Source organism: Schistocerca nitens, chromosome 11 (genome assembly GCF_023898315.1).
Source record: "Schistocerca nitens isolate TAMUIC-IGC-003100 chromosome 11, iqSchNite1.1, whole genome shotgun sequence".
NCBI classification, from domain to species: domain Eukaryota; kingdom Metazoa; phylum Arthropoda; class Insecta; order Orthoptera; family Acrididae; genus Schistocerca; species Schistocerca nitens.
In genome coordinates, this window is record NC_064624.1 from 77,991,092 (window position 1) to 79,144,524 (window position 1,153,433).

General features: G+C 44.9%; 1 protein-coding gene, 2 non-coding genes and 2 pseudogenes across 3 annotated transcripts; 3 read left to right on the forward strand and 2 right to left on the reverse strand.

Annotated features, from left to right (window-relative positions):
- Nucleotides 1–48,970: 48,970 nt before the first annotated feature.
- Nucleotides 48,971–49,089, reverse strand: LOC126214102 (5S ribosomal RNA; annotated as a pseudogene).
- Nucleotides 49,090–76,537: 27,448 nt separating this feature from the next.
- Nucleotides 76,538–76,612, forward strand: Trnat-cgu (transfer RNA threonine (anticodon CGU)). The gene has a single exon. It is a non-coding gene; the product is annotated as a tRNA-Thr (tRNA).
- A 29,491-nt stretch (nt 76,613–106,103) lies between these two features.
- Nucleotides 106,104–848,259, reverse strand: LOC126212662 (uncharacterized). The gene is made up of 6 exons (XM_049940084.1): nt 848,245–848,259; nt 847,376–847,496; nt 685,461–685,639; nt 208,394–208,645; nt 106,428–106,574; nt 106,104–106,145 (listed from the first exon to the last, which is right to left on the reverse strand). The coding sequence occupies exons 1-6, from the start codon at nt 848,257–848,259 to the stop codon at nt 106,104–106,106; spliced, it is 756 nt and encodes a 251-aa protein (XP_049796041.1).
- On the forward strand, nt 152,743–152,860 carry LOC126214123 (5S ribosomal RNA; annotated as a pseudogene).
- On the forward strand, nt 538,554–538,628 carry Trnas-uga (transfer RNA serine (anticodon UGA)). The gene has a single exon. It is a non-coding gene; the product is annotated as a tRNA-Ser (tRNA).
- Nucleotides 848,260–1,153,433: the final 305,174 nt, after the last annotated feature.

Sequence of the window (1,153,433 nt, forward strand, 5' to 3'; positions counted from 1 at the left end):
TGATCAAACCTACCAGCAACAAATCTAGCAGCTCGCCTCTGAATTGCTTCTATGTCCTCCCTCAATCCGACCTGATAGTGATCCCAAACGCTCGGGCAGTACTCAAGAATAGGTCGTATTAGTGTTTTACAAGCGGTCTCCTTTACAGGTGAACCACATCTTCCCAAAATTCTACCAATGAACCGAAGACGACTGTCCGCCTTCCCCACAACTGCCATTATATGCTTGTCCGACTTCATATCGCTCTGCAATGTTACGCCCAAATATCTAATCGACGTGACTGTGTCAAGCGCTACACTACTAATGGACTATTCAAACACTACAGCATTCCTTTTCCTATTCATACATTTCAACATACAGATGAATGTAACCTCACTAGGGGTTGTGTATCTGATTTCGTGAAACAGCCGTGTCTGGGCAGACGGAAACCCCCGTGCCGTGCATGATCAGAGATTCCAGCACTGGTTTGGTATTGACGAGTGGGCAGGTCTTCTGGATGGACATGTGACTGGGCCATACCTCCTTCCACTGCGGCTAACTGCTCCTGCACACTTGATCTTCCTATATAACGTACTGGACCCTACCTTGGCAGTTGTGCCTTTGACTGTCAGTCAGGAAACGTGGTTTCGGCGTGACGGTGCACCATCTCACCTTCCACGTGCTGTTCGGAGTTACTTCTACAGACGATATGGTGAAAGATGAGAAGGCAGAGGTGGTCCAACGTCGGGCTTAACTCTATGGACTACTTCTTGTGGGGTCGTATGGAAAGTTTAATTCACGAGACTCCTGTATAGACAAGAACATCTGATTTCACCAGTTCTGGCCGCAGCACTAGACACTGAAGAAACCCTGGTGGGACACAGTGTGTGTCCCAGAAAGTGCTTCGTATGTACAATGTCTGTAACATCGTCGGTGGTAGCCACATACAGTCTCCGTTGTAATGGACCAGTACTGTTCTCCACGTACAGTGTGATGGGTTCTTTTGTCTTTCGGAATAATGTAAATGCGTAACGTTGAACTGTTAATAGAAACAAACGCGTTAAAGCGATAAATGGATGTTTCCTCATGTATTAAAAAACTAGAAACCTGCCTCGATTGCGAGAAAAGCACCTAGTGTTAACCTAGGTTTCGGCGTAGATAACTACACCTTCTTCAGAACAATAAAACCCACAAGTGCCTGAGAAGACCTTTGTCAATGATTAAAAGAACACCATAGCTATACATTTATAAACGAAAATGAAAAGGAAAACACAAACAGAACATATGTACAAAGTCAAAAGCACTACTTAACTTAATGGTGTACGTTCCACCTCACACCGGCCTATGTTCGATGGGCCATGACCCGCCATCAACTGAAGCTACAAACGGTCGCTCACTTACAAGCCCGACCCGCTACCTATGCACATACGCAAGACAACGGAAGTTACTTGAATGCGCATGCGCATACGAATACGAGAAAGTTTATACCTGGGTCGGGGCTAAACAGCCCATATATACCCAACCGTGGATCAACGTATATCAAAAAATGAAATGGATAGAATAAGTGACGAGCTAAATAGGAGATGAAACCTAAAAATAACCGCACACGGTTGCTTGTGCTAGGAAAGAAACATATATATGAAGCTACCTATGACAACAGGAGGAACTCTTAAAAACTTTTCCTAAAGCCAATAGTTAGCCTGGAGGGGGGAGGGGGGGGGGCTGAGGGGACGTAATCTAAAGACGTCGTGGTAATAAAGATGTAGGGATAAAACGTGAGGTGTTCAACGGGCTAAAATCACCTTCGTCGTAACAGGAAAATGAGGAAAAAAAGGAAAAAGACGAACAGCTTGACCAACCGCGCTCGCCAATCAGCGCACACATGTGAAAATGCCCAGATCATCAGATTTACAAGTATGAGGAACAAATTAAAGATGCGAAACCTTCAAAAAAATTTCTGTTTCTTAGTAGGAGTAGAAGAAGAATGGGTAGCTTTGAGGGATGAAGTAGTGAAGGCAGCAGAGGATAAAGTAGGTAAAAAGACGAGGGCTAGTAGAAATCCTTGGGTAACAGAAGAAATATTGAGTTTAATTGATGAAAGGAGAAAATATAAAAATGCAGTAAATGAAGCAGGCAAAAAGGAATACAAACGTCTCAAAAATGAGATTGACAGGAAGTGCAAAATGGCTAAGCAGGGGTGGCTAGAGGACAAATGTAAGGATGTAGAGGCTTATCTCACTGGGGGTAAGATAGATACTGCCTACAGGAAAATTAAAGAGACCTTTGGAGATAAGAGAACCACTTTTATGAATATCAAGAGATCAGATGGCAACCCAGTTCTAAGCAAAGAAGGCAAGGCAGAAAGGTCGAAGGAGTATATAGAGGGTTTATACAAGGGCGATGTACTTGAGGACAATATTATGGAAATGGAAGAGGATGTAGATGAAGACGAAATGGGAGATAACATATTGCGTGAAGAGTTTGACAGAGCACTGAAAGACCTGAGTCGAAACAATGCCGTACACTGGCCGTACACCACTGGTGATCGTCGAGGGGACACTGAATAGTGCACGGTACATCCAAACCGTCATCGAACCCATCGTTCTACCATTCCTAGACCGGCAAGGGAACTTGCTGTTCCAACAGGACAATGCACGTCCGCATGTATCCCGTGCCACCCAACGTGCTCTAGAAGGTGTAAGTCAACTACCCTGGCCAGCAAGATCTCCGGATCTGTCCCCCATTGAGCACGTTTGGGACTGGATGAAGCGTCGTCTCACGCGGTCTGCACGTCCAGCACGAACGCTGGTCCAACTGAGGCGCCAGGTGGAAATGGCATGGCAAGCCGTTCCACAGGACTACATCCAGTATCTCTACGATCGTCTCCATGGGAGAATAGCAGCCTGCATTGCTGCGAAAGGTGGATATACACTGTACTAGTGCCGACATTGTGCATGCTCTGTTGCCTGTGTCTATGTGCCTGTGGTTCTGTCAGTGTGATCATGTGATGTATCTGACCCCAGGAATGTGTCAATAAAGTTTCCCCTTCCTGGGACAATGAATTCACGGTGTTCTTATTTCAATTTCCAGGAGTGTATTTTTATTCATTTTCTTGTTATACATCTGTCTTACCAACTGAGGCCTATAGCCATTATTTATAGCAATATTCTCAAGTGTGACCAGTTCAGTTTCTATCGCATCTGGTGCAATCGAGGCGGGTTTCTAGTTTTTTACTATATTAACCAACGATTGCTGACGCGTAGCGATGTTGAAGTTTCGTCATGTTTTCTTTGGAATTGTTGCCTAATAATTGTACCGCGTCACGTGTGATTCAATTCATCAAGCAGAACTGAAGCATTTAACATGCGAATTGTAACAATCGTAGAACGGAGACTTTACATTTCCGAACACGGGATTCAATTCAAAATACAGGGTGTACCAAAAAGAATCATGCCTTTAAAACAAACACGCACACACAACTATTATGTTATTTGAGATGTTGTTGTTCTTGTTGTGGTCTTCAGTCCTGAGACTGGTTTGATGCAGCTCTCCATGCTACTCTATCCTGTGCAAGTTTCTTCATATCCCAGTACCTACTGCAACCTACATCATTCTGAATCTGCTTAGTGTATTGATCTCTTGGTCTCCCTCTACGATTTTTACCCTCCACGCTGCCCTCCAATGCTAAATTTGTGATCCCTTGATGCCTCAAAACATGTCCTACCAACCGATCCCTTCTGCTAGTCAAGTTGTGCCACAAACTTCTCTTCTCCCCAAATCCTATTCAATACCTCCTCATTAGTTATGTGATCTACCCACCTTATCTTCAGCATTCTTCTGTAGCACCACATTTCGAACGCTTCTATTCTCTTCTTGTCCAAACTATTTACCGTCCATGTTTCACTTCCATACATGGCTACACTCCATACAAATACTTTCAGAAACGACTTCCTGACACTTAAATCTATACTCGATGTTAACAAATTTCTCTTCTTCAGAAACGATTTCCTTGCCATTGCCAGTCTACATTTTATATCCTCTCTACTTCGACCATCATCAGTTATTTTACTCCCTAAATAGCAAAACTCCTTTACTACTTTAAGTGTCTCATTTCCTAATCTAATCCCCTCAGCATCACCAGATTTAATTTGACTACATTCCATTAACCTTGTTTTGCTTTTCTTGATGTTCATCTTATATCCTCCTTTCAAGACACTGTCCATTCCGTTCAACTGCTCTTCCAAGTCCTTTGCTGTCTCTGACAGAATTACAATGTCATCGGCAAACCTCAAAGTTTTTACTTCTTCTCCATGAATTTTAATACCTACTCCGAATTTTTCTTTTGTTTCCTTTACTGCTTGCTCAATATACAGATTGAATAACATCGGGGAGAGGCTACAACCCTGTCTCACTCCTTTCCGAACCACTGCTTCCCATTCATGCCCCTCGACTCTTATAACTGCCATCTGGTTTCTGTACAAATTGTAAATAGCCTTTCGCTCCTTGTATTGTTATTTGAGATACGTGAGTGAATAATGTACTGTTGGAAAGAGCAAACTGTCGAGTTTTAGATGGTTCCCGCTAGGTAGCAGCAGTGTGTGCCCACTTCCGTTCTAGTAGAAATGGTGTCGGGACAACAGACAGCGTTTTGTGTTCTACGTTTTGCGCAGTGCGGGTCAGTAACAGCTGTTCAGCCTGAGTTTGGTACTAGGTATGGTGCGCATCTTCCTACAGCACAGAGCATTAGAAGATGCATGAAAAATTCAAAGAAACAGGTTGTTTGTGTGATGGCAAATCGCCAGGCCGTCCCCGAGTGTCTGACACAGACGTCGAACGCATCCGTCATAGTTTCACAAGGAGTCCGCAGAAATCCGTTCGCTGTGCAGCTCGACAAGTGAACATGACCTCGATGTCCGTTGGGCGTGTGTTGCGTCGACGTTTACACACGAAACCGAACAAAATTCAGCTGCTGCAAGCTCTTCGTCAAAGTGACAACAACAAGGTGTAGAGTTCTGTGATTTCGTTCTTGGCAAGATGGAGGATGGCAGTTCTCTTCCATGCTTAGTGTTTAGTGACGAGGAAAGAAATGCCATTTAGACGCAAAGGTGAACCGCCACAATGTGAGAATATGGGGTACGGAACAACCATATGAAGTGTATAGCATAAGAGGAACTCTCCAAAATTTGATGTGTTCTGTGCAGTTTCACGGGGAAAGGTGTACGGTCCATTTTTCTTCGCCGAGAACACTGTTACGGGAAGCTCTTATCTCGATATGCTGGAGAACTTTCTTTTCCCACAGTTGGAGACTGACCTGGACGACTTTATTTACCAACAGCATGGGGCACCGCCACACTGCCATCTGCCAGTGAGGGAATTTTTGAATCAGAGGATTACTGAACGATGGACCGGTCGCACTGGGCCAAATGATTCGTCTGAGGTCACTGGACCTCAACTGCATATGGTTATTTCTTATGGGGGTTTATAAAAGACTCTGTTTACAAGCCTCTGTTACCAAAAACTATGAATGAACTGAGAAATCGCATAACAGCAGCTGTGGAGGCTGTAACTGAAGACAGCTCTCGCTGCAGTGTGGGAACAATTTCAGTACCGCATTGACACATGCCGTGCTTCTTAATGGGGTCATGTTGAACACCTATGAAAAGGTGTGAAAAAAATTGTGTTTCCCATTCAAGAAAAAACAAAGTTCCTTGTATATGTTTATTAGTTTCAGAAAGAGACGTGCCCAATTGGATGATTCTTTTGATTACACCCTGTATTATGTACTCACTGCCTTCTACAAGTGCTGGAAGTTAGCAACGGGAATTTCCGAATACCTGTGTACGGTTGCCTATCTTAAGGTATATGAAGCAATTTCCAGGTCAGTTTTATTTCCTATCCAGCCCAAAGTTACTCACTTTAAGTTGGCAGGAATCTCATTGACAGATGGATTTATTCCACATCGGAAGAGGCAGTGTTGCAAAGTTCGTTGTTGCCAACAAAATTATGTTTAAAATTTCACTCTTGCCACTAAGTTTGCAACACGGCGAAGGTGGCCTGCAACAAATGTTAAGCTAGCGTGAAGTGTAGTACAAGCCTGAATGTGCTATGGATTAGCGTTTCAGCGCCACCATAGAAAACACGTAGGGTAGTAAAGCCATCTCGATGTTCAACATAGGAAAAATTCGACAGCGGGCTACTCATTCAGAGACCACATTCGAATGTTTGTTGTTTGTAATGAAATGGTGACGTGTCTCGTGTACGAAGGACAGACGTCTTCCAGCACCTGTCAGAAGCCAACAGCGTCAGAACTGGGGCTTTTCGACACAGCAGTTTATGATTCTGCACTGTTGCGGTTTGCATTAGTCGGCGTACCAAGATTGCTGTGCGAGTAACGACTGGCGTGCGAATACGCGATCAATGGGTTGCGAATGGCTATACCCAACGTCATGCAAGTTATCAATGGCCCCATGTAACTAGCGCACGAGAGGAGGAAGCTACTGCTCACTCGCATGTGGAGAATCGAACACTGATGTCACATAACGGGATTCGGCAGAGATATGGCAACCCCAAAAAGAAACACATTACCATGTCTAATCTCAGAATGGGTAAATACAAGTCCTGCGCCGTTTTCAAGGGAATCTGTAACATTACTCCTGCAAAACAGTGGCACCACTGTGCACAAAAGTAAAAGGAAAATAGTCTCTTTTCAAATTTATTCTTTTTCCTGCTAGTCTCAATACGTGGACGACATAATCAGCATAATACACTCCTGGAAATGGAAAAAAGAACACATTGACACTGGTGTGTCAGACCCACCATACTTGCTCCGGACACTGCGAGAGGGCTGTACAAGCAATGATCACACGCACGGCACAGCGGACACACCAGGAACCGCGGTGTTGGCCGTCGAATGGCGCTAGCTGCGCAGCATTTGTGCACCGCCGCCGTCAGTGTCAGCCAGTTTGCCGTGGCATACGGAGCTCCATCGCAGTCTTTAACACTGGTAGCATGCCGCGACAGCGTGGACGTGAACCGCAGCGACGCACGAATGCACGCCAAGACCGTAGGATCCTACGCAGTGCCGTAGGGGACCGCACCGCCACTTGCCAGCAAATTAGGGACACTGTTGCTCCTGGGGTATCGGCGAGGACCATTCGCAACCGTCTCCATGAAGCTGGGCTACGGTCCCGCACACCGTTAGGCCGTCTTCCGCTCACGCCCCAACATCGTGCAGCCCGCCTCCAGTGGTGTCGCGACAGGCGTGAATGGAGGGACGAATGGAGACGTGTCGTCTTCAGCGATGAGAGTCACTTCTGCCTTGGTGCCAATGATGGTCGTATGCGTGTTTGGCGCCGTGCAGGTGAGCGCCACAATCAGGACTGCATACGACCGAGGCACACAGGGCCAACACCCGGCATCATGGTGTGGGGAGCGATCTCCTACACTGGCCGTACACCACTGGTGATCGTCGAGGGGACACTGAATAGTGCACGGTACATCCAAACCGTCATCGAACCCATCGTTCTACCATTCCTAGACCGGCAAGGGAACTTGCTGTTCCAACAGGACAATGCACGTCCGCATGTATCCCGTGCCACCCAACGTGCTCTAGAAGGTGTAAGTCAACTACCCTGGCCAGCAAGATCTCCGGATCTGTCCCCCATTGAGCATGTTCGGGACTGGATGAAGCGTCGTCTCACGCGGTCTGCACGTCCAGCACGAACGCTGGTCCAACTGAGGCGCCAGGTGGAAATGGCATGGCAAGCCGTTCCACAGGACTACATCCAGCATCTCTACGATCGTCTCCATGGGAGAATAGCAGCCTGCATTGCTGCGAAAGGTGGATATACACTGTACTAGTGCCGACATTGTGCATGCTCTGTTGCCTGTGTCTATGTGCCTGTTGTTCTGTCAGTGTGATCATGTGATGTATCTGACCCCAGGAATGTGTCAATAAAGTTTCCCCTTCCTGGGACAATGAATTCACGGTGTTCTTATTTCAATTTCCAGGAGTGTATTTCTCTACTGCTCCTCTCTCAAACAGCGCACAAGAAAAACACACATTTCTTTCCATGAAAGCTCTGATTTCTCTTATTTTGTTATGACGATCATTTCTCCCTATGCAAGTTAGTGCAAACAAAATATTTTCACACTCTGGTGAGAAAGTTAGTGACTGAAATGTGGTGAAAAGATCCTGCCACAGCGAAAGACGCCTTTGTTTCCATGATTGTCGCCCCAGTTCGCCGTACCCTCTCTTTCCCATTGCGTGATAACACAAAACGAGCTGCCCTTCTTTGAATTTTTGGGACGTCGGCCGTCAACCCTGTCTGATGCGGATCCCACACCGCGCAGCAGTACTCGAGAAGAGGGCGTACAAGCGTGCTGTAGGCAGTCTCTTTAGCAGTCCTGCTGAATTTTCTAAGTGTTCTGCCAATAAATTGCATTCGTTCCTTTCCCCACAACAGTATCTACGTGATGGTTATTCGTAACTGTAGTCCCTAAGTATTTACTTGAATTGAAACCCTTTAGATTTGTGTCATATATCGTGTAACTGATAATTAGTGGAAACCTTTCAGTATTCATGTGGATGACTTCACACTTTTCGTTATTTACAGTGAATTGCAAAGCGACATAAAATGGAAAGACAACGTGAGGTCGGTAGTAAAGATGGCGAATTGTCGATTTTTGTTTATTGCAATAATTCTACAAAACCAAAGCTCACTTATAAAAGGAATCCGAGTGCAGAACACTGGTGCCACCCATTCTCGACTATTGCTGGAGAGTTTTGGATCCTCCAGTTAGTTAATTACATGTGGCACGGATCAGTTTGCATGATAGATCTTAATGTTGTGGAGTAAGTCATTTTACACTCATATCGTAAATTAATTTTTTACATGTCTACATTTTGAACGCTTCTATGTTTTTTATTTCATTTTTTCCCTTTACAAACAGAAAAAAGGTATACCGATGTGAGTCAGTAATTCGTACCCACCACTTTTTACGCATTACGATAATAGAAATACTTCTACGAAAGAAGGGAGTTCTTGGGGAGAAAGTTTTCATATCAAATTTTACTTTACTGTCAAACATTTTCTATCACTGGGTAAGTGATCAAAAATTTTTGTCTCAACGTTGTACACGTTGTTTTTGTGCTACAGACAACCTTAATATGGAGTAACGAATGTCATTTTTCGTTCAGGTATTGTAATATTATATACCTCAAAGTTACTTTTGAAATGCAGTGGACTATTTACAATAAACTTCGTGAGGGAATAAATATATTGTGAAGCATTAGTCAGAATGGTCAACTTCTTAAACAGATGTCTACAACATGATCGTGAGTGAGCACCACATATTTTTTCTTACAGCACGCTTTTGCGCAATGAAAACTTCCTTTCCTAAAGATGGATACCCCAGAACATTATTCTGTATGACATTATTGAATGAAAATATGCAAACTTACCGAGTTGTCTCTCCCCAAGATCTGGAATGCTAAGTGCATATGTGGCTGAACTAAGTTGTTTTAGTAATTGCAAAATGCGCTTTTCCCCAATTTAATTCTCATCAATATGGACCCCTAAAAATTTGGAATTTTCCATCCTATTTATTGTCTTCTCGCCATGCGTTACATCTATCATCGCTGTAGTACCTCTACACGGACAGAACTGAATATTTTGTGTCTTTTTAACATTGAGGTTGAGACCATTTGCAGGAAACCAGTCAGTGATGCTTTTAAGAATTTTGCTAACCATTTCTTCTGTTTCTGTACGTATGCTTGGGTTGATTACAATACTAAGGTCGTGTGCAAAAAGAACTAATTCTGCTTGTTGTATACGACACGCAAGATTGTTTACATATATTAGTAACAGTAGTGGACCTAAGACTGAACCTTGGGGAACCCCATATGTCATTTCTCTCCAGCACGATTACAGAAACATATCAAAGCAACTCAGAGGCGTGCTGGGACGTTTTTTACCAGTAGGTTTCATCATCATGTGAGTATTAGGAGGTGCTCTATGAGCTCCAATATGAATTGCTGGAGAAAAAGAGGACGTTTTTTCGCGAAGTAATATTGAGAAAATTTAGAGAATTGGCGTTTGAAGTTGATTGCTGCACGATACTAATGCTGTCAACGTACATTTTGCTCAAGAATCGATACGGCAGGATAAGAGAAACCAGGACTCGCAGCGACGGTTTTCCTTGCTCCATCTCAAACTGGAATACGAAAGGGAATAACCCTCCGTCATGCACTGTACATTGGTTTCCAGAGTATGCATTTCAATGTAGATAAGTTCCTCCAGCAGTACGCCCCTGAATCGTTTTCAGTGCAAGTCGACGCTATAGCGGGAAATTTTCAATTATATGTAAACAATAACAACTTCTCCTAACTAGTAATTAAAAGAACTACATAGTTAAGTGTATTATGGTACACGCTCTGGAAATAAAATTTCTGTTTAACCATTCGTAACATAAAATTGCGTCAATGAAACCTGAAGCCTTATTGGGTTATAGACAGCTTGTTTCAGTAGCTGTTTACGAATGACAACAAATATAACGTAAGATAATACACGACATAAAATAAACAATATAACATAACGTAACAAACGAACATTATTTCACACACGCTATCACGTATTAGTAGACCGCCAAGCGTTTCGTTCTTTGTTCATCGTCAGGCAACCCTTCAGAATACGTATTACGTTGTTATGGGAGTATAAAATGCAATGACCACATGCTTCAGTTCGTTGACAGCGTACTCGGAAAATGGTGGCAGTGTACAAACTGCACTGGCTACGAAAATGTAAACACAAGTTTTGCACGCTGCATATTAGAATCCTTATTTGAATTATGCAACTAAAAGGGCCTTTTTAGCAAAACACCTCACTGGATGTCACGGAATATTACGTGATGTTATTTGTTGTCACGTATGTACCTATATAAATAAAAATGTAAATATTGGTTTGTTCAAAATCGTGTATCTCCTTAAGTTTTTGACCGGCTGCTTTGAAAGTTAATCACAACGTAGCATTCTAATAGAGGCTTGGTTCAAATGGCTCTGAGCACTATGGGACTCAACATCTTAGGTCATAAGTCCCCTAGAACTTAGAACTACTTAAACCTAACTAACCTAAGGACAACACACACACCCATGCCCGAGGCAGGATTCGAACCTGCGACCGTAGCAGTCCCGCGGTTCCGGACTGCAGCGCCAGAACCGCTAGACCACCGCGGCCGGCAATAGAGGCTTCTTTTTAGTTACCTACTTCTAATGTATAATATTTTTTGTAACAACGTTTCCCAATTATTAAATTTATAAAAAATTACTTGTTAAATATATTAAAAATTGTTATATAAGACACATGCATATTCCAATGCAATGTTGTGTTAAAATTTCAAAGCATTCGGTCAGAAACTTTCAGAAATTTGAGATTAGGAACATTTACAGTTTCTACATAGGTACAAGCTTAGATCTTCCTTCCTTCAAAACCTAAATCTCCGAAAGTTCTTCACAGGTTGCTTTGAAATATTGTCAGAATATTGCATTCGAGTACTCAGATGTTTTTATACCTACTCGAATGCCATGTCGTGAATATGTAATACACACTACTGGCCATTAAAATTGCTACACCAAGAAGAAATGCAGATGATAAACGGGTATTTATTGGACAAATATACCAGAACTGACATGTGATTACATTTTCTCGCAATTTGGCTGCATAGATGCTGAGAAATCAGTACCCAGAACAACCACCTCTGGCCATAATAACGGCCTTCATACGCCTGGGCATCGAGTCAAGCAGAGCTTGGATGGCGTGTACAGGTACAGCTGCACATGCAGTGACTGGTGTATTGTGATGAGCCAGTTGCTCGGCCACCATTGACCGGACGTTTTCAGTTGGTGAGAGATCTGGAGAATGTGCTGGCAAGGGCAGCAGTCGAACTTTTTCTGTATCCAGAAAGGCCCGTACAGGACCTGCAACATGCGGTCGTGCATTATCCTGCTGAAATGTAGGGTTTCGCAGGGATCGAATGAAGGGTAGAGCCACGGCTCGTAACACATCTGAAATGTAACGTCCACTGTTCAAAGTGCCGTAAATGCGAACAAGAGGTGACCGAGACGTGTAACCAAAGGCACGCGATGTCGCCAAACACGGATGCGACCATCATGATGCTGTAAACAGAACCTGGATTGATCCGAAAAAATGACGTTTTGCCATTCGTACACCCAGGTTCGTCGTTGAGTACACCATAGCAGGCGCTGCTGCCTGTGATGCAGCGTCAAGGGTAACCGCAGCCACGGTCTCCGAGCTGATAGTCCACGCTGCTGCAAAAGTCGTCTAACTGTTAGTACGGATTGCTGTTGTAAACGTCCCCATCTGTTGACTCAAGGATCGAGACGTGGTTGCACGATCCGTTACAGCCATGTGGATAAGATGCCTGTCATCTTCGCTACTAATGATACGAGGCCGTTGGGATCCAGCATGGCGTTCCGTATTACCCTCCGGAACCCACAGATTCCATGTTCTGCTAACAGTCATTGGATCTCGACCGACGCGAGCAGCAATGTCGCGACACGATAAACCGCAATCGCGATAGGCTACAATCCGACCTTTATCAAAGTCGGAAACGTGATGGTACGCATTTCTCCTCGTTACACGAGGCATCACAACAACGTTTCACCAGGCAACACCTGTCAACTGCTGTTTGTGTATGAGAAATCGGTTGGAAGCGTTTCGTCCGCAACTCGTGGTCTCGCGGTAGCGTTCTCGCTTCCCGAGCACGGGGTCCCGGGTTCGATTCCCGGCGGGGTCAGGGATTTTCTCTGCCTCGTGATGACTGGGTGTTGTGTGTTGTCCTTAGGTTGGTTAGGTTTAAGTAGTTCTAAGTTCTAGGGGACTGATGACCATAGCTGTTAAGTCCCATAGTGCTCAGAGCCATTTGGTTGGAAACTTTCCTCATGTCAGCACGTTGTAGGTGTCGCCACCGGCGCCAACCTTGTGTGAATGCTCTGAAAAGGTAATCATTTGCATATCACAGCATCTTCTTCCTCTCGGTTAAATTTCGCTTCTGTAGCAGGTCATCTTCGTGATGTAGCAATTTTAATGGCCAGAAGTGCACATTTCTGGAAAAAATTAGTACACTCCTTTATAGTTTATAGTTTAGTCGCGATTTATTGTTATTATAGTGCTTATGGAGTACATGAAGTGAATACATTTACGGATTAATATCGCAAGAGATTGTAAGGTACCGGGGTTTGATCGACCCATGCTGAAACACTCATATCAGTACATGGTGTGGCCCCCACGAACAGCAATGTAGGTGCTGACTATGGTATCTAGTCGATCGTACCGATGGCGAATAGTATCCTGAGATATATAATGCTACGCCTGCTCAACCTGTTCACTCACAAGGGGAGGCCGCCAATTGTGAAATTCAGATTCGATTCATACTGCGCATAATAAAAGCTCATGGCCAGAGGTGTAATGTGGCAAAGCACCAAGATGCACTTCTCAGCCGTTGTCGAGAAAATCGACAGTTTAAAGAAACCGTTGCGGTGAAATACTCTCTATGATTAATAATTTTCTACAGCGTCGTGGCGCAGCGGTAAGCGCTCGGGTTCGTAATGCGAAGGTCGCCGGATCGAATCTCGCGCCATGTAACATTTTTTATTATTAGTTTTTTGTAATCCAAATATACATACATACACATATATATATATATATATATATATATATATATATATATATATATATATATATATATATACTATTAATGAATTGCTTATGCATGTTGGTGAAGGCGGATCGCTCTCCAATTGTACCGCCTCCATTTTTCCTTTTTTTAACAGGGTGTACCAAAGCTCTCACGTCCGCACTGATTTTCGACGATGTTATAAGTTGCGCTAGGGACCGCATCTACCTTCTTTAGAAGTTAGCGGGCAACTACGCTGTTATGCGGCGGCTCGTTTCGGCAAATTCAACATCTGTCCTTCAAGTGTAACGAGCGAGTAACGGAGTTTATATTTCAAACCTGCCAAATTTGTGTTCGTGGGGTTTCTATTCTAATTCGAACGTTTGACTTACGCTATACGTATTCGTTTCGGAATATCGTTTCTAAGTCTTCCGTTAACTATACGTGGTTAACATTAGGAAGACAATTAATAACATTTGTGAAATACAACTTTGTTTGCGGGAAACAATGATGTTCGAAGTCGCCAGTTTTTCCACGACAAACGACTTTCAACAACTTATTATATGCATAATTGTTGCAACTGATTGCCGGGAATTATATATATATATATATATATATATATATATATATATATATATATATATATATATATATATATTTGAATTACAAAAAACAAATACTAAAAAAAATAGTTGCATGGCGCGAGATTCGATCTGGCGACCTTCGCATTACGAACCCGAGCGCTTACCGCTGCGCCACGACGCTGTAGAAAATTATTGATCGTAGAGAGTATTTCACCGCAACGGTTTCATTTAACTGTCGATTTTCTCGACAACGGCTGAGAAGTGCATCTTGGTGCTTTGCCACATTACTCCTTTGGCCACGAGCTTTTATTATGCGCAGTATGAATCGAATCGGAATTTCACAATTGGCGGCCTCCCCTTGTTAGTTCAATAAGAGAGGTCAGTTGATGACGCGTACGAATCACTTCTTGTGCCATAATGCTCGACTGCAGACAAGTTTGAAGAATCTGCTGGCCAGGGAAGTTGTCATACGTCTCGCATAGCCGTTGAGTTTCAGGTGAGCATTATCCTGCTGAAAAAACGCACCACCTTTTTGTTGGAAGAACGCCAAAATAACTGGTCTAAAACATTCTGCAAGTACGGAGTGCACCCCCTTCAGATCCACCAAAGGTCAACGACGGGTGTAGCTTATCACATCCCAGACCATAAGACCTGGGGTGCAGCCAGAGTTTCTTGGACTAATGCACTGTGCGAGATAACACTCACAAGGTCTCTGTTGTACGCAGAAACGACCATCATTTTCGTGCAAGCAGATGTTCCTTTCATCGTTGAAGACCACTGCTCGCCATTACATCTTCCGAGTGATCCTCTGACGGCACCTGTCGAGCCACGCACGTCGCTGATGTGGCGTGAGTGGAAGCCCGGCTAGAGGTGTGCATGCCCATAGTTCGCAGCAGTTCGTGTTGACACGGTTGGACTTACAAGCCATCTTATCCGTCCTGTGGTAGCTGTACGATCTGTCACTGCTGCCCCTACAGTACCCCGATCCTGGTGCGCGTTTGTGCTGTGTGGATGTCCAGAACCTCTGGTACAGGTGTGACAATGTTCACGTGTCCACCGATACCACCATCTAGGACGTCCAACTTGTGTGAAAATTCTCAGAAAGGACTATCCCGCCACTAGGAAGGACGCAATTTGAGCCCTTTCGAACTCGCTCGTTTGGCTGTAGGAAGCATGTGTGCATCTCCATGTCATAGTTGCCTGCTTGCTTCACACGTTTGCCACCACACTGAGCCTTCTCGATGTGAGCGTTCCCCCCCCCCCCCCCCTTTTTTTTTTTTTTTCATCAGTCTACTGACTGGTTTGATGCGGCCCGCCACGAATTCCTTTGCTGTGCTAACCTCTTCATCTCAGAGTAGCACTTGCAACCTACGTCCTCAATTATCTGCTTGACGTATTCCAATCTCTGTCTTCCTCTACAGTTTTTGCCCTCTACAGCTCCCTCTAGTACCATGGAAGTCATTCCGTCATGTCTTAGCAGATGTCCTATCATCCTGTCCCTTCTCCTTATCAGTGTTTTCCACATATTCCTTTCCTCTCCGATTCTGCGTAGAACCTCCTCATTCCTTACCTTATCAGTCCACCTAATTTTCAACATTCGTCTGTAGCACCACATCTCAAATGCTTCGATTCTCTTCTGTTCCGGTTTTCCCACAGTCCATGTTTCACTACCACACAATGCCGTACTCCAGACGTACATCCTCAGAAATTTCTTCCTCAAATTAAGGCCGGTATTTGATATTAGTAGACTTCTCTTGGCCAGAAATGCCTTTTTTGCCATAGCGAGTCTGCTGTTGATGTCCTCCTTGCTCCGTCCGTCATTGGTTATTTTACTGCCTAGGTAGCAGAATTCCTTAACTTCATTGACTTCGTGACCATCAATCCAGATGTTAAGTTTCTCGCTGTTCCCATTTCTACTACTTCTCATTGCCTTCGTCTTTCTCCGAATTACTCTCAAACCATACTGTATACTCATTAGACCATTCCGTTCTGCAAATCATTTAATTCTTCTTCACTTTCACTCAGGATAGCAATGTCATCAGCGAATCGTATCATTGATATCCTTTCACCATGTATTTTAATCCCACTCCTGAACCTTTCTTTTATTTCCATCATTGCTTCCTCGATGTACAGATTGAAGAGTAGGGGCGAAAGGCTACAGCCTTGTCTTACACCCTTCTTAATACGAGCACTTCGTCCACTCTTATTATTCCCTCATGGTTGTTGTATACATTGTATATGACCCGTCTCTCCCTATAGCTTATCCTTACTTTTTTCAGAATCTCGAACAGCTTGCACCATTTTATATTGTCGAACGCTTTTTCCAGGTCGACAAATCCTATGAAAGTGTCTTGATTTTTCTTTAGCCTTGCTTCCATTATTAGCCGTAACTTCAGAATTGCCTCTGTCGTCCCTTTACTTTTCCTAAAGCCAAACTGATCGTCACCTAGCGCATTCTCAATTTTCTTTTCCATTCTTCTGTATATTATTCTTGTAAGCAGCTTCGATGAATGAGCTGTTAAGCTGGTTGTGCGATAATTCTCGCACTTGTCAGCTCTTGCTGTCTTCGGAATTGTGTGGATGATGCTTTTGCGAAAGTCATATGGTATGTCGCCAGACTCATATATTCTACACACCAACGTGAATAGTCGCTTTGTTGCCACTTCCCCCAATGATTTTAAAAATTCTGATGGAATGTTATGTATCCCTTCTGGCTTATTTGACCGAAAGTCCTGCAAAGCTCTTAAATTCCGATTCTAATACTGGATCCCCTATCTCTCCTAGATCGACTCCTGTTTCTTCTTCTATCACATCAGACAAATCTTCACTAAGGCTTTCAATGTATTCTTTCCACCTATCTGCTCTCTCCTCTGCATTTAACAGTGGAATTCCCGCTAGCGTTCCCTATTACAGGGTAGATATAGATAGCACTCTGGTACGTATGTCACTACGCTATCCTATGGCGGATGACGCTGAAATCATTATCAGCACATCTACACTGAAGGGCCAAAGAAACTGGTATAGGCATGCGTATTCAAATACAGAGATAGGCAAACAGGCAGAATATAGCGCTGCAGTCGGCAACGCCTAACTGTCTATAAGATAAGTGTCGGTCGCAGTTGTTAGATCGGTTACTGCTGCTACAATGGCAGGTTATTAAGATTTAAGTGAGTCTGAACGTGCTGTTGTAGTCGGCGTATGAGCGTACAGCATCTCCGACGTAGCGATGAAGTGGGGATCTTTCCATATGACCTTTTCACGAGAGTACCGTGAATATCATAAACTGAGTATAACATCAAATATCCGACATCGCCGAGGCCGGAAAAAGATTCTGCGAGAACGGGACCAACGGCCACTGAAGAGAATCGTTAAACGTGACAGAAGCGCAACCCTTGGTCAAACTGGTGCATACGAGGTGCGGCTAGAAAAAAACCGTACCGATGCTGGAAAACACATTTATTTACAATTATTCACAATTTCATGTTATCTCCTTCAATGTACTCTCCTCCTCGGTCTCTACACCGCTCCGTACGAATTTTCCACTGTTCATAGCAATGCTGCAGATCATTTTCGGTAAGTCCATACATTACTTCCGTCGCTTTTTCTTTTACTGCTTCAACAGTCTCAAATCTAGTTCCTTTCAAAGCTGACTTGACTGTAGGGAAAAGAAAAAAGTCACAGGGGGCCAAATCAGGTGAGTAGGGTGGATGATCTAAGATGGGAATGTTGTGTTTTGCCAAAAACGTCTTCACTGTGAGCCGGGGCATTGTCTTGGTGAAGGATCCATGACTTTTTTCTCCACAAATCGTTCCGTTTTCTCCGTACTCGCTCACGTAGGGTAGCCAGGACGCTAATGTAGTAATGCTGATTCAATGTTTGTCCCTCTGGTACCCAATCAATGTGCACAATCCATTTGATGTCAAAAAAAAAACGATCATCATTGCCTTGAATTTCGATTTTGATATTCGTGCTTTTTTTTGTCGTGGAGAACCAGGAGTTTTCCAATGCATCGGTTGGCGTTTAGTTTCGGGATCGTAAGTAAAAAACCACGATTCATCGCAAGTAATAACATTTTGTAAGATGTCAGAACAAATCATTCTTCGGCGTTCCTTCTGTTCAATTGTGAGACACTTTGGAACCATTTTTGAACACACTTTGTTCATGTTGAAACTTTCATGAAGAATCTGCCCAACACTTTCCTTGTCAACTCCTGTTAACTCAGACACTGCTCTGATTGTTAAACGGCGATCTTGTCGAACAAGTTTACCAAATGGCTCTGAGCACTATGGGACTTAACTACTGTGGTCATCAGTCCCCTAGAACTTAGAACTACTTAAACCTAACTAACCTAAGGACATCACACACATCCATGCCCGAGGCAGGATTCGAACCTGTGACCGTAGCAGTCGCGCGGTTCCGGACTGCGCGCCTAGAACCGCTAGTACAAGTTTACCGATTTTTTCAATGTTTGCATCAGTTTTTGCTGACAATGGTCTGCCAGTGCGAGTGTCATCACTGGTGTCTTCGCGGCCATCTTTAAATCGTTTAAACCACTCAAACACTTGTGTTCGCGATAAACAATCATCGCCGTACACTTGTTGTAACATTACAAACGTTTCACTTGCAGATTTTCGTAGTTTGAAACAAAATTTGATGTTAACACGCTGTTCTTTCTGTACACTCAACATTTTCCGACGCACAGACAAAACGTCAACTACTTAAAACAGACGCCACGGGCAGACTGAGTGCAGGAGGCAGATGAAACTCGAGCAGTAGGCGGAGCGAGAGTCACGTGACAGGCCACGCGACTTTCAGCCTTATTGCATTCGTTTTATTGTTTCACCAGTACTAGTCCGGTTTTTTTCTAGCCACACCTCGTATTTCAGTGCTGGGCCATCAACAAATGTCAGCGTGCGATCCATTCAATGAAATACCATCGATATGGGCTTTCGGAGCCGAAATTCCACTTCACACTCGATGACTGCACGACATAAAGCTGTACATCTCGCCTGGGCCCGTCAACATTCGACTGCTGACGACTCTCAAATTGCATAGAGCGGATGGACTTGGTACGGGGACAACCTCACGAATCCATGGACCCTGCACGTCAGAGGGGGACTGTTCAAGTTGGTGGAGGCTCTGTAAAGGCATGGAGTGTTATGGGAGCACTTATGTGTCTAGATACGACTCTGACAGGTGACACGTACGTAAGCAACCGTGTCTGATCACCTGCATCCATTCATACCCATAGTGCATTCCGACCGACTTCGGCAATTCCATCAGAACAATGCGACACCCACCACGTCCAGGATTGCTTCAGGGTGGCTCCAGGAACTTTCTGCGTTTAAACACTTTCGTTGGCCACCAAACACTCCACTGACCATATCTGCGGTGCCTTGCAACATGCTATTCAGAAGGGATCTCCACCCTCTCGTTCTCTTGCAGATTTATGGAAACCCTGCAGCATTCATGGTGTCAGTTCCCTCGAGCACTACTTCACACATTAGTCGAGTCCATCCCACTTCTGCGTGCTGGCGGGTGCTCTACACGATATTAGGCTGGTATACCATTTTCTTTGGATCTTCAGTGTACCATCCCCAAGGACGCATGTGCCGTCATTGGGTCCAAGTCGACGTCGTATTTCAAGGTGTACTGATTTTTTCCAGAAGTGTATATGTAAGAAAAGGGGAAACGTTATAAAAATGTAAATAGTGGTTTGTCAAAATCATTATTCTCTGATAATTCTTGACCGATTGTTTTGTAATTTTGACACAATTTTTAATTCTAATATGGGCGTTCTTTAGGCACCTAATTCTTAAACATACGGTGTATAATATACACTCCTGGAAATGGAAAAAAGAACACATTGACACCGGTGTGTCAGACCCACCATACTTGCTCCGGACACTGCGAGAGTGCTGTACAAGCAATGATCACACGCACGGCACAGCGGACACACCAGGAACCGCGGTGTTGGCCGTCGAATGGCGCTAGCTGCGCAGCATTTGTGCACCGCCGCCGTCAGTGTCAGCCAGTTTGCCGTGGCATACGGAGCTCCATCGCAGTCTTTAACATTGGTAGCATGCCGCGACAGTGTGGACGTGAACCGTATGTGCAGTTGACGGACTTTGAGCGAGGGCGTATAGTGGGCATGCGGGAGGCCGGGTGGACGTACCGCCGAATTGCTCAACACGTGGGGCGTGAGGTCTCCACAGTACGTCGATGTTGTCGCCAGTGGTCGGCGGAAGGTGCACGTGCCCGTCGACCTGGGACCGGATCGCAGCGACGCACGGATGCACGCCAAGACCGTAGGATCCTACGCAGTGCCGTAGGGGACCGCACCGCCACTTCCCAGCAAATTAGGGACACTGTTGCTCCTGGGGTATCGGCGAGGACCATTCGCAACCGTCTCCATGAAGCTGGGCTACGGTCCCGCACACCGTTAGGCCGTCGTCCGCTCACGCCCCAACATCGTGCAGCCCGCCTCCAGTGGTGTCGCGACAGGCGTGAATGGAGGGACGAATGGAGACGTGTCGTCTTCAGCGATGAGAGTCGCTTCTGCCTTGGTGCCAATGATGGTCGTATGCGTGTTTGGCGCCGTGCAGGTGAGCGCCACAATCAGGACTGCATACGACCGAGGCACACAGGGCCAACACCCGGCATCATGGTGTGGGGAGCGATCTCCGACACTGGCCGTACACCACTGGTGATCGTCGAGGGGACACTGAATAGTGCACGGTACATCCAAACCGTCATCGAACCCATCGTTCTACCATTCCTAGACCGGCAAGGGAACTTGCTGTTCCAACAGGACAATGCACGTCCGCATGTACCCCGTGCCACCCAACGTGCTCTAGAAGGTGTAAGTCAACCACCCTGGCCAGCAAGATCTCCGGATCTGTCCCCCATTGAGCATGTTTGGGACTGGATGAAGCGTCGTCTCACGCGGTCTGCACGTCCAGCACGAACGCTGGTCCAACTGAGGCGCCAGGTGGAAATGGCATGGCAAGCCGTTCCACAGGACTACATCCAGCATCTCTACGATCGTCTCCATGGGAGAATAGCAGCCTGCATTGCTGCGAAAGGTGGATATACACTGTACTAGTGCCGACATTGTGCATGCTCTGTTGCCTGTGTCTATGTGCCTGTGGTTCTGTCAGTGTGATCATGTGATGTATCTGACCCCAGGAATGTGTCAATAAAGTTTCCCCTTCCTGGGACAATGAATTCACGGTGTTCTTATTTCAATTTCCAGGAGTGTATGTTTATCTACCTTTTTGAGTTTTTGTAACAACATTTCCCTATTATTAAATTTACATAAATTTATTTATTGAATAGAATTAAAAATAGGTAAAATGCGTTTATACTAATGGAATGAAGTGTCAAAATCCAAGCAATCGGACAAAAACTTTCGGAGATTTGCGATTGGAAACATCTACATTTTCTATGTAAGTTCAAACGCAGATGCTCATCTCTTCAAAATATCTAATATCCGAAAGTTCTTCACAGATTGGTTTGAAATTTTGACAAAACTTTGCAGTCGAATATCAGCGGGTTTTTATATTCTTACTGGAACACCATTAGGTATATATGTAATAAAAGGGAAACATTGTTACCAGAAGTCCCAGAATGTATCTTTCTGATTCACTTCAATTTTTTACACATTGCTGTAATAAACATTTAGTTATATATAGACAATATGAAGTATTTCTGCCGTATTGGTTTATGATTAGAGTACTATTACAGAATCTTGCTTTACAATAAAAATTAACATGGCCCAGAATCAGAAAGGGGGGGGGGGAAGGGAGAAGGACAGATGGGTGGGAGAAAATGTACTGAGAGGGGAGAAAGGAGCAGATGGACTGAGTAAAGGGGGTGGAGATGATGGACAGAGGGAAGGGGAAGGAGGAGGGCATGTAGAAAGAAAGGGGAAGGAGAAATGGACTGAGACAGGGGACAGAAGAAGAATGGGGCGTATTTCCAATTGCCATACATATTAGAAACGTGCGCTCTCTCTTTTCTTTCTTTTCCATTTAAGCAGACTGAGTCATAGCAAAGTGTGGCCAGGTACTTAGTTACGTGTAGAATTTAAGAACATATTTACACATATGTTTCATAATAAAACGGAAAGGCATTCGAAGAGTTTAATTTTGTTATTTACTGGTTTAAAGCATCGACCTTTTCCAGTAATCACTGTGTTTTCGTAATAGGACATTTCCAACTGCCGTTTCTCGGTGGCCAGAGAGTCATTTATTTTCGTAAATGTTGCCAACTTCCGTGATATTTTCCATTCGCTTTAAACCTTCCCGTCTCCTCTATATCTCTTTTGTTACGCAACCTTCCCTTCTACAATAACCTATGAAACCTTCCCTTAGGATTTCTATCTCTTGCTTAGTAATAAAAAAATGAAATCTTCCCTTTGAAATTAATTCTCTTTCTCAATAATAATAAGTGCAATCTTCGCATACAAATTTAAATACTGCTTATTAAAAGTGATTTTCTGATTATTTCGACGAAACATAGAATGTATCGTCGTCGTGGCCCTCAGTCGTTATCTGCAATAACCCAAAACTCTTCCTTACCTTTCTTACTGTTACTGCATCGCCATCTGACTGCTACATCGAACTGCGACATGAATATACTTACTCTGTTTTACTGTACTCTATTAGCTGCTGGTGGGCTGTCATAATAAGTGGCTGTATTTATTACCAAAGCTGACGTTATTCTTTATTAGCAAAGCTGACGTTATTCTTTAATTAATTTGACTGAAGTTACGTAATTCGTAGTTAAACCTTTTTTTTGACAACAATAAAATTTTGTACAGTTTTACGTTGATGGTTTTTGGGATGAGTTATAATCAGTATTGCAATATTGCTGGCAAAAATTAATTATATTCTGAATGCAATGATTTTACAAGCGTTCAAATGGGACTTACTTTTTACAATAGCATTGCGCAAATATACCTTCAGTATTCTTGAGTTTTTCAAAAAAATAATTCAATAATATTGGTTCCTCTTATGATAATAGTCAACTGATGTCTCTGTACATCCGTTTATAACCTCTTGTACATCATAGCTGGTGGCTGGCAGGCACACCGTTCCTCTTAACCTCTCGCTTCAGACCTGCTACCGACTCGCTTCACTTCTCGCTTACTACTGACTTCCTATGAACGCTAAAGTGCCGTCTCTCCCGCCAACCATGCTTTGTGGTTCAGACAATCCCTGCTACCATTACAAAATGTATCAATGCGCAATCTTTCCCTCTCTTTTCTTAAAATTTATCCATACGCGGTCTTTCTCGCCCTTTTTAAAATTATACCAATGTGCGGTCTCTCCTGCCAACAATACTTTGGTGAACACATTGCATGCTACCACAATTATTTCCAACATGACAAAGATTAACTATTCCTACTTAATCCTGTTAATAAAATATAAACATTCGAGTGATTTATCGGCACTGCTTGAAACCAGAATAATTCTCCCCTTATCCTCCCTTGCTCACTACCATCCCTCCCAACCTTTTTCCTTACTACTCCATCCTCCATGCCTACCTCTCACCTGTAACCTTCCATTCCTCCTTCATCACACACTTTCCTTCCTCAATACCCTCCTTCTCAACTCCTTCTCCTTCTCACTCCTCCTCTTTCTCTCTTTCTCTCACTCACTCACTTTCTCTCTGCTTCAAATCCTGTCTTCCTCTCCTTTCTCTCTTTCTCTCACTCACTCACTTTCTCTCTGCTTCACATCCTGTCTTCCTCTCCTTTCTCTCTTTCTCTCACTCACTCACTTTCTCTCTGCTTCACATCCTGTCTTCCTCTCCTTTCTCTCTTTCTCTCACTCACTCACTTTCTCTCTGCTTCACATCCTCTCTTCCTCTCTCACTGCTACACCTCTATCAGCACCTGCTGTACGCATGCAGCCGCCACCGTGGGTACAAAATCCCGAGGCTGGGAGGGTAGGGAGGAGCTCCTGGCAGCTGCTGGCAGCTTGACGGATGAGGTGCGTCAGCGCAGACGAGCCTTCCCTCTTAGCGCCCAAACTTTCTCCGAGCACTCAGCTCGCAACGCGCCTCGCCACATTGTAAGTAAATCCTCTCACGTGATACACCATGCCAGAGAGTAACGAGGTCTGCCGCAAAACTTTCAGAATACTGCACCCACACACAAACTAATGTGCCAGGAAATTCTTACGCCGAACTAATAACTCTACATTGATACGCTGTACCGATCCTATAATGTTCATTGTAATAATAGAAGAATATTATACGTGTTAACCGGATTTCGTCTGTGAAATGAGAAAAACGAAATTTTAAGGAAACTATCTTGATGGCCAGCTCAGAAATATCCGAACTTAAGGGGGGTGGGACGTGAAACGGGCCGACTTGGAGCAGGAGAGGCACCACAGGACATTTTAATTTACACTGTCTATACTTTTACAAGTAAATTCATAAATCTTTGTCAGCATCACCAGAAAGGATTCAGGATTCACAATCATAGCAGTGCAAGTTGAAAAACACGAAAGAATAATATTTTTTAAATGTGAAATTTCATGATTTTTTTCACTTACTGTTGGCTGCATTTGTTGCTATAGGTACACTTTTCTTCATAAGTAAGAGAGATTCTTCGATGAATTTTGCACAGCATACAAACGATACTTACAGGTGTATGAAACTCTAGAATTTCCCAAATATGTTAAAAACTGTGGTAAAAATTGAGATAAGTAAGTATAAAATTCGAGTTTTCTCTAAACACGAAATTTAAAACCTAAGAGCCCATTCATTTTTCCATAGATTAAATAAATTCTAGAGTTTCATACACCTGTAAGTATGATTGTAAGCTGTGCAAAATTCGTCGAAGAATCTCTCTTACTTATGAAGAAAAGTGTACCTATAGCAACAAATGCAGCCAACAGTAATTGACAAAAATCATGAAATTTCACATTTAAAAAATATTATTCTTTCGTGTTTTTCAACTTGCACTGCTATGAGTATGAATCCTGAATCCTTCCTGGTCATGCTGACAAAGTTTTATGGATTTATTTGTAAAAGTATAGACAGTAGAAAATAAAATGTCCTGTGGTGCCTTTCCTTCTCGAAGTCGGCCCGTTTGACGTCCTACCCCCCCCCCCCCCCCCCCCCTTAAGCCGAGCTGTTAATCAAAGATCAGTGAAATCAGAATCGGTGTTTCACGAGAAAGACGCTGTTTAAGGTTTCATATCTCAATAGGTAATAAAGGAACCCTCAAAGAATCACTTTGCTGACGTCTGTCTGTCTGTATGTATGTCTGTCTGAAGCATCCACTCTTCAAAAATCTTTTTTCCCAGGAACATGTTAATGAATCAAGTCTAATTTTGTGCCACATACTAAGGTCTACAGTCCCTAGACTGAGTAAAAAAAACTGAATATAAGGAATCCGGTAAAACATCTGTTCTCCGACATCGCTGCAGCCAGGAAAAGATCCACAAGAACGGGACCAACGAAGTCTGAAAAGAATCGTTCGACGTAACAGAAGTGCAACCCTTTCGCAAATTGCTGCAGATTTCAACGCTGGGCCATCAACAAGTGTCAGGGTGTGAACCATGTAACGAAACATCACCGGTATGGGCTATCAGAGCCGAAGGTCTTGATAACCGCACGAAACAAAGCTTTACGCCTCGCCAGGGTCTGTCAACACTGACATTGCACTGTTATTGACTGGAAACATGTTGCCTACGCGAACGAGTCTAGTTTCAAATTGCATCGAGCACATAGACGTGTACCAGTATGGAGACAGGTGGGTTATGTTGGACACCTTCGGCTTGTGGTACACTACGGGTAGCATTTTCATACTGGCTTCTTGTGAATCCCAGAGCGGGACGCAAGTTGTACGCCATCCTGAAATGTCCAACACATAATACAACCTTGCCAAAGATTGCCACCTGAAGTGTAAACAATATTCATACTGACATGTACAATGCCAACGTTCTTTCTCTTTAGACAACTTGTGAACAAGCCTATACTTTGTTCTACCCTGAGAAGGAGACCTCACTGGACGTGAGGCCATTTCCTAGGTTGGCCTGCGGCTGTGTGTCTGAGCAGGACTTTGAGGTTTTATTTACTGTGGTTCTAATAATTATACCACAAAGGCCTATAACGCCCTTGTCTAAAATCGTAGTAACGATGCGCACACCTTATTCCATTAGGCATAAATACAAACTCCCTATATGCTTCCCTAAATTGACCAATCAGTTGCTGCAAATTTTGTTTATAATACCATAACTCCTCTAAAACAATTACAGCAGCAGAATAATTAATCTTGTTTCCATAAAATGTAATTGCTAATTCATCGATGCGTTGCTGACTGGTAGGAACAAGGAAGGCGAGGCGCAGGTCTTCCGGGTAGTTTCTTATGTGGTCCCAGTTGCCATAAAAAAATTCCAACGCAGACATTGGCTGTAAACAATAATCTTTATTTAGAACGTAACGGTACCTTTTCTTTTACAGAATGTCATGTACATTCTATTCCTTACAACAAAAGTTACACATTTTACTTCACTATGAACTACATCATTCTTCGCAGGTTCATCACCAGCAATTTGTAATCCAATATAAAATGGGTTAATTCCTTGAAACAATTTGTTTTTTGCTCGACATTGTGTTTCCAAATCAGTCCAGGACTTTACTTTTGATAAGTCTGCACTTATCGCAGGCTTTGAATACGTTACAAACTTAAATCTATTTTTTCTGTTATATTTACGCCATGGGACTCCAGATGATCGTTCGGGTCTAAGACTGAATGGCCCAATTTTATTACTGCATGCTATAAGAACTTTCTCCAAAGCACCTTGGTCTTCAAATATTTTCTTATTTGCTCTATCATCCAGTGTCAAACGTTCAACTCTAACATTAATCCTATATACATACGTGACTACCTTATTTATTGTTACTGATCCATACTTGTTAGCAAAGAACTTAAACTCATCTGTTATGTCATAATGTCTTAATGTGGTAAAGTTAATAGCATTTTTTTCATCATATTTCTCAGTGGACCCTGCATGTCAGCAGGGTACTGTTCAAGCTGGCGGAGGCTCTGTAATGGTGTGGGGCGAGTGCAGTTGGAGTGATATGTCACCCCTGATACGTCTAGATACGACTCTAGCAGTGACACGTGCGTAATCATCCTGTATGATCACCTGCATCTGCATGGAGGGTTTCTTGGGGAACGGCAGCCCATTCTTCACGGAGTGCTGTACTGAGGACAGATACAGATGATGGGCGGTGGTGCCCGGCACGAAGTACCGTTCCAAAACATAGCTAAAGTGTTCTATAGGATTCAGTTCAGGACTCTGTGCAGGCCAGTCCATTACAGGGATATTACTGTCCTGTAACCACTCCGCCACAGGCTGTGCATTATGAACAGGTGCTCGTTCGTGTTGAAAGAAGCAATCGCCATCCCCGAATTGCTCTTCAACAGTGGGAAGCAATGTTGTTGTTGTGGTCTTCAGTCCTGAGACTGGTTTGATGCAGCTCTCCATGCTACTCTATCCTGTGCAAGTTGCTTCATCTCCCAGTACCTACTGCAACCTACATCCTTCAGAATCTGCTTAGTGTTTTCATCTCTTGGTCTCCCCCTACGATTTTTACCCTCCACGCTGCCCTCCAATACTAAATTGGTGATCCCTTGATGCCTCAGAACATGTCCTACCAACCGATCCCTTCTTCTGGTCAAGTTGTGCCACAAACTCCTCTTCTCCCCAATCCTATTCAGTAGCTCCTCATTAGTTATGTGATCTACCCATCTAATCTTCAGCATTCTTCTGTAGCACCACATTTCGAAAGCTTCTATTCTCTTCTTGTCCAAACTGGTTATCGTCCATGTTTCACTTCCATACATGGCTACACTCCATACAAATACTTTCAGAAACGACTTCCTGACACTTAAATCTATACTCGATGTTAACAAATTTCTCTTCTTCAGAAACGCTTTCCTTGCCATTGCCAGTCTACATTTTATATCCTCTCTACTTCGACCATCATCAGTTATTTTACTCCCTAAATAGCAAAACTCCTTTACTACTTTAAGTGTCTCATTTCCTAATCTAATCCCCTCAGCATCACCCGATTTAATTTGACTACATTCCATTATCCACGCTTTTGTTTTTGTTGATGTTCATCTTATATCCTCCTTTCAAGACACTGTCCATTCCGTTCAACTGCTCTTCCAAGTCCTTTGCTGTCTCTGACAGAATTACAAAGTCATCGGCGAACCTCAAGGTTTTTATTTCTTCTCCATGGATTTTAATACATACTCCGAATTTTTCTTTTGTTTCCTTTACTGCTTGCTCAATATACAGATTGAATAACATCGGGGAGAGGCTACAACCCTGTCTCACTCCTTTCCCAACCACTGCTTCCCTTTCATGCCCCTCGACTCTTATAACTGCCATCTGGTTTCTGTACAAATTGTAAATAGCCTTTCGCTCTCTGTATTTTACCCCTGCCACCTTCAGAATTTGAAAGAGAGTATTCCAGTCAACATTGTCAAAAGCTTTCTCTAAGTCTACAAATGCTAGAAACGTAGGTTTGCCTTTTCTTAATCTTTGTTCCAAGATAAGTCGTAAGGTCAGTATTGCCTCACGTGTTCCAACATTTCTACGGAATCCAAACTGATCTTCCCCGAGATCGGCTTCTACCAGTTTTTCCATTCGTCTGTAAATAATTCGCGTTAGTATTTTGCAGCTGTGACTTATTAAAGTTCAGTAATTTTCACATCTGTCAACACCTGCTTTCTTTGGGATTGGAATTATTATATTCTTCTTGGTCTGAGGGTATTTTGCCTGTCTCGTACATCTTGCTCACCAGATGGTAGAGTTTTGTCAGGACTGGCTCTCCCAAGGCCGTCAGTAGTTCCAATGGAATGTTGTCTACTCCTGGGGCCTTGTTTCGACTCAGGTCTTTCAGTGCTCTGTCAAACTCTTCACGCAGTATCGTATCTCCCATTTCGTCTTCATCTACATCCTCTTCCATTTCCATAATATTGTCCTCAAGTACATCGCCCTTGTATAGACCCTCTGTATACTCCTTCCACCTTTCTGCTTTCCCTTGTTTGCTTAGAACTGGGAAGCAAGAAGGTGCTTAAAACATCAACGTAGGCCTGTGCTGTGATAGTGCCACGCAAAACAACAACGGGTGCAAACCCCCTCCATGTAAAGGACGACCACACCATAACACCAACGCCTCCGAATTTTACTGTTGGCACTACACACGCTGGGAGATGACGTCCATAGAGCATTCGCCATACCCACACCCTGCCATCGTATCGCAACAATGTGTACCGTGAATCGTCACTCCACACAACGTTTTTTCCACTGTTCAATCGTCCATTGTTTACGCGAGGCGTCGTTTGCCATTTACCGGCGTGATGTGTGGCTTATGAGCACCCGCTCGACCATGAAACAAGTTTTCTCACCTCCCGCATAACTGTCATGGTACTTGCAGTGGATCCTGATGCAGTATGGAATTCGTGTGTGAAGGTCTGGATAGATGTCTGCCTGTTACACATTACGACCCTCTTCAACTGTCGGCGGTCTCTGTCAGTCAACAGACGAAGTCGGCCTGTACGCTTTTGTGCTGTACGTGTCCCTTCATGTTTCCATTTCACTACCACATCGGAAACAGTGGACCTGGGGATGTTTAGGAGTGTGAAAATCTCACGTGCAGACGTATGACACGAGTGACACCCAATCACCTGACCACGTTCGAAGTCCGTGAGTTCCGCGGAGGGCCCCATTCTGCTCTCTCACGATGTGTAATGACTACTGTGTTTGCTGATACGGAGTACCTGGCAGTAGGTGGCAGCACAATGCACCTAATATGAAAAACGTGTGTTTTTTGGGGCGTCTGGATACCTTTGATCTCATAGTGTACCTCTCGGCCCAGCCTGCATCGTCAAAAACTTTTCAGACTGCCTATAGCCACACTATATTTAGTTTCTACTTGGGTCATTTTGTTGTTCAAATAGCGAAACTGATTTGCTAGCTTAGAGTCTCACTCCCTAGTCATAGTCCATCCGCATCACCTGTTCTATTTTGACAAGATTCCATTAACCTTGTTTAAGTTTTGTTCATGTTTATCATATAGTCACTCTTCAACGCATTATAGATTAATTTCAAGTGATCTTACAAATTCATTGGCGTCTCCTGCAAAATTACAAAGGCATCTGCAAACAGCAAAGCTTTCGTTACTTCTTCTTCAATTTCAATCACCTTTCCTAATTTTTGCTTGGTTTCGGGCCGTGCTTGTTCAATGTATTGACTGGACACTCCTGTGATATTGCTTTTTCAACCACTGCCTCCTTTTCATGTCTGACTCTTTAAGCTTCGCCTGGTTTCTGTTCAAGCTGCCCACAGCTCTTCACTTCCTGTATTTTATCTACAGAATTTCAGTTACAATAATCATTGTGGAAGAAACGAGCTCCTCGCCCAGGTCGAAGGCTCAAGAGATGTCGACCGAACGCCGTGTCATCCTCTACCTGAGGGAAACCCCAACCAGACATCCCACCAAGGGAAACTCCCTGGAAGAACTGGGAAACGAACCTGAACCCTGCACATGACAGCCACCTACTCTCACCACTCAGCTACGTACTGGAGCTGGACTTTTTGAGGTGATCATTCTCCAGTTCTCTCTCTTCTTTTTTTACTCGGTCTTTTGACTGGTTTGAGCGGCCAGCCACGAATTCCTCTTCTGTGTCAACCTTTTCATCTCAGAATAGCACTTGCAACCTATGTAATTAATATTCCAGTCTCTGTCTTCCTCTACAGTTTTTACCCTCTAAAGCTCCTTCTGTTACCATGGAACTTATTCCCCGATGCTTTAACATATCTCCTATCATTCTGTCCCTTCTCCTTGTGAGTGCTTTCCGTCTTCGTCGATTCTGCAAGTAACCTCCTCATTCCTCACCTCATCAGTCAACCTAGTTTTCAACATTCTATTATGACCTCGCACATCAAATGCTGTTTCACTACCATACACTGCCGTCGTCCAAACGTACAGTTCTCAGGAATTTCTTCCTCAAGTTAAAATGAGTATCTGATACTAGTTGTACCGCCGCTTCCTTTGGACGCAAAATTGAAACTATAAAAAGTACACAAAACCCAATAAAAGTCCCAGAACCCAAGATGTAACTTTTCAAGTCCCACTGGAATAGCATCACTTGAATAGTACCAAGTATAAATAGAGAAAAGAAATCCAGTATCAAGTGACTTAATGTTTTGAAAAGCAGAAGAAAAGAAATAGAATCCATAGGTTTCAAATTAAAATAATAGTAGATCGCAAAGCAGTGTACTTATAGATCACGGAATAGAACGAGTGACCTCAAAGAATACTTTCACAAGCTGCGACATCGTCGCGAAAGAACAGTGAACCGTATATGTAATCAGTTTCCTGTAATTTACGACAATGGTCACTGACTGTTTGATAACAGATTACCGGTTTCGGTCTATAATAACCATCATCAGATCTGTTTCACAAAAACAAAGTCCTAATGTACTGCAGCCATAGTGCCATCGTGAAATGACGATGCTGGTGCTGATTCCACATTTAACATTTGACGATGCCACTATGGCTGCAGTACATTAGGACTTTGTTTCTATGAAAAAGATCTGATGATGGTCATTATAGACCGAAACCGGTAATCTGTTATCAAACAGTCTGTGACCATTGACGTAAATTAAAGGAAACTCAAAGAATACTCTTTCTGAGTACTCTTTGAGGACATTGCGTAATACAGAAGAAAAAAAGTCATACACTGTTAATGTGCTGCCAGCGCCTGCTGGATCAGGTCGTATGTCAACGTTTGCTCTTGTACGTAGGTGCGACGAAATTGTTTTTGGTGCAGTTTTGGAAATTTTGTGATCTGCTAGGAATCATTAAAATTAAAAAGGTAGATCAGCAACCCCGAATATACCATTACGTAAAGCCAAGGGAGGAAAAGATCCGAACTTGTGTTAAATCAAACTGCCTATTGGCTTCTGTCTCGGGTTCTTCGGCCGACGTTCATCTAATGACTTTTCTGACGTTTCGCCAGCACGAGTGGCTGGCATTGTCAAAGCTTCACCCTCCATTGCCGGTGGTGAACTGGAGCCGAGCTCGCGGCCGCAGACTATATGTACCTGGCGCGCCAACGTCCGAGGGCTTCTCCGCGGTCATTTCCGGTGCGGTTCTCCTCTTGCTACCTGCGACGGTCGTTCGCTGCAGTACGGGAAGCCAGGATCCGTTTACCTTAAGGCTTTCCTCTTTCTTGTTCAAACTGTTCGCGTGTTTTTGGATTTCTACAGCTTCTCTGAACAAGCGCGTGTGATAGTGCTTCTCTACAGCCAGAACTTCCGTGTCGGCGAATTTTATTACGTGGTCGGTCTCATTCAGTGCGTGCTCTGCCACGGCCGATTTCTCCACCTGCCCCAACCTGCAATGTCGCTTATGCTCTTTGATCCTGGTGTTAATTGATCGTCCAGTCATTCCGACATAAACTTTTCCGCATGTGCATGGTATACGGTATATTCCCGACATTGCAAGTGGGTCTCTTTTCTCCTTCGCCGATCTAAGACACTCTTTGATCTTCCTTGTCGGTTTGAAAATCGTCTTTACGCCGTGTTTGCGCAATATACGGCCGATTCTGTCCGTCACTCTGGGAATGTATGGCAGAAAGGCCGTACCCGACATTTCTTTTTCTGGTTCCTTACTTCGCCGAGTGTCTGGCTCTGTTACACTTCTAATGTAATTTGTGGAGTACCCATTGCTCCTCAGAACAGTTTCCAGGTGTTGCATTTCTCGTTTGAGGTGTTGAGGCTCACATATTCGTCCTGCTGTCGTTACGAGCGTACTAATCATGCCTCTTTTCTGGCTCGGGTGGTGGTTTGACAGTTTGTGCAGGTATCGGCCCGTGTGTGTCGGTTTCCGATACACGCTGTGTCCCAGGTTTTCGCCGTCCCTTGTTACCAGCACATCTAGAAATGGCAGTTTCCTGTCCTTTTCTACCTCCATGGTAAATGTTATGTTGGCATGGAGGCTGTTCAAGTGGCTCAGGAATTCACCGAGCTGTTCTTCACCATGGCTCCACACCACGAAAGTATCATCGACGTACCTGTACCACACCTTAGGTTTGCAAGTCGCCGAGTCCAGTGCCTGTGCTTCGAATTGTTCCATGAAGAAGTTGGCAACCACTGGACTGAGAGGACTACCCATGGCGACGCCTTCCAGCTGTTCGTAGAAATCGCCATTCCACGTGAAATAGCTCGTGGTGAGACATGCATGATTAGTACGCTCGTAACGAGAGCAGGACGAATATGTGAGCCTCAACACCTCAAACGAGAAATGCAACACCTGGAAACTGTTCTGAGGAGCAATGGGTACTCCACAAATTACATTAGAAGTGTAACAGAGCCAGACACTCGGCGAAGTAAGGAACCAGAAAAAGAAATGTCGGGTACGGCCTTTCTGCCATACATTCCCAGAGTGACGGACAGAATCGGCCGTATATTGCGCAAACACGGCGTAAAGACGATTTTCAAACCGACAAGGAAGATCAAAGAGTGTCTTAGATCGGCGAAGGAGAAAAGAGACCCACTTGCAATGTCGGGAATATACCGCATACCATGCACATGCGGAAAAGTTTATGTCGGAATGACTGGACGATCAATTAACACCAGGATCAAAGAGCATAAGCGACATTGCAGGTTGGGGCAGGTGGAGAAATCGGCCGTGGCAGAGCACGCACTGAATGAGACCGACCACGTAATAAAATTCGCCGACACGGAAGTTCTGGCTGTAGAGAAGCACTATCACACGCGCTTGTTCAGAGAAGCTGTAGAAATCCAAAAACACGCGAACAGTTTGAACAAGAAAGAGGAAAGCCTTAAGGTAAACGGATCCTGGCTTCCCGTACTGCAGCGAACGACCGTCGCAGGTAGCAAGAGGAGAACCGCACCGGAAATGACCGCGGAGAAGCCCTCGGACGTTGGCGCGCCAGGTACATATAGTCTGCGGCCGCGAGCTCGGCTCCAGTTCACCACCGGCAATGGAGGGTGAAGCTTTGACAATGCCAGCCACTCGTGCTGGCGAAACGTCAGAAAAATCATTAGATGAACGTCGGCCGAAGAACCCGAGACAGAAGCCAATAGGCAGTTTGTCAACAAGTGGCCACGAAAGCCTTAACAATTTTGTGTTAAATCGATTATCATACAGGGAAGACTGAACTTTACCCCAAAGCAATAGACTGTTAGCACTTTACCGACATAGTAACTGAACATTCATATTGCATTGTGAGAAACTACTGAATTTTCGTTAACGTAAGAAATGAAATCTGCATCTTGTTACAAACTCTTTGACGGAAACGTAACTAATCCCACCAAGCTTAGGGAAATGTTACTTCCTTAATACACTACTGGCCATTAAAATTGCTACACCACGAAGATGACTTGCTACAGACGCGAAATTTAACCAACAGGAAGAAGATGCTGTGATATGCAAATGATCAGCTTTTCAGAGAATTCACACAAGGTTGGCGCCGGTGGCGACACCTACAATGTGCTCACATGAGGAAAGTTTCCAATAGATTTCTCATACACAACAGCAGTTGACCGGCGTTGTTTAGCGAAACGTTGTTGTGATGCCTCGCGTACCATCACGTTTCCGACTTTGATAAAGGTCGCATTGTAGCCTATCTTGATTGCGGTTTACCGGATCGCGATATTGCTCCTCGCGTTGGTCGAGACCCTGTGACTGTTAGCAGAATATGGAATCGGTGGGTTCAGGAGGGTAATACGGAACGCCGAGCTGGATCCCAACGTCCTCGTATCACTAGCAGTCGAGATGACAGGCATCTTATCCGCATAGCTGTAACGGATCGTGCAGCCACGTCTCGATCCCTGAGTCAACAGATTGGGACGTTTGCAAGACAACAACCATCTGCACGAACAGTTACACGACGGTTGCAACAGCATGGACTATCAGCTCGTAGACCGTGGCTGCGGGTACCCTTGACGCTGCATCACAGACAGGAGAGCCTGCGATGGTGTACTCGACGACGAACCAGGGTGCACGAATCGCAAAACGTCATTTTTTAGGACGAATCCAGGTTCTGTTTACAGCATCACGATGGTCGCATCCGTGTTTGGCGACATCGCGGTGAACGCACATTGGAAGCGTGTATTCGTTCAAATGGCTCTGAGCACTATGAGACTTAACTTCTGAGGTCATCAGTCCCCTAGAACATAGAACTACTTAAACCTAACTAACCTAAGGACATCACACACATCCATGTTCGAGGCAGGATTCGAACCTGCGACCGTAGCGCCTAGAACCGCTCGGCCACATCGGCCGGCGTGTATTCGTCGTCACCATACCGGCATATCACCCGGTGTGATGGTATAGGGTGCCATTGGTTACACGTCTCGGTCACCTCTTGTTCGCATTGACGGCACTTTGAACAGTGGACGTTACATTTCAGACGTGTTACGACCCGTGGCTCTACCCTTTCTTCGATCCCTGCGAAACCCTACATTTCAGCAGGATAATGCACGACCGCTTGTTGCAGGTCCTGTATGGGCCTTTCTGAATACAGAAAATGTTCGACTGCTGCCCTGGCCAGCACATTCTCCAGATCTCTCTCCAATTGAAAACGTCTGGTCAATGGTGGCCGAGCAACTGGGTCGTCACAATACGCCAGTCACTACTCTTGATGAACTGTGGTATCGTGTTGAAGCTGCATCGGCAGCTGTACCTGTACACGCCATCCAAGCTCTGTTTGACTGAATGCCCAGGCGTATCAAGGCCGTTATTATGGCCAGAGGTGATTGTTTTGGTTACCGATTTCTCAGGATCTATGCACCCAAATTGCGTGAAAATGTAATCACATGTCAGTTCTAGTATAACATATTTGTTCAATGAATACCCGTTTACCATCTGCATTTCTTCTTGGTGTAGCAATTTTAATGGCCAGTAGTGTACAATAACAGGACGTGAATAGTATAGAATAAACCAGCATAAAGTGGATTTACCGTGTGACATTTCTTTCAACCCATTTAATATTGTGTGTTACACACATCTCCGGGCGGGGACTACTCAGGAGGATGTCGTTATCAGGAGAATGAAAACTGGTGTTCTACGGATCGGAGCGTGGAATGTCAGATCCCTTAATCGGGCAGGTAGGTTAGAAAATTTAAAAAGGGAAATGGATAGGTTAAAGTTAGATATAGTGGGAATTAGTGAAGTTCGGTGGCAGGAGGAACAAGACTTTTGGTCAGGTGATTACAGGGTTATAAATACAAAATCAAATAGGGGTAATGCAGGAGTAGGTTTAATAATGAATTAAAAAATAGGAGTGCAGGTTAGCTACTACAAACAGCATAGTGAACGCATTATTGTGGCCAAGATAGACACAAAGTCCATGCCTACTACAGTAGTACAAGTTTATATGCCAACTAGCTCTGCAGATGATGAAGAAATAGATGAAATGTTTGACGAGATAAAAGCAATTATTCAGGTAGTGAAGGGAGACGAAAATTTAATAGTCATGAGTGAGTGGAATTCGTCAGTAGGAAAAGGGAGAGAAGGAAACATAGTAGGTGAATATGGATTGGGGGGAAGGAATGAAAGAGGAAGCCGCCTTGTAGAATTTTGCACAGAGCATAACTTAATCATAGCGAACACTTGGTTCAAGAATCATGGAAGAAGGTTGTATACCTGGAAGAACCCTGGAGATACTAAAAGGTATCAGATAGATTATATAATTGTAGCACAGAGATTTAGGAACCAGGTTTTAAATTGTAAGACATTTCCTGGGGCAGATGTGGATTCTGACCACAATCTATTGGTTATGAACTGCAGATTGAAACTGAAGAAACTGCAAAAAGGTGGGAATTTAAGGAGATGGGACCTGAATAAACTGAAAGAACCAGAGGTTGTAGAGAGTTGCTTGGAGAGCATAAGGGAACAATTGACAGGACTGGGGGAAAGAAATACAGTAGAAGAAGAATGGGTAGCTTTGTGGGATGAAGTAGTGAAGGCAGCAGACGATCAAGTAGGTAAAAAGACAAGGGCTAATAGAAATCCTTGGGTAACAGAAGAAATATTGAATTTAATTGATGAAAGGAGAAAATATAAAAATGCAGTAAATGAAATAGGCAAAAAGGAATACAAACGTATCAAAAATGATATCGACAAGAAGTGCAAAATGGCTAAGCAGGGATGGCTAGAGGACAAATGTAAGGTAGTAGAGGCTTGTCTCACTAGGGGTAAGATAGATACTGCCTACAGGAAACAGAGCACTGAAAGACCTGAGTCGAAACAAGGCCGCGGGAGTAGACAACATTCCATTAGAACTACTGATGGCCTCGGGAGAGCCAGTCATGACAAAACTCTATCATCTGGTGATGCAAGATGTATGAGACAGGCGAAATACCCACAGACTTCAAGAAGAATATAATAATTCCAATCCCAAAGAAAGCAGGTGTTGACAGATGTGAAAATTACCGAACTAACAGTTTAATAAGTCACAGCTGCAAAATACTAACGCGAATTCTTTACAGACGAATGGAAAAACTGGTAGAAGCGGACCACGGGGAAGATCAGTTTGGATTCCGTAGAAATGTTGGAACACGTGAGGCAATACTAACCTTACGACTTATCTTAGAAGAAAGATTAAGAAAAGGCAAACCTACGTTTCTTTCATTTGTAGACTTAGAGAAAGCTTTTGACAATGTTAACTGGAATACTCTCTTTCAAATTCTGAAGGTGGCAGGGGTAAAATGCAGGGAGCGAAAGGCTATTTACAATTTGTACAGAAACCAGATGACCGAGCGAGGTGGCGCAGTGGTTAGACACTGGACTCGCATTCGGGAGGACGCCGGTTCAATCCCGCGTGCGGCCATCCTGATTTAGGTTTTCCGTGATTTCCCTAAATCACTCCAGGCAAATGCCGGGATGGTTCCTCTGAAAGGGCACGGCCGACTTCCTTCCCCATCCTTCCCTAATCCGATGAGACCGATGACCACGCTGTCTGGTCTCATTCCCCAACCAACCAGCCAGAAACCAGATGGCAGTTATAAGAGTCGAGGGGCATGAAAGGGAAGCAGTGGTTGGGAAAGGAGTGAGACAGGGTTGTAGCCTCTCCCCGATGTTATTCAATCTGTATATTGAGCAAGCAGTAAAGGAAACAAAAGAAAAATTCGGAGTAGGTATTAAAATTCATGGAGAAGAAGTAAAAACTTTGAGGTTCGCCGATGACATTGTAATTCTGTCAGAGACAGCAAAGGACTTGGAAGAGCAGTTGAACGGAATGGACAGTGTCTTGAAAGGAGGATATAAGATGAACATCAACAAAAGCAAAACGAGGATAATGGAATGTAGTCGAATTAAGTCGGGTGATGCTGAGGGGATTAGATTAGGAAATGAGACACTTAAAGTAGTAAAGGAGTTTTGCTATTTAGGGAGAAAATATGATGGTCGAAGTAGAGAGGATATAAAATGTAGACTGGCAATGGTAAGGAAAGCGTTTCTGAAGAAGAGAAATTTGTTAACATCGAGCATAGATTTAAGAGTCAGGAAGTCGTTTCTGAAAGTATTTGTATGGAGTGCAGCCGTGTATGGAAGTGAAACATGGACGATAACTAGTTTGGACAAGAAGAGAATAGAAGCTTTCGAAATGTGGTGCTACAGAAGAATGATGAAGATAAGGTGGGTAGATCACGTAACTAATGAGGAGGTATTGAATAGGATTGGGGAGAAGAGAGGTTTGTGGCACAACTTGACTAGAAGAAGGGATCGGTTGGTAGGACATGTTTTGAGGCATCAAGGGATCACATATTTAGCATTGGAGGGCAGTGTGGAGGGTAAAAATTGTAGAGGGAGACCAAGAGATGAATACACTAAGCAGATACAGAAGGATGTAGGTTGCAGTAGGTACTGGGAGATGAAGAAACTTACACAGGATAGAGTAGCATGGAGAGCTGCATCAAACCAGTCTCAGGACTGAAGACCACAACAACAACATCATGAAATATTTAATTGTGCGACGACATAGATTAATAACAGAGCGCAGCATGCATAAATATTCTTTGCCGCGTTAGACAGTTATTGTTCCGACTCGAACTATTTACCTTACGTAAACTGAAAACTTCAGGGGACAAACTACTGCCGTACATGGGCTGTAGCCATAATTAGTACAAGGATAGCCAATGGTTGTGCAAGTAGGGGTAGTTGTGTTCATACACGTCGGGGAGCATATAGTTATTTGAACTGATCGGTATCACTGATACGCACTCGGCGTGAATAGTGCGGCAGGACAGATTTTTTTTTTATGCAATGGTCCTCATGAGACAATATTAGCGCCAGTTAGTCCGAGCTCGAATATCATCAACGAACATTTCCAGTATATCTTAAGAGGAGCAGTTACACGGTGTTTCAAAAATGACCGGTATATTTGAAACGGCAATAAAAACTAAACGAGCAGCGATAGAAATACACCGTTTGTTGCAATATGCTTGGGACAATAGTACATTTTCAGGCAGACAAACTTTCGAAATTACAGTAGTTACAATTTTCAACAACAGATGGCGCTGCGGTCTGGGAAACTCTATAGTACGATATTTTCCACATATCCACCATGCGTAGCAATAATATGGCGTAGTCTCTGAATGAAATTACCCGAAACCTTTGACAACGTGTCTGGCGGAATGGCTTCACATGCAGATGAGATGTACTGCTTCAGCTGTTCAATTGTTTCTGGATTCTGGCGGTACACCTGGTCTTTCAAGTGTCCCCACAGAAAGAAGTCACAGGGGTTCATGTCTGGCGAATAGGGAGGCCAATTCACGCCGCCTCCTGTATGTTTCGGATAGCCCAAAGCTATCACACGATCATCGAAATATTCATTCAGGAAATTAAAGACATCGGCCGTGCGATGTGGCCGGGCACCATCTTGCATAAACCACGAGGTGTTCGCAGTGTCGTCTAAGGCAGTTTGTACCGCCACAAATTCACGAAGAATGTCCAGATAGCGTGATGCAGTAATCGTTTCGGATCTGAAAAATGGGCCAATGATTCCTTTGGAAGAAATGGCGGCCCAGACCAGTACTTTTTGAGGGTGCAGGGACGATGGGACTGCAACATGGGGCTTTTCGGTTCCCCATATGCGCCAGTTCTGTTTATTCACGAAGCCGTCCAGGTAAAAATAAGCTTCGTCAGTAAACCAAATGCTGCCCACATGCATATCGCCGTCATCAATCCTGTGCACTATATCGTTAGCAAATGTCTCTCGTGCAGCAGTGGTAGCGGCGCTGAGGGGTTGCCGCGTTTGAATTTTGTACGGATAGAGGCGTAAACTCTGGCGCATGAGGCGATACGTGGACGTTGGCGTCATTTGGACCGCAGCTGCAACACGGCGAACGGAAACCCGAGGCCGCTGTCGGATCACCTGCTGCACTAGCTGCGCGTTGCCCTCTGTGGTTGCCGTACGCGGTCGCCCTACCTTTCCAGCACGTTCATCCGTCACGTTCCCAGTCCGTTGAAATTTTTCAAACACATCCTTTATTGTATCGCTTTTCCGTCCTTTGGTTACATTAAACCTCCGTTGAAGACTTCGTCTTGTTGCAACAACACTGTGTTCTAGGCGGTGGAATTCCAACACCAGAAAAATCCTCTGTTCTAAGGAATAAACCATGTTGTCCACAGCACACTTGCACGTTGTAAACAGCACACGCTTACAGCAGAAAGACGACGTACAGAACGGCGCACCCACAGACTGCGTTGTCTTCTATATCTTTCACATCACTTGCAGCGCCATCTGTTGTTGAAAATTGTAACTACTGTAATTTCGAAAGTTTGTCCGCCTGAAAATGTACTGTTGTCCCAAGCATATTGCAACAAACGGTGTATTTCTATCGCTGCTCGTTTAGTTTTTATTGCCGTTTCAAATATACCGGTCATTTTTGAAACACCCTGTACATAGTAGACTTCTCTTGGTCAGGTATGCATTTCTTGCCAGTGCTAGTCTGCTTTTTACGTTCTCCTTGCTCCTTCCTTCATTGGTTATTTTGCTGCCTAGGTAGCTGACTTCCCAAATGTTGTCTACTTTTCAATTCTGATGCTAAGCTTCTAGCTCTTCTGATTTCTACTACTTCTTATTACTTTCGTCTTTTTTCGATTTACTCTCAATCCATATTCTGTACTCAGGAGATAGTTGATCACGTTCAGCACTAGCCTTAATTCTTCACTTTCAGTGACGATAACAACGTCAACAGCGAATCTCATCATTGATATCCTTACAGATTGCTTCTATTTTCGCCATTGCTTCTTCGATGTATGGGCAGAATAATAGGAGCAAAACACTACATTCGCCCCCTATATCCTTTTTATTTCAAACACATGGTTCCTGCTCTTCTAGTCTTATTGTTTCCTGTTAGATGTTATACCCGCTTTTCCTTGTCTTTGCTACGGTCGCAGGTTCGAATCCTGCCTCGGGCATGGATGTGTGTGATGTCCTTAGGTTAGTTAGGTTTAATTATTTCTAAGTTCTAGGGGACTGATGACCACAGCAGTTGAGTCCCATAGTGCTCAGAGCCATTTGAACCTTTTTTTCCTTGTCTTTCCCTACAGTTTACCCTTACTTTCCTCACAAGGGAACCTCCCCATCGCACCCCCCTCAGATTTAGTTATAAGTTGGCACAGGGATAGGCCATGAAAAACTGAACACAGATCAATCGAGAAAACAGGAAGAAGTTGTATGGAACTATGAAAAAAATAAGCAAAATATACAAACTGAGTAGTCCGTGTCCAAGATAAGCCACATCAAGGTACATATACACTGATGAGCACCGTGGTCCCGTGGTTACCGCGAGCAGCTACGGAACGGAAGGTCCCTGGTTCAATCCTCCCTCGACTGAAAACTTTTAATTTTTTATTTTCAGACAAGTATCAAAGTTCATGCACTCAGGCATGATCAACTTCGCTCTCCAAAATTCCAGGACATGTTCAGATTTGCTTGGACACATGCAGGATTTGACGGTCTACACACGGAAAAACTTAGAAAACGTTAAAAACGTATGTTTTGACAGAGCACAGGGAAAACTGTGCGACTGTGAAACTTGCATTCATTTGTTGCCGTTTATGTGACAAACTCTTATGTTTTCATCACTTTTTTTGGGAGTGATTATCACATTCACAAGAAAACCTAAATAGGGCAAGGTAGAAGAAACTTTTTACCCATTCGCCAAGTGTGCAAGTTAGGTGGGTCGACAACATATTCCTGTAATGTGAATCACATGCCGTCACCAGTGTCGTATAGAATATTTCAGACGTGTTTTCCTGTGGAGGAATCGGTTGACCTATGAATTTGCGATCAAATGTTTTCGGTTCCCATTGGAGAGGCACGTCCTATCGTCTACTAATCGCACGGTTTTGCGGTGCGGTCGCAAAACACAGACACTAAACTTATTACAGTGAACAGAGACGTCAATGAATGAACGGTCAGATCGTAACTTTGCGAAAATAAAGTAAGTAAAATTTTTACTCGAGGGAGGACTCGAACCATGGACCTCTCGTTCCGCAGTTACTCACTCTAACCACGGGACCACGGCGCTCCTCAGCTTACACAGTCCTTGATGTTGCATATCTTACACTTGGACTACTCAGTTTGTATAATTTGCTTATTTTTTCATAGTTACACACAACTTCTTCCTGTTTTCTCGATAGATCTGTGTTCAGTTTTTCAAGGCCTATCCACTGTGTCAATTTATAACTAAATCTGAGGGGGGGTGCGATGGGGAGGTTCCCTTGTCAGAATTCCGACCATCTTGCATCACTTTACATTGTCGAACACTTTTTCCGGCTCCACAAATCCTACAAAAGTGTCTTGATTTTTGTACAATCTTGTTTCTATTATCAAGCACAACTGCCTCTCTGGCGGTTTCACCTTTCCCAAAGCCAAACTGATATCATCATATAACAGGTCCTCCATTTTCTTCTGCAATCTGCTGTACATTATTCATGTCAGCAACTGTGAGGCATGAACTGTTAAGCTGATTGTGCGATAATTCCCTTCCTATCTTCGGAATTGTGTGCGTCCTATCAAACCTATCAACGTAGGTTTTGCGATTCTGCAGTCTAGCTCCTAAGAAACGCCGTGCTGTCAGTATTGCCTCACGTATTCCTACGTTCCTCCGAAATCAGATTCCGAGACGGTGAGTCGCTAAACTTCCAGAAACTTCCTCAACTTCGCTACTGCACCACTAGCAGGCAGCTAGCCTACGTAAATACACGGAAACTCGATGTGAAATGGAGAAGTATGAGTTTTTGCACCAATCACTCCAGAAACATTCTTTAGGTCCAAAAGATACTGAGACACATCTGAACAATGCTATGAATAAATAACGATATCGTATCTTCAGATGATTAATTACACGTTTGTGCATGTGTGTCAGTCTTCTTCAACATTTCATTCACTCGTAGTGCTTTGAGAACTTCTGCTCTAAATGAGACTGGTAAAATTTTTGCCAACTTCTGGCAGTATTACTATTGTGCAAACATCTTAACGTTTCCCAAGAAGTAAACAAGTCAGTCGAGAACTTTGTACATCTGTACATAGTTAAAATTAGCAGGCCATAAGGAAGTCCATGAAAACAAGAAAACAATTGAAAGAAAACAGTCCTCGCTCTCTATTTTTAACGAATTCGTTAAAAATAGTGACCGTGGGCTGTTGTTTTCTTTCAGTTGTAACTATTCACGGTCTCTGAACGTGCAGACACGAAAAAAAAAAAAAAACACCGGAAGCAGCTACTAGGGTAGCAGAGTACGTGTGGCGTGCACACGGGGGTTTTTTAGGTTAGAGGGACCCCCCCTTGGGCGAAACGATAAAATACCTGACGGCTTACCAGAGAGAACATCAGCATCGTTGATAAAGAACGTCCGTCCTCAGAGACCAAAAACAGGAAAAGTTAACGTAATATTGGTAAACTGCAGGAGTATCCAGGGCAAGGTTCCTGAATTAGTATCGCTTATTGAAGGAAATAGTGCGCATATAGTATTAGGAACGGAAAGTTGGTTAAAACCGGAAGTGAACAGTAACGAAATCCTAGACACAGAATGGAATATATACCGCAAGGATAGGATAAACGCCAATGGTGGAGGAGTATTTATAGCAGTAAAGAATTCAATAATATCCAGTGAAGTTATTAGCGAATGCGAAAGTGAAATAATCTGGGTTAAGTTAAGTATCAAAGGTGGGTCAGATATGATAGTCGGATGCTTCTATAGACCACCTGCATCAGCTACCGTAGTAGTTGAGCGCCTCAGAGAGAACCTGCAGAACGTCGTGAAGAAGTTTCGTGATCATACTATTGTAATAGGGGGAGACTTCAATCTACCAGGTATAGAATGGGATAGTCACACAATCAGAACTGGAGCCAGGGACAGAGACTCTTGTGACATTATCCTGACTGCCTTGTCCGAGAATTACTTCGAGCAGATAGTTAGAGAACCAACTCGTGAAGCTAACGTTTTAGACCTCATAGCAACAAATAGACCGGAACTTTTCGACTCCGTGAATGTAGAAGAGGGTATCAGTGATCATAAGTCAGTGGTTGCATCAATGACTACAAATGTAGTAAGAAATGCCAAGAAAGGAAGGAAAATATATTTGCTTAACAAGAGTGATAGGGCACAAATCGCAGAATATCTGAGTGACCACCATCAAACGTTCATTTCTGAGGAAGAGGATGTGGAACAAAAATGGAAAAAATTCAGAAACATCGTCCAGTACGCCTTAGATAAGTTCCTACCGACTAAGGTCCAAAGCGAGGGGAAAGATCCACCGTGGTATAACAATCATGTACGAAAGGTACTACGGAAACAAAGAAAGCTTCATCATAGGTTTAAGAGTAGTCGAATCATAGCTGATAAGGAAAAGCTGAACGAAGCGAAAAAGAGCGTAAAGAGAGCAATGAGAAAAGCATTCAACGAATTCGAACATAAAACATTGGCAAACAATCCAAACAAAAACCCTAAAAAGCTTTGGTCATATGTAAAATCGGTAAGCGGATCTAAATCCCCTATTCAGTCACTCGTTGACCACGATGGCACCGAAACAGAGGACGACCGAAGAAAGGCAGAAATACTGAATTCAGTGTTCCGAAACTGTTTCACTGCGGAAAATCGTAACACGGTCCCTGACTTCAGCCGTCGCACGGGCGCCAAAATGGAAAATATTGAAATAAACGATATCGGAATTGAAAAACAACTGCTATCACTTAGTAGCGGAAAAGCATCCGGACCAGACGAGATACCCTTAAGATTCTACAGTGATTATCCTAAAGAACTTGCCCCCTTTCTATCAGCAATTTATCGTAGATCTCTGGAAGAACGTAAAGTACCTAGCGACTGGAAGAAAGCGCAGGTCGTTCCCATTTTCAAGAAGGGTCATAAATCAGATGCGAATAATTATAGGCCTATTTCGCTTACGTCAATCTGTTGTAGAATAATGGAACATGTTTTGTGTTCTCGTATTATGACGTTCTTAGATAATACAAATCTCCTTCATCATAACCAACATGGATTCCGCAAACAGAGATCATGTGAAACTCAGCTCGCCCTATTTGCCCAAGAAATTCACAGTGCCGTAGACACTGGCGAGCAGATTGATGCCGTATTCCTGGACTTCAGGAAGGCATTTGATACGGTTCCGCACTTACGTTTAGTGAAAAAAATACGAGCTTACGGAATATCGGACCAGGTTTGTGATTGGATTCAGGATTTCCTAGAAGAAAGAACACAACATGTCATTCTTAACGGTTCAAAATCTGCAGATGTAGAGGTAATTTCGGGAGTACCGCAAGGAAGCGTGATAGGACCTTTATTGTTTACAATATACATAAATGACTTAGTTGACAACATCGGTAGCTCCGTGAGGCTATTTGCAGATGACACGGTTGTCTACAAGAAAGTAGCAACATCAGAAGACTCGTACGTACTCCAGGAAGACCTGCAGAGGATTAACGAATGGTGCGACAGCTGGCAGCTTTCCCTAAACGTAGATAAATGTAATATAATGCGCATACATAGGGGCAGAAATCCATTCCAGTACGATTATGCCATAGATGGTAAATCATTGGAAGCGGTAACGACCGTAAAATACTTAGGAGTTACTATCCGGAGCGATCTGAAGTGGAATGATCACATAAAACAAATAGTTGGAAAAGCAGGCGCCAGGTTGAGATTCATAGGAAGAATTCTAAGAAAATGTGACTCGTCGACGAAAGAAGTAGCTTACAAAACGCTTGTTCGTCCGATTCTTGAGTATTGCTCATCAGTATGGGACCCTTACCAGGTTGGATTAATAGAAGAGATAGACATGATCCAGCGAAAAGCAGCGCGATTCGTCATGGGGACATTTAGTCAGCGCGAGAGCGTTACGGAGATGCTGAACAAGCTCCAGTGGCGGACACTTCAAGAAAGGCGTTACGCAATACGGAGAGGTTTATTATCGAAATTACGAGAGAGCACATTCCGGGAAGAGATGGGCAACATATTACTACCGCCCACATATATCTCGCGTAATGATCACAACGAAAAGATCCGAGAAATTAGAGCAAATACGGAGACTTACAAGCAGTCGTTCTTCCCACGCACAATTCGTGAGTGGAACAGGGAAGGGGGGATCAGATAGTGGTACAATAAGTACCCTCCGCCACACACCGTAAGGTGGCTCGCGGAGTATAGATGTAGATGTAGATGTAGAAAAGTTTTTCAATTGTATTACATTATCCGCACAAATAAAATGATAGTTGACTCCTGGCGGGTTAAACATGTGTGCCAGACCGAGACTCGAACTCCGGACTTTTGTCTTTTGCGAGCCAATGCACTAGATAGGAGAGTGGTGACGTAGGCGATACGGTACTTGCGGGAGTACAGCTGTAAGGACGGGTCATGAGTAGTGCTTAGGTAGCTCAGTGGTAGTGCAGTGGAAGGCGAACGTCCTGAGTTCGAGTCTTGGACTGGCACCCGTTTTTAATCCGCCTGCACGCACTGCAGAGTCATAGATTAATTCTAAACAGAAAATTGCCACTAATGTACAGATAGGGGTAAAAAGTTTTGTGGTACAATACTCGCAAAAGAAGTGCAATCGCTGCATAGCATGAGAAAGTTAGTGACAAGTATGCATGTATACTCATAACCAGTTGCTTTTGAAGATTAATGTAACTCTGTCTATCTCCGCTGGAACAGGCCTGAGAAGGCTCAACGGAACCGACCGACCGCCGTGTCATCCTATGCCGACACGCGTCACTGGATGCAGACACGGAGTTGCATGCGATCAGCACACCGATCTCCAGGCTGTTATAACTTTTCGTGGCCAGAGCCTTAACTTCTCAGTCATATATATATCACAAGGGCGCTATAGACCTATATCTCTGACGTCGATCTGTTGTAGACTTTTACAACATGTTTTTTGCTCGAGTATCATGTCGTATTTGGAAACCCAGAATCTACTATGTAGGAATCAACATGGATTCCGGAAACAGCGATCGTGTGAGACCCAACTCGCTTTATTTGTTCATGAGACCCAGAAAATATTAGATACAGGCTCCCAGGTAGATGCTATTTTTCTTGACTTCCGGAAGGCGTTCGATACAGTTCCGCACTGTCGCCTGATGAACAAAGTAAGAGCCTACGGAATATCAGACCAGCTGTGTGGCTGGATTGAAGAGCAAACAGAACACAGCATGTTGTTATCAATGGAGAGACGTCTACAGACGTTAAAGTAACCTCTGGCGTGCCACAGGGGAGTGTTATGGGACCATTGCTTTTCACAATATATATAAATGACCTAGTAGATAGTGTCGGAAGTCCCATGCGGCTTTTCGCGGATGATGCTGTAGTATACAGAGAAGTTGCAGCATTAGAAAATTGTAGCGAAATGCAGGAAGATCTGCAGCGGATAGGCACTTGGTGCAGGGAGTGGCAACTGACCCTTAACATAGACAAATGTAATGTATTGCGAATACATAGAAAGAAGGATCCTTTATTGTATGATTATATGATAGCGGAACAAACACTGGTAGCAGTTACTTCTGTAAAATATCTGGGAGTATGCGTGCGGAACGATTTGAAGTGGAACGATCATATAAAATTAATTGTTGGTAAGGCTGGTACCAGGTTGAGATTCATTGGGAGAGTGCTTAGAAAATGTTGTCCATCAACAAAGGAGGTGGCTTACAAAACACTCGTTCGACCAATACTTGAGTATTGCTCATCAGTGTGGGATCCGTACCAGATCGGGTTGACGGAGGAGATAGACAAGATCCAAAGAAGAGCGGCGCGTTTCGTCACAGGGTTATTTGGTAACCGTGATAGCGTTACGGAGATGTTTAACAAACTCGAGTGGCAGACGCTGCAAGAGAGGCGCTCTGCATCGCGGTGTAGCTTGCTCGCCAGGTTTCGAGAGGGTGCGTTTCTGGATGAGGTATCGAATATATTGCTTCCCCCTACTTATACCTCCCGAGGAGATCACGAATGTAAAATTAGAGAGATTAGAGCGCGCACGGAGCCTTTCAGACAGTCGTTCTTCCCGCGAACCATACGCGACTGGAACAGGAAAGGGAGGTAATGACAGTGGCACGTAAAGTGCTCTCCGCCACACACCGTTGGGTGGCTTGCGGAGTATAAATGTAGATGTAGATGTAGGGCAACCCACTTGCCAATAGCTCTCGGTAGTCCCGGGTGGTCACCCATCCAAGTGCTAGCCAAGCCCGACAGCGCTTAATTTCGATGATCAGACAGAAACCGGAGTTACCACTGTGGAAAGGCTGTTGGTGAAGAACATAGGAGGCTACAATTCATTTCTCGTTTTCTTACTGAATGCATTTCGATTATACGAATACGACTGGACTAGACTGAAGCAGGTATAAAGGCTGAACGGAGATCTTACTATTACGTTGTCATTAATGTGGACGCGCCTATTGGTATGGGAGGTATTTTATTAGATTTTGGTAGTTGTATTGGAAGTCACCGTCCCGTTTAGTGACGAAAATATCGAAGAAGCACCATTAAAAAATAGCAGTTTTCCAATTTATATCATGCCAGAATGAGATTTTCACTCTGCAGCGGAGTGTGCGCTGATATGAAACTTCCTGGCAGATTAAAACTGTGTGCCCGACCGAGACTCGAACTCGGGACCCTTTCGCGGGCAAGTGCTCTACCATCTGAGCTACCGAAGCACGACTCACGCCCGCTCCTCACAGCTTTACTTCTGCCAGTACCTCGTCTCCTACCTTCCAAACTTTACAGAAGCTCTTCTGCGAACCGTGCAGAACTAGCACTCCTGAAAGAAAGTATACTGCGGAGACATGGCTTAGCCACAGCCTGGGGGATGTTTCCAGAATGAGATTTTCACTCTGCAGCGGAGTGTGCGCTGATATGAAAATTCCTGGCAGATTAAAACTGTGTGCCCGACCGAGACTCGAACTCGGGACCTTTGCCTTTCGCGGGCAAGTGCTCTACCATCTGAGCTACCGAAGCACGACTCATGCCATTCTACAGATGCTTAGCATCGCATTCTCCATTTGCTACAGGTTAGCCGCTTGGAACAGCCTGGCTAAAAAATGCACGAGGTTGTATATTTTTGCACTATGGAGTTTCGTACTCGATTGTTGTAGCCTGTGTCGAAAGATTAACACGCAAATGGAATACGAGAGAAAATCGCTAACATTGTAGCGGAGCACCCTCCGCCACGCACCACTTGCACAGTGTCTAGTGGAACACAGTATCGGGAGATGCAGATGTAGCTGCCATAAATGGACGGAGTGTATTGCAGGTGGTGCGAATGTGTCGGCAATTCGCCGCCGCGGACTAGGAGCGCTCTAGGCTCGCGGTCGAGATGAGTGACGTCACGTGGCGTGTGGGCGCGGTCCGTGACGTCGCACGGGTCCGGCGCGTGGCGGAGGCTGCGGCGTGCGCAGTGCGTGCGCGCCGGCCGCGCGGGTCGTGACATTTGCGTGACCTGCCGCGTGAGCTGGCTGGGCCTCACCTCCTCCCCCCTCCCCCCTCCGTGCTTCCATTCCTCCCTTCCCCCCGCCCCTCCCCTTCACCACTCACCGATACGCCATCTGTCTGCGTGGCCCCATTTGACAGAGCAGGTGCTTGCGTTCATTAGCCTGTGACAAGAGTCGTCTTCCTAATGAAAACAGCGTGCGCTGCGTGCGTATGGGAGGTATTTGAAATAATTATGTGCCCGCCCCACACACGAGCGACATCTACATCTACGTGACTACACTGCAATTCACAATTAAGTGCCTGGCAGAGGGTTCCGTCGGACCACCATAAAGGCATTTCTCTACCGCTCCACCCTAACAGCAAGACGGAAAAACGAACACTAAAATCTTTCCGTGCAAGCTCTGATTTCTCCCTACGTGCCAGGTCTGCTCAAAAACTTTTCTAGTCTTACCTTCCACTTATTCTGGGAGGTCTCCTTCGAAATACTCTCCTCCACAACTGACAGTGACTGACAAAACTATTCGGTTTTATTAGGTTTTATTTTTACTTCATTATATACAGGCATCACATATTACAGGAATAGTCTCGACACAAAATGGTATAGGACTATGTAATAAATAACAGAACAGCATTTTCTTATTTGCAAACTTAACTCAAACAACATAAACAATAATACATGAAGAAACATGCTCGCTATCACAGCCACAAACGTTTTCGGCCGACAACAACCTTGTACATTTTAAGTATGTGAAAACAGGCAAATATTCCTGAACAGGCTGAATTTGTTCCTGACTGAAATCCAGTCCACTGTCAAGGTTTGATGGTGATGGTGCAGGTAAGGTCACATCATCTACACAGTCAGTTTCAAAAGAATCTGAATCTATTCTAACTTCTCCAAGAGCGGATGATGGAATTTTCAAGGTCTGAATTCTTAGCTTGAATTGAATATCAAATACCTGTCTCAAGATATCACCTCCACAACTGACAGTGACTGACAAAACTATTCGGTTTTATTAGGTTTCATTTTTACTTCATTATATACAGGCATCACATATTACAGGAGTAGTTTCGGCACAAAATAGTATAGAACTATGTAATAAATAACAGAACATCATTTTCTTATTTGCAAACTTAACCCAAACAACATAAACAATAATACAAAATTTTGAAAAACGCAGCCCTCAGTCGCGAACACAATTAATTTGTGACCTAGGTTTCGGTGTCACAAGGGACACCTTCTTCGGAAAAAATTAAAACTAAATGTTACAGCATAAAGTATCAAAAAAACGAAAGCTGAAAGATAGAATGAATGCAACAGAGGTGCAATCCACTAGGGGCTGCCATGTGTCCTCTGCTACAGTCAACACAAAACTGGTGTTTCAAAATTTTGTATTATACAACAGTCACTGATTGACAGCCATGTAAAAAAAAAAAAAAAAATCAGCATGGCCGCTATCACAGCCACACACGTTTCCGGCCGACAAGTATAACAACCACAACCTTGTACATTTTAAGTATGTGAAAACGGGGAAGTAATCCTGAACAGGCTGAATTTGTTCCTCACTGAAAGCCATTTCACTGTCAACGTTTGATGGTTTTGGTGGAGGTAACATCTACACAGTCAGTTTCAAAATAATCTGAATCTGTTCCAACTTCTTCAAGAGCAGATGATGGAATTTTTAAGGACAGCAAGGTCTGAATTCTTAGCTTCAGTTGAATATCAAACACCTGTCTCAAGATACCAAAGATACCAAACACTGAAATCCTGCCATTGTCTGATGTTTTCCAAATCTCGCTTCTACAGTAGCTGTCTGAAACTTTCCTGGTAAAAGATATTTAAGATTCGGGTCCTCATTGCAATACTTGGTCATTTCTAGAATCTGATATGGCAAAATGTGTGTTATTGGACAATTTAAAGGTGCGATCAGGACAACATTTCCATATATCCAACCATGATAAAAATCTTTCTACATATCTAATAATTTCGTCACTCGTGCTGGAAAGTGGTTTCTGCAGAGCACTTGTTCCAAGCTTTTAGGCATTCTGTGAACGAGCTTTCGCATATAATCGTCACTTATTTGTCGCCATTCTTCCAGTATTCGTTCCTTTAAAGATTGTTTTCATGTCACTGGCGTTTGTCGTACTTTTCAATGCAATTCACTCCAAAGATTTTCTATTGGTTTCAAGTCTGAACTCTGAGGAGGGGTATCCAAAACCTTAAGGCCATTATACAGCGTCGATAGTCTCACATTGTCACATTTCTTCGGATCATTGTCTTGATACTATTTGAACGTCCTCGAGCGCCCGAAACTTGTAGCACTTTGAGGTAAGTTCTCTTTTCGGACGTTCAGAGACTTATGCTTGTCCATTGTACCTTCAATGAATGCTACAAACCTACCAAATGGGTTCAAATGGCTCTGAGCACTATGGGATTAAACTTCTGAGGTCAGGCAGGATTGGAACCTGCGCCCATAGCGGTCGCGCGGTTCCAGACTGTAGCGCCTAGAACCGCTCGGCTACTCCGGCCGGCCACTTCGCTTACTACAGATGACGACATGGAACTCCAAATCATGGCACCTCCACTACCGTGTTTAACTGTGCGTTTCAGATGCTTCGATTGAAATTCTTCACATGTTTTTCTTCAAATCATAGGTCTTCCGTTTGAGGAGAATATCTGCAATTGACATTCATCAACAAAAATTACTTCGTCCCACCAACTGACAGTTTTATTTACATGCTGCTTCGCGAAGTCCTGTCGTTCCTTTCTATTCCACTAATTTTAAAATGGTTCAAATGGCTCTGGGCACTATGGGACTTAACTTCTGAGGTCATCAGTCCCCTAGAACTTAGAACTAATTAAACCTAACTAACCTGCGGACAGCACACACATCCATGCCCGAGGCAGGATTCGAACCTGCGACCGTAGCGCCTAGAACCGCTCGGTCACAGCGGCCGGCTCCACTAATTTATCATAGGCTTCTTTCTGCTTACTCGACCATTATACCCCTCTCGTCGATTAATTCATCGTACTGTTTGAGGGCGCACGTCTTTCCCATATTTCTGCTGCACTGCGGAAGCAATTTTCGTTGCCGACAACCTTGGGTTTAATTTTTCTTATTACTCCGGTTTCCTCTCTTCTACTCAGCTTCATTGGTCGCCCTGTTTTTGGTTTATCTTCAATTCTGTCTTCTCTGTTCAATCTCCGTATAATGTCAGCTACAATAGTCTTACTCATTTGTAACAATGGTGCGATCTGTCTTTCGGAAGGTCCTTTAGCGTGAAGGAAAATAACAAGTTGTATCTTTTGAAATGACGTATTGTTTCCTTCCCGCCCCATCGAACTGTGCACCATACGTGTTAATAACAATACGGAAACGCAGCACAGAATGGGCCAGCTCGTTCTACAGCTATCACCACCGCCGCATATACCACATGTGCCCGAATAATAAAGTGACTGCATGTTGTGGTGTCTTATAATGCAAATAAGCATTGCACGTAGTTAATTATACAGGGAGATTCAAAAAGAACACCACAACTTTAAAAAATGTGTATTTAATGAAAGAAACATAATATAACCTTCTGTTATACATCATTACAAAGAGTATTTAAAAAGGTTTTTTTTCACTCAAAAACAAGTTCAGAGATGTTCAATATGGCCCCCTCCAGACACACGAGCAATATCAACCCGATACTCCACCTCGTTCCACACTCTCTGTAGCATATCAGGCGTAACAGTTTGGATAGCTGCTGTTATTTCTCGTTTCAAATCATCAATGGTGGCTGGGAGAGGTGGCCGAAACACCATATCCTTAACATACCCCCATAAGAAAAAATCGCAGGGGGTAAGATCAGGGCTTCTTGGAGGCCAGTGATGAAGTGCTCTGTCACGGGCTGCCTGGCGGCCGATCCATCGCCTCGGGTACTTGACGTTCAGGTTTCATAATTAACCTTTTTCGTAGGACTCTCCATACAGTTGATTGTGGAATTTGTAGCTCTCTGCTAGCTCTGCGAGTCGATTTTCCTGGGCTGCGAACAAATGCTTGCTGGATGCGTGCTACATTTTCATCACTCGTTCTCGGCCGTCCAGAACTTTTCCCTTTGCACAAACACCCATTCTCTGTAAACTGTTTATACCAACGTTTAATACACCACCTATCAGGAGGTTTAACAACATACTTCGTTCGAAATGCACGCTGAACAACTGTCGTCGATTCACTTCTGCCGTACTCAATAACACAAAAAGCTTTCTGTTGAGCGGTCGCCATCTTAGCATCAACTGACGCTGACGCCTAGTCAACAGCGCCTCAAGCGAACAAATGTACAACTAAATGAAACTTTATAGCTCCCTTCATTCGGCGACAGATAGTGCTTAGCTCTGCCTTTTGTCGTTGCAGAGTTTTAAATTCCTAAAGTTGTGGTATTCTTTTTGAATCACCCTGTATTGGTTGGTTGGTTTTTGGGGGAAGAGACCAAACAGCGAGGTTATCGGTCTCATCGGATTAGGGAAGGACAGGAAAGGAAGTCGGCTGTGCCCTTTCAGAGGAACCATCCCGGCATTTGCCTGGAGTGATTTAGGGAAATCACGGAAAACCTAAATCAGGATGGCCGGACGCGGGATTGAACCATCGTCCTCCCGAGTGCGAGTCCAGTGTCACCCTGTATTATACAGCGACCTGGTTGTGGTACATTGTCAGACAATATTGCGTCTCGTGCGCCTCAAATGTTCGAAGAGAACTTCACATTTCAAGTACAATGAGGGTGGTCGAATACTTTTATGATGCACTGGATATTTCGCTCGCAACGCTCTCTCCACTTGCGGAAGCAATCTTGGTACGCCTATTCTTGGATCGCCCAAGGCGCCGTCTGCGAATTTTCTTTTGTCTCGCCTATCGTTGCAAATCTCCGTCCTTTCAACGGGGTTTTCAAGTTAGGAAGTAAAACGAAGCCCCGAGGGGTCAGGTCTGGAGAGTACGGAGAATGAGGCAGAACAGCGATTTCATATTTTGTGCAATAGTCACGCACCAACCGTGACGAATGTGCGGGTGCGTTGCCGTGATACAAGAGCCACGAATTGTCTCGCCACATTTCAGGCCGTTTTCTTCTCACATTTTCTCGCAGGCGTCGTAACACGTTCCGATGCTGCTATCGATTAACAGTTTGTCCCTGTGGCACAAAATCATTACGAACTAACCCCTAAAAGTCAAACATAACTATCACCATGCCTTTGATATTAGAGATCATCTGACGAACTTTTTCTAAATTGGGGAACCTTTCCCGACCCATTGTAAAGACTGAAACCTCGGTCTCAACATCATAACCGTAGACCCACGTCTCGTCACCAGTTACGATTCTCTCGAGAAGCATTTCGTTCTCATTTGCGCGATCCAGAAGCTCTTCACAGATTGCGAGGCGAAGCTCTTTCTGGTCTTGACTCACGAGCCGTGGAACCAACCTGGCAACAACAGAATGCATTCCAAAATGCTGTGTCAGGATTTCGCGACATGATCCAACGGAAATGTTTCGTTCTTCTGCAGTCTCTCGGACAGCCAGTCTTCGATTGGCACGAACAGTTTCGTTCACGTTCATGAACGAGGGTCATCTTTAAACTGAGTCCGGCCGTTTTTAAACCGTGTGAAGCATTCGTGACACCGACTACTGCTTAATCGCTCATGACCGTAGGCTTCCTGCAGCATTTGGTGTGTCTCTGTAAAGGGTTTCCAGAGTTCGCTCAAAATTTAATGGAGACCTCTTGCTCCTCGAACTCTGCCATGTCGAAATTCGCGAACTGTACAAGACAGCGTTCTACTCAATACAGCGCTGAACATTAACTGACAGTAGACTTCGCCACTGCTTCTATGTTTCGATACAGTGTATCGATACGTGGAACTGTTTCAGTGTTTCGGAACGGCTGTGCTTCACTGTTTCGAAACACTGGTGTTCCATTCCGCCCCTGTCTCGGACAACCGGACCAGATTCGATCTCGAGCCAGACACAGAAACTGTATCGTTGTTTCAAAATAAGGCTGTCTCAGTCCACCTGTGCTTGGAACGGACTAATTGTATCGAAACAGTGATGTTACATTCCGCTCTGTGTCGGACGAGATTCGGGCTTGGCACAGGTACTGAAACACAACATACCACTTCCTGAAACACTTTCAAGAGTGTCGAAATCTTTTTGACAAGCATCAGCATGAAGCTTAAGATATCCGAAAATAAAGCTTCGTTTCTATTTGACTGTCCTATTCCGAAATGGCGTAACATCTGCTTTATAAACACTAACCAAACAATAAAACAACGTATACTATTCACATTCAAAATAATAAATATGTGAAAATCATTCAGTTAAATTATACTTTTTTCATAACATACGTTTCTCTGGTCATCCACAGTAATCATATTAAGGGGCTCTGGAAAGGTATAAAATAAATAAAATAAAATATATAATAAATAAAATATTTCAATTATTCACTATTTGTGATGTATATGATTGTGATTGGTTGTAATTGATATTTCCTTATCTGGAACGTGGACGTTTAATTATTCGGAATCAGACGCTTGACAATGGCTATTTGGTAAAGGCAATGTTACTCGTAGTTGACCGTGAAATAAAACTGAAATAATCGGACTTCGTAATTAAATCGTTTCCAAAGACTGCTGCGGTAGGTACGGACTCATAATCTAATCTCAATATTACAATGATTTGCCAGCCATGCCAATACGTCGTACAGAGGTGATTGTCTACTGAACATAAAAAAGTTACATAGTTAGTTAAATCAGATATATTCAATGAAATTGCCTACAGTTCATAATCCTACTTACTTTTACAAATACAAATTCTTTTCAGAATCGAGTGCCTAGTGTGGTTGCAACTCGCAGTATTCTTCTATAACATGAAAATATGGCGGTGTGCCAGACAATAAAATAAAATACGTGCTTCTCGCACCACTTCTACCAGAGCTCTCTCCTTCTTAATCAAACATAAGAGTAACGTAATTATGCTTTTGTTTTATCAGCGACACAGCGCTGCAGTTGTGTGCCATAGGCTTTATTTATTTGTCACTGATTATTTATTTAATTAATATTTCGCGTTTCCGCGGAAACTCACGCTCGGCATGCAAATGTGCCTTTATATTGCCCCCTGAATTGCGAGGCGAAAGGACACACCTGCAGGCGAGCAATTCACCTAAAGGCACAAGAAAATCTAAGTTATCTACAACTATTTACATGACTTACATTACACACATTATACACATTATGTACAAAATTTGAATGACGCGGGTGCGCCGTAAAAGTTCTTATGTTGGCAGATAGAGTGCGCGCATGCGCAGAAGCGTCTGTGTGACTCCGGCACTGTCGTTATATTGTACAGTTAGATCACGCGGCACAGTATTGCAGTTCATATTGTTCGTGTGCGCGCGTTTCTAAATCGTTGCACAAAGAAAATATTCAAGCAAGATTTCATATGAAGACTACATTCTATGACAGGTAACTTAGTTTTAAATTTACAATATTTGTTATAACACAATACAACTTAGATTGTTGAATGTTTCTTAGTTACATAGTATTGTTTTGAAATACTTCAAAGAAAAACGTCCGTATGTTTCAGGTGCGTTGACCTATACACATCGTGACGTTATCTCAGTTCATATTCACCTGCTGCACAATAATTTTTTACAGGTTAGTGTCGTCGTGGTAAAGTTTTTTTGATCACAGTAACATCGTTGTATAACAACGTGATTAATACATAAGCGTGTCCATTTCCCATTTCCATTACAGTCGTTGTGCTACAGTTCGTTGTGACAAAAAGCATTGTTTATTACAGATCTGACGTGACCCGTCGAGTAATTGGTCCACGTGCAGTTCGTTTTTTTTTTACGTTCCGTGGAAGCTTGGTTGCAGAACCTCGGACGGCACATAGCTGGCGTCGATTCTTGGACAGTCCAGGTAAGAGTGTCCGTCACATTTCGAGAACATTTCATTCCCTGAAGTCCCAACCAAAATTCTTCCACCCGTCGTGTTGTTTTCTGGACAGGCACTTTGTGTCCATTTAATCCAGTTAACATCTTGAAGTTAGGTACTGTAGTAATGTCACTGGACGATGCACCAATTACGCACTTCACATTTTCAATTTTTTGCTGAATATAGCTCACCTAAATATTCGTAGTTACTAATCAAAGAAATGGTTCATCGCGTTTACATAGGTACGATGCATAATGAATGGCATTAACCGTTTCTTTCACATAGGTTTCTGCGTGGTTGCAGAGTTAGTAATGTTCGTTAATGTCCGTGAACAGTGGTTCACTATGCAATGTCTTTTTGGCACTCGTTTTGTTCCAATTTTTTACATAGTAACAGTTACATTATACATCATTGAAAGAAAAATAAACATGAGTAATCGTACATATACACGTCACATATTTTCTTAGCATAAACATAATTCAGTTGCACATAAACATGTTTACATCATCATTACATAGCTATGGGTTATTACATTGTGTCACATTTGATTACATGAATTGCAGATATTGACGTCCTCTTTATCGGTTTTGCTGGAATTTTATCGATGTTTATTTTATGATGTCATCTGAAATTAAGATTGGTTAGACACAACATTCATTACATCAGTAGGCAAGACCAGGCATTTTCACTACTCAATAAATATTCAAAATAATAAGAGACACTGTTCGATTCCTCGCGTTTTGTGCGTGTGTGTATAGTGTCTGTGTGGCCTTGACTACTGATAGATGCTTTTCGTGTTGAGAGATGTGCGTCTAATCTATTTTTCGAAGTAAAAGATCGCTTCACAGATGACGTCTGTCGGTTCGTCAGGTGTCATACCAAGTCAGTGGTACCTACAGTAACAAATGTTTCGTGAAAAATTAATATATCATTCACTGCTACGTAAACATAAATTTTATTTTAGTATTCCGTCTTCCAGGTGGTGGCGCGCGCTGAAAGAAGAGTTCTTCTGGCTTCAACTGCGTCACTGGAACCGCTGAAATGAAAATTTCTATACTACTTATTATCTGTGTTGTAGCAACAGAGTTTTTCGAGTTGCTTAGCAATGTTTTGATGGATATGACTTTGACATTATTCCGCATGAAATGCTCTAAGATCTCGGTGTGCGTATAGCCCAATAATTTTGTTAGTTCTACGATGTTGTAAGAGATACGCACCAGGATGCGGTATGTTAATAATTATATAAGGTCCTTCATATAGCAGACGCCACTTAGCGTTGCGTCGTTTTAGTGCTACAGATTTATGATGAGTACGAAGTAGTACAAGCATTCCTACCTCGAATTTTTGTTTTCTTTTTATTGTGTTTCTGTGATGTTTGTTTCGTATCTGTGCGTGATGTGTCAGCGTAGTCAAAACTTCTTTTATTTTCTGTTCTGGTGTGATTTCCTTGTCTGACAACTTAGGTAATGGTTCTATCCACCGATCGTTCTGTTTGCAATTGAACATGATCTCGTTAGGTGTGTAATTTGTATCGTAAATATTTAAGTTATTGTGTACGTCTTCGAAAAGACTTAGGTAGCACACCCAATTAGTATGTTTTGATGAAATATAGGTCCTCATGAATCGGTTTAATTCTCGGAAAAGTCTCTCAGTCGCGTTACATTGTGGACTAAACCTCGAAATAAATATACTTTTAATGTTATTGTCCTTCAAGAAATTTCTCCATTTGTACCCAGAGTAGTATGCTGCATTATCTGACAGAATTGCTTTAGGTTTTCCCACGTGCGTCAGGTAATCACTTGAGAATCTTCGTATTATAGCACTTGCAATGGCGGATTTTAAAGCATAAAGTTTTACATGTTTAGAAAATATATCGTAAAAAGCTAAGATATATTTGACGCCTCCAGAGCTTGCTGGATGCGGTCCACTGATGTCAGTACACAGAATTTCCAGGGGTTTACTGGGTAAAATAGAATGTAAATCTGTTTTTGTGGATAAATTCTGAGGTTTTGATTTTTGACATATGACACATGTTTTCAGTTCCCTGTAAATTTTTCTTCTCATATTGCTAAAATAACAGTATGTGCTGATCTTTGCTAAACACTTTTTCGTCCCATAATGACCCCAAACTAAGTGTGTGTGCCAAATCAGATTACGTTCAGACTCTTTGGGAATGCATACACACCAGTTAGTAGCATTTGGATGTCGGCGATAAAATAACACATCATTGTGTAACTTGTAATACTTAGTCAAAGGATGATTGTGTTTTTCTACCAGTAATGTTATTATCTTATACCAGTGAGGATCAGATTTTTGTAATTCAGCCATGTTTCTGCACATATCAATATAATATTGGTGATACTGCTTATCTTGCATTAAGAGAATCCCGTAGTCATTTACATTTTCCAAGTCACTGTTGGTATCATTCATACCTTGTGGAAGTCTAGACAAAGCGTCTGCAATGGTGTTGTCCTTACCTCTTATGTATTTAATTTCAAAAGAGTAGTTCTGAAGTGTAACTTCCCATCGTGATAGTCTAGGATGTACAAGTTTACAAGTTAACAAAAATGTCAGGGCCTGGTGGTCAGTGTAAATTACTGTATGTTTTCCAAATAAATAATAATTGAATTTCTTGAATGCCCATACTATGGAAAGTGTTTCTAACTCAGTAGTGGAGTATGTACGCTCACATTCAGATAAAGTACGACTCGCAAACCCAATAATTCTTATCTGTTCCTTTTCTTTATTCTTTACAACTTGAAATAAGCAACATCCCAAGCCAGTACGTGAAGCGTCACAAGTCATACAAAAATCTAAATTGAAATCTGGATGGCTCAATAAGTTTGCATTCACTAAGGCATGTTTAATTGTACTAAAGTCATTCTGGCACTGTTCTGACCAGATCCAAACTTGATTCTTTCTGAGTAGATTTAGCAGATGTTTACTGTTCAAAAGTGGTTGTGGCAAAAAACGTCTGAAAAATGAACATAGCCCAAGGAATGATTTTAACTGCTTTTTAGTTCGAGGGCTAGGAAAGTTTCTGATAGCATCTAATTTACTGGGATCAGGACGTATGCCCTGTGAATTAATGATATGTCCTAAATATTTTATCTCACTGCAACCAAACTTTGATTTTCTAAGATTGGCTGTGACTCCAGCTTGTGCAAATTTTTCTAAAATTCTTTGAAGTGTGTCAACGTGTTCATTCCAAGACTGTGTAGCTATCAGTATATCATCTACATAGTGTGTGACTGTCTCAACTAAATCGTCGCCAAGCACGGTATCCAGGGCTGTAATGAATACCCCAGAACTGACATTCAGTCCGAAAGGTAGAACACAAAACTGATAGGTTCGCCCCCCAAACATAAATGCAGTATATTTCCGAGAATCAGGAGTGATACCCACCTGCCAAAATGAATTAGCGAGATCTATTGTGGAAAAATATTTTGCATCTAGAAATTTCTGTAATTGCTCTTCTAAATTTTCGGGTTTTGTGTGAACTGGTAAAATTATTTCATTAATTGCTCGTGCGTCTAACACTAACGTAATGCTTCCATTTGATTTTTTGACAACAAGTAGAGGACTACAGTAAGGTGAGGTGGATGGTTCAATGACCTTCCAGTCTAACATTTGTTTTAATTCTTGCCACACAGCAGGTCGTTGAGATAACGGTACGTTATATGTCTTGTGGTAGAAGATCTTGTGAGGCTTAACTTCAATCTTGTACACATACGTGTTGATAACACCTATTCGTTTGGTAAAAACTTGTAAATATTTGGATAACACTTCCTGTAGTTTTATACGTTCATGTGCACTGAGAGCTGTAGCTTCATTTATCTTATGATCAAGCAATGTTTTCAAGTCCATTAGCTCTGTGTCAGATGAGTGTGTGTGTGCGTGTCTTGAATGTCATTGTCAAGTACTAACTGAACCTTGTACCCTGTACAGTGTTTGTCATGCTTTACAGTTCTCCTGTCCAAATCAATAATAATTACACTGCCTTTATCATTTAAAATACATTTACCTTTGGAGAAGTCTATAATGCAGTCCTTCTCGCTCATAATATCTATTCCTAATATGCAATTTGTCACAAGGTTTTGTACAACCAGGAATGGCCATTGTACGGTTCCATTACCTATTTTAATGTTTACAAAAACTTGCTTCGTAACCCTACATGACTTATTACCTAGTGCAGTAGTTATTTTACAGTTTTGGGCAGGAAACTCAGGCACGGGTTCCAATTCACACATCTTTTTATAGAAATTAAAAGACAAAACGCTCAGAGCTGCACCTGTATCTAGGATAATAGTAGTTGGAATCCCACCTACTACACCAGTAGTAGATGCTAAAACAATTTCATTTGTGTTTGAACGACATTGTGTACTGTCTTGCAAAAGTTCATCTGATATATTGTTATTGTGGTTGTATCTTATAAATAAAACAGGTAATTTTTGTTTAGAGTTATTCGGCATGTCATTATTCTGTTGTTCAAGTGTGGTGTCAAATAACTGATTAACACTGAAGTCGCCCCCCAAGAATTCTTCAGCCACGACCTGGGGCATAGAAGTGCCTGTTTCTAGTTTGTCGGATTAGCATTTGTACTAGGTACTGACACAGATTGAGGTTGTGTATCAGGTGTCATTTCTATTATATTCACATTCGGATATTGCCTATTGTGATCTGCAAACTTTTGCGGTTGTTGTTGCTGTTGCGCATTATAACTTACCTGTCGGTCGTAAGGTATGCTCCAATTTTGTCCTGGTGGCTGCTGTGGTAAAGCAGTGTTTGAATGAAAGTACTGATCGTTACGAGTCCAGCCTTGACGCTGTCTTGGCTCGTAGTTATTATTATTTCTATTTCTGTTTGTGCTTTTGTCGTTCCCTTTGTATCCGTTGTTACCGTTGTAGTTATTACCACGGTGCCTTTTGTATGGATTGCCGCATGAAGTGTTATTACTGTTGTAACTATTGTTTGTATTGGAATACGCGTGTTGATTTTGATTTCCGTATTGAGACGGCATGTGGGTTTGCTGTTTTTGCTGTACCGCGTATCCAACTGTGGGCGCGCCAGAATTGAGTTGGCAAGCCTGCATGTTTTGCATTCCACTAGTGTAAACATTGTGGCTGCTGTTTTGCCGCGCGAAGCGCTGATCTTCAAGTAACATGTCAACCGAATCTAAAGCTGTTAAGAAATAATCTGAATCGTCATCCGGGATATGTAGGAGTTTTTCTTTAATGTTGAAAGGCAATTTGGCCTTCAACGCACGGAGTATATCGCGTGTTGCGACTGGTTCGTCTAAAAAGTGTCCCATGTTCAAGTATTTTTCAAAATATCTGCGTAAGTTGCCATTTTTACTGTTAAAAATTTCAGGTTCTAGAATTTGTCTTCTGAGTCGCTCCTGGACGGATTGCGACCAGAATTTGTTCAGAAAGGCACGCTCAAACTCACTGTACGTGGTACATACGTCAGCTTGACTGTATGCCCAGACAGCTGCATCGCCTTGGATGTAACCGACAATATATGAAATCTTTTTCCGGTCACTCCAAGTGCGTGGAAATGCGTTACTAAAAGATTTAAGAAAAATCACCGGATGAATGGTTCGTTTTTCTGGGATAAAAGCCTGAAATTGCCTGTGTTTCATTAAGCTTTCTTCTTCCTTCGCATTGTGATATGGATTTATTCCACTGTAATTACTGCTATGTTCAGCTGGCGAGTAATTACGATAATGTTGCTGTGGTTTACCATGATAATAGCTTGTGTTTGTGTTTGCACATCGTGGTATGTATTGTAGTCGTGGTGTGTTTTGTTCTTGTGTGTTTGTCGTGTGCGGTATGTGTGTGTCATACTCGAATGTATATTGGTTCCTGAACTGTGCATTTTGACTGATATTTTCGTTACATTCAGTCTGTGGTCGATCGGTGAATTCTCTTATGGGTGCAGTGACGGATTGTACTGCATCACTGATCAGCTGTTTGTTATTAGTCATGTATTCCGCTACGGAGTCGTGCACAATTGTTGGTAAATTTTCACGTAAGCATCTATCAAAATGTTTGTCTTTGTTCACTACCCAATCATGAAATTCTTTATTAATGTTTTGAAAATGAGCTGTGGCATCAGATTGTAAGATGTCAGTCAGGTGTTATTCAACATTGTCAAATTTATTCTGCACGTCAGTAATTCGTCTTTCAAGGTTGTCGTGCACTAAAGGATATGTTTGAATTTGTTCAGTAAGAACTTCACACGCGACATTAAGGTTTTTTACTTGTGTCTGTAAAAGTGCTACGTCAGTTGTAGTCTTTTCTTGTCTCGTATTAAGCTGGGAAAATTTAGTACTGAGTTCATTCATCTGTTTGGTCAGTGTGGCGTCTATAAGTTCCACGCGTTTACATAAAGTGTCATTACCTGTCTTGAGTGCTATGAGGTCAGATTTAATTTCGTCATTTTGTGTCTTTAAGGTTGCCATGTTCTCCGCGTTCTGTTTCATTAACATTTGTAACATGTCGGCAATGTTTACCGTTTGCAAGGTCTGTGCCCCCGCCGCGTCGTTAGACGTGACGTCATGCATTAACATGGGCTCTGACTGAGACTTTGAAATTTTTGTGGTGGACGGGCTATTGTCAAAATTTCCGTCAACACTTGCGTCAATGTTTGATAAATCGTCACTACCGGTTGCTGTCGTAAAGTCATTTTCTAACATTTGTCTCTCGTCCGAGTCGGATTGTGTCTGAATAGTACGTCTTTGCTGTTCCATTTTTGCGTATTGATTTCTAGTTATTACCATGCCACACGTGATATATGTTTCAAGAAAATATTTGACACTGATTTTAAAATAAGATGCAGTTGAGCATGAATCGCTCGTAGCAACAATGGCTGTCCGTTTATTTAAAAATATAAACTGAATTTGAGATTATTGGTAATGGCTGCTGGCCATGTTACATCATATCGTACAGAAGTCGGCCATATTGTACACTCGTGTATTGGTATTGTTGCATAAGTTATTGTTTAGGGAAAAGTACTGAGAATGGAATTTATTACTGAAAACTGTTATGCGCGAAAGAAACACTACAGAATTTACTGAAAAGCTAATACACTGAATTTATATGTCTGGTCAAGCCTGCTAATGCAAAGATGCTGCGTCTTACCCTATTTTGCTGGAAGTTTCATTGCGTCTTCCGGCAAAACTTTAGAATTGGAAAATATCTTCAGATTTTTGTTATCTCTCATACATTCACGTCCAGGTCCAGAAAGTTGATTTTTGACATGAAACAAAAAGAACAATGTAACAAATGACAAAATAACAAGTCCGACACGCAGTCGCCAATATAAAATAAATAAAATAAAATATATAATAAATAAAATATTTCAATTATTCACTATTTGTGATGTATATGATTGTGATTGGTTGTAATTGATATTTCCTTATCTGGAACGTGGACGTTTAATTATTCGGAATCAGACGCTTGACAATGGCTATTTGGTAAAGGCAATGTTACTCGTAGTTGACCGTGAAATAAAACTGAAATAATCGGACTTCGTAATTAAATCGTTTCCAAAGACTGCTGCGGTAGGTACGGACTCATAATCTAATCTCAATATTACAATGATTTGCCAGCCATGCCAATACGTCGTACAGAGGTGATTGTCTACTGAACATAAAAAAGTTACATAGTTAGTTAAATCAGATATATTCAATGAAATTGCCTACAGTTCATAATCCTACTTACTTTTACAAATACAAATTCTTTTCAGAATCGAGTGCCTAGTGTGGTTGCAACTCGCAGTATTCTTCTATAACATGAAAATATGGCGGTGTGCCAGACAATAAAATAAAATACGTGCTTCTCGCACCACTTCTACCAGAGCTCTCTCCTTCTTAATCAAACATAAGAGTAACGTAATTATGCTTTTGTTTTATCAGCGACACAGCGCTGCAGTTGTGTGCCATAGGCTTTATTTATTTGTCACTGATTATTTATTTAATTAATATTTCGCGTTTCCGCGGAAACTCACGCTCGGCATGCAAATGTGCCTTTATAAAGGCTCAAAATCATGAAAAGTTCAATTTTTACTTTTTTGCGTTTTCTGAATCTGCAGACTATTACCTTTTAATAGATATATAATTTATTCAATTCCGAAGACTACAACTATTTTTAAATTTTTTTTGAAATGTGTTCTACATGGGCGTGACCTACTGTGGCGCTGTTAAACTGCTGTCAAATGGTATTATTATTAACGTCCGTGTTCATCAGGTACATTTTAGTGATGTGAGATAAAGTATGTGTTGTGGCTAACGTGTGATGGTTCAATATATATCGCTGGTGTGTTTATTTACTCTGTTATCTCGAAAATATTCGTAATTAATTCTGTTTCTTGAGTCTCTGTTTTGTTGAAGTATAATAATGAGTAAAAGTAAAGTTATTAGGAATCCTCTGAAGGCTTTTAAGAAAAGGAGAAATGTTGGAAAGCCGAAGGTATGTGTTATTACTGTAAACAATAAAGACGATGAAAATCCCCAACATAGCTTGTGTCCCAAAGAAGAAGACAGTTGGTGTAAATATAACAAAGGATTGCTAACTGGTGAAGTGTACACTCATAAGCATAGTCTGCCTCATGCAATAATGGAGGTGACAAAACCTATTTTCAGAGACTTAGCAGCACCTGAACTGTTGAAAAAGTGTATTCACGGAAAAACTCAAAACCCCAATGAAAGTGTAAATAGTGTTATATGGTCGAGAATCCCCAAGACTGTATTTGTTGGAATAGAAACACTTCACTTTGGTGTGTATGATGCTGTTGCGACTTTCAATGATGGCAACATTGTAAGGTGCAAGGTATTTAGAAATATGGGAATGAAGATAGGTTCTAACATGGTACGAGCGATGCTTGCTTTAGACAAGGAACGCCTTCGGGCTGCAGACAGGGCTGTAAAGAGTCTAGAAATACAAGCAAGAGTAAACAGGAGGAGGAACAAGAGGAAGCTGGAGGAGGAGTTTGCAGAGGATGAAGATAATCCATCCTATGGACCTGGAATGCACTAAAAAGTTAATCCAATCTTTGTCGCTCGATTCCCAAAACTTTTATTTTCTCATACTAATTACATGTTTTCTAAGGATCTTGCAAACATATTTGTTTCAAACTTTCAGTAAATGTTACACAGTACCTTCTGCATAATTTAACACAGCCTTTTTCCAAAAACTGTATATTTTTGAATATATAAATAAAAAATTGCAAAAAATGTTGTGAATTTTCATTACAATGGAAAAAAATCATCTTTAATAACTGAACTAAAATTTTGTAAAATCCCTGTGTTAAGTTGTTGCCCATATTCCAATAAATAATCTGTAAAAAGTTCAACTTCCTACCTCAAATACTTTGTGAGGAAAGATGTAATTTACAAGCGTTATTTTAACATTGCAAGTATAGGGCGTTCCGGAGCCCCTTAAGAAACGCAAGTAAGCCTACAACATTTTGAATAAAAAAGGGCGTATAGTGTCAGTTATTAGACACATACATAAATTTGATGTAGGTATAATTGCATGCAATCTGTTTGACATACCACTGATAGTGTAATGGTGAACGGGAAGGGCTGGGAAGCATGGTGAATTTATAGTAACGGTTCGAAACACCTTGAAAGACAATTTTTTTTGTTATATTTTGAGACTTATTCGAATTATTTGGCGTTATTTGTGAGTCTATAGTCACTGCCTATTATCCACAATGATTCCCTTTGTGTGCATGGAAATTAGCAAGATGGGTATATTACCCATACTAACGGAATGCGGGAATCCCAGTAGCATATCCGTTGTTTCTGCAGTTTGCTCCCACCTCCAGTTCCGTTCGTGGTGGTTCTTCTGTCTTCAGCTATGGCTGTTCTCAGCCAATTGAAAAGTATGAAAGTCACAGGACACGAAAGCAGCGCATTTGCTGCAGGAAATACGAAACTGCCAACACGCCTGAGTGATAGTTTCATACTTTCTGCGATATGATTATCGCTCTCGCACCTCATTTGTGTTTATGTGGACATACTTATACAGTAGACATTCAAGATGATAAAATGTGTAGGTTTATTAGATTACACAACACAAACTGTTTCACTGTTTCGAAACAGCGTATCGAAACATTACATCGTACTGTTTCATTTGTTTCGAAACAGTTACGTGTTTCAGTTTGCCCATGTCTAACTGACAGACATACAACAATGAAACTTCCGGCAGTCAGAAATAAAACACAGGCGTGTGGGACGCCAATCGCTTTCGCTCCAGCACACCATCGGCGCGAAATTACGAATGTTCCCGAAGTTTTTGAACAGGCCTCGCAAACAAAATATTTTCGCATTCGGAGGACGTTGCTGACTAAAATTTCGTGAAAAGATCCTGCCACAACGAATAACGCCTTTGTTTTAAGGGTGGCCACCCCAATTCACCTATCATGTCCGTGACACCCCTTCTCGATAACAGAGAACGACATGTCCTTCACTGAATTTTTTAGATGTCCTCCGTCAGTCATATGTGGTAATGACCCCCACCCCCATACCGTCCATCAATAGGTTCGTTTGAGCAGTTACCAAACAGCGCCAGACAACTGGCTGTACTGCGCATGCGCAGCTACGATGACGTATGCCGCCCGTGCTTGGTGCTTGCTCTGTTCATACACTATAGTCGCATTTCTGGTGGAATTTCGTGCGTGGTGGGGCACCACGTGACCATGTGTAGCCGTGTGGCATGTTGTTGAGAGGACATACTAAGTTGTACTTAGAGCAATTGTTTTATCATATCCCACCCAGATAAAGGATGCAAATAAGGAAGCAGTTCTTGGCAAAATATCATTTCAAAATTAGACTCCACAGCTCGAAGTACGGTAACAGTTTGCTATCCGGTGAATGTGACAAATTTTTTGGTTTTTAGTTCGTACTCTGCGATACTGTTATGTAGCATTTCCGACAGGTTTACATCTACACAGCACTGCAAAAAGCTAGTAGGATGGAATAAAAATTTCTTGCAACATAAAAAAGAGACAGTTTCTTGTGTAGCTTAAATCGGAATATTGGGCAATAAATTTCATGACTATTTCAAAACGTGAAAAAATTAACATGGTTGTCTGTGAGGCAGAGAAACTGTATAACTAACAGTTTATATTCTACTCTAGGAATAAATATGAAGCCATGTGGGGAGTTAAAACGATAAAACATGGTATGCTGCCAGTCTAAAATTTAGCATAGAATGGCATTCTATAAATTTAAGACGTAAACACAAATTAAGAAATAACTTCTGGCCTAGAGGAAGTACTAGACAACTGCCTTGTGATCGAAAAACACTTTCACAGAAGGCAGATTTGTAAAATTCTGCTACAGCTGTCATTATATTTGAAACAAAATATTTAGTTCAAAACTACTGACCAAATTTGCCTACTTAGTCAGCTTCAAGTCAATGTTTACGTATGTATATAGCATTAAGAGGTCTTACAGTGTCATAAAAGGACATCAGAGACTACTCCAGCAGCATCGGAATTTCATAAACCATACTAAAATGCTTCATTCCGTTCTAATTGAACATTTCTATGTCCAGAAGCACTCTGAAGTACGTGATATTCAGCTTTTCATGTGGTTTTCGTGACAGCAATTTTCTTGGAGGTCCAGTACTGTATTCTCATGTTTGGTTCTTTATTATGGTATAACGTCATTCGTCCCAGAAAATGAAAATTTGCACTTTACATTGAACGAGGTTGAAAGTAGTCAATAGTGCAGAATGAAACACTTCGTTTCAAATAAACTAACTGCCTCAGCGAAAAAAAAATTAACTGAAGCAAATTTCTCTATAAAACAGACAGAAATACACTCCTGGAAATTGAAATAAGAACACCGTGAATTCATAGTCCCAGGAAGGGGAAACTTTATTGACACATTCCTGGGGTCAGATACATCACATGATCACACTGACAGAACCACAGGCACATAGACACAGGCAACAGAGCATGCACAATGTCGGCACTAGTACAGTGTATATCCACCTTTCGCAGCAATGCAGGCTGCTATTCTCCCATGGAGACGATCGTAGAGATGCTGGATGTAGTCCTGTGGAACGGCTTGCCATGCCATTTTCACCTGGCGCCTCAGTTGGACCAGCGTTCGTGCTGGACGTGCAGACCGCGTGAGACGACGCTTCATCCAGTCCCAAACATGCTCAATGGGGGACAGATCCGGAGATCTTGCTGGCCAGGGTAGTTGACTTACACCTTCTAGAGCACGTTGGGTGGCACGGGATACATGCGGACGTGCATTGTCCTGTTGGAACAGCAAGTTCCCTTGCCGGTCTAGGAATGGTAGAACGATGGGTTCGATGACGGTTTGGATGTACCGTGCACTATTCAGTGTCCCCTCGACGATCATCAGTGGTGTACGGCCAGTGTAGGAGATCGCTCCCCACACCATGATGCCGGGTGTTGGCCCTGTGTGCCTCGGTCGTATGCAGTCCTGATTGTGGCGCTCACCTGCACGGCGCCAAACACGCATACGACCATAATTGGCACCAAGGCAGAAGCGACTCTCATCGCTGAAGACGACACGTCTCCGTTCGTCCCTCCATTCACGCCTGTCGCGACACCACTGGAGGCGGGCTGCACGATGTTGGGGCGTGAGCGGAAGACGGCCTAACGGTGTGCGGGACCGTAGCCCAGCTTCATGGAGACGGTTGCGAATGGTCCTCGCCGATACCCCAGGAGCAACAGTGTCCCTAATTTGCTGGGAAGTGGCGGTGCGGTCCCCTACGGCACTGCGTAGGATCCTACGGTCTTGGCGTGCATCCGTGCGTCGCTGCGGTCCGGTCCCAGGTCGACGGGCACGTGCACCTTCCGCCGACCACTGGCGACAACATCGATGTACTGTGGAGACCTCACGCCCCACGTGTTGAGCAATTCGGCGGTACGTCCACCCGGCCTCCCGCATGCCCACTATACGCCCTCGCTCAAAGTCCGTCAGCTGCACATACGGTTCACGTCCACGCTGTCGCGGCATGCTACCAGTGTTAAAGACTGCGATGGAGCTCCGTATGCCACGGCAAACTGGCTGACACTGACGGCGGCGGTGCACAAATGCTGCGCAGCTAGCGCCATTCGACGGCCAACACCGCGGTTCCTGGTGTGTCCGCTGTGCCGTGCGTGTGATCATTGCTTGTACAGCCCTCTCGCAGTGTCCGGAGCAAGTATGGTGGGTCTGACACACCGGTGTCAATGTGTTCTTTTTTCCATTTCCAGGAGTGTATTTCCGGCCGTAGCGACGTCAGAGATTTCGTGTCTTACCGTATTCCTCATATTCACGGTACACTCGTGAAATGGTCGTACGGAAAAATTCCTGCTTGGTTGTTACCTCGAAGACACTGTGTCCCATCGCTCGTGCGCCGACTATAACACCACGTTCAGACTCACTTAAATCTTGATAACCTGCCATTGTAGCAGCAGTAACCGATATAGCAACTGCGCCAGACACTTGTTTTCTTGTATAGGCGTTTCCGACAACACTGATGTATTCTGCCTGTATCCTGTATTTGAATACGCATGCCGATGCCAGATTCTTTGGCGCTTCAGTGTAGCAACGGGTTGATTACAAGCCTTGCGCTCTGTCTTTCTCTCTGCAAAACAAAATGCGCGACCACTCAGATTTCGACGCGCGAGCGTCACATTTAACTCATATTGTCTCATGTTAGATACCACCGACAGTGTTTCGGCTTGGAGCACATGAAAATATGATGCGCGTGTAACATTTTTCTCGCATAATCTGTCACAAAATTCAAAAAGAAAAATAATCCTCATGCGAAAACTAAGTAACGTCAAGAGATGCATTCTTTCCGTATATCGTCTTAAAAATTTTTTGCCACAAGGAAGGTTAAACCGAAACCATTGTGAAGCTATTCCAGTAGACACCGTTGCCAGTTCCATACTTTGCGCATAGAATACACTCCTGGAAATGGAAAAAAGAACACATTGACACCGGTGTGTCAGACCCACCATACTTGCTCCGGACACTGCGAGAGGGCTGTACAAGCAATGATCACACGCACGGCACAGCGGACACACCAGGAACCGCGGTGTTGGCCGTCGAATGGCGCTAGCTGCGCAGCATTTGTGCACCGCCGCCGTCAGTGTCAGCCAGTTTGCCGTGGCATACGGAGCTCCATCGCAGTCTTTAACACTGGTAGCATGCCGCGACAGCGTGGACGTGAACCGTATGTGCAGTTGACGGACTTTGAGCGAGGGCGTATAGTGGGCATGCGGGAGGTCGGGTGGACGTACCGCCGAATTGCTCAACACGTGGGGCGTGAGGTCTCCACAGTACATCGATGTTGTCGCCAGTGGTCGGCGGAAGGTGCACGTGCCCGTCGACCTGGGACCGGACCGCAGCGACGCACGGATGCACGCCAAGACCGTAGGATCCTACGCAGTGCCGTAGGGGACCGCACCGCCACTTCCCAGCAAATTAGGGACACTGTTGCTCCTGGGGTATCGGCGAGGACCATTCGCAACCGTCTCCATGAAGCTGGGCTACGGTCCCGCACACCGTTAGGCCGTCTTTCGCTCACGCCCCAACATCGTGCAGCCCGCTTCCAGTGGTGTCGCGACAGGCGTGAATGGAGGGACGAATGGAGACGTGTCGTCTTCAGCGATGAGAGTCGCTTCTGCCTTGGTGCCAATGATGGTCGTATGCGTGTTTGGCGCCGTGCAGGTGAGCGCCACAATCAGGACTGCATACGACCGAGGCACACAGGGCCAACACCCGGTATCATGGTGTGGGGAGCGATCTCCTACACTGGCCGTACACCACTGGTGATCGTCGAGAGGACACTGAATAGTGCACGGTACATCCAAACCGTCATCGAACCCATCGTTCTACCATTCCTAGACCGGCAAGGGAACTTGCTGTTCCAACAGGACAATGCACGTCCGCATGTATCCCGTGCCACCCAACGTGCTCTAGAAGGTGTAAGTCAACTACCCTGGCCAGCACGATCTCCGGATCTGTCCCCCATTGAGCATGTTTGGGACTGGATGAAGCGTCGTCTCACGCGGTCTGCACGTCCAGCACGAACGCTGGTCCAACTGAGGCGCCAGGTGGAAATGGCATGGCAAGCCGTTCCACAGGACTACATCCAGCATCTCTACGATCGTCTCCATGGGAGAATAGCAGCCTGCATTGCTGCGAAAGGTGGATATACACTGTACTAGTGCCGACATTGTGCATGCTCTGTTGCCTGTGTCTATGAGCCTGTGGTTCTGTCAGTGTGAGCATGTGATGTATCTGACCCCTTCCTGGGACAATGAATTCACGGTGTTCTTATTTCAATTTCCAGGAGTGTAGTTTGCGAGGTTGTGAGAGCAGAGTGCAACTCAAAATTACGCACATGTTGTGTGCTCCGTAGCTCTCCGTGTTCCTACTAGTCAACAATATTCAAGTATTTCCGAGCAGGCTACACTCCAGTTGGCGCCGAAGAGGGAAAAAAAATCATCTAGTGGAACTATTTTCATTTATAACCCCTCCGGCTGCCTGTGCTAGTGTGAAAAATTCCTGCCCGAACACTGTAGCTCGCCATATAGAGAGCGATACTCCGGTACGTGCAAAAAGTGTATAACAGTCCCTGCGCCCAGCCCGTGTCAAAGAGATTACTGGTGCCCCATGCTGGTTCATGAGAAAACAAATAATATTTCATCATTGTTTAGCTAAAAAGGACCATCATTTATATCTCTTTTTCCGTAAGTAATTCAATTTTGAATAAAATTATTTGCGTTATTCATTTATTCGGATGGTTATCAAGAAAGAAATTTGTTGTGTTGACCCAATGTACGCAGCGTCAAACGTTGCAGGAAGAGAACCCATACCACCAACGTCTTGCTGTTATGGGGTGGCCTGTTTCCATGCAACAACTATCAACTGCACCACAGAGCCAACAGCTACGACAAAAATGGCAATAGTAATTCGGGGCAATATATACTCTAAGACAAAAAATAACTAACCACAAAGGAATAATTCGAATGGGACGGAAATAAATAGATGTAATGCGCATATACAGACAAACAAAGAATTACTATCGGTAATTTACTCAAGATAAATAGCTTCACGAACTGACCAAGTCAAGAATGCGTTGATCCACGTCCAGCCCTTATGCAAGCAGTTGTTCGGCTTGGCATTTACTGACATAGTTATTGGAGGGATATCGTGACTAGTTCTGTCCAACTGGCCCGTTAGCTCGTCGAAATACCGAGCTAGCTGCAGCGTCCTGCCAAGGCAGTCACAGAACATTTGGAAAAGCCGTGGACACGAAAAAGTTGACATACAGTTACAATTCCCGATGATATGAGGCCTACCATTTCGATTCTGATGACAAAGTTGTTGTTGTGGTCTTCAGCCCAGAGACTGGTTTGATGGAGCTCTCCATGTTACTCCATCCTGTGCAAGTTTCTTCACCTCCAAGTAACAATTGCACCCTACATCCTTCTGAATCTAATTAGTGTATTCATCTCTTGGTCTCCCTGTACGATTTTACCCTCCACGCTGCCCTCCAATACCAAATTGGTGATCGCTTGATGCCTCAGAACATCTCCTACCAACCGGTCCCTTCTTCTAGTCAAGTTGTGCCACAAATTTCTCTTCTCACCAATTTTGTTCAATACCTCCTCATTAGTTATGTGATCTACCCATCTAATCGTCAGAATTCTTCTGTAGCACCATATTTCGAAAGCTTCTATTCTCTTTTTGCGTAAACTATTTATCGTCCATGTTTCACATCCATACATGGCTACACTACATACAAATATTTTTAGTTCCTGACACTTAAATCTATGCTCGATGTTAACAAATTTCTCTTCTTCGGAAACGCTTTCCATTCCATTGCCAGTCTACATTTTATATCTTCTCTACTTCGATCATCATCAGTTATTTTGTTCCCCAAATAGCAAAATTCCTCTACTTCTTCAAGTGTCTCATTTCCGAATCTAATTCCCTCAGCATCACCTGATTTAATTAGACTTCATTCCATTATTCTTGTTTTGCTTTTATTGATGTACATCTTATATCCTCCTTTCAAGAAACTGTCATATTCTGTTCAACTGCTTTTCCAGGTCCTTTACAGTCTCTGACAAAATTACGATGTCATCGGCTAACCGCAAAGTTTTTATTTCTTCTGCATGGATTTTAATTCCTACTCCAAATTTTTCTTTTGTTTCCTTTATTGCTCGCTCAATAGACAGATTGAATAACATCGGGCATAGGCTACAACCCTGTCTCACTCCTTTCCCAACCACTGCTTCCCTCGACACTTATAACTGGCTTCTTGTTCTTCTACAAATTGGAAATAGCCTTTCGGTTCCTGTATTTGACCCTTGCCACCTTCAGAATTGGAAAGAGAGTATTCCAGAGAAAGGTTTACCTTTCCTTAATCTATCTTCTAAGATAAGTCAGTATTGCCTCACGTGTTCCAACATTTCTACGGAATCCAAACTGATCTTCCCTGAGGCCAACTTCTACGTTTTTCCATTCGTCTGTAAAGAATTCGTGTTAGTGTTCTGCAGACACTGAATATAGTTCGGTAATTTTCACACATGTTAACACCTGCTTTCTTTGGGATTGAAATTACTGTATTTTTGAAACTTCCTGGCAGATTAAAACTGTGTGCCGCACCGAGATTCGAACTCGGGACCTTTGCCTTACGCGGGCAAGTGCTCTACCAACTGAGCTACCCAAGCACGACTCAGTTTGGAAAGTAGGAGACGAGGTACTGGCAGAAGTAAAGTTGTGAGGACGGGGCGTGAGTCGTGCTTGGGTAGCTCAGTTGGTAGAGAGCCGGCCGCGGTGGTCTAGCGGTTCTAGGGGCTCAGTCCGGAACTGCGCGACTGCTACGGTCGCAGGTTCGAATCCTGCCACGGGCATGGATGCGTGCGATGTCCTTACGTTAGTTAGGTTTAAGTAGTTCTAAGTTCTAGGGGACTGATGACCATAGATGTGAAGTCCCATCGTGCTCAGAGCCATTTGAACCATTTTTTCAGTTGGTAGAGCACTTTCCCGCGGAAAGCAAAGGTTCCGAGTTCGAGTCTTGGTCCGGCACACAGTTTTAATCTGCCAGGAAGTTTCATATCAGCGCACACTCCGCTGCAGAGTGAAAATCTCATTCTGGAAACATCCCCCAGGCTGTGGCTAAGCCATGTCTCCGCAATATCCTTTCTTTCAGGACTGCTAGTTTTTCATGGTTCGCAGGAGAGCTTCTGTAAAGTTTGGAAAGTAGGAGACGAGGTACTGGCAGAATTAAAGTTGTGAGGAGGGGGCGTGAGTCGTGCTTGGGTAGCTCAGTTGGTAGAGCACTTGCCCGCGTAAGGCAAAGGTCCCGAGTTCGAGTCTCGGTCCGGCACACAGTTTTAATCTGCCAGGAAGTTTCATATCAGCGCACACTCCGCTGCAGAGTGAAAATCTCATTCTACTATATTTTTCTTGAAGTTGAGGCTATTTCGCCTGTGTCATACATCTTGCTCACCAGATGTAGAGTTTTGTCAAGGTTGGCTCTCGCAAGGCCGTCAGTAGTTCTAATGGAATGTTGTCTACTCCCGGGGCCTTGTTACGACTTAGGTCTTTCAGTGCTCTGTGAAACTCTTAATGCAGTATCATATCTCCCATTTCATCTCCACCTACGTCCTCTTCCATTTCCACAATATTGTCGTCAAGTACATCGGCCTTGTATACACCCTCTATATCCTCCTTCCATCTTTCTGCTTTCCCTTCTTTGCTTAGAACTGGATTTCTATCTGAGCTCTTCATATTCATACAAGCGGCTCTCTTTTCTCCAAAGGTCTCTTTAATTTTTCTGTAGGCCCCTAGTGAGATAAGCCTCTACATCCTTACGTTTGTCCACTAGCTGTCATTGATTAACTATTTTGCACTGCCTGTCGATCTCATTTTTGAGACGTGTGTATTCCCTTTTGCCTGCTTCAGTTACTGCATTTTATATTTTCTCCTTTCATCAATTAAATTCAATATCTCTCCTGTTGCCCAAGTTTCTCTACTAGGCCTCGTCTTTTTACCTACTCGGTCCTCTGCTGCCTTCACTATTTCATCTCTCAAAGCTACCCATGCTTCTTCTACTGTATTTCTTTCCATCACTCCCATCAATCGTTGCCTAATGCTCCCTCTGAAACACGCAACAACCTCCGGTTCTGTCAGTTTGTCCAGGTCCCCTCTTCTTAAATTACTACCTTGACCAAGTTAAGAAGCAAATATAAGGAAGCAACTCGGCGACCAGATATTTTCATTTCTCCACATAATTTTCATCCCGCACAACTGCCTTACGCCATCTTGGAACCATTGCCTGTATACCTGCACGGTAAAATTCTGCACCAACCTGTTGGAGCCACTGTTTGGCAGCGTGCACAAGGGAGCCATCATCTTCAAACCTTGTTCCACGAAGAGAGTCTTTCAGTTTCCCAAAGAGATGATAGTCACGTGGAGCCAGGTCAGGACTGTGAGGTGGGTGTTTCAGTGTTGTCCATCCGGGTTTTGTGATCGCTTCCATGGTTTTTTGACTGACATGTGGCCGTGCATTGTCATGCAACAACAAAATATCCTGCTTTTGCCGATGTGGTCGAACACGACTCAGTCGAGCTTGAAGTTTCTTCAGTGTCGTCACATATGCATCAGGATTTATGGTGGTTCCACTTGGCACGATGTCCACAAGCAAGAGTCCGGAATCGAAAAAAACCATAGCCACAACTTTTCCAGCAGAAGGTGTAGTTTGATTTATTTTCCTTGGGTGAATTTGCATGATGCCACTCCATTGATTGCCTCTTCGCCTCTGGTAAACAATGATGGAATCATGCTTCATCACAATTCTTCCGAGAAATTCATCTCCACCATTCTCGTAGTGTTCCGAAATTTCGCTGCATACCGTTTTTCTTGTTTCTTTGTGAGCTGCTGTCAACATCCTGGGAACCCACCTGGTACAAACCTTTTTTAACGCCAACACTTTCAGTATTCTCCAAACACTTCCTTCCCCTATCCCGACGTAGCGTGACAATTCGTTCACTGTGATGCGTCTGTCAGCAGTCACCAATTCGCGAACTCTCTGCACATTGTCTGGAGTGCGTGCAGTACGAGGCCTGCCACTGCGAGGACAACCCTCAATATTGCCGTGCCCGCTGTCATCACGTAACCTGCTCGCCCACCGACAAACTGTACTGCGATCGACAGCAGCATCTCCGTACACCTTTTTCAACCTCTTGTGGATGTTTCCCATTGCCTTGTTTCCACAGCACAGGAATTCTATGACAGCACGTTGCTTCTGACGAACGTCAAGTGTAGCAGCCATCTTGGACACATGCTGTGACGGCGCCACTCAAGGGAACAGAATGAACTGAATTTGAAAACAAGCGGGAAGGATGTATCTACGCACTGTAAAACTTTCATACATAAAGCACTCCTTCTTCAGGCCACGAGTGGCCTACCGGGACCATCCGACCGCCGTGTCATCCTCAGTGGAGGATGCGGATAGTACATGCACAATGGAAACTGTATTTTTACAAAAATAGTGTGCATTTCTTTTTGAGTGACCCTCGTATATATGAGAGATTCAGAAATGTCTAATATGGCTTTTATTTGTAAGTGGGGCTTCGACGGAACTTCCGGACAAAGCATGTATAATATGAAATTTTCAGACCCGAGTATTCCAGATGCAAGTTCGTTTTTCACTTCACTTGTTCCACTGAAACTTGCAGGTGTAAATGGAGAAACGAAAGAAAAAAAGAACTTGTGGATTAACCCGAAGCCGTCTTCAACATTCTTTTGCAGACCGCTCAAGTTAGAATTTGCAAAGGAAACAGAGTAAACGTCTTTAAATGAGAAAGAGTATGACGACAAACAGATCGAACAGCTTCAGCCATTCGACAAAGTCATTCACGGGAAAGACATTTCCATTAAGTGCAATTTAAGCATGACCACGGTAATGGTAAAGTGTGCAATGCTATCACCAACACAAAACGTGCGCAACGGTGCTATCTCACCCAGGCCACGTCCGCCCAATTTGATAACATTGACGATGTTTTGAAAAGACAATTTACCGCCGATTATCTACATTACGGACTGTCAACTCTTCAGGCCTGGATTCATTAGGCGTCCCAAATGGAAACAAAAAAGTGGCAACCACGTAACGCCGAAGATAAAAGAGAAAAAAGCAATACTGAAAGCCAACATTCAAAAAGCTTTCAAGGCGGAGCTTGGAATTTTAATCGACACGCCAAAACAATGGTTTGACAGTACGAACGACGGGGACACCGCTCGACGTTTTTTTGAATACATTCCAACATCAGCGCTGGTAACTGGAGTTTCCGAAAAACTAATCCACCGTTTTCATATAATTTTGCAGACGATTTAGAGCGGACGTCAGATCGACGATGAAAAGTTTCGAGCGCACGCCTTAGCAACTGACAGGCACCGCGTGAAAGAATACCCCTGGTGCAACATGGCAATAGCAGTCCATAGATTGTTGATCCACGGTCCAGATTGGTTCAAATGGCTCTGAGCACTACGGGACTCGACATCTGATGCCGTCAGTCTCCTAGAGCTACTTAAACCTAACCAACCTAAGGACATCACACACATCCATGCCCGACGCAGGATTCGAACCTTCGACCGTAGCGGTCGCACGGTTCCACACTGTAGCGCCTAGAACCGCTCGGCCACATCGGCCGGCTCACGGGCCAGACATTATTTCTTCGGCCACTTTACCCATCGGTCATCTGTCAGAGGATGCTCAGGAATCAGCCAATAAGTTGATAAAGCAATATCGTCTGAGTTTTTCTCGAAAGTTTTCAAGATTTAAGAGTAAGGAAGACGTGTTCAGGAGATTCTTGGCAACGTCAGACCCCTACATTTCTTCCTAACGCAAATCTTCGCCAAAGAAACTGAAGAGTTTGTCGCCAAAAGTCGTCGCCCTCTTAGTTCCTGTGGCGGAAATGAAGATTCAGATGTATATGATGAGGAAACAGTGTTAAAAGATGATGACGATTCAGCTGAAGCAGAAAAGAAGATGATGCAAATGAATAAGAATAACAAAACAAAAACTTACAATTTTAATTATAAAAACTTGACAAAATAAATGATTAAAAAGAAGGTAAGCGTTGGCCGTAATATTGATGTTTTATTGATAGCAGAATCGGTTTTCGATCACATGCTCATCATCTTGAGTGCTGTACAAACTAAACTCAGACACTGGTATCAAGTTAAAGGCGCTGCAGTCTGGAACCGCAAGACCGCTACGGTCGCAGGTTCGAATCCTGCCTCGGGCATGGATGTTTGTGATGTCCTTAGGTTAGTTAGGTTTAACTAGTTCTAAGTTCTAGGGGACTGATGACCTCAGCAGTTGAGTCCCATAGTGCTCAGAGCCATTTTTTTTGAACTGGTATCAAGTTATCAATAACCACATATTGTGATCGCTTCTAAGTTTTGGTTATTGATAACTTGATACCAGTGTCTGAGTTTAGTTTGTACAGCACTCAAGATGATGACCATGTGATCGAAAATCGATTCTGCAATCAATAAAACATCAATATTACGGCCAACGCCGACCTTCTTTTTAATTTAACATAAATGGTCGTAATTGAAATGAAATAATTTTTTCTAATACACTCCTGGAAATTGAAATAAGAACACCGTGAATTCATTGTCCCAGGAAGGGGAAACTTTATTGACACATTCCTGGGGTCAGATACATCACATGATCACACTGACAGAACCACAGGCACATAGACACAGGCAACAGAGCATGCACAATGTCCGCACTAGTACAGTGTATATCCACCTTTCGCAGCAATGCAGGCTGCTATTCTCCCATGGAGACGATCGTAGAGATGCTGGATGTAGTCCTGTGGAACGGCTTGCCATGCCATTTCCACCTGGCGCCTCAGTTGGAACAGCCTTCGTGCTGGACGTGCAGACCGCGTGAGACGACGCTTCATCCAGTCCCAAACATGCTCAATGGGGGACAGATCCGGAGATCTTGCTGGCCAGGGTAGTTGACTTACACCTTCTAGAGCACGTTGGGTGGCACGGGATACATGCGGACGTGCATTGCCCTGTTGGAACAGCAAGTTCCCTTGCCGGTCTAGGAATGGTAGAACGATGGGTTCGATGACGGTTTGGATGTACCGTGCACTATTCAGTGTCCCCTCGACGATCACCAGTGGTGTACGGCCAGTGTAGGAGATCGCTCCCCACACCATGATGCCGGGTGTTGGCCCTGTGTGCCTCGGTCGTATGCAGTGCTGATTGTGGCGCTCACCTGCACGGCGCCAAACACGCATACGACCATCATTGGCACCAAGGCAGAAGCGACTCTCATCGCTGAAGACGACACGTCTCCATTCGTCCCTCCATTCACGCCTGTCGCGACACCACTGGAGGCGGGCTGCACGATGTTGGGGCGTGAGCGGAAGACGGCCTAACGGTGTGCGGGACCGTAGCCCAGCTTCATGGAGACGGTTGCGAATGGTCCTCGCCGATACCCCAGGAGCAACAGTGTCCCTAATTTGCTGGGAAGTGGCGGTGCGGTCCCCTACGGCACTGCGTAGGATCCTACGGTCTTGGCGTGCATCCGTGCGTCGCTGCGGTCCGGTCCCAGGTCGACGGGCACGTGCACCTTCCGCCGACCACTGGCGACAACATCGATGTACTGTGGAGACCTCACGCCCCACGTGTTGAGCAATTCGGCGGTACGTCCACCCGGCCTCCCGCATGCCCACTATACGCCCTCGCTCAAAGTCCGTCAACTGCACATACGGTTCACGTCCACGCTGTCCCGGCATGCTACCAGTGTTGAAGACTGCGATGGAGCTCCGTATGCCACGGCAAACTGGCTGACACTGACGGCGGCGGTGCACAAATGCTGCGCAGCTAGCGCCATTCGACGGCCAACACCGCGGTTCCTGGTGTGTCCGCTGTGCCGTGCGTGTGATCATTGCTTGTACAGCCCTCTCGCAGTGTCCGGAGCAAGTATGGTGGGTCTGACACACCGGTGTCAATGTGTTCTTTTTTCCATTTCCAGGAGTGTATTTTACACCATCTTCTATCCTCTATTTCGTCCTTTCTTCGAGCTTTCTACTTTTTTTGGTTAACATTTTGAGCCTTTAACTACAACAACCACTAAATACTGACTTTTATGCCACGTACGGAAGCATCCTGTCTGATGACCTGCATCCATTCATGTCCATTGTGCATTCCAGGAGGACAATGCGACACCCCACAATTCCAGAACTGCTGCAGAGTGGCTCCACGAACACTCTTTTGAGTGTAAACACTTCCGCTGGCCATCAAACTCCCGAGAAATGAACCATATTGAGCATATCTGAGATGTCGTGCAACGTGCTGTTCAGGAGAGATCTCCAAACACCTCGTACTCTTACGGACTTATGGACAGCCACGCAGTATTCATGGCGTCAGTTTTCCATGCCACGTCTTATTACGGCACTTCCGCGTGCTCGCGGGGATCCTACGTGATATTAGGCAAGTACACCAGTTTCTTTGGCTCTTCAGTGTATAAGCCACTTATTGTTACTCATCTTGAGTTCGCTGCATGCAAGATAAACTGTGACATATTTACTCAATATGTGCAGAGGTACCCTAACATTACCACTTGATAATGTCTTAGCAATGCCAAGACATTTTCCATAACACGCGACACCAAGGGAGAAGACCTGGTGTAATTTATGTGCACCCTAAAAAAATTATAAACAGCAAACTTCGTTAATTGCTGTTGAATTTTATTAACAACATACCTTTTAAAGAGTTAGTGACTGGTAAGAACAGTCCTGTAACTGGAAATACCTTTTAAGACATTCTTAGCACTACCAGCGCAATTTTAATAATCTTTCCTACTGACTTTATGTCCACCACGAAAAAAGCAAATTTCGCTCATTGTTATTGACTTTCACACTCAAGATGATTTTTATAGAAATACTGATGTGTAAGTAAGGCCCTGAACAGTGGCCGGCCGAAGTGGCCGCGCGGTTCTGGCGCTGCAGTCTGGAACCGCGAGACCGCTACGGTCGCAGGTTCGAATCCTGCCTCGGGCATGGATGTGTGTGATGTCCTTAGGTTAGTTAGGTTTAACTAGTTCTAAGTTCTAGGGGACTAATGACCTCAGCAGCTGAGTCCCATAGTGCTCAGAGCCATTTGAACCATTTCAACCCTGAACAGTGGAAATATTGAATACCTCCACTCTCTTGGTATTGTCTACTAATTTTGTTATTCCGTTCTAAATAAGTCGATTTTCCCGCTTTGCTGACGCAATTTGAAGCGATCTGCAGCTAGAGGGTCCAGAACTGTAGCGTGTAGCACGGCTGTGTGTAAGTACGTCGGTGCGTCAGAAACACTCTGCTGTAATCGAGCTTCTAACAGCAGAAGAATTCGTCCACAGATGGAGCGCCCTCTTCTTCAGTAACTTGGACCCATCCACTGTTCATCTTCTCCTTCCAGAAATTCAGGGACACCGTCGAGGATTTCACTTTGATAGTGATGAAGCGGTACAAGCAGAAGTTTGGGGCTCCATCAACAAAATCAGACATTCTACAGAGACGTGAATGCTTTCAAATAATAATAATAATAATATTAATAATAATAAAAAATAAAATAAAAAAATAATTAATTAAATAATGTGGTGGCCCTTAACTACATACCCTCAGACTCAGAGTTGAAATATTAAAGGTTTCGGTTGGGATACGTAGTTGCCACATTACAAGCCAAAAATACTGCTGGGTCTACAGTATACAATATGTACACACATGAATCGAATGGTCGAAGATTCCTATTACTCGGCAATTGCGAATTTTGAAAGTAACATAGAAATTTATAAATGATAGATTACAATTAAATAAAATCTGCAGGTACTATTTTTAACGACTTTAAATGACGAGAACGATAGCAGAAGTACCTTTAAGAATGCCGGTTATTACTGCAAAATACTTATTGGTGTCGATGGTCCAGCAATTAAATAAAAGTTGAATAACAGGGAAGCAATAGATACCTACTTCACGTAATTACATCTACATCGATAATCTGAAAATCACATTTAAGTTCCTGGCAGAGCGTTCTCTATTATTCCAATCTCGTGTAGCGCACGGAAAGAACGTACGAGCTCTGATTTCCCTTATTTTATCGTGGTGGTCGTTCCTCCCTATGTTGGTCGGTGTCAACAACATATGTTCGCATTCGGAGGAGAAAGTTGGTGATAGGAATTTCGTGAGAAGATTCCGTCGCAGCGAAAAACGCCTTTCTTTTAATGATTTCCAGCCTAAATCCTGTATCGTTACTGTGACACTCTCTCCCATATTTCGCGATAATACTAAAACGTGCTGCCTTTCTCTGCACTTTTTCGATGTACTCCGTCAATCCTACCTGGTAAGGATCCCACACCGCGCAGCAGTATTCTAAAAGAGGACGGACAAGCGTAGTGTAGGCAGTCTCCTTAGTAGGTCTGCTACATTTTCTAAGTGTCCTGCCAATAAAACGCAGCCTTTGGTTAGCCTTCCCCACAACATTTTCTATGTGTTCTTTCCAATTTAAGTAGTTCGTAATTGTAATTAGTTGTGAACAACAACATAGCTCGCGAGATATTCACTTATAAACGCATACTACGTCTTCACTGCAGAAGCCACAGAAATTTCACAAGTGCACAAGTCGGCACTACGAAATATTTCTGTCTCCCGCGACCACACGTAAACTGCTACACTCTCCAAGTCTTTATCACGACCGCCCGTCGTGCCTCCCTGTCCAGCCCTCCCTCTCTCCTGTCCAGCACTCCTCCCCCACTTCCACCCGGTCTCCCCATTAACGAGCGCTGTAATTCGCTAGAGCGCTCCCGCCATTTCTCCAAGCCAACGCACAGTCACAAACATACTAAAACACATACGAAATACTGGATTTACATATAAATAACTTGAAATTAAATAAATATTGCTACGAATGGATCATAAACACGCTCTAACACACATTATTAAATACATAAAGAAATGAAATAAACATATATCAAAGGAATAGAAACAATAGCAGGCCAGTACCCTAAGGTCTCTGTGCCTTCTAAAACACAGAAAATATTTGACCAATTTCTTCACGAATAGTACACTACTGGCCATTAAAATTGCTGCAGCAACAGGAAATGCAGATGATAATCGGGTATTCATTGGACAAATATGTTATACTAGAACTGACATGTGATTACATTTTCACACAATTTGGGTGCATAGATCCTGCGAAATCAGTACCCCCAACAACCACCTCTGGCCGTAATAACGGCCTTGATACGCCTGGGCATAGAGTCAAACAGACATTGGATGGCGTGTACAAGTACAGCTGCCCATGTAGCTTCAACACGATACCACAGTTCATCAAGAGTAGTGACTGGCGTATTGTAACGAGCCAGTTGCTCGGCCACCATTGACCAGACGTTTTCAGTTGGTGAGACATCTGGAGAATGTGCTGGCCAGGGCAGCAGTCGAACATTTTCTGTATCCAGAAAAGCCCGTACAGGACCTGTAACATGCGGTCGTGCATTATCCTGAAGAAATGTAGGGTTTGGCAGGGATCGAATGAAGGGTAGAGCCACGGGTCGTAACACATCTCAAATGTAACGTCCACTGTTCAAAGTGCCGTCAATAAAATACACGCTCCCAATGTGCGTTCACCGCGATGTCGCCAAACACTGATGCCACCATCATGATGCTGTAAACTGAACCTGGATTCATCCGAAAAAATGACGTTTTGCCATTCGTGCACCCAGGTTCGTCGTCGAGTATACCATCACAGGCGCTCCTGTCTGTGATGCAGCGTCAAGGGTAACCGCAGCCACGGTCTCCGACCTGATAGTCCATGCTGCTGCAAACGTCGTCGAACTGTTCGTGCAGATAGTTGTTGTCTTGCAAACGTCCCCATCTGTTGACTAAGGGATCGAGACGTGGCTGCACGATCCGTTACAGCCATGCGGATAAGATGCCTGTCATCTCGACTGCTAGTGATACGAGGCCGTTGGGATCCAACGCGGCGTTCCGTATTACCCTCCTGAACCCACCGATTCGACATTCTGCTAACCGTCATTGGATCTCGACCAACGTGAGCAGCAATGTCGCGATACGATAAACCGCAATCGCGATAGGCTACAATCCGACCTTTATCAAAGTCGGAAACGTGATGGTACGCATTTCTCCTCCTTAGATGAGGCATCACAACAACGTTTCACCAGGCAACGCCTGTCAACTGCTGTTTGTGTATGAGAAATCGGTTGGAAACTTTCCTCATGTCAGCACGTTGTAGGTGTCGGCACTGGCGCCAACCTTGTGTGAAAGCTAATCATTTGCATATCACAGCATCTTTTTCCTGTCGGTTAAATTTCGCGTCTGTAGCACGTCATCTTCGTGGTATAGCAATTTTAATGGCCAGTAGTGTGTATATCAGATATAAACAAAGACATAGAGGATTGTAAGCATGCTGCTACCGTTTTTTCGTGTAAGTGTGGAGTACTAACGGCCTGACCCGATGAATAGTAATCGGCCACTTCCACCTGCAATAACTCATGTACTATTCAGGTTACATGCCTGTAATTCATATCAATTTGGGTTTACACTAACAGCTTTCTAAAGACATGTCGATCGACGAAATCGGATGAACCGTTTAGATTTTGGAAATTCGTTGCTGGGTGTTACTTGTATAATTTACAGTCAGATACTAAACTTTAAACTAATAAAGATATCGAAAATCTGATTACACCAACAGAATCGTCATGCAAATAATGGTAGTGTACATGTTTCTTTTTAAGGTATCATGATTTCTCGGGCTATTATTAATTTCTACGCGAACTGTGAAGTGTCTGTCATTATGATTTCACAAAGTCCGCCATCTTTGGCACTCCCGGCATACAAATTGTTGTAGTTGGCAGGAGAGCCAACACCGTGTTACTAGAGGAAGCCGAAAGGCACGCGTTTTAGCTCACGCAGGCTGGCGTGAGGTCTGGAACAGGACAAGGAAATTAGAATTTAGAAAAAACGGACGTAGCTGGTGGAATACTTAACTTTAATCCATAAATGGTGAACGTCGCTCTGGACGGTACATTATTCACAATATCAATAGTAACGGAATATGGCGCCTTGCTAGGTCGTAGCTGAAGGCTATGCTAAACTGTCGTCTATGCAAATGAGAGCGTATGTAGACAGTTGTAAGTAGGCTGTTTATGTTTTATTATTGGCAACGTTACGTAGCGGCCTGTGTGAAAATCACTGGCTGTGCTGTGTGCAGTCTGTGGCTAGTTTGCATTGTTGTCTGCCATTGTAGTGTTGGGCAGCGGCAGCTGGATGTGAACAGCGCGTAGCGTTGCGCAGTTGGAGGTGAGCCGCCAGCAGTGGTGGATGTGGGGAGAGAAATGGCGGAGTTTTGAAATTTATCATGAACTGATATATATATATATATATATATATATATATATATATATATATATATATATTATGACTATTAAGGTAAATACATTGTTTGTTCTCTATTAAAATCTTTCATTTGCTAACTATGCCTATCAGTAGTTAGTGCCTTCCATAGTTTGAATCTTTTATTTAGCTGGCAGTAGTGGCGCTCGCTGTATTGCAGTAGTTCGAGTAACCAAGATTTTTGTGAGGTAAGCGATTTGTGAAACACATAGGTTAATGTTAGTCAGGGCCATTTTTTTGTAGGGATTTTTGAAAGTCAGATTGCGTTGCGCTAAAAATATTGTGTCAGTTTAAGAACAGTCTGGTATAATTGTTCTAAAAAGGGGACGTTTCATGTGGCGACCCTGCCAGGATGTTTCACAGTGAACCATCGCTAGCAATGTCGGCTGTACAACTGGGGCGAGTGCTAGGGAGTCTCTCTAGACCTGCCGTGTGGCGGCTCTCGGTCTGCAATCACTGATAGTGGCGACACGCGGGTCCGACGCATAATAACGGACAGCGGCCGATTTAAAGGCTACCACCTAGCAGGTGTCGGTGTCTGCCGGTGACACCTCACAAATCCCCTTCATCGACACAAAGCACTTTCCTCGACACAGCGTCACCACGGAATTCCCAGCCACACGGTCGGCCTGGTTCACGCTACCCCTCTTGCTCCGGCTAGTGTTCGGCACCACGCAGTTGCTGACAAGCCCCGGCTTGGCGAGCGGCCCGTGCGGCCACGCCAACTCCAAACTTAGAATACAGGATCTCCACAATGAGACCCCAACATGTTAATATCCTACATCCTACTCATTTCAGATGGTGGACCTATGAATCCTGAAGGGGCAGACAGAGCAACTCAACCAGTTTGTGGTGTGCAAATTTGATACCCCAAGTGGCCGTAGTGGAGTTGTAATCAATTGTTTTAGCAAAATGGAGGACATGAAGGAGCGTGCACAAGTGGTCTGGTGGTATGCAGAGATAAAATCGGCGATCCAAGTGCAAAGAAACTTTCGTCGAGTTTACGACAAAGCGCCCCCGTCAGTCAAGACTATAAAGAAGCGGTGTGACCAGTTAGGGTAAACCTGGGATCAGCGAACATCATGTGGAACAAGTGCTTCGGTCATTCGAACAAAGTCCACAGAAGTTGTGACGCTACAACGCAGTCCTTGCTATCAATTTTTCGCTTAATTAACAAATGAAACCTTTTGTATACGATGTATTGTCTAGTGTAAATATGTACTGTAAATAATATGTTTAAATTATGTAATACTTAACGCTGGCAAGTCAGGGCATATTTAGTTAACGTTGAAGTCAGAGAGATTGTTTAGTTGTGTTTAGTTGTGCCGCTGGGCGCGGGAGCGCGCCAGCGTGCAGTAGTAGCAGTGACGCCGTGCTCGGAGTAAGAAGTACAGCCGAGTGCTGCTATTCCTAGCTGTGTTACATCTAACGGCTAGCGTGTGGAATAAGTACGACGGGAAAGTAATGGTCGGCATATCTGGCAGCGTGGCCGGGCAAGTTATTATCGATTAATGGGCGGAAGAAACGAGGGCTTAAATGTGAAGCGCAAGTCGCAACAGTAAAAGCCCGCTGCCACATTGTGTCGCCGCCGTGGACTTCCGCCGATCCACCGACAACGAGGGAAGTAAGGTCTACGTAATTTTCGTAGGATTAAATTAGTAGAAGGCTTGCCAGTGACTGTACTTTTCTCTGAAGTTGAACAATTAATAACAAGCACTTTATAATCGAAGTGTTGCAGTTACATTCCACCCGACAATAACATCAAGTAGGTTCCTTCCGATCCTTACCTTAATTGAACCGAGTGTGTCACGCCATTATCGAGAGAAAATATGTTAATTATCAAATTATTTGCATAGACGGTGAAGAGTAAATTTCAAACTGGTTATCGTGGTTACTTGTTGCACTTAACAAGCTTACGCCAACCGTAATAACTTAATAATAGAGTGAAGTACTAAATTTGATTTTTAAGATTTATTTCAAGGCATATTCAGCTGACTTAGTTCAAGGATACCTCAAGAAACTATAAAGTTTATTCCACCTGACAATCGCCCAATTAATGAATTATTATCATCGAAAACATAGTTAATCAATTATTGGCAATATATTTCATTATTAATAGATTAAAGTGTGCAAATTACCTAATTTTAAAGACAGAATGACAGTCCATTATTCAATTTTATATGACTACTGAGCCTGACACAGCACTTATGTAAAAGTTCCCGTTCCACCTGCTGCGCTACAAACAGGTAAACTTTATTTTTGACACAATTAATCTCGTACTTAACAGTACTGTCGCTCATCAGTTGAGCTGGCGACCGATTTTTTTAATTGCTTTTACAACTTAATCATTTCTTTCGGCAAAATTTATTTCCAAATTATTTCCATTATTACATTTACCGATCATTATTGAATGAAATTACTCATTCAATAACGATCAAGTTATAACGTCTTCTGTTACCAGCGGAATAATCATTATTTACTTCGGATTCGGATGCCTTATCCCGACACGGGTCAAAATTCATAATTGACGGTCATTGTCAACTCGTAATTTCGCAACTCCCGGGAAGCAAGGGGGGTGTTATAAACTCAGTGCGACAGGCAGCACTTGAACTTCGTATGAAACGTTCAAAGTGCACAAAGTGCAGCGATTACGTTTGTACGCATGTAAAGTGCAGTTTGTGCTAGAAATTAAGCCCGATGATCGACCAAAGCGAGAAGAATTTGCATGTGTCATGTTAGATTGCATTGCCGCGGACAAGACATTTTTATCTCGCGTGATGTTCACTGACGAGGCAACCTTTGACGTATCAGGGGCTGTCAATCGTCACAATGTGCGCACCTGGGGGACCAAAAATCCACGTGCACCTAGGGAACACATGCGCAACAGTCCGAAAGTTAATGTGTGGTGTGGTTTGATGATAAATCGCATTGTTGGGCCGTTTTTCTCTCAGGAGTCGACTGTGGATGGAGCCATCTACCTGCACATGTTGGAACTACGAGGTGCATTCAAGTTCTAAAACCTCCGATTTTTTTCTCTGGACTGGAAAGAGATAGAAACATGCGCATTGTTTTTTAAATGAGGCCGCGTTCTGGTCAATACGTCCCAGAGATGGCAGCACCGTACGGCAGATGGAGTTTTACCGCCAGCTGCGAGAATGAGAACTGTTTTAAATACTTAAAATGGCGATGTTTTCCTTACTTGAACAGCGTGCAATCATTCGTTTCTGAATTTGCGGCGTGTGAAACCAATTGAAATTCATCGACAGTTGAAGGAGACATGTGGTGTGGGAGTTATCGATGTGTCGAAAGTGCGTTCGTGGGTGCGACAGTTTAATGTGACAACAAACCGAAACAACATCGGGCTCGCACAAGCCGGTCTGATGACACGATCGAGAAAGTGGAGAGAACTGTTTTGGGGGATCGCCGAATGACTGTTGAACAGATCGCCTCCAGAGTTGGCATTTCTGTGGGTTCTGTGCACACAATCCTGCATGACGACCTGAAAATGCGAAAAGTGTCATCCAGGTGGGTGCCACGAATGCTGACGGACGACCACACGGCTGCCCGTGTGGCACGTTGCCGAGCAATGTTGACGCCCAACGACAACACGAATGGGACTTTCTTTTCGTCGGTTGTGACAATGGATGAGACGTGGATGCCATTTTTCAATCCAGAAACAAAGCGCCAGTCAGCTCAATGGAAGCACACAGATTCACCGCCACCAAAAAAATGTCGGGTAACCGCCAGTGCTGAAAAAGTGATGGTGTCCATGTTCTGGGACAGCGAGGGCGTAATCCTTACCCATTGAGTTCCAAAGGGCACTACGGTAACAGGTGCATCCTACGAAAATGTTTTGAAGAACAAATTACTTCCTGCACTGCAACAAAAACGTCCGGGAAGGACTGCGCGTGTGCTGTTTCACCGAGACAACGCACCCGCCATCGAGCTAACGTTACGCAACAGTTTCTTCGTGATAACAACTTTGATTCCTCATGCTCCCTACTCACCTGACCTGGCTCCTAGCGACTTTTGGCTTTTTACAACAATGAAAGACACTCTCCGTGGCCGCACATTCACCAGCCGTGCTGCTACTGCCTCAGCGATTTTCCATTGGTCAAAACAGACTCCTAAAGAAGCCTTCGCCGCTGCCATGGAATCATGGCGTCAGCGTTGTGAAAAATGTGTACGTCTGCAGGGCGATTACGTCGAGAAGTAACGCCAGTTTCACCGGTTTCGGGTGAGTAGTTAATTAGAAAAAAAGTCGGAGGACTTAGAACTTGAACGCACCTCGTATTTGCCGTGTCAGAGATAGCAGACCTGCAGCCAAATGTGAAGAGGACGGTGCACTACCCCATTGGAGCCTTGATGTCCGAAAATTTCTAAATGACACATTCCCGCAACGATGGATTGGCCGTGGAGGTCCAATTCCTCGGCCGCCACGTTCACCCGACATAATCCCCCTCGATTTTCTCTTGTGGCGTTATGTGAAAGATCGGTTATACGCTACACCAATAAAGGACCTGCAAGCCTTGAAACAGCGCGTAAGAATTGTCATCAACTCTGTCACAGAACAGATACTCCGCAACACATCGATTATAGACATGTTATTCTTCGCGCTACCCGTGGCGCCTATGTTCAAGTGTACTGAACCGTCCACCTGTGCATGAAAACTTGATGAGCTGCTGTATGAATTCTCTGTATTTGTTAGTCAATAAATTGTGTTTCCTCTCAGATTTTATGAGTTCAAGTGTTGGAGTCTCATTGTGGACACCCTGTATTTTCAGGAGCCACAACTCGCCTGTTATCTCACAGACGGTATCAACAAACTGGTCTGTCTTTCGAAGAAACGTATTAGTAACCAGGATAACTACACTCCTGGAAATGGAAAAAAGAACACATTGACACCGGTGTGTCAGACCCACCATAATTGCTCCGGACATTGCGAGAGGGCTGTACAAGCAATGATCACACGCACGGCACAGCGGACACACCAGGAACCGCGGTGTTGGCCGTCGAATGGCGCTAGCTGCGCAGCATTTGTGCACCGCCGCCGTCAGTGTCAGCCAGTTTGCCGTGGCATACGGAGCTCCATCGCAGTCTTTAACACTGGTAGCACGCCGCGACAGCGTGGACGTGAACCGTATGTGCAGTTGACGGACTTTGAGCGAGGGCGTATAATGGGCATGCGGGAGGCCAGGTGGACGTACCGCCGAATTGCTCAACACGTGGGGCGTGAGGTCTCCACAGTACATCTATTTTGTCGCCAGTGGTCGGCGGAAGGTGCACGTGCCCGTCGACCTGGGACCGGACCGCAGCGACGCACGGATGCACGCCAAGACCGTAGGATCCTACGCAGTGCCGTAGGGGACCGCACCGCCACTTCCCAGCAAATTAGGGACACTGTTGCTCCTGGGGTATCGGCGAGGACCATTCGCAACCGTCTCCACGAAGCTGGGCTACGGTCCCGCACACCGTTAGGCCGTCTTCCGCTCACGCCCCAACATCGTGCAGCCCGCCTCCAGTGGTGTCGCGACAGGCGTGAATGGAGGGACGAATGGAGACGTGTCGTCTTCAGCGATGAGAGTCGCTTCTGCCTCGGTGCCAATGATGGTCGTATGCGTGTTTGGCGCCGTGCAGGTGAGCGCCACAATCAGGACTGCATACGACAGAGGCACACAGGGCCAACACCCGGCATCACGGTGTGGGGAGCGATCTCCTACACTGGCCGTACACCACTGGTGATCGTCGAGGGGACACTGAATAGTGCACGGTACATCCAAACCGTCATCGAACCCATCGTTCTAACATTCCTAGACCGGCAAGGGAACTTTCTGTTCCAACAGGACAATGCACGTCCGCATGTATCCCGTGCCACCCAACGTGCTCTAGAAGGTGTAAGTCAACTACCCTGGCCAGCAAGATCTCCGGATCTGTCCCCCATTGAGCATGTTTGGGACTGGATGAAGCGTCGTCTCACGCGGTCTGCACGTCCAGCACGAACGCTGGTCCAACTGAGGCGCCAGGTGGAAATGGCATGGCAAGCCGTTCCACAGGACTACATCCAGCATCTCTACGATCGTCTCCATGGGAGAATAGCAGCCTGCATTGCTGCGAAAGGTGGATATACACTGTACTAGTGCCGACATTGTGCATGCTCTGTTGCCAGTGTCTATGTGCCTGTGGTTCTGTCAGTGTGATCATGTGATGTATCTGACCCCAGGAATGTGTCAATAAAGTTTCCCCTTCCTGGGACAATGAATTCACGGTGTTCTTATTTCAATTTCCAGGAGTGTATGTTGAGAAATAAATGTGTAGACATGAAGAACAATAATGTACAGTGTAGACTGTAAATAACGTTTCTTTTATCTAAAAGGTATTAAGAGTTCGCACATAAAATATTCCGATTCATTACTTATCACCACGTCTTTTCACCACCCCCAAGTGCGAATTATCATTGTAGGATACTAGTCGTTTCAAACATGTACGCCTATATGTGAAGACGTTGAAAGTCTGTTAGCAGTGGATTCAAATGGTTCAAATGGCTCTGAGCACCATGGGACTTAACATCTGTTGTCATCAGTCTCCTAGAACTTAGAACTACTTAAACCTAACTAACCTAAGGACATCACACAACACCCAGTCATTACGAGGCAGGGAAAATCGCTGACCCCGCCGGGAATCTCTTAGCAGTGGAAGCCAGCAAGAAGAGTTTCAACAGCTTCTGGTTCAAAATGGTTCAAATGGCTCTGAGCACTATGGGACTTAACATCTATGGTCATCAGTCCCCTAGAACTTAGAACTACTTAAACCTAACTAACCTAAGGGCATCACACAACACCCAGCCATCACGAGGCAGAGAAAATACCCGACCCCGCCGGGAATCGAACCCGGGAACCCGGGCGTGGGAAGCGAGAACGATACCGCACGACCACGAGCTGCGGGCAACAGCTTCTGGGAATGACGGTTCATTATACACTCTTTGCTAAAACTTGTGCTTCTGGTAAAGATGTGAGAGAAATAACTGAAATAACAAGACACATTTTTGGAAATATTTTCACAAATAATTATTCCGAAATGAGACAGGGAAAACCAAAGTACCGCCAGTCTGACATAAAAAATCCGTGACATGGTGCCTCTAGCTGCACGGCCACGCCGCATTGCCGTTCTGACCTCAGACGGACTACCCAGGACCGACCGAACGCCATGTCACCTTCAGCCAATGGCGTCTTCTGCATGTGGTGTCAGCATATCTCTCGTGTGGCCATTGTCACATTATCAGGCACTGGAGCCGCTACTTTTCTTTCAACTAGATGCTCATTGCATCATGAGGCCAGTCCTGCCACCGAGGGAAAATCAGTGACACTGCTGGGAATTGAACCCGGGTATTGCACGTGGCACTCAGCTGCGGCGGCAGACAAAACAAGGAAGAACGTTCTTCCAGGCGGAAGTTACAATTTCAAACTAGACAAAGACTTCTGAATAGTGATCTGTCGTTTCCTTATCAGTTATCCCCTCCTCAATGTTTGTTTTCTGTAGCACACAGTGTAAATAAAAGCTGTAGTTTTTCGCAACGAACAGGCTTCAAGCCTGCACATCCCACGAAAACTCGAATAGGAAGCAAGTACACGGCTTGAAGGTTGTTGTTGTTGTTATTGTTGTGGTCTTCAGTCCTGAGACTGGTTTGATGCAGCTCTCCATGCTACTCTATCCTGTGCAAGCTTCTTCATCTCCCAGTATCTACTGCAACCTATATCCTTCTGAATCTGCTTAGTGTATTCATCTCTTGGTCTCCCTCTACGATTTTTACCCTCCACGATGCCCTCCAATACTAAATTGGTGATCCCTTGATGCCTCAGAACATGTCCTACCAACCGATCCCTTCTTCTGGTCAAGTTGTGCCACAAACGTCTCTTCTCTCCAATTCTATTCAGTACCTCCTCATTAGTTATGTGATCTACCCACCTTATCTTCAGCATTCTTCTGTAGCACCACATTTCGAAAGCTTCTATTCGCTTCTTGTCCAAACTATTTACCGTCCATGTTTCACTTCCATACATGGCTACACTCCATACAAATACTTTCAGAAATGACTTCCTGACACTTAAATCCATACTCGATGTTAACAAATTTCTCTTCTTCAGAAACGATTTCCCTGCCATTGCCAGTCTACATTTTATATCCTCTCTACTTCGACCATCATCAGTTATTTTGCTCCCCAAATAGCAAAAATCCTTTACTACTTTAAGTGTCTCATTTCCTAATCTAATACCCTCAACATCACCCGACTTAATTCGACTACATTCCATTATCCTCGTTTTGCTTTTGTTGATGTTCATCTTATATCCTCCCTTCAAGACACCATCCATTCCGTTCAACTGCTCTTCCAAGTCCTTTGCTGTCTCTGACAGAATTACAATGTCATCGGCGAACCTCAAAGTTTTTATTTCTTCTCCATGGATTTTAATACCTACTCCGAATTTTTCTTTTGTTTCCTTTACTGCTTGCTCAATATACAGATTGAATAACATCGGGGAGAGGCTACAACCCTGTCTTACTCCCTTCCCAACCACTGCTTCCTTTCATGTCCCTCGACTCTTATAACAGCCATCTGGTTTCTGTACAAATTGTAAATAGCCTTTCGCTCCCTGTATTTTACCCCTGCCACCTTTAGAATTTGAAAGAGAGTATTCCAGTCAACATTGTCAAAAGCTTTCTCTAAGTCTACAAATGCTAGAAACGTAGGTTTGCCTTTCCTTAATCTTTCTTCTAAGATAAGTCGTAAGGTCAGTATTGCCTCACGTGTTCCAGTATTTCTACGGAATCCAAACTGATCTTCCCCGAGGTCGGCTTCTACTAGTTTTTCCATTCATCTGTAAAGAATTCGTGTTAGTATTTTGCAGCTGTGGCTTATTAAACTGATTGTTCGGCAATTCTCACATCTGTCAACACCTGCTTTCTTTGGGATTGGAATTATTATATTCTTCTTGAAGTCTGAGGGTATTTCGCCTGTTGCATACATCTTGCTCACCAGATGGTAGAGTTTTGTCAGGACTGGCTCTCCCAAGGCCGTCAGTAGTTCCAATGGAATGTTGTCTACTCCGGGGTCCTTGTTTCGACTCAGGTCTTTCAGTGCTCTGTCAAAGTCTTCACGCAGTATCATATCTCCCATTTCATTTTCATCTACATCCTCTTCCATTTCCATAATATTGTCCTCAAGTACATCGCCCTTGTATAGACCCTCTATATACTCCTTCCACCTTTCTGCTTTCCCTTCTTTGCTTAGAACTGGGTTTCCATCTGAGCTCTTGATGTTCATACAAGTGGTTCTCTTATCTCCAAAGGTCTCTTTAATTTTCCTGTAGGCAGTGTCTATCTTACCCCTAGTGAGATAAGCCTCTACATCCTTACATTTGTCCTCTAGCCATCCCTGCTTAGTCATTTTGCACTTCCTGTCGATCTCATTTTTGAGACGTTTGTATTCCTTTTTGCCTGCTTCATTTACTGCATTTTTATATTTTCTCCTTTCATCAATTAAATTCAATATTTCTTCTGTTACCCAAGGATTTCTACTAGCCCTCGTCTTTTTACCTACTTGGTCCTCTGCTGCCTTCAATACTTCATCCCTCAAAGCTACCCATTCTTCTTCTACCGTATTTCTTTCCCCCATTCCTGTCAATTGTTCCCTTATGCTCTCCCTGAAACTCTGTACAACCTCTGGTTCTTTCAGTTTATCCAGGTCCCTTCTCCTTAAATTCCCACCTTTTTGCAGTTTCTTCAGTTTTAATCTACAGGTCATAACCAATAGATTGTGGTCAGAGTCCACATCTGCCCCTGGAAATGTCTTACAATTTAAAACCTGGTTCCTAAATCTCTGTCTTACCATTATATAATCTATCTGATACCTTTTAGTATCTCCAGGGTTCTTCCATGTATACAACCTTCTATCATGATTCTTAAACCAAGTGTTAGCTATGATTAAGTTGTGCTCTGTGCAAAATTCTACCAGGCGGCTTCCTCTTTCATTTCAAAAATGAATATCTATTGTAATAATACAAAACTTAAACATACATTACTTTTGTACATAGTCTCTGTGCACTTCAACGCACTTTGTCCAATGTTTCACAAGGTTTTTTATTCCGTTGTGAAAAAAGTATTTGGTTGCACCCGTAATCAATTCTGCACCGTTTCAATGACTTCTGGATCGGCATCAGATCAACTTCCCCTGAGCGTTTCTCTTAATGGTCCAATGATACGGAAATCGCCTGGAGCCAGATCTGGACTGTATGGCGTGTCGTCCAGCAACTTGAACTCCCACTTCTGTATTGTTTCGGCCGGCCTTTTGGCAGAAGTGGCCGAGCGTTATCTTGCTGCAGAATGAGACTTCTTCGCAGTTTTCAGTGACATTTAGATCTGATTCCAGGTTTCAGTTTAGTTCGCAAGTTTTGTGAGCTTCTCTTTGGTGCATTTAAGTAAATCCTTGTGTTGTCATCAAGAAGGAGAAGTTCGTTTGCATTTTTGTGGCGACAAATACACTGAAATAGGTATTTCAATTCCGTGAGGGTACCACAGTGAACTTCAGAGTTGACCGTTGCGCCATGAGGGAGCACACGAAACAGAATAACCCGTTCAGAGTCACAGAGAAGAGTCGGCACGATTTTACCGGCCGAGGAGGCGACATTGAACTTTTTCTACGCACGAGAGGTAGTGCGGTAATAGTTCATGTATTGCTGTTTTTTTTTCTGGTTCATCACCTGTGACGATGTTCGACAAGAAATTGTTATAATCAACCTCGTAACGCGGAAGCAATTCCACGCAGATAGTCCTTTGTTGTTGTTTATGGCGGGGAGGAACCCCATACGGTGTACAAGTTGAACTGTATTCACTCCGAACTATGCTTTTCCTTTAACTTGGCTGTCTATCTGCGTTTGGTTTCCCCCGTTGTTGCGGTTATGTCGTGGTTCTTCCTCCTTCTACGCGTGGCAGCAGCGATTTGTATCGATATTTGCCCATCTTTGCTCTTGTGCATATACAGGGCTATTACAAATGATTGAAGCGATTTCATAAATTCACTGTAGCTCCATTCATTGACATATGGTCACGACACACTACAGATACGTAGAAAAACTCATAAAGTTTTGTTCGGCTGAAGCCACACTTCAGGTTTCTGCCGCCAGAGCGCTCGAGAGCACTGTGAGACAAAATGGCGACAGGAGCCGAGAAAGCGTATGTCGTGCTTGAAATGCACTCACATCAGTCAGTCACAACAGTGCAACGACACTTCAGGACGAAGTTCAACAAAGATCCACCAACTGCTAACTCCATTCGGCGATGGTATGCGCAGTTTAAAGCTTCTGGATGCCTCTGTAACGGGAAATCAACGCGTCGGCCTGCAGTGAGCGAAGAAACGGTTCAACGCGTGCGGGCAAGTTTCACGCGTAGCCCGCGGAAGTCGACGAATAAAGCAAGCAGGGAGCTAAACGTACCACAGCCGACGGTTTGGAAAATCTTACCGAAAAGGCTAAAGCAGAAGCCTTACCGTTTACAATTGCTACAAGCCCCGACACCCGATGACAAAGTCAAACGCTTTGAATTTTCGGCGCGGTTGCAACAGCTCGTGGAAGAGGATGCGTTCAGTGCGAAACTTGTTTTCAGTGATGAAGCAACATTTTTTCTTAATGGTGAAGTGAACAGACACAATGTGCGAATCTGGGCGGTAGAGAATCCTCACGTATTCGTGCAGCAAATTGCCAATTCACCAAAAGTTAACGTGTTTTGTGCAATCTCACGGTTTAAAGTTTACGGCCCCTTTTTTCTTCTGCGAAAACAACGTTACAGGACACGTGTATCTGGACATGCTGGAAAATTGGCTCATGCCACAACTGGAGACCGACAGCGCCGACTTCATCTTTCAACAGGATGGTGCTCCACCGCACTTCCATCGCGATGTTCGGCATTTCTTAAACAGGAGATTGGAAAACCGAAGGATCGGTCGTGGTGGAGATCATGATCAGCAATTCATGTCATGGCCTCCACGCTCTCCCGACTTAACCCCATGCGATTTTTTTCTGTGGGGTTATGTGAAAGTTTCAGTGTTTAAACCTCCTCTGCCAAGAAACGTGCCAGAACTGCGAGCTCGCATCAACGATGCTTTCGAACTCACTGATGGGGACATGCTGCGCCGAGTGTGGGAGGAACTTGATTATCGGTTTGATGTCTGCCGAATCACTAAAGGGGGACATATCGAACATTTGTGAATGCCTAAAAATACTTTTTGAGTTTTTGTATGTGTGTGCAAAGCATTGTGAAAATATCTCAAATAATAAAGTTATTGTAGAGCTGTGAAATCGCTTCAATCATTTGTAATAACCCTGTAGTTTCCGGCAAGGGTGTGTGCGGACAGTCGGTCGGTTGGGGAGGCCCAGGGAGGATATCTCCGTGCGGTGCAGTCGGCTGGGTCTGCTGGTGGTCCCTGCGCAGTGTCGGAGCGTGTGTGGAGCTGTCCGGTCGCTACGAGCTTCGTGGCTCACCGACCCAGGACGTCAAAGTTGAGTGGTGTCTTCAGTACCCGAGCCACGTCCATTCATGTTGTGTCGTTCGTTTTGGTGATTCGCTGTTGGGGAGCTTTTCCTGTGAGCAACACCGAGTGTTTGTAGTGGTGAAATCGAGTCGCCATGGGGTGGAATTAACTTTATTGGTTCACTACAATTCAAGTGCACCAGCGGAATTTGCTGCCTTTTGGCCGTTAATTTTCTGGTTACCTGCCCTGGTCACTGGCGTAAACTCAGGCAGTGTTCTTTTGGCGGTGGAATTAACTATATTGGTCGGCTACAATTCAAGTGCACAACAGGAATTTTGTGCCTTGTGGCCGTTAGTGTTCCGGTTACCTGCCCTGGCCACTAACGTAATTTGAGGCAGACTCTTTGCCTCAACTTTTGTCGCTGTTTTGACAGCTTAATAGATATTTCAATGTGGATAAACACGTCCGTAACAGTTTGGTCTTTGAGTTTTCATGTACTGATTGGCGGCTAGCAAGTCGTTTCGTCGGTCGGTCCGTGACTGCCTCTTGGTTGGGTCGCCGGCGTATCAAGTGTAGTTGGGCCCACCACCTGTCTCGCCTAACTGAATGTTAATGTTTTGAGGGCAGCCCCCCCCCCCCCCCCCCCATCCTGGAGGCGTCTGAATGCCGTTGTCTATACTGTCCTTTCCATGGACGTTTAATGGTCTGTTGGTAATCTATTATAGCCAATGCTTTAAAAAAAATCAAGGGCCTTCAGCCCATATAAGTAAGTTTGAATTCTGGCAAGTGGATATTGTACTGAAGGTTATTGTTGTTGTGCTACCTTTCCATTTAGTGCGCTGTCAGCCACTTAAAACTTAAAGGTTTAAGGTATTTTGATTTTTCAGAAAATCAATTGTGGGCTTTCAGTCGCGTAAAACCTTATTCTTAAATTTAGTTACTGTCGTTGCGTTAGTTTTTCATTTAGTGTGCTTTCAGCCACTTAAAACTTAAAGGTTTAAGGTATTTTTGAATTTTTGGTAAATCAGCTGTGTGTCTTCAGCCGCTTAAAGCCATATTCTTAAAGTTTCCCCTTAAGCGAATACGTTGTGGCCTTCTGCCTTAAAAGATTATGGTAATATATTTTAAAATTTTTGCCATATATATATATATATATATATATATATATATATATATATATATATGGCAAAATGCCTCAATTAAATTTCAAAGTTTTAAAATATATTAGCATAATCTTTTAAGGCAGAAGGCCGCAATGTTTTCGCTTAAGGGGAAACTTTGAGCATATATATATATATATATATATATATATATATATATATATATATATATATATATATATATATATATATAAAATTTTATTTGCAATTTTAATTGCGTGTCTTGAGTCACTTGAAATTTATCTTGTTTGGAGGCCTTCAGCCGTGAAAGAATTGGATTTTGAAACTCGTAGTTGTAAAGGTTCGGCTATGGGCCGTTTTGGTTTAAAGTTTTATTAAATTACAGTCAATTACCATTTTGAAGCGAAACTCACTGCCCTCTTATTTGGCCCTTTCCACAAACCTAATCACCTGTTCTGCCCTGCGGGTTTAGCGGGCGTTTCTCAAGTGTTTCGATACTACCAACAGAGACATAGAGTTGAGCATCGAATGAGAGTGTCCGCACGTTCGTATATTGCAGGAGGAACAGCTGTGTGGAGCTAGACTGCACGCAGCACATCGGATAGATCTGCGTTGCCTTGCTGCGACGACGACATACGGCTCTCCCAACTCACCGTGCTTTTGTTCACTGCCAAGTCAATGTAGACATTCTGCAAGCGGCTGAGAATGTCTTCGATGCTCTCGTTTTTCACCAAAAGAAACTCAATTAGAGCTGTCTGCTTGGAACACACCTCCATAATAGACGCCATTTTGAGGGCTACGTATAGTGCCGCTACCTATTGGAAGTTCACGAAACTATAGGGGCTGATGCGGAAATATGGCAAAATGTGCCACAACGTATTCCGCCTTCTTTCAAAAGTAAGTGGCCAATAAAAAAAATATGTTGCCTTACTTAGCGAACTGCTCTCGTAAGCAATTAATCACTTAGAAAGAAATTTTCACTCTACAACGGAGTGTGCGCTGATATGAAACTTCCTGGCAGACTAAAACTGTGTGCCGGACCGAGACTCGAACATTTATTCTACCAGGAAGTTTCATATCTGCGCACACTCCGCTGTAGAGTGAAAATTTCATTCTAGAAACATCCCCCAAGCTGTGGCTAAGCCATGTCTCCGCTATATCCTTTATTCCAGGAGTGCTAGTTCTGGAAGGTGCGCAGGAGAGCTTCTGTAAAGTTTGGAAGGTAAGAGACGAGGTACTGGCGGAATTAAGGGGCTCCGGAAAGGCTCAAAATCATGAAAAGTTCAATTTTTACTTTTTTGCGTTTTCTGTATCTGCAGACTATTACCTTTTAATAGATATATAATTTATTCAATTCCGAAGACTACAACTATTTTTAAATTTTTTTTGAAATGTGTTCTACATGGGCGTGACCCAGTGTGGCGCTGTTAAACTGCTGTCAAATGGTGTTATTATTAACGTCCGTGTTCATCAGGTACATTTTAGTGATGTGAGATAAAGTATGTGTTGTGGCCAACCTGTGATGGTTCAATATATATCGCTGCTGTGATTGACGATTGTTTCATGTTTATTTACTCTCTCGTTATCTCGAAAATATTCGTAATTAATTCTGTTTCTTGAGTCTCTGTTTTGTTGAAGTATAATAATGAGTAAAAGTAAAGTTATTAGAAATCCTCTGAAGGCTTTTAAGAAAAGGAGAAATGTTGGAAAGCCAAAGGTATTTAGAAATATGGGACTGAAGATAGGTTCTAACATGGTATGAGCGATGCTTGCTTTAGACAAAGAACGCCTTCGGGCTGCAGACAGGGCTGTAAAGAGTCTAGAAATACAAGCAAGAGTAAACAGGAGGAGGAACAAGAGGAAGCTGGAGGAGGAGTTTGCAGAGGATGAAGATAATCCATCCTATGGACCTGGAATGCACTAAAAAGTTAATCCAATCTTTGTCGCTCGATTCCCAAAACTTTTTATTTTCTCATACTAATTACATGTTTTCTAAGGATCTTCCAAACATATTTGTTTCAAACTTTCAGTAAATGTTACACAGTACCTTCTGCATAATTTAACACAGCCTTTTTCCAAAAAACTGTATATTTTTGAATATATAAATAAAAAATTGAAAAAAATGTTGTGAATTTTCATTACAATTGAAAAAAAATCATCTTTAATAACTGAACAAAAATTTTGTAAAATCCCTGTGTTAAGTTGCAGCCCATATTCCAATAAATAATCTGTAAAAAGTTCAACTTCCTACCTCAAATACTTTGTGAGGAAAGATGTAATTTATAAGCGTTATTTTAACATTGCAAGTATAGGGCGTTCCGGAGCCCCTTAAAGCTGTGAGGACGGGGCGTGAGTCGTGCTTGGGTAGCTGAGTTGGTAGAGCACTTGCCTGCGAAAGGTAAAGGTCCCGAGTTCGAGTCTCGATCCGGCACACAGTTTTAATCTGCCAGGAAGTTTCTTACTTAACCACCAGCTAGCACATACCACTCAGTGCTTCGTCGGACACTTAAGCATCACGAACTACATCTACATCTACATATATACTCCACTAGCCACCAAGCGGTGTGTGGCGGAGGGCACAATTCGTCATATTCCCCCCCCCCCCCCCCCCCCAGCTCTGTTCCACTCGTGGATCGCGCGAAGGTAAAACGACTGGATGAACGCCTCAGTACGAGCTCTTATTTCCCTTATCTGTGAATGGAGATCGGTGAAGGTAGGATTTCGGAATTTAGTGAGCACCCCCTTCTGTTTAGCGCGTCGTCTATCTGCAAGTTTGTCCCACTTCAAACTTTCTATGAGATTTGTAACGCTCTCGCGATTGCTAAACGTACCAGTCACGAATCTTGCCGCTCTTCTTTGGACCTTCTCAATCTCTGGAATCAGACCCAACTGGTAAGGGTCCCATATAGACGAACAGTAGTGTATTGTAAGCTATTTCCTTTGTTGAAGGACTGCATCGCTTCAGGATTCTACCAATAAACCGCAGTCTAGAGTTCGCCTTACCCGTTACTTGTCTAATCGGATCATTCCATTTGAGATAATTTCGAATAGTCACACCCAGGTACTTGACTGATGTTACCGCTTCCAAAGACTGATCATTTATTTTGTACTCATACATTAATGGGGATTTTCGCCGTGTTATACGCAATAGGTTACACCTACTAATATTGAGAGATAACTGCTTTGAGTATCTGAGGGTGACAGTAATCTGAAACAGTCGACACTATGTTTCTTGGGTCCGAATACTACTTGAGTGGCAATTTATCGCGCCTTTAGCTGGTCTATTGCAGGCTCATAACACATTCGTTTATGTAGGTTACGAATTAATACAGAGATCGGACAGCAAAACGTCAGTGACTGCGCATGACAATCGTGTATAAAAGGAGCTGTAATGAGAGCAGTCGCAGCATGTTGACGTTACCTGAAAAGGCGCTTTTAGTGAAGCTGTATTATCGGAATGGGGAATGTGCTAGTTCAGCGTTACGATCCTATCGCCATAGGAAGGGGATTCGAACGGGTGAAGGTCCTTTGACAAATGCAGCTGTGGCGAGAATGATTTGGAAGTTCGAAACCACGGGTTGTTTAGACGATAGACCCCGTAGTGGCCGACCTAGCACAAGGCGTAATGCTGCTGAGACAGTTCAGGAAGAAGTGGAGACTGTAGCGCGTTCGTCTATGCACGGGGAAGTCAGCGCTGGTGCAGTCGCACGTCGCACCGGCATTCCATACACTACTGTTTGGTTGGCACTTAGGCGTATCCTCAGATGATATCCGTACAAAATCCATCGGCATCGTGAACTGTTACCTGGCGATGTAGTGAAGCGGAGGGCATTTTCGGTGTGGGCGTTTCAAAAGATGGCGGAAGATGACGATTGGTTGGGTAACGTGTTGTGGACCGACGAAGCTCATTTCATGCTCCGAGGGTCTGTCAACGCCCACAACTGCAGAATTTGGGCTACCGAAAATCTAGAAGTGTCGTGGAAACTCCATTGCACGACGAGAAAGTCACGGTATGGGTTGGATTTACAACATCTACCGTTATCGGGCCTTTTTTCTTCGAGGATATGCGTGATTCTGGTTTTGTAACTGCTACCGTGACGGGTGAGAGGTACGTCGATATGTTACAGAATCGCATCATCCCCAGCCTCGGTGATAAACACCTGCTGGAACGTACGATGTTTATGCAGGATGACGCTCCACTCCATATTGCTAGACTCGTGGAAGATCTCTTGCGCGCGTCGTTTGGTAACGATCGTGTGCTCAGCCGCCACTTTCGTCACGCTTGGCCTCCCAGGTCCCCAGACCTCAGTCCGTGCGATTATTGGCTTTGGGGTTACCTGAAGTCGCAAGTGTATCGTGATCGACCCACATCTCTAGGGATGCCTCATCATAGTTCCGGAAATGCTTTACAGTGCTGTTCCAAACATTATTCCTCGACTACAGCTATTGTTGAGGTATGATGATGGACATATTGAGCATTTCCTGTAAAGAACATCATCTTTGCTTTGTCTTACTTCGTTATGCTAATTACTGCTATCTCTGATCAGGTGAAGCGCCATCTGTCGGACATTTTTTGAACTTTTGTATTTTTTTTGGTTATAATAAAACCGGATGTCGTTCCTAGCATGCGTGTCAATTTGTACCTCTCGATCTACATGATTCCGTGATTTATTCAGTTTTGAAATTCATACTGACTTTTTGATCACCCGGTATTTGACGACCACTGGTTTACAGAGCACTGTATAACGCGCATTATAAATCACAGCTTATCAATCTGCGTGAAAGTTCTGAAAGTTGCATACTGGAATACGCAATGTGAAGTCTTAGTGTACTCACACCTGCGGCCGTACGTAGCAGTCAGCTCGTTACATTGCGAGAGACAATGTAGGAGGTCCCCTTTGAGGTAGGCCTCCGCGCAGCACATAGTCTACAGACGCGACAGCGGCGGCGTCACAGACTGGGGGCGGTACTCACCGGCGTAGACGAGGATGCAGGCGACGAGGGTGAGCGCCACGGCGGAGGAGGCGACGCCGGTGTCGGCGCCCGCCCCCGCGCCCGGCCCCGCCCCCAGGCCGCCGGCGACGGCGCCGGGGGCGGCCTCGGGGGCCATGAGCAGCGTGGCCAGGTGCAGCGAGGCGAGCACCGTGCACAGCGCCAGCAGCAGGCCCAGCAGGTGCGTCATGTTGCTCTGGTTGGTGCGCAGGAAGTAGCGCTGGTACAGCATCTCCACCTGCCGACAACACCGCACAGCCAATCTGTACCACGGGCGCTCTCTGTTCAATACTAGATTACGATACATACCATGATTACCGTACTGTACGATTCCATTCATTTTCCAGTTATCTTTCTTTCGTAAATGGCTGATTAAAAATAGACTATTTGAGATCGATGTACACTATGTGATCAAAAGTATCCGGACACCTTGAATCGCGTACGTTTCATAGGCAGCGATGGTGAGGCACAGAATCTTTGACCAGAGTTGCGATACAATACAGTTGCGAGCTAGCAGTTGCGAGTAGCGCGTCGGAGATGACGCAGTCGCGGTTTAGCTATGAGAGAGTGCAGTTGTGTGTGTGAGCGGTCGGCGGGCGTCGACATGCCACTGGTCAAGATTCAGGACAAGGTATATTATTAAGCAGCATTGCGATCAACTAATGATGTTAATTAAGTGTAATTTCTGTAAGAATCGCCCCCAATAATAATTTTGATTTAAAAGCAATTTTTTAACAAAGAATCATTCGATTTCCTTCCATTTCCTTTAAAATAAAAAATTTTCAATTAACTTCAAAAAAAAATTAGTTATTGCGATGCATCTGCTGCAAGCGGTGACGCAGAATAAGAGTAGAATTTTGACATGCAGTTTTACTAAGGTAAGAAATTAATTCTGATTTTTGCACGGGGCCAAAGACCGACATTTCGGTTAAATTGAGTTTTGATTAACACTGTACTTTCATTGTCATGGGATCATGTTTCATTATTTTATGGGAACTTGGATCAGATTGCTAATTTTTGTTTAATTGTCTTTGTCATTAATAATTTTGCGGGAAGGTTACACTTGGCTCCCATTTCTAATAAATATTGTCATTCGAATTTGTTGTGGGGAGGTTACAACCTTGCTGAAAATGACTTACAAATGGTTCAAATGGCTCCGAGCACTATGGAACTTAACTGCTGTGGTCATCAGTCCCCTAGAACTTAGAACTACTTAAACCTAACTAACCTAAGGACATCACACACATCCATGCCCCAGGCAGGATTAGAACCTGCGACCGTAGCAGCAGCGAGGTTTCGGACTGAAGCGCCTAGAACCGCTCGGCCACAACGGCCGGCAATGGCTTACAAGTTAGTGGCGCTCTCCATCGATAACCCTGGTATTCAATATGGTGTTGGCCCACGTTAGCATTGATGTCAACTTCCACTCTGGTAGGCATACATACAATCAGGCGCTGTATGGTTTGTTGGCGAATGGCAGCCCTTTCTTCACGGAGTGCTGCACTGAGGAGAGGTATCGATGTCGGTCGGTGAGGCCTGACCCTACGTCGGCATTCCTAAACATCCCGTAGGTGTTCAATAGGATTCAGGTCAGGACTCTGTGCAGGCCAGTCCATTACAGGGATGTTATTGTCGTGTAACCACTCCCCCACAGGCCGTGCATTATGAATAGGTGTTCGGTCAAGTTGAAAGATGCAACGCCATCTCCGAATTGCTTTTCAACAGTCGGGAGCAAGGAGCAAAAAGGTGCTCAAAACATCAATGTAGGCCTGTGCTGTGATAGTGACACGCAAAACAACAAAGGTTGCAGGCCCTTCTATTAAAAACACGAACACGCCATAACACCACCGCCGGCCGGAGTGGCCGAGCGGTTCTAGGCGCTACATCCTGGGGCACCGAGTCAAATGCTTTCTGCTACGGTCGCAGGTTCGAATCCTGCCTCGTGCATGGATGTGTGTGATGTCCTTAGTTAGATTTAAGTAGTTCTAAGTTCTAGGGGACTGATGACCTCAGAAGTTAAGTCCCATAGTGCTCAGAGCCATTTGAACCATAATACCACCACCTCCGACATTATCTGCTGGCAGTTCAGACGCTGCCAGATGGCGTTCAGCGGGCTTTCGCCACAGTGTGTACCATTATTCGTCATTCCACAGAACGTTTTTCCACTGTTCAATCGTCCAATGTTTACGTTCCTTACACCTCGCGAGGCGTCGTTTGGCATTTACCGGCGTGATGTGTGGCTTATGAGCAGCCGCTCGGCCACGAAATCCAAGTTTTCTCACCTCCCACCTAACTGTCGTAGTACTTGCAGTGGATCCTGATGCAGTTTGGAATTTATGTGTGGTGGTTTGGATAGATGTCTGCCTATTACAAATTAAGACCGTCTTGAAATGTCGGCGGTCTTTGTCAGTCAGCAGACGATGTCGGCCTGTACGCTTTTGTGCTGTACGTGTCCCTTCAGGTTTCCAATTCACTATCACATAACCAGTGGACCTAAGGATCACCAACTGCGACATAGTCGCATATACAAACGGTGATCCAGTACTGTCAAATGTTTTTATTCCAGTCTTTGATCGCAGTATCAGTTCTTTAGACGATGACCGGTTTCAGTCCGTAACGACTATCCTCAAGTCTTTTATACACCATGTCCTAAAGCGCCATAATGGCATCGTCAAAACATACACTCCTGGAAATTGAAATAAGAACACCGTGAATTCATTGTCCCAGGAAGGGGACACTTTATTGACACATTCCTGGGGTCAGATACATCACATGATCACACTGACAGAACCACAGGCACATAGACACAGGCAACAGAGCATGCACAATGTCGGCACTCGTACAGTGTATATCCACCTTTCGCAGCAATGCAGGCTGCTATTCTCCCATGGAGACGATCGTAGAGATGCTGGATGTAGTCCTGTGGAACGGCTTGCCATGCCATTTCCACCTGGCGCCTCAGTTGGACCAGCGTTCGTGCTGGACGTGCAGACCGCGTGAGACGACGCTTCATCCAGTCCCAAACATGCTCAATGGGGGACAGATCCGGAGATCTTGCTGGCCAGGATAGTTGACTTACACCTTCTAGAGCACGTTGGGTGGCACGGGATACATGCGGACGTGCATTGTCCTGTTGAAACAGCAAGTTCCCTTGCCGGTCTAGGAATGGTAGAACGAGGGGTTCGATGACGGTTTGGATGTACCGTGCACTATTCAGTGTCCACTCGACGATCACCAGTGGTGTACGGCCAGTGTAGGAGATCGCTCCCCACACCGTGATGCCGGGTGTTGGCCCTGTGTGCCTCGGTCGTATGCAGTCCTGATTGTGGCGCTCACCTGCACGGCGCTAAACACGCATACGACCATCATTGGCACCAAGGCAGAAGCGACTCTCATCGCTGAAGACGACACGTCTCCATTCGTCCCTCCATTCACGCCTGTCGCGACACCACTGGAGGCGGGCTGCACGATGTTGGGGCGTGAGCGGAAGACGGCCTAACGGTGTGCGGGACCGTAGCCCAGCTTCATGGAGACGGTTGCGAATGGTCCTCGCCGATACCCCAGGAGCAACAGTGTCCCTAATTTGCTGGGAAGTGGCGGTGCGGTCCCCTACGGCACTGCGTAGGATCCTACGGTCTTGGCGTGCATCCGTGCGTCGCTGCGGTCCGGTCCCAGGTCGACGGGCACGTGCACCTTCCGCCGACCACTGGCGACAACATCGATGTACTGTGGAGACCTCACGCCCCACGTGTTGAGCAATTCGGCGGTACGTCCACCCGGCCTCCCGCATGCCCACTATACGCCCTCGCTCAAAGTCCGTCAACTGCACATACGGTTCACGTCCACGCTGTCGCGGCATGCTACCAGTGTTAAAGACTGCGATGGAGCTCCGTATGCCACGGCAAACTGGCTGACAGTGACGGCGGCGGTGCACAAATGCTGCGCAGCTGGCGCCATTCGACGGCCAACACCGCGGTTCTTGGTGTGTCCGCTGTGCCGTGCGTGTGATCATTGCTTGTACAGCCCTCTCGCAGTGTCCGGAGCAAGTAAGGTGGGTCTGACACACCGGTGTCAATGTGTTCTTTTTTCCATTTCCAGGAGTGTATAATCAGCACTACATCGTCACACAGATCGTCCACACAGTCATTATTGAAAATGGACCTAGGGATGTTTAGGAGTGTGGAAATAACGCGTACAGACGTATGGCACAGGTGACCCCCAATCACCTGACCACGTTCGAAGTCCGTGAGTTCTGCGGAGCGCCCCATTCTGCTCTCTCACGATGTCTAATGACTACTGACAAGGGAACCTCCCCATCGCATCCCCCTCAGATTCAGTTATGTTGCCACAGTGGATAGACCTTGAAAAACTGAACACAGATCAATCGAGAAAACAGGAAGAAGTTGTGTGGAACTATGAAAAAATAAGCCAAATATACAAACTGAGTAGTCCATGTGCAAGATAGGCAACATCAAGTACCGACAGAATACAGGAGCGCCGTGGTCTCATGGTTAGCGTGAGCAGCTGCGGAACTAAAGGTCCTTGGTTCAAGTCTTCCTTCGAGCAAAAAGTTTAATTCTTTATTTTCAGACAATTATCAAAGTTCAGGCACTCACACATAATCAACTTCGCTCTCCAAAATTCCAGGACATGTTCAGATTTGCTTGGACATATGCAGGATTTGACGGTCTACACGCGGAAAAATTTGAAAACGTAAAAAACATATGTTTTGACAGAGCACAGGGAAAAGTGTGCGAGTGTGAGACTTGGATTGATTTGTTGCAATTTAAGTGACAAACTCTTATGTTTTCATCACTTTTTTCGGAGTAATTATCACATCCACAAGAAAACCTAATCGGGCAACGTGGAAGAATCTTTTTACCCATTCGCTAAGTGTACAAGTTAGGTGGGTCGACAACATATTCCTGTCGTGTGACGCACAAGCCGCCACCAGTGTCGTATAGAATATATCAGACGTGTTTTCCTGTGAAGGAATCGGTTGACCTATGACCTTACGATCAAAAGTTTTCGGTTCCCATTTGAGTGGCACGTCCTTTCGTCTACTAATCGCACGGTTTTGCGGTGCGGCCGCAAAACACAGACACTAAACTTATTACAGTGAACAGAGACGTCAATGAACGTATGGATGGATCATAACTTTGCTAAAGCTTGAGGGGAGACTTGAACCAAGGACCTCTCGTTCCCCAGCTGCTCACGCTAACCACGGGACCACGGCGCTCCTAATCTCGAAGTGTCCATGATGTTGCATATCTTCGCGTGCACTACTCAGTTTGTATATTTTTCTTATTTTTTTCATAGTTCCACACAACTTCTTCCTGTTTTCTCGATTGATCTGTGTTCAGTTTTTCAAGGCCTATCCACTGTGCCAACTTATAACTAATTCTGATGGGGGTGCGATAGGGAGGTTCCCTTGTGAGGTCGCTGATATGGAGTACCTGGCTGCAGGTGGCAGCACAATGCACCTAATGTTATAAACGTACGTTTTGGGGGGTGTCCTGGTAATTTTGATCACATAGTGTACATTCCCGAGGCAGAAAATTAGACCAGCTCTTTAAAAGCGTGTTTTTCTACTTTCCAAACAAATTTCATAAGAGATTCTGCTTAGCGTCGATTCTCCAAGCCGTTACAGGATTCCAGACGTTTGTAGCACGGGATGTCTCTATATTGGTCAAACAATTCCTGCAAATCATGCGACGGTGGTTTACGCGCACGCAGCTGGTGCCCGATATTTCTTCCAGTGGATACAGATCATGCACACTGCTGACCGAGACATCAGTGTGAGTTCAAACCTCTGTAGCACGATTCTCACCTGGCGACACAGACTGTTATCCTGCTGGAAGATGTGATCGCTGTAGTGGCAGCCTTGTTCAGGCGTGAAGCATTGCAGGTGGTCCTGAATAATGTTGCTCTCACGATGACCTCGATTACCAGAAATCCCACGGAAGCCCAACTCAATGCACGCTGTAGCATGACTATGGCTTCACGGGCCTGCATCCCAGTGAACATTTACGAGGGGCGTTTGAAAAGTCCGTGCAAAAATAAAAACTACTTACGTGTTTGGTTGGTTGGTTGGTTGGTTTGAGGGAAGGAGACCAGACAGCGAGGTCATCAGTCTCATCGGATTAGGGAAGTACGGGGAAGGAAGTCGGCCGTGCCCTTTGAAAGGAACCATCCCGGCATTTGCCTGGAGCGATTTAGGGAAACCACGGAAAACCTAAATCAGGATGGCCGGACGCGGGATTGAACCGTCGTCCTCCCGAATGCGAGTCCAGTGTCTAACCACTGCGCCACCTCGCTCGGTTTACGTGTTTGGGGTAAAGCTTTTTTTAGTTTTCAACATAGCCTCCTCTTCGACTTATACACTTCGTCCAACACTGTTCTAATTTGTTGATCCCATCCGAATAATAGGAATTGTTCAAGACTGAAAAATAGCTTTTATTTGCTGCAATCACCTCCTCGTTTGAATAAAATCTTTGTCCCACAAGACATTTCTTCAAAATGGGAAATAAATAGTAGTCCGAGGGAGCCAAGTCTGGAGAATAGGGGGAACGTGAAACGAGTTGGAATCCTATTTCCACTAATTTTGTTACCACAACTGCTGAGGTGTGTGCTGGTGCATTGCCGTGATGGAAAAGGACTTCTTTGCGGTCCAATCGCCGGCGTTTTTCTTGCAGCTCGGTTTTCAAAAGGTCCGATAACTATGAATAATATGCCTGTAATAGTTTTACCCTTTTCCAGATAGCCGATGAGGATTATCCCTTGCGAATCCTGAAAGACAGTCGCCATAACCTTTCCGGCCGAAAGAATGGTCTTCGCCTTTTTTGGTGCAGATTCTCCCTTGGTAAGCCATTTTTTCCATTGCTGTTTGGTCTCATGAGTGTAGTAACGTATCCACGTTTCATCCACAGTGACGAAACGACGCTTAAAGTCCTGCAGATTCTTCCTGAACAGCTGCTAACCATCCTTGCAACACTTCACACGATTCCGTTTTTGGCCAAGCGTGAGCAATCGCGGAACCTATTTTGCAGATAGCTTTCTCTTCTCCAAACGTTTATGCAAAATATTATGTACCCGTTCATTCCAGATGCCCACAGCACTAGCAATCTCACACACCTTATCTCTTCTGGCGCCCATCACCATATCATGGATCTTATCAATGATTTCTGGAGTCGTCACCTCCACAGGGAGTCCAGAACGTTCGCAATCACTTCTGCCCATATGGAGACTGAAAATTTTGAAACCACTTACAAACTCCAGAATGAGATTTTCACTCTGCAGCGGAGTGTGCGCTGATATGAAACTTCCTGGCAGATTAAAACTGTGTGCCCGACCGAGACTCGAACTCGGGACCTTTGCCTTTCGCGGGCAAGTGCTCTACCATCTGAGCTACCGAAGCACGACTCACGCCCGGTACTCACAGCTTTACTTCTGCCAGTATCTCGTCTCCTGCCTTCCAAACTTTACAGAAGCTCTCCTGCGGACCTTGCAGAACTAGCACTCCTGAAAGAAAGGATATTGCGGAGACATGGCTTAGCCACAGCCTGGGGGAGGTCCCGAGTTCGAGTCTCGGACGGGCACACAGTTTTAATCTGCCAGGAAGTTTCACTTATAAACTGTTCTAATTGAAGGTGCAGAGTCACCGTAATGTTTATCAAGCTCCCCTTTCGTCTCCTGAGGCGTTTTTCCCTTCATAAAGTAATATTTAATCACAACACGAAACTCTTTTCCGTCAATTTTTTGACAATCACGCGATTTCCTCGATTCACACAAATGCTAAACACAAAGAAATAGACCAATATGGCTGCAACTTGGTGTGCGATCTTTCAAAAGATGCTACTAACTAAAGATGACCTCGATATCCGCCGGTGGTGCCATCTCTCGGACTTTGCGCAGACTTTTCAAACGCCCCTCCTAGTGCAGCCATTCGCCTGGTTCAAAAATCTAATGGCGCTGAGCACTATGGGACTTAACATCTGGGGTCAGCAGTCCTAACTAACCTAAGGACAGCAGACACATCCATGCTCGAGGCAGGATTCGAACCTGCCACGTAGCAGCGCGGTTCCGGACTGAAGCGCCTAGAACCGGACGGCCACAACGGCCGGCGATTCGCCTGGATGAAGGCGTGTAAGGAACCAACCATCGACCTGGTGTAGGAAGAAACGCAATTCATTCGACACATGACACATTTCTATTGATCCACATGGATACCTCAGTGATGCTGTGGCCACTGCAATAATAACTGACCAAGTCGTTGGGTCAACACAGGCATATATGTGGGTCGTGTAATGTCAGGCCCATCCTCAACAGTGGCTTTTGAACGATCTTCTCGAAAACACTTGCACCTTGTAACAACAACAACGTTATACTATTCTACATATAATGATTTTTGCTTCTGTTTTTCGATAACTTAGTATAATCGATGTTCTGATTTCATTTCTTTTTTGTTTCATGCCATTATGTTAAAGGAACTGTACACAATTTTCGATGTGAATATTAATGTTTATGTCAAATTGCAAGCAATATTATAAAAAAATGGAAATGTAAGAAATGTTGAAACTGTTGTAAGATGTTAAAGTTGTAATTGTGCGCCTGGTCCATACGTAGGCAATGTATTAGGATATGTGGAGTGCAAAACCTTTGATGAATACCCTGTCTGTAGGGGAGCGGTAAAAGGTGGATGGCAGGCGAGCGCGGGAAAATGCACACGGGCGCGGCACGGCGTAACGGGCTCAGCAGTAGTAGTCGGGCTAAGTAACACGTTCTGGATCGAGGAGGCTCTCCTGGAAACTTGGTTTCGTTGATCCTCGGATGTGCCGTTTCCGACGACTGTACAGCATGGCAAAATTCTATAGGCACTAAATGGAAAAATATTGCGACGCTATGAAGAAGTAAAGTGCCGATACATCAAGAGCCATAGCTGTGATTGTATGTGTGTTCTGCGCCTCGCCATCTCGCCGCCTGCCAACCGCCACATCGATACGAACAGGTTGAAACTATTAGTACTGTATTCGTGTGGACCAGTGTTACGTTTGTTCCTTACTGTTCAATAACAACTTAACTTTTACCAGAACAGTCCTATCATTTAATTTTCCTAATCACTAACCTAGACAGGGTCCTTTCCACATGTTGTGCAATCCGAGCGTCCCGAGATGAAGATTTAAAGCTTATGTTAATAATAATTACCTGCAGACCTATCTATGTCAGAATGATGTTTAAAGAACTTTGTTGTTAATGAATATAGAGGCAAATAATATAGGTCTGACAAAGTTGGAAGATAATGTTGAAATTGGTTTAGTAATAAAGTTTAATTAATTTGAGACAAAATTAATGGTAGTTAAATGAGCAAGAAATAAGACAAAAAGAGTTGTAACTCATATATTGGAAATCTTGAGTGCTTAACGATTCCATAATCAAAATTTTCAGTACAGTGATCATAACAATTTCAGCGTTCCCTCCCACCCCTTTTTGATTCATTTAAATTCTGAAGTGTACTGAACTGATTTGTCCAGCAAAGTTAAAGTCAATATAAAACCAAAATTTATTAGTGTTTTACCTTTTTCAAAATTGACATTGTATGTGTGTTTCGAAAGTGCTATTTCTGGGGCAACCTATGCCCGATTTTAATCAGATCCATAGACAGTACGAAGTTTGTAGTAAACATTATAGTGTATTGTTGTGTATTTATGGCTTGTCCATATTAGTACAGAAAGTGAAATTATTAGTTCAGTAGATTTTCTGGTTCTAAAATTTACCATGTTATGCAGTGCTATTACGTGTTGTCTTGTCTGAACGTACATCAACTTGTACTGGGAAGAAACTCAGTTAATGCCTAATTAGGCTGGCGACCTCGTATTATTAACAATTTGGTAGCATCTGCTGTGTCGTTTCTTGTACGTCCTAACGTGTAGTTGCACTTCAGACTTGCTTGACGTATCATTGTTGTTACTCAGTGGGTGGAAGTCTGATTTTTGCCTCCATTCAGGTACACGCGGTCAACATGTATACCAAAATCCTTTCTTATGAGGTGAAGCCCGTCAACTTACCATAGTACAGGCTTTAATAAGTATTGTGCGCAGTAGGGTAGGGTTACAACCTGCACCAACATTGTATTCTGTCACCACAGATCGCTGCCTATCCTGGATTACACAGCCGGTGATCTGCCTACCTCTAAGTTTTGTGATGAGATGTGGTCGTCCAATACCACACAGCCTACGCGTTAGGCCGAGCGGTTCTAGGCGCTTAAATCCGGAACCGGGCTGCTGCTACAGTTGCAGGTTCGAAAACCTGCCTCAGGCATGGATGTGTGTGATGTCCTTAGGTTAGTTAGCTTTAAGTAGTTCTAAGTTCTAGGGGACTGATGACCTCAGATGTTAAGTCCCATAGTGCTCAGAGCCATTTGAACGATCTGAACCTACCCGTTATTTCACCACCCGTCAACCACTTCCCACAGTTGCTCAAGACAGTAGTGCGCCATAAGGCGGCCAACTTCGCCGTTTCAGAGATTCTCGTTCCCAGCCGCAGCGCCACAACAAAGTGCCCTTTATGAGAACCTTCTATACCAGTGGATTCCCTCCTTTGCGGCCGGTATCTGCGCATTAATGACTGCCCGTTGCTACATTGTTCCGCTACTGCGTAGTCAGCCAGTAATTCCACCAGGAGCATTCAACCTTGCCGTGAGCGTTGCAGATAATGTTTCGGCTCATCAGTGTATTGTTCCGGAACATTTACGAGGGCAGTTCAATAAGTAATGCAACACATTTTTTTTCTAAAACAGGGGTGTTTTATTCAGCACTGAAATACACCAGGTTATTCCCCAATCTTTTAGCTACACAACACTATTTTTCAACGTAATCTCCATTCAATGCTACGGCCTTACGCCACCTTGAAATGAGGGCCTGTATGCCTGCACGGTACCATTCCACTGGTCGATGTCGGAGCCAACGTCGTACTGCATCAATAACTTCTTCATCATCCGCGTAGTGCCTCCCACGGATTGCGTCCTTCATTGGGCCAAACATATGGAAATCCGACGGTGCGAGATCGGGGCTGTAGGGTGCATGAGGAAGAACAGTCCACTGAAGTTTTGTGAGCTCCTCTCGGGTGCGAAGACTTGTGTGAGGTCTTGCGTTGTCATGAAGAAGGACAAGTTCGTTCTGATTTTTGTGCCTACGAACACGCTGAAGTCGTTTCTTCAATTTCTGAAGAGTAGCACAATACACTTCAGAGTTGATCGTTTGACCATGGGGAAGGACATCGAACAGAATAACCCCTTCAGCGTCCCAGAAGACTGTAACCGTGACTTTACCGGCTGAGGGTATGGCTTTAAACTTTTTCTTGGTAGGGGAGTGGGTGTGGCGCCACTCCATTGATTGCCGTTTTGTTTCAGGTTCGAAGTGATGAACCCATGTTTCATCGCCTGTAACAATCTTTGACAAGAAATTGTCACCCTCAGCCACATGACGAGCAAGCAATTCCGCACAGATGGTTCTCCTTTGCTCTTTATGGTGTTCGGTTAGACAACGAGGGACCCAGCGGGAACAAACCTTTGAATATCCCAACTGGTGAACAATTGTGACAGCACTACCAACAGAGATGTCAAGTTGAGCACTGAGTTGTTTGATTGTGATCCGTCGATCATCTCGAACGAGTGTGTTCGCACGCTCCGCCATTGCAGGAGTCACAGCTGTGCACGGCCGGCCCGCACGCGGGAGATCAGACAGTCTCGCTTGACCTTGCGGCGATGATGACACACGCTTTGCCCAACGACTCACCGTGCTTTTGTCCACTGCCAGATCACCGCAGACATTCTGCAAGCGCCTATGAATATCTGAGATGCCCTGGTTTTCCGCCAAAAGAAACTCGATCACTGCCCGTTGTTTGCAACGCACATCCGTTACAGACGCCATTTTAACAGCTCCGTACAGCGCTGCCACCTGTCGGAAGTCAATGAAACTATACGAGACGAAGCGGGAATGTTTGAAAATATTCCACAAGAAATTTCCGGTTTTTTCAACCAAAATTGGCCGAGAAAAAAAATGTGTTGCATTACCTATTGAACTGCCCTCGTATTTGAAATTTCATGCATTTTCATGTTTTCTGTAGTATTTTTGAAACCTATTTTTCTCTTTGACTTTAAAGAAAGTTAGCACATGAATATTGTAGGAAAGAAAACCTTGTGTTCTGCCTTACGGCAGGTGTTGTCATGGGGGAAGCCTCGTCAGAGAGGACCACCGCATTAGCGTGTAGGGAAGTGGTTCTAGTGGTGGTTTCCCGTTGCCTTCCACTGGTGATAATGAAATGATAACGAGGACAACACAACACCCAGTCCCTGAGCAGGGAAAAATCTTCGACCCAGTCGGGAATCGAACCCAGGTCCCTTGGCGTGACAGACCGCCGTGCTGACCACTCAGCTAACGGGACGGACAATATTGTAGAAATGGATGTTTATTCTAAATCCCAATAGTGACCAGATACCGTCTAATATCGTGTTATACCTACTTTCCCTCTACGTGCATGGACTCAACAACTTGTTCGAAGTCCCCTGCAAAATTATTGAACCATGCCGCCTCTGTAGCCGTCCACATTTGCAAAAGCATTGCAGGTGCAGGGTTTTGTTCACAAACTGACCCCTCGATTATGCCCCATAAATGTTCCATGGAATTCACATTCGGCGATTTGGGTTCCAAAATAATCCGCTCGAATTGTCCAGAAGGTTCTTCAAAACGATTGCGAACAACTGTGGCCCATTGAATTGGCGTATTGTCATCCATAAAAATTGCATCGTGGTTTGGGAAGATGAAGTACACGAGTGGGTGCAAATGGTCTCCAAGTAGACGAGCATAACCAATTCCAGTCAATGATCGGTTCAGTTGAACCAGAGGATCCTATCTATTCCATGTAAACACAGCTCACACCATTAAGATTAAGGAGCGACCACCAGCTTACGCCTTGTCGACAACTTTGGACGACGGCTACGTACAGGGTGTTTCAAAAATGACCGGTATATTTGAAACGGCAATAAAAACTAAACGAGCAGCGATAGAAATACACCGTTTGTTGCAATATGCTTGGGACAACAGTACATTTTCAGGCGGACAAACTTTCGAAATTACAGTAGTTACAATTTTCAACAACAGATGGCGCTGCAAGTGATGTGAAAGATATAGAAGACAACACAGTCTGTGGGTGCGCCATTCTGTACGTCGTCTTTCTGCTGTAAGCGTGTGCTGTTCACAACGTGCAAGTGTGCTGTAGACAACATGGTTTATTCCTTAGAACAGAGGATTTTTCTGGTGTTGGAATTCCACCGCCTAGAACACAGTGTTGTTGCAACAAGACGAAGTTTTCAACGGAGGTTTAATGTAACCAAAGGACCGAAAAGCGATACAATAAAGGATCTGTTTGCCAAATTTCAACGGACTGGGAACGTGACGGATGAACGTGCTGGAAAGGTAGGGCGACCGTGTACGGCAACCACAGAGGGCAACGCGCAGCTAGTGCAGCAGGTGATCCAACAGCAAGATGGTGCCCGGCCACATCGCACGGCCGACGTCTTTAATTTCCTGAATGAATATTTCGATGATCGTGTGATTGCTTTGGGCTATCCGAAACATACAGGAGGCGGCGTGGATTGGCCTCCCTATTCGCCATACATGAACCCCTGTGACTTCTTTCTGTGGGGACACTTGAAAGACCAGGTGTACCGCCAGAATCCAGAAACAATTGAACAGCTGAAGCAGTACATCTCATCTGCATGTGAAGCCATTCCGCCAGACACGTTGTCAAAGGTTTCGGGTAATTTCATTCAGAGACTACGCCATATTATTGCTACGCATGGTGGATATGTGGAAAATATCGTACTATAGAGTTCCCCAGACCGCAGCGCCATCTGTTGTTGACAATTGTAACTACTGTAATTTCGAAAGTTTGTCTGCCTGAAAATGTACTGTTGTCCCAAGCATATCGCTGCTCATTTAGTTTTTATTGCCGTTTCAAATATACTGGTCATTTTTGAAACACCCTGTAGGTTCTGCGAGAAAAAATAAAAAAATAAATAAAAAGCGTTCATATACATGAGTGCGTCGGCGGCAGGTTCAAAATGTTTCAAATGGCTCTGAGTACTATAGGACTTAACTTCTGATGTCATCAGTGCCCTAGAACTTAGAACTACTTAAACCTAACTAACCTAAGGACATCACACACGTCCATGCCCGAGGCAGGATTCGAACCTGCGACTGTAGCGTGGCGTGGCTCCAGACTGTAGCGCCTAGGAACGCTCGGCCACACCGTCCGGCGGTTCTGCGCCACACTCCAACGCCACCACCATCTCTTACCAATTGATATCGGGACCCATATGACCCGCCTCGGTTTTGCAGCCGTCTACCGTGCAACCGATATGGTGACCGGTCCAGGAGAGGCGCTGCAGACGACGTTGTGCTGTTAGCAGAGGCACTCGAGTCGGTCTTTTCCTGCCACAGCCCATTAACGCCAAACTTCGTCACGCTGGTCTCACGGACACGTTCGTCCTAGGTTCGACATTGACTATTTCACGCATTGATTGTCTGTTAGCACTGACAGCTCTACGCTAACGGCGCTGCTCTCGGTCGTTAAGTGAAGGCTGTCGGCCACTGCCTTGTCCGTGGTGAGAGCTAATGCAGGAAACGTGGTATTCTCGGCACATTCTTGACACTGTGAATATCGGAATATTGAATTGCTAACGATACCCGAAATGAAATGTCTCTTGCGTCTAACTACCAGTCCAACTTCAAAGTCTGTTAATTCTCATAGAGAGGCTATAATCACGTCGCAAACCTTTTAACACGAATCACCCGAGTGGATTTCCCATTGTGTTCCTGATTCTACTACCGTCTGTGTGGTATCGATAGCTACGATGCCACGGCGTAGGTGCAAGTTCTTAAGTTGGCACTACGAGACACCGACGACAGCGCACTCTAGCCGGCGCTGTGGAGCTCTACGAAACCCGCTTTAGATTCAGCCCATTTCATCAAGAGCAGACGGCCTGGAAACAGCGCTTGTTGGCTTCCTATTGAGACCATGTAGTGCTTACGACGGGTCTAAGGCTTTGCTCATCATTGCAAAGTTATGTAACCATTTATTAACTTGCTTTTGCCTACAGTAAACATCTATAATTCACACTGCAGTAACGAGAGTCTTTCATCTTTTCCTGCTCCTACTCGCTTTCGTCATTCGGCCAACCTTCCAGGCGGGATACAAAATTCTGTGTATGTGCATATCGCATATCGCTATCCCATGACTTCTGTTCATTCTCTAGTATTAAGAAAGCTATGTAGAAGACAGTGTAAAAAGTGAGATTTTAAAATATAAACAAACCGGATACATGAGAGGTGTCGCCAACCATCATTGTCAGTACTACAGATTTTGACCCCTGTAGATACGGAGACTAACCTGGGCAAGTGGCATCCCACAAAAAAAGCACAAACACTGGTACTAGTTTGAGATGGCAGCATAGCAGGCTCCACTGAAGAAGATCCCACGACCGATAACCTGTCTTCTGCTTTGGGGACCAACTTTGGAAGACAACAGGTTGGCGGAAAGAGCGGCTAGGGAAGTGAGCCGTGGTAAAAATTGCTGTTTAGAAGAGCGCGCCGCAGCGCGTAGTGTGAAGCAGTCGCCCTCCGTTTCTGGCGGTGGCGCCGCTGTGCTGATCGCAGCTTTTTGTGTCTCCCTCTGGTGGGGAAGGGGAAAGGTTGCCTGTTCACGTGCATTTAAGGGGCGCTATGAGCTCGCCAATCGGCCTCTCCTGGACTCCCCACCTCCGGACAATCCAAGCCAAGGCACGCTCCCGACTCAGTCTCCTCAAGCTCCTCTCCGGCCGCACGTGGGGTCTGGACCCCTCCACCATCCTCCACACTTATCAATCCCTCATCCGCCCTATCCTTTGTTATGCCCATCCGGCTTGGATCTCCGCCCCCCCTTCCTTTTATAAATCCCTCCAAATCCTTGAACGCCCCATGCTCTCCGCTTCGCCTATCGCATCCGTCTCCCCTCCCCTACACGGATCCTGTACGATCTCATCCCCTTCCCCCACCTCCTCCTTTTCCTTGAAAGGATACGGATCCTGTACACCTCCCGCAAACTCGATCCTCCTCACCCGCTCGTCTCCCCAATCCTCTCCCACCCCCGCCCGCTGCCGCGCCTGTATTCCCACGTCCCACCTGGTCTCCGTCTCTCCACCCTCCTTACCCTCTCCCAAGGTGGCTTCCGCCAGCTCCCCCTCCCTGATGATGTCCTCCTCCCCTCCATCTACCCCTCGTATCAACTTTGACCCTGCCCCCACCCCCCACTTCCGGTGTCCTTTCCTTTGGGCACCCTCCCTCCCTTCTCTTCCCTTCCCTTCTCTTTCCTTTTCCCACGTCCCCTCCCTCCACCCCTCTTCCCCCGGGTTTCCCCTCCCCCTTCCTCCCTCCCCCCTTTCTCCCCTGCCCGTGGCATCTCTGCTCTCCCCTCTCGCTCTCCCACTCCCCTTCCTCTCCTCCTCCTCTCTTGGCAGGTCCCCGGACTCGCACACGCATAGTGAACATTCGCGGGCCGGAGATCATCGACATCAGTATCTCGTGTGTGTGCTTCGTTTTGTGTTTCGTGCAGTTACGACTCCACTGTTCACCTGTGCCATCGCCGTTCTCCGTGTTTTGTGCGCCGTGTCCACAAGTGTTAGTGTTTTTATCGTCCAACGTGAACGGCTTCATGTTTATTGTTTTTTTTTGTATCTCCATTTTTTTGCCCGCCGTTTTTTGTATTGTCTGTATCACCTCTATGTCATGTTATTGTTCCACTTCAGGCTGAAAAGCAGCGTAATGTGCTGCTGCCAGCCCGCCTGTATAGGTGATTAAAATTACAATAAAGGAAAAAAAAAAACTCGCCAATCGGTCAGTCTGGGTTAGTCTCTCGTCCCCGGCTTGCTCGTCTGTCTCCCGTCCGCATATGTTAGGCAGTTAGTGTCTGTCTGTCGGTCGGTCTGCCGTACGTTAATAGCTGGCTCTGTCATGTTTGTCGGATATGGTGTTAACGAATTTATAGAATTAAGGTAAAGGCCGAATCCCTGAAATATGTTTTTATCTTGCCTATCGTCGTGCGAGGTGGTATATGTGTAATGTGGAGCATGTTGTACATTTTATGTAAGTCTGCATTTTATGGGTTTTATTTAAATAGTCGTTTTAGGTTATAAGTTGCCACCCTTCCACCGTAAGAGTCTTAAAAAAATAAAAAAAAAACAAATTGACTTTCGGTGACAAATAATTTGAGTGTTGTACCAGTTCCATCCCTCTTACGGGGTGCATGGTTTACGTGTTTGCGTGAGTTGTTAATTTTTTTTTTTTAGTTTAAAGTAATATGGTGTGTTGCAGATTTGCACCAGTGTAGTCTTTCAGAGGTTGTTGTGAGCGGTCGTGACTACGGCCGTGTTCAAAGGGAGCGGCAAGCTACTCAGCCCGAAGGCTCATAGTGTCAATATTGTTCTTTCTGCCTCTAAATAAAATTGTTACTTAATCAAAATATCCACGGGTGTACTGCCGGTCTACAGTGTCCAACGGGCACAATATTTCGGCGATCATACATGTCGCCATCATCAGGTGAACTGACGGACTGAGCTCCTGTGAACGTGCCGGCACGGAGATCCGTACGCTAAGGCTCCTCAGGGGGAACTGGGTTCGGTCGCGGCGGCGGCCGATTTAAATACCCTCCGCCCGCGGCGCGCTCACTCCGCCATCCGCGCCCCGCGCCACGGTCGCGCGGTGGAACAGATTGCGACGGCGTCTGAGATGACGTCGGTGTGATGGCTCTGTCCGCCGTGGTCGTCACAACTATACGTTTGCTCGATTTACTCTTGATTAACCCAATCGCTGGCTCCCAATCCTTGCTAAGATTATAGCCACAGTCGCGGTTTATGAGGTCGTCATTGGTGCGAATTTCGATGGCCTCTCTAGCAACGCTGTCCCAGTATCTCCACGTCTGTACCAGAATCCTCGTGCGTTTATACTCCATAGCGTGATTTTCCGACAAACAATGTTGAGCGACCGCCGACTTGCTCGGATACATCAGTCGAGTGTGCCTCTGGTGTTCACGGCATCGATCCTCGACGGTACGCATCGTCTCACCAATATACGACTTGCCACATTGACACGGAATCTGGTACACGCCGGCCTTCCTCAAACCGAGGTCATCTTTGGCGCTCCCCACCAGTGCACGAGTTTTATTCGGAGGACAAAACACAGTTCCGACCCGGTGTTTTTTTCAAAATGCGGGCGATTTTCCCCGAGAGTGCGCCTGTATATGGGATAAACGCAGTGCCTCCCTCGTGATTTCATCCATCTCTACAGGTTGTGTTGTAGTGGTTGGGCGGAGAGCACGTTGAATCTGCCACTCTGAGTACCCATTTTTTCGAAATACAGTTCTCAGATGTTGCAATTCCTGGGGTAGACTCTCTGCGTCAGACATAGTGCGCGCCCTATGTACTAGAGTTTTAAGTACCCCATTCCTCTGTGAAGGGTGGTGGCAGCTGTCTGCGTGCAAATTCAGATCAGTGTGCGTTGTCTACCGATGCACCCCATGACCTAGGGTGCCGTCAGCCCTTCTCTTGACCAAGAAGTCAAGGAAAGGTAGTTTACCCTCCGTTTCAGCCTCCATAGTGAATTTGATGTTGGGGTGTATGGAGTTTAGATGTGTAAGGAAGTCAAGGAGTTTATCCATACCATGTGGCCAGATGACGAAAGTGTCGCCCACGTAACGGAAGAAGCAAGTAGGTTTCCATTCGGATGACGACAGGCCTTCCTCCTCGAAGTTCTCCATGTACAAATTCGCTACCACCGGTGAGAGTGGGCTACCCATGGCGACTCCCTCCGTTCGTTCGTAGTATTCTCCATTAAAAAGAAAATACGTGGAAGTCAAGACATGCCTAAAAAGTTCAGTGGTCTTCTCGTCAAACTTCTGACTAATCAATTCCAGTGACTCTCGCAGGGGTACCCTCGTAAACAAGGAAACGACGTCAAAACTCACCATGATATCTGACTCACCAAACGTGAAGCTATCAAGGCGTTTAACAAAATCCACGGAATTACGGATGTGATGAGGGCATTTACCCACATAAGGACTTAATATTCCCGTCAGGTATTTGGCCAACAAATATGTAGGTGCCCTGATGTTGCTGACAATGGGGCGTAATGATGGTACCCCCTCTTTGTGAACCTTCGGGAGTCCATATAGTCTAGGCGGTACCGGACCTTGGGGTAACAATTTCTTAGCGTCACCCTCCGGTAAATCTGCGTCCTTGAGAAGCGACCTCGTCTTGTTCTCCACCTTCTTTGTAGGGTCAACGCTGATCTTCCGGTAGGAATCGTCATTTAGCAGGCTCTGCATCTTATCACTGTAGTCCTTATGGGAGACAACAACTGTAGCATTGCCTTTGTCAGCCGGTAAGACAACAATTTCAGAGCGCTCCCTCAGATCACGAATGGCCGCCCTCTCTTTACTAGTGATATTTGACTTCATCGGCTTGGATTTCGTCAACGCACGACAAGTTTCACGACGTATTACCTCAGCTGATTCAGGCGGAAGTCGAGCTGCAACCTGTTCAACCGCACTAACAATTTCTGCGACCGGAGTGAACTTGTGGGTGGGAGCGAAGTGAGATCTTTCTGCAAAACCGAGACCGCATCATCACTTAACACCATGCCACTCAAATTGATGACAGTCTTGCCCGGAACCTGCAGAGATGGTTTGTCAAGGAGACGTGAGAACTAGCTGTTTGACGTCCCGTTGCCTTCTTATGGGCGGAATCAGCTGCAACCCAGGTGACTCCATCAATCCAATCCCAGGAAAAAGAAGTGAAATTACTAGCCAGTTGCAAATGTAGTTTGAGTAATTCCTGTGAGATAAACTCAAGGCCCCGGCGGGTGAATTGCACTCTCTCACGTACCAATGCAAGGCTGGCTCGTTTCTTGATTCTCTTAGCTGCTGCAGAATCGATGTGATGCATAACCTTAGCAAAATTTGGAACAACATTCTCGGAACGACATCTTTTTAGAAAGGCAAGAGTACTTAGCAAACACCATGTACGGCGGCGCAACTTTTCAAATTTCTTCATGCTGCGGTACATCTCCTCCCCGTAAAGGTGTATGATGTGATTCTTGAGTTTCTCCCGGCGTATTTGATAATCAAAATATCCACGGGTGTACTGCCGGTCTACAGTGTCCAACGGGCACAATATTTCGGCGAACATACATGTCGCCATCATCAGGTGAACTGACGGACTGAGCTCCTGTGAACGTGCCGGCACGGAGATCCGTACGCTAAGGCTGCTCAGAGGGAACTGGGTTCGGTCGCGGCGGCGGCCGATTTAAATACCCTCCGCCCGCGGCGCGCTCCCTCCGCCGTCCGCGCCCCGCGCCACGGTCGCGCGGTGGAACAGATTGCGACGGCGTCTGAGATGACGTCGGTGTGATGGCTCTGTCCGCCGTGGTCGTCACAACTATACGTTTGCTCGATTTACTCTCGATTAACCCAATCGCTGGTTCCCAAGCCTTGCTAAGATTATAGCCAAGGTCGCGGTTTATGAGGTCGTCATTGGTGCGAATTTCGATGGCCTCTCTAACAACGCTGTCCCAGTATCTCCACGTCTGTACCAGAATGCTCGTGCGTTCATACTCCATAGGGTGACCCACTACAGCACAACCTGTAGAGATGGATGAAATCACGAGGGAGGAGGTAGGCACTGCGTTTATCCCATATACAGGCGCACTCTCGGGGAAAATCGCCCGCATTTTGAAGAAACACCGGGTCGGAACTGTTTTTTGTCCTCCGAATAAAACTCGTGAACTGGTGGGGAGCGCCAAAGATGACCTCGGTTTGAGGAAGGCCGGCGTGTACCAGATTCCGTGTCAATGTGGCAAGTCGTATATTGGTCAGACGATGCGTACCGTCGAGGATCGATGCCGTGAACACCAGAGGCACACTCGACTGATGTATCCGAGCAAGTCGGCGGTCGCTGAACATTGTTTGTCGGAAAATCACGCTTTGGAGTATGAACGCACGAGGATTCTGGTACAGACGTCGAGATACTGGGACAGCGTTGTTAGAGAGGCCATCGAAATTTGCACCAATGACGACCTCATAAACCGCGACTGTGGCTATAATCTTAGCAAGGCTTGGGAACCAGCGATTGGGTTAATCGAGAGTAAATCGAGCAAATGTATAGTTGTGACGGCCACGGCGGACAGAGCCATCACACCGACGTCATCTCAGACGCCGTCGCAATCTGTTCCACCGCGCGACCGTGGCGCGGGGCGCGGACGGCGGAGGGAGCGCGCCGCGGGCGGAGGGTATTTAAATCGGCCGCCGCCGCGACCGAACCCAGTTCCCTCTGAGCAGCCTTAGCGTACGGATCTCCGTGACGGCACGTTCACAGGAGCTCAGTCCGTCAGTTCACCTGATGATGGCGACATGTATGTTCACCGAAATATTGTGCCCGTTGGACACTGTAGACCGGCAGTACACCCGTGGATATTTTGATTATCAAATACGCCGGGAGAAACTGAAGAATCAAAATTGTAACTCGATGTTTCGAGGGTGCTTTCCTGCTCATAAATTTTTAAATCTGTTTTTGAAAAGGCTTTTATGAATAAAATTCCCGTTTTTTACAAGTAATTTCATTTTCCATCAGTTACTTCCACGCTCACCTAGTGTGATTAAATGTGTTAATGTTCTTGATGAATCGCTAGTAAATAAAGTAAATTCTTTAAGAACAGATTTTGAAAGTAAATTAACGGTTGAGGGACTCTTATCCAATCACTACGGATCTCTCCAGCTTCCAGATGTGACTTCCAACACGACAACGTACAATTTATACAATGTCCTCCTAGAGGCTGAATGCCTCCTGGTGGTGTTCCGGGCACGTGACGCCGTAAGAATGTGAGCGGAAGAGAGACCATCGGGCAGTCATTGTAGCGAAGATACGAGCCGCAGATGCGGAAATCCACTGATATAACAGGTTCTCACAAAGGGCGCGTTGTTGTGGTGCTACGGCTGGAAACGAGAAACTAAGAAACGGCGAAGGCTGACTCCTGCTGGTGTACTACTGTCGTGAGCATCTATAGAAGGTGGCTGAAGGGCTGTGGAATAACGAGTAGCAGGTATGCCACTGGACGACCCCGCCTCGTCACAAAACGCTGAGGTTGGAGGACCCCCTACTCTGTAATCGAGGATGGGCAGCCATCTGTGGCAGATATGGCGACAGAGCACAATGCTGGTGCATGAGTGTTTCAGACCACGCCATTCAATGCTCACTGTTGGACATGGAGCTCCACATGACTCGACCCCCCACGTGTTTCTGTGTTGACCCAATGACATCGTCAGTTATGATTGCAGAGGCCACAGTATCACAGAGTTTTGACACTGGGTCTATACTTGAAAAAAGAGACAGCATTGGTCGTATATTTTTTACTATTGCAAAATCGATTTTCTGTCACTGAGTGACCATCTTCAGTGCTAGAAGTTAAAATTTTTTCACATTACGATCAGAGAGTACAACATAGAAAATCACAATTACATCTGCATATGAACATAGCACTTGTTAGAAACAAACCTATATTGTATAACTTAAATTGGGATGCACTGTTGTCACTAAGCTTACGGCAATCACATAGACTGAGGTCGCTGTTTACCTGCACTTGTTCAGCAGACCTCGGTGTGACGGGGCTTGACACGCCCTCTATGTGACATGTGTCACGTGAAGACATAGTATTATTGGTTTTGCGAATTATTAACACTAAATAACTCTTGTACTTTTGTGAATGGTGTAGTAATTCAAATTTAAAACGTACGTACAACACATAGCAGACGCAGGAGAATATCTAAAATACATTGGCATATTGTTTTTTATAAACTATAAAACATAAAATAGATCGATGATAAGTTGTTAGAGTGCAGAACATATAAAAAGCAAAAGATAATGCCAAAGAATAATAAATGAACAACATAAAAAGAGGCGCAACACAGGTCTTTCTTAAAAACGTAACACCCACCATCTGTCGTGGGAAGTCAAAAGTACAACGTTCGTAATTTATGTAACAAACGTTAATACCGAGGAGTCAATATATAAAAAATAATAACGTTAATACCAAGGAGAGAATTATATAAAAAAAATAATCAGAGTACGAAACTGCCGTTACTAAATAATTAAAATGCCGTGCAAATGTAAGGTGCTATTAATTATTAAGTAACGTCAGTTTCGTACTCTGATTATTTTTTTTATATATTTCACTCCTTGGTATTAACGTTATTATTTTTTATATATTGACTCCTTGGTATTAACGTTTGTTACATAAATTACGAACGTTGTACTTTTGACTTCCCACGACAGATGGTGGGTGTTACGTTTTTAAGAAAGACCTGTGTTGCGCCTCTTTTTATGTTGTTCATTTATTATTCTTTGGCATTATCTTTTGCTTTTTATATGTTCTGCACTCTAACAACTTATCATCGATCTATTTTATGTTTTATAGTTTATAAAAAACAATATGCCAATGTATTTTAGATATTCTCCTGCGTCTGCTATGTGTTGTACGTACGTTTTAAATTTGAATTACTACACCATTCACAAAAGTACAAGAGTTATTTAGTGTTAATAATTCGCAAAACCAATAATACTATGTCTTCACGTGACACATGTCACATAGAGGGCGTGTCAAGCCCCGTCACACCGAGGTCTGCTGAACAAGTGCAGGTAAACAGCGACCTCAGTCTATGTGATTGCCGTAAGCTTAGTGACAACAGTGCATCCCAATTTAAGTTATACAATATAGGTTTGTTTCTAACAAGTGTTATGTTCATATGCAGATGTAATTGTGATTTTCTATGTTGTACTCTCTGATCGTAATGTGAAAAAATTTTAACTTCTAGCACTGAAGATGGTCACTCAGTGACAGAAAATAGATTTTGCAATAGTAAAAAATATACGACCAATGCTGTGTCTTTTTTCAAGTATACCTGTTATCTGGTCGTAGTGCACAAGACAACATGGAGTCGCCAATCAACTGGATCTATAGACTCGCGTTTCTTGTTACACCAGGTCGACGGTAGGGTGCTGACACGCCGTCATCCAGGCGAATGCCTGCATGAAACATGCACCACGCCACAGATGCAGGCCGGTAAGGGCACAATTATGCTACGGGGTACTTTATAACCCTGGGTTCGGTGTGGGGCGGCGGTGGTGTGGGTGGACTGCTGTGGCCTGTTGTGGGGTTGTGAGCCACTGAGGGCTACGGCGGGGCGAAGCCTCTCCCTGATTTCTAGGTGCCCAGTTTAATACGAGGGTCACTCCAAAAGAAATGCACACTATTTTTGTAAAAGTACAGTTTTCATTCGGCATGTGTGAAAGTTTTACAGTGTCTAGATACATCCTTCCCGCTTGTTTCCAAACTTACTTTAACCTGTTACCGTGAGTGGCGCCGTCACAGCACGTCTTCAAGATGGCTGCTACACTTGACGTTCGTCAGAAGCAACGTGTGTCATAGAATTCCTGTGCTGTGAAAACGAGACAGTGGGAAAAATCCACAAGAGGTTGAAAAAGGTTTATGGAGATGCTGCTGTCGATCGCAGTACAGTTAGTCGGTGGGAAAGCAGGTTACGTGATGAAAGCGGGCACGGCAATATTGAGGGTTGTCCTCGCAGCGGCAGGCCTCGTACTGCACGCACTCCAGACAATGTGCAGAGAGTTCGCGAATTGGTGACTGCTGACAGACGCATCACAGTGAACGAATTGTCACGCTACGTTGCGATAGAGGAAGGAAGTGTTTGCAGAATACTGAAAGTGTTGGCGTTAAAAAAGGTTTGTGCCAGGTGGGTTACCAGGATGTTGACAGTGGCTCACAAAGAAACAAGAAAAATGGTATGCAGCGAACTTTTGGAACAGTACGAGAATAGAGGAGACGAATTTCATGGAAGAATTGTGACAGATGATGAAACATGGCTCCATCATTTTTCACCAGAGACGAAAAGGCAATCAATCGAGTGGCATCGGCCGCGCAGTTCTGGCGCTGCAGTCTGGAACCGCGAGACCGCTACGGTCGCAGGTTCGAATCCTGCCTCGGGCATGGATGTGTGTGATGTCCTTAGGTTAGTTAGGTTTAACTAGTTCTAAGTTCTAGGGGACTAACGACCTCAGCAGTTGAGTCCCATAGTGCTCAGAGCCATTTGAACCGAGTGGCATCATGCAAATTCACATAAGAAAAAAAAAATCCAAAACCACACCTTCTGCTGGAAAAGTTATGGCTACGGTATTTTTCGATTCCAAAGGACTCTTGTTTGTGGACATCGTGCCAAGTCGAACCGCCATAAATTCTGATGCATGTGTGACGACACTGAAGAAACTTCGAGTTCGACTGAGTCGTGTTCGACCACATCGGCAAAAGCAGGGTGTTTTGCTGTTGCACGACAATGCACGGTGACATGTCAGTCAAAAAACCGTGGAAGCGATCACAAAACTCGGATGGACAACACCGAAACACCCGCCTTACAGTCCTGACCTGGCTCCACGTGACTATCATATCTTTGGGAAACTGAAAGACTCTCTTCGTGGATCAAGGTTTGAAGATGATGACTCCCTTGTACACGCTGCCAAACAGTGGCTCCAACAGATCGGTCCAGAATTTTACCGTGCGGGTATACAGGCGTTGGTTCCGAGATGGCGTAAGGCAGTTGAGAGGGATGGAAATTATGTGGAGAAATTAAAATATTGTTCCTAAAGGACGTATCTACACACTGTAAAACTTTCAAACATGTAGAATACAAGATGGATCTTAAAAAAAAAGAATGGTGTGCATTTCTTTTGCAGTGGCCCTCGTACTGTACAATGGGGTATATTGAGTTGGGTTTCCATGTGGTGGTAATCGTAGGCATCACGACATCAGTGAACTATGTGGAAATTACTGCGGACCACATCCACGCTTGACGTCTCCCCCTATGGCGACATCTTCCAGCAGGATAACAGTCCGTGTCACAAGGCTAGAGTCGTGCTGCAGTGGTTTGAGGGGCATTATGGTGAACTCAGACTGATGTCTTGACCAGCAAGTGTGGCTGATCTGTAACCACTGGAACTCATATCGGGCGCCAACTGCGTGTCCATAAACCACCATCCTGTAATCTGCGGTAACTGCTTGACCTGCGAAAACACATTAGGTGCGACATACTTCCGGCACTTACGGGATCCTGCCAAGGAATTGTAGAATCCATGGCAAGCAAAATCTCTGTTGTACTGTGTATAAAAAATGGAACAACACGCTATTGAACAGATCGTCATAATGTTTCTGGCTCACAGGTGTATGTGAAATAGCAGGATAGACAAAAAAGACTTCACCCTTTCCTGAAACACGAAATATTTGATTCAGCATCCCTATAGCGTTCCATCTATTACGTTTTCAATTTGTTACTGTCTCGGTCAATATTCAATGCCCTCTCCAGCTCTGAGCTGCTCTGCGCACAGAAATTCCTTTTGACGGAACTGTTTCTCTCTCTCTCTCTCTCTCTCTCTCTCTCTTCTCACCTCCCCCCTCTCCCCCCTCTGTGCCTGTCTCTCTGCAGAGCAGGAAATGAGACGCGCGACAGACAGCATAGCTGATGAATCGAAATGGAGCCACTCGCTTAGAGTGAAGCGATCTATCGTCAAAGAACGACGATCGCTTCTCCAGTGACTGTCCGATAGTGAAAACGTACACCCATTGTAGAGCAGTGACGAAGCGCTATAGGTACGCTACTTGACGGGGTTTGCAAGAACTCCTGTGTGTTGATGTTAGTTCACGAACTCTATCGTTGCTTTCATGCAGTGTTCCATTGCTCTCTCTTCCCAACTCCACTATAGCTTTGATGCGTTGTTAGCACTTTTAGATGAATTCTACAACTATGACCTTCCATATACCTTTCAAGAACTCTACCTCTTTGCAACAATGTGTAAGTTCCCCAGTCTAGTCTTGTTGAGTAAAGTTGTTATCTTTTAATGCCTGGCTGAAAAATACGTCGTGCATGTGATAACGCAGCCACTGTGCCCACCTAACTTTTTGCCTGGATTCCAGGTTCCAACATGATAAAGACGTGGTATCCTAAGTAAAACACTAGGAAAGCAAAAGTGAGATAAATAATGCTAGTGAATGTGAACGGACTACACTTCAGATGGTGTGATCATAATGGAAATGTTGTTGTTGTTGTGGTCTTCAGTCCTGAGACTGGTTTGATGCAGCTCTCCATGCTACTCTATCCTGTGCAAGCTTCTTCATCTCCCAGTACCTACTGCAACCTACATCCTTCTGAATCTGCTTAGTGTATTCATCTCTTGGTCTCCCCCTACGATTTTTACCCTCCACGATGCCCTCCAATACTAAATTGGTGATCCCTTGATGCCTCAGAACATGTCCTACCAACCGATCCCTTCTTCTGGTCAAGTTGTGCCACAAACTCCTCTTCTCCCCAATCCTATTCAGTACCTCCTCATTAGTTATGTGATCTACCCATCTAATCTTCAGCATTCTTCTGTAGCACCACATTTCGAAAGCTTCTATTCTCTTCTTGTCCAAACTATTTACCGTCCATGTTTCACTTCCATACATGGCTACACTCCATACAAATACTTTCAGAAATGACTTCCTGACACTTAAATCTATACTCGATGTTAACAAATTTCTCTTCTTCACAAACGCTTTCCTTGCCATTGCCAGTTTACATTTTATACCCCCTCTACTTCGACCATCATCGGTTACTTTGCTCCGCAAATAGCAAAACTCCTTTAGTACTTTAAGTGTCTCATTTCCTAATCTAATACCCTCAACATCACCCGACTTAATTCGACTACATTCCATTATCCTCGTTTTGCTTTTGTTGGTGTTCATCTTATATCCTCCCTTCAAGACACCATCCATTCCGTTCAACTGCTCTTCCAAGTCCTTTGCTGTCTCTGACAGAATTACAATGTCATCGGCGAACCTCAAAGTTTTTATTTCTTCTCCATGGATTTTAATACCTACTCCGAATTTTTCTTTTGTTTCCTTTACTGCTTGCTCAATATACAGATTTAACATCGGGGAGAGGCTACAACCCTGTCTTACTCCCTTCCCAACCGCTGCTTCCCTTTCATGTCCCTCGACTCTTATAACTGCCATCTGGTTTCTGTACAAATTGTAAATAGCCTTTCGCTCCCTGTATTTTACCCCTGCCACCTTTAGAATTTGAAAGAGAGTATTCCAGTCAACATTGTCAAAAGCTTTCTCTAAGTCTACAAATGCTAGAAACGTAGGTTTGCCTTTCCTTAATCTTTCTTCTAAGGTAAGTCGTAAGGTCAGTATTGCCTCACGTGTTCCAGTATTTCTACGGAATCCAAACTGATCTTCCCCGAGGCCGGCTTCTACTAGTTTTTCCATTCGTCTGTAAAGAAATCGTGTTAGTATTTTGCAGCTGTGGCTTATTAAACTGATTGTCCGGTAATTTTCACATCTGTCAACACCTGCTTTCTTTGGGATTTGAATTATTATATTCTTCTTGAAGCCTGAGGGTATTTCACCTGTTTCATACATCTTGCTCACCAGATGGTAGAGTTTTGTCAGGACTGGCTCTCCCAAGGCCGTCAGTAGTTCCAATGGAATGTTGTCTACTCCGGGGGCCTTGTTTCGACTCAGGTCTTTCAGTGCTCTGTCAAACTCTTCACGCAGTATCATATCTCCCATTTCATCTTCATCTACATCCTCTTCCATTTCCATAATATTGTCCTCAAGTACATGGAAATACTGGGCAAAATGTAGACAGTGATGGTTCAGAAGATGTGACTGCGGTATCTGAAGCAAGCTTCAAAGAAAAGTATGCCACTCTATGCACAAAAATCCGCCCAACCAAGAAACAGTTGTCTTCAATTATCAAACTTGCTGTGAGGTCCTTCGCTGGAGTGAAAGACCCAAGACAGACGAAAGCTCGATTGTCATAAGGGAGATGTGTCCGTCGAAAACGAACGAGAATACTAAAACTATGTGCAGGAGTTGCTGCAGGACAGTATGTAAGGATCACTTTGCAAGGAACCTACTGACTATGATTCTGATTAGATATAAAAGGCACACACTGCCTTTGTGAGATTTAATTTTTCTCACTATGACAAGTGAGAGTTCACATCTTAAAAAACCAACAAGCACATCTTTAAAATATTCCACTGTCGACATGCACACACATTCATTCCCATTTTCATGAAATATATATATGATTCATGAAATATGTATATGATTCAAAGTTGGGTAAATACTGCCTTAAGCATGCAGTAACGCCACAAAAACACGCATGTGTACTTGGGAGATAAGGGAAAAGTTCTGCTTGAAAATTTTAAAAAATGGATTTTCCTGGCTTAAAACGTTCTCCGCGATGTCTGCTATTGCCGTCCCCGAATTGCTCTTCAACAGTGGGAAGCGAGAAGGTGCTTAAAACATCAATGTAGGCCTGTGCTGTGATAGTGCCACGCAAAACAACAAGTGGTGCAAGCACCATCTCCGAAAAACACGACTACACCATAGCACCACCGACTCCGAATTTTACTGTTGGCACTACACACGCTGGCAGATGACGTTCACCGGCATTCACCATACCCGCACCCTGCCATCGGATCGCCACATTGTGTACCGTGATTCGTCACTGCACACACCATGTTTCCACTGTTCAGTCGTCCAATGTTTACGCTCCTTACATCAAGCGAGGCGTCGTTTGGCATTTACCGGCGTGATGTGTGGCTTATGAGCAGCCGCTCGACCATGAAATCCAAGTTTTCTTACCTCCCGCCTAACTGTCATAGTACTTGCGGTGGATCCTGATGCAGTTCGCAATTCCTGTCTGATGATCTGGATAGATGTCTGCCTATTACACATTACGACCGTCTTCAACTGTCGGCCTGTATGCTTTCGTGCTGTACGTGTACCTTCATGTTTCCACTTCACCATCACATCGGAAACAGCGGACCTCGGGATGTTTAGGAGTGTGGAAATCTCGCGTACAGACGTACGACACAAGTGACACCCAATCACCTGACCACGTTAGAAGTCCGTGAGTTCTGCGGAGCGCCCCATTCTGCTCTCTCACGATGTCTAATGACTACTGAGGTCGCTGATATGGAGTACCGGGCAGTGTGGCAGCACAATGCACCTAATGTGAAAAACGTATGCTTTTTCTGGGTGTCCGGACACTTTTGATCACATAGTGTATATGTGCAGTAAGCAGAAGAGCCAGGTTCAAGTCCCAGTCAGAGTAGAAATTTTAATTCATTTCTTCAGCCTCTGTCAATATCATCCTATGTACGCCGATAACAAACATATAAAAAATGATTAATACAAAACTGTCTTTTTACAGGTGCAAGAGAAGGGCTTCGGGAATTCCTGCTGATGAACAGTATTCTGGCTGCAATGGGTCCTTCTCCTGGTACAGCGGTTATAATGAACGTCCTGTGTGGACGAAAAAATGATTTCTTAAAGACAAAAGTGAAAGTAATAAAATTATATCACAGATTTAGTGTTATTTTCTATCTTACTTAAAAAGTCATGAAAAATCACCTAATTTCCATGCTGTCACGGAAAGCTACCTCCTTAATTCATAGAGTTTTTATGGATACACTATCACATCTACTCTCATACCACTTGATGTCTCTTTTCTCTGTCTCTCTCTTATGAGAAGTAGCGTAAATTAGGACTGCTTCTGTCACAATGGCGTCTACACGGGATTTGTGTTTTAATGAAACAAGGTTGTTTATTACAGTCCAGTGCTGGTTTCGAAGTGACCATGGTCGACAGGTGACCAGTTTTAAGAGTACCAGAAGGATGGTAAGAAAAGCCGAAAAGGACTGGCAGTGTAGGTGACGAGGCAGGAAAACAGACGATAGGTCCAGAGGGGCTGAGTTTGCTGGAAAGTGCTGCAACGAATCGATGCAGACGAAAACAACCTTGACACAGTAATAAAGAAACTGAACATACACTGTGTTTTAGCCTTGTTACACAAATTTTATAATAGTTACGGTGCAACCTAGATTTCGGATTATACGCCCATTTTCAAGTACTCGTACATTACTGATTCCAAAAGTTATAAAGCAAAGATAAACATGAAGACAGCGCAAAGATAAACATCTCAACATCCTAAAATATCGGTGCTTGGCTTGCTGTACAATTAATTCAATGACCATTTTGCGACAAACTGCACATGAAATTACACAGTTCAGCACTTACACTAAGATAACTAATTATATCTAAGAATAAAATTATGCATCAACCAATAATTTTTCATCTACTCATGGACTGAGCCCCAAAGTATTACTTCTATCTAGGAATTATATCATCTAAAAGAGGTGAATAATTGATCTGGGTTTGCCTATTTAATAGCCGACCGCTGTGGCCGAGCGGCTCTAGGCACTTCAGTCTGGAACCGCGCTGCTGCTACGGTTACAGGTTCGAATCCTCCCTGGGGCATGGATGTGTGTGATGGCCTTGGTTTAGTTAGGTTTAAGTAGTTCTAAGTCTAGGGGACTGATGACCTCAGACGTTAAGCCCCATAGTTCTCAGAGCCATTTGAACCGATTTAATAATAGATGAGAGGATATACACATGTGTTTTTTAATTTCTAGGCTTTCTAACTGGCCGAGTTCTGCCTCCTTTTTTTTTCTACGAGTAAGACATCTACATCTGTTATCTGTCTGTGGTTTTTGTTATTGCAGTGTTCCGCAAAGGCTTAATGAGGCCTCTTCATCTTCAGTTTCAATGGTGTTCTTTAAGACTGGTGCAAATTGACCTCCCAGCTTGTCCAGTTTAGCAGGATTGACACTCCCAGAATATTGTCTTATAAACCCCGAATTTTGTGCTGGCTGGATGTTGTCGTTTTCCTTGAACAAGCAAAATGGTTCAAATGGCTCTGAACACTATGGGACTCAACTTCTGAGGTCATCAGTCCCCTAGAACTTAGAACTACTTAAACCTAACTAACCTAAGGACATCACACACATCCATGCCCGAGGCAAGATTCGAACCTGCGACCGTAGCTGTCGCGCCGTTCCAGATTGTAGCGCCTAGAACCGCTCGGCCACCAGCGGCCGGCCTTGAACAAGCCACTATCTATTGTTTGAGAGACATTGAAAAGCACAGGGAAACACTTTGCCTTCAAAATTAAAAGTAATAAAGTTCCAATGAAGAGGATTTACACACTTCTGAGGAAGTAATTAACTTTTTATACCTGGGATTCACAGGCACGTAGAACTTTATAAAAGACATCATATTTACGCCAGTGACTGTAATACTTTCTTTATTTCACGATTGCAGTTTCGGCCTTTGGCCATTATCAAGTGAAGATGTTGTGGCTGTTAGGTCATGTCAACCCAGAATGAGCTGACACATTTATAAGTCGTTGTCATTACTTTAAATACACAGCGTCACCAATGTATTTAACAGTAATGACAACGACTTATAAATGTGTCAGCTCATTCTGGGTTGACATGACCTAACAGCCACAACATCTTCACTTGATAATGGCCTAAGGCCGAAATTGCAATCGCGAAATAAAGAAAGTGTTACAGTCACTGGCGTAAATCGGATGTCTTTTATCTGAGGAAGTAAACAGGCAACTGGATCTGAGGATAGGATAAGCAACATGTCGTGGTGCAACATATAAGGAGCACCCTGAAAATGTATGTGTGATGAGACTTAATGCACAACACAGCTATTGGACTGTTCTTTTTCACTGAGCCTGGCATTACGGCAACAGTTTTCTGGGCATGTTGGAACTTAACGTTGCAACTCAGTTACAGGAACTTCAACCACTGGTAGTGGTTCAACAAGATGGTGCACCGTCACACTGGGGTTATTTATTCGCCAGTTCTTCGATGAAACTTTTCACAGCAGACGGGTCGGCAGCTGCAGTCTAACATCATGGCCACTGCGATCACCAAGCATAACTCCACTTGACTTTGTTTTGTGGGGGGTATGTTCAGCATAATCTGCTCAGCTGACCAGTTCTGATCTTGACTCTCTTTCACCACGAATCGCAGGTGCTGTAGACGCAGCAACAGAAAAGATGTCGGCAAAGAAAAAGAGAGCAGCTGAGTGTCGACTAGTGCACACGTGAAAGTGTATCTCTAAAAAAAAATAAAAAATAAAAAAATTGAGTGAAACTAGCATTTGCAACAAACTACATACTTGTAAATAGTGTAGCTCCTTTGCCGGCCGGGTTGGCTGAGCAGTTCTGGGCGCTACAGTCTGGAAACGTCCGACAGCTACGGTCGAAGGTTCGAATCCTGCCTCGAGCATGGATGTGTGTGATAGGTTAGTTAGGTGTAAGTAGTTCTAAGTTCTAGGGGACTGATGACCTCAGAAGTTAAGTCCCATAGTGGTCGGGGCCATTTGAACCATTTGCAGTTATTTATAATTAAAATTTCGTAATCAGGGAAAGACTCACCCTGCATATACATATCTATATGTGTCCGTTTAGTTCTGTCCTTTAACGTCCCGCGCAGTTACGATTTTCAGCAGCAACTTTTGTCGTAACTGGTGCCCAATCATTCTCTCTCCTCCTCCAATCAACTCCTCCATCATGTACTTCTGCTCTTTCACTCCACGCAGGATGTATTCACTTCCTGCTCTATCAAGTCACTTGATTTTCAGTGACTTTGAATCGTTTCATTTCTGTCCTCCCCATTGCACACGTTTCATACCGTCTACCTACAGAGGGTAATTCAGTTGCCCCTACCTACTGGTTTAGCGCAAACTGCAACACCTTCAAAACTCATGTCCGAGATTTTCATATTCTCTCACTCGCTACATGCAAACTATTAGTTCTACAGAAAAAATGACCAACACCTTTTTTTGTAAAAAATACAATGCAGTTATATTTTGTACTGGAATACGTTTTCGCTAGAGGCTGTGGTTTTCGAATTATTCAACATAATCGTTTTTCTTGAATAACTCGAAAATCGTGGCCTGTGGCGAATACGTAACCCAGTAAAAAATTGAAGCAGATTAGATTTTCTACAAGAAACGTCATATTCAATTCGTTCCATAGGACTAATAGTTTGCACATAGCGAGTGAGGGAATATGAAAATCTCGCATATGGTTTTTGAAGGCGTTGAGGATTGCTTAAACCAGTACACAATACATAGGGGCAGCTGAATCACCGTGTGTTCCTATGTCTACACATGTTTATAAACATCATACGCAAAGTGAGCATAAAGCCTTTCTGTGATTGCAAAAATGTATTTCTACAATACTGGGCTAGATACAACCATGCAGTTCTTCGCAAATGGTAGCTGAAGTCAGGTAGGACTGAAGTACGTTGTTCTTTCTTGTGTGGTGAAATACCATCAAACTTGAACCACCAGTAATTTTTTTTTTTTTTTTTGGTCATCAGTCTACTGACTGGTTTGATGCGGCCCGCCACGAATTCCTTTCCTGTGCTAACCTCTTCATCTCAGAGTAGCACTTGCAACCTACGTCCTCAATTATTTGCTTGATGTATTCCAATCTCTGTGTTCCTCTACAGTTTTTGCCCTCTACAGCTCCCTCTAGTACCATGGAAGTCATTCCCTCATGTCTTAGCAGATGTCCTATCATCCTGTCCCTTCTCCTTATCAGTGTTTTCCACATATTCCTTTCCTCTCCGATTCTGCGTAGAACCTCCTCATTCCTTACCTTATCAGTCCACCTAATTTTCAACATTCGTCTATAGCACCACATCTCAAATGCCTCGATTCTCTTCTGTTCTAATTACTAGACTAATAATGTGTAAACAATGGCAGAGCCCACAACAGATAGATCATAACCGTATGTGTTTTTCCAAAGTATTTGTTTATGATAGCATCATATGAGTCCAGACATGTGATTCATTTATTCGTCAACCACCATACTACTCCCTGTAACCATATTATTAAACAAATTGAAAATTATATAACATGTTGATATGAAATGCTTCATATAATTTTATCCCAACAGTTTCAGAAAACCGAACTGCACAAACAATTTTTTTTATTCGACCGATTCCTGAAAAAACTTAATCAGTATGAGACATTCACCAAGGTTGAGAAAAGATAGAGAAACGCATGTCGTCCTATAAGTATTTGGGCAGTGGGAGGAACGCAAGTAGGAAATAGGAAGGACTGTGCATTGTAGAGGGAGCATTCTGGTGTTGAAAAAAAATTTTCGTATTGAAGGAAGCGTCACACGCTGACGGAAGAAAATACCAACACCAAAGAGGAGCCGTGCGAGACAAACGAAAGTTTGTGGGCGAGATTCGACTCGTACATCTGAGGACGACGTCTGTTCAAATTTCGCGAGAGTAGCATTTTCTTGTAGTGCGAGCATTAGGATCCACGTCAGCTTTGCTTGAAATACGCAGTGTAACGGTATTGACTGTTAGTTGCCTTTGATATCGGATGTGATGAATTGATGTTAGTCAAGAATGCCTGTAATATGACGAAGTCGCCATTGCTGGTTGTGGATGATGCTGGAGATGTGTCGGATAATGTCCCATACGTGCTCGACTGATCTGGTGACTGAGTAAGCCAAGGCAACATGTAAACACTCTGTATAGCGGTATGTGTGCGAGCGCTATCCTGTTGGAAAACACCCCCTGGAGTGGTGTTACTCAGCTTGAACGAGGTCATGTTTAAATGGCTCTAAGCACTATGGGATTCAACATCTGTGGTCATCAGTCCCCTAGAACTTAGAACTACTTAAACCGAACTAACCTACGGACATCACACACATCCATGCCCGAGGCAGGATTCGAACCTGCGACCATAGCGGTCCGGACTGAAGCGAACAGAACCGCTCGGCCACTGCAGCCAGCGTCGAGGTCATGTGATAGGCCTACGAGTAGCTCAGTGTTTCTTCAGCAATACCGTATAAAGACTTGGCAGGAATGTAGCCACTGTACAAACACATGATTGCTTCCTGCGGAGATAACGGGAAGGTGCAGTAGCAAGAAGACTGGATTCCAGACGGTCACGTGGCACTACCGAGGGGGAAGACCATCGTGTTTGGGGTATGGCTCTGTCGCATCGTACGGCATCTGTATAGTCTGATTTAAAGTAGTTGTCACTTGACGTTTGCGCTGCGAAGTTGCGGCGTTGTCACGTCAAGTACTGGCTGGAGGCAGCCGCCTCAGCGCATCGCTACCCCCGGCGATAGAAAATCGTTTGAAAGCCTGTATCTTCTACCAAAAGTAAGTAAAAAATTTCAAACCCACATATGATGTATATCTCTACTATGTGTCTCAATATGTCAAATATCTATTCTTAATTTTAATTAGGACAAGAGTTACGTTAATTTGTTTGAAACCATTTAAATTCTCGATTTCGCAAACAGCTTCTAACTTATCAAGTCATTACTGAAAAACTATTGGTGTCACAGCAAAATATTTTTTTTCCATTCATTAACAAAATAATGCACTCGGCAAAGAATCCTTAAAAGTTTTCGTAGTGCTTCACGTTTCTTGTACATAAATTTCTGAAAACAGAATTTTTAAGCAACCCTATCAGTACTGAACTCTAAACAAGTATGACGTTTAAAATCTCTATCTCCTATACATATTATGTAAATATTTTGAAATTTACGGACAGTATCGGTCTCAGTGGTATCTACAAGCAAATCAAATATCTTTTCTTAATTTTAATTAGGGCCGTTGCTACATTAACTATTGAAGTGTGAGAAATTTTCGCGTCCAGAAAAGTTTTCTTCTTTAGATTGCAAATCTCGAAAACTATTACACACATTGAATAACATCTTCGTGTATATACAAAATGAAATAGAATTAAAATTCAGTCTAACTTACCGTATGGAGGTGTCGAGAGCTGGCCAAACAGTATTTCTTAGTCTCACAACAAGAATAAGAATTAATCGAAATAAATTCACAAACACACTATTTAATGGCAGTAAGTACACTACACACTAATCAGACAATGCGAAAACACCGCTTAATTCAGAGTCAGTGGAACTACCTGCGTCGCTGCTCGTATTGACAGATATAATCAAGTCTTCGACACTTTGTTGTAAGATACCTTCATTGTTCCTTGCGTCCTGTATCACTCCTTTCACGTGATGCACTACCTTCTGCCAGTCTTCCGATGTCACAATTTCAGCTGCGTCTTTCAAAAGGCGTTCCACTTCGGTTAATGTGTATTTCTTATTTTCTTCAGCAATATGCCGCTTAACCTGAGCCCAAATCAGCTCTATTGCGTTGAAATGGCAATGGTAAGGAGGCAATCTGAGCACTTTATGCCCGTATTTTTTTGCTACTTCATCCACAATGTAAATCGGTTTCTTTGGCTTGTGTTGCGATACAAGTTCTAATAATTCTGCCCTTGTAAAATTACTGTCGAACTGCACCTTATGTTTCTGTAACCAAGTAACAATGTCGTTTCTCCTCGTTGCCCCTGTGGGTGCTTTGTCTTGTATTACTGAATGATAAGGAGCGTTATCCATTACAATGACAGAGTTTCTTGTTAAGTTCTGGAGCACACAGTCTTCAAACCATTTCAGAAAAGTATTGTGGTTCATCTCTTCGTGGTAGTCGGAGGTCTTATTTGAACTGAATAGTAGCAGACAATTTGGAATGAAACCTTTTGAATTTCCGGCATGTGCTACAATTATCCTTTTTCCTCTGCCGATCGGAGCTGCCATACTTCCGCTGATGGTACCGTCTGTAGAGCCTTTTTTTAAACTGTGTCCTGCATTCACCCACGTTTCATCAAGCCAAACGATATCATCAAAATTTGTCCCCACTATTTCTCTAAGAAAGCGGCATCGCCAGGCTGCAAGATCTTGGCGTTCCATTAGTAACTTTCTGCCAGAGATGGATTTATAGCGGAATCCTAACATTTTCACGACTCGTAACAAAGACGATTTACTACCCTGAAACAGGTCAGCCGCTGTGAGGGTAGCATGTAGTTTTTTGAGTGTTGGATACTCCTTCCTCGAATAAAATGCGTATATTTGACGACGAATGCCATCTTCCTGAAAAGAGTCAAGTTTTGTGACCCTCTTCTCCAGTCGCCTCTTTTTCCCAGGTGTCTCCAATTTAGTTGATTCACTTGAGCCTCCTTTCGTGAATTTCTCCTTGCAGATTCTTATTACTGATCGTTCGCTAACTTGCAGCTGGTTCGCTCCACCACCTTATCCAAAGGAACGAGAGGCCCTCCTGCCTCCCTCTCTCTCTCAAAATACTCCCTTAAGGAACACACGTATTCACGCGGCTGACTGCGTATAACGACGCCATGTCCGCCACTTTTTGGAGGTTTCCGAGGAGTGTGCAGCCTCGGTCTCCCTCTCTTGTGACTGCTTCCATCAGACATCGTAAACACGCGAAGCTACAAGTCACTCAAATCTCTCACCCGCACGTCTACAACGGCTCGCTGAGGACTGGCTGGCACAATGCCTTAGTCAGCTCGGCAGAGCGAAGTGGCAACGCAGTGGCAGCCGACAGCGCCGGCTGCCATTGGTTTATTGGTGGCGGGAGCCCTGCAGCACGTTGCCTGTCAAGTGACAACTACACTCCTGAAAATTGAAATAAGAACACCGTGAATTCATTGTCCCAGGAAGGCGAAACTTTATTGACACATTCCTGGGGTCAGATACATCACATGATCACACTCACAGAACCACAGGCACATAGACACAGGCAACAGAGCATGCACAATGTCGGCACTAGTACAGTGTATATCCACCTTACGCAGCAATGCAGGCTGCTATTCTCCCATGGAGACGATCGTAGAGATACTGGATGTAGTCCTGTGGATCGGCTTGCCATGCCATTTCCACCTGGCGCCTCAGTTGGACCAGCGTTCGTGCTGGGCGTGCAGACCGCGTGAGACGATGCTTCATCCAGTCCCAAACATGCTCAATGGGGGACAGATCCGGAGATCTTGCTGACCAGGGTAGTTGACTTACACCTTCTAGAGAACGTTGGGTGGCACGGGATACATGCGGACGTGCATTGTCCTGTTGGAACAGCAAGTTCCCTTGCCGGTCTAGGAATGGTAGAACGATGGGTTCGATGACGGTTTGGATGTACCGTGCACTATTCAGTGTCCCCTCGACGATCACCAGTGGTGTATGGCCAGTGTAGGAGATCGCTCCCCACACCATGATGCCGGGTGTTGGCCCTGTGTGCCTCGGTCGTATGCAGTCCTGATTGTGGCGCTCACCTGCACGGCGCCAAACATGCATACGACCATCATTGGCACCGAGGCAGAAGCGACTCTCATCGCTGAAGACGACACGTCTCCATTCGTCCCTCCATTCACGCCTGTCGCGACACCACTGGAGGCGGGCTGCACGATGTTGGGGCGTGAGCGGAAGACGGCCTAACGGTGTGCGGGACCGTAGCCCAGCTTCATGGAGACGGTTGCGAATGGTCCTCGCCGATACCCCAGGAGCAACAGTGTCCCTAATTTGCTGGGAAGTGGCGGTGCGGTCCCCTACGGCACTGCGTAGGATCCTACGGTCTTGGCGTGCATCCGTGCGTCGCTGCGGTCCGGTCCCAGGTCGACGGGCACGTGCACCTTCCGCCGACCACTGGCGACAACATCGATGTACTGTGGAGACCTCACGCCCCACGAGTTAAGCAATTCGGCGGTACGTCCACCCGGCCTCCCGCATGCCCACTATACGCCCTCGCTCAAAGTCCGTCAACTGCACATACGGTTCACGTCCACGCTGTCGCGGCATGCTACCAGTGTTAAAGACTGCGATGGAGCTCCGTATGCCACGGAAAACTGGCTGACACTGACGGCGGCGGTGCACAAATGCTGCGCAGCTAGCGCCATTCGACGGCCAACACCGCGGTTCCTGGTGTGTCCGCTGTGCCGTGCGTGTGATCATTGCTTGTACAGCCCTCTCGCAGTGTCCGGAGCAAGTATGGTGGGTCTGACACACCGGTGTCAATGTGTTCTTTTTTCCATTTCCAGGAGTGTACTTTAAATCTATAGTAGCAATCTGAGGAGCAACTGGAACCACAGTGGCACAACGAACTGTCACAAGAAGGTTACTTCGAGGACAACTCCGAGCCATGCGCTCTGCAGCGTGAATTCCGCTGACCCCAAACCACAACAGAGAGCTCATTGGACAGCAGAGTAAAATGGCTCTGAGCACTATGGGACTTAACGTCTAAGGTCATCAGTCCCCTAGAACGTAGAACTACTTAAACCTAACTAACCTAAGGACATCACACACATCCATGCCCGAGGCAGGATTCGAACCTGCGACCGCACCGGCCGCGCGGTTCCAGACTGTAGCGCCTTTAACCGCTTGGCCACCCCGGCCGGCCGGACAGCAGAGTAGAGGCGCAGTATGTTTTCTAATGAAAGCCGGTTCTGTCTCGTTGCCAGTGAGCGCTTCGTGTTTGTAAGATGGAGGCCATCAAAGGCCCTGCAATCAACCTGCCTGTGTGCTAGACACACTGGACCTACATCTGGGTTATGGTCTGGGCTGCATTTCGTGTTACAGTAGGACCGCTCTCGAGGCCATCCCACTCACATTGACCGCAAATTTGTACGTTAGTCCGGTGATTCGACCTGCAGTACTGCCATTCGTGAACACCACTTCAGTGGGGTGTTTTCCAACAGGATAACGCTCGTACACTTGCCGCTCTACAGGGAGTTTACATGTTGCCTTGGACTGCTCGGACCAGATCTGTCTCCAGTCGAACACTTATGGGACATCATCCGACCCATCTCCAGAGTCATCCACAACCAGCATTAACCATCCCTGTATTGACCGACCAAGTGCGACAGGCATGGAACTCCAACCCGTACTCTGACATCCGGCACCTGTACAACACAATGCAACAATGCTGCACGTTTTCATGCTTGTATTCAACATTTCTGGAAATAGAAAATAAACAACTTTTTCAGCCTTCAGTTGCAAGGTAATTTTTACTCGTTTAACTAGGTTTCGATTCCAGTAATGGAATCTTCTTCAGAACGAAAAATTAAATTATTTTGAGAGCCAAACATATACGGTTGCTGACGCGCTGCATTATGTTAAAGATATGTAAATTTCTGGAAATTACACCTGTTATTAATGTACCAGCATTTCACTTTTTCAATGGCTTCTCTCGCGCTTACATTAACCAGCGGTATTGCTGATCTTGCAACGTTAATTACCTTAATATGTAATCTATACAAATGTGTTTCATATGTTTTTTGATCCAGTTTTTGATCACAATATCTATTCTTTTGACGACGACCCCGTTTCAGTCAGTAATGACCACCCTCAGATCTACAATATAAAAATACATACACCTAGTGAGCAGTGCGTCTTTCAACGCAATACAGCATTACGTATCACAATATACAGGGTGAAAAGTATTTAAGCCGACAAACTCTGGGAGGTTGTAGGGGACATCAAAACAAATATTTTTCCCTAATCTCATTTTTTCCTATGAGGAGTATTTAAACCAGTAGAGGAAGATTTCTCTGGCGACAAATTAATTAAACCAACAAAAAAAGTCCAGAGGGGACATATCTGTGGATCGAGCAGGTAATGATACAGGACCAGCTCTGCCAATCCACGTTTCTGGGAACCGTCGGTCCAGGAATCGACGCACACGACGACTGAGATGTGCCGGCGCCCCGTCATGTTGGAACCACATGCGTTGTCTTGTAGGGAGCGGGACGTCTTCCAGCAATTCTGGCAGTCCTCTGGCGAGAAAATTGTAATAGTGCCTGCCATTTAATGGCCTAGGTAGCAGATAAGGCCCAATTAAACAGTCCCCAACAACACCGACCCACACATTAACGAAGAACCGCACTTGATGAGCGCTAGTAACTGTGGAATGTGGGTTACCCTCACTCCAAACATGCGAATTGTGCATGTTGAAGACTCCATCAAGCCCGAACGTTGCTTCGTCGGTAAACAACACAGAGGACGGAAATGTAGGGTGCATATCACACTGTTCCAGGTACCACTGCGAAAACTGTGCTCTGGGTGGATAATCAACTGGTTTTAAGTGTAATGGACGTAACAGCTGCTCTCGAAGGACTGTTCTTACATTCGTCTGATTCGTCCCCACGTTACGTGCAATTGCACGAGTGCTGATTGAAGGATCCCGTTCCACATGTTGCAAGACAGCTTCCTCATATTGCAGCGTTCTTACCGTGCGACGGCGTCCCTGTCCAGGTAATCTGCTAAATGACCCGGTCTCACGCAGACGTTGGTACACAGCAGCAAAGGTCGTCTGATGCGGGATACGGCGATTACGATATTGTTGTTGATAAACCCGCTGTGCAGCTCGTCCGTTGTGGTGCGCTACGTAGTACGCACCAACCATATCGGTGTACTCACTCCTGGTGTATCGCTCCATTAGTAAACAGAGACAATGCGCTACTGCACTGGTGGACAGCTGTTGCCTACAACTGAAGATCGTAATACGCCCTCTAACAACTGAAGATCGTAATACGGCCTCCACCGGTTTAAACACTCCTCATAGGAAAAAAATGACATTAGGAAAAAATATTTGTTTTTATGTCCCCTACAACCTCCCAGAGTTTGTCGGTATAAATACTTTTCACCCTGTACTATCATACTACCAAGGAAATTCGCTGAAACGTACGTTTTCTACACATGTCCTAAAGTGATAAGGCCGTAATGGCATCGCAAAAGACATAAAAATAATCAGCACAGCATCGTCAGATAGATATAAAATAAGGTGTAGAATAGGCCACATCGTCCACACAGTCATTTTTGCAACTAGCTACTGAAGTATAGTAGTTATTAGAAATATGTTTGCCTACGTCGCACATAGATGTCACTACTGTGGGCTTAGATGTAGTCATCATTTACGTAAGAAACATAACCTGATAACAATACATTAGGTCATATACATGTTGCAGACTTTTAAACATTGATAACTATTATACGAGGGGCGTTCAGAAAGTAAGCTCCGATCGGTCGCGAAATGGAAACGACTATGAAAATCCGATAAAGCTTTGCACAGATGTGTTGGGTAGTGTCTCTTGTATAACCCCAGTTAGCATCACGTCGCTCTTCTCATTTCTGAGCTCGCAGTGAGTGCGTAAAGATGTCTAGAAAATAGTGTCTGCCGCCAAGTACGAGGGCCTGGTGAGAAATTTCGCCTGAAGCTATGCAGCTAACATTACATAACTGTCGTGCTGTTTCTTCTTCAATTCTCAGCCGCATTCTGCAGGGGCAATGAAGATGCTCCTGCATCGTTTTCACATGGAAATGTGAGATTACCCACAATACAGTCCGCAATTGTCTCCCCCTGAGTTTCATCTCCGGTCACATGAACCGCTGTCTTTGAAGACAACATTTCGACACAGACAACGAGGTGTAGGCCAGCGTGGAGAATTGGCGGAAAGCACTGGCGGCTGCCTTCTATGATGAGGCTATTGAAAAGTTGGTACAACGCTATGACAAAAGTCTAAGTCAGAACGGCGACTACGTAGAGAAGTAGCTGAAAGGTGTAGCTAATTGTTACAAGTAAAACATTTCTGATGTTCACTGTGGTTTCAATTTGGCAATCAATCGGAGCTTACTTTCTGAACAGGCCTCGTAGAAAGCAATTGTGATACATTAAAAGACGAATACAGCTAGCCATATAAAATTATTAAAAGGAAATATATAAAGATAAAAGGCTTGACACTTTTATGGTGAATTTACGGTCAAAAATTAATATACATAATATATTGCCTGTAGCAACCTATAAATTACCTATAAAAGATAAAAATGTATATATAACAAATGGTTCAAATGGTTCTGAGCACTATGCGACTTGATGTCTGAGGTCAGCAGTCCCCTAGAACTTAGAACTACTTAAACCTAACTAACCTAAGGACATCACACACATCCATGCCCGAGGCAGAATTCGAACCTGCGACCGTAGCGGTCGCTCGGCTCCAGACTGTTGCGCCTAGAACCGCACGGCCATTCCCGCCGGCTGCCTATATAACAGCTGAAGAAATTTCTGTAATAGTTATCAATATTTAAAAGTCTACAACGTGTATTTGACCTAATGTATTTTTATCAGGTTATGTTTCTTACGTAAATGATGACTACATCTCAGCCCACAGTAGCGACATCTATGTAGGATGTAGGCAAACATATTTCTAATAACTACTGTACTTCAGTAGCTAGTTGCAAAAATGACTGTGTGGACGATGTGGCCTATTCTACACCTTATTTTACATCTATGTGACGATGCTGTGCTGAGTATATTTATAAGTTTTGACGATGCCATCACGGCCTTATCACTTTAGGACATGGTGTAGAAAAGGTCTGTTTTACCGTATTTTATCTGTACATTTCCCTGGTAGTATGATAGTATATTGTGATACGTAATGCTGTATTGCGTTAAAAGACACACTGCTTACTACGTGTATATATTTTTATATTGTTGATGTGAGGATGGTCATTACTGACTGAAAGCGGTCATCGTCAAAAGAATTGATATTGTGATCAAAGACTGGAATAAAAAATATTTGACAGTATTGGATCACTGTTCATATACGCGACTACGTCATAGCTGGTGACAAATGTATTTCATTTAGTTTGAGCCAAAATGACTGCAAAAGTTGAAATTTAAAATTTGTAATAACGTGGGGGCAGAAAGAAAGCGAATTCCGTTCACAGTTATTAATTTGCAGCAACGTCAGTGTGTAATGGATCCGACTTGCAGAAGCACGGAAAAATGTAACTACAACACCATTGTTTAGTAAAAAACACACTTTTTGTGGAAGGAAAGAGAGGCCTGTTACATTGATAGAAGTAATTACAACCGAATGAATTCTGCAGCAATGGTAATTACTCTCCACTCGCACAAGTCTAACAAAAAACTGCATTGCGTATTCCGCAAACTAATTACCAGAGAATTTATTGAATCGTATGTGAAACATGCAAAAGCAAAATTCTGTAATCTTAGAGGTAATTGGTAATTTCAGATAACCAAGTAGCGCTACTAAATACGAGTGTTCCCCAGAAAGTAATGCACCGAATTTCTTTTTTCACAGTCGAAAGCAATGCTACGAATGCGAAACGTTACGTATGTATTATTTGAATCCTGAGTGAGTGCGCCAAGTTTCCGTCACTTCCGACAGATAGCGTAGCTGCAGGACAGTTTCAAAATGCCCAACGTAAAGACCCGAGCGACTGGAAAAAAGCGCAGGTGACGCCTGTATATAAGAAGGGTAGATGGACGGATCCTCAAAATTACAGACCAATATCCTTAACATCTGTTTGTTGCAGGAATCTCGAACATATTCTCAGTTCGAATATAATGAATTTCCTTGAGACAGAGAAGTTGCTGTCCATGCATCAGCACAGCTTTAGAAAGCATCGCTCCTGCGAAACGCAACTCGTCCTTTTTTCACATGATATCTTGCGAAACATGGTAGAAGGGTATCACACGGATGCCATATTCCTTGACTTCCGGAAAGCGTTTGACTCGGTGCCCCACTGCAGACTCCTAACTAAGGTAAGAGCATATGGGATTGGTTCCCAAGTATGTGAGTGGCTCGAAGACTTCTTAAGTAATAGAACCCAGTACGTTGTCCTCGATGGTGAGTGTTCATCGGAGGTGAGGGTATCATGTCGAGTTCCCCAGGGAAGTGTGGTAGGTCCGCTGTTGTTTTCTATCTACATAAATGATCTTTTGGACAGGGTGGATAGCAATGTGCGGCTGTTTGCTGATGAAGCTGTGGTGTACGGGAAGGTGTCGTCGTTGAGTGACTGTAGGAGGATACAAGATGACTTGGACAGGATTTGTGATTGGTGTAAAGAATGGCAGCTAACTCTAGATAAATGTAAATTAATGTAGATGAATAGGAAAAAGAATCCTGTAATGTTTGAATACTCCATTAGTAGTGTAGCGCTTGACACAGTCACGTTGATTAAATATCCCACTCCCCACAGAAGAAAAGATTCAAAGGACCAGTAAAGGATGCCATTTGTGGAAGGCATTTTGAGGATGTGATTCACACAGTGAAGCATTGGCTCCGCAATCAGGACAAGGATTGGTAGTGATAGTGCGTTCACGCCCTTGTTTCGCGCTAGAGGAAGGCCATAGAACGGGATGGAGATAACATGGAAAAATAGGGTGTGAAGATAAAACACCATTGCTTCGTGTGTGTAGTTCTCATTATGTTCAATAAAGGATTGTTGAAGAAAAAAATGCGGTGCTTGACTTTCTGAGCAACCCTCGTAACATATTTTCTCTCCTACACCGGGTTACTGAGTTCCTTGTAAAACGATTTGTGTATACTACATAGCAGTGTATATTGCTCTGAGTAGATCCTGCTCTGAGCAGATCTTGCTCTGAAGGAATGAAAGTAATTTATGCTGTCCGTAAAGGAAGGGCGGGCAACGGCCTTGCCGCAGTGGATACACCGGTTCCTGTGAGATCACAGAAGTTAAGCGCTGCCGGGCGTGGCCGGCACTTGGATGGGTGACCATCTTGGCCGCCATGTGCTGTTGCCATTTCTCGGGGCGCACTCAGCCTCCTGGTACCAATTGAGGAGCAACTCGACCGAATAGTAGCGGCTCCGGTCAAAGAAAACCCTCATAACGACTGGGAGAGTAGCGTGTTGACCCCACGGCCCTCTTATCCGCATCCTCAACTGAGGATGACACGGCGGTCGGACGGTCGCGGTGGGCTACTTGTGGCCTGAAGACGCAGTGCTATATAGGAAGGGCGCTGGGACCAGCCATCCTAAATTATACGAAGTGTGGAACGAGTTAGGAGAGGTTGTACAAAATGCTTTCGTTTGTAAATGACTTCACACATCTTAATGGACAGAGAGGATGATGAATAGACCTACTGTGCAAGTCTTCAAACGCTCGATATATTACTGATACAGATGTGACATGGATCAAGGATGGAGGAAATATTGTTGCTTGGGCTGGGTAGACAGCATCAAATATTCAGTTCTTTGGAAGAAGACCTACGACACAAAGGGATAACATTCAAAAGCATCGTATAAATGCGCCTTGGATCTGTATGTGCCGAACATACTGGTGAGTGACTGGAAAGATTCGCAGTGTATTAATATAAGGACATCTTTACGACACATGTAAACCAAGTAAAAGCTTTGTTCACGAAGAAAAGATGAACGAAACCAAAATTAGCATAAGTAGGGTAATGCGATTTGCGTTCAGTTAATGCGAAAGTAATATTTTTCCAACAGATCTTTCCAAGAATACTAAGAAGTTTCGCTCCTACAGAAAATTAGCAAATGTATCGAAATCACCTACTCAGTAACTGAAGATAGTAGCAATGCCGGCACCGAAAGGGAACATGACAGAGAGAAGCCTGGAATACTGGTCCACTGTGTGAGAACATAATGTTCACTTCCCCCCTCCCTTCCTCCCCCCTATTTTTCAAACATCGTACGAATGCTGTGATGGCAGATACTGAGATAAGTGATCACGTAATAGAAAATGAACTAAAATTGTTCAACAGCAAAAAGGCATGCGGACCGGATGATACACCCTTGAGGTTCAACGTACATGGTGTTTAAGCAAAGCGGTTACAAACTTCCAGGAGAGAAGGAGTGCAGCACGGACACTGGAATACACTGCATGGATGATGCGCAGGTGGGCTGCGAGCTGTGACGTCACCGGGAACCCGCCACGCCTCACTACATTGCAGCTTACACACACACAGTGCACACATGTTTAACTAACAGGCAGATTGTAATCGAGATTTCCCAGGTTTTAGGGTAGTAATATTACTGTTATTACGAGGGGTGTTCAGAAAGTAAGCTCCGATCGGTCGCGAAATGGAAACGACTATGAAAATCCGATAAAGCTTTGCACAGATGTGTTGGGTAGTGTCTCTAGTATAACCCCAGTTAGCATCACGTCGCTCTTCTCATTTCTGAGCTCGCAGTGAGTGCGTAAAGATGTCTAGAAAATAGTGTCTGCCGCCAAGTACGAGGGCCTGGTGAGAAATTTCGCCTGAAGCTATGCAGCTAACATTACATAACTGTCGTGCTGTTTCTTCTTCATGACAATTCTCAGCCGCATTCTGCAGGGGCAATGAAGATGCTCCTGCATCGTTTTCAAATGGAAATGTTAGATTACCCACAATACAGTCCGCAATTGTCTCCCCCTGAGTTTCATCTCTGGTCACATGAACCGCTGTCTTTGAAGACAACATTTCGACACAGACAACGAGGTGTAGGCCATCGTGGAGAATTGGCGGAAAGCACTGGCGGCTGCCTTCTATGATGAGGCTATTGAAAAGTTGGTACAACGCTATGACAAAAGTCTAAGTCAGAACGGCGACTACGTAGAGAAGTAGCTGAAAGGTGTAGCTAATTGTTACAAGTAAAACATTTCTGATGTTCACTGTGGTTTCAATATGGCAATCAATCGGAGCTTACTTTCTGAACAGGCCTCGTATTATTAAGCTGTATATTAGTCAGACTAGTTTTGTCCACAGGCAGTGAAATGTTAGTGTAAAGTCTCCAAACTATGTCTTTTTCTGCCGGCCGGATTGGCCGAGCGGTTCTAGGCGCTACAGTCTGGAACCGCGCGACTGCTACGGTCGCAGGTTCGAATCCTGCCTAGGACATGGATGTGTGTGATGTCCTCAGGTTAGTTAGGTTTAAGTAGTTCTAAGTTCTAGGGGACTGATGGCCTCAGAAGTTAAGTCCCATAGTGCCCAGAGGCATTTGAACCATGTCTTTTTCTAATTCTGTTAATAACTTTGACTTCTCAGAACTTTCAGTCTTGAATCAAGAAAATCTGGTGATACACTAAATTGCCTGAGTCTTCTTTTGATTAATATGAGTTCCCTAGGAAGAGGATATTTCAATATGTCTCTGACAGAAGATAATGCTTAACGAAATAGGCAACGTTAAGTCGCATCCTTTGCAATATCTTCAGATGAACAGTTAGTACGCTGTCGCTTCTTAACCACTTGTGGTTGGCAGTCAGAAAAAGAGCCCTGAATCACTTGCTGAGCATATTTTAATCCCACAAAACTCGTCCCTACGTCGAGAAAAACGATGTTGTTTATGTGCACTGTTTTGCCTAAGGACGTTTACTTCTGTTGCCACAATTTCTAATTGTTGGCGCAAGCACACATTGTTCCATTTACTGCAGTGTTTGTTTTCAAGGTTAATGTTTTGTTTAATAGTAATTTCTTCATTAGTTGGTAATATATTTACACGCAACACGCCTTCTACTTCTTTACTGAAGCTTCGTTTTAGTGCCTAAATACTTTTTGCCTTTATTAGGTTCATTAGTACGCCATAAATCAGCACCGGAGGATGGTAGATTTAGAACTGGGACAGTATCAGTCATTATCTTGCGGTTCGAATCAATACTCAACAGTTCACTTTTCAAATTCCATTCATAATCCGAATCAGTGAAATGTATTGAGCAGATATGAGCATTTTCAACTCAAAACAAGTCTGCAGCATTTGTCAATTTTCGCTTTGTACCATTGATTTTTAGGAAGTGAATTGAACTCAATCCCTAACTTACTTAGTTGCCTGCTGTGTTTAGTACAACTGGCAATTGCACAGCAAACCATTACTTTTCACATAAAAACTTACTTTAATCTCTCAATACGCTGATTATCACAGTGTAACTCTGTACTTAGTCACCAGTCACTAACAAAATTTCACACTGCCGCAAACAACCTTGGCTTTGTTCGTAAACGCAATTACAGCAACATGTTGCGGCAGCTGGGAGCAACTGAGTGCTTATTGGGTTCACTGTGACGTCAGCAGCGCAGGTTGCTACTGCGCATCCGGGGAGCACACTTTAATGATGGAGAATCACATAACAGTGCGTGGTCGGCAAGCTTTCCTGGTGCGGTATAGACGACGCAAAATAGTCTAATAGGTACAGTCACAACACTCTTTGTTTCAAAAGTTGTTACCATATTGCAACTATAGTGATACTAGTGCCCCAAGCAGTGAGAAAAGAGGCAGTCGTACATGTCGAAAGGATGATGTTTGTTTTTAATTATTTTCTACTTAAATAGTGAAACTGTTGTTACATTTTTGTGTTCCATGCATATCAGGAGACATGGATTATCGTTAAATACATGTAAAAACAGCTCGATCACACTGATTCCATGACATAAGGTACAACTTATTCATGAAGAAATACTTTCGAATATGTGTATATTTGCAACTTATCCCGCTGAAAGCAAGAGAATGTAAACACATATTTGATGCATGACAAGCATATATTATTTTCTGTTGTTGTCTGCTGTTATTGTCACAAGCGCTTTCTACGAAAACGATAGAAAGCTGAAGAAATTAAGTAAAATTTGTGGCAAAGCTGGGACTTAAACTTAGATCTCCTCCTTACTAGGCAGATTTGTTAGTCATTCAAATGGTTCAAATGGCTCTGAGCACTATGGGACTCAACTTCTGAGGTCATTAGTCCCCTAGAACGTAGAACTAGTTAAACCTAACTAACCTAAGGACATCACACACATCCATGCCCGAGGCAGGATTCGAACCTGCGACCGTAGCGGCCTCGCTGTTCCAGACCGCAGCGCCTAGAAACGCACGGCCACTTCGGCCGGCTGTTAGTCATTACACCACCGTTTCTGTACATGTTATATGTAACAGAGCTGTACGGAGTACCTTAGTCCAATGCAATCTCTAACACAGGGAGGGCACTGGACTAGGGTACTCCTTGCAGGTCTGTTACATATAACATGTACAGAAACGGTGGTGTAATGACTAACACATTTGCTTAGTAAGGAGGAGATCTGGGTTTAAGTCCCAGCTTTACAACAAATTTTAATTCCTTTCTTCAGCTTCTATCATTAATGTAGACAAAATTCAGACTCATATGTCTCAACGAAACATCTACGGATATTTTCCATGGCACTTAAGAAAATTATAGCGTGTAATGATATTGCCCATTCTTACACTTTACTCTAGTACATGCATCGTTTTGTGAAGTAATTACTTTTGTTTCAAAATGATATATGTTATAGATTTTTGCCGTTTGTGGCTGAGATTTAAGAAACGTCGTGGAATTGGGTTCTTCTGTGCTGGGAGACATTATTACATTTATCGATTTATCATCTCGTGTGTGTGGTTTTCCCTTAAGCTACATGTGTGGTGGCTTATTTGGTACGTCAAATAATACAGGTATTAAATTCCGTACGAGTTCCCTACCTTCTACATTCACTGACATGGCGGAAAGTGTAGTGAACAAAATTCTACCTTGCTGGGTCGATATGGGGCGTTTCTCTGCCAAAGGTCAGGTCCTCTGTTGTTTATTGGCAATTTTTTATTATTAAAGAACGACAACGTTATTTGGTAACTGTCTGTACGTTACGAGAGAAACGTAAATAAGCAGTGCTGTAATGTACCGCTTCGTAGATTCCAGGGTCCTTAGGAAACTAAATAATCGCATATGTGGTGTCGTTTTCTTAGTTATTGTCGTTTTTTGTGACACAACATACGCTCTCTATTGTAAAAACTATTTTACAGATCAATATAAAAGGTAGTATTCGCACCCATGCGATATCGTATTCGTAAGTGCCGCTTGCAGGCCGCTTGGGGCGCTGCTATCGCTGTGGGTAACAAAATGGAAAAGACGTGTCGTGGCTCGTATGTTAAGACTGTGGTCAGGTGTCGGTTCACTCTGCTGACCGGTCTGGGAATAAGAAGCAGAACAAAGAGAACGTTGATATCAGATGCATAGTTTTGTAAAGACTGGCTTCAGAAGTGCGAAGATATTCAGGTAATGTTTCCTCTGCATTGCTGGCTCGCGCGTAATTTATGATGTGTTTCAAAAAGGCAAAAATCTCAATCTGATCTCTCTTTATTGATTCGGTTCGGTTAGTTTGAGGTCGAGACGAGATTATGCGATCCACCTGCATCCCTTCATGCTTGACATCTTTCCCGACGGTGATCCCATCTTCCAGCAGTGTAATTGCCCGTGTCTAATAACTAGAAGCGTGCTACAGTGGTCTAGGCGCCTGACGTAAATCCTATGCAACCCATCTGGGTTGGTATCGGGTGCCAATACCACGTACGCAAATCAGTGGCCAGTTATTTACGCGAATTACATGGCCTGTGCGTAAACATCTAATACGGCATACACCTAGACACCTACAAAAAGACTGTCACATCCCTGACACAAAGAATCAGTGATGTATTTCGTTCCAATGGTCCAATGACGGACCAACAAGCTATTAAGTTGTATTCAGGGAGGATCTGGAGGCTGACGTGGGCTCCCAACCACGAAGGAACTCGGCATTTGTCACATCAACAAAGACTGAAAGAAGTGGTAAGTGATACCTAAACCCGCAAGACCGTAGCGAAATGCAGGAGAAGCTGCAGATGATCGACCACTATTGCATGGACTGGCAGCTGAACCTCAAATAGTAAATGCTCCACTACTCCTCGATTACGCTATTGGCAAATGAAACACTGGAAACAGCAACAACTTAAGATACTTAGCAGGAACAGCTGTATCCCTTTCACAAAGCAGCGCGGGGTAGCCGCGCGGTCTAGGGCGTCTTGCACGGTTCGGGCGGCTCGCCCTGTCGGAGCTTCGAGTATTCCCTTGGGAATGGGTGTGTGTGTTGTCTTTAGGGTAAATTTAAGTTAGATTAAGTAGTGTGTAACCTTAGGGACAGATGACCTCAGCAGTTTGGTCCCATACAACTTACCACAAATTTTTTTCCTCCCACAAGACGGCAAGCTGCAAACCTGGAACACACTCGCGCTCCGCGGGTATCTAAGCTTCAGGCGTTACCCGCCACACAAGCAGAAGCAGCTGCAAGCCAAACATCGATTCGCGCTCGACATCTACGAGGGGCGTTCAGAAAGTAAGCTCCGATCGGTCGCGAAATGGAAACGACTATGAAAATCCGATAAAGCTTTGCACAGATGTGTTGGGTAGTGTCTCTAGTATAACCCCAGTTAGCATCACGTCGCTCTTCTCATTTCTGAGCTCGCAGTGAGTGCGTAAAGATGTCTAGAAAATAGTGTCTGCCGCCAAGTACGAGGGCCTGGTGAGAAATTTCGCCTGAAGCTATGCAGCTAACATTACATAACTGTCGTGCTGTTTCTTCTTCAAGACAATTCTCAGCCGCATTCTGCAGGGGCAATGAAGATGCTCCTGCATCGTTTTCAAATGGAAATGTGAGATTACCCACAACACAGTCCGCAATTGTCTCCCCATGAGTTTCATCTCTGGTCACATGAACCGCTGTCTTTGAAGACAACATTTTGACACAGACAACGAGGTGTAGGCCATCGTGGAGAATTGGCGGAAAGCACTGGCGGCTGCCTTCTATGATGAGGCTATTGAAAAGTTGGTACAACGCTATGACAAAAGTCTAAGTCAGAACGGCGACTACGTAGAGAAGTAGCTGAAAGGTGTAGCTAATTGTTACAAGTAAAACATTTCTGATGTTCACTGTGGTTTCAATTTGGCAATCAATCGGAGCTTACTTTCTGAACAGGCCTCGTATGTTAGTTAGCCTTCTGGACAACAAGAACCACAACAACCACCCGCTGGTTTGACGTTCAGGAAGTCTCTGGCAGCCTCCAAAGGGAGTCGCCAATACCATCAGAGACCGCTTGCACGACGATGACGCTGTGATTGTGGTCACTGCATTCCTACACCGTGTCACGTGTTCAGTGGCAGCTCGCCCTGTATCTGTACTCAAAAAACTCTGTCCAGCCTTGGAAGGCCCAACGGGACCGACCGGCCGCCGTGTCATCCTCAGCCCACAGGCATCACTGGATGCGGATACGAATGGGGGCATCTGGTCTACACACTGCTGTCCCAGCCGTATGTCAGTTTCTGAGACCGGAGCCGCTACTCCTCTATCAAGTAGCTCCTCAGTTTGCCTCACAAGGGCTGAGTGCACCCCGCTTGCCAACAGCGCTCGGCTGACCGGATGGTCACCCATCCAAGTGCTAGCCCAGCCCGACAGCAATTAACTTCGGTGATCTGACGGGATCTCACGGGAATCGGTGTTACCGCTGCGGCAAGGCCTTTGACGTCCGGTATTTGTACACCGTGGCATTATATAGGATAGCACCCAACCACGAATCGCGAGTCTCAGCTATTGAACCACTTATTCCTTCAAGGTCTCTGGGCCAGGTGCCAGCTGCATCCACAGGCCATCAGCTAGACTAGAGCCTCGCCAAGGCACCATCGTCGGACAGTCGCCGTACTGTGTTTATCCCTTCCCTACTAAGTTTACGACAGTGACTACTTCCTTAGACTTTGGTCTTATGACAGCCAATAATTCTAGACGTGAACATTTATTACCCACTTTGGTCTTCAGCCACTGAACCATATTTGCTGTGCTTATATGTAAAAGGGGCTATCAAAACGTTTGCCGGCCGGGGTGGCCGATCGGCTCTAGGCGCTACAGTCTGGAACCGCGCTACCACTACGGTCGCAGGTACGAATCCTGCCTCGGGCATGGATGTATGTGATGTCCTTAGGTTAGTTAGGTTTAAGTAGTTCTAGGGGACTGATGACCTCAGAAGTTAAGTCCCATAGTGCTCAGAGCCATTTGAACCATTGTAAGGTGTCAGGCAAATCTAACACCTTCCATGAAAACCCTGACATCATAAGCAAATCCAGTAGTATGTCACATAGCTCCGAATAAATCGTGGCATTAAATTAACCAAAGTAATACGAGTAACGAGTGAGCAAATGGAATACCACAGACTAACACAAGAATGCCTAAATGCATGTCATACCTTCCCACTATGGGACAGACGCAGTTCCGAGGGGAGAAACGAGAACAGAAGCCGAGAGCAGAACCGTGTTAAGCGGGAAGGCCCTACGATCAGGGACAGACGGACACCCACGTCGCCAGCTAACCGCTAGGACCACACCACCCGCAAGTTTTAGCGTGAGATGTTTTCGTGTCTCTGTTACGTCAAGACCACCCCCCAGCCCATGTTAAAAGCTAGAGCCCTCCAGAAGAACAGTATAGATCTTACGATAACGCTAAAAGGACCACACCAGCTGCAAGTTTTAGCGTGAGACTTTTTCACGTCTCTGTTACGTTGCAAACTTTAAAAACATTGCCCCACCACGAAAAGTATAACGTTTCTCATTAGATAGAGAGAAATTTTGTAGGCAGAGCTTAAGGTTAACATTGAGACACTGATTGGTCAGATGAAAACACAGCCCGACAGTTTTTTTTTAAACCAACTTCGGCAAATTGTAGTAAGGAGAAGTTAGAATAGAGTTGCTTCCGAGACACGAGGTGAGCGGAGCTGTGCTGTCCGCCGCCCCCTGACGAACACCGACAAGGTAATGAACGCATGCGATGACGCATTTTTGAGCGCATAAGGCTTCACTCAGAACTGCAGAAGTCTCATCTGTTACATCCCCTTTTTGCGTAATACTAGTGTCGATCGTCAATTAAAGCTCATGGTGTTCACATTTGCCACTTGAAGTAAAAATCTGAAACGCGATGATTTTTCTGTTATATAGTTATTGAGAAGCCACATCAGCCACTGTAATTTACGACAAGTTAGATAAGTAATTAAGGATAATTGAGGGTCACTGTAGACCATTTTGATGGTTTTCTCTTTTGTGAAACTTAATTTAAACCCAGATTCTAGATGTGATGTGACATAGGTCATCCTTTGACCCATTGTAGAACTTGGAAACCCATTCAGGGAATATTCGTTCAAATTTTTGTTGAACGCAGTTGGTTTTTACCATCCTGTATTAAAACATTTCCTTTTATCAATAGTGCAATTTACTAACGATGTTTTGTGAGTAGAATAAAATTTCCAGTGGTAAACTTAACTGCTTTTTCGACGTTATTTTACCAGCTAACTAAAAATAGGAAAGCCTTGAACCCCTTCCACTAAATTTAGTTAGTATTTCTTTTACAGGGAGTGCAGTGGAGCTGACGCTGAAATCATTAAGTATTTGGTTATGTCATCGCTAGTCTCAATGAACTCTTCTGAACTCTACATGTCATGTGTGGTCTGGCGTCTCCTTACCAGGAACAGGTCCCAGGTTCAAACTAGTCAATTCCCTAAAAAACAAGCTCAGAGCGTCGCTGCGCGCAAGTGGTAGGGAGACACGATATAGAACAAACAGACACCACGCAGAATGTTTAGACCATTCATCAAAACGTTTCCACTTGAAGGTGTTGGCACATAGTGGGACTCCAATGCGGGTATATAAGCACCGACATGTAGGCAGAGCTTTAGTGTTGGATTCATGTTTCCGACGGGTATGCAGAAAATGTGGAAACATGAACCGTGACTACATTGTTACCAAGTGCGTCCAGGCCCGCCTGGTTAGCCGAGCGGTCTAACGCACGGCTTTCTGGAGTGGGAAGGAGCGCCTGGTCCCCGGCACGAATCCGCCCAGCGGACATGTGTCGAGGTCCGGTGAGCCGGCCAGTCTGTGGATGGTTTTTAGGCAGTTCTCCATCTGCTCGGCGAATGCGGGCTGGTTCCCCTTATTCCGCCTCAGCTACACTGTGTCGGCGATTGCTGCCCAAACAAGTGCTCCACGTACGCGTACACCACCATTACTCTACCACGCAAACATAGGGGTTACACTCGTCTGGTGTGAGACGTTCCCTGGGGGGTCTCCTGGGGGCCGAACCGCACAATAACCCTCGGTTCGGTGTGGGGCGGCGGAGGGGTGAAGTGGACTGCGGTAGCCGTCGTGGGGTTGTGGCCCACTGCGGCTGCGGCGGGGACGGAGCATCTCCGTCGTTTCTACGTCCCAGGTTAACGTAACATAACAAAACCAGAAAAATTATATTTTTTCTTATATTTTAAATTATCGAATACGTTTCCTAGGTAAAAGTTTCATTTCTCAATAATTTAGTTGCGATAGCATCCGAGTTGAGGTCTGCTACATAGCTACAGATAATTCCAAGTTACAGAAACATACGAGGCCTGTTCAGAAAGTAAGCTCCGATTGATTGCCAAATTGAAACCACAGTGAACATCAGAAATGTTTTACTTGTAACAATTAGCTACACCTTTCAGCTACTTCTCTACGTAGTTGCCGTTCTGACGTAGACTTTTGTCATAGCGTTGTACCAACCTTTCAATAGCCTCATCATAGACGGCAGCCGCCAGTGCTTTCCGCCAATTCTCCACGCTGGCCTACACCTCGTTGTCTGTGTCAAAATGTTGTCTTCAAAGACAGCGGTTCATGTGACCAGAGATGAAACTCAGGGGGAGACAATTGCGGACTGTATTGTGGGTAATCTAACATTTCCATTTGAAAACGATGCAGGAGCATCTTCATTGCCCCCGCAGAATGCGGCTGAGAATTGTCTTGAAGAAGAAACAGCACGACAGTTATGTAATGTTAGCTGCATAGCTTCAGGCGAAATTTCTCACCAGGCCCTCGTACTTGGCGGCAGACACTATTTTCTAGACATCTTTACGCACTCACTGCGAGCTCAGAAATGAGAAGAGCGACGTGATGCTAACTGGGGTTATACTAGAGACACTACCCAACACATCTGTGCAAAGCTTTATCGGATTTTCATAGTCGTTTCCATTTCGCGACCGATCGGAGCTTACTTTCTGAACGCCCCTCGTACAAGTAATTAGTGCAATGCTTTATAAAGTTAAGAAGATATACCTAAATTATGAACAAATGTAGTTTTGACGAGCTTACCAATGGAGATTTTTAGTCACATAACAACTATCAGTAACAGTGCTTTTTCAGTTACATGTATTATCTATTGAGAGGGGGAGGGCAGGTACTTTATGCCCATCCTATCAAATATGAAAAACAACATGATTCGTTAATTGTTGACTTATATTAACAACATACTTCACAAAGAAGTACTGATGCGTAAATAGGATCCATATATATCTCCAGCACACTGTTAACGGTACCAACATGCTTCCAAATACGTTTACTATCAAGGGGAGAGAGGAATCAAAACGTTATAACCATCACAATATATATATATATATATATATATATAGAAGATGTGACTCTTCACACTGAATGTCACACACACACACACACACACACAGATATATATATATATATATATATATATATATATATATATAACATTCAGTATGAAGAGTCACATCTTCTATTAGAACTTTGTATGTTGCATGTTAACCTGGGACGTAGAAACGACGGAGAGGCTCCGTCCCCGCCGCAGCCGCAGTGGTCCACAACCCCACGACGGCTACCGCAGTCCACTTCACCCCTCCGCCGCCCCACACCGAACCACTCTTTCAGGGTTACTGTGCGGTTCAGACCCCGGTGGACCACCCAAGGGAATGTCTCACACCAGACGAGTGTAACCCCTATGTTTGCGTGGTAGGGTAGTGGTGGTGTACGCGTACGTGAAGAACTTTTTTAGCACAGAAATCTTCGACATAGTGTAGCTGAGGCGGAATAAGGGGAACCAGCGCGCATTCGCCGAGTCAGATGGAAAACCGCCTAAAAGCCTTCTACAGACTGGCCCGCTCACCGGACCTCGACACAAATCCGCCGGGCGGATTCGTGGCGGGGACAAGACGCTCCTTCCCGCCCGGAAATCTGTGAGTTAGACCGCACGGCTAACTGGGCGGGCTTATTAAGACTTTAATTTTTCAGCTAAGCTTAACTGAAAATTTTAAAACATTTATCGAATCTAGCGTAAAGCTTCATTACAAATAATAAATATTTTTCCAATATTTTAAAATGTGAAGTACCTGACTAGCTAAGAACACTTTCAAAACGTAGGTATAAAGTACCCCCCTTAGTATCACTAGGATTAAATTGTGCCACATAACTTTCCTTAAGCATAGTCCTCATCCTGCTCCATTTCTTCGTTTTCACGCATCTCCTCGGCATACCTCATAGATTTTCTTGCTTCTCTGTCTTGCATATTGGAGCCACATTTTCTGTCGAAACTTCTCAACGTTTCCAATCTAGTTAGCATTTGGCATTCAAAAATATCGCAGCATCTACTACATCAGCTTTCAATGTATTTGATACGACGCTGCAGTGCGTGTGCTCTTCAGAAGTACGACGCATTTCTCCCACGGAAATGGATGCATGTGCGAAAGAAAAGGCTCAGGGGTGACTACAGGTGTGATCAAATACGTCAAATGTATTCGCAGTTGCGAGTATGGACAACCATCAGGTGTACAGTGGACTGACGACACGGAAAATTTGTGCCGACCGGGACTCGAACCAGAATTTCTGGCTTATCGCGAGCGGTCGCCTTACCATAAGGCTATTCGAGTTCCACTCTGGGTTATGTCCAAATTTAAATTATACAACTGATGGTTGTCCATATTCGTAACTGCGAATACACTTCATGAATTTCATAACGGATGTAAGTCGCCGAGGTGCACCTTCCGTTGCATCGTACTTTTGAACAACCCAAGCACTGTAAAATCGTATTTATCCGCCGAAATCTGGCAAGCGATTTTCAATAAAATGTCTCCCCTGTACGTGAAAGGACATAATGCAGTACGAGTGCAGGTTGTAGACACATATGGAAATTTGAATCTGATCGTGGTTCGCCCTCGGATAGTCTAACCGCTCGAAATAAGCGGGAAATTCGGAGTCCCGGTCCGGCAATAATTTTCTGTGTGGCAATCCATTATACAGCTGATGGTTGTCCATATCTGCAATTGTGAATACATTTTTTGTGTCCATTGTATTCAGTCCTACACTATGTGATCAAAAGTATCCGGACACGCCAAAAAATATACGGTTTTCATATTAGGTGCATTGTGCTGCCGCCTACTGCCAGGTACTCCAAATCAGCGACCTCAGTAGTCATAAGAGATCGTCAGAGATCAGAATGGAGCGCCTCGCGCAACTCACGGGCTTCTAAAGTGGTCAGGTGATTGGGTGCGACTTGTGTTATACGTGTCATACGCGAGATTTCCACACTTCTAAACATCCGTAAGTCCACTGTTTCCGATGTGGTACTGAAGTGGAAACGTGAAGGGACACGTACAGTACAAAACCGTACAGGCCGACCTCGTCTGTTGACTGACAGAGACCGCCGACAGTTGAAGAGGGTCGTAATGTGTAATAGGCAGACATCTATCCAGACCATCACACAGGAATTCCAAACTGCATCAGCATCCACTGCAAGTACTATGACACTTAGGCGGGAGGTGAGAAAACTTGGGTTTCATGGTCGAGTGGCTGCTCATAAGCCACACATCGCGCCGGTAAATGCTAAACGACGCGTCGCTTGGTGTAAGGAGCGTAAACATTGGACGATTGAACAGTGGAAAAATATTGATTGTGTGGAGTGACTAATCACGGTACGCAATGTGGTGATCCGATGGCAGGGTGTGGGTATGGCGAATGCCCGCTGAACGTCATCTCACAGTTTGTGTAGTGTCGACAGTAAACTTCGGAGGCGATGGTGTTGTGGTGTGGTCGTGTTTTTCATGGAGGAGGCTTGCACCCCTTGTTGTTTGGCGTGGCACTATCACAGCACAGGGCTACACTGATGTTTTAAGCAACTTCTTGCTTCCCACTGTTGAAGAGCAATTCTTGGGTGGCGATTGCGTTTTTCAACACGATCGAGCACCTGTTCGTAATGCACGGACTGTGTCGGAGTGGTTACACGACAACAACATCCCTGTAATGGACTGGCCTGCACAGAGTCCTGACCTATAGAATACCTTTGCGATGGTTTGGAACGCCGACTTCGTGCCAGGCCTCACCGACTGACCTCTCCTCAGTGCAACAATCCGAGAAGAATGGGCTGCCATTCCTCATGAAACCTTCCAGCACCTGATTAAACGTTTGCCTGCGAGAATAGAAGCTGTTATCAAGATTAACACCACATTGAATTCCAGCATTACCGATGGAGGATGCCGGCCGCGGTGGTCTAGCGGTTCTGGCGCTGCAGTCCGGAACCGCGGGACTGCTACGGTCGCAGGTTCGAATCCTGCCTCGGGCATGGGTGTGTGTGATGTCCTTAGGTTAGTTAGGTTTAAGTAGTTCTAAGTTCTAGGGGACTTATGACCTAAGATGTTGAGTCCCATAGTGCTCAGAGCCATTTGAACCTATGGAGGGTCATTTTCAGCCAGGTGTCCGGATACTTTTGATCACATAGTGTACAAAATCTTTCTTGGGTTTTATTTCGCAGATATTGTAGTTAAAATTTCCGTTTGGATTCTGAGTGCACTGATGAAGTCATTTACCAAGGAAAACTGGGTCACTAATGTCCCTAAAAACTGCCTTCATTTAATTCGTAAAAGACCCAGGATGGCAGGGAGGAAATGCTTATGATATGTTAGAACACTTTCTACTGCTTTTTGGTAACCACAGCAAGAATCTGCTTCTTTAGGGCACGTGAAGGGAGTGGTCATCCGTGGATAGCTTATGAAAGCAAGTGGCTCACACAACTTTTTTCTCTCTCTTGTAATAATACCTTTCACAGGTGCAATAAAGTCTTTATTGCCTATCTAGGAATATTTTCACCCACAAATATCTGCAGCATTTAGGAAACAAACTTTCGGCACAACGTACTCAAAACACAGTTCACCAAATCCAACACAAACAAAGGCTAACACGATCATCTGTAGTTGCTGGAAAACAGCAGTGTTACCAACATATACAATATCACCGCAAAAATACCCCCTGTCGGAGTATAAAAAAAAGGCGAATATGCTCCTGTTTAAAAGACCCTGATCGAGTTGCATTTTAACAAGAGTGAGAATATATTCGTATGAGAAAACTTTTGGGAAATTTTTTTAAATGTGCTGAGGAACTTCAGAATCTTTCAGACAGGAGCATATTTGCCTCTCTCGTGCTGCGATAGCAGCATTTTTGCGATGGTTCCCTTCTTTTCCTGCCACAGCGGGGGAGTGTCGCTCATATGAAAAGAACTTTATGGCCCAGTAAAATTCTGATAGTTTACTTACGTGAAGTTGAAATGACGCAATAACTAATTTCTCATCTCAGACCAGATTTTACGTGCACAAAAGTTTTGCGTGTGCTTCGATATTACAACATGGGGTTCTAGAACGCCTCTGACGGTAAAGAAGACACTTTATGGCTTAGTTTTTCGCGCTACGTCACTTTATAAACCACGTTTTCGCCTCACACCGGATTTTACGTGCGATTTTTACGTGTAAAAGCAGGCTAACTTGGAACCTCTGCTATCTCGGTAACGGATAAAGATACCAACACAGTTTTTACGTTGTTCGAGATCAGGATCTTAAGAGAATAATAAAAATCACAGCCATTTTTTCTACATAGCCGTCTTAGAATTTGCGGCTCTTTTTGGTACAAAAAAGAACATGTTTTTGTTGAGTTTCTTGGTAACGGATAAAGATTTTTGGAAACGGCTATGTGGCATTCCTAGATAAGTGCCTAGAGAATACGCCGTTAAAATTTTAACAATTTGAATCGGCTAGTTGTTTAGATACGCGGTGCTGGCGGCGAAAAAATGGTGAAAAAATTTTTTCAGGTTTCGCCAAAATTCGTCCATAAACTAAAAGTGCCTCTGCAAGCCCCTTAACGTGCCCGTAGACCACATCCAATGCCAAAAGAATCAACCGACTTGCTGCATTTGCCTAAGGTGTAGGAAGTATGTAACATTCAAGCATTTGGCCCTGTACTATAGAATGGTGACTCTAAGACGATCTTTAAGTTGGGTGCACATACAAATGGTATCCATTCCAAGGACTATCCAAAACACTTGATGCTACCTTCTTATCACCAATAGAGAGAGAGATATAAAGGCCAGAAAAATGTCCGCTTCTCGTGGTCTAGAAGCTAGCGTTGCTGCCGGGTGCCGTGTTCGATTCCCGGCCGGGTTGAGGATTTTCTCTGCTGGGGTCTGGGTGTTTGTGTTGTCCACATCATTTCATAATCATCATCATACGTGACAGTAGCTAGATTGGGCTGTGTACAAAAACTGGGCTGTGTAAAAATTGGGTCTTTGTAAGGGCGCTGATGACCTCGCAGTTGAGCGTCCCACGAAGCAAACATCATCATCAGCATCATCATCATCATCATCACCTAGAAAAACTCTATTTTTATGCGCTCCGTTTTGGATAATATTGGTAGCGCATTCTATCGCGTACGTTTCGGTATCCCAGGCAGAGTCGCTCGAAGCAAACATTTTTCCAGTTTTCTGCGAAATAGCAATGGTTTCTTACAAATGAAATGAAGGGTATATAGTACAGTAAACGAACACAAGTGTAGAATTAAGTATGTAGCGGCCATTTTTCATTCTGAACCCAATAATGCGTATGTCAGTGTAATCAGGATCGATTACCTAATTTAATAACGTTACAAAAGATTTCGATTGTTGCATCATTCACGAATACAGTGTCCTTGTGCGTGAAGATGGGCACTGATGGACCGAAACCGTAGCGAGTTTTAGATGACAGCGGCGTTCGCATCTGGAGACTGACGAATTCTCCTGCGTATTTCCTGCCGTTCCTCTTTTCCCCTGCTTTGTAATACCGGGCTAGCTTTCGGAAACCAGTGTAAGTTTCTGTTGCCTCGCTTACGCGCCGTGTGTTGTGTCTGTTCGTGTGACGAGAGGTCCGTGTTCGCTGACCCATTCAGACATGAGAGGAATGCGGAGCCTACTGCCGAAATCTCTCTCCGGACAAACGGCATAGCAGATGAACTGGAAATGGCGGAAAGGTAGCGAGCGGAATTTTCGATGCTGCATCGCGCGCGGGCTCGCTATTGAGGGGGTGGGGGGGGGGGAGGGGGGAAATGCACTCGTGATGACAACGGGCGAATGTTGCGGGGCAATATTGTACACTTCCTGCAAAATGCGTAAAAACACGGATAGGAAACCACGGGCGTTTCTTCTTGACATTAAAGCATTACGATAAGTTAACCCGAACGTGGGTTCGAAAATCCTTGGGGTAAACAAATGTCGTGTGACTAGGGCCTCCCGTCGGGTAGACCGTTCTTGGCTCAAAATGGCTCTGAGCACTATGGGACTTAACTTCTGAGGTCATCAGTCCCCTAGAACTGAGAACTACTTAAACCTAACTACCCTAAGAACAGCACACACATCCATGCCCGAGGCAAGATTCGAACCTTCGACCGTAGCGGTCGCGCGGTTCCAGACTGTAGCGCCTAGAACCGCTAGGCCAACCCAGCCGGCACCGTTCTCTGGGTGCAATTCTTTCTCTTTGACGCCACTTCGGCGACTTGCACGTCGATGGGGATAAAATGATGATGATTAGGACAACACAACACCCAGTCCTTAGGATTGACATTCTGTCGCACTGACCACTTTTTTTGTTTTTTGTTCGATATACTCGTAGTTCGTTGCGTTTGGTGTAGGCGGACGTCACAAGACATCCGTTCAAGTTGATCGTTGATTCTTTGACTCAGTTTTTTTTATTACAGAGAGCACGCACCCCTCTGACCGAACACGCTGAGCCACAGTGTCAGCGTCCACTCAGATACCGGGGGCGGAAAAGAATTATCTATTGGGGTGTTTCCGCAAGAGCATCTAAAAATTTAGCAGGACGTAGCGGCTGCTCCACTGAACAATCTGAGGTAGGGACCCTAGGGTCGTAGAAGCCAGCTTAAGGAGATAATAGGAACAAAATCACATCACTGTGTACCTTTTTGTTTACATTAGTTACAGTTAACTGCACATGCCATCATTGATACAATGAACGTACCGTATCTACCGTGTCTTAGAAAATGTGCTGAAACTGACGGCAATCATCCACAGTGCAAGCATGACGTCGGCGAACAAGATTCAAACGCTCCCGGAAAATATCCCTTGTGTGTTTCACTTCACTTCACAAGCCGATACAATTCTATTCATTGGCGACTCCGTAGAGTGTTGTGTCCACAACGACCATATTATACAGGGTGTTTCAAAAATGACCGGTATATTTGAAACGGCAATAAAAACTAAACGAGCAGCGATAGAAATACACCGTTTGTTGCAATATGCTTGGGACAACAGTACATTTTCAGGCAGACAAACTTTCGAAATTACAGTAGTTACAATTTTCAACAACAGATGGCGCTGCGGTCTGGGAAACTCTATAGTACGATATTTTCCACATATCCACCATGAGTAGCAATAATATGGCGTAGTCTCTGAATGAAATTACCCGAAACCTTTGACAACGTGTCTGGCGGAATGGCTTCACATGCAGATGAGATGTACTGCTTCAGCTGTTCAATTGTTTCCGGATTCTGGCGGTACACCTGGTCTTTCAAGTGTCCCCACAGAAAGAAGTCACAGGGGTTCATGTCTGGCGAATAGGGAGGCCAATCCACGCCGCCTCCTGTATGTTTCGGATAGCCCAAAGCAATCACACGATCATCGAAATATTCATTCAGGAAATTAAAGACGTCGGCCGTGCGATGTTGCCGGGCACCATCTTGCATAAACCACGAGGTGTTCGCAGTGTCGTCTAAGACAGTTTGTACCGCCACAAATTCACGAAGAATGTCCAGATAGCGTGATGCAGTAATCGTTTCGGATCTGAAAAATGGGCCAATGATTCCTTTGGAAGAAATGGCGGCCCAGACCAGTACTTTTTGAGGATGCAGGGACGATGGGACTGCAAGATGGGGCTTTTCGGTTCCCCATATGCGCCAGTTCTGTTTATTGACGAAGCCGTCCAGGTAAAAATAAGCTTCGTCAGTAAACCAAATGCTGCCCACATGCATATCGCCGTCATCAATCCTGTGCACTATATCGTTAGCGAATGTCTCTCGTGCAGCAATGGTAGCGGCGCTGAGGGGTTGCCGCGTTTGAATTTTGTATGGATAGAGGTGTAAACTCTGGCGCATGAGACGATACGTGGACGTTGGCGTCATTTGGACCGCAGCTGCAACACGGCGAACGGAAACCCGAGGCCGCTGTCGGATCACCTGCTGCACTAGCTGCGCGTTGCCCTCTGTGGTTGCCGTACGCGGTCGCCCTACCTTTCCAGCACGTTCATCCGTCACGTTCCCAGTCCATTGAAATTTTTCAAACAGATCCTTTATTGTATCGCTTTTCGGTCCTTTGGTTACATTAAACCTCCGTTGAAAACTTCGTCTTGTTGCAACAACACTGTGTTCTAGGCGGTGGAATTCCAACACCAGAAAAATCCTCTGTTCTAAGGAATAAACCATGTTGTCTACAGCACACTTGCCCATTGTGAACAGCACACGCTTACAGCAGAAAGACGACGTACAGAATGGCGCACCCACAGACTGCGTTGTCTTCTATATCTTTCACATCACTTGCAGCGCCATCTGTTGTTGAAAATTGTAACTATTGTAATTTCGAAAGTTTGTCCGCCTGAAAATGTACTGTTGTCCCAAGCATATTGCAACAAACGGTGTATTTCTATCGCTGCTCGTTTAGTTTTTATTGCCGTTTCAAATATACCGGTCATTTTTGAAACACCCTGTACAATTAGCGTACAAATTGAAGCTCGTAAGCACTGGTGTCTAGTTATTAGCAGTAACAGAAGCTATGAAATGATCACAATAATTGTAATCGTTTCATAACTTCTGTTACTGCTAATAACTAGACATCAGTGCCTATGAGCTAAAGCACTGAAGATGATCATTATGTGATCGAAAATCGATTTCGCTGTTAGTAAACCCTCAAAATTACGGCCAACGTTGACCTTCCTTCTAATTCCGTCTTTCGTCGATAGAAAGAAATAAACACTCGAGAGGCGATCCGTGTTAGGAAATCGTTCCCTCTACAGCCTTTCAGCAGCTAGAGTGTTGCAACATACTTCCCCATACACAAGGTGCATGTCAGTGAGTTCTGCGAAACTGCACCGCTAGTACTCCATCATAGGCATTGGAGCACTATGCCTCGTCGACGTGTCTATCGTCAACGCCGCCACCGCATGCCTGTCTACAAACACATAATATGCCTCGAAAATAAACTTGGCACAAATGGAACAGCACAAATTGTTATATTGAATGAAACTCTTTTTTTCCGTGGATGTCGAGTGAATGTCAGTCTTGATGCTGGTACAGGGAGTACTGGAAGTGGATGGTTTAGCTACTGTCCGATGTGAGAATGCGTCTCTACCAGGATTAGAATCATTCGCGTCTCTGTACAGCGCTGAATAATGAACAAGTGTATCGTTGATTCATAGCACGTTCTGTTAAGGGGCAACGCAAATACCACAGAGCCACCTTATGGACAAGTAAAGTAAACAAAAAAAATGGCTCTGAGCACTATGGGACTTAACTTCTAAGGTCATCAGTCCCCTAGAACTTAGAACTACTTAAACCTAACTAACCTAAGGACATCACACACAGCCATGCCCGAGGCAGGATTCGAACCTGCGACCGTAGCGGCCGCGCGTAAAGTAAACAAAAGCTGCATCATGACTTCCTGGTAATCAGGCTCGTCCTCCTTCTTTCCTTGCTGGAAATAAAGAACGTACACGTATATGAACAGGACAGAAAGGGGGAACTTGTACGCATGTTAGTTGCAAGTGCTAGACAAGGCGGTAGACAAGTTCACTTCACCGACCCCAGGTTCCCTACCTCAAATTGTTCAGTGGAGCACTCTCTCTCTCTCTCTCTCTCTCTCTCTCTCTCTCTCTCTCTCTCCCTCTCTCTCTTTCCAAGCATGAATCCCGACTTGCAGGGTCTGCTGGTTAACCGGATTTGGCAATGGTAATGTTAAGGGGTGGCCAGATGCCCTTCCTGTCACCACCCCGTACCCCCTGGGAAGGAATTAGTGTACCCCAACTGTCTGCGTCTAGTGTAATACATGGAATAGTGCCAATGTGTTCACATGCCTGCGAGCCGTGTAACTGAGGTGGAACGTGGTTCAAAATGGTTCAAATGGTTCTGAGCACTATGGGACTCAACTTCTGAGGTCATTAGTCCCCTAGAACTTAGAACTAGTTAAACCTAACTAACCTAAGGACATCACAAACATCCATGCCCGAGGCAGGATTCGAACCTGCGACCGTAGCGGTCTTGCGGTTCCAGACTGCAGCGCCTTTAACCGCACGGCCACTTCGGCCGGCGAGGTGGAACGTGGGGGCCAGCCCGGTATTCACCTAGTGGGATGTGGAAAACCGCCTAAAAACCGCATCCAGGCTGGCCAGCACACCGGCCCTCGTCGTTAGTCCGCCTGGCGGGTCAGTGGAGCATTCTCTATGTCCTACTAAATTTTTTTATGCTGTTACGGAAACGCTCTGTATATCGTCTTCTGGTCCGTTTAATTTACCTAAAACCTGCACTTTTACTAACTTTCTTGTCCACACTTCGAGCCATGGCTGGCTCATGCTATGCGCTGGATTAAACCTTCGTTGCGAATCTGTGTTTAGTCTCTCACGGTTATCACGATTGTGCTGTTATCCTCTCCTTCCGCCGGTGGCAGCAGCGGTGTGTATCGATGTTCGCACCTTGGACTATTTTTGACCTGGTTCTTATAGTTTCCAGCTGGGCAGTGTGCGAACAGTCGGTCGGTTGGAGCGGAGCAGCAAGAAATTCTCGGCGGGGCGTAGTTTGGCCGGGCCTGCTGGCGGTCTCTACGCGGTGTCGCGATGTGTGGGGCTGTTCCCATTGCTACGAGGTCCGTGGCTCACCGACACTCGGAACGAAAGTTGAGTTTTGATTTAACCTGCCAGCAAGTCAAGACCACATTGTGTCATTTTCAGTTCGTTGTCGGCTGTTGGGATATTCCCGCGAGCAGCAACGTGGTTTTCAAGTTGGAAAATTGTAGTCACGCTCCAGTGGTGGTTCACTGTATTTGGTTATTTGAACTGAAGTACACCAGCGGAATCTTCTTCCTTGTGGCTGTTAACGTTCCGGTTACCTTCCCTGGCCGTTGACGTAAATTTCAGACTGTGTAGTTTCCTCATCGTGTTGTTGCTGTCCAGCACAGTGTGTAGTTTGACAGCTCTATGTAGGTTTGGTTGTGGGCACCAAATATCTTCTACATTGTTCCAGTGAACTCTCTGTTGTGCCCTCGTCAGGTGAAGTGGAAGTTATCTTGTCAGTTGGTCTAAAGGTGCGTTTACACTGCGATTTGTATCGGCACATGTATGAGATACATGTATATGCGACTTTGCGACATGTATCGCGACTTGTATGAGTTGACAAGTATCAACCTTATACATGTATGAGCGTGCGTTTACACTGGTTGATATGTATCACTGTGCGATAGCTTCCGATGACGATTTGGAAGATTTCACATTTTTATGTGCTGATACACTTGCTCTTTTGGAAGATGATAGGAAGAAAAGGCGGAGGAAGCATAGGTGGTGGCACAGAGAGTTTCTCGCGAATTAACGCTAGAGGATGGCGCATATTTTAGAAATTATGTTAGGATGAGTATGGAGGATTTCCGCGGTTTGTTATCGCTTGTGGCTCCTCTTGTGTCCAAAACCAACACAAACTTTCGGGAAGCGATTCCACCAGAGGATCAGTTGGCAGTAACACTCCGTTTTTTAGCCACTGGGGATTCCTCATAAAACGAAGATTTCAAGACAAAACATTTGCATTGTCGCGCGATTGCTAATGCCAACGTCTCACACATGATTGTCGGCATCCGTTGTCAACATTATCACGCGAGGCCGCCGGAATAATAGCAAAACATTGATATACGTGCCAGATGCATGAAAAAATTATATAATGTATTACATTGATATATATATAAAACTTTTACCTTCACTTCTTGGGATAAAACTTGCACAATGGCCTCGCAAACACGAAGAATAATGTTGCATATGGCACTTTTTGATATTCTATGCAGATACATTAACGTCGAAACGACAGTCGGCACCTACAAAACTCAAACAGCCGCCAAAGAGCCTGGTACTACGCATGCGCTACTCGTCGAAATAAGCGGCAGTCGACAAGACGACAGGAAATGATAGTACTGCGCATGCGCGAGTTCTTCAAATGTCGCTCATACATGTCGCGTATATGGCCAAAAAGCGATATACAAAATGTATACGCGACATGTATGAGCTCGAGGGTCCGCATACAAGTTCCGTGAATTTTTGTATGAGGTGATGTATCGCGACGTGTCAAATTGACATGTCGCTCATACATGTCGCGATACATGTATCCCAGTGTAAACGTACCTTAATGACTGTCGGTCGGTCGGGTTGTCGTGGGATTGTGAATGGTTCACCCGACTGCCTGTCTCACCTAAGCGATCGTTAGTGTTTGAATTACATCTGACAAGGGAACCTCCGCATCGCACCCCCCTCAGATTTAGTTATAAGTTGGCACAGTGGATAGGCCTTGAAAAACTGAACGCAGATCAATAGAGAAAACAGGAAGAAGTTGTGTGGAACTAAGAAAAAATAAGCAAAATATACAAACTGAGTAGTCCATGTGCAAGATATGCAACATTAGGGACAATGTAAGCTGAGGAGCGCCGTGGTCCCGTGGTTAGAGTGAGCAACTGCGGAACGAGAGGTCTTCGGTTCGAGTCCTCCCTCAAGTCAAAATTTTACTTTCTTTATTTTCGCAAATTTACGATGTGACCGTTCGTTCATTGACGTCTCTGTTCACTGTAATAAGTTTAGTGTCTGTGTTTTGCGACCGCACCGCAAAACCGTGCGATTAGTAGACGAAAGGACGTGCCTCTCCAATGGGAACCGAAAACATTTGATCGCAAGTTCATAGGTCAACCTATTCCTCCACAGGAAAACACGTCTGATATATTCTATACGACACTGGTGACGGCATGTGCGTCACATGACAGGAATATGTTGTCGACCCACCTAACTTGCACACTAGATTCTTCTACCTTGCCCGATTTAGGTTTTCTTGTGGATGTGATAATCACTCCCAAAAAAGTGATGAAAACACAAGAGTTTGTCACATAAACTGCAACAAATGAATGCAACAGTTTCACAGTCGCACAGTTTTCACTGTGCTCTGTCAAAACATATGTTTTTTACGTTTTCAAATGTTTCCGTGTGTAGACCGTAAAATTGTGCATATGTCCAAGCAAATCTGAACATGCCCTGGAATTTTGGAGAGCGAAGTTGATTATGTGTGAGAGCCTGAACTTTGATAATTGTCTGAAAATAAAAAATTAAACTTTTCTCTCGACAGAAGATTCGAACCGAGGACCTCTCGTTCCGCAGCTGCTCACGCTAACCACGAGACCACGGCGCTCGTAAGCTCGCACTCTCCTAAATGTTGCGTATCTTGCACATGGACTACTCAGTTTGTATATTTTGCTTATTTTTTCATAGTTCCACATAACTTCTTCCTGTTTTCTCGATTGATCTGTGTTCAGTTTTTCATGGCCTATCCCTGTGCCAACTTATAACTAAATCTGAGGGGGGTGCGATGGGGACGTTCCCTTGTGAGCACCCTTGCGTGTACTGCACTATTTTTTCTTTAGTTGTTCTTGTTGTTTGTACTTGTATGACTTCTAGCCGATTTAAAAAAAAAAAATTGGAATTGTTTTCCTCTTAAGGCCTTGAGCCTAGTTTAAGGTACTGTTTCACGTAAGCCTTTTGGCATTTTAAAAATCTTAATCTTGTAGAGATTTTTTTTTTAAGTCTTGGGCCTTCAACCGATTTTGAATTTGAGTTCCTTTGCTCTTAAGGCCTTCATCCTAAATTAAACAACTGTTTCACGTAAGGGCTTTGGTATTTAAAAATAAAATTAATGTTATGGAGTTTTAAGAGTTAGACCTTCAGCCGATTTGAGTTTAACTTGTTTAATTCAGCCTAACTAAAGAACTGTTTTAAGATAAGGTTTGCTTGTTAAATATCTGATTATACTTGTGTTTTAAGTTATTGGCCTTCAGCCGTTTTTAAATTAACTTTCAGCCTGTAATTAAGTCTCAAGCATTAAATGTGTCTTTTTTTGTTTAAGATAAACATGTTTTGCGATCTTGTAATGTTTTATCGAATAATAAAGTTGTATGTTCGAGTGTAACTGACAGCCCTTATTTTGGCACCTTTCCACAATTTATAGTATCTCTCCTGTGCCGCCTTGGTCATGGCATTTTTGATTTGTCTGATTACCGTTTGTTCCGTCTTAAATTCCCTGAGTATGCAGCATGACGACGTACTGAGCGCTTGGAGCGACGTACAGGCGCCACATGTGCGGCCTAGCGGATGGGAGTGCGGTTGTAGCAAGTCATCTTTATGCTGAACGCTACACTGGGAGACAGTTACCCCGTGTGACGATGTCTGTACGGCTTCACCAATGTTTGAGAGTGACATGCGCATTAGACACAAAGAAGACGACTACCGGAACCTCTGCGGTGTAACACCATAGGGAGAATGTGGCCCGATGGCTTAATGTTAATCGGTCTGTTGTTTCTGAGACGTGGCGACAGTTTGTAGAGACCAAAACTGTACCCCAAAGACCGGACAGAGCCGACCACGTGAGACATAAGGAGGAGAGGACCGTTTCTGGCTGTAAAGGCACGACGGCAGCGCCTTAGTAACTGCGCAGCTACTGGCATCTGACATCGCAGCATTACCTGGACTTTTTGTATCGAGACAAACGGTGTACAGAAGGCTTCGGCAGAGTCGCCTTTATTGCCGTAGACCTGCTGTATGTCTACCTCTGATGGGTTTTCAGAGAAAAGAACTTCTGGAGTGGAGCTGTCAACATGCCAACCGGACGGTCGAACAGTGGGCCAATGTTGTTTTCACAGACGACTCCCGATTTGGTCTGGACATTGATTTTCGACGGATCCGCATTTGGAGGGACAGTGGAACACGATTTAGGGACCCAACCATTGTGGAAAGAGACTGATATCGACGATTATCCCTAATGGTGTGGGCAGGCATTGTGTAGACCACTCGGACACCTCTTCATGAAATTGTACCGTTAAGTCGGCAAGATTTATTTAGTTATTTATTTATTTAACCTGGCAAGATTAGGGCCATGAGGCCCTCTCTTACATCTAACCAGGCATTCTACTTATTTTACATTCATATGTTTTAGTAGGCATGTTAAACTATATCTAGTACAAAAAGTGAAATAAACAATTAGAAAGGTACACCTGGAAAAATACATACATATAGAGTTTATATTCGTAGATCATAAGTACTGTTATAATTAGACATTATTGAAGAGACAGATTTTAGATAGGAATGCTAGCAGGAGGGAGTATGAGGGAGACTGATGGTGAAGGGAGGAGAAGAATAGAGAGACATGATGAAACATAATTAAGGAAATATAAAGGAAAAGAAGATTGCGTGGCTAATATAGATGAAGAGGAAGGCATCTCAGGAGCAAGATAGGAGACGCTAGCTTTGCTATTTGACAGATGAGAGGATTGGCCTTGTACATTAACTTTGTGGAGAACTTTATGTGGATGATAGTAGGAAAAGCTTCAACTTCTTCTTAAAAGCAGCAGGAGATTGAATTTTGCGCAAGGTAAGGGGCAGTTTGTTCCGGAGGCGGACAGCGGCAACTGAGAAGGAGTTTGCAAACGTTTTTGTTTTGTGAGAGGGCACAGTTAGGATACCAAATAAGAGTGACCTCGTGTTTCGATTATGATAGCATGACAGGTTTTTAATCTCTGAAGCAAGGTACTGGGGTGCATGCGCGACGAGGAGTCGGTGAAGTAAATATAGTGTGGTAGTCACGCAATTTGTCCGGCCGCAGCCACCCTAGCTGGGAGTATGAAGCACTAACATGATCATATCGGCGAATGTTGCAGGGGTAACGCCCACAGGCATTCATGGTTAGCTCTAGCCGTCTTTTGTTTTCACTACTCATTCATAAAAGAAGGTTGTATACATGGAAGAAGATTGGAGATACTAAAAGGTATCAGATAGATTATATAATGGTAAGACAGAGATTTAGGAACCAGGTTTTAAATTGTAAGACATTTCCAGGGGCAGATGTGGATTCTGACCACAATCTATTGGTTATGAACTGCAGATTGAAACTGAAGAAACTGCAAAAAGCTGGGAATTTAAGGAGATGGGACCTGGATAAACTGAAAGAACCAGAGGTTGTAGAGAGTTTCAGGGAGAGCATAACGGAACAATTGACAGGAATGGGGGAAAGAAATACAGTAGAAGAAGAATGGGTAGCTCTGAGGGATGAAGTAGTGAAGGCAGCAGAGGATCAAGTAGGTAAAACGACGAGGGCTAATAGAAATCCTTGGGTAACAGAAGAAATATTGAATTTCATTGATGAAAGGAGAAAATAAAAAATGCAGTAAATGAAGCAGGCAAAAACGAATACAAACGTCTCAAAAATGAGATCGACAGGAAGTGCAAAATGGCTAAGCAGGGATGGCTAGAGGACAAATGTAAGGATGTAGAGGCTTGTCTCACTAGGGGTAAGATAGATACTGCCTACAGGAAAATTAAAGAGACCTTTGGAGAGAAGAGAACCACTTGTATGAATATCAAGAGCTCAGATGGCAACCCAGTTCTAAGCAAAGAAGGGAAGGCAGAAAGGTGGAAGGAGTATATAGATGGTTTATACAAGGGAGATGTACTTGAGGACAATATTATGGAAATGGAAGAGGATGTAGATGAAGATGCAATGGGAGATAAGATACTGCGTGAAGAGTTTGACAGAGCACTGAAAGACCTGAGTCGAATCAAGGCCCCGGGAGTAGACAACATTCCATTAGAACTACTGATGGCCTTGGGAGAACCAGTCATGACAAAACTCTACCATCTGGTGAGCAAGATGTATGAGACAGGCGAAATACCCACAGACTTCAAGAAGAATATAATAATTCCAATCCCAAAGAAAGCAGGTGTTGACAGATGTGAAAATTACCGAACTATCAGTTTAATAAGTCACAGCTGCAAAATACTAACGCGAATTCTTTACAGACGAATGGAAAAACTGGTAGAAGCGGACCTCGGGGAAGATCTGTTTGGATTCCGTAGAAATGTTGGAACACGTGAGGCAATACTAACCTTACGACTTATCTTAGAAGAAAGATTAAGAAAAGGCAAACCTACGTTTCTAGCATTTGTAGACTTAGAGAAAGATTTTGACAACGTTAACTGGAATACTCTCTTTCAAATTCTGAAGGTGGCAGGGGTAAAATACAAGGAGCGAAAGGCTATTTACAATTTGTACAGAAACCAGATGGCAGTTATAAGAGTCGAGGGGCATGAAAGGAAAGCAGTGGTTGGGAAAGGAGTTAGACAGGGTTGTAGCCTTTCCCCGATGTTATTCAATATGTATATTGAGCAGGCAGTAAAGGAAACAAAAGAAAAATTCGGTGTAGGTATTAAAATTCATGGAGAAGGAGAAAAACCTTTGAAGTTCGCCGATGACATTGTAATTCTGTCAGAGACAGCAAAGGACCTGGAAGAGCAGTTGAACGGAATGGACAGTGTCTTGAAAGGAGGATATAAGATGAACATCAACAAAAGCAAAACGAGGATAATGGAATGCAGTCAAATTAAATCGGGTGATGCTGAGGGGATTAGATTAGGAAATGAGACACTTAAAGTAGTAAAGGAGTTTTGCTATTTAGGGAGTAAAATAACTGATGATGGTCGAAGTAGAGAGGATATAAAATGTAGAGTGGCAATGGCAAGGAAATCGTTTCTGAAGTAGAGAAATTTGTTAACATCGAGTATGGATTTAAGTGTCAGGAAGTCGTTTCTGAAAGTACGAGGCCTGTTCAGAAAGTAAGCTCCGATTGATTGCCAAATCGAAACCACAGTGAACATCAGAAATGTTTTACTTGTAACAATTAGCTACACCTTTCAGCTACGTCTCTACGTAGTCGCCGTTCTGACTTAGACTTTTGTCATAGCGTTGTACCAACTTTTCAATAGCCTCATCATAGAAGGCAGCCGCCAGTGCTTTCCGCCAATTCTCCACGCTGGCCTACACCTCGTTGTCTGTGTCAAAATGTTGTCTTCAAAGACAGCGGTTCATGTGACCAGAGATGAAACTCAGGGGGAGACAATGGCGGACTGTATTGTGGGTAATCTCACATTTCCATTTGAAAACGATGCAGGAGCATCTTCATTGCCCCTGCAGAATGCGGCTGAGAATTGTCTTGAAGAAGAAACAGCACAACAGTTATGTAATGTTAGCTGCATAGCTTCAGGCGAAATTTCTCACCAGGCCCTCGTACTTGGCGGCAGACACTATTTTCTAGACATCTTTACGCACTCACTGCGAGCTCAGAAATGAGAAGAGCGACGTGATGCTAACTGGGGTTATACTAGAGACACTACCCAACACATCTGTGCAAAGCTTTATCGGATTTTCATAGTCGTTTCCATTTCGCGACCGATCGGAGCTTACTTTCTGAACGCCCCTCGTATTTGTATGGAGTGTAGCCATGTATGGAAGTGAAACATGGACGATAAATAGTTTGGACAAGAAGAGAATAGAAGCTTTCGAAATGTGGTGCTACAGAAGAATGCTGAAGATAAGGTGGGTAGATCACGTAACTTATGAGGAGGTATTGAATATGGGGAGAAGAGAAGTTTGTGGCACAACTTGACTAGAAGAAGGGATCGGTTGGTAGGACATGTTCTGAGGCATCAAGGGATCACAAATTTAGCATTGGAGGGCAGCGTGGAGGGTAAAAATCGTTGAGGGAGACCAAGAGATCAATACACTAAGCAGATTCAGAAGGATGTAGGTTGCAGTAGGTACTGGGAGATGAAGAAGCTTGCACAGGATAGAGTAGCATGGAGAGCTGCATCAAACCAGTCTCAGGACTGAAGACCACAACAACAACAACAACAACTCATGCCTTGTTGAATCACATCACAATAGTGGAGGTTCGGTAGAATGAGTGCTTGCACGAGCTGGCGTTTCAAGTCCTTTGGAAATACGTTCCGATTTAACTGCTGTTAGAGGGGATATTATGCGCGGTTGCTGCTTTTGGCCCAGACTTCGTACTGATGGACGATACTGCTAGTCCTCGTAGAGCACAGGTGGTTGATTTCTTCTTGGAAACGGACCACATTGTACGCATGGCGTGGCCTGCTCGCTCTACGTATTTGAATCCCGTAGAGCATGTCTGGGATGAACTAGGGACGCACGTCGGCATCCACCAATCACTCTCTACGGCTTGCGAGCAACTCTGCAGGAAGAATGGGCGTTATTGCCTCAACATCAGATTGAGCACTTCATTCACAGCATGCTCCGTCGTTATCAAGCCTGCATTGCTTTCAGAGGTGGTCACACTCTATACTCAACACATTAACCCGTTGTCGGAATGTGTGTGGAAATCCGGCAAGTTTGAAAAAAAAGGTGAATATATTAGTCCACCGTTATGCACGTTGCAGTTGCTTACTTACTGTATTCTTACATTTTTTTCAACTTTGCTATCACCTGTTGTTCCTGTCTTGAGGGAAAATAAACACATTGCAAAATCTCCGTTTGTTTCTTAATTTCGCACACCAACCTGCAGTTCTTAGGGATGAGTTGCTTTATTGATTTGATGATGTATCTGTAGACGTCATCCAACGAGTGCGGTTTATGCAGTATAGTGCTCCGACTTCACTTTAAAAGGACACCTCGTCAAAAACTCGATAACATGTTTGCGAACAGGTGGACCGGTTAGGGGGATCCATCGCATGGACTACCCAGTTGTCAGTCTGAATCCAATGCACTGTTCGCTTTCCAGAAATTTAAAATCCTCATCGCACTCTGTTTCTGTACCCAATATCCATGATCTGAGGGAGATAGTCCTAAATTAATTTTACCAAATATCGAACACAGCAGACGTTTCACAACATACAGTAAAGTATTGAATGCAGGCGTAGGGTGTATTTGGAAGCAAGAGGTGATCATTTTGAGTAATTTCTGTAAATGTGCCATTTTTGTATCATGAATAACAAATCCTTTCACATCTCCTTAACGATGGATTTTTTTCTTTTATTGTTATTTCAACCCCCTCGCTCCACATGGGCGGGGCTGGGCCGTCAGTGGTACAATTCTCCGCTCTTCAGCCAAACGAATGTAAAGAAAAATGTATAAGGAAAAATATTTTTCCTTCACGCCCTCTATCCAACAACTTTCACGGAACTGCCTATCCGGATAAAAATGCGCTCCGAACATGGCTGAACGAGTTCTTCACCTGAAAATCACGTGATTTCTACAGTCGCGGAATATTAAAGCTATGCCAGCGTTGGTAGACCGTTGTAAACAGCGAAGGACAATAAATTGTTGATGATTAAAGTTTGTTTTGTGTATCTGTTCTGTTTAAATTTACGGAAAAACGCTACGATCTGATGCACCAACACAAAAATACTGAAAATACTTCGTTTACAGAAATATCGGATAATAAACAGTGCTAAAGAGAGTATGCATTGCTAATCAGACGTATGTAGAGTAACATCCATTATTAAAGAATAGTAAACGGAGGGGAAATGTAGAAATAGAGTTATGTTTGCATAACACTGCACTGTCATCATACAAAAGCGACAGTGAAGCAAGTTACTTAAACAACGTCAATCATAACGTCGCAAAACGAATAATAGGAAACCGGAAAACGAGTATGGAACCTAGTTTATAAAAGGTGGTCTGTTGTTTAAAACACATACTAATCAATCTAAAACCTACTCATTCAAATAAAAATTGTAACATGCCGCTGAAGAACTTTATTTCAACGTCTTTGTCTCATCGACAGCAGTGACCTTGGTCACAAATAGTGTAATTCTAGTATGCTTACATGGTCAATAGAACGATCAAGTCCAAAGCAATACTCCAACTGAAGTAACTAGGTTCAAAGTGGCTCTGAACAACATGGGACTTAACATCTGAGGTCATCAGTCCCATAGACTTACAATTACTTAAACATAAGTAACCTAAGAACATCACACACATCCATACCCGAGGCAGGATTCGAACCTGCGACCGTAGCGGTCGTGCGGTTCCGGAATGAAGCGCCTAGAACCGCTCGGCCACACCGGCCGACAAGTAACTAGGTATTGACAGTCGAAAGAAATCGTCACACCTGTAAAATATTTGCTGTTTCTCTAATAAACACTTACCAGAACGAAGACACACAGTAGAGTATACAGCGTATAACACTCGTATTGTAAATGTGATCTAGTCAAAGGTTGATTAGGTTAATTACACTTAGTAGGACAGCGGAAAGTCTAACAACCTATATCACCATTACACCATGGGTACTCATTCGTTTCGCAAATCGATATACATCAGTTCATTAATGGTATACCGCGCGGGGTTACCGCGTGGTCTTAGGCACCTTATCAAGGTTTGCTCGGCTCCCCCCGTCGGAGGTCACGGGTGCGTGTGTTTTCTCCTTAGCGTAAGTTAGTTTAGGTTAGGTTAAGTAGTGTGTAAGCCTAGGCACCGATGACCTCAGCAGTCGTCCCATAGGAACTTACCACTACCACCAGCGCCATTAATGGTATTATATACATTCTGACTGTTCATAAGCATGTAGAAGTGGACAATCTGCTCTCGAAAGAGAACACACTCAAACGGGGCATTCACAAGCTCGGTTACACCATCCTCTCGCTATTTTGGCCAAAAAAATACACTGACGAAAAAAAAAAGCGTAAGGAGGGCTATGCGAGAAGCGTTCAGTGAATTCGAAAGTAAAATTCTATGTACAGACTTGACAGAAAATCCTAGGAAGTTCTGGTCTTACGTTAAATCAGTAAGTGGCTCGAAACAGCATATCCAGACACTCCGGGATGATGATGGCATTGAAACAGAGGATGACACGCGTAAAGCTGAAATACTAAACACCTTTTTCCAAAGCTGTTTCACAGAGGAAGACCGCACTGCAGTTCCTTCTCTAAATCCTCGCACAAACGAAAAAATGGCTGACATTGAAATAAGTGTCCAAGGAATAGAAAAGCAACTGGAATCACTCAACAGAGGAAAGTCCACTGGACCTGACTGGATACCAATTCGATTCTACACAGAGTACGCGAAAGAACTTGCCCCCCTTCTAACAGCCGTGTACCGCAAGTCTCTAGAGGAACGGAGGGTTCCAAATGATTGGAAAAGAGCACAGGTAGTCCCAGTCTTCAAGAAGAGTCGTCGAGCAGATGCGAAAAACTATAGACCTATATCTCTGACGTCGATCTGTTGTAGAATTTTAGAACATGTTTTTTGCTCGAGTATCATGTCGTTTTTGGAAACCCAGAATCTACTATGTAGGAATCAACATGGATTCCGGAAACAGCGATCGTGTGAGACCCAACTCGCGTTATTTGTTCATGAGACCCAGAAAATATTAGATACAGGCTCCCAGGTAGATGCTATTTTTCTTGACTTCCGGAAGGCGTTCGATACAGTTCCGCACTGTCGCCTGATAAACAAAGTAAGAGCCTACGGAATATCAGACCAGCTGTGTGGCTGGATTGAAGATTTTTTAGCAAACAGAACACAGCATGTTGTTATCAATGGAGAGACGTCTACAGACGTTAAGGTAACCTCTGGCATGCCACAGGGGAGTGTTATGGGATCATTGCTTTTTACAATATATATAAATGACCTAGTAGATAGTGTCGGAAGTTCGATGCGGCTTTTCGCGGATGATGCTGTAGTATACAGAGAAGTTGCAGCATTAGAAAATTGTAGCGAAATGCAGGAAGATCTGCAGCGGATAGGCACTTGGTGCAGGGAGTGGCAACTGTCCCTTAACATAGACAAGTGTAATGTATTGCGGATACATAGAAAGAAGGATCCTTTATTGTATGATTATATGATAGCGGAACAAACACTGGTAGCAGTTACTTCTGTAAAATATCTGGGAGTATGCGTGCGGAACGATTTGAAGTGGAATGATCATATAAAATTAATTGTTGGTAAGGCGGGTATCAGGTTGAGATTCATTGGGAGAGTGCTTAGAAAATGTAGTCCAGCAACAAAGGAGGTGGCTTACAAAACACTCGTTCGACCAATACTTGAGTATTGCTCATCAGTGTGGGATCCGTACCAGATCGGTTTGACGGAGGAGATAGAGAAGATCCAAAGAAGAGCGGCGCGTTTCGTCACAGGGTTATTTGGTAACCGTGATAGCGTTACGGAGATGTTTAATAAACTCAAGTGGCAGACTCTGCAAGAGAGGCGCTCTGCATCGCGGTGTAGCTTGCTCGCCAGGTTTCGAGAGGGTGCGTTTCTGGATGAGGTATCGAGTATATTGCTTCCCCCTACTTATACCTCCCGAGGAGATGACGAATGTAAAATTAGAGAGATTAGAGCGCGCACGGAGGCTTTCAGACAGTCGTTCTTCCCGCGAACCATACGCGACTGGAACAGGAAAGGGAGGTAATGAGAGTGGCACGTAAAGTGCCCTCCGCCACACACCGTTGGGTGGCTTGCGGAGTATGAATGTAGATGTAGATGTAGATGTAGTAGCGCCACTATTAGGATGGAAATCAGATGTGCTGTGACCTTCTCCACCAGACATCACGGCGCCTACAGTATCGGCAACCAAACTGACAGCCTGCAGCCGCTGGTTGCCCGCCTCGCAGGCACACCGAAGCACTACACAACCGACAGGTAATATTGATAAACGGCCACAGCAACAACAACAACAACACCACTGCAAAGACACCAGGGACCACCAGGGGCTACTACCGGCCCACATAAACATAAGGAAGAGGTCGCTGCAGATCCAGGAATTATTTTCACACGTCAACCACGTGATGGAAAATAGTTCCGAGGTACTCATCTGCTGAAGCGCTATAAAGGCCGACGCTCGGCCGCACATCGGCAGTTCATCGACCGCCAGCAGACGTGCATAGCTGCCGCCACGGCAGGACGGCTTGGATATTCTCGCTGATCTCTGGATTAGGCTCGGTATATCGGAGAAGTCTCTGGCGGAGACTGGTAGGAAATTATTTCAGTTGTTTTCTATATTATTCTTATATGTAGTTGTGATTCGAAGACGGATCACTGTTTTGTGTTGGTTTTATGCTTGGAGAATTTGTTTTGGTTAATTGAACAGTCCAATAAATTGTTTTCGGACTTTGATCGTTAGTTTCTTCTGCTTAAGCAGACATGTCATACACAATTTAACGATAGTCAGCATTAGTTACCTTTCCATTTGACGTAGTGAGGTGATGTTAAACGCCTTTAACGCAACAAAAACGCAGTTATCAACACCTCACTGAGTTTGAGCCGGTTGGGGTGGCCGAGCGGTTCTAGGAGCTACAGTTTGGAACCGCGCGACCGCTCCGGTCGCAGGTTCGAATCCTGCCTCGGGGATGGATGTGTGTGATGTCCTTAGGTTAGTTAGGTTTAAGTTGTTCTAAGTTCCAGGGGGTTTGAACGAGGTCATGTAACAGGCTGCAAGAAGCTGGATGTTCCTTCTGCGATATGGCAGAAAGACTTTGCACGAATGTAGCCACTGTAAATGACTGTCGGCAGCGGTGGTCACGAAAATGTTTGGACACAAGAAGAGAGGGCTCCGGATGGCCACATGACACTGCCGAGAGGGAAGACCATCGTGTTCGGCGTTTGGCTGTGGCGCCTCGTACTGTATCTGCAACAGTAATTTGAGCAACAGTTGACACCACAGTGACGCAACGAACTGTTACAAATCGGTTACTTCAAGGGCAGCTCTGAGCCAGACACCCTGACCCCAAACCACCATTTGGGTGTCCTGTGGTGTCAGACGACAGCTCATTGGAGGGCAAGGTGGAGGTCTGTTGTGTTTTCTGATGAAACCTTGTTCTGCCTCGGTGCCAGTGATACCCGTGTGTTGGTAACAAGGAAGCAAATTGAGGGCCTAGGCACACTGCACCTACACCTGGAGTTGTGGTCTGGGGTGTGATTTCGTATCACAGCAGGAGCAATCTCGTGGTCATCCCATGCACCCTGACTGCAAATTTTTACGGAAGTATGGTGATTCGACCTGTTGTCCTGCCACCCGTGAACAACATTCCAGGAAGTGTTTTCCAACTGGATTACGCTCGACCACAACCGCTGTTGTAACCCAACATGCTCTACAGAGTGCCGACATATTGCATTGGCTTGCGAGATCACCAGATCTGTCTACAGTCGAGCACATATTGGACGTCATCGGACGACAACTCCAGCGTCATTCACAAACAGAATTAACTGTCCCTGTACTGACCGACAAAGTGGAACAGGCTTGGTATTCCACCCCATAAACTGACATCCGTCATCTGTAGCAAACAGTGCATGCACATTTGCAGGCATGTATTCAACATTCTGGCGGTTACACCGCTTATTGATGCACTAGCATTTCACATTTGCATTGCTTTACCTCGTGCTTACATTAACCTATGACCTTGCAATGCTAATCATTGACATACATTACCTAGACAAATGTATTTCCGAAATTTCATTACATTAATAATTTTTTGCTGTTCGAATTACAGTACTGCCCATTAAAATTGCTACACCAAGAAGAAATGTAGATGATAAACGGGCATTCATTGGACAAATATGTTATACTAGAAGTGACATGTGATTTCATTTTCACGCAATTTGGGTGCATAGATCCTGAGAAATCAGTACCAAGAACAACCACCTCTGACCGTAATAACGGCTTTGATACGCCTGGGCATTGAGTCAAACAGAGCTTGGATGGCGTGTACAGGTACAGCTGCCCATGCAGCTTCAACACGATACCACAATTCATCAAGAGTAGTTATGGGCGTATTGTGACGAGCCAGTTGTTCGGCCACCATTGACCAGACGTTTTCAATTGGTGAGTGATCTGGAGAATGTCCTGGCCAGGGCAGCAGTCGAACATTTTCTGTATCCAGAAAGGCCCGTACAGGACCTGCAACATGCGGTCGTGCATTATCCTGCTGGAATGTAGGGTTTCGCAGGGATCGAATGAAGGGTAGCGCCACGGGTCGTAACACAAATGTAACGTCCACTGTTCAAAGTGCCGTCAATGCGAACAAGAGGTGACAGAGACGTGTAACCAATAGCACTCCATACCATCACGCCAAGTGATATGCCAGTATGGCGATGACGAATACACGCTTCCAATGTGCGTTCACCGCGATGTCGCCAAACACGGATCCGACCATCACGATGCTGTAACCAGAACCTGGATTCATCCGAAAAAAATGGCGGTTTGCCATTCGTGCACCCAGGTTCGTCGTCGAGTACACCATCGCAGGTTCTCCTGGCTGTGATGCAGCGTCAACGGTAACCGCAGCCACGGTCTCCGAGCTGATAGTCCATGCTGTTGTAAACGTCGTCGAACTGTTCGTGCAGATGGTTGTTGTCTTGCAAACGTCCCCATCTGTTGAGTCATGGATCGAGACGTGGCTGCACGATCCGTTACAGCCATGCGCATAAGATGCCTGTCATCTCGACTGCTAGTGATACGAGGCCGTTGGGATCCAGCACGGCGTTCCGTATTACCCTCCTGAACCCATCGATTCCGTATTCTGCTGACAGTCATTGTATCTCGACCGACACGAGCACAATGTCGCGATACGATAAACCGCAATCGCGATAGGCTACAATCCGACCTTTATCAAAGTCGGAGACGTGATGGTACGCATTTCTCCTCCTTACACGTGGCATCAAAACAACGTTTCACCAGGCAACGCCGGTCAACTGCTGTTTGTGTATGAGAAATCGGTTGGAAACTTTGCACGTTGTAGGTGTCGCCACAAGCGCCAACCTTGTGTGAATGCTAATCATTCGTATATCACAGCATCTTCTTCCTGTCGGTTAAATTTCGCGTCTGTAGCACGTCATCTTAGTGGTGCAGCAATTTTAATGGCCAATAGTGTATTTTTCCCGTAAGTGTAGTAATGGCTACACCAGTATTGAGGTTAAGTGAGGAAGCTAACAGGTAAGAAATACTTTGTATCCGGTATGTGTTTCTACAAACCCGAATGCATTAGGTACAGAGTTTGGTTGTTACTTTTAGGACCCTGGTGAAAGTGCATTCGTATACTACGACACTGTTGTGGGGCGTCATTCTTTATTTCGTAGCATAAGGGACTTCAGTCTGGTAGAAGATTCGCTAAGGGAGCGGATGGAAGAAAGCAGGAAGATTAGGTTTATGGAGTCGATATAGACGTCATTAAAGACAGAGCACAAATTTGGATTGTGTCAAGTATGGGGAAGGAAATCGGCCCCGCCCTTTCAAAGGAGCCATCCCAGCATTCGCGTTGAACGATTTAGTGCTAAGGGGGAAAACCGAATCTGCAGCATACATTAGATGTCAGAGACAATAATTGTAAACTGTAGCAAAAACAACAATTTTATTGTCGAGGGAGTCCATGCGTAAGATGATTTTCATTATAGTGTTTTCTGTCAAATATTCTACAAAAACACTTGCCTATTAGAAGGACCTGACAAGAGAAGTATTCCCTGAGACCACAAAATGCAGCGTAACTTCAACTTCAGTCTTTTCATCTACAGTACAATGCCAATTCGCCTAGTCGTGTTGTTGACAGGGACTTCACTGGTAAGATCAAACATACTTTCGAAGACGACCTATGTCGACTATTCCCACCAGCCTGGCGCCTACCTACAGCAATAACAAAACTGTGAAACAGTTGTCTCCGTTTGTTTCAACACGCTGATCTCCAAAATTGCTAGACGAACTCTCATGGAGCTTTCATAGGTTACTTGAGCATAGCCTGGGGCAAAACATAGGCTTTATTTCATCAAAATCTGATCACAGGAAAAGGATATCGGAGGCTGCTCAGTTTAGCAGCTTTGTGTTTATGCCTAGCTCAGTGCCAGAAGTATTCTAGAAAATTCACGTCACTGACAGAATTAAACGCCACAGTCTTATGTTTCAAACACGAACTAACATTGAATTTACTTGGCTAGGATGTTCGGAGTTACTGGTATCGCCATGTGTATCAAAAAATTAATGAAATTGTTTTGCTTCTTTTGACAGGTTTCATTTGTATTGGACTTCTTTGCTAGGAATTACGAATTTATGAACAAAGTGATGCTACATCGGTTTCATTTTTACTGACTGATGTAGGGAACTTAAAAAGGGATGGTATGCAAAGACCCTTCCGTTGTGAAGCCTGTGAATATGGCTAGTATCCAATCAAATCGTCTGTGTTGAGCAATGTAAGAAAACTGCTACGTTACATACCTGAACAGTCTTTTATATCAAATGTTTTTTATTCCAGTCTTTGATCACAATATCAGTTCTTTAGATGATGACCGGTTTCAGTCCTCAATGACCATCCTCAGGTCTACAATATACAAACATATACATGTAGTGAGCAGTGTGCCTTTCAACGTAACATAGCAATACATATCACAATACAATATGATACAACCAGGGAAATGTACTGATAAAATACGGTAAAACGTACCTTTTCTACACCATGTCCTAAAGTGCTAAGGCCATAATGGCATCGTCAAGACATATAAATATACTCAGCACAGCATCGTCACATAGATCTAAAACATGGTGTACAATAGGCCACATCCTTCACAGTCATTTTTGAAACTGGCTGCTGAAGTACAGTAGCTACCAGAATTATATTTGCCTACACCCTACATAGATGTCGCTACTGTGGGCTGAGATGTAGTCATCATTTACGTAAGAAACATAACCTGATAAAAACACATTAGGTCAAATACGTGTTGCAGAGTTTTAAATATTAATAACTATTATAGAAATTTCTTTAGCTGTCATATAGACATTTTTATCTTTCATAGGTAATGTATAGGTCGCAATAGGCAACGTATTACGTATATTAATTTTTGACCGTGAATTTCTCATAAAAGTGTCAAACCTTTTATCTTTATATAATTCCTTTTAATAATTTTGTATGGGCAACTGTATTCGTCTTTTACTGTATCACAATTGGTTTCTATAATAGTTATGAATATTTAAAAATGTGCAACATGTATTTGACCTAATGTGTTTTTATCAGGTTATGTTTCTTATGTAAATGATGATTACTTCTAAGGCCACAGTAGCGACATCTATGTAGGACGTAGGCAAACAGATTTCTGGTAGCTACTGTACTTCAGTAGCCAGTTGCAGAAATGACTGTGTGGACGATGTGGCCTATTCCGCACCTTATTTTAGATCTATGTGACGATGCTATGCTGAATATATGTATATGTCTTGACGATGCCATTATGGCCTTAGCACTTTAGTACATGGTGTAAAAAAGGTACGTTTTACCGTATTTTATCTGTACATTTCCCTGGTTGTATCATAGTGTATTGTGATACGTATTGCTGTATTACGTTGAAAGGCACACTGCTCACTACATGTATATGTTTGTATATTGTAGACCTGAGGATGGTCATTGAGGACTGAAGCCGGTCATCGTCTAAAGAAATGACATCGTGATGAGAGACTCGAATAAAAAACATTTGACAGTATTGGATCACTGTTTGTGTAGGTGACTATGTTGGTGAGTCTTTCTTCTGATGAACTTTGTGTATTGCTAATGGGTGAGAAAGTGAGAACTATAGCGTTTGAAGAAAAACTTAAAATTATTATAATTCATCCGATTCGCAGCATCTCTTTGTACCGACGCGTTGCGATTTTGCAACATACCGTTCAATTGCCCATAAGCATTTTCACTCAAATCTTAGAACACTAAACGTGCTGTGCTGCAGTGTGCAACATTACCTCTGCTTTTCTAAGTTCTCACTGCAGTCGTCCGTTGTTTTTCCGTGGATACGACTAGCTGCAGTCAGTTGCTTTCAGATCACGATAAATATGACAGAAGTGTCGTATAAAGCAGAATAGATACTGCATTTAACAAGTAAACTTACATTTTATACACTCTGATATCTAGTTTTGTGAAATTATATCGATTTATGCTGATGAGTGAAGTTATTTCTTAGTTGCAGAAATGAAACATTGTTAAAATACTGTCACTATAAACCAATTAGTTCATATATGACGACCAGTCTCCTTATAAGCTCTAGTTTATTTATTTATTTATTTATGCATTTATTTTACCTGGCAAGATTAGGGCCTTCAGGCCCTCTCTTACACCTAACCAGGCATACTCAGATTCAACAAATTTCAGTTTCTACAGAACATTAAGGACATATTACATGTTATACAGTATTAATGTTAAGAAAAAAAATAGAGATTATAAACGTAGTACAATGATAATTATAACAATCAAAAATTAATTATAACAATCAAGAATAATAATAATAGTAATATTAATAATAATAATGACTATGTATATGAAAGTAAACATATTTTTCTTTTATGAATGTCAGTCCTATTGGTAGTTGGGAATTTTCTCGTTATATTCTTGCAGCTTGTGAGTTATTCTCATCAAGCAGAGACATAAGACGATAGAATGGGGTGAAAGAGATATAGAAGAGGTAGATAGGTTAGAGGAAGAGAAATAGAATGGTAAAATTCGAAGCTATGATGGAGAGGAGAAAGAAAGAGATGAGAGGGGCCCAACAATGGTGGCTATACCGTCCCTAATATGTAAGTCTTGAGTTCACTCTTGAATGTTGAGTGGTTCCGGATAAGACGCAGATCACAGGGGAGCGCGTTCCATAGTCGTATGGCTGAGATGGAGAATGACATGGAGAAAGATTTTGTGTTATGTAAAGGTACAGCCAAGATGCTAGACGTATCCGATCTGGTATTGCGGTTGTAGTTTACATTTTCTCAATACCCTAAGTTACTGAGTTATTATGGGTATTTATTCTGCAGAATGCTTAGAGCTTTAAATCGCCATGAAATCCAGGAACTGTTGAACGTCTGGGAGGAGAGTGTCATAATTTGTCATACATAAGTTGTGCGCCTAGCAATCGATATTCCAAGAAATCATAACTATCGTCTGCTTTTGTTAGTACTTTTCAGAATTCCTTTGTTAAACTAGCTGGAGGGAATCCTTAGAATTGGTGCTTTACTATTGCGAGGAATTGAATTCCAAATTGTAAAATGAAGGTTTAAAGGAAACGCAGAAAAAAGAAGTGAGAATTTGATAGAATATATAGCTGACATGAGAGGAGCAGAAGTATTTAAGGTTAGTTGGAGTTATAGAAAGTGAAGTTGGCATAAAATTTTGTAGGAAAAATGCCTAAATTATAGCGATATTATAAATCCCAGAAGAGGTATATTTACACTGAGATTCCATTGGTGAACATAATTAGGATATTGATAGGATTGGTTTGATTGACAGTATGCTAGGAAGGTACAAAATATTCTAGAGGAGCAAGATGTGATGTGCACATATCTTTTACCATTATCTTGAGATGGCTGTAGAGAATTCCTGGTTGTTTTACAAATGCGTACTTGGAGACAAATGGTTTTCGTGGAAAGCAGTGAATCCAGCAGAGTTCCGGCTTGATTTAGCACAAGTACTGAGATCGTGGTAGCAGAAAAGCAAGGGCCTTTTGTTACTAACAACTGTATGTCAGGTCACTGGCCGATGTGTACTAAGAAGGCGATGAAAATATTCTTAAGTGTAGGCGTTACGAGCAGATCAGGTGTTAGAACTACGGTTTGGAATCTGTTTAAACAAAATCAGTGATTGTTTCCAGGGATTTCGTATCGAGTAACACACCAGTCGAGCAATACTTCACATGCAATACTTGTGCCCAAACAGAGCAACGTCACAGAACAACAACACGTAGTTCTTTCAAAAAAACTTGGTTCCGAAAACAAAAGGAACTTGTATGTTTTCCATCACGGAACAAGATTAAGATTTTTTCCTTGTTACCGAAATGTAAGGTACCGAGATACTCGTATACAGGGTGAGTCACCTAACGCTACCGCTGGATATATTTCGTAAACCACATCAAATACTGACGAATCGATTCCACAGACCGAACGTGAGGAGAGGGGCTAGTGTAATTTGTTAATACAAACCATTAAAAAATTCCCGGAAGTATGTTTTTTAACACAAACCTACGTTTTTTTAAATGGAACCCCGTTAGTTTCGTTAGCACATCTGAACATATAAACAGATGCATAATTAGTACCGTTTGTTGCATTGTAAAATGTTAATTACATCCGGAGATATTGTAACCTAAAGTTGATGCTTGAGTACCACTCCTCCGCTGTTCGATCGTGTGTATCGGAGAGCACCGAATTACGTAGGGATCCAAAGGTAACGGTGATGGACCTTAGGTACAGAAGAGACTGGAACAGCACATTACGTCCACATGCTAATACCTTTTTATTGGTCTTTTTCACTGACGCACATGTACATTACCATGAGGGGTGGGGTACACGTACACACGTGGTTTCCGATTTCAATTATGGAGTGGAATAGAGTGTGTCCCGACATGTCAGGCCAATAGATGTTCAATGTGGTGGCCATCATTTGCTGCACACAATTGCAATCTCTGGCGTAATGAATGTCGTACACGCCGCAGTACATCTGGTGTAATGTCGCCGCAGGCTGCCACAATACGTTGTTTCATATCCTCTGGGGTTGTAGGCACATCACGGTACACATTCTCCTTTAACGTACCCCACAGAAAGAAGTCCAGAGGTGTAAGATCAGGAGAACGGGATGGCCAATTTATGCGTCCTCCACGTCCTATGAAACGCCCTTCGAACATCCTGTCAAGCGTCAACTTTAGGTTACAATATCTCCGGATGTAATTAACATTTTACAATGCAACAAACGGCACTGATTACGTATTTGTTTATATGTTCAGATGTGCTAACAAAACTAACGTGGTTACATTTAAAAAAAAACGTAGGTTTGTGTTAAAAAACATACTTCCGTGCATTTTTGTATGGTTTGCATTAACCAATTACACTAGCCCCTCTCGTCACGTTCGGTCTGTGGAATCGGTTCGTCAGTATTTGATGTGGTTTACGAAATATATCCAGCGGTAACGTTAGGTGACTCACCCTGTATAGGAAAAGGAAGATGATACTGATACGGTTACATGATGAAGTCTGCATTTGACGGCAGCATCTGAAAATGACCGACGTTGCAGTTTCATTTGTTGTAATTGTCAGGTTATGCGCTCCACCACTTCTGAACCTCACAGCTTTTCCGTTGTATCCTGGTGTAAACGGGAGCGAAAATTAATAAATCGCCTAAATACATCGCATCATGCAGAGTGGGCCTCAAGTGTCTCTTTCGTAATGCACACTAGGCTAACGTGAGAACGTCGATTAGTGTTGCAAAATATACTACTGGCCATTAAAATTGCTACACCACAAAGATCACGTGCTACAGACGCGAAGTTTAACCGACAGTAAGAAGATGCTGTGATATGCCAATCATTAGCTTTTCAGAGCATTCACACAAGGTATGCGCCGGTGGCGACACCTACAACGTGCTGACCAGAGGAAAGTTTCCAACCGATTTCTCATACACAAAGAGCAATTGACCTGCGTTGCCTGGTGAAACGTTGTTGTGATGCCTCGTGTAAGAAGGAGAAATGCTTACCATCACGTTTCCGACTTTGATAAAGGTCAGATTGTAGCCTATCGCGACTGAGGTTTATCATATCGCGACAATGCTGCTCGCGTTGGCGAGATCCAATGGCTGTTAATAGAATATGGAATCGGTGGGTTCAGGAGGGTAATACGGAACGCCGTGCTGGATCCCAACGGCCTCGTATTACTAGCAGTCGAGATGACACGCATCTTATCCGCATGGCTGTAACGCATCGTGCAGCCCCGTCTCGATCCCTGAGTCAACAGATGGAGACGTTCGCAAGACAACAACAATCTGCACGAACAGTTCGACGACGTTTGCAGCAGCACGGACTATCAACTCGGAGACCATGCCTGCGGTTACCCTTGATGCTGCATCACAGACAGGGGCGCCAGCAATGGTGTACTCGACGACGAACCTGGGTGCACGAATGGCAAAACGTCATTTTTTCGGATGAATCCAGGTTCTGTTTACAGCATCATGATGGTCGGATCCGTGTTTGGCGACATCGCGGTGAACGCACATTGGAAGCGTGTATTCGTCATCGCCATACTGGCGTATCTCCCGGCATGATGTTATGGGGTGCCATCGGTTACACGTCTCGGTCACCTCTTGTTCGGATTGACGGCACTTTGAACAGTGGACGTTACATTTCAGATGTGTTACGACCCGTGGCTCTACCCTTCATTCGATCCCTGTGAAACCATAATTTTCAGCACGAAAATGCACGACCGCATGTTGCAGGTCCTGTACGGGCCTTAATGGATACAAAAAAGTTCGACTCCTGCCCTGGCCAGCACATTCTCCAGATCTCTCAGCAATTGAAAACGTCTGGTCAATGGTGGCCGAGCAACTGGCTCGTCACAATAGGCCAGTCACTACTCTTGATGAACTGTGGTATCGTGTTGAAGCTGCATGGGCAGCTGTACCTGTACACGCCATCCAAGCTCTGTTTGACTCAATGCCCAGGAGTATCAAGGCCGTTATTACGTCCAGAGGTGGTTGTTCTGGGTACTGATTTCTCAGGATCTATGCACCCAAATTGCGTGAAAATGTAATCACATGTCAGCTCTAGTATAATATATTTGTCCAATCAATACTGGTTTATCTTCTGCATTTCTTTTTGCTGTAGCAATTTTAATGGCTGACTATAATACTGGACAGTTTTCTAAAACTGGACAGACGTGCTAAGAGTATGAAAAGATTTTTCAGAGACCACTACCAGTCACAATTTCTTTAAATTTACTTAAGCTATTTAATGATTTAACATGTTTCGAGGTACGAACCCCACCTTCAGACAAGAATGACAATAGAAAATACAATCCATAAAACTGTACACAGATACTAAGTCTCGTAATTTAGCGTGGTCATCATCTGGAGGAAGAGAAGGATAACGTAGTATAAGGGAACATTTAATTCGTTTTCTGGTCTGACACTGACATTACATTTTTAAACAATGTAGACTGAAGCGCCAAAGAAACTGGTACATGCAGGCGTATTCAAAAACAGAGTCAGAATACGGCACGGCTGTCGGCAACGCCTATATAACGCAACAAGTGTCTGTCGAAGTTGTTAGATCGGTTACTGCTGCTACAATGGCAGGTTATCAAGATGTAAGTGAGTTTGGTGTTATAGTCGGCGCACGGGAGATGGGTTACAGCATCTCCTAGATAGCCATGAAGTGGGATTTTACCGTACGAACATATCACGAGTGTACTGTTAATAGCAGGAATCAGCTAAAAACACCAAATCACCGACATCGCTGCGGTCGGAAAAGGATCCTGCAAGAACGGGACCAACGACGACTGAAGAGAATCGTTCAGCGTGACAGAAGTGCAACCCTTCCGCAAAATTCTGCAGATTTCAGTGCTGAGCCATGAACAAGTGTCAGTCTCGATGGTTGACTGATCTGAGCTGGTATCAGCAGCCAATGTGGCTTTGCTTTGCTGGTGCTGCGAATGGCTGAAAGTAAATGGAAACTGCACCCATAATTGTTCTCGAGGGCATGCAGCTCTACTGTAAGGTTAAACGATGACGACTTCCTCTTGGATAAAATGTCCCAGAGGTATAATAGTAACTGATTCGGATATCCGGGCTAGGAGTACTCAGGAAGATGTCGGAGCATGGAATGTTAGATCCCTTAATCGAGTAGGTAGGTTAGAAAATTAGAAAAAGGAAAAGGGGTGGGTTGAAGTTAAAGTTGGGTGGCAGGATGAACAGGACTTCTGGTTAGGTGAGTATAGGGTTAAAGACACAAAATCAAATACAGGTAGGGCAGGAGTAGGTTTAATAATGAATAAGAAAGTAGGGATGCGGGTAAGTTACAATGAACATAGTGAACACATTATCGCAGCCAAGATACACACGAAGCCCTCACCTACCACAGTGGTACAAGTTTACATGCGATCCAGCTCTGCAGATGATGAAGAGACTGAAGAAATGTATGATGAGATAAAAGAAATTATTGAGATAAGGGAGACGGAAATTTAATTGTAATGGCTGACTAGAAGTGGATAGTAGGAAAAGAAAGAGAAGGTAGAATAGTAACTGAATATGGATTGAGGGAAAGCAACGGTACAGAAAGCAGCCTGGTAGTATTCTGAACAGGGTATAATTTAATCATCGCGAACACTTTGTTCAAGAATCCACAAGGAATGTTGTATACATGGAGACACCAGGTGATTTCATATTGATTATATGACGCTAATAGAGAGATTTTGAACCAGATTCACTATGTATTGGTGAGACAGAGATTTCGGAACCAGATTTTAAAACATAAGACATTTCCAAGGACAGATGTCAATTCTGGACCACAATTTAATGGTTATAAACTGTAGATTAAAACAAGAAATTGCAGAAAAATAGGAAATTAAAGAGATTGGTCCTGAATAAGTTGAAATAACCAGACGTTGTCCGGAATTTCAGCGGGAGAATTAGGTAAACATTGCCTGCAACAAGAGAAACGAATTCAGGAGAAGACGAATGGGTAGCTTTGAGAGTTGAGTGAAGCCAGCAGACGACGAAATGGAAATCCTTGGACTTCACAGGAGACATTAAATGTAGTTGATGAACGTAGAAAATACAAAAATGCAGCAATGAGGTAGGCAAAGGGAAATTCAAATGGCTCGAGGGCAGATGAACGAGTTTAGAAGCATATTCCACTATCTGTAAAATAAGTAGTGCCTACAGGGATATTAAAGAGGTTTTTGGAGAAAGAAGAGCGCAGACGGAAAACCATTAGAAGGAAAGGAGAAAAACGTCAAAGATGGAAGAAATAGATAGAATATATACAAGAGCTATACATGAGAAACGTATCTGAACGCATCATTATAAAAAGGGAAGAGGACGCAGCTGAAGATGAGATGAGAGAAACGATACTGCGAAGCACTGAAGTACTTCTATCGAAACAAGGCCCCGTGAGTAGACGAAATTGTGAGAGCCAAGCATGACGAAACTATTCCACCTGGCCTGCTATATGTGTGAGACAGACGAAATATCGTCAGAATTCAATAAGAATATAATAATTCGAATACCGAAGAGAGCAGGTGCTGACAGTTGTGAATATTACCGAAATACCATTTCAGTAACTCATGGCTGCAAAATACACTCCTGGAAATGGAAAAAAGAACACATTTACACTGGTGTGTCAGACCCACCATACTTGCTCCAGACACTGCGAGAGGGCTGTACAAGCAATGATCACACGCACGGCACAGCGGACACACCAGGAACCGCGGTGTTGGCCGTCGAATGGCGCTAGCTGCGCAGCATTTGTGCACCGCCGCCGTCAGTGTCAGCCAGTTTGCCGTGGCATACGTAGCTCCATCGCAGTCTTTAACACTGGTAGCATGCCGCGACAGTGTGGACGTGAACCGTATGTGCAGTTGACGGACTTTGAGCGAGGGCATATGGTGGGCATGCGGGAGGCCGGGTGGACGTACCGCCGAATTGCTCAACACGTGGGGCGTGAGGTCTCCACAGTACATCGATGTTGTCGCCAGTGGTCGGCGAAAGGTGCATGTGCCCGTCGACCTGGGACCGGACCGCAGCGACGCACGGATGCACACCAAGACCGTAGAATCCTACGCAGTGCCGTAGGGGACCGCACCGCCACTTCCCAGCAAATTAGGGACACTGTTGCTCCTGGGGTATCGGCGAGGACCATTCGCCACCGTCTCCATGATGCTGGGCTACAGTCCCGCACACCCTTAGGCCGTCTTCCGCTCATGCCCCAACATCGTGCAGCCCGCCTCCAGTGGTGTCGCGACAGGCGTGAATGGAGGGACGAATGGAGACGTGTCGTCTTCAGCGATGAGAGTCGCTTCTGCCTTGGTGCCAATGATGGTCGTATGCGTGTTTGGCGCCGTGCAGGTGAGCGCCACAATCAGGACTGCATACGACCGAGGCACACAGGGCCAACACCCGGCATCATGGTGTGGGGAGCGATCTCCTACACTGGCCGTTCACCACTGGTGATCGTCGAGGGGATACTGAATAGTGCACGGTACATCCAAACCGTCATCGAACCCATCGTTCTACCATTCCTAGACCGGCAAGGGAACTTGCTGTTCCAACAGGACAACGCACGTCCGCATGTATCCCGTGCCACCCAACGTGCTCTAGAAGGTGTAAGTCAACTACCCTGGCCAGCAAGATCTCCGGATCTGTTCCCCATTGAGCATGTTTGGGACTGGATGAAGCGTCGTCTCACGTGGTCTGCACATCCAGCACGAACGCTGGTCCAACTGAGGCACCAGGTGGAAATGGCATGGCAAGCCGTTCCACAGGACTACATCCAGCATCTCTACGATCGTCTCCATGGGAGAATAGCAGCCTGCATTGCTGCGAAAGGTGGATATACACTGTACTAGTGCCGACATTGTGCATGCTCTGTTGCCTGTGTCTATGTGCCTGTGATTCTGTCAGTGTGATCATGTGATGTATCTGACCCCAGGAATGTGTCAATAAAGTTTCCCCTTCCTGGGACAATGAATTCACGGTGTTCTTATTTCAATTTCCAGGAGTGTAGTAACACAAATTCTTTACAGAAGAATGGAAAATCTGGTAGATGTCGACCTCAGGGAAGATCAGCTTGGATGAGGGAACAAGCGAGGCAGTACTAATCCTTCGACTTAGAAAATACGTAAAGGAAAGGCAAAGCTACGTTTATAGCACTTAGAGAACGGTTTTGTCCATGTTCAATGGAAAATTCTCTTTGAAATTCTAAAAGTAGTGAAAGTAAAAAACAGGGAGCGAGAGACTATATGCAACTTGCTTACAAGCCAGACGGCAATTATAAGAGTCAAGGAGTATGAAAAGAAAGCACTGGTTGAGAAGGGAATGGACAGGGTTGTAGCCTAACCCGATGTTATTCAATGTGTACACCGAGTAAGCAGTACAGGATACCAAAGAAAAATTTGGAGTAAGAATTAAAGTCCAGACACAAGAAATAGAAGCTGTGAGGTTTGCCGACGTCACTAGTTCTGTCAGAGACAAGAAAGGACTTGGAAGAACAGCTGAATGGCATGGACGGTGTCTTCAAAGGAGGACATAAGATGAGCATCAAGGGAAGCTTTTGGATAATGGACTGTAGTCCAATTAAGTGTGGCGACGCTGAGGTAACCACATTAGGAAAGGAGACATTAAAAGCAGTAAATGAGTTTTTCTATTTCGGCAGTAAAATAACTGACGGTGGCCAGTGTAGATAGGATGTAAAATATAGACCAGCAACGAAAAGAAAGGCGTTCGTCAAGAAGAGAAATTTGTTATAAAAAAATATAGATTTAAGTATTTGAATATCTTTTCTGAAGCAAGAGAAACGTCGACCATAAACAGTTCAGGCAAGAGAATAGGAACTTCTGAAATGTGGTGCAACAGAAGAAAGTTGAGGATTAGATGGGTAAATCGCGTAAGTAATGAGGAGGTACTGAATATAATTGAGGTGCACAGGATATTTGTGGGACAACTTGAATAAAGAAGGGATCGGTTGATAGGACACGTTCTGAGGAAAAAAGCCAATTCAGTAATGGAGGGAAGTGTAGAGGACAAAAATTGTAGAGGGAAACCAAGAGATGAATGCAGTAAGCAGATTCAGAAGGATGTAGGTCGGAGTAGTGGCACAGAGATCAAGACTTGCACAGGATAGAGTAGCATCAATCCCGTTTTTTGGAATGAAGAGAACAACAACTATGCCAGGCGAGCGTGTCCGGTACGCTAGTATTTACAGTTTATGTTAATGATCTAGTTGATAGCTATGACTCTGTTCGCAGGAGATGTTGTGATCTATAGGAGTGTCGCAACGCCAGGACACTGTAGCGAAATTCTCGAACGCCTGCCGAGGATCGATCACTAGTACAGGGATTGGCACTTGACTCTGGGCATAAATAGGTGGAAGGTGTTATGCATAAATCTGTCAAGAGACCAAATATTGTCCGATTATAGTATGTGGAACAAATAACTGTAAAATATAATTGGCAGTGAAATGAGAACTGAACACCCGCCACAATGGGATAATGATGTGGTTCCATTCAAAAGTAAACTGAGCAAGGTGACGCAGTGGTTAAGCAAACTGGACTCGCATTCAGGAGGACGACGGTTCAACCCCTGTCCGACCATCCTGATGTAGGTTTTCCGTGATTTCCCTAAATAGCTTCAGGCAAATGCCGAGATGGTTCCTTTGAAAGGGCACGGTCGACTTCCTTCCCCGTCCTTCCCTAATCCAATGAGACCGATGACCTCGCTGTTTGGTCTCTTCACCCAAACAACCCAACCAAACCATTCAAAAGTAATCATGACACACGTTATAACATTTATCCCACTGATTGGTAGAATGCTGTTGGCCTTTGGCGGATACAAAACCGGACCCGGTCTTTCATTTCCTCGTCCGACTGAAACCGACGTCCATGCATGTCTCTCTTCAGTTCGCCAAAGATGTGAAAATCGCAACGTGAACGATCTGGGCCATACAGAGGAGGTTGCAACGCTTCCCAACCAAATCGCTGAAGCGTACCCTTCATCCGGTTGGCGGTGTGGAGGCGGGCATTATCCTGCAACTTGCGTAAACAGCTTTGGATTTCATTTCCGGGGCAGATGTGTGGTGTTCTCAGAGTTCGCTTTGCCATTTGGCATCGGGCTCTCGTATTATTGTCGGTCAGATGGTTCAAATGGCTCTGAGACCTATGCGACCTAACTTCTGAGGTCATCAGTCGCCTAAGAACTACTTAAACCTAACTAACCTAAGGACATCACACACATCCATGTCCGAGGCAGGACTCGAACCTGCGACCGTAGCGGTCGCTCGGCTCCAGACTGTAGCGCCTAGAACCGCACGGCCACAACGGCCGGCTATTGTCGGTCAGAATGAGCACGCTGCGCGATAACTCCCACACACACACTGCCAATTGGACGAAGGGTATACTTCAGTGATTGACTTGGGAATCACAGAAACATCATCTGGATGAATCACCATGTGATTTTCACATCTTTGACGAGCTGAAGAGACATATGTGGACGTTGTTTTCAGTGTAGTCAGCAACCCAGACTCTTGAAGCAGTGGAAGCACTTCCAATACTGCCAGGGAGTTTTGTTTCCCACGTAATGATGCAAATGATGGGGTAATTTTAGGTTCTTTGATAATGGCGCACTTTTTGCCAAGTGTTCAATGAGGCTCTGTAGGGCTATCAGATACCAGTCAAGTGCACGAGAAAGTCATTTTCTGACACATAAAACTGGGATCAACTTTTCCAACATCCCACGGTATCATTGAATACGCTGTTGGCAAGGAGATTCATCTGGAGTTTCTTGAAGTGATGAGAAATCTTGTCGTATTGACAGATTGAGCAATACGCTGGCGGTGATGTCAGGGGTTGTATATTTTGAATAATCGTATGCTTTGGGTAAATGCCATGGTGTCATTCACGAACTACATCAAGAATCTGGTAAGCTCTTCTGATATAAATGAAGCCATTGGGAAAATCATTGCTTGACACCAAAGTCCACAGCTGACATTTACCTAGATTCCATGCAATCAGTAGAAACAGATTGAGCATAGAAATGAGCTGGAGGTTGTTGAAGCAGTGAAGCACTTCACGCACTGGCAGAGACTGCCTCTTGGCATGGGAATGATGTCATGGATTGGTTACTTTTACATTGTGGGCTGTCTTCACACTTTTTACCAAGAGCTGCATCTTGGCTCCATAGGGTTGTCAAGCACAATTGAAGTCCCTGGGAAATTGATTGTCCAACAAAACATACCACAGCCAAATTTTACGTAGATCTCGTGAAACCGGTACAAACACTTTGAGCAGAAGGATGCAGCCGGAGGCTCTTGAAGTAGTGGGAGCACTTTTCGTACTGCCAGAGAGAGTCTATTTCCACGGGAATGATACCAAGAATAGTGTATTTTAAGTGCTTCTGGAGATTTTGTACCCTGTTACAAGAGCCATATGAGACTCTGTGGGGCTCTCAGATACTAGTGGAGCATATTAGAAAGTCAATTTTTGCCACAAGAGACTATAGCTTAGCATTAGATACATCCTGTGGAACCAATAGAAACACTTTGGACAACAAGACCCAGCAGGAGTTTCTTGAAGTGGTGGGAACTCTTTTCATGTTGCTAAAGTGCTTGTTGACCTTGCAATGATGTCCAGGATTGCATATCTTCAGGCAGTCTGCAAAGAGTTCCAAGACCCTGCAGGGCTCTGCAATCGCAGTGAAACCTATGAGACCCCGGAGTGCGCTTGGCTACTAGTGAAGCCCAAAGTAAATTAATCTTGTGACACATGAATCGATGGATCAGCATTATCTACAGCTGATGGAACCATTTCAAAAACTTTGGGCAAAGAGACCCACCTGGAGTTTCTTGAAGTGGTGGGAACACTTTTCATACGCCAGACTGCCCACTGTCCATTCTGCAAGGATTAGAGCATATGCAACGACATCATGGCACGAAATTCATCATCTGCTCCAATTCCCAAAGTGCTGTACAGGCTCTTGAACAGATGTACCCAACAGATCGGATGGTGCAAGAAGTGCAGGACACAATCCTGCTCTTGCAAAAGCAGGGCAAAGATGTCATTTTCTGCTCGGTTCAAGGGCACATAGGGATTTCCTGGAAATGAACGCGGCTGCCAAGGAGGCTTTGCTCCATCCCACCTCCTACTCGCTGTTCCGTTCCCCTGCAGGCAATAACATCTTTCGTGATTCCAAAGGTCATGCGTTGGGTGGGAGACTCGGTGGCTGGAAGTGAGGGATAATAAGTTGCGAGCGGTGAAGGATTCTGTCCGACCGTGGCTCACCTCCATCCGACATCGACGAGCTGAGGAAGTGGTCCTTCCATGGCTTAGAATAGGGCAGTGTCCGTTGACACATGGTTTTCTGTTACGTCGTGAGGAGCCACCAACGTGTCAGACATGTGGGACACAGCTGTCGATACGACATATTTTAACTGAGTCTGTTTTATATGCGGGTTTGAGGGAAGATTTGAGTTTCCCACCAGACCTGCCCTCTATTTTAACTAATAATGAGGCGAGTGTCACTAGAGTTTTACGTTTTTGTGTGATGTCTGGACTTCATCCCAAATTATGGGGATTGAGATCTTAATGTGCTGTAAAGTGGTTTGTTCACCCATTATTTGTAAGTGGTCACTCAGCCACCGTTAATTATTTTTACCTGTTTTGTACTGCTATTTTATTTTTAGTTTTACCTAGCTGTTTTGATGTGCTGTGTCCAATCTTGCAATTTGAACATTTCCAATTCTCGCAAAGATCGGCTCTGAATTGATACTTGTTTAACAGATCTTGGCTGCACACGTCAACATTTCTTTTGGAAACGGGCACTGATAACCTCGTTGTTGTGCGCCCTAAGACACTAATCACCATCATCACTGCCCACTGTCCTGGGAAAGATGCCAGGGCTTGCGAATTTTCAGACAGTGTTGATAATCGTGGTGCTGTCTGCCAAGAGTTCTTATCCAGACCCTGTAGTGCTCTTGGATACCAGTCAGTCCTACAGGAAATTCACTGCCCATCTCGTTAGCCCAGGACTGAGTGTTACCTGGATCTCAAGACAGCTGTGGAAACACTTTGGACAGAGACACGCATCTGGAGGTTCTTGCATACCGGTGAGTCCTACAGGAAATTGACTGCCCATCTCGTTAGGCCAGCACCGAGTGTTACCTGGATCTCAAGACAGCTGTGGAAACACTTTGGACAGAGACACGCATCTGGAGGTTCTTGCATACCGGTGAGTCCTACAGGAAATTGACTGCCCATCTCGTTAGGCCAGCACCGAGTGTTACCTGGATCTCAAGACAGCTGTGGAAACACTTTGGACAGAGACACGCATCTGGAGGTTCTTGCATACCAGTGAGTCCTACAGGAAATTGACTGCCCATCTCGTTAGGCCCGCACCGAGTGCTACCTGGATCTCAAGACAGCTGTGGAAACACTTTGGACAGAGACACGCATCTGGAGGTTCTTGCATACCAGTGAGTCCTACAGGAAATTCACTGCCCATCTTGTTAGGCCAGCACCGAGTGGTACCTGGATCTCAAGACAGCTGTGGAAACACTTTGGACAGAGACACGCATCTGGAGGTTCTTGGATACCAGTGAGTCCTACAGGAAATTCACTGCCCATCTCGTTAGGCCAGGACCGAGTGTTACCTACATCTCAAGACAGCTGTGGAAACACTTTGGACAGAGAGACGCACCTGGAAGTTCTTGGATACCAGTGAGTCCTACAGGAAATTGATTGCCCATCTAGTTAGGCCAGGACCAAGTGTTACCTGGATCTCAAGACAGCTGTGGAAACACTTTCGACAGAGAGACACTCCCACACACCTGGAGGTTCTTGAAGCGGTGCGAGCGGCAGATGCGCGCCAGCAGCAGCCTGAGGACGTCGGCGCGGCTGCGGCTCCTCCTGGTGGAGCCCCCGCGTCCGGAGGCGGAGGTGGCCAGCAGCAGACTCTCCACGTCCTCCTTGCCCTCCGCCTCCTCGTCCTCCGGCCGCTCCTCGCCCTCCGTGCCGCTGGCAGTGCCCTTCCCGTTGCCCTCCTCTTCCTCCTTGATGGACGCGGCACGGGGCAGCCCCAACTGGGAACAGAAAGCAACGAACCCCTCTCAAGTCGGCATTTCGGACCACAGTGCTTGGCACCCCAAATGGCGCCTCAGTATTGGATCGCTTGATTACAGCACTCCAAATGCGAAGTCCTAAGAAAAGAGCATCCCACATTCTTAAGCCTAGAAGTGTAAACCAGGGTCACTCTGCTCTGGAGTTTTTTTCTTACTATGCATTAGGGACTACATATACACAGTCCGCTGCCAGCAATGTAATTGGATGTAGTGGAGGGAAGGAGTTTAAAATTGTGATATGTTGTTGTTTAACTAATTTGAATGATAATTAATTGAACCCCTAAGCGGCCGACAAGTGTTGATATACCTCGATGGGGACAGCTGAAAATCTGTGCCCCGACCGGTACTCGAACCCGGGATCTCCTGCTTACGTGGCAGACGTTCTATCCATCTGAGCCACCGAGGACACAGATGAATAGCGCGATTGCAGGGACTTATCCCTTGCACGCTTCCCGGGAAACCCACTCTCGCAACTGTCCACAATCTACATTCCTAATAGATATTTTCCCATCCACTCATTACTCGCACACACTAAGGTGACGATTCCCGTACGAGGGGTAGCATTTAACTATATATATGAAGATAGTAACTGTTCGTATGTAACCCACCAGGTTAGCCGATAGCGCTAACGCCCTGCTTCCTGAAGTAGGGTAGGCCCGACGGCCCCGGATCGAATCCGCCCAGCAGATTACCGTCGTCGGTCGGTGTGCTGGCCAGTCTGGATGTGGTGTTTAGGCCGTTTTCCACATCCCACTAGTTGAATACCGTGCTGGTCCCCATCTGAACACGCTCGCACTGTTCCATTAATTACACTCGACGCAGACAGCTGGGGTACACTAATTGCGTCCCGTGGGGGGGTGGGGGTATGGTGTGGCGGCAGGAATGGCATCCGTTCGCCCCTTTCCACTAACCTTGCCACATCCGTTCCTAACAATGCGGACCCTGCGTCAGTGTGGGACATGGCGCCGGTGAAAGAAAGAAAAAAAAGAAAGTAATTGTTCGTATGTAGATTGTGGACAGTTGGGAATGTGGGTCTCATGGGAAACGTGCAACGGATAAGTCCCTGCAGTCGCGCTATTCATATGTGTCCTCGGTGGCTCAGATGGATAGAACGTCTGCTCTGTAAGCAGGAGATCCCGGGTTCGAGTCCTGGTCGGGGCACAGATTTTTCAGCTGTCCCCATCCAGGTATATCAACAACACCTTTCGGACGCTGAGGGTTTCAATTACTTATCATCTATTCTAGAGAAGCTGCACGGTCATGAATGGTATCTGTTCTTTCGAAAACAGTTGCTACCTTCATATATATAATTAATCTGACATAAATATTTCTTTATGCGTCACTGTGACCCTGGTGTCTACACGGTGTAACTGTATTGTAGCTGAGTGTAAAGTGAAGTGTCTTTAGCTCTGGATCACTTTGAAGTTTTCCACTGAAATTTTTCCATGACAGTTTTTACTTAGACTGTGATATTAGATGTCTTAACATTAACATCGATTAAAAAAGTACATGAGAGAGATGAAATGAAATGAGTTTAGTACACGAGGGTCCAATATCACTACAAAAGATTCTGATAAAATGGCACGTAGGAGTGATATTTTACTACCCGAAGATGATATGTGGGAAGCATTGTTAAGAACACAATTGTGAAAGTTACGTAAGTGATTTTCTTGATGAAAGTGATTCTGAAACTATTGCTCGTGCAGCAGTTACGGACAATGGCGAAAGTGATCACACAGCCGAATCTTCAGGCAGTGATGAAAAAAATACAGTCGTTCAGAGTAAGAACCGTAATTGTTGGAATACATCTGTCCCTAATACGTAGAACAGACGTGCCAGCTGCCGATGACACTGTATTCCGTATTTCAAGAATGTGGAAATAATGAATGAACGGATTTATGAATAACTGAGAACAAATCAAAATATTCGTGTAACATTCGCATTTTATCAAAAGAATAGCATTATCATCCAGTTACACCGTAAATAAAGTCTCTAATTCTGGATCACTTTCAAGTTTCTCCACTGAAGTCTTTCCCTGACAGTTATTAATTAGTCTCGGATTTTGGACGATTTATCATTAACATCGATTTAAAAAGTGCATCGTCCACTCCTCCCGAACAGGCCATGAAGGCCGAAAGGCACCGACCGACCGCCGTGTCATCCTCAGACCACAGGCGTCACTGGATGCGGATATGAAGGGGCATGTGGGCAGCACACCGCTCTCCCAGCCGCATGTCAGCTTACGAGACCGGAGCCGCTGCTTCTCAGTCAAGTGGCTCCTCAGTTCGCCTCACAAGGGCTGAGTGCACCCCGCTTGCCAACGGCGCTCGGCAGACCGGACGGTCACCCATCCAAGTGCTAGCCCAGCCCAATGAAGCTTAACTTCAGTGATCTGACGGGAACGGGTGTCACCAAAAATAAAGAGAAGCACATGAGAGAGGTGAAATGAAATGAGTTTAGTAGACGAAGGTCCAATTTCATTATAAAATATTCTGATTTCTAGCAGTTACTCCAGAACAGAATTGAAGATCACTACAACCCTGCTGTACACTTCGTGTGACAGTTTCACAGGCATACATCTACATCTACATCTACATCTACAATTACATCTACATACATACTCCGCAATCCACCATACGGTGCGTGGTGGAGGGTACCTCGTACCACAACTAGCATCTTCTGTCCCTGTTCCACTCCCAAACAGAACGAGGGAAAAATGACTAGCTATATGCCTCTGTACGAGCTCTAATCTCTCTTATCTTATCTTTGTGCACTTTCCGCGAAATATAAGTTGGCGGCAGTAAAATTGTACTGCAGTCAGCCTCAAATGCTGGTTCTCTAAATTTCCTCAGTAGCGATTCACGAAAAGAACGCCTCCTTTCCTCCAGAGACTCCCACACGAGTTCGTGAAGCATTTCCGTAACACTCGCGTGATGATCAAACCTAGCAGTAACAAATCTAGCAGCCCGCCTCTGAATTGCTTCTATGTCCTCCCTAAATCCGACCTGATAGGGATACACTGCTAGGGTTAAACGTGTCATCTAGTCAACATTGGAATGGAAATCATGTTAATGTGTAACTATGTGCTCTGCTTAGACGATGTGCTATGGTTAACGCCTTTTGTCTTGAGTTAAAAGCGTTTTTCATATATTGCGTGTCCATTCTGTCAGCAGACGCATTTTCTCTAGTGTTTTGGTAGGTATTTGCAATTTAGTTTATCAATGTGAAGCTGGAATACTCCAAAGAACTAATATTCAGGATATCTTTCATGTCACGCACAGTGTCGAAGGGAAGGTTGGTTTGTTTACCGATATATATATACAGGGTGTTACAAAAAGGTATGGCCAAACTTACAGGAAACATTCCTCACACACAAAGAAAGAAAATATGTTATGTGGACATGTGTCCGGAAAAGCTTACTTTCCGTGTTAGAGCTCATTTTATTACTTCTCTTCAAATCACATTAATCACGGAATGGAAACACACAGCAACAGAACGTACCAGCGTGACTTCAAACACTTTGTTACAAGAAATGTTCAAAATGTCCTCCGTTAGCGAGGATACATGCATCCACCCTCCGTCGCATGGAATCCCTGATGCGCTGATGCAGCCCTGGAGAATGGCGTATTGTATCACAGCCGTCCACAATACGAGCACGAAGAGTCTCTACATTTGGTACCGGGGTTGCGTAGACAACAGCTTTCAAATGCTCCCATAAGTGAAAGTCAAGAGGGTTGAGGTCAGGAGAGCGTGGAGGCCACGGAATTGGTCCGCCTCTACCAATCCATCGGTCACCGAATCTGTTGTTGAGAAGCGTACGAGCACTTCGACTGAAATGTGCAGGAGCTCCATCGTGCATGAACCACATGTTGTGTCGTACTTGTAAAGGCACATGTTCTAGCAGCACAAGTAGAGTATCCCGTATGAAATCGTGATAACGTGCTCCATTGAGCGTAGGTGGAAGAACATGGGACCCAATCAAGACATCACCAACAATGCCTGCCCAAACGTTCACAGGAAATCTGTGTTGATGACGTGATTGCGCAAATGGGTGCGGATTCTCGTCAGTACACACATGTTGATTGTGAAAATTTACAATTTGATCACGTTGGAATGAAGCCTCATCGGTAAAGAGAACATTTGCACTGAAATGAGGATTGACACATTGTTGGATGAACCACTCGCAGAAGTGTACCCGTGGAGGCCAATCAGCTGCTGATAGTGCCTGCACACGCTGTACATGGTACAGAAACAACTGGTTCTCCCGTAGCACTCTCCATACAGTGACGTGGTCAACGTTACCTTGTACAGCAGCAACTTCTCGGACGCTGACATTAGGGTTATCGTCAACTGCACGAAGAATTGCCTCGTCCATTGCAAGTGTCCTCGTCGTTCTAGGTCTTCCCCAGTCGCGAGTCATAGGCTGGAATGTTCCGTGCTCCCTAAGACGCCGATCAATTGCTTCGAACGTCTTCCTGTCGGGACACCTTCGTTCTGGAAATCTGTCTCTATACAAACGTACCGCGCCACGGCTACTTCCCCGTGCTAATCCGTACATCAAATGGGCATCTGCCAACTCCGCATTTGTAAACATTGCACTGCCTGCAAAACCACGTTCGTGATGAACACTAACCTGTTGATGCTACGTACTGATGTGCTTGATGCTAGTACTGTAGAGCAATGAGTCGCATGTCAACATCAGCACCGAAGTCAACATTACCTTCCTTCAATTGGGCTAACCGGCGGTGAATCGAGAAAGTACAGTACATACTGACGAAACTAAATTGAGCTCTAACATGGAAATTGAGGGTTTCCGACCACATGTCCACATAACATCTTTTCTTTATTTGTGTGTGAGGAATGTTTCCTGAAAGTTTGGCCGTACCTTTTTGTAACACCCTATATACATGAAGCGGATAGATGCCAGTTCGATAGAGCTGTCCGAAATTAGTCCAGTGCGATATTCACGTCATCAGTATGTGTTAACAGCGAGGGCATAACGCAGGAAGAAGAGTAACCGGCACTCCACCAGTGACTGAGTAGCGCTGGTGCATGGCGGTAGCAGTCAGTGTGGGTCAGGGAGGTGCTGTTGCTGCCGGGATACTGGTTACCGCCGTTTGAGTCTCGTACAGATCCCCGTGTGGAGGACATAGATATCTCTGGGGTTGTGAAGCAGCTGAATGGGTTCAAAATAAATAAATCGCCAGGTCCAGATGGGATGCCAATTCGGTTTTACAGAGAGTACTCTACTGCATTGGCTCCTTACTTAAGTTCCATTTATCGCGAATCTCTTGCCCAACGAGCGACTGGAAAAAAGCGCAGGTGACGCCTGTATATAAGAAGGGCAGAAGGACGGATCCTCAAAATTACAGACCAATATCCTTAACATCGGTTTGTTGCAGGATTCTCGAACATATTCTCAGTTCGATTGTAATGAATTTCCTTGAGACAGAGAAGTTGCTGTCCATGCATCAGGACGGGTTTAGAAAGCATCGCTCCTGCGAAACGCAACTCGCCATTTTTTCACATGATATCTTGCGAACCATGGATGAAGGGCATCAGACAGATGCCATATTCCTTGACTTCCGGAAAGCGTTTGTCTCGGTGCCCCACTGCAGACTCCTAACTAAGGTACGAGCATATGGGATTGGTTCCCAAGTACGTGGCTCGAAGACTTCTTAAGTAATAGAACCCAGTACGTTGTCCTCGATGGTGAGTGTACATCGGAGGTGAGGGTACCATCTGGAGTGCCCCAGGTAAGTGTGGTAGGTCTGCTGTTGTTTTCTATCTGCATAAATGATCTTTTGGATAGGGTGGATAGCAATGTGCGGCGGTTTGCTGATGATGCTTTGGTGTACGGGAAGGTGTCGTCGTCGAGTGACTGTAAGAGGATACAAGATGACTTGGACAGGATTTGTGATTGGTGTAAAGAATGGCAGCTAACTCTAAAATAGATAAATGTAAATTAATGCAGATGAATAGGAAAAAGAATCCCGTAATGTTTGAATACTCCATTAGTAGTGTAGCGCTTGACACAGTCACGTCGATTAAATATTTGGGCGTAACATTGCAGAGCGATATGAAGTGGGACAAGCATGTAATGGCAATTGTGGGGAAGGCGGATAGTAGTCTTCGGTTTATTGGTAGAATTTTGGGAAGATGTTGTTCATCTGTAAAGGAGACCGCTTATAAAACACTAATACTACCTATTCTTGAGTACTGCTGGAGCGTTTGGGATCCGTATCAGGTCGGATTGAGGGAAGACATAGAAGCAATTCTGGGGCGGACTGCTAGATTTGTTACTGGTAGGTTTGATCATCACGCCAGTGTTACGGAAATGCTTCAGGAACTTGGGTGGGTGTCTCTGGAGGAAAGGAGGCATTCTTTTCGTGAATCGCTACTGAGGAAATTTAGAGAACCAGCATTTGAGGCTGACTGCAGTACAATTTTACTGCCGCCAACTTATATTTCGCGGAAAGACCACAAAGATAAGATAAGATAAGATAGATTAGGGCTCGTACCGAGGCATATAGGCAGTCATTTTTCCGTCGTTCTGTTTGGGAGTGGAACAGGGAGAGAAGATGCTAGTAGTGGTACGAGGTACCCTCCGCCACGCACCGTATGGTGGATTTCGGAGTATGTATGTAGATGTAGATGTAAATGTGATTCTACTCTTCGAGTTTTACTGTTTCTGCTAAGACACATCGGTAAAGCGAATACCGCACTAGAGTAATCTGGGACCGCTCTATTGAATGAGTTCGTAAAGGTCGACTTTAAAAATCTCTTTCGTGTTAACGACAAACAAACCGGCCCGTTCTGTCGGCAATGGGGGCGCACATGGAAGCCGTTCGGGCTGGCTCCAGCTACACATAGCAGAATCGAGTTGCACGTAACTACAGAAATAACAGAGAAAATACGCGTGACGACTCTTAGTAGAAACACTATCCACACTGCCCTATTTTTGTTAATACACGTGTGAATCTCGAAATTAATTCGCTGACTGCGAATTCCTTACACATCTGTAACCCAATAGCCACATATGAAAATATGCGCCTGACCGGGATTCGAACCCGTATTTCCCACTTATTGGGAGAGCTCGCCTTAAAAACTTCGGCTATCCGTGCACGCGCCCCAGACCGTCTCAAACGTCCATATGTCACACTGTTTTCATATTTTTACCGTAACACAATTCAGCGGAAAACGATAAAATGATGTACACAGTGTGGCATATGGAAGTTTGCGTCGGTCTGGGGAGCGAGCACGAGTAGCCCAAGTTTTTAATGCGAGCTCTCCCGAAATACGGGTTCGAATCCTGGTCAGGCACATATTTTCGTATGTCACTATTGGGTAGTAGATCTATATGTAAAACAGCTGATCTCAAGGAATTCGTTGTCAGTTAATCAATTTGGAAGTATTTCGCACAGCAGTGGATCGTCATCAGCGTCTGTTCCTTCATACATGCGTGTAAACACATGTGAATTATGTATGAACATATTTTGTTATGGCCGGCCGGTGTGGCCGATCGGTTCTAGGCGCTTCAGTCTGGAACCGCGCGACCGCTACGTTCGCAGGTTCGAATCCTGCCTCGGGAATGGATGTGTGTGATGTCCTTAGGTTAGTGAGGTTTAAGTTGTTCTAAGTTCTAGGGGACTGATGACCTAAGATGTTAAGTCCCATAGTGCTCAGAGCCATTATTTTGTTATGTTAAATTGTTGTTTGTGAAAATCTTCGTATTGTGAAAATTTTTATCATCATCATCATCATCATCATCATTTACGACTGATTATGCCTTTCAGCGTTCAGTCTGGAGCATAGCCCCTTTATAAAATTCCTCCATGATCCCCTATTCAGTGCTAACATTGGTGCCTCTTCTGATGTTAAACCTATTACTTCAAGATCATTCTTAACCGAATCCAGGTACCTTCTCCTTGGTCTGCCCCGACTCCTCCTACCCTCTACTGCTGAACCCATGAGTCTCTTGGGTAACCTTGCTTCTCCCATGCGTGTAACATGACCCCACCATCTAAGCCTGTTCGCCCTGACTGCTACATCTATAGAGTTCATTCCCAGTTTTTCCTTGATTTCCTCATTGTGGACACCCTCCTGCCATTGTTCCCATCTATTAGTACCTGCAATCATCCTAGCTACTTTCATATCCGTAACCTCAACCTTGTTGATAAGGTAACCTGAATCCACCAAACTTTCGCTCCCATACAGCAAGGTTGGTCGAAAGATTGAACGGTGCACAGATAACTTAGTCTTGGTACTGACTTCCTTCTTGCAGAAGAGAGTAGATTTTTAAGGTGTAACAATTTATTGTAAATTCCTTCACGTTCTATACGCTGTTGGGATTAAAAGTAATGCGTGTTCCTTAAGCGAAATAGGACGAAGACAGTGCATAATGGAGCGGTGATTTGGAACAGAAGTACAGCAGAGTTCGCAGGTTTCAATGAAATTCGGTAAAATGAAGATACGGAGTAGCAGTAACTTGAACTCCGTCGGTAAATGTGTCTTCGATATTCAGTTAAGCACGACGTACTTCGTTTCTTAAGATTTAATTTTTCTTTTATTTTCTTAATTGTTTCATATAAATGTAGAAATTCGAAGTAAATATATATTAAAAAACATATAGCCTACGTCCCCCCCACATGTTCATTAGAGCAGAGTGGAAAACTGAAGTAAATGGGCCAAGAAAGTTTTTGTTTTTTTCGGTAACAAGTTTACTCCTTCATGTATTGGGTTGTTTGGGGAAGAAGACGAGACAGCGAGGTCATCGGTCTCATCGGATTAGGGAAGGATGGGGAAGGAAGTCGACCGTGCCCTTTCAGAGGAACCATCCCGGCATTTGCCTGGACCGATTTAGGGAAATCACGGAAAACCTAAATCAGGATGGCCGGACGCGGGATTGAACCGTCGTCCTCCCGAATGCGAGTCCAGTGGCTAAACACTGCGCCACCTCGCTCGGTCCTTCATGTATTACATTCATATATGTTTCAAGTCTCATTACGAAATCTTGAGTAGACAGTAATCTACCTCTCTTCTTGAATGCAAAGTGTGCAAAACTTCGTCAAGATCGGAATAAGAATGTACATTTGTTGAATTACAAACAAGCAAACGGAGACATGCCGTAATACGAGGCGTGTTTTTTAAGGTACCGTTTTGAAATTTTAAAAAAAAACCTCGTGCTAAGATATCTCAATAATTTTATTTTTACATGAAACCCTGTACCTTAATCTACTTTTCTACATAATTTCCGCCAATATTGAGGCACTTGTCATGACGTTGTACCAGTTTTTGAATACCCTCCTCATAGAAGTCTGCCGCCTGACTTGTTAACCACTGCATCACCACTGCTTTGACTTCGTCATCGTCTTGAAGACGCTGCCCGCCCATGTTTTTCTTCAAGTGCAGGAACAGATGGTAGTCACTGGGCGCAAGGTCGGGGCTGTACGGAGGATGATCTAGAGTTTTACATCGAAAAGGTGTGATGAGATCTTTGGTCTGATTCGCCACATGCGGACGGGCATTGTCTTGCAGCAAAACGATGCCCTTGCTCACCTTCCATGGCTTTGATTCTGGTGTGACGTAGGCCACCCACGTTTCATCGCCCGTAACAATTTGGCTTAAGAAATCGTCACCGTCGTTGTGGTACCGCTCGACGAAAGTAAATGCACTGTTTGAACGTTTGCTTTTGTGCATGTCCGTCAACATTTTCGGTACCCAACGTGCGCACAATTTTCGGTAATTCAAGTGCTCGGTCACAATGCCATACAAAACACTACGAGAAACATTAGGAAAGTCATCCCGCAAGGAGGAAATCGTAAAGCGTCTGTTTTCTCTCACCTTATTGTCCACTTCCTGCACCAAACTTTCATTAACGACCGAAGGACGCCCACTCCGTTGTCCATCGTGCACATTTGTGCGGCCATCTTTAAATGCTCTCACCCACTTTCTTACCATTCCATCACTCATAATGTTTTCTCCGTAAACTGCACAGATCTCACGATGAATATCGATCGCTTTTAGGCCTTTAGCACTAAGAAATCTTATAACAGCCCGTTCTTCACAGTCGGCGGGACTCAAGGTTATCGGAGGCATCTTAAACACTCAGTACACAACGTAAACAAGGAAGAATCACACTGTAATGGCGTCAGTGCGTAGATTAAGGTACAGGCTTTCATGTTAAAACAAAATTATTGAGATACCTTAGCACGTCTGTTTTTAATTTCAAAACGGTACTTACTTAAAAACACGCCTCGTATATCGCGACTATAAAGCGATTGAAAGCCAGTGTATATGAGCAAGCGTCAAGGTTAAGTACAGTAAATGTCATCGTTAAATCTATTTGGACATTTGTAGATACTGGACTGAGGACCTCATAGCAGACAGAATTCAACACGTTACTTGAGGCTGCGGAGAAACAAACTTTATTTTCAACCGGTTTTCGGCTTATTGGAAATTTAAAGGGCTATTCACGCACAGACAGCACTGATTCGGAAAGTTCTTCTTGTGAAACACAGGCACCTCTTTAATCACAAGAAGCAATGAATGTTATCAACAGTGGATCTCAGATTCATCAGAAGAGACTTCTAATCAATTTGCGTGTCACTGGAGTATCGCTTCAGTTTGTGAATGGATCCGTGGTTTCCTGTCAGAAAGGTGCTAGTGAGTTTTATTCGTCGGAAAGTCATATCCAGCTCTGCCCAAGGTAGTGTTATAGAAAAAAAAATGGCTCTGAGCACTATGCGACTGAACTTCTGAGGTCATCAGTCGCCTAGAACTTAGAACTAATTAAACCTAACTAACCTAATGACATCACACACATCCATGCCCGGGGCAGGATTAGAACCTGCGACCGTAGCGGTCACGCGGTTCCAGACTGAAGCGCCTAGAACCGCACGGCCACACCGGCCGGCCAGTGTTATAGACCTTGTGTTGTTTATGATCTGCATAAACAACTTATGATACAATCTGAGCAGACCTGTTAGGCTCTCTGCAGATGTTGCTGTCATTTACTGTCTAATAAAGTCATCAGAAGATCAGTGCTAACTGCAAAATGATTTAGATACGATATCTGAATGGTGCAAAAAGTAACAGTTATCTGTCCATAAGGGAAAGTGTGAGGTCATCTCCACGGGAACGAAAAGAAATTTTGACTACACCATAAATCACTCGAATTTAAACGCTGTCAATTCAGCTAAATACATAGGAACTACAATTATGAACAACTTAAATTGGAAAGATCAGGTAGATAATAATGCAGGGAAGGCAAGGCAAAGACTACTTTTCATTGGCATAACACTTACAGGATGGGACAGGTTTAATAAAGAGACTGCCTACGCTAGGTTTGTCCATCCTCTGCTAGAATACTGCTGCGCAGGCTGGGATCCGCATCAGATAGGATTGATGGTGCACGTCGAAAAACAACAAAGAAAGGAAGCCCGTTTTGTATTATCGCGAAATAGGGGAGACATTGTCACAGATATGATAAGCGAACAGCCTGGAACCGCGCGACCGCTCCGGTCGCAGGTTCGAATCCTGCCTCGGGCATGGATGTGTGTGATGTCCTTAGGTTAGTTAGGTTTACGTAGTTCTAAGTTCTAGGGGACTGATGACCTCAGAAATTAAGTCCCATAGTACTCAGAGCCATTTGAATTTTTGATAAGTGAAATGGGATGGCAGTCACTAAAACAAAGGCATTTTTCGCTGCGTCTAGATTTTTTTACTAAATTTCAGTCATCAACTTTCTCATCCGATTGTGAAAATATTTTATTGTCGCCAACCTACATAAAAGGAAATGATCATCGTAAAAAAATAAGAGAAATCAGAAAGATTTAAGTATTCATTTTTCCCACGTGCTGTTACAGAGTGTAAGGGTGGGGAAATAGTCTGGAGGTGGTTCGAAGAACCCTCTGGTAGGCACTTAAGGGTGATTTGCAGAGTAGCTATGTCGATGTACGAGGTGCATTCAAGTTCTGAGGCCTCCGATTTTTTTTCTGATTAACTACTCACCCGAAATCGATGAATCTCGCGTTACTTCTCGACGTAATCGCCCTGCAGACGTACACATTTTTCACAACGCTGATTCCATGGCAGCGGCGAAGGCTTCTTTAGGAGTCTGTTTTGACCACTGGAAAATCGCTGAGGCAATAGCACGGCTGGTGAATGTGCGGCCACGGAGAGTGTCTTTCATTGTTGGAAAAATCCAAAAGTCACTAGGAGCCAGGTCAGGTGAGTAGCGAGCATGAGGAATCACTTCAAAGTGGTCTCGGTGAAACAGCACACGCGCAGCCCTTCCCGGACGTTTTTGTTGCAGTGCAGGAAGGAATTTGTTCTTCAAAACATTTTCGTAGGATGCACCTGTTACCGTAGTGCCCTTTGGAACGCAATGGGTAAGAATTACGCCCTCGCTGTCCCAGAACATGGACACCATCATTTTTTCAGCACTGGCGGTTACCCGAAATTTTTTTGGTGGCGGTGAACCTGTGTGCTTCCATTGAGCTGACTGGCGCTTTCTTTCTGGATTGAAAAATGGCGTCCATGTCTCATCCATTGTCACAACTGACGAAAAGAAAGTCCCATTCGTGCTGTCGTTGCGCGTCAACATTGCTCGGCAACATGCCACACGGGCAGCCGTGTGGTCGCCCGTCAGCATTCGTGGCACCCACCTGGATGGCACTTTTCGCATTTTCAGGTCGTCATGCAGGATTGTGTGCACAGAACCCACAGAAATGCCAACTCTGGAGGTGATCTGTTCAACAGTCATTCGGCGATCCCCCAAAACAATTCTCTCCACTTTCTCGATCATGTCGTCAGACCGGCTTGTGCGAGCCCGAGGTTGTTTCGGTTTTTTGTCACACGATGTTCTGCTTTCATTAAACTGTCACACCCACGAACGCACTTTCGACACATCCGTAACTCCATCACCACATGTCTCCTTCAACTGTCGATGAATTTCAATTGGTTTGACACCACGCAAATTCAGAAAACGAATGATTGCACGCTGTTCAAGTAAGGAAAACGTCGCCATTTTAAGTATTTAAAACAGTTCTCATTCTCGCCGCTGGCGGTAAAATTCCATCTGCCGTACGGTGCTGCCATCTCTGGGACGTATTGACAATGAACGCGGCCTCATTTTAAAACAATGCGCATGTTTCTATCTCTTTCCTTTCCGGAGAAAAAAAATCGGAGGCGTTAGAACTTGAATGCACCTCGTAGATGTCATGGCAGCACGTAAGAAGTGCCAAACCGGGCACTCATCAGTCACGTTATGCTACAAACGAGTTAAGTTACAGTGTTAAGCTGGCAACCTCAACACCCCAGTTTTTTAAAGGAACTACCATGAATACAACTTCATTTTAACATTAACATGAAGTTTTATAAGATATGACCTCATATCTCTTGAGTTATGCAACCCCCTTTCCCCATCCCTATCACCCCTCCGCCCCAGATTATTTCTTAAGACTACATCGCTGACTGGACTGTATTATTATACACCGGTTATAGTGAGGATAACACCTCTCACTCAGTATGGAGTCAGAAATGACTGCTCAGATCACGTTTCGCCACATTTCGTGAAAGTGCATGTGAGGTGAAGTAGTGAGTGGAAATTTGGAAAAACTGAGTGCAAAGAATGAACTAAATAGCAGTTGATCGAGACATTAACCTGAGACACGAAAGAGGACGAAAAAAATTTGCAGATGACATGCTGTCAAGAAAACGACGACAACGAGCACTAAAACCGGTGTACAATAATGCAGTTCAGTTAGAGAAGTAATTTTAAGAAATAAAAATCTGACTGACAGAAGATGACACATTGGTGTTGAAACATGTCTGGCTAAATACAAAAAAAAAACCTAATTGTGTTTGCATAAGGCTGATTTTCAAAACAACCCCGCTATAAAGTAGTTCGACTGGGAAGTACTTACGCACCTTCCTTATTCACCTGATATTGCGCCCTCAGATTTTCATCTTTTTCCCTTTCTAGCGAACAACCTTGAAGGAACTTTCTTTCCAGACGAAAATGCACTCCAAACGTGGCTCGACGAATTCTTCGCCTCAAAACCGCCTTACTTCTTCTGCAGTCGCCGAATCGGAAAGCCACTCCATCGTTGGCAGACTGCTGTAAATACTAAAGGAGACTATATTGTTGATGACTCAACTCTCTGTTATTCGTATATGGAAAAGGCTACTAACTTATGCACCAACCTAATAGCTGGAATAACACTGAATTAAGAACAGAAAAATTTATTTGTAGGTAAAAAAAAGAGTGATATTTGTCGAAAATAGAAACCATTGTACGTTGCTACTGTAACAACAGCTGACTATAATCATATAACAGTAGGCAACGTTTGGTGTTGCAAACACTGACGTTAGAGGGAGAAATAAAATTGTCTCAAGGTACACGCCGGCTCAACGCACAATCCTCGCCCCTAATATTTAACTTCTTGCAGTGTATATCAACGAAAAGGCGTTGCGTAATTTAACACACCTAGATGCTTTATCATAGAAATAAAATAATATCTACCTATAATTAGAAACTTCTACCAAACGCTTCTTTTTCGCTCACCTTTTTTCGATGTGGATTAAGTTCCCTGCGTAATCTACTGCTTCTCTCACACTGACTCTTGCCTTCCTGTATTTTATTTTACAGGTCCGTCTTGCTCACACAAACTGCTACACTTTACTACTACCGGTTTCGGCTACTGCCTCTTCAGATCTGTTACAAACAAAAACAGGGTGTGACCTACTACGTTTTGCTGAAGCTATATAAAAAGCCTGGTGCTACATGAGAAAGATAAAGAGTGTTCACAAGATTAGCAGCCATATATACCAGCCATACACAGCACAAAATAACCCGATGTAGTATCAACGTCAAACTAAAAATGTAGGTAGCGTTTTGTACTTATACTCAGACTTTATGTCTTCAGTTGATTGCCTGTCCTCGTCACGATATTACGGTCAGTGTATCACGCAGATTCAGGCTGACGCGTCGGCTACTGAAATTACAGCTGAAGCGAATCTGCGTGAAATTGGTTATGAAACTGTGCCATAATTTTAATGGACGCGCTCCATATATGACGCAGATAATACATTTCGCAGTCGCAACCGCCATTAAACACACCAATCAGCCTCGTGCTTCATTACTGGCCACATTCAGGTCCACACGTGCGACCACGTGTGTAACCGCGTCGTTATCGTCATCCAAATCATCGACACCATTAGCTCGAGCGCGGTTAGTGGCGGCGCGTTTCGTCATTTAATGTGGCGTCAGTCCCATTTCGTTAGCCAGACGTTAATTCGGCCTGAAACGACGGCGAATTTCCGTTGCAGTGCTGCCTAAAAGCCGATAGGACTGCAATATAGTGACTGCTGATGCCCGAAACACTCGCAGAGCTTCTGGGTTCGATTCCTGAGCGAGCGTTTAATATTTACTGAGATCGGTATGCCATCATACATACACTACTGGCCATTAAAATTGCTACGCCACGAAGCAGACGTGCTACAGACGCGAAATTTAACCGACAGCTTTTCACAGCATTCACACAAGGTTGGCGCCGGTGGCGACACCTACAACGGGCTGACATGAGGAAAGTTTCCAGCCGATTTCTCATACACAGACAGCAGTTGACCGGCGTTGCCTGGTGAGACGTTGTTGTGATGTCTCGTGTAAGCAGGAGAAATGCGTACCATCACGTTTCCGACTTTGATAAAAGTCGGATTGTAGCCTATCGCGATTGCGGTTTATCGTATCGCGACATTGCTGTTCGCCTTGGGCGAGATCCAATGACTGTTAGCAGAATATGGAATAGGTGGGTTCAGGAGGGTAATACGGAACGCCGTGCTGGATCCCAACGGCCTCGTATCACTAGCAGTCGAGATGACAGGCATCTTATCCGCATGGCTGTAACGGATCGTGCAGCCACGTCTCAATCACTTAGTCAACAGATGGGGACGTTTGCAAGACAACAACCATCTGCACGAACATTTCGACGACGTTTGCAGCAGCACGGACTATAAGCTCGGAGACCGTGGCTGCGGTTATCCTTGACGCTGCATCACAGACAGGAGCGCTTGCGTTGGTCTACTCAACGACGAACGTGGGTGCACGAATGGCAAAACGTCATTTTTTCGGATGAATCCAGGTTCTGTTTACAACATCACGATGATCGCATCCGTGTTTGGCGACATCGTGGTGAACCACATTGGAAGCATGTATTCGTCATCGCCATACTGGCGTATGACCCGGCGTGATGGCATGGGGTGTCATTCGTTACACGTCTCGGTCACCTCTTGTTCGCATTGACGCCACTTTGAACAGTGGACGTTACATTTGAGATGTGTTACGACCCGTGGCTGTACCATTCATTCGATCCCTGTTAAACCCTACATTCCAGCAGGATAATGCACGACCGCATGTTGCAGGTCCTGGACGGGCCTTTCTGGATACAGAAAATGTTCGACTGCTGCCCTGGCCAGCACATTCTCCAGATCTCTCACCAATTGAAAACGTCTGGTCACTGGTGGCCGAGCAACTGGCTCATCACAATACGCCAGCCAGTATTCATGATTAACCGTGGTATCGTGTTGAAGCTGCATGGGCAGCTGTACCTGTACATGCCATCCAAGCTCTGTTTGACTCAATGCCCAGGCGTATCGAGGCCGTTATTACGGCCAGAGGTCGTTGTTATGGGTACTGATTTCTCCGGATCTATGCACCCAAACTGCGTGAAAATGTAATCACATGTCAGTCCTAGTATAATATATTTCTCCAATGAATACCCACTTATCATTTGGATTTGTTCTTGGTGTAGTAATTTTAATGGCCAGTAGTGTACTTCGCAAGCCACCATACGGTTCGTGGCGAAAGGGTACCGTCTACCTCTATTAGTCACCCCATTTTCTGGTGGAACAGCGAATGGGGCAAGGAAGAAACTACAATCTATATGCTTCCGTACGAGCTCCGATTTCTATTATCTTAATGGTGCTTATAGGACATGTATGTTCGTGGCCGGAGAATCGTTCTGCAGTCAGTTGGAAATGCCGGTTGTCTAAATTTTGTCAACAGCGTTCCTTGAGAAGAACTTGGCCTACCCTGTAGGGATTCGGTTTTGAGTTCCCGCAACATCGCCATAATTCAGTGAGGTGAGAATAGTCACGGGATAGCGATATGCAGATATACAGATGGCGGTATTATCGTGTAGACAACGTATAAAATGGCAGTGCAGTGGCGGTTCTAGGTGCTTCAGTCTGGAACCGCGCGACCGGTAAGGTCGCAGGTTCGAATCCTGCCTCGGGCATGGGTGTGTGTGATGTCCTTAGGTTAGTTAGGTTTAAGTAGTTCTAAGTTCTAGGGGACTGATGACCTCAGGTCCCATAGTGCTCAGAGCCATTGGAACCAATGGCGGAGCTGTGAGTTGCACTCAGGTGATTGACGTGAAAAGATTTCCTAAGAGATTATGGGCGCACGGCTATACTTAATAGACTTTGATCGCGGAATGGTATTTGGAAGGTAGACAGACAGGACATTTCTGTTGCGGAAATCATTAGGGAATTCAATATTCCGCGATCAATTGTGTCAAGAGTATGCCGAGAAATACAAATTTTCTGGCATTACCTCTCACCACAGACGACGCAGTAGCCGACGGCCTTCAATTAGCGACCGAGAGGAGCGGTGTTTCCGTACTTGTTAGTGCTTACAGACAAGCAACACTGTGTAAAATAACTGCAGAAATGGATGTGGGACGTACGGTAAACGCATCTGTTATGACAGCAGACGACTGAAGCGAATGTCTTTACTAGGAAGACGACATCGCCTGCAGCACCTCTCCTAGTCTCAGTTGCGCCCTAGACGACTGGAATCAGATGAGTCCCGATTTCAGTTGGTGAGAGCTGATGGTAGGGTTACAGCGTGGCGCAGACCCCACTAAGACATGGACCCAAGTTATCAACAAGGCACTGCGCAAGCTGGTGGTGATCCATAATGGTGTGGGCTGTGTTTACATGGAATGTTCTGGGACCTCTGGTCCAATTGGACCAATCCATGACTGGAACCGGTGACGTTCGGGATCTTGCAAACCATCTGCTGCCATTCATGGACTTCACCTTCCCGAACAATTATGGAATTTTTATGGATAACGATGCACCATGTCAGCACACCACAATCGTTCACCACTGATTTCAAGAGCCTACTAGACATTTCGAGCGAGTGATCTGTCCACCCATCGAATATTTATGGGACATAATCGAGATCGTGCACAAAAATCCTACACCAGCAACACTTTCGCGATGATTGACGGCTGTAGAGGCAGCATAGCTCACTATTCCTGCAGCGGACTTCCAACTGTTGAGTCCATGACACATCCAGTTGCAGGACTACGCTGGAGAAAAGGAGGTCCGACACGATATTTGGGGGTACCCCATGGCTTTTGGCACCCAAGTGTGCTTACGAGTTGACGGAACCCACCGGTAACAAATCTAGTAGGCCGCCTCTGAGCTTTTACAAAGTATTCGTTTAATTCGACGTGATGGGGATGCCAAACACTCGAGCAGTACTCAAGAACTGGTGCCAAAAGCGTTCTGTACTCTGTCGCCTTGACACATGAGGTACAGTGTCCTAGAAAGCGCCCAATACATCAAAGCCGATAATTCGCTTCCCCTACAAGAGACCTTATGCACCCGTTCCATTACACGTCGCCATGCAGCGTTACGCCACTTGGCTGAATATGACTTACAAGTTCGTGGGGCCCTCCATCGGTCATGCTGGAATTCAGTATGGTGTTGGCCCACCCTTAGCCTTGACGACAGCTTCCACTCTCGGAGGCATACGTTCAATCAGCTGTTGGAATGTTTCTTGGGGAATGGCAGCCCATTCTTCACGGAGTGCTGCACTGAGCAGAGGTGAGGCCTGTGACGACGACAACATTCTAAAACATCCCAAAGGTGTTCTATAGGATTCAGGACTCTGTGCAGGCCAGTCCATTACAGGGATGTTATTGTCGTGTAACCACTCCGCCCCATGCCATGCATTATGAACAGGTGCTCGATCGTGTTGAAAGATGCAATCGCCATCCCCGAATGCTGTTCAACAGTGGGAAGCAAGAAGGTGCTTAAAACATCAACGTAGCCCTGTGTTGTTATACTGCCACGCAAAACAACGAGGGGTGCAAGCCCCTCCCTGAAAAACACGACCACACGATAACACCACCGCCTCCGAATTTTCCTTTTGGCACTACACACGCTGGCAGATGACGTTCACGGGGCATTCGCCATACCCACACCCTGCCATCGAATCACCACATTGTGTACCGTGATTGCCCGCTCCACAAAACGTTTTTGCACTGTTCAATCGTCCAATGTTTACGCTCCTTACACCGAGCGAGGCATAGTTTGGCATTTACCGGCGTGATGTATGGGTTATGAGCAGCCGCTCGACCGTAAAATCCAAGTTTTCTCACCTCCCGCCTATCTGTCATAGTACTTGCAGTCGATCCTGATGCACCTTGGAATTCCCGTGTGATGGTCTCGATAGATAGACGTCTGCCTATTACACATCACGTCCGTCTTCATCAGTCAACAGACGAGGTCGGCCTGTACACTTTTGTGCTGTACGTGTCCCTTCACGTTTCTACTTCTCTGTCGCATCCCAAACAGTGGACCTAGGAATGTTTAGGAGTGTGGAAATCTCGCGTACCGACGGATGACAGAAGTAACACCCAATCACCTGACTACGAGGTGTGGCTTTACGTTTCTACTTCTCTGTCGCATCCCAAACAGTGGACCTAGGAATGTTTAGGAGTGTGGAAATCTCGCGTACCGACGGATGACAGAAGTAACACCCAATCACCTGACTACGAGGTGTGGCTAGAAAAAAACCGGACTAGTACTGGTGAAACAATAAAACGAATGCAATAAGGCTGAAAGTCGCGTGGCCTGTCACGTGACTCTCGCTCCGCCTACTGCTCAAGTTTCATCTGCCTCCTGCACTCAGTCTGCCCGTGGCGTCTGTTTTAAGTAGTTGACGTTTTGTCTGTGCGTCGGAAAATATTGAGTGTACAGAAAGAACAGCGTGTTAACATCAAATTTTGTTTCAAACTAGGAAAATCTGCAAGTGAAACGTTTGTAATGTTACAACAAGTGTACGGCGATGATTGTTTATCGCGAACACAAGTGTTTGAGTGGTTTAAACGATTTAAAGATGGCCGCGAAGACACCAGTGATGACACTCGCACTGGCAGACCATTGTCAGCAAAAACTGATGCAAACATTGAAAAAATCGGTAAACTTGTTCGACAAGATCGCCGTTTAACAGAGCAGTGTCTGAGTTAACAGGAGTTGACAAGGAAAGTGTTAGGCAGATTCTTCATGAAAGTTTCAACATGGACAAAGTGTGTTCAAAAATGGTTCCAAAGTGTCTCACAATTGAACAGAAGGAACGCCGAAGAATGATTTGTTCTGACATCCTGGAAAACATTGAAAGTGATCCCACCTTCTTACAAAATGTTATTACTTGCGATGAATCGTGGTTTTTTACTTACGATCCCGAAACTAAACGCCAATCGATGCATTGGAAAACTCCTGGTTCTCCACGACAAAAAAAAGCACGAATGTCAAAATCGAAATTCAAGGCAATGATGATTGTTTTTTTTGACATCAAAGGGATTGTGCACATTGATTGGGTACCAGAGGGACAAACAGTGAATCAGCATTACTACATTAGCGTCCTGGCTACCCTACGTGAGCGAGTACGGAGAAAACGGAACGATTTGTGGAGAAAAAAGTCACGGATCCTTCACCAAGACAATGCCCCAGCTCACAGTGCGTTGTCAGTGAAGACGTTTTTGGCAAAACACAACATTCCCATCTTAGATCATCCACCCTACTCACCCGATTTGGCCCCCTGTGACTTTTTTCTTTTCCCTAAAGTCAAGTCAGCTTTGAAAGGAACTAGATTTGAGACTGTTGAAGCAGTAAAAGAAAAAGCGACGGAAGTAATGTATGGGCTTACCGAAAATGATCTGCAGCATTGCTATGAACAGTGGAAAATTCGTATGGAGCGGTGTAGAGACCGAGGAGGAGAGTACATTGAAGGAGATAACATGAAATTGTAAATAATTGTCAATAAATGTTTTTTCCAGCATCAGTCCGGTTTTTTTCTAGCCGCACCTCGTACGTTCCAAGTCCGCGAGTTCCGCGGAGCGCCACATTCTGCTCTCACGATGTGTAATGACTACTGAGGTCGCCGATATGGAGTACCTGGCAGTAGTCGGCAGCACAATGCACCTAATGTGAAAAACGCATGTTTCTGGGAGTGTCCCGATACTTTTCATCACATAGCGTTTGTGATCGACGCTGCTGCATTTTTCGCACACCAAAAACAGTTTATATTTACATTACAAGGTTGGTTTTCCTACTTATCTGCATTAGATTTAATTTTCTCATACGTGTGCCTGGCCGCAATTCACCAAATCACAGAGCTCCTACATCCTCCTTCAGTCATTTGAAGACGCGTCTCCACTGTAGAGATACAGAGACAAATTGCAGGTCATGCTGTCCGCAAATGACTTACGTGTACAGACAACCAGAAGCGTGTTATCGCACTTCCCTGGGCCACTGGTGGCGATACCTTGAAAAGATTGCAAATAACCACGAATGATTTAGTCGTTTGACGGCAAGTGATGAAACTTGGATTTTCGAGGACGGCTCTGACCAAAGTGGCAAAGTGCGGAGTGACGCACTGAGACATCACTCGACCGAAAAAAGCTTGGAGGAGCCAATCGAAGATAAAAAGAAGCTCATTTGCTTTTTTTTCGGCAGTGCATAAAGAATTGATGCCTCCAGGCAGACTGCCAACCAACTGGAAAATGGTGAATTAAGTTCAAAAATGGTTCAAATGGCTCTGAGCACTATGGGACTCAACTGCTGTGGTCATGAGTCCCCTAGAACTTAGAACTACTTAAACCTAACTAACCTAAGGACATCACACACATCCATGCCCGAGGCAGGATTCGAACCTGCGACCGTAGCGGTCGTGCGGTTCCACACTGTAGCGCCTTTAACCGCTCGGCCACTCCGGCCGGCGGTGAATTAAGTGAGGCCAGATACTGCACACAAGTGGATAGTGTATCACGACAACACCGCATATGAAACGGCCAATTTCCATTACGAAATGTATGACCTAAAAAGGTACTCCTGTTGTTCCACCGCCTCCTATTCATCTGATATCAGTCCTTATATCTCTCCCAAAAATTGAAAATGTCTTAAAAGAACATTTTGTTACTCTGAACATTCAAAAGAATATGACCGACGTGTTAAACACACTACCCATTGAAGCCATTCAATGCTGCTCTTATGACTGGGAAGAACGACTCCACCAGTGTATAGCTGCCGAAGAGCACTTTGGCAGACAAAAAATCAATCTCATTACTTTCCCTTACAAACCAGGTGGAATAGTTTCATCACCGTTGGCTGTCCCATAATATCAATAATTCTGAAAGAAAGGCGTCTACAGCGGTCTTGCTTCCAGTAAGATCTTTCAGAGTTATGTGGAATTCTTCAAGCAGTATCGTATCACCAATGTCAGCTTCGTCTGATCGCTCGTTCGCTTTGTAATATTGCTCTGAAGCGCCAAAGAAACTGTTATAGGCATGCGTGTTCAAATACAGAGATATGTGAACAGGCAGAATACGGCGCTGCAATCCGCTACGCATATACTGGGTGTTACAAAAAGGTACGGCCAAACTTTCAGGAAACATTCCTCACACACAAATAAAGAAAAGATGTTATGTGGACACGTGTCCGGAAACGCTTAATTTCCATGTTAGAGCTCATTTTAGTTTCGTCAGTATGTACTGTACTTCCTCGATTCACCGCCAGTTCGCCCAATTGAAGGAAGGTAATGTTGACTTCGGTGCTTGTGTTGACATGCGACTCATTGCTCTACAGTACTAGCATCGAGCACATCAGTACGTAGCATCAACAGGTTAGTGTTCATCACGAACGTGGTTTTGCAGTCAGTGCAATGTTTACAAATGCGGAGTTGGCAGATGCCCATTTGATGTAAGGATTAGCATGGGGCAATAGCCGTGGCGCGGTACGTTTGTATCGAGACAGATTTCCAGAACGAAGTTGTCCCGACAGGAAGACGTTCAAACCAATTGATCGGCGTCTTAGGGAGCACGGAACATTACAGGCTATGACTCGAGACTGGGGAAGACCTAGAACGACGAGGACACCTGCAAAGGACAATTCTTCGTGCAGTTGACGATAACCCTAATGTCAGCGTCAGAGAAGTTGCTGCTGCACAAGGTAACGTTGACCACGTCACTGTACGGAGAGTGCTACGGGAGAACCGGTTGTTTCCGTACCGTGTACAGCGTGTGCAGGCACTATCAGCAGCTTATTGGCCTCCACGGGTACACTTCTGCGAATGGTTCATCCATCAATGTGTCAATCCTCATTTCAGTGCAAAGGTTCTCTTTACGGATGAGGCTTCATTCCAACGTGATCAAATTGTAAATTTTCACAATCAACATGTGTGGGCTGACGAGAATCCGCACGCAATTGTGCAATCACGTCATCAACACAGATTTTCTGTGAACGTTTGGGCAGGCATTGCTGGTGATGTCTCGATTGGGCCCCATGTTCTTCCACCTACGCTCAATGGAGCACGTTATCATGATTTCATACGGGATACTATACCTGTGCTGCTGGAACATGTGCCTTTACAAGTACGACACAACATGTGGTTCATGCGCGATGGAGCTCCTGCACATTTCAGTCGAAGTGTCCGTACGCTTGTCAACAACAGATTGGGTGACCGATGGATTGGTAGAGGCGGACCAATTCCGTGGCCTCCACGCTCTCCTGACCTCAACCCTCTTGACTTTCATTTATGGGGGCATTTGAAAGCTCTCGTCTACGCAACCCCGGTACCAAATATAGAGACTCTTCGTGCTCGTATTGTGGACGGCTGTGATAGAATACGCCGTTCTCCAGGGCTGCATCAGCGCATCAGGGATTCCATGCGGCCGGCCGCGGTGGTCTAGCGGTTCTAGGCGCTCAGTCCGGAACCGCGCGACTGCTGCGGTCGCAGATTCAAATCCTGCCTCGGGCATGGATGTGTGTGATGTCCTTAGGTTAGTTAGGTTTAAGTAGTTCTAAGTTCTAGGGGACTTATGACCACAGATGTTAAGTCCCATAGTGCTCAGAGCCATTTGAACCATTACATGCGACGGAGGGTGGATGCATGCATCCTCGCTAACGGAGGACATTTTGAACATTTCCTGTAACAAAGTATTTGAAGTCACGGTGGTACGTTCTGTTGCTGTGTGTTTTCATTCCATGATTAATGTGATTTGAAGAGAAGTAATAAAACGTGCTCTAACATGGAAAGGAAGCGTTTCCGGACACATGTCCACATAACATATTTTCTTTCTTTGTGTGTGAGGAATGTTTCCTGAAAGTTTGGCCGTACCTTTTTGTAACACCCTGTTTATGACAAGTGTCTGGCGCAGTTGGTAGATCGGCTACTGCTGTTGCAATGGCAACTTACCAAGATTTAAGTGAGTTTGAACGCGGCGTTATAGTTGGAGCACGAGCGATGGGACACAGCAATTCGGAGGTAGCGTTGAAGTGTGGATTTTCATTTCATGAGTGTACCGCCAATATCAGGAATCCGGTAAAACATCAAACTTCCGACATCGCTGCAGTCGGAAAATATCGTGCAAGAACGGGACAAACGACGACTGAAAAGAATCGATCAACGTGACAGAAGTGCAAACATGCCGCAGATTGCTGCAGATTTCAATTCTGGATCATCAACAAGTGTCAGCGTGGGAACCATTCAACGAACCCATCATGGAAAGGGCTTTCATAGGCGAAGGCCCACTCGTGTACCTTTAATGACTCCACGACACAAAGCTTTACGCCTCGCATGGGCCCGTCAACACCGACATTGGACTGTTGATGACTGAAAACATGTTCGATGGTCGGACGAGTCTCGTTTCAAATTGTATCGAGCGGATGGACGTGCACAGGTATGGAGACAGCCTCATGAACTATGGACCCTGCATGTCAGCAGGGGACTGTTCAAGCTGGTCGAGGCTCTGTAATGGTGTGGGGCGTGTGCAGTTAGAGTGATATGAGAGCCCTGATACGTTTGGGCTCTGACAGGTGACACGTATGTAACATCCTGTCTGATCAGCTCCATCCATTCATGTCCATCGTACAATGCGACGGACGTGGGAAATTCCGGCAGGATCATGAGACACCTGACACGACCCAGATTACTGCACTCTTCTGAGTTCAGATACTTCCACTGACCACCAAACTCCCCAGACATGAACATAATTGAGCATATCTGGGATGCCTTGCATCGTGCTGTTCAGAAGAGTTCTCCATCCCCTCGTACTCTTACGGATTTCTGGACAGCCCTGGAGGTTTCATGGTGTCACTTCCTTCCAGCACTACTTCGGCGAGTCCATGCCACGTCGTGTTGCAGCAATTCTGCGTGCTCGCGGGGGCCCCACACGATATTAGGCGGGTTTACCAGTTTCTTTGGCTCTTCAGTGTAATATTCTTCCCAAATTTATTCTTAGTGAATTGATTCCTTTACGTAAAAGCTGTAAGAAATGCGCGATGGGCTATAGCTCCTTTGCCACTTCCTTCTTAAATACTGCCTCCATTTCATTTACGTTGACTCTGAAAGTGATGCCTTGTCTCTCTTTGCCGTTTCTGGACACACAAAACTTGAATGAAGGTCAATCAGCAGAAGCACTTGTGCTAAAAGAAATACGAGGTGTGGCTAGAAAAAAACCGGACTAGTACTGGTGACACAATAAAACGAATCCAAGAAGGCTGAAAGTCGCGTGGCCTGTTACGTGACTCTCGCTCCGCCTACTGCTCGAGTTTCATCTGCCTCCTGCACTCAGTCTGCCCGTGGCGTTTAACAATCAGAGCAGTGTCTGAGTTAACAGGAGTTTCCAGGATGTCAGAACAAATCATTCTTCGGCGTTCCTTCTGTTCAATTGTGAGACACTTTGGAACCATTTTTGAACACACTTTGTTCATGTTGAAACTTTCATGAAGAATCTGCCTAACACTTTCCTTGTCAACTCCTGTTAACTCAGACACTGCTCTGATTGTTAAACGGCGATCTTGTCGAACAAGTTTACCGATTTTTTCAATGTTTGCATCAGTTTTTGCTGACAATGGTCTGCCAGTGCGAGTGTCATCACTGGTGTCTTCGCGGCCATCTTTAAATCGTTTAAACCACTCAAACACTTGTGTTCGCGATAAACAATCATCGCCGTACACTTGTTGTAACATTACAAACGTTTCACTTGCAGATTTTCCTAGTTTGAAACAAAATTTGATGTTAACACGCTGTTCTTTCTGTACACTCAACATTTTCCGACGCACAGACAGAACGTCAACTACTTAAAACAGACGCCACGGGCAGACTGAGTGCAGGAGGCAGATGAAACTCGAGCAGTAGGCGGAGCGAGAGTCACGTGACAGTCCACGCGACTTTCAGCCTTATTGCATTCGTTTTATTGTTTCACCAGTACTAGTCCGGTTTTTTTCTAGCCACACCTCGTACACCGACGTGACAAAAGTGGAACACCTGCTACATCGCGTCATCCCTCTTTTGCCCAACATAATGCAGCAACTCGTCGTGGCATGTACACAACAAGTAGTTGGACGTTAGCACAAGCGCTGGCAGTGTCGGATTTTGTGCACCAAATGACCTCTCGATTATGTTCCATAAATGTTCCATGGGAGCCGGCCGAAGTGGCCGTGCGGTTAAAGGCGCATCAGTCTGGAACCGCGTGACCGCTACGGTCGCAGGTTCGAATCCTGCCTCGGGCATGGATGTTTGTGATGTCCTTAGGTTAGTTAAGTTTAACTAGTTCTAAGTTCTAGGGGACTAATGACCTCAGCAGTTGAGTCCCATAGTGCTCAGAGCCATTTGAACCATTTTGTTCCATGGGATTCATGTCGGGCCCTCGGATCGTCCAGAACGTCCTCCAAAACAGTCTCGAAAACTGTGTCTTGGTGACATGGCACATTGTCATCCATACAAATTCCATCGTTGTTTGGGAACATGAAGCCCATGAATGGTGGCAAATGGTCTTCAAGTAGCCGAACATAACCATTTACAGTCAATGGTCGGTTCAGCTGGACAAGACGGCGCCGTTCATCCGGTACAAACACAGCCTACACCATTGTTGAGTCACGGCCAGCTTGCACAGTGCCTTGTTGAAAACTTGGGTCCATGGCTTCGTAGGGTCTGCGCCTCATTCAAACCCTACCATCGGCTCTTATCACCCGAAATCGGCACTTACCGGATCGGGCCACGGTTTTCCAGTAGTCTAGGGTCCAACCGAAGTAGTCGCGAGCCCAGTACAGGCGCTGCCATAGCCCATTAGTGCCAAAGTTCGCCCTTCGTCGCACGTCTCACTTTGATATCTACGGTTATTTCACGCAGTGTTATTGAAGTATCTGCGCTAGCAGAATAGAAACGCGGAAAACACAAGTCCCAAATAATCTATTGCAGTCACTGAGCCAGCCGGTGTGGCCGTCCGGTTCTAGGCGCTTCAGTCTGGAACCGCGTGACCGCTACGGTCGCAGGTTCGAATCCTGCCTCGGGCATGCATGTGTGTGATGTCCTTAGGTTAGTTAGGTTTCAGTAGTTCTAAGTTCTAGGGGACTGATGACCACAGACGTTAAGTCCCATAGTGCTCAGAGCCTTTTTTTTTTTTTTTTTTTTTTTTTTTTTTTTTTTTTTTTTTGCAGTCACTCAGCCGTAGTAAAGTTAGCGCGTTGCGTGAAGCAGTCGCCCTCCGTTTTCTGGCGGTGGCGCCGCTGTCGCAATTGAGGACTTCGGTGTCTCCCTCTAGCGGGAAAGGGGAAAAGTGGGCTGTTCGCGTGGGCTTAAGAAGTGGCTGCATGGGCTCTCGTGGAGAGCTGGCAGTCGGGGCATCGAGAAGCGACTTCTCTGCCGGTGCTAGAGGGACAGCGCGCAGACCGCGGCATCAGCGTAAGCGGCGCCAGCAGCGGCTCCGTGGTATGGGGCGTTAACTGCTCGTCACGGAAGGAATCTTCCTGAGCGTGGGTCCGCAAGGGGCCTAATCTGCAGTTCGGCCTTATGCTGTCGAGAGACGAGGAGGTTCTGAAAGTCGGCGCGCCTTCCTGCGTCCGTTGAAACGGCTGACAGCGGGCGGCTCGGCAGAGCATTTGGAGGTGCTGCGTTGGTTCAGTCCTGGGAGTCGTAACGCACCAGAAGCTGAGTATTGATTGTTAACAAATTTTATGAAGCTGATTTCAATTAACTTATTCTTGTTAACTAAACCAGCCGTATATTTTGGGGGTTTCCCGCCATTCATTCTCGTGTGGCCACCCGCGGGAAGGTGGTAATATTAGAAAGAGTGGTCCGTTTGTCCCATTTTAGGACGAAAGGGTGCGGGAGTCAGAGTAAATCTGTGGTTCGGATTGCTTCTTTCTCCTCCCAGCTTACCTACGGGTTTATTCGACTGTTAGCCTCTGCCATGTCTGTGAAAGTCTAAGGCACCAATGACTGTACTGTTCAAAATGCAAGGCACTAAGACCTGATCCATTCTCTCGCCCGCCATAACTAGTATTACTAGACTCGCGTGTAAAACGTACTCTAAGAAAGAAGAAAAACTCCTTTTGCCCCGTGGTAAGAACTAGTCAATTGCATAACGAATTCCTGCTCATCTGGAAGCTGTAACTTACGTTGTTGTTGTTGTGGTCTTCAGTCCTGAGACTGGTTTGATGCAGCTCTCCATGCTACTCTATCCTGTGCAAGCTTCTTCATCTCCCAGTACCTACTGCAACCTACATCCTTCTGAATCTGCTTAGTGTATTCACCTCTTGGTCTCCCTCTACGATTTTTACCCTCCACGCTGCCCTCCAATGCTAAATTTGTGATCCCTTGATGCCTCAAAACATGTCCTACCAACCGATCCCTTCTTCTAGTCAAGTTGTGCCACAAACTTCTCTTCTCCCCAATCCTATTCAACACCTCCTCATTAGTTATGTGATCTATCCATCTAATCTTCAGCATTCTTCTGTAGCACCACATTTCGAAAGCTTCTATTCTCTTCTTGTCCAAACTATTTATCATCCATGTTTCACTTCCATACATGGCTACACTCCATACAAATACTTTCAGAAACGACTTCCTGACACTTAAGTCTATACTCGACGTTAACAAATTTCTCTTCTTCAGAAACGATTTCCTTGCCGTTGCCAGTCTACATTTTATATCCTCTCTACTTCGAGCATCATCAGTTATTTTACTCCCTAAATAGCAAAACTCCTTTACTACTTTAAGTGTCTCATTTCCTAATCTAATCCCCTCAGCATCACCCGATTTAATCTGACTACATTCCATTATCCTCGTTTTGCTTTTGTTGATGTTCATCTTATATCCTCCTTTCAAGACACTGTCCATTCCGTTCAACTGCTCTTCCAAGTCCTTTGCTGTCTCTGACAGAATTACAATGTCATCGGCGAACCTCAAAGTTTTTACTTCTTCTCCGTGAATTTTAATACCTACTCCGAATTTTTCTTTTGTTTCCTTTACTGCTTGCTCAATATACAGATTGAATAACATCGGGGAGAGGCTACAACCCCGTCTTACTCCTTTCCCAACCACTGCTTCCCTTTCATGCCCCTCGACTCTTATAACTTACGTATATTTGTGTTTATGTATATTTGGCTATAATCAAGCAAGGTTAATGTACGCCGTAATGGATTTTTTTATATTGTTTCTCGTCAGCAAAAACTGTTGTGTGTTTTTCCAATGAAGTACCTTTTAAGGCTTTTACTCAACATACTTACGTGTTTTATACAGGTAGTTGGTTATCAGTGTGTTTTCTTGCCATGCAAAAGTTTGCCATTTCATTACAGGTAGAAATTGTTGCCTTGAAAGGAGAATGTTGCAAAAGTTCGCAAGTGCTATCTGGCGGGCGTGTGTGTTTGCCGTAAGTTAACTGGAAGAAATTTGTAAAATTTGCTTTTTTGTATATATTTTGGAAATGTTAATGTTATTAACTGTGAATGTCCCCACGTGTGCATGACTCATGCGTTTTCGTTATTCTATTTTGAGAAGTTTTGTAAACAGGATTGTCCTCATATGTTGCAGACAAGTTAGATTCTGCACCATTTAATGAGCCTGAGTGAGGCTGTTGTGGGCGGCCGTAAGCACGGCTGCTGTAACCAAATGGGAAACTTGTCTGACCAAAAGTGAAGTCATATATTCAAATTGTATTCATTTATTAATGGAGTGAAATTCACCTGTAATTTAGCTGAGCTTGAAATACACTCCTGGAAATGGAAAAAAGAACACATTGACACCGGTGTGTCAGACCCACCATACTTGCTCCGGACACTGCGAGAGGGCTGTACAAGCAATGATCACACGCACGGCACAGCGGACACACCAGGAACCGCGGTGTTGGCCGTCGAATGGCGCTAGCTGCGCAGCGTTTGTGCACCGCCGCCGTCAGTGTCAACCAGTTTGCCGTGGCATACGGAGCTCCATCGCAGTCTTTAACACTGGTAGCATGCCGCGACAGCGTGGACGTGAACCGTATGTGCAGTTGACGGACTTTGAGCGAGGGCGTATAGTGGGCATGCGGGAGGCCGGGTGGACGTACCGCCGAATTGCTCAACACGTGGGGCGTGAGGTCTCCACAGTACATCGATGTTGTCGCCAGTGGTCGGTGGAAGGTGCACGTGCCCGTCGACCTGGGACCGGACCACAGCGACGCACGGATGCACGCCAAGACCGTAGGATCCTACGCAGTGCCGTAGGGGACCGCACCGCCACTTCCCAGCAAATTAGGGACACTGTTGCTCCTGGGGTATCGGCGAGGACCATTCGCAACCGTCTCCATGAAGCTGGGCTACGGTCCCGCACACCGTTAGGCCGTCTTCCGCTCACGCCCCAACATCGTGCAGTCCGCCTCCAGTGGTATCGCGACAGGCGTGAATGGAGGGACGAATGGAGACGTGTCGTCTTCAGCGATGAGAGTCGCTTCTGCCTTGGTGCCAATGATGGTCGTATGCGTGTTTGGCGCCGTGCAGGTGAGCGCCACAATCGGGACTGCATACGACCGAGGCACACAGGGCCAACACCCGGCATCATGGTGTGGGGAGCGATCTCCTACACTGGCCGTACACCACTGGTGATCGTCGAGGGGACACTGAATAGTGCACGGTACATCCAAACCGTCATGGGACCCATCGTTCTACCATTCGTAGACCGGCAAGGGAATTTGCTGTTCCAACAGGACAATGCACGTCCGCATGTATCCCGTGCCACCCAACGTGCTCTAGAAGGTGTAAGTCAACTACCCTGGCCAGCAAGATCTCCGGATCTGTCCCCCATTGAGCATGTTTGGGACTGGATGAAGCGTCGTCTCACGCGGTCTGCACGTCCAGCACGAACGCTGGTCCAACTGAGGCGCCAGGTGGAAATGGCATGGCAAGCCGTTCCACAGGACTACATCCAGCAGCTCTACGATCGTCTCCATGGGAGAATAGCAGCCTGCATTGCTGCGAAAGGTGGATATACACTGTACTAGTGCCGACATTGTGCATGCTCTGTTGCCTGTGTCTATGTGCCTGTGGTTCTGTCAGTGTGATCATGTGATGTATCTGACCCCAGGAATGTGTCAATAAAGTTTCCCCTTCCTGGGACAATGAATTCACGGTGTTCTTATTTCAATTTCCAGGAGTGTATTATACAGCGTCGCGTTGTATACGCTTGCCTGTACGTGCCTTTTACTGGCGTGAATTTTTTTATAATAATTTAATAATTTAAAAGTCATTTCCTATAATAAATTGTGACTTATTCGTTAAATGATTGTTGGTTTTTTTTAAATATCGTAAAGTCTTGCACGAAATTTGAATAAAGAGTGTTACTGAAAACTCGGTGCAATTCCACCAGTTATTCCTTGGCACCTACTTCCACTTTACATTTTGTGTATTAATTGTGATTAATAAACTTTGGTGAACCAGTAGTAATTTTACGGTTCAGTCACCAAAACGACACAATAATACAGTATCGAAAAGAACAACCGACTCGATCGCAACTGCGGATCGGCACAAATACAAAATAATAATTATTAAAAAAAAAAGCTCCCACTCTTCACGGGGAGCAAACAAAAACAGTTCTACAACGTCCAGAGGTTTGTCGACTGTACCGAGAGATCGGCCAGATAGAAGAGGCGTGTATGCGTAGCTGCCGGGGCGGCAGCTTTGTGTCTTTCCGAGAGTTGCGTCAACTGCTCTTTGCCGGCAGTGCGCCGCCTTATAAAGCACCTTGTTGGTGCATCCGCCGGAACTATTTGCGATCACGTGCCTGGCGTACAGAAGTGCTTCCTGGGCTAGCTGCGACCTCAGGCTCTGAGAACGGGTAGCGGTCCCTGGTGGCTGTTGGTGGAGACCTGGTGTTGTGTTGTAGCCGCTGGTAAGTATTTGTTTTGACAACACAGACGACATATGTTTTCCTGGTGAGTATACTCCCTGTGATGCAGGCATCCTGTGATTGTTGGGTGTAAAGTGGGATGCCGATGCAGTAGGCGCTACGATGTCAAAGTGTGCAGACACAGCAGTTATTGCCTGTTAGCACCGACAACTCTACGAAAATGCCGCTGCTTTCGGTCGTTAAGTGAATGGCATCGGATACTGCGTTGTCTTTCGTGAGTGGTAAACCCTGAAATTTGCTACTCTCAGCACACTCTTGACACAGCAGATCTCAGAATATGAATTCCCTAACGACTTCTTAACTGGAATATCTCATGTGTCTGGCTTCAACGACCAATTACGCGTTCAAATTCTGTTATTCTCGTCGTGCGGCCATAACGACGTCGGAAATCCTTTCACGTGAATCACCTGAGTGCAAATGACAGCTTCCCCAATGATCTGCCCTTTTATACCTGTGTACGTGACACTGCTGCCATCTGTATAAGTGAATATCACTATCCCATGAATTTTGTCGCCGCAGTGTGATGAAATTAGAAATACTGGTGGATAGAAGAGGTAAGAGAACCGTGTTCTGAAGTAGGAAAAAAGGGAGTCAATGAAAAAGTCAAAGCATATTGAAACAAACGAACACAGAAAATGAGGACAGGACTAGAAATTGTCACGAGGCCTTTTTTTTGTGATCATCCTTCTGATTGGTTTGATCCGGCCCACCACGAATTCCTCTCCTATGCTAACCATCTCAGAATAGCACTTGCAGCCTACATCCTCAGTTATTTGCTTGACGTATTCCAATCTCTGTCTTCCTCTACAGTTTTTGCCCTCCACATCTCCCTCTAGTACCATCGAAGTCACTCCCTCACATCTTAACAGGTGCCCTATCATCCTGTCCCTTCTCCTTACCAGTGTTTTCCACATATTCCTTTCCGAGTCTGCGTAGAACCTCCTTGCACCTTCACTTAGCTGTCCAACTGATTTTCAACATTCGTCTGTAGCACCACATCTCTTCTGTTCCGGTTTTCCCAAAGTCCGTGATTCACTACCATACAATGCTGTACTCTAGGCATAAATTCTCAGAAATTTCTTCCTCAAATTAAGGTCGATATTTGATATTAGTTGACTTCTTTTGGCGAGGAATGCCCTTTTTGCCAGTGCTAGTCTGCTTTAGATGTCCTCCTTGCTCTGTTCGTCATTGGCTATTTTGCTGCCTCAGTAGCAGAATTGCTTAACTTCATCTACTTTGTGACCATCAATAGTTAAGTTTCTCGCTGTTCTGATTTCTGCTACTTCTCATTACCTTCGTACTTATTCGATTTTCTCTCAATCCATATAATGTACTCATTAGACTGTTCATTCCATTCAGCAGATCATGTAATTCACTTTCACTCAGGATATCAATGTCATCAGCGAATCATATCATTGATATCCTTTCACCTTCAATTTTAATTCCGCTCCTGAACCTTTCTTTTATTTCCATCATTGCTTCCTCCATGTACAGATTGAACAGTAGGAACGAAAGGCTACATCCTTGTGTTACACTCTTTACATACGAACACTTCGTCCTTGGTCGTCCACTCTTATTATTCGCTCTTGGTTGTTGTACGTATTGTACATGACCCGTCTCTCCATATAGCTTACACCTACTTTTCTCAGAATTTCGAATGTTTATTCCAGATCGACAAATTCTAGTAACGTGTCTTGATTTTTCTTTAATATTGCTTCTATTATTAACCGCAACATCAAAATTGCCCTTACCTGGCCATATTGATAAAAACAAGATAACTAAATTATGGTGGAGCGATATGTCTGTGCGCATCAAACTTAAAAATACGATGGATCATCATGGGAAGATTAGGGATACTGAAAGAAAAAAAAAAAAAAAACTGAATCTGACGTCACCGTGTAGAGGGCGGAGAGCAGCCAGTGTCAAATTAAATCCCCCGCTAAACTTTATTGCCAGTCTCTCTAAAAGTTCCATAAAAATGCTAAAATATGTAAATAAACCTGGAATGAATTTTTTAGTCGGCTGTGCCTGCAAAAATCCCCGGTGGTGACAGTTCAGCGTTACCGCAAAAACTGCGAGCTCTGTTTTTCCCCGCGAGTTGAATCTCGAACACACAGCAGGCCCACCTTCGTTACCGGAAAGGGTAGAACTCAGTTCCGGTTTTGGCGGTTTCTTATTTTTTTTAGAATTTTTTAGTGATGGGAGAAGCATCATGTTATGAAAATGCTGGCTCTACGGTAATACTCCCTTTATGAACGACATGCACCGACGGGGAAAAAATCGCCATAAAAAAATATTTAATGCAGAGTACTGAAATTCCGGGAATGTGTATGTCTAGGTCAAATATTTGTGCAAATAAGACTGCAAGATCTCAGGTTAATGTAAGCGTGAGATATGCCATTGAAAATGTGGGATGCTGGTATATTAATGAGCTGTGTAACCGCCAGAACGTTGCATGCAAAGGTGCATGCATTGCGTTGTACCAGTGCCAGATGTCAGTTTGTGCGGCGAAGTTCCATGTCCGTTAATGCTGTTCGTCGATCACGCTAGAGTTGTTGTCCGATGATGTCCCATATGTGCTCGATTGGAGACACATGCGGTGTCGAGCAAGCCACAGCAAATATCTCATGCTAACAAAGTATTATGAATTTATTTGTACAAATACAGACAGTGGAAATTAAAATGTCCCGTGGTGCCTCTCTTGCTCCAAGTCGGCACGTTTGGCGTCCTACTCCCCCCCCCCCCCCCCCACTTAATTTTATATTTCAACACCGGACACAGTAAGGGAGCAAGGCAGTAAGAGGAACAGAGAAAGAAATTGATGAACTGGGAGCAGACGGTGGAAGTGACAGAGACAGAGAGGAACGAGAATACAGAGCACCTTTGTAATGCACGTGTGTGAAGTATTAGACTCTAGGTACAGTCCTGGTGAACAAAGCGTGGAAAATTCAGCGAAAACTGTCCGGGTTTTCCTCTGTCAGACTTTTCACTTTTGGAAGGGCACAGGTCAGGGTCGAGAGTTTTGTTAGGCGGCGAGATGTGAAGGCAGCACCGCTAACAAAAAAAAGACTGCTCCTGATGGCGGCAAGGTTTATTTGTGTGTGTGTGTGTGTGTGTGTGTGTGTGTTTGTGTGTGTGGTGTGTGTGTGCGCGCGTTTGTGTTTGACATTTAACTCTGCCGCAGCGAGCAGAGCACAGGGAGAGTGCGACAAACCTGTTTGAAAGAATGCACGTAGGTTGTCATTGCGTTCACCTAAGATCTATACCAGGGGTTTTGAAACTGTGCAGCGTCACGGACTTTCAGTGGGGGCGCGCTGTAGTTTCATTAAAATAATAATTAGTTTTATTTTCTTTGTGAATAAAAGAATAACGTGTACCCTAGCAGTAATAATTAGCAGGCAGGCAAGTAAGTGTGGCTACAATGAAAGCATAGTAGGTGGAGTCGAAACGTACTAGGTAAATCATTTGTTTTTATTCAGCAATGGTCAGTTGTTGATTTCAGATCGTTCTTAATTGGTTCAAATGGCTCTGAGCACTATGGGACTTAAGATCTGTGGTCATCAGTCCTCTAGAACTTAGAACTACTTAAACCTAACTAACCTAAGGACAACACACACATCCATGCCCGAGGCAGGATTCGAACCTGCGACCGTAGCAGCAGCGCGGTTCCGGACTGTAGCGCCTAGAACCGCTCCTCCACAACGGCCGGCGTTCATAATTGTTATATGTCATCGGTGATTTGCGTTTCTCAGTAAACATTGACAAATTTTAGATATAAGTACAAAACATGATATATTTGTTTTTTTAGTTAGACGTTAGTTTTCAGCATATATTTCGTTACATTGGCAACATGTACGTGTAAGTAAACAAACCAGACAGGATGAGATATACAGTGAACTCAAAGTAGTTATGTCTACATTACAGAACACTGATAATGCACCAAAACAACAGGTGCAAACAAAATGAAAAGTGGGAATAAAAAGGTTTGAAACACAAAAATCATCCTCACGTTTCGTAAATATAGCGGTAGTGCGACCTCTACGTGACCATATGAGAGGAAACACCGATGCCAAATAATAACAGGGAGAACAGTAATAAATCACTTATTTACATAAAAAAGAGAGACGTGAACTGCTTTATAATGTACGATTAACAAATATGAAACAAAAGTGTATCATGTATGTATGATTGTAGCCCCCGCTGAAGATGCCTCAAAGTGAACAAAGGCGAAACGCGTCTGGGAAAATAAAACACAGTGCAGCAAGAGAAGGCGTTTTTCTTTACAAAGCAAATATTTCTGTGTTTGCTGAGGAGGATGGCCACGCAAAGAAACTCGTTACAAAATATGGTATCTGAAACGTATCATGCAGTGCTAGCGACGTGTTTACAGTAAAATGCAGAACGTATGACGACAGTTCCTTGAATTTCGGTTTCGCATGTACTACTGTTCGAAATGAAGAATGACCATACTGTGTCACCATCTCAGTCCTAGCTACTGAAAGCATGCTTCATAATAAACTGAAACAACATTATGAGGCAAGTAACGGTAGTTTGGTAAACAAACCACGAGAATATGTTTCGCAAAAGTGACAGAACATGAAATTCTATGTTCCGACATATTCTGCACTATCTATAGCCAGCAAAGCCAACAATAGATATGAAGTTTCTATACATCCATAGCCCGTACCTGTCTTGGCCAATATCTACAATTGGCCTTGCTTGAGCTTAGTTATTGTTTTGTTAATCTGTTCAGTTCTTACTTGCAGTGGCATTTAACGTGTTACTGTGTATTCTTTTTGTGGTATTTTCTGTTGTGATAGCTTCTGGATAAGTTTGCAACTGGAAATAAGAGGAAAACATTTTGTTTCGCCCACTGGTTTCATGGCAAGTTAAAAATTGTGCACTCAACTACACTAGCCTAATTTCCTATTATGGCAGTTTAATGGTAGCACTAAAAATCATTATTTGGGGGCTGGCAGAATTTAGGGATTGCAATATTTCACTAAGCAACGAAGCGTTGAATATCAGTGCAAATAACACTTAATTAAAATCAGTGCATAACAATACACTTGGATTCTTCTTGTCGCCCAAAAGTCGCGATGATCAATAAATATCGCCCAAGCGGCGATGGTTGCATTTCTCTAAAAAATTTGTTCAATATTCTATCGTTAGTAGCCAAATGATACGAAAGTTGCCCAATCTTGTCACCCGGTCAGTACTCAGTTATGAAAACGCGCTTCGATACGGGATGATGGGGAGGGGTATGGCATGTGGATAGCGGAGGGGGTATGTGGTGAGACACATTCGGCGGTTCGTTCTTTTCTAAAACATTTTTCCAGAGGGCTGCACGAATTCGTCTCAGCTGCCCTCCATCCCTCCCCCACCCCCCTTATTACGCTCTTGTCATACTATAATAACTGAAGCCAGTAATTCTATGCAAAACTGAATCTTAAAATATGCATGTACACATCGTATCAAATGACTAAACATGTGCAATTAAAGGAAAAATATGCAATGTCAGAATTCAGTTTGTTGTTGTAATGTATTTTATTTTATTTTAAAACAATTTTTTTCCAAAGTAACCGCTGCGTGCTGAGATGCTGAGCTAGCAATCCCTGGTTTCGGGAAACGAGGTCGCCTAAATCCATCTGCCGCCAACCTTCAAAATGGTTTCGTGTGGTTCCAGATTTTCAGTCTGGGCAAATGCTGGGGTTGCTCCCTTACAATAAGCCACAACCAATTCCCAAAACCTTTCTTTCCTGGCAGATTCCAGTTCCTTTAAAAAGACAGCCCCTCTGCTTAAATGAAAAGAACTGCATCGAAGACGACCCGAGCGTATCTTCGGAGACTCCTGCATTTGTGTACCAGTATATTCTTCAATGCAAAAAAGAAAATGATATTTCTTACACTATAACATGTGACAGATGCATACTTAAATGAGGAAATTTGGGAAAGCGTAAGGTTGAATAATTCCAGATCCAATGCATTTTCGTTCTAAAAACTGTTTTAGCTTCTATGTGGAACAGAATTGTCTTTATTCCAAAAGCCCTGTCGGTAATAATCACGGAGTCGCCAAAAATTTACACTCGTGCATTCCTGAGCACATCCTCAACACAGATCCAAAATAACGGAATAAGAGTGTAAATTGAGCGTGGAGGGTGAAGGGAAATTGGATCACGACTGCGTCTTAGTGCTTTGCCAAAATACAGCACTCCTAAGCAACGAGATTATATCACCGCTTGGTGAAAACTCAGAGATTATTGTCGAATAAAATATTTTATCGTTCTCTACGGAAATTTTAGAAATAAATGAAAAATATGAGTGTGTTTAAGGTCCTCTTTAACAAATCGGACCCTCGCCCTTTGACATATGTCCCTGGAAGACATTGTTTTACCGGCTGCTCTGGACACATTATCTATTATGACACGTGAGGGATCTGCTAGGCAACTGAGAAGAGCGTTTTATTAAACACTATTAGTCGTAGAATACTGGACATGGCTGACGACATTAATCATCAGATGGCAGAAAAACTGAAAGGTGATGGTGATTTCGGTATTCAGATGGATGAAGCTGTGGAGCGGCGGGTTAGTAATAGAATAAGAAATGTTGCGCTTCGCCGTCATTTACGAGAGCCTGAAAACTATTTTTGTGGTCAGTCAGAAAGCGATGGAGAGCATACTGGCCACAGTCTGCAGTCCACTTTCTTCTTCTGTTGACTGAAAAAAATGTTTCTGCTCTCTGTTTGCTCAACAGGATCAGGAACTATGATTATAAACAAAAGTTTTGAGTTCTTGATCGATATATCTCATAAACTTTCACACGATAACATAGTAATATTCCTAATAGTGATAATAATAATTTCGTCGACTTTTAGAAGGCGTATGAGTCGACTGTAAATCCCTTATCGACACTCTGGTGGAACTCTAGACTCTACCAGAAAACACGTACGCTCATTGAACAGACAGTCTCCAACACAACCTCTGAAGTAAAACTCATGGGGGAAATCTCGGAATGTACTGACATCACAAGTGGAGTAACACAAGGAGACGGACAATCTCCAATTCTGTTCAATATTGTTTTGGTCAAGGTCATAAGGGAATGGGAGAGTGAGCCTAGAAAACGTGGCCTATGGAAACCAAAGAAGATTTGAAGGAAAAGTGAACTCACCTGCCTAGCCTTTGCCGATGACCTTGCAACTCTGATAGACAGCGAACAAAATGCAAAACATCAAATAGAAATACTCAAGGAATGCGCCGAGAAGGTTGGCTTGGAATTCATGTGTACACTCTTGAACATACAGAATCTCACCACAAAATATGGACGGATAAACAGAGTTCCACGTGTTAAATACCCGGGGGAAATTTTGAAACCCATTGGATTAGAAAAAGAAATCTCAAGTAACTCGAGCACAGAAACTAAAGAGAGCCTACGGTCGAACACACCAACTCTAGAACAGAAAGCGCATGTCATTAAACCCGAGGTGTTATATGCAGCAGAAACCTTGTCACTCCAAAACAAGATGCTACTACAAAAGCTACAAAAGGAAGAACAAAAGATCAATAGGAAAATCCTTGGACCACGAAAAACTGAAACTGCATATAAACTGCAAACCGACAAAACTACAGAGGAAATTCGAAATATTGCTGCTGCCATTAGGAAAAGACGCCTTAAATTCTATGGACACATACAAAGACTCCCTGAGTACAGACTCACACGCCAGACACTCTCAGCTACTGGAAACCTTAGAAGTATGACATGGGCCAAACAAGTACGAAGAGACCTGTGCTCAACTCACCATTCAGGACACTGCAGACCGTAACATGTACAGAAGGAAAATAGACAAGTGGGAAGTACAGCCAGAGGCAAGAGCCAAAAAGACCGGTACAAAGTGGACGGATGAAAGAAAGAAACCCAGGAGCGAGAAAATGAAGGTTGCTTGGAAAAACCGCAGGAAGAACTGTATAAGCTTCACGTGATCCACAAAAGTCTACTACGTGTATGATAAAAAAATCATGTTTCTATCATTACGGTCGGCACGCAAACAGTTACTTCCGCGAAATCCAAGCGATCCACGACGGTGTACAGTTCTCGAGAGTTCACTTCCTATTTCTACCGAAAACATGAGTTTAGTAGCAGTCCTGCTGTGACGTCAGCCAAAGCAGCGCGTAAGTCGGCGTTTGACTGACGCGGACCTTACCGTATGTGGGTGAGATATGAAAAACGTCAATGCCTCTCAGGCCGTATTGACATATCGGCGCACCGGTCGGCCGAAGGGACCACCTGCCGTCATCCGCTCCATCCCCAAATAGAAGCAAGTAAATAGCCGCTTTCTCGGACACATATCATTTTATAACACTGTTGTGTATCAATTTACAGTCTTCATAATTTTTGTATGAATTAAGTAGGCTACAACCACAGGAAAAGTTTTAGGTCGCTCATATATAAACTTTGCTCTCTAGAATTTTTAGAACGGAATTGACAGTAGAATGTGATCTTTGAAATCTACACTATGTCATCAAAAGCATCCAGACAACCCCAAAAACATACGTTTTTCATATTAGGTAGAGAGTCCATATAGAGGGAGGGAGTGACCAATGGTGATAACGTCGCTGATTGGCTGAGAGCCGAGGAGGCCATGTTTTTACCAAACGGGCCTAACGGTGTGCGGGACCGTAGCCCAGCTTCATGGAGACGGTTGCGAATGGTCCTCGCCGATACCCCAGGAGCAACAGTGTCCCTAATTTGCTGGGAAGTGGCGGTGCGGTCCCCTACGGCACTGCGTAGGATCCTACGGTCTTGGCGTGCATCCGTGCGTCGCTGCGGTCCGGTCCCAGGTCGACGGGCACGTGCACCTTCCGCCGACCACTGGCGACAACATCGATGTACTGTGGAGACCTCACGCCCCACGTGTTGAGCAATTCGGCGGTACGTCCACCCGGCCTCCCGCATGCCCACTATACGCCCTCGCTCAAAGTCCGTCAACTGCACATACGGTTCACGTCCACGCTGTCGCGGCATGCTACCAGTGTTAAAGACTGCGATGGAGCTCCGTATGCCACGGCAAACTGGCTGACACTGACGGCGGCGGTGCACAAATGCTGCGCAGCTAGCGCCATTCGACGGCCAACACCGCGGTTCCTGGTGTGTCCGCTGTGCCGTGCGTGTGATCATTGCTTGTACAGCCCTCTCGCAGTGTCCGGAGCAAGTATGGTGGGTCTGACACATCGGTGTCAATGTGTTCTTTTTTCCATTTCCAGGAGTGTAAATGAAGCCAGTGAGCATCAACGTCCAACAGCTGAGACGTACAGTAAATCTGGTTATTTAATAAAGTATTTACAATTTTGCTTTTCCTATAACGCTTAGTTATTTCCAATATGTTTCCTTAGTGATATGCATTTGAAAACTTGAGTTGTAGGGTTAGTTGGTGCCCATGGGACAATACACTGTATTATATGGCTACACCATGAAGGAAGACAGGAAGACTTCATCTTATACCTATTGATAGATACAACATGACAAGCTCGTTAAACAACCAAGCCTCCTCCATCATTTAGTTACTAATTGTAAGGTATGTCAGTTGCTGTACATACAATTTGCAGACATCACAATGTTTGTGTATACTTTGCACTTGGTATTGCGGATTTTTTTAGTTCTGTTGTAAGTGCAAGGAATTCTTGCAGTCATAAGATCTCCCTATGTTACATGTTTTACTCACTGTTTCTCACTGTTAGAAATCTTGTTTGGTGTCTTTGTGTATCGAGCAATCAATTTTCTATATGCTTATAATGCCTACAAAGCAAAACTAAAAAAATTACAGAATAACCTTTTTACTTATACATCCCCTCCAAGCGAGGAAAACTAAATGAACAAACAGTAATTTTAACGTGGCCTTGTAGCCCAGGAGTTCAGTTCTAACTTTGAAATCTGAAGCTCGTGAGTTCGAATCCTGCTCAATCCAGATTTTTTTTAAACGTTATTTTCTAAACTTTTAATGGTCCTTGCTTGACAATTCATGCTACACGATGTGTTTTAACATGTATACGGGACCCCAAGTCTACGTACTTCCGACTGGCGACTCGCACTAGGCTCCGTAGTCTTAGCTCCTCACATTCCTGTAAATTATGACTATCGTGTGGATATTCAGTTACCTACTTACTTGAATTACTTTCTGCTGTTTCAGTAGAAAGCCTAAGTACTGATATTTTTCCGGTTTTCTGTGGTACAGAGTTCCTACGAGGGCAGTTCAATAAGCAATGCAACACATTTTTTTTCTCGGCCAATTTTGGTTGAAAAAACCGGAAATTTCTTGTGGAATATTTTCAAACATTCCCGCTTCGTCTCGTATAGTTTCATTGACTTCCGACAGGTGGCAGCGCTGTACGGAGCTGTTAAAATGGCGTCTGTAACGGATGTGCGTTGCAAACAACGGGCAGTGATCGAGTTTCTTTTGGCGGAAAACCAGGGCATCTCAGATATTCATAGGCGCTTGCAGAATGTCTACGGTGATCTGGCAGTGGACAAAAGCACGGTGAGTCGTTGGGCAAAGCGTGTGTCATCATCGCCGCAAGGTCAAGCGAGACTGTCTGATCTCCCGCGTGCGGGCCGGCCGTGCACTGCTGTGACTCCTGCAATGGCGGAGCGTGCGAACACACTCGTTCGAGTTGATCGACGGATCACCATCAAACAACTCAGTGCTCAACTTGACATCTCTGTTGGTAGTCCTGTCACAATTGTTCACCAGTTGGGATATTCAAAGGTTTGTTCCCGCTGGGTCCCTCGTTGTCCAACCGAACACCATAAAGAGCAAAGGAGAACCATCTGTGCGGAATTGCTTGCTCGTCATGTGGCTGAGGGTGACAATTTCTTGTCAAAGATTGTTACAGGCGATGAAACATGGGTTCATCACTTCGAACCTGAAACAAAGCGGCAATCAATGGAGTGGCGCCACACCCACTTCCCTACCAAGAAAAAGTTTAAAGCCGTACCCTCAGCCGGTAAAGTCACGGTTACAGTCTTCTGGGACGCTGAAGGGGTTATTCTGTTCGATGTCCTTCCCCACGGTCAAACGATCAACTCTGAAGTGTATTGTGCTACTCTTCAGAAATTGAAGAAACGAATTCAGCGTGTTCGTAGGCACAAAAATCAGAACGAACGTCTCCTTCTTCATGACAACGCAAGACCTCACACAAGTCTTCGCACCCGAGAGGAGCTCACAAAACTTCAGTGGACTGTTCTTCCTCATGCACCCTACAGCCCCGATCTCGCACTGTCGGATTTCCACATGTTTGGCCCAATGAAGGACGCAATCCGTGGGAGGCACTACGCGGATGATGAAGAAGTTATTGATGCAGTACGACGTTGGCTCCGACATCGACCAGTGGAATGGTACCGTGCAGGCATACAGGCCCTCATTTCAAGGTGGCGTAAGGCCGTAGCATCGAATGGAGATTACGTTGAAAAATAGTGTTGTGTAGCTAAAAGATTGGGGAATAACCTGGTGTATTTCAATGCTGAATAAAACAACCCCTGTTTCAGAAAAAAAATGTGTTGCATTACTTATTGAACTGCCCTCGTAAAAGTGTGTACAGAATGACGTGTTTTTCCAGCACAAGAAAATGTTATAAGATCGACACACACTTAAAATGCATTACGTGGGGACGGAAGGAGACAAGAGTTTACCTATTTGAGCAATGAATATCCGCACGTAAAAATGTGAAATAGATTCATGCACTCTGAGATACATTAATTGAAACTACTTCTTCTCACTAATCAGTTGTCAATGTTTATATAGCATCATAAAATACAGCTGTTGAAATTCGGCAGACATACACACTGCTTCACGATACTGTTCATTTGCTCACGAATTTAATAGGCCTATATAAACATAGACGAATGGCATTTGTTTTGGTCATGCTGTTGAAATTCGGCAGACATACACACTGCTTCACGATACTGTTCATTTGCTCACGAATTTAATAGGCCTATATAAACATAGACGAATGGCATTTGTTTTGGTCATGTACCGACTATTAAGCTAGAAGATCTGCTTTGGTCTCTTGCGGGAAATACATGGCTTATCTTAATCGTGAAGTGGCTAGCTTTCTGCTTGCGTCACTACTTAATTGCACGTTCCGCACGCAATCTGTTAAAAACATGGGGACCACGGGCCACTGGCCACTCTCTCCCTATACAGGCTCTCTAATATTAGGTGCATTGTGCTGCCACCTACTGCCAGGTACTCCATAACAACGACCTCAGTAGTCATTAGACACCGTGAGAGACCAGAATGGGGCGCTGCGCAGAACTCACGGACTTTGAATGTGGTTAGGTGATAGGGTGTCACTTGTGTCATACGTCTGTATGCGAGATTTCCACACTCCTAAACATCCATAGGTCCACTGTTTCCGATGTGATAGTCAAGTGCAAACGTAAAGGCACGCGTACAGCACAAAAGCGTACAGGCCGACCTCGTTTGTTGACTGGCAGAGACCGCCGACAGTTGAAGAGGGTCGTAATGTGTAATAGGCAGACATATATCCAGACCATCAAACAGGAATTCCAAACTGTATCAGGATCCACTGCAAGTAGTGGGGCAGTTACGCGGGAGGTGAGAAAACTTGGATTTCATGGTCGAGTGGCTGCTCATAAGCCACACATCACGGCGGTAAATGCCAAACGACGTCTCGCCTGGTGTAAGGAGCGTAAACATTGGACGATTGAACAGTGGAAAAACGTTGTGTGGAGTGACGAATCACGGTACACAATGTGGCGATGCGATGCCAGGGTGTGGGTATGGCGAACCTTATCTGCCAGCCAACAGTAAAATTCGGAGGCGGTGGTGTTATGGCGGTGTCGTATTTTTCTAGGAAGGGACTTGCACCCCTTGCTGTTTTGTGTGGCACAAGACTACATTGATCTTTAAAGCGCCTTCTTGCCTCCCACTGGTCGAGAGCAATTCTTTCAACACGATCGAGCACCTGTTCATAATTCACATCCTGTGGCGGGGTGATTTACACGACAAGAACATCCCTGTAATGGGCTGGCTAGCACAGTCCTGAATTACAGAACGCCTTTGGGCTGTTATGGAACGCTACTTCGTGCCAGGCCTCACCAACCGACATCGATACCTCTCCTCAGTGCAGCACTCCGTGAAGAATGGGCTGCCATTCCCCAAGAAACCATTCAGCACCTGATTGAACGTAAGCCTGTGACTCTGGAAGCTGTCATCAAGGGTAAGTGTGGGCCTGAATTGTAGCATTACCGATGGAGGGCGCCACGAACATGTCATTTTCAGGTAGTTTTCCGGATACTTTTGATCACATAGCGTGCATCGCTAAGAGATCTTGTATTGATTGATATTCGCATAAAAGTCTTGAAACTTGTTATATTTTGATTATTTAATGGATGTATTCAAGTGCTCTAGACAGAAATTTCTATGATTAATGTAACTGATAATCTTCTACAAAAAAATCTATTACAGACGCAGGAGATTGCTGCGTAGCCAGTTGTACGCGCCAAGAGAAGCAGCGCCATAGTATAGTATAGTTCGCTAACTTACGTTTAGGGGGGAGCGCGCAGTTTATGAAGTAAAGCCACCACGGCCGCATTAACCCTTTCGCTGCTACAGAGACGTGCTCCCCGCATTCCGGGCTGTGCGCGATTTTGTCATCACTGCACTGCTCGCGTGTGCAGACACACGGTGTTCCGACTGCTTTGACACACTTAATCATTCGATTTCACAAAAACTATTTGGCCCAATAATTTGATTTTTACACATCTTCTTGACTGACATCTTCCCCCCATAAATGACTTAATTTTGTTTCGATGTTCAACGCAGTTATTGTGCAGCATTAGATGTAGTAAACCATTGCACGAAATTTTCAAGAGTTTGCATAGGTAAAAGTCCATAGCGTATACTTTCCGCATGGTCGATTTTAGTTGCCACTAGAAGTTTCAAAGAATTACATTCAAACGAATAAAATTCATAAAGTAAGACACTCTGATATTGTCTTTAAATAAAGAAAATATTAAGCACCAAACGAGGTTTGAACTCAGAACCTTTCGCTTAGTAGCTAAACACTTTTACCCTTATGCTACCGCAGCTAGAGTTTCAAATTTCACGCAAAATACCGATAAACAGTGTTGGTATGACTATGAATTACTCACGCTTCGTTGAAGTACAATAGGAAAGAAACAATTACCGCTGTTCTTTATTGCGAAAAAGCGGTTAGTGAGAATGATACGAACACCTTTCCTTGCTATCGCCTGAATTAGGAGGCTTATTGCTTGTTACGTTTAATTAATTAATAGAATATGAAGCAATTGGTATAAAGAATGCTTTTTCCAAACTTTCTATCAAAGAAATCCTGCTATCAAGACATTGGTTTCGTTCAGTTATTTTATTTATGACTGAACGTATCTAAAACAAGACACTCGTCCGTGCTCTGCACTGCAGACAAGCTCTGGCAACGTCGTTCTCTGTTCATTGGCTGGCTGTGTTTTGTGACGTCAGATGCGCAGAGCGAACCTAAACTCGGTCGCCGTCGTAAATGACGCGCACTATAGACCAGAACGATACGTGCGGAGGCACTGGCGCCAGTCGCTTTCTCCGTTTGATTCACCCGGATCGATTGTTTCCCTCTGGCGTTGCTTATCTTTGCCTCGTTGGATGGTGGTGGTGCTGGTGGGCTGGCAGGCAGACTGGGTTTTGGCTTAGGAACGGCCGGTACGTGTCGCTGCTCAGAGGGTGAAACTTGTGTTTGCGTGGAGTCAGCTGGATTTGACCGTGTATGTGGATCGGACTGCAAAAGCGGGCCTGTTATTGCATGTTCTTGAGGCATGATGGGGCCATGGCCTTCTACACAGGACGCTGTGTTATTCATTGTGGCTAGTAGATTTGAACTATGTACCACACAGCTGTCTATTGAAGAAGTAGACATTCGACCTTTCTACTTTTGCACTCGGGCCTACCCGTGTTATCACTAGCTTCTACCTTTTCTTATGAGTGTCACTATTGTACTGGAACTGCGAGGTGCTGGTGTAATAATATTATGCTCTGTATTATCGTTGCCCTTTTGAAACTAGTTGTTTGTGCTGGGGCAATTTTACATAGTTTGAAATTTGAGGTCTACAGTTAGTGCCTTTAAACATTTTTAATTTACCTTTGTCTTGATGTGATCTATCTTTGCAGAATTTACTCTTACTATATTGGGGCTGTTAACATTGTTTCTTTTGCTGTGGCTGTGTGTTTGTGCTTTTCTGTTGCAGCACTGCAGCGCGCACCTAGTCCGTGTCTGAATCGATGCCCGGAGTACGACGCCTTGGCCGACCAGTACCAGAGGGAACGGGAGGTTCTTTTGGCCGCGGGGAAAATGGCAACCGATACGGCGGCCAATGAGTTCTTCGGGTTGCAGTGAGTGGGGATCTTGCACTAAGTTACGTTTCCTCTGCATAGGGACGCCAAGACGTCAGTTCCGTTTGCTATACTGCTTATATACAGGGTGTTTCAAAAATGACCGGTATATTTGAAACGGCAACAAAAACTAAACGAGCAGCGATAGAAATACACCGTTTGTTGCAATATGCTTGGGACAACAGTACATTTTCAGGCAGACAAACTTTCGAAATTACAGTAGTTACAATTTTCAACAACAGATGGCGCTGCGGTCTGGGAAACTCTATAGTACGATATTTTCCACATATCCACCATGCGTAGCAATAATATGGCGTAGTCTCTGAAAGAAATTACCCGAAACCTTTGACAACGTGTCTGGCGGAATGGCTTCACATGCACATGAGATGTACTGCTTCAGCTGTTCAATTGTTTCTGGATTCTGTCGGTACACCTGGTCTTTCAAGTGTCCCCACAGAAAGAAGTCACAGGGGTTCATGTCTGGCGAATAGGGAGGCCAATCCACGCCGCCTCCTGTATGTTTCGGATAGCCCAAAGCAATCACACGATCATCGAAATATTCATTCAGGAAATTAAAGACGTCGGCCGTGCGATGTGGCCGGGCACCATCTTGCATAAACCACGAGGTGTTCGCAGTGTCGTCTAAGGCAGTTTGTACCGCCACAAATACACGAAGAATGTCCAGATAGCGTGATGCAGTAATCGTTTCGGATCTGAAAAATGGGCCAATGATTCCTTTGGAAGAAATGGCGGCCCAGACCAGTACTTTTTGAGGATGCAGGGACGATGGGACTGCAACATGGGGCTTCTCGGTTCCCCATATGCGCCAGTTCTGTTTATTGACGAAGCCGTCCAGGTAAAAATAAGCTTCGTCAGTAAACCAAATGCTGCCCACATGCATATCGCCGTCATCAATCGTTAGCGAATGTCTCTCGTGCAGCAATGGTAGCGGCGCTGAGGGGTTGCCGCATTTGAATTTTGTATGGATAGAGGTGTAAACTCTGGCGCATGAGACGATATGTGGACGTCGGCGTCATTTGGACCGCAGCTGCAACACGGCGAACGGAAACCCGAGGCCGCTGTCGGATCACCTGCTGCACTAGCTGCGCGTTGCCCTCTGTGGTTGCCGTACGCGGTCGCCCTACCTTTCCAGCACGTTCATCCGTCACGTTCCCAGTCCGTTGGAATTGTGCAAACAGATCCTTTATTGTATCGCTTTTCGGTCCTTTGGTTACATTAAACCTCCATTGAAAACTTCGTCTTGTTGCAACAACACTGTGTTCTAGGTGGTGGAATTCCAACACCAGAAAAATCCTCTGTTCTAAGGAATAAACCATGTTGTCTACAGCACACGTGCACGTTGTGAACAGCACACGCTTACAGCAGAAAGACGACGTACAGAATGGCGCACCCACAGACTGCGTTGTCTTCTATATCTTTCACATCACTTGCAGCGCCATCTGTTGTTGAAAATTGTAACTACTGTAATTTAGAAAGTTTGTCCGCCTGAAAATGTACTGTTGTCCCAAGCATATTGCAACAAACGGTGTATTTCTATCGCTGCTCGTTTCGGTTTTATTGCCGTTTCAAATATACCGATCATTTTTGAAACACCCTGTATTTACCTCCAAAACCATAAAGCAAGGAGACTAGTGTTCTAAATTATACCTTACGTGCAGCGGGAGTTGAACTTATGTACATGTTAAAGAGAAATACTTGATGGGCAGCGGAAATTGGAAATTATGTGAATTGTCCTATTGCGGTTGCCCAGGTGACCTATGTAAAAGAAACTTATTTCACCGTTATTATTCTAGTGCCCTTGTTAAATGAAACAGATTTTACCTTTTATTATTGAAGTGCTTACTGTTAGTATAGAAGTTCTTGTTTGCAAATAATTCAATTAGAAAGGTATTCTGTAATATACTTTCCTGATTTGTGAATAAGAGACACTTGTAGAAAACTTTGGTAAATATTGTGCCCTTTCGATTAAACTGTTGATCAGTAATAAATCAGTTGTATCTTGCAACTCCTCTGTACTTGTTACTATTTCACTTGTCACCGGTTTGCACGTAAACTCCACGTTTCACAGACCCTGGACGTCTGCGCAGTAAAGACACACATATCGGGATCCTCGCATTGTGCGAGCAGCGATGGCCGACCGAACATCATCCAGAGCAGGAATCTGGACACATACTGCGCCCTCTGTGTCATCAGGGACCACTGGGAACCGTCTACTTGCAGCAGCACAAAGGTCACATGTGTCTCTTCTGGCCAAGCTACCAAGATACCGGAAAGAACAGCTACTCTGGTGTTGTGAGTCGACTGGAGCCTGGAATGGCACTCTGGTTGTTTCAGTGATGAGAGAAGATCCCGTCCGTATGCGAATGATTGTGGCAGATATACACTGAAGAGCCAAAGAAAGTGGTACACCTGCGTAATACATCGTGTAAGGCCTTCGCGAGCACGCAGAAGTACCGCAACACGACGTGGCATGGACTCGACTAGCGCTGGAGGGACTGACACCATCAATCCTGCAGGGCTGTCCATAAATCCATAAGAGTAGGAGGTGGCTCATCTCTGTCGAACAGCAAGTTGCAAGGCATCCTAGATAAGCTCAACGATGTTCGTGTCTAGGGAGTTTGGTGGCCAGCAGAAGTGTTTAAACCCAGAAGAGTGTTCGTGGAGCCGCTCTGTAGAAATTCTGTACGTGTGGACTGTCGCATTGTCCTGTTGGAAATGCCTGTCGGAATGCGCAGTGGACATGGATGAATGCTGGTGATCAGAAAGGATGCTTACGTACGTGTACACCTGTCAGAGTCGTATCTAGACATATCAGGGGTGCCATATCACTCCAAATACACACGCCCCCACGCCGTTCAAGAGCGTCCACGGGCTTGAACAGTCCCCTGCTGACATGGAGGGTCCATGGATTCATGACGTTGTATCCATACTCGTACACGTCCACCAACTTGATACAATTTGAAGCGAGACTCGCCCGAGCAAGCAACACGTTTCCAGTTGGGGGGGTTGGGGTTTTTTGGGGAAGGAGACCAGACAGCGAGGTCATCGGTCTCATCGGATTAGGGAAGGAAGTCGTCACCTCGGAGATGTGTCCCATCGCTCGTTCGCCGACATGACAGCACGTTAAAACTCACTTAAATCTTGATAACCTGCCATTGTGGTACAAGTAACCGATCTAACAACTGCACCAGACACTGGGTGTCTTATATTGGGGTTGCCGACCGCACCACCTATTCTACCTATTTATATATCTCTGTATTTCAATTCGCGTGCCTTTACCAGTTCCTTTGCCACTTCAGTTTATATACTCGTAATATCAATAGTTTGCACCAATTCTACCAACGTAATAGTCGTTTTCTTGTTTTTCGTTAAACCTGTTCGCTGTTATTAGGCAGTGTACTACAATTTGTGACTCTGATTCTCATAAACAGAAACTGATATTCAAAATCTCTCCTATTAATCAACGAAGCACTTGTCTAAGTCGCAAGGTGCGGATGGAATCCCAATTTGCTTTTAGAAAGAGTAGTCTACAGCGTTGGCCCCTTACCTAGTTTGCATTCATCGTGAATCTGTCGTCCAGCAACAAACCTCAAGCGACTGGCAGAAAGCGGACGTGAGTCTTGTATGTAAGGACAGTCCAAGAACGGAACCACATAATTATAGAGCAATATTCTTAATGTACACTACTCCACATTAAAATTGCTACACCAAGAAGAAATGCAGATGATAAACGGGTATTCATTGGACAAATATATTATACTAGAACTGACATGTGATTACATTTTCACGCAATTTGGGTGCATAGATCCTGAGAAACCAGTACCCAGAACAACCACCTCTGGCCATAATAACGGCCTTGATAGGCTTGGCCATTGAGTCAAACAGAGCTTGGATGACATGTACAGGTACAGCTGCTCATGCAGCTTCAACACGATACCACAGTTCATCAAGAGTAGTGACTGGAGTATTGTCACGAGCGAGTTGCTCGGCCACCATTGACCAGACGTCTTCAATTGGTGACAGATCTGGAGAATGTGCTGGCCAGGGCAGCAGTCGAACATTTTCTGAATCCAGAAAGGCCCGTACAGGACCTGCAACGTGAGGTCGTGCATTATCCTGTTGAAATGTAGGGTTTTGAAGGGATCGAATGAAGGGTAGAGCCACGGGTCGCAACACATCTGAAATGTAGCGTCCACTGTTCAAAGTGCCGTCAATGCGAACAAGAGGTGACAGAGACGTGTAACCAATGGCACCTCATTGATACGCCAGCATGCCTATGACGAATACACGCTTCCAATGTGCGTTCACCGCGATGTCACCAAACACGGATGCGACCATCATGATGCTGTAAACAGAACCTGGACTCATCCGAAAAAATGACCTTTTGCCATTCGTGCACCCAGGTTCGTCGTTGAGGACACCATCGCAGGCGCTGCTATCTGTGATGCAGCGACATGGGTAACCGCAGCCACGGTCTCCGAGCGGATAGTCCGTGCTGCTGCAAACATCGTCCAACTGTTCGTGCACATGGTTGTCGTCTTGCAGACGTCCTCATCTGTTGACTCAGGGATCGAGACGTGGCTGCACGATCCGTTACAGCCATGCGGATAAGATGTCTGTCATCTCGACTGCTAGTGCCACGAGGCCGTTGGGATCCAGCACGGCGTTCCGTATTACCCTCCTAAACCCACCGATTTCATATTCTGGTAACAGTCATTGGATCTCGACCAACGCGAGCAGTAATGTCGCGATACGATAAACCGCAATCGCGATAGGCTAGAATCCGACCTTTATCAAAGGAACACGCTCATTCGCTACCGGTGGGGCAGTTGAGTGACTGCTGGGGGATGCAAGATGATTGAGGCAAAATTGCTAGTTGATGTGATGGATGGCAGCTAACTCTAAATGTAGAAAAATGTCAGTTAATGCGGGTGAGTAGGAGAAAGTGACCATGCTCGGATACAGAATTAGTAGTGTTGTGCTTGACACAGTCACTTTGTTTAAATAGCTGGGCGTAACATTCCAAGGGTATATGAAATGGAACGGGAAAATGAGGATTGTGGTAGGGATGGCGAATGGGCAGCTTCGGTTTATTGGGAGAATTTTAGGAAGGTGTGGTCGCGTATCAAGGAGACCGCTTTTAGGACACTGAGCCATGTATCGACTCGTGCTACACCTTGTGTTTAGATTCCATTGGTTTTCCTTTTCTTCCCCTGACATGTTTGTTTGGTATGTTGTCTGTCATTAAGTGGCTGCTTGGTTGTCTTTTCCCCCTGCTATCGATATCTGCGTTTGCTTCCGGGAAACTGCTATGGAGGAAGCGAGGTCTTTGACCAGTTGTAACCTCGTGTGGTGGCGGGGAAGTAGGGGCGTGCGCGCAGAGAGTGTGGTGGACACGGGAGGGCAGTGTGGCTCGCCAGCGCGGACCAAGCGTGGTCGGCTTTACCGAATCGCCACGTGACGTATGTCGGTTGTGTGTAACGAGTGGGTCGAGTTGACGGAAGAGCTCCCCACGTGTTGGTTGTATACAGAATCACCCCACGAGTAGTTGCTGTTCATTTCGCCTTGGTGGGACGTTAACAAGCTTCTGTAAGTCCTCCGTTTCAACGCTGGAGTTTAAAAAGGAGAAACCTAACACGAAGGAGCGGTCACGACCCGTCAACGTTGCAGAGAAGACGTGAACTCCGGTGACAGAGCGTGTTGTCGCGTGACCGTGGCGTGTTGGGTACGCTGGCGACGCGTGCGCGGTCGGATGTGTGGATCCTGGCCATCGGAGGTCGTGAACTGCCTGTTCGAGCATAACTGCGAGTTAAGTTAGTGGAAGGTTTAATCATGAAGTAATAAGTCTGCGTAACCAGCGTCTCTTTGGCCTTGTGGCCTCCGGCGACCGGGTTTCCTGTCCCTGGCACCGGTCTAATTGAAGACAGTGACCTTTCCTCCTCCTCTCGTTACTGCCCGATGGGAGGTGTAGTTTCGGCAGTTTGTTTCGCTATTCTGTCGTGTGTTATGAGTAAATTCATGCTTCTTGCTGGTTGATCATGTGGTCGCTCATTCAGGACTGAGTGGTGTAATGTTTCCTTGCACGAGGTTAGCTCTAATTCTGTCAGCAAGTTAAGCCATCTTATTACAAGTTTTCGCTGGCTAAAAGTCGCTGCAGTGACCAGCCTGAGAGTGGCAATTCTGTTTACGGGCGTTTTTAAATTGGTCAGTATTGTGTCTAGCCCGAGCATCCCTTACACGGGTCCGTCATATCTGTTGTGTTCTAATGATATTCCAGGACACTTTTGTTTAAAAAATTTTTAAATTCCTCCAAGTTTGTAAATTGTTTTATTGCCATTAATCCTGTGTTTGCTGAGACCTGTTTAATTTTTTAACGGCGGTGTTGGAAGCTTCACTACCTCACCGTACTTTATTAACAAAGTTCTGTATTTAATTTAGTAGCCTGTTTACTAACGTTCTTTAAATTTTTAAAATTGTTGTATTGCTATAAATTACTTGATTGCCGTTAGCGGCGTGTTTAAAAGACTGTTTATTGTCATACTGCTAGTTTCTGTAAGATACGAATAAAACATTTGTGAAAATCTCGACAGCAAACTACTAGAAATTTGGCCCCGTTTCCCAACTTGTGGTGCGGCTTGTAGTAACCGTAACCGATGCGTGTATCAGACACCAGTGCGACGTATTCTTGAGTACTGCTCGAGTGTTAGGCTTTCCACGAGGTCCGATCGAAGGAAGACATTCAAGTACTTCAAAGGCGGACTGCTAGATTTCCTACCAGCAGGTTCGAACGACCCCCAAGAATTACTTGCTTCGGGAACTCAAGCGGGAGTCCCTGGGAGGAACGTGATGCTCTTTTCGGGGAGCACTACTGAGAAAATTTAGAGAACCGACATTTGAAAATCACTGCCGAACAATTCTCTTGCCGCCTACGTACATCTCGTGTATAGACTCGGAAGATAAGAGAAATTGGAGCTCGTACGGGGGCTTATTGATACTCGTTTGCGAGTGGAATGGGAAAGGAAATGACCAGTAGTGGTGCAAGGTACCCTCCACCAAACACCGTAGCGTGGCTTGCGGAGTATGTACGTAGATGTAAATGAAGACGTATGTCTGCTGCATGCTACGCTAATAGACTGAGGCAGACACTGTCTGTGCTTCTATCTAACCTTTCTTCTAAATGTTCCAATTTCCGTCGAATGTTATATTATACGAGGGTGAGTCAAATGAAAACCTTAAATTTGTAATAACAAATCGAAATTTCGCGCCGTTATCCTGTAAGTTGGTAAGCGTGCTACAAACAGTGCGCAGAATGGTCTGTAGGTGGCAGCATAGTGCAGATGCACACATACCGTCGCAGTATCGGTATAAAGATGGCCGCCCCACTTGCGACTTACACCAGGGAAGGACAGCGTTCTGTTATTCGGTTTTTGCGTAGTGAAGGTGTGAAACCTATTGAAATTCATCGAGTAATGAAAGTTCAGTACGGTGATGCATGTTTGTCACAGCAGCAAGTCTACGAATGGAGTAGGAAGTTCGCAAGTGGCGTGACTTCAGTGGAAGATGCTCCTCGTCCAGGTCAGGCGCAACGAGTTGAGATTCCACAGAACATTGCAGCAGTGGCAGCCACAGTGAAGGAAAACCGCCGAGAGACACTGAATGACGTTGCAGCATGTTTACAGATTAGTCGCGGGTCAGCACACCACAATTTGCATGATGTGCTCCAGTTTCACAAAATAACTGCAAGATGGGTGCCACGGCAGCTGACTCCTGAAATGAGAGAACGACGTGTTCATGCTTGTGAAGAATTTCTTCGGCGCTTTGAACGAGAAGGTGATGGCTTCCTTGCAAGAATCGTTACTGAGAACGAAACCTGGGTTCACTTCCACCGACCGGAAACGAAGAGAGCGAGCAAGGAATGGCGCCATTCCTCATCACCAAAACCAAAAAAGTTTCGAACAGAACCATCAGCAGGGAAGGTTATTCTGACTCTCTTTTGGGACGAAAAAGGCGTCATTTTGGCGCATTACATGCCTAGAGGGACCACAGTCACCAGTGTATCGTACGCAGATCTCCTAAAAAAATCATCTGCGGCCTGCAATCAAATCAAAGCGACGTGGATTTGCTGTCAGCAGGTGTCCTCCTCCAACGTGACAATGCAAGGCCCCACACTGCCCGTACAACAGTTGCAACAATGACAGACCTGCACTTTGCACTTTGAGTGTCTTCTTCATCCAGCATACTCACCAGACCTTGCCCCAAGTGATTTCCATCTGTCTGGACCTCTCAAAGACGCAATGGAGGAAAGCAGTTCCGTTCTGATGAAGAGGGACGCCACGCGGTGCACCAGTGGCTGTGCGGACTACCAAAAGAATTTTTTTCTAAAGGAATTTATGCGCTTTGTAAGCGCTAGAGGACTTGCATTGAGCGTGGATGAGGTTATGTTGAAAAGTGATACAGCTTTGTACCACTTCTGCACAATAAATAATATTTTAAAAAATATTTAATGTTTTCATTTGACTCATCCCCGTACTACACGAGCGAAGCGAAGGTTGGTTGCTGTTACTTTAACAATTAGAAAATGAATTTCATTTTCTAGGTCGGAGGTTATCATGACGGCAGCGTTAGACATCGACAATCGGTAGGGTCGTGGCGCATGCGCAGAAGGGCGTACACCTGGCACCAAATATATTACAGCAGCGCTTTCGAAGAGATGCTTCAGGGCCCCGTTACGCAGAAGCGAACGTGGAACAACAAAAGATATGTTGTCTCTGGTGTAAATGGGCGCGAGAGCTAACGGCATTTGACTGGTGTTCCGGCAGTTCTCGGTCTGTTAGCCATAGGTTGACAGAAGTTGACGCACTCACCGTTGCGGCGCTAGCAGTTGTTGTTGTTGTTGTTGTTTTTGGGGAAGGAAACCAGACAGCGTGGTCATCGGTCCGCTAGCAGTAGACTGAAGGTTTCGCCTGCTGTCTTATCTGATCCTGTTGTTCACATGAGTTACGTGTGCCGTTGAGAGCGAGGAATCTTGCTCGTAGAAGAACGTAATACCGTATTTTACAGACTATAAAACGCTTTGGACAACACCATGCACCTTAATTTTTAAGCAATTTAAAAAGAAAACAAAGAAACATTTGTATCATTTCTGTTAGTAGATTGCAAAGCCGCACTAATAAGAAATTCTTAGTTTAGAATACCGAACCGACCTTTCAAATCCGTGAAAATCGTCATCTGAACTTTCTTCTTCTTCTTCTTCTTCTTCGCCGAGCGGTTCTAGACGTTACAGTCTCGAATTGCGCGACCGCTACGGTCGCAAGTTCGAATCCTTCCTTGGGCATGGATGAGTGTGATGTCCTTAGGTTAGTTAGGTTTAAGTAGTTCCAAGTTCTAGGGGACTGATGACCTCAGAAGTTAAGTCCCATAGTGCCGAGAGCCATTTTTCTTCTTCGTCTTCTTCTTTGTTGGTCGTCCTCACACGTAATAAGACGGTCGCCACTGGCAACGAGAGCGTTATTAAAGAAGCACTTCTTGAAAGATTTAACAACAATGTCTTCTCTCACTCTAGACCACGACTTTTTTATCCACTGACACACTCGTCTGATTGTTGGTCATGTTGGGTTTCTCCCATCATCCATTTGTTGCATTCCTCTCTCATATACATTGAAATGGTTTATTTATCGAGACATCAAGAGGTTGCAATTTTGAAGTAAGCCCTCCCTGAATGACAGCAACCTCTGTTTTCCCGTGGTTCAAATGGTTCAAATGGCTCTGAGCACTATGGGACTCAACTGCTGTGTGGTCATTAGGCCCCTAGAACTTATAACTACTTAAACCTAACTAACCTAAGGACATCACACACATCCATGCCCGAGGCAGGATTCGAACCTCCGATCGTAGCAGTCACACGGTTCCGGACTGCGCGCCTAGAACCGCGAGACCACCGCGGCCGGCTGTTTTTCCGTGTCTCAGTTTCTCTTTCACAGTATGTTTTAAATGTCTACTTAACTGATCCAGCACAAGAAGAGAACTATTGTTCAACAAAGCACCTTGGATTTTCTACCACACACTGAAATGTCATACCTGCCTCTGCATCCAGCCCTTCTCATGCATGTGAACAACAACACGTGGCGGTATTTCAGCATTTGGCACTGCTTAGCGTTTGAAAATGGTCATTGGATTGAGGTTAGTACCGTCAGCACAACATGAAAGGACAACAGTGTAGTGCATTTTTTCATAGTTGCAGTTTTTACAGTTACAGTCCTTTAAGCCTACAGTTTAAGCGCCTTTTATGGAAACACTTCTGTTGCATCTTGATACAATAATTTACCAACAGCCGTATGTATTGTAGAAATTTATTTTATTTAATGAACTTCTATGTGCTACCAGTTTCGGCATTACATTGATGCCATCTTCAGGCCCCACACGTCATAATATATGGCTCCATCAGTCTATAGCGATTTTATGACTATGACTAGTAGGGCCTGAAGATGGCATGAATGTAATGCCGAAACTGGTAGCACATAGAAGTTCATAAAATAAAATAAATTTCTACAATACGTACGGCTGTTGGTAAATTATTGCATCAAGAAGTTCATGCCAACCGTCGTCCCACGATCCATAATGGATCAACGAAGACTTTTGCTACTCGTCACATCAAATGACAGAGGAGTTTCCTCCATATTTGGCTTCGTTCCACACTGGTTTTGTTTCAATGTTGAATAGCAAAGTTACGGAAAAATAACATTTTGTTTGCGTACTCTTGTGGCATTTTCTGAGATACTTTAGTTTTGGTTCATGCGCTAAGTCCATGACGCTTCATAAACCTGAAGCACGAACTCTACTGTAGCGCCACAGTGGACCTAGGGATGTTTAGGAGTGTTGAAATCTCGCCTACAGACGTTCGTCGTCCGTGAGTTCTGCAGAGCGCCCCAATCTGGTCTCTCGCGATGTCTGATGACTACTGAGGTCGCTGATATGGAGTACCTGGCAGTAGGTGGCAGTACTATGCACGTAATATGAAAAACGTATGTTTTTGGAGGTGTCCGGATACTTTTGATCACATAGTCTATGTTAATATGAAATGACGAAAAGAAATTGCAACAACCAGAAGGAGTTGTGCGACATAAACGATAGCTGATAGGCGTGTTTCTACATCTAAAAGATTATGTCTGTTCAGATTTCGCGTCAGTCGCAAAAAGAGTGCTGCTGATAGTGCCACTATGAGGATGCAAGTCAGGTTTGCTTCAAATACAAGTTTTAATGGTCGTGAGCGTTAACTACCTTTCAGATTGGACGTGGTGAGCTGATGTTGGTCACCCGGCCGCTGTGGCCGAGCTGTTCCAGGCGATCTGGAACCGCGCGACCAATACGGTCGTAGGTTCGAATCGTGCCTCGGACATGGATGTGTGTGATGTCCTTACGTTGGTTAGGTTTAACTAGTGTAAGACGTGTATATTTCTATTGTCTATTGTCAAACCACAATTTGTGAAAGATGTTTATATTTTATTAATAGGATTAAGTAGGAGTAATTAATATTTGTCATGTTGGAAGTAATTGTGGTAGCAGGGAATGTCTGCACCAAAGTATTGTTGGCATTGATATAATATTAAAAAGGGCGGGAGAGACAGCGTATGGATACATTTTAAGAAAAGAGCGGGAAAGACCGCGCATTGATACATTTTGTAATGGTAGCAGGGATTGTCTCCACCAGAAAGCATTGTTCCCAGGAGAGAACGCACTTTAGCGTTCGTAGGAAGTCAGTAATAAGCGAGAAGTGAAGCGAGTCGGTAGCAGGTCTGAAGCGAGAGGTTGAGAGGAGCGGTTTGCCTGCCAGCCACCAGCTATGATTTACAAGAGATCATAAACGGGTGTACAGAGACATCAGCTAACTATTATCGTAAGAGGAACTAATATTACTGAATTATTTTCTTTGCAAAACTCAAGACTACTGAAGGTATGTTTGCGCAATGCTAGTTGTAACATTATTCTAAAAAGTAAGTCCCATTTGAATGTTAGTAAAATCATTTCATTACCAACAGTAAATATTTGAAGCGTTTTCAGAATATAATTAATTTTTGCTAGCAATGTTGCATTACTGATTATAATCCATCCCAAAAACCATCAACATAAAACTTTGCAAAAATTTTATTGTTGTCAAAAAAAAGTGTAACTATGAATTACGTAACTTCAATCAAATTAATTAAACAATAACGTCAGCTTTGCTGTTAAAGAATAGCGGCAGCTTTGGTAATAAATACAGCCACTTATTATGACAGCCCACCAGCAGCTAATACAGTAAAACAGAGTAAGTATATTCATGTCGCAGTTCGATGTAGCAGTCAGATGGCGATCCAGTAACAGTAAAAAAAGGCAAGGAACAGTTTTGGGTTATTGCAGGTAACGACTGAGGACCACGACGACGACACATTCTATGCTTCGTCGAAATAATCAGAAAATAACTTTTAATAAGCAGCATTTAAATTTGTATGCGAAGATTGAGAAAGAGAATAAATTTCAAAGGGAAGATTTCATTTGTTATTATTAAGAAAGAGGTAGAAATCCTAAGGGAAGGTTTCATAGGTTAGTGTAGAACGGAAGGTTGAGTAACAAAAGGCCGGCCGAAGTGGCCGTGCGGTTAAAGGCGCTGCAGTCTGGAACCGCGAGACCGCTACGGTCGCAGGTTCGAATCCTGCCTCGGGCATGGATGTTTGTGATGTCCTTAGGTTTGTTAGGTTTAACTAGTTCTAAGTTCTAGGGGACTAATGACCTCAGCAGTTGAGTCCCATAGTGCTCAGAGCCATTTTTGAGTAACAAAAGAGATATATAGAGGAGACGGGAAGGTTTAAGTAGTTCTAGGGAACTGAAGACCTTAGATGTTACGTCCCATAGTGCTCAGAGCCATTTGAAACACTAAACATACGTCTTAATTTGAGTAAGAAATTTCTGAGAAGGTACGTTTGGAGCACAGCATTGTATGGTAGTGAAACATGGACTGTGGGAAAACCGGAACAGAGAAGAATCGAAGCATTTGAGATGTGGTGCTACAGACGAATGTTGAAAATTAGATGGACTGATAAGGTAAGGAATGAGGAGGGTCTGCGCAGAATCGTATAGGAAAGGAATATGTGGAAAATGCCGACAAGGAGAAGCGACAAGTTGATAGGTCATCTGTTAAGACTTCAGGGAATGACTTCTGTGGTGTCACCGCCAGACTCCACACTTGCTAGGTGGTAGCCTTTAAATCGGCCGCGGTCCCTTAGTATACGTCGGACCCGCGTGTCGCCACTATCAGTGATTGCAGACCGAGCGCCGCCACACGGCAGGTCTAGAGACTCCCTAGCACTCGCCCCAGTTGTACAACCGACTTTGCTAGCGATGGTTCACTGACAAAATACGCTCTCATTTGCCGAGACGATAGTTTAACATAGCCTTCACCTACGTCATTTGCTACGACCTAGCAAGGCGCCATTATCAGTTGCTATTGATCTTGTGATTAATGTACAGTCAAGAGCGACGTTCACCATTAATGGATTAAAGTTAAGTATTCCACCAGCTACGTCCTCTTTTCTAAATTCTAATTTCCTTGTCCTGTTCCAGACCTCACGCCAGCCTGCGTGAGCTAAAACGCGTGCCTTTCGGCCTCCTGTAGTAACACGGTGTTTGGCTCTCCTGCCAACCAAAACAACTTCCATGGTAAGAGAGGCACCTGTAGGGGGCAAAAACTGTAGAGGAATGCAGAGAATTGAGGTCGAGGGTTGCGAATGCTACTCTGAGATTAAGCGGTTGCACAGTACAGGAATTAGTGGCAGGCTCCATCAAACCAATCAGAGGACTGATGACCTCCCCCCCAAAAAAGAAAGGGTCGATGGTGGTCTCCACAAACACTGTCATCGAGATGAACGGCGGCTCGAAACGTGCAGGTTGGTGGGAGCAGAATTATGCTACGGGAGACATTCTCCTGCGCTTACTTGGGACCTGTGGAAGTAATCGAAGGTACGCTGACAGCTACGGACCACCTGCGTATCTTCATGCTTGATGCCTTCCCCGACAGCGATGTCTCGGAGCCAGAACTATGATACCGTTTTTTTCAGGAGCATTATAGTGACGTCTCGTAGTCAAAATTCGCCTCATGTAAATCCTGTGGAACGCACCTGGGTCGCTATCGGCCGTCATCACCGCGTTGGCACATCAGTGGGCCGTTGTTAATGCGAATTACATTACCTCTGCGTAGCCGTATAATAACACATGCATCCATGAACGTGCCAACAAACTGTCGGATCCCTGATACGCAGAATCAGTTATTCACATCTGCATCTACGTCTACATGGTTACTCTGCCACTTCTCTAGCATTCCACTCTCAAATGGCTCTTGGGAAAAAGGAACACCTACATCTTTCCGTTCGAGCTCCGATTTCTCTTATTTTATTATGACGATCTGGTGGGTGTCAACAAAATATTTTCGCATTCGGAAGAGAAAGTTTGTGACTGAAATTTCGTAAATACACTACTGGCCATTAAAATTGCTACACCACGAAGATGACGTGCTACAGACGCGAAATTTAACCGACAGGGAGAAGATGCTGTGATATGCAAATGATTAACTTTTCAGAGCATTCACACAAGGTTGGCACCGGTGGCGACACCTACAACGCGCTGACATGAGGAAAGTTTCCAACCGATTACTCATACACAAACAGTAGTTGACCGGCGTTGCCTGGTGAAACGTTGTTGTGATGCCTCGTGTAAGGAGGAGAAATGCGTACCGTCACGTTTCCGACTTTGATAAAGGTCGGATTGTAGCCTATCGCGATTGCGGTTTATCGTATCGCGACATTGCTGCTCGCTTTGGTCGACATCCAATGACTGAGCAGAATATGGAAACGGTGGATTCTGGAGGGTAATACGGAACGCCGTGCTGGATCCCAACGGCCTCCTATCACTAGCAATAGAGATGACAGGCATCTTATCGTCACGGTTGTAACGGATCGTGCAGCCACGTCTCGATCCCTAAGTCCACACATGGGGACGTTTGCAAGACAACAACCATCTGCACGAGCAGTTCGACGACGTTTGCAGCAGCATGGACTATCGGCTCGGAGACCATGGCTGCGGTTACCATTGACGCTGCATCACAGACAGGAGCGCCTGCGATGGTACACTCGACAACGAACCTGGGTGCGCGAATGGCAAAACGTCATTTTTTCGGATGACTCCAGGTTCTGTTTACAGCATCATGATGGTCTCATCCGTGTTTGGCGACATCGCGGTCAACGCACATTGGAAGCGTGTATTCGTCATCGCCATACAGGCGCATCACCCGCCGTGCTGGTATGGGTGCCATTGGTTACACGTCTCCTTCACCTCTTGTTCGCATTGACGGTACTTCGAACAGTGGACGTTACATTTCAGATGTGTTACGACCCGTGGCCCTACCCTTCATTCGACCCCTGCGAAACCCTACATTTCAGCAGGATAATGCACGACCGCTTGTCCTGTACGGGCCTTTCTGGATACAGAAAATGTTCGACTGCTGCCCTGGCCAGCATATTCTCCAGATCTCTCACCAACTGAAGACGTCTGGTCAATGGTGGCCGAGCAACTGGCTCGTCACAATACGCCAGTCACTACTCTTGATGAACTGTGGTATCGTGTTGAAGCTACATGGGCAGCTGTACTTGTACACGCCATCCAATGTCTGTTTCACTCAATGCCCAGGCGTATCAAGGCCGTTATTACGGCCAGAGGTGGTTGTTCCGGGTACTGATTTCTCAGGATCTCTGCACTCAAATTGCGTGAAAATGTAATCACATGTCAGTTCTAGTATAATATATTTGTCCAGTGAATACCCGTTGATCATCTGCATTTCTTCTTGGTGCAGCAATTTTAATGGCCAGTGGTGTAGATCTCGCCGCAAAGAAAACCGCCTTTGTTTCAGTGACTGCCACCACAACTCACGTATCATATCAGTGACACTCTCACCCCTATAGCGCGATAACATGAAACGAGTTGCCCTTCTTTGCACTTTTCGATGTCCTTCGTCAATCCCATACCGCGCAGCAGTATTCCAGCAGAGGATGGACAAGTGTGACGTAGGCTGTCTCTTTAGTGGGTTTGTCGCATCTTCTAAGTGTTCTGCCAACAAAGCGCAATCTTTGTTTCGCTCTCCCCACAATAATATCTACGTTGTCTTTCTATTTAAGTTTCTCGTAATTGTAATTCCTAGGTATTTAGTCGAATTGACAGCCTTTAGATTTGTGCGATCTGTCTTATACCCAAAATTTATCGCATTTCTTTTAGAACCCATGTGGATGACCTCTCACTTTTTTTCGTTCAGTGGCAATCGCCACTTTTCGCACCATACATAAATTCTCTCTAGAACATTTTGGAATTGGAATTGATCGTCTGATGGTTTTATTAGATGGTAAATTACATCGTCATCTGTAAACAATCTAAATGGGGCTGCTCAGATTATCACCTGGATCATTTATGTCAGTCAGCAACAGCAGAGGTCCTATGACACTTCCTTGCGGAACTGTTCTATTAGATGATTTACCGTCTATCACTACGAACTGTGACCTCTCTGAGAGGAAATCACGAATACAGTAACACCACTGAGACAATACTCGATACTCACGCAATTTGATTAATAGTCGTTTGTGAGGAACGGTATCAAAAGCCTTCTGGAAATCTCGGAATATGGAATCGATCTGAGATCCCTTGTCGACAGCCTCATTACTTCATGGGAATAAAGAGCTAGCTGTGTTGCACAAGAACGATATTTTCGGAATCCGTGTTGGTTATCTATCAATAAGTCATTTTCTTCAAGATGATTCACAATGTTCGAGTACAGTATATGCTCCGAAATCCTACTGCAAATTGAGGTCAGTGATATGGGTTACTCCTATTTCCTTTCTTGAATATTGGTGTGACCTTTGCTACTTTCCATTCTTTAGGAACAGACGTGCAGATCGCGTAATGATCACCATTCAAAGATAAGGGGAATTAGAGCTCGTACTGAGGCGTTCAGACAGTCGTTTTTCCCTCCCGCGATCGGCGAGTGGAACAGAGGGGAGAAATATGAATTTGGCGCGAATTGTGCCCTCTGCCACACACCGATTGGTGCCTAGCGGAGTATACAGGGTGGTCCATCGATCGTGACCGGGCCAAATATCTCACGAAATAAGTGAGAATAACTACAAAGAACGAAACTCGTCTAGCTTGAAGGGGGAAACCAGATGGCGCTATGGTTGACCCGCTAGATGGCGTTGCCATACTTCAAACGGATATCAACTCCGTCTTTTCAAAATAAGAACCCCCTATTTTATTATATATTAGTGTAGTACGTAAAGAAATATGAATGTTTTAGTTGGACCACTTTTTTCGCTTTGTGTTAGATGGCGCTCTACTCAATGCATTCGGCAATACGTGTAACGACATTCCTCTGAACAGCGAGTAGATCGCCTTCCGTAATGTTCACACACGCATTGACAATGCGCTGACGCATCTTGTCAGGCGTTGTCGGTGGATCACGATAGCAAATATCCTTCAACTTTCCCCACAGAAAGAAATCCGGGGACGTCAGATCCGTAAACGTGCGGGCCACGGTATGGTACTTCGACGACCAATCCACCTGTCATGAAATATGCTATTCAATACCACTTCAACCGCAAACGAGCTATGTGCCTGACATCCATCATGTTGGAAGTACATCGCCATTCTGTCATGCAGTGAAACATCTTGTAGTAACATCGGTAGAACATTACGTAGGAAATCAGCATACATTGCACCATTTAGATTGCCATCGATAAATGGGGGCCAGTTATCCTTCCTCCCATAATACCGCACCATACATTAACCCGCCAAGGTCGCTGATGTTCCACTTGTCGCTGATATCGTGGATTTTCCGTTGCCCAATACTGCATATTATGCCGGTTTACGTTACCGCTTTTGGTGAATGACGCTTCGTCGCTAAATAGAACGCATCCAAAACATCTGTCATCTTCCCGTAATTTCTCTTGTGCCCAGTGGCAGAACTGTACACGACGTTCAAAGTTGTCGCCATGCAATTCCTGGTGCATTGAAATATGGTACGGGTGCAATCGATGTTGATGTAGCATTCTCACTACCGACGTTTTTGAGATTCTCGATTGTCGCGCAATTTGTCTGCTACTGATGTGCGGATTAGCCGCGACAGCACCTAAAACAGCTACTTGGACATCATCATTTATTGCAGGTCGTGGTTGACGTTTCACATGTAGTTGAACACTTCCTGTTTCCTTAAATAACGTAACTATCCGGCGAACGGTCCGGACACTTGGATGATGTCGTCCAGGATACCGTGCAGCATACATAGCACACGCCCGTTGGGCATTTTAATCACAATAGCCATACAGCAACACGATATTGACCTTTTCCGCAATTGGTAAACGGTCCATTTTAACACGGGTAATGTATCACGAAGCAGATACCGTCCACACTGGCGGAATGTTACGTGATAGCACGTAGTTATGCGTTTGCGACTATTGCAGCGGCATCTATCACAAAGGAAAACAGGGGTACAACTAAAACATTCATATTTCTTTACGTACTACACGAAAATGTAATAAAAAATGGGGGTTCCTATTTTCAAAAAAACGCAGCGGCATCTAGGGGGCCAACCATAGCGCCGTCTGGTTTGCCCCTTCAAGCTAGACGAGTTTCGTTCTTTGTCGTTTTTTCGTTTGATGCTTAATGCGTGAGATATTTGGCCTGGTCACGATCAATGGACCACGATGTATATGTAGATGTAGGTGTAGAACAGACCTTTCGACAAGTGAGCGGTTGTACACTCCTGGAAATGGAAAAAAGAACACATTGACACCGGTGTGTCAGACCCACCATACTTGCTCCGGACACTGCGAGAGGGCTGTACAAGCAATGATCACACGCACGGCACAGCAGACACACCAGGAACCGCGGTGTTGGCCGTCGAATGGCGCTAGCTGCGCAGCATTTGTGCACCGCCGCCGTCAGTGTCAGCCAGTTTGCCGTGGCATACGGAGCTCCACCAGCTACGTCCTTTTTTCTAAATTCTAATTTCCTTGTCCTGTTCCAGACGTCACGCCAGCCTGCGTGAGCTAAAACGCGTGCCTTTCGGCCTCCTCTAGTAACTCGGTGTTTGGCTCCCCTGCCAACCAAAACAACTTCCATGGTAAGAGAGGCACCTGTAGGGGGCAAAAACTGTAGAGGAATGCAGAGAATTGAGGTCGAGGATTGCAAATGCTACTCTGAGATTAAGCGGTTGCACAGGACAGGAATTAGTGGCAGGCTCCATCAAACCAATCAGAAGACTGATGACCTCCCCCCCAAAAAAGAAAGGGTCGATGGTGGTCTCCACAAACGCTGTCATCGAGATGAACGGCGGCTCGAAACGTGCAGGTTGGTGGGAGCAGAATTATGCTACGGGAGACATTCTCCTGCGCTTACTTGGGACCTGTGGAAGTAATCGAAGGTACGCTGACAGCTACGGACCACCTGCGTATCTTCATGCTTGATGCCTTCCCCGACAGCGATGTCTCGGAGCCAGAACTATGATACCGTTTTTTCAGGAGCATTATAGTGACGTCTCGTAGTCAAAATTCGCCTCATGTAAATCCTGTGGAACGCACCTGGGTCGCTATCGGGCACCATCACCGCGTTGGCACATCAGTGGGCCGTTGTTAATGCGAATTACATTACCTCTGCGTAGCCGTATAATAACACATGCATCCATGAACGTGCCAACAAACTGTCGGATCCCTGATACGCAGAATCAGTGATTCACATCTGCATCTACATCTACATGGTTACTCTGCCACTTCTCTACCATTCCACTCTCAAATGGCTCTTGGGAAAAAGGAACACCTACATCTTTCCGTTCGAGCTCCGATTTCTCTTATTTTATTATGACGATCAGGTGGGTGTCAACAAAATATTTTCGCATTCGGAAGAGAAAGTTTGTGACTGAAATTTCGTAAATACACTACTGGCCATTAAAATTACTACACCACGAAGATGACGTGCTACAGACGCGAAATTTAACCGACAGGGAGAAGATGCTGTGATATGCAAATGATTAACTTTTCAGAGCATGCACACAAGGTTGGCACCGGTGGCGACACCTACAACGCGCTGACATGAGGAAAGTTTCCAACCGATTACTCATACACAAACAGTAGTTGACCGGCGTTGAGTGGTGAAACGTTGTTGTGATGCCTCGTGTAAGGAGGATAAATGCGTACCATCACGTTTCCGACTTTGATAAAGGTCGGATTCTAGCCTATCGCGATTACGGTTTATGGTATCGCGACATTGCTGCTCGCTTTGGTCGAATCCAATGACTGTTAGCAGAATATGGAAACGGTGGATTCTGGAGGGTAATACGGAACGCCGTGCTGGATCCCAACGGCCTCCTATCACTAGCAATCGAGATGACAGGCATCTTATCCGCATGGCTGTAATGGATCGTGGAGCCACGTCTCGATCCCTAAGTCAACAGATGGGGACGTTCGCAAGACAACAACCATCTGCACAAACAGTTCGACGACGTTTGCAGCAGCGTGGACTATCAGCTCGGAGACCATGGCTGCGGTTACCCTTGACGCAGAATCACAGACAGGAGCGCCTGCGATGGTGCACTCGACAACGAACCTGGGTGCGCGAATGGCAAAACGTCATTTTTTCGGATGAATCCAGGTTCTGTTTACAGCATCATGATGGTCTCGTCCGTGTTTCGCGACATTGCGGTGAACGCACATTGGAAGCGTGTATTCGTCATCGCCATACAGGCGCATCACCCGCCGTGCTGGTATGGGTGCCATTGGTTACACGTCTCGGTCACCTCTTGTTCGCATTGACGGTACTTTGAACAGTGGACGTTACATTTCAGATGTGTTACGACCCGTGGCCCTACCCTTCATTCGACCCCTGCGAAACCCTACATTTCAGCAGGATAATGCACGACCGCTTGTCCTGTACGGGCCTTTCTGGATACAGAAAATGTTCGACTGCTGCCCTGGCCAGCATATTCTCCAGATCTCTCACCAACTGAAGACGTCTGGTCAATGGTGGCCGAGCAACTGGCTCGTCACAATACGCCAGTCACTACTCTTGATGAACTGTGGTATCGTGTTGAAGCTACATGGGCAGCTGTACTTGTACACGCCATCCAATGTCTGTTTCACTCAATGCCCAGGCGTATCAAGGCCGTTATTACGGCCAGAGGTGGTTGTTCCGGGTACTGATTTCTCAGGATCTCTGCACTCAAATTGCGTGAAAATGTAATCACATGTCAGTTCTAGTATAATATATTTGTCCAGTGAATACCCGTTGATCATCTGCATTTCTTCTTGGTGCAGCAATTTTAATGGCCAGTGGTGTAGATCTCGCCGCAAAGAAAACCGCCTTTGTTTCAGTGACTGCCACCACAACTCACGTATCATATCAGTGACACTCTCACCCCTATAGCGCGATAACATGAAACGAGTTGCCCTTCTTTGCACTTTTCGATGTCCTTCGTCAATCCCATACCGCGCAGCAGTATTCCAGCAGAGGATGGACAAGTGTGACGTAGGCTGTCTCTTTAGTGGGTTTGTCGCATCTTCTAAGTGTTCTGCCAACAAAGCGCAATCTTTGTTTCGCTCTCCCCACAATAATATCTACGTTGTCTTTCTATTTAAGTTTCTCGTAATTGTAATTCCTAGGTATTTAGTCGAATTGACAGCCTTTAGATTTGTGCTATCTGTCTTATACCCAAAATTTATAGCATTTCTTTTAGAACCCATGTGGATGACCTCACTGTTTTTCGTTCAGTGGCAATCGCCAATTTTCGCACCATACATAAATTCTCTCTAGAACATTTTGGAATTGGAATTGATCGTCTGATGGTTTTATTAGATGGTAAATTACATCGTCATCTGTAAACAATCTCATGGGGGCTGCTCAGATTATCACCTGGATCATTTATGTCAGTCAGCAACAGCAGAGGTCCTATGACACTTCCTTGCGGAACTGTTCTATTAGATGATTTACCGTCTATCACTACGAACTGTGACCTCTCTGAGAGGAAATCACGAATCCAGTAACATAACTGAGACAATACTCGATACTCACGCAATTTGATTAATAGTCGCTTGTGAGGAACGGTATCAAAAGCCTTCTGGAAATCTCGGAATATGGAATCGATCTGAGATCCCTTGTCGACAGCCTCATTACTTCATGGGAATAAAGAGCTAGCTGTGTTGCACAAGAACGATATTTTCTGAATCCGTGTTGGTTATGCATCAATAAGCCATTTTCTTCAAGATGATTCACAATGTTCGAGTACAGTATATGCTCCGAAATCCTACTGCAAATTGAGTTCAGTGATATGGGTTACTCCTATTTCCTTTCTTGAATATTGGTGTGACCTTTGCTACTTTCCATTCTTTAGGAACAGACGTGCAGATCGCGTAATGATCACCATTCAAAGATAAGGGGAATTAGAGCTCGTACTGAGGCGTTCAGACAGTCGTTTTTCCCTCCCGCGATCGGCGAGTGGAACAGAGAGGGGAAATATGAATTTGGCGCGAATTGTGCCCTCTGCCACACACCGCTTGGTGGCTAGCGGTGTATACAGGGTGGTCCATTGATCGTGACCGGGCCAAATATCTCACGAAATAAGTGAGAACAACTACAAAGAACAAAACTTGTCTAGCTTGAAGGGGGAAACCAGATGGCGCTATGGTTGACCCGCTAGATGGCGTTGCCGTACTTCAAACGGATATCAACTCCGTCTTTTCAAAATAAGAACCCCCTATTTTATTATATATTAGTGTAGTACGTAAAGAAATATAAATGTTTTAGTTGGACCACTTTTTCCGCTTTGTGTTAGATGGCGCTCTACTCAATGCATTTGGCAATACGTGTAACGACATTCCTCTCAACACCGAGTAGATCGCCTTCCGTAATGTTCGCACATACATTGACAATGCGCTGACGCATCTTGTCAGGCGTTGTGGGTTGATCACGATAGCAAATATCCTTCAACTTTCCCCACAGAAAGAAATCCGGGGACGTCAGATCCGTAAACGTGCGGGCCACGGTATGGTACTTCGACGACCAATCCACCTGTCATGAAATATGCTATTCAATACCGCTTCAACCGCACGCGAGCTATGTGCCGGAGATCCGTCATGTTGGAAGTACATCGCCATTCTGTCATGCAGTGAAACATCTTGTAGTAACATCGGTAGAATATTACGTACGAAATCAGCATACATTGCACCATTTAGATTGCCATCGATAAAATGGGGGCCAGTTATCCTTCCTCCCATAATACCGCACCATACATTAACCCGCCAAGGTCGCTGATGTTCCACTTGTCGCAGATATCGTGGATTTTCCGTTGCCCAATAGTGCATATTATGCCGGTTTATGTTACCGCTGTTGGTGAATGACGCTACGTCGCTAAATAGAACGCGTGCAAAAAATCTGTCATCATCCCGTAATTTGTCTTGTGCCCAGTGGCAGAACTGTACACGACGTTCAGAGTTGTCGCCATGCAATTCCTGGTGCATAGAAATATGGTACGGGTGCAATAGATGTTGATGTAGCATTCTCAACACCGACGTTTTTGAGATTCTCGATTGTCGCGCAATTTGTCTGCTACTAATGTGCGGATTAGCCGCGACAGCAGCTGAAACACCTACTTGGACATCATCATTTGTTGCAGGTCGTGGTTGACGTTTCACATGTAGTTGAACACTTCCTGTTTCCTTAAATAACGTAACTATCCGGCGAACGGTCCGGACACTTGGATGATGTCGTCCAGGATACCGCGCAGCATACATAGCACACGCCCGTTGGGCATTTTAATCACAATAGCCATACAGCAACACGATATTGACCTTTTCCGCAATTGGTAAACGGTCCATTTTAACACGGGTAATGTATCACGAAGCAGATACCGTCCACACTGGCGGAATGTTACGTGATAGCACGTAGTTATGCGTTTGCGACTATTACAGCGGCATCTATCACAAAGTGAAAACAGGGGTACAACTAAAACATTCATATTTCTTTACGTACTACACGAAAATGTAATAAAAAATGGGGGTTCCTATTTTCAAAAACACGCAGCGGCATCTAGGGGGCCAACCATAGCGCCGTCTGGTTTGCCCCTTCAAGCTAGACGAGTTTCGTGCTTTGTCGTTTTTTCGTTTGATGCTTAATGCGTGAGATATTTGGCCTGGTCACGATCAATGGACCACGATGTAAATGTAGATGTAGGTGTAGAACAGACCTTTCGTCAAGTGAGCGGTTGTACACTCCTGGAAATGGAAAAAAGAACACATTGACACCGGTGTGTCAGACCCACCATACTTGCTCCGGACACTGCGAGAGGGCTGTACAAGCAATGATCACACGCACGGCACAGCGGACACACCAGGAACCGCGGTGTTGGCCGTCGAATGGCGCTAGCTGCGCAGCATTTGTGCACCGCCGCCGTCAGTGTCAGCCAGTTTGCCGTGGCATACGGAGCTCCATCGCAGTCTGGTAGCATGCCGCGACAGCGTGGACGTGAACCGTATGTGCAGTTGACGGACTTTGAGCGAGGGCCTATAGTGGGCATGCGTGAGGCCGGGTGGACGTACCGCCGAATTGCTCAACACGTGGGGCGTGAGGTCTCCACAGTACATCGATGTTGTCGCCAGTGGTCGGCGGAAGGTGCACGTGCCCGTCGACCTGGGACCGGACCGCAGCGACGCACGGATGCACGCCAAGACCGTAGGATCCTACGCAGTGCCGTAGGGGACCGCACCGCCACTTCCCAGCAAATTAGGGACAGTGTTGCTCCTGGGGTATCGGCGAGGACCATTCGCAACCGTCTCCATGACGCTGGGCTACGGTCCCGCACACCGTTAGGCCGTCTTCCGCTCACGCCCCAACATCGTGCAGCCCGCCTCCAGTGGTGTCGCGACAGGCGTGAATGGAGGGACGAATGGAGACGTGTCGTCTTCAGCGATGAGAGTCGCTTCTGCCTCGGTGCCAATGATGGTCGTATGCGTGTTTGGCGCCGTGCAGGTGAGCGCCACAATCAGGACTGCATACGACCGAGGCACACAGGGTCAACACCCGGCATCATGGTGTGGAGAGCGATCTCCTACACTGGCCGTACACCACTGGTGATCGTCGAGGCGACACTGAATAGTGCACGGTACATCCAAACCGTCATCGAACCCATCGTTCTACCATTCCTAGACCGGCAAGGGAACTTGCTGTTCCAACAGGACAATGCACGTCCGCATGTATCCCGTGCCACCCAACGTGCTCTAGAAGGTGTAAGTCAACTACCCTGGCCAGCAAGATCTCCGGATCTGTCCCCCATTGAGCATGTTTGGGACTGGATGAAGCATCGTCTCACGCGGTCTGCACGTCCAGCACGAACGCTGGTCCAACTGAGGCGCCAGGTGGAAATGGCATGGCAAGCCGTTCCACAGGACTACATCCAGCATCTCTACGCTCGTCTCCATGGGAGAATAGCAGCCTGCATTGCTGCGAAAGGTGGATATACACTGTACTAGTGCCGACATTGTGCATGCTCTGTTGCCTGTGTCTATGTGCCTGTGGTTCTGTCAGTGTGATCATGTGATGTATCTGACCCCAGGAATGTGTCAATAAAGTTTCCCCTTCCTGGGACAATGAATTCACGGTGTTCTTATTTCAATTTCCAGGAGTGTATATGATTGCTAAGAAAGGCGCTATTGTGTCTGCATACAGTAGCACCTTTCTTTTCGTTCCAAAGATGGACAAACAAGTTATTAGAGAGACGGCCAAAATTTTCTGGCTCATGAGCGTACATTACATAATGTCGTAAAATCTGTTCATATGGTTCGGCATTAAGCGTTTTCTTGTGCGGAATAAGGAGACCATACGCCAATGACGGGAAACAACCCGCATATCGTAACAGTTGGCTCTCCGCAGTTCACTGTGAGCATTACACGCGATTGCAGGTAAGCTCATCCAGTCTTTCGTCGAACCCAAACCATTCCATCTAATTGCCACAGGGTACAGACAGCGTGATTCACCAGATCACTCGCTTCCTGTCATCGAGTGTCTATTAGCGCCGCTGTTTACACCACCTGCAGCATCGCTTAGCGATGACTACACAAATGTGTGATGATGAACTGTTCGACCATAGTGCTCCATTATTTCTAACGCCCTACGCACAGTCACTCACCTGCCATTCTTACCGATTGTTTGGTGCGGGTTTTTACACCCACCCTCTGCCGTGCTTGACGGTTGCTGTAAGACGGCACATGAGATCAGCCTGGTCTCCCTTTAGCTTTGGTTCTTCTTCCCGCTTCCACTTCAGCGTAAGGTCAACAGTCGACAGCTTTAGCAAGTGTTGACATTTCGCTGCGCGGAGTGGCCGCTCGGTTCGGCGCACAATATCACAGATTGCGCGGCCCCTTCCGCCGGAGGTTTCGAGTCCTCCCTCGGGCATGGATGTGTGTGTTGTTCTTAGCAAAGTTTGTTTAAGTTAGATTAAGTAGTGTGTAAGTCTAGGCGCCGATGAACTCAGCAGTTTGGTCCCTTAGGAATTCACACACATTTGAACATTTTTGGGATGGACTCGGCAGATGTCTGAAGCAGTGCTGGAGGGGATTGACATGATGAATCCTGCAGAGCTATCCATAAATCCATAAGGGTGCGATGGGGTGCAGATCTCTTCTAAACAGCACGTTACAAGACATCTCAGATATGCTCAATAATGGTCATGTCTGGGGAGTTTGGTGGCCAGCGGAAGTGTTCAAACTCGGAAGAGTGCTCCTGCTGCAATACTGAACGTGTGGGCTGTGACATAGCCTTGCTGGAATTTCCCAAGTCTGTCGGAATAATGCATAATGGACATGCATGGATGCAGGTATTCAGACAGGAAGCTTACGTATGTGTCACCTCTCAGAGTCATGTTTAGACGTATGACGGGTCCCATATAACTCCAACTGCACTCGCCCCACGCCATGACAGAGCCTCCACCAGCTTGAACAGTCCCCTGCTGACATGCAGGGTCCTTGGATTCATGAGGTTGTCTCCATACCCGTACATGTCCATCCGCTCGATACAATTTGAAACGAGACTCGTCCGACCAGGCAACATGTTTCCAGTCATCAACAGTCCCATTTCGGTGTTGACGGACCAGGCGAGGTGTAAAGCTATGTGTCGTGCAGACATCAAAGGTACACGAAAGCTCATATCGATGATGTTTCTTTGGGTGGTTCGCACTCTGACACTTGTTGTAGACTCATCATTGAAATCTGCAGCAATTTGTGGGATGTTGCCCTTCTGTCACGTTGAACTATTCTCTTCAGTCTTCGTTGGTCCCGTTCTTGCAGGATCTTTTTTCCGGCCGCAACGGTGTCGGAGATTTGATGTCTTACCGGATTCCTGATATTCACGGTACACTCATGAAATGGTCGTATGGGATATTCCCCACTTCAGTGCTACCTCGCAGATGCTGTGTTGCATCGTCCGTGCGCCGATTATAACACCACGTTCAGACTAACTTATATCTTGCTAACTTGCCACTGTAGCAGCAGTAACCGATCTAACAACTGCGCCAGACACTTCTTCTTTTATATAGGCGTTGCTGATCGCAGCGGCGTGTTCTGCCTATTAGGATATCTCTTTATTTGAATACGAATGCATATACCGTTTTTTTTTTTTTTTTTTTTTTGCCGTTTCAGTGTAAGTGCACTATTTGTTTATGTGCCGTCCTTGAGAAAGTCTTCAAAAACTATCATTTGTGGTACGAAAACTACCACTTGTGGGGATGGCGAAATCTATAATTTCCCTTAGTGGAAAATCGTCGAAATTTTTACTTTGAAATGTTCACCGAGATTCAGAATTTCAAAATAAATGTACTTATACACGTCAAATATGAACTTAATATGCGGCCTGAGGTGTATATGTAGTGCACATATGGCAAGCGTTCTAAGATCATTGGAAGAATTCTGAGGTCAGCAACAATGTTTTTTGTCAGCATTTGTTTTTTTTTTTTACCAGTCAAACGTTAAGACGGTCTGTCTCTAATAATGGACACGCCTGTAGAAATATCTCGAAAGCGGTACTGCAGTGAGAAAGAATGGTCTCAGAAGGGTCTCTACATGTCTGTAAAATGACTGCAAAAATATCTATTAGGTCTACAACTTTGCTTCCTCCGTTTTGCAATAGACGGCAGTAGCGGCAAGTGGGGTTCGGATGGTCGGTCATAGGTGTAATACAATAAGCTTAGGCATCTGTAAACATAATGCCATAAAAATATTAGTCGATTTGTGATTGCATCATAAGGTTATTCTCGATTAAGTACGTCAACTTACGTACCCATTTCTCGCCATTTGCTTTAACATGAAGAAATCTGCGGATGTGGGTCTTAAAATAATGGGTAAAACCAATGGTGGGGGAACTATTAGTGGAAGAAGGCGTAGAGAATGTTTTCAACGCCTTAAGAATGGTGATTTTGATGTCGAAGACAGGCATGGCGGTGGAAGAAAGAACGTTTTCGTAGCTACTGAAACAGACGAAGACAGTCACAGGATGTCATTATGGAAAGCAGTTGATGTGTTCGAGCCCGGCACTGAAACACAGATGGCCACAATACAGCGATAGACACGTAGAGGTGATTTTGCAGCACGTCAGTGCTCGACCCCATATCGCAAAATCCGTAAAAATATACGTGGAAACGTATGAGAAGTCCTGTTCCTCCCGCCATATTCTCCATACGTTGCTCTCTCTGACAACAAGCTTTTTCGATGGAATATGGAAATGAGCGATTGGCGTCATTGACCGGAAGGCCCCTTACGGGGGGCATTACATTAGACGCCACATTGGGCGACCTGCGCGCTGGATGTGGATGAAATGATGACAACATAACACCCAGTCCCTGAGCGGAGAAAATCTCCGACCCAGCCGGGAATCGAACCCAGGCTCGTAGGACGGCAATCTGTCATGTTGACCAATCAGCTACCGGGGCGGACACATTTTTCGATCAGTGGCATACAGTCTGGCTGACCAGCACTTCCGATCATATGAACAAGTGCAAAACTGAGTCTATTTACGGATCCCCACAAAAGACGCCCAGTTCTTCCGCCACGGAATTCGTATGCTGTCGCGAAAGATGGGAGAATGTAGTGGCCAGCGATGGGCAATACTATGTATTTTTTTGTGAGTTTTTCACAATAAAGCTCCGAACTTCCGAGAAAAAACGGCGGAAGCAAAGTTGTAGTAAGACTGTAAATTCAATAAATACAAGTGAAATGACAGTGGCTACTTTGTACTTGCAATTAAGAGTGACTGGATAATGAGATGAAGTGCAGATGTTACTAATGTACTTGACAAAGATGTGTTGTCGAAATTAGCTAACTGCACGATCAAATAAAAATCGCATTAGAGCCAACTACAGATCATGCTTACATTTATTAAAAAATGGATGTATGAGGCATTATCCAAATGAAAGAAACAGTGGAGAGAAAGAAATAGAAAAAGGACGGAACTGTAAGAATTACGGAGGGACTGAAAGAATGACAGATACAAGGTGGAAGAGAAAAAAGAGGGCCATTGTAAAAGAAAGTGAATGAACTGGTGAGAGCTTAAAAGAATGAAAGAAAGCTGGTGAGAGAGATAGATGGAGATTGTAAGAAAGAGTGAATGAATGAGTGGGGGTTAAATGAATTTAAAAAATAGGTACCTGAGACAGAAGAAAGAAGAGTGAGGCAAATATGGGAGGAATTTGTGTGTGAGAGCTTAAAAGAAGGAAAGGTAGATGGGGAGAGAGAAAGATGGAGTAGGTACCTGACAAAGAAGAAAAGAGAGTGAGCAAAGATGGGAGGAATCTGTGTGTGAGAGCTTAAAAGAATGAAAGGAAGGTGGGGAGAGAGAAAGATGGAGATTGTAAGAAAGAGTGAATGAATGAGTGGGGGTTAAATTAATTTTAAAAATAGGTACCTGAGAGAGAAGAAAAAAGAGTGAGGTAAAGATGGGAGGAATTTGTGTGTGAGAGCTTAAAAGAATGAAAGGAAGGTGGGGAGAGAGAAAGATGGAGATGGTAAGAAAGAGTGAATGAATGAGTGGGGGTTAAATGAATTTAAAAAATAGGTACCTGAGACAGAAGAAAGAAGAGTGAGGCAAATATGGGAGGAATTTGTGTGTGAGAGCTTAAAAGAATGAAAGGTAGATGGGGAGAGAGAAAGATGGAGTAGGTACCTGACAAAGAAGAAAAAAGAGTGAGCAAAGATGGGAGAAATTTGTGTGTGAGAGCTTAAAAGAATGAAAGGAAGGTGGGGAGAGAGAAAGATGGAGATGGTAAGAAAGAGTGAATGAATGAGTGAGGGTTAAATTAAAAAAAATAGGTACCTGAGACACAAGAAAAAAGAGTGAGGCAAAGATGGGAGGAATTTGTGTGTGTGTGTGTGTGTGGTAGGAATAGAGGGAAGAAGAGGGGAAGAAGGAAATGGGAAGCTGTAGATGAAATGTAGATCTGGTATACGGTGCGTGGAGATTTCAGCAGGAAGCGCGCGTAGCTGCCAGATACGGCGCTTTGCGTCGCAGCCTGGTTCGTGATTACTGCTGCGTGCTGCGTAATCCGCGGTTGCGCGACAACGTTGTCCGGTTTCCGTGTGTAGGGGAGGAGGAGGAGGCGTCGTCTGGGGAGCGTTGTCTGTCTGTCGCCGGTAATTGCCCGCCGTAGCGTGTGGCGGCGCCTCAGTCGCCCGACCGTGAATTTGCGGCGCCGACATCACACACCGCGCACATCGCCGCTGGCGCCTTTGTTCACGTGACCCGCTGACCTCCCTACATCCACGTGGATACTCTGCAAATCACATTTCACTGCCTGGCAGAGGGCTCATAGAACCACCTTCACAATTATCTATCATTCCAATGTCGTATAGCGCGCGGAAAGAGCGAACACCTACATCTTTCCCCACGAGCTCTCCCTTATTTTAACATGGTCCTCGTTTCTCCCTGTGTAGGTCGGCGTCAACAAAATATATTCGCATTCAAAGGAGAAAGATGGTGACTGGAATTTCGTGAGAAGATTCCTCCACAACGAAAAACGCCTTTGTTTTAATTATGTCCACCCGAACTCCTGTATCATTTCAGTGACACTCTCTCCCCTATTTCGCAACAATACAAAACGTGCTGCCCTTCTTTGAACTTTTTCCATATACTCTGTGTCGTGTACATAGTTCCGCGTAGTCAGCGCGTACACAAGTTTCCCACTAGAGCGCGCCCCGCTAAGCACAACAGCGCAGGCGCAGCGCTCGTCCGTCTCCGCACTACGAGATGGCGCTGCCTCAGAGAGAGACCAAATTCTGCTTCCGCCGATCCGCGTATTAATATGTAACGCAGCCAATGAGATTGCTGCTAATGTAGAACCTTTTCTCCTCGCAGATCACACTCACGCTGTGATACCTGAACGCGCGAGATATTATAACGAGTGTACAGACCTCCGATTAGTCAGTCTGCATTAGTCATCATTTGTCTGTACCAGTCTATAGTCAAGTTTCAGTCTGCGCCTAATAAGATTATCATATTCCTGTACATAGCCACGAAGAGAAATGTATACACACTTTGTCAAGTATCAGAGATATGTGAGAATGAGATTAACGTACCAAGACCAAATGGAACTTCAGATTGTCAATTATAATTAGCATCCAGAACCAAGTTAAGTAGTTTTTAGGCTTGTTATTATTTTAATAAATGTGTGTTAAAATTAATCAAGTTCTGTTTAAATTTGGTCACCGTCAATCTGCTACTCTAAGCGTGCAAGTGGCATTTCTATCGCTGACCTAACGGCAGGAGATAAACACGCCACGACAAGACCACGAGACATATTGCTGACACTCGCCTACTTCGTTAGAGTGACAAGTCAAGTAATCTGATGGTGTGTGTACCGAAGATCTTACAGTACGCACACCACACTCTGTCAATCCTGTGTGGTAAGGATCCCATACCTCGCAGCAGTATTCTAAAAAGAGGATGGACAAGCGTGAACCGTAAAATTACTACTGGTTCACCAAAGGTTATTAATCTCAATCAAAACGCAAAACGTAAAGTGGAACTATGTGCCAAGGAATAACTGGTGAAATTACAGACAATTTTCAGTAACACTCCTTATTCTAATTTGGTGCAAGAGTTTACAATATTTTTTAAAAAAACCAACAATCATTTATCAGCTAAGTCACAATTTACGAGATGAAAGGACTTTTAAATTATTAAATTACTATAAAAAATTTCACGCCAGTAAAAGGCAAGTACAAAAATGGTTCAAATGGCTCTGAGCACTATGGGACGCAACTGCTGTGGTTATCAGTCCCCTAGAACTTAGAACTACTTAAACCTAACTAACCTAAGGACACCACACACATCCATGCCCGAGGCAGGATTCGAACCTGCGACCGTAGCAGTCGCACGGTTCCGGACTGCGCGCCTAGAACCGCGCGACTACCGCGGCCGGCAGGCAAGTACAGGCAGGCAATTTAACGTATACAACGCGACACTATATAATATTTCATCCTCAGCTAAGTTACAGGTGAATTTCACTCCATTCATTAAATGGCGCGGAATCTAATTTGTCTCCAACATATAAGGACAATCCTGTTTACAAAAGTTGTCAAAATAGAAAAACCAAAACGCATGAGTCATGCACACTGGGGGGACATTCACACTTAATAACATTAACATTTCCAAAATAAATTAATAAACAAATTTTGTAAATTTCTGCCAGTTAACTTACGGCAAACACACACGCTCGCCAGGTAGGATTTGCGAACTTTTACAATATTCTCCTTTCAAGGCCACAATTACTACCTGCAATGAAATGGCAAACTTTTTCATGGCAAGAAAACACGCTAATAACCGACTACCCGTATAAAACACATAAGCACGTTGAGTAAAGACCTTAAAACGTATTAAATTGGACAAGCAGTTTTTGATGAGTAGAAACAATTTTTAAAAAATCCACTACAGCGTTACTAACCTTGCTTGATTGTAGCCAAATGTACATAAACACAAATTTACGTAAGTTACAGCTTCCAGATGAGCAGGAATTCGTTATGCAATTGACTAGTTCTTAGCACGAGGCAAAAGGAATTTTTCTTCTTTCTTAGAGTACCTTTTACACGCGAGTCTAGTAATACTAGTTATGGCAGGCGAGAGAATGGATCAGGTCTTAGTGCCTTGCATTTTGAACAGTACAGTCATTGGTGCCTTAGATCTTCACAGACATGGCAGAGGCTAACAGTCGAATAAACCCGTAGGTAAGCTGGGAGGGGAAAGAAGCATGCCGGCCGAAGTGGCCGTGCGGTTAAAGGCGCTGCAGTCTGGAACCGCAAGACCGCTACGGTCGCAGGTTCGAGTCCTGCCTCGGGCATGGATGTTTGTGACGTCCTTAGGTTAGTTAGGTTTAACTAGTTCTAAGTTCTAGGGGACTAATGACCTCAGCAGTTGAGTCCCATAGTGCTCAGAGCCATTTTTGAAAGAAGCATTCCGAACCACAGATTTACTCTGCCTCCCCCATTTCGTCCTCAAAAGGGGACAAACGGACCACTCTATGAAATACACTACTGGCCATTAAAATTGCTACACCAAGAAGAAATGCATATGATAAACCGGTATTCATTGGACAAATATATTACACTGGAACTGACAAGCGATTACATTTCCACGCAATTTGGGTGCATAGATTCTGAGTACCGAGAACAACCACCTGTGGCCTTAATAGCGGTCTTGACACGCCTGGGCGTTGAGTCAAACAGTGATTGTATGGCGAGTACAGGTACAGCTGCCCATGAAGCTTCAACACGATACCACAGTTCATCAAGAGTAGTGACTGGCGTATTGTGACGAGCCAGTTGCTCGGCCACCATTGACCAGACGTTTTCAATTGGTGAGAGATCTGCAGAATGTGCTGGCCAGGGCAGCAGTCGAACATTTTCTGTATCCAGAAAGGCCCGTACAGGACCTGCAACATGCGGTCGTGCATTATCCTGCTGAGATGTAGGGTTTCACTGGGATCGAATGAAGGGTAGAGCCACGGGTCGTAACACATCTGAAATGTAACGTCCACTATTCAAAGTGCCGTCAATGTGAACAAGAGGTGTCCGAGACCTGTAACCAATGGCACCCCATACCATCACGCCGGGCGATACGCCAGTATGGCGATGACGAATACACGCTTCCAATGTGCGTTCACGGCGATGCTGCCAGACACTGATGCGACCAACATGATGCTGTAAACAGAACCTGGATTCATCCGAAAAAATGACGTTTTGCCATTCGTGTACCCAGGTTCGTCGTTGAGTACACCATCGCAGGCGCTCCTATCTGTGATGCAGCGTCAAGGGTGACCGCAGCCACGGTCTCCGAATTGATAGACCATGCAGCTGCAAACTTCGTCTAACTGTTCGTGCAGATGGTTGTTGTCTTGCAAACGTCCCCATCTGTTGACTCAGGGATCGAGACGTGGCTGCACCATCCGTTACAGCCATCCGGATAAGACGCCTGTCATCTCGACTGCTAGTGATACGAGGGCGTCGGGATCCAGCACGGCGTTCCGTATTACCCTCCTGAACCCACCGATTCCATATTCAGCCAACAGTCATTGGATCTCGACCAACGTGAGCAGCAATGTCGAGGCACAATAAACCGCAAACGTGATAGGCTACAATCCGACCTTTATCAAAGTCGGAAACGTGATGGTACGCATTTATCCTCCTTACACGAGGCATCACAACAACGTTTCACCACTCAACGCCGGTCAACTGCTGTTTGTGTATGAGAAATCGGTTGGAAACTATCCTCATGTCGGCACGTTGTAGGTGTCACCACCGGCGCCAACCTTGTGTGAATGCTGTGAAAAGCTAATCATTATCATATCACAGCATCTTCTTACTGTCGGTTATATTTCGCGTCTGTAACACATCATCTTCGTGGTGTTGCAATTTTAATGGCCAGCAGTGTAGTTTAAGTTACATTAAGTAGTGAGTAAGCTTAAGGACCGATGACCTCCGCAGTTTGGTCCTATAAGAGCTGGCCAGAAATATCCAAATACCTAGCGTTGCTGCCTCTGGATCACAGGGTCTTCGGTTCGATTCCTACCGGGGTTGGGGATTCTCTTTGCCCGGGATCTGGGTGTTTGTGTTGTTGTCATCATTTCATCAGCATCATCATTCGTAACAGTGGCTTCCTTGTACTGTGTAAAAAAAATATAGGACTGTGAAAAGATTGGGACTTTGTATGGGCACTGACGACCGCGCAGTTGGGCGCCATGCAAACGAAGTATCATCATCATCATCATCATCATCATCGAAAAACGAAAGCATCATTGCAAACACCTTAAACGGCTGCTCAGATTGTCTACTAAGTCGTTTAGGTAGTTAAGGAACAGCAAAGGGCCTATAACACTATCTTGTGGAACGCCACAAATTACTTCTGTTTTGCTCGATGACTTTCCGTCACTAACTGTGACCTCTCTCACAGGAAATCACGAATCCAGTCACATAACTGAGACGATACTCCATAAGCACGCAATTACAGTACAAGTCGCTTGTGTGGTACAGTGTCAAAGCCTTCCGGAAATCCAGAAATACGAAATCGATCTGAAATCCCTTGGAAGGAAACAAAAGAAAAATTCGGAGTAGGAATTCAAATCCGTGGAGAAGAAATAAAAACTTTGAGGTTTGCCGATGACATTGTAATTCTGTCAGAGACAGCAAAGGACTTGGAAGAGCAGCTGGACGGAATGGACAGTGTCTTGAAAGGAGGACATAAGATGAACATCAACAAAAGCAAAACGAGGATAATGGAATGTAGTCGAATTAAGTCGGGTCATGGTGCGGGAATTAGATTAGGAAATGAGACACTTAAAGTAGTAAAGGAGTTTTGCTATTTGGGGAGCAAAATAACTGATGATGGTCGAAGTAGAGAGGATATAAAATGTAGACTGCCAATGGGAAGGAAAGCGTTTCTGAAGAAGAGAAATTTGTTAACATCTGGTATAGATTTAAGTGTCAGGAAGTCGTTTCTGAAAGTATTTGTATGGAGTGTAGCCATGTATGGAAGTGAAACATGGACGATAAATAGTTTGGACTGGAAGAGAATAGAAGCTTTCGAAATGTGGTGCTACAGAAGAATGGTGAAGATTAGATGGGTAGATCACATAACTAATGAGGAGGTATTGAATAGAAGTGGGGAGAAGAGGAGTTTGTGGCACAACTTGACGAGAAGAAGGGACAGGTTAGTAGGACATGTTCTGAGGCATCAAGGGATCACAAATTTAGCATTGGAGGGCACCGTGGAGGGTAAAAATCGTAGAGGGAGACGAAGAGATGAATACACTAAAGAGATTCAGAAGGATGTAGGTTGCAGTAAGTACTGGGAGATGAAGAAGCTTGCAGAGGATAGAGTGGCATGGAGAGCTGCATGAGACCAGTCTGAGGACTGAAAACCACAACAACAACAACAACAACAACAACAACAACAACGTAAGAAACTCTGTATTTTCGTATTAATTCTGTGTATTATCTTTAAATTTTTTTGTTATGTTGTAATTAATTCTTAAATCAGTGAGCGCAATTGTATTTTCTAACCATGATTGTCGGAAAGATAGACTCAGCATACAGGAAAGTCAAAACTACCTTTGGTGACATTAAAAAAAGCAACGGTGGTAACATTAAGAGTGCAACTGGAATACCACTGTTAAATGCAGAGGAGAGAGCAGATAGGTGGAAATAATACATTGAAAGCCTCTATGAGGGTGAAGATTTGTCTTATGTGATAGAAGAAGCAACAGGAGTCGATTTAGAAGAGATAGGGGATCCAGCATTAGAATCGGAATTTAAAAGTGCTTTGGAGGACTTACGGTCAAATAAGGCAGAAGGGATAGATAACATTCCATCAGAATTTCTAAAATCATTGGGGGAAGTGGCAACAAAACGACTATTCACGTTGGTGTGTAGAATATATGAGTCTGGCGACATACCATCAGACTTTCGGAAAAGCATCATCCACACAAATCCGAAGACGGCAAGAGCTGACAAGTGCGAGAATTATCGCACAATCAGTTAACAGCTCATGCATCGAAGCTGCTTACAAGAATAATATACAGAAGAATGGAAAAGAAAATTGAGAATGCGCTAGGAGACGATCAGTTTGGCTTTAGGAAAAGTAAAGGGACGAGAGAGGCAATTCTGACGTTACGGCTAATAATGGAAGCAAGGCTAAAGAAAAATCAAGACACTTTCATAGGATTTGTCGACCTGGAAAAAGCGTTCGACAATATAAAATGGTGCAAGATGGTAGAGATTCTGAAAAAAGTAGGGGTAAGCTATAGGGAGAGACGGGTCATATACAATATGTACAACAACCAAGAGGGAATAATAAGAGTGGACGATCAAGAACGAAGTGCTTGTATTAAGAAGGGTGTAAGATAAGGCTGTAGCCTTTCGCCCCTACTCTCCAATCTGTACATCGAGGAAGCAACGATGGAAATAAAAGAAAGGTTCAGGAGTGGAATTAAAATACAAGGTGAAAGGATAACAATGTTACGATTCGCTGATGACATTGCTATCCTGAGTGAAAGTGAAGAAGAATTAAATGATCTGCTGAACGGAATGAACAGTCTAATGAGTACGCAGTATGGTTTGAGAGTAAATCGGAGAAAGACGAAGGTAATGAGAAGTAGTAGAAATGAGAACAGCGAGAAACTTAACATCAGGATTGATGGTCACGAAGTCAATGAAGTTAAGGAATTCTGCTACCTAGGCAGTAAAATGACCAATGACGGACGGAGCAAGGAGGACATCAAAAGCAGACTCGCTATGGCAAAAAAGGCATTTCTGGCCAAGAGAAGTCTACTAATATCAAATACCGGCCTTAATTTGAGGAAGAAATTTCTGAGGATATACGTCTGGAGTACAGCATTGTATGGTAGTGAAACATGGACTGTGGGAAAACCGGAACAGAAGAGAATCGAAGCATTTGAGATGTGGTGCTGTAGACGAATGTTGAAAATTAGGTGGACTGATAGGGAATGAGGAGGTTCTACGCAGAATCGGAGAGGAAAGGAATATGTGGAAAACACTGATAAGGAGAAGGGACAGGATGATAGGACTTCTGCTAAGACATGAGGGAATGACATCCATGGTACTAGAGGGAACTGTAGAGGGCAAAAACTGTAGAGGAAGACAGAGATTGGAATACGTCAAGCATATAACTGAGGATGTAGGTTGCAAGTGCTACTCTGAGATGAAGAGGTTAGCACAGGAAAGGAATTCGTGGCGGGCCGCATCAAACCAGTCAGTAGACTGATGAAAAAAGAAAAAAAAAATGCGATCTGCCGCTCCAGAAAGAAGCGCAGCGATGTCTCTCGAACATTCTTCCACGCAAGAGTCTTCGAGAATAGGAAAACACTAGGGAAAAGTGACAGTGAAGTTGCCTTCAGTTGTCTACTTGTACATAATCGCGAAGCGGCGTCTAGCTCGCTCCCTCCTGACCCCTCACCCCCTCTATTGATGTATTGATGTCTCCGCTCTTTTCGATAGCTCTCTCTTAACGGTCGCTCTCTCTAATGATTTTGTACTTGAAAGACATTTTCGAGGTCTGTGAAGTCTTTACCTATGTAAAAGTATCGTCAAAATATGAATAACTGTTATTGTTTACCAATGTTACATTTCAACAACATTAACCTTGCCTGCCAACTTTTCTATGTTTCAATTAGGAGAAGTGGAAGACTGCCATCGCGTCTTTCTTGAGGATATTTTTGTTCTGTTGCTGCAACTACAAAAATGCGTGAATTTTTTCCCCAGACGCGTTTCTCTTTATTAAGATAAAGCATTATCAGTGGTCTGTAATTAGGTATATTTACATTTTGATTTGTTTCAGATCGAAAACCAGTTTGTTAAGAATAAGTTGATTTGTACTTACGGTGGTTTTCGTTTGATTTTTCGCTTACATCTGGAAATGCCATCTGCTAGCACGTCTTTGTGTTTTTGCGTTGGACACTGGTAATTTTGATCTAATTTTTAGTTTTTCTGCAACTCTATGCTTTTCTTATGTTTTTCACAACACACTTGTATGCCAGCCACTATATTCTGTTTGCTTTTGTACTTCTAAGTATGTGTTCTGGTTTTGTAGTGTTGCCAACATAAGCTTTCCACTACTTTGTCTTTGACCAACAAGTTTTTTTATTAGATTATTGTATGTGTGTAGTTCTATGTAATTAAGTTTGTGTGTATTTATATAGTGCGTAAGAGCAGGGAAGGAACAGCAATGAAGGTTTTTTTTTATAGGCGAGGGATAAATCACGATGAGTGGACGTAAGTGTATAGCAGTATGATGGAGTGTGAGTCTCAGAGGCGAAGCTGAGGAGCGAGAAGTGGAATGAAACTGTGACTGAGGAGGACGGGCGGGGGGGGGGGGGGGGGGGGGGTGTTGTGGGGGAGTGGGAGGGGGTGTACGATGGAAAAGGCTCTTCCCTTCCCTTCATCAATTATTGTGTATAGGGTCTGGTTTCCAATATTTATTTGGTTATTGAGCAACTGTTTATTTTCTGTCAATGCTTTTTGTATGTGGAAATTTCCTTGGAAAGGGAGGAAGTGTCGGTCTTTACTGATTTTTATGATATTCATATCGTTTTCAATATTGCTTGGTGTACGGTGTTCTTGCTTTAGATGATCCGCAAATGTTCAATGATTTGTACCGTATTTAAATGCTCTGATGTTTTATTTATATGTTGTGTCGAATATGCTCCCAGTCATTCCAGTATATCTGCTCGCAGGCTCTGGCAACTGAGCTGATGGGCTGATAGGTACCACATTGTTCGTATCTGTCTGGTTTTGATTTTAGTTTTGGGGTGTGCTGCGGTGGTCTCGCGGTTCTAGGCGCGCAGTCAGGAACCGTGCGACTGCTACGGTCGCAGGTTCGAATCCTGCCTCGGGCATGGATGTGTGTGATGTCCTTAGGTTAGTTAGGTTTAAGTAGTTCTAAGTTCTAGGGGACTGATGACCACAGCAGTTGAGTCCCATAGTGCTCAGAGCCATTTGAACCATTTTTTTGGGGTGTGCTGTTGTATGGAATTGTTTGTTTTGTAAGCAATGTTTACGCCTTGTTTTCTGAATACGTTACGTATTCTATGTGTGGACTTGTTGTGGTAGGTCATTGTATGCCATTTTTTTGTTGTAGTGCCAGTTGTATGAGTTGGTGTGGTTTGGTTAGTTTTTTTCGTTATTTGTGCCTTTATTTTCTTGTTCGTTGCAACGACAACAAAACTGCCGTCAAAAATTACAAAGCAAGTAGCTACCCAAGTAAAGAATTTATTGCCAACACATCGTTTGCTGGTCGCTGCAGAACACTATTGATGTTCGAATATGTAGCAGCCATTCGTGCGTCGCTGGGATCTGTTAAGCCGATCTGTAAACGCAGTTTCCGGGCAGCACTTCTGTGAATAGCGAGAAATATTAATGATCTGCATACGGCCAGCAAACGATGTACGCAGTCGGTCCACTCCACCGTATCAAAGCAGGTAAGACAAAATCTTGAATTATTAATTTTCTCTCTCTTAGTGGTAAATTTATCTATGCCGTGTGATAATTTAAACCTATCTTTTTTTTTACTTGGCTGCTTCTTTTAAGTAACGGCATTCCAGTTAATTTCCTCTTACCAAAATTTATTTTTCAATTACCACTAGCGAGAGACACACAAAATAGGTTCAAATGGCTCTAAGCACTATGGGACTCAACATCTGAGGTCATCAGTCCCCTAGAACTTAGAACTACTTAAACCTAACTAACCTAAGGACATCGCACACACCGATACCCGAGGTAGGATTCGAACCTGCGACCGTAGCGGTCGCGCTGTTCCTGACTGAAGCACCTAGAACGAGTCAAGCCACAGCGGCCCGCTTACAAAATAGGACAACTTTCTTTTCTAAAGTAATAACTCAAAGATGCGAGTATGTTCTACGAGTCCAAATGGCATGCAGACCTAGGCTGTAAAACCGCGCGACTGCTACGGTCGCAGGTTCGAATCCTGCCTCGGGCATGGATGTGTGTGATGTCCTTAGGTTAGTTAGGTTTAAGTAGTTCTAAGTTCTAGGGGGCTGATGACCACAGATGTTAAGTCCCATAGTGCTCAGAGCCATTTGAACCATTTGCACCTAGGCTGTAAACAATGGTGACTGCCGCATTAGTTCGTTTTGGGAAACTGTGCAGTAAAATTTCAATAAAAACTAATAAATAAGACACACCCAGCTGACAACAGTCAAGGAGTACCCCGTGTCGGGCATGGACTCCTCGAGGTGGACACCTGCAGAAATACTTACCCACGCTATAACCATTCATAACAGGGCATTTGACTGTTTCCTGGAAACTGTCTTGAATTATTAATTCTCTCATTTTATGCTCCTAACATGCTGTATTCCTCTTGAATTTCAGTATTCTATTATAAAAACGGAAATGATATTCAAGTAATTTGAAAGCCCGCTAAAACGTTCCATTCTAGTCATCTGATGACTGTGACGTAACTGGACAGCTCGCTGATCCTACTGTCATACGCTGATGCACACTGATGTCTTGTTTTGGTTCAAATGTTTCGGAAAATGGGTTACAAATTATGTGTAGTACCATATTGTACAAATACATCTACAAAAACTCCTCGGGTTCAAGCCGTTTATTGCCTGTCAACTTTTCTTTACGGTACTGTCGCCTCTTTTCTTATTCAATTTATCAGCGTCACAAAGTTGCTGGTTTGCTTGCCCGCGAGTGGCAACAGCAGCGCTTATCGATAAGTGCACTCTCGTACTATCTGTAGAGCGACCGCTAGTGTTTCCGGGTCGTCGTCTGACGCAGTTCAGTCGGGGATGGAGCTCCAGTGAGGTCTGCACAGCCAGTACTCGCCGACCGCTGGCGACACCCATGCACTGTCTGGCGGAGGGAGGCTGGAGAGGGAACGACCGTTGGTTGGTCGTTCGGTCGGTCGTGTCATCGGCCGACGTGCATTTGGTCTCTCTACGGTATCTGGGCCTCGTCAGTTGGTCATCTTGACGGACGTGCGTCGGTTCCTTCCTTGAGCAGAGAGTTACCTCTGCACGTTTGGAACCGAGCCAGTGAGCCCGGCCAACACCGACTGAAAGGAAGGCCTCGGCGCTTGTTCGTGACGTCACGTCAGCTAGGCACGGCGAACGCCAGGTCTGTTGCAGGCATACTCATAATGGTGGTGTCTCCCTCTCTGACACAGGAAAATGTTAAATTATTGGCCGTAGTTGGCCAACACACGTTGTTCTGAGAGATTTCTGCAATCAGTTAATTGTGCAATTCATTACACTTGTTAACAAATGTGTACTCCTTAACTTAAATTTCCACCTGTCTTAAGGATTGACATACAAAAGAACTTCATGGTCCAGCAGGAACAGAATTCGTGCTTCTTTACATAATCTGAGGAAGTTACGCTTGTACTGGGTTGCTTTTACAAGAAATTGTCAACCTATTGGTGCTCTTCTTTAGGTATCTTGGTTGACTATGGGGTGAGGAGCACTGAATGTTAATGAAATATCTTCCGATTGTACACGTTGGGGGAGGGGGTGGGGGACAGAATAAGAGGCAAAAGAGAGATCTTTTATCAAATAAATTTTTTTATCTTATAAAGTTTGTCCTTTCAGTTGCAAGAGGGGAATATTTATCTTTTCTAATGTGCTTGTTTAAAAAAGTTTAAGCTCAGCAGTATTTTCGATGTATGAAGCTATTTTGTTTCCTGTTTAGAATTCCTTTCGTTGAAAACGACTGTAATCTAATGACTGGCAACAGTTGGGCATTTACACATGTAAATTAGTTCACATTTCCAGTGCCGATGCCAGACGATAATAAATAAATAAATAAATAAAAGAAACGAGTTCTTTGTAAGGCGGTTGGGGTACGTTTCGATACCAAAATGGATCAAGTAAATATAGTTACTTGAATGTAAAATTTCCGAAGCTTGCAATGGGGCAAAGCGTCTTCTCATATTGATCTCCGTTTGTTTCGACAGGATTCAGTAATACAGAACTATGATCTTCATTTGTAGCTTTACTATAGTAAGAAAATCTTTCATCTAAATAAAACTGCAGAATCCAAAACAATACCAAACATTTTGTCCAAAAATAAGAGATTTATAGTGGTGAGCACGACAAGGTGTTTCTGCCTGCAACAGACCTAGCGTTCGCCGTGCCTAGCTGACGTGACGTCACCAACAAGCGCCGAGGCCTTCCTTGGAGTCGGCGTTGGCCCGGCTCGACGTGTCCTCGAGTTCCCAACGGACGTTGAGCTGGGTTGGATCTGTAGTGAGCTCCGGGCAGCCAAGACTCGCCCGACCGTTGCCGGGTTGGTCGTTTGGTCAGTCTTATCAGACTACGCGTATTTGGTCTTTTGTCCATTTCTGGGCCTCGTCAGTTGTTCTTCTTGCCGGACGTGGGTCGGTTCCTTCCTTGTGCAGAGATGTCGTGGCCAATGGCCAAGAGTTCTGCATGGTTGGGTCCGAGCCAGTGTGCACAGGTCGCCGTGTCTTCGAGTTACCTACGGACGTCGAGTTGGCTTGGAGTTGTAGTGAGGTCCGGGCAGCCAAGACTCGCCCGACCGTACCCGACACTCATACCTTCAGAGGGGACGACCTGGGTTGACCGTTCGGTGAGTCGTCTCATCGGACGGCGTGTATTTGGTCGCTGACCGCTTATAGAAACTCAGTGTGTGTCGACTTGTAATTCTCCCTGTTGTTCCACGAAGATTGCTTTCACGATTGCCGGAGTTCTTGGTGCAAGTGTTTACGTGGAACTCTGTGTAGGCTTCTGTGGTTTCCACTGAGCAGATGAATGCTGGAGTAGCAAGTTGGTCGGTTGCGACAGAGCGGCAAGTGTGTGTTTCCTCACTGTGTTGATGCTCTCCAGCACGGCGTGTAGTTCCACAGTCTTTCTTCATATTTTTCAGTGATTATTGTGCCTTGGCTGCATCTCAGCGCCAATATTTGAAGACGTAGTGCTGCTGGTATCTTCGACCTCGCAGATATTTTCGGTTGTGGTGCCGTTGGTCGGGTGGAAGGGAATTGATTAGGTTGTTGGTTGGTCCTTTAGCCGACCCTAGGTCGTCTTGCCATCCGATTACTTAGTGTTACGCTTGGCTGCCTGTCTCACCTAAACTGTTGTTAGAGTTTCCTCCCCAGCCCGACCCTTGGAACACTTCTGAGCACCACCTGTTGTTTGTCGCAAGTACTGTGCCAGGCCTTCAGTCGTGTATTAATTCTGTCTGTTCTATGTTCAGTATATGGCCTTCAGCCGAACCTTATGTGAACTATTTTAAGATTAGGCCTTCAGCCGCGTTTTATTTGAAATTCTTGTTAGCTCTGTATTTAGTCCCTCAGTCGCGTTTGTTTCAAAATTTGTGGCTTTCAGCCGCACAGTGCAAATGCTCATCTTAAGTTTTGTCTTTAACTACACTCCTGGAAATTGAAATAAGAACACCGTGAATTCATTGTCCCAGGAAGGGGAAACTTTATTGACACATTCCTGGGGTCAGATACATCACATGATCACACTGACAGAACCACAGGCACATAGACACAGGCAACAGAGCATGCACAATGTCGGCACTAGTACAATGTATATCCACCTTTCGCAGGCTGCTATTCTCCCATGGAGACGATCGTAGAGATGCTGGATGTAGTCCTGTGGAACGGCTTGCCATGCCATTTCCACCTGGCGCCTCAATTGGACCAGCGTTCGTGCTGGACGTGCAGACCACGTGAGACGACGCTTCATCCAGTCCCAAACGTGCTCAATGGGGGACAGATCCGGAGATCTTGCTGGCCAGGGTAGTTCTTACACCTTCTAGAGCACGTTGGGTGGCACGGGATACATGCGGACGTGCATTGTCCTGTTGGAACAGCAAGTTCCCTTGCCGGTCTAGGAATGGTAGAACGATGGGTTCGATGACGGTTTGGATGTACCGTGCACTATTCAGTGTCCCCTCGACGATCACCAGTGGTGTACGGCCAGTGTAGGAGATCGCTCCCCACACCATGATGCCGGGTGTTGGCCCTGTGTGCCTCGGTCGTATGCAGTCCTGATTGTGGCGCTCACCTGCACGGCGCCAAACACGCATACGACCATCATTGGCACCAAGGCAGAAGCGACTCTCATCGCTGAAGACGACACGTCTCCATTCGTCCCTCCATTCACGCCTGTCGCGACACCACTGGAGGCGGGCTGCACGATGTTGGGGCGTGAGCGGAAGACGGCCTAACGGTGTGCGGGACCGTAGCCCAGCTTCATGGAGACGGTTGCGAATGGTCCTCGCCGATACCCCAGGAGCAACAGTGTCCCTAATTTGCTGGGAAGTGGCGGTGCGGCCCCCTACGGCACTGCGTAGGATCCTACGGTCTTGGCGTGCATCCGTGCGTCGCTGCGGTCCGGTCCCAGGTCGACGGGCACGTGCACCTTCCGCCGACCACTGGCGACAACATCGATGTACTGTGGAGACCTCACGCCCCACGTGTTGAGCAATTCGGCGGTACGTCCACCCGGCCTCCCGCATGCCCACTATACGCCCTCGCTCAAAGTCCGTCAACTGCACATACGGTTCACGTCCACGCTGTCGCGGCATGCTACCAGTGGTAAAGACTGCGATGGAGCTCCGTATGCCACGGCAAACTGGCTGACACTGACGGCGGCGGTGCACAAATGCTGCGCAGCTAGCGCCATTCGACGGCCAACACCGCGGTTCCTGGTGTGTCCGCTGTGTCGTGCGTGTGATCATTGCTTGTACAGCCCTCTCGCAGTGTCCGGAGCAAGTATGGTGGGTCTGACACACCGGTGTCAATGTGTTCTTTTTTCCATTTCCAGGAGTGTATGACGACCGTCTTCAACTGTCTGTTGGCTCTGTCAGTCAACAGTCGATGTCGGCCTGTACGCTTTTGTGCTGTACGTGTCCCTTCACGTTTCCACTTCAGTATCACATCGGAAACAGTGGACATTTGGATGTTTAGGAGCGTGGAAATCTCTCGTACAGACGTATGACGCAAGTGACACCCAATCACCTGACCACGTTCAAAGTCCGTGAGTTCTGCGTAGTGCCCCATTCTGCTCTCTCACGATGTCTAATGACTACTGAGGTCGCTGATATGGAGTACCTGGCAGTGTGGCAGCAAAATGTACCGAATATGAAAAACTTATAATTTTGTGGGTATCCGGATACTTTTGAGCACACAGTGTATGTTGGGCTATTAATGACGTACGTAGCGTACGACCACGTTGTGTTGAAATCAACACCTCGAGCAGCCGACTTGTAGTGGCACACATCTGCAAGGAACGGCTGGAATTCTGTGCGATTTATCGGTATACATACGATAGCATCCTTAGCGAATACGTACCAATCCGCCGCGCATATAAACGGGTACGTCGATGCATGGACCTTGGGTTATACTGGTGTTAAAAAGGAAGTGTCAAGTGTTTTGGGTAGCCTTTGGGCAAGGGACAATTCGCATGCCGAATAGAAGGACCGTCTTACTGTCACTATCCTACAGTCTCACTATCCACTATCCCACTATTCCCTCCAGTACGAATATTACATACTTCCTCTTGCTTAGGGAAATGGAACAAATCAGTTGGTTCTTTTTGTATTTGATGTGATTATCGTTGGGCTTAAAGGGACTTATGGACGCAGCATTAGTCCATGGGCAGCTCCCCGGAAGACGCCATGAACAGTGTTTCCTTTACTATACAGGGTGTACATAAAGTCCGGGAACACTTTCAATTATTTATTGCGCAAGAACCAAACACTGTACAGATATGATACATATTTCATTTTCAAGACGAACCCTGAAAGTTTTTTCTTTTTTTTTTTTTCATGTATACCGCCACAGCGCAGTTTGGTAATTTGCCGATGGTCAGCGCTAGTAGCAAACATGGCGAGTTCAGGTGCAGAGCGAGCTGTGTGTCGGAGTTCGACAAAAACAAGTGTGCTACAGCTGTTCAGTGGATGTTTAGAACCGAGTACGGTAAGAAATGACCAACAAGGAAGGCCATTTACCACTGCCACAACAAATTCGAGCCGGCCGCGGTGGTCTCGCGGTTCTAGGCGCGCAGTCCGGAACCGTGCGATTGCTACGGTCGCAGGTTCGAATCCTGCCTCGGGCATGGATGTGTGTGCTGTCCTTAGGTTAGTTAGGTTTAAGTAGTTCTAAGTTCTAGGGGACTGATGACCTCAGATGTTAAGTCCCATAGTGCTCAGAGCCAGCCAGCCTGCCTCGGGCATGGATGTGTGTGATGTCCTTCGGTTAGTTAGGTTTAAGTAGTTCTAAGTTCTAGGGGACTGATGACCACTGCTGTTAAGTCCCATAGTGCTCAGAGCCATTTGAACCAACAAATTCGTTACGCCGGGTTGCTTGCGCCCAGTGTGTGTGAAGTGAACGTGGAGCGCGTACGAGAGACGTTCAGAGAAATCGGTGTGTCGTGCATCCCGTGAACTCTAAACGGCTCCAATGACAGTGTGGAAAGTCCTGCGACAGAAGCTGTCTGTGAAACCATTCAAATTGGAGCTAGTGCAGAAGCTCAATGACGACGACAAAGACAAGCGTTTTGAGTTTTGTTCGCAGTTGCAACAATTGAATGAGGATGGGGATGGCATTGTTGATCGCTTATTTTTTACCGACTAAGCCAGTTTTCACACTCATCGGAAAGTGAACAGGCATAATTATCGAATCTGGGGTACAAAGCATCGACACGAATGCACTGAATTTGAGCGTGATTCTCCAGTGGTAAATGTTTTTTGTGCCTTGTCACGTCGAAAACTGTACGGGCCAGTCTTCTCCGCCTAGAGCACTGTCACTGGATATTCCTGCTTGGACATGTTGCAGCAATGGCTGATGCAAAGACCTTGTAAAAAATAACTAGACTCACTGATGGCGTTGCAGTCGCGGGATAATTTGAACCTTCGGCTGGACGCCATTATAGTGGTTGTAATCTGATGTGTTGTGTAGTACTGTTGTTTATGAAGACCCTGATTCAACGTTGTATATTTGTTGGGACGGACATACGGTATTTGTTAGTCGTAATTCTACTGTCTGTACGTTCCAATCAAAAGAAGTACAATGGTGAAGAGACGTGCAGCGATTAATTGTACAAGTAAATTCGAGAAAGCAACGAATATTACATTTCACAGGTAAGTGTATATTTTAAGTTGTTTTGTATGTCAGTGCACTTGCTTAATAAATGTTTTTGTAACACGGTATTAGCATAATGTCTGTGCATCTATTTGCAGGTTTCCTTTCTCAAAACCATAGCTGTTACAAAAATGGTTACATGCTGTCAGGAGGCAAGATTTCCGACCGACAGAATACCATTTTATGTGTTCTGATCATTTTGAAGAAAGTTGGGTGATCTGTAGTGTTTTCATGGTCTAGGTTAGGTTGAAACTTGATAATTTGGTCGTGAGTTGCCAAAGCACTATGCCATATATAACGCACTTCTCGTCATAAAATCTAAAGCAAGGTAGAGTCAGAAAATATCTATTAATATAGCGGGCAAATCTTCGAGTATTTTGATGCATTTTGCGTACATCTATCGTAAATGAGCTACGAAAAATGCTAGGGGTCCAGTACGTAACTTTTAGCTACGGCAGATTCCATGTAGTACGTAAGATAAATTCATAAACAGTGACTAGTTGCTGTTTGTTCATAAATTATAAAGTATATTGTAGTAACGTATTTAAATGAGGCATTATGTTTGTGACCTAACTCAAGGGAACGCATTTTATAACCAAAAGCGATGTATAAACATTAGAACTCTGCGCGTCAGTTTACCACTCTAATGGCCGCCGGCCAGCTATTCAATTTGTCCGCTCTTCACAGTCGACCACTCGTGCGGTTGTGGGGGCCTGGGCTGATGCCTCAAATGCAATCGGACTCTCAGCTCATCTTTCAGCAGAACGAGGCTCCACCCCATTTTCATCGTGAAGTTCGTGGCTACCTGAACACAGAGCTGCCACATTGATGGATCGGCCGTGCTACAGAAGGGACAGCTGTTTCACGAAATGACCTCCCTGATCACCACATCTCCCTCTGTGTGACTTTCTTCTGTGGGGACACATTAAAGGTGTGTGTACCATCTCTACCACGTGATTTAGCAGAGCTCCGGAAGAGAATGCGGGAAGCACCTGCCACAGTCGACGATGCCATGCTGGGACGGGTATGGCTTCAACTCGATTACCGTATTGCCATCCGCCAGGTGACGGCGAAAATACAAGGTGTACATAAAATCCGGTAACACTTTCAATTATTTGTTGCACAAGAAATAAACATTGTACAGACGTCATACATACTGCATTTTCAAGAGAAATTGAAAGTTTTTTTTTCCAAACATTCTATATGCGAACCATGTAGAGGGTGTTTCAAAAATGACCGGTATATTTGAAACGGCAATAAAAACTAAACGAGCAGCGATAGAAATACACCGTTTGTTGCAATATCCTTGGGACAACAGTACATTTTCAGGCAGACAAACTTTCGAAATTACAGTAGTTACAATTTTCAACAACAGATGGCGCTGCGGTCTGGGAAACTCTATAGTACGATATTTTCCACATATCCACCATGCGTAGCAATAATATGGCGTAGTCTCTGAATGTAATTACCCGAAACCTTTGACAACGTGTCTGGCGGAATGGCTTCACATGCAGATGAGATGTACTGCTTCAGCTGTTCAATTGTTTCTGGATTCTGGCGGTACACCTGGTCTTTCAAGTGTCCCCACAGAAAGAAGTCACAGGGGTTCATGTCTGGCGAATAGGGAGGCCAATCCACGCCGCCTCCTGTATATTTCGGATAGCCCAAAGCAATCACACGATCATCGAAATATTCATTCAGGAAATTAAAGACGTCGGCCGTGCGATGTGGCCGGGCACCATCTTGCATGAACCACGAGGTGTTCGCAGTGTCGTCTAAGGCAGTTTGTACCGCCACAAATTCACGAAGAATGTCCAGATAGCGTGATGCAGTAATCGTTTCGGATCTGAAAAATGGGCCAATGATTCCTTTGGAAGACATGGCGGCCCAGACCAGTACTTTGTGAGGATGCAGGGACGATGGGACTGCAACATGGGGCTTTTCGGTTCCCCATATGCGCCAGTTCTGTTTATTGACGAAGCCGTCCAGGTAAAAATAAGCTTCGTCAGTAAACCAAATGCTGCCCACATGCATATCGCCGTCATCAATCCTGTGCACTATATCGTTAGCGAATGTCTCTCGTGCAGCAATGGTAGCGGCGCTGAGGGGTTGCCGCGTTTGAATTTTGTATGGTTAGAGGTGTAAACTCTGGCGCATGAGACGATACGTGGACGTTGGCGTCATTTGGGCCGCAGCTGCAACACGGCGAACGGAAACCCGAGGCCGCTGTCGGATCACCTGCTGCACTAGCTGCGCGTTGCCCTCTGTGGTTGCCGTACGCGGTCGCCCTACCTTTCCAGCACGTTCATCCGTCACGTTCCCAGTCTGTTGAAATTTGTCAAACAGATCCTTTATTGTATCGCTTTTCGGTCCTTTGGTTACATTAAACCTCCGTTGAAAACTTCGTCTTGTTGCAACAACACTGTGTTCTAGGGGGTGGAATTCCAACACGAGAAAAATCCTCTGTTCTAAGGAATAAACCATGTTGTCCACAGCACGCTTGCACGTTGTGAACAGCACACGCTTACAGCAGAAAGACGACGTACAGAATGGCGCACCCACAGACTGCGTTGTCTTCTATATCTTTCACATCACTTGCAGCGCCATCTGTTGTTGAAAATTGTAACTACTGTAATTTCGAAAGTTTGTCCGCCTGAAAATGTACTGTTGTCCCAAGCATATTGCAACAAACGGTGTATTTCTATCGCTGCCCGTTTAGTTTTTATTGCCGTTTCAAATATACCGGTCATTTTTGAAACACCCTGTACAAGGTGTACATAAAGTCCGGAAACACTTTCAATTATTTGTTGCACAAGAAATAAACATTGTACAGACGTCATACATACTGCATTTTGAAGAGAAATTGAAAGTTTTTTTTCCAAACATTCTATATGCGAACCATGTACCTACATACTGTAAAACTTTGAAACATGTAGAATAAAAGATGAATTTAAAAAATATATGTGTGCATTTCTTTTGGAGTGACCCTCGCATTTCAGAGATCGCATTCATTAAGCGAAGGGACCATTACTTTCAAATTGATCCAGTTTTGTTTTATTACCAGGGCCAATTTCAAATCAACAGTGTTACATCAGATTCAGTTTCTGTGTTACGTAAATTCATGCAGTTTTGGTTTGGTTTAAAGTTATTGACAGTTTACATTCTCGCAGCTAAATTAAATTTACATTCTCGCAGTAGGAAAAGTTTAGTATAGGACAAAACGCATATGTTGTTGTTGACGTCTTCAGTCCTGACTGGTTAGATGCAGCTCTGCATGCTACCCTATCCTTCATCTCCCAGTACTTACTGCAACCTACATCCCTCTGAATCTGTTTAGTGTATTTATCTCTTGGTCTCTCTCTACGATTCTTACCCTCCACACTGCCCTCCAATACTAAATTGGTGATCTCTTGACGCCTCAGAACATGTCCTACCAACCGATCCCTTCTTCTAGTCAAGTTGTGCCACAAACTTCTCTTCTCCCCAAACCTATTCGATACATCCTCATTAGTTATGTGATCTACCCATCTAATCTTCAGCATTCTTCTGTAGGCCACATTTCGAAAGCTTCTATTCTCTTCTTGTCCAAACTAGTTATCGTCCATCTTTCACTTCCATACATGGCTACACTACATACAAATACTTTGAGAAACGACTTCCTGACTCTTAAATCTATACTCGATGTTAACAAATTTCTCTTCTTCAGAAACGCTTTCCTTGCCATTGCCAGTCTACATTTTATATCTTCTCTACTTCGACCATCATCAGTTATTTTGCTCCCCAAATAGCAAAACTCCTTTACTACTTTAAGTGTCTCATTTCCTAATCTAATTCCCTCAGCATCACCCGACTTAATTCGATACATTTCATTATCCTCGTTTTGCTTTTGTCGATGTTCATCTTGAACAAAGCGCATAAGCGACGAGATAAAATAGACGTACACACGCCGTTCCCATTCTAACAGTTGTGTTTGAGACTACTGTCAGTTTTCAAACGTACTTTTTTCTATATAGCTATCTGAGAGTGATTCAGTCGATGCCCTGCCGTCCCTATTTATCGCGTCGTGCTACGTGACGGATCTAAAATGGTTCAAATGGCTCTGAGCACTATGGGACTCAACTGCTGAGGTCATTAGTCCCCTAGAACTTAGAACTAGTTAAACCTAACTAACCTAAGGGCATCACAAACATCCATGCCCGAGGCAGGATTCGAACCTGCGACCGTAGCGGTCTTGCGGTTCCAGACTGCAGCGCCTTTAACCGCACGGCCACTTCGGCCGGCCGTGACGGATCTGAACTGAATGCAGCGTTCCGGAGACCGACTGGATGGTCCACCCATCCAACTCGTAGCGGTTGCTTTGTCCTACGCAAGTTGCCGTGTACCCACATTACACAAATTGTCGGCGTAGCGCTTGAGTGGACGTGCCCACCGCATAAACTACTTATCACCCTATTTTACGAAAATAAATTGATTCTTCCACATCTTACAACTCTATATCTCCGCTCGATAACTTCCTGAATGTCCTTCTGTTCTTCGTCGTAGTTAGTGTGTCCCATAAAATTAAGTAAATCACTGCACGAAATTTTAATATTCTGCAGTGGTAGAAGAGCATTGCGTAGACTTTGCCAATGGTTCGCTTTAGGTCATACAATCTCCTCTTGCAACGTGTGCTTCAGATATCGTATTCAACCGCTGAGCAAAACAGACTGAAGGTTGCCCTGCGTTTCGCGTCTGGACACTCTCGTGAAAGAAAACTATAATGTTAGCGAAATGCTGAATTTCAAATAATAAAAATCAATCTAATCAAGCCCCAGAAGGAAATGCCTGAAGCGCCAAAGAAATTAGCATATGCATGCGTACTCAAATACAGAGGTATGTAAACAGGCAGAATACGGTTCTGCGGTCGGCAACGCCTATACAGGGTATTACAGAAAGGTACGGCCAAGCTTTCAGGAAACATTCCTCACACACAGATAAAGAAAATATGTTATGTGGACATGTGTCCGGAAATGCTTACTTTCCACGTTAGAGCTCATTTTATTACTTCTCTTCCAATCACATTAATCATGGAATGGAAACACTCAGCAACAGAACGTACCAGCGTGACTTAAAACACTTTGTTACAGGAAATGTTCAAAATGTCCTCCGTTAGCGAGGATACATGCATCCACCCTCCGTCGCATGGAATCCCTGATGCGCTGATGCAGCCCTGGAGAATGGCCTATTGTATCACAGCCGTCCACAATACGAGCACGAAGAGTCTCTACATTTGGTACCGGGGTTGCGTAGACAAGAGGTTTCAAATGCCCCCATAAATGAAAGTCAAGAGGGTTGAGGTCAGGAGAGCGTGGAGGCCACGGAATTGGTCCGCCGCTACCAATCTATCGGTCACCGAATCTGTTGTTGAGAAGCGTACGAACACTTCGACTGAAATGTGCAGGAGCTCCGTCGTGCATGAGCCACATGTTGTGCCGTATGAAATCATGGCGGTGAATCGAGGAATTACAGTACATACTGACGAAACTAAAATGAGCTCTAACGTGGAAATTAAGCGTTTCCGGACACATGTCCAGATTGTACACTCCTGGAAATTGAAATAAGAACACCGTGAATTCATTGTCCCAGGAAGGGGAATCTTTATTGACACATTCCTGGGGTCAGATACATCACATGATCACACTGACAGAACCACAGGCACATAGACACAGGCAACAGAGCATGCACAATGTCGGCACTAGTACAGTGTATATCCACCTTTCGCAGCAATGCAGGCTGCTATCCTCCCATGGAGACGATCGTAGAGATGCTGGATGTAGTCCTGTGGAACGGCTTGCCATGCCATTTCCACCTGGCGCCTCAGTAGGACCAGCGTTCGTGCTGGACGTGCAGACCGCGTGAGACGACGCTTCATCCAGTCCCAAACATGCTCAATGGGGGACAGATCCGGAGATCTTGCTGGCCAGGGTAGTTGACTTACACCTTCTAGAGCACGTTGGGTGGCACGGGATACATGCGGACGTGCATTGTCCTGTTGGAACAGCAAGTTCCCTTGCCGGTCTATGAATGGTAGAACGATGGGTTCGATGACGGTTTGGATGTACCGTGCACTATTCAGTGTCCCCTCGACGATCACCAGTGGTGTACGGCCAGTGTAGGAGATCGCTCCCCACACCATGATGCCGGGTGTTGGCCCTGTGTGCCTCGGTCGTATGCAGTCCTGATTGTGGCGCTCACCTGCACGGCGCCAAACACGCATACGACCATCATTGGCACCAAGGCAGAAGCGACTCTTATCGCTGAAGATGCTACGTCTCCATTCGTCCCTCCATTACGCCTGTCGCGACACCACTGGAGGCGGGCTGCACGATGTTGGGGCGTGAGCGGAAGACGGCCTAACGGTGTGCGGGACCGTAGCCCAGCTTCATGGAGACGGTTGCGAATGGTCCTCGCCGATACCCCAGGAGCAACAGTGTCCCTAATTTGCTGAGAAGTGGCGGTGCGGTCCCCTACGGCACTGCGTAGGATCCTACGGTCTTGGCGTGCATCCGTGCGTCGCTGCGGTCCGGTCCCAGGTCGACGGGCACGTGCACCTTCCGCCGACCACTGGCGACAACATCGATGTACTGTGGAGACCTCACGCCCCACGTGTTGAGCAATTCGGCGGTACGTCCACCCGGCCTCCCGCATGCCCACTATACGCCCTCGCTCAAAGTCCGTCAACTGCACATACGGTTCACGTCCACGCTGTCGCGGCATGCTACCAGTGTTAAAGACTGCGATGGAGCTCCGTATGCCACGGCAAACTGGCTGACACCGACGGCGGCGGTGCACAAATGCTGCGCAGCTAGCGCCATTCGACGGCCAACACCGCGGTTCCTGGTGTGTCCGCTGTGCCGTGCGTGTGATGATCATTGCTTGTACAGCCCTCTCGCAGTGTCCGGAGCAAGTATGGTGGGTCTGACACACCGGTGTCAATGTGTTCTTTTTTCCATTTCCAGGAGTGTATTTTCTTTCTTTGTGTGTGAGGAATGTTTCCTGAAAGTTTGGCCGTACCTTTTTGTGACACCCTGTATACGACAACAAGTGGCTGGCGCAGTTGTTAGATCGATCACTGCTGCTACAATGGCAGGTAATCAAGATTTAAGTGAGTTTGAACGTGGTGTTATAGTCGGCGCACGAGCGATGGGACACAGCATCTCCGAGGTAGCGATCAAGTGCGGATTTTGCCGTACGAACATTTCACGAGTGTCTAACACAGACGTCGAACGCATCTGCCATACTTCCACTAGGAGTCCGCAGAAATCCGTTCGCCACGCAGCTTAACATGCACCCGATGTCCGTCTGGCGTGTGTTGCGTCGACGTTTACACGTGAAACCGTACAAAATTCTGCTACTCCTGGCTCTTCGTGAAGGTGACCAACAACAAAGAACTGTAACTTCGTTCTTGGCGAGATGGAGAATTACTGTTCTCTTTCTAACAACCCTACCACAACAAAGGTCAGAATTTAATAACGATTGTGGTGTTGCTCACGCTGCTAAATACTGCATTTTCGGGCAACAACTAAGTTATTATGTGGCAGGTGTTATTAGAGCACAGTTAATAAAGTCATTTCATGTAATAACAAAAAAACTAGGCACTCATCTTTTTGTGTTTCCCACGCTGGTCTCGTATTATCATGGCTCAATCGTTGAAAATCTAGGTGGTTATGATTCCAAGCTCGGATGCAAAAAGGCCTAGATTTTATCCTGCTATATTCAAAAGTTTTGTGGATGCGCTTCAGAGGCAGGCCGGAGTGGCCGTGCGGTTGTAGGCGCTACAGTCTGGAACCGGGCGACCGCTCCGGTCGCAGGTTCGAATCCTGCCTCGGGTATGAATGTCTGTGATGTCCTTAGGTTAGTTAGGTTTAATTAGTTCTAAGTTCTAGGCGACTGATGACCTAAGAAGTTAAGTCACATAGTGCTCAGAGCCATTTGAACCACTTTGCGCTTCACAAAAGACTCTTCAAGATTAAACCTTTCAAAGTTAGCACAATGGTGATGTAAATAATAATAATAATAATAATAATAATAATCAGCACTCCGAATTTAAGTTACACTTCCTTTTAATTGCTATTATTGCAATATCACGTAACACACAAAACATTACTTCACAATACAAAACATACTTGAAAACAGCTTCCTCACAGTCACTGTTAAAGTTCACATTTTTTAAGCTGACGACAATATTCGTCTTTACAACATGACGTCCAGGACTTGACTTTCTCAACGTCCGACTCTCTAACAAGTCAACAACTAACTCTTTAACAACTAACTAATTATCGCTTACCCGCCCAAAAATCAGAGTTACAAGTACGTCAAAGATCATAGTGACAAAAGAAAGAATACACATAAGAATAATATCATTGCAATATAAACATATCGATGTATCACAAATGAAATAAAATCTGAATGTTGTCTCAGAAATATGTCAACTACTTTGCAGAAACACAGCAGAATATTACAGCTACCGAGAGATTCAGGTGAGGTGCCGTAATGGTTGCGTAATTCAAGTACCATTACATCGTCTACCCTTAATGTTCAGTGACGAGGCAACATTCCATTTAATTGTAAAGGCGAACCATCACAATGTGAGAATGTGGGGTGAGGAACAACCACATGAAGTTGCATAACATGATAGGGACTCCAAAACGTAATGTGTTTTGTGCAGTTTCAAGGGAAAAGGTATACAGTCCATTCATTTTTTGTTTGCCAAGCACACTGTTACGTGAGGCACATATCTCGATATGCTTGAGAACTTTCTTTTCCCACAGTTGGAGACAGATTGGAAGGACTTCATTTACCAACAGGATGGGGCACCGCCAACTGGCATTTAGAAGTGCGGGAATTTTTAGATCAAAGTATCGCTGAACGATGGATCGGTCACACTGGAACAAATGATTCACCATTACATTACCGGCCTAAATGGTCACCGGATTTCTTGTGGAGGTTGATAAAAGACTGTTTCTGTGCCCTTTGAAAAGGTATGAAAAAAAAAACTTTTTGAGTTTCCCGTTCAACAAAAAGAAAATTCATTGTATATGTTTATTAGTTTCAGAATTGTAGACGTGATTCTTTTTGGTACACCCTGTGTATTACTGATTGTGAATGACGACATTCGCATCATTATTTGTCGAGGTTTGACCTGGGCTTTCCAAGGCTGTCCATCATTCCCTGTGAAGTTCAAAATTATTTTGTCGTGTGTGGATTCCACTTTTAGCCACACGAAGCCAAAGACTGTTTCTGATAAATAAAGGAAGTTTGGAGTAGGTTATTCTTCTTTAGTTGCTACATTTGCTGAGTTCATTTTGCTTTAGAGATCTTCGGTACAACAGACACAAAACAGCATGCTGGACAAGAGGGAAGTTACTTTTCTTTCACAGAACACCTCATTTTGCCGTCTTGTGAGCAAACAGGCCTACGTAGTCGAAATTTTCGGCTGGTGTACTAAGCAAGCAGATCAATTTCGGATCAACAGTGAACGTAATAATGAAATGTTACATCCTACCGCGCTGAGTAGTGGGTATTTCAAGTCAGACATTTCACTACATGTTACGTAACTTTCAGGACTGAGTTGTCCGCCCCGACAGCTGAGTGGTCGGCGTGACGGACTGCCGTCCTACTGGGCCGGGTTCGGTTCCCGCGTGCGTCGGGGATTTTTTCAGCTCAGTGACTGGGTGTTGTGTAGTCTTCATCATCATTTCATCTCCATCCGGCGCGCAGGTCGCCCAATGTGCCGTCGAATGTAGTAAGACCTGCACCAAGGCGGCCGGACCTGCCCCGCAAAGGGCCTCCCGGCCAGTCACGCCAAACTCTCATTTCCGTTTCCAGTACTGACAAGGGAACCTCCCCATCGCACCCCCCTCAGATTTAGTTATAAGTTGGCACAGTGGATAGGCCTTGATAAACTGAAAACAGATGGATTGAGAAAACAGGAAGAAGTTGTGTGGAACTGTGACAAAATAAGCAAAATATACTGAGTAGTTCATGGGCGACATAGGCAACATCATGGCCACTGCAAACTCAGGAGCGCCGTGGTCTCGTGGTAGCGTGAGCAGCTGCAGGAGGAAAGGTCCTTGGTTCAAGTCTTCCCACAAGTGAAAATTTTACTTCCTTTATTTTTGCATAGTTATTATCTGTCCGTTCGTTCATTGACGTCTCTGTTCAGTGTAATAAGTTTAGTGTCTGTGTTTTGCGACCGCACCGCAAAACCGTGCGATTAGTAGACGAAAGGACGTGCCTCTCCAATGGGAACCGAAAACATTTGATCGCAGGGTCATAGGTCAACCGATTCCTCCACAGGAAAACACATTTGATATATTCTATACGACACTGGTGACGGCATGTGCGTCACATGACAGGAATATGTTGTCGACCCACCTAACTTGTGCACTTGGGCGAATGGGTAAAAAGATTCTTCTACCTTGCCCGATTTAGGTTTTCATGTAAATGTGATAATCACTCCCAAAAAGTGATGAAAACACAAGAGTTTGTCACATAAACTGAAAATAAAAAATTAAACTTTTCACTCGATGGAAGATTTGAACCAAGGACGTTTCGTTCCGCAGCTGCTCACGTTACCACGAGACCACGGCGCTCCTGCGTTCCCAGTGTCCTTGACGTTGCTTATCTTCCCATGAACTACTCAGTTTGTATATTTTGCTTATTTTTTCACAGTCCCACACAGCTGCTTCCTGTTTTCTCAATTGATCTGTGTTCAGTTTTTCAAGGCCTATCCACTGTGCCAACTTATAACTAAATCTGAGGGGGGTGCGATGGGGAGGTTCCCAAGGACCTCTCCTTCTGCAGCTGCTCACGCTACCACGAGACCACGGCGCTCCTGAGTTTCCAGTGGCCATGATGTTGCCTATGTCGCCCATGAACTACTCAGTTTGTATATTTTGCTTATTTTTTCACAGTTCCACACAACTTCTTCCTGTTTTCTCAATTGATCTGTGTTCAGTTTTTCAAGGCCTATCCACTGTGCCAACTTATAACTAAATCTGAGGGGGGTGCGATGGGGAGGTTCCCTTGTGAGTACCCAATTACACTGAAGAGCCACAGAAAGTGGTACACCTGCCTAATATCGTATAGGGACCCGCGAGCACGCACAAGTGTTGGAACACGACGTGAAATGGACTCGACTAATGTCTGAAGCAGTGCTGGAGGGAACTGACACCATGAATCCTGCAGGGCTGTCCGTAAATCAGAAAGAGCACCAGAAGGTTGAGATCTCTTCTGAACAGCACGTTGCAAGGCATCCCAGATATGCTCAATAATCTTTATATCTGGAGAGTTTGCTGGCCAGCGGAAGTGTTTAAACTCGGAGGAGTGTTCCTGGAGCCACTCTGTAGCAATTCTGGACGTGTGGAGTGTCGCATTGTCCTGCTGGAATTGTCCCACACCGTCAGAATGCACAATGGACACGAATCGATGCTGGCGACTTGCCTTTACATGGACAACCAGTTTCTCGGAATTGTTCACGCCATCGTCTGATGCTTTGTGCTGTAGGGGGATCCACACCGTATCAAGTACGAAAGTCACGCTGAACAGCTATTACTGACTCGCACTGCGCAAAATGTAGAACGGAAACGCTTTCTTTGTCCCGAAATGAAGTGGGCGCACACTGCTGCTACCTATCGGGAATCATGTAAAACTCGAGAGTTTCCTCTTTCCAACACTACGTTGTTCACGCAACATATCTCAAACAATATAATAGTTACGATTTTTTTAAAATCGGATGTTTCTTTTTTATACACCGTGTGCAGAAGTAAGTTACAGTGTGCCAGACCACAAGAGTAATTAAGGTACCGTTACGCGTCGGATGTGGTCGCGACATCATACTTTGCAGGATGGTATTTGTCATGCACACATGGAGAACTTAAATGTTCATGCCAATACACGTTTTTTTCCATTATACAGGGTGATTCAAAAAGAATACCACAACTTTAAAAATGTGTATTTAAACACCTTTTTCCAAAGCTGTTTCACAGAGGAAGACCGCACTGCAGTTCCTTCTCTAAATCCTTGCACAAACGAAAAAATGGCTGACATCGAAATAAGTGTCCAAGGAATAGAAAAGCAACTGGAATCACTCAACAGAGGAAAGTCTTCTGGACCTGACGGGATACCAATTCGATTCTACACAGAGTACGCGAAAGAACTTGCCCCCCTTCTAACAGCCGTGTACCGCAAGTCTCTAGAGGAACGGAGGGTTCCAAATGATTGGAAAAGAGCACAGGTAGTCCCAGTCTTCAAGAAGGGTCGTCGAGCAGATGCGCAAAACTATAGACCTATATCTCTGACGTCGATCTGTTGTAGAATTTTAGAACATGTTTTTTGCTCGAGTATCATGTCGTTTTTGGAAACCCAGAATCTACTATGTAGGAATCAACATGGATTCCGGAAACAGCGATCGTGTGAGACCCAACTCGCGTTATTTGTTCATGAGACCCAGAAAATATTAGATACAGCCTCCCAGGTAGATGCTATTTTTCTTGACTTCCGGAAGGCGTTCGATACAGTTCCGCACTGTCGCCTGATAAACAAAGTAAGAGCCTACGGAATATCAGACCAGCTGTGTGGCTGGATTGAAGAGTTTTTAGCAAACAGAACACAGCATGTTGTTATCAATGGAGAGACGTCTACAGACGTTAAAGTAACCTCTGGCGTGCCACAGGGGAGTGTTATGGGACCATTGTTTTTCACAATATATATAAATGACCTAGTAGATAGTGTCGGAAGTTCCATGCGGCTTTTCGCGGATGATGCTGTAGTATACAGAGAAGTTGCAGCATTAGAAAATTGTAGCGAAATGCAGGAAGATCTGCAGCGGATAGGCACTTGGTGCAGGGAGTGGCAACTGTCCCTTAACATAGACAAATGTAATGTATTGCGAATACATAGAAAGAAGGATCCTTTATTGTATGATTATATGATAGCGGAACAAACACTGGTAGCAGTTACTTCTGTAAAATATCTGGGAGTATGCGTGCGGAACGATTTGAAGTGGAATGATCATATAAAAGTAATTGTTGGTAAGGCGGGTACCAGGTTGAGATTCATTGGGAGAGTGCTTAGAAAATGTAGTCCAGCAACAAAGGAGGTGGCTTACAAAACACTCGTTCGACCTATACTTGAGTACTGCTCATCAGTGTGGGATGCGTACCAGATCGGGTTGACAGAGGAGATAGAGAAGATCCAAAGAAGAACGGCGCGTTTCGTCACAGGGTTATTTGGTAACCGTGATAGCGTTACGGAGATGTTTAATAAACTCAAGTGGCAGACTCTACAAGAGAGGCGCTCTGCATCGCGGTGTAGCTTGCTCGCCAGGTTTCGAGAGGGTGCGTTTCTGGATGAGGTATCGAGTATATTGCTTCCCCCTACTTATACCTCCCGAGGAGATCACGAATGTAAAATTAGAGAGATTAGAGCGCGCACGGAGGCTTTCAGACAGTCGTTCTTCCCGCGAACCATACACGACTGGAACAGGAAAGGGAGGTAATGACAGTGGGACGTAAGGTGCCCTCCGCCACACACCGTTGGGTGGCTTGCGGAGTATGAATGTAGATGTAGATGTAGAAAGAAACATAATATAACCTTCTGTTATACATCATTACAAAGAGTATTTAAAAAGGTTTTTTTCACTCAAAAACAAGTTCAGAGATGTTCAATATGGCCCCCTGCAGACACACGAGCAATATCAACCCGATACTCCAACTCGTTCCACACTCTCTGTAGCATATCAGGCGTAACAGTTTGGATAGCTGCTGTTATTTCTCGTTTCAAATCATCAATGGTGGCTGGGAGAGGTGGCCGAAATACCATATCCTTAACATACCCCCCATAAGAAAAAATCGCAGGGGGTAAGATCAGGGCTTCTTGGAGGCCAGTGATGAAGTGCTCTGTCACGGGCTGCCTGGCGGCTTGAACCAATTTCAGACGATAAGGCTTCATAACTAACCTTTTTCGTAGGACTCTCCATACAGTTGATTGTGGAATTTGCAGCTCTCTGCTAGCTCTGCGAGTCGATTTTCCTGGGCTGCGAACAAATGCTTGCTGGATGCGTGCTACATTTTCATCACTTGTTCTCGGCCGTCCAGAACTTTTCCCTTTGCACAAACACCCATCCTCTGTAAACTGTTTATACCAACGTTTAATACACCACCTATCAGGAGGTTTAACACCATACTTCGTTCGAAATGCACGCTGAACAACTGTTGTCGATTCACTTCTGCCGTACTCAATAACACAAAAAGCTTTCTGTTGAGCGGTCGCCATCTTAGCATCAAGTGACGCTGACGCCTAGTCAACAGCGCCTCAAGCGAGCAAATGTACAACTAAATGAAACTTTATAGCTCCCTTAATTCGCCGACAGATAGTGCTTAGCTCTGCCTTTTGTCGTTGCAGAGTTTTAAATTCCTAAAGTTGTGGTATTCTTTTTGAATCACCCTGTATTACCTCTCAAATCTCATAAAGTTAAAAAATATGAGCGGCGATGAAAAAAGAAGACTAACGATTACGTTTGAGCGCGAGCCGAACTGTTGGGTCAGACTCGATCGTCTTACGAAACTCACCACCATGAGCTCTTAACGCCCGGCAGCTACACACAGATACGTAAGCCACATAACTTCCCTTGCGATTTTCTCGGAAGTGGCACGGTAATGCACCTGACTACTTGCACACTATCTTGTTTTGATGGCCAACTAAAGACTTACAGAGTTTTAAGTAAATCTGTCATCCCAGCGTCGTGGCCCCGAGTTTTAAGGATGTATGAGTCAATAGTTCACTTTACGAAAATTGCACTGTCAAGCATCGAGCAAAGTTTTGTTAGAACTCACGCTAGCTACCAAGTTAGAGGGCCGTTCTGAATTAATTACAGACTTGCCATCGGCGTGTTACGCGAAATTTTTTGAAAATAAACTTCAGCCCAATAACGTGCCTGGAAGAAATTCTGATCCGACGAGAGCTAACTTTCCCAATAACAGTTTCAGATTTTATGAAACAACCCTGGGCGTTCGGTAATTAAAAGACAGCAACAGGCGATTTCCACTTTTATTCCTGTACTGCTTGTGAACTAACTGGTTCATCAGAATGTAAAATTTTATAACAAAGAAGAAGCTGCTTACGCAGAACAATACACGCTCATACGTCCTGCAGGTGTGCGCCATGCGCCTAATTGGTTTTTGTCTCAACGCTGATTTACATTGGATCGATCACACATGAACGAGGATAAAGAAAAATGGTTTACTAGATACAATGGTATCTGCCCATTAATAAACTACATAGCAGGTTTATCAACTAGACTACGAGGGTGGTATGAAAGGTTCTCAAAACGGAATGGAAAAAAGTACTTACATCACTGAACCTTTTTTTTTTTCAATGTAGTCTCCTTGTAGATTAATGCACTTGGTCTTATGATGTTCCACTGCCCTGATCCCAACACGAAAATCAGTTTTCTGCAGCCCTTCAAAATAGTTGTCAACTCAGGCTATCAATCCTTCGTTTGAAGTGAATCTTCGGCCATCAAGAAATTTTTCAGTTTTGGGAAGAGATGGAATAAGTTGGGTGTGGCAACAATTCATACCTTCGTTGCCGTGATTTTGCCACGGCGACGGCACATGTGTGCGGGTGCGCATTGTCTTGGTGGAAGATGGCTTTCTTCCTTGCTAAACCTGGTATTTTCTCGCGTATCTTTTGTTGCAAGACGTCCAGGAGTTTAGTATAGTGTTCTCCAGTAACTGATTGCCCAGTGGAGAGATAATCTACAAACACAACGCCCTTCGCATCCCAGAACACTGATACCATGACCTCTTCCGCCGATGGAATTGTCTTTGCTTCCTTTGGTGGCGGAGAATCAGCAAGTTTTCCTTGCTTTGACTGCTGTTTTGACTCTGGGATATAGTAGTGCACCAAAGTTTCATCTGTGGTCACAAATCAGGGCAAGAAATCTTGTTGGTTTCTCCTAAATCGAGCCAAAATTGTTGCGATATGTCCACAGCAAAGGACTTGGAGGAGCAGTTGAACGGAATGGACAGTGTCTTGAAAGGAGGATATAAGATGAACATCAACAAAAGCAAAACGAGGATAATGGAATGTAGTCGAATTAAGTCGGGTGATGCTGAGGGAATTAGATTAGGAAATTAGACACTTAAAGTAGTACAGGAGTTTTGCAATTTGGGGAGCAAAATAACTGATGGTGGTCGAAGTAGAGAGGATATAAATGTAGACTGGCAATGGCAAGGAAAGCGTTTCTGAAGAAGACAAAATTTGTTAACATCGAGTATAGATTGAAGTGTCACTTTTTATGTGAAAACTATTAATGCTTTTTACATAAACATTCTACATCGTTGTTCTTCGTGTCCACGTATTTATTTCTCAACTTAGACACCCTGCCGACAAACGCATTTCTACGACTGAGAGGCCAGTTTGCTGATACCACCACTGTAGAATGACTGGCTCTGTTTGCGAACTCACAACCTCACCCCTGCCTGCACCGGTTCATCACTATCCAAGTGGCGTCCTCGACGGTGTTCTTTGGAAACAGACGAAACTCGGATGCGGCCAAGTGTAGACTACATACAGGGTGAGTCCCTAACTATTGCCACGAAGGCTAACTCCGAATGTATGATAGGAGCTCAAAAGTTTGTGGGACAAATGTTGCATGGCACAACAGGTGCCATAATATGACGTTGGTTTTTTGTTGCTAGGTGGGGTCGCTTCAGAGATACGAAGGTCAACTTTGTTTTTTTCAATGGGACGGTATAGTTTGGTACTCATTTTCTGATAGCAGCTATCGAGACGAATCCAATGATGTGTAACAGTTAGGTCTTTGAAGGTCAATGAAGGTTAAAAAGGTGGCATGGACGTCCTTCTAAAAAAGGTTTTCGAAATGATGACCATTGGTATCAATGCAGTGCTGCAATCTTCTGATCATGGATTGAGTGGCGTTCCTTATCACTTCGGCATTTATCGAAGGACATGCTCTGACAATTCTCTCTCGCATATCTTCGCGTGTAGTTGGAACGTCTTTATAATCAATGTCTTTTACGAATCCCTACAAGTAAAAATCCAGAGGCGTCAAGTCTGGCGAACGAGCCGGTCACGACACATCTCCTCCGCGTCCAATCCAACGATTTGGGAATTGTCTCTGCAACTCATTTCTAGCCGTCAGCGAAGAATGTGCCAGACGCCCATCGTCTTGATACCTAAAGGTATTTCTTCCAATAAAAGATTTAATGAAACTTCCTGGCAGATTAAAACTGTGTGCACGACCGAGACTCGAACTCGGGACCGTTGCCTTTCGCGGGCAAGTGCTCTACCAAGGTTTGGAAGGTAGGAGACGAGATACTGGCAGAAGTAAAGCTGTGAGTACCGGGCGTGAGTCGTGCTTCGGTGGCTCAGTTGGTAGAGCACTTTCCCGCGAAAGGCAAAGGTCCCGAGTTCGAGTCTCGGTCGGGCACACAGTTTTAATCTGCCAGGAAGTTTCATATCAGCGCACACTCCGCTGCAGAGTGAAAATCTCATTCTGAAAAGATTTAATGTTTCTTGCAGGAATGTGGTGTCCGTCCTACTATTAAGATTTATTTCGATGAAATAGGGGTCTATAATTCTGGCCTTCAGAATTCCACACCATACATTCAACGACCACGGAGTTTGGTGTACAGCTTGCCGCAGCCAACATGGGTTTTCAGTTGCCGAATAATGCATATTATGCAAATTAACATTTACATGGTTCGTGAAGGTAGCCTCGTCCGTAAATACGAGGGCAGTTCAATAAGTAATGCAACACATTTTTTTCTGAAACAGGGGTTGTTTTATTCAGCATTGAAATACACCAGGTTATTCCTCAATCTTTTAGCTACACAACACTATTTTTCAACGTAATCTCCATTCAATGCTACGGCCTTACGCCACCTTGAAATGAGGGCCTGTATGCCTGCACGGTACCATTCCACTGGTCGATGTCGGAGCCAACGTCGTACTGCATCAATAACTTCATCATCCGCGTAGTGCGTCCCACGGATTGCGTCCTTCATTGGGCCAAACATATGGAAATCCGACGGTGCGAGATCGGGGCTGTAGGGTGCATGAGGAAGAACAGTCCACTGAAGTTTTGTGAGCTCCTCTCGGGTGCGAACACTTGTGTGAGGTCTTGCGTTGCCATGAAGAAGAAGTTCGTTCTGATTTTTGTGCCTATGAACACGCTGAAGTCGTTTCTTCAATTTCTGAAGAGTAGCACAATACACTTCAGAGTTGATCGTTTGACCATGGGGAAGGACATCGAACAGAATAACCCCTTCAGCGTCCCAGAAGACTGTAACCGTGACTTTACCGGCTGAGGGTATGGCTTTAAACTTTTTCTCGGTAGGGGAGTGGGTGTGGCGCCACTCCATTGATTGCCGTTTTGTTTCAGGTTCGAAGTGATGAACCCATGTTTCATCGCCTGTAACAATCTTTGACAAGAAATTGTCACCCTCAGCCACATGACGAGCAAGCAATTCCGCACAGATGGTTCTCCTTTGCTCTTTATGGTGTTCGGTTAGACAACGAGGGCCCCAGCGGGAACAAACCTTTGAATATCCCAACTGGTGAACAATTGTGACAGCACTACCAACAGAGATGTCAAGTTGAGCACTGAGTTGTTTGATGGTGATCCGTCGATCATCTCGAACGAGTGTGTTCGCACGCTCCGCCATTGCAGGAGTCACAGCTGTGCACGGCCGGCGCGCACGCGGGAGATCAGACAGTCTTGCTTGACCTTGCGGCGATGATGACACACGCTTTGCCCAACGACTCACCGTGCTTTTGTCCATTGCCAGATCACCGTAGACATTCTGCAAGCGCCTATGAATATCTGAGATGCCCTGGTTTTCCGCCAAAAGAAACTCGATCACTGCCCGTTGTTTGCAACGCACATCCGTTACAGGCGCCATTTTAACAGCTCCGTACAGCGCTGCCACCTGTCGGAAGTCAATGAAACTATACGAGACGAAGCGGGAATGTTTGAAAATATTCCACAAGAAATTTCCGGTTTTTTCAACCAAAATTGGCCGAGAAAAAAAATGTGTTGCATTACTTATTGAACTGCCCTCGTAAAATCAAATAAATAAATTTGTCATCCCTCTGAATCTGAAGCTGAAACCGACGGCAGAATTCACTGCGACGCATACAATCCGTACCAGTTGATTCTTGGTGGAGACTGATATGGTAAGGATGATATTTATGGCGATGGAGGACACGAATAACACTACGCTGGCTTACGGCAGAACTAACATAAGGATCTCGAACCACAGTGACTAGAGTACCAATTTCTGTTTCCTCGTTAGTAACTTTCCTTTGCCGAATATGTTTCCGATGCGTCCAAGATCCAGTTGTTCTCATTTTATCATACACATAGTTAAATGTACGACGTGTAGGGTGAGTACGTTGAGGATATGTTTCAGCGTATAAGTCTCTATCTCTCACTGAATTCCGTTGGCATTCTCCGTAAATGAGAAGCATATCGAGTTGTTCTTCGAAGGGATACATCATTCACATTCGCTTGATTCGACGATACTAGTATTACTGTTCCTACGGCAGCTCTGGCCTTTCTAGGCGCTTCAGTACGGAACCGCGCTGCTGCTGCGGTCGCAGGTTCGAATCCTGCCTGGGGCATGGATGTGTGTGATGTCCTTAGGTTAGTTAGGTTTAAGTAGTTCTAAGTTCTAGGGGACTGATGACCTCAGATGCTGAGTCCCATAGTGCTCAGAGCCATTTGAACCATTTTTGTAAAATACAGGGTTATTACAAATGATTGAAGCGATTTCACAGCTCTACAATAACTTTATTATATGAGATATTTTCACAATGCTTTGCATACAAATACAAAAACCCAAAAAGTTTTTTTAGGCATTCACAAATGTTCGATATGTGCCCCTTTAGTGATTCGGCAGACATCAAGCCGATAATCAAGTTCCTCCCACACTCGGCGCAGCATGTCCCCATCAATGAGTTCGAAAGCATCGTTGATGCGAGCTCGCAGTTCTGGCACGTTTCTTGGTAGAGGAGGTTTAAACACTCAATCTTTCACATAACCCCACAGAAAGAAATCGCATGGGGTTAAGTCGGGAGAGCGTGGAGGCCATGACATGAGTTGCTGATCATGATCTCCACCATTACCGATCGATCGGTTTTCCAATCTCCTGTTTAAGAAATGCCGAACATCATGATGGAAGTGCGGTGGAGCACCATCCTGTTGAAAGATGAAGTCGGCGCTGTCGGTCTCCAGTTGTGGCATGAGCCAATTTTCCAGCATGTCCAGATACACGTGTCCTGTAACCTTTTTTTCGCAAAAGAAAAAGGGGCCGTAAACTTTAAACCGTGAGATTGCACAAAACACGTTAACTTTTGGTGAATTGCGAATTTGCTGCACGAATGCGTGAGGATTCTCTACCGCCCAGATTCGCACATTGTGTCTGTTCACTTCACCATTAAGAAAAAATGTTGCTTCATCACTGAAAACAAGTTTCGCACTGAACGCATCCTCTTCCATGAGCTGTTGCAACCGCGCCGAAAATTCAAAGCGTTTGACTTTGTCATCGGGTGTCAGGGCTTGTAGCAATTGTAAACGGTAAGGCTTCTGCTTTAGCCTTTTCCGTAAGATTTTCCAAACCGTCGGCTGTGGTACGTTTAGCTCCCTGCTTTCTTTATTCGTCGACTTCCGCGGTCTACGCGTGAAACTTGCCCGCACGCGTTCAACCGTTTCTTCGCTCACTGCAGGCCGACCCGTTCATTTCCCCTTACAGAGGCATCCAGAAGCTTTAAACTGCGCATACCACCGCCGAATGGAGTTAGCAGTTGGTGGATCTTTGTTGAACTTCGTCCTGAAGTGTCGTTGCACTGTTATGACTGACTGATGTGAGTGCATTTCAAACACGACATAACGCTTTCTCGGCTCTTGTCGCCATTTTGTCTCACTGCGCTCTCGAGAGCTCTGGCGGTAGAAACCTGAAGTGCGGCTTCAGCCGAACAAAACTTTATGAGTTTTTCTACGTATCTGTAGTGTGTCGTGACCTTATGTCAATGAATGGAGCTACAGTGAATTTATGAAATCGCTTCAATCATTTGTAATAGCTCTGTACGTAATTCCTAATAACACATTGGTGAAATCACTGAACCTTTTCCGGCAAAATCCATAACGGCTGAAATAGCGTAACACAATAGTGTAGTACTTGGCAGATTTTTTTTTTTTTAATTCCGTTCTTTACACGGGGTGACTCACTTGTTCCTACCACGAGATTTTATGCAACGTGCAATGCCTTCGAATACAATGTGCAAGATTTTAGTATTCTGTCACTCGCTACGCGCACACTATTAGTCCTATAGCAAAAATTAACAAACCCTACGTTATATTTTGTACTGGGATGTATTTTCGCTAGAGGCTGCAGTTTTCGAATTTATTCGAGATAACTGTACAAAAGTGACCATTTAACGCGTTTTTCTTGAATAACTCAAAATCGAGGCCCCCCGCGGAAACGCATCCAGCAAAAAATATATTCGTGGCCGTCCCGTTCTCAGTATCGGTTGAGGTATTACTTGTCATGCATATTACTCGGTCGACTTCCCCTCTTCAAAAATGGCTCAAATGGCTCTGAGCACTATGGGACTTAACTTCTGAGGCCATCAGTCCCCTAGAAGTTGTTGTTGTTGTTGTCTTCAGTCCTGAGACTGGTTTGATGCAGCTCTCCATGCTACTCTATCCTGTGCAAGCTTCTTCATCTCCCAGTACCTACTGCAACCTACATCCTTCTGAATCTGCTTAGTGTATTCATCTCTTGGTCTCCCTCTACGATTTTTACCCTCCACGATGCCCTCCAATGCTAAATTTGTGATCCCTTGATGCCTCAAAACATGTCCTACCAACTGATTCCTTCTTCTAGTCAAGTTGTGCCACAAACTGCTCTTCTCCCCAATCCTATTCAATACCTCCTCATTAGTTATGTGATCTACCCATCTAATCTTCAGCATTCTTCTGTAGCACCACCTTTCGAAAGTGTCTATTCTCTTCTTGTCCAAACTGGTTATCGTCCATGTTTCACTTCCATACATGGCTACACTCCATACAAATACTTTCAGAAACGACTTCCTGACACTTAAATCTATACTCGATGTTAACAAATTTCTCTTCTTCAGAAACGATTTCCTTGCCATTGCCAGTCTACATTTTATATCCTCTCTACTTCGACCATCATCAGTTATTTTACTCCCTAAATAGCAAAACTCCTTTACTACTTTAAGTGTCTCATTTCCTAATCTAATCCCCTCAGCATCACCCGACTTAATTTGACTACATTCCATTCTCCTCGTTTTGCTTTTGTTGATGTTCATCTTATATCCTCCTTTCAAGACACTGTCCATTCCGTTCAACTGCTCTTCCAAGTCCATTGCTGTCTCTGACAGAATTACAATGTCATCGGCGAACCTCAAAGTTTTTACTTCTTCTCCATGAATTTTAATACCTACTCCGAATTTTTCTTTTGTTCCACATACAGATTGAATAACATCGGGGAGAGGCTACAACCCTGTCTCACTCCTTTCCCAACCACTGCTTCCCTTTCATGCCCCTCGACTCATAACTGCCATCTGGCGGGAAGTGTATCATCCAAAATTTCAAGAATTTTAAGAAAACATAATATAAAAGTGTTTTTACGCCGGTGGCCAAGACTAGAGCCCTTCTTGGCTCAGTTAAAGATAATTTGGGCTTGAGGAAGCCCGGGGTGTCACTGAGGAAAGAAGTATCTTGGTCAAACTATTCGAACTTTTCAGGGCCGGTGTGTGGAACATCATCGGCACACTCGGTTGTTGCAGCCTGAGAAGTCAGCAGTGGCGGAATATTGCCTTAACGATGGACACAGGATGATGTATGACAAGACACTATTGATTCTCTCCTGCTTCTCGCTATTGGGAATGCGTTCTTAAAGAATCCATTGAAATTAGATTGCCCAGTAATATTATTAACAGGGATAGAGGCTTTCCCCTAAGTAAGATATGGAATCCGATTTTGTCCGACATTAAACAACAACGGTCTTCTTTTCGATCATTGGATTCTTCCAGCTAGTGCTGTTGCGATTTATCGTTCCTGCCGTCTTCTCCCACCGGCGCGCTGCGTGTCTACTTGCCGCCAGGACACGCTGCGCATCATCTCGCGCACGCGTGGTGCTCTGTTCATGGTGTGTAAAGTCGTTGTGGCTGGAATTCAGTTCCGGCGAGGCAGTGCACGAGCATTAACTCACCTGAAGATGGCGGCCAGCTGGTCCGCCGAAATATTGTGTCTGGACGACGACATGATCCGGCTGCAAACCCGTGAAGAATATCAGAAGTTATTACGCCGGGAAAGTCTACGAAATCATGACAACGCCTCACCGGGGATGCTTCAAGAATTACATTAGAATGTTCTGTTTTGTTTTTTCTCAAGAGTACTATTAAAAAGAAATGGCCATTGCACAATGTAACTGAAGCTATATTTCTATAAATCATCAGGAAAAAAGATGATCCTGGTTGCTTGACTTGCACTCTCTACCCACAACGAATTAAGCACCTAATACTCCGCAAGTAAACTCCCACGTATTACACAGCAAATTTCTAATTACTCTACAGATGAGTTAATGTGTTCAATATTTGACGTTACGTGTGTAAGGGAGAAAAGAATCTAGATAAGTTTGAAATTATATTTAAAGTTCTTTCGAAGTCGCTAAGTATTCCTGTTACGAAACATTGATGAATACTTGATGGTTCAAATAGCTCTATGGGACTTAGCTGCTGTGGTCATCAGTCCCTTAGAACATAGAACTACTGAAACCTAACTAACCTAAGGACATCACACACATCCATTCCCGAGGCAGGATTCGAACCTGCGACCGTAGCGGTAGCGGGGTTCCAGACTGTAGCGCCTAGAACCGCTCGGCCACTCCGGCCGGCATTGATGAATACTGTCTGGACAATTTGCGCTCTGTTTTCAGCAAAGACTATTTTTTTCAGCCATCTCAGTGTTTAAGACGTCGTATCTCCTGATCTATGCGCCATGTAACGAGACAATTACCGGTACATGTGATTACAGCCTCCAAAATGAGTTACGAATAAAATTAATAGTATACAATAAATCAAACCATCTTTCCTGAGGCGGCAGTTTTACTACGTAAATAGCGACAATGCAATAAGCTAAAAACTTTTTCCCATTCATAATTTTGTTGGTGGTGTCAGCCAGAGAGTGTCTCGTAAAGGTTGTGCGAAGCTTTTTGAAAGACACAAAATGCTCTCATACTTAACTACAGCATGTATACAGTCTCGGAAAAAGATCCAACGACGACTGAAGCGAATCGTTCAACGTGACAGAACTGCAATCATTACACAAAGTACAGCAGATTTAAATACTGAGCCATCACAAAGTTTCAGCGTGCGAACCATTCAACCAAACATCATCCATATGGGCTTTCCAAGCATGACACAAGGCTTTACGCCTCGCCTGGGCCGGTCAGTACCGACATTGGACTGTTGATGACTGGAAACAAAATGAGTGTGAGTTCCTAAGGGACCAAACTACTGACGTCATCGGACCCTAGACTCACTCACTACTTAAACTAACCTATGCTAAGAACGACACAAAATGGTTCAAATGGCTCTGAGCACTATGGGACTCAACATCTTAGGTCATAAGTCCCCTAGAACTTAGAACTACTTAAACCTAACTAACCTAAGGACATCACACACACCCATGCCCGAGGCAGGATTCGAACCTGCGACCGTAGCAGCCCCGCGGTTCCGGACTGCAGCACCAGAACCGCACGGCCACCGCGGCCGGCGCAAGAACGACACACACACACATGACAGAGGGAAGATTCGAACCTCCGGCGGGAGAGGCCGCACAATCCGTAACATGGCGCCCTAAACCGCGCGGCACGACTGGGAACGTGTTGCCTGGTCGGATGAGTCTCGTTTCAAATTGTATCGAGCGGATGGACGTGTACGCGTATGCCGACAACCTCATGAATGCATGGACCTTGAATGTCAACAGGGGACTCTTCAAGCTGGCGGTCTTTCTGTAATGGTGTGGGGCATGTGCAGTTGGAGTGATAGGGACCCCTGGTACGATTCTGACAGGTGACAAGTACATAAGCATCCTGTCTGATCATCTGCATCCATTCACGTCCATTGTGCATTCCGATGGACTTGGGCAATTCCAGCAGGACAATGCGACACCCCACACGTTCACGATTGCTACAGAGTGGCTCCAGAGCACTCTTCTGAGTTTAAACACTTCCCCAGACATGAATATTATTGAGCAACGTGCTGTTCAGAACAGATGTCCACCTATTCTAACGGATGTATGTCCTGCAGGATTCATGGTGTCAGTTCGCACCAACACTACTTCAATCATTAGTCGAGCCCATGCCACGTCGTGTTGCGGCACTTCTGCGTGTTCGCGGAGGCCCTACACGACATTAGACAGGTGTACCAGTTTCTTTGACTCTTCAGTGTAAAAGAACAGTCTAGATCTGGATGGTTATTTTATTGAGATGACCGGTTTCGGCCTAGTCCTAGGGCATCTTCAGAATAGCACCGTCAGCTGACGATGTCTGGAATAGTCAGTAGACCTTAGTCGCTGAAACTGAGCGACTGAGGTCTACTGAGTTTTTAGACATTGTCAACTTCAGCTGGTGGTGCTATTCTGGTGGTGTTCTGAAGATCGTCTACGACTACGCCGAAACCGGTCATTTGAATAAAATGACCATCGCGACCTAGGCTGTTTTATACTAATTTTTAATTCCTCCTGTACTGTTTGATTACAAGCGTTCCAAAAAATTTGGTGCTGGTACGATCTGTACATCACGCGTTCTCCTCTACAGCTGTACAATTGGTAGATCAGTGACAAGCGTGCGCGAGTACGTTTGCGCGACAGGTAATTTGCGCACAGTGAAAACTGGAGTGGCCCCAGAACAGTGCCCTGGGGAGCACTCTCGACATTACACGCGTTCCTGACGGAGTGCGGATGTTTCGGTTGTGACGGGCAGACTTCATTAGCGAAGCTCTTATTCACGCCTCGCTCTGTCGACTGTCGCAGCCAAATTTGTGTGTGCCACACCAAAGCGTACCCCACTCCCCCACCCCCTACCCTCCCCCTCCTCTCCCGCACGCACACACACACACACACACACACACACACACACATTCACGCGAGTGTGAACCTGGTGCCGTAATTAAAGCCAGCGCGAGTTTCAGTAATTAAAAACGAATCCAATTGGCTTTCGTCTGGACCTGTCGCGCTCCACCCACTGTTTTGGGCCGCTCTTTCCCCTGTAATTAGTGGAAAAGGGAAAAAAAGTGAGGGATATAGCAGAATGGTCGTGGCGGGGTGGTCTGCCGGACGTGTGTGTGTGTGGAGGACATGAATAAGCCAGCCCCCTGCCTCACGTAATTGTCTGTCGGATGTAAACTGCCCCCGTGTACCCAAAGCGGGCCGTGTTTTGCGGATATTTCAGAGACACTCCCGCCGTACACAGCTGACCTTTTGCTTGACACCACACAGCACGTCGGATCTGGATCTTGACCTATCATCAGATACGAAGCAAACTCTGCTCTAGTTCTATCGTTCGACAATATAAAATGTTGCAAGATGTTTGAAATTCTCAGGAAAACAGTAGTCAGCTGTACGGATAATACAGAAAATAAGCAAGAATTGAGAGGGAAGGCAACGAATGGAAGAATGTGCTCGCTTTAAAGAAGAATGTAAGAGAAAGAAGTAGTTTCACACTTCGACTGTCCAATCTGTACATCACAGACGTAACGACAGAAATAAAAGAGAGCGTCATAGGTGATATTAAAATTAGAGATGAAACGAAATAGATGGTAAGACGACTTCGCTATCCTCTGTGAAAGTGAAGAATAATTACGCGACGTAATGAACGGAATGAACAGTCCAACAAGAACAGAATATGGATGAAAGTAACTCGAACAAAGACGAAAACAATAAGGAGAAGAAGAAATGTGATTGGCTGTACACTTAGTGCGGTGTATTGTAGCAAATCTATATCACTTCAGGACACTACAAGACACACGTACAAATTATTAGTTGGAAGAGGACATCTTACATCTCTTCAAACATGTGCTTACCTCGACTTTCTTTTTATTTAATGAGCAACATTTTGAGAAAGCTGACGGTGTTGCTATGTGTAGCCCTGTGTCTGGCATAGTAACTAAGCCGGACGGAGTGGCCGAGCGGTTCTAGGCGCTTCAGTCTGGAACCGCGCGACCGCTACGGTCGCAGGTTTGGCTCCTGCCTCGGGCATGGATGTTTGTGATGTCCTTAGGTTAGTTAGGTTTAAGTAGTTCTAAGTTAAACGGGACTGAAGACCTAAGAAGTTAAGTCCCATATTACTCAGAGCCATTTGAACCATAGTAACTAACTTCTTTATGGAAGACTTCGAGGAGAAAGCACCTCAGTCAGCGGTGTTGAAACCTAAATGTTTCTGAAGATATCTGCACACATCTTTGTAGTTTGGCCACATGGAGCAGCAACACTTTCCGTATTTCTGGAACTGCTTAACTACACTCCTGGAAATGGAAAAAAGAACACATTGACACCGGTGTGACAGACCCACCATACTTGCTCCGGACACTGCGAGAGGGCTGTACAAGCAATGATCACACGCACGGCACAGCGGACACACCAGGAACCGCGGTGTTGGCCGTCGAATGGCGCTAGCTGCGCACCATTTGTGCACCGCCGCCGTCAGTGTCAGCCAGTTTGCCGTGGCATACGGAGCTCTATCGCAGTCTTTAACACTGGTAGCATGCCGCGACAGCGTGGACGTTAACCGTATGTGCAGTTGACGGACTTTGAGCGAGGGCGTATAGTGGGCATGCGGGAGGCCGGGTGGACGTACCGCCGAATTGCTCAACACGTGGGGCGTGAGGTCTCCACAGTACATCGATGTTGTCGCCAGTGGTCGGCGGAAGGTGCACGTGCCCGTCGACCTGGGACCGGACCGCAGCGACGCACGGATGCACGCCAAGACCGTAGGATCCTACGCAGTGCCGTAGGGGACCGCACCGCCACTTCCCAGCAAATTAGGGACACTGTTGCTCCTGGGGTATCGGCGAGGACCATTCGCAACCGTCTCCATGAAGCTGGGCTACGGTCCCGCACACCGTTAGGCCGTCTACCGCTCACGCCCCAACATCGTGCAGCCCGCCTCCAGTGGTGTCGCGACAGGCGTGAATGGAGGGACGAATGGAGACGTGTCGTCTTCAGCGATGAGAGTCGCTTCTGCCTTGGTGCCAATTATGGTCGTATGCGTGTTTGGCGCCGTGCAGGTGAGCGCCACAATCAGGACTGAATACGACCGAGGCACACAGGGCCAACATCCAGCATCATGGTGTGGGGAGCGATCTCCTACACTGGCCGTACACCACTGGTGATCGTCGAGGGGACACTGAATAGTGCACGGTACATCCAAACCGTCATCGAACCCATCGTTCTACCATTCCTAGACCGGCAAGGGAACTTGCTGTTCCAACAGGACAATGCACGTCCGCATGTATCCCGTGCCACCAACGTGCTCTAGAAGGTGTAAGTCAACTACCCTGGCCAGCAAGATCTCCGGATCTGTCCCCCATTGAGCATGTTTGGGACTGGATGAAGCGTCGTCTCACGCGGTCTGCACGTCCAGCACGAACGCTGGTCCAACTGAGGCGCCAGGTGGAAATGGCATGGCAAGCCGTTCCACAGGACTACATCCAGCATCTCTACGGTCGTCTCCATGGGAGAATAGCAGCCTGCATTGCTGCGAAAGGTGGATATACACTGTACTAGTGCCGACATTGGGCATGCTCTGTTGCCTGTGTCTATGTGCCTGTGGTTCTGTCAGTGTGATCATGTGATGTATCTGACCCCAGGAATGTGTCAATAAAGTTTCCCCTTCCTGGGACAATTTCCAGGAGTGTAGTTCCATCCTAGCCGGCCGAAGTGGCCGAGCGGTTCTAGGCGCTACAGTCTGCAATCGCTCGACCGCTACGGTCGCAGGTTCGAATCCTGCCTCGGGCATGGATGTGTATGATGTCCTTAGGTTAGTTAGGTTTAAGTAGTTCTAAGTTCTAGGGGAATCATGACCTCACAAGTTAAGTGCCATAGTGCTCAGAGCCATTTGAACCATTTAGCTCCATCCAAGCTCTCAACTAGAGAAAAATGGAGACCTCCAGTTCTTACATGTTTTGGTCCGCAGAATAGAAGATGGTTGCTTGGGTCGCAGTGTGTTTCATAAACCAACTCACACCGACCTACACTTAAGCGCCAAACAAACTGGTACAGGCATGAGCACCCAGATACAGAGGTATGTAAACAGGCAGAATACGGCGCTGCTGTCGGGAACACCTACGTCAGACAACAAGTGTCTCTAGAAGTTTTTAGATCGGTTGCTGGTTCTACAATGGCAGGTTATCAAGATTTAAGTGAGTCTGAACGTGGAGTTATACTCGGCGCACGAGCGAGTGGACACAGTAACTCCGAGGTAGCGATTAAGTTGGGATTTTCCCGCACGACCATTGCACGAGTGTACCGTGAATATCATGAATCCGGTAAAACATCAAATGTCCGACATCGCTGCGGCCGGAAAAAGATCCTGCAAGAACGGGTCCAACGAAGACTGAAGGGAATCGTTCAACGTGACAGAAGTCCAACTCCTCCGCAAATTGTTGCAGAATTCAGTACTGGGGCAGCAACAAGTGTCACAGCGTGCGAACCATTCAAGGAACCTTTGTCGATGAGGGCTTTTGGAGCTAGCTATGTTCTTCTAACTTTATGTCGACTTCTTAATTGTCCCCGAATGTACCCATATTTGTGTATATTTTAACTCTCGTCATCTCCATTTACTGTATTTTTATGTCCCCCTTTTTTCCTCCGTTTTTTATGTAACAGTCCTTTTGTTTAAGCCATTTCGCTGAAGAGCAGTGGACTGTGCTGCTGCCAGCTCCCCCTTGCCCTATAGGGTCAGGGGAATGAAATTGCAATAAAGGGAGGAAAAAAAAGAAACAGCAATAGACCTGAAGACGTCAGTAAGAACCTGAAGATGTTGGGCAGTTCTCACTTTTGAAATACTGTGCAGCTTCCACAACACTATCCAACGTGACGCCCGTGAACCAATTATTACGTTGGGAAAGTCTTAAACAGCACAAATTATTACTAATTTATTAAAAAATTACAAAGGAAAATAGTTAACTTTCAAAACAATTATTGTCCTTACGGATCACAGGTATCTGATACTGCCTCTGACACCTGTAAGATCAGCCATTGTTCATTGCAGAATGATAGTGTCACAGCAGAATACAACTGTCTATAACAGGGCTTAACAACTGGCCGGTTCTGAGCGCGAGTACTCGCATCTGCTCAGGCACGTGCTCGCGAGCAGCTGCAAGGTCGCGGAGTAGGGAGGGAGGGGAGGGAGGGGAAATGCGCGCGCACGTTTGAATAGGGCTGCAGCGTGCCTATTGAATTAGCGCCGACTGTGTAACGTTTGAAGTACTACGATCAGCTCTTAACAGTCATTTCGCTGGTTAAGAATCATGTCAAGTCGCCGTTGTGTAACCCCAACCATGATTTCGCAGTTCAACCCCCATGGGGAGGAATTGTATCTGTTTACAGAAAAAGATGGTGTTGCAAAATGTTTAGTATGTCACAAAACGCTGAATTCTTTTAGGAAATTTAATTTGCAGCGACATTATATGTCGTACCACGCGAAAGACTACGGACGTGGAAAATGTGATTGACCAGATGTTGCACAGGAAGTTCTTTTAATAAGCTATCCGAAGAAGATCCGGACGACGAAGAAAAATCAACTGAGGCAGCTCTCAGAGTGGGTTACAAAATTGCTTTGCTTTTAGCAAAATCCCTGCGCCCCTCAACTGATGGCGATTTAATAAAAGAATGTTTGGTAGTTGCCGCGGAACATTTGTGTCCATCTCAAGTTGAACAGTTTCGGATTGTGCCATTATCTAACATGACCATTATGCGTCGCATACAGGACATGGCAGACGACGTCCAGAGCCAGCTTGCAAATATCTGTTAAGATTTTATGGCCTATTCTCTAGCTCTGGACGAAAGTGTTGATATCACGGGAACAGCGCAGCTTGCCATATTTATTAGAGGTGTTAACAGAGATCTTCAGGTGAGGGAGGAGCTCCTCGATGTAGTAGCCATGAAGAACACTACAACCGGAGGTGATATTTTAAGTAGTGTTGAAGAAAGTGTTGAAAATATAGGACTGTCGTGGAATTCATTAGCTTCAGTGTCTACAGATGGTAGAGGCATACACTAAGCTAATAAAATTATGCGGCACGTGTACATTCTCCTTTATTTGTTTCATTTATCGTAGTAATAATTCGTGAGTGATATCCCTGCAGGTGGCGGCAGCTGTTGTGTGCCCCACGTGACTCCCCCCACTCTCCGCTCTGGTCCGGTAGTGGGGGTAGCGTGCTCGCGCTGCTCCGTGCTCGCGCCTTGCTGCTCACAGCTTGCTCCGCGAGCACGTATGTTGTGAAGCCCTGGTCTATAACTTATCCGAGTTCCGAATAACTATTCTATTAGCACGCAGCCGAATTTGTGCTAGGACGATACTGTCATCGAAACTGATGATTACGCTATTTGTGTATACGCTGGACAAAGTGACAGTGCACTCGGACGTAAATAGCTTTCCGGTTGCGTCGGCGGAAGGACACACTTGGGGGCGTGTCTACGCCGCCGTATCTGATACGTTGCTGCGTTTCGCAGCTCCCGTTTTTACTTCGGTTGCCGGCCGAAGTGGCCGTGCGGTTCTAGGCGCTACAGTCTGGAGCCGAGCGACCGCTACGGTCGCAGGTTCGAATCCTGCCTCGGGCATGGATGTGTGTGATGTCCTTAGGTTAGTTAGGTTTAATTAGTTCTAAGTTCTAGGCGACTGATGACCTCAGAAGTTAAGTCGCATAGTGCTCAGAGTCATTTGAACCATTGTTTACTTCGGGCGGCGTTGTGGGGTACCAAGTTTTGCATAAGACCTCGTTCTGCAGACGACACCACATTTAATATCAAAAGGAATCTGTTGCCTTGGAAGCAAAATAACACGTGACGGTCGATGCAAGGAGGACATAAAAAGCGAACTAACACATGGAAACGCATTCCTGGCCGAAGGAAGTCTACTAGTGCCAAGCGTCGGACTTCATCTGAGGAATAAATTTCCGAGAGTGTACGTTTGGAGCACAGCACTGTGTGGTAATGAGTCATCCACCGTGGGAAATCCAGAAAACACGAGAATTGAAAAGTTCTAGGTGTGGTGCTATACAGGGTGTCCCAGCTATCTTGTCCACCCAAAATATCTCTGCAACAATAACAGATATCGGAAAACGACTTTCACCGGTATCAATGTAGGGCTGGGGCCCATGAATGTACATATTTCGAAACATTCTAAATCGAAAGCATATGTGTTTTTTAACACAAACTTATGTTTTTTTTAAATGGACCTCCTATATTTTTTCTTCAGCAATCCATAGCATGACAAAGCACATACACAATGGCGTTGATTGCATCGCAATATTCCCATTACATCCCGAGATATTGAGACGCGAAGTTGACGCTTGAAACACCCGACATGCGCTGCTAGCGCACGTCCTGAGGCTCAGACGTGAACCCCATGCTGCCCGTAATGGCGATGTGATTGACATGTGTAATCACACCTCCATACTTATCAAGAGGTCCGAAACAACGGTAAAACTTTTAGTCCACTTGCTCTATTTCACAAAAACCATCAACGTGAATTTTACTATTACGAGTGAATGATTAACTGTCACTTGCGCTAGACCTACAGTAAAGTAAAGTTTTAACGTTGAACGGCATTACCTTTTTAGTAACGGATTAACGATAAGCAAAGTTAACTTTGTGACTAAAGTTGCGGTACACAGATATGTTACAGAACCGCATCACCCCTAGCCTATGGGATAAATACCTGCTGGAATGTACGACGTTAATGCAGGATGGCAGCAGACCGTATTATTCGTTTCGGACCTCTTGATAAGTATGGAACTGTGATTACGCATGTCAACCACATCGCGATTACGGGCAGCTTGGGGTTCACGCCTGAGCCTCAGGACGTGCGCTAGCAGCGCATGTCGGGTGTTTCAAGCGTCAACTTCGCGTCTCAATATCTCGGGATGTAATGGGAATATTGCGATGCAATCAACGCCATTGTGTATGTGCTTTGTCATGCTATGGATTGCTGAAGAAAAAATATAGGAGGTCCATTTAAAAAAACATAAGTTTGTGTTAAAAAACACATATGCTTTCGATTTAGAATGTTTCCAAATATGTACATTCATGGGCCCCAGCCCTACATTGATACCGGTGAAAGTCGTTTTCCAATAGCTGTTATTGCTCCAGATATATTTTGGGTGGACAAGATATATATTTTGGGTGGACAAGATAGCTGGGACACCCTGTATATAGAAAGGAATACATAAATTGAAGTCGCTCAGGAATGATGTAAGGAGCGTGTCAGAATTCTCCATTGCATAAAACAATACGTCCAACTTAACATTCTTTGCATTGTGTAAGCACTTAGATATCGATAGTAACAATCTGAGGGCGAAACTTGCGAGCATGATTCTAAGCATTGTCGTGAGACGAGGTCTGTCTGCGAGAGTGGAAGTGTAGTAGCGTTGGTCGAGAGCTCGGATACAGAAGACGTGTCACGCTGCCCTCACGTCGGTGATGGCACATCTCACCACACTCAAGGCCTGATTTCATCCATATAGCCAGGAGAGAATTCGAAACCAGAACAGCTGTTAGCATGAGTGACATAAAAGCAGACATCTTAGGTTTTGCGAAACAACTCAAATCACTTAAGAAAGGCAAGTCTTCCGGTCCAGCTGGTACACCAATCAGGTTCCTTTCAGAGTATACAGACGCAATGGCTCCTTTCTTAGCAGTCATATACAACCGTTCTCTTGACGAAAGGTCCCTAAAGACTGGAAAGTAGCACAGGTCACACCAATATTCAAGAAAGGAAATAGGAGTAACCCACTGAATTACAGACCCGTATCACTGACCTCAATTTGCAGTAAGGTTTTGGAGTGTACACTGTACTCGAACATTATGAACCACCTTGAAGAAAATGACTTATTGATGCATAACCAACACGGATTCAGAAAATATCGTTCTTGTGCAACACAGCTAGCTCTTTATTCCCATGAAGTAATGGGTGCTGTCGGCAAGGGATCTCAGATCGATTCCACATTCCTAGATTTCCAGAAGGCTTCTGATACCGTTCCTCCCAAGCGACTATTAATCAGATTGCGTGCATATGGACTCTCATCTCAGTTGTGTGACTGGATTCGTGATTTCCTTTCAGACATGTCAGAGTTCGTAGTGTAGACGGTAAATCATCGAATAGAACAAAGAGTGATATCTGGCGTTCCGCAAGGTAGTGTCACAGGCCCTCTCCTGTTCCTGATTTGCATAAATGATCTAGGTGATAATCTGAGCAGCCCCGTTAGATTGTTTCCAGATCACAATGTAATTTACCGTCTAGTAAAATCATCAGACGATCAATTCGAATTAGAAAATCATCTAGAAAGAATTTCTCTATGGTGCGAAAACTGGCAATTGGCACTAAACAAAGAAAAGTGCGAGGTCATCCACATGGGTACTAAAAGAAATCCTATAAATTTTGGGTATACGATAAATCGCACAAATCTAAGGGCTGTCAATTCGACTAAATGCCTAGGAATTACAATTACGAGCACTAAATTGGAAAGACCACATAGATAAAGTTGTGGGGAGGGCGAAACAAAGACTGCGCTTTGTTGGCAGAACACTGAGAAGATGCGAGAAACTTACTAAAGAGACAGCCTACATTACACTTGTCCATCCTCTGCTGGAATCTTGCTACGCGGTATGGCATTCTTTCCTGGTATGATTGACGGAGGACATCGAGAAAGTGCAAAGAAGGGCAGCTCGTTTCGTGTTATCGCGCAATAGGGGTGAGAGTGTCACTGATATGATACGCGAGTTGGGGTGGCAGTCACTGAAACAAACGCGGTCTTCTTTGCGGAGAGAGCTATTTACGAAATTTCAATCACCAACTTTCTCTTCCGAATGCGTAATATTTTGTTGACACCCACCAACGTAGGCAGAAATGATCATAACAGAATAAGGGAAATCAGAGCTCGAATGGTAAGATTTACGTGTTCCTTTTTTCCACGCGCTATTCGAGAGTGGAATGGTACAGAAGTAGTATGAAAATGGTTCGATGAACCCTCTGCCAGGCACTTAAGTGTGAATTGCGGAGTAACCACGTAGATGTAGATGAGAGATTTAGGTGGCTAAACTACTCTTGAAAATGGAATTCGAGGTAAAATTCGCAAGCACAGGGCGAAAGCAATTGCAGGGTTAGGCTCGTGATGTTTAGTCCGAGTTTGCAACAATCCCATGTTTTGCTTGTCAGTTAAAGAAGCAGCCTCCTTATCCCCCAAATAATAATAATTATTCTCCACATCTGAATAATATGTTGTGGTTACTAAATGTTAATGCAGTTTCGAAATTGAAGTAATTTGTTAATCTGGCACTCAGCCATTACTGACTCATATGTCATTTGTCATTGTTATTATTAACATTTGTTTATGATGAGCCTGAAGTTTTAAATAGACTCAAACAATGAAAACCCTTCCCACAAGTTATTTGGTAATTAATAGGACCCAAGCAAAGTCCTTTTTATCAAACTCATTCTTAGTAAGAATAAGCTTCAGCTGCTGCTGCTGCATGCTGCTGCGAATTGGTGTACACCACTTGGAAAAAGGCAGTCCTATAAAGAGGTGAGTGCAAAACTTGGGGCCAAAACAGGGACACTGACACACCACAACGTGTCATGTACTCTAATCCAGTAAATTCCGTTGCGTAAGTCAGATTCTGTATGACCTCAAAATTCTTGTTGAAAAACGCAGTCAGATAGCTTATCCAAATGTTAGTTTTTAAGTTTTTCGTGTAACAATCACTTGAGTTCTTAAATGACAGTGAAACTGACACTCATACAACACACATTCAGTGTCAGGCAGGTTAGATTTAGCCGCTGCTGCTGAAAATTTGTAGCATATACAGGGTGTTTCAAAAATGACCGGTATATTTGAAACGGCAATAAAAACTAAACGAGCAGCGATAGACATACACCGTTTGTTGCAATATGCTTGGGACAACAGTACATTTTCAGGCAGACAAACTTTCGAAATTACAGTAGTTACAATTTTCAACAACAGATGGCGCTGCGGTCTGGGAAACTCTATAGTACGATATTTTCCACATATCCACCATGCGTAGCACTAATATGGCGTAGTCTGAATGAAATTACCCGAAACCTTTGACAACGTGTCTGGCGGAATGGCTTCACATGCAAATGAGATGTACTGGATCAGCTGTTCAATTGTTTCTGGATTCTGGCGGTACACCTGGTCTTTCAAGTGTCTCCACAGAAAGAAGTCACAGGGGTTCATGTCTGGCGAATAGGGAGGCCAATCCACGCCGCCTCCTGTATGTTTCGGATAGCCCAAAGCAATCACACGATCATCGACATATTCGTTCAGGAAATTAAAGACGTCGGCCGTGCGATGTGGCCGGGCACCATCTTGCATAAACCACGAGGTGTTCGCAGTGTCGTCTAAGGCAGTTTGTACCGCCACAAATTCACGAAGAATGTCCAGATAGCGTGATGCAGTAATCGTTTCGGATCTGAAAAATGGGCCAATGATTCCTTTGGAAGACATGGCGGCCCAGACCAGTACTTTTGGAGGATGCAGGGACGATGGGACTGCAACATGGGGCTTTTCGGTTCCCCATATGCGCCAGTTCTGTTTATTGACGAAGCCGTCCAGGTAAAAATAGGCTTCGTCAGTAAACCAAATGCTGCCCACATGCATATCGCCGTCATCAATCCTGTGCACTATATCGTTAGCGAATGTCTCTCGTGCAGCAATGGTAGCGGCGCTGAGGGGTTGTCGCGTTTGAATTTTGTACGGATAGAGGTGTAAACTCTGGCGCACGAGACGATACGTGGACGTTGGCGTCATTTGGACCGCAGCTGCAACACGGCGAACGGAAACCCGAGGCCGCTGTCGGATCACCTGCTGCACTAGCTGCGCGTTGCCCTCTGCGGTTGCCGTACGCTGTCGCCCTACCTTTCCAGCACGTTCATCCGTCACGTTCCCAGTCCGTTGAAATTTTTCAAACAGATCCTTTATTGTATCGCTTTTCGGTCCTTTGGTTACATTAAACCTCCGTTGAAAACTTCGTCTTGTTGCAACAACACTGTGTTCTAGGCGGTGGAATTCCAACACCAGAAAAATCCTCTGTTCTAAGGAATAAACCATGTTGTCCACAGCACACTTGCACGTTGTGAACAGCACACGCTTACAGCAGAAAGACGACGTACAGAATGGCGCACCCACAGACTGCGTTGTCTTCTATATCGTTCACATCACTTGCAGCGCCATCTGTTGTTGAAAATTGTAACTACTGTAATTTCGAAAGTTTGTCCGCCTGAAAATGTACTGTTGTCCCAAGCATATTGCAACAAACGGTGTATTTCTATCGTTGCTCGTTTAGTTTTTATTGCCGTTTCAAATATACCGGTCATTTTTGAAACACCCTGTATGTTACAATGAAACAAATAGGAAGTGCAGGGAAGCTAAGACTAAATGGCTGCATGAAAAAAATCTGAGTAAATCGAAAAAGATGTGACTGTCATAAGGACTGACTCAGGTTATAGGAAATTCAAAACGACCTTCAGTGAAATTAAAAGCAATAGTGGTGACATTAAGAGTACAACGGGAATTCCACTGTTAAATGCAGAGCAGAGAGCGGATGGGTGGAAAGAGTACATTGAAGACCTCTATAAGGGCAAGATTTGTCTGACTTGATAGAATAAGAAAGAGGAGTCGATTTAGAAGAGATACGGGATCTAATATTAGAATCAGAATTTAAGAGCTTTGGAGGACTTAAGATCAAATGAGACAGAAGGGATAGATAACATTCCATCAGAATTTCTAAAATCACTGAGTGAAGTGGCAACAAAACGACTATTAACGTTGGTATGTAGAATGTATGACTCCGGCGACATATCATCGGACTTTCGGAAAATATCATCCACACAATTCCCAAGACCGCACGACCTGACAAGTGCAAGAATTATCGCACAGTCAGCTTAACAGCTGACGCATGCAACTTGACGAGAAGAATAATATACAGAGAAATGGAAAAGAAAATTGAGCATGTAGTAGATGACGACCAGTTTGGCTTTAGGATAGGTAAAGGCACCAGAGACGCAATTTTCAGGTTGTGGTTGATAATGAAAGAAAGACTAAAATCATCAATCTTTCGACGAAAAAGCGTTAGACAGTGTAACATGCTGCAAGATGTTCGATGTTCTGAGACAAATGGGGGTAAGCTGTAGGGAGACATAGGTAACATACATTATGTACAAGACACACGTGGGAACAGTAAGAGAGGAAGACGAAGAACGAAGTGCTCATATTAAAAAGGGTGTAAGACAGGGACATAGTCTTTCGTCGCTACTGTCCAGTCTGTACATCGAAGACCTAATGGCGGAAATAAAGGAAAACTTGAGGTCTGGAGTTAAGATTCAAGGCGAAAGGATATTAACAATTAGAGTCGCTGATGACATTGCTATTCTGAGTGAAAGTGAAGAAGAATTACATGATCTGCTGAGTGTAATGAACAGTCTAATGAGAACAGAATATGGGTTGAGAGTAAATCAAAGAAAGACGAAAGTAATGAGAAGTAGCAGAAATGAGAACAACTAGAAACTTAACATCAGGACTGATGGTCAGAAAGTAGATTAAGTTAAGAATTTCTACTACCTAGGCAGCAAAACAACGGCCGGAGCAAGGAGGACATCAAAAGCAGACTAGCACTGGAGTAAAGGGCATTCCTGGCCAAGAGAGGTCTACTAGTATCAAAGACAGGCCATAATTTGAGGAAGAAAATTCTGAGAATGTACGTTTCCAGTACACCATTTTGTGGTAGTGAAACACGGACTGTGGGATAACCGGAAGCTAACAGACGAATATTGAAAACTAGGTGGACTGATAAGGTAAGGAATGGGAGGGGGGGGGGGGGGTTGTGAGCAGAATCGGAGAGAAAAGGAATATGCAAAAAGCACTGACAAGGACAAGGAGCAGGGTGGTAGGACTTCTGTTAAGACATCAGGGAATGGGTTCGATGGTACTAGAGGGAGCTGTAGAGGGCAAAAACTGTAGAAGGAGACAGAGTTTGGGATACACTAGCAATTAATAGAGGACGTAGGTTTTATGTGCTAATGGTTATCACTGTTAGCATTCAACCGCGATTCTTATACATATATTTTAACAACGCGTTTCAAGAGACAATGCTCTCATCATCAGGTTGTGAAGTCTATGTCATGAAATTAAACGGACTAAAAAGACAAAATACCATCACAATTAGTTGGGAAGTCCATAGAGTAAACCAGAATTAAAAGTATATTGGACTGTGGGTCCTCGTCTTACATTGAAGTTGTTGACAAGTGCCGGCCGGAGTGGCCGTGCGGTTCTAGTCGCTACAGTCTGGAACTGAGCGACCGCTACGGTCGCAGGTTCGAGTCCTGCCTCGGGCATGGATGTGTGTGATGTCCTTAGGTTAGTTAGGTTTAAGTAGTTCTAAGTTCCAGGGGACTGATGACCTCAGATGTTAAGTCCCATAGTGCTCAGAGCCATTTCAACCATTTGTTGACAAGTCGATGGCCCTCCCATAGCTACCAGATATGCTGTCGCACTGCGCCGGCTCGGGAGCTGTTGTGGACTGACGCGCCTAGATGTTGTGGCGTGGTTACAGCCGTGTGCTTGACGGTAACGCTATGCTATTCGGCGCCTCATTTCCTTATTGCATTGGTCTGCCATCGTTAGCCTCTCGCAACTCCGTCAGTGACATGCTACAAGTTTAAAGTCGCATACGTACCCTAAAATAATTCTAAAAACCCGCTAAAAAATCTCATTTCTTTAAAATTATGTTGTGCATTTAGAATATTGCTTTGTTTCTTTTCATGGATAGCTATCTCGAATTCCTCTAGTAAATCAAGTTTCCTCCCTTTCTTTTCTACACGCAATATTTTCTACGTTATCTTCTATGCTATGCGGCAGCATACTTGGTAGCTATGGGACGGCCATCGACTTGTGTCAACATGCGACAGCATACCGGGTAGCTATGGGACGGCCATCGAGTTGTGTCAACAACTTCAATGTAAGACGAGGACCCACAGTCCAATATACTTTTAATTCTGGTTTACTCTATGGACTTCCCAACTATTTGTGATGGTATTTTGTCTTTTTAGTCCGTTTAATTTCATGACATAGACTTCACAACCTGATGATGAGAGCATTGTCTCTTGAAACGCGTTGTTAAAATATACACTCCTGGAAATGGAAAAAAGAACACATTGACACCGGTGTGTCAGACTCACCATACTTGCTCAGGACACTGCGAGAGGGCTGTACAAGCAATGATCACACGCACGGCACAGCGGACACACCAGGAACCGCGGTGTTGGCCGTCGAATGGCGCTAGCTGCGCAGCATTTGTGCACCGCCGCCGTCAGTGTCAGCCAGTTTGCCGTGGCATACGGAGCTCCATCGCAGTCTTTAACACTGGTAGCATGCCGCGACAGCGTGGACGTGAACCGTATGTGCAGTTGACGGACTTTGAGCGAGGGCGTATAGTGGACATGCGGGAGGCCGGGTGGACGTACCGCCGAATTGCTCAACACGTGGGGCGTGAGGTCTCCACATTACATCGATGTTGTCGCCAGTGGTCGGCGGAAGGTGCACCTGCCCGTCGACCTGGGACCGGACCGCAGCGACGCACGGATGCACGCCAAGACCGTAGGATCCTACGCAGTGCCGTAGGGGACCGCACCGCCACTTCCCAGCAAATTAGGGACACTGTTGCTCCTGGGGTATCGGCGAGGACCATTCGCAACCGTCTCCATGAAGCTGGGCTACGGTCCCGCACACCGTTAGGCCGTCTTCCGCTCACGCCCCAACATCGTGCAGCCCGCCTCCAGTGGTGTCGCGACAGGCGTGAATGGAGGGACGAATGGAGACGTGTCGTCTTCAGCGATGAGAGTCGCTTCTGCCTTGGTGCCAATGATGGTCGTATGCGTGTTTGGCGCCGTGCAGGTGAGCGCCACAATCAGGACTGCATACGACCGAGGCACACAGGGCCAACACCCGGCATCATGGTGTGGGGAGCGATCTCCTACACTGGCCGTACACCACTGGTGATCGTCGAGGGGACACTGAATAGTGCACGGTACATCCAAACCGTCATCGAACCCATCGTTCTACCATTCCTAGACCGGCAAGGGAACTTGCTGTTCCAACAGGACAATGCACGTCCGCATGTATCCCGTGCCACCCAACGTGCTCTAGAAGGTGTAAGTCAACTACCGTGGCCAGCAAGATCTCCGGATCTGTCCCGCATTGAGCATGTTTGGGACTGGATGAAGCGTCGTCTCACGCGGTCTGCACGTCCAGCACGAACGCTGGTCCAACTGAGGCGATACGTGGAAATGGCATGGCAAGCCGTTCCACAGGACTACATCCAGCATCTCTACGATCGTCTCCATGGGAGAATAGCAGCCTGCATTGCTGCGAAAGGTGGATATACACTGTACTAGTGCCGACATTGTGCATGCTCTGTTGCCTGTGTCTATGTGCCTGTGGTTCTGTCAGTGTGATCATGTGATGTATCTGACCCCAGGAATGTGTCAATAAAGTTTCCCCTTCCTGGGACAATGAATTCACGGTGTTCTTATTTCAATTTCCAGGAGTGTAGTTGGCCGTAATATATCCTGTTTTGGCTCAATCTGTGTACTGCTTTTTATAAATTATATAGTGTTTCCTATATAATTATCTAGTCAAGAGCATGTAACAGAGCATTTAATGGCACGCTAGATCGTATTTCAGTTCCTAACTGTATTTCACCTTTCCACTTCATAATAGGCCGTCAATAAACAAATTAAATAATGTGGGTGACAGACTGTTACACTGTCGGACGCCTTGATTTCAGAACTAGAATCTCACTTCTACAACGTAGGATGTGATATTAGTATAACTAAGACAAAGGCACTGAGAAGTAGTTAAATAAATATGAAGCTGTCTGTGAAACAATGGGAAGAAATTTAGGAAAAAGAGCAAGAAAAGAAACACAAATGAAATTCTATAAAGTTATGGCTGTTCCTACTCTTCTATATGGTTCCAAATCACGGACAGTAACAAACGAATAAAGTCATATATACAGGCAACCGAGATCAAGTTCATGAGATATGTAAGAGACTGTAATAAAACGAATAAAATAAGTCATGGAACAACAAAATCAGAGTTAAAAAGCTTTGCAGTTAATGTCAAGATGGAAGAAAACAGAATGAAGGGTCACGTTGACAGAAAGATAGCAAACAAATTGTCAAAAAAGATAATGAATTATCAGGCAACTGGAATGAGAGCACTTGATAGAGCGAGTGGACGTATGGGTAACAAAGACTGCAACGCCGACTATAACGCCTAATGCTCGGAAGAAGATGATAATGATGATATTCTTTGCCTGTAGTCAAGTAAACACTTTTTTTAAACAAAATATAAATTACGACTGAAAATCAATTAAGCTTCACATAACGACTAAGAATCTCCTTTGAGTACTTTTCAGTTTCAGAAATAGTCAATGAAATGTTTTTTTTTTTTTTTTAAATACGAAATAAGTGGATTGAACTACTAGACATGTCGCCAGTTGCCAGCTAATGAAATGTCGTACCCAACCTTACTGCTACAAATATTGGATTACACGTAAAAAGTATCTTTCCTAGAGATACAAGTCCCTAGATTCCAAAGCAGGAAATCTAAGATCCCGCCATGAACTCTTTATGAAATTTGCAAGAAAAACGTAGCCGTGACTTTGTATTTCTCGTAACTCTGTCAATTTACATACTGTTTTACCCGTAGTCGCTTTCGTGTTTCCTTCGTCACATTTTATTATAATAATCCAAGGAGAGTTGTCGAGCGGTGCGATCCCCTTTTTCAAACTATGTACGCAGTCATGTAGGCTACGATCCCATGTGTCACACACTGGAGCCATTCACCGCGGTGGGCCCCCGTTTGCGAGTAATTCACGAAAAACAAAAAAAAATCAGAATTTCGTGCTACACTCAATAACATTAAAAAAGTTGCATAACTGAGTATGGTTGTGTGGTATAATGGAGAGGTGACAGCCTCACATGTAGAAGCTTGTGCGGTCGAATCATGTTGGTTTCTTATTTTTATTTTTTTTATTTTTACGTCTTTATCAAAGTGACTGACCATTATTTTTATTCCGTTAATTGATTTAAATTTAATTTTTTAATCCCCTTCCTTTGTCACATATTATTATTCACATATGGGCCCAATAGGACCACGCGAAGTACAATACATCAATCTCACTTTTGATGAAAACTTCCTGGCAGATTAAAACTGTCTGCCGGACCGAGACCCGAACTCGGGACGTTTGCCTTTCGCGGGCAAGTGCTCTACCATCTGAGCTACCCAAGCACGACTCACGCCACATCCATGCACTTTCACGCGAAAGGCAAAGATCCCGAGTTCGAGTCTCGGTCCGGCACACAGTTTTAGTCTGCCAGGAAGTTTCATATCAGCGCACACTCCTCTGCAGAGTGAATATTTCATTCTGGCTCGCTTTTGACGGTTGGCCTTCGTTTGTGTCCAAATTCGTTTCATCCTTTCAGAATGAAGTCTCTTTCTTTCATCAGACCATGGTGTTCCGCTCCGTTTTCTGATTTCCCTCTGACCAACTTTCGAAGCAAATATCTTTTGCCTGAATGTTTTTCTGTCTGTAACATCTGCCTAGTTACACTGGCTACTTGAAGATCCTCCTTAATGACAGCGATCCATTTTATTGGCTCTGTTTTGCCTTACTTCTGTTTTCATATAATTCTGCTACTTGCTTTGTCTACCTAGTCTTTTAATGCGCGCATAAGTTTTAAGTCTTCGTTTTCTCGTGTCACCATGAACGTCCGTGTATTCTTCTATTTCCTTATTACTTCTCAGCCTATAAGTTTCTCCATCAGTAATTTTTGGGGCCTAATATCTTTCTAATAATCTTTATTTCTTTCTTTTTAATTTCTTCAATATACTTCTTTCTATTTAAACTTAAAGTTTGTCACATAATTTTAATCATAATATCAACTTCTTCATTTGCTCTCATTCTTCTTCCTATCACTCTTTCAGAACTTGAAATCTTTGATCGTGTGTTTTTAATTAATTTTATGTATTAATTTAGATTTAATTTATTTTGTTTTATAACCCTGTGTTTTCGTTCACGTAATTGCGTTATTATATTTGTTTTTCATTCTGCTTGAATGTCGTTTTACTTATAAATTTCCATCGGCGTTACTTTGTCCATACTGCAATAAGTCATGTTTTAAATGTTTGTATCACAATTACTGTGCAAAAAAAAAATGCATATATGGTAGCAAAAATACGCTTTTCACACCACTGCACAAATACAAACTCTTGATTCGTGTTTTATTTCTTAACTGATACATCGGAATTTTCAAGTAATTTAATATCATAATAGATAAAAATAACTAAATTCATATTCATAAAAATTGCGATTTGAAAAAGAATGATATAAAGAAAGAACTGAAACAATTACTGTGCAAAAAAAAAAAGTACACATGTGGTAGCAAAAATACGGTTTTCACACCATTGCACAAATACAAACACTTCTTTCGTGTTTTATTTTTTAACTGATAGATCGGAATTTTCAAGTAATTTAATATTATAATAGATAAAAATAACTAAATTCATATTTATAAAAATACCGATTTGAAAAAGTATGATATAAAGAAAAAACTGAAACAAATGAAAAAGTTCACATGGCGATTAAAATGTTGTGACAAAGGAATGTAAATAAAAAATTATGTTTAAGCCAATTAACTGAATAAAATTAATGTTCGAAATAATTTCGATAAAGAATAAAAAATAAAAAATGTTGTACGTCTGACGAGTTTCGAAGCCACAATCTCCTACATATGAAGCTGTTATCCTATTCAATATACCACGCAACCGGACTAAACAACACAACTGTTTTATTGATACTGACTGCCACAAACAATTACGAATTTTTTGTTCGTGAACTACTCGCGAACGAGGTCCCACCAAGGTGGAGGCCTGCAGTGTGTGATACTTGGGATCCTAACCCACATCACCACATACACAGTTTCATAAAGTAGGTCGCACTGCTTAGGATCTCTCCTTGTGAGCACAAATTTGTACAAAGAAACGGCTGCAAAGAAGTCTGCCTGAGCAGCGACGCGAGGTGTGGTGGACACGAAATAACGCTTGCGTATATTTCGTTCAGTAGACTAATTTTTTCACCTGCGCTTTTGGTTCCATGAGTCCGCTCTAGTGTAAGAGGGGAGAGGTGTACTGCGGACGTACCTTTCGACTGAGCTGTTATTCTCGGTGGTACAGCCAGATGTTTTGTTATGAAATAAGAGGATTTTGCAAACACAGGCCTCATCCTATATGCTAATTCACCGCATCGTATGGCCGGAAAAATTCATTTCCGACTGCAGGTTCGGTATCTGAATACCAAAAGTATTCATCAAGTTATAATTATCACCCCGGAAAATTTCAGGTCGGTAATTACATTTTTTGCCTCTTTGTTTGTAGTCCTGATCCACATTCAACGCCACTAGAAGGGCGGAAAGAAACAAAAGCTCTCTGTACTCACTTTACCTACACTATGTGATCAAAAGTATCCGGACACCTGGCTGGAAATGACTTACAAGTTCGTGGCGCCCTCCATCGGTAATGTTGGAATTCAGTATGGTTTTGCCCCACCCTTAGCCATGGCGACAGCTTCCGCTCTCGCAGGCATACTTTCAATCAGGTGCTGGAAGTTTTCTTGGGGAATGGCAGCCCATTCTTCACGGAGTGCTGCACTGAGGAGAGGTATCGACGTCGGTCTGTGAGACCTGGCACGAAGTCGGCGTTCCAAAACATCCCAAAGGTGTTCTATAGGATTCAGGTCAGGACTCTGTGCAGGCCAGTCCATTACAGGGATGTTACTGTCGTGTAACTACTCCGCCACAGGCCGTGCATTATGAACAGGTGCTCGATCGTGTTGAAAGATGCAATCGCCATCCCCGAATTGCTCTTCAACAGTGGGAAGCAAGACGGTGCTTAAAACATCAACGTAGGCCTGTGCTGTGATAGTGCCAAGCAAAACAACGACGGGTGCAAGCCCCCTCCATGAAACACACGACCACACCATAGCACCACACCCTCCGAATTTTACTGTTGGCACTATACACACTGGCAGATGACGTTCACGGGCCATTCACCATACCCACACCCTGCCATCGGATCGCCACATTGTGTACCGTGATTCTTCACTCCACACAACGTTTTTCCACTGTTCAGTCGTCCAATGTTAACGCTCCTTACAGCGAGCGAGGCGTGGTTTGGCGTTTTCTCAACTCCCGTCTAACTGTCATAGTGTGAGGTGCATTCAAGTTCTAAGGTCTCCGATATTTAACTCCCCTTGTAGTTGTCTCATCAATTACTCTTCATATTTTACTTTGCTCATTTATTTAATGTAAACTGGTATACAGCCACTGCTTTGATTACAGTGTTAATGTTAAAATGCAATACCACCACACTCTCAAACTGTAGGTTCCCTCAAACACCTCAATTTTCCTGCATTTACTAATTTCTGTTTATCTTATTGATATTGTTTAAGTTCCTCGTGTACTCTGTATTTACATTGACAACTGTCTCTTCTTTTTTAATTGGTTGTGTATCACTCTCCTTGTTTCATACCTCTTGATGCAGCCTTGTCTAGTAATAATTTTATCTTATTTCATTAGTTTTGTTTATTAATAGAAACTGTTATGTAGGCATGCTATTCCTATTTTGTGCTAAAGGTTTTCCTGTCAACTCCATTGTTATTTATGTACTGTTCAGTTTTTACTATTTCATTGCAAAGATGTTACTCACTGTATGTTTCTACTTCACTCTAGATGTGTTACTTCTCTTCCAATGTTGTCTGCTAACATGTAACTTCTTTGGTGATATAACTCAGTAAATGTCTGAAGATGGCCTTGTAAGCCGAAAACCGGTTAGCAATAAAAATAATATTGTAGAACAAAAGCAAACTGGTGCTTTTCATTTATTATTATAATGTTGTTCTACCAAGAACCGACGGAAGATTCTGTTAATATCATCAACTTATAATTATCACCCCGGAAAATTTCAGGTCGGTAATTACATTTTTTGCCTCTTTGTCTCTGGTCCTGATCCACATTGAATGCCCATGACAGTGTGGCGCAGTGCGCCGCTAAAAGAGCGGAAGCAAACAAAGGCAGTCCACACTCACTTTACCTACACTATGTGATCAAAAGTATCCGGACACCTGGCTGAAAATGAATTATAAGACCGTGGCGCCCTCCATCGGTAATGCTGGAATTCATTATGGTGTTGGCCCACCCTTACCCTTGATGACAGCTTCCACTCTCGCAGGCATACGTTCAGTCAGGTGCTGGAAGGTTTCTTTGGGAATGGCAGCCCATTCTTCACGGAGTGCTGCACTGAGGAGAGGTATCGATGTCGGTCGGTGAGGCCTGGCACGAAGTCGGCGTTTCAAAACATCCCAAAAGTGTTCTATAGGATTCAGGTCAGGACTCTGTGCAGGCCAGTCCATTATAGAGATGTTATTGTCGTGTAACCACTCCACCATGTGCCGTGCATTATGAACAGGTGCTTGCGTTGAAAGATGCAATCGCCATCCCAGAATTGCTCTTCTAGAGTGGGAAGCAAGAAGGTGCTTAAAACATCAGCGTAGGCCCATGCTGTGATAGTGCCACGCAAAACAACAAGGGGTGCAAGCCCCTTCCATGTAAAATATGACAACACCATAACACCACACCCTCCGAATTTTACTGTAGGCACTACACACGCTGGCAGATGACGTTCACGGGCCATTCACCATACCCACACCCTGCCATCGGATCGCCACATTGTGTACCGTGATTCACCACCCCACACAACGTTTTTCCACTCTTTAATTGTCCAATGTTTAAGCTCCTTACACCGAGTTAGACGTCGTTTGGCATTTACCGGCGTTTTCTAACCCCCCACCTAACTGTCATAGTACTTGCTGTGGTCCTGTTGCACTTTGGAATTCCGGTGTGAAGATCTTGATAGATGTCTGCCTATTACATATGACGACCGTCTTCAACTGTCTGTTGGCTCTGTCAGTCAACAGTCGATGTCGGCCTGTACGCTTTTGTGCTGTACGTGTCCCTTCACGTTTCCACTTCAGTTGTTGTTGTTGTTGCGCTCTTCAGTCCTGAGACTGGTTTGATGCAGCTCTCCATGCTACTCTATCCTGTGCAAGCTTCTTCATCTCCCAGTACCTACTGCAACCTACATCCTTCTGAATCTGCTTAGTGTATTCATCTCTTGGTCTCCCTCTACAATTTTTACCCTCCACGCTGCCCTCCAATGCTAAATTTGTGATCCCTTGATGCCTCAAAACATGTCCTACCAACCGATCCCTTCTTCTAGTCAAGTTGTGCCACAAACCTCTCTTCTCCCCAATCCTATTCAATACCTCCTCATTAGTTACGTGATCTACCCACCTTATCTTCAGCATTCTTCTGTAGCACCACATTTCGAAAGCTTCTATTCTCTTCTTGTCCAAACTGGTTATCGTCCATGTTTCACTTCCATACATGGCTACACTCCATACAAATACTTTCAGAAACGACTTCCTGACACTTAAATCTATACTCGATGTTAACAAATATCTCTTCTTCAGAAACGATTTCCTTGCCATTGCCAGTCTACATTTTATATCCTCTCTACTTCTACCATCATCAGTTATTTTACTCCCTAAATAGCAAAACTCCTTTACTACTTTAAGTGTCTCATTTCCTAATCTAATCCCCTCAGCATCACCCGATTTAATTTGACTACATTCCATTATCCTCGTTTTGCTTTTGTTGATGTTCATCTTATATCCTCCTTTCAAGACACTGTCCATTCCGTTCAAGCTCTTCCGGGTCCTTTGCTGTCTCTGACAGAATTACAATGTCATCGGCGAACCTCAAAGTTTTTACTTCTTCTCCATGAATCTTAATACCTACTCCGAATTTTTCTTTTGTTTCCTTTACTGCTTGCTCAACATACAGATTGAATAAAATCGGGGAGAGGCTACAATCCTGTCTCACTCCTTTCCCAACCACTGCTTCCCTTTCATGCCCCTCGACTCTTATAACTGCCATCTGGTTTCTGTACAAATTGTAAATAGCCTTTCGCTCCCTGTATTTTACCCCTGCAACGTTCAGAATTTGAAAGAGAGTATTCCAGTTAACGTTGTCAAAAGCTTTCTCTAAGTCTACAAATCATAGAAACGTAGGTTTGCCTTTTCTTAATCTTTCTTCTAAGATAAGTCGTAAGGTTAGTATTGCCTCACGTGTTCCAACATTTCTACGGAATGCAAACTGATCTTCCCCGAGGTCCGCTTCTACCAGTTTTTCCATTCGTCTGTAGAGAATTCGCGTTAGTATTTTGCAGCTGTGACTTATTAAACTGATAGTTCGTTAATTTTCACATCTCTCAACACCTGCTTTCTTTGGGATTGGAATTATTATATTCTTCTTGAAGTCTGTGGGTATTTCGCCTGTCTCATACATCTTGCTCACCAGATGGTAGAGTTTTGTCATGACTGGCTCTCCCAAGGCCATCAGTAGTTTTAATGGAATGTTGTCTACACCCAGGGCCTTGTTTCGACTCAGGTCTTTCAGTGCTCTGTCAAACTCTTCACGCAGTATCTTATCTCCCATTTCATCTTCATCTACATCCTGTTCCATTTCCATAATATTGTCCTCAAGTACATCGCCCTTGTATAAACCCTCTATATACTCCTTCCACCTTTCTGCCTTCCCTTCTTTGCTTAGAACTTGGTTGCCATCTGAGCTCTTGATATTCATACAAGTGGTTCTCTTGTCTCCAAAGGTCTCTTTAATTTTCCTGTAGGCAGTATCTATCTTACCCTTAGTGAGACAAGCCTCTACATCCTTACATTTGTCCTCTAGCCATCCCTGCTTAGCCATTTTGCACTTTCTGTCGATCTCATTTTTGAGACTTCAGTATCACATCGGAAACAGTGGACCTATGGATGTTTAGGACTGTGGAAATCTCTCGTACAGACGTATGACGCAAGTGACACCCAATCACCTGACCACGATCAAAGTCCGTGAGTACCGCGTAGTGCCCCATTCTGCTCTCTCACGATGTCTAATTACTACTAAGGTCGCTAATATGGAGTACCTGGCAGTGTGCAGCAAAATGTACCGAATATGAAAAACTTATAATTTTGTGGGTATCCGGATACTTTTGAGCACAGTGTATGTTGGGCTATTAATCACGTACGTAGCGTACGACCACGTTGTGTTGAAATCAACACCTAGAGCAGCCGACTTGTAGTGGCACACATCTGCAAGGAACGTCTGGAATTCTGTGCGATTTATCGGTATACATACGATAGCATCTTTAGCGAATACGTACCAATCCGCCGCGCATATAAACGGGTTCGTCGATGCATGGACCTTGGGTTATACTGGTGTTAAAAAGGAAGTGTCAAGTGTTTTGGGTAGCCTTTGGGCAAGGGACAATTCGCATGCCGAATAGAAGGACCGTCTTACTGTCACTATCCTACAGTCTCACTATCCACTATCCCACTATTCCCTCCAGTACAGGATCAAAGTACGAATATTACATACTTCCTCTTGCTTAGGGAAATGGAACAAATCAGTTGGTTCTTTTTGTATTTGATGTGATTTACGTTGGGCTTAAAGGGACTTATGTACGCAGCATTAGTCCATGGGCAGCTCCCCGGAAGACGCCATGAACAGTGTTTCCTTTACTATACAGGGCGTACATAAAGTCCGGGAACACTTTCAATTATTTATTGCGCAAGAACCAAACACTGTACAGATATGATACATATTTCATTTTCAAGACGAACCCTGAAAGTTTTTTCTTTTTTTTTTCATGTATACCGCCACAGCGCAGTTTGGTAATTTGGCGATGGTCAGCGCTAGTCGCAAACATGGCGAGTTCAGGTGCGGAGCGAGCTGTGTGTCGGAGTTCGACAAAAACAAGTGTGCTACAGCTGTTCAGTGGATGTTTAGAACCGAGTACGGTAAGAAATGACCAACAAGGAAGGCCATTTACCACTGCCACAACAAATTCGAGCCGGCCGCGGTGGTCTCGCGGTTCTAGGCGCGCAGTCCGGAACCGTGCGATTGCTACGGTCGCAGGTTCGAATCCTGCCTCGGGCATGGATGTGTGTGATGTCCTTAGGTTAGTTAGGTTTAAGTAGTTCTAAGTTATAGGGAACTGATGACCACAGATGTTAAGTCCCATAGTGCTCAGAGCCAGCCAGCCTGCCTCGGGCATGGATGTGTGTGATGTCCTTCGGTTAGTTAGGTTTAAGTAGTTCTAAGTTCTAGGGGACTGATGACCGTAGATGTTAAGTCCCATAGTGCTCAGAGCCAGCCAGCCTGCCTCGGGCATGGATGTGTGTGATGTCCTTAGGTTAGTTAGGTTTAAGTAGTTCTAAGTTATAGGGAACTGATGACCTCAGATGTTAAGTCCCATAGTGCTCAGAGCCAGCCAGCCTGCCTCGGGCATGGATGTGTGTGATGTCCTTCGGTTAGTTAGGTTTAAGCAGTTCTAAGTTCTAGGGGACTGATGACCGTAGATGTTAAGTCCCATAGTGCTCAGAGCCAGCCAGCCTGCCTCGGGCATGGATGTGTGTGATGTCCTTAGGTTAGTTAGGTTTAAGTAGTTCTAAGTTATAGGGAACTGATGACCACAGATGTTAAGTCCCATAGTGCTCAGAGCCAGCCAGCCTGCCTCGGGCATGGATGTGTGTGATGTCCTTCGGTTAGTTAGGTTTAAGCAGTTCTAAGTTCTAGGGGACTGATGACCGTAGATGTTAAGTCCCATAGTGCTCAGAGCCAGCCAGCCTGCCTCGGGCATGGATGTGTGTGATGTCCTTAGGTTAGTTAGGTTTAAGTAGTTCTAAGTTATAGGGAACTGATGACCACAGATGTTAAGTCCCATAGTGCTCAGAGCCAGCCAGCCTGCCTCGGGCATGGATGTGTGTGATGTCCTTCGGTTAGTTAGGTTTAAGTCGTTCTAAGTTCTAGGGGACTGATGACCATTGCTGTTAAGTCCCATAGTGCTCAGAGCCATTTGAACCAACAAATTCGTTACGCCGGGTTGCTTGCGCCCGGCAAAGAGAGGCGGACGTCCCAGTGTGTGTGAAGTGAACGTGGAGCGCGTACGAGAGACGTTCATTAGGAGTCGAGAGAAATCGGTGTGTCGTGCATCCCGTGAACTCTAAACGGCTCCAATGACAGTGTGGAAAGTCCTGCGACAGAAGCTGTCTGTGAAACCATTCAAATTGGAGCTAGTGCAGAAGCTCAATGACGACGACAAAGACAAGCGTTTTGAGTTTTGTTCGCAGTTGCAACAATTGAATGAGGATGGGGATGGCATTGTTGATCGCTTATTTTTTACCGACTAAGCCAGTTTTCACACTCATGGGAAAGTGAACAGGCATAATTATCGAATCTGGGGTACAAAGCATCGACACGAATGCACTGAATTTGAGCGTGATTCCCCAGTGGTAAATGTTTTTTGTGCCTTGTCACGTCGAAAACTGCACGGGCCAGTCTTCTCCGCCTAGAGCACTGTCACTGGATATTCCTGCTTGGACGTGTTGCAGCACTGGCTGATGCCTCAAATGCAATCGGACTCTCAGTTCATCTTTCAGCAGAACGAGGCTCCACCCCATTTTCATCGTGAAGTTCGTGGCTACCTGAACACGGAGCTGCCACATCGATGGATCGGCTGTGCTACAGAAGGGACAGCTCTTTCACGAAATGACCTCCCTGATCACCACATCTCACTCTGTGTGACTTTCTTCTGTGGGGACACATTAAAGGTGTGTGTACCATCTCTACCACTTGATCTAGCAGAGCTCCGGAAGATAATGCGGGAAGCACCTGCCACAGTCGACGATGCCATGCTGGGACGGGTATGGCTTGAACTCGATAACCGTATTGACATCTGCCAGGTGACGGCGAAAATACAAGGTGTACATAAAGTCCGGAAACACTTTCAATTATTTGTTGCACAAGAAATAAACATTGTACAGACGTCATACATCCTGCATTTTGAAGAGAAATTGAAAGTTTTTTTTTTCCAAACATTCTATATGCGAACCATGTAGAGGGTGTTTCAAAAATGACCGGTATATTTGAAACGGCAATAAAAACTAAACGAGCAGCGACAGAAATACACCGTTTGTTGCAATATGCTTGGGACAACAGTACATTTTCAGGCAGACAAACTTTCGAAATTACAGTAGTTACAATTTTCAACAACAGATGGCGCTGCGGTCTGGGAAACTCTATAGTACGATATTTTCCACATATCCACCATGCGTAGCAATAATATGGCGTAGTCTCTGAATGAAATTACCCGAAACCTTTGACAACGTGTCTGGCGGAATGGCTTCACATGCAGATGAGATGTACTGCTTCAGCTGTTCAATTGTTTCTGGATTCTGGCGGTACACCTGGTCTTTCACGTGTCCCCACAGAAAGAAGTCACAGGGGTTCATGTCTGGCGAATAGGGAGGCCAATCCACGCCGCCTCCTGTATGTTTCGGATAGCCCAAAGCAATCACACGATCATCGAAATATTCATTCAGGAAATTAAAGACGTCGGCCGTGCGATGTGGCCGGGCACCATCTTGCATAAACCACGAGGTGTTCGCAGTGTCGTCTAAGGCAGTTTGTACCGCCACAAATTCACGAAGAATGTCCAGATAGCGTGATGCAGTAATCGTTTCGGATCTGAAAAATGGGCCAATGATTCCTTTGGAAGAAATGGCGGCCCAGACAAGTACTTTGTGAGGATGCAGGGACGATGGGACTGCAACATGGGGCTTTTCGGTTCCCCATATGCGCCAGTTCTGTTTATTGACGAAGCCGTCCAGGTAAAAATAAGCTTCGTCAGTAAACCAAATGCTGCCCACATGCATATCGCCATCATCAATCCTGTCCACTATATCGTTAGCGAATGTCTCTCGTGCAGCAATGGTAGCGGCGCTGAGGGGTTGCCGCGTTTGAATTTTGTATGGATAGAGGTGTAAACTCTGGCGCATGAGACGATACGTGGATGTTGGCGTCATTTGGACCGCAGCTGCAACATGGCGAACGGAAACCCGAGGCCGCTGTTGGATCACCTGCTGCACTAGCTGCGCGTTGCCCTCTGTGGTTGCCGTATGCCGTCGCCCTACCTTTCCAGCACGTTCATCCGTCACGTTCCCAGTCCGTTGAAATTTGTCAAACAGATCCTTTATTGTATCGCTTTTCGGTCCTTTGGTTACATTAAACCTCCGTTGAAAACTTCGTCTTGTTCCAACAACACTGTGTTCTAGGGGGTGGAATTCCAACACGAGAAAAATCCTCTGTTCTAAGGAATAAACCATGTTGTCCACAGCACACTTGCACGTTGTGAACAGCACACGCTTACAGCAGAAAGACGACGTACAGAATGGCGCACCCACAGACTGTGTTGTCTTCTATATCTTTCACATCACTTGCAGCGCCATCTGTTGTTGAAAATTGTAACTACTGTAATTTCGAAAGTTTGCCTGCCTGAAAATGCACTGTTGTCCCAAGCATTTTGCAACAAACGGTGTATTTCTATCGCTGCTCGTTTAGTTTTTATTGCCGTTTCAAATATACCGGTCATTTTTGAAACACCCTGTACAAGGTGTACATAAAGTCCGGAAACACTTTCAATTATTTGTTGCACAAGAAATAAACATTGTACAGACGTCATACATACTGCATTTTGAAGAGAAATTGAAAGTTTTTTTTCCAAACATTCTATATGCGAACCATGTACCTACACACTGTAAAACTTTCAAACATGTAGAATAAAAGACGGATTTAAAAAATATATGTGTGCATTTCTTTTGGAGTGACCCTCGCATTTCAGAGGTCGCATTCATTAAGCGAAGGGACCATTACTTTCAAATTGATCCAGTTTTGTTTTATTACCAGGGCCAATTTCAAATCAACAGTGTTACATCAGATTCAGTTTCTGTGTTACGTAAATTCATGCAGTTTGGTTTAAAGTTATTGACAGTTTACATTCTCGCAGCTAAATTAAATTTACATTCTCGCAGTAGGAAAAGTTTAGTACAGGACAAAACGCATATGTTGTTGTTGACGTCTTCAGTCCCGACTGGTTAGATGCATCTCTCCATGCTACCCTATCCTTCATCTCCCAGTACTTACTGTAACCTACATCCCTCTGAATCTGTTTAGTGTATTTATCTCTTGGTCTCTCTCTACGATTTTTACCCTCCACACTGCCCTCCAATACTAAATTGGTGATCTCTTGACGCCTCAGAACATGTCCTACCAACCGATCCCTTCTTCTAGTCAAGTTGTACCACAAACTTCTCTTCTCCCCAAACCTATTCGATACATCCTCATTAGTTATGTGATCTACCCATCTAATCTTCAGCATTCTTCTGTAGGCCACATTTCGAAAGCTTCTATTCTCTTCTTGTCCAAACTATTTATCGTCCATCTTTCACTTCCATACATGGCTACACTACATACAAATACTTTGAGAAACGACTTCCTGACTCTTAAATCTATACTCGATGTTAACAAATTTCTCTTCTTCAGAAACGCTTTCCTTGCCATTGCCAGTCTACATTTTATATCTTCTCTACTTCGACCATCATCAGTTATTTTTCTCCCCAAATAGCAAAACTCCTTTACTACTTTAACAGTCTCATTTCCTAATCTAATTCCCTCAGCATCACCCGACTTAATTCGATACATTTCATTATCCTCGTTTTGCTTTTGTCGATGTTCATCTTGAACAAAGCGCATAAGCGACGAGATAAAATAGACGTACACACGCCGTTCCCATTCTAACAGTTGTGTTTGAGACTACTGTCAGTTTTCAAACGTACTTTTTTCGATATAGCTATCTGAGAGTGATTCAGTCGATGCCCTGCCGTCCCTATTTATCGCGTCGTGCTACGTGACGGATCTGAACTGAATGCAGCGTTCCGGAGACCGACTGGATGGTCCACCCATCCAACTCGTAGCGGTTGCTTTGTCCTACGCACGTGTGCCGTGTACCCACATTACACAAATTGTCGGCGTAGCGCTTGAGTGGACGTGCCCACCGCATAAACTACTTATCACCCTATTTTAGGAAAATAAATTGATTCTTCCACATCTTACAACTCTATATCTCCGCTCGATAACTTCCTGAATGTCCTTCTGTTCTTCGTCGTAGTTAGTGTGTCCCATAAAATTAAGTAAATCACAGCACGAAATTTTAAGAGTCTGCAGTGGTAGAAGAGCATTGCGTAGACTTTGCCAATGGTTCGCTTTAGGTCATACAATCTCCTCTTGCAACGTGTGCTTCAGATATCGTATTCAACCGCTGAGCAAAACAGACTGAAGGTTGCCCTGCGTTTCGCGTCTGGACACTCTCGTGAAAGAAAACTATAATGTTACCGAAATGCTCAATTTCAAATAATAAAAATCAATCTAATCAAGCCCCAGAAGAAAATGCCTGAAGCGCCAAAGAAATTAGCATATGCATGCGTACTCAAATACAGAGGTATGTAAACAGGCAGAATACGGTGCTGCGGTCGGCAACGCCTATACAGGGTATTACAGAAAGGTACGGCCAAGCTTTCAGGAAACATTCCTCACACACAGATAAAGAAAATATGTTATGTGGACATGTGTCCGGAAACGCTTACTTTCCATGTTAGAGCTCATTTTATTACTTCGAATCACATTAATCATGGAATGGAAACACACAGCAACAGAACGTACCAGCGTGACTTAAAACACTTTGTTACAGGAAATGTTCAAAATGTCCTCCGTTAGCGAGGATACATGCATCCACCCTCCGTCGCATGGAATCCCTGATGCGCTGATGCAGCCCTGGAGAATGGCGTATTGTATCACAGCCGTCCACAATACGAGCACGAAGAGTCTCTACATTTGGTACCGGGGTTGCGTAGGCAAGAGCTTTCAAATGCCCCCATAAATGAAAGTCAAGAGGGTTGAGGTCAGGAGAGCGTGGAGGCCACGTAATTGGTCCGCCTCTACCAATCCATCGGTCACCGAATCTGTTGTCGAGAAGCTTACGAACACTTCGACTGAAATGTGCAGGAGCTCCATCGTGCATGAACCACATGTTGTGCCGTATGAAATCATGGCGGTGAATCGAGGAATTACAGTACATACTGACGAAACTAAAATGAGCTCTAACATGGAAATTAAGCGTTTCCGGACACATGTCCAGATAACATACACTTCTGGAAATTGAAATAAGAACACCGTGAATTCATTGTCCCAGGAAGGGGAATCTTTATTGACACATTCCTGGGGTCAGATACATCACATGATCACACTGACAAAACCACAGGCACATAGACACAGGCAACAGAGCATGCACAATGTCGGCACTAGTACAGTGTATATCCACCTTTCGCAGCAATGCAGGCTGCTATTCTCCCGTGGAGACGATCGTAGAGATGCTGGATGTAGTCCTGTGGAACGGCTTGCCATGCCATTTCCACCTGGCGCCTCAGTTGGACCAGCGTCCGTGCTGGACGTGCAGACCGCGTGAGACGACGCTTCATCCAGTCCCAAACATGCTCAATGCGGGACAGATCCGGAGATCTTGCTGGCCAGGGTAGTTGACTTACACCTTCTAGAGCACGTTGGGTGGCACGGGATACATGCGGACGTGCATTGTCCTGTTGGAACAACAAGTTCCCTTGCCGGTCTAGGAATGGTAGAACGATGGGTTCGATGACGGTTTGGATGTACCGTGCACTATTCAGTGTCCCCTCGACGATCACCAGTGGTGTACGGCCAGTGTAGGAGATCGCTCCCCACACCATGATGCCGGGTGTTGGCCCTGTGTGCCTCGGTCGTATGCAGTCCTGATTGTGGCGCTCACCTGCACGGCGCCAAACACGCATACGACCATCATTGGCACCAAGGCAGAAGCGACTCTCATCGCTGAAGACGACACGTCTCCATTCGTCCCTCCATTCACGCCTGTCGCGACACCACTGGAGGCGGGCTGCACGATGTTGGGGCGTGAGCGAAAGACGGCCTAACGGTGTGCGGGACCGTAGCCCAGCTTCATGGAGACGATTGCGAATGGTCCTCGCCGATACCCCACGAGCAACAGTGTCCCTAATTTGCTGGGAAGTGGCGGTGCGGTCCCCTACGGCACTGCGTAGGATCCTACGGTCTTGGCGTGCATCCGTGCGTCGCTGCGGTCCGGTCCCAGGTCGACGGGCACGTGCACCTTCCACCGACCACTGGCGACAACATCGATGTACTGTGGAGACCTCACGCCCCACGTGTTGAGCAATTCGGCGGTACGTCCACCCGGCCTCCCGCATGCCCACTATACGCCCTCGCTCAAAGTCCGTCAACTGCACATACGGTTCACGTCCACGCTGTCGCGGCATGCTACCGGTGTTAAAGACTGCGATGGAGCTCCGTATGCCACGGCAAACTGGCTGACACTGATGGCGGCGGTGCACAAATGCTGCGCAGCTAGCGCCATTCGACGGCCAACACCGCGGTTCCTGGTGTGTCCGCTGTGCCGTGCGTGTGATCATTGCTTGTACAGCCCTCTCGCAGTGTCCGGAGCAAGTATGGTGGGTCTGACACACCGGTGTCAATGTGTTCTTTTTTCCATTTCCAGGAGTGTATTTTCTTTCTTTGTGTGTGAGGAATGTTTCCTGAAAGTTTGGCTGTATCTTTTTGTGACACCCTGTATACGACAACAAGTGGCTGGCGCAGTTGTTAGATCGATCACTGCTGCTACAATGGCAGGTTATGAAGATTTACGTGAGTTTGAACGTGACGTTATAGTCGGCGCACGAGCGATGGGACACAGCATCTCCGAGGTAGCGATAAAGTGAGGATTTTGCCGTACGAACATTTCACGAGTGTCTAACACAGACGTCGAACGCATCCGCCATACTTCCACATGGAGTCCGCAGAAATCCGTTCGCCATGCAGCTTAACATGCACCCGATGTCCGTCTGGCGTGTGTTGCGTCGACGTTTACACGTGAAACCGTACAAAATTCTGCTACTCCTGGCTCTTCGTGAAGGTGACCAACAACAAAGAACTGTAGCTTCGTTCTTGGCGAGATGGAGGATTACAGTTCTCTTTCTAACGACCCTACCACAACAAAGGTCAGAATTTAATAACGATTGTGGTGTTGCTCACGCTGCTAAATACTGCATTTTCGGGCAACAACTAAGTTATTATGTGGCAGGTGTTATTAGAGCACAGTTAATAAAGTCATTTCATGTAATAACAAAAAAACTAGGCACTCATCTTTTTGTGTTTCCCACGCTGGTCTCGTATTATCATGGCTCAATCGTTGAAAATCTAGGTGGTTATGATTCCAAGCTCGGATGCGAAAAGGCCTAGGTTTTATCCTGCTGTATTCAAAAGTTTTGTAGATGCGCTTCACAGGCAGGCCGGAGTGGCCGTTCGGTTCTAGGCGCTACAGTCTGGAACCGGGCGACCGCTCCGGTCGCAGGTTCGAATCCTGCCTCGGGTATGGATGTCTGTGATGTCCTTAGGTTAGTTAGGTTTAATTAGTTCTAAGTTCTAGGCGACTGATGACCTAAGAAGTTAAGTCGCATAGTGCTCAGAGCCATTTGAACCATTTTGCGCTTCACAAAACACTCTTCAAGATTAAACCTTTCAAAGTTACCACAATGGTGATGTAAATAATAATAATAATAATAATAATAATAATAATAATCAGCACTCCGAATTTAAGTTACACTTCCTTTTAATTGCTATTATTGCAATATCACGTAACACACAAAACATTACTTCACAATACAAAACATACTTGAAAACAGCTTCCTCACAGTGACTGTTAAAGTTCACATTTTTTAAGCTGACGACAATATTCGTCTTTCCAACATGACGTCCACGACTTGACTTTCTCAACGTCCGACTCTCTAACAAGTCAACAACTAACTCTGTAACAACTAATTATCGCTTACCCTCCCAAAAATCAGAGTTACAAGTACGTCAAAGATCATAGTGAGAAAAGAAAGAATACACATAAGAATAATATCATTGCAATATAAACATATCGATGTATCACAAATGAAATAAAATCTGAATGTTGTCTCAGAAATATGTCAACTACTTTGCAGAAACACAGTAGAATATTACTGGTACCGAGAGATTCAGGTGAGGTGCCGTAATGGTTGCGTAATTCAAGTACCATTACATCGTCTACCCTTAATGTTCAGTGACGAGGCAACATTCCATTTAATTGTAAAGGCGAACCATCACAATGTGAGAATGTGGGGTAAGGAACAACCACATGAAGTTGCATAACATGATAGGGACTCCAAAACGTAATGTGTTTTGTGCAGTTTCAAGGGAAAAGGCATACAGTCCATTCAATTTTCTTTGCCAAGCACACTGTTACGTGAGGCACATATCTCGATATGCTTGAGAACTTTCTTTTCCCACAGTTGGAGACAGATTGGAAGGAGTTCATTTACCAACAGGATGGGGCACCGCCAACTGGCATATAGAAGTGCGGGAATTTTTAGATCAAAGTATCGCTGAACGATGGATCGGTCACACTGGAACAAATGATTCACCATTACATTACCGGCCTAAAAGGTCACTGGATTTCTTGTGGAGGTTGATAAAAGACTGTTTCTGTGCCCTTTGAAAAGGTATGAAAAAAAAAACTTTTTGAGTTTCCCGTTCAACAAAAAGAAAATTCATTGTATATGTTTATTAGTTTCAGAATTATAGACGTGATTCTTTTTGGTACACCCTGTGTATTACTGATTGTGAATGACGACATTCGCATCATTATTTGTCGAGGTTTGACTTGGGCTTTCCAAGCCTGTCCATCATTCCCTGTGAAGTTCAAAATTATTTTGTCGTGTGTGGATTGCACTTTTAGCCACACGAAGCCAGAGACTGTTTCTGATAAATAAAGAAAGTTTGGAGTAGGTTATTCTTCTTTAGTTGCTACATTTGCTGAGTTCATTTTGCTTCAGAGATCTTCGGTACAACAGACACAAAACAGCATGCTGGACAAGAGGGAAGTTACTTTTCTTTCACAGAACACCTCATTTTGCCGTCTTGTGAGCAAACAGGCCTACGTAGTCGAAATTTTCGGCTGGTGTACCAAGCAAGCAGATCAATTTCGGATCAACAGTGAACGTAATAATGAAATGTTACATTCTACCGCGCTGAGTAGTGGGTATTTCAAGTCAGACATTTCAGTACATGTTACGTAACTTTCATGACACCTTTCAGGACTGAGTTGTCCGCCCCGACAGCTGAGTGATCGGCGTGACGGACTGCCGTCCTACGGGCCCGGGTTCGATTCCCGGCTGCGTCGGGGATTTTTTCAGCTCACTGACTGGGTGTTGTTTAGTCTTCATCATCATTTCATCTCCATCCGGCGCGCAGGTCGCCCAATGTGCCGTCGAATGTAGTAAGACCTGCACCAAGGCGGCCGGACCTGCCCCGCAAAGGGCCTACCGGCCAGTGACGCCAAACGCGCATTTCCGTTTCCAGTACTGACAAGGCAACCTCCCCATCGCACCCCCGTCAGATTTAGTTATAAGTTGGCACAGTGGATAGGCCTTGATAAACTGAAAACAGATGGATTGAGAAAACAGGAAGAAGTTGTGTGGAACTATGAAAAAATAAGCAAAATATACTGAGTAGTTCATGGGCGACATAGGCAACATCATGGACACTGGAAACTCAGGAGCGTCGTGGTCCCGTGGTTAGCGTGAGCAGCTGCAGAAGGAGAGGTCCTTGGTTCAAGTCTTCCCTCGAGTGAAAATTTTACTTTCTTTATTTTTGCATAGTTATTATCTGTCCGTTCGTTCATTGACGTCTCTGTTCACTGTAATAAGTTTAGTGTCTGTGTTTCGCGACCGCACCGCAAAACCGTACGATTAGTAGACGAAAGGACGTGCCTCTCCAATGGGAACCGACAAGATTTGATCGCAAGGTCATAGGTCAACCGATTCCTCCACAGGAAAACACGTCTGATATATTCTATACGACACTGGTGACGGCATGTGCGTCACATGACAGGAATATGTTGTCGACCCACCTAACTTGTACACTTGGCGAATGGGTAAAAAGATTCTTCTACCTTGCCCGATTTAGGTTTTCATGTCAATGTGATAATCACTCCCAAAAAATGATGAAAACATAAGAGTTTGTCACATAAACTGAAAATAAAAAATTAAACTTTTCACTCGATGGAAGATTTGAACCAAGGACCTTTCGTTCCGCATCTGCTCACGTCACCACGAGACCACGGCGCTCCTGCGTTTCCAGAGTCCTTGATGTTGCCTATCTTCCCATCAGTTGGTATATTTTGCTTATTTTTTCACAGTTACACACAACTTCTTCCTGTTTTCTCAATTGATCTGTGTTCAGTTTTTCAAGGCCTATCCACTGTACCAACTTATAACTAAATCTGAGGGGGGTGCGATGGGGAGGTTCCCTTGTGAGTACCCAATTACACTGAAGAGCCAAAGAAAGTGGTACACCTGCCTAATATCATATAGGGCCCCGCGAGCACACACAAGTGTTGGAACACGACGTGAAATGGACTCGACTAATGTCTGAAGCAGTGCTGGAGGGAACTGACACCATGAATCCTGCAGAGCTGTCCGTAAATCAGTAAGAGCACCAGAAGGTTGAGATCTCTTCTGAACAGCACGTTGCAAGGCATCCCAGATATGCTCAATAATCTTTATATCTGGAGAGTTTGCTGGCCAGCGGAAGTGTTTAAACTCAGAGGAGTGTTCCTGGAGCCACTCTGTAGCAATTCTGGACGTGTGGAGTGTCGCATTGTCCTGCTGGAATTGTCCCACACCGTCAGAATGCACAATGGACACGAATCGATGCTGGCGATTTGCCTTTACATGGACAACCTGTTTCTCGGAATTGTTCGAGCCATCGTCTGATGCTTTGTGCTGTAGGGGGATCCACACCGTATCAAGTACGAAAGTCACGCTGAACAGCTATTACTGACTCGCACTGCGCAAAATGTAGAACGGAAACGCTTTCTTTGTCCCGAAATGAAGTGGGCGCACACTGCTGCTACCTATCGGGAATCATGTAAAACTCGAGAGTTTCCTCTTTCCAACACTACGTTGTTCACGCAACATATCTCAAACAATATAATAGTTACGATTTTTTTAAAATCGGATGTTTCTTTTTTATACACCGTGTGCAGAAGTAAGTTACAGTGTGCCAGACCACAAGAGTAATTAAGGTACCGTTACGCGTCGGATGTGGTCGCGACATCATACTTTGCAGGATGGTATTTGTCATGCACACATGGAGAACTTAAATGTTCATGCCAATACACGTTTTTTTCCATTATACAGGGTGATTCAAAAAGAATACCACAACTTTAAAAATGTGTATTTAAACACCTTTTTCCAAAGCTGTTTCACAGAGGAAGACCGCACTGCAGTTCCTTCTCTAAATCCTCGCACAAACGAAAAAATGGCTGACATCGAAATAAGTGTCCAAGGAATAGAAAAGCAACTGGAATCACTCAACAGAGGAAAGTCCACTGGACCTGAAGGGATACCAATTCGATTCTACACAGAGTACGCGAAAGAACTTGCCCCCCTTCTAACAGCCGTGTACCGCAAGTCTCTAGAGGAACGGAGGGTTCCAAATGATTGGAAAAGAGCACAGGTAGTCCCAGTCTTCAAGAAGGGTCGTCGAGCAGATGCGCAAAACTATAGACATATATCTCTGACGTCGATCTGTTGTAGAATTTTAGATGTTTTTTGCTCGAGTATCATGTCGTTTTTGGAAACCCAGAATCTACTATGTAGGAATCAACATGGATTCCGGAAACAGCGATCGTGTGAGACCCAACTCGCGTTATTTGTTCATGAGACCCAGAAAATATTAGATACAGGCTCCCAGGTAGATGTCATTTTCCTTGACTTCCGGAAGGCGTTCGATACAGTTCCGCACTGTCGCCTGATAAACAAAGTAAGAGCCTACGGAATATCAGACCAGCTGTGTGGCTGGATTGAAGAGTTTTTAGCAAACAGAACACAGCATGTTGTTATCAATGGAGAGACGTCTACAGACGTTAAAGTAACCTCTGGCGTGCCACAGGGGAGTGTTATGGGACCATTGCTTTTCACAATATATATAAATGACCTAGTAGATAGTGTCGGAAGTTCCATGCGGCTTTTCGCGGATGATGCTGTAGTATACAGAGAAGTTGCAGCATTAGAAAATTGTAGCGAAATGCAGGAAGATCTCCAGCGGATAGGCACTTGGTGCAGGGAGTGGCAACTGTCCCTTAACATAGACAAATGTAATGTATTGCGAATACATAGAAAGAAGGATCCTTTATTGTATGATTATATGATAGCGGAACAAACACTGGTAGCAGTTACTTCTGTAAAATATCTGGGAGTATGCGTGCGGAACGATTTGAAGTGGAATGATCATATAAAATTAATTGTTGGTAAGGCGGGTACCAGGTTGAGATTCATTGGGAGAGTGCTTAGAAAATGTAGTCCAGCAACAAAGGAGGTGGCTTACAAAACACTCGTTCGACCTATACTTGAGTACTGCTCATCAGTGTGGGATGCGTACCAGATCGGGTTGACAGAGGAGATAGAGAAGATCCAAAGAAGAGCGGCGCGTTTCGTCACAGGGTTATTTGGTAACCGTGATAGCGTTACGGAGATGTTTAATAAATTCAAGTGGCAGACTCTGCAAGAGAGGCGCTCTGCATCGCGGTGTAGCTTGCTCGCCAGGTTTCGAGAGGGTGCGTTTCTGGATGAGGTATCGAGTATATTGCTTCCTCCTACTTATACCTCCCGAGGAGATCACGAATGTAAAATTAGAGAGATTAGAGCGCGCACGGAGGCTTTCAGACAGTCGTTCTTCCCGCGAACCATACACGACTGGAACAGGAAAGGGAGGTAATGACAGTGGCACGTAAGGTGCCCTCCGCCACACACCGTTGGGTGGCTTGCGGAGTATGAATGTAGATGTAGATGTAGAAAGAAACATAATATAACCTTCTGTTATACATCATTACAAAGAGTATTTAAAAACGTTTTTTTCACTCAAAAACAAGTTCAGAGATGTTCAATATGGCCCCCTCCAGACACACGAGCAATATCAACCTGATACTCCAACTCGTTCCACACTCTCTGTAGCATATCAGGCGTAACAGTTTGGATAGCTGCTGTTATTTCTCGTTTCAAATCATCAATGGTGGCTGGGAAAGGTGGCCGAAATACCATATCCTTAACATACCCCCCATAAGAAAAAATCGCAGGGGGTAAGATCAGGGCTTCTTGGAGGCCAGTGATGAAGTGCTCTGTCACGGGCTGCCTGGCGGCTTGAACCAATTTCAGACGATAAGGCTTCATAACTAACCTTTTCCGTAGGACTCTCCATACAGTTGATTGTGGAATTTGCAGCTCTCTGCTAGCTCTGCGAGTCGATTTTCCTGGGCTGCGAACAAATGCTTGCTGGATGCGTGCTACATTTTCATCACTCGTTCTCGGCCGTCCAGAACTTTTCCCTTTGCACAAACACCCATTCTCTGTAAACTGTTTATACCAACGTTTAATACACCACCTATCAGGAGGTTTAACACCATACTTCGTTCGAAATTCACGCTGAACAACTGTCGTCGATTCACTTCTGCCGTACTCAATAACACAAAAAGCTTTCTGTTGAGCGGTCGCCATCTTAGCATCAACTGACGCTGACGCCTAGTCAACAGCGCCTCAAGCGAACAAATGTACAACTAAATGAAACTTTATAGCTCCCTTCATTCGCCGACAGATAGTGCTTAGCTCTGCCTTTTGTCGTTGCAGAGTTTTAAATTCCTAAAGTTGTGGTATTCTTTTTGAATCACCCTGTATTACCTCTCAAATGTCATAAAGTTAAAAAATATGAGCGGCGATGAAAAAAGAAGACTAACGATTACGTTTGAGCGCGAGCCGAACTGTTGCGTCAGACTCGATCGCCTTACGAAACTCACCACCATGAGCTCTTAACGCCCGGCAGCTACACACAGATACGTAAGCCACATAACGTCCCTTGCGATTTTCTCGGAAGTGGCACAGTAATGCACCTGACTACTTGCACACTATCTTGTTTTGATGGCCAACTAAAGACTTACAGAGTTTTAAGTAAATCTGTGATCCCAGCGTCGTGGCCCCGAGTTTTAAGGATGTATGAGTCAATAGTTCACTTTACGAAAATTGCACTGTCAAGCATCGAGCAAAGTTTTGTCAGAACTCACGCTAGCTACCAAGTTAGAGGGCCGTTCTGAATTAATTACAGACTTGCCATCGGCGTGTTACGCGAAATTTTTTGAAAATAAACTTCAGCCCAATAACGTGCCTGGAAGAAATTCTGATCCGACGAGAGCTAACTTTCCCAATAACAGTTTCAGATTTTATGAAACAACCCTGGGCGTTCGGTAATTAAAAGACAGCAACAGGCGATTTCCACTTTTATTCCTGTACTGCTTCTGAACTAACTGGTTCATCAGAATGTAAAATTTTATAACAAAGAAGAAGCTGCTTACGCAGAACAATACACGCTCATACGTCCTGCAGGTGTGCGCCATGCGCCTAATTGGTTTTTGTCTCGACGCTGATTTACATTGGATCGATCACACATGAACGAGGATAAAGAAAAATGGTTTACTAGATACAATGGTATCTGCCCATTAATAAACTACATAGCAGGTTTATCAACTAGACTACGAGGGTGGTATGAAACGTTCTGAAAACGGAATGGAAAAAAGTACTTACATCACTGAACCTTTTTTTCTTTCAATGTAGTCTCCTTGTAGATTAATGCACTTGGTCTTATGATGTTCCACTGCCCTGATCCCAACACGAAAATCAGTTTTCTCCAGCCCTTCAAAATAGTTGTCAACTCAGGCTATCAATCCTTCGTTTGAAGTGAATCTTCGGCCATCAAGAAATTTTTCAGTTTTGGGAAGAGATGGAACTCTGACGGAGCCGTGTCAGGTGAATAAGATGGGTGTGGCAACAATTAATACCTTAGTTGCCGTGATTTTGCCACGGCGACGGCACATGTGTGCGGGTGCGCATTGTCTTGGTGGAAGATGGCTTTCTTCCTTGCTAAACCTGGTCTTTTCTCGCGTATCTTTTGTTGCAAGACGTCCAGGAGGTTAGTATAGTGTTCTCCAGTAACTGATTGCCCAGTGGAGAGATAATCTACAAACACAACGCCCTTCGCATCCCAGAACACTGATACCATGACCTCTTCCGCCGAAGGAATTGTCTTTGCTTCCTTTGGTGGCGGAGAATCAGCAAGTTTTCCTTGCTTTGACTGCTGTTTTGACTCTGGGATATAGTAGTGCACCAAAATTTCATCTGTGGTCACAAATCAGCGCAAGAAATCTTGTTTGTTTCTCCTAAATCGGGCCAAAATTGTTCCGATATGTACACAGCAAAGGACTTGGAGGAGCAGTTGAACGGAATGGACAGTGTCTTGAAAGGAGGATATAAGATGAACATCAACAAAAGCAAAACGAGGATAATGGAATGTAGTCGAATTAAGTCGGGTGATGCTGAGGGAATTAGATTAGGAAATTAGACACTTAAAGTAGTAAAGGAGTTTTGCTATTTGGGGAGCAAAATAACTGATGGTGGTCGAAGTAGAGAGGATATAAAATGTAGACTGGCAATGGCAAGGAAAGCGTTTCTGAAGAAGACAAAATTTGTTAACACCGAGTATTGATTGAAGTGTCACTTTTTATGTGAAACTATTAATGCTTTTTACATAAACATTCTACATCGTTGTTCTTCGTGTCCACGTATTTATTTCTCAACTTAGACACCCTGCCGACAAACGCATTTCTACGACTGAGAGGCCAGTTTGCTGATACCACCACTGTAGAATGACTGGCTCTGTTTGCGAAGTCTCAACCTCACCCCTGCCTGCACCGGTTCATCACTATCCAAGTGGCGTCCTCGACGGTGTTCTTTGGAAACAGACGAAACTCAGATGCGGCCAAGTGTAGACTACATACAGGGTGAGTCCCTAACTATTGCCACGAAGGCTAACTCCGAATGTATGATAGGAGCTCAAAAGTTTGTGGGACAAATGTTGCATGGCAGAACAGGTGCCATAATATGACGTTGGTTTTTTGTTGCTAGGCTTCAGAGATATGAAGGTCAACTTTGTTTTTTTCAATGGGACGGTATAGTTTGGTACTCATTTTCTGATAGCAGCTATCGAGACGAATCCAATGATGTGTAACAGTTAGGTCTTTGAAGGTCAATGAAGGTTAAAAAGGTGGCATGGACGTCCTTCTACAAAAGGTTTTCGAAATGATGACCATTGGTGTCGGTGCAGTGCTGCAATCTTCTGATCATGGATTCAATGGCGTTCCTTATCACTTCGGCATTTATCGAAGGACATGCTCTGACAATTCTCTCTCGCATATCTTCGCGTGTAGTTGGAACGTCTTTATAATAAATGTCTTTTACGAATCCCTACAAGTAAAAATCCAGAGGCTTCAAGTCTGGCGAACGAGCCGGTCACGACACATCTCCTCCGCGTCCAATCCAACGATTTGGGAAATGTCTCTGCAACTCATTTCTAGCCGTCAGCGAAGAATGTGCCAGACGCCCATCGTCTTGATACCTAAAGGTATTTCTTCCAATAAAAGATTTAATGTTTCTTGCAGGAATGTGGTGTCCGTCCTACTATTAAGATTTATTTCGATGAAATAGGGGTCTACAATTCTGGCCTTCAGAATTCCACACCATACATTCAACGACCACGGAGTTTGGTGTACAGCTTGCCGCAGCCAACATGGGTTTTCAGTTGCCGAATAATGCATATTATGCAAATTAACATTTACATGGTTCGTGAAGGTAGCCTCGTCCGTAAATACGAGGGCAGTTCAATAAGTAATGCAACACATTTTTTTCTGAAACAGGGGTTGTTTTATTCAGCATTGAAATACACCAGGTTATTCCCCAATCTTTTAGCTACACAATATTTTTCAACGTAATCTCCATTCAATGCTACGGCCTTACGCCACCTTGAAATGAGGGCCTGTATGCCTGCACGGTACCATTCCACTGGTCGATGTCGGAGCCAACGTCGTACTGCATCAATAACTTCTTCATCATCCGCGTAGTGCCTCCCACGGATTGCGTCCTTCATTGGTCCAAACATATGGAAATCCGACGGTGCGCGATCGGGGCTGTAGGGTGCATGAGGAAGAACAGTCCACTTAAGTTTTATGAGCTCCTCTCGGGTGCGAAGACTTGTGTGAGGTCTTGCGTTGTCATGAAGAAGGAGAAGTTCGTTCAGATTTTTGTGCCTACAAACACGCTGAAGTCGTTTCTTCAATTTCTGAAGAGTAGCACAATACACTTCAGAGTTGATCGTTTGACCATGGGGAAGGACATCGAACAGAATAACCCTTTCAGCGTCCCGGAAGACTGTAACCGTGACTTTACCGGCTGAGGGTATGGCGTTAAACTTTTTCTTGGTAGGGGAGTGGGTGTGGCGCCACTCCATTGATTGCCGTTTTGTTTCAGGTTCGAAGTGATGAACCCATGTTTCATCGCCTGTAACAATCTTTGACAAGAAATTGTCACCCTCAGCCACATGACGAGCAAGCAATTCCGCACAGATGGTTCTCCTTTGCTCTTTATTGTGTTCGGTTAGACAACGAGGGACCCAGCGGGAACAAACCTTTGAATATCCCAACTGGTGAACAATTGTGACAGCACTACCAACAGAGATGTCAAGTTGAGCACTGAGTTGTTTGATGGTGATCCGTCGATCATCTCGAACGAGTGTGTTCGCACGCTCCGCCATTGCAGGAGTCACAGCTGTGCACGGCCGGCCCGCACGCGGGAGATCAGACAGTCTCGCTTGACCTTGCGGCGATGATGACACACGCTTTGCCCAACGACTCACCGTGCTTTTGTCCACTGCCAGATCACCGTAGACATTCTGCAAGCGCCTATGAATATCTGAGATGCCCTGGTTTTCCGCCAAAAGAAACTCGATCACTGCCCGTTGTTTGCAACGCACATCCGTTACAGACGCCATTTTAACAGCTCCGTACAGCGCTGCCACCTGTCGGAAGTCAATGAAACTATACGAGACGAAGCGGGAATGTTTGAAAATATTCCACAAGAAATTTCCGGTTTTTTCAACCAAAATTGGCCGAGAAAAAAAATGTGTTGCATTACTTATTGAACTGCCCTCGTAAAATCAAATAAATAAATGTGTCATCCCTCTGAATCTGAATCTGAAACCAACGGCAGAATTCACTGCGACGCATACAATCCGTACCAGTTAATTCTTGGTGGAGACTGATATGGTAAGGATGATATTTATGGCGATGCAGAACACGAACAACACTACGCTGGCTTACGGCAGAACTAACATAATGATCTCGAACCACAGTGACTAGAGTACCAATTTCTGTTTCCTCGTTAGTAACTTTCCTTTGCCGAATATGTTTCCGATGCGTTAAAGATCCACTTGTTCTCATTTTATCATACACATAGTTAAATGTACGACGTGTAGGGTCAGTACGTTGAGGATATGTTTCAGCGTATAAGTCTCAATCTCTCACTGAATTCCGTTGGCATTCTCCGTAAATGAGAAGCATATCGACTTGTTCTTCGAAGGGATACATCATTCACATTCGCTTGATTCGACGATACTAGTATTACTGTTCCTACGGCCGCTTTGGCCTTTCTAGGCGCTTCAGTACGGAGCCGCGCTGCTGCTGCGGTCGCTGGTTCGAATCCTGCCTCGGGCATGGATGTGTGTGATGTCCTTAGGTTAGTTAGGTTTAAGTAGTTCTAAGTTCTAGGGGACTGATGACCTCAGATGCTGAGTCCCATAGTGCTCAGAGCCATTTGAACCATTTTTGTAAAATACAGGGTTATTACAAATGATTGAAGCGATTTCACAGCTCTACAATAACTTTATTATATGAGATATTTTCACAATGCTTTGCATACAAATACAAAAACTCAAATAGTTTTTTTTAGGCATTCACAAATGTTCGATATGTGCCCCTTTAGTGATTCGGCAGACATCAAGCCGATAATCAAGTTCCTCGCACACTCGGCGCAGCATGTCCCCATCAATGAGTTCGAAAGCATCGTTGATGCGAGCTCGCAGTTCTGGCACGTTTCTTGGTAGAGGAGGTTTAAACACTGGATCTTTCACATAACCCCACAGAAAGAAATCGCATGGGGTTAAGTCGGGAGAGCGTGGAGGCCATGACACGAATTGCTGATCATGATCTCCACCACGACCGATCCATCGGTTTTCCAATCTCCTGTTTAAGAAATGCCGAACATCATGATGGAAGTGCGGTGGAGCACCATCCCGTTGAAAGATGAAGTCGGCGCTGTCGGTCTACAGTTATGGCATGAGCCAATTTTCCAGCATGTCCAGATACACGTGTTCTGTACCCTTTTTTTTGCAGAAGAAAAAGGAGTCGTAAACTTTAAACCGTGAGATTGCACAAAACACGTTAACTTTTGGTGAACTGCGAATTTGCTGCACGAATGCGTGAGGACTCTCTACCGCCCAGATTCGCACACTGTGTCTGTTCACTTCACCATTAAGAAAAAATGTTGCTTCATCACTGAAAACAAGTTTCGCACTGAACGCATCCTCTTCCACGAGCTGTTGCAACCGCGCCGAAAATTCAAAGCGTTTGACTTTGTCATTGGGTGTCAGGGCTTGTAGCAATTGTAAACGGTAAGGCTTGTGCTTTAGCCTTTTCCGTAAGATTTTCCAAACCGTCGGCTGTGGTACGTTTAGCTCCCTGCTTGCTTTATTCGTCGACTTCCGCGGGCTACGCGTGAAACTTGCCCGCACGCGTTCAACCGTTTCTTCGCTCACTGCAGGCCGACCCGTTGATTTCCCCTTACAGAGGCATCCAGAAGCTTTAAACTGCGCATACCATTGCCGAATGGAGTTAGCAGTTGGTGGATCTTTGTTGAACTTCGTCCCGAAGTGTCGTTGCACTGTTATGACTGACTGATGTGAGTGCATTACAAGCACGACATACGCTTTCTCGGCTCCTGTCGCCATTTTGTCTCACTGCGCTCTCGAGAGCTCTGGCGGTAGAAACCTGAAGTGCGGCTTCAGCCGAACAAAACTTGATGAGTTTTTCTACGTATCTGTAGTGTGTTGTGACCATATGTCAATGAATGGAGCTACAGTGAATTTATGAAATCGCTTCAATCATTTGTAATAGCCCTGTACGTAATTCCTAATAACACATTGGTGAAATCACTGAACCTTTTCCGGCAAAAGCCATAACGGCTGAAATAGCGTAACGCAATAGTGTAGTACTTGGCAGATTTTTTTTTTTTTTTAATTCCGTTCTTTACACGGGGTGACTCAGTTGTTCCTACCACGAGATTTTATGCAACGTGCAATGCCTTCAAATACCATGTGCAAGATTTTAGTATTCTGTCACTCGCTACGCGCACACTATTAGTCCTATAACAAAAATGAACAAACCCTACGTTATATTTTGTACTGGGATGTATTTTCGCTAGAGGCTGCAGTTTTCGAATTTATTCGAGATAACTGTACAAAAGTGACCATTTAACGCGTTTTTCTTGAATAACTCAAAATCGAGGCCTCCCGCGGAAACGCATCCAGCAAAAAATATATTCGTGGCCGTCCCGTTCTCAATATCGTTTGAGGTATTACTTGTCATGCATATTACTCGGTTGGCTTCCCGTCTTCAAAAATGGCTCAAATGGCTCTGAGCACTATGGGACTTAACTTCTGAGGCCATCAGTCCCCTAGAAGTTGTTGTTGTTGTGGTCTTCAGTCCTGAGACTGGTTTCATGCAGCTCTCCATGCTACTCTATCCTGTGCAAGCTTCTTCATCTGCCAGTACCTACTGCAACCTACATCCTTCTGAATCTGCTTAGTGTATTCATCTCTTGGTCTCCCTCTACGATTTTTACCCTCCACGCTGCCCTCCAATGCTAAATTTGTGATCCCTTGATGCCTCAAAACATGTCCTACCAACCGATCCCTTCTTCTAGTCAAGTTGTGCCACAAACTGCTCTTCTCCCCAATCCTATCCAATACCTCCCCATTAGTTACGTGATCTACCCACCTTATCTTCAGCATTCTTCTGTAGCACCACATTTCGAAAGCTTCTATTCTCTTCTTGTCCAAACTGGTTATCGTCCATGTTTCACTTCCATACATGGCTACACTCCATACAAATACTTTCAGAAACGACTTCCTGACACTTAAATCTATACTCGATGTTAACAAATTTCTCTTCTTCAGAAACGCTTTCCTTGCCATTGCCAGTCTACATTTTATATCCTCTCTACTTCGACCATCATCAGTTATTTTACTCCCTAAATAGCAAAACTCCGTTACTACTTTAAGTGTCTCATTTCCTAATCTAATCCCCTCAGCATCACCAGATTTAATTTGACTACATTCCATTATCCTCGTTTTGCTTTTGTTGATGTTCATCTTATATCCTCCTTTCAAGACACTGTCCATTCCGTTCAACTGCTCTTCCAAGTCCTTTGCTGTCTCTGACAGAATTACAATGTCATCGGCGAACCTCAAAGTTTTTACTTCTTCTCCATGAATTTTAATACCTACTCCGAATTTTTCTTTTGTTTCCTTTACTGCTTGCTCAATATACAGATTGAATAACATCGGGGAGACGCTACAACCCTGTCTCACTCCTTTCCCAACCACTGCTTCCCTTTCATGCCCCTCGACTCTTATAACTGCCATCGTTGTAAGGTCAGTATTGCCTCACGTGTTCCAACATTTCTACGGAATCCAAACTGATCTTCCCCGAGGTCCGCTTCTACCAGTCTTTCCATTCGTCTGTAAAGAATTCGCGTTAGTATTTTGCAGCTGTGACTTATTAAACTGATAGTTCGGTAATTTTCACATCTGTCAACACCTGCTTTCTTTGGTATTGGAATTATTATATTCTTCTTGAAGTCTGTGGGTATTTCGCCTGTCTCATACATCTTGCTCACCAGATGGTAGAGTTTTGCCCTAGAAGTTAGAACTACTTAAACCTATCTAACGAAAGGACATCACACACATCCACGCCCGAGGCAGGACTCGAACCTGTGACCGTAGCGGTAGCGCGGTTCCAGACTGAAGCGCCTAGAACCGCTCGGCCACTCTGGCCGGCTTTCCCTCTTCGCTGGCACAAGTTCAAACTGTCTGCCGCTAGAGGGCTCCGGATTGTAGAGTGCAGCATGGCGGCGTGTAACGTAACTGTGTTAGTGCGTGAGAAACAGCGCGCTGTAAGTCAGTTTCTAACCACACAAGAGTTCGTCCACGCGTGGACCACGCCCTCCTTCAGCACGACAATGCCGGACCACAAACGAGCGCTGTGCGACATCTGCAACAATCCGACGCCTTGGCTTCACTGGACAGGCTCGAGTTGGCCCCGTAGCCCATAGGTAACATAGAAACCAACATCAAAGTCACGTGACTCGTGATGTATGTCATTACGCATTTATAGTGCACAAATTTTTGACATTTTTGTTTATATGACTAAGAAATAAGATCTCTCTTCACTCAGATTCCTCTTGAAGAGCCCCTGTTACTTATCGGTGAGACATTAGATGAAGAAACTACCAAGTTATGTCGCAATGTGTTGACTTCAACGTATTTTCTTTTTAATGATGTGTATTTTGAGCAAACTGACGGGGTGGCTATGGGGAGTCCACTCTACCCCATAGTGACCAACCTTTTTATGGAAGACTTTGAGGACATGGCACTCAAAACTTCGTTTCTTAAACCAAAGAGTTTCTTCAGATACGTTGATGACATTTTTATGGTTTGGCCACATGGAATTGATGCTTTGAATCGTTTCTTCGATCATTTTAATTGTCTACATCCAAGTATTAAATATACTATGGAAATTGAAAGTGATGGTAAACTTCCATTTCTTGATGTTTTAGTGCAAAGAAAGGATGATGGGACTTTTGGACATAGTGTGTATAGGAAACTCACTCACACTGACCGCTATCTTCATGCGGCCAGCTGTCATCCACCACACCAACGTAGTGGAGTTCTGCGGACGCTGATCAAAAGAGCTTATACCATTTCTGACGACGAACATTTGAAAGAAGAACTTGATCATTTGAAGATTGTTTTTAAACAGAATGGATATACGGAACAACAAATATGCCGTGCTCTTCAGTTTGGTCCGTCACGAGAGCCAATAGAGGATACTTTTGAAGCTGTTGCTTCCTTTGCGGGAAGTGTATCATCCAAAATTTCAAGAATTTTAAGAAAACATAATATAAAAGTGTTTTTACGCCGGTGGCCAAGACTAGAGCCCTTCTTGGCTCAGTTAAAGATAATTTGGGCTTGAGGAAGCCCGGGGTGTCACTGAGGAAAGAAGTATCTTGGTCGAACTATTCGAACTTTTCAGGACCGGTGTGTGGAACATCATCGGCACACTCGGTTGTTGCAGCCTGAGAAGTCAGCAGTGGCGGAATATTGCCTTAACCATGGACACAGGATGATGTATGACAATACACTATTGATCTCTCCTGCTTCTCGCTATTGGGAATGCGTTCTTAAAGAATCCATTGAAGTTAGATTGCCCAGTAATATTATTAACAGGGATAGAGGCTTTCCCCTAAGTAAGATATGGAATCCGATTTTGTCCGACATTAAACAACAACGGTCTTCTTTTCGATCGTTGGATTCTTCCAGCTAGTGCTGTTGCGATTCATCGTTCCTGCCGTCTTCTCCCACCGGCGCGCTGCGTGTCTACTTGCCGCCAGCGGACGCTGCGCGTCATCTCGTGCACGCGTGGTGCTCTGTTCATGGTGTGTAAAGGTTTAAGTCGTTGTGGCTGGAATTCAGTTCCGGCGAGGCAGTGCACGAGCATTAACTCACCTGAAGATGGCGGCCAGCTGGTCCGCCGAAATATTGTGTCTGGACGACGACATGATCCGGCTGCAAACCCGTGAAGAATATCAGAAGTTATTACGCCGGGAAAGTCTACGAAATCATGACAACGCCTCACCGGGGATGCTTCAAGAATTACATTAGAATGTTCTGTTTTGTTTTTTCTCAAGAGTACTATTAAAAAGAAATGGGCATTGCACAATGTAACTGAAGCTATATTTCTATAAATCATCAGGAAAAAAGATGATCCTGGTTGCTTGACTTGCACTCTCTACCCACTACGAATTAAGCACCTAATACTCCGCAAGTAAACTCCCACGTATTACACAGCAAATTTCTAATTACTCTACAGATGAGTTAATGTGTTCAACATTTGACGTTAAGTGTGTAAGGGAGAAAAAAATCTCGATAAGTTTTAAATTATATTTAAAGTTCTTTCGAAGTCGCTAAGTATTCCTGTTACGAAACATTGATGAATACTTGATGGTTCAAATAGCTCCATGGGACTTAACTGCTGTGGTCATCAGTCCCCTAGAAGTTAGAACTACTTAAACCTATCTAACCTAAGGACATCACACACATCCATTCCCGAGGCAGGATTCGAACCTGCGACCGTAGCGGTAGCGGGGTTCCAGACTGTAGCGCCTAGAACCGCTCGGCCACTCCGGCCGGCACTGATGAATACTGTCTGGACAATTTGCGCTCTGTTTTGAGCAAAGACTATTTTTTTCAGCCATCTCAGTGTTTAAGACGTCGTATGTCCTGATCTATGCGCCATGTAACGAGACAATTACCGGTACATGTGATTACAGCCTCCAATATGAGTTACGAATAAAATTAATAGTATACAATAAATCAAACCATCTTGCCTGAGGCGGCAGTTTTACTACGTAAATAGCGACAATGCAATAAGCTATAAACTTCTTCCCATTCATAATTTTGTCGGTGGTGTCAGCCAGAGAGTGTCTCGTAAAGGTTGTGCGAAGCGTTTTGAAAGACACAAAATGCTCTCGTACTCAACTACAGCATGTATACAGTCTCGGAAAAAGATCCAACGACGACTGAAGCGAATCGTTCAACGTGACAGAACTGCAATCATTACGCAAAGTACAGCAGATTTCAATACTGAGCCATCACAAAGTTTCAGCGTGCGAACCATTCAACCAAACATCACCCATATGGGCTTTCCAAGCCGAAGGCCCACGCGTGTACCCTTGATGACTGCATGACACAAGGCTTTACGCCTCGCCTGGGCCGGTCAGTACCGACATTGGACTGTTGATGACTGGAAACAAAATGAGTGTGAGTTCCTAAGGGACCAAACTACTGACGTCATCGGACCCTAGACTCACACACTACTTAAACTAACCTATGCTAAGAACGACACACACACACACACACACACATGACAGAGGGAAGATTCGAACCTCCGACGGGAGAGGCCGCACAATCCGTAACATGGCGCCTCAAACCGCGCGGCACGACTGGGAACGTGTTGCCTGGTCGGATGAGTCTCGTTTCAAATTGTATCGAGCGGATGGACGTGTACGCGTATGCCGACAACCTCATGAATGCATGGACTCTGAATGTCAACAGGGGACTCTTCAAGCTGGTGGTGGTTCTGTAATGGTGTGGGGCATGTGCAGTTGGAGTGATAGGGACCCCTGGTACGACTCTGACAGGTGACAAGTACATAAGCATCCTGTCATTCACGTCCATTGTGCATTCCGAAGGAGTTGGGCAATTCCAGCAGGACAATGCGACACCCCACACGTTCACAGTTGCTACAGAGCGGCTCCAGGAGCACTCTTCTGAGTTTAAACACTTCCCCAGACATGAATCTTATTGAGCAACGTGCTGTTCAGAACAGATGTCCACCTATTCTATTACGGATGTATGTCCTGCAGGATTCATGGTGTCAGTTTGCACCAACACTACTTCAATCATTAGTCGAGCCCATGCCACGTCGTGTTGCGGCACTTCTGCGTGCTCGCGGAGGCCCTACACGACATTAGACAGGTGTACCAGTTTCTTTGACTCTTCAGTGTAAAAGAACAGTCTAGATCTGGATGGTTATTTTATTGAGATGACCGGTTTCGGCCTAGTCCTATGGCATCTTCAGAATAGCACCGTCAGCTGACGATGTCTGGAATAGTCAGTAGACCTTAGTCGCTGAAACTGAGCGACTGAGGTCTACTGAGTTTATAGACATTGTCAACTTCAGCTGGTGGTGCTATTCTGGTGGTGTTCTGAAGATTGTCTGCGACTACGCCGAAACCGGTCATTTGGGTCTACTGAGTTTTTAGACATTGTCAACTTCAGCTAGTGGTGCTATTCTGGTGGTGTTCTGAAGATCGTCTGCGACTACGCCGAAACCGGTCATTTGGGTCTACTGAGTTTTTAGACATTGTCAACTTCAGCTGGTGGTGCTATTCTGGTGGTGTTCTGAAGATCGTCTACGACTACGCCGAAACCGGTCATTTGGGTCTACTGAGTTTTTAGACATTGTCAACTTCAGCTGGTGGTGCTATTCTGGTGGTGTTCTGAAGATCGTCTACGACTACGCCGAAACCGGTCATTTGGGTCTACTGAGTTTTTAGACATTGTCAACTTCAGCTGGTGGTGCTATTCTGGTGGTGTTCTGAAGATCGTCTACGACTACGCCGAAACCGGTCATTTGGGTCTACTGAGTTTTTAGACATTGTCAACTTCAGCTGGTGGTGCTATTCTGGTGGTGTTCTGAAGATCGTCTACGACTACGCCGAAACCGGTCATTTGGGTCTACTGAGTTTTTAGACATTGTCAACTTCAGCTGGTGGTGCTATTCCGGTGGTGTTCTGAAGATCGTCTACGACTACGCCGAAACCGGTAATTTGGGTCTACTGAGTTTTTAGACATTGTCAACTTCAGCTGGTGGTGCTATTCTGGTGGTGTTCTGAAGATCGTCTGCGACTACGCCGAAACCGGTCATTTGGGTCTACTGAGTTTTTAGACATTGTCAACTTCAGCTAGTGGTGCTATTCTGGTGGTGTTCTGAAGATCGTCTACGACTACGCCGAAACCCGTCATTTGGGTCTACTGAGTTTTTAGACATTGTCAACTTCAGCTGGTGGTGCTATTCTGGTGGTGTTCTGAAGATCGTCTACGACTACGCCGAAACCGGTAATTTGGGTCTACTGAGTTTTTAGACATTGTCAACTTCAGCTGGTGGTGCTATTCTGGTGGTGTTCTGAAGATCGTCTACGACTACACCGAAACCGGTCATTTGAATAAAATGACCATCGCGACCTAGGCTGTTTTATACTAATTTTTAATTCCTCCTGTACTGTTTGATTACAAGCGTTCCAAAAAATTTGGTTCTGGTACGATCTGTACATCACGCGTTCTCCTCTACAGCTGTACAATTGGTAGATCAGTGACAAGCGTGCGCGAGTACGTTTACGCGACAGGTAATTTGCGCACAGTGAAAACTGGAGTGGCCCCAGAACAGTGCCCCGGGGAGCACTCTCGACATTACACGCGTTCCTGACGGAGTGCGGATGTTTCGGTTGTGACGGGCAGACTTCATTAGCGAAGCTCTTATTCACGCCTCGCTCTGTCGACTGTCGCAGCCAAATTTGTGTGTGCCACACCAAAGCGTACCCCACTCCCCCACCCACTACCCTCCCCCTCCTCTCCCGCACACACACACACACACACACACACACACACACATTCACGCGAGTGTGAACCTGGTGCCGTAATTAAAGCCAGCGCGAGTTTCAGTAATTAAAAACGAATCCAATTGGCTTTCGTCTGGACCTGTCGCGCTCCACCCACTGTTTTGGGCCGCTCTTTCCCCTGTAATTAGTGGAAAAGGGAAAAAAAGTGAGGGATATAGCAGAATGGTCGTGGCGGGGTGGTCTGCCGGACGTGTGTGTGTGTGGAGGACATGAATAAGCCAGCCCCCTGCCTCACGTAATTGTCTGTCGGATGTAAACTGCCCCCGTGTACCCAAAGCGGGCCGTGTTTTGCGGATATTTCAGAGACACTCCCGCCGTACACAGCTGACCTTTTGCTTGACAGCACACAGCACGTCGGATCTGGATCTTGACCTATCATCAGATACGAAGCAAACTCTGCTCTAGTTCTATCGTTCGACAATATAAAATGTTGCAAGATGTTTGAAATTCTCAGGAAAACAGTAGTCAGCTGTACAAATAATACAGAATATAAGCAAGAATTGAGAGGGAAGGCAACGAATGGAAGAATGTGCTCGCTTTAAAGAAGAATTTAAGAGAAAGAAGTAGTTTCACACTTCGACTGTCCAATCTGTACATCACAGACATAACGACAGAAATAAAAGAGAGCGTCATAGGTGAGATTAAAATTAGAGATGAAACGAAATAGATGGTAAGACGACTTCGCTATCCTCTGTGAAAGTGAAGAATAATTACGCGACGTAATGAACGGAATGAACAGTCCAACAAGAACAGAATATGGATGAAAGTAACTCGAACAAAGACGAAAACAATAAGGAGAAGAAGAAATGTGATTGGCTGTACACTTAGTGCGGTGTATTGTAGCAAATCTATATCACTTCAGGAGGAGGTAGAGCGCATACTACAAGACACACGTACAAATTATTAGTTGGAAGAGGACATCTTACATCTCTTCAAACATGTGCTTACCTCGACTTTCTTTTTATTTAATGAGCAACATTTTGAGAAAGCTGACGGTGTTGCTATGTGTAGCCCTGTGTTTGGCATAGTAACTAAGCCGGCCGGAGTGGCCGAGCGGTTCTAGGCGCTTCAGTCTGGAACCGCGCGACCGCTACGGTCGCAGGTTTGGCTCCTGCCTCGGGCATGGATGTTTGTGATGTCCTTAGGTTAGTTAGGTTTAAGTAGTTCTAAGTTAAACGGGACTGAAGACCTAAGAAGTTAAGTCCCATATTACTCAGAGCCATTTGAACCATAGTAACTAACTTCTTTATGGAAGACTTCGAGGAAAAAGCACTTCAGTCAGCGGTGTTGAAACCTAAATGTTTCTGAAGATATCTGCACACATCTTTGTAGTTTGGCCACATGGAGCAGCAACACTTTCCGTATTTCTGGAACTGCTTAACTAGTTTCATCCTAGCCGGCCGAAGTGGCCGACCGGTTCTAGGCGCTACAGTCTGCAATCGCTCGACCGCTACGGTCGCAGGTTCGAATCCTGCCTCGGGCATGGATGTGCATGATGTCCTTAGGTTAGTTAGGTTTAAGTAGTTCTAAGTTCTAGGGGACTCATGACCTCACAAGTTAAGTGCCATAGTGCTCAGAGCCATTTGAACCATTTAGCTCCATCCAAGCAGTCGGTTCACCATTCAACTAGAGAAAAATGGAGACCTCCAGTTGTTACATATTTTGGTCCGCAGAATAGAAGATGGTTGCTTGGGTCGCAGTGTGTTTCATAAACCAACTCACACCGACCTACACTTAAGCGCCAAACAAACTGGTACAGGCATGAGCACCCAGATACAGAGATATGTAAACAGACAAAATTCGGCGCTGCTGTCGGGAACACCTATGTAAGACAACAAGTGTCTCTAGCAGTTTTTAGATCGGTTGCTGGTTCTACAATGGCAGGTTATCAAGATTTAAGTGAGTCTGAACGTGGAGTTATAGTCGGCGCACGAACGATTGGACACAGTAACTCCGAGGTAGCGATTAAGTTGGGATTTTCCCGCACGACCATTGCACGAGTGTACAGTGAATATCGTGAATCCGGTAAAACATCAAATGTCCGACATCGCTGCGGCCGGAAAAAGATCCTGCAAGAACGGGACCACCGAAGACTGAAGGGAATCGTTCAACGTGACAGAAGTCCAACTCTTCCGCAAATTGTTGCAGAATTCAGTACTGGGGCAGCAACAAGTGTCAGCGTGCGAACCATTCAAGGAACCTTTGTCGATGAGGGCTTCTGGAGCTAGCTGTGTTCTTCTAACTTTATGTGGACTTCTTAATTGTCCCAGAATGTACCCATATTTGTGTATATTTTAACTCTCATCATCTCCATTTACTGTATTTTTATGTCCCCCCCATTTCCTCCGTTTTTTATGTAACAGTCCTTTTGTTTAAGCCATTTCGCTGAAGAGCAGTGGACTGTGCTGCTGCCAGCTCCCCCTTGCCCTATAGGGTCAGGGGAATGAAATTGCAATAAAGGGAGGAAAAAAAAAGAAACAGCAAGAGACCTGAAGACGTCAGTAAGAACCTGAAGATGTTGGGCAGTTCTCACTTTTGAAATACTGTGCAGCTTCCACAACACTATCCAACGTGACGCCCGTGAACGAATGAAGCACTTATTACGTTGGGAAAGTCTTAAACAGCACAAATTATTACTAATTTATTAAAAAAATTACAAAGGAACATAGTTAACTTTCAAAACAATTTTTGTCCTTACGGATCACAGGTATCTAATACTGCCTCTGACACCTGTAACATCAGGCATTGTTCATTGCAGAATCATAGTGTCACAGCAGAATACAACTGTCTATAACAGGGCTTAACAACTGGCCGGTTCTGAGCGCGAGTACTCGCGTCTGCTCAGGCACGTGCTCGCGAGCAGCTGCAAGGTCGCGGAGTAGGGAGGGAGGGGAGGGAGGGGAAATGCGCGCGCACGTTTGAATAGGGCTGCAGCATGCCTATTGAATTCGCGCCGACTGTGTAACGTTTGAAGTACTACGATCAGCTGTTAACAGTCATTTCGCTGGTTAAGAATCTTGTGAAGTCGCTGTTGTGTAACCCCAACCATGATTTCGGAGTTCAACCCCCATGGGGAGGAATTGTATCTGTTTACAGAAAAAGATGGTGTTGCAAAATGTTTAGTATGTCACAAAACGCTGAATTCTTTTAAGAAATTTAATTTGCAGCGACATTATATGTCGTACCACGCGAAAGACTACGGACGTGGAAAATGTGATTGACCAGATGTTGCACAGGAAGTTATTAAACTTAAAAGGAAGCTATCCGAAGAAGATCTGGACGACGAAGAAAAATCAACTGAGGCAGCTCTCAGAGTGGGTTACAAAATTGCTTTGCTTTTAGCAAAATCCCTGCGCCCCTTAACTGATGGCGATTTAATAAAAGAATGTTTGGTAGTTGCAGCGGAACATTTGTGTCCATCTCAAGTTGAACAGTGTCGGATTGTGCCATTATCTAACATGACCATTATGCATCGCATACAGGACATGGCAGATGACGTCCAGAGCCAGCTTGCAAATATCTGTAAAGATTTTATGGCGTATTCTCTAGCTCTGGACGAAAGTGTTGATATCACTGGAACAGCGCAGCTTGCCATATTTATTAGAGGGGTTAACAGAGATCTTCAGGTGAGGGAGGAGCTCCTCGATGTAGTAGCCATGAAGAACACTACAACCGGAGGTGATATTTTAAGTAGTGTTGAAGAAAGTGTTGAAAATATAGGATTGTCGTGGAATTCATTAGTTTCAGTGTCTACAGATGGTAGAGGCATACACTAAGCTAATAAAATTATGCGGCACGTGTACGTTCTCCTTTATTTGTTTCATTTGTCGCAGTAATAATTCGTGAGTGATATCCCTGCAGGTGGCCGCGGATTTACACTGACTGGCGGCAGCTGTTGTGTGCCCCACGTGACTCTCCCCACTCTCCGCTCTGGTCCGGTAGTGGGGGTAGCGTGCTCGCGCTGCTCCGTGCTCGCGCCTTGCTGCTCACAGCTTGCTCCGCGAGGACGTATGTTGTGAAGCTCTGGTCTATAACTTATCCGAGTTCCGAATAACTATTCTATTAGCACGCAGCCGAATTTGTGCTAGGACGATACTGTCATCGAAACTGATGATTACGCTATTTGCGTATACGCTGGACAAAGTGATAGCGCACTCGGACGTGAATAGCTTTCCGGTTGCGTCGGCGGAAGGACACACTTGGGGGCGTGTCTACGCCGCCGTATCTGATTCGTCGCTGCGTTTCGCAGCTCCCGTTTTTACTTCGGGTGCCGGCCGAAGTGGCCGTGCGGTTCTAGGCGCTACAGTCTGGAGCCGAGCGACCGCTACGGTCGCAGGTTCGAATCCTGCCTCGGGCATGGATGTGTGTGATGTCCTTAGGTTAGTTAGGTTTAATTAGTTCTAAGTTCTAGGCGACTGATGACCTCAGAAGTTAAGTCGCATAGTGCTCAGAGTCATTTGAACCATTGTTTACTTCGGGCGGCGTTGTGGGGTACCAAGTTTTGCATAAGACCTCGTTCTGCAGACGACACCACATTTAATATCAAAAGGAATCTGTTGCCTTGGAAGCAAAATAACACGTGACGGTCGATGCAAGGAGCACATAAAAAGCGAACTAACACATGGAAACGCATTCCTGGCCGAAGGAAGTCCACTAGTGGCAAGCGTCGGACTTCATCTGAGGAATAAATTTCCGAGAGTGTACGTTTGGAGCACAGCACTGTGTCGTAATGAGTCATCCACCGTGGGAAAACCAGAAAACACGAGAATTGAAAAGTTCTAGGTGTGGTGCTATACAGGGTGTCCCAGCTATCTTGTCCACCCAAAATATCTCTGCAACAATAACAGATATTGGAAAACTAATTTCACCGGTATCAATGTAGGGCTGGGGCCCATGAATGTACATATTTGGAAACATTCTAAAACGAAAGCATATGTGTTTTTTAACACATGTTTTTTTACATGGACCTCCTATATTTTTTCTTCAGCAATCCATAGCATGACAAAGCACATACACAATGGCGTTGATTGCATCGCAATATTCCCATTACATCCCGATATATTGAGACGCGAAGTTGACGCTTGAAACACCCGACATGCGCTGCTAGCGCACGTCCTGAGGCTCAGGCGTGAACCCCATGCTGCCCGTAATGGCAATGTGATTGACATGTGTAATCACACCTCCATACTTATCAAGAGGTCCGAAACAACGGTAAAATTTTTAGTCCACTTGCTCTATTTCACTAATACCATCAACATGAATTTTACTATTACGAGTGAATGATTAACTGTCACTTGCGCTAGAGCCACAGTAAAGTAAAGTTTTAACGTTGAACGGCATTACCTTTTTAGTAACAGATTAACGATAAGCAAAGTTAACTTTGTGACTAACGTTGCGGGACACAGATATGTTACAGAACCGCATCACCCCTAGCCTATGGGATAAATACCTGCTGGAATGTACGACGTTAATGCGGGATGGCAGCAGACCGTATTATTCGTTTCGGAGCTCTTGATAAGTATGGAAGTGTGATTACGCATGTCAATCACATCGCGATTACGGGCAGCATGGGGTTCACGCCTGAGCCTCAGGACGTGCGCTAGCAGCGCATGTCGGGTGTTTCAAGCGTCAACTTCGCGTCTCAATATATCGGGATGTAATGGGAATATTGCGATGCAATCAACGCCATTGTGTATGTGCTTTGTCATGCTATGGATTGCTGAAGAAAAAATTTAGGAGGTCCATTTAAAAAAACATAAGTTTGTGTTAAAAGAAACATATGCTTTCGTTTTAGAATGTTTCCAAATATGTATATTCATGGGCCCCAGCCCTACATTGATACCGGTGAAATTCGTTTTCCAATAGCTGTTATTGTTCCAGAGATATTTTGGGTGGACAAGATAGCTGGGACACCCTGTATATACGAGGGCCGTTCAGAAAGTAACCTCCGGTTGATTTAAAAAAATACACCAAGTTAAACAAAAATATTTTAATATATACATCTTACAACTACATCTTTGCACTATTTTTCTACATAGTCTCCATAGCGATTGAGGCACTTATCGTATCTCTTCACAAGCTTTGAAATTCCTTCTGCATAAAAATCACCCGCTTGTGCCTGGAGCCAGCCTGTGACCGCATCTTTGAGCTCTTCGTCGTCATCAAACCGCTGTGACCCGAGCCATTTCTTCAAATGCATGAAGAGGTGATAATCACTTGGCGCCAGGTCTGGGCTGTAAGGTGGATGGTTGATAACGTCCCACTTGAAGGACTCAAGAAGGGCCGTTGTTCTGCGAGCAGAGTGAGGACGGGCGTTATCGTGCAAAAAAACGAAACCGGAAGTCAGCATACCACGGCGTTTGTTCTGTATAGCCCGTCGTAACTTTTTTATTGTTTCACAGTACACGTCTTGATTAATGGTCGTACCACGTTCCATGAATTCAACCAACAACACCCCTTTGGTATCCCAAAACACCGTTGCCATCAGTTTTCTGGCAGAAAAATCTTGCGAGGCTTTTCTCGGTTTGGTAGGCGAATTTGAATGTGCCCACATCTTTGATTGTTCTTTTGTCTCAGGGTTCACGTACTTAATCCAGGTTTCGTCACCGGTCACGATTCTGTTTAACAATGGTTCTCCTTTGTCCTCATAACGTGACAGAAAGTCTAATGCAGAGGCCATTCTTTGAGTTTTGTGGTGGTCTGTAAGAATTTTGGGCACCCATCGTGCACAGAACTTACGGTAACCCAATCTTGCTGTCACTATCTCGTACAAGAGAGTCTTAGAAATCTGTGGAAAACCAGTAGACATCTCCAACATTGAGAAACGTCGATTTTCACGAACTTTTGCATCAACTGTCTGAACGAGTTCGTCAGTCACCAATGATGGTCTACCACTCCTCTCTTCATCACGAACGTTTTCTCGTCCACTTTTAAATAAACGTACCCATTCACGGACAACTCCTTCACTCATAACTCTCGGTCCGTATACGGCACAAAGCTCACGATGAATAGCTGCTGCAGAATATCCTTTGGCTGTAAAAAACCTTATGACAGCACGCACTTCACATTTGGCGGGGTTTTCTATTGCAGCACACATTTCAAACTGCCACAAAAACTAAACTAGCGCAGGTACGACGTTCACTCGACCACGGCTTGATGCCGACTGACCTGTTGAGTGCGTGAACGCACAGATGGCGTCGCTACTCCCCCCACAACCCGCACTGTGACCAATCGGAGGTTACTTTCTGAACCGCCCTACATAAATTGAAGTCGCTCAGGAATGATGTAAGGAGCGTGTCAGAATTCTCCATTGCATAAAACAATACGTCCAACTTAACATTCTTTGCACTGTGTAAGCACTTAGATATCGATAGTAACAATCTGAGGGCGAAACTTGCGAGCATGATTCTAAGCATTGTCTTGAGACGAGGTCTGTCTGCGAGAGTGGTAGTGTAGTATCGTTGGTCGAGAGCTCGGATACAGAAGACGTGTCACGCTGCCCTCACGTCGCTGATGGCACATCTCACCACACTCAAGGCCTGATTTCATCTATATAGCCAGGAGAGAATTCGAAACCAGAACAGCTGTTAGCATGAGTGACATAAAAGCAGTCATCTTAGGTTTTGCGAAACAACTCAAATCACTTAAGAAAGGCAAGTCTTCCGGTCCAGCTGGTACACCAATCAGGTTCCTTTCAGAGTATGCAGACACAATGGCTCCTTTCTTAGCAATCATATACAACCGTTCTCTTGACGAAAGGTCCCTAAAGACTGGAAAGTAGCACAGGTCACACCAATATTCAAGAAACTGAATTACAGACCCATATCACTGACCTCAATTTGCCGTAGAATTTTGGAGCATAAACTGTATTCGAGCATTATGAACCACCTTGAAGAAAATGACTTATTGATACATAACCAACACGGATTCAGAAAATATCGTTCTTGTGCAACACAGCTAGCTCTTTATTCCCATGAAGTAATGAGTGCTGTTGACAAGGGATCTCAGATCGATTCCATATTCCTAGATTTTCAGAAGGCTTTTGATACCGTTCCTCCCAAGCGACTATTAATCAGATTGCGTGCATATGGACTATCATCTCAGTTGTGTGACTGGATTCGTGATTTCCTTTCAGACAGGTCACAGTTCGTAGTGTAGATGGTAAATCATCGAATAGAACAGAAGTGATATCTGGCGTTCCGCAAGGTAGTGTCACAGGCCCTCTGGTGTTCCTGATTTGCATAAATGATCTACGTGATAATCTGAGCAGCCCCGTTAGATTGTTTCCAGATCACGCTGTGATTTACCGTGTAGTAAAATCATCAGACGATCAATTCGAATTACAAAATCATCTAGAGAGAATTTCTGTATGGTGCGAAAACTGGCAAGTGGCACTAAACAAAGAAAAGTGCGAGGTCATCCACATTGGTACTAAAAGAAATCCGGTAAATTTTGGGTATACGACAAATCGCACAAATCTAAGGGCTGTCAATTCGACTAAATGCGTAGGAATTACAATTACGAGCACTAAATTGGAAAGACCACATAAAGTTGTGGGGAGGGCGAAACAAAGACTGCGCTTTGTTGGCAGAACACTGAGAAGATGCGAGAAACTTACTAAAGAGACAGCCTACATTACACTTGTCCATCCTCTGCTGGAATCTTGCTACGCGGTATGGCATTCTTACCTGGTATGATTGACGGAGGACATAGAGAAAGTGCAAAGAAGGGCAGCTCGTTTCGTGTTATCGCGCAATAGGGGTGAGAGTGTCACTGATATGATACGCGAGTTGGGGTGGCAGTCACTGAAACAAAGGCGGTCTTCTTTGCGGAGAGATCTATTTACGAAATTTCAATCACCAACTTTCTCTTCCGAAAGCGTAATATTTTGTTGACACCCACCTACGTAGGCAGAAATGATCATAACAGAATAAGAGAAATCAGAGCTCGAATGGTAATATTTACGTGTTCCTTTTTTCCACGCGCTATTCGAGAGTGGAATGGTACAGAAGTAGTATAAAAATGGTTCGATGAACCCTCTGCCAGGCACTTGTGTGAATTGCGGAGTAACCACGTAGATGTAGATGAGAGATTTAGGTGGCTAAACTACTCTTGAAAATGGAATTCGAGGTATAATTCGCAAGCACAGGGCGAAAGCAATTGCTGGGTTAGGCTCGTGATATTTAGTCCGAGTTTGCAACAATCCCATGTTTTGCTTGTCAGTTAAAGAAGCCTCCTTATCCCCCAAATAATAATAATTATTCTCCACATCTGAATAATATGTTGTGGTTACTAAATGTTAGTGCAGTTTTGAAATTGAAGTAATTTGTTAATCTGGCACTCAGCCATTACTGACTCATATGGCATTTGTCATTGTTATTATTAACATTTGTTTATGATGAGCCTGAAGTTTTAAATAGACTCAAATAATGAAAACCCTTCCCACGAGTTATTTGGTAATTAATAGGACCCAAGCAAAGTCCTTTTTATCAAACTCATTCTTAGTAAGAATAAGCTTCAGCTGCTGCTGCTGCATGCTGCTGCGAATTGCTGTACACCACTTGGAAAAAGGCAGTCCTATAAAGAGGTGAGTGCAAAACTTGGGGCCAAAACAGGGACACTGACACACCACAACGTGTCATGTACTCTAATCCAGTAAATTCCGTTGCGTAAGTCAGATTCTGTATGACCTCAAAATTCTTGTTGAAAAACGCAGTCAGATAGCTTATCGAAATGTTAGTTTTTAAGTTTTTCGGGTAACAATCACTTGAGTTCTTAAATGACAGTGAAACTGACACTCATACAACACACATTCAGTGTCAGGCAGGTTAGATTTAGCCGCTGCTGCTGAAAATTTGTAGCACATACGTTACAATGAAACAAATAGGAAGTGCAGGGAAGCTAAGACTAAATGGCTGCATGAAAAAAATCTGAGTAAATCGAAAAAGATGTGACTGTCATAAGGACTGACTCAGGTTATAGGAAATTCAAAACGACCTTCAGTGAAATTAAAAGCAATGGTGGCGACATTAAGAGTACAACGGGAATTCCACTGTTAAATGCAGAGCAGAGAGCGGATGGGTGGAAAGAGTACATTGAAGGCCCCTATAAGGGCAAGATTTGTCTGACGTGATAGAATAAGAAAGAGGAGTCGATTTAGAAGAGATACGGGATCTAATATCAGAATCAGAATTTAAGAGCTTTGGAGGACTTAAGATCAAATGAGACAGAAGGGATAGATAACATTCCATCAGAATTTCTAAAATCACTGAGTGAAGTGGCAACAAAACGACTATTAACGTTGGTATGTAGAATGTATGACTCCGGCGACATATCATCGGACTTTCGGAAAATATCATCCACACAATTCCCAAGACCGCACGAGCTGACAAGTGCAAGAATTATCGCACAGTCAGCTTAACAGCTGCCGCATACAACTTGACGAGAAGAATAATATACAGAGAAATGGAAAAGAAAATTGAGCATGTAGTAGATGACGACCAGTTTGGCTTTAGGATAGGTAAAGGCACCAGAGACGCAATTTTCAGGTTGTGGTTGATAATGAAAGAAAGACTAAAAACATCAAGACATTTTCATACGATCTTTCGACGAAAAAGCGTTAGACAGTGTAACGTGCTGCAAGATGTTCGATTTTCTGCGAAAAATGGGGGTTCGCTGTAGGGAGACATAGGTAACATACATTATGTACAAGACACACGTGGGAACAGTAAGAGAGGAAGACGAAGAACGAAGTGCTCATATTAAAAAGGGTGTAAGACAGGGACGTAGTCTTTCGTCGCTACTGTCCAGTCTGCACATCGAAGACCTAATGGCGGAAATAAAGGAAAACTTGAGGTCTGGAGTTAAGATTCAAGGCGAAAGGATATTAACAATTAGAGTCGCTGATGACATTGCTATTCTGAGTGAAAGTGAAGAAGAATTACATGATCTGCTGAGTGTAATGAACAGTCTGATGAGAACAGAATATGGGTTGAGAGTAAATCAAAGAAAGACGAAAGTAATGAGAAGTAGCAGAAATGAGAACAACTAGAAACTTAACATCAGGACTGAATGTCAGGAAGTAGATTAAGTTAAGAATTTCTACTACCTAGGCAGCAAAACAACGGACGGAGCAAGGAAGACATCAAAAGCAGACTAGCACTGGAGTAAAGGGCATTCCTGGCCAAGAGAAGTCTGCTAGTATCAAAGACAGGCCATAATTTGAGGAAGAAATTTCTGAGAATGTACGTTTCCAGTACACCATTTTGTGGTAGTGAAACACGGACTGTGGGATAACCGGAAGCTAACAGACGAATATTGAAAACTAGGTGGACTGATAAGGTAAGGAATGGGGCCGGGGGGGGGGGGGGGGGGTTGTGAGCAGAATCGGAGAGAAAAGGAATATGCAAAAAGCACTGACAAGGACAAGGAGCAGGGTGGTAGGACTTCTGTTAAGACATCAGGGAATGGGTTCGATGGTACTAGAGGGAGCTGTAGAGGGCAAAAACTGTAGAAGGAGACAGAGTTTGGGATACACTAGCAATTAATAGAGGACGTAGGTTTTATGTGCTAATGGTTATCACTGTTAGCATTCAACCGCGATTCTTATACATATATTTTAACAACGCGTTTCAAGAGACAATGCTCTCATCATCAGGTTGTGAAGTCTATGTCATGAAATTAAACGGACAAAATACCATCACAAATAGTTGGGAAGTCCATAGAGTAAACCAGAATTAAAAGTATATTGGACTGTGGGTCCTCGTCTTACATTGAAGTTGTTGACAAGTGCCGGCCGGAGCGGCCGTGCGGTTCTAGGCGCTACAGTCTGGAACTGAGCGACCGCTACGGTCGCAGGTTCGAATCCTGCCTCGGGCATGGATGTGTGTGATGTCCTTAGGTTAGTTAGGTTTAAGTAGTTCTAAGTTCTAGGGGACTGATGACCTCAGATGTTAAGTCCCATAGTGCTCAGAGCCATTTGAACCATTTGTTGACAAGTCGATGGCCCTCCCATAGCTACCAGATATGCTGTCGCACTGCGCCGGCTCGGGAGCTGTTGTGGACTGACGTGCCTAGGTGTTGTGGCGTGGTTACAGCCGTGTGCTTGACGGTAACGCTATGCTATTGGACGCCTTATTTCCTTATTGCATTGGTCTGCCATCGTTAGCCTCTCGCAACTCCGTCAGTGACATGCTACAAGTTTAAAGTCGCATACGTACCCTAAAATAATTTTAAAAACCCGCTAAAAAATCTCATTTCTTTAAAATTATGTTGTGCATTTAGAATATTGCTTTGTTTCTTTTCATGGATAGCTATCTCGAATTCCTCTATTTTCTACGTTATCTTCTATGCTATGCGACAGCATACTTGGTAGCTATGGGACGGCCATCGACTTGTGTCAACAACTTCAATGTAAGACGAGGACCCACAGTCCAATATACCTTTAATTCTGTTTTACTCTGTGGACTTCCCAACTATTTGTGATGGTTCAAAAATGGTTCAAATGGCTCTGAGCACTATGGGACTTAACTACTGTGGTCATCAGTCCCCTAGAACTTAGAACTACTTCAACCTAACTAACCTAAGGACATCACACACATCCATGCCCGAGGCAGGATTCGAACCTGCGACCGTAGCGGTAACGCGGTTCCAGACTGTAGCGCCTATAACCGCACGGCCACTCCGGCCGGCTATTTGTGATGGTATTTTGTCTTTTTAGTCCGTTTAATTTCATGACATAGACTTTACAACCTGATGATGAGAGCATTGTGTCTTGAAACGCGTTGTTAAAATATATGTATGAGAATCGCGGTTGAATGCTAACAGTGATAACCAGTATAAGGACAACTGCTACCTCGACTCCATAATGGATTAAACTATGTGCTAATGTGAGATGAAGAGGTTGGTACAGCAGAATGATGACCCAAGAAAAAAATGGAAGATGTAGACAATTGGGCGGATTGTTGAGATAAGAATCTGCCGTATTGGCGAAGAAAGGAATGGACGGGAAACACTGACAAAGAGATGGGGCAGGATAATAGGACATGTGTTAAGACATCAGGAAATTACTTAAAATGCATTCGCAATTGCAAATTTGGACAAACATCGGCACTAGAATGGAATGGCGACAGTGAAAAAGTGTCGGACTGGGATTCGAACCCCGACTTCCCACTCGTCACGAACCATCGCCTTACCATTTGTCCCTCCGAACACGCCGATCCGCCAGACCCAGACTTTCATAAGTCATCAACGACGTGTCTGCAACCTCTACCCGTACATCCATTATGCATATTCCCACACACGGGAGCCATTTTACTTGAAAGTCTCTTGGCCGGTGTCGGCGGGTAAATACGATACGATATTGTAGTGCTTGTGTTATTCCATTTTACGATGCAAGATTCCTTCGGCATGTATGTACGTCCGAAGGAACTTTGTGTCGTGATCTGGAATAACAAAGGCACAGCAATGTCGTATCAGGGAATAACTTCCATACTACCAAAGGCTGCTGTAGAGGGCAGAAACTACACTCCTGGAAATTGAAATAAGAACACCGTGAATTCATTGTCCCAGGAAGGGGAAACTTTATTGACACATTCCTGGGGTCAGATACATCACATGATCACACTGACAGAACCACAGGCACATAGACACAGGCAACAGAGCATGCACAATGTCGGCACTAGTACAGTGTATATCCACCTTTCGCAGCAATGCAGGCTGCTATTCTCCCATGGAGACGATCGTAGAGATGCTGGATGTAGTCCTGTGGAACGGCTTGCCATGCCATTTCCACCTGGCGCCTCAGTTGGACCAGCGTTCGTCCTGGACGTGCAGACCGCGTGAGACGACGCTTCATCCAGTCCCAAACATGCTCAATGTGGGACAGATCCGGAGATCTTGCTGGCCAGGGTAGTTGACTTACAACTTCTAGAGCACTTTGGGTGGCACGGGATACATGCGGACGTGCATTGTCCTGTTGGAACAGCAAGTTCCCTTGCCGGTCTAGGAATGGTAGAACGATGGGTTCGATGACGGTTTGGATGTACCGTGCACTATTCAGTGTCCCCTCGACGATCACCAGTGGTGTACGGCCAGTGTAGGAGATCGCTCCCCACACCATGATGCCGGGTGTTGGCCCTGTGTGCCTCAGTCGTATGCAGTCCTGATTGTGGCGCTCACCTGCACGGCGCCAAACACGCATACGACCATCATTGGCACCAAGGCAGAAGCGACTCTCATCGCTGAAGACGACACGTCTCCATTCGTCCCTCCATTCACGCCTGTCGCGACACCACTGGAGGCGGGCTGCACGATGTTGGGGCGTGAGCGGAAGACGGCCTAACGGTGTGCGGGACCGTAGCCCAGCTTCATGGAGACGGTTGCGAATGGTCCTCGCCGATACCCCAGGAGCAACAGTGTCCCTAATTTGCTGGGAAGTGGCGGTGCGGTCCCCTACGGCACTGCGTAGGATCCTACGGTCTTGGCGTGCATCCGTGCGTCGCTGCGGTCCGGTCCCAGGTCGACGGGCACGTGCACCTTCCGCCGACCACTGGCGACAACATCGATGTACTGTGGAGACCTCACGCCCCACGTGTTGAGCAATTCGGCGGTACGTCCACCTGGCCTCCCGCATGCCCACTATACGCCCTCGCTCAAAGTCCGTCAACTGCACATACGGTTCACGTCCACGCTGTCGCGGCATGCTACCAGTGTTAAAGACTGCGATGGAGCTCCGTATGCCACGGCAAACTGGCTGACACTGACGGCGGCGGTGCACAAATGGTGCGCAGCTAGCGCCATTCGACGGCCAACACCGCGGTTCCTGGTGTGTCCGCTGTGCCGTGCGTGTGATCATTGCTTGTACAGCCCTCTCGCAGTGTCAGGAGCAAGTATGGTGGGTCTGACACAACGGTGTCAATGTGTTCCTTTTTCCATTTCCAGGAGTGTATAAGGAAAGACAGACATCGAAACACATCCGACGATGATTGAGAACGATACAACATGTGGTACTCTGTGATGAAACAGTTTCATGGTGGGTAGCATGAAATAAATCAGAAGAGCGATGACGCAAAAAAAGTAATATTCTGTATAAAGTCCAAATTTACATCTACACTCATGCTCATAAATTGAGGATAATGCTGATACATGGTGAAACAACGCTCTGGTGGGCGGTTTGCGGGTTTAAATCACCTCGGGGTATGACCATGCGGTGCATTTGACCTGCGGTCGTCGCACGGTGGCGCTGGCAGCAGTCCACATACGCAGAGGCGTGTTGGTGCATGTCAGAGTACGGTGCAGCGAGTAAGTGTGCAGGCGTTTTCAGACGTGCTAAAGGCGACTGTGTGTTGAAAATGGCTCAAAGAACTCATATTGATGACGTCATGAGGGGCAGAATACTATGGCGACTGGAGGCTGGTCAAACACAGCAGGTCGTAGCACGGGCCCTCCGCGTGCCACAATGTGTGATCTCAAGATTATGGCAACGATTCCAGCAGACAGGAAACGCGTCCAGGCGCTACAGTGCGGGACGTCCACAGTGTACAACACCACGAGAAGACCGACATCTCACCATCAGTGCCCGCAGACGGCCACGGAGTACTGCAGGTAGCCATGCTCGAGAACCTACCGCAGCCACTGGAACAGTTGTCACCAGACACACAGTCTACAGACGACTCAACAGACATCGTTTATTCGCCCAGAGACCTGCAAGGTGCATTCCACTGATCCCTGGTCACAGGAGAGCACGTAAAGCCTGGTGTCACGAACACACTTCATGGTCGTTGGAACAGTGGTCCCAGCTTACGTTCACAGGCGAGTCCAGGTATAGTCTTAACAGTGATTCTAGCCGGGTTTTCGTCTGGCGCGAACCAGGAACCAGATACCAACACTTAATGTCCTTGAAAGGGACCTGTATGGAGGTCGTGGTTTGACAGTGTGGGGTGGGATTATGATTGGTACACATACACCCATGTATGTCTTTGACAGAGGAACTGTAACAGGTCAGGTGTGTCGGGACGTCATTTTGCACCAGTATGTCCGCCTTTTCAGGGGTGCAGTGGGTCCCACCTTCCTCCTCATGGATGATAACGCACGGCCCCACCTAGCTGCCATCGTGGAGGAGTACCTTGAAACAGAAGATATCAGGCGAATGGCCTGCCTGTTCTCCAGACCCATCCAGACCCCATCCAGCACGTCTGGGATGTTCTCGGTCGACGTATCGCTGCACGTCTTCAAACTCCTACGACACTTCAGGAGCTCCGACAGGCACTGGGAGGCTATACCCCAGCAGCTGCTCGACCACCTGATCCAGAGTATGCCAACCCGTTGTGCGGCCTGTGTACGTGTGCATGGTGATCATATCCCGTACTGATGTCGGGGTATATGCGCAGGAAACAGTGGCGTTTTGTAGCACATGTTTTTCGGGACGGTTTTCTCAACTTATCACCAATACTGTGGACTTACAGGTCTGTGTCGTGTGTGTTCCCTACGTGCCTATGCTATTAGCGCCAGTTTTGTGTAGTGCCACGTTGTGTGGCACCACATTCTGCAATTATCCTTAATTTATGAACATGAGTGTAGTTAGACATACCACAACGCATTGGCCAGTGCACAGCGGAGGGTACTTCGAACAAGTGCTAGCTAATTTCTGTCCTAATTCATTCCCATACTGATGGAAGAAAGAAAGAAAGAAAGAATAAAAGGAATGGCTTCCTAGGGATCATCTTCTACTCTGACTTCTTAACATTTTGTTATTCCTTCCTTTTCTACCAGCATTCCTCTCTATTTTTACTATGTTTCTTTTCTTGTGACCACACTGTCCCATTTTTCTTTTCTCTCCTTGCTTTGGAATCCTTCCAGTTTAAAAACTTTTTCTACAAAAACCTCTATTTCCAATATTTCTTCTTCTTTTATCCTTCCCGTCCATTGTAAACTCTTGAATCCAGGTCGATTATTAATTTCTTTTCCCTAAGATAGCTGAAGATCCGCATGGTGTCTCTGTTCTCACCAATGCTGTAAATTCAAAAATATTAACCTCCCTTTCCTTATTGTTTCTAATATGTTTTTTTATGTTATGGTAAATCTCATTGTTAGTTCTTAATTTCCAGAATGTTTTATATGTCTGAGGACCTAATATTTTCCGCGTAATTCTTCTTTCTAATATTTCTGATCATTCAAGCTTATAATTTAATACTAGACATTCATTAGCATACAGGCAGTCTGGTTTCAGTATTCTGTAGCGATGATTTATGTTAATTTTTTTAGATAAGCACCTTATGTAGTAGGTATGCTTGATTACAATAAAAGCTTTTCAGTTCTTTTCTCTAAAGCAGATTTTTCTAAACCGTTTTCTTGAATAGTCCCACCAACTCTTTAATTTTCCTTTTACCTTTTCTACTTGCACTTCGCCTGTAACCAAATATCGTGGAGCACCTTTTATATTACAATACTGCCTGTGCTTGTGTTATTCCGAATTACGATACAACGTTCTTTCGCACATGCATGTATGTGCGGAGGAACGGATACTACAGTGGCTACAGCCGTTATGAACCACATGAAATGTATTCGCCGTTACGAATATTGACAACCATAAGCCGTGTTTTTACTGTCGTCTTTCCATTATACGGCTGTTGGTTGTCTATATTCGCAACTGCGAATACATTTCACGTACTTTTTATGTTTGCAATATACACTCCTGGAAATGGAAAAAAGAACACATTGATACCGGTGTGTCAGACCCACCATACTTGCTCCGGACACTGCGAGAGGGCTGTACAAGCAATGATCACACGCACGGCACAGCGGACACACCAGGAACCGCGGTGTTGGCCGTCGAATGGCGCTAGCTGCGCAGCATTTGTGCACCGCCGCCGTCAGTGTCAGCCAGTTTGCCGTGGCATACGGAGCTCCATCGCAGTCTTTAACACTGGTAGCATGCCGCGACAGCGTGGACGTGAACCGTATGTGCAGTTGACGGACTTTGAGCGAGGGCGTATAGTGGGCATGCGGGAGGCCGGGTGGACGTACCGCCGAATTGCTCAACACGTGGGGCGTGAGGTCTGCACAGTACATCGATGTTGTCGCCAGTGGTCGGCGGAAGGTGCACGTGCCCGTCGACCTGGGACCGGACCGCAGCGACGCACGGATGCACGCCAAGACCGTAGGATCCTACGCAGTGCCGTAGGGGACCGCACCGCCACTTCCCAGCAAATTAGGGACACTGTTGCTCCTGGGGTATCGGCGAGGACCATTCGCAACCGTCTCCATGAAGCTGGGCTACGGTCCCACACACCGTTAGGCCGTCTTCCGCTCACGCCCCAACATCGTGCAGCCCGCCTCCAGTGGTGTCGCGACAGGCGTGAATGGAGGGACGAATGGAGACGTGTCGTCTTCAGCGATGAGAGTCGCTTCTGCCTTGGCGCCAATGACGGTCGTATGCGTGTTTGGCGCCGTGCAGGTGGGCGCCACAATCAGGACTGCATACGACCGAGGCACACAGGGCCAACACCCGGCATCATGGTGTGGGGAGCGATCTCCTACACTGGCCGTACACCACTGGTGATCGTCGAGGGGACACTGAATAGTGCACGGTACATCCAAACCGTCATCGAACCCATCGTTCTACCATTCCTAGACCGGCAAGGGAACTTGCTGTTCCAACAGGACAATGCACGTCCGCATGTATCCCGTGCCACCCAACGTGCTCTAGAAGGTGTAAGTCAACTACCCTGGCCAGCAAGATCTCCGGATCTGTCCCCAATTGAGCATGTTTGGGACTGGATGAAGCGTCGTCTCACGCGGTCTGCACGTCCAGCACGAACGCTGGTCCAACTGAGGCGCCAGGTGGAAATGGCATGGCAAGCCGTTCCACAGGACTACATCCAGCATCTCTACGATCATCTCCATGGGAGAATAGCAGCCTGCATTGCTGCGAAAGGTGGATATACACTGTACTAGTGCCGACATTGTGCATGCTCTGTTGCCTGTGTCTATGTGCCTGTGGTTGTGTCAGTGTGATCATGTGATGTATCTGACCCCAGGAATGTGCCAATAAAGTTTCCCCTTCCTGGGACAATGAATTCACGGTGTTCTTATTTCAATTTCCAGGAGTGTATTTTGTTTCTTATTCAGAAATTTTTAAGCCTGTGATATTCACTCTCTCTTTCACTAGATTTAATTGCATTGTTGCATCTGTCAGGCTTTCAGAAAGTATGTAAAAATCTTTTACAGATGTCATGCAAATTATTTTAACAGCTCTATCCTTTCTCCCCAGCGTCAGTGGCGACATTATGGTTTCTTCCAGTTTTACATTCCAAATTGTTAGAATTTTCCCCACGTGAGAGTTGAAGAGAAGTGAGAGGAGAAGTTAGAGGTTATCGGGTTACAGCTGCCAGCTTAGTTTTAACTCCAAAATCACGGTTTAGTTCATGTTTGGTCTCCCTATCAGGACAGTAAACCTGTTGTTCTCCAAGATGAGAGTCATGCATAGATCGTACTCTGGTAAAAAATGTTACTGAAAATATTTTGTAAACAATTAGTAAAGATGGTATAACTCTGAAATTGTCAACATTTTGCACTATACCCTTCCGGTGCAGTGCTACATTTACACCACGCATTTAGCAAACCATACAGTCTGTTATCTACAGGAAATTATTGTCGTTCAAAGGTAATGAAGGATTTGCAGAATGGTTCTCACAAAATTTACATATGGAGTATTGATTAGTGGATGTCTAGTAATGTATGTAAAAACAGTGTGACTTCTTTAACAAAGTGAAACAATATAGCATCTAATTTCACGATTAGTTTGGAACATCGTGAGCAGATGACATCGTATAAGCATTTACGGTCAATACTATGCAGCGATACGAAATTGGTCGATCACATTAATTCAGCACTAGAGGAAGCGAGAGACTTGGATTTGCTCCAACGTTTCCTGAAAGATACAATTAATCGTTTTTCTTGTACCTTTTGCTGGTGACATCTCCAAAGAAAGGAAAAAACGAAGAAGCACAAAATTTCATTTAGGTAGTCTTCTGCTCAACAGACTACAACAAAAATTAGTTTATGCCTTTAACAATGAAGAAGATGGATTCTCATATTCAGGAATATACGAAATACCACGGAAAACTTGGCCAGACTACTAGATGGGGGGGCAGAACACCAGAAACGTGTATACTAGATATTCTCAACACATCAATCGTTAAACAGATAAGCAATGCACGAAATCATTCATAGCAACACAACACTGGACAGCCGTTGACAAATATAAAAGATGTCAATATAATTCATCACTTCCATAAATCACATACAGTGGATGTAACGGAGGAATTGAAAATTTTTATGCATCAGCAACAGTTGGGAGGAAAAAATTCTCAAGTACAAGCTAGATACTGAATCATCTAATCTCTTCAAATGTTTCTCTTGTAATTACAGGGTGTTTCAAAAATGACCGGTATATTTGAAACGGCAATACAAACTAAACGAGCAGCGATAGAAATACACCGTTGGTTGCAATATGCTTGGGACAACAGTACATTTTCAGGCAGACAAACTTTCGAAATTACAGTAGTTACAATTGTCAACAACAGATGGCGCTGCAGTCTGGGAAACTCTATAGTACGATATTTTGCACATATCCACCATGCGTAGCAAAAATATGGCGTAGTCTCTGAATGAAATTACCCGAAACCTTTGACAACGTGTCTGGCGGAATGGCTTCACATGCAGATGAGATGTACTGCTTCAGCTGTTCAATTGTTTCTGAATTCTGGCGGTACACCTGGTCTTTCAAGTGTCCCCACAGAAAGAAGTCACAGGGGTTCATGTCTGGCGAATATGGAGGCCAATCCACGCCGCCTCCTGTATGTTTCGGATAGCCCAAAGCAATCACACGATCATCGAAATATTCATTCAGGAAATTAAAGACGTCGGCCGTGCGATGTGGCCGGGCACCATCTTGCATAAACCACGAGGTGTTCGCAGTGTCGTCTAAGGCTTGTACTGCCACAAAGTCACGAAGAATGTCCAGATAGCGTGATGCAGTAATCGTTTCGGATCTGAAAAATGGGCGAATGATTCCTTTGGAAGACATGGCGGCCCAGACCAGTACTTTTGGAGGCTGCAGGGACGATGGGACTGCAACATGGGGCTTTTCGTTTATTGGCGAAGCCGTCCAGGTAAAAATAAGCTTCGTCAGTAAACCAAATGCTGCCCACATGCATATCGCCGTCATCAATCCTGTGCACTATGTCGTTAGCGAATGTCTCTCGTGCAGCAATGGTAGCGGCGCTGAGGGGTTGCCGCGTTTGAATTTTGTACGGATAGAGGTGTAAACTCTGGCGCATGAGACGATACGTGGACGTTGGCGTCATTTGGACCGCAGCTGCAACACGGCGAACGGAAACCCGAGGCCGCTGGTGGATCACCTGCTGCACTAGCTGCGCGTTGCCCTCTGTGGTTGCCGTACGCGGTCGCCCTACCTTTCCAGCACGTTCATCCGTCACGTTCCCAGTCCGTTGAAATTTTGCAAACAGATCCTTTATTGTATCGCTTTTCGGTCCTTTGGTTACATTAAACCTCCGTTGAAAACTTCGTCTTGTTGCAACAACACTGTGTTCTAGGCGGTGGAATTCCAACACCAGAAAAATCCTCTGTTCTAAGGAATAAATCATGTTGTCCACAGCACACTTGCACGTTGTGAACAGCACACGCTTACAGCAGAAAGACGACGTACAGAATGGCGCACCCACAGACTGCGTTGTCGTCTATATTTCTCACATCACTTGCAGCGCCATCTGTTGTTGAAAATTGTAACTACTGTAATTTCGAAAGTTTGTCCGCCTGAAAATGTACTGTTGTCCCAAGCATATTGCAACAAACGGTGTATTTCTATCGCTGCTCGTTTAGTTTTTATTGCCGTTTCAAATATACCGGTCATTTTTGAAACACCCTGTAATAAGTATAGCAAATTCACGAATTTGTTCATTCCTTCACACACGCCACTCAATATTTACATCAAAATAGTATAAAATATAGTGTAAAGCGTAATCCATAACTTAAGATGTCAGTGGTACATGTTATAAGTGAGAACTTGATGTAAATAATGTAATCCATAACGAATGGGGCGTCACTGACTGTATCCAAAGTCTTTGGGAAGACATGACGTCGTAACATATTTATACCATATTTTGGTCTCACATAAACAAACCGCCTGAGTGATGGTTTCTGTGTCTGCACAGTGAAGGGAGCCACAGTACCTGTAAGCAGGTACACAGAAATGTCTATACTGAAACATTACCGTGCAAAAAATTGCAGAATTTGCGCTTTCCGATTCTGAGATTGCAGTAAAACCATGAAAGGATGACTGCTTGGCACGAAAGACAGATCACCACACACGTAGACACCACATACAATACCGGTACCAATGTAAACAGCTGCTACGCACGCTACGCATGAGAAACACGTAACAGGTACAGTGTTCTATTATAGAGATCATGGAAACAAAACTGCCTCAACAAGTTTCATGTTATAATTTGCTGAACACAGGTATGTGTTAATGGAGGTGCTCCTTGTGCCGTCTCTGCAGTTAATTATGAATTCTCAGAAACACCTCGTACATCTCGACAAGAACCTACAGTTCGCTGCTCCAGTTCTTCCACTGTATCACCGCCAGTGTTCTGCGCTTCACTTTTGTGATAACCTCACCCAGAAGACTGAGATCGAGAGACCTTGGAGGCCGAAGTACACTCTATGCTCAACCTATCCATGTTGCATCGTGTTGCATACATTAGAGGTCGTCTTACGTCAGTTGCAAAGTGTACCACACTCTCCAAACATTGACCATAGTTGAAACTGGAATGTAAGGATTTAACCGAACCGAGCGGTCTGGGGCGCTGCAGCCATGGACTGAGCGGCTGATCCTGGCCGAGGTTCGAGTCCTCCCTCGGACATGGGTGTGTGTGTTTGTCCTTAGGATAATTTAGGTTAAATAGAGTCTAAGCTTAGGGACTGATGACCTTAGCAGTGAAATCCCATATTTCACAAACATTTAACAGAAAACTAAACTACATTTTTACTAACTAGGAAAATATTTCATAATGAAGTTAGTTGTTGCTCGCAAAGACCTCGCAAACGACTTGTCTGGAGACCCATGTTCACTGGTTCAAATGGCTCTGAGCACTATGGGACTTAAGTTCTGAGTTCATCAGTCCCCTAGAACTTAGAACTACTTAAACCTAACTAACCTAAGGACATCACACACATCCATGCCCGAGGCAGGATTTGAACCTGCGACCGGAGCGGTCGCGCGGTCCCAGACTGTAGCACCTAGAACCGCCCGCCACTCCGGCCGGCCATTTTCGTTGGAAAGTTATTGCTTTCATCATCATATACTTTCACCTGTGAGGGTTGTCCCTACTAAATTATACCAATTTAACAACCAAGTCCCAGAAGAAAAGTTATTACTGGTAATATGTTAAACAATTTTCATCGCTTACCAGTGTATTTAGGGAAGAAATTGAGCTTTTGGACTTCCAGCGAAGTTCCTTTTCGTGAGGAGGAAACTAATGTTGACAACGATCAGTTGTCCAGACAGAGAAATTTGGGTCCTGACATATCCAGCATTTGCCTCGAATTATGTAGCAAATCCACTGACAACATAATACCAGAAGTAGGAGAATGGGTTTTCCCAATGGCTCATCCTTACTGCCAGTCCGCAGCGTTTGATATAGCACCTCAACCAATATTTGAAATCGCTGGGCATCTGTATTCCGGTTTCAGGAACTGAGTATGAATACAGACTATGAATACACTTGCATTTGTATGGTGGTTTGTGTATGACAGAGAAAGTAAGGCAGAGAGAGAGAGAGAAAGAGAGTGAGAGGTGGGGGGAGGGGGAGGGAGCAATTGAAGTTGAAAACTGAACAATAATAGATTCAGCGAGAAAGGGAGAGAAATTACAAGAAAACACGAAATAACTCAAAGAAAAATGGGGAATTGATAGAAAATAGGAAGAACTGAAACTTTGCAATTGACAAATTTATTCTATTCAATAATTTATCTGTGGTACAGAATGAAATGTTGAGGAGCAATAAATAGAATTTACATTTGTGAACACTTTTGCTGATTTTGATACATTCCACTGACAGATGATCAAAGAGTTTTATAGCTAAGTATATCTCTCCTTTCTGAGGGAAGTACAGAGCTTTTCTCCTTTTAGTCACGGACTTATGAACATCTCCATTAATCTCTGCTAAGATATTGCAATGGACCTTCACAAGAAATTTCATGAATGAACAAATGTACTGCAGATCTGTGGTAAATATTGCCAACTGATGACTACAAGATGTAAGTGTGTGAACTCCACATATAATTCTAATTACTTTCTACTGTGCAATAAATACCTTTGGCTAAGAATACTGTCCCCTAGGACAGCAGTTTATCAGTACATTAACTTACTGATTTCTATGTCCCAAAATTTGGTAATTATTCTTATGCTCAAACACTGGAACCTAAATGTTTTATCAGGTCTCCTATGTGGGTTTTGCAGTTACGTTTTCATCAAAACGCACATTCACGAACTTAGAACTTTCTATCTTGTTTATTATTTTTTGTTGGTAAACTACATTCATAGTAGGTGGTGTTTTTTTCACAATATAAATGTGTACTTACTGTGTTTTTTCAAAGTTTAAGGCCAGTTACTGAGAGTGAAAAAAAACGTTGTTTTGACCATGGATGTTTCTTTGATCTACTTAAGAATAACACTTCCATCATCTAAAGAAAGGGCTGACCTTGTCTCCTGATTGAAATAAAATGGTCGATCATTGACATAGATCACAAACCAAGAAGATTCAGCCCTATGGAATACTCATTGCAGTTTCTCATTATGAAGGTGATACTGCTGATATTGCTCGTATAAAAAACACAAAAAAGGGAAAGAGATCAAAAAATGGAAGAAAGATTACAAGCAAAGGAGAGAAAGATTGGTTAAAAAGAGGAAGAAAGCAGAAAGAAAATGGTAGTGGGATTGAAAGAAAACGTGAAAAATATTAGAAGTAAAAGAGAGATAAACTGAAAATTTAGACTTCAACAGGAAACAGAGAGACATTTAAATAGAAATTCAAGCAGACTGAGAGAAAGACATGGTACAGAAGAGAAACGATGGAAGATCGAGAAATATTGAAAGGAAGAACGAAAGAGACAGGATCAAGAAGAGAATCAGACTGAAAAACAGGGATACACTGAATAAGCAAAAAGGACACAGTAAACAAAAGAGGAGGAAGCTTGAAAGTTGATTTAAATAAAAGGGGAAGGAGTTTCAAAGACAAAACAGAGCTTGCAAGAAATTGGAATGTGACTGAAAGAAAACGTGAGATTGATGGAAATAAAATGAGACAAAAGAAAGGAGACACCTTGAAAGAAAAAAACGACAAGTATTGAAAAATAAGACAGTGAAAATATAGAAGAGATACTAAAAAGAAAGGAGAAAGAGACTGAGTTAATGAAATGCATAGAGACTGTAAAAGCAAATAGACTGAAAAGAAGAATGAGACTGAAAGTAAAGCGAAATGTACTGCAAGAAAAATTGAGGAAGACTGAAAGAAATGGAAAGTGAAAGAAATGGAAAGAGAGACTGAAAGAAAAGGGAAATGAAACTGAAAGCAAAGCAGGGAGGATTGAAATAAAAGAGGAGAGAAAAATGTAGACGTTTTGAAAGGATAGATGCGAGAGGACGCAAAAGGGAAAAACCGTGACAGGAGAGGGAATGAGATTGAAAGAAATAGATAGACTGAAACGAAAAGATAGAGAGATGAAAGGAAATGGGGTACAGACTGAAGGAAAGAGAGAGAGGAGACGGACTGAACGAGAGAGAGAGAGAAAGAGAGGAGGTAAGGTAAGGAGAGAAAGAAGGAGAGTTGTAGAGGCAGAAGAAGAGTGAGAGACGAAGGTATCAGTAATTTTTGCTTGGAAGTGTCTCCAGAGATCACACACGTTGTTGAAGTAATGGCAGGTTACTGTTTGCTGGCCTCCCGCTGTCGACTTCAGTTCTACAGCCGGTACGGAATCTGGTCAGGTAATTGAGGCGGAAATTGCGAGAGTCAGAGGCAAGGCGACACCGCAACAGCCGTCACCCGGCCAGTTTTTAATTACGGAACCTGGTGCAGCAGAGCGTTTTAATTAGCGCCGTGTAATCAGTCAGGTGGGGGGGGGGCGACTTAAAGTGACGGGCAGCTAATTAAGTCCACTTGACAGAGTACACATTTTGCGAGCAGCGAAATGCCACCCGCCGAAAAGTGACGCACGTTCTGTAACTAGATGAGATAACATCAGAACACGCGAAATGTGGAAGAGGTAGGGGTTCTACGTGAAGACTTAATAAAAACCAGAGCCCAGTGCAAAGTTCTTAATTAGCAGGCACGGTCTGGAGTGAAATGGAAGAGGAAAGCGTTTTAAGTGAAGGCTGGCCGCTAAAGTTGTAACAACATGAAGGCGACATTTAAAAAAAGTCAAATTGTCATGAAGTGTACTACATGATTTGATATGTAAACGATTAGCATTTCAGCTCAACCGCATGAGGCATGTAGCACTAAAATTATCTACATCCTTATACTATATGAAGACAAGTCGTTACTGAACATTGTTACCAAAAATCTCGACAAGTACTTCACCGATTTATTTCAAATGTTAGCACTATGATGAACATAAAGATTGACACAGGCTACATATTTATAGTGTGTGTTATATAGTAATATATTTCTAATATATAAATGGGATGTGTTGCTATAGAAAGTGTTGAAAAGTACTTGACCGTTTATAATCTAAATTTTACACAGTGTCCAATGATCATTCGAATCGATATAGATTACACACTTTTCAATATATACAATCTATAAATATATTTTTCATAAATAAAGGAGAAACGTTGTCACCAAAAATCTGGAATCTTCTTTGAGAATTTACATAAATTTTTAAATAATACAGTAATCAATATCTGGACAGAGATAGGCTATTCAGTTTTAATATATTATATGAGATAGGCTATTCAGTTTTAATATATTATATATCTAAATATATCTGTGATATGTAGAAACTCTTTGTACCAAAAATCTTGAAAGTTCCTGACTAACTTGAAATTTCGACATGATAAGCTAATGAAAATTAAGGCATGGGGTACATATTTCTTTATTATATGTAATATATATGTAACATGTAAAGGGGAAACGTTGTGACAAGTTACTAACTGATATACTTCAGATTTTTGCATGATACTCTAAGAACATTGAGACGTAAGTGGAAATATATATACGCATTGCTGCTATAGTTGAAACTGACTGCAAGAAATAAAATGCAGCTGCACATTTTCACAACACAACAGAGAATATATAGTCTATGTCTGTCTGAATATTTATCCTTGTATTGAGTAGAAATTTTAAGTAAATTGGTCAACATTTCCAAATTTTTACGCTACACACAAATAAGTACTCAGAGAGGCATCGATGATTTCAGCCGTAAATAGAGATATTAAAAAAGGTCGGAAGATTTTTCTGTTTAGCAAAAGTGACAAAAAGCAGATTTCAGAGTACCTGATGGCTCAACACAAAAGTTTTGTCTCAAGTACAGATAGTGTTGAGAATCAGTGGACGAAGTTCAAAACCACCGTACAATATGTGTTAGATGAGTATGTGCCAAGCAAGATCGTGAGAGATGGAAAAGAGCCACCGTGGTACAACAACCGAGTTAGAAAACTGCTGCGGTAGCAAAGGGAAGTTCACAGCAAACATAAACATAGCCAAAGCCTTGCAGACAAACAGAAATTACGCGAAGCGAAATGTAGTGTGAGGAGGGCTATGCAAGAGGCGTTCAATGAATTCGAAAGTAAAGTTCTATGTACTGACTTGGCAGAAAATCCTAAGAAATTTTGGTCTTATGTCAAAGCGGTAGGTGGATCAAAACAAAATGTCCAGACACTCTGTGACCAAAATGGTACTGAAACAGAGGATGACAGACTAAAGGCCGAATTCCTAAATGTCTTTTTCCAAAGCTGTTTCACAGAGGAAGACTGCAATGTAGTTCCTTCTCTAGATTGTCGCACAGATGACAAAATGGTAGATATCGTAGATGACAGAGGGATAGAGAAACAATTAAAATCGCTCAAAAGAGGAAAGGCCGCTGGACCTGATAGGATACCAGTTCGATTTTACACAGAGTACGCGAAGGAACTTGCCCCCCTTCTTGCAGCGGTGTACCGTAGGTCTCTAGAAGAGCGTAGCGTTCCAAAGGATTGGAAAAGGGCACAGGTCATCCCCGTTTTCAAGAAGGGACGTCAAACAGGTGTGCAGAACAATAGACCTATATCTCTAACGTCGATCAGTTGTAGAATTTTGGAACACGTATTATGTTCGAGTATAATGACTTTTCTGGAGACTAGAAACCTACTCTGTAGGAATCAGCATGGGTTTCGAAAAAGACGGTCGTGTGAAACCCAGCTCGCGCTATTCGTCCACGAGACTCAGAGGGCCACAGACACGGGTTCCCAGGTAGATGCCGTGTTTCTTGATTTCCGCAAAGCGTTCGATACAGTTCCCCACAGTCGTTTAATGAACGAAGTAAGAGCATATGGACTATCAGACCAATTGTGTGATTTGTTCCTAGATAACAGAACGCAGCATGTCATTCTCAATGGAGAGAAGTCTTCCGAAGTAAGAGTGATTTCAGGTGTGCCGCAGGGGAGTGTCGTAGGACCGTTGCTATTCACAATATACATAAATGACCTTGTGAATGACATCGGAAGTTCACTTTTTGCGGATGATGCTGTGGTGTATCGAGAGGTTGTAACAATGGAAAATTGTACTGAAATGGAGGAGGATCTGCAGCGAATTGACGCATGGTGCAGGGAATGGCAATTGCATCACAATGTTGACAAGTGTAATGTGCTGCGAATACATAGAAAGAAAGATCCCTTATCATTTAGCTACAATATAGGAGGTCAGCAACTGGAAGCAGTTAATCGCATAAATTATCTGGGAGTGCGCATTAGGAGTGATTTAAAATGGAATAATCATATAAAGTTGATCGTCGGTAAAGAAGATGCCAGACTGAGATTCATTGGAAGAATCGTAAGGAAATGCAATCCGAAAACAAAGGAAGTAAGTTACAGAACGCTTGTTCGCCCACTGCTCGAATACTGCTCAGGAGTGTAGGATCCGTACCAGATAGGGTTGATAGAAGAGATAGAGAAGATCTAACGGAGAGCAGAGCGCTTCGTTACAGGATCATTTAGTAAACGCGAAAGCGTTACGGATAAAATAGATAAACTCAAGTGGAAGACTCTGCAGGAGAGATGCTCAGTAGCTGGGTACGGGCTTTTGTTGAAGTTTCGAGAACATACCTTCATCGAGGAGTCAAGCTCCCTCCTACGTATATCTCGCGAAGAGACCATGAGGATAAAATCAGAGAGATTAGAGCCCACACAGAGGCATACCGACAATCCCTCTTTCCACGAACAATACGAGACTGGAATAGAAGGGAGAACCGATAGAGGTACTCAGGCTACCCTCCGCCACACACCGTCAGGTGGCTTGCGCAGTATGGATGTAGATGTAGATGTAGATGTAGACACTGCCTTACAGACTATTCACCATATTATCCAGTCTGCGCTCTTAACAAGCAGTAAAGGAAAGCAAGCATAAATTTGGGGAGAGTATTACAATTCAAGGAGCAGATGTAAAAATCTTTGAGATTTGCCAATGACAATATAATTCTGACCGACGAGGTGAAGTACTTGGAGGATGAGCCAAATAGTTAGTGTGAAGTAACGGGCGGTGGCTAAAGCAGAGAGGGTATAAAATACACACAGCCACAGCAAGAAAAGCGTTTCTGCAAAAGAAATATTTGTTGGCATTGAATATAGCCGGCCGCTGTGGCCGAGCGGTTCTAGGCGCTTCAGTCCGGAACCACGTTGGCAGCTTCGAATCCTGCCTCAGGCATAGATTTGTGTGATGTCCTTAGGTTAATTACGTTTAAGTAGAAGTCTGGACGATAAATAATCCAGACATGAAGAGAGTAAAAGCTTTTGGAATGTGATGGTATAAAAGAACGGTGAAGATTAGATGAGTAGATCGGAAAACTGATGAGAGGCAACAGCATAAAATTAGGCGAAAAAGAAATGTATGGTACAACTTGAATGATAGAAGGGTTCATTTGATAGGAGGATTAAGGCAGAGCAACTCCATTAAACTGGAGGAAAAAGAAATTTATGACAGAACTTGACTGAAAGAAGGGTTGGATCGATAGGAGGATTAATGCGGAGGAACTGCATCAAATGGGGGGTGGGGGGAGTGGGGAAGAAATTTATGGCACAACTTGACTGAAAGAAGGGTTCGTCTGATAGGAGTATTAATGTGGAGGAACTGTATGAAACTGGGGGAAAAAGGAATTTATTGCGCAACTTGACTGAAAAGTAGTCCTTTGGAGATGAAGAGACTTATAGATGATAGACTAGCGTGCACAGATGCATTATATCAGTCTGCGAACTAAAGACCTCAGCAAAAAGAAATAATTTACTACTGGTCGATAAGGGGGTGCTACGGAAGTAGTGCGGAACATGTTTGGAAAGTGTTGCCAGATAGCCGAAGCGGTTAAGGCGACAGCTTGAGTAAAGTGGGAAACATGGATTTGAACCCCTGTCCAACACAAATTTTCACTTGCCACCACTGAATTAATTCAGTGTCCTCACATGCCGTTGATGTCCGTATTTCCCTTTCATCAAGAAAAAATTTTCTGCTTGAAATATTTTCTAGAGTCGATTTCATGGAGTAACAACTTATAACATGCAGCCGCAGTGACAAATAAAGACATCTTAGAGATTACACTGTCACAAAAAAAGGTCGCGGATTCTTCCGTAAAACTGTTTCAGTCTTACTGTCAACAGTAATGATATAGCAGAAACCCAGAAGCAAAACTTCACACTCAGACTATCTGAGCATACCTTTGAAGAGGTTGGTAGCTGCATCATTTTGCTAGATTCCGTAACAGTCGAAACGAAACAATATTTACATCCGTCCCTGGATATTTCACCGTTAACGTTCTCCGTCAAAACTGCGTCTGATAACTTCACTTATGCGAGATAAATCACACAGCGACATGATTCGAGGTGGCAAGTTCCTGTGGGACCAAACTGCTGAGTTCATCGGTCCCTAGGCTCGCACACTCCTTAATCTAACTTAAACTGACTTACTCTAAGGACAAGAGACACAGAGATTAGATTAGATTAGACTAGTACTTGTTCCATAGATGATGAATACGACACTTCGTAATGATGTGGAACGTCTCAGGTTAATAAAAGGTGTCTATACAAGATATCACATTAGACAAAATATTACGACACTCAATAATATTTTTTTGTGGAGGTTGGGAAATTACTCACTTACTACATCCAAAAATTCATCTAATGAGTAGAAGGAGTTGCCATTAAGAAATTCTTTTAATTTCCTTTTAAATGCTATATGGCTATCTGTCAGACTTTTGGTGCTGTTAGGTAAGTGACCAAAGACTTCTGAGGCAGCATAATTTACCCCCTTCTGAGCCAAAGTTAGGTTTAACCTTGAGTAGTGAAGATCATCCTTTATCCTAGTGTTGTAGCCATGTACACTGCTATTACTTCTGAATTCGTTCGGATTGTTAATAACAAATTTCATAAGTGAATATGTATATTGTGAGGCTACAGTCAAGATCTCTAGCTCTTTAAATAAGTGTCTGCAGGAAGATCTTGGATGAGCTCCAGCAATTATTCTGATTACACGCTTTTGTGCAATAAACACTCCTTTACTCAGTGATGAGTTACGCCACAATATGATGCCATACGAAAGCAGAGAATGAAAATAGGCGTGGTAAGCTAATTTACTCAGATGTATATCGCCAAAATTTGCAATGACCCTAATAGCATAAGTAGCTGAACTCAAACGTTTCAGCAGATCCTCAGTGTGTTTTTTCCAGCTCAACCCCTCATCAATGCATACACCTAGAAATTTTGAATATTCTACCTTAGCTACCGATTTCTGATCGAAGTCTATATATTTATTAATGGGGTCATTCCATTTACTGTGTGGAGCTGTATATACTGTGTTTTGTCAAAGTTTAATGAGAGCCCATTTGCAGAGAACCACTTAATGATTTTCTGAAAAACATCGTTTTCAATTTCACCAGTTAATTCTTGTCTGACAGGTGTGATAGCTATCTTGTATCACCGGCAAAAAGTACCAGCTTTTCATCTTCGTGAATATAGAATGGCAAGTCATTAATATATATTCAGAACAGCAGAGGACCCAAGACCGAACCTAGCGGCACCCCATTTTTGATTGTTCCCCAGTTTGAGAAATCACCAGTTTTTTGCATATTATGTGGTATATTTCAACTTTCTGCACTCTTCCAGTTAGGTATGATTTAAACCATTTTAGCACTGTCCCATTCATACCACAGTACTTGAGCTTATCTAAAAGTATTCCATGATTTATACAATCAAAAGCCTTTGATGGACCAAAAAAAATCCCAACGGGTGACTTCCGGTAACTCAAAGCATTTAATATTTCATTAGTGAAAGTATATATAACATTTTCCGTTGAAAAACCCTTCTGGAAACCAAACTGACATTTTGTTAAAACTTTATTTTTACAAAGGTGTGGAGCTACCCTACAATACATTACTTTTTCAAGAATTTTGGATTAGGCAGTCAGAAGAGAGATTGGGCGGTAGTTGTTGACATGAGACGTATCCCCTTTTTTATGCAGTGGTGTAACAATGGCATACTTCAGTCTATCTGGGAAAATTCCCTGCTTCAGAGAGCTATTACATATGTGGCTAAGAATCCCACTTATTTCTTGGGAACAAGCTTCTATTATCCTGCGCGAACCGTGGCAAGGCGCTCAAGACCGCGGGGCTAACCCGCCCGGCAACATGATTCGAATTATTGTCACTAGGTCGCAGTATTACTGGGCATTGCCAGTAATGTATCATATTTCAAACCGAACGCTCTTCACATGGAGTGGTCATTGTTAATCAGAGGTATGACGCTGCAGGAGAGTTAGCAAAGTGCAGGACTACTATAAATGACGAATTCGTTTCCAAAGCTCTGTATTTTGCACGGTATTACATACACAAATATGATTTAAGCATGAATAGAACCATAAACTCACCAAGTGTGCATTCTGTACACTAAAAGCAGGACACATGTCCAAGTGGTAGACAGGTTTGTGCCATACCTGATGTATCTTAAGTACCTAATGTAGCAACATAACAGCACCTCTGGTGGGTTTTCTCAGCTGTTTAAGTGTTCTTGACAGTGGGATCACCAAAGGAAAAAGTGAAATTGCGTTAGGCCAAGCGCTCTGGGTGCCCAAGGGAACAGAGGCGCGTCGTATTCTCCTCTACGCCCAGTCCAGCCGTGAGGATTTCGTCGTTTAAGTAGCAACCGAAACATCGATGTTCCAATGAGGGGGTGCCCCGTCTTCTTGGAAGATAAAAATCTCGGAATCAGCAGTCAGTTATGGAAATAGCCGCAACTGCTGCATATCAAGCTAAGAGGTGTGAGGTGTCAGGTCAGAGGGGTGTTCTGAACACAATTTCGACACAAAGCAGCTCAATAGGCTGTGGAGTGGAAGGGTTAGGCTAGCAATAGAACAGTGCATCGCCATTGACTAGACACTCATTTATTTAACACATAAGTCAGGTATTACCCAAAAGGAACAATCACTACAGATTACAAAATAATATTCTTTTCCTTGAAGTTACTCAAACATTTAAACAGGCAAATAGCAATCATTTACCTGAAAGCCTTTTAACAAAGCAAGACTAGAAAATTTGAATGATGAGTTAAAATCACATTTAAATTGGCTCTGACCGAGCACATATTTTAAAACGAAATACTTCCTTTAAGGAACCTGCGATGAAAATTAATTACATGATCCTCAACAACCATATTACATCCAAGACATTTAAGATTAAACAGTAATACGAGGGCAGTTCAATAAGTAATGCAACACTTTTTTTTCTGAAACAGGGGTTGTTTTATTCAGCATTGAAATACACCAGGTTATTCCCCAATCTTTTAGCTACACAATATTTTTCAACGTAATCTCCATTCAATGCTATGGCCTTACGCCACCTTGAAATGAGGGCCTGTATGCCTGCACGGTACCATTCCACTGGTCGATGTCGGAGCCAACGTCGTACTGCATCAATAACTTCTTCATCATCCGCGTAGTGCCTCCCACGGATTGCGTCCTTCATTGGGCCAAACATATGGAAATCCGACGGTGCGAGATCGGGGCTGTAGGGTGCATGAGGAAGGACAGTCCACTGAAGTTTTGTGAGCTCCTCTCGGGTGCGAAGACTTGTGTGAGGTCTAGCGTTGTCATGAAGAAGGAGAAGTTCGTTCTGATTTTTGTGCCTACGAAAACGCTGAAGTCGTTTCTTCAATTTCTGAAGAGTAGCACAATACACTTCAGAGTTGATCATTTGACCATGGGGAAGGACATCGAACAGAATAACCCCTTCAGCGTCCCAGAAGACTGTAACCGTGACTTTACCGGCTGAGGGTATGACTTTAAACTTTTTCTCGGTAGGGGAGTGGGTGTGGCGCCACTCCAAGGATTGCCGTTTCGTTTCAGGTTAAGAAGTGATGAACCCATGTTTCATCGCCTGTAACAATCTTTGACAAGAAATTGTCACCCTCAGCCACATGACGAGCAAGCAATTCCGCACAGATGGTTCTCCTTTGCTCTTTATGGTGTTCGGTTAGACAACGAGGGACCCAGCGGGAACAAACCTTTGAATATCCCAACTGGTGAACAATTGTGACAGCACTACCAACAGAGATGTCAAGTTGAGCACTGAGTTGTTTGATGGTGATCCGTCGATCATCTCGAACGAGTGTGTTCGCACGCTCCGCCATTGCAGGAGTCACAGCTGTGCACGGCCGGCCCGCACGCGGGAGATCAGACAGTCTCGCTTGACCTTGCGGCGATGATGACACACGCTTTGCCCAACGACTCACAGTGCTTTTGTCCACTTCCAGATCACCGTAGACATTCTGCAAGCGCCTATGAATATCTGAGATGCCCTGGTTTTCCGCCAAAAGAAACTCGATCACTGCCCGTTGTTTGCAACGCACATCCGTTACAGACGCCATGTTAACAGCTCCGTACAGGGCTGCCACCTGTCGGAAGTCAATGAAACTATACGAGACGAAGCGGGAATGTTTGAAAATATTCCACAAGAAATTTCCGGTTTTTTCAACCAAAATTGGCCGAGAAAAAAAATGTGTTGCATTACTTATTGAACTGCCCTCGTATATAACATCAGAGAGCTGCAGTCCCAAGTTTTAAGCACCACGTTTCAGATGGACTGCACTGCAACAGTACACAGCCTACCAACAAGTCCCTCAGAGGATCTCCCCACTCAGGAAGTTATTGCCGCAATCGACAAAATATCAGCATCATTCCATGTACAGACCTAAAACAAACTAAAATCTCTCTTAAGTTTGGTACACTTAATTTCCTTTCAACATAACATACATCACAAGTCTAGCCCTAGGACGGCACCGACACCCCGCAATTTAGCACGCGGAAACTACAGCGATGCACTCATCACGTATCCTCGCAAAATCCAAGAATAGAGAGCCGGATCCCCAATAGCGGAACATTTAACCACGCGCAGCGTGCGGGTTTGCGGGGTGCTGATCTCGCCCTTAACCTCAACACCAGTTCAAATACTAGTCAGCCTACCAATCTTGAACCACGATACACATTCCTTCAGTTACTGCATAGAAAGCCAATGTGATAGGCAAACAGACCAGCATATGATAAAAGCTTAAGCAATTTCCTTACTAGACAACCCTTATGAATAGTAGCCGTAATTTAATTATTATTTTTTTAAACGTGAGCACACCCACGATCAAAAGACAAACAACGCCAATCATAAGGAGAGTAGCACGTAAGCAAGTAGCAATGGTAACTTCTCCTTAGATTGGCTACGAATCAGCGCGTGATTTAACACACCAGAGAACAGTCTTTACAACATAACCATCAATACAATAGCAAAATACTCACACGTCTACTCCCCCACGATTTCGATTCGCAAAGCCATAGACAAAACGTGGAGGACGTATCACTTAGACGAACATAATGGTGCTCCCTCAGTTACCCCAAATAACTGACTCCCTTAGTTGCACAGCAAAGAACCAGACCTAATGAAACCACCACAGTTTTCGCCTCTAAATTGTCACAGTACAAGTGAGACTCAATCACGAATGTAATTTTACATCAGTTCCCGTATAGTCAATACCAGCGCCTGATTTTCACCCGTTTATAACGGCAGGCAGCAAAATCGTACGGAAAAGAGCGTATGCACAAGCTCTTACCAAGTCTCTTCTCCGAAAGCAGCCACCGCAACTCTCGGGAACCACTGGGACATCCAATGCAAAAATCGTCACTCCTTCACACAAATGACAGGACGCCCGCTTCCCGCTGCTTGCGACGGCGCCTTCCGTTCAGAGCCAACTTGTATATCTCCGTGCGATAGGTCCGGTCCCACACTCGCTGCGTCTTCCACCACGTCCCGGAGCACCCCCCAACCCCAGGACCCCACCTCGTTACTCCTCACGTAGGCCCCAGAGGGCGCTGCTTACCGCCCTGCCGTGGCAGGAAAGATAAACCACCAGAGTGGCACTATCGATATGAGCCGCCACGGCTCAAGGTACGCGTTAGTCTCCTCACAGAAGAAAAATGACCCATACAGTTTCGTCAGTGACACTGCCGCACAAAACATTAACTTTCAGCGAACGCAAATGAATTCTGGCGTTCCCCAAGGTAGTGTTTGCAGATGAAATTGTCGCTTGTCGTCTAGTAAAGCGAATAGAGGAGCAGAACCAATTGCAAAACGACTTAGATATACACTCCTGGAAATTGAAATAAGAACACCGTGAATTCATTGTCCCAGGAAGGGGAAACTTTATTGACACATTCCTGGGGTCAGATACATCACATGATCACACTGACAGAACCACAGGCACATAGACACAGTGCAACAGAGCATGCACAATGTCGGCACTAGTACAGTGTATATCCACCTTTCGCAGCAACGCAGGCTGCTATTCTCCCATGGAGACGATCGTAGAGATGCTGGATGTAGTCCTGTGGAACGGCTTGCCATGCCATTTCGACCTGGCGCCTCAGTTGGACCAGCGTTCGTGCTGGACGTGCAGACCGCGTGAGACGACGCTTCATCCAGTCCCAAACATGCTCAATGGGGGACAGATCCGGAGATCTTGCTGGCCAGGGTAGTTGACTTACACCTTCTAGAGCACGTTGGGTGGCACGGGATACATGCGGACGTGCATTGTCCTGTTGGAACAGCAAGTTCCCTTGCCGGTCTAGGAATGGTAGAACGATGGGTTCGAGGACGGTTTGGATGTACCGTGCACTATTCAGTGTCCCCTCGACGATCACCAGTGGTGTACGGCCAGTGTAGGAGATCGCTCCCCACACCGTGATGCCGGGTGTTGGCCCTGTGTGCCTCGGTCGTATGCAGTCCTGATTGTGGCGCTCACCTGCACGGCGCCAAACACGCATACGACCATCATTGGCACCAAGGCAGAAGCGACTCTCATCGCTGAAGACGACACGTCTCCATTCGTCCCTCCATTCACGCCTGTCGCGACACCACTGGAGGCGGGCTGCACGATGTTGGGGCGTGAGCGGAAGACGGCCTAACGGTGTGCGGGACAGTAGCCCAGCTTCATGGAGACGGTTGCGAATGGTCCTCGTCGATACCCCAGGAGCAACAGTGTCCCTAATTTGCTGGGAAGTGGCGGTGCGGTCCCCTACGGCACTGTGTAAGATCCTACGGTCTTGGCGTGCATCCGTGCGTCGCTGCTGTCCGGTCCCAGGTCGACGGGCACGTGCACCTTCCGCCGACCACTGGCGACAACATCGATGTACTGTGGAGACCTCACGCCCCACGTGTTGAGCAATTCGGCGGTACGTCCACCCGGCCTCCCGCATGCCCACTATACGCCCTCGCTCAAAGTCCGTCAACTGCACATACGGTTCACGTCCACGCTGTCGCGGCATGCTACCAGTGTTAAAGACTGCGATGGAGCTCCGTATGCCACGGCAAACTGGCTGACACTGACGGCGGCGGTGCACAAATGCTGCGCAGCTAGCGCCATTCGACGGCCAACACCGCGGTTCCTGGTGTGTCCGCTGTGCCGTGCGTGTGATCATTGCTTGTACAGCCCTCTCGCAGTGTCCGGAGCAAGTATGGTGGGTCTGACACACCGGTGTCAATGTGTTCTTTTTTCCATTTCCAGGAGTGTATGTATGGTGCAAAAATTGATAACTGGCACAAAATAACGAAACGTGTGAGGTCATCCACATGAGAGCTAAAAGAAATACGTTAAACTTCTGTTACACGATATATAAGTCAAATCCAAAGGCAGCAAATTCAACTAAATACCTAGGAATTACAGTTATGTACAACTTAAACTGGGAAGAGCACATAGAGAATGTTACAGGGCAGACGAACCAAAGACTGCAATTAATTGGCAGAAAGCTTAGATCATGCAACAAATTTGCTAGTCGGCCTAAACTACGCATACCGGTTCCCGTGAGATCACCGAAGTTAAGCGCTGTCGGACGTGGCTGGCACTTGGATGGGTGACCATCCAGCCGCCATGCGCTGTTGCCATTTTTCGGGGTGCGCTCAGCCTCGTGATGCCCATTGAGGAGCTACTCGACCGAACAGTAGCGGCTCCGGTCACAGAAAACCGTCATAACGACCGGGAGAGCGGTGTGCTGACCCCACGCCCCTCCTATCCACATCCTCAGCTGAGGATGACACGGCGGTCGGATAGTCCCGATGTGGCCTGACGACGGAGTGCTAAACTACGCATATCCGTCCTCTTTTGGAGTACTGTTGGGAGGTGTGGGATCCTTACCAGATAGGATTAACGGTGTACATCTACGTCTACATCTACATGGGTACTGTGCAAATCACATTTAAGTGACTGGCAGAGGGTTCATCGAACCACCTTCACAATTCCCTGTTATTCCCATCTCGTATAGCGCGCCAAAACAACAAACACCTATATATTTCCCTTGCGAGCTCTGATTTCCCTTATTTTATCATGGTGATCGCTTCTCCCTATGTAGGTCGGCGTCAAGGAAATATCGTCGCATTCAGAGGAGGAAGTTGGTGATTGGAATTTCGTGAGAAGATTCCGCCGCAACGAAAAACGCCTTTGTTTTAGTGAAGTCCATAGCATATCCTCTATCATTTCAGTGGCACTCTCTCCCTTGTTTTGGGATAATACAAAACGTGTTACGGTTCTTTGAACTTTTTCGATGCACTCCGTCAATACCATTCCAGTATTCTAAAGAGGACGGAGAAGCGTATTGTAGGCAGCCACCTTAGTAGACCTGTTGCATTTTCCAAGTTTCCTGCCAATAAAACGGAATCTTTGCTTGGCCTTCTCCACAACATTTTCTATGTGTTCGTTCCAATTTCATTTGTTCGTAATTGTAATACCTAGGTATTTAGTTGAATTTACGGCTTTTAGATTAGACTGATTTATCGTGTAACCGATGTTTAAAGGACTCCTTTCAGAACTCAGATGGATGACGTCACACTTTACATTATTTACGGTCAATTGCCAATTTTCGCACCATATAGATATCTTTTCTAAACGCATCGAGAAAGTTCAAAGAAGGAAAGCACGTATTGTATTATCAGGAAATAGGGGGGAGGAGTGTCATGGACATGATACTCTATTTCGGGTGAACATCATTAAAACAAAGGCGTTTTTCGTTGCGGCGAGATCTCTTCACGAAATTTCGATCACCAACTTTCTTCTTCTAATGCGAAAATACTTTGTTGACGCCGACTTACATGGGGAGAAACGATCATCATAATAAAATAAGGGAAATCAGAGCTCGCACGGAAAGATAAAAGTGGTCCTTTTTTCGTGCGCTGTTCCAGAGCGGAAAAACAGAGTACTACTGGTGAAGGCGGTTCGATGAACCCTCTGCCAGACACTTCAGTGTGCTCTGCAGAGTAGTTACGTAGGTGTAGATCAAGGCGCCGGCCATAATCCTACAGTTTCAATTGTTGCACGACGTGCTGACGGTACTGTTTGAAATGTAAACGGCACCACATAATCTCTCACAGATTGCTGCGATACTCCAAGTTTCTGGCTTGCGCATAAATTTGGTTTGTTTGCACTGAGTACGAAACTTTGTCTCACACCCTCCACAGTTACACCTGGCACACTTAGTCAACAGGGAATTATCTGTTTACAGAGACAAGCAGCGTTCCCGAAATTGTCGACACCACCGCACGGTGCGCTATTTACAAGGCGGTTCCCTTCCTTAATTCCTTCTGAACGCGCGCTGCACTGTATTGACCCAGTGAATAATCTGCAACTAATACAGTCAAACTTTTGTACATGGCTGCACGTTCAGAGGCCGTGAATAGTTACGACTGAAAGAAAAACAGCCCTCGGTCACTATTTTTAACAAATTAACCTGGTTTCGACACTGCTACGAGTGTCTTCCTGAGAATATAAATCAAAGAATGGCCTATATTCTATAACATGGTCACAGAATTATGACTAAAAACGTATGATAGGGTATAAGTACTGAATCATCGTAAAAGACTGGCAGTACTTATATGTCATTTATAAAGTAGTAAATATGCCAAAAGGGCATTAGTCGCAAAGATATTTAAGATAAAGAAAACTGTGATGGCGAGCCAATAAGGGCTGCTCGTTACCCGCGTGGTGCTCTCCATTATGTACCAAATACTGTTCATTTATAATCATTTCTGCCTGTATTTCAATGTGAAGTAGCCTAATTGTATCTACGGCTACTAGATGGAGTGTTCGTTGCAGTGCCATGTTCACCTGGCCGCATTTCTTAATTCGGGCACCTCAGTCCGTTTTGCAACCTGCACCACGCAAGTAACGGGCAGCCCTTAATGGCTCGCCTTCACAGATTTCTTTATCTTAAATGTCTTTGTCACTAATGCCCTTTTGGCATATTTATTACTTTATAAATGACATATAAGTACTGCCAGTCTTTTACGATGATTCCGTACTTATACCCTATCCTACGTTTTTAGTCATAATTCCGTGACCAAGTTATAGAATATAGACCATTCTTTGATTTATATTCTGAGGAAGACACTTCTAGCAGTGTCGAAACCAGGTTAATTTGTTAAAAATAGTGACCGACGATTGTTTTTCTTTCAATTGTAATACAGTCAACATAACTAGCGTTTTCCGTCTTTAATCCTAAAAGCCTTACGCACTTAAAGTCAAATATTTAGAACATTAATTCATTTGGAAAGCAAACAGATGTTTGAAAGAGTTATTCATGGGACATGAGTTCTTTAAAGAATCGGTGTTGAAGTAGATGCAACTTCATAATGGCACAAACGTACCGACACGTCCCTACGTGAAATCGAGCAAGATAAGAATAATAAGTATTCGCTGAAAATGGCGACCGCACGGCACTTTAAATTCTAATGGGTGCGTTGTTTTAAATGTAACTGGGCTCACTCTACTCTCTGTTCGATGCCACAGACTGGGGCATATTTCTTTGAGCACAAAACACGACTGGATTTTGCTTGCGGGCGCTTCCTTAAATAGATTTTGCGTTTAGATGCTCACGGCGCGACGTGCAATAAGCGTTTATCGCGCTTCGTAGCTACTGAATAAATTTAATATAGCGAGCTTCCAGCCGTTTAGCGAGGGCTCGCGACATAAAAGTGGGGCTACCTCATTACCCCTCAAAGTAGCCGCATTAAAGCCGTCACTCGCAGTTCTTAGTTAAATATACGGCAAGCTCTCGGCATCGTGTGGCGAGGTGCTTCTAGCTCAGACAGCACTGAAACCAGGTCCTGGGTCCCATGTTCTACCGCGATATCGTTTTACTGATTTCTACGTTCCTCTTGCCAATGTAAGATCCCCAAGAACTCGATTTACATTCCGACAACAAATGTAAGTGTATATGGACTGTAGTGAGACAAGAAAACGGGCGATAGGCCTCAGCAAAATATAAAATTATTATTTTTAATGCAGAGACTATGAATCATCAGTCACAGGTAGAATAAAAACGATCTACCCTCCAGTATTACAGGGGAGTCCAAAATATTTCTGTTTGCTGATGATACTATAGTTGAATTCTTTCATCTTGGCGGCTCGCGCATGACCGCCCAGACGCGGGAGATTGCTGCGTTGCCAGTTGCACACGACGCACGCGCCAAGAGAAGCAGCGCCATAGTATAGTATAGTTCGCAAGCTTACGTTTAGAGGGGAGCGCGCAGTTTATGAAGTAAAGCCACCATGGCCGCATTAACCCTTTCGCTGCTACACAGACGTGCTCCCCGCATTCCGCGCTCTACGCGATTTTGTCACTGCACTGCTCGCCTGTGCTGACACATGGTGTTTCCGACTGCTTTGACACACTTATCATTCGATTCCACAAAAACTATTTGGCCCAAAAATTAGATTTTTACTCATCTTATTGACCGATACCTTCCCCCCACTTCCATTGACTGATTGAAGTGCTTTAAAATAAAGCCAAACGCGCCCGGTGTAAATAAAACTTTTATTACAGTCGCGAAAGACGGAATATTTCTCAATATTACATACGACACCTATGTGGTACTTAAATTAAATGAGATATTTTTATACAGCAAATTTTAATTGAAATTTAGGTACCTTGTCCAGATTTCATTCTCAACATTGTGGTAACTAAAATCGACCATACGGAAAGTATACGCTATGGACTTTTACTTCCGCAAACTCTTCAAAATTTCGTGCAATGGTTTACTACATTTAATGCTGCACAATAACTGGGTTGAACATCGAAACAAAATTAAGTCATTTACGGGGGGAAGGTATCGGATAAGAAGATATGTAAAAATCTAATTTTTGGGCCAAATAGTTTTTGTGGAATCGAATGATAAGTCTGTCAAAGCAGTCGGAACACCATGTGTCTGCACAGGCGAGCAGTGCAGTGACAAAGTCGCGCACAGTGCGGAATGCGGGGAGCACGTGACTGCAGCAGCGAAAGGGTTAATGAACAGACAAAGCACTAGAAATTTCAAAAAATTGCATTCAAACGAATAAAATTCGTGAAGTAAGACACTTCGATATTGTTTTTAAATAAAGAAAATATTTTGCATTCCACAAGGGTTTTTTTTATCTCATTTTGTTTGTTTTCGTTCGTTGTATTTGCTCGGTGCGGACGTCGCGAGACACCCGTTCATGTTCGTTGTTGACCAATTAACTCAGTTTTTTTATTACAGAGGGCAGCTAACCCTCTGACCGAACACGCTGAGCTACCGTGCTACTCTTCACCTTTCCTTCACAGACCCAGCGCCTTAACCGTTACGCTAGCGCAGCTCGTAGTGCAATGTATCTCCATAAGGACTATAACAGCTCACGCAAAATTCTGACAAACACTGTTTGTATGCCCATGAATTAATCGCACTTCGTCGAAGTACAATAGGAAATAAACAATTACCGCTGTTCTTCATTGCGAAAAAGCGGTTCGTGAAATTGATACAAACACCTTTCCTTGCTATCGCCTGAATTAAGAGTCTTATTGCTTGTTTGGTTTAATTAATTAATAGAAAATGAAGCAATTGGTATAAAGAATGGTTTTTCCAAACTTTCAAAAAACAAAGTCTGCTATCAAGACATTGCTTTTGTTCTATTACTTTATTTATGACTGAACGTTTCTAAAACTGAAGACACTCCTCCGTGTTCTGCTCTGCAGTCGAGATCTGGCAACGTCGTTCTCTGTTCATTGGCTGACTGTATTTTTTGACGTCAGATGCGCAGAACGAACCTAAACTCGGCCGCCAACATCAATGACGCGCTCTTTAGCTTGCTAGTAAAGGATGTTGTGTGCAACATTGGCTCTGTTTCAAATAGTGCAGTTCGAGACATAAGTTAGCGGCTTGTAGAAAATAAACTAACGCTAAATCACAGCAACACTCTTACAGTTTCTAACGCACAATTCAACTAAAGACAAAGTTGTAATTTCACAGAATGGGCATACGATTACTGAAACTGAACAGTTCAAATTTCTGGGTGTTCAAATATATAGCAAACAGTCGTGGAAACCCCACGTTCACGATCTTGTTCAAAGACTTAATGCTGCCATTTTTACTATTCGAACGGCATCTTAAGTAAGTAATAGTTCGACACGAGGAATAGTCTACTTAGCTTATTTTCATTTTGATCCGTCTTCATTAGTCTGCGTATTCTCTCTCTCAACATATACAGGGTGGTCCATTGATAGTGACCGGGCCAAATGTCTCACGAAATAAGCGTCAAACGAAAAAACGACATAGAATGAAACTCGTCTAGCTTGAAGGAGGAAACCAGATGGCGCTATGGTTGGCACGCTAGATGGCGCTGCCATAGGTCAAACGGATATCAACTCCGTTTTTTTTTTTAAATAGGAACCCCCAACTTTTATTACATACTCGTGTAGTACGTAAAGAAATATAAATGTTTTAGTTGGGCCACTTGTTTCGCTTTGTGATAGACGGTGCTGTAATAGTCACAAACGTATAAGTACGTGGTATCACGTAACATTCCGCCTGTGCGGACGGTATTTGCTTCGTGATACATTACCCGTGTTAAAATGGACCGTTTACCAATTGCGGAAAAGGTCGATATCGTGTTGATGTATGGCTATTGTGATCAAAATGCCCAACGGGCGTGTGCTATGTATGCTGCTCGGTATCCTGGACGACATCATCCAAGTGTCCGGACCGTTCGCCGTGTAGTTACGTTATTTAAGGAAACAGGAAGTGTTCAGCCACATGTGAAACGTCAACCACGACCTGGAACAAATGATGATGCCCAAGTAGGTGTTTTAGCTGCTGTCGCGGCTAATCCGCACATCAGCAGCAGATAAACTGCGCGAGAATCGGGAATCTCAAAAACGCCGGTGGTGAGAATGCTACATCAACATCGATTGCACCCGTACCATATTTCTATGCCCCAGGAATTGCATGGCGACGACTTTGAACGTCGTGCACAGTTTTGCCACTGGGCACAACAGAAATTACGAGACGATGACAGATTTTTTGCACTCGTTCTATTTAGCGACGAAGGGTCATTCACCAACAGCGGTAACGTAAACCGGCATAATATGCACTGTTGGGCAACGGAAAATCCACGATGGCTGCGACAAGTGGAACATCAGCGACCTTGGCGGGTTAATGTATGGTGCGGTATTATGGGAGGAAGGATAATAGGCCTCCATTTTATCGATGGCAATCTAAATGGTGCAATGTATGCTGATTTCCTACGTAATGTTCTTCCGATGTTACTACAAGATGTTTCGCTGCATGACAGAATGGCGATGTACTTCCAACATGATGTATGTCCGGCACATAGCTCGCGTGCGTTTGAAGCGGTATTGAATAGCATATTTCAAGACAGGTCGATCGGTCGTCGAAGCACCCTACCATGGCCCGCACGTTCCCCGGATCTCTTTTTGTGGGGAAAGTTGAACGATATTTGCTATCGTGAACCACCGACAACGCCTGACAACATGCGTCAGCGCATTGTCAATCCATGTGCGAACATTACGAAAGGCGAACTACTCGCTGTTGAGAGGAATGTCGTTACACGTATTGGCAAATGCGTTGAGGTTGACGGACATCATTTTGAGCATTTATTGCATTAATGTGTTATTTACATGTAATTACGCTCTAACAGCGTGCGTTCTCGGAAATGGTAAGTTCAGAAAGGTACATGTATCACATTGGAACAACCGAAATAAAATGTTCAAACGTACCTACGTTCTGTATTTTAATTTAAAAAACCTACCTGTTACCAACTGTTCGTCTAAAATTGTGAGCCATATGTTTGTGACTATTACAGCGCCATCTATCACAAAGCGAAAAAGTGGTCCAACTAAAACATTCATATTTACGTACTACACGAATATGTAATAAAAATGGGGGGTCCTGTTTAAAAAAACGCAGTTGATATCCGTTTGACCTATGGCAGCGCCATCTAGCGGGCCAACCATAGCGCCATCTGGTTTCCTCCTTCAAGCTAGACGAGTTTCGTTCTGTGTAGTTTTTTCGTTTGACGCTTATTTCGTAAGACATTTGGCCCGGTCACGATCAATGGACCACCCCGTATATTCACTCAGAAATAAAATATGGTCTGAATTTGACGCTGTTTCCAACATACTACTAAAGACTTTTTTCCATAAAATAATCGCTGGACAATTTTTACACAAACACTGAAAAACACCGTAGTCGAATGCCACTGTAAGTAGGGCGACAGGAAAGACGTCAATAACTATTCGCCCATTCCACTACTAACATCATTTTGCACAATTTTTGAGTAGGTGGAAAATTCTAGAATAGTAGCTGAACGGTTTCGTAAGCAGAAGAGTTACTCAAGTTGGTTTGGGGGAGAGGACCAAACAGTGAGGTCATCGGTCTGATTGGATTAGGGAAGTAGGCCATGTTCTATTGCAGGAATCATCGCGGAATTTACCTGAAGCGATTTAGGGAAATCACAAAAAAAAGGTAAAACAGGAAGGCTGGACGTAGGTTTGTACCGTCACCTTTCTGAATGCGAGTCCATTGTACTAACCACTGCATCCTAGTTTGTGTTGGTGCTGTCTCCCACACTAGCCAACACAACAGTCACCAGTGATTATAGTGTTGATGAAGTGAGGGTCACTGTTTGTAGAGCCGAGCATGTCCTGTCAGATTTCAGCACGAAGTCGCTTTTGCTCTGCCATCAGCAGCTTCGCCACGAATTTCGCCGACACTGTCTCCACTGTCAGATTTCAGCACGAAGTCGCTTTTGCTCTGCCATCAGCAGCTTCGCCACGAATTTCGCCGACACTGTCTCCACGGTCAGATTTCAGCACGAAGTCGCTTTTGCTCTGCCATCAGCAGCTTCGCCACGAATTTCGCCGACACTGTCTCCATGGTCAGATTTCAGCACGAAGTCGCTTTTGCTCTGCCACCAGCAGCTTCGCCATGAATTTCGCCGACACTGTCTCCACGGTCAGATTTCAGCACGAAGTCGCTTTTGCTCAGCCATCAGCAGCTTCGCCACGAATTTCGCCGACACTGTCTCCACGGTCAGATTTCAGCACGAAGTCGCTTTTGCTCTGCCATCAGCAGCTTCGCCACGAATTTCGCCGACACTGTCTCCACGGTCAGATTTCAGCACGAAGTCGCTTTTGCTCTGCCATCAGCAGCTTCGCCACGAATTTCGCCGACACTGCCTCCACGGTCAAATCTTCGGTTACAATGTCCACCTCGTCTGTAATTTCTCTAATACTCACACGACGGTCCTCGATCACAACAACATTCACTTTTGGAATGACATGGTCGTTTTGACACGTTGATGGCCGACCGGAGCATGGAACGCTCACCACCGATATACAGGCGTCTTTAAACCATTCGCAACACTCCTTAACATGTGTGATGCCCACAGCATCACCGAAAGGTGTCTCAGTCTTCCAAATGGTTTCCACATGGCTGTCTTCCAGTTCCTGGCAAAATTTGATGCAGTAGCGCTGCACCAGTCGTTCTGTCATTTCCCTTGCAATGAAAAAGTGACGCGAGCACTACACAGTAACCTCACTAAATTGCTGCTCGCCAGCTACTGACGCTATTGACATGCGGGAAAATACACACAAGCCGGCCGGAGTGGCCGAGCGGTTCTAGACGGTACAGTCTGGAACCACACGACAGCTACGGTCACAGGTTCGAATCCTGCCTCGGGCATGTATGTGTGTGCTGTCGTTAGGTTAATTAGGTTTAAGTAGTTCTAAGTCAAGGGGACTGATGACCTCAGAAGTCCCATAGTGCTCAGAGCCATTTGAACACACATCAAAAAAAGTTTTGCATCGCGCCAGTTACCAGAACTACTGAAGATAGACGCCTACTGTTGATATTGTATCACAGACATAGTGCCTTAGACTCTTCAGAGATGTCACTAAACCCGCCCAAAGATGTAAACAACCATGTATGAGCAGCGCCTATTACACCGAGGGGTCCGACAACCGATCAGATGCAGTTATTCCACCAGGAAGGAGGTACACGGCTCGTGTTGTTTGTAGTTCAACCATCGATCGCATCCGCATTGTTCCTTTGTGCCAGGAAGGGCTCGCAACAAGGGAAGTGTCCAGGCGTCTCGGAGTGAACCAAAGCGATGTTGTTCGGATACGGAGGGGATACAGAGAGACAGGCACTGTCGATGACATGCCTCGTTCAGGCCGCCCGAGGGCTACTACTGCAGTGGATGACCGCTACCTATAGATTATGTGATTATGTATGGCACGGAGCAACCCTGACAGCAATGCCACCATGTTCCATAATGCTCTTCGTGTAGCCACAGGACGTAGTGTTACGATTCAAACCGTGCGCAATAGGCTGCATGATACGAAACTTCACTCCCGATGTCCATGGCGATGTCCATCTTTGCAACCACGACACCGTGCAGCGTGGTACAGATGGGCCCAACAGCATGCCGAATGGACCGCTCAAGATTGGCATCACGTTCCCTTCAACCAGACAATCATCGTGTTTGGAGGCAACCGGGTCAGGCTGAACGCCTTAGGCACACTGTCCAGCGAGTGCAGCAAGCGGAGGGTCCCTGCTATTTTGGGGGCCGACGTACACCGCTGTTGGTCACGGAAGGCGCCGTAACGGCTGTACGATGCCATCCTCCGACCGATAGTGCAACCGTATCGGCAGCGTAATGGCGAGGCAATCGTCTTCATGGACGACAATTCGCGCCCTCATCGTGTACATCTTGTGAACGAGTTCCTTCTGGATAACGACATCGCTCAACTAGAGTGGGCAGCTTGTTCTGTAAACATGAACCCTATCGAAAATGCCTGGGATAGACTGAAAAAACGGCCGTTGTGGCCGAGCCGTTCTAGGCTCCTCAGCCTGGAACAGCGCGACCGCTACGGTAGCAGGTTCGAATCTTGCCTCGGGCGTGGATGTGTCTGATGTCCTTAGTTTAATTAGGTTTAAGTAGTTCTATGTTCTAGGGGACTGATGACCTCATATGTTAAGTCCCGCTGTGCTCAGAGCCATAGACTGAAAAGGGCTGTTTATGGACGACGTAACCCAGCAACCACTCTGAGGAATCTACACCGAATCGCCGTTGAGGAGTGGGAGAATCTGGACCAACAGTGCCTTGATGAACTTTTGGACAACATGCCACGACGAATACAGGCACGCGTCAATGGAAGAGAACATGCTACTGGGTATTATAGGTACCGGTGTGTGCAGCAATCTGGACAATCACCTTCGATGGTCTCGCTCTATGGTGGTACAACATCTAACTTGTGGTTGTCATGAGCAGTAAAAGGGCGGAAATGATATTTATGTTGATCTCTGTTCCAGTTTTCTGTGTAAGTTCCGCAACTATCAGAACCGTGGTGACGCAAAACTTTTTTTTCTTATGCGTGTATCTGCGCATGCACACGAATGTTCAACGTCTGATCGTAGAAGGGCACTACATTCGAATCCCCCAGCTGTTCGTCCAACACACCTTGTACAAAAAGACAAGAAGTCAATCACATAAATTTACATTTTGGTGATAAGTAAAATTCTATGAGTACTTCTCGCACGTGTAAAACACCGATAGAAGAAGCAAGAGGTTGTTAAAATGTTAGTTACGGCATCAACGAATAAAATCCATGGCTCTAGAGGGATCCATGGATGGCAATATCATGTGGGCAGAGAGCCATTGGAATATATCCAACAAAGAACTGAGGACTTTGGATCCAAGTGTTGCTCCCAGATGAGGATCCCGGTGCAGGAGAAGAAGCTGTGGTGGAGTGTATCAGACTCGTGTCAACACTAAAGCCGCAGGCACACTGGACGAGGCAGCTAAGCCTGGCGTGCACGTCACGAGAGACAGCACGTCGGCACGTCGCATGAGCTGCTTAACGTGATTTCGCACTCTCAGCGTTCTCCGACGGCAGCCATCGGCTTTATTTGCCTTTCATACCATACAGTTTGTTCACAAAAATGGATGTAGGCCAAATTCATCTATACTACGGGACATTAAAATTCCTACACCAAGAAGAAATGCAGATGATAAACGGGTATTCATTTGACTAATACATCATACTAGAACTGACATGTGATTACATTTTTACGCAATTTGGATGTATAGATCCTGAGAAATCAGTACCCAGAACAACCACCTCTGGCCGTAATAACGGCCTCGATACGCCTGGACATTGAGTCAAACAAAGCTTGGATGGCGTGTACAGGTACAGCTGCCCATGCAGCATCAACACGATACCACAGTTAGTCAAGACTAGTGACTGGCGTATTGTGACGAGCCAGTTGCTCGGCCACCATTGAAAAGACTGTTGGTTGGTTGGTTTGGGGAAGGAGACCAGACAGCGAGGTCATCGGTCTCATCGGATTAGGGGAAGGAAGTCGGCCGTGCCCTTTGAAAGGAACCATCCCGGCATTTGCCTGGAGCGATTTAGGGAAATCACGGAAAACCTAAATCAGGATGGCCGGACGCGGGATTGAACCGTCGTCCTCCCGAATGCGAGTCCAGTGTCTAACCACTGCGCCACCTCGCTCGGTATTGACCAGACGTTTTCAATTGGTCACAGATCTGGAGAATGTGCTGGCCAGGGCAGCAGTCCAACATTTCCTGTATCCAGAAAGGCCCGTACAGGACCTGCAACATGCGGTGGTGCATTATCCTGCTGAGTTTCGCAGGGATCGAATGAAGGGTAGAGCCACGGGTCGTAACACATCTGAAATGTACCGTCCACTGTTCGAAGGGCCGTCAATTCGAAGAAGAGGTGACCGAGAACTGTAACCAATGACACCCCATACCATCTCGCCGGGTGATACGCCAGTATGGCGAATACACGCTTCCAATGTGAGTTCACCACGATGTGGACAACACGGATGCGATCATCATGATGCTGTCAACAGAAACTGCATTCATCCGAAAAAATGACGTTTTGCCATTCGTGCACCCAGGTTCGTCGTCGAGTACACCATTGCAGGCGATCCTGTCTGTGATGCAGCGTCAAGGGTAACCGCAGCCACGGTCTCCGAGCTAATAGTCCATGCTGCTGCCAACGTCGTCGAACTGTTCGTGCAGATGGTTGTTGTAAACGTCCCCATCTGTTGACTCATGGATCGAGACGTGGCTGCAAGATCCGTTACAGCCATGCCAATAAGATGCCTGTCATCTCGACTGCTAGTGATACGAGGCCTTCGGGATCCAGCACGGCGTTCCGTATTACCCTCCTGAACCCACCGATTCCATATTCTGCTAACAGTCATTGGATCTCGACCAACCCGAGCAGCAATGTTGCGATAAACCGCAATCGCGATAGGCTACAATCCGACCTTTATCAAAGTCGGAAACGTGATGGTACGCATTTCTTCTCCTTACACGAAGCATTACAACAACGTTTCACCAGGCAACCCCGGTCGACTGCTGTTTGTGTATGAGAAATCGGTTGGCAACTCCTCATGTCAGCACGTTGTAGGTGTCGCCACCGGCGCCAACCTTGTGTGAATGCTCTGAAAAGCTAATCATTTGCATATCACAGCATCTTCTTCCTGTCGCTTAAATTTCGCGTCTGTAGCACGTCATCTTCGTGGTGCAGCAATTTTAATGGCCAGTAGTGTACATCTATATCTACATGCCTGCCCTGCAATTCACACTTAAGTGCCTGGCACAGGGTTCATCGAACCATTTTCATACTACTTCTCTACCATTCCACTCTCGAATGGCGCGTGCGAAAAAACTAATACGTAAAGCTTTCCGTTCGACCTGTGATTTCTCTTATTTTATTATGATGATCAATTCTCCCTACGTAGGTGGGTGTCATTAAAATATTTTGGCATTCGGAAGAGAAAGTTGGTGATTGAAATTTCGTAAATAGATCTCGCCGCAAAGAAAACCGCCTTTTGTTTCAGTACTGCCACCCCAACTAGCGTATCATATCGGTGAAACTCTCACCCCTATTGCGCATAACACGAAACGGGCTGCCCTCCCTTGCACTTTACGATGTCCTCCGTCAATCCTGCCTGGCAAGGATCCCATAGCGCGCAGCAATATTCCATCAGAGCCCGGACATGTGTAATGTAGGCTGTCTCTCTAGTGGGTTTGTCGCATCTTCTAAGTGTTCTGCCAACAAAGCGCAGTCTTTGTTTCGCCCTCCCCACAATATTATCTATGTCGTCTTTCCAATTTAAGTTACTCGTAATTGTAATTCCTAGGTATTTAGTCGAATTGACAGCCCTTAGATTTGTTCGATTTATCGTATACCTTCGATCTATCGAAACAAACACTTCCTTTCCTTTCCTGACCATATATAGTTATGTCGTTCTCTCTGTGGTATACATAAACAGAAACTTTAATATCTGTGAACGTGTACTAAGACAAATCTGAAAGATACATGTCCACCCAGGAAAGACGTCAGGTTATAAAAGACCACCAATTAAATCAAACTCACTCCTGACAGACGGCGCATTTATAAAATCAAATATTACAGAAATTATTTGTATTAATTTTATACGAAACTCCCACAAAAACGTGAAGGTTAAAAAAAATGGATACAAGTGAACACGAACCCACATCCAATTTGTTTTCCGTTTTGTATCTCATTCCCTCAATCAACTACACTATGTTAAAAATGTGTTTGAATTGGCATCGTTTTTTGTACTTTAATCCCCTAAATGTTATTCACATTTAATTATAACAAATCCTAACAAGCTCAGCCGAAATTTATGCGAAGAACCTAACGCTGTTCCGAAAGGATAGGCTACACACAAGGTTGGCGGTGGGGTTTTTGTTGCTGTTAGAAATATTTTATCTTGTCGCGAAATTCACGTGGATAGTTCCTGCGAGTTAGTATGGGCGGAGGTCATTGCTGGCAACCGGAATAAAATAATAATTGGATCGTTTTACCGACCTCAAAATTCAGGTGATACAGTACCTGACTCGTACGATTATAGTTGGTAGTGACTTTAATTAACCTCGATATGTTGTCGAAAATACATGTTTAATTCCGGACGTACGCATAAAACATCATTCGAAATTGTGCTAAACGCATTGTCTGAAAATTATTTCGAGTAGTTAGTTCATGAGCCCACGCGAATAGTAAACGGTTGTGAAAACACACTTGACCTCTTAGCAACAAACAATCCTGATTTAATAACGAGCATCAAAACGGATACAGGATTAGCGAACACAGGGTTGTCGTAGCAACACTGAATACTGAAACCCCCAAAACCTCCAAAAATGAACGAAAAATATACCTATTCAAAAAATCAGATAAAAATACACTTTACGCCTTCCTGAGAAACAATCTCCACTCCTTCCAACAATATAAGTGTAGACCAGATGTAACTTAAATCCAAGAAATAGTATCGGCAGCAAATGAGAGATTTATACCAAATAAATTAACAAAGCGGATCAAAACACTGTTACAGATATAACGTAACAAACATGCCAAATTCAAACAGATTCACAATCTCCAAGGTTGGTAATCTTTTACAGAAGCTCGCAATATAGCGCGGACTTCAATGCGAGATGCTTATAATAGTTATCCAGAAACCTGGCGGAAAATCCAAAGAGATTCTGGTCGTATGTGAAGTATGTTAGCGGCAAGAAACAATCAATGCCTTCTCCGCGCGATAGCAATGGAGTTACTATCGAAGGCAGTGCTGCCAAAGCAGAATTAAGAAACACAATCTTCCGAAATGCCTTCACAAAAGAAGACGAAGTAAATATTTCAGAACTCGAATCAAGAACAGTTGCCAACATGAGTAACGTAGAAGTAAATATCCTCGGAGTAGTGAAGCAACTTAAATGACTTACGAAAAGCAAGTCTTCTGGTCCAGACTGTATACCAATTAGGTTCCTTTCAGAATATGCAGCTCCATACTTAACAATCATATACAATCGTTCGCTCGATGAAAGATCCGTACCCAAGGACTGGATAGTTGCACAGGTCACACCAATATTCAAGAAAGGTAGCAGGAGTAATCCACTAAAGTACAGGCCCATATCGTTGACGTCGATATGCAGCAGGATTTTAGAACATATATTGTGTTCCAACATTATGACTTACCTCGAAGAAAAAGTTCTATCGACACACAGTCAACATGATTTAGAAAACATCGTTCCTGTGAAACACAACTACCTCTTTATTCACATGAAGTGTTGAGTGCTATTGAGAAGGGATTTCAGATCGCTTCCGTATTTCTAGATTTCCGGAAGGCTTTTGACACTGTACCACACAAGCGGCTCGTAGTGAAATTGCGTGCTTATGGACTATCGTCTCAGTTAAGTGACTGGATTTGTGATTTCCTGTCAGAGAGGTCAAAGTTCGTAATAATCGACGAAATGTCATCGAGTAAAACAGAAGTGATTTCTGGCTTTCCCGAAGGTAGTCTTATAGGCCCTTTGATCTTCCTTATCCATATAAACGATTTGGGAGACAATCTGAGCTGCCGTCTTAGGTTTTTTGCGGATGACGCTGTCGTTTATCGACTAATAAAGTCGTCAGAAGATCAAAACAAATTGCAAAACGATTTAGAAAAGATATCTGAATGGTGCGAAAATTGGCACTTGACCCCAAGTAACGAAAAGTGTGAGGTCATACACACGAGTGCTAAAAGGAATTCGTTAAACTTCGGTTACACGAGAAATCAGTCTAAACTAAAGGCCGTAAATTTCAATAAATACCTAGGAATTGCAATTACGAATAATTTAATTTGGATGGAACACGTAGAAAATGTTGTGGTATAGGCTAACGAAAGACGGCGTTTTGTTGACAGGACACTTGGAAAATGTAACAGATCTACTAAGGAGACTGCCTACACTACGCTTGTCCGTACTCTTTTAAAATACTTCTGCGCGTGGTGGGATCCTTACCAGATACCGAGCGAGGTGGCGCAGTGGTTAGACACTGGACTCGCATTCGGGAGGACGACGGTTCAATCCCGCGTCCGGCCATCCTGATTTAGGTTTTCCGTGATTTCCCTAAATCACTCCAGGCAAATGCCGGGATGGTTCCTCTGAAAGGGCACGGCCGACTTCCTTCCCCATCCTTCCCTAATTCGATGAGACCGATGACCACGCTGTCTGGTCTCCTTCCCCAAGCACCCCAAACCAACCAACCTTACCAGATAGGACTGACGGAGTACATCGAAAAAGTTCAAAGAAGGTCAGCACGTTTTGTTTTATATCGACAGGGGAGAGAGTATCACTGAAATGATACAGGATGTGGGATGGACATCATTAAAAGAAAGGCGTTTTTCGTTGCGACGGAATTTTCTCACGAAATTCCAATCACCAACTTTCTTCTCCGAATGCGGAAATATTTTGTTGACGCCGAGCTACATGGGGAGGAACGATCACCACGATAAAATAAGGGAAATCAGAGTTCGTACGGAAAGATACAGGTGTTCAATGTTTCCGCGCGCTATTGTTGTTGTTGTGGTCTTCAGTTCTGAGACTGGTATGATGCAGCTCTCCATGCTACTCTATCCTGTGCAAGCTTCTTCATCTCCCAGTACCTACTGCAACCTACATCCTTCTGAATCTGCTTGGTGTATTCATCTCTTGGTCTCCCTCTACGATTTTTACCCTCCACGCTGCCCTCCAATGCTAAATTTGTGATCCCTTGATGCCTCAAAACATGTCCTACCAACCGATCCCTTCTTCTAGTCAAGTTGTGCCACAAACTCCTCTTCTCCCCAATCCTATTCAGTACCTCCATATTAGTTACGTGATCTACCCACCTTTATTCAGCATTCTTCTGTAGCACCACATTTCGAAAGCTTCTATTCTCTTCTTGTCCAAACTAGTTATTGTCCATGTTTCACTTCCATACATGGCTACACTCCATACAAATACTTTCAGAAACGACTTCCTGACACTTAAATCTATACTCGATGTTAACAAATTTCTCTTCTTCAGAAACGATTTCCTTGCCATTGCCAGTCTACATTTTATATCCTCTCTACTTCGACCATCATCAGTTATTTTACTCCCTAAATAGCAAAACTCCTTTACTACTTTAAGTGTCTCATTTCCTAATCTAATTCCCTCAGCATCACCAGATTTAGTTTGACTACATTCCATTATCCTCGTTTTGCTTTTGTTGATGTTCATCTTATATCCTCCTTTCAAGACACTGTCCATTCCGTTCAACTGCTCTTCCAAGTGCATTGCTGTCTCTGATAGAATTACAATGTCATCGGCAAACCTCAAAGTTTTTACTTCTTCTGGAGACTGGAAATATAGAGAATTGTGAAGGTGTTTCGATGGATCCTCTGCCAGGCACTTAAATGTGATTTACAGAGTATCGATGTAGATGTAGATGTAGATTTTATGATTCTTCAAAGAGTCGTTGTCATAAAACGGCTTACCGTCAAACACGCGAGTCATAACGCGAAAATTCCTCAACCACCAATTTGATGTTTCCCCTTTTTATTACAACAAATCGTACCAGCGACGATTCATTCTCGAGACTTCAACCTGCTGGTGCTAGAAACAGCACCTATTCATTCGGCGTAACGTGTAATACAAAATCCGCCGAATATGACCTTCTGCTGGACGCAACAAATACAGTATGGCGCCTTGTTTTCTGCCTTGTGACGTAGGTAGCGTTCTTGCTTCCTATTCGTTGCACTTCATGTGACACGTTGTCGCTATACCGGTATTGAAGAACTTATTTTGTGTTTCACGTAACGAAATGCCTTGTCAGAGAAAAAAAGCAGGAAGTGACGTCACAAAATTCGTATACCTCCATGTCAGCGTTAGCTAACTCGTTCCGTGCGCCGACGGCATAATTCTTAAGGGAAAGAGTAGCTATTTCCAGTGTTTTGCGCATCCTTGTAGCGTGGTTGGATAGCTCAATATGGTAGCACATTCTCCACGAAGATTCGACTGTCAGTGTGATTTACAAAAACAGACTAATTTATCAGCGTTCTGAATGCAAACAGTACGTTAAAATTTATGTACAAGGTGATTCAAAAAGAATACCACAACTTTAGGAATTTAAAACTCTGCAACGACAAAAGGCAGAGCTAAGCACTATCTGTCGGCGAATTAAGGGAGCTATAAAGTTTCATTTAGTTGTACATTTGTTCGCTTGAGGCGCTGTTGACTAGGCGTCAGCGTCAGTTGATGCTAAGATGGCGACCGCTCAACAGAAAGCTTTTTGTGTTATTGAGTACGGCAGAAGTGAATCGACGACAGTTGTTCAGCGTGCATTTCGAACGAAGTATGGTGTTAAACCTCCTGATAGGTGGTGTATTAAACGTTGGTATAAACAGTTTACAGAGAATGGGTGTTTGTGCAAAGGGAAAAGTTCTGGACGGCCGAGAACGAGTGATGAAAATGTAGCACGCATCCAGCAAGCATTTGTTCGCAGCCCAGGAAAATCGACTCGCAGAGCCAGCAGAGAGCTGCAAATTCCACAATCAACTGTATGGAGAGTCCTACGAAAAAGGTTGGTTATGAAACCTGAACGTCAACTACCCGAGGCGATGGATCGGCCGCCAGGCAGCCCGTGACAGAGCACTTCATCACTGGCCTCCAAGAAGCCCTGATCTTACCCCCTGCGATTTTTTCTTATGGGGGTATGTTAAGGATATGGTGTTTCGGCCACCTCTCCCAGCCACCATTGATGATTTGAAACGAGAAATAACAGCAGCTATCCAAACTGTTACGCCTGATATGCTACAGAGAGTGTGGAACGAGTTGGAGAATCGGGTTGATATTGCTCGTGTGTCTGGAGGGGGCCATATTGAACATCTCTGAACTTGTTTTTGAGTGAAAAAAAAACCTTTTTAAATACTGTTTGTAATGATGTATAACAGAAGGTTATATTATGTTTCTTTCATTAAATACACATTTTTAAAGTTGTGGTATTCTTTTTGAATCACCCTGTATTTTCACAACACAGTATCAATTGCCGTTACAAGGGTAACAAATAAAGATACGTTTTTAATTACCATATGGGATTTCACTCTACACAGCAACACTCGTATTGGTGCTATAACTGAAAATGTAATACAGACTACAGGCCTTTCTATCTGCCGATGCTTAGCATTTAATTGAGAGCAAACAAATGCAAAAACATAAAAAAATCTTTGCTTACGCACATTTTAACGTACCCCTACCCACAAACATCCTCTCCATACTTCTATTCCCCCCCCCCCCCACGCACACACACACACCCACACACAGGCACACATGCAAGCGCGCGTGAGTTTGCACATTCACGATATTTATTAGGTTTAAACTCTATACGCCTGGTGCAGGGACGAGGAACATGCTGTTACACAGCGAATTTTCCAATTACTCTATAATTACACATTTTCAAACGGGACGAAAGCAAATTTATTCATAACTACGATTTAAAGTCATACATAGTCAACTGCGCTCTGAATGTTTGCCGCCGCAAAGGCCGCCACGATGCTTATAAACAATCACGGAACTAACGCCCACGAAATACGAATCTGTAACGTCTCCTACAAACGTAGCACCATGCACTTGACTAAAACCGATCTTCACCTGTGTTATTTCTTTATACTTGTTTTGCAATAAGCGTTGCTTCGCACCATCGGTGCCTAGATTGACATGTTTATCGGGCAAGTACAAGAAAATAGGGAGGACCCAGCATGTTGGTTCAAATGGCTCTGACAAGGAAACCTCCCCATCGCACTCCACTCAGATTTAGTTATAAGTTGGCACAGTGGATAGGCCTTGAAAAACTGAATCCAGATCAATCGAGAAAACAGGAAGAAGTTGTGTGGAACTATGAAAAAATAAGCAAAATATACAAACTGAGTAGTCAATGAGCAACATAGGCAATATCAAGGGCAATGAAAGCTGCAGAGCGCCGTGGTCCCGTGGTTAGCGTGAGCGGCTGCGGAACGACAGGTTCTTGGTTCAAGCCGTCTGTAGACTGAAAAAATTAATTTTTCATTTTCAGACAATTATTATCTGTCCGTCCGTCCGTCCGTCCGTCCAGATGCGAGGTAACTGCGCCGTAGTATGGGGACGCTACACCTAAACAAACATCGAGACACACGACGTCAGTCGAATACAGCGCACGGAAGAGAGAGTATTCCTGCTAACGAGGCTCCCTGGCTGGCAGTTGACTGTTCGCTACTTTGGCGGAGAGTGCATTAAATACGTGAGATGTATTCCGTGGGCAATATGAATCCAGCAAATATAGCTCACGACTTCAGTAACAATCGCACGGTTTTGCGGTGCAGTCGCAAAACACAGGCGCTAAACTTATTACAGTGAACAGAGACGTCAGTGAACGAACGGACAGATCATAACTTTGCGAAAAAAAAGAAAGTATAATTTTCTCTCGAGGGTAGACTTGAACCAAGGACCTCTAGGTCCACAGCGGCTCACGCTAACCACGGGACCACGTTGCTCGTAAGCTCAGACTGACCTTGATGTTGGGTATCTTGCACATAGACTACGCAGTTTGTATATTTTGCTTACATTTTTCATAGTTCCACACAACTTCTTCTTGTTTTCTCGATTGATCTGTGTTCAGTTTTCCAAGGCCTATCCACTGTGCCAACTTATAACTGAGGGGGGTGCGATGGGGAGGTTCCCTTGTGAGTACTATGGGACTTAACTGCTGTGGTCATCAGTCCCCTAGAACTTAGAACTACTTAAACCTAACTAACCTAAGGACAACACACACATCCCTGCCCGAGGCAGGATTCGAACCTGCGACCGTAGCGGTCGTGCGGTTCCAGACTGGAGAGCCTGGAACCGCTCGGCCACCCAGGCGGCCCCAGCATGTTGCTTTGGATGGAGAGTCATCGAAAGATGTAGATGAGGCATATCCCTTGTGAGTGTTCAAATGGCTCTGAGCACTATGGGACTTAACATCTGTGGTCATCAGTCGCCTAGAACTTAGAACTACTAAAACCTAACTAACCTAAGGACATCACACACATCCATGCCCGAGGCAGGATTCGAACCTGCGACCGTAGCGGTTCCGCGGTTCCAGACTGAAGTTTCTAGAACCGCTCGGCCACAGCGGCCGGCCCCTTGTGAGTGTATTGGACCCACTGCCGTTCATGGCCTTCCGCAGATGATGCAGATACATTTAATGAAATGTTGTCCGAAAAAAAATGCAACAATGTTTCAGCCACGGACCATTATTCAGTCAAGGATAAGGATTAGAAAAGAAATGTCAGAAGGAAGCAGCATTGGACGAGGTGTTACAAGGTTCTTGCCTTTCCCCGCTGTTGTTTAACGTATACCTTGAAGAGATTATTGCGAAAAGCTTTGATGGGAAAAGAGGAATATGTATTGATGATTTTCACGGGCTTGCAGCCGGGTTCCATCGTCCTGACGACAACACGATTTTTCGGCGGACCACCTGACCGCCATCTTCAGGTGATTGTGCACTCAATCTCACCTGAAGATGGCGGCCAGATGGTCCGCCGAAATATCGCGTTGTCGTCAGGACGACGGAACCCGGCTGCAAACCTGTGAAAATCATCAGTATTTGATACGCCGGGAAAATCAACGTTATCACAGGAATATGTATTGGTGGAAAGAGAATAGAATCTATAAGATTTGCTGATGACATGGTATTGGTGGCAGAAAGTGAGCGGACAGTGAATAACATGCTGAAAGATCTGTATGAAGCTTGTGTGGAAAATGGGATGCAAATAAACACAGCAAAAACAAAGAGTATTGTCAAAAGTACGAGACGCAGACTGTTCAAAATTGTTCAAATGTGTGTGAAATGTTATGGAACTTAACTGCTAAGGTCATCAGTCCCTAAGCTTACACACTACTTAACCTTAATTATCCTAAGGACAAACACATACACCCATGCCCGAGGGAGGATTCGAACCGACGCCGGGACCAGCCACACACTCGAATTGCCATAGCGAAGGAGGCATTAAACAGAAAGAGGAGACTCTGATGTGGCAAATTAGATAAAGGTCTAAGGAAAAGGCTTAACAAATGTTTTGTCTGGAGTGTGGCACTATATGGACCAGAAACATGAAGACTGAGACGAGAGGATGAAAAAAGGTTAGAAGCATTTGACAGGTGGATATGGAGGAGAATGGAGAGAATAACCTGGATGGAAAGAGTGAGTAATGAAAGAGTATTGGAAAGGGTTGGTGAGAGAAGATGAGCGCTGAAGGTTGTAAGAGAAAGGAAAAACAAATGGTTGGGACATTCATTGAGAAGGGAGTGCTTGCTAGCAGATGCTTTGGAAGGATTGGTTTGTGGGAGACGACTGAGAGGAAGAAGGAGATACAAGATGATAGACGACATAAAGGGAAGAGGAAATTATGGAGACCTGAAGAGGATGGCAGGAGACTGGACAGCCTGGAGAACTACCGTGTGAAAACCTGTCTTTTGGCAGAAGACTGATGATGATGATGATGATGATGATGATGATGATGATGATGTCGTTAAAAGATTTGAAGTGGTGCCAACTTCGTTTAACAGTCCAGAAGTCCAAAACTGTGCATTTCAAATTGCTGGTAACTCGCTTTAATTGTTCAAAAATTCAGAACGGTGCAATTCACAAAATAAAAAGACATAGCCTCTTCATGATTACAATTGCAGCGAGTCACTATCGGAATCGACAATTCATGCAAATAGCTCGGATGCAACACATCGTATGGATGTAACATCGAACGACACAGGCGCAGTTGTACGTAAATCAGGAAAATAAATTTGGCTCACTGGAAGCATACTGGAAAAAAATAAATGTGTGCACTAAGGAGACTGCTTACAAAACACTCGCGGTAACTATCGTATAAAGTTGGCCGAGTGTTTGGTTGTCGGAACAAAGCGCCGGGCGCTGTGGCCGAGCGGTTCTAGGCGCTTCAGTCCCAAACCGCGCTGCTGTCACGGTCGCAGGTTCGAATCCTGCCTCGGGCATGGATGTGTGTGATGTCCTTAGGTTAGTTAGGTTTAAGTAGTTCTAAGTCTAGGGGACTGATGACCTCAGATGTTAAGTCCCATAGTGCTTACAAGGGAACCTCCCCATCGCACGCCCCTCAGATTTAGTTATAAGTTGGCACAGCCTTGATAAACTGAACACAGATCAATTGAGAAAACAGGAAGAAGTTGCGTAGAACTGTGAAAAAATAAGCAAAATATACAAACTAAGTAGTCCATGGGCCACATAGGCAACATCATGGACAATGTGAGCTCAGGAGCGCCGTGGTACCGTGGTATCGTGGTAGCGTGAGCAGCTGCAGAACGAAAGGTCCTTGCTTCAAGTCTTCCCTCCAGTGAGAATTTTACTTTCTTTATTTTTACATCGTTATTATCTGTCCGTTCGTTCATTGACGTCTCTCTTCACTGTAATAAGTTTAGTGTCTGTGTCTTGCGACCGCATCGCAAAACCGTGCGATTAGTAGACGAAAGGACGTGCCTCTCCAATGGGAATCGAAAACATTTGATCGCAAGGTCATAGGTCAACCGATTCCTCCACAGGAAAACACATCTGATATATTCTATACGACACTGGTAACGGCATGTGCGTCACATGACAGGAATATGTTGTCGACCCACCTAACTTGTACACTTGGCGAATGGGTAAAAAGATTCTTCTACCTTGCCCGATTTAGGTTTTCTTGTGGATGTGATAATCACTCCCAAAAAAGTGATGAAAACACAATAGTTTGTCACATAAACTGAAAATAAAAAAATTAAACTTTTCACTCGATGGAGGATTTGAACCAAGGACCTCTCGTTCCGCAGCTGCTCACGTTACCACGAGACCACAGCGCTCCTATGTTCTTAGAGTCCTTGATGTCGCCTGTCTTCCCATGAACTACTCAGTTTGTATATTTTGCTTATTTTTTCACAGTTCCACACAACTTCTTCCTCTTTCCTCAATTGATCTGTGTTCAGTTTTTCAAGGCCTATCCACTGTGCCAACTTATAACCAAATCTGAGGGGGTGCGATGGGGAGGTTTCCTTGTTAGAGCAATTTGAACCATTTGACTGATTGCGGTAGCATCGCATTCACAGGGTGTAAAACAGCAGTGCATTGGGGGAGTTGTCATACGAGCTCAGGTGACATGTGAAAAGCTTCCTGACGTGATTATGGAAGTAAGACGAGAATTAACAGACTCTGAATGCGGAATGGTAGTTGGAGCTATACGCAAGGGAGACTCCATTCTGCAAATCGTTAGGCAATTCAGTATTCCGAGATCCACAGTGTCGTATGTTTTTGGGGGTGTCCGGATACTTTTGATCACATAGTGTATGCAGGTTTCTGGTCCAGGATGGGTGGCGGCGAGGTGTGAGCATCTTAGGGCTAGCAGGTGATCAACGGTCGAACACACTGCAGTTAGTTTACATAACTTTATTAATACTACGATACATACACACAATCTAGCGGTAGCGACCCTGCAGTCTACATACAGTACATCAAGTCTAACGCAGCACCCGGCGACTGATGGCAGTACGACGCCTGGCCACTTCTACACTCCTGGAAATGGAAAAAAGAACACATTGACAACGGTGTGTCAGACCCACCATACTTGCTCCGGACACTGCGAGAGGGCTGTACAAGCAATGATCACACGCACGGCACAGCGGACACACCAGGACCCGCGGTGTTGGCCGTCGAATGGCGCTAGCTGCGCAGCATTTGTGCACCGCCGCCGTCAGTGTCAGCCAGTTTGCCGTGGCATACGGAGCTCCATCGCAGTCTTTAACACTGGTAGCATGCCGCGACAGCGTGGACGTGAACCGTATGTGCAGTTGACGGACTTTGAGCGAGGGCGTATAGTGGGCATGCGGGAGGCCGGGTGGACGTACCGCCGAATTGCTCAACACGTGGGGCGTGAGGTCTCCACAGTACATCGATGTTGTCGCCAGTGGTCGGCGGAAGGTGCACGTGCCCGTCGACCTGGGACCGGACCGCAGCGACGCACGGATGCACGCCAAGACCGTAGGATCCTACGCAGTGCCGTAGGGGACCGCACCGCCACTTCCCAGCAAATTAGGGACACTGTTGCTCCTGGGGTATCGGCGAGGACCATTCGCAACCGTCTCCATGAAGCTGGGCTACGGTCCCGCACACCGTTAGGCCGTCTTCCGCTCACGCCCCAACATCGTGCAGCCCGCCTCCAGTGGTGTCGCGACAGGCGTGAATGGAGGGACGAATGGAGACGTGTCGTCTTCAGTGATGAGAGTCGCTTCTGCCTCGGTGCCAATGATGGTCGTATGCGTGTTTGGCGCCGTGCAGGTGAGCGCCACAATCAGGACTGCATACGACCGAGGCACACAGGGCCAACACCCGGCATCATGGTGTGGGGAGCGATCTCCTACACTGGCCGTACACCACTGGTGATCGTCGAGGGGACACTGAATAGTGCACGGTACATCCAAACCGTCATCGAACCCATCGTTCTACCATTCCTAGACCGGCAAGGGAACTTGCTGTTCCAACAGGACAATGCACGTCCGCATGTATCCCGTGCCACCCAACGTGCTCTAGAAGGTGTAAGTCAACTACCCTGGCCAGCAAGATCTCCGGATCTGTCCCCCATTGAGCATGTTTGGGACTGGATGAAGCGTCGTCTCACGCGGTCTGCACGTACAGCACGAACGCTGGTCCAACTGAGGCGCCAGGTGGAAATGGCATGGCAAGCCGTTCCACAGGACTACATCCATCTATACGATCGTCTCCATGGGAGAATAGCAGCCTGCATTGCTGCGAAAGGTGGATATACACTGTACTAGTGCCGACATTGTGCATGCTCTGTTGCCTGTGTCTATGTGCCTGTGGTTCTGTCAGTGTGATCATGTGATGTATCTGACCCCAGGAATGTGTCAATAAAGTTTCCCCTTCCTGGGACAATGAATTCACGGTGTTCTTATTTCAATTTCCAGGAGTGTATTCCGCGTGGCCAGCAGCTATACTCGCAGCCGGCGACTCACTCACGCGGACGCAGCGGAGAGGAGAAAGTGTGATGTCATATGTAAACTGGAAATAAAGTACACAATTTTCAAACATATCAATTCGTCTTTTATTTATTTTTCCTTCATATTGGGCCAAACACTGCATAACGTCGTAGTAATTATTTTACGCTACATTCTTGTCACGTATTATAAACACACATTTTTTTAGTTATTTACACTTTTCATGTGTATATAGTGTTGGAAAGATCTCTATACTTCAATTAGTTTGAAAACGATCAGAATGACCGAAAAGTCCTTCTCCTCGGTCAATTATAAAAATTTTTGTTTCAAAATATTTTGTGAATACATTACGTGACAACCAAAAACTCCACGTATGGGTTTGAGAATTTTTTTTTAACTCACAAATCAAATCGCATGAAAAGAAAATGTTGTTAAGTAAATGTTGAGCAAATTTGATTTACACACTGAATTCAGCGTGCCAAGACATGTTATGGAACGAAGTTTCCCTCCCCTGCGATTTTTTTGCAACCAGGATGAAATTCCACTCATACCTCCACCTAATTTTGGTGATCTGGCGGGATTCGCAGTATCCATCCTCCACACGGCCTTTGAGATGGTAGTGAAACAGTGTGTATGTGCCAGAAGGTAGTGTGGAATCAGTGCACTAACAAGGGAACCTCCCCATCGCACCCCCTCAGATTTAGTTATAAGTTGGCACAGTGGATAGGCATTGAAAAACTGAACACAGATCAATTGAGAAAACAGGAAGACGTTGTGTGGAACTGTGAAAAAATAAGCAAAATATACGAACTGAGTAGTCCACGGGCCGCATAGGCAACATCATGGACAAAAGGAGCTCAGGAGCGTCGTGGTCCCGTGGTAGCGTGAGCAGCTGCTGAACGAGAGGTCCTTGGTTCAAGTCTTCCCTCGAGTGAAAATTTTATTTTCTTTATTTTTGCATAATTATTATCTGTCCGTTCGTTCATTGACGTCTCTGTTCACTGTAATAAGTTTAGTGTCTGTGTTTTGCGACCGCATCGCAAAACCGTGCGATTAGTAAACGAAAGGACGTGCCTCTCCAATGGGAACCGAAAACATTTGATCGCAAGGTCATAGGTCAACCGATTCCTCCACAGGAAAACACATCTCAAATATTCTATACGACACTGGTGACGGCATGTGCGTCACATGACAGGAATATGTTGTCGACCCACCTAACTTGTACACTTGGCGAAGGGGTAAAAAGATTCTTCTACCTTGCCCGATTTAGGTTTTCTTGTGGATGCGATAATCACTCCCAAAAAAGTGATGAAAACATAAGAGTTTGTCACATAAACTGAAAATAAAAAATTAAAGTTTTCACTAGACGGTAGACTTGAACCTAGGACCTTTCGTTCCGCAGCTGCTCATGTTACCACGAGACCACGGCGCTCCTGCGTTCCCTGTGTCCTTGATGTTGCATATCTTCCCGTGAACTACTCAGTTTGTATATTTTGCTTATTTTTTCACAGTTCCACACAACTTCTTCCTGTTTTCTCAATTGATCTGTTTTCAGTTTTTCAAGGTCTATCCACTGTGCCAACTTATAACTAAATCTGAGGGGGGTGCGATGGGGAGGTTCCCTTGTAAGATGCGTCTACGTGGAGACGTCACAGAATCGCAAACATGAGCTATGGTGTTTGGACGTACCGATAACCACATCGCGAATGAGTTGGACATTGGCGGTCAGCTACCTCGCTAAAGGCCATTGCCCACAGCAACACATGTAGCTGAACACCTGAAGTGGGCCAAACAAAACATAAACTGGACAGTAGTTGAACGGGAGCGGGGGGGGGGGGGGGGGGGGGCGGGGTGGGGGCATGTATGTGATCCGACGATTAGCTGTTTCGCCTCTTTTCGTGTATAGCCCCGATGTCATTGGAACGCAGGATGGAAGTCTGTTCTATTTTGAGAAGAAAGCTGGTTCTTTCTCGTTGCGAATGATGATCGTGCGTAGGTTACAAGGAGGATAGTTGAGGGCCTGCAGCTAACCTGTTGGTGTGCTAGATACGCTGGACCTACCGCTGGAGTTACAAGCTGGTGTGCGATTTCCTGTGATTGTACAGGGTTATTACAAATGATTGAAGCGATTTCACAGTTCTACAATAACTTTATTATATGAGATATTTTCACAATGCTTTGCATACAAATACAAAAACTCAAAAAGTTTTTTTAGGCATTCACAAATGTTCGATATGTGCCCCTTTAGTGATTCGGCAGACATCAAGCCGATAATCAAGTTCCTCCCACAGTCGGCGCAGCATGTCCCCATCAATGAGTTCGAAAGCATCGTTGATGCGAGCTCGCAGTTCTGGCACGTTTCTTGGTAGAGGAGGTTTAAACACTGAATCTTTCACATAACCCCACAGAAATAAATCGCACGGGGTTAAGTCGGGAGAGCGTGGAGGCCATGACACGAATTGCTGATCATGATCTCCACCACGACCGATCCATCGGTTTTCCAATCTCCTGTTTAAGAAATGCCGAACATCACGATGGAAGTGCGGTGGAGCACCATCCTGTTGAAAGATGAAGTCGGCGCTGTCGGTCTCCAGTTGTGGCATGAGCCAATTTTCCAGCATGTCCAGATACACGTGTCCTGTAACGTTTTTTTCGCAGAATAAAAAGGGGCAGTAAACTTTAAACCGTGAGATTGCACAAAACACGTTAACTTTTGCTGAATTGCGAATTTGCTGCACGAATGCGTGAGGATTCTCTACCGCCCAGATTCGCACATTGTGTCTGTTCACTTCACCATTAAGAAAAAAATGTTGCTTCATCACTGAAAACAAGTTTCGCACTGAACGCATCCTCTTCCATGAGCTGTTGCAACCGCGCCGAAAATTCAAAGCGTTTGACTTTGTCATCGGGTGTCGGGGCTTGTAGCAATTGTAAACGGTAAGGCTTCTGGTTTAGCCTTTTCCGTAAGATTTTTCAAACCGTCGGCTGTGGTACGTTTAGCTCCCTGCTTGCTTTATTCGTCGACTTCCGCGGTCTACGCGTGAAACTTGCCCGCACGCGTTCAACCGTTTCTTCGCTCACTGCAGGCCGACCCGTTGATTTCCCCTTACAGAGGCATCCAGAAGCTTTAAACTGCGCATACCATCGCCGAATGGAGTTAGCAGTTGGTGGATCTTTGTTGAACTTCGTCCCGAAGTGTCGTTGCACTGTTATGACTGACTGATGTGAGTGCATTTCAAGCACGACATACGCTTTCTCGGCTCCTGTCGCCATTTTGTCTCACTACGCTCTCGAGCGCTCTGGCGGCAGAAACCTGAAGTGCGGCTTCAGCCGAACAAAACTTTATGAGTTTTTCTACGTATCTGTAGTGTGTCGTGACCATATGTCAATGAATGGAGCTACAGTGAATTTATGAAATCGCTTCAATCATTTGTAGTAGCCCTGTAGAAGCGCTCTTGGTTACCCCGTGCTACCTGACTGCAGCATTATCCGTCAGTCTTCTGATTTTATCTGTTGTGTTGCCATCCATGAACAGTATTAGAGGGGGTGTTTTCCAACAGGATAGCGCTCGCCCACGTACCGCTGCTGTAACCCGACATGCTTTACAGAGTGTCGACATGTTGCCTTCCCCTGCTCGATCGCAAGATCTGTGTCCGATGGAGCACATATCGGACATCATCGGGCGACATCTCCGGCATCATCCGCAACAAACATTAACCACCCCCTGGTATTGTCTGACCACGTGCAATAAGCATGGAACTCCATCCCACGAACTGACATCCCGCGTCTGTATAACATAACGCATGCACGTTTGCATGCTTGCATTCAACATTCTCGTGGTAACACCTGTTATTGATGCAACCGAATATCAAATTTGCAATAGCTTATTTCACGCTTACAATATCCTGTGCTCTTACAATGTTAATCACTTAAATATATTACGTAGGTACATGTATTCCCGAAATTTCATTTCTCTAAATTAGTTGTTTTTTGACGTTGCGATTTTTTCCGTCAGCATAATTTGTTTGTATATACATACGTAAATATATTTACCCTGACAGCAGAGAATGATAATTTCAGTGCAAATGCACTCTTCGTTCTACATCTACATCTAGATGGTTGCTCTGCAATTCACACTTAAGTGCCTGGCAGAGGGTTGCTCGAACCATTTTCATACTACTTCTCTACCATTCCACTCTCGAATGGCACGTGGGAAAAAGGAGCACATAAATATTTACGTTCTCTTATTTAATTATGATGATCAATTCTCCCTACGTAGGTGGGTGTCAACAAAATATTTTCACATCCGAAAGAGAAAGTTGGTGATTAAAATTCCGTAAATAGATCTCGCGGCAAAGAAAACCGCCTTTGTTTCAGTGACTACCACCCCAACTCGCGTATCATATCAGTGACACCCATATTGCGCGATAACACGAAACGAGCTGCCCTTCTTTGAACATTTCGATGTCCTTCGTCAATCCTACCTGGCAAGAATCCCACACCGCGCAGCAATATTCCAGCAGAGCCCGGACATGTGTAATGTACAGGGTGTTTCAAAAATGACCGGTATATTTGAAACGGCAATAAAAAATAAACGAGCAGCGATAGAAATACACCGTTTGTTGCAATATGCTTGGGACAACAGTACATTCTCAGGCAGACAAACTTTCGAAATTACACTAGTTACAATTTTCAACAACAGATGGCGCTGCGGTCTGGGAAACTCTATAGTACGATATTTTCCACATATCCACCATGCGTAGCAATAATATGGCGTAGTCTCTGAATGAAATTACCCGAAACCTTTGACAACGTGTCTGGCGGAATGGCTTCACATGCAGATGAGATGTACTGCTTCAGCTGTTCAATTGTTTCTGGATTCTGGCGGTACACCTGGTCTTTCAAGTGTCCCCACAGAAAGAAGTCACAGGGGTTCATGTCTGGCGAATAGGGAGGCCAATCCACGCCGCCTCCTGTATGTTTCGGATAGCCCAAAGCAATCACACGATCATCGAAATATTCGTTCAGGAAATTAAAGACGTCGGCCGTGCGATGTGGCCGGGCACCATCTTGCATAAACCACGAGGTGTTCGCAGTGTCGTCTAAGGCAGTTTGTACCGCCACAAATTCACGAAGAATGTCCAGATAGCGTGATGCAGTAATCGTTTCGGATCTGAAAAATGGGCCAATGATTCCTTTGGAAGACATGGCGGCCCAGACCAGTACTTTTTGAGGATGCAGGGACGATGGGACTGCAACATGGGGCTATTCGGTTCCCCATATGCGCCAGTTCTGTTTATTGACGAAGCCGTCCAGGAAAAAATAAGCTTCGTCAGTAAACCAAATGCTGCCCACATGCATATCGCCATCATCAATCCTGTGCACTATATCGTTAGCGAATGTCTCTCGTGCAGCAATGGTAGCGGCGCTGAGGGGTTGCCGCGTTTGAATTTTGTACGGATAGAGATGTAAACTCTGGCGCATGAGACGATACGTGGACGTTGGCGTCATTTGGACCGCAGCTGCAACGCGGCGAACGGAAACCCGAGGCCGCTGTTGGATCACCTGCTGCACTAGCTGCGCGTTGCCCTCTGTGGTTGCCGTACGCGGTCGCCCTACCTTTCCAGCACGATCATCCGTCACGTTCCTAGTCCGTTGAAATTTTTCAAACAGATCCTTTATTGTATCGCTTTTCGGTCCTTTGGTTACATTAAACCTCCGTTGAAAACTTCGTCTTGTTGCAACAACACTGTGTTCTAGGCGGTGGAATTCCAACACCAGAAAAATCCTCTGTTCTAAGGAATAAACCATGTTGTCCACAGCACACTTGCACGTTGTGAACAGCACACGCTTACAGCAGAAAGACGACGTACAGAATGGCGCACCCACAGACTGCGTTGTCTTCTATATCTTTCACATCACTTGCAGCGCCATCTGTTGTTGAAAATTGTAACTACTGTAATTTCGAAAGTTTGTCCGCCTGAAAATGTACTGTTGTCCCAAGCATATTGCAACAAACGGTGTATTTCTATCGCTGCTCGTTTAGTTTTTATTGCCGTTTCAAATATACCGGTCATTTTTGAAACACCCTGTAGGTTGTCTCTCTAGTGGTTTTGTCGCATCTTCCAAATTTTCTACCAACAAAGCGCAGTCTTTGTTTCGCCCTCCCCACAGTATTGTCTATGTGGTCTTTACCATTTAAGTTGCTTGCAGTTGTAATTGCTAGGTATTTAGTCGAATTGACAGCCCTTAACCTTGTGCTATTTATTGCATTCCCAAAATTTATCGGATTTCTTTTAGTATCCATGTGGATGACTTCCACTTTTCTTTGTTTGTGCCAATTGCGACTTTTCGCGTCATACAGAAATTCTCTCTAGATCATTTTGTAATTGGAATTGATCGGCTGACGATTTTACTAAACAGTAAATTACAGCATCATGTGCAAACAATCTAAGGGGGCTGGTCAGATTATCTCCTAGATCATTTATGTAAATCAGGAACACCAGAGGGCCTATAACACTACCTTGCGGAACGCCAGATATCACTTCTGTTCTACTCGATGATCTACTGTCTATCACTACGAACTGTGACCTCTCTGAGACGAAATCACGAATCCAGTCACACAACTGAGACGATACTCAATATGCATGCAATTTGATTAATAGTCGCTTGTGAGGAACGGTATCAAAAGCCTTCCGGAAATCTGGGAATATGGAATCGATCTGAGATCCATTGTCGACAGCCTCATTACTTCATGGGAATAAAGAGCTAGCTGTGTTGCACAAGAACGATATTTTCTGAATCCGTGTTGGTTATGCATCAATAAGTCATTTTCTTCAAGGTGATTCGTAATACTGGAGTACAGTATACGAGGTGTGGCTAGAAAAAAACCGGACTAGTACTGGTGAAACAATAAACCGAATGCAATAAGGCTGAAAGTCGCGTGGCCTGTCACGTGACTCTCGCTCCGCCTACTGCTCGAGTTTCATCTGCCTCCTGCACTCAGTCTGCCCGTTTTAAGTAGTTGACGTTTTGTCTGTGCGTCAGAAAATGTTGAGTGTACAGAAAGAACAGCGTGTTAACATCAAATTTTGTTTCAAACTAGGAAAATCTGCAAGTGAAACGTTTGTAATGTTACAACAAGTGTACGGCGATGATTGTTTATCGCGAACACAAGTGTTTGAGTGGTTTAAACGATTTAAAGATGGCCGCGAAGACACCAGTGATGACACTCGCACTGGCAGACCATTGTCAGCAAAAACTGATGCAAACATTGAAAAAATCGGTAAACTTGTTCGACAAGATCGCCGTTTAACAATCAGAGCAGTGTCTGAGTTAACAGGAGTTCACAAGGAAAGTGTTGGGCAGATTCTTCATGAAAGTTTCAACATGAACAAAGTGTGTTCAAAAATGGTTCCAAAGTGCCTCACAATTGAACAGAAGGAACGCCGAAGAATGATTTGTTCTGACATCCTGGAAAACATTGAAAGTGGTCCCACCTTCTTAAAAAATGTTATTACTTGCGATGAATCGTGGTTTTTTACTTACGATCCCGAAACTAAACGCCAACCGATGCATTGGAAAACTCCTGGTTCTCCACGACAAAAAAAAGGACGAATATCAAAATCGAAATTCAAGGCAATGATGATTGTTTTTTTTTTTTTTTGACATCAAAGGGATTGTGCACATTGATTGGGTACCAGAGGGACATACAGTGAATCAGCATTACTACATTAGCGTCCTGGCTACCCTACGTGAGCGAGTACGGAGAAAACGGAACGATTTGTGGAGAAAAAAGTCATGGATCCTTCACCTAGACAGTGCCCCAGCTCACAGTGCGTTGTCAGTGAAGACGTTTTTGGCAAAACACAACATTCCCATCTTAGATCATCCACCCTACTCACCTGATTTGGCCCCCTGTGACTTTTTCTTTTCCCTAAAGTCAAGTCAGCTAGATTTGAGACTGTTGAAGCAGTAAAAGAAAAAGCGACGGAAGTAATGTATGGACTTACCGAAAATGATCTGCAGCATTGCTATGAACAGTGGAAAATTCGTATGGAGCGGTGTAGAGACCGAGGAGGAGAGTACATTGAAGGAGATAACATGAAATTGTAAATAATTGTAAATAAATGTTTTTTCCAGCATCAGTCCGGTTTTTTTCTAGCCGCACCTCGTATGCTCCAAAATCCTACTGCAAATTGAGGTCCGTGATATGGGTCTGTAATTCAATGGGTTACTCCTATTTCCTTTCTTGAATACTGGTGTGACCTGTGCTACTTTCCAGTCTTTAGGAACAGACCTTTCGTCAAGTGAACGGTTCTGTATGATTGCTAAGAAAGGCACTGTTGGGTCTGCATACTCTGAATGAAACCTGATTGGTATACCATCTGGACCTGAAGACTTGCCTTTCTTAAGTGATTTGAGTTCTTTCGCAACACCTAAGATATCTACTTTTATATCACTCATGCTAAAGCTGTTGTGGTTTCGAATTCTGGAATATTTATTTCGTCTTATTTCTTGAAGGAATTACGGAAAACTGTATTTAGTAACTCCGCTTTAGTGGCACCATCATCGGTAACATTTTCATCGCTATCGCGCAGTGACGGTATTAACTGTTTTTTGCCACTGGTGTAGTTCACATAAGACCAGAATCTCCTTGGGTTTTCTACCATATTTTGAGACACTACTGAGGTCGCAAATGGCGCCTATTTGGGGCCCTGGCCGGCCGCCTTCAGGGCTGTCGTTGAAGTAACCGATTTGTTACACTTCGCTGTGTCACTGTGCGTCCAACTGCGCTCAAACTGCTGCTGTTGTGTCATGAGTCAGAGCCATACGTCGATCACGGTGGTCTTCCCTCTCGGTAGTGCTACATGGCAGTCCGGAGCTCGGTGTTCCTGAGACCGCATATCCTCGTGACGACTGCTGCCTGCCGGCCGGGCTGGCCGAGCGGTTCTAGGCGCTACAGTCTGGAACCGCGCGACCGCTACGGTCGCAGATTCGAGTCCTGCCTCGGGCATGGATGTGTGTGACGTCCTTAGGTTACTTACAAGGGAACCTCCCCATCGCACCTCCCTCAGATTTAGTTATAAGTTGGCACAGTGGATAGGCCTTGAAAAACTGAACACATATCACTTGAGAAAACAGGAAGAAGTTGTGTGGAACTAGGAAAAAAATAAACATAATATACAAACTGAGTAGTCCATATGAAGATAGGCAGTATGAAGGATAATGTGAGCTCAAGAGCGCCGTGGTCCCGTGGTTAGCGTGAGCAACTGCGGAACGAGAGTTCCTTGGTTCAAGTCTTCCCTAGAGTAAAAATTTTAACTTTTTATTTTCAGACAATTATCAAAGTTCAGGTACTCACACAAAATCAACTTCGCTCTCAAAAATTCCAGGACATGTTCAGATTTGCTTGGCCATATGCAGGATTTGACGGTCTACACACGGAAAAATTTGAAAACATTAGAAACATATGTTTTGACAGAGCACAGGGAAAACTGAGCGACTGTGAAACTGTTGCATTCATTTGTTGCAGTTTATGTGACAAACTCTTATGTTTTCATCACTTTTTTGGGAGTGATTATCACATCCACAAGAAAACCTAAATAAGGCAAGATAGAAGAATCTTTTTACCCATTCGCCAAGTGTACAAGTTAGGTGGGTCGACAACATATTACTGTCATGTGACGCACATGCCGTCACCAGTGTCGTATAGAATATATCAGACGTGTTTTCCTGTGGAGGAATCGGTTGACCTATGACCATGCAATCAAATGTTTTCGGTTCCCATTGGAGAGGCACGTCCTTTCGTCTACTAATCGCACGGTTTTGCGGTGCGGTCGCAAAACACAGACACTAAACTTATTATAGTGAACAGAGACGTCAATGAAAGAACGGACAGATCATAACTTTGCGAAAATAAAGAAAGTAAAATTTTCACTGGAGGGAAGACTTGAACCAAGAACCTTTTGTCCCGCACTGCGCACTCTAACCACGGCACACGGCGATCCTGAGCTCACACTACCCTTGATGTTGCTTATCTTGCAGATGGACTTGTCAGTTTGTATATTTTCCTTATTTTTTTCATAGTTCCATTCAACTTATTCCTGTTTTCTCGACTGATCAGTGTTCCAAGGCCTATCCACTGTGCCAGCTTATAACTAAATCTGAGGGGGGTGCGATGGGGAGGTTCCCTTGTTAGGTTTAAGTAGTTCTAAGTTCTAGGGGACTGATGGCCTCAGAAGTTAAATCCCATAATGCTCAAAGCCATTTGAACCATTGAACCTCTGCTGCCTGCAATAAGGTAAAGTGGCCACTCAGCCGTGCATGGCTCGTTTTCATGCCATTTATTGTTTGTCAGATTCTATTACGGTACTGCCGCCTCGTTTTCTTATTCCATTTACTGGCGTCACTGACTTCCTGCCTTACTTGTCTGTGAGCGGTAGCAGCAGCGCGTATCGATAAGTGCACTGTCGTACCATCTCTGGAGCGACCGATAGTACACCACGAAGATGACGTGCTACAGACGCGAAATTTAACCGACAGGAAGAAGATGCTGTGATATGCAGATGATCAGCTTTCAGAGCATTCACACAAGGCTGGCGCCGGTGGCGACACCTACAACGTGCTGACATGAGGAAGGTTTCCAACCGATTTCTCATACACAAACAGCACTTGACAGGCGTTGCCCGGTGAAACGTTGCTGTGATGCCTCGTGTAAGGAGGAGATATACGTACCATCACGTTTGTGACTTTGATAAAGGTCGAATTGTAGCCTATCGCGATTGCGGTTTATCGTACCGCGACATTGCTGGTCGAGGTCCAATGACTGTTAGCAGAATATGGAATCGGTGGGTTCACAAGGGTAATACGGAACTCCGTGCTGGATCCCAACGACCTCGTATCACTAGCAGTCGACATGACAGGCATCTTATCCGCATGGCTGTAACGGATCGTGCAGCCACGTCTCGATCCCTGAGTCAACAGATCTGCACGAACAGTTCGACGACGTTTGCAGCAGCACGGACTATCAGCTCGGAGTCCGTGGCTGCGGTTACCCTTGATGCTGAATCACAGGAGCGCCTGCGATGGTGTACTCAACGACGAACCTGGGTGCACGAATGGCAAAACGTCATTTTTTCGGATGATTCCAGTTTCTGTTTACAGCATCATGATGGTCGTGTTTGGCGACATCGCGGTGAACGCACATTGGAAGCGTGTATTCGTCATCGCCATACTGGCGTATCACCCGGCGTGACGGTATGGGCTGCCATTGGTTACACGTCTCGGTCAACTCTTGTTCGTATTGACTGCACTTTGAACAGTCGACGTTACATTTCAGATGTGTTACTACTCGTGGTTCTACCCTTCATTTGATCCCTGCGCATCCCTACATTTCAGCAGGATAATGCACGACCGTATGTTGCAGGCCTTTCTGGATACAGAAGATGTTCGACTGCTGCCCTGGCAAGCACATTGTCCAGATCTCTAGCCAATTGAAAACGTGTGGTCAATGGTGGCCGAGCAACTGGCTCGTCACAATACGCCAGTCACTATTCTTGATGCAATGTGGTATCGTGTTGACGCTGCATGGCCAGCTGTACCTCTGCACGCCATCCAAGCTGTGTTTGACTCAATGCCCAGGCGTACCAAGGATGTTATTACGGCCAGAGGTGGTCGTTCTGGGTACTGATTTCTCAGGATCTATGCACCCAAATTGCGTGAAAATGTAATCACATGTCAGTTCTAGTATAATATATTTGTCCAATGAATACCCATTTATCATCTACATTTCTTCATGGTGTAGCAATTGTAATGGCCAGTAGTGTATTTCTGGGTCGTCGTGTCTGGGAGTCAGATGGAGACGGACCAGCAGTGCAGTCGGGATGGAGCAACAGTGGAGTCGGGGACGGAGCGCCGGCGAGGCGCCGACAGCCAGTGATCGGCGACCGCTGGCGACACACACGAACTGTCCGACAGAGGGAGATTCGAGTGGGACGACCATTGGTTGGTCGTCCGGTTGGTCGTCTTATCGGCCGACGTTTACCTGGTCCTTCATCGTTTCCGGGCCTGGGCAGCTGGTCGGTTGGCGTGGAGCAGCGAGGAAATCTCTATGGTGTGTATTTCGGGCAGGCCGGCTGGCGGCCGCTATGCAGTGTCGGAGTGTGTGTCGCTGTTCCCATTGCTACGGGGTCCGTGGCTCACTGACCCTGGACGTGAAAGTTGAGTTTTGACTTAATCTACCAGCAAGTCACGACTGTTCACATTGTGTCGTTTGGAGTTCTCTGTCGGCTGTTGGCATATTGCCACGAGCAACAACGTGTGTTTTCAAGTTGGCAAATCTTAGCCATCCTCTGGTGGAGTTTAACTGTTCCTGGTTGTTGAACTTAAGTGCACCAGCGGAATCTTATGCCTTGTGACCGTTAACGTTCCAGTTACCTGCCCTGGCTGTTAATGTAAATTCAGGCAGTGTATTTCCTCGTCGTGTTGTCGCTGTCCAGCACGGTGTGTAGTTTGACAGCTCAATGTATAATTGCTTGTGGGCGCCCATACTTTCTATGTTGTTCCTTTGAACTCCCTGTTGTGTGCTGGTCGGTTGGAGCAGAAGTTATCTTGTGGGTGGGTCCGCTGACTGTCTGTCGGTTGGGTTGTCGTCGGATCGAGAATGGTTGGGCCGACTGCCTGCCTCACTTAAGCGAGCGTTAGTGTTTGAATTCCAGGCCGACTTCTGAACGCCCTTGGGTGTACTGCCTTTTCTTGTTTGTTCTTGTTGTTTGTACTTGCTTGGCTTCTAGCCGATTTTTAGATTAAGGTTGTTTTGCCCTTAAGGCGTCAGATGGTTTGGGCCTTCATCCTAATTTTACATAAAGCCTTTGGCATTTTAAAAATTAATGTTATAGAGTCTTAAGTGTCGTGCCTTCAGCCGACTTTAAATTTAAGTTGTTTTGCTGTTAAAGTGTCAGATTGTTGGGGCCCTCAGACGGCTTTGAATTAAAGTTGTTCTGCTCTTAGGGTGTTAGATGGTTGAAGCCTTCACCATAATTTAAGAACTGTTTTACATAAAGCCTTTGGCATTTTTAAAATTAATGTTATTGAGTCTTAAGTGTTGGGCCTTCGCCGGCCGTGGTGGCCGAGTGGTTCTAGGCGCTTCACTCCGAAACCGCGCGAATGCTACGGTCGCAGGTTCGAATCCTGCCTCGGGCATGGACGTGTGTGATGTCCTTAGGTTGGTTGGGTTTAAGTAGTTCTAAGTTCTAGGGGACTGATGACCTCAGATGTTAACTCCCATAGTGCTCAGAGCCATTTGAACCATTTTTTTGTTGGGCCTTCAGCCGATTTTGAATTTAAGTTGTTTGCTCTTAAAGTGTCAGAATCTTTGGGCCTTCAGCCTAATTAAGGAACTGTTTTAAGATAAGACTTTGTCTTTTAAATTTCTGATTTTGGTTGAGCTTTATATTATTGGCTTTCAGACGTTTTTAAATTAAAATGGTCTTGCCCTTAAGGCATGAGATTGTACTGCGCATTCAGCCGCTAATTAAGTTCCAAAACTAAATCTGTGTTAAAAAAAATTCTTGGCTCTTGTAATGTTTGACCAAAAAAATGGTCCAAATGGCTCTGAGCACTATGGGACTTAACTTCTAAGGTCATCAGTCCTCTAGAACTTAGAACTACTTAAGCCTAACCTAAGGACATCACACACATCAATGCCCGAGGCAGGATTCGAACCTGCGACCGTAGCGGTCGCGCGGTTCCAGACTGTAGCGCCTTTAACCGCTTGGCCACACCGGCCGGCAATGTTTGTCCAAATAAAAGGTTGTATGTTCGAGTGTAACTGACGGGCGCTTATTTTGGACCCTTTCCACAACTTAAACTACCTGACCTGTCCCGCAGGTTTAGCAGGGCGTCTCAGCCCCATCCCTAGTTAGCCTTTCTGCAATATCGCAAAAAGGAACATCCACTGTCTCGTAGCCCTACTGCACCAACTCGATCAAAGCGAGGTGTTGATTATGGCATTTTTGTCGCCTTAAAGGCATTCTTGACTATCATCAACTCACCACGTCCAATCTCAAAGGTAACTAACGCCCACGACCGTTAACATGTATAACGATCCTTATTGTGGTGCTACAGCCGCCACTCTTATTCACTGGTAGACACCATCTTTCAGACGTACATACACGCCTACCAACATTCGTTTATGACGCACGACTCGTTCTTGGCGTTGCCATCTTTTTCTGACAGTGTATATGAAATACTGAAAATTAGTAATGATATCTTCAGTCTCGATGCAGTTCACATTCGACATCTTGCGAAAAGGTTGTTACTTTTAGTTACAAATTATGTGACACATTTCCACCTCATCTAATCAGTTGTGTACGTAACATACAGAGTGTTTCAAAAATGACCGGTATATTTGAAACGGCAATAAAAACTAAACGAGCAGCGATAGAAATACACCGTTTGTTGCAATATGCTTGGGACAACAGTACATTTTCAGGCAGACAAACTTTCGAAATTACAGTAGTTACAATTTTCAACAACAGATGGCGCTGCAAGTGATGTGAAAGATATAGAAGACAACGCAGTCTGTGGGTGCGCCATTCTGTACGTCGTCTTTCTGCTGTAAGCGTGTGCTGTTCACAACGTGCAAGTGTGCTGTGGACAACATGGTTTATTCCTTAGAACAGAGGATTTTTCTGGTGTTGGAATTCCACCGCCTAGAACACAGTGTTGTTGCAACAAGACGAAGTTTTCAACGGAGGTTTAATGTAACCAAAGGACCGAAAAGAGATACAATAAAGGATCTGTTTGAAAAATTTCAACGGACTGGGAACGTGACGGATGAACGTGCTGGAAAGGTAGGGCGACCGCGTACGGCAACCACAGAGGGCAACGCGCAGCTAGTGCAGCAGGTGATCCAACAGCGGCCTCGGGTTTCCGTTCGCCGTGTTGCAGCTGCGGTCCAAATGACGCCAACGTCCACGTATCGTCTCATACAAAATTCAAACGCGGCAACCCCTCAGCGCAGCTACCATTGCTGCACGAGAGACATTCGCTAACGATATAGTGCACAGGATTGATGATGGCGATATGCATGTGGGCAGCATTTGGTTTACTGACGAAGCTTATTTTTACCTGGACGGCTTCGTCAATAAACAGAACTGGCGCATATGGGGAACCGAATAGCCCCATGTTGCAGTCCCATCGTCCCTGCATCCTCAAAAAGTACTGGTCTGGGCCGCCATTTCTTCCAAAGGAATCATTGGCTCATTTTTCAGATCCGAAACGATTACTGCATCACGCTATCTGGACATTCTTCGTGAATTTGTGGCGGTACAAACTGCCTTAGACGACACTGCGAACACCTCGTGGTTTATGCAAGATGGTGCCCGGCCACATCGCACGGCCGACGTCTTTAATTTCCTGAATGAATATTTCGATGATCGTGTGATTGCTTTGGGCTATCCGAAACATACAGGAGGCGGCGTGGATTGGCCTCCCTATTCGCCACACATGAACCCCTGTGACTTCTTTCTGTGGGGACACTTGAAAGACCAGGTGTGCCGCCAGAATCCAGAAACAATTGAACAGCTGAAGCAGTACATCTCATCTGCATGTGAAGCCATTCCGCCAGACACGTTGTCAAAGGTTTCGGGTAATTTCATTCAGAGACTACGCCATATTATTGCTACGCATGGTGGATATGTGGAAAATATCGTACTATAGAGTTTCCCAGACCGCAGCGCCATCTGTTGTTGAAAATTGTAACTACTGTAATTTCGAAAGTTTGTGTGCCTGAAAATGTACTGTTGTCCCAAGCATATTGCAACAAACGGTGTATTTCTATCGCTGCTCGTTTAGTTTGTATTGCCGTTTCAAATATACCGGTCATTTTTGAAACACCCTGTACATGTCCCCCAGTGTGTTTAAGCACCCGAAAATACCGACACGAACGCACGTACTGTCGACGAGCTAAAATCTCGGTAGACAACTTTCCATGCAAAATCGAGTGCTTCTACGGTGTAGCAGTCCTCAGAAACAAACAACCACACACACACACACACACACACACACACACACACACACACAAAGACACACGGGCAAGCACAAACTCCCTCAATTTACGCTTGCAACTGAAGGCAAAACAGACTCCGTCGGAGCCGCAAGCTAACTTTTCGACAGCCCCTACGCTACGTAAAACTGAAAGTTACGTGACTGAACTCGGCAGATTTCACTGCAGCTGTCGCTTTATACTCGCGTCGGGACAACTTCCTCGGGTAAAACACACACACACACACACACACACACACACACACACACACACAGAGAGAGAGAGAGAGAGAGAGAGAGAGGGAGAGAGATTTTGAACACCTTATGATCCGACTAAAATGGATTAAATACAGTAGTACCAATTTTTGGAACATCACAATGCCTAACGGGGCATGGTCTTACTGGATGTGGTACGGCTTTGGTTTTCTCTAACTTTTAAATTGCCTTTCCGTAACGGACCTTTGTACACTACTGGCCATTAAAATTGCTACACCAAGAAGAAATGCAGATCATACACGGGTATTCATTGGACTAATATATTATACTATATTGTACTAGAACTGACATGTGATTACATTTTCACGCAATTGGGGTGCATAGATCCTGAGAAATCAGTACACAGAACGACCACCTTTGGCCGTAATAACAGCCTTGGTACGCCTGGGTATTGAGTGAAACACAGCTTGGATGGCGTGTACAGGTAAAGCTGCCCATGCAGCTTCAACACTATACCAGAGTTCATCAAGAGTAGTGACTGGCGTATTGTGACGAGCCAGTTGCTCGGCCACCACTGACCAGACGTTTTCAGTTGGTGAGAGATCTGGAGAATGTGCTGGCCAGGGCAGCAGTCGAACATTTTCTGTATCCAAAAACGCCCGTACAGGACCTGCAACATGCGGTCGTGCATTATCCTGCTGAAATGTAGGGTTCGATAGAATGAAGGGTACGGTCACGGGTCGTAACACATCTGAAATGTAACGTCCACTGTTCAAAGTAACGTCAATACGAACAAGAGGTGAGCACTCCATACCATCACGCCGGGTGATACGCCAGTATGGCGATGACGAATACACGCTTCCAATGTGCGTTCACCGCGATGTCGCCAAACACGACCATCATGATGCTGTAAACAGAACCTGGATTCATCCGAAAAAATGTCGTTCTGCCATTTGTGTACCCAGCTTTGTCGTCGAGTACACCATCGCAGGCGCTCCTGTCTGTGATGCAGCGTCAAGGGTAACCGCAGCCACGGTCTCCGAGCTGCTGCATACGTCGTCGAACTGTTCGTGCAGATGGTTGTTGTCTTGCGAAACGACCCCATCTGTTGACTCAGGGATCGAGACGTGGCTGCACGACAGCAGTGCGGATAAGAAGCCTGTCATATCGACTGCTAGTGATACGAGGCCGTCGGGATCCAGCACGGCGTTCCGTATTACCCTCCTAAACCCACCGATTTCATATTCTGGTAACAGTCATTGGATCTCGACCAACGCGAGCAGCGATGTCGCGATACGATAAACCGCAATCGCGATAGGTTACAATCCGACCTTTATCAAAATCGGAAACGTGATGGTTCGCATTTCTCCTCCTTACACGAGGCATCCCAACTACGTTTCACCAGGCAACGCCGGTCAACTGCTGTTTGTGTATGAGAAATCGGTTGGAAACTATCCTCGTGTCAGCACGCTGTAGGTGTCGCCACCGGCGCCAACCTTGTGTGAATGCTCTGAGAAGCTAATCATTTGCACATCACAGCATCTTCTTCGTGTCGGTTAAATTTCGCGTCTGTAGCATGTCATCTTCGTGGTGTAGCAATTTTAATGGGGGCAGAAGTGTATATATACTGATCGGCCAGAACATCATGACCATCTACGTAGTAGCCTGTATGTACACCTTTGCACAGATAAGAGCAGTGACGCGTCATGGCATGGAAGAGATTAGGCCTTGCTGGGTCGCTGCACACACGTCACCTAATTTCCGTTAATTCCAGGGAGGGAAGGCTATGAGCTCTGACGCCATGTTGAATCATATCCTAGATATGTTCGATCGGGTTCAGATTTGGCGAGTTGCAGGGCTAGCACATCAACTGGAACTCTCCATCGTGTTCCTCAAACCACTCCATCACACTCCTTGACTTCTGACATAGCGCGTTATCTTGCTGAAAAATGCCACTGCCGTCGGGAGACGTGATCGCCATGAAGGGGAGTTCGTGATCTGTAACCAGTTTACGTAACTCCATTCCGCATGTTCCACTGGACACACGGAAGCCCCTGGCCTTATGACATAGCGCGTTATCTTGCTGAAAAATGCCACTGCCGTCGGGAGACGTGATTGTCATGAAGGGGTGTTCGTGATCTGCAACCAGTTTACGTAACTCCCTTCCACATGTTTCACTGGACACACGGAAGCCCCTTGCCTTATGACATAGCGCGTTATCTTGCTGAAAAATGCCACTGCCGTCGGGAAACGTGATCGCCATGAAGGGGTGTTCGTGATGTGCAACCAGTTTACGTAACTCCCTTCCGCATGTTCCACTGGACACACCGAAGCGCCTTATGACATAGCGCGTTATCTTGCTGAAAAATGCCACTGCCGTCGGGAAACGTAATGGTCATGAAGGGGTGTTCGTTACCTGCAACCAGTTTACGTAACTCCCTTCCACATGTGCCACTGGACACTCGGAAGCCCCTGGCCTTATGACATAGCGCGTTATCTTGCTGAAAAATGCCACTGCCGTCTTGAAACAAGATCGTCATGAAGGGGTGTTCGTGATCTGCAACCACTTTACGTTACTCCCTTCCACATGTTACACAGGACACACGGAAGCCCATGTGACTGTTCTCCAGTGCATAATGGAATCACCGCCAGCTTGTCTCCGTCCCACAGAAAAGGCGTTCAGAAACTGTTGCCCTGGAAGACGACGGATTCGCGCCCTCCCATCGGCACAATGAAGAAGTATCAGAATTTACCAGACCGTGCAATGCTTTGCCACTGCGCCAACGTCCAGTGCCGATGGTCGCGCAACCATTTCAGAAGTAGTTGTAGGTGTTGTGGTTTTAACATTGGCACATGCACAGGTTGTCGGCTGCGCAGGACCTTGGATAGGAGTGTTGAGGGCACTGTGTGTTCAGATACACTTGCGCTCTGCCCAACGTTAAAAGTCTGATGTTAGTTCCGCCACAGTTCGCCACCTGTCCTCTTTCACCTGCCCAGCCTACGACGTCTGACATCTCTAATGAGTGGTGCCCGCCGAACCCCACGGCACCTGGACGTGGTTTCACCTCGGTTTCGCCACGTGTTGAAAGCACTCACCACAGCATCCTCGTACACACAACAAGTCGTGCAGTTACCGAAATGATGGAGTATCTCGGCCATCACAATCTGGCCTCAGTCACACTCAGATATATAGCACGCATTCCCAAAATATTGGAATGGCTCTGAACACTATGGGACTTAACATCTGAGGTCATCAGTCCCCTAGACTTACAAATACTTAAACCCAACTAGCCTAAGGACATCACACACATCCATGCCCGAAGCAGGATTCGAACCTGCGACCGTAGCAGCAGTGCGATACCGGACTGAAGAGTCTAGAGCCGCTCGGCCACAGCGGCCGGTGCGCGCCATCCCCATTCAACACACAGACAACACGCTCCCTGACGCTACATTCACCGTGCGTGTGTCTGACTAGCAGTCATTCCTCGCAAAATTGACGCTACTATCGCCTGGACGGGTTTATATCGGTAGTGGATCAGCAAAAAAAAAATGTTCAAATGTGTGTGAAATCTTCTGGGACTTAACTGGTTCAAATGGCTCTGAGCACTATGGGAGTTAACTTCTAAGGTCATCAGTCCCCTAGAACTTAGAACTACTTAAACCTAACTAATCTAAGGACATCCCACACATCCATGCCCGAAGCAGGATTCGAACCTGCGACCGTAGCAGCAGTGCGATACCGGACTGAAGAGCCTAGAGCCGCTCGGCCACAGCGGCCGGTGCGCGCCATCCCCATTCAACACACAGACAACACGCTCCCTGACGCTACATTCACCGTGCGTGTGTCTGACTAGCAGTCATTCCTCGCAAAATTGACGCTACTATCGCCTGGACGGGTTTATATCGGTAGTGGATCAGCAAAAAAAAAATGTTCAAATGTGTGTGAAATCTTCTGGGACTTAACTGGTTCAAATGGCTCTGAGCACTATGGGAGTTAACTTCTAAGGTCATCAGTCCCCTAGAACTTAGAACTACTTAAACCTAACTAATCTAAGGACATCACACACATCCATGCCCGAAGCAGGATTCGAACCTGCGACCGTAGCAGCAGTGCGATACCGGACTGAAGAGCCTAGAGCCGCTCGGCCACAGCGGCCGGTGCGCGCCATCCCCATTCAACACACAGACAACACGCTCCCTGACGCTACATTCACCGTGCGTGTGTCTGACTAGCAGTCATTCCTCGCAAAATTGACGCTACTATCGCCTGGACGGGTTTATATCGGTAGTGGATCAGCAAAAAAAAAAATGTTCAAATGTGTGTTAAATCTTCTGGGACTTAACTGGTTCAAATGGCTCTGAGCACTATGGGAGTTAACTTCTAAGGTCATCAGTCCCCTAGAACTTAGAACTACTTAAACCTAACTAATCTAAGGACATCCCACACATCCATGCCCGAAGCAGGATTCGAACCTGCGACCGTAGCAGCAGTGCGATACCGGACTGAAGAGCCTAGAGCCGCTCGGCCACAGCGGCCGGTGCGCGCCATCCCCATTCAACACACAGACAACACGCTCCCTGACGCTACATTCACCGTGCGTGTGTCTGACTAGCAGTCATTCCTCGCAAAATTGACGCTACTATCGCCTGGACGGGTTTATATCGGTAGTGGATCAGCAAAAAAAAATGTTCAAATGTGTGTGAAATCTTCTGGGACTTAACTGGTTCAAATGGCTCTGAGCACTATGGGAGTTAACTTCTAAGGTCATCAGTCCCCTAGAACTTAGAACTACTTAAACCTAACTAATCTAAGGACATCCCACACATCCATGCCCGAAGCAGGATTCGAACCTGCGACCGTAGCAGCAGTGCGATACCGGACTGAAGAGCCTAGAGCCGCTCGGCCACAGCGGCCGGTGCGCGCCATCCCCATTCAACACACAGACAACACGCTCCCTGACGCTACATTCACCGTGCGTGTGTCTGACTAGCAGTCATTCCTCGCAAAATTGACGCTACTATCGCCTGGACGGGTTTATATCGGTAGTGGATCAGCAAAAAAAAAATGTTCAAATGTGTGTGAAATCTTCTGGGACTTAACTGGTTCAAATGGCTCTGAGCACTATGGGAGTTAACTTCTAAGGTCATCAGTCCCCTAGAACTTAGAACTACTTAAACCTAACTAATCTAAGGACATCACACACATCCATGCCCGAAGCAGGATTCGAACCTGCGACCGTAGCAGCAGTGCGATACCGGACTGAAGAGCCTAGAGCCGCTCGGCCACAGCGGCCGGTGCGCGCCATCCCCATTCAACACACAGACAACACGCTCCCTGACGCTACATTCACCGTGCGTGTGTCTGACTAGCAGTCATTCCTCGCAAAATTGACGCTACTATCGCCTGGACGGGTTTATATCGGTAGTGGATCAGCAAAAAAAAATGTTCAAATGTGTGTGAAATCTTCTGGGACTTAACTGGTTCAAATGGCTCTGAGCACTATGGGAGTTAACTTCTAAGGTCATCAGTCCCCTAGAACTTAGAACTACTTAAACCTAACTAATCTAAGGACATCCCACACATCCATGCCCGAAGCAGGATTCGAACCTGCGACCGTAGCAGCAGTGCGATACCGGACTGAAGAGCCTAGAGCCGCTCGGCCACAGCGGCCGGTGCGCGCCATCCCCATTCAACACACAGACAACACGCTCCCTGACGCTACATTCACCGTGCGTGTGTCTGACTAGCAGTCATTCCTCGCAAAATTGACGCTACTATCGCCTGGACGGGTTTATATCGGTAGTGGATCAGCAAAAAAAAAAATGTTCAAATGTGTGTGAAATCTTCTGGGACTTAACTGGTTCAAATGGCTCTGAGCACTATGGGAGTTAACTTCTAAGGTCATCAGTCCCCTAGAACTTAGAACTACTTAAACCTAACTAATCTAAGGACATCACACACATCCATGCCCGAAGCAGGATTCGAACCTGCGACCGTAGCAGCAGTGCGATACCGGACTGAAGAGCCTAGAGCCGCTCGGCCACAGCGGCCGGTGCGCGCCATCCCCATTCAACACACAGACAACACGCTCCCTGACGCTACATTCACCGTGCGTGTGTCTGACTAGCAGTCATTCCTCGCAAAATTGACGCTACTATCGCCTGGACGGGTTTATATCGGTAGTGGATCAGCAAAAAAAAATGTTCAAATGTGTGTGAAATCTTCTGGGACTTAACTGGTTCAAATGGCTCTGAGCACTATGGGAGTTAACTTCTAAGGTCATCAGTCCCCTAGAACTTAGAACTACTTAAACCTAACTAATCTAAGGACATCCCACACATCCATGCCCGAAGCAGGATTCGAACCTGCGACCGTAGCAGCAGTGCGATACCGGACTGAAGAGCCTAGAGCCGCTCGGCCACAGCGGCCGGTGCGCGCCATCCCCATTCAACACACAGACAACACGCTCCCTGACGCTACATTCACCGTGCGTGTGTCTGACTAGCAGTCATTCCTCGCAAAATTGACGCTACTATCGCCTGGACGGGTTTATATCGGTAGTGGATCAGCAAAAAAAAATGTTCAAATGTGTGTGAAATCTTCTGGGACTTAACTGGTTCAAATGGCTCTGAGCACTATGGGAGTTAACTTCTAAGGTCATCAGTCCCCTAGAACTTAGAACTACTTAAACCTAACTAATCTAAGGACATCACACACATCCATGCCCGAAGCAGGATTCGAACCTGCGACCGTAGCAGCAGTGCGATACCGGACTGAAGAGCCTAGAGCCGCTCGGCCACAGCGGCCGGTGCGCGCCATCCCCATTCAACACACAGACAACACGCTCCCTGACGCTACATTCACCGTGCGTGTGTCTGACTAGCAGTCATTCCTCGCAAAATTGACGCTACTATCGCCTGGACGGGTTTATATCGGTAGTGGATCAGCAAAAAAAAATGTTCAAATGTGTGTGAAATCTTCTGGGACTTAACTGGTTCAAATGGCTCTGAGCACTATGGGAGTTAACTTCTAAGGTCATCAGTCCCCTAGAACTTAGAACTACTTAAACCTAACTAATCTAAGGACATCCCACACATCCATGCCCGAAGCAGGATTCGAACCTGCGACCGTAGCAGCAGTGCGATACCGGACTGAAGAGCCTAGAGCCGCTCGGCCACAGCGGCCGGTGCGCGCCATCCCCATTCAACACACAGACAACACGCTCCCTGACGCTACATTCACCGTGCGTGTGTCTGACTAGCAGTCATTCCTCGCAAAATTGACGCTACTATCGCCTGGACGGGTTTATATCGGTAGTGGATCAGCAAAAAAAAAAATGTTCAAATGTGTGTGAAATCTTCTGGGACTTAACTGGTTCAAATGGCTCTGAGCACTATGGGAGTTAACTTCTAAGGTCATCAGTCCCCTAGAACTTAGAACTACTTAAACCTAACTAATCTAAGGACATCACACACATCCATGCCCGAAGCAGGATTCGAACCTGCGACCGTAGCAGCAGTGCGATACCGGACTGAAGAGCCTAGAGCCGCTCGGCCACAGCGGCCGGTGCGCGCCATCCCCATTCAACACACAGACAACACGCTCCCTGACGCTACATTCACCGTGCGTGTGTCTGACTAGCAGTCATTCCTCGCAAAATTGACGCTACTATCGCCTGGACGGGTTTATATCGGTAGTGGATCAGCAAAAAAAAATGTTCAAATGTGTGTGAAATCTTCTGGGACTTAACTGGTTCAAATGGCTCTGAGCACTATGGGAGTTAACTTCTAAGGTCATCAGTCCCCTAGAACTTAGAACTACTTAAACCTAACTAATCTAAGGACATCCCACACATCCATGCCCGAAGCAGGATTCGAACCTGCGACCGTAGCAGCAGTGCGATACCGGACTGAAGAGCCTAGAGCCGCTCGGCCACAGCGGCCGGTGCGCGCCATCCCCATTCAACACACAGACAACACGCTCCCTGACGCTACATTCACCGTGCGTGTGTCTGACTAGCAGTCATTCCTCGCAAAATTGACGCTACTATCGCCTGGACGGGTTTATATCGGTAGTGGATCAGCAAAAAAAAATGTTCAAATGTGTGTGAAATCTTCTGGGACTTAACTGGTTCAAATGGCTCTGAGCACTATGGGAGTTAACTTCTAAGGTCATCAGTCCCCTAGAACTTAGAACTACTTAAACCTAACTAATCTAAGGACATCCCACACATCCATGCCCGAAGCAGGATTCGAACCTGCGACCGTAGCAGCAGTGCGATACCGGACTGAAGAGCCTAGAGCCGCTCGGCCACAGCGGCCGGTGCGCGCCATCCCCATTCAACACACAGACAACACGCTCCCTGACGCTACATTCACCGTGCGTGTGTCTGACTAGCAGTCATTCCTCGCAAAATTGACGCTACTATCGCCTGGACGGGTTTATATCGGTAGTGGATCAGCAAAAAAAAATGTTCAAATGTGTGTGAAATCTTCTGGGACTTAACTGGTTCAAATGGCTCTGAGCACTATGGGAGTTAACTTCTAAGGTCATCAGTCCCCTAGAACTTAGAACTACTTAAACCTAACTAATCTAAGGACATCCCACACATCCATGCCCGAAGCAGGATTCGAACCTGCGACCGTAGCAGCAGTGCGATACCGGACTGAAGAGCCTAGAGCCGCTCGGCCACAGCGGCCGGTGCGCGCCATCCCCATTCAACACACAGACAACACGCTCCCTGACGCTACATTCACCGTGCGTGTGTCTGACTAGCAGTCATTCCTCGCAAAATTGACGCTACTATCGCCTGGACGGGTTTATATCGGTAGTGGATCAGCAAAAAAAATGTTCAAATGTGTGTGAAATCTTCTGGGACTTAACTGGTTCAAATGGCTCTGAGCACTATGGGAGTTAACTTCTAAGGTCATCAGTCCCCTAGAACTTAGAACTACTTAAACCTAACTAATCTAAGGACATCCCACACATCCATGCCCGAAGCAGGATTCGAACCTGCGACCGTAGCAGCAGTGCGATACCAGACTGAAGAGCCTAGAGCCGCTCGGCCACAGCGGCCGGTGCGCGCCATCCCCATTCAACACACAGACAACACGCTCCCTGACGCTACATTCACCGTGCGTGTGTCTGACTAGCAGTCATTCCTCGCAAAATTGACGCTACTATCGCCTGGACGGGTTTATATCGGTAGTGGATCAGCAAAAAAAAATGTTCAAATGTGTGTGAAATCTTCTGGGACTTAACTGGTTCAAATGGCTCTGAGCACTATGGGAGTTAACTTCTAAGGTCATCAGTCCCCTAGAACTTAGAACTACTTAAACCTAACTAATCTAAGGACATCCCACACATCCATGCCCGAAGCAGGATTCGAACCTGCGACCGTAGCAGCAGTGCGATACCGGACTGAAGAGCCTAGAGCCGCTCGGCCACAGCGGCCGGTGCGCGCCATCCCCATTCAACACACAGACAACACGCTCCCTGACGCTACATTCACCGTGCGTGTGTCTGACTAGCAGTCATTCCTCGCAAAATTGACGCTACTATCGCCTGGACGGGTTTATATCGGTAGTGGATCAGCAAAAAAAAATGTTCAAATGTGTGTGAAATCTTCTGGGACTTAACTGGTTCAAATGGCTCTGAGCACTATGGGAGTTAACTTCTAAGGTCATCAGTCCCCTAGAACTTAGAACTACTTAAACCTAACTAATCTAAGGACATCACACACATCCATGCCCGAAGCAGGATTCGAACCTGCGACCGTAGCAGCAGTGCGATACCGGACTGAAGAGCCTAGAGCCGCTCGGCCACAGCGGCCGGTGCGCGCCATCCCCATTCAACACACAGACAACACGCTCCCTGACGCTACATTCACCGTGCGTGTGTCTGACTAGCAGTCATTCCTCGCAAAATTGACGCTACTATCGCCTGGACGGGTTTATATCGGTAGTGGATCAGCAAAAAAAAATGTTCAAATGTGTGTGAAATCTTCTGGGACTTAACTGGTTCAAATGGCTCTGAGCACTATGGGAGTTAACTTCTAAGGTCATCAGTCCCCTAGAACTTAGAACTACTTAAACCTAACTAATCTAAGGACATCCCACACATCCATGCCCGAAGCAGGATTCGAACCTGCGACCGTAGCAGCAGTGCGATACCGGACTGAAGAGCCTAGAGCCGCTCGGCCACAGCGGCCGGTGCGCGCCATCCCCATTCAACACACAGACAACACGCTCCCTGACGCTACATTCACCGTGCGTGTGTCTGACTAGCAGTCATTCCTCGCAAAATTGACGCTACTATCGCCTGGACGGGTTTATATCGGTAGTGGATCAGCAAAAAAAAAAATGTTCAAATGTGTGTGAAATCTTCTGGGACTTAACTGGTTCAAATGGCTCTGAGCACTATGGGAGTTAACTTCTAAGGTCATCAGTCCCCTAGAACTTAGAACTACTTAAACCTAACTAATCTAAGGACATCACACACATCCATGCCCGAAGCAGGATTCGAACCTGCGACCGTAGCAGCAGTGCGATACCGGACTGAAGAGCCTAGAGCCGCTCGGCCACAGCGGCCGGTGCGCGCCATCCCCATTCAACACACAGACAACACGCTCCCTGACGCTACATTCACCGTGCGTGTGTCTGACTAGCAGTCATTCCTCGCAAAATTGACGCTACTATCGCCTGGACGGGTTTATATCGGTAGTGGATCAGCAAAAAAAAATGTTCAAATGTGTGTGAAATCTTCTGGGACTTAACTGGTTCAAATGGCTCTGAGCACTATGGGAGTTAACTTCTAAGGTCATCAGTCCCCTAGAACTTAGAACTACTTAAACCTAACTAATCTAAGGACATCCCACACATCCATGCCCGAAGCAGGATTCGAACCTGCGACCGTAGCAGCAGTGCGATACCGGACTGAAGAGCCTAGAGCCGCTCGGCCACAGCGGCCGGTGCGCGCCATCCCCATTCAACACACAGACAACACGCTCCCTGACGCTACATTCACCGTGCGTGTGTCTGACTAGCAGTCATTCCTCGCAAAATTGACGCTACTATCGCCTGGACGGGTTTATATCGGTAGTGGATCAGCAAAAAAAAATGTTCAAATGTGTGTGAAATCTTCTGGGACTTAACTGGTTCAAATGGCTCTGAGCACTATGGGAGTTAACTTCTAAGGTCATCAGTCCCCTAGAACTTAGAACTACTTAAACCTAACTAATCTAAGGACATCCCACACATCCATGCCCGAAGCAGGATTCGAACCTGCGACCGTAGCAGCAGTGCGATACCGGACTGAAGAGCCTAGAGCCGCTCGGCCACAGCGGCCGGTGCGCGCCATCCCCATTCAACACACAGACAACACGCTCCCTGACGCTACATTCACCGTGCGTGTGTCTGACTAGCAGTCATTCCTCGCAAAATTGACGCTACTATCGCCTGGACGGGTTTATATCGGTAGTGGATCAGCAAAAAAAAATGTTCAAATGTGTGTGAAATCTTCTGGGACTTAACTGGTTCAAATGGCTCTGAGCACTATGGGAGTTAACTTCTAAGGTCATCAGTCCCCTAGAACTTAGAACTACTTAAACCTAACTAATCTAAGGACATCCCACACATCCATGCCCGAAGCAGGATTCGAACCTGCGACCGTAGCAGCAGTGCGATACCGGACTGAAGAGCCTAGAGCCGCTCGGCCACAGCGGCCGGTGCGCGCCATCCCCATTCAACACACAGACAACACGCTCCCTGACGCTACATTCACCGTGCGTGTGTCTGACTAGCAGTCATTCCTCGCAAAATTGACGCTACTATCGCCTGGACGGGTTTATATCGGTAGTGGATCAGCAAAAAAAAATGTTCAAATGTGTGTGAAATCTTCTGGGACTTAACTGGTTCAAATGGCTCTGAGCACTATGGGAGTTAACTTCTAAGGTCATCAGTCCCCTAGAACTTAGAACTACTTAAACCTAACTAATCTAAGGACATCACACACATCCATGCCCGAAGCAGGATTCGAACCTGCGACCGTAGCAGCAGTGCGATACCGGACTGAAGAGCCTAGAGCCGCTCGGCCACAGCGGCCGGTGCGCGCCATCCCCATTCAACACACAGACAACACGCTCCCTGACGCTACATTCACCGTGCGTGTGTCTGACTAGCAGTCATTCCTCGCAAAATTGACGCTACTATCGCCTGGACGGGTTTATATCGGTAGTGGATCAGCAAAAAAAAATGTTCAAATGTGTGTGAAATCTTCTGGGACTTAACTGGTTCAAATGGCTCTGAGCACTATGGGAGTTAACTTCTAAGGTCATCAGTCCCCTAGAACTTAGAACTACTTAAACCTAACTAATCTAAGGACATCCCACACATCCATGCCCGAAGCAGGATTCGAACCTGCGACCGTAGCAGCAGTGCGATACCGGACTGAAGAGCCTAGAGCCGCTCGGCCACAGCGGCCGGTGCGCGCCATCCCCATTCAACACACAGACAACACGCTCCCTGACGCTACATTCACCGTGCGTGTGTCTGACTAGCAGTCATTCCTCGCAAAATTGACGCTACTATCGCCTGGACGGGTTTATATCGGTAGTGGATCAGCAAAAAAAAATGTTCAAATGTGTGTGAAATCTTCTGGGACTTAACTGGTTCAAATGGCTCTGAGCACTATGGGAGTTAACTTCTAAGGTCATCAGTCCCCTAGAACTTAGAACTACTTAAACCTAACTAATCTAAGGACATCACACACATCCATGCCCGAAGCAGGATTCGAACCTGCGACCGTAGCAGCAGTGCGATACCGGACTGAAGAGCCTAGAGCCGCTCGGCCACAGCGGCCGGTGCGCGCCATCCCCATTCAACACACAGACAACACGCTCCCTGACGCTACATTCACCGTGCGTGTGTCTGACTAGCAGTCATTCCTCGCAAATTTGACGCTACTATCGCCTGGACGGGTTTATATCGGTAGTGGATCAGCAAAAAAAAATGTTCAAATGTGTGTGAAATCTTCTGGGACTTAACTGGTTCAAATGGCTCTGAGCACTATGGGAGTTAACTTCTAAGGTCATCAGTCCCCTAGAACTTAGAACTACTTAAACCTAACTAATCTAAGGACATCCCACACATCCATGCCCGAAGCAGGATTCGAACCTGCGACCGTAGCAGCAGTGCGATACCGGACTGATGAGCCTAGAGCCGCTCGGCCACAGCGGCCGGTGCGCGCCATCCCCATTCAACACACAGACAACACGCTCCCTGACGCTACATTCACCGTGCGTGTGTCTGACTAGCAGTCATTCCTCGCAAAATTGACGCTACTATCGCCTGGACGGGTTTATATCGGTAGTGGATCAGCAAAAAAAAATGTTCAAATGTGTGTGAAATCTTCTGGGACTTAACTGGTTCAAATGGCTCTGAGCACTATGGGAGTTAACTTCTAAGGCCATCAGTCCCCTAGAACTTAGAACTACTTAAACCTAACTAATCTAAGGACATCACACACATCCATGCCCGAAGCAGGATTCGAACCTGCGACCGTAGCAGCAGTGCGATACCGGACTGAAGAGCCTAGAGCCGCTCGGCCACAGCGGCCGGTGCGCGCCATCCCCATTCAACACACAGACAACACGCTCCCTGACGCTACATTCACCGTGCGTGTGTCTGACTAGCAGTCATTCCTCGCAAAATTGACGCTACTATCGCCTGGACGGGTTTATATCGGTAGTGGATCAGCAAAAAAAAATGTTCAAATGTGTGTGAAATCTTCTGGGACTTAACTGGTTCAAATGGCTCTGAGCACTATGGGAGTTAACTTCTAAGGTCATCAGTCCCCTAGAACTTAGAACTACTTAAACCTAACTAATCTAAGGACATCCCACACATCCATGCCCGAAGCAGGATTCGAACCTGCGACCGTAGCAGCAGTGCGATACCGGACTGAAGAGCCTAGAGCCGCTCGGCCACAGCGGCCGGTGCGCGCCATCCCCATTCAACACACAGACAACACGCTCCCTGACGCTACATTCACCGTGCGTGTGTCTGACTAGCAGTCATTCCTCGCAAAATTGACGCTACTATCGCCTGGACGGGTTTATATCGGTAGTGGATCAGCAAAAAAAAATGTTCAAATGTGTGTGAAATCTTCTGGGACTTAACTGGTTCAAATGGCTCTGAGCACTATGGGAGTTAACTTCTAAGGTCATCAGTCCCCTAGAACTTAGAACTACTTAAACCTAACTAATCTAAGGACATCCCACACATCCATGCCCGAAGCAGGATTCGAACCTGCGACCGTAGCAGCAGTGCGATACCGGACTGAAGAGCCTAGAGCCGCTCGGCCACAGCGGCCGGTGCGCGCTATCCCCATTCAACACACAGACAACACGCTCCCTGACGCTACATTCACCGTGCGTGTGTCTGACTAGCAGTCATTCCTCGCAAAATTGACGCTACTATCGCCTGGACGGGTTTATATCGGTAGTGGATCAGCAAAAAAAAATGTTCAAATGTGTGTGAAATCTTCTGGGACTTAACTGGTTCAAATGGCTCTGAGCACTATGGGAGTTAACTTCTAAGGTCATCAGTCCCCTAGAACTTAGAACTACTTAAACCTAACTAATCTAAGGACATCACACACATCCATGCCCGAAGCAGGATTCGAACCTGCGACCGTAGCAGCAGTGCGATACCGGACTGAAGAGCCTAGAGCCGCTCGGCCACAGCGGCCGGTGCGCGCCATCCCCATTCAACACACAGACAACACGCTCCCTGACGCTACATTCACCGTGCGTGTGTCTGACTAGCAGTCATTCCTCGCAAAATTGACGCTACTATCGCCTGGACGGGTTTATATCGGTAGTGGATCAGCAAAAAAAAATGTTCAAATGTGTGTGAAATCTTCTGGGACTTAACTGGTTCAAATGGCTCTGAGCACTATGGGAGTTAACTTCTAAGGTCATCAGTCCCCTAGAACTTAGAACTACTTAAACCTAACTAATCTAAGGACATCCCACACATCCATGCCCGAAGCAGGATTCGAACCTGCGACCGTAGCAGCAGTGCGATACCGGACTGAAGAGCCTAGAGCCGCTCGGCCACAGCGGCCGGTGCGCGCCATCCCCATTCAACACACAGACAACACGCTCCCTGACGCTACATTCACCGTGCGTGTGTCTGACTAGCAGTCATTCCTCGCAAAATTGACGCTACTATCGCCTGGACGGGTTTATATCGGTAGTGGATCAGCAAAAAAAAATGTTCAAATGTGTGTGAAATCTTCTGGGACTTAACTGGTTCAAATGGCTCTGAGCACTATGGGAGTTAACTTCTAAGGTCATCAGTCCCCTAGAACTTAGAACTACTTAAACCTAACTAATCTAAGGACATCCCACACATCCATGCCCGAAGCAGGATTCGAACCTGCGACCGTAGCAGCAGTGCGATACCGGACTGAAGAGCCTAGAGCCGCTCGGCCACAGCGGCCGGTGCGCGCCATCCCCATTCAACACACAGACAACACGCTCCCTGACGCTACATTCACCGTGCGTGTGTCTGACTAGCAGTCATTCCTCGCAAAATTGACGCTACTATCGCCTGGACGGGTTTATATCGGTAGTGGATCAGCAAAAAAAAATGTTCAAATGTGTGTGAAATCTTCTGGGACTTAACTGGTTCAAATGGCTCTGAGCACTATGGGAGTTAACTTCTAAGGTCATCAGTCCCCTAGAACTTAGAACTACTTAAACCTAACTAATCTAAGGACATCCCACACATCCATGCCCGAAGCAGGATTCGAACCTGCGACCGTAGCAGCAGTGCGATACCGGACTGAAGAGCCTAGAGCCGCTCGGCCACAGCGGCCGGTGCGCGCCATCCCCATTCAACACACAGACAACACGCTCCCTGACGCTACATTCACCGTGCGTGTGTCTGACTAGCAGTCATTCCTCGCAAAATTGACGCTACTATCGCCTGGACGGGTTTATATCGGTAGTGGATCAGCAAAAAAAAATGTTCAAATGTGTGTGAAATCTTCTGGGACTTAACTGGTTCAAATGGCTCTGAGCACTATGGGAGTTAACTTCTAAGGTCATCAGTCCCCTAGAACTTAGAACTACTTAAACCTAACTAATCTAAGGACATCACACACATCCATGCCCGAAGCAGGATTCGAACCTGCGACCGTAGCAGCAGTGCGATACCGGACTGAAGAGCCTAGAGCCGCTCGGCCACAGCGGCCGGTGCGCGCCATCCCCATTCAACACACAGACAACACGCTCCCTGACGCTACATTCACCGTGCGTGTGTCTGACTAGCAGTCATTCCTCGCAAAATTGACGCTACTATCGCCTGGACGGGTTTATATCGGTAGTGGATCAGCAAAAAAAAATGTTCAAATGTGTGTGAAATCTTCTGGGACTTAACTGGTTCAAATGGCTCTGAGCACTATGGGAGTTAACTTCTAAGGTCATCAGTCCCCTAGAACTTAGAACTACTTAAACCTAACTAATCTAAGGACATCACACACATCCATGCCCGAAGCAGGATTCGAACCTGCGACCGTAGCAGCAGTGCGATACCGGACTGAAGAGCCTAGAGCCGCTCGGCCACAGCGGCCGGTGCGCGCCATCCCCATTCAACACACAGACAACACGCTCCCTGACGCTACATTCACCGTGCGTGTGTCTGACTAGCAGTCATTCCTCGCAAAATTGACGCTACTATCGCCTGGACGGGTTTATATCGGTAGTGGATCAGCAAAAAAAAATGTTCAAATGTGTGTGAAATCTTCTGGGACTTAACTGGTTCAAATGGCTCTGAGCACTATGGGAGTTAACTTCTAAGGTCATCAGTCCCCTAGAACTTAGAACTACTTAAACCTAACTAATCTAAGCACATCACACACATCCATGCCCGAAGCAGGATTCGAACCTGCGACCGTAGCAGCAGTGCGATACCGGACTGAAGAGCCTAGAGCCGCTCGGCCACAGCGGCCGGTGCGCGCCATCCCCATTCAACACACAGACAACACGCTCCCTGACGCTACATTCACCGTGCGTGTGTCTGACTAGCAGTCATTCCTCGCAAAATTGACGCTACTATCGCCTGGACGGGTTTATATCGGTAGTGGATCAGCAAAAAAAAATGTTCAAATGTGTGTGAAATCTTCTGGGACTTAACTGGTTCAAATGGCTCTGAGCACTATGGGAGTTAACTTCTAAGGTCATCAGTCCCCTAGAACTTAGAACTACTTAAACCTAACTAATCTAAGGACATCACACACATCCATGCCCGAAGCAGGATTCGAACCTGCGACCGTAGCAGCAGTGCGATACCGGACTGAAGAGCCTAGAGCCGCTCGGCCACAGCGGCCGGTGCGCGCCATCCCCATTCAACACACAGACAACACGCTCCCTGACGCTACATTCACCGTGCGTGTGTCTGACTAGCAGTCATTCCTCGCAAAATTGACGCTACTATCGCCTGGACGGGTTTATATCGGTAGTGGATCAGCAAAAAAAAATGTTCAAATGTGTGTGAAATCTTCTGGGACTTAACTGGTTCAAATGGCTCTGAGCACTATGGGAGTTAACTTCTAAGGTCATCAGTCCCCTAGAACTTAGAACTACTTAAACCTAACTAATCTAAGGACATCACACACATCCATGCCCGAAGCAGGATTCGAACCTGCGACCGTAGCAGCAGTGCGATACCGGACTGAAGAGCCTAGAGCCGCTCGGCCACAGCGGCCGGTGCGCGCCATCCCCATTCAACACACAGACAACACGCTCCCTGACGCTACATTCACCGTGCGTGTGTCTGACTAGCAGCCATTCCTCGCAAAATTGACGCTACTATCGCCTGGACGGGTTTATATCGGTAGTGGATCAGCAAAAAAAAATGTTCAAATGTGTGTGAAATCTTCTGGGACTTAACTGGTTCAAATGGCTCTGAGCACTATGGGAGTTAACTTCTAAGGTCATCAGTCCCCTAGAACTTAGAACTACTTAAACCTAACTAATCTAAGGACATCCCACACATCCATGCCCGAAGCAGGATTCGAACCTGCGACCGTAGCAGCAGTGCGATACCGGACTGAAGAGCCTAGAGCCGCTCGGCCACAGCGGCCGGTGCGCGCCATCCCCATTCAACACACAGACAACACGCTCCCTGACGCTACATTCACCGTGCGTGTGTCTGACTAGCAGTCATTCCTCGCAAAATTGACGCTACTATCGCCTGGACGGGTTTATATCGGTAGTGGATCAGCAAAAAAAAATGTTCAAATGTGTGTGAAATCTTCTGGGACTTAACTGGTTCAAATGGCTCTGAGCACTATGGGAGTTAACTTCTAAGGTCATCAGTCCCCTAGAACTTAGAACTACTTAAACCTAACTAATCTAAGGACATCACACACATCCATGCCCGAAGCAGGATTCGAACCTGCGACCGTAGCAGCAGTGCGATACCGGACTGAAGAGCCTAGAGCCGCTCGGCCACAGCGGCCGGTGCGCGCCATCCCCATTCAACACACAGACAACACGCTCCCTGACGCTACATTCACCGTGCGTGTGTCTGACTAGCAGTCATTCCTCGCAAAATTGACGCTACTATCGCCTGGACGGGTTTATATCGGTAGTGGATCAGCAAAAAAAAATGTTCAAATGTGTGTGAAATCTTCTGGGACTTAACTGGTTCAAATGGCTCTGAGCACTATGGGAGTTAACTTCTAAGGTCATCAGTCCCCTAGAACTTAGAACTACTTAAACCTAACTAATCTAAGGACATCACACACATCCATGCCCGAAGCAGGATTCGAACCTGCGACCGTAGCAGCAGTGCGATACCGGACTGAAGAGCCTAGAGCCGCTCGGCCACAGCGGCCGGTGCGCGCCATCCCCATTCAACACACAGACAACACGCTCCCTGACGCTACATTCACCGTGCGTGTGTCTGACTAGCAGTCATTCCTCGCAAAATTGACGCTACTATCGCCTGGACGGGTTTATATCGGTAGTGGATCAGCAAAAAAAAATGTTCAAATGTGTGTGAAATCTTCTGGGACTTAACTGGTTCAAATGGCTCTGAGCACTATGGGAGTTAACTTCTAAGGTCATCAGTCCCCTAGAACTTAGAACTACTTAAACCTAACTAATCTAAGGACATCACACACATCCATGCCCGAAGCAGGATTCGAACCTGCGACCGTAGCAGCAGTGCGATACCGGACTGAAGAGCCTAGAGCCGCTCGGCCACAGCGGCCGGTGCGCGCCATCCCCATTCAACACACAGACAACACGCTCCCTGACGCTACATTCACCGTGCGTGTGTCTGACTAGCAGTCATTCCTCGCAAAATTGACGCTACTATCGCCTGGACGGGTTTATATCGGTAGTGGATCAGCAAAAAGAAATGTTCAAATGTGTGTGAAATCTTCTGGGACTTAACTGGTTCAAATGGCTCTGAGCACTATGGGAGTTAACTTCTAAGGTCATCAGTCCCCTAGAACTTAGAACTACTTAAACCTAACTAATCTAAGGACATCACACACATCCATGCCCGAAGCAGGATTCGAACCTGCGACCGTAGCAGCAGTGCGATACCGGACTGAAGAGCCTAGAGCCGCTCGGCCACAGCGGCCGGTGCGCGCCATCCCCATTCAACACACAGACAACACGCTCCCTGACGCTAAATTCACCGTGCGTGTGTCTGACTAGCAGTCATTCCTCGCAAAATTGACGCTACTATCGCCTGGACGGGTTTATATCGGTAGTGGATCAGCAAAAAAAAATGTTCAAATGTGTGTGAAATCTTCTGGGACTTAACTGGTTCAAATGGCTCTGAGCACTATGGGAGTTAACTTCTAAGGTCATCAGTCCCCTAGAACTTAGAACTACTTAAACCTAACTAATCTAAGGACATCACACACATCCATGCCCGAAGCAGGATTCGAACCTGCGACCGTAGCAGCAGTGCGATACCGGACTGAAGAGCCTAGAGCCGCTCGGCCACAGCGGCCGGTGCGCGCCATCCCCATTCAACACACAGACAACACGCTCCCTGACGCTACATTCACCGTGCGTGTGTCTGACTAGCAGTCATTCCTCGCAAAATTGACGCTACTATCGCCTGGACGGGTTTATATCGGTAGTGGATCAGCAAAAAAAAATGTTCAAATGTGTGTGAAATCTTCTGGGACTTAACTGGTTCAAATGGCTCTGAGCACTATGGGAGTTAACTTCTAAGGTCATCAGTCCCCTAGAACTTAGAACTACTTAAACCTAACTAATCTAAGGACATCCCACACATCCATGCCCGAAGCAGGATTCGAACCTGCGACCGTAGCAGCAGTGCGATACCGGACTGAAGAGCCTAGAGCCGCTCGGCCACAGCGGCCGGTGCGCGCCATCCCCATTCAACACACAGACAACACGCTCCCTGACGCTACATTCACCGTGCGTGTGTGTGACTAGCAGTCATTCCTCGCAAAATTGACGCTACTATCGCCTGGACGGGTTTATATCGGTAGTGGATCAGCAAAAAAAAATGTTCAAATGTGTGTGAAATCTTCTGGGACTTAACTGGTTCAAATGGCTCTGAGCACTATGGGAGTTAACTTCTAAGGTCATCAGTCCCCTAGAACTTAGAACTACTTAAACCTAACTAATCTAAGGACATCACACACATCCATGCCCGAAGCAGGATTCGAACCTGCGACCGTAGCAGCAGTGCGATACCGGACTGAAGAGCCTAGAGCCGCTCGGCCACAGCGGCCGGTGCGCGCCATCCCCATTCAACACACAGACAACACGCTCCCTGACGCTACATTCACCGTGCGTGTGTCTGACTAGCAGTCATTCCTCGCAAAATTGACGCTACTATCGCCTGGACGGGTTTATATCGGTAGTGGATCAGCAAAAAAAAATGTTCAAATGTGTGTGAAATCTTCTGGGACTTAACTGGTTCAAATGGCTCTGAGCACTATGGGAGTTAACTTCTAAGGTCATCAGTCCCCTAGAACTTAGAACTACTTAAACCTAACTAATCTAAGGACATCACACACATCCATGCCCGAAGCAGGATTCGAACCTGCGACCGTAGCAGCAGTGCGATACCGGACTGAAGAGCCTAGAGCCGCTCGGCCACAGCGGCCGGTGCGCGCCATCCCCATTCAACACACAGACAACACGCTCCCTGACGCTACATTCACCGTGCGTGTGTCTGACTAGCAGTCATTCCTCGCAAAATTGACGCTACTATCGCCAGGACGGGTTTATATCGGTAGTGGATCAGCAAAAAAAAATGTTCAAATGTGTGTGAAATCTTCTGGGACTTAACTGGTTCAAATGGCTCTGAGCACTATGGGAGTTAACTTCTAAGGTCATCAGTCCCCTAGAACTTAGAACTACTTAAACCTAACTAATCTAAGGACATCACACACATCCATGCCCGAAGCAGGATTCGAACCTGCGACCGTAGCAGCAGTGCGATACCGGACTGAAGAGCCTAGAGCCGCTCGGCCACAGCGGCCGGTGCGCGCCATCCCCATTCAACACACAGACAACACGCTCCCTGACGCTACATTCACCGTGCGTGTGTCTGACTAGCAGTCATTCCTCGCAAAATTGACGCTACTATCGCCTGGACGGGTTTATATCGGTAGTGGATCAGCAAAAAAAAATGTTCAAATGTGTGTGAAATCTTCTGGGACTTAACTGGTTCAAATGGCTCTGAGCACTATGGGAGTTAACTTCTAAGGTCATCAGTCCCCTAGAACTTAGAACTACTTAAACCTAACTAATCTAAGGACATCCCACACATCCATGCCCGAAGCAGGATTCGAACCTGCGACCGTAGCAGCAGTGCGATACCGGACTGAAGAGCCTAGAGCCGCTCGGCCACAGCGGCCGGTGCGCGCCATCCCCATTCAACACACAGACAACACGCTCCCTGACGCTACATTCACCGTGCGTGTGTCTGACTAGCAGTCATTCCTCGCAAAATTGACGCTACTATCGCCTGGACGGGTTTATATCGGTAGTGGATCAGCAAAAAAAAATGTTCAAATGTGTGTGAAATCTTCTGGGACTTAACTGGTTCAAATGGCTCTGAGCACTATGGGAGTTAACTTCTAATGTCATCAGTCCCCTAGAACTTAGAACTACTTAAACCTAACTAATCTAAGGACATCACACACATCCATGCCCGAAGCAGGATTCGAACCTGCGACCGTAGCAGCAGTGCGATACCGGACTGAAGAGCCTAGAGCCGCTCGGCCACAGCGGCCGGTGCGCGCCATCCCCATTCAACACACAGACAACACGCTCCCTGACGCTACATTCACCGTGCGTGTGTCTGACTAGCAGTCATTCCTCGCAAAATTGACGCTACTATCGCCTGGACGGGTTTATATCGGTAGTGGATCAGCAAAAAAAAATGTTCAAATGTGTGTGAAATCTTCTGGGACTTAACTGGTTCAAATGGCTCTGAGCACTATGGGAGTTAACTTCTAAGGTCATCAGTCCCCTAGAACTTAGAACTACTTAAACCTAACTAATCTAAGGACATCACACACATCCATGCCCGAAGCAGGATTCGAACCTGCGACCGTAGCAGCAGTGCGATACCGGACTGAAGAGCCTAGAGCCGCTCGGCCACAGCGGCCGGTGCGCGCCATCCCCATTCAACACACAGACAACACGCTCCCTGACGCTACATTCACCGTGCGTGTGTCTGACTAGCAGTCATTCCTCGCAAAATTGACGCTACTATCGCCTGGACGGGTTTATATCGGTAGTGGATCAGCAAAAAAAAAATGTTCAAATGTGTGTGAAATCTTCTGGGACTTAACTGGTTCAAATGGCTCTGAGCACTATGGGAGTTAACTTCTAAGGTCATCAGTCCCCTAGAACTTAGAACTACTTAAACCTAACTAATCTAAGGACATCCCACACATCCATGCCCGAAGCAGGATTCGAACCTGCGACCGTAGCAGCAGTGCGATACCGGACTGAAGAGCGTAGAGCCGCTCGGCCACAGCGGCCGGTGCGCGCCATCCCCATTCAACACACAGACAACACGCTCCCTGACGCTACATTCACCGTGCGTGTGTCTGACTAGCAGTCATTCCTCGCAAAATTGACGCTACTATCGCCTGGACGGGTTTATATCGGTAGTGGATCAGCAAAAAAAAAAATGTTCAAATGTGTGTGAAATCTTCTGGGACTTAACTGGTTCAAATGGCTCTGAGCACTATGGGAGTTAACTTCTAAGGTCATCAGTCCCCTAGAACTTAGAACTACTTAAACCTAACTAATCTAAGGACATCACACACATCCATGCCCGAAGCAGGATTCGAACCTGCGACCGTAGCAGCAGTGCGATACCGGACTGAAGAGCCTAGAGCCGCTCGGCCACAGCGGCCGGTGCGCGCCATCCCCATTCAACACACAGACAACACGCTCCCTGACGCTACATTCACCGTGCGTGTGTCTGACTAGCAGTCATTCCTCGCAAAATTGACGCTACTATCGCCTGGACGGGTTTATATCGGTAGTGGATCAGCAAAAAAAAATGTTCAAATGTGTGTGAAATCTTCTGGGACTTAACTGGTTCAAATGGCTCTGAGCACTATGGGAGTTAACTTCTAAGGTCATCAGTCCCCTAGAACTTAGAACTACTTAAACCTAACTAATCTAAGGACATCACACACATCCATGCCCGAAGCAGGATTCGAACCTGCGACCGTAGCAGCAGTGCGATACCGGACTGAAGAGCCTAGAGCCGCTCGGCCACAGCGGCCGGTGCGCGCCATCCCCATTCAACACACAGACAACACGCTCCCTGACGCTACATTCACCGTGCGTGTGTCTGACTAGCAGTCATTCCTCGCAAAATTGACGCTACTATCGCCTGGACGGGTTTATATCGGTAGTGGATCAGCAAAAAAAAATGTTCAAATGTGTGTGAAATCTTCTGGGACTTAACTGGTTCAAATGGCTCTGAGCACTATGGGAGTTAACTTCTAAGGTCATCAGTCCCCTAGAACTTAGAACTACTTAAACCTAACTAATCTAAGGACATCACACACATCCATGCCCGAAGCAGGATTCGAACCTGCGACCGTAGCAGCAGTGCGATACCGGACTGAAGAGCCTAGAGCCGCTCGGCCACAGCGGCCGGTGCGCGCCATCCCCATTCAACACACAGACAACACGCTCCCTGACGCTACATTCACCGTGCGTGTGTCTGACTAGCAGTCATTCCTCGCAAAATTGACGCTACTATCGCCTGGACGGGTTTATATCGGTAGTGGATCAGCAAAAAAAAATGTTCAAATGTGTGTGAAATCTTCTGGGACTTAACTGGTTCAAATGGCTCTGAGCACTATGGGAGTTAACTTCTAAGGTCATCAGTCCCCTAGAACTTAGAACTACTTAAACCTAACTAATCTAAGGACATCACACACATCCATGCCCGAAGCAGGATTCGAACCTGCGACCGTAGCAGCAGTGCGATACCGGACTGAAGAGCCTAGAGCCGCTCGGCCACAGCGGCCGGTGCGCGCCATCCCCATTCAACACACAGACAACACGCTCCCTGACGCTACATTCACCGTGCGTGTGTCTGACTAGCAGTCATTCCTCGCAAAATTGACGCTACTATCGCCTGGACGGGTTTATATCGGTAGTGGATCAGCAAAAAAAAATGTTCAAATGTGTGTGAAATCTTCTGGGACTTAACTGGTTCAAATGGCTCTGAGCACTATGGGAGTTAACTTCTAAGGTCATCAGTCCCCTAGAACTTAGAACTACTTAAACCTAACTAATCTAAGGACATCACACACATCCATGCCCGAAGCAGGATTCGAACCTGCGACCGTAGCAGCAGTGCGATACCGGACTGAAGAGCCTAGAGCCGCTCGGCCACAGCGGCCGGTGCGCGCCATCCCCATTCAACACACAGACAACACGCTCCCTGACGCTACATTCACCGTGCGTGTGTCTGACTAGCAGTCATTCCTCGCAAAATTGACGCTACTATCGCCTGGACGGGTTTATATCGGTAGTGGATCAGCAAAAAAAAATGTTCAAATGTGTGTGAAATCTTCTGGGACTTAACTGGTTCAAATGGCTCTGAGCACTATGGGAGTTAACTTCTAAGGTCATCAGTCCCCTAGAACTTAGAACTACTTAAACCTAACTAATCTAAGGACATCACACACATCCATGCCCGAAGCAGGATTCGAACCTGCGACCGTAGCAGCAGTGCGATACCGGACTGAAGAGCGTAGAGCCGCTCGGCCACAGCGGCCGGTGCGCGCCATCCCCATTCAACACACAGACAACACGCTCCCTGACGCTACATTCACCGTGCGTGTGTCTGACTAGCAGTCATTCCTCGCAAAATTGACGCTACTATCGCCTGGACGGGTTTATATCGGTAGTGGATCAGCAAAAAAAAATGTTCAAATGTGTGTGAAATCTTCTGGGACTTAACTGGTTCAAATGGCTCTGAGCACTATGGGAGTTAACTTCTAAGGTCATCAGTCCCCTAGAACTTAGAACTACTTAAACCTAACTAATCTAAGGACATCACACACATCCATGCCCGAAGCAGGATTCGAACCTGCGACCGTAGCAGCAGTGCGATACCGGACTGAAGAGCCTAGAGCCGCTCGGCCACAGCGGCCGGTGCGCGCCATCCCCATTCAACACACAGACAAGACGCTCCCTGACGCTACATTCACCGTGCGTGTGTCTGACTAGCAGTCATTCCTCGCAAAATTGACGCTACTATCGCCTGGACGGGTTTATATCGGTAGTGGATCAGCAAAAAAAAATGTTCAAATGTGTGTGAAATCTTCTGGGACTTAACTGGTTCAAATGGCTCTGAGCACTATGGGAGTTAACTTCTAAGGTCATCAGTCCCCTAGAACTTAGAACTACTTAAACCTAACTAATCTAAGGACATCCCACACATCCATGCCCGAAGCAGGATTCGAACCTGCGACCGTAGCAGCAGTGCGATACCGGACTGAAGAGCGTAGAGCCGCTCGGCCACAGCGGCCGGTGCGCGCCATCCCCATTCAACACACAGACAACACGCTCCCTGACGCTACATTCACCGTGCGTGTGTCTGACTGGCAGTCATTCCTCGCAAAATTGACGCTACTATCGCCTGGACGGGTTTATATCGGTAGTGGATCAGCAAAAAAAAATGTTCAAATGTGTGTGAAATCTTCTGGGACTTAACTGGTTCAAATGGCTCTGAGCACTATGGGAGTTAACTTCTAAGGTCATCAGTCCCCTAGAACTTAGAACTACTTAAACCTAACTAATCTAAGGACATCACACACATCCATGCCCGAAGCAGGATTCGAACCTGCGACCGTAGCAGCAGTGCGATACCGGACTGAAGAGCCTAGAGCCGCTCGGCCACAGCGGCCGGTGCGCGCCATCCCCATTCAACACACAGACAACACGCTCCCTGACGCTACATTCACCGTGCGTGTGTCTGACTAGCAGTCATTCCTCGCAAAATTGACGCTACTATCGACTGGACGAGTTTATATCGGTAGTGGATCAGCAAAAAAAAATGTTCAAATGTGTGTGAAATCTTCTGGGACTTAACTGGTTCAAATGGCTCTGAGCACTATGGGAGTTAACTTCTAAGGTCATCAGTCCCCTAGAACTTAGAACTACTTAAACCTAACTAATCTAAGGACATCACACACATCCATGCCCGAAGCAGGATTCGAACCTGCGACCGTAGCAGCAGTGCGATACCGGACTGAAGAGCCTAGAGCCGCTCGGCCACAGCGGCCGGTGCGCGCCATCCCCATTCAACACACAGACAACACGCTCCCTGACGCTACATTCACCGTGCGTGTGTCTGACTAGCAGTCATTCCTCGCAAAATTGACGCTACTATCGCCTGGACGGGTTTATATCGGTAGTGGATCAGCAAAAAAAAAAAAATGTTCAAATGTGTGTGAAATCTTCTGGGACTTAACTGGTTCAAATGGCTCTGAGCACTATGGGAGTTAACTTCTAAGGTCATCAGTCCCCTAGAACTTAGAACTACTTAAACCTAACTAATCTAAGGACATCACACACATCCATGCCCGAAGCAGGATTCGAACCTGCGACCGTAGCAGCAGTGCGATACCGGACTGAAGAGCCTAGAGCCGCTCGGCCACAGCGGCCGGTGCGCGCCATCCCCATTCAACACACAGACAACACGCTCCCTGACGCTACATTCACCGTGCGTGTGTCTGACTAGCAGTCATTCCTCGCAAAATTGACGCTACTATCGCCTGGACGGGTTTATATCGGTAGTGGATCAGCAAAAAAAAATGTTCAAATGTGTGTGAAATCTTCTGGGACTTAACTGGTTCAAATGGCTCTGAGCACTATGGGAGTTAACTTCTAAGGTCATCAGTCCCCTAGAACTTAGAACTACTTAAACCTAACTAATCTAAGGACATCACACACATCCATGCCCGAAGCAGGATTCGAACCTGCGACCGTAGCAGCAGTGCGATACCGGACTGAAGAGCGTAGAGCCGCTCGGCCACAGCGGCCGGTGCGCGCCATCCCCATTCAACACACAGACAACACGCTCCCTGACGCTACATTCACCGTGCGTGTGTCTGACTAGCAGTCATTCCTCGCAAAATTGACGCTACTATCGCCTGGACGGGTTTATATCGGTAGTGGATCAGCAAAAAAAAATGTTCAAATGTGTGTGAAATCTTCTGGGACTTAACTGGTTCAAATGGCTCTGAGCACTATGGGAGTTAACTTCTAAGGTCATCAGTCCCCTAGAACTTAGAACTACTTAAACCTAACTAATCTAAGGACATCACACACATCCATGCCCGAAGCAGGATTCGAACCTGCGACCGTAGCAGCAGTGCGATACCGGACTGAAGAGCCTAGAGCCGCTCGGCCACAGCGGCCGGTGCGCGCCATCCCCATTCAACACACAGACAACACGCTCCCTGACGCTACATTCACCGTGCGTGTGTCTGACTAGCAGTCATTCCTCGCAAAATTGACGCTACTATCGACTGGACGAGTTTATATCGGTAGTGGATCAGCAAAAAAAAATGTTCAAATGTGTGTGAAATCTTCTGGGACTTAACTGGTTCAAATGGCTCTGAGCACTATGGGAGTTAACTTCTAAGGTCATCAGTCCCCTAGAACTTAGAACTACTTAAACCTAACTAATCTAAGGACATCACACACATCCATGCCCGAAGCAGGATTCGAACCTGCGACCGTAGCAGCAGTGTGATACCGGACTGAAGAGCCTAGAGCCGCTCGGCCACAGCGGCCGGTGCGCGCCATCCCCATTCAACACACAGACAACACGCTCCCTGACGCTACATTCACCGTGCGTGTGTCTGACTAGCAGTCATTCCTCGCAAAATTGACGCTACTATCGCCTGGACGGGTTTATATCGGTAGTGGATCAGCAAAAAAAAAAATGTTCAAATGTGTGTGAAATCTTCTGGGACTTAACTGGTTCAAATGGCTCTGAGCACTATGGGAGTTAACTTCTAAGGTCATCAGTCCCCTAGAACTTAGAACTACTTAAACCTAACTAATCTAAGGACATCACACACATCCATGCCCGAAGCAGGATTCGAACCTGCGACCGTAGCAGCAGTGCGATACCGGACTGAAGAGCCTAGAGCCGCTCGGCCACAGCGGCCGGTGCGCGCCATCCCCATTCAACACACAGACAACACGCTCCCTGACGCTACATTCACCGTGCGTGTGTCTGACTAGCAGTCATTCCTCGCAAAATTGACGCTATTATCGCCTGGACGGGTTTATATCGGTAGTGGATCAGCAAAAAAAAAAATGTTCAAATGTGTGTGAAATCTTCTGGGACTTAACTGGTTCAAATGGCTCTGAGCACTATGGGAGTTAACTTCTAAGGTCATCAGTCCCCTAGAACTTAGAACTACTTAAACCTAACTAATCTAAGGACATCCCACACATCCATGCCCGAAGCAGGATTCGAACCTGCGACCGTAGCAGCAGTGCGATACCGGACTGAAGAGCCTAGAGCCGCTCGGCCACAGCGGCCGGTGCGCGCCATCCCCATTCAACACACAGACAACACGCTCCCTGACGCTACATTCACCGTGCGTGTGTGTGACTAGCAGTCATTCCTCGCAAAATTGACGCTACTATCGCCTGGACGGGTTTATATCGGTAGTGGATCAGCAAAAAAAAAAAATGTTCAAATGTGTGTGAAATCTTCTGGGACTTAACTGGTTCAAATGGCTCTGAGCACTATGGGAGTTAACTTCTAAGGTCATCAGTCCCCTAGAACTTAGAACTACTTAAACCTAAATAATCTAAGGACATCACACACATCCATGCCCGAAGCAGGATTCGAACCTGCGACCGTAGCAGCAGTGCGATACCGGACTGAAGAGCCTAGAGCCGCTCGGCCACAGCGGCCGGTGCGCGCCATCCCCATTCAACACACAGACAACACGCTCCCTGACGCTACATTCACCGTGCGTGTGTGTGACTAGCAGTCATTCCTCGCAAAATTGACGCTACTATCGCCTGGACGGGTTTATATCGGTAGTGGATCAGCAAAAAAAAAAATGTTCAAATGTGTGTGAAATCTTCTGGGACTTAACTGGTTCAAATGGCTCTGAGCACTATGGGAGTTAACTTCTAAGGTCATCAGTCCCCTAGAACTTAGAACTACTTAAACCTAACTAATCTAAGGACATCACACACATCCATGCCCGAAGCAGGATTCGAACCTGCGACCGTAGCAGCAGTGCGATACCGGACTGAAGAGCCTAGAGCCGCTCGGCCACAGCGGCCGGTGCGCGCCATCCCCATTCAACACACAGACAACACGCTCCCTGACGCTACATTCACCGTGCGTGTGTGTGACTAGCAGTCATTCCTCGCAAAATTGACGCTACTATCGCCTGGACGGGTTTATATCGGTAGTGGATCAGCAAAAAAAAAAAATGTTCAAATCTGTGTGAAATCTTCTGGGACTTAACTGGTTCAAATGGCTCTGAGCACTATGGGAGTTAACTTCTAAGGTCATCAGTCCCCTAGAACTTAGAACTACTTAAACCTAACTAATCTAAGGACATCACACACATCCATGCCCGAAGCAGGATTCGAACCTGCGACCGTAGCAGCAGTGCGATACCGGACTGAAGAGCGTAGAGCCGCTCGGCCACAGCGGCCGGTGCGCGCCATCCGCATTCAACACACAGACAACACGCTCCCTGACGCTACATTCACCGTGCGTGTGTCTGACTAGCAGTCATTCCTCGCAAAATCGACGCTACTATCGCCTGGACGGGTTTATATCGGTAGTGGATCAGCAAAAAAAAAAAATGTTCAAATGTGTGTGAAATCTTCTGGGACTTAACTGGTTCAAATGGCTCTGAGCACTATGGGAGTTAACTTCTAAGGTCATCAGTCCCCTAGAACTTAGAACTACTTAAACCTAACTAATCTAAGGACATCACACACATCCATGCCCGAAGCAGGATTCGAACCTGCGACCGTAGCAGCAGTGCGATACCGGACTGAAGAGCCTAGAGCCGCTCGGCCACAACGGCCGGTGCGCGCCATACCCATTCAACACACAGACAACACGCTCCCTGACGCTACATTCACCGTGCGTGTGTCTGACTAGCAGTCATTCCTCGCAAAATTGACGCTACTATCGCCTGGACGGGTTTATATCGGTAGTGGATCAGCAAAAAAAAATGTTCAAATGTGTGTGAAATCTTCTGGGACTTAACTGGTTCAAATGGCTCTGAGCACTATGGGAGTTAACTTCTAAGGTCATCAGTCCCCTAGAACTTAGAACTACTTAAACCTAACTAATCTAAGGACATCACACACATCCATGCCCGAAGCAGGATTCGAACCTGCGACCGTAGCAGCAGTGCGATACCGGACTGAAGAGCGTAGAGCCGCTCGGCCACAGCGGCCGGTGCGCGCCATCCGCATTCAACACACAGACAACACGCTCCCTGACGCTACATTCACCGTGCGTGTGTCTGACTAGCAGTCATTCCTCGCAAAATCGACGCTACTATCGCCTGGACGGGTTTATATCGGTAGTGGATCAGCAAAAAAAAAAAATGTTCAAATGTGTGTGAAATCTTCTGGGACTTAACTGGTTCAAATGGCTCTGAGCACTATGGGAGTTAACTTCTAAGGTCATCAGTCCCCTAGAACTTAGAACTACTTAAACCTAACTAATCTAAGGACATCACACACATCCATGCCCGAAGCAGGATTCGAACCTGCGACCGTAGCAGCAGTGCGATACCGGACTGAAGAGCCTAGAGCCGCTCGGCCACAGCGGCCGGTGCGCGCCATCCCCATTCAACACACAGACAACACGCTCCCTGACGCTACATTCACCGTGTGTGTGTCTGACTAGCAGTCATTCCTCGCAAAATTGACGCTACTATCGCCTGGACGGGTTTATATCGGTAGTGGATCAGCAAAAAAAAATGTTCAAATGTGTGTGAAATCTTCTGGGACTTAACTGGTTCAAATGGCTCTGAGCACTATGGGAGTTAACTTCTAAGGTCATCAGTCCCCTAGAACTTAGAACTACTTAAACCTAACTAATCTAAGGACATCACACACATCCATGCCCGAAGCAGGATTCGAACCTGCGACCGTAGCAGCAGTGCGATACCGGACTGAAGAGCCTAGAGCCGCTCGGCCACAGCGGCCGGTGCGCGCCATCCCCATTCAACACACAGACAACACGCTCCCTGACGCTAAATTCACCGTGCGTGTGTCTGACTAGCAGTCATTCCTCGCAAAATTGACGCTACTATCGCCTGGACGGGTTTATATCGGTAGTGGATCAGCAAAAAAAAATGTTCAAATGTGTGTGAAATCTTCTGGGACTTAACTGGTTCAAATGGCTCTGAGCACTATGGGAGTTAACTTCTAAGGTCATCAGTCCCCTAGAACTTAGAACTACTTAAACCTAACTAATCTAAGGACATCACACACATCCATGCCCGAAGCAGGATTCGAACCTGCGACCGTAGCAGCAGTGCGATACCGGACTGAAGAGCCTAGAGCCGCTCGGCCACAGCGGCCGGTGCGCGCCATCCCCATTCAACACACAGACAACACGCTCCCTGACGCTACATTCACCGTGCGTGTGTCTGACTAGCAGTCATTCCTCGCAAAATTGACGCTACTATCGCCTTGACGGGTTTATATCGGTAGTGGATCAGCAAAAAAAAATGTTCAAATGTGTGTGAAATCTTCTGGGACTTAACTGGTTCAAATGGCTCTGAGCACTATGGGAGTTAACTTCTAAGGTCATCAGTCCCCTAGAACTTAGAACTACTTAAACCTAACTAATCTAAGGACATCACACACATCCATGCCCGAAGCAGGATTCGAACCTGCGACCGTAGCAGCAGTGCGATACCGGACTGAAGAGCCTAGAGCCGCTCGGCCACAGCGGCCGGTGCGCGCCATCCCCATTCAACACACAGACAACACGCTCCCTGACGCTACATTCACCGTGCGTGTGTCTGACTAGCAGTCATTCCTCGCAAAATTGACGCTACTATCGCCTGGAAGGGTTTATATCGGTAGTGGATCAGCAAAAAAAAATGTTCAAATGTGTGTGAAATCTTCTGGGACTTAACTGGTTCAAATGGCTCTGAGCACTATGGGAGTTAACTTCTAAGGTCATCAGTCCCCTAGAACTTAGAACTACTTAAACCTAACTAATCTAAGGACATCACACACATCCATGCCCGAAGCAGGATTCGAACCTGCGACCGTAGCAGCAGTGCGATACCGGACTGAAGAGCCTAGAGCCGCTCGGCCACAGCGGCCGGTGCGCGCCATCCCCATTCAACACACAGACAACACGCTCCCTGACGCTACATTCACCGTGCGTGTGTCTGACTAGCAGTCATTCCTCGCAAAATTGACGCTACTATCGCCTGGACGGGTTTATATCGGTAGTGGATCAGCAAAAAAAAATGTTCAAATGTGTGTGAAATCTTCTGGGACTTAACTGGTTCAAATGGCTCTGAGCACTATGGGAGTTAACTTCTAAGGTCATCAGTCCCCTAGAACTTAGAACTACTTAAACCTAACTAATCTAAGGACATCACACACATCCATGCCCGAAGCAGGATTCGAACCTGCGACCGTAGCAGCAGTGCGATACCGGACTGAAGAGCCTAGAGCCGCTCGGCCACAGCGGCCGGTGCGCGCCATCCCCATTCAACACACAGACAACACGCTCCCTGACGCTACATTCACCGTGCGTGTGTCTGACTAGCAGTCATTCCTCGCAAAATTGACGCTACTATCGCCTGGACGGGTTTATATCGGTAGTGGATCAGCAAAAAAAAAATGTTCAAATGTGTGTGAAATCTTCTGGGACTTAACTGGTTCAAATGGCTCTGAGCACTATGGGAGTTAACTTCTAAGGTCATCAGTCCCCTAGAACTTAGAACTACTTAAACCTAACTAATCTAAGGACATCACACACATCCATGCCCGAAGCAGGATTCGAACCTGCGACCGTAGCAGCAGTGCGATACCGGACTGAAGAGCGTAGAGCCGCTCGGCCACAGCGGCCGGTGCGCGCCATCCCCATTCAACACACAGACAACACGCTCCCTGACGCTACATTCACCGTGCGTGTGTCTGACTAGCAGTCATTCCTCGCAAAATTGACGCTACTATCGCCTGGACGGGTTTATATCGGTAGTGGATCAGCAAAAAAAAAATGTTCAAATGTGTGTGAAATCTTCTGGGACTTAACTGGTTCAAATGGCTCTGAGCACTATGGGAGTTAACTTCTAAGGTCATCAGTCCCCTAGAACTTAGAACTACTTAAACCTAACTAATCTAAGGACATCACACACATCCATGCCCGAAGCAGGATTCGAACCTGCGACCGTAGCAGCAGTGCGATACCGGACTGAAGAGCCTAGAGCCGCTCGGCCACAGCGGCCGGTGCGCGCCATCCCCATTCAACACACAGACAACACGCTCCCTGACGCTACATTCACCGTGCGTGTGTCTGACTAGCAGTCATTCCTCGCAAAATTGACGCTACTATCGCCTGGACGGGTTTATATCGGTAGTGGATCAGCAAAAAAAAATGTTCAAATGTGTGTGAAATCTTCTGGGACTTAACTGGTTCAAATGGCTCTGAGCACTATGGGAGTTAACTTCTAAGGTCATCAGTCCCCTAGAACTTAGAACTACTTAAACCTAACTAATCTAAGGACATCCCACACATCCATGCCCGAAGCAGGATTCGAACCTGCGACCGTAGCAGCAGTGCGATACCGGACTGAAGAGCCTAGAGCCGCTCGGCCACAGCGGCCGGTGCGCGCCATCCCCATTCAACACACAGACAACACGCTCCCTGACGCTACATTCACCGTGCGTGTGTCTGACTAGCAGTCATTCCTCGCAAAATTGACGCTACTATCGACTGGACGAGTTTATATCGGTAGTGGATCAGCAAAAAAAAATGTTCAAATGTGTGTGAAATCTTCTGGGACTTAACTGGTTCAAATGGCTCTGAGCACTATGGGAGTTAACTTCTAAGGTCATCAGTCCCCTAGAACTTAGAACTACTTAAACCTAACTAATCTAAGGACATCACACACATCCATGCCCGAAGCAGGATTCGAACCTGCGACCGTAGCAGCAGTGTGATACCGGACTGAAGAGCCTAGAGCCGCTCGGCCACAGCGGCCGGTGCGCGCCATCCCCATTCAACACACAGACAACACGCTCCCTGACGCTACATTCACCGTGCGTGTGTCTGACTAGCAGTCATTCCTCGCAAAATTGACGCTACTATCGCCTGGACGGGTTTATATCGGTAGTGGATCAGCAAAAAAAAAAATGTTCAAATGTGTGTGAAATCTTCTGGGACTTAACTGGTTCAAATGGCTCTGAGCACTATGGGAGTTAACTTCTAAGGTCATCAGTCCCCTAGAACTTAGAACTACTTAAACCTAACTAATCTAAGGACATCACACACATCCATGCCCGAAGCAGGATTCGAACCTGCGACCGTAGCAGCAGTGCGATACCGGACTGAAGAGCCTAGAGCCGCTCGGCCACAGCGGCCGGTGCGCGCCATCCCCATTCAACACACAGACAACACGCTCCCTGACGCTACATTCACCGTGCGTGTGTCTGACTAGCAGTCATTCCTCGCAAAATTGACGCTATTATCGCCTGGACGGGTTTATATCGGTAGTGGATCAGCAAAAAAAAAAATGTTCAAATGTGTGTGAAATCTTCTGGGACTTAACTGGTTCAAATGGCTCTGAGCACTATGGGAGTTAACTTCTAAGGTCATCAGTCCCCTAGAACTTAGAACTACTTAAACCTAACTAATCTAAGGACATCCCACACATCCATGCCCGAAGCAGGATTCGAACCTGCGACCGTAGCAGCAGTGCGATACCGGACTGAAGAGCCTAGAGCCGCTCGGCCACAGCGGCCGGTGCGCGCCATCCCCATTCAACACACAGACAACACGCTCCCTGACGCTACATTCACCGTGCGTGTGTGTGACTAGCAGTCATTCCTCGCAAAATTGACGCTACTATCGCCTGGACGGGTTTATATCGGTAGTGGATCAGCAAAAAAAAAATGTTCAAATGTGTGTGAAATCTTCTGGGACTTAACTGGTTCAAATGGCTCTGAGCACTATGGGAGTTAACTTCTAAGGTCATCAGTCCCCTAGAACTTAGAACTACTTAAACCTAACTAATCTAAGGACATCACACACATCCATGCCCGAAGCAGGATTCGAACCTGCGACCGTAGCAGCAGTGCGATACCGGACTGAAGAGCCTAGAGCCGCTCGGCCACAGCGGCCGGTGCGCGCCATCCCCATTCAACACACAGACAACACGCTCCCTGACGCTACATTCACCGTGCGTGTGTGTGACTAGCAGTCATTCCTCGCAAAATTGACGCTACTATCGCCTGGACGGGTTTATATCGGTAGTGGATCAGCAAAAAAAAAAATGTTCAAATGTGTGTGAAATCTTCTGGGACTTAACTGGTTCAAATGGCTCTGAGCACTATGGGAGTTAACTTCTAAGGTCATCAGTCCCCTAGAACTTAGAACTACTTAAACCTAACTAATCTAAGGACATCACACACATCCATGCCCGAAGCAGGATTCGAACCTGCGACCGTAGCAGCAGTGCGATACCGGACTGAAGAGCGTAGAGCCGCTCGGCCACAGCGGCCGGTGCGCGCCATCCCCATTCAACACACAGACAACACGCTCCCTGACGCTACATTCACCGTGCGTGTGTGTGACTAGCAGTCATTCCTCGCAAAATTGACGCTACTATCGCCTGGACGGGTTTATATCGGTAGTGGATCAGCAAAAAAAAAAAATGTTCAAATCTGTGTGAAATCTTCTGGGACTTAACTGGTTCAAATGGCTCTGAGCACTATGGGAGTTAACTTCTAAGGTCATCAGTCCCCTAGAACTTAGAACTACTTAAACCTAACTAATGTAAGGACATCACACACATCCATGCCCGAAGCAGGATTCGAACCTGCGACCGTAGCAGCAGTGCGATACCGGACTGAAGAGCCTAGAGCCGCTCGGCCACAGCGGCCGGTGCGCGCCATCCCCATTCAACACACAGACAACACGCTCCCTGACGCTACATTCACCGTGCGTGTGTCTGACTAGCAGTCATTCCTCGCAAAATCGACGCTACTATCGCCTGGACGGGTTTATATCGGTAGTGGATCAGCAAAAAAAAAAAATGTTCAAATGTGTGTGAAATCTTCTGGGACTTAACTGGTTCAAATGGCTCTGAGCACTATGGGAGTTAACTTCTAAGGTCATCAGTCCCCTAGAACTTAGAACTACTTAAACCTAACTAATCTAAGGACATCACACACATCCATGCCCGAAGCAGGATTCGTACCTGCGACCGTAGCAGCAGTGCGATACCGGACTGAAGAGCCTAGAGCCGCTCGGCCACAACGGCCGGTGCGCGCCATACCCATTCAACACACAGACAACACGCTCCCTGACGCTACATTCACCGTGCGTGTGTCTGACTAGCAGTCATTCCTCGCAAAATTGACGCTACTATCGCCTGGACGGGTTTATATCGGTAGTGGATCAGCAAAAAAAAATGTTCAAATGTGTGTGAAATCTTCTGGGACTTAACTGGTTCAAATGGCTCTGAGCACTATGGGAGTTAACTTCTAAGGTCATCAGTCCCCTAGAACTTAGAACTACTTAAACCTAACTAATCTAAGGACATCACACACATCCATGCCCGAAGCAGGATTCGAACCTGCGACCGTAGCAGCAGTGCGATACCGGACTGAAGAGCGTAGAGCCGCTCGGCCACAGCGGCCGGTGCGCGCCATCCGCATTCAACACACAGACAACACGCTCCCTGACGCTACATTCACCGTGCGTGTGTCTGACTAGCAGTCATTCCTCGCAAAATCGACGCTACTATCGCCTGGACGGGTTTATATCGGTAGTGGATCAGCAAAAAAAAAAAATGTTCAAATGTGTGTGAAATCTTCTGGGACTTAACTGGTTCAAATGGCTCTGAGCACTATGGGAGTTAACTTCTAAGGTCATCAGTCCCCTAGAACTTAGAACTACTTAAACCTAACTAATCTAAGGACATCACACACATCCATGCCCGAAGCAGGATTCGAACCTGCGACCGTAGCAGCAGTGCGATACCGGACTGAAGAGCCTAGAGCCGCTCGGCCACAGCGGCCGGTGCGCGCCATCCCCATTCAACACACAGACAACACGCTCCCTGACGCTACATTCACCGTGCGTGTGTCTGACTAGCAGTCATTCCTCGCAAAATTGACGCTACTATCGCCTGGACGGGTTTATATCGGTAGTGGATCAGCAAAAAAAAAATGTTCAAATGTGTGTGAAATCTTCTGGGACTTAACTGGTTCAAATGGCTCTGAGCACTATGGGAGTTAACTTCTAAGGTCATCAGTCCCCTAGAACTTAGAACTACTTAAACCTAACTAATCTAAGGACATCACACACATCCATGCCCGAAGCAGGATTCGAACCTGCGACCGTAGCAGCAGTGCGATACCGGACTGAAGAGCCTAGAGCCGCTCGGCCACAGCGGCCGGTGCGCGCCATCCCCATTCAACACACAGACAACACGCTCCCTGACGCTAAATTCACCGTGCGTGTGTCTGACTAGCAGTCATTCCTCGCAAAATTGACGCTACTATCGCCTGGACGGGTTTATATCGGTAGTGGATCAGCAAAAAAAAATGTTCAAATGTGTGTGAAATCTTCTGGGACTTAACTGGTTCAAATGGCTCTGAGCACTATGGGAGTTAACTTCTAAGGTCATCAGTCCCCTAGAACTTAGAACTACTTAAACCTAACTAATCTAAGGACATCACACACATCCATGCCCGAAGCAGGATTCGAACCTGCGACCGTAGCAGCAGTGCGATACCGGACTGAAGAGCCTAGAGCCGCTCGGCCACAGCGGCCGGTGCGCGCCATCCCCATTCAACACACAGACAACACGCTCCCTGACGCTACATTCACCGTGCGTGTGTCTGACTAGCAGTCATTCCTCGCAAAATTGACGCTACTATCGCCTGGACGGGTTTATATCGGTAGTGGATCAGCAAAAAAAAATGTTCAAATGTGTGTGAAATCTTCTGGTACTTAACTGGTTCAAATGGCTCTGAGCACTATGGGAGTTAACTTCTAAGGTCATCAATCCCCTAGAACTTAGAACTACTTAAACCTAACTAATCTAAGGACATCACACACATCCATGCCCGAAGCAGGATTCGAACCTGCGACCGTAGCAGCAGTGCGATACCAGACTGAAGAGCCTAGAGCCGCTCGGCCACAGCGGCCGGTGCGCGCCATCCCCATTCAACACACAGACAACACGCTCCCTGACGCTACATTCACCGTGCGTGTGTCTGACTAGCAGTCATTCCTCGCAAAATTGACGCTACTATCGCCTGGACGGGTTTATATCGGTAGTGGATCAGCAAAAAAAAATGTTCAAATGTGTGTGAAATCTTCTGGGACTTAACTGGTTCAAATGGCTCTGAGCACTATGGGAGTTAACTTCTAAGGTCATCAGTCCCCTAGAACTTAGAACTACTTAAACCTAACTAATCTAAGGACATCACACACATCCATGCCCGAAGCAGGATTCGAACCTGCGACCGTAGCAGCAGTGCGATACCGGACTGAAGAGCCTAGAGCCGCTCGGCCACAGCGGCCGGTGCGCGCCATCCCCATTCAACACACAGACAACACGCTCCCTGACGCTACATACACCGTGCGTGTGTCTGACTAGCAGTCATTCCTCGCAAAATTGACGCTACTATCGCCTGGACGGGTTTATATCGGTAGTGGATCAGCAAAAAAAAATGTTCAAATGTGTGTGAAATCTTCTGGGACTTAACTGGTTCAAATGGCTCTGAGCACTATGGGAGTTAACTTCTAAGGTCATCAGTCCCCTAGAACTTAGAACTACTTAAACCTAACTAATCTAAGGACATCACACACATCCATGCCCGAAGCAGGATTCGAACCTGCGACCGTAGCAGCAGTGCGATACCGGACTGAAGAGCCTAGAGCCGCTCGGCCACAGCGGCCGGTGCGCGCCATCCCCATTCAACACACAGACAACACGCTCCCTGACGCTACATTCACCGTGCGTGTGTCTGACTAGCAGTCATTCCTCGCAAAATTGACGCTACTATCGCCTGGACGGGTTTATATCGGTAGTGGATCAGCAAAAAAAAAATGTTCAAATGTGTGTGAAATCTTCTGGGACTTAACTGGTTCAAATGGCTCTGAGCACTATGGGAGTTAACTTCTAAGGTCATCAGTCCCCTAGAACTTAGAACTACTTAAACCTAACTAATCTAAGGACATCACACACATCCATGCCCGAAGCAGGATTCGAACCTGCGACCGTAGCAGCAGTGCGATACCGGACTGAAGAGCGTAGAGCCGCTCGGCCACAGCGGCCGGTGCGCGCCATCCCCATTCAACACACAGACAACACGCTCCCTGACGCTACATTCACCGTGCGTGTGTGTGACTAGCAGTCATTCCTCGCAAAATTGACGCTACTATCGCCTGGACGGGTTTATATCGGTAGTGGATCAGCAAAAAAAAAATGTTCAAATGTGTGTGAAATCTTCTGGGACTTAACTGGTTCAAATGGCTCTGAGCACTATGGGAGTTAACTTCTAAGGTCATCAGTCCCCTAGAACTTAGAACTACTTAAACCTAACTAATCTAAGGACATCACACACATCCATGCCCGAAGCAGGATTCGAACCTGCGACCGTAGCAGCAGTGCGATACCGGACTGAAGAGCCTAGAGCCGCTCGGCCACAACGGCCGGTGCGCGCCATACCCATTCAACACACAGACAACACGCTCCCTGACGCTACATTCACCGTGCGTGTGTCTGACTAGCAGTCATTCCTCGCAAAATTGACGCTACTATCGCCTGGACGGGTTTATATCGGTAGTGGATCAGCAAAAAAAAAATGTTCAAATGTGTGTGAAATCTTCTGGGACTTAACTGGTTCAAATGGCTCTGAGCACTATGGGAGTTAACTTCTAAGGTCATCAGTCCCCTAGAACTTAGAACTACTTAAACCTAACTAATCTAAGGACATCACACACATCCATGCCCGAAGCAGGATTCGAACCTGCGACCGTAGCAGCAGTGCGATACCGGACTGAAGAGCCTAGAGCCGCTCGGCCACAACGGCCGGTGCGCGCCATCCCCATTCAACACACAGACAACACGCTCACTGACGCTACATTCACCGTGCGTGTGTCTGACTAGCAGTCATTCCTCGCAAAATTGACGCTACTATCGCCTGGACGGGTTTATATCGGTAGTGGATCAGCAAAAAAAAAAATGTTCAAATGTGTGTGAAATCTTCTGGGACTTAACTGGTTCAAATGGCTCTGAGCACTATGGGAGTTAACTTCTAAGGTCATCAGTCCCCTAGAACTTAGAACTACTTAAACCTAACTAATCTAAGGACATCACACACATCCATGCCCGAAGCAGGATTCGAACCTGCGACCGTAGCAGCAGTGCGATACCGGACTGAAGAGCCTAGAGCCGCTCGGCCACAACGGCCGGTGCGCGCCATCCCCATTCAACACACAGACAACACGCTCCCTGACGCTACATTCACCGTGCGTGTGTCTGACTAGCAGTCATTCCTCGCAAAATTGACGCTACTATCGCCTGGACGGGTTTATATCGGTAGTGGATCAGCAAAAAAAAAATGTTCAAATGTGTGTGAAATCTTCTGGGACTTAACTGGTTCAAATGGCTCTGAGCACTATGGGAGTTAACTTCTAAGGTCATCAGTCCCCTAGAACTTAGAACTACTTAAACCTAACTAATCTAAGGACATCACACACATCCATGCCCGAAGCAGGATTCGAACCTGCGACCGTAGCAGCAGTGCGATACCGGACTGAAGAGCCTAGAGCCGCTCGGCCACAACGGCCGGTGCGCGCCATCCCCATTCAACACACAGACAACACGCTCCCTGACGCTACATTCACCGTGCGTGTGTCTGACTAGCAGTCATTCCTCGCAAAATTGACGCTACTATCGCCTGGACGGGTTTATATCGGTAGTGGATCAGCAAAAAAAAAAAATGTTCAAATGTGTGTGAAATCTTCTGGGACTTAACTGGTTCAAATGGCTCTGAGCACTATGGGAGTTAACTTCTAAGGTCATCAGTCCCCTAGAACTTAGAACTACTTAAACCTAACTAATCTAAGGACATCACACACATCCATGCCCGAAGCAGGATTCGAACCTGCGACCGTAGCAGCAGTGCGATACCGGACTGAAGAGCCTAGAGCCGCTCGGCCACAGCGGCCGGTGCGCGCCATACCCATTCAACACACAGACAACACGCTCCCTGACGCTACATTCACCGTGCGTGTGTGTGACTAGCAGTCATTCCTCGCAAAATTGACGCTACTATCGCCTGGACGGGTTTATATCGGTAGTGGATCAGCAAAAAAAAAATGTTCAAATGTGTGTGAAATCTTCTGGGACTTAACTGGTTCAAATGGCTCTGAGCACTATGGGAGTTAACTTCTAAGGTCATCAGTCCCCTAGAACTTAGAACTACTTAAACCTAACTAATCTAAGGACATCACACACATCCATGCCCGAAGCAGGATTCGAACCTGCGACCGTAGCAGCAGTGCGATACCGGACTGAAGAGCCTAGAGCCGCTCGGCCACAACGGCCGGTGCGCGCCATACCCATTCAACACACAGACAACACGCTCCCTGACGCTACATTCACCGTGCGTGTGTCTGACTAGCAGTCATTCCTCGCAAAATTGACGCTACTATCGACTGGACGAGTTTATATCGGTAGTGGATCAGCAAAAAAAAAATGTTCAAATGTGTGTGAAATCTTCTGGGACTTAACTGGTTCAAATGGCTCTGAGCACTATGGGAGTTAACTTCTAAGGTCATCAGTCCCCTAGAACTTAGAACTACTTAAACCTAACTAATCTAAGGACATCACACACATCCATGCCCGAAGCAGGATTCGAACCTGCGACCGTAGCAGCAGTGCGATACCGGACTGAAGAGCCTAGAGCCGCTCGGCCACAACGGCCGGTGCGCGCCATACCCATTCAACACACAGACAACACGCTCCCTGACGCTACATTCACCATGCATGTGTCTGACTAGCAGTCATTCCTCGCAAAATTGACGCTACTATCGACTGGACGAGTTTATATCGGTAGTGGATCAGCAAAAAAAAAATGTTCAAATGTGTGTGAAATCTTCTGGGACTTAACTGGTTCAAATGGCTCTGAGCACTATGGGAGTTAACTTCTAAGGTCATCAGTCCCCTAGAACTTAGAACTACTTAAACCTAACTAATCTAAGGACATCACACACATCCATGCCCGAAGCAGGATTCGAACCTGCGACCGTAGCAGCAGTGCGATACCGGACTGAAGAGCCTAGAGCCGCTCGGCCACAACGGCCGGTGCGCGCCATACCCATTCAACACACAGACAACACGCTCCCTGACGCTACATTCACCGTGCGTGTGTGTGACTAGCAGTCATTCCTCGCAAAATTGACGCTACTATCGCCTGGACGGGTTTATATCGGTAGTGGATCAGCAAAAAAAAAATGTTCAAATGTGTGTGAAATCTTCTGGGACTTAACTGGTTCAAATGGCTCTGAGCACTATGGGAGTTAACTTCTAAGGTCATCAGTCCCCTAGAACTTAGAACTACTTAAACCTAACTAATCTAAGGACATCACACACATCCATGCCCGAAGCAGGATTCGAACCTGCGACCGTAGCAGCAGTGCGATACCGGACTGAAGAGCCTAGAGCCGCTCGGCCACAACGGCCGGTGCGCGCCATACCCATTCAACACACAGACAACACGCTCCCTGACGCTACATTCACCGTGCGTGTGTCTGACTAGCAGTCATTCCTCGCAAAATTGACGCTACTATCGCCTGGACGGGTTTATATCGGTAGTGGATCAGCAAAAAAAAATGTTCAAATGTGTGTGAAATCTTCTGGGACTTAACTGGTTCAAATGGCTCTGAGCACTATGGGAGTTAACTTCTAAGGTCATCAGTCCCCTAGAACTTAGAACTACTTAAACCTAACTAATCTAAGGACATCACACACATCCATGCCCGAAGCAGGATTCGAACCTGCGACCGTAGCAGCAGTGCGATACCAGACTGAAGAGCCTAGAGCCGCTCGGCCACAGCGGCCGGTGCGCGCCATCCCCATTCAACACACAGACAACACGCTCCCTGACGCTACATTCACCGTGCGTGTGTCTGACTAGCAGTCATTCCTCGCAAAATTGACGCTACTATCGCCTGGACGGGTTTATATCGGTAGTGGATCAGCAAAAAAAAATGTTCAAATGTGTGTGAAATCTTCTGGGACTTAACTGGTTCAAATGGCTCTGAGCACTATGGGAGTTAACTTCTAAGGTCATCAGTCCCCTAGAACTTAGAACTACTTAAACCTAACTAATCTAAGGACATCACACACATCCATGCCCGAAGCAGGATTCGAACCTGCGACCGTAGCAGCAGTGCGATACCGGACTGAAGAGCCTAGAGCCGCTCGGCCACAGCGGCCGGTGCGCGCCATCCCCATTCAACACACAGACAACACGCTCCCTGACGCTACATTCACCGTGCGTGTGTCTGACTAGCAGTCATTCCTCGCAAAATTGACGCTACTATCGCCTGGACGGGTTTATATCGGTAGTGGATCAGCAAAAAAAAATGTTCAAATGTGTGTGAAATCTTCTGGGACTTAACTGGTTCAAATGGCTCTGAGCACTATGGGAGTTAACTTCTAAGGTCATCAGTCCCCTAGAACTTAGAACTACTTAAACCTAACTAATCTAAGGACATCACACACATCCATGCCCGAAGCAGGATTCGAACCTGCGACCGTAGCAGCAGTGCGATACCGGACTGAAGAGCCTAGAGCCGCTCGGCCACAGCGGCCGGTGCGCGCCATCCCCATTCAACACACAGACAACACGCTCCCTGACGCTACATTCACCGTGCGTGTGTCTGACTAGCAGTCATTCCTCGCAAAATTGACGCTACTATCGCCTGGACGGGTTTATATCGGTAGTGGATCAGCAAAAAAAAAATGTTCAAATGTGTGTGAAATCTTCTGGGACTTAACTGGTTCAAATGGCTCTGAGCACTATGGGAGTTAACTTCTAAGGTCATCAGTCCCCTAGAACTTAGAACTACTTAAACCTAACTAATCTAAGGACATCACACACATCCATGCCCGAAGCAGGATTCGAACCTGCGACCGTAGCAGCAGTGCGATACCGGACTGAAGAGCGTAGAGCCGCTCGGCCACAGCGGCCGGTGCGCGCCATCCCCATTCAACACACAGACAACACGCTCCCTGACGCTACATTCACCGTGCGTGTGTGTGACTAGCAGTCATTCCTCGCAAAATTGACGCTACTATCGCCTGGACGGGTTTATATCGGTAGTGGATCAGCAAAAAAAAAATGTTCAAATGTGTGTGAAATCTTCTGGGACTTAACTGGTTCAAATGGCTCTGAGCACTATGGGAGTTAACTTCTAAGGTCATCAGTCCCCTAGAACTTAGAACTACTTAAACCTAACTAATCTAAGGACATCACACACATCCATGCCCGAAGCAGGATTCGAACCTGCGACCGTAGCAGCAGTGCGATACCGGACTGAAGAGCCTAGAGCCGCTCGGCCACAACGGCCGGTGCGCGCCATACCCATTCAACACACAGACAACACGCTCCCTGACGCTACATTCACCGTGCGTGTGTCTGACTAGCAGTCATTCCTCGCAAAATTGACGCTACTATCGCCTGGACGGGTTTATATCGGTAGTGGATCAGCAAAAAAAAAATGTTCAAATGTGTGTGAAATCTTCTGGGACTTAACTGGTTCAAATGGCTCTGAGCACTATGGGAGTTAACTTCTAAGGTCATCAGTCCCCTAGAACTTAGAACTACTTAAACCTAACTAATCTAAGGACATCACACACATCCATGCCCGAAGCAGGATTCGAACCTGCGACCGTAGCAGCAGTGCGATACCGGACTGAAGAGCCTAGAGCCGCTCGGCCACAACGGCCGGTGCGCGCCATCCCCATTCAACACACAGACAACACGCTCACTGACGCTACATTCACCGTGCGTGTGTCTGACTAGCAGTCATTCCTCGCAAAATTGACGCTACTATCGCCTGGACGGGTTTATATCGGTAGTGGATCAGCAAAAAAAAATGTTCAAATGTGTGTGAAATCTTCTGGGACTTAACTGGTTCAAATGGCTCTGAGCACTATGGGAGTTAACTTCTAAGGTCATCAGTCCCCTAGAACTTAGAACTACTTAAACCTAACTAATCTAAGGACATCACACACATCCATGCCCGAAGCAGGATTCGAACCTGCGACCGTAGCAGCAGTGCGATACCGGACTGAAGAGCCTAGAGCCGCTCGGCCAGAGCGGCCGGTGCGCGCCATCCCCATTCAACACACAGACAACACGCTCCCTGACGCTACATTCACCGTGCGTGTGTCTGACTAGCAGTCATTCCTCGCAAAATTGACGCTACTATCGCCTGGACGGGTTTATATCGGTAGTGGATCAGCAAAAAAAAAATGTTCAAATGTGTGTGAAATCTTCTGGGACTTAACTGGTTCAAATGGCTCTGAGCACTATGGGAGTTAACTTCTAAGGTCATCAGTCCCCTAGAACTTAGAACTACTTAAACCTAACTAATCTAAGGACATCACACACATCCATGCCCGAAGCAGGATTCGAACCTGCGACCGTAGCAGCAGTGCGATACCGGACTGAAGAGCCTAGAGCCGCTCGGCCACAACGGCCGGTGCGCGCCATCCCCATTCAACACACAGACAACACGCTCCCTGACGCTACATTCACCGTGCGTGTGTCTGACTAGCAGTCATTCCTCGCAAAATTGACGCTACTATCGCCTGGACGGGTTTATATCGGTAGTGGATCAGCAAAAAAAAAAATGTTCAAATGTGTGTGAAATCTTCTGGGACTTAACTGGTTCAAATGGCTCTGAGCACTATGGGAGTTAACTTCTAAGGTCATCAGTCCCCTAGAACTTAGAACTACTTAAACCTAACTAATCTAAGGACATCACACACATCCATGCCCGAAGCAGGATTCGAACCTGCGACCGTAGCAGCAGTGCGATACCGGACTGAAGAGCGTAGAGCCGCTCGGCCACAGCGGCCGGTGCGCGCCATACCCATTCAACACACAGACAACACGCTCCCTGACGCTACATTCACCGTGCGTGTGTGTGACTAGCAGTCATTCCTCGCAAAATTGACGCTACTATCGCCTGGACGGGTTTATATCGGTAGTGGATCAGCAAAAAAAAAATGTTCAAATGTGTGTGAAATCTTCTGGGACTTAACTGGTTCAAATGGCTCTGAGCACTATGGGAGTTAACTTCTAAGGTCATCAGTCCCCTAGAACTTAGAACTACTTAAACCTAACTAATCTAAGGACATCACACACATCCATGCCCGAAGCAGGATTCGAACCTGCGACCGTAGCAGCAGTGCGATACCGGACTGAAGAGCCTAGAGCCGCTCGGCCACAACGGCCGGTGCGCGCCATACCCATTCAACACACAGACAACACGCTCCCTGACGCTACATTCACCGTGCGTGTGTCTGACTAGCAGTCATTCCTCGCAAAATTGACGCTACTATCGACTGGACGAGTTTATATCGGTAGTGGATCAGCAAAAAAAAAATGTTCAAATGTGTGTGAAATCTTCTGGGACTTAACTGGTTCAAATGGCTCTGAGCACTATGGGAGTTAACTTCTAAGGTCATCAGTCCCCTAGAACTTAGAACTACTTAAACCTAACTAATCTAAGGACATCACACACATCCATGCCCGAAGCAGGATTCGAACCTGCGACCGTAGCAGCAGTGCGATACCGGACTGAAGAGCCTAGAGCCGCTCGGCCACAACGGCCGGTGCGCGCCATACCCATTCAACACACAGACAACACGCTCCCTGACGCTACATTCACCGTGCGTGTGTGTGACTAGCAGTCATTCCTCGCAAAATTGACGCTACTATCGCCTGGACGGGTTTATATCGGTAGTGGATCAGCAAAAAAAAAATGTTCAAATGTGTGTGAAATCTTCTGGGACTTAACTGGTTCAAATGGCTCTGAGCACTATGGGAGTTAACTTCTAAGGTCATCAGTCCCCTAGAACTTAGAACTACTTAAACCTAACTAATCTAAGGACATCACACACATCCATGCCCGAAGCAGGATTCGAACCTGCGACCGTAGCAGCAGTGCGATACCGGACTGAAGAGCCTAGAGCCGCTCGGCCACAACGGCCGGTGCGCGCCATACCCATTCAACACACAGACAACACGCTCCCTGACGCTACATTCACCGTGCATGTGTCTGACTAGCAGTCATTCCTCGCAAAATTGACGCTACTATCGACTGGACGAGTTTATATCGGTAGTGGATCAGCAAAAAAAAAATGTTCAAATGTGTGTGAAATCTTCTGGGACTTAACTGGTTCAAATGGCTCTGAGCACTATGGGAGTTAACTTCTAAGGTCATCAGTCCCCTAGAACTTAGAACTACTTAAACCTAACTAATCTATGGACATCACACACATCCATGCCCGAAGCAGGATTCGAACCTGCGACCGTAGCAGCAGTGCGATACCGGACTGAAGAGCCTAGAGCCGCTCGGTCACAACGGCCGGTGCGCGCCATACCCATTCAACACACAGACAACACGCTCCCTGACGCTACATTCACCGTGCGTGTGTGTGACTAGCAGTCATTCCTCGCAAAATTGACGCTACTATCGCCTGGACGGGTTTATATCGGTAGTGGATCAGCAAAAAAAAAATGTTCAAATGTGTGTGAAATCTTCTGGGACTTAACTGGTTCAAATGGCTCTGAGCACTATGGGAGTTAACTTCTAAGGTCATCAGTCCCCTAGAACTTAGAACTACTTAAACCTAACTAATCTAAGGACATCACACACATCCATGCCCGAAGCAGGATTCGAACCTGCGACCGTAGCAGCAGTGCGATACCGGACTGAAGAGCCTAGAGCCGCTCGGCCACAACGGCCGGTGCGCGCCATACCCATTCAACACACAGACAACACGCTCCCTGACGCTACATTCACCGTGCGTGTGTCTGACTAGCAGTCATTCCTCGCAAAATTGACGCTACTATCGACTGGACGAGTTTATATCGGTAGTGGATCAGCAAAAAAAAAATGTTCAAATGTGTGTGAAATCTTCTGGGACTTAACTGGTTCAAATGGCTCTGAGCACTATGGGAGTTAACTTCTAAGGTCATCAGTCCCCTAGAACTTAGAACTACTTAAACCTAACTAATCTAAGGACATCACACACATCCATGCCCGAAGCAGGATTCGAACCTGCGACCGTAGCAGCAGTGCGATACCGGACTGAAGAGCCTAGAGCCGCTCGGCCACAGCGGCCGGTGCGCGCCATCCCCATTCAACACACAGACAACACGCTCCCTGACGCTACATTCACCGTGCGTGTGTCTGACTAGCAGTCATTCCTCGCAAAATTGACGCTACTATCGCCTGGACGGGTTTATATCGGTAGTGGATCAGCAAAAAAAAAAATGTTCAAATGTGTGTGAAATCTTCTGGGACTTAACTGGTTCAAATGGCTCTGAGCACTATGGGAGTTAACTTCTAAGGTCATCAGTCCCCTAGAACTTAGAACTACTTAAACCTAACTAATCTAAGGACATCCCACACATCCATGCCCGAAGCAGGATTCGAACCTGCGACCGTAGCAGCAGTGCGATACCGGACTGAAGAGCCTAGAGCCGCTCGGCCACAGCGGCCGGTGCGCGCCATCCCCATTCAACACACAGACAACACGCTCCCTGACGCTACATTCACCGTGCGTGTGTCTGACTAGCAGTCATTCCTCGCAAAATTGACGCTACTATCGCCTGGACGGGTTTATATCGGTAGTGGATCAGCAAAAAAAAAAATGTTCAAATGTGTGTGAAATCTTCTGGGACTTAACTGGTTCAAATGGCTCTGAGCACTATGGGAGTTAACTTCTAAGGTCATCAGTCCCCTAGAACTTAGAACTACTTAAACCTAACTAATCTAAGGACATCACACACATCCATGCCCGAAGCAGGATTCGAACCTGCGACCGTAGCAGCAGTGCGATACCGGACTGAAGAGCCTAGAGCCGCTCGGCCACAGCGGCCGTTGCGCGCCATCCCCATTCAACACACAGACAACACGCTCCCTGACGCTACATTCACCGTGCGTGTGTGTGACTAGCAGTCATTCCTCGCAAAATTGACGCTACTATCGCCTGGACGGGTTTATATCGGTAGTGGATCAGCAAAAAAAAAAATGTTCAAATGTGTGTGAAATCTTCTGGGACTTAACTGGTTCAAATGGCTCTGAGCACTATGGGAGTTAACTTCTAAGGTCATCAGTCCCCTACAACTTAGAACTACTTAAACCTAACTAATCTAAGGACATCACACACATCCATGCCCGAAGCAGGATTCGAACCTGCGACCGTAGCAGCAGTGCGATACCGGACTGAAGAGCGTAGAGCCGCTCGGCCACAGCGGCCGGTGCGCGCCATCCCCATTCAACACACAGACAACACGCTCCCTGACGCTACATTCACCGTGCGTGTGTGTGACTAGCAGTCATTCCTCGCAAAATTGACGCTACTATCGCCTGGACGGGTTTATATCGGTAGTGGATCAGCAAAAAAAAAAAAATGTTCAAATGTGTGTGAAATCTTCTGGGACTTAACTGGTTCAAATGGCTCTGAGCACTATGGGAGTTAACTTCTAAGGTCATCAGTCCCCTAGAACTTAGAACTACTTAAACCTAACTAATCTAAGGACATCACACACATCCATGCCCGAAGCAGGATTCGAACCTGCGACCGTAGCAGCAGTGCGATACCGGACTGAAGAGCGTAGAGCCGCTCGGCCACAGCGGCTGGTGCGCGCCATCCGCATTCAACACACAGACAACACGCTCCCTGACGCTACATTCACCGTGCGTGTGTCTGACTAGCAGTCATTCCTCGCAAAATCGACGCTACTATCGCCTGGACGGGTTTATATCGGTAGTGGATCAGCAAAAAAAAAAAATGTTCAAATGTGTGTGAAATCTTCTGGGACTTAACTGGTTCAAATGGCTCTGAGCACTATGGGAGTTAACTTCTAAGGTCATCAGTCCCCTAGAACTTAGAACTACTTAAACCTAACTAATCTAAGGACATCACACACATCCATGCCCGAAGCAGGATTCGAACCTGCGACCGTAGCAGCAGTGCGATACCGGACTGAAGAGCCTAGAGCCGCTCGGCCACAACGGCCGGTGCGCGCCATACCCATTCAACACACAGACAACACGCTCCCTGACGCTACATTCACCGTGCGTGTGTCTGACTAGCAGTCATTCCTCGCAAAATTGACGCTACTATCGCCTGGACGGGTTTATATCGGTAGTGGATCAGCAAAAAAAAATGTTCAAATGTGTGTGAAATCTTCTGGGACTTAACTGGTTCAAATGGCTCTGAGCACTATGGGAGTTAACTTCTAATGTCATCAGTCCCCTAGAACTTAGAACTACTTAAACCTAACTAATCTAAGGACATCACACACATCCATGCCCGAAGCAGGATTCGAACCTGCGACCGTAGCAGCAGTGCGATACCGGACTGAAGAGCGTAGAGCCGCTCGGCCACAGCGGCCGGTGCGCGCCATCCGCATTCAACACACAGACAACACGCTCCCTGACGCTACATTCACCGTGCGTGTGTCTGACTAGCAGTCATTCCTCGCAAAATCGACGCTACTATCGCCTGGACGGGTTTATATCGGTAGTGGATCAGCAAAAAAAAAAAATGTTCAAATGTGTGTGAAATCTTCTGGGACTAAACTGGTTCAAATGGCTCTGAGCACTATGGGAGTTAACTTCTAAGGTCATCAGTCCCCTAGAACTTAGAACTACTTAAACCTAACTAATCTAAGGACATCACACACATCCATGCCCGAAGCAGGATTCGAACCTGCGACCGTAGCAGCAGTGCGATACCGGACTGAAGAGCCTAGAGCCGCTCGGCCACAGCGGCCGGTGCGCGCCATCCCCATTCAACACACAGACAACACGCTCCCTGACGCTACATTCACCGTGCGTGTGTCTGACTAGCAGTCATTCCTCGCAAAATTGACGCTACTATCGCCTGGACGGTTTTATATCGGTAGTGGATCAGCAAAAAAAAATGTTCAAATGTGTGTGAAATCTTCTGGGACTTAACTGGTTCAAATGGCTCTGAGCACTATGGGAGTTAACTTCTAAGGTCATCAGTCCCCTAGAACTTAGAACTACTTAAGCCTAACTAATCTAAGGACATCACACACATCCATGCCCGAAGCAGGATTCGAACCTGCGACCGTAGCAGCAGTGCGATACCGGACTGAAGAGCCTAGAGCCGCTCGGCCACAGCGGCCGGTGCGCGCCATCCCCATTCAACACACAGACAACACGCTCCCTGACGCTAAATTCACCGTGCGTGTGTCTGACTAGCAGTCATTCCTCGCAAAATTGACGCTACTATCGCCTGGACGGGTTTATATCGGTAGTGGATCAGCAAAAAAAAATGTTCAAATGTGTGTGAAATCTTCTGGGACTTAACTGGTTCAAATGGCTCTGAGCACTATGGGAGTTAACTTCTAAGGTCATCAGTCCCCTAGAACTTAGAACTACTTAAACCTAACTAATCTAAGGACATCACACACATCCATGCCCGAAGCAGGATTCGAACCTGCGACCGTAGCAGCAGTGCGATACCGGACTGAAGAGCCTAGAGCCGCTCGGCCACAGCGGCCGGTGCGCGCCATACCCATTCAACACACAGACAACACGCTCCCTGACGCTACATTCACCGTGCGTGTGTCTGACTAGCAGTCATTCCTCGCAAAATTGACGCTACTATCGCCTGGACGGGTTTATATCGGTAGTGGATCAGCAAAAAAAAATGTTCAAATGTGTGTGAAATCTTCTGGGACTTAACTGGTTCAAATGGCTCTGAGCACTATGGGAGTTAACTTCTAAGGTCATCAGTCCCCTAGAACTTAGAACTACTTAAACCTAACTAATCTAAGGACATCACACACATCCATGCCCGAAGCAGGATTCGAACCTGCGACCGTAGCAGCAGTGCGATACCGGACTGAAGAGCCTAGAGCCGCTCGGCCACAGCGGCCGGTGCGCGCCATCCCCATTCAACACACAGACAACACGCTCCCTGACGCTACATTCACCGTGCGTGTGTCTGACTAGCAGTCATTCCTCGCAAAATTGACGCTACTATCGCCTGGACGGGTTTATATCGGTAGTGGATCAGCAAAAAAAAATGTTCAAATGTGTGTGAAATCTTCTGGGACTTAACTGGTTCAAATGGCTCTGAGCACTATGGGAGTTAACTTCTAAGGTCATCAGTCCCCTAGAACTTAGAACTACTTAAACCTAACTAATCTAAGGACATCACACACATCCATGCCCGAAGCAGGATTCGAACCTGCGACCGTAGCAGCAGTGCGATACCGGACTGAAGAGCCTAGAGCCGCTCGGCCACAGCGGCCGGTGCGCGCCATCCCCATTCAACACACAGACAACACGCTCCCTGACGCTACATTCACCGTGCGTGTGTCTGACTAGCAGTCATTCCTCGCAAAATTGACGCTACTATCGCCTGGACGGGTTTATATCGGTAGTGGATCAGCAAAAAAAAATGTTCAAATGTGTGTGAAATCTTCTGGGACTTAACTGGTTCAAATGGCTCTGAGCACTATGGGAGTTAACTTCTAAGGTCATCAGTCCCCTAGAACTTAGAACTACTTAAACCTAACTAATCTAAGGACATCACACACATCCATGCCCGAAGCAGGATTCGAACCTGCGACCGTAGCAGCAGTGCGATACCGGACTGAAGAGCCTAGAGCCGCTCGGCCACAGCGGCCGGTGCGCGCCATCCCCATTCAACACACAGACAACACGCTCCCTGACGCTACATTCACCGTGCGTGTGTCTGACTAGCAGTCATTCCTCGCAAAATTGACGCTACTATCGCCTGGACGGGTTTATATCGGTAGTGGATCAGCAAAAAAAAAATGTTCAAATGTGTGTGAAATCTTCTGGGAATTAACTGGTTCAAATGGCTCTGAGCACTATGGGAGTTAACTTCTAAGGTCATCAGTCCCCTAGAACTTAGAACTACTTAAACCTAACTAATCTAAGGACATCACACACATCCATGCCCGAAGCAGGATTCGAACCTGCGACCATAGCAGCAGTGCGATACCGGACTGAAGAGCGTAGAGCCGCTCGGCCACAGCGGCCGGTGCGCGCCATCCCCATTCAACACACAGACAACACGCTCCCTGACGCTACATTCACCGTGCGTGTGTGTGACTAGCAGTCATTCCTCGCAAAATTGACGCTACTATCGCCTGGACGGGTTTATATCGGTAGTGGATCAGCAAAAAAAAAATGTTCAAATGTGTGTGAAATCTTCTGGGACTTAACTGGTTCAAATGGCTCTGAGCACTATGGGAGTTAACTTCTAAGGTCATCAGTCCCCTAGAACTTAGAACTACTTAAACCTAACTAATCTAAGGACATCACACACATCCATGCCCGAAGCAGGATTCGAACCTGCGACCGTAGCAGCAGTGCGATACCGGACTGAAGAGCCTAGAGCCGCTCGGCCACAACGGCCGGTGCGCGCCATACCCATTCAACACACAGACAACACGCTCCCTGACGCTACATTCACCGTGCGTGTGTCTGACTAGCAGTCATTCCTCGCAAAATTGACGCTACTATCGCCTAGACGGGTTTATATCGGTAGTGGATCAGCAAAAAAAAAATGTTCAAATGTGTGTGAAATCTTCTGGGACTTAACTGGTTCAAATGGCTCTGAGCACTATGGGAGTTAACTTCTAAGGTCATCAGTCCCCTAGAACTTAGAACTACTTAAACCTAACTAATCTAAGGACATCACACACATCCATGCCCGAAGCAGGATTCGAACCTGCGACCGTAGCAGCAGTGCGATACCGGACTGAAGAGCCTAGAGCCGCTCGGCCACAACGGCCGGTGCGCGCCATCCCCATTCAACACACAGACAACACGCTCACTGACGCTACATTCACCGTGCGTGTGTCTGACTAGCAGTCATTCCTCGCAAAATTGACGCTACTATCGCCTGGACGGGTTTATATCGGTAGTGGATCAGCAAAAAAAAAATGTTCAAATGTGTGTGAAATCTTCTGGGACTTAACTGGTTCAAATGGCTCTGAGCACTATGGGAGTTAACTTCTAAGGTCATCAGTCCCCTAGAACTTAGAACTACTTAAACCTAACTAATCTAAGGACATCACACACATCCATGCCCGAAGCAGGATTCGAACCTGCGACCGTAGCAGCAGTGCGATACCGGACTGAAGAGCCTAGAGCCGCTCGGCCACAACGGCCGGTGCGCGCCATACCCATTCAACACACAGACAACACGCTCCCTGACGCTACATTCACCGTGCGTGTGTCTGACTAGCAGTCATTCCTCGCAAAATTGACGCTACTATCGCCTGGACGGGTTTATATCGGTAGTGGATCAGCAAAAAAAAAATGTTCAAATGTGTGTGAAATCTTCTGGGACTTAACTGGTTCAAATGGCTCTGAGCACTATGGGAGTTAACTTCTAAGGTCATCAGTCCCCTAGAACTTAGAACTACTTAAACCTAACTAATCTAAGGACATCACACACATCCATGCCCGAAGCAGGATTCGAACCTGCGACCGTAGCAGCAGTGCGATACCGGACTGAAGAGCCTAGAGCCGCTCGGCCACAACGGCCGGTGCGCGCCATACCCATTCAACACACAGACAACACGCTCCCTGACGCTACATTCACCGTGCGTGTGTGTGACTAGCAGTCATTCCTCGCAAAATTGACGCTACTATCGCCTGGACGGGTTTATATCGGTAGTGGATCAGCAAAAAAAAAATGTTCAAATGTGTGTGAAATCTTCTGGGACTTAACTGGTTCAAATGGCTCTGAGCACTATGGGAGTTAACTTCTAAGGTCATCAGTCCCCTAGAACTTAGAACTACTTAAACCTAACTAATCTAAGGACATCACACACATCCATGCCCGAAGCAGGATTCGAACCTGCGACCGTAGCAGCAGTGCGATACCGGACTGAAGAGCCTAGAGCCGCTCGGCCACAACGGCCGGTGCGCGCCATACCCATTCAACACACAGACAACACGCTCCCTGACGCTACATTCACCGTACGTGTGTCTGACTAGCAGTCATTCCTCGCAAAATTGACGCTACTATCGACTGGACGAGTTTATATCGGTAGTGGATCAGCAAAAAAAAAATGTTCAAATGTGTGTGAAATCTTCTGGGACTTAACTGGTTCAAATGGCTCTGAGCACTATGGGAGTTAACTTCTAAGGTCATCAGTCCCCTAGAACTTAGAACTACTTAAACCTAACTAATCTAAGGACATCACACACATCCATGCCCGAAGCAGGATTCGAACCTGCGACCGTAGCAGCAGTGCGATACCGGACTGAAGAGCCTAGAGCCGCTCGGCCACAACGGCCGGTGCGCGCCATACCCATTCAACACACAGACAACACGCTCCCTGACGCTACATTCACCGTGCGTGTGTGTGACTAGCAGTCATTCCTCGCAAAATTGACGCTACTATCGCCTGGACGGGTTTATATCGGTAGTGGATCAGCAAAAAAAAAATGTTCAAATGTGTGTGAAATCTTCTGGGACTTAACTGGTTCAAATGGCTCTGAGCACTATGGGAGTTAACTTCTAAGGTCATCAGTCCCCTAGAACTTAGAACTACTTAAACCTAACTAATCTAAGGACATCACACACATCCATGCCCGAAGCAGGATTCGAACCTGCGACCGTAGCAGCAGTGCGATACCGGACTGAAGAGCCTAGAGCCGCTCGGCCACAACGGCCGGTGCGCGCCATACCCATTCAGCACACAGACAACACGCTCCCTGACGCTACATTCACCGTGCGTGTGTCTGACTAGCAGTCATTCCTCGCAAAATTGACGCTACTATCGACTGGACGAGTTTATATCGGTAGTGGATCAGCAAAAAAAAAATGTTCAAATGTGTGTGAAATCTTCTGGGACTTAACTGGTTCAAATGGCTCTGAGCACTATGGGAGTTAACTTCTAAGGTCATCAGTCCCCTAGAACTTAGAACTACTTAAACCTAACTAATCTAAGGACATCACACACATCCATGCCCGAAGCAGGATTCGAACCTGCGACCGTAGCAGCAGTGCGATACCGGACTGAAGAGCCTAGAGCCGCTCGGCCACAACGGCCGGTGCGCGCCATACCCATTCAACACACAGACAACACGCTCCCTGACGCTACATTCACCGTGCGTGTGTGTGACTAGCAGTCATTCCTCGCAAAATTGACGCTACTATCGCCTGGACGGGTTTATATCGGTAGTGGATCAGCAAAAAAAAAATGTTCAAATGTGTGTGAAATCTTCTGGGACTTAACTGGTTCAAATGGCTCTGAGCACTATGGGAGTTAACTTCTAAGGTCATCAGTCCCCTAGAACTTAGAACTACTTAAACCTAACTAATCTAAGGACATCACACACATCCATGCCCGAAGCAGGATTCGAACCTGCGACCGTAGCAGCAGTGCGATACCGGACTGAAGAGCCTAGAGCCGCTCGGCCACAACGGCCGGTGCGCGCCATACCCATTCAACACACAGACAACACGCTCCCTGACGCTACATTCACCGTGCGTGTGTCTGACTAGCAGTCATTCCTCGCAAAATTGACGCTACTATCGACTGGACGAGTTTATATCGGTAGTGGATCAGCAAAAAAAAAATGTTCAAATGTGTGTGAAATCTTCTGGGACTTAACTGGTTCAAATGGCTCTGAGCACTATGGGAGTTAACTTCTAAGGTCATCAGTCCCCTAGAACTTAGAACTACTTAAACCTAACTAATCTAAGGACATCACACACATCCATGCCCGAAGCAGGATTCGAACCTGCGACCGTAGCAGCAGTGCGATACCGGACTGAAGAGCCTAGAGCCGCTCGGCCACAGCGGCCGGTGCGCGCCATCCCCATTCAACACACAGACAACACGCTCCCTGACGCTACATTCACCGTGCGTGTGTCTGACTAGCAGTCATTCCTCGCAAAATTGACGCTACTATCGCCTGGACGGGTTTATATCGGTAGTGGATCAGCAAAAAAAAAAATGTTCAAATGTGTGTGAAATCTTCTGGGACTTAACTGGTTCAAATGGCTCTGAGCACTATGGGAGTTAACTTCTAAGGTCATCAGTCCCCTAGAACTTAGAACTACTTAAACCTAACTAATCTAAGGACATCCCACACATCCATGCCCGAAGCAGGATTCGAACCTGCGACCGTAGCAGCAGTGCGATACCGGACTGAAGAGCCTAGAGCCGCTCGGCCACAGCGGCCGGTGCGCGCCATCCCCATTCAACACACAGACAACACGCTCCCTGACGCTACATTCACCGTGCGTGTGTCTGACTAGCAGTCATTCCTCGCAAAATTGACGCTACTATCGCCTGGACGGGTTTATATCGGTAGTGGATCAGCAAAAAAAAAAAATGTTCAAATGTGTGTGAAATCTTCTGGGACTTAACTGGTTCAAATGGCTCTGAGCACTATGGGAGTTAACTTCTAAGGTCATCAGTCCCCTAGAACTTAGAACTACTTAAACCTAACTAATCTAAGGACATCACACACATCCATGCCCGAAGCAGGATTCGAACCTGCGACCGTAGCAGCAGTGCGATACCGGACTGAAGAGCCTAGAGCCGCTCGGCCACAGCGGCCGGGGCGCGCCATCCCCATTCAACACACAGACAACACGCTCCCTGACGCTACATTCACCGTGCGTGTGTCTGACTAGCAGTCATTCCTCGCAAAATTGACGCTACTATCGCCTGGACGGGTTTATATCGGTAGTGGATCAGCAAAAAAAAAAATGTTCAAATGTGTGTGAAATCTTCTGGGACTTAACTGGTTCAAATGGCTCTGAGCACTATGGGAGTTAACTTCTAAGGTCATCAGTCCCCTAGAACTTAGAACTACTTAAACCTAACTAATCTAAGGACATCCCACACATCCATGCCCGAAGCAGGATTCGAACCTGCGACCGTAGCAGCAGTGCGATACCGGACTGAAGAGCCTAGAGCCGCTCGGCCACAGCGGCCGGTGCGCGCCATCCCCATTCAACACACAGACAACACGCTCCCTGACGCTACATTCACCGTGCGTGTGTCTGACTAGCAGTCATTCCTCGCAAAATTGACGCTACTATCGCCTGGACGGGTTTATATCGGTAGTGGATCAGCAAAAAAAAAAATGTTCAAATGTGTGTGAAATCTTCTGGGACTTAACTGGTTCAAATGGCTCTGAGCACTATGGGAGTTAACTTCTAAGGTCATCAGTCCCCTAGAACTTAGAACTACTTAAACCTAATCTAAGGACATCCCACACATCCATGCCCGAAGCAGGATTCGAACCTGCGACCGTAGCAGCAGTGCGATACCGGACTGAAGAGCCTAGAGCCGCTCGGCCACAGCGGCCGGTGCGCGCCATCCCCATTCAACACACAGACAACACGCTCCCTGACGCTACATTCACCGTGCGTGTGTGTGACTAGCAGTCATTCCTCGCAAAATTGACGCTACTATCGCCTGGACGGGTTTATATCGGTAGTGGATCAGCAAAAAAAAAATGTTCAAATGTGTGTGAAATCTTCTGGGACTTAACTGGTTCAAATGGCTCTGAGCACTATGGGAGTTAACTTCTAAGGTCATCAGTCCCCTAGAACTTAGAACTACTTAAACCTAACTAATCTAAGGACATCCCACACATCCATGCCCGAAGCAGGATTCGAACCTGCGACCGTAGCAGCAGTGCGATACCGGACTGAAGAGCCTAGAGCCGCTCGGCCACAGCGGCCGGTGCGCGCCATCCCCATTCAACACACAGACAACACGCTCCCTGACGCTACATTCACCGTGCGTGTGTGTGACTAGCAGTCATTCCTCGCAAAATTGACGCTACTATCGCCTGGACGGGTTTATATCGGTAGTGGATCAGCAAAAAAAAAATGTTCAAATGTGTGTGAAATCTTCTGGGACTTAACTGGTTCAAATGGCTCTGAGCACTATGGGAGTTAACTTCTAAGGTCATCAGTCCCCTAGAACTTAGAACTACTTAAACCTAACTAATCTAAGGACATCACACACATCCATGCCCGAAGCAGGATTCGAACCTGCGACCGTAGCAGCAGTGCGATACCGGACTGAAGAGCCTAGAGCCGCTCGGCCACAGCGGCCGGTGCGCGCCATCCCCATTCAACACACAGACAACACGCTCCCTGACGCTACATTCACCGTGCGTGTGTCTGACTAGCAGTCATTCCTCGCAAAATTGACGCTACTATCGCCTGGACGGGTTTATATCGGTAGTGGATCAGCAAAAAAAAAAATGTTCAAATGTGTGTGAAATCTTCTGGGACTTAACTGGTTCAAATGGCTCTGAGCACTATGGGAGTTAACTTCTAAGGTCATCAGTCCCCTAGAACTTAGAACTACTTAAACCTAACTAATCTAAGGACATCCCACACATCCATGCCCGAAGCAGGATTCGAACCTGCGACCGTAGCAGCAGTGCGATACCGGACTGAAGAGCCTAGAGCCGCTCGGCCACAGCGGCCGGTGCGCGCCATCCCCATTCAACACACAGACAACACGCTCCCTGACGCTACATTCACCGTGCGTGTGTCTGACTAGCAGTCATTCCTCGCAAAATTGACGCTACTATCGCCTGGACGGGTTTATTTGAACCATTTGAACTTCCGAAAAATAATTTTTGGGTTGCTCACTGTGGAATCTGCATATGTGGTCAGCACATCAGGAAGAATATTGAGCCATGATTATTTCTGCAAATTTCATGGTCATCCATTTGGACATCCACACGTTGTTTGTGTACCGTTTTGCACTCTTCTACATCTACATCTACGTCTACGTGATTACTCTGCTATACACAATAAAGTGCCTGGCACAGGGTTCAATCAACCAACTTCAAGCTGTCTCTCTACCGTTCCACTCCCGAACGGCAAGCGGGAAAAACGAGCACTTAAATTTTTCTGTGCGAGCCCTGATTTCTCTTATTTTATCGTGATGATCATTTCTCCCTATGTAGGTGGGTCTCAACAGAACGTTTTCGCAATAGGCAGAGAAAACAGGTGATTGAAATTTCATGAGAAGATCCCGTCGCAGCGAAAAACGCCTTTGCTTTAATGATCGCCACTCCAATTCACGTATCATATGTGTGGCACTATCTCCCTTATTTCGCCATAATACAAAACGAGCTGCCTTTCTTTGTACTTTTTCGATGTCATCCGTCAGTCCCACCTGATGCGGATCCCACACCGCACAGCAATACTCCAGAATAGGGCGGACAAGCGTGGTGTAAGCAGTCTCTTTAGTAGACCTGTTGCACCTTCTAAGAGTTCTGCAAATGAATCGCAGTCTTTGGTTTGCTCTACCCACAATATTATCTATGTGATCCGTCCAATTTAGGTTATTTGTAAATGTAATCCCTAAGTATTTAGCTCAAATTACAGGTTCAGATTTGTATGACTTATCGCGTAATCAAAATTTAGCTGATTTCTTTTAGTACTCCTGTGAATAACTTCTCACTTTTCTTTATTCAGGGTCAGTTGCCAATTTTTGCACCATATCGATATCTAAATCATTTTCAAGTCGTTTTGATCATCTGATGAGTTTACAAGACGATAAATGACAGCATCATCTGCAGACAATCTAAGACGGCTACTCAAATTGTCGTTAATATAGATCAGGAACAATGGAGGGCCTATAAAACTTCCTTGGGGAACGCCGGACATTACTTCTGTTTTACTCTATGACTTTCCGTCTATTACTACGAACTCTGATCTTTCTGACAGGAAATTATGAAGCCATTGGCACAACTGAGGCGATACTCCGTATGCACGCAGTTTGGTTAGAAGACGCTTGTGAGGAACGGTGTCGAAAGCCTTCTGGAAATCTAAAAATATGGAATCAATTTGACATGCCCTGTGAATAGCACTTATTACATTATGAGTATAAAGAGCTAGTCGTGTTTCACAAGAACGATATTTTCTGAATCCGTGCTGACTATGTGTCAATAAACCGTCGTCTTCGAGGTACTTCATGATGTTCAAATACAGTACATGTTCCAAAACCCTACTGCAAGTCGACGTTAGTGATATAGGCCTGTAATTCAGCGGATTACTTCTACTTCCCTCTCTGGGTATTACAGGCTCCGAAAGTTCTAAAAGTGAAATTGAAGAATCATCTTAGTTTTCATAGGACTGAACAACATTTATCAGTTTTACAGTCGAGCGACGAAATCTTGGAGAGTATCACTGCAGGCTTCACGCAAAATTTCCACGACGAACGGTACTGCACACACCTCGTCATATACTCTCTTCGCCCCAACAGGTCGTGAAGGTGCAACGGTACCGACCGGCCGCCGTGTCATCCTCAACCCACAGGCGTCACTGGATGCGGATATGGTCAGCACACCGCTCTCCCGGCCGTATGTCAGTTTACGAGACCGGAGCCGCTACTTCTCACTCATGTAGCTCCTCAGTTTGCCTCACAAGGGCTGCGTGTACACCGCTTTCCAACAGCGCTCGGCAGACCTTATGGTCACCCATCCATGTCCTAGCCGAGCCCGACAGCACTTAACTTCTGTGATCTGACGGGAACCGGTGTTAACACTGCGCCAAGGCCGTTAGCCCACTCCATCATATAAGGTAAACCAAACTGATGATAAAAGCGAATCTAAACAAAACCAAACATTATTAATGACAAATTTGCAATCAAAGATAAATGTAGACTTTTTATGTGGTTTTGCCGATTGTCCTAAATTACCAGTACCGAGTCAGTTACAGGACTGCATTTGAACCCCGGCAATTTTTACAATAACTGTGTGACAGAAAGGAATGAAGTAAAAAATGACAGCTGAAATGTAGAAGGCCATTTTTCTTTTTTTAATTATGAATTTGGCCAGCTATGGACCGCATACAACTTAAGACTTATGGTGTTTTTTTTTCTTCCGTTCTTCCCAGTACTTCTTCATTTTCTCGCCAACTGCTCGTCTCTGCTCATCTGTCCACACTCTCTTGGGTCGAGGTTTTGGCGCATCTTCTTCATAGTTTGCGTTTTCTATAAGTAGCCTAAAGTTATTCCTGTCACGTATTATTTCTTCTGTAACACCTATTTTGTTGGCGTCTTTCTTTACTGCTTCTATCCATCCTACAGTGTTTTTCAGATTACTAACGTAATTAAAAATTTTCTTTGTAATTCGTGTTTCTTCCATTCTTTTTAAATGTCCATAAAATTTTAGCCGTCTCTTCCTCATTGTATCTGTGATCTTTTCTGTATTTTTGTATAGGTCTTCATTTCTCCTTTTAATCCACCTGTTTTCCTTGTTTTTCTCAGGACCTAGAATTTTTCTTAATATTTTTCTCTCTCTTTTTTCTAGTTCTCTTAATTCGCCTTTCTTATTCAATGTTAGGCACTCTGATCCATATGTTGCTTGTGTCCTAATAACTGAATTATAATGTTTAATCTTTGCTTGTATGGATATTGATTTCTTATTGTAGTAGTTTTGTGTTAATTTATACGCAAATTCCAACTTTTTTATTCTTTCTTTATTTGTTGTGTTATCCAGTCCGTTGGCTTGGAACCACTCCCCCAGGTATTTGAATCTATCAACTCTTTTAATTTTTCCATACTTTGTTTTCATGAACTTTTCTGTATTATGTTTGTGTTCTATATACTCGGTTTTTTCGAAGGATATTTTTAGCCCAGTCTTTTCAGCAATCTCGTGTAACATATCAAGCATAACTGTTGCGTCTGTTCGGTTTTCAGTTATCAATGCCATATCATACGCAAAGGCTAAACATTTTACTTCAAATTTGTTCTTTCCTTGGCCCATGCTTATACCCTTTGTGCCTCTGTTTTTTAATGTGTTTTCCCATGTTTTTACTACTTTATCTAAAACCAAGTTAAAGAGAATTGGGGACAGTCCGTCACCTTGTCGAACTCCTGTTTTGATTTTGAATGGTTCAGAAATTTCGCCTTGAAACTTAATTCTTGATGTTGTATCTGTGAGCGTTTGTTCAACAAGTCTTCTGGTGTTTTCGTCTATCCCTGATTCATACAGTATCTGGAATAGTGTTTGTCTGTCAACTGAGTCATAGGCCTTCTTGAAGTCTACGAAAGTAACTACTGTATTTTTATTTTGTATAGCTCTCACTCTCAAAATTGTTTTTAAATTAAGAATCTGTTCTGCACGTGATCTACCTTTTCTAAATCCTGCTTGATAATCTCCTATATTAGGTCCTGCTTGTTCCTCTATTCTATTTAAAAGTGCTTTAGAAAGTATTTTGTATGTCACTGGTAACATGGATATGCCCCTGTAGTTGTTGGTGTCTGTTTTATCTCCTTTTTTATGGAGAGGGCGGATCAATGCTTGTTTCCAGTCACTGGATATGATTCCTTTTGTCCAAATGTCTTTAATTACTTTGTGAATTTTCTGACATACGGATAAGCCCCCTAGTTTCCACATTTCTGCCACTATCCCATCCTCACCTGGTGCTTTGTTATTCTTCAATGCTTTGATAATCTTTTCTATTTCTTCTACTGTAGGTGGTTCCGACGGTGGATTTTCATGTTGTGGTTTTTGAAATTGTAACCTGTCATTAGGCTCCTCACAATTTAATAGATTTTCAAACTATTCAGCTAAGATTTGGCAGTTCTCTTTATTGCTTAAAACCATTTTTCCATTTTTATCTTTAAAATGTAAACTTGGTGACTGGAATCCTGTTAAAACTTCTCTGAAAGTCTTATAGAAGTCTCTAGTGTTGTTCCTTTTGAAATCAGAATCCATTTCTGCTAATATGTCTTTGTCATATTTTCTTTTCACTGATCTGATGATTTTTGCTGTCTTTTTCCTTTCTTCTTTAAACTCTTCCCAGTATTGGTGTTTCTTATTACTGTTCCATTTTTTCCATGCCTTTAGTCGATTGTCAATTGCTTCATCACACAGCTCATTCCACCATCTGTGTTTTGGTATTCTTCGTGGCTGTCCCATTTCTTTAACTGACTCTATCATTGTTTCTTTCATTTCTTCCCAATTATCCATTTTTCTTGTGTTTAGTATATGACAGAATTTGTCCTGCTTTTGCAGGAGAAATTTAGTGTTTACTCTTGGAAATCTTCTTGGTTTTGGTTTAGGTTTGTTTGGTTGGAACATGGTCTTTATTTCTGTCAGATAATGATCTGAGTCTATGTTTAGGCCCTTCCTCACTCTGACATCAAAGATTTCCTTGTAGTTGCGAGTCGTTATTGCCACATGGTTCAACTGATATTCACCTTGATTTGGATTAGGTGATACCCACGTTTTTTTCTTTCTTGCAAGTTTCCTGAAACATGTCGACATTAATTTTAGATTAAACTGTCTACAAAAACCTATGAGTCTTTCCCCATTTCTGTTGGTTCTTGCATGTGCTGGATAATCTCCAACTACTGATTTAAATTTTATTTCTTTGCCAACTTGTGCATTAAAGTCTCCCACTAAAATTTTTATATGTTCTTTTGGTAATATGGATGTTTCGTGTTCAAGCATTTTCCAAAAATCTTCCACTTTGTAGAAGGCCATATATATTTTTCCTTTTTCCTTTCTTTGTTTGTTATGAAGAGCGGGGCAGGAGTGCGGGGGAGGGGGGACATGTGTCAACTAAAAGGTTTGGAATGATGAGTGAAGTCTGTTGCAAGACAGTAAGTGCTCTGATTCCCAAATACTGGATGAATATAATCTGGGGAATTTGCGCGCCATGATATACACCATTCAAGAAATGTACACACTTTCAACATAAAGACTTGACTTAATGTGTTAAACCTTCAACGAAGGACAACATCCCTTAATGAGGAAAATTAGGTCAGTAATTTAATTACATAAATCCGCTTAACAATAAATATCGAAAATCTAATTTTTGTTCCCCCTGGATTCCGTTACATACGTAACCTGCGACATAGTGGGTGATCAGATGACCATTTTAGCCGTTTCATAATATAGATTTGAGGAGATGACAATACATTCGAAATATTCCATATAACGTAAGTCCTGTTTTTATCTGTTACAGAGACGCATCTTGTTACGCAGATAAATTTTCGTTTTGGGTGTTGGCACACTGTTCGCTATTGGTTCATACACGGTCCTGTCACATTAATGCGACCACAGACTGTTTCCGACGTCAAGGTGCAGTAACCACTCACTGACTGCGGCTGGCAGCATTAGCAATCTAGCAGTGGAGGGTATATAAAGGGTATTGGGTGGGGGGGGGGGCGGGGGGGGGGGACGCGGAAAACAGTGCAGGTGTTTTCGTACTTTGGGAACGGAGCGATTTCGGAGCGATTTATCTGAAGTCGAAAAGCGCATGATCATTGACTTTCTGAACAGGAGGTGAAGCATTTCAGAAGCAGCGTAGTTTGTAAACTGTTCACGTTCTGCCGTGTCTGACAAAATGGCGTTGTCTAAAATGGGCACCAAGAAAACTGCGGTGCACCACTAGCTGTATACGACAGGGGTGAACAGCGGCTGCAGAGATCTGTACGGGCGGAAAGTCGCGCGACTGTTGAGCAACTGATCGCCCAGATGAACCAAGGGTCTGCCGACAATGTCTCCTGAACGACAGTTCAGCGAACGGTCCTGCATATGGTTGTCTGTAGCAGTTGCCTGTTTCATGCACTGACTGTGTTTATCAGCGATGAAGACTGGAATTTGCACGCCAGTACTGCAACGGGACGTGCACTGACGGCGGCAGATGGCATTTCTAGATGAATCACATATTACGCTCCACCAGACAAATGGGCGTTGGCGTGAACGGCGTGAAACGTCTGGGTCCAGGTTAGAGGAAGGAGCGTTATGATCTGGGGATTGTTTTCGTGGCCGGGGTGATCTCGACAGGCTGGAAATCACTGTGGATCAAGCAATGAGTGCCTCTACACTTGGGGACCATGTCCAATCGTATAGGCAGTCTGTTTTTCCTTGGCATGATGGCATCTACCAACAGGACAACGTAACAATTCATGAAGCTCAGTGTATGTGTGTGGTTTGGAGAGTTAGAAAATGAGTTTACTGTACTGCCCTGGCCACCAGATTCACCGGATCTAAACCCAATCGAGAATGTGTGGGACCACCTTGATGGGGCTGTTTTCCACATGGATCCTCAGTCGAGAAACCTAGCGCAGCTCGCCACGGCAATAGATTACATGTGGCTCCACATTCCTGACAGTACGTTCCAGAAGCCCAAAGGCCCTCTTTCTCCACGTTAAGCGCAGCAAAATCTGCTCATTCAGGCCTTAGACAGGTGGTCGCATTAATGTTACTGGACAGTGAATATCAGTTTTCAGTTTTGTTTTGAAGTACAGGTTGTGCTTCCAAAAAATTGTTCAGATGGCTCTGAGCACTATGGGACTTAACATCTGAGGTCGTCAGCCCCTAGCCTTAGAACTAAACCTAACTAACGTAGGGTCATCACTCACATCCATGCTCGAAGCAGGATTCGAACCTGCGACTGTAGCAGCAGCGCTGTTCCGGACTGAAACGCCTAGAACCGCTCGGCCAGTTGTGCTTCCGTTTACATAAATGAGTTCTTCAGCTGTGACTGTGATTTGTTTACGAATTCTACTGTCTCGCTTAAGCGCGTATTTACTACCGCTGAGCATGTCGATGTCGAACTTGTTTATGGGTTTTGTAATGGAAACGCTGCTTACCTGAAGAGAATTCGGTAGACTGTTTCCAAAACGCTGAGTAAGAGGTTTTTTCAGTGAACTTCGAGACACACTTGCAGTCAATCGTATCTCATCTGAGTATGTGTATGGACAGAGCCCAGGTGGAACGGAAGACATTATTCAGCTCGTAGAATGTGGTCCTTGAAAAATCAGATGGAAGAATTTCTACTCATAGTGGTGCAACTAGCGCCACTCTTATGCGATTGGAGTGAAATTTTAACAGACATTATCTTTCAGTTGTAGAAACACGACCACCAACTTTCGTTAATGTCATATAACGCCTTCTTCGTACTGCGTTTTTTCCGTCAGTCATGTCACAAGGAAACGACACCTGACTTTCTGCGGCTATATAAAATACATACACTCAAGTAGATTGCCAAAGACGATATTGATGTATTATCAGAAACTCCGTCCGAATCACGCAAAATCTGAGAAGATGTAATCGAATTTGGTAATAGAGAGCCCAGGTCAAAATACAGCAGTGCTATTGAGAAAAGTGTGGTTGCGAAATTACACAAATGTTGAGAAATGTGTGGTGGAGGGATTACAAGTCTCATAGAAAAGAAGCTGATATTCTCCAAAGAGAAGAAACAGCAGACAAGGCCAACGCATTCAAAGAATATTGGCAAAAGAAGAAGGAAGTCTGGTGGAGAGCTACATATACATAATTTTCGCGTGTTTAGAGGATGTAAGAATACATACTTTTTACGTGACAGAAACGTCAGGTGTCCATGAAAGTTTTGATGGTAATGAAGTTCAAAAACAGTGTTAAAACTGCAATGTGGTGATCCATACCTAACAAGTTTTTCTTTCATTGTTAGTAAAATCTTGAATCGCTGCCCTTGTAGACTAAGGCTTAAGTAATTAAGAATACAACAGTGTAGGCGTGTTGGAGAGTTTTACGTCAATGGCGAAATGGCAATAAAGGAATAAAAATCTGATTTCGTTCCCCCACGCAAATTTCTGAGCAAACTAGAGGTAATTACAGGCTGCAAGGAGCTACCGCAGAGCTCGAGGGATTGGTCTGAATATGACAGTGGCTGACAAGTAATCCCCAAGATGGATGAGGGATTGTACAGGTAATAACTGATGCTTTGCAGGTAAGCCTGCATTACAGGCGAATGCAAATGGGAGACGTCGGTGGATTATTAAGCAGGGAAATTTGTTTCGGAGCATACAAGCAGGTACTGAAGATATTATTAACGTAGGCGAACACATGCTTCTGTGCTGTACATTAATCATTAGCGAATTTGGAACACGTTATTATTCCTCGAGAGAGGAAGACATAATATTATCGTTTTCCACACAACGGTACTCATTTGCAAAATGTACAGAGACCATGAGAGAATGAAAGAGGCATCATTTTATGTCGTCGCAGCTGCAAACTGTGTACATCAAGAGCACTAAGAGTTCTCAGTAGACTAGCGAGCTGCCCCCACTTCTCACAGGTAGCACTAAAATGGTTAGGACTGCACGTATTGATTCCAGCCTTGAGTCCAAACCAACAGCAAGTGTTCATTTATCTCACTGTTGTGTAGTAGATCTGCGCCTAACCCAGCTATTGACAAGGGTTTCGCAGTCAGAAAATTAATTTCGAAAAATGCATTACATTAACCTTCACATACAAACAGGAAAATGTGGCAGGTGACTTTAATTCATCATATTTCAGCCACATAAAATTTATAAATTATATGTACATGCCTTCCTTGTGAATCAGTGTATCTATTAGCGAAAACCGTATTAAAATCTTTACATTAAATCCTCACATTAACCTTCACATACAGACAGGAAGACAGCATCGGACTTCAATTTATATTAGTCTACTGTGCAAAACATTAGGACAAAAGGAATATTCACACTGGCAAGTAACACGTCACAGTGATACTAGTACTTCGACCATACACAGAAAGATCTGCTACAGTATATATATATATATATATATATATATATATATATATATATATATATATATATATATATATATACAGGGCTATGACAAATGATTGAAGCGATTTCATAAATTCACTGTATCTTCATTCATTGACATATGGTCACGACACACTACAGATACGTAGAAAAACTCATAAAGTTTTGTTCGGCTGAAGCCGCACTTCAGGTTTCTGCCGCCAGAGCGCTCGAGAGCGCAGTGAGACAAAATGGCGACAGGAGCCGAAAAAGCGTATGTCGTGCTTGAAATGCACTCACATCAGTCAGTCATAACAGTGCAACGACACTTCAGGTCGAAGTTCAACAAAGATCCACCAACTGCTAACTCCATTCGGCGATGGTATGCGCAGTTTAAAGCTTCTGGATGCCTCTGTAAGGGGAAATCAACGGGTCGGCCTGCAGTGAGTGAAGAAACGGTTGAACGCGTGCGCAAGTTTTCACGCGTAGCCCACGGAAGTCGACGAATAAAGCAAGCAGAGAGCTAAACGTACCACAGCCGACGGTTTGGAAAATCTTACGGAAAAGGCTAAAGCAGAAGCCTTACCTTTTACAATTGCTACAAGCCCTGACACCCGATGACAAAGTGAAACGCTTTGAATTTTCGGCGCGGTTGCAACAGCTCACGGGAGAGGATGCGTTCAGTGCGAAACTTGTTTTCAGTGATAAAGCAACATTTTTTCTTAATGGTGAAGTGAACAGACACAATGTGCGAATCTGGGCGGTAGAGAATCCTCACGCATTCGTGCAGCAAATTCGCAATTCACCAAAAGTTAACGTGTTTTGTGCAATCTCACAGTTTAAAGTTTACGGCCCCTTCTGCGAAAAAAACGTTACAGGACACGTGTATCTGAACATGCTGGAAAATTGGCTCATGCCACAACTGGAGACCGACAGCGCCGACTTCATCTTTCAACAGGATGGTGCTCCACCGCACTTCCATCATGATGTTCGGCATTTCTTAAACAGGAGATTGGAAAACCGATGGATCGGTCGTGGTGGAGATCATGATCAGCAATTCATGTCATGGCCTCCACGCTCTCCCAACTTAACCCCATGCGATTTCTTTCTGTGGGGTTATGTGAAAGATTCAGTGTTTAAACCTCCTCTACCAAGAAACGTGCCAGAACTGCGAGCTCGCATCAACGATGCTTTCGAACTCATTGATCGGGACATGCTGCGCCGAGTGTGGGAGGAACTTGATTATCAGCTTGATGTCTGCCGAATCACTAAAGGGGCAGGGCACATATCGAACATTTGTGAATGCCTAAATAAACTTTTTGAGTTTTTGTATGTGTGTGCAAAGCATTGTGAAAATATCTCAAATAATAAAGTTATTGTAGAGCTGTGAAATCGCTTCAATCATTTGTAATAACCCTATATATATATATATATATATATATATATATATATATATATATATATATATATGAAGATCGTATCTGTTTCTTCAGAGAAGTGCGAAAGAACAGATATCATTATTGGTGATCTTGCAGCTCTAGAAGAATGAAATTACAATGAAATCCAGACCTTTAGCTGCTTACAGACGTTGATAAATATTAACGGGAACAGATAAAAATGTGAGCCCCGACCGGGACTCGAACCTGGGATACTCCTGCTTACAAGGCAGACGCTCTATCCGACTCAGCCATCGAGGACACATAGACATTAGTCCCTGCAGTCGCACTATCCTCTGTGTCAAATGATTCAAATGGGACTCAACATCTGAGGTCATCAGTCCCCTAGACTTAGAACTACTTAAACCTAACTAACCTAAGGACATCACACACATCCATGCACAAGGCAGGATTGGAACCTGCGACCCTAGCGCTCGCCCGGTCACAGACTGAAGCGCCTAGAACCGCTCGGCCACCGGTTCCGGCTATGAATGACATACTCTGCTTTTGTTCTTACTATTGTTGTTGCTGCTGCTGCTTTTGTCGTTGTTGTTGTCGTAAGTAAGAATGTAGAGTAACCGCTTGTCTGTTTCCGTCTATATGAGTTGAGTCAATCTTCCTAAAACTGTCTACCAAAAGTCATCGAAAATGATTATCAGATGAATTCATAACTTAAACTCATGTAATGTGCAAAACTCTTGAATATCCTTAATCCGATCTGCTCAACACTGTCTACAAATTGAAGCTAAATGTTTCAATAAAGAGGCAATGTAACCTGACTTGTGAAATAAAAGCCCAAGCTCGTGTAACTGGGTCGACGGAACTCATCTAGCAGTGTCTACCCACCGCTCCAGAGTCTGAAGATGTCTCTTTCTTAGAGTCGAAACCGGTCACTCACACCAATAAAAAAAAATGTTTCAACAAGATGGCGATCAAGACTTTTTTAACTACTTTTAAGATCCAGAATGAGATTTTCACTCTGCAGCGGAGTGTGCGCTGATATGAAACTTCCTGGCAGATTAAAACTGTGTGCCGGACCGAGGACTCTAACTCGGGACTTTTGCCTTTCGCGGGCAAGTGCTCTACCAACTGAGCTACGCAAGGACGACTCACGCCCCGTCCTCACAGCTTTACTTCTGCCAGATCTCGTCTCCTACCTTCCAAACTTTACAGAAGCTCTCCCTGCCCGCGAAAGGCAATTTTAAGATCGCTGACTATGTTTTCAAACATTTCAAAAATCGTGCTTGGATAGCTCAGTTGGTAGAGCACTTGCCCGTGAAAGGCAAAGGACCCGAGTTCGAGTCTCGGTCCGGTACACAGTTTTAATCTGCCAGGAACTTTTAAGATCGCTGACTATGTTTTCAAAAATTTCAAAAATCGTGCTTGGGTACCTCAGTTGGTAGAACAATTGCACGCGAAAGGCAATGGTCCCGAGTTCGAGTCTCGGTCCGGCACACAGTTTTAATCTGCCAGGAACTTTTAAGATGGCTGACTGTTTTCAAAAATTTCAAAAATCGTGCTTGGGTAGCTCAGTTGGTAGAGCACTTGCCCGCGAAAGGCAAAGGTCCCGAGGTAGAATCTCGGTCCAGCACACACTTTTAATCTGCCAGGAAGTTTCACTTTTAAGATCACTGACTATGTTCTCAAAAATTTCAAAAATCGTGCTTGGGTAGCTCAGTTGGTAGAGCACTTGTCCGCGAAAGGCAAAGGTCCCGAGTTCGAGTCTCGGTCCAGCACACATTTTTAATCTGCCAGGAAGTTTCACTTTTAAGATCGCTATGTTTTCAAAAATTTCAAAAATCTTATTCACAATAACACCACAGTGGATTCAGATATGAGGTTCTAATAGTCTAAAAGAAACGCAAGAAAAGCATACGGACAGATTTTACACATATCTCTGCCCATTGTTCTACACTGCTGCAGGAGAAGTTGATTCTTAGTCACGGCGTAGCGTTCATCTGGGAAGAGCGACTTCCTCCTCCACAAGCAGTGCTCACTTTTCAGGTTATAGACAGACAACACCTCCACAGTATTTTGTATCCAATTATCTTACTAAGCAGATAAAACAACTTCACTCAGTTCGTCTTTATACAGTGGTGTTCTTTCAGTTTGATATGTGAGTATTTATTCGCGGTTGTTAAGCGAGCCAGGCAATATTTTTTTGGTCTTTGTTGACTGGGCTCAGCGAAAATTATTCCTCTACGTGCGAAGAACGTATACAGGATGTGGTGTCACCGCCAGACACCACACTTGCTACGTGGTAGCCTTAAAATCGGCCGCGGTCCGGTAGTATACGTCGGACCCGCGTGTCGCCACTATCAGTGATTGCAGACCGAGCGCCGCCACACGGCAGGTCTAGAGAGACTCCCTACAACTCGCTCCAGTTGTACAGCCGACTTTGCTAGCGATGGTTCACTGACAAAATACGCTCTCATTTGCAGAGACGACAGTTTAGCATAGCCTTCAGCTACATCATTTGCTACGACCTAGCAAGGCGCCATATTGATATTGATATTGTGAATCATGTACCGTCAAGAGCGACGTTCATCATTAATGGATGAAAGTTATGAAACTAATTCCGTCCGCTTTCTGAATACTCATTCCTTGTCATGTTCCAGACCTCACGTCAGTACAGTTCATCCCTCCTCACGCCAGCCTGGGTGAGCTAAAACGCGTGCATTTCGACCTCCAATAGTAACACGGTGTTGGCTCTTCTGCCAACCCAACATAGGAAGTGTGCCTTCATAATATTGTCGACAAGGCTTATTTGACCACGGCGATACCAGTTTAGTGAGAGTCACTCAAGCTTAATTGGCTAGACTGAGAAGCTTACACCTAGAACGAAACGAAACAAGTCCCCTGACAGCACCTTAAGGATTACGTAGCCTTCTCTTAAGTGTTGCTAGACGCAGCGAAAGTGATTAAGTGAACGCCGCTCACAAGTATTCGGCGACGAGACGGAGTTCTGGTAAACACCCTCTGAAGGTGAGGAGTTGGCGATAGGATCCGGAGGGGATGGAGGGGGATTAGCCCCCAAGACAGGATTACTCCGCGTGATTAATTCCACCAGGCGCGCCTGCGAGGGCGGAACTCGGAAGAGGTGCTTAGCACATACCGGTGCACTGGGCGTACAGCAGACAGGTAGGCCTGACAACGGGACGGGACGGTATATGAAGGTGCGGCTAGAAAAAAACCGGACCGATGCTGGAAAAAACATTTATTTACAATTATTTACAATTTCATGTTATCTCCTTCAATGTACTCTCCTCCTCGGTCTCTACACCGCTCCATACGAATTTTCCACTGTTCATAGCAATGCTGCAGATCATTTTCGGTAAGTCCATACAATACTTCCGTCGCTTTTTCTTTTACTGCTTCAACAGTCTCAAATCTAGTTCCTTTCAAAGCTGACTTGACTTTAGGGAAAAGAAAAAAGTCACAGGGGGCCAAATCAGGTGAGTAGGGTGGATGATCTAAGATGGGAATGTTGTGTTTTCCCAAAAACGTCTTCACTGACAACGCACTGTGAGCTGGGGCATTGTCTTGGTGAAAGATCCGTGACTTTTTCCTCCACAAATCGTTCCGTTTTCTCCGTACTCGCTCACGTAGGGTAGCCAGGACGCTAATCTAGTAATGCTGATTCACTGTTTGTCCCTCTGGTACCCAATCAATGTGCACAATCCCTTTGATGTCAAAAAAAAACAATCATCATTGCCTTGAATTTCGATTTTGACATTCGTGCTTTTTTTTGTCGTGGAGAACCAGGAGTTTTCCAATGCATCGATTGGCGTTTAGTTTCGGGATCGTAAGTAAAAAACCACGATTCATCGCAAGTAATAACATTTTGTAAGAAGGTGGGATCACTTTCAATGTTTTCCAGGATGTCAGAACAAATCATTCTTCGGCGTTCCTTCTGTTCAATTGTGAGACACTTTGGAACCATTTTTGAACGCACTTTGTTCATGTTGAAACTTTCGTGAAGAATCTGCCTAACACTTTCCTTGTCAACTCCTGTTAACTCAGACACTGCTCTGATTGTTGAACGGCGATCTTGTCGAACAAGTTTACCGATTTTTTCAATGTTTGCATCAGTTTTTGCTGACAATGGTCTGCCAGTGCGAGCGTCATCACTGGTGTCTTCGCGGCCATCTTTAAATCGTTTAAACCACTCAAACACTTGTGTTCGCGATAAACAATCATCGCCGTACACTTGTTGTAACATTACAAACGTTTCACTTGCGGATTTTCCTAGTTTGAAACAAAATTTGATGTTAACACGCTGTTCTTTCTGTACACTCAACATTTTCCGACGCACAGACAAAACGTCAACTACTTAAAACAGACGCCACGGGCAGACTGAGTGCAGGAGGCAGATGAAACTCGAGCAGTAGGCGGAGCGAGAGTCACGTGACAGGCCACGCGACTTTCAGCCTTATTGCATTCGTTTTATTGTTTCACCAGTACTAGTCCGGTTTTTTTCGAGCCGCACCTCGTATGTACGGCTACATTGCTGATGCCGCCGGCTGTTGCAGATTTTAGCAAAGTTATTGCCGAGGTGTTATCCACCTCTAGCCGATATACATGGTCCAGCAACATTAATGTTGTCACCGAATATGTTTTACCTCACAGACGGCAGGTAGGCTGTAAGAACGCTTGTCTGGGGAGGGGGGGGGGGAGGAAAAAACAGTGCAATTGTAGTCTAGAAACAGAGCGATATAACTGGCTTTTGGGGCAAGGGTGCGAGCATTTCCGAAAAGAGTAAGTTTGTAAACTACACTAAAGCTACGAAGAAACTATGATCCAATGAAGGGTAGAGCCATAGTTCTGAAATGAAACATCCACTGTTCAAAGTGCCGTCAATGCGAACAAGATGTGATCGAGTCGCGTAACCAGTGGCACTCCATACCATCACGCCAGGTGATACGCCAGAATGGCGACGACGAATACACGCTCCCAGTGTGCGCTCAACGCGATGTCGCCGAACACGGATGCGAACATCACGAGGCTGTAAACAGAACCTGGACTCATCCGAAAAAATGACGTTTTGCCATTCGTGTACCCAGGTTCGTCGTCGAGTACACCATCGCAAGCGCTCCTGTCTGTGATGCAGCGTCACGGGTAACAGCAGCCACGGTCTCCGAGCTGATAGTCCGTGCTGCTGCAGACGTCGCCGAACTGTTCGTGCAGATGGTTGTTGTCTTGCGAACGTCCCCATCTGTTGACTGAGGGATCGAGACGTGGCTGCACGATCCGTTACAGCCATGCGGATAAGATGCCTGTCATCTCGACTGATAGTGATACGAGGCCGTCGGGATCCAGCACGGCGTTCCGTATTACCCTCCTGAACCCACCGATTCCATATGCTACTGACAGTCTGTGGATCTCGACCAACGCGAGCATCAATGTCGCGATACAATAAACCGCAATCGCGATAGGCTACAATCTGACCTTTATCAAAGTCGGAAACGTGATGGTACGCATTTCTCCTCCTTACACGAGGCATCACAACAACGTTTCAGCAGGCAACGCCGGTCAACTGCTGTTTGTGTATGAGAAATCGGTTGGAAACTTTCCTCATGTCAGCACGTTGTAGGTGTCGCCCCGGCCCCAACCTTGTGTGAATGCTCTGAAAAGCTAATAATTTGCACATCACAGCATCTTCTTCGTGTCGGTTAAATTTCGCGTCTGTAGCACGTCATGTTCGTCGTGTAGCAATTTTAATGGCTAGTAGTGTAGTATAGGCATGCGTATTGAAATACAGATATAAATAAACGGCCAGAATACGCTGCTGCGGTCGCTAACGCCAGTATAAGACAACAAGCGTCTGGCGGAGATGTGCTGGCCGTTAGGCCTCACTAGTAAGCAGGAATCCCGGGTTCGTATCCCGGTGCTGGAACAAATCGTAATTCATTGCTTCGGCCTACAGCATTATCGCTGACAAATCTGTTAACATCTTGTATAAATTTGAGTATTAGGAAGTCTTTCTCTGAAGGCATTTGTCTCGATAGTAGGTCTGTACGAAAATGTCAAGCGTTCGATAAGCGGTTCAGGTAAGAAGAGTATACAAGCTTCTGGAAGGCGACGGTGAAAAAGGCAAGATGGGCAGATCGCGTAACTAATGAGGAGGAACTGAGTATTGGCGAAAGAAAAATTTGGAGCCCATCTTGTGCAAAAGGAGGGAATGGTTGACACGACCGGTCCTGAGCCATGAAGGACTGGTGAGTTTGGTAACAGAAGGCACTGCTACGGGGTACAAATTCTAGGGGTAGACAGATGCTTGACTGTAATAACCGTGATCTGTTGGATGCAGTCTGCAGTAGTAATTTGGAGATGCTTCGGCCTACAGCATCATCACAAGTAAAGGTGAGACTCGGTATATGTCAGGAACATCCACTGTGTGTATGATTATCTTTTTCAGTGGCAATTTTCTTTCTACCGCCATCTTGGAGCGTGTACTCTCTTCGCTATGGCCACCATGATGAACAACAATAAAAGCGAAACGAACATAATAGAATGTAGTCGAAATAAATCGGGTGATGGTCAGGGAATTAGATTAGGAAATGAGACACTTAAAGTAGCAAAGGAGTTTTGTTGTATGGGAAGCAAAATAACTGATGATGGTCGAAGGTGGTGGTGGTTAGTGTTTAACGTCCCGTCGACAACGAGGTCATTAGAGACGGAGCGCAAGCTCGGGTTAGGGAAGGATTGGGAAGGAAATCGGCCGTGCCGTTTCAAAGGAACCATCCCGGCATTTGCCTGAAACGATTTAGGGAAATCACGGAAAACCTAAATCAGGATGGCCGGAGACGGGATTGAACCGTCGTCCTCCCGAATGCGAGTCCAGTGTGCTAACCACTGCGCCACCTCGCTCGATGATGGTCGAAGTAGAGAGGATATAAAATGTAGACTGCCTATGGCAAGGAAATCTTTTCTCAGGAAGAGAAATTTGTTAACATAGAGTATAGATTTAAGTGTCAGGAAGTCGTTTCTGAAAGTATTTGTATGGAGTGTAGCCATGTATGGAAGTCAAACATGGACGATAACCAGTTTGGACAAGAAGAGAATAGAAGCTTTCGAAATGTGGTGTTAGAGTAGAATGCTCAAGATTAGATGGGTAGATCACATAACTAATGAGGAAGTATTGAATAGGATTGGGGAGAGGAGGAGTTTGTGGCACAACTTGACTAGAAGAAGGGATCGGTTGGTAGGACATGTTCTGAGGCATCAAGGGATCACAAATTTAGTATTGGAGAGCAGCGTGGAGGGTAAAAATCGTAGAGGGAGACCAAGAGATGAATACACTAAGGAGATTCAGAAGGATGTAGGTTGCAAGTGGTACTTGGAGATGAAGAAGCTTGCACAGGATAGAGTAGCATGGAGAGCTGCATCAAACCAGTTTTAGGATGGAAGACCACAACAACAACAAGAATATGGCCACCATCAGCTATTTACTGCTTAAATAGCAAAACTCATCAGTAGCCTTTAGTGTATCATCTTATGAACTATTTCTAGCCGCATTAACTAATTCACTTGGACTACACTCCGTTAGCCTCGTTTTACTTTTGTTGATGTTCATCTCATAATTTCTTTCCAGACAGGATACATTCTATTCAGCTGATCTTCCTAGTTCCTTGCCGCGTGTCACAGAACCTAATGTCATCGACAGACCATAATGTTTTATTCCTTTTCCCTGATCTTTAACTGCTTTCTCCATATTTCACCTTGTCCCCTTGTGTGCTTCATTTGCAGACTGATTAACATTGCGGATGGGTTACAACAGTACTTGAGCTCCTTCTCAACCTTTGTTTCCCTTGCACCTCCTCTGGGTCTTATAAATTCGACCTAATTTGTGTATAAACTATAAATGACATCCCTGCATTTAATCCCTGCTACCATCGAACTGGAGCAAGGGAGGGGAGTTTACGAGAAGATGCACGACAGGTATAAGGTAATGCAACTTTTGCTCTTTGAGTGATAACTGACCCAAATTTCGCACATGTTGTCACTAGGGTCTTCGCAATGATTTGCAATTTTTTCAAATTTTTTCGAATAATTTGATCATGAAATGCTAGACACATCTTTGGAACACATACTGTCACATGAGGAACATTCTCTCGAGGATTACTTTATTTACCACACTCAACAAGTGGTAGGCTATTCTTAATACACTACTGGCCATTAAAATAGCTACACCAAGAAGAAATGCAGATGATAAAGGGGTATTCATTGGACAAATATATTATAATAAAACTGACATGTGATTACATTTTCACGCAATTTGGATGCATAGATCCTGAGAAATCAGTACCCAGAACAACCACTTCTGGCCAAAATAACGGCCTTGATACGCCTGGGCATTGAGTCGAACAGAGCTTGGATGGCGTGTACAGGTACAGCTGCCCATGCAGCTTTAACACGATACCACAGTTCATCAAGAGTAGTGACTGGCGTATTCTGACGAGCCAGATGCTCGGCCACCATTGACCACACGTTTTCAATTGGTGAGAGATCTGGAGGATGTGCTGGCCAGGGCAGCAGTCGAACATATTCTGTATCCAGAAAGGCCCGTACAGAACCTGCAACATGCGGTCGTGCTTAATCCTGCTGAAATGTAGGGTTTCGCAGGGATCGAATGAAGTGTAGAGCCACGGGTCGTAACACATCTGAAATGTAACGTCCACGGATGCGACCATCATGATGCTGTAAACAGAACTTGGATTCATCCGAAAAAATGACGTTTTGCCATTCGTGCACCCAGGTTCGTCGTTGAGTACACCATCGCAGGCGCTCCTGTCTGTGATGCAGCGCCACGGGTAACCGCAGCCACGGTCTCCGAGCTGATAGTCCATGCTGCTGCGAACGTCGTCGAACTGTTCGTGCAGATGGTTTTTGTCTTGCAAACGTCCCCATCTGTTGACTCAGGGATCGAGACATGGCTGCACGATCCGTTACAGCCATGTGGATAAGATGCCTGTCATCTCGACTGCTAGTGATACGAGGTCGTTGAGATACAGCACAGCGTTCCGTATTGCTCTCCTGAACCCACCGATTCCATATTCTGCTAATAGTCACTGGATCTCGACCAACGCGAGCAGCAATGTCCTGATACGATAAATCGCAATCGCGATAGGCTACAATCCGACCTTCATCAAAGTCGGAAACGTGATGGTACGCATTTCTCCTCCTTACACGAGGCATCACAACAACGTTTCACCAGGCAACGCCGGTCAACTGCTGTTTGTGTATGAGAAATCGGTTGGAAACTTTCCTCATGTCAGCACGTTGTAGGTGTCGCCACCGGCGCCAACCTTGTGTGAATGCTCAGAAAAGGTAATCATTTGAATATCACAGCATCTTCTTCCTGTCGGCTAAATTTCGCGTGTGTAGCACGTCATCTTCGTGACATAGCAATTCTAACGGCTAGTAGTGTAATTACATAAATAATCTCTGTACCAGATTTTGATGTCATTCTTAGAACTCTCACAATCCATTTTCAAATTTATGTGTATTATACACAGCAACTTTTATTTCACAAAAATTTACATAAATTTGGGAGTAATTCACTTTGAAGTATTTTGTACCGCAGACAGTTGTTTTACAGTATTTTCAAAGTGTGTAACAGATTTCACCTTTTTATCTGCAATGACTCAGTAGAAAGTGTTTTTATGCACTGAAAAATATAAGTTGTGGGAAATGCAAAAAGAGGATTTTATTAGGATTTAAGCCATAAGCAAATATCTCAATTTGGTCATAACCATACATTTGGTCTTCTTAGTTCTCATTAGGCGTACCTCATTTCTTCTAGTCTGATTCTTGTTTGTGCCCCTATTGGCAACATCCTTCACTGGCATTTCTGAAGCAGCAATATGCACGTTATCAGTCTTCTTCAATAGCTCACTGAAACTGTTTGTTTGACTGTCAGTGAAGACTTTTAGTCTGTTCCTTAAACACTTTTGGCGCTATATCTTGGCACTTTCAAGAGTAATTCAGTTGAAATGTTTACAGAAACTCATTCTTCCTGCGGCAACACCAGAAAAATAAATGATTATGTTTGTACACCGCAGACAATAACAGCAAGCAAAGGTAACGCATCGTAAACTGGCTCACTGCCTTATACGTATACCCTTTAGATGCTTCTCCGACCGCAGGAAATAATAAAACATCTCAAACAAGGTTTGAGTCGCGAAGAAAATTGGTGTGGTGTTACGTATTGGTTGAAACACGATGGCTTTTAGATCTTTTCAGTAATAGTTAAACCCTGAAAATTAGAGACGTAACGCTGTAAGGCGTATGCTTCGCCGGCGATGGGCGAAGCATGACAGAATCTCTGACCAGAGAGTAGTTTATCGTTAGCTGTTGCTAGTCTGCGCTTGACCGCGCGAGTGTTCAGTTGTACTCTGTCTGTAGTAGTAGTCAGTCGACAGCAGTAGCGAGTGGACGGTTGTACTGAGCAGGCGTCGGCATGCGTCGACGGCGTGTTCTTCTTGCGACTCTGGTCAGGATTGTGGTGGACGATGAGTATTGTTGTAGAAGGTAATGAAGCAGCATTGCGCACATCTAGTAATGTATGTTAATTGTAATTAATTTGTTCAAAAAAATTCCCCAATAATAATTTTATTATAAAGTAACTCTTTTAAAGAAAAACATTAATTTCAATTTAAAGAATATTTCCTATGCATTTCCACCAAGAATCAAAATTAAATATACGCCAGCATTGCACGAAACTGTGTCGATAGATAAGAGCAGATATAGTTGCAGTTTATTGAGGTAAGAATTTTGCTTTTGCTATTCAGAATACAGGGCGGAAGGTCAGCGCTGCTGCTCTTATAAAATTTATCAGGTTTAATTATTTCACAGGGCCGAAGGTCAGCGCTGCTGTCCTCATAAAATTTACCAGATATTATTATTTCTGCTGAGAGGTGCCATTTGGGTCATGGTTCACTATTTAATTAATATTATTGTGTGGTTCATGGTCAATTATCATTCTTTTAATTTTTCTGTGGGGAGCTTACACTTGGCTCCATCCACATTTTTTTCATATAACATTTCTGTGGGGAGGTTACAACGCCTAACATGCTACAGGAGTAAATTAGGAAAAAAATTTCACCATTTTAGACCAATTTTTTGTACATCCCCCCCTCAAAAAAATTTCAAAGCGTTTATTCGTATCAAAACCTTCGTCTCTGACCTGCAGATGCTATAAGGAAAGATTTATTTGATAATTAATTGAAACCGTCAGCTGCCGAAAGGTGTTGTTGATATGCCCCGATGGGTACAGTTGAAAATGTGTGCCCCAACCGGGACTCGAACCCGGAATCTTGGAGGCACTTATCCCTTGCACGCTTCCCGTGAGACCCACATTCCCAACTGTCCACAATTTACATACACAATGTACCTAATCGATAGGTAATGTGGGACTCACGGGAAGCGTGCAAGGGACAAGTCCCTGCAGTCGCGTTATTCATCTGTGTCCTCGGTGGCTCAGCTGGCTAGAGCGTCTGCCATGTAAGCAGGAGATCCCTGGTTCGATTCCCGGTCGGGGCACACATTTTCAGCTGTCCCCATCGAGGTATGTCAGCAACACCTGTCCGCAGCTGAGGGTTTCAATTAATCATCACCTATGCTAGAGAAGCTGCACGGTCATCAATGGTATCTATTCTTCCGAGAACAGTTAGTCTCTTGATATAAAGATTTATTGCTCTTCAGCGAATCTACTAACATACGTCACTGTCTCAATACTGAGTCTCGCGTTTCTACATTTGTCCAGAGTGTAAGCTGGTATTTGCGAGGTTGGCTGCTACCAGTTTTTCCACTCTGCTGTAAATAACTCGTGTCATTATTCTGCCACACTGAGTTACTAAACTGATGTGAAGGCACAATATTACTGAATGTATCGGTAATATTCACACACGACTGTGCCCATCTGCCAGGTCATTAATACTCATTATGATGGGCATTATTTTGCTAATCATGACATTTTTTAAATTTTTGTATAGACCGAGGTTTATTTTCCGTTGTATCCTGTGGTGGTTATGATACGTTCGACATACACTTCGTTGCACAGTTGATACCTGCTTTGAAACAATGTGTGCCCGCAGCTCGTGGTCGTGCGGTAGCGTTCTCGCTTTCCACGCACGGGTTCCCGGGTTCGATTCCCGGCGGGGCCAGAGATTTTCTCTGCCTCGTGATGGCTGGGTGTTGTGTGATGTCCTTAGGTTAGTTAGGTTTAAGTAGTTCTAAGTTCTAGGGGACTGATGACCATAGATGTTAAGTCACATAGTGCTCAGAGCCATTTGAACCATTTGAAACAATGTGTGTTGTTTTTCGTCAGTGTGTTTGGCGCCATTTTAGACGGATAAACGAGTGAAAGCTTCATTGAGAATGATTTAGCAGCGTTGTTAAATCTCTTAACGTTCAAGAGCTCTAGAATGTGTGTTTCGAGCATGATCGTTGTCCAGCTGATTAGTCACGGGAAGTATGGGAGGTATTAGATCACTGTTACAATGGCGACTGGATTTCCAGTCTGAGAAGAATTTATGTCGAAAGCCAGCCAGTTTTGAGCAGTGGTGAAGCAAAATGTGGAAGATGGGCTCGACACTTTATCATCAAAGTGCTGAATTATGGTGCAGCTGAGGACCAAACTTACCCTCTGTAAATAGAGCAACCAGTACAAACTGCTGAGGAAGTGGAGGCGGCCATCAAGAAGCTGAAGAATAATAAGGATAATACAAGCAGAGGTCATTAAAAATGCAGGAAATGAATTTGTGAAACATTTTTACAAGCTTCTAATTGAAATTGGGGAACATCAAAGTATCCCTGATAAATGGAACATACGTATCATGTGCCTAGTACAAAAGAAAGGCGATATTATGGTGTGCTCTAAGTGAAGGAATTAGCCTATTACCTACGGCATAAAAAACATTCTCCATCACTCTTTTTAATAGCCTAACACCCTATGCTGAAATACTGTTAGTGACTGTCATTGTGGATTTCGACAATGAAGATCTACCTTTGATCAGATCTTCATAATATGGCAAATACTAGAAAAATGTGAAGAATTTAAGCCTGATGCACATTTCCTATAGAGATCAGATCAGCGTACAGCAGTACTGAAAGAAGCCAGATGTATATAGATGGCAATGAAAGAGGTACGAAACCCTATTGAACTGATTGCTTACGGAAAGCTATTATGGAAAACACATGGAGTCAAGCGAAATAAATCGTAACCTTTGGTTCGGCATTCCAACAACATTTTATATGTGTTCTTACCAATTTAAATTGTAACTCCTAGGTATTTAGTCGAATTTACGGCCATTAGATTAGAGTGGTTTATCGTGTAACCGAAGTTCACCCGATTCCTTTCAGCACTCATGTGGACGTCCGCAGCTCGTGGTCGTGCGGTAGCCTTCTCGCTTCCCACGCCCGGGTTCCAGGGTTCGATTCCCGGCGGGGCCAGAGATTTTCTCTGCCTCGTGATGACTGGGTGTTGTGTGATGTACTTAGGTTAGTTAGGTTTAAGTAGTACTAAGTTCTAGGAGACTGATGACCATAGATGTTAAGTCCCATAGTGCTCAGAGCCATTTGAACCATTTTTGAACTCATGTGGACGACCTCACACATTTCATTACTGAGGGTCAAATGCCAATTTTCGCAACACAGATATCTGTTCTAAATCGTTTTGCAATTGCTTTTTCTGTCCTGATCAGTTTACAAGACAATAAACAATAGCCTTATCTGGAGACTACCAAAGATGACCGCTAAGATAGTGTCCTAAATCGTTTATATAGATAAGAAACTATTCAGGTAGTGAAGGGAGACGAAAATTTAACACTCATGGGTGACTGGAACTCGATAGTAGGAAAAGGAAGAGGAGGAAACGTAGTAGGTGAATATGGAATGGGAGTTAGGAATGAAAGAGGAAGCCGCCTGGTAGAATTTTGCACAACATAACTTAATCGTAGCTAACACGGCTGTATACATGGAAGAAGCCTGGAGATACTGGAAGGTCTCAGATACATTATATAATAGTAAGACAGAGATTCAGGAACCACGTTTTAAATTGTAAGACATTTCCAGGGGCAGATGTGGATTCTGACCACAATCTATTGGTTATGAACTGTAGATTAAAACTGAAGAAACTGCAAAAAGGTGGGAATTTGATGGCCGGCCGGTGTGGCCGTGCGGTTCTAGGCGCTTCAGTCTGGAACCGCGCGACCACTACGGTCCCAGGTTCGAATCCTGCCTCGGGCATGGATGAGTGTGATGTCCTTAGGTTGGTTGGTTCTAAGTTCTAGGGGACTGATGACCACAGATGTTAAGTCCCATAGTGCTCAGAGCCATTTGAACCATTTTGGGAATTTAAGGAGATGGGACCTGGACAAACTGAAAGAACCAGAGGTTGTAGAGGGTTTCAGGGAGAGCACTAGCGAACAATTGACAAGAGTGGGGGAAAGAAACACAAGAGAAGAAGAATGGGTAGCTTTGAGAGATGAAATAGTGAAGGTAGCAGAGGACCAAGTAGGTAAAAAGACGAAGGCTAATAGAAATCCTTGGGTAATAGAAGAAATATTGAATTTAATTGACGAAAGGAGAAAATACAAAAATGCAGTAAATGAAGCAGGAAAAAAGGAATACAAACGTCACAAAAATGAGACCGACAGGAAGTGTAAAATGGTTAAGTAGGTATGGCCAGAGGGCAAATGTAAGGATTTAGAGGCTTATCTCACTAGAGGTAAGATAGATACTGAATACAGGAAAATTAAAGAGACCTTTGGAGAAAAGAGAACCTCTTGTATGAATATCAAGAGCTCAGATGGAAAGCCAGTTTTAAGTAAAGAAGGGAAAGGAAGGTCGAAGGAGCATATAGAGGGTCTATACAAGGGCGATGTAGTTGAGGACAGTATTATGGAAATGCAAGAGGATGTAGATGAAGATGAAATGGGAGATATGATACTACGTGAAGAGTTTGACAGAGGAATGAAAGACCTGAGTCGAAACAAGGCCCCGGGAGTAGACAACATTCCATCAGAACTACTGACAGCCTTTGAAGAGCCAGGCCTAACAAAACTCTTCCATCTAGTGAGCAAGATGTATGAGACAGGCGAAATACCTTCAGACTCCAAGAATATAATGATTCCAATTCCAAAGAAAGCAGGTGTTGACAGATGTGAAAATTACCGAACTATCAGTTTAATAAGCCACGGTTGCAACATACTAACACGAGTTCTTTACAATGGAAAAACTGGTAGAAGCCGACCTCTGGGAAGATCAGTTTGGATTCTGAGAATTGTTGGAACACGTGAGTCAATACTGACCCTACAGCTTATCTTACAAGATAGTTTAAAGAAACGAAAACCTAAGATTGTAGCATTTGTAGACTTAAAGAAAGCTTTTGACAATGTTCACTGGAATACTCTCTCTCAAATTCTGAAGGTGGCAGGGGTAAAACACAGGGATCGAAAGGCTATTTACAATTTGTACAGAAACCAGATGGCAGTTATAAGAGTCGAGGGACGTGAAAGGGAAGCTGTGGTTTCGAAGGGAGTGAGACAGGATTGTAGCCTCTCCCCAATGTTATTCAATCTGTATATTGAACAAGCAGTAAAGGAAACAAAAGAAAAATTCGGAGTAGGTATTAAAATCCATGGAGAAGAAATAAAAACTTTGAGGTTCGCCGATGACATTGTAATTCTGTCAGAGACGGCAAAGGACTTGGAAGAGCAGTTGAACGGAATGGATGGTGTCTTGAAGGGAGGATATAAGATTAACATCAACAAAAGCAAAACGAGGATGATGGAATATAGTCGAATTAAATCGGGTGATGCTGAGGGAATTAGATTAGGAAATGAGACAACTAAAGTAGTAAAGGAGTTTTGCTATTTGGGGAGCAAAATAACTGATGATGGTCGAAGTAGAGAGCATATAAAATGTAGACTGCCTATGGCAAGGAAAGCGTTTCTGAAGAACAGAAATTTGTTAACATCGAGTTTCGATTTAAGTGACAGGAAGTCATTTATGAAAGTATTTGTATGAAGCGTAGCCATGTATGGAAGTGAAATGTGGTCGACAAATACTTTAGACAAGAAGAGCATAGAAGCTTTCGAAATGTGGTGCTACAGAAGAATGCTGAAAATAAGGTGGGTAGATCACACAACTAATGACGAGGTATTGAACAGGATTGGAGAGAAGAGAAATTTGTAGCACAACTTGACTAGAAGAAGGGATCGGTTGGTAGGACATGTTCTGAGGCATCAAGGCATCACCAATTTAGTTTTGGAGGGCAGCGTGGAGGGTAAAAATCGTAGAGGGAGACCAAGAGATAAATACGGTGTCAAAAGCCTTCTGGAAATCTAAAAATTAGTACTGAATTTGAAATCACTTGTCGACAGCGTTAGTGTTCTCCAGAACAAGATATGTGATGAACTGCGGTAGTTCCAACATCGTGCGACATTCGCAAGCGATGGGGGAGGTTCAAAAGACGGTGTGTGGGCAACTCATGCTCTAAGCCAAAATCACAATAACCACCAAGTGGCCATACGTACTACTCTGCTTCTCGCCATCAGCTATCCTGTGTTGTTACTGGTGAGGAGAAACGGTATATTCACGCTGTTTTTGTTGTGGTCTTCAGTCCTGAGACTGGTTTGATGCAGCTCTCCATGCTACTCTATTCTGTGCAAGCTTCTTCGTCTCCCAGTACCTACTACAACCTACATCCTTCTGAATCCGCTTAGTGGATTCATCTCTTGGTCTCCCTCTACGATTTTTACCCTCCACGCTGCCCTCCAATGCTAAATTTGTGATCCCTTGATGCCTCAGGACATGTCCTACCAACCGATCCCTTCTTCTAGTCAAGTTGTGCCACAAACTTCTCTTCTCCCCAATCCTATTCAGTACCTCCTCATTAGTTACGCGATCTACCCACCTTATCTTCAGCATTCTTCTGTAGCACCACATTTCAAAAGCTTCTATTCTCTTCTTGTCCAAACTAGTTATCGTCCATGTTTCACTTCCATACATGGCTACACTCCATACAAATACTTTCAGAAACGACTTCCTGACACTTAAAACTAAACTCGATGTTAACAAATTTCTCTTCTTCAGAAACGATTTCCTTGCCATAGGCAGTCTACATTTTATATCCTCTCTACTTCGACCATCATCAGTTATTTTACTCCCTAAATAGCAAAATTCCTTTACTACTTTAAGTGTCTCATTTCCTAATCTAATTCCCTCAGCATCACCAGATTTGACTACATTCCATTATCCTCGTTTTGCTTTTGTTGATGTTCATCTTATATCCTCCTTTCAAGACACTGTCCATTCCGTTCAACTGCTCTTCCAAGTCCATTGCTGTCTCTGATAGAATTACAATGTCATCGGCAAACCTCAAAGTTTTTACTTCTTCTCCATGAATTTTAATACCTACTCCGAATTTTTCTTTTGTTTCCTTTACTGTTTACTCAATATACAGATTGAATAACATTGGGGAGAGGCTACAACCCTGTCTCACTCCTTTCCCAACCACTGCTTCCCTTTCATGCCCCTCGACTCTTATAACTGCTATCTGGTTTCTGTACAAATTGTAAATAGCCTTCCGCTCCCTGTATTTTACCCCTGCCACCTTCAGAATTTGAAAGAGGTATTCCAGTTAACATTGTCAAAAGCTTTCTCTAAGTCTACAAATGCTAGAAACGTAGGTTTGCCTTTTCTTAATCTAGCTTCTAAGATAAGTCGTAAGGTTAGTACTGCCTCACGTGTTCCAACATTTCTACGGAATCCAAACTGATCTTCCCCGAGGTCCACTTCTACCAGTTTTTCCATTCGTCTGTAAAGAATTCGTGTTAGTATTTTGCAGCTGTGACTTATTAAACTGATAGTTCGGTAATTTTCACATCTGTCAACACCTGCTTTCTTTGGGATTGGAATTATTGTATTCTTCTGGAAGTCTGTGGGTATTTCGCCTGTCTCATACATCTTGTTCACCAGATGGTAGAGTTTTGTCATGACTGGCTCTCCCAAGGCCATCAGTAGTTCTAATGGAATGTTGTCTACTCCCGGGGCCTTGTTTCGACTCAGGTCTTTCAGTGATCTGTCAAACTCTTCACGTAGTATCGTATCTCCCATTTCGTCTTCATCTACATCCTCTTCCATTTCCATAATATTGTCCTCAAGTACATCGCCCTTGTATAAACCCTCTATATACTCCTTCCACCTTTCTGCCTTCCCTTCTTTGCTTAGAAGTGGGTTGCCATCTGAGCTCTTGATATTCTTACAAGTGGTTCTCTTCTCTCCAAAGGTCTCTTTAATTTTCCTGTAGGCAGCATATATCTTACCCCTAGTGAGACAGGCCTCCACATCCTTACATTTGTCCTCTAGCCATCCCTGCTTAGGCATTTTGCACTTCTTGTCGATCTCCTTTTTGAGACGTTTGTATTCCTTTTTGCCTGCTTCATTTACTGCATCTGTATATTTTCTCCTTTCATCAATTAAATTCAATATTTCTTCTGTTACCCAAGGATTTCTATTAGCCCTCGTCTTTTTACCTACTTGATCTTCTGCTGCCTTCACTACCTCATCCCTCAGAGCTATCCATTCTTCTTCTAATGTATTTCTTTCCCCCATTCCTGTCAATTGTTCCCTTATGCTCTCCCTGAGACTCTCTACAACTTCTGGTTCTTTCAGTTTATCCAGGTCCCATCTCCTTAAATTCTCACCTTTTTGCAGTTTCTTCAGTTTCAATCTGCAGTTCATTACCAATAGATTGTGGTCAGAATCCACATCTGCCCCTGGAAATGTCTTACAATTTAAAACCTGGTTCCTAAATCTCTGTCTTACCATTATATAATCTATCTGATACCTTTTAGTATCTCCAGGATTCTTCCAGGTATACAACCTTCTTTTATGATTCTAGAACCAAGTGTTAGCTATGATTAAGTTATGCTCTGTGCAAAATTCTACAAGGCGGCTTCCTCTTTCATTTCTTCCCCCCAATCCATATTCACCTACTATGTTTCCTTCTCTCCCTTTTCCTACTGACGAATTCCAGTCACCCATGACTATTAAATTTTCGTCTCCCTTCACTACCTGAATAATTTCTTTTATCTCGTCATACATTTCATCAATTTCTTCATCATCTGCAGAGCTAGTTGGCATATAAACTTGTACTACTGTAGTAGGCATGGGCTTTGTGTCTATCTTGGCCACAATAATGCGTTCACTATGCTGTTTGTAGTAGCTAACCCGCACTCATATTTTTTTATTCATTATTAAACCTACTCCTGCATTACCCCTATTTGATTTTGTATTTATAACCCTGTAATCACCTGACCAAAAGTCTTGTTCCTCCTGCCACCGAACTTCACTAATTCCCACTATATCTAACTTTAACCTATCCATTTCCCTTTTTAGATTTTCTAATCTACCTGCCCGATTAAGGGATCTGACATTCCACTCTCCGATCCGTAGAACGCCAGTTTTCTTTCTCCTGATAACGACGTCCTCAGAGTAGTCCCTGCCCGGAGATCCGAATGGGGGACTACTTTACCTCCGGAATATTTTACCCAAGAGGACGCCATCATCATATAATCATACAGTAAAGCTGCATGTCCTCGGAAAAAATTACGGCTGTAGTTTCCCCTTGCTTTCAGCCGTTCGCAGTACCAGCACAGCAAGGCCGTTTTGTTTAATGTTACAAGGCCAGATCAGTCAATCATCCAGACTGTTGCCCCTGCAACTACTGAAAAGGCTGCTGCCCTTCTTCAGGAACCACATGTTTGTCTGGCCTCTCAACAGATACCCCTCCGTTGTGGTTGCACCTACGGTACGGCCATCTGTATCGCTGAGGCACGCAAGCCTCCCCACCAACGGCAAGGTCCATGGTTCATGGGGGGGGGGGGGGGGATATTCACGCTAAGGAAAAGATAGGAATGGTCGAACCCAAACAAAGCAATAACCCCGCGTCGTAATACCTGCAAACATCCACAAACGGTAATGTTGTGCGTCTGGTGCAACAGCGATACGTGTGGTGTGCTACGAACTGCTCCCCAGATGTGTAACCATCACTGGTGCCATTTACTCTCAACAACTGAGGCGTCTCGGCAGGCGCCATCCGAGAACAACCACCAGGAAGACTGCGTTAAGTCACGGTCCCGCACGATAACGCGCGCCGGCATTCTTCTAGACTGACAAAAACTACTACACTCCTGGAAATTGAAATAAGAACACCGTGAATTCATTGTCCCAGGAAGGGGAAACTTTATTGACACATTCCTGGGGTCAGATACATCACATGTTCACACTGACAGAACCACAGGCACATAGACACAGGCAACAGAGCATGCACAATGTCGGCACTAGTACAGTGTATATCCACCTTTCGCAGCAATGCAGGCTGCTATTCTCCCGTGGAGACGATCGTAGAGATGCTGGATGTAGTCTTGTGGAACGGCTTGCCATGCCATTTCCACCTGGCGCCTCAGTTGGACCAGCGTTTGTGCTGGACGTGCAGACCGCGTGAGACGACGCTTCATCCAGTCCCAAACATGCTCAATGGGGGACAGATCCGGAGATCTTGCTGGCCAGGATAGTTGACTTACACCTTCTAGAGCACGTTGGGTGGCACGGGATACATGCGGACGTGCATTGTCCTGTTGGAAGTTCCCTTGCCGGTCTAGGAATGGTAGAACGATGGGTTCGATGACGGTTTGGATGTACCGTGCACTGTTCAGTGTCCCCTCGACGATCACCAGTGGTGTACGGCCAGTGTAGGATATCGCTCCCCACACCATGATGCCGGGTGTTGGCCCTGTGTGCCTCGGTCGTATTCAGTCCTAATTGTGGCGCTCACCTGCACGGCGCCAAACACGCATACGACCATCATTGGCACCAGGGCAGAAGCGACTCTCATCGCTGAAGACGACACGTCTCCATTCGTCCCTCCATTCACGCCTGTCGCGACACCACTGGAGGCGGGCTGCACGATGTTGCGGCGTGAGCGGAAGACGGCCTAACGGTGTGCGGGACCGTAGCCCAGCTTCATGGAGACGGTTGCGAATGGTCCTCGCCGATACCCCAGCAGCAACAGTGTCCCTAATTTGCTGGGAAGTGGCGGTGCGGTCCCCTACGGCACTGCGTAGGATCCTACGGTCTTGGCGTGCATCCGTGCGTCGCTGCGGTCCGGTCCCAGGTCGACGGGCACGTGCACCTTCCGCCGACCACTGGCGACAACATCGATGTACTGTGGAGACCTCACGCCCCACGTGTTGAGCAATTCGGCGGTACGTCCACCCGGCCTCCCGCATGCCCACTATATGCCCTCGCTCAAAGTCCGTCAACTGCACATACGGTTCACGTCCACGCTGTCGCGGCATGCTACCAGTGTTAAAGACTGCGATGGAGCTCCGTATGCCACGGCAAACTGGCTGATACTGACGGCGGCGGTGCACAAATGCTGCGCAGCTAGCGCCATTCGACGGCCAACACCGCGGTTCCTGGTGTGTCCGCTGTGCCGTGCGTGTGATCATTGCTTGTACAGCCCTCTCGCAGTGTCCGGAGCAAGTATGGTGGGTCTGACACACCGGTGTCAATGTGTTCTTTTTTCCATTTCCAGGAGTGTATACAGGAACTGGACTGGGATGCTATTCCGCACGCATCTTATTCACCGAACCTTGTGCCTTCACACTTTCATCTTTCCCACTTTCTACCGATGGCCTTCAACGAACTCCCTTTCCGGATGAAAATAAGCTCCGAACGTGGTACGGCGTTTTCCTCGCCTCAAATCCACGTCATTTCTACAGTGGTGGAAAAGAAAAGCTACTCCCAGCATTGGCAGACCGTTGTAAATAGTGAAGGAAAATAATATACAGGGTGATCCAATAATTATGATCGGGTCAAATAAGCGTCAAACGAAAAAACTACAAAGAATGAAACTTCTTTAGCTTAAAGGAGGATACCAGATGGCGCTATGGTTGGTCCGCTAGATGGCGCTGCCATATGTCAAACGAATATGAACTGCGTTTATTAAAATAGGCACCCACATTTTTTATTACATATTCGTGTAGTACGTAAAGAAATATGAATGTTTTAGTTGGACCCAGTTTTTCCCCAATGTGATAGATGGTGCTGTAATAGTCACAAACATATGGCTCACAATTTTAGACGAACAGTTGGTAACAGGTAGGTTTTTTAAATCAAAATACAGAACGTAGGTACGTTTGAACATTTTATTTCGGTTGTTCCGATGTGATACATGTACCTTTGTGATCTTATCATTGCTGAAAACGTATGCTGTTACAGCGTGATTACCTGTAAATACCACATTAATGCAATAATAGCTCAAAATGATGTCAGTCAACGTTAATGCTTTTGGGAATACGTGCAACGACATTCCTCTCAACAGCGAGTAGTTCGCCTTCCGTAATGTTCGCACATGCATTGACAATGCGCTGACGCATGTTGTCAGGCGTTGTCGGTGGATCAAGATAGCAAATATCCTTCAACTTTCCCCACAGAAAGAAATCCGGGGACGTAACATCCGGTGAACGTGCGGGCCGTGATATGGTGCTTCGACGACCAATCCACCTGTCATGAAATATGCTATTCAATACCGCTTCAACCGCACGCGAGCTATGTGCCGGACATCCATCATGTTGGAAGTACATCGCCATTCTGTCATGCGGTGAAAAATCTTGTAGTAATATCGGTAGAACATTACGTAAGAAACTGCACCATTTAGCTTGCCATCGATAAAATGGGGGCCAATTATCCTTCCTCCCATAATGCCGCACCATACATTAACCCGCCAAGGTCGCTGATGTTCCACTTGTCGCCACCATCGTGGATGTTCCGTTGCCCAATAGTGCATATTATACCGGTTTACGTTACCGCTGTAGGTCAGTGACGCTTCGTCGCTAAATAGAACGCGTGCAAAAAATCTGTCGTCGACCCGTAATTTCTCATATGCCCAGTGTCAGAACGGTACACGACGTTCAAAGTCGTCGCCATGCAATTCCTGGTGCATAGAAATATGGTACGGGTGCAATCGATGCTGATGTAGCATTCTCAACACCGACGTTTTTGAGATTCCCGATTCTCGCGCAGTTTGTCTGCTACTGATGTGCGGATTAGCCGCGACAGCAGCTAAAACACCTACTTGGGCATCATCATTTGTTGCAGGTCGTGGTTGACGTTTCAAATGTGGCTGAACACTTCCTGTTTCCTTACATAACGTAACTATCCGGCGAACGGTCCGGACACTTGGAAGATGTCGTCCAGGATAACGAGTAGCATATATAGCACAGGTCCGTTGGGCATTTTCATCACAATAGCCATACATCAACACGATATCGACCTTTTCCGCAATTGGTAAACGGTCCATTTTAATATGGGTAATGTATCACGAAGCAACTACCGTTCGCACTGGCGGAATGTTACGTGATACCACGTACTTATACGTTTGTGACTATTACAGCGAAAAAGTGGTCCAACTAAACATTCATATTTCTTTACATTGTTGTTGTTGTGGTCTTCAGTCCTGAGACTGGTTTCATGCAGCTCACCATGCTACTCTATCCTGTGCAAGCTTCTTCATCTCCCAGTACCTACTGCAACCTACATCCTTCTGAATCTCCTTAGTGTATTGATCTCTTGGTCTCCCTCTACGATTTTTACCTTCCACGCTGCCCTCCAATGCTAAATTTGTGATCTCTTGATGCCTCAAAACATGTCCTACCAACCGATCCCTTCTTCTAGTCAAGTTGTGCCACAAACTTCTCTTCTCCCCAGTCCTATTCAATACCTCCTCATTAGTTACGTGATCTACCCACCTTATCTTCAGCATTCTTCTGTAGCACCACATTTCGAAAGCTTCTATTCTCTTCTTGTCCAAACTGGTTATCGTCCATGTTTCACTTCCATAGATGGCTACACTCCATACAAATACTTTCAGAAAAGACTTCCTGACACTTAAATCTATACTCGAAGTTTTCTCTTCTTCAGAAACGCTTTCCTTGCCATTGCCAGTCTACATTTTATATCCTCTCTACTTCGACCATCATCAGTTATTTTGCTCCCTAAATAGCAAAACTCCTTTACTACTTTAAGTGTCTCATTTCCTAATCTAATCCCCTCAGCATCACCCGATTTAATTTGACTACATTCCATTATCCTCGTTTTGTTTTTGTTGATGTTCATCTTATATCCTCCTTTCAAGACACTGTCCATTCCGTTCAACTGCTCTTCCAAGTCCTTTGCTGTCTCTGACAGAATTACAATGTCATCGGCGAACCTCAAAGTTTTTACTTCTTCTCCATGAATTTTAATACCTACTCCGAATTTTTCTTTTGTTTCCTTTACTGCTTGCTCAATATACAGATTGAATAACATCGGGGAGAGGCTAAAACACTGTCTCACTCCCTTCCCAACCACTGCTTCCCTTTCATGCCCCTCGACTCTTATAACTGCCATCTGGTTTCTGCACTAATTGTAAATAGCCTTTCGCTCCCTGTATTTTACCCCTGCCACCTTTAAAAGAGAGTATTCCAGTCAACATTGTCAAAAGCTTTCTCTAAGTCTACAAATGCTAGAAACGTAGGTTTGCCTTTACGTAATCTTTCTTCTAAGATAAGTCGTAAGGTTAGTATTGCCTCACGTGTTCCAACATTTCTACGGAATCCAAACTGATCTTCCCCGAGGTCCGCTTCTACCAGTTTTTCCATTCGTCTGTAAAGAATTCGTGTTAGTATTTTGCAGCTGTGGCTTATTAAACTGATAGTTCGGTAATTTTCACATCTGTCGACACCTGCTTTCTTTGGGATTGGAATTATTATATTCTTCTTGAAGTCTGTGGGTATTTCGCCTGTTTCATACATCTTGCTCACCAGATGGTAGAGTTTTGTCATGACTGGCTCTCCCAAGGCCATCAGTAGTTCCAATGGAATGTTGTCTACTCCGGGGGCCTTGTTTCGACTCAGGTCTTTCAGTGCTCTGTCAAACTCTTCACGCAGTATCTTATCTCCCATTTCATCTTCATCTACATCCTCTTCCATTTCCATAATACTGTCCTCAAGTACATCGCCCTTGTATAAACCCTCTATATACTCCTTCCACCTTTCTGCCTTCCCTTCTTTGCTTAGAACTGGGTTGCCATCTGAGCTCTTGATATTCATACAAGTGGTTCTCTTCTCTCCAAAGGTCTCTTTAATTTTCCTGTAGGCAGTATCTATCTTACCCCTAGTGAGACAAGCCTCTACATCCTTACATTTGTCCTCTAGCCATCCCTGCTTAGCCATTTTGCACTTTCTGTCGATCTAATTTTTGAGACGTTTGTATTCCTTTTTGCCTGCTTCATTTACTGCATTTTTATATTTTCTCCTTTCATCAATTAAATTCAATATTTCTTCTGTTACCCAAGGATTTCTATTAGCCCTCGTCTTTTTACCTACTTGATCGTCTGCTGCCTTCACTACTTCATCCCTCATACATACTACACCAATATGTAATGAAAATGGGGGTTCCTATTTTAAAAAGACGCAGTTGATATCCGTTTGAGCTATGGCAGCGTCATCTAACGGGCCAACCATAGCGCCATGGGGTTTGCCCCTTCAAGCTAGACCAGTATCGTTCTTTGTAGTTTTTTCGTTTGATACTTATTTCGTGAGATATTTGGTCCTGTCACTATCAATGGAGCACCCTGTATACAGGGTGACTCACCAATTATTGACACCTTGAATACGTCCGGAAGTATGATAGGAGCTGAAAAGTTTGTGAGCGAAAGGTTGCATGGGACAACGGGGGCCATAATATGACGTTAGTTTTATTGTTGCTAGGTGGGGTCGCGTCAGAGTTATGAAGGTCAGCTTTGTTTTCTTTCTTTCTTTTTTAATGGCATGCTATAGCTTGGTACTTCTTTTCTAATAGCGGCTATCTTGACGAATCCAATGATGTGTAAGGTCTTTGAAGGTCAACGATGGTCAAAAAAGTGGCATGAACGTCAATTTACAGGAGGTGTTCGAAGTGATGACCATTGGTATCAACGCAGTGCTGCAATCTTCTTATCATGGATTGAGTGGTATTGTTTACCACTTCGGCATTTATCGAAGCACATGCTCTGACAATTCTCTCTTGTATGTCGTTCAAATAGTAAATATTCGCCGAATGCGGCGTATCCATCTAACGTGACATTGACTTGTGAACACCATCCGACGGTTTCGCAACACAACACTAATAGGAACGGTAAGACTAGTATCCTCGAATCAAGCGAATGTCAATGATGTATTCCTTTGAGGAAAAAGTCGATATGCTTCTCATTTACGGAGAATGCCAACGAAATTCAGTGAGAGCTAGAGACTTATACGCTGAAAGACATCCTCAACATACTCTCCCTACACGTGGTAAATTTAAATATGTGTATGGAAAATTTAGAACAACTGGATCTTTAACGCATCGGAAACATATCCGGCAAAAGGAAAGCTACTAACGAGGAAACAGAAATTGCTACTCTTGTTCAAATGGTTCAAATTTTTCTGAGCACTATGGGACTTAACATCGGAGGCCATTAGTCCCCTAGAACTTAGAACTACTTAAACCTAACTAAGAACACAACACATATCCTTGCTGGTGGCGGGATTCGAACCTGCGACCGTGGCGGTTGCTCGGTTCCAGACTGAAGCGCCTAGAACCGTTCGGCCACAATGGCCGGCGCTACACTTGCCAGTGTGGTTCAAGATCCCTGTGTTGGTTCGCGTCAAATCACAAGGGAGTCTGGCATGAGCCAGAGTAGTGTTGTTCGTGTTCTGCATCTACATAAATATCATCCCTACCATATCAGTCTCCACCAAGAATCAACTGGTACGGATTGTATGCGTTGCAGTGAATTCTGCCGATGGGCTCTACTTCAGATTCAGAGGGATGACACATTTATTAATTTGATTTTATTTACTGACGAGGCTACATTCACGAACCATGGAAATGTTAACTTGCATAACATGCATTCCTCGGCAACAGAAAATCCACGATCGCTGCGGCGAGTTACACACCAAATACCGTGGTCGGTGAATGTTTGGTGCGGGATTCTGGAGGACAGAAATGTTGTTGTTGTTGTGGTCTTCAGTCCTGAGACTGGTTTGATGCAGCTTCCCATGCTACTCTATCCTGTGCAAGCTTCTTCATCTCCCAGTACCTACTGCAACCTACATCCTTCTGAATCTGCTTAGTGTATTCATCTCTTGGTCTCCTTCTACGATTTTTACCTTCTACGCTGCCCTCCAATACTAAATTGGTGATCCCTTGATGCCTCAGAACATGTCCTACCAACCGATCCCTTCTTCTGGTCAAGTTGTGCCACAAACTTCTCTTCTCCCCAATCCTATTCAGTACCTCCTCATTAGTTACGTGATCTACCCACCTTATCTTCAGCATTCTTCTGTAGCACCACATTTCAAAAGCTTCTATTCTCTTCTTGTCCAAACCGGTTATTGTCCATGTTTCACTTCCATACATGGCTACACTCCATACAAATACTTTCTTTGGGATTGGAATTATTATATTCTTCTTGAAGTCTGTGGGTATTTCGCCTGTCTCATACATCTTGCTCACCAGCTGGTAGAGTTTTGTCATGACTGGCTCTCCCAAGGCCATCAGTAGTTCTAATGCAATGTTGTCTACTGCCGGGGCCTTGTTTCGACTCAGGTCTCTCACTGCTCTGTCAAATTCACGCAGTATCTTATCTCCCATTTCATCTTCATCTACATCCTCTTCCATTTCCATAATATTGTCCTCAAGTACATCGCCCTTGTATAAACCCTCTATATACTCCTTCCACCTTTCTGCCTTCCCTTCTTTGCTTAGAACTGGGTTGCCATCTGAGCTCTTGATATTCATACAAGTGGTTCTCTTCTCTCCAAAGGTCTCTTTAATTTTCCTGTAGGCAGTATCTATCTCACCCCTAGTAAGATAAGCCTCTACATCCTTACATTTGTCCTCTAGCCATTCCTGCTTAGCCATTTTGCACTTCCTGTCGATCTCATTTTTGAGACGTTTGTATTCCTTTTTGTCTGCTTCATTTACTGCATTTTTATATTTTCTCCTTTCATCAATTAAATTCAATATTTCTTCTGTTACCCAAGGATTTCTACTAGCCCTCGTCTTTTTACCTACTTGATCCTCTGCTGCTTTCACTACTTCATCCCTCAAAGCTACCCATTCTTCTTCTACTGTATTTCTTTCCCCCATTCCATGGCTGCGGCAAGTTACACACCAAATACCGTGGTCGGTGAATGTTTGGTGTGCGATTCTGGAGGACAGAAATATAAGTCCATATTTCATCGAAGGACATCTTAAAGGCAAGAAGTACACCACATTGCTGCAAGAAACATTAGGTTTGTTATTGGAACAAATACCTTTAGGAACAAGGAACGGAAAGTTGTATGAACACGATGGATGTCCGGCACGTTTTCCGCTGACGGCTAGAAATGAGTTGCAGAGACAATTCCCAAATCGTTCAATTGGACGCGGAGGAGATGTGTCGTGGCCGGCTCGTTCGCCAGACTTGACATCTCTGGATTTATACTTGTAGGGATTCGTAAAAGACATTGTTTACAAATACGTCCCAACTACACTTAAAGATATACGAGAGAGAATTGTCAGAACATGAGCTTCGACAAGTGCTGAAGTGATAAGGAATACCAGTCAATCCATGCTAAGAAGATTGCAGCACCGCATTGATAACAACTGTTATCACTTCGAACACCTTCTATAAATGGACGTTCAACCCACCTGTTTGATCCTCGTTGACCTTCAAAGACCTTACTGTTACAAATGGTTCAATTGGCTCTAAGCACTATGGGACTTAACATCTGAGGTCATCAATCCCTAGACTTACAGCTACTGAAACCTAACTAACCTAAGGACATCACACACATCCATGCCCGAGGCAGGATTCGAACCTGCGACCGTAGCGGTCTCGCGGTTCCTGACTGCAGCGCCTAGAACCGCACGGCTAGCCGCTATGAGAAATTAAGTTCCAAACTATAGCATCCCACTTAAAAAAAAGGAAAAAACAAAGTTCACCATACCTCTGAAGCGACCCCACCTAGCAACAAAAAACCAACGTCATATTATGGCCCCCGTTGTCCCATGCAACTTTTGTCCCACAAACTTTTCAGCTGCTATCATACTTTCTGAGTTATTTTTGCTGGCAATAGTAATTGACTCAACCTGTATAAAATCTGGTGTGACTGTATCTGGTGACTTTTCCCGTTATACTTCAAGTGAAATCGTTAAATCGCGATTATATGTCGATGCTGTTGTGTTTTAGACTGTGTGGCGTAATATTTTGATATAATTTTTAGATATTTCCTGTAGTTTTTTTATATCGTGCACACGTAGATATTTTATATTTTAATAAGAGCTCTATGGTGTGAGCGAGCGAAAAAATTACAGGAAATATCTACAATATTATAAAAAAATTTACTGTACACCGTATAAAACAGCACACAATCGACGTTTAAGTGAGACTTAGAATTTCACGTGAAATATAAGGAGAACAGTAACCATATACAGTCACACCAGATGTCGTATATACTTCAGGACAACGCAGACGTACTGAAAATGTAAATCTTCTGGAAACAGCTGGCGTGATAATCAGTAAATGTTTTAAGCAGTGATACTGGAACTTTACTTACAATGTCATTTCAAGACATATATTTATTTTCAGAAACAAATTTCTCGCTCTATTTCCTCCCCTTACTGGTTGAATTTTGGGAAATGCTGAAACGTACTTCTTTTATTTCTGACCGAGAAACCAAACAGCGATTTTCATAATTCTAGCTTCAAAACTGCCTAAATAGCGACATAGTTTCAAAAACAATTTTCAGTTATATTTCGCCCCCTTAGGGGTAGAATTTCGAAAAATCCCTTCTCAAATGACGCCTACAATGTACTATCAACATCCTCTCCATATTTCAAGTTTCTATCCTTAGAGTTTGAGTCAGTCAGTCAAGACGCTGCCTTCTATATACAGAGTTAACTGCAGCCGTCACAGGAACATACTGCCGAAATTTCCTGGCGAGGTTACGAGAGACGAAGCTGTCAGAGGGTTTTTTGTTTGCTCCGCGATAACACCGCACCTCGCCGTACACAGCAACACAGGATGTCCTTTGTACTATCAAATTTTGTCTCCCCCTACCCTCCCGTGGTCTAGGGGTAGCGTCTTTGATTCATAATCAAAAAGTCTTCGTTGATAAATAATCAGCACTGGCGGCCGAAGACTTCCGGCATAAGAAGTCGGCCTCATTCTGCCAACGGCCTTGTCAAAGAGGGCGGAGGAGCGGATAGAGGTTCAGGGCACTCTCTTGTCCTAGGGGTGAGAAATTGCCCCTAAAGGCGGAAGAATCAGCAATGATCAACGACATGAGGATGCAGAAGGCAATGGAAACCACTGCATTACAGACACGTAACGTGTATCCACAGGACATGTGGCCTGTAATTGAAGAAGTGTCTTGATGATCTCTCCATTGGCAAAAGATTCCGGAATAATCCCCCATTCGGATCTCCGGGAGGGGACTGCCAAGGGGGAGGTTACCATGAGAAAAAGATTGAATAATCAACGAAAGGATAACGTTCTACGAGTCGGGGCGTGGAATGTCAGAAGCTTGAACGTAGTAGGGAAACTAGAAAATCTGAAAAGGGAAATGCAAAGGCTCAATCTAGATATAGTAGGGGTCAGTGAAGTGACGTGGAAGGATTTCTGGTCAGATGAGTATCGGATAATATCAACAGCAGCAGAAAATGGTATAACAGGTGTAGGATTCGTTATGAATAGGAAGGTAGGGCAGAGGGTGTGTTACTGTGAACAGTTCAGTGACCGGGTTGTTCTAATCAGAATCGACAGCAGACCAACGCCGACAACGATAGTTCAGGTATACATGCCGACGTCGCAAGCTGAAGATGAACAGAGAGAAAGTGTATGAGGATATTGAAAGGGTAATGCAGTATGTAAAGGGGGACGAAAATCTAATAGTGATGGGCGACTGGAATGCAGCTGTAGGGGAAGGAGTAGAAGAAAAGGTTACAGGAGCATATGGGCTTGGGACAGGGAATGAAAGAGGAGAAAGACTAATTGAGTTCTGTAACAAGTTTCAGCTAGTAATAGCGAATGCCCTGTTCAAGAATCACAAGAGGAGGAGGTATTCTTTGAAAAGGCCGGGAGATACGGGAAGATTCCATCGCCGTACACAGCAACACAGGATGTTCTTTGAACTATCAAATTTTGTCTCCCCCTACCCTCCTTCGCTTCATTCCCCTGATGGTCGGTTGTTTGGTTGATCTGGGGGAGGGGACCAAACAGCGAGGTTATCTGCCCCATCGGATTAGGGTAGGATGAGGAAGGAAGTCGGCCGTCGCCTTTCCGAGGAACCACCCCGGCATTGGCCTGAAGCGACTTAGATATCCCCTTGATATGGTGTCTTCTTCTTCATGCCATTGCGTCGATGACATTTCCAGAATGACGACGGATATATTTTCGACGTGGAATGTCCCCTGAAAGGCTAAAATGAACAGTTCTGCAACCAAGCCCTTTAAAAAGAGATCCGGCACTCCGCCGAATTTACTAATGATTAAATAGTGATTCTGGTAGCTGGAGTCCAAGGTTTTTGTTAATTTCTAAACATTCGGCGTGGTGTCTGTTTGTTCTATATCGTGTCTCCCTACCACTTTCGCGCAACGACGCTCTGAGCGTGTTTTTTAGGGAATTGACTGGTTTGAACCTGGGACCTGTTGCTGGTAAGGAGACGCCAGACCACACATGACATGTAGAGTTCAGAAGAGTTCAGTGACACTAGCGATGATATAACCAAATACTTAATGGTTTCAGCGTCAGCTCCACTGCACTCCCTGTAAAAGAATCTTAATACTAACTAAATTTAGTGGAAGGGGTTCAAGGCTTTCCTATGTTTAGTTAGCTGGTAAAAATAACGTCGAAAAAGCAGTTAAGTTTACCACTGGAAATTTTATTCTACTCACAAAACATCGTTAATAAATTGCACTATTGATAAAAGGAAATGTTTTAATACAGGATGGTAAAAACCAACTGCGTTCAGCAAAAATGTGAACGAATATTCCCTGAATGGGTTTCCAAGTTCTACAATGGATCGAAGGATGACCTATGCCATATCACATCTATAATCTAGGTTTAAAATAAGTTTCACAAAAGAGAACACGATCAAAATGGTCTACAGCGACCCTCAATTATCTTTAATTACTTATCTAACTTGTAAATTACAGTGGCTGATGTGGCTTCTCAATAACTATATAACAGAAAAATCATTGAGTTTCAGATTTTTACTTCAAGTGGCAAATGTGAGCACCATGAGCTTTAATTGACAATCGACACTAGTATTACGTAAAGGGGATGTACCAGTTCTGTAGTTCTGAGTGAAGCCTTATGCGCTCAAAAATGCGGCATCGCATGCATTCATAACCTTGTTGGTGTTCGTCAGGGGGCGGCGGGCAGCACAGCTCCGTCCAGCTCGCCCTCTCGGAAGCAACTCTCTACTAACTTCTCCTTACTACAATATACCGAAGTTGGTTTTAAAAAAAACTATCTGCCTGTGTTTTCATCTGAGCTATGTGACATACTACTGGATTTGCTTATCATGTCAGGGTTTTCATGGAAGGTGTTGGATTTGCCTGACACCTTACAAATTATGCCTTTTCCTTTCCTGTGGCGATATTTCCATAGAAATTTCCATCCCCTAATACATATTTTTTTTATATAACTGAGAAGTTAAATACTAATTTTCATAGATTTAGCTTCAAAAATTCTTTAATACACTCCTGGAAATTGAAATAAGAACACCGTGAATTCATTGTCCCAGGAAGGGGAAACTTTATTGACACATTCCTGGGGTAAGATACATCACATGATCACACTGACAGAACCACAGGCACATAGACACAGGCAACAGAGCATGCACAATGTCGGCACTAGTACAGTGTACATCCACCTTTCGCTGCAATGCAGGCTGCTATTCTCCCATGGAGACGATCGTAGAGATGCTGGATGTTGTCCTGTGGAACGGCTTGCCATGCCATTTCCACCTGGCGCCTCAGTTGGACCAGCGTTCGTGCTGGACGTGCAGACCGCGTGAGACGACGCTTCATCCAGCCCCAAACATGCTCAATGGGAGACAGATCCGGAGATCTTGCTGGCCAGGGTAGTTCTTACACCTTCTAGAGCACGTTGGGTGGCGCGGGATACATGCGGACGTGCATTGTCCTGTTGGAACAGCAAGTTCCCTTGCCGGTCTAGGAATGGTAGAACGATGGGTTCGATGACGGTTTGGATGTACCGTGCACTATTCAGTGTCCCCTCGACGATCACCAGTGGTGTACGGCCAGTGTAGGAGATCGCTCCCCACACCATGATGCCGGGTGTTGGCCCTGTGTGCCCCGGTCGTATGCAGTCCTGATTGTGGCGCTCACCTGCACGGCGCCAAACACGCATACGGCCATCATTGGCACCAAGGCAGAAGCGACTCTCATCGCTGAAGACGACGCGTCTCCATTCGTCCCTCCATTCACGCCTGTCGCGACACCACTGGAGGCGGGCTGCACGATGTTGGGGCGTGAGCGGAAGACGGCCTAACGGTGTGCGGGACCGTAGCCCAGCTTCATGGAGACGGTTGCGAATGGTCCTCGCCGATACCCCAGGAGCAACAGTGTCCCTAATTTGCTGGGAAGTGGCGGTGCGGTCCCCTACGGCACTGCGTAGGATCCTACGGTCTTGGCGTGCATCCGTGCGTCGCTGCGGTCCGGTCCCAGGTCGACGGGCACGTGCACCTTCCGCCGACCACTGGCGACAACATCGATGTACTGTGGAGACCTCACGCCCCACGTGTTGAGCAATTCGGCGGTACGTCCACCCGGCCTCCCGCATGCCCACTATACGCCCTCGCTCAAAGTCCGTCAACTGCACATACGGTTCACGTCCACGCTGTCGCGGCATGCTACCAGTGTTAAAGACTGCGATGGAGCTCCGTATGCCACGGCAAACTGGCTGACACTGACGGCGGCGGTGCACAAATGCTGCGCAGCTAGCGCCATTCGACGGCCAACACCGCGGTTCCTGGTGTGTCCGCTGTGCCGTGCGTGTGATCATTGCTTGTACAGCCCTCTCGCAGTGTCCGGAGCAAGTATGGTGGGTCTGACACACCGGTGTCAATGTGTTCTTTTTTCCATTTCCAGGAGTGTATAATGAAATATTTTCATAAGACATTTCAGCCCTTTAAGGAATGAATTTCCAAAAACTCTGAAACAGAATGAGATTTTCACTCTGCAGCGGAGTGTCCGCTGATATGAAACTTTCTGGCAGATTAAAACTGTGTGTCGGACCGAGACTCGAACTCGGGACCTTTGCCTTCCACAGCCAAGTGCTTTACGAGGCAAGTGCTTGGGTAACTCAGTTTGTAGAGCACTTACCTGCGGAAGGTAAAGGTCCCGGGTTCGAGTCTCGGTCCGACACACAGTTTTAATCTGCCAGGAAGTTTCAACTATGAAATACATATTTTTCATTCATAACTGAAAAGTCAAATACCAGTTTTCGTAGATACGGTTCCCAAAATACTTTAGTCATTCTAATAGTGATTTATTGCCCAAAAAAAAAAAAAAAAAAGAAATAAGAAAAGGAACCTTCACTCACAACTTCACCGGTGTAGGAATTAAATTTCTAAAAATTATGAATTTCATTATTTCTGACCGATAAGCCAAATACCAGTTTTCATAGGTTTATATTCAAAATTGCCTTATTACCAACATATTTTCAAAACACTTTTAATCCTCTATTCGACCGCCTTAGGGATGGAATTTAGAAAAATCCCTTCTTAAACGATGCCTACAGTAGAATATCTACACCCTCTCCATATTTCAAGTTAGCGGTTTGCGCTGGGCTATAACGGATGAGTGACTTGCCTTTTATATATAAAGATTAAAGGGTGAATATGCAGAGAAGGACTGACACCAAGTTCGTGGTTGCAGGTTTATTTTTCAAGACCATAACTACTCAAATTCTTACTGCTCGCTTCCCTAGAATAAATACTTCATTTAATTCAGTTGCGCTGGCCCCGGAGACAATCGCTTTCCCAGAGTAAACACTTCGTTTACTTCAGTTGCACTTGCCCCGAAGACAATTCCACGCGAAACTAGGAGTGAGAATATACGAAATAAACCGCCACCTTTGTCCTTAGGTCAACACAACGACCAGAACGTACCACCCTCGTCCGTGATTTCAAACAGGTTTTGTCGCACTCGCCCTATGTAGCCGTGATTTACCACCAGAGGCGCTGTTCGCCGAAGTGGAGTTAAATTTCAAACAAAGCTAAGCTCACAAACACACGCACACACAATAAACCCCACCGCGCTAATGTTTAGCGAGCAGAAGCAGCCTTTTGTCTGCAGCGCTGCCTTCACATCTCGCCGCCTAACAAAACTCCCGACGCTGACCTGCGCCCTTCCAAAAGCGAAAAGCCGGACAGAGGAAAACTCAGACTGTTTTCGCAGAATTTCCACGCTTTGTTCACTGGCTCTGCCCCCTACAACTCTGCTGAATACTTTCAAAACGTACTACACGTTACCGCTTTCTCTTTCTGATCCTATCCACCTCTCTCACTTTCACTGTCGGCACATTGTTCGTCAATTTGTTTCTCTCTTCCTCTCACTGCCTTGCTCCCTTCGTAATCCCTTGCCTGCCTGACTAAAACGCACTTTAGTCCAAAGCAATGTCCTACAGTTGCTTGAATGAAAACAATTTATTAATTAACCGAATTCATTGTGGAGGGCGAAATTCAACTACAGGGTGACGCACGAAAGGTGTTACCATATTGTTTTTTAATATAAACTTTATTGTCAGTAGAATCTGAAAGGAACATATACTACAATGAAGAGCCGTCCATGGAGATTTGTTCTAACTCAGCACATGCTCAATATGTCCACCATTTCGTTTCCTTACTTCCTTCAATCCTTCAAACGAACACTCAAGTTAGTGATTACCCTACGGCACATGTCTTCCGTAATTCCACTGCAAGCTTGAAGAATAAGTCTTCTGAGCTCCATTAAATCACGTGCACTTTTTGGGAAAATTCTTTCCTTTAGGTACCCCCAAAGAAAAAAGTCACATGGATCGAGGACAGGACTATTGGGCGTCCAATTTTGTCCGTCATTGAAGTGACCTGGAAACCTGAGTGAAATGCTCCGCATGTCGAAATGCTCGTGCAAAACCTCCAACACAGTGTTTGCAGTATGTGGCCTTGCTCCATCTTGCATGAACCACTGCGTGTTGAAGGGCAAGGCAGTAGCAAGAAGCTGTGGAATGAAGCTATTGCGAAGCTTGCTCAAATAACGCTCACTGTTCACAGTTTCTTCAAAGAAAAAGGGTCCAATAAGTTCTTGACTGGAAATTGCTGCCCACGCTGTAATCCTCGGAGCATAAAGTTGTCCTTCGTGAAGCACTTGTGGGTTTTCAGTGGCCCAAAAGCGTATATTTTGTTTGTTAACCACACCGTCTAAATGAAAATGCGCCTCGTCTGTAAACCAAACGTTGTTAAGAGGTTCTTCCCTATCGTCCACCCACTGAGCAAACAGTAGTCTCTGCTGCTTGTGTTGTTCAGTGAGCTTCTGTGCACAGGTCATCTTGTATGGGTACATATGGAGGTCACTTCTAAGAATGCGTTGAACGGAGCGTCTGGATATTCCCAGCTGCACTGCTGCCTTTCTACACGATTTCCCGGGACTTCTCTGTACAGCAACTCGTACCGCTTCAATATTCTCCGGCGAACAAACAATACTGTTCCTTCCTGTACAAATTTATCGTACAACCTGTGGATGGTCTTCTTGCAGGGGACCCATCGTGTGTTAAACTGTTGTTGAAAACGCCTCTGAGTCACAACAAGGCTTTCCGTTTCATGGAAAAGTAACACAATTGCCGATCGTTGCTGTGTCGTCAGTCTTCCATTGTCAGCCATTGCTGCTTACTAGCCTCCTATCGGCAGTATCGTGAATTACACGTCATTTCGTAACTCATTTGTTTTTCCGAGCTCTGCTGGTACTGCTGTAGAGATCCCAGCGGGATATCTAATGTGCGTCGTGAACTGTGAAAGAAACAATTGATAACACATTTCGTGCGCCACCCTGTATGACTTGAATTTGGGTGCAATATGCAACCAGTCGCTTTTTTGAATTTGTATGCGATTTAGGCACTAGTATTCCATCCACTGCAGGCTCACCATCCTATAGTATTATATGAACGTTAGCTAGATAATGTGGAGCTACTACTAAATGCTCTGGTCATGGTTCTGGCAGAAATAACGGAAACTTAGTAACTGCCAACGAAAAGTTTATGAAACGAAACAGACGGTACGTTTTGGGACAGTCACAGGGCACTGGTTAGTGGATCGATGCAAATTCATTCTGATAATGTACAGTCGTGGACAAATCGAGCGAGGCCCCTCGCTTTTTCCTTATGCTGATCCGCACAGCTTTAAAGTCTGCCACACAGCGTAACAGGCAAGGCGACCAAGTGCTACCAACATACTATGCACAGGCGTGAAATTGAAAAACTATCCGAAATTTATCAGACTGTTTTCAATCATGTGTAAGACTATATTAATGCTGAACAGTGTGTTAACCACAACACCTAAATATAAGATATAAATGAAAGAAGAAACGCTAATTAGTACGAACTGTACTAATAAATATGGTTCAAATGGCTCTGAGCACTATGGGACTTAACATCTATGGTCATCAGTCCCCTAGAACTTAGAACTACTTAAACCTAACTAACCTAAGGACAGCACGCAACACCCAGTCATCACGAGGCAGAGAAAATCCCTGACCCCGCCGGGAATCGAACTTGAGAATAATAAATATGAATTTTAGCTTATCGAGATAACATAACTGTTTTAGTACGACAAAGTAACCCAGATCGTTAGGAACTAGCAAAATATTATGCGCATTCGGCCGTGAAATGGTCTGTGTCACCATTCAGACCAGTCATACTGGATTACCGTTGCTGACCTTCCATGAAAGTGTGCAAGTTTAGCAATACGTGAAGATTCATAACGAAATTCAGTTAAAAATCATTCAGTGCCACACTTACGTCAATTCAATTACTGACAGAAGCGGAAAAACGTAGGCAGTAACAAGTATGAAATTCTACAAGAGTTTCCTATTGACATCCACAGGGCGCCGGTACAGAATAAGGGTAGCGATGAAACGTATTGGCGACGCGAGAATTTCTAATAGTCTACCTGCATCCATCGAGATTAGAACCGAAAACCAACCAGACGTCCCTTGCAGTAGCAAACACCTTTCACTACGCTAGCAGACAACCCAGACAAACAGCCCTCTATTACCACCCCAGACTTGAATAAGCCGGCAATTTCGCAATGAAAATGGCAAAATGATCTGCAGTTTCTGTTGCATAGAGGTTTCTGGACTCAAAAACATGTATTGTCTACCTTTATGTCACCGCTTATGTGACAATCGTTTATTTAAATAGCAAAACACTGTTATTAACGAGTAAATTTAGTTGGATAATTCGGCACCACTCCAGGAAATAAACTGCGACGTAGCTGCCAACCGTATTATACAATGTTTCGAACGATCCATTACTCTCACCACATCTAGAAAACGTTCATTATCCGAAGTGTTTCTTAAGCTAGCTAGCAATGGGAATGCTCTCACCTCTAAAACGCGGTGGCATTAATACTGGGATCTGAATTACCACGTGTACAGGCAGATGGATATTATTTGCATTCCTGTAAACGTGATTTGGATCGAAAGCGTAGCTACGATTAATATGCTGATGTATCGACTGCAAGTAGAACATTTCGAATAAAGAGTAGGGGAAATTTCTATGTGTTCCTCATCTTCAGTATCTGTAGTAGCTATTTTCGTGGTTAGGATATCGTCACGTAAATCGGTAAAAATGGAACCTTACTAGTCTCACTTTCTTGATTTCTTGACCGTCTATTTGTCTACCCAACCCTTAAAATCCGTTTACCTCGAGTACGGGTGGACATAATAAGCAGAAATGTATCGCACTTCCTGCGGTATACGGTCCCTTGGTGGCGTAAAAAAAGTGAGCTATGTCAACGCATTCTAAAGATACGACCGTTTATGTAAAGAAAATTTACGCGGAGGTCAAAAACTGGCTCTAAGAACTATGCGACCAAACTGATTAGGTCACCAGTCCCATAGACCTAGAAGTACTTAAACCTACCTAACCTAAAACTCATGCATGCCCGAGGAAGGATTCGAAATGACGGCGCATGCAGCCGCGCGGTCCGCGATATGACGCCGTCGAGCGCACGGCTAACCAGCGGCGGCAAGCTGTTAATATCATCTGGTGTTGCCAAAAAGTGATTCACTTCTGCTGAACGATTTTCTGCGCAGTCCATTTAAGGGGCTCCGGAAAGGCTCAAAATCATGAAAAGTTCAATTTTTACTTTTTTGCGTTTCCTGAATCTGCAGACTTTTTACCTTTTAATAGATATATAATTTATTCAATTCCGAAGACTACAACTATTGTTAAATTTTTTTTGAAATGTGTTTTACATGGGCGTGACCCACTGTGGCGCTGTTAAACTGCTGTCAAATGGTGTTATTATTAACGTCCGTGTTCATCAGGTACATTCTAGTGATGTGAGATAGAGTATAAAACCTATTTTCAGAGACTTAGCAGCACCTGAACTGTTGAAAAAGTGTATTCACGGAAAAACTCAAAACCCCAATGAAAGTGTAAATAGTGTTATATGGTCGAGAATCCCCAAGACTGTATTTGTTGGAATAGAAACACTTCACTTTGGTGTGTATGATGCTGTTGCGACTTTCAATGATGGCAACATTGTAAGGTGCAAGGTATTTAGAAATATGGGAATGAAGATAGGTTCTAACATGGTACGAGCGATGCTTGCTTTAGACAAGGAACGCCTTCGGGCTGCAGACAGGGCTGTAAAGAGTCTAGAAATACAAGCAAGAGTAAACAGGAGGAGGAACAAGAGGAAGCTGGAGGAGGAGTTTGCAGAGGATGAAGATAATCCATCCTATGGACCTGGAATGCACTAAAAAGTTAATCCAATCTTTGTCGCTCGATTCCCAAAACTTTTATTTTCTCATACTAATTACATGTTTTCTAAGGATCTTCCAAACATATTTGTTTCAAACTTTCAGTAAATGTTACACAGTACCTTCTGCATAATTTAACACAGCCTTTTTCCAAAAAACTGTATATTTTTGAATATATAAATAAAAAATTGCAAAAAAATGTTGTGAATTTTCATTATAATTGAAAAAAATCATCTTTAATAACTGAACTAAAATTTTGTAAAATGCCTGTGTTAAGTTGTAGCCCATATTCCAATAAATAATCTGTAAAAAGTTCAACTTCCTACCTCAAATACTTTGTGAGGAAAGATGTAATTTATAAGCGTTATTTTAACATTGCAAGTATAGGGCGTTCCGGAGCCCCTTAAGAAAGAATAGCTAAAATATATTTGATGTTAGGGAAGACGAAGGACGTCTAATTCATTTCCCCTTGTCTTTATTCATGATGTTAGATTCGCAATCTGAGCACACGTACTATCCATTACCACAATTTAGAACCAATTCATAGTCACATATATGCGAATACAACACATTGGCTTATACTTGAGGTGTTTCGTTTCCCACGACGTGGTGGCAGACGATGCTGTGGCGCCTTCGAAGCGCGAGTTTCTACAGTGCTAGCTAGCTAGCAAGCTCAGCACATCAACTGAGCGAACTTGCATTGTACAGTATGTTGGTGGAACTTCGTCTCCTTGCCTGTTATACTGTGTGGCAGACTTTAAAGCAGTGTGGATCAGCGTAAGGAAAAGGTGAGGGGTGTCGCTTGTTTTGTCCACGACTGTACACTTTGTAGGTTATGCAAAAACTCATACGCAGTCCTTCCTGCACCTGACTTCAGACTCATTAACAGTAAGAAAAGAGTGAACGAAGTACAAAGAGTGTGAAATGCTACACTACTGGGGATTAAAATTGCTACACCACGAAGATGACGTGCTGCAGATGCGAAATTTAACCGACAGGAAGAAGATGCTGTGATATGTAAATGATTAGCTTTTCAGAGCATTCACACAAGGTTGGCGCCGGTGGCGACACCTACAACGTACTGACATGAGGAAAGTTTCCAACCGATTTCTCATACACAAACAGCAGTTGACAGGCGTTGCCTGGTGAAGCGTTGTTGTGATGCCTCGTGTAAGGAGGAGAAATGCGTACCATCACGTTTCCGACTTTGATAAAGGTCGGATCGCAGCCTATCGCGATTGTTGTTTATCGTATCGCGACATTGCTGCTCGCGTTGGTCGAGATCCAAAGCAGAATATGGAATCGGTGGGTTCAGGAGGGTAATACGGAACGCCGTGCTGGATCCCAACGGCCTCGTATCACTAGCAGTCGAGATGACAGGCATCTTATCCGCACGGCTGTAACGGATCGTGCAGCCACGTCTCGATCCCTGAGTCAACAGATGGAGACGTTTGCAAGACAACAACCATCTGCACGAACAGTTCGACGACGTTTGCAGCAGCACGGACTATCAGCTCGGAGACCGTGGTTGCGGTTACCCTTGACGCTGCATCACAGACAGGAGCGCCTGCGATGGTGTACTCAACGACGAACCTGGTTGGGCGAATGGCAGAACGTCATTTTTTCGAACGAATCCAGGTACTCTTTACAGCATCATGATGGTAGCATCCGTGTTTGCCGACATAGCGGTGAACGCACATTGGAAGCGTGAATTCGTCATCGCCATACTGGCGTATCACCTGGAGTGTTGGTATGGGGTGCCATTGGTTACACGTCTCGGTCACCTCTTGTTCGCACTGACGGCACTTTGAACAGTGGACGTTACATTTCAGATGTGTTACGAGCCGTGGCTCTACGCTTCATTCGATCCCTACGAAAACCTACATTTCAGCAGGATAACGCTCGACCGCATGTTGCAGGTCCTGTACGCGCCTTTCTGGATACAGAAACTGTTTGACTGCTGCCCTGGCCAGCACATCCTCCAGATCTCTCACCAACCGAAAACGTCTGGTCAATGGTGGCCGAGCAACTGGCTCGTCACAATACGCCAGTCACTACTCTTGATGAACTGTGGTATGGTGTTGAAGCTGCATGGGCAACTGTACCTGTACACGCTCTGTTTGACTCAATGCCCAGGCATATCAAAGCCGTTATTACGGCCAGATGTGGTCGTTCTGGGAACTGATTTCTCAGGATCTATGCACCCAAATTGCGTGAAAATGTAATCACATGTCAGTTCTAGTACAATATATTTGTCCAATGAATACCCGTTTATCCGCTACGGTCGCAGGTTCAAATCCTGCCTCGGGCATGGATGTGTGTGATGTCCTTAGGTTAGTTAGGTTTAAGTAGTTCTAAGTTCTAGGGGACTTATGACCACAGCAGTTGAATCCCATAGTGCTCAGAGCCATTTGAACCAATACCCATTTATCATCTGCATTTCTTCTTGGTGTAGCATTTTTTTTATTTCTATTTTTTATTTTTTTTTTTGGAGGGGGGTCGTGTCTTTGTGGAATATTCCCACTTCAGCCCTTATAGTTTCACTCAGTTCCAACAGGAGGTGGAGCTATATGTAGGCTTCAAAATGGCGTCGGTCACGGTGGTGCGTTTCAGGTGGAGGGCTGTCCTTGAGTTTGTTTTGGAGGAAACACAGAGCATCGCAGACATTAATAGGCGCTTGGGGATTGTCTGTGGACACCAGGCAGCGAAGAAAAGCGCGGTGAGAAGTTGGGCCAGGCATCGGTGGTCATCCTGTATCCCGGATGATGGGCGGCTGCACACAGCTGATTCCTCCAGTGTTGGAACGTGCGGACACCCTCATCCGAGGTGATCGACGGATCACAATCAAACACTTTCCTGCACAGCTGGACGTCTCTGTTGGCAGTATTGACTCACTCATCCACCAGTTGCAGTAGTCAGAGGTAGGCGTCTGTTGGGTTCTTCGTCGCCTAACAGGAGAACTTACAGAATTGCTTGCGCGTTACCAGGCTGAAAATTTTTTGTCAGAGGCGATGAAAAATGGCTTCATCACATCGAACCGGAAACAAAACGGCATTTCAAGGAATGGCGCCACACCACCTCTCCCCCGAAGAAAACAAAGCTTCGCTGTTAGTCGGTAAGGTCACGGTCTTCTGGGATTCTGAAGGGGTTATTGTGTTTGATGCCCTCCCTCATGGTGCAACGATCAACCCTGACGCATATTCTGCTACCCTAAGGCCATTGAACAAACGACTTCAGCGCGCTGGTCGCCACAAAAATGCAACATTCTCGTTCTCCATGACAACACAAGGCCTCAGACAGGTCTACACACCCAAGAAGAGCACACAAATCTTCAATGGACTGTTTCTTTCACATCCACCCTGCAGCCCAAGTCTCGCATCTTACAAATTGAACCTGTTTGGCCCAATGAAGGTCACACTCCACGTGAAACAGTATATGGATGAGTGGAAGGTTACTGGTGCAGCAAGACTCTGTCATCGAGTTATAGAGTGTACCGTCCAGGCATACAGCCTCTCCCAGTAAGGTAGCGTAACGTCGTTGCATTGAATGGAGATTATGCTAACAAGGGAACCTCCCCATCGCACCCCCCTCAGATTTAGTTATAAGTTGGCACAGTGGATAGGCCTTGAAAAACTGAACACAGATCAATTGAGAAAACAGGAAGAAGTTGTGTGGAACTGTGAAAAAATAAGCAAAATATACAAACTGAGTAGTTCATGGGAAGACAGGCAACATCAAGGACACTGGGACCGCAGGAGCGCCGTGGTCTCGTGGTAACGTGAGCAGCTGCGGAACGAAAGGTCCTTGGTTCAAATCTTCCATCGGGTGAAAACTTTAATTTTTTATTTTCAGTTTATGTGACAAACTCTTATGTTTTCATCACTTTTTTTGGAGTGATTATCACATCCACAAGAAAACCTAAATCGGGCAAGGTAGAAGAATCTTTTTACCCATTCGCCAAATGTACAAGTTAGGTGGGTCGACAACATATTCCTGTCATGCGACGCACATGCCGTCACCAGTGTCGTATAGAATATATCAGATGTGTTTTCCTGTGGAGGAATCGGTTGACGTATGACCTTCCGATCAAATGTTTTCGGTTCCGATTGGAGAGGCACGTCCTTTCGTCTACTAATCGCACGGTTTTGCGATGCGGTCGCAAAACACAGACACTAAACTTATTACAGTGAACAGACACGTCAATGAACGAACGGACAGATAATAACTATGCAAAAATAAAGAAAGTAAAATTTTCACTCGTGTGAAGACTTGAACCAAGGACCTCTCCTTCTGCAGCTGCTCACGCTACCACGGGACCACGGCGCTCCTGAGCTGACGTTCTCCTTGATGTTGCCTATGTGGCCCATGGACTACTCAGTTTGTATATTTTGCTTATTTTTTCACAGTTCCACACAACTTCTTCCTGTTTTCTCAATCGATCTGTGTTCAGTTTATCAAGGCCTATCCACTGTGCCAAGTTATAGCTAAATCTGAGGGGGGTGCGATGGGGAGGTTCGCTTGTAAGAAACATGGGTTTGTAGCCAAAAGAGTGGGGAAAACTGTAGTGCATTGGAATCCTGTATAAACCCAACCTACTTTGAGCAGAAAAATGTGCTTCATTGCTTATCGAAAGCCTCTTGTACTTTTACACTGAAGTTGAGTTGATATGGGGGGGAAGAGACCAAACAGCGACGTCATCGGTCTCATCGGATTAGAGAAGGGAAAGGAAGTCGGCCGTGCCCTTTCAAAGGAACCATCCCGGCATTTGCCTGAAGCGATTTAGGGAAATCACGGAAAACCTAAATGAGGATGACCGGAAGCTGGATTGAACCGTCGTCCCCCCGAATGCGAGTCCAATGTGCTAACCACTGCGCCACCTCGCTCGGTTTACACTGAACAGCCAAAGAAACTGGTACACCTGCCTAATATCGCGTAGGGCCCCGCGAGCAGGCAGAAGTGCCCCCAATGTGGCATGGACTCAACTAATGTCTGAAGAAGTGGTGGAGGGAACTGACACCATGGATTCTGCAGGGCGGTCCGTAAACACGTCACAGTACGAGGAGGTGAATATATCTCCTGAACAGAATGTTACAAGGCATCAAGATATGCTCACTAATGTTAATGTTTGGGGAGTTTGGTGGGCAGCGGAAGTGTTTAAACTCACAAGAGTGCTCCTGGAGCTACTCTGTAGCAATTATGGACGTGTCGCATTGTCCTGCTGGAATTGCACCAATCCGTCGGAATGCACAATGGACATGAATGGATGCAGGTGATCAGACAGGACGATAACGTACGTGTCACCTGTCAGAGCCGTATCTAGACGTATCAGGGGTCCCACATCACTCCTAGTGGACACGCCTTACACTATTACAGAGCGTCCACCAGTTTGAACAACCCCTGCTGACATGCAGTGTCCATGCATCCATGAGGACGTATCCATAGCCATACACATCCATCCGCCCGGCGGAATTTCAAACGAGACTCGTCCGACCAGGAAACACGTTTCCAGTCGTAAACAATCCAGTGTCGGTATTGACGGGCCAGGCGAAGGGTAAAAGCTCTGTGTCGTGCAGTCATTGAGGGTAAACGAGTGATTTAGCACCAGGAGGTTCTACCTCATTGGTCTCAAGATGACCACAGTTGTGGTCGAAACCGGTCACCGGAACAAATAATTTGTGATCAACGCTGTTTTTGATAGTAAATATTTGTAAACGAGTGGGTCTTCGTTTCGTTGAATGGTTCGCACACTGACACTTGTTGATGGCCCTACGTTGAAATCTGCAGCAATTTGCAGAAGGGTTGCACTTCCGTCGCGCTGAACGATTCTCTTCAGTCGCCGTTGGTCCCGTTCTTGCACGACTTTTTCCGGCCGTAGTGCTGGCGCAGATTTGGTGTTTCATCGCATTCCTGAAATTGACAGTACACTCGTGAAATGGTTGTACGGGAAAATCCCCAATTCATCGCTGCCTCACAGATGCCATCGCTCGTGCGCCGACTATAACACCACGCTCAAACTCACTTAAATCTCGATAACATGCCATTGTAGCACCAGTAACTGATCTAAAACCCCGCCAGACAGTTGCCTTGTATACGTGTTACCTACCGCAGTGCCGTATTCTGCCTGTTTACATATCTCTGTATTTGAGTACGCATGCGTATACCAGTTTCTTTGTGGCTCACAAGGAGAGGCCGCCAATTGTGAAATTCAGATTCGATTCATACTGCGCATAATAGAAGCTCATGGCCAGAGGTGTAATGTGGCAAAGCACCAAGATGCACTTCTCAGCCGTTGTCGAGAAAATCGACAGTTAAAAGAAACCGTTGCGGTGAAATACTCTCTACGATTAATAGTTTTCTACAGCGTCGTGGCGCAGCGGTAAGCGCTCGGGTTCGTAATCCGAAGGTCGCCGGATTGAATATCGCGCCATGCAAATTTTTTTCTTATTAGTTTTTTGTAATTCAAATATATATATATATATATATATATATATATATATATATATATATATATAAACTATTAATGAATTGCTTACGCATGTTGGTGAAGGCGGATCGCTCTCCAATCGTACCGCCTCCAATTTCTCCAATTTTCCGTTTGCTTAACAGGGTGTACCAAAGCTCTCCCGTCCGCACTGATTTTCGACGATGTTATAAGTTGCGCTAGGGACCGCATCTACCTTCTTTCGAAGTTAGCAGGCAACTACACTGTTATGTGGCGGCTCGTTTCGGCCCATTCAACATGTGTCCTTCAAGTGGAACGAGCGAGTAACGGAGTTTATATTTCATACCTGCCACAGCAAATTTGTGTTCGTGGGGTCTCTATTCTAATTCGAAGGTTTGACTTAACCTACACGTATTCGTTTCGGAATATCGTTTCTACGTCTTCCGTTACCTATACGTGGTTAACATTATGAAGACAATTAATAACATTTGTGAAATACAACTTTGTTTGCGGTTTTCCCACGACAAACGACTTTCAACAACTTATTGTATGCATAAGTGTTGCAACTGATTCCCGGTAATTATGTATATGTGTGTGTGTGTATATGTGTGTGTGTGTGTGTGTGTGTGTGTGTGTGTGTGTATGCACACATTTGAATTACAAAAAACAAATACTAAAAAAAAAAGGTTGCACCGCGGGAGATTTGATCTGGCGACCTTCGGATTACGAACCCGAGCGCTTACCGCTGCGCCACGACGCTGTAGAAAACTATTAATCGTAGAGAGTATTTCACCGCAACGGTTTCTTTTAACTGTCGATTTTCTCGACAACGGCTGAGAAGTGCATCTTGGTGCTTTGCCACATTACACCTCTGGCCATGAGCTTCTATTATGCGCAGTATGAATCGAATCTGAATTTCACAATTGGCGGCCTCCCCTTGTCAGTGTAGCATGTTGAACAGCAACAGGAGTACAAACTCTTCCGTATGCTTCTTGATGGACTACGTTATAGAAGAAGAATAATGTCGTGTGCTTCATCCGGGCTCTGTCCATACACATTGAGAGACGTGCACTGCACTCAACATTCAGTGCTCGCGTTTCATATTCCTAATCCCAGCATTCTGGTACTCGGTAAAATAGTAATTCAGGTAATATTAATTATTTCTATGCATTGCCTGATTTATTTGACGATTTTTACAGTTTGCCTCACACTGATTTGTGAGAGGAGCTTGGCGCCAGGAACTTTCTTTATTTATGGGCGAGGGCAGCAGTCTTCCTAGCAGCCGTGATGGCTCCCCGTTTCCCATCCCTTTTCCGATCACCAGGATAGCACGTGGTGTCGTTCGAAAGTTCAGTAGTGGCCAAAGTTTCTCCTGTTCTCAGTTCCCCAACCTGCCTTACCGACCTTTTAGCTACTATTTCTGCTCGATTTTCACGTCGCGAGGTCGCCTCCCTGTGAAATTCCGGCCCTCTGATTGGCCAGTTTAGTTGCGTGCCCGTTTTTCACCGGCAGGCGCAGACCGCCTTCCGCGGATGGGTGGTGGACAAAGGGGCGGTAGGGCAGTCCTAGTGGGACATAGAGATGGGCGATCCGCTCCTGAACTGATTCATAGAGTTGAATCTTTCAAAGGAGTGAACAATCAGTGATTCAGAAAAAAAGAACGGTACCTCCAAACGTTTCCCACAGCAGAGAGAGAGAGAGAGAGAGAGAGCATATCAGCGGGACCTCTGCTGGTCAGAGCACACTGCACGCCACACAACACAGCCAGCGCCGGCCTCTGCCCTGCTTCTGCCTGGGCTGCCTGCATTGTGCAGTGCCCCATTGGATTTTGTGTTTCACATATGCCGTGCCCTCTCTGTGCTTCCTCTGCCGCGTGCAGTGTCTGGAGCAGCTTAACTTAGCATCGCACTCCGTCGGCGATCGTTTCAGTCGCACGTCCTGCCCTCTGGGCGGTTGATGCGAGCAACAGGACAGAGAGCCTCCTAGTGGAGAACAGAAGAACTACTTGCAACAACCTGCTCGCAAGAGAACGGACGATTTGTCTCGGAGCGGGTGACTGGTGACCGTTCACCGCTCCCCCCACCCTCGGAACTCGCCCACTCGACGCTCAACCCACCGTTCTCGACTCTAGCCAGAGCGTTGAGCAAAGCAACTCAGGTGTCACTCTGGTCTCGGCGGTCTTAGCTGACGCAGCGATACAGCTCGCGGGTCGACCTGCTCGACTCAGCGCCTCTGCATCGGAGTTCGTCTCTACTGGATATTGTTCTTCGTAGTAATATGGTTATGTATATTACATAATTATGTTATGTATACATCATTTGTTTTTATTTTATTTTTATTTGTTTAAACTGATCAGATTAGGTTCCTGACGGCTCCTCTTACTATGGGATTTTTTATTACGGTCACTCGAATTTACACTTTAATTACGAGCGAACCGATAAATGTGTCGCAAAATGTGATACACCAATATTTTCCTTGTTTTATTCTGCGTAAGGCTATATGCGGCACTTTGGTCTTACAGTCAAATTTATATATTTTTTTTCTTATTGTAGCACGGATTTTGCGAAAGGAAGGAAACGTTCACTTTAAAAATATATGGCTTGCGATGTATTTGTACGAGGTTAATGAAATTTTAATACATTATAGCCAAATATACTGTTAATTTAAATCTCAAGTTACAACATTTTCCGATCACCCAAAAAACCACGATAGTGCAAAATAAATCAATAATCAAAAACTTTGTCATATCGTGGAAATGTCAATAAACAATACAAAATTCTTACTCATTATCTGTGTTACTTCAAAATAGGATCAAATAAGATCAAAATACAGGTATAGTACTGGAATAAACCAAGTTTAAAGGGCAATGTGCCTTCCATTTATTTTCTATTGTGAATGAGTGGTGAGTCATGAAAAAGAGCTAGTTCATTTCAGGGAGTGAACAGTTTTGATCCGATCTCTGAAAAGAACAGTTTTGCCCATCTCTAGTGTGACAGTGCCGGAGACCGGAGGTGCTGCTTCCAGGAGATGAAGTTCGGTAAGCATGAGCGCCGACGAGCACTGTAGACTCGCACCCTGCGGCCCTGAGGGAACCTGATAGGTCACTGAGAACAGTTTCGCGTCTCGCGGGTTCTATTGCTTTAGTACAGGAGACTACCTAGCGATTCTCGCACAGTAGCATCTTTCTTGGTCTTTGGCTGATTCACGGTGGTGGTCACTGTATGCCTGCAACCTCTTCCTTTACTAAATGGGATCCCATCTGATAACACGGCGATCGTTACTAAAGTCCCTTTCCTCCTGCTGTCGTGGCGTGTTATGAACGTACGTTAGGGCAGGCTGCTGAAGAATATTTCTTCCTCCCACCCCGATTTGGTTGTATTATTACCCGATTCTCAACTGTTTAATCTTACATTCTCTCTCGTTCCTTATGTGAAATCACCCCTAGTGTAACAGAATAATGCGGAACTATAACGGTTGCTATAAGGTCGTGCAGGTCTCGCGCCACTAACGATAGTACACTCCTGGAAATGGAAAAAAGAACACATTGACACCGGTGTGTCAGACCCACCATACTTGCTCCGGACACTGCGAGAGGGCTGTACAAGCAATGATCACACGCACGGCACAGCGGACACACCAGGAACCGCGGTGTTGGCCGTCGAATGGCGCTAGCTGCGCAGCATTTGTGCACCGCCGCCGTCAGTGTCAGCCAGTTTGCCGTGGCATACGGAGCTCCATCGCAGTCTTTAACACTGGTAGCATGCCGTGACAGCGTGGACGTGAACCGTATGTGCAGTTGATGGACTTTGAGCGAGGGCGTATAGTGGGCATGCGGGAGGCCGGGTGGACGTACCGCCGAATTGCTCAACACGTGGGGCGTGAGGTCTCCACAGTACATCGATGTTGTCGCCAGTGGTCGGCGGAAGGTGCACGTGCCCGTCGACCTGGGACCGGACCGCAGCGACGCACGGATGCACGCCAAGACCGTAGGATCCTACGCAGTGCCGTAGGGGACCGCACCGCCACTTCCCAGCAAATTAGGGACACTGTTGCTCCTGGGGTATCGGCGAGGACCATTCGCAACCGTCTCCATGAAGCTGGGCTATGGTCCCGCACACCGTTAGGCCGTCTTCCGCTCACGCCCCAACATCGTGCAGCCCGCCTCCAGTGGTGTCGCGACAGGCGTGAATGGAGGGACGAATGGAGACGTGTCGTCTTCAGCGATGAGAGTCGCTTCTGCCTTGGTGCCAATGATGGTCGTATGCGTGTTTGGCGCCGTGCAGGTGAGCGCCACAATCAGGACTGCATACGACCGAGGCACACAGGGCCAACACCCGGAATCATGGTGTGGGGAGCGATCTCCTACACTGGCCGTACACCACTGGTGATCGTCGAGGGGACACTGAATAGTGCACGGTACATCCAAACCGTCATCGAACCCATCGTTCTACCATTCCTAGACCGGCAAGGGAACTTGCTGTTCCAACAGGACAATGCACGTCCGCATGTATCCCGTGCCACCCAACGTGCTCTAGAAGGTGTAAGTCAACTACCCTGGCCAGCAAGATCTCCGGATCTGTCCCCCATTGAGCATGTTTGGGACTGGATGAAGCGTCGTCTCACGCGGTCTGCACGTCCAGCACGAACGCTGGTCCAACTGAAGCGCCAGGTGGAAATGGCATGGCAAGCCGTTCCACAGGACTACATCCAGCATCTCTACGATCGTCTCCATGGGAGAATAGCAGCCTGCATTGCTGCGAAAGGTGGATATACACTGTACTAGTGCCGACATTGTGCATGCTCTGTTGCCTGTGTCTATGTGCCTGTGGTTCTGTCAGTGTGATCATGTGATGTATCTGACCCCAGGAATGTGTCAATAAAGTTTCCCCTTCCTGGGACAATGAATTCACGGTGTTCTTATTTCAATTTCCAGGAGTGTATAAAGATTCGATATCTTGCGCCTGGCACGACGATTGCACGCTTGGCACCGGTAACAGTAGCAATCATGTTCAGTTGTTCCCGACTGACAAACTGGGATACATAAGGATGGTTCTCGGGTAGGACAAACTTTATTGTCTGTAATATAACATACAGTCACCAGTAATCTTTATTTTACAATTTCCATTACCATCTTTAGCCCAGATAAACAGGTACTCATCTGCATTCAATTTCTTCTTCCTTCGGGTATTCAACACAATGGCATACTGGGAACAAGTGTACCATATGGAACTTTTGCTAAGAGTCCTGTTGTCTGTGCTATACTCCATGTCTTCCATGTAAGAATATTTGCATCTGGAAATGCTTCAAGGCCACCATAATCACAATGATTGCCCCACACAACTGCAAGTGTAAGCCATGTACTACCTCCAAACACGGCTTGTACATCACATGTAAAGTTCAAATGAAGTCCACGAAATACGTTTGGACCTCCAATTAGTTGTTGTTTATTGAACTGTCCAGCAAGATCAATATCTATCGCCTTCAAAGCACGATACACAGGAACGCTGCGAGGCCAGCGACGATGGTAACCACGTCGCCGAGGCATTGCTGTGGCACGTTAATAAGAGGGTAAAACTGCTCAATTTGTTCTGATTCATGGACCTACTTTATTTTGTGGTGCGAGGTTAAATTTTTCTATAATGAAGGTTTCTTCTTCCTCTAGTTTGGGTAACGGATGGCGACTGTAGCTTTCGTTACTTGTAACAATGCAGGAAGAGCCGGTTTGGAATCCTTTGAAACTCGGGAAATCTTAGCTTACCGTACTATACCTGTTTCTGAGATTATTATTGCTAGTGAGGGTTCCTACCTTTTTCCGCACGGGAGTTTGTCTTTGTCTTGTCGTAGACGTTGTAAGATAAGTTCTGATTGCAGCGTTCACTTATGGGTGAAGGCTAGTGGTCCTTCTTCATTGGAAGATTGTCGCATTGTGGGTGATTGTACTTTATATAATCATTGAATGCAGTTCTCAAAAACGGCCCTTTTAAGGGCCACAAATACTACACATTGATCTTGCCAAAAGCCGAGAAGCGATTCTTCTTAGTGTTGTAGCTCTCTGGGGCACTCTGGGATGCTCAGTAGATGTCGAGCACAGTCTCTGATTGGTTGGTATGTTTTTGGCGCGCGATTCAAATTGCGTTGGAGCAATTTCACGGCTCCGCTTTTAACATATTCAGATGAGATACGACAGACTGCAACTGCCTCTCGAAGTTCACTGAAAACACGAGTAAACACCTCCAACTCAGCGTTTTGGAAAAAGTTTACCGTATTCTCTTCAGGCAGTAGCGTTCCCATTACAAAACGTATAAACAAGTTGCACCTCGACATGTTCAGCGGCAGTAAATACGCGCTTAAGGGGCTCCGGAACGCCCTATACTTGCAATGTTAAAATAACGCTTATAAATTACATCTTTCGTCACAAAGTATTTGAGGTAGGAAGTTGAACTTTTTACAGATTATTTATTGGAATATGGGCTACAACTTAACACAAGCATTTTACAAAATTTTAGTTCAGTTATTAAAGATGATTTTTTTTCAATTGTAATGAAAATTCACAACATTTTTTTGCAATTTTTTATTTATATATTCAAAAATATACAGTTTTTTGGAAAATGGCTGTGTTAAATTATGCAGAAGGTACTGTGTAACATTTACTGAAAGCTTGAAACAAATATGTTTGGAAGATCCTTAGAAAACATGTAATTAGTATGAGAAAATAAAAGTTTTGGAAATCGAGCGTCAAAGATTGGATTAACATTTTAGTGCATTCCAGGTCCATAGGATGGATTATCTTCATCCTCTGCAAACTCCTCCTCGAGCTTCCTCTTGTTACTCCTCCTGTTTACTCTTGCTTGTATTTCTAGACTCTTTACAGCCCTGTCTGCAGCCCGAAGGCGTTCCTTGTCTAAAGCAAGCATCGCTCGTTGTTGTGTTCGTAGATTTTGCTACCATTTTCTTCAGTTGCAGTTACTGCAACACTGTTCCAAAAGGTGGTCATGTATGAACACTTATCACATTTCAGTTGTATTTCACTAGCAAGTCCTACTTGCTTTATTACGGAGAGTTCCAGACCAACTTCACTACAATGAATACATCTTACACAGTTTGAAAAAATTCCTTTGAGAACCGACATATCAAATATTTCATTCACATCCGATTCGGCCATAAAACATTCATAGTTTTCACTCATTGAACCAAGCTTCTTCTGTGAAGTATTTTCTTTCCCACTTTCACTGCTATGGGCAGGTGTACTTGAGAGGTTAGGTTCACTCACTTGGTTATCGTCTTTATTGTTTACAGTAATAACACATACCTTTGGCTTTCCAACATTTCTCCTTTTCTTAAAAGCCTTCAGAGGATTTCTAATAACTTTACTTTTACTCATTATTATACTTCAACAACACAGAGACTCAAGAAACAGAATTAATTACGAATATTTTCGAGATAACGACAGAGTAAATAAACATGAAACAATCGACAATCACACCAGCGATATATATTGAACCATCACAGGTTAGCCACAACACATACTTTATCTCACATCACTAAAATGTACCTGATGAACACGGAGGTTAATAATAACACCATTTGACAGCAGTTTAACAGCGCCACAGTGGGTCACGCCCATGTAGAACACATTTCAAAAAAAATTTAAAAATAGTTGTATTCTTCGGAATTGAATAAATTATATATCTATTAAAAGGTAATAGTCTGCAGATTCAGAAAACGCAAAAAAGTAAAAATTGAACTTTTCATGATTTTGAGCCTTTCCGATCCCCTTAAGCGAGATAGTAGAATTTGTAAACAAACCACAGTCACAGCTGAAGAACTCATTTATGTAAGCGGAAGCACGACTTGTACTTCAAAACAAAAGTGATAACTGATATTCACTGTCCAGTAACTGTGTCAAAAGCCGGAATAACTTCGCACACTGACACTTGTTGATGGCCCTACATTGAAATCTGCAGCAATTGGCGGAAGGGTTGCACTTCTGTCACGTTGAACGGTTCTCTACGCTCGTCGTTGGTCCAGTTCTTGCACGATCTTTTTACGGACGCAGCCATTTCGGAGATTTTATGTTCTACAAGATTCGTCATATTCACGGTAGACTCGTGGGATGGTCGTAAGGGAAAATCCCCACTTTCTCCCATCGCTCGTGCGCCGACTGTAACACCACGTTCAAATTCAGTTAAATCTTGATAAGCTGCCATTGTAGCAGCAGTAACCGATCTAACAACTGCGCCAGACACTTGTTGTCTTTATACGAGGTGTGGCTAGAAAAAAACCGGACTAGTACTGGTGAAACAATAAAACGAATGCAATAAGGCTGAAAGTCGCGTGGCCTGTCACGTGACTCTCGCTCCGCCTACTGCTCGAGTTTCATCTGCCTCCTGCACTCAGTCTGCCCGTGGCGTCTGTTTTAAGTAGTTGACGTTTTGTCTGTGCGTCGGAAAATGTTGAGTGTACAGAAAGAACAGCGTGTTAACATCAAATTTTGTTTCAAACTAGGAAAATCTGCAAGTGAAACGTTTGTAATGTTACAACAAGTGTACGGCGATGATTGTTTATCGCGAACACAAGTGTTTGAGTGGTTTAAACGATTTAAAGATGGCCGCGAAGACACCAGTGATGACACTCGCACTGGCAGACCATTGTCAGCAAAAACTGATGCAAACATTGAAAAAATCGGTAAACTTGTTCGACAAGATCGCCGTTTAACAATCAGAGCAGTGTCTGAGTTAACAGGAGTTGACAAGGAAAGTGTTAGGCAGATTCTTCATGAAAGTTTCAGCATGAACAAAGTGTGTTCAAAAATGGTTCCAAAGTGTCTCACAATTGAACAGAAGGAACGCCGAAGAATGATTTGTTCTGACATCCTGGAAAACATTGAAAGTGATCCCACCTTCTTAGAAAATGTTATTACTTGCGATGAATCGTGGTTTTTTACTTACGATCCCGAAACTAAACGCCAATCGATGCATTGGAAAACTGCTGGTTCTCCACGACAAAAAAAAAGCACGAATGTCAAAATCGAAATTCAAGGCAATGATGATTGTTTTTTTTTTGACATCAAAGGGATTGTGCACATTGATTGGATACCAGAGGGACAAACAGTGAATCAGCATTACTACATTAGCGTCCTGGCTACCCTACGTGAGCGAGTACGGAGAAAACGGAACGATTTGTGGAGAAAAAAGTCATGGATCCTTCACCAAGACAATGCCCCAGCTCACAGTGCGTTGTCAGTGAAGACATTTTTGGCAAAACACATCATTCCCATCTTAGGTCATCCACCCTACTCACCTGATTTGGCCCCCTGTGACTTTTTTCTTTTCCCTAAAGTCAAGTCAGCTTTGAAAGGAACTAGATTTGAGACTGTTGAAGCAGTAAAAGAAAAATCGACGGAAGTAATGTATGGACTTACCGAAAATGATCTGCAGCATTGCTATGAACAGTGGAAAATTGGTATGGAGCGGTGTAGAGACCGAGGAGGAGAGTACATTGAAGGAGATAACATGAAATTGTAAATAATTGTAAATAAATGTTCTTTCCAGCATCAGTCCGGTTTTTTTCTAGCCGCACCTCGTACAGGCGTTGCCGACTGCAGCGTCGTATTCTACCAGTTTACACATCTCTCTACTTTCTAGTTTCTTTCGTGCTTCAGTGTAGGTCAAAAGGTCAAGCAAAGATACAGGCGTAACCTACCACTCCAAAAGGTACGGGTAAAAGAGTAATAAAAAGGAGGGAAAGGATAAGATGGTGGTTTTAGTGTTTCAGCTGTCCTGCATATTCTCTACCCACTTGAGTACTGCACACAGAACATTCAAGCAACAGTGTGAATATGTCACAGAAGTTTTGCTCTGGGTTGTAGCCCAAGCGTTATGGTTACACGCTCTTAGGTCTTGATGAATCGTATGAGACCCATTCTGCACACTGTCGTTTAACACTAGGTTCTCTCATCTCGTCACCCCTACTGTTGTTATTTTTTCGGTAAAGAGTTGTCCATATTTTGCATTTGAATGGTAGGCATCAACCCGTCACTGCCTTCGTTTGGGAGTCAAGATGTGTGTAACACACTTCAAACACAGTTTTTTTCTCTGCTTCGGAACATTCTGGAGCATGTCTTCAACACTTGATTTAGAGAGAATAAGTTCGTCGCTCTACAGTCATTTCTAATAAAACAACGTTGACATACTACCGTGACTTGTCTGTTACACAACACTGCTTGCTCAGACTGACTGGAGCCGGCCGCTGTGGCCGAGCGCTTCTAGGCGCTTCAGTCCGGAACCGCGGTGCTGCTACGGTCGCAGGTTCGAATCTTGCCTCGGCCGTGGACGCGTGTCCTGTCGTTAGGTTAGTTAGGTTTAAGTAGTTCAAAGTTCTAGGGGACTGATGATCTCAGATGTTAAGTCCCATAGTACTCAGAGCCATTTGAACCATTTTCAGACTGACTGGTTGAATGCACGTCTGTTGTTTAGAGTTGTTGTTTCAAGCTGCCACTGTAGTTACTGCGCTCACGTCTCTTATACGCCATGAATAAAATAACTAGCAGAAATTTTTGGACGGATGGTGTGTGGTGTCACCGCCAGACACCACACTTGCTAGGTGGTAGCCTTTAAATCGGCCGCGGTCCGTTAGTATACGTCGGACCCGCGTGTCGCCACTATCAGTGATTGCAGACCGAGCGCCGCCACACGGCGGGTCTAGAGACACTCCCTAGCACTCGCCCCAGTTGTACAGCCGACTTTGCTAGCGATGGTTCACTGACAAAATACGCTCTCATTCGCCGAGACGATAGTTAGCATAGCCTTCAGCTTCGTCATTCGCTACGACCTAGCAAGGCGCCATTATCATTTGCTATTTATCTTCTGATGCATGTACCGTCAGACCGGTGTTCACCAATTATGAATTAAAGTTAAGTATTGCAGTAGTTACTTACGTTCTTTGCTACTATAAATTCCCTTAACTGTTCCAGACCTCACGCCAGCCTGCGTGAGCTTAAACGCGTGCCTTTCGGCTTCCTCAGAGTGGCTCGGTTGTCTTGCCAAGTCACAACACGGTGTAAAGTAAAATATTTGCTACATAATTACAGAGCGGATGAGTTACTATTATTTGTCACCATTTCTCACAGAGCTGTTTCAGACTGTCGATAGTCGAACGCAGGACTCCAGTTGGCATAGCTGAAGCCGGAGCCGACCACGCCGTTTCTCGTCGTGACACCGAGCAAGTTCAATAGCATCAACGGGGTGCGCAGAGAGACACAGCGGTACTCGGAAGTATTCCTTTATTCAGCTAGTTTACAGAAACGTAACGTCGGAGCGCCGCCCACGCGCATTTCCGCGACTCCGACCCTCTGAGGTGTCTTGGACTGCCAACACGGCTGCTGCGGTCATCGAGGCCGCCCGACGATGGAAGTCAGCCGCGCTCGCCCGGTCGCCGCCCGCTCAGGAGTAGCGAATGGCCAAGGTCCGTAAAAAAAATAGGGTTGAGCAGTAAGCGTTCTGTCCTGCCATTGGCTGAGGCTGTGACGTCACGAAGGAACCGCCGCTGCCTCTGGAACAGCGCTACAAGACGCAGCCCGCGCATTTAAGCGATGTATTTGTGAAATGTTTGTTTCTACAGAAATAGTAAAAGGTTCATTGTTATTCTGCTATTTCTAGAAAGTTACTGCTATATTCTGTAACTTGTCCAGCTTTTAAACAGACACTGCTGAGTGCTGACTTTAATAAAATCAAGCGTCTATAGATCAAACTATACAAAAATAAGTGCAAAGTACAGTTTGTTTTGCAGTACTCTACGAAGTAAACGTTTGAAATGAGCATTCAATTTTCTAACTTTGGCTCTGGGAAAAGTGTTAACTTGTAGACAAGCTCTATGTAACGCTCATTTATATTCTGTTTACATCATGTCTACAAAAACACTGTCGTTTTCACTCAAGAAATTATGCAATTGCCTTATTTCTAGGAACTTATAGACAAGCTCTATGTAACGCTCATTTATATTCTGTTTACATCATGTCTACAAAAACACTGTCGTTTTCACTCAAGAAATTATGCAATTGCCTTATTTCTAGGAAGCATTTGAATTACCTACCTGAACTGACACACACACACACACACACACACACACACACACTCATTCTAAATTTTCTCACACTTCAAACCTTTGGCTTATATTTTTATCAAGGTGGATGTATAATGTTTGCCCTAGTTGTTAAAATTCACTTATATAAAAGGGCATTGAATCAAAAAAGTGCTGCAAAATACGATTTACAGGAAATAGTGGTAAATTAACTTACCGAGTCCGCCGTTCAGCAAAGTTGGTATGTAGTGTGGGAAACAATAAGCCAATCCTTGGCACTGTCAGTGTAGAGTCTTGCTAGTTGTGAAACAAACACAGTCAGAGGACCTTCACTTCTATCACTAAGTTTATATATTATTTAACTTTCACACATACTGTTTATTTAGATTCTAAAGCGATGACAAATACCACTTCCTTGCTTTCCGTTGCTGAGCGGCAACCGCTTTCTTCGACTTGTCCTTTGTAGACAGCCAACGCAGTCGGATAAATGTTGTCGTCCTAGCGTAAATCTTAATGATTTCTGGGTGAATAGTGGAGAATCGCTCGGTAAGTAATGCGCACAGGTTCTTGATGACACCAGTTTCCCTGGACAAACTGTCGTGTCCATGGATCTGGGCAAAAATTAATTCAAATTTGCTAATTGTTTCGAGCCACGTTTCTGAAGGCACAAGCAAACCCCCACGAGAAACCATGCCCAGCCATCCTCTCGATGTCTCCTCAGGCAGTGTCAGTAACTCCCCAGTGGGTGTGGCCAGTGATCTGTCATACTGTCTGCATCGATAAGCTACATATCCGGCAAGATATTTAAATCCTTCAGTGCTACAATCAGAAGCCAGTGACATTGGAGGCACATCGGATTCTCCTACTCCAAAATCTAAATCTTCTATCTCCTTCTCTCCTTCAACCACTGCCAACTCCTCAGACATATCAGGCAGGATACTGCCAAAAACAATTGCAGTCACGAATCTTCCTTCTTCATCTGGCTCAACAGACTATGCGTTTGCTCCCAACAACAACAGTCTTATCTGGCTCTTTACCTCGAATGGCGATGGATGATCATAAAAACGTCTACAAAGATAACCAAACGGAAACGACAACACGCATGAAACACAACGCGGACGAACCACGACAACACAAAGCTCAGACGTACACTTCGCGCGCGCCAAGAGCTGTTCCTCAGTGACGTGATGCGCAGAACGTCAGAAATGGGTTTGCTTCTGCGCAGCAGTTACTGCTCCCTTGTGGCGACTGGCGCCTCTCTACTGCCCGCGATTCCGGGGACTGTTCGGCCGGTATTGCACGACGATCCGCCGCCAACGGCACTGGTCTATCGCGACAGCCATCTGGCGGTAGAACGGCTGAAACTACGAAAATTAGCAGACACATTATCTGCACGCAGGAATAGAGGGCAGTTCTAAATTGCCGTCAATCCGCGCATGCGCACTAGCTAGCGATAATTTGCGCATGCGCAGAAGGGTGTACCACGGTGCGTTCTGCTTGTTCTTCGGTTATTGTAAGGCGTCTAGTGGATCATTACAGACGTTCGTGTTACGGATTTTTCGCGTTGGGGATCTTCTGCATTTTTTTGAGAACAACAGGTTTCGCAAATGCAGAACAGAAACTTTTTTTTTGCGGTAGACTCTTATACAGGGTGTTACAAAAAGGTACGGCCAAACTTTCAGGAAACATTCCTCACACACAAAGAAACAAAATACACTGCTGGCCACCGTAAATGCAACACCCTGAAGGAAGCATCCGAATCATGTGAAATTTACACCATGGGCTTGCAGCGATGAGATATGCAAGTGATTAGAATTTCAGCGCAGACGCACATCACGCGCGCCTGTGGCGCCACCTCATAGCGCCATTTAAGGCTTGGCGATTTCGACGAGTGTACGTTCGGCACGTGTACCTTGTGGTTGTTTCACAAGACGATCAGTTATGCTTCGTAGACAACAGCGAACATCGTTTGATCAAGTATCCGAGTTCGACAGAGGAAGGATAGTGGCTTACCGAGATTGTGGATTATCATACAGAGAAATCGCTAGTCGTGTTGGACGAAACCAAACAACTGTAATGCGGATATGTGACCGTTGGATGCAGGAGGGTACGACGGACCGACGTGGTCGATCGCATTCACCTCGGTGCACCACTGCACGTGCTGATAGGCAAATTGTGCGCATGGCAGTGACGGATCGCTCAGTGACATCCCGAACCATAGCACAGCACATTGCGTCTGTAACGCATCATCCAGTGTCTGCGCGTACCATTCGACGCCGTTTACAGCAGAGTGGTCTGTCCGCAAGACGTCCATTGCTTCGTCTACCATTGACGCAGAACCACAGACGTCTCCGTCGCCAATGGTGTGATGACAGACGGATGTGGACGGCAGAATGGAATGACGTTGTCTTTACTGACGAGGCACGCTTCTGTCTGCAGCACCACGATGGTCGGATTCGAGTGTGGAGACACCGTGGAGAGAGGATGCTGGACAGCTGCATTATGCACCGCCACACCGGTCTTGCACCGGGTATTATGGTATGGGGCGGTATTGGATATTACTCTCGCACGCCTCTAGTACGCATTGCCGGTACTTTAAATAGCCGGCGCTACATATCCGAGGTGCTGGAGCCAGTTGTCCTTCCTTACCTTCAGGGCTCGGCCACAGCCATATTTCAAGAGGATAATGCGCGACCACACGTGGCACGTATTGTCCAAAGGTTCTTCGTCAATAACCAGATTGAATTGCTTCCCTGGCCGGCTCGCTCTCCGGATCTTTCGCCGATAGAAAACATGTGGTCCATGGTTGCTCAACGAGTGACCCAGATTACATCCCCAGCTGCCACACCAGATGATGTTTGGCAACGTGTGGAAGCTGCTTGGGCTGCTGTACCCGAGGAACACATCCAACGTCTCTTTGACTCAATGCCGAGACGTGTGGCAGCGGTGATCTCCAACAATGGCGGCTACTCTGGCTACTGATTCTGGCAGGAACCACATGTCACAGACGTCTGTAAACGTAATCATTTGATACTTGGTCAACATGTTATCTACAAAATAAATTTTGTTGTGCTACCTCTTGTCTTTCTTGGTGTTGCATTTACGGTGGCCAGCAGTGTATGTTACGTGGACATGTGTCCGGAAACGCTTACTTTCCATGTTAGAGCTCATTTTATTACTTCTCTTCAAATCACATTAATCATGGAATGGGAACACACAGCAACAGAACGTACCAGCGTGACTTCAAATACTTTGTTACAGGAAATGTTCAAAATGTCCTCCGTTAGCGAGGATACATGCATCCACCCTCCGTCGCATGGAATCCCTGATGCGCTGATGCAGCCCTGGAGAATGGCGTATTGTATCACAGCCGTCCACAATAGGCCTCTACATTTGGTACCGGGGTTGCGTAGACAAGAGCTTTCAAATGCCCACATAAATGAGTGGGTTGAGGTCAGGAGAGCGTGGAGGCCACGGAACTGGTCCGCCTCTTCCAATCCATCGGTCACCGAATCTGTTGTTGCGAAGCGCACGAACACTTCGACTGAAATGTGCAGGAGCTCCATCGTGCATGAACCACATGTTGTGTCGTACTTGTAAAGGCACATGTTCTAGCAGCACAGGTAGAGTATCCCGTATGACATCGTGATAACGTGCTCCATTGAGCGTAGGTGGAAGAACATGGCGCCCAATCGAGACATCACCAACAATGCCTGCCCAAACGTTCACAGAAAATCTGTGTTGATGACGTGATTGACAATTGCGTGCGGATTCTCGTCAGCCCAGTCATGTTGATTGCGAAAATTTACAATTTGATCACATACTGACGAAACTAAAATGAGCTCTAACATGGAAATAAGCGTTTCCGGACACATGTCCACATAACATCTTTTCTTTATTTGTGTGTGAGGGATGTTTCCTGAGTAACACCCTGTATACTAGCTGTTTCTGATAGGATTTTTTTTCTATTGATAGCTTCGTTTTCTAGAAATGAAATGGAGCAGAGAGAGCAGTATGTATGACCCACTGTATCATAATAAGGCAGTCGGAAATCGTTTCTTTCTGAGGAATATTCATATAACGTTATACGGTGATTTTCGATTTGTATCGTAACGCCTTAGTTTACGAAAGTTCAGCTTTGATTTAATTGCACCTCTTGCTTGATTTCGACATGCCACAAAAGAGAAACAGGCAGTGAAAGGGAGAAAGTCCTTGCAGTTTGCCCCAGTGCGACAGACGGGGACTGCAAAAATTCTGAGTATAGTCCAACCTTGGAAAAATAACACAAGGTCACCTAACTATTGGTCATTTAATGTGTTACAAATTGCAGTGCATACATCCAAACCAACTTTTTAAATGGTGGGCGGTGTTATTCTGTGCCTAAAAGCCAGACTCTTAAAAGATTCCCCATTTCGCCGGGAAAGTTAGTGTTACAACCAGTGAGCAACATAACAGGACGTTCACCGGTATTTTATTAGTGATCTAGGCTGGTATGATCACAAAACATAACCGTATAAATCTTACTCTCTAGAAGGTGAGATAGCCTCCGTCATGACTGTGTGACACTTTGTTTCCATCTTCTATCATAGACAGCAGCTTCTCGAAACAGGTCATGTCCATCCTAAGGAAGTTGCGAAATTCTTACGGATCTTCGGGCCCCAGTTCTTTCATTAACAGAGAATATATTTCCCTGCCTTCCACCCTTCTTGTCAGCCAGGGTCGAACCCAACAACGTTTGACATCTCGTTTTCGTCGCCGTTCTGCCCTAATCCGAAGATTTACTGTCACTGCCAGGGCAATAGCTCCAAAAACAAGTGAATCCTCTATGTGCAATATGCTGTATAAATGTAAATTTCGATATACATATACCTGTGTAATCAAGTGTCGTAATGCCCGCATCTCGTGGTCGTGCGGTAGCGTTCTCGCTTCCCACGCCCGGGTTCCCGGGTTCGATTCCCGGCGGGGTCAGGAATTTTCTCTGCTTCGTGATGGCTGGGTGTTGTGTGATGTCCTTAGGTTAGTTAGGTTTAAGTAGTTCTAAGTTCTAGGGGACTGATGACCATAGATGTTAAGTCCCATAGTGCTCAGAGCCATTTGAACCATTTGAAGTGTCGTAACATAAAACTGTTGCCTCTGCAATTCAGAACAGCACTAACCTACATTAGAGAAAAAATATTACTTAATACATAATGGTAGAAAACAACTTCTTTATTAATAGGAACCTTGAGTTCACAGATAATTTGAACGTATGACGCTTCATTATGTCATAGAGTCGCCCTTGAGTTGCGCGCGGTAGAACGAACGACTTTGTAAGACATCAGGACATAACACATCTATTTTCTTTTCGCGCAAGTATATCCCGCGTGGATGGTGTAATAGGTCAGAAGTGAACCAGTCTGTAGTTACAGGTATACACGTTAGGGGCGTTGGTGCATAGGTGTACGGTTTAGGTTCAAAATGGTTCAAATGGCTCTGAGCACTATGGGACTCAACATCTTAGGTCACAAGTCCCCTAGAACTTAGAACTACTTAAACCTAACTAAGGACATCACACACACCCATGCCCGAGGCAGGATTCGAACCTGCGACCGTAGCAGCCCCGCGGTTCCGGACTGCAGCGCCGGAACCGCACGGCCACCGCGGCCGGCTGTACGGTTTAGGCACATCGTGTAATACGGACTTTAGGGGGCACACGGACCGTGCATCCAAACGTCGAGCGTTGAGCGTGCCGAGTTTCTGACGTCACAGCGTGGAGCAGTTTATTTTATAAAAAGGAATTAGTTTCCGAACGTGCAGACCAATATCTGGCATGTCAGATATTCTGAGCTTCGGTCTGAGCGTTGACCAATGACATGGCACAACGCCACCTACGTCACACGCACGCCGTCTCCCTTCAGTACAGAGTTGTGACGCGCCATATTGGCATTCATTTCAAGCCTATATGTATATATGCCGTTTCTGAGCACCAGAAAATAGAGAATCACTGGAAAAACCCGTTGTCAACTGTGTGATTCGTTCCAATAAAATAATGAGAACCATCGTATTCGTGGCAAAAGAATTATTGTACCTTATGCATTATGAGAGTAGGCTATTTGAAGGCAGCGGCACACTGAAGATCCACCCAAAACGCATTGTTCTTGGTACAATTTGTTATAATTAAATTTGAATTAGTAACATATTTACGATTAAGGTTTTCAGCAACAAGTAAAATATTTAGTAACTATCTATGTACAGTAGGTTTGGTTCAAAATGGTTCAAATGGCTCTGAGCACTATGCGACTTAATTTCTGAGGTCATCAGTCGCCTAGAACTTAGAACCACTTAAACCTAACTAACCTAACATGTCCTGCCAACCGATCCCTTCTTCTAGTCAAGTTGTGCCACAAACTCCTCCCCAGTCCTATTCAGCAACTCCTCTTTAGTTATGTGATCTACCCATCTAATCTTCAGCGTTCTTCTGTAGCACCACATTTCGAAAGCTTCTATTCTCTTCTTATCTAAACTATTTATCGTCCATGTTTCACTTCCATACATGGCTACACTCCATACAAATACTTTCAGAAACGACTTCCTGACACTTAAATCTATACTCGATGTTAACAAATTTCTCTTCTTCAGAAACGCTTTCCTTGCCATTGCCAGTCTACATTTTATATCCTCTCTACTTGGACCATCATCAGTTATTTTGCCCCCCAAATAGCAAAACTCCTTTACTACTTTAAGTGTCTCATTTCCTAATCTAATACCATCAGCATCACACGAATTAATTCGACTTCATTCCATTATCCTCGTTTTGCTTTTGTTGATTTTCATCTTATATCCTCCTTTCAAGACACTGTCCATTCCGTCCAACTGCTCTTCCAAGTCCTTTGCTGTCTCCGACAGAATTACAATGTCATCGGCGAACCTCAAAGTTTTTATTTCTTCTCCATGGATTTTAATACCTACTCCGAATTTTTCTTTTGTTTCCTTCACTGAATGCTCAATATACAGATTGAATAACATCGGGGAGAGGCTACAACCCTGTCTCACTCCCTTCCCAACCACTGCTTCCCTTTCATGCCCCTCAACTCTTATAACTGCCATCTGGTTTCTGTACAAATTGTAAATAGCCTTTCGCTCCTTGTATTTCACCCCTGCCACTTTCAAAATTTGAAAGAGAGTATTCCAGTTAACGTTGTCAAAGGCTTTCTCTAAGTCTACAAATGCGAGAAACGTAGGTTTGCCTTCCCTTAATCTTTCTTCTAAGATAAGCCGTACGGTCAGTATTGCCTCATGTGTTCCAGTATTTCTACGGAATCCGAACTGATCTTCCCCGAGGTCGGCTTCTACCAGTTTTTCCATTCGTCTGTAGAGAATTCGCGTTAGTATTTTGCAGCTGTGACTTATTAAACTGATAGTTCGGTAATTTTCACATCTGGCAACACCTGCTTTCTTTGGGATTGGAATTATTATATTCTTCTTGAAGTCTGAGGGTATTTCGCCTGTCTCATACATCTTGCTCACCAGATGGTAGAGTTTTGTCATGACTGGCTCTCCCAAGGCCATCAGTAGTTCTAATGGAATGTTGTCTACTCCCAGGGCCTAGTTTCGACTCAGGTCTTTCAGTACTCTGTCAAACTCATCACGCAGTATCGTATCTCCCATTTTATCTTCATCTACATCCTCTTCCATTTCCATAATATTGTCCTCAAGTACATCGCCCTTGTACAGACCCTCTATATAATCCTTCCACCTTTCTGCTTTCCCTTCTTTGCTTAGAACTGGGTTTCCGTCTGAGCTCTTGATACTCATACAAATGGTTCTCTTTTCCCCAAAGGTCTCTTTAATTTTCCTGTAGGCATTATCTATCTTACCCCTAGTGAGATAAGCCTCTACATCCTTACATTTGTCCTCTAGCCATCCCTGCTTAGCCATTTTGCACCTCCTGTCGATATCATTTTTGAGACGTTTGTATCTCTTTTTGCCTGCTTCATTTACTGCATTTTTATATTTTCTCCTTTCATCAATTAAATTCAATATTTGTTCTGTTAACCAAGGATTTCTGCTAGCGCTCGTCTTTTTACCTACTTGATCCTCTGCTGCCTTCACTATTTCATCCCTCAGAGCTACCCATTCTTCTTCTACTGTATTTCTTTCCCCAATTCCTGTCAATTGTTCCTTTATGCTCTCCCTGCAACTCTGTACAACCTCTCGTTCCTTCAGTTTATCCAGGTCCCATCTCCTTAAATTCCCACCTTTTTTCAGTTTCTTTAGTTTTACTGTACAGTTCATAACCAACAGATTGTGGTCAGGGTCCACATCTGCCCCTGGAAATGTCTTACAATTTAAAACCTGGTTCCTAAATCTCTATCTTACCATTATATAATCTATCTGATACCTTTTAGTATCTCCAGGCTTCTTCCATGTATACAACCTTCTTTCATGATTCTTGAAACAAGTGTTAGTTATTACATTTTACTAAAATGTGGGAAAGATGAAATAATGTTTATTTTATGCGGAGAAAAATTCCAAATTTGTACCGTACTGTTTGTAATGGAACTTTTATAAGCCTGTGTCCTTATTGATTGGACGTGGTACTATCCTTTTCGTGCGTTTTAGAACGTGGGAAATTTACGCGCGCCCGTTAAGTACACAGTGTGATTTACGTACTAGAAACGTCCCTCAACTGCCGCAGGAGTGCGTTGCGATCGCGTTGGGTTCCACGTACCGTATGCACGAGTCGCATCGTTCCTGAGCGTTCAGCAGCATGTTGAACTTGGCACGCTCAACGTTGACGTTCGACAGCACGGCCCGTGTGCCGAACTGTAAGTCCGTGGTCCCCACCGCCCTCTGCCCCGTTTGGCCTGCTCTGTCCGACCGTGCGACGGAAGTGGACCTCGGCCGCTGCTGCTCCCAGGACTCGAACCCGCGCCCTCATGCACGCCGTGCCGCAACTTGCCACTAGTGGTGCTTGCTGGATGGCAACACCCCCCGCCAACCCTAGCGCTGCTCCGCCTCCCGCAGCGTACGCCTCCCCCAGAACCCTGTACGCCAGCTAGGAAACGAACGTGGCCCGTCCAGGACCCACTGCAGACCGCTGACACTGCCCTCCTTCAGGCAGACCGAGCAATCACCAAGTACCCGGCCGCCGTTCCATCGCACGCCGGTGTTGTGTCCCCAGAGGGGGAATACAGCCCGAACAGGTACATAGAAACAAAATACAGGTTTACACAGAATATTTACGTCACTGCCAGACTGGCCCCTATAAGCGTAGCCGGCCGGAGTGGTCAAGCGGGTCTAGGCGCTTCAGTCTGGAATCGCGCGACCTCTACAGTCGCAGGTTCGAATCCTACCTCGGCCATGGATATATGTGATGTCCTTTTTAGTAGTTCTAAGTTCTAGGGGACTGATGACCTCAGAAGTTAAGGCCCATAGTGCTCAGAGCCATTTGAACCATTTTTTACGCGTAGACCAGCAAAGGTCCGACCCGACTCTCGACTGATGCACCCTCCCAAGCTAAAAGTGCCTGAGTATTTATACTGCTATTCCCTCCACTTCTGACGTAGGGTCAGAGTGAGACTGAAACTATGGCACGGGTAAATTCTCATACGTCAGCCACTTTCACACTGCCACTCCCGGCCCTCGCCTACTGCCTCGCCTCATACATCGCAGTAACTTAAAGCAACGCTGCAGTTCCCTTCCTCGCTGTCGCTCCACTCCAAGCAAATCGTTACGTGCAATACGCCACTGTCGCTCCGTGCTATGTTTACTCTGCCTGGCCTACTGGCTGCCGGCTATTACCACACACTGCCAGCCGCCCCAGACTTCATCGCCCAACCGCATCTTTACTTAATTTGTAACAAAATTCCCCTTTCCTACGACTAAGACTAATACACTTCTGGCCAATAAAATAGCTACACCAAGAAGAAATGCAGATGATAAACGGCTATTCATTGGACAAATACACTCCTGGAAATGGAAAAAAGAACACATTGACACCGGTGTGTCAGACCCACCATACTTGCTCCGGACACTGCGAGAGGGCTGTACAAGCAATGATCACACGCACGGCACAGCGGACACACCAGGACCCGCGGTGTTGGCCGTCGAATGGCGCTAGCTGCGCAGCATTTGTGCACCGCCGCCGTCAGTGTCAGCCAGTTTGCCGTGGCATACGGAGCTCCATCGCAGTCTTTAACACTGGTAGCATGCCGCGACAGCGTGGACGTGAACCGTATGTGCGGTTGACGGACTTTGAGCGAGGGCGTATAGTGGGCATGCGGGAGGCCGGGTGGACGTACCGCCGAATTGCTCAACACGTGGGGCGTGAGGTCTCCACAGTACATCGATGTTGTCGCCAGTGGTCGGCGGAAGGTGCACGTGCCCGTCGACCTGGGACCGGACCGCAGCGACGCACGGATGCACGCCAAGACCGTAGGATCCTACGCAGTGCCGTAGGGGACCGCACCGCCACTTCCCAGCAAATTAGGGACACTGTTGCTCCTGGGGTATCGGCGAGGACCATTCGCAACCGTCTCCATGAAGCTGGGCTACGGTCCCGCACACCGTTAGGCCGTCTTCCGCTCACGCCCCAACATCGTGCAGCCCGCCTCCAGTGGTGTCGCGACAGGCGTGAATGGAGGGACGAATGGAGACGTGTCGTCTTCAGCGATGAGAGTCGCTTCTGCCTTGGTGCCAATGATGGTCGTATGCGTGTTTGGCGCCGTGCAGGTGAGCGCCACAATCAGGACTGCATACGACCGAGGCACACAGGGCCAACACCCGGCATCATGGTGTGGGGAGCGATCTCCTACACTGGCCGTACACCACTGGTGATCGTCGAGGGGACACTGAATAGTGCACGGAACATCCAAACCGTCATCGAACCCATCGTTCTACCATTCCTAGACCGGCAAGGGACCTTGCTGTTCCAACAGGACAATGCACGTCCGCATGTATCCCGTGCCACCCAACGTGCTCTAGAAGGTGTAAGTCAACTACCCTGGCCAGCAAGATCTCCGGATCTGTCCCCCATTGAGCATGTTTGGGACTGGATGAAGCGTCGTCTCACGCGGTCTGCACGTCCAGCACGAACGCTGGTCCAACTGAGGCGCCAGGTGGAAATGGCATGGCAAGCCGTTCCACAGGACTACATCCAGCATCTCTACGATCGTCTCCATGGGAGAATAGCAGCCTGCATTGCTGCGAAAGGTGGATATACACTGTACTAGTGCCGACATTGTGCATGCTCTGTTGCCTGTGTCTATGTGCCTGTGGTTCTGTCAGTGTGATCATGTGATGTATCTGACCCCAGGAATGTGTCAATAAAGTTTCCCCTTCCTGGGACAATGAATTCACGGTGTTCTTATTTCAATTTCCAGGAGTGTATATTAAACTAGAACTCACATGTGATTACATTTTCACGCAGTTTGCCTGCATAGATCCTGAGGAATCAGTACCCAGAAAAACCACCTCTGGCCGTAATAATGGACTTGCTACGCCTGGGCATTGAGTCAAACAGAGCTTGGATGGCGTGTACAGCTACAGCTGTCCATGCAGCTTCAACACGATACCACAGTTCATCAAGAGTAGTGACTGGCGTATTGTGACGAGCCAGTTGCTCGGCCACCATTGACCAGACGTTTTCAATTGGTGACAGATCTGGAGAATGTGCTGGCCAGGGCAGCAATCGAACATTTTGTGTATCAAGAAAGGCCCGTACAGGACCTGCAACATGCGGTCGTGCATTATCCTGCTGAAATGTGGAGTTTCGCAGGGATCAAATGAAGGGTAGAGCCACGGGTCGTGACACATCTGAAATGTAACGTCCACTGTTCAAAGTGCCGTCAATCCGAACAAGAGGTGACCGAGACGTGTAACTAATGGCACTCCATACCATTACGCCGGGTGATACGCCAGTATGGCGATGACGAATACACGCTTCCAATGTGCGTTCACCGCGATGTCGCCAAACACGGATGCCAGTATCACGATGCTGTAAAAAGAACCTGGATTCATCCGAAAAAATAACGTTTTGCCATTCGTGCACCCAGGTTCGTCGTTGAGTACACCATCGCAGGCGCTCCTGCCTGTGATGCAGCGTCAAGGGTAACTGCAGCCACGGTCTCCAAGCTGATAGTCCACGCTGCTGCAAACGTCGCGGAACTGTTCGTGCAGATGGTTGTTGTCTTGCAAACGTCCCCATCAGTTGACTCAGGGATGCAGAGGTGGCTGCACGATCCGTTACAGCCATGCGGATACGATGCCCGTCATCTCGACTGCGAGTGATACGAGGCCGTTGGGATCCAGCACGGCGTTCCGTATTACCCTCCTGAAGCCACCGATCCCATATTCTGCTAACAGTCATTGGATCTCGACCAACGCGAGCAGCAGTGTCGCGATACGATAAACCGCAATGGCGATAGGCTACAATCCGAACTTTATCAAAGTCGGAAACGCCATGGTACGCATTTCTCCTCGTTACACGAGGCATCAAAACAACGATTCACCAGTCAACGCCTGTCAACTGCTGTTTGTGTATGAGAAATCGGTTGGAAACTTTCCTCATGTTCGCACGTTGTAGGTGTCGCCACCGACGCCAACCTTGTGAGAATGCTCTGAAAAGCTAATCATTTGCATATCGCACCATCTTCTTCCTGTCGGTTAAATTTGAGGTCTGTACCACGTCATCTTCCTGGTGTAGCCATTTTAATGGCCAGTAGTGTAGTAGCGCAGCACAGCTTCCGATAGTGGGAATATACTCGGTTCCGTTACACTGATATGACTACCTGTCATAAGCCTGAGTAAACACCTTTTGCAGTGCAGACGTGCAGGAACAGAGTCACTGACTGTGCGCGCGGGCTGTTCTTCCCGTGGTGGCACATTGAAGTGTGAATGTATAGTACGAGAGGACTTACTGTCCTCCCCTTGTTTCCACTCACAATAAATAGACAGAACAAGTTGTCTGGTATAATTGTTTATTACATTAAACGTTACAAATTGCACAGGCAGCGCGCCAACTGCGGCTCCTGGCTTAGCTGGAAGACATACACGCCCGTCCGCTACGGGGTCTCGCAGCTACCTGCTCGGCCGTTACAACGACTAATCCTACCTGTGCGCCCAAAGGACCTGGGAGGTCCACTTCCGCACATAGGTTGCAAATTCTTCCGACAGGGAGCAGACTATACTGGACAGCCTGACCTGCCCAGTTTGAAGCTGCCACTAGATGGCAGTTGGAGTGAGTAGCAGAGTCCAAACACTGACGTTCTGGAAGGTGGCGACTGGGATGTGGAGCCACTTGCAGTGCAGCGCCGTTAGCGGTGCTAAGTTTCCCAGTTCCTCTACGTCAAGAGCAGCTCGACTAAGTTGATCCCACAGCGTAGCGACTGGATTTAAATGCGGGGAGTTCGATGGCCAGGGTGTACCAAAAGCTCATCCTGGTGGCCTTTGAACCACGCATGTACACTAAGAGCTGTGTGACATGTCCCACTATCATGCTGGTAGATGCCATCAAGTTGAGAAGAACACAAACTGCATGTAGGTGCGGACATTATGCCAAGGTCCACTGTGGCTTCTAGAATGATGAGATGACACAGAGAACGCCACGAAAACATTCCTAAGACCCATAACTCGTTCATCCGTGGTCTGCCCTTGCAAAAATTGTTTCATTGTTGTACACTCCAACGGCCACCTGTGGGATGGGACATACAACGTGACTCATCTGAAAGTACCAACTGACACACCTCAGTGGATGTCTAGTTGCAGCTCTGCCGTGCAGATTCTAGGCTTCATCGCTGATGAACAGCAGTCAGCATGGGTGCATTAACCAGGTGCCTGTTGTGGAGGCCCATACGAAGCAACATACGAGGGCAGTTCAATAAGTAATGCAACACATTTTTTTTCTCGGCCAATTTTGGTTGAAAAAACCTGAAATTTCTTGTGGAATATTTTCAAACATTCCCGCTTCGTCTCGTATAGTTTCATTGACTTCTGACAGGTGGCAGCGCTGTACGGAGCTGTTAAAATGGCGTCTGTAACGGATGTGCGTTGCAAACAACGGGCAGTGATCGAGTTTCTTTTGGCGGAAAACCAGGGCATCTCAGATATTCATAGGCGCTTGCAGAATGTCTACGGTGATCTGGCAGTGGACAAAAGCACGGTGAGTCGTTGGGCAAAGCGTGTGTCATCATCGCTGCAAGGTCAAGCGAGACTGTCTGATCTCCCGCGTGCGGGCCGGCCGTGCACAGCTGTGACTCCTGCAATGGCGGAGCGTGCGAACACACTCGTTCGAGATGATCGACGGATCACCATCAAACAACTCAGTGCTCAACTTGACATCTCTGTTGGTAGTGCTGTCACAATTGTTCACCAGTTGGGATATTCAAAGGTTTGTTCCCGCTGGGTCCGTCGTTGTCTAACCGAACACCATAAAGAGCAAAGGAGAACCATCTGTGCGGAATTGCTTGGTCGTCATGTGGCTGAGGGTGACAATTTCTTGTCAAAGATTGTTACAGGCGATGAAACATGGGTTCATCACTTCGAACCTGAAACAAAACGGCAATCAATGGAGTGGCGCCACACCCACTCCCCTACCAAGAAAAAGTTTAAAGCCATACGCTCAGCCGGTAAAGTCACGGTTACAGTCTTCTGGGGCGCTGAAGGGGTTATTCTGTTCGATGTCCTTCCCCATGGTCAAACGATCAACTCTGAATATTGTGCTACTCTTCAGAAATTGAAGAAACGACTTCAGCGTGTTCGTAGGCACAAAGAACGAACTTCTCCTTCTTCATGACAACGCATGACCTCACACAAGTCTTCGCACCCGAGAGGAGCTCACAAAACTTCAGTGGACTGTTCTTCCTCATGCACCCTACAGCCCCGATCTCGCACCGTCGGATTTCCATATGTTTGGCCCAATGAAGGACGCAATCCGTGGGACGCACTACGCGGATGATGAAGAAGTTATTGATGCAGTACGACGTTGGCTCCGACATCGACCAGTGGAATGGTACCGTGCAGGCATACAGGCCCTCATTTCAAGGTTGCGTAAGGCCGTAGCATTGAATGGAGATTACGTTGAAAAATAGTGTTGTGTAGCTAAAAGATTGGGGAATAACCTGGTGTATTTCAATGCTGAATAAAACAACCCCTGTTTCAGAAAAAAATGTGTTGCATTACTTATTTAACTGCCCTCGTACAATAAACTTTGGGGGGGGGGGGGGGGGCAGGCACTGTTGGTAGCGCCTTGGTCCATCTGGCCATTCAGTTGGTCAAAAGTTCCACATTGCTCACCCATACGCATCTCCACATCCATCATTGGTCCCTGCTATTTATGGCCTGTTGTGCGCCCAGTTGTGGTGGTATCAGTTTTGGATAGTGCCATTTTGTCATGCACAGGACTCTTTAACCACGGCGACAGGCAAATAGTACCCAGATGTCAGTTTTGGATAGCGCCATTTTGCCATGCACAGGACAGTGTAACCGTGGTGGCACACGAATAATTTACAGGCGTCGGTTTTGGATAGTGCCAGTTTGCCATGCACAGGATACTTTAACCATGGGGTGCACACATAGTTAAGGGGCTCCGGAACGCCCTATACTTGCAATGTTAAAATAACGCTTATAAATTACATCTTTCCTCACAAAGTATTTGAAGTAGGAAGTTGAACTGTTTACAGATTATTTATTGGAATATGGGCTACAACTTAACACAGGGATTTTACAAAATTTTAGTTCAGTTATTAAAGATGATTTTTTTTTCAATTGTAATGAAAATTCACAACATTTTGTTGCAATTTTTTATTTATATATTCAAAAATATACAGTTTTTTGGAAAAAGGCTGTGTTAAATTATGCAGAAGGTACTGTGTAACATTTACGGAAAGTTTGAAACAAATATGTTTGGAAGATCCTTAGAAAGCATGTAATTAGTATGAGAAAATAAAAGTTTTGGGAATCGAGCGACAAAGATTGGATTAACTTTTTAGTGCATTCCAGGTCCATAGGATGGATTATCTTCATCCTCTGCAAACTCCTCCTCCAGCTTCCTCTTGTTCCTCCTCCTGTTTACTCTTGCTTGTATCTCTAGACTCTTTACAGCCCTGTCTGCAGCCCGAAGGCGTTCCTTGTCTAAAGCAAGCATCGCTCGTACCAAGTTAGAACCTATCTTCATTCCCATATTTCTAAATACCTTGCACCTTACAATGTTGCCATCATTGAAAGTCGCAACAGCATCATACACACCAAAGTGAAGTGTTTCTATTCCAACAAATACAGTCTTGGCGATTCTCGGCCATATAACACTATTTACACTTTCAATGGGGTTTTGAGTTTTTCCGTGAATACACTTTTTCAACAGTTCAGGTGCTGCTAAGTCTCTGAAAATAGGTTTTACCACCTCCATTATTGCATGAGGCAGACTATGCTTATGAGTGTACACTTCACCAGTTAGCAATCCTTTGTTATATTTACACCAACTGTCTTCTTCTTTGGGACACAAGCTATGTTGGGGATTTTCATCGTCTTTATTGTTTACAGTAATAACACATACCTTTGGCTTTCCAACATTTCTCCTTTTCTTAAAAGCCTTCAGAGTATTTCTAATAACTTTACTTTTACTCATTATTATACTTCAACAAAACAGAGACTCAAGAAACAGAATTAATTACGAATATTTTCGAGATAACGACAGAGTAAATAAACATGAAACAATCGACAATCACACCAGCGATATGTATTGAACCATCACAGGTTAGCCACAACACATACTTTATCTCACATCACTAAAATGTACCTGATGAACACGGACGTTAATAATAACACCATTTGACAGCAGTTTAACAGCGCCACAGTGGGTCACGCCCATGTAGAACACATTTAAAAAAAATTTAAAAATAGTTGTAGTCTTCGGAATTGAATAAATTATATATCTATTAAAAGGTAATAGTCTGCAGATTCAGAAAACGCAAAGAAGTAAAAATTGAACTTTTCATGATTTTGAACCTTTCCGGAGCCCCTTAAGAAAGTAAACTGTTTCCGAAATGCGTCCCCCATTGGCCCAAAAGCCAATGATCAACCGTTTTGGACGTCAAATGGCTCCATTCCCGCATTACAACAACAATCGCACTGTTTTCTGCGTCCCTGCTACTCCTGCAAACTGAAGTCTGTGAGTCGTTATTATTGTACTGATGGAGTGGTTCGAGGAACACAGTAGGGAGTTCCAGTTGATGTGCTGGTCTCCCAACTCGTCAGATGTGATCCTCATCAAATACATTTGGGATCTGATTGGGAGTGACATCAGAGCTCATGCCCCCTTACCCGGAATTTGCCAGTATTAGGTGACTAGTGTGTGCAGATGTGGTGCCTACATCCTCGAGTGACCTCCGAGGCCTAATTGCGTCCATGCCACCGCTGTTATCTGTGCCAAACGTGGACATTCCGGCTGTTAGGTGCGAGGGGCGTTTGAAAAGTCAGAGAGGTGACATCACCGTCACGTATGGAGGTCATGTTTAGTTAGTAGTATCTTTGGAAAGAACGCACACCAAGTTTCAGCCATATTAATCTATTTCATTGTGTTTGGCATTCGTGTGAATCAAGGAAGTCGAGCGTCAAAAAATGGACGAAAAAGAATTTCATGTGGTGATTAAACATTACTTTTAAAAAAAGGCAAAACGCCTCAAGAGACTAAGGAGAAGCTTGACAAACACTACAGTGACTCTGCACCTTACATTAGAACAGTTTATAAGTGGTTTCGATATTTTCGGAGTGGCCATATGGGCACAAGTGGTGCTGAACGTTCTGGACGCCCTCCGGAGGTTACGACTCCAGAAATCATTGATAAAATCCATGATATGGTGATGGAAGACAGAAGAGTTAAGGTGCGTGAGATTGCTAGTGCTGTGGGAATCTCGAATCAACGGGTACATATTATTTTGCATAAACATTTGGACATGAGAGAGCTAGGGCGCTAATGACCTCAGTAGTTGAGCGCCCTTAAACCCCCCCAAAAAAAAAAAAACCATGAGAGAGCTATCCGCAAGATGGGTTCCGCGACTGCTCACGCTTGACCAAAAACGGAATCGTGTGAAGTGTTGCAAGGATGGTTTGCAGCTGTTTAGGACGAATCCGCAGGACTTTAAGCGTCACTATGCATGAAACATGGATACATTAATATACTCCTGAGATCAAAGAACAGTCCAAACATTGGGTTACCAAGGGAGAATCTGCAACAAAAAAGGCGAAGACTATTCCTTCCGCCAGAAAGGTTATGGCGACTGTCTTTCGGGATTAGCAAGGGATAATCCTCCTCGAAAAGGGTAAAACTATTACAGGTTCACATCGTTACTGGACCGTTTGAAAACCGAGCTGCAAGCAAAACGCCGGCGATTGGACCGCAAAAAAGTCCTTCTCCATCACGACAATGCACCAGTAAACACCTCAAAGTTGTGATCGCAAAATTAATGGAAATAGGATTCCAACTCGTTTCACATCCCCCCTGTTCTCCAGACTTGGCTTCCTCGGACTACTATTTGTTCCCCAATTACAAGAAATGGCTGGCAGGACAAAGATTTTATCCAAATGAACAGGTGATTTCAGCAACTAATAGCTACACTCCTGGAAATGGAAAAAAGAACACATTGACACCGGTGTGTCAGACCCACCATACTTGCTCCGGACACTGCGAGAGGGCTGTACAAGCAATGATCACACGCACGGCACAGCGGACACACCAGGAACCGCGGTGTTGGCCGTCGAATGGCGCTAGCTGCGCAGCATTTGTGCACCGCCGCCGTCAGTGTCAGCCAGTTTGCCGTGGCATACGGAGCTCCATCGCAGTCTTTAACACCGGTAGCATGCCGCGACAGCATGGACGTGAACCGTATGTGCAGTTGACGGACTTTGAGCGAGGGCGTATAGTGGGCATGCGGGAGGCCGGGTGGACGTACCGCCGAATTGCTCAACGGGGTGGGGCGTGAGGTCTCCACAGTACATCGATGTTGTCGCCAGTGGTCGGCGGAAGGTGCACGTGCCCGTCGACCTGGGACCGGACCGCAGCGACGCACGGATGCACACCAAGACCGTAGGATCCTACGCAGTGCCGTAGGGGACCGCACCGCCACTTCCCAGCAAATTAGGGACACTGTTGCTCCTGGGGTATCGGCGAGGACCATTCGCAACCGTCTCCATGAAGCTGGGCTACGGTCCCGCACACCGTTAGGCCGTCTTCCGCTCACGCCCCAACATCGTGCAGCCCGCCTCCAGTGGTGTGAATGGAGGGACGAATGGAGACGTGTCGTCTTCAGCGATGAGAGTCGCTTCTGCCTCGGTGCCAATGATGGTCGTATGCGTGTTTGGCGCCGTGCAGGTGAGCGCCACAATCAGGACTGCATACGGCCGAGGCACACAGGGCCAACACCCGGCATCATGGTGTGGGGAGCGATCTCCTACACTGGCCGTACTACACCACTGGTGATCGTCGAGGGGACACTGAATAGTGCACGGTACATCCAAACCGTCCTCGAACACATCGTTCTACCATTCCTAGACCGGCAAGGGAACTTGCTGTTCCAACAGGACAATGCACGTCCGCATGTATCCCGTGCCACCCAACGTGCTCTAGAAGGTGTAAGTCAACTACCCTGGCCAGCAAGATCTCCGGATCTGTCCCCCATTGAGCATGTTTGGGACTGGATGAAGCGTCGTCTCACGCGGTCTGCACGTCCAGCACGAACGCTGGTCCAACTGAGGCGCCAGGTGGAAATGGCATGGCAAGCCGTTCCACAGGACTACATCCAGCATCTCTACGATCGTCTCCATGGGAGAATAGCAGCCTGCATTGCTGCGAAAGGTGGATATACACTGTACTAGTGCCGACATTGTGCATGCTCTGTTGCCTGTGTCTATGTGCCTGTGGTTCTGTCAGTGTGATCATGTGATGTATCTGACCCCAGGAATGTGTCAATAAAGTTTCCCCTTCCTGGGACAATGAATTCACGGTGTTCTTATTTCAATTTCCAAGAGTATATTTTCCAGACTTGGACAATTTCTATTACTCAGAAGGAATCAAAAAATTAGAACAGCGTTGGACGGAGTGTTTAAGCTAAAAGAAGACTATGTCGAAAAATAAAAAAGGCTTACGCCAAACACGTAAGTAGTTTTTATTTTTGCATGGACTTTTCCAAACACCCCCCGTATGTGGTCATAATGTTCTGGCTGATGAGTATATTTTTTGGGTCAACATGTGAACACGTAGGGTGGTCTGTTGCGGAGCCCCCTATTCGACAATGAACAACGAACGTGTGTACCGAAACATTTGTGTGTGTACCAGCATTGTGCTCTTTCGGCAGAGATGCCGCACATCCCCACCTACCCTCCTTTACAGAGCATACAGGCCTGTGAATCCCATGTTCTGCAAAGAGTCGTGGCCGTCCAACCATTTAGTGCCTAGTGGTAGTTTCACTGTCCTCCTACCTCTTTCCATAGATGCTGACGACAGTAGCACGTGAACATTTGACCAGTTTCGCCGTGTTTGAGATTTTCGTTCACAGGTTCTGTGAAGTAATAATCTACCCTTGTCACAGTCAGTCATCTCAGTGGATTTCCCATTTGCAGCCGATATCGTCGCTAGTCTGCTGCACTTCATACTTTTGTTACCCCGTTGCGTGTCCGCAACGCCACCAGGCAGCATCCAACGTGGCGGTGGGCGCTGGTCGTCATATTTTGGATGATGAGGTGTAACGGGACATCCTCCTATAGCATTACTTTTTCTCAACAATAGTTGTAGATACCGGTATTATTTTTCGAATTTTGAACAGGTCAATACTATTTCAGCTACTTTTCTGAAAACTTTCATGTAATTATATACAGGGTGTTTCAAAAATGACCGGTATATTTGAAACGGCAATAAAAACTAAACGAGCAGCGATAGAAATACACCGTTTGTTGCAATATGCTTGGGACAACAGTACATTTTCAGGCGGACAAACTTTCGAAATTACAGTAGTTACAATTTTCAACAACAGATGGCGCTGCAAGTGATGTGAAAGATATAGAAGACAACGCAGTCTGTGGGTGCGCCATTCTGTACGTCGTCTTTCTGCTGTAAGCGTGTGCTGTTCACAACGTGCAAGTGTGCTGTGGACGACATGGTTTATTCCTTAGAACAGAGGATTTTTCTGGTGTTGGAATTCCACCGCCTAGAACACAGTGTTGTTGCAACAAGACGAAGTTTTCAACGGAGGTTTAATGTAACCAAAGGACCGAAAAGCGATACAATAAAGGATCTGTTTGAAAAATTTCAACGGACTGGGAACGTGACGGATGAACGTGCTGGAAAGGTAGGGCGACCGCGTACGGCAACCACAGAGGGCAACGCGCAGCAGGTGATCCGACAGCGGCCTCGGGTTTCCGTTCGCCGTGTTGCAGCTGCGGTCCAAATGACGCCAACGTCCACGTATCGTCTCGTGCGCCAGAGTTTACACCTCTATCCGTACAAAATTCAAACGCGGCAACCCCTCAGCGCCGCTACCATTGCTCCACGAGGGACATTCGCTAACGATATAGTGCACAGGATTGATGACGGCGATATGCATGTGGGCAGCATTTGGTTTACTGACGAAGCCTATTTTTACCTGGACGGCTTCGTCAATAAACAGAACTGGCGCATATGGGGAACCGAAAAGCCCCATGTTGCTGTCCCATCGTCCCTGCATCCTCAAAAAGTACTGGTCTGGGCCGCCATTTCTTCCAAAGGAATCATTGGCCCATTTTTGAGATCCGAAACGATTACTGCATCACGCTATCTGGACATTCTTCGTGAATTTGTGGCGGTACAAACTGCCTTAGACGACACTGCGTACACCTCGTGGTTTATGCAAGATGGTGCCCGGCCACATCGCACGGCCGACGTCTTTAATTTCCTGAATGAATATTTCGATGATCGTGTGATTGCTTTGGGCTATCCGAAACATACAGGAGGCGGCGTGGATTGGCCTCCCTATTCGCCAGACATGAACCCCTGTGACTTCTTTCTGTGGGGTCACTTGAAAGACCAGGTGTACCGCCAGAATCCAGAAACAATTGAACAGCTGAAGCAGTACATCTCATCTGCATGTGAAGCCATTCCGCCAGACACGTTGTCAAAGGTTTCGGGTAATTTCATTCAGAGACTACGCCATATTATTGCTACGCATTGTGGATATGTGGAAAATATCGTACTATAGAGTTTCCCAGACCGCAGCGCCATCTGTTGTTGAAAATTGTAACTACTGTAATTTCGAAAGTTTGTCCGCCTGAAAATGTACTGTTGTCCCAAGCATATTGCAACAAACGGTGTATTTCTATCGCTGCTCGTTTAGTTTTTATTGCCGTTTCAAATATACCGGTCATTTTTGAAACACCCTGTACATAATATGTTATATTTTGCCGGCCGCGGTGGTCTAGCGGTTCTAGGCGCTCCGTCCGGAACCGCGCGACTGCTACGGTCGCAGGTAAGAATCCTGCCTCGGGCATGGATGTGTGTGATGTCCTTAGGTTAGGTTAGGTTTAACTAGTTCTAAGTTCTAGGGGACTGATGACCACGGATGTTAAGTCCCATAGTGCTCAGAGCCATTTTGTTATATTTGAAGGTAAAATTTCGGCTTTGTTAATGTGAAAATTCGAAAGACTGTTTGATATACTAATGGGTGATATACTAATATGTGATAAAATATATTAACGTAACGACTAAAATACTGCAACAACAAACTTCAAATTTATGTAGACCAATTCAACCATGAAGACCTAAAATCTGGCAATTTCAGCCTGAAGAATCAGACCCCCTAGACAAGAAGAACTGGAGTCAACTCTACACGAAAAGATAAATAAACTAGAAAGTTTATTGTAATCCTCGCTCCCCACAAATTTTTGACAAAAGGCTTTGGTTATTGTGTACGATAACTGGAATTAGGAAGGAAGAGGAGATGACACAAGGTATGCAGACTCAAAAGTATGTAAGTGGTTAGCTATCAGTAAGCACGGTTTGGTGAAAACACAATTACCCTGTGAGTCGTCTTTTCAGTCCACCACTCCCCCCTTCACACACACAGCCCCCACAACTCAACCCCCATCCCACCCACCCCCAGCTTCTGATGCCACCCCACTTGTCGCCCTATAATGTCAATATTGTGATTCTTGAAGTTTTCCCGGCGTACTGAGTGTTCTATGAGATTTCGGGATTGCAGCCGGATCATGTTGACTTCTTGCCACGATATTTCGGCTGGCAATCGTCCAGCCACCCTGGACGATTGCCAGCCGAAATATCGTGACCAGAAGTCAGTGTGATCCGGCTGCAATCCCGAAATCTCATAGAACAATGCCAATATTGGTTCTTAAGGAAAGTTGTTGGACGATTACTTCTCTAAACTGGGTGGAATGTAAGGATAAGATCGCCTGATGATATACCAACACCCCATCAACCTGCAATTACACGTCATTAGCTGGTTGTTTCAGAATTATTACTTGTCTACAACACCTTTAAATACATCGCGCCTGAAATAAGTCTTTATTTTATCAATTGTTGTTGTTGTTGTTGTTGTGGTCTTCATTCCAGAGACTGGATTGATGCAGCTTTCCATGCTACTCTATCCTGTACAAGCTTCTTCATCTCCCAGTACTTACTGCAACCTACATCCTTCTGAATCTGCTTAGTGCATTCATCTCTTGGTCTCCCTCTACGATTTTTACCCTCCACGCTGCCCTCCAAAGCTAAATTGGTGATCCCTTGATGCCTCACAACATGTCCTACCAATCGATCCCTTCTGCTAGTCAAGTTGTGCCACAAACTTCTCTTCTCCCCAATCCTATTCAATACCTCCTCATTAGTTATGTGATCTACCCATCTAATCTTCAGCATTCTTCTCTGGCACCACATTTCGAAAGCTCCTATTCTCTTCTTATCCAAACTATTTATCGTTCATGTTTCACTTCCATACATGGCTACACTCCATACAAATACTTTCAGAAACGACTTCCTGACAAATCTATACTCGATGTTAACAAATTTCTCTTCTTCAGAAACGCTTTCCTTGCCATTGCCAGTCTACATTTTATATCCTCTCTACTTCGACCATCATCAGTTATTTTGCCCCCCAAATAGCCTTGTAAGTAGGCTGTTTAGGTCTTTTTATTGGTAACGCCACCTCTGTATGAAAATCACTGGCTGTGCTGTGTGCAGTCTGTGGCTGCTTTGCATTGTTGTAATACTCGCCATTGTAGTGTTAGGCAGCTGGCTGTGAACAGCGCATAGCGTGTGGCAGTTGGAGGTGAGCCGCCAGCAGTGGTGGATGTGGGGAGAGAGATGGCGGAGTTTTGAAACTTGTCATGAACTGCTATATTTATATATGATGATATCAAGGTAAATACATTGTTTGTTCTCTATTAATATCTTTCATTTGCTAACTATCCCTATCAGTAGTTACTGCCTTCCATAGTTTGAATCTTTTATTTAGCTGGGAGTAGTGGCGCTTGCTGTATTGCAGTAGTGGGAGAAACGAAGATTATTGTGAGGTAAGTGATTTAGTGATTTGTGAAAGGTATAGTTTAATGTTAGTCAGGGCCATTCCTTTGCAGGGATTTTTTTGAAAGTCAGATTGCGTTGCGCTAAAAAAATATTGTGCGTCAGTTTAAGCACAGTCGTGTAAAATTGTCAAAAAGGGGACGTTTCATATGTCGACCCTTAGCCGAGGATACCTCACTGGAATCTTCTGATTTTTTTCTTGTAGTTTGTGTAATTAGTGTAGCTTTTGTTTATTGCTAGCGCGTAATTGTAGAGAGAATCTCCTTTGTAGTTGCAGTCTTTCATTGTTGTACAGTAAAACAGTTGTGGTATGCATGTTGATTTGCACCAAGTATTTCGCAGCTGCAATTAACTAGATATTATTTTCAGTGCTATGTTAATGTGTTCCCCTATTTTTGCTCTTCAAATTGTGTTTTTCTGTGTTGTCGTGTGAAACACTGTGACAATAATGGCGTGTGAAAAACGTAACACTAGGCTCCAAAGTAAATTGAGAAATGACAGCGAAGACGAAAGCAGTATGTTAGCGCCGCAGAGTAATGAATTAACTAATGTTAAAAGTAGTAATTTGGTAATTGCGCATAGGGAAATGGAGCTTGCGGCAAACAATGGCATTGGCAGTGAAACAATTAGTGAGCAGGGAAGCATTATCGATCGATCGGTCGGCAATAGCTCGCCTCCGGAATCCGAAATGACAGGACACAATTTCGCAAATACTATAGATTCAGGTTCTGGGTCATCACGGTTTTCTCAAATGAGTCAAGACACATTTTCTGCTTGTCAAAATGTGAATGTTGCCGGTGAAAATGCACTGCCAAAAAGCATAGAGAAACAGATTCCAGACACTAATACATTATTATTGCAATTAATGCAACAAATGGAACAAAATCAGAGACAAACACAGCAACAGCTTCAAAAGTTAGACACCACACTTGAACAAACACGTGAAGATTTAACTAGTGAGTTACATAACATTGAATCGAAATGTCAAAAAGTCTGTAATGACGTAAAAACACAAATTTGTGAGCATTTTCAACCCATTTTTTCGCGGCATGAAAATGCATTACAGAATCACGAAGCAGCCATAATAGAACTGCAAACCATTGTTCATGAAAATCACGACACATTGCAAGCTAAAATTGACTCAGTTGCATCTACCGATTCGGTTACGCAACTTGCAAAAACTCAGGAAAACTTAAAGGACACAGTAGATACTCTGAAACTTGGTTCAGAAAAACACACTGAGGAAATAAGTACACTATCGGAGAAAGTAGCCGAACTTTCGGAGCAGTTCACTATCTTATCTACAAAGGTAGATGAGGATCTGAAAGACACAAGACCTGTAGCCATCACTGACACAGAAGAGTATGAACAAATTAAGAAATTCGAGCAAAATCAGAATCAAATCAATACACAGTACAAAAGAGAAATCCGCGAAGTACAAGATCAGCTGACACAGGTAATACAAGAATTACGTATTTCAGAGGACACTCGCGCCCCAATACGGGAAGAGGGACATAGAAATACGGAATAGCCACAAAATAATAACACAGGACACTTCGGAAATTATTAAAGAAATTGGCAAGGCACACCGAATTTTGAGATGGAACTGCCGACACGACGTAACAATGACCGATATGCGACTCGCCGACATGATGATTTTGACTATAAGCTGTTCATTACTACACGTAAATTCAAAACATTTAAGAATTCTGCCAACGACATTCATCCACAAGCGTGGCTTCATCAATTCTCTCATTGTTTTCCTCCCAACTGGTCGTTAGAACACAGATTAGAATTTATGTGTGGCTATTTAGAGAATGAACCAGCTGTAAGAATGCGTTCGGTCATTCACGATTGTCATAGTGAAGGAGATTTTTATCATGCCTTCCTCTCAGCATATTGGTCTCAAGCCACACAAGACCGAGTAAAACATGGCATCATAATGATGAAACATTTCGAACAATCTGAATTCTCCAGTCTTGTGAAATATTTTGAAGACATGTTGCACAAGAATCAGTACCTGTCAAACCCATACAGCCCCTCAGAACTCATCCGCATTTGCTTAATCAAACTGCCTGAACATTTACGGCATATTATTTTAGCAGGACGTTGCAAAGACGACATTGAAGCTTTTCAGGGACTGCTACAAGAACTGGAAATTGACACTGACAATCGCGAGACGCGAAAACAGGAGTACAACAATTACAGGTCACATCCATCACAATTCCACGATGTAAGAAATAATAACTGGACACGACAAGGCTATTCTCACAACACAAATCGTGACCAAAACAGACACCACCCGTATGACAACCGTTGGCAGAGTAGTAATAGTTACAGAGAAAGATCGCATTTGCGTAGTAATGACTATCACAGAGACAATAAGAGAAACAGACAACATGGGAACCAAAACAATTATTATCAAGGGAGGCAGAATAACTTCAGACGCAACAGTTCGGCGCACAGTTACGATTCAGGGAGAAATTCTCCACCACGTGACCGACAAGAAAGAAATTATGAAATCTATAGACATGACGACAGACGAGATAATCGTAACGACAGACCTGAATTTCACCAGAACTGGCGGGATTCAAACAGAGCAGGGTACTTTCGACAACGTGAATTTGTAGAAGCTAGGTCTCCTAATCCCAATAACGACGCGCGCCAACAAGGGAACAGACAATGACTCGCACCGCAGGGAGCCGCGTGCGCCGGCTGGCTCCGAGAAAAATAACATAGACGCTAACCTTGAGAAAAATTCCAGTATTCTTTAACGACGTATACCGCATGATAATTGCATTGTTCAAACTCTGAGTACTATGAAGAGTAAAGGTTTACACCACATTTCACATGTAAAACCGTTTATTGAGAGATGATCTGCTTTTTAACTTAGTCTTTGCCATAAAATTTTTCACTTTACATTACTAGTATGCTTGTCAGAGTTAGAATCTGTTAACATGTAACAATGTTTGAAGTTAAATATCCAGTCAAGAACCAAGAGAACTTATTGAAACAGAAATTACGAATGCATTGTTATAGTGAACACACGACAGTGTTGTATTTGTACATTCTTGTGTGTTAGCTGCACGATTACTCAACGACTATCAGGCTTACATACTTAGAACATATACCGGCAACGCTAATGAGATTTTAATGCAACATTTTGGTTTATTTGAAAATACATTCTGAAATTAAAGTGCTTTCTGAGAGATACCAGATGACACAGAGGTTAGTTTATGTGACAGCTACACGATTTTATCACGACGCTACTAATGAGTGACAATTTACAATGTTGCTTTTGCAGTGTTTCTGTTTTATTTCTGCACAGTTTTTCTGCATTATTCAAGAAATTAAAACATGTTTTAGTAGTAACTTTTGTGGTATAGCAACAATGAGACAGCCTTTTTCGTAGCACAACAATACGTTACAGTACAGTACTTTCCTCATCACGGCAATAAGCGTAATAAGTAAGATATCTATACGCAAAGCATTTCACTTTTGTGTATCATGAGGTAAGTACATTGACTTTAGCAGAACTTTGCTTACAGAGGACGATAACTACGACAGTTCCACAGAATTATCTTACAGCAAGACGCGCATTTAGCGCTACAGGATACGCATTTGAGTGATTAATTTTGTACTTAAAACATATTTTTTTAAGATATTTGAAGTACAATGATACAAAGGTATTCCGTGATACATTTCATTCCATTGCAATAATCTGTAACACCTGAGGGTATAATTACATTAATCCCCAGGGGGGTACACGCTTACTTTGTGTACCATGTGTGTGGCAACCACAAGGAACCCTAGCTAATATGGTATTTGCTTATACAACTTTACACATCGGTACCATATTTCTGTAACACACAAATTACACAGCTATCTGATCATGTAACTGAGAGATAAACATTTTTTTTACCACATCAATGACAGATGTTTACGCAATTACACAGTTGGATACCTTCACACTTATGAAATTGTATTTTGTCTGTACTTTGTAAACTGTTCATATTTTTCCGGAACCATTGTGATACTATGAGAGCTTTGAATGATGTATTTGGTATGAGATCATGATTTTAAGGTACGTTTGAGGTAGATGACACTATTGAAATGAGCAGAGAATATTTTTTAGGGTTTGAAATAATTGCAGAAAGCTACGACGTTTTTGAGATTTGACTGAGGTATTATGATGTTATTTTTACGATGACGATGTGTATTATGCTGCTGAGGTATGTTTATGGTCAAGAAGCTGATACTATATGAGGAATTTGATTATGCTACTTATTTCATATGTTATGGTGAAATATTGAAGAAGCGTCGACGAATATTTATATGTGTAATAAGGTAAGGAGTAATGAGTAGCGGTTAGGAACTCTGACTTGTGAAGACGTATGTTGGAAACCAAGAATCGTACTTTAAGAGTTATGAAATGTGTGTAAATGCGTGACTGTATCACAATGCTGACGAATATTTTTTTTGGGACACTTATATTTATAGGATTTTGTTTCTACAGATTTGCAACGCTAATTCTTGACCTGTGAAATATTTTTATATGAGACTGTCGCTGTAGCGAAAACTGCTGTCGTAAATATTTCGTTAAGAAAGGAAAGTGACCGTGAAATAATTCGTTGTGAGCGGCCAGGTGTGCCAGCCGCCTTGAGAAAAAGCCATTAGTGTGTGGCGCAGGTGGTAGAAAAAAAAAAAAAAGGGGAGGCCATTATCCTCGCTATTGACATTCGTTTGTAGAAAGCATCGTAAATACGACACGCTAATAATAACTTGGAAACATTCTTACATCTGCACACCTGATTAGGACAAGTGTCTATCTACGAGAATTGAGAGAAATGCCATATGGCTTGCTTTATGTATTTATTTACTCATTTTGTTTAATATCTAGTTTCTAGCTGCACTGCAGCACTGGTTAAAATAAAATTTAATAGATGTACTAATATAAATATTTTATGCCTACAGATCCAGTAAATAATTTTATGATCTATTCAAAAAAACGAAGGAGCATAAAAAGATATTTCCCTTCACAGGAATTGCATACGGAATTTTCTTTCAACTACTGGGTAATTTTTTTTGGTAGAATAACTTCTTGTGGTGCACCACTTTAATTACTTAGACATTAAGATGTGATTATACATTTCCCTTATCTGCATTGTTATCTTTAGTGTACTATTTTTTCTGCTTGAGCTATGTCATGTTTAGGTATAAGTTGCTGCTGTTTGCCAGGCATAGTGTTATTGAATTTGACTTTGTTTTATTCTGTTAAGCCAGTTTTACTAATGATTTATTTTTATTGTTTGCTGCACATTGCCTTAGATTAGTTGTAATATTACAATTGCTTTGCTAATTTCTTAATGCTGCTTGCTTCGCAAATCTGCGTCTTTTTTCATTGCTGTTTATATTAATTGTTTTATGTGATGCTGCATTGCCTCGTCCATTGGTATATATATCTCAGCTCAGTAGATTTAAGTTAGCTTAAGAGGGGGTAGACTATATAAGAAACTAACTATGATGAATTGGAAGAAATGCATTGAGAAGATATAAGAAACAGATATGGCAAAAATGAGTATTGTACAATGAGCCATATTTAATTTTGAAAGAAATATGGTTAGAATACAGAAAAGAGGTATAGATAGGACTTTTTGGGAATAATGATGAACGAAGGGAGATCTCCAAGAACAAAAAAGGTTTTGTTCGCAAAATACTGCAGTACCAAAAGTTACACTGAAAACGAACCCTGTCCTTTCCATTGTGTTATCCCTCTATGTGTTTGTGTACCCTTGTGTATTTGTTTTCTTCCTGTCTCTGTGTAGTTTCATAGAATTTTTTCTTCTTCTAATACTAAGCTACATTCACTATGATGAGGAATACTGTTATCCTCAAATATAATTGGCATTAATAATATGTTATTTACCTTGTAAATATGCTTAGACATTATTTATTTTGTTTTGTTTTAATGCTCATGTGTAAAGTTGATGTTTCGAAAGTTACTCTGAACTTTTATATATGTACTTATGTCAAAATTCCTATAGCATTGATGTATATGTTTATTTCTTTTCTTTTGTAAAGCCCCTATTACTACAAATGTTATCTGTATTGTTATGTTCTTTAATAATGTATTTTGTACCTTTGTAATTGTATTCTTATGTTGTAAATTTATAATTGTATAGACACCAGTTCTTCAAATTAAGTAACTTGTAAGTTACATCTCACTGCACACGTATCTGTTGGTCATAGTATATGGACAATATGTGAGAAGTAGGGACTGTTAGTGTTTGCACGTGTGTTAATAATTCAGCAAGGGACTGGATAACAGCATTGCTGGTTCTAAGGACAATTCCAAAAACTTTGTGAGTGCACAAGTGGTGGTTATGGACTTGCTATATTATCCGCAAGACTCTTCAATTGTGATTGTGCACCTGCACAGTCACAACGGATGGCTGCTGGCATCTCTACAAGGACTACAGTGGGTCTGCACCTCTGGTGGCCCACCAATACCACAATCTCTACAAGGACTGCAGTGGGTCTGCGCCTCTGGTGGCCCACCAATACCGTAATCTCTACCAGGACTGCAGTGGGTCTGCTCTGTGATGACCTACCTACCAATCTTCTTCAAAACTTCGACTGACTCTCTGTGGGTTTGCTCTGTTGTGGCCCATTACCTGTCTGCATGTCGAGTCAGCACTGTCTTTCCGTTGGAAGGACAACACTACTTCTTCAAGACTGCATGGAAATCCACTACGTCTGTGTGCATTGTCTTTTACTGCTCAGACTTTGAGAAAAGAAACGGCAGTTTTACGATGAACGATTAGGACTGTCTTTATGGACTGTGAGAAAATTTTAGCTTTTGACCAACATTGTATCAATAAGTGTGTGCATTTGATTTCTTTGTTATTGTAATTGTAAAAAAAAATTTTAACAAATATGTATTGGCCAGTGCCCAAAAAAAATTTGTAAAATTTTTTGTGGGGAGCATGGGGGCTATGTAAGTAGGCTGTTAGGTCTTTTTATTGGTAACGCCACCTCTGTATGAAAATCACTGGCTGTGCTGTGTGCAGTCTGTGGCTGCTTTGCATTGTTGTAATACTCGCCATTGTAGTGTTAGGCAGCTGGCTGTGAACAGCGCATAGCGTGTGGCAGTTGGAGGTGAGCCGCCAGCAGTGGTGGATGTGGGGAGAGAGATGGCGGAGTTTTGAAACTTGTCATGAACTGCTATATTTATATATGATGATATCAAGGTAAATACATTGTTTGTTCTCTATTAATATCCTTCATTTGCTAACTATCCCTATCAGTAGTTAGTGCCTTCCATAGTTTGAATCTTTTATTTAGCTGGGAGTAGTGGCGCTTGCTGTATTGCAGTAGGAGAAACGAAGATTATTGTGAGGTAAGTGATTTAGTGATTTGTGAAAGGTATAGTTTAATGTTAGTCAGGGCCATTCTTTTGCAGGGATTTTTTTGAAAGTCAGATTGCGTTGCGCTAAAAAAATATTGTGCGTCAGTTTAAGCACAGTCGTGTAAAAATTGTTTAAAGGGGAAGTTTCATCCTTTACTACTTTAAGTGTCTCATTTCCTAATCTAATACCCTCAGCATCACCCGACCTAATTCGACTACATTCCATTATCCTCGATTTGCTTTTGTTGATGTTCATCTTATATCCTCCTTTCAAGACACTGTCCATTCCGTTCAACTGCTCTTCCAAGTCCTTTGCTGTCTCTGACAGAATTACAATGTCACCGGTGAACCTCAAAGCTTTTATTTCTTCTCCATGGATTTTAATACCTACTCCGAATTTTTCTTTTGTTTCCTTTACTGCTTGCTCAAAATACAGATTGAATAACATCGGGGAGAGGCTACAACCCTGTCTCACTCCCTTCCCAACCACTGCTTCCCTTTCATGCCCCTCGACTCTTATAACTGCCATCTGGTTCCTGTATAAATTGTAAATAGCCTTTCGCTCCCTGTATTTTACCCCTGCCACCTTCAGAATTTGAAAGAGAGTATTCCAGTCAACATTGTCAAAAGCTTTCTCTAAGTCTACAACTTTTATCAATATAAACTTAAATTGTATAGTAGTCTACCTACCTACTTATCCAACCACTCCCCACCCATCCACCCACCCATCTACCTACCCACGACTAACAAAGCAGGACGGGTAGGAAAACAGTAGATAAAAAAGCCTTCTGACGCGCACGTTATAGCATCTTGAGACGTACAGACGTTCATACAGAATAACTCCACCATTATATTCCTTTCACACGTTGACACAAACAGCCATTTTCCTCTGCCGTGTAAATTTACATCCTACCATTATAAGCCTTTAAACGCTGCATAATCTGTATAAACAGCGTCCCATCTGACAAGCTCAGACCAACATCCCATTAACCTTTATTTGCACAACGTTACTTCCTTATTTCAGAATAACTGCCTGTACGTCCGAACCACTCTGCCTAATGTCCGTTTCAAAGTGGACGGTATTTCACTAAAGAAGAGAAACCTAGTTTATAAGTGCGCCCGTCAGTAAGAAAAGCAGACGCGTGCAGAAATTTGCGGGTGGCTATTTATATGCATATGAGCGGGACGTAAGAGTCTGCGCCAAGACGCTCGCAGAAAAGCCGTAAAGAGCGGGATCTCGCGTCCGTTCGCGGCGTAACGAGACTATGAAAAGCTGCGACGGCGAGATAAAACCCAACTTTACGGGCCGGCGGCAGTAAAATCCGTCCGGATTAATCCAGCTCCAGCTAATACCTGGATCCAGCGGCGCTGCAGAATTAATGAGCGACGGGCGTGTCTTCCATCTGACGAGCCGCTAAAGTTTACCCCGTGTCGACACAATACCGGCTCCACGTCTGTTTATCGGACAAATACGCGGAAGCTGCTACGGATCTGGCGTGTGGTACCTGGGGTCATTTCGGCATGTGGCGTTCCGGTTCTCTCCACAGAAAATTTGAGCGAGACGACACAGGACGGGGATTCATAGAGTCGCCAGCTCGAAAACACCGACACGCGACCATGAGACTTGTACGAGTGTCGTTCCGAAAGTAATACCTCCTATTTTTTCTGATGACTTTGGAAGTCCGCCCCAGATGTTGTTGGTGTGGTGCTAATGCGTGAACCTTCCTCTTTCATTTGCATTTGGTTCCATTGTTCTACGTTAGTTCGCGCCAGCAGATGAGTGTTCCAGAACGGAGTCTGATATGGACACGCGTATACAGGGTGGTCCATTGTTCGTGACTGGGCCAAATATCTCACGAAATAAGCTCCAAACGAAAAAACTACAAAGAACGAAACTTGTCTAGCTTGAAGGGGAAACCAGATGGCGCTATGGTTGGCCCGTTAGATGGCGCTGCCGTAGGTAAAATGGATATCAACTGCGTTTTTTAAAATAGGAACCCCCATTTTTTATTACACATACGTGTAGTACGTAAAGAAAAATGAATGTTTTAGTTGGACCACTTTTTTCACTTTTTGATAGATGACGCTGTAATAGTCACAAACATATGGCTCTTAATTTTAGACGAACAGGTAGGTTCAAATGGCTCTGGCCACTATGGCACTTAACTTGTGAGGTCATGAGTCCCCTAGAACTTAGAACTACTTAAACCTAACTAACCTAAGGACATCACACACATCCACGTCCGAGGCAGGATTCGAACCTGCGACCGTAGCGGTCACGCGGTTCCAGACTGAAGCGCCTAGAACTGCTCGGCCACCGCGGCCGGCCCCTAGGAAGAGGATACTTCAATATGTCTCTGAGAAAAGATAATAATTGACAAAATATGCAACGTAAAGTCGCGGCCTTTGCAATATCTTCAGATGAACAATTTTTAAAATCAAACTACAGAACATAAGTACGTTTGAACATTTTATTGCCGGCCAAGGTGGCCGAGCGATTCTAGGCGCTACAGTCTGGAACCGCGCGACCACTACGGTCGCAGGTTCGAATCCTGCCTCGGGCATGGATGTGTGTGATGGCCTTAGGTTAGTTAGGTTTAGGTAGTTCTAAGGGATTATTGACCTCAGAAGTTAAGTCCCATAGTGCTCAGAGCCATTTGAACCATTTGAACATTTTATTTCGGTTGTTCCAATGTCACACGTGTACCTCTGTGAACTTATCATTTCTGAGAACGCATGCTGTTACAGCGTGATTACCTGTAAATACCACGTTAATGCAATAAATACTCAAAATCATATCCGTCAACCTCAATGCTTTTGGCAATACGTGCAACGACATTGCTCTCAACAGCGAGTAGTTCGCCTTTCGTAATGTTCGCACATGCATTGACAATGCGCTGACGCATGTTGTCAGGCGTTGTCGGTGGATCACGATAGCAAATATCCTTCAACTTTCCCCACAGAAAAATATCCAGGGACGTCAGATCCGGTGAACGTCCGGGCCACGTTATGGTGCTTCGACGACCAATCCACCTGTCATGAAATATGCTATTCAATACCGCTTCAACCGCACGCGAGCTATGTCCCGGACATCCATCATGTTTGAAGTACATCGCCATTCTGTCATGCAGTGAAACGTCTTGTAGTAACATCGGTAGAACATTACGTAGAAAATCAGCATACATTGCACCATTTAGATTGCCATCGACAAAATGGGGGCCAAATCTCCTTCCTCCAATAATGCCACAGCATACATTAACCGGCCAAGGTCGCTGATGTTCCACTTGTCGAAGCCATCGTGGATTTTCCGTTGCCCAACAGTGCATATTATGCCGGTTTACGTTAGCGATGTTTGTGAATGACGCTTCGTCGCTAAATAGAACGCGTGCAAAAAATCTACCAACGTCCCGTAATTTCTCTTGTGCCCAGTGGCAGAACTGAACACGACGTTCAAATTCGTCGCCATGCAATTCCTAGTGCGTAGAAATATGGTACGGGTGCAATCGATGTTGATGTAGCATTCTCAACACCGACATTTTTGAGATTCCCGATTCTCACACAATTTGTCTGCTACTGATGTGCGGATTAGCCGCGACAGCAGCTAAAACACCTACTTGGGCATCATCATTTGTTGCAGGTCGTGGTTGACGTTTCAAATGTGGCTGAACATCTCCTGTTTCCTTAAATAACGTAACTATCCGGCGAAAGGTCCGGACACTTGGATGATGTGGTCCAGGATACCGCGCAGCATACATAGCACACGCCCGTTGGGCATTTTGACCACAACAGCCATACACCAACACGATCCCGATCTTTTCCGCAATTGGTAAACGGTCCCTTTTAACACGGGTAATGTATCACGAAGCAAATACCGTCCGCACTGGCGGAATGTTACGTGATACCACGTACTTACACGTTTGTGACTAATACAGCGCCATCTATGACAAAGCGGAAAAAGTGGTCCAACTGAAACATTCAAATTTCTTTACGTACTACACGTATATGTAATAAAAATGGGGGTTCCAGTTGATATCCGTTTGACCTATGGCAGCACCATCTAGCGGGACAACCATAGCGCCATCTGGTTTCCCCCTTCAGGCTAGACTAGTTTCGTTCTTTGTAGTTCTTTCGTTTGACGCTTATTTCGTGAGATATTTGGCGCGGTCACGATCAATAGACCACCCTGTATGACAGAAACGTGTCTCTGAATTCCTCACTGCTGAAGAGATTGGGCCGATTGAACTGCTAAAGATGTGTGGAGACGGTACAATACACGTGAGCAGTGTGAGGCGATGGGTGTGGCATTTTCAAGGTGGTGGAAAGGGTGAGCATGACAAGCCACAGCCCGGTCAACCCTGCCCAGCTGTTATCCCTCGCAATGAAGAGCGTCTCGATCAACTCATCCCTGCTGGTCGGCGAATAACGACCAGCGACTTGCGTGTAAGTCTGAATGTCGGCTGTAATGCGTTGGAAACAATGTCGGAACATCTCGGTTATCGCGAAGTCTGTGCGAGATGGATCCCGCGGATGCTTACAGTTGAGAGATGCTTGCAATTGAGAGATACATACCACATAATACGTGGTGGTACTGATCCCCCATGGTACACAAAACGGGTCACATTGGTGTTGCACAAGCAACGAAAACACATGCCAAACTTGAAAAAACGCAAAATCCCCAAGATTGGCGAAGTTTTACAGAAGTTCGAAATATGGCACGTACTTCAATGCGAGATGCTTTTAATAATTTCCACAACGAAAATCTGTCTCGAAATCTGTCAGAAAACCCGAAGAGATTCTGGTCATACATAAAGGACACCAGTGGCAAGACGCAATCAACACCTTCACTGCGCGATAATAACGGTGAAGTCACTGATGAAAGTGCCACTGAGTTATTGAACACGGTTTTCCGAAACTCCTTCACCAAAGAAGATGAAGTAAATATTCCTCAATTCCTATCAAGAACAACTGCCAAGATGAGAAACATGCAAGTAGATATCCGTGGTATAGCAAAGCAGCTTAAATCACTTAATAAAGACAAGGCCTCTGGTCCAGACTGTAAACCAGTCAGGTTCCTCTCACAGTATGCTGATAAAATAGCTCCATATTTAGCAGTTACATGCGACCACTCGCTCACAGAAAGATCCGTACCTAAAGACTAGAAAATTGCTCAAGTCACACCATACCCAAAAAGGGAAGTAGGAGTAATCCGCTGAATTACAGGCCCATATCACTATCGATTTGCAGTAGGGTTTTGGAACATATACTGTATTCAAACATTACGAAGTACATCGAAGAAAACTATTTATTGACGCACAACACGGTTTCCGAAAATATCGTTCTTGTGAAACACAAGTAACTCTTCACACTCATGAAGTAAAGAGTGCTATCGACAGGTGATGTCAAATTAATTTCATATTTTTAGATTTCCAGAAGGCTTTCGACACCGTTCCTCACAAGCGTCTTCTAACCGAACTGCGTGCCTACGGAGTATCGCCTCAGTTGTGCGACTGGATTCGTGATTTCCTGTCAGAAAGGTCACAGTTCGTAGTAATAGACGGAAAGTCATCGAGTTAAACAGAAGTAATGTCCGGCGTTCCCCAAGGAAGTGTTATAAGCCTTTTGCTGTTCCTTATCTACACTCCTGGAAATGGAAAAAAGAACACATTGACACCGGTGTGTCAGACCCACCATACTTGCTCCGGACACTGCGAGAGGGCTGTACAAGCAATGATCACACGCACGGCACAGCGGACACACCAGGAACCGCGGTGTTGGCCGTCGAATGGCGCTAGCTGCGCAGCATTTGTGCACCGCCGCCGTCAGTGTCAGACAGTTTGCCGTGGCATACGGAGCTCCATCGCAGTCTTTAACACTGGTAGCATGCCGCGACAGCGTGGACGTGAACCGTATGTGCAGTTGAGGGACTTTGAGCGAGGGCGTATAGTGGGCATGCGGGAGGCCGGGTGGACGTACCGCCGAATTGCTCAACACGTGGGGCGTGAGGTCTCCACAGTACATCGATGTTGTCGCCAGTGGTCGGCGGAAGGTGCACGTGCCCGTCGACCTGGGACCGGACCGCAGCGACGCACGGATGCACGCCAAGACCGTAGGATCCTACGCAGTGCCGTAGGGGACCGCACCGCCACTTCCCAGCAAATTAGGGACACTGTTGCTCCTGGGGTATCGGCGAGGACCATTCGCAACCGTCTCCATGAAGCTGGGCTACGGTCCCGCACACCGTTAGGCCGTCTTCCGCTCACGCCCCAACATCGTGCAGCCCGCCTAATCTGCCTTGGTGCCAATGATGGTCGTATGCGTGTTTGGCGCCGTGCAGGTGAGCGCCACAATCAGGACTGCATACGACCGAGGCACACAGGGCCAACACCCGGCATCATGGTGTGGGGAGCGATCTCCTACACTGGCCGTACACCACTGGTGATCGTCGAGGGGACACTGAATAGTGCACGGTACATCCAAACCGTCATCGAACCCATCGTTCTACCATTCCTAGACCGGCAAGGGAACTTGCTGTTCCAACAGGACAATGCACGTCCGCATGTATCCCGTGCCACCCAACGTGCTCTAGAAGGTGTAAGTCAACTACCCTGGCCAGCAAGATCTCCGGATCTGTCCCCCATTGAGCATGTTTGGGACTGGATGAAGCGTCGTCTCACGCGGTCTGCACGTCCAGCACGAACGCTGGTCCAACTGAGGCGCCAGGTGGAAATGGCATGGCAAGCCGTTCCACAGGACTACATCCAGCATCTCTACGATCGTCTCCATGGGAGAATAGCAGCCTGCATTGCTGCGAAAGGTGGATATACACTGTACTAGTGCCGACATTGTGCATGCTCTGTTGCCTATGTCTATGTGCCTGTGGTTCTGTCAGTGTGATCATGTGATGTATCTGACCCCAGGAATGTGTCAATAAAGTTTCCCCTTCCTGGGACAATGAATTCACGGTGTTCTTATTTCAATTTCCAGGAGTGTATATAAACGACATAGGAGACAATCTGAGTAGCTGTCTTAGATTGTCTGCAGATGATGCTGTCATTTTTCGTCTTGTAAACTAATCAGGTGATCAAAACGACTTGCAAATGATTTAGATATCTGTATGGTGCCAAAAGTGGCAGTTGATCCTGAGTAAAGGAAAGTGTGAAGCTGTTCTCTGTTGTTGTTGTGGTCTTCAGTCCTGAGACAGGTTTGATGCAGCTCTCCATGCTACCCTATCCTGTGCAAGCTTGTTCATCTCCCAATACCTACTGCAACCTACATCCTTCTGAATCTGCTCAATGTATTCATCTCTTGGTCTCCCTCTACGATTTTTACCCTCCACGCTGCCCTCCAATACTAAATTGGTGATCCCTTGACGCCTCAGAACATGTCCTACTAACCGGTCACTTCTTTTTTTTTTCAAGTTGTGCCACAAACTCCTCTTCTCCCCAGTTCTGTTAAATTCCTCATTATTAGTTATGTGATCTATCCATCTAATCTTCAGCATCCTTCTGTAGCACCACATTTCGAAAGCTTCCATTCTCTTCTTGTCCAAACTATTTATCGTCCATGTTTCACTTCCATACATGGCTACACTCCATACAAATACTTTGAGAAACGACTACCTGAAACTTAAATCTATACTCGATGTTAACAAATTTCTCTTCTTCAGAAACGCTTTCCTTGCCATTGCCAGTCTTCATTTTATATCTTCTCTACTTCGACCATCATCAGTTATTTTGCTCCCCAAATAGCAAACCTCCGTTACTACTTTAATGTCTCATTTCCTAATGTAATTCCCTCAGCATCACCCGACTTAATTCGACTACATTCCATTACCCTCGTTTTGCTTTTGTTGATGTTCATCTTATATCCCCCTTTCAAGACACTGTCCATTCCGTTCAACAGCTCTTCCAAGTCCTTTGCTGTTTCTGATAGAATTACAACGGCATCGGTGAACCTCAAAGTTTTTATTTCTACTCCATGGACTTTAATACCTACTCCGAATTTTTCTTTTGTTTCCTTTACTGCTTGCTCAATACACAGATTGAATAACATCATGGATACGCTACAACCCTGTCTCACTCGCTTCCCAACTACTGCTTCCGTTCCGTGCCCCTCGACGCTTATAACTGCCTTCTGGTTTCTGTACAAATTGTAAATAGCCTTTCGCTCCCTGTATTTTACCCCTTCCACCTTCAGAATTTGAAAGAGAGTATTCCGGTCAACATTGTCAAAAGCTTTCTCTGAGTCTACAAATGCTAGAAACCTAGGTTTGCCTTTCCTTAATCTTTCTTCTAAGATAAGTCGTAAGGTCAGTATTGCCTCACGTATTCCAACATTTCTACGGAATCCAAACTGATCTTCCCCGAGGGCGGCTTCTACCAGTTTTTCCATTCGTCTGTAAAGAATTCGTGTTAGTATTTTGCAGCTGTGACTTACTAAGCTGATAGTTCGGTAATTATCACATCTGTCAACACCTGCTTTCTTTGGGATTGGGATTATTATATTCTTCTTGAAGTCTGTGGGTATTTCGCCTGTCTCATACATCTTGCTCACCAGATGGTAGAGTTTTGTCAGGACTGGCTCTCCCAAGGCCGTCAGTAGTTCTAATGGAATGTTGTCTACTCCCGGGACCTTGTTTCGACTCAGGTCTTTCAGTGCTCTGTCAAACTCTTCATGCAGTATCGTATCTCCCATTTCATCTTCATCTACATCCTCTTCCATTTCCATAATATTGTCCTCAAGTACATCGCCCTTGTACAGACCCTCTATATACTTCTTCCACCTTTCTGCTTTCCCTTCTTTGCTTAGAACTGGGTTTCCATCTGAGCTCTTCTCATTCGTACAAGTGGTTCTGTTTTCCCCAAAGGTCACTTCAATTTTCCTGTAGGCAGTATCTATCTTACCCCTAGTGAGATAAGCATCTAGATCCTTACATTTGTCCTCTAGGCATCCCTGCTTAGCCATTTTCCATTTCCTGTCGATCTCGTTTTTGAGACGTTTGTATTCCTTTTTGCATGCTCCATTTACTGCATTTTTATATTTTCTCCTTTCATCAATTAAATTCAATATTTCTTGTGTTACCCAAGGATTTCTACTAGCCCTCGTCTTTTTACCTACTTGATCCTCTGCTGCCTTCACTACTTCATCCCTCAAAGCTACCCATTCTTCTTCTACTGTATTTCTTTCCCCCATTCCTGTCAATTGTTCCCTTATGCTCTCCCTGAAACTCTGTACAACCTTTGGTTCTTTCAGTTTATCCAGGTCCCATCTCCTTAAATTCCCACCTTTTTGCAGTTTATTCAGTTTTAATCTACAGTTCATAACCAATAGATTGTGGTCAGAGTACACATCTACCCCTGGAAATGTCTTACAATTTAAAACCTGGTTCCTAAATCTCTGTCTTACCATTATATAATCTATCTGAAACCTTGTAGTATTTCCAGGCTTCTTCCTTGTATACAACCTTCTTTTATGATTCTTGAACCAAGTGCTAGCTATGATTAAGTTATGCTCTTTGCAAAACTCTTCCGGGCGGCTTCCTCTTTCATTTCTTAGCCCCAATCCATATTCACCTACTATGTTTCCTTCTCTCCCTTTTCCTACTCTCGAATTCAAGTCACGCATGACTAATAAATTTTCGTCTCCCTTCACTACCTGAATAATTTGTTTTGTTTCATCAATTTCCCATGAGTACTAAAAGAAATCAGCTAAATTTCGATAACGCGTAAAGTCACACAAATCTTGATGCTGTAAATTCAACTAAATTATTAAGGATTACAATTACAAATAACCTAAATTGGAACGATCACATAGATAATTTCGTGGGTAGAGCAAACCAAAGACTGCGATTGATTGGCAGAACACTTAGAAGGAGCAACAGGTCTACTAAAGAGACTGCTTACACCACGCTTGTGCGCCCTATTCTGGAGTACTGCTGTGCGGTGTGGGATCCGCATCATGTGGGACTGACGGATGACATCGAAAAAGGGACCGCTCATTTTGTACTTTTGAGAAATACAGGAGATAGTGCCACAGACACGATAGGTGAATTGGAGAGGCTATTTTTCGTTGCGACGGGATCTCCTCATGAAATTTCAATCACCGGTTTTCTTCTCCGATTACGAAAACATTCTGTTGCCACCCACCTACATAGAGAGAAATTATCATCACGATAAAATAAGAGAAATCAGGGCTCGCATAGAAAAATTTAAGTGCTCGTTTTTGCCGCGTGCCGTTCGGGAGTGGAACGGTAGAGAGACAGCTTGAAGGTGGTTCATTGAACCCTCTGCCAGGAACTTTATTGTGAATAGCAGAGTAATCACGTAGATGTAGATGAAGAAAGAGCTCATCGAACTGAAATTTCTCGGGACGTGCTGGACCAATACGAAGCTGAAGGTGACAATTTTCGTCACCGGAGATGAGACGTGGTGTCACCACTACGAGCCGGAAACCAAAAGACAGTCCACAGAACGGCGATCTGCGAATTCTGTGTCAGAGAAGAAATTCAAGATACAGCATCTGCAGGCAAAACGTGGTGCATAGTGTTCTGGGAGAGCCAGGGTGTGGTTCTTTTGGATGTCCTGGAAGTTCGAGAAACTGTCACACGATGATGATGATGATGATGATGATGATGTTTGGTTTGTGGGCGCTCAACTACGCGGTTATCAGCGCTCGTATAAATTCCTTACTCAGTCCAATCTCGCCACATTCACGAATCATAATGAAATGATGAGGGCAACACAAACACCCAGTCGCAGGAGAAACTGCGAGTTCAGCACGCTACGAGACGACACTGACTAAGCTGAAAGCCGGAACTTCCAGTGTAACGCCAGAGACGGAGACCAACTTTCACCTGCTACAGGATAACGCCGGGCCCCACACCACTTTTGCGTCCACGCAACTTATTGCAAAATTTGGCTGGAGTGCCTTACCACATCCACCTTACAGTTCCGATTTAGCGCCTTCAGATTTCCATCCCCTTGGGTCTCTGGAAGATGGACTACGTGCCGAACATTTTCAAGACTCGGATGCTATTGTCAAAGCTGCGAGGAAGTGGTTAGCCTCAGTTGGTTCCGAGTTTTACAAGCGCGGCCTGCAGGCTCTGGTTCATGCTTGGCAAAAGTGCATAACGGATGGTGGTGACTATGTGGAAAAATTCCAGTCTGTAGCTGTGCTGTTGTGGTTTATGTGCCTTCTGTACCTTCCATGGAAAAACTAGGGGGCATTATTCATGGAACGACCCTCGTAGATGGTTTCGTCCTTCAGTGATCTAAAGTATCTGGCCACCTACTGATAGACATTAATATGCGGAGTGCCCACCTTTCACCTCTATGACAGCATGATCTCTGCTTGGGTCACATTCAAAAAATGGTTCAAATGGCTCTGAGCACTATGGGACTCAACTGCTGAGGTCATTAGTCCCCTAGAACTTAGAACTAGTTAAACCTAACTAACCTAAGGACATCACAAACATCCATGCCCGAGGCAGGATTCGAACCTGCGACCGTAGCGGTCTTGCGGTTCCAGACTGCAGCGCCTTTAACCGCACGGCCACTTCGGCCGGCTGGGTCACATTCAGTGAGGCATCTGTACACATGTAGAGGAACAGCAGCCTATTATTCCGCAAGACTGGAAACCACAAATGGCAGTGATGTTCACCGCTGAGGTCTGGACCGAGGTCAACGTTTTAACACAAGTGTATGGTGTTCAGTTCGACTCAGTTCGCAACTCAAGGTAGCCCAGTCCACTTCACGAATGTTGCTCACCACAAAGATTGCCTCACACTTGCTGCTTCATGGTGCAGTGCGTTGTCATCCTCAAGCGATTCTCGTCTCCACACTGCTCTTACAATGTACAAATGTATTGTGTGTATTGTGTATTGAACTGGGAACGTAGAAACGTAAGAGAGGCTTCGTCCCACCATAGCCCTCAGTGATTCACAAGCCCAAAACAAGCCATAGCAGTCCGCCCACCCCGCCGCCGCCCTACACCGAACCCAGGGTTACTGTGCAGTTCAGCCCCCAGTGGAACTCCCCCCCTCCTCCAGGGAGCGTCTCGTACCAGACTAGTGTAACCCCAAATGTTGGCATGGTAGAGTAATTACGAGGGCAGTTCAATAAGTAATGCAACACATTTTTTTTCTGAAACAGGGGTTGTTTTATTCAGCATTGAAATACACCAGGTTATTCCCCAATCTTTTAGCTACACAACACTATTTTTCAACGTAATCTCCATTCAATACTACGGCCTTACGCCACCTTGAAATGAGCGCCTGTATGCCTGCACGGTACCATTCCACTGGTCGATGTCGGAGCCAACGTCGTACTGCATCAATAACTTCTTCATCATCCACGTAGTGCGTCCCACGGATTGCGTCCTTCATTGGGCCAAACATATGGAAATCCGACGGTGCGAGATTGGGGCTGTAGGGTGCATGAGGAAGAACAGTCCACTGAAGTTTTGTGAGCTCCTCTCGGGTGCGATGACTTGTGTGAGGTCTTGCGTTGTCATGAAGAAGGAGAAGTTCGTTCTGATTTTTGTGGCTACGAACACGCTGAAGTCGTTTCTTCAATTCTTTGACAAGAAATTGTCACCCTCAGCCACATGACGAGCAAGCAATTCCGCACAGATGGTTCTCCTTTGCTCTTTATGGTGTTCGGTTGGACAACGAGGGACCCAGCGGGAACAAACCTTTGAATATCCCAACTGGTGAACAATTGTGACAGCACTACCAACAGAGATGTCAAGTTGAGCACTGAGTTGTTTGATGGTGATCCGTCGATCATCTCGAACGAGTGTGTTCGCACGCTCCGCCATTGCAGGAGTCACAGCTGTGCACGGCCGGCCCGCACGCGGGAGATCAGACAGTCTCGCTTGACCTTGCGGCGATGATGACACACGCTTTGCCCAACGACTCACCGTGCTTTTGTCCACTGCCAGATCACCGTAGACATTCTGCAACCGCCTATGAATATCTGAGATGCCCTGGTTTTCCGCCAAAAGAAACTCGATCACTGTCCGTTGTTTGCAACGCACATCCGTTACAGACGCCATTTTAACAGCTCCGTACAGGGCTGCCACCTGTCGGAAGTCAATGAAACTATACGAGACGAAGCGGGAATGTTTGAAAATATTCCACAAGAAACTTCCGGTTTTTTCAACCAAAATTGGCCGAGAAAAAAAATGTGTTGCATTACTTATTGAATTGCCCTCGTATTAATTATGGTGTACGCATACGTGGACACAGTGGTTCCACAGCAATTGCTGACATAGTGTATTACACGTGGAAACAGATTTGACACTCGGCGTGGTGTCTGATCGGAGCGACTGTAAAGGCATTTCCGATTTACAGTCGTTCCCATCAGCCACCGCGCTGAGTGTCAACTTTGCTTCCGTGACTAATAATTGAAGTGGTATGAGGGGAACCAGCCCGCATTCGCCGATGCAGATGGAAAGTATTTGTATGGACTGTAGCCATGTATGGAAGTGAAACATGGACGATAAATAGTTTCGACAAGAACAGAATAGAAGCTTTCGAAATGTGGTGCTACAGAAGAATGCTGAAGATTAGATGGGTGGATCACATAAATAATGATGAAGTATTAAATAGAATTGGGGAGAGAGGAGTTTGTGGCACAACTTGACAAGAAGAAGGGACCAGTAAGTAGGACACGTTCTGAGGCAGCAAGGGATCACAAATTTAGCATTGGAGGGCAGCGTGGAGGGTAAAAACCATAGAGGGAGACCAAGAGATGAATACACTAAGCAGATTCAGAAGGATGTAGGCTGCAGTAGGTACTGGGAGATGAAGAAGCTTGCACAGGATAGGGTAGCATGGAGAGCTGCATCAAACCAGTCTCAGGACTGAAGACCACATCAACAACAACAACACTGATCTTACACTGACAGCGCCGTTTAAGAAGCGATTTTGCGGTATTACACCCCTTTGGGGGCAAAATACAGCTGAAAGATTTTTTGAAAATATGTTACCATTACTGCACTTTTGAAGCTAGACCTATGAAAAATGGTGTTTGATTTCTAGGTCAGAAATAAAGAATTAGGTGTTTCATCATTTTTAGACGTTTAATCCCTATGCAGGTGAAATTGTGGCTGAAATTTATTTTGAATATATATCATTAATAAAGAACTACTTAAGGATTTGTAAAGCTACATCTATGAAAAGAAGTATTTAACGTCTCAGTTACAAATAAAATAAAAAGATACATGTTTTAGTGTTTTTCGAAATTCGACCTCTAAGGGGGGGAAATAGGGAATCATATGTCTTATGTAAATATTTCATCATGCAACCATTTTCGAAGCTAAAGGTATGAAATTTGTGTTTGGCTTTTTGGTTGCTAATAAAAATTACAAGTGTCACTGTTTTTGGAAATTCGACTCCTAAGGGGGTGAAATAGGGGATGAAACGTGTTATGAAAATGTTTCATTGCAGAAGCATTTTCAAAGCTAAATCTCTGAAAAATTATGTTGGCTTCTTGGTTAGAAATGAAAAAATACGTGTTACTCAGTTTTTTTAAATTCAGTCCCTAAGTGGCAGAAATAGGGGAAGAATGATTCACTAAGCGATCATTGCCTAGCCTAAACTGCTATGAACAGAAACTTTGAACTTGAATAGCATAGGCGTTGTTTAGGAAGGGATTTTTCGAAATTCCGCTCGTGAGAGTATGAAATAGTGGTGGAAGCATGTCACTGTTCAGGCAGTTTTGAAACAAGAGCTATCAGAACTGACATCTGGTTTCCCAGTCACAAATAGAAAAGTAAATGTGTAGCATTTTTGAAAATTCAACCATAAAGGGGGTAAATTAGTATGTAGAAGGTTTTTTTGAAAATAAAAGGAAAGTGGTATTTAATTTCTCAGTTAGAAATAAATATTTACATGTTTCAGTGTTTTTAGAAACCGAACACCAGAGAGGATGACATAGGGAATAAAAATTTTTAATAAAATATTTTGTCAAATTAAAAAAATTTAAAGCTAAACCTATGAAAACTGGTATTTCATTTGTAGGTTAAATAAAAACATATGTGTTATGGGAAGAAAATTTCTATGGAAATATTACCACAAGAACGCAAAAGGCACGATTAACAAAATTCTTGGACTCCAGCTATCAGAATCGCTATTTGTCAGAAGTTCATTCAGAAAAGACCATGCTTTCATGGTCTTAGATAGCGTGAAAAGTTTAGAAGGTGTTGCTGTTTCAGACCAGCATAAAAATTCGATTGAACCAAAACAAAAAAAATCTATGTAGGGCATACAGTTTACGTGAGTGAAGCTGAGGGTGCTAAGCTAGTTCACATAAATACAAGGAATAGGAGTGGACCCATAAATAAACGCTTTGGCACTGCCTTTGTGATTGCTCCCCAGTGCCTAAAATCTTCTACCCTCCCATCATAGTTGAATAATATAGCACATCCTTTTGCATTCTGTTGGGCAAGTATATGGCTTTGAGCACTATTGGACTTAACTGCTGAGGTCATCATCCCCTAGAACTTAGAACTACTTAAACCTAACTAAGGACACCACACACATCCATGCCCGAGGCAGGATTCGAACCTGCGACCGTAGCAGTCGCGAGCGCGATAGCGAAAGGAGCAACATGTGTATTTCGTGGCGGGTCAGAAGGAAGTAGTTATTTTATGATATGTCAAGGTAGTCTATTTCGTCTAAACATATTGGGTGTATCGTAAAGAAGATCTGTTGAATGTACATTTGATGTTATATGTTGCTTAGATACGTCCTTTCAAACCATACATTATCGGGTAACAATGCTGACGCATGGCCAAGAGTCAGACATAAGTGGCAGTGATGCTATTTATCTTCTACACACGGCCTTGAGCGGTTCGAGTGGCAAAGATTATATTGATAGTAGCAGGCCACAAGAAGGGTCGAAGGCCACATAAAAAGGGAATTAATTATTAAAAGTGATGGTTTCACTGTGTACATTTATTTGCTAAATTGTTCCTAAATGATTTCATATGGGATTAAGTCAGCCATGGTTGAATTGGTCTTGGGGTAAAGTGAATTAATTGTTTAAAGTAATGGTACTGCTCTATGTTTGTTTGGTAAATGGCTTCCAAATTAATTTATGTGGGATTAAGTCAGTCAGTAATGATATTGCGCTACATTTGTTTGGTAACTGGTTCCTAAATGATTTCACATAGAGTTAAGTCAGTTTTCCTTGAACTATTCTTGGGGGAAATGGAATTAAATCTTAAGAGTAATGGTATCTTCCCCCATGAACCATGGACCTTGCCGTTGGTGGGGAGGCTTGCGTGCCTCACCGATAGAGATGGCCGTACTGTAGGTGCAACCACAACGGAGGGGTATCTGTTGAGAGGCCAGACAAACATGTGGTTCCTGAAGAGGGGCAGCAGCCTTTTCAATAGTTGCAGGGGCAACAGTCTGGATGATTGACTGATCTGGCCTTGTAACATTAACCAAAACGGCCTTGCTGTGCTGGTACTGCGAACGGCTGAAAGCAAGGGGAAACTACAGCCGTAATTTTTCCCGAGGACATGCAGCTTTACTGTATGATTAAATGATGATGGCGTCCTCTTGGGTAAAATATTCCGGAGGTAAAATAGTCCCCCATTCGGATCTCCGGGCGGGGACTACTCAAGAGGACGTCGTTATCAGGAGAAAGAAAACTGGCATACTACGGATCGGAGCGTGGAATGTCAGATCCCTTAATCGGGCAGGTAGGTTAGAAAATTTAAAAAGGGAAATGGATAGGTTAAAGTTAGATATAGTGGGAATTAGTGAAGTTCGGTGGCAGGAGGAACAAGACTTTTGGTCAGGTGAATACAGGGTTATAAATACAAATTCAAATAGAGGTAATGCAGGAGTAGGTTTAATAATGAATAAAAAAATAGGAGTGCGGGTTAGCTACTACAAACAGCATAGTGAACGCATTATTGTGGCCAAGATAGGCACAAAGCCCATGCTTACTACAGTAGTACAAGTTGATATGCCAACTAGCTCTGCAGATGATGAAGAAATTGATGAAATGTATGACGAGATAAAAGAAATTATTCAGGTAGTGAAGGGAGACGAAAATTTAATAGTCATGGGTGACTGGAATTCGTCAGTAGGAAAAGGGAGAGAAGGAAACATAGTAGGTGAATATGGATTGGGGGGAAGAAATGAAAGAGGAAGCCGCCTTGTAGAATTTTGCACAGAGCATAACTTAATCATAGCTAACACTTGGTTCAAGAATCATAAAAGAAGGTTGTATGCCGGCCGGAGTGGCCGAGCGGTTAAAGGCGCTACAGTCTGGAACCGCACGACCGCTACGGTCGCAGGTTCGAATCCTGCCTGGGGCATGGATGTGTGTGATGTCCTTAGGTTAGTTAGGTTTAAGTAGTTCTAAGTTCTAGGGGACTTATGACCGCAGCAGTTGAGTCCCATAGTGCTCAGGGCCATTTTTTTTTAAGGTTGTATACCTGGAAGAATCCTGGAGATACTAAAAGGTATCAGATAGATTATATAATGGTAAGACAGAGATTTAGGAACCAGGTTTTAAATTGTAAGACATTTCCAGGGGCAGATGTGGATTCTGACCACAATCTATTGGTTATGAACTGCAGATTGAAACTGAAGAAACTGCAAAAAGGTGGGAATTTAAGGAGATGGGACCTGGATAAACTGAAAGAACCAGAGGTTGTACAGAGTTTCAGGGAGAGCATAAGGGAACAATTGACAGGAATGGGGGAAAGAAATACAGTAGAAGAAGAATGGGTAGCTCTGAGGGATGAAGTAGTGAAGGCAGCAGAGGATCAAGTACGTAAAAAGACGAGGGTTAATAGAAATCCTTGGGTAACAGAAGAAATATTGAATTTAATTGATGAAAGGAGAAAATATAAAAATGCAGAAAATGAAGCAGGCAAAAGGGAATACAAACGTCTCAAAAATGAGATCGACAGAAAGTGCAAAATGTCTAAGCATGGATGGCTAGAGGACAAATGTAAGGATGTAGAGGCTTGTCTCACTAGGGGTAAGTTAGATACTGCCTACAGGAAAATTAAAGAGACCTTTGGAGAGAAGAGAACCACTTGTATGAATATCAAGAGCTCAGATGGCAACCCAGTTCCAAGCAAAGAAGGGAAGGCAGAAAGGTGGAAGGAGTATATAGAGGGTTTATACAAGGGCGATGTACTTGAGGACAATATTATGGAAATATAAGAGGATGTAGATGAAGACTAAATGGAAGATAAGATACTGCGTGAAGAGTTTGACAGAGCACTGAAAGACCTGAGTCGAAACAAGGCCCCGGGAGTAGACAACATTCCATTAGAACTACTGATGGCCTTGGGAGAGCCAGTCATGACAAAACTCTACCATCTGGTGAGCAAGATGTATGAGACAGGCGAAATACCCTCAGACTTCAAGAATAATATAATAATTCCAATCCCAAAGAAAGCAGGTGTTGACAGATGTGAAAATTACCGAACTATCAGTTTAATAAGTCACAGCTGCAAAATACTATCGCGAATTCTTTACAGACGAATGGAAATACTGGTAGAAGCGGACCTCGGGGAAGATCTGTTTGGATTCCGTAGAAATGTTGGAACACGTGAGGCAATACTAACCTTACGACTTATCTTAGAAGAAAGATTAAGAAAAGGCAAACCTACGTTTCTAGCATTTGTAGACTTAGATAAAGCTTTTGACAACGTTAACTGGAATACGCTCTTTCAAATTCTGAAGGTGGCAGGGGTAAAATACAAGGAGCGAAAGGCTATTTACAATTTGTACAGAAACCAGATGGCAGTTATAAGAGTCGAGGGGCATGAAAGGGAAGCAGTGGTTGGGAAAGGAGTGAGACAGGGTTGTAGCCTCTCCCCGATGTTATTCAATCTGTATATTGAGCAAGCAGTAAAGGAAACAAAAGAAAAATTCGGAGTAGGTATTAAAATTCATGGAGAAGAAGTAAAAAGTTTCAGGTTCGCCGATGACATTGTAATTCTGTCAGAGACAGCAAAGGGCTTGGAAGAGCAGTTGAACGGAATGGACAGTGTCTTGAAAGGAGGATATAAGATGAACATCAACAAAAGCAAAACGAGGATAATGGAATGTAGTCAAATTAAATCGGGTGATGCTGAGGGGATTAGATTAGGAAATGAGACATTTAAAGTAGTAAAGGAATTTTGCTATGTAGGGAGTAAAATAACTGATGACGGTTGAAGTAGAGAGGATATAAAATGTAGACTGGCAATGGCAAGGAAAGCGTTTCTGAAGAAGAGAAATTTGTTAACATCGAGTATAGATTTAAGTGTCAGGAAGTCGTTTCTGAAAGTATTTGTATGGAGTGTACCATGTATGGAAGTGAAACATGGACGATAACCAGTTTGGACAAGAAGAGAATAGAAGCTTTCGAAATGTGGTGCTATAGAAGAATGCCGAAGATAAGGTGGGTAGATCACGTAACTAATGAGGAGGTATTGAATAGGATTGGGGAGAAGAGAAGTTTGTGGCACAATTTGACTAGAAGAAGGGATCGGTTGGTAGGACATGTTCTGAGGCATCAAGGGATCACCAATTTAGTATTGGAGGGCAGCGTGGAGGGTAAAAATCGTAGAGGGAGACCAAGAGATGAATACACTAAGCAGATTCAGAAGGATGTAGGTTGCAGTAGGTACTGGGAGGTGAAGAAAGCTTGCACAGGATAGAGTAGCATGGAGAGCTGCATCAAACCAGTCTCAGGACTCCCTGAAACTCTGTACAACCTCTGGTTCTTTCAGTTTATCCAGGTCCCATCTCCTTAAATTCCCACCTTTTTGCAGTTTCTTCAGTTTCAATCTGCAGTTCATAACCAATAGATTGTGGTCAGAATCCACATCTGCCCCTGGAAATGTCTTACAATTTAAAACCTGGTTCCTAAATCTCTGTCTTACCATTATATAATCTATCTGATACCTTTTAGTATCTCCAGGATTCTTCCAGGTATACAACCTTCTTTTATGATTCTTGAACCAAGTGTTAGCTATGATTAAGTTATGCTCTGTGCATAATTCTACAAGGCGGCTTCCTCTTTCATTTCTTCCCCCCAATCCATATTCACCTACTATGTTTCCTTCTCTCCCTTTTCCTACTGACGAATTCCAGTCACCCATGACTATTAGATTTTCGTCTCCCTTCACTACCTGAATAATTTCTTTTATCTTGTCATACATTTCATCAATTTCTTCATCATCTGCAGAGCTAGTTGGCATATCAACTTGTACTACTGTAGTAGGCATGGGCTTTGTGTCTATCTTGGCCACAATAATGCGTTCACTATGCTGTTTGTAGTAGCTTACCCGCACGCCTATTTTTTTTATTCATTATTAAACCTACTCCTGCATTACCTCTATTTGAATTTGTATTTATAACCCTGTATTCACCTGACCAAAAGTCTTGTTCCTCCTGCCACCGAACTTCACTAATTCCCACTATATCTAACTTTAACCTATCCATTTCCCTTTTTAAATTTTCTAACCTACCTGCCCGATTAAGGGATCTGACATTCCACGCTCCGATCTGTAGAACGCCAGTTTTCTTTCTCCTGATAACGACGACCTCTTGAGTAGTCCCCGCCCGGAGATCCGAATGGGGGACTATTTTACCTCCAGAATATTTTACCCAAGAGGACGCCATCATCATTTAATCATACAGTAAAGCTGCATGTCCTCGGGAAAAATTATGGCTGTAGTTTCCCCTTGCTTTCAGCCGTTCGCAGTACCACCACAGCAAGGCCGTTTTGGTTAATGTTACAAGGCCAGATCAGTCAATCATCCAGACTGTTGCCCCTGCAACTACTGAAAAGGCTGCTGCCCCTCTTCAGAAACCACATGTTTGTCTGGCCTCTCAACAGATACCCCTCCGTTGTGGTTGCACCTATGGTACGGCCATCTGTATCGCTGAGGCACGCAAGCCTCCCCACCAACAACAAGGTCCATGGTTCATCGGGGGTTTGTGACTTAACAAAAACAAAAAGATCAAATTAACACTAATTATGAATGTCATTATTTTTCTGAGGGACAAATATTTCTTTCATTTAATAGTTCTGACAAACGTTTCATTCTTTGGCATTTCCTCCAAAAAACCGTCTCCAGCAATAGAATCCGTGACATACGTTTACAAACAAGTTTCCATCTCCATAGTGAAGTGATCCAAATAATTTTTCTCGCATATTCGCAAATACCAAATCTCTTTCTCTTGAAACTCAACTGCTCGCTACTGTCCCTCGGATAAGTGTCCCAGTCCTGCACAAACGACAGGCAAGCAAGCGTACCACAGAGTCAGAGATGTTATTCGCTACTCGTGCAGCGCGCTCATTCACCTTTGTCCCAGTACAGTACAGACATAGTCTAGCGTAACAGTCGTGACACTCCGTCTCGTTTTTGTTATCCCCACCCCCGCTCCCCGGCGATAGCAGCGCCCCAAGCGCCCAGCAAGCAACAATTGTTTATACTATATCGGACGAGTGCGAATACTAACACCGCTATTGGTTTGTAACACAGTTCTTAAGATAGGGAATGTATGTCATGCCATAAAAATCGACAACAACTAAAATACTGTATTACACCACATTTGTGATTATTTGGTTTCCTAAGGACTCTTGGAGATACGAACCGGTGCATTGCAAGAAAGTCTTGTAATGAATAGATATTTACTGAATAATGTCGTTTTCCAAAAATAACAAAAAGTTGCTAGTAAACACCAGAAAACCTGTCCGTTTGCTGAATGACGTCGTATATCCACCCAACAAAGCAGAGTCTTCTTCGCTACACTTTCAGCCAGATCAGTGAATGTGGAAAGTAGGGGAGCCATATCGAATGTATTACTTACATTAGTTAACGTATGAAATAAGCCTCTACAACTATAGCATCATATGCTGACACGAATAGTCCTCCAAATTCGTATTAGTGTTCCAGTCTTTCACGCTTGTTTGCGGTTGAGTGTTCCGTATAATTGTTTGGTGTACGGATTTGGTACACTAGAGTAGAATCGAGTGTTCGATGTGAAGATTTATAGAATTATGCACTCGCTGAGAGAATAGAGTAGCGCGTTATTGCTGCAAAAAGATTATCAGTTGTCGCTTTGAGCTAGCGATAACTGGTATTGCGCTTGGCACTAACGAAAACGAATTTCGGAATGTGATAATTGATTGATCGTACAGTATTAATTTCGCCTACTAATTGCGGAGACCTTACCTTTACCATGAGTTGCAATTTTTTCTTTTTTTTTATTTTATTTTATTTATTTATTTTTTTTTTTTTGGCGATTGGCTTTTAAAGTACGAAAAAATAGTGGGTCGCACTCCGCCACTACCTGGAGAGGCTTGCTTTTGCTCCATTTACCTAAATGGTATGGTATATACAGTGGTGGTCGCACTAAGTGCCGTTGTTTGTATTTAACTTTTTAATGTTGAATCGCTTTATTGTGTGCTATAACTTACAGTCACTCGTTCGCTATCATCGACCGTTTTCGTATGCTGATGTCAAATAAAATAAAAAGTTGTGTTGAACTGAGAAAAAAATTTGTCCCGACTCTTAGTTTCAAAGAAAACTGAAATTACCACCATAACAAAAGGAATAGTGTAGGACCTTCCTCACTAAAGAAAGCAGGGGAAGCTCTTACATGGAAATAATTAAATTCATCAAAGGAGATATTACCAGTCAGAGACGTTCTTTGATGCCGACATTTAAGAGTGCGAAGTAATTAAAGATCAAAGATTACAAGTTTAACTTCGGATTTAAGATTATATCACAAGACAATTATCACCAACCAAAGGCTAAAAACTTTCAAAGCACTTCTTTTATCTTAATGGCAGGAAATATTAAGAGAATAATTCGGGATTATTTATTTGAGATATAAATAAATAGACGTATTGCTAAGACACTGATTTCACTACGTGAGCAAAACACATATCCTATAATGAGAGAATAGTACATCGCTGTCTAAGTGATTAGTTACATCTCTCACTACTAAACATCTACATCTACGTACATACTCCGCAATCCACCATACGGTGCATGGCGGACGGTACCTCGTACCACAACTAGCATCTTCTCTCCCTGTTCCACTCCCAAACAGAACGAGGGAAAAATGACTGCCTATATGCCTCTGTACGAGCCCCAATCTCACTTATCTTACCTTTGTGGTCTTTCCGCGAAATGTAAGTTGGTGGCAGTAAAACTGTACTGCAGTCAGCCTCAAATGCTGGTTCCCTAAATTTCCTCAGTAGCGATTCACGAAAAGAACGCCTCCTTTCCTCCAGAGACTCCCACCGAGTTCCTGAAGCGTTTCTGTAACACTCGCGTGATGATCAAACCTACCAGTAACAAATCTAGCAGCCCGCCTCTGAATTGCTTCTATATCCTCCCTCAATCCTTCGTGCTAGGGATCCCAAACGCTCGAGCAGTACTCAAGAATAGGTCGTATTAGCGTTCTATAATAGGTCTCCTTTACAGATGAACCACATCTTCCCAAAATTCTACCAATGAACCGAAGACGACTACCCGCCTTCCCAACAGCTGCCATTACATGCTTGTCCCACTTCATATCGCTCTGCAATGTTACGCCCAAATATTTAATCGACGTGACTGTGTGAAGCGCTACACTACTAATGGAGTATTCAAACATTACGGGATTCTTTTTCCTATTTCTCTGCATTAATTCACATTTATCTATATTTAGAGTTACCTAAACTAGCGCCAAATATAATTTGTGGAAATCAGATTACTATAACAAACAAGTATCGTAAATAATCATTTACTTACTTGGTAACTAATAATAACAAAGGATCATAAGTAGAAGATCATTTAATGCGGACGCAGTGGTAGAAATGGATCGACGACATATGTAGACCCTTTAACTGATTGCAGTTATTTGTCAACAGGTTATCGTATCACAACGAACTTTGTTGAAATGCATAACATTTGATAGAAAACTACAAGTACTTACTGTGAGGTTTACATTCTGTAAATAACGACAGTGTGCATGTAGCCATGTTCCACACAGGCGGAGAACCTGTTTAACCCTTAACTCACGAAGTATGGTCCCCCAGACAGCGCGAAAATTTTCGAACTCGTTCTCCAAGGCCAGTTCTGGTAGAATACTACTATACTCCCCCTACCCTACTTAAATTGCCCACTCTACAACGTTTTTTTGTTGGTTGCATTATCGCCTTCTTTGTTCGTTACAACACATGTTATTGACATGTGTTGAGGCCTCCTAGACTGCGCATCGTGAACTCTGTACCTGTTTTCCTCAGCAGAGTAGAAAATGTGTTCACAGGAACGAGTCAGTTTTAGCGATGCTAAGTTTGATTAAACAGTTAGTCGGTGGATGGAGGAGGATGTCAGTGATATAGTTCAAAATAATAGACGAAAAAGACGAAGATTTTGCAGTAGAGGATCATTCAGAGGAAGAGCTTCAGGATAACTGTGATGTGAATCTTTCTGTTTTTCCAATAAAGTATTTAAAGTGTTGGTTAAAATCAAATGTGATCTGAGTGGTGGCAAAGAAAAATATACATCTCAGAACTGAATGTCAGTTTTGCAGACTGTCTTCTTGTACCTATGAGAGCAATTTTTATGTGTAAGTTTAAACCCTGGAATTTAGTTTTACGGGAAAGTTTACATGCTACAGAGACATAAAATTTTTTGAAATGTAAAATTGAACTCTCTAAAAGTTCATTTATGTGTATTATTTTCAGAAATAAAAAAGGCACAAAAGTGTGAGATTTTGTGTGATATAAAGCAAATTACTGCACGATTTATTTAGTGCAACAAAACCAACAAGGAGTATTTAAACAAAACTTGAATAACTGGAAAAATGGATGTGACATAAATTAAAATTTTTAAATGATTTCTGCCTTAAATGTCGGTTGAAATACAGGGGTCTACCTCGTAGGAAAATCTAAAACTAAACTCCTCCAGAAGAGGACGTGAAGGCCCAACGGTACCGACCGGCCGCCGTGTCATCCTCAGCCCACAGGCGTCACTAGATGCAGTTACACAGGGGCATGTGGTCAGCACATCGCTATCCTGGCCGTATGTCAGTTTACGAGACCAGAGCAGCTACTTCTCAGTCAAGTAGCTCCTCAGTTTGCCTCACAAGGACTGAGTACACCCCGCTGGCCAACGGCGCTCGGCAGACCGGATGGTCACCCATCCAACGGCTAGCCCAGCCCGACAGCGCTTAACTTCGGTGGTCTGACGGGAATCGATGTTACCACTGCTGCAAGGCCGTCAGACACCTCGTAGTAAACCTTACAGAAAACTCACCGCGTGAGTTAAGGGTTAAGTTAGTGATTATTATAAGCCAATATGTTATGTTTGTAAAGACATATAAAGTAGCATGGACATTGACGGGAGTACAGTCATGAATACCTCTTAATATCGCGTTGGACCTCCTTTCGCTCGACGTGCTGCAGCAGGTCTTCGTGGCATGGACCTACATCTACATCTACATTCTACATCTACATTTATACTCCGCAAGCCACCCAACGGCGTGTGGCGCAGGACACTTTACGTGCCACTGTCATTACCTCGCTTTCCTGTTCCAGTCACGTACGGTTCGTGGGAAGAACGACTGCCGGAAAGCCTCCGTGCGCGCTCGAATATCTCTAATTTTACATTCGTGATCTCCTCGGCAGGTATAAGTAGGGGGAAGCAATATACTCGATACCTCATCCAGAAACGCACCCTCTCGAAACCTTGACAGCAAGCTACACCGCGATGCAGAGCGCCTCTCTCGCAGAGTCTGCCACTTGAGTTTGCTAAACATCTCCGTAACGCTATCACGCTTACCAAATAACCCTGTGACGAAACGCGCCGGTCTTCTTTGGATCTTCTCTATCTCCTCTGTCAACCCGACCTGGTACAGATCCCACACTGACGAAGGTACTCAAATATAGGTCGGTGTTTTGTAAGCCACCTCCTTGGTTGATGGACTACATTTTCTAAGCACTCTCCCAATGAATCTCAGCCTGGCACCCGCCTTACCAAAAATTAATTTTATATGATCATTCCACTTCAAATCGTTCCCAGATATTTTACAGAAGTAACTGCTACCAGTGTTTGTTCCGCTATCACATAATCGTACAATAAAGGCTCCTTCTTTCTATGTATTCGCAATACATTAAATTTGTCTATGTTAAGGGTCAGTTGCCACTCCCTGCACCAAGTGCCTATCCGCTGCAGATCTTCCTTCATTTCGCTACAATTTTCTAATGCTGCAACTTCTCTGTATACTACAGCACCATCCGCCAAAAGCCGCATGGAACTTCCGACACAATCTACTGGATCATTTATATATATTGTGAAAAGCAATGGTCCCATAACACTCCCCTGTGGCAGTCAGAGGTTATTTTAACGTCTATAGACGTCTCTCCATTGAGAACAACATGCTGTGTTCTGTTTGCTAAAAGCTCTTCAATCCAGCCACACAGCTGGTCTGATATTCCGTAGGCTCTTACTTTGTTTATCAGGCGACAGTGCGGAACTGTATGGAACGCCTTCTGGAAGTCAAAGAAGATGGTATCTACCTGGGAGCCTGTATCTAATATTTTCTGGCTCTCATGAACAAATAAAGCGAGTTGTGTCTGACACGATCGCTGTTTCCGGAATCCATGTTGATTCCTGCAGAGTAGATTCTGGGTTTCCAGAAATGACAAAAAACATGTTCTAAAGTTCCACATCAGATCGATGTCAGAGATATAGGTCTATAGTTTTGCGCATCTGCACGACGACCCTTCTTGGAGACTGGGACTACCTGTGCTCTTTTCCAATCATTTGGAACCTTCCGTTCCTCTAGAGACTTGCGGTACACGGCTGTTAGAAGGGGGGCAAGTTCTTTCGCGTGCTCTGTGTAGAATCGAAATGGTATCCCGTCAGGTCCAGTGGACTTTCCTCAGTTGAGTGATTTCAGTTGCTTTTCTATTCCTTGGACACTTATTTCGATTGCAGCCATTTTTTTCGTTTGTGCGAGGATTTACAGTGCGGTTTTCCTCTGTGCAGTGTGGTTTTCCTCTGTGCAGTGCGGTTTTCCTCTGTGAAACAGCTTTGGAAAAAGGTGTTTAGTATCTCAGCTGTACGCGTGTCATCCTCTGTTTCAATGCCATAATCATCCCAGAGTGTCTGGATATGCTGTTTCGAGCCAAACCGTTGGAAGTCCACTGCAGAGATGTTGAGCAGTGTTGCCTTTATAACCGTCCATAACTGCCAAATGTTGCCAGTGCAGGATTTTGTGGACGAACTGAACTCCCGATATAGACCACAAATGTTCGATGGGATTCATATCGGGCAGTGTAGGTGGCCAAACCCATGACTCGAACTGTACAGAAAGTTCAATCCAGTCGAGACCAGATGTCGGCTGGTGCTGAGACGCATACGTTATCCATCGTCGATTGGCTGCCCGGCAGTAGAAGATAATCATTTCCAGCCAGTGACCGGTTCAGTTGGATCAGAGTACCCAGCCCCTCCCATGTAAACACAGCCCATACCATTAACGAGGCAGCACCAGTTTCACGGTGCGTTATTGACAGCTTTGGTGCGTGGCACTGTGCCGCCTATACCACACTCGAATGCTACCACCAGCTCTTACCAACTGAAATCGGGACTCGTCTGACCAGCCCACGGTTATCCAGTCGTCTGGGGTCCAACTGATATGGCCACGAGCACAGGAGAGGCGCTGCATGCGATGTCGTGCTGTTAGCAAAGGCACTCGCGTTGGTCGTCCTGCTACCACAGCCCATTAACGCCAGATTTCGCAGCAAAGACACTCGCGTTGGTCGTCCTGCTACCACAGCCCATTAACGCCAGATTTCGCAGCAAAGACACTCGCGTTGATCGTCCTGCTACCACAGCCCATTAACGCCAGATTTCGCAGCAAAGACACTCGCGTTGGTCGTCCTGCTACCACAGCCCATTAACGCCAGATTTCGCAGCAAAGACACTCGCGTTGATCGTCCTGCTACCACAGCCCATTAACGCCAGATTTCGCAGCAAAGACACTCGCGTTGGTCGTCCTGCTACCACAGCCCATTAACGCCAGATTTCGCAGCAAAGGCACTCGAGTTGATCGTCCTGCTACCACAGCCCATTAACGCCAGATTTCACAGCAAAGGCACTCGCGTTGATCGTCCTGCTACCACAGCCCATTAACGCCAGATTTCGCAGCAAAGGCACTCGCGTTGATCGTCCTTGCTACCACAGCCCATCAATGCCAGATTTCACAGCAAAGGCACTCGCGTTGATCGTCCTGCTACCACAGCCCATTAACGCCAGATTTCGCAGCAAAGGCACTCGCGTTGATCGTCCTGCTACCACAGCCCATTAACGCCAGATTTCGCAGCAAAGGCACTCGCGTTGGTCGTCCTGCTACCACAGCCCATTAACGCCAGATTTCGCAGCAAAGGCACTCGCGTTGATCGTCCTGCTACCACAGCCCATTAACGCCAGATTTCGCAGCAAAGGCACTCGCGTTGATCGTCCTGCTACCACAGCCCATCAACGCCAGATTTCACAGCAAAGGCACTCGCGTTGATCGTCCTGCTACCACAGCCCATCATCGCCAGATTTCACAGCAAAGGCACTCGAGTTGATCGTCCTGCTACCACAGCCCATTAACGCCAGATTTCACAGCAAAGGCACTCGCGTTGGTCGTCCTGCTACCACAGCCCATTAACGCCAGATTTCGCAGCAAAGGCACTCGCGTTGATCGTCCTGCTACCACAGCCCATTAACGCCAGATTTCGCAGCAAAGACACTCGCGTTGGTCGTCCTGCTACCACAGCCCATTAACGCCAGATTTCGCAGCAAAGGCACTCGAGTTGATCGTCCTGCTACCACAGCCCATTAACGCCAGATTTCACAGCAAAGGCACTCGCGTTGATCGTCCTGCTACCACAGCCCATTAACGCCAGATTTCGCAGCAAAGGCACTCGCGTTGATCGTCCTTGCTACCACAGCCCATCAATGCCAGATTTCACAGCAAAGGCACTCGCGTTGATCGTCCTGCTACCACAGCCCATTAACGCCAGATTTCGCAGCAAAGGCACTCGCGTTGATCGTCCTGCTACCACAGCCCATTAACGCCAGATTTCGCAGCAAAGGCACTCGCGTTGGTCGTCCTGCTACCACAGCCCATTAACGCCAGATTTCGCAGCAAAGGCACTCGCGTTGATCGTCCTGCTACCACAGCCCATTAACGCCAGATTTCGCAGCAAAGGCACTCGCGTTGATCGTCCTGCTACCACAGCCCATCAACGCCAGATTTCACAGCAAAGGCACTCGCGTTGATCGTCCTGCTACCACAGCCCATCATCGCCAGATTTCACAGCAAAGGCACTCGAGTTGATCGTCCTGCTACCACAGCCCATTAACGCCAGATTTCACAGCAAAGGCACTCGCGTTGGTCGTCCTGCTACCACAGCCCATTAACGCCAGATTTCGCAGCAAAGGCACTCGCGTTGATCGTCCTGCTACCACAGCCCATTAACGCCAGATTTCGCAGCAAAGGCACTCGCGTTGGTCGTCCTGCTACCACAGCCCATTAACGCCAGATTTCGCAGCAAAGTCACTCGCGCTGATCGTCCTGCTAACCAAGCCCATCATCGCCATATTTCACAGCAAAGGCACTCGAGTTGATCGTCCTGCTACCACAGCCCATTAACGCCAGATTTCGCAGCAAAGGCACTCGCATTGATTGTCCTGCTACCACAGCCCATTAACGCCAGATTTCGCAGCAAAGGCACTTGCGTTGATCGTCCTGCTACCACAGCCCATTAACGCCAGATTTCACAGCAAAGGCACTCGCGTTGATCGTCCTGCTACCACAGCCCATTAACGCCAGATTTCGCAGCAAAGGCACTCGCGTTGATCGTCCTGCTACCACAGCCCGTTAACACCAGATTTCGCAGCAAAGGCACTCGCGTTGATCGTCCTGCTACCACAGCCCATTAACGCCAGATTTCGCAGCAAAGGCACTCGCGTTGATCGTCCTGCTACCACAGCCCATTAACGCCAGATTTCACAGCAAAGGCACTCGCGTTGATCGTCCTGCTACCACAGCCCATCAACGCCAGATTTCACAGCAAAGGCACTCGAGTTGATCGTCCTGCTACCACAGCCCATCAACGCCAGATTTCGCAGCAAAGGCACTCGCGTTGATCGTCCTGCTACCACAGCCCATTAACGCCAGATTTCGCAGCAAAGGCACTCGAGTTGATCGTCCTGCTACCACAGCCCATTAACGCCAGATTTCGCAGCAAAGGCACTCGCGTTGATCGTCCTGCTACCACAGCCCATTAACGCCAGATTTCGCAGCAAAGGCACTCGCGTTGGTCGTCCTGCTACCACAGCCCATTAACGCCAGATTTCGCAGCAAAGGCACTCGCGTTGATCGTCCTGCTACCACAGCCCATTAACGCCAGATTTCGCAGCAAAGGCACTCGCGTTGATCGTCCTGCTACCACAGCCCATCAACGCCAGATTTCACAGCAAAGGCACTCGCGTTGATCGTCCTGCTACCACAGCCCATCATCGCCAGATTTCACAGCAAAGGCACTCGAGTTGATCGTCCTGCTACCACAGCCCATCAACGCCAGATTTCGCAGCCAAGGCACTCGCGTTGATCGTCCTGCTACCACAGCCCATTAACGCCAGATTTCACAGCAAAGACACTCGCGTTGGTCGTCCTGCTACCACAGCCCATTAACGCCAGATTTCGCAGCAAAGGCACTCGAGTTGATCGTCCTGCTACCACAGCCCATTAACGCCAGATTTCACAGCAAAGGCACTCGCGTTGATCGTCCTGCTACCACAGCCCATTAACGCCAGATTTCGCAGCAAAGGCACTCGCGTTGATCGTCCTTGCTACCACAGCCCATCAATGCCAGATTTCACAGCAAAGGCACTCGCGTTGATCGTCCTGCTACCACAGCCCATTAACGCCAGATTTCGCAGCAAAGGCACTCGCGTTGATCGTCCTGCTACCACAGCCCATTAACGCCAGATTTCACAGCAAAGGCACTCGCGTTGGTCGTCCTGCTACCACAGCCCATTAACGCCAGATTTCGCAGCAAAGGCACTCGCGTTGATCGTCCTGCTACCACAGCCCATTAACGCCAGATTTCGCAGCAAAGGCACTCGCGTTGATCGTCCTGCTACCACAGCCCATCAACGCCAGATTTCACAGCAAAGGCACTCGCGTTGATCGTCCTGCTACCACAGCCCATCATCGCCAGATTTCACAGCAAAGGCACTCGAGTTGATCGTCCTGCTACCACAGCCCATTAACGCCAGATTTCACAGCAAAGGCACTCGCGTTGGTCGTCCTGCTACCACAGCCCATTAACGCCAGATTTCGCAGCAAAGGCACTCGCGTTGATCGTCCTGCTACCACAGCCCATTAACGCCAGATTTCGCAGCAAAGGCACTCGCGTTGGTCGTCCTGCTACCACAGCCCATTAACGCCAGATTTCGCAGCAAAGTCACTCGCGTTGATCGTCCTGCTAACCAAGCCCATCATCGCCATATTTCACAGCAAAGGCACTCGAGTTGATCGTCCTGCTACCACAGCCCATTAACGCCAGATTTCGCAGCAAAGGCACTCGCATTGATTGTCCTGCTACCACAGCCCATTAACGCCAGATTTCGCAGCAAAGGCACTTGCGTTGATCGTCCTGCTACCACAGCCCATTAACGCCAGATTTCACAGCAAAGGCACTCGCGTTGATCGTCCTGCTACCACAGCCCATTAACGCCAGATTTCGCAGCAAAGGCACTCGCGTTGATCGTCCTGCTACCACAGCCCGTTAACACCAGATTTCGCAGCAAAGGCACTCGCGTTGATCGTCCTGCTACCACAGCCCATTAACGCCAGATTTCGCAGCAAAGGCACTCGCGTTGATCGTCCTGCTACCACAGCCCATTAACGCCAGATTTCACAGCAAAGGCACTCGCGTTGATCGTCCTGCTACCACAGCCCATCAACGCCAGATTTCACAGCAAAGGCACTCGAGTTGATCGTCCTGCTACCACAGCCCATCAACGCCAGATTTCGCAGCAAAGGCACTCGCGTTGATCGTCCTGCTACCACAGCCCATTAACGCCAGATTTCGCAGCAAAGGCACTCGAGTTGATCGTCCTGCTACCACAGCCCATTAACGCCAGATTTCGCAGCAAAGGCACTCGCGTTGATCGTCCTGCTACCACAGCCCATTAACGCCAGATTTCGCAGCAAAGGCACTCGCGTTGGTCGTCCTGCTACCACAGCCCATTAACGCCAGATTTCGCAGCAAAGGCACTCGCGTTGATCGTCCTGCTACCACAGCCCATTAACGCCAGATTTCGCAGCAAAGGCACTCGCGTTGATCGTCCTGCTACCACATCCCATCAACGCCAGATTTCACAGCAAAGGCACTCGCGTTGATCGTCCTGCTACCACAGCCCATCATCGCCAGATTTCACAGCAAAGGCACTCGAGTTGATCGTCCTGCTACCACAGCCCATCAACGCCAGATTTCGCAGCCAAGGCACTCGCGTTGATCGTCCTGCTACCACAGCCCATTAACGCCAGATTTCACAGCAAAGACACTCGCGTTGGTCGTCCTGCTACCACAGCCCATTAACGCCAGATTTCGCAGCAAAGGCACTCGAGTTGATCGTCCTGCTACCACAGCCCATTAACGCCAGATTTCACAGCAAAGGCACTCGCGTTGATCGTCCTGCTACCACAGCCCATTAACGCCAGATTTCGCAGCAAAGGCACTCGCGTTGATCGTCCTTGCTACCACAGCCCATCAATGCCAGATTTCACAGCAAAGGCACTCGCGTTGATCGTCCTGCTACCACAGCCCATTAACGCCAGATTTCGCAGCAAAGGCACTCGCGTTGATCGTCCTGCTACCACAGCCCATTAACGCCAGATTTCGCAGCAAAGGCACTCGCGTTGGTCGTCCTGCTACCACAGCCCATTAACGCCAGATTTCGCAGCAAAGGCACTCGCGTTGATCGTCCTGCTACCACAGCCCATTAACGCCAGATTTCGCAGCAAAGGCACTCGCGTTGATCGTCCTGCTACCACAGCCCATCAACGCCAGATTTCACAGCAAAGGCACTCGCGTTGATCGTCCTGCTACCACAGCCCATCATCGCCAGATTTCACAGCAAAGGCACTCGAGTTGATCGTCCTGCTACCACAGCCCATTAACGCCAGATTTCACAGCAAAGGCACTCGCGTTGGTCGTCCTGCTACCACAGCCCATTAACGCCAGATTTCCCAGCAAAGGCACTCGCGTTGATCGTCCTGCTACCACAGCCCATTAACGCCAGATTTCGCAGCAAAGGCACTCGCGTTGGTCGTCCTGCTACCACAGCCCATTAACGCCAGATTTCGCAGCAAAGTCACTCGCGTTGATCGTCCTGCTAACCAAGCCCATCATCGCCATATTTCACAGCAAAGGCACTCGAGTTGATCGTCCTGCTACCACAGCCCATTAACGCCAGATTTCGCAGCAAAGGCACTCGCATTGATTGTCCTGCTACCACAGCCCATTAACGCCAGATTTCGCAGCAAAGGCACTTGCGTTGATCGTCCTGCTACCACAGCCCATTAACGCCAGATTTCACAGCAAAGGCACTCGCGTTGATCGTCCTGCTACCACAGCCCATTAACGCCAGATTTCGCAGCAAAGGCACTCGCGTTGATCGTCCTGCTACCACAGCCCGTTAACACCAGATTTCGCAGCAAAGGCACTCGCGTTGATCGTCCTGCTACCACAGCCCATTAACGCCAGATTTCGCAGCAAAGGCACTCGCGTTGATCGTCCTGCTACCACAGCCCATTAACGCCAGATTTCACAGCAAAGGCACTCGCGTTGATCGTCCTGCTACCACAGCCCATCAACGCCAGATTTCACAGCAAAGGCACTCGAGTTGATCGTCCTGCTACCACAGCCCATCAACGCCAGATTTCGCAGCAAAGGCACTCGCGTTGATCGTCCTGCTACCACAGCCCATTAACGCCAGATTTCGCAGCCAAGGCACTCGCGTTGATCGTCCTGCTACCACAGCCCATTAACGCCAGATTTCGCAGCAAAGGCACTCGCGTTGATCGTCCTGCTACCACAGCCCATTAACGCCAGATTTCGCAGCAAAGGCACTCGCGTTGATCGTCCTGCTACCACAGCCCATTAACGCCAGATTTCGGAGCAAAGGCACTCGCGTTGGTCGTCCTGCTACCACGGCCCATTAACGCCAGATTTCGCAGCAAAGGCACTCGCGTTGATCGTCCTGCTACCACAGCCCATTAACGCCAGATTTCACAGCAAAGGCACTCGCGTTGGTCGTCCTGCTACCACAGCCCATCAACGCCAGATTTCACAGCAAAGGCACTCGCGTTGATCGTCCTGCTACCACAGCCCATCAACGCCAGATTTCACAGCAAAGGCACTCGCGTTGATCGTCCTGCTACCACAGCCCGTTAACGCCAGATTTCGCAGCAAAGGCACTCGCGTTGATCGTCCTGCTACCACAGCCCATTAACGCCAGATTTCGCAGCAAAGGCACTCGCGTTGATCGTCCTGCTACCACAGCCCATTAACGCCAGATTTCGCAGCAAAGGCACTCGCGTTGGTCGTCCTGCTACAACAGCCCATTAACACCAGATTTCGCAGCAAAGGCACTCGCGTTGATCGTCCTGCTACCACAGCCCATTAACGCCAGATTTCGCAGCAAAGGCACTCGCGTTGGTCGTCCTGCTACAACAGCCCATTAACGCCAGATTTCACAGCAAAGGCACTCGCGTTGATCGTCCTGCTACCACAGCCCATTAACGCCAGATTTCGCAGCAAAGGCACTCGCGTTGATCGTCCTGCTACCACAGCCCATTAACGCCAGATTTTGCAGCAAAGGCACTCGCGTTGATCGTTCTGCTACCACAGCCCATTAACGCCAGATTTCGCAGCAAAGGCACTCGCGTTGATCGTCCTGCTACCACAGCCCATTAACGCCAGATTTCACAGCAAAGGCACTCGCGTTGGTCGTCCTGCTACCACAGCCCATTAACGCCAGATTTCGCAGCAAAGGCACTCGCGTTGGTCGTCCTGCTACCACAGCCCATTAACGCCAGATTTCGCAGCAAAGGCACTCGCGTTGATCGTCCTGCTACCACAGCCCATTAACGCCAGATTTCGCAGCAAAGGCACTCGCGTTGATCGTCCTGCTACCACAGCCCATCAACGCCAGATTTCACAGCAAAGGCACTCGCGTTGCTCGTCCTGCTACCACAGACCATTAACGCCAGATTTCGCTGTCCTGTCGTAACGTATACGCTCGTCGTACGTCCCACAATGACGGTTAGTTCACGCAGTGTTGCTTGTCTGTTAGCACTTACAACTGTACGCGAACGCCGCTGCTCTCGGTCGTTAAGTGAAGGCCACTGCATCGTCCGCGGTGAGAGGTAAAGGCTGAAATTTGTTATTCCTTCCACACTCTTGACACTGCGCATCTCGGAATACTGAATTCTCTAAGGGTTTCCGAAATGGAATGCCCAAGTGTCTACCTTCAACTGCCCTTCCATTCCCATCGTACGGCCATAATCACGTCGAAAACATTTTCATGTCAATCACCTGAGTCTAAATGACAACTCCAGCAATGCACTGTCCTTTTATATCTTGTGAACGCGATAATACCGCCATCTGTATATGCGCATATCGGTCTGCCATGACGCTTTGTCACTACATTGTATACTGGTAGCAGGCTGTTTAAAGGGACTCACTGCCCTAATTCCCATCAGTCTACAACAGTACAGGAAGTGACTTACCGACTGAGATCAACCCCTTGTTGCAGTGTAGGAAGTGTCGTCCGTAGCCAGAATCCACTTGTTACAAATTAGTGCAACACGTTTAGCGGTTAACAGTCTAAGTAGAGAACAAAGGGAGACACCTTCTTTTATAATTGCCTCATCTACGCGTCGACAGTAAGTAGCGACAGTTTACTGTAGAAAAGCTTAAGAAGTGTTCCGTCACAATGCAGTTTGCTTTGCAGAATGACCTGGAACAGAAACGCCCTCTCGGACACCTTTCCCCGTACTCTCCTAAATCTACATCTATACTCCGCAATCCACATTACGGTGTGTGGCAGAGAGTGCTTTATTTACCAGTCTCATTTGCCCCTTTTCCTCTACCAGACGGGAATGGGTCCAGGGAAGTATCAATGCTGATAACCCTCCGTATGAGCTCAAACTCTCTCATCTTATGTTCATGAGATATTCGCGAGACATACCGGGTGATCAAAAAGTCAGTACAAATTTGAAAACTTAAGAAACCATGGAATAATGTACATAGAGAGGTAAAAATTGACACACATGCTTGGAATGACATGGGGTTTTATTAGAACAAAAAAAAAAAAACAACGTTCACAAAATGTCAGACAGATGGCGCTGGACAGCAAAATGTCAGTGACTGTGCATGACAATCGTGTATAAAAGGAGCTGTAACGAGAGAGAGAATCAGATGCGCCAGCAGTCGCAGCATGTTGACGTTACCTGAAAAGGCGCTTTTAGTGAAGCTGTATTATCAGAATGGGGAATGTGCTAGTTCAGCGTTACGATCCTATCGCCATAGGAAGGGGATTCGAACGGGTGAAGGTCCGTTGACAAATGCAGCTGTGGCGAGAATGACTTAGAAGTTCGAAGCCACGGCTTGTTTAGACGATAGACCCCGTAGTGGCCGACCGAGCACAAGGTGTAATGCTTCTGAGACACTTCAGGAAGAAATGGAGACTGTAGTGGGTTCGTCTATGCACGGGGAAGTCAGCGCTCGTGCAGTCGCACGTCGCACCGGCATTCCATTACTGTTTGGTTGGCACTTAGGCGCACCCTCCAATGCTATCCGTACAAAATCCATCGGCATCATGAACTGTTACCTGGCGACTTATTGAAGCGGAGGGCATTTGCTGTGTGGGCGTTTCAAAAGATGGCGGAAGATGACGATTGGTTGAGTAACGTGTTGTGGACCGACGAAGCTCATTTCACGCTCCGAGGGTCTGTCGACGCCCGCAACTGCAGAATTTGGGCTACGGAAAATCCTAGAACTGTCGTGAAAACTCCATTGCACGACGAGAAAGTCACGGTATGGGTTGTATTTACCACATCTACCGTTATCGGGCCTTTTTTCTTCGAGGAAATGCGTGATTCTGGTTTTGTAACCGCTACCGTGACGGGTGAAAGGTACGCCGATATGTTACAGAATCGCATGATCCCCAGCCTGGCTGATAAACACCTGCTGGAACGTACGATGTTTATGCAGGATGGCGCTCCACCCCATATTGCTAGACGCGTGAAAGATCTCTTGCGCGCGTCGTTTGGTGACGATCGTGTGCTCAGCCGCCACTTTCGTCATGCTTGGCCTCCCAGGTCCCCAGACCTCAGTCCGTGCGATTATTGGCTTTGGGATTACCTGAAGTCGCAAGTGTATTGTGATCGACCGACATCTCTAGGGATGCTGAAAGACAACATCCGATGCCAACGCTTCACCATAACTCCGGGCATGCTTTACAGTGCTGTTCACAACATTATTCCTCAACTACAGCTATTGTTGAGGAATGATGGTGGACATATTGAGCATTTCCTGTAAAGAACATCATCTTTGCTTTGTCTTACTTTGTTATGATAATTATTGCTATTCTGATCAGATGAAGCGCCATCTGTCGGACATTTTTTGAAATTTTGTATTTTTTTTTTTTTGGTTCTAATAAAACCCCATGTCATTCCAAGCAGGTGTGTCAATTTGTACCTCTCTATCTACATTATTCCGTGATTTATTCAGTTTTCAAACTCATACTGACTTCTTGATCACCCGGTACGCACGAGGTAGCAGTATAGTGGTTGGCTCTTCCAGGAGTCTATGCTTTCGCAACTGCAACAGTAGACCATAACGTGATGCAGAGCGCCTCTCTTCCAACGTCTGACGCTATACTTGGCTGAGCATCCCCATGACCCTTTCGCGCTTAGTAATTGAATCTGTAACGAAGTTTGCTGCTCTGCTTTCAGTCTTCTCTGTTTCCTTTGTCACTCCTGTATGGTGCAGCTCCCACACCGACGAGCAATATTCAAGCATCGGTCAAACGAGTGTTTCGCAAACTACTTCCTTTGCGCACACACTACATTTCCTGGAGATTCTTCCCATGCATCTCAGTCTACAATCTGGTTTGTTCGCGATTAATTTTATATTGTCGTTCGAGTTTTAATCGCACCATACACATACTTCCAAATGTTTTGTGGAAGTAAATGCTTCCACAGTTGCTTCTGGAATCGTATGATAGACGTTGATAAACGGGTATTTCTGTCTGTGTATTCGCAATATCTTATACCGGGTGTTCAAAACGGCTCTCCGCAGTGCCGTATGACTGTTCGCTGCGCGTACCGTATGCCACAATGTCTTTCTTTCTTTTGCAACTGTCTTTACCCCGCATTGTGCGCAGGGTCGGAAGGCTAACTAGGGGAGGCCGCCAATTGTAAAATTCAGATTAGATTCATACTGCGCATAATAAAAGCTCATAGCCAGAGGTGTAATGTGGCAAAGCACCAAGATGCACTTCTCAGCCGTTGTCGAGAAAATCGACGTTAAAAGAAACCGTTGCGGTGAAATACTCTCTACGATTTATAATTTCCTACAGCGTCGCCGGCCGCGGTGGTCTCGCGGTTCTAGGCGCGCAGTCAGGAACCATGCGACTGCTACGGTCGCAGGTTCGAATCCTGCCTCGGGCATGGATGTGTGTGATGTCCTTAGGTTAGTTAGGTTTAAGTAGTTCTAAGTTCTAGGGGACTGATGACCACAGCAGTTGAGTCCCATAGTGCTCAGAGCCATTTGAACCAACCTACAGCGTCGTTGCGCAGCGGTAAGCGCTCGGGTCGCCGGATCGAATCTCGCGCCATGTAACTTTTTTTTTAGTATTTGTTTTTTGTAATTCAAATATATATATATATATATATATATATATATTCCCGGTCATCAGTTGCAACAATTATGCATATAAAAAGTTGTTGAAAGTCGTTTGTCGTGGAAAAACTGGCGATTTCGAACATGATTATGTTTTCCGCAAACAAAGTTGTATTTCACAAATGTTATTAATTATCTTCATAATGTTTACACGTGTAGTTAACGGAAGACGTAGAAACGATATTCCGAAACGAATACGTATAGTGTAAGTCAAACGTTCCAATTAGAGACCCCACGATATATATATATATATATATATATATATATATATATATATATATATATATATATATATATATATTACAAAAAACAAATACCAAAAAGAAAAGTTGCATGGCGCGAGATTCGATCCAGCGACCTTCGGATTACGAACCCGAGCGCTTACTGCAGCGCCACTACGCTGTAGGAAATTATAAATGGTAGAGAGTATTTCACCGCAACGGTTTCTTTTAACTGTCGACTTTCTTGACAACGGCTGAGAAGTGCATCTTGGTGCTTTGCCACATTACACCTCTGCCCATGAGCTTTTATTATGCGCAGTATGAATCTAATCTGAATTTTACAATTGGCGGCCTCCCCTTGTAAGTACGGAATTGGCATGGTTAATGGAAGGGGTGGACAGATGACTTCCTGCCGCCACCCCATATCCCCCCCAGGACGGACACAGAGTACCCCAGCTACCTGCGTCTATTGTAAATCGTGAAATAGTGTGAATGTGTTTCAGATGTCTGCAAGTCATGTAACTGAGGCGGGACGTGGGGACGAGCCCGGTATTCACCTAGTAGAATGCGGAAAACCGCCTAAAAACCACATCCAGGCTGGCGAGCACAGCGCCCGCCGTCGTTAATCCGCCAGGTGGATTGTATCCGGGGCCGACGCGCCTTCCTGAGCCCACGAAGCAGCGCGTTAGCACTCTCGGCTACCGTGGCGAGTGTATGCTGCAATGAATATACCGAAATGGAACTCAGTGAAATACATGTTATTAATTTATTGAATACTCATTTCTACTTACAAATTAGAATGTTGGGAGAGTCCACTTTAAAGGAAGTAACCCAGGCAGGCGAACAATGATACGGCAAACGCGGCTAACAATCATACGGCACTGCGGAGAGACTGTTTGAACATCCCGTACTTATGAAACTTCCTGGCAGATTAAAACTGTGTGCCCGACCGAGACTCGAACTCGGGACCTTCGCCTTTCGCGGGCAAGTGCTCTACCAACTGAGCTACCGAAGCACGACCCACGCCCGGTACTCACAGCTTTACTTCTGCCAGTACCTCGTCTCCTACCTTCCAAACTTTACAGAAGCTCTCCTGTGAACCTTGCAGGACTAGCACTCCTGAAAGAAAGGATATTGGGGAGACATGGCTTAGCCACAGCCTGGGGGATGTTTCCAGAATGAGATTTTCACTCTGCAGCGGAGTGTGCGCTGATATGAAACTTCCTGGCAGATTAAAACTGTGTGCCCGACCGAGACTCGAACTCGGGACCTTTGCCTTTCGCGGGCAAGTGCTCTACCATCTGAGCTACCGAAGCACGACTCACGTCCGGTCCTCACAGCTTTACTTCTGCCAGTACCTCGTCTCCTACCTTCCAAACTTTACAGAAGCTCTCCTGCGAACCATGCAGGACTAGCACTCCTGAAAGAAAGGATATTGGGGAGACATGGCTTAGCCACAGCCTGGGGGATGTTTCCAGAATGAGATTTTCACTCTGCAGCGGAGTGTGCGCTGATATGAAACTTCCTGGCAGATTAAAACTGTGTGCCCGACCGAGACTCGAACTCGGGACCTTTGCCTTTCGCGGGCAAGTGCTCTACCAACTGAGCTACCGAAGCACGACCCACGCCCGGTACTCACAGCTTTACTTCTGCCGGTACCTCGTCTCCTACCTTCCAAACTTCGAAGTCTCGGTCGGGCACACAGTTTTAATCTGCCAGGAAGTTTCATATCAGCGCACACTCCGCTGCAGAGTGAAAATCTCATTCTGGATCCCGTACTTGTTTGTATTGAGCTTCAGTTGCCCATCTCTACACCATGTGTCGCTCCTCTGCAAGCTTCCCTCAATTTAACTACAGATTTCCAGCGTTGCAACTTCTCTCCGTACAACAGCACCATCCGGCTCGTAGAAATTACGATCTTGAAAATTTCTCGGGTATTCAGCCAGACAGGTATTTCGGCACGCCAATTTCTTGCCATCTTCAGGCGTTCTTGGGTATTCAGCCAGGCAGTTATTTCGGCATGCCAACTTCTTGCCATCTTCAGGCGTTCTCGGTGTCAGACACCAAGCATGCCTGAAGATGGCAAGAAGTCGGGTTGCCGAAATATCACGCCTTTAGGACGCTACCTGGCTGAATACCCAAGAAATTTTTCAAGATTTCTGTACGCCGGGAAAACCTCAGATCACACAGAAATTACGACGTTATCCACTAGGCCATTTACAATGATGAGCCAAAACATTATGGCCACCTGATTAATAGCTTGTTTGTCCACCTCTGTAACGAAATACATCAATGATTCTGCGTATCAGGGGTCCGACAGTCTGTTGACAGGTTTTTGGAGGTATGTGCCACTACATGCAATTGGCGTAAATGAAAGGTCGCTGATTTGCGAACGTGGTGATGGCGCCCGATAGCGTCCCATACGGCTTCCCATAGGATTTACATCAGACGAATTTGCCTAGATATCGACGTGATTTCAGTATAATGCTCCTCAAAGCACTTTAGCACGGTTCTGGCTCCGAGATACGGACAATTACGACAGTTGTAACACCGGAAATGCGTATCCTCGTATTTCCAGCTATTGTACATAATATTTTTTCCTTGTTTTGTTACCTGAATATATGACATTTCTGTGCCTTTGTATATTGTAATTGTTTTACTATTTGTATATATATGCATTTATGTCGATGTATAATTGGTTTGTTTTGTGAATATTATTTGTACACACCTGGAAATGGAAAAAAGAACACATTGACACCGGTGTGTCAGACCCACCATACTTGCTCCGGACACTGCGCGAGGGCTGTACAAGCAATGATCACACGCACGGCACAGCGGACACACCAGGAACCGCGGTGTTGGCCGTCGAATGGCGCTAGCTGCGCAGCATTTGTGCACCGCCGCCGTCAGTGTCAGCCAGTTTGCCGTGGCATACGGAGCTCCATCGCAGTCTTTAACACTGGTAGTATGCCGCGACAGCGTGGACGTGAACCGTATGTGCAGTTTGAGCGAGGGCGTATAGTGGGCATGCGGGAGGCCGGGTGGACGTACCGCCGAATTGCTCAACACGTGGGGCGTGAGGTCTCCACAGTACATCGATGTTGTCGTCAGTGGTCGGCGGAAGGTGCACGTGCCCGTCGACCTGGGACCGGACCGCAGCGACGCACGGATGCACGCCAAGACCGTAGGCTCCTACGCAGTGCCGTAGGGGACCGCACCGCCACTTCCCAGCAAATTAGGGACACTGTTGCTCCTGGGGTATCGGCGAGGACCATTCGCAACCGTCTCCGTGAAGCTGGGCTACGGTCCCGCACACCGTTAGGCCGTCTTCCGCTCACGCCCCAACATCGTGCAGCCCGCCTCCAGTGGTGTCGCGACAGGCGTGAATGGAGGGACGAATGGAGACGTGTCGTCTTCAGCGATGAGAGTCGCTTCTGCCTTGGTGCCAATGATGGTCGTATGCGTGTTTGGCGCCGTGCAGGTGAGCGCCACAATCAGGACTGCATACGACCGAGGCACACAGGGCCAACACCCGGCATCATGGTGTGGGGAGCGATCTCCTACACTGGCCGTACACGACTGGTGATCGTCGAGGGGACACTGAATAGTGCACGGTACATCCAAACCGTCATCGAACCCATCGTTCTACCATTCCTAGACCGGCAAGGGAACTTGCTGTTCCAACAGGACAATGCACGTCCGCATGTATCCCGTGCCATCCAACGTGCTCTAGAAGGTGTAAGTCAACTACCCTGGCCAGCAAGATCTCCGGATCTGTCCCCCATTGAGCATCTTTGGGACTGGATGAAGCGTCGTCTCACGCAGTCTGCACGTCCAGCACGAACGCTGGCCCAACTGAGGCGCCAGTTGGAAATGGCATGGCAAGCCGTTCCACAGGACTACATCCAGCATCTCTACGATCGTCTCCATGGGAGAATAGCAGCCTGCATTGCTGCGAAAGGTGGATATACACTGTACTAGTGCCGACATTGTGCATGCTCTGTTGCCTGTGTCTATGTGCCTGTGGTTCTGTCAGTGTGATCATGTGATGTATCTGACCCCAGGAATGTGTCAATAAAGTTTCCCCTTCCTGGGACAATGAATTCACGGTGTTCTTATTTCTATTTCCAGGAGTGTATTTATACGCTGGGTCTGGCCTAGGGAAAACTATACTATCGAACGAATACATCGATAGGTCGTGTGGAGAACCAAAGTGTAGGACCTTTGGTAGTGTTAACTCTGCCGCGTGGAGCACGGGCAGCGAAGGAGTCTGGCTGGAGTAGCGAGTGGAGCAGGTGTGTTGTGTGAAGCTCCCGCGAGTTGCCGCGCTTTCGGGGATTGGCAGCATGTAATTGCGCTCGACTTGCGATGATAGTTTCTGACATGGTGTCGCGGACGGGAAGCATTAGCTGGCGCACATCAAGAGCCCGTTTCGTCTGGTGACCGTGTCGAGAAGAAGGCGCGCCAGCATCCAGCTTCTGCAACAGCGACGGCCGACAATGAGTGACTGTCGCCACCTCCTCGATCGACGACTTCAAACCTTCAATCAACCAACAAGGAAGACTAAAAGCACGTAAAGTATCAGAACTGTATGGCAGACCTCAGCTTTTCAAACTGTTCCATTTGCCTCGCAAAATTACAGCAACTTAGCATGAACCTTTGTTGCTCATTGTCCCAATTGCATTACCAAGCAGGGTCCCTTCCTTTTCCGAAATGAACCCGAGTGTCGTTGAAATTCAGACGCCAGCATTAAAGTACAATCATTCCATTTCACTGCTTTAATTTCAAAGTTCAGTTAAAGTATTCATAGCTGGCTACAATACTTGGATTACACAAGCACAAATTAAGAGTGCGAGTTTTGTTACCGTATCTTAGCTTACCTGTGACTGCAGCTCAGCTTGGTACGTACTAAATTTTGCTATTGTTAATTGTTCAGAATCATTTAATTCAAGTTCAAAGTTAAATCTCTTATTTCTAAATTGCGTAGATTTAAGTAGCTTTTGAAATGATTGTTGAGGTAGCCCAAGACTAACTGTATTTTACTGAATTTCGATATGCTTCAGAAACAAAGTTCACTATTAATTTCAGTCACTAAATTAACTTTCAATTTTCCGGTTTTATTAATACTTTTGCTAAATTAAGTCAGAGCGCAGCGAAATTTATTACTTCTGAAAAACTTTCAGTTTTCACACTACACATGTCAATCTTCAGTTGCCACGCTTCTAGTGCTAATTATATGTGTAATAACCTTTCTTTTTCAGTTACTATAGTAATTGTCCTTAGGACTGGCGACCGTGATTTCCCCCAAATCTCAAATATCTAATTACCGCTAGTTAATTGTTGACGTAACGGCCGCACACTTACTTTCTTTATTAACTTTACCCCTTTTCAAAATTAATTTCCACCAGTTTCATTTGCATTTTTCCTTTCATTTAGATGTAACCCTTTCCTCCCTCTTTACCGACAGATTAACTTCGGTGACGATTGCTTTTCCCAAATTTCCATTAGGTACACGCGGTTTAATTTTTCACTGTCATTAAGGTCGATAAGAGAGGGGGAGGTTACACGGTAAGTCAAATGAAAACCTTAAATTTTTTAAAAATATTATTTATTGTACAGAAGTGGTACAAAGCTGTATCACTTTTCAACATAATCTCCCCCACGCTCAATGCAAGTCCTCCAGCGCTTACAAAGTGCATAAATTCCTTTAGAAAAAAATTCTTTTGGTAGTCCGCGCAACCACTCACGCACCGCGTGCCGTACCTCTTCATCAGAACGGAACTTCTTTCCTCCCATTGCGTCTTTCAGTGGTCCAAACATGTGGAAATCACTTGGGGCGAGGTCTGGTGAGTATGGTGGATGAGGAAGACACTCAAAATGCGGGTCTGTCATTGTTGCAACTGTTGTACGGGAGTGTGGGGCTTTCCATTCTCATTTTGCAAAACGACGCCTCATTCGTCCCAAAAGAGAGTCAGCATAACCTTCCCTGCTGATGGTACTGTTCGAAACTTCTTTGGTTTTGGTGATAAGGAATGGCGCCATTCCTTGCTCGCTCTCTTCGTTTCTAAACATTTGGAAATGAGAAAGCTATCCACAACATGGGTTCCGCGATTGCTCACGCTTGTCCAAAAACGGAATCATGTGAACTGTTGCAAGGATGGTTTGCAGCTGTTCAGGAAGAATCCGCAGGACTCTAAGCGTGACTATGGATGAAACATGGATACATTTCTATACTCCTGAGACCAAACAACAATCTAAACAACGGGTTACCAAGGCAGAATCTTCACCAAACAAGGCGAAGAACAGTCCTTCGGCCGGAAAGGTTATGCGACTGTCTTTTGGGATAAGCAAGTGATAATCCTCATCGACTTTCTGAAAAAGGGTAAAACTATTGCAGGTGCATATTATTCATCGTTATTGGACCTTTTGAAAAACGAGCTGAAAGAAAAACGCCGGCGATTGGACCACAAAAAGTCCTTTTCCATCATGACAATGCACCAGCACACACCTTGTGGGCGCAAAATTAATCGAAATAGGATTCCAACTCGTTTCATATCTCCCCTATTGCCCAGAGTTGTTCCCCAATTGGAAGAAATGGCTGGCGGGACAAAGATTTTATTCAAACGAGAACGTGATTGAAGCAACTAATAGCTATTCAAAATGTTCAAATGTGTGTGAAATCTTATGGGACTTAACTGCTAAGGTCATCAGCCCCTAAGCTTACACACTACTTAACCTAAATTATCCTAAGGACAAACACACACACCCATGCCCGAGGGAGGACTCGAACCTCCGCCGGGACCAGCCGCACAGTCCATGACTGCAGCGCCTCAGACCGCTCGGCTAATCCTGCGCGACTGATAGCTATTTTGCAGACTTGGGCAGTTCCTCTTTTTTCGAAGGGATCAACATATTAGAACATTGTCGGGCGAAGTGTATAGCTGTAATAGGAGACTGTGTTGAAAAATAAAAAGGTTTACCCCAAACACGTAACAAATTTTTATTTTGCACGCACTTTTCAAATGCCCCTCGTACACTTCCAGACGACACCTGGCAAGCGCGAGGAATATCACGCACTTTCAATCGACGATCCTCCCTGACCATTTTGTGCACTTTTGGAATCATTTCTGCAGTAGTGACACATCTGGGCCGACTACTGCGCGGATCATCATCTAAACTCTCCAGACCAAACTCAAATTCATTACTTTTGAATACATTATGGGAGTGACAGTGATCAATGTATTACAAATATTTACTATTAAAAACAGTCTCCAACACAATTTATTTGTTACGGTGACCGGTTTCGACCACTACTGTGGTCATCTTCAGACCAACGAGTAGGAACCTCTTTCTACTGGAGAATCACTACTAGTACTGATTCTCCAGCATTATGGGAGTGACAGTGATCAATGTATTACAAATACTTACTATTAGAAACAGTCTCGATCAGTAGTGATTCTCCAGCAGAAAGAGATTCCTACTCCACAATGAGATTTTCACTCTGCAGCGGAGTGTGCGCTGAAATGAAACTTCCTGGCAGATTAAAACTGTGTGCCCGACCGAGACTCGAACTCGGGACTCCTGCCTTTCGCGGGCAAGTGCTCCACCATCTGAGCCACGGAAGCACGACTCACGCCCGGTCCTCACAGCTTTACTTCTGCCAGTATCTCGTCTCCTACCTTACAAACTTTACAGAAGCTCTCCTGCGAAACTTGCAGAACTAGCACACCTGAAATAAAGGATACTGCGGAGACATGGCTTAGCCACAGCCTGGGGGATGTTTCCAGAATGAGATTTTCACTCTGCAGCGGAGTGTGCGCTGATATGAAACTTCCTGGCAGATTAAAACTGCTTTCAGGAGTGCTAGTTCTGCAAGTTTCGCAGGAGAGCTTCTGTAAAGTTTGGAAGGTAGGAGACGAGATACTGGCAGAAGTAAAGCTGTGAAGACCGGGCGTGAGTCGTGCTTCGGTGGCTCGGATGGTGGAGCACTTGTCCGCGAAAGGCAGGGGTCCCGAGTTCGAGTCTCGGTCGGGCACACAGTTTTAATCTGCCAGGAAGTTTCAGATTCCTACTCATTGGTCTGAAGATGACCACAGTAGTGGTCGAAACCGGTCACCGTAATAAATAAATCGTGATCAAGACTACTAGTAGTGATTCTCCAGTAGAAAGAGGTTCCTACTCATTGGTCTGAAGATAACCGCAGTAGTGGTCAGAACCAGTCACCGTAATAAATAAATCGTGCTCAAGACTGTTTTTAATAGTACATAAATTCAAATTCATTTGTCCACTTCACAACAGCTGAATATGAAGGAGCAGAGTCCCCCAGTGTATTCTGGAAATCGGCACGAGTGTCCTTTGCTTTCGTACCTTTCTTTACAAAGTACTCGATCACAGCTCGAATCTCGAATTTTTTCCACCTACGCTAATCACTACGCGGGAACAACAACGGAGCCAAGTCACCGCCACAGCTCCCTTACAAGAGCACTGACGTGGCACGTGTTTACAGACAACAGTCCAATGAATATCACGTGAAGAGCTCGTTACGCTAGCGCTGACCTCTTGTGGTGATTCGGAGAACTTTTCAAACCACCCTCGTAGAAGCAGTTGTAGTGTTTTTTTCTTTTTTGATCTCTCTTTCTTAAGGGGGGTAGGACGTGATACGGATCGACTTGGAGCAGGAGAAGCACCACAGTACATTTTAATTTACACTTTCTATACTTATACAAATACATTCATAAAACTTTGTTAGCATGACCAGGAAGGATTCAGGATTCACACTCATAGCAGTGGAAGCTCAAAAACATATCAAAACAATTTTTTTTACATGTGAAATTTCATCATTTTTTCACTTAGTATTGGCTGCATTTATTGCTGTAGGTACACTTTTCTTCATAAGTAAGAGATATTCTTCGATGAATTTTGCACACCATACAAACCATGCTTACAGGTGCATGAAAGTCTAGAATTTCCCAAATATGTTAAAAACAGTGGTAAAAATTGAATAATTAAACACGAAGTTTAAAACGTAACAGACCATTCATTTTTCCATAGATTAAATAAATTCTAGAGTTTCATACACCTGTAGGTATGGTTTGTAAGCTGTGTAAAATTCATCGAAGAATCTCCCTTACTTATGAAGAAAAATCTACCTTTAGTAACAAATGCAGCCAACAGGAAGTGAAAAAAATCATGAAATTCCACATTTAAAAAATATTATTTATTCGTGTTTTTGAACTTCCACTGCTATAAGTGTGAATCCTGAATCGTTCCTGGTCATGCTGAGAAAGTTTTATAAATTTCTTTGTAAAAGTATAGACAGTGCAAATTAAAAGGTCCTGTGGTGCCTCTCCTTCTCGAAGTCGGACGTTTGACGTCCTACCAAACTTAAAATAATAATAATAATAATAATAATTTCAGAAATAAAAATTAATACATAACTTACAACTATCCAAGGTAATGTGATGTGTGCGACCTATTTTAGCTTTTTAGATAATAGGCTCTAACGCTGTTGTTATGGTCTTCACACCTGAGACTGGTTTGATGCAGCTCTCCATGCTAATCTATCCTGTGCATGCTTCTTCATCTCCAGTACTTACTGCAACCTACATCCTTCTGAATCTGCTTAGTGTATTCATCTCTTGGTCTCCCTCTACGATTTTTACCCTCCACGCTGCCCTCCAATGCTAAATTTGTGATCCCTTGATGCCTCAGAACATGTCCTACCAACACGTCCCTTCTTCTTGCCAAGTTGTGCCACAAACTCCTCTTCTCCCCAATTCTGTTCAATACCTCCTCATTAGTTATGTGATCTACCCATCTAATCTGCAGCATTCTTATGTAGCACCACATTTCGAAAGCTTCTATTCTCTTCTTGTCCAGACTATTTATCGTCCATGTTTTACATTTATACATCGCTACAGTCCATACAAATACTTTCAGAAACGACTTCCTGACACTTAAATCTATACTCGATGGTAACAAATTTCTCTCCTTCAGAAACGCTTTCCTTGCCATTGCCAGTCTACATTTTATATCCTCTCTACTTCGACCATCATCAGTTATTTTGCTCCCCAAATAGCAAAACTCCTTTACTACTTTAAGTGTCTCATTTCCTAATCTAATTCCCTCAGCATCACCTAACTTAATTCGACTACATTCCATTACCCTCGTTTTGCGTTTGTTGATGTTCATCTTATATCCTCCCTTCAATACATAGTCGATTCCGTTCAACTGCTCTTCCAAGTCCTTTGCTGTCTCTGACAGAATTACAATGTCATCGGCGAACCTCAACATTTTTATTTCTTCCCCATGGATTTTAATACCTACTCCTAACTTTTCTTTTGTTCCTCTTACTGCTTGCTCAATATACAGATTGAATAGCATCGGGGATAGGCTACAACCCTGTCTCACGCCCTTCCCAACCACTGCTTCCCTTTCATGTCCCTCGACTCTTATAACAGCCATCTGGTTTCTGTACAAATTGTAAACGGCCTTTCGCTCCCTGTATTTTACCCCTGTCACCTTCAGAATTTGAAAGAGAGTATTCCAGTCGACATTGTCGAAAGCTTTCTCTAAAGTCTACAAATGCTAGAAACGTAGGTTTGCCTTTTCTTAATCTAGCTTCTAAGATAAGTCATAGGGTCAGTATTGCCTCACGTGTTCCAACATTTCTACGGAATCCAAACTGATCTTCCCCGCGGTCGGCTTCTACCAATTTTTCCATTCGTCTGTAAAGAAGTCGCGTTAGTATTTTGCAGCTGTGACTTATTAAACTGATAGTTCGGTAATTTTCACATCTGTCAACACCTGCTTTCTTTGGGATTGGAATTATTATATTCTTCTTGAAGTCTGAGGGTATTTCGCATGTCTCATACATCTTGCTCACCAGATGGTAGAGTTTTGTCAGGACTGGCTCACCCAAGGCCGTCAGTAGTTCTAATGGAATGTTGTCTACTCCCGGGGCCTTGTTTCGACTCAGGTCTTTCAGTGCTCTGTCAAACTCTTCACGCAGTATCATATCTCCCATTTCATCTTCATCTACATCCTCTTGCATTTCCATAATATTGTCCTCATGTACATCGCCCTTGTATAGACCCTCTATATACTCCTTCCACGTTTCTACTTTCGCTTCTTTGTTTAGAATTGCGTTTCCATCTGAGCTCTTGAGATTCATACAAGTGGTTCTCTTTTCTCCGAAGGTCTCTTTAATTTCCCTTTAGGCAGTCTCTATCTTACCCCTAGTGATATGCGTTTCTACATCCCTACATTTGTCCTCTAGCCATCCCTGCTTAGCCATCTTGCATGTCGATCTCATTTTGGAGTCGTTTGTATTCCTCTTTACCTGCTTTATTTACTACATTTTTGTATTTTCTCCTTTCATCAATTAAATCAGTATTTCTTCTGTTACCCAAGGTTTACTACTAGTCCTCTTTTTTTTACCTAATTGATCCTCTACTGCCTTGACTACTTCATCCCTCAGAGCTACCCATTCTTCTTCTACTGTATTTCTTTTCCCCATTCCTGTCAATTGTTCCCTTATGCTCTCATTGAAACTCTGTAAAACCTCTGGTTTAGTCAGTTTATCCAGGTCCCATCTCCTTAGATTCCCACCTTTTTGCAGTTCCTTTAGTTTTAATGTACAGTTCATAACCAATAGATTATGGTCAGAGTCCTCATCTGCCCCTGGAAATGTCTTACAATTTAAAACGTGGTTCCTAAATCTCTGTCTTACCATTATATAATCTGTCCGATACCTTGTAGTATCTCCAGGGTTCTTCCATGTATACGACCTTCTTTCATGATTCTTGAACCAAGTGTTAGCTATGATGAAGTTATGCTGTGTGCAAAATTCTACCAGGCAGCTTCCTCTTTCATTTCTTGCCCCCAATCGATATTCACCTACTACGTTTCCTTCTCTTACTTTTCCTACAGTCGAATTCCAGTCACCCATGCCTATTAAATTTTCGTCTCCCTTCACTACCTGAATAATTTCTTTTATCTCATCATACATTTCATCAATTTCTTCATCATCTGCTGAGATAGTTGGCATATAAACTTGTACTAATGTAGTAGGTTTGGGCTTCGTGTCTTCCTTGGCCACAATAATGCTTTCACTATGCTGTTTGTAGTAGCTTACCCGCACTCCTATTTTTTTATTCATTATTAAACCTACTCCTGCATTATCCCTATTTGATTTTGTATTTATAACCCTCTATCCACCTGACCAAATGTCTTGTTCCTCCTGCCACCGAACTTCTCTAATTCCCACTATATCTAAGTTTAACTTCTCCATTTCCCTTTTTAAATTTTCTAATTTACCTGCACGATTAAGGGATCTGACATTCCATGCTCCGACCCGTAGGACGCCAGTTTTCTTTCTCCTGATAACAATGTCCTCCTGAGTAGTCCCCGCCCGGAGATCCGAATGGGGGACTATTTTACCTCCGGAATGTTTTACCCAAGAGGACGCCATCATCATTTAACCATACAGTAAATCTGCACGCCCTCGGGAAAAATTACGGTTGTAGTTTCCCCTTGCTTTCAGCCGTTCGCAGTACCAGCACAGCAAGGCCGTTTTGGTTAGTGTTGCAAGGCCAGATCAGTCAATCATCCAGACTGTTGCCCCTGCAACTACTGAAAAGGCTGCTGCCCCTCTTCAGGAACCACACGTTTGTCTGGCCTCTCAACAGATACCCCTCCGTTGTGGTTGTGCCTACGGTACGGCTATGTGTATCGTTGAGGCACACAAGCCTCCCCACCAACGGCAAGGACCATGGTTCATGGGGGGGCTTTTAGATAATAGGCTCTAATAAAGAAGAATAAATGAATAAATAAATAAACAAATAAATTAAATAAATGTTGTCTTTGTCTCATCATGTCAGTTCTCGCTGCGTTTTTCGCCAGGACCTCTTGAACCTACGGACAAAACTGGTCCGAGATCCCATACGCTCGTGTTCTGTCCACTGAAAGCTCCCACCAGTGGAGGGAGTGGACCGCACGCTCGCACGCGGCTAGTGACTGCCCAGCATCCACTGGGTGCTCATTCGCCGCTCGGCTCCAGCCGGAAAGGACACCGCCTTCCTCGCTGCCGCCCTTCCACCCATCCCTTTTCTTTCTTTCCAATGGGCGCGCCGCGCGACCTGCAGAAATTCGATTACCGACAGGGTCGCCAGCGCGGATCCAATCGCCTTGAGCCGCGATCAAATTACGCGGCGCCCGCGCGCCTCATCTCTGCAGGCGAAACCGGACCCCCGCCAGGCCGAGCTACCCTCTTAGCCGGCAGCGCCCGTGTGGGCTCTCCTCACACTTCGCGCGGGGGAAAGTGCAGTAGGGCGCTCACCCCGCCGAAACACACCTCCATGGCTCACGTCTTCCGCACCGTGTTTCTCTTGTACCGCCCACGTCTGAGGGGCATAATTGTAACCTTATGAGCAATACTAACGTTGGAAGTGATAAACGCTCTAACAAGGGAACCTCCCATCTCACCCTCCCTCAGATTTAGTTATAAGTTGGCACAGTGGATGGACCTTGAAAAACTGAACACAGATCAATCGAGAAAACAGGAAGAAGTTGTGTGGAACTATGAAAAAAATAAGCAAAATATACAAACTGAGTAGTCCATGCGCAAGATAGGCAACATCAAGGATAGTGTGAGCTCAGGACCGCCGTGGTCCTGTCCTTAGCCTGAGCAGCTGCGGAACGAGAGGTGCTCGGTTCAAGTCTTCCCTGGAGTGAAAAGTTTAAGTTTTTATTTTCAGACAATTATTATCTGACCGTCAGTCCGTCCGATGCGAGGTAACTGCGCCGTAGCATGGGGACGCTACACCTAAACAAACATCGAAACAGACGACGTCAGTCGACTACAGCGCACGGAAGAGAGAGTATTCCTGCTAACGAGGCTCCGAGCCTGGCAATTGACTGTTCGCTACTTTGGACGAGAGTGCATTAAATACGTGAGGTGTATTCCGTTGGCAATTTGAATCCAGCAGATATAACTTGCGACTTCAATAACAATCGCACGGTTTTGCGGTGCGGTCGCAAAACACAGACACTAAACTTATTACAGTCAACAGAGACGTCAATGAACGAACGGACAGATCATAATTTTGCGAAAATAAGAAATGTAAACTTTTCACTTGAAGGAAGACTTGAACCAAGGACCTCTCGTTCCGGAGCTGCTCACGCTAACCACGTGACCACAGCGCTTCAGAAGCTGATGTTGCCTATCTTGCACATGGACTACTCAGTTTGAATATTTTGCTTATATTTTTCATAGTTCCACACAATTTCTTCCTATTTTCTCGATTGATCTGTGTTCAGTTTTTCAAGGCCTATCCACTGTGCCAACGTTATAAGCAATACTAACATTGGAAGTGATAAACGTCTTAAGAGGCCAAATCTGACTTTTATCAGGAGAATGAAAAATCAAATGGGTTCAAATGGCTCTGAGCACTATAGGACTTAACATGTGAGGTCATGTCCCGTAGAACTTAGAACTACTTAAACCTAGCTAACTTAAGGACATCACTTACATCCATCCTCGAGGCAGGATTCGAACCTGCGACCGTAGCCGTCGCGGGGTTCCAGACTGAAGCGCCTAGAACCGCTCAGCAATCAAAAAACAATGTATTTCTGAAACTTCCTGGCAGATTAAAACTGTATATTCCGGACCGAGACTAACTCGGGACCTTTGCCCTTCGTGGGCAAGTGCTGTACCGTCTGAGCTACCCAAGCACGATTCACGCCCCGTCCTAACAGCTTTACTTCTCCCAGTACCTCGTCTCCTATCTTCCAAACTTTACAGAAGCTCATCCTGGAAAAATCACCCAAGCTGTGGCTAAGCCATGTCTCCGCAACATCCTTCCTTTCAGAAGTGATAGTTCTGCAAGGTTCGCAGGAGAGCTTCTGTAAAGTTTGGAAAGTAGGAGACGAGGTACTGGCAGAAGTAAAGCTGTTAGGACGGGGCGTGAGTCGTGCTTGCGTAGCTCAGTTGGTAGAGCACTTGCCTGCGAAAGGCAAAGGTCCCGAGTTCGAGTCGCGGTCTGGCACACAGCTTCAATCTGGCAGGAAGTTTCACATCAGCGCACACTCTTCTGCAGAGTGAAAATCTCATTCTCCAATGTACAGGGTGATTCAAAAAGAATACCACAACTTTAAAAATGTGTATTTCATGAAAGAAACATAATATAACCTTCTGTTGTACATCATTACAAAGAGTATTTAAAAAGGTTTTTTTTCACTCAAAAACTTCAGAGAGGTTCAATATGGCCCCCTCCAGAGACACGAGCAATATCAACCTGATACTCCAACTCGTTCCACACTCTCTGTAGCGTATCAGGCGTAACAGTTTCGATAGCTGCTGTTATTTCTCGTTTCAATTCATCAATGGTGGCTGGGAGAGGTGGCCGAAACACCATATCCTTAACATCCCCCCATAAGAAAAAATCGCAGGGGGTAAGATCAGGGCTTCTTGGAGGCCAGTGATGAAGTGCTCTGTCACGGGCTGCCTGGCGGCCGATCCATCGCCTCGGGTAGTTGATGTTCAGGTAGTTACGGATAAGGTTTCATAACTAACCTTTTTCGTAGGACTCTCCATACAGTTGATTGTGGAATTTGCAGCTCTCTGCTACCTCTGCGAGTCGATTTTCCTGGGCTGTGAACAAATGCTTGCTGGATGCGTGCTACATTTTCATCACTCGTTCTCGGCCGTCCAGAACTTTTCCCTTTGCACAAACACCCATTCTCTGTAAACTGTTTACACCAATGTTTAATACACCACCTATCAGGAGGTTTAACACCATACTTCGTTCGAAATGCACGCTGAACAACTGTCGTCGATTCACTTCTGCCGTACTCAATAACACAAAAAGCTTTCTGTTGAGCGGTCGCCATCTTAGCATCAACTGACGCTGACGCCTAGTCAACAGCGCCTCAAGCGAACAAATGTACAACTAAATGAAACTTTATAGCTCCCTTAATTCGCCGACATATAGTGCTTAGCTCTACCTTTTGTCGTTGCAGAGTTTTAAATTCCTAAAGTTGTGGTATTGTTTTTGAATCACCCAGTATTTCTGTTTGTATGCAGGATGATGTTTTCCACCGTGCATAAAATTCAGGAACTGGTCGATGAGAGGATACATAATGAAAAGGTCTAAAGAATTTAAGTCCAGAAACGCATGTTTTCCATGTTAGAGACCATTTTCTCAATACGTGCTGTATCTTGCAGCCAAATTTCAGCCGATCGGTGTGGCCGAGCGGTTCTAGGCGCTTCAGTCCGCAACTACGCTCCTGCTACATCGCAGGTTCGAATCCTGCCTCGGGCATGGATGTGTGTGATGTCCTTAGGTTACTTACGAGTAAGTAGTTCTAAGTCTAGGGGACTTATGACGTCAGATGTTTTTGCAGTGCTTACTACCGACAGAATTGCACACGGGAAGAAGTTTAGTCACTCGTTTCTTCAGCAAGCAACCACGATTCCGGGATTTGTGTCATCCGTCCTATTCACAGATGAGGCAACACTTACGCAGAATGTATTATCAGCTTTCCACAAGAGTCATCTGTGGGATAGTAGGCAGTACTCCCATGGTACGGTGACAGCGAGTCGTCAGCGTCGGTGCAGCTGGAATGTAGGCCTGGGGTAACGGGCGACCATATTTTGGGACTAGTCTCGCTTCCACGTCACCTAACAGGCCGGAACTCTCGGCGTTTCTTGCGGGTGACTTTGCCTCCCTTGCTGGAACAACTGCCACTGATGATTCGAAAGGTTACGAGGCTCCTACGAGATGGTGCTCCAACCCACTTCGCCGTTGACGTCCGTAGGCATCTCAGTCGTGTCTTCGTCGGACAAGGGGGTCCAGTTCAAAATGGTTCAAATGGCTCTGAGCACTACGGGACTTAACATCTGTGGTCATCAGTCCCCTAGAACTTAGAACTACCTAAACCTAACTAACCTAAGGAAATCACACAACACCTAGTCATCACGAGGCAGAGAAAATCCCTGACCCTGACGGGAATCGAACCCGGGAACTCGGGCGCGTGAAGCGAGAACGCTACCCCGGAGGTGAGGGTATCATCTGGAGTGCCCCAGGGAAGTATAGTAGGTCCGCTGTTGTTTTCTATCTACATAAATGATCTTTTGGATAGGGTGGATAGCAATGTGCGGCTCTTTGCTGATGATGCTGTGGTGTAAGGGAAGGTGTCGTCGTTGAGTGACTGTAGGAGTATACAAGATGACTTGCACAGGATTTGTGATTGGTGTAAAGAATGGCAGCTAAATCTAAATGTAGATAAATGTAAATTAATGCAGATGAATAGGAAAAAGCCGGCCGGTGTGGCCATGCGGTTCTAGGCGCTTCAGTCCGGAACCGCACTGCTGCTACGGTCGCAGGTCCGAATCCTGCCTCAGGCATGGATGTGTGTTATGGCCATAGGTTAGTTAGGTTTAAGTAGTCTAGCAGACTGATGACCTCAGATGTTAAGTCCCATAGTGCTGAGAGCCATTTGAACCATTTTTTTTTTAATAGGAAAAAGAATCCTGTAATGTTTGAATACTCCATTAGTAGCCTAGCGCTTGACACAGTTACGACGATTAAATATTTGGGCGTAACATTGCAGAGCGATATGAAGTGGGACAAGCACGTAATGGCAGTTGTGGGGAAGGCGGATGGTCGTCTTCGGTTCATTGGTAGAATTTTGGGAAGATGTTGTTCATCAGTAAAGGAGACCGCTTATTAAACGCTAATATGAGCTATTCTTGAGTACTGCTCGAGCGTTTGGGATCCCTATCAGGTCGGATTGAGGGGCGACATACTGTAGAAGCAATTCAGAGGCGGGCTGCTAGATTTGTTACTGGTAGGTTTGATCATCACGCGAGTGTTACGGAAATGCTTCAGGAACTCGGGTGGGAGTCTCTGGAGGAAAGGAGGCGTTCTTTTCGTGAATCGCTACTGAGGCAATTTAGAGAACCAGCATTTGAGGCTGACTACAGTACAGTTTTACTGCCGACAACGTATATTTCACGGAAAAAGACCACAAATATAGGATAAGAGAGATTAGGGCTCGTACAGAGGCATATAGGCAGTCATTTTTCCCTCGTTCTGTTTGGGAGTGGAACAGGGAAAGAATATGCTAGTTGTGGTACGAGGTACCCTCTGCCACGCATCGTATGGTGGATTTCGGAATATGTATGTAGATGTAGATGTAGAACTATGGACAATATGTTATGATATGGTTTGCTGGTACGTCATTTCACGATATGGTGCATCATGGCACAATGTGGTATTTTATGTTGAGGTAGGACATAGTGTGGGAGTGCCACAGTATGGTCACAGTATCAGGTACTCACCCCAATGAGGGAGCTGGAGTGTGGCGGGCGGCCACTGAAGTGCTCGATGACCTCCCAGTTGGACTTCCTCTTGGGCGGCTGCTGGTGGGGCTGCGAGGCGTCAGCTGAGGAGCTGGACCCCGCCGCGCCAGACTCCTCCCCGCCACCGCTCATCTTCAGCTCCAGGCTCGTCTGACGGCCTGCACACAGAGAAAGAGCCTTCCATAATTTCTACACCCACCTTGTCCGAAAGCAAACTCTGACCGCTTAGTTATACACTCCTGGAAATTGAAATAAGAACACCGTGAATTCATTGTCCCAGGAAGGGGAAACTTTATTGACACATTCCTGGGGTCAGATACATGATCACACTGCCAGAACCACAGGCACATAGACACAGGCAACAGAGCATGCACAATGTCGGCACTAGTACAGTGTATATCCACCTTTCGCAGCAATGCAGGCTGCTATTCTCCCATGGAGACGATCGTAGAGATGCTGGATGTAGTCCTGTGGAACGGCTTGCCATGCCATTTCCACCTGGCGCCTCAGTTAGACCAGCGTTCGTGCTGGACGTGCAGACCGCGTGAGACGACGCTTCATCCAGTCCCAAACATGCTCAATGGGGGACAGATCCGGAGATCTTGCTGGCCAGGGTAGTTGACTTACACCTTCTAGAGCACGTTGGGTGGCACGGGATACATGCGGACGTGCATTGTCCTGTTGGAACAGCAAGTTCCCTTGCCGGTCTAGGAATGGTAGAACGATGGGTTCGATGACGGTTTGGATGTACCGTGCACTATTCAGTGTCCCCTCGACGATCACCAGTGGTGTACGGCCAGTGTAGGAGATCGCTCCCCACACCATGATGCCGGGTGTTGGCCCTGTGTGCCTCGTTCGTATGCAGTCCTGATTGTGGCGCTCACCTGCACGGCGCCCAACACGCATACGACCATCATTGGCACCAAGGCAGAAGCGACTCTCATCGCTGAAGACGACACGTCTCCATTCGTCCCTCCATTCACGCCTGTCGCGACACCACTGGAGGCGGGCTGCACGATGTTGGGGCGTGAGCGGAAGACGGCCTAACGGTGTGCGGGACCGTAGGCCAGCTTCATGGAGACGGTTGCGAATGGTCCTCACCGATACCCCAGGAGCAACAGTGTCCCTAATTTGCTGGGAAGTGGCGGTGCGGTCCCCTATGGCACTGCGTAGGATCCTACGGTCTTGGCGTGCATCCGTGCGTCGCTGCGGTCCGGTCCCAGGTCGACGGGCACGTGCACCTTCCGCCGACCACTGGCGACAACATCGATGTACTGTGGAGACCTCACGCCCCACGTGTTGAGCAATTCGGCGGTACGTCCACCCGGCCTCCCGCATGCCCACTATACGCCCTCGCTCAAAGTCCGTCAACTGCACATACGGTTCACGTCCACGCTGTCGCGGCATGCTACCAGTGTTAAAGACTGCGATGGAGCTCCGTATGCCACGGCAAACTGGCTGACACTGACGGCGGCGGTGCACAAATGCTGCGCAGGTAGCGCCATTCGACGGCCAACACCGCGGTTCCTGGTGTGTCCGCTGTGCCGTGCGTGTGATCATTGCTTGTACAGCCCTCTCGCAGTGTCCGGAGCAAGTATGGTGGGTCTGACACACCGGTGTCAATGTGTTCTTTTTTCCATTTCCAAGAGTGTATTAAGTACAGGGCTATTACAAATGATTGGAGCGATTTCACAGCTCTACAATAACTTTATTATTTGAGATATTTTCACAATGCTTTGCACACACATACAAAACTCAAAAAGTATTTTTAGGCATTCACAAATGTTCGATATGTGCCCCTTTACTGATTCGGCAGACATCAAGCCGATAATCAAGTTCCTCCCACACTCGGCGCAGCATGTCCCCATCAATGAGTTCGAAAGCATCGTTGATGCGAGCTCGCAGTTCTGGCACGTTTCTTGGTAGAGGAGGTTTAAACACTGAATCTTTCACATAACCCGACAGAAAGAAATCGCATGGGGTTACGTCGGGAGAGCGTGGAGGCCATGACATGAATTGCTGATCATGATCTCCGACACGACCGATCCATCGGTTTTCCAATCTCCTGTTCAAGAAATGCCGAACATCATGATGGAAGTGCGGTGGAGCACCATCCTGTTGAAAGATGAAGTCGGCGCTGTCGGTCTCCAGTTGTGGCATGAGCCAATTCTCCGCGGGCTACGCGTGAAACTTGCCCGCACGCGTTCAATCGTTTCTTCGCTCACTGCTGGCCGACCCGTTGATTTCCCCTTACAGAGGCATCCAGAAGCTTTAAACTGCGCATACCATCGCCGAATGGAGTTAGCAGTTGGTGTATCTTTGTTGAACTTCGTCTTGAAGTGTCGTTGCACTTTTATGACTGACTGATGTGAGTGCATTTCAAGCACGACATACGCTTTCTCGGCTCCTGTCGCCATTTTGTCTCACTGCGCTCTCGAGCGCTCTGGCAGCAGAAACCTGAAGTGCGGCGTCAGCCGAACAATATGAGTTTTCTACGTATCTGTAGTGTGTCGTGACCATATGTCAATGAATGGAGCTACAGTGAATTTACGAAATCGCTTCAATCATTTGTAATAGCCCTGTACATCTGATGCCTCCAGTTTTGCATGCATTCACACACCATCATATCACAAGAAAAACTCGCCAACAACATTGTATTAGAATACTATTACATCATGTGTTACCTTAAGGACTGCTACTGCTCACTCAATATGTCATACACCCCCCCCCCCCCCCGCCGGCCGAAGTGTCCGTGCGGTTAAAGGCGCTGCAGTCTGGAACCGCAAGACCGCTACGGTCGCAGGTTCGAATCCTGCCTAGGGCATGGATGTTTGTGATGTCCTTAGGTTAGTTAGGTTTAACTAGTTCTAAGTTCTACGGGACTAATGACCTCAGCAGTTGAGTCCCATAGTGCTCAGAGCCATTTGAACCATTTGAACACCCCCCCCCCCCTCCAAGCCGCTATTATAGTAATCAATCATCGTCCCATCGTTGCAAATGATCACTGGACCTACTAAACAGGTCGAATTTGGAATTACTTTGTTGTGGAGCTCAAGATTAGATGGGTAGATCACATAACTAATGATGAAGTATTGAACAGAATTGGGGAGGAGTTTGTGGCACAACTTGACAATAAGAAGGGACCGGTTAGTGGGACATGTTCTGAGGCATCAAGGCATCACAAATTTAGCATTGGAGGGCAGCGTGGAGGGTAAAAATCGTAGAGGGAGACCAAGAGATGAATACACTAAGCAGATTCAGAAGGATGTAGGTTGCAGTAGGTACTGGGAGATGAAGCAGCTTGCACAGGATAGAGTAGCATGGAGAGCTGCATCAAACCAGTCTCAGGACTGAAGACCACAACAACAACAACAACATCTTATCACAACCATCACACTTGCACCATTATTAGCGAATTAGCATCATCATATCACTTTCATCACCTTAACATCACCATTTCTGCCAGTATCAGTGTATCATCATCACCTTCAGCATCATAATTATCACCATATCTGCCTTCACAATCATACAATTACTGTAATTAATAATAATACGACCATAGTATGATCATGGAAGAATGATAGTTGCTCCATTAATGGTGAAGCTCCATCTTGAAGGGATAAATTCGCCACTGTCATCTAGAGAATATCATCATAATACCATCTGGTCTAAAATGTATCATGACAGCCTATCCGTGATTTATCATCATCACATATAACATACATCTTGCAATGTGTCATCAGCTCTTCCTGTTATAATGATCATGACATATTTCATGACATCCACACCTACAAGCTACTATCACCTGTGACATACTACTACATCTTATGACATAACATTGTGATCTACAATGTACTATAATCGACTCTGATATACTATAATGACATCTGCCGTGTTACCATCATGGCCTTTATACGAGGGCGGTTCAGAAAGTAACCTCCGATTGGTCACAGTGCGGGTTGTGGGGGGAGTAGCGACGCCATCTGTGCGTTCACGCACTCAACAGTTCAGTCGGCATCAAGCCGTGGTCGAGTGAACGTCGTACCTGCGCTAGTTTAGTTTTTGTGGCAGTTTGAAATGTGTGCTGCAATAGACAACCCCGCCAAATGTGAAGTGCATGCTGTCATAAGGTTTTTTACAGCCAAAGGATATTCTGCAGCAGCTATTCATCGTGAGCTTTGTGCCATGTACGGACCGAGAGTTATGAGTGAAGGAGTTGTCCGTGAATGGGTACGTTTATTTAAAAGTGGACGAGAAAACGTTCGTGATGAAGAGAGGAGTGGTAGACCATCATTGGTGACTGACGAACTCGTTCAGACAGTTGATGCAAAAGTTCGTGAAAATCGACGTTTCTCAATGTCGGAGTTGTCTACTGGTTTTCCACAGATTTCTAAGACTCTCTTGTACGAGATAGTGACGGCAAGATTGGGTTACCGTAACTTCTGTGCACGATGGGTGCCCAAAATTCTTACCGACCACCACAAAACTCAAAGAATGGCCTCTGCATTAGACTTTCTGTCACGTTATGAGGACGAAGGAGAACCATTGTTAAACAGAATCGTGACCGGTGACGAAACCTGGATTAAGTACGTGAACCCTGAGACAAAAGAACAATCAAAGATGTGGGCACATTCAAATTCGCCTACCAAACCAAGAAAAGCCTCGCAAGATTTTTCTGCCAGAAAACTGATGGCAACGGTGTTTTGGGATGCCAAAGGGGTGTTGTTGGTTGAATTCATGGAACGTGGTACGACCATTAATCAAGACGTGTACTGTGAAACAATAAAAAAGTTACGACGGGCTATACAGAACAAACGCCGTGGTATGCTGACTTCCGGTATCGTTTTTTTGCACGATAACGCCCGTCCTCACTCTGCTCGCAGAACAACGGCCCTTCTCGAGTCCTTCAAGTGGGACGTTATCAACCATCCACCTTACAGCCCAGACCTGGCGCCAAGTGATTATCACCTCTTCATGCATTTGAAGAAATGGCTCGGGTCACAGCGGTTTGATGACGACGAAGAGCTCAAAGATGCGGTCACAGGCTGGCTCCAGGCACAAGCGGGTGATTTTTATGCAGAAGGAATTTCAAAGCTTGTGAAGAGATACGATAAGTGCCTCAATCGCTATGGAGACTATGTAGAAAAAGAGTGCAAAGATGTAGTTGTAAGATGTATATATTAAAATATTTTTATTTAACTTGGTGTATTTTTTTAAATCAACCGGAGGTTACTTTCTGAACGGCCCTCGTATATCATATTGACATATAAATTACCCTCATGGGATGAGAGACCCCACTGTGATCAGTAACCATATGAACATGATGTATGTCGCATCACAAATATCAGTATATACACCTCATTATCATATTTACATGCATCACTAAGATTGCATCACTAAGAGTTTCATCACACAACCGTGATCTATACCATATTACTATGAGATCATACTATGCTGATGAACATCATAACCAACATCATAGCATTTTCACTTACATCAAAACATCTTCATTTACATCATATTGTATTGATCTACAGCAGGTGCTGTCTCCTTAAATTTCCTTTCTCCAGAACTCATGATAACAGAATACATTTATTTTGTACACACGAAAATTCTTTTTATATCTGCACTGTCATTGTTGTTATTAATGTCATTATCATTCACATTCTTCTTACTATTATTATTATTATTATTATTATTACTGGCAGCAGTTGTAGTAGAAGTGCTTGCAGTATTATCTTTATTATTTCATAGTCAGTATTGTTTACTAATATTGTCTCTATAGAGACTCAAATCATTTTAATACTATTTATCATACTGAAATTGTAATTTATTAGGTAACTATGATGTAAGAAATGAATTGTATGTGTGAACTCCTGGTCCAATGTAAGAGAGGACTTTATTGGCCTAATCATATCAAGTATACAAAATGTAGTAAAATAAATAAATGACATCACTATAATATACATGGCACCATCATGACCTACGCTATAGATCCAAAACGTTCTGAATGTTTTTTTTTGTGATAATAGCGTTTAAGTGACAAGTAGCTACAGTGGCAGCTTCAAGTAACAACTATAAACAAGAGATGTGCACTGCAGCAATCACCAGCGGGCATTCGGCTGTAGTGCGTTAAAATGTTGTATCACAAATCGAAGTGGAGCAACGAACTGAACATTTCTAAATCATATGTTCAAGACATGCTCCAAAATGCTCTGAAGAACAGAAATGTCTGCACACATTCACTCCTGAACAAAGACGATGAAACTTGGATGTCTGCTACAACTACACTAAAATGAAATACGCGGACAATTCTTTTCTGAAAAAGAATCATTACGGGTGATGAAGATTCGTGTTATCGGTATGGGCATACCACAAAACGAAGAAGAACAGAAATTCAAATGAAGGGTCATCGCTTTGACGACACAGGGATGCGCCAGTTGAACAATATCCCAAAACAAGGATTTTGTGATGATGTGCGGTGTGCATGTTACCTTGGCTATTGCAGAATTGTTCACGTTATACTCTAGTACTTCCCCCCATGAACCATGGACCTTGCCGTTGGTGGGGAGGCTTGCGTGCCTCAGCGATACAGATGGCCGTACCGTAGGTGCAACCACACAGGAGGGGTATCTGTTGAGAGGTCAGACAAACGTGTGGTTCCTAAAGAGGGGCAGCAGCCTTTTCAGTAGTTGCAGGGGCAACAGTCTGGATGATTGACTGATCTGGCCTTGTAACATTAACCAAAACGGCCTTGCTGTGCTGGTACTGCGAACGGCTGAAAGCAAGGGGAAACTACAGCCGTAATTTTTCCCGAGGGCATGCAGATTTACTGTATGGTTAATGATAATGGCGTCCTCTTGGGTAAAATATTCCGGAGGTAAAATAGTCCCCAATTCGGATCTCAAAGGACATCGTTATCAGGAGAAAGACAACTGGCGTTCTACGGATCGGAGCGTGAAATGTCAGGTCTCTTAATCGGGCAGGTAGGTTAGAAAATTTAAAAAGGGAAATGGATAGGTTAAAGTTAGATATAGTGGGATTTAGTAAAGTACGGTGGCAGGAGGAACAAGACTTTTGGTCAGGCGAATACAGGGTTATAAATACAAAGTCAAATAGAGGTAATGCAGGAGTAGGTTTAATAATGTATAAAAAATAGGAGTGCGGATAAGCTACTACAAACAGCATAGTGAACGCCAAGATAGACACGAAGCCCATGCCTACTACAGTAGTACAAGTTTATATGCCTACTAGCTCTGCAGATGAAGAAGAAATTGAAGAACTGTATGATGAAATAAAAGAAATTATTCAGATGGTGAAGGGAGACGAAAATTTAACAGTCGTGGGTGACTGGAATTCGGTAGTAGGCAAAGGGAGAGAAGGAAACGTAGTAGTAAATATGGATTGGGGGTAAGAAATGAAAGAGGAAGCCGCTTGGTAGAATTTTGTGCAGAGCATAACTTAATCATAGCTAACACTTGGTTCAAGAATCATGGAAAAGGTTGTATACATGGAAGAAGCCTGGAGATACTAAAAGGTATCAGATTATATAATGGTAAGACAGAGATTTAGGAACCAAGTCTTAAATTGTAAGACATTTCCAGGGGCAGATGTGGACTCTGACCACAATCTATTGGTTATGAACTGTAGATTAAAACTGAAGAAACTGCAAAAAGGTGGCAATTTAAGGGGATGGGACCTGGATAAACTGAAAGAACCAGAGGTTGTAGGGAGTTTCAGGGAGAGCATAAGGGAACAATTGACAGGAATGGGGGAAAGAAATACAGTAGAAGAAGAATGGGTAGCTTTGAGGGATGAAGTAGTGAAGGCAGCAGAGGATCAAGTAGGTAAAAAGACGAGAGCTAGTAGAAATCTTTGGGTAACAGAAGAAGTATTGAATTTAATTGATGAAAGGAGAAAATATAAAAATGCAGTAAATGAAGCAGGCAAAAAGGAATACAAACGCCTCAAAAATGAAATCGACAGGAAGTGAAAATGGCTAAGCAGGGATGGCTAGAGGATAAATGTAAGGATGTAGAGGCTTATCTCACTAGGGGTAAGATAGATACTGTCTACAGGAAAATTAAGGAGACCTTTGGAGAAAAGAGAACCACTTGTATGAATATCAAGAGCTCAGATGGAAACACAGTTCTAAGCAAAGTGGAGAAAGCAGAAAGGTGGTATATAGAGGATCTATACAAGGGAGATGTACTTGACGACAATATTATGGAAATGGAAGAGGATGAAGATGAAGTGGGAGATATGATACTGCGTGAAGAGTTCGACAGAGCACTGAAAGACCTGAGTCGAAACAAGGCCCCCGGAGTAGACACCATTCCATTAGAACTACTGACGGCCTTGGGAGAGCCAGTCCTGACAAAACTCTACCATCTGGTGAGCAAGATGTATGAAACAGGCGAAATACCCACAGACTTCAAGAAGAATATAATAATCCCAATCCCAAAGAATGCAGGTGTTGACAGATGTGAAAATTACCGAACTATCAGTTTAATAAGTCACGGCTGCCAAATACTAACGCGAATTCTTTACAGACGAATGGAAAAACTAGTAGAAGCCGACCTTGGGGAAGATCAGTTCGGATTCCGTAGAAATATTGGAACACGTGAGGCAATACTGACCCTACGGCTTATCTTAGAAGCTAGATTAAGGAAAGGCAAACCTACGTTTCTAGCATTTGTAGACTTAGAGAAAGCTTTTGACAATGTTGACTGGAACACTCTCTTTCAAATTCTGAAGGTGGCAGGGGTAAAATATAGGGAGCGAAAGGCTATTTACAATTTGTATAGGAACCAAATTGCAGTTATAAGAGTTGAGGGGCATGAAAGGGAAGGAGTGGTTGGGAATGGAGTGAGACAGTGTTTTAGCCTCTCCCCGATGTTATTCAATCTGTATATTGAGGAAGCAGTGAAGGAAACAAAAGAAAAATTCGGTGTAGGTATTAAAATCCATGGAGAAGAAATAAAAACTTTGAGGTTCGCCGATGACATTGTAATTCTGTCAGAGAGAGCAAAGGACTTGGAAGAGCAGTTGAACGGAATTGATGGTGTCTTGAAGGGAGGATATAAGATGAACATCAACAAAAGCGAAACGAGGATAATGGAATGTAGTCGAACTAAGTCAGGTGATGTTGAGGGTATTAGATTAGGAAATGAGACACTTAAAGTAGTTAAGGAGTTTTGCTATTTGGGGAGCAAAATAACTGATGATGGTCGAAGTAGAGGGGATATAAAATGTAGACTGGCAATGGCAAGGAAAGCGTTTCTGAAAGTATTTGTATGGAGTGTAGCCATGTATGGAAGTGAAACATGGACGATAAATAGTTTAGACAAGAAGAGAATAGAAGCTTTCGAAATGTGGTGCTACAGAAGAATGCTGAAGATTAGATGGGTAGATCACATAACTAATGAGGAGGTTGTTGAATAGGATTGGGGAGAAGATAAGTTTGTGGCACAGTTTGAGAAGAAGAAAAAAAATGTCTCTGAGCACTATGGGACTTAACATCTATGGTCATCAGTCCCCTAGAACTTAGAACTACTTAAACCTAACTAACCTAAGGACATCACACAACACCCACGAGGCAGAGAAAATCCCTAACCCCGCCGGGAATCGAACCCGGGAACCCGGGAACCCGGGCGTGGGAAGCGAGAACGCTACCGCACGACCACGAGATGCGGGCTTTGACAAGAAGAAGGGACCGGTTGGTAGGACATGTTCTGAGGCATCAAGGGATCACAAATTTAGTACTGGAGGGCAGGGTGGAGGGTAAAAATCGTAGAGGGAGACCAAGAGATGAATACACGAAGCAGATTCAGAAGGATGTATGTTGCAGTAGGTAGTGGGAGATGAAGAAGTTTGCACAGGATAGAGTAGCATGGAGAGCTGCATCAAACCAGTGTCAGGACTGAAGACCACAACAACAACATACTCTAGTATTTCGATGTGCAGACATCTGAGAGTAAACTATCTTGATCCGTGATCTTTGGTTTTGTTGCTGCGCCGTCTCTGCCTAAGGGCACTTAGTAGAGGCGTGTTGGGAGCAAACATGGAACTGAATGGTCAGGGGATTCTTATCTGGAACTGAGCTGCTAAATACTGAATACAAATTTGATGGAAGTGATTGAATAAGGCGTTTATGAGAGTATTGCATAGTTTAGAAAACACTTTTGCGAGGAACTGATTTAAGGCAAATTTGCAATTTTGCATACTTGCGCGTAGTTACCACTGTGTTGTAAAATTAACTGTTGTCCCAAAATTTGGTTGGAACATATCTCGCGGATTACTCGCAGCTAGGGAAATTAGTTCTCCTCGCCGACATAAACATTTTGTGAAAGAATAGAGATCATTTTAGTTAGGTTAATCTTTTGTGTAAAGTAAAATTTTGTTTGATCAATCTGTTAGAGTTGTTTCTAAACCAGTCATTTTTGTATAAGGTCAATACTGTTCGCGACCTTGACACTGCCAATTTATAAAGAAATTGTTAGCTATAAAACTGTTTTAATGAAATCATTTTTGTAGGACATCAGGAACCAGAATTATTCCCAACGAAGGAATACTATGTTGCTTGTGTGCGTACTGAATGTGGCGCTACACAAGATTTTGAATAACATTTTTAGTTTACCATTTTCATTTTAGCTTTGCTGCAGCACTGGTTACTGTGCTTCACTTTCGAGAGAAGTTTTACTCTCCCGAGGTAAGTGCAAAAACAGTTCAGGGCCATAATCGCACAGTTACACGGTACATACAGAATAATGCCATTACACAGTTAATCAGCGATTAGGTCAGGTAGCTTATAATCAGTCTGGAAGCTATTTGCTTGTTACTTAAACAATGCGATATATCTGTGTGTGAAACATTTTTCGTATTCTGAGTTTTGCCTCACAAGTTTCCTATGTTAAATCAGAACTGGACTTTTACTGTAGTTATTTGGATAAATTAAACAGAAAAAATTTTTCTGTTCAGTTGATGTGTAATTCTTTTTGTCTTATTTTATTCTGGCGTATTTTTTAGATGTTGAAAACTGTCCACTTTGACGTCAGGCAACAGACCACTGTTAACTGGACTGCACAATACAGGGAATAAGGGGGGAAACCACATTAGGAAGGTTCAAAAAAATCCGACTTTTATTGCATAAATCGTTACTTAACTATCCAAGACTACTCTGTCAAAATGTCAGAGCGAAATTCGTATCCGTTTAGATTATATGAGCATAGAATCGAATGAAGAACAGAAGAAATTTTTCCAATACATGAAGATTTATCAAGGGATGAATTACTGGAGGGATGTTTAGGTGGCCACACACAAAATGCGAATGAGAGTCTTAATTCGACTATCTGGCGATTAGCTCTTAAACACTTGCACTCCGGACTAAACATCGTCGAATTGGCATCGGCATCGTATCTTTAAAGAATGGAAGGGCTACAGGCATTGGAGGTATTCCTGCAGAATTATTAAAATTAGGAACAAAGAAATTAATGGAATTGTTAAGAAACCTTTTCGAAAGATGTTTAAATGGGGAAGATGTCCCAAATGATTTGAAAGTAGGATATATTTCAGTGATACATAAAAAAGGAGCGAAAGATGAGTGTAAAAATTATAGGGGAATAACAGTGACCAATACCTTCAGTAGATTATATGGAAGAATTATTAAATATTTGTTAGAACAACAATACAAAGAAAAGGAGGCTGAAGAACAAGCAGGTTTTAGAGCTGGAAGATCAACAATTGATCATATATTTTGCCTACAACAAATTATTGAAAAAAAAATGGTTCGGGCACAACCTATACATTTAGTATTCATAGATATAGAAAAAGCCTATGATAGTGTGCCTTTATCCAGTTTATGGAAAGCTTTAATATCAATAGGAATAAATCCAAGAATAATTAAAGCAATTCAAAATTTATAAAAAAATTCTATTTCAAAAATAAAAATTGGCAAATATCTATCACATGGATTCCAAGTCACAAAAGGATTACGTCAAGGATGTAGCATCTCACCTACATTGTATAAAATATATACAGAAGTAACTTTACAGAATTGGAAGAAAAAATGTCACGCTATGGGAATACCAATAAATGATAGAACAATATACTCGTTACAATTTGCAGATGACCAACTGATTATAGCCCAAGACTATGAGGACATAGAGTATATGACCAGAAAATTGATTCAAGAATATAAAAAATCAGGTCTAAATGTAAACATGAATAAAACAAAGTACATGGTAATTGGTGGAGTGAATGGAGACTTAATATTAGAAGAAGGGATGGGAACAATAACAGCTACTGAGGAATATAAATAATTAGGTGTGAAAATTACAAATGATGGGAAACAGGACAAAGAAATTAGATCAAGAATAAATTCTGGAAAGACGACAATCTCTTTATTGAATGGAATTCTCTGGGACAAACACATAACAACTGATAACAAAATAAGGATTTTTAAAACAATAGTTAGGAGCATTATTACATATGGTTCAGGAGTGTGGACAACAAAATGGCAACTGAAATCAATATTATTAGCCACAGAAATGGATTTCTGGAGACGTTCAGCAAGAATATCAAGACGAGAAAGAATAAGAAATGAAGTAATCAGAGACAAGATGAAATGTAAAAATTCAATTATTGATTTCATCGAGCACAAACAACTTAAATGGTATGGACACATCAGACGAATGGAACAGGAAAGGCTACCAAAATGCATAATCGACTGGGTACCAATTGGAAGAAGAAAAAGGGGACGACCACCTGATACATGGATACAGGGAGTTCAGTCAGCAATGAGGAAGAACAACATTCCTGAAGATTTATGGACAAATAGAGAAGAGTGGAGAATAATAATTAGTGACTTACTGTAATCTAGAATAGGTGCTGGAAAAATGTACTCACATTGTAAATCCAGAATAATAATAATAATCGTATTTAGCAGCGGGCTTATTCAGTGAAGGAAATTCATCCCTTCCGATGGTCATGGACGAGGCACGCAAGGCTTCAGTCGTGCCGAACAAATGGATAATCAGCGCGTGAGCCGGCAGAATCGACGTAGGTCATTCGAAAATCGTGAAAATCGAAGTAAATCGAAGGAAGGTCGGAAAGCACTGCTGCAAGCGCAAAACGAAGCCTGTGAGGAAGAAGAAGGCTTACTATATAGTGCTGTAATCACAGATTAATCGGTAAGCATTTTACATTATTGTTAACTGCCTTGAATTTATAGTCTCCGAGAATTTATTTTTCAAACGCGTTAATCTCGAAATCTGACTCAAAAAGTATAGAACCGATCATTATGAAAATTGATAGTATGATTCTTTATAAAATTTCGCATTATATGAACCAACTTGTGACATAATATATGAATTTAAGGATATTTTTCTCTGCATAATTAGAGAGAAAAATCGCGAAAATCGCAGTAAATTGTTCCAACGCTTGCAAAATTTTTAATTTTAATTATTCTCACCTTCATTGACGTTCACATTCTTATACAATAACTTATTAATGTAACATCGAAACGTTTCTGATGTCAGATGAAAATCGCAATGCCTACACGGCAGGCAATTCGAGAACTATACTCACAACCTCCAGCTGACATCACAGCGTAACTTCTTTATTTTTGGCTGGAATTACTCAAAAAAATTCACAAAAACTTTTCGAAATATGAAAGAAATTATGTCAAAATTTGATTCAATTCTAATTAATTCTTCCCACACAAAAAAATCCCAAAAAGTCAGTGTCAAACAGGATCCTAATGTGGTTTCCCCCCTTAAGTAATCACATTTATCAGTAATTACGAAGGTCATTTTATAAAGCAATAAACGGTTCCTAAAGGAGAAACTTTATTTATGAACATATATTGTACCACAAACTATAATATGCACATTTTTTTCACTTTTCAACATAGTCACGATGAACATTTCAATATTTTTCAAGTCGTGGCACCAGCTTTTGGATCCCAGTATCATATAACTCTAGCGTCTGGCTGTTAAACTAGTTGGTAACATATTCTTGCAACACGTCATCTTTTTCCAAGTCCTCAGCACCAAGAAATTCCTTCACTTTTAGAAACAGATGAATGTCTGATGGTGCTATGTCAGGGCTGTGTGGTGGATGGTCCAGTAATTCCAATGAAACTTGTCCAGCTGCGTCGTTGTTGTCGTCGCAACGTGAGGCAGAGCATCGTCTTCAAGCGGAAGACGCCGCTAGAGAGCAGTCCCCAGCGGTGATTTCGAGTAACGCACCTAACTTTAATGATGTTTTACAGTACCTCTCGGAATTTATTGTCATTCCTCTTGGCAAAAAGTCTAATAGAGGATGCCTTTCCGTTCCCAAAAAATCGTGGCCATGATTTCCTGTCTGGAAGGTTCTAGCTGGAATTATCGTGGTTTCGTTGGGGAGTTTGAATGATGCCACTCACTGCATCGACGATTGTTCTCTGGAGTGTAATACGCAGTCCACGTTTCATCACCAGTCACAGTGTGACTCAAGGAATCGCCACCATCCTTGAGATAGCACTGCAAAACACACAAAGAATGTCCTATTCGCTTTGTTTTGTGTTCTTCTGTCAACACTTTCGGCACCCACCTCGCACACATGTTTATTTCTATTTTCCAATTCCAAAGAAATCAGGTGTTGGGTGAAAATTACCGAAGTATCAGTTTAGTAAGTCACGGCCGCAAAATACTAACGCGAATTCTTTACAGACGAATGGGAAAGCAGGTAGAAGCCGAACTCGGTGAAGACCACTTTGGATTCTATAGAAATGTTGGAGCACGTGAAGCAATACTGACCCTCTTAGAAGATAGATTATGCAAAGGCAAACTGACGTTTCTAGCATTTGTAAACTTAGAGAAAACATTTGACAATGTGGACTGAAGTACTCTTTCAAATTCTGAAGGCGGCAGGGGTCAAATACAGGGAGCGAAAGGCTATTTACAATTTGTACAGAAACCACATAGCAGTTGTAAGAGTCGAGGGGTATGAAAGGGAACAGTGGTTGGGAAGGGAGTGAGACAGGTTTGCAGCCTATCCCCTATGTTATTCAATCTGTGTATTGAGCACGCAGTAAAGGAAACAAAAGAAAAGTTTGCAGTAGGAATTAAAATCCATGGAGAAGAAATAAAAACTTTGAGGTTTGCCGATGACATCGTAATTATGCCAGAGACAGCAAAGGACTTGGAAGAGAAGTTGAACGGAATGGACAGTGTCTTGAAAGGAGGGTATAAGATGAACATCAATAAAAGTAAAACGAGGATAATGGAATGTAGTCGAATTAAGTCGGGTGATGCTGAGGGAATTAGATTACGAAATGAGGCACTTAAAGTAATAAAGGAGTTTTTCTATTTGGGGAGCAAAATAACTGATGATGGTCGAAGTAGAGAAGATATAAAATGTAGACTGGCAATGGCACGGAAACCGTTTCTGAAGAAGAGAAATTTGTTAACATCGAGTCGTTTCTGAAAGTATTTGTATGGAGTGTAGCCACGTATGGAAGTGAACGTGGCCGATAAATGGTTTAGACAAGAGGAGAATAGAGGCTTTTGAAGTGTGGTGCTACAGAAGAATGCTGAAAATTAGGTGCGTAGATGACGTAAATAACGTGGAGGTACTGAATGCAATTGGGGAGAAGAGTAATTTATGCCACAACTTGACTACAAGAAGGGATCGGTTGGTAGGACAGGTTCTGAGGCATCAAGGGATCACCAATGTAATATTTAATCCTGGTGGGCAGCGTGGAGGGGACACCAAGAGATGAATACATTAAGCAAATTCAGAAGGATGTAGGTTCCAATAGTTACTTAGAGCCGGCCGGTGTAGCCGAGCGGTTCTAGGCTCTACAATCTGGACCCGCGCGACCGCTACGGTCGCAGGTTCGAATCCTGCCTGGGGCATGGATGTGTGTGATGTCTTTAGATTAGTTAGGTTTAAGTAGTTCTAAGTTCTAGGGGACTAATGACCTCAGTTCTGTTAATTATCGTTCAGTGCTGTACTGAGTAGAGCGTTGTGTCTCAAAGTTTGCGAATTTCGAGATGGCAGAGTTAAAGGAGCAAGATGTCTGCATTAAATTCTGCCCAAAACTCAGGAAAACCTTTACAGAGACCCACCAAAAGATGTAGTAAGCCTTCGGTGATGAGTGCTTAGGCGGTACTCGGTGTTACGAATGGTTCACACGGTTTAAAACTGGCCGGATGGAAGCTAAAGATGACCCTCGTTCAGAATGCCCTTAGACATCTTCCAACGACGCTCCTGTCAGGAACATCAACGAAACTGAGCGTGTCAATCGGAGACTGTCTGTCCGACAAATTGGAGAAGAATGTGACATTTGAGTTGCATCATGTCATGGAACCTTGATACAGCGCCTTGAGTGTTCATCGGAGGAGAGGGTATCATCTGGAGTGCCCCAGGGAAGTGTGGTAGGTCTGCTGTTGTTTTCTATCTACATAAATGATCCTTTCGATAGGGTGGATGGCAATGTGCGGCTGTTTGCTGATGATGCTGTGGTGTACGGGAAGGTGTCGTCGTTGAGTGACTGTAGGAGGATACAAGATGACTTGGACAGCATTTGTGATTGGTGTAAAGAATGGCAGCTAACTCTAAATATAGATAAATGTAAATTAATGCAGATGAATAGGAAAAAGAATCCCGTAATGTTTGAATACTCCATTAGTAGTGTAGCGCTTGACACAGTCACGTCGATTAAATATTTGGGCGTAACATTGCACAGTGAAATGAAGTGGGACAAGCATGTAATGGCAGTTGTGAGGAAGGCGGATAGTCGTCTCCGGTTCATTGGTAGAATTTTGGGAAGATGTGGTTCATCTGTAAAGGAGACCGCTTATAAAACACTAATACTACCTATTCTTGAGTACTGCTCGAGCGTTTGGGATCCCTATCAGGTCGGATTGAGGGAGGACATAGAAGCAATTCAGAGGCGGGCTGCTAGATTTGTTACTGGTAGGTCTGATCATCACGCGAGTGTTACTGAAATGCTTCAGGAACTCGGGTGGGAGTCTCTGGAGGAAAGGAGGCGTTCTTTTCGTGAATCGCTACTGGGGACATTTAGAGAACCAGCATTTGAGGCTGACTGCAGTACTGTTTTACTGCCGCCAACTTACATTTCGCGGAAAGACCACAAAGATAAGAGAGATTAGGGCTCGTACAGAGGCATATAGGCCGTCATTTTTCCCTCGTTCTGTTTGGGAGTAGAACAGGGAGAGTAGATGCTAGTTGTGGTACGAGGTACCCTCCTCCACGCACCGTATTGTGGATTGCGGAGTATGTATGTAGAAGTAGATGTAGATGAATACATCGTGTTGCCGGAAAGTTCGTCCCGCTGCTCACGAGTCAACACCAAAAAGACGTTCGCCTCGCAATCTCTGAACAGCTTTTTGATCGCCCAAATGAGAATGAGGTGTTCCTTAAGAGAATCATAACGGGTGGTGAGACATGCCTCTACGGTTATGATATTGAAACCGAGGTTCAGTCTTCATCATGGGCCGAGAAAGTTTCTCCCACACCAAAAAAACCTAGTCAGGTCAGGACAAATGTCAAAACCATGCTGTTAGTTTTCTTTGACTGTGAGGGATTATTTCATCACGAATTCGTGCCACAGTGACAAACCGTTGATCAATGCTACTATCGGGAGGTGATGCAACATTTGCGAGAAAATGTAAGAGGGAAACGGCCTGAAATGTGGTGAGACAATTCGTGGCTCTTCCATCACGATAACGCACCTACACATTCATCCGCGTTGCTGTGTGACTACTGCACAAAAGGCGAAATCACTGTGACGTCATACTCCGTACTCCCCAGACCAGGCCCTTGTGGACATTTTTTTATTCCCGAAATTGAAAACGCCGTTTAAGGGGTGAAGATTTGCAACGATAGAGATGAAAGAAAATTCTCAGACGGCGCTTCTCGCGATTCAGCAAGAGACGTACCGAGACTGATTCTGGGAGTGTAAATGGCGCTGGGAGCGGTGTACCAGTTACGGTTCAAATGGCTCTGAGCACTATGGGACTTAACATCTGAGGTCATCAGTCGCCTAGAACTTAGAACTACTTAAACCTAACTAACCTAAGGACATCACACACATCCACGCCCGAGGCAGGATTCGAACCTGCAACCGTAGCGGTCGCGCGGTTCCAGACTGAAGCACGTAGAACCGCTCCGCCACTCCGGCCGGCTATATCAGTTATGTAGGAGAGAATTTTGAGGGAGACGAAGCACAGTAAGTAAAAGGTAAGCGGAGAAACATTTTGTCGACTTAGTTGCGGAATTTTTTGAACCGACTTCTTCTCCCATATACTTACTGAAAGCAGCACACTTCGATAGTTACAACTTTTCCCCACATTTCGGGTAGCGAATGGATTCCTGAACGAAAACAAAATCAGTTTCTTTTAAGACGATTTACTGGTGGAAATTCCAAACTGCATCAGGATCGACTACATGTAATGTGACAGTTAGGCGGGAGGTGAGAAAACTTGGATTTCATGATCGAGCGGCTGCTCATAAGCCACACATCACGCCGGTAAATGCCGAACGACGCTTCGCTTGGTGTAAGGAGCGTAAACACTGGACGATTGAACAGCGGGAAAATGTTGTGTGGAGTGACGACTCTCGGTACACAATGTGGCGATCCGATGGCAGCGAGTGGGTATGGCGAATGCTCGGTGAACGTCATCTGCCAGCCTGTGTGGGCGGTGGTGTTATGGTGTGGTCGTGTTTTTCATGGAGAGGGCTTGCACCCCTTGTTGTTTTGCGTGACAGTATCACAGAAGAAGCCTACACTGATGTTTTCATCACCTTCTTCCTTCCCGCTGTTGAAGAGCAGTTCGGGATTGCATCTGTCAACTCGATCGAGCACCTGCTTATAATGCACGGCCTGTGGCGGAGTGGTTACACGACAATAACATTCCTGTAACGGACTGGCCTGCACAGAGTCCTGACCTGAATCCTAAGAACACATTTGGGATGTTTTAGAACGCCGACTTCATTCCAGGCCTTACCGAGCGACATCGATACCTCTCCTCAGTGCAGCACTCCGTGAGGAATGGGCTGCCATACCCGAAGAAGCCTTCCAGCACCTGATTGAAAGTATGACTGCGAGAGTGGAAGCTGTCGCCATGGCTAAGGGTGGGGCAAAACCATATAGACTTCCAGCATTACCGATGGAGGGCGCCACGAACTTGTAAGCCATTTTCAGTCGGCTGTCCGGCTGCTTGTGATCACATAGTGTATATATAGATTCTTCACTCAAAACTGTCAGTTGAATCTTTATAATTAGCCTTTCAAAAGTTACTTGTGTCTATATACTAACATGGTTCTGTTCTTTCGGACATGTCCGAAATACCAGATACCAGTATATACCGGGTGATCAAAAAGTCAGTATAAATTTGAAAACATAAGAAACCATGGAATAATGTAGATAGGTAAAAATTGACACACACGCTTGGAATGATATGGGGTTTTATTAGAACCAAAAAAACACCCCATATTGCTAGACGCGTGAAAGATCTGTTGCGCGCGTCGTTTGGTTATGACCGTGTGTTCAGCCGCCACTTTCGTCATGCTTGGCCTCCCAGGTGCTTCTCACAGCTGATACGCTACTGGCCATTAAAATTGCTATACCACGAAGATGACGTGCTACAGTCGCGAAATTTAACCGACACGAAGAAGATGCTGTGATGTGCAAATGATTAGCTTTTCAGAGCATTCACACAAGGTTGGCGCCGGTGGCGACACCTACAACGTGCTGACGTGAGAACACTTTCCAACCGATTTCTCATACACAAACAGCAGTTGACCGGCGTTGCCTGGTGAAACGTTGTTGTGATGCCTCGTGTAAGAAGGAGAAATGCGTACCATCACGTTTCCGACTTTGATAAAGGTCGGATTGTAGCCTATCGCGATTGCGGTTTATCGTAGGTAGGATTCGAACCTGCGACCGTAGCAGCAGCGCGGTTCCGGGCTGAAGCGCCTACAACCGCTCGGCCACAGCACCCGGCTTTAAATTATAGGTAACAGCTTTAAATACAGAAAATAAATAAATACGCTTTGAGCTGTGACAAGTTTTGCTATTGACCGTGACACACTCTGTATAATGACCCACACTGAACGAGTGGATTCCGGTAAACGTGTGCGAGAGACTGAAATATAGTCAGTTTTCCATCCAGCTAGCGATGAAATTCACTTCTCCCGAATCAATCTGTCTTCCCCCCCCCCCCTCTCTCTCTCTCTCTCTCTCTCTCTCTCTCTCTCTCTTTCCCTTGTGGCGGAGACATATCGGCAAAGCGCTACAAGAAACGCCGGAAATGATTAAAACTTCATTGCGGTTCGCAGCAGCAGACCGCCGGAGGGAATTCGCTACCGCTGTAAAACTACCCTGGCCATCGGTTTGCTGCGCGAAGTTGCGATTCCCAGGAGTGAAGGAAAATTTACATTGCCAAAGTTCGCCGGCGCGTGCGGTTGTTCCAAGCTGGCGCGTAGCGGATAGCGGGTATGTGCGGTGAGGGGAGGGGGTGTCCCCTCTCCCAAATTTTCCTCCCTTCTTAGCCAACTTTCCGTCGCATGTCCTCTGTACAAACCGGGGTTGAAACTCTGTGCGTCATTTGCAGTGGTTCGCGCTGGTTTCGTGAACCACCACCACAACAATGCGGCTTGCCCCAAGCAGTACACACACACACACATACATACACACCAAATATAGAAAGCAAGATATTGGAACATATACTGTATTCGAAAGTCATGAATTACCCCAAAGAAAACAATCTGTTATCTCACAGTCAACACGGACTCAGACAATATAGGTCTTCTAAAACAAAACTAGCTGCTTACTCACACGAAATATCAAAACCAATTCAAAAACGACTTAGACACAATAACTGTACGTTGCGGAAAGTGCCAGTTGCGTCTGAATAAGAAAACGTGCCAGGTCATCCATGTGTGTTTTTGTTGTGGTCTTCAGTCCAGAGGCTGGTTTAATGCAGCTCTCCATGCTACTCTATGCCGTGCAAGCTTCTTCATCTCCCAGCACCTACTGCAGCCTACATCCTTCTGAATCTGCTCAGTGTATTCATCTGTTGGTCTCCCTCTACGATTTTTACCCTCCACGCTGCCCTCCAATACTAAATGGGTGATCCCTTGATGCCTCAGAACATGTCCTACCAACCGATCCCTTCTTCTAGTCAAGTTGTGCCACAAACTTCTCTTCTCCCCAGTCCTATTCAATACTTCCTCATTAGTTACGTGATCTATCCACCTTATCTTCAGCATTCTTCTGTAGCACCACATTTCGAAAGCTTCTATTCTCTTCTTGTCCAAACTAGTTATCGTCCATGTTTCACTTCCATACATGGCTACACTCCATACAAATACTTTCAGAAACGACTTCCTGACACTTAAATCTATACTCGATGTTAACAAATTTTTCATCTTCAGCAACGCTTTCCTTGCCATTGCCGGTCTACATTTTATATCCTCTCTACTTCTACCATCATCAGTTATTTTGCTCCCCAAATGGCAAAACTCCTTTACTACTTTCAGTGTCTCCTTTCCTAATCTAATTCCCTCAGCATCACCCGAATTAATTCGACTACATTCCATTATCCTCATTTCGCTTTTGTTGATGTTCATCTCATATCCTCTTTTCAAGACACTGTCCATTCCGTTCAACTGCTCTTCCAAGTCGTTTGCTGTCTCTGACAGAATTACAATGTCATCAGCAAACCTCAAAGTTTTTATTTTTTCTCCACAGATTTTAATACCTACTCCGAATTTTTCTTTTGTTTCCTTTACTGCTTGCTCAATATACAGATTGAATAACTTCAGGGAGAGGCTACAACCCTGTCTCACTCCCTTCCCAACCACTGCTTCCCTTTCATGTCCCTCGACTCTTATAACTGCCATCTGATTTCTGTACAAATTGTAAACAGCCTCTCGCTCCCTGTATTTTACCCCTGCCACCTTCAGAATTTGAAAGAGAGTATTCCAGTCAACATATTAGTACTAAAAGACATACACTGATCTTTGGTTACACGATAAATCAGGCAAATATAAAAACTAGAGAAACTGAAAACTAAAAACCTAGGAATTATAATTACGAATATCTTAAGGGGGGTAGAACGTCAAAAATTTAAAAGAGTTCAATTTTTCAAAAATATGCCTATTTTTTAGCGCGCATCTTCCTGAAAAGTTTGATGTATCAAACATCTTAAGTGTACCAAGATGCAGCGCCATCATCCTTTTCACAGCTTTCTTCTGTCATACGTAAGTGTATTTCGCTCTGTAGGGTTCGAATGTTTGTATTTGCACCAGGGATGATCGTACGTGAAATACAGGACTTTGCAAACGAAAACTTATTGAAGAAATGTCTTCATGGCGGTACCCAAAACGCAAATGAAAGTTGTAACCAATGTTTTTGAGAAATATTGCCAAAAACCATTTTTGTGTGGCGCGGCATGTAGCTGCGCGGTCTTAAGCGCCTTGTCGCGGTCCGCACAGCTGCCCCCGTCAGAGGTTCGAGTCCTCCCTCGGGCATGGGTGTGTTTGTCGTCCTTCGTGTAAATTAGTTTAAGTTAGGTTAAGTAGCGTGTAAGCTTAGGGACCGATGACCTCAGCAGTTTGGTCCCATAAGACCTTAGCACAAATTTTCAATTTTTCCATTTTTTTCGGAAGAAATGCACTTGCTATTGATGTTTATGATGCAGTTTCATGTTTTAATGATGGCGTGCAAAGGATGAAATATGTTTTAGAGAAAATAAGAATTAATCCCTGAGTGAACTGCATCAAAGGTTTGTATGTGATAGACAGAGTGCGTGTAGTAAAAGGAGATAAATAATTTTTGGAGGTGCTAAAATCAAGAAGAGTGCATTATAAGAATGTGATAAGGAAGAAAACTGATTTAGAAAATTTAAAAGAACCTTATTATGGTGCTGAACAGTTCAGAGAGAATGAAACTGTAACAGCCATTTTCCGCAAAACACAAATTTCTGTACTTAGGTACATTTAACATCCAAAGTAAATATCCTATTATTTTCGAACTTGGTATGCTTATTTAACACAAACTGCTTAATGCTGAACTCTAGAATTTTCCAAATCCATTAAAAACTGTGGTAAAAATTGAGTTTCTTTCTAAACATGAAGTTTTAAATGTAACTGCACATTCATTTTTTCGTAAATTAAATAAATTATAGAGTTTCATACACCTGTAAGTATTAATCTGCCAGGAAGTTTCATATCAGCGCACACTCCGCTGCAGAGTGAAAATCTCATTCTGGACCTGTAAGTATGGTTTGTAAGCTGTGCAAAATTTATCTCTCTTAGCTGTGAAGAAAAGTGTACCTATAGCAACAAATGCAACCGGTTGTAAGGGGAAAATGATGAAATTTCACGTGTAAAAAAATTTATTTAGTTATGTTTTTGAACTTCCACTGCTATGAGTGTGAATCCTGAATCCTTCCTGGTCATGCTGACAAAGTTTTATGAATTTATTTGTAAACGTATAGACACTGGAAATTGAAATGTCCTGTGGCGCCTCTCCTGCTCCGAGTCGGCCCGTTTGACGTCCTACCCCCCTTAAATCGAAACCATCACGTAGGTAATATCATGAGGAGGGTAACCGAAATACTATGTTTTACTGGCACAACACTTCCAAGATGCAAACAGTTCTACCAAAGATGTCGCCTGCACTACACTCGTCCGTCTTCTGCTAGACTGCAGTGATCCCGAACTTTCCTTACGAGGGAACCTCCCCATCGCACCCCTCTCAGATTTAGTTATAAGTTGGCGTAGTGGATAGGCCTTGAAACACTGAACACAGATCAATGGAGAAAACAGGAAGAAGTTCTCGAGACAACAGAAAGAAGCTGTGTGGGACTAGGAAAAAAATAAGCATAATATACAAATTGAGTAGTCCATGCGCAAGATAGGCAGCATAGAGGACATTGTGAGTACAGGAGCGCCGTGGTCCCGTGGTTAGCGTGAGCAGCTGCGGAACGAGAGGTCCTTGGTTCAAGTCTTCCCTAGTTCCGTACAACTTCTTCCTGTTTTCTCCATTGATCTGTGTTCAGTTTTTCAAGGCCTATCCACTGTGCCAACTTATAACTAAATCTGAGGGGGGTGCGATGGTCAGGTGCCCTTGTTAGACCATTACCCCTTAGTTCAATCAATCAGCTAGTACCCCCACCCTCACCCCGCCCCCCACCATGCCATCTGTTGTACCCCCACCCCCATGCCTCCACCACATTATCACCAAATTTAGAACCGAACAGAATTGTAGAATGAGAGATTGTCTTTGGAACACTTTTATTTTTACTGTGATGAAAGGTGAATGATAGTGTTTTGTGTGTGTGTGTTGTAGACTGGATGATGAAGTGCTATGAACAACTCCTCCTCAGATAAGAAAGTTAACCATCGACAGTGACGGTGGACCCCTGTTACAAAATATACACGGTGTTTGAAAAACAACTCCCTAGTTTTAAGTATAAACTTAATGGGGAAATTAATGAGAAGTTATATAAGTGAGCACATGTCATAAAAGAGAGTTCCTTCAAGCTTTGTGTAATGTCAGTAGACGTCAACGTGGGATCCATTTGCACACGTCGAGACGTGATCTACACTCCTGGAAATGGAAAAAAGAACACATTGACACCGGTGTGTCAGACCCACCATACTTGCTCCGGACACTGCGAGAGGGCTGTACAAGCAATGATCACACGCACGGCACAGCGGACACACCAGGAACCGCGGTGTTGGCCGTCGAATGGCGCTAGCTGCGCACCATTTGTGCACCGCCGCCGTCAGTGTCAGCCAGTTTGCCGTGGCATACGGAGCTCCATCGCAGTCTTTAACACTGGTAGCATGCCGCGACAGCGTGGACGTGAACCGTATGTGCAGTTGACGGAATTTGAGCGAGGGCGTATAGTGGACATGCGGGAGGCCGGGTGGACATACTGCCGAATTGCTCAACACGTGGGGCGTGAGGTCTCCACAGTACATCGATGTTGTCGCCAGTGGTCGGCGGAAGGTGCACGTGCCCGTCGACCTGGGACCGGACCGCAGCGACGCACGGATGCACGCCAAGACCGTAGGATCCTACGCAGTGCCGTAGGGGACCGCACCGCCACTTCCCAGCAAATTAGGGACACTGTTGCTCCTGGGGTATCGGCGAGGACCATTCGCAACCGTCTCCATGAAGCTGGGCTACGGTCCCGCACACCGTTAGGCCGTCTTCCGCTCACGCCCCAACATCGTACAGCCCGCCTCCAGTGGTGTCGCGACAGGCGTGAATGGAGGGACGAATGGAGACGTGTCGTCTTCAGCGATGAGAGTCGCTTCTGCCTTGGTGCCAGTGATGGTCGTATGCGTGTTTGGCGCCGTGCAGGTGAGCGCCACAATCAGGACTGCATACGACCGAGGCACACAGGGCCAACACCCGGCATCATGGTGTGGGGAGCGATCTCCTACACTGGCCGTACACCACTGGTGATCGTCGAGGGGACACTGAATAGTGCACGGTACATCCAAACCGTCATCGAACCCATCGTTCTACCATTCCTAGACCGGCAAGGGAACTTGCTGTTCCAACAGGACAATGCACGTCCGCATGTATCCCGTGCCACCCAACGTGCTCTAGAAGGTGTAAGTCAACTACCCTGGCCAGCAAGATCTCCGGATCTGTCCCCCATTGAGCATGTTTGGGACTGGATGAAGCGTCGTCTCACGCGGTCTGCACGTCCAGCACGAACGCTGGTCCAACTGAGGCGCCAGGTGGAAATGGCATGGCAAGCCGTTCCACAGGACTACATCCAGCATCTCTACGATCGTCTCCATGGGAGAATAGCAGCCTGCATTGCTGCGAAAGGTGGATATACACTGTACTAGTGCCGACATTGTGCATGCTCTATTGCCTGTGTCTATGTGCCTGTGGTTCTGTCAGTGTGATCATGTGATGTATCTGACCCCAGGAATGTGTCAATAAAGTTTCCCCTTCCTGGGACAATGAATTCACAGTGTTCTTATTTCAATTTCCAGGAGTGTATATTAACGACATGGGAGACAATCTTAGTAAACGACTTAGATTGATTGCTGATCATGCTGTCATTTACCGTCTTGTAAAGTCATCAGATGATCAAAACGACTTGCAAAATGATTTAGATAAGATATCTGTATGGTGCGAAAAATGGCAATTGGCCCTGAATAAAGGAAAGTGTGAGGTTATTCACATGAGTAAAAAAAAAAAAAAAAAAAAAAAAAAAAAAAAAAAAAAAAAAGAAATCGGCTAAATTTCGATTACGCGACAAGTCACACAAAATCGAAGGCTGTAAATTCAACTAAATACTCACGGATTACGATTACAAATAACCTAAATTAGAACGATCACATAGATAAAGTTGTGTGTAGAGCATACCAAAGACTGCGATTCATTGGCAGAACACTTAGAAGGTGCAACAGGTCTACCAAAGAGACTGCTTACACTACGCTTGTCCGCCCTATTCTGGAGTATTGCTGTGCGGTGTGGTTCTGCATCAGGTGGGACTGACGGATGCCATCGAAAAAGTACAAAGAAGGGCAGCTCGTTTTGTAGTATCGCGAAATAGGGGAGATAGTGTCACAGACATGATACGCGAATTGGAGTGGCAATCATTAAAACAAAGGTGTTTTTCGTTGCGACGGGATCTTATCATGAAATTTCAATCACTTTCTGTTGGCACCCACCTACATAGGGAGGAATGATCGTCACGATAAAGTAAGAGAAATCAGGGCTCGCACAGAAAAATATAAGCGCTTGTTTTTCCTGCGTGCCGTTCGAGAGTGGAACGGTAGAGGGACAGTATGAAGGTGGTTCATTGAACCCTCTGCCAGGCACTTTATTGTGAATAGCAGACTAATAACGTAGATGTAGACGATATTCCATTTCTCGCCACGAAGTCACCAACATTTCAGGTGCCAGCCACCGCGAGGTTTCTTTCCTGTAATTGACTGATGTCTCTGATCTTTACACTGTACACAACATTTTCTATGTGGCCCCAAAAGATGAAGTCCAGTGTGGTTAAGTCTGGGCTTCGCGGTGGCCAACGTATTCGGCCAGCCTTGACTATCCACCTTCCTGGAAAGCGAGTGTCAAGAGCCGCACACACGTATTCACTGTAATGGGGTGGGGCGCCATCTTGTTGGAGAAACACAAGTACCTTTTACGCCTCAATATCGTCCATTTCGAGACAGACGTACTCTGTCAACATGTCACCATAAACGCCCCCATTTATTGTTTTTTCTACAAAAATGAAAGGACCAATCGTACGATCTTCCATCAACCTGCACCAGACATTAGGAGAGTCACGCCGATGTTGAATAACTTCATGTGGATGCTATGCCTCCAAAATTCTGCTGTTATGACGATTAACTGTTCCACTGACATGAAATGCAGCCTCATCAGAAAAGAGGATCTTTTTTAAAAAATTTGACATCATCATCATTTCTGTGTAGAAAGTCAACAGCAAACTCATACCTATAGATTTTATCAGTACGTTTTATTTCATGTAACAGTTGTAATTTGTTGGTGTGAAACTTAAGTCTTTTGCGCACAACATGATACACAGTACCTTTAGGCACTCCTATTTGTAGACTACGTCTGGCCAATGACTTCTTCAGGCTCCGAACACACGAAACACGGATTTGCTCAACATCTTAAGAATTTCTCGGCCTACCTCGCTATTTTGTTTTTAAAACACTACCTGCTTCCTTGAAGGACTTTAGCCAATGACGGATAGTTTTTGCTGTAGGTGAATCACCACCATACTGACGTCTAAAATTACGTCCCACTTTTATAACTGACTCAGTTTTCACAAGCCAAATAACACGCTGCACTTTCTGTTGCGGAGTACACATTGTTGCTGAGTTGCTCTGCACTGCACTGCAGGCACACCTGGACTGAACTGAGGGAACAGAGGAAAACAACAGCACTGGCGCTGCCTCAAGGTCGAGCAGGGCTGCCAACTGCAGGGGAGCCAAACGGAGCGTTTATGAACCAAACACCACAAACTAGAATAGTGTGTGTCACTTTGTACAGACTCCATGACACATTAAAACTAGGCAGTTCTTTTTCAAACACCCTGTACTTCCCCTGCACTACTACTTGCCATTGCGGCATTTACTTGACCTACTCACTGCAACCCCATTTAAAATCAAACAAGTTCAGATGTGTGCACTATACTTAGTGTTCGTTAATGACTTGATTGCTGCGTTACTCACTTTTTAACTGACGGAAATTGGACGACTTCAGATTGCTAATGCTTTGTTTCTGATCACAACGACTAACAATAAGAGTGTGATTCTTGAGTTTCTCCCGGCGTATTTGATAATCAAAATATCCACGGGTGTGCTGCCGGTCTACAGTGTCCAACGGGCACAATATTTCGGCTATCATACATGTCGCCATCGACCGAACCCAGTTTCCTCTGAGCAGCCACAGCGTACGGATCTCCGTGCCGGCACGTTCACAGGAGCTCAGTCCGTCAGTTCACCTGATGATGGCGACATGTATGATCGCCGAAATATTGTGCCCGTTGGACACTATAGACCGGCAGCACACCCGTGGATATCTTGATTAACAATAAGAGTGATAGTAATAATAATTGTGGTGTCACCGCCAGACACCACACTTGCTAGGTGGTAGCCTTTAAATCGGCCGCGGTCCGTTGGTATACGTCGGACCCGCGTGTCGCCACTGTCAGTGATTGCAGACCGAGCGCCGCCACACGGCAGGTCTAGAGAGACTTCCTGGCACTCGCCCCAGTTGTACAGCCGACTTTGCTAGCGATGGTTCACTGACAAATTACGCTCTCATTTGCCGAGACGATAGTTAGCATAGCCTTGAGCTACGTCATTTGCTACGACCTAGCAAGGCGCCATTATCATTTGCTATTTATCTTATGATGCGTGTACCGTCAGACCGATGTTCACCAATTATGGATTAAAGTTAAGTATTCCAGAAGCTACGTACTATTTTTGCTACTATAAAGACCTTGTCCTGTTCCAGACCTCACGCCAGCCTGCGTGAGCTTAACGCGTGCCTTTCGGCTACCCGTCATTGTGGATAGGCTGTCTTGCCAGTCCACAACAATAATAATACTGACTAAGCACTATAGTAGCCCTTATGTAATTACTGCTGTGTCACCCTTTCACTTAGCTAATTTATGTCTTTCGAAGTGAGTAATGAAGCAATCTATTTGACCTCTGCAGGTACAATCTACAACTTGGGGAAGACATTTTAAGCATTTGATGCGTATTGTCTCATTTTTATCACCAGCGATGTACAGGACAAAGCACAAACTGTGTGTGTGGTGGGTGGACTATCTGAGAAACCTGTAACCTCCATCGCATGAATGCTGCTGAGTAAAAGTAATTATTGATTTCTTACGTAATCAGTATTAGAGTCTTACAAAATTGTGATAAGAGTAATAATCATTTGAAAATAATTTGAAACAGAATAGAATCGTTTAGTTTTTATCCCTCAGAAAATTTCATTTTACCCTCAAGGGGTAATTACCCCCAGATTGAGAACCACGGTGGTAACGAGTATTGCTCTACAGTGTGCGATTCTTGCCAGATAGGACTGACGGAGAACATCGCAGAAGTTCAAAGAAGTGCAACTCGTTTTGTAATATCGCGAAACAGTGGACAGAGAGTACGAATATGATAAACGAGTTGGGGTGGCAATCATTGAAACAAAGGTGTTTTTCGTTGTGGCGAGATCTAGTCACGAAATTTCAATCTCCGACCTAATTTCAGTCTCCGGCTTTCTCCGTCGAATGTGAAACTACTTTGTGGACACTCACCTACATAGGAAGGTAATAAAATATCAGGAACCACAATTCGCGCGGAAGAATTAAGATGTTGGTGTTCTCGCGCACAGTTCGAGAGCGAAAGAGCATAACAGTAACTTCAAGGTGGTTTGATGAACCCTCTGCCAAGCACTTGATTGTTTATAAAATGTTCAAATTCGTAATTCCAGTGCCATATTATGATAAAAAGTACAAATTATACCTTATTCGTAGCGAAATGAAAATGAAAACAAACTTGATGCATTCAGAATGATGAGACTGTAATCCCTTGACGTGCGTCTTAGGAGAAAATAAATGTGACTTTTGTTTTAATTTACGTTTTATGTCGTAAGCAGTCACAGTTTTCCATGTCACATTTCAACATGGACGAAGGTCACGTTAACTGGACAGAAGGTTTCCTACATACAGTATAACCACTTTCCTCTGGACAACGTGCGACCGTACGTCACCTGTATAGTAATAAGGAAAATCAGTAAAAACAGATTGAGTTCGGCTAAATACTATACAGAGACATGTTATATTTATTATCTCGTAGGGGCTGAAGGAAAACTAAAAAAAGTGTTCCAAAATGGAATGTGATGCAAGGTGTTCCACATTCCCGAGAAAATAGGAGTAAGATGTCAGGAAATGTGGGTAACATGCAGTTTTAGAAGGACCAAGAGGAAACAAAAAGATTGGAAGACCAACAGCGAATTAAAAAGGGTGTAAGACAGGGATGCAGTCTTATGACCCTATTGTTCAGTCTATATTTTGAAAAAACAATGACGGAAATAGAAGTTTCGATGGGGGGATTAATATTAGGGGTGAAAGGAAATGAGTTATAGGATTGTATATTGTTATGCTCAGTGAAAGGGTAGGATCTAACGATCACAAACCACCGATTGAGAGTAAACAAAAGAAAAAGTAATCAGCAGTAGAAGAAATGGGAATACGGATAAGCTTAACATTGAAATTGGGGATCATGACAGTAACACTATCTAGGAAACAATATACACTACATTGGTAGTGCCCCTGCCCATTACACTGTCAATTACCCACACGGCATTCGTAGTGTCCCTGTCCATTACACTGTCCATTACCCACACGGCATTCGTAGTGCCCCTGTCCATTACACTGTCTATTACCCACACGGCATTCGTAGTGCCCCTGTCCATTACCCACACGGCATTCGTAGTGCCCCTGTCCATTACACTGTCCATTACCCACACGGCATTCGTAGTGCCCCTGCCATTACACTGTCCATTACCCACACGGCATTCGTAGTGCCCCTGCCCATTACACTGTCCATTACCCACACGGCATTCGTAGTGCCCCTGCCATTACACTGTCCATTACCCACACGGCATTCGTAGTGCCCCTGTCCATTACACTGTCCATTACCCACACGGCATTCGTAGTGCCCCTGTCCATTACACTGTCCATTACCCACACGGCATTCGTAGTGCCCCTGTCCATTACACTGTCCATTACCCACACGGCATTCGTAGTGCCCCCACTGTCCATTACCCACACGGCATTCGTAGTGCCCCTGCCATTACACTGTCCATTACCCACACGGCATTCGTAGTGCCCCTGCCCATTACACTGTCCATTACCCACACGGCATTCGTAGTGCCCCTGCCCATTACACTGTCCATTACCCACACGGCATTCGTAGTGTCCCTGTCCATTACACTGTCCATTACCCACACGGCATTCGTAGTGCCCCTGTCCATTACACTGTCTATTACCCACACGGCATTCGTAGTGCCCCTGTCCATTACACTGTCCATTACCCACAAGGCATTCGTAGTGCCCCTGTCCATTACACTGTCCATTACCCACACGGCATTCGTAGTGCCCCTGTCCATTACACTGTCCATTACACACACGGCATTCGTAGTGCCCCTGCCCATTACACTGTCCATTACCCACACGGCATTCGTAGTGCCCCTGCCATTACACTGTCCATTACCCACACGGCATTCGTAGTGCCCCTGTCCATTACACTGTCTTTTACCCACACGGCATTCGTAGTGCCCCTGTCCATTACACTGTCCATTACCCACACGGCATTCGTAGTGCCCCTGTCCATTACACTGTCCATTACCCACACGGCATTCGTAGTGCCCCTGTCCATTACACTGTCCATTACCCACACGGCATTCGTAGTGCCCCTGTCCATTACACTGTCCATTACCCACACGGCATTCGTAGTGCCCCTGCCCATTACACTGTCCATTACCCACACGGCATTCGTAGTGCCCCTGCCATTACACTGTCCATTACCCACACGGCATTCGTAGTGCCCCTGTCCATTACACTGTCCATTACCCACACGGCATTCGTAGTGCCCCTGTCCATTACACTGTCCATTACCCACACGGCATTCGTAGTGCCCCTGTCCATTACACTGTCCATTACCCACACGGCATTCGTAGTGCCCCTGTCCATTACACTACGAATGTAGTGTGTGAACATTAAGTTGGGAATGTGGGTCTCACGGGGAGCGTGCAAGGGATAAGTCCCTGCTGTCGCACTATCCTCTGTGCCCTCGGTGGCTCAGCTGGATAGAGCGTCTGCCATGTAAGCAGGAGATCCCGAGTTCGAGTCCCGGTCGAGGCACACAACGCCTGTGGACAGTTTGCATTAGTGTCTTGATTTAATTATCATTTCATAGGGGAATATAGAGATTGGAATGCATTCAACTTATAATTGAGGATGTAGAGACACGAATGAAGTTCTCTGAGGCTTCAGATACTGAGATAATGAATTGCTCAGCAGGCATTTCAGTTGATGAGGAATGGACGTCTCTAAAAAGGGCAATCACAGAAGTTGGACAGACAAACGTAGATACAAAGATGCTAATTGCAAAGAAACCACAGGTAATAGAAGTAATACTTCAGTTGATAGACTACAGATGGAAGTACAAAAACGTTCAGGGAAATTCATGAATTGAGGAAGACAAGCCACTTACAGATGAAATAAATAGGAAGTGCATGGAAGCTCTGACAAAATGGGTGCATGAAGAATGTAAAGAAATGGAAAAATAAATGATTGTCTGGAGGAGAGACTCATCAGATAGAAAAGTCAAAACAACCTTCGGTGAAATTAAAAGCAAGGTGGGTAATGTTAAGAGTGCAGTGGCAATTTCACTGTTAACTGCAGAGCAGAGAGCGGATGAATGTAAATAGTAAACTGAAGGCCTCTAGGACAGGGAAGACTTGTCAGACGACGTGATAAAAGAAGAAACAGAAGTCGACTGGGAAAAGACAAGGGAGCCAGTGCGCAGCTGGTGGGCTGGGGGCTAGCGTTGCTGCCTCTGGATCACGGGGTTCCGGTTCGATTCCCGGCTGGGTTGGAGCTTTTCTCTGCCCACGGACTGGGTGTGTGTGTTTTCCTCATCATTTCATCATCATCATTCGTGACAGTGCCTAGATTGGATTGGGTAAAAAAATTGGACTGTGTGAAAACTGGAACTTCGTTCGTGCGCCGACGACCTCGCAGTTGAGCGCCCCACACACCAAACATCTTCGAGGGATCCGGTATTAGAATTAGAATTTCAAAGAACTTTGGACTACGTAAGATCAATAAGGATAGATTACTTTCCATCGGAATTTCTAAATAACTGGGGGAAGCGACACCAAAACTATTACTCACGTTGGTGTGTTGAATGTACGAGTCTGACGATATATCATCTGACTTTCGGAAAAATATCATCCACAGAATTACGAAGATTGCAAGAGCTGACAAGTACAAGAATTATCGCACAATCAGCTTAAGATCTCATGTATCCAAATTACTGATAAGAATAATACACTACTAGCCATTAAAATTGCTACACCACGAAGATGACGTGCTACAGACGCGAAATTTAACCGACAGGAATAAGATGCTGTGATATGCAAATGGTTAGCTTTTCAGGGCATTCACACAAGGTTGGCGCCGGTGGCGACACCTACAACGTGCTGACATGACGAAAGCTTCCAACAGATTTCTCATACACTAACAGCAGTTGACCGGCTTTGCCTGGTGAAACGTCGTTGTGATGCCTCGTGTAAGGAGGAGAAATGCTTACCATCACGTTTCCGACTTTGATAAAGGTCGGAATGTAGCCTATCGCGATTGCGGTTTATCGTATCGCGTCATTGCTGCTCGTGTTTGTCGAGATCCAATGACTGTTAGCAGAATATGGAATCGGTGGGTTCAGGAGGGTAATATGGAACACCGTGCTGGATCCCAACGGCCTCGTATCACTAGCAGTCCAGATGACAGGCATCTTATCCGCACGGCAGTAACGGATCGTGTAGCCACGTCTCGATCCCTGAGTCAACAAATGGTTCAAATGGCTCTGAGCACTATGCGACTGAGGTCATCAGTCGCCTAGAACTTAGAACTAATTAAACCTACCTAACCTAAGGACATCACACACATCCATGCCCGAGGCAGGATTCGAACCTGCGATCGTAGCGGTCGCTCGGTTCCACACTGTAGCGCCTAGAACCGCACGGCCACTTCGGCCGGCCTGAGTCAACAGATGGGGAGGTTTGCAAGACAACAACCAACTGCACGAACAGTTCGACGACGTTTGCAGCAGCATGAACTATCAGCTCGGAGACCGTGGTTGCGGTTACCCTTGACGCTGCATCACAGACAGGAACGCCTGCGATGGTGTACTCAATGACAAACCTGGGTGCACGAATGGCAAAACGTCATTTTTTCGGATGAATCCAAGTTCTGTTTACAGCATCATGATGGTCACATCCGTGTTCGGCGACATCGCGCCGAACGCACATTGGAAGCGTGTATTCGTCATCGCCATACTGGTGTATCATCCGGCGTGACGATATAGGGTGCCATTGGTTACACGTCTCGGTCACCTCTTGTTCGCATTGACGGCACTTTGAACAGTGGACGTTACATTTCAGATGTGTTACGACCCGTGGCTGTACCCTTCATTCGATCCCTGCGAAACCCTACATTTCAGCAGGATAATGCACTGTGGTATCGTGTTGAAACTGCATGGGCAGCTGTACCTGTACAAGCCATCCAAGCTCTGTTTGACTCAATGCCCAGGCGTATCAAGGCCGTTATTAAGGCCAGAAGTGGTTGTTCTGGGTACTGATTTCTCAGGATCTATGCAGCCAAAGTGTGTGAAAATGTCAGTTGTAGTATATTTGTCCAACGAATACCCGTTTATCATCTGCATCTTGGTGTAGCAATTTTAATGGCCAGTAGTGTATATGGGTGAATGGAAAACAAATTTGAGGCTGTGTTAGGCTTTAGGAAAGGCAAACGCACCAGAGAGGCAGTTCTCACGTTGCAGTTGATAATGGAAGCAAGACTGAAGAAAAATCAAGACACCTCCATTGGATGTGGCAGCCTGGAGAAAGCGTTTGACAATGTAAAAGGGCACAAGATGTGCGAAATTGTGAGGAAAATAGGGGTAAAGTATAGGGAGAGATGTGTAATACACAAAATGTACAGGAAGCAAAGGGGAGCAGTGTAAGTCTGGGAGACTAAGAACGAAGCACTCTGATTAAAAATAGTGTAAGGCAGGTGTGTCGTCTTTCATCACTGTCGTTCAGTGTGTACACGGAGGAAGCAATGACGGAAATAAAAGGAAGGTTCAAGAGCGAAATTAAAATTCAGAGAGAAAGTATATTAGTGATGAGCAAGGAGGACATAAAACGCAAACTACAGGGTGGCGCACGAAATGTGTTACCAATGGTTTCTCTCACAGTTTACGATCCACATTAGATATCCCGCTGGGATCTCTACAGCAGTACCAGCAGAGCTCGGAAAAACAAATGAGTCACGAAATGACGTGTAATTCACGATACCGCCGATAGGAGGCTAGTAAGCAGCAATGGCTGACAATGGAAGACTGACGACACAGCAACGATCGGCAATTGTGTTACTTTTTCATGAAGCGAAAAGCCTTGTTGCGACTCAGAGGCGTTTTCGGGAACAGTTTAACACACGATGGGTCCCTTGCAAGAAGACCGTCCACAGGTTGTACGAGAAATTTGTACAGGAAGGAACGGTATTGGAAGTGAAGCGACCTCGGCCTAAGCCTGTTTGTTCGCCGGAGAATATTGAAGCGGTACGAGTTGCTGTACAGAGAAGTCCCGGGAAATCGCGTAGAAAGGCAGCAGTGCAACTGGGAATATCCAAACGCTCCGTTCAACACATTCTTAAAAGTGACCTCCATATGTACCCAGACAAGATGACCTGTGCACAGAAGCTCACTGAAGAACACAAGGAGCAGTGGGCGGAGGATAGGGAAGAAACTCTCAACATCGTTTGGTTTTCAGACGAGGCGCATTTTCATTTAGACGGTGTGGTTAACAAACAAAATGTACGCTTTTGGGCCACTTAAAACCCACAAGTGCTTCATGAACGACAACTTTATGCTCCGAGGATTACAGTGTGGGCAGCAATTTCCAGTCACGGACTTATTGGACCCTTTGAAGAAACTGTGAACAGCGAGCGTCATTTGAGCATGCTTCGCAATAGCTTCATTCCACAGCTTCTTGCTACTGTCTCGCCCTTCAACACGCAGTGGTTCATGCAAGATGGAGCAAGGACACATACTGCAAACAGTGTGTTGGAGATTTTACACGAGGATTTCGACATGTGGATCATTTCACTCAGGTTTCCAGGTCGCTTCAATGACGGACAAAATTGGCCCCCCAATAGTACAGACCTCAAGCCATGTGACTTTTTTCTTTGGGGGTACCTAAAGGAAAAAATTTTCCCGAAACGTCCACGTGATTTAATGGAGCTCAGAAGACTTGATCTTCAAGCTTGCAGTGAAACTGCGGAAGATGTGTGCCGTAGGGTAATCACTAACTTCAGTGTTCGTTTGAAGGAAGTAAGGAAACGAAATGGTGGACATATTGAGCATGTGCTGAGTTAGAACAAATCTTCATGGACGGCTCTTCATTGTAGTATATGTTCCTTCCAGATTGTATTGACAATAAAGATTATATTGAAAAAGAAAATAGTAACACATTTCGTGCGCCACCCTGTAGCACTGGCAAAAAGAACACTCCGGGGCAAAAGAAGTGTATCAGTATCAAACTTAGGCCTTAATTTGGGGAAGAAATTTCTGAGAATGTACGTTTGGAGCACAGTATTGTGTGGTAGTGACTGTGGGAAAACCAGAACATTAGAGAATCGAAGCATTTGAGATGTAGTGCTACATAAGAATGTTGAAAATTAGGTTGACTGATAAGGTAAGGATTGAGGAAGTCCTTCAGAGAATCAGTGAGGAAAGGAATTTATGGAAAACACTGGGAACCAGAAGGGACAGGATGGTAGGACATCTGTTAAGACGACAGGGAGCTGTAGAGGGTAGAAACTGTAGCGGAAGACAGAGATTGGAATATATCCAACAAATAATTCAGTTACATAGTTAAGGCTCACCGGCAACTAGACCATCTTCTTCTTCTGTGAGAATGCACAAACAGTGCCCGAACTCTTACGGCAATCGGCAACGCGCCGCGAGTAATGAGTATGATGGGCGGGGGCACTACGAATAAAGTCCGGGACAATATTTTGAGAATGTGGGTTTCGCGGGAGGCGTGCCAGAGATAAATCCCTGCAGTCGCGCTATCCTCTGTGTCCTCGGTGGCTCAGATGGATAGAGCGTCTGCCGTGTAAGCAGGAGATACCGGGTTCGAGTCCCGGTCAGGGCACACATTTTCATCTGTACCCGTTGACGTATGTCAACGCCTGTAAGCAGCTAAGGGTGTTCATTTCATTGTAAATAATTCAGGCTTTTAGGGTACAAGGGGTACTCTGAGATGGAGAGGTGCCGAAGGCGAGGAATTCGAGGTGGGTTGCATAAAACCAATCAGAAAAGTGATAACCAAAATACAAGGGCCATTTTCTGGTGATCATTTCCGTCTAGTTGAACGTAGTGTATCCTACCGAGATGCTCGTATCTTGGTTGTTAATAGACAGTACAGAACGCCAGTCGTAAATCTAGGAAGACAGAATCTATTTGTTCACATTCATCTCCTCTTCACAAGACGTGGATGAATGAAAAAAGTTGTGTGTCACACTAGTGTTTTGGTACCAATTCGTGCTGATTCTTTTAGAGATACCTTATTTCCTCTAGGTACGTCATAATGTTCGAAGTTTGAACGATCTATAGGATCCTGCAGCGCACAAATGATAGCAACGTTGACATCTTCAACTTTTGTGGTCCTGTCTTCTTCTCAGTTATGTGTAATATTACGGTATATTGATAATTTTTACTTATGGACCGTCTGACAAACAAAAAAACTCTACCCCCTTCACCTTCTCGAGAGACACTCACATCCCAAAAATGGTTCAAATGGCTCTGAGCACTATGGGATTCAACTGCTGTGGTCATCAGTACCCTAGAACTTAGAACTACTTAAACCTAACTAACCTAAGGACATCACACACAGCCATGCCCGAGGCAGGACTCGAACCCGCGACCGTAGCAGTCGCACGGTTCCGGACTGCGCGCCTAGAACCGCGAGACCACCGCGGCCGGCCACTCACATCCCACAAAAATAAATGTATCACACACACACACACACACACACACACACACACGCACACACACACACAGAGCCCACCGAAAAAAAAAATTATGTATATACCACAGCAAAACACACACAGCACAAAAAAATTGTATCACACCAAAACAGACACAAACACAAACACACACACACACACACACACACACACACACACACACATACGCACATACATACACAAACGCACACACAAATGCATACACGAACAGATCACAGGCAACAGAAACCAAAACATTGCATTGAAGCAAGCGTTCAGTTCATAGTGCTGTGGAATGTGGGAAAAAAAAGCAAATTGGCATTCATAAGCAGGAGAACAACACCAAAAATGCAACAGGAGCGTAATATGTAAGAAATTGTCCACGAAACCTGTAAGTACAGTTCAAAACATTACTACTTAATAGGAAATACCAACCACCAGAACTGTTTATAACCTATAGGTACGGTGACAAAAATGTAAATTAAACAGCAAACATATGTACATATTCCAGGTCACTGATGATGCCTTGCAGAAAATAAAGGCGAAACGCGTATGTCAGTAAAATTGTGTTTTATTCAGTTGCTGTCAGATTGTCCATGAGTAAAAATTATAAATATACCGTGATAGCAACGTTGGTCCGCTATGGTGCGGATTTGTTGTTTTATCCTTTTTGTAAATAGCACTGACGCGCAGGTTTTTTTCAGTCACGCGGGACTGTTTGCTAGGTGGCAGACTCTCGGTAAACGTAAGCTATGTGATTCGACGTGCATTTATAGCAGCCGGTAAACCCTGGCGTCAGTCGTAAATCGCATAAACTCTCACTCCGGCCTTTCACATTTTTTTATCAATTTTTTTTTATTTAATTTTTTTTAAATCTTTGTGGTACTGGCGCATTACACGGGTGTCCGGTGGGTATAGGAGCGGAGTATACGTTTTGCTTGGCAAAAGGCGATTTTCTCGCGTCGTGACGGCGACGGTGTTGTAGCGCTCCGGAAACGGTTTTAAAGTTTCACGGCAGTTGACGGCGAGCTCGGTTAATGCCCGCGGGGATTAGAGGCTCGTTATGGCGAGTTCAGCTGCAACTCCCCGAGGAGGGCTGCGCTCGCGTTTCGAAACAAAGCCTCCGGGACTTTGTGTCATTTACGGCGTGTGTAGGAGCAACACGAGCAGTAAATGTCGCGTTGCACTTGAGCCTTCAGGGTTCACTCCGCACTGCCGTTAAAAATTGAAATCTTCTGTCTCTTCCTCTCTCTCGTTCCCTCTGCTTCTCTATCTCTTCTACCTCTCTATCCGCTGTTCTATCAATCATCGTCCGTTTATTCTTTCAGTCTTCTTCATCTTTTGCCCTCTTCTTTTTTCTTCCTGCTCTGTCGTCCCTTAACATTTTTCTTCTTTCTTTCACAGTTTGTCACTTACCGTCTCTTACATACTCATACAAATAATTTTCCTCTCCCTCTCTCTCTTTGTTTTCCCCTTCTTTCTTTGCTTCTCTCACTCTCTCTTTCAGCTATCATTCTCATCCTCTTACTCCCACCATCTTCCTATCACTCCTTCTTTCCCTCTCCGAATCCTCCTCCTCCTCCCCTCCTCTCTCTCTTTTTTCCTCTGACCCTCTTTGTTTCATTCTTTTCTCCTTTCTTTCATCCTCTCTCTCTCCACTTCTTGCCACCCCCTCCCTCTTACTCTCTCCCCCCCTCGCTCCTTTATTCTTCCTCCCTCTTTGTCTATCTCATTCATTTCGTCCTTCCTTCCTCTTTCCTCTCCCCTCTTCCTATCCATCACTTCCTCTATTGTTTTCTTCTTCTCCTCCCCCTCACTCTATCTGTATACTGTTATATCTGTCTTTATTTCTTCACTCAGTCCTTTATGTCATTCCTCTCTTCTTTGTACACTTCCTTCTCTCTCTCTCTCTGTCTTCCCCGCCCCCCCTCTCTCTCTGCATTTCTCTCTCTCTCTTTCTCTCTTTTCTTACATCTGTCATTAATTTCTTCTCTTGTCCAGTCTTCCTCCCTACTTCTGTCCATATTCGTCTATGTACACACCATGTAAACCACAATCAAGTGCACGGCGGAGGGTATGTCCTGTAATACCAAATGTTTGGGTCATTCCTATTGTGTATAGAACAGGAGAAGAAACACAGTTTAAAAAATATATTTGGACTGTAATTAGTCTGATCTTGTCTTTAGTTTCCTAAACAAGGGATCACACTGTAATGGTTCTCTATTTACGTGACCATTACGGCACTCCAACCCCAATTCTCGAGGAGGAGGAGGAGGATATTAGTGTTTAACGTCCCGTCGACAACGAGGTCATTAGAGACTGAGCGCAAGCTCGGGTGAGGGAAGGATGGAGAAGGAAATCGGCCGTGCCCTTTCAAAGGAACCATCCCGGCACTTGCCTAAAGCGACTTAGGGAAATCACGGAAAACCTAAATCAGGATGGCCGGACAGGGGATTGAACCGTCGTCCTCCCCCCAGTTCTCGATACCAGTAATATAGTGCTACTTTTCTGCGAAGTAACAGACATATTTTTGTGACAATATTCACATTTGGTTTTATTAATGTAAAGGTACTCAGATGTATCGATATATTACAGTGATATGGTTCTTTTGTGTATTCATTTCTGTGAGACTGTCATAATCATTGACTTACTTGTAAACGTTTTGGCGCGAATGCGCACAGAGCAGTCTTTGTTTCAATTTGGCAGAAGTTAAGTTGTTATTTCGCTTTGTAAAAGAACATTCAAGTCTTGTGTTTGGTTAAAGTGGTAATTAAATATATGAAGACTAATACAAAACTGTTTTCTTGATGATGTGACAGTTAAGGAGAAGTATATGTGAATTTACAAGAAGTTTAATAAAAATGTGGATCGTGAACACCAGATCAAAAATTATTTCTACCACACCATTGTTCAGATCTGGGATTGTTTGATCATTAAGAATTTTCTGAAAAACGCATTTGTTAGGTCTTCAAATATTGCTAAAATACAGATCTGGATCTTCCAGCAGTCAAAGTGGAATCACCCTAGAATCAACAAAATGAGCCGTAACAACTTCGACCAAATCTACGTCGGAATCCATTCAAGATAAGTGCCAAATTAATGACTTTTTTACAGTGACCTTATTATTTCCATTCTGACGATACCATCCACCGTCAATAACTTTGTTGTTGCCTAATAAAGCGAACATAGACTGCGTGAGTAACATTATTAATCTGATTTCTAACTTACTTTGCAAGTGGTGGTATTGTTAGAACACGTTATTGGATCGATAATTCTTCCCTCTGACATAAAACGAAATGTAGATGATTCATGACATTATATTGGCCCACATTGGGCGGCAAAAATGTAGTGAATCTCACAAAATTCCCTGTGATGTAACATTGTATACAAATTTCTAATGTTGTCAGCCTACACTGGAACCAATAATTAAGTGAGTTATGAGATCTAGGGGTTGATAAGCGAATGGAACTGTCAGAAGATGGGTGTTGGTGATGGACGGAAGAGCCCCCGCTGTCTAAAGGACTGTCCTCTTCACTCCTCATCCATATCTAAGCTCAACGACCCCTCGAAATTTTTCCTCCTGTCGAAACTGCCATTGGCGGACTAAATTTGCAACGCTCCCCAATGACTGATCGCCGTTCCATGACCATACCTCTCCATGCAGAATCGAAATTGTCTGCCGTGTGGTCTGGTGTGTGACTCGGCGATTGGCATCTTTAGATTAGACTGGATTAGATTACACTCAGCTTTCGTTCCATAGACCCAAAACAGATATGATTACCGTATGTGTGGAACAAGGAGAAAGAGTGACATAAAAACATAGAACAAATGAATATGATACTGAAACTTCCTGGCAGATTAAAACTGTGTGCCCGACCGAGACTCGAACTCGGGACCTTTGCCTTTCGCGGGCAAGTGCTCTACCATCTGAGCTACCGAAGCACGACTCACGCCCGGTACTCACAGCTTTACTTCTGCCAGTATCTCGTCTCCTACCTTCGCAGGAGAGCTTCTGTAAAGTTTGGAAGGTAGGAGACGAGATACTGGCAGAAGTAAAGCTGTGAGGACAGGGTGTGAGTCGTGCTTGGGTAGCTCAGTTGGTAGACCACTTGGCCGTGAAAGCAAAGGTCCCGAGTTCGAGTCTCGGTCGGGCACACAGTTTTAATCTGCCAGGAAGTTTCATATCAGCGCACACTCCGCTGCAGAGTGAAACTCTCATTCTGGAATATGATACTCACTACCCTGACCATTTGTCAGGAGACTGTCAGAATCAATGAATACATTACTATAAACTGGAACTGCTAATATTTACAGCAGAGTTAATACACTGTCAGAATGAAGTACAGGTATGCAAATTTAATAAATTTATCATACACAAAGTACGTAACCTTCACGTTTTGACCAAGTGCCGTCAAAACTGAAAACTAGCAGACATTTCTGCTTAAGCTGGTCAAACAGTTAGTGTTAAGATATTCATTTATAGAGCAGAGGGGGTTTCAAACTCTGTTTAAACTGCGCTTTACTTAAATAAAATTTTTAATGATTGCTGGCAAATTATTGAAAATGTCCATTCCTGAATATTGGACCCCTTTCTGGACCAACGTAAGTCATTTTAGGTCCTTAAGCAGAGTGTTTTTATTCCTACTATTGATATTATGTATTTAGCTATTGGTTGGGAACACAGATATATGACTTGCAACAAAATTCATATCGGAATAATTATACTGAGAATCAGTAGCTAGAATACAAAGTCTCTTGAACAGATTTCTACATGATGTTCCTGAATTTACACCACAAATGAGTCTCATTACACACTTTTGCACGATAAAAACTTTTTCTCAGTTTGATCAGTAATCTCAGAATAAGATCTTGTATGACATAATAGAATGAAAGTAAGCAAAGTATGCAAGATTTTTTATATTTATATTTCCTACATCTGACATCATTCTCTTGCAAATACCGACACTTCAGCAATTCTTTGGTATGCCCTGCCCAACTGAATGTATTATCGAGTTGTAATCCCAGAAGTTTCACATTGTCAACCTCTTCAATCTGCATGTCTCCATATATTACGCACATGCTGGGAGCAAATCTCTTACAGATTGTGAACTGCATATAGTGAGTCTTTTTAAAGATTAACGAGAATGAATTAGCTTTAAACCATTTATTAAAAGGTAAGAGAAAATTTGATTAGCAGTTATTTCTAAATCTGTACTTCAATTGCTACTTAGTGCAATATTTCTATCATCTACAAATAAAACAAACTTATCATCTGGCAATGTACCAGACGAGAGGTCATTAATTTATACAAGAAAAAGCAACAAACCCAAGATGGAACCTTGAGGAACACCACACGTAAATTATTCCCAATCAGATGAAGACTGAGTGCTTACTACACAGGTATTCCTTTGTTTCCTGTTAGAGAAGACTCGAAAATTAGATAAGACTCGATTTCAGTCTCTAGGCTATTCCCAGCGCTTTTTGCACATTGTTTCGATGTTCTTTTGTATTCCCTAAGTTGCTGTTTGTAATGGCTCTCTCTGCGTGGGGCCTGGACAGTCTCACGCTTGTGTTTTGTCTACAAATCTGCTGGCGTTCGTAATTTATAAGCAACATCCTTCCTTCCCAGAATACATCTTTTGCAACCAGGCAAACTTGTTACATAATTCGTTAGTTTTGCACGCTTCCCTCTGCGAATTCTTGGTTCTTTGTATCTACTCTGCTTTTGTGAGTGTAGGATGCACATCTCCATTTACATAGATACTTCGCAAGCCACCGTAAGATGCGTGACGGGGGATACCACGTACCACTAAGAATCATTGCCTTCACTGTTCCACTAGCAAAAAGAGCGTGGGAAAAACGACTATCTATATGTGTCCGCATGAGCAATTAATTTATCGTGTCTTACCTTTTCGGTCCACAGGCGCAATGTACACTACTGGCCATTAAAATTGCTACACCAAGACGAAATGCAGATAATAAACGGGTATTGCGTGGACTAATATATTATACTAGGACTGACATGTGAACATTTTCACGCAATTTGGGTGCATAGATCGTGAGAAATCAGTACCCACAACTACTACCTCTGACCGTAATAACGGCCTTGATACGCCTGGGCATTGAGTCAAACAGAGCTTGGATGGAGTGTACAGATACAGATGCTTATGAAGCTTCGATACCACAGTTTGTCAAGAGTAGTGACTGGCGTATTGTGACGAGCCAATTACTCGGCCACTATTGACCAGACGTTTTCAGTTGGTGAGAGATCTGGAGAATGTGCTGGCCAGGGCAGTAGTCGAACATTTTCTGTATCCAGAAAGGCCCGTACAGGACCTGCAACATATGGTCGTGCATTATCCTGCTGAAATGTAGGGTTTCGCAGGGATCGAGTGAAGGGTAGAGCCACGGGTCGTAACACTTCCGAAATGTAACTTGCCCGCATCTCGTGGTCGTGCGGTAGCGTTCTCGCTTCCCACGCCCGGGTTCCCGGGTTCGATTCCCGGCGGGGTCAGGGATTTTCTCTGCCTCGTGATGGCTGGGTGTTGTGTGCTGTCCTTAGGTTAGTTAGGTTTAAGTAGTTCTGAGTTCTAGGGGACTTATGACCACAGCAGTTGAGTCCCATAGTGCTCAGAGCCATTTGAACCATTTGAACCGAAATGTAACGTCCACTGTTCAAAGTGCCACCAATGTGAACAAGAGGTGACCGAGACGTGTAACCAATGGCAGCCCATACCATCACGCCGGGTGATACGCCAGTATGGCGATAACGGATACACGCTTCCAATGTGCGTTCACCGCGATGTCGCCAAACACGGATGCGAACATCATGATGCTGGAAACAGAACCTGGATTCATCCCTAAAAGTGACGTTTTGCCATTCGTGCACCCAGGTTCGTTGTCGAGTACACCATCGCAGGCGCTCCTCTCTGTGATGCAGCGTCAAGGGTAACTGCAGCCATGGTCTCCGAGCTCATAGTGCATGCTGTTCCAAACGTCGTCGAACTTTTCGTGCAGATGGTTGATGTCTTGCAAACGTCCCCATCTCTTAGGGATCGAGACGTGGCTGCACGATCCGTTAGAGCTATGTGGCTAAGATGCCTCTCATCTCGACTGCTAGTGATACGAGGCCCTTGGGATCCAGCACAGCGTTCCGTATTACCCTCCTGAACCCACCTATTCTGCTAACAGTCATTGGATCTCGCCCAAGGCGAACAGCAATTCGCGATACGATAAACCGCAATCGCGATAGGCTACAATCCGACTTTTATCAAAGTCGGAAGCGTGATGGTACGCATTTCTCCTCCTTACACGAGACATCACAACAACGTCTCACCAGGCAACGCCGGTCAACTGCTGTCTGTGTATGAGAAACCGGTTGGAAACTTTCCTCATGTCAGCACGTTGTAGGTGTCGCCACCGGCGCCAGCCTTGTGTGAATGCTCTGAAAAGCTAATCATTTGTATGTCACAGCATCTTCTTCATGTCGGTTAAATTTCGCGTCTGTAGCACGTCATCTTCGTGGTGTAGCAACTTTAATGGCCAGTGGCAGTGGCCAGCGGCAGCGGCATCGTTCAGCAGTCAGCTTCAAATCACGGTTTTCTATAACTTTTCTCGGAATGAACGTCGCCGTCCCTCTAGGGATTCCCATTTGAATTCCCGAAGCATCTTCGTAACACTTACGCGTTGTTCAAACTTACCGGTAACAGATCTTGCAGCCCGCCTCCGAATTTCTTCGATATCACCCTTACTTCCCACTTGGTACAGATTCCAAACATTCAAGAAGTATTCTAGAATAGGTCGCACCAGCGTCCAACAGGCAGGCTCCTTTGTCCTTCCTGAAATTCTCCCAATTAACTGGTCCATTATTTCATCTTCCCTACCATAGTTCTCACATGCTCATTCGATTTCATACCGCTTTGCAACGTTACGCCCAGATATTTTAACGACTTGACTGTGTCAACGAGGACGGTACTAATAATACCTTACCCGAAAATTACAGGTTTGTTCTTCCTACTTATCTGCATCACATTTTTCCACATTTATAGATAGCTACCATTCACGTCAGCGATTAAGAACTTTGTTTAAGTCGTCTTGTATCTTCCTACAATCACTCAACTTCGATATCTTACCGTACATCACGGCATCATCAGCAAAAAACAATAGATTGCTGCCCAACCTGTCCACCAAATCATTAATTTTTGAGGGCCATTAAATAATTACAGAGACAAATTGGTCTGGGGAAAAAACTGTTAGTAAGGCAAGTTTGGTACTTTTATGGCTTTAAGTTGGCATCACTGGGATGAGCTTTGATCAGCTGATGGATCAACATTGTTTTGGATATAACCTCAAAAATACATTTCAAGATGGTGAGTCCACTTGAAACTCCCACATTAGTTGAACAACGTTCTGTTATTCGTTTTTTACTTGCTGAAGGCGAGAATCCAGTGAAGGTTGTATGAATCTGAAACGTCCCCTTAGAACAATTATACATGACTGTCCTTAAACTGATACACAATATTTTTTTTTAGCGCAACGCAATCTGACTTTCAAAAATCCCTACAAAAAGAATGGCCCTGACTAACATTAACCTATGCGTTTCACAAATCGCTTACCTCACAAAAATCTTGGTTACTCGAACTACTGCAATACAGCGAGCGCCACTACTGCCAGCTAAATAAAAGATCCAAACTATGGAAGGCACTAACTACTGATAGGGATAGTTAGCAAATGAAAGATATTAATAGAGAACAAACAATGTATTTACCTTAATATCATATATATATATATATATATATATATATATATATATATATATATATATATATATATATATATATATATATATATATATAGCAGTTCATGACAAATTTCAAAACTCCGCCATCTCTCTCCCCACATCCACCACTGCTGGCGGCTCACCTCCAACTGCGCAACGCTACGCGCTGTTCACATCCAACTGCCCAACACTACAATGGCAGACAACAATGCAAACTAGACACAGACTGCACACAGCACAGCCAGTGATTTTTATACAGAGCTGGCGTTACCAATAAAAAAACCTAAACAGCCTACTTACAAATCATGCAAATTTTTATAAGTGGGTAGAACGTTCGAAAATAGTCGCGACGCAGTGACTGACGAACACCGTTCTGGCCGACCAGTTGCAGTTTCAACTCCCTCACTTGAAAGTCGAATTGATCACATTATACGTTCCGACCGCCGTGTGACTGTGGAAATAATAGTTGATAAGGGTCAGGTTACAGGTCATAACATTATCTGTAACAAGCTGAGGTACCGCAAAACATGTGCAAGATGAGCCACAAAGGAGCTGACGAGGCTACACAAGGAAACAAGGTTGAGAGTGTGCACAGAGCTAAAAGAAGGTTACGAAAGAAAAGGTGAGCACGTCCTCAACAAAATTTCAGCTTGTGATGAAATTTGGGTTCACTATTATGAGCCAGAATGAAAAAAAACCATGGAGTGGAAGCACACCAACTCATCCGTCAAGAAAAAATTCAAAATCCAAGCATCAGCAGGAAAAGTCAAGTTGACAGTGTTTTGGGATGCAGAAGGTCCAGCTTTTATGATCATCTTGAAGAGCAGCGTACTATGAACAACCAATATTGCTCGGATTTGTTTTTAAACAAGGAGAAGCCAGCCGTGATAGAGAGACGTCGTGGATCTCAGAGGAGAGGTGATTCTCCAGCAAGACAACGCACCCGTAAAAACACCGACAAAATGGGCTGGGAAGTACTGCCTCATCCCACTTACAGTATTGAATTAGCGAGAACTTGGGGAGGCCTCTCACTGTCTTATAGACTCTTCGTAGGTGGCTATTCTTAAATAAGGGCATTCCCCGGCCTATCTCTGTGTGGTTACAGAGTCGTTCCGACGTCTGCATCTGGGGGCGCTTGGCGTATGGGGTCCGGATTTCTCTTGTTCCGCTGGTGCTGTGAGTTAGCAGAGGTGGCCCCCATGTGATAATGAAACGTCCCCTTTGAACAATTATACATGACTGTCCTTAAACTGACACACAATATTTTTAGCGCAACGCAATCTGACTTTCAATAATCCCTACAAAAGAGTGGCCCTGACTAACATTAACCTATACCTTTCACAAATCACTTACCTCACAAAAATCTTCGTTACTCGAACTACTGCAATACAGCGAGCGCCACTACTGCCAGCTAAATAAAAGATTCAAACTACGGAAGGCACTAACTACTGATAGGCATAGTTAGCAAATGAAAGATTTTAATAGAGAACAAGCAATAGTGTTGAAAAATCATAATATACGAGGGCCGTTCAGAAAGTAACCTCCGGTTGATTTAAAAAAATACACCAAGTTAAATAAAAATATTTTAATATATACATCTTACAACTACATCTTTGCACTATTTTTCTACATAGTCTCCATAGCGATTGAGGCACTTATCGTATCTCTTCACAAGCTTTGAAATTCCTTCTGCATAAAAATCACCCGCTTGTGCCTGGAGCCAGCCTGTGACCGCATCTTTGAGCTCTTCGTCGTCATCAAACCGCTGTGACCCGAGCCATTTCTTCAAATGCATGAAGAGGTGATAATCACTTGGCGCCAGGTCTGGGCTGTAAGGTGGATGGTTGATAACGTCCCACTTGAAGGACTCAAGAAGGGCCGTTGTTCTGCGAGCAGAGTGAGGACGGGCGTTATCGTGCAAAAAAACGATACCGGAAGTCAGCATACCACGGCGTTTGTTCTGTATAGCCCGTCGTAACTTTTTTATTGTTTCACAGTACACATCTTGATTAATAGTCGTACCACGTTCCATGAATTCGACCAACAACACCCCTTTGGCATCCCAAAACACCGTTGCCATCAGTTTTCTGGCAGAAAAATCTTGCGAGGCTTTTCTTGGTTTGGTAGGCGAATTTGAATGTGCCCACATCTTTGATTGTTCTTTTGTCTCAGGGTTCACGTACTTAATCCAGGTTTCGTCACCGGTCACGATTCTGTTTAACAATGGTTCTCCTTCGTCCTCATAACGTGACAGAAAGTCTAATGCAGAGGCCATTCTTTGAGTTTTGTGGTGGTCGGTAAGAATTTTGGGCACCCATCGTGCACAGAACTTACGGTAACCCAATCTTGCTGTCACTATCTCGTGCAAGAGAGTCTTAGAAATCTGTGGAAAACCAGTAGACAACTCCGACATTGAGAAACGTCGATTTTCACGAACTTTTGCATCAACTGTCTGAACGAGTTCGTCAGTCACCAATGATGGTCTACCACTCCTCTCTTCATCACGAACGTTTTCTCGTCCACTTTTAAATAAACGTACCCATTCACAGACAACTCCTTCACTCATAACTCTCGGTCCGTACACGGCACAAAGCTCACGATGAATAGCTGCTGCAGAATATCCTTTGGCTGTAAAAAACCTTATGACAGCACGCACTTCACATTTGGCGGGGTTTTCTATTGCAGCACACATTTCAAACTGCCACAAAAACTAAACTAGCGCAGGTACGACGTTCACTCGAAAATGGTTCAAATGGCTCTGAGCACTATGGGACTCAACTGCTGTGGTCATAAGTCCCCTAGAACTTAGAACTACTTAAACCTAACTAACCTAAGGACAGCACACAACACCCAGCCTTCACGAGGCAGAGAAAATCCCTGACCCCGCCGGGAATCGAACCCGGGAACCCGGGCGTGGGAAGCGAGAACGCTACCGCACGACCACGAGATGCGGGCGACGTTCACTCGACCACGGCTTGATGCCGACTGACCTGTTGAGTGCGTGAACGCACAGATGGCGTCGCTACTCCTCCCACAACCCGCACTGTGACCAATCGGAGGTTACTTTCTGAACCGCCCTCGTACATAGCAGTTCATGACATCCAGTCTTACAAATTTCAAAACTCCGCCATTTCTCTCCCCACATCCACCACTGCTGGCGGCTCACCTGCAACTGCGCAACGCTACGCGCTGTTAACAGCCAACTGCCCAACGCTACAATGGCAGACAACAATGCAAACTAGCCACAGACTGCACACAGCGCAGCCAGTCATTTTTCATACAGAGCGCTACGTGGCGTTACCAATAAGAAAACCTAAACATCCTACTTACAACAATAATACCGACCTGGAGTATACAATATGTGATTAAAAGTTTCTGGACACCCCAAAACACACGTTTTTCATATTAGGTGCGTTGTGCTGCCACCTACTGCCAGGCAGTCCACATCATCGACCTCAGTAGTCATCAGACATCGTGAGAGAGCAGAATGGGGCCCTCCGTGGAACTCACAGACATCGAACTTGGTAAGGTGATTGGCTGTCACTTGTGTCATACGTCTGTACACGAGATCTCCACACTCCTAAACATACCGAGGTCTACGGTTTCCTGTGTTGTAGTGAAGTGGAAACGTGAAGGGACTCATACAGCACAAAAGTGTAAAGGCCGACCTCGTCTGTTGACTGACAGAGACCGCCGACAGTTGAACAGGGTCGTAATATGTAATAGGGAGACGTCAATCTAGACCATCACAGAGGAATTACAAACTCCACCAGCATCCACTGCAAGACTATGACAGTTATTCGGGAGGTGAGAAAACTTGGATTTCATGGTCGTGAGGCTGCTCATAAGCCACACATCACTTCGGTAAACGCCAAACGACGCCTCGCTTGGTGTAAGGAGCGTAAACATTGGACGATTGAACAGTGGAAAAACGTTGTGTGGAGTGACGAATCACGGTACACAGTCGGGCGATCCGATGACAGGGTGTGAATATGGCGAATGCCCCGTGAACGTCATCTGAGTGCGTGTGTGGTCCCAATAACAAAATTCGGAGGCGGTGGTGTTATGGTGTGGTCGTGTTTTTCATGGAGGGGGCTTGCACCCCTTTTGGTTTGCGTGGCATTATCACAGTACAGGCCTACACTGCTACACTGATGTTTTAAGCACCTTCTTGCTTCCTACTGTTGAAGAGCAATGCGGGCATGATGATTGCACCTTTCAACACGATCGAGCACCTGTTCATAATGCACGGCCTGTGGCGGAGTGGTTACACGATAATAACATCCCTGTAATGGATTGGCCTGCACGGAGTCCTAATCTGAATGCTTTAAGACATCTTTCGGATGTTTTGGAATGCCGACTTCGTGCCAGGCCTCACCGACCGACACCTCTCCTCAGTGCAGCACTCCGTGAAGAATGGGCTGCCATTCCCCAAGAAACCTTCCAGCACCTGACTGAACGTATGCCTGCGAGAGTGGAAGCTGTCATCAAGGCTAAGGGTGGGCCAACAACATATTGAATTCGAACATTACCGATGGAGTGCGCCACTAACTTGGAAGTCATTTTGAGTCAGGTGTCCGGATACTTCTGATCACATAGTGTATATATACACTCCTGGAAATTGAAATAAGAACACCGTGAATTCATTGTCCCAGGAAGGGGAAACTTTATTGACACATTCCTGGGGTCAGATACATCACATGATCACACTGACAGAACCACAGGCACATAGACACAGGCAACAGAGCATGCACAATGTCGGCACTAGTACAGTGTATATCCACCTTTCGCAGCAATGCAGGCTGCTATTCTCCCATGGAGACGATCGTAGAGATGCTGGATGTAGTCCTGTGGAACGGCTTGCCATGCCATTTCCACCTGGCGCCTCAGTTGGACCAGCGTTCGTGCTGGACGTGCAGACCGCGTGAGACGACGCTTCATCCAGTCCCAAACATGCTCAATGGGGGACAGATCCGGAGATCTTGCTGGCCAGGGTAGTTGACTTACACCTTCTAGAGCACGTTGGGTGGCACGGGATACATGCGGACGTGCACTGTCCTGTTGGAACAGCAAGTTCCCTTGCCGGTCTAGGAATGGTAGAACGATGGGTTCGATGACGGTTTGGATGTACCGTGCACTATTCAGTGTCCCCTCGACGATCACCAGTGGTGTACGGCCAGTGTAGGAGATCGCTCCCCACACCATGATGCCGGGTGTTGGCCCTGTGTGCCTAGGTCGTATGCAGTCCTGATTGTGGCGCTCACCTGCACGGCGCCAAACACGCATACGACCATCATTGGCACCAAGGCAGAAGCGACTCTCATCGCTGAAGACGACACGTCTCCATTCGTCCCTCCATTCACGCCTGTCGCGACACCACTGGAGGCGGGCTGCACGATGTTGGGGCGTGAGCGGAAGACGGCCTAACGGTGTGCGGGACCGTAGCCCAGCTTCATGGAGGCGGTTGCGAATGGTCCTCGCCGATACCCCAGGAGCAACAGTGTCCCTAATTTGCTGGGAAGTGGCGGTGCGGTCCCCTACGGCACTGCGTAGGATCCTACGGTCTTGGCGTGCATCCGTGCGTCGCTGCGGTCCGGTCCCAGGTCGACGGGCACGTGCACCTTCCGCCGACCACTGGCGACAACATCGATGTACTGTGGAGACCTCACGCCCCACGTGTTGAGCAATTCGGCGGTACGTCCACCTGGCCTGCCGCATGCCCACTATACGCCCTCGCTCAAAGTCCGTCAACTGCACATACGGTTCACGTCCACGCTGTCGCGGCATGCTACCAGTGTTAAAGACTGCGACGGAGCTCCGTATGCCACGGCAAACTGGCTGACACTGACGGCGGCGGTGCACAAATGCTGCGCAGCTAGCGCCATTCGACGGCCAACACCGCGGTTCCTGGTGTGTCCGCTGTGCCGTGTGTGTGATCATTGCTTGTACAGCCCTCTCGCAGTGTCCGGAGCAAGTATGGTGGGTCTGACACACCGGTGTCAATGTGTTCTTTTTTCCATTTCCAGGAGTGTAGATTCTTCGCACAAAACTAGCAGCTGAATCTTTATAATTAGTCTTTCACAAGTTACTTGTGTCTGTCGTCAAGGGTCTCGTAGTTCAGATTTTTCAGTATGTCCACCATGATCTCTCATGTGCCAAACATACATGTTAGCTCTCACGTTGCTCTTCTTTTGTATATGTTCAATATACCCTGTTACTCACCGAGTCAGGTGGCGCACTGGTTAGCACACTGGATCCGCATTCGAGAGAACGACGGTTGAAACCCGCGAACGACCATCTTGATTTAGGTAATCCGCGATTTCCCAAAATCGCTTCACGCAAATGCCGGGACCAATGATCTCGTTGTTTGGTTTCCTCCCACGAATCAACCAACCAACCCTGTTACTCTTACTTCACACAGTTGTATATTTGTAGACATTAGGGAATGAAACTTCCTGGCAGATTAAAACTGTGTGCCCGACCGAGACTCGAACTCGGGACCTTTGCCTTTCGCGGGCAAGTGCTCTACCACTTGCCCGCGAAAGGCAAAGGTCCCGAGTTCGAGTCTCGGTCGGGCACACAGTTTTAATCTGCCAGGAAGTTTCATATCAGCGCACACTCCGCTGCAGAGTGAAAATCTCATTCTGGATTAGGGAATGATTTTCATGGTATTACAGGGATCTATGGAGGGCAAAAACTGTGGAGGAAGGCAAGAGATTGGAATACACCCGGCAAATAACTGAGGACGTAGGTTGAAAGGGGTACTCTGAGATGGAGAGGTTGGCCCGGAATAGGAATTTGTGGCGGGCCGCATCAAACTAGTCAGAAGACTGGTGATTCAAAAAAAGATGGAAGGTAAACGATCTCTGCTCTAAATTACATTTCCCCATTTCCCCAATATCCTACCAATGATTCACTGTCTGCCACTCGCCTTACCTACGACAGATCCAATGTGATCATTCCATCTGATATCCCCAGAATTAATACACACAGCTATATGTGTTGACTGATTCCATTTGTGACTCACAAATGATGTATCCTTAGCATACCATTTTTCTGTTTCTTTGTGGGGTGTGTAGTTTTACATTTATGTTCATATAAAGTAAGTCGCCAATCTTTGCACCACTTTTAAGCCTTGTCAAGATCTGACTCGATATTTTTGCAAATTTCTTCAGACAGTACTACAATATAAAACATGGACGCACTTCACTGGGCATGCATGAAGTTATTTTTACATCATACGATGACTCTACCTCCAAGATAACATCCTGTGGCCTCCCTACGAAGAAGTCCTGAATTCAATCATGAAATTTGTTTGTTTAGCGGCGTACTATTGTTAATAAACATTCACGAAGTACCAAGTTAACCTGTTTTCGGACGACAAGAAACACTGCTCCAGTTAGTTTTTGCATGAATAATGTTTTCGGAATATGTACTAGTTGGTTTTCTCTCTCTCTCCCTCTCTCTCTCTCTCTCCCTCCCTCCCTGCCTCCTCCATAGCAATAGAAAGAGGCAGTATGGGGCAAGATACGGATGGGTAGACAGGCGGGTAGATAGCTTAGTTGGTAGACAGATGGACAGATATCCATCCGTCTAACCACCTACCCTACCTAGATAGATAGAGTATCTGTCTATCAAACAACCTACGTCTCTGCCTGTCTAACCATTTGTATATTGCCTCATACTGCTTTCTTTCTATTGCTTCCACTCTTCTGATCTCTATATTTCTTGGTAACACAGTCTGCTTAGTACATGAACTACTGGTATATAATACTAATTACAATATGCTGTCACAATGTCTCTGGAGACAATAGTGATAACCTTTTGTAATTTAATTTCAAGTGAATGTCACAGATTCGGTATAATTGGTCATCTTCAGATACAAAGTAGAATAAATAGAAATAAAACCGTTAATTTCTACCTATCATCCAAGCTATTTGTAGTAGTACACGACAGAAACAGATATAGATAACTGTATCATGTGACCTAATATACAGGACTGTTACTGGCCTCAGCTGGACTGTAAAATTCGTAGCTTATGTGAATGATTGATGATGGTAGAAGATGGTCGACGATGATTATTGTGACGATGATGAATATGATTATTTCCTCGTTTGAGCTACTTCCAAATCTGCAAAGATGTAGCGTAGTTGGCATACCAACTAAAATATAGTAAGATATTATGAAATATGACATGTTTTAAGCAGCCCAGTGTGTGTTATATTCTCTCAAATTCTCTCATATTCTCTCAGATATGCTACATAGTGGCAATGGAAATGAAGTCGAAAGAAGTAAACCTGCTCTCACCTGGAAGATGGGTCTACAGTGCTTTGCTAGGTTGTCCCATAGAAAGTAGTATGCCCTAGTATTCCTCTGATATCACAACTGTGTTATCTAGCCAATTTGACATGAGGAGGAATGTTCGAAAAGGGGAAAGAAATTAGGTGGTAGAACGAAAGATTGGATGAGAGGAATATTATGGTGGGTGGAAGGTTAGATGGAAGGCTGACAAAAAGAGGAGGACTGAAGAAGAACAGATATTTAATTAGGAATAAGATTAGCATAGTTCAATGCCAGGATGGAGCGAGGATGAAGGGCTATGGGGGAAAGTAGGAAAGGAGGAAAAGAGGAGGCACATTAGCAAAAAGAGGAGTTGGCAAGAGACGGTTACCAATGGTAAGTTATAGACTAGAAGGGGATATGTGAGGAGGAGAGGATGCTTTTCATCAAGAAGAGAGGGAGGAAAGAAATGCCAGAAGGGAGGAAAGAATCAAGGAATATTAAGAGAGAGGAAATATGGGAAAATCTGTGGTTAAACTAGCTAGGTGGTATGAAAGACATACAGCAAGTGAACGATTACTTTACTGCTCACAAAGTGTGCATACTTTGTGATAAATAAAGTCATTCTTCACTTGCTGTATGATTTAATATACGACCTAGCCAGCTTAATGACAGATCTACGCACATTTAGTAGAATGGTCACTAGACTCCTAAGCTACTGTTTCACAATTTGTTATAAAAAGAGAAAGTTGCTAATAGGGAAGTTAGGAGGAATGGAACTTAGGCGGGTATGAGGCTAGAAGGAAGCGAAGTTAGTTTGGTAGAGGGTTAGGAAAGAGTACAGTTAACAGAGAGAAAAGTAAGGAATTTGGGATTTGTGGAGGAGGGTAAGTAAAGTGGGAGGGGGGTTAGGAAGGAAGGGTGATAGGAAAGTAGGCTAAATAAGAGGTAGGTTGAAAGTTAGAAGAGATTGTGTCCAGGAGGGATACAAGTTATGTGAGTGGAGAGTTGCAATTTATGTGGTTTAGAGGAGAGAAAGCAGTCACATCAACGAAGTAATTCAGCTTGGAGGCTAGTATTGAGGGAGATTACGATGGAGGTAAGGAAGGTGGGTGAATAGGTGAAATGGGGTTTAAGAGGGAAGGAAGTAAGATGAATCAGAGATTATGAGGGAGAGAAGTAAGGTGACTGGTATATTTGTAGAGAGGGAGATCAGGGGGGAGGGAAGTGAGACAGTTGGTACGTTTGGGTGGAAGAATGTTGGGTAAGAGGGTAGTAACATGTGCATGGGATGACAGGAAAGAGGGACTTAAGAAAGTAAGGAAGTCAGGTTGGTGGGAAATTAAATGGGTGGGAATTAGATGGGTCGGAATTTAGATGAGTAGGAAGTTAGACAGGTGAGAAGTTAGGTGGGTAGGGAATTAGGTGGGTGGGGAGTTAGGTGGGTGGGGAATTAGGCACGTGGGGAATTAGGCATGTGGGGAGTTAGGCAGGTGGGGAGTTTGGTGGATGAGAAGTTTGGTGCGTGGGAAGTTTGGCGGGTAGGATCTTTGGCAGGTGAGAAGTTTGGTGAGTGAAAAGTTAGGTAAGTGAGAAGTTAGGCGGGTGGAAGTTAGCTGGGTGGGAAGTATGGTGGGTGGGAAGTTCGGCACGTGGGAAGAGAGATGGGCGATAAGTTAGGAGTGACATAACTAAGATGAGTAGGAGATTAAAATGGGTTTCAGGAGGGAAGAAAATAATGTGCATGGGATGTTAGGAGGGAAGAAAGTTAGGAGAGGAAATTTAGGTGCAAGTGAGGTAAGGAGGGAAGTTAGTGGGGAGGGAAGTAAGACAGCTGTGAGGTTAGGAGGAAGAGACGTTAGGAAATACTCATAGATTAAGTAAGAGGTGAACGAGAGGACAAGAGAGATGGAGCTTAGGAGGAGTGGGAGCTAAATGGATGTGTGTGTGTGTGTGTGTCTGTGTGTGTGTGTGTGTGTGTGTGTGTGTTTTAGGCTAACAGAGGGAATGGACCAGTATTTTCAGGTGGTAAGCTAAGATTGGTTGCAGTCCATTCAGAAAAACCACTGTACACCTGAGAGTGGCTGACTGGATAGTAAAGTCGCATCCAGTAATCCTCGCCCACAGCTTTGCTCATCTTGCTGCCTCAGGCGCTGGTAAACATTTGAGTTTGCTGTACCATAGCCGTAGGGGAGCTTTGCTAATTACGTCGCTGTAGTGGGGAAATTAAAACGAATGAAGGAGAGACGAAAGAACACATCTAGTTGGGAAACCGCCTCGACAAGAACTTTTCAATACTGCATCACTACTTTCTGAGGGCTCGTTATTGTTCTATATTAAGCTCTTTACATTCAGCTGTTGAGTTTTGTTTTCGTTTCTAGCACTGAGAAATAAAAATCTGAGAGCTGTCCTGCACTAGAAAAAGATTGATTCTCTATTATCAGTAAGGACTTAAAAATAAAATTCCTAGAAGACTGTTGCTCTCCTAGTTTTTGTGTGGAAATCTTGATGAAATTCACTGACGTGAAGTCTTCCATGTCTGATTCTGTGAAGTGAATCGATGAGAGGGGATTAAATTGAAAAATGAACGTAATTTGGAAACGCAAAGAATTCCACAGTTTTTAATTAAAAAGAGCCTGTGAGACGGATTGTACACCTCTCTCTCTCTCTCTCTCTCTCTCTCTCTCTCTCTCCCTCTTTTCCGTCGCGGAATAACGGAAATGTGGTTGAAGCTAGCTCATGGGATTTCAGCGTCAGAAGGGAGAAACGGCCGAAAATATGAACAATAGAAGTCCAGGGAGACTGTTGGAAATGCATCGCCACTGAATGTTCCAGCCGACCACACATCCTGAATTATTTTTTTCGGAACTTCTAGGAGTGGAATGCATTTTTCACGATACATCACCACAGGAGGGTACGCAGTTAAAACTACTGAATGTTTCAAAATGCCATTAGACTTCATGAATAATTTAATAATTCTGATACTAAGAAAGAAATCCAGTTGGATGTGTGGGTGTTATATATTCCTGTCAGAGAGGTCACAGATCGTATTAACTGATGGAAAGCCATCGAGTAAAACAGGAGTGATTTCTGGAGTTCCCCAAGGTATTGTTACAGGGCCTTTGCTGTTCCTTGTCTGTATAAACGATTTGGGAGACAATCCGAGCAGCCATCTTGTTTTCAGATGACGATGTCGTTTTTCGACTAGTAAAGTCGTCAGAAGATAAAAAAAATTGCAAAACGATTTAGAAAAATATCTGTTTGGTGCGAAAATTGGTAATTCACCCTAAATAACGAAAAGCGTGAGGTCATCCACGTGAGTGCTAAAATGAATCAGTTAAACTCCGGTTAGACGATAAATCAGTCAAATGTAAATGCTGTAAATTCAACGAAATACCTAGTAATTACAATTATGAGGAGCTTAAACTGGAAGGAACACACATAAAATTTGGCGATGAAGGCTAACCAAAGACTGTGTCTTTTTGGCAGGACACTTAGAAAATGTAACAGATCTACTAAGGAGACTGCCTGCACTACGCTAGTCCGTCCTCTTTTAGAATACTTCTGCGCGGTGTGGGATCCTTACCAGATAGGAGTGACGGAGCACATCGAAAAAGTTCAAAGAAAGGCAGCAGGTTTTGTATTATCACGAAATATGGGAGAGAGTGTAACAGAAATGATACAGGATTTGGACTGGAAATCATTAAAAGAAAGGCGTTTTTCGTTGCGACGGAATCTTCTGACGAAATTCCATTCACCAACTTTCTCCTCCGAAGGCAAAAATATTTTGTGGACTCTGATTTACAGAGGGAGAAACGATCGCCGTGATAAAATAAGGGAAATAAGAGCTCGCACAGAAATATATAGGTGTTCGTTTTTCCCGCGCGCTAAACGAGATCGGAATAACATAATTTTGCAGATGGTTCGATGAACCGTCTGCCACACACTTAAATGTGATTTCCAAAGTATCCATGTAGAAGTAGATGCACATGAAGAGTTAAGCGAGTATAGGTAAGAGCTGAACATCAGTTCAACGTTTTATTTTCGTTTTGCCGATCGTAGTGATTTAAAGCAGCCCTTGATTTTCGGAGGTTATGTTATAGTGTTTATACACTCCTGGAAATGGAAAAAAGAACACATTGACACCGGTGTGTCAGACACACCATACTTGCTCCGGACACTGCGAGAGGCCTGTACAAGCAATGATCACACGCTCGGCACAGCGGACACACCAGGAACCGCGGTGTTGGCCGTCGAATGGCGCTAGCTGCGCAGCATTTGTGCACCGCCGCCGTCAGTGTCAGCCAGTTTGCCGTGGCATACGGAGCTCCATCGCAGTCTTTAACACTGGTAGCATGCCGCGACAGCGTGGACGTGAACCGTATGTGCAGTTGACGGACTTTGAGCGAGGGCGTATAGTGGGCATGCGGGAGGCCGGGTGGACGTACCGCCGAATTGCTCAACACGTGGGGCGTGAGGTCTCCACAGTACATCGATGTTGTCGCCAGTGGTCGGTGGAAGGTGCACGTGCCCGTCGACCTGGGACCGGACCGCAGCGACGCACGGATGCACGCCAAGACCGTAGGATCCTACGCAGTGCCGTAGGGGACCGCACCGCCACTTCCCAGCAAATTAGGGACACTGTTGCTCCTGGGGTATCGGCGAGGACCATTCGCATCCGTCTCCATGAAGCTGGGCTACGGTCCCGCACACCGTTAGGCCGTCTTCCGCTCACGCCCCAACATCGTGCAGCCCGCCTCTAGTGGTGTCGCGACAGGCGTGAATGGAGGGACGAATGGAGACGTGTCGTCTTCAGTGATGAGAGTCGCTTCTGCCTTGGTGCCAATGATGGTCGTATGCGTGTTTGGCGCCGTGCAGGTGAGCGCCACAATCAGGACTGCATACGACCGAGGCACACAGGGCCAACACCCGGCATCATGGTGTGGGGAGCGATCTCCTACACTGGCCGTACACCACTGGTGATCGTCGAGGGGACACTGAATAGTGCACGGTACATCCAAACCGTCATCGAACCCATCGTTCTACCATTCCTAGACCGGCAAGGGAACTTGTTGTTCCGACAGGACAATGCACGTCCGCATGTATCCCGTGCCACCCAACGTGCTCTAGAAGGTGTAAGTCAACTACCCTGGCCAGCAAGATCTCCGGATCTGTCCCCCATTGAGCATGTTTGGGACTGGATGAAGCGTCGTCTCACGCGGTCTGCACGTCCAGCACGAACGCTGGTCCAACTGAGGCGCCAGGTGGAAATGGCATGGCAAGCCGTTCCACAGGACTACATCCAGCATCTCTACGATCGTCTCCATGGGAGAACAGCAGCCTGCATTGCTGCGAAAGGTGGATATACACTGTACTAGTGCCGACATTGTGCATGCTCTGTTGCCTGTGTCTATGTGCCTGTGGTTCTGTCGGTGTGATCATGTGATGTATCTGACCCCAGGAATGTGTCAATAAAGTTTCCCCTTCCTGGGACAATGAATTCACGGTGTTCTTATTTCAATTTCCAGGAGTGTATTTACATTTCATCCGTGCAGATCGTAAATATGGGCAGAATAAGGAAGTTTAACAACAGGAATTAGTTTAAAGGTACGAGAGGACCTCTGTCAGTTTTTCTGTTCCAAGGGCCCCAAGTCATTGTGTAAGTGACGAATGTAGACATAACAATCCCGTGCCAATGTCACTAAAAGATGTTATAAATCTTAGCTATACAGACTTAGCCAGTAAAAACTAGTGAAACCTGGTAGTCAAGGAAGGCAGGATTTGGTTACGATTGTGGACGGGGCCGTAATCAGCTACTATTGGTTCTCTTTTGCAATTACACACATTTATTTTAAAACGGTAATTCCAGACTCAGCAATAAATCAAGATATCACACGTTATTAATGAAGGGATAAGAAACTGTGTAATTGATAGTGCTTTAGTGCGTTACAATTTACCAAATGAGCAGAAAATACAGACACAGCAAATAATGTTTTAAGAACAAGCCAATGTGATCCCAATTAGAATTTTAAGGCAAGTAACCACAGTCACGGCTGAAGGCCTTTAACGCCAAGTACGGCCATAACATAAAATTTAACAAATAGAAGCGATTTCATAAATTCACTGTAGCTCCATTCATTGACATATGGTCACGACACACTACAGATACGTAGAAAAACTCATAAAGTTTTGTTCGGCTGAAGCCGCACTTCAGGTTTCTGCCGCCAGAGCGCTCGAGAGCGCAGTGAGACAAAATGGCGACAGCAGCCGAAAAAGCGTATGTCGTGCTTGAAATTCACTCACATCAGTCAGTCATAACAGTGCAACGACACTTCGGGACGAAGTTCAACAAAGATCCACCAACTGCTAACTCCATTCGGCAATGGTATGCGCAGTTTAAAGCTTCTGGATGTCTCTGTAAGGGGAAATCAACGGGTCGGCCTGCAGTGAGCGAAGAAACGGTTGAACGCGTGCGGGCAAGTTTCACGCGTAGCCCGCGGAAGTCGACGAATAAAGCAACCAGGGAGCAAAACGCACGACAGCCGACGGTTTGGAAAATCTTACGGAAAAGGCTAAAGCAGAAGCCTTACCGTTTGCAACTGCTACAAGCCCTCACACCCGATGACAAAGTCAAACGCTTTGAATTTTCGGCGCGGATGCAACAGCTCATGGAAGAGGATGCGTTCAGTGCGAAACTTGTTTTCAGTGATGAAGCAACATTTTTTCTTAATGGTGAAGTGAACAGACACAATGTGCGAATCTGGGCGGTAGAGAATCCTCACCCATTCGTGCAGCAAATTCGCAATTCACCAAAAGTTAACGTGTTTTGTGCAATCTCACAGTTTAAAGTTTACGGCCCCTTTTTCTTCTGCGAAAAAAACGTTACAGGACACGTGTATTTGGACATGCTGGAAAATTGGCTCATGCCACAACTGGAGACCGACAGCGCAGACTTCATCTTTCAACAGGATGGTGCTCCACCGCACTTCCATCGTGATGTTCGGCATTTCTTAAACAGGAGATTGGAAAACCGATGGATCGGTCGTGGCGGAGATCATGATCAGCAATTCATGTCATGGCCTCCACGCTCTCCCGACTTAACCCCATGCGATTTCTTTTGGTCGCGTTATCTGAAAGATTCAGTGTTTAAACCTCCTCTACCAAGAAACGTGCCAGAACTGCGAGCTCGCATCAACGATGCTTTCGAACTCATTGATGGGGACATGCTGCGCCGAGTGTGGGAGGAACTTGATTATCGGCTTGATGTCTGCCGAATCACTAAAGGGGCACATATCGAACGTTTGTGAATGCCTAAAAAAACTTTTTGAATTTTTGTATGTGTGTGCAAAGCATTGTGAAAATATCTCAAATAATAAAGTTATTGTAGAGCTGTGAAATCGCTTCAATCATCTGTAATAACCCTGTACAATAATAAAACACAAGGGCTAGTCACAGACGGTGCTCCAGGGATCGACCTCTGAGTAGGTAGCTTCTGCTACGGCCACAGGTTCGAATCCTGCCTCGGGCATGGATGTGTGTGATGTCCTTAGGTTAGTTAGGTTTAAATAGTTCTAAGTTGTAGGGGACTGATGAGCTCAGATGTTAAGTCCCATAGTGCTCAGCCATTTGAACCATTTTGAAGTCTTTTTTATTAAAAATGAAATTCCCCCGGCTGTACTTAAGATTTTATATTTATTTCGCTGCAAGTTTCGATGTTGCGTCAACGCCATCTTCAGGCCCGCACACTTTGATGAAATCAGTTGTTTGTGGCTCAGTCTAGAAGTCCGCGGTGAGACCAACATGTGACTGAAATATAAAATCTTGAGTACAGCTGGAGGAATTTCATTGTCAATAAAAATTATACAAGCTGTGTCCCACCTTCATCCAGTTTAAATGTGGATGTACGAAGATTTTGACGTCTATCCTCCAGACCGCTTCATCTCCGAGTAACTAATGCGTCTTTCTTCCTTCTGAATCTGCTAACTGTATTCATCTCTTGGTCTCCCTTTATGATTTTTAACACCACCCCCATCCGCACACACACTTCTTTCCAACATTGAAATGGTGATACCTTAACGTCTCAGTATGTGTCATATCAACCGATTCCTTCTTTTATTCAAGTTGCGCCACAAACTTCTTGTCTTCCCAGTTCTGTTCAGTACCTCCGTTTTAGTTACATGATCAACCCATCTAATCTTCAACGTTCTTCTTAAGCACACCATTTCGAAAGCTTCCATTCTCTTCTTGTCTAAACTGTTTATCGTCGATGTTTCAGTTCCATACATGGCTACAATCCTAACACTTAAATCTACACTCGATGTTAACAAATTTCTCTTCCTGAGAAACGCTTTTCTTGCTATTGCCACTGTAAATTTTACATCCTCTCTACTTCGGCCATCATCAGTTATTTTTCTACCCAAATATTAAAACTGTTCTACTACTTTCAAATGCCTCATTTGCTAATCACCTGATTTAATTCGACTACCCTCCATTATGCTCATTTTGCTTTTGTTATGGTCACATTCTCCATTCAAGAGACAGTCCATTCCATTACAATGCTCTTCCAAGCCCTTTGCTGTCTCTGATTCAGTCAGGAACCACACTGCTGCTACGGTCACGGGTTCGAATCCTGCCTCGGGCATGGATGTGTGTGCTGTCCTTAGGTGAGTTAGGTTTAAGTAGTTCTAAGTCTAGGGGAGAGAAATGATTACCTCAGATGTTAAGTCCCATAGTGCTCAGAGCCATTTGAACCATTTGCTGTCACTGACAGAATTAATTTGTGGTAAGATCCAATGGGACCAAACTGTTGAGGTCATTGGTCCCTAAGGTTATACACTACTTAATCTAACGAACTTATTGTAAGGATAACACCCACCCACACCCACCCATGCCCGAGGGAGGACTCGAATCTCCGACGGGGGTGGGCGGGGGGGGGGGGGGGGGCACGTGAACCGTGAAACCCAAGACATAATTCCAATGTCATCAGCAAACCTCAAATATTTATTTCTTTTCCCTGAACTTTAATTACTACTCCAAATTCTTCTTTGGTTTCCTTTACTGCTTGTTCAGGGTAGATATTGAATTGCATCTGGTATTGGATGCAACCCTGTCTGACTCCCTTCTCATGCTCCTCAACTCTTACTACTACCGTTAGGTTTGTCTCACGTTGTAGATAGCCTTCCGCTCCCTGTATTTTATCCCTGTTACCTTTAGAATTTCAAAGAGAGTATTCCGGTCAACATAGTCAAAACCTTTTTCTAAGTCTACAAATGCTATAAACGTACGCTTGCCTTACTTTGACTTATCTTCTAAGATAGTCATAGTCTCCGTAGTGCCTCGTGTGTTCCTGCATTTCTACAGAATCCAAACTGATCTTCCCAGAGGTCGGCTTCTTCCATCCTCTGTAAAGAATTCGTCTCAATATTTTGCAACCACGACTTATTACACTGATAGCACGGAAATTTTTACAACCTGTCAGCATCTGCCTTCTTCGGAATTGAAATTACTACATTCTTTTTGAAGTCCTGTGTCATACATCTTGCATACCAGATGGAAGAGCTTTGTTATGGCTGGCTCTCCCAAGGCTATCAGTAGTTCTGATGGAATATCGTCTGCTCCTGGAGCCTTGATTTGGCCTTACTCTTTCAGAGCTCTGTCAAATTCTTCTCGCAGTATCACATCTCCCACCTCATCTTCACCTTCGTCCTCTTCCAGTTCTATAATGTTTTCCACTCCATCTCCCTTGTACGGATCCTCTACATACTGGTCCCACCTTTCAGCTCTCCCTTCATTCCTCTGGACCGATTTCCCGTCTGAGCTCTTGATATTCATACAGCTTTTGAATGCATTACGGGAACAGCAGTGATCAATGTCTTATAAATAATTACTATTAAAAACAGTCTTGATCACGATTTATTTAACAAAGTGACCGGTTTCGACCACTACTGTGGTCATCTACAGACCTGTAAGTTGTATACAAAGCTCTAATTAGAGGGCTACATACATTAAACAAAATACATAAAGTTATAAAGCTATAAAACGTTGAATTACCATTGAGTAGGAACCTCTTTCTGTTGGAGAATCACTACTGGAGAAACCAGTGCACGTCTTACTGTATATAATGGAGGCTCCACCCACTTCTGACTCATTATTAACCAATGAGTTATAAGTCGAATTACAATTTAAAATTTCTTAGTTAAAAGAACATTGTCAAGAATTAGAAATAAACACACACTAAACTTAGCTTATTAAACAGCTATTGTCAATTAAGAAGCGTTAAAAATATTTAAATATGTAGGAAAATGAACTTCGGTTTGGCAGTACAGTCGACTTTACAACAACTTCAGTGAAAAAAGCCTGCTGCTTCATCTTTGCAACGGCGTCTAACTTCACCATAGCAACCAGTGGTTCCAAATGGTTCACTGACAGGCCTTGAGAGGGCAACCCATGTACTGCCAATGTATGTAGCCCTCTAATTAGAGCTTTGTATAGAACTTATAGGTCTGAAGATGACCACAGTAGTGGTCGAAACCGGTCACCTTGTTAAATAAATCGTGATCAAGACTGTTTTTAATAGTAATTATTTATACAGCTGCTCCTCTTTTCCCCAAAGGTCTCTTAAATTTTACTGTAGCCAGCATTTCTGTACTCACTACGCTTGAGGTGGAGTAAGGAGGGATGACACTGGAGAGTGGATGGCTCGAAAGGAATGATTGGAAGTGACGAATCACGTTATGGCCTTTGGCAGTTCGGTGGAAGATGGTTGGTTTGGTGACTGTCTGGGGAATGTTACCTGCCACTAAATGTAGTGCCAACATTGAACTGTGGACGAAACAGCGTTACGGTATAGGGGTGGTTTTCGTGTTTAGGGTGTGCTCGCAACGAAACGCTAAATGCGGAATGACAGGAAAAAATTTTACAGTTTTGTGTGCTGAGTACAGCAGAGGAACAGTTCCGAGACGATAGATAACTCTCTGTATCACCCTGTCAAAAGGCAGTATATCTCAGGCACGAGAACATTCCTGAAACGGACTGACCTGCACAAAATCGTGACCTGAATCCATGGTAACGTATTTGGGATGAGTTACGACGACTTCGCTCCAGATATCAGTGTTGAATAATTTCTGGTTCCTGTTCTTGATGAAGAATGGGCTTGCATTCCTCCACAGACACTCAAATACCACACTGGAAACGCCCCAGAAGAATCAAGCCTCCATAATGGTAACATGTGAACGCACCATTTATTACTGTCTACTAATAGGTGCAAGCTATAGGTAAATGGTAAATGTGTGTGAAATCTTATAGGTCGTCCCTGAGCTTACACACTACTCAACCTAAGTACCTCTCGTTCCGCAGCTGCTCACGCTAACCACGTGACCACGGCGCTCCTGAGCTCAGGCTATCTTTGATGTTGCCTATCTTGCGCATGAACTACTCATTCTGTATATTTTGCTTATTTTTTTCATAGTTCCACACAACTTCTTCCTGTTTTCTCGATTGATCTGTGTTCAGCTTTTCAAGGCCTATCCACTGTACCAACTTATAACTAAATCTGAGGGGGGTGCGATGGGGAGGTTCCCTTGTCAGGAGAAACATGTAAGAGGTATGCGCTCCCTGCGATATGTAAGATATAAGAGAATCTGAGACCAAAGAGCAGTGTTGTATGCAGTAGGAACTGTAGCAGTAAGTCTGCGCTAGTCTGCGTTTATGTGGAGTCTGCTCTGGTCTGGTCTGGTGTATCGTGCTGGCTGGGCCGGTCGCGGTGCAGCGATGCCGGAGCCTGAGTATTATTGTATAAGGTAAAAAAAAAGCATCCTCGCGCATATGTAGTAATGTATCTGAACTCCCATGTAAATCTTTTAAAAATGTCCTAATAATAATCTTTGTCATATAAAGTAATTTCTAACAAGCATTCATTTCAATTTAAAGAATTCACTAATTTCTCCAATCCATGATCATTCCGATTGTTGTAAAAGAAAAATCAGTTGCTTACTTTCATAAATGACAAATCTATCGGCCAGCATTGCACAGAGCTGTGCCGGAAACATTTTATAGTAAGAGCAGATATTTGGCGAATTTATTGAGGTAAGAATTTTTTGCTTTTTTATTCAGAATGATCTTACAGGGCCGTGACGCAGCACTGCTGTCGTCCAAAATTTACCAGGTTACTGAATTTATTTTTTATTACGAGGTTTAGGAATTTTTGTTTCGAGCTTACAGTAAATGAGAAAAGAATTTTGTGAGTACATGAAATGGGAAACAAATTTTGTGTGGAAGTTAAATGTGAATGAATTTCTGTAGGGAGGTTATAAATGGGAACCAATTTTGTTCTGAGGTTACACAAAAATTAGAATCATTCATTATTCATATTACTAATTATTAATTTTTGTGGGGAGGTTACAAACAAAACTGGCGTTCTAAGGATCGGAACGTGGAATGTCAGATCCCTTAATCGGTCTGGTAGGTTAGAAAATTTAAAAAGGGAAATGGACAGATTAAAGATAGATATAGTCGGAATTAGTGGAGTTCGGTGGCAGGAGGAACAAGACTTTTGGTCAGGTGAATACAGGGTTATAAATACAAAACCAAGTAGGGGTAATGCAGGAGTAGGTTTAATAAGGAATAAAAAACAGGAGGCGGGTAAGCTACTACGAACAGCATAGGGAACAGATTAATGTAGCCAAGATAGACACGAAGCCCTCGCGTACCACAGTAGTACAAGTTTAAGAGACTGAAGAAATGTATGATCAGATAAAAGAAATCATTCAGATAGTGAGGTGAGACGAAAATTTTATAATCATGTGGGACTGGAATTCGATAGTAGGAAAAGGAACAGAAGGAAAAGTAGTAAGTGAATATGGAATGGGGTAACGAATGTAGAAGAAGGAGTTACGAAATAAGGTTACGAAATAAGGTGAAAGGATGTCAGTGATAAGATCTGCCGATGGTATCCTCAGTGGAGGTGAAGAAGAATTACAGTATCCGCTGAATGGAATAAACAGTCTAATTAGTACAGAACACGGACCTCAGTAAGCGAAGAAGGCGAAAGCAATGGGACCGCTACGGTCGCAGGTTCGAATCCTGCCTCGGGCATGGATGTGTGTGATGTCCTTAGGTTAGTTAGGTTTAAGTAGTTCTACGTTCTAGGGGACTAATGACCTCAGATGTTAAGTCCTATAGTGCTCAGCGCCATTTTTGAAAGCAATGGAAAGTAGCAGAAATGAGAACAGCGTGAAACTTAATATCAGGATAGGTGACCACGAAGTAGATCAAGTTAAGGAATTCTAATGCCTGGATAGCAGAATAAACCATGACGGTCGGAGCAAGGAGGACATCAAAAGCAGACTAATACAGCATTCCTGACCAAGAGTAGTCTCGTATTATCAAACATACGCCTTAATTTGACGACGAAATTTCTGAAAATGTACGTTTGGAGCACAGTATTGAATGGTAGGGAAACATGATCTGCAGGAAAACCAGAAAAGAAGAGAATCGAAGCAATTAAGATGTGGTGTTACAGCCGGTCGAAGTGGCCGTGCGGTTAAAGGCGCTGCAGTCTGGAACCGCAAGACCGCTACGGTCGCAGGTTCGAATCCTGCCTCGGGCATGGATGTTTGTGATGTACTTAGGTTAGTTAGGTTTAACTAGTTCTAAGTTCTAGGGGACTAATGACCTCAGAAGTTGAGTCCCATAGTGCTCAGAGCCATTTTTTTTGTGGTGTTACAAAAGAATACTGAAAATTAGGTTGACTCTTAAGGCAAGGAATGAGGAGATTCTGTTGTGTTGGCAGAAGAGCCAACACCGTGTTACTAGAGGAGGCCAAAATGCACGCGTTTTAGCTCACGCAGACTGGCGTGAGGAGGGAAGAACTATACTGACGTGAGGTCTGGAACATGACAAGGAATTAGAAAGCGGACGTAATTAGTTTGATACTTAACTTTAATCCATTAATGATGAACGTCGCTCTTGACGGTACATGATTCACAATATTATCTGTTCAGAATAGTAAATGAATATGGCGCCTTGCTAGGTCGTAGCAAATGACTTAGCTGAAGGCTATGCTAAACTGTCGTCTCGTCAAATGACAGCGTATGTAGTCAGTGAACCATCGCTAGCAAAGTCGGCTGTAAAACTGGGCGAGTGCTAGGGAGTCTCTCTAGACTAGACGTGCCGTGTGGCGGCGCTCGGTCTGCAATCACTGATAGTGGCGACACGCGGGTCCGACGTATACTAACGGACCGCGGCCGATTTAAAGGCTACCACCTAGCAGGTGTCGGCGTCTGGCGGTGACACCACAGATTCTCCGTAGAATCGATGAGAAACGGCATACATGGAAAACGCTGACAAGAAGAAGGGACGCAACGGTAGGACATTTGTTAAGACATTAGGGGAATAACTTCCAAGGCTAGTAGAGGGAGCTGTAGAGGGCAAAAACCGTAGAGGAGAACAGAGGTTGGAACACACCCGGCGAACAATTAAGGACGTAGGTTGCAAGTGCTACTCTGAGATGAAGAGGTTGATACACGAGAGGAATTCGTGGTGGGGAGCATCAAACCAGTCGGAAAACCCGTGACGCAAAGAAAAGAAAAAATTAACAAAACAGGTGACCGGGTATTTTTCATCACGTAGTGGTACAACGGCAAGCAGTAGATAGTATGTTTAGTAGCTGCAACAGCCCATCTGCAGGACGTTCTTAACTTTATACCGTAAGTAATACACACTGCACGCTTTTGGAGTTGGAAAACTTTAGCCTGGGTCGATGATTTTCTCCGAAAAGTAATTCGGTATGAGCGGTGGAACGAAATTAAGCGACGTGCACAAGCTTCCCTTATTTTTGTATCAGCTTCATCTCATAAATTCGCCTCAACGCTATGAAAGGAAGATAACGCACAGTGTCGTTGGCGATACGAGTGAAGTCTAAGGAAACTGGTTTTACTCCGCCCACCCTTAGACCAATCTCATTTTCCATGCAAGGAAGAAGGGGAAAGAAACAGAAACTTGGCATGAGCCCGCTGCACGAAGTAGCTTCCATTTACCACAAATTCAATCGGCTGGAATTCAGAAGCCACCGAAGGCTTTTCCGGACTTTCCACGAGAGCTAAACGCAGTACATTTTTAATCGTCCGGAAGCTTCTGTGATCTCTCTCTCTCTCTCTCTTTCTCTCTCTCTCTATCTCTCTCTCTGTCTGCCTCTCTCTCCCTCTCTCTCTCTCTCTCTCTCTCTCTCTCTCTCTCCCTCTCTCTCCCACTCTTCTCTTTGACTAACTTGACAATTCTGAGCACGAAATTACTTCGCGAAACGTGACTCTACGGACAGCGGAACTGTAATTTTTCCCAGAATTTTCTCCTCCTGTTTCATTTATTTTTATTTCGTTTTCCTGTATTTTAAATTTTACTGACAGCTGCTTTTTACGTGTGCGGAATTTTTGCCCCGTTGTACTGAAGCTTAGCTGGTGACAGACAGCGAGAATGAAACTAAAAAAAAAAAACTCGGCATAAAACTGATCGTCATGTAGCGGAGTATCAGTGGACTAGTTGTGACAAACTTCAGAATATTTAGATACATACTATTATAGGGACATCATAGACTGGATCTCTGTAATGTTTTTTTTGTGACGTTAATTTCCTCAAGCAGTACGAAACACTACTTAGAATACATAAAACACAAAAAATCGACTTTCAAGATTTCCGAGCACTGTCAATATCTACATCTACATGCCTACTTTGAAAATGGCACTTAACTGCCTGGCAAAGGGTTCATCGAACCAACTTCACAACAATTCTTTGGTAATTCACTCTCGAAAAAAGCGCGGAAAAAACGAACACCTCTATGTTTAAGTATACCGTAAGTATACTCGTATGTGACAGCCATATCATATTAGGATTTGACACGTTGTACGCAACATCAAATTACGTGTGTTGTAAGAACGTTTGTGTTAATTATAATTAACATGTAGAACAAGTACAGTTATACATGAACACGTCTGCGTGAAATATGCTAGAGTTACACTTACTCTGCGCATTTTTTACGCTCAAAAAATGGTTCAGCTGATCCCGGCGGAGATTCGAGTCCTCCCTCGGGCATGGGTATATGCGTTTGTCCTTATGATAATTTAGGTTAAGTAGTGTGTAAGCTTAGGGACTGGTGACCTTAACAGTTAAGTCCCATAAGATTTCACACACATCTGAACATTAAAAAAAAAGGTTCAAATGGGACTTAACATCTTAGGTGATCAGTCCCCTAGACTTAGAGCTAGTTAAACCTAACTAACCTAAGGACATCACACACATCCATGCCCGAGGCAGGATTCGAACCTGCGACCGTAGCAGCAGCACGGTGCCGTACTGAAGCGCCTAGAACCGCCCAGCCACAGCGGCCGGCCTGCTTACGTCTAAGAGCACCTTTTAAGGGGTAAATAATACTGGAGGTAAAAGTAAATGCGGTGCCAAGAAAGTAAATTTGAAGTATCCCATGTCGCTTTCTGCATGTATATCAAACTACAATAAATAAATGTTCTAATTCGTTAAGAAAATTGATAAGGCAGTGATCATACGCAAAGGAGGCTGATGCTATTTAGGGATTTAGTTACAGCAGAAGTGTGTTATCGACTGTACAAGCCAGATCTACAGGAAATCATTATACTAATAGCTCAGTCAAGCACACTGTCGCTGCCCGTAGCGTGTGACTGATGTGAGTTCACAGAATACTTTACACTGCAAACAGATAAACTGATTCGTTTAAACAACGGACAGAGACAACGCACGCCTGAATGAACTGTCTGAATATATTAGAAAACGCTTGTTTATACAGGACTAATCACCGAAGACTGGCACCGCAAATATTGCGAAAATGAAAAGTGCTGGTTCTAGGCGCGCAGTCCGGAACCGCGCGACTGCTACGGTCGCAGGTTCGAATGCTGCCTCGGGCATGGATGTGTGTGATGTCCTTAGGTTAGTTAGGTTTAAGTAGTTCTACGTTCTAGGGGACTGATGACCACAGCTGTTAAGTCCCATAGTGCTCACAAGGGAACCTCCCCATCGCACCCCCCTCAGATTTAGTTATAAGTTGGCACAGTGGGTAGGCCTTGAAAAACTGAACACAGATCAACCGAGAAAACAGGAAGAAGTTGTGTGCAACCATGAAAAAATAAAATATACAAACTGAGTAGTCCATGCGCAAGATGTGCAATATTAAGGAGAACGTAAGGGACGGAGCGCCGTGGTCCCGTGGTTAACGTGAAGAGCTGCTGAACGAGAGGTCTTCAGTTCAAGTCTTCCCTCGACTGAAAATTTTACTTTCTTTATTTTCGCAAAGTCATGATCTGTCCGTTCGTTCATTGACGTCTCTGTTCACTGTAATACGTTTAGTGTCTGTGTTTTGCGACCGCACCGCAAAATCGTGCAATTAGTAGACGAAAGGACGTGCCTCTCCAATGGGAACCGAAAACATTTGATCGCATGGTCATAGGTCAACCGATTCCTCCCCAGGAAAACACGTCTGGTATATTCTATACGACACTGGTGACAGCATGTGCGTCACATGACAGCAATATGTTGTCGACCCACCTAACTAGTACACTTGGCGAATGGGTAAAAAGATTCATCTACTTTGCCCGATTTACGTTTACTTGTGGATGTGATAATCACTCCCAAAAAAGTGGTGGAAACATGTTTGTCACATAAACTGAAAATAAGAAGTTAAACATTTCACTCGAGGGAAGACTTGAACCAAGGACTTCTCGTTCCGCAGCTGTTCACGCTAACCACGGGACCACTGCGCTCCTGAGCTCACATTGTCCTTGATATTGCATATCTTGCACATGGACTACTCAGTTTGTATATTTTGCTTATTTTTTCATAGTTCCACACAACTTCTTCCTGTTTTCTCGATCGATCTGTGTTCAGTTTTTCAAGGCCTATCCACTGTGCCAACTTATAACTAAATCTGAGGGGGGTGCGATGGGGAGGTTCCCTTGTCAGAGCCATTTGAACCTTTTGAAAAGTGCTACTGATTCACAGAATGGATTGGTAGTCATGAGTCGTATTGTTACCGAATAAAGAGACTGCAATAATACTTTCAAAGTATTTTTTCTGCAAACGTACACCTAAATGGGATAACGCCAAATGACATCAAAAGACTAAAAGCGGGGTAAATTAGAATGGCAGTGGTGGTGGCTGCAGGGTTTTAGTGCGAGTCGTTTACGAGACATTGTATTCTGAAAAGTTCCCACGGCGACTCTTGTACAATATCTGTGGTTGCAGACACTGAAGAACATCGCGAGTTGGTGCACTAGTGATGTCGATTTTGACCAGCAACGAGACAATTTTCCATTACAGGTTGTGTTCAAAATTACCGCCGGCAGCGGAAATACGAGGTGTGGCTAGAAAAAAACCGGACTAGTACTGGTGAAACAATAAAACGAATGCAATAAGGCTGAAAGTCGCGTGGCCTGTCACGTGACTCTCGCTCCGCCTACTGCTCGAGTTTCATCTGCCTCCTGCACTCAGTCTGCCCGTGGCGTCTGTTTTAAGTAGTTGACGTTTTGTCTGTGCGTCGGAAAATGTTGAGTGTACAGAAAGAACAGCGTGTTAACATCAAATTTTGTTTCAAACTAGGAAAATCTGCAAGTGAAACGTTTGTAATGTTACAACAAGTGTACGGCGATGTTTGTTTATCGCGAACACAAGTGTTTGAGTGGTTTAAACGATTTAAAGATGGCCGCGAAGACACCAGTGATGACACTCGCACTGGAAGACCATTGTCAGCAAAAACTGATGCAAACATTGAAAAAATCGGTAAACTTGTTCGACACTTTCCTTGTCAACTCCTGTTAACTCAGACACTGCTCTGATTGTTAAACGGCGATCTTGTCGAACAAGTTTACCGATTTTTTCAATGTTTGCATCAGTTTTTGCTGACAATGGTCTGCCAGTGCGAGTGTCATCACTGGTGTCTTCGCGGCCATCTTTAAATCGTTTAAACCACTCAAACACTTGTGTTCGCGATAAACAATCATCGCCGTACACTTGTCGTAACATTACAAACGTTTCACTTGCAGATTTTCCTAGTTTGAAACAAAATTTGATGTTAACACGCTGTTCTTTCTGTACACTCAACATTTTCCGACGCACAGACAAAACGTCAACTACTTAAAACAGACGCCACGGGCAGACTGAGTGCAGGAGGCAGATGAAACTCGAGCAGTAGGCGGAGCGAGAGTCACGTGACAGGCCACGCGACTTTCAGCCTTATTGCATTCGTTTTATTGTTTCACCAGTACTAGTCCGGTTTTTTTCTAGCCACACCTCGTACACGCTTGAAATACACGCTCCCAGTCTGCATGGAACGACTATTGCACACGTGCTAGCACTGCAGCAGAGATGTCCCAGCAGGTTGCAGTAATACGTCGTTGCATATCATCGGGTGTTGTTTCTATGTTCTTGTAAACATGGTTCAAATGGCTGTAAGCACTATGGGAGTTAACATCTGAGGTCATCATTCCCCTAGATTAGAACTACTTAAACCTAACTGAGGACACCACATACGTCCATGCACGAGTTAGGATTCGAACCTGCGACCGTAGCAGCAGCGCGGTTCCGGACTGAAGTACCTAGAACGGCTCGACCACAGCGGCCGGCCCCACGGAAAAATATACAGGCGTCAAATACGGGGAACAGGCAGGCGAAGGTACAGGTTCTCTGCGTCCGCAGCCCGTGGTCGTGCGGTAGCGTTCTCGCTTCCCACGCCCGGGTTCGATTCCCGGCGGGGTCAGGGATTTTCTCCACCTCGTGATGACTGGGTATCGTGTGATGTCCTTAGGTTAGTTAGGTTTAAGTAGTTCTAAGTTCTAGGGGACTGATGACCATAGATGTTAAGTCCCATAGTGCTCAGAGCCATTTGAACCACGGGTTTTCTGCGTCTAATCCAACAATTTGAAAGCACAAGTTTGTTTGTGTGGCAAGTTTGTTTATGCAGCCGTCTTCCGCAGCAAGCATATAAATGCTTCTTTTGTAAATAAAACTGCCTTTTCCTGCTTCTACTTAATTTTGTTATCCCAGACGCGTTTCGCCTTAACTTGTTCTAAGGCATCATCAGTGGGATCTACGATTATAATGATGCAGTTTTGTTAGTTTTAGATTATTGAACAGTTCATGTCGCGATTTATTTGTAAAATAGTAATTACTTACGATTCGCTGATCTGCGTTTCCTCACATCTGGTCTGGAGGTCGCACTACCACTTTTATTACTGCCATACAAGCACAACTTTGAGTTCTGACCTTCTTCACACTGTTCACTATGTTTCTCATTATTTTTTGTGGTGTACTGTTGTTCTTTTGCCACTCGATATAACTATTTCGCCGGACACTGTTTTTCACAGCGTAAATATTGCGACTCCATTCCTGGTTTCCTCCTCTGGCATGTTTACCTACTTGTTGCCAACTTAGGAGGGGGAGAGAGAGAGAGAGAGAGAGAGAGAGAGAGAGAGAGAGACGAACAGTGTTCTTTTTTGGGAAGGTTGGTGGTTTGAATTGTAGCTGTTAGCGGGTAGTTGAAAACACCATGCAATTCAAACCACCAACCTCCCCAAAAAAAAGCACCGTCTCTCTCTCTCTCTCTCTCTCTCTCTCCCTCTCTCTCCCCTCTCATACACACACACGGTACAAACATCATGAATAGAAGTTAGTGTTGAACATATGCTTCGTACTTCGTTAACGCAGATCAGAAAATCGTAAGTAATTACTTTTGTACAAAAGAATCGTTACGTGAACTGTTTAATAATCTAAGACTAACAAAACTGCATCGTTATACTCGTAGATCCCACTGATCATACCTTAGACAAAACCAAGATAAAAAGAAACGCGTATGGGACACATAAATTAAGTACAGGGTTATTACAAATGATTGAAGCGATTTCACAGCTACAATAACTTTATTATTTGAGATATTTTCACAATGCTTTGCACACACATACAAAAACTCAAAAAGTTTTTTTAGGCATTCACAAATGTTCGATATGTGCCCCTTTAGTGATTCGGCAGACATCAAGCCGATAATCAAGTGCCTCCCACACTCGGCGCAGCATGTCCCCATCAATGAGTTCGAAAGCATCGTTGATACGAGCTCGCAGTTCTGGCACGTTTCTTGGTAGTGGAGGTTTAAACACTGAATCTTTCACATAACCCCACAGAAAGAAATCGCATGGGGTTAAGTCGGGAGAGCGTGGAAGCCATGACACGAATTGCTGATCATGATCTTCATCACGACCGATCCATCGGTTTTCCAATCTCCTGTTTAAGAAATACCGAACATCACGATGGAAGTGCGGTGGAGCACCATCCTGTTGAAAGATGAAGTCGGCGCTGTCGGTCTCCAGTTGTGGCATGAGCCAATTTTCCAGCATGTCCAGATACACGTGTCCTGTAACGTTTTTTTCGCAGAAGAAAAAGGGGCCGTAAACTTTAAACCGTGAGATTGCACAAAACACGTTAACTTTTGGTGAATTGCGAATTTGCTGCACGAATGCGTGAGGATTTTCTACCACCCAGATTCGCACATTGTGTCTGTTCACTTCACCATTAAGAAAAAATGTTGCTTCATCACTGAAAACAAGTTTCGCACTGAACACATCGTCTTCCACGAGCTGTTGCAACCGCGCCGAAAATTCAAAGCGTTTGACTTTGTCATCGGGTGTCAGGGCTTGTAGCAGTTGTAAACGGTAAGGCTTCTGCTTTAGCCTTTTCCGTAAGATTTTCCAAACCGTCGGCTGTGGTACGTTTAGCTCCCTGCTTGCTTTATTCGTCGACTTCCGCGGTATACGCGTGAAACTTGCCCGCACGCGTTCAATCCTTTCTTCGCTCACTGCAGGCCGACCCATCGATTTCCCCTTACAGAGGCATCCAGAAGCTTTAAACTGCGCATACCATCGCCGAATGGAGTTAGCAGTTGGCGGATCTTTGTTGAACTTCGACCCGAAGTGTCGTTGCACTGTTGTGACTGACTGATGTGAGTGCATTTCAAGCACGACATACGCTTTCTCGGCTCCTGTCGCCATTTTGTCTCACTGCGCTCTCGAGAGCTCTGGCGGTAGAAACCGGAAGTGCGGCTTCAGCCGAACAAAACTTTATGAGTTTTTCTACGTATCTGTAGTGTGTCGTGACCATATGTCAATAAATGGAGCTACAGTGAATTTATGAAATCGCTTCAATCATTTGTAACAGCCCTGTAGAAGCAGGGAGAGGCAGTGTTATTTACAAAACAAGGATTTGGTAGCAATTCGTGAAGACATGCTGTGGTACTTTGCGCACTGTAGGCTGTACAGAAATCATGTTGGTACCACAAGGTCCTCCTAATCTGCAGAAAAACATCTTCTCGTACCTATGCATAAAACATGTAGAGGCAGTACATATGTATATAATTCGCACATAATTTTATGTGTATTTGCGACAGTCAGTTGTCACCTACCGATGTTCTACGGAGCCGAAACCCGATTGCTGCCTAAATAGAAACAACTTTTGCAGAACATTAGAAAAGTGTCCCCCGTTTAATATAACTGTTACGCAGATTATCAGAAATTTTACCCGAGTCAACCGGGATACCATTAAGAACGCATACCAGGATTACAGAAGCCACACTTACTAGCATACTTCGGGCTATTACGCCCTCGCCGAATAACAGTGGCTGCTCAATGAGCTGTCAGGAGATTCAGAAGAAGCGTCCATGTGACTGGCTTTCCAGACTTCACAGTAATATCTCAGCTCAGCGCGTTGTTTGATGTTCAAACGCCACAAGAACTCATTATCGGCTTTCTAGACAAAGGAATTCCGAGGCTACCCCAGTGGAGATATAAATAGCCACGGCATCACGAAACTCACTTCTTAATAGCAGACATACGGTTATGGTAATTTAAGTAGAGAGAGACATACTTGTAAAGACTCCCCCCTCCTGCCCACGAATGTGCAAGAAATCGAAGTCCCATGTACAAAATAGCTTCAAACGTTTTAAGGAAAACTACACTCCTGGAAATTGAAATAAGAACACCGTGAATTCATTGTCCCAGGAAGGGGAAACTTTACTGACACATTCCTGGGGTCAGATACATCACATGATCACACTGACAGAACCACAGGCACATAGACACAGGCAACAGAGCATGCACAATGTCGGCACTAGTACAGTGTATATCCACCTTTCGCAGCAATGCAGGCTGCTATTCTCCCATGGAGACGATCGTAGAGATGCTGGATGTAGTCCTGTGGAACGGCTTGCCATGCCATTTCCACCTGGCGCCTCAGTTGGACCAGCGTTCGTGCTGGACGTGCAGACCGCGTGAGACGACGCTTCATCCAGTCCCAAACATGCTCAATGGGGGACAGATCCGGAGATCTTGCTGGCCAGGGTAGTTGACTTACACCTTCTAGAGCACGTTGGGTGGCACGGGATACATGCGGACGTGCATTGTCCTGTTGGAACAGCAAGTTCCCTTGCCGGTCTAGGAATGGTAGAACGATGGGTTCGATGACGGTTTGGATGTACCGTGCACTATTCAGTGTCCCCTCGACGATCACCAGTGGTGTACGGCCAGTGTAGGAGATCGCTCCCCACACCATGATCCGGGTGTTGGCCATGTGTGCCTCGGTCGTATGCAGTCCTGATTGTGGCGCTCACCTGCACGGCGCCAAACACGCATACGACCGTCATTGGCACCAAGGCAGAAGCGACTCTCATCGCTGAAGACGACACGTCTCCATTCGTCCCTCCATTCACGCCTGTCGCGACACCACTGGAGGCGGGCTGCACGATGTTGGGGCGTGAGCGGAAGACGGCCTAACGGTGTGCGGGACCGTAGCCCAGCTTCATGGAGACGGTTGCGAATGGTCCTCGCCGATACCCCAGGAGCAACAGTGTCCCTAATTTTCTTGGAAGTGGCGGTGCGGTCCCCTACGGCACTGCGTAGGATCCTACGGTCTTGGTGTGCATCCGTGCGTCGCTGCGGTCCGGTCCCAGGTCGACGGGCACGTGCACCTTCCGCCGACCACTGGCGACAACATCGATGTACTGTGGAGACCTCACGCCCCACGTGTTGAGCAATTCGGCGGTACGTCCACCCGGCCTCCCGCATGCCCACTATACGCCCTCGGTCAAAGTACGTCAACTGCACATACGGTTCACGTCCACGCTGTCGCGGCATGCTACCAGTGTTAAAGACTGCGATGGAGCTCCGTATGCCACGTCAAACTGGCTGACACTGACGGCGGCGGTGCACAAATGCTGCGCAGCTAGCGCCATTCGACGGCCAACACCGCGGTTCCTGGTGTGTCCGCTGTGCCGTGCGTGTGATCATTGCTTGTACAGCCCTGTCGCAGTGTCCGCAGCAAGTATGGTGGGTCTGACACACCGGTGTCAATGTGTTCTTTTTTCCATTTCCAGGAGTGTAGTTTTCCCCGCAACTCGACGTTTATGACGTGATATCTTCTGAATTAAGTTCCAGACAGTCGTATCATTTTGCAGGTGGGTTCAATATTATGTGTGGATACGGGCTGCAAAATTTGTTGCGAATACATTTAATATGAAATAAGCAATAAATTAAAAACGTCATGCCTGATGCTGAATATTTACTGCATGCATAGCGAGAATGTAGTAAGTCATAAACCTTTCTCCCTTCATTATTTTCTTGGAGGGGACGGGAGGGGGAGGGTTTAAGCGAGATAAAATTTCATAAAACTTAGAAAATATGTGTACTGTTTGTTGGCTGTCGGTAACTACTGTCATTCTCAAATTTTTGACTGGAAATGTCGTGTGACTAGGGCCTCCCGTCGGGTAGACCGTTCGCCGGGTGCAAGTCTTTCGAGTTGACGCCACTTCGATGACTTGCGTGTCGATGAGGATGAAATGATGATGAGAAGGACAACACAACAACTAGTCCCTGAGCGGAGAAAATCTCCGACCCAGTCGGGAACAGAACCCCGGCCGTTAGGTGTGACATTCCGTCGCACTGACCACTCAGCTACCAGGGGCGGACAATTTTTGACTAATATAGTCGCGGTAATTTGCGCGCTATGTGTTATCCTATCTCAGCACATATACATAGTTTCTAAAGGTGACACTTGACTTATTGTGTTAAACCTTAAACGTGAGATTGTACTTCTTCATGGGTAGATTATGACCATTTTTAATTTTCTAATTCATTCAATAATTGTACGAGAAATACTGAAAATAAATATTTTTCGCCCTTGGTAACTGTCAGACAGCCAACTTGAAGCTAGAATTAGATGACGGGGTGACCGATTTAGAAGTTCAGTAATATAGATAGCTCGTAGATATACGGTATGCTGTACCGGAAGACTGATAACACACAACGTGTCGAAGAAGAAGAAGGGAGGGCACTAACAAGGGAACCTCCCCATCGCACCCCCCTCAGATTTAGTTATAAATTGACACAGTGGATAGGCCTTGAAAAACTGAACACAGATCAATCGAGAAAACAGGAAGAAGTTGTGTGGAACTATGAAAAAATAAGCAAAATATACAAACTGAGTAGTCCATGTGCAAGATAGGCAACATAAAGGAGAATATTAGCTGATGAGCGCCATGGTCTCGTGGTTAGAGTGAGCAACTGCGGAACGAAAGGTCCTTGGTTCGAGTCCTCCCTCAAGTGAAAATTTTACTTTCTTTATTTTCGCAAAGTTACGATCTGTCCGTTCATTCATTGACGTCTCTGTTCACTGCAATAAGTTTTGTGTCTGTGTTTTGCGACCGCACCGCAAAACCGTGCGATTAGTAGACGAAAGGACGTGCCTCTCCAATAGGAACCGAAAACATTTGATCGCAAGGTCATAGGTCAACCGATTCCTCCACAGGAAAACACGTCTGATATATTCTTTACGACACTGGTGACGGCATGTGCGTCACATGACAGGAATATGTTGTCGACCCACCTAACTTGCACACTTGGCGAATGGGTAAAAAGATTCTTCTACCTTGCCCGATTTAGGTTTTCTTGCGGATGTGATAATCACTCCAAAAAAAGTGATGAAAACATAAGAGTTTGTCACATAAACTCCATCAAATGAATGCAAGAGTTTCAGAGTCGCACAGTTTTCCCTGTGCTCTGTCAAAACATATGTTTTTTACGTTTTCAAATGTTTCCGTGCGTAGACCGTCAAATTCTGTATATGTCCAAACAAATCTGAACATGTCCTGGAATTTTTGAGAGCGAAGTTGATTATGTGTGAGTGCCTGAACTTTGATAATTATCTGAAAATAAAAAATTAAAATTTTCACCCGAGAGAAGATTTGAACCAAAGGACTTGTCGTTCCACAGCTGCTCACGCTAACCACGGGACCACGGCGCTCGTAAGCCAACGCTGTCCTTGATGTTGCCTACCTTGCGCATGGACTACTCAGTTTGTATATTTTGCTTATTTTTTTCATAGTTCCACACTACTTCTTCCTGTTTTCTCCATTGATCTGTGTTCAGTTTTTCAAGGCCTATCTACTGTGCCAACTTATAACTAAATCTGAGGGGGGTGCGATGGGAAGGTTCCCTTGTAAGAATGTAAATCCAGAGAGGTATGCTCTGTTTGTAAAGCTGTTGAGGCAGGATTGCAGTTTTTCTACTGTAGTGCTGAACCTGTAAGCAATGAAGGAAATAAACTGTAGGTTCAGACTGACATTGAAGGCGGAAAAATATCAATGAAAATTTGTTGACATTGCTATCCTCAGTGAAAGTGAGGAGAATGGATACAACAAATTGAAAGGAGTGAAGAGTCTGTTGGGCGAAGAATGTCGACCGAGAGTAAATCAAACAGACACGAAACTAATAAGGAGTGACAGAATTAAGATTAGCGATGAACATACCGTGAAAGCTGGGAAGGAATTAGTAGAGAAATTCAAGGAATTCTGCTAGTTTTGAAGTAAAATCACACATGATGTACAACGCGAGCAGGACATAAGAAAGGGGGTAGCATGGTCGAAGTGGGCATTCTCGTCGAAACAAGTCCGCTACTTCCCAAAATTAGCTTTAATTTGAGGACGAAATTTCATAGAACGTAAGTTATGGAGCACAGCACTAGATAGAAGAGAATAATGGACTGTGGGCAAAACCGGAAAAGAAGACAGTCGTAGCGTTTGATACGTGTTGCCATGGAAGGATGTTGAAACTGTAGGTGGAGTATTGTGATAAGAAATTAAGAGGACTTTTGTAGAATCGATGGGGTGGGTAGGAGCTACATGAAAGATAGTGACTACAAGAAGTGACACGATGATAGGACATCTACACTCCGCAAATGGTTGTGAAGTGATTTGCAAAGGGCACCCCTCGCTATACCACACCTAAGAGTTTACTCCTGTTCCATAAGCGTGTGGAATGCGAGAAGAATCATTGGTTAACTGCCTCTGTGCATGTTACAATTAGCCTCATTTTTCCTCCGTATCCCCTGGGGAAGCCTGCGGCACTTACCGATCTGAAGTAACCTAGGCCTCTTGCTACGATACAAGTCCGTGTGTCACCACAAGCATCATTTGAAGTGGGCAGGCGGGAGAACAGTATGACTCTCTAGCAACAAGTTTACATGCTGTATATTCTTTCGGTTTCATAATCAAGATAAGATCTATACGTAGCGAATATATCCCAATACTCTGTGCTAAAGGGTGCGAATTCGAGGAAGATTTTTAATGGAATGCTACAAGAAAGATCCAAGAAACATAAGAATTGGAACCAAGAAACTTCAGGCAGCAAATAAACTCAAATTGTTTCGGATTCGCGGTTGACTTAGCGTTAATCCTTGTCCTTATATGTAAAATTCTCGTGTCACAGTGTTAGTTGCCATACTCCTCCGAAACGGCTCGATCGATTCTGATGAAATTTTACATGTCTGTTCGGTAGGTCTGAGAATTGGTCGTAATCTATTTTTCACACCCCTAACTGATTAGGGAGGTCCACCCCAAAAAGTTTTTTCTTATTTTTTGGACATAACTTTTTGTTTTTATTTTTTTCTGAATTGCCATTACAAAATACACGCATCCCTAAATTTTCACCTTTCTACCACCAACCCTTATTTTTAATAGCGATTTTAGTAATTTAATAATTTTCAACCCCGGTCGATAACTGATCAATTATCACTTTATCAACAGCTCGATTGATTCTCATGAAATTTTATGTGTATATTCGGTATGTCTGAGAATGGGTCGTAATCTGTTTTTCATACCCCTACGTGATAAGGGTGGTCCACCCCAAAAAAATTTTTCTTGTATTTTGGACAGAACTTCTTATTTTTATTTTTTTATGGTATGGCATTAAAAAATACACGCAACCCTAAATTTTCAGCCTTCTACCACCAAATCCTATTTTTTGATAGCGATTTTATTAATTTAATAATTTTCAACTCCAGTCGATAACTGATCAATTATCACTTTATCAACGGCTCGATCGATTCTCATGAAATTTTACGTGTATATTCGGTATGTCTTAGAATGGGTTGTCATCTGTTTTTCATACCCCTACGTGATAAGGGTGGTCCACCCCCAAAAATATTTTTCTTGTATTTTGGACAGAACTTCTTATTTTTATTTTTTTATGGTGTGGCATTAAAAAATACACGCAACCCTAAATTTTCAGCCTTCTACCACCAAATCCTATTTTTTAATAGCGATTGTATTAATTTAATAATTTTCAACTCCAGTCGATAACTGATCAATTATCACTTTATCAACAGCTCGATTGATTCTCATGAAATTTTACGTGTATATTCGGTATGTCTGAGAATGGGTCGTAATATGTTTTTCATACCCCTACGTGATAAGGGTGGTCCACCCCCAAAAATATTTTTCTTGTATTTTGGACAGAACTTCTTATTTTTATTTTTTTATGATGTGGCATTAAAAAATACACGCAACCCTAAATTTTCAGCCTTCTACCACCAAATCCTATTTTTTAATAGCGATTTTATTAATTTAATAATTTTCAACTCCGGTCGATAACTGATCAATTATCACTTTATCAACTGCTCGATCGATTCTCATGAAATTTTACGTGTATATTCGGTATGTCTTAGAATGGGTCGTAATATGTTTTTCATACCCCTACGTGATAAGGGTGGTCCACCCCCAAAAATATTTTTCTTGTATTTTGGACAGAACTTCTTATTTTTATTGTTTTATGAAGTGGCATTAAAAAATACACGCAACCCTAAATTTTCAGCCTTCTACCACCAAATCCTATTTTTAATAGCGATTTAATTAATTTAATAATTTTCAACTCCGGTCGATAACTGATCAGTTATCACTTGATCAGTTATCCCCGCCACGTGTCTACCGGTGATAGTCTTTCACTATTCAATAGATTGGTAATTGAAGAAAACGTACCAAAAGGAACAACTCGAATATCCCTCTCTGAGTCGACGGAACTAGACCGAGAAGTTAAACTAGGCAGCACGCGTCATCCGCCAAACCGACATTTAGGTCCAGCGCACACGCATCGATTTTTATCGTATGGAAATATATCGATCGATCAAATTCTTTCAGTGGAACAAAGAAGTTCCTATGCTCTCCTTTGCTCGTCTAAAAGAATTTAATCGTACTTTATTTTTACGTACGATAAAAATCGATGCGTGTGCGCTTGGCCTTATTCATAACGCTGGCGAACACGTTTCGACACGAAATTGCCGCCATGTTTGTGTGCTCACGGGCGAGCCGTGTATGGGCTGCAATTGTTAAATCCGCGCGATCTACCGTAGAAACGCGAGAACTAATAGTGGCCGATAGTGCCGGACTTCCCCCTAAGCCTTTTCTCACCCTCTACACAGTTTGCGGCCATTATTATTGTTTGTGTCACGAGCTCCCGCCAACAACGGCTGTTGTGTTACACGTATACATTGTGTTACAAGTATACATTACTCTTATAGACTAGAGATAATTTATATGGCAAAACAACGTTTGCCGGGTCAGCTATAACATATAAAGATTTTCAGAGGCGGAGCGAAGTTCGCCGCGTATAGCTAGTAGCTAATAAAATTCAAGAAGTCAGAAATCAGATAACAAGCCTAAAAAATGTAGGAAAAAACTGCATACATCATCCGAAAATACCAAGATAATAGTAGCCGATCCAATAGTAACCAACCACATAATAGAAAATAAGAGGAAAGTAAAAACAGTGAAACACTTTAAATAGCTGGGAAAAATTATAACATACAATTTGGGAAACCTGCATCGAAAGAGAGAATTAACAAAATGATAAAACCTCAGAAATTTACATATCCTACATACAATAAGAATTGTCTATCGAAAACAAATCAAAACCTTACAAGATGGTGGTTCAACCCTAGGTGACAAACGAAAGTTAAACTCTGAAAAGTCACCTAGAAAAGCAGAATCGACAAAATTCTAAAAGCAGAGAGAAAGATAGTTAGGACATGAATAAATAAAAAAGTTTCAAAGAGATTGACAATGGTTAATGGGACCAAATGAAGTGGTGTGCAAAAACTGGAGACCACTAGAGATAGAACTATGATCAAGCAGTTTGGTCCCTCCCCCCCACCCTTTAAACCAACCAACCCATTACAGGTGCCATAAGGAAAAAAACGTTTCTTTTTTTGTCACATTGTGAAGACACCAGAAACAAGATAACGAAGAAAAATTAGAGAGAAACGTTGAGCAGAAAGCAACAAGTAAGACGGATAAAGTAATTCAGGGTGGATATGGAAGAGCTAGACTTAATCCACGACAATTTGCAAAACAAAACAGTAAATTTAAAGAAACTGAAAAACGTTAAGATTAGATTTAAGCAAAACATAGAAAAACGACTAGCAATAAAAGGGGTCAGATGAGGAACAACCAAAAAGATCAAAACAAATAAAAAGAAACTGGGCAGTTGTGAAAGAAAATCTGTTAAGGAAGATGACCAGCCGGCCGAAGTGGCCGCGCGGTTCTGGCGCTGCAGTCTGGAACCGCGAGACCGCTACGGTCGCAGGTTCGAATCCTGCCTCGGGCATGGATGTGTGTGATGTCCTTAGGTTAGTTAGGTTTAACTAGTTCTAAGTTCTAGGGGACTAATGACCTCAGCAGTTGAGTCCCATAGTGCTCAGAGCCATTTGAACCATTTTTGAAGATGACCAGAAAATGATTGACTGAAGCAGTCCAATGAGGAGTGTATGTATGCAATGAGGAGTGTATGTATGCATAATCGTAACCGTGTTTTCGAATCTAAGCTTGAGACGTTTAATGTTTCGTGAATGTCCAATGCGTGGCGTTTATGAACTCCCAAGATGAAACAGTGATGTTTCCGTGAGCTGGCGGGTCTTGCGTTGTGATTGGCTGACAGAAGCTAACCGAAGCTAGCGTATTGTATTTGTTGGTTCTCGAACTTATACTTGTGCTTTAAGAAAATGTGTAGTTACAATGATGAAGTGCATTAAAGCTCTCACCAAAATGCAGTACTTTTACACCAGTTTCTTGTGTCGTGTATAAACATTTTACCACCCATTTACAAGCACTTCATTTAATAGCTTAAATGGGTAGTTACAGCAAAGTAAACGCTTCTTATCGCTTATTACTTACCTTTATTCATTTGTTTATAGCCGAAGTCAGTTCATCTCCGCCTCTAGGCTGCAAATTGGTCTGCGACCGTTTAATTAAAATTCGAACGATTCAATAGCTCCTTTTCAAGCACATGTTTCAAATTTTTGCCTAATAAATTGTCGGCTGATTTCATGTTTTGCTGTTTACAGACTCGCGATTCGCCGCAGTTATTCGGAAGAAAGTAAAACTCACTAGAAGTCAATCACAATACATTGACAGAAAGAAACAAGGTAATAACGGTAACTGAACATTTTTCGCGTGCGTATTTCCTCCTGTGTTCATTCGCGACGCTCTCCGTTAGTGGTGACATTTAATACCACAGTATTTCAGTGCTCTCTAGCGAGAAGTTTACAAACTTATTTATACAGCGGGTACAACTGCCAATGACGTAAACGATATCTGTCTATAGCACTATCAAAACATTAATACTGAACGCCAATTAATGACGTTGTTGTTGTTGTGGTCTTCAGTCCTGAGGCTGGTTTGATGTAGCTCTCTATGCTACTCTATCCTGTGCAAGCTTCTTCATCTCCCAGTACCTACTGCAACCTACATCCTTCTGAATCTGCTTCGTGTATTCATCTCTTGGTCTCCCTCTACGATTTTTACCCTCCACGCTGCCCTCCAATACTAAATTGGTGATCCCTTGATGCCTCAGAACATGTCCTACCAACCGATCCCTTCTTCTGGTCGAGTTGTGCCAAAAACTCCTCTTCTCGCCAATTCTATTCAATACCTCCTCATTCTTCTTTAACACCACATTTCGAAAGCTTCTATTCTCTTCTTTTCCAAACTATTTATCACTTCCATATATGGCTACACTCCATACAAATACTTTCAGAAACGACTTCCTGACATTTAAATCTATACTCGATGTTAACAAATTTCTCTCCTTCAGAAACGCTTTCCTTGCCATTGCCAGTCTACATTTTATATCCTCTCTACTTCGACCATCATCAGTTATTTTGCTCCCCAAAGACCAAAACTCCTTTACTACTTTAAGTGTCACATTTCCTAATCTAATTCCCTCAGCATCACCCGATTTAATTGGACTACATTCCATTATGCTCGTTTTGCATTTGTTGATGTTCATATTATATCCTCCTTTAAAGCACTGTCCATTCCGTTCAACTGCTCTTCCAAGTCCTTTGCTGTTTCTGACAGAGTTACAATGTCATCGGCGAACCTCAACATTTTTATTTCTTCTCCATGGATTTTAATACCTACTCCGAGTTTTTCTTATGTTTCCTTTACTGCTTGCTCAATATACAGACTGAATAACATCGTGGAGAGGCTACAACCCTGTCTCACTCCCTTCCCAACCACTGCTTCCCTTTCATGTCCCTCGACTCTTATAACTGCCATCTGGTTTCTGTACAAATTGTCAATAGCCTTTCGCTCCCTGTATTTTACCCCTGACACCATCAGGATTTGAAAGAGAGTGTGCCAGTCAACATTGTCAAAAGCTTTCTCTAAGTCTACAGATGCTAGAAACGTAGGTTTGCCTTTTCTTAATCTAGCTTCTAAGATACGTCGTAGGGTCAGTATTGCCTGACGTTTTCCAATATTTCTACGGAATCCAAACTGATCTTCCCCAAGGTCGGCTGACGTATCAAAGCATAACACAGACATACTCACATAGGTATTCAGTTGCAAAGTTTCATCGGCTCAGTTCATTCCCTATTGATCGAAGCAGCGGAACGTGAAAATCGTGTGGAAATTGGTAGGACACCCTTAGGCCCTGATAGTTGACTATTCGGGAGGAGAATAAGAGCTGTATTCTATAGAATCCACGTCCCAAAGCCCCTGTCACATAGAGCTAACGGCCATTTCATTGTGCAGGCTTAAGACTAGCTACTACCTGTCCGAAAAACATGAATCCGTATCGACAGCTCCAGAAACGTTGGTGTAGGAAATTTTCGTAATGCGTCTGGTAATTTAAATACATTATTGAGTAAAAATTTCTCGGTGTACATGCCGCATCAATTCAGGATAAAACTCCCAGCTTTCGAACACTACCTCCATGGTCGTCGTCAGGGCTAAAACTGACTGTCGTGAACTAGCGAGGTTCCCACTTTTATATGCAAAGGACGGCTTCTGATTGGCTGGAATGCGTCAGCGATATGGCGCGTAGTGAAGTGGTGCCCTCTACTTCCATAGATGTAGTTGCTATCCCGCGTTGCTTGCAGCGCCATCCCTTGAATCAGGAGGTGAAGTGCGAGAAGTTTTTCTCTGCGATTTTTCTTTATCCAGTGCACTCTTCCAAGTGTTGCTAAGTGCATAGCCGTTGTCTCTATTAAAGTTATTATCGCTAAGTCTAATTTCGACTGCTTCCCGGATCACAGAGTCCCAGTAATTCGATGCGTGGGCTACTCTGGTTTCTTCAAATAAAATCTTATGCTTGTTAAGCAGGCTATGTTCAGCCACCGCAGAGTTTTCCAAATACCTGTATTTCAGTTGGCGCTGGTGCTCGATGCAGCGGTCGGCAACGGTTCTTACAGACTGGCCCACGTAATTCTTGCCGCATTCGCAAGGAATAGTATAAATTCCCGGCACTCTTGAGCCGAGACTATCTTTGACTGGTCTCAACATTTCCTTAATTTTCCTAGGTGGTCGGAAAACTGGTTTTATTTCTTGCCTCTTCAGGACTCTGGCTATCTTGCTCGTTGTAGCACCGCGAAAAGGAAGCCGCGCTATGTGTTGGTCCTTACTTTCTTGGACAATACTGATTTAATTTCACCGGCAGAATAACCATTCCTCTTGAAAACAGTCGTCAAATGGTTAATCTCGGGACCGAGGTGGTCCTTGTCGGAAATAGTCCTGGGTCTGTGTACTAAAGTATTCAGCATAGCTCTCTTCTGAGACGGATGATGGAAGCTATGGCTATGCAGATATAAGTCTGTATGGGTTGGCTTCCTGTACACAGAATGGCCCATTATTGACAAATATATTTTGGGGCGGCTCCGCCCTCAGAGCCTTTAACTACAAGTCGAGCCTTTGCAAAAGGCAGCAGTATATCCCTAGCTTCGTCACTAAATATTGGCTCTTTAAATTCTGTAAGCAGTCTGCCAGTTAAGATTTGTGAACATTTCCATGATGTTCTCTGGTGAGTTGAACAAGTGTGTGACCATTCGTGCCACCCTTCTTTGTATATGATGAGTATTTCCTGTTAGTCGTATATGAGATGGCTTTCACACATCTGACCCATAATCTACGCATGTTGGGCAGAACGTTTTGCAAGGCACGATTTTGGGAATGAAGACAAGGATATTATCATTTAACGTCCCGTCGATAACGAGGTCATTAGAGATGGAGCACACGCTCAGATTAGGGAAGGAAGCGGAAGGAATTCGGCCGTGCCCTTCCAAAGAAACCTTCAAGCAGTTTGCCGTAAGCGATTTAGGAAAATCACGGAAAACCTAAATCAGGATTTTTTTGCATGTGCATCCTTTTAGCAGGAGGTCTCTGGGACGACGTCGGTTACCAACGTGACAAAAAATAAAAACACCTACAGCCGTCCTTATGATTTTATTTTGTTGCTACCAGTTTCGACACTTCATTGCGTCATCTTCAGGCCGTTTTGATGGGTACAGGTTGATACGATCGCCATGCATAACCCATCAGTTGCCAGCATTACTGGATTCGCAGATAATCTGAAACATGCGTGTCAGCACTCCAACCATAGATGGGTTATGCATGGGGATCGTGTCAATTTGTACCGCATTAAAACATCCTGAGGATGACGCAATGAAGCGTCGAAACTGGTAGCGACAAAATAAAATAAAATCATAAGGACGGCTGCAGGTGTTTTAATTTTTTGTCACTAAATCAGGATGGCCGGACGCGGGTTTGAACCGTTGTCCTCCCGAATGTGAGTCCAGTGTGGTGACCACTGCACCACATCGCTTGTTCCCACGCTTTTAATGATGATGATGAGAGATTTAAAACTTTCCCGGAGTACATATTATTCCACAAAATTTCGGGCGAACTGCCGGATGTTTGCAACTTCCTGCCACAATATTTCGGCGCAGAGTCTTCTGGTCATCTTCACGTGATACTGGCGAACACTCCCCGAGCTCCGGCACATGCGTGCTGGATTCACTTGTCGTTGCGGGTGCGCTACTTGGGCGCGTTCGATTCGGCTGTGACACGCGTCCTCCGTTGTGAATTCTCGCCGCATCGATGTCAATTCGATTGTCTTCCTGCGGTTCCATCACAGACCTACGCCAGCTACAGAGGACACGAAGGTTTTCGACAGTTGGATTCCATGCCGAATTCAATTGGTGACCGCCGTCACGATTAATAAGAGACATTGTCAGACAGCCGTATTTCCACGGATTCATTAATAATAGAACTCCAAAAGTAAGACGTATGGGCCACAATTTTTGTCTCATTGTATGTAATTCATGGCATGGCCAGTGGAAATATAGTGTTCGGTGATGGCAGACTTACAAGGCTGAAGAAGGCGACTATGCCGCTGATGCGATCCTGCACCGTCGCGTCGTTTGCCCCATATAAGATCTGTTGCATTCACACGGAATTCTGTGAACACCTGCCTTGCGCAGCTCTAGGTCGCCTTTGACAGATCCCAACACCGACGAAATTTTTGCGGGAGGGTGAAAGATTGTCTGTTCTACGAGATTATGGAATAGGAGGCAAACTTTTGCAAGCAATTAAAGGTCTTTACATGGATAGTCAGGCAGCAGTTAGACTTGATGGTAAATTGAGTTCGTGGTTCAGAGTAGTTTCAGGGGTAAGACAAGGCTGCAACCTGTCTCCACTGTAGTTCATATTATTTATGGATCATATGTTGAAAACAATAGACTGGCTCGGTGAGATTAAGATATGTGAACACAAAATAAGCAGTCTTGCATATGCGGATGATTTAGTTGTGATGGCAGATTCGATTGACAGTTTGCAAAGTAGTATTTCAGAGCTAGATCAGAAATGTAGGGACTATGGTATGAAGATTAGCATCTCCAAAACGAAAGTAATGGCAGTGGGAAAGAGATATAAGCGGATTGAGTGCCAAATAGGAGGAACAAAGTTAGAACAGGTGGACGGTTTCAAGTACTTAGGATGCATATTCTCACAGGATGGCAACATATTGAAAGAACTGGAAGCGAGGTGTAGCAAGGCTAATGCAGTGAGCGCTCAGCTACGATCTACTCTCTTCTGCAAGAAGGAAGTCAGTACCGAGACTAAGTTATCTGTGCATCGTCAATCTTTCGACCAACTTTGTTGTATGGGAGCGAAAGCTGGGTGGATTCAGGTTACCTTATCAATAAGGTTGAGGTTACGGATATGAAAGTAGCTAGGATGATTGCAGGTACTACTAGATGGGAACAATGGCAGGAGGGTGTCCACAATGAGGAAATCAAAGAAAAACTGGGAATGAACTCTATAGACGTAGCAGTCAGGGCGAACAGGCTTAGATGGTGGGGTCATGTTACATGCATGAGAGAAGCAAGGTTACCCAAGAGACTCATGGGTTCAGCAGTAGAGGGTAGGAGGAGTCTGGGCAGACCAAGGAGAAGGTACCTGGATTCGGTTAAGAATGATTTTGAAGTAATAGGCTTAACATCAAAAGAGGCACCAATGTTAGCACTGAATAGGGGATCATGGAGGAATTTTATAAGGGGGGCTATGCTCCAGACTGAACGCTGAAAGGCACAATAAGTCTTAAATGATGATGATGATGATGAAAGATTTCTCTCCCTTTATATTTTCTTATTATTCTCCCTATTTGCGCTGAAATATTACCAATATATGGTAAACAGGCAGTCGTTTTAAAAGCCTCTTCCTCTTCTTTGTTCCTGGGACGAGTACCCATTCTTCAGAAATACAGTCTGCAGGTACTCCAGTTCCGTTCGCAAACTATCGGTGTCGGAGATAAGGTGGACTCGGTGAATCAACGTCTTCAAAACACCCATCGTTTGTGCCGGATGGTGGCAACTAGCGGCTTTCAAAGTGAAGGTCTGTGTGAGTGGGCTTTCTGTGTACCGAATGACCGAGTGTGCCATCGCTCTTACCTCGCACCAATACGTCTAAAAACGGCAAGCAACCCTCCTTCTTTAACTCCATAGTAAATTTTATATTTTCGTGTATGAGGTGAGGGGTGCTCGACATCATGGTCATCAGCGCCCTGACGAAAAATCAGCATGCAAATCTCATGGGTGAGGACGAATTCTGTCCCCACATGCGGAGCAGTTTATAATGTATTTAAGTCTGCTCCCTTCCCCACCAATTGAGGAAAGAGGACTGATGGTTCACAAAATTTCACCACTCTTGTAACACTGGAATCAGGTTCTGCGAGGATGGTGGGCAGATCTCCATCGAGACAGAGGGCTGCCCTAAGATCAGTATATAGGACGCATGTAGCCAGAATACGCTGAACACAACTGGCACGCCACAAACTTCACAGAGTGATGGATCCTCTCGCCAGAGGAGGAAGCCATATGTTAAAGGGCTATGCCCAATGAGCAGTCTGGTAAGCAGAATCTCCTTCCACCGGCGAGACTGACATGAAGTCCATCATGCCTTTGTGGTCGCTTTGAGCGACTTCAGTTAGCTGTCTGCACCTGCAGCGATTCAGTGTTAAAGGGCTATGCCCAATGAGCAGTCTGGTAAGCAGAATCTCCTTCCACCGGCGAGACTGACATGAAGTCCATCATGCCTTTGTGGTCGCTTTGAGCGACTTCAGTTAGCTGTCTGCACCTGCAGCGATTCAGTGTTAAAGGGCTATGCCCAATGAGCAGTCTGGTAAGCAGAATCTCCTTCCACCGGCGAGACTGACATGAAGTCCATCATGCCTTTGTGGTCGCTTTGAGCGACTTCAGTTAGCTGTCTGCACCTGCAGCGATTCAGTGTTAAAGGGCTATGCCCAATGAGCAGTCTGGTAAGCAGAATCTCCTTCCACCGGCGAGACTGACATGAAGTCCATCATGCCTTTGTGGTCGCTTTGAGCGACTTCAGTTAGCTGTCTGCACCTGCAGCGATTCAGTGTTAAAGGGCTATGCCCAATGAGCAGTCTGGTAAGCAGAATCTCCTTCCACCGGCGAGACTGACATGAAGTCCATCATGCCTTTGTGGTCGCTTTGAGCGACTTCAGTTAGCTGTCTGCACCTGCGGCGATTCAGTGTTAAAGGGCTATGCCCAATGAGCAGTCTGGTAAGCAGAATCTCCTTCCACCGGCGAGACTGACATGAAGTCCATCATGCCTTTGTGGTCGCTTTGAGCGACTTCAGTTAGCTGTCTGCACCTGCAGCGATTCAGTGTTAAAGGGCTATGCCCAATGAGCAGTCTGGTAAGCAGAATCTCCTTCCACCGGCGAGACTGACATGAAGTCCATCATGCCTTTGTGGTCGCTTTGAGCGACTTCAGTTAGCTGTCTGCACCTGCAGCGATTCAGTGTTAAAGGGCTATGCCCAATGAGCAGTCTGGTAAGCAGAATCTCCTTCCACCGGCGAGACTGACATGAAGTCCATCATGCCTTTGTGGTCGCTTTGAGCGACTTCAGTTAGCTGTCTGCACCTGCAGCGATTCAGTGTTAAAGGGCTATGCCCAATGAGCAGTCTGGTAAGCAGAATCTCCTTCCACCGGCGAGACTGACATGAAGTCCATCATGCCTTTGTGGTCGCTTTGAGCGACTTCAGTTAGCTGTCTGCACCTGCAGCGATTCAGTGTTAAAGGGCTATGCCCAATGAGCAGTCTGGTAAGCAGAATCTCCTTCCACCGGCGAGACTGACATGAAGTCCATCATGCCTTTGTGGTCGCTTTGAGCGACTTCAGTTAGCTGTCTGCACCTGCAGCGATTCAGTGTTACAGGGCTATGCCCAATGAGCAGTCTGGTAAGCAGAATCTCCTTCCACCGGCGAGACTGACATGAAGTCCATCATGCCTTTGTGGTCGCTTTGAGCGACTTCAGTTAGCTGTCTGCACCTGCAGCGATTCAGTGTTAAAGGGCTATGCCCAATGAGCAGTCTGGTAAGCAGAATCTCCTTCCACCGGCGAGACTGACATGAAGTCCATCATGCCTTTGTGGTCGCTTTGAGCGACTTCAGTTAGCTGTCTGCACCTGCAGCGATTCAGTGTTAAAGGGCTATGCCCAATGAGCAGTCTGGTAAGCAGAATCTCCTTCCACCAGCGAGACTGACATGAAGTCCATCATGCCTTTGTGGTCGCTTTGAGCGACTTCAGTTAGCTGTCTGCACCTGCAGCGATTCAGTGTTAAAGGGCTATGCCCAATGAGCAGTCTGGTAAGCAGAATCTCCTTCCACCGGCGAGACTGACATGAAGTCCATCATGCCTTTGTGGTCGCTTTGAGCGACTGCAGTTAGCTGTCTGCACCTGCAGCGATTCAGTGTTAAAGGGCTATGCCCAATGAGCAGTCTGGTAAGCAGAATCTCCTTCCACCGGCGAGACTGACATGAAGTCCATCATGCCTTTGTGGTCGCTTTGAGCGACTTCAGTTAGCTGTCTGCACCTGCAGCGATTCAGTGTTAAAGGGCTATGCCCAATGGGCAGTCTGGTAAGCAGAATCTCCTTCCACCGGCGAGACTGACATGAAGTCCATCAGGCCTTTGTGGTCGCTTTGAGCGACTTCAGTTAGCTGTCTGCACCTGCAGCGATTCAGTGTTAAAGGGCTATGCCCAATGGGCAGTCTGGTAAGCAGAATCTCCTTCCACCGGCGAGACTGACATGAAGTCCATCATGCCTTTGTGGTCGCTTTGAGCGACTTCAGTTAGCTGTCTGCACCTGCAGCGATTCAGTGTTAAAGGGCTATGCCCAATGAGCAGTCTGGTAAGCAGAATCTCCTTCCACCGGCGAGACTGACATGAAGTCCATCATGCCTTTGTGGTCGCTTTGAGCGACTTCAGTTAGCTATCTGCACCTGCAGCGATTCAGTGTTAAAAGGCTATGCCCAATGGGCAGTCTGGTAAGCAGAATCTCCTTCCACCGGCGAGACTGACATGAAGTCCATCATGCCTTTGTGGTCGCTTTGAGCGACTTCAGTTAGCTGTCTGCACCTGCAGCGATTCAGTGTTAAAGGGCTATGCCCAATGAGCAGTCTGGTAAGCAGAATCTCCTTCCACCGGCGAGACTGACATGAAGTCCATCATGCCTTTGTGGTCGCTTTGAGCGACTTCAGTTAGCTGTCTGCACCTGCAGCGATTCAGTGTTAAAGGGCTATGCCCAATGAGCAGTCTGGTAAGCAGAATCTCCTTCCACCGGCGAGACTGACATGAAGTCCATCATGCCTTTGTGGTCGCTTTGAGCGACTTCAGTTAGCTGTCTGCACCTGCAGCGATTCAGTGTTAAAGGGCTATGCCCAATGAGCAGTCTGGTAAGCAGAATCTCCTTCCACCGGCGAGACTGACATGAAGTCCATCATGCCTTTGTGGTCGCTTTGAGCGACTTCAGTTAGCTGTCTGCACCTGCAGCGATTCAGTGTTAAAGGGCTATGCCCAATGAGCAGTCTGGTAAGCAGAATCTCCTTCCACCGGCGAGACTGACATTAAGTCCATCATGCCTTTGTGGTCGCTTTGAGCGACTTCAGTTAGCTGTCTGCACCTGCAGCGATTCAGTGTTAAAAGGCTATGCCCAATGGGCAGTCTGGTAAGCAGAATCTCCTTCCACCGGCGAGACTGACATGAAGTCCATCATGCCTTTGTGGTCGCTTTGAGCGACTTCAGTTAGCTGTCTGCACCTGCAGCGATTCAGTGTTAAAGGGCTATGCCCAATGAGCAGTCTGGTAAGCAGAATCTCATTCCACCGGCGAGACTGACATGAAGTCCATCATGCCTTTGTGGTCGCTTTGAGCGACTGCTGTTAGCTGTCTGCACCTGCAGCGATTCAGTGTTACAGGGCTATGCCCAATGATCAGTCTGGTAAGCAGAATTTCCTTCCACCGGCGAGACTGACATGAAGTCCATCATGCCTTTGTGGTCGCTTTGAGCGACTTCAGTTAGCTGTCTGCACCTGCAGCGATTCAGTGTTAAAGGGCTATGCCCAATGAGCAGTCTGGTAAGCAGAATCTCCTTCCACCGGCGAGACTGACATGAAGTCCATCATGCCTTTGTGGTCGCTTTGAGCGACTTCAGTTAGCTGTCTGCACCTGCAGCGATTCAGTGTTAAAGGGCTATGCCCAATGGGCAGTCTGGTAAGCAGAATCTCCTTCCACCGGCGAGACTGACATGAAGTCCATCATGCCTTTGTGGTCGCTTTGAGCGACTTCAGTTAGCTGTCTGCACCTGCAGCGATTCAGTGTTAAAGGGCTATGCCCAATGAGCAGTCTGGTAAGCAGAATCTCCTTCCACCGGCGAGACTGACATGAAGTCCATCATGCCTTTGTGGTCGCTTTGAGCGACTTCAGTTAGCTGTCTGCACCTGCAGCGATTCAGTGTTAAAGGGTTATGCCCAATGAGCAGTCTGGTAAGCAGAATCTCCTTCCACCGGCGAGACTGACATGAAGTCCATCATGCCTTTGTGGTCGCTTTGAGCGACTGCAGTTAGCTGTCTGCACCTGCAGCGATTCAGTGTTAAAGGGCTATGCCCAATGAGCAGTCTGGTAAGCAGAATCTCCTTCCACCGGCGAGACTGACATGAAGTCCATCATGCCTTTGTGGTCGCTTTGAGCGACTTCAGTTAGCTGTCTGCACCTGCAGCGATTCAGTGTTAAAGGGCTATGCCCAATGAGCAGTCTGGTAAGCAGAATCTCCTTCCACCGGCGAGACTGACATGAAGTCCATCATGCCTTTGTGGTCGCTTTGAGCGACTGCAGTTAGCTGTCTGCACCTGCAGCGATTCAGTGTTAAAGGGCTATGCCCAATGAGCAGTCTGGTAAGCAGAATCTCCTTCCACCGGCGAGACTGACATGAAGTCCATCATGCCTTTGTGGTCGCTTTGAGCGACTTCAGTTAGCTGTCTGCACCTGCAGCGATTCAGTGTTAAAGGGCTATGCCCAATGAGCAGTCTGGTAAGCAGAATCTCCTTCCACCGGCGAGACTGACATGAAGTCCATCATGCCTTTGTGGTCGCTTTGAGCGACTTCAGTTAGCTGTCTGCACCTGCAGCGATTCAGTGTTAAAGGGCTATGCCCAATGAGCAGTCTGGTAAGCAGAATCTCATTCCACCGGCGAGACTGACATGAAGTCCATCATGCCTTTGTGGTCGCTTTGAGCGACTGCTGTTAGCTGTCTGCACCTGCAGCGATTCAGTGTTACAGGGCTATGCCCAATGAGCAGTCTGGTAAGCAGAATTTCCTTCCACCGGCGAGACTGACATGAAGTCCATCATGCCTTTGTGGTCGCTTTGAGCGACTTCAGTTAGCTGTCTGCACCTGCAGCGATTCAGTGTTAAAGGGCTATGCCCAATGAGCAGTCTGGTAAGCAGAATCTCCTTCCACCGGCGAGACTGACATGAAGTCCATCATGCCTTTGTGGTCGCTTTGAGCGACTTCAGTTAGCTGTCTGCACCTGCAGCGATTCAGTGTTAAAGGGCTATGCCCAATGGGCAGTCTGGTAAGCAGAATCTCCTTCCACCGGCGAGACTGACATGAAGTCCATCATGCCTTTGTGGTCGCTTTGAGCGACTTCAGTTAGCTGTCTGCACCTGCAGCGATTCAGTGTTAAAGGGCTATGCCCAATGAGCAGTCTGGTAAGCAGAATCTCCTTCCACCGGCGAGACTGACATGAAGTCCATCATGCCTTTGTGGTCGCTTTGAGCGACTTCAGTTAGCTGTCTGCACCTGCAGCGATTCAGTGTTAAAGGGCTATGCCCAATGAGCAGTCTGGTAAGCAGAATCTCCTTCCACCGGCGAGACTGACATGAAGTCCATCATGCCTTTGTGGTCGCTTTGAGCGACTGCAGTTAGCTGTCTGCACCTGCAGCGATTCAGTGTTAAAGGGCTATGCCCAATGAGCAGTCTGGTAAGCAGAATCTCCTTCCACCGGCGAGACTGACATGAAGTCCATCATGCCTTTGTGGTCGCTTTGAGCGACTTCAGTTAGCTGTCTGCACCTGCAGCGATTCAGTGTTAAAGGGCTATGCCCAATGAGCAGTCTGGTAAGCAGAATCTCCTTCCACCGGCGAGACTGACATGAAGTCCATCATGCCTTTGTGGTCGCTTTGAGCGACTGCAGTTAGCTGTCTGCACCTGCAGCGATTCAGTGTTAAAGGGCTATGCCCAATGAGCAGTCTGGTAAGCAGAATCTCCTTCCACCGGCGAGACTGACATGAAGTCCATCATGCCTTTGTGGTCGCTTTGAGCGACTTCAGATAGCTGTCTGCACCTGCAGCGATTCAGTGTCCCGCTGATGCATGATGCATCTGTCAGAAAATGAGATAATGGCGTGCAACGGGATGGAACATTGATGGACAGCACGATCCCGACATGCTTCCTTGGTGACGTTGTCGGCCATGTCGTTGCCCTGCATCCCGATGTGGCCAGCTACCCAGCGGAAGATCAGTTCCTTGCCGCGGTGTTCCAGACGCTGTAAGGAGTCAAATGGTTCAAATGGCTCTGAGGACTATGGGACTTAACATCTATGGTCATTAGTCCCCTAGAACTTAGAACTACTTAAACCTAACTAACGTAAGGACATCACACAACACCCAGTCATTACGAGGCAGAGAAAATCCCTGACCCCGCCGGGAATCGAACCCGGGAACCCGGGCGCGGGAAGCGAGAACGCTACCGCACGACCACGAGCTGCGCACTGTAAGGAGTCATGGATGAGCTGCATCAGCTGCTATACTGAGTGCATTTGCTGAAGTGCTTGCAGTGCACCAAGCGAGTCTGAACAGACAAGAAAACTTGTACGGTTATGTCTGTGACCACTCTCCAGTGCCATCAGAATGCCATAGAACTCTGCATCATAATTTGTAAATTGTTCTGGCAGACGCACTTTAAAAAACCCATCAGGGAAAACAGCAGAACAGCCAAGGACATTCACTTGCTGGGATCCATCTGTATAAACAACAATAAAAGTGTGGTACGTACCTAAAATGGACGAAAACAAAGTCCTAAAAACATAATCTCGAGTACAAGTTTTCTTGTTAGTTGTCAAACTTAAAGTCACTTCAGGCCTCTGAAGACGCCAAGGCGGCAATGCGTTTCATCACTGGCTGTGTATTTTGATCCCTGATAGATCCAGATCCTTGAGACAGTCTGCAGCACGTATCCCAAATGGCTTGGTCGTATGGGGCCGATCCCTGAACAGTCGTTCAAAGGTGGATTAGACCACTGAACTAAATGTCAATGACTAAGGTGAAGCTGAGATTTTCACCGCCTGTCGAGCCAAAAGAATACGTCGCTCAATACGGAATGGTGGTTTACCAGCCTCTGCACACAGAGTCAGAAACTGGCTGGTGCGAAAGGCTGCAGTCGATATCCGAATGCCCTCATTGTGGACAGCATCTGTGACATACAGCACATAGAATCCCGTCTGAGATCATTTTTATGTTAGTATTTGGCAACCATTGCTGTATAATCGCAATAGAGTCATGATATGTTCAACTGACTCTTTCATTAGAAAATGTTACGTGTTTCGGAATTAGATCCATGTGATGTCTGATGATGGGTGTAATCCCGAAACGCGTAAAATTTTCTAATAAAAGAGTCAACTGAACATCTCATGACTTTATAGCGATTGTACAGCATTGGCTGCCAATTATTGGACAGAATCTGTCTTGAGGTAGGAAGAACGGGCTGATCCGTTGACCACCCTGCCATAATCTAAGCGTCATCGAACAAATGCCCTATAAAAGTGCAGGAGGCGGAATCTGTCAGCTCCCCAATTTTTTTCTGCTGAGGCATTTCAAAATATTCAGTGACTGTAAGCCCTTTGTTCGTAGACCTTTTAGGTGTCAAAGCCAAGCTAATTTCCAATCAAATAATACACCCAAAAGCGCACAGTTTCCTGAAAACGTAAAATATTGACGCCCATTGTGAACACCGATTGTTGAAAACTTCGAGGAATACGCTTATGAAGCCTGTCTTTATTTTCCTGGTATCCCACCAAAGTAACAACGAACGTTTCCGTTACCGACGACTCAGCCTATCTGAGCAATCCATATGACAACTCTACACATTCTGTGATCTAGGTTCTTGTGTGAGATAGCCGACTGCAACTGTGACTCATTTATATCGTAGTCATACAACACTCCATTTTTCCGTTTTCCGTTTAGCGATTTTAATCATTAAAAAGTAGTTAGTTACCTTTGCACCACTTCCAAAAAAGATATCACTGAATATCTGGGGAGCTACACTACTGGCCATTAAAACTGTTACACCACGAAGATGACGTGCTAGAGACGGGATATTTTACCGACAGGAAGACGATGCTGTGATATGCAAATGGTTAGCTTTTCAGAGCATTCTCACAAGGTTGGCACCGGTGGTGACACCTACAACGTGCTGACATGAGGAAAGTTGCCAACCGATTTCTCATACACAAACAGCAGTTGACCGGCGTTGCCTGGTGAAACGTTGTTGTGATGCCTCGTGTAAGCAGGAGAAATGCGTACCGTCACGATTCCGACTTTGATAAAGGTCGGATTGTAGCCTATCGCGATTGCGGTTTATCGTATCGCGGCATTGCTGCTCGCGTCGGTCGAGATCCAATGACTGTTAGCAGAATATGGAATCGGTGGGTTCAGGAGGGTAATACGGAACGCCGTGCTGGATCCCAACGGCCTCGAATCACTAGCAGTCGAGATGACAGGCATCTTATCCGCATGGCTGTAACGGATCGTGCAGCCACGTCTCGATCCCTGAGTCAACAGATGGGGACGTTTGCAACACAACAACCATCTGCACGAACAGTTCGACGACGTTTGCAGTAGCATGGACTGTCAGCTCGGAGACCATGGCTGCGGTTACCCTTGTATCGAGACACATTTCCAGCACGAAGGTGTCCCGACAGGAAGACGTACGAAGTAATTGATCGGCGTCTTAGGGAGCACGGAACATTCCAGCCTATGACTCGCGACTGGGGAAGACCTAGAACGACGAGGACACCTGCAATGGACGAGGCAATTCTTCGTGCAGTTGACGATAACCCTAATGTCAGCGTCAGAGAAGTTGCTGCTCTACAAGGTAACGTTGACCACGTCACTGTATGGAGATTGCTACGGGAGAACCAGTTGTTTCCGTACCATGTACAGGGTGTGCAGGCACTATCAGCAGCTTATTGGCCTCCACGGGTACACTTCTGCCAATGGTTCATCCAACAATATGTCAATCCTCGTTTCAGTGCAAATGTTCTCTTTACGGATGCGGCTTCATTCCAACGTGATCAAATTGTAAGTTTTCACAATCAACATGTGTGGGCTGACGAGAATCCACACGAAATTGTGCAATCACGTCATCACCACGTTTGGGCAGGCATTGTGGGTGATGTCTCGATTGGGCCCCATGTTCTTCCACCTACGCTCAATGGAGCACGTTATCATGATTTCATACGGGATACTCTACCTGGCCGGCTGCTGCTGGCCGAGCGGTTCTAGGCGCTTCAGTCTGGAACGGCGCGACCGCTACGGTCGCAGGTTCGAATCCTGCCTCGGGCATGGATGTGTGTGATGTCGTTAGGTTAGTTAGGTTTAAGTAGTTCTAAGTTCTAGGGGACTGATGACCTCAGCTGTTAAGTCCCATAGTGCTCAGAGCCATTTGAACCATACTCTACCTGTGCTGCTAGAACATGTGCCTTTACAAGTACGACACAACATGTGGTTCATGCACGATGGAGCTCCTCCACATTTCAGTCGAAGTGTTCGTACGCTTCTCAACAACAGATTCGGTGACCGATGGATTGGTAGAGGCGGACCAATTCCGTGGCCTCCACGCTCTCCTGACCTCAACCCTCTTGACTTTCATTTATGGGGGCATTGGAAAGCTCTCGTCTACGCAACCCCGGTACGAAATGTAGAGGCTCTTCGTGCTCGTATTGTGGACGGGTGTGATACAATACGTCATTCTCCAGGGCTGCATCAGCGCATCAGGGATTCGGTGCGACGGAGGGTGGATGGATGTGGATCACGCTGGTACGTTCTGTTGCTGTGTGTTTCGATTCCATGATTAATGTGATTTGAAGAGAAGTAATAAAATGAGCTCTAACATGGAAAGTAAGCGTTTCTGGACACATGTCCACATAACATATTTTCTTTCTTTGTGCGTGAGGAATGTTTCCTGAAAGTTTGGTCGTACCTTTTTGTAACACCGTGTATATGTGCAATGGAATACCCGTTTATCATGTGCATTTCTTCTTAGTGTAGCAATTTTAATGGCCAGTAGTGTGTTTTCAGACAGTACTAGGGTAGCTAGGAGTAAGAGAACGGATTTTTGGTTTACAAAATATTAAGAAAAGAGCTGAGGTTACAAGATTCAAGTCTTAGCGAGATGCACATATACAGATGGCGGTAACATCGCGTACACGAGGAATAAAAGGGCACTGCATTGGCGAAGCTGTCCCAAAACCCAGGCGATCATTGTAGGCTAACCCACCCCTTCCTTCCGCCTCCTTGATTTCTATCTCACCATCTATGGCCGTCCTATCGCCCTCACTCCCACCCTTAAGTACCTTGGCGTCACCCTCGACCGTCGCCTCTCCTGGACTCCCCATCTCCGGACAATCCAAGCCGAGGCACGTTCCTGACTCCGTCTCCTCAAGCTCCTCTCCGGCCGTACGTGGGGTCTGGACCCCTCCACCATCCTCCACACCTATAAATCCCTCATCCACCCTATCCCTTGTTATGCCCATCCGGCTTGGATCTCCGCCCCCCCTACCTTTTACAAATCCCTCCAAATTCTCGAACGTCATGCTCTCCGCCTCGCCTATTGCATCCGTCTCCCCTCCCCCACGCGGATCCTGTACGATCTCATCCCCTTCCCCCACCTCCTCCTTTTCCTCGAAAGGATACGGATCCTGTACACCTCCCGCAAACTCGATCCTCCTCACCCGCTCGTCTCCCCGATCCTCTCCCACCCCCGCCCGCTGCCGCGCCTGTATTCACACGTCCCACCCGGTCTCCATCTCTCCACCCTCCTTACCCTCTCCCAAGATGGCTTCCGCCAGCTCCCCCTCCCTGACGATGCCCTCCTCCCCTCCATCTACCCCTCCTACCAACTTTGATCCTCCCGCCCTCCTCCTGTGCTTGCTCCTCTGGGCACCCTCCCTCCCTTCTCTCCCTTTTCCCTCCCTCCTCCATCTCTCCCCCCTCCTCCCCCAGGCTTCCCCCCCCCCTGTCCCTCTCCTCCTGCCCCCGTCTCCTCAGCCATTGGCATCCTTTTTCTCCCCTGTCGCCCACCTCACCCCTGTTCCCCTCTTGGCAGGTCCCCGGACTCGCACACGCTAAGTGGACATTCGCGCGCTGGAGATCACCGCCATCAGTGTCTCGCGTGTGCCGTCATGTTTAGTGTTCAGTGTTCACCGTCACACTCCATCGTTCACCAGTGCCATCGTCTTCGTCAGTGTTTGTGCGTCGTATCAACAGTTTGCAGTGTGGATTATCGTCGGGTGTGAATGGCTCCGTGTTTGTCTTTATGTGTCTACTGTTTTATTGCCCACCGTTCTGAAACTTATGTGTCTTCTCAGTGTTTCTTCTCTTTGTGTATCCTATGGCTGAAGAGCGGCGTTGAATGCTGCTGACAGCCTGCCTGTTGTACAGGTTTAAAATAACAATAAAGAAAAAAAAAAGCGAAGCTGTCATTTGTTCTCAGGTGATTCTCGTGACAAGGTTTCCGACATGATTGTTGCCATGCGTCGGGAATTAACAGACTCTGAATGCGGAATAGTAGTTGAACCTATATGCATGGGCATTCAGTTTCGCAAACCGTTATAGAATTCAGCATTCAGAGATCAACAGTGTCATGAATACGTCGAGAATACCAAGTTTCTGGCATTACAGCTCACCAGAGACAGCGCAGCGGCCGGCGGCTCTCACTTAACGAGCGAAAGTAGCGGCGTTTAATTCGAGTTGTCAGTGCTAACAGACAAGCAACACTGCGTGAGAAAAACGTGTGGGACGTACGACGTACGTCTATGTTACGACAGTGCGGCGAAATGTGGCGTAAATGGGCTGTGGCAGCAGACGGCCGACGCGGGTGCCTTTGCTATCAGCCCGACATCGCCTGGAACGCCTCGCCCGGGTGCCTGAACATGTCGGTTGGACCCAAGACGACTGGAAAACGGTGGCCTGATCAGAGGAGTCCATATTTCAGTTTTTCGGGTCTAGTGTAGCAGGGGATACAACCCGTCGGCTTTGAACAATGACGTCACAAGTCGCCATAGAGCATGTATTACAAGGATGAAAGAGCTGAGGAGAATGTTGAGAAACAAAGGAATGCGAGAGAGATAAACTTTATTTCACGTATGTAAGGGCCAGTAGTATTTTCACGTTAACGATATCGCGTCTTCCTATCTTAGTATTTCTCCGCAAAATACACTCCTGGAAATTGAAATAAGAACACCGTGAATTCATTGTCCCAGGAAGGGGAAACTTCATTGACACATTCCTGGGGTCAGATACATCACATGATCACACTGACAGAACCACAGGCATATAGACACAGGCAACAGAGCATGCACAATGTCGGCACTAGTACAGTGTATATCCACCTTTCGCAGCAATGCAGGCTGCTATTCCCCCATGGAGACGATCGTAGAGATGCTGGATGTAGTCCTGTGGAACGGCTTGCCATGCCATTTCCACCTGGCGCCTCAGTTGGACCAGCGTTCGTGCTGGACGCGCAGACCGCGTGAGACGACGCTTCATCCAGTCCCAAACATGCTCAATGGGGGACAGATCCGGAGATCTTGCTGGCCAGGGTAGTTGACTTACACCTTCTAGAGCACGTTGGGTGGCACGGGATACATGCGGACGTGCATTGTCCTGTTGGAACAGCAAGTTCCCTTGCCGGTCTAGGAATGGTAGAACGATGGGTTCGATGACGGTTTGGATGTACCGTGCACTATTCAGTGTCCCCTCGACGATCACCAGTGGTGTACGGCCAGTGTAGGAGATCGCTCCCCACACCGTGATGCCGGGTGTTGGCCCTGTGTGCCTCGGTCGTATGCAGTCCTGATTGTGGCGCTCACCTGCACGGCGCCAAACACGCATACGACCATCATTGGCACCAAGGCAGAAGCGACTCTCATCGCTGAAGACGACACGTCTCCATTCGTCCCTCCATTCACGCCTGTCACGACACCACTGGAGGCGGGCTGCACGATGTTGGGGCGTGAGCGGAAGACGGCCTAACGGTGTGCGGGACCGTAGCCCAGCTTCATGGAGACGGTTGCGAATGGTCCTCGCCGATACCCCAGGAGCAACAGTGTCCCTAATTTGCTGGGAAGTGGCGGTGCGGTCCCCTACGGCACTGCGTAGGATCCTACGGTCTTGGCGTGCATCCGTGCGTCGCTGCGGTCCGGTCCCAGGTCGACGGGCACGTGCACCTTCCGCCGACCACTGGCGACAACATCGATGTACTGTGGAGACCTCACGCCCCACGTGTTGAGCAATTCGGCGGTACGTCCACCCGGCCTCCCGCATGCCCACTATACGCCCTCGCTCAAAGTCCGTCAACTGCACATACGGTTCACGTCCACGCTGTCGCGGCATGCTACCAGTGTTAAAGACTGCGATGGAGCTCCGTATGCCACGGCAAACTGGCTGACACTGACGGCGGCGGTGCACAAATGCTGCGCAGCTAGCGCCATTCGACGGCCAACACCGCGGTTCCCTGTGCCGTGCGTGTGATCATTGCTTGTACAGCCCTCTCGGAGTGTCCGGAGCAAGTATGGTGGGTCTGACACACCGGTGTCAATGTGTTCTTTTTTCCATTTCCAGGAGTGTACAATGGAAAAAAATGAATGAAACTACTAGCAAAGAATACATCACGTTACATGTATGTCAGTTGTATCTCGAAAGTCTTTCGAACTGTATTGCTTAAGTGCAGTACGGGATACAAGTTCAGCGTAGTCGATTTCTTAGTTTCAACTAGCATTGCTGTCCTGTTGTTCACTTGAACTATGTATCCCCTGCTTCGCTAAACCGTAAATGAAACCCGATACAAATTAAAAGCTCATTCGAAGTGTGTTGCTTAAGTACAGTTCGGAATACCAGTTTGTCGTAAGGCGATTTCTTCGTTTTCACTAGCATTACTGTCCTGTTCTTCGCCTGAACGATGTATCCTCCGCTTCAGTAAACCCTAAGTGGAACACAGGATACAAATTGTAGATGTGCTGTTTATTTCGTCTCCGCTATTACTAACATAAAGTATTATCTGTTTATTCTATCTCGTGAGATTTTTTTTCTAAAAAGCCAAAAAACACTTATCAGCTACTGAAGCATCTGTATCTTAGGATCAGTTTATTCTATCTCGTGAGATTTTTTCTTTAAAGCCAAAAAACACTTATCAGCTACTGAAGCATCTGTATCTTAGGATCAGTTTATTCTATCTCGTGAGATTTTTTTTTAAAAAGCCAAAAAACACTTATCAGCTACTGAAGCATCTGTATCTTAGGATCAGTTTATTCTATCTCGTGAGATTTTTTTTTAAAAAGCCAAAAAACACTTATCAGCTACTGAAGCATCTGTATCTTAGGATCAGTTTATTCTATCTCGTGAGATTTTTTTTAAAAAAGCCAAAAAACACTTATCAGCTACTGAAGCATCTGTATCTAATATCAAGCGATCGCTTTTAGATTCACATTCAATTATTTTAATGATAGCGCGTATTAGAACACAGAACTGGTTTATTATCTATGCCTCGAAGTGAAGACATTACTATCTATGACTAAGCAATGACGTCATTGTTCAAAGCCGACGGGTTGTATCCCCTGCTACACTAGACCCGGTTTTTCAAGTGTGGCGCAGACCGCACGAAGTCATTCATCCAAAGCTGTCAAGAAGCCACTGTGCAAGCTGCTGGTGGCTCCATGATGGCGTGGGTGGGCTGTGTTTAGATGGATTGGACTGCGTGCCTACTTGGATACCGTTTGCAGACAGTAATGGACTTCACGTTTTGAAACACCGATGGAATTTTGGTAAACATTTTTGGAATACGGTGATCAATAGATTATTTAATTGATCAGTTGACTTCGTAGCAGCTGAGCAGAGCTCCGCCTACCATCCTCCAAGGAAGCCATGGGTCTTGTAACACCTCCGTTTATTTATCCCGACCTGATCTGATCGAATAGCAGCCCAATAATCATTATTAATGTGACCGTGTACCTAATGGGGCTGGCAATCGGAATTGACTGGTACGGAAGTTGTTACTTTCCAGTTCGTCCTTCTCAATACTGTAATAATGAAATGTCTGGTAACAAGAAAAACATCAACACAGTTTCACTAATTACGAACCTATATTCGTCTCAAAAACACAAAAAGGAAGAGACAGCCACTGCCTTCGTCATACATATCTAAATACGGCTAATCTCAGCACAGGCTTCTTCATTTTCCATTATCATCACACTCTAATCCATCACTGCATCCAACACTGCAATCCAACACTGCAATCCAAGGTGATGCCGGCGCGGTAGACGCGAAACCAAAATATCGGCACTACAAATGTCACTGACCACTTCCGTAATTACACTCCTGGAAATGGAAAAAAGAACACATTGACACCGGTGTGTCAGACCCACCATACTTGCTCCGGACACTGCGAGAGGGCTGTACAAGCAATGATCACACGCACGGCACAGCGGACACACCAGGAACCGCGGTGTTGGCCGTCGAATGGCGCTAGCTGCGCAGCATTTGTGCACCGCCGCCGTCAGTGTCAGCCAGTTTGCCGTGGCATACGGAGCTCCATCGCAGTCTTTAACACTGGTAGCATGCCGCGACAGCGTGGACGTGAACCGTATGTGCAGTTGACGGACTTTGAGCGAGGGCGTATAGTGGGCATGCGGGAGGCCGGGTGGACGTACCGCCGAATTGCTCAACACGTGGGGCGTGAGGTCTCCACAGTACATCGATGTTGTCGCCAGTGGTCGGCGGAAGGTGCACGTGCCCGTCGACCTGGGACCGGACCGCAGCGACGCACGGATGCACGCCAAGACCGTAGGATCCTACGCAGTACCGTACGGAACCGCACCGCCACTTCCCAGCAAATTAGGGACACTGTTGCTCCTGGGGTATCGGCGAGGACCATTCGCAACCGTCTTCCGCTCACGCCCCAACATCGTGCAGCCCGCCTCCAGTGGTGTCACGACAGGCGTGAATGGAGGGACGAATGGAGACGTGTCTTCTTCGGCGATGAGAGTCGCTTCTGCCTTGGTGCCAATGATGGTCGTATGCGTGTTTGGCGCCGTGCAGGTGAGCGCCACAATCAGGACTGCATACGACCGAGGCACACAGGGCCAACACCCGGCATCATGGTGTGGGGAGCGATCTCCTACACTGGCCGTACACCACTGGTGATCGTCGAGGGGACACTGAATAGTGCACGGTACATCCAAACCGTCATCGAACCCATCGTTCTACCATTCCTAGACCGGCAAGGGAACTTGCTGTTCCAAGAGGACAATGCACGTCCGCATGTATCCCGTGCCACCCAACGTGCTCTAGAAGGTGTAAGTCAACTACCCTGGCCAGCAAGATCTGCGGATCTGTCCCCCATTGAGCATGTTTGGGACTGGATGAAGCGTCGTCTCACGCGGTCTGCACGTCCAGCACGAACGCTGGTCCAACTGAGGCGCCAGGTGGAAATGGCATGGCAAGCCGTTCCACAGGACTACATCCAGCATCTCTACGATCGTCTCCATGGGAGAATAGCAGCCTGCATTGCTGCGAAAGGTGGATATACACTGTACTAGTGCCGACATTGTGCATGCTCTGTTGCCTGTGTCTATGTGCCTGTGGTTCTGTCAGTGTGATCATGTGATGTATCTGACCCCAGGAATGTGTCAATAAAGTTTCCCCTTCCTGGGACAATGAATTCACGGTGTTCTTATTTCAATTTCCAGGAGTGTATACTTCTTCACTTTCCCGGTATTATTTCTAGTACAAAGGGGTCTAACCACGGCGATGGAGACTCCCTTCTCCGTTAAAGCCTTGCCTTACAACAACTGGCCTCCACACACTTCTACCCGCAACATGACACTCGCTCAACTCCACACTCGCTCTCGCAACACGACACAATCGATTGTTCGCCCAATCGACCTGTGCCGAGTGCAAATTCATAGTAAGGGCCTACGGACCCCTTACAGTCTGAAGATGGTTTTATAAATATAACCGAAACCGGTCACCTATGTTATTGAGACGTAAGTGTTGTGATCAAGACTGAACTTCAGTTAAAATGTACCGATGGAATTTTTATGGAATTACGTTCCCTACGCCGTTGGTGGGGAGGCTTGCGTGCCTCAGCGATACAGATAGCCGTACCGTAGCTGCAACCACAACGGAGGGGTATCTGTTGAGAGGCCAGACAAACGTGTGGTTCCTGAAGAGGGGCAGCAGCCTTTTCAGTAGTTGCAGGGGCAACAGTCTGGATGATTGACTGATCTGGCCTTGTAACAGTAACCAAAACAGCCTTGCTGTTGTGGTACTGCGAACGGCTGAAAGCAAGGGGAAACTACAGCCGTGATTTTTCCCGAGGGCATGCAGATTTACTGTATGGTTAAATGATGATGGCGTCCTCTTGGGTCAAATATTCCCGAGGTAAAATAGTCCCCCATTCGGATCTCCGGGCGGGGACTACTCGAGAGGACGTCGTTATCAGGAGAAAGAAAACTGGCGTTCTACGGATCGGAGCGTGGAATGTCAGATCCCTTAATCGGGCAGGTACGTTAGAAAATTTAAAAAGGGAAATGGATAGGTTAAAGTTAGATATAGTGGGAATTAGTGAAGTTCGGTGGCAGGAGGAACAAGACTTCTGGTCAGTTGAATACAGGGTTATAAATACAAAATCAAATAGGGGTAATGCAGGATTAGTTTTAATAATGAATAAAAAAATAGGAGTGCGGGTAAGCTACTACAAACAGCATAGTGAACGTATTATTGTGGCCAAGATAGACACGAAGCCCATGCCTACTACAGTAGTACAAGTTTATATGCCAACTAGCTCTGCAGATGACGAAGAAATTGAAGAAATGTATGATGAGATAAAAGAAATTATTCAGGAAGTGAAGAGAGACGAAAATTTAATAGTCATGGGTGACTGGAATTCAAGAGTAGGAAAAGGGAGAGAAGGAAACATAGTAGGTGAATATGCATTGGGGCTTTGAAATGAGAGAGGAAACCGTCTGTTACAATTTTGCACAGATCATAACTTAATCATAGCTAACACTTGGTTCAAGAATCATAAAAGATGGTTGTATACATGGAAGAATCCTGGAGATACTAAAAGGTATCAGATAGATTATATAATGGTACGACAAAGATTTAGGAACCAGGTTTTAAATTGTAGGACATTTCCAGGGGCAGATGTGAACTCTGACCACAATCTATTGGTTATGAGCTGTAGATTAAAACTGAAGAAATTGCAAAAAGGTGGGAATTTAAGGAGATGGGACCTGGATAAACTGACTAAACCAGAGGTTGTACAGAGTTTCAGGGACAGCATAAGGGAACAATTGACAGGAATGGGGAAAAGCAATACAGTAGAGGACGAATGGGTAGCTCTGAGGGATGAAGTAGTGAAAGCACAAGAGGAACAAGTAGGTAAAAAGACGAGGGCTAGTAGAAATCCTTGGATAACAGAAGAAATATTGAATTTAACTGATGAAAGGAGAAAATATAAAAATGCAGTAAATGAAGCAGGCAAAAAGGAATACAAACGTCTCAAAAATGAGATCGACAGGAAGTGCAAAATGGCTAAGCAGGCATGGCTAGAGGACAAATGTAAGGATGTAGAGGCTTATCTCACTAGGGGTAGATAGATACAGCCTACAGGAAAATTAAAGAGACCTTTGGAGAAAAGAGAGCCACTTGAATATCAAGAGTTCAGATGGAAACCCAGTTCTAAGCAAAGTGGGGAAACCAGAAAGGTGGTATATAGAGGATCTATACAAGGGAGATGTACTTGAGGACAATATTATGGAAATGGAAGAGGATGTAGATGAAGATGAAATGGGAGATACGATACTGCGTGAAGAGTTGACTGAAAGACCTGAGTCGAAACAAGGCCCCAGGAGTAGACAACATTCCATTAGAACTACTGACGGCCTTGGGAGAGCCAGTCCTGACAAAACTCTACCGTCTGGTGAGCAAGATGTACGAGACAGGCGAAATACCCTCAGTCCAAGAAGAATATAATAATTCCAATCCCAAACAAAGCAGGTGTTGACAGATGTGAAAATTACCTATCAGTTTAATAAGTCACAGCTGCAAAATACTAACGCGAATTATTTACAGACGAATGGAAAAACTGGTAGAAGCCGACCTCGGGGAAGATCAGTTTGGATTCCGTAGCAATGTTGGAACAAGTGAGGCAATACTGACCTTACGACTTATCTTAGAAGAAAGGTTAAGGAAAGGCAAACCTACGTTTCTAGCATTTTGTAGACTTAGAGAAAGCTTTTGACAATGTTGACTGGAATACTCTCTTTTAAAGGTGGCAGGGGTAAAATACAGGGAGCGAAAGGCTATTTACAATTAGTGCAGAAACCAGATGGCAGTTATAAGAGTCGAGGGGCATGAAATGGAAGCAGTGGTTGGGAAGGGAGTGAGACAGGGTTGTAGCCTGTCCCCGATGTTATTCAATCTGTATATTGAGGAAGCAGTAAAGGAAACAAAAGAAAAATTCGGAGTAGGTATTAGTCCATGGAGAAGAAATAAAAACGTTGAGGTTCGCCGATGACATTGTAATTCTGTCAGAGACAACAAAGGACTTGGAAGAGCAGCTGAACGGAATGGACAGTGTCTTGAAAGGAGGATATAAGATGAACATCAACAAAAGCAAAACGGTGGATAATGGAATGTAGTCGAATTAAGTCGGGTGATGCTGAGGTAATTAGATTAGGAAATGAGACACTTAAAGTAGTAAAGGAGTTTTGCTGTTTGGGGAGCAAAATAACTGATGATGGTCGAAGTAGAGAGGATATAAAATGTATACTGGCAATGGCAAGGAAAGCGTTTCTGAAGAAGAGAAATTTGTTAACATCGAGTATAGACTTAAGTGTCAGGAAGTCGTTTCTGAAAGTATTTGTATGGAGTGTAGCCATGTACGGAAGTGAAACATGGACAATAAATAGTTTGGACAAGAAGAGAATAGAAGCTTTCGAAATGTGGTGTTACAGAAGAATGTTGAAGATTTGGTGGGTAGATCACGTAACTAATGAGCAGGTATTGAATAGGATTGGGGAGAAGAGAAGTTTGTGGCACAACTTGACTAGAAGAAGGGATCGGTTGGTAGGACATGCCCTGAGGCATCAAGGGATCACAAATTTAGCATTGGAGGGCAGCGTGGGGGGTAAAAATCGTAGAGGGAGACCAAGAGATGAATAGGTTGCAGTGGGTACTGGGAGATGAAGAAGCTTGCACAGGATAGAGTAGCATGGAGAGCTGCATCAAACCAGTCTCAGGACTGAAGACCACAACAACAACATGTCACCCTTTAATGGCCGAGCGGTTCTAGGCGCTGCAGTCTGGAACTTCGCGACCGCTACGTTCGCAGATTCGAATCCTGCCTCGGGCATGGATGTGTGTGATGTCCTTAGGTTAGTTAGGTTTAAGTAGTTCTGAGGACTGATGACCTCAGAAGTTAACTCCCACAGTGCTCAGAGCCATTTGAACCATCATCGGGTTACAATTGGTTCAAATGGCTCTAAGCAATATGGGATTTAAAACATCTGAGGTCATCAGTCCCCTAGAACTTAGAACTACTTAAACGTAAGTAACCTAAGGACATCACATCCATGCCCGAAGCGCCATTAGTTTGAAGAACATTTTGGACAACCGGAGCGACTAATTTGGGTACCCAGATCGCTCGACATGAATCCCACCGCACGTTTATGAAACATTATCGAGAGCTCAGTTCGTGCACGAAATCCTGCACCGGCAACACCTTCTGGATTATGGACGGCTATAGGGTCAGCATAGCTCAGTAGTTCAGCAGGTGGCTTCCAACGACTTGTTGAGACCATGGTACGCGCAGCTGCTGCACTAGACTGGCTACAAGGAGGTCCGACGCGATACTAAAGTGCGCGTCATTTATGTTGACGGCCGAGTTTAGGTGTTTGTTCTGCGCATCTGACGTCAAAAAAATACAGTCAGCCAATGAACAGAGAACGACATTGCCAGATCTCGACTGCAGAGCAGAGCACGGACGAGTGTCTTCAGTTTTAGAAACGTTCAGTCATAAATAAAGTAATAGAATAAAAGCAATGTGTTGATAGCAGACTTTGTTTTTTGAAAGTTTGGAAAAACCATTCTTTATACCAATTGCTTCATTTTCTATTAATTAAACCAAACAAGCAATAAGACTCTTAATTCAGGCGATAGCAAGGAAAGGTGTTTGTATCAATTTCACGAGCCGCTTTTTCGCAATAAAGAACTGCGGTAATTGTTTATTTCCTATTGTACTTCGATGAAGTGCAAGGAATTCATAGGCATACCAACAGTGTTTGTCAGAATTTTGCGTTACCTGTTAGACTCCTTATGGAGAAACATTGTTGTACGAGTTGCGCTAGCGTTACAGTTAAGGTGTTGGGTTAGTAAGCGAAAGGTAAAGCGTTCAAACCTTATGCGATGCTAAATATTTTCTTTATTTAAAAACAATATCGAAGTGTCTTAATACACGAATTTTATTCGTTTGAATGCAGTTTTTTGAAATTTCTAGTGCTTTGTCTCTTCATTAACCCTTTCGCTGCTGCAGTCACGTGCTCCCCGCATTCCGCGCTGTGCGCGATTTTGTCACTGCACTGCTCGCCTTTGCAGACACATGGTGTTCCCACTGCTTTGACACACTTATCATTCGATTTCACAAAAACTGTTGGACCCAAAAATTAGATTTTTACACATCTTCTTGACTGATACCTTCCCCCCATAAATGACTTAATTTTGTTTCGATGTTCAACCCAGTTATTGTGCAGCATTAAATGTAGTAAACCATTGTACGAAATTTTGAAGAGTTTGCAGAGGTAAAAGTCCATAGCGTATACTTTCCGTGTGGTCGATTTTAGTTGCCACAATGTTGAGAATGAAATGTGGACAAGGTACCTAAATTTCATATAAAATTTACTGTATAACAATATCTCATTTAATTTAAGTACCACATAGGTGTCGTATGTAATATTGAGAAATATTCCGTCTTTCGCGACTGTAATAAAAGTTTTATTTACACTGGGCGCGTTTGGCTTTATTTTAAAGCACTTCAATCAGTCAAAGGAAGTGGGGGGAAGGTATCGGTCAATAACATGAGTAAAAATCTAATTTTTGGGCCAAATAGTTTTTGTGGAATCGAATGATAAGTGTGTCAAAGCAGTCGGAAACACCATGTGTCAGCACAGGCGAGCAGTGCAGTGACAAAATCGCGCACAGCGCGGAATGCGGGGAGCACGTCTCTGTAGCAGCTAAAGGGTTAATGCGGCCGTGGTGGCTTTACTTCATGAACTGCGCGCTCCCCCCTAAACGTAAGCTTGCGAACTATGCTATACTATGGCGCTGCTTCTCTTGGCGCGTGCGTCGTGTGCAACTGGCAACGCAGCAATCTCCCGCGTCTGGGCGGGCATGCGCGAGCCGCCAAGATAAAAGAATTCAACTATAGGAGGTGCCCCATGACCTGTGAAACCCCAGTGTATCACATCAATAGAGCATGCAACATCTGGTTTGACATCTTGATAGCATTGCCTAACAGTCTGGTTGTCACCCAGTTGTTACTACAGAAGTAATGAAAGTTTTCCTACTAAATAACTTTGCCGTCGCTTATCCCATGCTGTGAGGCAACAGTAGATGGTGCTGGGGCAAGAGTACGCAGTGTGAACTGCAGAAAAGGAAAGAAAATAAGGAGGGTTACAGATAAATAAAAGGAAAAGAAAATTGGAAAGTCTATTTCTCGGCGAATTCGTAAACCTAACGTCCTAATGATCCGAGAGTAAGGTCGAAAAAACGTTTACTGAGAGGAATAAAGTGCTGCATTATTGCTCGTACTTCCTGCAGTGAGGAACTTTTCGTGAATCGGCCGAGCTTGCTCATTGCCTTTGCCGGTTTTAAGACGTCTTCTTAAGGCAGCATCTGAAAACCCGGTATGTTTGGAGGCGTGCTGTAGTGGCGTGGCAAGACAGCCAGGCCACTCGGAGGTAGCCGAAAGGCACACGTTAAGCTCACGCAGATTGGCGTGAGGTCTGGAACAAGGTAAAGTAATTATCCTATAAAGAAAAGAACGTAGTTCTTGGAATACTTAACTTTAATCCACAATTGGAGAACATCGCTCTTGTTTAGACATTATTACACTGAATATAAACTGGTAATGGCGCCTTGCTAGGTCGTAGCAAAGGACGTAGCTGAAGGCTATGCTAACTGTCGTCTCGGCAGATGAGAGCGTATTGGTCAGTGTAGCTTCGCTAGCAAGGTCGGCTGTACAACTGGGGCGAGTGCTAGGACATCTCTCTAGACCTGCCGTGTGGCGGCGCTCGGTCTGCAATCACTGACAGTGGCGACACGCGGGTCCGACGTATACTAATGGACGGCGGCCGATTTAAAGGCTACCACCTAGCAAGTGTGGTGTCTGGCGGTGACACCACACGTGCCGTATCTATCATCCATTTCCAACAAGGCCAGACCTAGATGGTAGAGCGGCTCTGTTAATAGTCATCGAGTTCCGGGTTGCTTTCTGGGGGAAAAAATGCTACTATGGAAGACACGGTTCTATTCGACGTGTGTCCGAGAGGTACGTATGTTTGCAAAAGTACAGGAAAGAAAAACTATTTTAAGTTCTCTAAGACGAATAATGAGGTATCTCAGGTAAATAAGTACCAACAAAAAATGCTCGAATTTACTTGAAGGGACTACACAAGTCAAGGTGCAGGTTATGGGGTAAAAATTTGCAAACACACTGAAGAGCCAAAGAAACTGCCATGCCAGCCTAATATCGTCTTGGACCTCGACGAGCACGCAGAAGTGCCGCAACACGACGTGAAATGGACTCGACTAATGTCTGAAGTAGTGCTGGAGGGAACTGACACCATGAATCCTGCAGGGCTGTCCTGAAATCCGTAAGAGTACGATGGCGTGGGAATCTCTTTTGAACAGCACGTTGCAAGTCATCCCACATATGCGCAGTGATGTTCATGTCTGGGGAGTTTTGTGGCCAGCGGAAGTGTTTAAAGTCAGAAGAGTGTTCCTGGAGCCACTCTGTAGCAATTCTGGACGTGTGGGGTGTCACGTTCTCTTGCAGGAATTGCCCAAGTGCGTCGGAATGCACAATGGACATGAATGGACGCAGGTGATCAGAGATGATGCTCACGTACGTGTCACCTGGCAGAGTCGTACCTAGAAATATCAGGGGTAGTATATAACTCTAACTGCACTCGCCCCACACCGTTACAGAGCCTCCACCAGCTTGAACAGTCCCCTGTGGACATGCAGGATCCATGCATTCATGAGCTTGTCTCCATTCCCGTAAACATCCATCTGGGCGCTACAATTTGAAACGAGCCTCGTCCGACCACACGACATGCTTGCAGTCTTCAAGTCTTCAACAATCCAGTGTCGATGTGCCGGCCGGAGTGGCCGAGCGGTTCTAGGCGCTACAGTTTGGAACCGCGCGACCGCTACGGTCCCAGGTTCGAATCCTGCCTCGGGCATGGATGTGTGTGATGTCCTTAGGTTAGTTAGCTTTAAGGGGCTCCGGAAAGGCTCAAAATCATGAAAACTTCAATTTTTACTTTTTTGCGTTTTCTGAATCTGCAGACTATTACCTTTTAATAGATATATAATTTATTCAATTCCGAAGACTACAACTATTTTTAAATTTTTTTTTGAAATGTGTTCTACATGGGCGTGACCCACTGTGGCGCTGTTAAACTGCTGTCAAATGGTGTTATTATTAACGTCCATCAGGTACATTTTAGTGATGTGAGATAAAGTATGTGTTGTGGCTAACCTGTGATGGTTCAATATATATCGCTGGTGTGATTGTCGATTGTTTCATGTTTATTTTGTCGTTATCTCGAAAATATTCGTAATTAATTCTGTTTCTTGAGTCTCTGTTTTGTTGAAGTATAATAATGAGTAAAAGTAAAGTTATTAGAAATCCTCTGAAGGCTTTTAAGAAAAGGAGGAATATTAGAAAGCCAAAGGTATTTAGAAATATGGGAATGAAGATAGGTTCTAACATGGTACGAGCGATGCTTGCTTTAGACAAGGAACGCCTTCGGGCTGCAGACAGGGCTGTAAAGAGTCTAGAAATACAAGCAAGAGTAAACAGGAGGAGGAACAAGAGGAAGCTGGAGGAGCAGTTTGCAGAGGATGAAGATAATCCATCCTATGGACCTGGAATGCACTAAAAAGTTAATCCAATCTTTGTCGCTCGATTCCCAAAACTTTTATTTTCTCATACTAATTACATGTTTCCTAAGGATCTTCCAAACATATTTGTTTCAAACTTTCAGTAAATGTTACACAGTACCTTCTGCATAATTTAACACAGCCTTTTTCCAAAAAACTGTATATTTTTGAATATATAAATAAAAAATTGGAAAAAAAGTTGTGAATTTTCATTACAATTGAAAAAAAATCATCTTTAATAACTGAACTAAAATTTTGTAAAATCCCTGTGTTAAGTTGTAGCCCATATTCCAATAAATAATCTGTAAAAAGTTCAACTTCCTACCTCAAATACTTTGTGAGGAAAGATGTAATTTATAAGCGTTATTTTAACATTGCAAGTGTAGGGCGTTCCGGAGCCCCTTAAATAGTTCTAAGTTCTAGGGGACTCATGACCACAGCAGTTAAGTCCCTTAGTGCTCAGAGCCATTTGAACCATTTTTTTCGGTGTTGATGGGCCCAGGCGAGCGGTGAAGCTTTGCGTCGCGCGGTCATCAACGGTGCACGACGGTATCTTCGGCTCCGAAAGCCCATATCGATGATGTTCCGGTGAATGTTTCGCACGCTGACACTTGTTGATGGTCCAGCATTGAAATCTGCAGCAATTAGCAGAAGGGTTGCACCTCTGTCACGTTGAACGATTCTCTTCACTCGTCGTTGGTCCCGTTCTTTAAGGGATCTTTTTCTGGCCGCAGCGATGTCGGAGATTTGATGTTTTGATGGACTCCTGATACAGAAAAGTCGTTAAGGGGCTCCGGAACGCCCTATACTTGCAACGTTAAAATAACGCTTATAAATTACATCTTTCCTCACAAAGTATTTGAGGTAGGAAGTTGAACTTTTTACAGATAATTTATTGGAATATGGGCTACAACTTAACACAGGGATTTTACAAAATTTTAGTTCAGTTATTAAACATGATTTTTTTCAATTGTAATGAAAATTCACAACATTTTTTTGCAATTTTTTATTTATATATTCAAAAATATACAGTTTTTTGGAAAAAGGCTGTGTTAAATTATGCAGAAGGTACTGTGTAACATTTACTGAAAGTTTGAAACAAATATGTTTGCAAGATCTTCAGGAAAGATGTAATTAGTATGAGAAAATAAAAGTTTTGGGAATCGAGCGACAAAGATTGGATTAACTTTTTAGTGCATTCCAGGTCCATAGGATGGATTATCTTCATCCTCTGCAAACTCCTCCTCAAGCTTCCTCTTGTTCCTCCTCCTGTTTACTCTTGCTTGTATTTCTAGACTCTTTACAGCCCTGTCTGCAGCCCGAAGGCGTTCCTTGTCTAAAGCAAGCATCGCTCGTACCATGTTAGAACCTATCTTCATTCCCATATTTGTAAATACCTTGCGCCTTACAATGTTGCGATCATTGAGGATTTCTAATAACTTTACTTTTACTCATTATTATATTTCAAGAAAACAGAGACTCAAGAAACAGAATTAATTACGAATATTTTCGAGATAACGACAGAGTAAATAAACATGAAACAATCGACAATCACACCAGCGATATATATTGAACCATCACAGGTTAGCCACAACACATACTTTATCTCACATCATTAAAATGTACCTGATGAACACGGACGTTAATAATAACACCATTTGACAGCAGTTTAACAGCGCCACAGTGGGTCACGCCCATGTAGAACACATTTCAAAAAAAATTTAAAAATAGTTGTAGTCTTCGGAATTGAATAAATTATATATCTATTAAAAGGTAATAGTCTGCAGATTCAGAAAACTCAAAAAAGTAAAAATTGAACTTTTCATGATTTTGAGCCTTTCCGGAGCCCCTTAAATGGTCGTACGGGAAAATCCTCACTTCGTCGCTACCTCGGAGATGCTGTGTCCTATCTTTCGTGTGCCGACTATAACACAGCGTTCAAACTGACTGAAATCATGACAACCTGCCATTGTAGGGGCAGTAACATATCTAACAACTGCGCGAGACACTTCTCTTATATAGGGGTTGCCCATCACAGCCCAGTATTCTCCTTGTTTAAATGTCTCTGTATTTGAATACGCATGACCATATCAGTTTCTTTGGCGCTTCACTGTAGTGTCTCTGTACGTCTACCCCAACAGACCAGCGCACTTTTACCCAACCCGCTATTTTTGTTTTCGGCAGTCCACAGATGACATACTCAAGTTAAGTCGTGGAAGAGAAGGAGGATATTCGTAGCACATAACCGCCAGTTGCGGTACCGAGTTTATCAAATGAAAGCGGCACAAATTTTACATCGAAAAAGTACAAAAGCGACTTACGCCATTTTCTCCAGCAGTAAGCGTCCGACTGCCTCAAGGTTCGAGAATAGAACTGACAAGGGAACCTCCCCATCGCACCCCCCTCAGATTTAGTTATAAGTTGGCACAGTGGATAGGCCTTGAAAAACTGAACACAGGTCAATCGAGAAAACAGGAAGAAGTTGTCTGGAACTATGGAAAAAATTTGTAAAATATAGAAACTGAGTAGTCCATGTGCAAGATAAGCAACATCAAGCATAGTATCAGCTCAGGAGCGCCGTGGTCCCGTGGTTAGCGTGAACAACTGCGGAACGAGAGGTCCTTGGTTCAAGTCTTCCCTCGGGTGAAAATTTTCTTCATTTATTTTCGCAAAGTTATGATCTGTCAGTTCGTTCATTGACGTCTCTGTTCACTGTAATAAGTTTAGTGTCTGTGTTTTGCGACCGCACCGCAAAACCGTGCGATTAGTAGACGAAAGTACGTGCCTCTCCAATGGGAACCGAAAACATTTGATCGCAGGGTCATAGGTCAACCGATTCCTCCACAGCAAAACACGTCTGATATATTCTATACGACACTGGTGACGGCATGTGCGTCACATGACAGGAATATGTTGTCGACCCACCTAACTTGTACACTTAGCGAATGGGTAAAAAGATTCTTCTACCTTGCCCGATTTAGGTTTTCTTGTGGATGTGATAATAACTCGCAAAAAAGTGATGAAAACATAAGAGTTTGTCACATAAACTGCAACACATGAATGCAACAGTTTCACAGTCACACAGCTTTCCCTGTGCTCTGTCAAAACATATGTTTTTAACGTTTTCCAAAAAAATGGGTTCAAATGGCTCTGAGCACTATGGGACTCAACTGCTGAGGTCATTAGTCCCCTAGAACTTAGAACTAGTTAAACCTAACTAACCTAAGGACATCACAAACATCCATGCCCGAGGCAGGATTCGAACCTGCGACCGTAGCGGTCTTGCGGTTCCAGACTGCAGCGCCTTTAACCGCACGGCCACTTCGGCCGGCCAACGGTTTCCAATTTTTTTCCGTGTGTAGACCGTCAAATCCTGCATATGTCCAAGCAAATCTGAACATGTCCTGGAATTTTCGAGAGCGAAGTTGATTGTGTGAGTGCCTGAACTTTGATAATTGACACACGTCAATTGCTAGAAAATAAAAAAGTTAAAATTTTTACTCGAGGGAACACTTGAACCAAGGTCCTCTCGTCCCACAGTTGCTTACGCTAACCACAAGACCACGGCGCTCCTAAGATCATCCTGTCCATGATGTTGCTTATGTTACACATCGACTACTCAGTTTGTATATTTTGCTTATTTTTTTCATAGTTCGACAAAATTTCTTCCTGTTTTCTCGATTGATCTGTGTTCAGTTTTTCAAGGCCTATCCACTGTGCCAACTTATAACTAAATCTGAGGGGGGTGTGATGGGGAGGTTCCCTTGTGAGCAGATGGTGACCAATGCGCTGCCTAGCTGGAGAATGGTGAACTTCTCTTGAAAACTCGATGCGTAGTCTTACCGCAGACTTACTTTCAGCCACAAGTACCCTATATTGTGCATTACTCTGTCATCTGTAAAACATCTTAGGCTGAAAATAATATCTTCTGAGAAGTCATCAATCTACAAGATGAACAGCAGTGATCCGAACTCATTTCCGTCGGCCGCTGGTGGCCGAGCGGTTCTGGCGCTACAGTCTGGAACCGCGCGACCGCTACGGTCGCAGGTTCGAATCCTGCCTCGGGCATGGATGTGTGTGTTGTCCTTAGGTTAGTTAGGTTTAAGTAGTTCTAAGTTCTATGGGACTTATGACCTCAGCAGTTGAGTCCCATAGTGCTCAGAGCCATTTGAACCATTTTTTTGAACTCATTTCCCTGGGCCACACCTGAAGTTTTTTCGACATCAAGCGACTAATCTCCAACCAAGGTAACATGCTGCATACTCTGTACTACTAGATCCTCAACCCTATCACAAACTTCGCTTGGTACCCCATTCGACCGTGTTTTCGATAGTAAGAGTAGGTGTGGTTCTGAATCAAACGCTTTTTGAAAATCAAGAAACACTGCATCTACTTGGCTGCCTTGATCAAAAGTGCGAGTTGGGTTTCATGTGGATGTTTTCAGAACCCCTGCTGGTTGAGAGAGAGGAGGTCAACTTGCCAGAGATTGTCAACTACGTCTGAGTACGGTAGCTATACACGCCAATGGTACTGGATGGCAGCTTTGTATAACGACTGTGCGATCGATAAAGCAAACATAAAGGCAGCATACTGGCGAGGCATTTGTCTTCACGGAGGACAATTCGTGTCCCTATCGTGCACAGCTACTGAATGACTTCCTTCAGGATAACGACATCGCTCGACGAGAGTGACCAGCATGTTCTCCGGACATGAACCCTGTCGAACTTGCCTGGGATAGACTGAAAAGAACTGTTTACGGACGACGTGACCGACCAACCACTCTGAGGGATCTACGCCTAATCGCCTTTGAGTACTGGGACAATCTGGACCAACAGTGCCTTGATGAACTTGTCGATAGTATGCCACGACGAATACAGGCATGCATCAATGCAAGAGGACGTGCTACTGGTAAGTAGAGGTACCGGTGTGTACAGAAATCTGGTGCACCAGCTCTGTAGATCTCGCTATCAAATGGTTCAAATGGCTCTGAGCACTATGGGACTTAACATCTGAGGTCAGCAGTCCCCTAGAACTTAGAACTACTTAAACCTAACTAACCTAAGGACATCACACACATACATGCCCGAGGCAGGATTCGAACCTGCGACCGTAGTGGTCGCGTGGTTCCAGACTGAAGCGCCTAGAACCGCTCGGCCACGTCGGCCGGCGTTTCGCTATCATGGTACAACAGGCAATGTGTGGTTTTCATGAGCAATAAAAAGAGCGCAAATGTTGTTTATGTTCAACTCCATTCCTACTTTCTGTACAGGCGCCGGAACTCTCGGAAACGAGGTGGTGCAAAACTTTTTCTTATATATATATATATATATATATATATATATATATATATGTGTGTTGTTGTTGTTGTGGTCTTCAGTCCTGAGACTGGTTTGATGCAGCTCTCCATGCTACTCTATCCTGTGCAAGCTTCTTCATCTCCCAGTACCTACTGCAACCTACATCCTTCTGAATCTGCTTAGTGTATTCATCTCTTGGTCTCCCTCTACGATTTTTACCCTCCACGCTGCCCTCCAATGCTAAATTTGTGATCCCTTGATGCCTCAAAACATGTCCTACCAACCGATCCCTTCTTCTAGTCAAGTTGTGCCACAAACTTCTCTTCTCCCCAATCCTATTCAATACCTCCTCATTAGTTACGTGATCTACCCACCTTATCTTCAGCATTCTTCTGTAGCACCACATTTCGAAAGCTTCTATTCTCTTCTTGTCCAAACTAGTTATCGTCCATGTCTCACTTCCATACATGGCTACACTCCATACAAACACTTTCAGAAACGACTTCCTGACACCTAAATCTATACTCGATGTTAATAAATTTCTCTTCTTCAGAAACGCTTTCCTTGCCATTGCCAGTCTACATTTTATATCCTCTCTACTTCGACCATCATCGGTTATTTTACTCCCTAAATAGCAAAACTCCTTTACTACTTTAAGTGTCTCATTTCCTAATCTAATTCCCTCAGCATCACCCGACTTAATTCGACCACATTCCATTATCCTTGTTTTGCTTTTGTTGATGTTCATCTTATATCCTCCTTTCAAGACACTGTCCATTCCGTTCAACTGCTCTTCCAAGTCCTTTGCTGTCTCTGACAGAATTACAATGTCATCGGCGAACCTCAAAGTTTTTACTTCTTCTCCATGAATTTTAATACCTACTCCGAATTTTTCTTTTGTTTCCATTACTGCTTGCTCAATATACAGATTGAATAACATCGGGGAGAGGCTACAACCCTGTCTCACTCCTTTCCCAACCACTGCTTCCCTTTCATGCCCCTCGACTCTTATAACTGCTATCTGGTTTCTGTACAAATTGTAAATAGCCTTTCGCTCCCTGTATTTTACCCCTGCCACCTTCAGAATTTGAAAGAGAGTATTCCAGTCAACATTGTCAAAAGCTTTCTCTAAGTCTACAAATGCTAGAAACGTAGGTTTGCCTTTTCTTAATCTTTCTTCCAAGATAAGTCGTAAGGTCAGTATTGCCTCACGTGTTCCAACATTTCTACGGAATCCAAACTGATCTTCCCCTAGGTCGGCTTCTACCAGTTTTTCCATTCGTCTGTAAAGAATTCGCGTTAGTATTTTGCAGCTGTGACTTATTAAACTGATAGTTCGGTAATTTTCACATCTGTCAACACCTGCTTTCTTTGGGATTGGAATTATTATATTCTTCTTGAAGTCTGAGGGTATTTCGCCTGTCTCATACATCGTGCTCACCAGATGGTAGAGTTTTGTCATGACTGGCTCTCCCGAGGCTATCAGTAGTTCTAATGGAATGTTGTCTACTCCCGGGGCCTTGTTTCGACTCAGGTCTTTCAGTGCTCTGTCAAACTCTTCACGCAGTATCTTATCTCCCATTTCGTCTTCATCTACATCCTCTTCCATTTCCATAATATTGTCCTCAAGTACATCGCCCTTATATAAACCCTCTATATACTCCTTCCACCTTTCTGCCTTCCCTTCTTTGCTTAGAACTGGGTTGCCATCTGAGCTCTTGATATTCATACAAGTGGTTCTCTTCTCTCCAAAGGTCTCTGTAATTTTCCTATAGGCAGTATCTATCTTACCCCTAGTGAGACAAGCCTCTACATCCTTACATTTGTCCTCTAGCCATCCCTGCTTAGCCATTTTGCACTTCCTGTCGATTTCATTTTTGAGACGTTTGTATTCCTTTTTGCCTGCTTCATTTACTGCATTTTTATATTTTCTCCTTTCATCAATTAAATTCAATATTTCTTCTGTTACCCAAGGATTTCTATTAGCCCTCGTCTTTTTACCAACTTGATCGTCTGCTGCCTTCACCACTTCATCCCTCAGAGCTACCCATTCTTCTTCTACTGTATTTCTTTCCCCCATTCCTGTAAATTGTTCCCTTATGCTCTCCCTGAAACTCTCTACAACCTCTGGTTCTTTCAGTTTATCCAGGTCCCATCTCCTTAAATTCCCACCTTTTTGCAGTTTCTTCAGTTTCAATCTGCAGTTCATAACCAATAGATTGTGGTCAGAATCCACATCTGCCCCTGGAAATGTCTTACAATTTAAAACCTGGTTCCTAAATCTCTGTCTTACCATTATATAATCTATCTGAAACCTGTCAGTATCTCCAGGCTTCTTCCATGTATACAGCCTCCTTTCATGATTCTTGAACCAAGTGTTAGCTATGATTAAGCTATGCTCTGTGCAAAATTCTACAAGGCGGCTTCCTCTTTCATTCCTTCCCCCCCAATCCATATTCACCTACTATGTTTCCTTCTCTCCCTTTTCCTACTGATGAATTCCAGTCACCCATGACTATTAAATTTTCGTCTCCCTTCACTACCTGAATAATTTCTTTTATCTCGTCATACATTTCATCTATTTCTTCATCATCTGCAGAGCTAGTTGGCATATAAACTTGTACTACTGTAGTAGGCATGGGCTTTGTGTCTATCTTGGCCACAATAATGCGTTCACTATGCTGTTTGTAGTAGCTAACCCGCACTCCTATTTTTTTATTCATTATTAAACCTACTCCTGCATTACCCCTATTTGATTTTGTATTTATAACCCTGTAATCACCTGACCAAAAGTCTTGTTCCTCCTGCCACCGAACTTCACTAATTCCCACTATATCTAACTTTAACCTATCCATTTCCCTTTTCAAATTTTCTAACCTACCTGCCCGATTAAGTGATCTGACATTCCACGCTCCGATCCGTAGAACGCCAGTTTTCTTTCTCCTGATAACGACGTCCTCTTGAGGTGGTGCAAAACTTTTTCTTATATATATATATATATATATATATATGGCTATTACAAATGATTGAAGCGATTTCATAAATTCACTGTAGCTCCATTCATTGACATATGGTCACGACACACTACAGATATGTAGAAAAACTCATAAAGTTTTGTTCGGCTGAAGCCGCACTTCAGGTTTCTGCCGCCAGAGCGCTCGAGAGCGCAGTGAGACAAAATGGCGACAGGAGCCGAGAAAGCGTATGTCGTGCTTGAAATGCACTCACATCAGTCAGTCTTAACAGTGCAACGACACTTTAGGACGAAGTTCAACAAAGATCCACCAACTGCTAACTCCATTCGGCGATGGTATGCGCAGTTTAAAGCTTCTGGATGCCTCTGTAAGAGGAAATTAACGGGTCGGCCTGCAGTGAGCGAAGAAAGGATTGAACGCATGCGGGCAAGTTTCACGCGTAGCCCGCGGAAGTCGACGAATAAAGCAAGCAGGGAGCTAAACGTACCACAGCCGACGGTTTGGAAAATCTTACCGAAAAGGCTAAAGCAGAAGCCTTACCGTTTACAATTGCTACAAGCCCTGACACCCGATGACAAAGTCAAACGCTTCGAATTTTCGGCGCGGTTGCAACAGCTCATGGAAGAGGATGCGTTCAGTGCGAAACTTGTTTTCAGTGATGAAGCAACATTTTTTCTTAATGGTGAAGTGAACAGACACAATGTGCGAATCTGGACGGTAGAGAATCCTCACGCATTCGTGCAGCAAATTCGCAATTCACCAAAAGTTAACGTGTTTTGTGCAATCTCACGGTTTAAAGTTGACGGCCCCTTTTTCTTCTGCGAAAAAAACGTTACAGGACACGTGTATCTGGACATTCTGGAAAATTGGCTCGTGCCACAACTGGAGACCGACAGCGCCGACTTCATCTTTCAACAGGATGGTCCTCCACCGCACTTCCATCATGATGTTCGGCATTTCTTAAACAGATTGGAAAACCGATGGATCGGTCGTGGTGGAGATCATGATCAGCAATGTATGTCATGGCCTCCACGCTCTCCCGACTTAACCCCATGCGATTTCTTTCTGTGGGGTTATGTGAAAGATTCAGTGTTTAAACCTCCTCTACCAAGAAACGTGCCAGAACTGCGAGCTCAAATTAACGATGCTTTCGAACTCATTGATGGGGACATGCTGCGCCGAGTGTGGGAGGAACTTGATTATCGGCTTGATGTCTGCCGAATCACTAAAGGGGCACATATCGAACATTTTTGAATGCCTAAAAAAACTTTTTGGTTTTTGTATGTATGTGCAAAGCATTGTGAAAATATCTGAAATAATAAAGTTATTGTAGAGCTGTGAAATCGCTTCAATCATTTGTAATAACCCTGTATATATATATATATATATATATATATATATATATATATATAAGAGCGAGAGAGAGATCACCCCAACAATATATATACCTTTAACTCACATTTTCTTCACAGGAAACACAGACTTGCGCTCGTCCTTGTTCCACGGAAGCATCCAGTGACTTCGCGGCAACACCTGATTGGGATGTCTCAGGTCTCCAATGCAGCGTCTGCCAATTACCACCAATACCAGGAGTCGCTTTGCACTAGTCTCTGGTGACAACTAACAAGGCACATATTATTACGCGCTCAATTAGGGAACGCTTGGAGAGCGCGCTAGTCTAATGGTTACAGGACCTCTCCACACAGGCAGGGTGTGGGACGAGCGTATAGGATTGCCAGTTAACAGGGGAGGGTGTAGCGTTTCTGGGTAGCGAGCTCAGCACAATAAACCTCTCTCTATGCAGCATTATCATCTGAAATGTACGCTGTGCCTCGTGTATAACGTACCGTCGACATCTGCGTCTACCTATACACCGCAAACAGCTATAGGATGGTGGAGGGTACTTCAGACCAATATTATATTTTTCTGTCACAATCCATTCGAGTACTGCTCCATGGAAAGAATGACTGTCTACATGCCTCCAAACCTACCCTAATATCTCTTTAGCCCTCGTAACTGTCCAGTTATAGACGATTTTCCGTTCTCTGCTGAAATATTAATTTCGAACTCTTGCCAAGTGACGGGACTAGGGGGACAAGTGGGAAAAAAAGCGTTTTATTCACGATTTTTGGAAAAATTTTGTTTCATGTAAACAGAAAAATGAATACGCGAGCCGCCACCCAGCTGTGAGTTCTGGAGAATGTAGTTTCTCGAGAACTAGTGCGTGCGTACGTGCGTGTGTGCGTGTGTGTGTGTGCGTGTGTGTGTGCGCGTGCGATGCAAGCACTACACAGTTGACTAAAGACGTCAAGAAACGATGAAACGCTGGCCGGAGTGGCCGAGCGGTTGTAGGCGCTACAGTCTGGAACCGAGCGTCCACTACGGTCGCAGGTTCGAATCCTACCTTGGGCATGGATGTGTGTGATGTCCTTAGGTTAGCTAGGTTTAAGTAGTTCTAAGTTCTAGGGGACTGATGGCCTCGAAAGTTCCATAGTGCTCAGAGCCATTTGAAACGATCAAACAAAGAGTCAAATTTTACTACGTTTGCCTAATATTTCACCTGTACGCTGCTTTTTCATGTGCTTGTCTAACGTGGTGTCTGACTTGCCTGCCAGAAATTTTGAGTGACGGAAAGTTTTACAAGATGGCCAACGTTGTTTGTGTCGATGCTGAGCCGTGTATGTTGAGTGAAAACTAGTTTTATTACAATTCACTTCACAGTATAGTGAGTTTACACAACTGCAGAAACTACGATCAAGGATAATAACGAAACATCACTGTCACCAAATTTGTGCCGGCCGCTGTGGCCGAGCGGTTCGAGACGCTTCAGTCCGGAACCGCGCTGCTGCTACGGTCGCAGGTTCGAATTCTGCCTCGGGCTTCGATGTGTGTGACGTCCTCAGGTTGCTTAGGTTTAAGTACACTACTGGCCATTGAAATTGCTATACCACGAACATGACGTGCTACAGACGCGAAATTTAAACGACAGGAAGAAGATGCTGTGATATGCAATTGATCAGCTTTTCAGACCATTCACACAAGGGTGGCGCCGGTGGCGACACCTACAACGTCCTGACATGAGGAAAGTTTCCAACCAATTTCTCAAACACAAACAGCAGTTGACCAGCGTTGCCTGCTGAAACTTTGTTGTGATGCCTCGTGTAAGGAGGAGAAATGCCTACCATCACATTTCCGACTTTGATAAAGGTCGGATTGTAGCCTATTGCGATTGCGGTTTATCGTACCGCGACATTGCTGCTCGAGTTGATCGAGATCCAATGACTGTTAGCAGAATATCGAATCGGTGGGTTCAGGAGGGTAATATGGAACGCCGTGCTGGATCCCAACGGCCTCGCATCACTATCAGTCGAGATGGCAGGCATCTTATCCGAATGGCTGTAACGGATAGTGCAGCCACGTCTCGATCCCTGAGTCAACAGATGGGGACGTTTGCAAGACAACAACCATCTGCACGAAGAGTTCGACGACGTTTTCAGCAGCACGGACTATCAGCTCGGAGACCGTGGCCGCGGTTACCCTTGACGCTGCATCACAGATAGGAGCGCCTGCGATGGTGTACTCAACGACGAACCTACGTGCACAAATGGCAAAAAGTCATATTCTCGGATATATCCAGGTTCTGTTTACAGCATCATGATGGTCGCATCCGTGTTTGGCGACATCGCGGTGAACGCACATTGGAAGAATGTATTCGTCATCGCCATACTGGCGTATCACCCTGCGTGTTGGTATGGGGTGCCATTGGTTACACGTCTCGGTCACCTCTGGTTCGCATTGACGGCACTTTGAACAGTGGACGTTACATTTCAGATGTGTTACGACCTGTGGCTCTACCCTTCATTCGATCCCTGCGAAACCCTACATTTCAGCAGGATAATGCACGACCGCAAGTTGCAGGTTCTGTACGAGCCTTTCTGGATACAGAAAATGTTCGACTGCTGTCCTGGCCAGCACATTCTCCAGATCTCTCACCAATTGAAAACGTATGGTCAGTGGTGGCCGAGCAACTGTCTCGTCAGAATACGCCAGTCACTACTCTTGATGAACTGTGGTATCGTGCTGAAACCGCATGGGCAGTTGTACCTGTACACGCCATCCAAGCTCTGTTTGACTGAATGCCCAGGCGTATCAGGGCCGTTATTACGGCCAGAGGTGGTTGTTGTGGGTACTGATTTCTCAGGATCTATGCACCCAAATTGCGTGAAAATGTAATCACATGTCAGTTCTAGTATAATATATTTGTCCAATGAATACCCATTTTATCAGCTGCATTTCTTCTTGATGAAGCAATTTTAATGGACAGTAGTGTAGTTCTAAGGGACTGATGACCTCAGATGTTAAGTCCCACAGCGGTTAGAGCCATTTGAACCATTATGAACCAAATTTTTAGCTGTATCGCTTCCTTCTCAGACGTTACTTAGACTGGAATAGCTTCACAAGACAATCGATACTCTATACACAATATAAATGGTGATTTTTTTCCACCGTGCACGCACTTAGGGATTGATCGGTGAGAGGATACGGAACAAAAAATATCTAACGATGTCCGGAAGTGCGTGGGTTCCCGATTCACTTCTCTTGCTGACTCACCTTGTAGTGGATGTGATACAGCGGTGTACACAATGGTTCCGCATTCGAATCGGAAGGATCCCGAGATGGTGTCAGACTTACAGAAGGGCAAATGGCAACAGACGGCGGGCAGCAAGGTTGTATCAGGAGACGCACCCCCGCCGACAACAACAACAGCATTCAATGTTTGGAACAGTGTTTCGCCGTTTGTCTCAGACAGGGTCGTTTCAGGAAGCAGAAAATCATGAAGGACGCGCCCCAAATGTTGGGAGCAATGGCCTTAGCAATCTGGTCGCTTCAATCCCACAAACCAGCCAACCCAAATGTTCGGACCCCAGACTTGGAAGAAAACGTGGTTAACACCGTGGAAGGCGACCGCCGTGTCAGTACCAGCCAGTTGGCCCGCCACTACAGGGTAAGCCAGACGACCGTGTGGAACGTTCTCTGTGACAGTTTTTGCTACCGTTATCACTTACAGCGTGTGCAGGGCTTACTAGCGACAGACTTTCCACATCGGAAGCTGTCTTGTCACTGATTTCTTCACCAGGCAACCACGATTCCGGGATCTGTGTCATCCATCCTATCCACAGATGTGGTCCACTTTACGCCGAATGGTATCTTCGCCTTTCATAACAGTCGTCTGTGGGATAGTACGCAGAGTCCACGTGGTATGTGTGACAGCGAATCATGAGCATCGGTGCAGCTGGAATAAGTGGGCATGGATAACTGGCGACCGTATTTTGGGACCAGTCTCCCTTCCATGTGGCCTAACAGGCCGGAACTAACGGCGTTTCTTGCAGGAGACTTTGCCTCCCCTGCTGGAAGAAGTGTCATTGATGATTCGAAGCGCTACTCGGCTGCTACGTGATGGTGCTCCACCTTACTTTGCCGTTAACGTCTCAACGCATCTCAGTCGCGTCTTCCCTCGTTGATGTATCGGACGAGGACGTCCAGTTTCATTGCCTGCTCGATCACCAGATCTCAACCCATGCGATTTCTGGTTATGGGCCCCATCTCAAAAGTATCGTGCACGAGAGCCCAATCAAAATGAGGAGACACTGGAGGAGAGAGTCGATGCTGCCTTTGACACTGTTCGGATGCAGCCTGGCCGAAGTGAACGTGTGGGACAGAACATGCTACAGTGCGTACACGCGTGCGTTCACACACCTTCTGTGTAACTGTGCGTGCATAGTATAGCGCGTATGAGATCGCAGTCTCTGTAATAATGAATGATTGAATAAACGGTCTCTAGCATGGTCACCATACATTTGCGGACATAAGTTCGTTAGACCTTCTTTGTGTTGTATCCTCTCATCGATCAATCCTTAGAGTTTGTACACTGGGTAAATAATCACACAGTACAAGAAGGTGCGAAATGAACAGAAAAAACCTGAAATAGTCTGTTTCTTCCAGGGACGATGTAGGCTACACATTCCCACACTGTGGATTTCTAATGAATGACACTAGATAACCTAGCAGAAGAGAAAAAATTTCGCATACTTTTGTTTTCTTTTTCAATGTGAGAGCGAAGTAACTCTAAGCAAGCCTTTACAAGTTTCACCTTCAATCCGCGAAAACTAGATGTAATAATTAGGTTCTGAGTCCAAATTTCCTTTAACAGGTTTTCATGTGTATTTCTGTGATTTTTATCCTTTCCGTGGACGAGAATCTTGTTTTATTCTTCTTTAAGCACAGTGCGGGAGTCAATGATAGAAATGCTTTATCGGCATATGTAGTTATTCCCTCTAGCGTCAAAATACAGCATACACGAACAGCCTCTGCCTCAAAAGTGATGTTGAATTGAGGAAATCTGTTGGTACATATACGGCCTTGTTTGAAAATCAAGTTTTGCCGTTTATGAGGGTCTTACGAGGCACCGAATACATAAACAACCATCGTATTGCACAGAAATGCAAACAATGAAATTATTTAATCAATAATTGCTTTGTATTCGTTCTGGAATATACGGTATGTATCTGCACCAGATTGATTTCTTTTAAAGAGTATCAGGGTGTTATTACTACTAGGCGCATTGACTGTAGCATCATTTCCAAAATATATATTTCCTATTTTATTTTTTATTTTTTCTCAGCAGGAGGTCGCTTACCTTACAAAGCATACTGGAACGAAGACACTCTAATTTTGTTTCCACAAATTTAGTGCAGTCTCCAGTTCTCTTTAATTACTTTCTGGAGTTGAGACAATAACTTGCCCTTTCTTTGTGCTTTAGCATTCTTTGTTTTGATTAGAGGCACCTGGAGCGGCGGGGCACTGCTGGAAGCAATGAGATGCATATTGTTGTACTTCTTATTCTGCCGCAAACCCAAATTTTCCAAGAAGTTTCTTACGACAGTGCTTTGAAAAGTTCTTGGAATCACGACGAGAGGTCAGCAAAGACAATTCCTTAGCCGAGAAAGGTCATGGTATCAGTGGTCTGGCATGCGAAGGACATTCTGTTTGTAGATTATCTCCCACTGGGTAAACAATTACTGGAGAATACTATGCTCCTGGACAAATTGCAACAAAAGATATGAGAAAAAAGGCCAGATTTACCAAGGAAGAAAGTCATCTTCCATTAAGACAATGCGCGCTTGCACACATATGCCGTCGCCATGGGAAAATTACACGAACTAAGGTATCAATTGTTGCCACACCCGCCTTATTCACCTGCTACGGCTCCGTCAGACTTCCATCGCTTCCCAAAACTGAAAATTTTTCTTGGTTGACGAAGATTCACTTCAAACGTAGAATTGATAGGCGGAGTTGACAACTATTTTTCAGGCCTGTAGGAAACATTTTCGAGATAGGACCAAGGCACTGGTACATCGTTTGACCCAGTGCATTAACCTACAAGGAGACTAAATTGGAAAATTAAAATGTTTCAGTGATGTAAGTACTTGTTTTCTATTCCATTACAATAACTTTCCAAACCACCCTCTTATTATAGACCTCTTATAGCGATGGTTCACCCTAGACAGACTACGGGGTGACCATAAAAGAATATGCAAGTTACAAATTTTAATTGTAAAAACTGTAAGTGTTGTAGAGTGTTGGTTCAAGTCCACAATTAAAGAGGAACTCGAAACGGTTTTAGATAAGCGCATGCGCGGGAACTGCTTTGCTGTTTCCCCACTTGTAGCGCCACTTACGCAAAATGGTGACCCCTGAGTGTAAATCGTTTTGTGTTGAGCAGTTTGCTACGAGTGAATCAATAATTTCAGTTCATCCTGCGTTTCATTTAAAGTTTAGGATCCTCCATGTACCAAAAACGATTTTCCCGTACGACTATTTCATGAGTGTACCGTGAATATCAGAAACGCATAAAACATCAAATCTCCGACATCGCTACAGCCGGAAAAAGTTACTGCAAGAACAGGACCAAGAACAAATGACGAAAATCGTTGAGTGCAATACTTCCACAAATTGCTGCAGATTTCAGTGCTTGACCATCAACAAGTGTCAGCATGCAAATTATTCAACGAAACATCGTAGATATGGGATTTCGGAGCCAAAGGCCCATGCATGTAGCTTTGATGACTGCACATCACAAAGCCTTACACCTCATGTAGGCCTATCAACACCGACAATGGACTGTTGACAACTGGAAACATGTTTTCTGATAGGACAAGTCTCGTTTAAAATTGTATCGGGTGGATGGACGTGTACGGGTAGGGAAACAACCTCTTGAATCCATGGACCCTGCAAGTAAAGTGGGGACTGTTCAAGCTTATGGAGGTTGTGTAATGGTGTGAGTGCGTGCAGTTGGAGTGATATAGGACCCCTGATATATCTAGATACGAATCTGACGTGTGACACGCACTTAAGCATCCTATCTGACCACCTGCATTCATTCATGTCCATTGTGCATTCCGAATGACTTGGGCAATTCCAGCAGAACAATGCGACACCCCACACGACCAGAATTGCTGCAGAGTGGTTTCAGGAACACTCTTCTGAGTTTAGACATTTGCGCTGGGCACCAAACTCCCCAATGAACATTACTGAGCATATCTGTGATGCCTTAGAACATGCTGTTGGGAAGAGATCTCCACCCCCTGTACTCTTGTGGATTTATGGACAGCCCTGCAGGATTCATGGTGTCATTTTCTTCTATCACAACTTCAGACATTAGATGAGTCCATGCCACGTCTTGTTGCGGCACTTCTGCGTGCTCGTGGGGGCCTACACGATATTAGGCGGGTGTACCAGTTTCTTAGGCCCCTTTTCGTTCGATGCTTAGATGATATTCCAACGCAACTGGAGAGCCTCTCAAATCAAAATGCTTCAAATGGCTCTGAGCACTATGGGACTTAACTTCTGAAGTCATCAGTCACCTAGAAATTAGAACTACTTAAACATAACTAACCTAAGGACATCACACACATCCATGCCCGAGGCAGGATTCGAACCTGCGACCGTAGCAGTCGCGCGGTTCCAGATTGCAGCGCCTAGAACCGCTCGGCCACTCCGGCCGATGGAGAGTCTCTGACATGAAATTTTAGATTAGGAGTAGTACCAAGGTGGCTAAGACGTGGAAATGAATTTACATTGATGAGGGGCGCTTGCTAGGGTGGTTTACGCATTAGTGCAAAACCACTATGCCAAGGTGGTGTAGTGGTTAGCGCATCCGTCTAGAGAGCAGAAGACACGAATTCGAATCCCGGGCCTTGTAAAATTTTTATTCGTCATTTCAGTTTTCAGCTAATTTTCGTATATGGTGGACAGAACCATTGTCATGATGACACTTTTGTAGTGTGGCCCCATGGTGATGAACAATTGTCACGCTTCTTGCAACATCTCAATTTAATCCACAAGAACATCCAGTATAAGATGGAGATAGAGAACATCAACGGTATGAAAGAGATTCCCCGACATTAAACTTTTTTTTTTCTCACTGAAGCTACGAAAACATGAATGGCTTATCCAACACAGGTGGCTTATCCAACAGAGGTGGATTATACAACAGGGGTGGCTTATACAACAGGGGTGGCTTATCTGGATATGTTGCAACAAGAATGTATCTTTTTGTACGTAGGTGGTTGAATGTCGAATTCCCTGAGCACTGGACTGCTCGTAATGGTGAGTACGGCAGTGATCTTTTTTGCTGACCTCAATATTCACCTGACCTTCTGCCTTAACATTTTCTTCCTTTGGGGCTTTGTAAAAGATGGTGTTTATATTCTGCCACTACCTAACATTGTGCCAAAATTTAGACACACAATTGCAGAACTGAGTAGCCTATTGCTTCCATTACTCCGAACTTCTTAAGCAAAGTGTAGGAAGAATTGGGCTTTATATTGGACGTGAGCCATGTAACTAACAGCAGACATACTGGACATTTGTAAGCAAAACTACGTTAAGGGGCTCCGGAAAAGCTCAAAATCATGAAAAGTTCAATTTTTACTTTTTTGCGTTTTCTGAATCTGCAGACTATTACCTTTTAATAGATATATAATTTATTCAATTCCGAAGACTACAACTATTTTTAAATTTTTTTTGAAATGTGTTCTACATGCGCGTGACCCACTGTGCCGCTGTTAAACTGCTGTCAAATGGTGTTATTATTAACGTCCGTGTTCATCAGGTACATTTTAGTGATGTGAGATAAAGTATGTGTTGTGGCTAACCTGTGACGGTTCAATATATATCGCTGATGTGATTGTCGATTGTTTCATGTTTATTTACTCTGTCGTTATCTCGAAAATATTCGTAATTAATTCTGTTTCTTGAGTCTCTGTTTTGTTGAATTATAATAATGAGTAAAAGTAAAGTTATTAGAAATCCTCTGAAGGCTTTTAAGAAAAGGAGAAATGTTGGAAAGCCAAAGGTATTTAGAAATATGGGAATGAAGATAGGTTCTAACATGGTACGAGCGATGCTTGCTTTAGACAAGGAACGCCTTCGGGCTGCAGACAGGGCTGTAAAGAGTCTAGAAATACAAGCAAGAGTAAACAGGAGGAGGAACAAGAGGAAGCTGGAGGAGGAGTTTGCAGAGGATGAAGATAATCCATCCTATGGACCTGGAATGCACTAAAAAGTTAATCCAATCTTTGTTGCTCGATTCCCAAAACTTTTATTTTCTCATAGTAATTACATGTTTTCTAAGGATCTTCCAAACATATTTGTTTCAAACTTTCAGTAAATGTTACACAGTACCTTCTGCATAATTTAACACAGCCTTTTTCCAAAAAACTGTATATTTTTGAATATATAAATAAAAAATTGCAAAAAAATGTTGTGAATTTTCATTACAATTGAAAAAAAAATCATCTTTAATAACAGAACTAAAATTTTGTAAAATCCGTGTGTTAAGTTGTAGCCCATATTCCAATAAATAATCTGTAAAAAGTTCAACTTCCTACCTCAAATACTTTGTGAGGAAAGATGTAATTTATAAGCGTTATTTTAACATTGCAAGTATAGGGCGTTCCGGAGCCCCTTAATGTACCTTCAGTTTGATATATGGTTTCTTCTACAAGTGGATTTCAATAAGCAACGCAACACATTTTTTTCTGGAAGCAGTCTGGGTTTATTGAGGATTCCAATACACTATATTATGCCCCATTCTTTTGGCAACAAAACCATATTTTGCAACGTAATATTCGTTCAATGCGACGCCACTTCAGTGGGAGGGCCTGTATCTGGCGTGGTGCCGATCTGCTGGTCTGCGTCAGAGCAAACATCTTGCTGCATCACTAACCTCTCCATCACTCATGTAATGTTTCCCATGGAGTGCATCGTTCATTGGGCCAAATAGATTATTTAAGTTGGACGGACGGACAATTTGTAAATTTGTGGTAAGGTCTTATGGGACCAAACTGCTGAGGTCATCGGTCCGTAAACCTACACACTACTTAATCTAAATTACGCTATGGACAACAAACACACCCATGCCCGAGGGAGGACTCGAACCTCCGACAGGGGCAGCCGCACGTGCTAGGAAGGACGTTCAAAGTAAAGAACTCATACATCATTATCTGTGATGATGTCTGACAAAAATTGTCATGATCAACCTTGTAACGTGCAAGGAATTCTGCATACATGGCTCTTCATTGCTCTTTATTGTCTTCTCTTAGGCAGAGAGAAACCCAATGGGAACGCACCTTGGATAACCCCAATTGGTGGATTAGTATGTCAGCACTACCAATAGAGACATCCGGTTGTCCAGTGAGGTGTTTGATGGCAATCCATCGATCACCTCTAATGAGAGTATCTGCACTGTCTAACAATGCAGGAGTCACAGCTATGTGCAGCTGGGTGGCACATAGGAGATTGGAAAAGTTGTGCGATGTTGTTCTGATGATGATACACACCTCACACAATCGTTCAGCATGCTTTTGTTCTCTGCCACGTCACTGTAGAAATTCTACAAGCGCCTATGTATATCTGCAATGGTGTTTTCCACCAAAAGAAACTCAATGACAGCCCACTCCTCGGAAGGCAACTCCATTACAGACATCATTTTGAAGGTTGCACATAGCTCCACCACCTAGCAAAACTTCATGAACAATAGGGACTGAAATGGGAATCCTGCATTAAGTCCACAATAGATTCTGCATTTTTGCTACCAGAATTAGCTGAGAAAAAAAAAGAAGTGTTGCATTACTTATTGAATGCCCCTCATAAATAGTCTTCTGGTCTTGTAAACTGACATACAGCTAGGAGAGCAGTGTGTGTACCACGTGCCTCTACATATTCGCATCCAGTGATGCCTATGGGCTGAGGACCACACAGTGGCCTGTCGATACCATTGGGCCTTCATGGTCTGCTCAGATAGAGTTTAGTTTTCATAAACATTCAATGTTAAACGTTTATAACAGACCATTGAAACTGGAACATAATTTTATGGACATCTCATACAATAAATTTCAATATTTACTGAACTTTAGTTCAATATTGGAAGCTGATACTATTCTCACAACACACGTATCACATAGGGCAAGCTCCACATCAGGGGCTTGGAAACCATTTACTTGCCCCTGACATACAGGCCACCATGCAAAGCAGGTCGATAAAGCAGGCCGATACCATTGCAACACAACACGCCTATCACACAGGTCTGGAAAACTTTTCTTCCAGACACTTAGGCTGGTCTCCAAATCAGGTTGATTCGACAGGCAGATATTGTTCCCATGCAACATGCATGCCTCACAGGGTAGCCTATATGCCAGGGATTGCAGAAAACACATCTTTCCCCATATCTTCACTCGTATTGGAGCTAGAAAGTTATGAGCACCACACTGCTGATACTTATGAGGCACGTCCTTTCTTTGCCAAATTTGGTTGACTTCGATTCTGCTGTTTGGGAAGATATCCCAGACACATATGCATATACTCTGCTTTATAACAGATATAGCTGAAACATTTGTTTTTGATTCCTATTACATGTGTTATGCTTGTCTTCTAGTTCATCAAGAAGTCGTTTTCAGATAAAATTGTACGTGACACAGAAGCCTGATGTAAGAAGAAATGGTGTGAGTGTTCAGAAAACTATGAGAATAAGCTGTTGCCTAACAGGAAGTAATCAAAATACATTTTCCTGTTGACCTGTTTCATACAAAGGAAAAGTTGGCTGGCGGTGCGCCAGGACTTCTTAATTGCTTTCTTACAGATCTAATTACAGCCGTAATCCCTGAATATAAAAGTTAAATTCGCCACAGACGCCTCTGTCGAGAAAGGAAGTAAATGAAGTTTAATGGTCTAGCTATCGAGCTGATGTCATCTTGCAAATCGAAGCCACAAGATAATTACTCACGAAGAAAGTGTGCCTTCCACAAACACACACACTCACACACACACACACACACACACACACACACACACACAGTTGGGTACTGATAACCTCAGCTGTTTTTCCCCACTAAAAAATTAAAAATAAAATAAATAAATCCCACGAAAATAAGCTGATGGAGTGTCTAAAACTTTATAATGTCTCTCCTTCCCTTTATCTAACCAGTTATGTCACTCCTCCCCCCCCCCCCCCCACCTAAGCAATTATTCTTTAAAAAATCGTAATTAATTCCCCTTCTTAAGCAAAAGCTAGTTTTCCATGCATCTCAAAGTTTATAATCTCGTACCTCCTGAAACATGCGTCTTACAGTCACACAATTTTGCGAAGATATTCAGTGGTATATGTGGATATTGTGTGCAAAATAAGTTGGAAAGAATAGTAAAGAAGTAGCAGATCAAAACATCATGGCTGATGCAGCATGAACAGAAAAATGTAGTAAGTGATAAACTTTTTGCCTTCCATTACTTTGCTGCGATGTCAGTAAAAGTTTCGTAAAGATTTGAAATTATAAGTAAAGTTTGTTGAAAGTCGCTACGTGCTGTTATTCTCAAATACTGGATGAAATAGTGTGGGCAATTTGCACGTAGCGAGCGAGGCTATCTCGAGACATACAGACAGTCTCTAACAGTGATGCCTGTACCATAAGGTTATACCTCTATATTAGTAGATTACGACGGCATCTTAAAATCTTAAATTCCGCCAATAGTTATATGAAGTGCAGAAAACAACGTATTTGTCGTTCCTGGACGCTGTCAGATAGGGAACCTACAGGTGAGGCAATCTGACCACGTGGCAGTTTCCAAGAAAAGCCAATCCTAAAAGTGGGTATAACATGCAAATTGTTTTGTCTATTCTGATGTATACGTTTTCCTAGAGATTTAAATTTGCGAATCCACTCTATTTTACCTATTTCTGTTTGAATCCACCAATGCAGCTTGTAATGCATTGGGACATAAAGTTGTGGGGGATCGCAACATTTGCATTGAAGAAGCAATGAATTATAGTGAAGAAAAATTGTTATTACTTTTTCTTGTTTTTTAATTGGCGAACTGACCACTTAGTTTTGTCGTCTTTGCCCAGAATTTCCTCTTTTCCCCATACTGCTTCATACAGTCGCTATGCTGTTACTTTAATTCTTCCAGCATTTGTCGCTCTTTTCTCGACTTCAACGGCTTCCAAAATTTGTAGTATGTTCCGAAATATGTCCCATTCTCACATGAGGGTTTCTGGGGCATTTGACATCTCAAGGTCTTTGCGAGGGTCTGTAATCCAAAGGTTTTCCAATGATTATTTCTCTATTCTGCACATTCTATACATCTGTCTAAGAAATATTATTGTTATTGTCATTGCTACTACTGTTATTATTATTATTTGCGGATAACCCCATTAGGAATGCGCAGAGTACTTAGAGGTGAGCATTTGTCTTCCTTTCTGCAGATATTTCTTTCTTTCTTTTCCTGTGGGTTTTGTTTCCATCTTTTCTTCGTGGATTTTTCCTCTCACTCAGTTTTCCATTTGTGAATTTTAGTCCAGAACATTCCGCGGTTCTGGAGTAATACCTACCAATATCACATTAGCACTGACCTCGCCACCCACTTTATCATGCCGAAGAATTCGATTATTTGTTTTATAAATCTGTCTGGATTCATTCTTTCAAAGTGTCCATCATGACCTGCGTCTTCTAAGGTCACTATGGATATTAGTGTTTTGTTTGATTTCCTGATTGCTTCTGAGTCGGTATTGTTCTTATACCAGGTTTTTGACTAGAATTTTTCTTACAATTTTGCGTTCCTTTTCTGAATGTTTTACATGTCTGTTTTCGTGTTCAGAGTTAGTGTTACTGATCCACAGAGTCATCCATGTTTAAGTTTATGAGCTTGGAGGTATATGTCTTGTTGCAGATCTTTTACATACGTCGGTTTGCAGTTCCCATCTTTTGGTATCTAATTCCCTTAGAATTTTTTTCCGATTTCATTTTCCTGAATGCTATCACCGGAGACTTTTAAATTGTTAAACTCGTGTAAAATTTTGCCGTTACTCGTCTCTATGAGTTATGGTGCATGTTTGTCGCATGTCTCGTATTCTGTCTTTTTCAAAAAGAAATCTGGAGAGTGACTTTTTCTGCAGTTTGCTTGATTTTACGCTGGTGAAACACTAACATTGCTAAAGCGCCTGCAAATGCTAGGCTATCTGTAGATGTCTCTGCCTAAAGTTATTGGTTGGTCAGTTTTCTCTGCGCCATTCTTGTGTCTCTTGCTCAACGACACAGTTGGAAAATGATGGAGACAGCCCTTTTGCTTGTCTTACTCCCGTTTTGATACCGAAAGAAAGTGTGATATCCCTATTAACAGAATTTTGGACTTCGTGTCAGTCTGTGTGTACTTCATTATTGTAATTTTCAGATACTAAATTCGTTCTTTAAATATCTGAAAGACTGATCTGATGTCGTCATCATAATTATTCTTATTAGTATTTACTGATACGAGGGTCACTACAAAAGAAATGCACGCTATTTTTGTAGAAATACAGTTTTCATTCTGCATGTGTGAAAGTTTTACAGTGTGTAGATACATCCTTCCCGTTTGTTCAACCTGTTCCCGTGAGTGGCGCCGTCACACCATGTGGCTGCTACACTTGTCGTTCGTCAGAAGCAACGTGCTGTCATAGAATTCCTGTGCTGTGGAAACAAGGCAATGGGAAACATCCACGAGAGGTTGAAAAAGGTGTACGGAGATGCTGCTGTCAATCGCAGTACAGTTAGTCGGTGGGCAAGCAGGTTACGTGATGAAAGCGGGCACGGCAATATTGAGGATTGTCCTCGCAGCGGCAGGCCTCGTACTGCACACACTCCAGACAATGTGCAGAGAGTTAACGAATTGGTGACTGCTGACAGACGCATCACAGTGAACGAACTGTCACGCTACGTTGGGATAGGGGGCCGGCAGCGGTGGTCTCGCGGTTCTAGGCGCGCAGTCCGGAACCGTGCTACTGCTACGGTCGCAGGTTCGAATCCTGCCTCGGGCATGGATGTGTGTGATGTCATTAGGTTAGTTAGGTTTAAGTAGTTCTAAGTTCTAGGGGACTAGTGACCACAGCAGTTGAGTCCCATAGTGCTCAGAGCCATTTGAGCCATTTTTTTGGGATAGGGGAAGGAAGTGTTTGCAGAATACTGAAAGTGTTGGTGTTAAAAAAAGTTTGCGCCAGGTGGGTTCCCAGGATATTGACAGTGGCTCACAAAGAAACAAGAAAAACGGTATGCAGCGAACTTCTGGAACAGCACGAGAATGGTGGAGATGAATTTCTTGGAAGAATTGTAACAGGTGATGAAACATGGCTCCATCCCTTTTCACCAGAGACGAAGAGGCAATCAATGGAGTGGCATCATGCAAATACAACCAGGGAAAAAAAAATTCATAACCACACCTTCTGCAGGAAAAGTTATGGCTTGTGGATATCGTGCCAAGTGGAACCACCATAAATTCTGATGCTTATGTGACGACACTGAAGAAACTTCAAGCTCGACTGAGTCGTGTTCGACCACATCGGCAAAAGCAGGATATTTTGCTGTTGCACGACAATGCACGTCCACATGTCGGTCAAAAAAACCATGGAAGCGATCACAAAACTCGGATGGACAACACTGAAACACCCGCCTTACAGTCCTGACCTGGCTCCGTGTGACTATCATCTCTTTGGGAAACAGACTCTCTTCGTGGAACAAGGTTTGAAGATGATTACTCCCTTGTGCACGCTGCCAAACAGTGGCTCCAACAGGTTGGTCCAGAATTTTACCGTGCGGGTATACAGGCGCTAGTTCCAAGATGGCGTAAGGCAGTTGACAGGGATGGAAATCATGTGGAGAAATGAAAATATTGTTCCTAAAGGACGTATCTACACACTGTAAAACTTGCTAACATATAGAATAAAACATGGATTAAAAAAAAATAGTGTGAATTAGTTTTGGAGTGAAATTGGCCGGTAATTCGTATTATTACTACTGCACAGTGATCTAGCAACGTTATTTCCCTGAACTGACCATCCTGGTGACCCACAACGTGTTACGGAAAGTCTGCATAATTGATTGATTGACTAATCAGCGGGTGATGGACGTATCGGGAGTGTCACTAAGTCATTAAACACGCATACGTCAGTGTGAGCCAAGTTTGACAGTGGGCGCGGGCGAACAGCGGCGCACGTTGCAGCTAATGGAATCATAGTGGACACATCGATGGCACGTAATTGATGGATGCGACTGGACAGCTTTTCCAATCGGGCTACGACCGCTGCGACGCAAAAGGTGGCGAAAACACCGCAGCCCGCACTCTGCCGCAGCGGTCCGGAAAGGAATACTAATCAACGGGGTGACACTGGGTACAGTGCTGGGCATTAGAGTTGCAACGCCACGATGGCGGTATGCAACAAACATCGTTTGGCTCGATGTGTACTGAAGGCCGGGCAAAGTGGAAAGTTCAGTGCGTAAAGACTGCAAAATTGTTCAGGTCACGCCAATACCCAAAAAGGGAAATAGGAGTAATCCACTGAATTGCAGGCCCATATCACTAACGTCGATTTGCACTAGGGCTTTGGAACATTATGAATTACCTCGAAGAAAACGATTTATTGACACACAGTCAGCACGGATTCAGAAAGCATCGTTCGTGTGAAACACAACTAGCTCTATATACACTCCTGGAAATTGAAATAAGAACACCGTGAATTCATTGTCCCAGGAAGGGGAAACTTTATTGACACATTCCTGGGGTCAGATACATCACATGATCACACTGACAGAACCACAGGCACATAGACACAGGCAACAGAGCATGCACAATGTCGGCACTAGTACAGTGTATATCCACCTTTCGCAGCAATGCAGGCTGCTATTCTCCCATGGAGACGATCGTAGAGATGCTGGATGTAGTCCTGTGGAACGGCTTGCCATGCCATTTCCACCTGGCGCCTCAGTTGGACCAGCGTTCGTGCTGGACGTGCAGACCGCGTGAGACGACGCTTCATCCAGTCCCAAACATGCTCAATGGGGGACAGATCCGGAGATCTTGCTGGCCAGGGTAGTTGACTTACACCTTCTAGAGCACGTTGGGTGGCACGGGATACATGCGGACGTGCATTGTCCTGTTGGAACAGCAAGTTCCCTTGCCGGTCTAGGAATGGTAGAACGATGGGTTCGATGACGGTTTGGATGTACCGTGCACTATTCAGTGTCCCCTCGACGATCACCAGTGGTGTACGGCCAGTGTAGGAGATCGCTCCCCACACCATGATGCCGGGTGTTGGCCCTGTGTGCCTCGGTCGTATGCAGTCCTGATTGTGGCGCTCACCTGCACGGCGCCAAACACGCATACGACCATCATTGGCACCGAGGCAGAAGCGACTCTCATCGCTGAAGTCGACACGTCTCCATTCGTCCCTCCATTCACGCCTGTCGCGACACCACTGGAGGCGGGCTGCACGATGTTGGGGCGTGAGCGGAAGACGGCCTAACGGTGTGCGGGACCGTAGCCCAGCTTCATGGAGACGGTTGCGAATGGTCCTCGCCGATACCCCAGGAGCAACAGTGTCCCTAATTTGCTGGGAAGTGGCGGTGCGGTCCCCTACGGCACTGCGTAGGATCCTACGGTCTTGGCGTGCATCCGTGCGTCGCTGCGGTCCGGTCCCAGGTCGACGGGCACGTGCACCTTCCGCCGACCACTGGCGACAACATCGATGTACTGTGGAGACCTCACGCCCCACGTGTTGAGCAATTCGGCGGTACGTCCACCCGGCCTCCCGCATGCCCACTATACGCCCTCGCTCAAAGTCCGTCAACTGCACATACGGTTCACGTCCACGCTGTCGCGGCATGCTACCAGTGTTAAAGACTGCGATGGAGCTCCGTATGCCACGGCAAACTGGCTGACACTGACGGCGGCGGTGCACAAATGCTGCGCAGCTAGCGCCATTCGACGGCCAACACCGCGGTTCCTGGTATGTCCGCTGTGCCGTGCGTGTGATCATTGCTTGTACAGCCCTCTCGCAGTGTCTGGAGCAAGTATGGTGGGTCTGACACACCGGTGTCAATGTGTTCTTTTTTCCATTTCCAGGAGTGTACGTTCCCCACAGGCGTCTTCTAACTAAACTGTGTGCCTGTTCAATATCGCCTCAGTTGTGCGACTGGATTCGTGATTTCCTGTCGGAAACGTCACAGTGCTTAGTAATAGACGGAAAGTCATCGAGTAAAATAGAAGTAATATCCGGCGTTCCCCAAGAAAGTGTTATAGGCCCTCTGCTGGTTCTGATCTACAATGTGAGCACAAAGTCTTACCCTGATTATAAAAAGTTATAACAGAATAACCGTTTGACATAATAAGTTACATTTGATGCCGTTACATAGGTTAGTCTTACAAGTTTTTTTAAGACCACTTACGTTAGTGAATCTCAATGTGTGCTCCCTTGGTAGTTTGGATAATGTCGAGGCGGTATTCCAGTTCCCGCCAAGTGTTTTGTAACATGTGTTCTGTCACAGGGCCCACAGCAGCTTGTACCCTAGCCTTCAGTTCGTCGACGTCATCAACTGGTGTGACGAAGACTCTGCCCTTGTTATAGCCCCAGAAAAAAAGTCAAGGGGCGTAATGTCTGGAGAGCGGGGTCGCCAGGGTGTTGGACCGTTGCTTCCAACCCACCGATCCGGACATTACAGCCCTCTCCATACATTAGTAACGTAAGTGGTCTTAAAAAAACTAGTAACACTAACCTATGTAACGGCATCAAATGTAAATTATTAAGTCAAACGGTTATTCTCTAATAAATTGTAATAATGAGGTCAAAACTTTGTGTTCACCCTGTATATTAACGACATACGAGACAATCTGAGTAGCCCTATTAGATTGTTTGCTGATGACGCTGTCATTTACCGTCTGGTAAACTCATCAGATGATCAAAACGACTTGCAAAATGATTTAGATAAGATATCCGTATGGTGCGAAAAGTGGCAATTGACCATGAATAAAGAAAAGTGTGAAGTTATTCACATGAGTACTAAAAGAAATTGGCCAAGCGGTTCTAGGCGCTTCAGTACGGAGCCGCGTGACTGCTACGGTCGCTGATTCGAATCCTGCCTAGGGCATGGATGTGTGTGATGTGCTTAGGTCAGTTTGGTTTAATTAGTTCTAAGTTCTAGGGGACTGATGACCTGAGATGTTAAGTCCCATAGTGCTCAGAGACATTTGACCCATTTGAACCAACTAAAAGAAATCCGCAAAATTTCGATTACGCGATGAATCACACAAATCTGAAGGCTGTAAATCCAACTAACTACATAGGGACTACAAGTAGAAATGAACTGAAATGGAACGATCTCATAGATAACGTCGTGGGTCGAACAAACCAAAGACTGCTGTTCATTGGCAGAACACTTAGAAGGTGCAACAGGTCTACTAAACAGACTGCTTACACCACGCTTGTCCGCCCTATTATGGAGTATTGGTGTGCGGTGTGGGATCCGCATCAGGTGAGACTGACGGATGACATCGAAGAAGTACAAAGAAGGGCAGCTCGTTTCGTATTGAAATAGAGCAGATAGTGCCACAGACATGGTACGTGAATTGGAGTGGCAACCATTGAAACAAAGGCGTTTCTCGTTGCGACACGATCTTCTCATGAAATTTCAATCACCACTTTTCTCCCCCGATTGCGAAACCAGTCTGTTGGCACCCACCTACATAGGGAGAAATGATCATCACGATAAAATAGGAGAAATCAGGGCTCGCACAGAAAAATTTAAGTGCTCGTTTTTCAAAAATGGTTCAAATGGCTCTGAGCACTATGGAACTTAACATCTGAGGTCATCAGTCCACTAAGAACTACTCAAACTTAACTAAGGACATCACACACATCCATGCCCGAGGCAGGATTCGTACCTGCGACCGTAGCAGCAGCGCGGTTCCAGACTGAAGCACCTACAAGCGCTCGGCTACAGCGGTCGGCTATCAAGGCACTATGCAAAGTCTATAATGGTGTGGGCTGTTTACGTGGACTGGACAGGGTTCTCCGGTCCAACTGAACCGATCATCGACTGGAAATGATTATGAAACTTCCTCGCACATTAAAACTGTGTGCTGGACCGAGAGTCGAGCTCGGGACCTTTGCCTTTCGTGGGCAAGTGCTCAACCTACTGAGCTACCCAAGCTTGGATACCATTTGCAGCCATTCATGGACTCCACGTTTGAAACAGAGATGGAATTTTTATGTATGACAGTGCGCCATGTCACCAGGCCACAGCTGTTAATGATTGGTTTGAAAAACATTCTGGACAATGCGAGCGAATGATTTTACCATCCAGATCGCCCGAAATGAATCCCACCGAACATCTATGGCACATAATTGACAGGTCAGTTCGTGCACAAATTGTTGCATTGGAAACACTTTGCCAGGTATGGTTGGCTATAGAGGCAGCATGGCTCAGTATGAAGTTAAAATCTTCTGGGATATTACGCCGCGTCATGTTTCGACCTTTCGACCCCTCTGCTGGGATCTTCCTCAGGATCTTCTGGTGTCCACTACTGCTAGAACAGTGTTAGAACACTGGGGACATCTAACGACTTGTTGAGTGCATGCCATGTCGAAAACATAGGAAGATTGAGTTTAGCTTCCCGTCGACATTGAGGTCATTGGAGATTAATCACAACCTCGCATTGTGTCCAGGATGGAGAGGGAAATCAGACGTGCTGCTTTAAAGGAACCGTGCCGGCATCTGCCAGGAGCTATTTAAGGAAATCACGGGGAACCTAAATTTGGATGAGCGGACACTGGTTTGAACCGTCGTCCTCCCGAATGCGAGCCAGTGTGCTGACCACTGCACCACCTCGCTCGGTCGTGCCACGTCGAGCTACTGCATATGCCGAGCAAAAGGAGGTCCGACACTACATTAAGAGATATCTCGTGAGTCTCGTTACCTCAGTGTACATTCCTTACCTGCGCTTAGGGTGATGCGGTGATATTTTACAAACCTGCAGGGACGACAGAGAAACGCAAATGTATCAACGTGAGGTAAAGACCCAGGTCCCGAAACGACTAAATCAACAGAAGATTTTCATTTTTCGGGTACTCCTGACAGTGGGGTAACTGGAATGTGCAGAATATGGATGGAACAATCATTTGCAGCAAATACGTCTACGAAACATGGGTTCTAAAACGCATACCTTAAGAGCTATGCCCGTTTCATAGGTACCATTTGCTTCAAAGCAGCTAACAAGGGAACCTCCCCATCGCACCCCCCTCAGCTTTAGTTATAAGTTGGCACAGTGGATAGGCCTTGAAAAACTGAACACAGATCAATCGAGAAAACAGGAGGAAGTTGTGTGGAACTATGAAAAAAAAAAGCAAAATATTCAAACTGAGTAGTCCATGTGCAGGATAAGCAACATCTAGGAGATTGTGAGCTCAGGAGCGCCGTGGTCACGTGGTTAGCGTGAGCACCTGCGGAACGAGAGATCCTTGGTTCAAGTCTTCCCTCAAATGAAAATTTTAATTTCTTTATTTTCGCAAAGTTATGATCTGTCCGTTCATTCATTGACGTCTCTGATCACTGTAATAAGTTTAGTGTCTGTGTTTTGCGACCGCACCGCAAAACCGTGCGATTAGTAGACGAAAGGACGTGCCTCTCCAATGGGAACCGAAAACATTTGATCGCAAAATCATAGGTCAACCGATTCCTCCACGGGTAAACACGTCTGATATATTCCACACGACACTGGTGACGGCATGTGCGTCACATGACAGGAGTATGTTGTCGACCCACCTAACTTGTACACTTGGCGAAAGGGTAAAAAAATTCTTCTACCTTTCCCGGTTTAGGTTTTCTTGTGGATGTGATAATCACTCCCAAAAAAGTGATGAAAACATAAGAGTTTGTCACATAAACTGCAACAAATGAATGCAACAGTTTCACAGTCGCACAGCTTTCCCTGTGCTCTGTCAAAACGTATGTTTTTAACGTTTTTAAATTTTTCCGTGTGTAGACCGTCAAATCCTGCATATGTCCAAGCAAATCTGAACATGTCCTGTAATTTTGGAGAGCGAAGTTGATTATGTGTGAGTACCTGAACTTTGATAATTGTCTGAAAACAAAAAATTAAACTTTTCACTTGAGGGTAGACTTGAACCAAGGACCTCTCGTTCCGCATCTGCTCGCGCTAACCACGGGACCACGGCGCTCCTGAGCTCACAATCTCCTAGATGTTGCCTATCCTGCACATGGACTACTCAGTTTGTATATTTTGCTTTTTTTTTTTCATAGTTCCACACAACTTCTTCCTGTTTTCTCGATTGACCTGTGTTCAGTTTTTCAAGGCCTATCCACTGTGCCAACTTATAACTAAATCTGAGGGGGGTGCGATGGGGAGGTTCCCTTGTAAGAAGAATAGGTGTTCATATTTCTTAAGGTAGCCTGTTTAGCGGTAATGTTTGCTGGACTCGTTTTTGTTATTTAGGTCCATACTACCACTCTCAAAATACGAAAGCAAAGAGCTTGCAGTAAAAGAGATTTGTTTCACGGTATCGAAGGGGAAGAAGTGTTTATAGGGTTATGCATTGTAGATGCGATGTTTACTAGACTTTTTTGCTTCGAATAATAGTTGTCATCAGTCGTGGAACCTGATGTGGGACAAGAGTCTTTCTGTGAGACGCAAAGAGACCCTGTTTAAAACCTGTCTCCTGCCGATTTTGACATTCAGTATGCAGTACTGTGTAATTAGTAAGGCTGATTTAAGCAAGCTACAAGCATATAAAATGTAATTTGTTCGATCAGCCTTGCAGAAGAATAGGTGGTACAAAATTTGGAATGAAGACATCAGTTTAGAGATGGATGTGAATCTCTCAGTCACTGAAAGACAGAATACTGTACAGCTCAGGTGGTTTCGACATATGAAGAGGCTGAAGGATATCCGCCTGCCAAAACGATACTTGGATACAAATGTTTAGGTGAAAGAGCTATAGTATTACCCAGGGCAAGATGCATCGATCAGAATAAGGAAGATCTTAACACTAAAGGAGAAAACCGAGAAACAGTAACAAGTCAAGAAGTATATGACGAAAGCAAAATGGAGACAAATTGTTCATAAACACCCTATCCTGCTAACTGGAAAGACATGTAGGTAATGATAATATTATTTCTGAATACTGACCATTCCTCATGGGAAACACTGTGTGTACGAGAACTGTTATTAAGGGGCTCCGGAACGCCCTATACTTGCAATGTTAAAATAACGCTTATAAATTACATCTTTCCTCACAAAGTATTTGAGGTAGGAAGTTGAACTTTTTACAGATTATTTATTGGAATATGGGCTACAACTTAACACAGGGATTTTACAAAATTTTAGTTCAGTTATTAAAGATGATTTTTTTCAATTTAATGAAAATTCACAACATTTTTTTGCAATTTTTTATTTATATATTCAAAAATATACAGTTTTTTGGGAAAAGGCTGTGTTAAATTATGCAGAAGGTACTGTGTAACATTTACTGAAAGTCTGAAACAAATATGTTTGGAAGATCCTTAGAAAACATGTAATTAGTATGAGAAAATAAAAGTTTTGGGAATAGAGCGACAAAGATTGGATTAACTTTTTAGTGCATTCCAGGTCCATAGGATGGATTATCTTCATCCTCTGCAAACTCCTCCTCCAGCTTTCTCTTGTTCCTCCTCCTGTTTACTCTTGCTTGTATTTCTAGACTCTTTACAGCCCTGTCTGCAGCCCGAAACGTTCCTTGTCTAAAGCAAGCATCGCTCGTTGTTGTGTTCGTAGATTTTGCTACCATTTTCTTCAGTTGCAGTTACTGCAACACTGTTCCAAAAGGTGGTCATGTATGAACACTTATCACATTTCAGTTGTATTTCACTAGCAAGTCCTACGTGCTTTATTATGGAGAGTTCCAGACCAACTTCACTACAATGAATACATCTTACACAGTTTGAAAAAATTCCTTTGAGAACCGACATATCAAATATTTCATTCACATCCGATTCGCCCATAAAACATTCATAGTTTTCACTCATTGAACCAAGCTTCTTCTGTGAAGTATTTTCTTTCCCACTTTGACTGCTATGGGCAGGTGTACTTGAGAGGTTAGGTTCACTCACTTGGTTATCGTCTTTATTGTTTACAGTAATAACACATACCTTTGGCTTTCCAACATTTCTCCTTTTCTTAAAAGCCTTCAGAGGATTTCTAATAACTTTACTTTTACTCATTATTATACTTCAACAAAACAGAGACTCAAGAAACAGAAGTAATTACGAATATTTTAGAGATAACGACAGAGTAAATAAACATGAAACAATCGACAATCACACCAGCGATATATATTGAACCATCACAGGTTAGCCACAACACATACTTTATCTCACATCACTGAAATGTACCTGATGAACACGGACGTTAATAACAACACCATTTGACAGCAGTTTAACAGCGCCACAGTGGGTCACGCCCATGTAGAACACATTTCAAAAAAAAATTTAAAAATAGTTGTAGTCTTCGGAATTGAAGAAATTATATATCTATTAAAAGGTAGATTCAGAAAACGCAAAAAAGTAAAAATTGAACTTTTCATGATTTTGAGCCTTTCCGGAGCCCCTTAAGATTGTAGGGAAGACAACTTCGAGAGGAAAAAGAAATTCTGGTAAAAATAGGTTCTAAAACGCACATCTTAAGACTTATGACACTTGTGCGTCTTCGATACATTGAAACATATCTCTTCTACTGCAAGTGCTTCCGTACTCATATTTCGGTGGGGATATTATGGACCAAAACAAAACAACAATATGTCAAGTAAATATGGACTCCAAAATGTATACATTAAGAATTATGGGCCCTTGCTCAGTAGAAGAGACGGTTTCACAGTTCCGAAGTCCGCAGCTGGTGGTATAGGGGCTAGCATTGTTGCCTCTGGATCACGGGGTCCTGGGTTCGATTCCCAGCTGGGTTGAGGATTTTCTCTGCCTGGGGTTGTCCTATTCATTTCATCACCATCATCACTCGTGATGGTGTTCAACGAATAGGAGCGTGCAATGTCAGATCCCGTAATTGGGCGGATAGCTTAGAAAAATTAAAAAGTGAAATGGATAGGTTAAAGTTAGATGAAGTGCTAATTAGTGAAGTTCGGTGCAAGGAGGAACAAGACTTCTGGTCAGGTGAGTACAGGGTTAAAATACAAAATCAAATAGGGGCAACACAGAAGTCTATATGCCAACTAGCTCCGCAAATGTATGATGAGATAAAAGATATTATTCAGACAGTGAAGGGAGATGAAAATTTAATAGCCATGGGGGACTGGAATTCGATAGTAGGAAAAGGAAGAGAAGGAAAAGTAGTAGGTGAATATGGAATGGGGATAAGGAATGAAAGAGGAAGTCGCCTGGTGAAATTTTGCACAGAGCGTAACTTAATCATAGGTAACGCTTGGTTTAAGAATCATGAAAGAAGGTTGTGTACGTGGAATAGGGCTGAAAACACCGGAAGGTTTCAGATAGATTATGTAATGATAAGACAGAGATTTAGGAACTGGGTTTTAAATTCTAAGACATTTCCAGGGGCCAATGTGGACTTTACCACAATCTTTTGATTACAAACTGTACATTAAAGCTGAAGAAACTGCAAAAAGGTGGGAATTTAAGGAGATGGAATCTAACTAAAGCGGAAGAACCAGAGGTTGTAGAGAGTTTCAGAGAGAGCGTTAGGGTTATGAAACGTCCCCTTAGAAAAATTATATACGACTGTGCTTAAACTGACACACAATATTTTTTAGCGCAACGCAATCTGACTTTCAATAATCCCTACAAAAGAATGGCCCTGACTAACATTAACCTATACCTTTCACAAATCACTTACCTCAGAAAAACCTTCGTTACTCGAACTACTGCAATACAGCGAGCGCCACTACTGCCATCTAAATAAAAGATTCAAACTACGGAAGGCACTAACTACTGATAGGCATAGTTAGCAAATGAATAATTTTAATAGAGAACAAACAATGTATTTACCTTAATAGTCATAATTGACATCCAGTCTTACAAATTTCAAAACTCCGCCATCTCTCTCCCCACGTCCACCACTGCTGGCGGCTCACCTCCAACTGTGCAACGCTACGCGCTGTTAACATCCAACTCCCTAACACTACAATAGCGAATATTCCAACAATGCCAACCAGCCACAGACTGTACACAGCACAGCCAGTGATTTTCATACAGAGCGCTACGTAACGTTACCAATAAGAAAACATAAACAGCCTACTTACAGGGAACGATTGACAAGAACAGGGGAAAGGAATACAGTGGAAGAAGAGCGGCTAGCCTTGAGAGATGAAATAGTGAAGCCAGCAGAGGATCAATGAGGTAAAAAGACGAGAGCTAGTAGACGTCCTTGGGTAACAGAAGAGATATTGAATTTAACTGATGAAAGGAGAAAATATAAAAATGCAGAAAATGTAGCAGGCAAAAAGGAAATCCAAGTATAGATGGCTAGAGGACAAATGTAAGGACGTAGAGGCATATATCACTAAGGGTAAGATAGATACTGCCTACAGGAAAATTGAAGAGACCTTTGGAGAAAAAAGAACCACTTGTACGAATATCGAGAGCTCAGGTGGAAAACCAGTTCTAAGCAAAGAAGGGAAACCAGAAAGGTGGAAGGCGTATATACAGAACAAGTGCGATGTACTCGAGGGCAACATTACGGAATTGGAAGAGAACGTAGATGAAGATGAAATGGGAGATACGATACTGCGCCAAGAATTTGACAGAACACTGAAAGACCTAAGTCGAAGCAAGGCCCTGGGAGTAGACAACATTCCATTAGAACTACTGATAGCCTTTGGTGAGCCAGCCATGACAAAACTCTACCATCTCGTAAGCAAGATGTATGAGACAGGCGAAATACCCTCAAACTTCAAGAAGAATATAATAATTACCATCCCAAAGAAAGGAGGTGTTGACAGATGTGAAAAGTACCGAACTATCAGTTTAATAAGCCACGGCTGCAATATACTAACGCGAATTCTTTACAGACGAATGGAAAAACTAGTAGAAGCCGACCACGGGGAAGATCAGTTTGGATTCCGTAGAAATATTGGAACACGTGAGGCAATACTGACCCTACGACTTATCTTACAATCTAGATTAAGGAAAGGCAAAGCTACATTTCTAGCATTTGTAGACTTAGAGAAAGCTTTTGACAATGTTGACTAGAATACTCTCTTTCAAATTCTGAAGGTGGCAGGGGTAAAATACAGGGAGCGAAAGGCTATTTACAATTTGTAGACAAACCAGATGGCAGTTATAAGAGTCAAGGGCCATGAAAGGGAAGCAGGGGTTGGGAAGGGAGTGAGACAGAGTTGTAGCCTCTCCCCGATGTTATTCAGTCTGTATATTGAGCAAGCAGTAAAGAAAACAAAAGAAAAATCTGGAGGAAGAATTAAAATCCATGGAGAAAAAATAAAGTTTTTGAAGTTTGGTGACGACATTGTAATTCTGTCAGAGACAGTAAAGGACCTGGAAGAGCAGTTGAACAGAATGGACAGTGTATTGAAAGGAGGGTATAAGATGAACATCAACAAAAGCAAAACGAGGATTATGGAATGTTGTCGAATTAAATCAGGAGTTGCTGAAGGAATTAGATTATGAAATGAGACACTTAAAGTAGTGGATGAGTTTTGCTATTTAGGGAGCAATTTAACTGACCATGGTCGAGGTAGAGAGGATGTAAAATGTAGACTGGCAATGGCAAGAAAAGCGTTTCTGAAGATTTTATTAACATCGAGTATAGATAAGTGTCAGGAACTCTTATCTGAAGGTATTTGTATGGAATGTAGCCATGTATGGACGTGAAACATGGACGGGAAGTAGTTTAGACAAGAAGAGAATAGAACTTTCGAATTGTGGTGCTACAGAAAAATACTGAAGATTAGGTGGGTAGATCACGTAACTAATGAGGAGGTACTGAATAGAATGCAGAGTAGAGGAATTTGTAGCACAACTTGACCAGAAGGAGGGATCGATTGGTAAGATATGTTCTGAGGCATCAAGGGATCACCAAGTTGGAACTGGAAGACAGCATGGAGGGTAAAAATCGTAGAAAGAGCGCAAGAGATGAATACGCTAAGCAGATTCAGAAGGATGGAGGGTGCAGTAAGTACTGGGAGATGAAGAAGCTTGCACAGGATAGAGTAGCATGGAGAGCTGCATCAAACCAGTCTCTGGACTGAAGATTAGAACAAGAACAACAATATCATTCGTGACAGCGGCTGGATTGGACTGTGTAAAAAATGGGACTCTGGAGAAATTGGGACTTCATACGGGTGCTGATGACAGTGCAAAAGATGGGCCAAATGGCTCTGAGCACGATGGGACTTAAGATCTTTGGTCGTGAGTCCCCTAGAACTTAGAACTAGTTAAACCTAACCAACCTAAGGACATCACACACATGCATGCCCGAGGCAGGATTCGAACCTGCGACCGTAGCAGTCGCGCAGTTCCGGACTGAGCGCCTAGAACCGCTAGACCACCGTGGCCGGCGATGACAGTGCAGATGAGCGCCCCACAAACCAAACATCCCCATCACAGTTCCGAAGACGAACAAGCCCTAATAGCTCATAATTTACGCATTTTAGATCCCAAGTTAACTAGACTTTTTTCTTGTGTTGGTCCACACTACCACCTCCGAAAGGTATCTATCCTACAATCGTCGCAACATCGGTACCAGCACACGTAGAGCTATCAGAATGATTTTCGCTTATTAACTTCGGAATCGGTCGTTTCCATACCAGGGTTTTACCTCAAATTTATACATTTATCCTTCTCCATCATCCTTGAAGATTTGTAACATCGTCATGGAATCACTACATATAAGGAAATGTTACACAGCAAGTTACTCATTCAGAAAATGCATTTGTAAGGTGGTGCGACGCCACGTGTGAGAAGGAGAAGCACCTACCAGCACATGCCGCTATTCGACAGCAATAGGAACATGGTGTACCCAAACTGAGGTTTGTCCTTCAGCGATGATGCTGTCCGCACTGGGGAGGATCCCAAGTCTGTCATGCAAAATATACAATTCATGAGTTCAGCAGGGACATACTCAAAACCGCGGTGTACTGTATTTCAATGGCGCCACGTGACTAGCGCCCGAGAGGACAGCAAACTTGTACACTCGGCCGTGCGAGATCACACATCACATACGCCGAGTCTGGAAACGGGATTGCTTGCAGGAAAACAAGTATCAACACGGAGAGTGCGACGACGTCTCGTCCACCACGGACAGTCATACAAGGTGACCATTATTTTTGCTTGCCTTTGACGTGGCAGCAGGGTGAGAAAAGACGTTAAACGTACAACACACATCTGTTCCAATCGTCACATACTCAGAAATAAACAACAAAATATTTGTTTCGGTTTTCTAATCACACGGAAGTATAAATAACATCGAATATCGCACAACATACTTGCATTACATTCAAAAGAAACTCCAAGAATCAGTTAACAAGGCTACAATAAAAAATAGATTCTATCGCAGTAATGTAAGCTGTCCTGTTAATCTGCTTATCGTCCACTTTTCACTGCCACACACGGCTACACTCCATACAAATACTTTCAGAAACGACTTCCTTAAACTTGAATCTGTACTTGACGTTAACAAATTTCTCTTGTTCAGAAACGCTTTCCTTGCCATTTCCAGTCTACATTTTATATCCGCTCTAATTCGACCATCATCATTTATTTTCCTCCACAAACACCAAAACTCATTTACTACTTTAAGCGTCTCATTCCCTAATCTAATTCCCTTAGCATCACCTGATTTAATTCGACTACATTCCCTCTTCCTCGTTTTGCTTTTGTTCATGTTCATCTTATATCCTCCTTTCAGTACACTGCCCATTCCGTTCAACTGCTCCTCCAGGTCCTTTGATGTCTCTGGCAATACTACAAAGTTTCTATTTCTTCAACATGGATTTTAATTCCTACTCCAAATTTTAAAAAAATGGCTCTGAGCACTATGGGACTCAACAGCTGAGGTCATCAGTCCCCTAGAACTTAGAACTACTTAAACCTAACTAACGTAAGGACATCACAAACATCCATACCCGAGACAGGATTCGAACCTGCGACCGTAGCGGTCTTGCAGTTCCATACTGCAGCGCCTTTAACCGCACGGCCACTTCGGCCGGCTCCAAATTTTACTTTTGTTTCTTTTACTGCTTGCTCGATATACTGACTGAATAACATCTGGTATAGACTACAATCCTTTCTCACTCCCTTCCCAACCACTGCTTCCCTTTCGTACCCCTCGACTCTTATAACTGCCATCTGGTTTCTGTACAAATTGTAAATAGCATCTCGCTCCCTGCATTTGACGTCTGTCACCTTCAGATCAAAGACCAAGGGGAATTTTTATGCTTCTTAAAATATCTTTATTTGTTCATCAACATCAACTTCAGAGTAATTCCTCTCGGATGTACTACACTTGTACCATCTCTTTTACAAAGTTGAAAAGCCGGCCGCGGTGGCCGAGCGGTTCTAGGCGCTTCACTCCGGAACCACGCGACTGCTACGGCCGCAGGTTCGAATCCTGCCTCGGGCATGGATGTGTGTGACGTCCTTAGGTTAGTTAGGTTTAAGTAGTTCTAAGTTCTAGGGGACTGATGACGTCAGAGATTAAGTCCCATAGTGCTTAGAGCCATTTCCAAACTTGGAAACACTCGTGGAGCTTATTTTTCCTTATATCACATTTTACGGACTATGAGAAGCTACGGACTATAAGATGCACTTTAATTCCTAAGGATTTTTTCTTCAATAAATAACATTTTTACCATTTTTATTATTAGATTGCAAGGCCAGACCAAAAGGATTTCTGGTTATAAAACCGAACTGACCTTAAAATCCCTTAAAGTCGTCATCTTGTAGTTTTGGCCATCTACGAATCCGTCCTCTATCTGCACATTTAGTCTTCCTCAGTTCTTCTTTAGAAGGCCGTCAATCGCGAACGGTTTTTTACTGTAGGTGGAGGGCCGAATTGCAGCTCAGCTTCTTTGTATTCGTGTTCCTCTGCAAATGCTATTACTTTCAGTTTATAGCCAACATTATATGAATGCCTTTCATGTTTTTCGCCTTACTAAATGAGCTACTGACTAAAATATTGTACCATTACTGATAACACAAACCACTTTCAGCTCAAGTTCACCGGCACCGTAGACTGCGATGACGTATCATACGCCAGACATTGTTCTGGGTTTGTGATGGCGAGGGTGCGAGGCAGACATTGTTAGTAGACTTGTGAATGCCCGCAATTCGTGTTCGTCGTATCGGAGGACTGCTGCTGCCAGTTGAACCCAGTGTTGCCACATAGAGATAGGTTTCCTGCGAATAAATGGCCATTTTTTTAATACTGGCGGGACCCTGAAATCAAACGCTGGACATTTTTATACTAATTTCGAGTATTAGACGCAGAGAGAATTTTTGAGGGAGTTTTTCGAAGGAAAAATTGCATTTTATAGTCCGTAAACTATGGTAATGTACAGTCTTTTTATGGATTCTGTTTTTACCTCATCAATGCTGGAAAAACAAAGTCGTTTCATGGTTCACTTCAGCCTCGGGAATAGAAAGAAGTCGCAGAGGGTGATTTCCGGCGAATACGTGGCTGAGGCAACACAACAATTTTGTTTTTGCCAAAAAAAAAAAAAAAAAAAACGCTAACAAGCATTGATGAGTGAGCGGGAGTATTACCGTATTACCGTGACGCAATTTCCACGACTGGTTTTGCCACAGTGGTGGCTGTCTTCTTCGGATTGCTTCATGAAAACGGCGCCTAGCTTACAGGTAGTATTCCTTGTTGACTGTACGACCGTAAGGCAGGGACTCTTGATGCGCTATCGCACTGTAATCGAAAAAAGTACTGAGAAGAACCTTCACTTGTGATCGAGTTCGTCGAACTTTTTTTTCAGTTTTGCCTCTTCAAGCAGTTTCCATTGGGACGACCAAACCTCGTTTTCGACATCATACCCACATATCAATGTTTCGTCACCTGATATAACTTGATTTAGAAGTTTTTGACCGCTGTGGACTTCATGCAGCAATCCCTTAGCGATGTCTACCCCATATCATTTCTAGTCGAAGTTCAACATTTTCGAAACTAACTTTGCTGCTACACGCTTCATGTCCAAAATAGCAGAAAAAATTACTTGGCATGGGGCCAACAGCATTGGCAACCACTCTGACGGCGATCGGCGGCTTTCCAGAACAATGTTCTTTACTTCTTCACACTGTCGTTAGTAATTGTGTGCTAGTACGTCCAGGGCGGTCGTCCTATTCAATGTCTTCTCGATCCTCTTTGAGACGTTGATATCACTTGTGTACTCTTACTCGTAGTATTTTCGCCAAAAGCCACAGTCAAAACTTCGAATACGGTGCAGCTCTTTATTCCACTTCTCGACCAAAATTTAATGCAAATTATTTGGTCTGTCTGTTTCGTAAGTAAAAATTCGCCGAGTACTCGAAAACACGTACAACCTCTTGGACCGTCAACAATAGCTGAAAATGCAAACATACATGAGGAACATGTGTACAAAGAAGATAAAAATAGTTTAGGAAATCAGGCGTACTACGTGAAACGCCCCCTTAGAAAAATTAATGAATTACTGTGCTGAAAACGTCTTACATTATTTGATTTTCAAACAGCTGAGGAGAACTGAACGTACTCAGACATTTCGCTCTTTACCTATTCTGATCAACACTAAACTGACACACAATATTTTTAGCGCAACGCAATCTGACTTTCAATAATCCCTACAAAACAATGGCCCTGACTAACATTAACCTATACCTTTCACGAATCACTTACCTCACAAAAATCTTCGTTACTCGAACTACTGCACTACAGCGAGCGCCACTACTGCCAGCTAAATAAAAGATTCAAACTACTGAAGGCATTAACTACTGATAGGCATAGTTGGCAAATGAAAGATTTTAATAGAGAACAAACAATGTATTTACCTTAATAGTGTTCAAAAGTCATAACATATATAGCAGTCCATGATATCCAATATTACAAATTTACTGTCTCTGATGGACACACGTCCAGATCGTCCGCTCCCAATACTCCGCCATCTCTCTCCCCACATCCATCACTGCTGGCGGCTCACCTCCGACTGCGCAACGCTACGCGCTGTTCACATCCAACTGCCCAACACTACAATAGCAAGTATTCCAACAATGCAAACCATTCACAGCCTTCACACCGCACAGTCAGTGATTTTCATATAGAGCGCTATGTGGCGTTACCGACATAAAAACCTAAACAGCCTACTTACATATGTAAGTCGCGAAATTAAAAAAATTCCCACAAGCAGTCTTGTCGGAGGAACATCCGCAACTGAGCATTATACCAGAGGTTGAAAATATCGCTACAGTTGTAAGGTTCTTCTGTACAACACACGACCGGTTCCGGGCTCTTATACGCTCATCTTCAGGTGTCATAACTTGGTGCCGTGCCCCGAGCGCCGCGGTGGACGTGTACAAGATTCGGTGTGCCACCAACGAGCGCAGAGCATGCTCGGGGTCACAGCACCAAGTTACGGCACCTGAAGATGGGCGTATAAGAGCCCGAAACCGGTCGTGTGTTATACAAAAGAACCCTACGACTGTAGCGGTATTTTCAAACTCTGGTAAAAATTTGCCGTTACTTTTTGATTAAACCTGGTATGTGTGATGTCATGTTGGTACTCACCACGTCCGGCCCTCCAGGGCGGCACCACGGTGAGGGTGGCGGTGCTGGCGCCCACGTGGTGCCGCAGGCTGGCGCATCTCCGGCTCACCCTCACACGTGTCGTCTTCACCGCGCCGGGGTCCTGGAACACAGGAGAAGGCAGGCTGTCACACCAGACCAGGAAGGGGCACTGTCAAGCCTTCTACTTCCCTTCAGCCAAAACACACGGAACACGCATCTAGTAGTTGTGGACCGAGCGAGGTGGCGGAGTGGTTAGCACACTGGACTCACATACGGGAGGGCCATGGTTCAAACCCGCGCGCGGCTATCCTGATTTAGATTTTCCGTAATTTTCCTGAATCGCTTCAGGCAAATGCTGGGATGGTTCCTTTGAAAGGGCACGGCCGCTTCCGTTGCCAATCCTTCCCTAATCCTATGGGACCGATGACCTCGCTGTCAGATCTCCTTCCCCGAATCAACCAACCATTCTAGTGATCCTGTGTGTCTGCAAAACATGCTCAAGCTCATTACTGTTTACAAAACTAAGGCAAAGAGGTGAGATACGCAGTATGAGAGTCATTCAATAATTAAAGAGACAAATTGGTCTTGAGAAAAAAGTGTTAGTACAGCAAATTTGGTACTTTTATGGCTTTAAGTTGGCATCAATGGGATGAGCCTTGATCAGCTGATGTATCAACATTGTTTTGTTTATACCCTCAAAAATACATTTCAAGATGGTGAGTCCATCTGACCAACTGCGACATGGTCGCGTATACAAACAGTGATCCAATAATGTCAAATCGTTTATTCCAGTCTTTGATCACAATATGAATTCTTTAGACGATGACGGGTTTCAGTCCGTAATGACCATCCTCAGATCTTTTTTACACCATGGTGTAGGACATGGTGTAAAAAAGATATTAGGATGGTCATTACGGACTGAAACCCGTCATCGTCTAAAGAATTCATATTGTGATCAAAGACTGAAGTAGAAAACATTTGAGTCCATTTGACACGTTCATATTAGTTGACAAACGTTCCGTTATTCGTTTTTTACTTGCTGAAGGCGAGAAACAAGTGAATTTATACTGTAGAATATCTAATGGTTATGGTGGAGATTGTATGAATCGTGCACATTTTTACAAGTGGGTAGAGCAGTTCAAAAATGGTCGCGAGTCAGTGAGTGACGAACACCGTTCTGGCCGACCAGTTGCAGTTTCAACTCCCTCGCTTGAAAGTCGAATTGATGACATTATTCGTGCCGACCGCCGTGTGAGTGTGGAAATGATAGTTGATAAGGTTTAAGTTAGTACTGTTACAGTTTATAACTTTATCTGTAACAAGTTGAAGTACCGCAAAACATGTGCAAGATGGGTCCCAAAGGAGTTGACGTGGCTACACAAGGAATCAAGGTTGAGAGTGTGCACAGAGCTAAAGGAACGTTATGAAAGAGAAGGTGAGCGCATCCTCAACAAAATTTTAACTTGCGATGAAACTTGAGTTCAGTATTATGAGCCAGAATCAAAAAGACAAAGCACGGAGTGGAAGCACACCAACTCACCCGTCAAGATAATATCCAAAACCCAAGCATCAGCAGGAAAAGTCATGTTGACGGGCCGGCCGGAGTGGCCGAGCGGTTCTAGGCGCTACAGTCTGGAACCACGCTACCGCTACGGTCGCAGGTTCGAATCCTGCCTAGGGCGTGGATGTGTGTGATGTCCTTGGGTTAGTTACGTTTAAGTAGTTCTAAGTTTTATGGGACTGATGATCCCAGAAGCTAGTCCCATAGTGCTCAGAGCCATGTTGACGGTTTTTTGGGATGCTGATGGTCCAATTTATTGTGACTGTCTCGAAGAGCAGCGTACAATGAACAGCCAACACTACTCCGATCTGCTTTTAAACAAGGTGAAGCCAGCCATGAGAGAGAGAGGCCGTGGATCTCAGAGGAGAGGTGTGATTCTCCAGCAAGACAACGCAGATCCTCATATTGCTCAACTAACCCGTGAAACCATCGACAAAATGGGCTAGAAAATACTGCCTCATCCCCTTACAGAGCTGACTTAGCACCTAGTGATCTCCATTTTTCTGGTGCACTGAAGGAAGCATTACGTGTGACGAGGTTCCAGGACAACGAGGACGTGAAAAAGTTTGAGGGAAATTGGTTCAAACATCAAGATAAAGAGTTCTTTGCACCTGGAATAAAAAAGCTTGTAGCCCGTTGGAACAGGTGCATAAATGTTGAAGGGGGTTATGTTGAAAAGTACAAAAATTACTGTAAAAATAAACGCTTATTTCTCCAGACCAGTTTGTCTCTTTAATTATTGAATGACCCTCGTAAATTTTTAAATCAATGCCTATTGACAAACCGAAAGTAAGGTAAATTAGAATGTCAGTGACGTTTATTGGAGGATTCTGGTGCAGGTTATGTAGGACATATCGTACACTCCTGGAAATTGAAATAAGAACACCGTGAATTCATTGTCCCAGGAAGGGGAAACTTTATTGACACATTCCTGGGGTCAGATACATCACATGATCACACTGACAGAACCACAGGCACATAGACACAGGCAACAGAGCATGCACAATGTCGGCACTAGTACAGTGTATATCCACCTTTCGCAGCAATGCAGGCTGCTATTCTCCCATGGAGACGATCGTAGAGATGCTGGATGTAGTCCTGTAGAACGGCTTGCCATGCCATTTCCACCTGGCGCCTCAGTTGGACCAGCGTTCGTGCTGGACGTGCAGACCGCGTGAGACGACGCTTCATCCAGTCCCAAAGATGCTCAATGGGGGACAGATCCGGAGATCTTGCTGGCCAGGGTAGTTGACTTACACCTTCTAGAGCACGTTGGGTGGCACGGGATACATGCGGACGTGCATTGTCCTGTTGGAACAGCAAGTTCCCTTGCCGGTCTAGGAATGGTAGAACGATGGGTTCGATGACGGTTTGGATGTACCGTGCACTATTCAGTGTCCCCTCGACGATCACCAGTGGTGTACGGCCAGTGTAGGAGATCGCTCCCCACACCATGATGCCGGGTGTTGGCCCTGTGTGCCTTGGTCGTATGCAGTCCTGATTGTGGCGCTCACCTGCACGGCGCCAAACACGCATACGACCATCATTGGCACCAAGGCAGAAGCGACTCTCATCACTGAAGACGACACGTCTCCATTCGTCCCTCCATTCACGCCTGTCGTGACACCACTGGAGGCGGGCTGCACGATGTTGGGGCGTGAGCGGAAGACGGCCTAACGGTGTGCGGAACCGTAGCCCAGCTTCATGGAGACGGTTGCGAATGGTCCTCGCCGATACCCCAGGAGCAACAGTGTCCCTAATTTGCTGGGAAGTGGCGGTGCGGTCCCCTACGGCACTGCGTAGGATCCTACGGTCTTGGCGTGCATCCGTGCGTCGCTGCGGTCCGGTCCCAGGTCGACGGGCACGTGCACCTTCCGCCGACCACTGGCGACAACATCGATGTACTGTGGAGACCTCACGCCCCACGTGTTGAGCAATTCGGCGGTACGTCCACCCGGCCTCCCGCATGCCCACTATACACCCTCGCTCAAAGTCCGTCAACTGCACATACGGTTCACGTCCACGCTGTCGCGGCATGCTACCAGTGTTAAAGACTGCGATGGAGCTCCGTATGCCACGGCAAACTGGCTGACACTGACGGCGGCGGTGCACAAATGCTGCGCAGCTAGCGCCATTCGACGGCCAACACCGCGGTTCCTGGTGTGTCCGCTGTGCCGTGCGTGTGATCATTGCTTGTACAGCCCTCTCGCAGTGTCCGGAGCAAGTATGGTGGGTCTGACACACCGGTGTCAATGTGTTCTTTTTTCCATTTCCAGGAGTGTATTTGCAATAGTTCCTACACCGACACTTGTGCAATACCTGCGGTAGCAGACACTAAAGAAGATCGCAAGTGCATACAGTGGTCATGTGGATTCTAAGCAATAACGAGACAACACAGATTGTGTTAAAAATGACCACCGGCAGCAACAGTACACGCTTGCAGTCTGGTGTGGAACGACTGCTACACACGTGCTAGCGTTTCAGCGGAGAATGTTCGAGTAGGCTGCAGTAATACGTGGTTGCATTTCATCGGATGTAGCCGGTATGTCCTTGTGGACGGCATCTTTCAGCTTTCCCCACAGGAAAAGTCTACAGGTGTCAAATCCAGTGAACAGGTCGGCCAAGGTGCAAGTCCTTGTCGCCCGATCCAACGATTTGGAAACAATACGTGAAGACATGCTGTGGTACATCGTGCACTACGGGCTGGACAGCAGTCATACTGGTGACAGGAACTTCAGAGGAACGTCTTCTGTCATCCAAGGAAAATAGTCTATTCAGAGGCCGCGATACTTGTGCATGTATTTCTTCTACGAAAAACGGGACTATGAGCTGATGATTCTCTATCCTAGGCCACACGTTTACACTCCATGGACGCAGACGTTACACCTGACGAAGCGAATGAGGTTTCTCAACAGACCAATAGTGCCTGTTTCGGCTGTTTACTTGGCCTTGTTTGGTAAATGTGGCTCCATCATTAAAGAAATGATACAGTATCTGATCAAAGGTATCCGGACACCTGGCTGAAAATGACTTACAGGTTCGTGGCGCCCTCCATCGGTAATGCTGGAATTCAATATTATGTTGGCCCACACTTAGCCTTGATGACAGCTTCCACTCTCGCAGGAATACGTTCAGTCAGGTGTTGGAAGGTTTCTTGGGGAATGACAGCCCATTTTTCACGGATTGCTGCACTGAGGAGAGGTATCGATGTCGGTCGGTGAGGCCCGGCACGAAGTCGGCGTTCGAAAACATCCCTATGGTGTTATATAGGATTCAGGTCAGGACTCTGTGGAGGCCAGTACATTACAGGGATGTTGTTGTCGTGTAACCACTCCGCCACAGGCCGTGCATTATGAACAGGTCCTCGATCGTGTTGAAAGATGCAATCGCCACCCCCAAATTGCTCTTCAATAGTAAGAAGCAAGAAGGTGCTTCAAACATCTGTGCTGTGATCCAGCCAAAAATGGGGTGCACGCCCCCTCCATGAAAAACACGACCACACCATAACACCACCGCCTTGGAATTTTAATGTTAGCACTACAGGCGCTGGCAGATGACGTTCACCGGGCGTTCGCCATACCCACACCCTGCCGTCGGATCGCCACACAACGTTTTTCCACTGTGTCAGTCGTCTAGTGTTTACGCTCCTTACACCGAGAGAGGCGTCGTTTGGCATTTACCGGCGTGATGTGTGGCTTATCAGCAGCCGGTTCTCACCTCCAACCTAACTGTCATAGTTCTTGCAGTGGATTCAGATGCAGTCTGGAATTCCTGTGTGATGGCCTGGATAGATGTCTGCCTATTACACTTTACGATCAACTGACGGCGGTCTCTGTCAGTCAACAGACGAGGTCGGCCTGTACGCTTTTGTGCTGTACGTGTCCCTTCACGTTTCCACTTCACTATCACGTCGGAAACAGTGGACCTAGGGACGTTTAGGAGTGTGGAAATCTCGCGTACAGACGTAGGACACAAGTGACACCCAATCACCTGACCACGTTCGAAGTCCGTGAGTTCCACGGAGCGCCCCATTCTGCTCTCTCACGATGTCTAATGACTACTGAGGTCGCTGATATGGAGTACCTGGCAGTAGGTGGCAGCACAATGCACCTAATATGAAGAACGTGTGTTTTTGAGGGTGTCCGGATACTTTTGACCACATAGTCTACATCTGGAGTGTCCTGCCTTAGTATCCATGTACTGAAGTTAACACGATTCTCACAATCGTTTCCATGCAGGTCTTAATGGAGAGAGGTGTGACAGAGATGGAACTTACGTCGACGAAGAATGCATTGCCACTTCCTCATGCGAGGGCGCAGGAGCTAATGTGCGGATCAACTGCAACAGCAGCAAGAGCATAAATTCCCCTCCTCTTCTATCTTTGCTTGTTTCCTTCTGTTACGTTGTGTAGGTGTTAGACTACCATTTTCACGTGAGTAACTGAAGAGGCTATTAAATAATTGCCGAGATGGTTGACATCTATTGGGACATCTTGCTGCATACACTGTACAAGAACGAACTGCATTCTTCGCACACTCTCCACATACCATGAGCATGCTGGGTTTTTCTGCCCGCCGTCCTCTCACGACCTACTGCTTTGAGTGGCACACAGTAACTAACCAACTAGCAAGTCACAGTGCACCCAAGGAACATGTAGACACAGTGTACGCAAACACAACAACATCATACCTAGCAGCTACACAGGTCTAATGGCACAAAGAAGTGTACGAGGTGTGGCTAGAAAAAAACCGGACTACTACTGGTGAAACAATAAAACGAATGCAATAAGGCTGAAAGTCGCGTCGCCTGTCACGTGACTCTCGCTCCGCCTACTGCTCGAGTTTCATCTGCCTCCTGCACTCAGTCTGCCCGTGGCGTCTGTTTTAAGTAGTTGACGTTTTGTCTGTGCGTCGCAAAATGTTGAGTGTACGGAAAGAACAGCGTGTTAACATCAAATTTTGTTTCAAACTAGGAAAATCTGCAAGTGAAACGTTTGTAATGTTACAACAAGTGTACGGCGATGATTGTTTATCGCGAACACAAGTGTCTGAGTGGTTTAAACGATTTAAAGATGGCCGCGAAGACACCAGTGATGACACTCGCACTGGCAGACCATTGTCAGCAAAAACTGATGCAAACATTGAAAAAATCGGTAAACTTGTTCGACAAGATCGCCGTTTAACAATCAGAGCAGTGTCTGAGTTAACAGGAGTTGACAAGGAAAGTGTTAGGCAGATTCTTCATGAAAGTTTCAACATGAACAAAGTGCGTTCAAAAATGGTTCCAAAGTGTCTCACAATTGAAGGAACGCCGAAGAATGATTTGTTCTGACATCCTGGAAAACATTGGAAGTGATCCCACCTTCTTACAAAATGTTATTACTTGCGATGAATCGTGGTTTTTTACTTACGATCCCGAAACTAAACGCCAATCGATGCATTGGAAAACTCCTGGTTCTCCACGACAAAAAAAAGCACGAATGTCAAAATCGAAATTCAAGGCAATGATGATTGTTTTTATTGACATCAAAGAGATTGTGCACATTGATTGGGTACCAGAGGGACAAACAGTGAATCAGCATTACTACATTAGCGTCCTGGCTACCCTACGTGAGCGAGTACGGAGAAAACGGAACGGTTTGTGGAGAAAAAAGTCACGGATCCTTCACCAAGACAATGCCCCAGCTCACAGTGCGTTGTCAGTGAAGACGTTTTTGGCAAAACACAACATTCCCATCTTAGATCATCCACCCTACTCACCTGATTTGGTCCCCTGTGACTTTTTTCTTTTCCCTAAAGTCAAGTCAGCTTTGAAAGGAACTAGATTTGAGACTGTTGAAGCAGTAAAAGAAAAAGCGACGGAAGTAATGTATGGACTTACCGAAAATGATCTGCAGCATTGCTATGAACAGTGGAAAATTCGTATGGAGCGGTGTAGAGACCGAGGAGGAGAGTACATTGAAGGAGATAACATGAAATTGTAAATAATTGTAAATAAATGTTTTTTCCAGCATCAGTCCGGTTTTTTTCTAGCCGCACCTCGTAAGTGTGGAAACCTCTGAAAATACCATTCGCACTATAGTCTTCCTACGAACACTACTGACATTCTAATTTACCCTAATATTAGTATGTTAAATGTCAATCGTCCAACAGCCTTGTCGCAGTGGTAACACCGGGTCCCGTCAGAACACAGAAGTTAAGCGCTGTCGAGCTGGGCTACCACTTGGATGGGTGACCATCCGGTCTGCCGAGCGCTGTTGGCAAGCGGGGTGCAGTCAGCCCTTGTGAAGCAAACTGAGGAGCTGCTTGACTGAGAAGTAGCGGCTCCGGTCACAGAAACTGACATACGGCTGGGAGAGCGGTGTGCTGACCGCATAGCCCTCATATCAGCATCCAGAGACGGCTGTGGGCTGAGGATGACACGGCGGCCGGTCGGTACTGTTGGGCCTTCATGGCCTGTTCAGGCGAAATTTAGTTTGGTTTTTCAAATGTTAATAGACATTGTTCGGTTTAAAAAGCGTATATTGGTATAAAAATACACTTTCTAAGTATTATTGCATTCTGATTATTGGCTAACAATACGGGTCCCAAACTACCAATGCATTTTGTGAAAACCGCACATCAATGCCAGTTCCCATTTTCGCAATATTTGCGGAGCAAGTGTTGGGTGATCACCCCGTATGTACAAGGTGATGCACCAAGATATGGCTACGCGGGATTAGCCGAGCGGTCTGAGGCGCTGCAGTCCTGGACTGTGCGGCTCATCCCGGCGGAGGTTCGAGTCCTCCCTCGGGCATGGGTGTGTGTGTAAGCTTAGGGGCTGATGACCTTAGCAGTTAAGTCCCATAAGATTTCACACACATTTGAACATTTTTGAACCAAGATGCGCAAATATTTTAATATGTTATTGTACAAGTAAAACTAAGGAAAAAAGTCCATATAAACCCAGGTCCGCATATGTTTAGTTACGGAGTTACGGTTAGTAAAAGATTTTGCGTGAAATTTAGAAACTTCGCTACACGAAGTCAACGCAAAACTGTACAAGGTTAAAGCAAAGCACGATTTCCATGTACTTTGTTGTTACTGATCTGCTTAATCCAATAAAACATCTCGCAGACGTGTATCTGCAGCAGTTTTCCAGAACATCGAGAGAAGTAAAGATGTAATTTCGTACAATTTTTAATTATTTAACTACTTGGCCAAGATTGTTTTTTAAATTCCAGACAATTGCACAAAATTTTCAACAGAAGTTATAGACAAATTAACTTTGAAAAAAATGATGGTAAAAACGTTAACTGAAACTGTATGAATGAGTCATATAACCTGCTTTTATTAATAATACAGCACACGTTAATTCATGCTAAACCGGAGAAAAATAAAACTCAGTATTAAGGAGGTTGTACAGTGTAGATGCAATTTCACAAACAGAAACAACCCACTAACGGCTGGCAACAATGACATAAACGTGTCTACGTTGTTAATGGAAAGTAAACAAATTTACTTGTATAACAATCTTTGATTCCTTGAATATTGCAGATACACCTCTGGGACATGTTTTATTACATCCACCAAACCAATAACAACAAAATAAATGGAAACCGTGGTTTACTTTAACCTCAGACAGTTATGCGATAGCTTCATACTAGTGAAGTTGCTAAATTCCAGGCAGAATCTTTTATTAGCCGTAACTCAACTAAACACTTGCGGACCTATGTTTATACGAACTTATTTCTTTAGTTTCACTTGTAGAGTAACATACACTCCTGGCCATTAAAATTGCTACACCACGAAGATGACGTGCTACAGACGTGAAATTTAACCGACAGCAAGAAGATGCTGTGATATGCAAATGATTAGCTTTCCGGAGCATTCACACAACGTTGGCGACGGTGGCAACACCTACAACGTGCTGACATCAGGAAAGTTTCCAACCGATTTCTCATACACAACGTTGTTGTGATGCCTCGTGTAAGGAGGAGAAATGTGTACCATCACGTTTCCGACTTTCATAAAGATCGGATTGTAGCCTATCGCAATTGCGGTTTATCGTGTCGCGACATTGCTGCTCGCGTTGGTCGAGATCCAATGACTGTTAGCAGAATATGGAATCGGTGGGTTCAGGAGGATAATACGGAACGCCGTGCTGGATCCCGACGGCCTCGTATCACTAGCAGCCGGGATGACAGGCATCTTATCCGCATGGCTGTAACGGATGGTGCAGCCACGTCTCGATCCCTGAGCCAACAGATGGGGACGTTTGCAAGACAACAACCATCTGCACGGACAGTTCGACGACGTTTGGAGCAGCATGGACGATCAGCTCGGAGACCGTGGCTGCCGTTACCCTTGACGCTGCATCACAGACAGGAGCGCCTGCGATGGTGTACTCGACGACGAACCTGGGTGCACGAATGGCAAAACGTCATTTTTTCGGATGAATCCAGGTTCTGTTTACAGCATCATGATGGTCGCATCCGTGTTTGGCGACATCGCGGTGAACGCACATTGGAAGCGTGTATTCGTCATCGCCATACTGGCGTATCACCCGGCGTGATGGTATGGGGAGCCACTGGTTACACGTCTCAGTCACCTCTTGATTCGCTTTGACGGCACTTTGAACAGTGGACGTTTCATTTCAGGTGTGTTACGACCCGTGGCTCAAAAATGGCTCTGAGCACTATGCGACTTTTCTGAGGTCATCAGTCGCCTAGAACTTAGAACTAATTAAACCTAACTAACCTAAGGACATCAAACACATCCATGCCCGAGGCAGGATTCGAACCTGCGACTGTAGCGGTCGCTCGGCTCCAGACTGCAGCGCCTAGAACCGCACGGCCACTCCGGCCGGCACGACCCGTGGCTGTACTGTTCATTCGATCCCTGCGAAACCCTACATTTCAGCAGGATAATGCACGACCGCATGTTGTAGGTCCTGTACGGACCTTTCTGGATACAGAAAATGTTCGACTGCTGCCCTGGCCAGCACATTCTTAGGATCTCTCACCAAGTGAAAATGTCTGGTCAATGGTGGCCGAGCAACTGGCTCGTCACAATACGCCAGTCACTACTCTTGATGAACTGTGGTATCGTGTTGAAGCTTCATGTGCAGCTGTACCAGTACACGCCATGCAAGCTCTGTTTGACTCAATTCCCAGGCGTATCAAGGCCGCTATTACGGCCAGAGTTGGTTGTTCTGCGTACTGATTTCTCAGGATGTATACACACAAATTGCGTGAAACTATAATCACCTTTAAGTTCTAGAATAATATATTTGTCTAATGAATACCCATTTATCATCTGCATTTCTTCTTGGTGTATCAATTTTAATGGCCAGAAGTGTATTAAAATCTTTGCATATCTTCGTGAATCACTCATAGTTCTAACTTCTTCTCAATGTGTTTACTTGCTGTTTACTTTCGACACATTGAATTGCATTACTATTGTTTTGCCAAAGATGATACGTACTTTTTTTTTAATTTTGTCTTTGATTATTGTACTGTAATTAATGTAGACAGTGAGTTACAAGTGTGATTTAGGACGTGCACCCGAAAACCGGCGAACAAAATAAATTGTCCAGTGTACACGGTATTGAGCTTTTTGTTTATAGAGAAGAGAGATCGAGAGAGAGAGAGAGAGACTGATGAGGACGCAAATCGTTCGAGACGGTGAAAAATGCTCACTTGCCCTCGAAGGAAAGATTCCGGCTGCAGATTGCTTCGCGACAATTCCCGAGTGCCGCGCAGTGGCGAGATCTACGGCGGCGAGAGAGGGCTGGAGGGGGTGTGGGGTCAGTGACAGCTGTCGATGAGCGAGGCCCCTGCGACGGGTTGGAACATCCATTATCTTACCGGCCGCAGAGCCCTTTCCGCCCTGCCTCACTGCACGTCACGTGCAGCCCTAGCCGCCGAAAAGGGGAAGAAAGCGGGGACGGTAGAAGCAGGAACGTTTTTCTTTTCTTTTCTTTCGTCACAGTGCTTCGGGGAAAGGAGGCGGTTCAACAGGTGCGCTTATATGGGCGGTCCAATACAGCGGAATTCTGCAGCGCTTTTTATGCTAGCCAGTAACGACCATGGTGTAAAATCAAATACCTTGTTATAAAACTACAACCAAACGCACAAAAACACCGTGAAGTGCGTGGCGGAGGTTGCTTTCCATTCTAGCTCGTAATCCTTCTATTGACCACCGCACTCACCTCATGATCTAACAGAAAACTTTAGTGAAAACGCTCGCTCCTTTCGTACATACTATAGGCGTTCGACAAGTAACGCAACAAACTTCTGTTTTCTCGGTTCCCTCCCCACCCATCTGTCCCGCTTTCTCTCTCTCTCTCTCTCTCTCTCATTTCACACACACACACACACATATATATATATATAGGGTGTTTCAAAAATGACCGGTATATTTGAAACGGCAATAAAACCTAAACGAGCAGCGATAGAAATACACCGTTTGTTGCAATATGCTTGGGACAACAGTACATTTTCAGGCGGACAAACTTTCGAAATTACAGTAGTTACAATTTTCAACAACAGATGGCGCTGCAAGTGATGTGAAAGATATAGAAGACAACGCGGTCTGTGGGTGCGCCATTCTGTACGTCGTCTTTCTGCTGTAAGCGTGTGCTGTTCACAACGTGCACGTGTGCTGTAGACAACATGGTTTATTCCTTAGAACAGAGGATTTTTCTGGTGTTGGAATTCCACCGCCTAGAACACAGTGTTGTTGCAACAAGACGAAGTTTTCAACGGAGGTTTAATGTAACCAAAGGACCGAAAAGCGATACAATAAAGGATCTGTTTGAAAAATTTCAACGGACTGGGAACGTGACGGATTGAACGTGCTGGAAAGGTAGGGCGACCGCGTACGGCAACCACAGAGGGCAAGGCGCAGCTAGTGCAGCAGGTGATCCGACAGCGGCCTCGGGTTTCCGTTCGACGTGTTGCAGCTGCGGTCCAAATGACGCCAACGTCCACGTATCGTCTCATGCGCCAGAGTTTACACCTCTATCCATACAAAATTCAAATGCGGCAACCCCTCAGCGCCGCTACCATTGCTGCACGAGAGACATTCGCTAACGATATAGTGCACAGGATTGATGACGGCGATATGCATGTGGGCAGCATTTGGTTTACTGACGAAGCTTATTTTTACCTGGACGGCTTCGTCAATAAACAGAACTGGCGCATATGGGGAACCGAAAAGCCCCATGTTGCAGTCCCATCGTCCCTGCATCCTCAAAAAGTACTGGTCTGGGCCGCCATTTCTTCCAAAGGAATCATTGGCCCATTTTTCAGATCCGAAACGATTACTGCATCACGCTATCTGGACATCCTTCGTGAATTTGTGGCGGTACAAACTGCCTTAGACGACACTGCGAACACCTCGTGGTCTATGCAAGATGATGATCGTGTGATTGCTTTGGGCTATTCGAAACATAAAGGAGGCGGCGTGGATTGGCCTCCCTATTCGCCAGACATGAACCCCTGTGACTTCTTTCTGTGGGGACACTTGAAAGACCAGGTGTACCGCCAGAATCCAGAAACAATTGAACAGCTGAAGCAGTACATCTCATCTGCATGTGAAGCCATTCCGCCAGACACGTTGTCAAAGGTTTCGGGTAATTTCATTCAGAGACTACGCCATATTATTGCTACGCATGGTGGATATGTGGAAAATATCGTACTATAGAGTTTCCCAGACCGCAGCGCCATCTGTTGTTGAAAATTGTAACTACTGTAATTTCGAAAGTTTGTCTGCCTGAAAATGTACTGTTGTCCCAAGCATATTGCAACAAACGGTGTCTTTCTATCGCTGCTCGTTTACTTTGTATTGCCGTTTCAAATATACCGGTCATTTTTGAAACACCCTATATATATATATATATATATATATATATATATATATATATATATATTCTCCCAGAAGCCACATAACACTAGTTCTGGCGAAACGTTCAAAATTAGCGACACAACAAACACAAGACTAACGATGAACAAATGAGCAGCGATAATAACACCCCCAAGAACATACGTTTTTCATATTAGGTGCATTGTGCTGCCACCTGCTACCAGGTACTCCATATCAGCGACCACAGTAGTCATTAGACATGGTGAGAGAGCGGAATGGGGCGCTCCGCGGAACTCATGGACTTGGAATGTGGTCATGTGATTGGGTGTCACCTGAGTCATACGTCTGTACGCGAGATTTCCACACTCCTAAACATCCCTAGGTCCACTATGTCCGATGTGACAGTGAAGTGGAAGCGTGAAGGGACACGTACAGCACAAAATCGTACAGGCCGACCGCGTCTGTTGACTCACAGAGACCACCGACCGTTGAAGAGGGTCGTAATGTGTAATAGGCAGACATCTATCCAGACCGTCACACAGGAATTCCAAACTGCATCAGGATCCACTGAAAGTACTATCAAAGTTAGGCGGGAGGTGAGAAAATTCGGATTTCACGGTCGAGCGGCTGCTCATAAGCCACACATCACGCCGGTAAATGCCAAACGACGCCTCGCTTGGTGTAAGGAGCAAAAACATTGGATGATTGAACTGTGGAAAAACGTTGTGTGGAGTGACAAAACACGGTACACGATGTGGCGATCCGATGTCAGGGTGTGGGTATGGCCAATGCCCAGTGAACACCACCTGCCAGCATGTGTGATGCCAGCACTGAAATACGGAGGCGGTGGTGCTATGGTGTGGTCGGGTTTTTGATGGAGGGTCTATACACTAGACGTCGTTTTGCGTGGCACTATCACAGCACAAGCCTACATTGATGTTTTATGGACCTCCTTGCTTCCCACTGTTGACGAGTAATTCGAGGATGGCGATTCCATCTTTCGACACGGGCAGCACATGTTCGTAATGCGCGGTCTGTGGCGGAGTGGCTACACTAAAATAACATCCCTGTAATGGGCTGGCCTGCACAGAGCCCTGAGGCCGGCCGGAGTGGCCGAACTGTTCTAGGCGCTTCAGTCTCGAACCGGGCGACCGCTACGGACGCAGGTTCGAATTCTGCCTCGGGCATGGATGTGTGTGATGTCCTTAGGTTAGTATGGTTTAAGTTGCTCTAAGTTCTAGGGGACAAGACGTCAGATGTTAAGTCCTGTAGTGCTCAGAGCCATTTGAAGAGCCCTGACCTGAATCATATAGAACGCCTACTTCGTGTCAGGCCCCACCGGCCGACATCGATACCTGTACTCGGCGCATCACTCCGTGAAGAATCTGCTCCCATTCCCCAAGAAACCTTCCAGCACCTAATTGAACGTATGCTTCCGAGAGTGGAAGCTGTCATCAAGGCTAAGTGTGGGCCAACACCATATCGAATTCCAGCATTATCGATCGAGGGCGCCACGAACTTGTAAGTCACATTCAGCCGGGTGTCGAGATACTTTTGCTCACGTACGAGGTGTGGCTAGAAAAAAACCGGACTAGTACTGGTGAAACAATAAAACGAATGCAATAAGGCTGAAAGTCGCGTGGCCTGTCACGTGACTCTCGCTCCGCCTACTGCTCGAGTTTCATCTGCCTCCTTCACTCAGTCTGCCCGTGGCGTCTGTTTTAAGTAGTTGACGTTTTGTCTGTGCGTCGGAAAATGTTGAGTGTACAGAAAGAACAGCGTGTTAACATCAAATTTTGTTTCAAACTAGGAAAATCTGCAAGTGAAACGTTTGTAATGTTACAACAAGTGTACGGCGATGATTGTTTATCGCGAACACAAGTGTTTGAGTGGTTTAAACGATTTAAAGATGGCCGCGAAGACACCAGTGATGACACTCGCACTGGCAGACCATTGTCAGCAAAAACTGATGCAAACATTGAAAAAATCGGTAAACTTGTTCGACACTTTCCTTGTCAACTCCTGTTAACTCAGACACTGCTCTGATTGTTAAACGGCGATCTTGTCGAACAAGTTTACCGATATTTTTTCAATGTTTGCATCAGTTTTTGCTGACAATGGTCTGCCAGTGCGAGTGTCATCACTGGTGTCTTCGCGGCCATCTTTAAATCGTTTAAACCACTCAAACAATTGTGTTTGCGATAAACAATCATCGCCGTACACTTGTTGTAACATTACAAACGTTTCACTTGCAGACTTTCCTAGTTTGAAACAAAAGTTGATGTTAACACGCTGTTCTTTCTGTACACTCAACATTTTCCGACGCACAGACAAAACGTCAACTACTTAAAATAGGCCACGCGACTCTCAGTCTTATTGCATTCGTTTTATTGTTTCACCAGTACTAGTCCGGTTTTTTTCTAGCCACACCTCGTATATATACACTGCTGGCCACCGTAAATGCAACACCAAGAAAGACAAGAGGTAGCACAACAAAATTTATTTTGTAGATAACATGTTGACCAAGTATCAAATGATTACGTTTACAGACGTCTGTGACATGTGGTTCCTGCCAGAATCAGTAGCCAGAGTAGCCGCCATTGTTGGAGATCACCGCTGCCACACGTCTCGGCATTGAGTCAAAGAGACGTTGGATGTGTTCCTGGGGTACAGCAGCCCAAGCAGCTTCCACACGTTGCCAAATATCATCTGGTGTGGCAGCTGGGGATGTAATCTGGGTCACTCGTTGAGCAACCGTGGACCACATGTTTTCTATCGGCGAAAGATCCGGAGAGCGAGCCGGCCAGGGAAGCAATTCAATCTGGTTATTGACGAAGAACCTTTGGACAATGCGTGCCACGTGTGGTCGCGCATTATCCTGTTGAAATATGGCTGTGGCCGAGCCCTGAAGGTAAGGAAGGACAACTGGCTCCAGCACCTCGGATATGAAGCGCCGGCTATTTAAAGTACCGGCAATGCGTACTAGAGGCGTGCGAGAGTAATGTCCAATACCGCCCCATACCATAATACCCGGTGCAAGACCAGTGTGGCGGTGCATAATGCAGCTGTTCAGCATCCTCTCTCCACGGTGTCTCCACACTCGAATCCGACCATCGTGGTGCTGCAGACAGAAGCGTGCCTCGTCAGTAAAGACAACGTCATTCCATTCTGCCGTCCCCATCCGTCTGTCATCACACCATTGGCGACGGAGACGTCTATGGTTCTGCGTCAATGGTAGACGAAGCTCAAAATGGCTCTGAGTACTATGGGACTCAACTGCTGTGGTCATAAGTCCCCTAGAACTTAGAACTACTTAAACCTAACTAACCTAAGGACAGCACACAACACCCAGCCATCACGAGGCAGAGAAAATCCCTGACCCCGCCGGGAATCGAACCCGGGAACCCGGGCGTGGGAAGCGAGAACGCTACCGCACGACCACGAGATGCGGGCTGGTAGACGAAGCAATGGACGTCTTGCGGACAGACCACTCTGCTGTAAACGGCGTCGAATGGTACGCGCAGACACTGGATGATGCGTTACAGACGCAATGTGCTGTGCTACGGTTCGGGATGTCACTGAGCGATCCGTCACTGCCATGCGCACAATTTGCCTATCAGCACGTGCAGTGGTGCACCGAGGTGAATGCGATCGACCACGTCGGTCCGTCGTGCCCTCCTGCATCCAACGGTCACATATCCGCATTACAGTTGTTTGGTTGCGTCCAACACGACTAGCGATGTCTCTGTATGATAATCCACAATCTCGGTAAGCCACTATCCTTCCTCTGTCGAACTCGGATACTTGATCAAACGATGTTCGCTGTTGTCTACGAGGCATAACTGATCGTCTTGTGAAACAACCACAAGGTAAACACACGTGCCGAACGTACACTCGTCGAAATCGCCAAGCCTTAAATGGCGCTATGAGGTGGCGCCACAGGCGCGCGTGATGTGCGTCTGCGCTGAAATTCTAATCAGTTGCATATCTCATCGCTGCAAACCCATGGTGTAAATTTTACTTGATTCGGATGCTTCCTTCAGGGTGTTGCATGTACGGTGGCCAGCAGTATATATATATATATATATATATATATATATATATATATATATATATATATATATACAGGGTGGTTCATTGATAGAGACCGGGGCAAATATCTCACGAAATAAACGTCAAACGAAAAAACTACAAAGACGAAACTTGTCTAACTTGAAGGGGGAAAGCAGATGGCGCTATGGTTCGCCCGCTAGATGGCACTGCCATAGTTCATCAGATATAAACAGCGATTTTAAAAATAAGAACCCCCATTTTTATTACATATTCGTATAGTAGGTAAAGAAATATGAATGTTTTAGTTGGACCACTTTCTTCGCTTTGTGATAGATGGCGCTGTAATACTCACATTCGTCCAGTGCGGACGGTATTTGCTTCGTGATACATCACCCGTGTTAAAATGGACTGTTTACCAATTGCGGGAAAGGTCGATATCGTGTTGATGTATGGCTACCGTGATCAAAATCCCCAACAGGCGTGTGCTATGTATGCTACTCGGTATCCTGGACAACAAGTGTCCAAACCGTTCGCCGGATAGTTAAGTCATTTAAGGAAACAGGAAGTGTTCAGCCACATGTGAAACGTCAACCACGACCTCCAACATATGATGATACTCAAGTAGGTGTTTTAGCTGCTGTCGCGGTTAATCCGCACATCAGTAGCAGACAACTTGCGCGAAAATTCGGAATCTCAAAAACGTCGGTGTTGAGAATGCTACATCAACATCGATTGCACCCCTACCATATTTCTATGCACCAGGAATTGCATGGCGATGACTTTGAACGTCGTGTACAGTTCTGCCACTGGGCACAAGACAAATTACGGCACGATGACAGATTTTTTGCACGCGTTCTATTTAGCGACGAAGCGTCATTCACCAACAGCGGTAACGTAAACCGGTATAATATGCACTACTGGGGAATGGAAAATACACGATGGCTGCGACAAGTGGAACATCAGCAACCTTGGCGTGTTAATGCATGGTGCGGCATTATGGGAGGAAGGATAATTGGCCCCCATTTTGTCGATGGCAATCTAAATGGTGCAATGTATGCTGATTGCCTACGCAATATTCTACCGATGTTACTACAAGATGTTTCACTGCATGACAGAACAGGCCATGTACTTCAAACATGATGGATGTGCGGCACATAGCTCCTGTGCTGTTGAAGCGGTATTGAATAGCATATTTTATGACAGATGGATTGGTCGTCGAAGCACCATACCGTGGCCCGCACGTTTACCGGATCTGACGTCCCCGGAATTCTTTCTGTGGGGAAAGTTGAAGGATATTTGCTATCGTGATCCACCGACAACAACGCCTGACAACATGCGTCAGCGCTTTGTCATTGCGTGTGCGAACATTACGGAAGGAGAACTACTCGCTGTTGAGAGGAATGTCGTTACACGTATTGCCAAATGCATTGAGGCTGAGGGACATCATTTTGAGCATTTATTGCATTAATGTGGTATTTACAGGTAATCACGCTGTAACAGCATGCGTTCTCAAAATGATAAGTTCACGAAGGTACATGTATCACACTGGGACAACCGAAATAAAATGTTCAAACGTACCTACGTTGCGTATTTTAATTTAAAAAAACCTACCTGTTACCAACTGTTCGCGTAAAATTGTGAGCCATATGTTTGTGACTATTACAGCGTCATCTAGCACGAAGCGAAAAAAGTCGTCCAACTAATACATTCATGTTTGTTTACGTACTACATGAATATGTAATAAAAATGGGGTTTCCTACTTTAAAAAACACAGTTGATATCCGTCTGACCTACGGCAGCGCCATCTAGCGGGCCAACCGTAGCGCCATCTGGTTTCCCCCTTCAAGTTAGACAAGTTTCGTCTTTGTAGTTTTTTCGTTTGACGCTTATTTCGTGAGATATTTGGCCCAGTCACGATCAGTGGACCACCCTGTATAGGCGTTGCCGACAGCAGCGCCGAATTCTGCCTGTTTACGTATGTCTGTATTTGAATAGGCATGTATAAGACAACAAGTGTACTCCCGATTCGAATGCGGAACCATTGTGTACACCGCTGTATCACTTCCGCTACAAGGTGAGTGTATCGGGAACCCATGTACTTCCGGACATAAGTTCATTAGATCTTTTTTTGTTCCGTATCCTCTCACCGATCAATCCCTAAGTGCGTGCACGGTGGAAAAAAATCACTATTTATAATGTGTGTAGAATATCGATTCTCTTTTGAACCTCTTCCTGTCTAACGTACCTCTGGGAAAGAAGCAATACAGCTAAAAATTTGGTTCAAAATGGTTCAAATAGCTCTAACCGCTATGGGACAACATCTGAGGTCGTCAGTCCCTTAGAACTACTTACACCTATTAACCTAAGGACATCACACACATCCAAGCCCGAGGTAGGATTCGAACCTGCGACCGTAGCAGCAACGTGGTTTCGGACTGAAGTGCCTAGAACCGCTCGGCCACAGCGGCCGGCACAAATTTGGTGACTGTGCTGTATTGTTACTATCCTGGATCGCAGTTACTGCAGTTGTGTAAACTCACGACACTGTGAGGTAAATTGTAATTAAACTAGTTTCACTCAACATACGCGGCTCAGCATCGACGCAAACAACGTTGGCCATCTTGTAAAACTTTCCGTCAGTCAAAATTTCTGGCAGGCAAGTCAGACACGCACCACGTTAGACAAGCACGTCAAAAAGCAGCGTACAGGTGAAATATTTGGCAAACGTAGTAAAATTTGACTCTTTGTTTGATCGTTTCAAATGGCTCTGAGCACTATGGGACTTAACTTCTGAGGCCATCAGTCCCCTAGAACTTAGAACTACTTAAACCTAACTATCCTAAGGACATCACACACATCCATGCCCAAGGCAGGATTCGAACCTGCGACCGTAGTGGACGCTCCGTTCCAGACTGTAGCGCCTAGAACCGCTCGGCTACTCCGGCCACCGTGTGATCGTTTCTTGACGTCTTTAGTCCACTGTTTAGTGCTTGCATCGCACGCACACACACACACACACACACACACACACATACACACACACACACACACGCACACGCACACGCACGCACACACGCACGCACGCACTAGTTCTCGAGAAACTACATTCTCTAGAACTCACAGCCGGGTGGCGGCTCGCGTATTCATTTTTCTGTTTACATGAAACAAAATTTTTACAAAAATCGTGAATAAAATGATTTTTTTCCCTCTTGTCCCCCTAGTCCCGTCACTTGGCAAGAGATCGAAATTAATATTTCAGCAGAGAATGAAAGATCGTATATAACTGGACAGTTACAAGGGCTTAAGAGAGATTAGGATAGGTTTGGCGGCATGCAGACGCTCATTTTTTCCATGGACCAGTACTCGAATGGAAGGTGACAGAAAAATATAATATTGGTTTGAAGTACTCCCACTGTTCTATAGTTGCTTGCAGTGTATATGTAGACGCAGATGTCGACGGGACACTATACACGAATGGGCAGCGTACATTTCAGATAATAATACTGCGTAGGGAGAGGTTTACTGTGCTGAGCTCGCTACCCAGAAACGCTACACCCTCCCCTGTTAACTGGCAATCCTATACGCTCGTCCCACACACTGCCTGTGTGGAGAGGTCCTGTAACCATTAGACTAGCGCGCTCTCCAAGCGTTCCCTAATTGAGCGCGTAATAATACGTGCCTTATTAGTTGTCACCAGAGACTAGTGCAAAGCGACTCCTGGAATAGGTGGTAATTGGCAGACGCTGCATTGGAGTCCTGAGACATCCCAATCAGCTGTTGATGCGAGGTCACTGGATGTTTCCGTGGAAGAAGGACGAGCGCAAGTCCTTGTTTTCTGTGAAGAAAATGTGAGAGAAAGGTCAGGTATAACTTACACATGTTGTTGGGGCATTACATCAGCCCGGTTCCCAGAACTCCTGAAGATAGACGTTTATTGTGAATATTGTATCACAGACACAGTCCCTTTGTTCAGAGATGTCACTAAACCCGCCCACCGTTGTAAACAACGATGCATGAGCAACGCCTATTAGACGGAGAGGGTCTGATAGCCGAACAGTTCCAGTCATTCCACCGGGAAGGAAGTACGCGACTCGTGTTGTCTGTAGTTCAACCGTGCCGCGGTTCGATCCCGTCCGCATTGTTACTTTGAGCCGGGAAGGGCTCTCGACAGGGGAGGTTTCCAGGCGAGACCCAAGGCGACGTTGTTCGGACATGTAGGAGGTACAGAGAGACAGGAACTGTCGATGACATGCCTCGCTCAGGCCGTGCAATGGCTACTAAAGTGCGCGTCATTTACGACGGCGGCCGAGTTTAGGTTCGTTCTGCGCATCTTACGTCACAAAACACAGTCAGCCAATGAACAGAGAACGACGTTGCCAGAGCTCGACTGCAGTGCAGAGCACGGACGAGTTTAAGAAACGTTCAGTCATAAATAAAGTAACTGAACAAAAGCAAGTCTTGATAGCAGAATTTCTTTTATAGAAAGTTTGGAAAAAGCATTCTTTATACCAATTGCTTTATATTTTATTAATTAATTAATAAACCAAAAAGCCTCCTAATTCAGGCGATAGCAGGGAAAGGTGTTTGTATCATTCTCACTAACCGCTTTTTCGCAATAAAGAACAGCGGTAATTGTTTGTTTCCTATTGTACTTCGACGAAACGTGAGTAATTCATAGTCATACCAACAGTGTTTGTAGGTATTTTGCGTGATAGTTTAAACTCTTCCAGGAAGAGTGAGGAACGACGAGCTACGTTAGCGTGATGGTTAAATTGTTTCGCTACTGAGCGAAAGGTCCTGAGTTCAAGCCTTGTTCATGGGTTAATATTTTATTTATTTAAAAACAATATCGAAGTGTCTTACTTCATGAATTTTATTCGTTCGAATGTAATTTTTTAAATTTCTAGTGGCAACTAAAATCGATCATACGGAAAGTATACGCTATGGACTTTTACCTATGCAAACTCTTGAAAATTTCGTGCAATGGTTTACTACATCTAATGCTGCACAATAACTGCGTTGAACATCGAAACAAAATTAAGTCATTTATGGGGGGAAGATGTCAGTCAAGAAGATGTGTAAAAATCAAATTATTGGGCCAAATAGTTTTTGTGAAATCGAATGATTAAGTGTGTCAAAGCAGTCGGAACACCGTGTGTCTGCACACGCGAGCAGTGCAGTGATGACAAAATCGCGCACAGCGCGGAATGCGGGGAGCACGTCTCTGTAGCAGCGAAAGGGTTAATTTGGCCGTGTTGGTTTTACTTCATAAACTGCGCGCTCCGCCCTAAACTAAGTCTGCGAACTATCCTATACTATGGCGCTGCTTCTCTTGGCGCGTGCAACTGGCAACGCAGCAATCTCCTACGTCTGGGCGGGCATGCGCGAACCGCCAAGATAAAAGAATTGAACTATAGTGCAGTCGATGACCGCTACCTACGGATTATGGCTCGGAGGAACCCTGACAGCAACGCCACCATGTTGAATAATGCTTTTCGTGCAGCCACAAGACGTCGTGCTACGACTCAAACTGTGCGCTATAGACTGCATGATGCGCAACTTCACTCCGTGGCGAGGTCCATCTTTGCAACCACGACACCAAGCAGAGCGGTACAGATGGGCCGAACAACATCCCGAATGGACCGCTCACGGTTGGCTTCACGTTCTCTTCACCGATGAGTGTCGCACATGCCTTCAACCAGACAGTCGTCGGAGACGTGTTTGGAGGCAACCCGGTCAGTCTGTATACACTGTCCAGAGAGTGCAGCAAGGTGGAGGTGGCCTGATGTTTTGGAGTGGCATTATGTGGGGCTGACGTACGCCCCTGGTGGTCACGGAAGGCACTGTGCGATACGTGAATGCCGTCCTCCGACTGACAGTGCAACCAAATCGGCAGCATACTGGCGAGGCAATCGTCTTCATGGACGACAATTCGCGCCCCCATCGTGCACATCTTGTGAATGACTTCCTCCAGGATTACGACATCGCTCGTCTAGAATGGTCAGCATGTTCTACAGACATTAACCCTATCGGACAGGCCTGGGATCGTTTGAAAAGGGCTGTTTATGGACGACGTGACCCACCATACACTCTGAGGGATACATGCCGAATCGCTGTTGAGGAGTGGGACAATCTGGACCAACAGTGCCTTGATGAACTTGTGGATAGTGTGCCACGACGAATAAAGGCGTGCATCAATGCAAGAGAACGTGCTACTGCAGGGCTTAACAACTGGCCGGTTTTGAGCGCGAGTACCCGCGTCTGCTCAGGCACGTGCTCGCGAGCAGGTGCATGGTCGGGGAGTAGGGAGGGAGGGGAGGGAGGGGAAATGCGCGCGCACGTTTGAATGTGATCTCGCGTTCTTAGCAGATTTAACTAGCCATCTGAATGCTTTGAACATTTTACTACAAGGTAAAAATCTACTAATTACTCATTTCATAGATCGAATACGAGCTTTTAAAATGAAATTGACACTTTGGGTGAGTCAGCTGGAAACAGGAAACCTAGCTCATTTTCCTAAATTATCATCCATGCAAGATGTTCACAAAGACTGTGAACGTTATTCACATAGTTTAGTTGATCAGCGCTTTCGAGATCTGACAGCACTAGACAGTGATTTTGATCTGTTCTCTCCATATTCAGCGAATATTTAAAAGATTCGTCCTGAGCTGCAGCAAGAAATTATTGACCCGCAGTGTGACAGAGAATACAGAGACAATTTTCAGAACAAGAAAAACATTTTGGAATTCTGCAGACACTTCCCACAGGATAGATTTCCTCGTTTGCACAAACTGGCGGCTACAATAATATCAATGTTCCGTTCCACGTATGTTTGTGAACAACCGTTCTCTGCAATGAAATGTAACAAGACGCGCTTGAGAAACGAATTGTCTGATCGAAATTTAAACTGCACGCTGCGCCTAAAATGCACAAGAACAATTACTCCGAACATAGACGCAATTGTAAAGGGCAAAAAGTACAAGATAACCGAGAACCCCACACTTCAGTGACACCTTTTATTGTGTAACAGTTCACAAATTAATGCGAATGTAGAGGCATACACTAAGCTAATAAAATTATGTGGCACGTGTACATTCTCCTTTATTTGTTTCATTTGTAGCTGTAATAATTCGTGAGTGATATCTCTGCAGGTGGCCGCGGATTTACATTGACTGGCGGCAGCTGTTGTGTGCCCCACGTGACTTTCCCCACTCTCCGCTCTGGTCCGGTAGTGGGGGTAGCGTGCTCGCGCTGCTCACAGCTTGCTCTGCGAGCACGTATGTTGTGGAGCCCTGTGCTACTGGGTATTGAGGTACCGGTGTGCACAGAAATCTGGACGACCACCTCTGAAGTTATCGCTGTATGGTGGTACAACATGCAATGTGTGGTTCTCATGAGCAATAAAATAGGCGGAAATGATGCTGTTTTCTATTCCAGTTTTCTGTACAGGTTCTGGAACTCTCGGAACCGAGGTAATGCATAACTCGTTTTGATGTGTGTATAATACAACGCTCTTGTAAGGATCGTGACGACAAGATTAATTACAGCACCCACGGAAGGGTTTAAATAATCATTCTTTGCGTGAATGGAACGGGAAGAAACCCTGATTACTGGTACAGTGGGGCGTACTTTCTGCCATGCAGTTCACAGTGGTTTGCACAGTATGGACGTAGATGGCTTTGTGTAGGGCTAGTGCGCAAACAGCTCCCGGGAAACCTGATGGAAAGCAGAATTCATAGAGTGGAAAATATACTGACGCTACAGGAGTCGCGAAAGCAATTACGTGGGAGAGCGAGCGTCAACAGGTCTTTGTGTGCTCTGCGGAAGCGACGCACCGCGGCGCGGAAGGGATAGCAAAGTAATAGCGGCTCGCAACTGTTTGTTCCGTGCGGGCCTGCCGTGGGCCGTGGGGTGAGCCCCGTAGAGGGAACCAGCTGTCTCCATCACGGTCCGCTCCACAGACTCCGAAAACATAGCCGCGCGTCCCAAAATATTTGTCTATCCATATTAGCTCCGAACGCTGGAAATTTGTCCGGCAGAGTGCTTCAATAGCTGCTGGATTCTTTTGTAAAGCATATGTTTGGTGGTGAGTATTCCACACATGCTTCGTTCCCTCCCGATCTTGTGACAGTCGCATTCGTTTTTGTCCAGTTTCGTCACATAGACCGGTAAGAACACTGTCACCCGAAACACGTTATACGAAGGCAGTTCAATAAGTAATGCAACACATTTTTTTTCTCGGACAATTTTGGTTTAAAAAACCGGAAATTTCTTGTGGAATATTTTCAAACATTCCCGCTTCGTCTCGTATAGTTTCATTGACTTCCGACAGGTGGCAGCGCTGTACGGAGCTGTTAAAATGGCGTCTGTAACGGATGTGCGTTGCAAACAACGGGCAGTGATCGAGTTTCTTTCGCCGGAAAACCAGGGCATCTCAGATATTCATAGGCGCTTGCGGAATGTCTACGGTGATCTGGCAGTGGACAAAAGCACGGTGAGTCGTTGGGCAAAGCGTGTGTCATCATCGCCGCAAGGTCAAGCGAGACTGTCTGATCTCCCGCGTGCGGGCCGGCCGTGCACAGCTGTGACTCCTGCAATGGCGGAGCGTGCGAACACACTCGTTCGAGATGATCGACGGATCACCATCAAACAACTCAGTGCTCAACTTGAGATCTCTGTTGGTAGTGCTGTCACAATTGTTCACCAGTTGGGATATTCAAAGGTTTGTTCCCGCTGGGTCCCTCGTTGTCTAACCGAACACCATAAAGAGCAAAGGAGAACCATCTGTGCGGAATTGCTTGCTCGTCATGTGGCTGAGGGTGACAATTTCTTGTCAAAGATTGTTACAGGCGATGAAACATGGGTTCATCACTTCGAACCTGAAACAAAACGGCAATCAATGGAGTGGCGCCACACGCACTCCCCTACCAAGAAAAAGTTTAAAGCCATACCCTCAGCCGGTAAAGTCACGGTTACAGTCTTCTGGGACGCTGAAGGGGTTATTCTGTTCGATGTCCTTCCCCATGGTCAAACGATCAACTCTGAAGTGTATTGTGCTACTCTTCAGAAATTGAAGAAACGACTTCAGCGTGTTCGTAGGCACAAAAATCAGAACGAACTTCTCCTTCTTCATGACAACGCAAGATCTCACACAAGTCTTCGACCCGAGAGGAGCTCACAAAACTTCAGTGGACTGTTCTTCCTCATGCACCCTACAGCCCCGATCTCGCACCGTCGGATTTCCACATGTTTGGCCCAATGAAGGACGCAATCCGTGGGAGGCACTACGCGGATGATGAAGAAGTTATTGATGCAGTACGACGTTGGCTCCGACATCGACCAGTGGAATGGTACCGTGCAGGCATACAGGCCCTCATTTCAAGGTGGCGTAAGGCCGTAGCATTGAATGGAGATTACGTTGAAAAATAGTGTTGTGTAGCTAAAGGATTGGGGAATAACCTGGTGTATTTCAATGCTGAATAAAACAACCCCTGTTTCAGAAAAAAAATGTGTTGCATTACTTATTGAACTGCCCTCGTACAATGAAGCGCTGAAGAAAGTGGTACAGGGATGTGTATTCAAATACAGAGATACGTAAACAGGCAGAATTCGGCGCTGCTGTCGGCAACGCCTATACAGCGTGGTCCATTGATCGAGACCGGGTCCAATATCTCACGAAATAAGCTTCAAACGAAGAAACTACAAAGGACGAAACTCGTCTAGATTGAAGGGGGAAACCAGATGGCGCTATGGTTGGACCGCTAGATGGCGCTGACATAGGTCAAACGGATATCAACTGAATTTTAAAAAAATAGGAACCCCCATTTTTATTACATATTCGTGTAGTACGTAAAGAAATATGAATGTTTTAGTTGGACCACTTTTTTCGCTTTGTGATGGATCGCGCCGTAATAGTTACAAACATATGGCTCACAATTTTACACGAACAATTGGTAACAGGTAGATTTTTTTAAATTGAAATACAAAAAGGAGGTACGTTTGAACATTTTATTTCGGTTGCTCCAATGTGATACATGTACCTTTGAGAACTTATCATTTCTGAGAACTGTGACGGAATGTCACATAAATATTGACATTTTTAGCGGTTGTAAATCGTAGTTTACGTATTTTATGAATATAATTAGTGTAAAAGATATACTTAACGTTCTTGAAACAACTGATATGCAGCGATAGCATCTTTATTTAAAGTCTATGAAAATAAAAAATGATCGAAAGAGACGCGATTGTACGGCCGAGGAGGAAGGACGTATTTTATGAGACACACTGCTTTGTTTCGCTATACGGAAGGCAGCCATTCAGCGGCTACACATATTTTATGTAAGTTATTCGTATTTCTGCTTAAGGGGCTCCGGAACGCCCTATACTTGCAATGTTAAAATAACGCTTATAAATTACATCTTTCCTCACAAAGTATTTGAGGTAGGAAGTTGAACTTTTTACAGATTATTTATTGGAATATGGGCTACAACTTAACACAGGGATTTTACAAAATTTTAGTTCAGTTATTAAAGATGATTTTTTTTCAATTGTAATGAAAATTCACAACATTTTTTTGCAATTTTTTATTTATATATTCAAAAATATACAGTTTTTTGGAAAAAGGCTATGTTAAATTATGCAAAAGGTACTGTGTAACATTTACTGAAAGTTTGAAGCAAATATGTTTGGAAGATCCTTAGAAAACATGTAATTAGTATGAGAAAATAAAAGTTTTGAGAATCGAACGACAAAGATTGGATTAACTTTTTAGTGCATTCCAGGTCCATAGGATGGATTATCTTCATCCTCTGCAAACTCCTCCTCCAGCTTCCTCTTGTTCCTCCTCCTGTTTACTCTTCCTTGTATTTCTAGACTCTTTACAGCCCTGTCTGCAGCCCGAAGGCGTTCCTTGTCTAAAGCAACCATCGCTCGTTGTTGTGTTCGTAGATTTTGCTACCATTTTCTTCACTTGCAGTTACTGCAACACTGTTCCAAAAGGTGGTCATGTATGAACACTTATCACATTTCAGTTGTATTTCACTAGCAAGTCCTACGTGCTTTATTATGGAGAGTTCCAGACCAACTTCACTACAATGAATACATCTTACACAGTTTGAAAAAATTCCTTTGAGAACCGACATATCAAATATTTCATTCACATCCGATTCGCCCATAAAACATTCATAGCTTCACTCATTGAACCAAGCTTCTTCTGTGAAGTATTTTCTTTCCCTCTTTGACTGCTATGGGCAGGTGTACTTCAGAGGTTAGGATCACTCACTTGGTTATCGTCTTTATTGTTTACAGTAATAACACATACCTTTGGCTTTCCAACATTTCTTCTTTTCTTAAAAGCCTTCAGAGGATTTCTAATAACTTTACTTTTACTCATTATTATACTTCAACAAAACAGAGACTCAAGAAACAGAATTAATTACGAATATTTTCGAGATAACAACAGAGTAAATAAACATGAAACAATCGACAATCACACCAGCGATATATATTGAACCATCACAGGTTAGCCACAACACATACTTTACCTCACATCACTAAAATGTACCTGATGAACACGGACGTTAGTAATAACACCATTTGACAGCAGTTTAACAGCGCCACAGTGGGTCACGCCCTTGTAGAACACATTTCAAAAAAAATTTAAAAATAGTTGTAGTCTTCGGAATTGAATAAATTATATATCTATTAAAAGGTAATAGTCTGCAGATTCAGAAAACGCAAAAAAGTAAAAATTGAACTTTTCATGGTTTTGAGCCTTTCCGGAGCCCCTTAAATAAACTTTGTCATTATTATCAGAAAATGAATTTCTTTGTAATAGTTGTCACCTCAAATGCTCGCAGTGGCTAACTATTTTTAATAAGCATTTTTTCAGTAATTTGCGCTGCGTGAAGCGCATCTTCCTAGGCAGCCTCTGGTCGGCCATTACGCGCCGAAGCATTAATTTATTTTTCAGTGTTAACAGTAACTGTAAATGCGAGAGATTTCGTTATAAGAACCTTTTTGAATTGCAACAGTGTAAGTAGGCTATTTAGGTTTTCTTATTGGCAACGTTACGTAGCGCTCTGTATGAAAATCACTGGCTGTGCTGTGTGCAGTCTGTGGCTAGTTTGCATTGTTGTCTGTCATTGTAGTGTTGGGCAGCTGGATGTGAACAGCGCGTAGCGTTGCGCAGTTGGAGGTGAGCCGCCACCAGCAGTGTTGCCAATTTAGCGACTTTGTCGCTAGAAATGGCGACATTTGCCTTCGTCTTAGCGACAAAAAAAACTTTTTAGCGACAAAAATTATTTAGCGACTTATCTGGCGACTTTTGGAGTACAAATCAAAATTATTTTGGGCCAGCAATTTCATTAACAAAACTAAGATTTTAACTATAGAATGGGTACTACACTGACTTTGTTCTAGATTTACTAAGTTAAATTAAGTTCTTAGCAGATCATGTAGCATTGTTCAGCATTTTCTGAATGTGGGAATTGCCTACAGAGTAAGAAAACCTTGACAATAGAACAATTCATTATTCATTACCCACTAGCCTGTTATCGTCGATAGCGTAACGCTCTATAATTCTTCAACTTTTGACGTTCCTTTATTTTTCGAATTGACAAAAAACATATGTAATATTAAGTATAATAAAATACATTTCTGTCCAGCAACCTCTAATTTTTCGAAATGTTAACTCGCAGTCAAATGATTACCACATGCACAGTGGTCACGCAAGAACAATTCGGTGGGGGTATCTCAGACATTACGTTTTAAACAATGAACAATAGGACTGATATCGAGTTACCGAGTGAGTAGATTCTTTCATGACCTCTAGTTCGCCTGAGTTTTAATGTATTTTCAGTGATTATAAATTGGTGAAACTTATGTTGTGGTGGCTTACATAATGGATTTACCACAGAAGAAGAAGCAGTACGCTCAAAAATATCGGGATGCGTGGGAAGCAGAACCTGAATTCAATGGGTGGCTGAAACCAGTCGTTGGAGACTTATCGAAGGCAAGATGTCAAGTATGTGCAACAGAGTTTTATGCTAAATTGTGTGATATTAGAAAGCATTCGAAAACTATTAAGCATAAACAAAAAATTTATTTAAAAAAAAACACAAACCACCTTAACTGTGAAAATTGTTCCGAAAACTACAGTTAGACTAGCAAGCAGAGCGGAAGGCGCCCTTTCTTTATTTATTGCTTAACATTGTTCTGTTTTAGCTGTAGATCATTTAGGAATACTGTGCAAGAAGGTGTTTTCCGGTGATGAGGGCGCTAAAAACATGTAATTACATCGTACAAAGTGCACTAACATTATAACTGAAGTTTTGGCTCCATATTTTACACAATCATTGGCTGAAAATATAGGTAACCAAAAACACAGTGCACTAATAGATGAATCCACAGATGTATCAATATCTAAAATACTAGGTATCGTTATACGGTACTATAGTGTAAACAACCAAACCATTTGATCAGAATTTCTCAAACTCGCTGTAGTAGGAACTGCAGATGCAAGTAATCTGGCCGCTGTTCTTGTGAATTCTTTGAAAGATCTCAAACTTCCAGTCGATAATATGGTAGGAATTGGCACAGATAATGCTTCTGCAATGGTTGGAATAAACAATGGGATTTTCGAACAGCTCAAGAGAGAATATGGTTTGAAGCATTTGGTATTGATCCATTGCATTTGTCACTCTCTTCAGCTTGCAGTTTCGCACGCCTCAGTGAATACCATACCTAGAAACATAGAGTTTCTTGTACGGGAAACCTACAATTGGTTCTCCATTTCACCCAAAAGACAAGAGGAATATAAACAGGTTTATGAGAAAATAAATTGTGGAAAACAGCCACTAAAAATTTTGAAGGTCTGTGCAACACGTTGGCTTTCAATTGAACCAGCAATACGAAGAATTCTGGAGCAGTGGGAAGAACTAAAGCTACATTTTTCACTTGCCATGGTTCAAGACAATTGTTATACTGCCGATCTTTTGTACAAGATGTATTGTGACGACTCAAATCACCTTTACATGTTTTACCTTAAACATGCTTTAAAAGACGTACAAATAGTAATAAAATCTTTTGAAGAAGAAGACAATGACCCCACTAAACTACTAGATACACTTGTATTTCTCATGCAGTCACTCGGACAAAACATAGTTTTTCCAGCTGTTGATTTGTTGACAACACCAGTTCCAAGTGAATGTATGTACGCAAATCCGAACCTTGGCATTATGTTTGAACAGAAATTGTCTGAGTCAAGTTTGTCTGAAGAACATAAAGTTTATTTGAAGAAGAGATGCATTCAGTTTAGTCTGAAACTCATAAAAGAAATTCAACAAAGAATGCCGAGTAACGTTACGATCCTGAAAAAAATGTCAGTGCTGAATGTTGAAGAAACACTCAAAGTGAAGAAAAATAATACTGTAGCGGATGCAGCCAAAGAATTGGGTTTTAGTGGCGATTTTGTCCGCAGCTCGTGGTCGTGTGGTAGCGTTCTCGCTCCCCGCGCCCGGGTTCCCGGGTTCGATTCCCGGCGGGGCAGGGATTTTCTCTCCCTCGTGATGACTGGGTGTTGTGTGATGTCCTTAGGTTAGTTTGGTTTAAGTAGTTCTAGGTTCTAGGGGACTGACGACCATAGATGTTAAATCCCATAGTGCTCAGAGCCATTTAGTAGCGATTTCATAGACAGTATGCTGCAAGAATGGCATAATATCAACTTCATTAGGTGGAATAACACTACTAACACTGTTCGATTTTGGAGTCAGGTTTTGCGGTATAAAAACGCCGCAGGGGAGAATCCTTTTTCTTTGATTTCACAGCTAGCAATGACTGTTCTATGCCTACCGCATTCAAATGTAGAAATGGAAAGAATATTCAGTTCTATGAACATTATAAAAACTAAACAACGTAACAGATTATCGTTAAAGACAATTAATGCTTCGATCATATTGAGAGAGCAGCTGAAGAAACAAAACAAAGATTGTGCATTTTTTGACATACCGTCAGATGTATTGGAGCTTATTGGAACGAACAAAAATGACTCCTTTGCTACAAAACTAGTCGAACTGCAACATCATCTTTTGAGCGACGTTCAACCCTCTACATCAAATACAGTTCTGTCAGAGCATGAAACAGAAGAGTTATTCGATCTTCTGAGTGACGACGATGCATAGCTCACATACCGGTATATATATATTTTGTAACCTAATTTGAGTTCTTGCTTTCTTTTGTTACAAATATAGTTGCATTTTTCTAGTATATTTGACTACTGTGATTGAAGCAACAATTTATGTGTTGCATCAATTATGATAACATGTTAAATTAAACGTTAGCGTATTTTATATGTATGTTGTTGCAAGCGATGCGTCATTTAATGAAGATAATATAGCAATTACGTATATGAGACAATTTTACTAGTATTTTATTACCCCCCTCCCCCACCCCCACCCCCCACCCTCCCCCAATGGCTTATTGCACCATTCACAGGACGAAATTTTCAGTACACCCCTAGTAAAATCAGTTTTAGCGACTTTCTAGCGACTTTTGATATTGAATCTAGCGACTCGGGTTTTTTAGAGTTGGCAACACTGGCCACTAGTGGTGGATGTGGGGAGAGAAATGGCGGAGTTTGGAAATTTGTAAGACTGGATGTCATGAACTGCTATGTATATTATGATTTTTCAACACTATTAAGGTAAATACATTGTTTGTTCTCTATTAAAATCTTTCATTTGCTAACTATGCCTATCAGTAGTTGGTGCCTTCCGTAGTTTGAATCTTTTATTTAGCTGGCAGTAGCGGCGCTCGCTGTATTGCAGTAGTTCGAGTAAAGAAGATTTTTGGTGAGGTAAGTGATTTGTGAAAGGTGTAGGTTAATGTTAGTCAGGGCCATTCTTTTGTAGGGATTTTTGAAAGTCAGAATGCGTTGCGCTAAAAATAGTGTGTGTCAGTTTAAGCACAGTCACGTATAATTGTTCTAAGGGGACGTTTCATATGTCGACCCTTAGCCGAGGATACCTCACTGGAATCTTCTGATTTTTTCTTGTAGTTTGTGTAATTAGTGTAGCTTTTGTTTATTGCTAGCGCGTAATTGTAGAGAGAATCTCCTTTGTAGTTGCAGTCTTTCATTGTTGTTGTGGCATGCATGTAGATTTGCACCAACTATTTCGCAGCTGCGCTTGCAATTAACTAGATATTATTTTCAGTGCTATGTTAATGTGTTCTCTTATTTTTGCTCTTCAAATTGTGCTTTTCTGTGTTATCGTGTGAAATATTGTGACAATAATGGCGTGTGAAAAACGTAACACTAGGCTCCAAAGTAAACTGAGAAATAATAGTGACGGCGAGCGTAGCTTATCAGCACCACTGTGTAATGAAGTAACAGACATTCAAAGTAGTAATTTGGTAACTGTGCATAGGGAAATGGAGCGGGCGGCAAATAATGGTGTAGACTGTGAAACAAGTAGTGAACAGGGAAGCATTATCGATCGATCGGTCGGCAACAGCTCGCTTCGGGAATCCGAAATGACAGAGCACAATATTGCAAATACTGTAGACTCAGGTTTTGGGTCCTCGCCGTTTTCTCAAATAAGTCAAGACACATTTTCTGCTCGTCAAAATGTAAATGTTGCCGGTGCAAATGCACTGCCGAAAAGCATAGAGGAACAGATTCCAGACACTAATACATTATTATTCCAATTAATGCAGCAAATGAAACAAAATCAGAGACAAACACAGCAACAGTTAGACACAATCGAACAAAATCTTCAAAAGTTAGACACAATGGAACAACACCAGAAACAAACACAGCAACAGCTTCAAAAGTTAGACTCATTGGAACAAACTCTTGAGCAAACACGTGAAGACTTAACTACTGAGTTACATAACATTGAATCGAAATGTCAAAAAGTCTGTAATGACGTAAAAACACAAATTTGTGTGCATTTTCAACCTATTTTTTCGCGGCATGAAAATGCATTACAGAATCACGAAGTAGCCATAAAAGAACTGCAAATTATTGTTCATGAAAATCATGAGACCTTGCAAGCTAAAATTGACTCAGTTGCATCTACCGATACTGTTATGCAACTTGCAAAAACTCAGGAAAACTTGAAGGACACAGTAGATACGATTACAACACAAATGGACACTCTGAAACTTGGTTCAGAAAAACACACAGAGGAAATAATTTCACTATCGGATAAAGTAGGCGAACTTTCAGATCAGTTCACTAACTTATCTGCAAAGGTAGATGATGATCTGAATGACACAAGACATGTAGCCATCACTGACACAGAAGAGTATGAACAAATTAAGAAATTCAAACAAAATCAGAATCAAATTAATACGCAACACAAAAGAGAAATCCGGGAAGTACAAGATCAGTTGGCACAAGTAATACAAGACTTACATATTTCAAAGGACACTCGCGCTCCAATACGGGAAGAGGGACATAGAAATACGGAACAGCCACAAAATAATAACACGGGGTACTTCGGAAATTATGCAAGAAATTGGCAAGGTGCACCGAATTTTGAGATGGAACCGCCGACACGACGTAACAATGACCGATATGCTACTAGCCGACACGATGATTTTGACTATAAGCTGTTCATTACTACACGTAAATTCAAAACATTTAAGAATTCTGCCATCGATAAAATGGGGGCCAATTATCCTTCCTCCCATAATACCGCACCATATATTAACCCGCCAAGGTCGCTGATGTTCCACTTGTCGCAGCCATCGTGGATTTTCCGTTCCCCAATAGCGCATATTATGCCGGTTTACGTTGCCGCTGTTGGTGAACGTCGCTAAATACAAAGCCTGCAAAAAATGTGTCATCGTCCCGTAATTTCTCTTGTGCCCAGTGGCAGAACTGTACACGACGTTCAAAGTCGTCGCCATGCAATTCTTGGTGCATAGAAATATGGTATGGGTGCAATCGATGTTGATGTAGCATTCTCAACACCGACGCTTTTGACATTGTCGATTCTCGCGCAATTTGTCTGCTACTGATGTGCGGATTAACCGCGACAGCAGCTAAAACACCTACTTGGCCATCATGATTTGTTGCAGGTCGTGGTTGACGTTTCACATGTGTATGAACACTTCCTGTTTCCTTAAATAACGTAACTATCCGGCGAACGGTCCGGAAACTTGGCTGATGTCGTCCAGGATACCGAGCAGCATACATAGCAGACTCCCGTTGGATATTTTGATCACAATAGCCATACATCAACACGATATCGACCTTTTCCGCAATTGGTAAACGGTCGATTTTAACACGGGTAATGTATCACGGAGAAAATACCGTCCGCACTGGCGGAATGTTACGTGATACCACATACTTATGCGTTTGTGACTATTACAGCGCCATCTATCACAAAGCGAAAAAACTTGTCCAACTAAAATATTCGTATTTCTTTAAGTACTACACGAATATGCAATAAAAAATGAGGGTTCCTATTTAAAAAAACGCAGTTGATACCCGTTTGATCTATGGCAGCGCCATCTTGCGTGCCAACCATAGCGCCATCTGGTTTATCCCTTCAAGCTAGACAAGTTTCGTTCTTTGTAGCTTTTCGTTTAATACTTATTTCGTGAGATATTTGGCCCGGTCACGATCAATGTACCACCATGTATATTATCATATGGTAAATGTCCATGTTGTACTTCACAATACAAATGTTTTTTGGTTACAACAAATACTGATTAAAATTAATAATTATTTGCGATCACTTGTATCGCTGAATTCATATAAAACAGAGTATCGAGAGTCTTGATAAATACGACCTCATCCCCTTCCCCCACCTTCTCCTTTTCCTTGAACACATCCGCACACTATATATTGTCCGCCGCCTTGATCCCCCTCACCCCCTGGTGTCTCCCTTCCTCTCCACTCCCAACGAGTTGCCGCGCCTTTACCATTGTGTCCCTCCCTCTCTCCATCTCCACACCCTTCATCTCCTTTCCCAACGCAACTTCCACCGTCTACCCCTCCCGGATGATGAGCTTCGCCCTGACATCTACCCTTCCTACCAACTCTAACCCCATTTTCCTGCCTGCTCCTCAGGGCTCCCTCTCCTCCCCCTCCCTCCTCCTGAGCGGCTTTCCCCTCCTACTCCCCCTCCATCTCTTGTGCCTCCTTTCAGTGTCTCTGCGCTCCCTCCTGCCCTGTCTTCCCTTTTCCTCCCCCGCCCCACCTGTCTCCTGCCTCTTCGTGAACCCACGGTTGCCCCTCCTCTCTTCATCCCGCCGCTTCCTCAGCTGCCCCATGCTCTCCCCTCCTTTTCCATCCTCTCTGACCTTTCCCTCGGCAGGTCCCACCTGGTAGTTTTACTCTTCGTCGTGTGTGCTCGAAGTGGGTTTTAAGTGTGTTGTTTCGGAGTGTTTTTAATACTGTGGCCAACTTTTAACCTGTGCATTCGCATTCAGTGTCTTCTCTGTGTTTCAAGAATCGCCAACTGTGTTTTTTAACTTTCTGGTGACTTTTTTAACTGTCCCCCATGAACGTCTACATGTCCATGTCTTTTTACCTCCATTTTCTCCCCTTACTCTGTTTTATGTTCCCCTTTTTTATCTCATTATGTATGTATCATTTTTTTCTTGTTTTAGTTGTCGTGTCTCTCGGCTGAAGGGCGGCGGATTTTGCCGCTGACAGCCCTCCCCTGCCCATATGGGGAATGAAATCACAATAAAGAAAAAAAAAGTCTTGATAAACACTTATATCGACAACTGCAGTAACGTAATCTTTTTTTATTTTTCTACTGCCCTCCCACCCTCTCCGATAATTTCAGGACGCAGTAAATGAATCTATTAAACTGTATTTCACTGGCAATGTCATCCAACACAACGCACGTCTTCACCACTTTTTACTCGGCCGTTTTTCCAGATCATGGACTCCTATCTGAGATTGAAATGTATGCCCTCCTCCATCATTCCGGAAGATTTGTTTCAAGAGCAACGCGATAACTCCATGTTAACGCCCGACTCATATAAACTAACGTTGCACAGAACGTATTCAACTGGCCACAAAACGTATTTCGTACTGTGAGACTGCGGTGTTTGGTTCATCCACTTTGTGATATCCAGTAGCCGTCTACCAATGACGGCCGTGATTCTGCCTGCGATTCGCGGTCGACTGCTGTAGCCGATAGCTTTGTTGTTCGGCGGTACTCGCCCCTCCCCCCCCCTCCCCCTACCACCCTCCCCTGTGCACCAACACATACACACACACACACACAAACACACACACACACACACACACACACACACACACACACACACACGCACGCACACAAAGACGGCCCCTTTGATCTTTTGTACGCGTTACGTCGACCTACAGTGTGCTTCGGTCTGAGCGCTGTAGGTCTTTTAAACCTCGTGTACACGAATGAACCAAATCACGAAACTATCAATTTTTTATCATTTATTTTGCAAAAAATGAAAACCATGTCATGTTTTACAACAAAGTCATGAAATTTTACATGAATGCTTATGCTATTAATTTTAACGAAACAGTTTAAGCCACGCATTGTATCTATTATAACCTTCGTGGTATGGGTTTTTATTTGAGTTCTTCGACTGTACTGGCATAATATTTTTAAGGTATTGACAGTACATTTCAACTACAGAGGTATCTCTTTAATCAGTGTTGTGGGTAAAATCTTCTCAGGTATTGTTGAAAGGAAAGTGCGAGTGTTAGTTGAGGACAAATTGGATGAAAATCAGTGTGGGTTTAGGCCTCTTAGAGGTTGTCAGGACCAGATCTTTAGCTTACGACAAATAATGGAGAAGTGTTACGAATGGAACAGGGAATTGTATCTATGCTTTATAGATCTAGAAAAGGCATATGACAGGGTTCCTAGAAGGAAGTTATTGTCTGTTCTACGAGATTATCGAATAGGTGGCAAACTTTTGCAAGCAATTAAAGGTCTTTACATAGACAGTCAGGCAGCAGTTAGAGTTGACGGTAAATTGAGTTCATGGTTTAGAGTAGTTTCAGGGGTAAGACAAGGCTGCAACCTGTCTCCACTGCTCGTATTATTTATGGATCATATGTTGAAAACAATAGACTGGCTCGGTGAGATTAAGACATGTGAACACAAAATAAGCAGTCTCACATATGCGGATGACTTAGTTGTGATGGCAGATTCGATTGAAAGTTTGCAAAGTAATATTTCAGAGCTAGATCAGAAATGTAAGGACTATGGTGTGAAGATTAGCATCTCCAAATCGAAAGTAATGTCAGTGGGAAAGAGATATAAACGGATTGAGTGCCAAATAGGAGGAACAAAGTTAGAACAGGTGGACAGTTTCAAGTACTTAGGATGCATATTCTCACAGGATGGCAACATAGTGAAAGAACTGGAAGCGAGGTGTAGCAAAGCTAATGCAGTGAGCGCTCAGCTACGATCTACTCTCTTCTGCAAGAAGGAAGTCAGCACCAAGACTAAGTTATCTGTGCACCGTCAATCTTTCGACCAACTTTGCTGTATGGGAGCGAAAGCTGGGTGGATTCAGGTTACCTAATCAATAAGGTTGAGGTTACGGATATGAAAGTAGCTAGGATGATTGCAGGTACTAGTAGATGGGAACAATGGCAGGAGGGTGTCCACAATGAGGAAATCAAAGAAAAACTAGGAATGAACTCTATAGATGTAGCAGTCAGGGCGAACAGGCTTAGATGGTGGGGTTATGTTACACGCATGGGAGAAGCAAGGTTACCCAAGAGACTCATGGGTTCAGCAGTAGAGGGTAGGAGGAGTCGGGGCAGACCAAGGAGAAGGTACCTGGATTCGGTTAAGAATGATTTTGAAGTAATAGGCTTAACATCAGAAGAGGCACCAATGTTAGCACTGAATAGGGGATCATGGAGGAATTTTATAAAGGGGCTATGCTCCAGACTGAACGCTGAAAGGCATAATCAGTCTTAAATGATGATGATGATGATGATGATGATGATGATGATGATATTGACAGTGCAAGTCCCCTCCCCGACCTGTCATGTAACTGTGTACGAGAATTTTACTGTCACTTCTTTTTATAATAATAAATGTTACTTTTACGTGATTGTCATACTTCAAATCGCTCCGTATGCAGACTTACAGATGTTTAATGCATGCAGATAGAGCATTAGGAATATAAATGCAGATATTTGACGACTTAGGACAATGTATTGAACAACATTACATCATTACTTACTTCAGTTACACATAGCTAATTATAGCTATTGCGAGTAAAATGTTTTTAGGTTGAAACTTCTTGGTAGATTAAAACTGAGTGCCGGTCCGAGACTCGAACTCGGGACCTTTGCCTTTCACGGGAAAGTTCTCAACCAACTTTTTTTTCCGTCTGGAAGCCAGCATAATTCGACCCAACCCTAAGGTAGAAAACCCGCAACTGCCTAGTGATTACCGACCAATTAGCATACTGCCTGCTGTTTCCAATGCACTTGAATATATTGTCCATGATCAAATCGCTGAACATGTGCATGAATTGAGCCTGTATGACAAATTTCAAACCGGTTTCCGTAAACATCACAGCACAAACACTGCTCTAATTAAAGTAACTGATGGCCTGAAATATGCCATCGACAGCCGAAAGGCAACAATATTGACGCTACTAGATTTCAGCAAAGCTTCTGACACTGTTAACTTTGACACATTGCTCAGAAAAATGCAACAGCTTAATTTCTCAGATAGTGCAATGAGATGGTTTGAAAGCTACTTAAAAGACAGACAGCAATGTGTTGTCTGCGTAAATGAAAAATCTTCCTGGAAACATTTCTCCTCAGGAGTGCCACAAGGATCAGTCTTAGGACCACTTCTGTTTTTTTTTTATATGTCAACGATATTTCATCGGTTCTGTCCTCCTGTAAATATCATTTCTATGCCGACGACTTCCAGCTCTACCTAAGTGTCAGACCGGAAGCAATTGCTCAAATGGATGATGATCTGTCTTCAGTAGTGACATGGGCGAAAAACCTCGTGCTTAAACTAAATTCAAAAAAGACACAAGTGATTAAATAGCCCATCAGAAATTAATAAGTTCAGATTTCCGCGAACGACTGCCTCCTATCCTGCTCGACGGTATTCCAATACCATATCAGTTAAGAACTTGGGTGTAATTTTGGATGAGCATCTCAACAGGGCGGAGAGTACAGTCGAAGTGTGCCGGAAGACGTCCGCTTGTCTCTATGCTCTCAAAAAGTTTGGGAACGTATTTCCATAGGACTTGAAACGCCAGCTCGTGCAAGCAATCGTTCTACCGAACCTCCACTATCGTGATGTAATTCAACAAGGCATGAGTAGTGAAAACAAAAGACGGCTAGAGCTAACCATGAATGCCTGTGTGCGTTGCACCTGCAACATTCGCCGATATGATCATGTTAGTGCTTCATACTCCCAGCTAGGGTGGCTGCGGCTGGACAAATTGCGTGACTACCACACTATATTTACTTTACCGACTCCTCGTCGCGCAAGCATGCTAGTACCTTGCTTCAGAGATTAAACACCTTTCATGCCATCATAATCGAAACACGAGGTCACTCTTATTTGGTATCCCTGTGCCCACTCATAAAAGAAAAACTTTTGCAAACTCCTTCTCAGTTGCTGCTGTCCGCCTCTGGAAAACTGCCCCTTACCTTGCGCAAAATTCAATCACCTGCCGCTTTTAAGAAGAAGCTGAAGCATTTCCTACTATCATCCTCATAACGTTTCCACGAAGTTAATGTACAAGCCAATACTCTGTCAAATAGCAAAGCTAGCGTCTCCTATCTTGCTCCTTTCTCTTCTTCCTCTTCATCTATCTCAATTAGCCACGCAATCTTCTTCTCCTTTATATTTCCTTAACCATGTTTCACCATGTCTCTATTCTTCTCCTCCTTTCACTATCAGTCTCCCTCATACTCCCTGCTGCTAGCACTCCTACCTACAATCTGTCTCTTTCATAATGTCTAATTTTAACAGTACTTATCTACGAATACAAACTCTATATGTATGTATTTTTTCCAAGTGTGCCTCTGTAATTGTTTATTTCATTTTTTTGTACTAGATGTAGTTTAACACGCCTACGAAAACATATGAATGTAAAATAAGTAGAATGCCTGCTTAGATGTAAGAGAGGGCCTGATGGCCCTAATCTTGCCAGGTCAAATAAATAAATAAAAGGTTCTCTTGTAAGTTTGGAAACCCAATAGGTTGAAGTGTTTGTAAAATAATGTAGACGACAAAACTGATTCGGACGTAATTTTCGTATTAGATAGTTCTAGATGACTTGTTGTTGTTGTTGTCTTCAGTCCTGAGACTGGTTTGATGCAGCTCTCCATGCTACACTATCCTGTGCAAGCTTCTTCATCTCCCAGTACCTACTGCAACCTACATCCTTCTGAATCTGCTTAGTGTATTCATCTCTTGGTCTCCCCCTACGATTTTTACCCTCCACGCTGCCCTCCAATGCTAAATTTGTGATCCCTTGATGCCTCAGAACATGTCCTACCAACCGATCCCTTCTTCTAGTCAAGTTGTGCCACAAACTTCTCTTCTCCCCAATCCTATTCAATACCTCCTCATTAGTTACGTGATCTACCCACCCTATCTTCAACATTCTTCTGTAGCACCACATTTCGAAAGCTTCTATTCTCTTCTTGTCCATACTAGTTATCGTCCATGTTTCACTTCCATAGATGGCTACACTCCATACAAATACTTTCAGAAACGACTTCCTGACACTTAAATCTATACTCGATGTTAACAAATTTCTCTTCTTCAGAAACGATTTCCTTGCCATTGCCAGTCTACATTTTATATCCTCTCTACTTCGACCATCATCAGTTATTTTACTCCCTAAATAGCAAAACTCATTTACTACTTTAAGTGTCTCATTTCCTAATCTAATTACCTCAGCATCACCCGACTTAATTCGACTACATTCCATTATCCTCGTTTTGCTTTTGTTGATGTTGATCCTATACCCTCCTTTCAAGACACTGTCCATTCCGTTCAACTGCTCTTCCAAGTCCTATGCTGTCTCTGACAGAATTACAATGTCATCGGCGAACCTCAAAGTTTTTACTTCTTCTCCATGAATTTTAATACCTACTCCGAATTTTTCTTTTGTTTCCTTTACTGCTTGCTCAATATACAGATTGAATAACATCGGGGAGAGGCTACCACCCTGTCTCACTCCCTTCCCAACCACTGCTTCCCTTTCATGTCCCTCGACTCTTATAACTGCCACCTGGTTTCTGTACAAATTGTAAATAGCCTTTCGCTCCTTGTATTTTACCCCTGCCACCTTTAGAAAGAGAGTATTCCAGTCAACTAGATGCCTTGCTGTCATCATTTACAATGTTCACTCAGTGAAATGCATTCCATTTGTACATCAGCTGAGCTACCCTATTAAGAAAGCATTAGTTTAAGACGGCTGAAAGCCTTATATTAACATTGGAACAATCTAAATTAATAGACTGCTGAAGGACTCACATAGTACTTGAGACTATAGGAAAATGACAATCTAAAAACAACAGAACAGTGGTACTCAGAAGTGCTACAAGGGTCGGCCTGAGAAGGTAGCGCTTAAGGAAGGTGAGGTGACACAGGCAGCCAAAAGTAATACTCAATAATCGGATGGCAACCCGACCCAGGGACAGCTGAAGGGCCGAGCAACAACCTAATGAATTCTCTTCTGCCCGACCAACGGCATGACAACGGAAAATATCAGCGAGGTCGAAGATACCAGCATCAGTACGTCTTGAAAATTGGAGTCTAAATACATTCAAGGCACAATAACCACACAAAAATATGAACAACACCAAAGGCTGTCGAACTATACGCTGTACCGGATCTGTCCCAACCGACCGACTGACAACTCCAGTATACAGACAGCATTAACATAACTCCTCAGTCGAAATCACACAAGCTAGACACAGTTCCACAAAAACACTTCCACAACAACTCGAACAATCCTTAAAGCAACCAATGTGGAACAAGGACGAAGTGACAAGTCGACACACACAGAGAACCGATAAGTGGTCGGCGACCACATACACTCCATCCGATGAGACGACCGACCGAACGACTAACCAACGTCGTCCCCACTCAAGACATGTGCGTCGGCCACGGTCTTGGGTGTCCGTACCTCACTGAAACTCCATCCCAACTCCCTGATGTCTGTTCAGGACACACTGGCTCTGACCCCACCATGCAGAGGGAACACTTGCCCATTGGCCACTGACATCTCTGCACAAGGAAGCAACCGACCCAAGTCCGGGACGATGACCAACCGATGAGGCCCAGAAATGGCCGAAAGGCCAAATACATGTCACCCGATGAGATGACCGACCGAACGACCAACCAACTGTCATTCCCGCTCCAGTCTCCTTTGGTTGGACAGTACGTGGGTGTCCAGACCTCAATGCATCTCCATCCCGACTCCTTGATCTCTGTTCAGAACTCCGAGACACAGCGACCTGGTCACACTGGCTAGGACCCCACCATGCAGAGGGAACACTTGCCCATCAGCCACTATCTCTGAACAAGGTAGCAACCGACCCACGCCCAGCACGAGCAACTGACACGGCCCATAAACGGTCGAAACACCAAATACACGTCACCCGATGAGATGACCGACTGAACGACCAACCAACTGTCGTTCCTGCTCCAGTATCCTTTCTTCGGACAGTACACGTGTGTCGCCAGCGGTCGGCGAGTACTGGCTGTCTGCACCTCATTGCTGTTCCATCCCGACTCCTTGATGTCCGTTCAGAACTCGAAGAAATGAGGACTCGGACACAGTGGCTCGGACCCCACCATGCTGAGGGAACACTTGCCCACTGGCCACTGATATCTCTGCACATGGAAGGAACCGACCCACGTCTGGCATATGAGCAACTGACGAGGCCCAGAAATGGTCAAAAGACCAAATACACGTCGCCCGATGAGACGACCAGCTGAACGGCCAAGCAACTATCGTTCCCGCTCCAGTCTCCTTTCGTCAGACAGTATATTTGTGTGGCTAGCGGTCGGCAAGTACTGTCTTCGCCTCACTGGCAACCCGTCCCCGACTGAACTCGAGACACACGACGAGCCGGAAATACTAGCGGTCGCTCCAGAGACGGTACGAAATTGCCCTTATCGATAAGCGCTGCTGCTGTCACTCATGGGCAGGTAAGGCAGGAACTTACTGACGCCACTAAACAGACTAAGAAAACGAGACGGCAGTACGGTAAAGAGAAGATGACAAACAATAAACGGAACGAACACAAGCCTCGCACGGCTCCAACACCACGACTGAAATGGGAACGTGACCATAGGCACAGGACTCTGGCGCAGTGCCAGAGCGGTGCACGGTCTGTTGAATCCTGATATCTTCTTCATCGTGCCGAGGTGAGTGCGCGAATCCGTCGTCTTCCAGGGCAACACCACCTCGAGACTTGTACTGTGCAATGGAGGAAAGCTCTGGGGAACAGTGACGTGGGCATCTGTAGGGGGGCAGTGGACCTCGTGCAAGGCGCCATGACAGTCCAGGTGTATCATACACTGGTTGCAGACCACATACACCCCTTTATGATGATCATGTTTCCCAATGGCAGTGACATTCCCTGGATTTGCGGGAATTAGGTGACATGTGTGTGCAGGTGGGGTGTGAACTACCTCCAGCCACCTATGTAAGCCTCACTGCTTCCCTGTCACAATGCGTGGCAACTGTTATCCATCCCAAACGCGGCCATACCGGCTATTAGGTAAGTGCAAATAATGGTGTGGCTGGTTGGGGATTACTCCTATTTCGGTCAGCATTTAAACATCCTGCACCATTTTATGTTGTCGAAACCTTTCTTAGTCCACAAATCCCACGAAAACATCTTGATTTGCTGCCTACTTTCTCGAGAAGAAAAAAAGACCTTCACGAGTCCGAGGTTCTACATCTACATCTACATCTACACCTACACCCATACTCCGCAAGCCACCTGACGGTGTGTGGCGGAGCGTACCTTCACCCCTATCGGTTCTGCCTTCTATTCCAGTCTCGTATTGTTCGTGGAAAGAAGGATTGTCGGCATGCCTCTGTGTGGGCTCTAGTCTCTCTGATTTTATCCTCGCGGTCTCTTCGCGAGATATACATAGGAGGGAGCAATATACTGCTCGACTCCTCGGTGAAGTTATGTTCTCGAAACTTCAACAAAAGCCCGTACTGAGCTACTGAGCGTCTCTCCTGCAGAGTCTTCCACTGGAGTTTATCTATCATCTCCGTAACGTTTTCGCGATTACTAAATCATCGTGTAACGAAGCGCGCTGCTCTCCGTTGGATCTTCTCTATCTCTTCTATCAACCCTATCTGGTACGGATCCCACACTGCTGAGCAGTATTCAAGCAGTGGGCGAACAAGTGTATTGTAACCTACTTCCTTTGTTTTCGGATTGCATTTCCTTAGGATTCTTCCAATGAATCTCAGTCTGGCATTCGGTTTACCGTCGATCATCTTTATATGATCATTCCATTTTAAATCACTACTAATGCCTACTCCCAGATAATTTATGGATTTAAGTGCTTCCAGTTGCTGACCTGCTATATTGTAGCTAAATGATAAAGGATCTATCTTACTATGAATTCGCAGCACATTAGACTTGTCTACATTGAGATTCAATTGCCATTCCCTGCGCCATTCGTCTATTCGCTGCAGATCCTCCTGCATTTCAGTACAATTTTCCATTGTTACAACCTCTCGACATACCACAGCATCATCCGCAAAAAGCCTCAGTGAACTTCCGATGTCATCCACAAGGTAATTTATGTGTATTGTGAATAGCAACGGTCCTACGACACTACCCTGCGGCACACCTGAAATCGCTCTTACTTTGGAAGACTTCTCTCCATTGAGAGTGACATGCTGCGTTCTGTTATCTAGGAACTCCTCAATCCAATCACACAATTGGTCTGATAGTCCATATGCTCTTACTCTGTTTATTAAAAGACTGTGGCGAACTGTATCGAACGCCTTGCGGAAGTAAAGAAACACGGCATCTACCTGGGAACACGTGTCTACGGCCCTCTGATTCTCGTGGACGAATAGCGCGAGCTGGGTTTCACACGATCGTCTTTTTCGAAACCCGTGCTGATTCCTACAGAGTAGATTTCTAGTCTCCAGAATAGTCATTATACTCGAACATAATACAAATTCTACAACTGATAGACGTTAGAGATATAAGTCTATAGTTCTGCACATCAGTTCGACGTCCGTTCTTGAAAACGGAGATGACCTGTACCCTTCTAGAGACCTACGGTACACCGCTGCAAGAAGGGGGGCAAGTTCCTCCGCGTACTCTGTGTAAAATGAAACTGGTATCCCATCAGGTGCAGCGGCCTTTCCTCTTTTGAGCGATTTTAATTGCTTCTCTATCCCTCTGTCGTCTATTTCGATACTGTACAGTACTGTTGTCCTCGGGGCGCGGTTCGCATGTCATGGGGCGTTAAATGCGCCATAAGGGAAGCTTATGTGGCTCATTGATTCGGCTGGTTTCACATTCTGCGCTGCTGGTCGTAAACGTTGCGGCACTCGATAGCTGAGGCACGTTCGGTAGCTGGAAGCGGATGAGGGGAGGGTGTCCAACTCCAGCCACAAAGAGCGCGCTAACCTCGGTAATTTGCCTGGAATCCGTTTCTATGTACGAGCAGTGGGGGCAGAGTGGCTATGCGGTTCAGGAGCGCACAGCGGCTGGTGGTGCTGGAATTCCTCGGTGGCCGGGCCGGGCGTAATGGGGATTCCGACACGCGATCTCCGGACCAGAGCAGATCGGAACAGGTGGGTCCCCGAAGTTGGGCGGCCACCAGAATTCCGGACACCGGCTGCGCTGCAGACCACCCGCCCCCAGTAAGTTGGCCTGCGGGGGCGGAGGGCAATTTGTGGCGCCGCTGTCGATCACCCCCCCCCCCCCCCCCGCCCCGCCCCTTCTAACTCTCAAGCCACACAACTGCCGGCAAGTGGAGGCGCGCTAGGAGCCAGACGCTTGGGGCAGCAGCCTGCCGAAGTTGCCGCTGCTTGCGAGGGAACCGCCAACACACTCAACTCTGGAAGGAACGGGAAGCATTCCTGGCGTGAGCACGATTGGGCCATTGATAACTCATGGGCCTAGCGTGGTATCGTAGCATGAAGACGTTATCGAAGAAAGCTATGCATACACTACTGGCCATTAAAATTGCTACACCAAGATCAAATGCAGATGATAAACGGGTATTCATTGGACAAGTACATTATACTACAACTGACATTACATTTTCACGCAATTTGGGAGCATAGATCCTGAGAAATCAGTACCCAAAACAACCACCTCTGCCCGTAGTAACGCCCTTGATACACCTGGGCATTGAGTCAAACAGAGCTTGGATGGCGTGTACAGGTACAGCTGACCGTGCAGCTTCAACACGATACCACAGTTCATCAAGAGTAGTGACTGGCGTATTGTGACGAGACAGTTGCTCGGCCACCATTGACCAGAAGTTTTCAATTGGTGAGAGATCTGGAGAATGTGCTGGCCAGGGCAGCAGTCGAACACTTTCTGTATCCAGAAAGGCCCGTACAGGACCTGCAACATGCGGTCGTGCATTATCCTGCTGAAATGTAGGGTTTCGCAGGGATCGAATGAAGGGTAGAGCCACGGGTCGTAACACATCTGAAATATAACGTCCACTGTTCAAAGTGCCGTCAATGCGAACAAGAGGTAACCGAGATGTGTAACCGATGGCACCCCATACCATCTCGCCGGGTGATACGCCAGTATGGCGATGACGAATACACGCTTTCAATGTGCGTTCACCGCGATGTCGCCAAACACGGATGTGACCATCACGATGCTGTAAACAGAACTTGTTCATCCGAAAAAATGACGTTTGGCCATTCGTGCACCCAGGTTCGTCGTCGACTACATCATCGCAGGCGCTCCTGTCTGTGATGAAGCGTCAAGGGTAACCGCGGCCATGGTCTCCGAGCCGAGGAGATAGTCCATGCTGCTGCAAACGTCGTCCAACTGTTCGTGCAGAAGGTTGTTGTGTTGCAAACATCCCCATCTGTTGACTGAGGGATCGAGACGTGGCTACACGATCCGTTACAGCCATCGGGATAAGATGCCTGTCATCTCGACTGCTAGTGATACGAGGCTGTTGGGATCCAGCACGGCCGTCCGTATTACCCTCCTGAACCCACCGATTCCATATTCTGCTAACAGTCATTGGATCTCGACCGACGCGACCAGCAATGTCGCGATACGATAAACCGCATTCGCGATAGGCTACAATCCGACCTCTATCGAAGTCGGAAACGTGATGGTACGCATTTGTCCTCCTTACAGGTGGCATCACAACAACGTATCACAAACGTTTGAACTTTCCTCATGTCGGCACGTTGTAGGTGTCGCCACCGGCGCCAATCTTGTGTGAATGCTCTGAGAAGCTAATCATTTGCATATCACAGCATCTTCTTCCTGTCGGTTAAATTTGGCGTCTGTAGCACGTCATCTTCGTGGTGTAGCAATTTTAATGGCCAGTAGTGTAGTAGTAACCGTTGATTACACCCTAAGAAAATAAACGGCGCACCACGAAGGAATTATCCGATTGGGACGGAAATTGGGAAGTGTGACACGCATTTGCAGACGAACAAATGAGTAAAATTTTAGAAAACTTAGATGATTTATTCAGGGCAGAGACACTCACAAACAGAGCCACTCAGTTACGCGTTGATGCAACTCTGGCCCTTATGCAAGCAGTTATTCGGCTTGACGTTGACCGATGGAGTTGTTGGGTGTCCTCATGACGAAAACAGAGCCAAACTGTGTCCAACTGGTGGGACACTTCGTCAAACTACCGACCTGTTTGTTGGACACTACCCTAATGGTTCAAATGACTGAGCGCTATGGGACTCAACATCTGAGGTCATCAGTCCCCTAGAACTTAGAACTACTTAAACCTAACTAACCTAAGGACATCACACACGTCCATGCCCGAAGCAGGATTCGAACCTGTGACCGTAGCGATTTGTTCATGAGACCCAGAAAATATTAGATACAGGCTCCCAGGTAGATGCCATTTTCCCTCACTTCCGGAAGGCGTTCGATACAGTTCCGCACTGTCGCCCGATAAACAAAGTAAGAGCCTACGGAGTATCAGACCACCTGTGTGGCTGGATTGAAGAGTTTTTAGCAAACAGAACACAGCATGTTGTTCTGAATGGAGAGACGTCTACAGACGTTAAAGTAACCTCTGGTGTGCCACAGGGGAGTGTTATGGGACCATTGCTTTTCACTATATATATATATATATATATATATATATATATATATATATATATATATATATATATATTCAGAGTCCCCAGTAGATGTTTTTTCTTGGGTCTTATCTTTGAAGAAGTACTAGGAAGCTCCGACTCTTCCTTACATGATGTTCTAGGCTCTCCAGAATCCAAAGGCCTAGTTGCACCGCTATGAATAGCGATGGAAGATTGGTTACTTCCTGGAGTAGTTTCCATTCTGAAATTTACCATCATGTCTTAGGTTAAAGTTTGGTTTGGGGAAAGGTAGTTAAACCTTTCGATGATAAAAATTCAAGCATTTAGCTTAGAATTATAAGTGAGGCCGCCACTAACATGTGGGACAGACGCCTTTTGCAGCCGCCCACTGTGGGAACAGACGCTACAGTCTGGTGCTTTTATATAAAAGCCTGCCTCTTCCGCCACTTCCGCCGTTCTGATGATCTTCATCGCCGCCTTCACTGCCGTTGAGGTCTTCACCGTTTCCCTGGCTAGGGACCCTCACGAGGTACTATCACCCGGGCCAGGTGAACCAAGGTTTTTTAACGAGGTGTTACTCCTCCCCCTCCTCCTTTTTCAACCGGGCTTGGGACCGGCTTTGGCGGATACAATATCCATACAAGCAAAGATTAAACATTATAATTCAGTTATTAGGACACAAGCAACATATGGATCAGAGTGCCTAACATTGAATAAGAAAGGCGAATTAAGAGAACTAGAAAAAAGAGAGAGAAAAATATTAAGAAAAATTCTAGGTCATGAGAAAAACAAGGAAAACAGGTGGATTAAAAGGAGAAATGAAGACCTATACAAAAATACAGAAAAGATCACAGATACAATGAGGAAGAGACGGCTAAAATTTTATGGACATTTAAAAAGAATGGAAGAAACACGGATTACAAAGAATATTTTTAATTACGTTAGTAAGCTGAAAAACACTGTGGGATGGATAGAAGCAGTAAAGAAAGATGCCTACAAAATAGGTGTTACAGAAGAAATAATACGTGACAGGAATAACTTTAGGCTACTTATAGAAAACGCAAACTATGAAGAAGATGCGCCAAAACTTCGACCCAAGAGAGTGTGGACAGATGAGCAGAGACGAGCAGTTGGCGAGAAAATGAAGAAGTACTGGGAAGAACGGAAGAAAAAGAAACACCATAAGTCTTAAGTTGTATGCGGTCCATAGCTGGCCAAATTCATAATAAATATATATATGACCTAATACATAGTGTCGGAAGTTCCAAACGGCTTTTCGCGGATGATGCTGTAGTATACAGAGAAGTTGCAGCATTAGAAAATTGTAGCGAAATGCAGGAAGATCTGCAGCGGATAGGCACTTGGTGCAGGGAGTGGCAACTGACCCTTAACATAGACAAATGTAATGTATTGCGAATGCATAGAAAGAAGGATCCTTTATTGTGTGATTATGTGATAGCGGAACAAACACTGGTAGCAGTTACTTCTGTAAAATATCTGGGAGTATGCGTACGGAACGATTTGAAGTGGAATGATCATGTAAAATTAATTGTTGGTTAGGCGGGTGCCAGGTTGAGATTCATTGCGAGAGTCCTTAGAAAATGTAGTCCATCAACAAAGGAGGTGGCTTACAAAAAACTCGTTCGACCTATACTCGAGTATTGCTCATCAGTGTGGGATCCGTACCAGATCGGGTTGATCGAGGAGATAGAGAAGATCCAAAGAAGAGCGGCGCGTTTCGTCACAGGGTTATTTGGTAAGCGTGATAGCGTTACGGAGATGTTTAGCAAACTCGAGTGGCAGACTCTGCAAGAGAGCCGCTCTGCATCGCGGTGTAGCTTGCTGTCCAGGTTTCGAGAGGGTGCGTTTCTGGATGAGGTATCGAATATATTGCTTCCCCCTACTTATACCTCCCGAGGAGATCACGAATGTAAAGTTAGAGAGATTCGAGCTCGCACGGAGGCTTTCCCCGAACCATACGCGACTGGAGCGGGAAAGGGAGGTAACGACAGTGGCACGTAAAGTGGCCTCCGCCACACACCGTTGGGTGGCTTGCGGAGTATAAATGTAGATGTAGATTCGTCTTCCTTATTACCGTAATCTTGAGACGTTATGGTACACAACCTGACTCGCTCTCGGTGAAGTTTGTAACTACATAACGTCAGAGTCTTGTTGGCCCACAATAAGAATGACTGCAGTTAATGATGATAATTTTTAGTGCGTATAGATCGCCTTTTTACTGTTTGGACGACCTGAAGCTCGTTGAAGAAAGCAACCGAAACCAATTTTCGTGTTTTCATTGGTTAAGGGAGGGGCGGGCAGGAATCCTGCACGTGTGCGGTGCACTTGCACGCGTGCAGTTAACAGGTGTTCTGCGTGCACACAGGGGCAAGCTGGCCACCCGCTTATCTCCGCTCGTCCGCTCCTTCCTGTGCAATGCGTTTTGTTTCGTAGCTTGCTTTATTGAATGAAGGAATAAGATTAGTAGCAGTGCTTGAAAGATATCGTGGTTTGAAAGAATACCCATTACCTACGATACGTTTTATTTAATTATCGTAGGTGGAGTGGAACAACATTTCTACATACAAAGGCAAACAGTTACTTAAATTTTCATCACTGATGTTTGCTCTTAACCAACACTTACTAATTCAGGAAATGGTTTCTCAGCTCTCGCTATATTAAGCGCAATCTTATAACTTGCACGTACCGCTGCGCTATTATTGTTTTGTCGTCCTGAAAAATTGAGAGACATGACGAAAGGAAGTCTCAGATCTCTCGCGACCACAGCAACTACGACAGATTCATCTAGTATCGTCAGATCGCTCTTCTTAAGCTCAGGCAATTTCCCCATCCGCTTAGAATCCGACAATAAATTGTACTCGTCCTTGTGAAATTTTTTATAATGGCCTTCAATACTAAACTTACGCTGACCAGCGAGAATACTGCCACATATTAAACATTTCGAATTTTCACGTTTTGGCGCAAAGAAAAAACGATTCTACCATTTCTTTTTAAAAGATAGCAAGTCTCTACTTCTCCGTTTCCTTGTTTCACTCTGCATTTTCCGGTTCTTGAAATACAACGTTCACTACGTACTGGTCGCTACGCATCACCGTCCGCAGCTTAGCCTGGCACTACACTGCTGCTACCAGCCGGCTGTCGCCAGTGCCCCATTCGACGACTGCACGTGAGCTGCACAAGTGCAGCGCTGTGCGCTCATGAGCCACCTGCAACGTTTGCCCGCCCCTGGCTTAAGCAAAAGAATATGCCCTCTCGGCATAATTTTTATTATAATGAAATGAATACCCTTAGCTGCATACAGGCGTTGATATAAGTCAACAGGGACAGTTGAAAATGTGTGCCCCGACCGGGACTCAAACCCGGGATCTTCTGCTTACATGGCAGTCGCTCTATCCATCTTTTTTTTTCACTTTTAATCACATTTTGTTCTACATTGTTCTCTGACTTTGGTCGTGGCGGCCGTCCGATGACACTCGTTCAAGTTGTTCGTTGATCCGTTCACTCAATTTTTTTATTACAGAGTGTAGCTAAACCCTCTGACCGAACACGCTGAGCTGCCGTGCCGGCGTCCATCTGAGCCACCGAGGACACAGAGGATAGTGCGACTGCAGGGACGTATCTCTGGCACGCCTGCCGTGAGACCCACATTCGCATCTTATTGTCCCGCACTATCTTTCATTCTACTTTCATTCTAACGAGGTGCATGGTCACCGATGGTATCTGTTCTTTCGGACATCTTAAGAAGAACAGATACCATCTTTATATACTCGGTGATCAAAAAGTCAGTATAAATTTGAAAACTGAATAAATCACGGAATAATGTAGATAGAGAGGTACAAATTGACTCATATGCTTGGAATGACATGGGGTTTTGTTAGAACCAAAAAAATATAAAAGTTCAAAAAATCTCCGACAGATGGCGCTTCATGTGATCACAATACCAATAATTAGCATAACAAAGAAAGAAAAAAGCAAAGATGATGATCTTTACAGCAAATGCTCAATATGGCCACCATCATTCCTCAACAATAGCTGTAGTCGAGGAATAATGTTGTGAACAGCACCGTAAAGCATGTCCGGAGTTGTGGTGAGGCATCGGCGTCGGATGTTGTCTTTCAGCATCCCTAGAAATGTCGGCCGATCATGATACACTTGCGACTTCAGGTAACCCCAAAGCCAATAATCGCACGGAATGAGGTCTGGGGACCTGGGAGGCCAAGCATGACGAAAGTGGCGGCTGAGCACACGATCACCACCAAACGACGCGGGCAAGAGATCTTTCACGCATCTAGCAATATGAGGTGGAGCGCCATCCTGCATAAAACTCCATGTCGTTCCAAGCATGTTTGTCAATTTTTACCTCTCTACCTACATTATTCCGTGATTTGTTCACTTTTCAAATTTATACTGACTTTTTGATGACCAAGGCTCACCCATTTGACCATCTTCTTCTGTGCGGATGCACAAACAGTGCCCGAACTCCTACGGGAATCGGCAGTAAAGCCGCGAGTAATGATGGGCAGGGACACTATGAATGTTGTGCGGGACAATAAATTCGGAGTGGGGGTCACACGGGAGGCATGCCATAGGCGTAAGTCCCTGCAGTCGCACTGTGTCCTCTGTGGCTCAGATGGATGCCGGCACGGTAACTCAGCATGTTCGGTCAGAGGGTTAGCTGCCCTCTGTAATAAAAAAACTGAGTAAATGGGTCAACTGCGAACTGAGACGGCCCCGAGCAGATACAACGAACAAATACGAACAAAATGAGATTAATAGAAAAAAGGTGGATAGAGCGTCTGCCATGTAAGCAGCAGATCCCGTGTTCGAGTCCCGGTCGGGGCACACATTTTCAACTGTCCCTGTTGACTTATATCAACGCCTGTATGCAGCTAAGGCTATTCATTTCATTGTAATTTTTTTTTAACGAGCTGTATGGTCACCGATAGTATCTGTTCTTTCGGACATGTCCCAAAGAATAAAATGGCTTGGTTCAAATGGCTCTGAGCACTATGGGACTCATCTGCTGTGGTCATCAGTCCCCTAGAACTTAGAACTACTTAAACCTAACTAACCTAAGGACATCACACACATCCATGCCCGACGCAGGATTCGAACCTGCGACCGTAGCAGCAGCGCGGCTCCGGACTGGAGCGCCTAGAACCGCACGACCACCGCGGCCGGCTCCCAAAAAATAGACACTATATATATATATATATATATATATATATATATATATATATATATATATATATATAGGGTTAGTCACCTAACGTTACCGCTGGATATATTTCGTAAACCACATCAAATACTGACGAACCAATTCCATAGACCGAACGTGAGGAGAGGGGCTAGTGTAACTGTTTAATACAAACCATACAAAAATGAACGGAAGTATGTTTTTAACACAAACCTAGGTTTTTTTAAATGGATCCATGTTAGTTTTGTTAGCACATCTGAACATATAAACAAATACGTAATCAGTGCCGTTAGTTGCATTGTAAAATGTTAATTACATCCGGAGATATTGTAACCTAAAGTTGACGCTTGAAACCTCCGACGTTCAGTTGCGTGTGGTAACAAACACGGGCCACGGTCGGCGAGCAGTATCTGCAGGGACATGCCCAAACAGCTGCAACATACATCGCGTTTCTACAGAATGATCTGCTAACGTTGTTCGAAAATGTCCCACTGGAAACGCGTCGACGTATGTGGTATCAGCATGATGGTACACCTGCACATTCCGCAATTAACACTAGGCTGACGCTTGACAGGATGTTCGACGGGCGTTTCATAGGACGTGGAGGACGCATAAATTGGCCAGCCCGTTCTCCTGATCTTACACCTCTGGACTTCTTTCTGTGGGGTACGTTAAAGGAGAATGTGTACCGTGATGTGCCTACAACCCCAGAGGATATGAAACAACGTATTGTGGCAACCTGCGGCGACATTACACCATATGTACTGCGGCGTGTGCGACATTCATTACGCCAGAGATTGTAATCGTGTGCAGCAAATGATGGCCACCACATTGAACATCTATTGGTCTGACATGTCGGGACACACTCTATTCCACTCCGTAACTGAAAACGGAAACCACGTGTGTACGTGTACCTCACCCCTCATGGTAATGTACATGTGCTTCAGTGAAAAAGACCATTAAAAAGGTGTTAGCATGTGGACGTAATGTGCTGTTCCAGTCTCTTCTGTACCTAAGGTCCATCACCGTTGCCTTTGGATCCCTACGTAATTCGTTGCTCTCCGATGCACACGATCGAACAGCGGAGGAGTGGTACTCAAGCGTCAACTTTAGGTTACAATATCTCCGGATGTAATTAACATTTCACAATGCAACTAACGGCACTGATTACGTATTTGTTTATATGTTCAGATGTGCTAACAAAACTAACGGGGTTCCATTTAAAAACACGTAGGTTTGTGTTAAAAAACATACCTCCGTGCATTTTTTTATGGTTTGTATTAACCAATTACACTAGCCCCTCTCCTCACGTTCGGTCTGTGGAATAATTTCGTCAGTATTTGATGTGGTTTACTAAATATATTCAGCGGTAATGTTAGGTGACTCACCCTATATACACTCCTGGAAATGGAAAAAAGAACACATTGACACCGGTGTGTCAGACCCACCATACTTGCTCCGGACACTGCGAGAGGGCTGTACAAGCAATGATCACACGCACGGCACAGCGGACACACCAGGAACCGCGGTGTTGGCCGTCGAATGGCGCTAGCTGCGCAGCATTTGTGCACCGCCGCCGTCAGTGTCAGCCAGTTTGCCGTGGCATACGGAGCTCCATCGCAGTCTTTAACACTGGTAGCACGCCGCGACAGCGTGGACGTGAACCGTATGTGCAGTTGACGGACTTTGAGCGAGGGCGTATAGTGGGCATGCGGGAGGCCGGGTGGACGTACCGCCCAATTGCTCAACACGTGGGGCGTGAGGTCTCCACAGTACATCGATGTTGTCGCCAGTGGTCGGCGGAAGGTGCACGTGCCCGTCGACCTGGGACCGGACCGCAGCGACGCACGGATGCACGCCAAGACCGTAGGATCCTACGCAGTGCCGTAGGGGACCGCACCGCCACTTCCCAGCAAATTAGGGACACTGTTGCTCCTGGGATATCGGCGAGGACCATTCGCAACCGTCTCCATGAAGCTGGGCTACGGTCCCGCACACCGTTAGGCCGTCTTCCGCTCACGCCCCAACATCGTGCAGCCCGCCTCCAGTGGTGTCGCGACAGGCGTGAATGGAGGGACGAATGGAGACGTGTCGTCTTCAGCGATGAGAGTCGCTTCTGCCTTGGTGCCAATGATGGTCGTATGCGTGTTTGGCGCCGTGCAGGTGAGCGCCACAATCAGGACTGCATACGACCGAGGCACACAGGGCCAACACCCGGCATCATGGTGTGGGGAGCGATCTCCTACACTGGCCGTACACCACTGGTGATCGTCGAGGGGACACTGAATAGTGCACGGTACATCCAAACCGTCATCGAACCCATCGTTCTACCATTCCTAGACCGGCAAGGGAACTTGCTGTTCCAACAGGACAATGCACGTCCGCATGTATCCCGTGCCACCCAACGTGCTCTAGAAGGTGTAAGTCAACTACCCTGGCCAGCAAGATCTCCGGATCTGTCCCCCATTGAGTATGTTTGGGACTGGATGAAGCGTCGTCTCACGCGGTCTGCACGTCCAGCACGAACGCTGGTCCAACTGAGGCGCCAGGTGGAAATGGCATGGCAAGCCGTTCCACAGGACTACATCCAGCATCTCTACGATCGTCTCCATGGGAGAATAGCAGCCTGCTTTGCTGCGAAAGGTGGATATACACTGTACTAGTGCCGACATTGTGCATGCTCTGTTGCCTGTGTCTATGTGCCTGTGGTTCTGTCAGTGTGATCATGTGATGTATCTGACCCCAGGAATGTGTCAATAAAGTTTCCCCTTCCTGGGACAATGAATTCACGGTGTTCTTATTTCAATTTCCAGGAGTATATATATATATATATATATATATATATATATATATATATATATATATATATATATATATATATACCTTTTTTTCATTAAAAAATTTGCATTTCATAAGCTCTAGATAAAATTTAGAGATCCACCAATCTGAGTTGACTGCAGATGGATTCTACTGACCAACATACATTTCGCCTAAGGACCGCGTAGACAAGAAATATCACGGCCTGTTCGGAGGCATACAGCCGGTCATTTCCCACTCGTTCTACTTGCGAGTGACAAAGGAAAGGAAATCGCTACTACTGGTGTAACGTACCCCGCGCCACTCACCGTGCGGCAGCTTGCAGAGTATGTATGCAGACGTACATGCAGCTGTTGAGCGTGCAGTCCCCTGCATAGCCGCAATATCTGAGGCGTACCAATACTGAAGTCACAAAGGAGTAAATAAATTCGAAAAGCGCTTTGCTGTAGCTGTAGCTGTAGTTCAGTCGCAGTTCTTGCAGTAGAAAATATTTCATTTCCAACTGTTTAACTAAAACCGTTTAGTTGCACACGAATGTATATTTACAACCGTTCATGATCCAATATTAATTGAGTAGCCTGGAAACATACCAGGGGCGTTCATTACCTAAGGCAACACGGTATTTTTTCCTCGACCAATTTCGGTTGAAGAAATGCGAAATTTATTTCAGACACTTTAGAATGTTCCCGCTTCAACTCATATAGTGTCATGATGGCGCTATACGTAACATTAAAATGGCGTCTGTAACGAAGGAGGATCCGAAAGAGACGGTAGAGTTTTTTGGGTGGAATACCAGAGTATCGCAGATATTATAGGCGCTTGCAGAATGTCTATGGAGAAATAGTGAACAAAAGCACAGTGAGTCGTTGAGCGAGACGTCTGTGATCATCGCAATAAGGTGGCGCACACCTGTCCGATCTGCCGTTTCTCTCTCATGGCTGGCTTCACCTTGTTTAAAAGCAAATCCGAGTAATATTGGCTATTCATTCTACGCTGCTCTTCGAGATACTCACAAAAAAACTGGACCTTCAGCATCCCAAAACACCGTCAATATGACTTTTCGTGCTGATGCTTGGGTTTTGAAATTTTTCTTGACGGGTAAGTTCGTGTGCTTCCACTCCTTACTTTGTCTTTTTGATTCTGGCTCACTGGTCGACCAGAACGGTGTTCTTCAGTCACTGGGTCGCGACAATTTTTGAACTGCTCTACCCACTTGTACAAATTTGCACGATCCGTACAGCCCTCACCGTTAACTTTAGACATTCTACAGTATATACGAGGTGTGGCTAGAAAAAAACCGGACTAGTACTGGTGAAACAATAAAACGAATGCAATAAGGCTGAGAGTTGCGTGGCCTGTCACGTGACTCTCGCTCCGCCTACTGCTCGAGTTTCATCTGCCTCCTGCACTCAGTCTGCCCGTGGCGTCTGTTTTAAGTAGTTGACGTTTTGTCTGTGCGTCGGAAAATGTTGAAGTGTACAGAAAGAACAGCGTGTTAACATCAAATTTTGTTTCAAACTAGGAAAATCTGCAAGTGAAACGTTTGTAATGTTACAACAAGTGAACGACGATGATTGTTAATCGCAAACACAAGTGTTTGAGTGGTTTAAACGATTTAAAGATGGCCGCGAAGACACCAGTGATGACACTCGCACTGGCAGACCATTGTCAGCAAAAACTGATGCAAACATTGAAAAAATCGGTAAACTTGTTCGACACTTTCCTTGTCAACTCCTGTTAACTCAGACACTGCTCTGATTGTTAAACGGCTTTCAGCCTTATTGCATTCGTTTTAGTGTTTCACCAGTACTAGTCCGGTTTTTTTCTAGCCACACCTCGTATTGACTGGTTTGTCGCCCTCAGCAAGTAAAAAACGATTAACAGGGCTTGTTCAACTAATGTAGATGTTTCATGTGGACTGGCCATCTTGAAATGTATTTTTGAGGTTGTAAACAAAACAATGTTGCTACATCAGCTGATCAGGGCTCATACTAGTGATTCCAACTTAAAGCTATAAAAGTACCAAACTTCCCCTACTAACAGTTTTTTTGCACTAGACCAATTTGTTTCTTTAATTACTAAATAACCCTCGTACATGTTGTTGTTGTGGTCACCCTATCCTGTGCAAGCTTCTTCATCTCCCAGTACTTACTGCAACCCACATCCTTCTGAATCTGCTTAGTGTATTGACTGTATTCATCTCTTCCTCGTACATACACGAAACGAATTACAACTAAGAATGTGCCGCTCTCCTCGAATGACCCCTGATGCACACCTGCCACCAGCAACCCTGAATCGACACTCCTCTTGCCGTGGCGAATCGTGACGTAGTCAACTACAAAACTGACGCAACCGCCCCGAAGTGGAGGAACAGCGACATAAGACGTGACGTTCTCCTTGCGCGTTGACGCACTTCAAACGATTTTTCAGAGACCGAAATTAAAAACTGCCGTTTGTTGGTGACACGTGTTACAAACCGGACACAATAGGAAGGACCAGGCCCCTTTGCTTTTTTCTTTTATCACTCGTTTATTACATCAGAGAAATACAGATTTTAAGACAAAATTTAAGTACATGAAATATTGCTCGCAGTAAAGGTTAACATAAGCAGTGACAAAACTTAGTTCTCTTAAGGACTTCTGCTGGCAACAAATTTTAAGGAGGCAACGTAAGGTTTATATCAATTTAGCTCAAACACGTAGCTAGTGATTGAATCTCGACACAGACACTTTAACAATATCGGCAACAAATAAATAGCGTGAATTTGTACTCACAGTAACCAACTGATCAACAGCCTTGCCACTGAATAAGTAGTAGGCCATTTGGAACGAATTAGCAACACCCAGCAGCTAGGGGAGTAAATACCAACAGTCTTTAAATGTCTTGCTCCCCATTAAAGAAACAAACTTACAGCAATTAAATGAATGGCAAATCAAACACACTGCGCTCCACTCAAACTCTTCAGTGGAAGCCAAGCCAAAATGAAGATTCCATTAACTGACTAGCACTGAAGTCACACCAAAGCTCATCTCTGTGTTCCCAGACACACATGGCGCAAACTTATACAAGACAAGATTTTGACGGGAGCACATCAGTAAAACCGGTGGTGGAGCTAACTCGTGCTTTGTGATAGATGCCGCTGTATCAGCCACAAACATATGGCTCACAATTTTAGACGAACTGTTGGTAACAGGTAGGTTTTTTAAATTAAAATGCAGAAAGTAGGTACGTTTGAACATTTTATTTCGGTTGTTCCAATGTGATACATCTACCTTTTGTGAACTTATCTTTGTGAGAAAGCATGCTGTTACAGCGTGATTACCTCTAAATACCGCATTAATGCAATAAATGCTCAAAATGATGTCCGTCAACCTCAATGCATTTGGAAACACGTGTAACGACATCCTCTCAACAGCGAGTAGTTCGCCTTCCCTAATATTCGCACATGCATTGACAATGCGCTGACGCACGTTGTCAGGCGTTGTCGGTGGATCACCATAGCAAATATCCTTCAACTTTCCCCTCAGAAAGAAATCCGGGGACGTCAGATCCGGTGAACGTGCGGGCCACGGTATGGTGCTTCGACGACCAATCCACCTGTCATGAAATTGCTATTCAGTACCGCTTCAACCGCATGCGAGCCATGTGCGTACATCGCCATTCTGTCACGCAGTGAAACATCTTGTAGTAACATCGGAAGAACATTACGTAGGAAATCAGCATACATTGCACCATTTAGATTGCCATCGATAAAATGGAGGCCTATTATCCTTCCTCCCATAATGCCGCACCATACATTAACCCGCCAAGGTCGTCGATGTTCCACTTGTCGCAGCCATCGTGGATTTTCCGTTGCCCAACAGTGCATATTATGCCGGTTTACGTTACCGCTGTTGGTGAATGACCCTTCGTCGCTAAATAGAAAGAGTGCAAAAAATCTGTCATCGTCCCATAATTTCTCTTGTGCCCAGTGGCAGAACTGTACACGACGTTCAAAGTCGTCGCCATGCAATTCCTGGGGCATAGAAATATGGTACGGGTGCAATCGATGTTGATGTACCATTCTCAACACCGACGTTTTTGAGATTCCCGATTCTCGCGCAATTTGTCTGCTACTGATGTGCGGATTAGCCGCGACAGCAGCTAAAACACCTACTTGGGCATCATCATTTGTTGCAGGTCGTGGTTGACGTTTCACATGCGGCTGAACACTTCCTGTTGCCTTAAATAACGTACCTATCCGGCGAACGGTCCTGACACTTGGATGATGTCGTCCAGGATTCCGAGCAGTATACATGGCACACGCCCGTTGGGCATTTTGATCACAACAGCCATACATCAACACGATATCGACCTTTTCCGCAACTGGTAAACGGTCCATTTTAACACGGGTAATGTATCACGAAGCAAATACCGTCCGCACTGGCGTAATGTTACGTCATACCACGTACCTATACGTTTGTGACTATTACAGCGCCATCTATCACAAAGGGAAAAAAGTGGCCCAACTAAAACATTCATATTTCTTTATGTACTACACGAATATGTAATAAAGAATGGGTGTTCCTATTTAAAAAAAAAAAAACGCAGTTGATATCCATTTGACCTATGGCAGTGCCATCTAGCGGGCCAACCATAGCGCCATCTGGTTTCCCCCTTCAAGCTAGACAAGTTTCGTTCTTTGTAGTTTTTTCGTTTGATGCTTATTTCGTGAGATATTTGGCCCTGTCACTATCAATGGACCACCCTGTATATCTGCTTTCCTAAAGTTGGCGGAGCAGTGGCGCAATAGTGATGGCAAGCACGTGCGGCTATCTGGTCTCACCTCTTGCAGTTTATGGCTCTTTTCAAACTTCTTCTTGGCTACGTATTAATCATTTCAGAGCCACTCCATAATTTAAGAGCACGATATTACAGCCGAAATCACATCCGAGGCAATTCCAACATAAACCGCTTCCCAATGCCTCACTAGGCACCCACGGTATTCACTGTACAACTGCTGGTCACCGACTGACTAATGTGCTTCCTCCCTATAGTTCAATTCTTTTATCTTGGCGGTTCGCGCATGCCCGCCCACACGCGGGAGATTGCTGCGTTGCCAGTTGTACGCGCCGAGAGAAGCAGCGCCATAGTATAGTATAGTATAGTTCGCAAACTTACGTTTAGGGGGGAGCGCGCAGTTTATGAAGTAAAGCCACCACGGCCGCATTAACCCTTTCGGTGCTACAGAGACGTGCTCCCCGATTTTGTCATCACTGCGCTGCTCGCCTGCGTAGACACATGGTGTTCCGACTGCTTTGACACACTTATCATTCGATTTCACAAAAACTATTGGGCCCAAAAATTTGATTTTTACAGATCTTCTTGACTGATACCTTCCCCCCATAAATGACTTAATTATGTTTCGATGTTCAGCGCAGTTATTGTGCAGCATTAAATGTAATAAACATTTGCACGAAATTTTGAAGAGTTTGCAGAGGTAAAGTCCATAGCTTATACTTTCCGTACGGCCGATTTTAGTTGCCACAGTGTTGAGAATCAAATGTGGACAAGATACCTAAATTTCATATAAAATTTACTGTATAACAATATCTCATTTACTTTAAGTACCAGATAGCTGTCGTACGTAATAATGAGAAATATTCCGTCTTTCGCGACTGTAATAAAATTTTTATTTACACCCGGCGCGTTTGGCTTTATTTTAAAGCACTAAATCAATCAAACAGACGCGACGGGCAGACTGAGTGCAGGAGGCAGATGAAATTCGAGCAGTAGGCGGAGCGAGAGTCACGTGACAGGCCACGCGACTTTCAGCCTTATTGCATTCGTTTTATTGTTTCACCAGTACTAGTCCGGTTTTTTTCTAGCCACCCCTCGTAAAACATTTCATTATAAAGTGCTATCTTGCGAATTTTGAAGAAGTTTTATCAGAAACTCAGATGCATGAAATTCTAGGTTCATTTACTGTACAATTAGAATAAGAGTTCTCGTACTGTCGTTGCTTGCAAGACTAACGATAAAGATTAGCAGGATCAATATTTTATTCTAAGTCGTTGCGCTTTGCAGACAAAAGGCACTCGTATGTAAATTTAATAAAAAAAAAAAAAGACTGCTCTCTCACAGACGAATTGTTTGATATAAGGGCTGGCCTGGATTTCGCATCGTATAGCGTGTGCTCCACATATTTCCGTTAAAAATTTAATTTTCACATCCATCTACATCTACGTGATTACTCTGCTATACACAATATTCTCGAACGGCACGCGGGAAAAACGAGCACTTGAATTTTTCCGTGCGAGCCTGGTTTGTCTTATTTTATCGTGATCATCATTTCTCCCTATGTGGGTGGGTGCCAACAGAATGTTTTCGCAATCGGAGGAGAAAACTGATGATTGAAATTTCATGGGGAGATCCCGTCGCATCGAAAAACGCCTTTCTTTTAATTATCGCCCCTCCAATTTACGTATCATGTCTGTGACACTATCTCCCCTATTTCGCGATAATACAAAACAAGCTGCCCTTCTTTGTACTTTTTCGATGTCATCCGTCTGTCCCACCTGATGCGGATCCCACACCGTACAGCAGTACTCCAGAATAGGGCTGACAAGCGTATTGTGAGTAATCTCTTTAGTAGACCTGTTACACCTTCTAAGTGTTCTGCCAATGAATCGGAGTCTTCTGTTTGTTCTACACACAACATTATCTACGTGATCGTTCCAATTGTATTTGTAATTGTAATCCCTAAGTATGTAGCTGAATTTACAGCCATTACATTTGTGTAACTTATCGCGTAATTGAAATTTAGCTGATTTCTTCTAGTACTCATGTGAATGACTTCACACTTTTCCTTATTCAGGGTCAATTGCCACTTTTAACACCATACAGATGCCTTATCTAAATCATTTTGCAAGTCGTTTTGATCATCTGATGACTTTACAAGACGCTAAATGACAGCATCATCTGCAAACAATCTAAGACTGCTACTCAAATTGTCTCCTATTCGTTAATACAGATCAGGAACAATAGAAGGCCTATAACACTTCCTTGGGGAACGCCGGATGTTACTTCTGTTTTACTCAATGACTTTCCGTCTGTTACTACGAACTGTGACCTGTCTGACAGGAAATCACGAATCCAGTCGCACAACTGAGGCGATACTCCGTAGGCACGCAGTTTGGTTAGAAGACGTTTGTGAGGAACGGTGTCGAAAGCCCTCTGGAAATCTAAAAATATAGAATCAATTTGACATCCCCTGTCGACAGCACTTATTACTTCATGAGTATAAAGAGATAGTTGTGTTTCACACGAACAATGCTTTCTGAATCGGTGCTGACTATATGTCAATAAATCGCTTTCTTCGAGGTACTTCATAATGTTCGAATACAGTACATGTTCTAAAACCCTACTGCAAATCGACGATAGTGATATAGGGCTGTAATTCAGCGGATTACTCCTACATCCCGTTTTGGATACTGGTGTGACTTGAGCAATTTTCCACTCTTTACGTACTGATCTTTCTGTGAGCGAGTGGTTGCATATGATTCAAATGGCTCTTAGCACTATGGGACTCAACTGCTGTGGTCATAAGTCCCCTAGAACTTAGAACTACTTAAACCTAACCAACCTAAAGAACAGCACACAACACCCAGCCATCACGAGGCAGAGAAAATCCCTGACGCCGCCGGGAATCGAACCCGGGAACCCGGGCGTGGGAAGCGAGAACGCTACCGCACGACCACGAGATGCGGGCGGTTGTATAAAATTGCTAAATATGGAGCTATTTTATCAGGATACTCTGAGAGGGACCTGACTGGTGTACAATCTGGACTAGAGGCGTTGCCTTTATTAAGTGATTTAAGCTGCTTTGTTTCATCGAGGATATCTACTTCTATGTTTCTCACCTTGGCAGTTGTTCTTGATTGGAATTCAGGAATATTTGCTTCGTCTTCTTCGGGGACTGAGTTTCGGAAAACCGCGTTTAATAGCTGTGCTTTAGTGGCACTGTCATCAGTGACTTCACCGTTGTTAACGCACTGTGAAGGTACTGGTTGCGTCTTGCCACTGGTGTGCATTACGTATGACCAGGATCTCATATTTCTGTTGTCCTGCACTGAGCTTTCCACATTTCGATAACAAAATGTTTCATACATTTCTCGGATACCAACTTGACAATTACAAACAAAAGTTTTACACACTACTTTCAATTTATGAATTTCGCACAGCGTGGTACTGCAAAGTAACATAGCGCGATGAAACTCGGGTCACACAGAGAAACAACTGCTACAGAATATTACATATACTTAGTAGCACAGTCCGAAATGCCACGACTAATGAGGCTAATGACCAGGGGCCCTACATCAGTAATGTGTTGTTGTTGTTGTTGTTGTTATCTTCAGTCCGAAGACTGGTTTGACGCAGCTCTCCATGCTACACCATCCTGCGCGAAGCTCTTCATCTCTAAGTAACTACCACAATCTACAACCTTCTGAATCTGCTTAGTGTATTCACCTCTTGGTCTCCCTCTACAATTTTTACCCCCCACACTTTCCTACAGCATTAAAGTGGTGATCCGTTGATGTGTCTGTATCTGCCCTATCAACCGAAACCTTCTTCTAGTCAAGTTTTTTCACAAATTTGTTGTTTCTCTCCAATTCTATAAGTACCTCCTAATTACTTTCGTGATCTACCCGTCTAATCTTCACCATTCTTCTGTACTAAGACATTTCAAACAATGCCACTCTCTTCTTGCCAAAATTGTTTACCGCACATGTTTCACTCCCAAAAACGGCTACACTCCAGACAAATACTGTCAGAAAAGACTTCCTAAGACTTAAATCTATATTCGTTGTTAACAAATTTCTCTCCTTCAGAAACGCTTTTCTTGCCATCGCCAGTCTACATTTTATATCCTGTCTACTTCGGCTCTAATCAATTATTTTGGTGCCCAAATTGAAAAACTCATCTACTACCTTAAGTGTCTCGTTTCTTAATCTAATTCCCTCAGCATCATCTGATTTATTGTGATTACATTTCGTTAGCCCTGTTTTGTTTTTGTTGATGTTAATCTTATATCTCCCTTTCAAGACACTGTCCACTCCGTTCAGCTACTCTTCTAAGTCCTTTGCTGTCTCTGATATAATTACAATGTCACCGGCAAACCTCGACGTTCTTATTTCTTCTCCTCAAAGATTTTTTATTTCTTCTCTCTGAATTTTAATTCCTGTTCTAAATTTTTCTTCCGTTCGCTTCACTGCTTACTCAATATACAAACTGAATAACATTGGGGGATAGGCTATAACTCTGTCTCACTCCCTTCTCAACCTCTGCTTCCCATCATTTTCCTCGATTCTTGTAACTGCCGTCAACTTTCTGTACAAGTGGTAAATAGGCTTTCGCTCCCTGTATTTTACCCCTGCCACCTTCGCAATTTCGAAGAGAGTATCCCAGCCAAAACCGTCAAAAGCCTTATCTAAGTCTACAGGTGCTATAATTGTACTTTTTTTGTGTCTGACGGGAGGTGTGCTAGGGTAGTCTAGACGGTTGTGGTGGCCACTGTGTCCGGATAGCGTAGTGGTCAGCACATCTGCGTAGTAACCTGGGTTTGGATCCCCGTCCGGAACAAAATTTTGAACTTGCCGCATTGACATAAATCCACGCCCACTGGCAGCCAACATCTTTAAGTACTTTGTGTCCGGGACAAATACGCAGTGATACGAACAGAACTGACACTTTCATTCAAAGGCAATAATTACACTGTAGTCACCGCGATTTACGATGGCTTCCTGGAGATAATATAAGACGGGAGTTGGCTGGCTCCTAATAGCGTGTGTGATCAGTACGAATGAGAAAGGATGCTCTGCAAAGTGTTTCCGTGCATGCCACAAGGTTTGTAAGGAGTTTGTGTGGTAGGACGGTCCATTGCTGCACCACAGTAGCTAACGACTGCCGGATGGTATTTGGTGCATTGGACATGCTGCGATACGTCTCCCCACCCCACAGCGCACGTGCTCGATGGGGTTTAGGTCGGGAAACGGGTTGCTTCAAATGGCTCTGAGCACTATGCGACTTAACATCTGAGGTCATCAGTCCCCTAGAACTTAGAACTAATTAAACCTAACTAATCTAATGTTGTCACCAAAGGTTGTTTTGACTTTCCTGTATGCTGAGTCTGTCCTTCCGACAATCATATCTTTTTCGATGTCTTCACATTTTTCCTGCAGCCATTTCGTCTTAGCTTCCCTGCACTTCCTATTTATTTCATTCCTCAGCGACTTGTATTTCTGTATTCCTGATTTTCCCGGAACATGTTTGTACTTCCTCCTTTCATCAATCAACTGAAGTATTTCTTCTGTTACCCATGGTTTCTTCGCAGCTACCTTCTTTGTACCTATGTTTTCCACCCCAACTTCTGTGATGGCTCTTTTTAGAGATGTCCATTCCTCTTCAACTGTACTGCCTACTACGCTATTCCTTATTGCTGTATCTATAGCGTTAGAGAACTTCAAACGTATCTCGTCATTCCTTAGTACTTTCGTATCCCACTTCTTTGCGTATTGATTCTTCGTGAGTAATGTCTTCATCACTACTATATTGTGATCGGAGTCTATATCTGCTCCTGGGTACGCCTTACAATCCAGTATCTGATTTCGGAATCTCTGTCTGACCATGATGTAATCTAATTGAAATCTTCCCGTATCTCCCGGCCTTTTCCAAGTATACCTCCTCCTCTTGTGATTCTTGAACAGGGTATTCGCTATTACTAGCTGAAACTTGTTGCAGAACTCAATTAGTCTTTCTCCTCTTTCATTCGTTGTCCCAAGCCCATATTCTCCAGTAACCTTTTCTTCTACTCCTTCCCCTACAACTGCATTCCAGTCGCCCATGACTATTAGATTTTCGTCCCCCTTTACATACTGCATAACCCTTTCAATATCCTCATACACTTTCTCTATCTGTTCATCTTCAGCTTGCGGCGTCGCCATGTATACCTGAACTATCGTTGTCGGTGTTGGTCTGCTGTCGATTCTGATTAGAACAACCCGGTCACTGAACTGTTCACAGTAACACACCCTCTGCCCTACCTTCCTATTCATAACGAATCCTACACCTGTTATACCATTTTCTGCTGCTGTTGATATTACCCGATACTCATCTGACCAGAAATCCTTGTCTTCCTTCCACTTCACTTCACTGACCCCTACTATATCTAGATTGAGCCTTTGCATTTCCCTTTTCAGATTTTCTAGTTTCCCTACCACGTTCAAGCTTCTGACATTCCACACCCCGACCCGTAGAACGTTATCCTTTCGTTGATTATTCAAACTTTTTCTCATGGTAACCTCCCCCTTGGCAGTCCCGTCCCGGAGATCCGAATGGGGGACTATTCCGGAATCTTTTGCCAATGGAGAGATCATCATGACACTTCTTCAATTACAGGCCAATTGTCCTGTAGATACACGTTACGTGTCTTCAATGCAGTGGTTTCCATTGCCTTCTGCATCCTCATGACGTTGATCATTGCTGATTCTTCCGCCTTTAGGGGCAATTTCCCACCCCTAGGACAAGAGAGTGCCCTGAACCTCTATCCGCTCCTCCGCCCTCTTTGACAAGGCCGTTGGCAGAATGAGGCTGACTTCCTATGCCGGAATTTATCAAAATGTAGACAGTGGCGGGGATCGAACCCGGGACCGAAGACGTTTTGTTTATGAATCAAAGACGCTACCCCTAGACCACTGGCCATTAAAACTGCTGCACCCCGAAGATGACGCGCTACAATAGCGAAATTTAACCCACAGGAAGGAGATGCTGTGATATGCAAATGATTAGCTTTTCAGAGCATTCACACAAGGTTGGCGGCGGTGGCGACACCTACAACGTGCTAACATGAGGGAAGTTTCCAACCGATTTCTCATACACAAACAGCAGTTGACCGGCGTTGCCTGGTGAAACGTTGTTGTGATGCCTCGGATAAGGAGGAGAAATGCGTACCATCACGTTTCCGACTTTGATAAAGGTCGGATTGTAGCCTATCACGATTGCGGTTTATCGTATCGCGATAATGCTGCTCGCTGTGGTCGAGATCCAATGACTGTTGGCAGAATATGGAATCTGTGGGTTCAGGAGGGTAATACGCAACGCCGTGCTGGATCCCAACGGCCTCGTATCACTAGCAGTCGAGATGACAGGCATCTTATCCGCACGGCTGTAACGGATCGTGCAGCCACGTCTCGATCCCTTAGTCAACAGAAGGGGACGTTTGCAAGACAACAACTATCTGCACGAACAGTTCGACGACGTTTGCAGCAGCACGGACTGTCAGCTCGGAGACCGTGGCTGGAGTTACCCTTGACGCTGCATCACAGTCAGGAGCGCCTGCCATGGTGTACTCAAAGACGAACCTGGGTGCACGAATGGCAAAACGTCATTTTTTTGGATGAATCCAGTTTCTGTTCACAGCATGGCGATGGTCGCATCCTTGTTTGGCGACATCGTGGTGAACGCACGTTGGATGCGTGTATTCGTCATCGCCATACTGGGGTATCACCCGGCGTGATGCTATGGGGTGCCATTGGTTACACGTCTCGGTCACCTCTTGTTCACATTGACGGCCCTCTGAACAGTGGACGTTACATTTCAGATGTGTTACGACCCGTGGCTTTACCCTTCATTGCCGGCCGCGGTGGTCTAGCGGTTCTGGCGCTGCAGTCCGGAACCGCGCGACTGCTACGGTCGCAGGTTCGAATCCTGCCTCGGGCATGGATGTGTGTGATGTCCTTAGGTTAGTTAGGTTTAAGTAGTTCTAAGTTCTAGGGGACTGATGACCTAAGATGTTAAGTCCCATAGTGCTCAGAGCCATTTGAACCATTTTTGCTACCCTTCATTCGATCCCTGCGAAACCCTACATTTGAGCAGGATAATGTACGACCTTATGTTAAGGTCCTGTACGGGCCTCTCTGGATACAGACAATTTTCGACTGCTGCCCTGGCCAGCACATTCTCCAGATCTCTCCCCAATTGAAAACATCTGGTCAATGGTGGCCGAGCAACTGGCTCGTCACAGTCACTACTCTTGATGAACTGTGGTATCGTGTTGAAGCTGCATGGGCAGCTGTGCCTGTACACGCCATCCAAGCTCTGTTTTACTCAATGCCCAGGCGTATCGAGGCCGTTATTACGGCCAGATGTGGTTGTTCTGGGTACTGATTTCTGAGGATCTATGCACCGAAATTGCGTGAAAATGTAATCACATGTTAGTTCTAGTGTAATATATTCGTCCAATGAGTACTGGTTTATCATCTGCATTTCTTCTTGGTGTAGCAGTTTTAATGCGCAGTAGTGTACTTACCAATGGGAGCACACTGAAGAGCATCACAGACTCTACTAAGAACCATTACCCCAATTTTATAATGTCCAGCGTACCATCACAAACCGCCGTGGATTCAGTGTGATTGCTTTCAGTAAGTGTCACTTGTGTTCACGTCATTGCGTATTTCTTTAATTATCTTCTCTACTATACTATACTGTAGCAGTTCTTCCTATGTATGGTCCAACTTTAATCGTGGTGCGTTACTCGGCAGTGCTTCATGGCGCTAAAGTAACTCTTGTCCTAAACGTTTGCACAGCACTGTATACGCTTGTATTGCGTTTTTTTTTTTTTTCAAATAATTAACACAACAGATACGCATACCGGAGACTTTAGTCATAAGTTTGCCGGCCGAAGTGGCCGTGCGGTTAAAGGCGCTGCAGTCTGGAACCGCAAGACCGCTACGGTCTCAGGTTCGAATCCTGCCTCGGGCATGGATGTTTGTGATGTCCTTAGGTTAGTTAGGTTTAACTAGTTCTAAGCTCTAGGGGACTGACCTCAGCAGTTGAGTCCCATAGTGCTCAGAGCCATTTGAACCATTTTTTTTTTTAGTCATAAGTTCCACTGTTCACAACAGTCTGACAACGATGCGGCCACTTTTCGATTCCGCGGCTGTAGAAATCACGTGGTTTTGAGGTTGAAAACTCGTCCAGCCATGCTAGGAGCGCATTTACGTCCGTAAAGGGTCGTCGACCAGATGCGCAAAACTATAGACCTATATCTAAAATCTACATGTTTTTTGCTCGCGTATCATATCATTTCTGGAAACCCAGAATCTACTCTGTAGGAATCAACTTGGATTCCGGAAACAGCGATCGTGTGAGACCCAACTCGCTTTATTTGTTCATGACACCCAGAGAATAATAGATACAGGCTACCAGGTAGATGCCATTTTCCTTGACTTAGGAAACAGAACACAGCATGTTGTTCTCAATGGAGAGACGTCTACAGACGATAAAGTAACCTCTGGCGTGTCTCAGGGGAGTTTTATGGGACCATTGCTTTTCACAATATTTATAAATGACCTAGTACATAGTGTCGGAAGTTCCAAACGGCTTTTCGCGGATGATGCTGTAGTATACAGAGAAGTTGGAGCATTAGAAAATTGCAGCGAAATGCAGGAAGATCTGCGGTGGATAGGCACTTGGTGCAGGGAGTGGCAAGTGACCCTTAACATAGACAAATGTAATATATTGCGAATACATCGAAAGAAGGATCCTTTATTGTATGATTATATGATAGCGGAACAAACACTGGTAACAGTTAGTTCAGTAAAATATCTGGGAGCATGCGTGCGGAACGATTTGAAGTGGAATGATCATATAAAATTAATTGTTGGTGAGGCGGGTGCCAGGTTGAGATTCATTGGGAGAGTCCTTAGAAAATGTAGTCCATCAACAAAGGAGGTGGCTTACTCGTTCGACCTATACTTGAGTATTGCTCATCAGTGTGGGATCCGTACCAGATCGGGTTGACGGAGGAGATAGAGAAGATCCAAAGAAGAGCGGCGCGTTTCGTCACAGTGTTATTTGGTAAGCGTGATAGCGTTACGGAGATGTTTAATAAACTCAAGTGGCAGACTCTGCAAGAGAGGCGCTCTGCATCGCGGTGTAGCTCGCTGTCCAGGTTTCGAGAGGGTGCGTTTCTGGATGAGGTATCGAATATATTGCTTCCCCCTACTTATACCTCCCGAGGAGATTCACGAATGTAAAATTAGAGAGATTAGAGCGCGCACGGAGGCTTTCCGGCAGTCGTTCTCCCCGCGAACCATACGCGACTGGAACAGGAAAGGGAGGTAATGACAATGGCACGTAAGGTGCCCTCCGCCACACGCCGTTGGGTAGCTTGCGGAATATAAATGTAGATATAGATGTAGATCTCTGATCGTTGTTCGACACGGAGCGGAAAAGGTGAAAATCTGAGGCCTAAAGAATAGATGAATGGGGTGGTTGCGAGACGCTTTCCAACGCAAATCCTGTACGGTGTTTTTTTGTCAGTCTAGCACAGTGTTTTTGAACCTTTCTGAATACGCGACCCGTTTCCGAGTAATTAAAGTATGTCAGCGATATCAAAGGCTACGTACTTTCTTTCTATTGATACCATACTGATCGAGGAATCAAGTGCAATGTGAAAAGAAGTCGCAGTGCTCTGCGGGCGGAGATATAATTGCACAATGTGATCGAAAGTATCCAGACACCCCGAAAAACATACCTTTATCGTATTTGACGCATTGTGCTGCCACCTACTGCCAGGTACTCTATATCAGCGACCTCAGTAGTCATTAGACATCGTGAGAGAGCAGAGTGGGGCGCTCCGCGGAACTCACGGACTTCGGACGTGGTCAGCTGATTGGGTGTCACTTGTGTCATACGTTTGTACGCGAGATTTCCACACCTAAACATCCCTACGTCCACTGCTTCCGATGTGATGTTTGTTGTTGTTGTTGTTGTGGTCTTCAGTCCTGAGACTGGTTTGATGCAGCTCTCTCCGATGTGATGGCGAAGTGGAAACGTGAAGGGAACCGTACAGCACAGAAGCGTACAGGGCGACCACGTGTGTTGACCGACAGAGACCACCGACAGTTGAAGAGGAATGTAGTGTGTAATAGGCAGACATCTATCCAGACCATCACACAGGAATTCCAAACTGCATCAGGACTGACTGCAAGTACTATGACAGTCAGGTGGGAGATGAGAAAACTTGTATTTCGTGGTCGAGTGGCTGCTCATAAGCCGCACATCACTCCCGTAAACGCCAACGACGCCTCGCTTGGTGTAGGGAGCGTAAGCATTGGAGAACTGATTAGTGGCAAAACGTAGTGTGGAGTGACGGATCCAGGTACACAACGTGGCGATCCGATGGCAGCGTGTGGGTATGGCGAATGGCTGGTGAACGTCATCTGCTAGCATGTGTAGTGTCAAAAGTAAAATTCGGTGGCGGTGGTGTTGTGGTGTGGTCGTGTTTTTAGTGGAGGGGGCTTGCATCCCTTGTTGTTCTACGTGCCACTGTCACAGCATAGGCCTACATTGATGTTTTAAGCACCTTCTCGCTTCCCACTGTTAAAGAGCAATTCGCGGATGGCGGCTGCATCTTTCGACACGATCGAGCACCTGTTCGTAATGCACGGCTTGCGTCGGAGTGGTTACACGACAATAACGTCCCTGTAATGGACTGGCCTGCACAGAGTCCTGACCTGAATCCTGCAGAACACCTTTGGGATGTTTTGAAACGCCGACTTCGTGCCAGGTCTCGCCGACCGACATCGATACCTCTCCCCAGTGCAGCACTCCGTGAAGAATGGGCTGCCGTTCCCCAAGAAACCTTCCAGCACCTGATGAATGTATGCCTGCTAGAGCGGAAGCTGACATCGAGGCTAAGGGTGGGCCAACACCATAGTGAATTCCAGCATTACCGATGGAGGGCGATACGAACTTGTAAATCTTTTCAGCCAGGAGTCCGGATACTTTTCATCACATAGCGTATATTCTTTGGCGCTGAAGACGCGTGGGGGTGAGAAGAGGTCAGCGGAGGAACAGTCGCGCGTTTTCGGTGACCACACTCGATTGTTCGAGTACGTCACCAAGTACGGACGTGATTATTGTCTTCGCGCTTCGCTCTGAGCGATCTATTGTTTGATTCGAAGCTTGTTACCGAAATGCATTCTACACTCCTGGAAATTGAAATAAGAACACCGTGAATTCATTGTCCCAGGAAGGGGAAACTTTATTGACACATTCCTGGGGTCAGATACATCACATGATCACACTGACAGAACCACAGGCACATAGACACAGGCAACAGAGCATGCACAATGTCGGCACTAGTACAGTGTACATCCACCTTTCGCAGCAATGCAGGCTGCTATTCTCCCATGGAGACGATCGTAGAGATGCTGGATGTAGTCCTGTGGAACGGCTTGCCATGTCATTTCCACCTGGCGCCTCAGTTGGACCAGCGTTCGTGCTGGACGTGCAGACCGCGTGAGACGACGCTTCATCCAGTCCCACACATGCTCAATGGGGGACAGATCCGGAAATCTAGCTGGCCAGGGTAGTTGACTTACACCTTCTAGAGCACGTTGGGTGGCACGGGATACATGCGGACGTGCATTGTCCTGTTGGAACAGCAAGTTCCCTTGCCGGTCTAGGAATGGTAGAACGATGGGTTCGATGACGGTTTGGATGTACCGTGCACTATTCAGTGTCCCCTCGACGATCACCAGTGGTGTACGGCCAGTGTAGGAGATCGCTCCCCACACCATGATGCCGGGTGTTGGCCCTGTGTGCCTCGGTCGTATGCAGTCCTGATTGTGGCGCTCACCTGCACGGCGCCAAACACGCATACGACCATCATTGGCACCAAGGCAGAAGCGACTCTCATCGCTGAAGACGACACGTCTCCATTCGTCCCTCCATTCACGCCTGTCGCGACACCACTGGAGGCGGGCTGCACGATGTTGGGGCGTGAGCGGAAGACGGCCTAACGGTGTGCGGGACCGTAGCCCAGCTTCATGGAGACGGTTGCGAATGGTCCTCGCCGATACCCCAGGAGCAACAGTGTCCCTAATTTGCTGGGAAGTGGCGGTGCGGTCCCCTACGGCACTACGTACGATCCTACGGTCTTGGCGTGCATCCGTGCGTCGCTGCGGTCCGGTCCCAGGTCGACGGGCACGTGCACCTTCCGCCGACCACTGGCGACAACATCGATGTACTGTGGAGACCTCACGCCCCACGTGTTGAGCAATTCGGCGGTACGTCCACCCGGCCTCCCGCATGCCCACTATACGCCCTCGCTCAAAGTCCGTCAACTGCACATACGGTTCACGTCCACGCTGTCGCGGCATGCTACCAGTGTTAAAGACTGCGATGGAGCTCCGTATGCCACGGCAAACTGGCTGACACTGACGGCGGCGGTGCACAAATGCTGCGCAGCTAGCGCCATTCGTCGGTCAACACCGCGGTTCCTGGTGTGTCCGCTGTGCCGTGCGTGTGATCATTGCTTGTACAGCCCTCTCGCAGTGTCCGGAGCAAGTATGGTGGGTCTGACACACCGGTGTCAATGTGTTCTTTTTTCCATTTCCAGGAGTGTAGTAACCGTGGTGCCAAATCTTACACGCGCGTGTTGTTGCAGTCATTTTGTGTCACATTTGAACGTGCGCATCTTTTAAATTCGCTTTCATAAGCTTGTTCTCGTTCCGTGTGGTATTTTTATCAGAGCAGATGATTGCCACGTAACCTAAGTTGTCAGTAACACACAAGACGCTGCCACTGCACTGCTGTTCCAGCCCGGAAGTTGATGTCCTTTCCCTCTGCATGCAAGCCTTGTAAGCCGTGTATATTTCTATTGTCTATTGTCAAACCACAATTTATGAAAGATGTTTATATTTCATTAATAGGATTAAGTAGGAATAATTAATATTGGTCATTTTGGAAATTATTGTGGTAGCAGTGAATGTCTGCACCAAAGTATTGTTGGCAAGAGAGACCGGGCATTGATATAATTTTAAAAAGGGCGGGAGAGACCGCGTGTGGATACATTTTAAGGAAAGAGCGGGGAAGACCGCGCATTGATACATTTTGTAATGGTAGCAGGGATTGTCTGCACCAGAAAGCATTGTTGGCAGGAGACAACGCACTTTAGCGTTCGTAAGAAGTCAGTAGTAAGCGAGAAGTGAAGCGAGTCGGTAGCAGGTCTGAAGCGAGAGGTTGAGAGGAGCGGTGCGCCTGCCAGCCACCAGCTATGATTCACAAGAGATTATAATCGGATGTACAGAGACACCAACTAACTATTATCATAAGAGGAATTAATGTTATTGAATTATTTTTTTGAGAAACTGAAGACTACCGAAGGTATGTTTGCGCAATGCTAGTTGTAAGATTATTGTAAAAAGTAAGTCCCATTTGAACGTCTGTAAAATCATTTCATTCGGAATATAATTAATTTTTGCCAGCAATATTGCATTACTGACTATAATCCATCCCAAAAACCATCAACGTAAAACTTTGCAAAATTTTATTGTTGTCAAGAAAACGTGTAACTATGAATTACGTAACTTCAGTCAAATTAATTAAAGAATAACGTCAGCTTTGCTAATAAATACAGCCACTTATTATGACAGCCCACCAGCAGCTAATAGAGTATAGTAAAGCAGAGTAAGTATATTCATGTCGCAGTTGGATGTAGCAGTCAGATGGCGATCCAGTAACAGTAAAAAAAAGGTAAGGAACAGTTTTGGGTTATTGCAGGTAATGACTGAGGGCCACGACGACGACACATTCTATGTTTCGTCGAAATAATCAGAAAATAACTTTTAATAAGCGGCATTTAATTTGTATACGAAGACTGAGAAAGAGAATTAATTTCAAAGGGAAGATGTCATTTGTTATTATTAAGCAAGAGATAGAAATGGTAAGGGAAGGTTTCATAGGTTGTTGTAGAAGGGAAGGTTGCGTAGCAAAAGAGATATAGTGGAGACGGGCAGGTTTCAACCTCTCACAAGTAAATACAATCTGTACAAGACTTAATGACGCTTGTCGCCCTAGTTCCATTCTGCAGAAGTGGGAAGATGGCTCTGAGCACTATGGGACTTAACTTCTTTTTGGTCATCAGTCCCCTAGAACTTAGAACTACTTAAACCTCACTAGCCTAAGGACATCACACACATCCATGTCCGAGGCAGGATTCGAACCTGCGACCGTAGCGGTCGCGCGGTTCCAGACTGTAGCGCCTAGAACCGCTCGGCCACTACGGCCGGCGCAGAAGTGGGAAGAGATCGATAGACATCGTGTTGCTTCTCACTTCTGCAACTCTTAAGTTCGTATTCATTATTATAAACAAGTACCAGATATGAACGTGAGCGAATTTCTGTGATTCTGTGAATTTCTGTGTGTTTGGCTTTGAGCATGCGGTACCCGTACACCCGAGTTTTGATGCTTCCCCATTACAAGCAAATGTTGCACGATGATGCGGTAGGTATAGTGCAGGACATTTACCAGTTCTTGAATACAACGACGCGGACCATTCTGCCTTTAAACGATAATCATCAAAAATATGGTTCAAATGGCTCTGAGCACTATGGGACTTAACATCTATGGTCATCAGTCCCCTGGAACTTAGAACTACTTAAACCTAACTAACCTAAGGACAGCACACAACACCCAGCCATCACGAGGCAGAGAAAATCCCTGACCCCGCCGGGAATCGAACTCGGGAACCCGGGCGTGGGAAGCGAGAACGCTACCGCACGACCACGAGATGCGGGCCGATAATCATCAATTCCCGAAGGTCTTCCTGAAGGTTGAGAATCACTAATGTTAAAGCGATCCTACTTAAAACGACGTAAACCATTTTCTGGCCGTTTTCTGTCCAATGGCGTTATCCCCATACATGGGCAAACGCTTCTGATTGCCTCCGCTTGTAAGTGGGCTGCTGCTGTGTTGGCAGCGTTGTGTAGCGCTTTGCATTGGATCTCTGACTGCGCTTACTTTGTAACAGACTCTGTGGTTGGTCAGATTCGTTGTTGGAAGTTAATCGCCAGTAGTGTTGGGCAGTTGGAAGTTAGTCGCCAGCAGTGAGGGAAGTACTGTTGGGCAGTTGGAGGTGGACAGCCAGCAGCGGTGGGTGTTAGGTGAGTGAAGTTAGCATAGATGGAGGTTAGAGGTCTGAAGTGTTAGCGTAGGCTAACGATCTGGAAGTATCCGACTCGGAGACTGAAAATTATTCATGATTATACGGGGTGGTCCATTCATCGTGACTGGGCCAAATATGTCACAAAATAAGCGTCAAACGAAAAAACAACAAAGTACGAAACTTGTCTAGCTTGAAGGGGCGAATCAGAGGGCGCTATGGTTGGCCCGCTAGGTGGCGCTGCCATAGGTCAAATGGATATCAACTGCGTTTTTTTTAAATAGGGACACCCATTCTTTATTACATATTCGTGTAGTACATAAAGAAATATGAATGTTTTAGTTGGGCCACTTTTTTCACTTTTTGATAGATGGCGCTGTAATAGTCACAAACGTATAAGTACGCGGTATCACGTAACATTCCGCCAGTGCGGACGGTATTTGCTTCGTGATACAAAAAATTGTTAAAATGGCTCTGAGCACTATGGGACTTAACATCTGAGGTCATCAGTCCCCTAGAACTTAGAACTACTTAAACCTAACTAACCTAAGGACAGCACACAACACCCAGTCATCACAAGGCAGAGAAAATCCCTGACCCCGCCGGGAATCGAACCCGGGAACCCGGGCGTGGGAAGCGAGAACGCTACCGCACGACCACGAGATGCGGACGCTTCCTGATACATTACCCGTGTTAAAATGGACCGTTTACCAATTGCGGAAAAGGTCGATATCGTGTTGATGTATGACGATTGTGGTCAAAATGCCCAACGGGCGTGTGCTATGTATGCTGCTCGGTATTCTGGACGACATCATCCAAGTGTCCGGACCGTTCGCCGGATAGTTACGTTATTTAAGGGAACAGGAAGTGTTCAGCCGCATGTGAAACGTCAACCACGACCTGCAACAAATGACGATGCCCAAATAGCTGCTGTCGCGGCTAATCCCCACATCAGTAGCAGACAAATTGGGCGAGAATCGGGAATCTCAGAAACGTCGCTGTCGAGAATACTACATCAACATCGATTGCACCCGTACCATATTTCTATGCACCAGGAATTGCATGGCGACGACTTTGAACGTCGTGTACAGTTCTACCATTCGGCACAAGAGAAATTACGGGCCTATGACAGATTTTCTGCACGCGTTCTATTTAGCGACGAAGCGTCATTCACCAACAGCGGTAACGTAAACCGGCATAATATGCACTGTTGGGCAACGGAAAATCTACGATGGCTGCGACAAGTGGAACATCAGGGACCTTGGTGGGTTAACGTATGTGTAGCATTACGGGAGGAAGGATAATTGGCCCCCATTTTATCGATGGCAATCTAAATGGTGCAATGTATGCTGATTTCCTACGTAATGTTCTACCGATGTTACTACAAGATGTTTCACTGCATGACAGGATGGCGATGTACTTCCAACATGATGGATGTCCGGCACATAGCTCGCGAGCGGTTGAAGCGGTACTGAATAGCATATTTGATGACAGGTGGATTGGTCGTTGAAGCACCGTACCATGGTCCGCACGTTCACTGGATCTGACGTCCCCGGATTTCTTTCTGTGGGGAAAGTTGAACGATATTTGCTATCGTGATCCACCGACAACGCCTGACAACATGCGTCAGCGCATTGTCAATGCATGTGCGAACATTACGGAAGGCGAACTACTCGCTGTTGAGAGGAATGTCGTTACACCTACTGCCAAATTCATTGAGGTTGACGGACATCATTTTGAGCATTAATTGCATTAATGTGGTATTTACAGGTAATCACGCTGTAACAGCATGCTCTCTCACAAATGATAAGTTCACAAAAGGTAGATGTATCACATTGGAACAATCGAAATAAAATGTTCAAGCGTACCTATGTTCTGTATTTTAATTTAAAAAACCTACCTGTTACCAACTGTTCGTCTAAAATTGTGAGCCATATGTTTGTGACTATTACAGCGCCATCCACCACAAAGCGACAAAAGTGGTCGAACTAAAACATTCATATTTCTTTACGTAGTACAAGAATATGTAATAAAAATGGGGTTCATATTTTTAAAAAAACGCAGTTGATATCCGTTTGACGTATGGCAGCGCCATCTAGCGGGCCTACCATAGCTCCATCTGGTTTCCCCCATCAAGCTAGACGAGTTTCGTTCTTTGTAGTTTTTTCATTTGACGCTTATTTCGTGAGATATTTGGCCCGGTCACCATCAATATACCACCCTGCATATCTTTGTAGTGGATGTCAACGACTATTTATATTCGTGTTTGAAGTGGATGTCACATTATTAATGTAAAAAATACATTATTTGGTTTGCAACAAAATATTTCCTTTGCTAACCACGTGCCTATTAGTAGTCAGTGGCTTTAGTAGTTACAATATTTTATTTAGCTGGTAATACTGACGCTCGCTGTATTACAGTAGTTCGGGCAATGAAATTTTTGTGAGGTAAGTGCTTAATGAAATGTGTAGGTTATTGTTAAGATTTCTTTTTAGTCAGGACCATTTTTTTTTAATGAATTACTTGAAATCAGGTTGTAGTTTTTTTGAGCGCTCAGATTGCGTTGCGCTAGAATATTGTGGGTCAGTGTTGAGATGATAAGAAAAAGTAAAGAGAAAGTAGGGTTAGTACGTTTAGTTTTACTCAGCTGTTTCAGAAACAAATAACGTGGAAGTTTCATCTTCTCAGTCATTCTGCAATTTAAGTACAGACACGCTCATTTAAATAAATCTACATCTATACTCCACAAGCCACCTGACGGTGTGTAGCGGAGGGTACTTTGAGTACCTATATCGGGTCTCCCTTCTATTCCAGTCTCGTATTGTTCGTGGAAATAAAGATGGTCGGTATGCCTCTGTGTGGGCTCTAATCTCTCTGATTTTATCCTCATAGCCTCTTCGCGAGATATACGTAGGAGGGAGCAATATACTGCTTGACTCCTCGGTGCAGGTATGTTCTCGAAACTTCAACAAAATCCCGTACCGAGCTACTGAGCGTCTCTCCTGCAGAGTCTTCCACTGGAGTTTATCTATCATCTCCGTAACGCTTTCGCGATTACTAAATGATCCTGTAACGAAGCGCGCTGCTCTCCGTCGGTAGTTCTCTATCTCCTCTATCAACCCTATCTGGTACGGATCCCACACTGCTGAGCAGTATTCAAGCAATGGGCGAACAAGTGTACTGTAACCTACTTCCTTTGTTTTCGGATTGCATTTTCTTAGGATTCTTCCAATGAATCTCAGTCTGGCTATGCTTTACCGACGATGAACTTCATATGATCATTCCATTTTAAATCACTCTTAATGCCCACTCCCAGATAATTTATGGAATTAACTGCTTCCAGTTTCTGACCTCCTATATTGTAGCTAAACGGTAAAGGATATTTCTTTCTATGTATTCGCAGCACCTTGTCTACATTGAGATTCAATTGCCATTCTGCGGCTGGTCCCGGCGGAGGTTCGAGTCCTCCCTCGGGCATGGGTGTGTGTGTGTTTGTCCTTAGGATAATTTAGGTTAAGTAGTGTGTAAGGGACTGATGACCTTAGCAGTTAAGTCCCATAAGATTTCACACACATTTGAACATTTTTGAATTGCCATTCCCTGCACCATGCGTCATTTCGTTGCAGATCCTCCTCCATTTCAGTACAATTTTCCATTGTTACAATCTCTCGATGTACCACAGCATCATCCGCAAAAAGCCTCAGTGAAGTTCCGATGTTATCTACAAGGTCATTTATGTATATGTAAAGAAAAAAGTTTCACGCTGCTGTCGCTCCTGTATTGAACTCAATCAAAAGAATAGGTTGCAAATCTTCCGTTTTCGGCATTTGGCACTGCATTATTTCCGTTTTCTGCATTTCGCAGCCCACTTTATAGCACGCAGCCCACTTTCAAGCATCCACAGCTCCACTGACTATCTCCACATGACAAAATAACGGCATTTAAAGTTAAATAGCAACAGTGAACTAGAAATAGGAAATAGCAATTGATAAATTGCTGCAGAACAAAGTGGCAATTATATCAAAACGTTAGAATCAGTCAAAATCTAAATGCAGCAGCCCATTACAAACAGTACTGTAAGGTGCTTAAAAAAGTTATTAGGAAGGCAAAAAGTATGTGGTATGCAGATAGAATAGCTAAGTCTCAGGATAAAATTAAAACCATATGGTCAGTTCTAAAGGAAGTGGCTGGTCTGCAGAGACAGGTCGAGGATATAGAATCAGTGCGTAGTGGGAATGTCCGTGTTACTGATAAGTCGCATATATGTACAGTATTTAATAATCACTTTCTGAATATAGCAGGTGAACTAAATAGAAAGCTAGTCCCAACAGGGAATCATATGGCGCTCGTAGAAGAAAGTGTTCCGAGACTGTTACCTGAAATGCTCCTCCATGAAACTGACAAGAGGGAGATTGAGTTAATAATTAAATCACTCTCATGGATATGACGGGGTATCTAGCAGAATACTGAAGTATTGTTCTATGTATGTTAGCCCAGTACTTAGCCATATCTGTAACTTTTCCTTTAGGAGTGGTCGGTTTCCTGACCGATTAAAGAACACGGTAGTGAAGCCGCTTTATAAAAAGGGAGACAGGGATAATGTTGACAATTTTAGACCTATTTCTATGCCATCGTTGTTTGCTAAAGTTATCGAGAAGGTTGTATATGCAAGGTTACTGGAGCATTTAAATTCACATAATTTGCTGTCAAATGTACAGTTTGGTTTTAGAAATGGTTTAACAACTGAAAATGCTATATTCTCTTTTCTCTGTGAGGTTTTGGACGGATTAAATAAAAGGTTGCGAAAGCTAGGTGTTTTCTTTGAGTTAACGAAGGCTTTTGACTGTGTTGACCACAAAACATTAGTGCAGAAGTTGGACCATTATGGAGTAAGGGGAGTAGCTTACAATTGGTTCGCCTCTTACTTTAAGAACAGAAAGCAGAAGGTAATTCTCCGCAATATTGAGAGTGGTAGTGATGTTCAGTCCCAATGGGGCACTGTTAAGTGGGGCGTTCCCCAAGGGTCGGTGCTGGGGCCACTGCTTTTTCTTATTTACATAAATGATATGCCTTCTAGTATTACAGGTGATACAAAAATATTTCTGTTTGCTGATGACACCGGCTTGATAGCGAAGGATCTTGTATGTAATATTGAAGCAGTAACAAATAATGTAGTTCATGAAATAAGTTCGTGGCTTGTGGAAAATAATTTTATGCTAAATCACAGTAAGACTCAGTTTTTACAGTCTCTAACTCACAATTCAACAAGAACTGATATTTTGATCAGACAGAATGGGCATATTATAAGCGAGACAGAACAGTTCAAGTTCCTAGGCGTTCGGACAGATAGTAAGCTGTTGTGGAAAGCCCATGTTCAGGATCTTGTTCAGGAACTAAATGCTGCTTTATTTACCATTAGAACAGTATCTGAAATAAGTGACATTTCAACCCGAAAGGTAGTCATACGCTTATGTCATATGGTATTATTTTTTGGGGTAATTCTTCTGATTCCAAAAGGGTATTTTTGGCTCAAAAACGGGTTGCTCGAGCTATATGTGGTGTAAGTTCGAGAACCTCTTGTCGACCCCTATTCAATAGTCTGGGAATTCTGACATTGCCCTCACAGTATATATTTTCTTTAATGTCCTTTGTTGTCAGCAATATTAGCTTATTCCCAAGAGTTAGTAGCTTTCACTCAGTTAATACTTGGCAGAAATCAAATCTGCATATGGAATGCACTTCCTTGACTCTTGTCCAGAAAGGAGTGCCCTATTCTGCTGCATCCATTTTCAATAAGCTACCACAAGAACTCAAAAATATTAGCAGTAGCCCAAACGCTTTTAAGTCTAAACTGAAGAGTTTCCTCATGGCTCACTCCTTCTATTCTGTCGAGGACCTCCTGGAAGCGCTGAAAAATTAAGCGGGTTCCAGTGTTACATTGTTGATTTTCTTTATTTGTCGCCTGAATACGTTTCTTGTATTTCATTTTATCTGTTTCTACTGTCGTGTTATAATTTCATGTATTGACTCGTTCCATGAACCATGGAGACTTCTCCTTAATTTGGTCCCACGGAACAATAAATAAATAAATAAAAATAAATAAATAAACCCACAGCAACCGGAATACCAACATGGGAAACCAAAATCACTAAGAACATATGCAGCAACCTAATACTCGCATGATTACGTACGAAATAGACAAAGTTGCAACAAAGTGGTTCAGTAAAAGAAAAGTGGAGCGAGACCAGTAGTAGGAGAGATATAGAGTAAGGAAGGAATGTTACGGGCGGAATGTAGGGAATGTGGTAGGCGCAACCTCCTGCCCACGACCGCATTGACAGAGGAGAGCAGGCGTGTCAGAAGCCAGTGGAATATATGAAGCTGATTCAGCAGGGACAACTCGCAGACCGGTTGCCGCACGAGATCGGGGGAAGGGGTATCCGCTCGCTCTAAAGCCGGCGACTCCTTCTCTGACAGACCTGACTAACTGTCCGCTCCTTCTGGATCACATTACCATCAAGTGGCGTGGGTGCTGTGACAGCTACAAGACTCGTTAATGCAACAGCTGCACGCGTAGGAATACTGTGGAGCCACGTACCTGATCTGTATCTACTGGGAAAAAAGGGCACACACACACACACACACACACACACACACACACACACACACACGCACAGTTGCACGCGTGTACCGTATATAGTAGTTGGCAATGGGTGGAGGAAGAGTTCTGGAAAATAAATTGTGGTGCGATACCTGACGTAAGAGAAACATAGAAACATACTGTAGAAAAAGAAACTTACAGACAGAATTATGTTGTCGTTGTTGTGGTCTTCAGTCCAAAGACTGGTTTGAGGCAGCTTTCCACGCTACTCTATCCTACTCTATCTTCATCTCCGAGTGACTACAGTAACTTACATACTTCTGTATCTGCTTAGTGTATTCAACCCTTGGTCTCCTTCTACCATTTTTACCCTCCACGCTGCCCTCCAATGCTACATTTGTGATCCCTTGATGCCTCAGAACATGTCCTACCAACCGGTCCCTTCTTCTTGTCAAGTTGTGCCACAAACTCCTCTTCTCCCCAATACTATTCAACACCTCCTCATTAGTTACGAGATCTACACATCTAACCTTCAGCATTCTTCTGTAGCACCACATTTCGAAAGCTTCTATTCTCTTCTTGTCCAAACTAATTATCGTCCATGTTTCACTTCCATACATGGCTACACTCCATACAAATACTTCCAGAAACGACTTCCTGACACTTAAATCTATACTCGATGTTAACAAATTTCTCTTCTTCAGAAACGCTTTCCTTGCCATCGCCAGTCTACATGGTATATCCGCTCTACTTTGACCATCATCAGTTATTTTGCTTCCCAAAGAACAGAACACATCTGTTAGTTTAAGTGTCTCATTTTCTAATCTAATTCCCTAAGCCACACCCGACTTAATTCGACTACATTCCCTTATCTTCTTTTTGCTTCTGTTGACGTCCATCTTATATGCTCCTTTCAAAACACTGTCCGTTCCAGCTCCTTTACTGCCTCTAACAGAATTCCAATGTCGTCGGCAAACATCAAATTTTTTATTTCTTCTCCATCCATTTTAATTCCCACTCCAAATTTTGTTTCCTTTGTTGCTTGCTCAATATACAGACTGAATGCCATCGGTGATAGGCTACAACCCTGTCTCACTCCCTTCCCAACCAGAGCTTTCCTTTCATGCTCTTCGACTCTTATAACGGCCGTTTGGTCTCCGTACAAATTGTGAATAGCCTTTCGTTCCCTGTATTTTACCCCAGCCACCTTCAGAATTTGAAAGAGAGTATTCGAGTCAATATTGTCAAAAGCTTTCTCCAAGATTACTAATGCCAAAAACGTAGGTTTGCTTTCCTTAGCCTGTCTTGTAAGGTAAGTCGTAGGATCTGTATTGCTTCACGTGTTCAAACATTTCTACGGAATCCAATCTGATCTTCCCCGAGGTCGGCTTCTACCAGTTTTCCCATTCGTCTGTAAAGAATTCGTGTTAGTATTTTGCAGCCGTGACTTATTAAACTGATAGTTGGATAATTTTTACGTGTGTCAACGCCTGCTTTCTTTGGGACTGGAATTATTATAATCCTCTTTAAGTCTGAGAGTATTTCGGCTGTCTCATACATCTGACAGAAATATATGTATATATAGGCCTTCGACACGAGTGCGGGAAAAGATATGCTGATGTTCTTCTTTGAGCGAGATGGGCTCCTTGCTGCATCACGGCACAACAGTGAATGCCCAGCGTTACTCGCAAACCTTGACCACTCTTCGCCAAGTGATCAAATCAAAACGACCAGGCAACCTCACCCATGGCGTCATTCTGCTCCACGATATACAGCCAACACAGTCGCGGCACTCCTGCAGAAATTCAAATGGGAGGTTCTCGGCCACCATCCATACAGTTCGGACCTCTCCCCCTGTATTACGCCATTTTTGGTCCCCTTAAAAAGGCTCTGAGGGGCAAACGATTCACCTCGGACGACGACGCCCAGCTGTACGTGCGGAACTAGTTGACATCGCAGCCCCGGGAATCTTATGAGGCAGCCATTCACAGCCTTGTCTCACAGTGGGACAAGTCTCAAATGGTTCAAATGGCTCTGAGCACTATGGGACTCAACTGCTGAGGACATAAGTCCCCTAGAACTTAGAACTACTTAAACCTAACTAACCTAAGGACAGCACACACATCCATGCCCGAGGCAGGATTCGAACCTGCGACCGTAGCGGTCGCGCGGTTCCAGACTGTAGCGCCAGAACCGCTCGGCCACCAGCGGTCGGCTGGGACAAGTCTCTCAACAGTCAGGGTCAATACTTCTAACATACAAGTCCAACACATTTCTTTTTGAACGCCCCTTATTCTACAATTGTAACTACCACATACTACATTTATTATATGTATACGAAAACCGTATGTAAATAAAAAAACTGGCTTCAGTTAGTTGCATAGACGGGACATACACTACTGGTTATTAAAATTGCTACACCACGAAGATGACGTGCTACAGACACGAAATTTAACCGACAGGAAGAAGATGCTGTGATATGCAAATGATTTGCTTTTCAGAGCATTCACACAAGGTTGGCGCCGGTGGCGACACCTACAAGATGCTGACATGAGGAAAGTTTCCAACCGATTTCTCATACACAAACAGCAGCTGACCGGCGTTGCCTGGTGAAACGTTGTTGTGATGCCTCGTGTAACGAGGAGAAATGCGTACCATCACGTTTCCAACTTTGATAAAGGTCGGATTGTAGCCTATCGCGATTGCGGTTTATCGTATCGCGACATTGCTGCTCGCGTCGGTCGTGATCCAATGACTGTTAGCAGAATATGGAATCGGTGGGTTCAGGAGGGTAATACGGAACGCCGTGCTGGATCCCAACGGCCTCGTATCACTAGCAGTCGAGATGACAGTCATCTTATCCGCATGGCTGTAACGGATCGCGCAGCCACGTCTCGATCCCTGAGTCAACAGATGGGGACGTTTGCAAGACAACAACCATCTGCACGAACAGTTCGGCGACGTTTGCACGGACTATCAACTTCTGAGGTCATCAATCGCCTAGAACAGAACTAATTCAACATAACTAACCTAAGGACATCACACACATCCACGCCCGAGGCAGGATTCGAACCTGCGACCGTAGCGGTCGCTCGGTTCCAGACTGTAGCGCCTAGAACCGTTCGGCCACCCTGGCCGGCGCTGCATCACAGACACGAACGTGTGCGATGGTGTACTCAATGACGAACCTGGCTGCACGAATGGCAAAACCTCATTTCTTCGGATGAATCCAGGTTCTGTTTACAGCATCACGATGGTCGCATCCGTGTTTGGTGACATCGCAGTGAACGCACGTTGGAAGCATGTATTCGTCATCGCCATACTGGCGTATCACCCGGCGTGATGGTATGGGGTGCCACTGGTTACACGTCTCGGTCACCTCTTGTTCGCACTGACGGCACTTTGAACAGTGGACGTTACATTTCAGATGTGTTACGACCCGTGGCTCTACCCTTGATTCGATCCCTGCGAAACCCTACATTTCAGCAGGATAATGCACAACTGCATGTTGCAGGTCCTGTACGGGCGTTTCTGGATACAGAAAATGTTCGACTGCTGCCCTGGCCAGCACATTCTCCAGATCTCTCACCAATTGAAAACGTCTGGTGAATGGTGGCCGAGCAACTAGCTCGTCACAATACGCCAGTCACTACTGTTGATGAACTGTGGTATCGTGCTGAAGCTGCATGGGCAGCTGTACCTGTACACGCCATCCAAGCTCTGTTTGACTCAATGCCCAGGCGTACCAAGTCCGTTATTACGGCCAGAGGTGGTTGTTCTGGGTACTGATTCCTCAGGATCTATGCAGCCAAACTGCGTGAAAATGTAATCACATGTGAGTTCTGGTTTAATATATTTGTCCAATGAATAGGCTTTTATCATCTGCATTTCTTCTTGGTGTAGCAATTTGAATGGCCGGTCGTGTAATTCAACCAAAAGTGTTTGTGTTTCGGCTGGAAGTTGTTGCACTCCTCTGGGTTGTATGTATATTGTACACGTTGGTTATCGCAAATTACATGCGTCTTCACTATTGTTAAGGTTGTTCCACAGAAACTAGGATGCTCGTTGTAACGAACCGAATAAATGATAATTGCTCCGTAACGGACTCCTGGAGGGGATGGGTTCCTTAAGCTAAATCCTCAGGTGTCCCTGAACAACCTCTGAAAGCTTAAAGTTGGAGTTCTCGTTCATCTTTTATACACACATAGGCCACCATAGGGGAAGTCGTTGGAGAAATCACAAACTCATTCGAAATTCACACACAGGATTGGTTGGTCGGTTGATTTTGGCGAGGGACCAAACGGCGAGGTCATCGGTCCCGCCGGTTTGGCGAAGGATGGAGAAGGAATTCGGCCGTGCCCTTCCAAATGAAGCATCCCGGCATTTGCATGAAGCGATTTAGGGAAATCATGGAAAACCTAAATCAGGATTACCGGTCGCTGGTTTGAAACGTCGTCCTCCCGAATACCAGTCCGGTGTGCCAATCACTGAGCTTAGGTAACACACAGGAGTCCTTCAAGAAGATGGCTGATCGGCACTCGTGTGGAACATAGTATTCGCCAAAGTAATGAGACAACTGGCACAGCATATCAGAGACATCCAAACTGGAAAGCAGGAAGGGGCTTTTCCATATCATTTGGCTCTACTAACGAACAACGAAGAGGAAGTTAAACTAGAACTAGAAAAACTACGTGAAGTCTATCATAAGAGCGAACTCCAGAGTTCCTATAAAAACTCAGTATATGGATACCAAATCAACCGGAATGCTCACACTGGAAACACAGTATGGAATAATCTCACAGTTGAAGTTCGTAGGAGAAACCCTTCCAACGCCAGTGAGCGGGGTGCCACAGATGTTAGCACACTGGACTCGCATTCTGGAGGACGACGGTTGAAACTCGCGTCCGGCCATCCTGATTATGTTTTCATGATTTCCCGAACTCGCCCCAGGCAGATGTCGGGTTGGCTTCTTTGAAACTGCACGGCCGATTTCCTTCCCCATCCTTACACCACACCGAGCTTATGTTCCGTCTCCAACGACGTCGATGTCAACGGGACGATAAACCCTAATCGTCCTTCCTTCCAAACCACAGTGCTGGACACAATCTCCAGCAGAGAAACAATGTTTCTACTGCAAAAGGCTGAAGTTCACATGTTCTCGTTAAGGACAATAACCGAAAATAGTAATAATAATAATAATAATAATAATAATAATAATAATAATAATAATAACCACTTCTAGAACCCTTTAGATCACATAACATCAACAGACACGAAGAAAATAAATTGGAAAAAGAAAACACTACATGGCAAGCACCCGTATCACACATCCACACAGCCACACATCGATCAAGACGCATCCAACACATGGCTAAGAAAAGGCAATATATACAGTGAGACGGAAGGATTCATGATTGCAATACAGGATCAAACAATAAACACGAGATATTATAGCAAGCATATTATTAAAGATCCCAATACCACAACAGATAGATGCAGACTTTGCGAACAACAAATAGAAACAGTAGATCACATCACAAGCGGATGTACAATACTAGCAAATACAGAATACCACAGAAGACATGACAATGTAGCAAAAATAATACATCAACAGCTTGCCTTACAACATAAACTTATAAAACAACACGTTCCCACATACAAGTATGCACCACAAAGTGTACTGGAGAATGATGAATTCAAATTATACTGGAACAGAACCATTATAACAGATAAAACAACACCACATAACAAACCTGACATCATACTCACCAATAAAAAGAAGAAATTAACACAACTAATCGAAATATCCATACCCAATACAACAAATATACAGAAGAAAATAGGAGAAAAAATTGAAAAATACATCCAACTGGCTGAGGAAGTCAAGGACATGTGGCATCAGGATAAAGTTGACATTATACCAATTATACTATCAACTACAGGACTCATACCACACAATATCCACCAGTACATCAATGCAATACAGCTACATCCAAACTTATATATACAACTACAGAAATCAGTAATTATTGATACATGTTCAATTACCCGAAAGTTCCTAAATGCAATATAACACATACCACACAGTTAAAAGGAACTGACACCTGATCAAGGTCCGCATCACTTTCCATTTTTAACCAGACTTAACGTCTGAGAAAGTAAAGAATAACAATAATAATAATAATAATAATAATAATAATAATAATAATAATGACCCCCGTGGAGGCCCGGGAAAAGAATAGGCCTCCGGTATGTTCTGCCAGTCGTAAAAGGCGACGAAAAGAACAAACCACTAATAGGGCTAACCCCCCTTTTAGTGTGATTACTTGGTTCAGGACAGAACTAAAGAAGCCTCGGAAAAGCGCAGTCATGGTCGGGGACGACGCTTGAACCCTATGCCCGCCCACAATGGTAACGACACTGCTAGCCAACTGGAAAATGATTTAAATCCAAATAGAGGTGTTTTGCAGGATATGCTTCCTGCAACCACCCTAGAAGGAAAACAAAGACAGAGGATGAGATGGTCAGATGAAGTTAATCGACACCTCATGTTCTGTTATTACCAAGCAACAAACCTAGGAACCAACACAACTGGATACAGATCACAAGTACACACAACATTTATTACCAGATACCCAGAATTAAAATTTTTAACAGAACAACGACTAGCTGATCAGATCCGTGTAATAATCAAAAATAACAGGATACCCCAGTCAGAATTAGAAAACATCAAACAACAAGTACAACAAATACTAGAACAAAATAATGTGCAATCAGAAGAAGAAGAAGAAAATACAGTAATGGACTCAAACATCCCAGAGCAAACAAACAAAGAACAACACACATCAATTAAACAATCAGAGGAAAACGACATCTTAAGACAGCCACCACAACAAGCACAAATAGAACACGAAGTGACACACATGTTAGATATAGAAGAGAAATTTCAGCTGACATATATAGAATACAAAGACACAAATACAGACATTAGACCATTCTTGCATAGACCACCAAATAACCCACAAGTCGAAACAACAATAACAACTATCAACACAATCATACACAACAAAATAAATGAAAATACAACAATGGAAGAGTTACAACTACTGGTTTATGTAGGAGCACTCACTACACTAAATATACACACTAGGCAGAGATCAGAACCAACCAACACACAGAAGAAACCCACAAAACCAGCATGGCAACACAGGCTACAGATCAGAATAGAAAAACTGAGAAAAGACATCGGACAGCTAACACAATTTATAAGAAATGAAATATCAGACAAAAAACGAAAAAGGTTAGGTAAAATCTCACAACAAGAAGCAATGGAGCAATTAGATGAAAAGAAGCAGAAGTTACAAGCATTGGCCAAACGACTTAGAAGATACAAAAAAAGTGAAAACAGAAGGAAACAAAACCAAACATTCAACACAAACCAAAAGAAATTTTACCAGACAATAGATAACACACACATTAAAATAGACAATCCACCAAACATAACAGACATGGAACACTTCTGGAGCAACATATGGTCAAACCCGGTACAACATAACAGGCATGCACGGTGGATACAAGCAGAAACAGACTCATACAAGATGATACCACAAATGCCTGAAGTGATAATTTTGCAACATGAAGTCACCCGAGCAATTAATTCTACGCACAATTGGAAAGCCCCTGGAAATGATAAAATAGCAAATTTCTGGCTAAAGAAGTTCACCTCAACACATTCACATCTAACTAAATTATTTAACAGTTACATTGCAGACCCATACACATTCCCTGATACACTTACACATGGAATAACCTATCTGAAACCTAAAGATCAAGCAGACACAGCAAACCCAGCTAAATATCGCCCCATAACATGCCTACCAACAATCTACAAAATATTAACTTGAGTCATTACACAGAAATTAATGACACATACAACACAGAACAAAATTATAAATGAAGAACAAAAAGGCTGTTGCAAAGGAGCACAAGGATGTAAAGAGCAACTGATAATAGATGCAGAGGTGACATATCAAGCTAAAACTAAACAAAGGTCACTACACTACGCATACATTGATTACCAAAAAGCTTTTGATAGTGTACCCCACTCATGGTTACTACAGATATTGGAAATATACAAAGTAGATCCTAAATTGATGCAGTTCCTAAACATAGTTATGAAAAACTGGAAAACCACACTTAATATCCAAACAAACTCTAATAATATCACATCACAGCCAATACAGATTAAGCGTGGAATATACCAAGGAGACTCATTAAGTCCTTTCTGGTTCTGCCTTGCTCTGAACCCACTATCCAACATGCTAAACAATACAAATTATGGATACAATATTACTGGAACATACCCACACAAAATCACACATTTGCTATACATGGATGATCTAAAACTACTGGCAGCAACCAATCAACAACTCAACCAATTACTAAAGATAACAGAAGTATTCAGCAATGATATAAGTATGGCTTTTGGAACAGACAAATGTAAGAAAAATAGCATAGTCAAGGGAAAACACACTAAACAAGAAGATTACATATTGGATAACCACAGCGACTGCATAGAAGCGATGGAAAAAACGGATGCCTATAAATATCTAGGATACAGACAAAAAATAGGAATAGATAATACAAATATTAAAGAAGAACTAAAAGAAAAATATAGACAAAGACTAACAAAAATACTGAAAACAGAACTGACAGCAAGAAACAAGACGAAAGCTATAAATACTTATGCCATACCAATATTGACCTACTCATTTGGAGTAGTGAAATGGAGTAACACAGACCTAGAAGCACTCAATACACTTACACGATCACAATGCCACAAATATAGAATACATCACATACATTCAGCAACAGAAAGATTCACATTAAGCAGAAAGGAAGGAGGAAGGGGATTTATCGACATAAAAAACCTACATTATGGACAGGTAGACAATTTAAGAAAATTCTTTCTAGAACGAGCAGAAACTAGCAAAATACACAAGGCAATCACTCATATAAATACATCGGCTACACCACTGCAATTTCATAACCACTTCTACAACCCTTTAGATCACATAACATCAACAGATACGAAGAAAGCAAATTGGAAAAAGAAAACACTTCATGGCAAGCACCCATATCATCTAACACAGCCACACATCGATCAAGACGCATCCAACACATGGCTAAGAAAAGGCAATATACACAGTGAGACAGAAGGATTCATGATTGCAATACAGGATCAAACAATAAACACCAGGTATTTCAGCAAGCATATTATTAAAGATCCCAATACCACAACAGATAAATGCAGACTTTGTTGACAACAAATAGAAACAGTAGATCACATCACAAGCGGATGTACAATACTAGCAAATACAGAATACCCCAGAAGACATGACAATGTCGCAAAAATAATACATCAACAGCTTGCCTTACAACATAAACTTATAAAACAACACGTTCCTACATACAAGTATGCACCACAAAATGTACTGGAGAACGATGAATACAAATTATACTGGAACAGAACCATTATAACAGATAAAACAACGCCACATAACAAACCTGACATCATACTCACCAATAAAAAGAAGAAATTAACACAACTAATCGAAATATCCATACCCAATACAACAAATATACAAAAGAAAACAGGAGAAAAAATTGAAAAATACATCCAACTGGCTGAGGAAGTCAAAGACATGTGGCATCAGGATAAAGTTGACATCATACCAATTATACTATCAACTACAGGACTCATACCACACAATATCCACCAGTACATCAATGCAATACAGCTACATCCAAACTTATATATACAACTACAGAAATCAGTAATTATTGATACATGTTCAATTACCCGAAAGTTGCTAAATGCAATATAACACATACCACACAGTTAAAAGGAACTGACGCCTGATCAAGGTCCGCGTCACTTTCCATTTTTAACCAGACTTAACGTCTGAGAAAGTAAAGAATAACAATAATAATAATAATAATAATAATGATAAATATCGACTTGAAATGACGAAGTGAATGAGGCTGGACGAAGATCGTAATACGGCGCCTCCTGTTACTGATCAACCGAACTCCGAAATGCCAGACGTTGAGGTAACTGATCGCCGAAAAGTAGTGCCAAGGCATCTGGAGCAGATCAGCTAGCTGTAAAATTCTACAGAGATTAGGTGAAAGGAATTGGTCCCGTTCCAGCAGGAGTTCACCGTAGGTTCCTGGATCAACGAAGGATACCTATCGACTAGAAGAGCAGAACGTATCGCGTACTCAAGAAGGGTCGTTAGACAGATTGTAATCTCCCACGTGTTTCCTACTTCCATCTGTAGTCCAGATTACACGATGTCTTTTACGAAGATTTGAGAGGATCGCAGATTACAATAAACTTTCTAGTTTACTTAGCTTGTCATGCTGAGTTGGCTCCAGTTCTTCTTGTCTACGGGTCTGATTCTTGAAGCTGAAAAATGTCCCATCAGATCATCACGGTTGGTTTAAACTAAATAGCTCGCAAGACTGCTGTAGTAACATTCTTTTTTTTTTTTTTACCTAAATACGAGGGTTCGAACTTAAATAGTGGAAACTATTTATTCACAGCCGATACAAAAGAGTTACATGTTTGCACCTGTTACTGCCCTTCTGACAAGGGAACCTCCCCATCGCACCCCCCTCAGATTTAGTTATAAGTTGGCACAGTGGATAGGCCTTGATAAACTGAACACAGATCAACTGAGAAAACAGGAAGAAGTTGTGTGGAACTGTGAAAAAATAAGCAAAATATACAAACTGAGTAGTCCACGGGTCGCATAGGCAACATTATGGATAAAATGAGCTCAGGAGCGTCGTGGTCCCGTGGTAGCGTGAGCAGCTGCTGAACGAGAGGTCCTTGGTTCAAGTCTTCCCTCCAGTGAGAATTTTACTTTCTTTATTTTTGCATAGTTATTATCTGTCCGTTCGTTCATTGACGTCTCTGTTCACTGTATAAGTTAAGTGTCTGTGTTTTGCGACCGCACCGCAAAACCGTGCGATTAGTAGACGAAAGGACGTGCCTCTCCAATGGGAACCGAAAACATTTGATCGCAAGGTCATAGGTCAACCGATTCCTCCACAGGAAAACACGTCTGATATATTCTATACGACACTGGTGACGGCATGTGCGTCACATGACAGGAATATGTTGTCGACCCACCTAACTTGTACACTTGGCGAAGGGGTAAAAAGATTCTTCTACCTTGCCCGATTTAGGTTTTCTTGTGGATGCGATAATCACTCCCAAAAAAGTGATGAAAACATAAGAGTTTGTCACATAAACTGAAAATAAAAAATTGAAGTTTTCACTCGACGGTAGACTTGAACCTAGGACCTTTCGTTCCGCAGCTGCTCACGTTACCACGAGACCACTGCGCTCCTGCGTTCTTAGTCTCTTTGACATTGCATATCTTCCCCTGAACTACTCAGTTTGTATATTTTGCTTATTTTTTCACAGTTCCACACAACTTCTTCCTGTTTTCTCAATTGATCTCTTTTCAGTTTTTCAAGGTCTATCCACTGTGCCAACTTACAACTAAATCTGAGGGGGGTTCGATGGGGAGGTTCCCTTGTGAGTAGTCACCAGCTTTGTGTAGAACCCGTTGTCAGTGAAGTGGAAGGCGTGGCATACCGTTAGCAGAGCCTCTTCTGTTGATGGTGCGAATGGAGCAGTCTGCTGTCCGGCGAATCTCTGGAACAGTTCTGAAGCGAATGCCACGAAGACAAAACTGAACGCCATTTCAACGAATGGCATCATTATGGGTCGCCGCGAAAGTCGAAACTGCGTCAGAGCTTGAGTATGGTGAAAGTTATGGTGATTCTCGTGTACGGCTGTGATGGTGTTATCCTAACTCATTATGTTCCTTCACGGTAGATCGTCAGTGCACAGTATTACTGTTCGTTTTTCGAGCATCACCTACGACCAGCTTTGGGAAAGAAGCGTCAACACTTTCTGCGCAACCCACCCACCACCCACCATTTTGCACGACAATGCGCTGGCGCATACAGCGCAAGCTGTGGCTGCTCTGTTCGGTCGATGGGACTGGGAAGTAGTGTACCACCCGCCATAGTCCCGACATAAGACCTTGTGACTTTGATTTGATTCCGAAGATGAAGGAACCACTTCGTCATATTCGCTTCAATACTGTTCCAGTGATTCGACAAGCAGTAGACCGCTCCATTCGCACCATCAACAGAACAGGCTCTGCTTACGGTGCACTACGCCTTCCACATCGCTGGCAACGGGTTCTACACAACGCTGGTGACTGCATTGAGGGACAGTAACAGGTGCAAACATGTACCTTTTTGTTTCTATTATGAATAAATACACTCCTGGAAATTGAAATAAGAACACCGTGAATTCATTGTCCCAGGAAGGGGAAACTTTATTGACACATTCCTCGGGTCAGATACATCACATGATCACACTGACAGAACCACAGGCACATAGACACAGGCAACAGAGCATGCACAATGTCGGCACTAGTACAGTGTATATCCACCTTTCGCAGCAATGCAGGCTGCTATTCTCCCATGGAGACGATCGTAGAGATGCTGGATGTAGTCCTGTGGAACGGCTTGCCATGCCATTTCCACCTGGCGCCTCAGTTGGACCAGCGTTCGTGCTGGACGTGCAGACCGCGTGAGACGACGCTTCATCCAGTCCCAAACATGCTCAATGGGGGACAGATCCGGAGATCTTGCTGGCCAGGGTAGTTGACTTACACCTTCTAGAGCACGTTGGGTGGCACGGGATACATGCGGACGTGCATTGTCCTGTTGGAACAGCAAGTTCCCTTGCCGGTCTAGGAATGGTAGAACGATGGGTTCGATGACGGTTTGGATGTACCGTGCACTATTCAGTGTCCCCTCGACGATCACCAGTGGTGTACGGCCAGTGTAGGAGATCGCTCCCCACACCATGATGCCGGGTGTTGGCCCTGTGTGCCTCGGTCGTATGCAGTCCTGATTGTGGCGCTCACCTGCACGGCGCCAAACACGCATACGACCATCATTGACACCAAGGCAGAAGCGACTCTCATCGCTGAAGACGACACGTCTCCATTCGTCCCTCCATTCACGCCTGTCGCGACACCACTGGAGGCGGGCTGCACGATGTTGGGGCGTGAGCGGAAGACGGCCTAACGGTGTGCGGGACCGTAGCCCAGCTTCATGGAGACGGTTGCGAATGGTCCTCGCCGATACCCCAGGAGCAACAGTGTCCCTAATTTGCTGGGAAGTGGCGGTGCGGTCCCCTACGGCACTGCGTAGGATCCTACGGTCTTGGCGTGCATCCGTGCGTCGCTGCGGTCCGGTCCCACGTCGACGGGCACGTGCACCTTCCGCCGACCACTGGCGACAACATCGATGTACTGTGGAGACCTCACGCCCCACGTCTTGAGCAATTCGGCGGTACGTCCACCCGGCCTCCCGCATGCCCACTATACGCCCTCGTTCAAAGTCCGTCAACTGCACATACGGTTCACGTCCACGCTGTCGCGGCATGCTACCAGTGTTAAAGACTGCGATGGAGCTCCGTATGCCACGGCAAACTGGCTGACACTGACGGCGGCGGTGCACAAATGCTGCGCAGCTAGCGCCATTCGACGGCCAACACCGCGGTTCCTGGTGTGTCCGCTGTGCCGTGCGTGTGATCATTGCTTGTACAGCCCTCTCGCAGTGTCCGGAGCAAGTATGGTGGGTCTGACACACCGGTGTCAATGTGTTCTTTTTTCCATTTCCAGGAGTGTATATTATACTAGAACTGATATGTGATTACATTTTCACGCAATTTGGGTGCATAGATCCTGAGAAATCAGTACCCAGAACAACCACCTCTGGCCGTAATAACGGCCTTCATACGCCTGGGCATTGAGTCAAACAGAGCTTGGATAGCGTATACAGGTGCAACTGCCCATGCAGCTTCAACACGATACCACAGTTCATCAAGAGAAGTGACTGGCGTATTGTGACGAGCCACTTGCTCGCCCACCATTGACCAGACATTGTAAATTGGTGAGAGATCTGGAGAATGTGCTGGCCAGGGCAGCAGACGAACTTTTTCTGTATCCAGAAAGGCCCGTACAGGACCTGCAACATGCGGTCGTGCACTATCCTGCTGAAATGTAGGGTTTCGCAGGGATCGAATGAAGGGTAGAGCCACGGGTCGTAACACATCTGAAATGTAACGTCCACTGTTCAAAGAGGTGACCGAGACATGTAACCAATGGCACCCCATAACATCACCCAGGGTGATACGCCAGTACGGCGATGACGAATACACGCTTCCAATGTGGGTTGACCGCGATGTCGCCCCAAACGGATGCGACCATCATGATGCAGTAAACAGAACCTGGATTCATCCGAAAAAATGACGTTTTGCCATTCGTGCAGCCAGGTTCGTCGTCGAGTACAACATCGCAGGCGCTCCTGTCTGTGATGCAGCGTCAAGCGTAACCGCAGCCACGGTGTCCGAGCTGATAGTCCGTGCTGCTGCAAACGTCGTCGAACTGTTCATGTAGGTGGTTGTTGTCTTGCAAACGTCGTCATCTGTTGACTCAGGGATCGAGACGTGGCTGCACGATCCGTTACAGCCATGCGGATAAGATGACTGTCATCTCGGCTGCTAGTGATACGAGGCCTTTGGGATCCAGCACGGCGTTCCGTATTACCCTCCTGAACCCACCTGATTCCATATTCTGCTAACAGTCATTGGATCACGACCGACGCGAGCAGCAATGTCGCGATACGATAAACCGCAATCGCGATATGCTACAAACCGACCTTTATCAAAGTCGGAAACGTGATGGTACGCATTTCTCCTCCTTACACGAGGCATCACAACAACGTTTCACCAGGCAACGCCGGTCAACTGCTGTTAGTGTACGAGAAATCGGTTGGAAACTTTCCTCATGTCAGCACGTTGTAGGTGTCGCCACCGGCGCCAACCTCGTGTGAATGCTCTGAAAAGCTAATCATTTGCATATCACAGCATCTTCTTCCTGTCGGTTAAAGTTCGCGTCTGTAGCACGTCATCTTCGTCGTGTAGCAATTTTAATGGCCAGTAGTGTAATTCATTTGCGAAGGAAGTCGCTTGCAAAGCGCATGTCCTACCCATACTTGCGCCCCTTAGGAAGTTTCGTTAACAGAAGAGATAGAGAAGATCCGACGAAGAGCCGTGCATTTTGTTAAGTCGACGCCAGGGCGTTACAAACATGGTCAACAAACTCCAGTAGCAGCGGCTGCAAGAAACGCGTTGTGCATCGCGAAATTCCGAGAGTGTACGTTGGTTGGTTGCTTGATTTGGGGTAGGGGACCGAACATTGACGTCATCGTTCCCATCGGATTAGGGAAGAAAGGGAAAGGAAGTCAGCCGTGCCGTTTCAAAGGAACCATCCCGGCATTTGTTTGAAGCAATTTATATAATCACGGAAAACCTAAATCGAGATGGCCGGACTCGGGTTTGAACCGTCGTCCTTCTCTAATGCGAGTCCAGTGTGCTAACCACTGCGCCAGCACGCTGAATGTACGTTCCGAGAAAAGACGGCCGAAATACGGGGTGTATCAAGAAGAATCATCACCTTTGGCACGTCTATATTTCTGAAAGTAATGAACATGTACAATAAATTTTGTTTTTGATGAACGGGAAACTCAAAAAAAAATTATTTTTTTCATACCTGTTCATAGGTGTTCAATATGCCCCCCTTAAATGCATGGCATATTTCAACCCCATTTTCAAGTTGTTCCCACACTGCAGCGAGCATGTCTTGAGTTACAGCTTCAGACACCTGCTGTTATCCGATGTCTCAGTTCATTCACGGTTGTTGGTAACAGAGGCACATGGACAGAGTCTTTTATAAACGCCCCCAAGAAATAATCACATACTGTCAGGTCAGGTGACCTTGGAGGTCAGTAATGTAAGGCTCAATCATTTCCTCCAGTACAACCAATCTACACTCCTGGAAATGGAAAAAAGAACACACTGACACCGGTGTTTCAGACCCACCATACTTGCTCCGGACACTGCGAGAGGGCTGTACAAGCAATGATCACACGCACGGCACAGCGGACACACCAGGAACCGCGGTGTTGGCCGTCGAATGGCGCTAGCTGCGCAGCATTTGTGCACCGCCGCCGTCAGTGTCAGCCCGTTTGCCGTGGCATACGGAGCTCCATCGCAGTCTTTAACACTGGTAGCATGCCGCGACAGCGTGGACGTGAACCGTATGTGCAGTTGACGGACTTTGAGCGAGGGCGTATAGTGGGCATGCGGGAGGCCGGGTGGACGTACCGCCGAATTGCTCAACACGTGGGGCGTGAGGTCTCCACAGTACATCGATGTTGTCGCCAGTGGTCGGCGGAAGGTGCACGTGCCCGTCGACCTGGGACCGGACTGCAGCGACGCACGGATGCACGCCAAGACCGTAGGATCCTACGCAGTGCCGTAGGGGACCGCACCGCCACTTCCCAGCAAATTAGGGACACTGTTGCTCCTGGCGTATCGGCGAGGACCATTCGCAACCGTCTCCATGAAGCTGGGCTACGGTCCCGCACACCGTTAGGCCGTCTTCCGCTCACGCCCCAACATCGTGCAGCCCGCCTCCAGTGGTGTCGCGACAGGCGTGAATGGAGGGACGAATGGAGACGTGTCGTCTTCAGCGATGAGTGTCGCTTCTGCCTTGGTGCCAATGATGGTCGTATGCGTGTTTGGCGCCGTGCAGGTGAGCGCCACAATCAGGACTGCATACGACCGAGGCACACAGGGCCAACACCCGGCATCATGGTGTGGGGAGCGATCTCCTACACTGGCCGTACACCACTGGTGATAGTCGAGGGGACACTGAATAGTGCACGGTACATCCAAACCGTCATCGAACCCATCGTTCTACCATTTCTAGACCGGCAAGGGAACTTGCTGTTCCAACAGGACAATGCACGTCCGCATGTATCCCGTGCCACCGAACGTGCTCTAGAAGGCGTAAGTCAACTACCCTGGCCAGCAAGATCTCCGGATCTGTCCCCCATTGAGCATGTTTGGGACTGGATGAAGCGTCGTCTCACGCGGTCTGCACGTCCAGCACGAACGCTGGTCCAACTGAGGCGCCAGGTGGAAATGGCATGACAAGCCGTTCCACAGGACTACATCCAGCATCTCTACGATCGTCTCCATGGGAGAACAGCAGCCTGCATTGCTGCGAAAGGTGGATATACACTGTACTAGTGCCGACATTGTGCATGCTCTGTTGCCTGTGTGTATGTGCCTGTGGTTCTGTCAGTGTGATCATGTGATGTATCTGACCCCAGGAATGTGTCAATAAAGTTTCCCCTTCCTGGGACAATGAATTCACGGTGTTCTTATTTCAATTTCCAGGAGTGTATCATTCAGCAGTTCTTTGATTTAAATACTCCCGGACTTGCACATGCCAGTTTTACGGTGCCCCATTATGTTGGTAAATGAAGTCGTTCGAATCAGACTCCAGCTGTAGGAAAGAAAGTTCTCCACCATATCGAGATATGTGCTTCCTGTAACAGTGTTCTCGACAAACAAAAATGGACCGTACACCTTTTCCTGTCAAACTGCACAAAACACATTAAATTTAGGAGAGTCTATCTTATGTCTGCACAACTTCATGTGGTTGTTCCGTACCCCATATTCTCACATTATGACAGTTTACCTTTCCATTTAAATGGAATGTTGCGTCTTCATGAAACACTAAGCATGGAAGAAAATTGTCATCCTCCATCTTGCCAAGAGCTACATTACAGAACTTCACACGTTGTTCTCTGCGACCTTCATGAAGAGCCTGCAGCAGCTGAATGTTGTACGGTCTCGTGTGTAAACGTCGTCGCAACACACGCCAGACGGACATCGGGGGTCATGTTCAGCTGTCGAGCTGCACGGCGCACGGATTTCTGCGGACTCCTTGTGGAACTATGGCGTATGCGTTAGACGTCTGTGTCAGACACTCGGGGACGGCCCGACGATTTTCCTTTACACACACAACCTGTTTCTCGATATTGTTCGTGCCATCGTCTAATGCTCCGTGCTGTAGGAGCATCCGCACCATACCTAGTACGAAAGTCACGCTGAACAGTTACTGACTCACACTGCGCAAAACGTAGAACACAAAACGCTTTCTGTTGTCCCGACAACATTTTTACTAGAACTGAAGTGGGCGCACACTGCTGCTACCTACCGGGAACCACGTAAAACTCTAGAGTTTGCTCTTTCCAACGTTGTTGACGCACATATCTGAAATAACATAATAGTTTTGAGTGTTGTTAATCGCGTGGTTCTTTTTGATGCAACCTGTATTACTTCTACACATGTCTCGCGAAATGTTCAAAAATATGTGTGAAATCTTATGGGACTTAACTGCTAAGGTCATCAGTCCCTAAGCTTACACACTACTTAACCTAAATTATCCTAAGGACAAACACACACACACCCATGCCCGAGGGAGGACTCGAACCTCCGCCGGGACCAGCTGCACAGTCCATGACTGCAGCGCCTTAGACCGCTCGTCTCGCGAAATGATAACAAGAAAATCCTAGAAATTGTACATCTACCGAGCAACATTCTTCCTACGTGCCATTCGCGAACGGAGCATGGAAGGGTGGGGGGAGGGGGGGGGGGATCTGATAGTGATAGCAGAAGCAATCGCCGCCACACACCATCATGTGGTTTGCCAAATACAGATGTACATATAGAAATGGAATTGGAGAACGGACAACAAAGCGAAACATGATAAATGAGTACTCCGTATGCTGCCGAAAGCTCGTTGATACACCAGGGAAACACTGACACGCAAGGAAAAAATAGTGACACGGAATTGTTTGGAGAAGAATGGAAAGACTGGGTGAAATCAACCTGGAAAAAGAGTGGTTCAGGTTCTGGAGAAATGTAGGAACACGCGAGACAGTACTGACTCTATAACTTAACTTGGAGAAGAAATGCAAACATACATTTCCGGAAAGCTTTTGATAGTGTTAACTGCCATATGTTCTTCGAAATTCTGAAGGCAGTAATGATAAAATACCAGGAGCGAAAGGTTATCTATAACTTGTGCAGAAACCAATTGCAATTACTACAGTCCAAGAACATGAAAGAGAATTAGCAGTCGAGAAGGAGGTGAGAGAGGATTCTAGTCTCTCTCTGATGTTATTCAATCTGTACTTATCAAATCTGTGGACGCCAAAGAGAAAGTTGGAAAAGGTATTAAAGTTAACGAAGATAGTATTGTATTTCTATCAGAGACAGCAAAGGACTTGGGGTATCAGTTGAATATAATGGATAAAGTATTGAAAAGAGGTTATAAGAAGAAGATCACCGAAAGTAAAACAACGGTAATGGACTGTAGTGAAATTAAATCGCGTGATTCTGAGTGAATTATTTAGGAAATGAGTCACTAAAAGTAGTTAAAGAGTCAACTAAAACAAGGATAATGGACTGTATCAAATTAAATCACGCAATGCTGAGTGAATTATATTAGGAAATGAGTCAGTAAAAGTAGTTGAAGAGTTTTGCTGTTTGCGCAGCAAAATAACTGAACACGGCTGTAATAGTATCCATATAAAATGTAGACTGGCTGTACCATGAAAATAATTTAAGGAAAAGAGGATTTCATTTAAATGTAACGTAAATTTGAGCGTTAGGAAGTCTTTTTCCGAAGACATATATCTGGATTTTAGCCTTTTACTGAACTGAAATATGGAGGATAAGGAGTTCAGATAAGAGAATAATGGAAGCTTTTGGAATGTGGTGCTAGAGAATGGTGCTGAAGGTTAGATGGACAGATCTAATAATTAATGAAGAGGTACTAAACTGAATTGGGAAAAAATAAATTTATGGTACGCCTTGAAGAAAGGGTGGGATCGGTTGGTATGAGATATCTTCAGGCACCCAGGAACCGTCAATTTGGTAATCGAGGGAACACCCGCGGGGGGGGGGGGGCGAGGAGAGGGAGGGGGGGGGGGGGGAAGCGTCCAAGAAAGTATATAAGACGACAAGTGTCTGGCGCAGTTGTTATCGGTTACTGCTGCTACAATGGTAGCTTATCAAGATTTAAGTGGGTTCGAACGTGGTGTTATAGTCGGCGGAAGAGCGATGGGACACAGCATCTCCGAGGTAGCTTAAGTGGGGATTTTCCTGTACGACCATTTCACGAGTGTACCGTGAATATGAGGGATCCGGTAAATCATATCTCCGACATCGGTGCGACCGGAAAAAGATCCTGCAAGAACGGGAGCAACGACGACTGAACAGAATCGTTCAACGTGACAGAAGTGCAGCCCTTCCGCAAACTGCTGCAGATTTCAATGCTGGGCCATCAACAAGTGTCAGCGTGCGAAACATTTAATGAAACCTCATCGGTATGGGCTTTCGGGAGCCGAAGGCCCACTCGTGTACCCTTGATGACTTCACGGCGTAAAGCTTTACGCCTTGCCTGGGTCCGTCAACACCGACAATGGGCTGTTGATGACTGGAAACATGTTACCTGGTCGGACGAGTCCTGTTTCAAATTGTATGGATCGGAGGGACGTGTACGGATATGGAGACAACCTCGTGAATCCATGGACCCAGCATGTCAGTAGGGGACTGTTCAAGATGGTGGAGGCTCTGTAATGGTGTGGGGCGTGTGCAGTTGGAGCGATATGGGACACCTGATACGTCTAAATACGACTCCGAGAGGTGACACTTTCGTAAGTTTCCTGTCTGATCACTTGCATCCGTTCATGTCCATTGTGCATTCCGACGGACTGGGGCAATTCCAGCAGGACAATGCGACCGACATCCCATATGTCCAGAATCGCTACAGACTTGCTCCAGGAACACTATTCTGAGTTTCAACACTTCCGCTGGCCGCCAAACTCCCCAGACAAACTCCCCAGACATGTGGGATGCCGTGCAAGGCACTGTTCAGAAGAGATCTCTAAGCCGTCGTACTCTTACGGATCTATCGACAGCCCTGCAGGATTCATGGTGTCAGTTCCCTCCAGCACTGCTTGAGACGGTAGTCGAGTCCACGTCATGTCGTGTTGCGCCACTTCTGCGTGCTTGTGGAGGCTGTACACGGTATTAGGCAAATGTACCACTTTATTTGGCTCTTTAGTGTAGTTTTATGTAATTATGTACGACTTGGACACAATTAGTACTCTCCTGATGTTTACATTATTGGCTTTATGTATCCTTGTGTGCATATCCGCATTCCACATTTCTGCCTAAAGATGAATCATAATATCGATAAAAGCGTCTTCAGGCCACGAGTGGCCTACCGGGACCATCCGACCGCCGTGTCGTCCTCAGCTGAGGATGCGGATAGGAGGGACGTGTGGTCAGCACACTGCTCTCCCGGTCGTTATGATGGTATTCTTGACCGAAGCCTCTACTATTCGGTCGAGTAGCTCCTCAATTGGCATCACGAGGCTGAGTCCACCCCGAAAAATGGCAACAGTGAAGCGCGGCTGGATGGTCACCCATCCAAGTGCCGGCCACGCCCAACAGCACTTAACTTCGGTGATCTCTCGCGAACCGGTGCATCCACTGCGGCAAGGCCGTCGCCATACACATATCGATACTGAAATAAATAGAAAGTTACATAATACTTCACAGGCACAAGAGGGGACGACAGTGTTCCATAACAGTGGGGTCCAGATGTAGTGCAATGGCCCTGCACGGTCAGCAGAAGCCCCGATATTGTTTTTTCCTTGAGGCCAGCCGTCCCGCTCACAGCCCATTTCCCTTGCAGACTCCGTCGCCCTCGGGCAGTGTAGGAAACTTCCGGGGTAGCAGACACAATCGCAGCGGCCTGCGTTAAAGGGGCGTGGTCTTGGTGGAAGAACCTCGTGCGGAGGGGTGTGGTAGAACGGGAGGGGGTGGACAGAGGGGGGAAGGACGAGAGGGGAATATATTTTCCCTGCGGCTCGTCTTTTCGCGAAGGCAGTTTCCTGCGTCCGCTTTCCACGGAGCGACGTTGTTATTCTTCCGTTCCGCATTTGCGAGGGATGGAAGGAAAACAGATCGATGTAACGAAAACACGGGACACAATATTCGGCTGGAGAATGTCTTGTGTTGTTCGTTGCTCTCAGTAGCCCAGTAACTTTTGACGAGTTGTCTTTACCCGTACGTGTCGTAATTTAGTTGCTCACAGTAAGTTCATTAGTTATTTAGTTAAAGAGTTATATGTTCCTTATGTAACTGCACGATATTTACTGAAATAATGACGATCTGGACAATTTATATGGGACGTTTTGATATGGAGCCAAACAAAAATTCTAATCTGTTTCAGCAAAGAAATGCAACGAAATGCGTATTGGTAAAATAAAGGTTCATTTTTAGTAATTGCGTAGGCGGACCTAACAAACTTCAGCAATGCAGGAACGACTTGCTTTGTGAGAAATCCTAAAAGATGTCCACATACAGATTACTAAAAAGTAAGTTCGTTTAGATGGCGTACATATTAGAAAAGACAAGCGTATGTATGGACGTTATGAGCTTCGATGCTAAGCCAGTGCTAAGCAGAGAAGGGAAGGTAGAAAGGTGCAGGGCATTTATACAAGGAAGACGAAATTGCGTTACAGCAAGCGAAGAAGAAACAGACGAAGATCAGATCGGAGATACTACACACATCAAAAAAAGTTTTGCATCACCTCGGTTCCCAGAACTCCTCAAGATAGACGTTGACTGTGGATGTTGTATCACAGACACAGTCCCTTCGACAGTTCAGAGATGTCACTAAACACGCCCCAAGATGTAAACAACCATGCAGGAGCAGCGCCTATTAGACGGAGGGGGTCCGACAGCCGATCAGTTCCAGTCATTCCACCAGGAAGGAGGAACACAGCTCATGATGTCTCCAGTTCAACCATGCCTAGACGGACAATACCGCGGTTTGATAGCGTCCGCATTGTTACTTAGTGTCAGGAAGGGCTCTCAACAAGGGAAGTGTCCACGCGTCTCGGAGTGAACCAAAGAGATGTTGTCCCGGCATGGAGGAGATACAGAGAGACAAGAACTGAAGATGACATGCCTCGCTCAGGCCGCCCAAGGGCTACTACTGCAGTGGATGACCGCTGCCTACGGATTATGGCTCGGAGCAACCCTGTCAGCAACAACACCATGTTGAATAATGCTTTTCGTGCAGCCACAGGGCGTCTTCTTACGACTAAAACTGCCCTCAAGAGGGTGAATGATGCGCGATTTCACTGCCGACGTCCATGGCGAGGTCCATCTTTGCCAACACGATACCGTGCAGCGCGGTACAGATGGGCCCAACAACATGCCGAATGGACCACTAAGGATTGGAATCACGTTCTCTTCACCGATGAATGTCGCACATGCCTTCAACCACACAATCGTCGGAGACCTGTTCGGAGGCAACCCGGTCAGGCTGAACGCCTCAGACACACTGTCCAGCGAGTCCAGCAACGTGGAGGTTCACTCTTGTTTTGGGGTGGCGTTATGTGGGGCCGACGTACGCCGCTGGTGGTCATGGGAGGCGCTGTAACGGCTGTACGATACGTGAATGCCATCCTTCGACCGATATCTGTTACATATATTAGCTGCCTTAAGGTTGGGGTAATACATTAGTTAATGCTTTAAAAGATGCAGATGGATGTACAATTTGTGTCAGTAGTTGACGTACGTATAGTTTCAAGCTGACAGCGGGTACAAGCTGTTGGTGTTTTATCAAAGGTTAGTATACGAGTAAAAGTGTTGGATAATAGTTTAAGGGTACATAGTTTCGGTAATACGTAGACTTTTTATGGAGTGAGAGGTATTTTGGGCTAAATGTCATACAGAAACAAGTAGTGGGGAACTTACACATAGTACACTTTTTCTGTCTTCTAACATGACAGGGGCCGTGTTCACACAGCTCTTGACGATGCCAAGGACGGGTTTTTGCGAGTGCAGGGGTGAATTTTCGCATCTCCCTTGGCCACCACGAAGATCTCAATATTTTGAGTGTTCGTCGTCTAATTTGGAGGAAACTGTGCATGATCTTTACCTCAGTTTGCCATTAGTTTGCACGAAGAATGGTATGAGGTACCCTTGACAACCACATAGGACCTTTCAAATGACTTCCGGGAATTCAGCCAGGTAACACTTTCAGTGACCGCCGATATTTCAGCGGGGGAACACCCCGCCATTTTCAAGGCAAACCGCAGCGGACAGGCGGCGTACATGCAAATTTAAAACCTCGGTTCACGGATTGAAGCAGGAAAGATAACACACACACTGAACACTAGTGCCACCAAAGATGACCAGAGTCAGAGCTATCGATAGTGAGACTATGAATTCGCATGTCCCAATGATCCATCATCCTTCCTCCTAACCAACACCTCAAGAAAGGGAAGGCAACCACCGTCTTCCACCTCCATCGTAAAACGAATGTTCGGGTGAATCGAGTTCAGATGTTCTGGAAAGGCATTTAAATTCTCCCTACCATGAGGCCAAACAACAAAGGTATCGTCGACATATCTAAAGAAACAGGCGGGTTTCAAAGGTGCCGACTCCAATACACGTTCCTCGAAGTCTTCCATAAACAAATTTGCGATCACAGGAGACAATGGACTACCCATCGCAACTCCATCTGTCTGCTCGTAATACTGGTCAGTGAATAAAAAGTAAGTGGATACCAACACATGCCGAAAGAGATTACTTAATTCAGCACCAAACCTAGCCTCAATTAACAGCAACGAATCAGTCAGAGGAACACGAGTGAAGAGAGAGACCACATCGAAACTCACTAAAGTATCAGAGTCATTCAACCTCAGTCCCTCCAAACGACGCAAAAAATCAGCTGAGTTCCTGATAGGATGTTCACACTGACCTACTTGTGGACTCAACAGAGAAGCAAAACGCTTGGCTACACGATATGTCGGAGCGCTGATGTTACTCACTATGGGACGGAAAGGAACCCCTTCCTTGTGAAGCTTCGGAAGGCCATATAACATAGGGGGGGACAGAACTAGGTGTTGAGCCTCTTGATAGTGTCCTGCGACAAACCACTTTTCTTCAGGAGGCTGTTGGTCTTTCTCTCAACACTTTTTGTTGGGTCAGTATCGATTCTTCGATACGCTGAATCAGATAGTAAACGTTGCATCTTTTGCACATAATCATGTTTATTTAAAACAACGGTGGCATTGCCCTTGTCAGCAGGTAAAATAACTAGGATCAACTTTGAGAGGGCGTAAAGCAGCCCTCTCTGCTGCTGTTACATTACTCTTGGGTGGACGAGCCCTAGTCAAAACACGGCATGCCTCCCTCCTAACTTCCTCTGCAGCGTCAGAAGGTAGTTTGCAAACTGCCTGTTCAATTGAACTAATAAAATCAACTACCGGCCAACTCTTCGGAGTGGGTGCAAAATTTAAACCCTTCCCTAGCACGGATAAGGTTGCGTCGTCAAAAGATTTCTCTGTGAGATTTATCACAGAACGGCGAGATATAACATCCGACTCAGCGCGATGAAAACGTTCAAACTTTGCCAAATGCCGGGCAGTAACGGAGTTGTACTCCCACTCAGCTTGGGTCCATGAGGCACCGTCCAACCAATCCCAAGTGAAATCAGACACTTCAGATGCAACCATTAAATGAAACGAAACAATTCTTTGGAAACAGAATCCAAACGTCGACGAGTAAAACGAATCCATTCGCGAACAAGAGCCAAGCCGGCACGTTGCTTGATACGATTGGCGGCAGGAGAATTAATGTGGTGCACAACCTTGGCAAATGTTGGGACATGATTTTCATCACACCTCAATAAGAACGACAAAGCACATTGCAGTCTAACTCGACAGCTACAACGGTTATCCAACTTACGTACACACCGATACATTTCATCCCCGTAGAGGTAAACAATGTGAGACCTGAGTTTCTCCTGTCGTATGCAACATTCAAATAACTTCCGGGAATTCAGCCAGGTAACACTTTAAGCGACCGCCGATATTTCGGCATGAGAACACCCCGCCATTTTCAAGGCAAACTGCAACGGAGGCAGATGAGATTAAATTAGCGAGCAACCTCCTTAACAGGTGTGGTGTGCGTACTGTAAGACCTTCGGTACACACACCATCAGATTACTTCACTTGTCGCTCTAACGAAGTAGGCGAGTGTCAGCAATATGTCTCATGGTGTTATCTTCTGCCGTTAGGTCAGACGATAGAAATGCCACTTGCACCCTTAGAGTAGCAGATTGGCGGTGACCAACTTTAAACACAACTTGATTAATTACTATTAAAAACAGTCTTGATCACGATTTATTTAACAAGGTGACCGGTTTCGACCACTACTGTGGTCATCTTCAGACCATTGAGTAGGAACCTCTTTCTGTTGGAGAATCACTCCAACAGAAAGAGGTTCCTACTCAATGGTCTGAAGATGACCACAGTAGTGGTCGAAACCGGTCACCTTGTTAAATAAATCGTGATCAAGACTGTTTTTAATAGTAATTATTTATAAGACATTGATCACTGCTGTTCCTGTAATACATTCAAAAGTAATACAACTTGATTAATTTTCACACACATTTATTAAAATAATAACAAGCATAAACATTACGTAACTTGATTCTGGATGCTATTTACAATTGCCAATCTTAAGTTCCTTTGGTCTTGGTACGTTAATCTTATTCTCACATATCTCTGATACTTTACAAAGTGTCTATACATTTCTCTTCATGGCTATGCACAGGAGTATGATAATCTTATTAGGCGCAGACTGAAACTTGACTACAGACAAATGCAGACTAATGCAAACTGACTAATCGGAGGTCTGTACACTCGTTATAATACCTCGCGCGTTCAGGTATCACTGCGCGAGTGTGATCCGCGAGGAGAAAAGGTTCTACGTCAGCAGCAATCTCATTGGCTGCGTTACATATTAATACGTGGATCGGCGGAAGCAGAATTTGGTCCGTCTCTAAGGCAGCGCCATCTCGTAGTGCGGAGACGGACGAGCGCTGCGCCTGCGCTGTTGTGCTTAGCGGGGCGCGCTCCAGTGGGAAAGTTGTGTATGCGCTGACTACGCGGAACTACGTACACAACAACAGGGATGGAGGTTTTTTTTTAACTCTGTGTGGAATCCGGCTCTCTCCCTTGTCAAATGGTTCAAATGGCTCTGAGCACTATGGGACTCAACTGCTGAGGTTATAAGTCCCCTAGAACTTAGAACTACTTAAACCTAACTAACCTAAGGACATCACACACATCCATGCCCGAGGCAGGATTCGAACCTGCAACCATAGCAGTCGCGCGGCTCCGGACTGAGCGCCTAGAACCGCTAGACCACCGTGGCCGGCCTTGTCAAAAAACAGAGGGACAGAGTCAATGCTACCTCACCTGCGAATTCATAGTCTCACTATCGATAGCTCTGACTTTGGTCATCTTTGGTGGCACTACGGTTCAGTGTGTGTGTTATGTTTCCTGCTTCAGTCCGAGAACCGAGGTTTTAAATTTGCATGTACGCCGCCTGTCCGTTGCAGTCTGCCTTGAAAATGGCGCGGTGTTCTCCCGCCGAAATGTCGGCGGTCGCTGAAAGTGTTACCTGGCTGAAAACCCAGAAGTTATTTGCGAGTTGTATACACCAGGAGTAACTCAGGTCTCACACATAGGACCTGCATTTATCAATTCCGGGTTGACTGGAAGCTGTTTTGAGTGCCATCGGGTTTCCTACACCATATGTGTTGTGCTTTTGGTATTCCCATATTCCCAAGTAAACATTTTTAGTCTTCCTTTATATGTGATCAAAAAAGGGTACCTGTGGTCTAGGGGTACCGTCTTTGATTCATAATCAAAACGTCTTCGGTCCCGGGTTTGATCCCCACCACTGCCCAAATTTTGATAAATAATCAGCATTGGCGGCCGAAGACTTCCGGCATAAGGAGTCAGCCTCATTCTGCCAACGGCCTTGTCAAAGAGGGCGGAGGAACGGATAGAGGTTCAGGGCACTCTCTTGTCCTAGGGGTGGGAAATTGCCCCTAAAGGCGGAAGAATCAGCAATGATCAACGACATGAGGATGCAGAAGGCAATGGAAACCACTGCATTAAAGACACGTAACGTGAATCCACAGGACATGTGGCCTGTAACTGAAGAAGTGTCATGATGATCTCTCCATTGGCAAAAGATTCCGGAATAGTCCCCGAATTGAATCTCCGGGAGGGGACTGCCAAGGGGGAGGTTACCATAAGAAAAAGATTGAATAATCAACGAAAGGATAACGTTCTACGAGTCGGGGAGTGGAATGTCAGAAGTTTGAACGTGGTAGGGAAACTAGAAAATCTGAAAAGGGAAATGCAAAGGCTCAATCTAGATATAGTAGGGGTCAGTGAAGTGAAGTGGAAGGAAGACAAGGATTTCTGGTCAGATGAGTATCGGGTAATATCGACAGCTGCAGAAAATGGTATAACAGGTGTAGGATTCGTTATGAATAGATAGGTAGGGCAGAGGGTGTGTTGCTGTGAACAGTTCAGTGAGCGGGTTGTTCTAATCAGAATCGACAGCAGACCAACACCGACAACGATAGTTCAGGTATACATGCCGACGTCGCAAGCTGAAGATGAACAGATAGAGAAAGTGTATGAGGATATTGAAAGGGTAATGCAGTATGTAAAGGGGGACGAAAATCTAATAGTCATGGGCGACTGGAATGCAGCTGTAGGGGAAGGAGTAGAAGAAAAGGTTACAGGAGAATATGGGCTTGGGACAAGGAATGAAAGAGGAGAAAGACTAATTGGGTTCATTAACAAGTTTCAGCTAGTAATAGCGAATACCCTGTTCAAGAATCACAAGAGGAGGAGGTATACTTGGAAAAGGCCGGGAGACACGGGAAGATTTCAATTAGATTACATCATGGTCAGACAGAGATTCCGAAATCAGATACTGGATTGTAAGGCGTACCCAGGAGCAGATCACAATATAGTAGTGATGAAGAGTAGGCTGAAGTTCAAGACAGGAAGAATCAATACGCAAAGAAGTGGGATACGGAAGTACTAAGGAATGACGAGATACGTCTGAAGTTCTCTAACGCTATAGATACAGCAATAAGGAATAGCGCAGTAGGCAGTACAGCTGAAGAGGAATGAACATCTCTGAAAAGGGCCATCACAGAAGTTGGGAAGGAAAAAATAGGTACAAAGAAGGTAGCTGCGAAGAAACTATGGGTAACAGAGGAAATACTTCAGTTGATTGATGAAAGGAGGAAGTACAAACATGTTCCGGGAAAACCAGGAATACAAAAATACAAGTCGCTGAAGAATGAAATAAATAGGAAGTGCAGGGAAGCTAAGACGAAACGGCTGCAGGAAAAATGTGAAGACATCGAAAAAGATATGATTGTCGGAAGGACAGACTCAGCATACAGGAAAGTCAAAACAACCTTTGGTGACATTAAAAGCAACGGTGGTAACATTAAGTGTGCAACTGGAATTCCACTGTTAAATGCAGAGGAGAGAGTAGATAGGTGGAAAGCATACATTGAAAGCCTCTATGAGGGTGAAGATTTGTCTGATGTGATAGAAGAAGAAACAGGAGTCGATTTAAAAGAGATAGGGGATCCAGTATTAGAATCGGAATTTAAAAGAGCTTTGGAGGACTTACGGTCAAATACGGCAGAAGGGATAGATAACATTCCATCAGAATTTCTAAAATCATTGGGGGAAGTGGCAACAAAACGACTATTCACGTTGGTGTGTAGAATATATGAGTCTGGCGATATACCGTCTGACTTTCGGAAAAGCATCATCCACACAATTCCGAAGACGGCAAGAGCTGACAAGTGCGAGAATTATCGCACAATCAGCTTAACAGCTCATGCATCGAAGCTGCTAACAGGAATAATATACAGAAGAATGGAAAAGAAAATTGAAAATGCGCTTGGTGACGATCAGTTTGGCTTTAGGAAAAGTAAAGGGACGAGAGAGGCAATTCTGACGTTACGGCTAATAATGGAAGCAAGGCTAAAGAAAAATCAAGACACTTTCATAGGATTTGTCGACCTGGAAAAAGCGTTCGACAATATAAAATGGTGCAAGCTGTTCGAGATTCTGAAAAAAGTAGGGGTAAGCTATAGGGAGAGACGGGTCATATACAATATGTACAACAACCAAGAGGGAATAATAAGAGTGGACGATCAAGAACGAAGTGCTCGTATTAAGAAGGTGTAAGACAAGGCTGTAGCCTTTCGCCTCTACCCTTCAATCTGTACATCGAGGAAGCAATGATGGAAATAAAGAAAAGGTTCAGGAGTGGAATTAAAATACAAGGTAAAAGGATATCAATGATACGATTCGCTGATGACATTGCTGTCCTGAGTGAAAGAGAAGAAGAATTAAATGATCTGCTGAACGGAATGAACAGTCCAATGAGTACACAGTATGGTTTGAGAGTAAATCGGAAAAAGACGAAGGTAATGAGAAGTAGTAGAAATGAGAACAGCGAGAAACTTTACGTCAGGATTTGATGGTCACGAAGTCAATGAAGTTAATGAATTCTGCTACCTAGGCAGTAAAATAACCAATGACGGACGGAGCAAGGAGGACATCAAAAGCAGACTCGCTATGGCAAAAAAGGCATTTCTGGCCAAGAGAAGTCTACTAATATCAAATACCGGCCTTAATTTGAGGAAGAAATTTCTGAGGATGTACGTCTGGAGTACAGCATTGTATGGTAGTGAAACATGGACTGTGGGAAAACCGGAACAGAAGAGAATCGAAGCATTTGATATGTGGTGCTATAGACGAATGTTGAAAATTAGGTGGACTGATAAGGTAAGGAATGAGGAGGTTGTACGCAGAATCGGAGAGGAAAGGAATATGTGGTAAAGACTGATAAGGAGAAGGGACAGGATGATAGGACATCTGCTAAGACATGAGGGAATGACTTCGATGGTACTAGAGGGAGCTGTAGAGGGCAAAAACTGTAGAGGAAGACAGAGATTGGAATACATACAGCAAATAATTAAGGACGTAGGTTGCAAGTGCTACTCTGAGATGAAGAGGTTAGCACAGGAAAGGAATTCGTGGCGGGCCGCATCAAACCAGTCAGTAGACTGATGACCAAAAAAAAAAAAAAAATGTGATCAACTGCAATACCGTGATAATATTTTCGGATAAACTGTTGAAAGTGATTTCTATAGATTTGGTGAGATATATACTCCTGCAATGACAGAGACGCTGTATTACATAAAATAAAATAAAGATCAAAACGGTAATAGAATTTATGGCGTACGACACACACACACACACACACACACACACACACACACACGCGCAGAGAGAGAGAGAGAGAGAGAGAGAGAGAGTGAGTGAGATTGGGGGGGGGAGGGGGGAGGGAGAGAGTCGTACGTTAGCGGTGAAAGCGATCGGACGCTATGAAGCTGCGGAAAAGCGCAAGCGTATGTATATGTGTGCCTACGGAGTGGTGGCACTATATGTAGGAAGGTTTTGTGAATGTGATCGGCGTGCAACGTTTTCGACGGAAGTACAGTGTTAATCAATGACAGGCTTCAAGATAATTATTAACGGGGGGGGGGGGGGGGGGGGGGGAGGGAGCAGTGTGTGGCTTAAACATCTTTAAAGGTATCCACGGCTGGAGGAAGGGCCTTGGTCTAAGTAATAGTTGTCGTCGAATTATTACGTTGCGCAAGGAATTTCATCTTAAGTACCATTTCAGACAATCGGTACTTCAAAAGGCTTAGCCACTGTTGCAGAATTATTCTTCAGACAATATAACGAGTGCTTAAAAACTAATCCTAATGCGATTATAATTATTTAGGCTCGTCATTATTGCTGTAAGTAGGGTCAACATCTTATCATGACAGTAATAACTGCTTTCTTAAAGATGAGGTTCATTAAATTTTGAAATCATTGCATCTGGAAAACTGTAGCGGTATTTATAACTTGACGCAGATATACTGTTCACTTTCTTGTTTTATTAGTATCGATTCCTTGGCTTCCATATTTTGGCGTTGCTGCTATTTCTGGTGCCATTTATACGTAATTATCATATTTTCCATAATGAAATTTTACCATTAGGAAACGGCGGTTACTTAAACCTAGTGACAATTAACATCGCTTTGAGATCACTATATGTAATTATTAACAGGTCGCGTGAGACAGTCAGTCACTTTTGATTTTAAATAATTCTAACGTGTCGGATATAAGAGTAACTGATTAACAAATCTTTGCGATATCTTGCACATTCTGTTAAGATCCCACAGATGTAACGACCGTTAACGGCCTTGTCATGTATGTTCAAATTCAGTGTCATCGAATCATTATAAAAAAAATCTATTGTCCATTTCACGATTGGCAACAGTATTATTTCATTATACTAATATAATTAAATTTTCACTTAAGTGCACTTTCGTAATTAGTAACAAATTCGATTAACTGATCAAAAATTACTTTTTATGATTATGCATGTTAGCACACGGTCATTAATAGGGTAATATATATGCACGTGTCATAGTAAAGTCTCTCACATCATTTCGGTTTATCTTCTTCGACACTGATGCCTCTTCTGACAATTAGACACACTTAATCACTGCCGGCCGCTGTGACCGAGCGGTTCTAGGCGCTTGAGTCCGGAACCGCGTTGCTGCTGCGGTCGCAGGTTCGAATCCTGCCTCGGGCATGAATGTGTGTGATGTCCTTAGGTTGGTTAGGTTTAACCACTTGTAATTCTAGGGTACTGATGACCTCAGGTGTTAAGTCCTTTAGTGCTTACAAGGGAACCTTCCCATCGCACCCCCCTCAGATTTAGTTATAAATTGACACAGTGGACAGGCCTTGAAAAACTGAACACAGATCAATCGAGAAAACAGGAAGAAGTCGCGTGGAACTATGAAAGAAATAAACAAAATATACAAACTGAGTAATCCATGCGCAAGATAGGCAACATCAAGGGCAGTGTGAGCTCAGGAGCGCCGTGGTCACGTGGTTAGCGTGAGCAGCTGCGGAACGAGAAGTCCTTGGTTCAAGTCTTCCCTCGAGTGAAAAGTTTCCTTTCTTTATTTTCGCAAATTTATTATCTGTCTGTTCGTTCATTGACGTCTCTGTTCACTGTAGCAAGTTTAGTGTCTGTGTTTTGCGACCGCATCGCAAAACCGTGCGATTAGTAGACGAAAGGACGTGGCGCTGCAATGGGAACCGAAAACATTTGATCACAAGGTCATAGGTCAACCGATTCCTCCACAGGAAAACACGTCTGATATATTCTGTACGACACTGGTGACGGCATGTGCGTCACACGACAGGAATATGTTGTCGACCCACCTAACTTGTACACTTGGCGAATGGGTAAAAAGATTCTTCTACCTTGCCCGATTTAGGTTTTCGTGTGGATGTGATAATCAGTCCGAAAGAAGTGTTTAGGTGTAGCGTCCCCATACTACGGCGCAGTTACCTCGCATCGGACGGACGGACGGACAGATAATAATTGCCTGAAAATAAGAAATTAAACTTTTTCACTCGAGGGAAGACTTGAACCAAGGACCTCTCGTTCCGCAGCTGCTCACGCTAACCACGGGACCACGGCGCTCCTGAGCTTACAGTCTCCTTGATGTTGCCTATCTTGCGCATGGGCTACTCAGTCTGTATATTTTGCTTATTTTTTTCAGAGTCTCACACAACTTCTTCCTGTTTTCTCGATTGATCTGTGTTCAGTTTTTCAAGGCTTATCCACTGTGCCAACTTGTAACTAAATCTGAGTGGGGTGCGATGGGGAGGTTCCCTTGTTAGAGCCTTTGAACTTAATCACTCGATTGCAAAAATACCGAAGGATGGAGGGGGTTAAAAATTAAGGAGTTTACAGAAAAAAAGATATCCAAAAATCATTATTACTTGGGATGGAGGTTTCAAGCTAAACGACGCCTACGGTCCAGCACTCAAAACATCACATAGACCACCTAAATCTACATGTATGATTACTGTGCAATTGATACCTGGATGTACGGCAAAATAGCAGATGATGGACAAAGTAAGAAGGACATAAAAACCAGGCTACCAGAGGCGGTGAGTACATTCCTGGCCATAATTTGAGTAACATTTTATACCGAGAGTACAGTTCGTTCCTTGATGACGTTACGAACCTCAGGGATGATGATGAAGGGTATGTGTATCAATTTGAGGCAGTGCCCGAACTCTTACGGGAATCGGCAGTAAAGCCGCGAGTAATATAATGGGCAGGGGCACTAAGAATATAATGCGGACAATAAGTTGCGAATTTGGGTCCCACGGGAGGCGTGTCAGAGGTAAGTCCCTGCAGTCGCGCTATCCTCTGTGTGCTCGGTGGCTCAGATGGATAGAGCGTCTGCCATATAAGCAGGGGATCCCGGGTTCGAGTCCCAGTCGGAGCACACATTTTCAACTGTCTCCATTGACTTTTATCAACGCCTGTATGCAGCTAAGGGTATTCATGTCACTGTAATTTCATTGTAAGGAGGTGCATGGTCACCGATAGTATCTGTTCTTTCGGACATTTCCGACGTTTCCGAACTGGGGTTCATTACCTCAGATCGACACGTTACCCTTCTCGATCATCTCTGAATGTTTGTAACATCTTCAAGGAATGACCCTGCTACTGTGTAATATGGGATCAAGAACTGTGGGAAAACGAGAAAAGAATCACAGCGTTTCATTTGTGGCGTTATAGAAGGATCTTGAGAACTATGTGGGACTGTTGAGATACCAGATGAATCGGCGAGGAAAGAAATACACGGAAGGAAATCATTGACAAGAAGACGCAACAGGATGGTACCACATCTGTTAAGACACCAGGGAATGACTTGCATTATACTAGAGGGAGCTGTGAGGGTAGAAACGGTAGGGGGAGACTAAGATTGGAATACATCCAGCGAATAATGGAGGACGTAGGGCGCAAGTGCTACTCTGAGGTACAGAGGTTGTCACAGGAGAGGAATTCGTGGTGGGCCGCTTCAAACCAGTGAAAAAACTAACGGCTCCGACAACGAATGCGATAAACATTGTAACTAACGTACACTGCTGAGCCAAAACATTATGACGACTGGCCACCGGGACGCTGGATGGCGCCTGGTGGCGATGCAGCCACGTGACGCGGTATAAAAGTATGTGAAAATGTAAATGTCGTGTGGCTAGGGCCTCCCGCCGGGTAGATCGTTCGCTGGGTGCGAGTCTCTCGAGTTGACGCCACTTTGGCGACTTGCGCGTCGATGGGGATGAAATGGTGATGATTAGGACAACACAACACCCAGTCGCTGAGTGGAGAAAATCTCCGACCCAGCCGGGAATCGAACCCGGGCCCTTAGCATTTTCTGCCGCGCTCACCACTTAGCTAGCGGGGGATGCGGAGCAGCCACGGGGCAGGGGAGGGGGGATCACCCTAGCGAAGATATGGGCTGCGGATGGGGAAATCTTCTGAGATAAGCGACTTTGACAAAGAGCAGATTACTATTATGCAGAACCTGTGAACGAGTATCTCGAAAACGGCGAACCTAGTCGAATGTTCACGTGCTACTGTCGTGAACGTCTACGGGAAGATGTAGGACAGTGGAACTACCACTAGGCTCTTCACAGAACGTGGGACTGCGGGAGACAGATTAGATTAGATTAGATTAGATTAATACTAGTTCCATGGATCATGAATACGATATTTCGTAATGATGTGGAACGAGTCGAATTTTCCAATACATGACATAATTAGGTTAATTTAACAACATACTTAAGGTAATATAACAACTTTATTTTTTTGTGTTTTTTGTTTTTCTTTATTTTTTATTTTTATTTTTTTATTTTTTTAATATTTTTTATTTTTTTTTCTTAATTTATATCTAAAAATTCCTCTATGGAGTAGAAGGAGTTGCCATTCAGAAATTCTTTTAATTTCTTCTTAAATACTTGTTGGTTATCTGTCAGACTTTTGATACTATTTGGTAAGTGACCAAAGACTTTAGTGCCAGTATAATTCACCCCTTTCTGTGCCAAAGTTAGATTTAATCTTGAATAGTGAAGATCATCCTTTCTCCTATGTTATGCACACTGCTATTACTTTTGAATTGGGTTTGGTTGTTAATAACAAATTTCATAAGAGAGTATATATACTGAGAAGCTACTGTGAATATCCCTAGATCCTTAAATAAATGTTTGCAGGATGATCTTGGGTGGACTCCAGCTATTATTCTGATTACACGCTTTTGTGCAATAAATACTTTATTCCTCAGTGATGAATTACCCCAAAATATGATGCCATATGAAAGCAATGAGTGAAAATAGGCGTAGTAAGCTAATTTACTAAGATGTTTATCACCAAAATTTGCAATGACCCTTATTGCATAAGTAGCTGAACTCAAACGTTTCAGCAGATCATCAATGTGTTTCTTCCAATTTAATCTCTCATCAATGGACACACCTAAAAATTTGGAATATTCTACCTTAGCTATATGCTTCTGATGAAGGTCTATATTTATTAATGGCGTCATACCATTCACTGTACGGAACTGTATGTACTGTGTCTTATCAAAATTCAGTGAGAGTCCGTTTACAAGGAACCACTTAGTAATTTTCTGAAAGACAGTATTGACAATTTCATCAGTTAATTCTTGTTTGTCAGGTGTGATTACTATACTTGTATCATCAGCAAAGAGAACTAACTTTGCCTCTTCATGAATATAGAATGGCAAGTCATTAATATATAATAAGAACAACAAAGGACCCAAGACTGACCCTTGTGGAACCCCATTCTTGATAGTTCCCCAGTTTGAGGAATGTGCTGATCTTTGCATGTTACGAGAACTACTTATTTCAACTTTCTGCACTCTTCCAGTTAGGTACGAATTAAACCATTTGTGCACTGTCCCACTCATGCCAGAATACTTGAGCTTGTCTAGCAGAATTTCATGATTTACACAATCAAAAGCCTTTGAGAGATCACAAAAAATCCCAATGGGTGGTGTTCGGTTATTCAGACCATTCAAAATTTGACTGGTGAAAGCAGACATGTGGCATCTCTGCCGAAAGAGCACAATGGAAGTCGCTCACAAGTGTTTCAGAGCACTGTGTTGATCGTACATTGTTGAACATGGAGCTCCGCAGCAGACCACGCCAACGTGTTCACATCTTGACCCGACGACATCGTCAGTTACGATTGCAGTGGGCCCAGAACTATCGGGGTTCGACCGTCGATCAATGGAAACGTGTCAGCCCTTCGCGTGAATCACATTTCTGCTACACTACGTTGCTGGTTGTCTCCACTGTAACACCCCACCCGTCACTTACCTCGTTTTGGCGTGTGTTCACCCCAGCTAATTGACTAATAGATCAACAGAGAGTGCAAACTGCCGTAATATCGGATAACGCAAAGAAAGTAATAAGGCCCTGTGACTCCTGATTGAACTCCGGTGGCAGTGTTGACATCAATTGATCCAGAACTGATCCCTTTTCATTAAAAAGGGGTGCACATTGATGTTATATTCAGCTATTGAACACCAGATCCAAATGTTGAACATAAAATTAATTAAGAAAGTGACTTGATCGAAAACAGATACAGTCGATTAGCACAAATTTATTTTAATTCACGACCTGCAATCATCACATTACATCACTCTCCCAACAGGCAGTGGGAATAAATTGCGTTTGCGTGGAGTAAAGCGCGATAAATCAAAAGTAATTCCCATCGACTGACCCAGGCGTAATGCGAGGTGCGAGAAGAATTCTACAATACACGGCCCATGAAACCCTCGTGGAAACTTTGCCGACGTGATCCAACAAATTAATCCGTGGCCTAACTCAAGCTGGAGCGAGCGCAGCATCACCGAATTCAGCATGGCGTGGCGTTGTCGTTGTGCGGAAGTCGGCCGACCTCGTGGTGCTGCAAGGCTGCGCTCGTCTACTCACTCCTAGCTATCTTGCTCAGTACACAGCTGAACGAAAACTTTCTATCTTGAAGCTCAATTGTTCCATTTGCTAAGTCCTAAAATGCAGAGATGCTCACACTCTCTCAGGCAAGCTAAGAACGCCACGTCCGTACTCTAGGCAAGCTGGGAACGGAAGACCTCTACGGAGACTTCTGCCAGTCCACTCTTCATCTCGGTTTCCCCTCCAGCAAAATCACTTACGCCAATTGCAGCGCAAGTCGCGTTCTTTACGCATCGCTTCCCAGCGCCGACCAATGCCTGCTCTGGGAAGTGAACAAATTCCCACAAAATTTCCCTTCCTCTCAACTTCTGCTATTTAGCTCATCCCATTTTTCCGGAATTCTGACTGGCGCGGAGAGGGGCTGTTCCGTTGTCGCTCTTGGCGCGAGAACACATAACGAGAGCGTGTGCACTCGTATGTGTACTCAAAGAGCGAGGAACAAGTCTCTCCTCAGTACTCCACTGGGAGAGCAACTCTGTCGAGAGTGAATCAAAGTGCGACTCTATCTTGAGTCCTTGCGAATAAGCGTCGTTCACTGTGTTGGCCGACACACTTATTGTACGGTGTGAACAGACATAGTTAAACGCCTGCGAGCGAATTTTTGAGTGGCATCGCGGTGGACTAGTTATCTGACCAGTGTACCACGCCAATAGTTAGACTAGGGGCGAATAGGAGCCCTTGACTTCATCAAGGCATAGGGAGAGTTTGATGGGTAGGGTCAATCCAGACAGAACGAGAGTTATGTTATTTGTCAGCAGCGAGCGGCGCAGACAGCAGTTATCGTAGCTTACGGTATGGTGCGCTATAGCTCTTGCTAGCCCCATATTTCCTCCACAACAGTACACTTCATTGCATTTCACACACGACAGCCTCGACCGTACCTAGCAACATTCTAATGGATATTTACTCAAGTTGAGTAGGCGCGGCTCTCAGCCATTCTGCCAAGTCAATAACAATCATAAACTTTGTATAGAAATTTCATTAGCGAATCCAATTCACATTCCGGAAAGAACCCCGAAATAACTTGTTCAATTCATAAGTAAAAGTCCCATTGTGATTTCTCAGAATTTTTGCAAAAAAAAAAATAATAATTTTCGTTAGTGTCATATTTTTCTTACACTAACTAGCTCTACTCCAGTACCGAAGTATCCAACTAGTTAAGTAAGATATTTTGTGAATTTTTGTGTCATTTCCTTACAGTGGACGACTCCAGAATATATTTATTGCTGAATGTTTAGAATATATTTACTGCTGAATGTTTTTCAGGCATTTCTCTTTAGAACGTTAGTAGCTATTGTTTATTGCTAGCGCGTAATTGTAGAGAGAATGTCCTTTGTAGTTGTAGTTTTTCATTCTTATACATTAAAACAGTTGTGACATGCATGTAGATTTGCACCAAGTATTTTGCAGCTGCGCTTGCAGTTAACGAGATATTATTTTCAATGCTATGTTAATGTCTTTTCTTATTTTGCTCTTCAAATTGTGCTTTTCTGTGTTGTCGTGTGAAATATTGTGACAATAATGGCGTGTGAAAAACGTAATGCTAGGCTCCAAAGTAAACTGAGAAATGGCAGTGAAGACGAAAGCAGTGTGTTAGCGCCGCCGGGTAATGAATTAACTAATGTTCAAAGTAGTAATTTGGTAATTGTGCATAGGGAAATGGAGCGGGCTGCAAATAATGGTGTAGACAGTGAAACAATTAGTGCCGGCCGGTGTGGTCGTGCGGTTCGAGGCGCTTCAGTCCGGAACCGCGCAACTGCTACGGTCGCAGGTTCGAATCCTGCCTCGGGCATGGGTGTGTGTGATGTCCTTAGGTTAGTTAGGTTTAAGTAGTTCTAAGTTCTAGGGGACTGATGACCACAGATGTTAAGTCCCATAGATCTGAGCCATTCGAACCATTTTTTTAAACAATTAGTGAACAGGGAAGCATTGTCGATCGCTCGGTCGGCAACAGTTCGCCTCAGGAATCCGAAATGACAGGACACAATCTCGCAAAAACTGTAGATTCAGGTTTTGCGTCTTCACCATTTTCTCAAATAAGTCAAGACACATTTTCTGCTCGTCAAAATGTGAATGTTGCCGGTGCAAATGCACTGCCGAAAAGCATAGAGGAACAGATTCCTGACACTAATAATAATAATATTATTATTGCAATTAATGCAACAAATGAAACAAAATCAGAGACAAACACAGCAACAGTAAGACACAATGGAACAAAATCTTCAAAAGTTAGACACAATGGAACACCAGCCACAGACTGCACACAGCACAGCCAGTGATTTTCATACAGAGCGCTACGTGGCGTTACCAATATAAAAACCTAAACAGGCTACTTACATAGTAATTACATACAAATCATGTGCTCTGTCTGTGTGAGTCTGCCTAGGGAGATTGTAATCCAGAAATAATTTAACTGCAGCCTTTTGACAGCGCCACGTGTAGTGGGACGAAATTGAAGCGTCACCCATCCACCAGTGTCAGCCCAGTTTGCAGGTGAATATAAGTTTAATTTAGTTTTGTTTATGTATTTTATGTAATATTTGTAATGGTCGTGAATTGTCTAAAGTTTTTGTATTTTTTTTATGTTTCATGTACGGAGAGGGCGGCGCAACGAACGGAGACAGCATCTTCGTTGCCGGGACCAGAGAGAAAATTGCGGGCCACTATACGTCGCGGATCGACAGCCAAAGAGCAACAGAAGATCCTGAAACCGGGTTGTTACGTCGTGCTTCTAAAAATAGAATAAATGAGAATTTGTAATGTTTTGTACAACAATGATATCATAGTAAGTTTAATCTTATTGAAAATGTTAGTTTTGTCTCATCAAGGCTCAGGTTCACGTCTGTATGTAGGAAGATAATAAACTAGTGGATGCTACTGAAGTTGTAATACGTGTTCCGAGGATTTATTTATGAAGAATTATGTGAATGAATTAATAATATATTTGACAAGATTATTGAATATTGACAGCGTTCATCGCGACTTTGAATCTCAAAAGTTTATTCAGTGTGGTTCTAATATCGATTAAATCAGATAACGTGTATCAATATAATTTCTGAGGAGAAAGAAACGACATCTAAATTGAAAAAGTTTACGCAAACCAATTGGCCCGAGTGACGTAATTCTGCGCATACGACTCAAATGATGTTTTACAGTTTCGTTCAAGAACCATTCCGAGACAATTTAAAAAGAATATAAATAATTTTGAAGTGGGTTGTAACTGACGTAGGTGACGAAGTCTACACATGGTCATATGTCGAAAGAAAATCATTTATAAGAAACTTACGTCGTTACACTAGACACGGAAGCAGCGGTGTTGTAGCTGTCACGTTCTGCCACCCTTGTATTTCTGCAGAAGTAGCATGTCGCACGTCACGAAAGCCCGCCCCCACAGCCTGACGTATTTGCCGCGTCAGGCAGTGTGATTTAGCACGCCGGCACAAGAATGCGCTGCTCGTACTGTGCGCAGGAACACGGGCGTGTTTCTAACTATGATAAATCTCTCCGCTCCCGCACTATGCAAGCCTGCTGCCGACCTTTGCGGCGCTCAGCGAGTATCAGATGCGGCGATTGGACGAGAATATGCGCTGCCATAGGCCGGCGGGGGCGACTCGATCGTTACACCGTGTCAGCAGACAGCTCTACGCAGCTGAAGTACGTACCACGTCTATTGGAGGTCCTAGGATCGATTACTTTTGTTTATTGACCCGGTTGTAGTTGTGGTCTTCAGAGATGATGCACCTGACCATGCTACTCTATCCTGTGCAACATTCTTCATCTCCAAGTAACTACTGCATCCTACATCCTTCTGAATCTGCTTACCGTATTCATCTCTTGGTCTGCCTCTACGTTTTTTAACCTCCACGCTGCACTCCAATACTAAACTGGTGATCCCTTGATGCCTTAGAACATGTCCTACCAACCGATCCCTTCTTGTAGTCAGGTTGTGCCACGAATTTCTCTTCTCCCCAATTCTATTCAGTACCTCCTCATTAGTTACGTGATCTACCCATCTAATCTTTTGCATTCTTCTGTAGCATCACATTTCGAAAGCTTCTGTTTACCGTCCATGTTTCACTTCCATACGTGGCTACACTCCATACAAATACTTTCAGAAACGACTTCCTGAAACTTAAATCAAAACTCGATGGTAACAAATTTCTCTTCTTCAGGAACGCTTTCCTTGCCATTGCCAGTCTACATTTTATATCCTCTGTACTTCGACCATCATCATTTATTTTGCTGCCCAAATAGCAAAACTCCTTTACTACTTTACGTGTCTCATTTCCTAATCTAATTCCCTCAGCCTCACCTGATTCAATTCGACTACATTCCATTGTCCTGCTTTCTGCTTTTGTTCATGTTCATCTTACATCCTCCTTTCAAGACACTGTCCATTCCGTTCAACTGCTCTTCCAGGTCCTTTGCTGTCCCTGACAGAGTTACAATATCACTGGCAAACCTCAAGGTTTTTATTTCTTCTCCGTGGATTTTAATTCCTACTCCAAATTTTTCTTTTGTTTCTTCTACTGCTGGCCCAATACACAGATTGAAAAACATTGGGAATAGGATACAACCCTCTCTCACTCCCTTCCCAACCATTGCTTCCCTTCCCTTGAAAGAAAGTATTTCAGTCAACATTGTCAAAAACTTTTTCTAAGTCTACAAATGCTATAAACGTACGTCTGCCTTTCGTTAATCTAAAGATAAGTCGTAAGGTCAGTATTGGCCCGCGTGTTCATGCATTTCTCCGGAATCCAAATTCATCCTTCCTGATGTCGGTTTCTACCAGTTTTTGCATTCGTGTGTAAAGATCCTAAATAATTAAAAGTGTGTCGTCACCCACATGCGTGCTAAAAGGAACCCATTAGACATGATAAATAAATCAAACAAATTACCTAGGAATAACCACTTAAAATGGGATAAAAACACATAGATAATGTTCTGAAGAAGGCGAACCAAAGACTGCGTTTTACTGGCAGAACTCTTAGAAGACGCAGGAGATCTAGTAAAGATACTGCCTACACTACGCTTGTTCGTACTTCTTTGGAGCATTGTTCTGCGGTGTGGGATCCTTACCAGACAGGACTAGCAGAATACATCGACGAAGTTCAAAGGACCGCAGCATGTTTTGTATTATTGACAAATAGAGAAAGTGTCACGGACATGATACAGGATTTGGTGTGGACATAATTAAAACAAACGCATTTCTCGTTGCGGTAGGATCTCCCCACGACATTTGAATCACCAACTTTCTCCTCCGAATGCGAAAATATTTTGTTAACGTAAACCTACATACGGAAAAACGATCAGCGTAATAAAATAAGGGAAATCAGATGTCGCACGGAAAGCTACAGGTGTTCTTTTTTTCCGCGCGCTGTTCGAGAGAGTGATAATGAATGAAGGTGGTTTCATGAAACCTCTGCCAGACACTCAAGTGTAATTTGCAGAGCATCGATGTAGATGTATACCGAGGGAAGTGGCTGAGGGGTTACCATACACTGAACACGCATTCAGCGGGACCAGAGTTCAAATGCGCGCCCAGCTATGCAGATTGAGGTTTTCCGTCATTTCCCTAAATCGCTCCTGGTTCCTTTACAAGGGCACGATAGATTTTCTTCCACATCCTTTCGTAAAGCGAGCTTGGGCTCTGTCTCTAATGACCGCAATGCCGACGGCAGATTAGACTCCAGTCTTGTTATAAGACTTGTTCATCAACACTACTTTGCCTCTTGGGTAAACCTTCCTTCAGTATAAACTGGAAATAAACTGCAGATATAGTGAAAGAATAACGAATGAACTGGGAACATCGATGACAATTAAAGTTTGCTCAAGCTTTTCGACTGGGTTTCTGCATTTCTCCATCTGCTCCTGTGACATACTTTCGATCTTTACATAAGTAGGACACCCTACTTCCTCTATAAGGATCACAGTCATAAAGTTTTATGTATCAGTTGAAAAAAATCAAGGTTTTTGTGTTATTGTTGTTGTGGTCTTTGGTTTGATGCAGCTCTTCATGCTACTCTATCCTGTGCAAGCTTCTTCATCTCCCAATAACTACTACAGCCTGTATCATTCTGAATCTGCCTACTGTATTCATCTCTTGGTCTCCCTCACGCCCCCCCCCCCTCCACACACACACACACACACACACACACACACACACACACACTCTTCACTCCAGTACTACATTGGTGATCCGTTGATTTCTCAGATTGCGTGCTATCAATCGATTCTGTCCTCTACTCAAATTGTGCCACAAATTTCTTTTCTCCCAATTCCACTCAGTACCACCTCGTTGTTTACGTGATCTACGCCTCTAATCTACAACATTCGTCTATAGCACCACATGTCGAAAGCTTCCATTTCCTTCTTGACTAAATTATCATCAATGTTTCACTTCCCCACACGGCTGCACTCCAGACATCAGTTACTTTTCTCCCCAAATGGCAAAACTCATGTACTACTTTAAACGTCTCGTTTTGTAACCTAATTTCTTCAGCATCACCTAATTTAATTCGACTGCATTTCATTATCCCTGTTTTGCTTTCGCTGATATTCATCTTTTACCCTTTCAGGATATTGCCGATTCCGTTCAGCTGCTCTTCCAGGCCTTTTCGTGTCTCTGACAAAATTACAATGTCATCGGCAAACCTCAAAGTTTTTATCTCTTCTACCTGTACTTTAATTTCTTTTCCAAATTTTTCTTTGGTTTCCTTTACTACCGCTGGATGTACAGACTGAATAAAATCAAAGATATAATTTTTAATATTTTTATACAACCTTGTCTCACTCCCTTCTCAAGCATTACTTCATGCCCCTCGATATAACGTTACGTATACCGTAGTCAATTTATTTTGTTTACATTTACATCTGTCGTGTCAAAAAGGAGTATACTCAACTGAATATTTAGGAATTACAATTACGAATAACTTAAATTGCAAGAATCACATAGATAATTTTGTGGGGAAAGCAAATCAAATCACTCCGTCGTCATGCCACGAGTGGCCTACCGGGACCATCCGACCGCCGTGTCATCCTCGGAGGAGGATGCGGATAGGAGGGGCGTGGGGTCAGCACACCGCCCTCCAGGTCGTGAGATGGTATTCTTGACCAAAGCCCCTACTATTCCGTCGAGTAACTTCTCAGTTTACTTTACGAGGCTGAGTGCACCCCGAAAAATGGCAGCAGCGCAAGGCGGCCTGGATGGTCACCCATCCAAGTGCTGACCACGCCCGACATCGCTTAACTTCGTTGATCTCACGGGAACCGGTGTATCCACTGAGGCAAGATTGTAAAGCAAACCAAAGACTGTATTTTATTGGCAGAACACTTAGAGGGTGCAACAGGTCTACTGAAGAGACTCCTTACACTACGTTTGCCCGCCCTCTTCTGGAGTGCTGCTGCGCGGTGTTGGATCCGCATCAGTTAGGATCGACAGAGAACATGGAAAAGCTTCAAAGATGGCTCTAAGGACTATGGGACTTAATGTCTGCGGTCATCAGTCCCCTAGACTTACAGCTACCTAAACCTAACTACCCTAAGGACATCACACACATCCACGCCTGAGGCAGGGTTCGAACCTGAGATCGTAGCAACAGCGCGGTTACGGACTGAAGTGCCTAGAACCGCTCGGCAACAGCAGCCGGCTAGTTCAAAGAAGGAGAAGGGCCGAGCGGTCTTAGATGCTGCAGTCATAGACTGTGCGGCTGGTCCCGGTGTAGGTTCGAGTCCTCCCTCGGGCATGGGTGTGTGTGTTTGTCCATAGGATAATTTAGGTTAAGTAGTGTGTAAGCTTAGGGACTGATGACCTTAGCAGTTAAGTCCCGTAAGATTTCACAAACGTTTTTTTTGAAGAAGAAAGGCAGCACGTTTTCTATTATCGTGAGATAAGGGTGAGAGTGCCACGGACATGGCACAGAATTTAGGATGGCGAACATTAAACCAAAGGCGTTTTTCACTGCGGCTGGATCTTCTCACGAAAGTTCAGTTACCAACTATCTCCGCAGTGAGGGAAAATATTTTCTTGGCGCCCACCTATCATATTTTATGGACTAGAGGACGCACTTTTTTCTTCGAAAAACTGCCTCCAATATTCAAACTGTTTCTCCCATACAGACTGATCAGCTAGAACATTATAACTGCGGACCTACTATCGATATAAACCCATCGAGGCAATACCTGTGTCACCTTATGAGGAATGACTGCTGGTCAGACACACGCACGGTGCGTGTAGTATCAGTGAGTGTACTGTCCATGTGTGGACTGGGGAAGGAACGTGATCTACCTTTGACCGAGGGCAGATTGTGACGGCCCGGAGGCTCGGCACGGACGTTTCAGAAACTACACGACTTGTTGGACGTTGGAGGAATGCTGTGGTGAGTGTCTTCAACAAGTAGCAAAACCAAGGTGAAACAATGCCCAAACGTCGTGGGGTAGGGTCGCCCCCCTCATCACAGATGTCGGACTTTGTAGGCTGGGCAGACTGGTAAAACAGGACACCCAGTGACCTGAGGCGGGGCTAGTATCAGACTTTAATACTGGGCAGAGTACAAGTGTGTCTGAACACACACTGCACTGAACACTCCTAACGATGGGCCTCCGCAGCCAAAAACCTGTGCATGCGCCAATCTTAACACCACGACACTGGCAACTGCTACTGAAGTGGCCACTGGGGCATCAGTTCTGGACGTTGGCGCAGTGGCAGAGTATTGTACCGTCTGCACATTTCTGATACTCCTTCATCTTGCCGAAGGGAGGGCGCGAATCTGTCGTCTTCCAGGAGAACAGCACCTTGATACCTGTACTGCAGGACAGAGACAAGCTGGCGGCGTCTCCATTATGCTCTGGGGAACATGCGCGTAGGCATCTCTGGGTCCAATGGAGCTCGTGCAACGTACCACAACGGCCAAGGAGGCACGGTTGCAGATGTGATGGTCATGTTTCCCGACGGCAATCATTATTCAGCTAGATAATGCACCATATCGAAAGGGCAGACGTGTCATGGAGAGGTTGGAAGAACACAGTGGCGAGTTGGAATTGGTTTCAGTCCCCCCCCCCCCTCCTCCCCGCTCTCCATATCTGAACCCAATCGACCCATCTGGGGCGTGATTGAATGTGACATCAGAGCTCATCGCGTAAAAGAAGGGCAAACCTAACATTTATAGGATTTGTAGGTTCAGAGAAAGCTTTTGACAATGGTTACTGGAATAGGCTATTTGAAATGCTAAAGACCCAAGAATAAAAAAAGAGGGGTCAAAAGATTATCTGCATGTTGTGAAGAAACCAGACTGCAGAGCTGTAAGTCCAAGGACATGAAAGGCGAGCAGCATTAAAGGGTGTGGGTTCCACCTTTTTGCAAACACACTAGTTTTTATTTTTACCCAAAAATGTTCAGCACCTCTGTGGATTTTTGTTTATAGCAACCAGTAAAAAGTGAGAGAAAACTTTTGTTCCTTCTGCTTCTTACCATGATTTTACATTATTCTTGGGGCCTCACTTCGTTGACTTATAACCTAAAATGTTTTCAATTTTTAGAATTTTTCAACAAACAAAACCCACTGATGATGGCACGGAGGTGCTGAAACATTTTTGGGTAAAAAGAAAAAAAAACTGAGTGTTTGGAAAAAGACACAACCCATATCCTATAATTTAACTGTAAACGCAGAAAGCAAGGACGAGAGCTGCAGATCCAAAAAGAGGTAAGCAACAGTTGAAAAATCAGTGAGAGAGGGTTGTAGGCTACCCCTAATGTTATTCAGACTGTACACCAAGGTACACTACAGGAAATCATTTAGAAATTCGAAAAGAGAATTAAAGCTCGGGGGTAAGAAGGAAAAGCTTTGAGGTTTGCTGTGGACATTGTAATACTGTCAAGATAACAAAGGACTCTGAAGAATAGTTGAAGGCAACGGATAGTGTCTTGAAAACAGGCTATAAGATGAAATGAGACACAAGTAAAACAATCATAATCGAATGTAATTGGATTAAAGCAGGCGGTTCTGAGGAAATTAGATTAGAAAATTGTATTCTAAAAGTTGTAGATGAGACAATGGCCAAAGCAGAGAGGATACACAACACATTTGTGGTCAACAGCCCGTGAAAATTTTGCATTCATTTAACACACCTTTCAGCAGAGTCATTAACAGCTTCGGTCTTCATAACTATCCTTTTAGTGTTTAAATAATGTGGAACAGCATTTTTGAATGAAACTAGTGCCCACAAGCAAGGGATCAGTTCTCAGCTCTTTCTTGACGCAAAGTCAGCTAATGTTTTCTCTCAACAGAAGATGAGATTGAATTAGTTGACGTAAATTAACGAATTAAAAAAAATAATAAATGGTAACCACAACAATTTTTCAGGTTCTCTCTGTGAAGATTGGCTACCGTTCTGATTTTTGTTTGTGCAGCTGCTTCATCATCTAAGAGCGATATGAGAGGCATCTGTTGTGATAAATACCACAAATGCTGACTCAATTTCCTTTTGAAATTGTGGAATCCCCCCTTTTAATATGATTTCAGATCTTTTAAGAAACAGACGCCCAGATGAAGAGGGCGCAACACGATCACTAACAAGAACTGACTGCATTGCACTTGCAAGTACTGACAAGTTAAAATAACGTTAGTGCAACATCTGGGAACAACGTGAAAAATCATATTCCCTTGCATTCGCGGACAAGTCGGCACACCTCACTTCGATTGCAACAAAATTTTGTAGAGGCAAGACAGAATCGCCGATGGCCTCGCTGCAGTGGTAACATCAGTTGCCCATTAGATCACAGAAGTTAAGCACTGTCGGGCTTGGCTAGTACTTGGATGGGTGACCGTCCGGTCTGCCGAGTACTGTTGGCAAGCGGGGTGCGCTCAGCCCTTGTGTGAGGCTTCTGTCACGAAAACTGGAAACGGCCGACAGAGCAGTTTGCTGACTACGTGCCGCTCCGTATCCGCATCTGGTGACGCCTAAGGGCTGAGGATGACACGGCGGCCGGTCGGTACCCTTCAGCCTCGAAGGCCTGCTCGGATGGTGTTTGTTTTACGTTTTAGAATCATTCAAACAATAGTGGATGAGGAGCGATCAGAAACAGAGAAGTCGGAAAATAAGGGACACCCTATGGAGGTGTGCTTGCCTCTGTGAAAGCGTGTGTGTCTTTGCTTACGAAACCTTTGCCCGAAAGCAACAGTCTTTTCGTTGTGTTTGTCTGCAGCTCCTTTTTTTTATCAGTCTACTGACTGGTTTTATGCGGCCCACCACGAATTCCTTTCCTGTGCTAACCTCTTCATCTCAGAGTAGCACTTGCAACCTACGTCCTCAATTATTTGCTTGACGTATTCCAATCTCTGTCTTCCTCTACAGTTTTTGCCCTCTACAGCTCCCTCTAGTACCATGGAAGTCATTCCCTCATGTCTTAGCAGATGTCCTATCATCCTGTCCCTTCTCCTTATCAGTGTTTTCCACATATTCCTTTCCTCTCCGATTCTGCGTAGAACCTCCTCATCCCTTACCTTATCAGTCCACCTAATTTTCAACATTCGTCTATAGCACCACATCTCAAATGCTTCGATTCTCTTCTGTTCCGGTTTTCCCACAGTCCATGTTACACTACCATACAATGCTGTACTCCAGACGTACATCCTCAGAAATTTCTGCCTCAAATTAAGGAGGGTATTTGATATTAGTAGACTTCTCATGGCCAGAAATGCCTTTTTTGCCATAGCGAGTCTGCTTTTGATGTCCTCCTTGCTCCGTCCGTCATTGGTTATTTTACTGCCTAGGTAGCAGAATTCCTTAACTTCATTGACTTCGTGACCATCAATCCTGATGTTAAGTTTCTCGCTGTTCTCATTTCTACTACTTCTCATTACCTTCGTCTTTCTCCGATTTACTCTCAAACCATACTGTGTACTCATTAGACTGTTCATTCCATTCAGCAGATCATTTAATTCTTCTTCACTTTCACTCAGGATAGCAATGTCATCAGCGAATCATATCACTGATATCCTTTCACCTTGTATTTTAATTCCACTCCTGAACCCTTCTTTTATTTCCATCATTGCTTCCTCGATGTACAGATTGAAGAGTAGGGGCGAAAGGCTATAGCCTTGTCGTACACCCTTCTTAAAACGAGCACTTCGTTCTTGATCGTCCACTCTCATTATTCCCTCTTGGTTGTTGTACATATTGTATATGACCCGTCTCTCGCTATAGCTTACCCCTACTTTTTTCAGAATCTCGAACAGCTTGCACCATTTTATATTGTCGAACGCTTTTTCCAGGTCGACAAATCCTATGAAAGTGTCTTGATTTTTCTTTAGCCTTGCTTCCATTATTAGCCGTAACGTCGGAATTGCCTCTCTCGTCCCTTTACTTTTCCTAAAGCCAAACTGATCGTCACATAGCGCATTCTCAATTTTCTTTTCCATTCTTCTGTATATTATTCTTGTAAGCAGCTTCGATGCATGAGCTGTTAAGCCGATTGTGCGATAATTCTCGCACTTGTCAGCTCTTGCCGTCTTCGGAATTGTGTGGATGATGCTTTTCCGAAAGTCAGATGGTATGTCGCCAGACTCATATATTCTACACACCAACGTGAATAGTCGTTTTGTTACCACTTTCCCCAATGATTTTAGAAATTCTGATGGAATGTTATCTATCCCTTCTGCCCTATTTGACCGTAAGTCCTCCAAAGCTCTTTTAAATTCCGATTCTAATACTGGATCCCCTATCTCTTCTAAATCGACTCCTGTTTCTTCTTCTATCACATCAGACAAATCTTCACCCTCATAGAGGCTTTCAATGTATTCTTTCCACCTATCTGCTCTCTCCTCTGCATTTAACAGTGGAATTCCCGTTGCACTCTTAATGTTACCACCGTTGCCTTTAATGTCACCAAAGGTTGTTTTTACTTTCCTGTACGCTGAGTCTGTCCTTCCGACAATCATATCTTTTTCGATGTCTTCACATTTTTCCTGCAGCCATTTCGTCTTAGCTTCTCTGCACTTCCTATTTATTTCATTCCTCAGCGACTTGTACTTCTGTATTCCTGATTTTCCCGGAACATATTTGTACTTCCTCCTTTCATCAATCAACTGAAGTATTTCTTCTGTTATCCATGGTTTCTTTGCAGCTACCTTCTTTGTACCTATGTTTTCCTTCCCAACTTCTGTGATGGCCCTTTTTAGAGATATCCATTCCTCTTCAACTGTACTGCCTACTGTGCTATTCCTTATTGCTGTATCTATAGCGTTAGAGAACTTCAAACGTATCTCGTCATTCCTTAGTACTTCCGTATCCCACTTCTTTGCATATTGATTCTTCCTGACTAATGTCTTGAACTTCAGCCTACTCTTCATCACTACTATATTGTGATCTGAGTCTATATCTGCTCCTGGGTATGCCTTACAATCCAGTATCTGATTTCGGAATCTATGTCTGACCATGATGTAATTTAATTGAAATCTTCCCGTATCTCCCGGCCTTTTCCAATTACACCGCCTCCTCTTGTGATTCTTGAACAGGGTATTCGCTATTACTAGCTGAAACTTGTTACAGAACTCAATTAGTCTTTCTCCTCTTTCATTTCTTGTCCCAAGCCCATATTCTCCTGTAACCTTTTCTTCTACTCCTTCCCCTACAACTGCATTCCAGTCGCCCATGACTATTAGATTTTCGTCCCCTTTACTTACTGCATTACCCTTTCAATACGGGTCATATTTAACGCGAGCAGCCATTTATCATTTTCCTAATATTGTTGATGTTCCAACCTGGATTTTGCATCTTTGTGTTCTAAGCTTTGCAGGTTGAGTCTGCATAAATATTTCTACCCTGACATGTAACGCAGGGGGTGCCTCTTGAGAAAGCTATTGGTTGGCCCTCTGCGACGTACGAACAAAGCACATCAGGAGCCAGAGATACCAGCGCCGAACGTCGCGCCCCTTCTCAGCGGTGTTGTCGCCTCTGGAACGTATAACGGCAACGTAACAGGCCTGCGTGTCATCCACTCCCCCCCTCCCACTTCCCACCTCCCACAACAATGCACCTCGCACCATTGTTTGGCCTACGCATTGTATCAGCTATATCGACGACTCGTCTCTACACCGGGCCTGTAGCACTGTGGGTTCTTGTAGTCCGGCACAGCTGGTCCTCTGTAACCACGTTTCCATCTATAAGATTATTCTTAAGTATCTCCGAGCTTTCGGAAGGTGACTGCGCGAAAAGTACGTAAGGTGTCAGGCAAATCCAACACCTTCCATGAAAACCCTGACATGATAAGCAAATCCAGTAGTATGTCACATAGCTCCGAATAAATCGTGACATTAAATTAACAAAAGTAATACGAGTAACGAGTGAGCAAATGGAATACCACAGACTAACACAAGAATGCCTAAATGCATGTCATACCTTCCCACCGTGAGACAGACGCAGTTCCGAGGGGAGAAACGAGAACAGATGCCGAGAGCAGAACCGTGTTAAGCGGGAAGGCCCTACGATAAGGGACGGACGGACACCCACGTCGCCAGCTAACCGCTAGGACACCACCTGCAAGTTTTAAGCGTGAGACTTTTTCGCGTCTCTGTTATGTCAAGACCACCCCCCAGCCAATGTTAAAAGCTAGAGCCCTCCAGAAGAACAGTATAGATCTTACGATAACGCTAAAAGGGCTACACCAGCTGCAAGTTTTAGAGTGAGACTTTTTCGCGTCTGTTACGTTGCAAACTTTAAAAACATTGCCCCACCACGAAAAGTATAACGTTTTTCATTGGATAGACAGAATTTTTGTAGGCAGAGCTTAAGGTTAACATTGAGACCCTGATTGGTCAGATGAAAACACAGCCAGATAGTTTTTTTTAAACCAACATCGGTAAATTGTAGTAACAATAAGTTAGGAGAGAGTTCCTTCCGAGACAGCGAGGTGAGCGGAGCTGTGCTGTCCGCCGCCCCCTGACGAACACTGACAAGGTAATGAACGCACGCGATGCCGCATAAGGCGCATAAAGCTTCACTCAGAACTGCAGAAGTCTCATCTGTTACACCCCCTTGTTGCGTAATACTAGTGTCGATCGTCAATTAAAGCTCATGGTGGTCACATTTGCCACTTGAAGTAAAAATCTGAAACGCGATGATTTTTCTGTTATATAGTTATTGAGAAGCCACATCAGCCACTGTAATTTGCGACAAGTTAGATAAGTAATTAAGGATAATTGAGGGTCACTGTAGACCATTTTGATGGTTTTCTCTTTTGTGAAACTTAATTTAAACCTAGATTATAGATGTGATATGGCATAGGTCATCCTTCGATCCATTGTAGAACTTGGAAACCCACTCAGGAAATATTTGTTCACATTTTTGTTGAATGCAGTTGGTTTTCACCATCCTGTATTAAAGCATTTCCTTTTATCACTAGTGCAATTTATAAACAATGTTTTGTGAGTAGAATAAAATTTCCAATGGTAAACTTAACTGCTTTTTCGACGTTATTTTACCAGCTAACTAAAAATAGGAAAGCCTTGAACCCCTTCCACTAAATTTAGTTAGTATTAAGATTCTTTTACAGGGAGTGCAGTGGAGCTGACGCTGAAATCATTAAGTATTTGGTTATATCATCGCTAGTCTCAATGAACTCTTCTGAATTCTACGTTTCATGTGTGGTCTGGCGTCTCCTTACCAGCAACAGGTCCCAGGTTCAAACCAGTCAATTCCCTAAAAAAACACACTCAGAGCGTCGTTGTGCGAAAGTGGTAGGGAGACACGATATAGAACAAACAGACACCACGCAAAATGTTTAGAAGGCATACCGCAAGATGACAGATACCTCTGGGTACCGACACAGCTGCAATACTTTCCCTGACGTCTCGGTTCGGTGAGCAGCCGCGGCGACCTTTGATCACATTCAGAATGTGGCGCAAGATAATAAAAAACTGATTCGTCACTGATTTTCACATTTCCCTTTATCCCCCAGATTGTGATAGGGTGCCCTTCGAGCAGCAGGGGCCTCAACATCGGCGTCTACATCAATATCTACACTCTGCAAACGACGGCGAAGTGCATGGCAGAAGGTACGTCCCATTGTATCACTTCTTGTGCGTTCTTCCCGTTCCGTTCACGTATGGAGTGCGGGAGGAATGATTGTCTGAATGTTTCTGTGCATGCCGTAGTTATTCCAATCTTATCCTAACGGCCGGCCGCGGTGGTCTAGCGGTTCTAGGCGCTCAATCCGGAACCGCGCGACTGCTATGGTCGCAGGTTCGAATCCTGCCTCGGGCATGGATGTGTGTGACCTCCTTAGGTTAGTTAGGTTTAAGTAGTTCTAAGTTCTAGGGGACTGATGACCACAGATTTTAAGACCCATAGCGCTCAGAGCCATTTTTTTTTTATCCTAACGATCCCTATGTGAGCGATACGTAGAGGGTTGTAGCTCATTCCCAGAGTCGTCTTTTAAAGCCGGCTCACGAATATTTGTAACTAGGCTTTCTCGGGATAAGTTTACATCCATCTTCGAGGGCCTTTCAGTTCAGTTTCTTCAGCATCTCTGCGACACTCTCGTACGGATCAAACAAACCCGTGACCATTCGTGCCGCCCTTCTCTGTACACGTTCAATATCCCCAGTTAGTCCTGTTTGGTATGCGTCCCACAAAAGTGAGCAGTTTTCTTGAATACCTTAGACGATAAATTTGTAAGAAATCTTGTTTGTAGACCGATTGCATTTCTCCAGTATTCTATCAATATACCAAAGTCTACCACGTGCTATATCCTATGTGATCACTCCATTTCATATCCCTACTAACAAGGGAACCTCCCCATCGCACCCCCCTCAGATTTAGTTATAAGTTGGCACAGTGGATAGGCCTTGAAAAACTGAACACAGATCAATCGAGAAAACAGGAAGAAGTTGTGTGGAACTATGAAAAAATAAGCAAAATATACAAACTGCGTAGTCTATGCGTAACATAGGCCACATCAAGGATGATTTGAGCTCAGGGCACCCGTGGTCCAGTGGTTAGCGTGAGCGGCTGCGGAGCGAGAGGTCCTTGGTTCAAGTCTTGCCTGGAGTGAAAAGATAAATTTTTATTTCCAGACAATTATCAGAGTTCAGGCACTCACACATAACTTCGCTCTCCAAAATTCCAGGACATGTTCAGATTTGCTTGGACATATGCAGGATTTGACGGTCTACACAAGGAAAAATTTGAAAACGTTAAAAACATATGTTTTGACAGAGCACAGAGAAAACTGTGCGACTGTCAAACTGTTGCATTCATTTGTTGCAGTTTATGTGACACACTCTTATGTTTTCTTCACTTTTTGGGAGTGATTATCACATCCACAAGGAAACCTAAATCGGGCAAGGTAGAAGAATCTTTTTACCCATTCGCCAAGTGTACAAGTTAGGTCGGTCGACAACATATTCCTGTCGTGTGACGCACATGCCGTCACCAGTGTCGTATAGAATATATCAGACGTGTTTTCCTGTGGAGGAATCGGTTGAACTATGACCTTGCTATCAAATGTTTTCGGTTCCCATTGGAAAGGCACGTCCTTTCGTCTACTAATCACACGGTTTTGCGGTGCGGTCGCAAAACACAGAAACTAAACTTATTACAGTGAACAGAGACGTCAATGAACGAACGGACAGATCATAACTGTACAAAAATAAGGTAAGTAAAATTTTCGCTCGACGGAAGACTTGAACCAAGGACCTCTCGCTCCGTAGCTCCTCACGCTAACCACGAGACCACGGCGCTCCTGCGCTCACATTGTCCTTGATGTTGCGTATCTTTCACATCGACTACTCAGTTTGTATATTTTTCTTATTTTTTTCATAGTTCCACACAACTTCTTCCTGTTTTCTCGACTGTTCTGTTCAGTTTTTCAAGGCCTATCCACTGTGCCAAATTATAACTAAATCTGAGGAGGGTGCGATGGGGAGGTTCCCTTGTAAGTGTTACACTCACGTGTAAGTGTTACACTCATGTGTTGGCCGATACCAACTGTGACTCCTTGATATTTCAGTCATGGCATAATATGGTTTTCCGTTTTGTACAGGGCACAATTTTAAATTTCAGAATATTTAAAGCAAGTTGCCAATCTTTGCACCACTGTGAAATCTTATCAAGGTCTGACTGAATGTTTATGTACCTTCTTTCAGACTGTACTTCATTAGCGATAGCCGCGCGGAGTGGCCGCGCGGTTTGAGGCGCAATGTCACGGACTGCGCGGCCGCTCTCGCCGGAGGTTCGAATCCGCCCTCGGGCATGGATGTGTGTGTTGTTCTAAGCATAAGTCAGTTCAAGTAGTGTGTAAGTCTAGAGACCGATGACCTCAGCTGTTTGGTCCCTTAGGAACTCACACACATTTGAACATTTCTTTAGCGATAACTCCATCAGCTGCAAACAGTCTGAGGTTACTATTAATATTGTCTGCTAGGTCATTAATATACGGTATAAACAGCAAGAATCCCGCCGACGGAGTGACCGTGCGGTTCTAGGCGCTACAGTCTGGAACCGCGCGACCTCTACGGACGCAAGTCCGAATTCTGCTGCATTTTACGGACTATAAGGCACTGCGGACTATAAGACGCACCTTAATTTCTACGCATTTTTTAAAAAACAACATTTTTACGATTTTCATTATAAGAGTGCAAAGCCATACAAAAAGAAATAAATAGTTTACAAAACCTAAATACCCATTAAAATCCCTGAAAATCGGCATCCGTTTTGCATTCAGTCCTATATTTGCACATTTACTCTTCCTCGATTTTTTTCAGTTCTTCTTTACCAGCCCGCCAACCAAGAATCATCTTTTCTGTTGGTGGACGGCCGAAATGCCGCTCGGCTGCTATGTTGCTATGTTATTCTGCATACGCTATTACTTTCAATTTATAGCCCGCGTCATGTGAGGACCTTCTATGTTTCTCATTAAAACATCAGCTACAAACAAAAACCGGAACAGAAGAGAATCGAAGCATTTCAGATGTGGTGCTATAGACGAATGTTGAAAATTAGGTGGACTGATAAGGTAAGGAATGAGGAGGTTCTACGCAGAATCGGAGAGGAAAGGAATATGTGGAAAACACTGATAAGGAGAAGGGACAGGATGACAGGACATCTGCTGAGACATGAGGGAATGACTTCCATGGTACTAGTGGGAGCTGTAGAGGGCAAAAACTGTACAAATGGTTCAAATGGCTCTGAGCACTATGGCACTTAACTACTATGGTCATCAGTCCCCTAGAACTTGGAACTACTTAAACCTAACTAACCTAAGGACATCACACAACACCCAGTCATCACGAGGCAGAGAGAATCCCTGACCCCGCCGGGAATCGAACCCGGGAACCCGGGCGTGGGAAGCGAGAACGCTACCGCACGACCACGAGCTGCGGACAAAAACTGTACAGGAAGACAGAGATTGGAATACGCCAAGCAAATAATTGAGGACGTAGGTTGCAAGTGCTACTCTGAGATGAAGAGGTTAGCACAGGAAAGGAATTCGTGGCGGGCCGCATCAAACCAGTCAGTAGACTGATGACCAAAAAAAAAAAAAAAAAAAAAAAAAAAAAAAGATGTTGCAGTGTTAGCGATAACACAAATTACTTTCAGTTCAAGTTCAGTGGCGCCTTCAATGTTGCGTTATATTGCTAGACAGTGTTCTGGGTTTGTGATGGCGGGGCGAGAGGAAGAGACTGTTAGCAAGCTTGTGAATTCGCGCAACTCGTGTTCGTCGCATCGGTGCGCTGCTACTGCCAGCCGAATCCAGTGTTGCCAGACAGACATGGGTTCCCGTGGCATCGAAAACATGGATATCTTTAAGACTGGCGAGAATTTTAAATCGAACACTCGACTGAATTTGTCTGACTATCTGAAAGAAAACAAAAGCGCACGTTTCGACAGGAGAGACAAATGGCTCTGACCACTGTGGGACTCAACTCCTGAGGTCATCAGTCCCCCAGAACTTGGAACTACTTTAACCTAATTATCCTAAGGACATCACAAACATCCATGCCCGAGACAGGATTCGAACCTGCGACTGTAGCGGTCGCGCCGTTCCAGACTGAAGCGCCTAGAACCGCTCGGCCACTCCGGCCGGCCAAGAAAGCACAGCACAAGATTTTTTTTTATTATCACCATCAGTTGTAGCAGAAAACCTACAAATTGTTCTTAAAAAAAAATTGTACCCCTATGTGCAGCGAAACGTCTATTACAGTATCTTGTAAAAGTGTAAAGTAAAACCATCTACAACTTTTCGAGAATTTTGCTTATAACATGACCCTTTTATGTGTTACATACATATTCATGCATTAAAAGTATATACGAGGTGCGACAATAAGATAATGAGACTGATTTTCTTTGCAAGATGTGGCTACCCTGCACGCTTGCGTAGGCACAATATCTTTGACCCTGGTGTATAAGCTGCTTCTATTCCAAGCGGCACACCGGTGCAACTGCTCAGTCGTGAGTTGTGCTGTAATAAGTTAACACGTGTTTGTGCCACTCGTCACGGAAAAGGAACCGCATAATATTGCGCAACGGTATGCCGTTTCTTTTTGTGTTAAACTGGCTGAAAACGCGACGACAAAGTACGGTAAGCTTCATAAGGCTTTTGGAGAGGAGGTTATGTCAAGAGCTCAAGTTTTTCGTTGGCATAAAATGTTTAGTGAATGCAGAACGAATGTTGAAGATGAAGACTGCAGTAGACAACAATCAACCTCACGGACGGATGTCCACTTGGCCAGGGTGCGTGAACTCGTACGACCTGATCGAAGATTATCCGTGAAAATGATTGCAGAAGAACTGAACATCAATCGAGAAACGGTTTGTCTAGTAATAATTGAAGATCTTGATATGAGGAAGATATGTGCAGAAATTGTCCGCAAAAGTCTCACACCACAACAGAGAGAAACACGGAAAAATGTGGCAGGCGATCTGTTAGAGCAAACGGAAATCAATCCAGAACTGTTGAGTCGTGTTATCTCTGGTGACGAACGTAGTTTTTTTCAGTGCGATCCAGACACGAAACGCCAAAGTTCGCAATGGTGCTCAAAGGGATCACCCAGACCAGAAAAATCTCGTATGTCGAAGTCAGAAGTGAAACGAAAATACAATTAAACGAATACCCTTAGCTGCATATAGGCGTTGATATAAATCAACGGGGACAGTTGAAAACGTGTGCCCCAACCAGCACTCGAACCCGGGATCTCCTGCTTACACCGAGGACACATAGTGCGACTGCAGGGCCTTATCTCTGGCACGCCTCCCGTGAGACTCACATTCGCAACTTGTTGTCCCGCACTATATTCATAGTACCCCTGCTCATTATACCCACGGATTTACTGCCGATTCCCGTTCGGGCACAGTTTGTGCATCCGCACAAAATAAGATGGTCAAATGGCCGGTGAGCCTTAATTGCTACACCACGAAGATGACGTGCTACAGACGCGAAATTTAAACGACAGGAAGAAGATGCTGTGATATGCAAATGAGTAGCATTTCAGAGCATTCACACAAGGTTGGCGCCGGTGGCGACACCTACAACGTGCTGACATGAGGAAAGTATCCAACCGATGTCTCATACACATTCAGCAGTTGACCGGCGTTGCCTGGTGAAACGTTGTTGTGGTGCCTCGTGTAAGGAGGAGAAATGCGTACCATCACGTTTCCGACTTTGATAAAGGTCGGATTGTAGCCTATCGCGATTGCGGTTTATGGTATCGCGACATTGCTGCTCGCGTCGGTCGAGATCCAAAGCAGAATATGGAATCGGTGGGTTCAGGAGGGTAATACGGAACGCAGTGCTGGATCCCAACGGCCTCGTATCACTAACAGTCGAGATGACAGGCATCCTATCCACATGGCTGTAACGGATCATGCAGTCACGGCTCGATCCCTGAGTCAACAGATGGGGACGGTTGCAAGACAACAACCATCTGCACGAACAGTTCGACGACGTTTGCAGCAGCATGGACAATCAGCTCGGAGACCACGGCTGCGGTTACCCTTGACGCTGCATCACAGACAGGAGCGCCTGCGATGGTGTACTCAAAGACGAACCTGGGTGCACGGATGGCAATACATCATTTTTTCGGATGAATCCAGGTTTTGTTTACAGCATCATGTTGATCGCATCCGTGTTTGGAGACATCGCGGTGAACGCACGTTGGAAGCGTGTATTCGTCATCGCCATACTGGCGTATCACCCGGCGTGATGGTATAGGGTGCCATTGGTTACACGTCTCGGTCACCTCTTGTTCGCATTGGTGCCACTTTGGACAGTGGACGTTACATTTAAGATGTGTTACGGCCCGTGGCTCTACCCTTCATTCGATCCCTGCGAATATATATATATATATATATATATATATATATATATATATATATATATATATATATATATATATAAGTGAAATGCATGCATGTGTGCTTCTTTGATTCCAAGGGAATTTCTCATAAAGAGTTGGTGCCTCCTCGACAAACAGTTAACCAATATTACTACAAAGAAATTTTAGAAAGACTTCGTAACAGAGTTCTTCGTGACTGTGCCAACATTGCTGATAATTGGATTCTGCATCACGATAATGCGCCATCCCATACTGCTCTGTCAGTACAGCAATTTTTAACCTCAAAATAAATTTCAGTACTGCCGCAGCCACCTTATTCACCAGGCATCGCTGCGTGCCACTTTCTTCTGTTTCCAAGAGTCAAAACGGCGGTCAAGGGACACCATTTTCAAACAACACAAGATGTCCAAAAACCTGTGACGAGGGTCTCGGACGATATTACAGAAGGTGAGTTGCAGAAATGTTACCATTAATGGCACAAGCGCTGGAAAAAGAGTGTGCAATCAGAAGGGAACTACTTTGGAGGAGACAACACTAAACTTGACTAGGACGGTAAGCAACATGTTTTTCACATCAGTCTCAATACTTTATTGTCGCAACTCGTATAGGCTATGTCCGTTCGTATGTTCACTACAGTATCGCGTAAAAGTCTGAAGTAAAACGGGGAATAACTTTTCGAGATTTTGGAAAGAACGTTAAATTACGACTTGTCTTTACAAAGTGATATAGCGGTCCTTTCTCCCTGAGACACTGCTGGCGATACCCTACTCTCTGATGAACACTCCCCGTCGGGGACGTATCTGATAATCCTGTTCCTTATGCTTCTACGTTCGTTAACATTCTTCACTGACGCACCACGTCAAACGCTCCCCGTAAATACAGGGTAGCATTCATCTCACGCCAGCTGAGGAACGCCCTACGTCATAGTGACGTAACGCTACGTCATCGTGACGTAAATACACCTAAATGGACTTCATGAGTACGTGTATCGATCTTTGCAGTTGTACCACAGAGATTGCACGGTAACGTGAAAGCTAAATGTGATATGTTCAGCCCAGTTGAATTACTTATGAAGCTGGAATTCCAACAGTGTTGGATGTTATTGTGTGTTTCTTGAACATAATCAATGTCTGAACGAAGGAACCATAACGAAAGATAAAAAGAATCGCTTGCAGTCATTTTTTTTTAAATACGATGAATCGTCCAGAAATCATGTGGAAGAAACGTGAAATAATTAATTATTAAGCTGTAATCCGCAGAATTTTAGATATTATTGGGTACTTCTTGAATGTAACGAAACTAAATGCAGTAAATGAAGCAGGCAAAAAGGAATACAAACGTCTCAAAAATAAGACCGACAGGAAGTGGAAAATGGCTAAGCAGGGGTGGCTAGAGGACAAATGTAAGGATGTAGAGGCTTATCTCACTGGGGGTAAGATAGACACTGCCTACAGGAAAATTAAAGAGACCTTTGGAGAAAGGAGAACCACTTGCATGAATATCAAGAGCTTTGATGGAAACCCAGTTGTAAGCAAAGAAGGGAAAGCAGAAAGGTGGAAGGAGTATATAGAGGGCCTATACCAGGGCGATGTACATGATGACAATATTATGGAAATGGAAGAGCATGTAGATGAAGATGAAATGGGAGATATGATATTGCGTGAAGAGCTTGACAGACCACTGAAAGACCTGAGTCGAAGCAAGGCCCCCGGAGTAGACAACATTCCATTAGAACTACTGAGAACCTTGGGAGAGCCAGTCCTGACAAAACTCTACCATCTGGTGAGCAAGATGTATGAGACAGGCGAAACACCCTCAGACTTCAAGAAGAATATAATAATCCCAATCCCAAAGAAAGCAGGTGTTGACAGATGTGAAAATTACCGAACTATCAGTTTAATAAGTCACAGCTGCAAAATACTAACACGAATTCTTCACAGACGAATGGAAAAACTGATAGAAGCCGACCTCGGCGAAGATCAGTTTGGAACACGTTAGGCAATACTGACCCTACGACTTATCTTAGAAGAAAGATTAAGGAAAGGCAAAGCTACGTTTCTAGCATTTGTAGACTTAGAGAAAGCTTTTGACAATGTTGATTGGAATACTCTCCTTCAAATTCTGAAAGTGGCAGGGGTAAAATACAGAGAGCGAAAGGCTATTTACAATTTGTACAGAAACCAGATGGCAGTTATAAGAGTAGAGGAGTATGAAAGGGAAGCAGTGGTTGGGAATGGAGTGAGACAGGATTGTACCCTGCCCCCGATGTTATTCAATCTGTATATTGAGCAAGCAATAAGAGAAACAAAAGAAAAGTTCGGGGTAGGTATTAAAATCCAGGGAGAAGAAATAAAAACGTTGAGGCTCGCCGATGACATTGTAATTCTGTCAGAGACAGCAAAGGACTTGGAAGAGCAGTTCAACGGATTGGACAGTTTCTTGAAAGGAGGGTATAAGATGAACATCAACAAAATCAAAACGAGGATAATGGAATGTAGACGAATTAAGTCGGGTGATGCTGAGGGAATTAAATTAGGAAATGATACGCTTAAAGTAGTAAAGTAGTTTTGCTATTTGGGGAGCAAAATAACTTATGATTGTCGAAGTAGAGAGGATATAAAATGTAGACTGGCAATGGGAAGGAAAGCGTTTCTGAAGAAGAAAAATTTGTTAACATCTTGATTTAAATGTCAGGAAGTCGTTTCTGAAAGTATTTGTATGGAGTGTAGCCATGTATGGAAGTGAAACATGGACGATAAATAGTTTGGACAAGAAGAGAATAGAAGCTTTCGATATGTGGCGCTACAGAAGAATGCTGAAGATTAGATGGGTAGATCACATAACTAATGAGGAGGTATTGAATAGAATTGGGGAGAAGAGGAGCTTGTGGCACAACTTGACTAGAAGAAGGGATCGATTGGTAGGACATGTTCTATCAAGGGATCACAAATTTAGCATTGGAGGGCAGCGTGGAGGGTAAAAATCTTAGAGGGAGACCAAGAGATGAATACACTAAGCAGATTCAGAAGGATGTAGGTTGCAGTAGGTACTGAGAGATGAAGAAGCTTGCACAGGATAGAGTAGCATGGAGACCTGCATCAACCAGTCTCAGGACTGAAGACCACAACAACAACAACAACGAAAGTCAAAAAAAGCTTGTAGTCCTTTTTGAAAAAGCTCATGACTCATGCATGTTTGTGACGATAGAAACGTGAAATAATTCATTATTTAGCTCTAATCCCAAGAATGTGGGATGTATGATATTTCGTCTATAATTGTTGTAGTTGTTGTCTTCAGTCCTGAGACTGGTTTGATGCAGCTCTCCATGCTACTCTATCCTGTGCAAGCTTCTTCATCTCTCAGTACCTACTGCAACCTACATCCTTCTGAATCTGCTTAGTGTATTCATCTCTTGGTCTCCCTCTAAGATTTTTACCCTCCACGCTGCCCTCCAATGCTAAATTTGTGATCCCTTGATGCCTCAGAACATGTCCTACCAACCGGTCCCTTCTTCTTGTCAAGTTGTGCCACAAACTCCTCCTCTTCTCCCCAATTCTATTCAATACCTCCTCATTAGTTATGTGATCCACCCATCTAATCTTCAGCATTCTTCTGTAGCACCACATTTCGAAAGCTTCTATTCTCTTCTTGTCCGAACTATTTATCGTCCATGTTTCACTTCCATAACTGGCTACACTCCATACAAATACTTTCAGAAACGACTTCCTGAAACTTCAATCTAAACTCGATGTTAACACATTTCTCTTCCTCAGAAACGCTTTCCTTCCCATTGCCAGTCTACATTTTATATCCTCTCTACTTCGACCATCATCAGTTATTTTGCTGCCCAAATAGCAAAACTCCTTTACTACTTTAAGTGTCTCATTTCCTAATCTAATTCCCTCAGCATCACCCGACTTAATTCGACTACATTCCATTATCCTCGTTTTGATTTTGTTGATGTTCATCTTATACCCTCCTTTCAAGAAACTGTCCATTCCGTTCAACTGCTCCTCTAAGTCCTTTGCTGTCTCTGACAGAATTACACTGTCATCGGCGAACCTCAAAGTTTTTACTTCTTCTCCATGGACTTAAATACCTACTCCGAATTTTCTTTTGTTTCCTTTACTGCTTGCTCAATATACAGATTGAATAACATCGGGGGCAGGGTACAACCCTGTCTCACTCCCTTCCCAACCGCTGATTCCCTTTCATGCCCCTCGACTCTTATAACTGCCATCTGGTTTCTGTACAAATTGTAAATAGCCTTTCGCTCCCTGTATTTTACCCCTGCCACCTTCAGAATTTGAAAGAGAGTATTCCAGTCAACATTGTCAAAAGCTTTCTCTAAGTCTACAAATGCTAGAAATGTAGGTTTGCCTTTCCTTAATCTATTTTCTAAGATAAGTCGTAGGGTCGGTATTGCCTCACGTGTTCCAACATTTCTGCGGGATCCAAAATGATCTTCGCCGAGGTCGGCTTCTACCAGTTTTTACATTCGTCTGTAAAGAATTCGCGTTAGTATTTTGCAGCTGTGACTTATTAAACTGATAGATCGGCACTTTTAACAACACCTGCTTATTTTGGGATTGGAATTATTATATTCTTCTTGAAGTCTAGGGGTACTTCGCCTGATTCATACATCTTGCTTACCAGATGGTAGAGTTGTTACTCACATTTTAATATGTAAGCAGTATCAACTATAAAAAAAGTAAGTCTCCTAGTAGTTGCCAAATGATGTTGGAACACTGGCTGTCACAATGGGTGAGCTACTTGACAAAATAGCCACAACAGCCCACAGTTTTAGCTGCACTAAGCGATGTTTCATATGCGATGGTGGAATACTGTGTTTGTTTATTCTCTCAATAGACATGGTATTAATTTTGGGGGTGTTTGGCATGATTACTATAGCTATTTCCATATTGCCTAAGAGTCATACCAAAAGTAGCTGAAAATGGCAAAAGCACTCATTACTTTCAGTTGCTTAAAATTCTGGTAAATGTGACTTGCATGTCGTTGTTTTTCCATAGTATACAACATATGAAGAAAAATAATGACATGTGTTATAACAGGTCAGTACATTATAATAATCAGTAATAAGTTATATATGAAGCGCAAAAGTGTCTGTGCTGATCTAAAGCATGAAGGCAAAATTAAAATTCCAGCAACATTCTGAATTATCTTTGGAACCACATTAATTTCTCAGTTTAACGTTTCTGTCCAGACGAATTATGTACAATCCATTGGCTTTTACAAAAATACGAAAAACTTTAATTTCCCTCTATTTCACGTTTCTATCCACATGATTTATCCACAATTAATCGTATTTAAAAAAATGACTAGACGCTATTTTTGACTTTTGTTATTGTTTTGGTTCCTTCTTTCAGACATTCAGCCGGCCGGAGTGGCCGAGCGGTTCTAGGCGCTACAGTCTGGAACCGCTCGCCCGCTACGGTCGCAGGTTCGAATCCTGCCTCGGGCATGGATGTGTGTGATGTCCTTAGGTTAATTAGGTTTAAGTAGTTCTAAGTTCTAGGGGACTGATGACCTCATAAGTTAAGTCCCATAGTGCTCAGAGCCATTTGAACCATCAGGCATTCATTACATTAAGAAACACACAATAACATCGAAAACTGTTGAGATTACAGCTTAATAAGTAATTCAACTGGGATGAGCTTACCACACAACTGCGGTCACTTCGTTTGTACACTTGTATTTACATTTAGCATTCACATTACCTTGCAACCTCTGTGGTACAACTGCAAAGATCGACTTACGTACTCATGAAGTCGATTTAGGTTTATTTATGCCATGATGACGTAGCGTTACGTCACTATGACGTAGAGCTCTCCTCACCTAGCGTGAGATGAATGCTATCCGTAAATACAGGTATGTGGAATCTGCCTTTTGGCTTCATTTGCAGGTCACAGGATACCGTGCGAGAAAATGGAAACCTGAGTGTCAAACGAGCAATGCTTCCTAAGACTGTGCTCATTTGTAGACCGAACATTTTCTGTCTCTAGCAGATTTATCATATTCGAACTTGCAATATGCTCGAGAGTTCTGAAGCAAAACCGATGTTAAGGTCTGTAATTTTGCGCGTCCGTTCTTTTACCCTTGTTTTGTACGGGAGCGGCATACAAAATGTTCTCCGCTGAACACGGCAGCGAGTAGAGTCACTTCCAGCTCGCTGGTTGGTAGTCGGCGCAATTCCGCGGCGACTCAACTGCGGAGAGAATTTTCCTCGGATTTCTCGGTAGAAATCAGGAACCCTTGCTATCCCGACGCCACGAGGAACGCGGAGTCGCGAAATTTAATATCTCGTACGCTTCGCTCGTCACATATCTTTCCTTGCACGTTCTAGTGCGCCGATAGAATACGGAAGGCTGTTTTCTTTCCATCTCAATTCTCTCACGTATCATGCCTGTCGTGCGATTCCCACCGCGGGCGTGCAAGACACAGGCGAGAAACGTCTTAGGCAAATATGCTAGCGGTAATTTCTGCTGCTATTTAAGGAAACAAAAATCGTTCTGCCCCTCTTACAGTCGTGTCTTGTATCCTATATGCAGTATCTACGCCCTATGCGGCGCTCTGAGAATGAGAATGAGGTATGCGGTGGAGGGTACTCTGACTGCACCACCAATTCCGCTCCTTTCCGGTTGCCCTGCAGTCATCAGACGAGTGGAAGTAGTTTTGTCTCCGTCCAAGCTGTTATTTCTCTAATTTTGTCTGCAGAATCTTTGTGTATGTAGTCAAAGACAGTACGAAAGTTGTTGCAGTTGGACCTTTTTTTCCTTCGGCAATTCTTCAGAAAAGCTCTTAATTCATTCTCAGTTCACCTAATTTGCAACTTGGTAGATAATCCTAAAAAATTACAGTCTTATGTCAAAGCGGTATGTGGATCAAAACAAAATGTCTACACACTCTGTGACCAAATTGGTGTTGAAACAGAGGACGACAGGCTAAAGGTCGAAATACGAAATGTCTTTTTCCGAAGCTCTTTCACAGGGGAAGACTGCACTGTAGTTCCTTCTCTAGATTGTCGCACAAATGATAAAATGGTAGATACCGAAATACATGACAGAGGGACAGAAAAACAATTAAAATCGCTCAAAAGAAGAAAGGTCGCTGGACCTGATGGGATACCAGTTCCATTTTACACAGAGTACGTGGAGGAACTTTCCCCCCTTCTTGCAGCGGTATACCGTAAGTCTCTAGAAGGGCGTAGCGTTCCAAAAGATTGGAAAAGGGCATAGGTCATCCCCATTTTCAAGAAGGGACGTCCAATAGATGTGCAGAACTATAGACCTATATCTCTAACGTCGAACAGTTGTAGAATTTTGGAGCACGTATTATGTTCGAGTATAGTGACTTTTCTGGAGAATAGAAATCTACTCTGTAGGAATCAGCATGGGTTTCGAAAAAGACGGTCGTGTGAAACCCAGCTCGCGCTATTCGTCCACGAGACTCAGAGGGCCATAGACACGGGTTCCCAGGTAGATGCCGTGTTTCTTGACTTCCGCAAGGCGTTCGATACAGTTCCCCACTGTCGTTTAATGAACAAAGTAAGAGCATATGGACTATCAGACCAATTGTGTGATTGGATTGAAGAGTTCCTAGATAACAGAACGCTGCATGTCATTCTCAATGGAGAGAAGTCTTCGGAAGTAAGAGTGATATCAAGTGTGCCGTATGGGAGTGTCGTAGGACTGTTGCTATTCACAATATATATAAATGACCTTGTGGATGACATCGTAAGTTCAGTGAGGCTTTTTGCGGATGATGCTGTGATATATCGAGAGGTTGTAACAATGGAAAATTGTACTGAAATGCAGGAGGATCTGCAGCGAATAGACGCATGGTGCAGGGAGTGGCAACTGAATCTCAATGTAGACAAGTGTGATGTGCTGCGAATACATAGAAAGAAAGACCCCTTATCATTTAGCAGGTCAGCAACTGGAAGCAGTTAAATCCATAAATTATCTGGGAGTACGGATTAGGAATGATTTAAAATGGGATGATCATATAAAGTTGATCGTCGGTAAAGCAGATGCCAGACTGAGACTCATTGGAAGACTCCTAAGGAAATGCAATCAGAAAACAAAGGAAGTAGGTTACAGTATGCTTGTTCGCCCACTGCTTGAATACTGCTCAACAGTGTGGGATCCGTACCAGATAGGGTTGATGGAAGAGATGCAGAAGATCCAACAGAGAGCAGTGCGCTTCGTTACAGGATCATTTAGTAATCGCGAAAGCGTTACGGAGATGATAGGTAAACTCCAGTGTAATATTCTGCAAGAGAGGCACTCAGTAGCTCGATACTTAAGTTTCGAGAACGTACCTTCACCGCAGAGTCAAGCAGTATATCTTGCGAAGAGACCGTGAGGGTAAAATCAGAGAGATTAGAGCGCACACAGAGGCATACCGACAATCTTTCTTTCCACGAAGAATGCGAGACTGCAATAGAAGGGAGAACCGATAGAGCCACTCAAAGTAACCTCCGCCACACACTGTCACGTGGCTTGCAGAGTATGGATGTAGATGTAGATTCGTCTCTAGCACCACATCGCAAACGCTTCGATTCACTGCGTTTCATGTTTTCACCACTACCATGCGATTCTGTGCTCCAAACGTACATTCTCAGAAATTTCTTTCTCAAATATGTCCGTCCAATACTAGTAACCTTCTCTTGGCCAGGAATGTCCTTTTTACTAGCGGTAGTCTGCTTTTGATGTCCTCTTTGCTCCGTCCTTCATTGATTATTTTGCTACCACGGTAGCTGAATTCCTTAACTTCATCTACTTCGTAACCATCAATCCTCACGTTAAGTTTCTCGCTGTTCTCATTTCTGCTACTTCTCATTACTTTCGTCTATCTTCGATTTACTCTCCATCTATATTCTGTGCCCAGTGGACTGTACATTCCGTTCAGCAGATCATGTAATTCTTCTTGACACTCCCTCAGGACAGCAATGTCATCAGCGAATCGTGTCATTGATATCCTTTCACCTTGAATTTAATTCAATTCCTAAATCTTTCTTTTATTGCCAACATTGCTTCTTCGATGTGCAGATTGAACAGTAGGAGCGAAGAACTACATTCCTGTCTTACACCTTTTTTAGTCCGAGGACTTCGTTCTTGCTCGTCCGGTCGTATTATTCCCTCTTGGCTCTTGGTCATATTGTACATTATCCGTCTCTCCCTGTAGCTCACCCTATTTTTCTCAGAATTTTGAACATCCAGCTCCATTTTACATTTTCGAACACTTTGTCCAGGTCGACAAATTCTATGAAAGTGTCCTTATTTTTCTTTAGGTTTGCTTCCATTATGAACCACTATGTCAGAACTGCCTCTCTGGTGCCTTTACCTTTCCAAAAACCCAACTGATCGTCAGCTAACAAATCCTCAATTTTCTTTTCCATTCTTCCATGTATTATTCTTGTCAGCAACTTGGACGCTTGAGATGCTCAGCTAACTGTGCGAAAATTCTCGCACTTGTCAGCTCTTGCAGTCTTCGGAAATTTGTGAATGATATTTTTCCGAAGTCAGATGGTATGTCGCCAGACTCATACATTCTACGCACCAATGTGAATAGTCGTTTGGTTGCCACCTCCCCCAATGATTTTAGGAATGCTGCTGGAAAGTTAACTACCCCTTTTGCCTTATTTGATCTTTAGCCCTCCAAAGCTCTCTTAAATTCTTAATTCTAATACTAGATCCCCTATCTATTCTAAATCAGCCGGCCAGAGTGGCCGAGCGGTTCTAGGCGCTTCAGTCTGGGAACCGCGCGACCGCTACGGTCGCAGGTTCGAATCCTGTCTCGGGCATGGATGTGTGTGATGTCCTTAGGTTAGTTAGGTTTAAGTCGTTCTACGTTCTAGGGGACTGATGACCTCCGATGTTAAGTCCCATACTGCTCAGAGCCATTTGAACCATTTTATTCGAATTCTGTTTCCTGTTCTATGACATCAGAAAAGTCTTCCGTCTCGTAGAGGCCTTCAATGTACCTATCTGCTTTCTCCTCTACATTCTGAAAGTTTTCCGATCTTCTCAGTTTTACACAAGAGCGACTAGTGATTAAATCTACGGCGATTAGATTTGATCATATCTCTTTGGCGAAAGACAAGATTTGACAACGTTTCCTATTACACTCTCAAATTTCTTAGAGGGTTGCAGCCTACCCCCGACGTTATTCAATCTGTATATTGAGCAAGCAGTAAAAGAAACGAAAGAAAAATTCGGAGTAGGAATTAAAATCCATGGAGAAGAAATAAAAACTTTGAGGTTCGCCGATGACATGTCAACTTTGACAAAGTAATATGATGGTGTAATACCGGCCTTAGAGTTTTGTGACGCAGGTAGGAGGGTAACCCATACCGTGTAACAGCAGCCAATAAGAACAAGAGACGATTGATTGAGTTAACGTAGTCTCCCCACCACTGGTAGAACTGAGTATTAGCATATGTCGTTGCTACTCCATTCCACTTCATGACGTCATGCGTCAGCTGCTGTAGTTTCGCTCAACTGACAAGGAGAGCGCGCTTACTTCTTTCCTTCAAATTTACAATGGATGCAGGCGACGGTCAGAAAAGAAAGTGAGGGAAACTCTGCGACATATGGCCAAGCTTTTAGAAAAAAAAGGAATGACATTTTTAGCTCGGCTCGGGCGAGGTATGAGCCTTCTGCTTTAGCATAGTTTCCAGGCAGTGGTCAGGTAGGACAAAGGTAACAGAGCGGTAATCCGAAGGTCACGGGGTCGAGTCCCTTTACGGAAACGTTGTTTCTGTTCTATTTTTAATTTTTACATTACAAATAAACCGAAGTAATCCTCAATATATTGTACTAACTTAGCGCTTGCTCTTTCACTCGTGTGGGCTCTATGGTCTGAACAGAGTTTTTTTTTTTCTGTCTTCAATCGAATTTTTGTGTAGTTCAAAAACTGCAACACCTTCTAAACTTTTCACACTATTTAAGGCCATAGAAGCATGATATTTTCCAAAATGTACTTCTGACCATAAAGCGAGTCTGGTACCCAGTGTCCAAGGTTTCTGTTAATAGGGCCTTTTACGTTATCGTGGTGGTATTTCCATAGAAACTTTCAACCCGTAGGACATATTTCTCTACTTCTAACCGAGAAGTGAAGTAATTTTCGTAGATTTAGCCTTAACTATTTTTTAATAGAACAAAATATTTTCTTACAAATTTTCATCCCATATTTTACCCTCTTGTTGTTGTTGTTGTTATTGTGGTCGTCAGTCCAGAGACTGGTTTGATGCAGCTCTCCATGCTACTCTATCCTGTGCAAGCTTGCTTCTTCATCTCCCAGTACCTACTGCAACCTACATCCTTCTGAATCTGCTTAGTGTATTCATCTCTACGTCTCCCTCTACGATTTTTCCCCTCTACGGTACCCTCCAATACTAAACTGGTGATCACTTGATGCCTCAGAATATGTCCTACCAACAGATCCCTTCTTCTTGTCAAGTTGTGCCACAAACTCCTCTTCTCCCCAATTCCATTCAATACCTCCTCATTAGTTATGTGATCTACCTTCAGCATTCTTCTATAGCACCACATTTCGAAAGCTTCTATTCTCTTCTTGTCTACACTATTTATCGTCCACGTTTCACTTCCATACATGGCTAAACATACAAATACTTTCAGAAACGACTTCCTGACACCTAAATCTATACTCGATTTTAACAAATTTCTCTTCTTCAGAAACGCTTTCCTTGCCATTGCCAGTCTACATTTGATATCCTCTCTACTTCCACCATCATCAGTTATTTTGCTCCCCAAATAGCAAAACTCATTTACTACTTTAAGCGTCTGATTTCCTAATCTAATACCCTCTGCATCACCCGAATTAATTCGACTACAATCCATTATCCTCGTTTTGCTTTTGTTGATGTTCATCTTATATCCTCCTTTCAAGACACTGTCCATTCCGTTCAACTGCTCTTCCAGGTCCTTTGCTGTCTCTGACAGGATTACAATGTCATCGGCGAACCTCAAAGTTTTTATTACTTCTCCATGGATTTTAATTCCTACTCCGAATTTTTCTTTCGTTTCTTTTACTGCTTGCTCAATATACAGATTGAATAACGTCGGGGGTAGGCTGCAACCGTGTCACTCCCTTCCCAACCACTGCTTCCCTTTCATGCACCTCGACTCTTATAACTGCCATCTGTTTTCTGTACAAATTGTAAATAGCCTTTCGCTTCCTGTATTTTACTCCTGCCACCTTCAGAATTAGAAAGAGAGTATTCCAGTCAACACTGTCAAAAGCTTTCTCTAAGTCTACAAATGCTAGAAACGTAGGTTTGCCTTTCCTTAATCTGTTTTCTAAGATAAGTCGTAGGGTCAGTATTTCCTCGCGTGTCCCAACATTTCTACGGAATCCAAACTGATCTTCACCGAAGTCGGCTTCTACCAGTTTTTCCATTCGTCTGTAAAAAATTCGTGTAAGTATTTTGCAGCCGTGACTTATTAAACTGATAGTTCACTAATTTTCACATCTGTCAACACCTGCTTTCTTTGGGATTGGAATTATTATATTCTTCTTGAAGTCTGATGGTATTTCGCCTGTCTCATACATGTTACCAGATGGTAGACTGGTTCTCCCAAGGCTGTCACTAGTTCTAATGGAATGTTGTCTACTGCTGCGGCCTTGTTTCGGCTTAGGTCTTTCAGTGCTCTGTCAAACTTTTCACGCAGTATCATATCTACCATTTCCTCATCATCTAGATCCTCTTTCATTTCCATAATATTGTGCTTATGAACATCTCCCTTGTATAGACCCTCCATATACTCCTTCCACCTTTCTGCTTTCCCTTCTTTGCTTAGAACTGGGTTTCCATCTGAGCTCTTCATATTCATACAAGTTGTTCTCTTTTCTCCAAAGGTCTCTTTAATTTTCCTGTAGGCAGTATCTATCTTACCCCTAGTGATATACGCCTCTACATCCTTCATTTGTCCTGTAGCCATCCCTGCATAGCCATTTTGAACTTCCGGGCGATCTCATTTTTGAGAATTAATTACATCTTTCTTCTGGAAAAGAACTAAAATTTTTATTTCCTTCATGCACGGAGATTTGTATTGTATTTTGTAGTTGAAAGTAATATAACGTAATCGGTGTCTTCTGCGAAATTAAATAGTTTAAAAAACATGTGTGACTGAACTAAAAAAATTTTCGTTTGCTATGGAAACACCTGAATCAAATGTGGCGTCTTCTCTTCCGCCGGAAGCATGCTGTGGCTTGCGTCAAACTATGAGTAAATCGTCTTTTCGATCGAGAGAATTATGTGGAAATACTATAACCTGGAGGACTGCAATGTTAAAACATAAAATAAATATAATAGAATTAAAAGTAGAACTTCTATGCTGTCACGAAGTTTGGAGTTCCCTTATCTTTGCACCTGTACAGTTGAAGCAATATTATTCTGACTAAGGAATCGCGAAGTTCTGTTTTTCAGTTTTCAATCTGAGCAAGTGAAATTGTGGTGTTAAACATTGCACGAAGTCACGCTTAGTTCTGTCGTCGCTTGTTAAAAGGCGGAACACTGCGTGTCATTTTAACCAGTTTGTCGCGTTTCTATTGGTCGTCCGATACGATCAGGAGTCAGTACGTCAGCATGTGTTGTGTGTGCTGCTGTGGCGCTATTATAACCGAAACTTCGTGGTTGCTGCAAGCCATAGATTAGATTAGATTAGATTAGATTAGATTAGATTAATACTAGTTCCATGGAGCATGAATACGATATTTCGTAATGATGTGGAACGAGTCAAATTTTCCAATACATGACATAATTAGGTTAATTTAACAACATACTTAAGTTAATATATCAACTTTACTATTTGTGTTTTTTTTGTTTTTCTATATTTTTTATTTTTATTTTTTTTAATACAAAAATTTTTTCTTAATTTATATCTAAAAATTCCTCTATGGAGTAGAAGGAGTTGTCATTCAGAAATTCTTTTAATTTCTTCTTAAATACTTGTTGGTTATCTGTCAGACTTTTGATACTATTTGGTAAGTGACCAAAGACTTTAGTGCCAGTATAATTCACCCCTTTCTGTGCCAAAGTTAGATTTAATCTTGAATAGTGAAGATCATCCTTTCTCCTAGTATTGTAGTTATGCACACTGTCATTACTTTTGAATTGGGTTTGGTTGTTAATAACAAATTTCATAAGAGAGTATATATACTGAGAAGCTACTGTGAATATCCCTAGATCCTTAAATAAATGTCTGCAGGATGATCTTGGGTGGACTCCAGCTATTATTCTGATTACACGCTTTTGTGCAATAAATACTTTATTCCTCAGTGATGAATTACATCAAAATATGATGCCATATGAAAGCAATGAGTGAAAATAGGCGTAGTAAGCTAATTTACTAAGATGTTTATCACCAAAATTTGCAATGACCTTTATTGCATAAGTAGCTGAACTCAAACGTTTCAGCAGATCATCAATGTGTTTCTTCCAATTTAATCTCTCATCAATGGACACACCTAAAAATTTGGAATATTCTACCTTAGCTACATGCTTCTAATTAAGGTCTATATTTATTAATGGCGTCATACCATTCACTGTACGGAACTGTATGTACTGTGTCTTATCAAAATTCAGTGAGAGTCCGTTTACAAGGAACCACTTAGTAATTTTCTGAAAGACAGTATTGACAATTTCATCAGTTAATTCTTGTTTGTCAGGTGTGATTACTATACTTGTATCATCAGCAAAGAGAACTAACTTCGCCTCTTCATGAATATAGAATGGCAAGTCATTAATATATAATAAGAACAACAAAGGACCCAAGACTGACCCTTGTGGAACCCCATTCTTGATAGTTCCCCAGTTTGAGGAATGTGGTGATCTTTGCATGTTACGAGAACTACATATTTCAACTTTCTGCACTCTTCCAGTTAGGTACGAATTAAACCATTTGTGCACTGTTCCACTCATGCCACAATACTTGAGCTTGTCTAGCAGAATTTCATGATTTACACAATCAAAAGCCTTTGAGAGATCACATTTCTTATATATCTGAAGGGGACTACTTTTAAGTGACAAAGTTGACGTTGATGTATAAGTTAAGATAGTTTAAGAAAAAACTAAAATTGTCATTCCTTTTTGATCACACCTCGTATACCATGCATGGGTCATGATGACCAGTATGTGCGATCCCCCGGTGAGATACGAAATGTGGACATTAAATTACGGCCCCAAGAGCCAGGAACGTTACAAATTCATACTCTAGTATCGGACGTAGGTACTGTCGCACCGCTCAAAACGGGTATTCGCTCTCCCCCCCCCCCCCCCCTCTCCATCCCGCGCATTGCGGCATTCCGATCCGTTCGTGACGTCAGCACACGGAGCACAGCAGTCGCGGAGTACAGACGCACCAACCGGTTGGTATCTGGGCTGTAGCCCACGCAGCCGCTGCTTCTGCACACACACACACACACACACACACACTGGACCGCCAACAGCCACCTGTTCGGTGTCGTTCTCCGCATTAAGTCACGCCTATCTGGTGCTGGAGCGACATCCGGTGGCGGGCGCATTCGATCGCCAGACGTTCGCTTGTGTAAGACTTCCGCCCACGCTCACAGCAGACACGCCCATTCACTGCGGCTTCCTCTGCTTTCCTTACAATACACCGGCACCGAGGCAGTCCCACTGCCAAGATACAGCGGAATGCTAGCAAAGCCGAAGGACGATAGGCGCTTCTCACGATTTGCCGGAGCCCGTATCGGGTTGCCGATATACACCATATGGTCCGGGCGGCTATTACTGCCAACCCTTAGGCTACGGCCACACTTGCGCTTTTTGGAGCTGGACGCTCAGCGTCTAAAGAAGCAGCTTCGAAAGTCGCCTCGTGCTGGGGACATTCGACCGTGTATACAGGGTGTTACAAAAAAGGTACGGCCAAACTTTCAGGAAACATTCCTCACACACAAAGAAAGAAAATATGTTCTGTGGACATGCGTCCGGAAACGCTTACTTTCCATGTTAGAGCTCATTTTATTACTTCTCTTCAAATCACATTAATCATGGAATGGAAACACACAGCAACAGAACGTACCAGCGTGACTTCAAACACTTTGTTACAGGAAATGTTCAAAATGTCCTCCGTTAGCGAGGATACATGCATCCACCCTCCGTCGCATGGAATCCCTGATGCGCTGATGCAGCCCTGAAGAATGGCGTATTGTATCACAGCCGTCCACAATACGAGCACGAAGAGTCTCTACATTTGGTATTGGGGTTACGTAGACAAGAGCTTTCAAATGCCCCCATAAATGAAAGTTAAGAGGGTTGAGGTCAGGAGAGCGTGGAGGCCATGGAATTGGTCCGCCTCTACCAATCCATCGGTCACCGAATCTGTTGTTGGGAAGCGTACGAACACTTCGACTGAAATGTGCAGGAGCTCCATCGTGCATGAACCACATGTTGTGTAGCGCTTGTAAAGGCACATGTTCAAGCAGCACAGGTACAGTATCCCGTATGAAATCATGATAACGTGCTCCATTGAGCGTAGGTGGAAGAACATGGGGCCCAATCGAGACATCACCGACAATCTCTTGATCACGTTGGAATAAAGCCTCATCGGTTGGTTGGTTGGTTTGGGAAAGGAGACCAGACAGCGTGGTCATCGGGTTAGGGAAGGATGGGGAAGGAAGTCGGCCGTGCCCTTCCAGAGGAACCATCCCGGCATTTATCTGGAGTGATTTAGGGAAATCACGGAAAACCTAAATCTGGATGGCCGGACGCGGGATTGAACCGTCGTCCTCCCGAATGCGAGTCCAGTGTCTAACAACAGCCTCATCCGTAAAGAGAACATTTGCACTGAAATGAGGATTGACACATTGTCGGATGAACCATTCGCAGAGGTGTACCCGTGGAGGCCAATCAGCTGCTGATAGTGCCTGCACACGCTGTACACGGTACGGAAACAACTGGTTCTCCCGTAGCACTCTCCATACAGTGACGTGGTCAACGTTACCTTGTACAGCAGCAACTTCTCTGACGCTGACATTAGGGTTATCGTCAACTGCACGAAGAATTGCCTCTTCCATTGCAGGCGTCCTCGTCGTTCTAGGTCTTCCCCAGTCGCGAGTCGTAGGCTGGAATGTTCCGTGCTCCCTAAGACACCTATCGATTGCTTCGAACGTCTTCCTGTCAGGACACCTTCGTTCTGGAAATCTGTCTCGATACAAACGTACCGCGCCACGGCTATTGCCCCGTGCTAATCCGTACATCAAATGGGCATCTGCCAACTCCGCATTTGTAAACATTGCACTGACTGCAAAACCACGTTCGTGATGAACACTAACCTGTTGATGCTACGACCTGATGTGCTCGATGGTAGTACTGTAGAGCAATGAGTCGCATGTCAACACAAGCACCGAAGTCAACATTACCTTCCTTAAATTGGGCCAACTGGCGGTGAATCGAGGAAGTACATTACATACTGACGAAACTGAAATCAGCTCTAAGACGGAACTTAAGCGTTTCCGGACACATGTCCACATAACATCTTTTCTTTATTTGTGTTTGAGGAATGTTTCCTGAAAGTTTGGACGTACCTTTTTGTAACACCCTGTATACAGTAGCTTCTTTCAGCGCAACTCGTCCTAAAGTGCGGGTCATTTACGACGGCGGCCGAGTTTAGGTTCGTTCTGCGCATCTGACGTCACAAAACACAGTCAGCCAATGAACAGAGGGCGACGTTGCCAGAGCTCGACTGCAGAGCTCGGACGAGTGTCTTCAGTTTTAGAAACGTTCAGTCATACATAAAGTAATTGAACAAAAGCAATTTCTTGATAGCAGACTTTCTATAAAAGAAAGTTTGGAAATAGCATTCTTTATACCAATTGCTTCATATTCTATTAATTAATTAAACCAAACAAGCAATAAGCCTCGTAATGCAGGCGATAGCAAGGAAATTCATTCTCACTAACCGTTTTTTCGCAATAAAGAACAGCGGTAATTGTTTATTTCCTATTGTACTTCGACGAAACGTAATTCATAGTCATACCAACAGTGTTTGTCGGTATTTTGCGTGATTCTTTAAAATCCTCCATAAACTCAATTCAATGACGAGCTGTGGTAGCATAATGGTTAAGGTGTAACGATGCCGAGTAAAAGGTTCTACGTTCCCTCAAAAACTGAGTGAATGGAAAACAACGAACTTCAATGGGCGTCAGGGGACGTCCGCCACGAACAATTGCAACGAACGAAAACGAACAAAAATGAGATTTAAAAAAAATAAAAAATAAAAATAAAAAATAAAAAAAACCTCGTTCGGTGCTTAATATTTTCTTTATTTAAAAACAATATCGAAGTGTCTTACTTCATGAATTTTATCCGTTTGAATGTAATGTTTTGAAATTTCTAGTGACAACTAAAATCGACCATACGGAAAGTATACGCTATGGACTTTTACCTCTGCAAACTCTTCAAAATTTCGTGCAATGGTTTACTACAATTAATGCTGCACAATAACTGCGTAGAAATCGAAACAAAATTAAGTCATTTATGGGGGGAAGGTATCAGTCAAGAAGATGTGTAAAAATCAAATTTTTGGGCCAAATAGTTTTTGTGAAATCGAATGATAAGTGTGTCAAAGCAGTCGGAACACCATGTGTCTTCACATGCGAGCAGTGCTGTGAAGGCAAAATCGCGCACAGCGCGGAATGCGGGGAGCACGTCTCTGTAGCAGTGAAAGGGTTAATGCGGCCGTGGTTGCTTTACTTCATAAAGTGCGCGCTCCCCCCCTAAACGTAAGTTTGCGAACTACGCTATACTATGGCGCTGCTTCTCTTGGCGCGTGAGTCGTTTGCAGCTGGCAACGCAGCAATCTCCCGCGTCTGGGCGGACATGCGCGAGCCGCCAAGATAAAAGAATTGAACTATAGCAACCAAAGACGTGAATGTGGCCATATGTGGCTCAGTAGCGTTTCAGACCTGCCTGGGTGACATCGCAGCATTGGAAAATGAATGTATTAAGTAAACGATTAGCAACAATAATACATTCCTGGAAATGGAAAACAGAACACATTGACACCGGTGTGTCAGACCCACCATACTTGCTCCGGACACTGCGAGAGGGCTGTACAAGCAATGATCACACGCACGGCACAGCGGACACACCAGGAACCGCGGTGTTGGCCGTCGAATGGCGCTAGCTGCGCAGCATTCGTGCACCGCCGCCGTCAGTGTCAGCCAGTTTGCCGTGGCATACGGAGCTCCATCGCAGTCTTTAACACTGGTAGCATGCCGCGACAGCGTGGACGTGAACCGTATGTGCAGTTGACGGACTTTGAGCGAGGGCGTATAGTGGGCATGCGGGAGGCCGGGTGGACGTACCGCCGAATTGCTCAACACGTGGGGCGTGAGGTCTCCACAGTACATCGATGTTGTCGCCAGTGGTCGGCGGAAGGTGCACGTGCCCGTCGACCTGGGACCGGACCGCAGCGACGCACGGATGCACGCCAAGACCGTAGGATCCTACGCAGTGCCGTAGGGGACCGCACCGCCACTTCCTAGCAAATTAGGGACACTGTTGCTCCTGGGGTATCGGCGAGGACCATTCGCAACCGTCTCCATGAAGCTGGGCTACGGTCCCGCACACCGTTAGGCCGTCTTCCGCTCAGGCCCCAACATCGTGCAGCCCGCCTCCAGTGGTGTCGCGACAGGCGTGAATGGAGGGACGAATGGAGACGGGTCGTCTTCAGCGATGAGAGTCGCTTCCGCCTTGGTGCCAATGATGGTCGTATGCGTGTTTGGCGCCGTGCAGGTGAGCGCCACAATCAGGACTGCATACGACCGAGGCACACAGGGCCAACACCCGGCATCATGGTGTGGGGAGCGATCTCCGACACTGGCCGTACACCACTGGTGATCGTCGAGGGGACACTGAATAGTGCACGGTACATCCAAACCGTCATCGGACCCATCGTTCTACCATTCCTAGACCGGCAAGGGAACTTGCTGTTCCAACAGGACAATGCACGTCCGCATGTATCCCGTGCCACCCAACGTGCTCTAGAAGGTGTAAGTCAACTACCCTGGCCAGCAAGATCTCCGGATCTGTCCCCCATTGAGCATGTTTGGGACTGGATGAAGCGTCGTCTCACGCGGTCTGCACGTCCAGCACGAACGCTGGTCCAACTGAGGCGCCAGGTGGAAATGGCATGGCAAGCCGTTCCACAGGACTACATCCAGCACCTCTACGATCGTCTCCATGGGAGAATAGCAGCCTGCATTGCTGCGAAAGGTGGATATACACTGTACTAGTGCCGATATTGTGCATGCTCTGTTGCCTGTGTCTATGTGCCTGTGGTTCTGTCAGTGTGATCATGTGATGTATCTGACCCCAGGAATGTGTCAATAAAGTTTCCCCTTCCTGGGACAATGAATTCACGGTGTTCTTATTTCAATTTCCAAGAGTGTATTTGCCAATGAATGTATCGATATTCAGGGTGCCACAGAAAAAAGGGACATTTCCACAATCCAGTAAAACTAGAAGTGATGAAAGAAAGATATTGCATTCATAGTAATTGCCATTTACGAAACATTGATAGCATGTATCATATTTTTTAAAAATTGCGTCCTTCAGATGGCGTCCTCCTGTACGAATGTCCGGCCGTGGTGGCCGAGCGGTTCTAGGCGCTTCAGTTCGCAACCGCGTGAAAGTTACGGTGGCAGGTTCGAATCCTGCCTCGGGCATGGATGTGTGTGATGTCCTTAGGTTAGTTAGGTTTAAGTAGTTCTAAATTCTAGGGGACTGATGTCCTCAGAAGTTTTAATTCCCATAGTGCTCACAGCCATTTGAGCCATTTGAATCTGTACGAATACATTCGTGAAATCTGCCGTTGAGGGTCTACATCTACATTTATACTCCGCAAGCCACCCAACGGTGTGTGGCGGAGGGCACTTTACGTGCCACTGTCATTACCTCCCTTTTCTGTTCCAGTCGCGTATGGTTCGCGGGAAGAACGACTGTCTGAAAGCCTCCGTGCGCGCTCGAATCTCTCTAATTTTACATTCGTGATCTCCTCGGGAGGTATAAGTAGGGGGAAGCAATATATTCGATACCTCATGCAGAAACGCATCCTCTCGAAACCTGGACAGCAAGCTACATCGCGATGCAGAGCGTCTCTCTCGCAGAGTCTGCCACTCGAGTTTGCTAAACATCTCCGTAACGCTATCACGCTTACCAAATAACCCTGTGACGAAACGCGCCGCTCTTCTTTGGATCTTCTCTATCTCCTCCGTCAACCCGATCTGGTATGGATCCCACACTGATGAGCAATACTCAAGTATAGGTCGAACGAGTGTTTTGTAAGCCACCTCCTATGTTCATGGACTACATTTTCTAAGGACTCTCCCAGTCAATCTCAACCTGCCACCCGCCTTACCAACAATTAATTTTATATGATCATTCCACTTCAAATCGTTCCGCACGCACACTCCCACGCATTTTACAGAAGTAACTGCTACCAGTGTTTGTTGCGCTATCATATAATCACACAATAAAGGATCCTTCTTTCTATGTATTCGCAATACATTACATTTATCTATGTTAAGGGTGAATTGCCTATCCGCTGCAGATCTTCCTGCATTTCGCTACAATTTTCTAATGCTGCAACTTCTTTGTATACTAGAGCATCATCCGCGAATAGCCGCATGGAACTTCCGACACTATCTATTAGGTAACTTATGTATATTGTGAAAAGCAATGGTCCCATAACACTCCCCTGTGGCACGCCAGAGGTTACCTTAACGTCTGTAGACGTCTCTCCATTGATAACAACATGCTGTGTTCTGTTTGCTAAAAACTCTTCAATCCAGCCACACAGCTGGTCTGATATTCCGTAGGCTCTAACTTTGTTTATCAGGCGACAGTGCGGAACTGTATCGAACGCCTTCCGGAAGTCAAGGAAAATGTCATCTACCTGGGAGCCTGTATCTAATATTTTCTGGGTCTCATCAACAAATAAAGCGAGTTGGGTCTCACACGATCGCTGTTTCCGGAATACGCGAGAAAAAAACATGTTCTAAAATTCTACAACAGATCGTCGTCAGAGATATAGGTCTATAGTTTTGCACATCTGCTCGACGACCCTTCTTGAAGACTGGGACTACCTGTGCTCTTTTCCAATCATTTGGAACCTCATTTGGAGTCCTCATTGACCACTGAAATATTTCAGCTGGGATACTGGGAATTGCAACCCGAATTCTCTGTTTTTACTCGTCCAGAATTCTTTATCGAATCGTGCAACTTTACTCTTCAAGTAGGCAAAAAAAATAAAATAAAAAAAAAAATGATTGCCGTGCAGTGTGTCATGTCGCTACGTCCTGCTGAAACCAGGCTTCTTGAACGTTTGGAAAGTTGCTCACTGCAGGTGTAACATCTCCACCTAACGATCGCCATTTACAGTTATTTGTATTTCCGCCTTCATTTGCGAAAAAATACGGTCCGATAATCCCACATGATGAAACACCACACCGTACGGTCACTTTACTAGCGTGCCACAGGCGCTCTTGAACGTCATTAGAATTTGTGTTTCCCCAGTAACGGTAGTTCTGTTTATTCACATAACCTGTGACATGAAAATGTGCCTCATCTGACATCCACAACTTGTTCAGAAATTCGTCGTCATTGTTTATTATTTTTATTTGTTGACAGAATCCCAATCATAAGCGGCAATCGTTGCCCTTCAGTTATTGCACCATGTGTAGTTTGCGCGGATGAAATTTTAAATTGGTTCAAATGGCTCTGAGCACTACGGGACTTATGAGGTCGTCAGTGCCCTAGAACTTAGAACTACTTAAACCTAACTAACCTAAGGACATCACACACATCCATGCCCGAGGTAGGATTCGAACCTGCGACCGTATCGGTCGCGCGGTTCCATACTGAAGCGCCTAGAACCGCTCGGCCACCCCTGCCGGTCTGTGAGGTGAAAATGTGTCCCATCTGACATCAACAATTTGTTTAGAAATTCATCTTAATTGTTTATCTTTGTTATTTGTTGACAGAATCCAAATCGTAACCGGTATTCGTTGTCCTTCAGTTGTTGCACCATCTGTAGTTTGTACGGGCGAAATTTCAAATCGAGATGAAGAATTCTGCGAACACATTCCAACCACTGCTGCTTGCTTAATGGGCTCCGGAAAGGCTCAAAATCATGAAAACTTCAATTTTTACTTTTTTGCGTTTTTTGAATCTGCAGACTATTACCTTTTAATAGATATATAATTTATTCAATTCCGAAGACTACAAAAATTTTTAAATTATTTTTGAAATGTGTTCTACATGGGCGTGACCTACTGTGGCGCTGTTAAACTGCTGTCAAATGGTGTTATTATTAACGTCCGTGTTCATCAGCTACATTTTAGTGATGTGAGATAAAGTATGTGTTGTGGCTAACCTGTGATGGTTCAATATATATCGCTGGTGTGATTGTCGATTGTTTCATGTTTATTTACTCTGTCGTTATCTCGAAAATATTCGTAATTAATTATGTTTCTTGAGTCTCTCTTTTGTTGAAGTATAACAATGAGTAAAAGTAAAGTTATTAGAAATCCTCTGAAGGCTTTTAAGAAAAGGAGAAATGTTGGAAAGCCAAAGGTATGTGTTATTACTGTAAACAATAAAGACGATCAAAATCCCCAACATAGCTTGTGTCCCAAAGAAGAAGACAGTTGGTGTAAATTTAACAAAGGATTGCTAACTGGTGAAGTGTACACTCATAAGCATAGTCTGCCTCATGCAATAATGGAGGTGATAAAACCCATTTTCAGAGACTTAGCAGCACCTGAACTGTTGGAAAAGTTTATTCACGGAAAAACTCAAAACCCCAATGAAAGTGTAAATAGTGTTATATGGTCGAGAATCCCCAAGACTGTATTTGTTGGAATAGAAACACTTCACTTTGGTGTGTATGATGCTGTTGCCACTTTCAATGATGGCAACATTGTAAGGTGCAAGGTATTTAGAAATATGGGAATGAAGATAGGTTCTAACATGGTACGAGCGATGCTTGCTTTAGACAAGGAACGCCTTCGGGCTGCAGACAGGGCTGTAAAGAGTCTAGAAATACAAGCAAGAGTAAACAGGAGGAGGAACAAGAGGAAGCTGGAGGAGGAGTTTGCAGAGGATGAAGATAATCCATCCTATGGACCTGGAATGCACTAAAAAGTTAATCCAATCTTTGTCGCTCGATTCCCAAAACTTTTATTTTCTCATACTAATTACATGTTTTCTAAGGATCTTCCAAACATATTTGTTTCAAACTTTCAGTAAATGTTGCACTCGTGGTCGTGCGGTAGCGTTCTCGCTTCCCACGCCCGGGTTCCCGGGTTCGATTCCCGGCGGGGTCAGGGATTTTCTCTGCCTCGTGATGGCTGGGTGTTGTGTGCTGTCCTTAGGTTAGTTAGGTTTAAGTAGTTCTAAGTTCTCGGGGACTAATGACCATAGATGTTAAGTCCCATAGTGCTCAGAGCCATTTGAACCATTTGTAAATGTTACACAGTACCTTCTGCATAATTTAACACAGCCTTTTTCCAAAAAACTGTATATTTTTGAATATATAAATAAAAAATTGCAAAGAAATGTTGTGAATTTTCATTACAATTGAAAAAAAATCATCTTTAATAACTGAACTAAAATTTTGTAAAATCCCTGTGTTAAGTTGTAGCCCATATTCCAATAAATAATCTGTAAAAAGTTCAACTTCCTACCTCAAATACTTTGTGAGGAAAGATGTAATTTATAAGCGTTATTTTAACATTGCAAGTATAGGGCGTTCCGGAGCCCCTTAAACCCAGTTTACACGACTACACAAGGTTGCGGGCCACCGCACTACCGGCCACTGAGCACGCGCCCGGCGCGTTTGCGCAACTCGTTGGTGAAACTAAACACTTCCGGCGGTTCAGTCTGGAACCGCGTGACCGCTACGGTCGGAGGTTCAAATCCTGCCTCCCTCATGGATGTGTGTGATGTCCTTAGGTTAGTTAGGTTTAAGTAGTTCTAAGTTCTAGGGGACTGATGACCTCAGAAGTTAAGTCCCATAGTGCACAGAGCCATTTGAACCAATCCATGGAACAAACAACATCATATGTTTTCATCGTGTTAACAATGTCGAATTTTGTACCACAAAGTGATGATTTCCGGAAAGGATTAATTTTTTTGTTTTCATTTGAAAAAAAGTGCTGGAGAGTCGCATCGAATGCTTGTCGAGGCATATGGTGATCCTGCTTTATCAGAAGCAACGTGCAGAAGATGATGTCAACGGTTCAGAAATAATGATTTTCATGTAAGAAATAAAGAACGTGGAAGACCACCAAAAAAGTTCGAAGACGCCGAATTGCAAGCAATATTGGATGAAGATGATACTTTGAGTCATATGCAAATGGCAGCAATGCTAAATGTTGCACAACAAACAATTTCTGACCGTTTGAAAGCTATGGGAAAGATCCAAAAGTGTGGAAAACGGGTGCCACATGAACTGAATCAGATGGAAAACCGAAAATCCATAGGTCAAATTTTGCTTCAAAGACATGAAAGAAAATCAGTTTTGCATCGAATTGTTACTGGCGATGAAAATTGGATCTATTTTAAGAATCCTAAACGGGAAAAATCATGGGTTAATCCGGGACAACCATCAACATCGACAGCAAAACCAGATCGATTCGGCAATAAGATATTGCTCTGTGTTTGGTGGGATCAGAAAGGTGTGGTGTATCACGAGCTTCTAAAACCCGGTGAAACTGTGAACCCGGCTAGGGTGGCCGAGCGGTTCTAGGAGCTACAGTCTGGAGCCGCACGGCCGCTACGGTCGCAGGTTCGAATCCTGCCTCGGGCATGGATGTGTCTCATGTCCTTAGGTTAGTTATTTTTAAGTAGTTCTAAATTCTAGGGGACTGATGACCTCAGATGTTAAGTCCCATAGTGCTCAGGGCCATTGGAACACTTCCGGCGTGTTCGAACTTTGGCGACACTAGCTGCATGGCTTCTGAGGTTATGTGTGTTCGTAGAGTGTAGACAAACTGAAATATGAAGTGGGAAACGAAGAATAATGTTCGCTTTTTGGATATCTACACTACTGGCCATTGAAACTGCTACAGCAAGAAAAAATGCAGATGACAAGCGGGTATTGATTGGACAAATATATTATACTAGAACTGACACGCAATTTGTGTCCATAGATCCTGAGAAATCAGTAACCAGAACAACCACCTCTGGCCTTAATAACGGCCTCGATACGCCTGGGCATTGAGTCAAACAGAGCTTGGATGGCGTGTACAGGTACAGCTGCCCATGCAGCTTCAACGAGATACCACAGTTCATCAAGAGTAGTGACTGGCGTATTGTGACGAGGCAGTTGCTCGGCCACCATTGACCAGACGTTTTCAATTGGTGAGAGATCTGGAGAATGTGCTGGCCAGGGCAGCAGTCGAACATTTTCTGGATCCAGAAAGGCCCGTATGGGACCTGCAACATGCGGTCGTGCATTATCCTGCTGAAATGTAGGGTTTCGCAAGGATCCAATGAAGGTTAGAACCACTGGTCGTAACATCTGAAATGCAACGTCCACTGTTCAAAGTGCCGTCAATGCGAACAAGACGTGACCGAGACGTGTAGCCAATGGCACCCCATACCATCACGCCGGGTGATACGCCAGTATGGCGATGACAAATACGCGCTTCCAATGTGCGTTCACCGCGATGTCGCCAAACACGGATGCGACCATCGTGATGCTGTGAACAGAACTTGGATTCGTCCGAAAAAATGACGTTTTGCGATTCGTGCAGTCAGGTTCGTCGTCGAATACACCATCGCAGGCGCTCCTGTCTGTGATGCAGCGTCAGGGGTAACCGCAGCCACGGTCTCCGAGCTGATAGTCCATGCTGCTGCAAACGTCGTCGAACTGTTCGTGCAGATGGTTGTTGTCTTGCAAACGTCCCCATCTGTCGACTCTGGGATCGAGACGTGGCTGCACTATCCGGTACAGCCGTGCGGATAAGATGCCTGTCTTCTGGACCGCTAGTGATACGAGGCCGTTGGGATCCAGCACGGCGTTCCGTATTACCCTCCTGAACCCACCGATTCCATATTCTGGTAACAGTCACTGGATCTCGACCAACGCGAGCAGCAATGTCGCGATACGATAAACCGCAATCGCGATAGGCTATAATCCGACCTTTATCAAAGTCGGAAACGTGATGGTACGCATTTCTCCTCCTTAGACGAGGTATCACAACAACGTTTCACCAGGCAACGCCGGTCAACTGCAGTTTGTGTATGAGAAATCTGTTGGAAACTTTCCTCATGTGAGCACGTTGTAGGTGTCGCCACCGGCGCCAACCTCGTGTGAATGCTCTGAAAAGCTAATCATTTGCATATGACAGCATCTCCTTCCTGTCGGTTAAATTTCGCGTCCGTAGCACGTCATCTTCGTGGTGTATCAGTTTTAATGGCCAGTATTGTATTTCAGTGATGCTGACTACAAAAATAAGCAACATACTGCTCCCGCTGAGACCGTCACGTCCGATCAGAACACTGACAGTTTGACAGTATCTGAGCTGCAGGGAAAAATTTATTGAGTTAGGAGCACATATACAACTGAATTAAGAAAAATACAAGCAAGTGTAATTCTAACTGTGTCAATTGTGGTGTCACCGCTAGACACCACACTTGCTAGGTGGTAGCTTTAAATCGGCCGCGGTCCATTAGTACATGTCGGACTCGCGTGTCGCCACTGGCAGTGATCGCAGACCGAGCGCCACCACACGGCAGGTCTCGAGAGACTGACTAGGACTCGCCCCAGTTGTACGACGACATTGCTAGCGACTACACTGACGAAGCCTTTCTCTCATTCGCCGAGAGACAGTTAGAATAGCCTTCAGCTAAGTTAATGGCTACGACCTAGCAAGGCGCCAATTGTACCATTGCATGTATCTCAAGATAGTCTCACTTGTATCATCAAGAATGCTGTATACCAAAGGACGATATAAAAGTTAAGTGTTCTAGTAGCTACGTTCTTTTCTTTATCACATTCATCACGTATCCTGTTCCAGAGTTCGCGCCAGTCGGCGTGTGTGTACGTGTGCCCTTTCGGCTACCCGTCACTGTGGACTGGCTGCCTTGTCAGTCCACTACATCAATGCTCTTGTCTACGAGACTAAAATCCCATCGTTCGAGTTGGCCAACTCTTTGTTGAAGAATATTGTTGACAGGAGAGAAGGCTGGACAAATTAAGAAGCTGCATTCTTTATTCAGTATTCATCTATTTAAAACGTCGCAGCAGTGGTCCCCATTCACATGTGTTAGAATTCTGAAATATTGCCATTGTACAGATCTATCTTGAATAGAGTAGTTTGCAAACCATTCTCCTCTTAATGCGGCCTGCTTCGAATAATTACTGCTGTTAATGTTAATGGTTATTACTGTTAATAATTATTGATGTTAATGAAAAAGTGGCATCACCAACTAAAACTGTATGTTATAACTTGCCGAGTGTTCTCGATTGTAATGCACGTAATATACGAGGTGCATTCAAGTTCTAAGGCCTCCGATTTTTTTTCTAATTAACTACTCACCCGAAATCGATGAATATTTAATCGACGTGACTGTGTCAAGCGCCACACTACGGGATTCTTTTTCCTATTCATCTGCATTAATTTACATTTTTCTATATTTAGAGTTAGCTGCCATTCTTCACACCAATCACAAATCCTGTCCAAGTCATCTTGTATCCTCCTACAGTCACTCAACGACGACACCTTCCCGTACACCACAGCATCATCAGCAAACAGCCAAACATTGCTATCCACCCGATCCAAAAGATCATTTATGTAGATAGAAAACAACAGCGGACCTACCACACTTCCCTGGGGCACTCCAGATGGTAGGTACCCTCTCAAGGCGCTGTATCAAGGTTCCATGACATGATCCAACTCAAATGTCACATTCTTCTCCAATTTGTCGGACAGAGAGTCTCCGATTGACACGCTAAGTTTCGTTGATGTTCCTGACAGGAGCGTCGTTGGAAGATGTCTAAGGGCATTCTGAACGAGGGTCATCTTTAGCTTCCATCCGGCCAGTTTTAAACCGTGTGAACCATTCGTAACACCGAGTACCAACAAAGCACTCATCACCGAAGGCTTACTGCATCTTTTGGTGGGTCTCTGCAAAAGTTTTCCTGAGTTTTGGGCAGAATTTAATGCAGACATCTTGCTCCTTTAACTCTGCCATCTCGAAATTCGCAAACTTTGAGACACAACGCTCTACTCAGTACAGCACTGAACGATAATTAACAGACCTTCTGAGGTCATCAGTCCACTAGAACTTAGAACTACTTCAACCTAACTAACCTAAGGACATCGCGCACATCCATGCCCCAGGCAGGATTCGAACCTGCGACTGTAGCGGTCGCGCGGGTCCAGATTGTAGCGCCTAGAACCGCTCGGCTACACCGGCCGGCTCTAAGTAACTATTGGAACCTACATCCTTCTGAATTTGCTTAGTGTATTCATCTCTTGGTGCCCCCTCCACGCTGCCCACCAGTATTAAATATTAAATTGGTGATCCCTTGATGCCTCAGAACCTGTCCTACCAACCGATCCCTTCTTGTAGTCAAGTTGTGGCATAAATTACTCTTCTCCCCAATTGCATTCAGTACCTCCACGTTATTTACGTCATCTACGCACCTAATTTTCAGCATTCTTCTGTAGCACCACACTTCAAAATCCTCTATTCTCCTCTTGTCTAAACCATTTATCGGCCACGTTCACTTCCATACGTGGCTACACTCCATACAAATACTTTCAGAAAGGACTCGATGTTAACAAATTTCTCTTCTTCAGAAACGCTTCCCTTTCCATTGCCAGTCTACATTTTAAATCTTCTCTACTTCGACCATCATCGGTTATTTTGCTCCCCAAATAGCAAAACTCCTTTTCCTAATCTAATTCCCTCAGCATCACCCGATTTAATTCGACTACATTCCATTATCCTCGTTTTGCTTTCGTTGATGTTCATCTTATACCCTCCTTTCAAGACACTATCCATTCCGTTTAGCTGCTCTTCCAAGTCCTTTGCTGTCTCTGACAGAATTACAATGTCATCGGCGAACCTCAAAGTTTTTATTTCTTCTCCATGGATTTTAATATCTACTCCGAATTTTTTTTTTCGTTCCACTGCTTGCTCAATATAGAGATTGAATAACATCGGGGGCAGGGTACAACCCTGTCTCACTCCCTTCCCAACCGCTGCTTCCCTTTCATGCCCCTCGACTCTTATAACTGCCATCTGGTTTCTGTACAAATTGTAAATAGCCTTTCGCTCCCTGTATTTTATCTTTGCCGCCTTTAGAATTTGAAAGAGAGTATTCCAGCCAACATTGTCAAAAGCTTTCTCTAAGTCTACAAATGCTAGAAACGTAGGTTTGCCTTTCCTTAATCTGTTTTCTAAGATAAGTCGTAGGGTCACTATTGCCTCGCGTGTCCCAACATTTCTACGGAATCCAAACTGAGCTTCACCGAGGTCGGCTTCTACCAGTTTTTCCATTCGTCTGTAAAAAATTCGTGTAAGTATTTTGCAGCCGTGACTTATTAAACTGATAGTTCGGTAATTTTCACATCTGTCAACACCTGCTTTCTTTGGAATTGGAATTATTATATTCTTCTTGAAGTTTGAGGGTATTTCGCCTGTCTCATACATTTTTCTCACCAGATGGTAGAGTTTTATCAGGATTGGCTCTCCCAAGGCTGTCAGTACCGCTGAATATTCGCCGTTTCCTCTTGGGACACCCCGTGCAGTACATGTATGGCTTCTGCATGGTCGGCTTACTTCCGTTTACACCTGCGCTATTGGCACCACTGCTACCGTAACAGCGCACACAATCCGAAGAATTATTTCTCTGTTTATTGTCTGCGTCGAGGCACCTCTTCCACACTCCGCTAAGGTCAGAAGCGCTGTCCCGGTTCAAGTTATTCTCGTACACGCTCTAATTTGTAAAACCTCTTTAGTAGCGGCAGCCCAGTATGTAGAACCCCACGGTGTACTCTCGACAGGAGAGGTATTTATGGACGAGGAAAAGGCCCTGCCTGGCTCTACAGCGCGCGCCCGGAGTCTCGAGAACGCTGAGAGCTTTACGCAGAAGCAAACTGTTTGCTCCACTCGTGTCGGAGAGAGCGATTCCCAGTGGGCGCCGTTCCAATAACAATGAGGCCGGACGCCGGCTCACCGGCATTGGGTTGGGTGGTTCTCGCTTCCCGTCTAACACGTCAGCAGTCTTTGACTCCGGCGTGAAAACAAACATATCCGACTCCCTGCTATAAGAAAGTGCCGTAGTGTGTTAGGAGTTATACTTGGTGTGGTGTCACCGCCAGACACCACACTTGCTAGGTGGTAGCTTTAAATCGGCCGCGGTCCATTAGTACATGTCGGACCCGCGTGTCGCCACTGTCAGTGATCGCAGTCCGAGCGCCACGACACGGCAGGTCTCCAGAGACGGACTAGCACTCGCCCCAGTTGTACGGACGGCGTAGCTAGCGATGCACACTGACGAAGCCTCGCTCATTTGCAGAGCCGATAGAATAGCCTTCAGCTAAGTCAATGGCTACGACCTAGCAAGGCGCCATAGCAATTGATGGTTATCGTATGAAGCATGTCTCATCAAGAACGATGTATACAAATGATGGATTAAAGTTAAGTATTCCAGAAGCTACGTACTTTTCTACGTACGTATTCATTACGTATCCCGTTTCAGACCTCACGCCATCCTGCGTGAGCTTATAGCGTGCATATCGGTCTCCTCACACCACACTGTGTCGGCGCTTCTGTCGACACATCACTTGGAGCAAGCTTCATTCACTGGTCCTGATCACGCTGGCTGCATGGAGTCTAGAGGACAACAGCGAATCTCCATTCTTGATTCCGTAACTCGGGACGTAATGTAACTATTCTTCTTTTTTAAGTCTTTTTTATCTAAACTCCGTACAAGAAGCTATTTTACTGCGTAGGTTGCTTTTTTCTTCTTTTCTCCTTTCTTCGATTTCGGGGATAAGCGATCATGATGTCATTACAGCAACTATGGTTACGAAAGTTAATAATTCAGTAAACAAGTCTAAGAGAGTGTTTCTGCTACATAGAGCAGATAAGTACACTACTGGCCATTAAAACTGCTACACCAGGATGATGACGTGCCATAGACGCGAAATTTAACCGATAGGAAGAAGATGCTATGATATGCAAATGATTAGCTTTTCAGAGCATTCACCTACAACGTGCTGACATGAGGAAAGTTTGGGTGTTGTGTGATGTCCTTAGGTTAGTTAGGTTTAAGTAGTTCTAAGTTCCATAATGCTCAGAGCCATTTGAACCATTTTTTTGAGGGAAGTTTTCAACCGATTTATGATACACAAACAGCAGTTGACCGGCGTTGCCTCGTGAAACGTTGTTGTGATGCGTCGCGTAGGGAGCAGAAATGCGTACCATCACGTTTCCGACTTTGATAAAGGTCGGATTGTAGCCTATCGCGATTGCGGTTTGCCGTATCGCGACATTGCTGCTCGTATTGGTCGAGATCCAATGACTGTTAGCAGAATATGGAATCGGTGGGTTCAGGAGGGTAATACGGAACGCCGTGCTGGATCCCAACGGCCTTGTATCACCAGCAGTCGAGATGACAGGCGTCTTATCCGCACGGCTGTAACGAATCGTGCAGCCACGTCTCGATCCCTGAGTCAACAGATGGGGACGTTTGCAAGACAACAACCATCTGCACGAACAGTTCGACGACGTTTGCAGCAGCACGGACTACCAGCTCGGAGACCGTGCCTGCTGTTACCCTTGACGCTGCATCAGAGACAGGAGCGCCTGCGATGCTGTACTGAACGACGAACCTAGGTGCACGAATGGCAAAACGTCATTTTTTCGGAGGAATCCAGGTTCTGTTTACAGCATCATGATGGTCGCATACGTGTTTCGGGACGTGGTGTGAATGCTCTGAAAAGCTAATCATTTGCATATCACAGCATGTTCTTCCTGTCAGTTAAATTACGCATTTGTAGCACGTCATCTTCGTGGTGCAGCAATTTTAATGGCCAGTACTGTAGTTGTTAGCATCTCACTCGTACAGTGAATACACACCACTTTCTTCCACTAAGATGGACGTAGAGGAATTATGGACGAAGTTTAAGCAGATTGTAAATCGTGGTCTAGAAAGTTATGTGCCTCGTAAGTGGATGAAGCATGGAAAAGACATACCATGGTTTAATAACGAAATTGCTCAGGATGCTGAGGAAGCAGAGTCTGTTGCGTTATCGGTCCAAAAGGGAACGTACAAATGACGACAAGCGAGGGCTAGCAGAGATTCGTGCGTCTCTGGAAAGATCTATGCGCCAAGTATACAACAACCACCATCGTCACTCCTTAGCAAAAGACATGGCAGAGAACCCGAGAAAATTCTGCTCCTACGTAAAATCGCTAAGCGGGTGCAAGGCGTCCGTTCCGTCACTTGTCGACCAGTCTGGTGTCGCTGTTGAAGATACCAAAACGAAAGCTGAAGTTGTAAATTACACGTTCAAAAAATCACTCACGCAGGAGAATCGTGCAAACATACCGTCATCTGGTCATCAGAAAGACTCCCGTATCGACCACATGGTAATAAGCTTCTATAGCGTAGAAAAATAACTGACAGATTTGAAAGCAAATAAATCACCATGTGCAGTTGGAATCCCAATTAGGTTTCACGAAGAGCTCTCTACAGCATTTGCCCCTTAACTGGCCTGCATTTATCGTGAATCTCTCGCCCACCAGGTCCGGCCGCTGTGGCTGAGTACTTCCAAGCACTTCTACAGCTACCTTTATACTCCGCAAGCCACCCAACGGTGTGTGGCGGAGGGCACTTTACGTGCCACTGTCATTACCTCCCTTTCCTGTTCCAGTCGCGTATGGTTCGCGGAAAGAACCACTGCCGGAAAGCCTCCGTGCGCGCTCCAATCTCTCTAATTTTACATTCGTAATCTCATCGGGAGGTATAAGTAGGGGGAAGCAATATATTCGATACCTCATCCAGAAACGCACCCTCTCGGAACCTGGACAGCAAGCTACACCGCGATGCAGAGCGCCTCTCTTGCAGAGTCTGCCACTCGAGTTTGCTAAACATCTCCGTAACGCTATCACACTTACCAAATAACCCTGTGACGAAACGCGCCGCTCTTCTTTGGATCTTCTCTATCTCCTCTGTCAACCCGACCTGGTACAGATCCCACACTGACGAAGGTACTCAAATATAGGTCGGTGTTTTGTAAGCCACCTCCTTTGTTGATGGACTACATTTTCTAAAGACTCTCCCAATGAATCTCAACCTGGTACCCGCCTTACCAACAATTAATTTCATATGATCATTCCACTTCAAATCGTTCTGCACGCATACTCCCAGATATTTTACAGAAGTAACTGTTACCAGTGTTTGTTCCGCTATCATATAATCATACAATAAAGGATCCTTCTTTCTATGTATTCGCAATACATTACATTTGTCTATGTTAAGGGTCAGTTGCCACTCCCTGCACCAAATGCCTATCCGCTGCAGATCTTCCTGCATTTCGCTACAATTTTCTAATGCTGCAACTCCTCTGTATACTACAGCATCATCCGCGAAAAGCCGCACGGAACTTCCGACACTATCTACTAGGTCATTTATATATATTGTGAAAAGCAATGGTCCCATAACACTCCCCTGTGGCACGCCAGAGGTTACTTTAACGTGTGTAGACGTCTCTCCATTGATAACAACATGCTGTGTTCTGTTTGCTAAAAACTCTTCAATCCAGCCACACAGCTGGTCTGATATTCCGTAGGCTCTTACTTTGTTTATAGTGTATCGAACGCCTTCCGGAAGTCAAGGAAAATGGCATCTACCTGGGAGCCTGTATCTAATATTTTCTGGGTCTCATGAACAAATAACGCGAGTTGGAACCGCGCTGCTGCTACGGTCGCAACTTTGAATCCTGCCTCGGGCATGGATGTGTGTGATGTCCTTAGGTTAGTTAAGTTTAAGTAGTTTTAAGTCTAGGGGACTGATGACCTCAGATGTTAAGTCCCTTAGTGCTTAGAGAAACCATTTCGCCCACCATGAAGTTCCAAACGAGTGGAAAGATGCGCAAGTGACTCCATTATACAAGAAGGGTAAAAGAACGGAAAATTACAGACCGATATCCCTAATTACGGTTTGCTGCAGAATCCTTGAACGGATTCTCAGTTCCAATAGAATGAACTTTCTTGATACTGAGAACTTTACGTCCACGAGTGAGCAGTTTTAGAAAGCACCGTTTCTGCGAAACTCAGCTTGCCCTTTTCTAGCATGACATACTGCGAACCGTGAATGATGTGCAACAGGCTGATTCCATATTTCTAGATTTCTGGTAAGTATTTGACACGGTGAGAAATTAGGAGAAAAGCGGAGGCATATAGGCAGCCGTTTTTCTCTCGCTCTGTTTGCTAATTGAACAGGGGAGGGAACGACTAGTAATAGTAGTACATTGTACCCTCCGCCACGCACCGTACGGCGGTTTGCGGAGTTTTGATGCAGATGTAGGTATATGGACCGCGTGAAGTAACTTTCTCATCATTTTTCTTCTTGTCTGATTTTAGGTCTTTCCAGTTTTTTCATTCTTCTCTTGCGTTGTTTTCTTCTTTAATTCGTCGATGCCTTGACCATCTTTCTGAAGTGTATCTAAAACTTGCATAGGCTTTTGGCACCATTACTCACAAGAGACTTCTAATGAAACTGCGTCCCTATGGAGTATTATTCAGTTGTGCGACTGGATTAGTGACGTCCTGTCAGAAAGGTCACAGTTTGTAGGAACCGACGGAAAGTCATCGGGTAAATCTAAAGTGATATTTGGTATTCCTCAAGGAAATGTTATAGGCTCTCTGCATGTCCTAACCTACACAAACGATTAAGGAGACAATCTGGGCAACCCTCAGACAGATGATGCTGTCATTTATAGTCTGGTAAAGTCATCAGATGATCAAAATCAATTGCATAATGATTTGGACATGATATCTCTATGGTGCAAAAAGTGACAATTCACTCTGAATAAGGAAACGCCCGAGGTCATCCAAATGAGTACGAAAAGTAATCCGTTAAACTTATGTTATACGACAACTCTCACAAATTTAAAGCTTGTCTGTTGTCACTTCAACTACAACTACATGATGCCTGGGGATTTCAGTTAATGTTGGGGGTGGGGGGACCATAAGACTGCATTTTACTGCATTGGCACAACGCTCAGAAGATGCAACAGGTCGGTCTGCACGCTACGCTTATTCGTCCTCTGCTAGGGTACTGCTGTGCAGTATGGAATCGTTACCCTTCCGGAACATCTACAGTCACATATTTAGGTCATTTAATAAATCTCACGATACATTTCTGGCCCTGTGAGTCCGTCAAGAGGCGTCAGTCGTACTAATACATCGTTTAGTTCTGCACCTGGGAGACGTGATGCGAAATACAGGCTCTTGTTGTCAGAGGGATAGATGTTAAATTTTGAAATTCGTGAATCAAACAGTGAAAACTATATTTCTGAGAAGCCAAAACGATGCACATTCCCAGGAACATGTTGCCTATCTAGTGATCTTTCTGGGTCAAAAAATAACAATTTCTCAGTGTTCCATATAATTATACACCGATTTTTAAAATTTAACATATTTTTCACTATCTACTGATTACGCGATATAAAGTTAAAGATTTCATACATTGAGACAAGCATTATTTTGTAGCGGTGTATATATGTCGCTAGGTAAAATAATTGAAAGCGCACAAATTACCCAGACTATATCCATCCACTACAGAACACTAACGTCAGGGAGCCACACATCCGGTCCCCAGTGAAGCGTAGTAAGGGACCATCGTTGTGCAAGGAGCGAGTATAACAAATAATTACGTACATGGAAGACCATCTGCAGCATATACATGCTGAAGAGCCAAAGAAACTGGTATCCGTAACAGAACGAGGGAGCTGGAGACATCTTCTGAACAGTAGGTCGCAAGGCATCACACATATGCTCAATAATGTTCATGTCTAGGGAGTTTGGTGGCCAGCGGAAGTGTTTAAACTCAGAAGAATGTTCCTGGAGCCACTCTGTAGCAATTCTGCACGTGTGCGGTGTCGCATTGTCCTGCTGGAATTGCCCACAATGGACATGTATGCATGCAGGTGATCAAACAGGATGTTTACGTACGTGTCACCTGTCAGAATCGTATCTAGACGTGTCAGGGGTCCCATATCACTCCAACTTCACACACCTGACACCAGTACAGAGCATCCACCAGCTTGAACAGTCTCCTGCTGACATGCAGGGTCCACGGATTCATGAGGTTGTCTCCATACCCGTACACGTCCATCCACTCAATACAATTTGAAACGAGACTCGTCCGACCAGGTAGCATGTTTCCAGTCATCAACAGTCCAATGTCGGTGTTGACGGGCCCAGGCAAATCACAAATCTTCATATCGTGCAGTCATTAAGGGTATACGAGTCGGCCTTCGGCTCCGAATGACCATATTGATGATGTTTCTTTGAATTGTTGGCACACTGACACTTGCTGATGGCCCTGCATTGAAATGTGCAGCAATTTGCGAAAGGATTGCGCTTCTGTCATGTTGAACGGTCCACTTCAATCATCTTTTTGCCGTTCTTGCAGGATCTTTTTCGGGCCGCAGCGATGTCGGAGGTGTAATGTTTTACCGGATTCCTGATATTAACGGTAGACTCGTGAAACGGTCGTACGGGAAAATCCCCACTTCATCACTACTTCGGATACTCTGTGTCCGACTACTACTACACCACGTTCAAACTCACTTGAATCTTGATAACCTGCCATTGTAGCAGCAGTAACCGGTCTAACAACTACGCCAGACACTTGTTGTCTTTTATACTCGTCGCCACTGGCCGCTTTAGTGCGGAACCGCGCTGCTGCAACGGTCGTGGGTTCGAATCCGACCTCGGGGAATGGATGTGTGTGCTGTTCTTAGGTTAGTTAGGTTTAAGTAGTTCTAGGGGACTGATGACCTCAGATGTTAAGTCCCATAGTGCTCAGAGCCACTTGAACCATTTGCTACACGTTGCCGACCGCAGACCGTATTCAGCCTGTTTACATATCTCTGTATGTGAACACGCATGCCTACAGAAGTTTCTTTGGCGCCTCAGTGTATTTTCGCTCTATCTGCAGCTGCGCCTTAAATTATAGCCAGTTTCACGATATGCTTCAAAACAGGCTGTTTCACGTTCGGTTGCATGCCATCACATTCCATCATGTCTCATTACCCCGTTACAGCAAATGGTTCTATGTGCACCCCTCGCGAGTGGATACGTAGCTGAACGTACTGTACGGCTGGCAACTCGCAAGGAGTTCGCCTTCGATGTTGATGGTGAGAAATTTTGTAATCACCGAGGCGCACCATTTTTCATTCAGTGTTCGTGCTGCAAGTTAAAATGGTTTGTTTCGAACATTTCTTGAATGACGATTTTGTGAAGTGTAATACGTGCATCGCATAGAAGGTCGATCTCTGCACCTCCCGGACACTCAATCTCTGCCACCCTCCTCATGCACACGATGAGTCATTACCAGCTAGTACCTTTCCAGTCACAACTGTTAAGACAACTCTTTCAAATGATCCTTACTAAAGATTGAATTTGCGACCTCGCACTCAAGGGATTCCTTGTAAGATGATTATTTTATGAACCTGTTGTATCGCTTTAGATGTCCAATTAACTCGGTTATTCTTCGCACTACGCTGTTAACCCATTCACACCCTCTGGCTACAATTATGTACTTTATCTTATACTGTGGCTTAGCTGGAGCAATGGAAACCTGAGGTACCCATTTACGAATCTTCAACCTTTTCATAACGCGCAAGTGCTGCCAACTGTTGGGCATCACTGTGAAAATACCAGCAAGTAAGTGCAGTAGCGCGCAGCCCTTCTCGACCACCAGAATACACGGATGTGGTTGACTCGCTGTATTCTACTGTATAATTGAACGCTGTTAGTATTGGTTAGAAACGGTTGCAATTTTATTTTTTTTTATTTTTTCAACTTCGCGTTTCGCCTTATTCAGGCATCTTCAGGTTGATCAGTGGGAAGAATTTCGAATACCGTTAGTTTTATTTTGCACGGTAACTATCGAATGATCATTTTACTGTTACTATAATAGCGAATATTCCGTAATTAGTTATTTTAGTCCATAAAATGAGCGAAGTGTGCAAAGTATGTTTTGAAAATGTGTACATATTTTTGTATAAATGTCCGCATCTCGTGGTCGTGCGGTAGCGTTCTCGCTTCCCACGCCCGGGTTCCCGGGTTCGATTCCCGGCGGGGTCAGGGATTTTCTCTGCCTCGTGATGACTGGGTGTTGTGTGCTGTCCTTAGGTTAGTTAGGTTTAAGTAGTTCTAAGTTCTAGGGGACTGATGACCTCTGATGTTGAGTCCCATAGTGCTCAGAACCATTTTTTTGCATAAATCTTGCATCTAAAATCATTAAGAGAATCACGCAAGAGCATTACCACATAAAAGATTTACTTCCTCCAGAAAAAATTCAGATCTGAAAGAGTTAATGTCTTCTCCTCTTTAGTTTATCTTAGAACGAGCGTGAGTCAAATCAAAACCGTAAATATTTTTTTAAATATTATTTATTCTGCAGAAGTGGTACAAAGCTGTATCACTTTTCAACATAATCTCCCCCACGCTCAATGCAAGTCCTCCAGCGCTTAGAAAGTGTATAAATCCTTCAGAAAAATAATTCTTTTGGTGGATTGCGCAACCACTCAAGCACCGCGTGGCGTACCTCTTCATCGGAACGGAACTTATTTCCTCCCATTGCGTCCTTGAGTGGTCCAAACATATGGAAATCACTTGGGGCAAGGTCTGGTGAGTATGGTGGATGAGGAAGACACTCAAAATGCAGGTCTGCGATTGTTGCATATGTTGTACGGGCAGTGTAGGGCCTTGCATTGCCATGTTGCAAAGGACAGCTGCTGATAGCAATCCACGTCGATTTGATTTGATTGCAGGCCGCAGATGATTTTTTAGATCTGTCTATGATGCACTGGTGGCAGTGGTCCCTCTAGGCATGCAATGCTCCAAAATGACGCCTTTTTCGTACCAAAAGAGAGTCAGAATAACCTTTCCCTGCTGATGGTTCTGTTCGAAACTTTTTTGGTTTTGATGATGAGGAATGGCGCCATTCCTTGCTCGCTCTCTTCGTTTCCGGTTGGTGGAAGTGAACCCAGGTTTCGTTCTCAGTAACGATTCTGGCAAAGAAGGCATCACCTTCTCGTTCAAAGCCCCGAAGAAGATCTTCAAAAGCATCAACACGTCGTTTTCTCATTTCACGAGTCAGGTGCCGCGGCACGCATCTTGCAGACACTTTGTGAAACTGAAGCACATCATGGCACAGTGTGGTGTGCTGACCCATGACTAATCTGTAAACATGCTGCAATGTCATTCAGTGTCACTCGGCGGTTTTCCTTCACTATGGCTTCAACTGCTGCAATGTTCTGTGGAGTCACAACTCGTTGTGCCTGACCTGGACGAGGAGCATCTTCCACTGAAGTCACACCACTTGCGAACTTCCTACTCCATTCGTAGACTTGCTGCTGTGACAAACATGCATCACGGTATTGAACCTTCATTCGTCGATAAATTTCAATAGGTTTCACATCTTCACTACGCAAAAACCGAATAACAGAACGCTGTTCTTCCCTCGTATAAGTCGCAAGTGGGGCGGCCATCTTTATACTGATACTGCGGCGGTATGTGTGCATCTGAACTATGCTGCCATCTATAGGCCATTCTGCACGCTGTTTGTAGCACGCTTACCAACTTACAGGATAACGGCGCGAAATTTCGATTTGTTATTACAAATTTAAGGTTTTCATTTGACTCGACCTCGTATTTGTGACATAAAAAGATAATTAAATATACTGTCCCTCACGGTTTATCCTTGCTGTCCCAAAGCGATATGTATACGTGTTTTAAGAAGCTTTGTAATTTTTCCTGTTTTATTCTGTGTGACTATTACGAATTTTCGTTATAGGCCTACAGTGCAAAACGTTTCGCAGGTGAACGTATTAGTGCAAAAGATGTCAGTGTCTTATCACAGCCATATACTACTCCTCCCTCACCTCCCACACTTTCTCTCTCTCTCTCTCTCTCTCTCTCTCTCTCTTCCTCCATCATTCCCCCCATCCCCCCTCCCCTTGCCTCCCACCCACCCTTCCCTAAGCGCTGCCCCCCAATTACCGTCACTGAGGGCGTAGGGCGTCCATTTACACGGCGCTCTGACGCACTAACACGCAGGTCAGAGGACCCTTTGCCTGTCTCCAGTGCTAAGGGCCACAATTACTGCCCTCCATTAGCTACGGCTGCAGTTCGAGAACCGGCAGAGCTAATGGTTACTAGATCCCGTTCCACCCCCTGTGGGGTCGGCAATCTGCAACACACACACGCGTGGTACCGTAATCATTAGCTGAATATCGTATAACATTTGATAATTTCAATCATAAGCTCGAAAGACGTTTTAACCAACGCTTTTGTCGAGAATGGGTTGAAATAGCGTCGTACCTGACAGCTTGCATCTGCCTGTTACATTACTTCCACTTCATGTTACACTACTCGCCATTAAAAGTGCTACACCAAGAAGAAATGCAGATGATAAACGGGTATTCATTGGACAAATATACTAGAACTGACATGTGATTACGTTTTCACGCAATTTGGGTGCATAAATCCCGAGAAATCAGTACCCAGAAGAACCACCTCTGGCCATAATAACGGCCTTGATACCCCTGGGCATTGAGTCAGAGCTTGGATGGTGTGTACAGGTACAGCTGCCCATGCAGCTTCGACACGATACCACAGTTCATCAAGAGTAGTGACTGGCGTATTGTGACGAGCCAGTTGCTCGGCCACCATTGACCAGACGTTTTCAATTCGTCACAGATCTGGAGAATGTGCTGGCCAGGGCAGCAGTCGAACATTTTATGTATCCAGAAAGGCCCGTACAGGACCTGCAACATGCGGTCGTGCATTATCCTGCTGAAATGTAGGGTTTCGCAGGGATCGAATGAAGGGTAGAGTCACGGGTCGTAACACATCAGAAATGTAACGTCCACTGTTCAAAGTGCCGTCAGTGCGAACAAGAGGTGACCGAGACGTGTAACCAATGGCACCCCATACCATCACGCCAGGTGATACGCCAGTATGGCGATGACGAATACCCGCTTCCAATGTGCGTTCACCGCAATGTCGCCAAACACGGATGCGACCATCATGATGCTGTAAACAGCACCTGGATTCATCCGAAAATATGACGTTTGGCATTCGTGCACCCATATTCGTCGTCGAGTACAGCATCGCAGGCGCTCCTGTCTGTGACGCAGCGTCAAGGGTAACCGCAGCCACAGTCTCCGAGCTGATAGTCCGTGCTGCTGCAAACGTCGCCGAACTGTTGTTGCAGATCGTTGTTGTCTGGCAAACGTCCCCATCCGTTGACTCATGGATCGAGACGTGGCTGCACGATCCGTTACAGCCATGCGGATAAGATGCCTCTCATCTCGACTGCTAGTGATACGAGGCCGTTGGGATCCAGCACGGCGTTCCGTATTACGTTACTGAACCCATCGATTCCATAAACCGCAGTGGCGATAGGCTACAATCCGACCCTTATCAAAGTCCCTACACGCGGCATCACAACAACGTTCCACCAGGCAACGCCGGTCAACTGCTGTTTGTGTATGAGAAATCGGTTGTAAACTTTCCTCGTGTCAGCACATTGTAGGTGTCGCCACCGGCGCCAACCTTGTGTGAATGCTCTGAAACGCCTATCATTTGCATATCACAGCATCTTCTTCCTGTCGGTTAAATTTCGCGTCTCTAGCACGTCTTCTTCGTGATTAGCAACTTTAATGGCCAGTAGTGTATTTATTGGTAATACTGACCTTCCAAAAAACAATTTGCTGTCGCGAACACTGATCGGCCAGAACATTATAGCCACCTACCTAACAGCCGTCCGCAGCTTGTTGTCTTGCGGTAGCCTTCTCGCTTCCCGCTTACGGGGTCACGGGTTCGATTCCCAGTAGGGTGAGCGATTTTTCCTACCTCGAGATGACAGGGTGTTGTTGTGTTGTCTTCAGCATCATCATTCACCCCCATTACGGTCGGAGGAAGGCAATGGCAAACCACCTGCACAAGGACCCTGCCTAGTACAGCGGTGCGGGTTTCCCGCATCGTTCCCTACGCTCCTTGGACTATGGGACCTCATCATCATCATCATCACCTAATAGCCAGTATGTCCAATCTTGGTACGGATAACAGCGGCGAAGTGTCGTGGCATGGTAGTGATGAGGTCTTGATAAATCGCAAGAGGGAGTTGGGACCACGCCTGCGCATACAAGTCACATAATTCCTGTAAATTGTAGGGAGCGGGGCAATGAGCTCTTACGTCACGTTCAATCACATTCCAGATGTGTTCGAGTGGGTTGAGATATGGCGAGTTGGGGGACCAGCACATCAACTGGAACTCGCTGCATCTACATCTACATTTAAACTCCACAAGCCACCCAACGGTGTGCGGCGGAGGGCACTTTACGTGCCACTATCATTGCCTCCCTTTTCTGTTCCAGTCGCGTATGGGTAGCGGGAAGAACGACTGCCGGAAAGCCTCCGTGCGCGCTCTAATCTCTCTAATTTTGCATTCGAGATCTCCTCGGGAGGTATAAGTAGGGGGGAGCAATATATCCGATACCTCATCCAGAAACGCACCCTCTCGAAACCTGGACAGCAAGCTACACCGCGATGCAGAGCGCCTCTCTTGCAGAGTCTATCACTTCCGTAACGTTATCACGCTTATCAAATAAGCCTGTGACGAAACGCGCCGCTCTTCTTTGGATCTTCTCTATCTCCTCTGTCAACCCGACCTGCTACGGATCCCACGCTGATGAGCAATACTCAAGTATAGGTCGAACGAGTGTTTTGTAAGCCACCTCCTTTGTTGATGGATTACATTTTCTAAGGACCAAACAGAGCTCGATGGCGTGTACAGGTACAGCTGCCCATGCAGCTTCAACACGATACCACAGTTAATCGAGAGTAGTGACTGGCGTATTGTGGCGAGCCAGTTGCTCGCCCACCATTGACCAGACGATTCCAATTGGTGAGATATCTGGAGAATGTGCTGGCCAGGGCAGCTGTCGAGCATTTTGTGTATCCAGAAAGGCCAGTACAGGATGTGTGACATGCGGTCGTGCATTATCCTGTTGAAATGTAGGGTTTCGCAGGGATCGAATGTAGGGTAGAGCCAAGGGTCGTAACACATCTGAAATGTAACGTCCACTGTTCATTGTGCCGTCAATGCGAACAAGAGGTGACCGAGACGTGTAAGCAATGGCACCCCATACCATCACGCCGAGTGATACGCCAGTATGGCGATGACGAATACACGCTTCCAATGTGCGTTCACCGCGATGTCGCCAAACACGGATACGACCATCGTGATGCTGCAAACAAAACCTGGATTCATCCGATAAAATGACGTTTTGCCATTCGTGCACCCAGGTTCGTCGTTGAGTACACCATCGCAGGTGCTCCTGTCTGTGATGCAGCGTCAAGAGTAACCGCAGCCATGGTCTCCGAGCTGATAGTCCTTGCTGCTGCAAACGTCGTCGTCGAACTGTTCGTGCAGATGGTTGTCTTGCAAACGTCCCCATCTGTTGTCTCGGGGATCGACACGTGGCTGCACGATCCGTTACAGCCATGCGGATAAGATGCCTCTCGTCTCGACTGCTAGTGATACGAGGCCGTTGGGATCCAGCACGGCGTTCCGTATTACCTTACTGAACCCATCGATTCCATATTCTGCTAACAGTCATTGGATCTCGACCAACTCTATTAGCAATGCCCGATACGTTAAACCGCAGTGGCAATAGGCTACAATCCGACCTTTATCAAAGTCCTTACACGAGGCATCACAACAACGTTTCACCAGGCAACGCCGGTCAACTGCCGTTTGTGTATGAGAAATCGGTTGGAAACTTTCCTCATGTCAGCACGTTGTAGGTGTTGCCACCGGCGCCAACCTTGTGTGAATGCTCTGAAAAGCTAATCATTTGCATATCACAGCATCTTCTTCCTGTCGGTTAAATTTCGCGTCTCTAGGCTGTCATCTTCGCGGTGTAGCAGTTTTAATGGCCAGTAGTGTATATCTACATGATTTGTCTGCTATTCACAATCGTCTCGTTCTTAACTTCATCTAATTAGTGACCAGCAATCCTCAGATGTTAAGTTTCTCGTTGTTCTGATTTCTGCTACTTCTCATTACTTTCGTCTTTCTTCGATTTACTCTTATTACACTGTCCATTCCATTCAACAGATCCTGTAATTCTTCTTCTCTTTCATTGAGGGTAGCAATTTCATTGGCGAATCTTATCATCGATATCCCTTCACCTTGAATTTTAATTTCACTCTTTAACTCTTCTTTTATTTCAGCCATTGGTTTTTCAATGTACAGATTGAATAGTAGGAGCGAAAGACTACATTCCTGTTTTACACCCTCTTTGATCAGAGCACTTTCTTCTTAATCTTCAACTCTTACTGTCCGTCTTGCCTCTTGTACATATGTTACCCGTCTCTTCCTATAGCTTACGCCAGGTTTTCTTTGAATGTTGAAGATCTTGCATTATTTTACATTGTCGAACGCTCCTTCCAGGTAGGCAAATCCTATGAACGTGTCTTGATTTTTCTTTAATCTTGTTTCCATTATCAACCAAAACATCGCAACTGCCGCTCTGGTGTGTTCATCTTTCCTAAAGCCAAACTGATTATCATCTAAGGCATCCACAAATTTTGTTTCCATTCTTCTGTATGTCAGTAACTTGGATCCACGAGCTGTTAAGCCGATTGTGCAGGGATTGTCGGACATGCTGGCTCTTGGGAATCTTCAGAACTATGTGGATGATATTTTTCCGAAAGTGAGATGGTATGATGGTTCAAATGGCTCTGAGCACTATGGGACTTAACTTCTGCGGTCATCAGTCCCATAAGAAATACTTAAACCTTACTAACCTAGCGACATCACACACGTCCATGCCCGAGGCAGGATTCGAACCTGCGACCGTAGCGGTCGCGCGGTTCCAGACTGTAGCGCCTAGAACCGCTCGGCCACCCTGGCCGGCGAGATGGTATGACGCCTGAGTCATACATTCCAGTCATTTTGTTGCCACTTCATAAAATTATACTACAACTTGTCGTGGAATGCTATCACTACCTGCTACTTTATTTTTTTTTATTTTTCCATAAAATCTTAAAAATCTCTGGCATCGACTCCTGTTCCTTCTATTTTGTCACTCCATTAGACAGGTCTTTCCCATCATAGAGGTCTTTTGTGAATAGTCGTTTCGCCACTTACCTCAACGATTTTTTAAATTCTCATGGAATGCTATCGACCCCTGCTGCTTCATTTGATTTTAAGTTTTCCAATATTCTTTTCAATTCTGATTCTAATACTAAGCCCCAATCTCTTCTACAATGAATCGGCAAATAAACTAATATAGACAGGCGTATTCAGATACAGAGATTGTAAACAGGCAAAATACGATGCTGCGGTTTGTCACGCCTATATAAGACAACAAGTGTGTGGCGCAGTTGTTAGATCGGTTACTGCTACTACAATGGCGGGTTATCAAGATTTAAGTGAGTTTTAATGTGGTGTTATAGTCGGCGCACGAGCAATGGGACACAGCATCTCCGAGGTAGCGATGAAGGGGGGATTTTCCCGTACGACCATTTCATGAGTCCATCGTCAATATCAGGAATATCAAATTTCCAACACCGCTGGGGTCGGAAAAAGATCCTGTAAGAACGGGACGAATGACGACTGAAGAAAACCGTTTAACGTGACAGAAGTGCAACCCTTCCGCAAATTGCTGCAGATTTCAAGGATGGGCCTACAACAAGTGTCAGTGTGCGAACCATTCAACGAAACATCATCCATATGGGCTGTCGGAGCTGAAGGTCCACTCGTGTACCCTTGATGACTCGTTCGACCTATACTTGAGTATTGCTCATCAGTGTGGGATCCGTACCAGGTGGGGTTGACAGAGGAGATAGAGAAGGTCCAAAGAAGAGCGGCGCGTTTCGTCACAGGGTTATTTGGTAAGCGTGATAGCGTTACGGAGATGTTTAGCAAACTCAAGTGGCAGACTGTGCAAGAGAGGCGCTCTGCATCGCGGTGTAGCTCGATGTCCAGGTTTCGAGAGGGTGCGTTTCTGGATGAAGTATCGAATATATTGCTACCCCCTACTTATATCTCCCGAGGAGATGGCGAATGTAAAATTAGAGAGATTCGAGCGCGCACGGAGGCTTTCCGGCAGTCGTTCTTCCCGCGAACCATACGCGACTGGAACAGGAAAGGGAGGTAATGACAGTGACGCGTAAAGTGGCCTCCGCCACACACTGTAGGGTGGCTTGCGGAGTGTAAATGTAGATGTAGATGTGCATTCCGACGGACTTGGGCAATTCCAGCAGGACAATGCGGCACCCCACACGTTGCATGGGGGCTTAAATATATTTAATGCAAATACTTTTAATTATTAGTCGCTGTCTGTCCGATTACGAAGTCTCATAAACGGTTGGCCCTGACTAGTTTTAGTACGCAATCTGACTGCATAGAATAACAACAAAGAATGAAAGAAAATTTCCGTTAACACAATTAATTAATTAAGTCCCCAGCAACTATAAAACCTACGAAACCAAAACACAAGTGTCATTGTTCTGTGTGTGGAAGTGTGATTCAACGTACACATCTGGCACGGTTCTTCTTCAATCAGACAAGAAATTTTAAATACCATTTATACTGAAGTAATTAAAAAAATAGAAATACTATAATTGCGCAAGAAAACCAGAATTACACTCTAATACAAGAACACAAGCCAGATGCTTTGTTGACTGAACCTGTACTGACGCATTATTTTAGACATTGAATAATAAAAAAAAGGAATTTTTTTACCTTCATATATATTGACGAAAAGCACTCTGATCATTACAATATCTCCATTCGAACAACATCTGCTGTCTAGCCCATCAAACAACTGCATAAAACATGGAACAAACACTCCCTACTACAACATCTCAACACCGACTCACTACTGCCACATCCCGACAAGCACTCTCCACCACGACTTCTCGACAAGAACTCTCAGTGGAGGCGGCGGAATAAAACTCTTTGGCGCACTCTCTGGCGCTGTGGCTCAGCGTAGCCACCTTTCAACGTCCAGAACTGCTACAGAGTAGCTCCAGGAACACTCTTGTGAGTTTAAACACTTCCGCTGGCCACCAAACATTGAGCATATCTGGGATGCTTCCAACGTGCTGTTCAGAAGAGATCTCCAGCCCCTCGTCGTCTTACGGATTTATGGACAGCCCTGCAGGATTCATGGTGTCAGTTCCCTTCAGCACTACTTGAGATGCCGGCCGGTGTGGCCGTGCGGTTCTAGGCGCTTCAGTCTGGAACCGCGTGACCGCTACGGTCGCAGGTTCGAATCCTGCCTCGGGCATGGCTGTCTGTGATGTCCTTAGGTTAGTTAGGTTTAAGTAATTCTAAGTTCTAGGGGACTGATGACCTCAGATGCCAAGTCCCATAGTGCTCGGAGCCATTTGAACTACTTCAGAGATTAGTCGAGTTCATGCCACATCGTGCTCCGGCACTTCTGCGTGCACGCGGCGGTCCTACACCATATTAGGCAGGTGTACCAGTTTCTTTGGCTCTTGAGTGTACATCGACTCCCTTTCTATCACTTCATCGGACATGACTTCCCCGCCACAGAGGCTCTTTTCATTTGTCCGCCGTCTCCTCTCGCTATCTTAAGGTGGATGAAATACAGGGTGATGTAACCTCCCCACAATAATATTCGAATGACAATACTTAATAGAAATGGAGCAAAAATATTAATGACAAAGACAATTAAGCAAAATTTAGCAATCTGACCCAAGTATAAGTTCGCATACAATAATGAAACATGATCTCACGACAAAGAAAGTACAGTGTTAATCATAAGTCAATTAAACCCAAATGTCGGTCTTTGGCCCTGTGCAAAAAATCAGAATTATTTTCTTACCTTAGTAAAACTGCTTGTCAAAATTCTGCTCTTATTCTGCGCCACAGCTTGCAGCAGATGCATCGCAATAACTAATTTTTTTTTAAGTTAATTGAAAATTTTTGTTTAAAGGAAATGGAAGGAAATCGAATGATTCTTTGTTAAAAAATTGCTTTGAAATCAGATTATTATTGGGGCGATTCTTTAAAGTTAATTACAATGAATGTACATTAGATTATCTGATGAGCGCAAAGCTGCATGAATACTTATTTAATAAAAATATACCTCATCCTGAATCTCGACCGTTGCGGTGCCGACGCCCGCCGACTGCTCTGGGCTACCACTACTGAACTGTCTCGCAACTAGACCGCAACTCTACTCGGCTACAACTGCCGACAGACTACTGTACTGCACTCGACAGACAGCTCGCTACTACTGCAACAGCACTACTGCGCCTCGAGCGCAACAGCTCTGGTCAGAGATTCTACAATGCCTCATCATCGCTGCCACACAACATACGTGTTTCATAACCCTCCACTGGGGGGGCAAAAATTTGGCAGCGATGGTGAGTCATTTGGACTTGCCATCGTAACAAATTTTTCTTTTAATTAACATTTACAAAATTTTTGGATGTAATACATTAATTAAGTGTTGTGCGCATGCACCGATTACAAAACATTACAGACAAGACAAAATATAAGTACAATGAGTAAAGAGCGTATCAGAAAATCAGAAAAATGTATATACAAATTATTTGACAAATAACAAAGTGCACACGCACTGTAAGATTCTGTAGCATTTTCAGAACAAAATCATGTTGACAAAGGACATGAGTGCACATGCACTGCAGTGGAGAATATATCAGCAAAAGACGAAATGTATATACAATGAATAACAAATGACATAAAACATATCACGAAATCATAAAAGGTATACAGAATAAGCACAAATCATATTGAAAAATGAGAAAAGTGCACAGGCACTGAAATTCAGTAGAAAACACATAAGTGCACATGTACTGAAAACTTTTGAACATTTTTATAACAAATAAACGCAAGGGCAGAAAAATCATCAAATCACAAAAAGTATATACAATATAGATGACAAGAGTGCACACATACTGCACTTCAGAACAAATCAAAAAATGTCTTTAGTATTTTCACAATAAATAAACATAATAACAAAAGATCATGTCGACAGGTGACATAAGTGTACTCGCACTGGAGTTCAACAAATCGAAAAAAATGTATAGGCCATGAACATAAATAATGTTAGCTAAAATGATTTTCACTATTAGGATAGGAAAGGAAAGGATTGCATCATGGTTGTAGCACTTTAGTTTGCACATAGCTGCACTGAAAGTCCATATCTTTCCACAGAATCACAACACTTAGTGATACAATCTGCAGTTCCGTTCCCAGAAGTATTTATCAGCGTATCAAGACACTGAAACGTCGTAGTAATATTCCATGCTATCATTTGGCAGTATGCCAGGTACACCAAACAGTGGGACCATAATAACGTCTTCGTCGCTTACGGTGGTGGACAGCATGTCGTGTCAACACCACGCTCGTAAGAGGCACACGAACGTAGAATTAGTGTAAAAACCAAATATAGTGCTCCATGATAATGAGGATGGACAAGACAAATGGATGTTACAATAATTTCAGGTAGTTAGGTCAGAAGGTGAAGGACATTATATCACAGACTAGTTTTGATTACATTAGTAGTTTGCGGTATCCATAGCCTAGTTATTGAACATTTCTGTACCAAGTATTTTAGTATTACAGAATAATGTTCATAAATTGTTTTACAGACAACATTGTCATTGCTCATTTCAATATCGTAATCAGTAGCATTCATTTCCTAATTACAAAGCATTATTAATTAATCATTGGTCATTTCAATACAGTAATCGGTAGCATTCTTTTCCAAATTACAAAGCATAATCAATAGCATTCAATTCCTTGTTACAAAGCGTAATTAGTAGCATTAATTTCCTAGTTACAAAGCATTAGTAATTAATCATTGGTCATTTAAATGCAGTAATCATCTCAATACAGTAATCACTAGCATTCTTTTCCAAATTACAAAGCATAATCAATAGCATTCAATTCCTTGTTACAAAGCGTAATTAGTAGCATTAATTTCCTAGTTACAAAGCATTAGTAATTAATCATTGGTCATTTAAATACAGTAATCATCTCAATACAGTAATCACTAGCATTCTTTTCCAAATTACAAAGCATAATCAATAGCATTCAATTCCTTGTTACAAAGCGTAATTAGTAGCATTACAAAACATAATCAGTAGCATTCATTTCCTATTTACAAAACAATGAATAGCATTCTTTTCTAAATACAAAGCATTATTAATCATTGGTCATTTTAATACAGTAATCAGTAGCATTCTTTTCCCAGTTACAAAGCATAATTAGTAGCATTCAATTCCTAGTTACAAAGCATAATTAATTAATGTTCATTTCAATACAGTAATCAGTAGCAATCATTTTTCAGGTGACATTATTCATAGCTGATCAGCATTACACAGAATTCTCTTAAACTGCTATCATTATTTGGGACTGGTAATACATTTTTGTTAGCAATGCATTGCGTTGGGATCGATAATTAATTGCTCAGGCATAACAATATTTGCTTTTGACCTATTGCTGCAAATGAGGATAGGTAACGTCATTCGTCATGAGTCAGCTGTAGCAAGGTTATGAAACAAGGCAGTATATGTGATCACATTTATAAATTATAGACACAAATGGGTAAAAAATAAAAATGCAAGTATTAGAACGGTATAATAAGTAACAGGTTTAGTAAGTATCATGAAAAGCTTCTCCTGGAAAAAATACAAAATGGATTATTGAGCTGAAAGAAGAAACGCAGACTATGCTGAAAAGTAGTGAACTTCGAATTAACAGGTAGTGAAATGTGTATAAAAAATATGTGTTCCATAGCTGTCCTTTCCAAAATCTTCAGTCATCCTACTATGCAATATAACACCTGCTGTCAAAGCAAACTGCAACAAATACTTAAATAACTACATAGCATAAATACATAACTTCAACATTATCCTCATCTGTAAAGAAAAAACTTCATTATCCATAGTATCATAACTTCATTATCATCATCACCTGTAAAGAAAAAACTTCATTATTCATAGTAGCATATTCTTCATCATTACTCTTCATCAGCATTAATTATCATCTGCAAAAATCACTTCATTATTCATCACACAAATATTCCTTATCTCTAGCATATTTCATCACTTAAAACTAAGATGTGTAGTTCTGTCTGACAGCTTGCATCAATCGCCTTGTATTCTGAAAAAAAAAATAGTTAAGACTGCTATTCTGCGATGTGTATAGTATATTCTTGTTAATGTTTGTTAATTCTGATCCATTTACTCGTCCTCATAAGGTTTTGTATCTTCTTTCATCTATTCCGTAGTTGAAATTCCCATTTCTGTTTAATTTATTTCCTTTACGCATCATTCCTTTCTGAAACTGATGAACAAAGATGAATGTCTTGCATTTAAATCATATACCCATTAGATAATGAATGGTTAATGGTGACACAATTAAGCATACAGCATAACATGACAGCAAACGTAATATGTCAAAAGCATAGACAGTGTTCAAAGGGAAAAAAAAAAAATGTACAGACAATATCACAATGCAGCAGCAAAAAAAAATGTAAAACAGTCACGATGTTGAGATATCATAGGGCAAAAAGTCAAAGTCAAATGGTGTGTGTTATACCTTAACTAGTTCACAGTGCATACAAACAAAACATGAAAACAATCGTACATACATAAGAAAGACAAAATGTGATATTCGTTGTGCTCAGCTTGTTAATTAAAGACTTCAATGGAGAGAGAATTTGATAAAATTAATGCGTCATTACAGAGGATTACATAATTATTCATAAAATGCGTAAGTTCATCTGAAAAAATGCACGGTCTAGTGTGTAACGACAAGAAGAGCGACCTGCTAACCTTACCTTGCCGGGCACTTGCCAAGAAAAAATACGATAATCATCAGTAATTAGTCATGTGAATATAATTGCATAAGTGGTCATAAAATGTGTAAACGGCCTCATAGCATGTTACATCATAAAGTGGTTTCATTCGATAAAGGGTTTAATGTTTGACACATGATGGTTCCCCTTACTTTTCCTGGTTCTCAAAGTTTCGACGTGTACAACATTAGGGTGAGGAATGCTGCGAATCCGATATGGACCTGCATATAGAAGTTCAAATTTACTGCACTTACCTTTTAATTTGCTCGATAAATAGTGTGTACGTACTAGTATCTTCTGTCCAATGTGAAAGTCTCGACGTCTACAAACCTGTTTTTGCTGTCTTCTCCGGCGCTCTGCGGCACGTTTGATGTTGTTCAGCGCAATGTCAATTATTTCGTGGTGTCGTAATCGACGAGATGTAGGAAATGTTACTAATTCTTTGATTTTGTTTGGTGGTTCAACGTTTTTCAGTATTACAGACGGAGATAGCATAGTGGATTCATTTGGAATGGAATTAATTACATCTTGGAATGAGTGTATGTGTGTGTCCCAATTAACATGTCTTTTGTGGCAGTATATTCTACACAGTTTACCAATTTCTTTCATTATTCGTTCACAAGGGTTCGAAGAAGCGTGGTACTTGGATATATAGATCGGAGAAATGTTTCTAGCTCGTAACATGCGTGTCCATATAGCAGAACGAAATTGTGATCCATTATCTGAAATTACTCTCATCACATGCCCTACATGAAATAGAAAATGCTTTACAAATGCTTTCGAAACAGTTTTAGCAGTAGCTTTGCGTAACGGAGTGAAGGTAACAAATTTTGAAGTGAGTTCAACAGCGACAAAGATGTAGCAAAAACCTCTATTAGTTCTCGGAATTGGACCAAAAATGTCTACTGCGGCCATATGTCTTCATTTAACTGGTATAATGGGATATAATGGAGGAATGTGCGAAGTTGTGTCAGACTTAGCTTTCTGGCAAATTTTACATGACGCTAAAACTCGTCGTATACGTTTTTCCATATTTGTAAAATAACAGTTCTGTCTCAGTATAAGAAAACATTTTCTGGCTCCATAATGTGCGTAACTTAAATGCGTGTACCATATTAATTTGTTAATCAGTTCGTCAGGAATGCATAATAACCAATTGTTGCTGTCAGGATGAGAGCGGCGAAACAGAATGTCATTGCGTACAGTGTAGTGGTTCCTAAACGTAACATTATTCTTATCTTGCCAAAGGTGTTTAATTTCTTTCCACACATTGTCTTTGCTTTGCTCTCGTGCTATATCCTGTAGAGACGACGAAATAAAATTTTCAAATGCAACTTGCTGAATGTACATGACGCTGAAATTTGCTTTGCAGAAGTTGGTTGCTACGTCTTGCTGATTGTTGCTGAGAGAACGAGAAAGTGCGTCTGCTATAACATTTTGTGTACCGGGAATGTGAACAATCGTAAAATTAAATTCCTGTAAATAAAGTTTCCATCTGCTTAATCTATCGTGAGTGAATTTAGCTGAAAGCAAAAATTGTATCGCTCTGTGGTCTGTGTATACGGTGGTATGTCTGCCATAAAGAAAGTGCCGAAATCTTGTGAAAGCCCATACAACACATAACGTTTCCAATTCTGTGACGGAATAATTTCGTTCAGCAGGTGACAAAATGCGGCTTGCAAATGCGATGTTTTTAATTACTGTTGAGCCATCTTCTTCAATTTCCTGAAAAATATGTACGCCTAAAGCTGTGTTGGAACTGTCGGTGGCAATGGAAAAATTTCTGGTAAGATCTGGGTGCGATAAAAGTGGAGCATTCAACAAAGCATGTTTCAGGTTCACGAATTCAGAATGTGCTTGCTTGTCCCATGACCAAATAGTATTTTTACCTGTTAATTGGCATAATCTAGGTGTGTCTAATGCAGAGTGATGAATAAACTTACGAAAAAAGTTAATTAAGCCCAAAAAACTGCGTAATTGCTTCTTCGTTGTAGGAACAGTAATGTCACGTAAAGCTTGAAGTTTTTCCGGATCAGGCGCAATGCCTTCTGCTGAAATTATATGTCCAAGAAATTTTATAGAAGTTTTGCCAAAGTGCGATTTACTGAGATTAACTGTGAGTCCTTGTGCACGAAAAGTTTGCAACAGTTGTTCAAGAATCAGATTGTGTTCAGACCAGTTAGCTTCTGCAATAAGAATGTCATCTACGTACGTCGTAATTCTGTCTTTAAGTTCTGTCGGAAGTATTGTGTTCAAACCGCGAATAAAAGCTGCAGAGGAAATAGTTAAGCCGAACGGTAATTTGCAAAATTGATAACAGTCACCAAAACAGAGAAAAGCTGTGTACTTTCTGCAATTCGGATGAAGTTGTATTTGCCAAAATCCCGATTTCAAATCTAATGTGGAATAAATAGCTGTACCGTGAAATTTCTGTAGAAGTTCCTCTAATGTCTGTGGTCGATCTGTTTCATTAATAATAATGTCATTAATGTGACGTGAATCAAGTACGAGGCGAAGTGAGCCATCTTTTTTCTTAACAATATGCAGCGGGTTTATGTACGGACTAACTGCCGGTTCTATAATTCCTTGATCGAGCATATCTTGCAATTCTTTTTTAACCTGTTCTCGGTGGATATATGGAATGGGATAATGCTTTGCTTTAAATGTGTCGTGTTGTTTGACTTGAAATTCATACATAAAGCCGGACATAGTACCAGGGATGTTGTCGAAAACTGGAGCTTGTTCTAAAAGAATTTTGTGTAATTGCGTTCGTTCGTCGTCTGTATTTGCACTGCTTTGTTTGACTTTATCAGAAATCATTTGCATTACGTCGTAGTCAGTTTCGTCTGGAGTGTTATAGTTGTGTACGTACGTATCCGTGAACAATGTGGGATTACAGTCTATGTTACGCAATACTGAAATGACCTCTGTACAATTAATTGTTTCCTCTTCTGATGATAATGAGTGCTGAAATTCTAAAGCCAATTGCACATTTTCGTCCTTCAACATTAAATAAGAATTTTGAAAATCAACCACTGCGTCGTGTTGTACGAGAAAATTAGTACCTAAAATTACGTCTGTTGTCAATAAAGGAACAATCCAAAAATTTGAGTGAAAAGTATGACCTCCAATACAAAATGATAAATGCGTCTGTAATTTCACATCCACTCCTTTACTCGATACTGCTCCTTTCACTTTGGTTTTGCCTAAAGGTAATGTAGGATATGTATTCTCTTTGTTACACTCGTTAAAAGTTTCCTCATTTATTACTGACATAGGTGATCCGGAATCGATTACTGCTGAAAATTTCGATGAACCAATTTTAATTTCGATGACAGGATGTGAAATGGTTTTCTGAACAACTGGTCTTTCCTGTAAAAGAGTGTCTCTGATATCGTCGAAAGTAATTACATTCTCGTGAACCACATTTTGCGTGTCAAAAGTAGTGCTTGTGTTATTGGAAGATGCGTCCTGTACAGTATCTAGTCAGATTCTATCTGACGTGTTATTACTTTCTGGAGGATGTTGTGACATTTCTACTATTTGAACAGTTCTATTACTTCTTCCAGACGTATTACGCTCTGGATGATACCTACTGTCAGGTTCATTCACGAGAATATGTTCTTGCGGATAATTCTGCTGTTGGTATGACCGACTGTTGTTAGATGTTCGCTGAAAATTGTGCTCATCGTTTTTACGTCTGTCGTAATAGTCGTTCCTATACGGTGCATTGCGATAGGAATTGAAGTATTGTGTTTTCTGTACGTAGTTGTTTCTTTGCTGCCGTGCGTTACTATTTGTTGTATCAGGGACTATACGTCCACGCGGTGAAACATTAAAGTTAGGCTGACCTTGTGCATTACATTGTTGGTTATGTATTCGAACCGGCTGACTTTCATGCTGTTGTGGTGGAAAGCGTCTATTGTTACCAAAATGTGCTTCCTGTTGCTCATAATTTTGACGATGCCGATAATTAGAATTTTGTCTGTCATTTAAGTTCTGGTAGTTGTCGTTTCTAAAGCGTCCTCTCCTATTGAAATTACGTGTCTGATCATAATTGCTGTACGTTTGTTGGCCTTGGTTGTTATACGAAAAATTTTTGTTTACAAAGGAATAATCAGATTGCTGCACTTCTAAAAGCTGCAACAGATCCCTGAATGCTGAAATATTTTCTTTCTGTTGACCCGTGAGAAGTGACACTCTTAATGATCGTGGTAATTTAGAGATACATAATTGTATAAGTGCAGATTCACTATAAGGTTCACTTAGGTACTGGTTTTGTTGCACCATGTGCTCAAAAAATTGCGTCACACTGGGAAAATTCGAGTTCTCGTAATTCGGCAAACTAATTAACTGATCTTTAATTCCGCGCTGTGTCGTTTTCGACCAATATGCAGATAAAAAGGCATTCTGAAATTCTTCTACTGAATAGCATTGTCTCGCGATCGGCCTCATACGAGTTGCCGGTTCGCCTTCCAAAAAGCTGCAAATAAATTCCAGTTTGTGCGTAACGGGCCAAGTCGGTGGAAAAGCAAAGCTAAATTGTTGAATCCAATCCAGTGGGTGAATCTGTGTTCTGTCGTTTTTAAACACTTTAAATTTTCTTACTGACAGAAAATGTTTGTAATCGAAATTATCGTCTCTGTGTGATGGAACAGGTTCAGGATTGTAAGAGAATCTGTTGAACTGTGGTTGTTCGGAATCTAAGTCCCGTACTCTCTGTAGATTACTCAAATTACACGCGCTGCGTGAGTCTGGCAAATGTTCGAAAAGTGGCGTCTGCTGTGATGTGTTATTAACTGAAATGTTTTTCATCTCTGTTACCTCCTGCTGTAAGCTCGACAATTTTCTACGCAAGGTGTTATTAGACGAATCGATCTCATTAATTGTCTGCTGTAAATTTTGAAATTCCGGTGTTTGATTAAATGAAACCGGTGAAATATCATCTGATTTATTGTCATTAGTACTTTCGATGACGTCAATACGACTGGCCAATTCATCACATTTTTCAGTCAGTATTTTAACCTGATCATCGGTTTTAGAGTCAGTGGCATTAATCTGATTTTGCAATTTACGTGTAGTTTCGTTCAGTTTTCTAACGTCAGCTTTGACGACATCGGAATCCTGTGTTATTTCTAATTCTTCAAATCTGTCTGTCACTGTCTGAATATCTGCTGTATGCGTATCTGTTTTTGATTTAAGATCTGAAATTTCATCGCGTAATTCCGCGTTCAACTGTTCGATGGTATTAATTTTATCGGACATTGTAGCAATATTGTTGTCTACGTATGTTTTTGCTTTCGCAAACATCTTACGTTTGTCTTCTTGTCTCTGTGCAGTGATTGTTTCCATGACTTGACGTTTGACTTTATTTTGATCATCAATAAATTTGCGGAAACGCGTATCACTGTTTTGTATGTGAACACTAAGACGTTCGTTAATTTGAGAGTTCTGTTGTTCGAATTTCGCGTCAATCTTTGCATCTACTGTGCGCGAAAGTTCTGCTGTCATTGCTTTAAATTCGTCGCGTAATTGTGTAGCTTTTTCAGAGCATTGTCTAGCGACTCCGCTAATTTCGTCTCTGAGTGTTTCTGTTGCAGCTGTTTGCAATTCCCTTAATTCCTGAGCAACAGACTTAATTTCTTCGCTACTTTTTCGCGAACAAGCCTCAATTTCCTCGCGTAACTGTACCTTAGTGTCATGGCACTGCGCGGCAACGGCTCTAATCTGTTCACTTAACTGTCTGGAATTGTTATCTAATTTTTCATTAAGTTTGTCTTGTTTTTCATTCTGTTGTTTGACCTGTTCACTAAGTTCTTTGTGATTTTTGTCTTGCCTTTCATTCTGTTGTTTCTCCATTTGTCGTAAAAATGCCATAATTTGATCCAAGCCAAAATTGCCGGCGCTATTCTCCGTGCTGTTTAATGCTGGATCTGGAATTGTCTCGCTTTCTGTAACCATTTGGTTATTCTGAGATTTACAAAAAGGTTTGCCATTCGAATTTACACTGTCGGTCATTATTTCGGAATTAAATGGATCCGTCGTACTTTCAGTACACTGTCCATTTTCATTAGACAAATTTGTCTGTTCGTCACGTGAATTTAGTAAACCGGTTGTGTTAGGCTGGGCAGCGCTCATTACAATAGAGCGTCCCGCGTCATTGATTGTCGTCAAATCAACAGAGGACATAACCGAGTTCGTTTGTTCATCATTAAGACAAAAGTCATCATTAGTGGTTGGAACGCATTGATTGTCAGTGAACGCAGGATTGTCATCATTACACTGCGTGTCACTAGTACTATCGGTCACGTTGTTTAAGTCGGTAAATTCGTTCACAACACCTCGCGACGTACTATTAATAGTCTTTCGCGGCATTTTTACAATAGTCACAATAAATCACAAAACAAATAAACACAATGCAAAAAGCAACACTCAAATACAACAGAGCAACGAATTGCCGATGATCTGAGGAAAGAAAGTCACAAATTAGTAAAAGCGTTGCGCCAAATTATAATTATATTTAAGCAAATAAGAGCAGATATCTGACTTTTTTCTCAAACGATTCTCAACGAAATACGATCCTGGCAGGGTCGCCAAGTGTAACCTCCCCACAATAATATTCGAATGACAATACTTAATAGAAATGGAGCAAAAATATTAATGACAAAGACAATTAAGCAAAATTTAGCAATCTGACCCAAGTATAAGTTCGCATAAAATAATGAAACATGATCTCACGACAAAGAAAGTACAGTGTTAATCATAAGTCAATTAAACCCAAATGTCGGTCTTTGGCCCTGTGCAAAAAATCAGAATTATTTTCTTACCTTAGTAAAACTGCTTGTCAAAATTCTGCTCTTATTCTGCGCCACAGCTTGCAGCAGATGCATCGCAATAACTAATTTTTTTTTGAAGTTAATTGAAAATTTTTGTTTAAAGGAAATGGAAGGAAATCGAATGATTCTTTGTTAAAAAATTGCTTTGAAATCAGATTATTATTGGGGCGATTCTTTAAAGTTAATTACAATGAATGTACATTAGATTATCTGATGAGCGCAAAGCTGCATGAATACTTATTTAATAAAAATATACCTCATCCTGAATCTCGACCGTTGCGGTGCCGACGCCCGCCGACTGCTCTGGGCTACCACTACTGAACTGTCTCGCAACTAGACCGCAACTCTACTCGGCTACAACTGCCGACAGACTACTGTACTGCACTCGACAGACAGCTCGCTACTACTGCAACAGCACTACTGCGCCTCGAGCGCAACAGCTCTGGTCAGAGATTCTACAATGCCTCATCATCGCTGCCACACAACATACGTGTTTCAGTGATTCAAAAAGAATACCACAACTTTAGGAATTTAAAACTCTGCAACGACAAAAGGGCAGAGCTAAGCACTATCTGTCGGCGAATTAAGGGAGCTATAAAGTTTCATTTAGTTGTACATTTGTTCGCTTGAGGCGCTATTGTCTAGGCGTCAGCGTCAGTTGATGCTAAGATGGCGCTCAACAGAAAGCTTTTTGTGTTATTGAGTACGGCAGAAGTGAATCGACGACAGTTGTTCAGCGTGCATTTCCAACGAAGTACGGTGTTAAACCTGCTGATAGGTGGTGTATTAAACGTTGGTGTAAACAGTTTACAGAGAATGGTTGTTTGTGCAAAGGGAAAAGTTCTGGACGGCCGAGAACGAGTGATGAAAATGTAGCACGCATCGAGCAAGCATTTGTTCGCAGCCCAGGAAAATCGACTCGCAGAGCCAGCAGAGAGCTGCAAAATCCACAATCAACTGTATGGAGAGTCCTACGAAAAAGGTTGGTTATGAAACCTGAACGTCAACTACCCGAGGCGATGGATCGGCCGCCAGGCAGCCCGTGACAGAGCACTTCATCACTGGCCTCCAAGAAGCCCTGATCTTACCCCCTGCGATTTTTTCTTATGGGGGTATGTTAAGGGTATGGTGTTTCGGCCACCTCTCCCAGCCACCATTGATGATTTGAAACGAGAAATAACAGCAGCTATCCAAACTGTTACGCCTGATATGCTACAGAGAGTGTGGAACGAGTTGGAGTATCGGGTTGATATTGCTCGTGTGTCTGGAGGGGGCCATATTTAACATCTCTGAACTTGTTTTTGAGTCAAAAAAACCTTTTTAAATATTCTTTGTAATGATGTATAACAGAAGGTTATATTATGTTTCTTTCATTAAATACACATTTTTAAAGTTGTGGTATTCTTTTTGAATCACCTTGTATTTTGCGTGCCAGTTGTATTTTCCCCATTGAACCTCACCTTGCCTGTACCACGCATTACGTGTCCCGCATGCCATCTTTGCCTGCAGCGGATGGCGCGCCGTTTTGACGTGAACCATGGGCAGTCTGAGAAGTGATTCGGAGGAATGCAGGGAGTGGAGCAGAAAGCGCTCTTAAGGCATGGCGTGTTGTGAATTAAGCCTTGCGATTTCTCTATCGGACGACGGTACTTCAGTATTCTGCCTGGGGCCGAGTGTCCGAGAGTAATTCTTCATCCTGGCCGTTCCGGAGGACACGAGGAGGCTGAAGTCTTTCCTACTGCGGAAGTCCGTGGTTGAAACGCCTCGGTTTAGAGGGAAGCGTGCAGCTTACAAGGGAACCTCCCCATCGCACCCCCCTCAGATTTAGTTATAAGTTGGCACAGTGGATAGGCCTTGAAGCACTGAACACAGATCAATCGAGAAAACAGGAAGAAGTTGTGTGGAACTATGAAAAAAATAAGTAAAATATGCAAACTGAGTAGTCCATGCCAAAGATATGCAACATCAAGGATAGCGTGAGCTCAGGAGCGCCGTGGTCTCGTGGTTAGCTTGAGCAGCTGTGGAATGAGAGGTCCTTGGTTCAAGTCTTCCCTCGAGTGAAAAGTTTACTTTCTTTATTTTCGCAAAGTTGTGATCTGTCCGTTCGTTCATTGACGTCTCTGTTCACTATAGTAAGTTTAGTGTCTATGTTTTGCGACCGCACCGCAAAACCGTGCGATTAGTAGACGAAAGGACGTGCCTCTCCAATGGGAACCGAAAACATTTGATCGCAAGGTCATAGGTCAACCGATTCCTCCACAGGAAAACACGTCTGATATATTCTATACGACACATGACAGGAATATGTTGTCGACCCAACTAACTTGTAAACTTGGTGAATGGGTAAAAAGATTCTTCTACCTTGCCCGATTTAGGTTTTCTTGTGGATGTGATAATCACTCCCAAAAAAGTGATGAAACCACAAGAGTTTGTCTCATAAACTGCAACAAATGAATGCAACAGTTTCACAGTCGCACAGTTTTCCCTGTGCTCTGTCAAAACATATGTTTTTAACGTTTTGAAATTTTTCCGTGTGTACACCGTCAAATCCTGCATATGTCCAAGCAAATCTGAACATGTCCTGGAACTTTGGAGAGCGAACTTGATTGTGTGTGTGTTCCTGAACTTTGATAATTGTCTGAAAATAAAAAATTGAAATATCCACTCGAGGGAAGACTTGAACCAAGGACCTCTCGTTCCACAGCTGCTCACGCTAACCACAGGACCACAGCGCTACTGAGCTGGTGCACTCCTTAATGTTGCTCTTCTTAAGCATGGACTACTCAGTTTGTATATTTTGCTTATTTTTTTCACAGTTCCACACAACTTCTTCCTGTTTTCTCGATTGATCTGTGTTCAGTTTCTCAAGGCCTATCCATTGTGCCAACTTATAACTAAATCTGAGGGGGGTGCGATGGGGAGGTTCCCTTGTTAGAACTATGGTGAGGTACCCTACTTGAATGAATCTGGGGATAGCATGAGGTTCGCAAAGTGTTCGTTCCTTTTGTCTTTCCCAATGCGTCTGCTTATGCGTCTTACCCGCCTCCACGCCTGTTAGAACTCTAAATATACCGGCTCAGTCTTCGCGCTTGCTTAAGCCCCCTTCGTGGGTACATTCAAGACGCCTGCACTTCTTTTTACCACCTGCTTAGCGTATCCAGTAAATTTGCTATTTCCTGTAATCAACACACATTGTACTGCGTTTTTACCTTCTTATCCAGAGGGGTCCAAAAAAGTGTATCCACTGTTTAAAAGTCCAAAACTTGCAAAGTAATTGACTTGTCTCATTTTTGGTGAAAGTGTAGCTTAAATTTCAACTTAAAGATATCACTGTAGGTGTTCGAAATGGTCACCATTAGCATCCACGCACAAACGATGCCGCCGAACTGCAGCACAAACTACTGACTGCAACGTGTTCAGTTGGATATTTGCACATGAATGTACGACGGATTCTCGACGTTCATCCAATGTGCGTGGCTTTTGCCGATAAACGAAGTCCTTTAGTGTTCCCCACAGGTAAAAGTCCAGAGGAGTTAGGTCTGGTGACCGTGACGGATACTCCACAGCACCTCTACGTCCTATCGATCTCCGTGGCAGATTTTCGTCGAGATACGCCCTAACACGATTTTCGTAGTGGGCTGGGGCACCATCTTGTTGAAAGTAAACTCTTCCGTCTCCATACAGGTCTCGGATGACAGGTAAAATGGATGTCTGAAGCTTCTGAAGGTACACCTCACCAGTAACTGTGCAGTCAAAGTAGAAAGGCCCAATCGAGCCCCGGTAAGACTACCCACACCACACACTTAATCCTGGCAAATTCACGGCTTTGTCTACACGGACGTTTGGATTTTCGCCGGCCCAGTAGATGCAATTATGGCGATTTACCGTACCATTGAGATTGAACTGTGCCTCATCAGACCACATAATCACCTCTGCAAACTCTTCATCGTTGCGCACCATGTTAGTAAACCACTCGCAGTATTCCATTCTACGATCTGGGTCGTCCTCGTTCATTGCGTGTAGCAATCGTGGGATGTACCACTTCCACTTTGCTGTATTCAAAATTCGCCGAACACTTGAGCGACTCAAATGGTTCAAATGGCTCTGAGCACTATGGGACTTAACGTATGGTCATCAGTCCCCTAGAAATTAGAACTACTTAAACCTAACTAACCTAAGGACATCAGACAACACCCAGTCATCACGAGGCAAAGAGGAAATCCCTGACCCCGCCGGGAATCGAACCCGGGAACCCGGGCATGGGAAGCGAGAACGCTACCGCACGACCACGAGCTGCGGACTCTTGAGCGACTCACTCCAGTTTCACGGGCACACTGTCTCACAGACTTCTGCGGTGAACGAGTGAATTGCTGTAACACACGACGGGAGTTAGCTCGACTCGTTACTGTTACAGGTCGTTCAGATCATTGTTTGTGTACACCTTTAATACAACCTTGGGCTTCAAATTTGTCTCGAATGCGACGAATCGTTAAACGTGTCGGTGGCTCTATTTGATACTCATTTCGCCATTGCCGCTGAACCTCATTCTCGTACTTAAAATACCGCTTCAAAACTGACTTCCTTTCATCGAATGTAAGCCTTGCGCCAGCCATGTTTAATCGAGTAACCAGGTGCAACTAAGAACAAAACACTGACTATCTGGCGACTGTCATCTGAGAAAACAAAACAACGCAATACAACGCTTGTGTGGCGATTGCCGGAACTACAAACTATTACACTACCAAAGATGAGACAACTCCGTCAATTAGTTTGCCAGTTATGGACTTTTAAACAGTGGATACATTTTTTTGGACCCCTCTGCATTCGATAGCTTTGAGGACTTTGGTTTAAGTTACCTCACTTATTGCTATGAACGGCTTTGATGCTTGCTACTTAATTTGTCAATTCTGGGAGTAAAGGGTTAGTGCCAATTAACTGGTATTTAAGATACTGTCAGCTGACGTAATCGAAGATCGTCGGCCAAGCACGTGCATCCATTCAAATCTTGCTGATTTTCCGTGCCGCGTGGCGGTGCTTTGCTACCGTTACGTCATCGGGCGTTATTTTGAAAGTGAATTGCCATTCCCAGACCAATCTTCTTATCTCCTCGGTGAGACTTTGGTGTGTGTTCAGCAGTAAGGCCGGATTGTTTTATTGCTATTAATATTGGAGGGCTCGGTTTCTGCCTCTTTATTGGTATGTGGGTGTGTAATTACGCTCTTAGCCATATTGTGTTTTGCTGCGTGAGTGAGGAGTTAAACATCATTTGTGATTTAATTATTTGTTCAATTTAAAGAACTTTGTTCTTGCTAGGTAGTACTAGCAGGTACTAGCGCCATGTGCAGAATTGCCTTGATTACACGGGAAGTATTTAAATCTGATTTACGCCCACAAACGGTTCGATTCTGAGGTCGTAGGTTGCGCTGTCTATTTATCAACAATACGCAAAAAAAAAACCTGCTGGATGCAATTAACATTGAACCTGTCTTGGCTTTCCTTCACAATTATATATTTCTGAAATGTGTACATGTTGGCTTTTGGGGAACTAAACGTAAATTTTAAGGTCATTGTGTTAGTTAGTTTTCATTTCTTTGGTGAGTGGTGTTGTGGAACATTCTGTCATACCAAGCAAATTGTAAATCAGTGAACTGGCTGCCACTAAATGCTGAACTGTTAAATTGTTGCCGGCCGCGGTGGCCGTGCGGTTCTAGGCGCTGCAGTCCAGAACCGTGGGACTGCTGCGGTCGCAGGTTCGAATCCTGCCTCTGGCATGGATGTGTGTGATGTCCTTAGGTTAGTTAGGTTTAAGTAGTTGTAAGTTCTAGGGGACTGATGACCTCAGATGTTAAGTCCCATAGTGCTCAGAGCCATTTGAACCATTTGTTAAATTGTTTTTCAGACAAATTCTTCACGTTGTAGTTGTGTTGGAGCATAGGTACTGTATAAAATTTTTGCATCGTTCTTCTGACACATACCCTGCGCTAAATTTCTATTGGTGTTCTCATAATTACATGGTGTCTCACTACAGGAATTGAGACTTAGAGATGTTAATTCCCAAGCAATTGAAACCAATTTTCTTGCCTCTGTGACGTGCGTTGTTGAAAATACTGTCTTCCATAGCTAAGTGCAAATCTTATTTGTTGCCTTTGAACATGGATATTTTCATATCCATATACAACGTTTTGGGTTTCCTACGTTTTCAACAGTATAATGCGGATCGATGTGACAGTGTATGAAACTGTTACTTGTACGCAAAGTAAACACTGCAGCACATGTTGGGGGAGTACATACACTCCTGGAAATTGAAATAAGAACACCGTGAATTCATTGTCCCAGGAAGGGGAAACTTTATTGACACATTCCTGGGGTCACATACACCACATGATCACACTGACAGAACCACAGGCACATAGACACAGGCAACAGAGCATGCACAATGTCGGCACTAGTACAGTGTATATCCACCTTTCGCAGCAATGCAGGCTGCTATTCTCCCATGGAGACGATCGTAGAGATGCTGGATGTAGTCCTGTGGAACGGCTTGCCATGCCATTTCCACCTGGCGCCTCAGTTGGACCAGCGTTCGTGCTGGACGTGCAGACCGCGTGAGACGACGCTTCATCCAGTCCCAAACATGCTCAATGGGGGACAGATCCGGAGATCTTGCTGGCCAGGGTAGTTGACTTACACCTTCTAGAGCACGTTGGGTGGCACGGGATACATGCGGACGTGCATTGTCCTGTTGGAACAGCAAGTTCCCTTGCCGGTCTAGGAATGGTAGAACGATGGGTTCGATGACGGTTTGGATGTACCGTGCACTATTCAGTGTCCCCTCGACGATCACCAGTGGTGTACGGCCAGTGTAGGAGATCGCTCCCCACACCATGATGCCGGGTGTTGGCCCTGTGTGCCTCGGTCGTATGCAGTCCTGATTGTGGCGCTCACCTGCACGGCGCCAAACACGCATACGACCATCATTGGCACCAAGGCAGAAGCGACTCTCATCGCTGAAGACGACACGTCTCCATTCGTCCCTCCATTCACGCCTGTCGCGACACCACTGGAGGCGGGCTGCACGATGTTGGGGCGTGAGCGGAAGACGGCCTAACGGTGTGCGGGACCGTAGCCCAGCTTCATGGAGACGGTTGCGAATGGTCCTCGCCGATACCACAGGAGCAAAAGTGTCCCTAATTTGCTGGGAAGTGGCGGTGCGGTCCCCTACGGCACTGCGTAGGATCCTACGGTCTTGGCGTGCATCCGTGCGTCGCTGCGGTCCGGTCCCAGGTCGACGGGCACGTGCACCTTCCGCCGACCACTGGCGACAACATCGATGTACTGTGGAGACCTCACGCCCCACGTGTTGAGCAATTCGGCGGTACGTCCACCCGGCCTCCCGCATGCCCACTATACGCCCTCGCTCAAAGTCCGTCAACTGCACATACGGTTCACGTCCGCGCTGTCGCGGCATGCTACCAGTGTTAAAGACTGCGATGGAGCTCCGTATGCCACGGCAAACTGGCTGACACTGACGGCGGCGGTGCACAAATGCTGCGCAGCTAGCGCCATTCGACGGCCAACACCGCGGTTCCTGGTGTGTCCGCTGTGCCGTGCGTGTGATCATTGCTTGTACAGCCCTCTCGCAGTGTCCGGAGCAAGTATGGTGGGTCTGACACACCGGTGTCAATGTGTTCTTTTTTCCATTTCCAGGAGTGTATTTACGAAATTCTCTTGAAAAGGTTGTTCTTGACGTGTTTTTTTTAATTAATTGTTATAAGCTTACAATTCTTTTGTTTTTGTTGGTTTCATTGATCCTTTAGGCACAAAATGTTAATTAAATATTCCGCTCACGAATGATGATCAACCCTTACTTGGGCCTAGTACTCGCTCTCCTACACAACCTCACGCGGTAGCTGTGTCCCTGCCACCACATACAGGGGTTCATCAAAAATATGGAAAGGCCAGAAATAAATGCTTCAACATTAATGCAGTTACAGCCTAAGTCCGCAGGTTTGTTTGACCACAAACGGCACCTGCGCAGTGTTCCCAGTACGTTCCGAGCGTCAGACGTGGTCAGAACAGTTTTCTGTGTAGCTGTGAGTGGACTATGTCGCAGCGAAGTTAAATCGAACGTGGGCAAAATTGTTGGTTCACTATCAAAAACAGTCTTGATCACAATTTATTTATTACGGTTACCGGTTTTGACCACTAATGTTGTCATCTTCAGACCAATGACTAAGAACCTCCTTCTGGTAGAGAATCACTACTGATTCATTCTCAGTAGTGGCCGACACCGGTCACCGTAATAAATAAATTGTGATCAAGACTGTTTTTTAAACTTCCTGGCAGATTAAAACTGTGTGCCCGACTGAGACTCGAACTCGGGACCTTTACCTTTGGCGGGTAAGTGCTCTACCAAATGAGCTATCCAAGCACGGCTCACGCCCGGTACTCACAGTTTTACTTCTGCCAGTACCTCGTCTCCGCCATATCCTTTCTTTCAGGAGTGCTAGTTCTGCAAGTTTCGCAGGAGAGCTTCTGTAAAGTTTGGAAGGTAGGAGATGAGATACTGGCAGAAGTAAAGCTGTGAGTACCGGGCGTGAGTCGTGCTTCGGTAGCTCAAATGGTATAGCACTTGCCCGCGAAAGGCAAAGGTCCCGAGTTCGAGTCTCGGTCGGGCACACAGTTTTAATCTGCCAGGAAGTTTCATATCAGCGCACCCTCCGCTGCAGAGTGAAAATCTCATTCAGGAAACATCCCCCAGGCTGTGGCTAAGCCATGTCTCCGCTATATCCTTTCTTTCAGGAGTGCTAGTTCTGCAAGGTTCGCAGGAGAGCTTCTGTAAAGTTTGGAAGGTAGGAGACGAGATACTGGCAGAAGCAACGCTCTGAGGATGGGGCGTGAGTCGTGCTTGGGTAGCTCAGATGGTAGAGCACTTGCCCGCGAAAAGGCAAAGGTCCCGAGTTCGAGTCTCGGTCCGGCACACAGTTGTAATCAGCCGGGAAGTTTCATATCAGCGCACACTCCGCTGCAGAGTGAAAATTTCATTCAAGACTGTTTTTGATAGTGAATATTTGTAACACATTGATCACTGTTCTCTCGCACAATGCATTCAAAAGTAGAATTATTGGTGCTCGTATGTTGGGTGTTTCCGTACCCATGCTAATCCAAGTGTTCGGCGTTACAAGAGGCGCCGTATCGAAGATTTGTACTGCATATAGGGAAAGGATGTCTTACATGGGTATCAGTTTGGCTTTCTGAAATGTGTAGTCACCAGAGAGGCAATTCTGACGTTGCGGTTTATAATGGAAGAAAGACTAACGAAAAATCAAGACATATTCATAGAATTTGTCGACCTGGAAAAAGCGTTCGACAACGTAAAATGGTGCAAGATGTTCGAAATTCTGATGTAATATACAATATGTACACGAGCCAAGAGGGAATAATAAGAGTGGATGACCAAGAAAGAAGTGCTCGGATTAAAAAGGGTCTACAATCGGGATGTAGTCTTTCACTCCCACTGTTCAAAAAAAAGTTGAAATGGCTCTGAGCACTATGAGACTTAACATCTGAGGTCATCAGTCCCCTAGAAAGTAGAACTACTTAAACCTAACTAACCTAAGGACATCACACACATTCATGCCCGAGGCAGGATTCGAACCCGCGAATGTAGCGCCTAGAACCGCACGGCCACTCCGGCCGGCTGTCTTCGATAAGATTCCTATATGAAATTGCTATCCTGAGAGAAAGTGAAGAAGAATTACATGTTTTCCTGAATGGAATAAACAGCCTAATGAGTGAATCGAAGTTAGTAATGAAAAGTAGCAGAAATAAGGACAGCGAGAAACTTAACATCAGAATCGATGTTCACGAGGTAGATGAAGAAATTCTACTACCTACGCAGCAAAGTAACGAATGATGGACGGCGCGGGGACGACATCAAAAGCAGACTAGCACTGGTAAAAAGGTCATTCCTGCCAAGAGGGAGAAGTCTAATCGTACTAACCGTAGGTCTTAATTTGAGGAAGAAATTGCTGCGAATGTATGTTTGGAACACAGCGTTGTATGGTAATAAAACTTGGTCTGTGGGAAACCGGAACAAAAGAAAATCGAAGCATTTGAGATGTGCAACTACAGACGAATGTGGAAAATTAGGTGCACTGATTAAGGAATGCGCAGAATCGGCGAGGAAAGGAATATATGAAAAACCTGGCAACAGAAGGGACAGGATGGCAGGACGTCTGTTAAGACATCATTGAATGATTTCTATGGTACTAGAGGGAGCTGTGGAGTGTAAAAACTGCAGAGGAAGACAGAGGGTGGAAAGCATGGAGCAAAGAATTGAGGACGTACGTTGCAAGTGCTACTCTGAGGTGAAGAGGTTAGCACAGGAAAGGAATTCGTGGTGGGTCGCATGAAACCGAGCACGCAGAAGTTCCCCATGGACTCGACTAATGTCTGAAGCAGGGCTGCAGAGAACTGACACCATGAATCCTGCAGGGCTGTCCATAAATCGGTAAAAGTACGAGGGGATGGAGGTCTCCTCTGTACAGCACGTTGTAAGGCATCCCACATATGGTTAATAATGTTCATGTCTGGGGAGACTGGTGGCCGACGGAAGTGTTTAAACCAGGGCCGGCCAAACGCTGCACAGTGCGCAGACGTGCGGAAGTGCTGCACATGTGCGCACGCGTGCGACAGCGACATCTGTTATTAGACATGTGTCCTAAATGAACGGCAGCGGCTCCACTTCCATGTGGTACAAGCAAGAGCGCAACATATCCAGTCTCGTTTATCCCTGGTGACCGTAACCTTAACAGAGAAGTACTGAGAAATGGCAAGTACTGTGAAAAAGCAAAGGAGGGAGATCTATGTTCTCAGTCGTTTAAAAATGACTGCGAACTGCAATTCTTTTTGTAGCCGTTGGCGAAAACTCACAGTGTTTACTGTGCCGCCGAAAAATAGGCGGCCATCGTAAGTTTTCAATTGAAAGACATTACAATACATATCACAAAGACGAGTGGAGTGTACTCAACAGTGAAGAACGGCGAGCAAAGTTAAATGTCCTTAAGAAAATGGATGAGACACATCAACTCGATTTTACTGTACGCCAAAGTAACTGATACTGAAACTCTTAGTTTCTGGGAAACCCTTTTCCGAAGGGGAGTTTGTGGAAGGGTGTCTGATTGATGCTGCAGAACTTGTGTCCCACCAACGTTAGCAGGTTTCAAGAAATCAGTCTTTCCAAACAGTGACAAGACGTATCAGTGCTATGGCCGGCGATCTGCACAGGCAGCTAATAAGTAAGGCTAAATACACTCCTGGAAATTGAAATAAGAACACCGTGAATTCATTGTCCCAGGAAGGGGAAACTTTATTGACACATTCCTGGGGTCAGATACATCACATGATCACACTGACAGAACCACAGGCACGTAGACACAGGCAACGGAGCATGCACAATGTCGGCACTAGTACAGTGTATATCCACCTTTCGCAGCAATGCAGGCTGCTATTCTCCCATGGAGACGATCGTAGAGATGCTGGATGTAGTCCTGTGGAACGGCTTGCCATGCCATTTCCACCTGGCGCCTCAGTTGGACCAGCGTTCGTGCTGGACGTGCAGACCGCGTGAGACGACGCTTCATCCAGTCCCAAACATGCTCAATGGGGGACAGATCCGGAGATCTTGCTGGCCAGGGTAGTTGACTTACACCTTCTAGAGCACGTTGGGTGGCACGGGATACATGCGGACGTGCATTGTCCTGTTGGAACAGCAAGTTCCCTTGCCGGTCTAGGAATGGTAGAACGATGGGTTCGATGACGGTTTGGATGTACCGTGCACTATTCAGTGTCCCCTCGACGATCACCAGTGGTGTACGGCCAGTGTAGGAGATCGCTCCCCACACCATGATGCCGGGTGTTGGCCCTGTGTGCCTCGGTCGTATGCAGTCCTGATTGTGGCGCTCACCTGCACGGCGCCAAACACGCATACGACCATCATTGGCACCAAGGCAGAAGTGACTCTCATCGCTGAAGACGACACGTCTCCATTCGTCCCTCCATTCACGCCTGTCGCGACACCACTGGAGGCGGGCTGCACGATGTTGGGGCGTGAGCGGAAGACGGCCTAACGGTGTGCGGGACCGTAGCCCAGCTTCATGGAGACGGTTGCGAATGGTCCTCGCCGATACCCCAGGAGCAACAGTGTCCCTAATTTGCTGGGAAGTGGCGGTGCGGTCCCCTACGGCACTGCGTAGGATCCTACGGTCTTGGCGTGCATCCGTGCGTCGCTGCGGTCCGGTCCCAGGTCGACGGGCACGTGCACCTTCCGCCGACCACTGGCGACAACATCGATGTACTGTGGAGACCTGACGCCCCACGTGTTGAGCAATTCGGCGGTACGTCCACCCGGCCTCCCGCATGCCCACTAACGCCCTCGCTCAAAGTCCGTCAACTGCACATACGGTTCACGTCCACGCTGTCGCGGCATGCTACCAGTGTTAAAGACTGCGATGGAGCTCCGTATGCCACGGCAAACTGGCTGACACTGACGGCGGCGGTGCACAAATGCTGCGCAGCTAGCGCCATTCGACGGCCAGCACCGCGGTTCCTGGTGTGTCCGCTGTGCCGTGCGTGTGATCATTGCTTGTACAGCCCTCTCGCAGTGTCCGGAGCAAGTATGGTGGGTCTGACACACCGGTGTCAATGTGTTCTTTTTTCCATTTCCAGGAGTGTACATTGTTGCTTTCTCTGCTGCGCTCGATGAAGCAACAGATCTTACAGATACAGCCCAGGCTGTGATATACATACGAGGTGTCGATGACGCACTTTGTGTAACAGAGGAGCGACATCTGTGCGTAGAAACACGCACTACCTGAACGCTGACGGCTCCGGCGTGCACGCTGTGACACGGAAGTTGCACATGTGCAAGAGCGCCGCACGCGTGCAGAATTTCTGGCCGGCCCTGGTTTAAACTCAGGAGAGTGTTCCTGCAGCCATCGTGTAGCAATTCTCGAAACGTGGGGTGTCGTACTGTCCTGCTGGAATTTCCCAAGTGCGCCAGAATGCACAATGGACGTGAACGGATGCAAGTGATCAGACAGGATGCTTACGTACCTGTCACCAGTCAGAGTGGTATCTAGACGTATCAGGGGACCCATATCACTCCAACTGCACACGTACGCCACCATGACAGAGACTCCACCAGCTTGACCAGGTCCCTGCTGTCTTGCAGGGTCCATGGATTCAACAAGTTGTCTCCGTATCCATACACGTCCATCCGCTCGATACAATTTGAAACGAGTGTCGTCCCACCAGGCGACACGTTTCCTCTCATCAACAGTCGAGTGTCGGTGTTGACGGGTCCAGGCAATGCACAAAGCGTTATATCGTGCAGTCATCAAGGGTACACGAGTGAGCCTTCGGCTCCGAAAGCCCATATCGATGATGTTTCGTTGAATGCTTCGCACGCTGACACTTGTTGATGACCCAGCACTGAAATCTGCAGCAATTTGGTTCAAATGGCTCTGAGCACTATGGGACTTAACTTGTAAGGTCATCAGTCCCCTAGAACTTAGAACTACTTAAACCTAACTAACCTAAGGACATCACACACATCCATGCCCGAGGCAGGATTCGAACCTGCGACCGTAGCAGTCGCGCTGCAGCAATTTTCAGAAGGGTAGCGCTTCTATGCCATTGAACGATTCTCTTCAGTCGTCGTCGGTCCCGTTCTTGCAGGATCTTTTTGCGGCCGTCGCGATGTCGGGAATTTGATGTTTTTACCGGACTCTTGATATTCACGTACACTCGTGAAATGGTCGTACGGGAAAATCCCCACCTCGTCGCTATGTCGGAGACAGTCTGTCCCATCGCTTGTGCACCGACTATAACACCACGTTCAGAGCCACCCACAACTTGATAGCCTGCCGTTGTAGGAGCTATATATAGACCTATATCTCTGACGTCGATCTGTTGTAGAATTTTAGAACATGTTTTTTGCTCGAGTATCATGTCGTTTTTGGAAACCCAGAATCTACTCTGTGGGAATCAACATGGATTCCGGAAACAGCGATCGTGTGAGACCCAACTCGCTTTATTTGTTCACGAGCCCCGGAAAATATTAGATACCGGCTCCCAGGTAGATGCTATTTTTCTTGACTTCCGGAAGGCGTTCGATACAGTTCCGCACTGTCGCCTGATAAACAAAGTAAGAGCCTACGGAATATCAGACCAGCTGTGTGGCTGGATTGAAGAGCTTTTAGCAAACAGAACACAGCATGTTGTTATCAATGGAGAGACGTCTACAGACGTTAAAGTAACCTCTGGCGTGCCACAGGGGAGTGTTATGGGACCATTGCTTTTCACAATATATATAAATGACCTAGTAGATAGTGTCGGAAGTTCCGTGCGGCTTTTCGCGGATGATGCTGTAGTATACAGAGAAGTTGCAGCGTTAGAAAATTGTAGCGAAATGCAGGAAGATCTGCAGCGCATAGGCACTTGGTGCAGGGAGTGGCAACTGTCCCTTAACATAGCCAAGTAATGTATTGCGAATACATAGAAAGAAGGATCCTTTATTGTATGATTATATGATAGCGGAACAAACACTGGTAGCAGTTACTTCTGTAAAATATCTGGGAGTATGCGTGCGGAACGATTTGAAGTGGAATGATCATATAAAATTAATTGTTGGTAAGGCGGGTACCAGGTTGAGATTCATTGGGAGAGTGCTTAGAAAATGTAGTCCATCAACAAAGGAGGTGGCTTACAAAACACTCGTTCGACCTATACTTGAGTATTGCTCATCAGTGCGGGATCCGTACCAGATCGGGTTGACGGAGGAGATAGAGAAGATCCAAAGAAGAACGGCGCGTTTCGTCACAGGGTTATTTGGTAACCGTGATAGCGTTACGGAGATGTTTAATAAAGTGGCAGACTCTGCAAGAGAGGCGCTCTGCATCGCGGTGTAGCTTTCCAGGTTTCGAGAGGGTGCGTTTCTGGATGAGGTATCGAGTATATTGCTTCCCCCTACTTATACCTCCAGAGGAGATCACGAATGTAAAATTAGAGAGATTAGAGCGCGCACGGAGGCTTTCAGACAGTCGTTCTTCTCGCGAACCATACGCGACTGGAACAGGAAAGGGAGGTAATGACAGTGGCACGTAAAGTGCTCTCTGCCACAGACCGTTGGGTGGCTTGCGGAGTATAAATGTAGATGTAGATGTAGTAACTGATCTAACAAGTGCGCCAGACTCTTGTTGTCTTATGTAGGCGTCGCCGACCGCAGGGCCGTATTCTACCTGTTTACAGATGTATGTGTTTGACTACGCATTACTGTAGCAGTTTCTGTAGCGCTTCCGTGTAGTACGTAACTTGTGTGTAGTAGTAGTAGTAGTAGTGGTTGTGACACGACGCGGCCTGCGCCCTGCCCTGCCCTGCTGGGTGCCCCTCCTCTACTCTTCCGGTGCCGGCCAACCAACCTGAGCCGGGGGCGCGGGTGTCGGGTTGCCACGGCAACGGCAGCCGCCGTGTCCCGCCGACCGCAACAGCGGCGGCAAACAGAGCAGCCGCGGCGGTATCCAAGGGCGCGCGCGTTCGGTTACCGGCGCCGCCAACGCCACAGCACGGGCTGTTTCTGCATACAATCTCTCTCTCTCTCTCTCTCTCTCTCTCTCTCTGTCTCTCTGTCTCTCTGTCCTGCATCTGGCTCTGTTATTTATTATTTAATTAGGGAACATGTGAGGAACAGATGTTCGAAATTTTGAAGAAAATTGAAGTGAGCCATAATTTTTGCCAGAAAATTACAGACCATTATTGTCAACGTCCGCCTACGGTAGCTAAGTGGTCAGCGCGACACAATGTCAATCCTAACGGCTCGGGTTCGATTCCCGGCTGGGTCGGACATTTTCTCCGCTCTGGGACTGGGTGTTGCGTTGTCCTAATCACAGCCTATACCTCAACCTCCACTACACTAATTACTTCTGATCTGAAGCTTAAAGTTAGGCACCTCTTCAAGGCACCTACGCGCCCTGGTTAGAGGCGGCGCACGGGCTGGATGGGGGGATCTTAATTGTGGTTCCTCTTTTTTGGTCCCAACCCGACGGATACCTATGGTAGATGGGGGAAAACCACCGTTGAGGTCGTTGTCGGCGGGGCCGGGAGGTGCTTGCGCCTGATGTACACTACTAGGAGCCTTGTAGGCTCAACACAAACCGTTAGCGTCATTACCTTTATTACTATTACCACAATAACCCTTGAGCCAAGCACAAAATCAGTTACCTCTCTATTGTATATCGTAAATAGTTTAGCACGCTGGAAATGGAGGTCTTAGTCTTAGTTTCTAGCTTTAACGTACCCTAATCTCTCCTAGTTAAGTTAGTTTTAAGGATGGTAGATGTTAAAGGCATGGTGAGCGACGGCCAGCGTCTTGAGGGTCATTCCAAGACCCGGGCCACCGCCCACAACCAGGTGACGGGCAATATTATACCTATCCCTTCTCTATTCAATTCTCTTCCTTCCTTCTTTCTAAATATTTAATTTCGTTTTGCTTATTAATATCTCACTTGATTTTGTAATAGTTATAAGTTTTTCTGATGCTGCACAAAAAAAAAAGATATCAAATAGATTTAAAGAAATAGAGCCCGCCTCCACGTGGCGGGACACGGGCAGCGGTTTGAGTGGGGACGGGAGCCGGTGTGGTGTTACTCTCACAAGGTGACGGCCTCAGACACGGCCAACCGATTCGGCTCAAATTTGGCAGGTCGCTTGTGTACAACTTAAAACGAAGGAATCTAAGATATTTTGCGTCAACACCCTTACGTTTTTGAGAAAATCACCCATACAGTTTATGACGAGCAATCGACTCGAAATTGGCGGGATCGATAGATAATTGTAAATAGAGCATTTTCCATCACCTGGTATGAGTCCGAAAACGCACACTTTTCCGGAAATCGAGGTAAGAAACTTTTACAACTGCCATTCTGTAACCACATGATTAACACGCTTCTGGCCGACAGCACCGATATCGCCGGCACGGTAGCTCAGCGTGCTCGGTCAGAGGGTTGGCTGCCTCCTCTAATAAAAAAAAATCTGAGTTAATCGATCAACAATGAACTTAAGCGGATGTCTTATGACATCCGCCCCGAGCAGATGCAACGAACGAAAGCGAACAAAGTGAGATTAAAGAAAAAAAAAGTAGCGCAGCGGCCAAGGTAAGTGCCTGTGAATCGGAGAACGCGCGCTCGAATCTCGAAGAAACCTAGCGGATGTTCTTCTTTTCGTTTGTATTTTTCCGTATCTCAATTGATAGGGGTAGGATGGTTAATAAGGTAAGTAAATTAGTAAGGAATGATAATAATAAGGTAGGCAAATAAATTTCTCAATCCTCTTTGGATAGTAAACAGCTAAAATGTTACTCCAGCTCACATTACAATGGCTCTTCCAGTCTCTGTTACGTGTCCTCACTCTTCTTCGAACATCTAGATGGTTGGTACTTGTCATATAAACATTCGAAACAAATATACTCACGGAGCCAAGAACATCTAATGAATGCAATCTTTCGACAGCTACACTGTTCCTTCCGAAGAGTCGGCGAAAAGCGTTTCCCGTGTGGGTACAGAAGCGGCAGTTGTAAAAGTTTCTTACCTCGATTTCTGGAAAAGTGTGCTCTATTTACAATTATCTATCGATCCCTCCAATTTTGAGTCGACTGCTCGTCATAACCTTTAGGGGTGATTTTCTCAAAATTGCGGGGGTGTTGACCCAAAATATCTTAGATTCCTTCGTTTTAAGTTGTACACAAGCGACCTGCCAAATTTGAGCCGAATCGGTTGGTTGTGTCTGAGGCCTTCCCCTTGTCAGTCACACCGGACCCCCGACCCAGTCACAGCGGCTAACGGGCAACATACGACCCACCATAAGAAATTAGACGGTGGGTCATAAGAAATAAGCAGCTAGTGAAAAAAAAGTGTCCTAATCATCATCATTTCCTCCCCATAGACGCGCAAGTCGCCGAAGTGGCGTCAAATCGAAATACTTGCACCAGGAGAACGGTCTGCCCGACTGGAGGCCCTAGTCACACAACATTACATTTCATTTCATTGTCAACATCGGTCTGCTGCAGAATTCTTTAACATATTGATAAAGGTGCTCAAGGTACCCTCTGCCACACACCGTCAGGTGGCTTGTGGAGTATGGATGTACATGTAGATCTGAGTTCGAGTATAATACAGGGTGATTCAAAAAGAATACCACAACTTTAGGAATTTAAAACTCTGCAACGACAAAAGGCAGAGCTAAGCACTATCTGTCGGCGAATTAAGGGAGCTATAAAGTTTCATTTAGTTGTACATTTGTTCGCTTGAGGCGCTGTTGACTAGGCGTCAGCGTCAGTTGATGCTAAGATGGCGACCGCTCAACAGAAAGCTTTTTGTGTTATTGAGTACGGCAGAAGTGAATCGACGACAGTTGTTCAGCGTGCATTTCGAACGAAGTATGGTGTTAAACCTCCTGATAGGTGGTGTATTAAACGTTGGTATAAACAGTTTACAGAGAATGGGTGTTTGTGCAAAGGGAAAAGTTCTGGTCGGCCGAGAACGAGTGATGAAAATGTAGCACGCATCCAGCAAGCATTTGTTCGCAGCCCAGGAAAATCGACTCGCAGAGCTAGCAGAGAGCTGCAAATTCCACAATCAACTGTATGGAGAGTCCTACGAAAAAGGTTAGTTATGAAACCTTATCGTCTGAAATTGGTTCAAGCACTGTCTGCAGCTAATAAGATTAAAAGAATCGATTTCTGTGATTTTATCCTTGCTCAAATGGAAACAGATGAATCTTTCGTTTCAAAGATTGTGTTTAGTGATGAAGCAACTTTCCACACTAACGGGAAAGTCAACCGTCACAATGTCTGTATATGGGGCACTGAGAATCCGCGGGAAACAACTCAGTATGAACGTGACTCGCCTAAGGTGAACGTTTTCTGTGCCATTTCAGCCAATAAAGTTTTTGGTCCCTTTTTCTTCGAAGGTGCTACTGTAACTGGACTACAGTATCTGGAGATGTTAGAGAATTGGCTGTTCCCTCAGCTCGAACAAGAAGCACAACAATTCATATTTCAGCAGGATGGAGCGCCACCACATTGGCACTTATCTGTCCGTAACTACCTGAACGTCAACTACCCGAGGCGATGGATCGGCCGCCAGGCAGCCCGTGACAGAGCACTTCATCACTGGCCTCCAAGAAGCCCTGATCTTACCCCCTGCGATTTTTTCTTATGGGGGTATGTTAAGGATATGGTGTTTCGGCCACCTCTCCCAGCCACCATTGATGATTTGAAACGAGAAATAACAGCAGCTGTCCAAACTGTTACGCCTGATATGCTACAGAGAGTGTGGAACGAGTTGAAGTATCGGGTTGATATTGCTCGAGTGTCTGGAGGGGGCCATATTGAACATCTCTGAACTTGTTTTTGAGTGAAAAAAAACCTTTTTAAATACTCTTTGTAATGATGTATAACAGAAGGTTATATTATGTTTCTTTCATTAAATACACATTTCTAAAGTTGTGGTATTCTTTTTGAATCACCCTGTATCTTTGCTTAAAACTTCTGCCCACAAACCCGCACGGGTGTAAAAGTCATCGTTCGTGCGAAACTCTGCTGACCCTTTTCCCGCACAATATGCTGCGAAACATCGATGAAGCGTAACCGGCAGATTCCATACTCTCTATTTCCGTAAAGCATTTGACGTAATGCCACACTGTCGACTGTTAATGAAGGTACGAGCAGTCGGAATAGGTTTCGCAGATACGTGAGGCTCGGAACATTCGTACGTTATAGAAGCCAGTACGTTGTCTTCGGTGGCGAGAATTCGTCTGAGACAAGGCAGTCGGCATGACTGCCCTAGGACAGTGAGACAGGACCGCTATTATGCCCTACATATAAAAATGGTCTGTCAGACATGGTGAACAGCACTATCACACTGTGGTCTACGGGAGGGTGTCGAAGTTTAGTGACTGTGTAACGTTGTTGCTTTAATTTGTGGTGTAAGCGGTGCTGCTAGACAATAAAAGCGGTTTAAAAGCTGTGAGCTGTCTCGGGAAGTTAACCTTGCATTACTGCGCAAATGTTTCACCAGGTATCCAGCCTAGCTTACCGAACTCCCAACCAGACTAATATTAATTATAATCTTTTAATAGTTATACGACAACCGCTGATTATATATATATATATATATATATATATATATAAATATAAAAGAGAATTTAAATAAAAAGAAATAAATCAGTTTATATTTGGAAATTTATTTTAACATTGATCATTGAAATTTCAGCATATTAAACTTGATTCATAAATAAACTGGTGCCTTATTTAGGATTGTGGAAAATGTGAGATTGTAACCTTACGGAACACATCAAATAGGGAGCCAAGATTGGGAGACTGCATACAACACTGCATTCATAAAATAACACACGAAGAACGTTGAAACATATGCAAAAGGAAATTAACCACAACCAACCAATTCAATTTTCACCCAAAGAAGTTACGCAATCCTGTCCGTCATGAAATTACCACACACTGGTATACTAAATTCATACTAACTCTCTGTGAAATCTTCCCGAAAAGAATAGCTGACGGCTACTTTGATGATTACACCACATGCTTCACGTGGTCAACTTGGTTTACACAAAGAGTGCAACTCCACAATAATTTTGATAATTAAAATAAATTAGATCGAAAAGCAGTTTACAAAAGAAAAACCTCGAACTGGTTACTATCGTCTTACCATTAACCTGATGGGTGAAACAATTGTATAAGCACGTGGTACTGGTCTCGCAAAGTACACCCCACGTGGGTTGAACATAAAGAAAAGTTGCTATATTGAAAAATATTGTCGAGACGAGACGTTATAATCTCACGCACATTCGCATTTAAGATTGATGATCTTAGTTAGAGTTACTGATCAACATGTGGTTCCACTTTACTCACAAAGTAGTGACAAAGCAACTACCGGAAGATATTCTGAACTTCACACGCGAATTACACTGCGTTGCAATTTACGATAACATTAGATATTTTAGAGATAAACCTGAAATAAAGGTGATTAAATTTTCTGTTAGGCTGAACTTAAGAAATCCATTGTCCTACGGACTTAGCAGACACGCGCTTAGCCGGAGATCTTACCACTTCACACGCTCGCCCCGGACAGACTGACCTGCGCTCCTACCGAGCGTGCTTCCCAGATACAAACGGAAGTGACCAGAGAGACAGCTTCCTATGCCAACATGACAAGGGACCGACAGAAACATGCTAAGAATGGAAACTTCCCTGCTTTTAGAAAGCGTAGCTACCTGTTCCGACGTTGGTCCTACTGTTCTCTAGCAGACAGGCTTGTCTGCTACCCTCAAGCATGCAACTAGAAATACATTTGCTCATTCATCCTCTCACACAGGAGGGAAGGGGGATGACAGTATCTTATCATATACAGTATATAAAAGAAAGCGGATGTAGGTTCCGTATGAGACTGTGTGACATGAATTACATATAAACTGTGCTTTAAAGTGTAGTAGTGTGACAGATCGTTCTTGTTTACGTGTAAAACTAACACGTTTCACTGCTCAGTCTCCTCCCAGATAGTCAGAAACGCCACAGTAAATTTAGAAGAGGAATTTATGCCGTAAATGAGAACAGATTTAAGAAATTAACATGAAAGGAACCCAACAGAGACCTTTCAACTGTACGAGAATACAACATGAGTAGACAAAATTTCCAGTTGATGTGATGTTCATCTTGGTTTAAATGTAGCAAAATGTCACTTAATGCAGATCAGTAGCAAAAACAATCCTATAATCTTAGGATGCAGGATTAGTATTGTGCTGCTTGACACACTCACTTCGGTTAAATATGGGAGAGTAGCGTCGCAAGGCGGTATGAAACGGTACGTGTATGTGAGGAATGTGGTAGGGACGGCGAAAGGTCGCCTTCAGTTTATTGGCAGAATTTTAGGAATGTGTGGTTGACCCGTAGAGGAGGACGCGTATAGAACGCTAGTGGAACCGATACTTCAGTACTCGTGGAGTTTATGGGATCCTGACCAGGCCTCATTAAAGAAAGACATCGAAGCAACTCACAGCCTTTCTGCTAGATTTGTTACCGCTGGATTCGATCGGCATGCAGGCATTACGGAAATGATTCGTCAATTCAAATGGGAATTCCTGGAGGGAAGATGTTCCTGTCGCGAAACAGTATTTAGAAAATGGACGTTTGAGGTTGACTGTGGGACGCTTCTGCTGCCGCCTGCGTAAATTTCGCGTAACGGCTGGCTCGCACAGACGCATAAAGACAGTCGTTTTCCCCGCGTTCTATTTACGAGTGGAATAGAACGAAACGTCTATTAGTGGTAGAAGGTATTCTGTGCCATGCACCATACGGTACGGTGGCTTGTGGAGTGTGTAAGTAGATGCAGATGCAAGATATAGGGAGAGACGAGTTAAGTACGATACATTTCACAACCAAGAATGAACAATAAAAATACACTACTGGCCATTAAAATTGCTACACCACGAAGATGACGTGCTACAGACGCGAATTTTAACGGACAGGAAGAAGATGCTGTGATATGCAAATGATTAGCTTTTCAGAGGATTCGCCGGCCGAAGTGTCCGTGCGGTTAAAGGCGCTGCAGTCTGGAACCGCAAGACCGCTACGGTCGCAGGTTCGAATCCTGCCTCGGGCATGGATGTTTGTGATGTCCTTAGGTTAGTTAGGTTTAAGTAGTTCTAAGTTCTAGGGGACTAATGACCTCAGCAGTTGAGTCCCATAGTGCTCAGAGCCATTTGAACCATTTTTTTCAGAGGATTCACACAAGGTTGGCGCCGGTGGCGACACCTACAACGTGCTGACATGACGAAAGTTTCCAACGGATTTCTCATCACAAACAGCAGTTGACCGGTGTTGCCTGGTGAAACGTTGTTGTGATGCCTCGTGTAAGCAGGAGAAATACGTACCATCACCTTTCCGAATTTGATAAAGAACCGATTGTATTCTATCGCGATTGCGGTTTATCGTATCGCGACATTGCTGCTCGCGTTGGTCGAGATCCAATGACTGTTAGCAGAATATAGAATCGGTGGGTTCAGGAGGGTAATACGGAACGCCGTGCTGGATCCCAACGGCCTCGTATCACTAGCGGTCGAGATGGCTGTAACTGTTCGTGCAGCCACGTCTCGATCCCTAGTCAACAGATGGGTTGCAAGACAACAACCATCTGCACGAACAGTTCGACGACGTTTGCAGCAGCACGGACTATCAGCTCGGAGACCGTGGCGGCGGTTACCTCTGACGCTGCGTCACGGACAGAACCGCCTGCGATGGTGCACTCGACAACGAACCTGGGTGCATGAATGGCAAAACGTCATTTTTTCGGATGAATCCAGGTTCTGTTTACAGTATCATGATGGTCGCATCCGTGTTTGGCGACATCGCGGTGATAGCACATTGGAAGCGTGTATTCGTCATCGCCATACTGGCGTATCACTCGGCGTGATGGTATGGGGTGCATTGGTTACACGTCTCGGTCACCTCTTGTTCGCATTGTTGGCACTTTGAACAGTGGACGTCACATTTCAGATGTGTTAAGACCCGTGGCTCTACCCTTAATTAGATCCCTGCGAAACCCTAGATTTCAGCAGGATAATGCACGACCGCATGTTGCAGGTCCTGTACGGGCCTTTCTGGATACAGAAAACGTTCGACAGCTGCCCTGGCCAGCACATTCTCCAGATCTCTCACCAATTCAAAACGTCTAGTCAATGGTGACCGAGCAACTGGCTCGTCACAATACGCCGGTCACTACTCTTGATGAACTGTAGTATCGTGTTGAAGCTTCATGGGCAGCTGTACCTGTACACGCCATCCGAGCTCTATTTCACATGTTGCCCATGCGTATCAAGGCCGTTATTACAGCCAGAGGTGGTTGTTCTGGGTACTGATTTCTCAGGATCTATGCACCCAAACTGCGTGAAAATGTAATCAGATGTCATATATTTGTCCAGTGAATACCCGTTTATCATCTGCATTTCTTCTTGGTATAGCAATTTTAATGCCCAGTAGTGTAGACCAAGAACGAAGCCGTGTGATTGGACTGAAGACTGTCTAGCAAATAGGACATAGCTTCTGATTTTCAACGGAGATAAATATTGAGACCTAAAAGTAACTTCGGGCGTACTGTTGTAGGAGAACTACACTCCTGGAAATGGAAAAAAGAACACATTGACACCGGTGTGTCAGACCCACCATACTTGCTCCGGACACTGCGAGAGGGCTGTACAAGCAATGATCACACGCACGGCACAGCGGACACACCAGGACCCGCGGTGTTGGCCGTCGAATGGCGCTAGCTGCGCAGCATTTGTGCACCGCCGCCGTCAGTGTCAGCCAGTTTGCCGTGGCATACGGAGCTCCATCGCAGTCTTTAACACTGGTAGCATGCCGCGACAGCGTGGACGTGAACCGTATGTGCAGTTGACGGATTTTGAGCGAGGGCGTATAGTGGGCATGCGGGAGGCCGGGTGGACGTACCGCCGAATTGCTCAACACGTGGGGCGTGAGGTCTCCACAGTACATCGATGTTGTCGCCAGTGGTCGGCGGAAGGTGCACGTGCCCGTCGACCTGGGACCGGACCGCAGCGACGCACGGATGCACGCCAAGACCGTAGGATCCTACGCAGTGCCGTAGGGGACCGCACCGCCACTTCCCAGCAAATTAGGGACACTGTTGCTCCTGGGGTATCGGCGAGGACCATTCGCAACCGTCTCCATGAAGCTGGGCTACGGTCCCGCACACCGTTAGGCCGTCTTCCGCTCACGCCCCAACATCGTGCAGCCCGCCTCCAGTGGTGTCGCGACAGGCGTGAATGGAGGGACGAATGGAGACGTGTCGTCTTCAGCGATGAGAGTCGCTTCTGCCTTGGTGCCAATGATGGTCGTATGTGTGTTTGGCGCCGTGCAGGTGAGCGCCACAATCAGGACTGCATACGACCGAGGCACACAGGGCCAACACCCGGCATCATGGTGTGGGGAGCGATCTCCTACACTGGCCGTACACCACTGGTGATCGTCGAGGGGACACTGAATAGTGCACGGTACATCCAAACCGTCATCGAACCCATCGTTCTACCATTCCTAGACCGGCAAGGGAACTTGCTGTTCCAACAGGACAATGCACGTCCGCATGTATCCCGTGCCACCCAACGTGCTCTAGAAGGTGTAAGTCAACTACCCTGGCCAGCAAGATCTCCGGATCTGTCCCCCATTGAGCATGTTTGGGACTGGATGAAGCGTCGTCTCACGCGGTCTGCACGTCCAGCACGAACGCTGGTCCAACTGAGGCGCCAGGTGGAAATGGCATGGCAAGCCGTTCCACAGGACTACATCCAGCATCTCTACGATCGTCTCCATGGGAGAATAGCAGCCTGCATTGCTGCGAAAGGTGGATATACACTGTACTAGTGCCGACATTGTGCATGCTCTGTTGCCTGTGTCTATGTGCCTGTGGTTCTGTCAGTGTGATCATGTGATGTATCTGACCCCAGGAATGTGTCAATAAAGTTTCCCCTTCCTGGGACAATGAATTCACGGTGTTCTTATTTCAATTTCCAGGAGTGTACTTTTCACAAGATATAACAGTCGCATAGTTTATAACGCTGAACTTTCCATGAGGCTTTTCGGGAAAGGTGATCTTATATACCGAGAAGCGCTACAAAATTGCTGCGCAACGCAGGAAGGCCCAGAGAGAATCGACCCTTGGCGCAGGGACTGGAAATTAACCAAGAACATAAACAAGCGTAACGTATTGCGAATAGATAGGTAGAAAGAATCAATATTTTATGGCAGTCCCTGGAGCAATCAGTTCCATTAAATGTGTTGGAATAGTCCTATGAGCGATTTAAAGTGGAACAACCAACTAAAACTAATCGCAGAAGGCAGATGCGAAACTGAGATTCCTTCAAAAAATCCTCAGGTAATATACTACAACCATAGAAGAAGTTGCTTTATAAAACCCTAGTTCGAACAACACGTGAATACTGCTGCTCACTCTGGCACCAGTATTGGACAGGATTCACAGGGGAAATGCAGGAGATCCAAAGAATAGCAGCGCGATTCTTTACACCTTCATGTAGCAAGCTTCACGCGGACACTGAGGATAATCCAGTGGCGGACGCCGCAGGAAATGCCTTGTACATCACGGTAATGTTTACTGTTTAACTTCCGTGAGCGTGCGTTTGGCTCCATTGGTTCAAACGGCTCTGAGGAGTATGCGACTTAACTTCTGAGGTCATCAGTCCCCTAGAACTTAGAACTACTTAGACCTAACTAACCTAAGGACATCACACACATCCATGCCTGAGGCAAGATTCGAACCTGCGACCGTAGCAGTCGCGCGGTTCCTGACTGAGCGCCTAGAACCGCTAGACCACCGCGGCCGGCGAAGAAGTAATGAGGGTGATCTAAGAAACATTCTAAGAGTGTGATTAAAATTCAGGATGAAAGAGTGTCAATGAAAAGGTTCGCTAATGCCTTCCCTGAGAGAACGGAAATAATAACTGCAAGCGGTTAAATGGAACGAACAGTCTAATTGAATGCGAATTGAGAGCGATTCGTAGGAAGGTGAAAGTAATTAGATGTAGCGGAAATGATTATCGATAAACGTAACATAAAAATAGGGAACCACGAAGTAGACAAAGTTAGGGAAGAATCCAGAATGAGATTTTCACTCTGCAGCGGAGTGTGCGCTGATATGAAACTTCCTGGCAGATTAAAACTGTGTGCCCGACCGAGACTCGAACTCGGGACCTTTGCCTTTCGCGGGCAAGAGCTCTACCATCTGAGCTACCGAAGCACGACTCACGCCCGGTATTCACAGCCCGCGAAAGGCAAAGGTCCCGAGTTCGAGTCTCGGTCGGGCACACAGTTTTAATCTGCCAGGAAGTTTCAAAGTTAGGGAATTCTGCTACCTTTGAGGCAAAATAACACAAGACGCATGAAGCAAGGAGGGTACAAATGGAAGTCTAGGACAGGGAAAGAGGAGATACGTGGCCAAGAGAAGTTAAATAGTATCAAACATAGGCCTTAACATGAGGAAGAAATTTCCGACAACGTACATATGGAGTACAGTATTGTTTGTGAAATCTGGTTTCGCTGGATAGAGCGACTGGATCAGGTTATGGTTGTGGAGGGGGCAGTAATCAGTTACTGTCAGTTGCACAAAACACACAAAGTTTTATTTTCCTAAGAAGCACTTAAATACACATTGCCTTAAAAGGATCAAAATAAAACAATATGGCTAAAAGCCTAGTTAAGAAAACGAGATACCTCCTGGGCTGAAGGCCCAAAACCACACCAAAAACAAGAATGGCTGAAGTCCTGAACACAAGTTATAAAAAAAAAATGGTTTAAAGAATACACACGGCTGAAGGCCACACTAGAAAAAATATTTCACGTAAATACTCGGCTGAAGGACACACTCAAGGCATTGAACAACTCAGGGCTTACGGCCTGGATAACAAGAATTTCAGACAGAGCAGAATTAAAAAAAATCGTTTTAAACAAATGAATCTTCAAATTTTAGTTTAAGAAGGATGAAGACCTTACCTTAAAAATTTTTTCACGTAAAAGCTCGGCTAAAGGCCACACACTGGACATTGAACAAGTCAGGGCTTAAGGCCTGGATAACGAGAATTTCAGATAGAACAAACATTCAAATTTAGTTTTTAAACAAATCAATCTTCAAATTTTAATTTAAGTCAACTGAAGGCCTTATTTTAAAATTAAAACAAACTACATTAATAGACGGCTGAAGGCCTCGCACAGTACTTCAGACCAAAATGAAAATGACAATCTAAAAGCAATAGAAAAGTGGTGCTCAGAAGTGATCCAAGGGTCGGCCTGAGGAGGCAGCTCTAACCTAAGGTGAAGTGAGACAGGCAGCCAAGAGTAAGGTTAAATAATTGGATAGCAACCCGACACAGGGATGACTGAAGGACCAACCAACAACCTAAACAATTCCCTTCCGCCCGACCAACGGCATGACAACAGAGTGTATCAGCCAAGGACGAAGATACCAGCAGCACTACGTCTTCAAAATTGGCCTCTAAAAACAGCCAATGCGCAATAATCACTCTAAGAAAAAAATATGAACAAACAACTAGAAGACTGTGATTACGTAGGCTTTCCCTGCGTAGTAAGTCACGAAAGTCTCTTCGGGTTTGCTGCCTGATCATAAAATCAACTTGACTCGGTATTTCGGCGATCCAACTGGTCGCCATCCTCAGGGAAATGCTGCTTCTGCTGATGAGTCCCGCTGAGAAGCGGATCGCCGAAATATCGAGTCAAGATGATTTTATGATCCGGCAGCAAACCCGAAGAGACTTTCAGAACTAGAAGACTGTCGAACTACATGCTGTGCCGGACAGCGTCAACACGTCGAGCAAAAACACACTGCCGGTAAACTACGGTAACCACCAGGGCAGGTAACTGGGGCGTTAACGGCCACAAGGCAGGAAATACCGCTGGTGCACTTCACTGGTCAGTAACAGCCAATTTAATATTTAAAGACCATACAAGAAGACGGCTACAAAATTTCGCCAACTCCAACACATCACACAATGCTGCTAGCGGAAACGGCCCAGGAAGCAACAACTGGCAATGAACGAAGAGATGTCACAGGAGTTGAGGTTTCGCAACAGGTTGAGGGGCTCCGGAAAGGCTCAAAATCATGAAAAGTTCAATTTTTACTTTTTTGCGTTTTCTGAATCTGCAGACTATTACCTTTTAATAGATATATAATTTATTCAATTCCGAAGACTACAACTATTTTTAATTTTTTTCTTAAATGTGTTCTATATGGGCGTGACTCACTGTGGCGCTGTTAAACTGCTGTCAAATGGTGTTATTATTAACGTCCGTGTTCATCAGGTACATTTTAGTGATGTGAGATAAAGTATGTGTTGTGGCTAACCTGTGATGGTTCAATATATATCGCTGGTGTGATTGTCGATTGTTTCATGTTTATTTACTCTGTCGTTATCTCGAAAATATTCGTAATTAATTCTGTTTCTTGAGTCTCTGTTTTGTTGAAGTATAATAATGACTAAAAGTAAAGTTATTAGAAATCGTCTGAAGGCTTTTAAGAAAAGGAGGAATATTGGAAAGCCAAAGGTATTTAGAAATATGGGAATGAAGATAGGTTCTAACATGGTACGAGCGATGCTTGCTTTAGACAAGGAACGCCTTCGGGCTGCAGACAGGGCTGTAAAGAGTCTAGAAATACAAGCAAGAGTAAACAGGAGGAGGAACAAGAGGAAGCTGGAGGAGGAGTTTGCAGAGGATGAAGATAATCCATCCTATGGACCTGGAATGCACTAAAAAGTTAATCCAATCTTTGTCGCTCGATTCCCAAAACTTTTATTTTCTCATACTAATTACATATTTTCTAAGGATGTTCCAAACATATTTGTTTCAAACTTTCAGTAAATGTTACACAGTACCTTCTGCATAATTTAACACAGCCTTTTTCCAAAAAACTATATATTTTTGAATATATAAATAAAAAATTGCAAAAAAATGTTGTGAATTTTCATTACAATTGAAAAAAAATCATCTTTAATAACTGAACTAAAATTTTGTAAAATCCCTGTGTTAAGTTGTAGCCCATATTCCAATAAATAACCTGTAAAAAGTTCAACTTCCTACCTCAAATACTTTGTGAGGAAAGATGTAATTTATAAGCGTTATTTTAACATTGTAAGTATAGGGCGTTCCGGAGACCCTTAACCGATCACTCAACTTCAGTGTCCAGGTTCGGTGGGCAACGAACTTTGTAGCTCTCGCAGCTCACAATTCTACTGCGCGTGCGCGCCGCATCGCAGAGACTTCCTTGCTGCTTTCTCCCAACCGACCGACTGCCACTCACACCATCACACGGAAATATAGCGGTCACACCAAAGATGGGACACAAGTACTAGTACCGATAAGCGCTGCTGCTGCCACTGATGGCGGCAAGTCAGTAACTCGTTACGGTAGTAACTCAGGGAGAAATAAAACGACACTCGATTGCGACAAAATGACGAAGAAGCCACGGCATCAACGCGAGCCGGCCGCGGCCCAGTGTGGTAGTGAAACGTGGTGGGAAAATACAGGGCTATAACAAATGATTGAAGCGATTTCATAAATTCACTGTAGCTCCATTCATTGACATATGGTCACGACACACTACAGATACGTAGAAAAACTCATAAAGTTTTGTTCGGCTGAAGCAGCACTTCAGGTTTCTCCCGCCAAAGCTCTCGAGAGCGTAGTGAGACAAAATGGCGACGGGAGCCGAGAATGCGTATGTCGTGCTTGAAATGCACTCACATCAGTCAGTCATAACAGTGCAACGACACTTCAGGACGAAGTTCAACAAAGATCCACCAACTGTTAACTCCATTCGGCGATGGTATGCGCAGTTTAAAGCTTCTGGATGACTCTGTAAAGGGAAATCAACGGGTCGGCCTGCAGTGAGCGAAGAAACGGTTGAACGCGTGCGGGCAAGTTTCACGCGTAGCCCGCGGAAGTCGACGAATAAAGCAAGCAGGGAGCTAAACGTACCACAGCCGACGGTTTGGAAAATCTTACGGAAAAGGCTAAAGCAGAAGCCTTACCGTTTACAATTGCTACAAGCCCTGACACCCGATGACAAAGCCGGCCGAAGTGGCCGTGCGGTTAAAGGCGCTGCAGTCTGGAACCGCAAGACCGCTACGGTCGCAGGTTCGAATCCTGCCTCGGGCATGGATGTTTGTGATGTCCTTAGGTTAGTTAGGTTTAACTAGTTCTAAGTTCTAGGGGACTAATGACCTCAGCAGTTGAGTCCCATAGTGCTCAGAGCCATTTGAACCCGATGACAAAGTCAAACGCTTTGAATTTTCGGCGCGGTTGCAACAGCTCGTGGAAGAGGATGCGTTCAGTGCGAAACTTGTTTTCAGTGATAAAGCAACATTTTTTCTTAATGGTGAAGTGAACAGACACAATGTGCGAATCTGGGCGGTATAGAATCCTCACGCATTCCTGCAGCAAATTCGCAATTCACCAAAAGTTAACGTGTTTTGTGCAATCTCACGGTTTAAAGTTTACAGCCCCTTTTTCTTCTGCGAAAAAAAGGTTACAGGACACGTGTATCTGGACATGCTGGAAAATTGGCTCATGCCACAACTGGAGACCGACAGCGCCGACTTCATCTTTCAACAGGATGGTGCTCCACCGCACTTCCATCACGATGTTCGGCATTTCTTAAACAGGAGATTGGAAAACCGATGGATCGGTCGTGGTGGAGATCATGATCAGCAATTTATGTCATGGCCTCCACGCTCTCCCGACTTAACCCCATGCGATTTCTTTCTGTGGGGTTATGTGAAAGATTCAGTGTTTAATCCTCCTCTACCAAGAAACGTGCCAGAACTGCGAGCTCGCATCAACGATGCTTTCGAACTCATTGATGGGGACATGCTGCGCCGAGTGTGGGAGGAACTTGATTATCGGCTTGATGTCTGCCAAATCACTAAAGAGGCACATATCGAACATTTGTGAATGCCTAAAAAAACTTTTTGAGTTTTTGTATGTGTGTGCAAAGCATTGTGAAAATATCTCAAATAATAAAGTTATTGTAGAGCTGTGAAATCGCTTCAATCATTTGTAATAACCCCGTATGAGAATCGAAGCATTTGAGATGTGGTGCTATAGAAGAATGTTGAAAATTATGTGGACTGCAAGGGTAACGAATGAGAAGGTTCTCAGCAGAGTCGGCAAAGAAAGGAACGTGTTAAAAATACTGACAAGAAGGAGTGACAGAATACAGGACATCTTTTAAGACAACAAAAAATCACTTCCATGGTACTAGAGGGAGGTGCAGAGGGCAAAAACTGTAGAGGAAGACAGAGATTGGAATACATACAGGAAATAATTGAGGATGTAGGATGCAGGTGCTAATCTGACGTGAGGAGGTTGGCACAGGAGAGGAATTTGTGGCAGGCCGCATCAAACCAGTCACAAGACCGACGATCAGAAAAGAATTGCCTTTAGAGACCTTTTTCGGCCTGTAAAGGATTCATCATAGGAGCCTTTAAAGCTAAGAGCTCTCATATGTCTCCTCTATTCTATGCAGGCCGTTTAGAACCCTTCTCAACAGTCTCAACCGTTTGTCAGGCTCTCTATCTGCAACCAATAATGTTAAAAATCTGTTTCATCTCCCTGAACAGACACCTTCAAAACCTTTTTCCAATATACCTAGTCTACACCGTCTATCCATGATCTTTGTACGCGTACGCTCCTCGATAGCGATTTTCACGAATTTCTCGGCTTCTCTTGCTCCTGATCTTCCTGTGATTCACAAGAAGTCTCTATCATATGGACACTCTGTTTCAGGTACCGTGCTGTGAACGACCATTTATTTTTGTAAAAACAGATAGGAGCCGACCTCAGAGAAGATCAGTTTCGGTTGCATAGAAATGTAGAAACACGCGAGGCAATACTGACCTCACGACTTATCGTAGAAGATATGTCACACAAAGGGAAATTTCAGTTTACAGCATTCGCAGATTTAGAGAAAGCTTTTGACAATATTGAGAGGAATACACAGTATGAATTCTAATGGTAGTGGGAGTAAAATATAGGCAGTCGAAAGTTATGCAGGGTGAATTTTTCCATCGTGTAAAAACTCTAGGGATTGGTCTATGAGAGCATACAGAACAAAAGAATATCTAATGAACGTATGTCCAGGAGTGAGTGGTTTCAATCTCAGAGACCATTTATTCAATCATACATTGTTACAGAGACTGCGGTCTAATACGCGCTGTACCAAGCAGCCACAGTTACAGAATGTGCTGAAAATGGTTTCCGTGTGTCTCACAAGGGAACCTCGCCATCGCACCCCCCTCAGATTTAGTTATAAGTTGGCACAGTGGATAGGCCTTGAAAAACTGAACACAGATCAATCGAGAAAACAGGGAGAAGTTGTGTGGAACTGTGAAAAAAATAAGCAAAATATACAAACTGAGTAGTCCATGTGCAAGATAGGCAGCATCAAGGATAGTGTGAGCTCAGGAGCGCTGTGGTCCCGTGGTTAGCGTTAGCACCTGCGGAACGAGAGGTCCTTGGTTCAAGTCTTCCCTCGAGTGAGAAGTTTAATGCTTTATTTTCAGACAATTCTTATCCGTCCGTCCGATGCGAGGTAAAAACATACGTTTTGACAGAGCACAGGGAAAACTGTTCGACTGTGAAATTGTTGCAGTCATTTGTTGCAGTTTATGTGACAAACTCTTATGTTTTCATCACTTTTTTCGGAGGATTATCACATCCACAAGAAAACCTAAATCGGGCAAGGTAGAAGAATCTTTTTACCCATTCGCCAAGTGTACAAGTTAGGTGGGTCGACAACATATTCGTGTCATGTGACGCACATGCCGTCACCAGTGTCGTATAGAATATATCAGACGTATTTTCCTGTGGAGGAATCGGTTGACCTATGACCTTGCAATCAAATGTTTTCGGTTCCCATTGGAGAGGCACGTCCTTTCGTCTACTAATCGCACGGTTTTGCGGTGACGTCGCAAAACAGACACTTAACTTATTACAGTGAACAGAGACGTCCATGAACGAACGGACAGATCATAACTTTGCGAAAATAGAGAAAGTAAACTTTTCACTCGAGGGAAGACTTGAACCAACGACCTCTCGTTCCGCAGGTGCTCACGCTAACCACAGGACCACGGCGCTCCTAAGCTCACACGCTCCTTGATGTTGCCTATCTTGCACATGGACTATTCAGTTTGTATATTTTGCTTATTTTTTTCTTAGTTCCACACAACTTCTTCCTGTTTTCTCGATTGATCGTACATCGTACATTATGCGTTAGATGAGTATGTGCCAAACAAGATCGTAAGAGATGGAAAAGAGCCACCGTGGTACAACAACCGAGTCAGAAAACTGCTGCGGAAGCAAAGGGAACTTCACATAAACATAAACATAGCCAAAGCCTTGCAGACAAACAAAAATTACGCGAAGCGAAATGTAGTGTAACGAGGGCTATGCGAGATGCGTTCAATGAAGTCGAAAGTAAAGTTCTATATGCTGACTTGGCAGAAAATCCTAAGAAATTTTGGTCTTATGTCAAAGCGGTAGGTCGATCAAAACAAAATGGCCAGACACTCTGTGACCAAAATGGTACTGAAACAGAGGATGGAAAGACTAAAGGCCGAAATATTAATGTCTTTTTCCAAAGTTGTTTCACAGAGGAAGACTGCACTGTAGTTCCTTCTCTAGATTGTCGCACAGATGACAAAATGGTAGATATCGAAATAGACGACAGAGGGATAGAAAAACAACTAAAATCGCTCAAAAGAGGAAAGGGCGCTGGACCTGATGGGATACGATATTACACAGAGTACGCGAAGGAACTTGCCCCCCTTCTTGCAGCGGTGTACCGTAGGTCTCTAGAAGAGCGTAGCGTACCAAAGGATTGGAAAAGGGCATAGGTCATCCCCGTTATCAAGAAGGTACGTCGAACAGATGTGCAGAACTATAGACCTATATCTCTAACGTCGATCAGTTGTAGAATTTTGGAACACGTATTGTGTTCGAGTATAATGACTTTTCTGGAGACTAGAAATCTACTCTATAGGAATCAGCATGGGTTTCGAAAAAGACGGTCATGTGAAACCCAACTCGCGCTATTCGTCCAAGACACCCAGAGGGCCATAGACGCGGGTTCCCAGGTAGATGCCGTGTTTCTTGACTTCCGCAAGGCGTTCGATACAGTTCCCCACAGTCGTTTAATGAACAAAGTAAGAGCATATGGACTATCAGACCAATTGTGTGATTCGATTGAGGAGTTCCTAGATAACAGGACGCAGCATGTCATTCTTAATGGAGAGAAGTCTTCCGAAGTAAGAGTGATTTCAGGTGTACCGCAGGGGAGTGTCATAGGACCGTTGCTATTCACAATATACATAAATGACATGGTGAATGACATCGGAAGTTCACTGAGGCTTTTTGCAGATGATGCTGTGGTGTATCGAGAGGTTGTAACAATGGAAAATTGTACTGAAATGCAGGAGGATCTGCAGCGAATTGACGCATGGTGCAGGGAATGTCAATTGAATCTCAATGTAGACAAGTGTAATGTGCTGCGAATACACAGAAAGATAGATCCTTTATCATTTAGCTACAAAATAGCAGGTCAGCAACTGGAAGCAGTTAATACCATAAATTATGTGGGAGTACGCATTAGGAGTGATTTAAAATGGAATGATCATAGTCGGCCGCTGGTGGCCTAGCGGTTCTGGCGCTACAGTCTGGAACCGCGCGACCGCTACGGTCGCAGGTTCGAATCCTGCCTCGGGCATGGATGTGTGTGTTGTCCTTAGGTTAGTTAGGTTTACGTAGTTCTAAGTTCTAGGGGACTTATGACCTCAGCAGTTGAGTCCCATAGTGCTCAGAGCCATTTGAACCATTTTTTTTAATGATCATATAAAGTTGATCGTCGGTAAAGCAGATGCCAGACTGAGATTCATTGGAAGAATGCTAAGGAAATGCAATCCGGAAACAAAGGAAGTAGGTTACAGTACGCTTGTTCGCCCACTGCTGGAATACTGCTCAGCAGTGTGGGATCCGTACCAGATAGGGTTGATAGAAGAGATAGAGAAGATCCAACGGAGAGCAGCGCGCTTCGTTACAGGATCATTTAGTAATCGCGGAAGCGTTACGGTGATGATAGATAAACTCCAGTGGAAGACTCTGCAGGAGAGACGCTCAGTAGCTCGGTACGGGCTTTTGTCAAAGTTTCGAGAACATACCTTCACCGAAGAGTCAAGCAGTATATTGCTCCCTCCTACGTATATCTCGCGAAGAGACCATGAGGATAAAATCAGAGAGATTAGAGCCCACACAGAGGCATACCGACAATCCTTCTTTCCACGAACAATACGAGACTGGAATAGAAGGGAGAACCGATAGAGGTACTCAAGGTACCCTCCGCCACACACCGTCAGGTGGCTTGCGGAGTATGGATGTAGATGTAGATGTAGATGTAGATGTAGACCTATGTTCAGTTTTTCAAGGCCTATCCACTGTGCCAACTTATAACTAAATCTGAGGGGGGTTCGATGGGGAGGTTCCCTTGTAAGTATATCTCAGTACGCGCCGTAGCATGTTCTGTGCCACACCTTCAGATGTCCAGGCTGTATCTGGACAGTGTCAAAGGCAGCTGCTCCAGTGTCTCCACGTCTGGAATGGCCTCTCCATACACAATGCTTCTGAGACGGGCCCATAACTAGAAGTGGCACAGGTTGAGGTCTGGTGAACGAGCAGGCCATGCAACTGGATCCCCCTCGTCTGATTTATCGACCAGGGAACACAATTTAGATGTGTCCGGATGTTAATGGCCAAGTTTGCTGGATAGTCCAGTGGCACTCCTTCCAGCAGGAGCGGCAAAGTCACCACAAGAAACGCCGATAGTTCCGGCCTGTTAGGCGACGTACCAGGAAGACAGGTCCCAAAACACAGTCACCAGTTATCCCGGCACACACATTCCCACTGCACCGACCATGATGATGATGATTTTCACAGTCATTCCTAGGTTGACAACGACGTGGTTTTAGAGATCAGACGTTTCCTGAACAGACAGAATGCAACCAAGGTCTTCACCAAGCCATGCATCGCTATGAATACCTCTTAGCATTGATAATATGGAGAGGAGGACCCACACCAGCTTTCATCGTAGCCAGAACTATCTTCGAGGCCATAATTAAGACTCATGGTGCCACCAGTCGCTGCCTAGACCATAGCTGGTAGCTAGTGGCAGGGCGAGAGTAGCGCGACGCCTATACTAGTACCTAGAGATGTCTACTCTAGAATCTAGAGACTCTGCACTACCGTTGATGGCCCTGAGCGTGCGTCTGGAAATCTAGATGCAGACACTGGGCGCCGAGTTGAGGTTCCATCAGCAGCAGAAAGATCCCGCTTGGCTAGGCGGCTAGAATATTCCGCGCCAACTTGGCGAGCTGTCTACTGCGGCACTGGGTGCGGAGGATGCAGAAAAAATAAAAGGGTTGCAGGGAGGCGGGGAGAGAAAAATAATCCCTCTCCAGAGTGCGGCGATGCGGGAATTTCCGCCCATCTGGGCCTGCGGCCAGGCGCGGACATCCGAGCGAGGGTGCTGCGTTTGGCAGCTTCCCTTCCCTTCCCTTCCCTCTTCTGGCTGCAGGGAGTTGTTTTGGCGTGGCGTCTTGAATAAGGAATACGGGGCCGCACAGAGCCAGCTACTTGTCGGGCTCCAACTGCGGAGGCGATCGATAAACATTCTGGGGAAACAACCAGGTCGTGCGAGATCCGTCTTGTATGGTTCCATAAACGACCCCTACTGAAAATCACTTGCTCATATAACATAACGCCCCGTACGCTACCTTGTGAGGCAGGAAGATCAGCCAGACATGGATCGAAACTGGTTGCCAGATTGAACATCATTGCTGGTGCACTCGCAATCTACACCTACATTTATACTCCGCAAGGCACCCAACGGTGTGTGGCGGAGGGCACTTTACGTGCCACTGTCATTACCTCCCTTTCCTGTTCCAGTCGCGTATGGTTCGCGGGAAGAACGACTGCCGGAAAGCCTCCGTGCGCGCTCGAACCTCTCTAATTTTACATTCGTGATCTCCTCGGGAGGTGTAAGTAGGGAGAAGCAATATATTCGGTACCTCATCCACGAACGCACCCTCTCGAAACCTGGACAGCAAGCTACAACGCGATGCAGAGCGCCTCTCTTGCTGAGTCTGCCACTCGAGTTTGCTAAACATCTCCGTAACGCTATCACGCTTACCAAATAACCTTGTGACGAAACGCGCCGCTCTTCTTTGGATCTTCCTTATCTCCTCTGTCAACCCGACCTGGCACGGATGCCACACTGATCAGCAGTACTCAAGTATAGGTCGAACGAGTGTTCTGTAAGCCACCTCCTTTCTTGATGGACTACATTTTCTAAGGACTCTCCTCAATGAATCTCAACCTGGCACCCGCCTTATATGATCATTCCACTTCAAATCGTTCCACATGCATACTCCCAGATATTTTACAGAAGTAACTGCTACCAGAGTTTGTTCCGCTATCATATAATCATACAATAAAGGATCCTTCTTTCTATGCATTCGCAATACATTACATTTGTCTATGTTAAGGGTCAGTCGCCACTCCCTGCACCAAGTGCCTATCCGCTGCAGATCTTCCTGCATTTCGCTGCAATTTTCTAATGCTGCAACTTCTCTGTATACTACAGCATCACCCGCGAAAAGCCACATGGAGCTTCCGACACTATCAACTAGATCATCTATATATATTGTAAAAAGCAATCGTCCCATAACATACGCTGATGACATTTCAGCAGGATAATGCACGACCGCATGTTGTAGTTCCTGTACGGGCCTTTCTAGATACAGAAAATGTTCTGCTGCCCTGGCCAGCACAGTCTCCAGATCTCTCACCAATTGAAAACGTCTGGTCAATGGTGGCCGAGTAACTGGCTCGTCACAATACGCCAGTCACTACTCTTGAAGAACTGCGGTATCCTGTTGAAGCTGCATGGGCAGCTGTACCTGTACACGCCATCCAAGCTCTGTTTGGCTTAATGCCCAGGCGTATCAAGGCCGTTATTATGGCCAGAGGTGGTTCTTCTGGGTACTGATTTCTCAGGATCTATGCACCCAAATTGCGTGAAAACGTAATCACATGTCAGTTCTAGTATAATATATTTGTCAAATGAATATCTGTTTATCATCTGCATTTCTTCTTGGTGCAGCAATTTTAATGGCCAGTAGTGTATGTTTTCTGAACGACGCAGGAAAAACATTCGTTCCCGTCAGATGAGAATTATTTCTGCCCCGCTGCATCGCGAAGGCCTTACTGCACCAGACAACTGATGAACGTCTCCAGTGTAAGGAGTATGTCAGAACTCTCCATGACATTGAAAACATTATAGCCAACTTAACGCTGTTCTTTGCATTATGTACGCACTGAGATATCGGTAGTAACAAGCTGAGGACGAAACATGGGAGCGCGATTCTAAGCATAGTTCTGAGACGAGGTCTGTCTGCAAGAGCCGGCCTGTGTGGCCGTGCGGTTCTAGGAGCTTCAGTCTGGAACCGCGTGACCGCTAAGGTCGCAGGTTCGAATCCTGCCTCGGGCATGGATGTGTGTGATGTCCTTAGGTTAGTTAGGTTTAAGTAGTTCTAAGTTCTAGGGGACTGATGACCACAGATAATAAGTCCCATAGTGCTCAGAGCCATTTGAACCATTTTTTTTGTCTGCAAGATTGGAAGTAGCAGTGTCGGTCGAGAGCTCGGAGACAGATGACGTGTCACGCTGCCCTCACGTCGGTGCTAGCATATCTTACCACACTCAGGGCCTGATTCCATTTATATGGGCAGGAGAGCTCTAGATGGCTTAACTGCGCTTGAAGATGGAATTCGAGGTAAAATTCGCTAGCACAGCGTAAAAGCAATTGCTGGGATACAAACGTGATTGTTAGTCCGAGTTTGCAATAATGCTTGCCAGTTACACATGCCTCCTTATCCTCAATAATAATAATTATTCTCCACACCTAATTAATAAATAACTTTGAAATTGAAATAATTAGTTAATCTCGCACTCAGCCATTACTGATATCTATGTCACTGTAATTATCATTGACTATTGATGATCATATTGATTCTGAAGTTTTAAATAGACTTAATTTACGAAATCCCTTCTCTCAAGTTATTTTGTAGCTAACATGACCCAAGGAAACTTCTTTTTATTAAATTCATTCTTAGTAACAACAATCTTTAGCCGCTGCTGCTGCAAATTGCTGTATACTACAGGGAAAAAGGCAGTCATCTAAAGAGGTGAGTGCAAAACTTAGCGGCAAAACAGAGACACTGACACACCACAACATGTCACGTACTTTGATCCAGTAAATTCCGTTGCACAAGTAAGATTCTGAATCACTTATAAATTCTTGTTCAAATGCGCAGTCAGATAGCTTATCCAAATGTTACTTTTTGAGTTTTTCATGTAACAATCTGTTGAGGGGTTAAATGACAGTGAAACTGACACATACAATATGCACACAGTGTTATGCAGATTGCCAGTTACACATGCCTCCTTATCCTCAATAATAATAATTATTCTCCACACCTAATTAATAAATAACTTTGAAATTGAAATAATTAGTTAATCTCGCACTCAGCCATTACTGACATCTATGTCACGAGTGGCCTACCGGAACCATCCGACCGCCGTGTCATCCTCAGGGACGATGCGGATAGGAGGGGCGTGGGGTCAGCACACCGCTCTCCCGGCCGTTGGTATTCTTGACCGAAGCCGCTACTATTCGGTCGAGTAGCTCCTCAATTGGCATCACGAGGCCGAGTGCACCCCGAAAAATGGCAACAGCGCATGGCGGGTGGATGGTCACCCATCCAAGCGCCGGCCACGCTCAAGAGCGCTTAACTTCGGTGATCTCACGGGAACCGGTTTATCCACTGCGGCAAGGCCGTTGACTGTTATGGAGGTTAGATTCCCTTTACTGATAGCTCAGGTTGCTTATCGAGTCCATTTTCACAGACGAACATAAGCAATATTGGTTGTAGGTACGACGAATTAGTTCTAGGTACGACATATTGGGATAAATTCTAGTGCTGGATTCCGCTCGTCGGCTTTGAGCAATGACGTCATAGCTAAGGCAAAGACGCTACGTATAGGCAATCTATGAAAGAGTATACTCGTAAACAAACGAATGTAGCATACGATAAAATTACAGTCACATTCACGCAGTTATTTACCTAGGCATGAATTGTGTCGAAACGAGCTGAAAATAACGAAAAGTAGGGACAAGAATTAAAAACAAATCATGTCTGGTAAGAAGTATTTTCGTAATTTATGCGACTAGAAAAGCACTGAGTACCTTTACATTTCATTAAAGTAATGCGCATGGTGAAGTCGTACTGCTATAAAATAGCTACTCTACCGGTAGGAGTGGAGGAAAATGGGGGTTTTGTGAGGGGAGAAACTAAAGTGTATCAGAAAAACGGGGAAATTAAATGGATGCCAACAAATACGAAACAGTAGCATAAAATGTGGAGAAATCGAGACACAAAATTCTAAAGGAAAAGCTAGTACATGACAAACGAATATGAATAAAAAATAAGTAATGGGCCGTACCCTTTTGTGCTGTACGTATCCCTTCACGTTTCCACTTCACTATCACCTCGGAAACAGTGGACCTAGGGATGTTTAGGGGTGTGAAGATCTCGTATACAGGCGTATAACACAAGTGACACCCAACCACCACGTTCGAAGTCCGTGAATTCTGCAGAGCGCCCCATTTTACTCCCTCACGATGTCTAATGACTACTGAGGTCGCTGATATGGAGTACCTGACAGTAGGTGGCAGCACACTGCACCTAATGTGAAAAACGTATGTTTTTGGGGGTGTCCGGATACTTTGATCACATAGTGTATATTGCGTCTCTATGTGGCGAGAAGTTCATTAAACGCACATAAATAGTCCTTTACGAACCATTTCTTCGATGAGTAAATGTTTTCGAAGTCCGATAAATAGTTTTCATGTGAAGAGTTATTCACGGTCGAATAAAAGAAGCGAAACAGAATGTACACACAAAGCCAGTGCCAAGCGCACAAAACAAGGGAAATGAACTAATTAAAATTATTTATTTAAGAAATTAATAATTATAGTAAGTTTGGGGGTCCCTCCCTAGCATTTATCCATGTACGAAGCCATCAGCGGCCGGCCGCGGTGGTCTAGCGGTTCTAGGCGCTCAGTCCGGAACCGCGCGACTGCTACGGTCGCAGGTTCGAATCCTGCCTCGGTCATGGCTGTGTGTGATGTCCTTAGGTTAGTTAGGTTTCATTAGTTCTAAGTTCTAGGGGACTGATGACCACAGATGTTAAGTCCCATAGTGCTCAGAGCCATTTGAACCCATCAGAATTAATAATAAAGAAAATTTAAAAGTTATCCTTAACGAACTCTGTAAATGGCAAATGGAACGAGTTTCGCAGCAGGAGTGTTGTGAAAATACCATTTGTAAAAACTGAAATTAGTAACTTCTACCTGCAATTACAAATTGCACACCATTGGAAAAAATTTCACGTTGAAGAGTGAATTTGCAGACAATTACCAACACATTACCAACATAATAAAACATTAAAACATTTATGAAGGCCCCATACGACACGTGTTGCACAGTATTCTGTGTGTACCATGTATATAATATGTTTAATGTAGAAGCAATGACTAGTTGCAAATTGAATTTGTTGGTATACGATCCATTCATTACAGCCAATTACAGTGGCTTTTGCTGTGTGTCCGCATTCGCACTGTGGACAGCTAATTAAACCTCGCACGAACTGGCCGATCAGTGACGTCAGAAGCCGCCGACCGTAGCATCCGTCATAGCAACAGCATTTGCGGATGCAGTTTCCGAACTCATTTTGAGGCCAATACAAATCGTTTCTTTTACTACGAAACTTGTTTTGCTGCAAAAGCCGATTGATGCACGGTATTATAATATTAATACGTGAACGCGAAAACTTAAGTACTGATTTTAATATCAATTGTACTAGGAGGTGAATAAAATTTATATAATTCTAAAGGCAGTTTGCCATAGATGTGCACAAAACATCGTGTGTGCACATTGCCAGCTAATACACACATGAGAAAAGAGGAACTACGAGGTGCATTCAAGTTCTAAGGCCTCCGATTTTTTTTTCTCCGGACTGGAAAGAGATAGAAACATGCGCATTGCTTTAAAATGAGGCCGCGTTCATTGTCAATACGTCCCAGAGATGGCAGCACAGTACGGCAGATGGAATTTTACCGCCAGCGACGAGAATGAGAACTGTTTTAAATACTTAAAATGGCGACGTTTTCCTTACTTGAGCAGCGTGCAATCATTCGTTTTCTGAATTTGCGTGGTGTGAAACCAATTGAAATTCATCGACAGTTGAAGGAGACATGTGGTGATGGAGTTGTGGATGTGTCGAAAGTGCGTTCGTGGGTGCGACAGATTAATGAAGGCAGAACATCGTGTGACAACAAACCGAAACAACCTCGGGCTCGCACAAGCCGGTCTGATGACATGATCGAGAAAGTGGAGAGAATTGTTTTGGGGGATCGCCGAATGACTGTTGAACAGATCGCCTCCAGAGTTGGCATTTCTGTGGGTTCTGTGCACACAATCCTACATGACGACCTGAAAATGCGAAAAGTGTCATCCAGGTGGGTGCCACGAATGCTGACGGACGACCACACGGCTGCCCGTGTGGAATGTTGCTGAGCAATGTTGACGCGCAACGACAGCACAAATGGGACTTTCTTTTCGTCGGTTGTGACAATGGATGAGACGTGGATGCCATTTTTCAATCCAGAAACAAAGCGCCAGTCAGCTCAATGGAAGCACACAGATCCACTGCCACCAAAAAAATTTCGGGTAACCGCCAGTGCTGAAAAAATGATGGTGTCTATGTTCTGGGATAGCGAGGGCGTAATCCTTACCCATTGCGTTCCAAAGGGCAGTACGGTAAAAGGTGCATCCTACGAAAATGTTTTGAAGAACAAATTCCTTCCTGCACTGCAACAAAAACGTCCGGGAAGGGCTGCGCATGTGCTGTTTCACCGAGAAAACGCACCCGCACATCGAGCTAACGTTACGCAACAGTTTCTTCGTGATAACAACTTTGAAGTGATTCCTCGAGCTCCCTACTCACCTGACCTGGCTCCTAGTGACTTTTGGCTTTTTCCAACAATGAAAGACACTCTCCGTGGCCGCACATTCACCAGCCGTGCTGCTATTGCCTCAGCGATGTTCCAGTGGTCAAAACAGACTCCTAAAGAAGCCTTCGCCGCTGCCATGGAATCATGGCGTCAGCATTGTGAAAAATGTGTACGTCTGCAGGACGATTACGTCGAGAAGTAACGCCAGTTTCATCGATTTCGGGTGAGTAGTTGATTAGAAAAAAATCTGAGGCCTTAGAACTTGAATGCACCTCGTATTTCCTCTATCCCTCACATTGCTATCAACTTATACAACGCGAACCAATCTGGTGCTACGATACAAACGTCGCACGAAAGTAACAACGTTTCGTGAAATCGCATTCTAGGGACGTTCGTGTTATAAATGTTGCACAGATTTCATTTGCAGTAACACATGCAGAATGGGCAGTTACGACGCCAGAACTGCTACGTTATGTTGTATCAGAGACTTGCTTCAAGAATACTCATAGCTACAGTGCAGCATTTGCTATGGGTCGTAAAATTTCAGTTTTGCATGGAGTGTATCACATTAAGATAGAATACATTTTTTTCTTTTTTATCACAGATCAGGTCCACTGACTCAGTTGGTCGAATTTGGACGACAGGCGATACTAGTTTTCGATATTGCGTATATCTGATCTGCGTAACTTACGGGTAAAATGGTCAGCTACTCGCAGTTGCAGATTCCCTATTAACGGCTCCAAGGGGCAACAAAAATTTGATTTTCAGTGTTTCCCGTGATTATTGGTCGAATTAAAAAAATTGAAATGCTTTCATAATCTGTTCGCCAGAAAATTTTACGCTGAAGACTTAAGGGAAGATTGTACCTTCGTAGGGGGCAATATATATATATATATATATATATATATATATATATATATATATATATATATATATACTCCTGGAAATGGAAAAAAGAACACATTGACACCGGTGTGTCAGACCCACCATACTTGCTCCGGACACTGCGAGAGGGCTGTACAAGCAATGATCACACGCACGGCACAGCGGACACACCAGGAACCGCGGTGTTGGCCGTCGAATGGCGCTAGCTGCGCAGCATTTGTGCACCGCAGCCGTCAGTGTCAGCCAGTTTGCCGTGGCATACGGAGCTCCATCGCAGTCTTTAACACTGGTAGCATGCCGCGACAGCGTGGACGTGAACCGTATGTGCAGTTGACGGACTTTGAGCGAGGGCGTATAGTGGGCATGCGGGAGGCCGGGTGGACGTACCGCCGAATTGCTCAACACGTGGGGCGTGAGGTCTCCACAGTACATCGATGTTGTCGCCAGTGGTCGGCGGAAGGTGCACGTGCCCGTCGACCTGCGACCGGACCGCAGCGACGCACGGATGCACGCCAAGACCGAAGGATCCTACACAGTGCCGTAGGGGACCGCACCGCCACTTCCCAGCAAATTAGGGACACTGTTGCTCCTGGGGTATCGGCGAGGACCATTCGCAACCGTCTCCATGAAGCTGGGCTACGGTCCCGCACACCGTTAGGCCGTCTTCCGCTCACGCCCCAACATCGTGCAGCCCGCCTCCAGTGGTGTCGCGACAGGCGTGAATGGAGGGACGAATGGAGACGTGTCGTCTTCAGCGATGAGAGTCGCTTCTGCCTTGGTGCCAATGATGGTCGTATGCGTGTTTGCCGCCGTGCAGGTGAGCGCCACAATCAGGACTGCATACGACCGAGGCACACAGGGCCAACACCCGGCATCATGGTGTGGGGAGCGATCTCCTACACTGGCCGTACACCACTGGTGATCGTCGAGGGGACACTGAATAGTGCACGGTACATCCAAACCGTCATCGAACCCATCGTTCTACCATTCCTAGACCGGCAAGGGAACCTGCTGTTCCAACAGGACAATGCACGTCCGCATGTATCCCGTGCCACCCAACGTGCTCTAGAAGGTGTAAGTCAACTACCCTGGCCAGCAAGATCACCGGATCTGTCCCCCATTGAGCATGTTTGGGACTGGATGAAGCGTCGTCTCACGCGGTCTGCACGTCCAGCACGAACGCTGGTCCATCTGAGGCGCCAGGTGGAAATGGCATGGCAAGCCGTTCCACAGGACTACATCCAGCATCTCTACGATCGTCTCCATGGGAGAATAGCAGCCTGCATTGCTGCGAAAGGTGGATATACACTGTACTAGTGCCGACATTGTGCATGCTCTGTTGCCTGTGTCTATGTGCCTGTGGTTCTGTCAGTGTGATCATGTGATGTATCTGACCCCAGGAATGTGTCAATAAAGTTTCCCCTTCCTGGGACAATGAATTCACGGTGTTCTTATTTCAATTTCCAGGAATATATATATACATATATATATATATATATATATATATATATATATATATATATATATATATATATATATATATATAAGTTAGGCATACAGCCTAGGGAAAATATGGTGGTGTCATGTTCCGAATTGCATGCTGTCCGTGTGAAGAATGCGGATTATGAAGTGACTATATATTTAACACGTCATTTGTAACGTAATCAGACGCCTGAATGTTTCATACAAAGGGATTCGATTCTTTAAAGGATCGTGAGTACAGATGGTGGGAGTAGGTTGGCTTACTTTGCTAATATACTGTGACCGTTAGGGTTGCCCTCTAAGGGAACACAAGTCATGTACAATACATGCAGCTATTAGGTAGAGGAGATAAGAATAGCAAGTAAAGACAGAAGTGCTTGATGTAAAGGTCCACAAGTGTTGTTACAATATTTCATTGTTTTTGTCAACAACTTTCACTAGTTAACTAAACTAAAGTGACAAATGGGACAGCGGTATCTACATACACCATGTCATCAAAAGTATCCGGACACCCCCAAAAACATACTTTTTTTTCATATTAGGTGTATTGTGCTGCCACCTACTGCCAGGTACCCCTACAAACAAGCCAACTGGCTTGTTTGTAGGGGTTGAAGGGACCAGACAACAAAGGCCATCGGTCCCAGAGATGTGCTAACAGACAAGCAACACTGCATGAAATAATCCCACAAATCCATGTGGGACGCGGGACGAAAGTACCCATTAGGACACTGCGGCGAAATTTGTCATTAATGGTCTATGGCAGCAGACGACCGATGCGAGTACCTTTGCCAACAGCGCGACTCCAACCGCAGTGCCTCTTCTGGGCTCGTGGTCACATCAGCTGGACCGTAGACGACTGGAAAACAACTGTGGCCATTTTGGATGAGTCCAGATTTCAGTTGGTGACAGCTGATGGTTGGGTTGCAGTGTGGCGCGGACCGCACGAAGTCCATGTTACCAACAAGTCACTGTGCAAGCTGGTGATGGCTCCATAATGATGTGTGCTATGTTTACATGAAATCGACCGGGTCCTCTAGCCCAAACTGAACCCATCATTGACTTGGAGACCGTTTCCAGCCACTCGTGGACTTCATGTTCCCAAACAAGGTCACAACTGTGACTTTAGCAGAGCACTGTATTTCATTGGGACATTCAATGGAATACAATGGAACAAACATTTTAGCCCCGGTTTCCGGTTTTTGGGATTCCGTAATCAAGGACTCAGTGGAAATACGTCTTGCCAATAATCTTATAAATCGTGACAACGGCTTTCAGCTGGATAAAAATTGGAATCCTGTTATTAAAATTATACAATCACAGCGGAATCGACAGCGTCATTCGATACTCAATGACTAGATGAACCTTTATTTTCACCACCGAGGGCAGCACGTACAACTCGGCTATGCTGCGCATGTCAACACCTGACGCATGCGCTGTAGGATGCCAGTACATTTCGCATGCGCGAGATTCAGCATAAATACTGCGACTGCACCTGGGCTCTCCAGTAGTTGTGTACTCACCTGATGATGGCCGGACGTCTCTGGGCCGAAATATCGTGGCAGAATGTCGACGGGATCCGGCTGCATACCCGGAAATTATTAGAAGAAGATCACAACTGTTTGCGACGCGTTCAGAGAACATTCTGGACAATTCGAGCGAATGATTTGGCCACCCCGATCGCCCTACACTAATCCCACCGAACACTTACGGGACATCATCGAGAAGTCAGTCCGTGCAAAAAAATCTTTCAACGACAACACTTTTTTAATGGACCGCTATAGTGGTAGCATGACTCAATATTTCTGCAGAAGACTTCCAACTACTTGTTGGGTCCATACCACATCGAGTTACTGCACTGCGCTGGCTAGCAGGGAAGCAGGAAACTACATTAGTGTGTGCCTGTTTCTGATGAAGGCCTTGTTGGCCGAAGGCTTACAAGGGAACCTCCCCATTGCACCCCCCTCAGATTTAGTTATAAATTGGCACAGTGGATAGGCCTTGAAAAGCCGAACACAGATCAATCGAGAAAACAGGAAGAAGTTGTGTGGAACTATAAAAAAATAAGCAAAATATACAAACTGAGTAGTGCACGCGGACATAGGCAACATCATGGACATTCCGAGATAAGGAGCGCCGTGGTCCCGTGGTTAGCGTGAGCAGCTGCGGAACGAGAGGTCCCTGGTTCAAGTCTTCCTTCGAGCAAAAAGTGTAATTTTTTATTTTCAGACAATTATCAAAGTTCAGGCACTCACACATAATCAACTTCGCTCTCCAAAATTCCAGGACCAGATTTGCTTGGACATATGCAGGATTTGACGGCCTACACACGGAAAAATTTAAAAAACATATGTTTTGACAGGGCACAGGGAAAAGTGTGCGAGTGTGAGACTTTTGGATTCATTTTTTGCAGTTTATGTGACAAACTCTTATGTTTTCATCACTTTTTTGGGAGTAATTATCACATCCACAAGAAAACCTAAATCGGGCAACGTAGAAGAATCTTTTTACCCATTCGCCAAGTGTACAAGTTAGGTGGGTCGACAACATATTCCTGTCATGTGACGCACATGCCGTCACCAGTGTCGTATAGAATATATCAGACGTGTTTTCCCGTGGAGGAATCGGTTGACCTATGACCTTGCAATCAAAAGTTTTCGGTTCCCATTGGAGAGGCACGTCCTTTCGTCTACTAATCGCACGGTTTTACGGTGCGGCCGCAAAACACAGACACTAAACTTATTACAGTGAACAGAGACGTCAATGAACGAATGGATAGATCATAACTTTGCTAAAATAAAGAAAAATTTTTCGATTGAGGGGAGACTTGAACCAAGGATCTTTCGTTCCACAGCTGCTAACGCTAGCCACGGGACCACGGCGCTCCTTATCTCGAAATGTCCATGATGTTGCCTATCTTCGCGTACACTACTCAGTTTATATATTTTGCTTACATTTTTCATAGTACCACACAACTTCTTCTTGTTTTCTCGATTGATCTGTGTTCAGTTTTTCAAGGCCAATCCACTGTGCCAACTTATAACTAAATCTGAGGGGGGTGCGGTGGGGAGGTTCCCTTGATAGTTCCTGGCAAACTTTTTGTTGTGGCTGTCTGCTACTCATCGTCTTCGCTGTATGCCGAGCAGCAACTGTCCATTTCATAATATTGTCAGATTCCATCCTGGATTTCCCATTGTTTGAAATGACCAAAATGGTTTTATTAAAATGTCCACAAGAGCGACATACTGTGCATTTGCACCTCTGTGTTCTGCTAGTTATTTCCACACGGCTCGCCAGCGTGACCGTCACGTGACTCTCTCTCTCTCCCCACTGGCAACGACAATGCTACTAACAACGAAATATCACACTGCTTGCACTGAGAACTTCAGTAGCATAACATATCGACTACTGAAGACCAGTATCTGAAAAAAAAAGTGTACAGATATGAAGTACGACACATCGAATAAAAAGGGAGCTCAGATCATCTTCACTGAATTCCAAAATTTTGCTAGCAGTCTTACAAACTTTGAACTTGGGCATTTCGGGATGAGAGTCCCCCGTCTCAGATTGATACATTTACCTCTGTCCATCATCCATAATGGAATGTAGTCGAATTAAGTCGGGTGATGTTGAGGGTATTAGATTAGGAAATGAGACACTTAAAGTAGTAAAGGAGTTTTGCTATTTGGGGAGCAAAATAACTGATGATGGTCGAAGTAGAGAGGATATAAAATGTACACTGGCAATGGCAAGGAAAGCGTTTCTGAAGAAGAGAAATTTGTTAACATCGAGTATAGATGTAAGTGTCAGGAAGTCGTTTCTGAAAGTATTTGTATGGAGTGTAGGCATGTATAGAAGTGAAACATGGACGGTAAATAGTTTGGAGAAGAAGAGAATAGAAGCTTTCGAAATGTGGTGCTACAGAAGAATGCTGAAGATTAGATGGGTAGATCACATAACTAATGAGGAAGTATTGAATAGGATTCGGGAGAAGAGAAGTTTGTGGCACAACTTGACCAGAAGAGGGGATCGGTTAGTAGGACATGTTCTGAGGCATCAAGGGATCACCAATTTAGTATTGGAGGGCAGCGTGGAGGGTAAAAATCGTAGAGGGAGACCAAGAGATGAATACACAGCAGATTCAGAAGGATGTAGGTTGCAGTAAGTACTGGGAGATGAAGAAGCTTGCACAGGATAGAGTAGCATGGAGAGCTGCATCAAACCAGTCTCAGGACTGAAGATCACAACAACAACAACAACAACAACAACATCATCCATGAAGGTTCGTAACATTACCAAGGAATTGCCGTTTAGCTTGGTGGCTGGAGTCCCGATGTCTTTTAACACCTGCCCAATCCGTTTTCCGAAAGCATCGTTCTGCCGTTGACCATCTTGTTGCTCTCTCCACTTATATCATGAACAATTTTCTCAGGAGACGCCAAACAGTAGCAATATTTTTTGATCTGGAGAGAGCATACGATAACTGTTGGAGGACAGGCATCCTCCGCACACTGTTCTCTTGGGGCTTTCGAGGCCCACTGCCCCTTTTTCTTCGTGATTTTATGGGAGAGCGCACATTTAAAGTGCGGGTGAACACTACTTTCTCCCAATAAAACGGGGTACCCCAGGGCTCCGTGCTGAGTGTTGTACTGTTTGCCATTGCCATAAATCCAATTATGGATTGTCTCCTTCCTGATGTCTCCGGCTCACTCTTTGCGGACGATTTTGCGATCTACTACAGCTTTCAACGGACCAGCCGTCTTGAACGACGTCTTCAAGGATGTCTCGATCGCCTCCACTCTTGGAGCATCGAAACCGGCTTCCGCTTTTCTCTCAGTAAGACAGATTGTGTCAATTTTTGGCGTCGTACGGAGTTTCTTCCGCCTTCCTTACATCTAGGCCCAGTCAACATTCCGTTCGCAGACGTCGCTAAATTCTTGGGTCTTATGTTTGACAAAAAACTGTGCTGGTCCTCCCACGTTTCCTATCGTTCGGCTCGCTGTCTGCGATCCCTCAACACCCTCCGTGTCCTGAATGGTACCTCCTGGGGAGCGGACCGAGTGGTCCTTCTCCGCCTCTATCGCGCCTTAGTGCGCTCGAAATTGGACTATGGAAGCATAGTTTACTCCTCTGCTCGGCCGTCTATTCTTCGGCGTCTCCACCACCGTGGATTACGTTTAGCGTCTGGAGCTTTTTACACCAGCCCTGTGGAAAGCCTTTATGCTGAGACTGCTGAACCTCCGCTGTCCAATCGGCGAGCTGTCCTGAGTCGTTATGCTAGCCATCTGTCTTCTATGCCAGCTAATCCCATGACATTTTTTTCGACGCCTCCTTGGATGTAGGGTATGTGGACCGCCCTTCCTCCCTACTGCCACCGGGAGTCTGCTTCAGTCAACTGCTCCATTCTCTTTCCTTCCACTTTCCTAGAACTTTCTTGACAACTTGGGGTACAGCACCGCCTTGGCTCCGGCCCCGGACCTGCCTGCTCTGTGACATGTCTCAGTTTCCCAAGGATGGTACCCCTTCTCTAGTTTATCGTCGGGCTATGCGCACAAATGAACGATGCCACATTTATTTACACCGATGGCTCGAAAACGTCGTTTGGTGTTGGGAGTGCCTATATTGTTGGCGACACCCCTAATCGATTTCGGCTTCCCGATCAGTGTTCGGTTTTTACTGCGGAGCTTTACGCTGTTCTCCAATACATCCGTCGCCATCAGCAGATACAGTATGTGATCAGATTCTCTCAGCTCTCTCCTCAAAGCTCTCTACCCTGTCCACTCTCTGGTCCATCGGATTCAGGACTGCCTCCACTTGCTCCACTTGGGGGGGCGTCTCTGTGGCGTTCCTCTGGATCCCAGGACATATTGGTATCTGTGGAAATGAAGCGGTAGATATAGCGGCCAAGGCTGAAATCTCTCTTCTTCAGCCAGCCATTCGCATGATTCCCTTCGCCGATCTGCGGAGTGTTTTATGTCATCGTGTTGCTCTCTTATGGCACGCACATTGGTCGACACTTCCCCATAATAAACTGCGGGACTTGAAAGCTCTTCCCTGTGCTAGGGCCTCTTCCTCCCGAACTCGTCGTCGGGAGGAGGTAATTTTAACTAGACTCCGGATAGGGCACTGTCTTTTTAGCGATCGACTTCTTTTAAGTGGCGATCCTCCCCCACTCTGTCCCCACTGCTCTCAGCTGTGGATGGTAAGACACCTTTTACTCGAGTGCCCCTATTGTACTCCGTTACGTGCCCGTCTACAGCTGTTGCCTGATATATCTTCCATTTTAGCAGATCACACGCGCTCGGCCGATCGCGTTCTCGACTTTATTAGTGCCAGTGAGATGAAGTCAGTCATTTGAATCTCTTTTTCGGGACAAACAACCCCCCCTTCTAAAGTGGTTTTTTAAGCTTTCCTTCTGTTTTAGTTTCCCCACTTTTTTCAGTTTCGCTCCCGTTGCTGCTGGTTTCCAGTTTGGTTTTTTTACTTTCCCTAAGTCACAGTCGGGCCGCTAATGACCGTAGCAGTTTTGCGTCCTAAAACCATAACAAATAAATTCCTTTTTACATCAAATGTATTAGCAATTGCGAATATGAACAACCGTCAACTGTAGAACAGAATTACGACACTGAAAACTTGTTCTCAACTGGGCTTAGAACCCAGATTTGTCGCTTATCACGAGCACTGGTCTTACCATTTGTGTACCCCCGCCCCCCTCCCCCCAAAAAAAAGCTCTGAGCACCATGAGACTTAACTTCCAAGATCATCAGTCCCCTAGAACTTAGAACTACTTAAACCTAACTAACCTAAGGACATCACACATATCCATGCCCGAGGCAGGATTCGAACCTGCGACCGTAGCAGTTCCACATGTCTTCAACCATGTGTCTACAACCTGTTCTCGTACATCCATTATGTATATTCCTGTACAGGCAAGACACTTTACGTGAAAGTTTCTTGCCCGGTGTTGGCAGATGAATACGATATGCCGTGCATGTGTTACTCCGATTTACGATGCAAATATCCTTTGGACATGCAGTGCGGCGACCACAACCGGTATGAAATACATTAAATGAATTCGCAATTGCGAATAAGGTCTACCATAAGCTGCAGAATGGAATGACGACAATGAAAATTTTTGCCGGACCGGGGTTCGAACCCGGATTTCTCGCTTTACGCGATTGGTCGCCTTACCATTCGGCTACCCGTGCAGCACCCATATGGACATATGGACTCGTATGACGACAAATGGAAGTTTGGGTCTGGCCGTGAGTCAAATTTTCACTGGCGTAATTCCATTCTACAGCTGGTGGTAGTCCTTATTCGCAACTGCGAATTTATTTGTTGTGTATCGTAAAGGCTGTGGTCGCCGCAGTGATTTTGCATCGTAATCAGAATAACACCGACACTGCAATATCGTACTTATCTGCCGATACCAGTGAAGCAACCGGCCGAAGTGGCCGTGCGGTTAAAGGCGCTGCAGTCTGGAACCTCAAGACCGCTACGGTCGCAGGTTCGAATCCTGCCTCGGGCATGGATGTTTGTGATGTCCTTAGGTTCGTTAGATTTAACTAGTTCTAAGTTCTAGGGGACTAATGACCTCAGCAGTTGAGTCCCATAGTGCTCAGAGCCATTGGAACCAGTGAAGCGACTTTCAAGTACAACGTCTGACCTGTACTGGAATATACACTACTGGCCATTTATACTGCTGCACCACGAAGATGACGTGCTACGGGCCTTTGTGGATACAGAAAATGTTCGACTGCTGCCCTGGCCAGCACATTCTCCAGATCTCTCACCAATTGAAAACGTCTGGTCAATGGTGGCCGAGCAACTGGCTCGTCACAATACGCCAGTCACTACTCTGGATGAACTGTGGTATCGTGTTGAAGCTGCATGGGCAGCTGCACCTGTACACGCCATCCAAGCTCTGTTTGACTCAATGTCCAGGCGTATCGAGGCCGCTGTTACGGCCAGAGGTGGTTGTTCTTGGTACTGATTTCTCATAATTTATGCACCCAAATTGCGTGAAAATGTAATCAGTTCTAGTATAATATATTTGTCCAATGAATACCCGTTTATCATCTGCATTTCTTCATGGTGTAGCAATTTTAATGGCCAGTAGTGTACATATGGATGTACGTCTACAGGTCGTGCGACTCATGGTTGACGACAAATGGATGTTTGCGTGTGGCCGTAAGTCGTGCACGGATAGCCCAGTTGTAATGCAGTCTCTCGCGAGAAGTTGGATACCCGTGTTTGAGTCTCAGTGCGGCACAAATTTTCGCTGTCGTCATTCCATTCTACAGCTGATGGGAGTCCATATTGGAAAATGCGAAAACATTTAATGTATTTCATACCACTTTTAGTCGTCGCAGTGCCTCTTCTTTTGGTGGCCGGGGTGGTCGAGTGGTTCTAGACGCTACAGTCTGGAACCGCGCGACCGGTACGGTCGCAGGTTCGAATCCTGACTCAGGCATGGATGTGTGTGATGTCCTTAGGTTAGTTAGGTTTAAGTAGTTCTAAGTTCTAGGGGAATGATGACCTCAGAAGTTAAGTCGCATAGTGCTCAGAGCCATTTGAACCATTTGAACCTCTTCCTTTGTACATGCATGCCCAACGACCCACCTCGCTTTGTTCACTGCCAGGTCTCCTTAGACATTCTGCACACGCCTTCGAATATCTGCGATACTCCTGGCCGCCTCCAGACGCTTCCTCGGCTTGGAATGTCGTTCACTGGATAGAATTGTCTTCAGCGATGAGTCCCACTTCGAACTGAGCCCAGTTGACAAGCGAAGAAGTGCCCTGGACAGCAGGGCACAGCAGGGACCAAGCTGACTGTCACCCGCCATATGGCTCGAGGACCAGGAGTCGTCATCTGGCCTGGCATTTCACCTCATAGTAGGGCTTCTTTGGTTGTCATAAGTGGTACGCCGACGATATTCTACGCCCCTTTTTGTTGCCAATGGCAGTGACCCATTCTGGACTTACATTTCAGCAAGATAACGCCTGCCCGCACACGGCGAGAGTTTCTACTGCTTCTCTTCGGCCTTGACAAACCATACCTTGGTCAGCAAGGTCGTCGGACATGTCCCAATTGAATAACGTTTGGATCATTACGGGTAGGGCCGTCCAAGCACCTCGCGATTCTGACGATCAAACGCACCCAATTGGTCAGAATTTGGATTGACATCCAATAGGAGTACATCCAACAACTCTATGAATCAACTGTCAACTATCAGTTGCCTGCATAAGGGCCAGAGATGCACCAACGCAATATTGACTTGCACAATTTGTGAAGCTCTTTCTCTTAAATTATCCAATTTTTCTGAAATTATAATAATTTGTTTGTCTCTAGATGTACATTACATTTACCGATTTTCGTGTCACTCGGATAATTCATTTGTGCTACTTCTTTTTTGTTTTTAAGTGTAATATTAGTTTGTATGGACGCACAGCATGAGAACACTAAACTAAAGTTGTGTGTTCTAGAGTGCATTTAATCTGATGAAAGACACACTTGAGAAAATACACTCCTGGAAATTGAAATAAGAACACCGTGAATTCATTGTCCCAGGAAGGGGAAACTTTATTGACACATTCCTGGGGTCAGATACATCACATGATCACACTGACAGAACCACAGGCACATAGACACAGGCAACAGAGCATGCACAATGTCGGCACTAGTACAGTGTATATCCACCTTTCGCAGCAATGCAGGCCGCTATTCTCCCATGGAGACGATCGTAGAGTTGCTGGATGTAGTCCTGTGGAACGGCTTGCCATGCCATTTCCACCTGGCGCCTCAGTTGGACCAGCGTTCGTGCTGGACGTGCAGACCGCGTGAGACGACGCTTCATCCTGTCCCAAACATGCTCAATGGGGGACAGATCCGGAGATCTTGCTGGCCAGGGTAGTTGACTTACACCTTCTAGAGCACGTTGGGTGGCACGGGATACATGCGGACGTGCATTGTCCTGTTGGAACAGCAAGTTCCCTTGCCGGTCTAGGAATGGTAGAACGATGGGTTCGATGACGGTTTGGATGTACCGTGCACTATTCAGTGTCCCCTCGACGATCACCAGTGGTGTACGGCCAGTGTAGGAGATTGCTCCCCACACCATGATGCCGGGTGTTGGCCCTGTGTGCCTCGGTCGTATGCAGTCCTGATTGTGACGCTCACCTGCACGGCGCCAAACACGCATACGACCAACATTGGCACCGAGGCAGAAGCGACTCTCATCGCTGAAGACGACATGTCTCCATTCGTCCCTCCATTCACGCCTGTCGCGACACCACTGGAGGCGGGCTGCACGATGTTGGGGCGTGAGCGGAAGACGGCCTAACGGTGTGCGGGACCGTAGCCCAGCTTCATGGAGACGGTTGCGAATGGTCCTCGCCGATACCCCAGGAGCAACAGTGTCCCTAATTTGCCGGGAAGTGGCGGTGCGGTCCCCTACGGCACTGCGTAGGATCCTACGGTCTTGGCGTGCATCCGTGCGTCGCTGCGGTCCGGTCCCAGGTCGACGGGCACGTGCACCTTCCGCCGACCACTGGCGACAACATTGATGTACTGTGGAGACCTCACGCCCCACGTGTTGAGCAATTCGGCGGTACGTCCACCCGGCCTCCCGCATGCCCACTATACGCCCTCGCTCAAAGTCCGTCAACTGCGCATACGGTTCACGTCCACGCTGTCGCGGCATGCTACCAGTGTTAAAGACTGCGATGGAGCTCCGTATGCCACGGCAAACTGGCTGACACTGACGGCGGCGGTGCACAAATGCTGCGCAGCTAGCGCCATTCGACGGCCAACACCGCGGTTCCTGGTGTGTCCGCTGTGCCGTGCGTGTGATCATTGCTTGTACAGCCCTCTCGCAGTGTCCGGAGCAAGTATGGTGGGTCTGACACACCGGTGTCAATGTGTTCTTTTTTCCATTTCCAGGAGTGTATTTCAAACTGGGCAAAGTCTGTCATGACCAAATATAGTGTCCAGTTTAACATCGCTGCCATAATAACGGACAATACTTCAGGCATGAAGTCAGTTGCCATGCTTTTGAACCTTCCATACATCCTGTGTTTTTCGTATCCGTTACGTCATGCAGTGCTACACGCAGTACGAAAGTCAGTAATGTAAACTGATGGTACGATCAAAGGAGTAGTTATGTTATTCAGAAGGAGTCCTCCTGCCTTAAAAACTTGATGAAATACAGTACAACAAAATTAAAAGAAAGTCCAACAAGCAACCAATTATCGCCATGAAGAATAGGGATCGTTCAGTTTAGAAGGTGTTAAATGATACCACCAGTATCCAGGACCTGGAACCTGGGATCTGTAGAAGTTGTCAATCTCGGCATTTATTAAAACTTCCTCTCACATTGAAACCGAGTGCCGGACCGAGAAAGGAAACTCGGGATCTTTGCCCTTCGCGGGCAATTTCTCTACCGACTCAGCTGCTCAAGCACGGCTTCACTTCTGCCGGTACTTCGTCTCCTACTTTCCAAACTTCACAGAAGCTCTTCTGTGAACCTTGCAAGATTAGCACTCCTGGAAGAAAGGATATTGCATGGATAAGGCTTAGCCACAGTCTGAGGGATCGTTTCCAGAATTAATTTTCACTCTGCTGCGGAGTGTGCGCTGATATGAAACTTCCTGGCAGATTAAAACTGTGTGCTGGAGCGAGACTCGAACGTGCCCGCGAAAGGCAAAGGTCCCGAGTTTGAGTCTCGGTCCGGCAAATAATTTTAATCTGCCAGGAAGTTTCGTATCAGCGCACACTCTACTGCAGAGTAAAAATTCATTCTGGAAACAATCCCCCAGGCTATGGGTAATCCATGTCTCCGCAATATCCTTTCTCCCGGGAGTGCTGGTCTTGCAAGGTTCACAGGAGAGCTTCTGTGAAGTTTGGAAGGTAGGACATGAGGTACTTTACTGGCAGAGTTGAAGATGTAAGGACGGGTCGTGAGTCATGTTTGGGTAGCTCAGCTGGTAGAACACTTACCCACAAAGGGCGAAGGTCCGGAGTTCGAGAGTCTGTCCGGCACACATTTTTATCTGCGAGGAAGTTTCATATCAGTGCAAACTCCGCTGCAGGGTTAAAAGTCATTCTAGGCATTTATTGTTACATTGTTCATAAATGACAACCGCAGATTATTTCAGGAAGTGTAAACTTCATTTCAGTTGTATTTCAAGTTATATATGACGTTTCGCTTTCGATAAAATCATGAAAAAGTAACTAAGCTGTGTTACTTTAATAATTCTCAAATCCTTATTCAGAATTTTGCTGTCATAATTTTTTTTATTTGTAATGAAGAAGAGACGTAGGACTTTTCGAAAACGGGTCTAGAAAAATGTAGACACTCATTGATAGTTAATATTAATCGAACAAAACGGCATATTGTTACAATTCTTGATTTTACTCTGTGTGTTCAGAGTGACCCCCCATTAGGAGCCAAACAACGTCGATGCCGCTGAACTGTTAGAGTGTTGTCGGTGTGATAACCGCACAGAAGGCCTCGATGAATTCTCGTAGCTCGTTCAGTGTGTTGATGAACTTCATTTTTGAAGGTCGCCCACAGGTAGAAGTGAAGAGGTGGGTACCCAACAACTTCTGTTTGTCCATCGTGGTCGAGATAGATATTCATTCAAGTAGCCTCTAACATCTCCGTGCTAGTTAGGCAGAGCGCCATCTTGTTGTAGAAAAAAGCCTTGCATTTCGGAACTCCTCTCGGTTGGCAAACAAAATCGATATTTGCAGTGTATGAAGATACAGCTGATCAGTTACGGTACCTTAGGAGAAGAATGGGCCAATCAAACCGCGCCATGACAGACCATCTCCGACATTAACACTCACAAGGGGAGGCCGCCAATTGTGAAATTCAGATTCGATTCATACTGCGCATAATAAAAGCTCATGGCCAGAGGTGTAATGTGGCAAAGCACCAAAATGCACTTTTCAGCCGTTGTCGAGAAAATCGACAGTTAAAAGAAACCGTTGCGGTGAAATACTCACTACGATTCATTGTTTTCGACAGCGTCGTGGCGCAGCGGTAAGCGCTCGGGTTCGTAATCCAAAGGTCGCCATATCGAATCTGGTGCCACGCAATTTTTTTTTATTATTAGTAATTTGTAATTCAAATATATATATATATATATATATATATATATATATATATATATATATATATATATATATATATATATATAGTAACGAGCGAGTAACGGAGTTTATATTTCATACCTGCCACAGCGAATTTTTGTTCGTGGGGTCTCTATTGTTAATTCGAACGTTTGACTTACGTTATACGTATTCGTTTCGGAATATCGTTTCTACGTCTTCCGTTAACTATACGTGGTTAACATTATGAAGACAATTAATAACATTTGTGAAATACAACTTTGTTTGCGGAAAACCTAATGATGTTCGAAGTCGCCAGTTTTTTCCACGACAACCGTCTTTCAACAACTTATTATATGCATAATTGTTGCAACTGATTGCTGGGAAATATATATATACACACATCTGAATTACAAAAAACAAATACTAAAAAAAAAAGTTGCATGGTGCGAGATTCGATCCGGCGACCTTCGGACTACAAACCCCAGCGCTTACCTCTGCGCCACGACGCTGTGGAAAAATTATTAATCGTAGAGACTATTTCACCGCAACGGTTTCTTTTAACTGTCGATTTTCTCGACAACGGCTGAGAAGTGCATCTTGGTGCTTTGCCACATTGCACATCTGGCCATGAGCTTTTATTATGCGCAGTATGAATCGAATCTGAATTTCACAATTGGCGGCCTCCCCTTGTCAATACATTTGTCCACGTGAGCGTGAGGAGATTCAAAGGCCAGTACACGGAGCTGTGGCGATTTACAGTACCGTTTGGTTTGAACTGCGTCTCGTCAGAGCAGATGACCATCCCTGCAAACCTTTCGTCCTCGAGAAGCGTGCCTTTAAACCACTCACAGTACTCCATCCTTCGATCCGTGTCGTACCCGTTCATAGCGTGCAGCAATCTTGGTAATGTACGCTTTCCACTCTGCAGCCTTCATAATTCCTTGGGCACTTCATCGGCTTCCCCGCTTTCATGTGCAACCTGCTTCACAGATTTTTGAGGTGACCTAGTAAAATGTTGCAACACAGCAGGGCTGGAAGCTCGACTTGACATTTTTGGTCGGCCAGACCCTTTCTTGTGTACATCCTGAACAGTACCGTCGTCTTCAAATTAATCCCGAATACGATAAATTGTACGTGTTGGTGGCTGAGTTCCGTACACATTACGCCATTGCCGTTGTACCTCCCACACGTTTTCGTACCGCCAGTTCCTCTTCAGTATGGTCTTGCGTTGCTCAGACGACAATCTTGCGTCATTCATTGCTGCACTGTTATCTGTTTGATTGGTTGTTTGGGGGAAGAGACCAAACAGCGAGGTTATCGGTCTCATAGGGTTAGGGAAGGATGGGGAAGGAAGTCGGCCGTGCCCTTTCAAAGGAACCATCCCGGCATTTGCCTGGCGCGATTTAGGTTCAAATGGCTCTGAGCACTATAGGACTTAACATCTATGGTCATCAGTCCCCTAGAACTTAGAACTACTTAAACCCAACTAACCTAAGGACATCACACAACACCCAGTCATCACGAGGCAGAGAAAATCCCTGACCCCGCCGGGAATCGAACCCGGGACGCGATTTAGGGAAATCACGGAAAACCTAAATCAGGATGGCCGGACGCGGGATTGAACCGCCGTCCTTCCGAATGCGAGTCCAGTGTGCTAACCAGTGCGCCAGCTCGCTCGGTGTTATCTGTTTGAAAACGCGCGCCAAGATCTGTTGAGAAGACAATTGGAACAATATTTTATTTTGTTCCAGAGATATTCACTTTCAAAGAGTGTCTACATTTTTCTGGGCCCCTCTGTATTAGAACTCAAGGAATTTAACAGAAAATTATTAATCCTCTTCCAATATTCTTTCAAAAATGGTTTACATAAGGTAAAAATACAGGTAGCGTGACCTTCATTTAAAATGGAAAGGTGCATTTCTTTCATTTTTACTTTAGTGAGTGAGTGGTGCGTCATTGAAAAGACCTAGTTCGTTTCAGTCAGTGACTGGTTCTGATCCAGTCCCTGAAAAGAACAGTTTTGCCATTTCTGCTTCCTTGTCTTCTTCTGTTCCTTTTTTCCTCATGGCCTCTTTTATCCTATCTAACCAGGTAACCTTCGACCGTACTCCTATTCTTCTTCTCCGAGGATGGTACATCAAAATCTTCTCTGGCCACCTGTCATTTGCATTGTATAAATCCATACAAAGCTAACTATCCCATCTTTGATCCGTTCTTGAGTCTGGATCATTTTCCCAATCGTCGTATGAGGGGGCGCTCACACCTCCCCCACAAAAAAAAAAAAAATAAATAAATAAAATAAAATAAGAAGGAATACAAAAAATCAGATTAGGAAGAATAAAGGATGGATTAGAAGTAGATTGCCTCGCTTTTGCTGATGACTTAGCTATCCTGGCAGGAAGTTTGGAAGAAGCAGCCAAACAGATCAATATTCTGAATGAAACAGCAGAAAAAGCAGGACTGAAAATCTCCTTTGAAAAGACAGAGTACCTAACCAATGTAAAAGAGGCACTGAACAATATGATTACAAAGTATGGCCAGATAAAGAAGGTTTCTAATTTCAAATATTTAGGGGAAATCATCCAGCCCAATGCTTCAGATAAAGAAGGAAATAAAACAAGAACAAGAAAAATGGAAATGGCATTCCAGCTAACAAAGAATGTGTACAACAAGAAGTCAGTATCAATTAACGCAAAAATAAGGCACTACAACACTGTGATTAAGCCAGAGTGTCTGTATGCATCTGAATGTTTAGCAATGAACACTAACAAGGAAATGGAAGCTATAGCAAAAAAGGAGCGAAAAATCATTAGAAGAGTACTTGGGCCGAGGTTTGAGAATGGGACTTGGAAGCTTAGAAGTAATAGAGAAGTGTATGACAAAATTGAGAAAGTGGGAGATACTATGAGGAAGAGAAGAGTAAGCTTTTACGCCCATTTGAAAAGAATGAATGATGAAAGGCTGACAAAGAAAATATTCATGTTTTTTGACAAGAACCCCAGAACCCAAATTACCTGGTTCAAAGAAGTCAAAGCAGACTTAGAGGAGATGGGTATAGGAGAAGATGATATAACCAACAGAGACTTAATGAGAGACAAAATTCAACATTTTGAAGGATTTGAAGTGAAGAAGAGAAGAACTGGAGGAACAGTGTGGACAGAAGATCGAAGGGAGCAGCACAGAGAGAGGATGAAGACATATTGGCAGAAGAGAAAAGAGGAGGAGCGCAAGAGGAGAAATATACATTGAAAAATAGTTGTTTAACGCGGTCCCTAGACGGCCAAAATCGGAATTAAAAAAAATAAAATAAAATAAAAAATAAAAAACGGAATAACATTGCCGTGGGCGGAGCTTATGTAGTACGCATTTCTGCCGCTAGGCATGTACGGCGCAACGCATCGCCAGCTCATTGTCGCCTTGTATTGTCGATCTGGCTTGTTCTGTTCATCTGCAGTGATTGTTCTTGCTAGCGCTGTTTTGTTCTTGTTCCATTTTTTATAGTGGCAAGTTCCAATGAACAAAGTGCAGCTGTGACATTATGTTTTCTACTCGGTCAAAATGCTGCTGAAATTGTGGAAAAATACTCAAAGTACAAGCGGTTTGCACGAATTAAAAATTGGCGACATGTCGACTTATGACGAACGTGTTTCTGGAAGTCCATCAACTGTCCGAATCAACGAAAATATTGAAAAAATTCGAGACCCTGAGCTGAAATATCGTCGAAAGACAACTGACCAACAGTCAGAGTTTAGTGGTTTATCTTGGAGCTCGGTTCAGCTAATTTTAACGCAAGATTCGGGAATGAAAAGCATTGCTGCCAGGTGTGTTCTTCGGGTTCTGACTGACAATGAAAGGGACGTCGAGCTGAAACATGTCGTGCTTTGAAACAACAGAAATAACCTTTGTTTCTTCAGCTTCCATCATTATCATAGATAACGTTGAGACGTGTTTCAAGGAAAATTTAATTATACAAGGGTGAGTCAAATGAAAACCTTAAATTAGTAATAACAAATCGAAATTTCGCGCCGTTATCCTGTAAGTTGGTAAGCGTGCTACAAACAGTGCGCAGAATGGTCTGTAGGTGGCAGCCCGGATCACGTAAGAAACAGATTGACCGTCCTTACGGCGGAACAGGCAACCGTAAAAATAGTTTTCCCGTCGGTCAACAGATGTCTCAGGCGACGCTACGATGCTGACTGACCTGTCCATGTCGCGGAATTGGCAACGCTGTATCTTCGGTGACGTGAATGACGCTGATTTGTGTTCGGCTAGAGCGATGCGCGCGAAATGCAACGTCACACAGCTGACTGTAGGCCATGATCGGCTATGGTTTTTTCCGAGTTTTCAGTCGAAGAATGTAGATTAGCTCCTGTAATTCCACAAACCAAGTTTATTTCTACTGTAGGGAAACTTCTCACAATCATATGCGAAATGAAAAGTAATACACAATCTGCTCTCGCGCAGACATGTTACTATAAGCAGTGTTGTTTTCGAGTGTAAGCCGTGTGAGGATTATTAGCGCACAGATAAAAAAAAATTAAAATAGGCAGCGTCTATAGATTGCATGCTATGCTCGTTCTCTTCTATCCTCCTCCCTTCATTCCAGTATAAACGTTTGTTCACATGTATAAACGAATGGAACTGAACCTTGGCGAATTATCTATGAATACTCATTTGCAGCAGTGTAAACGAGGTTTTACACTCGTTCACTTCGTTCGCTCTAGTATATACCAGGATTTAGAGAGACCAATGACCTAGCAGTTAGATGACGGCTATTATTCATTTATTTCACTGTTGCGATCTCAGTTCTAGAGCCATTTTCAAGTACCAAGGGAAAGGTCTTGTAAGGTGATGCTTCTTAAATTGTTTACCAAATGCTACCACACTATGATTTGCGTTTTGTTATCCATATCTTATATTGGTTTCAGTTTTCACATTGCACACAAAATTGCCTCTACAGCGAAAATTACGATAGTGAAGTGAATAAACAGTTTAAAAAAAGTCCAAATCGCAGCAAAGATTTCATTTAAAAATTATATGATATGATTCTTGTACAGGAAGGGCTGCCACGTTATATCAGAATATAAGATCGACAAAATTTAGATAGGATCGAATGCTTAGGGATCTTTATTAATTCTTACTCGTAACTAATTTATAGATTTACTTGAATTTAAAATCCACTCGCGTAAACTTTCTTTATTTTGAACGGGAATCTGAACATTTTCAGTTCAGGATTTGTTCGTCTACTCCTGCCACAGTTGATATACTCGCAGGCCCTCGGCATGACGACTCAATCCACTACCACCGGTATGTCAGAAACAGCTGTACTTCACAGACGCCAAATAGTGGAAAGCTGCACGTGTTCGGCCGATGTTGCCATATATTTCACAGAACGGAGTGCCATCTAGTGGTTGATTCCACAAGTAAGGGTCTGACGCTGCTACCGCCTGGTGGCTGTTCCCTGACAAGGGTTGCCTGCTAGACCAAGCGATCGGGAAATCTGTTTCTTACGTGATCTGGGGTGGCAGCATAGTGCAGATGCACACATACCGTCGCAGTATCAGTATAAAGATGGCCGCCACACTTGCGACTTGCACCAGGGAAGAAGAGCGTTCTGTTATTCGGTTTTTGCGTAGTGAAGGTGTGAAACCTGTTGAAATTCATCGACTAATGAAGGTTCAGTACGGTGATGCATGTTTGTCACAGCAGCAAGTCTACGAATGGAGTAGGAAGTTCGCAAGTGGTGTGACTTCAGTGGTAGATGCTCCTCGTCCAGGTCAGGCACAACGAGTTGTGACTTCACAGAACATTGCAGCAGTTGAAGCCATAGTGAAGGAAAACCGCCGAGTCACACTGAATGATAATGCAGCATGTTTACAGATTAGTCATGGGTCAGCACACCACATTGTGCATCATGTGCTCCAGTTTCATAAAGTGTCTGCAAGAGGGGTGCCACAGCAGCTGACTCCTGAAATGAGAGAACGACGTGTTGATGCTTGTGAAGAATGCTTTGAACGAGAAGGTGATGGCTTCCTTGCAAGAATCGTTACTGAGAACGAAACCTGGGTTCACTTCCACCAACCGGAAACGAAGAGAGCGAGCAAGGAATGGCGCCATTCCTCATCACCAAAATCAAAGAAGTTTCGAACATAACAGCAGGGAAGATTATGCTGACTCTTTTGGGACGAAAAAGGCGTCATTTTGGAGCATTACATGCCGAGAGGGACCACTTTCACCAGTGCATCAGATCTCCTAAAGAATCATGTGCGGCCTGCAATCAAATCAAAGCGACGTGGATTGCTGTCAGCAGGTGTCCTTTCCCAACATGACAATGCAAGTCCCAACACTGCCCGTACAACAGTTGCAACAATCACAGACCTGCATTTTGAGTGTCTTCCTCATCCACCATACTCACCAGACCTTGCCCCAAGTGATTTCCATATGTATGGACCACTCAAAGACGCAATTGGAGGAAAGATGTTCCGTTCTGATGAAGAGGTACGCCACGCGGTGCATGAGTGGTTGCGCGGACTACCAAAAGAATTTCTTCCTATAGGAATTTATGCACTTTGTGAGCGCTGGAGGACTTGCATTGAGCGTGGGGGAGATTATGTTGAAAAGTGATGCAGCTTTGTACCACTTCTGCACAATAAATAATATGTAACAAAATATTTAAGGTTTTCATTTGACTCACCCTCGTATAATATCTATAAATATTAAATTTCGAATCATCAGTCTTCTGGCTGGTTTCGTGCGGCCCACCACGAATTTCTCTCCTGTGCCAACCTCTTCATCGGAGAGCAGCACTTGCAGCCTACGTTCTCAGTTGGTTGTATCTCACTCTTCGTCTTCCGCTACAGTTTCTACCTTCTACAGCTCGCTCTAGTACCTTTCCCTGATGTATTAACATATATCGTATCAGCCAGTCCCTTCTTCTTGTCAGTGTTTTCCACATATTTCTCTCCTCGCAGATTCTGGAGAGAACCTCCTCATTCCTTACCTTTTTAGTCCACCCAATTTTCAACATTCTTCTGTAGTACTACATCTCAAATGCTTCGATTCTCTTCTCTTCTGCTTTTCCCACATTCCATTTCTCACTGCCATACGATCCTGTGCTCCAAACATACATTGTCAGAAATTTCTTCCTCAAATTAAGACCTTTTTTTGATACTAGCAAACTTCTCCTGGCCAGGAATACCCTTCCTGTCAGTGTCTGCTTTGTATATCTTCCTTCCTCCATCCCACATGGATTATTTTGCTGTCTATATAGCAGAATTCCTTAATTCTATCTACTTCGTGAGCACCAATTATGGTGTTACGTTTCTCGCCATTCTCATTTCTGCTACTTCTCGTTAGTTTCTTCTTTCTTCGATTTACTGTCAAACAGCATTCTGTAGTCACTAGACTCTTCGTTCTATTCAACAAATCCTGTAATTCTTCTTCACTTTCATTGAGGATACAAATGTCATCAGGGCATCTTATCGAAGATATTCCTTCACCATGAATTTTACGAGGGCAGTTCAATAAGTAATGCAACACATTTTTTTTCTCGGCCAATTTTGGTTGAAAAAACCGGAAATTTCTTGTGGAATATTTTCAAACATTTCCGCTTCGTCTCGTATAGTTTCATTGACTTCCGACAGGTGGCAGCGCTGTACGGAGCTGTTAAAATGGCGTCTGTAACGGATGTGCGTTGCAAACAACGGGCAGTGATCGAGTTTCTTTTGGCGGAAAACCAGGACATCTCAGATATTCATAGGCGCTTGCAGAATGTCTACGGTGATCTGGAAGTGGACAAAAGCACGGTGAGTCGTCGGGCAAAGCGTGTGTCATCATCGCCGCAAGGTTAAGCGAGACTGTCTGATCTCCCGCGTGCGGGCCGGCCGTGCACAGCTGTGACTCCTGCAATGGCGGAGCGTGCGAACACACTCGTTCGAGATGATCGACGGATCACCATCAAACAACTCAGTGCTCAACTTGACATCTCTGTCGGTAGTGCTGTCACAATTGTTCACCAGTTGGGATATTCAAAGGTTTGTTCCCGCTGGGTCCCTCGTTGTCTAACTGAACACCATAAAGAGCAAAGGAGAACCATCTGTGCGGAATTGCTTGCTCGTCATGTGGCTCAGGGTGACAATTTCTTGTCAAAGATTGTTACAGGCGATGAAACATGGGTTCATCACTTCGAACCTGAAACAAAACGGCAATCAATGGAGTGGCGCCACACCCACTCCCCTACCAAGAAAAAGTTTAAAGCCATACCCTCAGCCGGTAAAGTCACGGTTACAGTCTTCTGGGTCGCTGAAGGGGTTATTCTGTTCGATGTCCTTCCCCATGGTCAAACGATCAACTCTGAAGTGTATTGTGCTACTCTTCAGAAATTGAAGAAACGACTTCAGCGTGTTCGTAGGCACAAAAATCTGAACGAACTTCTCCTTCTTCATGACAACGCAAGTCCTCACACAAGTCTTCGCACCCGAGAGGAGCTCACAAAACTTCAGTGGACTGTTCTTCCTCATGCACCCTACAGCCCCGATCTCGCACCGTCGGATTTCCATATGTTTGGCCCAATGAAGGACGCAATCCGTGGGAGGCACTACGCGGATGATGAAGAAGTTATTGATGCAGTACGACGTTGGCTCCGACATCGACCAGTGGAATGGTACCGTGCAGGCATACAGGCCCTCATTTCAAGGTGGCGTAAGACCGTAGCATTGAATGGAGATTACGTTGAAAAATAGTGTTGTGTAGCTAAAAGATTGGGGAATAACCTGGTGTATTTCAATGCTGAATAAAACAACCCCTGTTTCAGAAAAAAAATGTGTTGCATTACTTATTGAACTGCCCTCGTAATTCTACTCTTGAACCTTCCTTTTATTTCGGTCATTGTTTCTTGGACATATAGACAGAACACCAAACAGTTTAGATCTGTTCAGGAAATAGTCACCCACGATGGTCAAAATTTTGCTCATCATATCCCACCAGCAAAAATGTCAGTTTGGCAGTGTTCGGCCAAGGTGCTCATTATAATATTGTGCGCTGCCCGCGACGTAATAACATACTATTTTCTTTTCTATCGAAGTATTAAGATGTAACGATATAATTTAATCACTAAGACAATAAACTGCGCTGTAAGTCAGCGAATATGTACTCCCAGAATAATGTGAGGGGCGTATCATTATTATCCGTGTTCTGCTCTATACAAGTACTACGCGCACATCTTTTCTTTCTCTCCTTCTATTTTAATCGCGCACCTTTCCGACAGCATCTTATGCTATCAGGCCCCTATTTTCTAAACTTGTGTTCTTGTAAGGAATTTATTTAATCATTCCATTATTATCGCCAATTGCGACTATTGATAGGATCTTATTATGAATACTTTATTCTTTCGCTCCAGAGCTGAGCTAAGATTATTGTAATTTCCAACTATTTCGCCGAAATACGGCACAATTCCTTGTTATGTTCAAAACTGAATTCACCAAAAGTTAGATTTCAGTGCGAAAAACTTATTTTGTTAAATAATAATTGTTTAATTTAACACTGCTATTTTCATTTCGCAGTAGCAATCACAAACTCCCAATTTATAAATGTTTTTTTACTACATTTTTTCTTACAATGCCAAAGCGATACTCACGATACTAAATTAAATCATTCTGAATCTCTCGCAAGGCGAGAAGCTAGTTACAAATTTCCTTGAGATTACGAAAACACAAATTAGACGATTTCGACAAGCCATAAGTCTACTGACCTTCACTTCAAACAATAAAAGGTAAGAAAGAGTAGCATAAACTAAGAAGTGAAGTGATCATCCTATGCATTCGATAGTATTGTATGCATTTTCTGATAAAAATAATTTTTGTTCTAAAAACTAAAAAGTGGTGTGTGTGAAATAATTCATTTACTTTCAGTTAGTGATAAGAGTGATAAGTTATAAGAGTCGAGGGGCATGAAAGGGAAGCAGTGGTTGGGAAAGGAGTGAGACAGGGCTGTAGCCTATCCCCGATGTTATTCAATCTGTATATCGAGCAAGCAGTAAAGGAAACAAAAGAAAAATTCGGAGTAGGTATTAATATCCATGAAGAAGAAATAAAAACTTTGAGGTTCGCCGATGACATTGTAATTCTGTCAGAGACAGCAAAGGACTTGGAAGAGCAGTTGAACGGAATGGACAGTGTCTTGAAAGGAGGATATAAGATGAACATCAATAAAAGCAAAACGAGGATAATGGAATGTAGTCAAATTAAATCGGGTGATGCTGAGGGAATTAGATTAGGAAATGAGACACTTAAAGTAGTAAAGGAGTTTTGCTATTTAGGGACTAAAATAACTGATGATGGTCGAAGTAGAGAGGATATAAAATGTAGACTGGCAATGGCAAGAAATCGTTTCTGAGGAAGAGAAATTTGTTAACATCGAGTATAGATTTAAGTGTCAGGAAGTCGTTTCTGAAAGTATTTGTATGGAGTGTAGCCATGTATGGAAGTGAGACATGGACGATAACTAGTATGGACAAGAAGAGAATAGAAGCTTTCGAAAAGTGGTGCTACAGAAGAATGCTGAAGATAAGGTGGGTAGATCACATAACTAATGAGGAGGTATTGAGTAGGATTGGGGAGAAGAGAAGTTTGTGGCACAACTTGACTAGAAGAAGAGATCGGTTGGTAGGACATGTTTTGAGGCATCAAGGGATCACAAATTTAGCATTGGAGGGCAGCGTGGAGGGTAAAAATCGTAGAGGGAGACCAAGAGATGAATACACTAAGCAGATTCAGAAGGATGTAGGTTGCAGTAGGTACTGGGAGATGAAGAAGCTTGCACAGGATAGAGTAGCATGGAGAGCTGCATCAAACCAGTCTCAGGACTGAAGACCACAATAACAATAACAGTGATAAGAAATGTCACCTCTAATTAATCCATGTACAAATAGTTTGTGTGATATTTAAGTAATAAAAATAACCAATCTCATGCTCATATTTAAAATTTAAAAAAATCAATAATAATTGGTATGCATTAAGTTGAAGAAGTTCCGCTTGATAATCACAAAATGCTAATTTGTGAGAATTATGACAAGAACTTGAGATTTCGTCAATCTGCTATTACGAGACATAATTAGTTTGAAATATTTATTCAGTCACTGAACTACTTCAAACTTATGAATATACTTAAGCTTATTTTATATCCATTACGATTTATACTAGTCGAAGCACAAATGTCCATAATTCCATAATCATATCCACCCATATTTATAAAATATCGTAGTTAAAGCTTTAGTACATCATGGTGCAACAGATTGAATCTCCGTCAGTATATGTGAGCAGCCTTGGCACGTAAATTTCTGTTTCTCCGCGGTGTAGTAAGCGCTTAAAAGATTGGAGATTGAGACAGCACAGGCAATCGCGTTTCTTTGCCGCCGAGCGGTGGCAGATATGTAGTTGGAGCTAAGAACTTTTGCTGTTGAAGTGGGGGAGGGGGGGGGGGAGCTCGACTCAGACGCGGGAGTTCAAAGAGATTCCGCGCAGAGATGCCTCTTCCAGGCTGCCGCCTCGCTGAGCTCTTTGATCTCGCCGCGCAGAGTTGCTACCTTTAGCGGCGCCGCGCCTCCTCAGGAGGGGTGGCAGAAGCACCCACCGCCGCTCACCGGACAACTTGAGGAAAAAGTCTCCCTTCACAAAGCGAGGCGCCGATATAGCCCCACCTCCATAGCGAAATCGCGTAGTGACGAAAAACGAAAGCCAGTTTAGGTTCGTGGACTTCTTTTTCCTTACCTCAGGAGTCTGGAGAAAAAAGGACGGACCACATATGTGAATGCGTCATCAGAGCAACATGAAAGTCCACTGATTGCCAGGGGCTGCTTCGTTCTTTAGCAGTACACAGTCACACAGAAAAAAAAACGTAAACTCTCTACAAAAATAAATAAATAAATAAAGTCTGTAAGTAAGAAAAATGAATATATTGATTTCGAAAATTCTTTCCTCGTCTAATGTGAACTTGAGGTATTGTGTTCAGTTCCTGAGCAAAACTAACTGTTGGTTAGCCCTGTGTTGCGCATGAGAACTGTCATCTAGTTTTTATAACAATTGTAAATAGCCCTTCACTCCCTGTATTTGACTCCTTCCACCTTCAGTATTTGAAAGAGAGTATTCCAGTCAACATTGTCAAAAGCCTTCTCTTAGTCCACAAATGCTAGAAACGTAGGTTTACCTTTCCTTAATATACTTTCTAAGATAAGTCCCTGGGTCAGTATTGCCTCACGTATTCCTACATTTCTACGGAATCCAAACTTATCTTCCCCGAGGTCGGCTTCTAAGAGTTCTTCCAGTCGCCTGTAAAGAATTCGTGTGAAGTATTTTGGAGCCGTGACTTATTAAACTGGTAGTTCGGTAATTTTCACACCTGTCGACACCTCCTTTCTTTGGGATTGGAATTACTATATTCTTCTTAAAGTCTGAAGGTATTTCGCCTGTATCTGGTAGAATTTTGTCAGGGTTGGATCTCCCAAGGCAATCAATAGTTCTAATGCAATTTTGTCTTCTCAAAATGGTTCAAATGGCTCTGAGCACTATGGGACTCAACTGCTGTGGTCGTTAGTCCCCTAGAACTTAGAACTACTTAAACCTAACTAACCTAAGGACATCACACACATCCATGCCCGAGGCAGGATTCGAACCTGCGACCGTAGCAGTCGCACGGTTCCTGACTGCGCGCCTAGAACCGCGAGACCACCGCGGCCGGCTTTGTCTTCTCCCAGGGCCTTGTTTCGACTTAGGACTTTCAGTGCCCTGTCAAATTCTTCACGCAGTATCGTATCTCCCACTCCCATTTCCAAAATATTGCCCTGAAGCACATCGCCCTCGTATATACCCTATATACAGGGTGTTACAAAAAGGTACGGCCAAACTTTCAGGAAACATTTCTCACACACAAATAAAGAAAAGATTTTATGTGGACATGTGTCCGGAAACGCTTAATTTCCATGTTAGAGCTCATTTTAGTTTCGTCAATATGTACTGTACTTCCGCGATTCACCGGCAGTTCGCCCAATTGAAGGAAGGTAATGTTGACTTCGGTGCTTGTGTTGACATGCGACTCATTGCTCTACAGTACTAGCATCGAGCACATCAATACGTAGCATCCACAGGTTAGTGTTCATCACGAACGTGGTTTTGCAGTCAGTGCAATGTTTACAAATGCGGAGTTGGAAGATGCCCATTCGATGTATGGATTAGCATGGGGCAATAGCCGTGGCGCGGTACGTTTGTATCGAGACAGATTTCCAGAACGAAGGTGTCCCGACAGCAAGACGTTCGAAGCAAGTGATCGGCGTCTTAGGGAGCACGGAACATTACAGCATATGACTCGAGACTGGGGAAGACCTAGAACCACGAGGACACCGGCAATGGACGAGGCAATTCTTCGTGCAGTTGACGATAACCCTAATGTCAGCGTCAGAGAAGTTGCTGCTGTACAAGGTAACGTTGACCACGTCACTGTATGGAGAGTGCTACGGGAGAACCGGTTGTTTCCGTACCGTGTACAGCGTGTGCAGGCACTATCAGCAGCTGATTGGCCTCCACGGGTACACCTCTGCGAATGGTTCATCCGACAATGTGTCAATCCTCATTCCAGTGCAAATGTTCTCTTTACGGATGAGGCTTCATTCCAACGTTATCAAATTGTAAATTTTCACGGTCAACATGTGTGGGCTGACGAGAATCCGCACGCAATTGTGCAATCACGTCATCAACACAGATTTTCTGTGAACGTTTGGGCAGACATTGTTGGCGATGTCTCGATTGGCCTGCATGTTCTTCCACTTACGCTCAATGGAGCACGTTATCATGATTTCATGCGGGATACTCTACCTGTGCTGCTAGAACATGTGCCTTTACAAGTACGACACAACATGTGGTTCATGCACGATGGAGCTCCTGCACATTTCAGTCGCAGTTTCGTATGCTTCTCAACAACAGATTCGGTGACCGATGGATTGGTAGAGGCGGACCAATTCCGTGGCCTCCACGCTCTCCTGACCTCAACCCTCTTTCATTTATGGGGACATTTGAAAGCTCTTGTCTACGCAACCCCGGTACCAAATGTAGAGACTCTTCGTGCTCGTATTGTGGACGGCTGTGATACAATACGCCACTCTCCAGGGCTGCATCAGCGCATCAGGGATTCCATGCGATGGAGGGTGGATGGATGTATCCTCGCTAACGGAGGACATTTTGAACATCTCCTGTAACAAAGTGTTTGAAGTCACGCTGGTACGTTCTGTTGCTGTGTGTTTCCATTCCATGATTAATGTCATAAATAATAAAATGAGGTCTAACATGGAAAGTAAACGTTTCCGGACACATGTCCACATAACATATTTTCTTTCTTTGTGTGTGAGGAACGTTTCCTGAAAGTTTGGCCGTACCTTTTTGTAACACCCTGTATACTCTTTCTATCTTCCTGCTTTCCTTTCTTCCCCGTGTTTTATGTTCCGTTTTATATAAATGTCTGAGTTTTTTTCTTGACACCCGTCTCACTATGTTACTGAACGGGCGCTGAAGACCTTGCTGTCGTGCGCCCAAAAACCCCTCTACTACTACTACTACTACTACTACTACTACTGCTTTCCTTTCTTTACTTAGAACTAGTTTTCCATCTGAGCTCTTAATATTCATAAAAATGGTTCTCTTTTCTCCGAAGGTCTCTCTAATTTTCCTGTAGATAATGTCTATCTTACCCCTAATAATATGTGCCTCTACATCCTTACATTTGTCCTCTAGCCATCCCTGCTTAGCCATTTTGCACTTCCTGTCGATCTCATTTTTGAGACGCTTGTATTCCTTTTTGCCTGCTTCATTTACTGCATTTTTATATTTTTTCCTTTCATCAATTAAATTCAATATATCTTCTGTTTCCTAAGGATTTCTACTAGCCCTCGTCTTTTTATCTACCTTCGCTAATTCATCTCTGAAATCTACGCATTCTTCTTCTACTGTATTTCTTTCCCCCATTCTTGTCAATCGTTCACTAATGCTCTCTACAACCTCTGCTTCTTTCAGTTTATCCAGGTCCCATTTCCTTAAATTCCTAACTTTTTGCAGTTTCTTCAGTTTTAATCTACAGTTCATAACCAATAGATTGTGGTCAGACTCCACATGTGCCCCTGGAAATGTCTTACAATTTAAAACCTGGTTCCTAAATCTCTGTCTTACCATTATATAATGTATCTGGTACCTCCTAGTATCTCCAGGTTTCTTCCATGTATACAACCTTCTTTTATGATTCTTGAACCAAGTGGTAGCTATGATTAAGTTATGCTCTGTGCAAAATTCTACCAGACGGCTTCCTCTTTCATTCCTTACCCGCAGTCCAAATTCACCTGCTACTTTTCCTTCTCTTCCTTTTCCTACTATGGAATTCCATTCCCTCATGACTATTAAATTTTCGCCTCCCTTAACTATCTGAATAATTTCTTTTATCGCATCATACATTTCTTCAATCTCTTCATCATCTGCGGAGCTAGTTGGCATATAAACTTGTACTACTGTGGTAGGCGTGGGCTTCGTGTCTATGTTGGCTGCAATAATCCGTTCACTTTGCTGTTCGTAGTAGCTTATCCCCGTTCCTATTTTTTATTCATTATTAAACCTACCCATGCATTACCCCTATTTGATTTTGTATTTAAATCCTATATTCACCTGACCAGAAGTCTTGTTCCTCCTGCCACCGAACTTCACTAATCCCCACCGTAACTAACTTTAACCCATCCATTTCTCTTTTTAAATTTTCTAACCTACCTGCCCGATTAAGGGATCTGACATTCCACGCTCCGATCCGTAGAACGCCATTCTCTTGATAACGACGTCCTCCTGAGTAGTCCCAGCCCGGAGATCCGAATGGAGGACTATTTTACCTCCAGAATATTTTACCCAAGAAGACGTCATCATCATTTAATCATACAGTAAAGCTGCACGATCTCAGGAAAAATTACGGTTGTAGTTTCCCCGTCCTTTCAGAGGTTCGCAGTACAAGCACAGCAAAGCCGTTAGGGTTGATGTTACAAAGCCAGATCAGTTAGTCATCCAGACTGTTGTTGCCCCTGCAAACAACTACAAAGGCTGCTGCCCGTCTTCAGGAGCCACACGTTTGTCTGGCCTCACAACAGATACCACCCGCCAACCCTCCCCCGTTGTGGATGCACCTACGATACGGTTATCTGCATCGCTGAGGCACGAAAGCCACCGCACCAACGGCGAGGTCCGTGGTTCATGGAGGCGGGGATCCATCTACACTCCTGGAAATGGAAAAAAGAACACATTGACACCGGTACGTCAGACCCACCATACTTGCTCCGGACACTGCGAGAGGGCTGTACAAGCAATGATCACACGCACGGCACAGCGGACACACCAGGAACCGCGGTGTTGGCCGTCGAATGGCGCTAGCTGCGCAGCATTTGTGCACCGCCGCCGTCAGTGTCAGCCAGTTTGCCGTGGCATACGGAGCTCCATCGCAGTCTTTAACACTGGTAGCATGCCGCGACAGCGTGGACGTGAACCGTATGTGCAGTTGACGGACTTTGAGCGAGGGCGTATAGTGGGCATGCGGGAGGCCGGGTGGACGTACCGCCGAATTGCTCAACACGTGGGGCGTGAGGTCTCCACAGTACATCGATGTTGTCGCCAGTGGTCGGCGGAAGGTGCACGTGCCCGTCGACCTGGGACCGGACCGCAGCGACGCACGGATGCACGCCAAGACCGTAGGATCCTACGCAGTGCCGTAGGGGACCGCACCGCCACTTCCCAGCAAATTGGGGACACTGTTGCTCCTGGGGTATCGGCGAGGACCATTCGCAACCGTCTCCATGAAGCTGGGCTACGGTCCCACACACCGTTAGGCCGTCTTCCGCTCACGCCCCAACATCGTGCAGCCCGCCTCCAGTGGTGTCGCGACAGGCGTGAATGGAGGGACGAATGGAGACGTGTCGTCTTCAGCGATGAGAGTCGCTTCTGCCTTGGTGCCAATGATGGTCGTATCCGTGTTTGGCGCCGTGCAGGTGAGCGCCACAATCAGGACTGCATACGACCGAGGCACACAGGGCCAACACCCGGCATCATGGTGTGGGGAGCGATCTCTTACACTGGCCGTACACCACTGGTGATCGTCGAGGGGACACTGAATAGTGCACGGTACATCCAAACCGTCATCGAACCCATCGTTCTACCATTCCTAGACCGGCAAGGGAACTTGCTGTTCCAACAGGACAATGCACGTCCGCATGTATCCCGTGCCACCCAACGTGCTCTAGGTGTAAGTCAACTACCCTGGCCAGCAAGATCTCCGGATCTGTCCCCCATTGAGCATGTTTGGGACTGGATGAAGCGTCGTCTCACGCGGTCTGCACGCCCAGCACGAACGCTGGTCCAACTGAGGCGCCAGGTGGAAATGGCATGGCAAGCCGTTCCACAGGACTACATCCAGCATCTCTACGATCGTCTCCATGGGAGAATAGCAGCCTGCATTGCTGCGAAAGGTGGATATACACTGTACTAGTGCCGACATTGTGCATGCTCTGTTGCCTGTGTCTATGTGCCTGTGGTTCTGTCAGTGTGATCATGTGATGTATCTGACCCCAGGAATGTGTCAATAAAGTTTCCCCTTCCTGGGACAATGAATTCACGGTGTTCTTATTTCAATTTTCAGGAGTGTATTTTTCAATTTCAGAATCTGTCGCTGATGAAGGTGAAGCATGTGGCCTGACAAGAGGAGAATTTTTTTGGATATTGAAAGGTCATTTGATTGTGAAGCATGTGGCCTGACAAGAGGAGAAATTTTTTGAATATTGAAAGGTCATTTGAATGAGAGTGCATGCAGTTATCGGAAATTTCATGTCTGCTAAATTGCAACGCCCGTTCGCTATATCAGACAATGTAAAACCTGTCCTTCTCAAGTTGTTGCGTGACGTCCATAAAAAGTGGCAGCAAGTATCGAGAATTGATAGCAAATTTGTGCAAAAGTATTGTGAATGGTTGGGCGAGTTTGTTTCTTTCGAAGAAAGTAAACAACCTTCGGAAAAATCCCGTAATTTGGGTCGGCCTTGCTCAGAATTTTCAGGGCCTAGTCACCGGACAAAACGAAGGAGAATTACGGGCAATAAATAGTACTGAGGAATTAATGTCACTCGAATGAGCCTCCGAACGTCTGGGAAATCAGATGCTGGAAAAACTGTTCGTGATGTCGGATTGGGGAGCTCGTCTAAGGCCAATAGGTCATACATACGATTCGAGAATCGACTTTATCTGCCGATGCTGCTCTGTCGCTCAACATCATCGTAGGTCGTCGTGCTCATTGCTGAGCGTCGTGACCCCATGACCTCGCAGCAGAAATAAAATTATCGAAATCGCAATATCAAGCAAAGAGAACAGCTGTGATTTATTTCCGCGGTATAAATTGCCATATAAAGCTAAGCTCAAATAGATATTTCTGTTACTGAATGTAGTGCTGAGGTAAAACTGCAGGCTTTGCTGAGTCAGCTGGTAGGACATAATTCACACGAATGAAAGTTGTCAAAAGTTTGTTTGCTGAAAAGAGCGCAACCTGAATTTAATTTGTAAGTGCGGGCTGCGATGACACTTCTGGCCAAAGTACGTACGAAAAAAGTTCACCAATAATGATGGAAGCACATAAGATGCTAGTATTCTTTTTACCTGAATCGTTACACTGCAGCGTGGATCAGACAACCAAGAAACTAAGCCAAGGATAGTTGTATGGAAAAATCTGAGGCCGTCATCTCCTCGTTTTTGCAGACCTATTAGGATCCAATAGTTTCACGAGAGTCCTTAAACTACTCTTAACGATATGGAACACATTGATCAGCAAGAGAAAATCTTGTCCCTTCCGAAAAGACAGTAGATGGGAAAGAATTAAGAGTTTCTTTCCGACTTGCTTTCACCAAGACAGACGATAAAATTTGTAATGCTACCACGCATAATATATCTGCTCAACGATGCTATTTATTCAATGCAACTTCAAAAAAATTTAACAACATCGACACAAGTTTAGAAACGGAATCTGTTAAGGGCATGGATGTTTGTGATGCCTTTAGGTTAGTTAGGTTTAAGTAGTTCTAAGTTCTAGGGCAGGGCTTCACAACATACGTGCTCGCGGAGCAAGCTGTGAGCAGCAAGGCGCGAGCACGGAGCAGCGCGAGCACGCTACCCCCACTACCGGACCGGAGCGGAGAGTGGGGAGAGTCACGTGGGGCACACAACAGCTGCAGCCAGTCGATGTAAATCCGCGGCCACCTGCAGGGATATCACTCACGAATTATTACTGCGACAAATGAAACAAATAAAGGAGAATGTACACGTGCCAGATATTAGCTTAGTGTATGCCTCTACATTCGTATTAATTTGTGAACTGTTACACAATAAAAGGTGTCACTGAAGTGTGGGATTCTCGGTTATCTTGTACTTTTACCCCTTTACAATTGCGTTTATGTTCGGAGTGATTGTTCTTGTGCATTGTAGGCACAGCGTGCAATTTAAATTTCGATCAGAATGCGTTTCTCAGGCGCATCTTGTTACATTTCATTGCAGGAAACAGTTGTTCACAAACATACGTGGAACCGAACTTTGATATTATTGTAGGCGCCAGTTTGGGCAAACGAGGAAATCTATGCTGAGGGAAGTGTCTGTAGAATTCCAAAATGGTTTTCTTGTTCTGAAATTTGTCTCTGTATTCTCTGTCACACTGCGGGTCAATAATTTCTAGTTGCAGCTCAGGACGAATCTCTTCAATATTCGCTGAATATGGAGAGGAGAACAGATCAAAATCACTGTCTAGTGCTGTCAGATCTTGAAAGCGTTGATCAAATTCTTCCTTAAGGGCAACTAAACTATGTGAATAACGTTCACAGTTTTTGTGAACATCTTGCATGGATGGTAGTTTGGGAAAATGAGCTAGATTTCCTGTTTCCAGCTGACTCACCCAAAGTGTCAATTTCATTTTAAAAGCTCGTATTCGATCTATGAAATGAGTAATTAGCAGATCTTTACCTTGTAGTGAAATGTTCAAAGCATTCAGATGGCTAGTTAAATCTGCTAAGAACGCGAGATCACCTTTCCATGAAGGCTAATTCAGGAACACACATGTTATTTATTTCCATGAACATATTTATCTCATCTAACAGGCAAAAAAATCGATTTAATAATTCGCCACGACTAAGCCAGCGGACCTCGCTGTAATAAGGCAGGCTGCCACACTGGTTTTCTACATCCTCAAGAAAGCTTTTAAATTGTCTGTGTTGTAGCCCATGCTTCCTTATATAATTGGTTGTACGAACAACAACACTCATCACATTTTTTAGAGTGATACTCTTTGCACATAAGTTTTCCTGGTGGATCACACACTGAACGCCCCTTATTTCATTCGGCACGGTCAGTTTTTGCATTTTCTCCTTCAACACCGCAACGAAACCTGATTTTTTCCCTGTCATCCCTGGTGCACCGTCTGTAGACACTGAAACTAAAGAATTCCACGACAATCCTATATTTTCAACACTTTCTTCAACACTACTTAAAATATCACCTCCAGTTGCAGTGTTCTTCATGGCTACTACATCGAGGAGCTCCTCCCTCACCTGAAGATCTCTATTAACCCCTCTAATAAATATGGCAAGCTGCGCTGTTCCAGTGATATCAACACTTTTGTCCAGAGCTAGAGAATACGCCATAAAATCTTTACAGATATTTGCAAGCTGGCTCTGGACGTCGTCTGCCATGTCCTGTATGCGACGCATAATGGTCACGTTAGATAATGGCACAATCCGAAACTGTTCAACTTGAGATGGACACAAATGTTCCGCTGCAACTACCAAACATTCTTTTATTAAATCGCCATCAGTGAAGGGGCACAGGGATTTTGCTAAAAGCAAAGCAATTTTGTAACTCACTCTGAGAGCTGCCTCAGTTGATTTTTCTTCGTCGTCCAGATCTTCTTCGGATAGCTTCCTTTCAAGTTTAATAACTTCCTGTGCACGATCTGGTCCATCACATTTTCCACTTTCGTAGTCTTTCGCGTGGTACGACATATAATGTCGCTGCAAATTAAATTTCCTAAAAGAATTCAGCGTTTTGTGACATACTAAACATTTTGCAACACCATCTTTTTCTGTAAACAGATACAATTCCTCCCAATGGGGGTTGAACTGCGAAAGCATGGTTGGGGTTACACAACGGCGACTTGACATCATTCTTAACCAGCGAAGTGACTGTTCGAGACATCGTAGTACTTTTAAACGTTACACAGTCGGTGCGAATTCAATAGGTATGCTGCGGCCCTATTCAAACGTGCGCGCGCATTTCCCCTCCCTCCCCTCCTTCCCTACTCCGCGACACATGCCTGAGCAAACGCGAGTACTCGCGCTCAAAACCGGCCAGTCGTTAAGCCCTGTTCTAGGGGACTGATGACCTCAGCTGTTAAGTCCCATAGTGCTCAGAGCCATTTGAACCATTTTTGAATCTCTGAAAATCATTTACAGTTCAAATCGTCAACAATGCATGCGTGGATTCGGTTTATCGAATGCTGCTTCCATGTCTCATATAAGCTAGGAATTCAAAACCGGCAAGCGCGTAGTGATAAAGAAAAGGAACATATAACGATCCGAAAAACCAATATACAGAAGGGTTTCCGTATGGAGTTAGGATATGATAGTCGACCGAGGAAAGCCTGGTTTCGGTAGTTTGAATGATGGGAACACCGTTCGAAGATTTTTCGTAAACCCAGGCAATTGTGCTGCCTTATCACGGGTAGATGGGGGCCCGCCAGGGTAGCTGAGAACGCTAATGCCCTGCTTCTTGGATACGGGCAGGTGTGCCGGCCCCGGATCGAATGCGCCCGGCGGATTAACGACAAGGGCCGGTCTGCCGCCCCACCTGGATGTGGTTTTTAGGCGGTTTTCCACATCCCGCTAGGTGAATACTGGCCTGATCCCCACATTCCGCCTCAGTTACACAGCTTGCAGACATTTGAACACATTCGCACTATTCAATGTCCACCAGCACGGTAGCTCAGCGTATTCGGTCAGAGAGCTGCTTCTTGGACACGGGCAGGTGTGCCGGCCCCGGATCGAATGCGCCCGGCGGATTAACGACAAGGGCCGGTCTGCCGCCCCGCCTGGATGTGGTTTTTAGGCGGTTTTCCACATCCCGCTAGGTGAATACTGGCCTGATCCCCACATTCCGCCTCAGTTACACAGCTTGCAGACATTTGAACACATTCGCACTATTCAATGTCCACCAGCACGGTAGCTCAGCGTATTCGGTCAGAGAGCTGCTTCTTGGACACGGGCAGGTGTGCCGGCCCCGGATCGAATGCGCCCGGCGGATTAACGACAAGGGCCGGTCTGCCGCCCCGCCTGGATGTGGTTTTTAGGCGGTTTTCCACATCCCGCTAGGTGAATACTGGCCTGATCCCCACATTCCGCCTCAGTTACACAGCTTGCAGACATTTGAACACATTCGCACTATTCAATGTCCACCAGCACGGTAGCTCAGCGTATTCGGTCAGAGAGCTGCTTCTTGGACACGGGCAGGTGTGCCGGCCCCGGATCGAATGCGCCCGGCGGATTAACGACAAGGGCCGGTCTGCCGCCCCGCCTGGATGTGGTTTTTAGGCGGTTTTCCACATCCCGCTAGGTGAATACTGGCCTGATCCCCACATTCCGCCTCAGTTACACAGCTTGCAGACATTTGAACACATTCGCACTATTCAATGTCCACCAGCACGGTAGCTCAGCGTATTCGGTCAGAGAGCTGCTTCTTGGACACGGGCAGGTGTGCCGGCCCCGGATCGAATGCGCCCGGCGGATTAACGACAAGGGCCGGTCTGCCGCCCCACCTGGATGTGGTTTTTAGGCGGTTTTCCACATCCCGCTAGGTGAATACTGGCCTGATCCCCACATTCCGCCTCAGTTACACAGCTTGCAGACATTTGAACACATTCGCACTATTCAATGTCCACCAGCACGGTAGCTCAGCGTATTCGGTCAGAGAGCTGCTTCTTGGACACGGGCAGGTGTGCCGGCCCCGGATCGAATGCGCCCGGCGGATTAACGACAAGGGCCGGTCTGCCGCCCCACCTGGATGTGGTTTTTAGGCGGTTTTCCACATCCCGCTAGGTGAATACTGGCCTGATCCCCACATTCCGCCTCAGTTACACAGCTTGCAGACATTTGAACACATTCGCACTATTCAATGTCCACCAGCACGGTAGCTCAGCGTATTCGGTCAGAGAGCTGCTTCTTGGACACGGGCAGGTGTGCCGGCCCCGGATCGAATGCGCCCGGCGGATTAACGACAAGGGCCGGTCTGCCGCCCCACCTGGATGTGGTTTTTAGGCGGTTTTCCACATCCCGCTAGGTGAATACTGGGCTGATCCCCACATTCCGCCTCAGTTACACAGCTTGCAGACATTTGAACACATTCGCACTATTCAATGTCCACCAGCACGGTAGCTCAGCGTATTCGGTCAGAGAGCTGCTTCTTGGACACGGGCAGGTGTGCCGGCCCCGGATCGAATGCGCCCGGCGGATTAACGACAAGGGCCGGTCTGCCGCCCCACCTGGATGTGGTTTTTAGGCGGTTTTCCACATCCCGCTAGGTGAATACTGGCCTGATCCCCACATTCCGCCTCAGTTACACAGCTTGCAGACATTTGAACACATTCGCACTATTCAATGTCCACCAGCACGGTAGCTCAGCGTATTCGGTCAGAGAGCTGCTTCTTGGACACGGGCAGGTGTGCCGGCCCCGGATCGAATGCGCCCGGCGGATTAACGACAAGGGCCGGTCTGCCGCCCCACCTGGATGTGGTTTTTAGGCGGTTTTCCACATCCCGCTAGGTGAATACTGGGCTGATCCCCACATTCCGCCTCAGTTACACAGCTTGCAGACATTTGAACACATTCGCACTATTCAATGTCCACCAGCACGGTAGCTCAGCGTATTCGGTCAGAGAGCTGCTTCTTGGACACGGGCAGGTGTGCCGGCCCCGGATCGAATGCGCCCGGCGGATTAACAACAAGGGCCGGTCTGCCGCCCCACCTGGATGTGGTTTTTAGGCGGTTTTCCACATCCCGCTAGGTGAATACTGGCCTGATCCCCACATTCCGCCTCAGTTACACAGCTTGCAGACATTTGAACACATTCGCACTATTCAATGTCCACCAGCACGGTAGCTCAGCGTATTCGGTCAGAGAGCTGCTTCTTGGACACGGGCAGGTGTGCCGGCCCCGGATCGAATGCGCCCGGCGGATTAACGACAAGGGCCGGTCTGCCGCCCCACCTGGATGTGGTTTTTAGGCGGTTTTCCACATCCCGCTAGGTGAATACTGGCCTGATCCCCACATTCCGCCTCAGTTACACAGCTTGTAGACATTTGAACACATTCGCACTATTCAATGTCCACCAGCACGGTAGCTCAGCGTATTCGGTCAGAGAGCTGCTTCTTGGACACGGGCAGGTGTGCCGGCCCCGGATCGAATGCGCCCGGCGGATTAACGACAAGGGCCGGTCTGCCGCCCCACCTGGATGTGGTTTTTAGGCGGTTTTCCGCATCCCGCTAGGTGAATACTGGCCTGATCCCCACATTCCGCCTCAGTTACACAGCTTGCAGACATTTGAACACATTCGCACTATTCAATGTCCACCAGCACGGTAGCTCAGCGTATTCGGTCAGAGAGCTGCTTCTTGGACACGGGCAGGTGTGCCGGCCCCGGATCGAATGCGCCCGGCGGATTAACGACAAGGGCCGGTCTGCCGCCCCACCTGGATGTGGTTTTTAGGCGGTTTTCCACATCCCGCTAGGTGAATACTGGGCTGATCCCCACATTCCGCCTCAGTTACACAGCTTGCAGACATTTGAACACATTCGCACAATTCAATGTCCACCAGCACGGTGGCTCAGCGTATTCGGTCAGAGAGCTGCTTCTTGGACACAGGCAGGTGTGCCGGCCCCAGATCGAATGCGCCCGGCGGATTAACGACAAGGGCCGGTCTGCCGCCCCACCTGGATGTGGTTTTTAGGCGGTTTTCCACATCCCGCTAGGTGAATACTGGGCTGATCCCCACATTCCGCCTCAGTTACACAGCTTGCAGACATTTGAACACATTCGCACTATTCAATGTCCACCAGCACGGTGGCTCAGCGTATTCGGTCAGAGAGCTGCTTCTTGGACACCGGCAGGTGTGCCGGCCCCGGATCGAATGCGCCCGGCGGATTAACGACAAGGGCCGGTCTGCCGCCCCACCTGGATGTGGTTTTTAGGCGGTTTTCCGCATCCCGCTAGGTGAATACTGGCCTGATCCCCACATTCCGCCTCAGTTACACAGCTTGCAGACATTTGAACACATTCGCACTATTCAATGTCCACCAGCACGGTAGCTCAGCGTATTCGGTCAGAGAGCTGCTTCTTGGACACGGGCAGGTGTGCCGGCCCCGGATCGAATGCGCCCGGCGGATTAACGACAAGGGCCGGTCTGCCGCCCCACCTGGATGTGGTTTTTAGGCGGTTTTCCACATCCCGCTAGGTGAATACTGGGCTGATCCCCACATTCCGCCTCAGTTACACAGCTTGCAGACATTTGAACACATTCGCACAATTCAATGTCCACCAGCACGGTGGCTCAGCGTATTCGGTCAGAGAGCTGCTTCTTGGACACAGGCAGGTGTGCCGGCCCCAGATCGAATGCGCCCGGCGGATTAACGACAAGGGCCGGTCTGCCGCCCCACCTGGATGTGGTTTTTAGGCGGTTTTCCACATCCCGCTAGGTGAATACTGGGCTGATCCCCACATTCCGCCTCAGTTACACAGCTTGCAGACATTTGAACACATTCGCACTATTCAATGTCCACCAGCACGGTGGCTCAGCGTATTCGGTCAGAGAGCTGCTTCTTGGACACCGGCAGGTGTGCCGGCCCCGGATCGAATGCGCCCGGCGGATTAACGACAAGGGCCGGTCTGCCGCCCCACCTGGATGTGGTTTTTAGGCGGTTTTCCACATCCCGCTAGGTGAATACTGGGCTGATCCCCACATTCCGCCTCAGTTACACAGCTTGCAGACACTTGAACACATTCGCACTATTCAATGTCCACCAGCACGGTAGCTCAGCGTATTCGGTCAGAGAGCTGCTTGCCCTCTGTAATAATAAAAACTGAGTAAAGGAATCAACGATCAACTTGAACAGATGTCATGCTGGCACAGTAGCTCAGCGTGTTTGGTGAGAGGGTTAGCTGCCCTCCGTAATAAAAAAACTGAGTTAATCGATCAACAACGAACTTAAACAGATGTCTTACGATGTCTGCCTCGAGCAGGTGCAACGAACAAAAGCGAACAAGAAAAACGCCGACACGGTAGCTCAGCGTCTTCGGTCAGAGGGCTGGTTGGCCTCTGTAATAAAAAACTGAGTGAAAGGATCCACAACGAGCTTTAATGGATGTCATGTGACGTCCACAACGACCAAACACAACGATCAGCAACGAACAAAATGATCCTGTGGGCAACTTCGTCATCTCAGCCGGCACGATAGCTCAGCGTGTTCGGTCAGAGGATTACGTGCCCTCTGTAATAAAAAAAACTGAGTTACTCGATCTTAAACTCGAACTCGAACTTAAACGGTTGTCTTACGACGTCCGCCCCGAGCAGATGCAACGAACAAAAGCGAACAAAATGAGATTAAAAAAAAAAGTAATAAAAACGAGAAAGAGCGCTAATGCGCTGCTTCCTGGACTTGGGTAGGCGCGCTGGCCCCGGATCGAATCCGTCTGGCAGATTAACGACAGGGGCCGGTCTGCCCCCAGCCTGGATGTGATTTTGAGGCGGTTTTCCACATCCCACTAGGTGAATACCGGGCTGGTCCCCACGTTCCGCCTCAGTTACACGGCTCGCAGAGATTTGAACACATTCGCACTAATACACGATTTACACTTAACGCAGACAGCTGGGGTACACTTCTTCTGTCCCAGGGGGTTCGGGTTGGCAATAGGAAGGGCATCCGGCCACCCTATGCCCCTAACATTGCCACATGAGTAATAAAACGGTCAACGCTACATCACGCGGGGCTAAGGCCCGCGGGAAGGAGAAGATCAGGGGTAGATGAGGACTTGATTAAGCGTTTACATGTGTTACTGCAAACAATCTCGAGTGACCACGAAATCGATTTCATAAAATTCCAAGATTATGCCTTACAGACAGCTCGCTACTTCGTGCAGTGATATCCATGGTTCTATGTGCCAACTTCGGTACATAAGGTATTGATTCATGGCGCAGAAGTGATAAACTCGACTGTATTACCGATAAGGCAGTTGTTAGAAGAGTCTACTAGTAAGTACATAAAAAAAGTTTCGTGAAGATTTTGCGAAAATATGTTCTCGAGCCGAAACAGTGGAAGACACGTTTATTACACTACTGGCCATATAAATTGCTACACCAAGAAGAAATTCAGATGATAAACGGGTATTCATTGGACAAACATATTATAGTAGAACTGACATGTGATTACATTTTCACGCAATTTGGGTGCATAGATGCTGAGAAATCAGTACCCGGAACAACCACCTCTGGCCGTAATAACGGCCTCGATACGCGTGGGCATTGAGTCAAACAGAGCTCGAATGGCGTGTACAGGCACAGCTGCCCGTGCAGCTTCAACACGATACCACAGCTCTTCAAGAGTAGTGACTGGCGTATTGTGACGAGCCAGTTGCTCGGCCACCATTGACCACACGTTTTCCATTGGTGAGAGATCTGGAGAATGTGCTGGCCAGGGCAGCAGTCGAACATTTTCTGTATCCAGAAAGGCCTGTACAGGACCTGCAACATGCGGTCGTGCATTATCCTGCTGAAATGTAGGGTTTCGGAGGAATCGTATGAAGGGTAGAGCCACATGTCGTGACACATCTGAAATGTGTCCACTGTTCAAAGTGCCGGCAATGCGAACAAGAGGTGACCGAGACATGGTAGCAATGGCACCCCATACCATCACGCCAGGTGATACGCCAGTATGGCGATGACGAATACACGCTTCCAATGTGCGTTCACCGCGATGTCGCCAAACACGGATGCGACCATCATGATGCTGTAAACAAAACCTGGATTCATCGAAAAAATGACGTTTTGCCATTCGTGCACCCAGGTTCGTCGTCGAGTACACTATCGCATGTGCTCCTGTCTGTGATGCAGCGTCAAGGGTAACCGCAGCCACGGTCTCCAAGCTGATAGTCCGTGCTGCTGTAGACGTCGTCTAACTGTTCATGCAGATGGTTATTGTCTTGCAAACGTCCCCATCTGTTGACTCAGGGATCGAGATCTGGCTGCACGATCCGTTACAGCCGTGCGGATAAGATGCCTGTCATCTCGACTGCTAGTGATACGAGGCCGTTGGGATCGAGCACGGCGTTCCGTATTACCCTCCTGAACCCAATCCGTTGGATCTCGACCAACGCGAGCAGCAATGTCGCGATACGCCAAACCGCAATCGCGATAAGCTACAATCCGACCTTTATCAAAGTCGGAAACGTGATGGTACGCATTTCTCCTCCTTACACGAGGCACCAGAACAACGTTTCACCAAGCAACGCCGGTCAACTGCTGTTTGTGTATGAGAAATCGGTTGGAAACTTTCCTATGTCTGCACGTTGTAGGTGTCGCCACCGGCGCCAACCTTGTGTCAATGCTCTGAAAAGCTAATCATTTGCGTATCACAGCATCTTCTTCCTGTCGGTTAAATTTCGCGTCTGTAGCACGTCATCTTCGTGGTGTATCAATTTTAATGGGCAGTAGTGTACTAATATCCGATCCATTTATTTCAAGTCGCGCCAACTGTCTCGAAAAAACACGAAGTCGTTGCTTGCAGAAGCAGTTTCATTGTTGGTTGCGCCACGTATACCAGCAAGTACAGTTAGCTCCAGCGATTCTAAAATTGAATCAACTGATCGTGAACCAACTCATTCTTCGGATGACGATCTATGAATTTTTAATCAACGGACTGAACGCTTTATTGTATTATACAGCATACGCATATACACTCCTGGAGATGGAAAAAAGAACACATTGACACCGGTGTGTCAGACCCACCATACTTGCTCCGGACACTGCGAGAGGGCTGTACAAGCAATGATCACACGCACGGCACAGCGGACACACCAGGAACCGCGGTGTTGGCCGTCGAATGGCGCTAGCTGCGCAGCATTTGTGCACCGCCGCCGTCAGTGTCAGCCAGTTTGCCGTGGCGTACGGAGCTCCATCGCAGTCTTTAACACTGGTAGCATGCCGCGACAGCGTGGACGTGAACCGTATGTGCAGTTGACGGACTTTGAGCGAGGGCGTATAGTGGGCATGCGGGAGGCCGGGTGGACGTACCGCCGAATTGCTCAACACGTGGGGCGTGAGGTCTCCACAGTACATCGATGTTGTCGCCAGTGGTCGGCGGAAGGTGCACGTGCCCGTCGACCTGGGACCGGACCGCAGCGACGCACGGATGCACGCCAAGACCGTAGGATCCTACGCAGTGCCGTAGGGGACCGCACCGCCACTTCCCACCAAATTAGGGACACTGTTGCTCCTGGGGTATCGGCGAGGACCATTCGCAACCGTCTCCATGAAGCTGGGCTACGGTCCCGCACACCGTTAGGCCGTCTTCCGCTCACGCCCCAACATCGTGCAGCCCGCCTCCAGTGGTGTCGCGACAGGCGTGAATGGAGGGACGAATGGAGACGTGTCGTCTTCAGCGATGAGAGTCGCTTCTGCCTTGGTGCCAATGATGGTCGTATGCGTGTTTGGCGCCGTGCAGGTGAGCGCCACAATCAGGACTGCATACGACCGAGGCACACAGGGCCAACACCCGGCATCATCGTGTGGGGAGCGATCTCCTACACTGGCCGTACACCACTGGTGATCGTCGAGGGGACACTGAATAGTGCACGGTACATCCAAACCGTCATCGAACCCATCGTTCTACCATTCCTAGACCGGCAAGGGAACTTGCTGTTCCAACAGGACAATGCACGTCCGCATGTATCCCGTGCCACCCAACGTGCTCTAGAAGGTGTAAGTCAACTACCCTGGCCAGCAAGATCTCCGGATCTGTCCCCCATTGAGCATGTTTGGGACTGGATGAAGCGTCGTCTCACGCGGTCTGCACGTCCAGCACGAACGCTGGTCCAACTGAAGCGCCAGGTGGAAATGGCATGGCAAGCCGTGCCACAGGACTACATCCAGCATCTCTACGATCGTCTCCATGGGAGAATAGCAGCCTGCATTGCTGCGAAAGGTGGATATACACTGTACTAGTGCCGACATTGTGCATGCTCTGTTGCCTGTGTCTATGTGCCTGTGGTTCTGTCAGTGTGATCATGTGATGTATCTGACCCCAGGAATGTGTCAATAAAGTTTCCCCTTCCTGGGACAATGAATTCACGGTGTTCTTATTTCAATTTCCAGGAGTGTATTTTGCACTTTCGAACATGAAAGTGATTAATGTTAAATCCGCCATCTTGTTTTTATTTCAAATTTTGACTACGGATTCATAATCAGGGATCCCGAAAACCCCCGAGTACTGACTTTCAGCCGAATTTATAACGTTTCCGACTTTCAGCTTTTTGGGATTTGGCCCCACTGTACGACGCTTCGGGCGGGAACCGACCACAAAGCATAGAAGGATCCTTCTATGCTCTGTGGAGCCGACCGCGCGCCGAAAGGTTTATAGTATCCAAACTGCGCGAGGGCTGGATCAGCATTACGTCAGCAAACAGGCCGACTGCGAGCGAGTGTTTGTCTTGCTGCTCGTTGGGGTTTGCACCGAACTGCTGGTGGCACCGCTATCGTTACTCACTTTCTACGTGCCCCAGTTCCGACTCCTCGTATGTGTTTAGTAACTCAGGAATGGACTGCAACGCCCGCATGGAGCGTACGACAGGTGATCAGTTCTGGAAGAAATAAATGTTGGAAAGCTAGAGAAACGCAACGTGTAGTAGCGTGCAGGTGCACGTGTAAGTCGCGATTCTTCAACCCACGTTCCACACTGAACCTCCAGAGAAACTGGTATGTACTGGGTGATCAAAAAGTCAGTATAAATTTGAAAACTTAATAAACCACAGAATAATGTAGATAGAGAGGTACAATTTGACACACATGCTTGGAATGACATGGGGTTTTATTAGAACCAAAAAATACAAAAGTTCAAAAAAGTCCGACAGATGGCGCTTCATCTGATCAGAATAGCAATAATTAGCATAACAAAGTAAGACAAAGCAAAGATGATGTTCTTTACAGGAAATGCTCAATATGTCCACCATCCTTCCGCAACAACAGCTGTAGCCGAGGAATAATGTGAACAGCACTGTAAAGCATGTCCGGAGTTATGGCGTCGGATGTTGTCGTACGTCCTAAAAAGATTTCGCAGACTTCAGTGATACGTTGGACTGGTGGACTGCTGCATAAACCAACTGATTAAGATGCCGTCAGGGCTAATAACAAGTCCAAGATGCTACTCCAGGCGGGTGTAAAATGAATGTGTGCAACGGAAAATAATAAACGCTAAAATGAAGATTTGGCCCCTGAAGCATATCTTAGGATCTCTTTAACCTAAACATAAATGAAAAAGGCAACTGATACTACTAAATGATAAACGTTGTTCCTGTTTATATATTTATTTTAGATTAAAAAAAAAGCTTTGTATTACAAAGTTTACATGTCCTGAGTAAAATTACTAATCAGTTGCCCAACTGTGCCCCTTATTATGACTGTGCTATCTAATATCAATAACGCGAAATGACTGACATCATCTACGTACCAAATACTAGGAGAGACTACTTTCAAAGATGATCTTCGGTGGTGTGGAACCTCAGTGCAAATAAACTAACATGATCACAACTGTTTAGCTTTTACAGTCCTAATAAGCCGAAGCAATTTGCGATATCACTGCATGTACTACGTCCAGTGCGTCGAAGTGATGGTTTTCGTACTCGTCTGCGACGACAGAAGAACTCCAGCCACAAATAAACTCTTTCAAATACTAGGACGGCAGAAGGCGGTCCTGTGATTAATATAACGGGTGATCAAAAAGTCAGTATAAAGTTGAAAACTGAATAAATCACGGAATAATGTAGATAGAGACGTACAAATTGGCACACATGCTTGGAATGACATGGGGGTTTTTTACAACAAAAAAAAAAACAAAGTTCACAAAATGTCCGACAGATGGCGCTGGACAGCAAAACGTCAGTAACTTCTATCGTGACGGGTGAAAGGTACGCCGGTATGTTACAGAATCGCATCATCCCCAGTCTGGCTGATAAACACCTGCTAGAACGTACGATGTTTATGCAGGATGGCACTCCATCCCAAATTGCTAGACGCGTGAAAGATCTCTTGCGCGCTTCGTGTGCTCAGCCGCCACTTTCGTCATGCTTGGCCTCCCAGGTCCCCAGACCTCAGTCCGTGCGATTATTGGCTTTGGGTTCCCTGAAGTCGCAAGTGTATCGTGATCGACCGACATCTCTAGGGATGCCGAAAGACATCATCCGATGCCAATGCCTCACCATAACTCCGGAGATGCTTTACAGTGCTGTTCACAACATTATTCCTCGACTACAGCTATTGTTGAGGAATTATCGTGGACATATTGAGCATTTCATGTAAAGAACATCATCTTTGCTTTGTGTTACTTTGTTATGCTAATTATTGCTATTCTGATCAGATGAAGCGCCATCTGTCGGACAGGTCCAGCACTATTGGGTGCAGCGCCATCCTGCATAAACATCGTACATTCCAGCAGGTGTTTATCAGCCAGGCTGGGGATGATGCGATTCTGTAACCATAGCGGCGTACCTTTCACCCGTCACGGTAGCAGTTACTGACGTTCTGCTGTCCAGCGCCATCTGTCGGACATTTTGTAAACTTTGTTTTTTTATTCTAATAAAATCCCATGTCATTCCAAACATGTGTGTCAATTTGTAGCTCTCTACCTACATTATTCCGTGATTTATTCAGTTTTCAAATTTATACTGACTTTTTGATCACCCGGTACATGCGTCTTCAGATACAGACATATGTAAGCAGAGAGAATGCGGCGCCACGGTCGACGACGCCTATGTAACACAAAAACTGTCTGGCGCAGTTGTTAGTTGTTAGATCGGCTACCGCTGTCACAATGGCAGGTCATCAACAAGTGAGTTTGAAGTGGTGTTACAGTCGGCGTTCGAGCGATGGGACACCTCATCTCCGAGATAGTGATGAAGTGGGAATTTTCCCGTACGACTATTTCACGAGTGTACCGTGAATATCAGGAATACGGTAAAACATCAAATCTCCGACACCGCCGCGGCCAGGAAAAGACACAGTAAGATGGGGACCAACGACGAATGAAATCGCTCAACGTGACAGAAGTGCAACCCTGCTGCACATTTCAATGCTGGGCCGTCAACAAGCGTCAGCGTGCGAACGATTCAAAAAAAACATCATCGATATGGGCTTCCAGAGCCACCGGCTATCTCGTGTACCCGCGATGACTGCACGACACAAAGCTTTACGCCTAGTCCCGTCAACACCGACACTGGACTGTTCAAATGGTTCAAATAGCTCAGAGAACTATGGGACTTAACTGCTGAGGTCATCAGTCCCCTAGAACTTAGAACTACTTAAACCTAAATAACGTAAGGACGTCACACACATCCATGCCCAAGGCAGGATTCGAACCTGCGACCGTAGCAGTCGCGCGGCTCCAGACTGTAGCGCCTAGAACCGCTCGGCCACTCTGGCCGGCCATTAGACTGTTGATGACTGGAAACATGTTGCCTGTCCAGACGAGTCTCGTTTCAAATTGTATCGAGCGGATGGACGTGTACGGATACGAAGAAAACCGGATGAATCCGTGCACCCTGCACGTTAACACGGGACTGTTCAAGCTGGCGGAGGCTCGGTAATGGTGTGGGGGGTGTGCAGTTGGAGTGATACGAGACCCGTGATACGACTAGATACAACTCTGACATGTGACACGTACGTAAGCATCCTGTCAGATCGCCAGCACGCGTTCATGGCCATTGTGCATTCTGATGGACTTGCGCAATTCGAGAAGAACAATGTGACACCCCATACGTCTAGAATTGCTATATACTGGCTCCAGGAACACTCTTCTGCGTTTAAACACTTCCGCTAACTACCAAACATTATAGTTTTGATTAGATTAGATTTACTTTCATTTCAATTGATCCGTAGTTAGGAGGTCCTCCAGGATGTGGAACATGTCAGAAAAACAACAATACATGACAAATATTTACAACTAAAACAAATAAGCTAATGTACCATTCCACAGGTCCCAAGTGGAATGATTGTCATTTTTTAATGAACACTATATGAAAGAGTCATTTTACAAATACTAATGCACTGAATTTAAAACAATTTTTTTTATTTATTTATAAGGTAATAAACAAATAAAATACATAATGAGAGAATCGTACAAGGACAATCCAAAGATGATAAGAATTGGAAGTGCAAAAGATGATATTAGCTTAAACTGCTTGGGATTCGCTGATGATCTTGCTCTCCTAGCCAACACCGTTCAAGAAGCCAGGCAACAAGTGAAATCACTACAAGAAATAGCAGAGAAAGTAGGCCTTAGAATATCATTTGAAAAAACGGAGACTGGAAGTGCAAAACTCATCCACCACTTGCAAACAAAATTACAATAGGAGAACAGGAAAACAAAATTGTTGATAAATTTAAATATTTAGGCGAAATAATAACATTCAATCTAAATGAGAAGCCATCATGGCAGAATAGAATAAAAAAACTGAACTACGCAAAATACATTACCAAAACTACATACAACAAAAAAGCCTATCTATAGATGCAAAATTAAAACACCATAAAACAGTTACACAACCAGAAATAACGTATGCAGCTGAAACTATCTTCAACTCTACTAATACAGCAGAAATTGACAGAATACTAAAAACAGAAAGAAGAATAACTAGGACATGTATAAATAAACAGTATAAGATAAATGAAAATTGGAGAATAGCATCAAATGAAACAGTATATAAGAAAATAGAACCAGTCATGAGCACGAACAGGAAGAAACGCATCTCATTCTTTGGACATCTGATGAGAACTCCAGAAAACAGAATTAGTAAAAAAAAAATAATTCAAAAATTGTGGAATAGCAAGAGCGACATTAAATGGATCACAGAAATTAAGGAAGATATAAAAGAACTACAAATTATAGTTGATGACCTAAAAAACAAGACAGAGAAAACCAGAATAGTGCAAGACCGGCAAACCAGGCTACAAATGAAAATCAATAAAAGGAGTACAGGAAGAGTGGTCTCAGATGAAGAAAGAAAGAAAATATCTGAAAGAATGAAGAAATATTGGGCCGACAGAAGAGAAAAACACCTTTCATGTAAGAATAGAGTCTAATAATCATATTACCTAAATATCATATTAAGTTATTGTTGAGCCAAATTGTATCCCTGTATAACAATTTGTTTACAACTTTGTATTTTTGACTAGAGTGGTCCAATGAAGGCCATAAAATAAATAATAAAAAGTAAAAATAATAAAAAAGGTAATAAACATGTAGTACAACTACTATAATATTTATTTGCAATGAACTGCACTGAATTGGTGCAGACGGTAGATTATACTCACACACACACACACACACACACACACAAATCAGTTGGTTCTACTGAGGATTTCATCAATGGAGTAGAAGGAGTTGGCCACCAATAAATCCTTTAGGCTTCTCTTAAACTGAATTTCATTGGTTGTTAAGCTTTTTATGTATACTGGCAAGTTATTGAAAATGTGTGTTCCCGAATAATGCACACCTTTTTGTACAAGACTAAGTGACTTTAAATCCTTGTGAAGATTATTCTTATTTCTAGTATTGATTCCATGAATTGAGCTGTTGGCTTGAAAAAGTGATATATTTTAGTGACAAATTTCATTAAGGAATAAATATATTAGGAAGCAGTAGTTAGTATCCCTAGATCCCTAAATAGGCTTCTGCATATCTCGGATGCCTTGCAACGTACTGTTGGGAATAGATCTCCACCTACTCGTACTCTTATGGATTTATTGACAGCCCTGCAGGATCCATGGTGTCAGTTCCCTCCAGCACGACTTCAGACATTAGTCGAGTCCATGCTACGTCGTGTTGCGGCACTTCTGCGTACTCGCTGGGGTCCTACAAGATATTAGACAGGTGTTGGGGGTTGTTTGGGGAAGGAGTTCAGACAGCGAGGTCATCGGTCTCGTTGGATTAGGGAAGGACGGGGAAGGAAGTCGGCCGTGCCCTTTGAAAGGAACCATCCCGGCATTTGCCTGGAGCGATTTAAGGAAATCACGGAAAACTTAAATCAGGATGGCCGGACGCGGGATTGAACCGTCGTCCTCCCGAATGCGAGTCCATTGTCCAACAACTTAGACAGGTGAACCAGTTTCTTTGGCTCTTCAGGGTATTTACTAATGAAGTCAGTCATTATAATGGAGCCATTGATAAGTTAAAAACGTTTTTGTTGACGGTAATTTACATTACTGCATCAAACTTCTTTAGCATTTATTTACATTTCGTGTTTCAAAATACGCTAAGTGTGTCCTATTGGCATTTTGCATGTTGCTTCACAGAACAACAGGTGCACACCAAAAAGTGTTAACCGAAATAATAGGTGCTTGTGACGATATGAATATTAAGTTTGAAGCGTCAACCATATTGTGAGGTTTCGAAGTAGCTACTCACAAAGCAGTTGGTCAGGTGCAGCCATTTACATCAGCAGTAGGACGTATATTTCATTTGACGGATACTCGATGCAGAAAAACTGAGCCGTTAGGGTTGTCTTCCGATTACAATCAAAATAACACTGATATATGTAAACGGATACACTGCCTGTTCGGTTTTTCCCGATGAATATGGGAGTGCTTTTATCGAAGATTCAATGAGCGTTAAGCCCGAAAGTGAAAATGTTCCAATTTTTGCTGATTATTTGACAACAAATTCATAGACTCAGATTGTAGGGTTTCGGTCGATATTTGGAATGCCGTGCCAATCTTTTCATCTTAGACTATTAGCTACATCGTACGTCTTCGGTTATTTGCTCTATGTACCCCAAGCTTTGTCTTCCTCTACAGTTTTTACCATCTACAGCTCCCTCTAGTACCATGGAAGTCATTCCCTGATGTATTAACACATTTCCTACCATCTGCCCCTTCTTCCTGTCAGTATCCTCCATACATTCATTTCCTCGCCGATTCTGCGCAGAACCTCCTCATTCCTTACCTTATCATACCACCTAATTTTCAAAATTCTTCTGTAACACCACATCTCAAATGCTTCGATTCTCTTTTGTTCCAATTATCCCACAGTACATGTTTCACTGACATACAATGCTGTGCTCCAAACGTACGCCTTCAAATAGTTCTCCCTCAAATTAAGGACTATTTTTTATACCAGTAGAAGTCTAATGGCCAGGAATGCCACTTTTTTTGAGTGTTAATCTGTTTTTTACGTTTTCCTTGCTTCGCGCATCATTAATTATTTTACAACTGGGGTAGCAGAATTCCGTATCTTCGTCTACTTCGTTGTCCCCAATTCTGATTCCTAGTTTCTCGCTGTTCTCATTTCTGCTACGTCTCATTAGTCTTTCTTCGATTTACTCTCAGTCCATACAATGTACTCATTACACTGTTCATTCCGTTCAACAGATCCTGCAACTCTTCTTCCCTTCACTGAGGATAGCAGTGTCATCGGCAAATCTTATCATTGATTTTCTCCTACTCCGAATTTTAAGTTCATTCCTGAATCTTTCTTCTATCGAAATTAGGATTATATTAACACCTTCAGCTGCTGACAGGCGTTGATATATATCAACGGGGACAGGTGAAAATGTGAGCCCCAATCGGGACTCGAATTCGGGATCTGCTGCTTACATGGCAAACGCTCTACCCATCTGAGTCACCGAGCCACTGCAGCGACTTTCCCGCGCACGCCTCCCGCGAGACCCACATTCTCACCTTGTACGTCCGCAGACTACATTCGTAGTGTCTCACCCCAACACACTCATTACTCGTGCCGGTCCTGGTGGCCGAGCGGTTCTAGGCGCTACAGCCTGGAACCGCGCGACCGCTACGGTCGCAGGTTCGAATCCTGCCTCGGCCATGGAAGTGTGTGATGTCCTTAGGTTAGTTAGGTTTAAGTAGTTCTAAGTTCTAGGGGACTGATGACAGCAGAAGTCCCATAGTGCTCAGAGCCATTTGAACCAATCATTAGTCGTGGAAGACATTCTTACCAAGTCCCGTAAGAGTTCGGGTAATACGTGTGCATCCGCACAGAAGAAGAAGGTCATGGCCGGTACTGCCAGAACTATACATCGATATGGATATGGTGTCTGTTCCTTCGGTTAAAGTTGTTCGTAACTGTAATTGGTAGTATTTAGTCGAATTTAAGGCGTTTAGATTTAATTGATTTAGCGTGTAACCGCAGTTTAACACTTTTAGCACTCATGTGGATGACCTCACACTTTTCATAATTTATGGTCAATTGCCAGTTTTCGCACCATAGAGATATCTTTTCTAATTCGTTTTGCTATTGGTTTTGGTCTTCTGATGACTTCACTGGACGATAAACGACAGCATCACCGGGCAAACAACCTAAGATGGCTGCTCAGATTGTTTGCTAAATCGTTTACATAGATGGAGAACGGCAGAGGGCCTATAACACTACCTTGGGGAACCTCAGAAATAACCTCTGTCTTGAGCACATTCCGTCAATTAATACCAACTGTGACCTCACTGACGAGAAATCACGAATCCTGTCACGTAACTCACACGATCTTCCATAAGCACACAATTTCACTACAAGCCGCCTGTGCAGTACAGAGTCAAAAGCCTTCTGAAAACCAAGAAATGCGGAATCGATTGTAAATCGCTTGTAAGTACCACTCAATGCTTAGTAAGAGTAAAGAGCTAGTTGTGTTTCAGAAGAACGATGTTTTCGTACTCAGTGCCGGTTGTGTGTCAACAAACCATTCTCTTCGTGGTAATTCATAATGTTTGAACACAATGTACAGGATGGTCCATTGATGGGGACCGGGCCAAGTATCTCACGAAATAAGCATCAAACGAAAAAACTACAAACAACGAAACTTGTCTATCTTGAAGGGGGAAACCAGATGGCACTATGGTTGGCCCGCTAGATGGCGCTGCCATAGGTCAAATGGATATCAACCGCGTTTTTTTAAATAAGAGCCCCCATTTTTTATTACATATTCGTGTAGTACGTAAAGAAATATGAATGTTTTAGTTGGACCACTTTTTTCGCTTTGTGATAGATGACCCTGTAATAGTCACAACCTCATACGTACGTGGTATCACGTAACATTCCGCCAGTGTGGACGGTATTTGCTTCGTGATACATTACCCGTGTTAAAATGGACCGTTTACTAATTGCAGAAAAGGTCAATATGGTGTTGACGTATGGCTATTGTGATCAAAATGCCGAACGGGCGTGTGCTATGTATGCTGCTCGATATGCTGGACCACATCATCCAAGTGTCCGGACCGTTCGCCGGATAGTTATGTTATTTAAGGAAACAGGAAGTGTTCAGCCACATGTGAAACGTCAACCACGACCTGCAACAAATGCTGATGCCCAAGTAGGTGTTTCAGCTGCTGTCGCGGCTAATCCGCACATCGGTACCAGACAAATTGCGCGAGAATCGGGAATCTCAGAAACGTCGGTGGTGAGAATGCTACATCAACATCGATTGCACCCGTACCATATTTCTGTGCACCAGGAATTGCATGGCGACGACTTTGAACGTCGTGTACAGTTCTGCCACTGGGCACAAGAGAAATTACGGGACGATGTAGATTTTTTGCACGCATTCTATTTAGCGACGAAACGTCATTCACCAACAGCGGTAACATAAACCGGCATAATATGCACTATTGGGCAACGGAAAATCCACGATGGCTGCGATAAGTGGAACATCATCGACCTCGACGGGTTAATGTGTGATGCGGCATTGTGGGAGGAAGAACAATTGGCCCCCATTTTATCGATGGCAATCTAAATGGTGCAATGTATGCTGATTTCCTACGTAATGTTCTACCGATGTTACTACAAGATGTTTCACTGCATGACAGGATGGCGATGTACTTCCAACATGATGGATGTCCGGCACATAGCTCGCGTACGGTTGAAACGGTATTGAATAGCATATTTCATGACAGGTGGATTGGTCGTCGAAGCACCATACCGTAGCCCGCACGGTCACCGGTTCTGACGTCCCCGGATTTCTTTCTGTGGGGAACGTTGAAGGACATTTGCTATCGTGACCCACCGACCCGTGGTTTAGCCGGCACGGTAGCTCAGCGTGTTCGGTCAGAGGGTTAGCTGCCCTCTGTAATAAAAAAACTGAGTTAATCGATTATCAACGAATTGAAACGGATGTCTTACGACGTCCGCCCCGAGCGGATGCAACGAACAAAAGCGAACAAAATGAGATGATAAAAAAAAGGGGGGTAGCGTCTTTGATTCATAATCAAAACGTCTTTGGTCCCGGGTTCGATCCCCGCCACTGCCTAAATTTTGATAAATAATCAGCATTGGCGGCCGAAGACTTCCGGCACAAGAAGTCAGCCTCATTCAGCCAACGGCCTTGTCAAAGAGGGTGGAGGAGCGGATAGAGGTTCAGGGCACTCTCTTGTCCTAGGGGTGCGAAATTGCCCCTAAAGGTTGAAGAATCAGCAATGATCAACGACATGAGGATGCAGAAGGCAATGGAAACCACTGCATTAAAGACACGTAACGTGTATCCACAGGACATGTGGCCTGTAATTGAAGAAGTGTCATGATGATCTCTCCATTGGCAAAAGATTCCGGAATAGCCTCCCATTCGGATCTCCGGGAGGGGACTGCCAAGGGGGAGGTTACCATGAGATAAAGATTGAATAATCAACGAAAGGATAACGTTCTACGAGTCGG

Coding starts and splice junctions, on each gene's coding strand:
- LOC126212662 (XM_049940084.1), bottom strand. Junction 106,575..208,393: donor ACCGCTTCAAGAACCTCCAG/GTGTGTGGGAGT, acceptor TGTTGTCGGCAG/GTGGAGATGCTGTACCAGCG. Junction 106,146..106,427: donor CCGAGGCCGCCCCCGGCGCC/GTCGCCGGCGGC, acceptor TGCGTATTCCAG/TATGCAACTTTCAGAACTTT.